The 1,153,433-nt window shown below is 43.2% G+C and overlaps 29 protein-coding genes, 2 long non-coding RNA genes, 5 other non-coding genes and 5 pseudogenes across 82 annotated transcripts in view; 20 read left to right on the top strand and 21 right to left on the bottom strand.

Annotated features, from left to right (window-relative positions):
* LOC101133926 (putative uncharacterized protein C11orf40) overlaps positions 1–2,217 on the top strand; it is a 6,358-nt gene extending 4,141 nt beyond the window's left edge. Inside the window, exons 2-4 of the transcript XR_004069314.2 lie at positions 183–349; positions 1,353–1,489; positions 2,012–2,217. This is a non-coding gene — a transcript (putative uncharacterized protein C11orf40). The remainder of the gene's footprint in view (positions 1–182; positions 350–1,352; positions 1,490–2,011) is intronic.
* Positions 2,218–28,188: 25,971 nt separating this feature from the next.
* OR52M1 (olfactory receptor family 52 subfamily M member 1) lies at positions 28,189–29,142 on the bottom strand. The gene has a single exon (XM_004050508.3). The coding sequence runs from the start codon at positions 29,140–29,142 to the stop codon at positions 28,189–28,191; it is 954 nt and encodes a 317-aa protein (XP_004050556.2).
* A 29,291-nt stretch (positions 29,143–58,433) lies between these two features.
* On the top strand, positions 58,434–77,132 carry LOC101141331 (olfactory receptor 52M1-like). The gene is made up of 3 exons (XM_063710822.1): positions 58,434–59,392; positions 76,488–76,680; positions 76,758–77,132. Exons 1-3 carry the CDS (start codon positions 58,434–58,436, stop codon positions 77,130–77,132), a joined length of 1,527 nt encoding a protein of 508 aa, XP_063566892.1.
* Positions 77,133–81,109: 3,977 nt separating this feature from the next.
* On the bottom strand, positions 81,110–92,170 carry OR52K1 (olfactory receptor family 52 subfamily K member 1). The gene is made up of 3 exons (XM_063710783.1): positions 92,027–92,170; positions 91,603–91,990; positions 81,110–85,634 (listed from the first exon to the last, which is right to left on the bottom strand). The coding sequence occupies exons 2-3, from the start codon at positions 91,613–91,615 to the stop codon at positions 84,742–84,744; spliced, it is 906 nt and encodes a 301-aa protein (XP_063566853.1). The 5' UTR covers positions 91,616–91,990; positions 92,027–92,170; the 3' UTR covers positions 81,110–84,741.
* A 6,525-nt stretch (positions 92,171–98,695) lies between these two features.
* On the bottom strand, positions 98,696–100,059 carry LOC101133214 (olfactory receptor 52K2-like; annotated as a pseudogene).
* Positions 100,060–124,408: 24,349 nt separating this feature from the next.
* Positions 124,409–125,504, bottom strand: LOC101140564 (olfactory receptor 52K2). Its single transcript, XM_019036058.3, has one exon. The coding sequence runs from the start codon at positions 125,428–125,430 to the stop codon at positions 124,486–124,488; it is 945 nt and encodes a 314-aa protein (XP_018891603.3). The 5' UTR covers positions 125,431–125,504; the 3' UTR covers positions 124,409–124,485.
* A 16,935-nt stretch (positions 125,505–142,439) lies between these two features.
* Positions 142,440–143,387, top strand: LOC101132843 (olfactory receptor 52P1-like). Its single transcript, XM_004050507.3, has one exon. The coding sequence runs from the start codon at positions 142,440–142,442 to the stop codon at positions 143,385–143,387; it is 948 nt and encodes a 315-aa protein (XP_004050555.1).
* A 13,036-nt stretch (positions 143,388–156,423) lies between these two features.
* On the bottom strand, positions 156,424–157,377 carry LOC101140200 (olfactory receptor 51G2-like; annotated as a pseudogene).
* Positions 157,378–181,369: 23,992 nt separating this feature from the next.
* Positions 181,370–190,904, top strand: TRIM21 (tripartite motif containing 21). Its single transcript, XM_004050506.5, has 7 exons — positions 181,370–181,840; positions 185,332–185,788; positions 186,065–186,160; positions 187,281–187,511; positions 188,810–188,832; positions 189,546–189,646; positions 189,949–190,904. Exons 2-7 carry the CDS (start codon positions 185,381–185,383, stop codon positions 190,515–190,517), a joined length of 1,428 nt encoding a protein of 475 aa, XP_004050554.1. The 5' UTR covers positions 181,370–181,840; positions 185,332–185,380; the 3' UTR covers positions 190,518–190,904.
* A 5,633-nt stretch (positions 190,905–196,537) lies between these two features.
* LOC101139854 (olfactory receptor 52B4-like) lies at positions 196,538–197,483 on the bottom strand (annotated as a pseudogene).
* Positions 197,484–207,477: 9,994 nt separating this feature from the next.
* Positions 207,478–208,422, top strand: LOC134759323 (olfactory receptor 52B4-like). Its single transcript, XM_063710910.1, is given in 1 exon segment — positions 207,478–208,422. A coding segment is annotated over 1 exon segment (945 nt).
* Positions 208,423–236,586: 28,164 nt separating this feature from the next.
* LOC101131398 (RNA polymerase II subunit A C-terminal domain phosphatase SSU72 like protein 4-like) lies at positions 236,587–237,202 on the top strand. The gene has a single exon (XM_055355240.2). The coding sequence runs from the start codon at positions 236,587–236,589 to the stop codon at positions 237,169–237,171; it is 585 nt and encodes a 194-aa protein (XP_055211215.2). The 3' UTR covers positions 237,172–237,202.
* An 8,796-nt stretch (positions 237,203–245,998) lies between these two features.
* LOC115932622 (RNA polymerase II subunit A C-terminal domain phosphatase SSU72 like protein 2) lies at positions 245,999–246,679 on the bottom strand. Its single transcript, XM_055355234.2, has one exon. The coding sequence runs from the start codon at positions 246,677–246,679 to the stop codon at positions 246,095–246,097; it is 585 nt and encodes a 194-aa protein (XP_055211209.2). The 3' UTR covers positions 245,999–246,094.
* Positions 246,680–257,107: 10,428 nt separating this feature from the next.
* LOC101132106 (olfactory receptor 52B4) lies at positions 257,108–258,231 on the top strand. Its single transcript, XM_004050505.4, has one exon. It carries the CDS (start codon positions 257,199–257,201, stop codon positions 258,141–258,143), a length of 945 nt encoding a protein of 314 aa, XP_004050553.1. The 5' UTR covers positions 257,108–257,198; the 3' UTR covers positions 258,144–258,231.
* Positions 258,232–279,027: 20,796 nt separating this feature from the next.
* On the bottom strand, positions 279,028–279,612 carry LOC115936287 (RNA polymerase II subunit A C-terminal domain phosphatase SSU72 like protein 2). Its single transcript, XM_055355235.2, has one exon. It carries the CDS (start codon positions 279,610–279,612, stop codon positions 279,028–279,030), a length of 585 nt encoding a protein of 194 aa, XP_055211210.2.
* A 25,752-nt stretch (positions 279,613–305,364) lies between these two features.
* On the top strand, positions 305,365–305,949 carry LOC115936205 (RNA polymerase II subunit A C-terminal domain phosphatase SSU72 like protein 2-like). The gene has a single exon (XM_055355238.2). The coding sequence runs from the start codon at positions 305,365–305,367 to the stop codon at positions 305,947–305,949; it is 585 nt and encodes a 194-aa protein (XP_055211213.2).
* A 7,997-nt stretch (positions 305,950–313,946) lies between these two features.
* On the bottom strand, positions 313,947–315,048 carry LOC115932624 (RNA polymerase II subunit A C-terminal domain phosphatase SSU72 like protein 2-like). The gene has a single exon (XM_063710912.1). It carries the CDS (start codon positions 314,944–314,946, stop codon positions 314,362–314,364), a length of 585 nt encoding a protein of 194 aa, XP_063566982.1. The 5' UTR covers positions 314,947–315,048; the 3' UTR covers positions 313,947–314,361.
* Positions 315,049–340,621: 25,573 nt separating this feature from the next.
* LOC115932623 (RNA polymerase II subunit A C-terminal domain phosphatase SSU72 like protein 2-like) lies at positions 340,622–341,237 on the top strand. The gene has a single exon (XM_055355236.2). It carries the CDS (start codon positions 340,622–340,624, stop codon positions 341,204–341,206), a length of 585 nt encoding a protein of 194 aa, XP_055211211.2. The 3' UTR covers positions 341,207–341,237.
* Positions 341,238–349,054: 7,817 nt separating this feature from the next.
* LOC134759324 (RNA polymerase II subunit A C-terminal domain phosphatase SSU72 like protein 4) lies at positions 349,055–349,870 on the bottom strand. Its single transcript, XM_063710911.1, has one exon. It carries the CDS (start codon positions 349,733–349,735, stop codon positions 349,151–349,153), a length of 585 nt encoding a protein of 194 aa, XP_063566981.1. The 5' UTR covers positions 349,736–349,870; the 3' UTR covers positions 349,055–349,150.
* An 11,259-nt stretch (positions 349,871–361,129) lies between these two features.
* On the top strand, positions 361,130–362,877 carry LOC101130312 (radixin-like; annotated as a pseudogene).
* A 7,667-nt stretch (positions 362,878–370,544) lies between these two features.
* On the bottom strand, positions 370,545–391,028 carry LOC101129946 (uncharacterized). Its single transcript, XR_008669541.2, has 2 exons — positions 390,878–391,028; positions 370,545–370,955 (listed from the first exon to the last, which is right to left on the bottom strand). It is a non-coding gene; the product is annotated as an uncharacterized lncRNA (long non-coding RNA).
* Positions 391,029–426,003: 34,975 nt separating this feature from the next.
* Positions 426,004–469,583, bottom strand: RRM1 (ribonucleotide reductase catalytic subunit M1). 2 transcript variants are annotated; one of them, XM_019036627.4, is made up of 19 exons: positions 468,503–469,583; positions 461,432–461,520; positions 457,317–457,494; positions 456,012–456,112; positions 453,846–453,905; positions 451,903–451,942; positions 451,481–451,643; positions 445,065–445,206; positions 443,600–443,683; positions 441,764–441,925; positions 441,309–441,388; positions 440,142–440,343; positions 436,682–436,831; positions 436,259–436,480; positions 434,360–434,436; positions 431,101–431,236; positions 429,853–429,948; positions 428,247–428,435; positions 426,004–426,680 (listed from the first exon to the last, which is right to left on the bottom strand). In XM_019036627.4, exons 1-19 carry the CDS (start codon positions 468,519–468,521, stop codon positions 426,492–426,494), a joined length of 2,379 nt encoding a protein of 792 aa, XP_018892172.3. In that variant the 5' UTR covers positions 468,522–469,583; the 3' UTR covers positions 426,004–426,491. The 2 variants fall into 2 exon arrangements, with proteins under 2 accessions (XP_018892172.3, XP_063566979.1); XM_063710909.1 differs by lacking the exons at positions 451,481–451,643; positions 451,903–451,942; positions 453,846–453,905; ... (2 more) ...; positions 461,432–461,520; positions 468,503–469,583 and adding an exon at positions 447,180–447,200.
* A 746-nt stretch (positions 469,584–470,329) lies between these two features.
* STIM1 (stromal interaction molecule 1) lies at positions 470,330–708,741 on the bottom strand. Of its 5 annotated transcripts, XM_019036629.4 has the most exons (14): positions 707,967–708,736; positions 595,453–595,583; positions 539,506–539,620; positions 507,880–507,991; positions 504,106–504,221; positions 493,286–493,463; positions 488,819–488,996; positions 481,170–481,337; positions 480,554–480,654; positions 480,038–480,273; positions 478,771–478,863; positions 476,996–477,062; positions 474,800–474,836; positions 470,330–472,257 (listed from the first exon to the last, which is right to left on the bottom strand). In XM_019036629.4, the coding sequence occupies exons 1-14, from the start codon at positions 708,103–708,105 to the stop codon at positions 472,213–472,215; spliced, it is 1,716 nt and encodes a 571-aa protein (XP_018892174.1). In that variant the 5' UTR covers positions 708,106–708,736; the 3' UTR covers positions 470,330–472,212. The 5 variants fall into 5 exon arrangements, with proteins under 5 accessions (XP_018892174.1, XP_018892173.1, XP_018892175.1 ...); XM_019036628.4 differs by lacking the exon at positions 474,800–474,836 and having other exon boundaries at positions 707,967–708,735; XM_019036630.4 differs by lacking the exon at positions 478,771–478,863 and having other exon boundaries at positions 707,967–708,734.
* On the bottom strand, positions 544,366–544,536 carry LOC109028865 (small ribosomal subunit protein uS14-like). Its single transcript, XM_019036636.3, has one exon. It carries the CDS (start codon positions 544,534–544,536, stop codon positions 544,366–544,368), a length of 171 nt encoding a protein of 56 aa, XP_018892181.3.
* LOC101127907 (non-histone chromosomal protein HMG-14-like) lies at positions 573,665–573,970 on the top strand. The gene has a single exon (XM_055355241.2). The coding sequence runs from the start codon at positions 573,665–573,667 to the stop codon at positions 573,968–573,970; it is 306 nt and encodes a 101-aa protein (XP_055211216.2).
* LOC129525627 (small nucleolar RNA SNORA7) lies at positions 640,551–640,687 on the bottom strand. The gene has a single exon (XR_008670036.1). It is a non-coding gene; the product is annotated as a small nucleolar RNA SNORA7 (small nucleolar RNA).
* Positions 670,133–670,690, top strand: LOC101127555 (peptidyl-prolyl cis-trans isomerase A). Its single transcript, XM_055355242.2, has one exon. The coding sequence runs from the start codon at positions 670,169–670,171 to the stop codon at positions 670,688–670,690; it is 522 nt and encodes a 173-aa protein (XP_055211217.1). The 5' UTR covers positions 670,133–670,168.
* Positions 708,742–708,752: 11 nt separating the features above from the next.
* On the top strand, positions 708,753–711,247 carry LOC134759325 (uncharacterized). Its single transcript, XR_010135428.1, has 2 exons — positions 708,753–709,016; positions 709,715–711,247. It is a non-coding gene; the product is annotated as an uncharacterized lncRNA (long non-coding RNA).
* A 12,032-nt stretch (positions 711,248–723,279) lies between these two features.
* RHOG (ras homolog family member G) lies at positions 723,280–737,348 on the top strand. The gene is made up of 2 exons (XM_004050492.4): positions 723,280–723,435; positions 736,120–737,348. The coding sequence occupies exon 2, from the start codon at positions 736,188–736,190 to the stop codon at positions 736,761–736,763; it is 576 nt and encodes a 191-aa protein (XP_004050540.1). The 5' UTR covers positions 723,280–723,435; positions 736,120–736,187; the 3' UTR covers positions 736,764–737,348.
* A 626-nt stretch (positions 737,349–737,974) lies between these two features.
* On the bottom strand, positions 737,975–766,555 carry PGAP2 (post-GPI attachment to proteins 2). Of its 17 annotated transcripts, none has more exons than XM_004050487.5 (8): positions 766,328–766,553; positions 755,969–755,987; positions 752,858–753,032; positions 746,776–746,958; positions 740,189–740,441; positions 739,948–740,054; positions 739,197–739,305; positions 737,975–738,997 (listed from the first exon to the last, which is right to left on the bottom strand). In XM_004050487.5, exons 1-8 carry the CDS (start codon positions 766,467–766,469, stop codon positions 738,867–738,869), a joined length of 1,119 nt encoding a protein of 372 aa, XP_004050535.3. In that variant the 5' UTR covers positions 766,470–766,553; the 3' UTR covers positions 737,975–738,866. The 17 variants fall into 17 exon arrangements, with proteins under 17 accessions (XP_004050535.3, XP_055211192.1, XP_018892309.1 ...); XM_055355217.2 differs by lacking the exon at positions 746,776–746,958 and adding an exon at positions 741,314–741,398 and having other exon boundaries at positions 739,864–740,054; positions 755,969–755,989; positions 766,331–766,549; XM_019036764.4 differs by lacking the exon at positions 746,776–746,958 and adding an exon at positions 741,314–741,398 and having other exon boundaries at positions 739,960–740,054; positions 755,969–755,989; positions 766,331–766,545.
* Positions 766,556–766,739: 184 nt separating this feature from the next.
* NUP98 (nucleoporin 98 and 96 precursor) lies at positions 766,740–886,727 on the top strand. Of its 15 annotated transcripts, none has more exons than XM_055355210.2 (34): positions 766,782–766,924; positions 783,760–783,863; positions 786,621–786,722; positions 786,829–787,005; positions 789,873–790,012; positions 792,174–792,281; positions 793,990–794,170; positions 797,195–797,358; positions 802,975–803,112; positions 805,390–805,453; positions 812,614–812,706; positions 820,574–820,714; positions 826,357–826,490; positions 830,109–830,296; positions 836,477–836,593; positions 838,275–838,573; positions 840,938–841,051; positions 842,200–842,338; positions 847,758–847,935; positions 849,025–849,189; positions 855,127–855,309; positions 856,396–856,552; positions 856,913–857,005; positions 858,857–859,286; positions 860,886–861,115; positions 862,349–862,615; positions 866,111–866,268; positions 868,354–868,497; positions 870,246–870,388; positions 875,538–875,759; positions 878,274–878,515; positions 882,007–882,161; positions 885,119–885,230; positions 885,362–886,727. In XM_055355210.2, the coding sequence occupies exons 2-34, from the start codon at positions 783,788–783,790 to the stop codon at positions 885,577–885,579; spliced, it is 5,472 nt and encodes a 1,823-aa protein (XP_055211185.2). In that variant the 5' UTR covers positions 766,782–766,924; positions 783,760–783,787; the 3' UTR covers positions 885,580–886,727. The 15 variants fall into 15 exon arrangements, with proteins under 15 accessions (XP_063566972.1, XP_004050531.5, XP_055211185.2 ...); XM_055355209.2 differs by having other exon boundaries at positions 805,390–805,477; XM_055355205.2 differs by having other exon boundaries at positions 805,390–805,528.
* On the bottom strand, positions 784,450–784,511 carry LOC115936352 (U7 small nuclear RNA). Its single transcript, XR_004071846.2, has one exon. It is a non-coding gene; the product is annotated as a U7 small nuclear RNA (small nuclear RNA).
* LOC115936344 (U6 spliceosomal RNA) lies at positions 846,879–846,982 on the top strand. The gene has a single exon (XR_004071840.1). It is a non-coding gene; the product is annotated as a U6 spliceosomal RNA (small nuclear RNA).
* LOC115936399 (small nucleolar RNA U13) lies at positions 869,587–869,691 on the bottom strand. The gene has a single exon (XR_004071889.3). It is a non-coding gene; the product is annotated as a small nucleolar RNA U13 (small nucleolar RNA).
* A 9-nt stretch (positions 886,728–886,736) lies between the features above and the next one.
* CHRNA10 (cholinergic receptor nicotinic alpha 10 subunit) lies at positions 886,737–896,168 on the top strand. Of its 2 annotated transcripts, XM_004050496.5 has the most exons (5): positions 886,737–890,503; positions 891,814–891,959; positions 892,405–892,559; positions 893,992–894,524; positions 895,192–896,168. In XM_004050496.5, exons 1-5 carry the CDS (start codon positions 890,443–890,445, stop codon positions 895,647–895,649), a joined length of 1,353 nt encoding a protein of 450 aa, XP_004050544.1. In that variant the 5' UTR covers positions 886,737–890,442; the 3' UTR covers positions 895,650–896,168. The 2 variants fall into 2 exon arrangements, with proteins under 2 accessions (XP_004050544.1, XP_063566978.1); XM_063710908.1 differs by lacking the exon at positions 886,737–890,503 and having other exon boundaries at positions 890,532–892,021; positions 892,405–894,524.
* ART1 (ADP-ribosyltransferase 1) lies at positions 894,781–915,569 on the bottom strand. Of its 2 annotated transcripts, XM_004050482.5 has the most exons (5): positions 915,518–915,569; positions 902,419–902,533; positions 901,333–902,113; positions 900,283–900,324; positions 894,781–897,662 (listed from the first exon to the last, which is right to left on the bottom strand). In XM_004050482.5, the coding sequence occupies exons 2-5, from the start codon at positions 902,479–902,481 to the stop codon at positions 897,565–897,567; spliced, it is 984 nt and encodes a 327-aa protein (XP_004050530.1). In that variant the 5' UTR covers positions 902,482–902,533; positions 915,518–915,569; the 3' UTR covers positions 894,781–897,564. The 2 variants fall into 2 exon arrangements, with proteins under 2 accessions (XP_004050530.1, XP_063566977.1); XM_063710907.1 differs by lacking the exon at positions 915,518–915,569 and having other exon boundaries at positions 897,480–897,662; positions 902,419–902,534.
* A 2,765-nt stretch (positions 915,570–918,334) lies between these two features.
* ART5 (ADP-ribosyltransferase 5) lies at positions 918,335–922,793 on the top strand. Of its 2 annotated transcripts, none has more exons than XM_063710899.1 (5): positions 918,335–918,520; positions 918,845–918,903; positions 920,287–921,016; positions 921,623–921,655; positions 921,865–922,793. In XM_063710899.1, exons 2-5 carry the CDS (start codon positions 918,847–918,849, stop codon positions 921,918–921,920), a joined length of 876 nt encoding a protein of 291 aa, XP_063566969.1. In that variant the 5' UTR covers positions 918,335–918,520; positions 918,845–918,846; the 3' UTR covers positions 921,921–922,793. The 2 variants fall into 2 exon arrangements, with proteins under 2 accessions (XP_063566969.1, XP_063566968.1); XM_063710898.1 differs by having other exon boundaries at positions 918,390–918,520; positions 921,739–922,793.
* A 42,877-nt stretch (positions 922,794–965,670) lies between these two features.
* Positions 965,671–966,084, bottom strand: LOC115933074 (small ribosomal subunit protein eS24-like; annotated as a pseudogene).
* A 127,035-nt stretch (positions 966,085–1,093,119) lies between these two features.
* On the bottom strand, positions 1,093,120–1,117,572 carry LOC109027697 (chitobiosyldiphosphodolichol beta-mannosyltransferase-like). 2 transcript variants are annotated; one of them, XM_055355200.2, is made up of 7 exons: positions 1,117,465–1,117,572; positions 1,114,231–1,114,348; positions 1,100,603–1,100,662; positions 1,099,290–1,099,400; positions 1,097,648–1,097,765; positions 1,096,565–1,096,640; positions 1,093,120–1,095,576 (listed from the first exon to the last, which is right to left on the bottom strand). In XM_055355200.2, exons 1-7 carry the CDS (start codon positions 1,117,495–1,117,497, stop codon positions 1,095,487–1,095,489), a joined length of 606 nt encoding a protein of 201 aa, XP_055211175.2. In that variant the 5' UTR covers positions 1,117,498–1,117,572; the 3' UTR covers positions 1,093,120–1,095,486. The 2 variants fall into 2 exon arrangements, with proteins under 2 accessions (XP_055211175.2, XP_063566966.1); XM_063710896.1 differs by having other exon boundaries at positions 1,097,648–1,097,762.
* On the top strand, positions 1,106,773–1,108,215 carry LOC134759322 (olfactory receptor 7E24-like). The gene has a single exon (XM_063710897.1). It carries the CDS (start codon positions 1,107,081–1,107,083, stop codon positions 1,107,531–1,107,533), a length of 453 nt encoding a protein of 150 aa, XP_063566967.1. The 5' UTR covers positions 1,106,773–1,107,080; the 3' UTR covers positions 1,107,534–1,108,215.
* A 1,662-nt stretch (positions 1,117,573–1,119,234) lies between the features above and the next one.
* Positions 1,119,235–1,141,808, top strand: ZNF195 (zinc finger protein 195). 8 transcript variants are annotated; one of them, XM_063710892.1, is made up of 7 exons: positions 1,119,277–1,119,437; positions 1,125,398–1,125,477; positions 1,128,460–1,128,586; positions 1,129,086–1,129,181; positions 1,138,259–1,138,405; positions 1,139,360–1,139,428; positions 1,139,585–1,141,808. In XM_063710892.1, the coding sequence occupies exons 2-7, from the start codon at positions 1,125,463–1,125,465 to the stop codon at positions 1,141,030–1,141,032; spliced, it is 1,902 nt and encodes a 633-aa protein (XP_063566962.1). In that variant the 5' UTR covers positions 1,119,277–1,119,437; positions 1,125,398–1,125,462; the 3' UTR covers positions 1,141,033–1,141,808. The 8 variants fall into 8 exon arrangements, with proteins under 8 accessions (XP_004050516.1, XP_055211170.1, XP_063566962.1 ...); XM_055355195.2 differs by lacking the exon at positions 1,125,398–1,125,477 and having other exon boundaries at positions 1,119,236–1,119,437; XM_063710893.1 differs by lacking the exon at positions 1,139,360–1,139,428.
* The last annotated feature ends 11,625 nt before the right edge of the window (positions 1,141,809–1,153,433 follow it).

Raw genomic sequence — 1,153,433 nt, 5'->3', positions numbered from 1 at the left:
ACTGAGGGCAGAGTTATGCATTTAATTCAGGAGCTCACAGATGCCTCTCATCACATACTGAGACTGTCAAACCAGCAAAGCTAGCCACCCTCACCTGTGGCTGCCTTTCTTTTGAAGAGCTTATCTTGATTCAGGGTAAAATAAAGACTCCTGTGCTTCAGATTGTGATGGCTCATAGATAGGAAACATCCAAAAATATCCTTATAAACTTCTACAGAGCCTTTAACTTAGATAAGGATGTGTTCATACACCAGGCCAACCACCCACTAACAGTGCCGTCTAGTGTGGTGATGGGTGATAACGGCCATACCTTGGCAGAAGATGACAAAAGACTTTGCTTTAGGGTACTGTCTGGCTTCAAGGATGACCTTCAAGGAATGCAGCAGTGCCCTGGGAGTAAGGAAGTACTGCCCAACCTTAATAATCACTTTCAGCAGCTGCTGTCCAAGTATAAGAGCGACCAGGGGTCTCTCTGGTACCCTTTTATAAAGGCACTAATTCCATTTACAAGAATTCTACCAATTACCTCTTGAAGGCCTCACCTCCTAACTTACCTGGTCTCAATTTATGAATTTTGAGGGTGTACACACATTCAAACCATAGCAGTATATAAAAAGCATAAGCTTAACAAACACTACCTAATAAATCACAAGAATTGTTAACGTCTGTTTTTTCACCCCACTTAAAAATCAAATTTCCAAGTTGGATTTAAACAAGACCCATACATAATGACATCTATAAACTCAAAGTTGGAAAAAATCATACGAGTGGGGGAAAGGAGTCACTATTACATCAGATAAAGCAGACACTAAACCAACAATAAAGGGAATTACATAATGATAAAGGGTTCCATTCCACAGGACTTAACTATCATAAGTACATATGAACCCAACATTGCGGAACCCAGATCCATAAAACAAGTACTTCCAGACCTATGGGAAAACTTTGCCACCCAATAGTGAGGGACTTTAACACCCCACTGGCAGTGTTAGATCAAGTCAGAAAACTGACAAATCCTGGACTTAAATGTGACACTTAACCAATTTGACCTAATAGACACTTACAGAATACTCCACTCATCAACCACAAAACACACATTCATCTCATCAGCAAAGGGGGAACATAATCTAAGATCAACCACATGCTCAGCCATAAAGCAAGTCTTAATCCAAAAACATATTGGGGTTAGGTGTCCTGAAAACTTCAAAACTGCCAGGATGGGCAGAAATGGAAGAAGCCAAGATGTTTTTGGTGAATGGTAAATTGAATTTCTGTAGCACATAGTTATCTTCCTTTATGTGCCGCCTCCTAGAGCTCTTTCGTTTCATCATAGCTTCACTTGCCCTTCAAAGACCTTGCTATCTGGAACGTGTTTCCAGTGGAATCTCTTTCCTGGATCTCAGCCCCTCTACCTGTGGGAGCAATGAAACACCAGCTTCTATGTGACTTAATGGATCTTATCACGCTTTCTTTCTGGTTAGCAGGTCAGGTTTGTGTTGAGACATAACTATTAGGCCATGTCTTTTTCATATCTATTGGGAATGTCTTACCCTGTGGTTTCTAGCTGGATCTCCTAGAGACTTTTTGGTGCCCCAGCCATTAATGAGCATAACAATGCCATAGAATTTGAATGGCTTTAGAGCTACTTTGGTAACAGTAATTATCTTTCCCCTTCTGGCCACATTGATTTTTTGGTCTCTTGTGGTGTGAAATGAAGTGGCTACTTCAAAATTTCTAAATTTCTGGGATCTTCACAGTATCTACTCGATTTTGGTGCTTCTCTTCTGTAGATGCGCTCATGCACTACTCCAATCCGTATGCCTCTATTGCGTTCCAACTTATTACAGGTCTTCAGTTATTTTCTTCTTTCCTGCCATTGACCAGCAGTAAAGCAGTTTGCCACTGACCATTGTATATGTATGTAGCAGCCATCCTTTTTTTTTGCTCGTACTCTGATCCATCTGTGAAACAAACTGTCATTTTCTTAGTGTTTATTCTTCATGCTCTGTAGTGCATGAGCCTTAAAGCTACCAACATGAAACACTGCAAGTGTTCAATAGCCACAAGTGACTGGCCATTGAATTGGACCGCACTGATCACAAAACACTTCCATCAGAATATTCCATCCTAGCACTACTCCAGGTCTTTGTAGGGAAAAACTGTATGGATCATGTTCTACTTCATGTGGATGTGAACTACTTGAAGTCCCTGCCCTGATGTAGAGAAACATTTGCCAAATCAATGACTGCAGTATGGTGATTATTAAATCAGATGCTGATTCAGGTGTTACGGTATCTCTGCCACAGCACAGTATCTGGCAGAGCAGCTTAATTGGGGCTAACATTTGGTTGAATTTGAGGTACTCTTTCTCTAGGATCTTTGTGTTTTGAGTGCTATACTGGTGAACTATATGGGGATATGAGAGTCATTAACTGCAACCTTGAAACCATTTTAAGTGTCACTTTCTGTATCCCTTCTGTTACATAACACTGTCTACTGTCTTGTCCAGAGAAAAGAAGCCTTTGAAACTTCCCATCTGGCTTTTCCCACTGATACCACTTGCCTCATAGGCCAAAGTTATAAGTAGACATATCTGTTCTGAGTATACATTTGGGGAAAATGATCACCAGGTGCATTCCAGAATCGGGATCAGCTATGAGCTGGCTATTCATTATACTCCACTATGAACTAAAATCTATTACCTGGCCTCCTATTCCCCCACTGACTAGGGAGCCATAATGAATTTTGGGTTGCTGGGTATCAGTGTTCTCTAAAGCTTATGTCAAACATTCTCCAAATGGTTGGTTTATTCTTTTTTCCAGTAAAAAACTACCTGAACGAATAGCCATAGATCCTTCTAGGGGAAAGGAGTAGGGGAATCACTATCAAACTCGTAGCAAGCTGTTGACACCTTCCTCAAAAGAAGACACGTGCAATCAATGTGTCCTAAGCCTAAACACAAGGGAAAGGGTTATAAATATCGTAATAGACTATAAAATGGTTATGGCCTAGCTCTTTTTTAATACTCAGGTCTTAAGTTTGTCAGTAGTTACCTTCCACAAAGTCTAGAAAGCCCAGGAATCTAGTGGTTAATATTCCCCTTATATATCCAACCCCCGCCCCCACCACCCCTAGAAATCCAAAAAGCTCAATGCCTGAGAATTTCAAAGGTCTGTATTCCTACCAGAGAAAGTGCTGCTATCTAAGCATCTTTGTATTTAATAAGATGTTTGAGAATTGCATCATTGGAACTGCCTGACCTAGGATTACTATTTTCAAAGTCTACTAGCAAATGCTTTCTTTCAAAGCCTAAGTACTTTTCAGCCATGTGATCTGTTTCTACATTTTCTAATAAGATTAAGTTTACTGCTGATAAGGAAACAATTTTTACCTGACAACCAAGGTTAGCAGTTGATGGAATAAGAGAGAAACCAAATTAATTCCTGACATAACGAAAGTCTGTATGAACTCTAAGCCTCCATGTTAGGTAGCTCCCCCAACACCCTTATAACATGCTTATAGATGTTTTCCAACTAGACTATTGAGTAAGGCCCTCCAATAACTCATATTACTAAGACACACGTGAAATGTATAAAGGAGCTGACTTACTTGAAACAAATGGGAGAGTTCCCTAAGTCCCCTCTCACAGGATGTGTGACAGGGGTGTGGCTAATGTTTGGCTGAGACCCCTTACACACCGAGGTGTGCACACTGAGACCCTTACAGGAGGAGAAGCATGCAGATGGGCAGATGTAGGAGCCAGTGTGAGTGCCCCTGGGCTCTAGCCCCATGGTAGCATCCAGGTGTGTGGGTGCCTGTGACTCCCAAAGCCCAAGTGGGCATGTGTTAGTGTGCTCTTTTAGCTTTGCCATCCCCAGACAGCTTAAGTGTTAAACAGCTCAGTTGACCCTCTGCCTTTTCACAGGCCAGTGTGACAGCTTTCTGTATTCCAAGCTCTTGTCTGGTATCCAGGAAAAAGAGGGTCACACACACTCAAAGGATGAACTCAGGGGTTTTACTGAGTGGTGGAGGTGGCTCTCAGTGGGATGGATGGGGAGCTGGGAAGTACATAGAGTGGGAAGATGATCTTCCCCTGGAGTTTGGCCATCCTCTCCAAACTGTCCCCAGTTGAACTCCTCTTAGACGTTGCCGCCCTCCTGCCGCCCTCGGTTTAGGGTTTACAAGGGTACAGGGTCCTGCCCTCCTCCTGCCGCCCTCCCGCCGCCCTCGGTTTAGGGTTTACAAGGGTACAGGGTCTTGCCCTTCTGCCGCTCTCCCCCTGCCCTCGGTTTAGGGTTTACAAGGGTACAGGGTCCTGCCCTCCTTCCGCCGCCACCCTCCCCGCCTTGGGTTTAGGGTTTACAAGGGTACAGCGTCCTGCCCTCCTACCGTCGTCCTCGGTTTAGGGTTTACAAGGGTACAGGGTCCTGCCGTCCTCCCGCCGCCCTTGGTTTGGGGTTTACAAGGGTACTGAGTCCTGCCCTCCTCCCACCGCCCTCGGCTTAGGGTTTACAAGGGTTGCAGGGTCTTGCCCTCTTCCCGCCGCTCTCCCACCGCCCTCGGTTTAAGGTTTACAAGAGTACAGGATAGTTAGGTATGGTGGACCAAATGGCAACTTCTGGGCATGAAAACAGGAATGCCTGTTCCCATTTAGGGCTGTGGGTTTCCAGGCTTGAGGGTGGGGCTTTGCCAGGGAACTGCCCTCTTCTACCCAGTATTTCCCTGTCTCTTGTCCGTATCAAAACTGGTCTGAGATCGATCATATCTGGACTCAGGAGCTTATGACACACATATTGGACCTATATAACTGAAATAACAAACTGGAATACTATTGCAGTGATCCACGTCAAGGTGTAACATACACATTTTTGTCTCATCCTTGTCAACCATTTACATCCCTGCAGGGGTGAAGGATCTGAGGACTAAACAGGATTTTTTTGTTTAATCTTGCCAAAGTTCATATCTAAGGGGTCTGGGGACTCATGCCCTATAAACCATAAATTCTCATCAGATGGGTTTTACTTAACTGTTATATATTGTGACTTTCCAGTCTGTCTCTGGCATAACGTTACATGACAAAGAAAATCAAAATACTTCACCCCAAAAAGTTTCTTTGGCATGCTTTGAAATGGCCCTGCAAAGCCAACATCTGGGGAGGTAAATCTGCATCTGTAAAGAATCTAATAAAGCTAGATCCTTTTTCTTCCAGGCCCTCCCAATCCTGAAGAGATGAACTGAGTCTAGCACCTTTTAAAGGTCTGAATAAGAAACACTTGTCATCTATTGTCTAAGGGCAGCCACTATGAGACTTCAAAATAACCTTGGTCTCCACAATCTTTTAACCTGAACATTTCCTTTATTGATCCCAGGTCTTTTAGATAAACCAGAAAATTTTTCGTCAACAAGAAAATGTAAGTTTACCTATAGCTTGGAAGCCCCTACCCCCACCCCATGTGCTTCTTAAATGTACTTGATGTCTCAGGTCTCACAAATGTATAAAATCAGGCTGTGCCCTAACCACCTTGGAACATGTTCTCAGGACCTCCTGAGGGATGTGTCATGAGCCACCGTCACTCATTTTTTGGCTCAGAATAAATATCTTTTAGAGTTTGACTCTTCTCAACAGACAGTTGTGGGGCTTCTCATTGAGATTGAGGATAGTGGACTGCTCAACTTCCTGTCCTCTCTATAAAACTGAGTAAACTTCATGCCAGGTTAAGGCCTTACTGAGTCTTACGGACATACTAATTCAAACTTGTGAACACTGCTGATTATGGCTTAGCTGTTCTAATGATTTTTCTGATGGACTCAATTCAGCTGCTTCTGAAGTACTTGTTTTTCAAATGTCTTTGTTCTGTCCCGTTGCATTTAGGATAGAACACATAGTCAGGTGGTATCAGGTAATGCACAGGCACCACAGACTTCCCAGGACCAACGAGAGGGTAAATGAGTGCTACGATGAAAAGGCCAAGACACCAAAAACGAATAGCAAACCTGGCCGGGCACGGTGGCTCACGCCTGTAATCCCAGCACTTTAGGAGGTCGAGAGTTCAAGACCACCCTGACCAACATAGAGAAACCCCATCTCTACTAAAAATACAAAATTAGCTGGGTATTGTGGCACATGCCTGTAATCCCAGCTACTCAGGAGGCTGAAGCAGGAGAATCACTTGAATCTAGGAGGCAGAGGCTGCAGTGAGCTGAGATTGTGCCATTGCACTCCAGCCTGGGAAACAAGAGCAAAACTGTCTTAAAAAAATAGCAAACCTTCCCTCCCCGCAAAATGAAACCTATGGCCCCTAGGGAGAAGCAGATCTAAGAATTCTTCATGAATAAGTAACCAGTGCTGAGAATATAAAAAAATGGTGGGAGCACTATTGCCTAAAGTCACTCTCTACCTGCTTTTCATGGCTTTCATGAGCACAGGGCTTCCCTGCTGCCCTGAATGTATTTCTGGGGACATATGAACCAGGGCTCTGAGTTCATGCAAGTGTTAACTAGGCACTGTTTGTTCCAAGGCAATGCAGGCGACTAACAAGGCCCAAACTCTGTTTGCTTTCTATTGCATCTTCCCATAGCTGTGCTTGAATATCTCCTGTCTCTGGCCAAGGCTACACCTCAAAAACTTACCATTACTCTTCAGCCCAGCCTTCTTCGAAGTCTAATTTGTGCTTTTCTACATGTGGTACTTCTCAGACTGACCTTGGTAAAAAGGAGCTAGCAGTTATGCTAGTTTGCCACAAACCTCACACCTAGAAAGTTTTGGGGATGCTTAGAACTCAGTCTTTAAAAGCTGCTCTTAACCCTGTACGTTCAACTTTGTGATTCTAATAAGCGCTTCTAAGATTTGTCCATGTTTGTGGCATTTGTGTAATGGATTCTGTATTACAGAAGAATACTGACTTTTTTTTTTTTTTTTGAGGTAAATGAATCTACTTGTAAAACCCTAAGCTTTTTAGCCAAAGTTATTCAATAGCATTCAAGGCATAGAGGTTGCAGTCTGAGTAGGAAGCTGTTTCACTGGAGAAGAAACTTAATTTCTCAACCCTGGTAAGGTCGTGGTTGGGACAGACTCCTGTAACAGTGAACAGATATATCAAGAAAACAAGTTTATTAATGTGTCCTGTCGTGCATATCACAAGGCCAAAACTTCAAAAGATAACCCTAGGCTTAGACCTTTAGGCTTATGTAGCATCTCCAGCACGCCCCCCCCCCCCACTCCCCCTCTCTCCCCCCCACTCCCCCTCTCCCCCGCCCCCCACCGCAAAAAAATAAAAAAATAAACTTGTAGAGAAACAACGAAACAAAGTGACATTTAGGCTTCCAAAGGCAGGAAACTGGAATGGTAAATACCTGAGAAGAAACTATAATGGAGTAAAGTTTGTAGACTGATAGCCTATTTTTAGGCAGAAAGTGGGGAGGAAAGAGCTCTCCTGTTTGCTGCTTAATTGCTTTAGTTCAAACTTCTATGTTGAGGCATATTTTGGGGTAACATATTCTGGTTTCTTTCAATCTCATGCATGAATTAAAAGTTCAGCACTGTCACTAAGGATGGGAAAAGACCATTAGCTATAACTGTCCTAATCTCGAAGCTTTAGTTTTGGGCTGACATTTTCCTTTTAGGTAAGAGCCATAAAATAACCAACATCTGCCAAGAGTGGCTCTGGAGTAGAGGGTAGAGTAGCCTTAGGGAACACAGTGGGGCCTCCACATAGAAAGTATCCACACAACTAGAAATTCAGCTGAGTGACCGAAAGACCGAATTTCCTGAGTTAAGATAAAGTTTTCACATTTATTTCTCAAAGAACCCAGAACTATCCAGTTTTGTCCCAGCAAAGGTCAAGCACTTAGTCACATTTCTGTTATCCTCCCACTTGTTCTGAGTCCAAGAATTGGGAAGGGGAGAAAGGAGCAGTTCAGAATAAAAGCCTTAAAGCCAGAAGTATTAAGTTCTGTATCCATAACTAGGATTAACATAAAAATAAGCTCCTAATGGAGAAAATCAAGCTGGATTGTAATTGTCAATCTACTAGTCCAGAGAAGTTAACAGCTTATTCCTATAGCTGTGCTTTCATGCCCTTTAAGTGTATTAACTGCATGTAATGCCTATAAACTTCAAGGGACCTGCTCTGCATTTAGTCTGTACCTTGAACTCAAAATGCTATAGGAGATGACTAACACCAAGTCATTCAGATTTATATCTGCACAAGAGCTGACCTCCCTAGAGTGAAAAAGGGAAAGCATTGAGAAATTGCATATTGAGTGTTGTGATGGTTGCGTGGCCTTTTTCTTTTTCTTTTTTTTAATTCTGAGATACATGTACAGAATGTTACGTAGGTATACATATGCTATGGTGGCTTGCTGCACCCATCAACCTACACCTATCAACCCATCTAGGTTTTATGCCTTCCATGCATTGGGTATTCATCCTAATGCTCTCCCTCCCCTTGTCCCCCACCCCTCAACAGGCCCCAGTATGTGATATTCCTCTCCCTGTGTCCATGTGTTCTCATTGTTCAACTCCCATGCATGAGAACATGAGGTGTTTGGTTTTCTGTTCCTGTTAGTTTGCTGAGAATTATGGCTTCCAGCTTCATCCGTGTCCCTGTGAAGGACATGAACTCATTTTTTATGGCTGCATAGTATTCCATGGTGTACATGTGCCAAATTCTTTATCCAGTCCATCACTGATGGGCATTTGGGTGGTTTCCAAGTCTTTGCTATTGTGAACAGGTCCGCAATAAACATAAATATGCATGTGTCTTTCTAGTAGAATGATTTATCATCCTCTGGGTATACACCCAGTAATGGGATTGCTGGATCAAATGGTATTTCTGGTTCTAGATGCTTGAGGAATTGCCACACTGTCTTCCATGATGGTTGAACTAATCTACACTCCCACCAACAGTGTAAAAGCATTCCTACTTCTCCACATCCTCTCCAGCATCTGTTGTTTCCTGACTTTTTAAAAATCGCCAGTCTAACTGGTGTGCGATTGTATCTTTGTGGTTTTGATTTGCATTTCTCTAATGACCAGTAATGAGGTATTTTTCATGTTTGGCCTCATAAATGTCTTCTCAGAAGTATCTCTTCATATCCTTTGCCCACTTCTTCATGGGGTTGGGTTTTTTCCTTGTAAATTTAAGTTCCTTGTAAGGTTCTGGATATTAGTCCTTTGTCAGATGGTAGATTGCAAAAATTCTCCCATTCTGTAGTTTGCCTGTTCACTCTGATAGTTTCTTTTGCTGTGCAGAAGCCCTTCTAGTTTAATTAATCCCATTTGTCAATTTTGGCTTTTGTTGCCATTGCTTTTGATGTTTTTGTCATGAAGTCTTTGCCTATGCTTATGTCCTGAATGGTATTGCCTAGGTTTTCTTCTAGAGTTCTTATGGTTTGGGGTTTTACATTTAAGTTTTTAATCCATCTTGAGTTAATTTTTGTATAAGGTGTAAGGAAAGGGGTACAGTTTCAGTTTTCTGCATATGGCTAGCCAGTTTTCCCAGCACCACTTATTAAATAGGGAATCCTTTCCCCATTGCTAGTTTTTGTCAGGTTTGTTTGAAGGTCAGATGGTTGTAGATGTGTGGTGGTATTTGAGTCTTCTGTTGTATTCCATTGGCCTATACATCTGTTTTGGTACCAGTACCATGCTGTTTTGGTTATTGTAGCTTTGCAGTATAGTTTGAAGTCAGGTAGCATGATGCCTCCAGGTGTGTGTGGTGTGTGTCTTAGGATTGTTGTGGCGATATGGGCTGTTTTTTGGTTCCATATGAAATTTAAAGTTTTCTCTAATTCTGTGAAGAAAGTCAATGGTAGCTTGATGGGAATAGCATTGAATCTATAAATTACTTTGGGCAGTATAGCCATTTTTATGATAGATTCTTATCCATGAGCATGGAATATTTTTCCATTTATTTGTACCATCTCATTTCATTGAGCATTGGTTTGTAGTTCTCCTTGGAGAGGTCCTTCACATCCCTTATAAGTTGTATTCCTAGGTATTTTATTCTCTTTGTAGCAATTGTGAATGGGAGTTCACTCATGATTTGGCTCTCTGCTTGTCTATTATTGGTGTATAGGAATGCTTGTGATTTTTGCACATTGATTTTGTATCCTGAGACTTTGCTGAAGTTGCTTACCAGCTTAAGGAGTTTTGAGGCTGAGACTATGGGGTTTTCTAAATACACAATCATGTCATCTGCAAACAGACAATTTGTCTTCTTTTCTATTTGAATACCGTTTTTCTTCCTCTTGCCTGATTGCCTTAGCCAGAACTTCCAATACTATGTTGAATAGGAGTGATGAGAGACAGCATCCTTGTCTTGTGCTAGTTTTCAAAGGGGGGTGCTTCCAGCTTTTGCTCATTCAGTATTATATTGGCTATGGGTTGTCATATCTCAAAATAAGAGCTATGCTTCATCAGTACCTAGTTCGAGAGATTTTAGCATGAAGGATGTTGAATTTTATCAAGGGCCTTTTCCACATCTATTGAGATAATCATGTGGTTTTTGTCATTGGTTCTGTTTATTCGATGAATTATGTTTATTGATTTGCATATGTTGAACAAGCCTTGCATCCCAGGGATGAAGCCAACTTGATCGTGGTGGATAAGCTTGTTTGATGTGCTGCTGGATTCAGTTTGCCAATATTTTATTGAGGATTTTTGCATCAATGTTCATCAGGGATACTGGCCCGAAATTTTCTTTGTTGTGTTTCTGCCAGGTTTTGGCATCAGGATGATGCTGGCCTCATAAAATGAGTTAGGGAGGAGTCCTTTTTTTCCCTACTTGGAGTAGTTTCAGAAGGAATGGTACCAGCTTCTCTTTGTACCTCTGGAAGAATTCGGCTGTGAATCCATCTGGTCCTGGGCTTTTTTTGGTTGGTAGACTATTAATTACTGTCTCAATTTCAGAACTTGTTAATTGGTCTATTCACGGATTTGACTTCTTGCTGTTTTAGTCTTGGGACGGTATAAGTGTCCAGGAATGTATCGATTTCTCTAGATTTTCTAGTTAGCATAGAGGTGTTTATAGTATTCTCTGATGGTAGTTTGTATTCCTGTGGGATCAATGGTGATATTCCCTTTATCGTGTATTGTCTATTTGATTCTTCTCTTTATTAAAGTCTAGCTAGTGTTCTGTTTTGTTAATCTCTTTAGTAAATCAGGAGCTGGTTTTTTGTTTTTTTTTTTGAAGTTTGTAGTGTCTCTAAAGTTTTCAGTTCTGCTCTGATCTTAGTTATTTCTCGTCTGCTAGCATTTGAATTTGTTTGCTCTTGCTTCTAAAGTTCTTTTAATTTTGATGTTAGGATCTCAATTTCAGATCTTTCCAGCTTTCTGATGTGGGTATTTAGTGCTATAAATGTCCCTCTTAACACTGCTTTAGCTGTGTCCCACAGATCCTGGTATGTTGTCTTTGTTCTCATTGGTTTCAAAAAACTTTATTTCTGCCTTAATTTCGTTATTTACCCAGTAGTCATTCAGGAACAGGTTGTTCAATTTCCATGCAGTTGTGTGGTTTTGAGTGAGTTTTTTAATCCTGAGTTCTAATTTGATTCCACTGTAGTCTGAGAGACTTATGATTTCCATTCTTTTGCATTTGAGGAGTGCTTTACTTCCAATTATGTGGTCGATTTTAGAATAAGTGCTGTGTGTTGCTGAGAATAATGTATATTGTTGATTTGTGGTATAGGATTCTGTAGATGTCTATTAGGTCCACTTGGTCCAAAGCTGAGTTCAGGTCCTGAATATCTTCATTTTCTGTTTCGTTGATCAGTCTAATATTGACAGTGGGGTATTGAAGTCTCCCATTATTGTGTGGGAGTCTAAGTCTCTTTGTAGGTCTCTAAGAACTTGTTTTATGAATCTGGGTGCTCTTGAATTGGGTGTATATATATTTAGGAGAGTTAGCTGCTCTTGTTGGATTGATGACATAAAGGTAAACTTTATGTAATGCCCTTATCTTTTTTGATCTTTATTGGTTTAGTCTGTTTTATCAGAGACTAGGATTGCAACCCCTGCTTTTTTGTTTTCTATTTGCTTGGTAAATATTCCTCCATCCCTTTCTCTTGAACGAATGTGTGTCTTTGCATATGAACTAGGTCTCCTGAATACAGCACACCGATAGGTCTTGACTATCCAATTTGCCAGTCTGTATCTTTTAATTGGGGCATTTAGCCCATTTAAATTTAAGGTTAATATTGTTCTGTGTGAATTTGATCCTGTTATCATAATGCTAGCTGGTTATTTTGCATGTTAGTTGCAGTTTCTTCATAGTGTCATTGGTCTTTATATTTTGGTGTACTTTTGCAGTGGCTGATGCTTGTTTTTCCTTTCCATATTTAGTGCTTCCTTCAGGAGCTCTTGTAAGGCAGGCCTGGTGGTGACAAAATCCTTCAGCATTTGCTTGTCTGTAAAGGATTTTATTTCTCAGCTTATGAAGCTTAGTTTGGCTGGATATGAAATTCTGGGTCAAATTCTTTTAAGAGTGTTGAATATTGGGCCCCACTCTTCCAGCTTGCAGAGTTTCTGCAGAGAGATCTGTTAGTCTGATCGGCTTACCTTTGTAGGTAACCTGACCTTTCTCTCTGGCTGCCCTTAATAGTTTTTCCTTCATTTTAACCTTGGAGAATCTGATGCTTATGTATCTTGAGATTGTTCTTGGGTATCTTACTGATGGCCTCTGTATTTTCTGAATTTCAATGTTGGCCTGTCTTGCTAGGTTGGGGAAATTCTCCTGGATAATATCCTGAAGTGTGTTTCCCAACTTGGTTCCATTCTCCCTGTCACTTTCATGTACCCCAATCAAACATAGGTTTGGTCTTTTCACATAGTCCTATATTTCTTGGAGGCTTTGTTCATTCCTTTTCATTCTTTTTTCCCTAATCTTGTCTTCACACCTTATTTCAGTAAGGTGATCTTCAGTCTCATATCCTTTCTTCTGCTTAATTTGATTTGGCTACTGATGTTTGTGTATGCTTCACAAAGTTCTCATGCTGTTTTTTCAGCTCCCCCAGGTCATTTATGTGCTTCTCTAAACTGGTTCTTCTAGTTAGCAATTCCTGTAACCTTTTATCAAGATTCTTGGCCTCATTGCACTGGGTTAAAACATGCTCCTTTAGCTCAGAAGAGTTTATTACCCACCTTCTGAAGCCTGTTTCTGTCAATTTGTCAATCTCATTCTCAGTCCAGTTTTGTGCCCTTGCTGGAGAGGAGTTGTGATCATTTGGAGAAGCACTCTGGTTTTTGGAATTGTCAACATTTTTGTGCTGACTTTTCCTCATCTTCATGAATTTATCTACCTTTGATCTTTGAGGCTGATGACTTGGATGGGGTTTTTGCATGGGAGTCTTTCTTGATGACTTTATTGCTTTCTGTTTATTAGTTTTTCTTCTAACAGGCCCTTCTTCTGCAGGTCTGCTGCAGTTTGCTGGAGGTCCACTCCAGACCCTGTTTGCCTGGGTATTACCAGTAGAGTCTACAGAACAGCAAATATTGCTGTCTGCTCCTTTCCTGGAAGCTTCATCCCAGAGGGGCACTGGCCTAATGCCAGTCAGAGCTCTCCTGTATGAGGTGTCTGTCAACCCTTGTTGGGAGGCCTCTCCTAGTCAGGAGGCATGGGGGTCAGGGACCCATTTGAGAAGGCAGTCTGTCCCTTAACAGATCTGGTGCGCTGTGCTGGGAGAATCCCTTGTCAGAATCAGCTGCTCTCTTCAGAGCTGGCAGGCAGGAAAGATTAGGTCCACTGATCTGCACCCACAGCCGCCCCTCCCTCCAGGTGCTGTCCCAGGGAGATGAGAGTTTTGTGTATAAGCCCCTGACTGGGGCTGTTTTCCTTCAGAGATGCCCTGCCCGTTGAGGGGGAATCTAGAGAAGCATTCTGGCCACAGCAGCTTTGCCATGCTGTGATGAATTCTGCCCAACCCAAACCTCCCAGTCTCCTTAGCACTCAGGGGAAAACTGCCTACTAAGGCCTCAGTAATAGCGGATGCCCCTCCCCCTACCAAGCTCTGTCATCCCAGGCCGACTCCACACTGCTGTGCTGGCAGTGAGAATTTCAAGCCAGTGGTTCTTAGCTTGCTGGGCTACATGGGAGTTGGGACCTGCTAAACGAGACCGCTTGGCTCCCTGGCTTCAGCCCCCTTTCCAGGAGAATGAACGATTGTCTCACTGGGGTTCCAGACACCACTGGGGTTCGAAAAAAAACTCCTGCAGAGCTAGCTCGACATCAGTCCAAACAGTCACCCAGTTTTGTGCTTAAAACCCAGGGCCCTGGTGATATGGCACACAAGGGAATCTCCTGATCTGTGCATTGCAAAAACTGGAGAAAATGTAGTACCCAGGCCAGGTAGCACAGTCCCTCATAGCTTCCCTTGGCTGGGGGAGGGAGGTCCCCCAACTCCTTGCACTTCCCAGGTGAAGCAATGCCTCATGCTGCTGCTTCCCACTCTCAGTGGGTTGTACCCACTATCAAACCAGTCTCAATGAGATGAACTGGGTAACTCAGTTGGAAATGCAGAAATCACCTGCCTTCTGCATTGGTCTTGCTGGGAGCTGCAGACCAGAGCTGTTCCTATTTGGCCATCTTGGCCCCTCCCTCCTTCATTCCTTCCTTAAATGGCTTTGAAAGAAGTCTTTGAAAAGAGATCTCAAGGGACTCTACTCATAACAGGTATTCTTCCCAACAACAGACTGCTGTGGGCATAAAGTTGAAGACTTTCCTGTGGGACTTGCCATAATTGTGTTAGAATGGGTCTTTCCAAAAAAAGAATTAGATATCTCAGAGGTTTATTGAAGGAGGCTGGAGGGGGAAATGGCCATAAAGGAAGATGGAGAGAGGGATCTCAAGAGGCTTAGAAAAGCCATGAGGTCACAATCCAAGTATCATCTTTGGGAGGACGGAAGGAAAATAAGGAGGGTCTTAGGTTTCTGTGCATCTCTAAGTCTTGGCAAGGTTAATGGAGACCTTGAACCAAAGGAACCTATAAGGAGTCCAGCATCTCACAGGATTAGAACTGTCTTAATAGCTCTGTGCTCATTCATTGGTCAGAAACAACCAAAGGGAAGTGAAGTCTAGACAATGCCATGTATTTCTAGAACACAGTGACTGAGGCCATCAAATATGCTCTCTGCATTCAAATCTGAAAGGCATGTTTTCATGGCCACCACAGTCTGTTCTTGTACTGCATGGATCTCCTTCAAACAGATGTGGGGAGCATCTTCTTCATAGCTCCAGTGGGCCTCCCTTGCTGAAGGGGAAACTTTAGAAGATTAGTAGAACAAACTACAGCCCTTGTCTCTGAAGTTTTAGGCCACTACTCTTCCCTGCCATTCCTTCGCTGCTCAATTCTTCTCACTTTCCACTATTGCCATTGCAAATTTTCGTGGCTTACCCAGTAGGGTGACCCCAATCCTTTATTCTTGAGGGGACTGACACGTTAATCATACCCTTATCTGGGGAATGATCCACATGTATGCCCATAGTCACAATGGGTCAAGGAAGCACCAGAAAATGTCCAAATGGATCGCCTGGCTTCACATATTTTACATATCTCTTCCTTCATATATTGTATAAAGGCAACCCTTTCTTCCCGCTAATCAAGATCAATTACTTTTGCCAGTATGGCAACTTCTCCTCACCTGTTGGTCCCAGGTCATAGTAGTCCAAGGTATCCTGATGGCAGCTGTAAGTTGTAGCTCAATGGGACCTTGCCCATACTGAACCCGTTTTGGGAATCAGAATCTCCAACCCTGCAGAGCCAAGACTTCCAGAGATGGGAAGTAAGTCTCCTAGTGGACTATTAGAAATGACTACATAAGGATATTCCTGTTTTTACCCCCTTGGCTTCTGGTATATGGTACTTCTCCTATTGGAGACTTAGCACCATATTGATCTAATTAAACACACATAATGTATTCTGAAAGCTAACATTCTGCTTCCGTGAAGTGTTTTCTGAGATGCTGCTTTAGTTGGGTTCTTAGAAGGTAGCCTCAATATTCTGAGGCCAGCTGCTTCTGGTAGTCGAGATAATGTCATACTAATAAAATCCCATGGTCAGCAGCCCTATTCTATCCTGCATATCCTTTGCTGTGAAACATGTCTACTCCTTTGATCTTGTGCCATGTGGGGTCCCTTGCCTATGGACAAGGGATTTTGGAAGCCTTCAAAGTAGTACTAATAGCCAAGGCTCTGTGGACAAGAAAGGCAAAAACCCATGCCCAAAACAAACAACTGGAAGTAGAAACCACTGGCCCTTCCAGAATAAAGAGGCTCAATGTAGTTCTGAACTGCCACTAAGTGGCCTCCTTGAGGAGCAATACATCTGGGCTTCAGTGTTGATCTGACAGATTGAATATCCAGAGGTGGTGGCAGCAGCTAGTCAAAGTTGGCCAATGGGAGCCTGCATGGTTGGAACCATACATAGGATCTTCTGCTGCCACTGATGCCACTTCTGTAACCCATAATTCCAGTTCTGAACTGAACAATGAAAGCTAGATAATTTCAACTGGCAGAATCACTTCATCCACTTGATTCTTTAGTGTCTCTTCTGGTAGATGTCTTTTACAGATACAAGAATCTTCACAATTTGTGCCTAACTCCCATATACTTACATTTATGCCCCTCTCCCAGTCCTTCTTGCTTCTAATCATCTGGTCCCTAAGCCCCTGACCAGACAGAAGGCCATTGACCACTGCCCAGGGATTTAGAGAAATTCTCATTTTGGGCCAATTTTTCTTCCACAGGAAGTGGATAACCAGGTATAACAAGTTTCACTGATTGAAGACTACTTCTCCACTCTCTTGAAACTGCCCCTGGATATGCCTGTAATGCACGTGCCATGAATCTTAGACCATGGCTTGCCAACTCATTTGTAAACAGGCTCTAGCTTTTTTCCTTTAGTTGGTCATATGGCACTACTCCATAGGGCCACAGATGGGATGTGAGGAAGGGAGGACTAGTGCAAATATTGCGGGTACCTTGGTCTGGGCTGCCTGCTCATGCAACTTACTTATGCTCTCTGGTTCTGTCAGGCTTGGTCCCAGATTAACCACTTCCATCTCATAGACCTGGACAGGTATAGTGGAAGTCTGTGGTATAGCAGGTCAGACAAACCCAGTTCACAAGAGGCTGTTTTGAATACATGATCACTTGGTACCCCACGACCACAGCCCAGTAAAATACCAGGAGCTATTTCTCAAAAGATCTACAGTTGTTTTGCTCTAGATAAGACTAATTTCAAAATACCAGGGATCTCTATAGTGATAATTCCATAAGCTTCATCCTGCATCTCTTCATAGCACTGGTACCTCCAACACTAGTCTGTCAGTGACTAAGGCTTAAGTGGCAGTGATGCTTTCACCAAAGCCTGGACCTGCTGTAGCACTCATTCCTGCTTTGGGCCCTCTTAAAGTTGGAAGCTTTTTATGACTTCTTATGTATGGGCCAGGGCAGGATTCCTAGGTGACAAATGTCATCTCCAGAATCCAAAGAGGCCTGCCGTTCATAGTGCCCTCCTCTTTGGGATAGAGAATGCAAGATGAAGTCTGCTTCTTTACTCTGGAGACATTCAATGTAACTCTGATCATTGGACCTAATTAAATACTATTGACTGACATCATGGGTCCTAAAAATTCTTTGGATTTCTCTCTACCTTCTGGAGCACGTGTCTTACTAAGGCCTTTACTGTACAAAGCACCTCGTGTGTGTTTGGCACAATCTACGTGATACCATTGGATCACTGCGATGTTCTCTGGGATGTTCAGGCAGTCCCTGTCTTTTAGGACTATATTAGGACACATGACAGTAGAGTTAATGTGCCCCTGAGGCAAACTGTATGAGTCCTGTTTTCTATCCCATATGAATATGAACTTTCTGATCCTCTTATAACTGGAATAGAAAGCAATACAACTGCCAAGTTTTGTATCACGCATTTAAAGTCTTCTATTTTGGTGGGGAGGGCATTTTCAGAACAAAGTCTATATGGTAGTTATTCAAAAAACCTGGCATAGTAATTTAACTTTAAGTGACTAGAAAAATAACCAGTGAGTTGGGTCTGTGGAACCAGGATACATGGAGACTGTTTAAAGTAGGGACTCTATTCTAGGTATTAGTCTGTGCAGTAAATAAAGGAACAATGACTATACTTCCAATTTCTAGATATCAATGTCGACTCAAACTGTTCAGTAATCCTTAATGTCTAGTTCTTTCCCCAAAGTACAATTGCCTGAGTAAATTATCATAGGTAACTTTGAGAAGGAACTATGATAATCATGGTATGTAATCAGGACTTTTCTACAAGGATTCAGGTACCTCTTCAATGAGTTCTAGATCTAGAAACTGACACAAGTTTGGGAACTAGGCAAGAAATTGTGACTTCATTAGTGACCATCTGATCCTCCATTTTGGCCTTGTTCATAAGTGGTGAGCAGAGCCTTGCCGGTTGCATATCTAATTTGGTCCTTGGGGGGCAATGCTTAGCAATCTCCAACTCTCTGGGTCAAGCCCGCTTAGTGTCTCCTCTGACCTTGCCAGCTCTTGTAGAACTGCAGCCTTCTGACTTCTCAGGGTTAGATGTTACTACCTGGCCTCACTATAGCCCCCTTATCCCCGTAGGTATTGATAAGGCTATGTCTGACTACCTCTGTTCCCATGTGTTCTGGCCTGAAGAAAGCCATCATTGTACTAAATAGTGTTGGTGTCCTTGTCATCAGATCATTTATGATGGCCTTGGTGAATATTGTCCTCTGGATTGTCTCATTGGACATAATCCTCTGAATCTTCTGCCCTTATATATCTATTATAATATATTCCCATCCCTCTTCTTCCTCTACCTTCTTCCAGGGCAATCTAAGTATTTTTGCTTTGCTGAGCACTGGTCGTCACTACTTCTCAGGCTTACAAGAGCCACCCTAGTGAAAGAGTTCCCCCAGCCCCCATTGCAGAACATGTGACAGGGGCATGGCTCATCTGTTCGACAGTCATGCACACTTTAACACCTTACAGGAGGGGGAGCATGCAGTTGGGCAGGTGCAGGACCTGGTGCTCCAGCCCCACAGCAGCATGCAGGGGCAGGAACCTGTGACTCCTGAAGCTCAAGTGGATGTGTAACAGTATGTTATTTTATCCTTGCCATCTGCAGATGTCTTAAGCATTAAACAGCTCAGTGGACCCTCTGCCTTTTTGCAAGGGCAGAGGGCCAGTGTGACAGCTTTCTGTATCCTGAGCTCTTGTCTGGGGTCCAGGAAAAATCAGGTTACACGTGAACTTGAAGGACAAATGTGGGGGTTTTGAATGGTGGATGTGGCTGTCAGCCAGATGGGTGGGGAGCTGGAAAGGGGATGGAGTGGGAAGATAATCTTCCCCTGGGGTTTGGCCATCCAGTGGCCAATCTCCTATCTGACCACCCCCAGCCAAACTGAGTTCATATGTTCCTTTTCTCCTTGCCATGCTGTTCTGTTCTTCTGCTCTTCTGTTCATTTCCTTGTCTGCTCATCTGTTTCTGGAGCCTGGGGTCTGGGGCTTATATGGGTACAGGATAGGGGGGCATGGCAGGCCAAAAGGCAACTTTGGGGCATGGAAATGGGAATGCCTGTTCCCATTTAGGGCCACAGCTTTCCAGGCTTGAGAGTGGGGCCTTTGCTGAGGAACTGCCCTCTTCCACCCAGTATTTCCTGTCTCTTGTCGGTATCATTTCCCCCTCTGAAGAGGCACATCTAACTGCTATTAGAATATGGATAACAACCAATCTTAACTACTTCCTGCTGTGACAGGGTGGTGGTTAAGGGAAAACAGCACTCAGATTTCTCCCAGAGTTTTTATTTAAGGGTCCTCAGCAAAAGGAAGCCATCGTCTGAGGCTCCAGTTGCCTGACCATTTGGAATTTGGCCACCAGGCAAGAGAAATTTGTATAAGGTTAAGTATGCATAGGTTAAATGTGTATTATACAAGGAAGGAATCTAGTGCCAAAGATTATGGAAATAAAAAGTGAAATATACTAACAACATTGTGCCCTGAGCTGTTTCACCCTGGTGAAAGAAATTAAACCTCATACAGGAGTGGCTAAACTTGAGAAGAAGTAACTGTTCTTGCCACATCTGTAGCAATTAATAGGTGCACCTTGGGAATTCTGGGGTTTGTGGGCTTGCTTGGTGGCCACAGAAGCTGCTTCTGCTTTTGTGTCTTCCCATCTTTATTGTAAAAGACTGAGGTAGCCACTTTCCAGAGGTCCTCTAAAGTACTGTCTGGTCCCAGGGCCCATTTCTGCAATGTCCTCCTGATACCAGGGGCTGCCTGAGTAATAAACTTATCCTTCATAATTAGTTGTTCCTTGACTGGATGAGGAGATAGAGAGGTGTGCTTCACCAAGGGCCTTTTTAGCCTTTGCAAGAAGGCAGTTGAGACTTCTATTAAATCCCTGGTCTTATCATGGATAGCTTCCTATAATTGAGGCTTGGTCCTAGTTCTACATAAGCCCCTCATTATATGCACCTGAAAGTGTCTCCTCTTCCAGACTCCCATCTTGTCATTGGAATCCCATCCAGGGTCACTTGTTGATACTGCCTTTCTTCCAGTTGGATAGAGTTTTCCTCCCTCCCTGATGCTATATGTGATACAAAGCTTATCCCCAAATTTTTCTGCCACTTGCAGAGCAGCTTGCTTCTCAGTGTTCATCAGGGTTTGATTTCAAAGTAACTTTTTTTTCAGAAGAGCCTAAATACTTGGGGTTAAATTCTAAAAAGCCTCCATATATATATTATACATATATATGTATCCTCTCTCATATCTTCTCTATGAAACATCTCATATATGATATATATATGATATATATCAGGGTTATCCGAAAACTTCCCAAGATCCCCTTAATTTGCTTTAAGTTCCGTAGAGAGAAGAGAAACTGGACCTTAATAGGGCCAAATTCACCAGGCATCTGTTGAAAGGGCAAGAGTGAGACTGGAGCTTGTCTAAGTTGAGAATTTCTAGGAGGGGGCAGGAGAGAATGATGCTGGAAAAGGGGGTTGACATGGACCTGGAGGAGCAGGGCTGGAGGGAGTTGGCTTTTCTGCTGGGGGTGCCTCTGGAATTTATTTTTTTAGTTCCCTGGGATTACCCCTTACAGCCTTTCCTGAGATGGCAAACAAGAAGGCTGGATTAATCCTGCACTACTGGCAAAGCTCTGGGTTGCCCTGCAAGGAATAGAAAACCTGTACATATGGGGCCTCAGACCATGTGTCTTCACGCGTATGTAAAAGGTCCAACTTCCCAATGGTATTGAAATAAATGACTCCTTCCTGAGGCCAAGCCAGTCCTTTATAATTTGGCCAAACCTTTGTGCAGAGGGCTATGAGGCATTTTTCCTCCAGATATTGAGGGTTAAAGCAGTCCCAATGGTTCAGGATACACTCCAGAGGAGTATAAGCTGGGGGTGGTAAAGAGCTGGTTGCCCATTATGAAAGAAAGGGAAATAGAGGCATTCATTTCCCTTATTTCAGCAAAAACTTGGGGTGTGAGGAAGACACATTCCCTTTTTATTTTTTTGTCCCCAAGTCCCAGTGACCCTAGACAGATGCCACCCATGGGTGCCATTGTGACCTGAACCTGTGAAGCGGGGGGCACCTAGAGCATAGTGATTATCCACCATTGCCTATGCCTTTATTTTCCCTACTGTCAGCAACCTTTGAGTTTCCTGAGTATTATCTATGCCATAGAGCATGGCCTCCTTCCATGAAGCAGGGGTTTAGTCAGCAGGAATGTTCTGCCTGTTTACATTGTGCCTGTCACCTAGCTTTGGATTCCTCAGATATGGTTTTCCTTTCTAGGTCCTGAAGCCTGGAATTGAGTCTGGGACAAAATATTTCAGGGGCTGCATGTATCTAAGTTTCAAATGGGCCCTGCCAGATTTGCAGCTATTAGCCAGCAGGGGTCACTCCTTCATTTTTCCTATCATAAGCAGAGTGCTGGGAAAAGGCACCCTCTCACTTAGAGAAGGGGGGAAAAAAAAAAAGAAAATGGGGAAGGGAAAAAAACCACAGCTTAAGGGACAAAAGGGGGAGGTCCTGGGGGAAGAACCTCCATGCAGGGCCCCAGCGGCAGCTGCAGTTTTCTCCCGCTCTTTGTCGGCATTAGGCATGGCTTGTGTGTACTGCAGACACACCGAGGCACCTGAGCTGGAAGGGAAGGCGCCATGCACCACGTGTACCTGTACCTGTACCTGCGGCTGTTGCGGTGGGGGTGGGGATGGCACCTCTATGAACAGACCACATGGTTCTGAGCTGCACCTTTTGATGGCTAAGCCAAATGCCATCATTTAATATCATTGCCACAGTCTGTAGCAAAACCGTTAACATTATAAAAGAGATAGGAGCCATTTCAAACCATGAAAGAAGAGACACCATAACAAAGTCTGGGGGTCTTGGCCAATGGAGTTCAGTGTTGGAATCTTCCAGCAAAAGATGCCTTCAGTTGCCTCAGGGCTTTACTCCAGTCCCATGTGATGGCTAGACCTCTATGAAGGGAAATAGAGCCAATATTCCCTTTACCTCCAGGAAACAGAGCCAATATTCCCTTTACCTCCAGGAAACAGAGCCAATATTCCCTTTACCTCCAGGAAACAGAGCCGATATTCCCTTTACCTCCAGGAAACAGAGCCGATATTCCCTTTACCTCCAGGAAACAGAGCCGATATTCCCTTTACCTCCAGGAAACAGAGCCGATATTCCCTTTACCTCCAGGAAACAGAGCCAATATTCCCTTTACCTCCAGGAAACAGTTGGCAGAGTCTTGGAAAAGAGACAGATCTGACAGTTCTGCATTTTAACTTGCTTTTTTTGTATCCCAGACAAGCCCCCAGATGAGTTACCTGATCCCCATCGCAGGACATGTGACAAGGGTGTGGCTCATCTGTTTGGCTGTGTGTGCTTAAACCCCTTATGAGAAGGAGAACACACAGACGGGCAGGTGTAGGAGCCAGGGCAAGCACTGTGGGCTCCAGCCCTACAGCAGTGTCTGAGATGGGAGCCTGTGACTCCTGAACCCCAAGTAAGCATGTGTTATGGTGTGCTCAGTGGGATGGGTGGGGAGCTGGAAAGGGGATGGAATGGGAAGATGATCTTCTGGAGTTTGACCTTTCAGTGGTCAATCTCCTCTCTGACCACCCCCAGCCAAACTGCTTTCAGCGTTCAGATGCTGCTTCTCTCCTCTCTGCTGTTCTGCCATTCTTCTGTTCATCTCCTCATCTGCTTGTGGGGTCTGGGGATTATAAGGGTACAGGATGGGGGGGGGGGTATGGCAGGCCAAAAGGCAACTTTTGGGTACAAAAATAGGAATGTGTGTTCCCATTTAGGGCCGTGGGTTTCCAGGCTTTGAGGGTGGGGCCTTTGCCAGGGAACATATGTTAGTTAACTCTAAAAACCATTCTGTTGTATAGTTACTTCCTCCTCTATCAGGCCCTGCCTATTCTCAGCAAGAAATACGCTGTCTTTACCCCACATACCATCCTGGCAGCCAGAAGAGGTGAGAGCAGCTCCTGAGGGAATACCTGTTGCTGCACCAAAGTGTTACCTTTTACTGCAGAAAAGTGGGTCACCTCTGAAAGCCCAAAGCATTTAGGGTATTGTAGCTTCAACATCCTCAAGGGCATCCCTTCGCATGCCATGTTTCAGTGTCTCATGTTTTCCTAAATGTGGCCCTGACTTTAGAATAACACTCTTTGCTGAGCTCTCAAACATTTCTGGAGCTCTGTACTTGTAACAGTTGTCTTTAGTCGGCTTCTCAACTGTGTATCATTGCAGGGGGCTTTCTCTGGTTGCTTACAAAGAGACCCTTAAGTTCTCACGCCTAGCCATTAGCTGTTTAATAGCCCTCAATTGCATTATTCTGCAGGGGCATCAATGTAACTTAGAAGAGATCTAGACCAATGGAACAGAACAGAGCCCTCAGAAATAATGCCACATATCTACAACCATCTGATCTTTGACAAACCTGACAAAAACAAGAAATGGGGAAAGGATTCCCTATTTAATGGTGCTGGGAAAACTGGCTAGCCATATGTAGAAAGCTGAAACTGGATCCCTTCCTTACACCTTATACAAAAATTAATTCAAGATGGATTAAAGACTTACACGTTAGACCTAAAACCATAAAAACCCTAGAAGAAAACCTAGGCAATACCACTCAGGACATAGGCATGGACAAGGACTTCATGTCTAAACCACCAAAAGCAGTGGCAACAAAAGACAAAATTGACAAATGGGATCTAATGAAATTAAAGAGCTTCTGCACAGCAAAAGAAACTACCATCAGAGTGAACAGGCAACCTACAGAATGGGAGAAAATTTTTGCAATCTACTCATCTGACAAAGGGCTAATATCCAGAATCTACAATGAACTTAAACAAATCTACAAGAAAAAAACAGTCCCATCAAAAAGTGGGCAAAGGATATGAATAGACACTTCTCAAAAGAAGCGTCTTCTCAAAAGAAGACAATTATGCAGCCAAAAAACACATGAAAAAATGCTCATCATCACTGGCCATCAGAGAAATGCAAATCAAAACCACAATGAGATACCATCTCACACCAGTTAGAATGGCAATCATTAAAAAGTCAGGAAACAGGTGCTGGAGAAGATGTGGAGAAATACGAACACTTTTACACTGTTGGTGGGACTGTAAACTAGTTCAACCATTGTGGAAGTCAGTGTGGCGATTCCTCAGGGATCTAGAACTAGAAATACCATTGGACCCAGCCATCCCATTACTGGGTATATACCCAAAGGATTGTAAATCATACTGCTATAAAGACACATGCACACGTATGTTTATTGTGGCACTATTCACAATAGCAAAGACTTGGAACCAAGCCAAATGTCCAACAATGATAGACTGGATTAAGAAAATGTGGCACATATACACCATGGAATACTATGCAGCCATAAAAAATGATGAGTTCATGTCCTTTGTAGGGACATGGATGAAACTGGAAACCATCATTCTCAGTAAACTATCACAAGAACAAAAAACCAAACACCGCATATTCTCACTCATAGGTGGGAATTGAACAATGAGATCACATGGACACAGGAAGGGGAATATCACACTCTGGGGACTGTTGTGGGGTGGGGGGAGGGGGGAGGGATAGCATTGGGAGATATACCTAATGCTAGATGACGAGTTAGTGGGTGCAGCACACCAGAATGGCACATGTATACATATGTAACTTACCTGCACAATGTGCACATGTACCCTAAAACTTAAAGTATAATAAAAAAAAATTAAAAAAGAAAAAAAAAAAAAAGAAAATGTGGCACATATACACCATGGAATACTATGCAGCCATAAAAAATGAGTTCGTGTCCTTTGTAGGGACATGGATGAAATTGGAAATCATCATTCTCAGTAAACTATCTCAAGAACAAAAAACCAAACACCGCATATTCTCACTCGTAGGTGGGAATTGAACAATGAGAACACATGGACACAGGAAGGGGAACATCACACTCTGGGGACTGTTGTGGGGTGGGGGGGAGGGATAGCTTTAGGAGATATACCTAATGTTAAATGACGCGTTGATGGGTGCAGCACACCAGCATGGCACATGTATACATATGTAACTAACCTGCACATTGTGCACATGTACCCTAAAACTTGAAGTATAATAATAAAAAATCCTCTACTATCTTAGGTCTAATCCCATTTTAGTATCTTACTGAAGGATATGCTTGTGAAGGAGAATGCGGGAGGGAGCTGGAGGAAGTTGAGAGAACTAATGGAAAATGCCAGCCTGACATCTGTAAAGGATTGAGAAGAGGATGCTAAGGAAAGATCTATAAACTTTGGCCTTGCTGAAACTTTCAGAAAGTTCCATGTGAGAGTCGTGGAGTCATAGTTCCCTGTCAGAAGTGTGCAGTTCCAAATGGGCCTATTCTATGTCCCTATTATGCTGGATCACTGGGAACAGCTTCTGGGAAATGTGGCCTCGGTAGGAGCATGGGGATAGTAGATGGCAGCAGTTAATGCTGTCAGTCAACTGCATTCACTGTAGAAGATCTGGAAGGTACACTTAAAGGTTGCCACAATAATTTTCATGGCTTCTTGTATGTTTCATAAGTTGTTTCACCTTTTTATGCTTAGGTGGCCAACTTAATGTCCCTTGGCTACATTTAGATTTCACAACTTCAATATTACAATAAATGAAAGCTAGAATTATACAAACATGCTATTCTATAATCTGACACAGACTGCACAACTTCAGGAAAACGAAGACAAGATTCATTCACATGATAGGCTGAATTCCAAGAAATTCCATAAATTGGGTCCCAACTCATATCTAATTTCTTCTAGTATACTTTCAGCAAGGTTTCTATATCTCTCCTGAGGTTAACCTTATTAGATGACATTGTAAAATCACACCAGAGGTAATTCTGGGTCATTGTGATTTGCCCTTTCACCCCTGCTCCATAGAGAGCTGGTGAGCACAACTTTGCACTGATTCCAAAAATCTTCCTCTGGTTCCCAACCATGGTGGGATAGGTAAAGCAGAAGACTTACCTTATGATTGCTTTTCCATTCATAGGAAGAACACTCAATTCCTCTAAACTCAGATGAAAGTTTAGGGAAAGCTACTCATTATGGTGTGACAGGATGGAAGTTAGAGATGCATGTAATTGGATCCCTAAATGATCACACATTCCAGATGTCCCATTAGCGGAGTGGTTTCCATTCTCTGGACTAGCCAAAGAGAAACTAGAAAAGTTTCTCTGGTTTCATGCAGTGCTCTTTCCTTTGCACTTGACTACTTTGGTCTGTATGGTTTCTACCTAAAGCCTAGTGTATTCAACATTTTCCTGACTTTATGGAGTTGTAGAATTAGTGAGCAGACCTAGATTTACGTTTTGTCCTTCCTCTGGAAACAGCACTGTAAAAGAAACTGCTTTTTGATCTGTACACTTCTGACTTAAGAAATAATGGGTGTAGCTAATGTCTAAGTGCATGACAACTCAGACCTCCAGGAAAGGCCTTTCAGCACCCTTCCTCAGTTAAGGAAAATGTGGAACAGAGAGGCTTGGAAGCCTTTGAGCTTTAAAAACAAACTTGGCTGAATTCCTGGTTTCACTATTGCTCTCTGAGTGACCTTGGGCAATTCTATCACTTCTGGGAACCTCAATTTCTTCATTTGCAAAATAGAGTAATTCTTACCTTAGTGTGGTTGGGAGGACTATGTCAGTAATCCTGTCAATAGTAACTAAATGCTTTATCCATATTAACTATGTTCTAGTCATTGAGCTAACATTTAATCTGGAGGACAAAGTCAGTGTCTCTATAAACTATATAACTCGCAACTTGATGCTGATTGATTTTAAGGATGTAGCACACTATCGGCAGGAATCCTACAGATGGATTAGGGTTTGGGGAGTGTTTCTGTGGGAAAGGGAAGACTTATTTCCACAGAGTCCTCATATGCATCAAGCCTGCAGAGAATACAACAAAGGCAATGTTGAGACATGGTAACCTTGTCTCATTTTCCTTCATTGACCTGACCATTTTTTTTTCAGGCCACATTCTCTTTCATAAGTACCCCCAAATCTTCTGGGCACATACCAAGTGAGTCTTCTAGAACACATTTTTACAGGCAGTTTGAAGAGCATCTCAATTAAGAGAGGCTTAACTCAGGAAGGTGTCACCTTGCAGCTAAGGAAACTTCAGTTAAATGACTTAGTTTTTTTAATTTACCTTTTAAAGGATATACAGAAAACAAAGCATAGAAAGTATTAATACATAACTTTACAATTTATTACAAATTCCAACGAAAAGTGGAGCTAGGCAGCTTAAGTAACTGTATGTAGTTCATAAAGCAAGGGCGTTCTGTCCTATTTCCTCATAAAATATAAACAATAATACCTCATGTCAGGATATTTTCAAGAATTACATGACACAATGCTAAATATTAGCAGCTTGTCGTTATCATGGTTGGTTTACCTTCTTTGCAGCTCAAATATCCTTTAGTTGTAAGTTTTTTATTTTCCATCTTTTAGGACTTAAGAGTTGTATACTTTCTTAGAATTCCTTTGGAACTACAAAAGTTGGAGAGCACAGTGCCTAATACCTCAAACTGCTTGTAAAGTTCCTAATGGGAAGCAGCCTACCATATTTAAACACCTTCTCCATGAGCTTATTTGAGAGAGAAGAAAATAGTAATCATCTAATCTTCATTTCTATCCTTGGGATTTGGAGAAGCCTCTCTCGGATCTGCTTGGTGCGAACAGCATAGACAATGGGATTAAGGATTGGAGGAATGAGGAGATATAAGTTGGCCAGCAGAGTGTGGACTGGAGGAGGCACACACTGACCAAATCGGTGAATCAGGGAAGAAACAGCAATGGGAACATAAAAGATCAGGATGGCACAGATGTGAGAAGCGCATGTCCCCAGGGTTTTAAGCCTAGCCTCAGGAGTGGCTAACCCCATCACGGCCCTGAAAATCATCACATAGGATGCAGCAATAGCCACTGAGTCCAGGATCAACACCAGAAAGCCGATGCTCAGCCCATAGACATTATTGACCCTGCTGTCGCCACATGTCAAGGCAACTACAGCCATGTGCTCACAGTAGGAGTGGGAGATAACATGGGTTTTATAAAGGGGCAGCCTCAGGCGGATCATCAGAGGCAGAGGTCCAATGTAGAGAACACCCCGGAGGAGAGAAACAAGCCCCAAACGACCCACCACTGTATGAGTGAGCACCATGCTATGACGTAGTGGGTTGCAGATGGCCACGTAGCGATCAAAAGCCATGGCAAGGAAGATGCCTGACTCAACAGTGGCAAAGCAGTGGACAAGGAACATTTGGCCCAAGCAGGCATCCAGGCCAATGTCACCAGCACCAAACCAGAAGATTCCCAGAAGTTTGGGTATAGTGGAAGTAGACAGAACCAGGTCAATGGCAGCCAACATGCACAAGAAAAAGTACATCGGCTGGTGCAGGCTGCGTTCTATCTTTACCACAGCCAGGATGGTCACATTCCCCACAACAGCCACCAGGTACATGGAGCCAAAGGGGATGGAGAGCCAGACGTGTAGGGACTCCAGCCCTGGGATTCCAGTGAGCCAGAAGGAGCTGGGTACTGAGCAGACATTATGAAAAGTGAGCATGGCTATTTATATGTGAACCTTCTCACTTGTACCACTAAACGCAGCAGGATGTTTTTCCTGGAAATAAAAGACAATATTTTACTCTAAGTTCCTATAATAATAGGGTCACTGACTAGATGTTAGATAAGTCATCTTTAGAAGAAATTCTAGAATGTCAGTGTCATATTATACTAAAATGTTTGCAAAATCTTACAAAGCACAAGCCGAAACACTCATTTGAATGAAATATATCTTTTTGCAGTATGACCTTCGAGGAGTGATATTCTTGCATCAGTGAATGAACTGACCTAAAGCAAATAACTATCTGGTCATTTACCACTGCAGGTAGGCTATGAGGTGGTGCTTGAGATCATGTTGGAAGGTTTTAGAGTGTACAGCTACTTGAAAGAAAAGGAGATGCACTGAAGTGTCAGAGGGTCAGAGACACCTGGGACTATCTAGGCTCTATGGTAAACCAAAGCTTAAGCCTGGGACCAGAATTGACTACTGGATGAGCTGAAATGTCTAATTTGCAGGCCAAAGTCACAAGGCAGAGACTTGGGGTGGTAAAGATGAGACCTTCCAGAGGGGTAGAAACAAAGTGATTTCTGTAAGATGAAAGCTGACCAAAGCTCAGTTTATGCATATTTGATACCCAAAGGCAAAGCCTGGCAAGGGCCTCCTCCCTTCATGAAGACTGAATATGAAGAGAAGGCTCCAGAAACAGAAGGTTATCAGCAGGGAGGAAGAAGACATTCAGTGCAGAGTGGCATGAAGCCTAAGACAAATGTTTGGCCATGAAACACCCTTACTTGAAGTCCAGAGCAACTCACTAAAAAGATGTCAATTTAAAGCAAATACATGAAAACAATGTGTTGTCTGATTTTTTTTTTTAATCTTTGTCTAAAAGATTATACCAGAATGTGTTCCTTATATATCAGAGGAATGTGAAAGAAGGTGAGGAGCGTGTAAGAAGTTTCATGCTCTACATCTTAAGCCTAGTTAGGTTGACTACAGAATAGTCAGCAATCTGGGCTTAGGACTTTTCTAGATCTGTCTTCAGATCTTGGCAGTGAGAGCTTAGGCGAACTGCTTTATCCCATTAGTGAAATACAACTAACCACACTTTGCAACAAACTTAAAGCCATGGCCTAGAGAAGTTGTCATGACTAAATGAAAATGCAGGGTCTGACAGTAACACTAAGCATTAGTTCTTTATTCTGTTGAGACTAACATGCAAAGCCAAAAATGTTCAGACTTCAAAAGACTCTGGAATGTCTATCTCCAGGAAGCTGTGGTGCTTGGGAGGGTGACTGCTGTAAGTCTGACATTATCCCATAAAACCTCTCCATAAGCTGGGCTCACCTTCAGATTCTCAAAGATTATGACAAGTAGACATAATGTTGGCAATAACTGCAAAATAGGGAAAATAAAAAGGCTGAGTCATTGGGGCTGGGAAGGAAAGGAGTACACAGGAACTGGCCTGTGAAGTCATGAGGTAGAATGGAGTGATGGATTTAGTTGGAAGGAGGTGCCTTGGCTTCCTTAACCTATATTCTGGTTGTTCTTCATTTGCACTCTCCATTTGCATAGATCCCTGTTCTATGTCTCAGATGCTATATTTTACTCATGGGCTGTATCACCCAGATTCCCTTGTCCTCTATTTTCCAGGTGGGCTCAGTCAATGTGAGGCACTAACAGGAGATATGAGGGTAAAACCAGAGATTAGAGACCTACTCTCTAGTTCCCTTCCTACCAGCTATGTTTGGCAGTGTCTTGGTCTTCTACCAAAGGCCCCAGCTCCTGAAGTGACCCTTTGTGTGTTCTGGTAACCATGCCCTGCTTTACCCGGTCAGTTCTAGGCTAAGTTGTGCTGCTTACTGTTAGTCCCAGTGCCTCCCCATCCCTTGTCAAGTTCCTTAACTCTTCTCAAGCCTCTGCAGATAGTCCCTTCAACTGCCCCTTTGACTATGCCACTTGTTATTTCATGAATATATCAGACCAGATCCCAACAGTATATAATCTTTACCCAGTATTATCTCTTGACAAGAAGATTGCTTCCTCAGTAGGACACAGAATCTGAAAGTTGACAAGTCACAGAACTAATCCTAAAGGCAAAAGAGCTATAAACTCATGACAATCGGGGGCTAGATAATCTTTCCTCTGATATTTAGATTTACAATAAAGGGGGACTTTTCTATTTTACTTTTATGTCTAATCAAATGGCTTTTATAGCTTGAATATGTCCTACTAAACAAAGCTGTAATGTGGAAAAGTTTTGTTCTACTCCAGAAATGTAGAGTTATTGAATGGAAAAATTAACAGGACTCAACCAAGTGGATTTTTCTGTTGCCATGATTCCTAAGTACAGCTATTACCCCTCCTATATTAGTGAGAAAGCTGTTTCAGGGTCCATCTTTCCTTCTAATGCAATTTGAATCCCTTCACTTTTTCCCTGGCAAATGGCTCCCTTCTAGATTTGTGCAGAGATCATGTTATAGGAGGAACTTACCGGCACAAATCACAGATGAGACCAAGTGTGAACTGGTATCTGTGATCTGAATTGCTTGGTGAATTGTGGACACAAGAGGAAGTGACTTTTCATGAAATCCAGTAGGTCTCTGGTATCACAGACCTTGTTCCAGCCATGTCAGATGTCCCCTCTGGACTGACCTGAAACTCTGGAGAAGGTAGAATTTATCTTCTCTCGCTTTCCTTCCTCATACCTGACAACATACAGGGCTGTTTCTTGATGGGTACCTCCATTTCATCTCTTCCTATTCATTTCTGGGAACATGTTGTGAAACTGAAGAGCATATCCTTGACTAGAGAGATGCACTTCAGCTGCTACATGGGGAGGACCGACTCTTGGGATAAGTTTTTTGACCCCTGTCTTTTCCCCTAAGATCCTAACACTGAGAGTAGCTCTTTAATTCATACCTCATTTGTCAGGAGCAGTTCTCATACCTTAAATACAGTAGTCTACTGCAGCTTCTGTGCAGGGATGGTATGAGCATAAGCATTCTGCAAAGCAACCTCTCATCTGAGTGATCCATCCAAACACATCCACCATAACCTGTCATGGCTTTTACCATTCCTCTTCCTGCTTACTACCTTCCAATGAGACTGCATTTGTGTTTCCCAACTGCAACATGTTCTTTTGCTTCTGAGAAGAATACATGTTCTTTCCTGATACTGAAATGACGTTCTTCCTTCCTCCCTCGCCTAGTGAATCCTTACATGTTCACCTTGCCATAGCTTAGATATCCACTTTAATGAACCTTGCCTTGATTCTTGGTTCCACGCCCTATTTCTGTACTGTCTGAATAGTTCTCTGAATTGTCTTCTGATGTATCTTTCCCCAAACAGAATAAGTTCTAAAAGAGTGGTGATCTTGCCTGTCTTACTAGAAGTCATGTGCTAGCACAGTACCTGGCTCTGTTGAATAAGAATAAAATATTGTGTTTATTTAAAGAACATGGTGATGTATTAAAAGGTCTTGTATTGTCATTAGTGAACTAGAGGCTTCATCAATCTCCTTGTTTGTGGCTCTGTGGGAACTCTACCCATTCTAAATCCCCTTCCCAGAGAATGCCTTTCCTGAGTCTTGCCTTAGACTTATAGGAGTATGAGCTAAGTTGACTGCCCAAGGTCTATTCATCCTTAAGCTGAGAACTCCTCCCTATGACCCCTATTCTTTTTCTATATCATTCTTTGTAAGATGTTCTTACCTGGGCTGGGTCATGTCAGTAAGAGCCTCGGGCTCTACAAATGTCTCAGAGACCTTGCACGTATAAGCATTCTGCTCAGGTGTCTAGGGAATTCCATCTGGGATCTGAGCCCTCCCCACTTTCCTCAATATAGAAAGTTAATAGCAGGCTTTGTCCCAGAAGGATGAGCACAGAATCTAAACTTAAGATACAGCTGTTTCTGGCATGCCAGGGTTGGTCCAGAAGGAAGGAACGGACCCATTAACTGAGTCATAATCCCTTGTATCCAAGTCCCTTTGTTTCTTGCATCTGGCCTTCCTGGTATCTGCAGCTGTTCTAGGGACACCAAGTAGAAATCAGACCTTCCCAGGGTGGGGATGAGTTTCCTGGGACTCAGGCTGAACTCCAGTCCCCTATCTGTCTAAAGTCTAATCTCTTCACAGTATTAGGGGGTGATGGTAGGGTCCTAAATTATTTAAGACAACTGAATAGCAACTCTTCAAAATTAGATACTGAAGAGATTTTTTCCCCCACTCCAGTTGATATTGTGGAAAGGACTCTCCTTGTGGGTGGAATAGTAGATCTCCTTCATATCTTTTTGAATGAAACCTTCTCTAGCATCCCTTTTCTCAGTGAAAAACTGAAGAAGCAGTTTTTTTCTTCAAGTGTTCCAATAGGATGTTCATGGGTTGGAGCGTCACACTTCAGGATGTGTGACAAGGCATGGCCTCTGAAGCTTCAAAGGCTTGAGTTTGCAAAGCCAGCCCAGTTACATACTCACTATGTGACCTCAAGTTACATCATTTCCAGTTCTTCAAGCATAAATTGAATAATCTCTTTCGATAGTAGTTATAACTTGGATACTGCATATGAAGGGCCTAGTAAGACAAACATGACAAATGCTTAAACAGCATTATCAACATTACTGCTGTCCCTGTGTCTTCAGAAAGGGCTAGTTCTAAGCCTGGGAGATACAACCTGACCTTCTCTTTCAGGCTAGGAGCTAATATAGTCAGGGAAGGGGGCTAATGCAGTAGAATCATTATGGGAAGGATCTCATTTTCACTTCCACTCCCCTTTCAGAGGATTCTAACTCTATAGAACCTCGGGAGAAGCTGGGAACTTCCAGAAGCTTGCAACCTGCTCCCCAAGCTTACATTTTACATTCTGTGTGAAATTGCTGGTAGTGGCCAAAATATACAGGATCCTTCTATCCTGCATGTATGCTGTACCCTTAGTCCTACTTTTTTATTTGGCTGTCAGTCTATACAGATTCATATCTAGATTTTGAAATTCATATCCAGATTCATATCCAGCATTTACCACCTCCAGTGGATAAACTCTGCTTTGACAAACTTAGTATCTCAGTCTATTCTGTATCTGGATGCCTTGTACAACATTTGAAAACTAAAAGTATCCAATAAACCAACGTACTAAGTCCTCATCCCTTAATTTGATGCACAAACTTTCAAAACCTCATTGTTCCAACTTAAGGGAGATATGCCTCAGATGTGCAGGAAAAAGTGTTACTTTTCACTATAGGAAAATATCTTAAACAGAAGAGATACATACTCAGTCTTGGAAACAGATCTGAATCAGAAGCAAACATTGACATTCTATCACTGTCCCCATTCTAACACTGTCCAGGAGAGGGCGCCCTGCCCCAAATGAGATTATGCCACTGGCTGACGGGGCTCTGCAACACATAGAGCTTGGTGTCGTTAAATATCTTAAACCTTCATATGAATGCAACTACTCAGATTTTCCCATTCAATCCTATTTTATAGCTAGGTCTCCCATATGTAGGTCAATCAAAGATGAAAAGTCAGACCAACACAATACCAACAACAACAAGTTGAATGTTGAATATTGGACTCTGTCTATAACTTTATCAGTTCAGTGTTATAATTTCTCTGAAATAAACATTGTTCATGTTCAATTCTAGAATAAAATTCTAAACTTGTTAGCCCAGGTGCTTAATTGGAGTACATGGAGATATAAATACCAACTGAGGGACTTGTATACATCTCTGAAGCCTGAGAATTTCCCTCAAATGGGAATACTGATGCTATAATAGGGAAAGCATTTTTCTTAAAGCCACCTTACCAGCCTCACAAGGGGTACATCCAGGATTCGGGCTCTGAGATCAAACTTGAGCTCATTCTTGTCCATGACAGAAGTGGTATACTGCCATGGTTGAGTATAGACCACAGCCCCAGTGCCAGTTCTGACACTTACAAGATTTGTCTTTGACCAAGTTATGCCTAAATCTTTAGACTTCCTTTTTCACCCCGATCTCCATTCCTAAGTCTCATTTCTTTTATTTCAATAATTTTTGGAAAACGGGGGGTTTTGGTTACATGGGTTAGTGGTGATTTCTGAGACTTGGTGCACCTGTCACCCAAGCAGTAAATGCTGGACCCAGTGTGTAGCCTTTTATTCCTCGCCCCCTCCCATCGTTCCTCACGGAGTCCCCAAAGTCCATTATATCATCCTTATGCCTTTGCATCCTCATAGCTTAGCTCCCACTTATAAGTGAGGACATACAATATTTGGTTTTTCATTCCTGAATTACTTTCACTGAGAACAAGGGTCTCCAACTTTATTCAGGTTGCTGCAAATGGCATTATTTCACTCCTTTTTATGGCTGAGTTGTATCCCATATTATTTATGTATATGCACCAATTTTCTCTATCTACTTGTTGGCTGATGGACATGTAGGCTGGTCCCACATTTTTGCAATTGTGAATTGGGCTGCTATAAACGTATATACAAATGTCGTCTTTATGTAATGTTGTCTGATTTCTTTTGTGAGTTTACCTTCTGCAGGAACAACCCTATGAGAGAACAACTTTTTTTGAAACAGGGCCTCACTTTGTTGCCCAGGCTGGAGTGCAGCAGCACGAACATAGCTCACCACAGCCCCAACCTCCTGGGCTGAAGCCGATCCTCCTAAGCAGCTGGGACCAGAGGAACATGCCACCACACCCAGCTAATTTTTAATGAGATGTGAACTTCTTTAATCTCCACTTCTCAGATCAGAGATGTGAAGTACAGTCTAAGCAATTTGCCTAAGATTTCCACAGTGGTTAAAAGCAAAAGTTTTGGGTTTGTGTGCCCTAGGTTCAAAATCTACATCTTCCTTACATTGAGTGTACTGTGTTCTCAACTTTCTGGAACTCTTCCATAAATACTTCTAAAATGTCAAACATTCCAAAACTACAACAGTGGGGGAAGGGGGGAGCTTTTTAATCAAGAACAGTACTTACCCTTAGCCCTCAATGGTGGTCAATCTGTCTCATGCACCTCAATACAAAACAGATAAGTTTGGGGTTACTTATTACTGTTTCCAGAGTTTTGTTCTTCCATCTTTTGTAAAAAGCTCATGACCATATGGCATTAGCTGCAAATTTCACCCTTTTATTGTTCCTCCTTACTTAAAGACATGTTGAAACTTATGGAAGAACATCATTGAGGATTTTTCTACCTGGATAAGCTTTCTACTTCATCCCAGTTTCTGGTATCCATGGAGAAGACTTTGACTCTGCAGACAAACCGTTCAACTCCATAACTGTCTTCTGAACCTCCTCAGTCCCACTTTCATTTTTTTTAATTATACTTTAAGTTCTAGGGTACATGTGCACAACATGTAGGTTTGTTACATATGTATACATGTGCTGTGTTGGTTTGCTGCACCCGTTAACTCGTCATTTACATTAGGTATTTCTCCTAATGCTATCCCTCCCCCATCCCCCCCACCCCGCAACAGGCCCCGGTGTGTGATGTTCCCCACACTGTGTCCAAGTGTTCTCATTGTTCAGTTCCCACCCATGAGTGAGAACATGCAGTGTTTGATTTTCTGTCCTTGCAATAGTTTGCTCAGAATGATGGTTTCCAGCTTTATCCATGTCCCTACAAAGGACATGAACTCATCCTTTTTTATGACTGCATAGTATTCCATGGTGTATATGTGCCACATTTTCTTAATCCAGTCTATCATTGAGGGACATCTGGGTTGGTTCCAAGTCTTTGCTATTGTGAATAGTGCCAGAATAAACATACGTGTGCATGTGTCTTTATAGTAGCATGATTTATAATCCTTTGGGCATATACCTAGTCATGGGATGGCTGGGTCAAATGTTATTTCTAGTTTTAGATCCCTGAGGAATCACCACACTGTCTTCCATAATGGCTGAACTAGTTTACACTCCCACCAACAGTGTAAAAGTGTTCCTATTTCTCCACATCCTCTCTCTCACCTGTTGTTTCCTAACTTTTTAATGATCACCATTGTAACTGGTGTGAGATAATATTGTGATTTTGATTTGCATTTATCTGATGACCAATTGTTTTCATGTGTCTGTTGGCTACATAAATATTGTCTTTTGAGAAGTGTCTGTTCATATCCTTTGCCCACTTTTTGATGAGGTTATTTGATTTTTTTCTTGTAAATTTAAGTTCTTTGTAGATTCTGGATATTAGCCCTTTGTCAGATGGGTAGATGGCAAAAGTTTTCTCCCATTCTGTAGGTTGCCTGTTCACTCACATGATAGTTTCTTTTGCTGTGCAGAAGCTCTTTAGTTTAATTAGATCCCATTTGTCCATTTTGGCTTTTGTTGCCATTGCTTTTGGTATTTTAGTCATGAAGTCTTTGCCCATACCTATGTCCTGTATGGTATTGCCTAGGTTTTCTTCTAGGGGTTTTTATGGTTTTAGGTCTAACATTTAAGTCTTTAATCCATCTTGAATTGTTGTGTAAGTTGTAAGGAAAGGATCCAGTTTCAGCTTTCTACATATGGCTAGCCCATTTTCCTGGCACCATTTATTAAATAGGGAATCCTTTCCCCATTGCTTGTTTTTGTCAAGTTTGTCAAAGATCAGATGGTTGTAGATATGTGGTGGTATTTCTGAGGGCTCTGTTCTGTTCCATTGGTCTAGATCTCTGTTTTGGTACCAGTACCATGCTGTTTTGGTTACTGTAGCCTTGTAGTATAGCTTGAAGTCAGGTAGCCTGATGCCTCCAACTTTCTTTTTGCTTAGGATTTTCTTGGCAATACAGGCTCTTTTTTGGTTCCATATGAACTTTAAAGTAGTATTTTCCAATTCTGCAAAGAAAGTCAGTGGTAGCTTCATGGGGATGGCATTGAATCTATAAATTACCTTGGGCAGTATGGCTACTTTCACGATATTCTTCCTACCCATGAGCATGGAATGTTCTTCCATTTGTTTCTGTCCTCTTTTATTTCATTGAGCAGTAGGTTGTAGTTCTCCTTGAAGAGGTCCTTCACATCCCTTGTAAGTTGGATTCCTAGGTATTTTATTCTCTTTGAAGCAATTGTGAATGGGAGTTCACTCGTGATTTGGCTCTGTTTGTCTCTTATTGGTGAATAGGAATGCTTGTGTTTTTGCACATTGATTTTGTATCCTGAGACTTTGCTGAAGTTGCTTATCAGCTTAAGGAGATTTTGGGCTGAGATGATGGAGTTTTCTCAATATACAATCGTGTCATCTGCAAACAGGGACAATTTGACTTCTTTTCCTACTTGAATACCCTTTATTTCCTTCTCCTGCCTGATTGCCCTGGCCAGAACTTCCAACACTATGTTGAAATAGGAGTGGTGAGAGAAGGTATCCCTGTCTTGTGCCAGTTTTCAAAGGGAATGCTTCCAGTTTTTGCCCACTAAGTATGATACTGGCTGTGGGTTTGTCATAAACAGCTTATTTTGAGACACATTCCATCAATACCTAGTTTATTGAGAGTTTTTAGCATGAAGGACTGTTGCAGAAAAGGCCTTTGACAAAATTCATCTATTGAGATAATCATGTGGTTTTTGTCTTTGGTTCCGTTTATGTGATGGATTACATTTATTGATTTGCATATGTTGAACCAACCTTGCATCCCAGGGATGAAGCCCACTTGATCATGGTGGATAAGCTTTTTGATGTGCTGCTGGATTCGGTTTGCCAGTATTTTATTGAGGATTTTCACATCGATGTTCATCAGGGATATTGTTCTAAAATTCTTGCTTTTGTTGTGTCTCTGCCAGTCTTTGGTATCAGGATGATGCTAGCCTCATAAAATGAGTTAGGGAGGATTCCCTCTTTTTCTATTGATTGGAATAGTTTCGGAAGGAATGGAACCAGCTCCTCTTTGTACCTCTGGTAGAATTTGGCTGTGAATCCATCTGGTCCTGGACTTCTTTTGGTTGGTAGGCTATTAATTATTGCCTCAATTTCAGAGCCCTTTACTGTTCTATTCAGGGATTCAACTTCTTCCTGGTTTAGTCTTGGGAGGGAGTATGTGTCCAGGAATTTATTCATTTCTTCTAGATTTTCTAGTTTATTTGCATAGAGGCATTTATAGTATTCTGTGATGGTAGTTTATATTTCTGTGGGATTGGTGGTGATATCTCCTTTACCATTTTTTATTGTGTCTATTTGATTCTTCTGTCTTTTTTTTTTTTTTTTTTTTTTTGGACAGAATCTCGCTCTGTCGCCCAGGCTGGAGTGCAGTGGCACTATCTTGGCTCACTGCAAGCTTCACCTCCCAGGTTCATGCCATTTTCCTGCCTCAGCCTCCCGAGTAACTGGGACTACAGGCGCCCGCCACCATGCCTGCCTAATTTTTTCATATTTTTGATAGAGACATGGTTTCACTGTGTTAGCCAGGATGGTCTTGATCTCCTGAACTGGTGATCCGCCTGCCTCGGCCTCCCAAAGTGCTGGGATTACAAGCCTGAGCTACCGTGCCCAGCCTCTTTTTGTTTTTTCTTTTCTTTATTAGTCTTGCTAGCGGTCTATCAACTTTGTTGATCTTTTAAAGAAAAAACAGCTCCTGGATTCATTGACTTTTTTTTTTTTTTTTTTAAGGGCTTTTTGTGTCTCTATCTCCTTCAGTTCTGCTCTGATCTTAGATATTTCTCATCTTCTGCTAGCTTTTGAATTTGTTTGCTCTTTCTTCTCTAGTTTTTAATTGTGATGTTAGGGTGTCTATTTTAGATCTTTCTTGCTTTCTCTTGTGGGCATTTAGTGCTATAAATTACCCTCTACACATGGCTTTAAATGTATCCCAGAGATTCGGGTTCATTGTGTCTTCGTTCTCATTGGTTTCAAAGAACATCTTTATTTCTGCCTTCATTTTGTTATGTACCCAGTAGTCATTCAGGAGCAGGTTGTTCAGTTTCCATGTAGTTGAGCAGTTTTGAGTGAGTTTTTTAATGCTGAGTTCTAATTTGATTGCACTGTGGTCTGAGAGCCATTTTGTTGTGATTTCTGTTTTTACATTTGCTGAGGAGAGCTTTATTTACAACTATGTGGTCAATTTTGGAATAAGTGCAGTGTGGTGCTGAGAATAATGTATAGTCTGTTGATTTGCGGTGGAGAGTTCTGTAGATGTCTATGAGGTCTGCTTGGTCCAGAGCTGAGTTCAAGTCCTGGATATCTTTGTTAAACTTCTGTCTCATTGATCTGTCTAATATTGACAGTGGGGTGTTAAAGTCTCCCATTATTATTGTGTGGGAGTCTAAGTGTCTTTGTAGGTCTCTCAGGACTTGCTTTATGAATCTGGGTGCTCCTGTATTGGGTGCATATATATTTAGGATAGTTAGCTCTTGTTGAATTGATCCCTTTACCATTATGTAATGGCCTTCTTTGTCTCTTTTGATCTTTGTTGGTTTAAAGTCTGCTTTATCAGAGACTAGGATTGCAACCCCTGCTTTTTTTTGTTTTCCATTTGCTTGGTAGATCTTCCTCTATCCCTTTATTTTGAGTCTTTGTGTGTCTTTGCACATAAGATGGGTCTCCTGAATACAGTACACTGATGGGTCTTGACTCTTTATCCAATTTGCCACTCTGTGTGTTTTAATTGGGGAATTTAGCCTGTTTACATTTAAGGTTAATACTGTTATGTGTGAATCTGATCCTGTCATTATGATGTTAGCTGGTTATTTTGCCCATTATTTGACTCAGTATCTTCCTAGCATCGATGGTCTTTACAATTTGTCATGTTTTTGCAGTGGCTGGTACCGGTTGTTCCTTTCCATGTTCATTGCTTCCTTCAGGAGCTCTTGTAAGGCAGGCCTGGTGGTGTCAAAATCCCTCAGCATTTGCTTGTCTGTAAAGGATTGTATTTCTCCTTCACTTATGAAGCTTAGTTTGGCTGGATATGAAATTCTGGGTTGAAAATTATTTTAAGAATGTTGAATATTGGCCCCCACTCTCTTCTGGCTTCTAGGGTTTCTGCTGAGAGATCAGCTGTTAGTCTGATGGGTTCCCCTTTGTGAGTAACCTGACCTTTCTTTCTGGCTGCCTCTAGCATTTTTTCCTTCATTTCAACCTTGGTGAATCCGACAATTATGTGTCTTGGGGCTGTTCTTCTCGAAGAGTATCTTTTGTGGTGGTCTCTGTATTTCCTGAATTTGAATGTTGGCCTGCCTTGCCAGGTTGGGGAAGTTCTCCTGGATAATATCCTGAAGAGTGTTCTCCAGCTTGGTTCCATTCTCCCCATCACTTTCAGGTACACCAATGAAACGTAGATTTGGTCTTTTCACATAGTCCCATATTTCTTGGAGGCTTTGTTCCTTTCTTTTTACTTTTTTTTCTGTAAACTTCTCTTGCATCATTTCATTCATTTGATCTTCAATCACTGATACCCTTTCTTCTACTTGATCAAATTGGCTACTGAAATTGTGACTGCATCACGTAGTTCTCTTGCCATGGTTTTCAGCTCCATCAGGTCATTTGAGGTCTTCTCTATGCTGTTTATTCTAGTTAGCCATTCGTCTAATCTTTTTTCAAGGTCTTAGCTTCCTTGCGATGGGTTTGAACATCCTCCTTTAGCTCAGAGAAGTTTGTTATTACCGACTTTCTGAAGCCTACTTCTGTCAACTCATCAGTCATTCTCCATCCTGCTTTGTTCCATTGCTGGCAAGGCGCTGTGATCTTTTGGAGAAGGACTGCTCTGGTTTTTAGAATTTTCAGCTTTTCTGCTCTGGTTTCTCCCCATGTTTGTGGTTTTATCTACCTTTGTTCTTTGGTGACCTACAGATGGGGTTTTGGTGTAGATGTCCTTTTTGTTGATGTTGATGCTATTCCTTTGTTTTCCTTCTAACTGTCAGGTCCCTCAGCTGCAGGTCTGTTGGAGTTTGCTGGAGGTCCACTCCAGATGCTGTTTGCCTGGGTATCATCAGCAGAGGCTGCAGAACAGCAAATGTTGCAGAACAGCAAATGTTGCAGAACAGCAAATGTTGCAGAACAGCAAATGTTGCAGAACAGCAAATGTTGCAGAACAGCAAATGTTGCAGAACAGCAAATGTTGCAGAACAGCAAATGTTGCAGAACAGCAAATGTTGCAGCCTGATCCTTCCTCTGGAAGCTTTGTCTCAGAGGGGCACCCAGCTGTATGAGATGTCAGTTGGCCCCTACTGGGAAGTATCTCCAAGTTAGGCTACGCAAGGGTCAGGGACCCACTTGCGGAGGCAGTCTATCCCTTCTCAGAGCTCAAATACCATGCTGGGAGAACCACTGCTCTCTTCAGAGCTGTCAGACAGGGACATTTAAGTCTGCAGAATTTTCTGCTGCCTTTTGTTCAGCTATGCCCTACCCCCAGAGGTGGAGTCTACAGAAGCAGGCAGGCCTCTTTGAGCTGTAGTGGGCTCTATCCAGTTGGAGCTTCCCAGCAGCTTTGTTTACCTATTCAAGCCTCAGCTTGAGTGGACGCCCCTCCCCCAGCCAGGCTTGCCGCCTCTTAGTTGAATCTCAGACTAGCAGTGAGCAAGGCTCCATAGGCGTGGGTCCTGCTGAGCCAGGCACGGGTTATAATCTCCTGGTCTGCCGTTTGCTAAGACTGTTGGAAAAGCACAGTGTTTAGGTGGCAGTGCCCGGATTTCCCTGTACAATCTGTCACTGCTTCCCTTGGCTAGGAAAGGGAAATCCCCTGACCCCTTGCACTTCCCAGGTGAGGTGATGCCCTGCCCTGCTTCAGCTCACCCTCCGTGGGCTGTACCCACTGTCCAACCAGTCCCGGTGAGACGAACCAGATATCTCAGTCGGAAATGCAGAAATCACCCATCTTCTGCACTGATCATGCTGGGAGCTGCAGACCGGAGCTGTTCCTATTCAGCCATCTTGGAATGCTCCTCCCCACTTTCATTTTCATTCTGGTTTAGTGACCCCTATGAAATTCAGGGTAAGTATAAAATTTTACTATCTGAACAGGAAGTTCTTATCCATATTTTAAGTTATAAAACATGTTTTGATACACATAATGAAATTATTACTGCAGCCAAATTAACAATATATCATCTCACAGAATTACCTGTCCTTGTGGTAAGAATGCCAAAAATCTACTCTTAGAAAATTAGTAAATATTTCATTATACAAATACAGGCCTCGTGTTATACAAAAGCTCTCTAGGCTTATTCATCCTTTATAGCAGCAACTTTGTACCCTTGACCTACATCTCCCTGTTTCTTCTCCTTCGCTGCTCTGGGTAACTAGTTCTACACTCCATTTCTGTCTTTGACATTTTCTAAATTTCACATATATTTCTGTGTCTGACTTATTTCACTTAGATGAACTTGAGGACATCATGCTACCATCACAAATGGCAGTATATCTAATAATGCTACAACTTCTCTAGCCATTCATCTGTCAATTGACACATAGGTTTATTCCATGTCTTGGCTATTGTGAATAGCAATTTTATGAACATGGAAGCGTGCTTATCTCTGCAAGGTGCTGATTTCATGCCCTTTGAGTAAATACCAAGTAGAGGGATTCCTGGGTCTTATGTTCTGTAAACTACATAGACGTTCCTCAAGAGGTTTTCTATAATGGCTGATATGGTTTGGATTTGCCCAAATCTCATCTCAAATTGGAGGAGGGGCCTGCTGGGAGGTGATTGCATCATGGGGGCTGATTTCCCCCCACCCCCCTCCCGCAATGTTCTTGTGATAGTGAGTTCTCACAAGATTTGGTGGCTTAAAAATGTGTGGCACTTTTGCCTTCACACTCTCTCCTGCCGTGTGAAGAAAGTGCTTGTTTTCCCTTTGCCTTCCACCATGATTGTAACTTTCCTATGGCCTCCCAGTCATGCTTCCTGTTAAGTCTGAGACTGTGAGTCAAACCTCTTATTAAATTACCTGGTCTCAGATAGCACTTCATAGCAGTGTGTAAGGACAGACTGATACAATGGTCAATACCAATTTGCATTTCATCAACAGCATATAAGGGCTTTTTTTCTCCTTTACATGGCCTACAGAAAGACTTAGACAACCATGAAACAGTAGTCGGAGATTTCCACACCCCACCAATAGCATTAGACAGATCATTGAGGCAGAAACTAACAAACTCTGGACTTAAACTCAACACTCAGCCAACTGGACCTAATAGACATCTACAGAATACCCCATAACCATAGAATATGTTCTTCTCATCTTCACATGGACCATATTGAGATTAACCACATGCTTGGTCATGAAGCAAGTCTCAAATTCAAAAAAATGAAATCATACCAAGCACACCGCTGGATCACAGGTCAATAAAAATGGAAACCAATATCAAGACCTCTCAACTACACAAATGCGTGGAAACTAAACAACTTACTCCTCAATAACTCCTAAGCAAACATCTAAATTAAGGCAGAAACTTAAAATTCTTTGAAATTAACAAAGATGGGGATACAGCTTACCAAAATCTCTAAGATGCAACCAAAGCAGTGTTAAGAGAAAAGTTTATAGCCCTAAATACCTTCATCAAGAAGTTGCAAAGGGCTCAAACTGACAATCTAACTTTGTACTTAAAAAGGACTAGAAAAAAAAATTGCCAGTGCTAGCAGAAGAAAAACATTAGAGAAGAACCTAATGAAATTGAGAGATAAAAAAATCCAAACAAAAGATCAATAAACCCAAGAATTCTTTGGGGGGGAAAAAACACAACTAATGGACCCTTAGCTAGATTAAGAGATCCAAATATGCATAATCAAATAACAAAGATAATACTACAACTGATACCACAGAAATACAGAAGATCCCCAGAGACTACTATGAATGTCTTTAGGCACACAAATTAGAAAATTCATAGTGAATCAAGAGATTGAAACCCTGAAAAGACCAGTATCAAACTTCAGAAATTGAATCAGTAGTAGAGAAGTTGTTAATCAATGTTAATGTCCACAATATGATTTATGGCCCAAACTGTGGTCTACTTGGTGAATATTCTATTAGAGCTTAAAGAATGTGTATTCTTCTGTTTAAATATACTATATGCATTTTGATTGAATACTGTTGGTTACAATATGTTCCGTGTTAACTATGGCTTTTCTATTTTTTTCCCCACACCCTTATCTGCTGGATGCATTACTGAGGGAGAAAGGTATTAATCTCAACCTTTAATAATGGATTTACCTATTTCAGTTCAGTTTTTTGCCTCACATATCTTGATCTATTGTGGGTTCATACACATTAAAAATTTCTTTTCATAGACTTGACCTCATTATCATACATTCCTTTTTATGCCTGATATTTATTTCTCTGGAGTTTGCTTTGACTTGAGTTAATATAGCTATTCCAGGTTGATTCTTTTAATTTTTTAATTTTTAATTTTTGTGAGTACATAGTAGGGTACATATTTTAATAAGGTAAATAAGATGTTTTGATACAGACATGCAATATGTAATACATCATGGAGAATGGGGTATCCAATCCCTCAAGCATTTATCCTTTGTGTTAAAAAATTCAATTACTTTAAAATGTACTATTAAATTATTGTTAACTAGTCACCCTGTTGTGCTATTAAATAATATATTTTATTCATCCTATTTTTTTACCCATTCGCCATCCCCACCTTCATCCTACCCGTGCTATAACCTTCCCAATCCCACAGATAATTAAGAACATACAATATTTGTCTTTCTGTGCCTGTCCTCTTTCACCATAGATGGAATTTCCATCTATGTTGTTGCAAGTAACAGGATTCCTACACACCATGGAGCACTATGCATTTATATGTGCCACACTTACTTTATTCATCTGTTGATGGACACTTAGGTTGCTTCTGAATCTTCCCTATTGTGAATAGTGCTTCAAGAAACATGGGAATAAAAAAGACTTCTTCAATATACTGATATCCTTTCTTTGGGATATTGTATTAGTCGGTTTTCACGCTACTATAAAGAATAGCTGAGACTGGTTAATTTATAAAGGAAAGAAGTTTAATTGATGAAAAGTTCTGCCTGGCTGGAGGAGGTCTCAGGAAACTTATGGCAGAAGGCATGGGGAAAGCAGGCACCTTCTTCCCAAAGCAGCAGAAGAGACAGCAAGAAGGGGGAATTGCCAAACACTCTTAAACCATCAGATTTCATGAGAACAGCATGAGGGAAACTGCCCTCATGATCCGATTGCCTCGCACTAGATCCCTTCCTCAACACGTGGGGATTACAAATCGAGATGTGGGTGGGGACACAGCAAAATTACATCCGCTATATACCCAGCAGTGGATTGCTGGACCATATGGTAGCCCTATTTTTAGTGTTTTGAAGAACCTCCAAACTATTCTCTAGAGTGTTTGTACTAATTTACATTCCCATCAACAGTGAATGAGGGTTCCCTTTTCTCCACATCCTCGCCAGCATTTGTTATTGCCTGTCTTTTTTATGTAAGGTATTTTAACTGGGGTGAGATGACATCCCTTTATAGTTTTGATTTTCATTTCTCTGATCAATAATGTTTAGTGCCTTTTCATGCCTGTTTGCCATTTGTATGTCATCTTTTGAGAAATGTCTATTCAAATCTTTTGCCCTTTTTTGGTTCAGGTTATTAGATTTTATTTCCTAAAGAGTTTGAGCTCCTTATCTATTCTGGCTATTAATCAGATGCATCATTTGACTTTTTTAAAGTTTTTCATCTTTTTTGATGTGTGCAGTTACAGCTATAAACTTCCCTCATGCTGTCTTCACTGTATCCTGTAAATTTTGGCATGTTGTTTCTATTTGTTTCAAGAAATTTTTCAATTTAATTTTTTCATTGACCACTGGTCATTCAGGAGCATACTGTTTAATTTCCCTGTAGTTGTATAGTTTCCAAAATTCTTCTTGTTATTAACTTCTAGTTTTACTTCACTGCTGTCAGAAGATGCTTGACATTTGCATTAGTCAGGGTTCTCTAGAGAAACAGAACTAATAGGATAATTGTCTATATGAAGGGGAGTCTATTAAGGAGTATTGACTCACATGATCCCAAGGTGAAGTCCCACAATATACTGTCTGCAAGCTGAGGAGCAAGGAAACCAGTCCAAGTCCCCAAACCTCAAAAGTAGGGAAGGTGACAGTGTACCCTTCAGTCTGTGGCTGAAGGTCTGTAGTAAATCACTGGTGTAAGTCCAAGAGTCCAAAAGCTGAAGAACTTGGAGTCTGGTGTTTGAGGGCGGAAAGAAGCACAGGAGAAAGATGATGTCTGGAAGACTCAGCAAGTCTGTTTTATTCTAGCCACACTGGCAGTTGATTAGATGGTGCCAACTCACATTAAGAGTGGGTCTGCCTTTCCAAGTCCACTGACTCAAATGTTAATCTCCCTTAGCAATGCCCTCAGACACACCCAGGAACAATACTTTGCATCCTTCAATCCAATCAAGTTGACACTTGTTAACTATCACAACATTTCACCTTTCTTGAATGTGTTAGCACCTGTTTTGTAACCTAACATATGGTCTCTCCTTGAGAATAATCCATGTGCTGAGGAAAAGAATGTGTATTTTGTAGTCATTGCACAAAACGTTCTCTAAATGTTCTCTGTTAGAACATAGGGTAGGTCCATTTGGTCTATAGTGCCAATCAAGTCCAGTGTTTTTTTCTGTCTGGAGGATCTGTCCAATGCTGAAAGTGGGGTGTTGAAGGTCTCCAGCTATTATTGTATTGGGGCCTATATCTCTTTAGCTCTAATATTTGCTCTACGTATCTGAGTCCTTCAGTGTTGGGTGCATATATATTTAAAATTGTTATAACCTCTTGCACAACTGACCTCATTATATAGCAACCTTTGCTTCTTACAGTTTTTGTCTTAATCTACTTTGTCTGGTATAACTATCCCCGCTCTTTTTGGTGTCTATTGGCATGAAATATTTCTCTTCATCTCTGTATTTTCAGTCTGTCTTTATAAAGCGTTTCTACTAGGCAACAGATCAATCTTGTTTTTTTTCATCCTTTCGGCCACTCTTTTGACTAGAGAGTTTAGTCCATTTATCTTTAATGCTATAGATAAGTAAGGACTTAACTCCTACCATCTTGCTGTTTTCTTGTTTTACAGTCTTCTCTTCCTCCTTTCCTTCCTGTCTCACTTTACTGAAGCTATTTTTTTTTTTTTTGAGGTGGAGTCTCACTCTGTCGCCCAGGCTGGAGTGCAGTGCCATGATCTTGGCTCACTGCAAACTCTGTCTTCCAGGATCAAGCAATTCTCCCACCTCAGCCTCCCAAGTATCTGGGATTACAGGTGCCCACCACCATGCCCGGCTACTTTTTGTTTTTTTACTAGACATAGGGTTTCACCATGTAGGCCAGGCTGGTCTAGAACCCCTGACCTCAGGTGATCCACCCAACTTGGCCTCCCAAAGTGCTGGGATTACAGCCATGAGCTACCATGCCCAGCCAGTAATTTTTTCCTCTGGTAATATGATTTAGTTTAGTGCTTTTTGTTTCTATTGTAGGATTTTGGTTTGAAGGTACCATGAGGCTTGTAAATACTATCTTTACAACCCATTTTTTATACCAATGATACCTTAATCCTGTTCACATAAATAAGAAAAACTAAAACTTTGTTCTTCTATTAGTCTGTTCTCACACTGCTAATAAAGACATACCTAAGACTGGGTAACTTATAGGGGAAGAAAAGGTTTAATGGACTTACAGTTGCACATAGTTGTGGAAGTCTCACAATCATGATGGAAGGCAAAGAAGGAGCAAAGGCCCATCTTACATGGCAGCAGGCAAGAGAGCATGTGCAGGAGAACTGCCCTTTATAAAACCATCAAATCTCATGAGACATTCACTATCAGAAGAACAGCATGGGAAAAACCCACCCCCATGATTTAATTACCTCCCACAGCATGTGGGGATTATGGGAGCTACAACTGAAGATGAGATTTGGGTGGAGACACAGCCAGACCATGTCATCTCCTCAATTTTTATTTTTTTATTTCTATCTTATTGTACTATTTCTTAAAGATACGTTATTTTTGATGAACTTTTAGTCCTTCTACTTAGGATAAGAGTAGTCTCCACATCAGTTAGTGTAATAATATTCTGTTTTTCTGTGTATTTACTATTACCAGTGAGTTTTGTACCTTCAGATAATTTCTTCTTGCTCATTAACATCTTTCCTTTCTGATTGAAGTATTCTTCTAGCATTTCTTGTAAGACAAGTCTAGTGTTGATGAAATCCCTCAGCTTTTGTTTGGGAAAACCTTTCTCTTGACATGTGAAGGATATTTTTGCCGAATATATTATTCTGGAATAAGTCTTTTCCCTTCAGCTCTTTAAACATGTTATGCCACTCTGTCTGTATGGTTTCCACTAAAAAGTCTGCTGCCAGATGCATGAAAGCTCCATTGTATACTTTCTCTTCTGCCTTTAGAATCCTCGTTTGATCCCTGATCTTTATCAAAGATAATAAATGCCTAATAATGGGATTTTGATCATTAAATGCCTTGAGGGGTAGTCATGTTTGGGTTAAATCTGCTTGGTGTTCTTTAACCTTGTACTTGGATGTTGATAGCTTTCTCTAGGTTTGGGAAGTTGTTATTTCTTTGGACAAACTTTTTACTCCTATTTCTTTCTCTACCTCCTCTTTAAGGCCAATAGTTCTGTTTTCCATTTTGAGGCTATTTTTTAGATCCTATAGACCTGCTTTATTTTATTTTTTCTCCTTTGACTGTATTTTCAAATAGCCTTTCTTCAAGCTCACTAATTCTTCTGCTTGATCCATTCTGCTATTAAGACTGCATTCTTCAGTAGGCTAATCACATTTTTTCAGCTCCAGAATTTCTTCTTGATTCTTATTTCAATCTTTTTAATCTATCAAACTGAATTTTGTTGTCATTTGGAATTTGAGTTTCTTGAGCACAGCTATTATGAATTGTCTGAAAGGTCACATATGTTTCTCCAGGATTGGTCTCTGGTGCCTTATTTAGTTCATTTGGTGAGGTCATGTTTTCCTGAATGATATTGGTGCTAATATCTATTATTTGATATCTGGGCATTGAAGAGTTAGGTATTTGTTGTCTTCACTGTCTGGGCTCGTTTGTGCCCATACTTCTTGGAAAGACTTTCTAGATATTCAGAAGGATCTGGGTGTTGTGATCTAAGTGGTATCTGCTTTAGGGGTCATCCTAAGCCCAGTATGGCTGTGGTTCTTAAAGACCCATAGAGATATCACCTTGATGGGCTTGGAAAAGATCCAGGAGAATTCTCTTAATTACCAGGTAGACTGTCATCTCTTCTTTCTCCCAAATAGTCTGTTTTTTGGTTTTTGTTTTTTTTGTTTTTTTGACAGTCTTGCTCTGTCACCCAGGCCGGAGTGCAGTGGTGTGATCTCAGCTCACTACAACCTCTGCCTTTTCTAAGCCAAGTAAAGCTTGGGGTTGAGTGACACAAGCATTCCTGTGTCTACCACAACTCTGAGAACTGAAGCCAGTACAGCACTGGGTCTTGCCCAAGGCCTGCTATAACTACTCCTTGGCTACTACCTATGTTCGTTTAAGGTCCTGGGCCTCTACAGTTGGTTGGTAAAGCAAGACAGACTTGTCTCCTTCCCTTCAGGGAAGCAAGATGCCCTGGGTGGGTCCAGAGGGTACTGTCCAAGAGTCAAGGACTAGAGTCAAAAACCTTAGTCTACCCGGTATTCTAATTGTACTGCAACCTAGCTGGCACCAAAAACAGAAGATGCAGTCCTTCCCACCTTTCTCTCCCCTTTCCAAAGGCAGACGAGCCTCACTTCATGGCTACCACCACCTTAGGCCCATGGAAAGTGCTGTCAGACCACTACCAATGTCCGCTTTAGGACCCAGGGCTCTTAAGTCAGCTTGTGGTGAAAGCTGCCTGGCCTGGGACTCACTCTTCAGGGCAGTGGGCTCTCCCCTCTGGCCCAGGACAGGTCCAGAAATGCCATCTCCATCAAGTCCTGAAATTGGGGACCCCAAGAGCCTACTTTGTACTCTACCCCCTCCCACCATGTCTGAGCTGGCACGCTTTACTTTACCTTCTGCTTTTCTCAAATGGGAGTTTTGCCCCATAGCTACCACAGCTGGTAATGGGCTGAGTCTTACCTGAAGCCAGCATGTCTGAGGTTCAAAGTCCGTTGACATAGTACCTGGGTATTGCTGCTGTTTATTCAGGGCCCAAGGGATCTTCAGTTAGCAGGTGATAAATGCTGCCAGGACTGGTTCCTTTAAGGTAGCATGTTCCCTTCTGGCCGAGGGTGTATCTAAAAATGTCATCCAGAAGCTAAGGTCTTATGACTCTGACCAGTACCCTATTCTACTGTGGCTCAGCTGGTATCCAAAATGCAAAACAGTCCTCCCCACCCTTTTTTCTTTCCTCTCCAGACAGAAAGAAGTGGTCTGTTGTCGCTGTGAGCTGTGCAGCCTGGGAGAGAGGAGTGATGCAAGCACTGCTAGCAACCCCGGCTTGTGTCTCAGTAGGTCATGTTCTCCCCCCGTCTACTGTCTCCAGGCCGGGTTCCACACTAGCACTCATCTTATAGTTGCAGTTCCCATGGCCTAGACTGCCTTTCAAGTTTAGATTCCCAGAGCACTTTAGCCCTTAGTGGCGAGATTTGCATGAACTCATGTTCTAACTGTTGGGATTGGTGATTCTCCTCTGTCTAGGGATGGTTTAAGTGTTTCCTCTGTGGGTGGGCACCAACTGAGTCTGGGATGATTGTCCTGTCTGCTCTAACAGGACGGCACTTAGTTCATTGCCTCACAATTGAGTTCTCCCTCCGCCAGCACCTGGAGATGCTCACCACACTGCCACCGCCAGAGGTAGTTGGGGGTGGCTTCAGCACTTCAAGACTTTTTTTCTACCTCTTTAGTCCTTCTTTCAGTGACACAAAGTTAAAACCAGGTACTGTGAGTGCTCACCTGATTTTTTTTTTTTTTTTTGGTTATTATGAAGGTGCTTTTTGTGTGTATAGATAGTTGTTAAATTGGTGTCCTTGTGGTAGGGACTATTGGTGGTGCCTTCTCTATTCCATCTTGCTCTGCCTCCTGGAAAGAACTCTCCCAGCTTGCTTTTTATTGTTAGCAAAAGGATAGAAAAGAAGATACTATGTTTTAATCTGTGTCTTTACATTTAAAGCAGACTTCTTGTAGACAACATGGTTGGGTCTTGTTTTTAGTTCTTTAATCTGCTCTAAACTTATTTTTAAAAATAAAAAGTCAAAACTTGAATACAAACAACATGGCTACAGATCACATACCCTTAAAAATAAAGACAGGACTGGTTAAACATTATTTTTTTAATCCTAACCAGACTCAGCTGACCTATTACTGTCCAGGTCCTGAGGCTGAAGAGGTATCCTGGAATGTCTAATTCCTCTGGATTCTGAACCTTCTTTCCTTGTTCATATTGATTTAGTCATCTTTGTACCCATCTTGCATTGGAAAATTGGAATATATTAGAATTCTGGGGATTACTCTGCAAACACAGGGAGAAGTGACAACAAGAAAGCACAGTTCACGAGTTTCTTGCCCCGGAATATCACACAGAAAAGCAACCTATGAGGTATCAGAAACCCTGTCCCCAAAGAACCTCGAAGTGGCCATTGTGACTAGAAACAAACATTTCTCAATACCTTTGCATCCCCTCAAATTCTAGATTGCAAGTATATCTTGGGGGTGCTCTTTCATCCTTGCTACACAACTCAACTTTTGGCTTCACCCCAAGACTCACATTGTAGCATGAACATAGTATATTGGGGAAAGAGAACAACTTTTCCATACACAGTATACCTAATGCCATTTGTTCTCTCATATTACAACTTGAGACAAACATGTTAATTTCAGGGAAGATAAGATGATGCCAGCTATCTCAATTTAAGTCAAATCTTAACTTTGGAATTCTCAGTTGATGTGTACAAAAGCAATTAATGACAATAAATTATACTACTTTAAAAGCCTGACATATATAGCTATTTAAATCTCACAAAAATTAGTGAAATTGATTCCATCAGCAATATTAAATAACTGAAGTTCATCGTACTAGTCAGGGTTCTACAGAGAAACAGAATCAACAGGATGAGTGTATATAAAAATATATATTAAAGAATTGGCTAACATAATTATGGAGGCTGACAAATCCTAACTTCCACAGGATGAGTTGCCAAACTCAAGACCTAGGACAGTCAATAATTTAGTTCTAGTCTGAAGACCAACAGGCTTGAGACCCAGGAATAGTCAGTGTTTCAGTTTGAGTTCCAAGGAAGGAAAAAAGCTGATGTTCCTGTTTGAAGCCTGTCAGGTAATAAGGGTTCTCTGATCAGGGAGGGTCAGCCTTTTTGTGTAGTTAGGCCTTCAGCTCATTGGATGAGGTCTACCCACATTAGAGAGCAATCTGCTTTACTTGGTCTGCCAATACAAATGTTAGTTTATTTTTAAAACATCCCACAGAAACACCAAGAATGATAGCCTGGATAAAGAAAATGTGGTACATGTACACCATGGAATACTATGCACCCATAAAAGGAATGAGATTGTGTCCTTGCAGGGACATGGGATGAAGCTGGAAGCCGTCATCCTCAGGAAACTAACACAGGAACAGAAAAGTACCTCATCTCATAAGTAAGAGTTGAACAATGAGAACACATGGACACACTGGGAGGGGAAGAACCCACACCAGGGCCAGTTGGAGGGTGTGGGGTGAGGAGAGGGAGACCACTAGGACAAATGACTAATGCATGCAGGGCTAAAAACCTAGGTGATGGGTGGATAGGGTGCAGCACACCACCATGACACGTGTATACCTATGTAACCTATACATTTTGCACTTGTATCCTGGAACTTAAAGTAAAATTAAACAAAATAGGCAAAGACATGAATAGACAGTTCTAAAGTCAAACAATAGATGGCTGGCGAGGCTGTGGAGAAATAGGAATGCTTTTACACTGTTAGTGGGAATGTAAATTAGTTCAACCATTGTGGAAGACAGTGTGGCAATTCCTCAGGTATCCAGAACCAGAAATACCTTTTGACTCAGGAATCCCATTACTAGGTATATACCCAAAGGAATATAAATCTATTTGCAGCACTATTTAAAACAGCAAAGACATGAACCAACCCAAATGCCCATCAATGATAGACTGGGAGGTGTAGGTAAAATAACCACAGAAATGGACATAAACTATCTCAACTTGTGATTACACATATTTTTAAGCAAAAACAACTTGAAAAGAGTAGAAATAGAATGCAAATTTACAATGTGAACAACATTTGTATTTGAGTAATTTTCTTTGTATAGCCTAGATTTTTATATTAAGATTTCTTGATAATAGCAATGATTAACCAAAGAAAAGTGTTTATTGGTTAGGCCAATACCCAAGGGGTTTTTTTGCACCTTTTGTGTGTGTGTGTGTGTGTGTGTGTGTGTGTGTGTGTGTGTGTGTGAACTCAATATCCCTCTTGGCATCCTTGAGTACCTCTGGCCCCAAGGGAGGATTGTCAGAGACCTGGGGCCAGCCAAGAGCCCAGAAGCGGGGAGGTGGGAATAAGTCTGTGTTCCAGTCCTTGGAGGTAGAATGTGATGGGTGGAGTGGAGACTGTTTCCAAGAGGGTAACTAAATATCCAGATGGAAGTGTGCAGGCTTCTCTGTGCAACTCTTGGGAAGTAACTGGCTGTTTTCAGAACCTAAAAAAAAAAAAAAAAAAAAAAAAAAGCACATAAGAAATTGAAGAGATCAGTGGCATGGCCTCCCCTTGACAGTCAAATTTGTTCCAGCATCCACGCAAGAGATGAGCACTGTTAAGAAACAGAACCCAGGGCTCTACAGACAATACTCCAGTGGGTAAGCACATTCCAGAGAAGGGGCCAAAGTTATTGGAAGCAATCTCAAAGTTTCAGAAACTATATTTGCTTTTGGGTCCATCTAGGTCCTTCCTCACAGATCTAGTCAAAAGTAGAGAAAATAAGTTGAGTATAAACTGCCTGAGATTGAATCAAAGGAGAAGAAGAGTCCCAGGGTGGAAGGCTTGGTTGCCTAGTACTTCTTCAGAACAGGAGAGAAAAGATTGGACTATTCCAGCCTGATCAGTCTTGTCTTCTGCTTCACAGTAAGGCAGCCTTCTCTCCTGACCTCATTCTCACACTATTGGCAAGTCTCTTCAATTGATTGTATCCACATTAAAGAGGCTAATCACACCATGGGAAAAAATAGTCATATGAAATAGCACTCTGTCTGTATCCTGTGGAAGGGATCAAAGACCAGAGAGGTAGAGCAGGTAAGAAGAACACAGCGCCCACTCAGAAGCCAGGCTTCGTAAACATCAGCTTTCTCTGTATATACATACACACATTTACAAACAGCTCATTTAATACATGAAGCAACTCCAAGGTAGCTATTGCTCCCCTGCATTATACAGACCAGAAAACAAAATAAATACTTTACTGTTGCTGGCTCCGTGACATTACGCAATGTAGAGTTAGTATTTGAACTTAATCTAATCCGTGCTTGTCACCATAACAATCTCTCAAAATCCTTGGACTCACTGTCAAAATGCCTCTCCCAGGGTTTGTGGGCATGTTACCAGTGTCCAGGTAAGGATGACTTCAAGTGGGCTGACACAGAAAATATTTCAGTTCAGACCACCATTTAAGATGCCAATAAGCTATACACACACACACAATAACAGTATGTTCAACTTTCTCTTGTCCCAGCTTTCTCTGGACACTTTTTGTGATGAGTAGCCACTCTGTTGACTTACCCTCACAATTGAGTGGCTTCCTTTCTGCTTTAGGATGATGGTCCACCGTAATTTTAGAGAAGATGTTAGGTATTCTCATTTTATATATAAAATTGTACATTGACTAATGTTCATCTTGGATCCCTGTTCCATCCATACAATTCCTACACTTTTGCAACATCTCCTAATCTAAGATGTCCTATGTAACAAACACAAGGAAATCACTCCAACATATAAAATGTAAATTTTAGTCTATTCCCATATTAGAATTCAGGGAAGGGCAGCAGCTGTCATGTGCCAAGAGCTTCACACTCATCTCATTTGTTCTACATACTTATCCTTTGCAATATTCTCCCCACTTCACATATAAATTAAAGGGAGGCTTCAATAGGTTAAGCAATTTGCCCAGGGTAAGATGGTCTGGAAGGGAAATCTGGCTTGTTGGTGGCGAGTCCGGTGCCCTGAGCAGCTGTGTGGGGCTGCCTTCCAGGACCTCCTTTTCTTTCCCGTCTTATCCAATGAATCCAGAGCAACCTTACTTTTGGGCCCAGAGGAAATGACTTTACATACATTATAACTTATTTACATATCGAAGAATTAGAGTCACTAAAGGATCAGTTAACGTGGAAACACTCATGAACCATTAAGTTCACAAAATTTTCATATTTCTATTTAGCACTCAGTCAATGCCTGACCAGATGTTAACTCATAAAAGGATAAACTGAATGTTGGAGCCTGAATTAAGGAGCCATGAGTCTGCACAGGAATGTTTCTTATGCTTATTTGCTACAGAAGTGTAATTGCTGTTTACATTTTAGATAAATTGAAATGTGCATGGGCTTGTTTGAGACAATTTGGGGGAATGTGGTGACTATGGTGTCTCTTCCCCCTTACCCACCCACTCTGGTATAGACTGGAGATACCAAAGAAGGGTGATCTGGGATAAGGGCCTCAAAGGATATAAAATTTCCCTAGGTAAAAACCAAACAGGTGGTGAAACTTAGCAAAAATGTGTGGTGTCATGAGACTTGCTGACTAATGGTAAGAATGGTCAGGAGGGCAGGCCTGAGACAGGACACGTCAGACCCTCTGATTCTGAACCCTGAGGATGTGAACAATAGGATTCCTTGCTAGACTTTTAGAAGCACGTAAAGGACAGAGGGAAAAAAAATAGACAAGGATTTTTATAAAGTGATCTTCCTGTCTCCTCACAAGGAGGCCAAGAAGGATGTGGTTGGGCAGAAGTGTCTTGCTGACTGTCTTATATCAGTCCATTCTTTTTAAATCCCTATTAGACGGACAATATCTAGTAAAAGTTGCCCAAAGATGTATTTCTTCTATTATCTCAAATTATAGGTGATATCAAAATTCTTGCCAGGAAAACTTAATAGACCCTGTCCTTAGAGTAAACATTTCTTAAAAACTCATATATTTTCATTTTGTTTAACCATCAAGTCTGGGCAACTTTAAATGTGAGTGGATCATGAGGTCAAGAGATCAAGACCATCTGGCCAACATGGTAAAACCCCGTCTCTACTGAAAATATAAAAGTTAGCTGGGTGTGGTGGCATGTGCCTGTAGTCCCAGCTACTTGGGAGGCTGAGGCAGGAGAATCACTTTAACCCGGGAGGCGGAGGTTGCAGCGAGCCAAGATGGCGCTACTGCACTCTGGCTTGGTGATAGAGCAAGACTGTCCCCCCCAAAAAAAAGTAGGTCCTGTACTAAATATCTTTGATCAACTAGATTTGACAATCTGAACAAACCAATATTAAACCCATTCAGAGAAAAGGTAATGTGCTTCCCTAGTACATTTACCATAGCACATTTTGTCTTTATATTTTTAGCAGATTTTGATATTTTATAACCTTATTTTTAAAGCTCTTGATCATTTTTAAAGGCATAATAGAAAAAAGCACAAATCTCATCCGCCCAAAATTAACAGACAAAAGCTGGGTGCAAATCTTCCATTTTCTATTTAAAGGTGTGTGTTTCTCTCTCACATGCATACTTTAATACAATTAAACCATAGTTGAATCTGCCTCCTGCTATTCCCTGACTTATTATACTATGATGTGAACATTATACCAGGAACTGCTTATCTTTAAAAATATCAATATAATCTAATTCACTGAATGGAGGTACTAGAATTTAAACAATGCTTTATTTGTGAGCACATTATTCCAAATTTTCATTAGTAAAAATTAGTTGCAAACATCTAATCGGTATGTTATTAGTGTTGCTATTGATCAGTGATGAGAAGCATATGCAGGCACTGGCTAAACATGTTACATGGATTTACATTTAACTATTACATGTAGAACTCTTTTGTACTTTGTTTCCTTCAGAAAAAGTTCCTTAGAGTAAAATTATGAGTTAAAGGGGGATGCATAGTGTTGGGGACTTTTACAGTGTGGTAGGGCGATTTAGTAAAAATCATGAGCATAATTACGGATCATTAACAGTAGGTATCATTACGGATAATTTATTTTATAAAACACGAACTGATTTTTTTTTCAAGTTGGCATTCAGAATTCTTTATTATAGGCACCACCAGTCACCCTGGTTGGAAATGAAAATCTAGTCTACAGTTCCCGAAGCAGTATCGCTCACAAGAGTAAAAATCTAAAACTAAGAGCTCCTGGATACCCCAGATCCCTGAATATGTTAACCCCTGATAATGCCTGCTCCGTGCCTACCTCTTTCTGGCTCACTGGCATCCCTGGCCTGGAATCCCTGCACATCTGGCTCTCCATCCCGTTTGGCTCCATGTACCTGGTAGCTGTGCTGGGGAACATAACCATCCTGGCAGTGGTAAGGATGGAGCACAGCCTGCATCAGCCCATGTACTTCTTCCTGTGCATGTTGGCTGTCATTGACTTGGTCCTGTCAACCTCCACCATGCCCAAACTACTGGCCATCTTCTGGTTTGGTGCCCACAACATCGGTGTTAATGCCTGTTTGGCCCAGATGTTCTTCATTCATTGCTTTGCCACTGTTGAGTCAGGCATCTTCCTTGCGGTGGCTTTTGATCACTATGTGGCCATCTGTGACTCACTGCATCATACCTTGTTGCTCACCCATGCTGTGGTGGGTCGTTTGGGGCTGGCTGCCCTCCTCCGGGGGGTAATCTACATTGGACCTCTGCCCCTAATGATTCGTCTGAGGTTGCCCCTTTACCACACCCAAATCATTGCCCATTCCTACTGTGAGCACATGGCTGTGGTCACCTTGGCATGTGGTGACACAAGGGTCAACAACTTATATGGAATGGGGATTGGCTTTCTGGTATTAATCCTGGATTCATTGGCCATCACTGCCTCCTATGTGACGATTTTCAGGGCTGTAATGGGCTTGGCCACCTCTGAAGCCAGGCTTAAAACCTTAGGGACATGTGGCTCTCACATCTGTGCCATCCTCGTCTTCTACATCCCCATTGCTGTTTCCTCTCTCACACACCGCTTTGGCCATCGTGTGCCTCCCCATATCCATATCCATATCCATATCCTTTTGGCCAGCATTTACCTCCTCATCCCACCTGTCCTCAACCCAATAGTCTATGCTGTCCGCACCAAGCAGATCCGAGAGACTCTTCTCCATATTGAGGCAAGGACTCAAACCAGGTTGACTGTTCTATATCTTTTTATTTTAGGTTCAGGGGTACACGTAAAGGTTTGTTACATAGATAATCTGTACAACATATCCCTGTGACATGAGTTTATTTCATCACCCAGGTATTAAGCTCAGTACTCAATAGTTATCTTTTCTTACAGGGCATATAAATACTTAGTCATTACAGGACAAAGCTCTGACTGGGGAAGCCCATGAAATGTCTGGGTCCTACCTGAACTTTGAGGATAAGAGTCTAAGAGCAATCTTAAAGTCTATGCTGTTTGATCATGGATTTTCTATACAGTATAGACCTAATATCTGAAAGTGAAGAAAATCAGGGCATGAGTTTTTGTACAACAATTCCCTGTTTAACTATAAAATTAAGCAACATAAGCGTACAGGCCACAGAAAGCAAGATAATTTTTATCCTTCACTTTTTTGGTATAAAACGTCATTCCTCTTTGTAGAATGTTATAAAGCAGAATTTCTAGAAGTCAGAATTATGTTCTAACATCTTGGGCAGTTTACAAATTCTGTTATTAAAGGTCTGGAAAATCTCAACTGTGTTGACAAGTTTGCCAACCTTTTGGCTTGCCCCAGAAAATGCCTTCAGTTGAACATAAAAATATAAGTATGAGAAATCTTAATAGGACTTGGAGTGAGATCTTACCACGCACAGGAATTAAAATCTTCAAACCAAGTCCTATCCCATTTAAACAGACAGATGAGTTTGCAGTATTCTGTATCTCCTAATAATAGGGTTAGCTGAGAGCAGGGAAGAGTAGACAGAGAAGGGCATTAGAAGATTCCATTTCAGAGGCCCTGAGATTGGCATATCTGGTAGACAGGAGCCACACCGAAATAACGAAACGGCATAGAGGGAAGAGGGTAATGGGATTGTGAAGGGGGTTGGGGTAACTGATAAGCCAAAGATGATGAGAATAGATGGAGGCCCTGTGGTGCATGTAAACTTTGAAATGCTTCCAGATCTCACTGGGTAATTCTTGTTGATACTTCTGAATTATGATTTGACCACTTTCATTATTCACTGATCACAAAGGTTCTGTAATGAGGACTACTTCAGGCCAGAAACCTGCAGGAATTTTGTGGCAATGCATGACAAGTAGACAAGTAGAATGAAGCAGTCACTCCCAATCCTAGTGACCCAGAGTTATGATTATGTACATCTTAGTTCTCAGATGTTTCCAATATTAAATCATTTAACTACATTTACAAAAAATAACATCTAAGAAGGCTAAAGTGACCACTCTTAGGTTAAAAATAAGTTGCTTTAGTATTTTTAAAGACAAAATTCTAAAGAAGCCAGTAATCAAACCAGAGCTAGCATATAAACTTCATATCACTCCCATGAACCCCACCCCTGCCCCCGCCAAAAATGTAGGAAACTGTAATTGCATGAGCTCTTTTCTAAAGTTTAGCCTAAGCCCCTGAGCCCCTGAGCCCCTGAGCCCCTGACTTTATAAATTTCTATGTCCTCAATCTATGCCTAACTCCAGGATCAAGTTGAGTCACATTTAATTTTCTCTATCGTCTTGACAATAAGAGGTGGTCATTCCTCCATCTTTATCAGGGTCTCTGCAGTCCAATGTCTGAATCTAACTATTGAGAGAAGATAGGCTTCTATGAACATAATTTTAGTGCCAAATGTAATCTACTGATTAGTATCTTTTCCTCAACTCCAAATAGAAGTCTGGGTCGAAACTTATCTTACAGATGATCTCCTAATCAGAAGTCCAGGCACTGGAGAAGATGATATTCAAGTCCAACAGTAGCACCAGTGCTGAGGAAGGTGACCAGGAACTTTTGTCACAGGATATCTCTTTGGCATAATGCCTAAAATCTTTTTATACCATGTAAAGCAGAGTGTGCATATAGTGTGGGGCTCTTAAAACCTGGCCTTAATTAAAACTAGTAGGATTAGTATTATACTAAAAACTTCCTGAAAGAATAACCTTAGAAAACCCATATCAAAGTATTTTTCCCTGGAGCATCTGCTGGGTCTGTCACAGACCAGGACCAAATACCAATCATTTCCAGTGTCTTCACATGGTGTTGAATGGTAGCAGATAAAGAAAATATCACTTGTATGTATGCTACTAGTCTATCCAGGGACAACCACTCATGACAAGTTCTATCATACTTGGGGTATGACCTGAAGTACATTACAGCATTTAGTCCCACTGTCAGCAGTAGTCATGGGTAGGCCACTTCCTGGTAAACGGGTTATCTCCAAACAGGATGGAAGGGAACATACACTGGAGAATGCATATTATAAAAATGAGACAAATAAGTCCAACAGTTGAATCTCTTATTCAAAGCCAATGTCACATTTCCCTGTCACACAAATGTTTCTTTCCCATCACTAACACTTACAGTGGAAATAAAATACACTACCGTCAACCCCTTTTGAGTCTGCAGGTCTTCACGGAAAAAAGCAAAGATTGGGAGACACTTGAGAGAGGAGGCATTATTGTGATTTTATGTTCTTAACAGGTGGCTAAGAACCTCTGCTCTGAAATCAAAGACAGAGATGGACCTGAAACAGTATCTGTCAGACCAGACGTGTTGTATAATGTAAGCCTCAGTTTCCTCTTGAAAATGAAACCAATGGCAGCCCCTTACAGATATTTTATAAGGATGTGATAATGTAAAATGCTTCTATAGTGCCTGGCACATAAAGAATAAAAACATGCCTCTTAATACTTACCATACACTAAAAGGCTCTGGGGGGTTGGAGGTGGTGATAATGTGAGAAGAGTAACTGGAACAAGTTCCAGGAAAGGCCAGAGAATGTTCTCATAATGACTTATGAATGTACTGGTTTTGGCTTCAGAGAGCTCCCTCCATTTGCTTCTCTGCAGAAAGTTGTATAAACAGAGCCCCCTTTTCTCTGCTCCCCTTGACTGCCTGGCACCCACTCATGTACCTCTGAGGCTTTTCAACTAGAGTTACACCCACCTAATCAGCTCTGTGCTGGTAAAAAACAAAATACCCCTAGATAATTCCTTGTATAACAAGCATAAAACTTAGTCACGCATCCAGTTATGTAAAACTATAATTGCCTTCAGCTTTTTCTACATCAGCCAGAATGGGTCTTTGAATAAACATAAAATGAGTCATAGACAACAGCCACATTCTACCAAATCCAATTAACATTGATCTTAGTTGATTCCAGTTCATAATTCATTCTGATAAAATTTTCAAAACACCCCCAGGAGTTTTTCTATCACCTTCCTGTGTTAGATATAAAACTGCAGTAGAGGATGAAATGGGCTTTTACAAAATTGTCACAGTGGAAGTCACATGAAAGAGGAATGCCTTCTGCTTGCTGTTCCTTGTCTGGCCTTCAAGCCAGATGTGTCTTGTTCTGTAACATATCGTGCTGCCTCACATCATGACCTGTGGGCACTGACCTCCTGGATTTTCTGGTATTGTTGATCCACTGAAATCAGTCGTAGGATCCTGGAAGAGACCAGCTGGTCCACATCTGTCTGGAACCCATCCTTCATCCTGACTGCAGGACTCTGTGCAAACTAGCCAGTATGATCATTCTTGCTCTTAGCCAAGTTCCTCATCTCTCTGTGTCCCAGGAGCACTCAGAATTCACCCCACAGCACTGGGAGTCTTGGGAGCCTCAGCTTGAGGGTGTTGGGGGTGTGCTGATCCCAACGAATGTCTCCTCTACTGCCAGGCACCAGAGGATCTTTTGTGCTTAACCTAATCTGAAGCCAGGAAGAAAAACCTATTCTACCACTTTAGATCCTTATAGAACTCTTCTGTATTTTGTGATCAAGACTCTTGAACTGAAAAGATAAGAATTGGATGTATTTGTTCTCTGACCTGATTTGACATCTCCCTAAGGTAAATGGTGAGCCCAGAATTTGCAGACAGAGTAGAAGTGGTCACAGAAGAAATGAAAATAATTCCCTAGGGAATTATTTGGGATATTCGTCTTTGTCTCCATAGTTTAATGTGACCATTCTTCATAAATTATGCACTGTCCTGCCATTCCTGAATACTTGGTCAGTCAGAATGGAGGCTTTTGGAGAAACATTTTTTCCTTCCTATCATTTGCAAACCTCAAAGTTATATTCATGGCAGAGTAGCCTCTGTCCTGCTAGAGAGGCTTAGTAAGAGGCCCTGGCTGTCAGGGCCTTCTCTGGCTGTACTCTAGAAGTTCAGGTATTGGCCCTGAGAAATGCCTCTGCAGAAAATCTGAGAATAAAAGCCTAAATCTGAGGGATATGACCTTCTGGAAATACTGCCTGACCAACACAAACCAGTATTATGTCTTCAGTGTTTTAAAATAGACTAATCTCCTTTTTAGGAAATATGGTTGACTACTTTTGTCTTCAGCAACTAGAGAAAGTAAGTTCACATGGAACAAATCGACATTAGCCCAAGTGTCCAATTATTACTAGCAATGATGAGTTGGAACGAGCATCTTCCGGTAAGAATATTACTTCCTGTCTCAGTATTCATTGGTGAAATAAGCTGGATAAAGATGAATGTGATTAATAGATACATAACCTTTCAAGGGATACAAGTATGAGGGAAAGGGAATAAATTTCACCTTTTGGAATAGCTAAATTAGAAAGATAATTAGATATGATAGAGAAAATAGGTGGGCTGATGGACCTTTACTTAGACGAGCCACTGTTATTCTCCATTTAGCTGAGACTTCTCAGATGTGTTTAATGCCATAGGGGCTTTGTACTATGTCATCTTGACCAAGCTGGAATGACGCTACCCAGACTTCCCTTCCCTCTGTGGTTCCTGGCTAGGCTGGCCACAAAATATAGTTTTGTGACGCCAGAAGGCAGAAGTGAAGCAGCAACCATTCTCTGAAGGGCAGCATAGAGCATCTGGTACTGCTGCAGCTCATGCTGCTTATCATTGATTGCAGGTTCACCTCATTGGTTTGGGGCATCATCTCCTATTTAAATCCCTTTCCTTCTGTTTCTCCAAGTGCTAGACTAGGTACATTGTGCAGCTCTATGGTAAATGGCACCAGCTCCTTTTGAAAATCACCTGCATTGTCAAGGTTTGAAATAATGAAGGACAGAAATAGACTCTAGGCTGTCCTTGTATATTCCAGTCCATCCTGGCTGCTGTTTAATTCTCACTTTCTGTCAGTTCACATCCAGGTTTTCTTCCTGACTGTTAGCCCTGTTGACCTAAGGTCTCATACGTATAATAAACCTTATACTTCATATCATTCATAGTATTTCTGCCTCTTTAATCAATCCTAAGAAGCTTGATACATCAGACTTGTCTACGTACCCACTCCTACCAATCAAAGGCAGGAAGGAAAATCTATAGTCAGCATTACTCTATAAAACTTTTTAGTGGAAGCATAAATTCACTTTCTCACTTTAATGATTCCTTATGTTATCTTGCCCGATCATTTTGACAGTAAGAATGACATCCACCCACAGTGCTAAGATAGCTTGCTTCTAAAGGCTGCTTTCTCCTCTCGGATTCAGTGTTCCATAGAAATGGGATTATTTATAAATCTTTTATGATTATTCTCTTGAAGAGCTGAAGAACCAGAGAAATGGCCTCATTGTTGAGCTACCACTTGAGAATAAACCATTTTTAGATAGCCTCGTTATAGACTCTGCATTCCCCTCATCTTTCTACACTGGAGCCTCTCTGCACTTAAGCCTCCTCACCCCTAATTTTACCTATCTCCTGCTGCTCAGATGTGTTCAGGCATGGCAACCTCCACAGTCTCTAAAGCATAATTGCATGGGGAGATGTTGCGGACTGAGGCTGCTGCTTCCCTTTTCCACTCTTATGAACCTAAATACTTTGGTAATCAGCCAAATTAGTCGATCATGCTCTTTATTTAGGTGCCCTTAGCTTTGAACAATGGTGAGGAGTGAGAAGCAGAAACAAGTTTATGTCAAGTTGCCAACTTCCCATGACAAAGCAAACAATGAAGGAGAATATTTTCAGGAACAAGAGCTAAACGCTCTCATGCATGGCATTCTTTCATGACCAGAAGAGTTGGAGAGAGGGGTAAGATACCATAAACCCTAAAACAAAGGTGGTGATCTCATGTTTTCTTTTAAGTTGATATTTCTGCAGGAAAAACTGGACCAAGAATTCTATCCTGTTTAAAAGGAAGTAAGAGGCTATTTAACTTTTAAGTTCATGGGTACGTGTGGAGGATGTGCAGGTTTGTTACATAAGTAAACGTGTGTCATGGTGCTTTGTTGTACAGACTATTTCATTAAGCCTGGTATCATTTTTCCTGATCTCTCCTTCCTCCTACCCTCTGGTAGGCCCCAGTATGTGGTGGTCTCCTCTATGTGTCCATGTGTTCTCATCATTTAGCTCCCACTTATAAGTGGGAACATACAGTATTAGGCTTTTTGTTCCTGCATTAATTTGCTAAGGATAATGGCCTCCAGCTCTATCCATGTCTTTGCAAAGCACATGACTTTTTTTTCTTTTTTATGGCTGCAGAGTATTCCATGGTATATATGTACCACATTTTCTTTATCCAGTCGATCACTGATGGGCATTTAGGTTGATTCCATGTCTTTGCTACTGTGAATAGTGATGCAGTAAACATATGCATACGTGTGTCTTTGTAACAGAATGATTTATAATCCTTTGGGTATACACTTAGTAATGAGGTTGCTGGGTTGAATGATATTTCTGTCTCTAGGTCTTTGAGGAATTGCCACTCTGTCTTCCACAATGGTTGAACCAATTTATACTCCCATCAACAGTGTATAAGTGTTCCCTTTTTCTCCGCAAACTTGCCAGCATCTGTTGTTTCTTGACTTTTTAATAATAGCTATCTGACTGCCATGGTATCTCATTGTGGTTTTAATTTGCATTTCTCTAATGATCAGTGACGTTGAGCTTGTTTTCATATGTTTATTGGCCACATATACGTTCTTTTGAGAAGTGTCTGTTCATGTCTTTTGCCCACTTCTTGATTTTTTTTTTCTTGTAAACTTAAGTTCCTTATAGATGCTGGCTATTAGACCTTTGTCAGATGCATAGTTTGCAAAACTTTCTCCCACTCTGTAGGTTGTCTGTTTACTCTGATAGTTTCTTTTGCTGTGCAGAAGATCTTTAGTTTAATTAGGTCCCATTTATCAATTTTTGCTTTGCTGGAATTGCTTTTGGCATCTTTATCATGAAATCTTTGCCCATGCCTATGTCCTGAATGGTATTGCATTGGTTATATTCCAGGGTTTTTATAGTTTTGGGGTTTTTTTTTTGTTTTTTTAAATTTTTTTTATTGTACTTTAAGTTCTAGGGTACATGTGCACAACGTGCAGGTTTTTTACATATGTATACATGTGCCATGTTGGTGCGCTGCACCCATTAACTCGTCATTTACATTAGGTATATCTCCTAATGCTATCCCTCCCCCCTCCCCCCACCCCACAACAGACCCTGGTGTGTGATGTTCCCCTTCCTGTGTCCAAGTGTTCTCATTGTTCAATTCTCATCTTGAGTTAATTTTTGTATAAGGCATAAAGAAGGAATCCAGTTTCAACTTGTTCTCCCAGCACCACTTATTAAATCCTTTCTTCATTGCTTGTTTTTGTCAGGTTTGTTGGAGATCAGATCATTGTAGGTGTGCAGTCTTATTTCTGAGTTCTCTATCCTGTTTCATTGCTCTATGTGTCTGTTTTTGTACCAGTAACATGCTGTTTTGATTACTGTAGCCCTGTAGTACAGTTTGAAGTTGGGTAGCATAATGCCTGCAGCTTTGTTTTTGCTGAGTATTGCCTTGGCTATTTGGGCTCTTATTTGGTTCCACATAAATTTTAAAATATTAGGTTGGGCAAAAGTAGTCATGGTTTTTGCTATTGAAAATATTTGCAAAAACCACAGTTACTTTTTCTCACCAATCTAATAGTTTTTTCTACTTCTGCGAAGAATGCCAATGGTAGTTTAATGGGAATAGCATTGAATATATAAATTGCTTTGGGTGTAGTATGGCCATTTTCACAGTATTGATTCTTCCTGTCCATAAGCATGGAATGTTTTTCCGTTTGTGTCATCTCTGATTACTTTAAGCAGTGGTTTGGAGTTTTCCTTGTAGAGATCTTTCACTTCCCTTCTTAGCTGTATTCCTAGGGATTTTATCCTTGTTTGTGGCAATTGTGAATGGGAGTGAGTTCATGATTTGGCCCCTGGCTTGACTGGTATATAGGAATGCTAGCATTTTTGCACACTTCTTTTGTATCCTGAGACTTTGAAGTTGCTTATCAGTTTAGTAAGCTTTGGGATTGAGACAATGGGGTTCTCTAGATATAGAATCATGTCATCTGCAAACAGGGGTAGTTTGGCTTTCTCTATTCCTATTTGTATGCCCTTTTTTTCTTTCTCTTGCCTGATTGCTCTGGCCAGAACTTCTATGTTGAATAGGCATGGTGAAAGAAGGCATCCTTGTCTTGTGCCAGTTTTCAAGGGTGATGCTTCCAGCTTTTGCCCATTCAGTATGTGATTCATCACATAAACAAAACTAAAGACAAAAACCACATGATTATCCCAATAGATGCAGAAAAGGCTTTTGATAAAATTCAACATCCCTTCATGTTAAAAACTCTAAGTACTGAAGGTGCACACCTCAAAATAGAGCCATATATGACAGACCAACTGTCAACATCATACTGAATGGGCAAAAGCTGCCAGGCCATTTCTAAAGAGAATGTTTGTTCAAGTAAAGCCCACCCTTACCTACAATCCTATACTCCTGCATTCTTAGACTTCGTTCCAGTTTGACCCCACACCTTGTGTTGCTTCTTATTTGGGAAGCCTTATTTCTACTTGAAACGCTTCAGCTCAATTACCATTACATCTGATGTCTGGCATATCAAGGAAAGTATAGGAAAGAACAAGGCATATGGAAATGTTTTACTCTGGGACCAGAACAAAAGTTATGACCTAAAATAGAGGTTAAAAGTTAATATGTAGAACCTTAGGGGTATTACAGCACAAGGCTCTGGGTGTGAAGTAGTTTCACCATGCAATGGTTACCAACTTGTCAGAGGCTTATGAGACAGAACACCCACACAATTTACATGAAGCAGATTTATTATTTACAGGTAGGCACCAAAGGGCAATAGAGGCCTAGAATTCATGTCAAGCTGGTCCCCCAAGGCTCAGGAAAGCTGACCAGGATAGGTTGAGTTTCATCTGGGTGTGTGTCACATTTGAACCACACCTGAGGGACCCTAGAAAGCAGCCCCTTCTGGGTTTTGTTCCTGAGGCAACATGACACCCTGGGCTAAAACATTGAAAGACATCCTGTTTCTAGGGAGAACTAAAGCCAGAGCCAGTCTGTTCCATCCAGTTCTTTTGTATCTCAGGATGTTGTATTCCCTGCACATTCTATAATTCTGTAGAACTAAAAACAAGGGGAGAACCAGGTCAGTCCAAGGCCACCCAGAAAACTGTTGTACACTGGGGAGAGGATCTATGGCATTGGAGCACTGTCTATACCTGAGGTTACAAGCTAGAACTAGAGGGAAACAGTAACATGCCATTCAGAAAATTTAGGGATTTAGTGTCAATGACAGCAGTTATTGAACTTTTTTCCTTTGGTCAGATACTAACGTGGGTGCTTTCTGATCATGATGGATACAGATGTCATCTTCAGATTCTTGTATCTACACACTCCCTTTTCTGTGGGTGATACTGCTGGGAATAGCAAAAGCTTAGAAACATAGGTCGGCTAGAGTCAGGAGACTAGAAGCAGCAAGACATCAGTCACCAAATAGACTGCAGTTAGACTTCCGACTAAGTCCTCAGAAAACTCTGAATTAGTCACCATAAAATCAGGCAGTAACTAAGCGTATGAGATGGGAATTCTGGCAGCACTGGGCTGTTAAGAATTGGGTTTGGAGAGAGGAGACAATGAAGATACTTGGTGCTGGTCCTTCACACTTGGTCTCCTGTCCTGTTGCTCTCATCCTGTAATCCTTGAGCACAAGAATTCCATCTTTGATATATTTAAGCCTCATACATTTAAGGCCTAATAAATATTTGAATGACTGAAGTTTGAATGGATAAGACAGTTAAATTGTATATCACCCATGGAGTTTATATCTTGATACAATTAGGATGTTTCTGTCTTGAGGCTTCAGGAAAAAAAAATCTTAGAGCCATAGATAGCTATCGGTTCTACCAACAGCCCAAGCCAAATGCTTGGCAACGGACTTGGCAATTATTAACAATCAAATATTTTCACTGTTTTGCATACAATATTAGATCCTCAGTTACTGCTTAACCTCAAGAAGGACTGAAACTGAAAACACTAAAGTCCTAAAGTGGGGGTGAAGAGTTTTTAAAAATATTTGTAGACTGATAATGGGATCATCTAAATCTTTCCCATTCTGGAAGTTTCAGATCAAACACCAGGGCTGAACATGTTCTTCAGAGAGATCCTCCAACATTTGCCATGAACTCCTTAAGTGCATGAAGAGATGTATAGTTTTTAAAATCATTTTAAGTTTATAACTACAATTTTTATCAGATTAAATAATTTTAATAGAATTCCTGGATTATAGTAAATATTGACATCTTAAAATAATACTGGATGTCATCACAATGGCAGACAAGAAGATAACAGGCAGAGTAGAAGATGCCAGCCTTCATTTCCCCACATATACCTACCCACACAACAAATAGAGAGCTATCCACAAATCAAAATAGCCCTGGGGGGCCTCAAGAGCCAATTTAAGAATCTGCAGCAACACAGTGGAGCAAAAGTAGAGAATATCCACACAAAGGATCACTGATGAGAAGGGCATACCTGAGGTGGCTACAAACAAAGAAGACAGGGGTGATTGTGTCAGCCATGGGGCAGGAACCACTGTGGTTCCCAGTGTGGTCTGCTCTGAAAAAGAAACCAGCATCTTCTTCAACTTAGGCAATCAATGACCATTCATACAGGAGAACCCCAGAGAGGGAGACACAGCTGTACACACACCAAAAAACAGCTGCCGTTGTGCCACTCCAGGACTAGAGCTACCACTTCTCCCAATACTGCATGTGCCCCAGGGTCCCAAGCCATGGCCACTCTGCAAGTGCCCACATTCCAGATCCTGGCTCTGTGGCTGCATTGTGCCTACCCATGCCTCTGACACCAGATCCATCACCACAGCAAGCTAATTCACACCCAGACCCTGAAGCCAAAGTCTCTCTGTGCATGCCAACACTTGAGACACCAGCTCAGCTACCACTAAGAAGTAGCTAGCCTGTGCTCCAGTCCTAGATCTAAGGCTGCACAATGTAGGCCCATGCCTCAGACACCAGAGCAATTTGCACCCAGAGCTAAGGTCTCAGCATGTACCCATAGACAGCTAGACCCCAGATCCATTGTAGCTTTACGTACAACTGTGCTCCCATCCATGGCTGCTTCACAAGCACCCACACTTCACATATCATTACCAATTTAACCATATAAGTGCCTGAACCCCAGGTCCTGGTGCCATTACCACCCCAGGCCCAAAGCTATAGTCCTTCTATGCATGCCACACTTCAGGCCTCCATGAGCACTACTCACCAGACATGGGTGCCATTGCCAACTCAAGCAGGCCTGCAAGTTGTACCCCACGCTAAGAGGGATCCCCTCAGCAATAACTTCCCTGAGGGGAGAAAAGGATTTGAAGGACTCCAGCAGTCACTGCCACAAAAGACACTCCAACAGCCCTCACTGCTTCTGCAGACATCCACAGGGTTGGCCACTGAGGATCCCTGAAATTTTAGTTAACATGATCTCAGCAGACAGAGCTGTGTGGAGACTATACCGACGTGCCATCTTCAGTGCCAAAACCACTGACTCACACCCAGCTAGTGCCTTCACCCCTCTTTTTAGGGGAAAGTCTTTCCCCACCAAAACCAGTCTATATAAAGTCTGGAAGAGATGACTACTCCACTAAATGAAAAGACAATGTAAGACAGAAACTTGAAAAGCAAAGCCATCACCATAAAAAGAACATGATTTCCTAGCAGCTGACCCCCAAAAATGGATATCTATGAACTACTTGATAAAGAATTCAAAATAATTGTTTTAAAATATCTTAGACTCAAGAAAATAGAGTAACAATTCAAAAAAAACTAGGAAGACAAATGTAACAGATGAAATTTTTAAAATTCCGGAGCTAAGCAATACAACAAAAATGAAAAAACATCAAATAGAATCAACAGCAGAAGTGATCAAGCAGATGAAAATTTGAGAACAAAGGAGAAAAAGGTTAAAAGCCTATGGAATTTATAAGACAATATCAAGAGAGCTAATTCTTGAATTATAGGAGTTTAGGCAGAACAAGAGGAGAAAAGGACAAAGCTTAATTTAAAAAATAGGTAAAAACTTTCCAATCTGGGAAAATATATAAATATCCAGGTACAAGAAGGTAAAAGGTTTTAAATAAGATTCAATCTAAACAAGACATCAAGGCATACCATAATCAAAGACAAGGAGAATATCCTGAAAACAGCAAGAGAAAAGTCACCTATCAGGGAGTTCTATAAGTCTGATAGTGGCTTTCTCAACAGAAACATTATAGGCCAGACAACATACTCAAAGGGCTGAAGGGAAAAAAGGCTAATGAAGCAGCGTTTACCCAGCAAGGTGTCCTTTGGAAATGAAGAGAGACAGACTTTCTCAGACAGCCAGGAGATGAAGGAATGCATCAACACCTGACCTGTTTTACAAGAAATGCTAAAGGAAAAATTCAAGCTGCAAGAAAAGGGAGCTAATTTGTAACATGAAAATAGCAGACAATATAAAACTCACTGGTGTGTGTTTTTTAAAGTACATGCTCAGATTCAGAATACTCTGATACTCTAATGGTGATAATATAGTAATATGTAAGTTACTTCCATCTTTAATATGAAGGTTAAAAGACAAAACTGAAAATAGCTACACTAATCGTTAAGGGACAGACAATATAAAAGATGTAAATTGTGACATCAGAAACATAAAATGTGGGTGAGGTTGAGTAAAGCATAGAAATGTTTAATCAAAGTTATCAGCTTAAAATAGCCTATTACAATGTTTTCTGTAGGCTTCCTGTAAATGTCAAAGCAAAAACTTATAGTAAATACACAAAAGATAAAAAGTAAAGAATCAAAATATACCACTACAGAAAATTTTCACAAAGGAAGATAACAAGATAGAAACCGAAGGCCCTAAAAAAACAGGAAACAGTTAGCAAAATGGCAATAGTAAGGCCTTACTTATCAATAATTACCTTGAATGTAAATGAATTAAATTGTCTAATCAAAAGACAGAGTGGCTTAATAGATTAAAAAAGACTCAACTGTATGCTGCCTGAGACTCACTTCACCTGTAAAAACACACACACCAACAGTAAAGATGGTAAAATATATTCCATGCAAATGGGAACCAAAAATAGAGCAGGGGTAGATATACTTAGATAAAATAGAATTTAAGTCAAAAACTGTAAAATGATAATATATGTTGATAAAGGGGTAAATTCATCAAGAAGATATAACAATTGTAAGTATATATGTGTACCCAACATCAGGCCACCTGAATATATAAAGGTAATATTAATAGACAAAGAATGTATAATACAATTACTAGGGGACATCAATACCCCACTTTCAGCAATGTACAAATAATCAAGAGAACATTCATAAGAAAACTGACTAAAAACTCTCTAGATCAAATGAACCTGATAACCATATGCAGAACATTTAATCCAAGAACAGCAACATACATATTCTCAAGTACACAAAAAAACATTCTCTAGGATGGATCATGTTAATCCACAAAACAAGGCTTAACAAATTTTAAAAAATCAAAATCGTATCAAGTATCTTTTTAGACCACAATAGTATGAAACTAAAAATCAATAACTGGAAGAATTTTTGAAAACTTACCAATATATGGAAACTTAAACATTTTCCTGAATAATCAAAGGGTCAAATAAATTAGAGGGGAAATGAAAGATTGAGATAAAAATGGAAGCACAACACACCAAAACTTATGGGATGCAGCAGAAGCAATCTAAGAAGGAAGTGACAGCAATAAGCGCCAACATCAAAGATCCCAAACAAATGGCCTAAATGTTACACCTCAAGAAAATAGAAAAAGAAGAAACTGAGCCCCAAATAAGTATGAGGGGAAAAAAGGCATGAGCAGAAATGAGACTAGAAAAACAATAGAAAATATAAATTAAACTGGGTTGTTTTCTTAAACAATATAAAACTTTAGAAAGTCTGAGAAATCTCTACAAACCTAAGAATGCTCAAAATCAGAAATGGAAAACATTGTAACTGATACATATAAATATGAAGGATCACTAAAGACCACTATGAATAATTATATGCCAACAAATTGGATAACTTAGAAGGTTATATGTTTAGATTCCTAAACTTATAACCTACAAAAACTAAATCATGATGAAATTTAAAATATGAGTAGATGAATAAGTAATGAAATGAATCAATAATTAAAAATCTTCCACCAAAGAAACTCAAGAGCTGATGGCTTCATTGTGCAATCCTACCATTTAAGGAACTAATACCAATCCTTGTCACACTTCAAAAAATCGAACAAGAAATACTTCCAAACTCATTTTACAAGAGCAGCATTTCCCTGATGCCAAATCCAGACAAGATATAAGAAATGAAAATTATAGACCAGTTTATTTCTGAATATACATGCAAAAATCCTCAACAAAATACTAACACAAAATTCAACAGCACACTAAAGAATCATTTAACCATGATCAAGTGGGATTTATTCCAATGATGTGAGGATGGTTCAGTATATGCAAGTTTATAAATGTGATACACAATGTTAACAGTATAAAGGACAAATCATATGATTACCTCATTAGATGCAGAAAAAAACTGACAAAATTCAACATCCTTTAGTGACTTAAAAAAAAACTATCAACAAATTAAGTATAGAATGTTGTACCTCAGCCAGGTACAGTGGCGTGGCTCATGGCTGTAATCCCAGCACTTTGAAAGGCCGAGAAGCGTGGATCACTTGAACCCGGGGGTTGGAGACAAGCCTGGCAACATGGTGAAACCCCATCTCTACTAAAAATACAAAAAATAGCTGGGCATGGTGGCACATGCCTGTAGTCCCAACTACTCAGGAGGCTGAAGGTGGGAGGGTCACTTGGGCTCTGGAAGGTTGAGGTTGCAGTGAGCCATGATCATACCACTGCACTCCAGCCTGGTAACAGAGTGAGAGCCTATATTTTAAAAAAAAAAAAAATTGTACCTTAACACAATAAAGATTGTATATGATAAACTCACAGCTAACAACACTCTCAAAATGAAAAGTTGAAAGATTTTCCTCTAAGACTGGAAACAAGACAAGGATTCCCACTGTCACCAATTGTATTCAACATAGTGCTGAAGTCTTAGAGCAATTAGGCAAGAGAAGAAAATAAGATATCCAAATCAGAAAGAAGTTAAACTGTCCCTGTTTACAGATGAAGTAATCTTGCGTACAGAAAACTAAATATTCTACGCACAAAAAACTGTTGGAACTAATAAATTTAGAAAAGTCATAAATAAAAATCAACACATAAAAATCAACAGTGTTTCTATACACAATGAAATATCTGAAAATAAGACAACAATTCCATTCATGATAGCTACAAAAAATAAAATGTAGAAATACATTTAACCAAGGAGTTAAAGACCTGTGCATTGAAAACTATAAAACACTGAAAGGAGTTGAAAATACAAATAAGTGAGGCCAGGTGCAGTGGCTCACACCTGTAATCCCAGCACTTTGGGAGGCCGAGGCGGGTGGATCATGAGGTCAGGAGATTGAGACCATCCTGGCTAACACAGCGAAACCCCGTCTCTACTAAAAATACAAAAAAAAAAAAAAAAAAAAAAAAAGCTGGGCGTGGTGGCGGGCACCTGTAGTCCCAGCTACTTGGGAGGCTGAGGCAGGAGAACGGCATGAACCTGGGAGGCGGAGTTTGCAGTGAGCCGAGATCGCGCCACTACACTCCAGCCTGGGTGACAGCAAGATTCCTTCTCAAAAAAAAAAAAAAAAAAATACAAATAAGTGAAAAGATATCCCAAGTTTATGGATCAGAAGAATATTTTTAAGTGCCCATACTATGCAAAGTGATCTACAAATTCAATGCAATCCGTATTAAAATTCCAATGATGTTTTCCTCATGAGTAGAAGGGAAACATCCTAAATTTTATATGGAACCACAAAAGTTGTGAATAGCCAAAGCAGTCCTGAACAAAAAGAACAAGTGCTGATGAGGATGCAGAGACAAAGGAACATTTGCACACTGTTGGTGGGAATGTAGACTAGTACAGCCATTATGGGGAAAAACTATGGCAGTTCCTTAAATTAAACTCTCATATAAAGTATAACTTTCATATGATCCAATAAAGCCTCTTCTTGATGGATATCCACAGGAAATGAAAACCTCATGTTGAAAATAGGTCTGCACTCACATGTTCATTGCAGCACTACTCACTATACCCAAGATATGGAATCAACCTAAATGGCCATCAACAGATGAGTGGAGAATGTGGTATGTATACACAACGGGATACTATTCAGCCTTAAAATCCCATCACTTGCAACAATATGGATGAATGTGGATGGCATTATGTTATAAGCCAGGCACAGAAAGACATACTATATAATCTCTCATATGTAATCTACAAAAGTGGAGATATATGATGTTCAACAAAGCCAGCAATAACAAGCAATAGGGAAAGGACCCCTATTCAATAAATAGTGCTGGGATAACTGGCTAGCCATATGCAGAAGATTACTCCTGGATCCCTTCCTTATACCATATAAAAGAATCAAGATGGTTTAAAGACTTAAATGCAAGTCTGAATAAAAAAACATATCTGATACCAGCCCTGTAGTTTGAACCTACTTCAGGGAATCGAGTACAATATAGTCAGTTCAGAGAAGGTGGCATGACTACAGATCCTGTGAGGGACAATTCTGCTTCAGAGAAAGAGAAAAGCAGGCTAGGGCTCCAAGGGAAAATCAAGGTACAAATAAGTGAAATTATCAAAATTATATGATATTATCTGGGCCCAAAACAATTCATTTGACGACAGATTTCTGAGGATTGTGGTCAATAAGCTTGGTGGTAAGCTTGAGCACTCAGAGTACCCCGGGGACACCAGGGGACAAGCCAGTACTAAGTACTCGACTTATTTAAACTTCATAAAAACCCTCCTGTATTATCTCAACCCTGTCCCTGTTCAGCCCTGCTGTAGGGCTCTCAACCTCTTCTGCCTGTTTGGCCTGGTAATGAGGCCCTCAACCCTATCCCTCCACAGCCTAGTTTTCCATTTCTGAAGCCTGATTCTCTTTCCACAAATCAGGCTCTCTTGAAGTCTCAGGCTCCCTTGAAGCCTGGGTCTGTCTCGGAAAATCAGGTTCCCTTGAAGCCTGGGTCTGTCTCAGAAAATCAGGTTCCCCTGAAGCCTGGGTCTCTCTCGGAAAATCAGGTTCCCCTGAAGCCTGGGTCTCTCTCGGAAAATCAGGTTCCCTTGAAGCCTGGGTCTCTCTCGGAAAATCAGGTTCCCCTGAAGCCTGGGTCTCTCTCGGAAAATCAGGTTCCCCTGAAGCCTGGGTCTCTCTCGGAAAATCAGGTTCCCTTGAAGCCTGGGTCTCTCTTGGAAAATCAGGTTCCCTTGAAGCCTGGATCTCTCTTGGAAAATCGGGTTCCCTTGAAGAAACCTCAGGCTCCCTTGTAGCCTGGTCTGCAATTACCGGGGCAGCCTGGATTTCAGGCCCATGAAAGATCTGCTCGGCAGGTAATCTCGTCTCATCCTGGTTTACAGGTTCTCAACTCTTCCTCCATTCAAAATTCCAACTTCTTTCTGCTTCTGGTCCGGTCGCTACTGTGACAAGTCACATACATTCCTAAAAATGACACTTCTCTTATGAGGGCTATAGCACAGGCAAGAGAATATGGGGATCCCGAAGCCTGGCAATTTTCTCTAATTTTACAACCTCCAATACCTGCCTTCCCTGTGGCAAAAAAATCAGCCACAACCCACTGATCTTGCTTAGCAGGCAGCTGATCTTGCGGCACCTTCACGCTCCGTGTTAGTATCTTGTTTTTCTGCAGCACAACTGCAGTTGCAACAGCCAGTTTGGTTACTGCCCCAGAAAAAATCCAGACTTCTTCTCCTTATCACTATTTAGGAATGCAGCTAGAAGACAAGGTTATTAAGCCCCCAAAAATCATTGTTCCCCTCACCTGATTACAAGTCCAACAGGCTTTTGCAACCTGCATTTCTTGGCAAGTACATTTGGCAGGTTTCCCGGGTATAACTGATTATCATTATCCTAATGTAAAACTATTCCGGTTCCTTAAACTCACTTCTTGGATCTTACCTTAACATTACTAGAAACACACCATTAGCTGAAGCTGTCACTGTTTTTACTGATGCTTCCTGTAATAATGGCCAAGCAGCATGTACCGGGCCAAGAGAATGTGTTCTTAACGCAGGAGCTATTTCAGCACAACGAGCTGAGCTGATCGCTGTCAACGGCTGTTCTTGAAGATTTCCCTGAACCAGTTAACATTGTTTCTGATTCGGCCTATGTAGTACATGTTGCTCGCAACATTGAAACTGCCTTAATCAAATTTCTGCCTGATAACCTAATTTTTCTTTTCCAAAAGTTTCAATCTGTACTCGCAGCAAGGTCTTCTTTCTACATTACTCATTCGGGCTCACACACCCCTTCCCGGACCCCTCTCGGCAGCAAATGCCAAAGCTGATACATTAGTTGCTCCCGTTTTTACAGATGCAGAAAATTTTCATGCTTTAACTCACGTCAATGCTGCAGGACTCTGGAAAAAGTTCCCCTTTACAGGGAAACAAGCTAAAACCATTGTACATCACTGTCCTACTTGTCAAGTGTTAATGTTACAGCCACTTTCTTCAGGAGTTAATCCTAGAGGACTTTCACAAAATGCTCTCTGGCAAATGGATGTGACTCATTATCCTGCTTTCGGCAAACTCTCTTTTATACATGTAACTATTGACACCTTTCCTCATTTTATCTGGGCCACTTGTCAAACAAGGGAAAGTATATGGTTCGTGTTAAACGACACATGCTTTCATCTTTCTCAGTTATGGGCTGTCCCGAGAAACTAAAAACTAATGACGGTCCTGGCTACACTAGTGCTGCTTTTTTACACTAAATTTCTTAAATTTAGTAAGAAATCAACCTTTTACAGCAGCAGAACATTTCACTGGAAATAAATTTGATCCACAAAAAGGAAAGCGGGTATGGTGGAAAGATGCAAAACTGACAAATACGAACTAGGCACTGTGGTAACATGGGGTAGGGGTTTTGCTGTGTTTGCCCAAAAGAAGGACAACAACCCATGTGGGTTCCCTCCCGGCAACTGAAATTGCACCATAACTTCAAAGATAAAAAGCTCTCAGAAACAAAAGGCGAAGAACCGTCAGAAATTGAAAGGCAAGCTTTGCCACCTGACACATAAATTCCATGACCTCGACATTATGACACAATCTCACCGTGTGACCTACAATACCAGTCATTCTACTCCACCAACATGGGGTCAAATAAAGGTCTTCTCACATCAAACGGAAAAATTACTACAAGAAAAAGGAATTCCAAAAACAACAGGTAATATAATTCTGGCTGCCTTTATGGTAGTCAGTGTAGTGCTGAGTATACCAGTAGTTGGGGCAACTCAAAATTATGCTTGTTGGGCATATGTTCCTTTTCCCCCTTTAATTCAGTCTGTCTGCTGGATGGACTCCTCAGTAGAAGTTTACACTAATAATAGTGCCTTCATGCCAGTCCCTAATGATGACAGCTTTCCAGCTCAACCAGAAGGAGATATGCACTTTAATTTGTCAATTGGCTATAAATATCCACCACTGTGCATTGGAATGTCACCTGGCTGTTTAGCTTATTTTTATCAGAATTGGATGTGGACCATACCATCCTTGAGTAATGATTCTTCTCAGGTACATAATGTGTTCAGTACCAACTCTTTTCAACTTATGATTGTTAAACTTAATCCACATGAGGAATGGAGGGTTCCTGTTACCACAAAAAATAACAAAAGGACTGCCAGACTGCTCCAATAAACCTACAAAGGGACCTTTTTTAGTAAATTCAATTGTATGGAATGATTGCAATGCTTCAAAGCCCGTAGTGTTCCAAACTCTACCTACAGTTGTTGTTATTGACTGGGCTCCAAGAGGGTATTTATTATTGGCGGAATTGCTCCAGCCAAAATATGACATGCTCAGAGTTTATTTGTTAGAATATGTAGAGGACGGATGGCAGTCCTACAGGTTGAGGGAATGGGTAGCTCCTTACCCATTTAAATTGATGTACACAGGCATCATTCCTCCTAGACCAAAAATGATTCATCCAATTGTTACCCCAGAACATCCTGAATTATGGAAATTAGCTGCAGCCATGACAGGAATAAGGATATGGAACACTACCTATCAACTCTTTCCTACTAATACCAAGACACCCACATTCAACATCACCTTGATGTCTAAACGGGTGATACCTATCATGAGATGTGTCAAACCCCCTCATATGCTGTTGGTTGGAAATACAATTATCATTCCCAATACACAAACTATAGAATGTGATAACTGTAAGCTGCTCACGTGCATTGATGCTACTTTTAATCCCAGAACAAGTATTCTCTTGGTAAGGGCTGGGGAGGGGGTATGAATACCAGTTTCTTTACATCATCCATGGGAGTCTTCCCCCTTTATACACATAGTCAATGAAGTTCTTAAAGGTATCCTCAAAAGAACTAAGAGATTCATTTTTACTCTTATTGCAGTCATTGCAGGTCTAATTTTGGTTACTGCAACAGCGGCAACCACTGGAGTTGCGACCCACAATTCTGTTCAAACCGCTCAATATGTTGAAGCATGGCAGGAAAACTCCTCCAGACTCTAGCTAATTTCTGATCAACTTGAGTCAGAATTCTAATCAAATTAATGATCTCTGCCAAAGTGTAATATGGCTGGGAGATAGTTATGAATTTGGAATGCTGTATGCAATTACAGCATGATTGGAATACTTCTGATTACTGCATAACGCCTTATGCTTATAATAAAGATCAACATAGCTGGGAAAAGGTCTCAAGACATTTAAAAGCCTGGGATGATAACTTAACCTTAGATATTTCAAAACTTAGGAACAAATTTTTGAGGCCTCTCAGGCTCATTTAACCACTGTTCCTGGCTCAGACATTTTTGAAACAATAACTAAAGGATTATCTGATCTTAATCCCTTTAAATGGATCAAACCCCTTGGAGGATCATTGTTGTCCCCGGCATTATTAATATTGGCATGCTTGCGTTGTCTACTTTTAGCCTGCAGATGCCTCCAAAGAGTCTGAAGAAAAGTCCGAAGTCAATGACAAGCAATGATGGTGATGGTGATCCTAGTTAATAAAAAGGGGGGAGATGTGGGTGGCAAGCCACCCAGGTGCCAAGACAAGAGACTGAGGGCACAAGTTGTTCCAGTGTGATAAAGAAAACATATAAAATAAGAATAGTTATACTAGAAATAGATTATAGATATGATGATATATGAATATTAATCATCAGCTTGTAGCATTACTCTATTCCAATATTATAATAATCCTTGCTCTACAATTATAACCTAGGAAAAACCAGGCCATACAGAGATAAGAGCTAAAGGGGCACGGTGAGAAGTGACCAGAAGACAAGTGTGAGCCCTCTGTCATGCCCGGACAGGGCCACTAGAGGGCTCCTTGGTCTAGCGGTAATGCCAGTGCCTGGGAAGGCACCCATTACCTAGTGGACTGTGGTCTAGTAGTAGTCAGTTCCTAGGGAAGACACCCGTTACTAACAGACCCGGAAAGGGAGTCTCCCTTTCCCTGGGGGAGTTAGAGAAGACTCTGTTTCACCACCTCTTGTGGAAGGCCTGACATTAGTCAGGCCCACCCACAGCCATCTGGAGGCCACAGCATCCAGCATCCCTGTGATGCTGTGCTTCAGCAGTCACGCTCCTGTTTCACTTTCACGTTCCACCCTGTACACCTGGCTCTGCCTTCTAGATAGCAGTAGCAGAATAAGTGAAAGTACTAAAAGTCTTTGAAATGCATACAAGAAATAATGGTGTAAGTTGTCCTCTCTCTCTCTCCTTCTTGGCTGCCAAACAGGGAAGGGGCCCCCTGTCCGGTGGACACGTGACTTATGTGACCTTATCAACCATTGGAGATGACTCACACTCTTCACCCTGCCCCTTTTGCCTTGTATCCAATAAATAACAGTGCAGCCAGGCATTCGGGGCCACTACCGTTCTCTGCATCTTGGTGGTAGTGGTCCCCCAGGCCCAGCTGTCTTTTCTTCTCTTTATCTTTTGTCTTTATTTCTATGATCTCTCATCTCTGCACACAAGGAGAAAAACTCACAGACCCTGTAGGGCTGGTCCCTACAGTATAAGTAGATCATGCAAAAGTATGTATGGGAGCTTCTTTTTGTAGAACTGACTGAAGAAGTGTTCATTATGAGAGTTTGAAAGACAAAAGAAGAGATAAGTGAAATAATTTTATAATATGCTATAAGAAGACTATTTTCTTTAAATATTCAGTCTTGAGCTGTCATGAGCTGAAATGCAAGATAGAACTCACAACTCCAGCAATTGGTGCTCCTTGGGTAAGGCTGTGAAACAACTCCCAAATTTCAGTGGTTCACTACAAAAACAACAAAATCATCCTTGTTCATGTTATATGAACACTGTGGGTCAGTTATGACTATGCTCCAGGCAGTGAGTCAGATTCACATCTGCTCCATGGATCTTCATCATGAGTCTAGGCTGTGATATGCTTATTCTTCTGGCAGAGGGAAAGAATGAAAGATAAGCCTTCCAGCCATATTTTAAAGTTTAATTTTTTTTTAGCAGCTCAAACACAATTTCTCATTTACGCTTCTTACTCATTGTGGGTGGACTTTGGCTTTGTCACAACCTCTAACTGGAACTTTGCTGGGTTTTGCAGCAGAGGGGAAAGAAAGGAGGAAAGTTAATGCACACTTTAATTTGCAAAGAATAATGGCCTCTAGCTCCATCCATGTTCCCACAAAGGACGTGGTCTTATTCTTTTTGATGGCTGTATAGTATTCCATGGTGCATATGTATCACACACCTCTGCAATAACACGTGTCTATATGGACCAGGCAACTTCTTGTCTTTCTGTTCCTTTCCATTCGATCTTTGCACCAATATCATAGTGACCTTTTTAACCTTTATTTTAGGTTAGAGGTACATGTGCAGGTGTGTTATATAAATAAACTTGTGTCACGGGAGTTTGTTGTACAAGTTCTTTAATCACCTAGGTACTAGGCATAGTACCTGATAGTTATTTTTCCTGATCCTCTCCCTCCTACCTTAAATAGGCCCCAGTGTCTCTTGCTCCTCTTTGTGTCCATGTGTTCTCATTGTTTAGTTCCCACTTATAAGTGAGAACATGTGGTATTTTATTTTTCTATTCCCCTTTTAGTTTGCAAAGAATAATGGCCTCTAGCTCCATCCATGTTCCTGCAAAGGACATGATCTTATTCTTTTTGATGGCTGCATAGTATTCCATGGTGCATATGTATCACATTTTCTTTATCCAGTCAACTGTTGATAGGCATTTAGGTTGATTCCGTGTCTTTGCTATTGTGAATAGTGCTGCAGTGAATGTACACATACATGTTATCTTTATGGTAGAACAACTTAGGTTCCTTTGGGTACATACCCACTAAAGGATCACTCAGTCAAATGATATTTCTGTTTTTAGGTCTTTGAGGAATCACCCACTGCTTTCCATAATGGGTGAAATAATTTACACTCCTACCAGCAGTATATAAGTGTTTCCTTTTCTCCACAACCTCACTAGCATCTGTTTTTTTTTTTAATAAACTTTCTGATTCTCGAAGTACATTTCAGGGCTACTCAAATTTCATTGGCCAAATCAAGTCATACAGCAAAGTTTAAAATTCGTGGCGTGAAGGAAATACCCTACCCATGATAGAAGGACAGGAGACTAAATATTGGTGGACAGTAATACAGTCTACCACAGCTACAATCATGTCTAACTAGTCATGCATTGCTTAATGATGGGGATACATTCTGAGAAATGTGTCCTCAGGTGATTTTATCAACCTGTGAACATCATAGAGTGTATTTACACAAACCTAGATGGTATCGCTTGCTATACACCTAAGCTATATGGTATAGCCTGTTGCTCCTAGGCTACAAACCCAATATTGTAGGCAATTGTAACACAGTAAGTATTTGTGTATTGAAACAGAAAAATAGCTAATGAATAGTAGGCTTAATACTTGGGTGATGAAATAATCTGTACAACAAAACCCCCCATAACATGGCTTCACCTAGATAACAAACATGTAACTTAAAAGTTAAAAAACATACAGTAAATATATGGTACTATAATGTTATGCAATCACCATCATATAGGTGATCCATCACTGACCAAAACTTCATTATGCAGTGTGTGACAGTATTGTATTTTCTTATTTTCAGAAATCTCAGCTTCAAGAGGGAAGGGTGTTATTTCTGTTTTCATGGTTCATAGTTCAAAGATGGTATTCAGCTCTTCTATCCGTTCATTTAATAAATATTACCAAGTATTTTGGAGGCAAAAGACATGCAGTGAAAAGCTAGATACATGATATAAATTGATAAAAAGGAACATCGGAGGACTCTTTTGATAAATGTTCACTAAAGGAATTGGCCATGTCTATCAGCAAGGAAGTAAAAGAGGAATTGACTAAATGGAAGAAATAGATCTACTTATAAATGGAGCTGTCTAACTGTAGAAATGGGAGATAGTAGGCTATAAAGAGTGGCAAAGGGTGGAGGGTACTTGTCAGAAAAGACATGGGGGTAATTTCAGTACTAAAAGGAATATTGGTTTTGGGGTCACAAAATTTGTGGTACATTTCCTCACTCATACCTGGATAAAGAAGTCACCTGTTTGGGTGACTCAGCTGTTTGGGCCAATCTCAGCCAATATTCCTACTGTCTTTCACCTAGATTACAATACCACTTTGAGAGGTTTGTCTTCCTTAGCCATGTGATGAGTCTATGACAATGGGAAGGTCAAACCTCTACTATCAGACCAGACTATAGGTGCACTCCTGGTTTGACCTGACTCGTAGATCTGTGAGGAATGAAACCTCATTTTCCTTGTCATACTAGAGAATTGCCAAAGACACTCTGCAATTTTCCTATTTAGATTATTCCTCTCAACCCCAATCCAGCATTCTCATTACTTGGCAAGTGGGATAAAAAAAGAGAACTATCCATCTACATGTTCTTTCTCTGGAATAGACTGAGCATGTAATCATGAATCTGCTTGGTCTTGACTCCATATATGATAGGACTGACCATGGGTGGGAAAAGGAGATAGAAAATAGCAAGGAGTATGTGGACATGAGGGGCAGCATGGCGGGCTACATGGTGCATGACTGAAGAGATGACTACTGGAGTGTAGGTGGACAGGATGGCACCTATGTGAGACACACATGTCCCAAATGCCTTGTAGCGGGCCTCCTGAGAGGCAAGCTGGAGAACTGCCTGGAGGATGAAGACATAAGACAGGATAGCAAAGAGCAGGTCCAACACCACAATGAACATGGCCACAGCAATGCCATAGATATTGTTGAAGCTAGTGTCCCCACACGCCAGCCTTACCACAGCCATGTGTTCACAGTAGCAATGGGCAATCACTGGGCCTCGGCAGTAGTGGAAGCGTCTCAGCAGGAAGGGGAGTGGAGTCATTAGTGTCACAGCCCGGGCCACAGCAGCCATGCCAATCCTGGTGATGAGGGACCCAGTCAGGACCGTCATGTAGTGCAATGGCTTGCAGATGGCCACATAGCGGTCAAAGGCCATGGCCAGCAGCACTGCTGACTCCATGATGGAGAAGGAGTGAAGGAAGAACATCTGGACCAGACAGGCAAAGAAGTTGATCTCCTGATCCCTGAACCAGAATATGGCAAGCATTTTGGGCAGCGTTGCAGAAGAAAGGACCAAGTCAGTGGTTGCCAACATGGCCAGAAAGAGGTACATGGGTTCATGGAGGGCTGCATCAGCCCGGATAATGAAGAGAAGGGTACAGTTGCCTAGCAGGGCCAGAGTATAAGCAAAGCAGAAGGGGATGGAGATCCAGGCATGCAGGTGTTCCAAACCAGGAATTCCTACCAACAAAAAGACAGCTGGATGTGTTGAGGTGATATTAGAGGGAAGCATGGCTCCTGGAAATCTCCTTGTCAATTTTTACAGGGCTTCTTCACCTTCTAAATATACCTTCTACAGTATATATGATTAGAGTTCAACCTGTGCTATCCCACCTGCAAAGATTACCTCTTGTTTCCATTGCTAGACATTAAACAAAATAACCTAGCAGCCTTCATAGACATGGAGAAGCATAATCCATATTTTCTACCCTCAAAGAAATTTGAATCTCATTGAGTAGATGGGATATCAATTCTATGGATATTTAATATTCTAAGACAACTTTCATAAAGGAATGGAGTATATGTAGTGTTTTCTGTGTTCTTGGTGATGTCATGAATACCTTGAAAAAAGAAGTGAAAATATGTTTAAATCAATTCATTTCTTTAGCACATACATTGGTACCATTCTACCTTTCAGTTAAGCTAAATTCCCAAATGCAAGAGCCAATTTTCTCTCCTGAAATCTGAGTTGAGTCCATGTATAAATCAAACCCATTGGTTTCTAATGCCCAAATTAATCACACAATCTGCATATTTTCCCTAAAACTACTTTGATATGGTTGCTACTAGCCATGTCACTATGTAAACCTAAATTTATACTTAATAAATTTCACATTTATACAAAATACTTTTCACGTGCTCAATAGCCACATGTGACTAGTGACTACCAAGAATATTTCCATCATTGCAGAAATTTCTGTTTAAGACCACTGCTCTACAGTACAACTTTCACATCTTCTCAGTATTCACAGGTCTCTGTAAATACAGCCATGCTGCAAGCATACTGAGAAAATGAAAGGTCCTGTTTTGGTTTTCCACTGAAACTCATGTTAAACTCCCTGTGCATGTGACTCCCCCTCCACCTGTCTTCAGTTCCTTCTTTTTGTCTCAGGAGAATTTGCTCTCATCTTTAGCAAGACTGACTTATGACTTCCAAATATCCTTCTTGTTAACAATTTTTCACCTTTTTATCTTGTTCTGGTCATTGTTCTTTTTTCAGATCCTTAAACACTAGAGTTACCCAGTTTTTACCAAGAATATTATAAAATTATAACATATATTTATAAACATTTATATTTATATATATTTATATATTATATATATTTATAACATAATTATAAAATTATAAAATATATGTTTGTATAAAATATATTTATACAAAATATAAAATATAGGATCCACTTAATGAGATTCTTTTGAGGATTAAATGAGATAATGCACTTCAAACACTTAGTAGTCACAGAAGAAAGTAAATATTGAAAACAAAAACTGGGTCTCTTTTTCAGAAAGAAACTGTTGGGAAATATAATAATTGCTCTAAGATATTATAGCTAATAGTGTCAGACAGCCATATCTGAGTCCTTCTTTCTACCGATTCCCATGTCCTAAGTAACTAGGCTTATTGTTTCCATCTAGATGCCCTATATGCAACCTGCATCCAGCATAACCAAACTGAAAACTAACTTCCTTCCATAAGATTTGGAAAATGTTTAGAATCTAAAGTTATTGGCTGAAATCATGACTGCCACATATTCTAGCGGTAGACCTTGCACAAATCACTTATGTACTAGTTTGTTTCCTTCTCTGTTAATGGGAAATAGCACTGAACTACCTTTATCTGAGGGGTATAGGGAGGTTAAGTGTGATTATGTATAAAATCATTTTGTATAATTCCTTAGTGTGCAGAGCTTTGTCATTTATATTTCTCTTCTGTAGAACTGTTACTTTTTAAAAAATTATTTATGTTGATTAATCTACCGTGACATTAAATCCTCCTCCCTTTATTCAAACCTCTGCTTTTCTTTACAGCGAAACATGTAGAAAGATCTACAATCTCAACTCTCTCAAGGATAATTGGTTTTGAAACATATCAATCTGGATTTTATTCCCATCACAAACCAAAAATTCCTTTTACTGTGACAATCAATGACCTCCATGATGATGGTGCCCTTATCACTTACCTGGCTTCATGCAACTGGACCTCTGAGCAACTTTTATCTGAATTGACCACTCTCCTGCTTAAAACTCACTTTTCTCGTGTACCACCATATTCCCGTTTCCCAGCTCCAGAGTGTCTCACTTCCTTCTCCTGCTTCTGCCCTAAATGTAAGTATTACATTTCTACAGTTCTCAAGCATCTTTTCAAACTTTATATCCATGTCATTCAGAAAATATATTAACTAAATTTAATGACAACTATTTAAACATTTTTACTGAAGAGGTTAAGGAAAAATTTATGAACAAAACAGATGGATCCCTTAGTAGAATAAGTTTGCTAAAGTTTGGAGAAGGATAATAAAAGGACATCATGATTAAATTACATATTATACAAAGTTTCATTGTTGTGATTTAAAAACCAAGGAATAGGGCAGTTATGATAGGCATTTCATGATAGGGAGCAGGAGAAGTTGAAATTTGAAATAAAAAGCTCATTATACACCTTATTAGAAAATTTGAGAAAAATTGAATGAGGTGAGGAAATACTTAGCTTCACTTCCTTAAATGCCAAACTAAAGTTTCATGCCAGTGGTATATACAGAACAATTACACAGTGAACAAGAATAGGATGAAGGAGTGGAACAGGAAAGAGAATATGGATCCAAAGTTGCCTTACTGAGATGGATAATCCAGTTCCACATGAAGAACCATAGAGAAGGAACCAAAGAATTGTCCACTCTAGACACAGAAGAGGGGAACTTTTATCCACTGGCTTCCACACCCCATAGGTCAAGGATGACCCAAGGAGTATAGATTTCCTTGCATTTTCAGGTCCATACATGTACCAGAATAACACAATGAGATATCTGAGGTGCCCATGCAATAAAGCAGAGAAACTGTGGGGTGGGATACAGCTGAGTAAGGTGCTATCAACCTACACCTGCACTCGAATGGTTCCCACAACAATGCCTACAACAAAAAGGGGAGATGACAGGACATGAGAAGACCATAATAGATTTGGAATATAGGAGTCACCCAGGGGAAAGGAACAGTCTAAGAAAATGGAACAGCCAGAGAAAATGCCCCAAGACATAAAAACACCTGTTATTCAAATATCAGCAGGCAGCCAGCACAGGTAGGATGAAGCAAATGAGCAGGAGAATCAGGTCAGAACAGTGGGGCCAAATCACACAGGGCCCCATAGGCCTTTGTGGACTTTGCAAAAGTTCCCCATTTCTCTCAGAATCAAGGACATTGTTTTCAGCAGAGAGGAGATGTATGTGACTTATACTTTTAAAGTTTTCCCTGGCATCTATGATGGAGAATAGCACAAAGAGGGAAGGGTAGGATTGGGGGAAAGTACCTGGAGACTATTGCAGGAATCCAAGGAAGGGAGAACATTGGCTCAGAATCAAGGTAGGCAGTGTATGTAGTGGAAAGTAATAGGATTGGGGATGTATTTTTAAAATGTGTCAGTGGCATTTTTGACAGGTTAGATATAGGAAGTGAGACAACAGGGAGTCGAAGATGACACCCTGATTTTTGGCATAAACCACTGATAGGAGCTGCTCCCAACTGAGATGGGGAAAGCATGAAAGGAGGAGCTCAAGACTTCAATTTTTGAACATGGTGAGTTTGAGATATCAGAAATTCAAGTGAATATGGTAATACGTATAGAAAATAAATCATATTTAAAGCCACGAAACTGTTTGAGATCACCCAGATAGTAAATGTTCACAGAAAAGAGAACTAGAGAACCCAGAACTGAATCCCAACATTAAGAATGGATGGGAGAACCCGGGAGGCGGAGCTTGCAGTGAGCTGAGATTGCGCCACTGCACTCCAGCCTGGGCGACAGAGCCAGACTCAGTCTCAAAAAAAAAAGAATGGATGGGAGAGGAGTTGGAGCACACTGAGATATTCGCAAGGGAAACTGACAGTGGAAACTATTAAGATAGAAACATTCCCAAATAACGTACTATCTTAGTATATAGAATATAGTTTACTAACAAGTGGATTATTACCATGTAAAATGCTACTGATGAGTCAAAGAACTTGAAAACACAATTGGCCTTGTGTTTAGAATTGCACAAGAGGATTGGATACCTTGATAAAAGCAATTTTGCTAGAATAGAGACAGGCAAAGCCTGACTTGACTGAGTTAGAATAGATAAGAGGGGAATTGAAGTTTGTTAACATGGCTAACTTTTTTGAGGAATTTGGAAGCAAAGGACAGCAAGTAAATAGGGCACTGGCTAAAATGGAAAGCGAAGTCAACTGTGTGTGTGTGTGTGTGTGTGTGTGTGTGTGTGTGTGTGTGTGTGTGTGTGTGTGTGTGTGTGTTTTAGAACAGAAGTATCTTGTCTTTAGCCGAAGGAAATTATCCAGTAGTAGGGGAAAACTTGAAACTTAGACGAAAAAAGAGAATACTGCTACTGAAAAGACCTTGAATATTGCATCTTTCTAGGTGGTCTGCTTGTTGACCATTGAGAATATAAACATATCCTGAAACAAACACAAATTTACATACCTTACATTCCTTGTAAGCTCCATACTAGGATATCCAACTCCATACTCGATATCCCCACATATCTTCCTCACAGATATGTCAAACCTGCCATGCCTGAGGCAGAAATCATGACTACTTCTCTTCTTGTGCTGCCCATATCTCAGAACGTAACATCCTGCCCAACCAGTTGCTCAACCTAGAATCAAGTCATCCTGGATTCTTCTCTTTTCTTCCTGCATCATATTTAATCATCAGCAAGCACACTGGATCATCCTACATAGTAAATCTCCATGTTGCCCATTGCGTTTCCAACACTTCCACCCTTCCAACACCATCACCCTTGTTCAAGCCACGGCATCTCTCAGCAACTACTGCTACAGAAGAATCCTAACAAGTACACAAAGTTCCACTTTGTTCTCCAATATTTATCCTTCAACAATTCACCATATCATGAAGTGAAGGGACTGGAGTTAAGAAACTCTACCTATTTTCCTTCTGTAAACCCAGCCTCTAACATACATAGGTGTGGAACATTTCACTAAATAAAACAGACTGCTAGATTACTGGAAGACATATTTCTCAGAACACTACTCCCCTCACGTGATTTAAGCTCAGAATTTGGGTTATCTTCTCATTTAAAATGCATCCAGAATGGAGGTTCTAAGCATCCCAATTACAATACTTTGTTACCTGCATCAGAATAAAATTCTCTTCTTAATGGAAAATACTATTTTAAATATTCATAATGTTTGTGCATTTTTGTCAGGAACAAGCCCTTATGACAACAGACATTTTTATTTTCAAGTACATATCAGTACCTAGAAACATGCCTGGCGTCTAAGAAACTCTTCTAAAATACTGTGAAATAATCCCACAAACCTGCTGCACCTTTACCTTATCTCAATATGTATTTTCCACAAAACCCACATGTTTTACTTTGAGTCTCCATGTCCCCCTAGATTCCTCCATTCAACGTTTAAACATCACTAACTACCCTGTGAGCTGTCTACCCATCTTCATACAAGAAAAAAAAAGGCATCTCTTCTATCAGATTTCTTCCTGAAAAGACAGGGTGTCTAACAGTTCATAAATCTTACTTCCTTTGAAGTTCATCTAAAATCAACTCCTCAGAAAGATGTGCTCTGAGTAGGAGTGTGAATGGAGCCAGTCTTCTTCCCCTAATATCCAGAAACTAAGACCTCTTCTGTAGTGCAAGTTTTGTCCAGACTGTTCACTGTTTTCAGAACTAAGATGTCCATGCTCAAAGGATTTATCTTCTATTTCTCCTTAAAAAAGGCCTCTGTACCCAGAATGGACTCAATTAATACTGAATCTATTTGGTTGCCTATACCTTTATCTTAAAAGGATATCAGAATGACGTATCTGAAAAACTTAGAACCAGACAAGGAAGGATAATCACATAATCAAGATACTTCAAGACTGCTTCTGGTAGAAGAACCTCAAAGATAACGTATTTCTTACCTTTCCCTGCCATCTTTCTAGTTCAGGCCTCATTTTCTTCCTCTTGACTAATGCAGAAGCCCTTTAACTGGGATGGGGGCATTTGCCAGGGGTTAGAAAAAGCAATGACAGGAGGTGAGAAGTGACAGATCCAAACTGGAATAATCAACTAAGACTTCTTGGAGATGGCCCACAGTGTTTGGCATAGGACGGAAGCAGGCATCCTCTGTGGTGGGGAGAGCATCTGGAGTTTGTGTACCAAACAGTTGGGTGGGACTATCAAGACTTCTGTTCCCTCTATTGAAGGACCAGAGTAGAAGCAATAACAGGGTTGGAGAGCTGATGCCTAAGATCAGGACTGGCTATGGGAAGAAATTGACAGTGCCCCCACCTTCCAGCTCACTCCCACCTTCCTGCTCACTCCCACCTTCCTGCTCACTGCCACCTTCCTGCTCACCCCAATAACATCACTTGTTTTCTATTTCCCTAAGTTGCAGCTCTATCCACAGTCCTCAGTCTGACTTACAATCCTGGGCCCTTTTCATTAGCTTCATGCAGCACCAGTGCTGCCTTCCTCTTTCAGTCTAAGGAGTCTTAGAAGGAGGAAGCTGGGAAGCGAGCAGCTGGCTTTAATCCTCACCAACCTCTGCCCTTCTCCCAGAAGGCTGTGGAAGCAGAAACTGCTGCACTTGAGCAGAGTCCTCAGAGACATCTCTGGCCTTTTCTCTCTGGGTTGATGCAAGGGGACTTCCCCTGACCCAAGGACTGTATCCTTGTTTCCTACAACCCATGCCTCCTCCCCAGCTAGTGGCACTGAGTTGTGCCTACCAGGGGTCATTCCCTACTTGCCAGAGGCTGTGAGACTTTCAGGTGGAGCTGGCTTGTGTCTTGGTGTTTGCTGTGCCTCTCCTTACTCTTTATCCTTACAGTGTCTTCAAAGAAAGCCAGCCTCATCAGAAAATATACACTGCAGGCAACTCCTGTCAGAAGTGACTTGAAAGGGCAGGGAGTCCAGCCTGACCAGGCCAAGGTCATCCATTAGGCATTTTATTTTGCATTCATATTTCATATTGGCCTGAGATATGCATTAATAACCAGCTCGTGACCTTGATCTGGCACCTGTCTGATCCCTGATCTATTTTTCTTATCTCTAAGGTAGAGATAACTTTTACAATATTTTCTAACTCACAAGGATAGGAGGATCTAAGTAGATAAACAAGAGGCCACTATGAATGTGATTCCTTATTAATAATTAGGAAATTACCAATCATCTATAAATGATAAAGGGTGATCTTTCTACCTACAGCTGACTTAATGTGTGCTATTTTTCAAGGACCTGAGAAGATGCTTTTCACTAGAGTTCTCCACGGATTTTGTCTACCCTAATTCCCCATAATTTTTAAAAGCAATCTCAGAACGCTGTAACTCAGTCATACTCACTCCCTTCCCACACAGGTACCCTGGAACTAACTTCCCCTTCTGTAATAGTTGGCCCTCAAGGGTGTGGACTCAGCCTTCCTCCATGATAAGTCTGATCTTTTGGGATGCTGGGATAAAGTGGAATTCCTACATAGTACATTTAAAGTTGCAGCCTAAATTAACAATGTACAGCTAGGCCAAGGGGATACAGCCTGTATGAAAAGCACCTCACCAAAACCTAATATGGCAAAAGCCAGATAAAAGCCAGACAAGAGCCAGATAGAATAGACAGGGTTTTTGTGAACAAAGCACCTTAATTTGCCCCCAACTCCATTCTGAATGGGTAATCCTGACATCATAGGAGCAGGATAAGAAGCACATGGAGTGGGGGAGTGGGCAGTGGGGCCATTGGCTCAAACCATGCTGCAGATAACTGCTGGAATATTGGAACACTTCGACTGTTTAATTCATTGACATCCTGCCCACCCTATCTTTTCTTTTGTAAAATCTAGATTCTTTTACATTCATATGCATCTTTGTTTTGGTGTTCTTCATTCCCTCCAGTTTTTTCATGTTTCCATCTGGATCATTTTTTTTCTGCATGAAAAACTACTTTTATTTTTGCTTTTATTACAGGCCATATAGTGACACATTCCATCAACTTTTGCTCATTTGTAAAATTATCTTAGTCATCTTTGTTTGTGAAAGATGACTCACGTCCTGGGCCTCTGTCTAAAATTCTATTTCAATTTGAATAGGTTTTTAAATGGGCAATTCTTCTTTCATCCACTTTAGTATATTAATTGTATTCTGCCTTCACTTGCTTTTTTTGAAGTCAAGTATCTATTAATATCAGTCTTATTGTTGATCCTGTGAATATAATGTGCCCCTACCCATACCTGGGTGCTGCTTGCTTTTTTTTTTTTTTTTTTTTTTTCAAGTTAGCTGTGATCACACAGAACATTGTAGGCCTTTGTATCAGTCTGTTCTCACACTGCTATGAAAAACTACCTGAGACTGGGTACTTTTATGGAGAAAAGAGGTTTGACTGACTCACAGTTCCTGCAGGCTGTACAGAAGCATGGCTGGGAGGCCTCAGGAAACTTAGTCATGGCAGAAGATGAAGGGGAAGCAAGCAGGTCTTACACAGCGGAGCAGGAAAAAGGGAATGGGGGCGGGGCCATACGCTTTTAAACAGAACATCAAGGGGGAAATCTGCCCCCATGATCCTATCACCTCTTACCAGGTCCCCTCTTCTGACATGTGGGGATTACAATTCGAGATGAGATTTGGGTGTGGACACAGAGCCAAACCATATCAGCCATGTAAGGATTTCACTTTGCAAAGGTTCATAATTTCTCTCAGAATAAAAGCCAAGGTTGAGCAGTGAATTGACATTAATTTGACATGTGTTTTTTAGATATTGCTTCTGACTTAATGGGAAAAGCACAAGATGATGAGGATGAAAGCAGAGAAAGGAATACAGATGCTATTGTAGGCATCCAGAGAGAAGATGGTGTTTCCAAATCAATGTGTTAATCATATATATGGAGAGAAATCAGATATATCAGATTTTATATCTATTTTTTAAGTGCCAGTGGGAATTCCTGAAAAAGTAGCTCTAGGCTGTGAGAGAAAAAGAAATCAAAGATAACACCAAGACTCCTTGCTTGAGGAACACGTAGGTGGGAAGGTGTTGTAAGGGTTGCTAGGCAGAACAGGATCCTATACTCAAGCATTGATCCTACTTTAAGGATGATGTGCACCTCTGTGTCCTAGCTTGGAATGTTGGGATGACCTAGTTTTTGAGTGATTAGAAGTATTGCATCTAGGCCTAGATAACTGCATCAAGTTTCCTTTATCCTAATCTATATACTCATCTATATGGGTATAAAATTATATGTGCCTGTAGGCTACTCGTATTTCTTATTCATGTTTTGATTGTGTGCTAAACTCAAATGAGCTCATAGAGAAGGTAATTTTCCTTTGACTATTTGTGACTAATCCTGGCTGTGCTAATGTTATGTTGATATATTACCTGTCTATGGGATCCTTATACTACTGGACTTGTTCTGGGAATAAAATTATTTCTTCACTGGGGATAGATATGACCTTAAGGATGATGTTATTCCCCGTATAAGTCAATGGGAAAATAAGATTTCTCTTGTTGGAAATAGCTTTTAAAATTCATGCTCTTTTCTATGTTTGTTTATATGTGGTTACAACTTAGTGTTTATTTTTTAGCTGCCCACCTGCCCCAACTATTCTCAGACAAAATAATCAAGAGGTGTTGACTACATGAGGCATTTGTCTTTGTGTCTGAGGGATTCATGGGAGCAGTGATGGAATATAAGGAGAAGCAAGAGTGTAGGTTCTTGCAATACTCTTGTCTCCTGCACAGCTTCCAACCTTCTACACCACACCTGACAAATGCTTGGAGATTGTTTCAAAGATAACTAATATAGAGAGAGATAGAGATACTTCCTAAACAGTAGTCTCTGAGGAAACAATGAAAGGGGTCACAAAAAATGAAGTACAAGAATGCATTTGTGGAAGATGATGTATGAAAATATACTCATTTTCTAGGCTGTAATAACAAAATACCACAGACTGGATGGTTTCAATACAGAAACCTATTTTCTCAATTCTGGAAGCTAGACGTTCAAGTTAAGGTGTGGCATGGTTGATTCCTTTTGAGGCCTCTCTCCTTGGCTTGGACATTATCTTCTCCTTGTGTCTTTTCTTATATGGACACCTGTTGTATTAGATTGAGTGCCATCCTAATAACTTCATTTTAACTTAATTAACCTCTTTGAAGACCTTATCTCCAAATACAGTCATATTACTCTGAGGTACTAGGGTTTAGGACTTCAACATATGAGTTTACTGAAGAGTGACACAATTCAGCTCATAACACCCTGCCTTCTGGCTCCCTAAAGTCTAGTCCTTCCCACATGCAAAATACCAGCATCCCCAATTCCAGGGGTTAACTGTAAATACAAAATCTCATCTAAATGTAATATCTAAATTGTTTATGTGACACTCCGGTATGAATCCATCCTGAGGCAAAATTTCCCTCCAGCTATAAACCTGTGAAACCAGACAAGCTACCTGTGACCAAAATATAATGGTAGAACAGGCACAGGGTAGGCATTCCCACTCAAAAAGGGAGAAATCAGAATAAAAGTGTTATGAGTCACAAATAAGTCTAAAACCTAGCAGGGCAAATTACACTTGATTTAAGGCTCAGAATAATCCTTTTTGACTCAATGGACAGCAGCCCTAACCCCTCAGTCCTGGGTTTAGAGGCACCCTGGCCTTCTGAAACCAATGGGCTGGCTCTGCCCTCTGGAACCAAGGAAGAGGCAGCCTAACCTCCTGGATCTGTGTCTTTTGGGCTTGTGGTGGCAGTGGTATCCCTGCCAACCTCTGAACAACCTTAGGGTATGTTTTCCCTTTTCTTTAAGGATAATGCATGTTTGCAGCTAAATAGCTGTATTGGGCCATCCTCTGGAATCCCGGAAGTCCAACTACCTTCTTTCATGTCATCCTAACTCTGTTCATTTCTGCTGCTAATAAAATTCTCAGAAAGCATGTTGGTCTCTGATGCAATTCATGGGGTCCAAACTATCAGATAAAAGGGATTCCTGTGAGCCTTTCCTGGATAGCCCCATCTCTATTCCTGGCTTCTGCTGAGATGGCTGATTGTATTCATAAACACATGCCTAATCCTTTTTTTAAAAATTGGCACATATTAATTGTACATATTTAGAGGGTGCACACAATATTTCCATACATGTATACAACTGGTAATGATCAAATCAGGGTAATCAATTTGAGATAATCTATCACCTCAAAGATTTATCATTTCATTGTGTTGAACATTCAAAATCCACTCCTCTGGCTGTTTTGAAATCTATACTAAATTATTAACTATTGTCATTCTAGTGTTCTGTGGAATACTAAAACTTATTCCTTCTACCTAAAGGGCAATTTTCTACCCATTAACCAACTCCTCCCTATACCCTCTTCCCCCCTACTCTTCCAAGCCTCTGGTAACCACTATTCTAGTCTCTACTTCTGTAACACCGACTTTTCTTTACCTCCTAAATATGAGTGGGACCATGAAGTATTTGTCATTCTGTGCTGGTTTATTTCATTTAATATACCTAATCTTTTTAGAAAATGGTTGTCCAGCCACACCCTTGATATTCTTTCCAACTTACACTTATTTATTGTAATATGGATATGCTGAGAATTTTTCAGTCTTTAATTCCCGATTCCTTTTTGCTTAAATTCTTCTCCAACTTATCTCTCTCCTCACTCATAAGCAACAAGAACAAACCGGATCACAATTTCAGCACTTTGCTTAGAAATCTCCTCAGCTAAATATCCAAGTTCATTACTTACAAGTTCTACTTTCCACAAAGTACTAGAACACAATTTGTCCAAGTTCTTTTTCATTTGATAACATAGATCATCTTTCTTCCAGTTCCTCCTTCCTGAGGCCTCACTAAAAGCATCTTTAATATTCATATTTCTACCTACAATCTCTTCGAAGAAATCTTAGCCTTTTTTAACACGCACCTCAAAACTTTTTCTGCTTCAACCCATTACTCAGTTTCCAAGCAACTTCCACATTTTTAGGTATTAGTTACAGTAGCACCTTACTTTCTGGTGCCAAAAGTAGTTTTCTAGGGCTTCTATAAATGGTAATACAAACTGGGTGGCCTAATAAACAGAAATTTATTTCTTCACAATTCTAGAAGATAGAAGTCCAAGATCCAAGCAGAATTGGTTGCTACCGAGGCCACTCTTCTTGGCTTGTACATGGCCATCTTTCTGTATCTTTATGTGGTCTTCACTCTGCATGTGTCTGTGTACAAATTTTCTCTTCTTATATAGACACCTGTCATATTGGATTAAGGCCCATCCTAATCACCTCATTTTAACTTAAGTATTACTTTAAAGACTTCATCCCCAAATACAGTCACATTTTGAAGTGCTGGGTGTTAGGATTTTAACATATAAATTGGAAAGGGGAACAAAATTCAACTCATAAGACACGGTATGAGGGAGCATCAGAGGTGCAGTTCTCAGGATTAATATTAAGGGAATTCTTGAGTACCTAAGTTTGAATGAAATAGAACAAAACCTAAGTCAATATGCCCACATCTCATCTTCTTTGACTTCTCATATTTCTTCTATGCTGGGCCTTGGAATGGTGAGTTGAGAGAACACAAACCGTTGGAATTATTCCATCCTCTGTCTGAGGACATAAACATAAGTCCAGCATCCCTTTCTTAACAGTCTGTATCCCTAGCCGATAGCATAGACTTGGCTAGATTATTAAATAAGTAAACAATTCACATTCTTGTTGAAAACATAAGATACATCTATGCACAAAGAAAGAGTTATGTGATATATAATAAAATGTCAGAGGATATGGTTTTTCTTCAAAGTATTTAATGAGATGGAATAGCCATGAGGATGAGGAGGTAAAAAGAAGTCAAAGAATACAGACCGGCTTAGTTGAAGAAATAACCTTCTAACAAGCAGAGCTGTCTCACTTGGAATAAATAGGCCTAAAGGATGCATGTGCACCAGCACTGACAGTGTTGAGGTAGAGTCTAGGGATCAACTGTTAGAATATAGCAGAACTCCTGCACTGGATGGAGTAGAGGTCCTAACTCAGGAATCTGAGTGGATAATCCACCAAATTTCCAACAAGTCAGAGATGGAAATTCAGATTTTCACAGTCTTCTCTTAGGCAAATGAACTTGGAAGCATCTTTGTGTCCTTCAGCAAAGTCACCATGAGGCCGGAGGGTCAAGACTCTGTCAAGTTTACTGACAGGAGTCAGGGCTCTGTGAGGAGACAGCACAGTCACCAGGTTCAATCCAGAGGCTACCAGAGGGAAAAGACCCACAAATTGTAAACAGACTGTTGGCACTGAGCTTCAGGACATCATTTATTCTTTTCATAATACAAGAAAAGAACTAAACATGGAGTCTAGCACCCATCTACTCTCAGCACAGCCCTGGCCCACTACAGCATTCATTGTGCCCCACTCTTTTTCCACTTATTCCTCACTCTCTATTCACACATCCTTTCTCAGGAATACTCCCAAGACTGTCACGGATCTGCTTGGTCTTAACGCCATAGATGATGGGATTGACCATGGGTGGGAAGAGCAGATAGAAATTGGCGAGGAGAATGGGGACGTGCGGGGCAGCATGGCGGGCTACATGGTGCATGACTGAAGAGATGACTGAAGGTGTGTAGAAGGCTAAGATGGCACCTATGTGAGAGACACATGTCCCAAATGCTTTGTAGCGGGCCTCCTGAGAGGAGAGTTGTAGAACTGCCTGAAGGATAAAGATATAAGATAGGATGATAAAGAATAGATCCAACACTCCAATAAACATGGCCACAGCAATGCCATAGATATTGTTGAAGCTAGTGTTCCCACAGCCAGCCTGACCACAGCCATGTGTTCACAGTAGCAGCGGGTAATCACTGGGCCTCGGCAGTACTGGAAACATCTCAGCAGGAAAGGGGAGTGGAGACATTAGTGTCACAGCCCGGGCCACAGCAGCCATGCCAATCTTGGTGATGAGGGACCCAGTCAGGACCGTGGTGTAGTGCAGTGGCTTGCAGATGGCCACATAGTGGTCAAAGGCCATGGCCAGCAGCACTGCTGACTCCATGATGGAGAAGGAGTGAAGGAAGAACATCTGGACCAGACAGGCAAAAAGGTGGCTCTCCCGATCCCTGAACCAGAATATGGCAAGCATTTTGGGCAATGCTGAGGAGGAAAAGGACCAGGTCGATGGCTGCCAACATGGCCAGAAAGAGGTATATGGGCTCATGGAGGGCTGCGTCAGCCTGGATGATGAGAAGGAGGGTGCAGTTTCCAAGCAGGGCCAGTGTATATGCTGAGAAGGGGATGGAGATCCAGATGTGCAGGTGCTCCAGGCCTGGAATCCCCATCAACAAGAAGGAAGTTGGATGTGTTGAGGTGATATTGGAGGCTGACATGACTCTTAGAAATTCTCCTTGTTGATCTTCATAGGCTCCTTCACCTTCTAGGAAGAGTATCCAGAGTACATAGGATTAGAGAGTTCAATCACCTTCTATGATGAGCCCTTGTTACCATTCCTAGTCCTTAAACAAAATCCACTAGAAGTTCTCATAGACATGGAGAAGCATAATCTATGGTTCCTGCCCACAAGAAACTCTCATTTTTACTGACATCTAAATATTTAGATATCAATAGACCTGATACCACTAAACAGTTCTCATAAAGGAATGCAGAAGTGGTATTGTTTTGTGTTCTTGGTGACAGGATTATCTTGATCAAACAAGTAAAATATATTTAAATCAATTAATTTAGGTCATACATTGTTACCATTCAACCTACCAATCAAACAAAACTCCCAATCATATGAGTAAATTTTCTGTTGAACTTTCTGGCTTAAGTGCCTATATAAGTCAAATGAACCCTGCAATTCCAGTGCCTCAATTAATCATACAATCTGTTTAACTTATCTGGAAGTATACTATCTAATGGCATTGCCACTTGCCCAAATGTGGCTATTTCTAGTCATCAAAAATAAAATTAAAAATTCATACCTCAATCACAAAAAATTAAGTGTTCAGTAGCATCTAAATTTAAGTGCTCAATAACCCCATGTGACTAGTGGCTACTATATTGGGCAATTTAGGTCGAGACTATTTCTATCCTTGCAGAAAGCTCCATTAAAGGGCACTGCTCTATAATACATCTTCCAGGTTCTTTTAACAAAAACTTTAAAGATACAGCTACGCCTCCAGCTTACGAGAAGATGAAGAGCCTTCTCTTTTGGTTTTCCTTCATCTAAACTCACATTAACTTTCCTGTTCATGTGGGTCTCCCTCCGTCCATCTTCCATTTCCTTAATTTTCATCACAGAACTCTTTCATCTTTAGAAAGACTAACATCTGGCTCCCCCACACACAAACTTTATGCTTAACAATTTTTAATATTTCTCTCCTCTCTTGCTCATTTTTCTTCTGTCAAAAGCCTTAAACACTGAAGTTTCCCGGTTTTTACCCAGGCATTCTTCTTGTTAGAATTTATTTAATGAAGTTCTTTTGAGAATTAAATTAGATAATGCATCGAGACAGCACAGTCAGTAAGCAAAGTAACTGCTTAGTTATTGGTCTTTTTTCAATATGAGAAAATTCAGTGTTGGGAAAATAATATCTCTAAGACACCATAGTTAATAGTGTCAGCCAAGTTTGAGTTCTAGCGTTTTCCAAATTTAATGTTCTAAATAATCATCTCCTTTTGCTTCTACCTAAATGCCCAAAGGCAACTTATGTTTTGTATATCCAAATTTAAAACAAGTTCCTTTTTTTCCATAAAGTATGGGAAAAGTTTAGAATCTGAAGCCTCAGCCAAAATCATGATTGTCCAAGGTCACGTAGCTAGAAGATGTGGCAAATAGCTTATTTCAAGCCCCTGTTTCTTCTCTGGAAATGGGTAATAAAACTGCCCTACCTTTATCTCAGGGTTGTAGGGAGAATACTAGAATTACACACAAAATGTCTTTTTGTATAATTATTTAGTGTTTATTATTATTTTGTGAGGCGGAGTCTCGCTCCTTCTCCCAGGCCGGAGTGCAGTGGCGCTATCTCGGCTCACTGTAAGCTCTGCCTCCCTGGCTCACGTGACTGTCCTGCCTAAGCCTCCCGAGCAGCTGGGACCACAGGTGCCCGCTACCACGCCCGGCTAATTTTTTGTATTTTTAGTAGATACGGGGTAAAATACCATGTTGGCCAGGATGGTCTCCATCTCCTGACCTCGTGATCTGCCCGCCTCAGCCTCCCAAAGTGCTGGGACTACAGGCGTGAGTCACCGCGCCCAGCCTAACGTTTATTATTTAGAGCCTTATTTGTCATCTGTCTCTCCCTCCACAGAAAACTTATGCTTGAAAAGAAAAGAAAAAAAGGTTTCTATGTCGATTAACACTTTATAATCTTCTCCTCCATGATCTTATATCCTCTCTATTTTTTCAAAGTTTAGCTCTTCTTTGCATAAAAATACCTAGGAATGTCTACGTATTCAGATTCGACTCCCACAAATTTCCTGTAGTATTAGCACGTTCTAATCTACCTGAAAAAGCGCTCATTTGGGCCAGAAATGACCTCCATATGATGCCATGGTCACATACTTGCCTTCATTCATATTGATCTTTCAGCAGCTTTTTTCTGAATTGACCACTCTTCTGAAACTCCTTTTCTCCTCTTGGCTCCCCTTAATACTTACATTACCCATCAAAGGAGCTGCTTCTTTCAGTCTCCTGCTTCAGCCCTACCTCAAAATATTGAATTATTGCATGTCTCAAGCTTTAATTCTGTTCAATGCTATGTTCACATAAAATTCAGTAAATATATTTGGCAAATTTAGTACAATAAAAATGTAAATATTTTTGCTGATTTGATTAAGAAAAAATTCATGAACAAAACAGATCCCTTAGAATAATTTTGCTAAAGGTTGGAGAAGGATAATAAAAGGACATAGTAAGTAAATTACCTCATAATATACAAAGGTTCACTGTCGTGATTTTAGAAAACAAACCAAAAAAAGGATCAAGGATAAAGAGGATACGAATTCCACGGCAGGGAGCAGGGGAGGTTGAAATCTGAAATAGAGATCATTGCAGGCCTCATTGCAAAGGGAATTCTAGCAAATATTAAATGAGGTGAGGAAATACTAGCTTTGTTTCTTTAAAAAGCCAAACCTGTAATTCCAGACAAGTGGTTATATATAGAAAAATTATACAATGAACAAGAGTAGGATGAAGGAGTGGAACAGGAAAGAGAATATGGATCCAAAGGTGCATTATTGAGCTGGATAATGCAGTCATCACTGTATCCAGTTCCACATGAAGAACCATTAAGAAGGAACCAAATAATTGCCCACTCTAGACACAGAAGAGGGGAACTCTTATCCACTGGCTTCCACACCCTGGCTTCCACACACATCCTTGGGACGACCCAAGGAGGGTGAATTTCCTTGCACTTTTAGGTCTATACATGCACCAAAATAACTGAATGAGATCCCTGAGGTGCCATGAAAAAAAGGAGAGAAACTCTGGGGTGGGATGCAGCTGAGCAAGGTGCTATCAACCTACACCAGCACTCAAATGGTTCCCACAGCAATGGCTACAACAAAAAGGGGAGATGATAGGACGTGAGACAGCCATAAGATAATGTAGGATGTAGGAGTCTCTCACAGGAGAGGAACAGTCTAAGAAAATGGAACAGCCAGAGAAAATGCCCTAAGACATAAAAACACCTGGTATTCGAAGATCAGGAGGCAGCCTGCTAGGATGAAGTGAATGAGCAGGAGAATCAAGTTAGGGTGCTGGGGCCAGATCACACAGGACCTCATAGGCCTTTGTGGAACTTTGCAAAGGTTCCTCATTTCTCTCAGAATCAAAGACATTGTTTTCAGCAGAGAGGGAGGAGACTTACACTTTTAAAGTTTTCTGTGGCATCCATGATGGATAATAGCACAAATAGGGAAGGGTAGAACCGGGGAAAAGTGCCTGGAGACTCTATTGCAGGAATCCAGGGAAGGGAGAGAACATTGGCTCAGGATCAAGGTAGCAGTGTATGTAGTGGGAAGTAATGGGATTGGGGATATATTTCAAAAATAATGTCAGTGATATTCTTGACAGGTTGGATATAGGATGTGAGACAACAGAGAGTCAAAGATGAGACCCAATTTTTTCAATAAATATCTAATAGAAAGGAGTTGCTCCCAGCTGTGATGGGGAAGGTATGGAGAGTGGAGGTCAAGACTTCAATTTTGAACAGGGTAAGTTTGAGATATCTATCAGAAATTCAAGTGAAGATGGTGAAATATATGTGGAAAAGAGATAAACAGCACCCAGATAGTAAGTGTTCACAGAGAGAAAAGAACCTAGGACTGAATCTCAGTGTTAAGAATGGGGTAGGAGAGGAGTTGGGGCCCATGGAGAAGTTGGAAAAGAACTCTGATAGTGGACAAGTATTAATACAGGAAGATTTTTAAGGTGATGTGCTATATTAATAGTCTATTGAATATAGTTTGTTAATGAGGACATTATCACTGATTTAGTAAGATTATACTAAATGCTATTGATGAGTCAAAGAATTTGAAAACCAAATTAGCCTGCTTTTGGAATCACAGAGGATCAAATGCCTTGACAAAAACTATTTTGCTAGAATAGAGGAAGGCAAAGTGTTACTTGACTTAGAATAGCTGAAAGAGGAATTGAAGTCTTTTAACATGGTTCACTCCTTTAAAGAGTTTGGATGTAAAGGCCAGTAGGTAAATAGAACACTGGCTAAAAGTGAACAGTAGAGTCAAGAGTTTGTGTGTTTGCATGTCTGTGTGTTTATATGTAAATTTGTTTTTAAGAAGGGAGAAATAACATGTTTTTTTCTGTTGAAAAATTATCCAGTAGTAGGAGAAAACTTGAAAATTAAAAAAGGGAATACTGTTCCTGAAAGGAACTTGAACACTGCATCTTTCTTCTTGCTGACAATTGAGACGTAAACATATCCTGAAATGTCAAATATAATTTAAATACTTTACCTTCCCTGTAAACTCCAGACTAGACTATCCCCACATAGCAGCCTCACAGATATGTCAAACCTGTCATGCCTGAGGCAGAAATTATAACTACTACTCTGCTTGTGCCACCCATATCTCAGAATGTAACATCCTGTCCAAGCAGTTGCTCAACCTAGAATCAAGTCATCCTGGATTCTTCCCTATTCTTCCTGCACCATATTTAACCATCAGCAGGTACCACTGGATCATCCTACGAACTAAATCTCCAAGTTGTCTGTTATATTTCCATCATCATCACCCTTGTGCAAACCACCAGCATCTATCACCAACTACTGCTGCAAAAGAATCTTAACAAGTATACAAAGTTCCTCTTTTATTCTCTAATATCTGTCCTTTCATAAATATTCACCAAATCACAAAGTGAAGGGACTGAAGTTAAAGGACTGTGCCTATTCCCTTCTGTAAACTCAGGCTCTAACATACATGGTAAGCGTGGAACATTTCACCAAATGAAGCATGACTTCTAGACTACTGAAAGACATCTCTCTGACATTCTCAGATTACTACTCCCCTCCCCTCATATAATGCAAGCTCAGAATGTTTGGTTATCTTGTAATTTAAAATGCATCTGGGATGGAAGTTCTAAGCATCCCAACAATAACCTCTGTTACCTACATCAGAATAAAATTCTCTTCTTAATGGAAAATACTGTTTGAAGTATTAATATTTGTACATTTCTTCCAGGAACAAGATTTGACCTCGTAGCAAATAGGTACTATGACAACAAGAACATTTTCTCTTCAACTGGTATATCTTCAGTACCATGAACATTGGCTGGTACATAACAAACCTGTGGGATAAAAAAAAAACACAGCTATTGTACATCTCCCCTTGTAAACATGCATTTTCCTCAATCCAAGCATGTTTTACTTTGTCTTCATATCCCCCTTGAATTCCTCTGTGCAACTTCTGAACATCACTGATCATCTTGAGACCTGCTCACCCATCCTCACACATAGAAAATGGATGGCATCTCTTAAATTTTTCTGGAAAAGACAGGATGTCCAAGTCCATAAATCTTATTTCCTTTGAAGGTCATCTAAAATCAACTCCTCTCAGAATGAAGGACTCAGAGTAGGAGCGTGAATGGAGCCAGTTGTCTTCCCCTAATATCCAGAATCTAAGACCTGCTCTGTAGTGAAAATTTGGTCCAGTCTGTTTATTGTTTTCAGAACTAAGATATCCATGCTCAAAGGACTTGTCTGTTTATGTCTCCCAAAACTCCTTAAAAGAGGACTCCATATGCTGAATGGACTCAGTTAATACTGATATCTATTTGGTTGCCTACAGCTTTATCTTAAAAGGATATCAGAATGACAGATTTGAAAAATTAAGAACCAGACAAGGAAGGATAGTCACATATGCAAGGTGCTTCAAGACTGCTTCTGGTAGAAAAACCTCAAAAACATGTATTTACCTTTCTCTGACATTTGTCTAGTTCAGGCCCCATTTTCTTCCTCTTGACTAATGCAGAAGCCCTTTAACTGGGATGGGGACACTGGTGGGACTTAGGAAAAGCAGTGACTGGATCCAAACTGGAATAATCAGCTAAGAGCTCTTGGAGATGGCCCACAGTGTTTGGCACAGAAAGGAAGCAGGCATCCTCTGTGGTGGGGCAAGTGTCTGGGGTTTATACACAAACCAGTTAGGTGGGACTATCAAGACTTCTCTTCCCTCTATTGAGGGTGAAGATGAGGAAATATGGGATTTGGGCAGAGGGTAAGGTGTGGGAAGTAACTGAGAGTGCCCCCACCCACCTTCCTGCTCACCCCAGCTATGTTACCTCTTTCCTCTTTCTCCCCAGTTGCAGCTCTGTTCACACTTCTCAGTCTGACTTAAAATTCTGGGCTCTTTCCCTTAGCTTCATGCAGCCCCAGTGCCACCTTCCTTTTCTAGCCTAAAGAGTTTGGGAAGGAAGAACCTGGGCAAATAGCAGCTAGCTTTATCCTCACCAACCTCTGCCCTCCTCCCAAAAGGCTGTGGAAGCAGAAACTGCTGCACTTGAGGAGAATCCTCAGGGATCACAGACGGCTCTGGCCTCATCTCTCAGGGCCTTTATAAGGGGACTCCCCTGACCCCGGACTCAAACCCTGAGGGTTTCCTGCCCCATTTAATAGCACTGAGTCATGCCTCCCAGGGATCATGCCCTACTTCCCAGAAGCTGTGAGCATTTTCAGTGGAGCTGGCTTGCACCTTGGACTTTGCTGTGCCTCTCCTTACCTTTACTATCATACTTGCAGTATCTCAAAAGAAAGACCAACTCACTAGAATGTGTATGCTGCAGGCAACTCCTATCCCAATGTGACGTGAAAGGGTAATGATTCCAGTCTGACCAGGCCAAGGTCATCCATTAGGTATTCTATTTTGCATGCATATTCTATATTAACCTGAACGCTACATTAATATCCCACTTATGACCTTGGTTTGGCATTTTCTGATGCTTAATCTGCTTTCTCATCTCTAAAGTAGAGATAATATTTGCAATTTTTCATAACTTACAGAATGGATGGGAAATTTATGTACATAATTGAGATGACAGTATAAATGTGAATGTGTACGAATAATGACCATTCCTCTATAAATGATAAAGGGTGACCTTTCTGCCTACAACTGACTTTAATGTCTATTTTTCAAAGACCTGAGAAGAAAGCTGGTTTTTACCAGGGTTCCTGTCTTAGTCTATTTTCTTTTGCTTATAACAGAATACCATTAAATCGGGTAACTTATAAAGGAAAGGAATTGATTTCTTGCAGTCATGGAGGCTGAGAAGCCCAAGATCATGGGGCCTAGGTCATTCTTGCTGGTGGGGCCTCCCTACAGTCTCAAGGGGCCACAGGACATCCCACAGCAAGGAGCTGAGCATGCTAATGTGCTACCTCAGGTCTCTCTTCCTCTTCTCATAAAGCCACCATTCCCACCACAATGTTAACAAGCTGGTTTGTTAATCCATTAATCTATTCATGAATAGATTAGTCCATACATGAGGGCAGAGCCCATGTGACCCAGTCACTGCTTTTAACGGCCCCAGTTCTCAGTACTGCCACATTGGAGATTTGTATGGCAGGGACAAATATTCAAACCATAGTATTCTGCCCTGCCCCACCCCCTAAAACTCATGTTCTGACATACAAATACATTCATGCTATCTCTATAGCCCCAATGTTTTAACTCATTCCAGCACCAACTCAAAAGTCCAAAGTGCAGACTCTCATCTATGAGTCTGTGAAATCAGAAGAGGTTATCTACTTCCAAGATACATTGATGCTACAGACATAAGACAGACATTCTTATTCCAAAAGGGAGAAATAGGCAAAAAGAAAGGAATAACGTGCCCCAGGCAAGGCCAAAACCCAGCAGGGCAGACATTACATCTTAAAGCTAGACAATAATTGCTTTTCATTTTATGTAAAGCCTCCTGGCATCCCCAGGCAGCCCCACCCTATGGCTTTGCTGTGTACTCCACACAACACTGCCTCTATAGGTTTCTGAGGGTTTCCCAGGTAGGCATTGCCTGCTGCTGGTAACGCTACAGTTCTGGGGTCCTGCTTTCATGACACTAGGCATCATCCTGGTAAGAACTCTCTGCAGCAGCTCCAACCCCACATTTTTACTCAGCACAGCTCTAGTGGGGGCTCTTTGCAGGGGTGCAGTGGCTCTGCCCCACAAGTCTCTACCCCAGCTCCCAGGTTGTAATCAACTTCCTGTGAAATCTGCATGGAGACTGCCAAGTCTTCACAGCTCTTGCTTTCTGCAAGCCTGCAGGATTAGCACCACATGGACACTGCCAAGGCTTAGGGCTTGTATCCTCTTAAAGGGCAAGTCGATCTGCACCTGGGGCTGCTTGGGCCATAGCTGGATCAGCTGAGAAGCACTGAGCCAGAGTAAATTAGGGAGCAGAATCCCAAGACAGCCCTGGGTAGCAAATGTTTGGAGGGTGCCTCGGGCCTCTCTCTGGAAACTATTTTTTCCTTCTAGGCTTCTGGACCTATGATAGGAGGGACAGCCTCAACTATCTTTGAAATGCCTTCAGGGTCTTTCTTCTGTCATGCAAAAGACCACCACAATGGCTAAATAATAGAAGAATTTTATTGGCAATATTAGTTGCAAACCGGGAAAAAAGAGTCTCTAACTTGTACCAAAGGTTCTCTCTCTGAAGAGGGAAAGGGCAGACTGGTTTTTATGCCTCACAAGGTGTGTATTACATGATAGTCATACATACTCAGCAGGTCTGGAGAAAAAGCTAATACATATTTATGAGGGGAGTTGAGCATATGCATAATGGGTAAAGATATATGGAATATACATCTCATGTTCATTTTGGAGTGAGGTTTTAGCATTAAAATGAGGCAGAACTTGGCTCTTTATTTTTGCCTTTTGTCAAAAGACAAACCATAGGACACAAAGACAGTTATGAGCTTGCTGAAACTGGCTTGAGGTCTGCAATTGTTTATCAGGAAAGAATGTAAGGCAAGTCCTCTGTCTAATCAGAATTGTAGTGGCCTGGGTTGTAAATCGCTTAGGAAAGGTTTGACAATCTACCTAATAGTTCCTGTTGTTAGGGAGATTAGCAAGAGTGTGGTTCTTCTTGTAGCCATAAGGAATTTAGGAAGTTGCCATGCCAGTCAAGCGTGAATCCTCAACCAGTAGGTAACTTTTGTTTCCTTAATCTTAGGGTCCATATCAGTTGATAAAGGGGCATCTATTTTGGTCTCTCAAATTATACTTCCATTGTCTTGAGGAATGCACCTGGTTCTTTTCAATCTATGTTAATCTCCCTAGCAAACCATGTCTGGGCTACACTCTTGGTTTCCTCTCCTGAGCACACTTTTTCATTCTTTACATCAAGAGGCTGAGAGTTTTCCAAATCTTTCCACTTTACTTTCCTTTTAATCATAAATCCTGTTTTTAAATTATGCCTTTGCTCCCGAATCTCAGTGTAAGGGGCCAAAATTAACCCCCATGAAGCACCTTCTATATTTTGCTTAGAAACTTCTTCAGCCAAGTACCCTAGTTTATCACTGTCAAGTCTGGCCCTTCATGAAGCCCTTGGGCATGAACACAGTTTAGCTAAGTTCTTGGCCAATTTATGACAGCGATGATCTTTACTCCTGTTTTCAATAATTTGTCCCTCAATTCTATCTGAAACCTTATCAGAATGGCCCTTACGCTTCATATTTTTACCAGCATTCTGGCCACAACCACTTAATCTCTAAAGAGTTTCAAATGTTCCCTAATCTTTATTTCCTCTAAGCCCTCATCAGAGTCTAGGCTTTTAAGATGCTCCTCCAAATTTGTCCAGCCTCTTCCCAATGTTAGAAACAAATGCTTGATACTGCAAAGAAGAACCAGCACTCAGGCAAAAAGTTTTCTCAGCAAGGCAATTTACTTCTGTAGAATGGTGCAACCTGCATCAGCCACAATTGCAAGAGCACACCAAACAAAGGAGAAAAGGGGTTTTTATCCCTAACGCAATTCCTGTTTGTGTCCTTTCCCCATTGGCTGGAGTTGGACCTTACAATCTAAGCTATCCAGATTGGCTAAGACTTAAACTTCTCCAAATAGGGACAAAGACTTAAACTTTTCCAGATAGGGTAAACACGCACTTTGCGAAAGGAGGGGAGGAAGAGATGTCCATTACTAACTAGGCAGGAGGGAAGGCATGTCTAGGTATGTCTGGGCATGTCTGGGTGTGGCAAGGCAGGAAGGGTTGGTCACAGAACAGAGACAACAAGGAAATTTGAAACTTTTTCCAAATAAGGTAGTGAGATGAGGACTTTGAAGACTGAAGCAGGGAGAAGGGCTAATTTACAGTCTTACAACTTACAACAAGAGAGTTAAGTTTTGAAGAGGAAATTGTTCTAACAAATTTTCCCTTTTCCATTTTATAATTCTTTCTCTTCAAAATGTCTTAACATAATTCGGCTTGGTTGTTCCTCTTGGTAGTTTAGAAGTAGGAATTTATCTGAATAGGGTGGGGGAGAGTGGAGGAAGGCTTTTGTGAGAGTGGTTCTAGAAGCCTTTGCATTAACCCACGAATACAGGGTATGATACAGCAACTTACAAGAATGAGTACACCTATAACATTTGCAAAAGAAGTAAATATTGAAGTCAAGAGTCCTTTCCACTTCCCAAACCATTTCCCATGAGACTTGTAAAAGGGTTATTTATTCCAGAATTTTTAGCTAATTCGTTTTCTAAATTGATAAGGCCTTCCAATGGTTTTGTAATTGTTCCATCAAGGGCTGTGTCATTAGGAATAAAAATACAACATTGAACTCCAATCATGACACAGGCTCCACCTTTTTCAGCTACTATATCAAGAGCTATTCTGTTTTCCCCAGCCATCTGGCTGGTGGCACCTAGTTGTTCAAATATTTCTCTAATGGCATCTCTTTTGTAATTGACAAAATGTTGTTGGTTATAGTAAATGTAATTTACCCAATCTATGTTTTTGTTTATAGTTGACCACCAGAATAATACAGATTCAAATCCTGTGGCTATTTGATTTCAGGCTTTAAACTCATCTGGTACCCCCTGGGGCACTCCAATAACATCTATATAAACATGAGGATCAAAAGACCCATAAGGGACACTTCTTTTACTGCGGTGGTGGTTCTTTTTGCTGGGTTGATGAAATGCCAGGGTAAAAGGGATGGCCAATTATATTAGAACAGAAGTGCTGCTCCAGTTACTTGGCAGAGTACCCAATAGTTGTCTACCACAATACCACCATACATCTGCTCAGGGATGAACAAGGGCAGACTGATGGGTTAGTTCTTGGAAAGGTTTAGACTCACTGGATCCAGTTAAGCTTCCAAGGAATGCCAAATTTCCCCCCTGCTGTGAGAGACAGGAGGTGAAATTGGCATTTATAGCTGGAGGTTGGATGGATGGCCCTCGGGGGCTGACCTGCAGGACGTTTAGCTTCTGGGAATAGCAGTGAGAGGGTTTGACATGGCTTATTGCCCCAGGCTGTGGGGTTTTGGAAGAGAGCTACCATACAGTCCATGCCTGGGTGGTTGGAGGACCATCCAAGTAGAAAGGGGACAATCTGGGTTTCTGGTCTGCCTGTTGCACAAGCATAACAATCACTTTTATTTAGTGTACAGATGGAATATTTAATCCATTCTAGCCAGGTATTTGCATCTTGATACCCTGTTTCAATAGCTAAAGTTTGCTTTAGGTCATTGACTTCTACTATAGCTACCTTAGTTTTGTCATTTGATATGAAGCGAGAAATAGTTTGATTTTTGTGGGTTTGGTGACGGTGGAGGAGGAGAAACAAAGCACATTTCAAAGAAACCCACAGGGTCCTTTCCAGTTACATCTGCTCCTAAACCATAGAAGTGCTCTAAGGTGGGGTTAGAATTACTGGAGGGTAGGGGTAGTAATGGAGATAAGTAATGGGTTGCACTGATGTGTTTGGCAATTGGGGTGGGGAAGGTGGTTCCTTTGGTGAGGTGGAGGTAGGGCTTTAGGGCAGAATTTGCAGTCCAGCCCTGATACTTGGTGGTCCATATAACCTCTCCCCAAATATAATAAGTGAGGGCCCTTGCTGTCCTCGCAGAGGGACAAAGATACTTTTCTGAAGAACTGAGCTGTCTTTGACTTTTTAGGTCCACACAAGATATGGCAAGGCAAGCATCAAATGTAATTGTTTGGGGGAAAAGTGATCGGGTTACATTGATGATAAGGTGTCCTTGGTAACTAAAGGAAAAAGAAGAGGAAATAGGGACAGATTAGACTTTTCATTTTAACGTTACTATGGTGGGAGTTGGCCCTGGAATGATGGTCCTTGGCTTTGGAGAGGGTGACACCTTGACTCGGGTATGATGGGTCCACCCCTTTTCAGCAGTTCGGACTGCTGTCTCAGTTGTGAGGAGCATCAGGTAAGGTCCTTTCCAGGTGGGCTCAAGCTTTCCCTCTTTCCAGCTTTTGACAAGGACGTGATCTCTGGGTTGGTGTTGGTGAACTGGGAATTTGAGGGGTGGAGTCTGCACTAGGAGGCCTCGAGTCCTGAGGGAGGAAAGGGTAGAAGACAGACCAAATGTATAGTTTTCAAGGACTGATCTTTTGTTTCAAATTTAGGAAGGTCAGTAGTAGAATTTAGGTAGGGCAGCCCGTAGAGCATTTCATAAGGGGACAGGCCAAGATCTTTCCTAGGGGCAGTTCAGATTCTTAGTAAGGCAATGGGAAGACATTTTGTCCATGGTAACCGAGTTTCAAAGATTAGTTTGGTTAAATGATGTTTTTTAGAGTTTGATTCATTCTCTCTTACCTCCCTGATGAGGGCGGGTGCCAGGGAGTATGATATTCCCATTTTATCCCTAATACTTGGGCTAGCCCCTTAATGATGTATGCAGTGAAGTGGGTCCCATTATCCAAATCAATGTTTTCTATTAGTCCAAACCTGGGTGTGATACATTCCAACAGAGCTTTGACTATATTACTGGCTGTTGTGCTTGGGAAGGGAATGGCTTCTACTCAGTGGGTGAGATGGTCTACTATTAACTAGTAAATGCTTGAGGCAGCCTATTGGGGGCATTTCAGTATAGTCAACTTGGACACTTTGGAATGGCCTTAACCCTGGATTTCGTCCCTGGGAGGTTGCCTTTTTGAGGTTTGCTTATTTAGTTTCAGGGAAAAGAAATAAAGATCAGACTGTTACTCTGTCTATGTAGAAAGGGAAGATATAAGAAACTCCATGTTGACCTGTACCCTGAACAATTGCTTTGCCCTGAGATGCTGTTAATCTGTAACTTTGCCCCAACCTCTTTGCCCCAACCTTGAGCTCACAAAAACATATGTTGTATGGAATCAAGGTTGAAGGGATCTAGGGCTTTACAGGATGTGCCTTGTTAACAAAATGTTTACAAGCAGTATGCTTGGTAAAATCATCGCCATTCTCCAGTCTTGATAAACTGGGGACACAATGCACTGCGGAAAGCCGCAGGGACCTCTGCCCTGGAAAGCTGGGTATTGTCCAAGGTTTCTCCCCATGTGATAGTCTGAAATATGGCCTCGTGGGATGGGAAAGACCTGACTGTCCCCCAGCCCAGCACCCGTGAAGGGTCTGTGCTGAGGAGGATTAGTAAAAGAAGAAAGCCTCTTGCAGGTGAGATAGAGGAAGACCACTGTCTCCTGCCTGCCCCTGGGAACTGAATGTCTCCGTATAAAACCCCATTGTACATTTGTTCAATTCTGAGTTAGGAGAGAAACTGCCCTGTGGTGGGAGGCGAGACATGTTTGCAGCAATGCTGCTTTATTATTCTTTACTCCACTGAGATGTTTGGGTGGAGAGAAACACAAATCTGGCCTACGTGCACATCCAGGCATAGTACCTTCCCTTGAACTTATTTGTGACACAGATTCCTTTGCTCACGTTTTCTTGCTGACCTTCTCCCCACTATCACCCTGCTCTCCTGCCACATTCCTCTTGCTGAGATAGTAAAAATAGTAATCAATAAATACTGAGGGAACTCAGAGACCAGTGCCGGTCTAGGTCCTCCGTATGCTGAGCACTGGTCCCCTGGGCCCACTGTTCTTTCTCTATACTTCATCTCTGTCTCTTATTTCTTTTCTCAGTCTCTCATCCCACCTGACGAGAAATACCCACAGGTGTGGAGGGGCTGGCCTCCTTCATCTGCCGCCCAGTGTAGATGCCTTTCTCTAGGGTGAAGATACATTAAGAACATGAGCATTGAGGACAGTCGATGACAGATTCCCAAGTACGTCCATGGTCAGCCTTGCAGGAAGCTTGTGTGCTGGGAGGAACCCAGGGTAACAATGGGAAAAACTGAAAGTAAAAATGCCTCTTATCTCAGCTTCATTAAAATTCTTTGAAGAAGAGGGGGCCTTAAAGCTTCTACAGAAAATCTAATTATGCTATTTCAAACAATAGAATAATTCTGCCCATGGTTTCCAGAAGAGAGAACTTTAGATCTAAAAGATTGGAAAAAAAAATTGGCAAAGAATTAAAACAAGCAAGTAGGGAAGGTAAAATCATCCCACTTATAGTATGGAATAATTGGGCCATTATTAAAGCAACTTTAAAACCGTTTCAAATAGAAGAAGATAGTGTTTCAGTTTCTGATTCCCCTGAAAGCTGTGTAATAGATTGTAAAGAAGAGGCAGAGACAGAGTTCAAGAAAGGAATGGAAAGTTCACATTGTAAAAATGTAACAGAGTCTGTAATGGCTCGGTCAACACAAAATGTTGACTACAAGCAATTACAGGAGGTAATATATCCTGAAACATTAAAATTAAAAGGAAAAGGTCCAGAAACATCAGGGCCATCGGGGCTAAAACCATGATGGCCACCTCCTCCTCAGCCAAGTGAGTGCTGGAGGAGGGAGCCTGAAACCAGGCTCACTGCGACTTGGCCAGCAGCACCCATTATTGCCCAACCTGCAGTTCACTACAGTGAAGGAGCAATTCAGACTCGCCTTGCAGCATCCTGTCTGGGTCACTTCCTCTTGCTGAGGTAGTGAAAATAGTAATCAATAAATACTGAGGGAACTCAGAGACTGGTGCCGGTGCAGTTCCTCTGTATGCTGAGCGCCAGTCCCCTGGGCCGAGTGTTCTTTCTCTATACTTCATCTGTGTCTTATTTCTTTTCTCAGTCTCTCATCCCACCTGATGAGAGATACCCACAGGTGTGGAGGGGCTGGCCCCCTTTAATTAGTTTTTCTGCACACGATGCAACCCTCCACTATTTGTCTGGTGAGGGTGTATATTCCTATGCACCCATAGACTCTAAGGACTGTATCACACATAGCTTGAGGACCCCAATAAGATCCTTGATGAAGTTGTGACAATATTTCCCTCATAAGAGGCTTAGATAACATTTCCCTTCCATCTGGTAATACCCACTTTCCTTCTGGGTTTTCTTTAGCTCCTGATTTTTTTTAGCTTTTCCTAGTCTGCATGGGAGAAGATGGGGAGTGCAGTTGTAGGGGGAAGGTGAGGGGTTAAATGAAAAATGGGTGCAGCTTGGGAAGAGGCAGCTTGCTTGGCCATTTGATCGGCTAGATTATTTCCCCCACTTTCAAAGGAGAGGTTCTTTTGGTGTCCTGGGACATGAACAACATATTTCCTTAGGCAGCTGGAGATTATCTAATGCTTGTATTATTAACTCTTTGTGGGCTAGGTTTTGACCTCTACTGTTGATAAGGCCTTGTTCAGTCCAGATTTTTCCGAAAATATGTACTACTCCAAAAGCATATTTAGAGTCAGTATAAATTGTTCCCTCCTGATTTTGTACAAATTTTAAGGCTTGATTTAGGGCAAATAGCTCACACCTTTGTGTGGACCAGTCATTTGGTAATCTTCCTGATTCTATTTTTGTGAGGGTATCTTCACCAACTATGAAGTATCCATTATGCCTTTTCCCCTCAATTACCTGGAAGGAATCATCTATGAAAAGATGTTTCCCTGTTTGAAAAGGAGTTTCACATAGGTCTTGTCTAACTTTGGTTTGGCAACTAATTAGGTCTAAACATTTATGCTATGGTTTCTTTGGGTGTGAGTTCCCTGTTACTTCTGGGTTTGGATTTCCTATTAGGAAAGCAATGGGATTTGGGGAATTCTTAGTGGTTAGTGCTAGGTCATCCTTTCTAATGGTGGGATAGCTTCATATTTTAAAATTCTTGAGTAAGCCATCTTCCTGCCTTTTGGTTGAGAATAGTTCTGACTTGGTGAGGTGTGCTAACAATGAGGTCTCCCCCAAAGGTTAATTTTCCACTTTCTTCTGTTAGCAAGGCAGTTGCTGCTACAGATTGGACACATGCAGGCCATCCATGGGTTACTGGGTCTAGAATTTTTGACAAAAAGACTATGGGCTGCTGGTGGCCCCCATGATCTTGGGTGAGTACCCCTAAAGCCACTCCCTTGTTTACACTGAGGAAAAGATGAAATGGCTGCTCCAGGGAGGGTAGAATGAGAACAGGGGCAGTTACTAGTAAATGTTTTAATTTTTCTATCTGTCGCATTTCTGGTTGGGTCCAGATAAGTGGGGGTGACTCCCTCTGAATTGAGTTTTTGGTATAGCAGTTTTCTTTCTAGGGCATAAGAGTCAACCCGTAGGCAACAGTATCCAACTAAGCCTAAGAACGTTCTAAGCTCCTCTTTTGTTTCTGGCAGAAGTAGGGATATAATACCTTCAATTCGTTCAAACCCAATCCTCCATTTGCCTTTGCTGATTAAAATTCCTAAGTACTTTACTTCAGGCTCTACAAACTGAAGTTTACTTTTTGAGACTCTTAATTCTTCTACTCTTAGAAAATTAAGGAAGTTGATTGAAAATGCTGTTACCCATTCTTTGTTTTCCCCTGAAATAAGCAGGCCATCCATGTACTGGAGTAGGCATATGCATGAGAGCAAGGAAAATTTTTCTATGACTTGTTTTAAATTTTGACCAAAAGGATTTGGAGAGTCTATAAACACTTGGGGTAAAACTGTCCATGGGTACTGTTGTTTTAAACCAGATCGGGTGTCTTCCCACTCAAAGGCAAACAAGTCCCAGCTGTCCTCCACTAAAGGGCAAGTCCAGAAGGCACCTTTCAGGTTTTACAGTGAACCATTCATAGTTAGGTGGGATTTTGCTGTTAATGGTGTAAGGATTGGGAGCAGCAGGGTATGTAGTTTGAACTACTTGATTAATAGCCCGGAGGTCTTACACTAGCCAGTATGACCCATCTGGCTTCTTTACAGGTAATATTGGTGTATTATAAGGGGGGGTATACAGGGTTCAAGATGTCTATCATGAACAAGGCTTTCAATTATAGGTTTTAAACCTATCCTAGCTTTTAAAGGAATAGGGTGTTTTCTTACTACTTCCCCAAGAGTTTTTAATTTGACATTTATTGAGGAAACTCATAATTTTCCTTGATTTCCTTCTTTTGACCAGATATTAGGATGGATATACTCTTCATCTATAGTAGTGAGTAAGTTTAGAGAGGTGAGAAATTTTCCCTGGTTAACATAGAGGCCTAAGCCTAATTCTAGCATTAAATCTCTTCCTATTAGGTTAGTTCCTTCCTCTGGTATTAATAAAAATTTTATATTAGCTGATCTATTTTTATATATGACTTTTGTTTCCTCTAAAGTTTTTGCTTTAAATCCTTCTCCCTTCACTCCTGAAATAAGAAGTTCTTCTTGTGAACAAATTACACCAGATGGGGAATGATAAACAGAGGAGTAAGCTGCCCCTGAGTCAATTAAAAAGGTAATAAGCTTGAATTTGGGTCCCACCTCTAAATTTATCAAGGGCTCTTGGTGGAACTCAATATAGAAAAGACAGAGCCCCTGACCCTCCTAATCTTCCTCAAAAGCCATAAGGGGGATAACTTCCTTTTCTTTTTCCCATTCAGGGCATTCTCTTTTAATATGATCTATTTTTCCACATTTGAAACATTTACTTTGCTTCTTTTCTCTATTTCATGGCTTTCTGGCTTGATCCCTTTTCCTTCTGTGTAGGGTCCGACAGCCAGGGACTTAGAAGATTTGTAAGTTCTATTTCCCTGGGCTGCCTGTTAGGGAGTTGTAAGGTGGACAACATAATTTTTGCGTTTTGCTTTTGCTTTTCTTCATCCCTCCGTACACATACCTTTTGGGCCTCTCTTAAAAGTTCCTCTGTGGAATGGTCTTTCCAATTTTCTATCTTTTGTAATTCCTTTGTGATGCCTGGCCAGCTATTGGTGACAAAGTGGAGCTTTAACATCCCTTGTCCAGGTGGGTCCTCCACATCTAAACCTGCATATTTCTTCATCTGTTCCTTACGTCTGTTAAGGAATTCCATGGGCCCTTCATCTTTTCCCTCTTGTGTATTAAAGGCTTTAGTAATATTCTGGGTGCGGGGTGCCAATTCTCTAATTCCTTTAACTATTTCCCTTAGGTCTCTCATATTTCTTCAATAGGCTATATTGTTATTCCATTGGGGATCTTGAGGAGGGAATTTCTGTTCAGCTGCAGGGACGTTTTGACTGGGGCGGGGGGGGGGGGGGGGTTCTCACGCTCCCAAAAGGTCATAGCAGCCCTACAGATAATGCTTCTTTCCTCTTCCGAAAAGAGGATGCCTAGGATGTACATTAACTCAGCCCAAGTATACAAGTGGGGGCCTAAGAATTGATCAATTTGATCTGCTACTCCATAGGGATCATCTAAGAGTGGTTTTAGTTCCCTTTTTAGGCTTTGGACTTCTGAACTGGTTAAGGGGACATTCACAAAGCCAATGCCCCCTCCTCCTAGAGGAACTTCCCTTAAGGGAAAAAGGTTTGCAGCCAATCCTCTAGAGGTAGTGGGGAAAGGGAAGTTTGGATATCCTTCTTACATTGTTCTATCTCATGTTGAAGCCTTCCTAAGGGAGGGCTGGGGACAGCCCCAAGAGTCAGGGTTATAAGGGAGGGAAATAACAATGTGAGTTGGGGAAGAGTTTGAGGCAGTTGCAACTGCTGGAGGGGGAGGGAAGTTAGTAATGTTTGGAGGAGGAAGTTGGCCTATAGGAGGGGGAAGGAAGTTTGGTGGGGGAAGTTGGTCTAAGGCAGCCCACGTGTCAGACTTTTGGGGTGAGGGATATTAATTTCTTGAGAGGAAGTAGTTTCTGGCTTGTGTCCTGTAGTTTTATGGACTAGAGGATGACAGGCCTCTGCCACCAACACAGGGCATAGTCTATTTCCTCCAGGGAGATAGGACTTTTGTTATTGACATACTCTATTAAAAGTTGACAAATCCATTCCTCACTAGACCCAAACTTTGGCTGGAAGACTTGAAGGTTTGAGGATAGGTTCTTTGGTCCAAATAAAAAATCAATATTTTATCATTTGCTGCTTTTTCTTATGTTTAGTTCTTTCATTATCCTTCCAATATTTTAACATGAGACCTAGAGGGCTATCTGAGTGTATTTTATTGCCCATCTTTTCCTTTTTATCCTGTCTTGCTTGGGCTATTTCCCATCCTAGAAGTTTTAGGTGTTTCCTGAGTGTGACCCCTAAGTGGGGGGTCAACATCTCTTACTAGAGATTTCTTGTACCCTCTACTCTAGAGGCTCAACCCCCTTACTGGAGGTTTCTTGCACTCCTTTGCTTTTGCTTCATCCACCTCTGGCTGCTTCCACAGTGAATTTAGGTCCCTCTTAGCATTGGCATGTTGATGTAAACCCCACGACAGGAATCCAGCGTAAGCCATATGAGGTGACCACAGAACTGCAGATCAGGACCACACTTGCTTCGCACTCAATTGTGCAGCTCACCCACACCTTTTCAACCTCCAGGATGCCCTGACCACCAAGAAATACTTTACTGCCCCTATGGTTTTTCTTACCATAGTCTGTGCACAGTTACCTGGTCACTGCAGTATTTGTAGGCCTTTTCCTCCCATGTTGCTGAGAGTCCTGGTTTTATTCATCACACTGGGTGGGGCTCAATTCCTTATTCCTGAGGCCACTGCAGTGAGGCAGTGGGATGCATCTCCTCATGACAGGGGGTTGCAGACCCTTCCCCAGAGGAGAATGTGATCCCTGATGAGCCCCCAAATTGTTAGAAACAAATGCTTGATGCCACAAAGAAGAACTGGCACTCAGGCAAAAATTGTCTCAGAATGGCAATTTACTTCTGCAGAACAGTGCTACCTGCATCAGCCACGATTGCAGGAGCACACCAAACAAAGGAGAAAAGGGGTTTTTATCCCTAATTCCTGTTTCTGTGTCCTTTCCCCATTGGCTGCAGTTGGACCTCACAATCTAAGCTATCCAGATTGGCTAAGACTTAAACTTCTCCAAATAGGGTAAAAGACTTAAACTTTTCCAAATGGAGTAAATGCACAATTTGCAAAGGGAGGAGGGAAGGGAGAGACTGTTATTAACTAGGCAGGAGGGAAGGCATGTCTAGGCATAGCTGGGTGCAGCAAGGAGGAAAGGGTTGGTCACAGAACAGAGAGGAAAAGGAAGTTTGAAACTTTTTCCAAATAAGGTAGTGAGATGAGGACTTTGAAGGCCAAAGCAGGGAGAAGGGCTAATTTACAATCTTACAACTTATAACAAGAAAGTTAAGTTTTGAAGAGGAACTTAGTTGTTCTAACACCAATATCTAGTCCCATATCTGCTCCTGTTATGGGTATATAAGGTATCCAAGTTATCAGCAGTGAATCTGTACAGGTTTGCAGCAACCTCAATTCTTGCCTCCTCAGAAAAAAGAATTTGAGGGTCATGAGGCAGAAAAAGAGACCAAGGCAAGTCTCAGAACAGGAGTGGAAGTTTATTAAAAAGCTTTAGAGCAGGCACCAGGTACTGTGGCTCACACCTGTAATCCCAGCATTTTGGGAGGCTGAGGTGGGTGGATCAGCTGAGGTCAGAAGTTCGAGATGAGCCTGACCAATAAAGTGAAACCCTGTCTCTACTAAAAATAGAAAAATTAGCCGGGCATGGTGGTAGGCACCTGTAGTCCCAGCTACTTGGGAGGCTGCGACTGAAGAATAGCTTGCAACCAGGAAGTGGTGGTTACAATGAGCGAGGTCATGCCATTGCACTCCAGCCTGGGTTACAGAGAGAGACTCCATCTCAAAAAAAAAAAAATAGCCTTAGAGCAGGAAAGAAAGGAAAGTACACTTGGAAGAGACCCAAGCAGGCGACTTGAAGGACAAGTTCCCCACTTAATCTTGATCCTGGGACTTTATAAGATGGCCCACTTCCAGGGTCTTGCACCCCTTTCCCATGATTCTTCCCTTAGGGTGGGCTGCCTGAATGCACAGTGCCCTCCTTACCCTTAGGAAGTGAGCATGCGCAGTGTGTTTAAGAAGTACACATGCCCATCTGAGGCTTTCTTCAGTTTTCTGGCAGAATGCCTCCGGAAGGTCATACTCCACCACTTTGTTTTTTAATGAACATGCCCAGGCTCACTTGCTCATTTCCTGTGATTTTACTGGAAATTGATTACCAATCTCAAGTATTTTCATCTGTTTGGGAAGTTGCCTCTCTTAGGTACCTGAATTCAATTAACACTTTAGTGTGGCAGCTTGGACCATCAGGAGATTGTCTCTCCCTGGCACTGATGGCCAAGTTATCATTTTTAGAGGGGCAGTGTGGTAACTGCCCAACCATCACTTGACTATAGTTAGACATTCCTGGTGGGTAGGTGGTAGGGCCCCCTCCTGCCCCACTCATGCCTGTCTAACTACCTGTAATGTTTCCCCCCACTCAAGAGCCCAAGACCCCAAATCTTTGGAGGAAAATGGATGAAGGTCAGTCTTTTGTAACTGCTTTCTGCTGACAGAGGGGTGGTGGTGGTGGTTCTGTGGGTCTTGGCCTCTTGCTGTCAGGGCAGGAAGGTGACTCAGTGGGTTAGCAAAAGTGGTATCCAGCCAGGTCCAGGGGCAGAATTTTGCCTACTTTCTGTCCACTGATGAGCAGTCTAGCGGTTCCCTGTAGAAGGGTACCTCTTGAATATTGAGAGGACAGTATACCTCACGGAGGACCATCTGGAGCTTGATGGCCTGGGGGTGAGAGGAGACAAATTGGGTTTAGAATTTAGAAGACCTGAACCAAAAAGGTGCAAAACTAGGAAAATAACAAGTTTTCCTAAAAAGGAAAGAATCCAGGAGAACCATTTCCAGGCTCCTTCCCTATCTAACCAACCCTGAGAGGCAAGTTCCCATAATAAATGGAGGCTTGATTTGGAAGTCGTGTGATGTTGTCCTGTACTTTTCACAGTTGGTTTACCCAAAAGCAATACTTTTCATCTAAGGCTAAACAAAGTCTTCCTTGTGCTGCCATTAGCATATCTAGTCCTCAACAATTCTGGAGGGAATGCAAATTAATACAGCCACTCTGAAAAACAGTATGGAAGTTCCTCAAAATACTAAAAATATAACTACCATGAGATTGAGTAATCCCACTACTAGGTATTTATTCAAAAGAAAGGAATCAATATGTCAAAGAGATATCTGTATTCCTATATTTAGTACTAGACACAATAGCCAAAACATGGAATCAATGTAAGTGCTATTAATATCTGAATGGATAAAGAAAATATGATACACATGGAATATTATTCAGTCATAAGAAAGAATGAAATCCTGTCACTTGCAGCAACATGGATGAAACTGTAGGTCATTAAGTTAAGTGAAACAAGCCAGGTACAGAAAGACAATTATTGTATTTCTCACGCATGTGGATGCTAAGAAAGTACAGCTCATGAAAATAGACAGCAGACTGGTGGTTATTGGGGGCTGGGAAGGGAGGCAGGGAGGATAAGAGATTGAGTATAAAAATTCAGCTAGTTATAAAAAATAACAAGATGTAGTGTTCAAGAAATCAGTAGGGACTATAGAAAACAATCTACTGTATATTTCAAAATAGCTAGAAGAGAATAATTTTAATGTTCCTAGCATAAAAGAAACATTTAAGGTAATGGATATTCCAATTATCCTGATTTGATCATTATCTATTATATTAATATATCAGAATATCACATATACTCCAAAAATATATACATCTAGCATGTAGCAATTTTTTATGTAATACATTATTTCTCTGGGGTATTTGTTTTTGTGTCAAAGGGAATTATAAGAGCAGAGATGGAATATAAGGGGAAGTAAAACTCTAGGTTCTTGCTATACTCTTCCCTCCTGGACAGCTTCCAACCTTCTACACCCCACCTGAAATAGGCTTGGAAATTATCTTTCAAGGCTAAATAATATAGATAGATAAATAGAGAAAGATACAGTGATAGCAAAAGAGATATATAATTTCTAAGCAATAATATCTGAGGAAACAAGTGGGTCAGAAGATAACAGCAGAACAATGTATTTATACAGGGCTTGTGTGAAAAGCTTAGCTGTGTTGTCAGGATTAATAGATAATTATATAGTAGGTAAGTTCACATGAGACAGGAAAAGAGAAACATAATATTCTTGCCTCCTATCTGCTTGGTCTCCTATCTTCTTTTATTATGCTGGGCCTTGGGATGGAAATTTCAGAGAACAGAATCTATCATAATTATCATTTCCTTCTCTGTCTTAGGACAAATACACAAGTCTGACACCCCTAATTTAGTATATATGTCCCCATCCCCTATCACAGATTTGGTGGAATTAGTAAATAAATGAGCCATTCTCATTCTTGAAAACATAAGATACACCTATGTGCAAAGAAAGAGTTGCATGAAACATAAAGCCAGATGACATGTCTTATTCAAAGTACTTAATAAAAGGAATTGGACATAAGGATGGATTGGTAAATATAAGCAAAAGAATACACATACTGGCTTAGGTGAAAAAATGATTTTCTAGCAAGCATAGGTGTCTTACTCAGAACCTGCAGCCCTGGAATGTTTCAAACTTCCTAACACTGAGTGTTTCATCAGAAGCTGGACACCACCAGTCAGAATGAATGAAGGATTCCTATGTCAGGTATACTGTTGGCCCTCACCCAGGTCCTGAGTAGATAGTTCACCAAATTCCCAATGACTAAGAAAAGAAACTCAGATTTTCAAAGTCTTCTCTTCAGCAAATGAAGTTGGAAGCATCTTTGTGTCTTTCGGTGAAGTCACCTGGAGACCCATGGGTCAAGACTCTGTCAAGTTACTGATAGGGGTGAGGGCACTGTGAGAAGACAGCACAGTCAGCACATTCAATCCACAGGCTACCAGAGGACACAGACCCATGAGTCCTGAACAGACTGGTGGCTCTGAGTTTCAGGACATCATTTTTTTTTTTTCCAAGAAAAAACTAAACATGAAGATCCTGGCAGCCGTGCACATCCTACCATAGCCTGTCTCCAACTCCAGCAGACAAGCCAACCCATTCTTTCTCCACCTCACCCTCTACATATCCTTTCTTAGGAATATTCCCAAGATGCGCTCACGGATTTGCTTGATCTTGACACCATAGATTATGGGATTGACCATGGGTGGGAAGAGCAGATAGAAATTGGCAAGGAGGATGTGGACATGAGGGGCAGCATGGCGGGCTACACGGTGCATGACTGAAGAGATGACCACAGGTGTGTAGAAGGCTAAGATGGCACCTATATGAGAGACACATGTCCCAAATGCCTTGTAGCGGGCCTCCTGAGAGGCAAGCAGTAGAACTGCCTGAAGAATAAAGATATAAGACAGGATAACAAAGAGCAGGTCCAACACCACAATAAACATGGCCACAGCAATGCCATAGATATTGTTGAAGCTAGTGTTCCCACACGCCAGCCTGACCACAGCCATGTGTTCACAGTAGCAGTGAGCGATCACTGGGCCTCGGCAGTAGTGGAAACATCTCAGCAGGAAGGGGAGTGGAGTCATTAGTGTCACAGCCCGGGCCACAGCAGCCATGCCAATCTTGGTGATGAGGGACCCAGTCAGGACCTTGGTGTAGTGCAGTGGCTTGCAGATAGCCACATAGCGGTCAAAGGCCATGGCCAGCAGCACTGCTGACTCCACGATGGAGAAGGAGTGAAGAAAGAACATCTGCACCAGACAGGCAAAGAAGTTTATCTCCCGATCCCTGAACCAGAATATGGCAAGCATTTTGGGCAGTGCTGAGGAGGAAAGGACCACGTCGATGGCTGCCAACATGGCCAGAAAGAGGTACATGGGTTCATGGAGGGCTGCATCAGCCTGGATGATGAGAAGGAGGGTGCAGTTTCCAAGCAGGGCCAGTGTATATGCTAAGCAGAAAGGGATGGAGATCCAGATGTGCAGGTGTTCCAGGCCTGGAACCCCCACCAACAAGAAGGCAGTTGGATGTGTTAAGGTGATATTGGAGGCTGACATGGCTCCTGGGAATTCTCTTCCTCCTCATCTGCTTCCACAGGGCCCTTCCAGAGAATATTCAATATCAGCAGAATTACAATGCTCACATTCAAACTCTGATCATTCTTGTGAGAAGATTAGTTCTTAGACCCATTTTTAGACATGAAAAGAAATTAGAAAATAATCATATGTATCATGAAATATTATGCATGATCCTTGCCCTTAAGGTGTTTATAAAAACACTGGGTGCTCAGGACATTTAATTCCAATAAAGCTAGTATTACAAAGCAGCCTTATTGAGAAATCAAGTGGAGGAAGAGCCTTTTGTGGCCTGCATGTGACCAAAAGCAACTTTGTAAATAATATAGATTGCTGCTTAATTCAAATCATACCCACAAACATTTACCGTCACTGTCTTCCTATCGCCTTCCAATTCAAACTACACTCCCAATTATGAAAGAGTTTCTGCCCTGAAATGTCAATCTTGGTCATATGAAAAATAAATGTAGTTAGCACTTTCTAATAATTCACTTCCCTACAAGTTCTTTAGATTTTTTTTCTAGCAGGGGTTTCGTAGGTCCTTGTTTGACACTCAGAAATCCCTCCAACTAAAGCCCTACCTCCAGGTAACTTGAGAACACGAGAAGCCCTTTTGTTGTTCTCTTGCCTAACTGTAGTTTAACCTTCATCTCTACATGCTTCTTCCTTCCTGGACTTCACGACATTCAGAAGAAGAGATGCCCCACAGTTACCTTTTTGCAAGACTGACCTATTCCCTTCACACTATTTTTCCATCTGGGATCCTTACCATTCTATCTTTTTCCACCTTCTGTTGTCATTTCCCTTGAAAACGTTTAAACATTTCCTTGCAATATTTTTGACTTGTGCCACCTTTTTTTTCAGCTCCTGCCTAAAAACTTTCTTTTGAGGATTTTGAGATCTTTTAAAACACTTAGCGCAAATCTGAAACAGTGCTCAGTAAACGTGGACACTTATGAATTGAGAAAACAAAAGACTAAGTCACTAACAATCAGAACAGTTGGAAAACGTCAAAGATGAAACTTGAGCTTTGAGAACTCTGGTTTGCTGCCTCCCAGTCCAATGTCTCAAATCACTACACTCTTCTGCTTCTACCTCATTGCTTCCTAAGAAGTATAAATCCAGCATATTCAAGTTAACAGAAATATAACTCAAACTCATTATCATGATATAGGAAAAAAAATTAGAATCTAAAGACTTGGGTTTAAGTAATGATTGAGCCATCAGCCTACCAATAGAAACTAGTATTAATCACTGAAATTTTTAAAGATTTAGGTTCCTCACCTATAGATGAAGGCATAACCATATCTTCCATGACAATTTTACTGCTTCATGATGAGGAAAGATAAAATCATGAGAAGAGTCCCTGTAAACTGTAAAGCATTGTAAAACTGTTGTTTGTCATTACAATATTCCCCCTCCCACACAAATCTGCCCCCTTTTTTAAAATGTTTTTCTTGACATCAGCACAGTCCCGCATTCCTTGGCCTTATATCTCCCTCCGTCTAATACCCACAACTGTTTTCCTTCACAACAACATTTGTTGAAAAAGTTGAGTAATTCATTCTCTAATTCCTCATCTCTTAATTTTTAATTCCTTCCAATCTAGCTCCCATCTCCTCTACTCCCCTTATATGATCTTATCATTGCTTGTGTATTCCCCTCTCTCTCTCTTCTTTTCTCTCCTCTTTTTGTTCCCCTTTTATTCTCATACTTCTCTAGGTGCTCTCTTAGGTGGTAAAAATGCCAAGAGAAATCAATATTCAGGGAATGATCAACTGTCTAGCTTCTACTCTGAGTTCCCAACTAGCATATCCTACTTCCCACTGGATAGCTCCACTTCAAAGTCTCAAACAAAATAGGGCCAAAACAGAAATCTGTCTCCACAAACTCTTTCCTCTCCATGACTTGCCCATCTCAGTATGTATTATTACCATCCATCCTATAGCTACGTCAGAAACCCAGGGGGTAATGCTTGATTCAGTCCCCTTCCTCATCCTTTATATCCAATTTCAAAAGGCAAGTGTGATCGACCTATGTGTTCCAGTCCCTACTCTTTTTGTGTGCCTTGCCAAGCACTCTTATAAATAAATTTATTTATAAATAAATAAATCTTTCATCTGGACTACAAAAGTCTTCTAACTCTTCTCAGCGGTATGGAATCTTGTACCCTCTATAATAATTCATTCTCTGTACTGCAGCCAAAAAGGCCATTTAAGAAAGCAAGTTCTATCAGGCAAGGCCTTCACGAAAGCCTTCATGGGCTACCATTGTACTTAGGATGGAATGCACATTCTAACTCTGGCTTACAAGATCCTGCTTGGTCTGGTCACTACTCACTTTTCAGCCTCATCTCTTCCACTTCTTTCATTATTCTCCAGGCATATGGCCTTCCACAGGTACTGGAGCTCATGGAGTTCTTTCTCAGTCAGTGATGGTGGCCCTTGATTCTGCCCCTGAATTGTCTCATGCTGTTCTTCTTCTCTCCATGCCCTGTGCCTTCCATAATTGACATATCATCATCTCTTTCCTCTGTCAGTATAAAAACCTCCTTAGTTTTCTACCCCTGCTCACCTCATCCACTACAGTGCGACAGACCACATATTTTATTAGTTTGGTGCAAAATTGTGGTTTTTGCCATTACTTTTTATGCAAAAACCGCAATTGCTTTTGCACCAACCTAACATTTCCGTGCTGAAAACCACTTATAGGATCTCATTGCTACAAGAAAAATAAAAATCACTAAACATTTGTGAAAACCTATTCCTGCCTAAATTGTTGGCCTTACTCCTTTTAGTCCCCTAAATATTCATCCTAGGTTCAACCACACTGGGTTATTTGCCATTTCCTAAAAGGGTAATGTTTGTAGCTCATACTGTTTATCTGGAATTCTTTCCTCTGTTCCCTTTCATACCTAATCGAGATCCTGCCACCTTCTTGGTGAAGTCTTTTCAGACCCTTTCAGGAAGATGTTCTCAGTCATTTCAATGAAGATTCACTAACGCATTGAATCAAATAGCACAAAGAGGGTACCATCTGTGTTACCTCTGCATGTATCTCATAATTCATCAGGCCATGAATTCTTTGAGTACAAAGCCTGTGACTTTATTCACTTCTATATTCAGACTTTACTGAACATGGTTGATACTCAATAAGTGCCTTTTTATTTTTAACCTTTTTAAACTTTTAGGTTCAAGGGTACATATGTATGTTTGTGATATAGGTAAATGTGTGCCATGGGGGTTTGTTGTACAGATTATTCCATCACTCAGGTACTAAACCTAATACCCAATAGTTATTTTTTCTGCTCCTCTCCCTCCTCCCACTCTCCACCTTCAGATAGGCCCCAGTGTCTGTTGTTCCCCCTTTTGTGTCCATAAAGAACAGCACTAGGAAAAGAAAAGTGCTATTTTAAATGAATGCATGAATGATTCCCTTCCTGGAGAAACTGACTCCTTCCTTCCCACTGCATAATATACCACCCTCTGATCCAAACTGAGACTTACCTCCACAGATGCAAAATTCTATGAAATTTCCCATCACTTTTTGTTACCTAGGTCAGACTAAAAGCCTCTTGTTAGAAACTCTGCCTCAAAGTCTAACTTATATCTGTGCGTTTTCTCCAGGACTTAGCTTTGGGATGGACGCATGGAAGCTCCATGATGAAAGGACTCTTTTGTGTCTTTACCACAACTATATCCCATATAGGCACTTGCTAACTATTTCTTGAATAGATAAAAGAAGGTCCTCTTATACATGTTGTCACCCTTATCCTAAGTGGATATGCTTCAGTTCCAAACAGGGCTCCCCGCTCCCTGAGTGGCCTCATCTCCCTTACTCCCAGTGTGCTCCTGCTGCCCACACCTGGCCCTCCCATTTATTTGTCCTCAATCCCACAGCTTACCTATTCTGTTGTAAAATGCCTGAGAATCCATCAACTTTCCCTCTTTCCAGTGTCCATTCAAATGTACCTCTAATTCCATTCACCATCTGACTCTGCTTATCTGGTCTTCTGCCCAACACCCTTGAACCTGTTTGGCATGAGTGCTTTGTCCGGTCCTTACATGTCGTCGTCTTATGTTTGTTTCCTGCCTTCACAGCCAAGATGTCAGCAAACAACAAAAGGAAGACTTTGTCTCCCCCAAAAGTGCATGGGGACTCCATACCTACAGAGTATTCAATCAGTGCCGTTATCTATGTGGCAGGCCACACGTGTATCCTGAGAGGACCTTAGAATGATGGGTTTGGGAAACTGGGAGTCCCCAAATGGTCATGGAGGAAATAAGCAGCATATCTAGTACTAAATTTCACATCTTCTCACCGCTACTCCATGCATTAGATTCTCATAAGGAGTGCACAACCTAGATCCCTTGCATGTGTGGTTCACAGCAGGGTTTTTGCTCCTGTGAGAATCTAATGCCCTGGCTGATCTGACAGAAGGCAGAGCTCAGGCAGTAATGCTCTCTCACCTACCGCTCACCTCCTGCTGTGCATCCCAGTTCCTAACAGGCCATGGACCAGTACCAGTCTGTGGCACAGGGGTTGGGGACCCATGGTCTATAGGACTACTATAAGACCCTGCTGCAAATATATAACTAGTTATTGCTGAAAACTTAAATAAGTAAGTGTACCTGACCTGTCCTTGCTACCTCCTTATTTCAGCCTCCTCCTTTTTATCCTGGACTATTATAGCAGCTACGACTTAGGTTGGGCCAGAATGTGCAGTAGGAGGGAAGTGGCTAACATGGTCTGGGCCTTAGCTGAATGCTAAGGTTTTCTGGAGGAGGTCCCTAATGCACAACACAAAAAGGAGTGCATGCCTGAGAGGCAGGAAAGTTGTTCCTCTGATAATGATGACATGGAGGATCTGGAGCTTGCAGAAGCAAGTATTTTGAGGAGGATTGAGAGCTCTCCTGTTAGACATATACAGGGATGAGAATGAGTGAAGAGAATCGGGAGATAAGGTAATGCCTGAGATGAAGATAGGTTAGGTTGTCTGAGCATAAGAGATCTGCAAGAGCTGGATTCTGCTCTGTGCACTCCATGGCTCAGCTTCCTGACCTAGCCTATCCCCCTCAAATATTAAACATTCTTCTCCCATCAGGTCTCTGCTCTGCCTTTGGATTTTCCCTCTAGTGATTATTATTTTCAGTCTGATTTCTGCCATTATCCTGGTTGTCCCTGTTTTCACTGCTCCCCCAGCTCATATGCCCTTGACTTGCTCCAGCCCCAGGAGCCAGTTGATTCCAGCATAGGCACCCCTCCCTAGTCGTCTTGTCCTTGGTCCCAGCTGTGTTAGCTGTCTCACCGTGCCCTCCATCTGCCTGGTCTTCCCCTTCCACTATTGCCCCAAGTTGTGCTCACCCCTCAGCAGGAAGCTCAATTCATTTGGCATGCGCTTTAGGGAAAACTGGTGCAGTTTTCCTCTCTTAGAGAAGGGTTGGGAAAGAGAGTTGGAAAGGGAGGGTCTGGCTATATCCTCATAATCAGCTACTCTTTTCCCAAAAGAAAAAGGAAACAGGCCCTGTCTCTGAGGAATACCCTGAAAGGGCCCCATGATGAGCCTAGTCTCTTCTCGGTGGCCAACTCTAGGAGCCTTCTCTGCTTCAGGCTCCGGTCTTCTGGGATTCCTGCCTCTGGGTTCCTGCAGGCCCTACTCCCTCACCATTCTGTGGCATTCGATCATGCCTCTCCCTCGAGGCAGGAAGGAGTGTGATTTCAGTAATCAGTGCACCCTTCTCCACCCTCCCCTTCCTTCTCCACCCTCCCCTTCCTTCTCCACCCTCCCCTCCCCTTCCTTCCCTGCAGTGCAAACTGCAAAATAGAGCCTCCTAAGAATACACAAGCAGCTGTCTTGTGGGTATGCTTTCCAGTTGTGACTCAGAAAAGTGAAGTTCAGGCATAACTTGGTCAAGGTTATCTATTCTTTGTTTTATTTGGAGTTTGGATGTTTTTGTTTGCAGACAGAGCTGTGAGTTAAGGTAATAGGTGACAGATCTAGGTTTGTCTCAGCTTGTGACCTTGACAAGGCACTTAACCTCTCTGTTCTTTGGATTGTTTCTTGTTGTGGGGACAAAAATCCCAGTCCTTCCCACCTCACTGGGTGGGGTGATCCAATGGGATCATTGAGGAATAACTCTCAATGTTATTATTGCTCAATTATTAACCATTAATAATACCAACATATCAATAAGTCCTCTTATCACTGGTCTTAGAGCTTGCTATTCTTCTGCCATGGTCCTGAGAAAGGAAGTTGGTTTTTGCAGTAGCCTCTAAGTCCTTTAACCTGAAATAACTCTAGATGGGAGCCCAGTAGCTCCTACTGAGACTGTATTCTGGTCACATTCCCTTTCTTCCCACAGAGACAGACAAATCTTCCATCAGTTATCCTAACTCTTGTCCCTCAGAGACAAGGACTTGCCTCTCACACCCGGAGTCTCCAGAACATATTGGGTTGAGGTGGACTTCTACACAGGGCTTGCATTGTGAAAATCTGAATTAAGTTTAGCAGACACAGGCTACATAGAGATGGTGATCCAGACTTGAAGTTCACAAGCTTACATTAGGAACGTCATTGTGGAAGATACCAGGCTGTGTTAGGGAAAGATTGAAGTAATTATATATTTAATTATTTTGAGAAACCACCATATGCCATTTTCCACAGTGGCTACACTATTTTGCATTCCTACCACCAGTATACATGGTTCCAACCTTACTACTTCCTCATTAACACTATTTTCTGGAGTTTGATCATAGCCATCCTACTGGCTGTGAAAATAGTATCTCAATGTCTTTCCATTTGTATTTCCCTAATGATTACTGATGTTAGGCTTCTTTTCTTATTGGCCACTTTTATATCTTCAGGAAAATGTTTATTCAAGTCCTTTGCCCATTTTTGAATTGGATTATTTGGGGGGGGGGTATTGTTGTAGGAGTTCTTTATATATTCTGGATAGTAATACCTTATTAGACGTATGCTTTGCAAACACTCTCCTATTCTGTAGGTTGCCTTTCTAATTTCTTGATAGTCCTTCCATGAACAGAAGTTTTAGTTTTGATGAAGTCCAATTTATTTTTCTTTTGAGGCCTATACTTTTGGTGTCATAACCAAGAAAACATTGCTAAATCCAAAGTCCTGAAGCTTTTCACTTATGTTTTCTTGTATGGGTTTTATGATTTTAGATCTTATATTTCATCTTTGATCCATTTGATTTAATTTTTTTATATGGTAAAGGTCCAACTTCAGTCTTTTGCATGTGGCTATCCAGTTTTCCTAGCACCATTTGTTTGAAAACACAAATAATGAATTCTTTTTGTTTTTTCCACAAGTTATTGGGGTACAGGTGGTATTTGGTTACATTAGTAAGTTCTTTAGTGGAGATTTGTGAGAACCGGGTGCACCCATCACCCGAGCAGTATACATTGCACCATATTTGTTGTCTTTTATCCCTTGCCCCCTCCCACTCTTCCCCCTAAGTCCCCAAAGTCCATTGTATCATGCTTATGGCTTTGCATCCTCATTTTACTCAACCCCATTTTACCCAATAGCATTTGGCAGTTGAGCATTTCCCAATTCTTGGTTTCCTGAACCACATTATCTTGCAGGTTTTCCTTCTTCCTCATTAGTGTTGTCTTCTGCTGGCTAGTTCTTTTTTTCCTCTCCTTTGAATCTCTTCTCTTTGTACACTAACTTGTAGGCATTTTCATCATTTTTCATGGTTTTAACTATCTACTCTTTGATAACTCACAACTCTATGTCTTCAACTCAGATATCTCCCTTGAACTTCAAATTGGTAAATTATTTTCTCTCTTTTCTTTCTTTTTTTTTTGAATGGCATGCCTGTTTTATTTATTTTTTTCTTTAAAACACTGAAAGTGTGGTCCTGTATCAGCAGCATTACCTGGGAATAATTCACAGGCTCTCAGGCCCACTCCAGACTTTTTATTATTATTATACTTTAAGTTCTAGGGTACATGTGAACAACATGTAGGTTTGTTACATATGTATACATGTGCCATGTTGGTGTGCTGCACCCATTAACTCGTCATTTACATTAGGTATATCTCCTAACACTATCCCTCCTCCATCCCCCCACCCCACAACAGGCCCCGGTGTGTGATGTTCACCACCCTGTGTCCAAGTGTTCTCATTGTTCAATTCCCACCTATTAGAACATGCAGTGTTTGGTTTTCTGTCCTTGCGATTGTTTGCTCAGAATGGTTTCCAGCTTCATCCATGTCCCTACAAAGGACATGAACTCATCATTTTTATGGCTGCATAGTATTCCATGGTGTGTGTGTGCCACATTTTCTTAATCCAGTCTACCATTGATGGACATTTGGGTTGGTTCCAAGTCTTTGCTATTGTGAATAGTGCCACAATAAACATACGTGTGCATGTGTCTTTATAGCAGCATAATTTATAATCCTTTGGGGATATACCCAGTAATGGGATGGCTGGGTCAAATGGTATTTCTAGTTCTAGATCCTTGAGGAATCACCACACTGTCTTCCACAATGGTTGAACTAGTTTACAGTCTCACCAACAGTGTAACAGTGTTTCTATTTCTCCACATCTTCTCCAGCACCTGTTGTTTCCTGGCCTTTTAATGATCACCATTCTAACTGGTGTGAGATGGTATCTCATTGTGGTTTTGATTTGCATTTCTCTGATGGCCAGTGATGATGAGCATTTTTCCATGTGTCTGTTGGCTGCATAAATGTCTTCTTTTGAGAAGTGTCTGTTGATATCCTTTGCCCACTGTTTGATGGGGTTGTTTGATTTTTTTCTTGTAAATTTGTTGAAGTTCTTTGTAGATTCTGGATATTAGCCTTTTGTCAGATGGGTAGATTGTAAAAATTTTCTCCCATTCTGTAGGTTGCCTGTTCACTCTGATGATAGTTTCTTTTGCTGTGCAGAAGCTCTTTAGTTTAATTAGATGCCCCTGTTTGCAGATGACATGACTGTGTATTTAGAAAACCCCATCATCTCAGCCCAAAATCTTCTTAAGCAGATCAGCAACCTCAGCAAAGTCTCAGGATACAAAAATCAATGTGCAAAAATCACAAGCATTCCTATACACCAATAACAGCCAAATCATGAGTGAACTCCCATTCACAATTGCTTCAAAGAGAATAAAATACCTAGGAATCCAACTTACAAGGGATGTGAAGGACCTCTTCAAGGAGAACTACAAACTACTGCTCAAAGAAATAAGAGGACACAAACAAATGGAAGAACATTCCATGCTCATGGGTAGGAAGAATCTATATTGTGAAAATGGCCATACTGCCCAAGGTAATTTATAGATTCAATGCCATCCCTATCAAGCTACCAAAGACTTTCTTCACAGAATTGGAAAAAACTACTTTAAAGTTCATATGGAACCAAAAAAGAGCCCACATTGCCAGACAATCCTAAGCCAAAAGAACAAAGCTGGAGGCATCATGCTTACCTGACTTCAAACTATACTACAAGGCTACAGTAACCAAAACAGCATGGTACTGGTACCAAAACAGAGATATAGACCAATTGGAACAGAACAGAGCCCTCAGAAATAATACCACACATCTACAACCATCTGATCTTTGACAAACCTGACAAAAACAATAAATGGGGAAAGGAATCCCTATTTAATAAATGGTGCTGGGAAAACTGGCTAGCCATATGTAAAAAGCCAAAACTGGATCCCTTCCTTACAACTTATACAAAAATTAATTCAAGATGGATTAAAGACTTAAATATTAGACCTAAAACCATAAAAACCCTAGAAGAAAACTTAGGCAATACCATTCAGGACATAGGCAGGGGCAAGGACTTCATGACTAAAACACCAAAAGCAATGGCAATTATTTTCTTTTCTAACATCTATTCTTATCTAATATACATGTCCAACTTTACAGGACCAAAACAGAACTCTGGTTCCTCTCTCCCTCCACCCCTGTAAACATACTTTTCTCTTCGTGCTTCCTGTGCATTGAAGCCCTTCCCTTTACTCAACTTCTCAGATTGGAGCCTTCCTTGAAGCCCATCATATTCTCATAACCCCACATTGAATCAATCTACCAACAAATTCTATCAACTGGACCTTCAAAGTATATCCCAAGTGTAATCACTTCTCATTGCCTCCCTGCTGCCACTCTGGTCTAAGGCAAAATCATTTCCTGTGTTGGCTATAACAATGACTTTTGTAACAATAACGACTCTTTCATCCTTGTCCCTTACATCGAACCCGGTGCAGGTATTTTAAAGTTTAAGTCACAGTATAACAGAACCCTGTTCAAAAGCTTCTAATAGCTTTCCACCACAGATCAAACAAAATTCAGTCTTCACCATGGTTTACAAATACCTTTTTGGTCTCTGGACCTTTGCTACCTCTCCTACCATCTCCTCCTAGTCACTCCAGTCCAGCAACTGGTGGCCTTATACTGTCCCTCAAATTCACCAAACACATTCCAGAAATCAAGGCCTGTATGTCTGTTCCTTTTGCCTGGAGCACTGTCTTCCATACAGCTGCATGCCTTGTTCACTTGTTTCATCAAGATTTCTACCAAATGTCACCTTCTCAGAAAGACCTATCATGACCACCCTATCCAAAATTGTGTCCCATGTCATTTTTCTGTCTTATTATCCTGTTTTTACCCACAGCACTTTAAACATTTATTTTTCATTAACAAATTGTATATATTTATCATGTACAACATGGAGTTTTTAAATGTGTATACATTGTGGAATGGCTAAATCAAGCAAATTAACATATTACCTCACATACTTTTCCATCTTTGTGGTGAGAACAGTTAAAATCTACTCTCTTCATAAGTTTCAAGAATATAATACATGGTTATTAACTGTAGTTCCCATCTTATACAATAGGTCTCTTAAATTTATTTCTTTTAACTGAAATTTTGTCTCCTCCGACCAACATTTCCTCAATCCTGACACCCCCACACCCTGGGAACTACCATTCTACTTTCTCTACTTCTGTGTTCAACTTTTTTAGATTCCACATCTAAGTAAGATCATGCAGTATTTGGCTTTTTCTGCCTGACTTATTTCACTTCACATAATGAACTCCAGATTTATATATGTTCTTAAATGACAGAATTTCCTCCTTTTTTAATGCAGAATAGTATTCCACTGTGTGTGTGTGTGTGTGTGTGCGTGCACCACATTTTCTTTATCCATTCATCCATCGATGGACACTTAGACTGATTCCATATCTTGGCTATTATGAGTACTGCTGCAGTGAACATTGGAGTATAGATATCTCTTCAACATATTCCTTCAGATATATATCCAGTACTGGGATTGCTAGATCATATGATAGTTCTATTTTTAAGTTTTGGTAGTTCTATTTTTAATTTTTTGAGGAAACTTCATACCATGTGCCATAATGGCTATACTAATTTACATTCCTGCCAACCATGTGCAATTTCTCTATACCATCTCCAATGCTTGTTATCTTACAACATTTTAATAATAGCCATTCTAACTTTATAGCACTTTAATGCTGTAGTGAACATCAGCGTGGATATCTCTTTAACATTGTTTTAGACATCCAGACACCCAGTTCTGGAGTTGCTGGATCATACAAGTAGTTCTATTTTTAACTTTTTGAGGAAACTTTATACTATTTCCCATAAAGGCTGTACTGCTTTACATTCCTACCAACCATGTGCAAGGATTCTCTTTTCTTCATATTCTCTCCAACACTTATCTTTCATCATGTTGATAATAGCCATTCTAATTTCATGGAACTTTTCAATATCTATTTGTCATGTATTGATTTTTTAATGCAAATGTCTCCTATTAGCATAGACGTTCCATGAAACAAGAACTTTGTCTTCCTTGTTCAATATGGCATTCCTAGTAGTACTTAGAGAAATACTGACACATAGTGGGTGCTCAATAATATTGTATAGAATAGTTGTTGTTGGCTGAATAAAATGTGCCACCATAGTATCCTAAGTTAATGCTAAACATCTATGACTGTCCCTGAGACCCATAAAAATAATGGAGAGCTGAGGCTTGGCTCTGATCATTGTGGAGCTGGCAGAAAATTTAAATCATTTCATGTATCTGTTTTGCCACTTTAGAATCAGTTGAGTCCCTGAAGAACCAAATGGGAGAATGACCAAAACTCGGGATCCCCAAAACTTTTCATATTTGAAGTGTCATTTCTTTGTGAGCTCCCAGGGAACCTATATGTTTGGAGAATAAAGCCTGCACCTTCCTCTTCATCATCTGGGCCAAGTCATTCCCCACTAGGTCTTCCCTTCACCATCTGCATTTAAAGCTTCTTAAAAGCAGGAATATTTCCAAACCTTTATATCTCCAGGACAATAGCAGAAACATAAGCCGTCAATGTGTGTTTGTTGACTTATTGTCCGAAATCAAGTTTCGTATCTGCCCAGACTACATTTGATTAGAATCCAATCTGTTCTTTTGACAGCCTTCCCCCAGTACCTAACATCATCACAATCTTCTTTTAAATGCCAACAGAGAGAGAGATTCATCCTGGTCTCTGCCTTCACAAAGTCTAGCATGTAGGAATCTACTGATGATTTACCAGGTTCTAGGCACTTTACTAAAAATTGTATATGTGCTATCTCATTTCAATCTTCCCCATTTTTGAAAATGGGGAACAAGAGGCTGAGAGTTGTTAACTTACCTAAGGTCATGCCAACAGTATTTAGAGTGAACTCTATCCCATGAATGGCATTTGATGAGATGCTGCATGGGCAATAGAGAGAAAGGACACACACAGGGTGTCAGAAAAGAATCATGAAAACATTGGCTTTGAATTAGGCTTCAGTGGTCCCCAGAAAATGCCCAATGTCCCTTGCCTTCCAAGTTTTACACGTGCTGTGTCCTCTTCCTGGTGTATTCCTCCCTTCAGACCCACTTTATCTTTCTAAACCCTAAATCCTTGACTAATTCTTAATAGTGAATCCCTCCCCTGCCAAAAGAGCCTCTGTCTGTTTTTTAAAGTCTGCATATGTCCCATTGAATTTTAATTGATTTTAATGTCTGTCCATCCTCCAATCCAGACTGTGACCTCCTTGAGAACAGGGGCATGATCCTTCATCCCTATGCCTTAAAATCTAGCATAATCCTTCACATATAATAGATGCTCAGTAAGTGATCGTTACATTTGATAAAATAAGATAAACACTTTTTATTGAGGGCTTAGCAGATACCAGGCAAAATGATAAATGTTTTGTATGTATAATCTAATTTAATCTTCACTGCTTCCCTACTTTATATATGAAGAATTAGTGTTCAAAAAAAATTGTTTTTCCTAAATAAATGCCAAGAAGCAAATATTTTATCAGCAGTATCCAATATTTTGGCTGGGCCACACTGGAAGTTGTCTTAGGCCACACATAAAATACACTAACACTAATGATAGCTGATGAACTAAAAAAAAAGTCACAAAAAATTTTCATAATGTTTTAAGAAAGCTTACAAATTCGTGTCGGTCTGCAGGTTGGACAAGCTGGTTTTAGATGAAGGGAGGGGGCCAGGAGAAAAAAACAAAATTGGTAAAACATTCTAAAATATGTTTCTATGCCAAAAAAACCTTTAAGACTATTTATGCTCGAGGACCTTTCCAACTACCCCACCTACCCACATGGAACTCTCAGGATAGATCTTCTCTGCTATCCTATCCTTCCCTCTCCCATCAGGGCCTGTATTTCCAGCTTTCAATTTGCTGCCTCTTTCCAGCATCCCAGGGGTCTTTTTAGCATCTTTATCCTCCAGAGAATTTCTACCCTCATGTAGGATGCTAATAAGAGGACAAATACCCCAGCTCTTTTGCTTCCCACACTCTAACCCCTGTAGGACCAGATTCCACTGTCACATCCTGCCTCAGACCTGGTAAGTTTGTCTCTCTGTCTGTTTGGTCTTCTCAGTGTGCCTATTTATACGGTTGAACAAAGATATGACTGCCACTAAGGTAATTTTTTCACTGAGGTTGTCTCTACTTCAGATTAAAAGGACTTACAAATGAATCACACTTTTGACCACTCTTTTGTGGCCATGTAGTTTAATTGGCTCTTCAGATAACTGTCTCCCCTAGTAATCGCCATAGTAGCCTATGAAGTAGGAATCAACCTCTCCAGGTTACACAGAAAGGGAAACAGTTTGAGAGAGTTTAGGTGGCTCGACTGAGATCACACAGCTGGTGAGTTGTAAAGCCGGGATTTGAATCTGGCTGCCCTTGGACATCCATGAGTGAGTGCTAAATTCTAGGTTGGTCACTTCCAGATGCTCATGAGCACCTACAGGATAAAGAACTTGCTCCTTTCCTCATGAGACAGCCTTGTTCCTGGCATTTGAACTCCTATTCTTATATATTTTAGGTAAGGCCTTTCTTATACCAAGTGCTAAAATAAATAAGAACAAAGCAGGGGAATGAGGGGCATGAAGGAGAGCTATTATTCTGGAGAGCTATCTGGAGGAGGCAGGGAGTCTTCCTTGCCTGATCTCAGTAGGCAGATGAATCAGAGGAAAATAACACTAGAGTGTAGGCATAAAAGGGTTCATGGGCAGAGAGTAGAAAGCTTTAAGAGTCTCTAGACATTCACCATGGAGAGGGCTCTGCAGCCATGCCACCTACTCCCAGCCTATACATCACTGAATCAGACTAAAGTGGCAAAGGTTCCTTTGAACATGGTGATGATAACCCATCTTCTGCCTTGCATACTTTGCCAGTGCCCTAAAATCTCATCCTGAGTGTTTTTCACGAGGTCTAACTCAAATATTAGTAGGAGAGTCAAAAAGTGAAGACCTCCAAGGCTCTCACCTCAACCTTGATCTCTTTCCTAAAATCCAGGAATATTATACTCAACATATGCTCTTCCAACTTCATTTTCCCCATCTGTGCAAAGTGGGTGAGACAAGGGGAAATTGTGGTCATTATGCTGTGTAGTTCCAGATCAAGGGTGGAGCAAAAGTTTTTTGAGTAGCAGTTTAAGGCCTGAGAAAATCTGATTCAATTATTAAAAGACTGAAATGGAAGAAGAAAAGAAGGGAGGGAAAGAAAGTAGGGCTGTCTCATTCATGACTGGATTATTCAGCTCTCAATTTTCTCCACAAAGGGTACTGAAGCAGGGACACTCCAAAAACAATGTCTTACATAAATGTATGTCCCTGTGTCTTCTGAGTACAGGCTTGCTCATGCATCTTGCACAATAACATATATAGATACACACAATCACATGCCCAGCCAAACACTGCATTCTCATCAAATGGAACAGTTTTACATGCATCATTTCACAAGGTTCTTCACACTCTGATTGCTCTATCCCAGACCTTTCAGCTACCATGAAGGCTAAAATCTCTTCTAGGCTTGCTTGGGCCCTGGCTGGATGGTGGAAATTCAGGGAGATATCATAGAAGAGAAAAACAGGAAATACATGAAGGGATGATAAGACAGAAAGGAACAAGATGATTTGCTCAATATGAGAGTGACAGCCACGGTTGACACTGGGATGGAAAGGAGGCATCCTGGACCACAGTTCTTTCCTGCAGATCACATTAGAAGACCTTACCCTCTTCCTTCCTGCTCCTACCTCTTTTCCCAAAGCAGTTTCCTATGATCTCTGGGTATGGGTAGCTGATACTAAGGATTGCAAGGAGCATTGCATTTTAAGATTAGGAATACAGATGAGCAACACTATAGGGAACAATTGGTTCCACTATCTCTGTTTCAATTAGCAGTTGGAGCACAGTCACATACAATTATATTAGAAGCTCTTTTCTTTCGATAGAGGTACTTTTCTTTCTACTTTCTCCTATGTCTATTTCTGGTTCTTGTTCTCATCTTTTTTATCTCACCACCTCTCCCTCTACTGTCCCCTTCTGCCTTTTTTTTTGTTTGTTTAATCTTTCCTTTCTCTCAAATTCCCAATTACTACCTGGTTAGATAAGAAAAAAATGAGGTAAAAATATATTTTAAAATGTAGGTGAGGGAAGATCAGGAGGGTGTTTGAGGGTAATAGACAGGAGATATGGGGAGATGTATGGAAGCACAGTACTGTCATTTGGTCAAACTTGGGTCTCCATTTTTGCTTTCAGGGAATGATTCCATGTTCCCAGTTACTAAAATTTACTTCTTACCTCTTTCTTTTATGTACTTTTGATTTTTATGAGAGAAAATGCCTTGTATTCAGTCATTTCTCAATGACCTTAACAGATTCTTTTTATAGCCAAATTAGCCTGATCCCTACCACTGATCAATTGTGCATGATCACAGCTGTTTCTACCAGCATCCATATAGGACACCTGAGGCAAGTGCAGGATCCTTGTACTAAACATAAGCCAGGCAATCTTACGCCTGTATGAGACTACCAGAGACTCAGCCTATCACCTCTGTTTTGCTGTTCCTGGTCAGAACCTAGGTTCTGAGCCTCATCTATGGGTTATTATAGGCTCAATGGCTTGAAAAATCCATCCAAGATCTCTCCTCCTTCCTATCAATTCCCTTCAGACCTGATCTTTCCATCTTGAAAAGTAACCACATTTGAGTCTTCCACTGAATCCGCCTGACTTTTTATTATTAACATTACTTTTATATTTGCACACAGGCAGATGAATCCAAAGAAAAAAAATATTAGAGTATAGGCAAAAGATGGCTCACAGGTAGAAGAAAACTGTAAAATTCTCTAGCCACAGCCTGTCACCATAGAGAAGTTTCTACAGCCATGCCACTTGCCCACCACCCACAGCCTGGACATCATTGAAACAGATACAAGTGTGAAGGGCTCCTTTGAACCTTGAAGACAGTAACCCACCTCCTGCCTTGCATTATCTCCCAGTGCCCTACCATCTTCCCATCCTGGATGCTTTTCATGAAGTCTAATGCAAATATTTCCTGCTGCTGTTCAGCCATAGCATAAAGATGAATCCCAGTTGCTTCATCTCTCAGGGATTCCTAGGACTCAGAGCAAGGCAGTGAGGTCTTCTCTAACCACCTTACTTGGCCATGAAACTCATAAACCATAGCCATCAGAACCCAACCTCCTTTCTGCTCATGGGAATTCCAGGCCTGGAGGCATCCCACTTTTGGATTGCTTTTCCCTTCTGCTCCATGTATGCCCTGGCAGTGCTGGGAAACATGGTGGTGCTGCTAGTGGTACATTCAGAGCCTGTATTGCACCAGCCCATGTACCTGTTCCTCTGCATGCTATCCACCATTGACCTGGTCCTCTGCACCTCCACTGTGCCCAAGCTCCTTGCACTTTTTTGGGCAAAGGATGCTGAGATCAACTTTGGGGCCTGTGCTGCCCAGATGTTCTTTATCCATGGCTTCTCAGCTGTAGAATCTGGTATACTGCTAGCAATGGCCTTTGACCGCTACTTAGCCATCTGCCGGCCTCTGCACTATGGGTCATTGCTCTCCCCAGAGTCTGTAGGCAAGCTGGGGGCTGCAGCCGTGCTTCGTGGTTTGGGACTCATGACCCCACTCACCTGCTTACTGGCAAGACTGAGCTACTGCAGTCGAGTGGTGGCCCACTCCTACTGTGAACACATGGCTGTGGTGAAGCTGGCTTGTGGAGGAACACAGCCAAACAACATCTATGGCATCACCGCTGCCACACTGGTGGTGGGCACTGACTCCATCTGTATTGCTGTCTCCTATGCACTCATCCTCCGGGCTGTGTTAGGCCTTTCCTCCAAGGAGGCAAGGGCTAAGACCTTTGGCACTTGTGGCTCCCACCTGGGTGTCATCCTTCTCTTCTACACACCAGGACTCTTCTCCTTCTACACACAGCGGTTTGGCCAGCACGTGCCCCGGCACTTCCACATCCTTCTAGCTGACCTCTACCTGGTTGTGCCACCCATGCTCAACCCCATCATCTACGGCATGAAGACCAAACAGATCTGGGATGGGGCCCTCCGGCTTCTGAAGTGGGGCCCTGCTCAGTCATAAAGTCTTCAACCCCACCCTGAAACCTTTATCTTCTTTGCCCCTGAGCCCTCGGGGGACTGGTGGCTCCCAACATGATAGGGACACAGAAACTCATGCTCAATGGTACCCGTACTTTGATAAGGAACAACAGCAAAGTCAGATGGTGGAAGATCTGTCAGGTGTTTACTTATGTTGTAGATATGGTTACAAAGCTCAGGGAGCCCCTGTCTAATGGGAAAAATGGCTACCAAACTGACGATGGCCTCCCAGGGAATCCAATTCTGCATCTGACATTGTTCCTGCCTTCCAGAAGATATTGATAAAATGGGAAAGATATAGCTACTGGTCTAACAAGGAGAAATAACCCTCATCCACAGGCAGGTGTTCCTACTCTGATAGGAATACATACATGCCTCCCTTAGCAAGTTCTAACACACCCACACCCATACATAGAATCAGGCAGAGAGGCAGAGACAAGGCACTTAGCAATTAGCCATAGGGATGATAACAACGAAAGAAGGAGAATCCTGGGCAAACTGTCCAGTGTACACAAGAATAAGTAACAAGGTATAATGTCAATCTAGGAAGGTTCTCTGGAGTAGTTTTTATCTTTTCACTGAGCATGAACTATGGGCCAAATATTTTGCTAAAATCTAGGGCAAATTAAGTCAATGGGCCTCCTCTTGTGATAACTGCTCACTGTTAGAGGAAACACACATAAGGAGACAGTGGCCAAACTGAATCATACTATTTCAGTTGTCCCTCCGTATACGCGGGAGGATTGGTTCCAGGAACCCCATATAAACCAAAATCTGTGCATATTCCAAGTGAGACCTAAGAACAGAAATATACCAAAAGTTGGCTCTCCTTATTTGCAGATTGTATATCCTGCAATTCTGATATTTTTATCTGTGTTTGGTTAAAAATAATCTGCCTATAAGTGGACCTGCATATTTCAAACCCATGTCGTTCAAAGGTCAAACTAATATGATTAGGGTAAACACAGAGACCGTGGGTGTAAGAACACCAACTTGCTCAGAAGAAATGAGGCCCCAGGCCACACCTCATCTCACCCCATCTCTGTATGCAGGTAAGGCCATGCCTGAGTGTAAGGTGCAAGAGCAAAGCCTGATGCGAGATGACATCCTAAGTATTTCCTTCTATGCCCTGGGAGTGGCCTTGTGCAGATTCCACTAAGCATCAGAGTTCCAGGGAAGGAAACAGGTCACTTCTTTGGGAAGAAAAAAGGGAACTCTGTCCGATTTGACCTCCTGAGGCAGGTTTATATAAATGAAAACTACAAAATGATGGCAGCCACTAGAGAGCTATTTGGCTCCTGGATAAAGCATTTTAATAATCTTGGAAAGAGCTTAAACAGGAGAAGGACTCTAATGGGCTCAGGATTCCCTGGGTCCTCAGAACTGCAGTCAGTAGCTGCAGTGGATTAGTTTAACATTCTGCAGTGCACCAAGAGAGTATACATTTACTGTAGTCTCATAACCATCTGATGAGATAATTATCCCCAACTTACAGGGCCAGAGGCAGAAGATCAGGAAGACAGTTGCTTGCCCAAAAAAGCAAGTACATTTCTAATTTGAAATTCCATGCCTTTTATTCTTGACCAGGTGAGTTCCTATAAATCTAGACCCTAAGACCAAAAATGTAGTAAAAGTCTGATCCAAGGGTGAGAGGATAATTTTTTTCCTAACATCACTGACATTTCTGAGAACATGAAATATGCCAAATGCTATTCTAGGTGTTGGACATACAGTGATTCAGGAAGATAAATTTTTGACAACTTGAATATGGGACCCCAGCAAAACTCCCCTATGTACTCTCAGTGACTCTCGTATTACTCAACCTGAAGCCCTCCAAATAATTCTTCCTTCACCCCAGGTCTCACCACAAATGAGTTTGGTAGTCTTAATTTGCCCACAGACACCCCAGGTTGTCAGACAGAGGCCACAGATTAGCCAGTAAATTCTATTCTCCAGGGTCCTTAACTCAAACTGTAGGGGAAGTCAAGAAAACTTACTACATCCTATTTGGGACTATATTGGCTATGGCTGGATTATTTTTTCCAAAGCTCTTTTTTTTAAATGAGGTATAATTTACATAAAATACATCTCTGACAAATACATACACATCAGTATACACACCATCTTAATCAAGATGCAAAGTATCAGCTGGGCATAGTGGCTCATGCCTGTAATCCCAGCACTTTGGGAGATTCAGGCCAACAGATTGCTTGAGCCCCACAGTTCGAGATCAGCCTGGACAATATAGCAAGACTTCGTCTACAAAAAAATACAAAAATTAGCCTGTAGTCCCAGCTAGTCAGGAGGCTGAGAGGTGGGAGGATCGCTTGAGCCTGGCTGAGTTGAGGCTGCAGTGAGCTGTGATTGCACCACTGCTCTACAGCCTGGGTGACAGAGTAAGATCTTGTCTCAAAAAAAAAAAAATTCACAATCACAAAAGGTTCCCTTGTGCTCCTTCCCAGCAATACCTCGACCCTCCATGGAGATAACCATTGTTCTACTGTTTAATTTTTGATCACCTTGGATTAAATGTAATTTACCACTCTAGAAATTCACATAAATGGAATTATACAATACGTATACTTTGTCCGACTTCTTTGGCTCGACATAATGTTTTTGAGATTTATGTTGTGTCCATCAACTGTTAATTTCTTCTTATTGCTAAGTAATTTTCCATTGTATGAACATATCAAAGTTTACTTCTGGATACCTGAGTTTCCCATATTTTACTATTATGAATAAAACTGCTATGAATATTTCTTAACCTAGCACTGAAATGGCTGGGTCAGAGGTTAATAGAACCTGCTTTTCCAAAGTAATCGCACCATTTTCTAATCTCACCGGTGATGTATAACAGTTCCCAGCTGTTCTACATCCTGGTCAGTCCTTAATATTGTCATTCTTTTTTTCATTTTAGCCAGTCCATTGACTAAAAGTAAGCTAGTAACTTGTGATTTTAATTTGCATTTCTCTGATGTTGAGCAGCTTCTCACGTGTTTTCTGTTCATGCATGTGCCTTCTGTAGAATGTTTGTTAAAGTCTTTTGCCCACTTCTAATAAATTTTTTATTTTGTTGATTTGTACTAGCTGTTTATATATTCTGGATTCAAGTCATTTGCCAGACATACATAGTGAAAATATTTTATTCAATTTTGTGACTTGCCTTTTGATTTTTTTTAATTTTTTGATACAGGGTCTCGCTCTGTTACCCTGGTGGGAGTGCAGTGGTGCGACCTTGGCTCACTACAACCTCAACCTCCCAGGCTCCAAGTAATCCTCCCACCTCAGCTTCCCAAGTAGCTGGGACTACAGGCATGAGCCACCACGCCCAGCTATTCTTTCTTTCTTTCTTTCTTTCTTTTTTTTTTTTTTTTTTTTTTTTTTTTTTGTAGAGTTGGGGTTTTGCCACGTTCCCCAGGCTGGTCTCAAACTCCAGGGCTCAAGTGATCCAACCACCTCAGCCTTCCAAGTGCTGGGATTACAGGCATGACCCACAGCTCCTGACCTCCATTTTCTTACTAGTATCTTTTGATTACAGGAAATTTTTAGTTATGATGAAGTCCAAATAATCAATTTCATTCATGGTTAGTGCTTTGTTTTATGGATTTAGCTTTTAATTTGAGGCCTATGATCCAACATGAATAAAAATTGTGTATGTTATAACCTAGAGTTCAAGATTTATTTTTCACATGAATATTCCATTGTTTCAGAATTATTTGTTAAAGATTTTCTTTTCCAAATTGACTTGCCTTGGCAACTGGATCAAGAAAGTGATCAAGAAAGTGTCAATGCTATACTTTCTTAATAATAGTATTAATAGTAAGTCTCAAAATGGAGTAGTGTAAGTCTTCTAACACTACACTTCCACAGTGGTTCTTATTATTCTGGGTTCTTTGTATTCCCATATATATTTTAAAATCAATTTGTTCATTTCTACAAAAATTGCTAGAGTTTTGATTGTTTGATATTTAATTTTTTTAATTTTATTGTACTGGCTGGGACCTCCAATATGTTGTTGAATAAAACTAGTAAAGCAGACATCCTTGCCTTGTTTCTGATCTTTTTCTTTCGTTAACACCTCTATTGAGATGATTCAAATATTATACAGTTCACCCATTTAAAGTGTGCAGTTCAATGGTTTCTAGCATATCCACAGATACATGCAACTGTCACCACAGTAAATTTTAAAACATTTTCCTCAAACCTCATACCCTGTAGTTATCACCCTCATATTCTCCTGTCCCCGCCAGCCCTAAGCAACCACTAGTCTGCTTCCTCCTGCCTCTCTAGATTTCCCTACTCCAGACTTTCATATGAATGAAAACACAATATATGGTACTTTGGGACTGACTGCTTTCACTTAGCATAATGCTTTGTAGGTTCATCCATGTTGTAGCATATCAGTATGTCGTTCCTTTTTCTAGCTGAATAATATTCCATTGTATGAATATATACCACATTTTGTTTATCCATTGATGAGCTGACATATTTAGGTTGTTTCCACCTTTTGGTGATTACAGATAATGTGACTATAACATCGTGTACAACTGTTTGTGTGGACATATGTTTTCATTTCTCTTGGGAATATACCTAGAAGTACAGTTACTGGTCATGTGGTAACTCTGTTTAACCATTTGAGGAACTGCCAAAGTTATTCTAGAGCAGCTGCACAATTTTACTTTTCTCATACCAGAAGTGTAGGAGAGTTTCAATATGTTCACATCCTAATGCCTGCTATGGTCTCTCACTCTTATATTAACAGTGTTATTGTGAGGTATAATTGATATGCAAAAACTTGTACCTATTTTGTGTAGACAGTTTGAGTTTGGACATATGCCTATATCCACGGGCTTGTTTCTGAAGTCTGGAGGATAGTTTTCAGTCTTTCATGATGAAATACGTTCACGATACACTTCTCACAGATGCCATGTTGAAAAAGTACACACCTATTGAAATTTGTTGCAAGTTTTCATCAAGAGTTGTGTTGAATTTGGTAAATTATTTTTCTTCACATACTTAGGTAACCATCTGGTTTTTCTCCCTTATGCTGCTGATGCAGTATACTATACTTGCTTGTTTTTATTTTTATTTTACTTTTTTTTTTTTTTTTTTTTTTTTTTGAAACGGAGCCTCGCTCTGTTGCCCAGGCTGGAGTGCGGTGGCACAATCTCAGCTCACTGCAACCTCCACCTCCTGGGTTCAAGCAATTCTCCTACCTCAGCCTCCCGAGTAGCTGGGACTACAGGCTTGCACCACCACACCCAGCTAATTTTTGTATTTTTAGTAGAGACAGCGTTTTGCCACATTGACCAGGCTGGTCTCAAACTCCTGACCTCAGGTGAACTGTTCCCCTCAGCCTCCCAAAGTGCTGCAAAATACTGCTTATTTTTAAATGTTAAGCTACCTTGCATTCCTGGAATAAATCCCACTTGGTCATGATGTATCATCATATTTATATATTGCTGGATTCAGTTTACTAATATTTTCATAAGGATAGTTACGTTTATGTTCATGATAGGTATTGCTCTTTTAATTTTCTTGTAATTCCATATCAGGTTTTTATATCAGGGTTTTGCCTGTCTCACAAAAATATACTGGAAACTAATCTGTTATACTCTATTTTCTGATAATATTCATGTAACATTTATTTTATTTTTTTTAATATTTGATAGAATTCTGCATGAAAGAAACCTGGGTGTGAAGGGGGTTTCTTTTTATTTCATGTTCAATTTTTAATGGATAAAGATTTATTAAGGTTTGTATTTTCAAAATGTTTCTATTTCCTCCAAAGTTTCCTCTAAATATAACTGTCAAAATAATATACCAATGTTAGTATAAATGTTCATAATATCCCCTTATTATCCTTTCATTTCTATAGGACTTGTCATGTCTTTCTTTTAATTCTTGGTTATTTGTGTGAGCCTTGTCCTGTTCTGTAATGCTAGTTTGTGCAGGAAGGTGTATCCATTTTGTTAATTTTTAGAACCAAATTATGGCTTTTAAAATTTTTGTGTCCATTTTTCTTTGCTTTCTGCTGTTCCCTTTTCTGAATCTCCTCTCATCTGTTTACATTTAATTTGTTCTTCTATTTCTACTTAAGGTGGTAAGTTAGCTTCGATGAGGTCATTTCATGATTTTCAAGCAAAGAGAAACTATTCTCTTTTGTCATTGGGAAGATGGTGCTTCTGCAAGCCTAGAAAGTTCAGAGAAAATATAAAATCCATTGTGTTAGGCTCATATACCCAAATGTCTCATTTCCAGCTCTTAAACTCTCATACTTTCTCTACTATGGAATTTGTTTTGACATAGATATGACCTATGGAGGCTGCACATTCAGTCTTCCATATATTTCTGTTGCCCTTAATATCATATTCTGGGCCTGATTTTTCATCAGTCTGTCCTCTGGCTTCAGGAAATTAGTCTCTTTTGAAGCTACTGTGGAGGACTGCCTTTAGCATCATGTTTTAAGTTAAGGGAGTTGAATGGCATGAGCTTATTTTCTTTTTGCAATGCTCCAAATGCCATCAAAATCAGCCACCCACACCACAATCCATAATATTACCATATTCCCAGGCTGATCAAGCATTCATTCTTCCATCTCCTTCCACCTTTACCTCATCCCAATTAACAGTAGGACATCTTTAGTAAATGTACATCACTGTGACAGATGTTTTCACTACTCTGTTTACCATCAGCAGTGTGATCCCTGTTGCTTTCAGACTGGTAGACAGTCAAATGACAAATCCTACCATGAGAGTTTTCTTTCAAGGACCATTCCTCATATTGATCTTCTTAGCTTGGATTCTCTAGAAAACAGAGCCTGAGACAAAACCACACGTGCAAGCATTATACTGGAGAGTGTATTATCTTTCCAAGAGTGAGAGAAAAAGGGAGTGAGGCAGGGAAGGAATGCATTATTGAGCTGCCACCAACTTAGCCACAAGCTGACTGCTCAGTGCCCCAGATGTCTTCCAAAGGGCTCTCTGGAGCTGCTACACCTCAACACAGACCATATTGGGGGGGAAAAGAAACGCAATTTATCCAATGATTCCTTATCTTCCATTAGTTAAAGTCCACACCTATGGTGAATTAATTCCCTTGCACTTCCAAGTTACAAATGTGTCAGTGACCAAGCAAAGCCATAATATTTCATTCCTCAGAAGCAACAGGGAAGCTGTTAAAGCTAAAGGGTGTTACAAACTGAAAGTTTCACACAAAATTCATGTGTGAAAGCCCTTACTCCCAATGTATGTGACTGTATTTGAAGACAGGGCCTTTAGCAAAGTAATTAGGGTCAGATGAGGTCATGATAGTAGGGACTTCATGATGGGATTACTGTCCTTATAAAAAGAGACACCAGAGAGCTTGCTGGTGCTTTCTCCCCACCACATGAGGACATAGAAGGTGACCATCTGCAAGCCAGGAAGAGAACCCATTCTGGCAAATCACAGACTCAGATTTCCAGCCTCCAGAACCGTGAGAACACAAATTTCGACTGTTTAAGTCACAAAGTCTATGGTATTTTGTTACGGCAGCCTGAGCTGACTAATACAGACAGACATGCAACAATACCAGCAAAGGCATGAGGTACAGTGTATTCACTCATTCTCACAATGTTATAAAGATACTACCAGTAACTGGGTAATTTATAAAAGAAAGTTTAATTGACTCACAGTTCTGCATGGCTGAGGAGGCCTCAGGAAACTTACAATCATGGTGGAAGGCAAAGGGGAAGCAGGTACCTTCTTCACAAGAAAGCAGGAGAGAGAGCACTATCATGAGAATAGCATGGGGGAAACTGCCTCCATGATCTAATCACCTTCCACCAGGTCCTTCCCTCAACACATGGGGATTACAATTCAGATTACAATTCGAGATGAGATTTGGGTGGGGACACAGACAAACCATATCATACAGCAGTGTTAGGATGTGTCAGGAACCATATGAGAGACTGAGAACAGCCACTGCAACTGGACCTGTAGCCTGGGGCAAATACAGAAGCAGTAACAAGAGCAATTTGGCTCTACAATCTCAACAGTAGCACAAGCAACACCTAGGGGCCTCTGGCTGCCCAGATAGCCATCAAGGCAAGTATATGGATCCAAGTTAACACAAACTGAGTTTGGTACCATGAGGAAACAGCTAAAGAGTTTGAGAATGAAAAAAAGTGAGGTAACAGGGGAAAGCAAGAGTACAAAATCTTGGAGAAGTAGTGGTGTTGGGAGTGATCAACAGTGTCAAATGCTACAGCTATAGCAATGGATTGGGTATTGATGTGGTCTGACTCTGTGTCCCCACCCAAATTTCACCTTGAATTGTAATTCGAATTATAATCACCATGTGTTGGGGGAGGGATCTTGCGGGAGGTGATTAGATCGTGGGGGTGGTTCCCCCATGCTGTTTTCATTACAGTAAGTTCTCACGAGATCTGATGGTTTTATAAGGAACTTTTTCCCCCTTCACTTGGCACTTTTCTCTCTTGCCATCATGGAAGGACGTGTTTGTTTCCCCTTCCACCATGATTGTAAGTTTCTTGAGGCCTCCCCAGACATGTGGAACTGTCAGACAATCAAACTTCTTTATAAATCACCCAGTCTCAGGTATTTCTTCATAGCAGCATGAGAACAGACTAATACAGGTATTAACAAATGGAACTGGCTATATATAGTTCATTGGAACATTGACAAAAGCCATTTCAGTGGAGCTATAGGGCCAAACACCTGATTGGTATGAACACAAGAGACGGTCAAGGAAAGAACTGGTGCAAGTATAGAAGATTATTTCTTTCCAAGTTGTGAGTAAAATTCTTTTGAGTTTTTGTCGTAGGTGAGTTAAAAAGCATGAATAAGACCTACTATTTGATAGCACAACAGGGTGACTATAGTCAATAACTGTACATTTTAGAATAACTAAAAGAGTGTAATTGGATTGTTTGCAACTCAATGGATAAATGCCTGAGGGGACGGATACCCCATTCTTCATGATGTGCTTATTTCACATTGCATACCTGTATCAAAACATTTTATTTCTCATAAATAATAAACACCTGTGTGCCCACAAAAATTAAAAAATAAAATTTAAAAATTCAACTGACTTCTGTCCTATCTCCCTCAAAAGTATTCTTTTATACTGGTCCATGGAAGGAAGTGGTAGGATGAAACTTTCCTCAAAGGGGCATTTTTCCTTATATTCTTCTAATCCACAAAGCATTCCAATATAAACAAATTTGCATTCATCATAACTTCACATCACTCTGAGTGAATTCACAGCAATTGCTCATTGGATCAGTCACTGTAGGCTTCCCTTTTTTTTTCTCTGTAAAGGGAAAAATAGCTCTGTTTTACAGAGGACTATTAGGAAATCATTTTCTCCATGGCCAATCCATGAACAATGTAGGCCATTCTCGGGAAGACTTGGCTTTGAAGAACTTGGGACATGCATCCTGATTTTTATAAGCCTTCTCCTCTTCCTCCTCTTGTCTAGGACCATCCTCCCCTCCAATCCATTGTTAGTAGCCAGGCCTAGCATAAATGTATGCAAAAAACTTTTCCTTGATCCAAAAATATACAAGGTGAGTCAGTCACTCATTCCCAGTCACCAAAGACCCCACTCAGCTCTAGAGTGTTGCAGACTCAGCATATACTGTCCAGTTAACCCAGGACAAGCGTTGGTAGCTGGAATTATATACATGGAACTTCTTAGACCAGATTTGGATCTTCCCTTTGGAACCTAAAGTCCTTGAGAGATTCAGTTATGAATTAATAAACCCAGGGCTTCTACAGAGCAGTGTAACCGTGAACAAAATATTTGCATTTGCAACCAACCAAACAATTGGTTTTTTCCTCCCAAAATCAAAGTTACCTTATACAAAGTATATAATTACATATAATAATTACATTAATATGTGCTCCCATCTATTGAGCTCAATAAAAAATTATACAATCAATTGCATTTACCATTTTTGAGGAATTCATTCTTTCATTTATTCATTCATTTAACACATAAATGGCTTACCATTCTCAGGGCCATGTTAAGCACTAGAGTTAGACAACTCAGGGAAAACAAACATCGTCATCGTGTTTGCAGTGAATAGGGAATACGGTACAATGGGTTCTCTGTCAGTTTTAGTGCTTTATATATATTTGTATTTAAATCCTCACAACCTCTCTATGAGGTAAGTATCCCCACATTATAACGATGAGAAAATGGAGATTCAGAGAGAGAAAGTGACTAACTTAAGATCACACAGTTGGTGTGGGCTGGAGCTGAGATTTTTTTTAACTCAGGTTTTTCTGCATGGGTGGGTGGCAGTCTGATTAGCATAAGAATTAAGAGCAGGAGATTTAGATTTATATACACTGACTTTAAAAAAAAAAAAAATTGCCGAAATCTAAAATCCACTGTATATCATACCCTAATAATCTTTAACTGGGTAAACTAGTAGCAAAGCTTTTTAGAGACCATCTCAGGACTCCCTTTGTGTCGGTCTCAGATACTACAGTACTGTAGCTATTTGGCCTGTAAGGCAAAAGAAGGCATTATGAGACATGCCAAGATGCCTGCACACTGAAAGTAAAGTTGTAGAGGCATAGACCCCCATATCCCTTCCAGCTCTTGAGGTCAATGCAGTCATGAAATGGCCAGCAAGGAAAATGGTCATGCATGGTGATAGAGATTAAGGGTGGGTGGGAGCAGTGTCCAAGCTCAGAGCTGTTGTGGATAAAAGACAAATACGACAACGCCCAAGATCCCTGCAATGCTAGATCGGATATCTAATATCCAAGCTTTATTCTGGTAACCCTCTGAATGGGAATTGTCCAGCCTCAGGGCTCTGTATTCTTTTACCTGTGAAGGATGCCTGTGGTCCTGAATACCATCATATCAGCCTAAGGTTTCTGATAGAGGTTGGAGGGAACCTCAGTGAGATGGACATGCTGGCTCCCTGATCAGAAACTTTGTTATTGGGGTGGTAAGTGAAGCAGACAGAAGGGCCTGAATAACACTCTTGCTTATTCAGCTTAATATCTGTGGCCCTGGCCGGGCGCGGTGGCTCACGCCTGTAATCCCAGCACTTTGGGAGGCCGAGGTGGGCGGATCACGAGGTCAGGAGATCGAGACCACGGTGAAACCCCATCTCTACTAAAAATACAAAAAATTAGCCGGGCGCAGTGGCGGGCGCCTGTAGTCCCAGCTACTCGGGAGGCTGAGGCAGGAGAATGGCGTGAACCCGGGAGGCGGAGCTTGCAGTGAGCCGAGACTGCACCACTGCACTCCAGCCTGGGCGACAGAGCGAGACTCCGTCTCAAAAAAAAAAAAAAAAAATATCTGTGGCCCTGATAAAAAACCTTGCTGTGTAAATGTACAAGATATCTTTTCAAGTGACCTCCTTTTCCAAAGTGGCTGGTCAAACTGGATATAATGAAACTTTTGGTTGGCTACTACTAGATACCATGATAACTTTACATTCATGATTTGCTATCCTTGTTACTTGAGCTCTATGGGCAGGATCTGTGACTTCAGATATATCTATCTGCATTGGCAGTGGCCTCCTAGTTTCTGATAGGCACAGGACCCTGAGTTCCTTGGAACCCATACTACAACGGCCAATGAAATACAATCCAGCAGGGGAAACAACCATTCCAACTAGAGCTGCTTGCACAGGATTCACAGCTCCCACCCTGCCTTCTTGCCTCCAAATTCCTCATTCTCTCTTGTCTGAATTCATTAAAATGACACACAAAAATGACCACAATCATTAAATTCCCATTTGTCTGGATGGCCATAGAAATAGACACTGTACCTTCTAACAGCTCTATCATCACTTCTTTTAAATTTGAGTGGTTTTCCACTAGGAATATCCCTATTTCAATTCTTCAAGAAACTTACAAATATTTTAGAACTGAGCAGGCCAAGGGATATGATAGTGCTGAAGTGAGACATCCTTCAGTTTCTGGGTAAACTTCCTTCTAGAAGTTTGGAAGCAGCTTTGGAAAAAGCACCACAATAAACACAGCTCTCCTCTCTGAGCTGCATCCTTAGAGAAAGTCTTCTGACCATGTGTTATAGAGAATTACACCTTGTCCCCAGTCTCTCTGACATCCATCTTTATCTCATTCCATTCCAGTTTATCAACTGCGTGTTATCCCCACAGGCCTCAGACATTCAGATGGCTCATTCCCCTACCTTCCTGAGGATCCACTGTCAAGAATTTTTTACTCCTGCATCTACCCTACCCATTTATTCAACAATATGTATTGAGCACCTACTATATGATAGACATTGAACTTGGAGCTGGGAATACATCAGTGCACAAAATAGCCCTGCATCCCTGGACTCATGGAGCTGACATCCTAGCAGATCATCAGCTGTGAAAGTGGACTACTAGTCCACCCTTATCATTGGTACCTGAGAAACTAGCACTATCCAGAAGTTATAGTGAGCAACTTCCCTAGGCTTGGCAATGCCAAACTTTCTGTAATGCACAATCAGAAATGCATAAAGAATCAAGAGGAAACTACCACTCCCTAATCTGTAAATAACTGCAAATAAATTTGGCATGTACACTGTTGCCATACGTGTTTCCCTACCACCCTTTTCTGATCCTTGTTATATGAGCTGGTTAAAATTAAATTTGGGAAAAGAGGGCCAGTATTAAGGTGAATATAGTTTACTATAGCTCTTCCTTAGGCTTATAAATCAAATGAGAAAGAAAAATCCAGGGGACGGGAGGGAAGGAGAGAGGTGCCTGTACAGATAGGATACACACACATATTCTCTCGGTTTGGTTAAGCCCTCTGGATAAGAAGATATTACAGCATATATGAGTTTGAGATAGTTCAGCTCTAATCAGAGCAATGAGAAGATTATCAAGGTGATACTTTAATAAGGTTTACAACACTTTTAGTCTCCAAAAACCATAACACAGCTGAATCACTCAAAAACCTCAAAAATTAACTCTCCGCAACCACTCCTCCCCTACCCCAAATCCCAGGGTCATGTGTCAGGGTCCTTCTGCTATTCTAGAAAGCATCAATCCTCTTCTGCTGGAAGCGCTTTTGGAGGCTCTAACGGATCTGCCTAGACTTGATGCAATACACAATGGGGTTCATGAAGGGTGGGACCAAGAAGTGTAGGTTGGCCATGAGCACTGCCAGAGCAGGGTAGTCATGCTTCTTTACTTCGTGCAAAACAGACAGCCCCAGTTTGGGCAAATAAAAGATGAGAACAATGCAGAGGTGTGAGACACACATGTTGAGTGCCTTGAGCCGTTCCCCAGGTGATGCAATGCCCAGCACAGTTTGTAGGATCAGGGCATATGAAAGCATGATGAGGAAGGAGTCAAGGCACAGTGAGAAGAGGATGGAAACCAGGCCAACCAGGCTATTGATCTCGGTGTCTGAGCAGGCCAACCCCACAAGGTCACAGTGCAGGCAGTAGCAGTGAGAGAGAGCGCTGATCTTGTGAAAGAGCAGCTGCTGCAGGAGGATAGGTCCCGGGAGGTTGAGCAGAACAGCCCTCACCAGAATGGCAGTTCCCACCTTGGCTGTGACTGAGCAGGTAAGGATTATGGCATAATGCAGAGGGTCCCGGATGGCAATAAAGCGATCGAAGGCCATGGCCAGCAGTACACCGGACTCCACATAGGTGAAGGTATGGATGAAGAACATCTGTGCTGCACAGAGATCAAAGGGCAGCTCACGAGCTCCCAGCCAGAAGAGACGCACCATGGTGGGGAAGGTGGAGGCACAGAGGCCCAGATCAGAGGCTGCCAACATGGACAGGAAGATATACATGCATTCATGTCAGGCTGGATCTGTGTGGATCAGGAAGAGGATGATATCATTACCCAGGATGGAAACCACACAGAAAAGGTTGATGGGGATGGAAACCCAATGATGAGAGGCTTCCAGGCCTGGAAAACCAGTGAGGAGGAAAGTAGACTGACCAGAAGTGCTGGTGTTGCAGGAGAACATAGAGATTCCAGGCAATAGTTGTCCACCCTAGGAGTAAGAAGCATTGTTCCTCTGATCATTACTTATAAAGTCCCTAATAAGTATGGGCTTGAGAAAGAAGAGCTACCTCATAACCCTTTCTTAGGCTATGAAACAAACTCCATTCATTTTAGGAGCTCTATTTCCTTCTGTTTCCTGAGCCTTTGGGCTTGAATAAAATGATATATAGCATTTTATTCTATTTTTATTCAAAAAGGGAAAGTTTCTGAGTTGATCTCTGCTTACTGCTTATGGCTATTTCATTAGCCACTATTTTCCCTTTGGCCTAAACAATCTCTTTTTTTCATTTGTTAAACCTAAAAGTCTCCTACTCCAGAGTGTCTTCTCAGACTAAAAACTGAAGAAAGGGGAATAATTTTATGTAGAAATTTAAAATTATATTAGAAACGAGTTTAAAATCCACTTCTACTTATTCTTAGAGGTGAGTTTTCCAGTCTGACAGATCTGTTAACAAATACACCATAAAAGCCACACTCAAACAAATGAGCTATTTTCAAAACCATCCTCTTAGAAGGCTGGTTGCATATTCCTCTAGTGCGGTCATAGAACCAATATTTTCTGTATTTCTTTTCTAGAAATGCCTTTGGGGCCCAAAACAGGTTCTTTAAATGTGCTTAATGATGAAATTTATTTCCTATGAAGATGAACTGGCTTAAAGTAGTCAATAGTTCTTGATATTAAGAACTGGTAAACAAGATAGTAGTTTACCAGACACATTCAATTTTGTTAATCTCCTTCTTTACCAACTCTACTTTCACTTTATAAGCTGCTTAAAGCTTGCATATTTTATTCTGGCCCTACCTTCAAAACACTCCTGTGGCCATGAACTCAATTAGAAGGAACTTTCCTCTTAAATATCTCTTCTTCAGCCCTCCTACTATGAAAGTTGTTATGATAGGGCCAAGTACTCTGAAGTACTCCCACATTGGGGGCAGAAGGTGGAGGCTGACACATCTTGAGGCGCATCCCCTGAAGGGTCAGGCAGAGCAGCATAAACTTCCAGAACCCCAGGGTTAATCACGTTATTCCATAGAGGTCAAAGTGCAGTGTGTGAGCTCATCTGTTCTAATAACCTCACATAGCACTTTCAGGCTACACTTTTTTCCAACTTCTCTCCTTAAAACAGGACTGCATCTCCATTTATCTCCTAAGCATCTCACATGGTGACGCTGCAAGATATTAAATCTATATTGCAAACCAAACTCTAATTCCTCCACATCTCCCCAAAGCTCACCATTCAGCACTTGTTGGCTAGTGCCTCCCTTCCTTTCCTGTTATCTGTGAAATACCAAAAAACTAAGACAACTTTGTATATCCTTTTACTTGTAACATATTCTCCAAATCGACTGTCTTTAAACTATTCCCTCCTTTTAGATCCCAGTGAAACTAATCTGGCTGAATAATCACCATTTTCCTGGATATTATAGCAGCTTAACTGTCTCACTTTCTTCTGTCTTTCTGCATTCTGACAAAAGTCCAAATTTCCATACTTGTCATTTCATAAATATTTCTAAGTTGTCAGCAAAATATTTATGAAATGACAAATATGGACATTTAAGCTGGTATATGTATACAGAGAAAAAATGGTGATCAAATTTATATTAGGAAGATGTTTTCTATCATAACTGTGTTTATGATCACTGGTAGTTTCCTGATACCTGCAGGATCAGATCTAAGCAAGAGCTTTATACTAAATCCAGAAGAGGAAAGGCCTTGTCCATTCGGCATGTCTAGTCTTTTCAATCACCTCTTCCCTAAGTATTAGGAACTCTATTCTTAAGACATCTTTTGACTCACCAAATTCACCATATTTGACCATTTCAAAAATATTTTTATTTAAATGTAGCATACACATAGAAAAGTCTGCATACCATAAATGTAAATCTTAATGAATTTCCACAAAGTGAATACACCCATGTGATAAACACCCAGATCTATAAACAGGATATTGTCATCCCCCCCCCAAAAAAAAAACCCGTGAATTCTTTCAGTCACTCTAGCCCCTCAGTGATAATCACTATTTAATCCCACAGATTAACTTTGCCTATTTTCGAACTTTCTATAATTAGAACCATAGAGTAGGTACTCATTTGTGTCATTCACTAAACTTTGTCTGTGAGATTCATCCATATTGCTTCATATAGCTATAATGTATTCATTCTCATTGCTGCATAATTTTTCCTTGGATGAATATACCACTATATATTTATCCATTCTATCATTAATAGATATTTAGGTCATTTCAAGTGTGGAACTATTATAAATAGTGTTGCTGTGAACACTCAAATATATATCTTTTATGAACACATTTGCAGTTCTGTTGAGTATTACCTAGGAATGAAATTGATTTATCATAAGCTATGCATACATTCAGCTTTCACATATTCTTCCAAACAGCTTTCAAAAGTGATTTACCAATTTATACCCACACCAACACTGTAGGAGAGTTGGATTATTCCACATCCTCATCAATACTTTGGTTGGTCTTTTTAATTACAGTTATTCTATGGGTGTGTAATGGTGTTTTCTTGTGGTTTTAACGTATATTTCCTTGATTTCTAATAAAGTAAGCACCTTTCCATATGTTTACTATTTGAATATATTCTTTTAGGAAGTTTTCAGTCTTTCACTCATTTTTCTATTGGGTCGCCTGCATTTTTCATATTGCTTGTATGTGTTCTCTATTCTGAATAACCACTGTACATTTTATGTGTTTAAGTGGCTGGGCCACTTTCTAATTGCCATTTTATGAAAGTTATATAACCTTGACAGGTTTCTATTTCCTGAGTCTGTTTTCAATAGCTTTGTGCATGAACCAGCTTAATCCTGCAGTTAGAGGCCTCACATAACGCCTAACACTTAGTGTATTCATCACAATATTAGTTCGCTTCACTTTTATATTCAGTGAAAGTCTAAGACTCCTTCAGGGCACTTGTTTATAAAGGAAAGATAAGCCATTGGACAATATCAAAATTCCATCATTCCCTCTTCTGCACCTGTCCTTCAGACATGTCTTCTGAGTAAACTGTGGGGATACAACTGGCTAAGGAAGTGTTCCTAGAGGGAGTCATTTACCTGTCGGCATCCTCCGGTGTCCCCAAGCTGGGTTCAGTGCATGTCTCCGTCAAACACAAGTCACACCATAGTCTAATTATTATACATTGGAGCAATTATCAAGGTCAGGGCACTGTGTAATACTGCTGCTTTCTGTTAGTTATGATGATTATTAACGTTGTTAATGCTGAAAATATCCATCCCTAAGCAAGATGAAATAGGAAGACGTATTTACAAGATGTTCTCCTATACCACCCCTGCCTCCTCCCTGACCACTTATATGCATCTGTCCTTGAGGGTCCCCAGAGAAAAGTCCTAAGACTGTAACGGGCCCATGTGCTTATTGACCGTCCCTGTGTTGCATACTGTGTGAGTTTAATTAAAGACTCATAGCTTAGGAAGAAAAAATTCTCCTCAAAGCTGTAATCTCCTGAGAGAACAATAGAAAAACATGATAAACTAACTGTGGAAAGAAAAAACAATGGAGATAGATGGAGATAGAGAATACATGGATGATGAATAGATTAATAGATGGATCTATAGATAGATTGATGGATGGATAGGTAGATGGATGGTAGCTAAGTAGTTGCATGATAGGTGGGTGATAGGTAGATAGATAGACAGACTAAACAGACCCCTCTAAGGAGATGGAATAAAATTAAACTACAGTCTCTGCCCCTGTACCATCTTACTCATCCAGTTTCCAGAAGACCATGAATAGTGCAAAGACTATTTCTTTCTCTAATCAGGTGAAATCTATCCCCAAGAGCCAAGATAGGAGTCACTACAAGGAGATGACCCAGATTAGAGAAGGTTGGGGACCCTCCTCCACCAAGAAGGTTTCTATGGCAACCAGTACTCAAGGGAATGTGAGGCTTTTAAGCCTCTGGCCTTGCCAGCTGAGTCCTGGGGCCAAGAAGAAAGTTACAGAAAAATGGGCCCTAGAACTGCATCCCTAGCCTAGCTAAGACTGTCAGGAGCTGGGAGCCCACATTTTCCCCAAGCCCATGATGCTGTTGTGTGTTAGCCAAAATTAGGTCTAATCCTGCTCTGCTCAGAAATAAGCTTAGCATTAACCTGCCCAGGCCAAGTACCTGTAACCAAGAAGTCACAAGCTCTCCACAGGGTCCCCAGCTCCCTCCAGAACAACTCAGACCCCCTCCACCCACGTTGCTTCAAACAGACAGCTTTATGTCATAGGGATGAATGCAGGATGTGTGGGGAAGGTTCCTTTTCTCCACAGCTCCTTCCTCCCCACACCATTTAAAAACTGAGAAATACTAAGGAGTTGCCATTGAGTTTTAACACAGGACTTGGATCCTGAAAGCTATCAATGAAATCGCAGTGAGATCTGACTAAAATAAAACTGGAGCTTTTCCAAGGGTTTTAGTTTATGTATAGAATTAAGATCCATATAGAAAAAAAAATCATTATTAAATAAATCTGATCCTATTTTGTTAAATTCTGTCCTTTAATCTCTTTAAATATTTTTAAACAGTAGATCCTCTTTAAATCTGACCATAGAAATATTGTCTCACTTTCATAGTTGGCAACCAAAATCCTTGATTAAATTTAACTGGTGAAGCCAGGGTCTGGAGTGGATCAGGAATATCTCTAGTATTGAAAGACATTAAATTTTAAGTGATAGATGGGTGGATGGATGGATAGATAGATAGATAAATAGACAGACTCAGCCTGGTACAGAGGCCTTTGTATGTAAATCACTGGCTCCTGTGAATATTTTGTAACCTGGCCTTCTGTGATCTTCCCTCCAGAGTACAGATACTGCTAATCTGTTAGCTGCTAAGATATTTGCAAATGTAATCTCTCTTTAACTTCCTTGAATATTTTTAATAGCACAAATAACGTGTATTCTATTAAAAGCATGCATCTCATATTGGCATTTCAAAGGTTGGGACAGGTTGGTATATTTTATATATTTTATCCTAGGTAGGCAGCACAGGGTTAGAAGTGTGTGCTCTAGACCCAAACTATCTGAGTTTAAATCCTGGCTTTACTACTTATTAATTGTAAGACCATGGGCAAATTTATTAACTCTTCTATGTCCTGTGTTCTTGTCCTGAGGGAAATAAGAGAACTTCTGTCATTGAGTGGCGGTGAGGTTAAAGGAGCTCATGAAGAAATCCTAAGACCTGAATAAGTGGTAACGATGATCAGCTATTACATAGCTGACAGCCTTCTGACTTGAGTTAGTCTAGGATAAGATGGAGGGTGGCTCCCCTCTGTCCCTCCTCAAACTAGTCAGAATATGTCATCTAAGGGGAGGTTTCATCAAAGCAGCTAGACCCAAGGTTGAGGCAGAGTCCATACTGTAGGCCTGTTTCTGTCCCACAAGCAGAAGTCCCACAGTAGGATTCAGGACACCTATCAAATTCAGCCTATGCTACAAGCAGCCACCGCAGATGAACCTGGAGGACCATAGATACATTGTTTTTCTCATATTTGACCAGTTGGTTGAGGATTGAAGAGGAACATTGTTGCCTTTAATCATGAGATGACCATGTTCCTGGATCATCAAGGAATAGTCCAGCCCAAAAAAGGTAATGTTGAGATAACAGTCCATCACAAATACCCACCCAAACTCATTATTTTATAAGAAGGAGGATCAGTAAAGGCCTTAAGGTAACTCTCTCTTCTCAGGTTATGGAAGGACCTGAAGCTGCCCACCCTAAACAGATTCCATTCAGGGCAGTGGTCCAAGGCCTCAGAGCTCAGGCTCCCCAGCCCAGACCCCAGCTTTGACACTCTAGCCCCTGAACTCACCACACCTGCAGAGCTTGTATCTCCTCTTATCTGTTTCTCTGTGAAAGTAATTTCTTGCTGTGTCAGTAAAAATCAACACTTTATAATCCTCTTGATGGAGGTAGGGAAATAACAGGTCTGCTGGGATCCAGGTGCAAATCCAAGAGACTTCCACAATTTAACTTCCTGAAGCCCCTGAGTTCTGAGCCAGGCAGCTCTGGGACATGGAAGGATGCATCAGGCAGTGTATCCTAATGATTCACACCTGAGGATTTTTCTTAGAGGGCACCAGAAGGATATTAAGATGTCCCATGGCTGGAGGCAGTGACTCACACCTGTAATCCCAGCACTTTGGGAGGCTGAGGCGGGCGGATCACAATGTCAGGATATCGAGGCCATCCTGGCTAACACAGTGAAACCCCGTCTCTACTAAAAATAGAAAAAATTAGCCAGGCGTGGTGGCGGGTGCCTGTAGTCCCAGCTACTTGGGAGGCTGAGGCAGGAGAATGGCGTGAACCCGGGAGGCGGAGCTTGCAGTGAGCCGAGATTGTGCCACTGCACTCCAGCCTGGGTGACAGAGCGAGACTCTGTCTCAAAAAAAAAAAAAAAAAAAAGATGTCCCATACTGCGTACCTGCTCTTTCCAAAGAGCCAGGCTATGAATTGCCTGGTGGCAAATGGAGGCTAGTTGGGGGAAAGAGGATGGTTAGAGACTGAGACACACTCTGTCCTTTAGGGATAACAGAGGCCATGAGTAATTCCTGCTTCTAGAAAGAATGAACACAGGCTCTTTTCAAATTCTGCCAAAGAGATATCAGGCAGTGTAGCCAAAGAGATGTTCATGAGTGCTTTAGACACAAGAGCATGTTAGTGAAGAGAAAAGAGGTTCTCTGTCTAACTTTATGCCTGTACCTAGAGAATGCAGGTGACTGAAAATCTATATTGATAAAGCAATATCCCTTTCTCCCAGTAACACCTTTGGAGATTATTTATCAAGCATAATATAGTGGAAAAGCCATGATCTATTTCAGAATCTATCACTTGTCAACTGTGAGCAAATTATCTCCTTGATAATGAGCAAATTATCTCCTTGAGCCTCTTATTCTTTATTCATAAACTAGGGGTGATGGTTATTTCATGAGATCATTGTTAGTATCATATTAGAATATACAAAGGGTGCAAAAAAAAAAAAAAAAAAAAGCTTGCAAGCTCCACACATACTTCCTCTCCAATAGGAAACTGAGAACTGGTTCAATAACCTGTCTGGATTCCTCTATGGCCAGCATGTCATACTAACCGTTCCCCACAATTCATGGTCAGAGCTTGTTTTTGTTTTTTTTTTAATAAGTTTTATTCTGGAATAATTTTAGATTTACAAAAAAGTTACAAATATAGTTTACGGAGTTTCTGAATGTCCTTCACCCATTTTCCTTAATGTTAACATCTTACATAACCATGGTACATTAGTCAAAACCAAAGGACTAATATTGGTACATCGCTATTAACTAAAGTCCACACTTTATTTGGATTTCACCTGCTTTTCCAATGTCTTTCTTCTGTTCCAGGATCCAATCCAGGACATCAAATTGCATTTAGTCATTATTTCTCCTTAGTGTCCTCTGATCTGAGATGGAAGTTTCTCAGTTTTTCCAAGGTTTCCATGACCTTGAGAGTCTTGAAGAACACTGGCTAGGTATTTTACAGAAGATCAGAGCTTTTAATTAACCAACTTCAGCCATCACTTCCACCTCCATTTCTAGGATGGAGAGGACAATCTAGAATTGAAAGGCTTTGCTACAGATGTCCTTTGTTTCACTGCATGTCCCAGTGTGTCCTGGAGATTAGAGAAGAGAAAATTTCAAAGTTCAGTCTGCTCAAGTCCCTTAGTTCCTGAGATCATCCAAGTTGTCCTTCCAACCTGGAGACCAATCTCTGACCTCCATGGGCTGCAACCCAATACAGGCATTCCCATATCTGTCACACATCCTATGTTCATGCATTGAAATTTAAGTCAGAAATTTCACAGGTTCTTAACAAGTTTCAGTCTCTAATGTTAATAAGAAATTTTTAAAGGATTTGTGTATTTTGCTGAAATACTTCAGAAGTATTTACCTTCTCTGATGAAATATTTTCTTTAGCTTCTCTACAGCCTGTCTCTAGAATCCTTCATTTGCCTTAAAACTAATAAATGTGGCCACAGTCAGATTGTCTGTCACATCTGGGATATGAGAGAAAATGATAAATGGAAGTAGACAGGTGAAACACAAGATCGATTCTATCTGGTCGTATGGAGACTACTGCCATTCACCAACTTCAGCCATCCCCTCATCCTCAATCTCCAACATAGAGAGGGTAGCCTACAGGTGAAAGGCTCAGTTACAGATGTCCCGGAACTCTGCAGTTCTCTCTGTTACACTGCAGTCCCAGTGTGTTTTCTTCATTCTAAAATCTACATTTTCAATAGTCTTTTCAGTGGTTCACAAAATTGGGGTTTCTTTATGCACTGTGCTTTACTTAGAGATTAACCAGGTACCAATTCTGTTCTCAAGCAGCTATGACCCTAAAACACAGTAAACCATATGTGAAAACTGAACTGCTACATTACACTACACCCTAGCCAATAACAGAGAAATAAGACTTTGTGTAAGAGAGGCTGGTATTGGAGACTTTGAGGATGTGTTAGCCTTAAATATATAGACATAAAAGTCTTGCCAGCACTGTAGTTAACTGGATATGAAATCAGACAGAACTAAAACTCCTTATTAGCCAAGCAGCCCCAGAATAGATACTGAGCCTCTAAAAGTATCAGTTTCCACTCTATAAAATTGAGATACTAAAACAATCTGGAGCGGTTTAAGTGACATGTTATATACAAAACAGTGGGCCTTATTTTTCACTGTTTCAGCATCTTTTTTATTATACTTTAAGTTCTGGGATACAAGTGCAGACCGTGCAGGTTTGTTACATAGGTATACATATGCCATGGTGGTTTGCTGCACCCATCAACCCATCATCTACATTAGGTTTTTCTCCTAATGCTATCCCTCCCCTAGCCCCTCACCCCCAGACAGGCCCCTGTATTGATGTTTCCCTCCCTGCCTGTTTCCATGTGTTCTCCTTGTTCAACTCCCACTGATGAGTGAGAACATGTGGTGTTTGGTTTTTTGTTCGTGTGTTAGTTTGCTGAGAATGATGGTTTCCAGCTTCATCCATGTCCCTGCAAAGAACATGAACTCATCCTTTTTTATGGCTGCATAGTATTCCTCGGTGTATATGTGCCACATTTTCTTTATCCAGTCTATTACTGATGGGCATTTGGGCTGGTTCCAAGTCTTTGCTATTGTGAACAGTGCCACAATAAACATATGTGTGCATGTGTCTTTATAGTAGAATGATTTATAATCCTTTGAGTGTATACCCAGTAATGGGATTGCTGGCTCAAATGGTATTTCTGGTTCTAGATCCTTGAGGAATCACCACACTGTCTTCCACAATGGTTGACCTAATTTACACTCCCACCAACAGTGTAAAATCATTCCTGTTTCTCCACATCCTCTCCAGCATCTGTTGTTTCCTGACTTTTTAATGATCACCATTCTAAGTGAGATGGTATCTCATTGGGGTTTTGATTTGCATTCCTCTAATGACCAGTGATGATGAGCTTTTTTTCATATGTTTGTTGGCCACATAAATGTCTTCTTTTGAGACATTTATATCCTTCTGTCTGTTCATATCCTTTGCCCACTTATTAATGGGGTTGTTTTTTCTTGCAAATTTAAGTTCCTTGCATATTCTGGATATTAGCCCTTTGTCAGATGGATAGATTAAAAAAATTTTCTCCCATTCTGTAGGTTGCCTGTTCACTCTGATGATAGTTTCCTTTGCTGTGCAGAAGCTCTTTAGTTTAATTAAATCACATTTGTCAATTTTGGCTTTTGTTGCCATTGCTTTGGTGTTTTATTCATGAAGTCTTTGCCCATACCTATGTCCTGAGTGGTATTGCCTAGGTTTTCTTTTAGGGTTTTTAATGTTTTTAGGTCTTACCTTTAAGTCTTTCCTTTATCTTGAGTTAATTTTTGTAAAAGGTGTAAGGAAGGGATCCAGTCTCAGTTTTCTACATATGGCTAGCCAGTTTTCCCAACACCATTTATTAAATAGGGAATCCTTTCCCCTTCCCCATTGCTTGTTTTTGTCAGGTTTGTCAAAGATCAGATGGTTGTAGATGTGTGGTGTTGTTTCTGAGGCCTCTCTTTGATTCTATTAGTCTATATATCTGTTTTGGTACCAGTACCATGCTGTTTTGGCTATGGTAGCCTTGTAGTACAGTTTGAAGTCAGATAGCATGATGCCTCCAGCTTTGTTCTTTTTGCTTAGGATTGTCTTGGTTATACAGGGTCATTTTGGTTGCATATGAACTTTAGTTATTTCTAATTCTATGAAGAAAGTCAAGGGTAGCTTGATGGGAATAGCATTGAATCTATAAATTACTTTGGGCAGTATGGCCATTTTCACGATATTGATTCTTCCTATCCATGAGCATGGAATATTTGTCCATTTGTTTGTGTACTCTCTCATTTCCTCGAGCAGTGGTTTGTAGTTCTCCTTGAAGAGATCCTTCACATCCCTTGTAAGTTGTATTTCTAGGTATTTTATCCTCTTTGTAGCAATTGTAAATGGGAGTTTGCTCATGATTTGGCTCTCTTTTTGTCTATTTTGGTGTATAGGAATGCTTGTGATTTTTGCACATTGATTTTGTATCCTGAGACTTTGCTGAAGTTGCTTATCAGCTTAAGGAGATTTTGGGCAGAGACGATGGGGTTTTCTAAATATACAATCATGTCATCTGCAGACAAACAATTTGACTTCCTCTCTTCCTATTTGAATATCCTTTATTTCTTTCTCTTGTCTGATTGCCCTGGCCAGAACTTCCAATACTATGTTGAATAAGAGTGGTGAGGGCATCCTTGTCTTGTACCAGTTTTCAAAGGGTATGTTTCCAGCTTTTGCCCATTCAGTATTATATTGGCTGTGGATTTGTCATAAAGAGCTTTCATTATTTTGAGATACGTTCCATCAATACCTAATTTATTAAGAGTTTTTAGCATAAAGGGTGTTAAATTTTATCATAGGCCTTTTCTGCATCTATTGAGATAATCATGTGGTTTTGTCATTGGTTCTGAAAGAGATACAGACGCTAAAAACCCTTCAAAAAATCAATGCATACAGGATCTGTTTTTTAAAAATAACAAAATAGATAGACTGCTAGCCAGACTAATAAAGAAATGAGAGGGGGGTGGAGCCAAGATGGCCAAATAGGAACAGCTCCAGTCTACAGCTCCCAGCATGAGTGACGCAGAAGATGGGTGATTTCTGCATTTTCAACTGAGGTACCAGGTTCATGTCACTGGGGAGTGTCGGAAAGTGGGTGCAGGACAGTGGGTACAGCGCACCCAGCATGAGCCGAACCAGGGCAAGGCATTGCCTTACCCAGGAAGCCCAAGGGGTCAGGGAATTCCCTTTCCTAGTTGAAGACAGGGGTGACAGACGGCACCTGGAAAATTGGGTCACTCCCACTCTAATACTGTGCTTTTCCAATGGTCTTAGCAAATGGCATACCAGGAGATTATATCCTGCGCCTGGCTTGGAGGGTCCTACGCCCACGGAGCCTCGCTCATTGCTAGCACAGCAGTCTGAGATCAAACTGCAAGGTGGCAGCGAGGCTGGGGGAGGGGCGCCCGCCATTGCCGAGGCTTGAGTAGGTAAACAAAGCCGCCAGGAAGCTCAATCTGGGTGGAGCCCACCGCAGCTCAAGGAGGCCTGCCTGCCTCTGTAGACTCCACCTCTGGGGGCAGGACATTGCCAAACAAAAGGCAGTAGAATCCTCTGCAGACTTAAATGTCCCTGTCTGACAGCTTTGAAGAGAGTAGTGGTTCTCCCAGCATGCAGCTGGAGATCTGAGAATGGACAGACTGCCTCCTCAAGTGGGTCCCTGACCCCCAAGTAGCCTAACTGGGAGGCACCCCCCAGTAGGGGCAGACTGACACCTCACACGGCCGGGTACTCCTCTGAGACAAAACTTCCAGAGGAACGATCAGGCAGCAACATTTGCTGTTCACCAATATCCGCTGTTCTGCAGCCACCGCTGCTGATACCCAGGCAAACAGGGTCTGGAGTGGACCTCCAGCAAACTCCAACAGACCTGCGGCTGAGGGTCCTGACTGCTAGAAGGAAAACTAACAAACAGAAAGGACATCCACACCAAAACCCCATCTGTACATCACCATCATCAAAGACCAAAGGTAGATAAAACCACAAAGATGGGGGAAAAACAGAGCAGAAAAACTGGAAACTCTAAAAATCAGAGTGCCTCTCCTCCTCCAAAGGAACACAGCTCCTCACCAGCAATGGAACAAAGCTGGATGGAGAATGACTTTGATGAGTTGAGACAAGAAGCCTTCAGACTATCAAACTACTCCAAGCTAAAGGAGGAAGTTCAAACCCATGGCAAAGAAGTTAAAAATCTTAAAAAAAATCAGATCAATGGCTAACTAGAATAATCAATGCAGATAAGCCCTTAAAGGACCTGAAGGAGCGAAAACCAAGGCACGAGAACTACATGACGAATGCACAAGCCTCAGTAGCTGATTCGATCAACTGGAAGAAAGGGTATCAGTGATGGAAGATCAAATGAATGATATGAAGCGAGAAGTTTAGAGAAAAAAGAATAAAAAGAAATAAAGCCTCCAAGAAATATGGGACTATGTGAAAAGACCAAATGTACATCTGATTGGTGTACCTGAAAGTGACAGGGAGAATGGAACCAAGTTGGAAAACACTCTGCAGGATATTATCCAGGAGAACTTCCCCAATCTAGCAAGGCAGGCCAACATTCAAATTCAGGAAATACAGAGAATGCCATAAAGATACTCCTCGAGAAGAGCAACTCCAACACACATAATTGTCAGATTCACCAAAGTTGAAATGAAGGAAAAAATGTTAAGGGCAGCCAGAGAGAAAAGTCGGGTTACCCACAAAGGGGAAGCCCATCAGACTAACAGCTGATCTCTCGGCAGAAACTCTACAAGCCAGAAGAGAGTGGGGGCCAATATTCAACATTCTTAAAGAAAAGAATTGTCAACCCAGAATTTCATATCCAGCCAAACTAAGCTTCATAAGTGAAGGAGAAATAAAATACTTTACAGACAAGCAAATGCTGAGAGATTTTGTCACCACCAGGCCTGCCCTAAAAGAGCTCCTGAAGGAAGCGCTAAACATGGAAAGGAACAACCAGTACCAGCCACTGCAAAAACATGCCAAATTGTAAAGACCATCAAGGCTAGAAAGAAACTGCATCAACTAATGAGCAAAATAACCAGCTAACATCATCATGACAGGATCAAATTCACACATAACAATATTAACCTTAAATGTAAATGGGCTAAGTGCTTCAATTAAAAGACACAGACTGGCAAATTGGATAAAGAGTGAAGACCTATCAGTGTGCTGTATTCAAGAAACCCATCTCACGTGCAGAGACACACATAGGCTCAAAATAAAGGGATGGAGGAAGATCTACCAAGCAAACGGAAAACAAAAAAAGGCAGGAGTTGCAATCTTAGTCTGTGATAAAACAGACTTTAACCCAACAAAAATCAAAAGAGACAAAGAAGATAATGGTAAAGGGATCAATTCAACAAGAAGAGTTAACTATCCTAAATATATATGCACGCAATACAGGAGGACCAAGATTCATAAAGCAAGTCCTTAGAGACCTACAAAGAGACTTAGACTCCCACACAATAATAATGGCAGACTTTAACACCCCACTGTCAACATTAGACAGATCAATGAGACAGAAAGTTAACAAGGATATCCAGGAATTGAACTCAGCTCCGCACCAAGTGGACCTAATAGACATCTACAGAACTCTCCACCCCAAATCAACAGAATGTATATTCTTCTCAGCACCACACTGCACTTATTCCAAAATTGACCACATAGTTGGAAGTAAAGCACTCCTCAGCAAATGTAAAACATCAGACATTATAACAAACTGTCTCTCAGACCACAGTGCAATCAAACTAGAACTCAAGGCTAATAAACTCACTCAAAACTGCTCAACTACGTGGAAATTGAACAACCTGCTCCACAATGACTACTGGTACATAACGAAACAAAGGCAGAAATAAAGATATTCTTTGAAACCAGCGAGAACAGAGACACAACATACCAGAATCTCTGGGACACATTCAAAGCAGTGTGTAGAGGGAAATTTATAGCACTAAATGCCCACAAGAGAAAGCAGGAAAGATCTAAAATTGACACCCTAACATCACAATGAAAAGAACTAGAGAAGCAAGAGCAAACACATTCAAAAGCTAGCAGAAGGCAAGAAATAACTAAGATCAGAGCAGAACTGAAGCAAATAGAGACACAAAAAAATCCTTCAAAAAATCAATGAATCCAGGAACTGGTTTTTTGAAAAGATCAACAAAATTGATAGACTGCTAGCAAGACTAACAAAGAAAAAAAGAGAGAAGACTCAAATAGAAGCAATAAAAAATGATAAAGGGGATATCAACACTGATCCCACAGAAATACAAACTACCATTAGAGAACACCATAAACTCCTCTACGCAAATAAACTAGAAAATCTAGAAGAAATGGATAATTCCTCGACACATACACCCTCCCAAGACTAAACCAGGAAGAAGTTGAATCTCTGAATAGACCAATAACAGGCTCTGAAATTAAGGCAATAATTAATAGCTTACCAACCAAAAAAAGTCCAAGACCAGATGGATTCACAGCCGAATTCTACCACAGATACAAGGAGGAGCTGGTACCATTCCTTCTGAAATTATTCCAATCAATAGAAAAAGAGAGAATCCTCCCTAACTCATTTGATGAGGCCAGCATCATCCTGATACCAAAGCCTGGCAGAGACACAACAAAAAAAAGAGAATTTTAGACCAATATCCCTCATGAACATCGATGCAAAAATCCTCAATAAAACACTGACAAACCAAATCCAGCAGCACATCAAAAAGCTTATCCACCATGATCAAGTGGGCTTCATCCCTGGGATGCAAGGCTGGTTCAACATACACAAATCAATAAACATAATCCAGCATATAAACAGAACCAAAGACAAAAACCACATGATTATCTCAATAGATGCAGAAAAGGCCATTGACAAAATTCAACAACTCTTCATGCTAAAAACTCTCAATCAATTAGGTATTGATGGGACGTATCTCAAAATAATAAGAGCTATCTATGACAAACCCACAGCCAATATCATACTGAATGGGCAAAAACTGGAAGCATTCCCTTTGAAAACGGGCACAAGACAGGGATGCCCTCTCTCACCACTCCTATTCAACATAGTGTTGGAAGTTCTGGCCAGGGCAATCAGGCAGAAGAAGGAAATAAAGGGTATTCAAGCAGGAAAAGAGGAAGTCAAATTGTCCCTGTTTGCAGATGACATGATTGTATATCTAGAAAACCCCATCACCTCAGCCCAAAATCTCCTTAAGCTGATAAGCAACTTCAGCAAACTCTCAGGATACAAAATCAATGTGCAAAAATCACAAGCATTCTTATACACCAATAACGGACAAACAGCCAAATCATGAGTGAACTCCCATTCACAATTGCTTCAAAGAGAATAAAATACCTAGGAATCCAACTTACAAGGGACGTGAAGGACCTCTTCAAGTAGAACTACAAACCACTGCTCAATGAAATAAAAGAAGATACACACAAATGGAAGAACATGCCATGTTCATGGGTAGGAAGAATCAATATCGTGAAAATGGCCATACTGCCCAAGGTAATTTATAGATTCAATGCCATCCCCATCAAGCTACCAATGACTTTCTTCACAGAATTGGAAAAAACTACTTTAAAGTTCATATGGAACCAAAAAAGAGCCCGCATTGCCAAGTCAATCCTAAGCCAAAAGAACAAAGCTGGAGGCATCATGCTACCTGACTTCAAACTATACTACAATGCTACAGTAACCAAAACAGCATGGTACTGGTACCAAAACAGAGATATAGACCAATGGAACAGAACAGAGCCCTCAGAAATAATGCCACATATCTACAACTATCTGATCTTTGACAAACTTGATAAAAACAAGCAATGGGGAAAGGATTCCCTATTTAATAAATGGTGCTGGGAAAACTGGCTAGCCATATGTAGGAAGCTGAAACTGGATCCCTTCCTTACACCTTATACAAAAATTAATTCAAGATGGATTAAAGACTTACACGTTAGACCTAAAACCATAAAAACCCTAGAAGAAAACTTAGGCAATACCACTCAGGACATAGGCAGGGGCAAGGACTTCATGTCTAAAACACCAAAAGCAATGGCAACAAAAGCAAAAATTGACAAATGGGATCTGAGTAAACTAAAGAGCTTCTGCACAGCAAAAGAAACTACTGTCAGAGTAAACAGGCAATCTACAGAATGGGAGAAAATTTTTGCAATCTACTCATCTAAGGGCTAATATCCACAATCTACAATGAACTCCAGCAAATTTAAAAGAAAAAAAACCATCAAAAAGTGGGCAAAGAATATGAACAGACACTTCTCAAAAGAAGACCTTTATGCAGCCAAAAGACACATGAAAAAATGCTCGCCATCACTGGCCATCAGAGAAATGCAAATCAAAACCACAATGAGATACCATCTCACACCAGTTAGAATGGCAATCATTAAAAAGTCAGGAAACAACAGGTGCTGGAGAGGATGTGGAGGAATAGGAACACTTTTTACACTGTTGGTGGGACTGTAAACTAGTTCAACCATTGTGGAAGTCAGTGTGGCGATTCCTCAGGGATCTAGAACTAGAAATACCATTGGACCCAGCCATCCCATTACTGGGTATATACCCAAAGGATTATAAATCATGCTGCTATAAAGACACATGCACACGTATGTTTATTGCGGCACTATTCACAATAGCAAAGACTTGGAACCAACCCAAATGTCCAACAATGATAGATTGGATTAAGAAAATGTGGCACATATACACCATGGAATACTATGCAGCCATAAAAAATGATGAGTTCATGTCCTTTGTAGGGACATGGATGAAGCTGGCAACCATCATTCTCAGCAAACTATCGCAAGGACAAAAAACCAAACACCGCATATTCTCACTCATAGGTAGGAATTGAACAATAAGAACATTTGGACACAGGAATGGGAACATCACACACTGAGGCCTGTTGTGGGGTGGGGGGAGCGGGGAGGGATAGCATTTGGAGATATACCTAATGTTAAATGACGAGTTACTGGGTGCAGCACACAAACATGGCACATGTATACCTATGTAATTAACCTGCATGTTGTGCACGTGTAACCTAAAATTAAAGTATAATTTAAAAAATGAGAGAAGAATTAAATAGATACAATAAAAAAATTATAAAGGGGATATCACCACTGATCCCACAGAAATACAAACTACCATAAGAGAATATTAATGTGTGATGGGTTATGTTTACTGATTTGTGTATGTTGAACCAACCTTGCATCCCAGGGATTCAGCCAACCTGATCATGGTGGATAAGCTTTTTGATGTGCTGCTGGATTTGGTTTATGAGTATTTTACTAATGATTTTCTCATTGATGTTCATCAGGGGTATTGGCCTGAAATTTTTTGTCGTTGTTTCTCTGCCAGGTTTTGGTATCAGGATGATGCTGGCCTCACAAAATGAGTTAGGGAGGAGTTCCCCTTTTTCTATTGTTTGGAATAATTTCAGAAGGAATGGTACCAGCTCCTCTTTGTACCTCTGGTGTAATTCAGCTGTGACTCCATCTGGTCCTGGGCTTTTTTTGGTTGGTAGGCTACTAATTACTGCCTCGATTTCAGAACTTGTTATTGGTCTATTCAGGGATTTGACTTCTTCCTGGTTTAGTCTTGTGATGGTGTATGTGTCCAGGAATTTATCCATTTCTTCTAGATTTTCTAGTTTATTTGCATAGTGGTGTTTACAATATTCTCTGATAGTAGTTTGTATTTCTGTGGGATCAGTGGTGATAGCCCCTTAATCATTTTTTATTGCATCTGTTTGATTCTTCTCTCTTTTCTTCTTTATTAGTCTGGCTAGTAGTCTATTTATTTTGTTAATCTTTTCAAAAAAACCAGCTCCTGGACTCATTGATTTTTTTTTGAAGGGTTTTTCATGTCTCTATCTCCTTCAGTTCTTCTCTGATCTTAGTTATTTCTTGTCTTCTGCTAGCTTTTGAATTTGTTTGCTCTTGCTTCTCTAGTTCTTTTCAATGTGATGCTAAGGTGTCCATTTTAGATCTTTTCTGCTTTCTCCTGTGGGCATTTAGTGCTATAAATTTGCCTCAAACACTGCTTTAGCTGTGTCCCAGAGATTCTGGTACTTTGTGTCTTTGTTCACATTGGTTTCAAAGAACTTATTTATTTCTGACTTAATTTCATTATTTACCCAGTATTCATTCAGGAGCAGTTTGTTCAGTGTCCATGTAGTTGGGTGGTTTTGAGTGAGTTTCTTAATCCTGAATACTAATTTGACTGCACTGTCATCTGAGAGACTGTTATGATTTCCATGCTTTTGCATTTCCTGAGGAGTGTTTTACTTCCAATTATGTGGTAAATTTTAGAATAAGTGCAATCAATGTGGTGCAGGGAAGAATGTATATTCTCTGATTTGGGGTGGAGAGTTCTGTAGATGTCTATTAGGTCTGCTTGGTCCAGAGCTGAGTACAAGTCCTGAATATCCTTGTTGATTTCCTGTCTCCTTGATCTGTCTAATATTGACAGTGGGGTGTTAAAGTCTCCCACTATCATTGTGTGGGAGTCTAAGTCTTTTTGTAGGTCTCTAAGAACTTGCTTTATGAATCTGGGTGCTCCTGTATTGGGTGCATATATATTTATGATAGCTCTTTTTGTTGCATTGATGCCTTTACCATTATGTAATGCCCTTCTTTTTCTTTTTTGTTCTTTGTTGGTTTAAAGTCTGTTTTGTCAGAGACTAGGATTGCACCCTCTGCTTTTTTTTTTTTTTTTTTTTTTTTTGCTTTCTATTTCCTTGGTAAATATTCCTCCATCCCTTTATTTTGAGCCTATGTGTGTTGTCGCACATGAGATGGGTCTCTTGAATACAGCACACCAATGGTTCTTGATTCTTTATCCAATTTGTCAGTCTGTGTCTTTTAATTGGGGCATTTAGCCTGTTTACATTGAAGGTTAATATTGATCTGTGTGAATTTGATCCCGTCATTATGATGCTAGCTGGGTATTTTGCCTGTTAGTTGATGCAGTTTCTTCATAGTGTCAATGGTCTTTACAATTTGGTATATTTTTGCAGTGGCTGGTACCAGCTTTTCCTTTTCATATTTAGAGCTTCCTTCAGGAGCTCTTGTAAGGCAGGCCTGGTGGTGACAAAAATCTCTCAGTATTTGCTTGTCTATAAAGGTTTGTATTTCTTCTTCGCTTCTGAAGCTTAGTTTGGCTGGATATGAAATTCTGGGTTGAAAATTCTTTTCTTTAAGAATGTTGATATTGGCACCCACTCTCTTCTGGCTTGTAGGGTTTCTGCAGAGAGATCCGCTGTTAGTCTGTTGGGCTTCCCTGTGTGGACAGACACTTCTCTCTGGCTGCCCTTAACATTTTTTCCTTCATTTAAACCTTGGTGAATCTGACTATTGTGTCTTAAGGTTGCTCTTCTTGACGAGTATCTTTGTGGTGTTCTCTGTATTTCCCAAATTTGAATGTTGGCCTGTCTTGCTAGGTTGGGGAAGTTCTCCTGGATAGTATCATGAAGAGTGTTTTCCAACTTGGTTCCATTCTCCCTGTCACTTTCAGGTACACCAATCAAATGGAGGTTTGGTCTTTTCACATAGTCCATATTTCTTGGAGGTTTTGCTTGTTCCTTTTCATTCTTTTTTCTCTAATCTTGTCTTGATGCTTTATTTCACTAAGTTGATCTTCAATCTCTGATATCCTTTCTTCCTCTTGATCAATTCGGCTGTTGATTCTTGTGTATGCTTCAAGAAGTTCTCACGCTGTGTTTTTCAACTCCATCAGGTCATTTATGTTCTTCTCTAAACTGATTATTCTAGTTAGCAATTCCTCTAACCTTTTTTCAAGTTTCTTAGCTTCCTTGCATTGGGTTAGAACATGCTCCTTTAGCACAGAGGAGTTTGTTATTACCCACCTTCTGAAGCCTATTTCTGTCAATTCATCAAACTCATTCTCCATCCAGTTTTGTTCCCTTGCTGGCGAGGAGTTGTGATTCTTTGCAGGAGAAGAGGTGTGCTGTTTTTTGGAATTTTCAGCCTTTTTGCACTGGTTTTTCCCTCATCTTCGTAGATTTATCTACCTTTGGTCTTTGATATTGGTGACCTCTGGATGGGGTTTTTGTGTGGACATCCTTTTTGTTGATGTTGACGCTATTGCTTTCTGTTTGTTAGTTTTCCTTCTAACAGGCCCCTCTGCTACAGGTCTGCTGGAGGTCCACTCCAGACCCTGTTTGCCTGGGTATCACCAGCAGAGGCTGCAGAACAGCAAAGATTGCTGCCTGTTCCTTCCTCTGGAAGCTTTGTCCCAGAGGGGCACCTGCCAGATGCCAACTGGAGCTCTCCTGTATGAGGTGTCTGTTGACCCCTCCTGGGAAGTGTCTCCCAATCTGGAGGCACAGGGGTCAGGGACCCACTTGAGGAGGCAGTCTGTGCCTTATCAGAGCTCAAGCACTGTCCTGGGAGATCTGCTGCTCTCTTCAGAGCTGGCAAGCAAGAATGTTTAAGGCTGTTGAAGCTGTGCTCACCGCCACCCCTTCCCCCAGGTGCTCTGTCCCAGGGAGATGGGAGTTTTAGCTATAAGCCCCTGACTGGGGCTGCTGCCTTTCTTTCAAGATGTCATGCCCAGAGAGGAGGAATCTAGAGAGGCAGTCTGGCTACAGCGGGTTGGCGGAGCTTTGGTGGGCTCCACCCAATTCGAACTTCCTAGTAGCTTTGTTTACACTGTGAGGGGAAAACCGCCTACTCAAGCCTCAGTAATGGTGGATGCCCCTCACCCCACCAAGCTCAAGCATCTCAGGTCAATTTCAGATTGCTGCACTGGCAGCAAGAATTTCAAACCCGTGGATCTTAGCTTGCTGGGCTCCATGGGGGTGGGATCCACTGAGCTAGACCACTTGGCTCCCTGGCTTCAGCCCCCTTTCCAGGGGAGTGAACAGTTCTGTCTCGCGGGTGTTCCAGACGCCACTGGGGCATGAAAAATCCTGCCGCTAGCTCAGTGTCTGCCCAAACAGCCACCCAGTTTTGTGCTTCAAACCCAGGGTCCTGGTGGTGTAGGCATCCGAGGGAATCTCCTGGTCCGTGGGTTGCATAGACCATGGGAAAAGCATAGTATCTGGGCTGGATAGCACCATTCCATCAGGTCCTTTAAGGACTTCTCTGCCTTGGTTATTCTGACCTAAAACCACAAAAACCCTAGAAGAAAACCTAGGCAATACCATTCAGGACATAGGCATGGGCAAGGGCTACATGTCTTAAACACCAAAACCAATGGCAACAAAAGCCAAAATTGACAAATGGGATCTAATTAAACTAAAGAGCTTCTGCACAGCAAAAGAAACTACCATCAGCATGAACAGGCAACCTATAGAATAGGAGAAAAATTTTGCAATTTACTCATCTGACAAAGGGCTAATATCCAGAATCTACAAAGATCTCAAACAAATTTACAAGAAAAAAACAACCCCATCAAAAAGTGGGCAAAGGATATCAACAGACACTTCTCAAAAGAAGACATTTATGCAGCCAACAGACACGTGGAAAAATGCTCATCATCACTGGCCATCAGAGAAATGCAAATCAAAACCACAATGAGATACCATCTCACAGCAGTTAGAATGGCGATCATTAAAAAGTCAGGAAACAATGGGTGATAGACAGGATATGGAGAAATAGGAGCACTTTTACACTGTTGGTGGGACTGTCAACTAGTTCATCCATTGTGGAAGACAGTATGGTGATTCCTCAAGGATCTAGAACTAGAAATACCATTTGACCCAGCCATCCCATTACTGGGTATATACCCAAAGGATTATAAATCATACTGATATAAAGACACATGCACACATATGTTTATTGCGGCACTATTCACAATAGCAAAGACTTGGAACCAACCCAAATGTCCAACAATGATAGACTGGATTAAGAAAATGTGGCACATATACACCATGGAATGCTATGCAGCCATAAAAAAGGATGAGTTCATCTCCTTTGTAGGGACATGGATGAAGCTGGAAACCATCATTCTCAGCAAACTATTGCAAGGACAAAAAAACCAAACACTGCATGTTCTCACTCATAGATGGGAATTGAGCAATGAGAACACTTGGACACAGGAATGGGAACATCACACACCGGGGCCTGTCCTGGGGTGGGGGGAGGGGGGAGGGATAGCATCAGGAGATATATCCAATGTAAATGACGACTTAATGGGTGCAGCACACCAACATGTATACATGGCACATGTATACATATGTAACAAACCTGCATGTTGTGCACATGTACCCTAGAACTTAAAGTATAATTTAAAAAAAAAATCTAAGGCCTCAAACTATGAAACTACTACAAGAAAACATTGGGGAAACTCTCCAGGACATTGGACTGGGCAAAAATTTCTTTCAAATATTCCATAAGCACAGGCAACCAAAGCAAAACTGGACAAATGAGATCACATCAAGTTAAAAAGCTTCTGCACAGCAAAGGAAACAATGAAGTAGAGAGATAACCCACAGAATTGGAGTAAATATTTGCAAACTATCCATCTGACAAGGGATTAATAACCAGAATATACAAAGAACTCAAACAACTCTATAGGAAAAAAATATAATAATCTGATTCAAAAATGGACAAATGATCTGAATAGACATTCCTCAGAAGAAGACATACAAGTGGCAAATGGATATATGAAAATGTGTTCAACACCACTGATCATCAGAGAAATGCATATCAAAAGTACGAGATATTATCTCACCTCAGTTAAAATGTCTTTTATCCAAAAGAAAGGCAATAAGAAATGCTGGCAAGGATATGTAGAAAAGGGAACCCTCATACACTGTCAATGGGAATGGAAATTAGTACAAACACTATGGCAAACAGTTTGAAGGTTCCTCAAAAAAAAAAAAAAAACTGAAAATAGAGCTACCATATAATCTAGCAATCCTACTGGATACTGCTAGGTATATACCCGGAAGAAATACTGTTAGGTATATATCCAAGAGAAAGGAAATCAGTATATCAAAGAGATACCTGCACTCCCATGTTTATTGCAGCACTATTCACAATAGCCAAGATTTGGAAGCAACGTAAGTGTCCATCAACAGATAAATGGATAAGGAAAGTGTGGTACACATACACAACGGAGCACTATTCAGCCATAAAAAGGAGAACCTTTCATTTGCTACAAGATGGATGGAATTGGGGATTATTATGTTAAGTAAAATAAACCAAACACAGGCAAACAAACAAATTGTTATGTTCTCACTTATTTGTGAGAGTTAAAAATTAAAACAATCGAACTCATGAAGATAGAGAGGATGATGGTTACCAAAGGCTGGGAAGGGTAGTGGGGAAAGGGTGCGGGGAATGATTAATGGGTTCAAAAATGCATGAGAGAGAATGAACAAGATCTAGTATTTTATAGCATAACAAGGTGAATACAGTCAATGATAATTTATCATTTTAAAATAACTGAAAGCATATAACTGGATTGTATATAACACAAATGATAAGTGCTTGAGGTGATGGATAGATACCCCACTTACCCTGATACGATTATTACGGATTGTATGCTCTACCTATATCAAAATATCTCATGTACCCCACAAATACATACACCTACTATAGACACACAAGATTGAAAATTAAAAAAATTACTTTGGTAAATTTTATATTCTATATTTTTACGATTAAAAATAAATATAACCTGAGAATGTCCCTAGCTCAGTGACAAGAACACAGTTGGTTGTCAAATGTCAATTTCCTTCTCACCACTTACTGGTGGGACACTCACCTTGGGGTCATGCGAAATAAATCACTCACCTGCAGGCGTTAAAAAACGTTAGTCACATCAGTCACACGAAAGTAATTAGCTTCTGGAAGTAAGCAGATGTTGGCACGCGAGGAAGAGCACCGGCCACTCTTCTCTGCATCAAAACTTCCTTAAAAGCAGCTTCCAGACATGGACATAGCGTCTAGGTGTGGGGTGATGACCAGTGTCAAAGAAAGCAGCGCGGACTCCCCCGTCTTGTAGATATTTTACCAAATCAGATAATGAAGACATGGGAGGGAGCGCGCAACCAGGACCACGGGCTACTGAGTTTCCACTCCTTCCCAGTCTCAGAGAAGCCTCCCCCAGCTCAACTCTGACTTCTCTTCTCAGCCGCATTTCTCCACACACCCTTTCAAGGCTCTGCTCCGCCCACTGCTCCTCCCTCACTCCTCCCACGGCTCCTCCTCCTCCCGCCCCTTTCCTCTCAGACTTGCCTCTGAGCGGAAACTGAAAGTGAAATAGGGAGCTGGCTACCAGCGTTGAGTCCCCTGTAAAGGTGAGTGAACCCCACTAGATCAAGGGACCCCTGCCCTCCTAGGGGACCTCTCTCCCCTGCCCCAGGGTTGCAGAGCCCCTTCCAGTCTCCATCCTGGAGCCGGTCCCATTTGCCCCTTCTCCCACCAGGGATCCCTGAACCCAAGACCAGCTGCGCTTCCGGTGCTGGCCCCCTGCTTGGGAGGAGGCTGGGGTGTGGACCTGACTGCCGAGTTACCCAGAAGGGGAAGGGGCTCGGCTGCCCCCTACCTGGGAGGAGGCTGGGTTGTGGACGTGACTGTGGAGTTACCCAGAAGGGGAAGGGGCCCGGCTGCCCCCATGCTGGCACCTGACCTAGGATGACGGCTGGGTGTGGCTGGGATAGCCAGGACTGCAGCCTAGCCAGGAGGGTAGGGAGCCCAGTGTCGGGGAGGTCTGCAATTCTGGAGACTCCCAGGTCCAAAAGTCCTCCAGAGGTGAGAGGGGCAGGCTGTTTAGGATGTTCAACCAGAAATGTATAGGCCTTCAGAATTATTCTTTGCCCTAGAATAAGTGTTGTCAGGAACTAAACTAAGTTTGGAGCAGCTGAGAAAAGAGCCCAGGGAGTGCTGGCCACAGTTCCTGTTGCTCTGTGTATATACATACATATACACCTACATACATATATGCAACTGACTTCCGCCGTTATAGGAGGGATTAATGAAGATATATTCAAAGCATGAAGTATCTCTGGCACATGGAAGGTACATGGTAAAAAGTAGCTATAATTTCTCAGCAACATGGAGGCCTGTTGGTACCCGACAGTAGATGGATGAGCACTGAGGGTTTAAGCAGGAATGGACATGATGAGAGTAGAACTGTCAACAGCTCTATGAGGTTCTTGCCAATTTTCATTCCCTCTTTTAGGGACTCAGTTTCTCCTTCTGTCTCACTGGATCAATGGACCAAACAATGGAGGAGTTCTTGTTATTCAGAACAGGAATAAACTTATTCAACAAACTGTTTGATCGGTGCAAAAGTAATTACTGTTTTTTTTTTTTTTTTTTTTTTGAGACGGAGTCGCTCTGTTGCCCAGGCTGGAGTGCAGTGGCGCAATCTCGGCTCACTGCAAGCTCCGCCTCCCGGGTTCACGCCATTCTCCTGCCTCAGCCTCCCGAGTAGCTGGGACTACAGGCGCCCGCCACCACGCCCGGCTAATTTTTTGTATTTTTTAGTAGAGACGGGGTTTCACTGTGTTAGCCAGGATGGTCTCGATCTCCTGACCTCGTGATCCGCCCGCCTCGGCCTCCCAAAGTGCTGGGATTACAGGCGTGAGCCACCGCGCCCGGCCAATTACTGTTTTTGACATTAATTGTTTTGCCATTCATTTTATGCCTTGTTTTGTTTTGTTTTGTTTTGTTTTTGAGAGGGAGTCTCGCCGTGTCGCCCAGGCTGGAGTGCAATGGCACAATCTTGGCTCACTGCAACCTCTGCCTCCCAGGTTCAAGCAATTCTCCTGCCTCAGCCTCCCAAGTAGCTGGGATTACAGGTGCCCACCACCACTCCCAGCTAATTTTTGTATTTTTAGTAGAGACAGGGTTTTACCATATTGGTCAGGCTGGTCTTGAACTCCTGACCTAAGGTGATCCACCCACCTCGGCCTCCCAAAGTGCTGGGATTACAGGTGTGAGCCACCGTGCCTGACCCATTATTTTTATTCTTATTTTTTATTTTCCTTTGCATCATTTTGTTTTTCTTTTTTTAGTATATTTTTAATTTTTGTGGGCACATAGTAGGTATATTTATGGGGTATATGGAATATTTTGATACAGGTATACAATGTGTAATAATCACATCAGGGTAAGTGGGGCATCTATCACCTCAAGCATTGATCATCTGTAATACAAACTATGCAATTATACTCTTATTTTTAATGTACAATTAAATTATTGACTATAGTCACCCTGTTGTACTATCAAATACTAGATCTAATTCACTCCACTTTTGTACCCATTAACCATCCCATCTTCTCCCCCACACACAGACCCTCCCTACTACTCTTCCCTAGCCTCTGGTAACCATCTTTCTATTATCTAACTCCATGAGTTCAATTGTTTTAATTTTTAGCTTCTACAAATGAGTGAGACCATACAATGTTTGTCTTTCTGTGCCTGGCTTATTTCACCTAACATAATGACCTCCAGTTCCATTCATGTTGTTGTGAATGACAGGATCTCATTATATTTTATGACTGAATAGTACTCCATTGTGTATACATACCACATTTTCTTTATCCATATATCTGTTGATGGACTCTTAGATTGCTTCCAAATCTTGGCTATTGTGAAACGTGCTGCAGTAAACATGGAAGTGTGGATATCTCTTTGATATACTGATTTCCTTTCTTTGGGGTATATACTAGCAGTGGGATTGATGGATCATATGGTAGCTCTGTCTTCAGTATTTTGAAGAACCTCCAAACTGTTCTCTGTAGTGATTGTACTAATTTACCTTCCCACCAACAGCATATGAGTGTACCCTTTTCTCCACACCCTCACCAGCATTTGTTATAGCCTGTCTTTTGGAGAAAAGACATTTTAACTGAGATGAGATTATATCTCATTGTAGTTTTGATTTGCATTTTTCTGATAACCAGTGATGTTGAGCAACTGTTCATATGCCTGTTTGTCATTTGTATGACTTCTTTTGAGAAATGTCTGTTCAGATCTTTTGTCCATTTTTGAGTCAGATTATTATTGTTTTTCCTGTAGAGTTGTTTGAGCTCCTTATATATTCTGGTTATTCATCCCTTGTCAGATGGATAGTTTACAAATATTTACTCCAATTCTGTGGGCTGTCTCTTCACTTTGTGGATTGTTTCTTTTGCTGTGCAGCACCTTTTCAACATGATGTGATCCCATTTGTCCAAGTTTGCTTTGGCTGCCTGTGCTTGTGGGATATTTGAAAGAAGTCTTTGCCCAGTCCAATGTCCTAGAGAGTTTTCCCAATGTTTTCTTGTAATAGTTTCATAGTTTGAGGCCTTAGATTTAAGTCTTTAATCCATTTTGATTTGATTTCTGTATATGGTGAGACATAGGAGTGTAGTTTCATTCTTCTGCATGTGGATATCCAGTTTTCCCAGCAGCATTTGTTGAAGAGACTGTCCTTTCCTCACTGTATGTTCTTGGTACCTTTGTTGAAAATGTGCTCACTGTGGATGTACAGATTTGTTTCTGGGTTCTTTATTCTACTGGTCTATGTGTCTGTTTTTATGCCAGTACCATGCTGTTTGGGTTACATTAGCTCTACAGTATAATTTGACGTCAGGTGATGTGATTCCTCCAGTTTTGTTCTTTTTGCTCAGGATAGCTTTGGCTATTCTGAGTCTTTTGTGATTCCATATAAATTTTAGGATTGTTTTTTCCTATTTTTGTGAAGAATGTCATTGGTATTTTGATAGGGATTATGTTGACTTTTTGTTTTTCTTACACAGACTTTCTCATATTCTCTTTTCCCTTTCTTCTTCTCTCCCAGCCAAACCCCCTAAAGGTCTCCACACTGCTGTTTAACGGCACGCTTGACAATGGCTTCAGCAGCACGCTTGACAATGATGTGGGAGGAGGTCACATGCCCTATCTGCCTGGACCCCTTCGTGGAGCCTGTGAGCATCGAGTGTGGCCACAGCTTCTGCCAGGAATGCATCTCTCAGGTTGGGAAGGGTGGCGGCAGCGTCTGTCCTGTGTGCCGGCATCGCTTTCTGCTCAAGAATCTCCGGCCCAATCGACAGCTAGCCAACATGGTGAACAACCTTAAAGAAATCAGCCAGGAGGCCAGAGAGGGCACACAGGAGGAACGGTGTGCAGTGCATGGAGAGAGACTTCACCTGTTCTGTGAGAAAGATGGGAAGGCCCTTTGCTGGGTGTGTGCCCAATCTCGGAAACACCGTGACCATGCCATGGTCCCTCTTGAGGAGGCTGCACAGGAGTACCAGGTGAGGCCTTAGAGACACAAACAGGAAGAAAGAAGGTGGGCCCTGGTGAGTGCTTTGTTTTCAGAGCAGGGAATGGGAGAGGACCACCTCTGGATTGGAGGGGTTAGAGAAAGGAGGGGTTTACCTCTCTCCATGTCTAATGTAGGAGGAGAATTATAAGTTAAACCCAACCTCATTCCCCAGGCGTAGGAGATATGCATGAGAAAATGCTGCAAGGATTACCCCACCCTATTACTTGGTTTGCATGGGGGACTAATAAGCTGTCTTTCTCTGCAGGAGAAGCTCCAGGTGGCATTAGGGGAACTGAGAAGAAAGCAGGAGTTGGCTGAGAAGTTGGAAGTGGAAATTGCAATGAAGAGAGCAGACTGGAAGGTAAGAATGACATCCTGAAGGGGATCTTAGGCTGGAAGGCTGGGCAGGGTCCAGAGTCCTCAACTCACAGCCTTAACCGTAGCTGTGCCTCTCTGAGCAGTGGTAGAGTTGGTCCGTCTCACTCTCCAGAAACCAGCTGCTCTCTAGGTTTACAAATAGAGGGGAATAAAAATGATGCAGGTTCAAAGGGGAGCTCCCCATCAGGCCTGAAGATCAAGAATCCTGGAAGAAGGTGCTGAGAGGATCTAGCTATACCCTAAAGTTTCGAGCTCCTCTGAGTCTAGTCTCAGAGGTGTGATGGCGTCAGCACCTGGATGTGTGAGACAAATATCCTAGTAGAAACCCAACTGCTAGCTAAGCCTTTCAGGAAATGACAAGGGCTGTGAGGAATAAACTTAAGGAAACCATCTGACCAGGTGGTTACTTGACCATGACCAGATCTCTGGTCCAAAATATAATGAAGAATCAATGTTTGTTCTGCACTGATGATTTCCTAGGAGAGGTGGGGCATGTCAGGGATGAGAGGGGAGAAGAAGGAGCCCATCCCCAGTAGATCCCAGAAGAGGAAGATTTGGGATTGAGGTAGGGTGTGAGTTGGGTTGTGGGGACAAAACAGACCCTCATGTGTCATCGAGTGACCTTCCAGTTACTAACAGGAGAGGAAAAGCAAAGAATGTCCCCAAGCCCCCTTTCCCAGGACTTAGAGGTGGTGGTGTGAGCCTGGCTTTGTGAGGTTGTTGGAGGTGGGAACAGGTGATTTTTTCTCAGTAACTCACTGAGACAGGAAGACACAGGGGCACATTTGAGTGGTGACTGGGTTTGGAAGAGAGGTTGGAAAAAGTCCCCAATGCCATATATTCATGTAGCTGTGGTTGTAGGCCACCTACAGTGTGCCCTCACCAAGTCCATTCCCCTCACTGTCCCAGAAACCTCAACCACCTACCTCCCAAGCAAAATTGTGTGTGTGTGTGTGCGCACGTGTGCGTGTGCATGTGTGTGTGTTTTCCCAGACAGCACAGAGTGGAGTCTCTTGGGGATAGGAATAGGTACCAATACCTCCATTCCCAAAGCTTGGGAGATTTTCATAAAAACCACCTCTCTCTTTCCCTTGACACTAAAGAAAACAGTGGAAACACAGAAATCTAGGATTCACGCAGAGTTTGTGCAGCAAAAAAACTTCCTGGTTGAAGAAGAACAGAGGCAGCTGCAGGAGCTGGAGAAGGATGAGAGGGAGCAGCTGAGAATCCTGGGGGAGAAAGAGGCCAAGCTGGCCCAGCAGAGCCAGGCCCTACAGGAGCTCATCTCAGAGCTAGATCGAAGGTGCCACAGCTCAGCACTGGAACTGCTGCAGGTGAGACAGGGAGGGGTTCCCTTCTACAATTCAGGGAATAACTGAAAAAGACCAGAGCTATCTGGAACTGCCATTTGAATAAATGGACACCTGGTCCCTGGAATGTTCTTAAATGAAGTAGAATTCAAACCCATGAATGGTTCGCGTTCAAGACACAAAGTAAAGATGAAAATAAGTACAGGACCTTTTTAAAAATCAATTTATGTTGCACTTAGAATCATCTTGCATCCACCAATGATATGTTTGCCTCACGGTAGGAAACTATGGACTAGATGGTCTCACAAGGCCCTTCTGTTCTAACATTCTACAGTTCTTTTCCCACACCTGTTCAGTGTCACTCAGAGTGGTCATGAGCCATTGCTTTCGGGTTTGTGCAGAAAACCTAATTGTATTGGGTTGACTTGACAGGCTCTCTTCTGCCCAACATTGAACCAGGCTTTCTATTTATTTATTTATTTATGAGACAGAGTTTCGCTCTTGTTGCCCGGGCTGGAGTGCAATGGCGCGATCTTGGCTCACTGCAACCTCCGCCTCCCGGGTTCAAGCAATTCTCCTGCCTCAGCCTCACATCACCACACCTGGCTGATTTTGCATCCCTAGTAGAGATGGGATTTCTCCATGTTGGTCAGGCTGGTCTCAAACTCGCAACCTTAGGTGATCTGCCCACCTCAGCCTCCCGAAGTGCTGGGATTACAGGAGTGAGCCACTACACCTGTCTGTGAACCAGGCTTTCCAACACACTTTTGACTGAGTCTAGGAGCCTGCTAACTCCCATGTAATGGCGCCCAATCCCTACGACAAAAATATTCTCAGTGATTTGGTTTCACATACAGGAAGAGGCAACATTAAGTACGCAAGGGAGCTTTAACTAACCAACCTTTCCTTCCCAAACAATGCTAGCCCACAGGTGGAACAGAGCGGTTTCTAGACACCTGAACTTGGCCATTCTCTGCCTGTGATTGTTTCTGGGCTTAAGCCAAGCTGGGCTACGTGCCCTCTCTGCCCTCCTTTCTTTCTCCCCTGGGGGGAAAAAAAAACTGGTCTTTGAGTCAGAGTCCTGAAACTGATAACCCTTCCCTAGCCATAGGTCACATCCATGCTGGGCTTCTGGTTACCTCACAAGCAGCCACACGTCCTTTCTGCTTCGAGCTGGTCAGAATCATCTCTGGGGCCTAGGACCAGAGGAAGGAGAGGAACAGTGCCCCAGGGACCAAAGATGGATCACATCACCCACAGGGCTGATGTCTCAGTGGCGATCCAGCAATCCAGAACTTACTTTCTGTCTCTTTTCTCCTCAGGAGGTGATAATTGTCCTGGAAAGGTAAGGAGGAGTTTTCTTTGTTAGAAGAGGGGCCAGCAGAAAGCATATATGCCTATGACAAAGGTTATTGAATTAGAAGTACATGCACTGAAGTTTTCCCCATCTGGCTTCCTATTCTCAAAAACTTCGTTCTCTATAAAATATTTTCTGGTCTCAGAAAGCTAATAAATGGACATCTCAATTGGTGATTGCCCACAGTAGTTGGATCATAACATCTTCACACAGTAAAGCCCTGCCAAACAGGGAAATCCTGGGAAGTTCTGGGTCTTCCCAGAATTCAGACTACTGGAACATGGCCTGCTGAGACTCCTTTTCTCAGTGGAATCTAACCAGTTACCTCCCAAAAAGAGCCATGAGTAAGACCCACAGTGTGGGCAAGACTCCTTGAGGTTCCTTGCAGAAGTGATTCAGCCTGTCTCAGATTGCTTGCCTATAAAATGAAATTGAATGCTATATTTGCCAGGTGACCTCAGGCTTAGACAGGAGAGACAGACTGTCCACATGCTGCAGAGCCTCCTATAACCAGGAACTCCTGGGTAGAAACTAAATCCTGCATTGTTTGCCTCTCACACCCACTCCTGGAGATTTGAACACCAGAGGTGTTTGTAAATTTGAGTTGAATTAAATTATCGGAGTCCTCCACAATGGAGGTTATAGTGTTAGGGTTTGGGATAGGAGTAGGAGACAGGAGTCTCAAACTCTCTTTCCCCCAGGAGTGAGTCCTGGAACCTGAAGGACCTGGATATTACCTCTCCAGAACTCAGGAGTGTGTGCCATGTGCCAGGGCTGAAGAAGATGCTGAGGACATGTGCAGGTGAGGCAAGTTCTAGTTTTGCGGGGGATAATGGGGTGCAGAGTAGATCCCAGGGTCAGGGAGCCTGGATGGCAACTTGGAGGAGAGATGGCAGGTCAGAGCAGGGGGAACAGAGATGGAGGTAAGGAAGATGGTTTCTTCAAAGGTCAGGACCAAGGCCAGAACTGGCTGATGGTCATTTCCTCACACAGGGAGGTTCACCCCTCATGCTTACCCTGGAGTTTACACAAAATCCCCCCACCACAGGCACAGAGTTAGTGACTCCCCCCATGCAAGGCCTGACTGTGGTCCTCTCTCTGCAGTCCACATCACTCTGGATCCAGACACAGCCAATCCGTGGCTCATACTTTCAGAAGATCGGAGACAAGTGAGGCTTGGAGACACCCAGCAGAGCATACCTGGAAATGAAGAGAGATTTGATAGTTATCCTATGGTCCTGGGTGCCCAGCACTTCCACTCTGGAAAACATTACTGGGAGGTAGATGTGACAGGAAAGGAGGCCTGGGACCTGGGTGTCTGCAGAGACTCTGTGCGCAGGAAGGGGCACTTTTTGCTTAGTTCCAAGAGTGGCTTCTGGACAATTTGGTTGTGGAACAAACGAAAATATGAGGCTGGCACCTACCCCCAGACTCCCCTCCACCTTCAGGTGCCTCCATGCCAAATTGGGATTTTCCTGGACTATGAGGCTGGCATGGTCTCCTTCTACAACATCACTGACCATGGCTCCCTCATCTACTCCTTCTCTGAATGTGCCTTTACAGGACCTCTGCGGCCCTTCTTCAGTCCTGGTTTCAATGATGGAGGAAAAAACACAGCCCCTCTAACCCTCTGTCCACTGAATATTGGATCACAAGGATCCACTGACTATTGATGGCTTTCTCTGGACACTGCCACTCTCCCCATTGGCACCGCTTCTCAGCCACAAACCCTGCCTCTTTTCCCCATGAACTCTGAACCACCTTTGTCTCTGCAGAGGCATCCGGATCCCAGCAAGCGAGCTTTAGCAGGGAAGTCACTTCACCATCAACATTCCTGCCCCAGATGGCTTTGTGATTCCCTCCAGTGAAGCAGCCTCCTTATATTTGGCCCAAACTCATCTTGATCAACCAAAAACATGTTTCTGCCTTCTTTATGGGACTTAAGTTTTGTTTTCTCCTCTCCATCTCTAGGATGTCGTCTTTGGTGAGATCTCTATTATATCTTGTATGCTTTGCAAAAGGGCTTCCTAAAAATAAAAAATAAAATTTAAAAAACTGTGCCTCCGTCTATCCCATTCAGTCCTCGTTCCTTAATCCTGAAATACTTGAGAACTCTGAATGTGATTAATAGTGATGTGGCTTTAACACTGCACGTGCTTTTCATGCCTAGACTGTCCCATTTGAAATGTTTGATCTTGGACTGAAGACCCAGGTCAAGTCTTCTGTACTTCCCCATCACTGCCTTCCCCATCATAGCCGCTGTGGTGATTGATAGAAGGCCATTTGAGCTCTGATCGCTGTCCGAGGGGATATTACCTCCTTACCATGAAGGAACACCTGCTTTTGAAATACAAAGTTCTTCTGGGGCTGGAGTAGCTCTGTGACCTCTGCATCTCTGACCCTCACAGACCTGAAGCACCTTCTGTCCATGTTCTCAGTAAGTGACGAGTGACAACATCAAAGTTCTTGGAACTCTCTGGGGCTTCCCTATGCTTTCAGTGTTCTAGACAACTGGCCAATTCCTGTGCCCCTTGGAATATCCAGTTTTAATGTTATTTCTCTCTGGAATGCACCTTTCTGGGGCAAAGTTTTCTGACTTTTCCAGAAGAGTAAATGTTACATCCGCTAAGGGATAAAGAAAAAGGGGGTGTGTGCTGTGGGTGTGACCACATCCCCAATCATGAGGAAGGGATTTGGAGCCTGAAGAAATGTGTGTCTGTGTCAGCATGTGCTCACATTCGGCAGGTGAGGCCATGAGTATTAGGAAGAAAGGGACCATCTTGTCTTCCAGAAGCTTCCACTGCAGACGATGAGGTATCCTTTCAGGCAAGGTGAGGAGAGACTTTGTGTGGAGGTGAGAAGAGAACACAGCAGCAAAGAGTAATAGTGAAGCATGGCTTCATCTTCTTCCTGTCTCTATGACCAAGCTACCTCCCCTAAAACTCCTGCCCCCGGCCCCACGCCTCCTACTTGAATGGTTTGGACGAGGAAAGAAGAGGTTGAAAGGATATGGAAAGAAAGCCAAACAAAGGAGCTAAGTTCCTGGACACAGCCACTAACAAGCCCTCTCTAGCATGTGCAGCTCAGGCCTGTGCCCCAGGGCTGGGGCTTTGGGATGGGAAGACAGAGAGAAGAGGAGCAGGAGCTGTAGCAGGGTCAAAGATGCGTCCTGGGAAGGGAAGGGCCCAGCATCTGACAGCTTCTGCAGACAGATCCAGGAGCGTGGGGGTGGTCTCAGGTGTCGAAGTAAAGGATGAGACATAGACTCCCTCTAGAGTGTCCCCATAAGTGGGTCGTGGCAACTTCCTTCTCCTACCTTCTTTCAAACTCGGAGCATCTCTCATTGTTGCCACTTCCCCCTCGGCTCTCTCTGACAGAAAAAGCCATTCTCCCTGTTCCCATCCCTTTCCTTCCAGATTTAGACTTCTCAGCCCTGGATGATTCTGCCTCATTCCACCCGCCCTAACCCCTCTTCCTTTGAACTACTCCCCAACACACACACAGACATGTGCATGCACACATGACACATCCCTGGCTCTCAACCCACCTTGTTCTTGGCCTCAACTTTGACCTAGATCTCAGAGGGCTACCAGTAGATCCTGTCAAGGTCCCGCCATGGGGGTAAAGGTCAAAGCATAGAAGCCTGTGGAGCTGGTCTCCCTAAGTCTCTTGCAGGAATTGTCCAAGCCTGGTGAGGGACCGCAGGTGGGGAGGTTAAGGTGTGGAAGGAGCTAGAGGGAGTTAGTGCCTGCCCAGGGGAGTGTGGGTCACTACTTTTTCATTATCACATTAGCAAATATTTAGTCAGATGATAATACTCAATACTGGCAAGATGGACACATTTATCCTTGCTGGTTGTGATGTAAATGGATACAAACATTTCTGGAATCATTTTGTCAATATGTAATAAAGGCCTCAGAGATTTCCATATTATTTAATTCAATAATCCCACCTCTGGGAGTCTATCCTAAGGAAATAACTTGACATTGGGAAATAGCCCTATGCATAAAGATATTCTTCAATGAATAACAGTGAAAATTGGTTATAGCATTAGTGATCAACAATTAGCACTACTGTCCATCTAGTCAATGGAAGACTACACAGCCATTTCAAAATAAAATTATTAATAACATGGGGGAGATGCCCATGATATATTCAGTGAAGACAGTTATACCAAATTGTATAATTTCAGAAGGTGGGTCATAACTATGTTAAAACAAAATGCAAATAAATTTTTGAAATCACCTTTGTCCTAGCAAACTAATGCAGGAACAGAAAACCAAATACCACATGTTCTCTCTTATAAGTGGGAGGCAAACACAGGGTACTCATGGACATAAAGATGGCAACAAAGTGGGGTCTACTAGACGAGGGAGGAAGGGAGGAGAGCAAAAGTTGAAAAACTAACTGCTGGGTACTATGCTCAGTACCAGGGTGACAGGATCATTCATACCCAAACCTCAGTATCATGCAGTATACCCAGGTAACAAACTTGCACATATACCCCCGAATCTAAAAAGTTGAAGAAAACTCGCCTTTGTAAAGATTATGACAGAGAAATCTAATGTGGCTGACTCCAACTTGCTTCTAGCCTCACAGGATGGCTGTCTTCATTCATTCCTGGGCGTAGGTCAAGCTAAACATGGGAGGAATTTAGTTTATGGTTTAACTTGGAAGCAAGGATGATAATAGTCCTTTCTTAAAACTAACCCCCTCCTTGCTCAGGGTCCAAAACCTAAAGAAAGGCCACAAGATTAGGATTATGGGAGGGGCCTGAATTCTGCTAACATGTGAGTGTCGTTTCTATAATTCCTCACTGCTTAGGAGTCTGTGCTGTGCTGACAGCCACCACACCCAACCTTAGGTACCCAAGAGATAATGACATGGGAGATGTCAGCTCCATATGAGCTTGTGGTAGATTGTGGAAGGCCCTACACCCCAGTCTTCTCCCCTACATTGGGAAGTTTTCCTGTTGGCCCAACAGTCTATTCTTACTTCCTTTCCCCAGGAGCCCCATCTTGTACCTTCCTAAGTTCCTAACTAAACTAACACTTCCCAAGCAGAGATGAACTAAAGTCTTACAGCTCAGATTGCAACTATATTTTAATCCAAAGTCTATGGAAGATCCCACTGGTTACTTGACCCTTATATCTTCTTCTTCTCATCCATGTGTTTTCACTCAACATCCCCCATACTTGCCACGTGATATTCATCAACGTTCTCCTTGTATCCCTAAAGGTGAAGGAAAGGGCATCCCCTTATTCTTTCCAAAGAGCACATAATGATATGGAACTAGAAGCAGGGGTGAGGGAGTTTAGAGATGTTTGCAACTACCTTAATGTTGTGGGATTTATATTTTAATATTTAAATAGATTATATTAATTACCATAGTATTCAATTATTGGTTGGAGATTCATCTGAATTTAGCAGATGCTTAGTAAAAATGTATGGAGTGAACTTGGGAGACACCTTGCCTGAGATAGTGTGCACAAGAGAGTTAAAAAGTTCTTAAAGAATTTTTGCTCAAAATTAGTTGAGACTTAAATCTAAGACCTGAAACCATACAACTCCTAGAAGAAAACATGGGGTTAGGAATATCAATCTAAATAGGTGTGGTGGTCTTTTGATATGCCACCTTGGTGGCTAGCTATAAGCCCCTAGTTATTCAAACTAACCTAGATGTTGCTGTGAAGGTATTTTGTAGATATGATTGAAGTGCGTAATTATTTGACTTTAAGTAAAGGAGATTATCCTATGTAATCTGGTTGGGCCTAATTCAATCAGGCCTTAAAAGCAGAACTGAAGCTTCCCTGAAGATTATATTCCACCTATGAATAACAGCTTTAACTCATGCCTGAGAGTTCCAGCCTGCCTTCCAACTGCCTGCCCTATGGATATACGACTTGCTTTCCCAACCCCCACAGTTGTGCAAGTGAATTCCTTGCAATAAATCTCTTAATATGTATCTACTACTCTTTCTGCTTCTCCAGTTGAACCCTGATTGATATGAAAGCTGGGACTGAGGTAACAGCATCACCTGGTGACAGCATACTTTAAGTTTTTGAGGTTGGAACAATAAAGCTCTAAACTTGAATCACAGTAGACTGTGAGAGAGCCCTAGCATTCCAGGAACTCCGATTCCTTATCTAAAATAGAATCTCAGGTTGCCCTCAGCACCATTTCCACTAAATATTTCATGAAAAATTTAGTTACTGTACAAAGAAGTCAGTGACTTTGAAAAGACTTTATTGATCAAAGAGTTGCTTCTAAGGATGAGTAATAGTCTATCTTTTAACATAGGACAGAAAAGAATCCTATGAAGAAAAGATAAAAAGAACAGAAAAGACCCAGGTCCTAAATCCTCAGATGACAACTAAATCAAGATAAATGACAAAGTCGACCAGTTCCTTGGGTAATAAACTGGAGCAGGAATATGGAAGAGAATTCATGCTTACGCTAATGAGATGTACTGGGGAATGGTGGGCTTGTATTTGCTAGGTTCATGGAGAAATATGAAGAAAAAGAAGGGTAGATTATAAAATCAGCTTTTCTGCTTCTCTATGTTTCTGCCTTCGAGCTAACCAGTATAAATGATGGTTTGCTCCCTTTCATTGATATACTGATGAGAGGAGACTGTCAGAATGATATCAACCTAAATAATCTCAGTTCTCAAAATCTGAATACCTTGGGATATCAGGTTACCTTTATACTTGGAGATATACATTATACAGATGATATACTTCCCTTGGTCTCCACCAAAATAAACCAAGTAGTAGAGATTTCATAGAATCTCAACTTTTACCCCCACCAATAGTCACTAACAAGTAATCCAAGTATACCCTTGCATGTCACATAAAAGTTCTCCTGAGAAATGAGGAAAGACTCTATCAGCACTAATTCTAATTCTCATTAATATTGCCCTTTAAAATTCAAACGAACTAGTTGAATTTTCTAATCTCTTTTGATTCTACAACTTCCTTTTGAATTAGGAAAAACAGATATTATACTACAATTTTAAAGATAAAGTCAGTAAAGCAGAAAAGAAAGAAAATTTAAAATGTATCCACTGCTTATTTTGTCTCAAGTATATTCAAGGTCCTGTTCATACTTTATTTTATTTATTTTTATCATAGGCCTATGATAAATGTACAATCAAGACAATCAAGAAATGCAATGATTATGATATCCTCCCATATCTAATTTAAAATAAAATATATTTCAAATGATATCAAATATATCATTTGATTACATTACATTAAGATAGAGTAATCTTAATGTAATCTTAATTACATTAAGATAGAGTCTGTCTAAGTGTTTTAACTGTAATGCCCTAGTAAGTAAAGTTTTCTGATGGTTTAATTTGGTTATTTCTGTTTTGATAGTCCTTTTTCTGGCACCCTAAGGATGTGCCAGGAAGAGTCTCTAAGAGAATAAGTAACTGACCCAAGGTCAAACACACTGTTATAAAGGAAGCCAGGATTCAAACCTAATCCTGATCCAAAGCTTACGTTCTTCCCTAAACACTATACTTTTCAAGGTCACATGATAATCTGATTTTCAAAGTCATGATCAGTCACTTTATCCATAGTCAGTGGAATCTTAATTCGTAGGTCTCTGCAAAGTAGGCAAAAAAAAAAAAAAAAAGCAAAGCCCTATAGTGATAAACATACTATCAGATTAGTCAAATCTAGCATCATTTCCTCTGTGAGGACAAAAGACTGAGCACACGCTCTTGAATCTGCCTGGTGTTGATCCCATAAATGATGGGGTTCAGCATGGGAGGAGCCAACATGCAGACATTAGCCAACAGAATGTGTGTATGGAGAGGAACATGGTGCCCAAACTGCTGGGTAATTATGGTAAAAATACTAGGCAAGTAGAACATGGAAATGACTCTGAGGTGGGAGCCACATGTGCCCAGAGCCTTTTGCCGAGCTCCTTGGGAGGGGAGGTGGAAGCCTGTATACAGGATGAAGCTATAGGACACTAAGATAAGCAAGGCATCTAGCACTACAGTAGAGAGAAGGACAGACAAGCCATACCAAACATTGACATGAATATCAGCACAAGCAAACTTGGCAACAGCCATGTGCTCACAGTAGGTATGTGGCAGCAGATTGCTACGGCAGAAAGGCAGCCGCTTTACCCGAAACACATCTGGCATTATCGCACAGAAGCTTCTCAGGACCACAGCCAAGCCAATCTTTGTGATTGTTGCACGACTGAGCACTGTGGTATAGTGCAGTGGATCACAGATGGCCACATAGCGGTCAAGGTGCCATCGCCAACAGAATTCCTGATTCCGCGATGAAGGTAGCATGGATAAAGAAGATTTGGGTAACACAGCCATCAAGGGATATTGCTCCAGCATAGAACCAAAATATGGCTAGGGCCTTGGGCACAGTGGTAGTAGGCAGGATGAGATCAGCCACAGCCAGCATGCAGAGGAAAAGGTACATGGGTTCGTGGAGGCTGCATTCAGTGATGATGATGAAGATGATGAGGCTGTTCCCAAGGAAAGCAACAAGGTAGGAAATAAAGAAGGGGAGAGAGATCCATGTGTGCCGGTCTTCTAAGCCAGGAATGCCCAGCAGAATGAAGAGTGAGTGGCTGCTACCAGTGGAGTTGTGGACTGTCATGCCCAGGGAAGGTCACCTGACCGTTGGTGTGTAGGATTTGGCAGTTACCTCTTCTCTCTTCCCAAGAAGCTGAATGGGGTTGGAGTAGGGCAGGAGGGAACAGATTATTTTTCACTGGATGGAGCAGTGAAAAGGGTCCTGTTCAAGAAGTCAGGAGATGTGGTCTACAATTCTTTGCCATTCTATTCATGAACTATGTGATCTAAATAAAATTACTTCCCTGTTCTGGATGTCTCTTTTATCACCTTAAAACTAAAGTTAGGGACAGAATGGATTACATTATTCGTAAAAGAGAACTTTTTGGCTCTAGAATTCCATAGATCTCAGTCTCAGGTTGTTGTAAATGGTTACAAGCTGCGAATAACAAGCACTTCAATTTCCACCTTGAACACCAGAATGTGATGTGAATCTCAAAAGGAAAGTGGCAACTGAGTTACCTATCGATTTAATAAGCCTTACTGAGTACGTGCCAGGCACGGTTTCTTGAAGACCTACTTGGGACAGTCAGACAATCAAGCAACATGTCTACCTATCTAATATGCACACTGTAGAAGAAAAGCTAAGCACAGGGAGCTGTGGAAAGAGGAAGAACTCCCTAGGCGTTCGGAAAAGGCTTGCTAGAGTGCTGCCTTGAAGAATAAATAAGAGTTCACCAAGTAAAGAAACATGATGAGGGAAGAACTTGAATGAAGTCATAGAGATCTGAAAAGACATAGGGTTTGGAGGAAAATTATAATGATGCAGGGTTAGTGCAAAGAGGACATGAGAGGGATAATAAAATTGTAGAAAATAATACAAGGGAGTGAAGTAGGGGCCAACTCATTGAGAGATTTGAGTCCTACTCTAAGGGCTTTAGATTGATGTTGAAGTAGTGAGAGTCACGGAAGGATCTGTAGTGAGAGAATGGCATGGTAAATTTACATTTTAGGTAGCTTTCTCTCCTGCAGTATTGTGTAAGATGGATGGGGAACGGAGGAGACTGGAGAATGAGACAGGGATCATTTAGGAGGGGTACTGTGCTGCAGGCTGTATGTGCATTATTACAGTCACCACAGCCTGAGATAACTGTTGTCGTTTCCCCCATTTTGCTGATAGGGGAGCACACAGAGCTCTGAGAATTTAAGTAGCACCCCTACCCAAGGTCGCTAGGCTAGCAAATGATGGAGCTGGAATTTGGCTTTCCAGACCAGGTTTTAATCACTTCATGTCTGCCCTATGCCACTCGATCCCATTCATCGGGTGATGGTGATTTCCTGACTGCTGGTTCAAGGAGAAAAACAAAGTCGGCAGTTATAAATTCCCTTAAATTCCACCGCCTTTACTCTGCCACCTACAAATTTATTTGTACTCAAGTTGTCCTTTTCCTCTTCCTCCTGCTGGAGTCTAAGCCCTCCATCTGTGCACTGGCGCCCAACCCTTCTTTTTTTCTGAGTACCTCTCCCCATTAGTTGGTCTCTCTCCAGTAATTTTAACCTCTCCCTCTCTCTTTGTTCCTTGTTCTTACAGAGCAAATATGTTCGGGTGTCCTGTCTCCCCTTCACCTCAGTGTCACAAAAGGAAGGATGTGCTCTCTCTTCAGTAATCCTCTCACCTCTCTCTTGATCTTCACCCACTGCCATGGTACCGATAGCCCCAACATGCCACAAAAGTTTCCTTCTCTAAAATGATCTGTCACATGACTATTGCCCAATCTAATGTCACTTTTCATTTCTTATCATTCATAATCTTCAATTTCTGTTACTAATACTTCTTAGCTTTATAATAGCAACCATTAAATACCTACTGCATATCATATACAATTATTATTTCTAATCTTCACATCAAATCTATGAAATTGAAATTATCACTAGTTTATTCACAAAGAAACTGACAGATAATTTGCCCAAAGTCAAACAACTTGTTAGTAGCTAGCAAAGCTCCCATCAGTATTTAAAACTTCCATTTTGTTATATTGATTACCTAAACCGCCTTTCTTGGGCTTCCACCCCACTCTGCTCCAATTCTCCTATTTATGCCACAACTTCTAAAACATGTAAGACAGTGAACATAGGAAAAATAAGAGCTTTCAAATCAGACCTATCTGGGTCAAATTCCAGCTCTGCCAGCTGAAAATACACACACACACACACACACACTCACACTCACACACTCTTCCATTCAGGTGCATATTTCACACATGTTCATTCATACAGTCACCATCCCACATATTCACTCTCACAAATTTTAATGAAGATTTACATACGGACATTTTTACAGTTTACACAAACAGCCCTTCACTCTGACACTTCACACACACATGCTTTTAACATTTCCTGCATATATGTACCCTCACAAATTCACACATAGTCATTAACTACCCAAACTCACTCCCACACGGATAATTTATGACTTATCTAAGTCATCTCATTTTGACTCCCTCTTACCCCTGCCTCCAGTCTTAAAATCCCTAGCCTATGCCAGAAGAGGGGACTGTCATAGAAACACAATTCACAGGACAACACCCCTGAGCTTCCCCAGTTTCACTCTTGAACCTCCTAACCTTGAGTGAGAGACATAAAATATATGGGCTGGGACTTAATTCCAGGGATCATCAAACTTCAGCCTATGGGCCAATTCCTGCCCATTACCTGCTTTTGTAAATAAAGTTTTATTGGAACACAACCATTCCCATTTGTTTACATATCATCTGTGAGAGCTCTTGTGGAGACCATTTCTGAAGCCTAAAGTATTTACTCTAGGCCTTTACCAAAAATGTTTCCCAACTCCTTCTTTAGAATAATCTTGTCACGTAACTAACTATAAGAGCCCCAGAAAAGAAGGCAATTTTCCCAAGGTTACAGAGGAAATGAGTTAAGGAAGTCTAGAAGCAAGCCTCTTGCCTCTCATTTCAATAGTATTTCCAGGAGGCCACAAATCTTCTGTGGTAACATGTTGGTCCACTCTCTCTGACTCTGTTCTCGGGATAGAGAATTCCAAATGTGACCTCTACAGAGTGGCCAAATGATGAAGGCAATTCATCATTGTTTCCCATCAATAAACTCAATATTTCTCTCACCTCCTTTATCTCCACACTCAGTCAAACCCCACGGTTCGTGCCCATGGGTAGGGCCCACAGAAGCACCAGGCTATGCTGTCAGTGCCACCTTATACCTCTCCTCACCCCCAAAGAGCCCATCTCAGTCATCAGGAGTTGCCAACTGGAGCCATGCCCCTGTCTTGATCCCAGAGTGTCCCCACACCATAGACTGTGTGCAGTGACCAGCGGACCAAGCTGGAGGAGGAACTGCAGGACAAACTATTCTTTCTCTCAGCATCTTCAGGGACCATGGTCTTATCCACGTGACTTTCTTCTCCCCTAGGAGTTCCTCTACTTCCAGTGACATCACTGTAAAGCTCTTAACTCTTTCACTGCATGGATGCTGGGAGCCCACCATGAAAGGCATGCTTGAGAGGCTCCATGAGTCCAGGAGAGAGGATTTGGTGAGAGAGTGGTTTCAGAGGGAGAAGGTCAGGGCAGAGAGTGGGAATGTGATTAGAGACCTTCAGCAAGGCCCCAAAGCTCGTTCCATACCATCCTCTTCAACCCTGACTTCCAGAAGGCACAGAAACACTTTAGGAGCTGAAATCCTATAGATTTTCTCAAGCATTCATTTACTCATTCTCCACCAATTCGACCAATATGGGTTAAGTGCTAACTATATTGACAGCACCATAGTAGAATGCTAAACAAAATCAAGCCCATTTAAAATGTATTTATATCATTTTGTCTATGGAACCAATGCTTTGATTCTATAATGCATAGAACATCTTCACTGATAGCCTTCTCAGCTTCCCCCCATTTATTGATTTTTATGTTGTCTTATATTTAGCATGCTTTTATATTTAATTTCATAATATAGAAATTTTTCATGGAAATAAATGTTCTATGACCCACATAGCTCCTTTATTCTTTCCCATTTCAAGAAATTATTCTTACTTTTTGAAATAAATTTTATTGTGTATGTCTAAGTTACACAACATGATGTTATGGAATAAGTATAGATAGTAAAATGGTTACTAAAGTGAAGCAAATTAACATATTTATTAGCTTACATAGTTACTGAATTTTTGCTAGTTTTTGTGGCAAGAGTAGCTAAAATCTACTTGTTTAGCAGAAATCTCAAATACAGTACACTTTTATCACTACATAGCTTCATTAACACAGCTGCATTTGTCTCCAGTATAGCACAATGCCATGTACATAGTACTCTATACATATTTCTTGAGATAAAATGGGTGACTAAATATTTCACATGGGTGACATACCACAATATGTTTACATCCTTCCCTTATCGCTGAACATTTATATAGCTTCCATTATTCTCCATTAAAAATATTCTGTCATGAATATACTTATATATGAACTTTTGTAGGTGTTCTGGGTTATTCTAATTAAATATTTGATATTCACAAAAAGAAAATTGTTATGGCAACGTTTTCATTTTACGTTGTGTATGGTATTATTGATGGAAATTTTTTATATTTTAATAATTATTTATAAAGCTTTTTTGCAGAGAAATCAAAATTTTTTCAACTTGAAACCTACCCTGTGCCAGGCACACTGATATACAGGAGTGAAGACAGGTGCCGTTGTGGAATTTATGGTACAGAGTGAAAAAATAAATAAATAAAAATGAAAAAGCAAAGCCCCCTCATTAAGTATTTTTCTCCATTAGCACTTTGGTGCATTTAGAACCTATGGGAGCCCTTAATATTTTAAAGATGTACACCCATTTGGGGAGCATTTTTACTGCAAATGCAAAGCATTTTCCAGGCTTTGTTCTAGACTAATGCTCATTCACTTTCTTTTAGAAGCTGCTACTCCTTTGAAACTCATGTTACTTGCCTTCTCCTACTCCTAATGTTGTCTGTCTGTCTTCCAGATTCCATCACAAATAAATGTAGGCAAAATATAAATTATTACAGTACAGCTATTATGGAAAACAGTATAGAGGTTTCTGAAAATTTTAAAATAGAGCTACCATATGATCCAATAATCTCACCACTGGGTGTATATTCAAAGGATAGAAAACTGATATTTCAAAAATATATCGGTATGCCCGTGTTTATTGCAGCATTTTTCATAGTAGCCAAGATATCAAATCAACGTAGGTGACCATCAGCATATGAAAGGATAGTGAAAATGTGGGATATGTACATAATGGAATACTATTTGTCCTTATAAAGGAAGGAAATCCTGTCATTGGCAACAACATGGATGAACCCGGAGGCCATTATGTTAAGTGAAATAAGGCAGGCACCAAAAGTCAAATACAGCATGATCTCATTACACATAGAATCTAAAAATGTTGAACTCATAAAAGCAAAGAGTGTAATGGTAGTTACTAGAGACTGTGGGGTGGGAAAGACTGGAGAGATGTTGGTCAAAAGACACAAATTTTAGTTAGAGATAATAAGTACAAGAGATCTAGTGTACACCATGGTGTACAATAATTATGATATATTATATATTTGAAAAATGGGAATAGAGTAGATTTCAAGTGTTCTCACTGCAAAAAAAAATTTATGTAAGCTAATGCATATATTAATAGCTTAATTCAGCCATTCCACAATGTATATGTATATCAAAGCATCATATTGTATAAAACTACTTGTCAATTTTAAAAATTAATTAGAAAAAGTATCAGCATAAACTACCTAGTATAAGGACGGTTACAACATGCTCTATGAATGAGCTAAGATGTCAGATGATTCTTGAGATCTAAGTACACATCACCAATCAGTCAAAGAAGGAGGATATTCCTGGCAGAAAAATCAAGAATAAGGACTCAGAGGTAGAAGAGCAGAGAATGACAAAAGGAGGGTAAATGATGAATTATGTTCTGTATTTGAGGAACAGTTGTGAAACATGAAATGGGAAATATTGCTGGAAAGGTCACCTACAGCAAAATGCCTAACTGCCTTAGTTACTGCCCATAGGTGAAAAAAAATTTTTTTTTCAGATGGAGTTTTGCTCTTGTTGCCCAGGCTGGAGTGCAATGGCGCCATCTCGGCTCACTGTAACCTCTGCCTCCCAGGTTCAAGTGATTCTCCTGTCTCAGCCTCCCGAGTAGCTGGGATCACAGGTGCATGCCACCAAGCCCGGCTAATTTTTGTATTTTTAGTAGAAACGGGTTTCATCATATTGGTCAGGCTGGTCTCGAACTCCTGACTTCAGGTGATCTGCCCGCTCGGCCTCCCAAAGTGCTGGGATTACAGGTGTAAGCCACTGAGCCCGGCTGGAAATTTTTAAGAAACGCTTTTCTGCAACTGAACAATGAGAGAGTCCCCAAATAGTATCTCCTGGCATCGTCCTACACCATTCAAACATTCCAAAGCTCTACCAGATGTCTCTAGCTGGAGAATCTCTAGGCGTTATGGTACCTAAGCACCTTAAAATTTACATCCAGCAACTGATGTCACATAATTCTATCATTCATAGTATCAGTTTATTTATTCAGTAATATTTTCAGTCAATAAATATTTATTGTGTTCCTATAGTATGCCAAGCAGAATTGAAGTGTACAATGCAAATAAGTAAACAAAGCAAAATCCTTGCCTTTATGGTTGTCAGCTGCTGTGCCTTAGTTGCCCTCAATGGCATCTCTCACCATATGGTCTCTTATTTATTTGTCTGTCATAAGCTATTTAAATGGCTGGTGGCCTAAAAGAGGGCAGAATAGAAGTTGCAAGGCCTCTGAAAGCATATGCTCCAGAATTCATATGCATAACTTTGACCTTATTCTATTAGTCAAAGCAAGTCATAAGGCTATCCTAGATTCCAGGAGATGAGTAATAAACAACATGTCATGATGGAGGATTGGCACATGTGTTCAGCAGAGGGAGGAATTGTTAGTGGCCATTTTTGTGGATGCTCAACCACACTTCAACCAAACTATCAAACTGACAAATATTCAAAAGCTTGACAACATACCCTGCTGGTAAGGTCAGGAGGGAAAAGACATGCTCATGAATTGCTGGTGGCAATGAAAAACTGGCACAACCCTGATGGTGTTATATCTTTAATATCTAACAAATCTACAAATGCATTTACCTTTGACCAAGTAGTCCTTTCCTAATAATTAAATATGAGATGCATCAGTAGAATTACCCAACTAAAGAAGTAGGAAAAAAGAACAGAAAAATAAATGAATAGGGCACAGGTACTGGTGAAACAACATCAAAAGGTCTAAAAAAAGTTTGCTTTGGGTCCCAAAGTGAAATGTGAGAGAGAATGGGACAAAAAATTTTAAGAAATAATTACTAAAATTTTCCAAATTAGATAAAAATCATATATTTACAGATTCAAAAAGCTAAGCAAACATCAAGGAGGATAAAAACAAAGAAAGCTATGCCTTGGCACATCACAATCAAACTGAAAATTAAGAAAAAGTAAAAACAAAAAAAAAACTAAACAGTCAAGCCAAACAGTGAAATACAAATGTGTCCAAAATAATCACGACTCACATGTTTTCTACTAACCATTAAGCAGGTACACTTATATATCTTAGGCAACAGAGTTAAGCATCATTATTCATGACGGTGAAAGCTAAAACTTATGAAAGCCAGGGAGATCAGTATAACTTCAACATTATACTTTTCATGAAGAACATACCTTTATAAATCATCAACACATATTAATCATCAGACTTTATATGCCTATTAAAAAATTGGTTTAACATTTGTTTAAATAGGCTGTTGTAAGGCTAGATTAGGTGGGAAAGGATTTGTATCAGAGCATCCTGAGAAAAGCGAAAGAGAAAAGGAGCAGGAGGAAGGGAGGGAGGTGGGAAGTGGTTTTAGAGACTAAGCCCACTTGGGAAGAGGGCAAGGCTGGTGGAAATAGCTCTTTCCCTAGAGAGTGTGGCATAAGTGCTTCCCTCAAGGGTTCTTCTGAAAGAAGATAAACAGCCCAACTCCTGGCCCTCATCAGGCTGAATTTTATTACAGAGCACGTTTCTGTTCCTGAAGTCTCAGTCTGAGGCCAGTGAGTGAATTAGACATCTATGGGTGGTACTGGCTTCAGAAATAAGGTAAGAACTAGGCTGGTGTTATATCATACAGGCCAGAGGTAAAAGGACTCTTAGAGACTGCTGAAATATGTGGTAAATATATATATATATATACCAGACGCACAAGTCTCCACTTATGGCGGAAGTGAAAGATGAGGATCTGAGAAGGGAGGGTGAGAGAACGTGGGCTAGATGGAATTTACTGAAGGGCAGAAAAGAGAAGCAATCCAGTAACTAGTAGGCACCCTAACAGTTAGACCAGAGATGAGAAAACATAAAATATATTGATGTAGGCTGCAAACAACTCTTGGCATAATATGAAAGGAGCCCTGAAAATGGCAGGGAACTGAGTCACCTGCCCCAAGCCACACATTGGAAGGAGCTTTGTGGAGGCAGCCAGGGCATCCTAGCAGGTGTGAAAAATAACTAAGAGCCAATTATCCTCCCCAGAAAGAAGAGGATGCACCAAGAGTGTGAACTAGAATGGAAGAAAAAATATTACTGATCATAAGATATATCTTAGCCAACAACTAAATATTTTAAGATACTCCTTTATTTAATATCCTCAGAAACCCCATGAAGAGTGTATTTTATTATTTGTCACCATTTCTTCATTCCATTGAAAATGGGATTCAGTATGGCTCTCTTCTCAGAAGGCACTCTCTGAAGCCATTCCACATGGAACATTTAGTCAATCTATTTACTCACAAGCCCACCATTCTCTGAAACCATAAAGCTATTTAGGACTCAGGCACACAGCATGATGCAGGAAAAAATAGTCAATGCTCAAAATATGCCTGTGAATGAATCCACTAATGAGTGAAGAAGAATATGCTAGGAAGTAAATGATGAAGTTACATGTTCATTTCTACCAGCAGAAGAATTTCTCAAATATCAAGAACTGCAACCCCTCTTCATCCCCCAGAAATAACTCTTTACCTAATTTCAGTCACTTCTAAGCCTAGTTCCCTGGGGTGTGAGCGCAAGGAGTGCCTCATCTCAGATAAAGAGGTACCTTGACCCTCTTCATAAGTGAGCAAACTGTATGTGGTGAAGTCAGAGGTTTCAAATCTCATTTCTATCAATTGCTGCTTTGTGACAAGTGGCAAGTTATTCACATTGTCTAAGACTCACTTTCCTTAAGTGTGAAATAGGGGTACTATCCAGTTCTAAGAGTGGATGTCTACTCCCTGCATTAAGAACGTACAAAGTGCACTGTGCAAACTACAGCCCGTGGCATAAAGTGATGCTTAATATACATTAACTAAATTCTCCTGCGACTGTAATACAATAAGATTTTTTCCACTCCTAGAACACCACTGGCCTTTTAGGCTTCAGTGTCTTCAATCAATCAACGTTCCAACAAATATCAACAGATCATCTTTCTAATGACTGCCCCTGTGTAAAGGATGGGGCCTAAGAGTGAAGTTGTGATCGAAGCCCTTCACATTCAGGAAAAACCTGCCTATACCATCACCTCCCTTGTTCTCCTCAGTACTCCTTATGCACCAGCCACCCTGGCCTGAAAATATTTCAGAAACATACTGTGCATTGATCTGTACACTCACCTTTTCTTATGCTACTTTCTTTCTCTCTTCATTATTAACTTTATGATAAACTACTCAATTTTAAGTATCACCTTATTCAGCTTTCCCACACAGAAATAATAATTTCCTCTGTATATTCATAATCCTCCATTCGTAATTAAAGTGCATACAATAATGTCTCTTATTCTGATTACTTGGAGATATTGTCTGGCTGTCATTCATTACAGTATAGACCACCACCTTTCATATTTGCATGTTTGTTATTTACATGTTCAAAGAAGATGAAGATTACGGAATATGCCAAAAGCTCCTGGTGACATCACAAAGAATGTTGGAGATTTTATCTTCTTCTACCTCTGTGAGTAGGAGGTGAGGTTCTGAAAGTTCTCCCCAGCTATGCCTACTGTAAACCACAGTGGCACTAGCCACACAGTCTTCTGCTTGCTGGGCATCCCTGGCCTACAGGACTAGCACATGTGGATTTCTATCCCATTCTTCATTTCCTATGTCACCGCCCTTCTTGGGAACAGCCTGCTCATCTTCATTATCCTCACAAAGCGCAGCCTCCATGAACCCATGTACCTCTTCCTCTGCATGCTGGCTGGAGCAGACATTGTCCTCTCCACGTGCACCATTCCTCAGGCCTTAGCTATCTTCTGGTTCCGTGCTGGGGACATCTCCCTGGATCGTTGCATCACTCAGCTCTTCTTCATCCATTCCACCTTCATCTCTGAGTCAGGGATCTTGCTGGTGATGGCCTTTGACCACTATATTGCCATATGCTACCCACTGAGGTACACCACCATTCTTACAAATGCTCTGATCAAGAAAATTTGTGTGACTGTCTCTCTGAGAAGTTATGGTACAATTTTCCCTATCATATTTCTTTTAAAAAGATTGACTTTCTGCCAGAATATTATTATTCCACACACCTTTTGTGAACACATTGGCCTAGCCAAATATGCATGTAATGACATTCGAATAAACATTTGGTATGGGTTTTCCATTCTAATGTCGGTGGTGGTCTTAGATGTTGTACTAATTTTTATTTCCTATATGCTGATTCTCCATGCTGTCTTCCACATGCCTTCTCCAGATGCTCGCCACAAAGCTCTCAACACATGTGGCTCCCATGTCTGCATCATCATCCTCTTTTATGGGTCTGGCATCTTCACAATCCTTACCCAGAGGTTTGGACGCCACATTCCACCTTGTATCCACATCCCGTTGGCTAATGTCTGCATTCTGGCTCCACCTATGCTGAATCCCATTATTTATGAGATCAAAACCAAGCAAATCCAGGAACAGGTGGTTCATTTTTTGTTTATAAAACAGAAATAACTTTGGTTTAAGAACTGAGTTTTCAGAATCTCTAGCTATCTGGTAAGTGGGTATGAAAGTGGTAGATGGGAGAGGTCAGCTGATACCGTAGGAAATAGCTCAGTGAGTACGATGCCTGGAGCAAGGTCAACTGGGAAGTTACAGGGCTTATTCTTCCATTTTTTAAACAACCTAGGAAAGCAATGCAATGTTTGACTGAACAAACTACCTCCTGCACAGAGCCTGAGAGAGAATAGATTGATTTTTCAGAAGTCATGTATCCTTAATAGGACAACACTATCATAATCTTCGGAAATAAAGTGGGAACAGTGCTCTGGCATTGGAATTTGTTCAGCCATCCTGTACTGGGTTTCTGAAGCTCTGAGACACGTTGTATTCATGTAAAGTCACGTACAAACCTCCATTCTTTTATGTCCTTCATTCTAGCTAAGTGACATTCTTAGAATCAGTGATTCCTAGGTTTTCCATTTATTTCTATTATGTTATAATTTATATCCTATGAACATGAATGTCTATAATAGAGGATTGCAAATAAATTATGTGATTCATATTTTGCAGAACAACCCTTGAGGAACCTGAGTCTGATCATTTTTGTGTTGGGAAATGACATATGGTTTCTGAAGGTGTGGTGTGCGCAGGGGAAATGCTGAAGAAAGGGAACTCCTTCATTCTCAGTGTCAGGCTGTGTTCTTCAATGATCTCCTCCTCAGGAGGACATTCAAGATGTCTATTCACGTGAATTCTGCGTGCTTTTACAACCACACTTCCCAATACCTTCTATGCAACCTGAGCTTTAGATACACCAGGCCATTAATTTGTCAGTTTTCTCAGGTTATACCATACTCTTCGGGTACTCTGCCTTCTCTTGAGATAACCTCCATCAACTTGTGGAAAACTCTTATTCCTCCTTTCATATCTAATTCTCATGTCATCTCCTCTGTGACATTTTCTCCAATCACAATTCCTTCTCAGTGTATTATAGTTGATACTTTTTTTATGAGAAAAATAGCATATTGCTCATATTTTTAACACTTATTTTATTAAAAGCCTATGTTACTTCTAGGAAGCATTAGAAATTATGAAAAAAACTTGAAATGGAGCTCATAAAACTATAATCTTAGAGCTTTCAAGCAATTTTACTGTTAAAATTTGTTATATATAGCTATACATCTTTGTTTATAAATTTACATATCTATACATCTGTATCTATATCTGAATCTGTATTTGTATTTATTTTCATCTGTATCAATTTGTATACCTATTTGCTAAATATTATAATATGATAAGTATGTAGAATAGTGACTATACTATAGTTGTAGTCTATAACCTAATTTTTCCCCTTTATAAATTTAAAAATTTTTTTATTGAAAAATGAAATTATATTTATCAGTACAACATGTTTTAAAATATGTATACATTGTGGAATGGGTAAATTGAGCTAATTAACATATACGTTACCTCATTTGTTGTGGTAAGAAAATTTAAAACCTGCTCTCTTAGCAATTTTCAAGAATGAGATACATCTCTTTTAACTATAATCACCGTGTTGTACAATAGATCTCTTGAACTTAGTTCTCTTATCTAACTGAACTTTTGTGTCCTGTGACCAACATCTCTCCATCCTCTACTCCTTACCCCACCCCAGGGTCCTAGCCACAATTCTACTCTACTTCTATGTGTTCAACATGTGAGTAAGATAATGGGGTATTTGTCTTTCTGTGCCTGGCTTACTTCATTTAACATTATGTCCTCTAAGTTCATCCATGTTATTGCAAATGGCAGAATTTCTTTCTTTTATAAGACTGAATAGTATTCTATTATGTGTATATACTACATTTTCTATATCCATTCATCCATCGATAGACACTTATTTTGAGTCCATATCTGGGATATTGTGGATAGTGCTGCAATGAACATGAGAATGAATATGTCTTCAACATACTGATTTCATATATTTGGATATATACACAGTAGTGAGATTGCTGGGTCATAGATAGTTCTATTTTTAATTTTTTTATGACTGTCCATACTGTTTTCCATAATAGTTATACTATCTAACATTCCCACCAACAATGTGCAAGGGTTCCCCTTCTCCCCATTCTCTCCAACACTTTTTATCTTTTGTCTTTTCGTTAATAGTCATTCTAACATGTATGAGGTGATATCTCATTGTGGTTTTAATTTGCATTTCCCTGATGATTAATTTTGTTGACCTTTTTCTTTTCTTCATTTACCTATGGGCCATTTGTATGTCTTATTTGAGAATTGCCTATTTAGGTACTTTGCCCATTTTTTAAGAAGTTTATTCCCTACTATTGGGTTGTTTGAATTATTTATATATTTTGGCTATTAACCCCTTATCAGATAAAGGTTTGCAAATATTTTCTCCCATTCCATAGATTGCCTTTTTCCTCTGTTATTTCCTGCCTATGCAGAAGTTTTTCTAGTTTTAAATAATTCTGCCAATTTTCATTTTTGTTGCCTATGCTTTTGGATTCTTATTCAAAAAATTATTGCCCAGACCAATGTCATGAAGCTTTTCCCCCATTTTCTACTAGCTGTTTTAGGGTTTCTAGTCTTACGGTTAAGCCTTTAATCCATTTTGACGTAATTTTTGTATTTAGAGTGAGATAAGGATCTAATTTTATTCTTTTGTTTGTGGATATTGAGTTATCCCAATACCATTTATTAAAGAGACTGATTGTCCCCCTTGTCTGTTCTTGCCACCTTTGGCAAAAGTCAATTGACAGTAAATGTGTGGAATTATACCTAGGCTCTTTAGTCTGCTCCATTGGTCTTTGTGTCCTTTTGTTAATGTTAGTACCTTGCTGTTTTAATTACTATAGCTTTATAATATATTTTGTAGTATATTTTGAAGTCAGGTATTATTATACCTCCAGTTTTGGTTTTTGTATTTTATTTTTCATTTTTTACTTGAGAGTGCTTTGGCTATTCAAGGTCTTATATGGTTCCATAATAATTTTAAGGTTGTGTTTTCTATTTCTGTGAAGAATGTCATTGGTATTTTGATAGGGACTACACTGAATCTGTAGATTGCTTTGGGTAGTGTGGATGTTTTAACAATATTAATTCTTCCAATCCATGAACAGAGAATATCTTCCCATTTATTTGTGTCTTCTTCAGTTTCCTTCATCAATGTTTTATAGTTTTCAGTGTACAGGTTTTTCACTTCCTTAGCTAAATATATTCCTAAGTAACTTATTCTTATTAATGCTATCATAAATGAAATTGTGTTCTTGATTTCTTTTTTAGATAGTTTCTTGTTAGTGTATAGAAAAGCTACTAATTTTATGTGTTAATTTTATATCTTGCTAATTTACTGAATTTTTATCAGTGCTAACAGTTTTTTGGTGGAGTCTATAAAGTTTTCTTCATATACAATCATGTCATCTGCAAACCAGGGACAATTTAACTTCTTCCTTTTTGATCTAGAAACCTTTTATTTCTTTCTCCTGCTGAATTGCTCTGGCTAGGACTTCCAGTACTATGCTGACTAGAAGTGGTCAGAGTGTGCATTTTTATTATGTTCCTGACCTTTGAGGAAAAGCTTTAAACTTTTCCTCACTGAGTATGATGTTAGCTGAAGGTATGTCTTATATGGCCTTTATTGTGTTGAGGTGCATTCCTTCTATATGTAATTTGTTGAGAACTTTTTTCATGGAAAAAAAAATGTTGAATTTTGTTAAATACTTTCTCCATCTATTGAGATGACCATATGATTTCTGTTCGTCATTCTGTTAATATGGTATATCATATGTGTATGTGGAAACATCTTTACCCTATGGATAAATCTCACTTGATCTTGATGAATGATAATTTTTATATGTTGTTGAATTCACTTTACTAGTATTGTTGAGGATTTTTGCATCTATGTTTATATTTGTTGAGGATGTTTGTGTGTAATTTTTTTGAGACAGTATCTCGCTCTGCTGCCCAGGCTGGAATGCAGTGGTGTGATCATGGCTCACTTCAGCCTCAACTCCTGGGCTCCAGCAATCCTCTTACCTCAGCCTTCCAAGTAGCTGGGATTACAGGCATGCACCACCTTGTCTAGCTACCTTTTTCTATTTTTTGTAGAAACACGGTCTCACTATGTTGCCTAGGTTGGTCTCAAACTTCGGGGCTCAAGTGGTCCTCCTGCCTCAGCCTCTCAATGTGTCGGGATTATAGGTGTGAGCCACTGCTCTCAGAGTAATTTTCTTTTATTGTATGGTCCTTGTCTGTCTTTCGTATCAGAGTAGTCCTAGCCTCATGAAATGAGTTTGGAATTTTGCCCTCTTCTTCAGTTTTTTGAAAGAGTTTGAGAAGGACTGGTTTTCTTTCTTCTTTAAGTGTTTTGTAGAATTCATGAGTGAAACCATCAAGTCCTGGGCTTTTCTTTTCTTTTAAACAGCTTTAAAGATATAATTTACATATCATACAATTCATCCATTTAAAGTGTATAATCCAGCCTAAATGCCCATCAACCAACAAGTGGATAAAGAAAATGTAGTATATACACCATGGAATACTACTCAGCTATAAAAGGAAATGAAATAATGGCATTTGCAGCAACCTGGATGGAGTTGGAGACCATTGTTCTAAGTGAAGTAACTCAAGAGTGGAAAATCAAATATTGTATGTTCTCACTTACAAGTGGGAGCTAAGCTAGGAGGATGCAAAGGTATGAGAATTATATAATGGACTTTGGGGATGTGGGAGGAAGGGTGGGAGGAGGTGAGGGATAAAAGACTACACATTGGGTATAGTATACGCAGCTCTGGTAACCAGTGCCCCAAAATCTCAGAAATCACCACTGCAGAACTTATCTATGTAACCAAAAACCATCTGTTCCCCAAAAACTATTGAAATGTAATAAAAAATAGAAATAACAAAAATAAATAAAGTCTATAATCCAATGGTCTTAGTATGTTCACAGAGTTATACAACCATCACCACAATCAATTTTAGAACATTTTCATCACATAAAAAACTTCATAACTATTAGTAGTCATTCTTCCTTTTCCTCCCCACTCCCACCTATTCTCTTCCCCTCTTCCCCTAGCCCCAGGCAATTACTTATCTACTTTCTAACTCTATATAATTGCCTATTCTGGACACATGTTTAATATATTATATACATTTCTCCTATATAACTGTAATTACATATCCTTTGACCACCATCTCCCTATCCCTACCTCTCCCTTAACCATCCACACCTCTGCTAACCAACATTCTACTCCCTACTTCTATAAGATCAAGTTTTTTCTCACTCACATATGAGTGAGATCATCCAACATTTGTCATTTCATGCCTTATCTATTTAACTTAATGTTCTCCAGGTTCAAACATGTTGCAACTAACAGGATTGTGTTCTTTTTGATGGCTGAATAGTATTCCATTGTGTATATATACCACATTTTCTTTATCCATTTTTATCTGTAGATGGGACCCATAGGGTGATTCCATATCTTGGCCTTTGTGAATAGTGCTGCAATAAACATAGAAGCACAGATATCTCTTTGATATGCTGATTTTATTTCCTTTGGATATATGCTCAATAGTGGTGTTACTGAATCATATGATAGTTCTATTTTTAATATTTTAAGGACCCTACAGAGTGTTTCCCATAATGTCTGTACTAATTAACATTCCCACCAACAGTGTGTAAGAGTTCATTTTTCTCCACATCCTTACTATTTGTTCTTTTGTCTTTTTGATAATAGCCCTTAAGATAGGTGCAAAGTGATATCTCATTGTGGTTTTGATTTATATTTCCCTGATCATCAGTGATGTTTAACATTTTTTAATACACCTATTGACCTATTGGCCATTTGTATGTCTTCTTTTGAGAAATGTTTACTCAGGTGTTTTGCGCTTTTTAAAATAGTGTTGTTTGATTTCTTGCCATTAAGTTGTTTGGATTCCCTATAAATTTTAGATATTAATGCCATATCAGTTGTATAGACTGCAAAGATTTTCTCCCACTTTACAGGTTGTGTTTGCACTTTGTTGATTGTTTTCTCTGCTGTGCAGAATCTTTTTCTTTGAATGTAATCTCATTTGTGTATTTTGCTTGTAGTTATCTTTGATTTTGAGGTCATATCCAAAAAAAAATCCTTACCCACACCAATCTCTGAAGCCTTTCCCCTATATTTTCTTCTAGTAGTTTCATGGTTTCTGGTCTTATGTTTAGGTCTTTAACCTTCTTTGACCTTTTTTATACATAAGGTGAGATAAGGGTCTAATTTCATTCTGCATGTGACTATCTACTTCTTTCTATCCTACTTACTGAAGAGACTCCTTTTCCCAATGTGTGTTCTTGGTGACTTACTTGATCGAAAATCTATTGTCTCTAAGTGCTTGGAATTATTTCTAGGCTCTCTATTTCTGTTTCATTGCTCAATGTATCTGTTTTTATGCTAGTGCCATGATGTTTTGGTTACTATAGCTTGATTGCATATTTTGCAGCCCCGTACTATGATGCCTTCAACTTTGTTCTTTTTGGTGAAAATTACTTTGGTTATTTGGGGGTTTGTGTGGTTTTATAGGTCTTTTAGGATTGTTTTTCCTATTTCTGTAAAAAAGTGTCATTTGTATTTTGATAGTGATTGCATTGAATCTGTAGTTTTGAGTAGTATGAATGTTTTAGCAATATTATGTTTCCAATTTATTAATATGTAATATTCATTTCTTTGTTTCTTCTTCAATTTCTTTAATCAGTTTTTTTTTCATTGTAGAGATATTTCACCTTCTTGGTTAAATTCATGTCTGGGTATTTTATTTCATTTTTGCAGCTATTGTAAATGGGATAGTTTTCTTGATTTCTTTTTCAGATAGTTTGCTATTAACATATAAAAAGACTACTAATATTTTTGTTGATTTTTTATCCTTCAACTTTACTGAATTTGCATATTAGTTCTAATAGTTATTGGTGGAGTCTTTAGAGTTTTCTACATATAAGATAATGTTATTCGCAAACAGGGAAAAAATAACATCTTCCTTTCCAATGTGGATGCCTTCTATTTCTTTCTCTTGCCTAATTGCTCTGGCTAGGACTTCCATACTATGTTGAACACAAGTAGTGAAATTAGGCATCCTTGTCTTGTTGCCGATTTCAGTGAAAAAGCTTTCAACTTTTCCCCAATGAGTATAATGTTAGCTGAGGGTTTGTCATATATGACCTTTATTGTGTTGAGATGCATTCCTTCTACACCTAATTTGTTCAGAGTTTTTATCATGAAGAGTGTTGAATTTTGTCAAACACTTTTTCAGCATCTATTAAAATGATTATATTTTTCCTTCATTCTGTTAATTTAATGTATCACATTTATTGATTTTCATATTTTGAACCATCCTTGCATTCCTAGGATGTATCTCACTTGATCATGGTGAACAATCTTTTCCATAGACTGTTGAAATCAGTTTGATAGCATTTTATTGAGGATTACTGTATCTATGTTCCTCAGGGATATTGGTCTGTAGTTTTTCTTCTTTTGTTTTTGGGACCTTGTCTGGTTTTGGTGTCTGGGTACAGCTGACCTTGCAGAATTAGTTTGGAATAATTCCCTCCTCTTTAGTTTTTTGGAATATTGTGTGAAGAATTGGTAGTAAATCTTCTGTAAATATTTGACAAAATTAAGCTATGTGGTACTGAGCTTTTTTTGATGGCTTACTTTTATTATTGATTCAATCTCCTTGCACATTATTGGTCTGTTCAGGTTTCCATTTATTCATAATGCAATTTTGGTAGGTCCTATGTTTCCAGGAATTTATCTATTTCTTCTCTATTTTCCAATTATTTGGTGTATAATTGTTCATAATAGTCTTAAGATCCTCTATGATTTCTGCGATATCAGTTGTAACATCTCCTTTTTCATCTCTCATTTTATTTGAGTTTTCTCTTTTTTTCTTAGTCTAATTACCGGTTTGTCAATTTTGTTTATCTTTTCAACAAATCAAGTCTTCTTTTTATGTCTCTCTTCTATTGTTTATCTTTAAACAATATAAAGTAGTCTAGTTTTATAGGTAAAAAAAGGAGTACTAATTTTGCGTTTGCTCTTGTTTTTCTATTTTCTTGAGGTAAAATGGTAGGTTGTATATTGGTGCTGTTTCTTCGTTTTTATTTTTAATTTTTGTGGATAAATAATCGGTGTATATATTTATGGGGTGCATTATATGTTTTGATACAGGCATGTAATGCATAATAATCACATCATGGAGAACGAGGTATACATCTCAAGCGTTTATCTTTTGTGTTACCAACAATTCACTTTTACTCTTTTAGTTGTTTCAAATGTACAATCAAATTATTGTCAACCGTAATCATCCTTTTGTGCTATCAAAGAGTAGGTCTTATTCATTCTACTTTTTGTATCCATTAACCATCCCCACCTCCTCCCCAACCCCCAATACACTTCCCAGCCTCTGGTAACCATCCTTCTACTCTCTATGTCCATGAGCTCGGTTGTTTTGATTTTTAGATCCAGCATAAATGAGAATATGCAATGTTTGTCTTTCTTTGCAAGCTTTATTTCAGTTAACATAGTGATCTCCAGTTATATTCATGTTGTCACAAACAACAGCATCTCATTCTTTGCATGGCTGAATATTAGTACTGAATATTAGAATAATAGTAATCCATTGTGTACATTACCAGATTTTCTTTATCCATTCATCTGTTGATGGACACTTAGGTTGCTTCCAAATCTTGGCTATTGTGAATAGTGCTGCAATAAACATAGGAGTGCAGATATCTCTTCCATATGCTGGTTTCCTTTCTTTTGGGTGTATACCCAGCAGTAGGATTGCTGGATCCCATGGTAGCTCCCTTTTCAGTATTTTGAGGAACCTCCAAACTGTTCTCCATAGTGGTTATACTAGTTTGCATTCCCACCAACAGTGTACAAGAGATTGCTTCTCTTCAAATCCTCACCAGCATTTGTTATTGCCTGTCTCTTGGATAAAAGTCATTTTAACTGGGGTGAGGCGGTATCTCATTGTAGTTTTAATTTGCATTTCTCTGACAAGCAATGCTACTGCTTTCACAGGAGGCACCTTTTCATAAGCCCATTTGCCATTTGTATGTCTTCTTTTGAGAAATGTCTATTCAAATCTTTTGCCTATTTTTAAATCAGATTTTTAGACTTTTTTCCTATAGCATTGTCTGAACTCCTTGTATACTCTGGCTATGAACCCCTTTTCAGATAGGTAGTTTGTAAATATTTGCTACCATTCTGTGGGTTGTCTCTTCACTTAGTTGAATGTTACTTTTGCTGTGCAGAAGTTTTTTAACTTGATGTGATCCTATTTGTCCATTTTGGCTGTGGTTGCCTGTGCTTGTGGGGTATTGCTCAAGAAATTTTTGCCCAGACCATTGCCTGGGAGAGTTTCCCCAATGTTTTCTTGTAGTACTTTCTTAGCTTGAAGTATTAGACTTAAGGCTTTAGTCCGTTTTGATTTGATTTTTGTATATGGTGAGAGATTCAGTGATACAGCCTAGTTTTATTTTTGTTTTTTTGTTTTGTTTTTTTGTTTGTTTTTTTTGCATGTGGATATCTAGTTTCCCTAGCACCATTTGTTAAAGAGACTGCCTTTTCCCCAGTGTATGTTCCTGGCACCTTTGTCAAAAATGAGTTTACTGTAGGTGTGTGGATTTGTTTCTGTGTTCTTCCTTCTGTTCCATTGGTCTATGTGTCTGTTTTCATGCCAATACCATGCTGTTTGGGTTACTATAGCTCTGTAGTATAATTTGAAGTCAGGTAATGTGGCTCTCCCAGTTTCGTTCATTTTGCTTAGGATAGCTTTGGCTATTCTGGGTCTTTTGTGGTTCCGTATACATTTTAGGATTTTTTTTATTTGTGTGAAGAATGCCATTGATGTTTTGATAGTGATTGCATTGAATCTGTAGGTTTCTTCGGGTAGTATGGACATTTTAACAATATTGGCTCTTCCAATCCATGAACGTGGAATATCTTTCCATTTTTTTTGGTATCCTCTTCAATTTCTTTCATCAGTTATTTGTTTCTTTCCCCTGCCACTTTCAGAATCTTTATTTTTGAACTTTGACAGTGTGATTATAATTCATATTGGGGTAATCTTACTTGGATTTAATATGACATAGATTATGTATATTAAATACATTTTTACTTTAAATATCTTCAATTTATGATTACTTTATTGGGACGTAACCTCATCACACATCAAGGAACATTCATATGATAAAGCAAGTAGAGTTAAAATTTAATGAAAGAATCTTGGTCATCATAATTTTTTTTAATTTTCTGTATATTTGAAACTTTTTATAATAAAATAATATAAAATTTATTTACTTGAATAAATCATGGTAACTCTTTAAGAATAGCCAATACAGAATAATGGAAATAAAATGATTATAAAGGTTACCAATTCTTGAAGTTCTTAGATATCCATTCTTAATAAATTTTAATGTATATTGTTATATGTTTTTCGTGTGTATGAGCATTTGTGTGTGTGAATGTTTGTTGTTTCCCTAGTATCTATTGCATCTACTATCATTACTAACATAATAGTTACTAAATCAAGAAAATAATTTTTCATTTTAAAAAGCAAAAGTATGAAATTCTCATTGTAGACTATTTGGAAAATATTTAAATGCACAAAGAATTTCCTTTTTTACTCTTGTGTTTATGGTACATTCTGTTTATCTCTTACTTGAACTTTTAAATGCATTTGGAAATCAAGCATTTTTATTTCAATAATTTATACCCTATTATTGTACACATATTTCTAACAAGTATTTATCATACTTGAAACATATTTTAAATAGCTGCAAATTACAACAATTTAGTTACCAGTGTAACTTTTTCATATTTAACATCTACTGTATTTCACGTTTTACAGTTTTTCCAAAAAGTAATCTTTTTTACAAGAATTTCCTTATTTTATCTGTTCTTTAATTCTAGTTATATAGGAGGACCTACATTTTATGTAGTCAAGTCACCAAACATTTTCTCTGGGTGTTTCCCTTCTCTTTTTAACTTCAGGAATTGTTCTGATTCTAATATAAGTCTATTACTTACTCTGTCTTTATTCCATTTATTTTAGATTTTAAATTGATATATGTAATATTTCAACAATATGTTATTTAAAAACATAATGTAATAATATTATAATTACCAACAATTACACTCATAAAAATTATTAATATTGGAAACATTTCATTATTTAATCATATTTTCATGTATTTCTGTATTGTATAATGATTAGTATATTGTTACTTAATGTTACATGACAAGAATTTCCTTTGGTACAAAATGAACTTCACATATTTATTAAACTTTATTTAATACTGCCTAACAGATTTTCACATAAACAATATATTACAAAATATATCATTTTAGCCAACCTATAGATTCTTATTGGATATTTATTTCAGATGATTTGCCAGTATCAATAAACTTGTCATAAACATGATTATTCATAAATTTTTGTATGTGCTGTATGTTATTTTTTTATATGGGATAGATTCTTAAAGTTTTCTTATTTACATTTCACATGCTCTTGGCCAGGTAGAGTATATACAAATTGTTAATACATGTTATGAAAACTAGGATCATTTTTGCTTGTCAACTATACTAAAAATAATTAAATAAAAAAATTATCAAATTAAAGATGCCAGTGCGAGTTATAATTTAAATCATAAATTTTTGTATAATGAAAATTATAATTTCTTAATGGAGAAATTTCTTAATGAGGTGTTATTTCTGCACACATGATGGCCTTCTTCCAAGAGCTAGAAGTACATGACCAAAGTACCCAAGGCAATGTTTAGCTTTCAAAAAAAAATTCAGCATGAGTAGAATCCTGAATGGAGTAGGTTAGATATCAATGACACTCTCCCAGCCCAATCAATCTATGACTTTAGACAGAAGCTTGTCATCCAACAAATTCAGGGTTGTCTTGGTTTTTGTTTTGGATTTTGTTTTTTAACTAATTGCAAAGAGGGAGACCAGAGGAACAATGGGGTGTCTCAACAAACAAATGAAAAGATTTAGTTATTATAGGATTTAGGATACAGATTAGTTTTAGGCAAAATAATCAACATTTCAGTAAGGTTAAAATAAAGCACGGGTATCTCCAAAGAGATTAACATAAATACTGAAATCTTATTTTAGAACCCAGCTGCCTGATCTGAGAATGGGTGGCTAAACTCCCCCATTCATCAAAGGTTGACCGGTGATGTCGTTCTTTTATGAATTTTGGCTTGAAAATCTTTCATTCCCTATTTAGGTATATGTAATCAAAATTGGCTAGCCAGAGAAGTTTTCACTGAGAACAGGATATGTGGACTGAAACTTATCTAATAAGCAGTAAGCCATAGAAAAATAGGCAGTGAGAGTATATGGGGCACAGGAAAAAGAAATTTCAAAAAGCCGACTTCCAAAATTAGATGAAGGAGTTCAAAGAATAGAAATGGTTGTAGCAGAGTATTTGTGGAGGTGAAGCAGAAGATAAAGTAGATGAGGTGAATAGAAATCTAACCATGTAGGGTCAAGCATGCAAATGTTAAGATTTGAAGATATGATTTATAGATTTTTTTCTGATTGAATCTTGGAAAATTGTTGGGGAGGTATAGGAGCAAGTTGATACTATAAAAGCTGAGAAGATAATTCAAGGACAGAACAGTAAAGTATCTTCAAATGCTCCCGAGAGGTTAAAACAAGAGGAGGAGAGAAAAATGATCATTGACAATATAAAACCACAAATTGAACTATTATTTCCCATGTAAAAAAAAGCTCTATGACATAAAATACATCACATACCAACATACTCTCTTCAGGAGAAGCAACAAAATTGTTGGTTGAAATTGTAGGCTGTTAAAAATCATAGAAATAACTAAATTCACTCTAACAGGATTGATAGAAATAAAAAAGTCTGGAAATTTCTGATGTTCTTTAAAATCATGTTTTAAACATGAAGTCCTTGCCCATGCCTATGTCCTGAATAGTATTGCCCAGGTTTTCTTCTAGGGTTTTTATGATTTTAGGTCAGAATAACCAATGCAGAGAAGTCTGTAAAGGACCTGATGGAGCTGAAAACCAAGGCACAAGAACTACATGACGAATGCACAAGCCTCAGTAGCTGATTCGATCAACTGGAAGAAAGGGTATCAGTGATGGAAGATCAAATGAAAGAAATGAAGTGAGAAGAGAAGTTTAGAGAAAAAAGAATAAAAAGCAATGAACAAAGCTTCCAAGAAATATGGGACTATGTGAAAAGACCAAATCTATGTCTATTTGGTGTACCGGAAAGTGATGGGGAGAATGGAACCAAGTTGGAAAACACTCGACAGGATATTATCCAGGAGAACTTCCCCAATCTAGCAAGGCAGCCCAACATTCAAATTCAGGAAATACAGAGAATGGCACAAAGATACTCGTCGAGAAGAGCAACTCCAAGACACATAATTGTCAGATTCACCAAAGTTGAAATGAAGGAAAAAATGTTAAGGGCAGCCAGAGAGAAAGCTCGGGTTACCCACAAAGGGAAGCCCATCAGACTAACAGCTGATCTCTCGGCAGAAACTCTACAAGCCAGAAGAGAGTGGGGGCCAATATTCAACATTCTTAAAGAAAAGAATTTTCAAACCAGAATTTCATATCCAGCCAAACTAAGCTTCATAAGTGAAGGAGAAATGAAATACTTTACAGACAAGCAAACGCTGAGAGATTTTGTCACCACCAGGCCTGCCCTAAAAGAGCTCCTGAAGGAAGCACTAAACATGGAAAGGAACAACCGGTACCAGCCACTACAAAAACATGCCAAATTGTAAAGACCATTGAGATTAGGAAGAAACTGCATCAACTAATGAGCAAAATAACCAGCTAACATCATCATGACAGGATCAAATTCACACATAACAATATTAACCCTAAAAATAAATGGGCTAAATGCTCCAATTAAAAGACACAGACTGGCAAATTGGATAAAGAGTCAAGACCCATCGTTGTGCTGTATTCAGGAAACCCATCTCACGTGCAGAGACACACATAGGCTCAAAATAAAGGGATGGAGGAAGATCTACCAAGCAAATGGAAAACAAAAAAACGCAGGTGTTGCAATCTTAGTCTCTGATAAAACAGACTTTAAACCAACAAAGATCAAAAGAGACAAAGAAGCCCATTACATAATGGTAAAGGGATCAATTCAACAAGAAGAGCTAACTATCCTAAATATATATGCACCCAATACAGGAGGACCCAGATTCATAAAGCAAGTCCTTAGAGACCTATAAAGAGACTTAGACTCCCACACAATAATCATGGGAGACTTTAACACCCCACTGTCAACATTAGACAGATCAATGAGACAGAAAGTTAACAAGGATATCCAGGAATTGAACTCAGCTCTGCACCAAGTAGACCTAATAGACATCTACAGAACTCTCCACCCCAAATCAACAGAATATACATTCTTCTCAGCACCACACTGCACTTATTCCAAAATTGACCACATAGTTGGAAGTAAAGCACTCCTCAGCAAATGTAAAACATCAGACATTATAACAAACTGTCTCTCAGACCACAGTGCAATCAAACTAGAACTCAAGATTAAGAAACTCACTCAAAACCGCTCAACTACATGGAAACTGAACAACCTGCTCCTGAATGACTACTGGGTACATAACGAAATGAAGGCAGAAATAAAGATGTTCTTTGAAACCAACGAGAACAAAGACACAACATACCAGAATCTCTGGGACACATTCAAAGCAGTGTGTAGAGGGAAATTTATAGCACTAAATGCCCACAAGAGAAAGCAGGAAAGATCTAAAATTGACACGCTAACATCACAATTAAAAGAACTAGAGAAGCAAAAGCAAACACATTCAAAATCTAGCAGAAGGCAAGAAATAACTAAGATCAGAGCAGAACTGAAGGAAACAGAGAAACAAAAAAAACCTTCAAAAAATCAATGAATCCAGGAGCTGGTTTTTTGAAAAGATCAATGAAATTGATAGACTGCCAGCAAGACTAATAAAGAAGAAAAGAGAGAAGAATCAAATAGATGCAATAAAAAATGATAAAGGGCATATCACCACTGATCTCACAGAAATACAAACTACCATCAGAGAATGCTATAAACACCTCTATGCAAATAAACTAGAAAATCTAGAAGGAATGGATAAATTCCTCGACACATACACCCGCCCAAGACTAAACCAGGAAGAAGTTGAATCTCTGAATACACCAATAACAGGCTCTGAAATTAAGGCAATAATTAATAGCTTACCAACCAAAAAAAATCCAGGACCAGATGGATTCACAGCCGAATTCTACCAGAGATACAAAGAGGAGCTGGTACCATTCCTTCTGAAACTATTCCAATCAATAGAAAAAGAGGGAATCCTCCCTAACTCATTTGATGAGGCCAGCATCATCGTGCTACCAAAGCCTGGCAGAGACACAACAAAAAAAGAGAATTTTAGACCAACATCCCTGATGAACATCAACGTGAAAATCCTCAATAAAATACTGGCAAACTGAATCAAGCACCACATCAAAAAGCTTATCCGCCATGATCAAGTGGGCTTCATCCCTGGGATGCAAGGCTGGTTCAACATATGCAAATCAATAAACATAATCCAGCATATAAACAGAACCAAAGACAAAAACCATGTGATTATCTCAATAGATGCACAAAAGGCCTTTGACAAAATTCAACAACTCTTCATGCTAAAATCTCTCAATCAATTAGGTATTGATGGGACGTCTCTCAAAATAATAAGAGCTATCTATGACAAGCCCACAGCCAATGTCATACTGAATGGGCAAACACTGGAAGCATTCCCTTTGAAAACTGGCACAAGACAGGGATGCCCTCTCTCACCACTCCTATTCAACATAGTGTTGGAAGTTCTGGCCAGGGCAATTAGGCAGGAGAAGGAAGTAAAGGGTATTCAATTAGGAAAAGAGGAAGTCAAATTGTCCCTGTTTGCAGATGACATGATTGTATATCTAGAAAACCCCATTGTCTCAGCCCAAAATCTCCTTAAGCTGATAGGCAACTTCAGCAAAGTCTCAGGATACAAAATCAATGTACAAAAATCAGAAGCATTCTTATACACCAAGAACAGACAAACAGAGAGCCAAATCATGAGTGAACTCCATTCACAATTTCTTCAAAGAGAATAAAATACCTAGGAATCCAACTTACAAGGGATGTGAAGGACCTCTTCAAGGAGAACTACAAACCACTGCTCAAGGAAATAAAAGAGGATACAAACAAATGGAAGAACATTCCATGCTCATGGGTAGGAAGAATCAATATCGTGAAAATGGCCATACTGCCCAAGGTAATTTATAGATTCAATGCCATCCCCATCAAGCTACCAATGACTTTCTTCACAGAATTGGAAAAAACTACTTTAAACTTCACATGGAACCAAAAAAGAGCCCGCATCACCAAGTCAATCCTAAGCCAAAAGAACAAAGCTGGAGGCATCACGCTACCTGACTTCAAACTATACTACAAGGCTACAGTAACCAAAACAGTATGGTACTGGTACCAAAACAGAGATCTAGACCAATGGAACAGAACAAAGCCCTCAGAAGTAATGCTGCATATCTACAACCATCTGATCTTTGACAAACCTGAGAAAAACAAGCAATGGGGAAAGGATTCCCTATTTCATCAATGGTGCTGGGAAAACTGGCTAGCCATATGTAGAAAGCTGAAACTGGATCCCTTCCTTACACCTCATACAAAAATTAATTCAAGATGGATTAAAGACTTAAATGTTAGACCTAAAACCATAGAAGAAAATCTAGGCAATACCATTCAGGACATAGGCATGGGCAAGGCCAACACCAAAAGCAACGGCAACAAAAGCCAAAATTGACAAATGGAATCTAATTAAACTAAAGAGCTTCTGCACAGCAAAAGAAACTACCATCAGAGTGAACAGGCATCCTACAGAATGGGAGAAAATTTTTGCAATCTACTCATCTGACAAAGGGCTAATATCCACAATCTACAATGAACTCCAACAAATTTACAAGAAGAAAACAAACAACCCCATCAAAAAGTGGGCAAAGGATATGAACAGACACTTCTCAAAAGAAGACATTTATGTAGCCAACAGACACATGGAAAAATGCTCATCGTCACTGGCCATCAGAGAAATGCAAATCAAAACCACAATGAGATATCATCTCACACCAGTTAGAATGGCGATCATTAGCAAGTCAGGAAACAACAGGTGCTAGAGAGGATGTGGAGAAATAGGAACACTTTGACACTGTTGGTGGGACTGTAAACTAGTTCAACCATTGTGGAAGTCAGTGTGGCAATTCCTCAGGGATGTAGAACTAGAAATACCATTTGACCCAGCCATCCCATTACTGGGTATATACCCAAAGGATTATAAATCATGCTGCTATAAAGACACATGCACACGTATGTTTATTGCGGCACTATTCACAATAGCAAAGACTTGGAACCAACCCAAATGTCCAACAATGATAGACTGGATTAAGAAAATGTGGCACATATGCACCATGGAATACTATGCAGCCATAAAAAAGGATGAGTTCATGTCCTTTGTAGGGACATGGATGAAGCTGGAAACCATCATTCTCAGCAAACTATCACAAGGACAAAAAACCAAACACCGAATGTTCTCACTCAGAGGTAGGAATTGAACAATGAGAATACACGGACACAGGAAGGGGAACATCACACACCGGGGCCTCTTTTGGAGTGCGGGGAGGGCGGAGAGGGGAGAGATAGCATTAGGAGATATACCTAATGTTAAATGACCAGTTACTGGGTGCAGCACACCAACACGGCACATGTACACATATGTAACAAACCTGCACGTTGTGCACATGTACCCTGAAACTTAAAGTATAATAAAAAAAGAAAAAGAAGACCTTGTCTTTTGCTAGGCATTCAGCATGGGTATTGCTCAATCTAGTCAGGAGTTGAGATGGTTTAGGCTTTGTTGTTGTTATAATGATCCTGAATAAACCACATGTTTAATGGCCTCTAGTGTTACTCTCTTAGTCTATTTCTACTGTTATAACAAAATGCCTGAGACTGGACAATTTATAAATAATAGAAACTTATTCCTCACAGTTTTTGAGCCTGGAAAGTGCAAAATCAAGGTGCTTGCAGGTTTGGCATCTGGTGAGGGCCTAGTCTGTTCTTCCAAGATGCCACCTTGAACACTGTATCTTCACAAGACAAAAGAAACAGAAGAGCAAAAAGGGCCTAGGCTAGTTCCCTCCAGCCCTTTGATAAGTTCACTAATTCCATTTAGGAAGGCTCTGCTCTCACGACTTCATCACTTCCTAAAAGCCTTGCCTCTTAATATTATCACATTGGTGGTTGAGTTTTAACATATGAATTTTGGGGAATATATTCAGACCATAACTTTCCATCCTTAGCCCACCAAATTCATTTCCTTCTCACACACAAAATACATTCATTCCATCTTAATAGCCCCAAAAAGTTATAACTCATTCCAGTACCAATTCAAAATTCTAAGGTCTAGAGTCTCATCTAAATCAGATATGAGTGAGACCTAAGGTGTAATTCATCCTGAGGCAAATTTCTCTCCAGCGGTGAAATCAAATAAGTGATGTGTTTCCAAAATACAATGGTGAGACAAGCATAGACTAGACACTTTCATTCCAAAAGGAAGAAATAGCCAAGAAAAAAAAGGGGCGTAATGGGTCCCAAGTAAGCCCAAATCCAAACAAGGTAAATAACATTAAAACTTTAAGCTTGAGAATAATTTTTGACTCCATGCCCTGCCTTCCAGACACACTGCGGTGGCGGTTGGGTCCCAAGGCTTCAGAGGACCCGACCTCCATGTCTTTGCCGGATGCAGCCCATGCTGCAGCTTTCACAGGTTGGAGTTCAGTGCCTGTGGCTCTCTCGAGCTAGAGTTGCATGTTGGTGATTCTACAGGTCTGGAGTGTTGGGAGCAGCCCAGCCCTACAGTTCTCTTGGGCATTACCCAAGTGGAACTGTGAGGTGGCTCCACTACGCATTACCCTCTCTGTGTGACTCTGCCCCTGTGGCAGTTCTCTCTGTGGGCACTGCACTTCAGCCTGGGTGACAGAGACTGTCTCAAAAAAATAAAAAAGGCAAAAGATCTGGACAGACATCTCATCAAAGAAGATACACAGATGGCAAAGACGCATATCAAAAGGTAGTCAACAACATGTCATTGGAGAATGACAAATTTACACAACATGAGATACCACTACATACCTATTAGAATGGTGAAAATCCAAAACATTGACAACAGTACATGCTGGAGAGGATGTGGAACAGCAGGAGCTCTCATTCACTGCTGATGGGAATGCAAAATGGTACAGCCACTTAAGAAGGCAGCTTGGCAGTTTCTTACAAAACTAAGCATACTCTTACCATACAATCCAGCAATCATGCTCCTGGGTATTTGCCCAAATGAGTTAAAAATGTATGTCCACACAAAAACCTGCAGACAGATATTTATAGCAGCTTTATTCATAATTGCCAAAACTGGCAATCAAGATGTCGTTCAGTCAGCGTATGCACAAGTAAATTGTAAAAAAAAAAAAGCAAAAATCAAATAGTAACACCTAAATAAAAGATATTCAGTCAGAAAGGAGGATGTAAACCTGTATTTATTAAGAGATGACATGGCTGTGTATGTAAAAAAAAAAAAATCCTAAGAATCTACCCAACACTAGGGATAAATAAATGGATTTAGCAAGGTCAGGGACACCATGTTTAAAATACAAAAACAAATTATACTTTATATAAAACCAGCAAATAATTTAAAATACCATTACAAACAATTTTATTTATTATAACACTAAAACAAAGCATAAAATATCTAAATTTTATGGTTGGGCACAATGACTCTCGTGTGTTATCCCAGCACTTCAGGAGGCCAAGGAAGGCAGATTGCTTGCACTCAGGAGTTCAAGACTAGCCTGGGCAACATGGTGAGCCCCATCTCTACTAAAAATACAAAAAACTTGGCTGGGCATGGTGGTACACGCCTGCAGTCCCAGCTACTCTGGAGGCTGAGGTGGGAGGATCACTTGAAAGCAGTAGGGGTGGCGGGGACAGTGGTGGAGGTTGCAGTAAGCCAAGAGCTGAGATCGCGCCGGTGCACTCTAGCCTGGGTGACACAGCAAGACCCTGTCTCAAAAAATAATGTAAATTTTAGTGGAGCTTAACATTTGAATGTGATCAGAGAAAGAGACATGGCCCAGCGAGCAAGTTGGTCAGTTGAAAACAACGCAGTTCTGGAATGGCAAAAAACCTGAGGGTCCCACGGGGCACTCTTGGGAGTGCTAATTATTTACAAGAGCCAAAGGATCTTGTGGAACACACCCAGAGGATCTTGGAGGATGCTAAGCAGATGTGGGGCACTTTAACAGTCACGCCAATGGGTCATGCAGTACTAGCAGAATGTTTAGAAAAACTATTCAGCTCCAAGAAAGACCATCCTCCTATTTAGCCCTCAACTAAACTCACTTGGTGGGTCAAATTCAAAATCCAACAGAAGGCCTCTAAAAGGTCTCCACAGTAAACAGTTTTCTAGCCTCTGCTCGCAGTTCAACCAAGACCAGAGATGGTCAGAGTCCCCACCAGCCAAATCATTAGCACCCAGTTACTATTATTACCACTAAACATGTCCCTGGAACTGAGAAATACTCTGTGACAAACAAAAAGATATTTCTTAAACATAAAACTGTTTCTCCTTTACAAATATGTATATATACACTTACTTGGACTAATTAAACAAAAAGATATGAAAAGGATACATAAAGAAAGAGATAAGTTTATCAGCAGGAAGAAGATTAGTGAATAAGATAACTGAAAATTAAACGTGGATTATTTGGTGGCCAAAGAAAAAGAAGGTACAGAATGTTTTTCATAGTTGACCTTGACTTACAGAAGTAGGGAAAATTGATTTTTAAGCGATATTTAGGTATTCCCATGTAAATATTTAAAATATTATTATTACAAATACTAAAGTTTAAATGGCTTTTTTGAAAATGTTATCAATTTAATTCAAGTTCCAAAGAAACACTTTTGATAAAAAGTGTTTTTTAAGTAATTAATATGATTTTCAGGCCGGGCATGGTGGCTCATGCCTGTAATCCCAGCATTTTGGAAAGCCAAGATGAGAGGATCACTTGAGGCCAGGAAACTTAATTAGCCTTAATTATCTTAACCAGCCTGGGCAACATAGGGAGACCCCATCTCTACAAAAAAAATTAAAATATGTAAAATTGTAAAAAGAAAATGGGATTAATTTTCTTTTTAAAATTAATCCCAGATCCCATAAAATGGAAACAGGAATAATCGTTGTAGCAATGCTAACACTCTTTTGTTAGGAATAAGTACATGGGCATACTTAAGAAGGGATGGAGGTTTAGAGAAAAAGGTGGGCTAGGCAGGCTTGGAGAGCCGTAATGACTTGGCCAACATGTACGGAATTGAGGCGATGTTGAAAAGACGGTTCTATATTTGGGCTCCCTGCAATAATAGCAGCCCCTCAGGCTTTCAGGCCAACACATAAAATCTCAGTTCCCTGTCACCTATCATTCTGACAGCCTCGTTGTCACTCACTCCATTCTAGCCCAAGAGAACTCCATTTAAAACAGGTAAGTGATTTTTTTTATTGCTGTGAGTAAAATTACAGTCTAGATGGGAAAAGGCCCCATCTAGACTAGATGTTATGGGACCTAAAGTAGGTGGCTGAAAATACTAGTACTATTGTCTGGACTTGGGTAGACAGAGTTGGAGAGACTAAAGCAGTGCGGGGTGGAGCCACTTGTACTGGCTCATCTGTGCATATTCCTTGCAAACTTCACATTCAGTGATGTCACGTTGTTACCTTGAAAATGACCTTGGTGGGAGTACATACACTGCCAAAACTGGCAAACACTACAATACACGGCTTTAATTGATTGACTGATCTTTGTGTGTGTATTTTAGCTGGGTTACCAGCACACCACCAAACCACAGTCATAAATATGGCCTATGCCAGTAGAATGGAAAATGCTGTCTGGGATGGCAGAATGAGGAGACTCTGGGCATGGGGACCCTTTTTTCCTCTTAATGTGCCAAAGAACTCTGACCCCGGAGCCCCTCCAAAGAAGGTTCTACATTGGCTCTGATCCTGACTACTGTAAATATCCAAGGTATTAAACGGACTTATTTACGGCTACCCTGCCCTGATACTTCACACTCATCCAATATTTTGTTATTTGGTTGTTTTGTTAAACATTTGGAGGAGTTGCACTGTGCTGTGATGTACTGAGATCTGGAAAAACACAAAGAAAAACTATAATTCTCAGACCTCAGAAAGTCTTAAATCAGTTAGGGGAAACATTGCCAGGTAATCTAACATACTCCTATTCCTGAGATAGGTCCTCTGATAATCAGACTTTTTGTGAAATCAGAGAGAAGAAATCATTTATGAGGTGAACGTTCTCACAGGCACATTGCTGACACATTGGAGAGATGATTTTTTTTTTTTTTTTTTTTTTTTTTTGAGACGGAGCCTCGCTTTGTCGCCCAGGCTGCAGTGCAGTGGCACAATCTTGGCTCACTGCAAGCTCCACCTCCTGGGTTCACGCCATTCTCCTGCCTCAGCCTCCCGAGTAGCTGGGGCTACAGGCGCCAGCCACCATGCCCGGCTAATTTTTTGTATTTTTAGTAGAGACGGGGTTTCACCGTGTTTGCCAGGATGATCTGGATCTCCTGACCTCCTGATCCGCCCACCTCAGCCTCCCAAAGTGCTGGGATTACAGGCGTGAGCCACCACACCCGGCCGGAGGGATGATTTTTTAAAATACCCTGAATAAGGGTAATTATCTCACGAACACAAAGAAGGGCAATGGAAGTTAATTCTCTGAGATGCCGAAGATACCTGGACCGAGACAGGAGAACATTCATGAGGCATTTGAGAAGTTGTCTAGATTAGGTTGAGTAGATAAGCAACTACTCAGGTACCCACAATTTCACCCATAGGCCAGGCTCCAGTCATTGAGCTCTTTAACCTCTCTTCTTTGCCTCCCAGAAGCAAAATCCTCTTTACTCTCAAAGTACCAAATGGCCATCCTTAGCTTAGCAGGTCCTCTTCAGGCTTCTCTTTTCTCTTTAAGATTTACAATGCTTCATTTGATCTTTTCTTCTGGCTGTTACTTTGTCAGCATAGTGGTGCACACACTTGGCCATCAACCTCCAATGGCATTTTCATATCTGTTTTGATGTATTCCACCTCCTTCAGAAGGGCGAATTTCTTCGGGGTATTGTATATTTTCATAGTGCTTGTGTGATCACAGGCTGACCTGGTGGTAGTTGCTGTCCACAGCAGGCACATCCTAAGGAGCCTCTATTGGGCTCTTGTCGCATAATTTTATTTTTGAAACAATTTCAGCCATTACTTAGAGGGTACTGCAGGAACAAAAATGGGAGTAAATCTTCCTACTCTGGAAACAGAATTTACAGATGGGGAGAATGGAACCTGAGAGGCGGGGAAAGAATGATTATGTGTACTTCCTATGTGCTAGATTCTCAGTCAGGCACTGAATAAATACAGACATGCTACAAGTTGTTTATCTATTATACTTCATTATTTCCTGGATCCCAGAACTTCTGCACCACGCTCATATCCTGAGAATGGAGAAGGGCATTACATATAGTAAAGGGTTCAATTCAACATGAAGACCTAACTATCCTAAATATATATGCACTCAACACAGGAGCACCCAGATTCATAATGCAAGTTCTTAGAAACCTACAAAGAGACTTAGAATCCCACACAAAAATAGTGGGAGACATCAACACTCCACTGACAGGATTAGGTAGATCATCAAGGCAGAAAAATAGCAAAGATATTCAGGACCTAAACTCAATATTGGACCAAATGGATCTAATAGACCTTTTTATTATTTATTTTTGAGACACAGTCTGCCTCTGTCACCCAGGCTGGAGTGCAGCGGCGTGGTCTCAACTCACTGCAAAGTCCACCTCCCAGGCTCAAGCAATTCTCATGCCTCAGCCTCCCAAGTAGCTGGGATTACTATTACAATTTTATGAGACGGCAATTAGAAAAAAGTGTCTAAAAAGGCTCCATAACTGGGGATTGATGAAAAAATGGAGAAATACTGGACTAGAGTGAAGAGAAATAAGAAACACTGAGGCATCTGCTAGTAAACATTGTGAACTCTAAGGAGAAAGAGAAAAATCTTACAAACATCCAGTTAAAAAGAACATATTTCCAGCTTCATCCATGTCCTTACAAAGGACATGAACTCATCCTTTTTTATGGCTGCATAGTATTCCATGGTGTATATGTGCCACATTTCCTTAATCCAGTCTATCATTGATGGACATTTGGGTTGGCTCGAAGTCTTTGCTATTGTGAATAGCAATAAACATACGTGTGCATGTGCCTTTACAGCAGCCTGATTTATAATCCTTTGGGTATATATATACCCAGTAATGGGATGGCTGGGTCACATGGTATTTCTAGTTCCATCATGCAAACTATCGCAAGAACAAAAAACCAAACACCACAGGTTCTCACTCATAGGTGGGAATTGAACAATGAGAACACTTGGACACAGGAAGGGGAACATCACACACCGGAGCCTGTCATGGGGTGGGCGGGGGGTGCAGAGGGAAAGCATCAGGAGATATACCTAATGTAAATGATGAGTTAACAGGTGCTGCACACCAACATGGCACATGTATACATGTGTAACGAACCTGCACGTTGTGCACATGCACCCTAGAACTCAAGTATAATAAATATATATATATTTTTAAAAAGAGCATATTATCTACAGGAGAAGAATGATGCTGGAATTAGACTTTTTATCTCCAACGCTGGAACGGACAGTAGCATAGCAGTTAAGGACTACTGAGAGGAAGGACTACAGCCCAGCAATCCTGTACCCAGCCGAGATGTGGCCCCTCTGTCAGGGTGAAGGAAAGATACACAGCAATTCAGTATATCTCCTGTGTCCCCCACAGAGAAACCTACTTGAGAGAAGACTTTCCAAACTTTATCACTTATGTGAACCTGCACACCAATTCATGGAAATGTAAAGGAAAGAACACAAATCTCTGGGCTTCAGCACTAGAGTTTGTGATTCAGTGGTTTGCGGTCTCAATTTTCATTTTTTACACGTTCCCAATTAATGCTAATGCTGCTAGTCTGGGAACACACTTTGAGAAACTTTCAGGTGTTTACTAACTTGTTTGTTTGTTTGTTTGGTTGGTTGGTTGGTTGTTTGTTTTGAGATGGAGTTTCACTCTTCTCGCCCAGGCTGGAGTGCAATGGCATGATCTCTGCTCACTGCAACCTCCACTTCCTGGATTCAAACAATTCTCCTTCCTCAGCCCTCCAGAGTAGCCAGAATTACAGGCATCCACCACCACGCCCGGAACATTTTTTGTATTTCTTTAGTAGAGACAGGCTTTCACCATGTTGGCCAGGCTGGTCTCGAACTCTGGACCTCAGGTGATCCACCAGCCTCAGCCTCCCAAAGTGCTGGGATTACAGGCATGAGCCACCGCGCCCAAAACGATGACTTCAATTGAAATGCTGTATAATAAAATTAATTTTATCATAGGCTAATTGATATGAGCAAGAGTCACAAAAACATCACCAAACTTCTAAATAAAGATTCAACACAGAGTAGTAAACTTAGAAATAAATGCGAGCTATACATACAATTAAGAAAGCCTAATAAAACCTAGTAAGATTATTATTCACCCAATTTTTGGTGAGTCAGTGAGTGATGGCGGTCGTTGTTGTGGTAAGTTAAATCAAGGAATAAATGCTTGCAGAGAAAAAATTGTAAGGAGCACCTCCTACTACTACACAGTTAAAAAATCAATAATGACAGACATGGCAGGCTGGCTGATCTATTTTGTACTTTCATCGTTATTGTCTTGCATTTGTATGATTACCACGTTTTATGAATTTTTATTTTTCAATAATTTGTATTCATTCATTCATTTTCCAACCTGCTGATTCCAGTTCAGAGTGGCAGGTGGCTGGAACCTATTGTCAGCTCAAGGTGTGAGGCAGGAACCAACGCTGGACAGGACCCCATCCGGGGCTCAGGGCAAACCCCCATACTGGGACCATAGAGATGTCAGTTCATCTAATGTGCACATCTTTGGGATGTGGGAGGAAACAAGAGTATCCAGAGAAAAACCACAAAGACATGGGGAGAATATGCAAACCCCACACAGACATTGGCCTGCCAGAAGTCAATTTTTTAAGTTAATATTATTAAAAAATGATATTATTTGATGCTGGACACAGTGGCTCATGCCTGTAATCCCAGCACTTTGGGAGACCAAAGCGGGTGGATCACTTGAGCCCAGGAATTTGAGACCAGCCTGGGTAACATGGTGAAACCCCATCCTCAACAACAACAACAAAAAATTAGCCAGGCATGGTGGTACACTCCTGTAGCTCCAGCTACTCAGGAGGCTGAGGTGGGAGGATTGATTGAGCCCAGGAGTTTGAGGCTGCAGTGAGCCATGATGGCACCACTGCATTCCAGCCAGGGTGACAGAGCAAAACTGTGTCTCAAAAAAGAAAAAAAAAAAAAAAAGATGTTATTTGAGAACCTGCTGTATTTGCCATGTAAGAATCACCTTAAGAGGGACACAGAAAAATTCAATATGTTGCTTTATAGACAGATTTTGTCCCTGCATCAAGGACAAAAGTCATGTCTCTGATCTGATTTATATTGAAATAAATGTGAGCTATACATACATTTAAGAAGGATTAATAAAAACAAGTAAAATTGGGTCGGGTGAGGTGGCTCATACCAGTAATCTCAGCACTTTGGGAGGCCAAAGCGGGCAGATCACTTGAGGTCGGAAGTACAAAACCAGCCTCACCAACATGGTGAAATCCCATCTCTACAAAAAATACAAACATTAACCGGGTGTGGTGCCGCGTGCCTGTAGTCTTCAGCTACTTGAGAGGCTGACAGGAGAATCCCTTGAACCGCGGAGGCAGAGGTTGCAGTGAGTCGATGTTGTGCCACTGCACTCCAGCCTAGGTGACAGAGCGAGACTCCTCAAAAAAAAAAAAATAATCATTTACCCAATATTTGGTAAATCAGTGAGCAACAGCAAACAGAGCTCACCTATAAATCAACCCTGACTGGGTGGGGCCACCTTTGTGGAGAGTTACTGAATTAGGAATTTAATCATTTTGATGGTTCTTGTAATTACTGAGCAGTCCATTATCATAATCTAATCAATCTAAAAGTGACCTGATTATCTTATTTTTTGAAACCCCATTCATAACTTTAAAATCTTGTTTATTTTCTTGATAAATTATACAACTACAAAAAAAATTCTAGACATTGCATTTAGGTATAGAAAAACTCAAACACAGCCGTACTTGGAGGCAGACGACTGCATCAATTCCTGCATTCTCTGAAGAATCATTATGATTTCAGTAATATCAAAAGCAGAAAATGTTGTGTTGAATAACTCTTAAAATACCATAAGCAGATATGTTGTTGAGAATGGGATTTTTTTTGTATTGGTGAAAAATGTTGTGAATTTCTGGACAAAACTATATACAATGGTCCTGTGATTTATGCAATTGCATTTCTCGAACATTATGAAAATTAAAACAAGCAACAACACTTGTAATTGATCATTAAATAAGGTGCAGCCTTGGACATTGTCAACATGTTTATCATCCAATTTCATGTCTGAAGGTCACTGGAGAGTCCTATGACATGCTTGCAGGTAGCTTAATGGTCTTGGCCATTGTCAATAGCAGCCCCCATTCACTAGGAGAACCACCAGAGCAAACTCCAGATTTTAAATGAATCCGGACTGGGTGGTGCCACCTTTGTTGAGAGTTACTGCTTTAGGTAATTTAATCATCTTGATTGTTCTTGTGATGAGTTAGGAGACGATTATCACAACCTAATCAATCCAGAAGTCATGAAGTCTCCACCCACTAATTAAGGTGACTCAATATAAACCTGCCTCCTGTGCCTCCACATTAGCTCATTTGGAAGACCTGGGTATAGGTGGTCGTCTCCTTGGCTCAGAGCCCCTGCAGCAGCTGAGGTGCCTGTGTCTCTCTGGTTCCCAGTGGCCGCCATCATGCTCTCCTCCCCACTCAGGGTGGCTGTGGTGTGCGTGAGCAATGTCAACAGGAGCATGGAGGCCCACAGCATCCTCAGGAGAAAAGGGCTAAGTGTCCGGTCTTTTGGAACTGAATCTCATGTGAGGCTACCAGGACCAAGACCCAATCGTCCTGTAGTTTATGATTTTGCAACAACATATAAGGAGATGTACAACGACCTCCTCAGGAAAGATAGAGAACGCTACACCCGCAACGGAATCTTACACATCTTGGAAAGAAATGAGAGAATCAAGGCCGGTCCAGAAAGATTTCAGGAGTGCACTGATTTCTTTGATGTCATCTTCACCTGTGAGGAGAGTGTCTATGACACAGTGGTGGAAGATCTGTGTTCCAGAGAACAGCACACCTTTCAGCCAGTGCACGTGATCAACATGGACATCCAAGATACCCTGGAAGATGCCACCCTGGGAGCTTTCCTCATCTGTGAGATTTGCCAGTGCCTGCAGCAGTCAGACGACATGGAAGACGATCTGGAGGAGCTGCTGTTGCAAATGGAGGAGAAGGCAGGAAAAAGCTTTCTTCACACCGTCTGCTTCTACTGAAGATCTGGGCTGGCTTTGTCCCCTTCCTCAGTAAGAACTTAGGCATGGGACTTTAGTCCGGATTTATTGTGAGAAGCATCTGCAAAGACCTTCCACTCAGTACTGTTTGTATTACTTTTGTACACATCACCTGGAAAGAGACTATTACCAAGAAAACGTTTTATGGGAAATGAGAAGGACTAACGTTTTTAAAAGCACGAAAAATGCTTGGCATTGTTCTAGGTGCATTACATGGGATAACTAATTTAATGCTTATATCATTCTACAAGGAAGCTAGCCCACCATGATGCCATTTTCCAGATGAGCAAACTGAGCTGATAATGGACTGCTGGAAAAATGATTTGGTTAAGGGTATTCAGCAGATAAATAACATTGTATAGATAAGCACCTTTTAAATAAACTTCCTTTTCTCAATTTGAGTGGTTTATTTTTAATTTTTGAATTTTTTAAGTTAGTTGAGACCAGTGGAGTGTGGTATGTTAACTTAAATGCTGTTCTTCTTTAATAAGAGTATAATATTACATGTTTGAACAGATAAATGTTTTTACATATAGATTATACCTTTTTTACTAATGCTCACTTTAATAGGTAAAATCCAAGTTGGATAATGAACTACATATTATTGTAAAATTTGGAATTATCTGCTCAAATCATAGGTCATCAAATTAAATGAAATAAAAAATGTAAATAAAAAGTATATTCTTATTTCTGTTTGGGGGATGCATTTCAAGCCAGTAAGCGACATGCTTTTGTTTAAACGTTATGAATTACACAGAAAAAAAAGGGATCTTTCATAGTGAAAATTTTATTAGGTTTAAAATGTTCATTGGTATGAACATTGAGAACATCAGGTCATAAACCTAATGATGTTTTCAAGGAGAAACAATTGAAACACTTTTTCGTAATCCTTCGTAGTGGCACTAAACCATGTTTACTAATAGGAGAAAAATAGATCAGAAGTAGTTGTTCATAGTTAAATTAATTTACATGTTATCTATTGAACTAGACTTACTATGGCAACCTAAAATAACAGCAGAGATTAGCTCTCTAAATGAGTTTATTTGAATGAAGAACTGGAATCAGGAATACACGGGGAATAACAAGTCACAGGTGTATCCTGAGAGGTTAGGGTAAGGGGAAACTTTTAAAGGCAAAAAGAAGTCCACAGAAGCTGCTTTGAAATAAATTTATTGGTCACAGAAGCTCATTGCAGGAGTCGGCATTAGCTTATTGGTGGAGACAGCCATTGCTAGGCATGTGTTCTTGCGAGAACATTTTATCTGGAATGCTGCAGTCTTGAAGATAATGCAGTTATAGAAATATGTGTGGCCATGCAGAATGAGCAAAGTGTGTAAGACCTGCTGATGGTGTAAAGCATGTAGGATGTGCCATAATCTCTCGTGGGTTTTAGAGAGTCCTTGTGATAGTTCTTATCTCAAATACACAAGCATGGGCTCCCCTCCTTCATGACCTTCCAGCTCCACTTCATCAGCCTTCTCCACTGTGAATTTACCCTTTTTCCCATTTTCCATGCTGGACTGTTTAGAAAAAGTCCCTATGCGCAGCCCACATTTAAGGAGTGGGGACTTGTGCCCTACTTCCTTGTGGGTGGATTATCCATGTAAATTATATGGACTTACTCCTCACAGATGTGTCCTTTCTCCCCCTCATTAATGTATTTATTCAATTATTTCTTCATAGCAGTATGGAATCTTGGATATTTATTTTTCTATGTGGGCTTGCAATTCGATCCTGCTTTGTTTTGTTGCTCAAACTGTTTCTCTTTTGGCCATCGCAAGCACTTTCAGTTGCCTCCTGGGCCCTTTCATGTGCCCCATCGTGGTGTTTGTTTGGTTTTACTTCATTTTTCGTGGAAAAGGAAACACTCTGGCATTATGAGATGCCCCAGGTTCATCTTATATATTTCCAGCCTCAGAATCAACCATTTCTCCAAATAATCCTGTTTGCATTACTGGAGGACGATGAGAGTAATCAAAATCAAGTGTGATTGATGCTACTAAGGTACCAGTGTTTTCTGTCCTTCCTCCTTCGGCTACATTTAAATTTTTTCCCTTTGTCTTAATTTTCAGTTTGATTGTGAGGCATCTACATACAACTTTCTTTGTTTTTAAGCCTCCTTGAAGTTCTGTGAGCTTTTCCAATCTGTAATATTTTAGCTTTTTACCTAATTTGAATAATTTCACAATTATTGCCTCAAAAACAAAAATCAGTCCCATTCTTTCTCTCATTTCATTTTGAGACCCAAACTACACATCTGTTAGACCTTTTGATGTTGTTCCTCCAGTACCTGAGGATCTCTTTCTTGTCTTTTTTGTTCTTTTTTTCTCACTTCTTCAGTTGGATAATTCTGCTGATAGACCTTATGGTTAATTTTTAGAAGTAGGATTACTGTGGTCAAAGAGACGTATAGGCCAGAAACAGTGGCTCATGCCTATAATCCCAGCACCTTGAGAGGCTGAGGCAGGAGAATCGCCTTGAGGCCAGGAGTTCAAGACCAGCCTGAGCAACATAGTGAAGCCCTATCTCTACAAAAACATAAAAAATAGAAATTAGCGAAGTGTGGTGGCACACACCTGAGTCCTAGCTACTTATAAGGCTACTTGGAAGACAGAGTAAACATGTTTTTACATTTATTAGATATTCAAGATGCCCTCCATAGAGCTTGTAACACTTTTCATTACGACGGGCAAACATGCCTTTTCCCTCACAAACTTGCCAGCAGGGTATAGTGTCAAGCTTTTGAACATTTGTCAGTCTGATAGTTTATCAGGTATGGTTGCACATCTGTTAACACAGCTGCCAGCCGTTCTCTCTGCTGAACACGCGTGCCATTCCCCCATCATGATGTGCAGTCTATTACCCATCCCCTTCTATCCAGGGACATTGCCTTACGACTCGCTTCAACCAACAGACTGAGCTTGAAGTATTACATTCTCTGCTTCATGGATTAGACTTGTGTAAAACCACAAACAAGCCACATGGTGATTACACAATCCAGGTCAGACCTTGGGGTAGATCGGACATGGGGCCGGGAGCTGTGGCTCACACCAGTAATCCAAAATAGAAAAATTAACCAAGTGTGGTGCTGTGCACCTGTACTCCCAGCTACTTGGGAGGCTGAGGCAGGAGAATTGCTTGAACATGGGAGGCGGATGTTGCAGTGAGTGAGCCAAGATCGCACCACTGCACTCCAGCCTGGGCAACAGAGCGAGACTCTGTCTCAAAAAAGAAGAAGGAGGAGGAGGCTGGCCCTCTCCCTCTCCCTCTCCACGGTCTCCCTCTCCCTCTCCAAGGTCTCCCTCTCCCTCTCCGTCTCCACGGTCTCCCTCTGATGCCAAGCTGAGGCTGGACTGTACTGCCGCCATCTCGGCTCACTGCAACCTCCCTGCCTGATTCTCCTGCCTCAGCCTGCCGAGTGCCTGGGATTGCAGGCTCGGGCCGCCATGACTGACTGGTTTTTGTATTTTTCGGTGGAGAAGGGGTTTCGCCCTGTTGGCCGGGCTGGTCTCCAGCTCCTGACCGCGAGTGATCTGCCCGCCTCGGCCTCCCGAGGTGCCGGGATTGCGGATGGAGTGTCAATCACTCAGTGCTCAATGGTGCCCAGGCTGGAGTGCAGTGGCGTGATCTCTGCTCGCTACAACCTCCACCTCCCAGCCGCCTGCCTTGGCCTCCCAAAGTGCCGAGATTGCAGCCTCCGCCCGGCAGCCGCCCCGTCAGGGAAGTGAGGAGTGTCTCTGCCTGGCCGCCCATCGTCTGGGATGTGAGGAGCCCCTCTGCCCAGCCGCCCAATCTGAGATGTGAAGAGCGCCTCTGCCCGGCCGCGATCCCGTCTGGAAGGTGAGGGGCGCCTCTGCCCGGCTGCCCCGTCTGGGAAGTGAGGATCGTCTCTGCCCGGCCGCCCAGTCTGAGATGTGAAGAATGCCTCTGCCCGGCCGCCACCCAGTCTGGGAACTGAGGAGTGTCTCTGCCCGGCCGCCCAGTCTGGGAAGTGAGGAGCGTTTCTTCCCGGCAGCCATTCAGTCTGGGAAGTGGGGAGCGCCTCTGCCCGGCCGTGACCTCGTCTGGGAACTGAGGAGTGTCTCTGCCCGACCGTCTGGGAGGTGAGGAGTGTCTCTGACCCGCCGCCCGATCTGGGAAGTAAGGAGCCCCTCCGCCCAGCTGCCGCCCCGCCTGGGAGGGAGGTGGGGGGCAGCCCCCGCCTGGCAGCCGCCCCGTCTGGGAGGTAGGGGGCGCCTCTGCCCGGCTGCGCCGTCTGGGAAGTAAGGAGCCCCTCTGCCTGGCCGCCCAATCTGAGATGTGAAGAGCGCCTCTGCCCGGCCACAACCCCGTCTGGAAGGTGAGGGGCGCCTCTGCCTGGCTGCCCCGTCTGGGAAGTGAGGAGCATCTCTGCCCGGCCGCCCATCGTCTGAGATATGGGGAGCACCTCTGCCCAGCCGTGACCTTGTCTGGGAACTGAGGAATGTCTCTGCCTGACCGCCACCCCGTCTAGGAGGGGAGGAGTGTCTGTGCTCTGTCGCCCCGTCTGAGAAGTAAGGAGCCCCTCTGCCCAGCAGCCGCCCCGCCTGGGAGGGAGGTGGGGGGCAGCCGCCGCCCGGCCGCCACCCCACCTGGGAAGTGAGGAGCGTCTCTGCCCGGCCGCCCAGTCTGGGAAGTGAGGAGCGTCCCTGCCCGGCCGCCCAGTCTGGGAGGTGAGGAGCGTCTCTGCCCGGCCGCCCAGTCTGGGAGGTGAGGAGCGTCTCTGCCCCGCCGCCCATCGTCTGAGATATGCGGAGCGCCTCTGCCCGGCGGCGACCTCGTCTGGGAACTGAGGAGTGTCTCTGCCCGACCGCCACCCCGTATGGGAGGTGAGGAGCGTCTCTGCCCGGCCGCCATCCGGTCTGGGAAGTGAGGAGCGTCTCTGCCCGGCCACCACCCCGTCTGGGAGGTGTGCTCAACAGCTCATTGGGAATGGGCCATGATGACGATGGCAGTTTTGTCAAATAGAAAGGGGGGAAATGTGGGGAAAAGAAAGAGAAATCAGATTGTTGTGGTGTCTGTGTAGAAAGAAGTAGACATAGGAGACTCCATTTTGTTCTGTACTAAGAAAAATTCTTCTGCCTTGGGATGATGTTAATCTATAACCTTACCCCCAACCCTGTGCTCTCTGAAACATGTGCTGTGTCCACTCAGGGTTAAATGGATTAAGGGCGGTGCAAGATGTGCTTTGTTAAACAGATGCTTGAAGGCAGCATGCTCGTTAAGAGTCATCACCACTCCCTAATCTCAAGTACCCAGGGACACAAACACTGAGGAAGGCCACAGGGTCCTCTGCCTAGGAAAACCACAGACCCTTGTTCACAGGTTTATCTGCTGACCTTCCCTCCACTATTGTCCTATGACCCTGCCAAATCCCCCTCTCTGAGAAACACCCAAGAATGATCAATAAATACTAAAAAAAAAAAAAAAAAGAAGAAGGAGAAGATTGGACGTCGGAAGTGAGGAGGGAGAGGAAGTAAAAGAGAGGAAATAAAACAATTACTAATAAAGCTGTTAACGTACTTATAATGTTAAGTTTTTTATGAAACAAAGTATTTCCCTCATTTTTTGAGTGTTTTGTTAGTCTTCTTATGGTAATTTTAAAACGGAAGAAAAAACACACATACACAAATACAGAAAACCAAACAAAAATAAAGGAGTTGATTAAGAAATTATTATAAGGCATACATCATGTGATCAAGAGATAGAAATTTGTCAGAAACACCTACAGCAATGTTCATTTGACTGGTCCTTATCACAATATCCTTCTTTCTGGCATAACTCACTTTTATAGTTAAGATTCATCTTCAAATCTTCCTGAAATTTGTATCCAAATGTCATTTTTCATCTTCAATAACCATGTGAACACCCATTTGCCTCTTTCTCTGGCTACTTCCTCAAGAAATCATTGTATTTTCATTACAGCAAATCTAAATCTTTCTTTCCCACTCTACATAGTATATAGTCAGATATGCGAGGTCACCTTTACGACTTCCAATCAGAGCTCCCCTCCCTCTACCCAATAAACCAATACTAGAGGTGTTCAACAACCTAGAGAGTCTTCTTACCATCTCTGCCCAACATATAATCGTGCCCCATACTTCCCACACCCTGGATTTTTAGTGATAATATTAGCTCTCACTTCTCATGCTTCCTCACACCCAGCTACTGCCACAGTTCTTAGCAATTCCAGCATCCACACAGATTATCCACCCAGCACCCTCAACACTCTCACTTCTTCTCCAATTGCACTTGTCTACACCCCACCAGAGATACCCATGGTCATAGTCATCAAGAACCTCACCACTAGACCAAAATCTGAAACAGTCATGCCCCAACTATAAGACCACATCTTTCCATTCACTTTTGCTTCTTTATTTAAACTATAAGGGCTGTTTGACCATGCATTGTGCCACAACCCATGGATTCCAGCCCACTCCCTGCTTATTCACCCTTTCTGCTCCAAAACCAGGTTTCATGGTTTATCACTATAATTACACCCTTTCAAACTCCCGAAGCATTTCTGCACCTTGCTCTTCTGTCACATTTGCATTGTCCATGTCCAAACAGACAGAAAAGACAAACTCAACCACCTTGTCATGTTTTTCCAAATGGATTGGCTGGAGAAAGTAGTATCTATGGGACAGTCTCACTTTTATCTTCAGAAGAGCTCTCACAAAAACCTACACTCAGGTTTGTATTCCCATATTTTAAAACAATTATCTATGCCAAATATCCTCACCCCATCCCCAATCATGATCCTGAATGCCCACTGCCAGCTGATGGCCTTATCTTAAGCCACATTGACAGAATAGAGAGAAACGATCAGTGAGGAAACACCTCACTGCCCTACCACCCAAACTTTCACTTATATATTTGGACCCAGCCACCCTTAAAGTCAGAAATCTGAGAGTGATTCCAAAGTCCTCCTTTTCTCATCAAGAAGTCTCTCATGTCAGCTCTAACATCCCTCTCCAATGTGTCCATTCTTCTGCCTTTTGACAGACACTCCCCTCCCCCAAGCTTCCAACCTCTCCTCTGCGAACTACTGTACCAGCTGGGTTCCCCACTTCCAGTTGCCTCCTGCTACCTACACTGCAAGAGGAAAAAGAATATTTTCTTAAAACTTTGAAAGTTTCTGATACCAAAAATGTGAAAGTTGTTACTACCAAGATGAAGTCCACTGTCGTCAGATCCAGGTGAAGTGGAGCTGGAGGGTCATGACGGAGGGGAGCCCATGCCTGTATATCTCAGATAAGAGCTATCACGACTCCCTAAAACCCACAAGAGGTTATGGCACATCCTACATGCTTTACCCCACCAGCAGGTCTTACACACTTTGCTCATTCTGCATGTTCACACATATTTCTGTAACTGCATTATATTCAAGACTGCAGCATTCCAGATAAAATGTTCTCGCAAGAACACATGCCTAGCAATGGCTGTCTCCACCAATAAGCTAACGCCAACTCCTTCAGTCAGCTTCTGTGACCAATAAACTTGGTTTTAAAGTAGTTTCTGTGGAATTCTTTTTGCCTTTAAAAGTTTCCCCTTACCCCAAGCTCTCAGGATGCACCTACAACTTCTTATACCTGGTGCATTCCTGTTTACAATCCTTCGTTTAAATAAACTCATTCTCTTTTGAAAGCTCATCTCTGCTGTTATTTTAGGTCGCCATAATAAGCCTAATTCAATAGATAACATGTAAACTAATTCAACTCTGAACAACTACTTCTGATCTATTTTTTCTCCTATTAGTGAATATGTTTTAGTGCCACTACCAAGGATTATGGAAAGTGTTTCTCTTGTTTCTCCATGAAAACAACATTAGGTTTATCACCTGATGTTCTCAATGCTCAAATCAATAAACATTTTAAATTTAATACAATTTGAATCTCTCAATATGAGAGATGGCTTATTTCAGTGTAATCTATAAGCCTTAAATAAAAACATGTGGCTTAGTGGTGTGAAATCCATCCCCCAACATAAATAAGAATATACTTTTTTTAAAACTTTTTATTTGATTGTATTTGGTGACCTATTATTTGAGTAGGTAATTCCAAATTTTACAATCATCTGTGGTTTGTTATCCAACTTGGGTTCTTTTTTTCAGTGTAATTCCTAAGGTTTAAACAAAAGCATGTCGCTTAGTGGCTTGAAATGCATCCCCCAAACAGAAATAAGAATATACTTTTTATTTACATTTTTTATTTCATTTAATTTGATGACCTATGATTTGAGCAGATAATTCCAAATTTTACAATAATATGTAGTTCATTATCCAACTTGGATTTTACCTATTAAAGTGAGCATTAGTAAAAAAGATATAATCTATATGTAAAAACATTTATGTGTTCAAACATGTAATATTATACTCTTATTAAAGAAGAACAACATTTAAGTTAACATACCACACTCCATTGGTCTCAACTAACTTAAAAAATTTAAGAATTAATAAAAAAACCACTCAAACTGAGAAAAGGAAGTTTATTTAAAAGGTGCTTATCTATACAATGTTATTTATCTGCTGAATACCCTTAAACAAATCATTTTTCCAGCAGTCCATTATCAGCTCGGTTTGCTCATCTGGAAAATGGCATCATGGTGGGCTAGCTTCCTTGTAGAATGATTTAAGTATTAAATTAGTTATCCCATGTAATGCACCTAGAACAATGCCAAGCATTTTTCAGTGCTTTTAAAAATGTTAGTCCTTCTCATTTCCCATAAAATATTTTCTTGGTAATAGTCTCTTTCCAGGTGATGTGTACAAAAGTAATACAAACAGTACTGAGTGGAAGGTCTTTGCAGATGCTTCTCACAATAAATCCGGACTAAAGTCTCATGCCTAAGTTCTTACTGAGGAAGGGGACAAAGCCAGCCCAGATCTTCAGTAGAAGCAGACGGTGTGAAGAAAGCTTTTTCCTGCCTTCTCCTCCATTTGCAACAGCAGCTCCTCCAGATCGTCTTCCATGTCGTCTGACTGCTGCAGGCACTGGCAAATCTCACAGATGAGGAAAGCTCCCAGGGTGGCATCTTCCAGGGTATCTTGGATGTCCATGTTGATCACGTGCACAGGCTGAAAGGTGTGCTGTTCTCTGGAACACAGATCTTCCACCACTGTGTCATAGACACTCTCCTCACAGGTGAAGATGACATCAAAGAAATCAGTGCACTCCTGAAATCTTTCTGGACCGGGCTTGATTCTCTCATTTCTTCCCAAGATGTGTAAGATTCCGTTGCGGGTGTAGCATTCTCTATCTTTCCTGAGGAGGTCATTGTACATCTCCTTATATGTTGTTGCAAAATCATAAACTACAGGACGATTGGGTCTTGGTCCTGGTAGCCTCACATGAGATTCAGTTCCAAAAGACCGGACACTTAGCCCTTTTCTCCTGAGGATGCTGTGGGCCTCCATGCTCCTGTTGACATTGCTCACGCACACCACAGCCACCCTGAGTGGGGAGGAGAGCATGATGGCGGCCACTGGGAACCAAAGAGACACAGGCACCTCAGCTGCTGCAGGGACTCGGAGCCAAGGAGACGACCACCTATACCCAGGTCTTCCAAATGAGCTAATGTGGAGGCACAGGAGGCAGGTTTATATTGAGTCACCTTAATTAGGGGGTGGAGACTTCATGACTTCTGGATTGATTAGGTTGTGATAATCGTCTCCTAACTCATCACAAGAACAATCAAGATGATTAAATTACCTAAAGCAGTAACTCTCAACAAAGGTGGCACCACCCAGTCTGGATTCATTGAAAATCTGGAGTTTGCTCTGGTGGTTCTCCTAGTGAATGGGGGCTGCTATTGACAATGGCCAAGACAATTAAGGTACCTGCAAGCATGTCATAGGACTCTCCAGTGACCTTCAGACATGAAATTGGATGATAAACATGTTGACAATGTCCAAGGCTGCACCCTATTTAATGATCAGTTACAAGTGTTGTTGCTTGTTTTAATTTTCATAATGTTCGAGAAATGCAATTGCATAAATCACAGGACCATTGTATATAGTTTTGTCCAGAAATTCACAACATTTTTCACCAATACAAAAAAAATCCCATTCTCAACAACATATCTGCTTATGGTATTTTAAGAGTTATTCAACACAACATTTTCTGCATTTGATATTATTGAAATCATAATGATTCTCCAGAGAAGGCAGTAATTGCTGCAAGCCTCTGCCTACTTTAATATGCCTTCAAGTACAGTTGTGTCTTAGTTTTCTGTACTGAAGTACAATGTTTAGAATTATTTTTCTTTAAAAGTTTGTAAAATTTATTAAGAAAATGAAGAGATTTTAAAATTATGAAAGGGGTTCCAAACAATAAAGATAATCATGTCACTTTATAATCAATCACCTTATGATTGATTAGATTATGATAATGGGCTCCTAACTAATCAGAATAATCATCAAGATGATTAAATTCCTAAAGCTGCAACTCTCCACAAAGGGGGCCCCACCCAGTCGGGATTCATTTATATGTGAGCTCTGTTTGCTGTCACTCACTGATTCACCAAAAATTGAGTAAATAATAACCTTGCTTGTCTTTATTAATTTTTCTTAAATATATGTATGGCTCACATTTATTTCAATGTAAATCAGATCAGGGACATCACTTTTGTCCCTGGTGCAGTGACAAAATGTATCTATAAAGCAATATATTGTATTTTTCTATGTCCTTCTTAAGGTGATTCTTACATTGCAAATACAGCAGCTTCTCAAATAACATCCTTTTTCTTTCTTTTTTCATTTTGAGACAGGGTCTCACTCTGTCACCCCAGTTGTAATGCAGTGGTGCCATCATGGCTCACTGCAACCTCAAACTCCTGGGCTCAATCATTCCTCTCATCTCGACCTCCTGAGTAGCTTGGACTACAGGTGTGTACCACCATGCCTGAATAACTTTGGTATTTTTTGTAGAGGATGGAATTTTACCATGTTACCCAGGCTGGTCTCAAAAGCCCAGGGGCTCAAGTGATCCACCCGCTTCAGCCTCCCAAAGTGCTGGGATTACAGGCATGAGCCACTGTGCCCAGCCTCACCTAACATCATTTTATTATAACATTAATGAGAAAAATATTTGACTTCTGGCGGGGCCACAGTCTGTGTGGAGTTTGCATATTCTCCCTATGTCTGTGTGGGTTGTCTCTGGATACTCTTGTTTCCTCCCACATCCCAAAGATGTGCACATTAGGTGAACTGACATATCTATGGTCCTAGTGTGGGGGTGTGCCCTGAACCCCAGATGGGGTCCTGTCCAGCGCTGGTTCCTGCCTCACACCTTGAGCTGCCGAGATTGGTTCCAGCCACCTGCCACTCTAAAGCGGAATCAGCGGATTGGAAAATGAATGAATGAATACAAATTACTGAAAAATAAAAATTCATAAAATATGTGGTAATCATACAAATGCAAGACAATAATGATCAGAGTACAAAATACATCAGCCTGCCATGTCTGTCATTGTTGGTTTTTAACTGTGTAGTAGTAGGAAGAGCTCCTTATAATTTTTTCTTTGCAAACATTTATTCCTTGATTTAACTTACCACAACTACAACCACTGTCACTCACTGATTCACCAAAAATTGGGTAAATAATAATCTTACTTGGTTTTATTAAGCTTTCTTAAATGTATGTATAACTCACATTTATTTCAAGGTTTAATATTCAAAGTGTGTTGAATCTTTATTTAGAAATTTGGTGATGTTTTTGTGACTCTTGTTCATATCAATTAACCTATGATATAATTGATTTTATTATACATCATTTCGCTTGAAGTCATTCTTTTGAAGAACCTATTGACCACAGTTAGTGAGTGTTTACTGTATTTTTTAAATCAGTAAACACCTTCAAGTTTCTCAAAGTGTGTGCTCAGCATTAGCATCAATTGGGAGCTTGTAAAAAAAAATGCAAATTTGGACCTCAAACCACTGAATCAGAAACTCCAGTGGTGAAGCCCAGAGATCTGTGTTTTTCAAAGTCTTCCTAATAATTCCAAAAGCCAAAGTTTTAGAAGAACTTCCCTAGAGATTTTTGAAACTTGACTATACATTAGAAGCACCTGAAGAATTGTTAAATGCACTGCTTCGGGCATAGAGAATGAACAGGATTTTCTTGAAAAACCAAATGAGAGGAAACATTCAACATACGTGAAAAGCTAGTCAGACCTTAAATATCTTGTGAAATGTCTTATTAGACTCAATGACTGAGACCTAAAGAAATCTAACAAATGAAAAAAAGAAAAATCTCAGAGACCAGCTATAAGTGTTACTGAAAAGGAAGATGTTTTGTGTGTTTTGAAAGAATTGAGAAACAGTGTTAAACCAAACCTTGAAGACTGATACACAAAGTGGTTGCATATAATTTCAACAGAAATAAAAGGATAATACCGGGAGGATCAGTATGAAATACTAAATGTATCATATAAGTGAATTTCTACTTGAAACACTTATTAGAGGTAGTACCACGGGTACTGTCTATGTCCTCAGGGGAAATGTCAAGGGCATTTATTATGTTCTGCCTCCAAGTGAAGGCACAAAGTGAGACAAACCAAAAAATCCAGGGAAACAGTATGTGGTTAATTGGATTAGATGTTGAGCTGATGGTAGAGTACCAACTCAGAGACATAAAAGTAGACATAATTTATTTAAACACTAATTGCTTTTCAAAGCACCAGACTTCTTGACTACGTAAGTCCAAGTATAGGGGAACACACACAAGACAAAACCTGGAGAAGTGTATTAGAAAAACAACGTGATGAGACAGAGAAAAATGTTTCCGCTGCTGTTGCGATATCACAAGTTATACAGGACCTGAACAAAAATAAATAAATCTCAAGATTCTGAGGGAGAACATGGCAAAGGTATTCTGGCTTCTAGGCACCTCAAGACACAGGCATCAATAACACTTCCAGTTCTGGAATCTGCTAAGAGTGATTTTCCAGTTCAGTGATTGTTAACTGTGGCTGGATATTTCAAGACCTTCCTACCAAACTTTTCTAAGACGCCAATGTCTGGGACCTACCCCAGATCAAATGAATCAAAATCTCTGGGCATGGATTACGTTCCTCCTGATTTTATTTCTTATTCCTGTGATCCCTTCACCCACCCACATTTCAAAATTTATTTAATGCTAGAATTTAGTCTATACACATTTGGTGTAATGACGTTTTTACTGTACATTCCTCGCATCTTGTTTATTTTATATTGTTATTTCTGCCCTTGGTTTTTATCAAGTTGTTATATACTCCATTTTGTACTTAACTTGAAATTCTACTTGGAATACCCACCCCATTAAATGGTTACCTGCGCTTTCTCTGCCTTCCTGATCAGAACACGCTTCTCTAGTACTTATTTGAAAACAAGAGTTTTGCAATGCTCTTAACTCTTTTTCACTTTTCACTGATCCCCTATTCCTAACTTCCAGGTTTTGCCAGGATATTTTGTTAATTTTCGTTCCATAGTCTTAGTCAAATGTATCTCACAGATAGTTCCTTCAATTTCTGAGTCCTTATTTACAACTGAGAATGAACTTTACCTGAAGTCTAAACTTCTTTTTCTGTTATACACACAAGAAATTATTGAAATATTTACTCCCAGCCTCAGTACATGCCTCCATTTCCTTTCTTTTCTTCACGTTCCCACCAATTGGTGTTCAGGTTCACATAAGTGATAATGTTTGGAAAGTCTTCTCTCAAATAGGTTTCTCTGTTGGGGGACACAGGAGATAAACTGTCTGAATTGCTGTGTATCTTTCCTTCAACCTAACAGAGGGGCCACATCTCAGCTGGGTACAGGATTGTTGGGCTGTAGTCCTTTCTCTCAGTAGTCCTTAACTGCTATGCCACTGTCCGTTCCAGCGTTGGAGATAAAAAGTCTAATTCCAGCATCATTCTTCTTCTGTCGATAATATGTTCTTTTTAACTGTATGTTTGTCAGATTTTTCTCTTTCTCTTTAGAGTTCAAAATTTGTACTGACAGATGCCTCAGTGTTTTTTTTTTCTCATCACTCTAGTCCAGTATTTCTCCATTTTTTTAATCAACCCCCACTTAACGTCCCTTCTCAGACACTTTTCCCTAATCGCTTCCCCATAAAATTTTAATAGCATAGATATATTGTGTATTTGTTTATGTACGGCATCTGTGCTCTGTACATAAAGAGAGTGAGATTTCTGTTCACTCCCCCAAGAACCAGTTTCTGCCCCATTAGGGACATTATCACTCCTGTTGAGAAAGCATGGTTTAACCTGAGACAGTGAGCCTTTTATTACATTCAAGAAATAATCTACTATTCTTTACTTATTGTCTTACTTCCATGAATACCTTTTACTCCTTGTGGAATTCTAGTAATTTACATTTTGTTATTCTTGATTTATCTGCCACATCCCTTCTTTTTCCTCGTGGTTTCTTATATTTCTGCTTTTTGTTTTGAAGTATTTGTCAAATCAAATTTGGATCTCAATTCACTCACTAAATTGTTTATAAGAGAAATCGTGTTTTGGCCTCAGAAAGTGTTGGCCCCTCAAATTTTTTTTCATAGAATTTACTTTTTGTCCAAGTTGTCATCTTTCTCCCCTCCCCTCTGCATGTCACTGGTAAGTGTTCAGTTTGTTCTGACTGATCATTGCTGACTGCTGGGCCTGCTAACACAGAATTTTTATCACTGAGGCTCAAGTTGCTCCTGGACTCCAAATGGGAGTGTTACAGGTAGTTAGACAGACATGAACCAGGCAGGAGAGGGCTCTACCGCCAACCCACCAGGAATGTCAGGCGACCAGCCAGTGATGGTTGGGAAGTTACCACACTGCCTCTCTGAAAATGAGAACTTGGCAGCCAGTGAGGAAAGACAATCTCCTGATGGTCCATAGCTGCCACACTAAAGTGTTCATTGAACTCGGGCACCAGGGAGAGGCAACTTCCCAAACAGATAAAAACACTGGAGATTGGTAATCAGCTTCCAATAAAATCTCAGGATTTGGGCAAGTGAGTCCAGGCATGTGCCTTAAGAGAAAATGGCAGAGTATGACCTTCCGGAGGCATTCCACCAGAAAAGGGAAGAAAGCCTCAGATGGACATGAGTACAATTTCCTAAACACACTGCGCATGCTCACTTCCCGAGCATAAGGAGGGTGTTAGCAGGTGGGCAGCCTACCCTAAGGGAAGAATCATGGGAAAGGGGTGCAATATGCCAAAAATGGGCCAGAATATAAAGTCCCAGGATCAAGGTTAAGCAGGGCACTTGTCCTTCAAGTCACCCACTGGAGTCTCTTCCAAGTGTACTTTACTTTCTGCTCTAAAGCTGTTTAATAAGCTTCCACTCCTGCTCTGAGACTTGCCTCGGTCTTTTTTGGCCTTATGCCTCTTAGTCGAATTCTTGCTGCTCTGAAGAGATAAGAACTGAGGTTGCTGCAGACCCGTATGGATTCACCTTAGGTAACTCAGATACCTTCTTCCCCTAACAGGAGCAGTCCCAGAGATGCTAGAAGACAAAGTGGTCTCTGTTGGCCCAAGTCTGGTAGGAAAGAACAAAGCAAGCAGCAGATCTCTTCAGATGCACCTAAAGAAAGCCTTTGAGTTTCCTGGTCCCCTTCAACCCACTTCAGGATTTCACTTTGGCTTCTTGGGTCCATGAAGAATCTCAGGATACCAAAATCAGCCTCTCTCCTCTTCCCTCCCCGGATCGCAAGCCCAGGGCCTAACTGACAACACTCATAAAGCAGCCCCTGCCAGTTCTCCCTTCAGGCCCTCAAGCAACCAATTTCTCTTGGGTGAGTACCTAAGACTGAAATGTCTGGGCTATAGGATCAATATATGTTGAACTTCCTAAGAATTGCCAAATAGTTTTTTCCAAAGTGGAAAAATACAGAAAATATGTTCTGTATTTGAGGAACAGTTGTGAAACATGAAATGGGAAATATTGCTGGAAAGGTCACCTACAGCAAAATGCCTAACTGCCTTAGTTACTGCCCATAGGTGAAAAAAAATTTTTTTTTCAGATGGAGTTTTGCTCTTGTTGCCCAGGCTGGAGTGCAATGGCGCCATCTCGGCTCACTGTAACCTCTGCCTCCCAGGTTCAAGTGATTCTCCTGTCTCAGCCTCCCGAGTAGCTGGGATCACAGGTGCATGCCACCAAGCCCGGCTAATTTTTGTATTTTTAGTAGAAACGGGTTTCATCATATTGGTCAGGCTGGTCTCGAACTCCTGACTTCAGGTGATCTGCCCGCTCGGCCTCCCAAAGTGCTGGGATTACAGGTGTAAGCCACTGAGCCCGGCTGGAAATTTTTAAGAAACGCTTTTCTGCAACTGAACAATGAGAGAGTCCCCAAATAGTATCTCCTGGCATCGTCCTACACCATTCAAACATTCCAAAGCTCTACCAGATGTCTCTAGCTGGAGAATCTCTAGGCGTTATGGTACCTAAGCACCTTAAAATTTACATCCAGCAACTGATGTCACATAATTCTATCATTCATAGTATCAGTTTATTTATTCAGTAATATTTTCAGTCAATAAATATTTATTGTGTTCCTATAGTATGCCAAGCAGAATTGAAGTGTACAATGCAAATAAGTAAACAAAGCAAAATCCTTGCCTTTATGGTTGTCAGCTGCTGTGCCTTAGTTGCCCTCAATGGCATCTCTCACCATATGGTCTCTTATTTATTTGTCTGTCATAAGCTATTTAAATGGCTGGTGGCCTAAAAGAGGGCAGAATAGAAGTTGCAAGGCCTCTGAAAGCATATGCTCCAGAATTCATATGCATAACTTTGACCTTATTCTATTAGTCAAAGCAAGTCATAAGGCTATCCTAGATTCCAGGAGATGAGTAATAAACAACATGTCATGATGGAGGATTGGCACATGTGTTCAGCAGAGGGAGGAATTGTTAGTGGCCATTTTTGTGGATGCTCAACCACACTTCAACCAAACTATCAAACTGACAAATATTCAAAAGCTTGACAACATACCCTGCTGGTAAGGTCAGGAGGGAAAAGACATGCTCATGAATTGCTGGTGGCAATGAAAAACTGGCACAACCCTGATGGTGTTATATCTTTAATATCTAACAAATCTACAAATGCATTTACCTTTGACCAAGTAGTCCTTTCCTAATAATTAAATATGAGATGCATCAGTAGAATTACCCAACTAAAGAAGTAGGAAAAAAGAACAGAAAAATAAATGAATAGGGCACAGGTACTGGTGAAACAACATCAAAAGGTCTAAAAAAAGTTTGCTTTGGGTCCCAAAGTGAAATGTGAGAGAGAATGGGACAAAAAATTTTAAGAAATAATTACTAAAATTTTCCAAATTAGATAAAAATCATATATTTACAGATTCAAAAAGCTAAGCAAACATCAAGGAGGATAAAAACAAAGAAAGCTATGCCTTGGCACATCACAATCAAACTGAAAATTAAGAAAAAGTAAAAACAAAAAAAAAACTAAACAGTCAAGCCAAACAGTGAAATACAAATGTGTCCAAAATAATCACGACTCACATGTTTTCTACTAACCATTAAGCAGGTACACTTATATATCTTAGGCAACAGAGTTAAGCATCATTATTCATGACGGTGAAAGCTAAAACTTATGAAAGCCAGGGAGATCAGTATAACTTCAACATTATACTTTTCATGAAGAACATACCTTTATAAATCATCAACACATATTAATCATCAGACTTTATATGCCTATTAAAAAATTGGTTTAACATTTGTTTAAATAGGCTGTTGTAAGGCTAGATTAGGTGGGAAAGGATTTGTATCAGAGCATCCTGAGAAAAGCGAAAGAGAAAAGGAGCAGGAGGAAGGGAGGGAGGTGGGAAGTGGTTTTAGAGACTAAGCCCACTTGGGAAGAGGGCAAGGCTGGTGGAAATAGCTCTTTCCCTAGAGAGTGTGGCATAAGTGCTTCCCTCAAGGGTTCTTCTGAAAGAAGATAAACAGCCCAACTCCTGGCCCTCATCAGGCTGAATTTTATTACAGAGCACGTTTCTGTTCCTGAAGTCTCAGTCTGAGGCCAGTGAGTGAATTAGACATCTATGGGTGGTACTGGCTTCAGAAATAAGGTAAGAACTAGGCTGGTGTTATATCATACAGGCCAGAGGTAAAAGGACTCTTAGAGACTGCTGAAATATGTGGTAAATATATATATATATATACCAGACGCACAAGTCTCCACTTATGGCGGAAGTGAAAGATGAGGATCTGAGAAGGGAGGGTGAGAGAACGTGGGCTAGATGGAATTTACTGAAGGGCAGAAAAGAGAAGCAATCCAGTAACTAGTAGGCACCCTAACAGTTAGACCAGAGATGAGAAAACATAAAATATATTGATGTAGGCTGCAAACAACTCTTGGCATAATATGAAAGGAGCCCTGAAAATGGCAGGGAACTGAGTCACCTGCCCCAAGCCACACATTGGAAGGAGCTTTGTGGAGGCAGCCAGGGCATCCTAGCAGGTGTGAAAAATAACTAAGAGCCAATTATCCTCCCCAGAAAGAAGAGGATGCACCAAGAGTGTGAACTAGAATGGAAGAAAAAATATTACTGATCATAAGATATATCTTAGCCAACAACTAAATATTTTAAGATACTCCTTTATTTAATATCCTCAGAAACCCCATGAAGAGTGTATTTTATTATTTGTCACCATTTCTTCATTCCATTGAAAATGGGATTCAGTATGGCTCTCTTCTCAGAAGGCACTCTCTGAAGCCATTCCACATGGAACATTTAGTCAATCTATTTACTCACAAGCCCACCATTCTCTGAAACCATAAAGCTATTTAGGACTCAGGCACACGGCATGATGCAGGAAAAAATAGTCAATGCTCAAAATATGCCTGTGAATGAATCCACTAATGAGTGAAGAAGAATATGCTAGGAAGTAAATGATGAAGTTACATGTTCATTTCTACCAGCAGAAGAATTTCTCAAATATCAAGAACTGCAACCCCTCTTCATCCCCCAGAAATAACTCTTTACCTAATTTCAGTCACTTCTAAGCCTAGTTCCCTGGGGTGTGAGCGCAAGGAGTGCCTCATCTCAGATAAAGAGGTACCTTGACCCTCTTCATAAGTGAGCAAACTGTATGTGGTGAAGTCAGAGGTTTCAAATCTCATTTCTATCAATTGCTGCTTTGTGACAAGTGGCAAGTTATTCACATTGTCTAAGACTCACTTTCCTTAAGTGTGAAATAGGGGTACTATCCAGTTCTAAGAGTGGATGTCTACTCCCTGCATTAAGAACGTACAAAGTGCACTGTGCAAACTACAGCCCGTGGCATAAAGTGATGCTTAATATACATTAACTAAATTCTCCTGCGACTGTAATACAATAAGATTTTTTCCACTCCTAGAACACCACTGGCCTTTTAGGCTTCAGTGTCTTCAATCAATCAACGTTCCAACAAATATCAACAGATCATCTTTCTAATGACTGCCCCTGTGTAAAGGATGGGGCCTAAGAGTGAAGTTGTGATCGAAGCCCTTCACATTCAGGAAAAACCTGCCTATACCATCACCTCCCTTGTTCTCCTCAGTACTCCTTATGCACCAGCCACCCTGGCCTGAAAATATTTCAGAAACATACTGTGCATTGATCTGTACACTCACCTTTTCTTATGCTACTTTCTTTCTCTCTTCATTATTAACTTTATGATAAACTACTCAATTTTAAGTATCACCTTATTCAGCTTTCCCACACAGAAATAATAATTTCCTCTGTATATTCATAATCCTCCATTCGTAATTAAAGTGCATACAATAATGTCTCTTATTCTGATTACTTGGAGATATTGTCTGGCTGTCATTCATTACAGTATAGACCACCACCTTTCATATTTGCATGTTTGTTATTTACATGTTCAAAGAAGATGAAGATTACGGAATATGCCAAAAGCTCCTGGTGACATCACAAAGAATGTTGGAGATTTTATCTTCTTCTACCTCTGTGAGTAGGAGGTGAGGTTCTGAAAGTTCTCCCCAGCTATGCCTACTGTAAACCACAGTGGCACTAGCCACACAGTCTTCTGCTTGCTGGGCATCCCTGGCCTACAGGACCAGCACATGTGGATTTCTATCCCATTCTTCATTTCCTATGTCACCGCCCTTCTTGGGAACAGCCTGCTCATCTTCATTATCCTCACAAAGCGCAGCCTCCATGAACCCATGTACCTCTTCCTCTGCATGCTGGCTGGAGCAGACATTGTCCTCTCCACGTGCACCATTCCTCAGGCCTTAGCTATCTTCTGGTTCCGTGCTGGGGACATCTCCCTGGATCGTTGCATCACTCAGCTCTTCTTCATCCATTCCACCTTCATCTCTGAGTCAGGGATCTTGCTGGTGATGGCCTTTGACCACTATATTGCCATATGCTACCCACTGAGGTACACCACCATTCTTACAAATGCTCTGATCAAGAAAATTTGTGTGACTGTCTCTCTGAGAAGTTATGGTACAATTTTCCCTATCATATTTCTTTTAAAAAGATTGACTTTCTGCCAGAATATTATTATTCCACACACCTTTTGTGAACACATTGGCCTAGCCAAATATGCATGTAATGACATTCGAATAAACATTTGGTATGGGTTTTCCATTCTAATGTCGGTGGTGGTCTTAGATGTTGTACTAATTTTTATTTCCTATATGCTGATTCTCCATGCTGTCTTCCACATGCCTTCTCCAGATGCTCGCCACAAAGCTCTCAACACATGTGGCTCCCATGTCTGCATCATCATCCTCTTTTATGGGTCTGGCATCTTCACAATCCTTACCCAGAGGTTTGGACGCCACATTCCACCTTGTATCCACATCCCGTTGGCTAATGTCTGCATTCTGGCTCCACCTATGCTGAATCCCATTATTTATGAGATCAAAACCAAGCAAATCCAGGAACAGGTGGTTCATTTTTTGTTTATAAAACAGAAATAACTTTGGTTTAAGAACTGAGTTTTCAGAATCTCTAGCTATCTGGTAAGTGGGTATGAAAGTGGTAGATGGGAGAGGTCAGCTGATACCGTAGGAAATAGCTCAGTGAGTACGATGCCTGGAGCAAGGTCAACTGGGAAGTTACAGGGCTTATTCTTCCATTTTTTAAACAACCTAGGAAAGCAATGCAATGTTTGACTGAACAAACTACCTCCTGCACAGAGCCTGAGAGAGAATAGATTGATTTTTCAGAAGTCATGTATCCTTAATAGGACAACACTATCATAATCTTCGGAAATAAAGTGGGAACAGTGCTCTGGCATTGGAATTTGTTCAGCCATCCTGTACTGGGTTTCTGAAGCTCTGAGACACGTTGTATTCATGTAAAGTCACGTACAAACCTCCATTCTTTTATGTCCTTCATTCTAGCTAAGTGACATTCTTAGAATCAGTGATTCCTAGGTTTTCCATTTATTTCTATTATGTTATAATTTATATCCTATGAACATGAATGTCTATAATAGAGGATTGCAAATAAATTATGTGATTCATATTTTGCAGAACAACCCTTGAGGAACCTGAGTCTGATCATTTTTGTGTTGGGAAATGACATATGGTTTCTGAAGGTGTGGTGTGCGCAGGGGAAATGCTGAAGAAAGGGAACTCCTTCATTCTCAGTGTCAGGCTGTGTTCTTCAATGATCTCCTCCTCAGGAGGACATTCAAGATGTCTATTCACGTGAATTCTGCGTGCTTTTACAACCACACTTCCCAATACCTTCTATGCAACCTGAGCTTTAGATACACCAGGCCATTAATTTGTCAGTTTTCTCAGGTTATACCATACTCTTCGGGTACTCTGCCTTCTCTTGAGATAACCTCCATCAACTTGTGGAAAACTCTTATTCCTCCTTTCATATCTAATTCTCATGTCATCTCCTCTGTGACATTTTCTCCAATCACAATTCCTTCTCAGTGTATTATAGTTGATACTTTTTTTATGAGAAAAATAGCATATTGCTCATATTTTTAACACTTATTTTATTAAAAGCCTATGTTACTTCTAGGAAGCATTAGAAATTATGAAAAAAACTTGAAATGGAGCTCATAAAACTATAATCTTAGAGCTTTCAAGCAATTTTACTGTTAAAATTTGTTATATATAGCTATACATCTTTGTTTATAAATTTACATATCTATACATCTGTATCTATATCTGAATCTGTATTTGTATTTATTTTCATCTGTATCAATTTGTATACCTATTTGCTAAATATTATAATATGATAAGTATGTAGAATAGTGACTATACTATAGTTGTAGTCTATAACCTAATTTTTCCCCTTTATAAATTTAAAAATTTTTTTATTGAAAAATGAAATTATATTTATCAGTACAACATGTTTTAAAATATGTATACATTGTGGAATGGGTAAATTGAGCTAATTAACATATACGTTACCTCATTTGTTGTGGTAAGAAAATTTAAAACCTGCTCTCTTAGCAATTTTCAAGAATGAGATACATCTCTTTTAACTATAATCACCGTGTTGTACAATAGATCTCTTGAACTTAGTTCTCTTATCTAACTGAACTTTTGTGTCCTGTGACCAACATCTCTCCATCCTCTACTCCTTACCCCACCCCAGGGTCCTAGCCACAATTCTACTCTACTTCTATGTGTTCAACATGTGAGTAAGATAATGGGGTATTTGTCTTTCTGTGCCTGGCTTACTTCATTTAACATTATGTCCTCTAAGTTCATCCATGTTATTGCAAATGGCAGAATTTCTTTCTTTTATAAGACTGAATAGTATTCTATTATGTGTATATACTACATTTTCTATATCCATTCATCCATCGATAGACACTTATTTTGAGTCCATATCTGGGATATTGTGGATAGTGCTGCAATGAACATGAGAATGAATATGTCTTCAACATACTGATTTCATATATTTGGATATATACACAGTAGTGAGATTGCTGGGTCATAGATAGTTCTATTTTTAATTTTTTTATGACTGTCCATACTGTTTTCCATAATAGTTATACTATCTAACATTCCCACCAACAATGTGCAAGAGTTCCCCTTCTCCCCATTCTCTCCAACACTTTTTATCTTTTGTCTTTTCGTTAATAGTCATTCTAACATGTATGAGGTGATATCTCATTGTGGTTTTAATTTGCATTTCCCTGATGATTAATTTTGTTGACCTTTTTCTTTTCTTCATTTACCTATGGGCCATTTGTATGTCTTATTTGAGAATTGCCTATTTAGGTACTTTGCCCATTTTTTAAGAAGTTTATTCCCTACTATTGGGTTGTTTGAATTATTTATATATTTTGGCTATTAACCCCTTATCAGATAAAGGTTTGCAAATATTTTCTCCCATTCCATAGATTGCCTTTTTCCTCTGTTATTTCCTGCCTATGCAGAAGTTTTTCTAGTTTTAAATAATTCTGCCAATTTTCATTTTTGTTGCCTATGCTTTTGGATTCTTATTCAAAAAATTATTGCCCAGACCAATGTCATGAAGCTTTTCCCCCATTTTCTACTAGCTGTTTTAGGGTTTCTAGTCTTACGGTTAAGCCTTTAATCCATTTTGACGTAATTTTTGTATTTAGAGTGAGATAAGGATCTAATTTTATTCTTTTGTTTGTGGATATTGAGTTATCCCAATACCATTTATTAAAGAGACTGATTGTCCCCCTTGTCTGTTCTTGCCACCTTTGGCAAAAGTCAATTGACAGTAAATGTGTGGAATTATACCTAGGCTCTTTAGTCTGCTCCATTGGTCTTTGTGTCCTTTTGTTAATGTTAGTACCTTGCTGTTTTAATTACTATAGCTTTATAATATATTTTGTAGTATATTTTGAAGTCAGGTATTATTATACCTCCAGTTTTGGTTTTTGTATTTTATTTTTCATTTTTTACTTGAGAGTGCTTTGGCTATTCAAGGTCTTATATGGTTCCATAATAATTTTAAGGTTGTGTTTTCTATTTCTGTGAAGAATGTCATTGGTATTTTGATAGGGACTACACTGAATCTGTAGATTGCTTTGGGTAGTGTGGATGTTTTAACAATATTAATTCTTCCAATCCATGAACAGAGAATATCTTCCCATTTATTTGTGTCTTCTTCAGTTTCCTTCATCAATGTTTTATAGTTTTCAGTGTACAGGTTTTTCACTTCCTTAGCTAAATATATTCCTAAGTAACTTATTCTTATTAATGCTATCATAAATGAAATTGTGTTCTTGATTTCTTTTTTAGATAGTTTCTTGTTAGTGTATAGAAAAGCTACTAATTTTATGTGTTAATTTTATATCTTGCTAATTTACTGAATTTTTATCAGTGCTAACAGTTTTTTGGTGGAGTCTATAAAGTTTTCTTCATATACAATCATGTCATCTGCAAACCAGGGACAATTTAACTTCTTCCTTTTTGATCTAGAAACCTTTTATTTCTTTCTCCTGCTGAATTGCTCTGGCTAGGACTTCCAGTACTATGCTGACTAGAAGTGGTCAGAGTGTGCATTTTTATTATGTTCCTGACCTTTGAGGAAAAGCTTTAAACTTTTCCTCACTGAGTATGATGTTAGCTGAAGGTATGTCTTATATGGCCTTTATTGTGTTGAGGTGCATTCCTTCTATATGTAATTTGTTGAGAACTTTTTTCATGGAAAAAAAAATGTTGAATTTTGTTAAATACTTTCTCCATCTATTGAGATGACCATATGATTTCTGTTCGTCATTCTGTTAATATGGTATATCATATGTGTATGTGGAAACATCTTTACCCTATGGATAAATCTCACTTGATCTTGATGAATGATAATTTTTATATGTTGTTGAATTCACTTTACTAGTATTGTTGAGGATTTTTGCATCTATGTTTATATTTGTTGAGGATGTTTGTGTGTAATTTTTTTGAGACAGTATCTCGCTCTGCTGCCCAGGCTGGAATGCAGTGGTGTGATCATGGCTCACTTCAGCCTCAACTCCTGGGCTCCAGCAATCCTCTTACCTCAGCCTTCCAAGTAGCTGGGATTACAGGCATGCACCACCTTGTCTAGCTACCTTTTTCTATTTTTTGTAGAAACACGGTCTCACTATGTTGCCTAGGTTGGTCTCAAACTTCGGGGCTCAAGTGGTCCTCCTGCCTCAGCCTCTCAATGTGTCGGGATTATAGGTGTGAGCCACTGCTCTCAGAGTAATTTTCTTTTATTGTATGGTCCTTGTCTGTCTTTCGTATCAGAGTAGTCCTAGCCTCATGAAATGAGTTTGGAATTTTGCCCTCTTCTTCAGTTTTTTGAAAGAGTTTGAGAAGGACTGGTTTTCTTTCTTCTTTAAGTGTTTTGTAGAATTCATGAGTGAAACCATCAAGTCCTGGGCTTTTCTTTTCTTTTAAACAGCTTTAAAGATATAATTTACATATCATACAATTCATCCATTTAAAGTGTATAATCCAGCCTAAATGCCCATCAACCAACAAGTGGATAAAGAAAATGTAGTATATACACCATGGAATACTACTCAGCTATAAAAGGAAATGAAATAATGGCATTTGCAGCAACCTGGATGGAGTTGGAGACCATTGTTCTAAGTGAAGTAACTCAAGAGTGGAAAATCAAATATTGTATGTTCTCACTTACAAGTGGGAGCTAAGCTAGGAGGATGCAAAGGTATGAGAATTATATAATGGACTTTGGGGATGTGGGAGGAAGGGTGGGAGGAGGTGAGGGATAAAAGACTACACATTGGGTATAGTATACGCAGCTCTGGTAACCAGTGCCCCAAAATCTCAGAAATCACCACTGCAGAACTTATCTATGTAACCAAAAACCATCTGTTCCCCAAAAACTATTGAAATGTAATAAAAAATAGAAATAACAAAAATAAATAAAGTCTATAATCCAATGGTCTTAGTATGTTCACAGAGTTATACAACCATCACCACAATCAATTTTAGAACATTTTCATCACATAAAAAACTTCATAACTATTAGTAGTCATTCTTCCTTTTCCTCCCCACTCCCACCTATTCTCTTCCCCTCTTCCCCTAGCCCCAGGCAATTACTTATCTACTTTCTAACTCTATATAATTGCCTATTCTGGACACATGTTTAATATATTATATACATTTCTCCTATATAACTGTAATTACATATCCTTTGACCACCATCTCCCTATCCCTACCTCTCCCTTAACCATCCACACCTCTGCTAACCAACATTCTACTCCCTACTTCTATAAGATCAAGTTTTTTCTCACTCACATATGAGTGAGATCATCCAACATTTGTCATTTCATGCCTTATCTATTTAACTTAATGTTCTCCAGGTTCAAACATGTTGCAACTAACAGGATTGTGTTCTTTTTGATGGCTGAATAGTATTCCATTGTGTATATATACCACATTTTCTTTATCCATTTTTATCTGTAGATGGGACCCATAGGGTGATTCCATATCTTGGCCTTTGTGAATAGTGCTGCAATAAACATAGAAGCACAGATATCTCTTTGATATGCTGATTTTATTTCCTTTGGATATATGCTCAATAGTGGTGTTACTGAATCATATGATAGTTCTATTTTTAATATTTTAAGGACCCTACAGAGTGTTTCCCATAATGTCTGTACTAATTAACATTCCCACCAACAGTGTGTAAGAGTTCATTTTTCTCCACATCCTTACTATTTGTTCTTTTGTCTTTTTGATAATAGCCCTTAAGATAGGTGCAAAGTGATATCTCATTGTGGTTTTGATTTATATTTCCCTGATCATCAGTGATGTTTAACATTTTTTAATACACCTATTGACCTATTGGCCATTTGTATGTCTTCTTTTGAGAAATGTTTACTCAGGTGTTTTGCGCTTTTTAAAATAGTGTTGTTTGATTTCTTGCCATTAAGTTGTTTGGATTCCCTATAAATTTTAGATATTAATGCCATATCAGTTGTATAGACTGCAAAGATTTTCTCCCACTTTACAGGTTGTGTTTGCACTTTGTTGATTGTTTTCTCTGCTGTGCAGAATCTTTTTCTTTGAATGTAATCTCATTTGTGTATTTTGCTTGTAGTTATCTTTGATTTTGAGGTCATATCCAAAAAAAAATCCTTACCCACACCAATCTCTGAAGCCTTTCCCCTATATTTTCTTCTAGTAGTTTCATGGTTTCTGGTCTTATGTTTAGGTCTTTAACCTTCTTTGACCTTTTTTATACATAAGGTGAGATAAGGGTCTAATTTCATTCTGCATGTGACTATCTACTTCTTTCTATCCTACTTACTGAAGAGACTCCTTTTCCCAATGTGTGTTCTTGGTGACTTACTTGATCGAAAATCTATTGTCTCTAAGTGCTTGGAATTATTTCTAGGCTCTCTATTTCTGTTTCATTGCTCAATGTATCTGTTTTTATGCTAGTGCCATGATGTTTTGGTTACTATAGCTTGATTGCATATTTTGCAGCCCCGTACTATGATGCCTTCAACTTTGTTCTTTTTGGTGAAAATTACTTTGGTTATTTGGGGGTTTGTGTGGTTTTATAGGTCTTTTAGGATTGTTTTTCCTATTTCTGTAAAAAAGTGTCATTTGTATTTTGATAGTGATTGCATTGAATCTGTAGTTTTGAGTAGTATGAATGTTTTAGCAATATTATGTTTCCAATTTATTAATATGTAATATTCATTTCTTTGTTTCTTCTTCAATTTCTTTAATCAGTTTTTTTTTCATTGTAGAGATATTTCACCTTCTTGGTTAAATTCATGTCTGGGTATTTTATTTCATTTTTGCAGCTATTGTAAATGGGATAGTTTTCTTGATTTCTTTTTCAGATAGTTTGCTATTAACATATAAAAAGACTACTAATATTTTTGTTGATTTTTTATCCTTCAACTTTACTGAATTTGCATATTAGTTCTAATAGTTATTGGTGGAGTCTTTAGAGTTTTCTACATATAAGATAATGTTATTCGCAAACAGGGAAAAAATAACATCTTCCTTTCCAATGTGGATGCCTTCTATTTCTTTCTCTTGCCTAATTGCTCTGGCTAGGACTTCCATACTATGTTGAACACAAGTAGTGAAATTAGGCATCCTTGTCTTGTTGCCGATTTCAGTGAAAAAGCTTTCAACTTTTCCCCAATGAGTATAATGTTAGCTGAGGGTTTGTCATATATGACCTTTATTGTGTTGAGATGCATTCCTTCTACACCTAATTTGTTCAGAGTTTTTATCATGAAGAGTGTTGAATTTTGTCAAACACTTTTTCAGCATCTATTAAAATGATTATATTTTTCCTTCATTCTGTTAATTTAATGTATCACATTTATTGATTTTCATATTTTGAACCATCCTTGCATTCCTAGGATGTATCTCACTTGATCATGGTGAACAATCTTTTCCATAGACTGTTGAAATCAGTTTGATAGCATTTTATTGAGGATTACTGTATCTATGTTCCTCAGGGATATTGGTCTGTAGTTTTTCTTCTTTTGTTTTTGGGACCTTGTCTGGTTTTGGTGTCTGGGTACAGCTGACCTTGCAGAATTAGTTTGGAATAATTCCCTCCTCTTTAGTTTTTTGGAATATTGTGTGAAGAATTGGTAGTAAATCTTCTGTAAATATTTGACAAAATTAAGCTATGTGGTACTGAGCTTTTTTTGATGGCTTACTTTTATTATTGATTCAATCTCCTTGCACATTATTGGTCTGTTCAGGTTTCCATTTATTCATAATGCAATTTTGGTAGGTCCTATGTTTCCAGGAATTTATCTATTTCTTCTCTATTTTCCAATTATTTGGTGTATAATTGTTCATAATAGTCTTAAGATCCTCTATGATTTCTGCGATATCAGTTGTAACATCTCCTTTTTCATCTCTCATTTTATTTGAGTTTTCTCTTTTTTTCTTAGTCTAATTACCGGTTTGTCAATTTTGTTTATCTTTTCAACAAATCAAGTCTTCTTTTTATGTCTCTCTTCTATTGTTTATCTTTAAACAATATAAAGTAGTCTAGTTTTATAGGTAAAAAAAGGAGTACTAATTTTGCGTTTGCTCTTGTTTTTCTATTTTCTTGAGGTAAAATGGTAGGTTGTATATTGGTGCTGTTTCTTCGTTTTTATTTTTAATTTTTGTGGATAAATAATCGGTGTATATATTTATGGGGTGCATTATATGTTTTGATACAGGCATGTAATGCATAATAATCACATCATGGAGAACGAGGTATACATCTCAAGCGTTTATCTTTTGTGTTACCAACAATTCACTTTTACTCTTTTAGTTGTTTCAAATGTACAATCAAATTATTGTCAACCGTAATCATCCTTTTGTGCTATCAAAGAGTAGGTCTTATTCATTCTACTTTTTGTATCCATTAACCATCCCCACCTCCTCCCCAACCCCCAATACACTTCCCAGCCTCTGGTAACCATCCTTCTACTCTCTATGTCCATGAGCTCGGTTGTTTTGATTTTTAGATCCAGCATAAATGAGAATATGCAATGTTTGTCTTTCTTTGCAAGCTTTATTTCAGTTAACATAGTGATCTCCAGTTATATTCATGTTGTCACAAACAACAGCATCTCATTCTTTGCATGGCTGAATATTAGTACTGAATATTAGAATAATAGTAATCCATTGTGTACATTACCAGATTTTCTTTATCCATTCATCTGTTGATGGACACTTAGGTTGCTTCCAAATCTTGGCTATTGTGAATAGTGCTGCAATAAACATAGGAGTGCAGATATCTCTTCCATATGCTGGTTTCCTTTCTTTTGGGTGTATACCCAGCAGTAGGATTGCTGGATCCCATGGTAGCTCCCTTTTCAGTATTTTGAGGAACCTCCAAACTGTTCTCCATAGTGGTTATACTAGTTTGCATTCCCACCAACAGTGTACAAGAGATTGCTTCTCTTCAAATCCTCACCAGCATTTGTTATTGCCTGTCTCTTGGATAAAAGTCATTTTAACTGGGGTGAGGCGGTATCTCATTGTAGTTTTAATTTGCATTTCTCTGACAAGCAATGCTACTGCTTTCACAGGAGGCACCTTTTCATAAGCCCATTTGCCATTTGTATGTCTTCTTTTGAGAAATGTCTATTCAAATCTTTTGCCTATTTTTAAATCAGATTTTTAGACTTTTTTCCTATAGCATTGTCTGAACTCCTTGTATACTCTGGCTATGAACCCCTTTTCAGATAGGTAGTTTGTAAATATTTGCTACCATTCTGTGGGTTGTCTCTTCACTTAGTTGAATGTTACTTTTGCTGTGCAGAAGTTTTTTAACTTGATGTGATCCTATTTGTCCATTTTGGCTGTGGTTGCCTGTGCTTGTGGGGTATTGCTCAAGAAATTTTTGCCCAGACCATTGCCTGGGAGAGTTTCCCCAATGTTTTCTTGTAGTACTTTCTTAGCTTGAAGTATTAGACTTAAGGCTTTAGTCCGTTTTGATTTGATTTTTGTATATGGTGAGAGATTCAGTGATACAGCCTAGTTTTATTTTTGTTTTTTTGTTTTGTTTTTTTGTTTGTTTTTTTTGCATGTGGATATCTAGTTTCCCTAGCACCATTTGTTAAAGAGACTGCCTTTTCCCCAGTGTATGTTCCTGGCACCTTTGTCAAAAATGAGTTTACTGTAGGTGTGTGGATTTGTTTCTGTGTTCTTCCTTCTGTTCCATTGGTCTATGTGTCTGTTTTCATGCCAATACCATGCTGTTTGGGTTACTATAGCTCTGTAGTATAATTTGAAGTCAGGTAATGTGGCTCTCCCAGTTTCGTTCATTTTGCTTAGGATAGCTTTGGCTATTCTGGGTCTTTTGTGGTTCCGTATACATTTTAGGATTTTTTTTATTTGTGTGAAGAATGCCATTGATGTTTTGATAGTGATTGCATTGAATCTGTAGGTTTCTTCGGGTAGTATGGACATTTTAACAATATTGGCTCTTCCAATCCATGAACGTGGAATATCTTTCCATTTTTTTTGGTATCCTCTTCAATTTCTTTCATCAGTTATTTGTTTCTTTCCCCTGCCACTTTCAGAATCTTTATTTTTGAACTTTGACAGTGTGATTATAATTCATATTGGGGTAATCTTACTTGGATTTAATATGACATAGATTATGTATATTAAATACATTTTTACTTTAAATATCTTCAATTTATGATTACTTTATTGGGACGTAACCTCATCACACATCAAGGAACATTCATATGATAAAGCAAGTAGAGTTAAAATTTAATGAAAGAATCTTGGTCATCATAATTTTTTTTAATTTTCTGTATATTTGAAACTTTTTATAATAAAATAATATAAAATTTATTTACTTGAATAAATCATGGTAACTCTTTAAGAATAGCCAATACAGAATAATGGAAATAAAATGATTATAAAGGTTACCAATTCTTGAAGTTCTTAGATATCCATTCTTAATAAATTTTAATGTATATTGTTATATGTTTTTCGTGTGTATGAGCATTTGTGTGTGTGAATGTTTGTTGTTTCCCTAGTATCTATTGCATCTACTATCATTACTAACATAATAGTTACTAAATCAAGAAAATAATTTTTCATTTTAAAAAGCAAAAGTATGAAATTCTCATTGTAGACTATTTGGAAAATATTTAAATGCACAAAGAATTTCCTTTTTTACTCTTGTGTTTATGGTACATTCTGTTTATCTCTTACTTGAACTTTTAAATGCATTTGGAAATCAAGCATTTTTATTTCAATAATTTATACCCTATTATTGTACACATATTTCTAACAAGTATTTATCATACTTGAAACATATTTTAAATAGCTGCAAATTACAACAATTTAGTTACCAGTGTAACTTTTTCATATTTAACATCTACTGTATTTCACGTTTTACAGTTTTTCCAAAAAGTAATCTTTTTTACAAGAATTTCCTTATTTTATCTGTTCTTTAATTCTAGTTATATAGGAGGACCTACATTTTATGTAGTCAAGTCACCAAACATTTTCTCTGGGTGTTTCCCTTCTCTTTTTAACTTCAGGAATTGTTCTGATTCTAATATAAGTCTATTACTTACTCTGTCTTTATTCCATTTATTTTAGATTTTAAATTGATATATGTAATATTTCAACAATATGTTATTTAAAAACATAATGTAATAATATTATAATTACCAACAATTACACTCATAAAAATTATTAATATTGGAAACATTTCATTATTTAATCATATTTTCATGTATTTCTGTATTGTATAATGATTAGTATATTGTTACTTAATGTTACATGACAAGAATTTCCTTTGGTACAAAATGAACTTCACATATTTATTAAACTTTATTTAATACTGCCTAACAGATTTTCACATAAACAATATATTACAAAATATATCATTTTAGCCAACCTATAGATTCTTATTGGATATTTATTTCAGATGATTTGCCAGTATCAATAAACTTGTCATAAACATGATTATTCATAAATTTTTGTATGTGCTGTATGTTATTTTTTTATATGGGATAGATTCTTAAAGTTTTCTTATTTACATTTCACATGCTCTTGGCCAGGTAGAGTATATACAAATTGTTAATACATGTTATGAAAACTAGGATCATTTTTGCTTGTCAACTATACTAAAAATAATTAAATAAAAAAATTATCAAATTAAAGATGCCAGTGCGAGTTATAATTTAAATCATAAATTTTTGTATAATGAAAATTATAATTTCTTAATGGAGAAATTTCTTAATGAGGTGTTATTTCTGCACACATGATGGCCTTCTTCCAAGAGCTAGAAGTACATGACCAAAGTACCCAAGGCAATGTTTAGCTTTCAAAAAAAAATTCAGCATGAGTAGAATCCTGAATGGAGTAGGTTAGATATCAATGACACTCTCCCAGCCCAATCAATCTATGACTTTAGACAGAAGCTTGTCATCCAACAAATTCAGGGTTGTCTTGGTTTTTGTTTTGGATTTTGTTTTTTAACTAATTGCAAAGAGGGAGACCAGAGGAACAATGGGGTGTCTCAACAAACAAATGAAAAGATTTAGTTATTATAGGATTTAGGATACAGATTAGTTTTAGGCAAAATAATCAACATTTCAGTAAGGTTAAAATAAAGCACGGGTATCTCCAAAGAGATTAACATAAATACTGAAATCTTATTTTAGAACCCAGCTGCCTGATCTGAGAATGGGTGGCTAAACTCCCCCATTCATCAAAGGTTGACCGGTGATGTCGTTCTTTTATGAATTTTGGCTTGAAAATCTTTCATTCCCTATTTAGGTATATGTAATCAAAATTGGCTAGCCAGAGAAGTTTTCACTGAGAACAGGATATGTGGACTGAAACTTATCTAATAAGCAGTAAGCCATAGAAAAATAGGCAGTGAGAGTATATGGGGCACAGGAAAAAGAAATTTCAAAAAGCCGACTTCCAAAATTAGATGAAGGAGTTCAAAGAATAGAAATGGTTGTAGCAGAGTATTTGTGGAGGTGAAGCAGAAGATAAAGTAGATGAGGTGAATAGAAATCTAACCATGTAGGGTCAAGCATGCAAATGTTAAGATTTGAAGATATGATTTATAGATTTTTTTCTGATTGAATCTTGGAAAATTGTTGGGGAGGTATAGGAGCAAGTTGATACTATAAAAGCTGAGAAGATAATTCAAGGACAGAACAGTAAAGTATCTTCAAATGCTCCCGAGAGGTTAAAACAAGAGGAGGAGAGAAAAATGATCATTGACAATATAAAACCACAAATTGAACTATTATTTCCCATGTAAAAAAAAGCTCTATGACATAAAATACATCACATACCAACATACTCTCTTCAGGAGAAGCAACAAAATTGTTGGTTGAAATTGTAGGCTGTTAAAAATCATAGAAATAACTAAATTCACTCTAACAGGATTGATAGAAATAAAAAAGTCTGGAAATTTCTGATGTTCTTTAAAATCATGTTTTAAACATGAAGTCCTTGCCCATGCCTATGTCCTGAATAGTATTGCCCAGGTTTTCTTCTAGGGTTTTTATGATTTTAGGTCAGAATAACCAATGCAGAGAAGTCTGTAAAGGACCTGATGGAGCTGAAAACCAAGGCACAAGAACTACATGACGAATGCACAAGCCTCAGTAGCTGATTCGATCAACTGGAAGAAAGGGTATCAGTGATGGAAGATCAAATGAAAGAAATGAAGTGAGAAGAGAAGTTTAGAGAAAAAAGAATAAAAAGCAATGAACAAAGCTTCCAAGAAATATGGGACTATGTGAAAAGACCAAATCTATGTCTATTTGGTGTACCGGAAAGTGATGGGGAGAATGGAACCAAGTTGGAAAACACTCGACAGGATATTATCCAGGAGAACTTCCCCAATCTAGCAAGGCAGCCCAACATTCAAATTCAGGAAATACAGAGAATGGCACAAAGATACTCGTCGAGAAGAGCAACTCCAAGACACATAATTGTCAGATTCACCAAAGTTGAAATGAAGGAAAAAATGTTAAGGGCAGCCAGAGAGAAAGCTCGGGTTACCCACAAAGGGAAGCCCATCAGACTAACAGCTGATCTCTCGGCAGAAACTCTACAAGCCAGAAGAGAGTGGGGGCCAATATTCAACATTCTTAAAGAAAAGAATTTTCAAACCAGAATTTCATATCCAGCCAAACTAAGCTTCATAAGTGAAGGAGAAATGAAATACTTTACAGACAAGCAAACGCTGAGAGATTTTGTCACCACCAGGCCTGCCCTAAAAGAGCTCCTGAAGGAAGCACTAAACATGGAAAGGAACAACCGGTACCAGCCACTACAAAAACATGCCAAATTGTAAAGACCATTGAGATTAGGAAGAAACTGCATCAACTAATGAGCAAAATAACCAGCTAACATCATCATGACAGGATCAAATTCACACATAACAATATTAACCCTAAAAATAAATGGGCTAAATGCTCCAATTAAAAGACACAGACTGGCAAATTGGATAAAGAGTCAAGACCCATCGTTGTGCTGTATTCAGGAAACCCATCTCACGTGCAGAGACACACATAGGCTCAAAATAAAGGGATGGAGGAAGATCTACCAAGCAAATGGAAAACAAAAAAACGCAGGTGTTGCAATCTTAGTCTCTGATAAAACAGACTTTAAACCAACAAAGATCAAAAGAGACAAAGAAGCCCATTACATAATGGTAAAGGGATCAATTCAACAAGAAGAGCTAACTATCCTAAATATATATGCACCCAATACAGGAGGACCCAGATTCATAAAGCAAGTCCTTAGAGACCTATAAAGAGACTTAGACTCCCACACAATAATCATGGGAGACTTTAACACCCCACTGTCAACATTAGACAGATCAATGAGACAGAAAGTTAACAAGGATATCCAGGAATTGAACTCAGCTCTGCACCAAGTAGACCTAATAGACATCTACAGAACATCTCCACCCCAAATCAACAGAATATACATTAATATTGGAATATACATTCCAATACATTTCATGGGGTATTTCATGTGCCCCATCGTGGTGTTTGTTTGGTTTTACTTCATTTTTCATGGAAAAGGAAACACTCTGGCATTATGAGATGCCCCAGGTTCATCTTATATATTTCCAGCCTCAGAATCAACCATTTCTCCAAATAATCCTGTTTGTATTACTGGAGGACGATGAGAGTAATCAAAATCAAGTGTGCTTGATGCTACTAAGGTACCAGTGTTTTCTGTCCTGCCTCCTTCGGCTACATTTAAATTTTTTCCCTTTGTCTTAATTTTCAGTTTGATTGTGAGGCATCTACATACAACTTTCTTTGTTTTTAAGCCTCCTTGAAGTTCTGTGAGCTTTTTCAATCTGTAATATTTTAGCTTTTTACCTAATTTGAATAATTTCACAATTATTGCCTCAAAAACAAAAATCAGTCCCATTCTTTCTCTCATTTCATTTTGAGACCCAAACTACACATCTGTTAGACCTTTTGATGTTGTTCCTCCAGTATCTGAGGATCTCTTTCTTGTCTTTTTTGTTCTTTTTTTCTCACTTCTTCAGTTGGATAATTCTGCTGATAGACCTTATGGTTAATTTTTAGAAGTAGGATTACTGTGGTCAAAGAGACGTATAGGCCAGAAACAGTGGCTCATGCCTATAATCCCAGCACCTTGAGAGGCTGAGACCGGAGAATCGCCTTGAGGCCAGGAGTTCAAGACCAGCCTGAGCAACATAGTGAAGCCCTATCTCTACAAAAACATAATAAATAGAAATTAGCGAAGTGTGGTGGCACACACCTGAGTCCTAGCTACTTATAAGGCTACTTGGAAGACAGAGTAAACATGTTTTTAAATTTATTAGATATTCAAGATGCCCTCTATAGAGCTTGTAACATTTTTCATTAGGACAGGCAAACATGCCTTTTCCCTCACAAACTTGCCAGCAGGGTATAGTGTCAAGCTTTCGAACATTTGTCAATCTGATAGTTTATCAGGTGTGGTTGCACATCTGTTAACACAGCTGCCAGCCGTTCTCTCTGCTGAACACGCGTGCCATTCCCCCATCATGATGTGCAGTCTATTACCCATCCCCTTCTATCCAGGGACATTGCCTTACGACTCGCTTCAACCAACAGACTGAGCTTGAAGTATTACATTCTCTGCTTCATGGATTAGACTTGTGTAAAACCACAAACAAGCCACATGGTGATTACACAATCCAGGTCAGACCTTGGGGTAGATCGGACATGGGGCAGGGAGCTGTGGCTCACACCAGTAACCCAAAATACAAAAATTAACCAAATGTGGTGCTGTGCACCTGTACCCCCAGCTACTTGGGAGGCTGAGGCAGGAGAATTGCTTGAACATGGGAGGCGGATGTTGCAGTGAGTGAGCCAAGATCGCACCACTGCACTCCAGCCTGGGCAACAGAGCGAGACTCTGTCTCAAAAAAGAAGAAGAAGAAGGAGGCTGGCCCTCTCCCTCTCCCTGGTCTCCCCCTCCCTCTCCACGGTCTCCCTCTGATGCCAAGCTGAGGCTGGACTGTGCTGCCGCCATCTCGTCTCACTGCAACCTCCCTGCCTGATTCTCCTGCCTCAGCCTGCCCAGTGCCTGGGATTGCAGGCTCGCGCCTCCACGCCTGACTGGTTTTTGTATTTTTCGGTGGAGAAGGGGTTTCACCGTGTTGGCCGGGCTGGTCTCCAGCCCCTGACCGCGAAGGATCTGCTCGCCTTGGCCTCCCGAGGTGCTGGGATTGCAGATGGAGTCTCGCTCACTCAGTGCTCAATGGTGCCCAGGCTGGAGTGCAGTGGCGTGATCTCAGCTCGCTACAACCTCCACCTCCCAGCCACCTGCCTTGGCCTCCCAAAGTGCCGAGATTGCAGCCTCTGCCCGGCCGCCACCCCGTCTAGGAAGTGAGGAGCGTCTCTGCCTGGCCGCCCATCGTCGGGGATGTGAGGAGCCCCTCTGCCAGCCGCCCAATCTGAGAAGTGAAGAGCGCCTCTGCCCGGCCGCGATCCCGTCTGGAAGGTGAGGAGTGTTTCTGCCCCGCCGCCCAGTCTGGGAAGTGAGGAGCGCCTCTTCCCGGCAGCCATCCTGTCTGGGAAGTGAGGAGCATCTCTGCCCGGCCACCCATCGTCTGAGATATGGGGAGCGCCTCTGCCCGGCCGCGACCTCGTCTGGGAACTGAGGAGTGTCTCTGCCCGACCGCCACCCCGTCTGGGAGGTGAGGAGTGTCTCTGCCCCGCCGCCCCGTCTGAGAAGTAAGGAGCCCCTCTGCCCAGCAGCCGCCCCGCCTGGGAGGGAGGTGGGGGGCAGCCCCTGCCCGGCAGCCGCCCTGTCCGGGAGGTGGGGGGCGCCTCTGCCCGGCTGCCCCGTCTGGGAAGTGAGGAGCCCCTCTGCCCGGCCACCACCCCGTCTGGGAGGTGTGCTCAACAGCTCATTGGGAATGGGCCATGATGACGATGGCGGTTTTGTCGAAAAGAAAGGCGGGAAATGTGGGGAAAAGAAAGAGAAATCAGATTGTTGCAGTGTCTGTGTAGAAAGAAGTAGACATAGGAGACTCCATTTTGTTCTGTACTAAGAAAAATTCTTCTGCCTTACGATCTTGTTGATCTATGACCTTACCCCCAACCCTGTGCTCTCTGAAACAGGTGCTGTGTCCACTCAGGGTTAAATGGATTAAGGGCGGTGCAAGATGTGCTTTGTTAAACAGATGCTTGAAGGCAGCATGCTCCTTAAGAGTCATCACCACTCCCTAATCTCAAGTACCCAGGGACACAAACACTGCGGAAGGCCGCAGGGTCCTCTGCCTAGGAAAACCACAGACCCTTGTTCGCATGCTTATCTGCTGACCTTCCCTCCACTATTGTCCTATGACCCTGCCAAATCCCCCTCTCTGAGAAACACCCAAGAATGATCAATAAATACTAAAAAAAAAAAAAAAAAAAAAAAAGAAGAAGAAGGAGAATGAGAAGATTGGACGTGGGAAGTGAGGAGGGAGAGGAAGTAAAAGAGAGGAAATAAAACAATTACAAATAAAGCTGTTAACATACTTATAATGTTAAGTTATTTTATGAAACAAAGTATTTCCCTCATTTTTTGAGTGTTTTGTTAGTCTTCTTATGGTAATTTTAAAATGGAAGAAAAAACACACATACACAAATACAGAAAACCAAACAAAAATAAAGGAGTTGCTTAAGAAATTATTATAAGGCATACATCATGTAATCAAGAAATAGAAATTTGTCAGACACACCTAAAGCAATGTTCATTTGACTGGTCCTTATCACAATGTCCTTCTTTCTGGCATAACTCACTTTTATAGTTAAGATTCATCTTCAAATCTTCCTGAAATTTGTATCCAAACGTCATTTTTCATCTTCAATAACCAAGTGAACACCCATTTGCCTCTTTCTCTGGCTACTTCCTCAAGAAATCATTGTATTTTCATTACAGCAAATCTAAATCTTTCTTTCCCACTCTACATAGTATATAGTCAGATACGCGAGGTCACCTTTACGACTTCCAATCAGAGCTCCCCTCCCTCTACCCAATAAACCAATACTAGAGGTGTTCAATAACCTAGAGAGTCTTCTTACCATCTCTGCCCAACATATAATCGTGCCCCATACTTCCCACACCCTGGATTTTTAGTGATAATATTAGCTCTCACTTCTCATGCTTCCTCACACCCAACTACTGCCACAGTTCTTAGCAATTCCAGCATCCACACAGATTATCCAACAAGCACCCTCAACACTCTCACTTCTTCTCCAATTGCACTTGTCTACACCCCACCAGAGATACCCATGGTCATAGTCATCAAGAACCTCACCACTAGACCAAAATCTGAAACAGTCATGCCCCAACTATAAGACCACATCTTTCCATTCACTTTTGCTTCTTTATTTAAACTATAAGGGCTGTTTGACCATGCATTGTGCCACAACCCATGGATTCCAGCCCACTCCCTACTTATTCACCCTTTCTGCTCCAAAACCAGGTTTCATGGTTTATCACTATAATTACACCCTTTCAAACTCCCGAAGCATTTCTGCACCTTGCTCTTCTGTCACATTTGCATTGTCCATGTCCAAACAGACAGAAAAGACAAACTCAACCACCTTGTCATGTTTTTCCAAATGGATTGGCTGGAGAAAGTAGTATCTATGGGACAGTCTCACTTTTATCTTCAGAAGAGCTCTCACAAAAACCTACACTCAGGTTTGTATTCCCATATTTTAAAACAATTATCTATGCCAAATATCCTCACCCCATCCCCAATCATGATCCTGACTGCCCACTGCCAGCTGATGGCCTTATCTTAAGCCACATTGACAGAATAGAGAGAAACGATCAGTGAGGAAACACCTCACTGCCCTACCACCAAAACTTTCACTTATATATTTGGACCCAGCCACCCTTAAAGTCAGAAATCTGAGAGTGATTCCAAAGTCCTCCTTTTCTCATCAAGAAGTCTCTCATGTCAGCTCTAACATCCCTCTCCAATGTGTCCATTCTTCTGCCTTTTGACAGACACTCCCCTCCCCCAAGCTTCCAACCTCTCCTCTGCGAACTACTGTATCAGCTGGGTTCCCCACTTCCAGTTGCCTCCTGCTACCTACACTGCAAGAGGAAAAAGAATATTTTCTTAAAACTTTGAAAGTTTCTGATACCAACAATGTGAAAGTTGTTACTACCAAGATGAAGTCCACTGTCGTCAGATCCAGGTGAAGTGGAGCTGGAGGGTCATGAGGGAGGGGAGCCCATGCCTGTATATCTGAGATAAGAGCTATCACGACTCCCTAAAACCCACAAGAGGTTATGGCACATCCTACATGCTTTACCCCACCAGCAGGTCTTACACACTTTGCTCATTCTGCATGTTCACACATATTTCTGTAACTACATTATATTCAAGACTGCAGCATTCCAGATAAAATGTTCTCGCAAGAACACATGCCTAGCAATGGCTGTCTCCTCCAATAAACTAACGCCAACTCCTGCAGTCAGCTTCTGTGACCAATAAACTTTGTTTTAAAGTAGTTTCTGTGGACTTCTTTTTGCCTTTAAAAGTTTCCCCTTACCCCAAGCTCTCAGGATGCACCTACAACTTCTTATACCTGGTGCATTCCTGTTTACAATCCTTCGTTTAAATAAACTCATTCTCTTTTGAAAGCTCATCTCTGCTGTTATTTTAGGTCGCCATAATAAGTCTAATTCAATAGATAACATGTAAATTAATTCAACTCTGAACAACTACTTCTGATCTATTTTTTCTCCTATTAGTGAACATGTTTTAGTGCCACTACCAAGGATTATGGAAAGTGTTTCACTTGTTTCTCCGTGAAAACATCATTAGGTTTATCACCTGATGTTCTCAATGCTCAAATCAATAAACATTTTAAATTTAATACAATTTGAATCTCTCAATATGAGAGATGGCTTATTTCAGTGTAATCTATAAGCCTTAAATAAAAACATGTGGCTTAGTGGTGTGAAATCCATCCCCCAACATAAATTAGAATATATTATTTTCTAAAATTTTTTATTTGATTTTCTTTGGTGACCTATTATTTGAGTAGATAATTCCAAATTTTACGATAATCTGTGGTTTGTTATCCAACTTGGGTTTTTTTTTTCAGTGTAATTCATAAGGTTTAAACAAAAGCATGTCGCTTAGTGGCTTGAAATCCATCCCCCAAACAGAAATAAGAATATACTTTTTAGTTACATTTTTTATTTCAGTTAATTTGATGACCTATTATCTAAGCAGATAATTCCAAATTTTACAATAATATGTAGTTCATTATCCAACTTGGATTTTACCTATTAAAGTGAGCATTAGTAAAAAAGATATAATCTATATGTAAAAACATTTATCTGTTCAAACATGTAATATTATACTCTTATTAAAGAAGAACAACATTTAAGTTAACATACCACACTCCATTGGTCTCAACTAACTTAAAAAATTTAAAAATTAAAAAAAAACCACTCAAATTGAGAAAAGGAAATTTATTTAAAAGGTGCTTATCTATACAATGTTATTTATCTGCTGAATACCCTTAAGCAAATCATTTTTCCAGCAGTCCATTATCAGCTCGGTTTGCTCATCTGGAAAATGGCGTCATGGTGGGCTAGCTTCCTTGTAGAATGATATAAGCATTAAATTAGTTATCCCATGTAATACACGTAGAACAATGCCAAGCATGTTTCAGTGCTTTTAAAAATGTTAGTCCTTCTCATTTCCCATAAAATATTTTCTTGGTAATAGTCTCTTTCCAGGTGATGTGTACAAAAGTAATACAAACAGTACTGAGTGGAAGGTCTTTGCAGATGCTTCTCACAATAAATCCGGACTAAAGTCCCATGCCTAAGTTCTTACTGAGGAAGGGGACAAAGCCAGCCCAGATCTTCAGTAGAAGCAGACGGTGTGAAGAAAGCTTTTTCCTGCCTTCTCCTCCATTTGCAACAGCAGCTCCTCCAGATTGTCTTCCATGTCGTCTGACTGCTGCAGGCACTGGCAAATCTCACAGATGAGGAAAGCTCCCACGGTGGCATCTTCCAGGGTATCTTGGATGTCCATGTTGATCACATGCACAGGCTGAAAGGTCTGCTGTTCTCTGGAACACAGATCTTCCACCACTGTGTCATAGACACTCTCCTCACAGGTGAAGATGACATCAAAGAAATCAGTGCACTCCTGAAATCTTTCTGGACCGGGCTTGATTCTCTCATTTCTTCCCAAGATGTGTAAGATTCCGTTGCGGGTGTAGCATTCTCTATCTTTCCTGAGGAGGTCATTGTACATCTCCTTATATGTTGTTGCAAAATCATAAACTACAGGACGATTGGGTCTTGGTCCTGGTAGCCTCACATGAGATTCAGTTCCAAAAGACCGGACACTTAGCCCTTTTCTCCTGAGGATGCTGTGGGCCTCCATGCTCCTGTTGACATTGCTCACGCACACCACAGCCACCCTGAGTGGGGAGGAGAGCATGATGGCGGCCACTGGGAACCAGAGAGACACAGGCACCTCAGCTGCTGCAGGGACTTGGAGCCAAGGAGACGACCACCTATACCCAGGTCTTCCAAATGAGCTAATGTGGAGGCACAGGAGGCAGGTTTATATTGAGTCACCTTAATTAGTGGGTGGAGACTTCATGACTTCTGGATTGATTAGGTTGTGATAATCGTCTCCTAACTCATCACAAGAACAATCAAGATGATTAAATTACCTAAAGCAGTAACTCTCAACAAAGGTGGCACCACCCATTCTGGATTCATTTAAAATCTAGAGTTTGCTCTGGTGGTTCTCCTAGTGAATGGGGGCTGCTACTGACAATGGCCAAGACAATTAAGCTACCTGCAAGCATGTCATAGGACTCTCCAGTGACCTTCAGACATGAAATTGGATGATAAACATGTTGAGGATGTCCAAGGCTGCACCCTATTTAATGATCAATTACAAGTGTTGTTGCTTGTTTTAATTTTCATAATGTTCGAGAAATGCAATTGCATAAATCACAGGACCATTGTATATAGTTTTGTCCAGAAATTCACGACATTTTTCACCAATACAAAAAAAATCCCATTCTCAACAATATATCTGCTTATGGTATTTTAAGAGTTATTCAACACAACATTTTCTGCATTTGATATTATTGAAATCATAATGATTCTCCAGAGAAGGCAGCAATTGCTGCAAGCCTCTGCCTACTTTAATATGCCTTCAAGTACAGTTGTGTCTTAGTTTTCTGTACTGAAATACAATGTTTAGAATTATTTTTCTTTAAAAGTTTGTAAAATTTATTAAGAAAATGAAGAGATTTTAAAATTATGAAAGGGGTTCCAAACAATAAGCATAGTCATGTCACTTTATACTCAATCACCTTGTGGTTGATTAGATTATGATAATGGGCTCCTAACTAATCACAATAATCATCAAGATGATTAAATTCCTAAAGCTGCAACTCTTCACAAGGGGGGCCCCACCCAGTTGGGATTCATTTATATGTGAGCTCTGTTTGCTGTCACTCACTGATTCACCAAAATTTGAGTAAATAATAACCTTGCTTCTTTTTATTAATTTTTCTTAAATATATGTATGGCTCACATTTATTTCAATGTAAATCACATCAGGGACATCACTTTTGTCCCTGGTGCAGTGACAAAATGTATCTATAAAGCAATATATTGTATTTTTCTATGTCCTTCTTAAGGTGATTCTTACATTGCAAATACAGCAGCTTCTCAAATAACATCCTTTTTTTTCTTTTTTCATTTTGAGACAGGGTCTCACTCTGTCACCCCGGTTGTAATGCAGTGGTGCCATCATGGCTCACTGCAACCTCAAACTCCTGGGCTCAATCATTCCTCTCATCTCGACCTCCTGAGTAGCTTGGACTACAGGTGTGTACCACCATGCCTGAATAACTTTGGTATTTTTTGTAGAGGATGGAATTTTACCATGTTACCCAGGCTGGTCTCAAAAGCCCAGGGGCTCAAGTGATCCACCCGCTTCAGCCTCCCAAAGTGCTGGGATTACAGGCATGAGCCACTGTGCCCAGCCTCACCTAACATCATTTTATTATAACATTAATGAGAAAAAAATTTGACTTCTGGCGGGGCCAGTGTCTGTGTGGAGTTTGCATGTTCTCCCTATGTCTGTGTGGGTTGTCTCTGGATACTCTTGTTTCCTCCCACATCACAAAGATGTGCACATTAGGTGAACTGACGTCTCTATGGTCCTAGTGTGGGGGTGTGCCCTGAACCCCAGATGGGGTCCTGTCCAGCGTTGGTTCCTGCCTCACACCTTGAGCTGCCCAGATTGGCTCCAGCTACCTGCCACTCTAAAGTGGAATCAGCGGATTGGAAAATGAATGAATGAATACAAATTACTGAAAAATAAAAATTCATAAAATATGTGGTAATCATACAAATGCAAGACAATAATGATCAGAGTACAAAATAGATCAGCCTGCCGTGTCTGTCATTGTTGGTTTTTAACTGTGTAGTAGTAGGAAGAGCTCCTTATAATTTTTTCTTTGCAAACATTTATTCCTTGATTTAACTTATCACGACTACAACCACTGTCACTCACTGATTCACCAAAACTTGGGTAAATAATAATCTTACTTGGTTTTATTAAGCTTTCTTAAATGCATGTATAACTCACATTTATTTCAAGGTTTAATATTCAAAGTGTGTTGAATCTTTATTTAGAAATTTGGTGATGTTTTTGTGACTCTTGTTCATATCAATTAACCTATGATAAAATTGATTTTACTATACAGCATTTCACTTGAAGTCATTGTTTTGAAGGACCTATTGACCACAGTTAGTGAGTGCTTACTGTATTTTTTAAATCAGTAAACACCTTCAAGTTTCTCAAAGTGTGTGCTCAGCATTAGCATCAATTGGGAGCTTGTTAAAAAAATGCAAATTTGGACCTCAAACCACTGAATCAGAAACTCTAGTGGTGAAGCCCAGAGATCTGTGTTTTTCAAAGCCTTCCTAATAATTCCAAAAGTCAAAGTTTTACAAGAACTTCCCTAGAGATTTTTGAAACTTGACTATACATTAGAAGCACCTGAAGAATTGTTAAATGCACTGCTTCGGGCATAAAGAATGAACAGGATTTTCTTGAAAAACCAAATGAGAGGAAACATTCAACATACATGAAAAGCTAGTCAGACCTTAAATATCTTGTGAAATGTCTTATTAGACTCAATGACTGAGACCTAAAGAAATCTAACAAATGAAAAAAAGAAAAATCTCAGAGACCAGCTATAAGTGTTACTGAAAAGGAAGATGTTTTGTGTGTTTCGAAAGAATTGAGAAACAGTGTTAAACCAAGCCTTGAAGACTGATACACAAAGTGGTTGCATATAGTTTCAACAGAAATAAAAGGATAATACCGGGAGGATCAGTATGAAATACTAAATGTATCATATAAGTGAATTTCTACTTGAAACACTTATTAGAGGTAGTACTACGGGTACTGCCTATGTCCTCAGGGGAAATGTCAAGGGTATTTATTATGTTCTGCCTCCAAGTGAAGGCACAAAGTGAGACAAACCAAAAAATCCAGGGAAACAGTATGTGGTTAATTGGATTAGATGTTGAGCTGATGGTAGAGTACCAACTCAGAGACATAAAAGTAGACATAATTTATTTAAACACTAATTGCTTTTCAAAGCGCCAGACTTCTTGACTACGTAAGTCCAAGTATAGGGGAACACACACAAGACAAAACCTGGAGAAGTGTGTTAGAAAAACAACGTGATGAGACAGAGAAAAATGTTTCCGCTGCTGTTGCGATATCACAAGTTATACAGGACCTGAACAAAAATAAATAAATCTCAAGATTCTGAGGGAGAACATGGCAAAGGTATTCTGGCTTCTAGGCACCTCGAGACACAGGCATCAATAACACTTCCAGTTCTGGAATCTGCTAAGACTGATTTTCTCGTTCAGTGATTGTTAACTGTGGCTGGATATTTCAAGACCTTTCTACCAAACTTTTCTAAGACGCCAATGTCTGGGACCTACCCCAGATAAAATGAATCAAAATCTCTGGGCATGGATTACGTTCCTCCTGATTTTATTTCTTATTCCTGTGATCCCTTCACCCACCCACATTTCAAAATTTATTTAATGCTAGAATTTAGTCTATACACATTTGGTGTAATGACATTTTTACTGTACATTCCTCGCATCTTGTTTATTTTATATTGTTATTTCTGCCCTTGGTTTTTATCAAGTTGTTATATACTCCATTTTGTACTTAACTTGAAATTCTACTTGGAATACCCACCCCATTAAATGGTTACCTGCGCTTTCTCTGCCTTCCTGATCAGAACACGCTTCTCTAGTACTTCTTTGAAAACAAGAGTTTTGCAATGCTCTTAATTCTTTTTCACTTTTCACTGATCCCCTATTCCTAACTTCCAGGTTTTGCCAGGATATTTTGTTAATTTTCGTTCCATAGTCTTAGTCAAATGTATCTCACAGATAGTTCCTTCAATTTCTGAGTCCTTATTTACAACTGAGAATGAACTTTACCTGAAGTCTAAACTTCTTTTTCTGTTATACACACAAGAAATTATTGAAATATTTAGTCCCAGCCTCAGTACATGCCTCCATTTCCTTTCTTTTCTTCACGTTCCCACCAATTGGTGTTCAGGTTCACATAAGTGATAATGTTTGGAAAGTCTTCTCTCAAATAGGTTTCTCTGTTGGGGGACACAGGAGATAAACTGTCTGAATTGCTGTGTATCTTTCCTTCAACCTAACAGAGGGGCCACATCTCAGCTGGGTACAGGATTGTTGGGCTGTAGTCCTTTCTCTCAGTAGTCCTTAACTGCTATGCCACTGTCCGTTCCAGCGTTGGAGATAAACAGTCTAATTCCAGCATCATTCTTCTTCTGTCGATAATATGTTCTTTTTAACTGTATGTTTGTCAGATTTTTCTCTTTCTCTTTAGAGTTCAAAATTTGTACTGACAGATGCCTCAGTGTTTCTTTTTTCTCATCACTCTAGTCCAGTATTTCTCTATTGTTTTAATCAACCCCCACTTAAGGTCCCTTCTCAGACATTTTTCCCTAATCGCTTCCCCATAAAATTTTAATAGCATAGATATATTGTGTATTTGTTTATGTACGGCATCTGTGCTCTGTACATAAAGAGAGTGAGATTTCTGTTCACTCCCCCAAGAACCAGTTTCTGCCCCATTTAGGGACATTATCACTCCTGTTGAGAAAGCATGGTTTAACCTGAAACAGTGAGCCTTTTATTACATTCAAGAAATAATCTACTATTCTTTAATTATTGTCTTACTTCCATGAATACCTTTTACTCCTTGTGGAATTCTAGTAATTTACATTTTGTTATTCTTGATTTATCTGCCACGTCCCTTCTTTTTCCTCATGGTTTCTTATATTTCTGCTTTTTGTTTTGAAGTATTTGTCAAATCAAATTTGGATCTCAATTCACTCACCAAATTGTTTATAAGAGAAATCGTGTTTTGGCCTCAGAAAGTGTTGGCCCCTCAAATTTTTTTTCATAGAATTTACTTTTTGTCCAAGTTGTCATCTTTCTCCCCTCCCCTCTGCATGTCACTGGTAAGTGTTCAGTTTGTTCTGATTGATCATTGCTGACTGCTGGGCCTGCTAACACAGAATTTATATCACTGAGGCTCAAGTTGCTCCTGGACTCCAAATGGGAGTGTTACAGGTAGTTAGACAGACATGAACCAGGCAGGAGAGGGCTCTACCCCCAACCCACCAGGAATGTCAGGCGACCAGCCAGTGATGGTTGGGCAGTTACCACACTGCCTCTCTAAAAATGAGAACTTGGCAGCCAGTGAGGAAAGACAATCTCCTGATGGTCCATAGCTGCCACACTAAAGTGTTCATTGAACTCGGGCACCAGGGAGAGGCAACTTCCCAAACAGATAAAAACACTTGAGATTGGTAATCAGCTTCCAATAAAATCTCAGGATTTGGGCAAGTGAGTCCAGGCATGTGCCTTAAGAGAAAATGGCAGAGTATGACCTTCCGGAGGCATTCCACCAGAAAAGGGAAGAAAGCCTCAGATGGACATGAGTACAATTTCCTAAACACACTGCGCATGCTCACTTCCCAAGCATAAGGAGGGTGTTAGCAGGTGGGCAGCCTACCCTAAGGGAAGAATCATGGGAAAGGGGTGCAATATGCCAAAAATGGGCCAGAATATAAAGTCCCAGGATCAAGGTTAAGCAGGGCACTTGTCCTTCAAGTCACCCACTGGAGTCTCTTCCAAGTGTACTTTACTTTCTGCTCTAAAGCTGTTTAATAAGCTTCCACTCCTGCTCTGAGACTTGCCTCGGTCTTTTTTGGCCTTATGCCTCTTAGTCGAATTCTTGCTGCTCTGAAGAGATAAGAACTGAGGTTGCTGCAGACCCGTATGGATTCACCTTAGGTAACTCAGATACCTTCTTCCCCTAACAGGAGCAGTCCCAGAGATGCTAGAAGACAAAGTGGTCTCTGTTGGCCCAAGTCTGGTAGGAAAGAACAAAGCAAGCAGCAGATCTCTTCAGATGCACCTAAAGAAAGCCTTTGAGTTTCCTGGTCCCCTTCAACCCACTTCAGGATTTCACTTTGGCTTCTTGGGTCCATGAAGAATCTCAGGATACCAAAATCAGCCTCTCTCCTCTTCCCTCCCCGGATCGCAAGCCCAGGGCCTAACTGACAACACTCATAAAGCAGCCCCTGCCAGTTCTCCCTTCAGGCCCTCAAGCAACCAATTTCTCTTGGGTGAGTACCTAAGACTGAAATGTCTGGGCTATAGGATCAATATATGTTGAACTTCCTAAGAATTGCCAAATAGTTTTTTCCAAAGTGGTTGAATCAGTTTACATTCCCAGCATCAGCGTCCCCATTGTTCCACAACTTCACCAACATTCATTCTTTCTCACCTGTTCTGTTTTAGCCATTTAGTGTTTCTGAGTGGAATTTTGGGATTTTAGTTTGCATTTCCCTGATGACTAAAGATGCTGAGCATCATCTCATGTGTTTATGGCCCATTTGTACAGCTTGTTTTGTGAAGTCTTATTTATAATAACTTATAATAAAATTTATTTTCTATTTTGAAGATTGTTCTTATTTTTCATTTTATGTATTTGTGCTATTCTTCTCAACTCTTTAGGAAAATAGATTTGCTCCTGTTTCTGTTTTGTTTGCTGTTGTTTTGTTGTTGATGTGTTTCAAACAACCTGGTATGTTACTGTTTGGCAGGGTTGTCTCCTAATAGACTGCAAACCCCTTTAGGGCAAATGGTAGACTTCTTTATCTGCCCTTCCAGATCAGCCGGAACAGTTCCTAGAACATAGTAAATGCTCGGTAAATGTTCCTTGTGTCAGTATTGACAGACAATGACTTCCTATTACAGCTCATTGCTGACTCTAGCCCAGCAAGGGGATTGTACTAACTAGGCCCATGCCATTATCTAGGCTCCTGTAGTGTCAGGGGCATGATTACATCATAAAAATTACAACTTTGAGGTTATCTTTCATAGTTCTATCATCCTCATTATACTAGACTCAATGACCAGAACTGTGCATATTCATCTTGGCTCACTGCTCATACAGTACCTGGATACTTTAGGAATTCAGTTCTTAATTGTGTTTTGTTTGTTTTTTAGAGACAAGGTCTTGCTCTGTCACCTACGCTGGAGTACCGTGGCACAATCAAAGCTCACTGCAGCCTTGAACTCCTGGAATCCAGTGATCCTCAGCCTCCTAAGTAGCTAGAACTATATGAGTGCACCACCGTGCCAAGCTCATTTTTTTTTCTAGAGGTGGGGTCTCACTGTGTTGGCCAGGCAGGTCTCGAGCTCCTAACCTCAGGCAATCCTCCCACTTGGGCCTCCCAAAACATGGCTTGCCAGTTCCTAATTTTTGAACCAAGTCTGCAGCACTGTATGTAGACAGGGGAAGCCAGAAGCCATAGTTTATTATCTGAGAAATGTATACTATAAGAAATTTTGGAAAAATACAACAGATGTATCATTTTCCTGAGTTAGCATGGATTGGAAAGGGTAAGCCTATAAGCAGAGACCAGTTAGAAGTCTGGTGTGATCATCCAGGTGACAGAGGATAAATCCTAAACCAGTCCCTTGGGGCTTTGGGACACTTGTGGATAAGCAGAAGCTACATCCAACATCTGAGCACAATGGAGGAGCTTGTACTAACCTTCCAATCAATAGTAAACATAGAAGCTAGGTAAAATACTTAAAGCAACCAAAGTTGTTAAAGAAAAAAACAATCCAAGTGGGACTTGAAGGGAAGATTGCTGGAAAGAATGTACACTAGTGCAGCTATGCAAGCCCCACATTTGCCTCTGCTTTTTCCCTCAGAGCATTTGCTAAGTCCTGGCATGTGCAACAAAGACCAAGTTGAAAGGTAGTGGGAGCTTGTAGCATTCTCAGTGTCAGGCCTCTGAGCCCAAGCTAAGCCATCATATCCCCTGGGACCTGCATGTATACATCCAGATGGCCTGAAGCAACTGAAGAATCACAAAAGAAGTGATATTTAAATGGCCTGTTCCTGCCTTAACTAACGACATTCCACCACAAAAGAAAAGAAAATGGCCTGTCCTTGCCTTAACTGATGACATTACTTTGTGAAATTCCTTCTCCTGCTTCATCCTGGCTCAAAAACTCCTCCACTGAGCAGCTTGTGATGCCCCACTCCTGCCCACCAGAGAACAACCCCCTTTTTCCTTTACCTACCCAAATCTTACAAAACGGCCCCACCCCTATCTCCCTTCGCTGACACTCTTTTCGGACTCAGCCTGCCTGCACCCAGGTGAAATAAACAGCCTTGTTGCTCACACAAAGCCTGTTTGGTGGTCTCTTCACATGGACGTGAATGAAATTTTGGTGCCGTGACTCGGATCAGGGGACCTCCCTTGGGAGATCAATCCCCTGTCCTCCTGCCCTTCGCTCTGTGAGAAAGATCCACCTACGACCTCAAGTCCTCAGACCAACTAGCCCTAGGAACATCACACCAATTTTAAATCAGGTAAGTGGCCTCTTTTTACTCTCTTCTCCAACCTCTCTCACTATCCCTCAACCTCTTGCTCCTTTCAATCTTGGCACCACACTTCAATCTCTCCCTTCTCTTAATCTCAGTTTCTTTACTTTTCTCGTAGAGACAGGAGACGAGTTTTATCCGTGGACCCAAAACTTCAGCGCCGGTCATGGACTCGGGAAGACAGTCTTCCCTTGGTGTTTAATCACACGGGGACACCTGATTATTCATCCACGTTTCAGAGGTGTCTGACCACACAGGGACGCCTGCCTTGCTCTTGCACCCTTAGTGGCAAGTACCACTTTTCTGGGGGGCAAGAACACCCCACCCCTTCTCTCTGTGTCTCTACCCCCTCTCCACTTTTCTGGGGGGCAAGAACCCCCCAACCCCTTCTCTCCATGTCTCTACCCCCTCTCCACTTTCCTGGGGACAAGCACCCCCCACCCCTTCTCTCCGTGTCTCTACTCTCTCTTTTCTCTGGGCTTGCCTCCTTCACTATGGGCAGCCTTTCACCCTCCATTCCTCCTTCTTCTCCCTTAGCCTGTGTTCTCAAGAACTTAAAACCTCTTCAGCCCACACCTGACCTAAACCTAAATGCCTTATTTTATTCTACAATGCCGCCTGACCCCAATACAAACTCAACAGTGTTTCCAAATAGCCAGAAAACAGCACTTTTGATTTTTCCATCCTACAAGATCTAGATAATTCTTACCGTAAAATAGGCAAATGGTCTGAGGTGCCTGACGTCCAGGCATTCTTTTACACATTGTTCCCTCCCTAGTCTCTGCTCCCAATGTGACTCGTCCCAAATCCTCCTTCTTTCCCTCCCTCCTGTCCTCTCAGTCCCAATCCCAAGCATAGCTGAGTCTTTCTAATCTTCCTTTCCTACAGACCCATCTGACTTCTCCCCTCCTCCCCAGGCTGCTCCTCGCCAGGCCAAGCCAGGCCCCCATTCTTCCTCAGCCTCCACTCCTCCACCCTGTAATCCTTCTATCACCTCCCCTCCTCACACCCTGTCCAGCTTACAGTTTAGTTCCGTGACTAGCTCTTCCCCACCTGCCCAACAATTTCCTCTTAGAGAAGTGGCTGGAGCTGAAGGCATAGTCAGGGTACATGTACCTTTTTCTCTATCAGACCTCTCAGATCAGTCAGCGTTTAGGCTCTTTCTCATCAGACCCCACTAAATATATACAGGAATTCCAATATCTTACTCTGTCCTACAATTTAACCTGGAGTGACTTAAATGTCATCCTGACTTTGACCCTCTCCCCAGGTGAACGAGAATGAGTTTTTTCTCTAGCCCAATCTCATGCTGATAACCACCAGCTTCATGAGCCAGACCTCCAGGAAGGCATTAGAGCAGTTCCCGGAGAGGATCCCCAATGGAACTATCAGGCAGATTCCCCAGGTATAGCTAGGCGAGATTACATGATTTCCCGCCTAATTGAAGGGCTTTAAAAGGCAGCTTACAAAGCTGTTAATTATGACAAGCTTAAGGAAACTACCCAAGGTAAAGATGAAAACCCAGCCCAGTTCATGGCCTGCTTAGCAGCAACCCTTAGACGCTTTACTGCCCTAGACCCAGAAGGGCCAGAGGGCCGCCTTATTCTTAATATGCATTTTATCACCCAGTCCACTCCTAACATTAGGAAAAAACTTCAAAAACTAAATTCCGGCCCTCAAACCCCACAACAGGACCTAATTAACCTCGCCTTCCAGGTGTACAATAATAGAGTAGAGGTAGCCAAGTAGCAACATATTTCTGAGTTGCAATTCCTTGCCTCCACTGTGAGAGAAACCCCAGCCACATCTCCAGCACACAAGAACTCCAAATGCCTGAACTGCTGCTGCCAGGGGTTCCTCCAGAACCTCCTCCCCCAGGAGCTTGCTACAAGTGCTGGAAATCTGGCCACTAGGCCAAGGAATGCCCACAGCCCAGGATTCCTCCTAAGCCATGTCCCATCTGTGTGAGACCCCACTGAAAATCAGACTGTTCAACTCACCTGGCAGCCACTTCCAGAACCCCTGGAACTCTGGCCCAAGGCTCTCTGACTCCTTCCCAGATCTTCTCGGCTTAGCAGCTGAAGACTGACATTGCCCGATCACCTCGGAAGCCTACAGGACCATCACAGATGCTCTGGGTAACTCTCACAATGGAAGGTAAGTCCATCCCCTTCTTAATCAATAAGGAGGCTACCCACTCCACATTACCTTCTTTTCAAGAGCCTGTCTCCCTTGCCTCCATAACTGTTGCAGGTATTGATGGCCAGGCCTCTAAACCTCTTAAAACTCCCCAACTCTGGTGCCAACCTAGACAATACTCTTTTAAGCACTCCTTTTTCATTATCCCCACCTGCCCAGCTCCCTTATTAGGCTGAGACATTTTAATTAAATTATCTGCTTCCCTGTCTATTCCTGGGCTACATCTCATTGCCGCCCTTCTTCCCAACCCAAAGCCTCCTTTGCATCTTCCTCTCGTATCCCCCCACCTTAACCCACAAGTATAAGACATCTCTACTCCCTCCCTGGCAACCGATCACATGACCATTGCCATCCTATTAAAACCTAATAACCCTTACCCCCCTCAACGCCAACATCCTATCCCACAGCACGCTTTAAAAGGATTAAAGCCTGCTATCACTCACCTGCTACAGCATGGACTTTTAAAGCCTATAAACTCCCCTTACAGTTCCCCCATTTCAGCTGTCCTAGAACCAGACAAGTCTTACAGGTTAGTTCAGGATCTGTGCCTTCTCAACCAAATTGTTTTGCCTATCCATCCCGTGGTGCCAAACCCATATACTCTCCTAGCCTCAATACCTCCCTCCACAACCCATTATTCTGTCTGGATCTCAAACATGCTTTCTTTACTATCCCTTTGCACCCTTCATCACTTAGACTGACCCTGACACCAATCAGGCTCAGCAAATTACCTGGGCTGTACTGCCACGAGCCTTCACAGACAGCTCCCATTACTTCAGTCAAGCCCAAATTTCATCCTCCTCTGTTACCTATCTCGGCATAATTCTCATAAAAACACACGTGCTCTCCCTGCTGATCATGTCCAGCTAATCTCCCAAACCTCAATCCCTTCTACAAAACAACAACTCCTTTCCTTCCTAGGCATGGTTAGTGCGGTCAGAATTCTTACACAAGAGCCAGGACCACACCCTGTAGCCTTTCTGTCCAAACAACTTGACCTTACTGTTTTGCCTAGCCCTCATGTCTGCGTGCAGTGGCTGCCGCTGCTTTAATAATTTTAGAGGCCCTCAAAATCACAAACTATGCTCAACTCAGTCTCTATAGCTCTTATAACTTCCAAAATCTATTTTCTTCCTCACACCTGATGCATATACTTTCTGCTTCCCGGCTCCTTCAGCTGTACTCACTCTTTGTTGAGTCTCCCACAATTACCATTGTTCCTGGCCCAGACTTCAATCCGGCCTCCTGCATTATTCCGGATACCACACCTGACCCTCATGACTGTATGTCTCTGATCCACCTGACATTCACCCCATTTCCCCATATTTCCTTCTTTCCTGTTCCTCACCCTGATCACGCTTGATTTATTGATGGCAGTTCCACCAGGCCTAATCGCTACACACCAGCAAAGGCAGGCTATGCTATAGAACAAGCCACCAGCCCGCCTCTTAGAACCTCTCATTTCCTTTCCATCGTGGAAATCTATCAAGGAAATCACTTCTCAGTGTTCCATCTGCTATTCTACTACTCCTCAGGGATCAGTCAGGCCCCCTCCCTTCCCTACACATCAAGCTCGGGGATTTGCCCCTGCCCAGGACTGGCAAATTGGCTTTACTCAACATGCCCTGAGTCAGGAAACTAAAATACCTCTTGGTCTAGGTAGATACTTTCACTGGATAAGTAGAGGCCTTTCTCACAGGGTCTAAGAAGGCCACCGCAGTCATTTCTTCCCTTCTGTCAGACACAATTCTCAGTTTGGGCTTCCCACCTCTATACAGTCCGATAACGGACCAGCCTTTGTTAGTCAAATCACCCAAGCAGTTTCTCAGGCTCTTAGTATTCAGTGAACTAATGGTCTTCTAAAAACTCTCCTCACCAAGCTCAGTCACCAACTTAAAAAGGAATGGGCAATACTTTTACCACTTGCCCTTCTCAGAATTCAGGCCTGTCCTCGGAATGCTACAGGGTACAGCCCATTTGAACTCCTCTATAGACGCTCCTTTTTATTAGGCCCCAGTCTCATTCCAGACACCAGACCAACTTGGACTGCGACCCCCCCCGAAAAAAAAAAAAAAACTTGTCATCCCTACTATCTTCTGTCTAGTCATACTCCTATTCACCATTCTCAACTACTCATAAATTCCCTGCTCTTACTTACACTGCCAGTTTACACTGTTTCTCCAAGCCATCACAGCTGATATCTCACGGTGCTATCCCCAAACAGCCACTCTTAACTCCCTCCTAAAGTAAATAATCTTTGCTGGCAGGGCTATGCTGAACCTCCTTAGGCACACTCTAGTTAAATGTCCTGGGTCCTCCCAATTCTTAGTCCTTTAATACCTGTTTTTCTCCTTGTCTTATTCTGTTCTTTTTTCAATTCATACAAAACCATATCCAGGCCATCACCAATAATTCTATACGACAAATGTTTCTTCTAACAACCCCACAATATCACCCCTTACCACAAAATCTTCCTTCAGCTTAATCTCTCCCACTCGAGGTTCCCACGCTGCCCCTAATCAAAGCAGCCCTGAGAAACATCGCCCATTATCTCTCCATACCACCCCCCAAAATTTTCACTGCCCAAACACTTCAACACTATTATGTTTTATTTTTCTTATTAATATAAGAAGACAGGAATGTCAGGCCTCTGAGCCCAAGCTAAGCCATCATATCCCCTGTGACCTGCATGTATACATCCAGATGGCCTGAAGCAACTGAAGAATCACAAAAGAAGTGATATTTAAATAGCCTGTTCCTGCCTTAACTGATGACATTCCACCATAAGAGAAGTGAAAATGGCTGGTCCTTACCTTAACTGATGACATTACTTTGTGAAATTCCTTCTCCTGCTTCATCCTGGCTCAAAAACTCCCCCACTGAGCACCTTGTGACGCCCCACTCCTGCCCACCAGAGAACAACCCCCCTTTTTCCTTTACCTACCCAAATCTTACAAAACGGCCCCACCCCTATCTCCCTTCGCTGACTCTCTTTCGGACTCAGCCCGCCTGCACCCAGGTGAAATCAACAGCCTTGGTGCTCACGCAAAGCCTGTTTGGTGGTCTCTTCACACGGACGCGAGTGAAACTCAGCAGGCTAGGAATAAAGAAGTTGCAGTTCAGGGATACCATGGAGTCTGAGACCTGAGATAGGAGAGACAGCCTTAGAGAAAATTGGGCCAAAATTCAGCATGCCGATTCCCCTTGAGGAGTTTGCCAATTCCTAAGCTGTGCATGTTCAGGGCAAGATTCTCAGCACCTGAATTGAAAGCAGCAGCTGTGAAGCTAAACAGTTATGCAAAGACTAGCAGTCTGATGGTGCTGGGGAGTCAGAGGCTGGAGGTCAGGGCCTGAGGAGGTAGAGCAACCCTTGTAAATAAACACTGAAACACTAGGAAGCTTTGAAACACTAGAAGGGCTGTACTCTAGGAGTAAGGACAACCCAGAAAAAGATCAAAGCTAGCACTAGCAAAAGTTAAGCGTCCTCTTAGATGGATCAAGATCTGCCAGTACCCTTATCTGCCTGAATTCTTTCTAGAGAAACGTAACAGTTTCAGAGAACAGAGTCTCTAATTTTTTCATATAAAATCACCATCCATTCACACTCACACACCAAGCATGCCAACAAACTACCAAATAACTAAAAAACAAAATGTGGAAATAAATAGAGACAGAACCACAGGTGATCTAAACATTGGAACTATGAGGGATTTTAAAATAAAATGATTATCCAGGTCCTGTTAGAAAATATTGGTTGCATCTTCTGAAAAAGAGATGCCCACATCTAAGAACTCCAGGAGCTCAAGTAGCTGCCTGTTACCTATTACCACCACAGGCTCAGCAGGAAGATACACAGAGATGTTCCTCCTGAGCAGAATTATTTTTTTATCATACATTAAGTTCTAGGGCACATGCGCACAACGTGCAGGTTTGTTACATATGTATACCTGTGCCATGTTTGTTTGCTGCACCCATTAACTCATCATTTACATTAGGTATTTCTCCTAACGCTATCCCTCCCCCATCCCCCCACCCCACGACAGGCCCCGGTGTGTGATGTTCCCCACCCTGTGTCCAAGTGTTCTCATTGTTCAATTCCCACCTATGAGTGAGAACATGTGGTGTTTGGTTTTCTGTCCTTGCAATAGTTCTGAGCAAAGTTTTTAATACTAGCTGAATGTTGGTGCAAACTCTAGGTAATGTCATGAACTGAGCTACCAACTGTGAGCTGGGAGGACTCATTTGTATCTCAGACCTGAAGTCTCTATTAAACAGGCCTCTGTGGCCCCTTTTCCTATGGGCTTCATCCAAATATTTATCCTCTAGAGCTTACCATTCTAAAAAGAAAGAAATGATTACCCCATAGAAAAGTGGACAAAGGAAAAAAAAAAACAGCATTTATTGCCAGTGTATTTTTGGTTAGCCTCTTTCAATAAGCCCTACCCCTATAACTACAAGCCGATTGCTGTGCATCCTTGGACAGCTCATATTTGAATTGTTTTTCCTCTGCAAATGGAGTGATGAGAGGGGTTCCTTGGACTTGAACTAGAAGTTAGAGTGTACCATAACCTAGTGATGGAAAAGAGAATAGGTCTCAGAAACATTTAGGAATTAATCTTGTTAAAACTTCATGATCAATTGGATGAAGGAAGGTCCAGGTCCATGATGATTCCCTGGTTTCTAAATAGGGTGATTGCACCTTAAGTCTTGCAACTAACCAAAATAGAGAATTGAGGCAAAGTAGGAAGTTCTACTTTTGCCAAATTCAACTTGAGATATACAAAAGAAAAGTTTCCTAATGCTGTTTATATATTCAACTCTGAGGCTTGGAGAAGAAGCCTTGGATAGAAGTTCAGATTTCAGTAGCATCGGTACCTACAGGTGCACGATGAAGCCATCAGATGAGTGGGAGAAAAAGCTTGCATCTACTCCTTATATGTTTATAACCCACCTCATTTCAAACTCAGATTTGAGTCAGCAGGAGAACATGTACAAAGAGAACTAAAAGTCAGAATATTTGCCTAATAGACTCTAAATTTAGGGTAAGTAATGAAGAGGGACTCTCCCATAAACAAGAGAACTCAAATGTTGGTTTCACTGAAGCAAAGGATACAAAAAAAATTTTCTTCAAGAAGCAGAGATTGATCAAAACTTGAATTCAGTAGAGAGTTCCAGCATGTGAAGAATTCGGAGTTTTGTTTACCAGAACAGTTTCTTTCTAGTGCTCAGATATAAGTGAGATAGCCCTGGGCTACAGAACAAGTAGAGATAATGCTCCTTCAGAAAATAGGCTTGTCGGGGGAGGGTAGATGAGATTTGCACTTGAGGCAGGGCCTGACACATGTAGAATGTTGTGCTGGTTGTTTTGAAGACAGGAGGTATTTGGTGTGTTTTTCATCTTGAGGAGACTTAGATGATATAAATTATGAAGGATATTTTATGTAGCAAGGCCCTAGATGGGATGAAACGGTTTGAAGGGGAGTAGCGGGTGATCTTGAAAAATAGGAACACTTTATTCAGTAGCCAAGAATAAAGTAATAATTAGTTTACTGAGTTGGCACTCTTAGCTAGTATGTGTAATAAGACTTCAGGTATTTTGTCTCCTTTAGGAGCAACACCAGGAAATACGTGGAATTCCCCACTAAGGGACTAAAAAATGAAGATATTGCCTAAGGTCATTACCACTCAGAACCCAGTCTGTCTGATTTAAAAATCCTGAGCCTGGCCGGGCACGGTGGCTCACACCTGTAATCCCAGCACTTTGGGAGGCCAAGGTGGGTGTATTACCTGAGGTCAGGAGTTAGAGACCAGCCTGGCCAACATGGTGAAACCCCGTCTCTACTAAAAATACAAAAATTAGCTGGGAGTGGTGGTACACACCTGTAATCCTAGCTACTTGGGAAGCTGAGGTGGGAGAACTGCTTGAACCCAGGAGGCAGAGGTTGCAGTGAGCCGAGATCGGGCCACTGCACTCCAGCCTGGGTGACAGAGTGAGACTCCATATCAAAAAAAAGTCCAGAGTCCTTAGCCAGTAGGTCTCACTGCCTCTGTGGAGAATATAGGTGTTGATGAGTCCAAGTTGGAAGGTGGGGTGGTGGGATGTTGAGGAGGGCATACCTGATACCCTCCAATTTTGATGTCATTGGTACAATGTTGGCTACCATTTGAATAGAGGGCTTGATGAGCGAATAACCTCAGAAAGGAAGAGATGAACAATATGAATGATGAAGATGCTGCTAAGTGAGAAGCAGCCATGGGGTGGGAGGAAGGACATGACATTATCAATGTTGATCAATGTTGAAGGACATGACATTATCAGTGTAGATGGTGGTGAGAGAGAGGAAGCAGTGGGATGGAGACATCACAAGTCACTTGTCGATTAATGGTTCATTCACGCAACATTTTTTGAGTGCCTTATGTGTACTCCATAGTATTCTCAATGTTGGGCCTACTTAGGTATAAGACATTCTATTCCCTCAAGCTGTTCACAATCTAATCAACACAGTGGTAAATACTAACATGGGGTCATCTTGGGATGGCAGAACTTACAAGGAGCAACCATCCTAATCTCTGGGGATCAGAAAAGGCTTTCTGGAGGAGGTAATGTCTAACCCTAACCTGGGGGCTGAAGTGTGAGTAGGGGTTTACTAAATGAAGAAGAAAGACTTTCAGAGAAATGGAAGAACAGCTTATGGAAATTTCAGACAGGAAGAGAAAGAAGGGCCTATTCTTAGGTGCTTAAAGGAAGGTGAAACATTGAGGGGAAGTAATGGCACTGAGGTTGGATGGGTCACCTGAGGTGAAGCTATCAGAGCCTAGTAAATTTTGCTGAGAAATTGTGATTTTATCCTGAGGTGCTGAGGATTTTAAGAAGTGAAATGAAATAACTAGATGTGCATTTTAGAAAGCTTACTATAGCCACAATATAAAGAATTCATTGCAAGGGCAAGAATGGGGATTGGGGAGACCAGTCAGGAGCCTGTTTGGTAACCCAGGTGGGGTCAGGAAAATGGCAGAGGGCATGGAGAGAAGGAAGTCACACAGCTGATTCCAGAAGCCCTTTCTCTGACTAGAGAGAGGGTGACTCCTCTACTAAATCATTCTGCTGTTTCTTCTGTTCCCTCTAGACTCTAGTGCCTAAGGCCAACCTTGGAAAGGCGTGGCCAAAGCACCTGCGTGAGCCACTGCTACAGAATCTGGAGGAGCTGACATAGAGAAGAAACTCAGGTTCCTCCTGAAGGACTCATCCATGGAGAGGTCCTCCCAGATACCCTGGAGCGAGGTGATGAAGACCTGGGACAAGGCCCTCAGCCACAGGAAGAAGATGACCATGAAGAGCTTGGGGAAGCAAATGCAGAGAAAGGCCTGTGTGCGTGGTAAGTGTGGGAAGGATTTGTGGTTGCGGCAACCGCGCTCTGCTGTTCTCCCTTTGCATCCTGCCTTCTTTCAGGTCTAGTTTTCCCTTTAGATCGTTTTTTTCCTTTCACCTCCTCATCACCCACCCCTTCACTTCCCTCCACTGTTTGCCCACAATCCCTTTTCCTCCTGTTTCTCATTAGCCTGTGTGTGTGTGTGTGTGTGTGTGTGTGTGTGTGTGTGTGTGTGTGTGTCCTTGATTACCTCCACCTGTTCTTTCCACTTGCCATTTCAAAGGTGAAATGTCCTGCTCTCACTCAGAGATAATGTAGCTCCTCACTAGGTGGAAAGCCAGCATATTTTCACATGTTCAGTGACCTTGCCTGGAAGGAAGTAAAAGTCAGTTGACTCCAAACAGCCCATCGCCACCACCACCACCTCAAGACCAGAGTTCAGGGGCCATGTTCTGGGTCAGTGACCTACTGGTATCACCAGAGTGAAGCTGAAAGGGGCCAAGAAGATGTATAAGCAATTCCAGGAAGGTCTGTAATAAGAGTTTGAGGAGGGCCAGAAAGAACTTTCCCCTCCTTGGCCAGAAGCAATGCACGCCACACAGTTCTGAGGGAAAGGGCCCTAGCGCTGCTTTCCTGGGGAGTGAGGCGCACACTCCACACCCACCTGAGTCCCCTGTCCACTGTTTCCTGGATCCGGTTTTAGTCTGTTGTGCAGCTTCCCTAATAAGGGGGAAGTGTTTCTTTGGCTGGCTGAAAGAGGCCTGCTCCTTTCCTGGTGCTATGAATCCAGGTGGGACTGCAGTGGCTCTTCTATGGCCATTGACTGTGTGAGCCCCACAGCAAGGCGGGGAGGAGGCAGGACAGGATGCAGGCATCCAAAGACACCACTATGAGCTCTCTGAGGGGTCAGAAGACACAGAGAGCCATCCCTTATCACTTAGGAAATTCTGAGTTATTGACAATAAATGTGGCAGGGTACAGGAGGAAAGAGCTCTTGTAATTAAGTGATTGCTTCAAATATATCACCGCCCTCTAGAGATGGGAAATACCTAGACCAAGAATTCTTTCAGAGCCATATCTCAGATACGACAGGACTTCCTGTCGTAAGATAATAAACAGTACCATACTTCAAAAGCCAGTATTTCTAGTATCATAGTATTACTGTGTTTCTGTTTATCCCTGAGCCCCGGGGAGGTCTTGTTAGAGTGTACCAGCACTGTGACAGCTGCCAGATGGGGCACTGAGAGCCGGAGGAGGTGAGGACTGGTCGCTCCACAGGCCTCCCCGATGTCTGCAGTGCTTGTAGGGACATCTAAGGGGCCAGTGTGACTTAAATACACTGCATAAGTTTGAAATGCATGTAGTTTTAGCTTTTGTTAAAATGGTTTTTCTTTATAGTCAGTTTTGAGGGTTTTTTAAATGTTATAAACATCTTTTTCATTGTTACTACTTTTTTTCCGTTTTCGTCTATCCTAGAAAAAAAAAAAAGTTGCCCTCAAAATTACCTTGTCTTTCTGCAATTGCCTTTGAGAAGGTTCATCTTCTCCAGACACATTATCATCTGAAATCAGTAGACAATCTTGTATTCTGTGACTGAACCCAAGTTTATTTCATCCAAACAACTTCAAAAACCCAAGCAACAATATATACCTAGTATATTTTAGGACATCAGTAATGTCCTTTAAAAAGTGAACCTTTTTTTAAGCTACATTTTCTCATGTGTGTTCATTGAGGTTCTTACAGAAAGCTGCACTGCACAGTTCTCGGCCCTTTTTAAAGTCAACAGTTGACTCAGAAATAAAATATACTTAAAAATCTTATTATTTCTTATATTTTAAGTTCAGTTTTTAAAACTTTCTAAAAAATGTAACCAGTCATTTTTAAGTAGCCATTACAACCAAGTTAATAAATCTTCATAAAAAATTTAAACAATGTTTATAAATAATTACAGTTTTGATTTCCTTAAATATATAGATTGATTTTCATTTTAAAAATGTTTTAATAAGTTTCTAACTAGTTCTTATAATCTAATAAAATAAATTTAGAATTATAGTGGATGTGAGGTTCTCATACATGTTGTTAACATAACTTGCTGATATATTATTACACATTTCAATTTAAAATTACTTCTTGGTAATTATTTATATGCACACTTAAAAGTTGATGTCAGGCATGGTGGCTCATTCCTATAATCCAAGCACGTTGGAAGGCCGAGGCAAGATCACTTGAGCCCAAGAGTTCTTGACTAGGCTGGGCAACAGTGAGGCCCCCAACTCTATTTTTAAAAATAAATAAATAAAAGTTGAAATCTGTTAAGCACTATATCTGGTAGGTACTATAATATGCCAAATTATCTAAATATTACAAGATCAAAAAGTAACAAATACATAAGATTATTCTTATACATAATTCAAAAATATAAATACAATGGCTTTGATCTATTTAACCACCTCTCCACTAAGCTTTAAGTCTTACTAGGGATTTTTTTTGGAAGGGAGAGAAAAACACCCACTACAGAAACAGTTTTATTATTCCAGCAAGCTGGGGTTTCTGTGGTGATACACAGAGAATCCTCATCTACCAGAGAGAGCCCCGACTGGGATGCAGGACTGGTTACAACGTCAAGATCCTTCTCTGTGACCAAGTTGATGTCTTATTTGTAAAATTCTTCCAAGGAGGAAACCCTAAATTTTTTTAAAAAACTCTTCTCACTGAAAACCTTATGTCCATCGTGGAGCTGTCTGCGGTGGCAGCGGCGCCTCTGGTCTCCCGCGGCCCAGATCCCGCACCACCGCCTCTCCCTCCCTGCCGCAGCCGCGCAGCCCAGCAGCGCCCCAGACACACGCCTCTATTGGGCTCTTGTCGCATAATTTTATTTTTGAAACAATTTCAGCCATTACTTAGAGGGTACTGCAGGAACAAAAATGGGAGTAAATCTTCCTACTCTGGAAACTGAATTCAGAGATGGGGAGAATGGAACCTGAGAGGCAGGGAAAGAATGATTATGTGTACTTACTATGTGCTAGATTCTCAGTCAGGCACTGAATAAATACAGACATGCTACAAGTTGTTTATCTATTATACTTCATTATTTCCCGGATCCCTGAACTTCTGCACCACGCTCATCTCCTGAGAATGGAGAAGGGCATTACATAATAGTAAAGGGTTCAATTCAACATGAAGACCTAACTATCCTAAATATATATGCACTCAACACAGGAGCACCCAGATTCATCATGCAAGTTCTTAGAAACCTACAAAGAGACTTAGAATCCCACACAAAAATAGTGGGAGACTTCAACACTCCACTGACAGGATTAGATAGATCATCAAGGCAGAAAAATAGCAAAGATATTCAGGACCTAAACTCAATATTGGACCAAGTGGATCTAATAGAGCTTTTTATTATTTATTTTTGAGACACAGTCTGCCTCTGTCACCCAGGCTGGAGTGCAGTGGCGTGGTCTCAACTCACTGCAAAGTCCACCTCCCAGGCTCAAGCAATTCTCATGCCTCAGCCTCCCAAGTAGCTGGGATTACTATTACAATTTTATGAGACGGCAATTAGAAAAAAGTGTCTAAAAAGGCTCCATAACTGGGGATTGATGAAAAAATGGAGAAACACTGGACTAGAGTGAAGAGAAATAAGAAACACTGAGGCATCTGCTAGTAAACATTTTGAACTCTAAGGAGAAAGAGAAAAATCTTACAAACATCCACTTAAAAAGAACATATTTCCAGCTTCATCCATGTCCTTACAAAGGACATGAACTCATCCTTTTTTATGGCTGCATAGTATTCCATGGTGTATATGTGCCACATTTTCTTAATCCAGTCTATCATTGATGGACATTTGGGTTGGTTCCAAGTCTTTGCTATTGTGAATAGCAATAAACATACGTGTGCATGTGCCTCTACAGCAGCCTGATTTATAATCCTTTGGGTATATACCCAGTAATGGGATGGCTGGGTCAAATGGTATTTCTAGTTCCATGATGCAAACTATCGCAAGAACAAGAAACCAAACACCACAGGTTCTCACTCATAGGTGGGAATTGAACAATGAGAACACTTGGACACAGGAAGGGGAACATCACACACCGGGGCCTGTCATGGGGTGGGCGGGGGGTGCAGAGGGAAAGCATCAGGAGATATACCTAATGTAAATCATGAGTTAACAGGTGCAGCACACCAACATGGCACATGTATACATGTGTAACAAACCTGCACGTTGTGCACATGTACCCTAGAACTCAAGTATAATAAATGTATATATATTTTTAAAAAGAGCATATTATCTACAGGAGAAGAATGATGCTGGAATTAGACTTTTTATCTCCAACGCTGGAACGGACAGTGGCATAGCAGTTAAGGACTACTGAGAGAAAGGACTACAGCCCAACAATCCTGTACCCCGCCGAGATGTGGCCCCTCTGTCAGGGTGAAGGAAAGATACACAGCAATTCAGTTTATCTCCTGTGTCCCCCACAGAGAAACCTACTTGAGAGAAGACTGTCCAAACTTTATCACTTATGTGAACCTGCACACCAATTCATGGAAATGTAAAGGAAAGAACACAAATCTCTGGGCTTCAGCACTAGAGTTTGTGATTCAGTGGTTTGCGGTCTCAATTTTCATTTTTTACACGTTCCCAATTAATGCTAATGCTGCTAGTCTGGGAACACACTTTGAGAAACTTTCAGGTGTTTACTAATTTCTTTGTTTGTTTTTTGTTTATTTTGAGACGGAGTTTCACTCTTCTCGCCCAGGCTGGAGTGCAATGGCATGATCTCTGCTCACTGCAACCTCCGCCTCCCGGATTCAAACAATTCTCCTGCCTCAGCCCTCTAGAGTAGCCAGAATTACAGGCATCCACCACCACGCCCGGAACATTTTTTGTATTTCTTTAGTAGAGACAGGCTTTCACCATGTTGGCCAGGCTTGTCTCGAACTCTGGACCTCAGGTGATCCACCCGCCTCAGCCTCCCAAGGTGCTGGGATTACAGGCATGAGCCACCGCACCCAAAACGATGACTTCAATTGAAATGCTGTATAATAAAATTAATTTTATCATAGGCTAATTGATATGAACAAGAGTCACAAAAACATCACCAAACTTCTAAATAAAGATTCAACATACTTAGAGTATTAAACTTAGAAATAAATGTGAGCTGTACATACAATTAAGAAAGCCTAATAAAACCTAGTAAGATTATTATTCACCCAATTTTTGGTGAGTCAGTGAGTGATGGCGGTCGTAGTTGTGGTAAGTTAAATCAAGGAATAAATGCTTGCATAGAAAAAATTGTAAGGAGCACCTCCTACTACTACACAGTTAAAAAATCAATAATGACACACACGGCAGGCTGGCTGATCTATTTTATACTTTCATCGTTATTGTCTTGCATTTGTATGATTACCACGTTTTATGAATTTTTATTTTTCAATAATTTGTATTCATTCATTCATTTTCCAACCTGCTGATTACAGTTCAGAATGGCAGGTGGCTGGAACCTATCGGCAGCTCAAGGTGTGAGGCAGGAACCAACGCTGGACAGGACCCCATCCGGGACTCAGGGCACACCCCCATACTGGGACCATAGAGATGTCAGTTCATCTAATGTGCACATCTTTGGGATGTGGGAGGAAACAAGAGTATCCAGAGAAAAACCACAAAGACATGGGGAGAATATGCAAACCCCACGCAGACGTTGGCCTGCCAGAAGTCAATTTTTTAAGTTAACATTATAATAACATGATATTATTTGAGGCTGGACACAGTGGCTCATGCCTGTAATCCCAGCACTTTGGGAGACCAAAGCGGGTGGATCACTTGAGCCCAGGAATTTGAGACCAGCCTGGGTAACATGGTGAAACCCCATCCTCTACAAAAAAAAAAAAAAATTAGCCAGGCATGGTGATACACACCTGTAGTTCCAGCTACTCAGGAGGCTGAGGTGAGAGGATTGATTGAGCCCAGGAGTTTGAGGCTGCAGTCAGCCATGATGGCACCACTGCACTCCAGCCAGGGTGACAGAGCAAAACTGTGTCTCAAAAAAGAAAAAAAAAAAAAAAAGATGTTACTTGAGAACCTGCTGTATTTGCCATGTAAGAATCACCTTAAGAGGGACATAGAAAAATACAGTATGTTGCTTTATAGATAGATTTTGTCCCTGCATCAAGGACAAAAGTGATGTCTCTGATCTGATTTATATTGAAATAAATGTGAGCTCTACATACATTTAAGAAGGATTAATAAAAACAAGTAAAATTGGGCCGGGTGAGGTGGCTCATACCAGCAATCTCAGCACTTTGGGAGGCCAAAGCGGGCAGATCACTTGAGGTCGGAAGTACAAAACCAGCCTCACCAACATGGTGAAACCCCATCTCTACTAAAAATACAAACATTAACCGGGTGTGGTGCCGCGTGCCTGTAGTCTTCAGCTACTTGAGAGGCTGAGACAGGAGAATGCCTTGAACCTCGGAGGTAGAGGTTGCAGTGAGTTGATATTGTGCCACTGCACTCCAGCCTAGGTGACAGAGCGAGACCCCTCAAACAAAAAAAAAAAATTACTATTTACCCAATATTTGGTAAATCAGTGAGTGACAGCAAACAGAGCTCACCTATAAATCAATCCTGATTGGGTGGGGCCACCTTTGTGGAGAGTTACTGAATTAGGAATTTAATCATTTTGATTGTTCTTGTAATTACTTAGCAGTCCATCATCATAATCTAATCAATCTAAAAGTGACATGATTATCATATTTTTGGAAACCCCATTCATAATTTTAAAATCTCGTTTATTTTCTTGATAAATTATACAACTACAAAAAAAATTCTAAACATTGCGTTTAAGTATAGAAAAGCTCAAACACAGCTGTACTTGGAGGCAGAGGATTGCATCAATTCCTGCATTCTCTGAAGAATCATTATGTTTTCAGTAATATCAAATGCAGAAAATGCTGTGTTGAATAACTCTTAAAATACCATAAGCAGATATGTTGTTGAGAATGGGATTTTTTTTGTATTGGTGAAAAGTTTTGTGAATTTCTGGACAAAACTATATACAATGGTCCTGTGATTTATGCAATTGCATTTCTCGAACATTATGAAAATTAAAACAAGCAACAACACTTGTAATTGATAATTAAATAGGGTGCAGCCTTGGACATTGTCAACATGTTTATCATCCAATTTCATGTCTGAAGGTCACTGGAGAGTCCTATGACATCCTTACAGGTAGCTTAATTGTCTTGGCGATTGTCAATAGCAGCCCCCATTCACTAGGAGAACCACCAGAGCAAACGCCAGCTTTTAAATGAATCCAGACTGGGTGGTGCCAGCTTTGTTGAGAGTTAATGCTTTAGGTAATTTAATCATCTTGATTGTTCTTGTGATGAGTTAGGAGACGATTATCACAACCTAATCAATCCAGAAGTCATGAAGTCTCCACCCACTAATTAAGGTGACTCAATATAAACCTGCCTCCTGTGCCTCCACATTAGCTCATTTGGAAGACCTGGGTATAGGTGGTCGTCTCCTTGGCTCCGAGTCCCTGCAGCAGCTGAGGTGCCTGTGTCTCTCTGGTTCCCAGTGGCCGCCATCATGCTCTCCTCCCCACTCAGGGTGGCTGTGGTGTGCGTGAGCAATGTCAACAGGAGCATGGAGGCCCACAGCATCCTCAGGAGAAAAGGGCTAAGTGTCCGGTCTTTTGGAACTGAATCTCATGTGAGGCTACCAGGACCAAGACCCAATCGTCCTGTAGTTTATGATTTTGCAACAACATATAAGGAGATGTACAATGACCTCCTCAGGAAAGATAGAGAATGCTACACCCGCAACGGAATCTTACACATCTTGGGAAGAAATGAGAGAATCAAGCCCGGTCCAGAAAGATTTCAGGAGTGCACTGATTTCTTTGATGTCATCTTCACCTGTGAGGAGAGTGTCTATGACACAGTGGTGGAAGATCTGTGTTCCAGAGAACAGCACACCTTTCAGCCTGTGCACGTGATCAACATGGACATCCAAGATACCCTGGAAGATGCCACCCTGGGAGCTTTCCTCATCTGTGAGATTTGCCAGTGCCTGCAGCAGTCAGACGACATGGAAGACAATCTGGAGGAGCTGCTGTTGCAAATGGAGGAGAAGGCAGGAAAAAGGTTTCCTCACACCGTCTGCTTCTACTGAAGATCTGGGCTGGCTTTGTCCCCTTCCTCAGTAAGAACTTAGGCATGGGACTTTAGTCCGGATTTATTGTGAGAAGTATCTGCAAAGACCTTCCACTCAGTACTGTTTGTGTTACTTTTGTACATATCACCTGGAAAGAGACTATTACCAAGAAAATATTTTATGGGAAATGAGAAGGACTAACATTTTTAAAAGCACGAAAAATGCTTGGCATTGTTCTAGGTGCATTACATGGGATAACTAATTTAATGCTTATATCATTCTACAAGGAAGCTAGCCCACCATGACGCCATTTTCCAGATGAGCAAACTGAGCTGATAATGGACTGCTGGAAAAATGATTTGTTTAAGGGTATTCAGCAGATAAATAACATTGTATAGATAAGCACCTTTTAAATAAACTTCCTTTTCTCAATTTGAGTGGATTTTTTCATTTTTAAATTTTTTAAGTTAGTTGAGACCAATGGAGTGTGGTATGTTAACTTAAATGTTGTTCTTCTTTAATAAGAGTATAATATTACATGTTTGAACACATAAATGTTTTTACATATAGATTATATCTTTTTTACTAATGCACACTTTAATAAGTAAAATCTGAGTTGGATAATCAACTACATATTATTGTAAAATTTGGAATTATCTGCTCAAATCATAGGTCATCAAATTAAATGAAATAAAAAATTTAAATAAAAAGTATATTCCTATTTCTGTTTGGGGGATGCATTTCAAGCCACTAAGTGACATGCTTTTGTTTAAGCCTTATGAATTACACTGAAATAAAAGGGATCTTTCATAGTGAAAATTTTATTAGGTTTAAAATGTTCATTGGTATGAACATTGAGAACATCAGGTGAGAAACCTAATGATGTTTTCAAGGAGAAACATTTGAAACACTTTTTCATAATCCTTGGTAGTGGCACTAAACCATGATTACTAATAGGAGAAAAATAGATCAGAAGTAGTTGTTCATAGTTAAATTAATTTACATGATATCTATTGAACTAGACTTATTACGGCAACCTAAAATAACAGCAGAGATTAGCTCTCAAAATGAGTTTATTTGAATGAAGGACTGGAATCAGGAATACACCGGGTATAACAAGTCACAGGTGTATCCTGAGAGGTTGGGGTAAGGGGAAACTTTTAAAGGCAAAAAGAAGTCCACAGAAGCTGCTTTGAAATAAATTTATTGGTCACAGAAGCTCATTGCAGGAGTCGGCATTAGCTTATTGGTGGAGACAGCCATTGCTAGGCATGTGTTCTTGCGAGAACATTTTATCTGGAATGCTGCAGTCTTGAAGATAATGCAGTTATAGAAATATGTGTGGCCATGCAGAATGAGCAAAGTGTGTAAGACCTGCTGATGGTGTAAAGCATGTAGGATGTGCCATAATCTCTCGTGGGTTTTAGAGAGTCCTTGTGATAGTTCTTATCTCAAATACACAAGCATGGGCTCCCCTCCTTCATGACCTTCCAGCTCCACTTCATCAGCCTTCTCCACTGTGAATTTACCCTTTTTCCCATTTTCCATGCTGGACTGTTTAGAAAAAGTCCCTATGCGCAGCCCACATTTAAGGAGTGGGGACTTGTGCCCTACTTCCTTGTGGGTGGATTATCCATGTAAATTATATGGACTTACTCCTCACAGATGTGTCCTTTCTCCCCCTCATTAATGTATTTATTCAATTATTTCTTCATAGCAGTATGGAATCTTGGATATTTATTTTTCTATGTGGGCTTGCAATTCGATCCTGCTTTGTTTTGTTGCTCAAACTGTTTCTCTTTTGGCCATCGCAAGCACTTTCAGTTGCCTCCTGGGCCCTTTCATGTGCCCCATCGTGGTGTTTGTTTGGTTTTACTTCATTTTTCATGGAAAAGGAAACACTCTGGCATTATGAGATGCCCCAGGTTCATCTTATATATTTCCAGCCTCAGAATCAACCATTTCTCCAAATAATCCTGTTTGTATTACTGGAGGACGATGAGAGTAATCAAAATCAAGTGTGCTTGATGCTACTAAGGTACCAGTGTTTTCTGTCCTGCCTCCTTCGGCTACATTTAAATTTTTTCCCTTTGTCTTAATTTTCAGTTTGATTGTGAGGCATCTACATACAACTTTCTTTGTTTTTAAGCCTCCTTGAAGTTCTGTGAGCTTTTTCAATCTGTAATATTTTAGCTTTTTACCTAATTTGAATAATTTCACAATTATTGCCTCAAAAACAAAAATCAGTCCCATTCTTTCTCTCATTTCATTTTGAGACCCAAACTACACATCTGTTAGACCTTTTGATGTTGTTCCTCCAGTATCTGAGGATCTCTTTCTTGTCTTTTTTGTTCTTTTTTTCTCACTTCTTCAGTTGGATAATTCTGCTGATAGACCTTATGGTTAATTTTTAGAAGTAGGATTACTGTGGTCAAAGAGACGTATAGGCCAGAAACAGTGGCTCATGCCTATAATCCCAGCACCTTGAGAGGCTGAGGCAGGAGAATCGCCTTGAGGCCAGGAGTTCAAGACCAGCCTGAGCAACATAGTGAAGCCCTATCTCTACAAAAACATAAAAAATAGAAATTAGCGAAGTGTGGTGGCACACACCTGAGTCCTAGCTACTTATAAGGCTACTTGGAAGACAGAGTAAACATGTTTTTACATTTATTAGATATGCAAGATGCCCTCCATAGAGCTTGTAACACTTTTCATTACGACGGGCAAACATGCCTTTTCCCTCACAAACTTGCCAGCAGGGTATAGTGTCAAGCTTTTGAACATTTGTCAATCTGATAGTTTATCAGGTGTGGTTGCACATCTGTTAACATAGCTGCCAGCCGTTGTCTCTGCTGAACACGCGTGCCATTCCCCCATCATGATGTGCAGTCTATTACCCATCCCCTTCTATCCAGGGACATTGCCTTACGACTCGCTTCAACCAACAGACTGAGCTTGAAGTATTACATTCTCTGCTTCATGGATTAGACTTGTGTAAAACCACAAACAAGCCACATGGTGATTACACAATCCAGGTCAGACCTTGGGGTAGATCGGACATGGGGCCGGGAGCTGTGGCTCACACCAGTAATCCAAAATACAAAAATTAACCAAGTGTGGTGCTGTGCACCTATACTCCCAGCTACTTGGGAGGCTGAGGCAGGAGAATTGCTTGAACATGGGAGGCGGATGTTGCAGTGAGTGAGCCAAGATCGCACCACTGCACTCCAGCCTGGGCAACAGAGCGAGACTCTGTCTCAAAAAAGAAGAAGAAGAAGGAGGCTCGCCCTCTCCCTCTCCCTCTCCACGGTCTCCCTCTCCCTCTCCCTGGTCTCCCTCTGATGCCAAGCTGAGGCTGGACTGTACTGCCGCCATCTCGGCTCACTGCAACCTCCCTGCCTGATTCTCCTGCCTCAGTCTGCTGAGTGCCTGGGATTGCAGGCTCGCGCCGCCACGCCTGACTGGTTTTTGTATTTTTCGGTGGAGAAGGGGTTTCGCCCTGTTGGCCGGGCTGGTCTCCAGCTCCTGACTGGGAGTGATCTCCCCACCTCGGCCTCCCGAGGTGCCGGGATTGCGGATGGAGTCTCGCTCACTCAGTGCTCAATGGTGCCCAGGCTGGAGTGCAGTGGCGTGATCTCAGCTCGCTACAACCTCCACCTCCCAGCCACCTGCCTTGGCCTCCCAAAGTGCCGAGATTGCAGCCTCTGCCCGGCCGCCACCGCGTCTAGGAAGTGAGGAGCGTCTCTGCCCGGCCGCCCATCGTCGGGGATGTGAGGAGCCCCTCTGCCCAGCCGCCCAATCTGAGAAGTGAAGAGCGCCTCTGCCCGGCCGTGATCCCGTCTGGGAACTGAGGAGTGTCTCTGCCCGGCCGCCCAGTCTGGGAAGTGAGGAGCGCCTCTTCCCGGCAGCCATCCTGTCTGGGAAGTGAGGAGCATCTCTGCCCGGCCACCCATCGTCTGAGATATGGGGAGCGCCTCTGCCCGGCCGCGACCCCGTCTGGGAGGTGAGGAGTGTCTCTGCCCCGCCGCCCAGTCTGGGAAGTGAGGAGCGTCTCTTCCCGGCTGCCCATCGTCTGAGATATGGGGAGCGCCTCTGCCCGGCCGTGACCTCGTCTGGGAACTGAGGAGTGTCTCTGCCTGGCTGCCCAGTCTGGGAAATGAGGAGCGTCTCTTCCCGGCAGCCATCCAGTCTGGGAACTGAGGAGTGTCTCTGCCCAACTGCCACCCCGCCTGGGAGGTGAGGAGTGTCTCTGCCCCGCCGCCCCATCTGAGAAGTAAGGAGCCCCTCCGCCCAGCAGCCGCCCCCCCTGGGAGGGAGATGGGGGGCAGCCCCCGCCCGGCAGCCGCCCCGTCCGGGAGGTGGGGGGCGACTCTGCCCGGCTGCCCCGTCTGGGAAGTGAGGAGCCCCTCTGCCCGGCCACCACCCCGTCTGGGAGGTGTGCTCAACAGCTCATTGGGAATGGGCCATGATGACGATGGCGGTTTTGTCCAATAGAAAGAGGGGAAATGTGGGGAAAAGAAAGAGAAATCAGATTGTTGTGGTGTCTGTGTAGAAAGAAGTAGACATAGGAGACTCCATTTTGTTCTGTACTAAGAAAAATTCTTCTGCCTTGGGATGATGTTAATCTATAACCTTACCCCCAACCCCGTGCTCTCTGAAACATGTGCTGTGTCCACTCAGGGTTAAATGGATTAAGGGCGGTGCAAGATGTGCTTTGTTAAACAGATGCTTGAAGGCAGCATGCTCGTTAAGAGTCATCACCACTCCCTAATCTCAAGTATCCAGGGACACAAACACTGCGGAAGGCCGCAGGGTCCTCTGCCTAGGAAAACCAGAGACCCTTGTTCACATGTTTATCTGCTGACCTTCCCTCCACTATTGTCCTATGACCCTGCCAAATCCTCCTCTCCGAGAAACACCCAAGAATGATCAATAAATACTAAAAAAAATAAAATAAAAAAAAACAAAAAGAAGGAGAAGGAGAAGATTGGACGTCGGAAGTGAGGAGGGAGAGGAAGTAAAAGAGAGGAAATAAAACAATTACAAATAAAGCTATTAACATACTTATAATGTTACTTTTTTTATGAAACAAAGTATTTCCCTCATTTTTTGAGTGTTTTGTTAGTCTTCTTATGGTAATTTTAAAACGGAAGAAAAAACACACATACACAAATACAGAAAACCAAACAAAAATAAAGGAGTTGCTTAAGAAATTATTATAAGGCATACATCATGTAATCAAGAAACAGAAATTTGTCAGACACACCTAAAGCAATGTTCATTTGACTGGTCCTTATCACAATATCCTTCTTTCTGGCATAACTCACTTTTATAGTTAAGATTCATCTTCAAATCTTCCTGAAATTTGTATCCAAATGTCATTTTTCATCTTCAATAACCATGTGAACACCCATTTGCCTCTTTCTCTGGCTACTTCCTCAAGAAATCATTGTATTTTCATTACAGCAAATCTAAATCTTTCTTTCCCACTCTACATAGTATATAGTCAGATATGCGAGGTCACCTTTACGAATTCCAATCAGAGCTCCCCTCCCTCTACCCAATAAACCAATACTAGAGGTGTTCAACAACCTAGAGAGTCTTCTTACCATCTCTGCCCAACATATAATCGTGCCCCATACTTCCCACACCCTGGATTTTTAGTGATAATATTAGCTCTCACTTCTCATGCTTCCTCACACCCAACTACTGCCACAGTTCTTAGCAATTCCAGCATCCACACAGATTATCCAACAAGCACCCTCAACACTCTCACTTCTTCTCCAATTGCACTTGTCTACACCCCACCAGAGATACCCATGGTCATAGTCATCAAGAACCTCACCACTAGACCAAAATCTGAAACAGTCATGCCCCAACTATAAGACCACATCTTTCCATTCACTTTTGCTTCTTTATTTAAACTATAAGGGCTGTTTGACCATGCATTGTGCCACAACCCATGGATTCCAGCCCACTCCCTACTTATTCACCCTTTCTGCTCCAAAACCAGGTTTCATGGTTTATCACTATAATTACACCCTTTCAAACTCCCGAAGCATTTCTGCACCTTGCTCTTCTGTCACATTTGCATTGTCCATGTCCAAACAGACAGAAAAGACAAACTCAACCACCTTGTCATGTTTTTCCAAATGGATTGGCTGGAGAAAGTAGTATCTATGGGACAGTCTCACTTTTATCTTCAGAAGAGCTCTCACAAAAACCTACACTCAGGTTTGTATTCCCATATTTTAAAACAATTATCTATGCCAAATATCCTCACCCCATCCCCAATCATGATCCTGACTGCCCACTGCCAGCTGATGGCCTTATCTTAAGCCACATTGACAGCATAGAGAGAAACTATCAGTGAGGAAACACCTCACTGCCCTACCACCCAAACTTTCACTTATATATTTGGACCCAGCCACCCTTAAAGTCAGAAATCTGAGAGTGATTCCAAAGTCCTCCTTTTCTCATCAAGAAGTCTCTCATGTCAGCTCTAACATCCCTCTCCAATGTGTCCATTCTTCTGCCTTTTGACAGACACTCCCCTCCCCCAAGCTTCCAACCTCTCCTCTGCGAACTACTGTATCAGCTGGGTTCCCCACTTCCAGTTGCCTCCTGCTACCTACACTGCAAGAGGAAAAAGAATATTTTCTTAAAACTTTGAAAGTTTCTGATACCAACAATGTGAAAGTTGTTACTACCAAGATGAAGTCCACTGTCGTCAGATCCAGGTGAAGTGGAGCTGGAGGGTCATGAGGGAGGGGAGCCCATGCCTGTATATCTGAGATAAGAGCTATCACGACTCCCTAAAACCCACAAGAGATTATGGCACATCCTACATGCTTTACACCATCAGCAGGTCTTACACACTTTGCTCATTCTGCATGTTCACACATATTTCTGTAACTACATTATATTCAAGACTGCAGCATTCCAGATAAAATGTTCTCGCAAGAACACATGCCTAGCAATTGCTGTCTCCACCAATAAGCTAACGCCAACTCCTTCAGTCAGCTTCTGTGACCAATAAACTTTGTTTTAAAGTAGTTTCTGTGGACTTCTTTTTGCCTTTAAAAGTTTCCCCTTACCCCAAGCTCTCAGGATGCACCTACAACTTCTTATACCTGGTGCATTCCTGTTTACAATCCTGTTTAAATAAACTCATTATCTTTAGAAAGCTCATCTCTGCTGTTATTTTAGGTCGCCATAATAAGCCTAATTCAATAGATAACATGTAAATTAATTCAACTCTGAACAACTACTTCTGATCTATTTTTTCTCCTATTAGTGAACATGTTTTAGTGCCACTACCAAGGATTATGGAAAGTGTTTCACTTGATTCTCCGTGAAAACATCATTAGGTTTATCACCTGATGTTCTCAATGCTCAAATCAATAAACATTTTAAATTTAATACAATTTGAATCTCTCAATATGAGAGATTGCTTATTTCAGTGTAATCTATAAGCCTTAAATAAAAACATGTGGCTTAGTGGTGTGAAATCCGTCCGCCAACATAAATAAGAATATACTTTTATTTTAAATTTTTTATTTGATTTTATTTGGTGACCTATTATTTGAGTAGATAATTCCAAATTTTACAATCATCTGTGGTTTGTTATCCAACTTGGGTTTTTTTTTTTTTTCAGTGTAATTCATAAGGTTTAAACAAAAGCATGTCGCTTAGTGGCTTGAAATGCATCCCCCAAATAGAAATAAGAATATACTTTTTATTTACATTTTTTATTTCATTTAATTTGATGACCTATGATTTGAGCAGATAATTCCAAATTTTACAATAATATGTAGTTCATTATCCAACTTGCATTTTACCTATTAAAGTGAGCATTAGTAAAAACATATAATCTATATGTAAAAACATTTATCTGTTCAAACATGTAATATTATACTCTTATTAAAGAAGAACAACATTTAAGTTAACATACCACACTCCATTGGTCTCAACTAACTTAAAAAATTTAAGAATTAAAAAAAAAACCACTCAAATTGAGAAAAGGAAGTTTATTTAAAAGGTGCTTATCTATACAATGTTATTTATCTGCTGAATACCCTTAAACAAATCATTTTTCCAGCAGTCCATTATCAGCTCGGTTTGCTCATCTGGAAAATGGCGTCATGGTGGGCTAGCTTCCTTGTAGAATGATATAAGCATTAAATTAGTTATCCCATGTAATGCACCTAGAACAATGCCAAGCATTTTTCAGTGCTTTTAAAAATGTTAGTCCTTCTCATTTCCCATAAAATATTCTCTTGGTAATAGTCTCTTTCCAGGTGATGTGTACAAAAGTAATACAAACAGTACTGAGTGGAAGGTCTTTGCAGATGCTTCTCACAATAAATCCGGACTAAAGTCCCATGCCTAAGTTCTTACTGAGGAAGGGGACAAAGCCAGCCCAGATCTTCAGTAGAAGCAGACGGTGTGAAGAAAGCTTTTTCCTGCCTTCTCCTCCATTTGCAACAGCAGCTCCTCCAGATCGTCTTCCATGTCGTCTGACTGCTGCAGGCACTGGCAAATCTCACAGATGAGGAAAGCTCCCACGGTGGCATCTTCCAGGGTATCTTGGATGTCCATGTTGATCACGTGCACAGGCTGAAAGGTCTGCTGTTCTCTGGAACACAGATCTTCCACCACTGTGTCATAGACACTCTCCTCACAGGTGAAGATGACATCAAAGAAATCAGGGCACTCCTGAAATCTTTCTGGACCGGGCTTGATTCTCTCATTTCTTCCCAAGATGTGTAAGATTCCGTTGCGGGTGTAGCATTCTCTATCTTTCCTGAGGAGGTCATTGTACATCTCCTTATATGTTGTTGCAAAATCATAAACTACAGGACGATTGGGTCTTGGTCCTGGTAGCCTCACATGAGATTCAGTTCCAAAAGACCGGACACTTAGCCCTTTTCTCCTGAGGATGCTGTGGGCCTCCATGCTCCTGTTGACATTGCTCACGCACACCACAGCCACCCTGAGTGGGGAGGAGAGCATGATGGCGGCCACTGGGAACCAGAGAGACACAGGCACCTCAGCTGCTGCAGGGACTCGGAGCCAAGGAGACGACCACCTATACCCAGGTCTTCCAAATGAGCTAATGTGGAGGCACAGGAGGCAGGTTTATATTGAGTCACCTTAATTAGGGGGTGGAGACTTCATGACTTCTGGATTGATTAGGTTGTGATAATCATCTCCTAACTCATCACAAGAACAATCAAGATGATTAAATTACCTAAAGCAGTAACTCTCAACAAAGGTGGCACCACCCAGTCTGGATTCATTGAAAATCTGGAGTTTGTTCTCGTGGTTCTCCTAGTGAATGGGGGGCTGCTATTGACAATGGCCAAGACAATTAAGCTACCTGCAAGCATGTCATAGGACTCTCCAGTGACCTTCAGACATGAAATTGGATGATAAACATATTGACAATGTCCAAGGCTGCACCCTATTTAATGATCAATTACAAGTGTTGTTGCTTGTTTTAATTTTCATAATGTTCGAGAAATGCAATTGCATAAATCACAGGACCATTGTATATAGTTTTGTCCAGAAATTCACAACATTTTTCACCAATACAAAAAAAATCCCATTCTCAACAATATATCTGCTTATGGTATTTTAAGAGCTATTCAACACCACATTTTCTGCATTTTATATTACTGAAATCATAATTATTCTCCAGAGAAGGCAGCAATTGCTGCAAACCTCTGCCTACTTTAATGTGCCTTCAAGTACAGTTGTGTCTTAGTTTTCTGTACTGAAATACAATGTTTAGAATTATTTTTCTTTAAAAGTTTGTAAAATTTATTAAGAAAATGAAGAGATTTTAAAATTATGAAAGGGGTTCCAAACAATAAGGATAATCATGTCACTTTATAATCAATCACCTTATGGTTGATTAGATTATAATGGGCTTCTAACTAATCTCAATAATCTTCAAGATGATTAAATTCCTAAAGCTGCAACTCTCCACAAAGGGGGCCCCACCCAGTCGGGATTCATTTATATGTGAGCTCTGTTTGCTGTCACTCACTGATTCACCAAAAATTGAGTAAATAATAACCTTGCTTCTTTTTATTAATTTTTCTTAAATGTATGTATGGCTCACATTTATTTCAATGTAAATCAGAGCAGGGACATCACTTTTGTCCCTGGTGCAGTGACAAAATGTATCTATAAAGCAATATATTGTATTTCTCTATGTCCTTCTTAAGGTGATTCTTACATTGCAAATACAGCAGGTTCTCAAATAATGTCTTTTTTTTCTTTTTTCATTTTGAGACAGGGTCTCACTCTGTCACCCCGGTTGTAATTCAGTGGTGCCATCATGGCTCACTGCAACCTCAAACTCCTGGGCTCAATCATTCCTCTCATCTTGACCTCCTGAGTAGCTTGGACTACAGGTGTGTACCACCATGCCTGAATAACTTTGGTATTTTTTGTAGAGGATGGAATTTTACCATGTTACCCAGGCTGGTCTCAAAAGCCCAGGGGCTCAAGTGATCCACCCGCTTCAGCCTCCCAAAGTGCTGGGATTACAGGCATGAGCCACTGTGCCCAGCCTCACCTAACATCATTTTATTATAACATTAATGAGAAAGAAATTTGACTTCTGGCGGGGCCACAGTCTGTGTGGAGTTTGCATATTCTCCCTATGTCTGTGTGGGTTGTCTCTGGATACTCTTGTTTCCTCCCACATCACAAAGATGTGCACATTAGGTGAACTGACATCTCTATGGTCCTAGTGTGGGGGTGTGCCCTGAACCCCAGATGGGGTCCTGTCCAGCGTTGGTTCCTGCCTCACACCTTGAGCTGCCGAGATTGGCTCCAGCCACCTGCCACTCTAAAGCGGAATCAGCGGATTGGAAAATGAATGAATGAATACAAATTACTGAAAAATAAAAATTCATAAAATATGTGGTAATCATACAAATCCAAGACAATAATGATCAGAGTACAAAATAGATCAGCCTGCCGTGTCTGTCATTGTTGGTTTTTAACTGTGTAGTAGTAGGAAGAGCTCCTTATAATTTTTTCTTTGCAAACATTTATTCCTTGATTTAACTTATCACGACTACAACCACCGTCACTCACTGATTCACCAAAACTTGGGTAAATAATAATCTTACTTGGTTTTATTAAGCTTTCTTAAATGCATGTATAACTCACATTTATTTCAAGGTTTAATATTCAAAGTGTGTTGAATCTTTATTTAGAAATTTGGTGATGTTTTTGTGACTCTTGTTCATATCAATTAACCTATGATAAAATTGATTTTACTATACAGCATTTCACTTGAAGTCATTGTTTTGAAGGACCTATTGACCACAGTTAGTGAGGGCTTACTGTATTTTTTAAATCAGTAAACACCTTCAAGTTTCTCAAAGTGTGTGCTCAGCATTAGCATCAATTGGGAGCTTGTTAAAAAAATGCAAATTTGGACCTCAAACCACTGAATCAGAAACTCTAGTGGTGAAGCCCAGAGATCTGTGTTTTTCAAAGCCTTCCTAATAATTCGAAAAGCCAAAGTTTTAGAAGAACTTCCCTAGAGATTTTTGAAACTTGACTATACATTAGAAGCACCTGAAGAATTGTTAAATGCACTGCTTCGGGCATAAAGAATGAACAGGATTTTCTTGAAAAACCAAATGAGAGGAAACATTCAACATACATGAAAAGCTAGTCAGACCTTAAACATGTTGTGAAATGTCTTATTAGACTCAATGACTGAGACCTAAAGAAATCTAACAAATGAAAAAAAGAAAAATCTCAGAGACCAGCTATAAGTGTTACTGAAAAGGAAGATGCTTTGTGTGTTTCGAAAGAATTGAGAAACAGTGTTAAACCAAACCTTGAAGACTGATACACAAAGTGGTTGCATATAATTTCAACAGAAATAAAAGGATAATACCGGGAGGATCAGTATGAAATACTAAATGTATCATATAAGTGAATTTCTACTTGAAACACTTATTAGAGGTAGTACTACGGGTACTGCCTATGTCCTCAGGGGAAATGTCAAGGGCATTTATTATGTTCTGCCTCCAAGTGAAGGCACAAAGTGAGACAAACAAAAAAATCCAGGGAAACAGTATGTGGTTAATTGGATTAGATGTTGAGCTGATGGTAGAGTACCAACTCAGAGACATAAAAGTAGACATAATTTATTTAAACACTAATTGCTTTTCAAAGCGCCAGACTTCTTGACTACGTAAGTCCAAGTATAGGGGAACACACACAAGACAAAACCTGGAGAAGTGTGTTGGAAAAACAACGTGATGAGACAGAGAAAAATGTTTCCGCTGCTGTTGCGATATCACAAATTATACAGGACCTGAACAAAAATAAATAAATCTCAAGATTCTGAGGGAGAACATGGCAAAGGTATTCTGGCTTCTAGGCACCTCGAGACACAGGCATCAATAACACTTCCCGTTCTGGAATCTGCTAAGACTGATTTTCTCGTTCAGTGATTGTTAACTGTGGCTGGATATTTCAAGACCTTTCTACCAAACTTTTCTAAGATGCCAATGTCTGGGACCTACCCCAGATCAAATGAATCAAAATCTCTGGGCATGGATTATGTTCATCCTGATTTTATTTCTTATTCCTGTGATCCCTTCACCCACCCACATTTCAAAATTTACTTAATGCTAGAATTTAGTCTATACACATTTGGTGTAATGACTTTTTTACTGTACATTCCTCGCATCTTGTTTATTTTATATTGTTATTTCTGCCCTTGGTTTTTATCAAGTTGTTATATACTCCATTTTGTACTTAACTTGAAATTCTACTTGGAATACCCACCCCATTAAATGGTTACCTGCGCTTTCTCTGCCTTCCTGATCAGAACACGCTTCTCTAGTACTTCTTTGAAAACAAGAGTTTTGCAATGCTCTTAATTCTTTTTCACTTTTCACCGATCCCCTATTCCTAACTTCCAGGTTTTGCCAGGATATTTTGTTAATTTTTGTTCCATAGTCTTAGTCAAATGTATCTCACAGATAGTTCCTTCAATTTCTGAGTCCTTATTTACAACTGAGAATGAACTTTACCTGAAGTCTAAACTTCTTTTTCTGTTATACACACAAGAAATTATTGAAATATTTAGTCCCAGCCTCAGTACATGCCTCCATTTCCTTTCTTTTCTTCACGTTCCCACCAATTGGTGTTCAGGTTCACATAAGTGATAATGTTTGGAAAGTCTTCTCTCAGATAGGTTTCTCTGTTGGGGGACACAGGAGATAAACTGTCTGAATTGCTGTGTATCTTTCCTTCAACCTAACAGAGGGGCCACATCTCAGCTGGGTACAGGATTGTTGGGCTGTAGTCCTTTCTCTCAGTAGTCCTTAACTGCTGTGCCACTGTCCGTTCCAGCGTTGGAGATAAAAAGTCTAATTCCAGCATCATTCTTCTTCTGTCGATAATATGTTCTTTTTACCTGTATGTCAGATTTTTCTCTTTCTCTTTAGAGTTCAAAATTTGTACTGACAGATGCCTCAGTGTTTTTTTTTTCTCATCACTCTAGTCCAGTATTTCTCCATTTTTTTAATCAACCCCCACTTAAGGTCCCTTCTCAGACACTTTTCCCTAATCGCTTCCCCATAAAATTTTAATAGCATAGATATATTGTGTATTTGTTTATGTATGGCATCTGTGCTCTGTACATAAAGAGAGTGAGATTTCTGTTCACTCCCCCAAGAACCAGTTTCTGCCCCATTAGGGACATTATCACTCCTGTTGAGAAAGCATGGTTTAACCTGAAACAGTGAGCCTTTTATTACATTCAAGAAATAATCTACTATTCTTTAATTATTGTCTTATTTCCATGAATACCTTTTACTCCTTGTGGAATTCTAGTAATTTACATTTTGTTATTCTTGATTTATCTGCCACGTCCCTTCTTTTTCCTCGTGGTTTCTTATATTTCTGCTTTTTGTTTTGAAGTATTTGTCAAATCAAATTTGGATCTCAATTCACTCACTAAATTGTTTATAAGAGAAATCGTGTTTTGGCCTCAGAAAGTGTTGGCCCCTCAAATTTTTTTTCATAGAATTTACTTTTTGTCCAAGTTGTCATCTTTCTCCCCTCCCCTCTGCATGTCACTGGTAAGTGTTCAGTTTGTTCTGACTGATCATTGCTGACTGCTGGGCCTGCTAACACAGAATTTCTATCACTGAGGCTCAAGTTGCTCCTGGACTCCAAATGGGAGTGTTACAGGTAGTTAGACAGACATGAACCAGGCAGGAGAGGGCTCTACCCCCAACCCACCAGGAATGTCAGGCGACCAGCCAGTGATGGTTGGGCAGTTACCACACTGCCTCTCTAAAAATGAGAACTTGGCAGCCAGTGAGGAAAGACAATCTCCTGATGGTCCATAGCTGCCACACTAAAGTGTTCATTGAACTCGGGCACCAGGGAGAGGCAACTTCCCAAACAGATAAAAACACTGGAGATTGGTAATCAGCTTCCAATAAAATCTCAGGATTTGGGCAAGTGAGTCCAGGCATGTGCCTTAAGAGAAAATGGCAGAGTATGACCTTCCGGAGGCATTCCACCAGAAAAGGGAAGAAAGCCTCAGATGGACGTGAGTACAATTTCCTAAACACACTGTACATGCTCACTTCCCGAGCATAAGGAGGGTGTTAGCAGGTGGGCAGCCTACCCTAAGGGAAGAATCATGGGAAAGGGGTGCAATATGCCAAAAATGGGCCAGAATATAAAGTCCCAGGATCAAGGTTAAGCAGGGCACTTGTCCTTCAAGTCACCCACTGGAGTCTCTTCCAAGTGTACTTTACTTTCTGCTCTAAAGCTGTTTAATAAGCTTCCACTCCTGCTCTGAGACTTGCCTCGGTCTTTTTTGGCCTTATGCCTCTTAGTCGAATTCTTGCTGCTCTGAAGAGATAAGAACTGAGGTTGCTGCAGACCCGTATGGATTCACCTTAGGTAACTCAGATACCTTCTTCCCCTAACAGGAGCAGTCCCAGAGATGCTAGAAGACAAAGTGGTCTCTGTTGGCCCAAGTCTGGTAGGAAAGAACAAAGCAAGCAGCAGATCTCTTCAGATGCACCTAAAGAAAGCCTTTGAGTTTCCTGGTCCCCTTCAACCCACTTCAGGATTTCACTTTGGCTTCTTGGGTCCATGAAGAATCTCAGGATACCAAAATCAGCCTCTCTCCTCTTCCCTCCCCGGATCGCAAGCCCAGGGCCTAACTGACAACACTCATAAAGCACCCCCTGCCAGTTCTCCCTTCAGGCCCTCAAGCAACCAATTTCTCTTGGGTGAGTACCTAAGACTGAAATGTCTGGGCTATAGGATCAATATATGTTGAACTTCCTAAGAATTGCCAAATAGTTTTTTCCAAAGTGGTTGAATCAGTTTACATTCCCAGCATCAGCGTCCCCATTGTTCCACAACTTCACCAACATTCATTCTTTCTCACCTTTTCTGTTTTAGCCATTTAGTGTTTCTGAGTGGAATTTTGGGATTTTAGTTTGCATTTCCCTGATGACTAAAGATGCTGAGCATCATCTCATCTGTTTATGGCCCATTTGTACAGCTTGTTTTGTGAAGTCTTATTTATAATAACATAATAAAATTTATTTTCTATTTTGAAGATTGTTCCTATTTTTCATTTTATGTATTTGTGCTATTCTTCTCAACTCTTTAGGAAAATAGATTTGCTCCTGTTTCTGTTTTGTTTGCTGTTGTTTTGTTGTTGATGTGTTTCAAACAACCTGGTATGTTACTGTTTGGCAGGGTTGTCTCCTAATAGGCTGCAAACCCCTTTAGGGCAAATGGTAGACTTCTTTATCTGCCCTTCCAGATCAGCCAGAACAGTTCCTAGAACATAGTAAATGCTCGGTAAATGTTCCTTGTGTCAGTATTGACAGACAATGACTTCCTATTACAGCTCATTGCTGACTCTAGCCCAGCAAGGGGATTGTACTAACTAGGCCCATGCCATTATCTAGGCTCCTGTAGTGTCAGGGGCATGATTACATCATAAAAATTACAACTTTGAGGTTATCTTTCATAGTTCTATCATCCTCATTATACTAGACTCAATGACCAGAACTGTGCATATTCATCTTGGCTCACTGCTCATACAGTACCTGGATACTTTAGGAATTCAGTTCTTAATTGTGTTTTGTTTGTTTTTTAGAGACAAGGTCTTGCTCTGTCACCTGCGCTGGAGTACAGTGGCACAATCAAAGCTCACTGCAGCCTTGAACTCCTGGAATCCAGTGATCCTCAGCCTCCTAAGTAGCTAGAACTATATGAGTGCACCACCGTGCCAAGCTCATTTTTTTTTTCTAGAGGTGGGGTCTCACTGTGTTGGCCAGGCAGGTCTCGAGCTCCTAACCTCAGGCAATCCTCCCACTTGGGCCTCCCAAAACATGGCTTGCCAGTTCCTAATTTTTGAACCAAGTCTGCAGCACTGTATGTAGAGAGGGGAAGCCAGAAGCCATAGTTTATTATCTGAGAAATGTATACTATAAGAAATTTTGGAAAAATACAACAGATGTATCATTTTCCCGAGTTAGCATGGATTGGAAAGGGTAAGCCTATAAGCAGAGACCAGTTAGAAGTCTGGTGTGATCATCCAGGTGACAGAGGATAAATCCTAAACCAGTCCCTTGGGGCTTTGGGACACTTGTGGATAAGCAGAAGCTACATCCAACATCTGAGCACAATGGAGGAGCTTGTACTAACCTTCCAATCAATAGTAAACATAGAAACTAGGTAAAATACTTAAAGCAACCAAAGTTGTTAAAGAAAAAAACAATCCAAGTGGGACTTGAAGGGAAGATTGCTGGAAAGAATGTACACTAGTGCAGCTATGCAAGCCCCACATTTGCCTCTGCTTTTTCCCTCAGAGCATTTGCTAAGTCCTGGCATGTGCAACAAAGACCAAGTTGAAAGGTAGTGGGAGCTTGTAGCATTCTCAGTGTCAGGCCTCTGAGCCCAAGCTAAGCCATCATATCCCCTGTGACCTGCATGTATACATCCAGATGGCCTGAAGCAACTGAAGAATCACAAAAGAAGTGATATTTAAATGGCCTGTTCCTGCCTTAACTAACGACATTCCACCACAAAAGAAAAGAAAATGGCCTGTCCTTGCCTTAACTGATGACATTACTTTGTGAAATTCCTTCTCCTGCTTCATCCTGGCTCAAAACTCCTCCACTGAGCACCTTGTGATGCCCCACTCCTGCCCACCAGAGAACAACCCCCTTTTTCCTTTACCTACCCAAATCTTACAAAACGGCCCACCCCTATCTCCCTTCGCTGACACTCTTTTCGGACTCAGCCTGCCTGCACCCAGGTGAAATAAACAGCCTTGTTGCTCACACAAAGCCTGTTTGGTGGTCTCTTCACATGGACGTGAATGAAATTTTGGTGCCGTGACTCGGATCAGGGGACCTCCCTTGGGAGATCAATCCCCTGTCCTCCTGCCCTTCGCTCTGTGAGAAAGATCCACCTACGACCTCAAGTCCTCAGACCAACTAGCCCAAGGAACATCACACCAATTTTAAATCAGGTAAGTGGCCTCTTTTTACTCTCTTCTCCAACCTCTCTCACTATCCCTCAACCTCTTGCTCCTTTCAATCTTGGCACCACACTTCAATCTCTCCCTTCTCTTAATCTCAGTTTCTTTACTTTTCTCGTAGAGACAGGAAACGAGTTTTATCCGTGGACCCAAAACTTCAGCGCCGGTCATGGACTCGGGAAGACAGTCTTCCCTTGGTGTTTAATCACACGGGGACACCTGATTATTCACCCACGTTTCAGAGGTGTCTGACCACACAGGGACGCCTGCCTTGCTCTTGCACCCTTAGTGGCAAGTACCACTTTTCTGGGGGGCAAGAACCCCCCAACCCCTTCTCTCCATGTCTCTACCCCCTCTCCACTTTCCTGGGGACAAGCACCCCCCACCCCTTCTCTCCGTGTCTCTACTCTCTCTTTTCTCTGGGCTTGCCTCCTTCACTATGGGCAGCCTTTCACCCTCCATTCCTCCTTCTTCTCCCTTAGCCTGTGTTCTCAAGAACTTAAAACCTCTTCAACTCACACCTGACCTAAACCTAAATGCCTTATTTTACTCTACAATGCCGCCTGACCCCAATACAAACCCAACAGTGTTTCCAAATAGCCAGAAAACAGCACTTTTGATTTTGCCATCCTACAAGATCTAGATAATTCCTACCGTAAAATAGGCAAATGGTCTGAGGTGCCTGACGTCCAGGCATTCTTTTACACATTGTTCCCTCCCTAGTCTCTGTTCCCAGTGTGACTCATCCCAAATCCTCCTTCTTTCCCTCCCTCCTGTCCTCTCAGTCCCAATCCCAAGCATAGCTGAGTCTTTCTAATCTTCCTTTCCTACAGACCCATCTGACTTCTCCCCTCCTCCCCAGGCTGCTCCTCGCCAGGCCAAGCCAGGCCCCCATTCTTCCTCAGCCTCCACTCCTCCACCCTGTAATCCTTCTATCACCTCCCCTCCTCACACCCTGTCCAGCTTACAGTTTAGTTCCGTGACTAGCTCTTCCCCACCTGCCCAACAATTTCCTCTTAGAGAAGTGGCTGGAGCTGAAGGCATAGTCAGGGTACGTGTACCTTTTTCTCTATCAGACCTCTCAGATCAGTCAGCGTTTAGGCTCTTTCTCATCAGACCCCACTAAATATATACAGGAATTCCAATATCTTACTCTGTCCTACAATTTAACCTGGAGTGACTTAAATGTCATCCTGACTTTGACCCTCTCCCCAGGTGAACGAGAATGAGTTTTTTCTCTAGCCCAATCTCATGCTGATAACCACCAGCTTCATGAGCCAGACCTCCAGGAAGGCGTTAGAGCAGTTCCCCGAGAGGATCCCCGATGGAACTATCAGGCAGATTCCCCAGGTATAGCTAGGCGAGATTACATGATTTCCCGCCTAATTGAAGGGCTTTAAAAGGCAGCTTACAAAGCTGTTAATTATGACAAGCTTAAGGAAACTACCCAAGGTAAAGATGAAAACCCAGCCCAGTTCATGGCCTGCTTAGCAGCAACCCTTAGACGCTTTACTGCCCTAGACCCAGAAGGGCCAGAGGGCCGCCTTATTCTTAATATGCATTTTATCACCCAGTCCACTCCTAACATTAGGAAAAAACTTCAAAAACTAAATTCCGGCCCTCAAACCCCACAACAGGACCTAATTAACCTCGCCTTCCAGTTGTACAATAATAGAGTAGAGGCAGCCAAGTAGCAACATATTTCTGAGTTGCAATTCCTTGCCTCCACTGTGAGAGAAACCCCAGCCACATCTCCAGCACACAAGAACTCCAAATGCCTGAACTGCTGCTGCCAGGGGTTCCTCCAGAACCTCCTCCCCCAGGAGCTTGCTACAAGTGCTGGAAATCTGGCCACTAGGCCAAGGAATGCCCACAGCCCAGGATTCCTCCTAAGCCATGTCCCATCTGTGTGAGACCCCACTGAAAATCAGACTGTTCAACTCACCTGGCAGCCACTTCCAGAACCCCTGGAACTCTGGCCCAAGGCTCTCTGACTCCTTCCCAGATCTTCTCGGCTTAGCAGCTGAAGACTGACATTGCCCGATCACCTCGGAAGCCTACAGGACCATCACAGATGCTCTGGGTAACTCTCACAATGGAAGGTAAGTCCATCCCCTTCTTAATCAATAAGGAGGCTACCCACTCCACATTACCTTCTTTTCAAGAGCCTGTCTCCCTTGCCTCCATAACTGTTGCAGGTATTGACGGCCAGGCCTCTAAACCTCTTAAAACTCCCCAACTCTGGTGCCAACCTAGACAATACTCTTTTAAGCACTCCTTTTTCATTATCCCCACCTGCCCAGCTCCCTTATTAGGCTGAGACATTTTAATTAAATTATCTGCTTCCCTGTCTATTCCTGAGCTACATCTCATTGCCGCCCTTCTTCCCAACCCAAAGCCTCCTTTGCATCTTCCTCTCGTATCCCCCCACCTTAACCCACAAGTATAAGACATCTCTACTCCCTCCCTGGCAACCGATCACATGACCATTGCCATCCTATTAAAACCTAATAACCCTTACCCCCCTCAACGCCAACATCCTATCCCACAGCACGCTTTAAAAGGATTAAAGCCTGTTATCACTCACCTGCTACAGCATGGACTTTTAAAGCCTATAAACTCCCCTTACAGTTCCCCCATTTCAGCTGTCCTAGAACCAGACAAGTCTTACAGGTTAGTTCAGGATCTGTGCCTTCTCAACCAAATTGTTTTGCCTATCCACCCCGTGGTGCCAAACCCATATACTCTCCTAGCCTCAATACCTCCCTCCACAACCCATTATTCTGTCTGGATCTCAAACATGCTTTCTTTACTATCCCTTTGCACCCTTCATCACTTAGACTGACCCTGACACCAATCAGGCTCAGCAAATTACCTGGGCTGTACTGCCACGAGCCTTCACAGACAGCTCCCATTACTTCAGTCAAGCCCAAATTTCATCCTCCTCTGTTACCTATCTCGGCATAATTCTCATAAAAACACACGTGCTCTCCCTGCTGATCATGTCCAGCTAATCTCCCAAACCTCAATCCCTTCTACAAAACAACAACTCCTTTCCTTCCTAGGCATGGTTAGTGCGGTCAGAATTCTTACACAAGAGCCAGGACCACACCCTGTAGCCTTTCTGTCCAAACAACTTGACCTTACTGTTTTGCCTAGCCCTCATGTCTGCGTGCAGTGGCTGCCGCTGCTTTAATAATTTTAGAGGCCCTCAAAATCACAAACTATGCTCAACTCAGTCTCTATAGTTCTTATAACTTCCAAAATCTATTTTCTTCCTCACACCTGATGCATATACTTTCTGCTTCCCGGCTCCTTCAGCTGTACTCACTCTTTGTTGAGTCTCCCACAATTACCATTGTTCCTGGCCCAGACTTCAATCCGGCCTCCTGCATTATTCCGGATACCACACCTGACCCTCATGACTGTATGTCTCTGATCCACCTGACATTCACCCCATTTCCCCATATTTCCTTCTTTCCTGTTCCTCACCCTGATCACGCTTGATTTATTGATGGCAGTTCCACCAGGCCTAATCGCTACACACCAGCAAAGGCAGGCTATGCTATAGAACAAGCCACCAGCCCGCCTCTTAGAACCTCTCATTTCCTTTCCATCGTGGAAATCTATCAAGGAAATCACTTCTCAGTGTTCCATCTGCTATTCTACTACTCCTCAGGGATCAGTCAGGCCCCCTCCCTTCCCTACACATCAAGCTCGGGGATTTGCCCCTGCCCAGGACTGGCAAATTGGCTTTACTCAACATGCCCTGAGTCAGGAAACTAAAATACCTCTTGGTCTAGGTAGATACTTTCACTGGATAAGTAGAGGCCTTTCTCACAGGGTCTAAGAAGGCCACCGCAGTCATTTCTTCCCTTCTGTCAGACACAATTCTCAGTTTGGGCTTCCCACCTCTATACAGTCCGATAACGGACCAGCCTTTGTTAGTCAAATCACCCAAGCAGTTTCTCAGGCTCTTAGTATTCAGTGAACTAATGGTCTTCTAAAAACTCTCCTCACCAAGCTCAGTCACCAACTTAAAAAGGAATGGGCAATACTTTTACCACTTGCCCTTCTCAGAATTCAGGCCTGTCCTCGGAATGCTACAGGGTACAGCCCATTTGAACTCCTCTATAGACGCTCCTTTTTATTAGGCCCCAGTCTCATTCCAGACACCAGACCAACTTGGACTGCGACCCCCCCCGAAAAAAAAAAAAAAACTTGTCATCCCTACTATCTTCTGTCTAGTCATACTCCTATTCACCATTCTCAACTACTCATAAATTCCCTGCTCTTACTTACACTGCCAGTTTACACTGTTTCTCCAAGCCATCACAGCTGATATCTCATGGTGCTATCCCCAAACAGCCACTCTTAACTCCCTCCTAAAGTAAATAATCTTTGCTGGCAGGGCTATGCTGAACCTCCTTAGGCACACTCTAGTTAAATGTCCTGGGTCCTCCCAATTCTTAGTCCTTTAATACCTGTTTTTCTCCTTGTCTTATTCTGTTCTTTTTTCAATTCATACAAAACCATATCCAGGCCATCACCAATAATTCTATACGACAAATGTTTCTTCTAACAACCCCACAATATCACCCCTTACCACAAAATCTTCCTTCAGCTTAATCTCTCCCACTCGAGGTTCCCACGCTGCCCCTAATCAAAGCAGCCCTGAGAAACATCGCCCATTATCTCTCCATACCACCCCCCAAAATTTTCACTGCCCAAACACTTCAACACTATTATGTTTTATTTTTCTTATTAATATAAGAAGACAGGAATGTCAGGCCTCTGAGCCCAAGCTAAGCCATCATATCCCCTGTGACCTGCATGTATACATCCAGATGGCCTGAAGCAACTGAAGAATCACAAAAGAAGTGATATTTAAATAGCCTGTTCCTGCCTTAACTGATGACATTCCACCATAAGAGAAGTGAAAATGGCTGGTCCTTACCTTAACTGATGACATTACTTTGTGAAATTCCTTCTCCTGCTTCATCCTGGCTCAAAAACTCCCCCACTGAGCACCTTGTGACGCCCCACTCCTGCCCACCAGAGAACAACCCCCCTTTTTCCTTTACCTACCCAAATCTTACAAAACGGCCCCACCCCTATCTCCCTTCGCTGACTCTCTTTCGGACTCAGCCCGCCTGCACCCAGGTGAAATCAACAGCCTTGGTGCTCACGCAAAGCCTGTTTGGTGGTCTCTTCACACGGACGCGAGTGAAACTCAGCAGGCTAGGAATAAAGAAGTTGCAGTTCAGGGATACCATGGAGTCTGAGACCTGAGATAGGAGAGACAGCCTTAGAGAAAATTGGGCCAAAATTCAGCATGCCGATTCCCCTTGAGGAGTTTGCCAATTCCTAAGCTGTGCATGTTCAGGGCAAGATTCTCAGCACCTGAATTGAAAGCAGCAGCTGTGAAGCTAAACAGTTATGCAAAGACTAGCAGTCTGATGGTGCTGGGGAGTCAGAGGCTGGAGGTCAGGGCCTGAGGAGGTAGAGCAACCCTTGTAAATAAACACTGAAACACTAGGAAGCTTTGAAACACTAGAAGGGCTGTACTCTAGGAGTAAGGACAACCCAGAAAAAGATCAACGCTAGCACTAGCAAAAGTTAAGTGTCCTCTTAGATGGATCAAGATCTGCCAGTACCCTTATCTGCCTGAATTCTTTCTAGAGAAACGTAACAGTTTCAGAGAACAGAGTCTCTAATTTTTTCATATAAAATCACCATCCATTCACACTCACACACCAAGCATGCCAACAAACTACCAAATAACTAAAAAACAAAATGTGGAAATAAATAGAGACAGAACCACAGGTGATCTAAACATTGGAACTATGAGGGATTTTAAAATAAAATGATTATCCAGGTCCTGTTAGAAAATATTGGTTGCATCTTCTGAAAAAGAGATGCCCACATCTAAGAACTCCAGGAGCTCAAGTAGCTGCCTGTTACCTATTACCACCACAGGCTCAGCAGGAAGATACACAGAGATGTTCCTCCTGAGCAGAATTATTTTTTTATCATACATTAAGTTCTAGGGCACATGCGCACAACGTGCAGGTTTGTTACATATGTATACCTGTGCCATGTTTGTTTGCTGCACCCATTAACTCATCATTTACATTAGGTATTTCTCCTAACGCTATCCCTCCCCCATCCCCCCACCCCACGACAGGCCCCGGTGTGTGATGTTCCCCACCCTGTGTCCAAGTGTTCTCATTGTTCAATTCCCACCTATGAGTGAGAACATGTGGTGTTTGGTTTTCTGTCCTTGCAATAGTTCTGAGCAAAGTTTTTAATACTAGCTGAATGTTGGTGCAAACTCTAGGTAATGTCATGAACTGAGCTACCAACTGTGAGCTGGGAGGACTCATTTGTATCTCAGACCTGAAGTCTCTATTAAACAGGCCTCTGTGGCCCCTTTTCCTATGGGCTTCATCCAAATATTTATCCTCTAGAGCTTACCATTCTAAAAAGAAAGAAATGATTACCCCATAGAAAAGTGGACAAAGGAAAAAAAAAAACAGCATTTATTGCCAGTGTATTTTTGGTTAGCCTCTTTCAATAAGCCCTACCCCTATAACTACAAGCCGATTGCTGTGCATCCTTGGACAGCTCATATTTGAATTGTTTTTCCTCTGCAAATGGAGTGATGAGAGGGGTTCCTTGGACTTGAACTAGAAGTTAGAGTGTACCATAACCTAGTGATGGAAAAGAGAATAGGTCTCAGAAACATTTAGGAATTAATCTTGTTAAAACTTCATGATCAATTGGATGAAGGAAGGTCCAGGTCCATGATGATTCCCTGGTTTCTAAATAGGGTGATTGCACCTTAAGTCTTGCAACTAACCAAAATAGAGAATTGAGGCAAAGTAGGAAGTTCTACTTTTGCCAAATTCAACTTGAGATATACAAAAGAAAAGTTTCCTAATGCTGTTTATATATTCAACTCTGAGGCTTGGAGAAGAAGCCTTGGATAGAAGTTCAGATTTCAGTAGCATCGGTACCTACAGGTGCACGATGAAGCCATCAGATGAGTGGGAGAAAAAGCTTGCATCTACTCCTTATATGTTTATAACCCACCTCATTTCAAACTCAGATTTGAGTCAGCAGGAGAACATGTACAAAGAGAACTAAAAGTCAGAATATTTGCCTAATAGACTCTAAATTTAGGGTAAGTAATGAAGAGGGACTCTCCCATAAACAAGAGAACTCAAATGTTGGTTTCACTGAAGCAAAGGATACAAAAAAAATTTTCTTCAAGAAGCAGAGATTGATCAAAACTTGAATTCAGTAGAGAGTTCCAGCATGTGAAGAATTCGGAGTTTTGTTTACCAGAACAGTTTCTTTCTAGTGCTCAGATATAAGTGAGATAGCCCTGGGCTACAGAACAAGTAGAGATAATGCTCCTTCAGAAAATAGGCTTGTCGGGGGAGGGTAGATGAGATTTGCACTTGAGGCAGGGCCTGACACATGTAGAATGTTGTGCTGGTTGTTTTGAAGACAGGAGGTATTTGGTGTGTTTTTCATCTTGAGGAGACTTAGATGATATAAATTATGAAGGATATTTTATGTAGCAAGGCCCTAGATGGGATGAAACGGTTTGAAGGGGAGTAGCGGGTGATCTTGAAAAATAGGAACACTTTATTCAGTAGCCAAGAATAAAGTAATAATTAGTTTACTGAGTTGGCACTCTTAGCTAGTATGTGTAATAAGACTTCAGGTATTTTGTCTCCTTTAGGAGCAACACCAGGAAATACGTGGAATTCCCCACTAAGGGACTAAGAAATGAAGATATTGCCTAAGGTCATTACCACTCAGAACCCAGTCTGTCTGATTTAAAAATCCTGAGCCTGGCCGGGCACGGTGGCTCACACCTGTAATCCCAGCACTTTGGGAGGCCAAGGTGGGTGTATCACCTGAGGTCAGGAGTTAGAGACCAGCCTGGCCAACATGGTGAAACCCCGTCTCTACTAAAAATACAAAAATTAGCTGGGAGTGGTGGTGCACACCTGTAATCCTAGCTACTTGGGAAGCTGAGGTGGGAGAACTGCTTGAACCCAGGAGGCAGAGGTTGCAGTGAGCCGAGATCGGGCCACTGCACTCCAGCCTGGGTGACAGAGTGAGACTCCATATCAAAAAAAAGTCCAGAGTCCTTAGCCAGTAGGTCTCACTGCCTCTGTGGAGAATATAGGTGTTGATGAGTCCAAGTTGGAAGGTGGGGTGGTGGGATGTTGAGGAGGGCATACCTGATACCCTCCAATTTTGATGTCATTGGTACAATGTTGGCTACCATTTGAATAGAGGGCTTGGTGAGCGAATAACCTCAGAAAGGAAGAGATGAACAATATGAATGATGAAGATGCTGCTAAGTGAGAAGCAGCCATGGGGTGGGAGGAAGGACACGACATTATCAATGTTGATCAATGTTGAAGGACATGACATTATCAGTGTAGATGGTGGTGAGAGAGAGGAAGCAGTGGGATGGAGACATCACAAGTCACTTGTCGATTAATGGTTCGTTCATGCAACATTTTTTGAGCGCCTTATGTGTACTCCATAGTATTCTCAATGTTGGGCCTACTTAGGTATAAGACATTCTGTCCCCTCAAGCTGTTCACAATCTAATCAACACAGTGGTAAATACTAACATGGGGTCATCTTGGGATGGCAGAACTTACAAGGAGCAACCATCCTAATCTCTGGGGATCAGAAAAGGCTTTCTGGAGGAGGTAATGTCTAACCCTAACCTGGGGGCTGAAGTGTGAGTAGGGGTTTACTAAATGAAGAAGAAAGACTTTCAGAGAAATGGAAGAACAGCTTATGGAAATTTCAGACAGGAAGAGAAAGAAGGGCCTATTCTTAGGTGCTTAAAGGAAGGTGAAACATTGAGGGGAAGTAATGGCACTGAGGTTGGATGGGTCACCTGAGGTGAAGCTATCAGAGCCTAGTAAATTTTGCTGAGAAATTGTGATTTTATCCTGAGGTGCTGAGGATTTTAAGAAGTGAAATGAAATAACTAGATGTGCATTTTAGAAAGCTTACTATAGCCACAATATAAAGAATTCATTGCAAGGGCAAGAATGGGGATTGGGGAGACCAGTCAGGAGCCTGTTTGGTAACCCAGGTGGGGTCAGGAAAATGGCAGAGGGCATGGAGAGAAGGAAGTCACACAGCTGATTCCAGAAGCCCTTTCTCTGACTAGAGAGAGGGTGACTCCTCTACTAAATCATTCTGCTGTTTCTTCTGTTCCCTCTAGACTCTAGTGCCTAAGGCCAACCTTGGAAAGGCGTGGCCAAAGCACCTGCGTGAGCCACTGCTACAGAATCTGGAGGAGCTGACATAGAGAAGAAACTCAGGTTCCTCCTGAAGGACTCATCCATGGAGAGGTCCTCCCAGATACCCTGGAGCGAGGTGATGAAGACCTGGGACAAGGCCCTCAGCCACAGGAAGAAGATGACCATGAAGAGCTTGGGGAAGCAAATGCAGAGAAAGGCCTGTGTGCGTGGTAAGTGTGGGAAGGATTTGTGGTTGCGGCAACCGCGCTCTGCTGTTCTCCCTTTGCATCCTGCCTTCTTTCAGGTCTAGTTTTCCCTTTAGATCGTTTTTTTCCTTTCACCTCCTCATCACCCACCCCTTCACTTCCCTCCACTGTTTGCCCACAATCCCTTTTCCTCCTGTTTCTCATTAGCCTGTGTGTGTGTGTGTGTGTGTGTGTGTGTGTGTGTGTGTGTGTGTGTGTCCTTGATTACCTCCACCTGTTCTTTCCACTTGCCATTTCAAAGGTGAAATGTCCTGCTCTCACTCAGAGATAATGTAGCTCCTCACTAGGTGGAAAGCCAGCATATTTTCACATGTTCAGTGACCTTGCCTGGAAGGAAGTAAAAGTCAGTTGACTCCAAACAGCCCATCGCCACCACCACCACCTCAAGACCAGAGTTCAGGGGCCATGTTCTGGGTCAGTGACCTACTGGTATCACCAGAGTGAAGCTGAAAGGGGCCAAGAAGATGTATAAGCAATTCCAGGAAGGTCTGTAATAAGAGTTTGAGGAGGGCCAGAAAGAACTTTCCCCTCCTTGGCCAGAAGCAATGCACGCCACACAGTTCTGAGGGAAAGGGCCCTAGCGCTGCTTTCCTGGGGAGTGAGGCGCACACTCCACACCCACCTGAGTCCCCTGTCCACTGTTTCCTGGATCAGGTTTTAGTCTGTTGTGCAGCTTCCCTAATAAGGGGGAAGTGTTTCTTTGGCTGGCTGAAAGAGGCCTGCTCCTTTCCTGGTGCTATGAATCCAGGTGGGACTGCAGTGGCTCTTCTATGGCCATTGACTGTGTGAGCCCCACAGCAAGGCGGGGAGGAGGCAGGACAGGATGCAGGCATCCAAAGACACCACTATGAGCTCTCTGAGGGGTCAGAAGACACAGAGAGCCATCCCTTATCACTTAGGAAATTCTGAGTTATTGACAATAAATGTGGCAGGGTACAGGAGGAAAGAGCTCTTGTAATTAAGTGATTGCTTCAAATATATCACCGCCCTCTAGAGATGGGAAATACCTAGACCAAGAATTCTTTCAGAGCCATATCTCAGATACGACAGGACTTCCTGTCGTAAGATAATAAACAGTACCATACTTCAAAAGCCAGTATTTCTAGTATCATAGTATTACTGTGTTTCTGTTTATCCCTGAGCCCCGGGGAGGTCTTGTTAGAGTGTACCAGCACTGTGACAGCTGCCAGATGGGGCACTGAGAGCCGGAGGAGGTGAGGACTGGTCGCTCCACAGGCCTCCCCGATGTCTGCAGTGCTTGTAGGGACATCTAAGGGGCCAGTGTGACTTAAATACACTGCATAAGTTTGAAATGCATGTAGTTTTAGCTTTTGTTAAAATGGTTTTTCTTTATAGTCAGTTTTGAGGGTTTTTTAAATGTTATAAACATCTTTTTCATTGTTACTACTTTTTTTCCGTTTTCGTCTATCCTAGAAAAAAAAAAAAGTTGCCCTCAAAATTACCTTGTCTTTCTGCAATTGCCTTTGAGAAGGTTCATCTTCTCCAGACACATTATCATCTGAAATCAGTAGACAATCTTGTATTCTGTGACTGAACCCAAGTTTATTTCATCCAAACAACTTCAAAAACCCAAGCAACAATATATACCTAGTATATTTTAGGACATCAGTAATGTCCTTTAAAAAGTGAACCTTTTTTTAAGCTACATTTTCTCATGTGTGTTCATTGAGGTTCTTACAGAAAGCTGCACTGCACAGTTGTCGGCCCTTTTTAAAGTCAACAGTTGACTCAGAAATAAAATATACTTAAAAATCTTATTATTTCTTATATTTTAAGTTCAGTTTTTAAAACTTTCTAAAAAATGTAACCAGTCATTTTTAAGTAGCCATTACAACCAAGTTAATAAATCTTCATAAAAAATTTAAACAATGTTTATAAATAATTACAGTTTTGATTTCCTTAAATATATAGATTGATTTTCATTTTAAAAATGTTTTAATAAGTTTCTAACTAGTTCTTATAATCTAATAAAATAAATTTAGAATTATAGTGGATGTGAGGTTCTCATACATGTTGTTAACATAACTTGCTGATATATTATTACACATTTCAATTTAAAATTACTTCTTGGTAATTATTTATATGCACACTTAAAAGTTGATGTCAGGCATGGTGGCTCATTCCTATAATCCAAGCACGTTGGAAGGCCGAGGCAAGATCACTTGAGCCCAAGAGTTCTTGACTAGGCTGGGCAACAGTGAGGCCCCCAACTCTATTTTTAAAAATAAATAAATAAAAGTTGAAATCTGTTAAGCACTATATCTGGTAGGTACTATAATATGCCAAATTATCTAAATATTACAAGATCAAAAAGTAACAAATACATAAGATTATTCTTATACATAATTCAAAAATATAAATACAATGGCTTTGATCTATTTAACCACCTCTCCACTAAGCTTTAAGTCTTACTAGGGATTTTTTTTGGAAGGGAGAGAAAAACACCCACTACAGAAACAGTTTTATTATTCCAGCAAGCTGGGGTTTCTGTGGTGATACACAGAGAATCCTCATCTACCAGAGAGAGCCCCGACTGGGATGCAGGACTGGTTACAACGTCAAGATCCTTCTCTGTGACCAAGTTGATGTCTTATTTGTAAAATTCTTCCAAGGAGGAAACCCTAAATTTTTTTAAAAAACTCTTCTCACTGAAAACCTTATGTCCATCGTGGAGCTGTCTGCGGTGGCAGCGGCGCCTCTGGTCTCCCGCGGCCCAGATCCCGCACCACCGCCTCTCCCTCCCTGCCGCAGCCGCGCAGCCCAGCAGCGCCCCAGACACACGCCTCTATTGGGCTCTTGTCGCATAATTTTATTTTTGAAACAATTTCAGCCATTACTTAGAGGGTACTGCAGGAACAAAAATGGGAGTAAATCTTCCTACTCTGGAAACTGAATTCAGAGATGGGGAGAATGGAACCTGAGAGGCAGGGAAAGAATGATTATGTGTACTTACTATGTGCTAGATTCTCAGTCAGGCACTGAATAAATACAGACATGCTACAAGTTGTTTATCTATTATACTTCATTATTTCCCGGATCCCTGAACTTCTGCACCACGCTCATCTCCTGAGAATGGAGAAGGGCATTACATAATAGTAAAGGGTTCAATTCAACATGAAGACCTAACTATCCTAAATATATATGCACTCAACACAGGAGCACCCAGATTCATCATGCAAGTTCTTAGAAACCTACAAAGAGACTTAGAATCCCACACAAAAATAGTGGGAGACTTCAACACTCCACTGACAGGATTAGATAGATCATCAAGGCAGAAAAATAGCAAAGATATTCAGGACCTAAACTCAATATTGGACCAAGTGGATCTAATAGAGCTTTTTATTATTTATTTTTGAGACACAGTCTGCCTCTGTCACCCAGGCTGGAGTGCAGTGGCGTGGTCTCAACTCACTGCAAAGTCCACCTCCCAGGCTCAAGCAATTCTCATGCCTCAGCCTCCCAAGTAGCTGGGATTACTATTACAATTTTATGAGACGGCAATTAGAAAAAAGTGTCTAAAAAGGCTCCATAACTGGGGATTGATGAAAAAATGGAGAAACACTGGACTAGAGTGAAGAGAAATAAGAAACACTGAGGCATCTGCTAGTAAACATTTTGAACTCTAAGGAGAAAGAGAAAAATCTTACAAACATCCACTTAAAAAGAACATATTTCCAGCTTCATCCATGTCCTTACAAAGGACATGAACTCATCCTTTTTTATGGCTGCATAGTATTCCATGGTGTATATGTGCCACATTTTCTTAATCCAGTCTATCATTGATGGACATTTGGGTTGGTTCCAAGTCTTTGCTATTGTGAATAGCAATAAACATACGTGTGCATGTGCCTCTACAGCAGCCTGATTTATAATCCTTTGGGTATATACCCAGTAATGGGATGGCTGGGTCAAATGGTATTTCTAGTTCCATGATGCAAACTATCGCAAGAACAAGAAACCAAACACCACAGGTTCTCACTCATAGGTGGGAATTGAACAATGAGAACACTTGGACACAGGAAGGGGAACATCACACACCGGGGCCTGTCATGGGGTGGGCGGGGGGTGCAGAGGGAAAGCATCAGGAGATATACCTAATGTAAATCATGAGTTAACAGGTGCAGCACACCAACATGGCACATGTATACATGTGTAACAAACCTGCACGTTGTGCACATGTACCCTAGAACTCAAGTATAATAAATGTATATATATTTTTAAAAAGAGCATATTATCTACAGGAGAAGAATGATGCTGGAATTAGACTTTTTATCTCCAACGCTGGAACGGACAGTGGCATAGCAGTTAAGGACTACTGAGAGAAAGGACTACAGCCCAACAATCCTGTACCCCGCCGAGATGTGGCCCCTCTGTCAGGGTGAAGGAAAGATACACAGCAATTCAGTTTATCTCCTGTGTCCCCCACAGAGAAACCTACTTGAGAGAAGACTGTCCAAACATTATCACTTATGTGAACCTGAACACCAATTCATGGAAATGTAAAGGAAAGAACACAGATCTCTGGGCTTCAGCACTAGAGTTTGTGATTCAGTGGTTTGCGGTCTCAATTTTCATTTTCTACACGCTCCCAATTAATGCTAATGCTGCTAGTCTGGGAACACACTTTGAGAAACTTTCAGGTGTTTACTAATTTGTTTGTTTGTTTGTTTGTTTTGAGACGGAGTTTCACTCTTCTCGACCAGGCTGGAGTGCAATGGCATGATCTCTGCTCACTGCAACCTCCGCCTCCCGAATTCAAACAATTCTCCTGCCTCAGCCCTCCAGAGTAGCCAGAATTACAGGCATCCGCCACCACGCCTGGAACATTTTTTGTATTTCTTTAGTAGAGACAGGCTTTCACCATGTTGGCCAGGCTGGTCTCGAACTCTGGACCTCAGGCGATCCACCAGCCTCAGCCTCCCAAAGTGCTGGGATTACAGGCATGAGCCACCGCGCCCAAAACGATGACATCAAGTGAAATGCTGTATAATAAAATTAATTTTATCATAGGCTAATTGATATGAACAAGAGTCACAAAAATATCACCAAACTTCTAAATAAAGATTCAACACACTTAGAGTATTAAACTTAGAAATAAATGTGAGCTATACATACAATTAAGAAAGCCTAATAAAACCTAGTAAGATTATTATTCACCCAATTTTTGGTGAGTCAGTGAGTGATGGCGGTCGTAGTTGTGGTAAGTTAAATCAAGGAATAAATGCTTGCAGAGAAAAAATTGTAAGGAGCACCTCCTACTACTACACAGTTAAAAAATCAATAATGACAGACATGGCAGGCTGGCTGATCTATTTTGTACTTTCCGCGTTATTGCCTCGCATTTGTATGATTACCACGTTTTATGAATTTTTATTTTTCAATAATTTGTATTCATTCATTTATTTTCCAACCTGCTGATTCCAGTTCAGAGTGGCAGGTGGCTGGAACCTATCGGCAGCTCAAGGTGTGAGGCAGGAACCAACGCTGGACAGGACCCCATCCGGGGCTCAGGGCAAACCCCCATACTGGCACCATAGAGATGTCAGTTCATCTAATGTGCACATCTTTGGGATGTGGGAGGAAACAAGAGTATCCAGAGAAAAACCACAAAGACATGGGAAGAATATGCAAACCCCACGCAGACGATGGCCTGCCAGAAGTCAATTTTTTAAGTTAATATTATAATAAAATGATATTATTTGAGGCTGGACACAGTGGCTCTTGCCTGTAATCCCAGCACTTTGGGAGACCAAAGCGGGTGGATCACTTGAGCCCAGCAATTTGAGACCAGCCTGGGTAACATGGTGAAACCCCATCCTCAACAACAACAAAAAAAAATTAGCCAGGGATGGTGGTACACACCTGTAGTTCCAGCTACTCAGGAGGCTGAGGTGGGAGGATTGATTGAGCCCAAGAGTTTGAGGCTGCAGTGAGCCATGATGGTACCACTGCATTCCAGCCAGGGTGACAGAGCAAAACTGTGTCTCAAAAAAGAAAAAAAAAAAAAGATGTTATTTGAGAACCTGCTGTATTTGCCATGTAAGAATCACCTTAAGAGGGACATAGAAAAATACAATATGTTGCTTTATAGATAGATTTTGTCCCTGCATCAAGGACAAAAGTGATATCTCTGATCTGATTGATATTGAAATAAATGTGAGCTATACTTACATTTAAGAAGGATTAATAAAAACAAGTAAAATTGGGCCGGGTGAGGTGGCACATACCAGTAATCTCAGCACTTTGAGAGGCCAAAGCGGGCAGATCACTTGAGGTCGGAAGTACAAAACCAGCCTGACCAACATGGTGAAACCCCATCTCTACTAAAAATACAAACATTAACCGGGTGTGGTGCCGCGTGCCTGTAGTCTTCAGCTACTTGAGAGGCTGAGACAGGAGAATCCCTTGAACCTCGGAGGTAGAGGTTGCAGTGAGTCGATATTGTGCCACTGCACTCCAGCCTAGGTGACAGAGCGAGACTCCTCAAACAAAAAATTATTATTATTTACCCAATATTTGGTAAATCAGTGAGCGACAGCAAACAGAGCTCACCTATAAATCAATCCTGACTGGGTGGGGCCACCTTGGTGAAGAGTTACTGAATTAGGAATTTAATCATTTTGATTGTTCTTGTAATTACTTAGCAGTCCATTATCATAATCTAATCAATCTAAAAGTGACATGATTATCTTATTTTTTGAAACCTCATTCATAATTTTAAAATCTTGTTTATTTTCTTTATGAATTATACAACTATGAAAAAAATTCTAAACATTGCATTTAAGTATAGAAAAGCTCAAACACAGCTGTACGTGGAGGCAGAGGATTGCATCAATTCCTGCATTCCCTGAAGAATCATTATGATTTCAGTAATATCAAATGCAGAAAATGTTGTGTTGAATAACTCTTAAAATACCATAAGCAGATATGTTGTTGAGAATGGGATTTTTTTTGTATTGGTGAAAAATTTTGTGAATTTCTGGACAAAACTATATACAATGGTCCTGTGATTTATGCAATTGCATTTCTCGAACATTATGAAAATTAAAACAAGCAACAACACTTGTAATTGATCATTAAATAGGGTGCAGCCTTGGACATTGTCAACATGTTTATCATCCAATTTCATGTCTGAAGGTCACTGGAGAGTCCTATGACATGCTTGCAGGTAGCTTAATTGTCTTGGCCATTGTCAATAGCAGCCCCCCATTCACTAGGAGAACCACGAGAACAAACTCCAGATTTTCAATGAATCCAGACTGGGTGGTGCCACCTTTGTTGAGAGTTACTGCTTTAGGTAATTTAATCATCTTGATTGTTCTTGTGATGAGTTAGGAGATGATTATCACAACCTAATCAATCCAGAAGTCATGAAGTCTCCACCCCCTAATTAAGGTGACTCAATATAAACCTGCCTCCTGTGCCTCCACATTAGCTCATTTGGAAGACCTGGGTATAGGTGGTCGTCTCCTTGGCTCCGAGTCCCTGCAGCGGCTGAGGTGCCTGTGTCTCTCTGGTTCCCAGTGGCCGCCATCATGCTCTCCTCCCCACTCAGGGTGGCTGTGGTGTGCGTGAGCAATGTCAACAGGAGCATGGAGGCCCACAGCATCCTCAGGAGAAAAGGGCTAAGTGTCCGGTCTTTTGGAACTGAATCTCATGTGAGGCTACCAGGACCAAGACCCAATCGTCCTGTAGTTTATGATTTTGCAACAACATATAAGGAGATGTACAATGACCTCCTCAGGAAAGATAGAGAATGCTACACCCGCAACGGAATCTTACACATCTTGGGAAGAAATGAGAGAATCAAGCCCGGTCCAGAAAGATTTCAGGAGTGCCCTGATTTCTTTGATGTCATCTTCACCTGTGAGGAGAGTGTCTATGACACAGTGGTGGAAGATCTGTGTTCCAGAGAACAGCAGACCTTTCAGCCTGTGCACGTGATCAACATGGACATCCAAGATACCCTGGAAGATGCCACCCTGGGAGCTTTCCTCATCTGTGAGATTTGCCAGTGCCTGCAGCAGTCAGACGACATGGAAGACGATCTGGAGGAGCTGCTGTTGCAAATGGAGGAGAAGGCAGGAAAAAGCTTTCTTCACACCGTCTGCTTCTACTGAAGATCTGGGCTGGCTTTGTCCCCTTCCTCAGTAAGAACTTAGGCATGGGACTTTAGTCCGGATTTATTGTGAGAAGCATCTGCAAAGACCTTCCACTCAGTACTGTTTGTATTACTTTTGTACACATCACCTGGAAAGAGACTATTACCAAGAAAATATTTTATGGGAAATGAGAAGGACTAACATTTTTAAAAGCACGAAAAATGCTTGGCATTGTTCTAGGTGCATTACATGGGATAACTAATTTAATGCTTATATCATTCTACAAGGAAGCTAGCCCACCATGACGCCATTTTCCAGATGAGCAAACCGAGCTGATAATGGACTGCTGGAAAAGTGATTTGGTTAAGGGTATTCAGCAGATAAATAACATTGTATAGATAAGCACCTTTTAAATAAACTTCCTTTTCTCAATTTGAGTGGTTTTTTTTTTAATTTTTAAATTTTTTAAGTTAGTTGAGACCAGTGGAGTGTGGTATGTTAACTTAAATGTTGTTCTTCTTTAATAAGAGTATAATATTACATGTTTGAACAGATAAATGTTTTTACATATAGATTATATCTTTTTTACTAATGCTCACTTTAATAGGTAAAATCCAAGTTGGATAATGAACTACATATTATTGTAAAATTTGGAATTATCTGCTCAAATCATAGGTCATCAAATTAAATGAAATAAAAAATGTAAATAAAAAGTATATTCTTATTTCTGTTTGAGGGATGCATTTCAAGCCACTAAGCGACATGCTTTTGTGTAAACGTTATGAATTACACTGAAAAAAAAAAGGGATCTTTCATAGTGAAAATTTTATTAGGTTTAAAATGTTCATTGGTATGAACATTGAGAACATCAGGTCATAAACCTAATGATGTTTTCAAGGAGAAACAATTGAAACACTTTTTCATAATCCTTGGTAGTGGCACTAAACCATGATTACTAATAGGAGAAAAATAGATCAGAAGTAGTTGTTCACAGTTAAATTAATTTACATGTTATCTATTGAACTAGACTTATTACGGCAACCTAAAATAACAGCAGAGATTAGCTCTCAAAATGAGTTTATTTGAATGAAGAACTGGAATCAGGAATACACGGGGTATAACAAGTCACAGGTGTATCCTGAGAGGTAGGGGTAAGGGGAAACTTTTAAAGGCAAAAAGAAGTCCACAGAAGCTGCTTTGAAATAAATTTATTGGTCACGGAAGCTCATTGCAGGAGTCAGCATTAGCTTATTGGTGGAGACAGCCATTGCTAGGCATGTGTTCTTGCGAGAACATTTTATCTGGAATGCTGCAGTCTTGAAGATAATGCAGTTATAGAAATATGTGTGGCCATGCAGAATGAGCAAAGTGTGTAAGACCTGCTGATGGTGTAAAGCATGTAGGATGTGCCATAATCTCTCGTGGGTTTTAGAGAGTCCTTGTGATAGTTCTTATCTCAAATACACAAGCATGGGCTCCCCTCCTTCATGACCTTGCAGCTCCACTTCATCAGCCTTCTCCACTGTGAATTTACCCTTTTTCCCATTTTCCATGCTGGACTGTTTAGAAAAAGTTCCTATGTGCAGCCCACATTTAAGGAGTGGGGACTTGTGCCCTACTTCCTTGTGGGTGGATTATCCATGTAAATTATATGGACTTACTCCTCACAGATGTGTCTTTTCTCCCCCTCATTAACGTATTTATTCAATTATTTCTTCATAGCAGTATGGAATCTTGGATATTTATTTTTCTATGTGGGCTTACAATTCGATCCTGCTTTGTTTTGTTGCTCAAAGTTTCTGTTTTGGCCATCGCAAGCACTTTCAGTTGCCTCCTGGGCCCTTTCATGTGCCCCATCGTGGTGTTTGTTTGGTTTTACTTCATTTTTCGTGGAAAAGGAAACACTCTGGCATTATGAGATGCCCCAGGTTCATCTTATATATTTCCAGCCTCAGAATCAACAATTTCTCCAAATAATCCTGTTTGTATTACTGGAGGACGATGAGAGTAACCAAAATCAAATGTGCTTGATGCTACTAAGGTACCAGTGTTTTCTGTCCTACCTCCTTCGGCTACATTTAAATTTTTTCCCTTTGTCTTAATTTTCAGTTTGATTGTGAGGCATCTACATACAACTTTCTTTGTTTTTAAGCCTCCTTGAAGTTCTGTGAGCTTTTTCAATCTGTAATATTTCAGCTTTTTACCTAATTTGAATAATTTCACAATTATTGCCTCAAAAACAAAAATCAGTCCCATTCTTTCTCTCATTTCATTTTGAGACCCAAACTACACATCTGTTAGACCTTTTGATGTTGTTCCTCCAGTACCTGAGGATCTCTTTCTTGTCTTTTTTGTTCTTTTTTTCTCACTTCTTCAGTTGGATAATTCTGCTGATAGAACTTATGGTTAATTTTTAGAAGTAGGATTACTGTGGTCAAAGAGACGTGTAGGCCAGAAACAGTGGCTCATGCCTATAATCCCAGCACCTTGAGAGGCTGAGGCCAGAGAATCGCCTTGAGGCCAGGAGTTCAAGACCAGCCTGAGCAACATAGTGAAGCCCTATCTCTACAAAAACATAAAAAATAGAAATTAGCGAAGTGTGGTGGCACACACCTGAGTCCTAGCTACTTATAAGGCTACTTGGAAGACAGAGTAAACATGTTTTTACATTTATTAGATATGCAAGATGCCCTCCATAGAGCTTGTAACACTTTTCATTACGACAGGCAAACATGCCTTTTCCCTCACAAACTTGCCAGCAGGGTATAGTGTCAAGCTTTTGAACATTTGTCAATCTGATAGTTTATCAGGTGTGGTTGCACATCTGTTAACATAGCTGCCAGCCGTTGTCTCTGCTGAACACGCGTGCCATTCCCCCATCATGATGTGCAGTCTATTACCCATCCCCTTCTATCCAGGGACATTGCCTTACGACTCGCTTCAACCAACAGACTGAGCTTGAAGTATTACATTCTCTGCTTCATGGATTAGACTTGTGTAAAACCACAAACAAGCCACATGGTGATTACACAATCCAGGTCAGACCTTGGGGTAGATCGGACATGGGGCCGGGAGCTGTGGCTCACACCAGTAATCCAAAATACAAAAATTAACCAAGTGTGGTGCTGTGCACCTATACTCCCAGCTACTTGGGAGGCTGAGGCAGGAGAATTGCTTGAACATGGGAGGCGGATGTTGCAGTGAGTGAGCCAAGATCGCACCACTGCACTCCAGCCTGGGCAACAGAGCGAGACTCTGTCTCAAAAAAGAAGAAGAAGAAGGAGGCTCGCCCTCTCCCTCTCCCTCTCCACGGTCTCCCTCTCCCTCTCCCTGGTCTCCCTCTGATGCCAAGCTGAGGCTGGACTGTACTGCCGCCATCTCGGCTCACTGCAACCTCCCTGCCTGATTCTCCTGCCTCAGTCTGCTGAGTGCCTGGGATTGCAGGCTCGCGCCGCCACGCCTGACTGGTTTTTGTATATTTTGGGGGAGAAGGGGTTTCGCCGTGTTGGCCGGGCTGGTCTCCAGCTCCTGACTGGGAGTGATCTCCCCGCCTCGGCCTCCCGAGGTGCCGGGATTGCGGATGGAGTCTCGCTCACTCAGTGCTCAATGGTGCCCAGGCTGGAGTGCAGTGGCGTGATCTCAGCTCGCTACAACCTCCACCTCCCAGCCACCTGCCTTGGCCTCCCAAAGTGCCGAGATTGCAGCCTCTGCCCGGCCGCCACCGCGTCTAGGAAGTGAGGAGCGTCTCTGCCCGGCCGCCCATCGTCGGGGATGTGAGGAGCCCCTCTGCCCAGCCGCCCAATCTGAGAAGTGAAGAGCGCCTCTGCCCGGCCGTGATCCCGTCTGGGAACTGAGGAGTGTCTCTGCCCGGCCGCCCAGTCTGGGAAGTGAGGAGCGCCTCTTCCCGGCAGCCATCCTGTCTGGGAAGTGAGGAGCCCCTCTGCCCGGCCACCACCCCGTCTGGGAGGTGTGCTCAACAGCTCATTGGGAATGGGCCATGATGACGATGGCGGTTTTGTCCAATAGAAAGAGGGGAAATGTGGGGAAAAGAAAGAGAAATCAGATTGTTGTGGTGTCTGTGTAGAAAGAAGTAGACATAGGAGACTCCATTTTGTTCTGTACTAAGAAAAATTCTTCTGCCTTGGGATGATGTTAATCTATAACCTTACCCCCAACCCCGTGCTCTCTGAAACATGTGCTGTGTCCACTCAGGGTTAAATGGATTAAGGGCGGTGCAAGATGTGCTTTGTTAAACAGATGCTTGAAGGCAGCATGCTCGTTAAGAGTCATCACCACTCCCTAATCTCAAGTATCCAGGGACACAAACACTGCGGAAGGCCGCAGGGTCCTCTGCCTAGGAAAACCAGAGACCCTTGTTCACATGTTTATCTGCTGACCTTCCCTCCACTATTGTCCTATGACCCTGCCAAATCCTCCTCTCCGAGAAACACCCAAGAATGATCAATAAATACTAAAAAAAATAAAATAAAAAAAAAAACAAAAAGAAGGAGAAGGAGAAGATTGGACGTCGGAAGTGAGGAGGGAGAGGAAGTAAAAGAGAGGAAATAAAACAATTACAAATAAAGCTATTAACATACTTATAATGTTACTTTTTTTATGAAACAAAGTATTTCCCTCATTTTTTGAGTGTTTTGTTAGTCTTCTTATGGTAATTTTAAAACGGAAGAAAAAACACACATACACAAATACAGAAAACCAAACAAAAATAAAGGAGTTGCTTAAGAAATTATTATAAGGCATACATCATGTAATCAAGAAACAGAAATTTGTCAGACACACCTAAAGCAATGTTCATTTGACTGGTCCTTATCACAATATCCTTCTTTCTGGCATAACTCACTTTTATAGTTAAGATTCATCTTCAAATCTTCCTGAAATTTGTATCCAAACGTCATTTTTCATCTTCAATAACCATGTGCACACCCATTTGCCTCTTTCTCTGGCTACTTCCTCAAGAAATCATTGTATTTTCATTACAGCAAATCTAAATCTTTCTTTCCCACTCTACATAGTATATAGTCAGATATGCGAGGTCACCTTTACGAATTCCAATCAGAGCTCCCCTCCCTCTACCCAATAAACCAATACTAGAGGTGTTCAACAACCTAGAGAGTCTTCTTACCATCTCTGCCCAACATATAATCGTGCCCCATACTTCCCACACCCTGGATTTTTAGTGATAATATTAGCTCTCACTTCTCATGCTTCCTCACACCCAACTACTGCCACAGTTCTTAGCAATTCCAGCATCCACACAGATTATCCAACAAGCACCCTCAACACTCTCACTTCTTCTCCAATTGCACTTGTCTACACCCCACCAGAGATACCCATGGTCATAGTCATCAAGAACCTCACCACTAGACCAAAATCTGAAACAGTCATGCCCCAACTATAAGACCACATCTTTCCATTCACTTTTGCTTCTTTATTTAAACTATAAGGGCTGTTTGACCATGCATTGTGCCACAACCCATGGATTCCAGCCCACTCCCTACTTATTCACCCTTTCTGCTCCAAAACCAGGTTTCATGGTTTATCACTATAATTACACCCTTTCAAACTCCCGAAGCATTTCTGCACCTTGCTCTTCTGTCACATTTGCATTGTCCATGTCCAAACAGACAGAAAAGACAGACTCAACCACCTTGTCATGTTTTTCCAAATGGATTGGCTGGAGAAAGTAGTATCTATGGGACAGTCTCACTTTTATCTTCAGAAGAGCTCTCACAAAAACCTACACTCAGGTTTGTATTCCCATATTTTAAAACAATTATCTATGCCAAATATCCTCACCCCATCCCCAATCATGATCCTGACTGCCCACTGCCAGCTGATGGCCTTATCTTAAGCCACATTGACAGCATAGAGAGAAACTATCAGTGAGGAAACACCTCACTGCCCTACCACCCAAACTTTCACTTATATATTTGGACCCAGCCACCCTTAAAGTCAGAAATCTGAGAGTGATTCCAAAGTCCTCCTTTTCTCATCAAGAAGTCTCTCATGTCAGCTCTAACATCCCTCTCCAATGTGTCCATTCTTCTGCCTTTTGACAGACACTCCCCTCCCCCAAGCTTCCAACCTCTCCTCTGCGAACTACTGTATCAGCTGGGTTCCCCACTTCCAGTTGCCTCCTGCTACCTACACTGCAAGAGGAAAAAGAATATTTTCTTAAAACTTTGAAAGTTTCTGATACCAACAATGTGAAAGTTGTTACTACCAAGATGAAGTCCACTGTCGTCAGATCCAGGTGAAGTGGAGCTGGAGGGTCATGAGGGAGGGGAGCCCATGCCTGTATATCTGAGATAAGAGCTATCACGACTCCCTAAAACCCACAAGAGATTATGGCACATCCTACATGCTTTACACCATCAGCAGGTCTTACACACTTTGCTCATTCTGCATGTTCACACATATTTCTGTAACTACATTATATTCAAGACTGCAGCATTCCAGATAAAATGTTCTCGCAAGAACACATGCCTAGCAATGGCTGTCTCCACCAATAAGCTAACGCCAACTCCTTCAGTCAGCTTCTGTGACCAATAAACTTTGTTTTAAAGTAGTTTGTGTGGAATTCTTTTGGCCTTTAAAAGTTTCCCCTTACCCCAAGCTCTCAGGATGCACCTACAACTTCTTATACCTGGTGCATTCCTGTTTACAATCCTTCGTTTAAATAAACTCATTCTCTTTTGAAAGCTCATCTCTGCTGTTATTTTAGGTCGCCATAATAAGTCTAATTCAATAGATAACATGTAAATTAATTCAACTCTGAACAACTACTTCTGATCTATTTTTTCTCCTATTAGTGAACATGTTTTAGTGCCACTACCAAGGATTATGGAAAGTGTTTCACTTGTTTCTCCGTGAAAACATCATTAGGTTTATCACCTGATGTTCTCAACGCTCAAATCAATAAACATTTTAAATTTAATACAATTTGAATCTCTCAATATGAGAGATTGCTTATTTCAGTGTAATCTATAAGCCTTAAATAAAAACATGTGGCCTAGTGGTGTGAAATCCATCCGCCAACATAAATAAGAATATACTTTTTTTTTAATTTTTTATTTGATTTTATTTGGTGACCTATTATTTGAGTAGGTAATTCCAAATTTTACAATCATCTGTGGTTTGTTATCCAACTTGGGTTCTTTTTTTCAGTGTAATTCCTAAGGTTTAAACAAAAGCATGTCGCTTAGTGGCTTGAAATGCATCCCCCAAACAGAAATAAGAATATACTTTTTATTTACATTTTTTATTTCACTTAATTTGATGACCGATTATTTGAGCAGATAATTCCAAATTTTACAATAATATGTAGTTCATTATCCAACTTGGATTTTACCTATTAAAGTGAGCATTAGTAAAAAAGATATAATCTATATGTAAAAACATTTATCTGTTCAAACATGTAATATTATACTCTTATTAAGGAAGAACAACATTTAAGTTAACATACCACACTCCATTGGTCTCAACTAACTTAAAAAATTTAAGAATTAAAAAAAAAACCACTCAAATTGAGAAAAGGAAGTTTATTTAAAAGGTGCTTATCTATACAATGTTATTTATCTGCTGAATACCCTTAAACAAATCATTTTTCCAGCAGTCCATTATCAGCTCGGTTTGCTCATCTGGAAAATGGCAACATGGTGGGTTAGCTTCCTTGTAGAATGATATAAGCATTAAATTAGTTATCCCATGTAATGCACCTAGAACAATGCCAAGCATTTTTCAGTGCTTTTAAAAATGTTAGTCCTTCTCATTTCCCATAAAATATTTTCTTGGTAATAGTCTCTTTCCAGGTGATGTGTACAAAAGTAATACAAACGGTACTGAGTGGAAGGTCTTCGCAGATGCTTCTCACAATAAATCCGGACTAAAGTCTCATGCCTAAGTTCTTACTGAGGAAGGGGACAAAGCCAGCCCAGATCTTCAGTAGAAGCAGACGGTGTGAAGAAAGCTTTTTCCTGCCTTCTCCTCCATTTGCAACAGCAGCTCCTCCAGATCGTCTTCCATGTCGTCTGACTGCTGCAGGCACTGGCAAATCTCACAGATGAGGAGAGCTCCCAGGGTGGCATCTTCCAGGGTATCTTGGATGTCCATGTTGATCACGTGCACAGGCTGAAAGGTCTGCTGTTCTCTGGAACACAGATCTTCCACCACTGTGTCATAGACACTCTCCTCACAGGTGAAGATGACATCAAAGAAATCAGTGCACTCCTGAAATCTTTCTGGACCGGGCTTGATTCTCTCATTTCTTCCCAAGATGTGTAAGATTCCGTTGCGGGTGTAGCGTTCTCTATCTTTCCTGAGGAGGTCATTGTACATCTCCTTATATGTTGTTGCAAAATCATAAACTACAGGACGATTGGGTCTTGGTCCTGGTAGCCTCACATGAGATTCAGTTCCAAAAGACCGGACACTTAGCCCTTTTCTCCTGAGGATGCTGTGGGCCTCCATGCTCCTGTTGACATTGCTCACGCACACCACAGCCACCCTGAGTGGGGAGGAGAGCATGATGGCGGTCACTGGGAACCAGAGAGACACAGGCACCTCAGCTGCTGCAGGGACTCGGAGCCAAGGAGACGACCACCTATACCCAGGTCTTCCAAATGAGCTAATGTGGAGGCACAGGAGGCAGGTTTATATTGAGTCACCTTAATTAGGGGGTGGAGACTTCATGACTTCTGGATTGATTAGGTTGTGATAATCGTCTCCTAACTCATCACAAGAACAATCAAGATGATTAAATTACCTAAAGCAGTAACTCTCAACAAAGGTGGCACCACCCAGTCTGGATTCATTGAAAATCTGGAGTTTGCTCTGGTGGTTCTCCTAGTGAATGGGGGCTGCTATTGACAATGGCCAAGACAATTAAGCTACCTGCAAGCATGTCATAGGACTCTCCAGTGACCTTCAGACATGAAATTGGATGATAAACATGTTGACAATGTCCAAGGCTGCAGCCTATTTAATGATCAATTACAAGTGTTGTTGCTTGTTTTAATTTTCATAATGTTCGAGAAATGCAGTTGCATAAATCACAGGACCATTGTATATAGTTTTGCCGAGAAATTCACAAAATTTTTCACCAATACAAAAAAAATCCCATTCTCAACAACATATCTGCTTTTGGTATTTTAAGAGTTATTCAACACAACATTTTCTGCATTTGATATTATTGAAATCATAATGATTCTCCAGAGAAGGCAGCAATTGCTGCAAGCCTCTGCCTACTTTCATATGCCTTCAAGTACAGTTGTGTCTTAGTTTTCTGTACTGAAGTACAATGTTTAGAATTATTTTTCTTTAAAAGTTTGTAAAATTTATTAAGAAAATGAAGAGATTTTATAATTATGAAAGGGGTTCCAAACAATAAAGATAATCATGTCACTTTATAATCAATCACCTTATGGTTGATTAGATTATGATAATGGGCTCCTAACTAATCACAATAATCATCAAGATGATTAAATTCCTAAAGCTGCAACTCTCCACAAAGGGGGCCCCACCCAGTCGGGATTCATTTATATGTGAGCTCTGTTTGCTGTCACTCACTGATTCACCAAAAATTGAGTAAATAATAACCTTGCTTGTCTTTATTAATTTTTCTTAAATATATGTATGGCTCACATTTATTTCAATGTAAATCAGATCAGGGACATCACTTTTGTCCCTGGTGCAGTGACAAAATGTATCTATAAAGCAATATATTGTATTTTTCTATGTCCTTCTTAAGGTGATTCTTACATTGCAAATACAGCAGCTTCTCAAATAACATCCTTTTTCTTTCTTTTTTCATTTTGAGACAGGGTCTCACTCTGTCACCCCAGTTGTAATGCAGTGGTGCCATCATGGCTCACTGCAACCTCAAACTCCTGGGCTCAATCATTCCTCTCATCTCGACCTCCTGAGTAGCTTGGACTACAGGTGTGTACCACCATGCCTGAATAACTTTGGTATTTTTTGTAGAGGATGGAATTTTACCATGTTACCCAGGCTGGTCTCAAAAGCCCAGGGGCTCAAGTGATCCACCCGCTTCAGCCTCCCAAAGTGCTGGGATTACAGGCATGAGCCGCTGTGCCCAGCCTCACCTAACATCATTTTATTATAACATTAATGAGAAAAAAATTTGACTTCTGGCGGGGCCACAGTCTGTGTGGAGTTTGCATATTCTCCCTATGTCTGTGTGGGTTTTCTCTGGATACTCTTGTTTCCTCCCACATCACAAAGATGTGCACATTAGGTGAACTGACGTCTCTATGGTCCTAGTGTGGGGGTGTGCCCTGAACCCCAGATGGGGTCCTGTCCAGCGCTGGTTCCTGCCTCACACCTTGAGCTGCCGAGATTGGTTCCAGCCACCTGCCACTCTAAAGCGGAATCAGCGGATTGGAAAATGAATGAATGAATACAAATTACTGAAAAATAAAAATTCATAAAATATGTGGTAATCACACAAATGCAAGACAATAATGATCAGAGTACAAAATACATCAGCCTGCCATGTCTGTCATTGTTGGTTTTTAACTGTGTAGTAGTAGGAAGAGCTCCTTATAATTTTTTCTTTGCAAACATTTATTCCTTGATTTAACTTACCACAACTACAACCACTGTCACTCACTGATTCACCGAAAATTGGGTAAATAATAATCTTACTTGGTTTTATTAAGCTTTCTTAAATGTATGTATAACTCACATTTATTTCAAGGTTTAATATTCAAAGTGTGTTGAATCTTTATTTAGAAATTTGGTGATGTTTTTGTGACTCTTGTTCATATCAATTAACCTATGATATAATTGATTTTATTATACATCATTTCGCTTGAAGTCATTCTTTTGAAGAACCTATTGACCACAGTTAGTGAGTGTTTACTGTATTTTTTAAATCAGTAAACACCTTCAAGTTTCTCAAAGTGTGTGCTCAGCATTAGCATCAATTGGGAGCTTGTAAAAAAAAATGCAAATTTGGACCTCAAACCACTGAATCAGAAACTCTAGTGGTGAAGCCCAGAGATCTGTGTTTTTCAAAGTCTTCCTAATAATTCCAAAAGCCAAAGTTTTAGAAGAACTTCCCTAGAGATTTTTGAAACTTGACTATACATTAGAAGCACCTGAAGAATTGTTAAATGCACTGCTTCGGGCATAGAGAATGAACAGGATTTTCTTGAAAAACCAAATGAGAGGAAACATTCAACATACATGAAAAGCTAGTCAGACCTTAAATATCTTGTGAAATGTCTTATTAGACTCAATGACTGAGACCTAAAGAAATCTAACAAATGAAAAAAAGAAAAATCTCAGAGACCAGCTATAAGTGTTACTGAAAAGGAAGATGTTTTGTGTGTTTTGAAAGAATTGAGAAACTGTGTTAAACCAAACCTTGAAGACTGATACACAAAGTGGTTGCATATAATTTCAACAGAAATAAAAGGATAATACCGGGAGGATCAGTATGAAATACTAAATGTATCATATAAGTGAATTTCTACTTGAAACACTTATTAGAGGTAGTACTACGGGTACTGCCTATGTCCTCAGGGGAAATGTCAAGGGCATTTATTATGTTCTGCCTCCAAGTGAAGGCACAAAGTGAGACAAACAAAAAAATCCAGGGAAACAGTATGTGGTTAATTGGATTAGATGTTGAGCTGATGGTAGAGTACCAACTCAGAGACATAAAAGTAGACATAATTTATTTAAACACTAATTGCTTTTCAAAGCGCCAGACTTCTTGACTACGTAAGTCCAAGTATAGGGGAACACACACAAGACAAAACCTGGAGAAGTGTGTTAGAAAAACAACGTGATGAGACAGAGAAAAATGTTTCCGCTGCTGTTGCGATATCACAAGTTATACAGGACCTGAACAAAAATAAATAAATCTCAAGATTCTGAGGGAGAACATGGCAAAGGTATTCTGGCTTCTAGGCACCTCGAGACACAGGCATCAATAACACTTCCAGTTCTGGAATCTGCTAAGAGTGATTTTCTCATTCAGTGATTGTTAACTGTGGCTGGATATTTCAAGACCTTTCTACCAAACTTTTCTAAGATGTCAATGTCTGGGACCTACCCCAGATCAAATGAATCAAAATCTCTGGGCATGGATTATGTTCATCCTGATTTTATTTCTTATTCCTGTGATCCCTTCACCCACCCACATTTCAAAATTTATTTAACGCTAGAATTTAGTCTATACACATTTGGTGTAATGACATTTTTACTGTACATTCCTCGCATCTTGTTTATTTTATATTGTTATTTCTGCCCTTGGTTTTTATCAAGTTGTTATATACTCCATTTTGTACTTAACTTGAAATTCTACTTGGAATACCCACCCCATTAAATGGTTACCTGCGCTTTCTCTGCCTTCCTGATCAGAACACGCTTCTCTAGTACTTCTTTGAAAACAAGAGTTTTGCAATGCTCTTAATTCTTTTTCACTTTTCACTGATCCCCTATTCCTAACTTCCAGGTTTTGCCAGGATATTTTGTTAATTTTCGTTCCATAGTCTTAGTCAAATGTATCTCACAGATAGTTCCTTCAATTTCTGAGTCCTTATTTACAACTGAGAATGAACTTTACCTGAAGTCTAAACTTCTTTTTCTGTTATACACACAAGAAATTATTGAAATATTTAGTCCCAGCCTCAGTACATGCCTCCATTTCCTTTCTTTTCTTCACGTTCCCACCAATTGGTGTTCAGGTTCACATAAGTGATAATGTTTGGAAAGTCTTCTCTCAAATAGGTTTCTCTGTTGGGGGACACAGGAGATAAACTGTCTGAATTGCTGTGTATCTTTCCTTCAACCTAACAGAGGGGCCACATCTCAGCTGGGTACAGGATTGTTGGGCTGTAGTCCTTTCTCTCAGTAGTCCTTAACTGCTATGCCACTGTCCGTTCCAGCGTTGGAGATAAACAGTCTAATTCCAGCATCATTCTTCTTCTGTCGATAATATGTTCTTTTTAACTGTATGTTTGTCAGATTTTTCTCTTTCTCTTTAGAGTTCAAAATTTGTACTGACAGATGCCTCAGTGTTTCTTTTTTCTCATCACTCTAGTCCAGTATTTCTCTATTGTTTTAATCAACCCCCACTTAAGGTCCCTTCTCAGACATTTTTCCCTAATCGCTTCCCCATAAAATTTTAATAGCATAGATATATTGTGTATTTGTTTATGTACGGCATCTGTGCTCTGTACATAAAGAGAGTGAGATTTCTGTTCACTCCCCCAAGAACCAGTTTCTGCCCCATTTAGGGACATTATCACTCCTGTTGAGAAAGCATGGTTTAACCTGAAACAGTGAGCCTTTTATTACATTCAAGAAATAATCTACTATTCTTTAATTATTGTCTTACTTCCATGAATACCTTTTACTCCTTGTGGAATTCTAGTAATTTACATTTTGTTATTCTTGATTTATCTGCCACGTCCCTTCTTTTTCCTCATGGTTTCTTATATTTCTGCTTTTTGTTTTGAAGTATTTGTCAAATCAAATTTGGATCTCAATTCACTCACCAAATTGTTTATAAGAGAAATCGTGTTTTGGCCTCAGAAAGTGTTGGCCCCTCAAATTTTTTTTCATAGAATTTACTTTTTGTCCAAGTTGTCATCTTTCTCCCCTCCCCTCTGCATGTCACTGGTAAGTGTTCAGTTTGTTCTGATTGATCATTGCTGACTGCTGGGCCTGCTAACACAGAATTTATATCACTGAGGCTCAAGTTGCTCCTGGACTCCAAATGGGAGTGTTACAGGTAGTTAGACAGACATGAACCAGGCAGGAGAGGGCTCTACCCCCAACCCACCAGGAATGTCAGGCGACCAGCCAGTGATGGTTGGGCAGTTACCACACTGCCTCTCTAAAAATGAGAACTTGGCAGCCAGTGAGGAAAGACAATCTCCTGATGGTCCATAGCTGCCACACTAAAGTGTTCATTGAACTCGGGCACCAGGGAGAGGCAACTTCCCAAACAGATAAAAACACTTGAGATTGGTAATCAGCTTCCAATAAAATCTCAGGATTTGGGCAAGTGAGTCCAGGCATGTGCCTTAAGAGAAAATGGCAGAGTATGACCTTCCGGAGGCATTCCACCAGAAAAGGGAAGAAAGCCTCAGATGGACATGAGTACAATTTCCTAAACACACTGCGCATGCTCACTTCCCAAGCATAAGGAGGGTGTTAGCAGGTGGGCAGCCTACCCTAAGGGAAGAATCATGGGAAAGGGGTGCAATATGCCAAAAATGGGCCAGAATATAAAGTCCCAGGATCAAGGTTAAGCAGGGCACTTGTCCTTCAAGTCACCCACTGGAGTCTCTTCCAAGTGTACTTTACTTTCTGCTCTAAAGCTGTTTAATAAGCTTCCACTCCTGCTCTGAGACTTGCCTCGGTCTTTTTTGGCCTTATGCCTCTTAGTCGAATTCTTGCTGCTCTGAAGAGATAAGAACTGAGGTTGCTGCAGACCCGTATGGATTCACCTTAGGTAACTCAGATACCTTCTTCCCCTAACAGGAGCAGTCCCAGAGATGCTAGAAGACAAAGTGGTCTCTGTTGGCCCAAGTCTGGTAGGAAAGAACAAAGCAAGCAGCAGATCTCTTCAGATGCACCTAAAGAAAGCCTTTGAGTTTCCTGGTCCCCTTCAACCCACTTCAGGATTTCACTTTGGCTTCTTGGGTCCATGAAGAATCTCAGGATACCAAAATCAGCCTCTCTCCTCTTCCCTCCCCGGATCGCAAGCCCAGGGCCTAACTGACAACACTCATAAAGCACCCCCTGCCAGTTCTCCCTTCAGGCCCTCAAGCAACCAATTTCTCTTGGGTGAGTACCTAAGACTGAAATGTCTGGGCTATAGGATCAATATATGTTGAACTTCCTAAGAATTGCCAAATAGTTTTTTCCAAAGTGGTTGAATCAGTTTACATTCCCAGCATCAGCGTCCCCATTGTTCCACAACTTCACCAACATTCATTCTTTCTCACCTTTTCTGTTTTAGCCATTTAGTGTTTCTGAGTGGAATTTTGGGATTTTAGTTTGCATTTCCCTGATGACTAAAGATGCTGAGCATCATCTCATGTGTTTATGGCCCATTTGTACAGCTTGTTTTGTGAAGTCTTATTTATAATAACTTATAATAAAATTTATTTTCTATTTTGAAGATTGTTCTTATTTTTCATTTTATGTATTTGTGCTATTCTTCTCAACTCTTTAGAAAAATAGATTTGCTCCTGTTTCTGTTTTGTTTGCTGTTGTTTTGTTGTTGATGTGTTTCAAACAACCTGGTATGTTACTGTTTGGCAGGGTTGTCTCCTAATAGACTGCAAACCCCTTTAGGGCAAATGGTAGACTTCTTTATTTGCCCTTCCAGATCAGCCGGAACAGTTCCTAGAACATAGTAAATGCTCGGTAAATGTTCCTTGTGTCAGTATTGACAGACAATGACTTCCTATTACAGCTCATTGCTGACTCTAGCCCAGCAAGGGGATTGTACTAACTAGGCCCATGCCATTATCTAGGCTCCTGTAGTGTCAGGGGCATGATTACATCATAAAAATTACAACTTTGAGGTTATCTTTCATAGTTCTATCATCCTCATTATACTAGACTCAATGACCAGAACTGTGCATATTCATCTTGGCTCACTGCTCATACAGTACCTGGATACTTTAGGAATTCAGTTCTTAATTGTCTTTTGTTTGTTTTTTAGAGACAAGGTCTTGCTCTGTCACCTACGCTGGAGTACCGTGGCACAATCAAAGCTCACTGCAGCCTTGAACTCCTGGAATCCAGTGATCCTCAGCCTCCTAAGTAGCTAGAACTATATGAGTGCACCACCGTGCCAAGCTCATTTTTTTTCTAGAGATGGGGTCTCACTGTGTTGGCCAGGCAGGTCTCAAGCTCCTAACCTCAAGCAATCCTCCCACTTGGGCCTCCCAAAATATGGCTTGCCAGTTCCTAATTTTTGAACCAAGTCTGCAGCACTGTATGTAGACAGGGGAAGCCAGAAGCCATAGCTTATTATCTGAGAAATGTATACTATAAGAAATTTTGGAAAAATACAACAGATGTATCATTTTCCTGAGTTAGCATGGATTGGAAAGGGTAAGCCTATAAGCAGAGACCAGTTAGAAGTCTGGTGTGATCATCCAGGTGACAGAGGATAAATCCTAAACCAGTCCCTTGGGGCTTTGGGACACTTGTAGATAAGCAGAAGCTACATCCAACATCTGAGCACAATGGAGGAGCTTGTACTAAGCTTCCAATCAATAGTAAACATAGAAGCTAGGTAAAATACTTAAAGCAACCAAAGTTGTTAAAGAAAAAAACAATCCAAGTGGGACTTGAAGGGAAGATTGCTGGAAAGAATGTACACTAGTGCAGCTATGCAAGCCCCACATTTGCCTCTGCTTTTTCCCTCAGAGCATTTGCTAAGTCCTGGCATGTGCAACAAAGACCAAGTTGAAAGGTAGTGGGAGCTTGTAGCATTCTCAGTGTCAGGCCTCTGAGCCCAAGCTAAGCCATCATATCCCCTGTGACCTGCATGTATACATCCAGATGGCCTGAAGCAACTGAAGAATCACAATAGAAGTGATATTTAAATGGCCTGTTCCTGCCTTAACTGATGACATTCCACCATAAAAGAAGTGAAAACGGCTGGTCCTTACCTTAACTGATGACATTAATTTGTGAAATTCCTTCTCCTGCTTCATCCTGGCTCAAAAACCCCTCCACTGAGCAGCTTGTGACGCCCCACTCCTGCCCACCAGAGAACAACCCCCCTTTTTCCTTTACCTACCCAAATCTTACAAAACGGCCCCACCCCTATCTCCCTTCGCTGACTCTCTTTCGGACTCAGCCCGCCTGCACCCAGGTGAAATCAACAGCCTTGGTGCTCACGCAAAGCCTGTTTGGTGGTCTCTTCACACGGACGCGAGTGAAACTCAGCAGGCTAGGAATAAAGAAGTTGCAGTTCAGGGATACCATGGAGTCTGAGACCTGAGATAGGAGAGACAGCCTTAGAGAAAATTGGGCCAAAATTCAGCATGCCAATTCCCCTTGAGGAGTTTGCCAATTCCTAAGCTGTGCATGTTCAGGGCAAGATTCTCAGCACCTGAATTGAAAGCAGCAGCTGTGAAGCTAAACAGTTATGCAAAGACTAGCAGTCTGATGGTGCTGGGGAGTCAGAGGCTGGAGGTCAGGGCCTGAGGAGGTAGAGCAACCCTTGTAAATAAACACTGAAACACTAGGAAGCTTTGAAACACTAGAAGGGCTGTACTCTAGGAGTAAGGACAACCCAGAAAAAGATCAAAGCTAGCACTAGCAAAAGTTAAGCGTCCTCTTAGATGGATCAAGATCTGCCAGTACCCTTATCTGCCTGAATTCTTTCTAGAGAAACGTAACAGTTTCAGAGAACAGAGTCTCTAATTTTTTCATATAAAATCACTATCCATTCACACTCACACACCAAGCATGCCAAGAAACTACCAAATAACAAAAAAAAAAAAATGTGGAAAAAAATAGAGACAGAACCACAGGTGATCTAAACATTGGAACTATGAGGGATTTTAAAATAAAATGATTATCCAGGTCCTGTTAGAAAATATTGGTTGCATCTTCTGAAAAAGAGATGCCCACATCTAAGAACTCCAGGAGCTCAAGTAGCTGCCTGTTACCTATTACCACCACAGGCTCAGCAGGAAGATACACAGAGATGTTCCTCCTGAGCAGAATTATTTTTTTATCATACATTAAGTTCTAGGGCACATGCGCACAACGTGCAGGTTTGTTACATATGTATACCTGTGCCATGTTTGTTTGCTGCACCCATTAACTCATCATTTACATTAGGTATTTCTCCTGATGCTATCCCTCCCCCATCCCCCCACCCCACGACAGGCCCCGGTGTGTGATGTTCCCCACCCTGTGTCCAAGTGTTCTCATTGTTCAATTCCCACCTATGAGTGAGAACATGTGGTGTTTGGTTTTCTGTCCTTGCAATAGTTCTGAGCAAAGTTTTTAATACTAGCTGAATGTTGGTGCAAACTCTAGGTAATGTCATGAACTGAGCTACCAACTGTGAGCTGGGAGGACTCATTTGTATCTCAGACCTGAAGTCTCTATTAAACAGGCCTTTGTGGCCCCTTTTCCTATGGCCTTCATCCAAATATTTATCCTCTAGAGCTTACCATTCTAAAAAGAAAGAAATGATTACCCCATAGAAAAGTGGACAAAGGAAAAAAAAATACAGCATTTATTCCCAGTGTATTTTTGGTTAGCCTCTTTCAATAAGCCCTACCCCTATAACTACAAGCCGATTGCTGTGCATCCTTGGACAGCTCATATTTGAATTGTTTTTCCTCTGCAAATGGAGTGATGAGAGGGGTTCCTTGGACTTGAACTAGAAGTTAGAGTGTACCATAACCTAGTGATGGAAAAGAGAATAGGTCTCAGAAACATTTAGGAAATAATCTTGTTAAAGCTTCATGATCAATTGGATGAAGGAAGGTCCAGGTCCATGATGATTCCCTGGTTTCTAAATAGGGTGATTCCACCTTAAGTCTTGCAACTAACCAAAATAGATAATTGAGGCAAAGTAGGAAGTTCTACTTTTGCCAAATTCAACTTGAGATATACAAAAGAAAAGTTTCCTAATGCTGTTTATATATTCAACTCTGAGGCTTGGAGAAGCAGCCTTGGATAGAAGTTCAGATTTCAGTGGCATCGGTACCTACAGGTGCACGATGAAGCCATCAGATGAGTGGGAGAAAAAGCTTGCATCTACTCCTTACATGTTTATAACCCACCTCATTTCAAACTCAGATTTGAGTCAGCAGGAGAACATGTACAAAGAGAACTAAAAGTCAGAATATTTGCCTAATAGACTCTAAATTTAGGGTAAGTAATGAAGAGGGACTCTCCCATAAAGAAGAGAACTCAAATGTTGGTTTCACTGAAGCAAAGGATACAAAAAAAATTTTCTTCAAGAAGCAGAGATTGATCAAAACTTGAATTCAGTAGAGAGTTCCAGCATGTGAAGAATTCGGAGTTTTATTTACCAGAACAGTTTCTTTCTAGTGCTCAGATATAAGTGAGATAGCCCTGGGCTACAGAACAAGTAGAGATAATGCTCCTTCAGAAAATAGGCTTGTCGGGGGAGGGTAGATGAGATTTGGACTTGAGGCAGGGCCTGACACATGTAGAATGTTGTGCTGGTTGTTTTGAAGACAGGAGGTATTTGGTGTGTTTTTCATCTTGAGGACACTTAGATGATATAAATTATGAAGGATATTTTATGTAGCAAGGCCCTAGATGGGATGAAACGGTTTGAAGGGGAGTAGCGGGTGATCTTGAAAAATAGGAACACTTTATTCAGTAGCCAAGAATAAAGTAATAATTAGTTTACTGAGTTGGCACTCTTAGCTAGTATGTGTAATAAGACTTCAGGTATTTTGTCTCCTTTAGGAGCAACACCAGGAAATACGTGGAATTCCCCACTAAGGGACTAAGAAATGAAGATATTGCCTAAGGTCATTACCACTCAGAACCCAGTCTGTCTGATTTAAAAATCCTGAGCCTGGCCGGGCACGGTGGCTCACACCTGTAATCCCAGCACTTTGGGAGGCCAAGGTGGGTGTATCACCTGAGGTCAGGAGTTAGAGACCAGCCTGGCCAACATGGTGAAACCCCGTCTCTACTAAAAATACAAAAATTAGCTGGGAGTGGTGTTGCACGCCTGTAATCCTAGCTACTTGGGAAGCTGAGGTGGGAGAACTGCTTGAACCCAGGAGGCAGAGGGCAGCCCAGCAGCGCCCCAGACACACGCCGTCGGGCAGGAGCCGCTCGCTCTCCAGAAAGTGACAACAGAATTCATCGAAGTGAAGAATTTTTTAAGAAGATAACAAAAAGAGAAAGAAAATGCCGGAACCAATCAACGTAACAGTAACTACAATGGATGCTGAGCTGGAAATTTGCCATTCAGCCCAAAACAACTGGCAAACAACTTTTTGACCAGGTGGTGAACATAGTTGGTTTGCACGAGGTCTGGTTTTTTGGGCTGCAGTATGTAGACAGCAAAGGTTATTCTACACGGCTTCAACTAAATAAAAAGGTGACACAGCAAGATGTTAAAAAAGAGAAGGATCCTTCACAGTTCAAATTTAGAGCTAAATTCTTTCCTGAAGATGTTTCTGAGGAATTAATTCAAGAAATAACCCAGAGACTCTTCTTCTTGCGAGTTAAAGAAGCCATCTTAAAGGATGAGATATATTGTCCGACAGAAACTGCAGTTCTTCTGGCTTCCTATGCTGTTCAAGCCAAGTATGGAGATTATAACAAAGAAATTCGTAACCCAGGCTACCTGGCTAATGATAGACTTCTACCCCAACGTATTGGAACAACACAAACTAACAAGAACAGTGGGAAGAAAGAATACAGAACTGGCATGAAGAACATAGAGGAATACAAAGGGAGGGTTCTATGATGGACTACCTGAAGATTGCACAAGATCTAGAAATGTATGGAGTCAAGTATTTTGAAATAAAAAAAAGGAAACTGAATTGTGCCTAGGTGTTGATGCTTTGGGTCTGAATATTTATGAGCATGATGACAAGTTAACACCTAAAACTGGTTTTCCGTGGAGTGAAATCAGAAATGTTTCATTTAATGACAAAAAATTTGTTATAAAGCCAATCAACAAAAAGACACCTGATTTTGGTTTTTATGCCCCTCACCTGAGAGTCAATAAGCAGATTTTGGCCTTATGTATGGGAAACCATGAACTATACATGCGAAGAAGGAAGCCTGATACTATTGAAGTATGACAGATGAGGGCTCAGGCTAGGAAGGAGAAACATCAGAAGCAGTTGGAGAGGGCACAATTAGAGAATAAAAAGAAGAAAAGAGAAATAGCAGAAAAGGAAAGAATAGAATGTGAAAAGGAAGAGCTAATGGAACGTCTAAAACAAATAGAAGAACAGACGATTAAAGCCCAGAAATAACTAGAAGAACGGACGCAAAAAGCTCTAGAACTGGATCAAGAATGAAAACGAGCAAAAGAAGAAGCAGAGTGGCTTGAAAAGGAGCGTCGAGCTGCTGAAGAGGCGAAGTCTGCCATAGCAAAACAAGCTGCCGACCAGAAGAAGAATCAGGAGCAACTAGCAGCAAAACTTGCTCAATTCACTGCCAAGATTGTACTTCTAGAAGAAGCCAAGAAGAAAAAGGAAGAGGAAGCTACTGAGTGGCAACACAAAGGTTTTGCAGCCCAGAAGACTTGGAAAAGACCAAAGAAGAGTTAAAAACTGTGATGTCTGCCCCCCCCTCCACCTCCACCACCACCACCACCAGTCATTCCTTCGACAGAAAATGAACGTGATGAACATGATGAGATTAGTGCTGAGGCTCGTGCTGAATTATCAAATGAAGGGGTAATGAACCATAGAAGCAAAGAAGAACATGTAACATAAACACAGAAAAACGAGCGTGTTAAGAAGCAACTTCAGGCCTTAAGTTCAGAATTAGCCCAAGCCAGAGATGAAACCAAGAAAACACAAAAGGATGTTCTTCAGGCTAAGAATGTTGAAACAGGCCATGGTAAGTACAAGACTCTGTGACCGATTCGACAAGGCAACACAAAGCAGCGTACCAGTGAGTTTGAAGCAATGTGAGAGCTGTTATTTTGCATGTATATTCTTCATAAGCTGAACTGCCAACAGAGAAAAGCAGGCCTTTTCAGATAGGATGGAATGCATCCCACCTTGCAAAAGCACTTACATCAGTTTGACTGAACTAGCTAAAAGACATATTTAAGGGGAGCTCTTCAACATTAAGGCAGTCTCATATCATACTTGCTTTTCTTTTTCTTTTGGTCCAGGAATGGAGAATGGTGTTCCATTGCCTTTTTTCACATATTTTTCTTTTTCTTTTTTTTTCTATTGAAGATTAACACTAATTATCATGTCTGACAAATGTGTATCTGTGGTTTCAGTTTCATGCACATTTTAAAGGATAATGGTGAACATTTTAATGGGTTTCCCTTGCCCCTTCCATACTTAACCTGTGTATATTTCCACATTCCCTCTCACTCACATTTTCTCAGTGTGCCCTTCTCTCACCTGCCAAGCCCATAGCCATAATTCCGCCATCATACGAATCAGGCAGTGTTTAAAATGATAGTAGTAGCACAGTGGACAGTCTTTGATCATTATGTTGACTATGGCTATGAACCAGGAAAGAGATTAGAACTTTTAATAATGTATATACAGCTGATGGTTAGTTTTTTTAATCCAAATTTAATTACCTTACTGGATATTTGATATTTGATTATTTAATCACAGTCATCTTTAACAGCTACGTTGATTGGTGTTTTATCTCCTGTAATCCTTTGATGGGTTTTTTTGCCTACCATTTCACAGAGGTTTAGACAGCAGTAGTAGTTCCCTAGGAGAGTTTATTGATGAGACAGCCTCTGCAAGATTTTAAAAGTTTTGTTCTTTTATAGACTGATTTAGAAAAACAGATAATTAATAAAAAGAAAATATGCATTTGTTGGTAACTGATTTTAATTATTTTTTAAACCTGGACCTTTCTGGAAGGGCAGCATATAGAAACATCAGTCCCAAGGAGGGGACGACAATACTACCTCACTACTACACCTGCAATGACTGGTTGTTCAAACACAATGGAGTGTGTAAGCTATATGTTTTATAATTCATAATGATAGCCTCAATCATGAAGAAATACTTTTGAAATTTTTATTTTCCCTTAGAATATCTAGAGTGCTAAATTTTTAACTGCCTTTTTGTTGAGTCAAACTGTGGGATTCTGATCTGTATTAAACTTGTAAGCTCCTCACTGGTGTACTATCATCCTGGAGGGGTGTTGTATGGCTGAGGAAGAGTGAGAGAGAGAATGAGAGAGAGAGACTCTGTGTGTGTGTGTCTGTGTGTGTGTGTGTGTGAGAGAGAGATGCTAACATTGTAGCATATGAAGAATGTCTGTACTTTGATATGATAGTTACATAATCAGTATATTTGGTTTCTAGATCACTGTGCTTATTTTTTTAATCTCTAACTAAAAATGCTTAAAATTTGGTTTGTTAATTCTGTTTTAGAAATTATAATTTTAGTTTATATTAACTTCATTTATATGTTACTGAAGAAATCTTTCCAGTTAGGAGGAGGTTCTAATAGTCACATGTTCTAATACTTTGTTTATTGTAAAACAGCTAAATTTGGAGATATGTAAAGGCTTGTTTTCTCCGTGTGGTTCAGCTACTTTCCATTTGGAATTACTCAAATTTACATTTATCTATTAAAATTGCCTTTTATTAAACATTTTCATGCACAGTAGATTCAAGTTGTGTCTGAAAATATCTCTTTTGCTTTTTTGATTTTGCTGACTTTAAAAGGATTAATCTGGGCAGACATTATGAAAAGGAAAGGTTGCGTTTAATATATTTTTTTAACTTTGTAGGACAAAACATAGCTGGTTAACCTTGAAGTGACTGTTGTACCATGGTTGTGCACATGCTTCAGAATCCTATGGAAGAGAATGTTCCTACTTGCAGTACATCAAAGGAAAGGATGGTGGACCCTGCTATTCATGTTTTGAAACATAAATGTTCACTTTAAAGCAATTGCCATAATAGATAAAAACCTGAACTTTCATTGGATTTTTGTTAATTTTCCTCATTTTGAATTATGTGCACTACCATAGCTATATCAGCCTGATACAGTATTGAAAAATTATCAGTTATATCTTGCTGTTTATGATCTATTTGTAGATTAGGATTAAAATGGATTTAATTCATTTTTAAGGCTGTGTGAATTTTTCTAAACAAGAACCATTTAAAATATGGATTTTCATAGAGATTAAACCAATTATAACTCATCATTACCAGTCACAAGCACATGTTCATATAGTCAATGCAAAAATACACTAATGAGTATTTGGTAAATCCCAGTAGGCTTTTACCATTAGCATAATTTTGTGTTGTACAATTAAGTTACAATTATATCTCTAATTTTGGATAATATTCTAATATTCATTGGTTAACAATAAAGTGACAAAAGCTAAAAAAAAAAAAAAAAAACCACCTTATATCCAGAACTTACAGGCTAGCTGGATTGTTTTTAACAAGATCAAAGTAATCAAAGCAAAAAATATGTAAGACTGATGAGCAAGGTGTGTTTTCTAGGACAGTCTATTTTCTCTAACATACCTTCTTAGTAAATGTAGTTTACTACTACAAACGTACATACAAGCTGTGAATCCTGAGATGAAGTGTTACGTTTCACAACAATTATTTTTAAATTTAGTGAAATATTTCAGAAAACTTCTTGCAGAAAAATTAATCTAGGAATAAATTTTATGCTAACAAAAATGAGAATATGCATATATCTAATATAAATAGGGTCTTTGCCCCACCTCAGGAATGTTGTAGTCATTGTTACAATTTTTTAATTAATCTGTAACTTCCTTGTTGTCACAACAAAGGATAATGTTAGCCCAGAAGATTGCATTTCAAAGCTGCTTATGTTGACTACTCCTTTTTAGGTTTTTCATTATCTTATTTTGTATGCTGTTTTCTTTTTTGTTTGTTTGTTTTTTGTTTTGAGACAGAGTCTCGCTCTTTTGCCTAGGCTGGAGTGCAGTGTCACGATCTTGGCTCACTGCAACCTCTGCTTCCCTGGTTCAAGCGATTCTCCTGCCTCCCGGGTAGCTGGGATTACAGGCGCCCGCCACCATGCCCGGCTAATTTCTGTATTTTTAGTAGAGACGGGGTTTCACCATGTTGGCCAGGCTGATCTTGAACTCCTGGCCTCAGGTGATCCACCCGCCTTGGCCTCCCAAAGCCTCCCAAAGCCTCCCAAAGTGCTGAGATTACAGGCGTGAGCCAGCATGCCCGGCTGCATGCTGTGTTTTCAACTAAAGTTTTAACCAAGGATGTATTAAAGTGTTTGGGGCTTATACATTTTGCAGCATCTGGTTGGTACCTTGATGGGGGAAGCTCAAGAGGAATGAAAATGGGGGATGGTATGTGTCCATCTCCCACCGTGGCCCCTGAAATGAATGTGAGCCCCTCAGACATTGGGAAAGGCTGCACATGCAGCGGGTGCCTGTGCTTTGGTGAGGTGCTGACCGTCACAGCCATGGCCCTGGAGCAAGAGAGGCCAGCAGTAGAGTTCTACCTGACAGCCTGTTCTGAACAGCCCCTCTGCTCCTTCAAGGTGTTCTCATAAATATCCCCTTGAAGATAATGCTCTGTTACTGCCACCATTCTGAGGCTGGAGGACTGCTTGAGGACAGGTCATCCCATGGATCGTCATGGAGGCTGCAGAGGTTATAGGGAGGGGCACAAGCAGAAGGTGAAAATGAGCACCCTATTTCTGCTCCAGTTAGCTGGAGATGGCCTATGTTTGTCCTTATCTCTCTTTGCAACCTACAAAGCCCTTCATCTCTAAATCTGATGATCTTCACAGTCAGTTTAGAGAAAGCACTGCAATATGGAAAGAGCCCTGAGCTGAAATTTGTACTATCTGGGTGGCTTACAAGGAATTGGGCCGGGGGCGGAGGGGGGAGGTCCTTTGACCACATGATATGGACATTGTTTCTAAGAAGTGATGTTTATTGAACCGAATAGGAACAGTGCCTTACATAGTTCTCATTTCACTCTCTCAACATTGCAATGATATCTTAGTTCTATTATCACATTTTGTAGAACTAGAGATTGAGGCTTACCAAAGTGAGTTACATTACCCCCAAAACATGGGGGCAAAGACAGGACTTCATCCCCAGTCTGTGTTGAAAGCTCATGTTCTTATCTCTGGTCAGATTGTCACCTTTTGAATACTCCATTCTTTCCAGCAGGAAAAGGTTCAACATCACCAGGAGTAGGTTATCTCTTATGGAGAGCAATGTAATTTTTTGTTATAACTCCAACATATCCTACTTCTGAAAGGTGTTTAAGGCAATAGCCAAAAATAATAGGATGTATAGGACAAAAAAGTAAAATACAAATCTGGTACCACACATGGGAAGGCTGGAATTGCACAAATAATTGTTCCGTAACAGAAAAGTTGTCTTCTGTGATTATACATAATATTGAACTCTGAGCTACCAGGTGTCCATGACAACAGTAGGAAAATAAAATAAATCTAAAAATGTTGCTTCTCAGGAGAAACAGCCTTTTTTTTTTTTTTTTTTTTTTTTTTGATGGAGTTTTGCTCTTTTTGCCCAGGCTGGAGTGCAATGGTGTGATCTCAGCTCACTGCAACCTCTGCCTCCCAGGATCAAGTGATTCTCCTGCCTCAGCCTCCCAAGTAGCTGGGATTACAGCACCCACGACCACACCCAGCTAATTTTTTATTTTTAGTAGAGACGGGGTTTCACTATGTTGGCCAGGCTGGTCTCAAACCCCAGGATGGGAGGCAAGAGGTTTGCAGTACAGGCTGGAGGAGAGGTGCTGAGAAGGGTGAGGCCAGGAGGATATGAATGGTGCATATAAGTTATCTGGTTCAGTCATCACAGGTATTCATTTACGCATTCATAAAATTACATTTCTTGAACAACTCAGTGGCAGGCCTTCTAATTCTTTCATATTCCATGTTCTTTATTAACTGCTCATTACAAAGGTACTGTGTAAATGCATGCTTTTTTTTTTTGAGACGGAGTCTCGCTCTGTCTCCAAGGCTGGAGTGATCTCAGCTTGCTGCAAGCTCCGCCTCCCGGGTTCACGCCATTCTCCTGCCTCAGCCTCCCGAGTAGCTGGGACTACAGGCACCCGCCACCATGCTCAGCTAATTTTTTGTATTTTCAGTAGAGACGGAGTTTCATCATGTTAGCCAGGATGGTCTTGATCTCCTGACCTCAGGTGATCTGCCCGCCTCGGCCTCCCAAAGTGCTGGGATTACAGGTGTGCACCACCGCGCCCAGCCTGCATGCTTATTTTTTTAAACCAGAGGTACAGGGGTATACAGAATAAATCATGAAGGCCCATTTCGTCCTCTTCCATTACTCTCACTCCCCTTCGCAATGGAGTCCACTTCTACCCGCGTGGAGGGTATCCTTCCAGAATCATTTGCAAACAGTACACACACACACAGAGTTTTGTTTAGTTTTTATTTTAACTTAAATGTGAAGTTAGTTTCTCTCTTCTACAAAGGCAGTGATGTCCAAAAATATTTTCCACTTCATGACTCTCTTACAGTTTGAAAAATGTTGATGCCTGTTGTCAGAATCTTTACTCTTAAGAACCTTTAGCTTCTGGAAAAGTTTAATCTGAGGTATCATCTCCTCAGAGAGGATGGAGTGAGGCATCTGTGTGAGGCCTTTGGACACCACTTGTGTAGCCTGATAGACTGAAGTAAGATTCTGTAATTATGTCACACCTTGAAATGGGGAACCTGAGGAATCAGCCTGAGATGTTGGAGAGAAAGTGGAAACAAAGCGTCTGAGTTGGTCCCAGGGCCAGTCTCCTGCCCACATCCCTCCAGGATTCTGGGACATGGGCTTTTGTGTTTCCTCTGTGTCATCCTGGATGCTGAGAGTGGGGCTGCTCAGATGGATGCTGGTAGTCCCCCGCCTGCCCAGCGAGGCCTCCTTGCCCTCACTGGAGCCATTCCCTGGTATTGACACATCTCTCCTTCCCCACCCCCAGGGGGACAGATATTTTTGTAGTTGAGGCAGAGGCCATGGGACAGACAGGGCCATTTTATTTGGGAGGGAAGGAGAGTTTAGAGAAAACGTGGAAAGCCTCTGCCTCCTTGAGGAGGTGGGGCTCTTCGCTCTGGCGTTCCCCTGTGCTCTGGATGGTGCAGCTCAGAGCTCACTGTCTGGGAGACACTCACTCCATTCCTCTCAGCCCTGCTGCCTCTGTGCCAGCCACTGCCTGTTCTCTGGGTTTCTCTCTCTCCCTCTCGTTACTGTGTAAATCGAGTCCTTGTCCATTTCTCATAGGTCACTTCCTCAGCCTCACTTTCTAGTTAACAGTTTTCTGATTCTCTGAAATTATTTCCCATTATTCACTGTGTCTGATGATAACCTCCTCTTTTTCTCTTTCTGCAGCCAGGTTTGTATTGTGCCGTCTACAAGTGGCATAAACACAGGAACCCCTTTCCCTCTTCCTGGCCTGTGGACCTTTCTGTGAGGCATGGGGTAGCAGGAGAGAACAACAATGACAACGCCCTTTCAGGCTCCCTCTTCTCATGAACAGCTCCCTCTACAGCACAGAGAACAGTCTCTCCAGGCCTCTCTGGAAAGCAGCATTTTAAATTGCCTCACACCAGCTCCTGTCTAGAGTCCAGCCGAACAACAGAAGGAAAGTTCACCTTTACCAGTAACCCAAGAATTTCTAACTAGGGAAAAAAATGGTGCCCTTTTTTTCTACTGGATCACCTTCCGCTCCAGCGAAGATGAAAAGACTAGCTAATTCCAGTGCTGGCATGGGTGTGAGCAAGCTGACAATGGGTAGGCTGTTGTTGGGATTATAGGCCAATAAAACCTCACTGGATAATAGTTTAGCATTACAGATTTTTTTAAACCCTTTAACGTATATGCTTACATTTTACCCATCAATCCAAATCTGTCAGCTTATTCTCAAAAAAAACCATACAAGTTGTAAAATGTATATTAAAAGATAATGATCATGTCTGTTTTAATATGAATAAATTAAAAGAGCACATAAATACAAAATTATATTTAAAACTGGCTAACTTCGTTTTAGTACATCTATCTAATGGGCTGCATGAATACATTAGCAGCGTATGAAAGGAATATTTATTGATGTGGAAACATCTACTTCCTACATTACAGCAGGCAGTGTAAGCCTGATGTCTGCTTTGGTAGCATCTTAGTGGGGCACAGACTGTATGGAAACAGAAAGTTCATTTTAGCACAACAGCTATGAGTCAGAATTTTTTGTGGGCTGTTCTTGAGTAGAGTTAAACAGTTTTTGAGAAGCAAGCCAGAGTGTCTCTGAAGAGAACAGAGTGGTAGCTGTAGCAAGGATAGTCCTATGTCAGTGCTCACTCATGACACCCAGGTTGTGCTGAAAGGATTGTGATGACATTGTCAGAAGCATTCCATTGATGTGACATCAAGCTCCAGTTTTTACAGGACTGAAGGTTGGGATTTGTGGTGTAAGGCAAACTTAAGTACTAGAAAGGGCCTGTACTTCCTTCTGAAGTGTCTGAAGTGATACTTACTAGATTTTGTCAGTAATTAGTTAAATTCAGGGCAGTAGCTGTGGTTTGAAAAAGATGCACAAGGGAGTTTTGGTTTTTTCTTAAGTGGTAGAAGGAGATGACGGAGGTCCAAATTAATAAGACAAAGATCAAGTTGATCACATAAGCACTCTAGAAGGTGTTTTAATGTTTTAGAGGGTATCAAAGTGTGATAATGGAAAATAAAAAAGGTGCTGAAGAATACAAAAGTTAATCTTGTTCTCTCATCTTGAGCAGAAGCTACCAACTTCTGCAGTCAGCACTTTTGGAGGATTTCTAACAGCTCTCAGATTAGGAGCTCCTGGTGGGATGGATGCCCAGTGGTCAGGAAGGAGTGATGTGTGTCTCTGAAGTTGAGAAACATGAATCCAAGGATCAACACCTTGGAGTTCTACTGCTGTGTCAGTTAACAGAGGCTTAAGAGCAGTTTTTCTCTGGTGCCCTTTTCAGAAGACCAAATCCCCAGGTTACAGAGCATGCAGGGCCTGCACAGGTGGCTGTTGTAGAAATGCAGCGTTTACCTGTTGGTGATAAAGCTGGAGTTATTGTGAGTACCCTTCAGCAATGAATCATATCAGCTTGTACTCATAATGTAGAATCTAGGATTGCAAGTAGTGAGGCAGCCTGTTATGAATTCCAAAGGTGGCCACCTGTAGGTCCTGAAAATTGGTCTTACTTCCATCAACAGCAATAGCACTCCTCAAGCCTTAGGAGTGTGAGGGTTTTGAGAGCTCTGATAATTATACTTTTAGAATTTTAGTTCTATCTTTTCCCTGAAGTTTGTGGATGATAAAGGTCAGTAGAGATTCTGAGTAAAAAGTAAAGCATTGCAGGGTTCAGTAACAACAGTACCAGTGATATGTGTGTTCCTCTTAACTGCAAAATAAGTTGGGATTTTCCAAGTCAGAAATACAACAAAATTAAGCAAATTTGTTCCTACCACTATAGCTAACACTCTCCAGTAAGGTAAAACATCAACTAACCCTAAGAATAAACAACAATAATCAGAATGCACTCAGCACATTTGGAGATGTTCAAAGGGGCAGTGAGACTTCGGTTCCTGTCCATGACCTATCCTTAAAATCTTGCCAGGATTGTGTCATTGTCAGGTTGGACATATTTTGGAAATGTCTATGAAACCTCCTAAAATTACCCCCATCAATGTTGGTTCAATATCATGACAAATAAAAAAGAACAAGGTCATGTCCTTTGCAGGAACATGGATGAAGCTGGAGGCCATTATCCTTAGCAGACTAACACAGGAACAGAAAACCAAATACCACATGTTCTCACTTGTAAATGGGAGCTAAATTATAAGAACACATGGACACAGAGAGGGGAACAACAGACACTGGGGCCTACCAGAAAGTGCAGGGTGGGAGGAGGGTGAGGATAAGAAAAAATAACTAATGGATACTGGGCTTAATACCTGGGCGACAAAATAATCTGTACAACAACCCCTGTGACCTGAGTTCACCCATGTAACAAACCTATACATATACCCCTGAACTTAAAATAAAAGTCAAAAAATAAAAAATAAAATAAAAATCATGGCAGATTTATCTCTTGTATTATGGGTAATATCATGAAGCACTTTTGCTAAATTCTACATTTATCATGGCCATTTCTTTAGGTAATGGAAAACTTCTCAGGGTTCCTTAATTCGCTATCCATTTTATAAGGATTCCTGTAACAGTCAGAAAATGTCCTTTTTTTTAAAAGCATTTCAAAATCATGGGCCAACCCAAAATCATACCCACCATCAGGACAAGTATTTGTTTTTTATCTTTTGTTGGCTGGCATGTCTGGACAAAGGCAATTTAGCCATCTGAACAGATTTCATTTCTTTGAGAAGCTTAAAGGTAAATTCAAGTCTGTGATAGTATAACATAATTGGCAACTTGTAGTTTTTCTTTTTAGGTATGAACCATCTACAAACAATTAAATGAGGGGTGTCCAAAAAATAAAATACTTGGGAATATACCTAACCAAGGAGGTGAAAGATCTCTAAAAGGAAAACTACAAAACACTGCTGAAAGAAATCATTGACAACACAAACAAATGGAAACACATCCCAAGATCATGGGTGGGTGGAATCAATATAGTGAAAATGACCATACTGCCAAAAGCAATCTACAGATTCAATGCAATTCCCATCAAAGTACCATCATCATTCTTCACAGAACTAGAAAAAATAATCCTAAAATTAATATGGAACAAAAAAAGACACCACATAGCCAAAGCAAGACTAAGCAAAAAGAATAAATCTGCAGGCATATTACCCAACTTCAAATTCTACTATAAAGCTATAGTTACCAAAACAGCATGGCACTGGTATAAAAATAGGCATGTAGACCAATGGAACAGAATAGAGAACGCAGAAATAAACTCAAATACTTAAAGCCAACTGATCCTTGACAAAGTAAACAAAAACATAAAGTGGGAAAAGGACACCATCTAGAAGAAAGAAACTGGATCCTCATCTCTCACCTTATACAAAAATCAACTCAAGATGCATCAGAGACTTAAATCTAAGACTTGGAACTATAAAAATTATAAAAGATAACATCAGTAAAACTCTTCTAGACATTGGCTTAGGCAAAGAGTTCATGAACAAGAACCCAAAAGCAAGTGCAATAAAAACAAAAATAGATGGGACCTAATTAAACTAAAAAGCTTCTGCACAGCAAAAGAAATAATCAGCAGAGTAAACAGACAACCCACAGGACGGGAGAAAGTATTTGCAAACTATGCATCAGACAAAGGACTAATATCCAGAATCGACAAGGAATTCAAACAAATCAGCAAGAAAAAAAAATAATCCCATCAAAAAGTGGGCAAAGGACATGAATAGACAATTCTCAAAAGAAGATATACAAATGGCCAACAAACATATGAAAACTGCTCAACATCACTAATCATCAGGGAACTGCAAATTAAAACCACAATGAGATACCCCCTTACTCCTGCAAGAATGGCCATAATAAAAAAATCAAAAAAACCGTAGATGTTAGTGTGGATACAGTGAACAGGGAACACTTCTACACTGCTGGTGGGAATGTAAACTAGTACAACCACCATGGAAAACAGTATGGAGATTCCTCAAAGAACTAACAGTACAACTACCATTTGATCCAGCAATCCCACTACTGAGTATCTACCCAGAGGAAAAGAGTTCATTATATGAAATAGACACTTGCACATATGTTTATAGCAAAACAATTTGCAATTGCAAAAATATGGGGCCAGCCTAAATGCCCATCAACCAAAAAGTGGATTTTAAAAATGTAGTGTGTGTATATATATATATATATCACATTTATATACACATATATATGTGATGTATATATATATCTCACATTTATATACACATATATATGTGATATATATATGTGAGATATATATATATATGATATATATATGTGAGATATATATATATGATATATATATCGTGAAATACTACTCAACCATTAAAAGGAACAAAATAATGGCATTTGCAGCAACTTGTATGGAATTGGAGACCATTATTCTAAGTGAAGAAATTCAGGAATGGAAAACCAAATATTGTAGTTCTCATTTATAAGTGAGAGCTAAGCTACAAGGACGCAAAAGTGTAAGAATGATAAAAGGGACGGTGGAGACAAGGGGGGAAGTTGGGAGGGGGACGAGGGATAAAAGACTACACATTGGGTACAATGTACACTGCTCAGGTGATGGGTGCATCTCAGTAATTATCACTGAAGAACTTATCCATGTAACCAAAAATCACCTGTTCCCCATCATCGAATGGAATAGTCTGCAGCTATAAAAATGAATGAGGATGACATCTATAAACTGATATAGAATGGCTTCCAAGATATGCTGTTAAATTTAAAAAGCAAAGTGTGAGAAAGTGTTTATGGTATGCCACGTTTTGTGCAAGAAAGAAAGGGGAATAAGAAAATATATATTTGTCTGCACAACTATACAGAAAGAAACTTAGGAAAGGAAACCCAGAAACTAATGAGATTGGTTCCATACAGGAGTGGGTGGAAATGGAGTGACTAAAGTTGCAGATAGCAAAATAAAGTCACTTTTGTCAGACCCAAGCAAACTGGAGCCAGAACACACAAAGGAGCACAGCTCATGCTTGCACATCTGAGATAAGGACTATTTCAAGGACTTTCTAAAATAACTCCATGAGAAATTCCTTCATCTTTTATACATCTCATGCTTTTCATGATCTACATTTTACATGCATTTTACATTTTACATGCATGCACATATTTCTATGACCAGGTTTATCACTATACATTCTTTAGGACTGTAGCAATTCTGATAAGATGCTAGGCCAATGCCTAGCAATGGCATCTCCACCAATGAACTGATGCTAATTCTAGCTTTGAGCCTCCAGAACCAATGAACTCTGTCTCCAAGCAGCTTACATAGCTTCTCCTTGCCAGTAAAATTTTCCCTTTACCTTTGGCTTGATGTACCTGTACCTATGGCTTGCTACAGCTGTGCTTCCCAGATGATAATCCTTTTGCTTACTCCTGAATAAACTCAACATATTAGGATATATTTTTCTCTGATGTCTTTTTTTAGCCTGATGGGTGAAAAGGATAAGATGGTGGGAGCAAGGTAGAGAAGATGGAGGGGAGTGACACTTCTCTGAGTTCATGTTTTTGTACAGATCTGTTCTGACTTTTACAACCATGTTAATGTTTCATGTACTCAGTTTTTTAGTAAATACAATCAACAAGGATAAAAGGAGGAAACGTTAGCATTGAATACATATGGAAGCAAGTGTACCAGACTGTAAGTTAAGTGAATGACAAAACACAGTACGGGTAGGGGGTGATAACAGAAGTTTTGAAGCAGTACTTTGCCTCTGTATTCTCAGGCTAGGGCAAAAAGACAGTAGCAAATATTGAACTCTGTTTAATAGATTTGTTTCCCACACCAGCATGAGTTAACAATTCTGAAACTACATTCTGTGTATTCTAGGATTAAGCAAATAAGTAAATATACTGTGGGTAACTGAAACCAGGTTTTTCACAGTTGGAGAAGGAAATTACATATATGAAAAGAGAAGGTTAAAATGAACTCTAGAGTGTTGGATTGGAACTGGTCATATCAGTATGAACTCATGGTTTTTAAGAAAGATAAGTAGGTAAGTAGGTAGGTAGGTAGATGAATGGATTTGCATGTGTGTGTGTGCATATTTACATAATATATATACTACACACACATGTGTGTATATGTATGACAGGGCCTAAAAATAACAACACTCTGGCAATGAACAGACCTATTCCAGGTCTTGGTTTGTTTTTATACACAATTCCCTGCTAAAAGGAATCAGGGTTTCTTAGAAAAATACCAGATTACAGGGTTTGAGCCGGGAAAGTACAAGATGAGCCTGGAATATCTTGTAGTAACAGAAAGTAAGGAAGTGCTCAAAAAGTAATAGCAGTGTGTCAAAAAGACACAAGAATCAACTTGGAGGAGCTCTCACAGGACTAATCTGGGATAATTTTGATCATCAAAATCACCAATGCTAGTAACAAAGCATAACTAATTAAATAAAATAAATATCTATGAATCCAGACTGACTGAATGGAAGATGGGTGGGTAGGTAGATGGATGGATGGGCGGGTGGATGGATGGATGGATGGATGGATGGATGGATGGATGGATGGATTGGGAGGGAGGGAGGTAAACTCTTCCTTACAGTAGAGTAACAACTAATAAATGTATGAGAAATAATGGAAGCAGAAAATTCACCATTTTACAACCATTATACCTCAAACACTAATCATCAAAGGATGCTAAAATTTAGTTGGTAAAGTCTGATGAGAAACAGAATATTTATATCATCTCAAAGTATTTCCCAAAGCTTAATTACCAAGTACCAATTACCAAATTGCCAATTTGTTTGCAATGGCAGACAAAGCCTGGCAGACACCACCTTATCCAAGTGACCAAAGTTATTATCTCCAGCAGTGGGACAAAAACCAACATCATGTGCCACCTGATAACAATGCACTGAGAAGGACACAATATCACTTCTCTGGCATTTCTGCCAGAAATACATAACTGGAATCTAATCATGAGGAAACATCAGACAAACCCAAATAAGGTCATTCTACAAAATAATTGTCCTGTACCCCTCAAAAAAGAAAAGTGAAAGAAAGACCAAGAGAAATCGGCTTAAAGAAGACTAGAAATGACTAAATGTAACACATGATTCTAGACTAAATCCTAGACAAGAAAAATATGTATTTTTTTCCTTCTCTGGCTATAAAGACATAACAAAGACATTCGGTGAAATTTGAATAAGGTTTGTAAATTAGAGTATAGCATTGTGTCTTCTTAATTACCTGCTTTTGATAACTGTGTGATAATTTTATGAGAATATTTTTATATCTTGGGAAATACACAAGGATATATTTAGGGGTAACACAGCACATATATGTAGATCAGTATCAAATAGTTCAGAAAAAAATGATGTTGGGGAGGGAAAGAATTATAAGGTATATGTAGTTAAATATTAATATATATGGAACTTGAGAGGGGATATATGGAAATACTGTACACCAACTGTTACAAATTTTCTATAACTCTGGAATTATAAATAAAATTAAGTTTTTAAAAGAAAATCATGTAAGGCAGGAGGAAAGTAAAGTTAAAATAACCCAAGTTCCTTGAATGGCTCAGGAAAAGGAGTAAAGATTTTACTTATTTAAGTCAAAGAAAAACGTAGGAAATTGTAGGATAACCACTAAAGCGGTGGAATAAGGCAGTAAATCTTCCAAAGAACAGAGAAGAGAACTAGCTAGAGAATCTCTGGAAACCTGGGCAGGAGGGCAGCTTTGGCGCCAGCTTGATGATGGCCATCGGCTGCAGCCACAGTCTAGCTTGTGGCCAGACACACTCCAGTTGTTGCCAGCCCCTCCCTCACCCACTCACTATTCCTTGTCCTCAGGACTGACCCAGGAGTTTGTCCCTTTGAATCAGCCAAGGAGGACTGGCTCTGATGTAAGCCCTGCCCAAGGGGCCCAGAATAAAACAGAGGAGGGAGGCCTTCGAACACAGTGGGCAGCGCTGTTCCATTTTTCCGACGCTGTGCTGGGCCCTGAATCAGGGAGGAGCCAGCTTCCAGGAGGTGAGCCTTTCAAGACAGCAGAGGGGCTGATGTGAGGGACGTGTCCTCAGACTGAGGAGTAAATGCTGGGTAGGTTGTTGTGGGGGTCGGAGGGGAGGTTCTTGGCCAATCAAGTGTGAATTTTTTTTTAAATTGCCTGAGGCAAGAGGACCACCTGAGCCCAGGAGCTGTGATCACACCAATGCACTCCAGCATGGGTGTGGGTGACATAATGAGACCCTGTCTCAAATAAAATAAGAATAAAAGTATATTGCCCTCCCCATCTCATTTTTCCACTATTGGTAGTAATGGTTCTGCAAGCGAGTACCTATGCAACCATTTAGAGGGAGCACAAATGGGAGAGGAGCCTGCCTTCTCTGCCTTGAGGCTGGCAGTGGTGAGAAGCAGCCCCAGATTCAGACTGGGGATGTGAGCATGGAAAGCATAAGTAAGATTATAATCCTAAGAATCAAAACAATAAGCAGGAAGTCTTTGTAATCAGAAAGTTCTGGTAAATCTGAAGGACTCCCAGCTCTGGGGCAGCTGGACACTTCGATTTCTCTAACACCTGGCAGAAGCTCACAGCAAAGAAGCATCCCCACACCTGCTGGCCCGCACCAGTCTGCCCATATGTCTTCCTGGATGCTGGTGTGGGGGTGACGAGATGGAACCAGAGTTTCTTCAAATGTCTGCATGAGCAGCAAACCGCCTCCTACACACATACCCCTAAGAGCCCTCTGAATCATGGACCTGGGAGAGGAACTTTCATTCCTTGGTTTGAGTATGGTAGTAAGGGCCATGCACAGACTTCAAGTCCTGGAAAGCACAGAGTTTTAACTATGCTCCTCCACAGGCACAATAGGGCCTGGCACAGAGTTGGCTCCAGAAGAATCACCAGCCTCTACCCAGTCTGGATCTCACCTCCCTACAGAGGCCTTAGATCCAGAAACAGCCACGACTCCTTTGTGCCCCATCCCCCAATTCAGGTCTTAAACCTCCCTGTCATCTCACTGACCTGCCAAACAAGTCTGACTTAAAGATCTAACCTTTCGCTAGAGGGTTTTAGGGTTTCAGTGTAAATAATTCTGTGGCATGACCAGACTGAACTCAACTGCCCATGGCCCCCGCAGTTGCAGACCAAGCCTACCCCAAACCTGCATACACAGAAGTGTGCACGCACACTGACGGGGGGACGAGGGAAATGGGAGGATCTGTAGCTGAAGGATGACCCACAGCTGCTGTGGGACAGCAGTGGCTGCAGCATGAGGACAGCTCTGGAAGAAGTGACTCAGGTCAGCCAAGCCAAAAGCCAATCAGACTTCCTTACCAGGAAAGAGGCCGCTAGGAGTCAGTGGGGTGGACCTTTAGGATAATCCCAATGGAAGGGAGGATTCTACCCAGGAAGAGGAACCAAGGTCTCACTTGGACTCACCACCCCATGGAAGGGAAGTCTCTTCCAGCAAAGAACTGCGTCCTGACAATCCCGTCTTCCTCCCTGAGCTGTCACCTCCACCACAGTCTGCTCCCAGTCACCTTCATGAGAGTCCTCTGGACATTGGAGTCTTCCTCGCACCCTGGACACCAGCACCTGCCAGAGCCACAGCCCTCAGCCTCTGGGCTGCTAACTTCAGGCCACATGGTGCTATTCCCCTCTCTCAAATTTAGAATATCAGTTGCTTCAGAAGAAATTCTTCCCACGCCCCCTGCTTAAAGGAACACAGGGAGGCTGAGGGAGGAGCAGAGGTGACAGGAGGAAGAGAGGTTGTCTCCTGGAAGTATGCTCCAGACCCCCAAAAGGCACATCAGCCCTTAGGTGAAGGACTCCCACACCACCAAGCCTCTGCAGCCCTGAGGCCCCCCAGACCCACTGACAGCAACAGGCAGCCGAGCTGGGAGAGCCGAGGCAATCCCAAATTACCACTGAGTCTTGATGAAATGGCCTGCGTGGAAAACGTCTTGCTCCAAACCACCAAGGAGGCATGGCTTGTTCACCAGCTCTTACAAACTTTAATTTACCTCCATTTTTGGAGAACAGTTTTTCTCCAAATTTAACAACACAACTTACGGACCAGGTAGCTGATTCCAGCCCCATCCCCCGTACCCAGATTCCTCCCTAGGGGCTCCCCTTCATCACATAGCTTCCTGTGCCCACTCTAAGCCAAGATCGAATCCATGTGGCCCAGCTGGGCCCCAACCTCCCCAACCCTTTCTCACTGCCCCTACAGATTAACCCAAAAGCTATTTCTCTTCTAAGAGACTTTTCCTATTGGTTTTTGATCAGGGGACTGGGGCCACAAGAGGCTGCATAGTCTCCTGACCCCTCTCTGACACCTTCCCCAGAAGAGGAGGCCCGAGGCCACCTCCTACTGAACTGCCACCTGCCCCACCGAGAACCTGAAGATTTGGTCTCACAAAGGCCTCTCCACTGGCCCAAAGGCAGAGTCAGAGCAGATGGTTCAGGAAATCTGCCCACTCCAGGGCCCTGCAGGCTCAAGGGCACCACTTGCTGTTTGAGGGGCTGCTGAGCATCTAATGAGATATAATATGAAAGTGCTGTGTGAACTGAAAAGCATCCTGCAGACACTGGAGGAGTTCAGGGGGAATCCAGGAACGTGATCAGGTGCTGAACCAGCAAGGGAGGCACTCAGGAACCTCCCGGGAGAATTCTGCCTGGGATTGTGCCACCCAAAAAGGATTCTTGGGAAATGGGGTCCGTGCCAGCGATGGAAGCAGGCCTGCCCAGCAGAGACACCCACGTGCAACCACTGCCAGGAACAGGCCGCAGGGAGATTAGCTTTGGCAGGAACTGGCAGAGGGAAGCAGGGACCTCAGCCTGCCAAGTGCCCACAGAGGGGAGAGGGGGACTGGATCCCAGCCTTGGCAGGAACGAGCTCCCAGTAGGACTCGGCTCCCAGGAGTGAGAGGCAGGCAGCTGTGCCAGGTCTCGCGAAGGAAGGAGGGTAAGAAACTGTTGGTCTACAGGGCCGCACTCATGGGCCTGCCCTCTGGCAGAGGGGGTGCCAGAGTCTCCTCTGGGATCTCCCTATGGGATGGATTTGGCACTCACAACCCTCTTCACAATAGCCGAGGAAGACTGCAGGCCTGCCAGGTCTTGCCCTCTGTCCCCGCTGCAAAGCGGCCAGGCACCCAAAACAGAATTCTTCACCCTACTGTCCCCTTCCTTTACCAGGGGTGATTGTCAGCATACATAACGACTGATACCATTCACAGTGCAGGCAGGGTTCCCACAAGCCACCACGGGACAGTGACACTGGGGAGGCACCATCCAGCAGACACAGCCTCAGGAGCCAGAAGTGTATATGGGGATTCCAGCACTTCCCCTGGGGAAGTGAATTCCCACTGAGGTCCAGGTGCATACCCTGGTCAAGAGGACACATAAGGACTGGGGTCAGAGCCCAGGGAATACACTGGGCAGACAGTGTATGGGCCAGTGAGCACCAGCAAGGTTCCAAGGCCAAGGTGGCTCGGGGCCTCAGGGAGCCGGGGGCCTCAGGGAGCCTGGGGCCTCAGCCATTTCCAAATGACAACTAGTGTTTCAGTATTTCAGTAACTGGCCCTGCCCTACTTGACACATAGTCTAAATATCAAGCCTACCCTTCCCATCTCTAGCTCTTCCTGACATCCACCACCTGTCTCCCACATGAGGGGCTCCCAGGGCACAGGACTGTAGAATGAGCCATCCAACAACCCTGTGACCTGCTTCCTCAACCCCCACACATTAATGACACTCCAGCCTTGGCCATGACCAAGTGCCTCTCCCTTCCTCATATTTCTACCCTACTTACACTTTCATGACCGCAAGTTCATATGATCCTTGCCCCAAGAGCTGAGTTTGTACCAACAAGTATTCCCTTTCAGCAGGGATACTGTAGCCAACCTACCCATGGCCCTGCTCCCACCTCTGTAAAGCCTTGAGAGAACCTGAGGTTCACCAGGTCATCTTCCCACCCAAACCACACTCTGTTCTGTCCCACCCCCTGGAATATCACTCAGCCTTTCTTATCCAAGGCCTTCCTGCAGGCTGTATGTACTGTGAGGCACGCTACACACTCTGCACCCAGACTTTCTTTTCTTCCTTCCTGCCTCACCTAGGCCTGGTTGCAGAAGGCGGTGGGGGGATGGGGGCACTCAATACTTGAAAGATTCCTTAAGGATTATTCCACCCAAGATACTAATAAGGATGGAGAACTGATCTGCCCAAGGCCACAGTGAATTAGAGACTGAGCAAGAAGGTAGAGCCCACATCTGACTCCTGTCTAGTTTGTTTTCTTCAGCAGGATAGACAAGAAGCCTACCTCTGCAAACCCAGGACAGACCCTCCTCCCCTGAGCAAGAGGAAATCCTCTCTTTTCAGCTCCTGCCAAGGTGTGGGCCCTTAGCAAGCAATAGGCCAGCTGAAGGCCTTGGAAACAATGCAGGCTAAAGAGAGGGTCACCATGAGCAGACCTGCAGGTCTGTCTACCTGGAGAAGTGGTTTGTTTGCTCTACTTGTCTTGTTTTTTGTGTGTAGGGGTGGGGGAGGTGAGGAGGCGGTGTCGGAAGGGCAGTACCACCAAAGTGGCTAACATTTTCCAGACAGCAGCCTGGCCCCAGTGCCACTTCTGTACCTTCAGGAACACAGCGGCCATGATTGGTGCTCAATGTGCCCAAGTTTACTGCATCGTAATGTGTAAGAAGATGCTATGATGGTTGCAATCTTAGAGGGTAGACTAGGTGCAGAGAGGGACAGGGGACTTGGGAACTGCCTCCCACTACCCCTATAAAAATATCTGCCTGATAACAATTTGGGCTGGATGACTTATAAAGGAAAAAAGAAAAGAAAATCTCTGCCTGACAGCCACAAAAGTGCTGCTGCTCATGCCAATACACCTCATTCCCTAATTCCAAAATGGCTAGCAAGGTCCCAACATCAGCCTTTTCCAAGAACAGTCTCCTTCAGAGTTATTATCCTAGTACAGGGTTCAGAAAAGGTCCTCAAAGCAGCCAATCTTGGCTTTAGATGATGATAGTGATACTTTAAACAAAAACATGAAAGAATTCAAGTTCCTTTGTAATCTAAGCAACCCACACCTTGAGGTTGGCCTGCACATCTGAAAGGGAAATCGAAAACATTTTATAAAATACAGCATTTTAAAGAGCCAGGGAGGTAATTTTGAAAAAGGGACCAGAAACTTCCCTTTCAGTTAAGACTTCTTGCCTTTTTCTACACAGTGGTGAAGTCTTCTCTATACCACTGCAGTCTAACGTGACCCTGACTACCAGCACTCAGGGGTGGATGGGGAGTGGTTACTACTGTCAGGAATCCATCTCTTGTGGATTAAAGTCTTCTGTGCCCCCCCAAATTCCTATGCTGAAGCCAGAACCCCCAATGAGGTATTAGGAGGTGGGGCCTTTGGGAGGTAATTAGGTTTAGACTAGGTCAAGAGGGTGGGACCCTCCTGATGGGATTAGTGCCCTTATAAGACAAGGAAGAGATCTCTTGTCAATGCAATCTGACCACACAAGCATCAGGCATCACAGTCCAGAGAGGGCACAGTATAAAGGGGTGAGGACCCCGGTATTGAGTAAAGATGAGCTATTTGCAGGCAGGTAGCATCAGAGCTTTCTGGGCCAAAGCAATAACGATACAACAAAAAGGAAAGGCAGGCAGCAGATCCTGGACAGTTTGGGCCAAAGGGACCTCACAAGCACAGCCCTGCTCTATTAAGCAGTGAGCGCACGCTCCCACCAGGCCTGGTCGGCACAGCAGCTGAGGCTCCCTCTCTCAGGAAAGAGAGGCTATTCAGAGAGCTACTGCACTGCCTGAGACCCTCGGCTACTTCCACAGATGCCGCTAACAAGTGAAAGTAGACTTTAGGATGCTGCTTTCATAGTTAAGGATTAATTGGGTTTAAGGCTAGAACTGGAATTGGTCATTGAGTTTTAAAGACTGTTGCCAGACAATAAAGTTGAAAAATACGAAGCATCCAAAAATCTGAACGCCCAAGACCTTTTCCTACAGCTCTAATCAGCCTGAGCACTCCTTCAAGATTTCATTGCTATTAAAATGGCTGAGTGAGGAAGAATCAGGACCAGCGCGGCCCCGCAGTCCCTCCCTACTGGCTCCCCGCCCACTAACTTGCAGATCAACTGTGCTTTCCTCGTTGGCACCCACCCCAGCCCCCGCTCAGGCCCCGGCAATGAGACCAGCGAGCGGCGGTCAGAGTGGCGCCCCCGCGCTGGACTCCTGCTGTCGGCCCCGCCGGGCTCATTCAGTGGACTCAGGCGCCCCCGTGAGGCCGCGGGTGGGCGGCGCACCTAGCTAGTGCGCCCTGGGTCCCGGCGGCAAATCCTCGCGGCCTGGCACTCACTTGCGCGCCATCTGGACTGCCGCCCTCTTCCCCCGAGCCTCGTCAGCGCCCGGCGGATGGGCTGTTTGCTAGGTCGCCGGGGTCCCTAGGGCCGAGTCGGCGGTGGCCGGCCAAGCAGAGCTAACGAGACCCTTGGGAGGGCAGCTGCGGCAGCCGGGCCATGGCAACTTGTCGCGCTGCCGCCGCCGCCGCCGCCGCAGTGTAGGCTCGGCAGTGCCCCCAGGCCCCGCACCAGCCCGCGACCTGCTCCGCCGCCGCCCTTCTCCCAGTCCCTGCCAGCCTGTCAGCGGAGGCCCCCACGAGCTCTACACTGAGCGCCTCCCCGCACTGCCCCGCGGCGAAGTCGCCGTAGAGGAAGACCGGGCTGGGGGCAAAGGGGCGTCAGCCCTGCCCACTCCCAGTGCCATCCCCGAACGCGCCCTCCCCGGCCCCTCCAAAAACCTGGGTGTGGCCGTCCCCTGCCTGGGGCCCTCCTTGAACCGAGGCCTCATCCATTTTTAAAAGGGAATGGGGAGGGAAGGGAAAGAGCCAGTCGCCCTCTGGCGCCCAGCCTGGGATGTGAGGGTGCTCCACTGACACACTAAAGTGAAGGGCCCCGGAGCTACCTACTGAGCTCCCCGTCTGGGTGGGGAAAATGATGGTGTTATTTCATAGGGGCGTCACGGCGATAATAATCTAACGTTTATTGTCCATTTGCCAGGAATTAGGCTGTGTACGTTACTCCAGTGACCTCATTTAGTTCTTACAACACTGATGGCCCCATCATGAGTGTACGTTTATTCCCATTTTACATATGGGAAAACTGAGGCCTAGGTTCATATGACTTGACCTGAAGGCACACAGCCAGTGACAAAGCCAAAGCTCTTTACCCCAGTGTTTTCTCTTTTTTAATTATTTTTGGTGCAGACAGGGTCTCTCTATGTTGCCCAGGCTGGTCTCAAAGTCCTGGTCTCAAGTGATCCTCCCATTTAGCCTCCCAAAGCACTAGAATTATAGGCAGAGCCACCACGCCTGGCCTACCCCAGTGTTTGAGAAAGTGTCTTCCAGGAGTCACAACTCCTCAGAACAAAGGATTTCATGGCCCCATAATTTGGGGAAACACTGCGTGTTGTACTTCCCTCTGCTTTTGTGGGGTCTGACAACTCAGTTTAGTGAGCTTGAGTCTCTCCAAGAAGAAAAGTGTTTAACTTGGTTTGATTCAGTGTTTTCCAAACTTATTTGAACAGAGAACACTTTTTAAAAAGACATCCCACAGGATGCTAATAAGAATGTCTTTTTAAAAAGTGTTCTCTGTGTACACTTTTAGACACACTTGTCTCCTCAGTCTCAGATGAAACAATAGCTGTGGGAGTCTTTGTACCCTAAAAAGTGCTGTAAAACTATGAGGGCATGTTTTATTGTTGCTAGTGTTATCATAATCATCTTCATTATTTTTAGGAATTCTGTCTGTAGCCTCCTGGGACTCCACTCTGTGGTGCTGAATAAGAATAACTAACATTTACTGAGCATTGCCTATGTACCAAGCACTGTTCTAAGTGCCTTCCATATATTAACTAATTTATTCCTTAAAGCTACCCAGGTATTATGGCCATCTGAGGAAAAAAGACATAGAATCTGAGGATCCTATGAGTAATAGATGTAAAATCCTTAAAAGAAAGCCATTACAAGTGCTACGCAAGTGCTTGCCATTATCATTATCCCCATTGCACAGAGGAGGAAACTGAGGCACAGAGCAGTTAAGTGACTTGCTCTAGACCACACTAATAGTAAGTGAGTTGGAACCCAGGCAGCCAGGGGCAGGGCCTGTCCTGGTACCCACTGTGGTATCCTGCCTCTGTACCAGCCACAGAAAGGAAACCCCAGGTTTGTACCCTCATCAGCAAAGCCAGAATTTCCTGTGAGTGCCTCCTGTCTGCGTAGGACCTCCTCCCCCATCTGTCCATCATAACCACCGCCACAAACACCCTCATAGAAAAAGAAAAGGGACAAAATTTGGGGTTAGACAACCCTGGATTGGACCCTGACCCAATAATTTACTGGCTGAGTGACCTTAGACAAGTAACTTAACCATCAGTTTCCTCTTCAGTAAAAAGAGCGCCTCATCTACCTCACAGGTTTGTGTGAGGATAGACTAACAACCTGGATATAAAGCACTTTGCACAGGGCCCAATGCCTACTTCTGCTTCTGCCTCCTCTGAGAAGACTTCCCTGACTGTGCCTCCCTCCCCCTAGACGGGATCAAGGCCCCTCCACTGTATTCCCCTGCTTATCCCCCACCTCAGCCTGCCAAATCCTTGGTCTTGAAATTATGGCTTGATGTGTCTGTCTCCCTCACCTTCACAAAATTGAGCTCCAAAAATCAGTCTTCTTCACTGCTATATCCCCAGGTTCTAGCACTACCAAGCTCAGCACACAGTAGGAGCTCAATAAATGTTTGCTGACTGAATGACTGAATCATAACCAGAAGGATAGCTGATATCAATTATTGAGAGCCTGCACTAGGCCATGTTCTATACATTTCATATGGATTCTAACTCATTTAATACAACAATCATATGATGTAATTACTAGTGTTTTCCCATTTGAGGAAACTGAGCCACAGAGACATGCCTAGTAAATAGTGGAGACAGAATGTCCACCCAGTCAGTCTGGCTTTAGAATCTGCAAGCTTAGTAAGTGAGTGGACAGATGGGTGCCAGCCTACCTACCCTCACAGGGCTGCCAAGAAGGCCAGACGACACTAAAGTACTGCATACGCATGAAGCCTTCTTGTGACTAAGCCCCGGGAAAGGAAGGAGTTCCAGCTCAGGCCCTGCTTCTCCCTGGGCTTTTGTTTCCCATCAATGCAGTAAGGACTGGACTTGATAATATCAGGGCTCTTAACACTCTCAGTGGTGCCCGTCTGCAGGCCTAGGGTGTTAACAGAGCAGGAGAAAAAAAAGATAGTTGAGCCAAGAGAGACCTATAAACAGTGTGGTTGCTAGGCCAGCCCAGCCTGGAGCAGAGGGCAGGCCAGTGGCCAGAAGAGCCAAGAGGGGCCACGCAGCTGCCTCTGAGCACCCAGGTCAGAGCTGGCTCTCATTCACCAGGAGTGAGGGTCAGAGTCAAGGTCCTGGCCAGGCTAATATGATGCAATAATTAAGGACAATAATGATCATTTGAAAGGAACCAGCACTTTACAGTTTGTGTTATTTTCGTCTGGGCCTCACGCCAAGCCTGTGATTATTATCGCTGAAAACTAAGACTGAGAGAGGCCTGGGGCTCAGTCCAGGGTCACACAGTGGGGCAGCGTCTAGACCCCACATAACCTGTTGATTAGCTGATCACTTAAACTGCAGCAAGTCATATTTTAGAAATTGCTGGTTCTCTAAGGAGTGAGCAGGCAGGACCCAGGTGGCATGCCTGGGCTACCAGCAAGTAAGAGAAGTAGCCATTTTCACTCATTAAAAGTTTGGCCATGCAAGCAAAGTGGTCACATGGGGCAGGCCCATATCCTTGGGGCTCAGGTCGCAGCTGGACCTGGCATCAGCTCAGGCTGCTGTAACTGGGCCCCAGGTGTCCTGTTGAGCCCAAGTACCCCTGGGAGACTCTCAGGCCACTGAGGTCCAGCTCATTATGGCCTAATTGTTGGTAAATTACTCAGCTGACCTCAGGGACAGACAGCCATAAGCTCACAGTGAGAAAAGTTTGAGGAGCTACAACTTTTTCCCATGCGGCCCACAGCTTTCTCCACGGTGGCCGAAACTTTTCCAGCCCTTGGGGGGCACAGAGCTTTCTCCAGGTTGCCCAGGCCCAGGTACACCATGGATACACTGCTGTCACCGCTGGGGCTGGCACAACCCTCAGCTGCAGCCTGGCAGTCTGAGGCACAACTGGGCTCCCCAGAGCCTCAGCAATGCTCTCAACCTGGCAGGGGGTGCCCTAGCCCTATCCTCTACTCCTCCCAGCCCATCCTGGGACACTAGGTGGGACTTAGTCACAGCCAGGGCCGAGCACTGCATGCCTGAAGGTGCAGAGATGTCTGGTTGTCAATATGATGATGGGCCCCCAGTCCCACTGCAGTTCACAGAGGCCATTCACCCACCTGAGCCCGTCTTCAGGCATACAGTTTTTGGCCCTGGCTGTGACTAAGTCCCACCTAGTGTCCCAGGATGGGCTGGGAGGAGTGGAGGATACGGCTAGGGCACCCCCTGCCAGGTTGAGAGCATCGTTGAGGCTGAGGAGCCCAGTTGTGCCTCAGCAGAAACAGAGAGCTTGCTATGGAAACTCAACTTCAACATGCGCCCACAACTCCCTTTCAATCAGATGGGGGCCCACATTCTCTCTGAGAGAGAAATCCTCGAATGCTCCCCCCTCTCCCCCTCACAGACCCTTAGGAAAGGCCTGAGCTCAGTGGTCCCAGCTAAGTGTGATGGACATTCATGATGGGACCAGGGCCAGGTGGCTCTGGCCTCCATTTCCTAGCGGGTCTCAACCCCAGGTGGTAGCAGGAGGGAGCTGGGCCTGGGACCTTCTTACGGCCCTGAATCACTGTTGGCTTCTTGATGACCACTGACTTTCCCAGCCAGTCCCTGCCAGGACCAAACCTGCAGGAGTCGGGGACTCTGGGGGAGGAGGAGGCTGAGCATTCAGATGGGGAAGGCCTGAGGAAGTGACCCAAGTTGATCCAAGGTCCTCTGGAGAATATTAAAGGGAGCTCAGAGGAGCCACACACAGCCCCAAATTAAATGTGGGAACCAGCAGAGTGGGGTTTAGAGTCAGGCAGCCCAGATTCAATCCCAGCTCTGCTACTTCCTGGCTGTGTGGCCATGGGCAACACCTTTCCCTGTTTCCTCTTCCCTAAAATAGGGATAATCATAGGACTAACCACAAAAATTAGACATAAGGTTTTAGCTAATATTTATATAGAGTCCATAATGTATGTTAGTAATTGTGCTAAATAAATTATAGGTATCACTTCATTTAATCCTCTGAACACCACTGCGAGGCTTCACTTGTTTGGAGCTGTATGTTACACCCTAGCCAAGTAAGTGCTCAATAAACATGTGCTGACTGAGTGAATCAATGAACGAAGATGTCAGTGCTATTTTTATGCCCATTTTTCAGAAGAGCACTCTGAGGCTCAAAGACAGGAAGCAACTTGCCAGGACCACACAGGGCCAGAACCAGATCCCAGGTCTCCTGCCTCAGGCCCTGACACCAGCATGGCCCCACAGACAGTCCTATGGCCGGGGCAGAGGGGTGCACCAGTGATGTCTGAGGATGAGGTACCTCAAACTACCTACCCACAGGCACAGGCTGCACCTTCCTCAGGCACAGTCCCTCCAGCAAGACATGAGCCCGGGTGGCCTTGGACACATGGGGTGCTTGGGTGCTACCTTGTGGCTTCGGGCAGTGCAGGCTGAACCTGGCCAGACCAAGCAGCCTGAAGCTGCTGAGAAAGGCCAGTCCCATAACCAGGAGAGGCCAGAGAGCCACCAGTCCACAGATCCTGTGCAGGGCCCCAGCCTACTCATGGATAGAGAAGGACAGACTTCTCCAAAAGCTTCATTCAAAGACCGAAAAGCCCCCGGAACCCAATAATTTGTGTATGGGTGGGAGAGGGGCTAGGGTTATACAGCTGGGTTGCTTCTGTGTCCAACAGGGGCCTGAGGCCTCCCGGCTTTCTGGGGCGCCGAACCCTGAGGGCCTCTCGTCTGCCCCTCCCACACAACACACACGCAGGAGCCGTATCATGCCTCTTGCCAGATTTCCCACTGCCTACAGCCTGAGGTCATTGGGTCTGCAGCCTAGTTTCTTAAGGCCAGGATGCCCAGCCTGAAGGCCCATCTAGCAAATAGTTTCCACCTCTCCTTCCTGTACATTAGACCCATAAAGAGGCAGGCCCTGACCAAGATCACACAGCAAGGCCATGGAGGGTGGGCTCCACGCCAAGGCCTTCAGACTGTCAGGCCAGTGGATTCTCAGTAAGGCCCCTTCTCTCTTAAAATTAAACAGCACAGCAAGTGCTGTAATTCAGTCACACATTCATTCAACCTGATGATCCCTGCCCCCATGGACTCAGAATAGAGTGTCCCTTCCCATGTCACAGTCCTGCAGGGGTCAAGGGACTACCACCCACCTGTGCCCAGGCCAAGCATCTTACAGGAAAAAAGAGTGTAGGGATCAGAACCACGCTTTATTTCAAGTCCCAAACCTGCCACTTACTAGTACTGAGCCTTGACTAAGGACGACCTCTCTGAGCCTCAGTTTCTTCATCTGTAACATGGGCTTGATATTCGCTACCTTGCAAGGGGTTGTGAGGTTTAAACAAGATATGGCATATAACACCCCAAATGAGGGACCTGGCCAGGGCAGGAGCTGATTAAATGGGCTCTTCCTTCCCTGTAGCCCCTGGCCTGCCAGAGATGGGGCCAACTGAAGGAGACTAGAGGAGGCTGAAGCCCTCCAGCCACAACTCATAACAGGGACCTGATGCCCAAACTTCCCAAAGTCAGACCCCAGGCTCAGGCAGATCAGGGCAGACTCTTCAGAATCAGGCAGTTGGTGCCCCTCTTCCTCAGGGCCCTGACTTTTCTTCTTTGGGGCTTAAAGAATGGATCCCCAGGTGAGTCTGCTAAGGAGGAGAAGGTGCCTGGTGCAGGGAGGCAACCTGGCTACAGGCAGGGGTCAGGGGCCAGCCTGGCTCCGCTCATCACCTCTCACTGAAAGACCTCTAATCAGGCCCCTTCCCCTAACTGAGGCAAGGCCAAGGCCCTGAAGCTTGTCTGGAGGAATTCGCCCCCACCCTGCATGGGAGATTTGAGAGCTACCCCACTGAGAAAAGGAAGCCTCCTCATCTGGGCCAGGGGCCTACTTGCCTGCCGCCTCATGAAAGGTATTTAGTGTTTTGTGCCACTAACAGAATACCTGAGACTGGGAAATGTATAAAGAAATTTATTTGGCTCACAGTTCTGGAGGCTGGGAAGTCCACAGGCATGGTGCCAGCATCTGCTCAGCATCTGGTGAGGGCCTTCTTGCTGTGTCATCCTGCAGCAGAAGTGGAGGGACAAGAGAGCATGAGAGAGGAAGGGAAAGGGGACCAAACTCATCACTGTATCAGGAATCCATTCCTGTGATAATGGCATTAATCCATTCATGAGGGCAGAGTAATCCATTCATTACATAATCACCTCTTAAAGGTCCCACCTCTCAACATTGTTTCATTGGAGATTAAGTTGCCAATACATGAACTTTGGGGGACACATGCAAACCAAACCAGAAATTTTCTTTGGCCCACTTTCCTAGAAGAGCAGCTAAGGTTGGAGAGGCCAGAGGATCCCCCTGAGGGGACAGAGACCCATTTTTAAGACTAGATACAGCAGGATAGGAGGTATTAGCCTGAGTGAGTAGGGTGGGCAAGAGGAGAGGAGCCCTGGCTTGTCCTGGTCCCATGCCTGCCTCATTTGGAGAAAACAATCTGCCCCCAGTGCCAAAAGCTCCTCCAGCTCCCAGCAATCAGGGTGAACTCAGGAGATAGGAGTCAGGGGGCCAACTCCAGACCTGGTTCTGTTACCAACTGGCTATGAGATTGCTCACTCCAAAGCTCAGTTCCCTCATCTGTAAAGTGGGGTGGTACCACCTACCTCCCAAGTGTTCGAAAAATCAAGTCAATTGGGGAACATGAAAGAGCTTCCCAAACTACAATCATACAAAATTCACTAGAAACATCACAAGTTTGATGCAGGAAGGGAAAGGCCATGAGAAGCCACCAGTCCAACATCTACCTTCTATGGAAGAGGAAATAAGAGTCCCTGGCCCAAGGGCACTTGCCAGAACCTGTGTCAGATCTCAAGCTTCTTGACTCGCTTCTCCTCTCTGCTTCCTTTTGGTGTACCCAGGCTGAGGCCTTGTGCACTCAGTTTCCCAAGGCTGGGTGGTTGGGGTTGGCGTAGAAAAAAGAGCTATAGATTAGAAGCTCTTAGAAGTCCTGCCCAAAGTCAGAGTGGATTATGCAGCCTGCAAACCAATGGTTAGCAGAGGAAGGGGTTGACTGAGAGCATCAGCTTGCAGCTCCACCCCCCACCCCCAGCAGAGGGGTGACAGTACATTTCATATGGCCTGAGGAAAGGCTACCCAACCTACAGCCTCTGCAGCTGCTGGATGATCCCAGGGTCAAAACAGAAGCCATTGGCAGGGATTCCAGTGCCCCCAGCAGCAGTTGCTGTGCATTTCACAAGCCCTGAGGACAGATTCCCCTGCCCCACAGCCACTGCCACTGCCACTGCCAAAGCACAAGCAAAGTGCATGCTCCCCAGCTCCCTGCCTACTGCTGCTGCCACTGAAAGCAACCCTGTGCTCCCCAGTAGCAGGGTGGCAGTGGCACCTCCACCCCAACATACCACCAGGAGCCTAGGGATCACCCTGCCTCTGCCTAACACAGCCAGTGCCTACACACACTACTAAGGGGCCTAAGGAGCCAGGCCTGGCTCCACTCCTCCTTCCCAGTGCCTAAGCATGTCATCTTTGGGTATGGGAATCACCCAACCCAGTTCGTCACCTTTGGCACCCAAACAATTTTCCAGGGGCCTGAGATCAGGCCCACCCAACCTGCCTCTACCACCACAGCTGACACCCACACATATGTACCCACTATGTGCCTAGGGACTGGCCTCCCAAGCCCAATGCAGCCACCAGAAATTATTTAATAAAATCATGTATCAATAATAACCTTGAATAAAAGCAGACTAAACTTTCCAAATAAAAGACAAAGACTGGCTAAATGAATTAAAAAACATGACCCAACTATATGTTTCCTAAAGGAAACTCACCTTATGTATAAAGACACATATAGATTTAAACTAAAGGGATGAAAAAAGTCCATGCAAATGAAAACCAAAGGCAAGCAGGAATAGCTGTACATATAAGAGATAAGACAGACTTTAAGTCAAAAACAATAAAAAGAGATAAAGACAATCATTATATAATGATAAAGGGATCAATTTGGCAAAAGAATATAACAATTCTAAACATATATGCACCCAACATCAGAGCACCCAGATATATAAAGCAAATATTATTAGATGTAAAGAAAGAAGTAGACTCCAGTACAATAAGAGTTGTGAACTTCAACACCCCACTCTCAGCATTAAACAGATCATCTAGACCAAGCTTGTTCAACCTATGGCCTGCAGGCCACATGCAGCCCAGGATGGCTTTGAACGCAGCTCAACACAAATTCATAAACTTTCTTAAAACATAATGAGAGTTTTTGCAATTTATTTTAAGCTCATCAGCTATTTGTTAGTGTTAGTGTATTTTATGTGTGGCTCAAGACAATTCTTCTTCCAATGTGCCTTAGGGAAGCCAAGAAATTGGACACCCCTGATCTAGACAGAAAATTAACAAAGAAACATTGAATTAAAACTGCACATTATACCAAATATACCTAACAAAAATTTACAGGACATTTCATCCAACAGCTACAAAACACACATTCTTCTCATCAGCATATGGAACATGCTCCAGGATAAACCATATGTTAGCACACAAAACAAGTCTCCACAAATTTTTAAATATCAAAATCATATGAAGTACCGTCTCAGACCACAATAGAATAAAACCAGAAGTTAATAACAAGAGGAATGTTGGAAACTGCACAAATATATGGAAATTAAACAACATGTCCCTGAATGGCCATTGGATCAAAAAAGGAATTTAAAAGGAAATCAAAAAATTTCTTGAAACAAATGAAAATCAAAACACAACATACCAAAATCTATGGGATACAGCAAAAGCAGTGCTAAATGGTAGTTTATAGCAATAAATGCCTACATCAAAAAAGTAGAAAGAATTCAAATAATCTAACAATGCACCTCAAGGAATGAGAAAAGCAAGAGAAAACCAAAACCAAAATTAATGGAAGAAAAAGTCTACACTGTATGTATCAAAACATAACTTGGGATTCCATAAATATGTACTATCATTATATGCCAATTAAAAAAGAAAATAAGCTTTTAAAAATAAAATAAAATAAAATACCTAGGAATAAATTTAATCGTGAGGCAAAAAACAAGGAAAACTATAAAACACTGATGAAATAAATTAAAGAGGACACAAACAAATGGAAAGACAGCCTATGCTCTTAAATCAAAATAATTGATGTCCTTAAGATGACTATACTGGCCGGGCACGGTGGCTCACACCTGTAATCCTAACACTTTGGGAAGCCGAGGCAGGTGGATCACCTGAGGTCAGGAGTTCAAGACCAGCCTGGCCAACATGGTGAAACCCCATCTCTATTAAAAATACAAAATTAGCCAGGCGTGGTGGCACACACCTGTAATCCCAGCTACTCAGGAGGCTGAGGAAGGAGAATCGCTTGAACCTGAGAGGTGGAGGTTGCAGTGAGCCAAGATTGTGCCACTGCACTCCAGCCTGAGCAATGGGAGTGAGACTCCATCTAAAAAAAAAAAAAAAAAAGATGACCATACTGCCCAAAAAAACCACAGATTCAAGGCAATCACTATCAAAATACCAATGTCAGTTTTGACAGAAATAGAAAAAACAACACTAAAACTATTCTGGAACCAAAAAAGAGCCTAAATAGCCAAAGCAATCCTGAGCAAAAACAACAAAGCTGAAAGTTTCACACTAGCTGACTTCAGAATATATCACAAAGCTATATTAACCAAAGCAGCATGCTATTGGAATAAAAACAGACACATAGAACAATAAAACAGAATAGAGAATCCAGAAATACATGCATGTGTTTACAGCCAATGATTTCCGACAAAAGTGCCAAGAATATACATTGAAGGACAGTCTCTTGAATAAACAGTGCTGGGAAAGTTGGATATCCATATGTGAAAGAATGAAACTAGACCCTATTTCTCACTATACAAAAAATCAACTCAGGATGGATTAAAGACTTAAACGTAACACCCAAAATTATAAAACCAATAGAAGAAAGCATAAAGCACAGGGAAACACTTTAGGACTTTGGTGTAGGCAAAGATTTTATGGCTAAGACCTCAAAAGCATAGGCAACAAAAACAAAACTAGACAAATGGGACTATATTAAACTAAAAAGTTTCTGTGCAGCGAAGGAAACAATCAATAAAGTGAAGAGACGACCTCCTGATTGGGATAAAATATTTACAAATTATTCATCCAACAAAGAACTAATATCCCCAGAATATCCAAGAAATTCAAACAGCTCAGCAGTAAGAAAACAAATAACCACATTTAAAAGTGGGCAAAGCGGGGAGAAGCCAAGATGGCCGAATAGGAACAGCTCCCGTCTACAGCTCCCAGCGTGAGCGACGCAGAAGATGGGTAATTTCTGCATTTCCATCTGAGGTACCGGGTTCATCTCACTAGGGAGTGCCAGACAGTGGGCGCAGGTCAGTGGGTGCGTGCACCGTGCGCGAGCAGAAGCAGGGCGAGGCATTGCCTCACTTGGGAAGTGCAAGCGGTCAGGGAGTTAGTTCCCTTTCCCAGTCAAAGAAAGGGGTGACAGACAGCACCTGGAAAATCGGGTCACTCCCACCCGAATACTCCGTTTTTCCGACGGGCTTAAAAAACGGTGCACCACCAGATTATATCCTGCACCTGGCTCGGAGGGTCCTACGCCCACGGAGTCTCGCTGATTGCTAGCACAGCAGTCTGAGATCAAACTGCAAGGCGGCAGCGAGGCTGGGGGAGGGGCGCCCGCCATTGCCCAGGCTTGATTAGGTAAACAAAGCAGCCTGGAAGCTCGAACTGGGTGGAGCCCACCACAGCTCAAGGAGGCCTGCCTACCTCTGTAGGCTCCACCTCTGGGGGCAGGGCACAGACAAACAAAAAGACAGCAGTAACCTCTGCAGACTTAAATGTCCCTGTCTGATAGCTTTGAAGAGAGCAGTGGTTCTCCCAGCACGCAGCTGGAGATTTGAGAACGGGCAGACTGCCTCCTCAAGTGGGTCCCTGACCCCTGACCCCCGAGCAGCCTAACTGGGAGGCACCCCCCCAGCAGGGGCACACTGACACCTCACACGGCAGTGTATTCCAACAGACCTGCAGCTGAGGGTCCTGTCTGTTAGAAGGAAAACTAACAAACAGAAAGGACATCCACACCAAAAACCCATCTGTACATCACCATCATCAAAGACCAAAAGTAGATAAAACCACAAAGATGGGGAAAAAACAGAACAGAAAAACTGGAAACTCTAAAAAGCAGAGCACCTCTCCTCCTCCAAAGGAATGCAGTTCCTCACCAGCAACGGAACAAAGCTGGATGGAGAATGACTTTGACGAGCTGAGAGAAGAAGGCTTCAGACGATCAAATTACTCTGAGCTACGGGAGGACATTCAACCAAAGGCAAAGAAGTTGAAAACTTTGAAAAAAATTTAGAAGAATGTATAACTAGAATAACCAATACAGAGAACTGCTTAAAGGAGCTGATGGAGCTGAAAACCAAGGCTCGAGAACTACGTGAAGACTGCAGAAGCCTCAGGAGCCGATGCGATCAACTGGAAGAAAGGGTATCAGCGATGGAAGATGAAATGAATGAAATGAAGCGAGAAGGGAAGTTTGGAGAAAAAAGAATAAAAAGAAATGAGCAAAGCCTCCAAGAATATGGGACTATGTGAAAAGACCAAATCTACGTCTGATTGGTGTACCTGAAAGTGATGGGGAGAATGGAACCAAGTTGGAAAACATGCTGCAGGATATTATCCAGGAGAACTTCCCCAATCTAGCAAGGCAGGCCAACGTTCAGATTCAGGAAATACAGAGAATGCCACAAAGATACTCCTCGAGAAGAGCAACTCCAAGACACATAATTGTCAGATTCACCAAAGCTGAAATGAAGGAAAAAATGTTAAGGGCAGCCAGAGAGAAAGGTCGGGTTACCCTCAAAGGGAAGCCCATCAGACTAACAGCGGATATCTCGGCAGAAACCCTACAAGCCAGAAGAGAGTGGGGGCCAATATTCAACATTCTTAAAGAAAAGAATTTTCAAACCAGAATTTCATATCCAGCCAAACTAAGCTTCATAAGCGAAGGAGAAATAAAATACTTTACAGACAAGCAAATGCTGAGAGATTTTGTCACCACCAGGCCTGCCCTACAAGAGCTCCTGAAGGAAGTGCTAAATATGGAAAGGAACAACCAGTAGCAGCCGCTGCAAAATCATACCAAAATGTAAAGACCATCGAGACTAGGAAGAAACTGCATCAACTAATGAGCAAAATAACCAGCTAACATCATAATGACAGGATCAAATTCACACATAACAATATTAACTTTAAATGTAAATGGACTAAATGCTCCAATTAAAAGACACAGACTGGCAAATTGGATAAAGAGTCAAGACCCATCAGTGTGCTGTATTCAGGAAACCCATCTCATGTGCAGAGACACACATAGGCTGAAAATAAAAGGATGGAGGAAGATCTACCAAGCAAATGGAAAACAAAAAAAGGCAGGGGTTGCAATCCTAGTCTCTGATAAAACAGACTTTAAACCAACAAAGATCAAAAGAGACAAAGAAGGCCATTACATAATGGTAAAGGGATCAATTCAACAAGAAGAGCTAACTATCCTAAATATATATGCACCCAATACAGGAGCACCCACATTCATAAAACAAGTCCTGAGTGACCTACAAAGAGACTTAGACTCCCACACATTAATAATGGGAGACTTTAACACCCCACTGTCAACATTAGACAGATCAACGAGACAGAAAGTCAACAAGGATACCCAGGAATTGAACTCAGCTCTGCACCAAGTGGACCTAATAGACATCTACAGAACTCTCCACCCCAAATCAACAGAATATACATTTTTTTCAGCACCACACCACACCTATTCCAAAATTGACCACATAGTTGGATGTAAAGCTCTCCTCAGCAAATGTAAAAGAACAGAAATTATAACAAACTATCTCTCAGACCACAGTGCAATCAAACTAGAACTCAGGATTAAGAATCTCACTCAAAACTGCTCAACTACATGGAAACTGAACAACCTGCTCCTGAATGACTACTGGGTACATAACAAAATGAAGGCAGAAATAAAGATGTTCTTTGAAACCAATGAGAACAAAGACACAACATACCAGAATCTCTGGGACGCATTCAAAGCAGTGTGTAGAGGGAAATTTATAGCACTAAATGCCCACAAGAGAAAGCAGGAAAGATCCAAAATTGACACCCTAACATCACAATTAAAAGAACTAGAAAAGCAAGAGCAAACACATTCAAAAGCTAGCAGAAGGCAAGAAATAACTAAAATCAGAGCAGAACTGAAGGAAATAGAGACACAAAAAACCCTTCAAAAAATTAATGAATCCAGGAGCTGGTTTTTTGAAAGGATCAACAAAATTGATAGACCGCTAGCAAGACTAATAAAGAAAAAAAGAGAGAAGAATCAAATAGACGCAATAAAAAATGATAAAGGGGATACCACCACTGATCCCACAGAAATACAAACTACCATCAGAGAATACTACAAACACCTGTATGCAAATAAACTAGAAAATCTAGAAGAAATGGATAAATTCCTTGACACATACACTCTCCCAAGACTAAACCAGGAAGAAGTTGAATCTCTGAATAGACCAATAACAGGATCTGAAATTGTGGCAATAATCAATAGCTTACCAACCAAAAAGAGTCCAGGACCAGATGGATTCACAGCCGAATTCTACCAGAGGTACAAGGAGGAACTGGTACCATTCCTTCTGAAACTATTCCAATCAATAGAAAAAGAGGGAATCCTCCGTAACTCATTTTATGAGGCCAGGATCATTCTGATACCAAAGCCAGGCAGAGACACAACAAAAAAAGAGAATTTCAGACCAATATCCTTGATGAACATTGATGCAAAAATCCTCAATAAAATACTGGCAAAACGAATCCAGCAGCACATCAAAAAGCTTATCCACCATGATCAAGTGGGCTTCATCCCTGGGATGCAAGGCTGGTTCAATATATGCAAATCAATAAATGTAATCCAGCATATAAACAGAGCCAAAGACAAAAACCACATGATTATCTCAATAGATGCAGAAAAAGCCTTTGACAAAATTCAACAACGCTTCATGCTAAAATCTCTCAATAAATTAGGTATTGATGGGACGTATTTCAAAATAATAAGAGCTATCTATGACAAACCCACAGCCAATATCATACTGAATGGGCAAAAACTGGAAGCATTCCCTTTGAAAACTGGCACAAGACAGGGATGCCCTCTCTCACCACTCCTATTCAACATAGTATTGGAAGTTCTGGCCAGGGCAATTAGGCAGGAGAAGGAAATAAAGGGTATTCAATTAGGAAAAGAGGAAGTCAAATTGTCCCTGTTTGCAGATGACATGATTGTATATCTAGAAAACCCCATTGTCTCAGCCCAAAATATCCTTAAGCTGATAAGCGACTTCAGCAAAGTCTCAGGACACAAAATCAATGTACAAAAATCACAAGCATTCTTATACACCAACAACAGACAAACAGAGAGCCAAATCATGAGTGAACTCCCATTCACAATTGCTTCAAAGAGAATAAAATACCTAGGAATCCAAGTTACAAGGGATGTGAAGGACCTCTTCAAGGAGAACTACAAACCACTGCTCAATGAAATAAAAGAGGATACAAACAAATGGAAGAACATTCCATGCTCATGGGTAGGAAGAATCAATATCGTGAAAATGGCCATACTGCCCAAGGTAATTTACAGATTCAATGCCATCCCCATCAAGCTACCAATGCCTTTCTTCACAGAATTGGAAAAAAACTACTTTAAAGTTCATATGGAACCAAAAAAGAGCCTGCATCACCAAGTCAATCCTAAGCCAAAAGAACAAAGCTGGAGGCATCACACTACCTGACTTCAAACTATACTACAAGGCTACAGTAACCAAAACAGCATGGTACTGGTACCAAAACAGAGATATAGATCAATGGAACAGAACAGAGCCCTCAGAAATAACGCCGCATATCTACAACTATCTGATCTTTGACAAACCTGAGAAAAACAAGCAATGGGGAAAGGATTCCCTATTTAATAAATGGTGCTGGGAAAACTGGCTAGCCATATGTAGAAAGCTGAAACTGGATCCCTTCCTTACACCTTATACAAAAATCAATTCAAGATGGATTAAAGACTTAAACGTTAGACCTAAAACCATAAAAACCCGAGAAGAAAACCTAGGCATTACCATTCAGGACATAGGCATGGGCAAGGACTTCATGTCTAAAACACCAAAAGCAATGGCAACAAAAGCCAAAATAGACAAATGGGATCTAAGTAAACTAAAGAGCTTCTGCACAGCAAAAGAAACTACCATCAGAGTGAACAGGCAACCTACAGAATGGGAGAAAATTTTCACAACCTGCTCATCTGACAAAGGGCTAATATCCAGAATCTACAATGAACTCAAACAAATTTACAAGAAAAAAACAAACAACCCCATCAAAAAGTGGGTGAAGAACATGAACAGACACTTCTCAAAAGAAGACATTTATGCAGCCAAAAAACACATGAAAAAATGCTCATCATCACTGGCCATCAGAGAAATGCAAATCAAAACCACAATGAGATACCATCTCACACCAGTTAGAATGGCAATCATTAAAAAGTCAGGAAACAACAGGTGCTGGAGAGGATGTGCAGAAATAGGAACACTTTTACACTGTTGGTGGGACTGTAAACTAGTTCAACCATTGTGGAAGTCAGTGTGGCGATTCCTCAGGGATCTAGAACTGGAAATACCATTTGACCCAGCCATCCCATTACTGGGTATATACCCAAAGGACTATAAATCATGCTGCTATAAAGACACATGCACACGTATGTTTATTGCGGCATTATTCACGATAGCAAAGACTTGGAACCAATCCAAATGTCCAACAATGATAGACTGGATTAAGAAAATGTGGCACATATACACCATGGAATACTATGCAGCCATAAAAAATGATGAGTTCATGTCCTCTGTAGGGACATGGATGAAATTGGAAATCATTCTCAGTAAACTATCGCAAGAACAAAAAACCAAACACCACATATTCTCACTCATAGGTGGGAATTGAACAATGAGATCACATGGACACAGGAAGGGGAATATTACACTCTGGGGACTGTTGTGGGGTGGGGGGGAGGGGGGAGGGATAGCATTGGGAGATATACCTAATGCTAGATGACGAGTTAATGGGTGCAGCGCACCAGCATGGCACATGTATACATATGTAACTAACCTGCACAATGTGCACATGTACCCTAAAACTTAAAGTATAATAATAAAAAAAAAAGTGGGCAAAGAACATCAGTAAACATTTAAAAAAAAAAAAAAGATATACAAATGGCCAATAGACATATGAAAAAATCCTCAACATCGCTAATCATCCAAGAAATGCAAATTAAAGCCACAAGAGATCATGTTACACCACTCAGAATGCCTATCATAAAAAAGATTTTTAAAAAAACAGATGTTGGTGAGAATGTGGAGGAAAGAGAAGTCATACACTGTTGGTGAGGATGTAAGTTAGTACAACCTCTATGGAAAACAGTATGGAGATTTCTCAAAGAACTAAAAATAAGAACACCATTTAGTCTATCTGTCACACTACTGAGTATCTACCCAAAGGAAAAGAAATCACATCAAAAAAGATACCTGCCCTTGCATGTTTATTGCAGCACTATTCACAAAAGCAAAACTATAGATTCAACCTAAGTGTCCATCAATGAATGATTGGATAAAGAAAATGTGGTGTGTATATATACACAGCAGAATAGTATTCAGCCATAAAAAAGAATGAGATCATGTCTTTTGTGGCAACATGGATGGAACTGAAAGTCATTAAGTTAAGTAAAATAAGCCAGGCATAGAAAGGCAAATATCATATGTTCTCACTCATACATGACAGCTAAAAAAGTTAATCTCATGAAAGTAGAGAGTAGAATGACAGTTACCAGAGGCTGGTAAGTGCAGGGCAGTGAGATAAAGAGAGGGTGGTTATTGGGTATAAACATACAGTTAGACAGAAGAAATTAGTTCCACAGCAAACAAGAGTGATTATAGTTGGCAACAATGTATTGTATATATCAAAATTACTAGAAAAAAGGACTTGAAATGTTTCCAACATATGAAAATTATAAATTCTCAAGATAATGGACACCCGAAATACCCTGACTTGATCGTTACACATTCTATGCATGTAACAAAATATCATGTGTACCCCATAAATATATACAAATATTATGTATCAATTAAAAAAATTTTTTTTTGAGACGAAGACTCATTCTGTCACCCAGGCTGGAGTGCAGTGGTGCGATCTTGGCTCACTGAAACCTCTGCCTCCAAAGTTCAAGCAATTCTCCTGCCTCATCCTCCTGAGTATCTGGAATTACAGATGTGCACCACCACATCCAGCTAATTTTTGTGTTTTTAGTAGAGACGCTGTTTCGCCATGTTGGCCAGGCTGATCTTGAACTCCTGACCTTAGGTGATCTGCCCGCCTCAGCCTCCCACAGTGTTGGGATTACAGGCATGAGCCACCACACCCAGCCTTCAATTAAAAATTTTTAATTAAAAAATAAAGAATAGATGATGCACCCGAGACAGATTTCAGGGACTTCAAGAAGACAAGAAGATTCCTGTGCCCAAAAAACCTCCCCACCCACTCCATGTGCCAGAATAACCACCACTGTTCCTCCAGGAGTCAACTACAGCTATTATCAGGCTTTTGTGCATAAGTGTGAAGGAGCTTCAGATCCCACTGGAGAGCAGGTTTTGACATAAAGAAGGGACAGAGAATATGAGGCCCCTGACCATCTTGATACAGAAAGAAAAATCTGAGGAGGAGAAGTTAGGGCAGGGATGCCATGGAGGCCAGGAAGGAGAAGGGAAGGAGAGACAGTACACAAGTGGTCTGCCCCATAGTGCTGGGCTGGGGGTAGGGACTGCTAAGGCAGTTGCAGGCCAGTTGGTCTGCCCAGAGTGTCCTCCACAGTGGGATGCAGTGTGAGTCCCAAACTCAAGATACTCCTCATGCTGCAGCTACTTGGAGCGGGCAAGAGCACTCAGGGAGGCCTTCCTGGAGTTGGTGGCATCTGAGGTCCTAGAGCAAGCACAAGCAGTATCATGTGAAGCTAAGAGAGGAAAGACAGGTCAAACAGAAGGATGGGCAGCAGAGTACAAGCAGTTTGGCCTTGCTGGAGAGGCACCCCTGGGAGGGGTGGCGGATGAGAGCCTTGAATGCCCAGTGAGAGAGTCTGCACTTTATCTGGTGGGCAGTGGGGAGCTTCTGCAGGGTCTTAATAGGGTGACAAGGTCAGGTTTGCTTTCTTGAAAGATCCTTCTGGAGGCAGAGGTAGACAGGGGCTGGAGGGAGTGGTGGGTCCTGGCCCAGCATGAGGCCTGGAGATGACCTGAGACAAAGGCCTTAGGAGCTAGACAAGAGAGGAGCTTGGCAGTGGGATGGGCAGGGTTGGTGCCCAACCAGATGAGGGTGTGAGGGAGAGGGGCGAGCAGGGTCGTGTCCTGGAACCTGGCTTGGTACGTGGGGTGGACTCACTTGACAGGAGATGGAAAAGAGGTGTTGACAAGGCATGGGACAGTGGGAGCAGGGCTAGTGGTGGCCACATTGCCCTTGAGACATGTGTGCCTGCCTCATGTCTCCCTTCCCTGGCTGTCCCTGCCATGGATTCTTGGTGAGGACCTTTGGGGCCTCCCCTCTGTGCTCTGCAGCCACAACCTTACCCTGGCCCCAGACGTTGCCTCTGTGAAAGGGTCTCCCCAGTTGAGGGGGGAGGCCCATCCCTGCCCTGAAAAGCCCTAGACCTGACAAGAGGCACAGCTGGGATCTCCTAGCATGAAAAAAGGCCTGAGTAGCATCTCTTCAGCCTGTATGCTCTCTCTGCACCCCTCAGCTGGTCTTTCCTCAGGCAAGACTTGAAGCTCATCTACCCCAGGGAGCCTTTCTGGCTTAGCCCAGCCCCACAGGCAGAGCTGAGTTCCCATCCTTCTGAGCTGAACCATTGGAGTCAAGGATGTTATGACCAGACCAGACAGGCTTCCTGATAGCAGCACCCTTGCCTCCCCCATTGTGACTGTCACACACCCACCCCTACTACGGCCCTCTGCACACCAACTTGCCAAGGCCAAGGCCACCCTCACTGCCCCTTTCCCTCTCTCTCTCATTCCTTCACAATCCACATTTGGAGGCTGTGGTAGGCAGAGGGGTGGCTCTCACAAAGATATGTCCATGTCCCATCCCTTGGAGACTGTGAACATGCCCTATCTTAGAAAAAGGTCTTTGCAGATGTAATTAAGGATCTTCAGATGAGATCACCCTGGATTACCTAGATGAACGCTAAATCCAATGGCAAATGTCCCTATGAGAGACGGAAAAGAGGCCATGGGAAGATGCAGGTGGAGACTGGATGCAATCCAAGGAATGCCAGAGGCACCAGAACCTGGGAGCAGCCAGGCGCGGATTCTCCTCTAGAGCCTCCGGAGGGAGTGTGGCCCTGAAAACACCTTAATGTTGGACTTCCAGCCACCAGAACCATGGGATAAGACATTTCTGTTGATTTAAGCACCCACTTTGTGACAATTTGTGATGGCAGCCCTAGGAAACTAATACAGAGCCTTAAGAAGAGAAGGCAAACAATTCTTGGAGGTCTGAGTTGGCGTTGGTGTGAGGTGACCAAGTGGTGTGTCCAGTGAAAGCCACCACCATTCTGGGGCAGCAGTGGGGTCCATGCCACGGCCAAGAGGTGAGAAGCCACCTTTGCATGGGTGTCTGTGCCCTGGCCAGGCCCCTACTGACAGGAGGATCATGGGAGAACTGGAGGGGACCACAGAGCCCAGTGAGAAAGGCACAGGCCAGGCCCAGGGAAGAGGAGAGAGTGGAGTCACAGAGGGTCACCTGAGGCCTCACCCAGCATGAGGGATCCCTCCTCTTGGCAAACCACACAGCTGGGCCCAGGGGTGAGCAGTCCCTGGAGTGCTCCACATTCTTCTGGGGCCCTCCATCCCTGGTTGCCTGCTGGACCCCTCTGACCACCCTGCTGCCACCTCAGCCACAAAGCTGAAGCATACCCATCCGGTGCCCTTGGAGGATCTCCAGGGATCCAGACTTCACACTCTTATTTGGCTCCTGCCCTCCCCAACTTCCAAGACTTCAGGACAAACCTCACCAGCCCCACACCTGCCGGCATCACAGTCCGTATCCCACATGTTGAGCTCAGCCTCAGCCATCCAGGCCCTCCTCCTTTCTGCTTGGGTGTCTGCTTCCAGACCTTCCAGGCCTGGCCCAAATGTCCTCTCCTCCATGAAGCCATCATTGAATCCTATCTGTTCCTCCCCAGGGCCTAGAGCAGGGGTGAGACAGAGGTGTGAGTAGAGAAAGCCAGATTTGGATCAGATGACCATCCCAGCATTGCCACAGATATGCTGAGTGACCTTGAACAAGTCACCCAAATTCTCTAACCCTCGATGCCTACTTCTAAAATGGGATGATAACATCCTCACTTCAACGGGCTCTCTCAAAGCCTCATTCTCCTTCTTCCAGCTCCCCGCCTTCTCCCACAAACATCATAGAAGTACCACTGATCCTTCAAAAATCCTCACATAGTAAGTGCTCAGTCAAAGTTGCACTTCCTTGGAACTCTTGGCTCCTCATTTCCGATATTTAGAACCCACCTGCTGGATTGACTAAGATCCCACAGTCCACTCCCTGATCCTGCTTTGGGCAGAGCTGCCCCTGGGGTGGGCTGCAGGTTTAGGGTATGAGGTGTGAATTCTCTGTCTTTGTTGAATCTTCAGCTCCAGAGCAGATACCTTAGGCAACACAGACCAGTAAGAAGGGCCTGGCCTGGCTGTCAGGAGACCAGACTCCAGGCTGGTCCTGTTCACTTCCTAGGAGACTGAGTTAGGCAGCCAGCTCTTGCGCAAGGTCATTGCCCATTGGCTGAGGCAGAGCCTGTGCTCCCCTGGGGAAAAGTAGGGGTGCATTTAACCACACTTAGGGAGCCCCACTGGTTCTCTGTGTTCCTGCTTGATGTTGCTAGGGTGAGTATCAGCCCTGGAGGTCAGCCCAGGAGAGCAGTGAGGGCCACTAGGGTGGAGGCTCTTACTAGGCAGGTGATGGCAGGAGTAGGGGATATGCAGGGAAAGCCCAAGGAAAGAGGGTGACTCACACCCCGAGCTGGTTAGCCTCTCTCTCTGGACAATCCCACCACTATCCCCAGTCCACACCAGGGTCCCTTCCTCCCCAGCTCCTGGTCTTCTCAGGAGAAAATCTTTTCCTAAGCCTAACCTCTAGCCCTCCTTTTTGAACCCGAGTCATCCACAGTGAAAAATGAGCAGGAATGTGAGTTCATCCTCTCACTTTCACTCTCCCATCTTGTTTCTTTCTATAATTTGTTTATGGGACTTACCCAAGCCCAGATACCTCCCTTGAGGTGAGGTGACAGTGAAAGGGCACTTGGCTTTGGAGTTCTAATCCTATCCCCACCAATTCTCAGCTTGATGTCATTGAGCTCTTTGTACTGCACTTGCCCTGGCTGACTTGAATGTTGATTCTCAAATTAGAGATCCTCTCCTCTTAAAAGACTGGCTTGTCTCTGGAGGCTGAATTAGAGAGCTCCTCCGGGCTCCCACAGCACTCTAGTTCTTCTCCATTGGACTCTAAGTAACTTGGGCACAGAAACCGCATCTAGTGAGCCCATTAAGCCTCAGTGCCTAGCAGGCTGCCTGGTACATAACAAATGTCAAAAACGATGGTGAATGAACAAATAAATGGAAGGGTAAAAGATGACCTCATGTGCCTGATGCTCAGTTCTAATGCCTGTCTAATAATAGAGGGGTTGGGGCTGCTGAATGAGGGGGAAATTGTAGTGGTGAAAGTACTTCACAGGGCCCAGAAATGGTAGGCCCTCAAAAATACGTTAATTCTCCTCTGCTCCTTCCTATTAAAACAACCCCAAGAAGCTCTTGGGGACAGACCTAGAACCAAGGAGATGACACCACACGAAGAGAGATTCAGCCCTCAGTAAGGAAAGACATCTGGGTAAAGCCACCCACTCACAGAACTGACGGCCTCAACACACAGTAGTGAGCAACTCGTCTCTAGAGACATGCAAGTTGAGGGAGCTCATATCCAGGCAGGAGCCGAGCAAGGTGACCTCTAGAGACCTCTGCTGTATATGGCTGTGAATATGTTGCTGTTCTTGGTTCCTGTGAATTCGTGATTCTGGATGTTCTACATTGTCCTAGAGGCCCCAAAAAGGATGGGAAGAGGAGCCCATCTGCCCTGGTGCTGAGCATGTAGGGATCGTGGCTACCACCACCTTCAGCTACTAGCAGATTTGCAGTTCCTCTCTTCCTTAAATTCCTTGTGTGCAGACAAAAATAAAATCTTCTTCCTCTGATGGCCTATGTTTCTGAGATCCTAACCCTTCATCATCTGAGTTTTTGATAAGTCAGTGAGGCAAATGACTAGCAAGAGTGGGGTCTGAGCAGTGAGGACAGAAGCAATATTTCTGTTATGGGATTCAGTCTGTGGTAGAACCACTTCTCCAGAAGATGGTGTGTTTATGGAGTGTGTGTCTCTTGAGTATTTTAGTGAGTGTGTATATGGTATTTTCATACATACTGTAAAGAAATGCCTTTTACACCACAGAGTGATTTGAGATGAGCTAGGTGGAGCATGACTCAAAATATTACCAGCATTACAGATTTATTCTTTGGGTTAAGGTATTTAATTGCCTGGTTGAAATGCAAATCACCCTGTAGGAGTCTATGCTGATAAATTTATAATTCTTTATGAAATAGACAAATCTCCAGAAGGATATAATTTTTCAAATCTACTTAAGAAAAGATTAAAAACCTGAGCAGATTAATTACCAAGAAAGAAATCAAAAAGCATTAATAAATAATTATTACCTGAAAGACACCTGGACCCAGGTTTTATGAGTAAGTTCTTCCCAAACTTTCAAAAGATGAAAAATTCCTGTGCTATAAAAAACTATCCTAGAACATGATATTTAATTAGGAAATTGAGTGAATTCATTATGAAACTAGCATAACTGCTATTCCAAAACTTCATAACGATAGTTCCAAAAGAGGCCAGGCACAGTGGCTCACACCTATAATCCCAGCACTTTGGGAAGCCAAAGTGGGTGGATTGCTTGAGCCCAGGAGTTTGAGACCAGCCTGGGCAACATGGCAAAACCTCCTCTCTACAAAAACTACAAAAATTAGCAGGGAGTGTGGTGTGCACCTGTAGTCCGAGCGCCTCAGGAGGCTGAGGTGGGAGGCTCTACTGAGCCCAGGAGATTGAGGCTGCAATCTAGCCTGGGTGACAGACCAAGACCTTGTCTCAAAAAATAATAAAATAAAATTTAAAAAATAACAGATGCTGGCAAGCTTCTGCAGAAAAGGGAACACTTATACACTGCTGGTGGGAATGTAAATTAGTTCAGCCACTGTGGAAAGCAGTTTGGAGATTTCTCAAAGAACTTATAACTACCATTTAGTCCAGCAACCCCATTATTAGGTATATACCCAAAAGAATAAAAATTTGTTCTACCATAAAGACACATACACACATATGTTCATTGCAGCACTATTCACAATAGTAAAGACATGGAATCAACCTAGATGCCCATCAACATTATACTAGATAAAGAAAATGTGGTACGTATACACCATGGAATACTATGCAGCCATAAAAAAAGAATGAAATAATGTCCTTTCCAGGAACATGGATGCAGCTAGAGACCATTATCCTAACCAAAGTAACACAGGAACAGAAAACTAAATACCACATGTAATCACTTATAAGTAGGAGCTAAACATCGGGTACTCCTGTACACAAAGATGGCAACAGTAGACAGCAGGTCCTACTTGAGAGCAGAGGGTGGGAGGAGAACGAGAACTGAAAAACTACCTATCGAGTACTATGCTTATTCCCTGGGTGACAAAATACTCTGTATGCCAAACCCCCATGACACACAACTTACCTATATAACAAACCTGCACATGTAACCCTGAAACTAAAATAAGAGTTAAAAAAATAATCAATTATTGGCCCCACTTCAGACCAATTTAACCAGACTTTCTAGGAATGGAGTCCTGGCAGTACAATGGTGCTGTTTAAAAACTCCTCTAGAGTTTCTACTGGGCATCCCAAGTTGAAATCATCAAGCTAGAAAGAAAATCATTTCCTGTAGAGGAGACAGCATTGAGTAAAGGTCTAGATCAATGGTTTCCAATTATATTAGAGTTTCCTGGGTAGCTTTTTTAAAAACACTAATGTTCAGACATTAAGGAAATCAGAATCTTTGGAGACAGGGTCCAGGTCCTGGTTTTTTTTTTAAGGCTTCCTAGGTGATTCTAATGTAAACCAAGATTGAGAACCACTGGCTTATATTGAGAATGGGATGAGCATTTAGGGAATACATTAGTTTCCTGTTGTTACTGTAACAAATTATCACCAGCTTGGTAGCTTAAAACAACACAAATTTATTATCATACAGTTCTGAAGGTCAGAAGTCCAAAGTAAGTTTCACTGGGCTAAAACCAAGGTGTCAGCAGGATTTGCATTCCTTTCTGGAGGACTTAGGAGAGAACCTGTTTCCTTGCCTTTAGCTGCTTCCAGAGGCTGCCCAGATTCCTTGTCTGGTGTCCTCTTCCCCCATCTTTCTTCATCTTCAGTGCCAGCAAGCACATGACTCTGACCTCCGCTTTCTCCATATTCCCAGAGAAGTAGAACATGGGCATCTTTAGGGGAAGTGGGTCATTATTCTGCCTGCTACATGAATAATAGATAAGTTTGGGTAAAACACAGTAGAACAGATGTAGAGAAAGACACAAGTATTGAAGAGATGGTCTGGGGTCACATTTTGAAAGGCCTTGGAGCTAAGCTAGAGAGTTTGTGTTTTATTTAAAGTAAATGCTGGTGACTTTAGATAACAGGCTTCAAGAACTACCACAACTGAAACAGCAGAGGCCACAGGCTACCCTGGGAAGAAACAACCTGCCTCTTCCCATGAGGCTGATTGTTTACCTCTGATGTTTGCTGATAAGTAAAGACCACTATGATAAGATCAGAGAAGACCTCTGCTTCAAGGATTGGAGAAGAGTCACCAAGCACCAAGGATGGACAGAAAATAGCGACTTGAGCCAGAAAAGGTATAACCATTCATTGGGTTTAGGATATGTCCACCATCTCTGATTGTCAGGGCCCAGAAGGACAGAGACGGGACACTCAAAGGGGATAATTGGGGAGAGTATAATGAGGGACTATTTATAAACACAGATGGGATTAAGTAAGCCAATGAGGGACAGGGCAGCACCCTGGAATTTGCACAGCAAAGAGCCAGGACCACCCCATGATCTGAGGGTCAAATGGAGAGAGTAGACACAGAAACCCAAAAAGTAGTGATAGAAAAATGTCACCCAACCAGGGATGTGATCTTCAGCAGGGAATCTGTGACCTGGCAGAGAGGGAGCCAGGGGAACCAACTCCCTGACCTCAGTGTTCTCCCAACCTCCTACTCTAGTGGGGAGTGAAATTTGGCTGAAGCCACTGAAAGCCAGCAGGCAAGGTAATGTGCTGATGCAGTCTTCCTGAAACAGGCAGACAGCAGAATGGAAAAGATAGCAAGTAGATCTGGAGGGACAAAGGAAAAATACATGGCACAGCAGGAAACATTAAAAGTTACGAAGCCTCAAATTTAATATAGAGCTACCATATCATCCAACAGTCCTACATCTGGGTATTTACCCAAAAGAATTGAAATCAAGATATTAGAGAGATATCTGCACTCTCATGTTTATTGCAGCATTATTCACAATAGCAAGAGGTGGAAAGAACCTAAATGTCCATGAATAAATGAACAGATAAAGAAAATATGATGTATGTGCAATGTGTAAACCCAAAAATAAAAATCTAAGCCCCCAACTGACTGAATGGAGCCCTCTCTTGACCAAGGGGATCCCAAAGAAACCTGAAAAGCTAGTTCAGGCCATGATGAGAAGTGGGGATCAGACATGCCTGGTTATACCCTTCTCCCTTTAGAGTTTAGGTACAACTGACCAGCATTCATATTAAAATAGAGATCATAAGACTGAAAAAATAGACTCTGTAGCAAATAGACTCTACTCTTTGTAGATCCAACTCCAGACTCTGGTATAGCATCACTTGACAGATGGTAAGCCCTGAAGGAAATCAAAGTATTTTACCCCAAAATATATTTCCTTTGACGTATTTTGAAGTGACCTTCAAAGCTGTCTCTTAGTGGGGAAATCTCCGTTCTGCAGAGTCATCTCTTCCCTTTACTAGGTATTTTCCAGAGAGCCTGACACCTTTTAAAGGCCAATAAGAGATGTATTTTGTTTGTTTGTTTGTTTGTTTTTTGGGGTTTTTTTTTTGTTTTTTTTTAGATTTTCTTTGATTTTTTTATTTTTCTTTTTTTATTATTATTAAACTTTAAGTTTTAGGGTACATGTGCACAATGTGCAGGTTAGTTACATATGTATACATGTGCCATGCTGGTGTGCTGCACCCATTAACTCGTCATTTAGCATTAGGTATATCTCCCAATGCTATCCCTCCCCCCTCCCCCCACCTCACAACAGTCCCCAGAGTGTGATATTCCCCTTCCTGTGTCCATGTGTTCTCATTGTTCAATTCCCTTCTACGAGTGAGAACATGTGGTGTTTGGTTTTTTGTCCTTGCGATAGTTTACTGAGAATGATGATTTCCAATTTCATCCATGTCCCTACAAACGACATGAACTCATCATTTTTTATGGCTGCATAGTATTCCATGGTGTATATGTGCCACATTTTCTTAATCCAGTCTATCATTATTGGACATTTGGGTTGGTTCCAAGTCTTTGCTATTGTGAATAGCGCCGCAATAAACATACGTGTGCATGTGTCTTTATAGCAGCATGATTTATAGTCCTTTGGGTATATACCCAGTAATGGGATGGCTGGGTCAAATGGCATTTTTAGTTCTAGATCCCTGAGGAATCGCCACACTGACTTCCACAATGGTTGAACTAGTTTACAGTCCCACCAACAGTGTAAAAGTGTTCCTATTTCTCCACATCCTCTCCAGCACCTGTTGTTTCCTGACTTTTTAATGATTGCCATTCTAACTGGTGTGAGATGGTATCTCATTGTGGTTTTGATTTGCATTTCTCTGATGGCCAGTGATGATGAGCATTTTTTCATGTGTCTGTTGGCTGCATAAATGTCTTCTTTTGAGAAGTGTCTGTTCATATCCTTTGCCCACTTTTTGATGGGGTTGTTTGTTTTTTTCTTGTAAATTTGTTTGAGTTCATTGTAGATTCTGGATATTAGCCCTTTGTCAGATGAGTAGGTTGCGAAAATTTTCTCCCATTTTGTAGATTGCCTGTTCACTCTGATGGTAGTTTCCTTTGCTGTGCAGAAGCTCCATCTATCCTCTCTGAGGCCTGTTACTTAGAAGCTTTATCTACATAACAAGAACTTTGGCTTCCACAACCCCCCTTAATTCAAGCATTTCTTTCTGCTGACTTCAACTCTTTAGGCAAAGCTTAACCTTTTCAACCAATTGCCAATCAGGAAATCTTTGAATCCACCTATGACCTGGCAACCCCCACACAACTGCTCCCCCCACCAATAACATCTGTCTCCCTAAAATGTATAAAACCAAGCTCAACCCAACCACCTTGGGCACATGTTCTCAGGATAAACCTCTTCAAATATTTTACAGAGTCTGTTTTTTTCTATCAAGAAGTAGAATATTCAGGCCAGGTACAGTAGCTCACGCCTATAATCCCAACACTTTGGGAGGCCGAGGTGGGTGGATCACCTGAAGTCAAGAGTTCAAGACCAGCCAGCCCAAAATGGTAAAACCCTGTCTCTACTAAAAATACAGAAATTAGCCAGACATGGTGCACACACCTATAGTCCCAGCTACTCGGGAGGCTGAAGCAAGAGAATCTCTTGAACCTGTGAGGTGGAGGTTGCAGTAAGCCAAGATCGCACCACTGCACTCCAGCCTGGGTGATAGAGCAAGACTCCGTCCCAAAAAAAAAGAAAAAGAAATAGAAATAGAATATTCAGTCATTAAAAAAGAAAATCCTGTCATATGCTACAACATAGATGACACTTGAGGACACTATGCTGAGTGAAATAAGCCAGTCACAGAAAAATAAATGCTGCATGATTCCACTTACATGAAGTATCTTTTAGTCAGACTCATAGAAACAGATGGTAGAATGGTAGTTGCCAGGGACTAGGGAGAGGGGAAAATGGGGAATTGCTTTTCAGTTGGGTATAAAGTTTTAGTTATGCAAGATGAAAAGGTTCTAGAGATATGCTACAAAGTATTGTACTTTTAGTAAACAATACTTTACTGTACACTTAATTAAGAGGGTTAATCTCTTTTTTTTTTTTTTTTTTTTTTTGAGATGGAGTCTCGCTCTGTCGCCAGGCTGGAGTGCAGTGGCATAATCTCGGCTCACTGCAACCTCTGCCACCTGAGTTCAAGTGATTCTCCTGCCTCAGCCTCCTGAGTAGCTGGGACTACAGGTGCATGCCACCATGCCCAGCTAATTTTTTTGTATTTTTAGTAGAGACAGGGTTTCACCATGTTGGCCAGGATGGTCTCTATCTCTTGACCTCGTGATCTGCCTGCCTCTGCCTCCCAAAGTGCTGGGATTACAGGCGTGATCCCACCTTTGGGATAACGCGGTGGGCATGAGCCACCGCGCACGACCCAATCTCATGTTATTTTTTACCACAATAAAAATAAATAAATAAAAGTTACAACTTCTCTGACTAGTAACATGAAGATTTAAGGAAGTGGAATAGAAAGCACATTTTTGGAGATCAGAAAGGGTGGGCTCTTCTAGGGCTCCTAAAGAAAGCCGATGTGGCAGAGGGTCCTGGGACGCTGATGCAGTCAGCCTCTCTCTATACCCACTGCTTCACCTTGTCCAGCTGTGTCCACTAAGTGCAGACTGGGAAGCCCCTGGCCCACCCTGAAGCAGGTCAAGAACTGTGTCACTCCCAGTCAGGCTTGGGTTCCTGTGAGGTCCTACAAGCCGGGTTCCACATCCACTGTGCCTTGACCAAGCCCTAAGTACCATGGAAGCAGCCCTCCCCTCCACAGCCTCATGATATAGGCCCCACACACAGGACTCAGGACCCACTGAGACTCCCTTCTTCACTATGTGTGGTTACTGAATCCAAGACCCCCAAGTATTCCACCTTCCTTTCCAGAACCCGAGCCACTCTCTGAAATTAGCATGTCTGGCCCAGGCCCCCTCCCACTCCCTTTCCATCTCTATCTTGCCTGCTAATATATAGGAAATGATGCTAGAGAGCCAGGCATAAACCAGAGCTAAGAGGACTGTCTATTCTCTGCTAAGTAGTCGGCCTTTATTTTGGAATCAGCAGAATTCCAAAGAGGAGATTTAAGCCAGAATATACAATGCTGCCTTCTAATAGGTAGACAAAAGATAAACAGTCTGCTAATTTTTAAAAAGAAAGAAAAAGGACCCACCAGACACATATGGTAACAATGGCCAACATTAATTATAACCAGTTTTAGATATGTAATAAAATACCATGTTTCATCCAACTAGTTAGCAGATACTTTGAAAAGTAATGTTCAATAGGTCTTCTCTCAGTTTGAGCTGAGTTTGGGTTGGGAATGAGGAGAGGAGAGGGAACAGATGGACTAAGAGGCACTAAGCCGGCTAGAAAAGATGTGACCCAGAACAGGGCAGTAACAGTGAGGTTGGAGAGAAAAAGGCATCTACAGAAATATTGGCCAGACAGGACAGAAGGCATGAGAAATCAAGCATCTCATCCCTCCATTTCCAGGACCATATAAGCAAACTTTCTAGTTTAGCCTAGAAAAGACCTAGCAAAGGGAGGAGATAACTCTCTGCAGAATGCAGATTTCCCCACTAAGAGATAGTAACAGCATCCCTAAGATAAAGCATAGAAGATCGCTAAGGTAAAGAATACAGGGAATGATGAGGGTACCAAAACAGCTTGATGGGGAAAGAATAGCCTTTTCAACAAACGGACGCTGGACAACTGTATATCCACACGCAGAAGAATAAAGCTGGACCCCTTCCTCACATCATATACAAAAACTAACTCAAAATAGGTTGTAGACGTAAGAGCTAAAACTATAAAACTTTTAGAAGAAAACATGGAAGTAAATTTTTGTGACCTCAAATTAGCCAATAGTTTTTTATATGTGACAGCAAAAGCACAAAAGAAAAAGAAAAAAACAGATAAACTGGACTTCATCAAAAGTAAAAATTTTAGTACTGCAAAGGACACCAGCAAGAAAATGAAAAGATAATGCAAAGAATGGCATAAAACATTTGCAAATCCTATATCCAATAAGGGTCTACTATCCAGAAAATATAACAACACTTACACCTTAACAATAAAAGGACAAATAACCCAATTGAAAAATGGCCAAAGGATTTGAATAGTTTCTCTAAAGAAGCTAAATGGCCAAAAAGCATATGAAAGGATGCTCAACATCGGTAGCCATCAGAGAAATGCAAATTAAAATTATAATGAGATATCACTTCACCACGATGGCTAAAATTAAAAAGAGACAATAACAAATGTTGGTAAGGATGTTCAGAAATGAGAACCCTCATACGCTTCTGGTAGGTATATAAAATGCTGCAGCCACGTTGGAAAACAGTTTGGCAGTTTTTCAGAATGTTAAACATAGAGTTACCATGTGACCTAGAAATGTCACTCCTAGGTATATACCCAAATAATTGAAAACATATATCCATAAATATATACATCTTTTACTTGTCGATTTAAAACATAGATTTAAAAATTTTTAGAGAAAGAAAACATGTCCACATAAAAACTTGTATATGAATGTTCATGGCAGCATTATTCATAACAGTAAAAAAGTGGAAACAACCCAAATGTCCATCAAATGATGAATGGATAAATAGTATGTGGTATATCCATATGATAGAATATTATTCATCTGTGACAAGGAATAAAATACTGATACATGCTACATGAATGGACCTTAAAAACATCATGCTAAATGATTCCATTCTGTTGTACGACTCTGTTTATATGAATGTCCAGAATAAGCAAACCTGTGGAGACAGAAAGTGAATTGGTGGTTTCTGAGGTTTTGGAGAAGGGGAGGCTGAGGAATGACTGCTAATGGGTTACAGTTTCTTTTGGGGGTGATGAAAATGTTCTAAAATAAGGTAAGGGTGAAGGTTGTAAAACCATGTGAGTATACTAAAAAGCACTTTAAAAGGGTAAATTGTATGGTACATGGGCTCTATCTCAATAAAGCTGTTATTTAAAAAATAAAAATAAACACTACTTCAAAAAAAAGAAAACAGGGAGAAAACATGCCATTGTGAAGACATGAATTCAGCTTGGGGCAGGATGTTTGAGGTTCCCCTGAGGCATGAGATTCCCCTGACTGACAGGCTATTGGATACATGGCTCTGAGATGCAGGGGCAACATCTGGCCTGTAGGTAGAGACATGTGAGTCACAGGTGCCCAGGTAAAGATGGGAGCCATGAAGAGAGTCAAGTCATCCAGAAGAATGTAGGGTGAAGGAGCAAAGAATTACAGAGAAATGCTAGATAAAAATCTTTCTATTCCCCCAAACAGGACCCCTCATCACTGGCCCCCTAATATGCCCATCTCAAGGCCCTGCTCCTGCTCATGCTGTTCCTCCAGCCCACAAGGGCCTGAGGGGATGTGTTCACATTCTGGCTACCCCTGGAACCCTCCTGAGCTAAGCCAGAGCCTGGGAGAAAGCTCTGGCAAGTTCCCACAGGGAGGAATGGGATGGATTTAACTGCATTCAAGAAACCCAGGCCTGGAGCAGACTGGTCCTACTACTCTCAGTCTGTGTAAGTCCTGGTGAGTAATGAAGTTAATGCTTGGTCAAGCGGAAGGCTTGGGGGAGGCTTTCACCTTAGTAATGTAGGGGCAAAGGTGGGCACAGGGTTTGAAGGCTCCCCAAAATGTTTTCAGTACCTGTAAATTCTCTTAGTAATCATACACAGTAAGCTACTTCACATAGCAGCTTAAACTAGAAAAGTGCTTTGTATGGCATTATAGGTGGGGAGAAGGAATCTTTGCCTTCTCCTCTCGTTTCCTTCCCATATCCAATGCTGGCAGGTTTGCTTTGTAAAGTTTTCTTCTAAATGATTCTTAGATTCTCTCATTCTTGAGTCTCTGAGTTCTTGGTTCTCTGATCTTATGATCCCAGGTGGGGACCAGGGAAGAACAAAGGCTTTTTATCCCTGTGATTGTCCACCACCAAACATTTGTTGAGATCTAGGCCATTTCTCATTTCCTTTTGACTCTATACTTGCCTGTGAAAGCCCCAGCCCTAGACTAGGGTGTCTGCCTAAGCTTTGGGTACAGGGTCCCCACTTCATACTCTGACCTTGCACCTCCAAGACAGCCTCAGAAGGGCTGTGGGGAGGGCTGCAGTCTGAGTGGGCCAGAATGGGGTTTTCAATAAGTTACTGGAATGAAGGAAAGGGGAAAGAAAACAGAAGGGCTCTCTAGATCTTGGGCAGGTGAGTAATATTAAGAAAGAACAAAGAAATTGCTCATCTCCCACTTTATTTGTATCCCCATATCATGAGAAAATAGCTTAAAACCAGAAAAGGCATAACAAGGATGTCTGAAAGAACTAAAGCCCCTTCCCTATCATGGTAAGAGATTATAAGAGAGCATCTGGCAATGCCAGTAAAATTCAAATCTCTTGCCTAGACAAAGTACTTACACTTACTGGAAGAATTTGAACATGGGTTTGGGATTTCTCTGCAGTACATTCATAAGAAATCTTTGGAAAAATCTGAAGACTGAAAAAAGGAAAGGGAAAAAGGCTAATGTCGATTACAGATTGTTCAACTTGAAGTTGGTTCCTTTCAAATATCTCTAGATATCTACATATCAGTTCCATTTCTATGCACTTGCTAAAACTGGAAGAACCTAACGTACTTGAACTCAGTAAAGCATTACTGGGCTTGATTTTCCCTAATACATCATTCTCTCATTCCTCTCCCAACCTACACCAGGCACAGTCAGATCTTCATCCACCATGCTCCTGAATCTCTTGATCATGGCTCACTGCAGCCACAATCTCCTGGGCTCAAGCAATCCTCCCACCTCAGCTTCCTGAGAAGCTGGGACTGTAAGTGTGCACCACGACACCCAGCTAATTTTCTTTATTATTTTCTATAGAGACAGTGTCCCATTATATTGTCCAGGTTACTTTCAAACTCCTGGATCTCAAGCAATCCTACCACCTCAGATTACCAAAGTGCTAGAATTACAGACGAGAGTCACTGTGCCTGGCCCTATAGCTCTTCTTACACCATTGCTTTGGAAAAGCGATGCTCCAAAAGGAGCACCAGAACAGCTTACTTTTTCTGCCTGTTCTCCATTCAGGTATGATCTGTGCTGCTCCTTGGACAAAATCTCAAGAAGTTTCTAATATGACTTTGTTAATTCCTTAAAAAATATTAAAAAGTCCTTGGGTCACTTTTAATTTCAAACACCACCTCATATTAACCATTCAAATAGCCACACCCACCTAACTATAAAAGCCCCAAACACTGAAATTAGAGGTTGCCCCAACACCACCCCCACCACCTGTGCCTCCTTCAAATTGGACGCCCAGGGTGGGAAATGGGAGTTAGTCAGATTTGTCCCTTAATCTTTTCCCTATCTTTTCTTTCTCTCCCCAGTTTACAACTGATGGCTTTTCACCTCACCAAGTCACAGGAATGGAGAATAGCTCAAGAGTAGACATGACCTCAACTGACCTGGCATTGGTCCTTCCTGGACTTGGTAGATGTTAAAAGCAGATAGTATTTTGGGATGCATTTGTTGAGTATACTGTTACATGCTGTATTTTGACCATTGATTGTCATTACTAGCCTACTCAGTAGAATGCAGACTCACTCAGGGAACACAAATGTTACTTATTGTTGTATCCATGCATCCAGCATATGGCCTAGCACAAAGCAGGTGCTCAGTAAAGATGTGAAGAAAAAAATAAAGGAATGAGTAACTGTATAAAAATGAGAAAGCAAAATGGACACAAGAGCTACATTGTGTTGTAAAAATCTCACACTATTTGTGAAGGACTTAATAGTACTTGTAGATAGACTGTGGTAAGTTAAAGATATGTACTATAAACCCTAAAGCAACCAAGAGGAAATAAGACAACAAAGAGGAACAACTAATAAACCAACAAAGGAGAGTAAATGAAATCACAAAAAGAAGATCCAAAGAAGGCATAAAAAAAGAGAAAAAGAGGAGCTTTTTTAGTCCTATTTCCAAATTCCAGAGGACAAACTGGATGCCTCCCTGGAGGAGCCAGCCCCTGCCTCTGTGGTTCCCAGTTTTTCACAGCTGAGTACACACTGCACTCTCTGCCCTAATTTCTGAACCACCCAGAAGTAAATTCCTCACCAACCGCAGCTTGCATGCACACACACACACAGACACACAGACCCTAAATCAGATCCATGTCTTGACCACTGGGCTCTCCTATTGTCACCCCAGAGCTCTTTCCTGACTTTGGGTACCCCCTAAGTGTCCATTTAACCTTCAAATTGCAAGAGCCCCTTCCCTCAGCTTAGCCCCAGGTCATCCTAGTCAGTGATATCCAGATTATGCCTGTTTATGCCCCTGGGACGGGACCTGTTCTGAAACCTCACTTGCTCTTCCTGAGCCTCTAATGGCTCATCTGTAAAAGAGGGGAAATCCCTTAGCAGAAGTGATTGCTCTGTGAAAAATGCCAAGAGCCATAGAGAAAAAAATGTTAGTACAGGGCCTGGCACAGTGGCTCACACCTGTAATCCCAGCACTTTGGGAGGCTGAGGCAGGTGGATCACTTCAGGTCAGGAGTTCAAGACCAGCCTGGCCAACATGATGAAACCCTGTCTTTACTAAAAATACAAAAATTAGCTGGGTATGGTGGCAGGCACCTGTAATCCCAGCCACTCGGGAGGCTGAGGCAGGAGAATTGCTTGAACCCAAGAGGTGGAGGTTGCAGTGAGCCGAGATCAAGATTGCACCACTGCACTCCAGCCTAGGTAACAGAGTGAGACTCTGTCTCAAAAAAAAAAAAAAAAAAAAATTTGGACACTGTCACCTCCACCCAGCCCTCTCCTGGGGTCCTCTCTGAGGGAAAGATGGGTTCTTCTGGGTTTCTCTTTGTTTCCTCCTTTTGAGTGCCCTTTGGAATGACTACCCTCTGGGAATCTCCTCAGGCTTCTCCCCTGGAGCCACAGGTCTAATTTTCCATCCCTCATAAATCAGTCTCATAGTGCCTTGGAGTTGGGCACTGACCTGACCTCCAGCCTTAGCTCTTCAGAGGCGAAACCAAAGACACAGCAGGCTGCAACCCAACTGGAGACTACTGCAGGCTGCCATGGTGAGGCAACAATAAATTTATGGGGGATTTGGAGAGAGATAAACCCGAGATTGGAGCTGAACTCCACCTTTTACCATTGACATACCTAAGTCACTAAGTCATATCCCAGCCCTATCATTTAAAGGTATACCTATGATACTTTAAGAACATTAGTTAACCTCTCTAAATCTCAGTGTCTTCAGCTATAAATTGGGTTAATAAATAGTATTATGCATGCAGCCCTCTATATCCATGGGTCTGATATCTGTAGGTTCAACCAACTGCAGATCAAAAATAGTCGAAAAGAAATTTAAAAATCAAGAATACAACAATAAAAAAATACAAAATTTAAAATACAATATAAGAGCTGGGCGCGGTGGCTCATGCCTGTAATCCCAGCACTTTGGGAGGCCAAGGTGGGCGGATCACAAGGTCAGGAGATCCAGACCATCCTGGCTAACACAGTGAAAACCCGTCTCTACTAAAGATACAAAAAATTAGCTGGGCGTGCTGGCAGGCGCCTGTAGTCCCAGCTACTCGGGAGGCTGAGGCAGGAGAATGGCAAGAACCCAGGAGGCGGAGCTTGCAGTGAGCTGAGATTGCACCACTGCACTCCAGCCTGGGCAACAGAGTGAGACTCCATCTCAAAAAAAAAAATGGTATAACAACTATTTACATAGCATTTACATTGTACTAGGTGTTACAAGTAATCTGGAAACAATTTAAAGTATATGGGAGGATGTGCATAGATTATATGTAAACTCTATGTAATTTTTAAACTTTTTTAGTGGCACAGATAATTGTACATATTTGTGGGGTACATGGTGATGTTTTGATACATACAATGGATAGTGATTAGATAAATTAGAATATCCATCATCTCAAATACATCATTTCCATGTCCTGAGAACATTTACTATCCTAGCTATTTGAAACCATGTATTGTTAACTGTAGTCATCCTACAGTGTATAGAACACTAGAACTTATTCCTACTATCTTGCTGTCATGTTGTATCTTTAATAAATCCCTCCCTATCCTTCCTTTCCCCCTACCTTCCCCAGCCTCAAGTCCTCTGTGCTACTTTTACTTCTGCAAGACCAAGACCAACAATTTTTTAGCTTGTGCATAGGAGTGAGAACATGCAGTATTTAACTTCCTGTTCTTGGCTTATTTTACTTAACATGTCCTCCACTTCCACTTATATTGCTGTGAATGACAAGACTGCACTCCTTTTTATGGCTGAATAATATTCCATTGTGTACATGTGCCATTCATCTGTTGTTAGACACCTAGGTTGATTCCATATTTTGGCTATTGTGAATAGTGCTGCAATAAACATGGTAAAATAGATGTCTCTTCAATATATTGATTTCGTTTCCTTTAGATAAACGCTCAGTAGTGGATTACTGGATCATATAGTAGCTCTAGTTGTAGTTTTTTGGGTTTGTTTTTTGCTTGTTTTTAGAGATAGGATCTCACTCTGTCACCCAAGGCTGGAGAGCAGTGGCATGATCATAACTCACTGTAGCCTCGACCTCCTGGGCTCAAGCAATCTTCCTGCCTCAGCCTCCTGAGTAGTCAGGATGACAGGTGCACACCACCAGGTCCAGATAATTTTTTTACTTTTTGTAGAGATGGGGTCTTGCTATGTTGCCCAAGCTGGTCTTGAACTCCCGGATTCAAGTGATCCTCCCACCTCAGCCTCCCAAAGTGCCTGGGGTTACAGGCATAAGTCACTGCACCTAGCTATATTTGTAGTTTTCTGAGGAACTTCCATACTGTTCTCCATAGTGGCTTATTAATAGTTTATTGTATTATTAATAGTTTACAGTCCCAACAACAGTATATATGAGTTCCCTTTTCTTTGCATCCTCTGCAGCATTTTTTTTTTGTCTTTCTGATAATAGCCATCCTAACTGGGGTGAGAGTCTACCTCATTGTGGTTTTGATTTGTATTTCCCTAATGATTAGGGATGGTGAGCATTTTTTCATATATTTATTGCCCTTTTATCTCTTCTTTTGAGAAATTTCTGTTCAGATCATTTGCTCATTTTTAATCAATTGTTTTTTGGGGGGGTTGCTATTGAAATATTTGAGTTCCTTATATATTCTGGATATTAATCCTCTGTCAGATAAATAGCTAGCAGATATTTTCTCCCATTCTGTAGGTTGTCTTTTCACGCTGTTGATTATTTCCTTTGCTGTACAGAAGCTTTTTAATTTGATATAATCCCATTTGCTTATTTTTCTTTTGTTGCCTGTGCTTTTGAGGTTATTCATAAAGTCTTTTCCCAGACCAATGTCTAAATCATTTCCCTGATCTATATTTTTTCCAGTAGTTTTATAGTTTTGGGTCCTACATTTAGGTCTTTAATCTATCTTGACTTGATTTTTGTATAGGATGAGAGGTAGGGCATCTAGTTTCATTCTTCTGCATATGGATATCCAGTTTTCCCAGCACCATTTTATATAAGGGACTTGAGCATCTGCAGATTTTGACATCCACAGCAGGTCCTGGAACTAATCTCCCGCAGATACAAAGGGACAGCTAAAGTTGTCTCTTAGGGTTTCTGCAAGTATTAAAGAGATATCACATGGAAAACACTTGGAACCATGTCTGGCAGGTAGCAAGTACTGAATAAATGCTAACTCTTCATATTGCTGCTGAGATTCAGAATGCTTGAAGTGACCAGGCGCAGTGGCTCATGCCTGGGAGGCTGAGGCAAGAGGGCTGCTTGAGCCCAGGAGTTCAAAAACAGCCTGGGCAAAATAGCAAGACCCTACCTCTTAAAAAAAAAAAAAAAAAGCTTGAAGACTGTTGAATGCTGCCTTGTTTGTGGAGTATCAGGTATGTAGAACAGTCCTGGCCCCTGGCCAAAGCTTTGAAACAACTGCTGTAAGATCCCAATTAAATGTTCAGCCTCCTACTGTCTTCTTCCTGTTCCTCACGCACCTACTCAACAAGCAATTCTCAAGCCTGTCCTGCGCCTCTATGGTGACTCTGTGCTTGGAGCTCCAGTGAGCCCACCAGAAGCATGCTATTATCCCTGCCCTCCTGGAACCTACATTCTGAAAGGAAAGCAAACTCATCATCCATGACACTGAGGACAAGGCCAGGCAGGAGGCACCACAGCCAATCTACGAGGACTTAGGAAGGAAGCAGTCTCTGCAGCCTGTTTCTTGTGATCCAGGAAGACCAGAATTCTTCCTCAGCAACTTCCATCTCTCCTTGCCACAGTGTGTCCCAAGCACACAAGTGATGCCATCATTCCCGGCTGGTTCTTCTCTCCCTGTTAAGCCCCACTTGGGCTTTCCCAGGCTCCTTGGATCAAAGATTCTTCTAATACTTTCTCTTCCTCTGAATCAAGAGTCTTCTTTTAACCTTTCTTGTTTTGTCTCTGGCTGTCACTCTTTTTCCCCTGTGTATACTACACCTACTTCTCCTCCTAATCTTTTACTGAGCAAATATCTGGAACATTACAAGTAAACAAGTATCTTGTAAGTTTACATTTACATTTCACACACATAAGGCCAAGAGCTCCCTGAGGACAAAGACTGTTACCTACAAAGATTGTAGGTAACTGTGTAGTTCCTACAACACCTGGCTTAGTACTTATCTGTGCCCCAAAGGAATACATACATGAAGAAGTGGGCTTTTATCACAAATTCCTCAGTGTCTACAACAGAAAAAGTCTTTTTAAAATTGACCATTTTGTTCTAACAGTCTCTGATCCCCACTCTTGGTGCCGGCCCAGGGCCAAAGCTAATGGGTGAGGATGGAAATACAAGCACCTTCAACATCTCCTGCACCAAGTTCTTCCTGGTGGGTTTCCCTGGACTTCGAGAGTGGTGGCCCCTTCTGGTCCTGCCTCTTGTCTTCCTCTTTGTGACCATCATCTCTGCCAATGCCCTGGTCATCCACACAGTGGTTGCCCGGCAAAATCAACAGAGACAAAAATTACAAAGAAGAATAAAAATTCTGGAGTTGAAAAGAATAACTGAAATGAAAAATTCACTAGAGGAGCACAACAATAGATTTGAGCAGGAAGAAGAGAGAATCAGAAAACTGGAAGATAGGACACTGAAATTATCAAGTCTTGGAATAGAAAGAAAAAATAAAGAAAAGTAAACAACGCCTAACAGACCTATGGAACACCGTCAAGTCGACCAATAGATGCACTATGGAAGTCCCTATAAGGAAAGAGAAAGGGTTAGAAAAATTATCTAAATAATGGCCAAAAACAACCCAAATTTAACAAAAGATGTGAATCTACAAATCCAATAAGCCCAGTAAGTCCCAAGTAGGATAAACTCAGAGACCCACACCAAGACACATTATAATGAAATTGTCAAGTCATTTAGATGGCTATTATAAAAAATATGAGCTGGGTGTGGTGGCTTACACCTGTAACCCCAAGACTTTGAGAGGCTGAGATGGGAGGATTGTTTGAGCCCAGGAGATCAAGGCTGCAGTGAGCTATGATGGTACCACTGCACTCCAGCCTGGGCAACAGAGCAAGACCTTCTCTCAAAAAACAAAACAAAACAAAACAAAAACAAAAATATGAAAAATAAGTGTTGATGAAGATGTGGAGAAAATGGTACCCTATTGTATTGCTGGTGGAAATGTAAAATAATGTAGCTGCTGTGGAAAAGTATGGTAGTTCCTCAAAATGTTAAAGATAGAATCACCATAATTTCCAGCAACTTCACCCCTGTATACATACCCAAACAAATTGAAAGCAGGAACTCAACAGATACTTTTAAGCCCATGTTCACAAGAGCATTAGTCAAAATTCCTTAAAAGGAGGAAAGAACCCAAATGTCCATCAAAAGATAAGTGGATTAACAAAGTGTGGTAGTCCAGGTGTGGAGGCTCATGCATTTAATCCCAGCACTTTAGGAGGCCGAGGCAAGTAGATGCCTTGAGGCCACGAGTTTGAGACCAGCCTGGCCAACATGGTGAAACCTGGTCTCTACCAAAAATACAAAAATTAGCCAGGCATGGTGGCGCGCACCTATAGTCCCAGCTACTTGGAAAGCTGAGACACAAGAATCACTTATCACTTGAACCCAGGAGGTAGACGTTGTGGTGAGCCAAGCCAAGATCGTACAGCCTGGGTGACAGCAAGACTCTGTCTCAAAAAAAAAAAAAAAAAAAGTGTGGTATACATAAAGAATGAAATTTGGATACATGCTATAACATGGATAAACTGTGAAAACATTATGCTAAATGAAATAAGCCAGACATGTATTCCATATATACGAGGTACCCAGAAGAAGCATATTCATAGAGACAGAAAGTAGAATAGAGGTTACCAGGGACTTGGGGGGGAAAGGGGGAGTTAATGTTCTTATTGATACAGAGTTTCTGTTTGGGATGATGAAGTTCTGGAAACAAATAGTGGTGATGGTAGTATAACACTATGAATGTGCTTAAGCCACTGAATTTTATGTTTAAACATGGGTAAAATGGTAAATTGTATATTAGGTATATTTTACTACAGAAAGGAAAAGAAAAGAAAAAGGCATATAATTTCCTCCCTGAATTCTCAAAGAACAGAAAATGTGTTTTTCAAATTTGACTTTTATATGAAAGTAAATGACAAAATTAATCTCATACAATCACTTAGAAATGTTTATCTTTATTTCAGAATAACCTATAGGACCATATCCAGATAAAGGTCCTATCAGTACTTCTCATGAGTTATCACTCAGTTTTGCTTCTAGAGACCCACCAGTCAAAGCAGTAAAACTAAATCTCCTTAACAAAACTGAAGTCTTCAGAAAAGCAGTGCTAAAGGGGTGATGAAACCTTACTTAACCACTCCCTGTATGCAAGATGACTTATTTTGCATTCCTAAAACTTCTACTTTGATTCTCAATATATCCGGTTTTTTTTTCTTTTTTTCAAAAGCATTATTTTGGTGAAAATCCCAATATATGAGTTTAAAAAAAAATCATTATCATCATTAACAGTACTTTAAATCAATTATTCCTTTTGCCTGCAACAGGGTCCAGCAAAGCCTTACCACCTCAAGCAAACCCACTATACCTATCTATGCTCAAGAAGTAGTTTGGCTACTGAAGACATGCTGGTCTCTTCCAAGTCTTTCCTCAGGATCCACACATCAGACATTCATCTCTATTCTCCAAAGAGCACACCATGGCTGCTGTGTTCCTCTCCTTCTCTTCTTCCTCTTTTGATACCTTTTCTTTATCTTTTAGCTTCTCCTTATTTAGAGTGAACTGGATTGGATTAGCCGCTGGTCTTGTCCTTAAATAATACATCCCAGTCTTCAAACCCTACAAGGAAAGTAAAGACAATTATTAGGAGAAATTCTGTGAGAATACTAGACATTCCACACCAATATTTAAAATACATTCCTGGCTGGGCGCTGTGGCTCATGCCTGTAATCCCCCAAGAGGGGTAGTGCATGCCTGTAAATTTCAGCTACTCAGGAGGCTGAGGTTGCAGTGAGCCAAGACTGTATCACTGCACTCCAGCCTGGGCAACAGAGCGAGACTCCGTCTAAAAAAGTATAAAATAAAATAAAACAATAATATTAAAATAAAATAAAATACATTCCTGGCCAGGCACAGTGGCTCACACCTGTAATCCGAGCACTTTGGGAGGCCGAGGCAGGTGAATTGCTTGAGGCCAGGAGTTTGAGACCAGCCTGGCCAACATGGCAAAACCCCATCTCTAATAAAAATACAAAAATTAGCCAGGCGTGTTGGCACACACCTGTGATCCTAGCTACTCAGGAGGCTAAGACACGAGAATCACTTGAACCCAGGACAGAGGTTGCAGTGAGCCAAGATCACGCCGCTGTACTCCAGCCGGGGCAACAGAGTGAGTCTCTGTCTCAAAATACATACATACATACATACATACATACATACATACATACATACATACATAAAATAAAATACATTCCCATGAACCAGATCAAACTTTTTTTAAACTTGGAATTCTGTCTCCTCTAGGAGTACTCTCAAAAATGCTTTGTGAGTCAGACAGAAATATCCTGTTCTTTTCACTCCTAAAACAGGCTTATCTCTTTGGAAAGGTCAAACATTTTTATTCTTTTGTCTTTGTTTTTATGCATATGACTTCCAGGTTTGCCCAAGACAATATGTCTGCCTTAGGTTATAACTATTTAGAGAGCTAGACTGTGTCTCTGTGTAACAACAGACTATAAGACTTCAAAGATAAAGATCATCATCTTCTATTCAGTATCCTCAGTCCTGGCACATACTAGATGTTCAATAAATGTTAAATTAAAAAACAAATTTATAATTCTACTTAAATACCCAATACATTATCAGGGAATAAGAACATAATCCAAAATCACCAGACTTTACAGCTGGCAACGACTAGCTAAGTAAGCTGGCTTTCACTTTATAAAGTGAGAAAACAATGGATGTTTTTGAATAGTGGGTTGACGTGTGCAAAGTTTTATCTGAGCAATGGTGGTAATGCACACAAAATGGCTGGGAGCAGAGATCCTAGAAGCAATAAGGTCAGTTTAGAATAACAGCAGCAGAAAAGGAAGGAAGATATTTAAGAAATAATACAAAGGAACAATCAACACAACTTGGTAATTGTACGGACAGTAAAGGAAGGAAAGCATCACAGGTAACTACAAGGTTTCAAACCTAAGAAGGAAATAAACCTAACAGAAACAAGAAAATCCAAGGCAAGACCTTGTTCTGGTACAAAAACCATGGGTTGGTTTTAACGTTCTGGATTTGAACTTAAAGAACTTCTAGGTGGTAATATTTAATAGATGGCTAAAACATAAAATCATTCCAATGCCAAAATATCTCAAGCTGGCAATTAAGTACTCCTTGATATTCTCTACCAACCTGCTTCCAGCCGTAGAAGTGCATACTAGTGAGTTTGCCATAGTTAGGCTCAGCAATGTGGATGTTCAAAGATTGGCTTTGATCAATGAAAGCACCTCTCTCAGCTGCCATCTTGAGAACAGTTTTCTGAGAGATTTCCCACACAGTTTTATAAAGTTGCTTCAGGTCATCAGGAATTTCTGGTATGCTCTAAAGAAGGAAAACCCAATGTTTACTTTACTCCGGTTAAAGAAAGCAGTGTATGATTAATAGAATAGTGACACAAGCTTTGACCTTCATTTTACTTCCTGCCAGATCTGACCTTACCATTCAGTATCATATGATATGATCCTTATCAAGTTTACCAAGACTATTTAGAAAGTTGAACAAAACCCCCATCTAACCAACCAAATATCAATCTGGTGATAGTAATTTCAGCATCCCTTTTTTGTGGGTCATAAACCAATTTTTTAATTTTTTAATTGGTTTATGACCCAAACATTCATTCTTCTAGAGGCACTTAAAGAAAGGAAAAGTCAGAGCTAAGCAGCAATAAATGACCCTTGAGTTTTGCAGAAAACACAAAAAATAAGGGCTGTAATTCACAGGGATCAAGGGAAGCAATGAGATAAAACCCTTTAAATAAGCTAGGATTCCAAACTCCCTTTGGAATCCAAAATCAGGTTTTCTTAGGTCTAGGGTTAACTTTCATTAAAACACACAGACTGGCTAATGCTACAGTTTCTGTCATTAAACATGGAACTGTTATAGGACTCTTCATCTGTGTTGCTAAGCAGACCAACATTTAGCCAGACACCTCTATCTGCAAATAAATGCCTCTTGACTCTTAGTTGCAAATATTTACACGATTTGTGACTCTGTCTTTTGGACTATCAGTCCTCAACCATGATTTTTAATTAAGCTTGACTCTCTTAATTTCAGTCTTTCTATCTATGACCCCCAAATTTTGATATACTTTGGAATCACCGAAAGAATCTTTAAAAATTATTGATGTCTGAGGCCAGGCACGGTGGCTCATGCATGTAATCCTAGCACCCTGGGAGGCCAAGGCAGGCGGATCACCTGAGGTCAGGAGCCTGGCCAATATGGTGAAACCCTGTCTCTACTAAAAATACAAAAAACAGCCGGGCGTGGTGGCGGGCACCTGTAATCCCAGCTACTTGGGAGGCTGAGGCAGGAGAATCGCTTGAACCTAGGAGGCAGAGGTTGCAGTGAGCCATGATTCCACCACTGCACTCCAGCCTGGGCAACAGAGATTTCGTCTCAAAAAAAAAAAAAAAAAAATTGATGTCTGGTTCCTGTTCCTAGACATTTAATTGGTAAGGAATGCAACCTAAGCTTCAGGATTTTAAAAGCTCCCCAACTGATTCTAAGATGCAGAAAAATTGAGAACTACTTTTTTATATTATTGCATAAAAACAAGATGGTAAGGGTTATGTAAAGATGTGTACAATCCTAGCACAACAATGCAGAGGTGAACAGAGCTACATAAGCAAAGCCTAGATGAACACAATGAAGTCATTCCCTCCATTGTCTAGCATGAGTGAGGAGGTACCACAATGTCCAACTCAGCCCCTGCAGAGCACACTTCATTTTCATTCTATACCTGAATAGAGCCATTGCATGCAATAATCTGGTTTTTCATCTCTTCATGCCATAGGCCCCGCTCAGTAAGATGTTTCAATAAGTGAGGATTTACAATCTGAATGGAAAAGCAGAAAATGTAGGAAGAAATAAGTAACAGTGACTGCTTAGAAAAGACTACAGCTTTGAAGCTTAAACTAAAATCACTTAAGAATTATTTAATGCTAGATTGCTTGGTAAATTCCATCTTTTATAAAGACGAGACATCAGTGCCACCACACGAAAGCTATATTCCTTTAAGATCTTGACATCTGTTATTCAATAAACAATATAATTAGCCAGGCATGGTGGCGCAGCATGCCTGTAATCCCAGCTACTCAGGAGGCTGAGGCATGAGAATTGCTTGAACCCAGGAGGCAGAGGTTGCAGTGAGCCAAGATCATGCCACTGCACTCCAGCCTGGGTGACAAAGTGAGACATTTTCTCAAAAACAATATCGACAACAACAAAAACATTGTGGTGTGGTAATCATTATATAATATATACACATATCTAATCATTATACTGTATACCTTGGATTTATACACAATTTTTATTGTCAATTATACCTTAATAAAGCTGAAAAAATATTTTCATTAAAAAAGAAACATATGGCATTTGCAAAAGTGAAAAGAATAGCACCTAAGATGGGTAAATCTATAAATACTTAGGTTAAAAAAATTGGAAACGTATCCTTCTCGAACTTTACAGAACTTTATTTCAAGATATCTGGAAATTCACAAATAGTCTTTTAAATTGAGGTTCTCAACCCTAGCTACACATAAGAATTACCTGAGAACCTTAAAAACAAACAAAGAAAAAACCACTGGTCTCACCCACCATAAATTCTAATTGGTAACCAAGTCTGAGAACCACTGCCTTAAATGATACTTCTTTATACATTTTGAGTATCCTAACTTAAGCATCTGGGAGAAGTTATAGAATATATCACTATGATTACATAATGGTTAAACATCATGTTAACTCTACTATCAACAACTTACTTTCATACTCGACCCTCATTCACTCATTCTTTCAACAGATTATTTATTAAATGCCTATTGTGCTGAAATATTAATAACAAATAATAATATTAGAGATGAAGATGACTGTCTTTATCAAAGTTTGCACTCAAACTAAGAAAATGGGTAAATTAAACATGAGTGAGCATTTACTCCCAACATCAGGCTTTTGAAAGATATCCCTGTAGGGCTGGTTGTGAACTGCTCACCTGAAATTCTCCTGACAAGACTCTGCGAGTATAGATGTTGCTGGTGTAAGGTTCGATGGACTCATTATTCCCCAGGATCTGAGCAGTGGAAGCTGTAGGCATCGGGGCAATAAGTAAACTGTTTCTTATACCATACCTAAAGAAAAGAAGATTATCAGGTACTAGTCCCAAAGCTACAATCTGCCAGGAAAGCAGCTACTTTAAGTCACTGTAGTAAATGTAGATAAATGTAGTAAATGTAAATGTAACATCATACACGCATTGAATTCACATGTTGACTTTCAAATTAAACTCCTACAGGGAGGCAATTCCACAGTATGGGTGCTATTATAGCCCACTCTCCTCTTAAATGCCTGACTCCTAAACTGAATTAGTACAATTTTTATTGTTGGCTATCCTTATCATACCATGATTTATGTCACTTGGACCGTGGCACTCAGGAATCATAACACTTGATACACTATCTTGCGTAGGGAAATATTCAAATCACTGTTGAAGCGCTCCCCACCTGTATTAGGTTACACTCATCCAACCCTCACTCTTTTCTAAGTGCCTATAAAATCATTGTGCTAGGCCCCTTCTGGAAAAATAATGATGAGAAAGTGGTCAGAATCAGAGAAATGTCACCACAATTCTCCATTATCCTGTAAAGAGGAAGAAATTATGCTCAAAGTATATTCTTCAATTATAAGTTCCTGGAAGAAGGTTAACATCTTTTGACTAATAAGAGAAAATACACTATCTGACACACTGAGAAATCTCCCAACTGCCCCTGGCTCACCTTCGAAGCTCAGCCTAATTGATACCAATTTTAAAACATCTTTCCTCATCAGGCAGGCACAAATACAAATGTCAAATACAAATATCTACTCTGCAAACATTTTCTCTGACCTGTACCTTTCCGTATACCTTAACTACTTGTTTTCTTAGTCTCAAGTTTTTAAAACACAAAGAGCCTGTCTTTCCTACATTCTATACCTATGGATTCATACAGTGCTTAGCATACAGCCTCATATCCTGACGGAGTCTGTACAACTGGATATAGTTTGGCTGTGTCCCCACCCAAATCTCATCTTGAACTGTAGTTCCCATAATCCCCACGTTACGGGAGGGACCTGGCGGGAGGTAATTTAATCAGAGAGGAGGTTACCCTCATGCTGTTCTCATGAGATAGTGAGTTCTCACAAGATCTGATTTTATAAGGGGCTTTTCTCCCTTTACTCAGCACTTTGCTTGCCGCCGTATTAAAGAAGGACCTGTTTGCCTCCCCTTCTGCTATGATTGTAAGTTTCCTGAGGCCTCCCCAACCCTGCGGAACTGTGAGTCAATTAAACCTCTTTCCTTTATAAATTACCCAGTCTCAGGCAGTTCTTTATAACTGTGTGAGAATTGACTAATACAACTGGGTTCTCTACTTTTTAGTTATTATTATTTTTTTATCTACTTTTTTTGGGGGGTGGTTCTCCACCTTACTCTGTCACTTTGTAGTCAGGTATCAAGCAAACCACCAACTATCTTCATGTCTTTACTTCCTCATCTGTAAAATAGCAACATCATCTGTCTACAGACAGGTAAATGTGAAAAGTCCTACATATATGATATATTCAAACTATGGAATTGTCTATAATAATTAAAAACATTAGGTACACCTACAGGTACTAAAAGAGAAAGAGCTCCAAAATGAATCACTAAATAACAAGTCTCAGAATACATCAAGTCTTTTTTTTGAGACAGAGTCACAGTCACCCAGGCTGGAGTACAGTGGCATGATCTTGGCTCCCTGTAATCTCCACCTCCTAGGTTCAAGTGATTCTCATGTCTCAGCCTCCCAAGTAGCTGGGACTACAGGCATGCACCATGACGCCCAGCTAATTTTTGTATTTTTAGTAGAGACTAAGTTTCGCTATGTTGCCCAAGCTGGTCTTGAACTCCTGACCTCAAGTGATCCACCCACCTCATCCTCTCAAAGTGCTGGGATTACAGACGTGAGCCACGGTGCCCAGCCCAGAATACATCAAGTTTGATCACATTTATATGACAAAATCGTGTATGTGTACCTATCTGCAAATGTACTGAAAAAGATCTAGAAAAATACACACCATTAACAAGTCTTATCTCTGGGAAAAAGAATAAGTTACTTTTTTGGTTTGTTTTCTGAGACAAATGGTTGGCAGAAGTATGAAGAAGGGCTTTTACTTTCTATTTTATTTCTGTATTTGAGCTTTATTAATAATAAATTTGTGTTCATATACTAATTTTGAAATTAGAAAAAAAAGTCATGTATATAAAAAACTAAGCCATAGTATTTCGAGGGAAAAAAAAAAAAATATATATATATATATATAAATACAGTACAGGTCCATTTTCTTAAAAGTTGAATTTCCATGTAAATACACATGTGTGTGTACTCTTGGAAGAAAACCTAAAGGATGACAGACACTAAGATGCACACAGGTTTTCTGGGGGAGGCAGTATTAGCATAATTTTCATTTTCTCTTTCCAAATCTATGTTTTCCTAAATTTTCTAACATGTATTATTTGAGTAGGAAAACAATTTTAATTTAACAATTTTAAGGCAAACAGTTATTTTTTTAAAGAGCATTTTAAAGCTACTGCTTCATTCTCCAAATATTAATCACTTTGCATATGCATTAACCCATAAATGACAAAGTCATCACGATAGAAAACAAAAACAATTTGCTGTTATTCACTCTGCAAAACATTCTGTCTGCCTTCGAATCCCTTATGCTTATTAGTTTGAAAGGCCTACAAAAACTCAATTTTAAAATTTTTCTTTCATATAGTCTAAACACATTACCCTCCAAAAACTCTTCCAAAATCCATTATTCCTATGACAATCAATTCAAACAAAAGCCATTTGTATGCCCGATGTAACTAAATTGGGAAATAAATAAGAATGAAAATCATTAAAAAAAAAAAAAACATAGTTGGAAAAAAGCTTTAATGAGAAAGAAAATTACCTAATCTAGGTGTGTTAAGTCCCTAAAATAAGATCAACTAATAATAGTAATTCCTACCAGGTACTGAAATGCTTTCATTGTGCCAAGCAACTTCCAGGTTACTATATACATTATCTTACGAAGTTTTTTCCCAAAATAGTTTTGTGAGATAGGCCATTTTAGCCCCATTTGTAACAAATGAGTTTAAGAAGTTAAAATGACATATCTAACTTCTGAAGATCCAGAAGGTGAACCTAAACCCTTCTGCCTTCAAAGCTACTTTACATCTTTTCACTTACTTTGCAATCTTCTCCTTGAGAAGCTTCCAGTCCCATAGGTCTGTAGGAGTAACATTCCACATATCATACTGAAGGATCTAAGGAATACACAACTCAAATTTATTCTACAGCAAGTTAAAACTATGACCAAAAAAAAAAAAAAAAAACCCACAAATGACTAGCTGCCATGTCCCCACATCCCAACAAATGCTGTCTTCGAATCAACCTCTATGAGGAATACAAGCTCCAGAGATTTTCCTGGACAAAATTCCATGTAGTCATATTGATCAGAAGCAGGCTAAGAAAACGGATTATCCCATGTCATATCTACAAACCAGAAAACTCTAACATTCATAAAAGTGTGTGGCTGACACATTCTCTTTTTTTAACACTAAAAATGTTACTTTCTTCAGTGCCTTCATCTGTCCCTTGATCTGTTTACTTAGCTAAAAACACCTATTTTCTAATAACCACACATTAGATTTTCTAATATCAGCAGGAATGTCAGAAATGAAATTAACATTTTATATAGAAAAGAATCATAGTACTGATAATAAAGGCAGTGGGAAAGGCAGAATTCTAAGACAGCTTCCCAGATTCCCACACCTTGGTGCACAGGCTATTTATAATCTCCACTTGAGTATGGACATGACTTGAGAATAGGATGCATGTCACTCCAGTGATTATGGCAAAGGTGAAAGGTTTCTGCAGATGTAATTAAGGTTCCAAATGAGCCGATTCTGAGTTAAATAAAAGGAAGATTACGCCAGGTGCAGTGATTCATGCCTGTAATCCCAGCACTTTGGGAGGCCAAGGCAGGCGGATCACTTGAGGTCACAAGTTCAAGACCAGCCTGGCCAACATGGCAAAACCCCATCTCTACTAACTCGGGAGAATTGAGGCAGCAGAACTGCTTCAACCTGGGAAGCAGAGGTTGCAGTGATCTAAGATCACACCACCACTCCAGCCTGGGTAACAAAGTGAGACTCTGTCTCAAAAAAAAAAAAAAAAAAAAGTGGGGCGGGGGGCTGGTGAGGACATTATCCTATGTGGACCTAACTTATCAGGTAAAAACCCTCAAAAGAGACTAGACTGTGCCCCTTTTGAAACGAGAGATGGTCTCTCCCACTGGCCTTAAAGAAGCAAGATGCCATGAGTCCTTGAAATATATTCTGCCAACAACCAGGTAAGCTTGGAAGAGAACTCTGTGTCTCAGACGAGATCACAGCCCTTACCAACATCTTGAACACAGACCCAGAAAAGAAGGCCCAGCTAAGCTAAGTCTGGACTCCTGACCTGTGGAAACTGTGAGATAACGAATGCCATGTTTTAATCCACAGAAAACTAACATTGGCAGCATCCCTCTTACATTATTTTAGCAATGACTAGTTCTAAATAAGAGATTAAAACAGAGTATCCTTTTTACTCCAGAGGACAAAGGTATTTAAGTTTCCTATGGCTGGTGCAACAAATTACTAAAAACTTGGTAACTTAACAAAAATTTATTCTCTCATAGTTCTGAAGACCAGAAGCCCAAAATCAACATGTTGGGAGGGCCACACTCCCTCCAGAGGCACTAGAAGAGATTCTGTTCCTTGCCTCTTATAACTTCTAGTGGTTATCAGCATTCCAAGGCTTGTGGTTGTAACACTCCAATTTCTGCCTCCATAGTCACGTTGCTTCCCCTTCTGTGTCTCTTGCAGGACAACTGTCATTAGATTTAGGGCTCACCTGGATAATCCAGGTAAATCTCCTTATCTCAAGGTTCTTAATTACATCTGCAAAAACCCTTTTTTTGAACCAAATAAAATTAAATTCACAGGTTCCAGGAATTAGGATGTGGACATATCCTTTTGTGGGGTCACCATTCAGCCCACTACAGGTACTCACAGGCAAAAACAATTCCATCCATATACTTACTCCTTTGCTAACTGGAGAGCCCTCATAGGTTTCGTATGGGCCCTGCTCCTTGGCAAGGTCACAGCTGGCTTCCAGAGCACCATAATAAATAGTTTCAAAGATCTGCTTATTCAGTAACTGGGCTTCTGCACTCTCAAAAGGGTATCTCATCAGGATAAAAGCATCTGCCAGACCTTGTACCCCAATTCCAATGGGGCGATGGCGTTTATTTGATAGGCATGCCTTTGTGTCAACAGATTTTAAAGAAAAGGAGAAAACATTACTGAACAGGAAAAGCAACATTCTGTACCAAATGAGACAGACTACCTCTTCTTCTCAAACCATTTTATTGATAACCATTTAAATGATGACTTGAAGATCATGATTGATTCCTTTCAATTTGGATTTCAATAATTACCAATAAGCAGAGAAATCTATTCATACCTCTGGTACAGGATAGTAGTTTATATCAATAATTTTATTCAAGTTTCGGACAACGACTTTAGTGACTTCAGCCAACTTCTTAAAGTCGTATGTGTGTTCTGATGTGACATACATATTCAGGGCCAGGGAAGCCAAATTACAAACAGCAACCTGGAATGCGAAAAACAGGTCAAGAATCACACAATTTTTATTTCTACTTCCTGTGTCAATTACACCACCATGTGAGCCTCTAATACTCAGACAGTAAAATTTTAAATTTTTATATTTGACTTCTCCCTCTTCATCATTCATCAGTCCATTTCTAAATCCCAGTGATTCTATTTCTTCAATACCTAGTCATATGTGTTTGTTATAACATGCATCAGCAACATAGGTAAGATAGAGAGAGAACCCTATATTCCACAGTACACAGCTCTATTACCAGACATATATCACACTACGTTATAATTAGCTTTTTACATATACCTATCTCATTATTCAGTAGATGAGTGCCCTGCAATATGGTAGCCACTGGCTACATATATCTATTTAAAATGAAATAAAATTTGAGTTTCTCAGTTGCACTAGTCATATTTCAAGTGCTCAATAGCCATCAGATACAGAACATTTCCATCACTGCAGAGTTCTTCAAAACACACACGTCCACCTCACCTTCACTGATATTCTGACAAGCCCTTAGCAACAATGGATCTCAATTTGTGATTTCTGAAAAAGCTCTTCCAGTGATTTCTCTACTACACGAGGCAGTGAGCTTCTTCACACAAGGATCATCTTATTTATATGTTTAGCACTAGCAACACATCTGGCACACAGTAAGTCTTGATAATGTTGAATGAATACACTTTCTTTTCCATTTTGATTATGACTATCCCAAGCCAAAGTCTTAACTTCTCTCACATGGACTACTGAAAGTTTCCCAGTTGAACTCTTGATGCCCTTCACATCTACTCCATTCTACACATGTTGCCAAATACCCATTTTTTTAAATATAGCTTGAATCACAGAAGTCTTACAAATGCCAGGAAGAAAAATAGGCAGGAAAAGAAGACAGAGAGTACTGGGGATAAAGATGAAGGGGGTATAATTTTTAAACAGAATTGTCAAGAAAGACCTCATTGAAAATGTTACATATGAACAAAGAACTGAACAGGTTAGAAAGCAAATCATGTGGCTATGGGAAGAGGGGGTGCATTTTAACATTCAAGAGGGAAGAAGGAGCAAAAATCCTGAGGTAGGATCATGGTTGACATGTTTGAGAAAAAGCAAGAAAATTAAAAGGGTTGGAGCAAAGTGAACAAAGGGGAAAGTAACCGCAGATGAGGTGGGTTATCCAGTTGTGTAGGACCTTGTAGGGCACTGTAAGAACTCTGGATGGAAAGGAATGAAGTACTGATACATGCTACAACATGAATAAAAGAACATGTTAAGTGAAAGAAGCCTGACACAAAAGGCCACATATTATATGACTCCATTCCTATAGAATGTCCACAATGTCCACAAATCTAGAGACAGAAAATATATTAGTGGTTGTCAAGTGCTGAGGGAAGAAGGGAACAGGGAGTGACTGCTAATGGGTAAAGGGTTTCATTATCTACAGAGATAAAAATGTACTACAGGCCGGTCATGGTGGCTCACGCCTGTAATCCCAACACTTTGGGAGGCTGAGGTGGGCGGATCACGAGGTCAAGAGATTGAGACCATCCTGGCCAACATAGTGAAACCTCGTCCCTACTAAAAATACAAAAATTAGCTGGGTGTGGTGGTGCGTGTCTGTAGTCCCAGCTACTCGGGAGGCTGAGGCAGGAGAATCGCTTGAATCCAGGAGGCGGAGGTTGCAGTGAGCCGAGATCGAGCCACTACACTCCAGCCTGGTGATAGAGCAAGACTCTGTCTCAAAAAATAAATAAATAAATAAATAAATAAATAAATAAATAAATAAATACTACAATTAGATAGTGGTAATGGTTGCACAGACTTGCAGATATACAAAAAAAAAAAAAAAGAAAAGAAAAGAAAAAAACACTGAATTGTACATTTTAAAAAGAGTGAATTATAGCTCAATTTGCAAAAAGAAAGAACTCTGTTGAGGTTGCAGTGAGCCACAGCCCAGCCTGGGCAACAGAGTGAAATCTTGATGCCCCCAAAAAAAAGGAATTCTGCATGGGTTAGCAAGCCAAAGAGTAGTTTTGTGCAGACAAATGACATTATCTGATTTTTATTTTAAAATGTCACTCTAGCCTCTATAATATAATCTGTCTTGCATAATAGTTACCTCAATATATGTCGATTTCTTCCAACTAAATTAGAAGTTTCCAGAGGGCAGCATATTTATTTATATTCTCAGAGCACTTAACATTGTGTTTTACATATAGCTATTGCACAATAAATTTTGAATTAAACTGTAACCTTAGCAGTATATTTAACTCACTTTCCATTTACTTCCTGACTTTTCATTTGTCTTTTTTTTCAAGGTCCTAGAATTGAGGATCTACTCCTTCCTCGTTTCCATAGTTTACATCCAAGATCAAAGCAGCCTGTCATCCAACTACTACAACAATCTCCCTAGGCTAACCTCTAATCCCTTCTCACAGCAAGACACTCTGTAACCAGAAGCAAGAACCTTCCTTTTCATCTTAACATTTTGATGCTATTTTCCTCTCAGAAACCTACAAGGGCTACCTATCTGTGACATGTCAGCTTCTACCTTCTATCTCCCTTCCCCCAGCCATAGCCATCTCTCCATATTCCAATAATTAATCTACTTGCACCATCAAAACAGACTTACTTGCTGCACTGCATAAAACCCAGCCCTGTCTCTGGTGTATCATACAGACCACTCTTTCCAAATGGAAAGCTCCTCTCTCAAACTTTTTTTTAAAACACCAAATCCATGTCCCATTTCTAGCCTTGATTCTTCTGTGAAGTCTCTTTACAGACTTGAGATTAGAATTTGATCTCACCATTCACTGAAAGGACTCTCTTTATAAGCTTACATACTTTTGTTGTTGTTGTTTTTGGTTTTTTGTTTGTTTGTTTTGAGACAGGGTCTCACTTTGTCACCCAGGATGGAGTACAGTGGCACAATCTCAGCCCACTGCAGCCTCCACTTTCCAGGCTCAAGGCTTACATAGTTTAAACTGAATGTACATCCTAACACATTTTTGTGTGTGTCCTAAACTAACATAACTGTATATTTCTATTTTTCTTGAGTAAATGTTATTACAATGATGTGTGTATAAGAAAAAACTGTGTCTTTCCCACATGGCTTAGACTAAAAAACATTTATAGGCACAGATCTTACCCTTTCCTTCCTTTGCTCTCTGCCTTTAACAGTGTTCTTCTGCTTACAACTATGCAAACTCCCTTCACTTATCTCAAGTGAAATCAAGTGAGGAATTCACAAATAATAACTGCCTAAGGTTCTCTTCTTAGTACTCTAGGAAGAATTTTTTCTACCTACCTCATCTTTGCTGGTGTACTCCACTATTTCTGTGCACAGGTTGCTGCATTTGATGGTTCCCAGGTTCTGCTGGTTGCTCTTCCGATTACAGGAATCTTTGTAGAGCATATACGGGGTGCCTGTTTCCGTCTGAGACTCAATGATGGCATACCAAAGCTGCTGAGCTTTTACAACTTTGCGGACACGACCTTGTTTCTCATAACTGAAAGGCACAGATAATATTATTTAATATATATTCCCTAAAAAAACTTTATTGTAGACAACTTGAAGACATTAAAATATAAAGTTATGAAAACTCTTAAATTTTCTCTAAGTTTTGCTAAAGAAAAAAAGGAATATGATATTTATTTTACTCTAGCTAAAGCCATAGGGGAAAATGAGGCAGTTTTAGGTGCCTTCAGATGATCGCAATCCCACTAAACCAATAATATCTTTCATAATAAAAAGGAGTAAAAACTAAGGAAGCCAAATCTCTTAAGACTGTGCTAAATTTTTTTCCTTTTTTTTTTTTTTTTGAGACAGAGTTTCGTTCTATCACCCAGGCTGGAGTGCAGTGGCACAATCTCAGCTCACTGCAACCTCCACCTCCCAGGTTCAAGCAATTCTCCTACCTCAGCCTCCCAAGTAGCTGGGACTACAGGTGTGCACCACCACGCCCAGCTAATTTTTGTATTTTTACTAGAGACAGGGTTTCACCATGTTGGCCAGGCTGGTCTTGAACTCCTGACCTCAAATGATCCACCTGCCTCATCCTCCCAAAGTGCTGAGATTACAGATGTGAGCCACTGCACCTGACCTATTTAATTTTAATAAACTACTGACAAATGTGTCCTAGTCACTCATGATTCCTTTATGCAACATAAAGCATAGCTTATCAAAAGTACTATATGACAGAGCAAAATAATAACCCTACTAGTCATCTTAATTTTTAAAAGGATCAATTAAAAATCCCAAGAACCTATTTATACATTCCAAAGTTTTAAGAAAGAAGAAGACACAACTCAATTTTGGTGAAGAGTCAGGAAGCAAATCTGACCAAAATTATTAGTCACTTTTTCTCTTAGATGCTTCAAAAGATTCTTGACAAGTACTTTTGATATTTGGACCCCTGAAATAAGAGAAACCATGGTTAAAACATTATTGTTTTCTTTCATATTTTTCCCATACCTTGCATATAGTTTCTCAAATTCCTCTCCCCAAACCTCATCCAGACCAGGACACTCATTTGGACACATCAAAGACCAGTCCTAAAAAGAAAAAGACAAAATCACTCATAAGAAATTTCAAATAGCCAACCATAATCCATTAGAAACACTGCAAGCATAAGGTGACTTTTACAAGCTCTCTTGGAAATTTGCTGTAGAAATAATCATTTTCAGGTTCAGGCCCAAACATCTAGGTCTGCCTGTTTATACATGACCTTTTAAGCATTTAGGTCACAAAGCATCTACTTTAGAGAATAGAAATATAAGAAGACAAGCATGGCATCTCTTAACTTGTTCAGAATGCCTTCTGTGGCATCACACACATATGGGCTCTTCCTAAGCATGACTTAAGATGACTAAAAAAGAGAAAGCTCATGTGAATCAAGTTGCTATTACCAACAAGTACCTATCTCTCACCTGATTAGTCTCCACTCGTTTCATGAAGAGATCCGGAATCCAAAGAGCAAAGAAAAGATCTCTGGCACGCTGCTCTTCCTTTCCTGTGTTCTTCTTTAAATCAAGGAATTCAAAGATGTCTAAATGCCAAGGCTCCAGGTAAATAGCAAATGCCCCAGGACGCTAGTGGTAAATAAATCATAATTCTCTTCAGAATAAAAATGAAACAAAGAAACATCATGTCTCCCAAAGCACTTTTATAGTATCTCCTTTGATTTTCACTACAAGGAATTAAATAACATAAATAAAAGTATTATAAAAGTGTAAGTTTTCCATATATAATTGTAAAAGTAATATTTTACAATTCTATGAGTAAAAACGAACGAATGATATAAACAAAATGTGAAACAAGATTAACTTTTCTAAAGTGACATGATGAACTACAGATGGAGCCTCCTCTTCAGCAACAGCCCAGCTCTCTTTACACCACATGACATGTACATAAAGCCCAAAGGAAGTTGCTTTGACAGTATAAGCCATGCTCTTATTGTAGGTCAAAAAGTTGATCTGTCTTATCAAGGTCCCCAAAGTCCATCAGAGAGAAATTCATAAACTAACAAGTGATTAGTGTGCCTACAGTCACAAAAGGCAGACTCTAGTTGCAAACCATCCTGTTGATAAAATAAGGTAAACAACCCAATTCTCTCAACTTTACTGTTTCTTCTATCAATTAGGGAGAGTTTTTGTTTGTTTGTTCTGTTTTGTTTGAGACAAGTTCTAGCTCTATTGCCCAGGCTGGAGTGCAGTGGTATAATCTTGGCTCACTGCAACCTCCTGCCTACTGGGCTCAAGCCATCCTCCCCCCTCAGCCTCCAGAGAAGCTGAAACTACAGGCGTTCGCCACCACACCTGGTTAATTTTTGTATTTTTTGTGGAGATGGGGTTGCGTCATGTTGAACTCGTGAGCTTGAACTCGTGGTCTTGAACTTGTGAGCTTACATGATCAGCCCACCTCAGCCTCCCAAAGTGCTGGGATTACTGGCGGGAGCCACTGCATCCAGCCAATTAGGGAGAGTTTTGTTATTCCAGGTAGTTTTTGTTTTTGTTTTAAGAACAACCTAGGCGAGGTGCAGTGGCTAACACCCGTAATCCCAACACTTTGGGAGGCCAAGGCAGGTAGATTGCTTGAGCCTAGGAGTTTGAGATCAGCCTAGGCAAGAAAGTGAGACCCCCGCCTCTACAAAAAATATAAAAATTAGCTGGGTGTGGTGGCACAGGCCTATAGTCTGAGCTACATGGGAGGGCTGAGGCAGAAGAATCACTTAAGTCCAGGAGGTCAAGGCTACGGTGAGCCAAGATCGCACCATTGCACTCCAGCCTGGGTGATAAGAGAGAGATAAAAAAAAAAATGAAAGAAAAACCTAGAGCACATGTTACAACCCCATTTCAAGTAACAAATTTATACGAATTACAACTTGAGAAATTCTTTGCAAACAAACTATCATGTAAGAAAGCTGAATAGATCAGTGGCTGTCTAGAGCCAGGGATAAAGTATGTATGGGTAGGGGTGACAGGGTTGACTGAATGTAAAGGTATATGAGGGAGCAAAGATTTTGGGGTAATGGAAATGTTCTACCTCTTTATCAATGTGGTGATTACACAAGTGTATACATTTGTCAAAACCCATCAAACTGTACATTTAAAGTATATGCATATTAAAATAATTATACCTCCTCAAATTGATTTTACAAGTAAAAAAAGGTAATTAGAAACTACACATAAATGAACCATCTTAAGTGTATATGACTAAATCACCTTTAGTTCTGATTTCCAGTACTTTCAATTCATGGAGCATACCTTGTTCCCACCTTGATCCACATATCGAGCTGTGTTGTTATATACTCTCAGCATCGGTACAAGGCCATTGGAATTGCCATTAGTCTAAAAGAGAGACCATGATAGAAATGACAGAGGGCACTCAGCAAAGAAAAGAACAAAATGGCCCCATTCTTTTATGAAAAAAGATGCCTAATTTCTAGGTAGCAATCTATGAAGGTTTACCTGCTCTCCATCTCTACTTCTGCTTTGGAAAAATGCCCAAATAAAATCAACAAAATGTTGAATAATTACAATTATGTACTAAGTTACCTCATGGCATTTCTAATTTATAATGAGATGTAACAATTACAAGCCAAAGGGATCCAAAATCAAGGTAGCTAAATTTAAACTCTACATCTTCTAAAGGTCGTTATATAAAGATACACTTTGGGTAGAGTAAAAAAGAATATAAACACTACTACAATGCCTTTTTCCCAAAAGAAATCAAGGCAATTTACAATAAGAATTATATGCGATAGCTATATCAGGGCAATAAATAAGGTAAAAGGAGATTCTCAGCAATAAGTGGACTCTGGAATGATGTTAAGAAAATAGAGACTTCTACGACTAGAAGATACTTCATCAAATTCTTTAACCCTTCTGATCCCAACACAAGCCTTTAAACAGTCTAGAAAGATAAGTGAGCAATAGCTCACTCTACCACTGTGTAAAGTGCTGTATATATCACAGCACCTCCAAAACACAACATAATGGAATAATTTCCTTCTGGAACTTTATTCTACAGAGTTAGATATTTTCTTCACCTTACAGAAAAGTAAACAAACTCAGACACAAAATAACTAACTCTAGGCCACATTACTAGTTAAGTAGTGGAGCTAGGATTTAAATCCAAAACTATTATCTTGACTCCCATTGAACAGTAAACTAACAAAGGGCTAAAGTTTACATCATAAAGTGTCAATGCATAAATCTTGAATCCTGGCTCTACCACATATTAAGTGATTGATCTCAGAAAGTAACAACTTTCTAAGTCTCAATTTCCTCACTTGTAAAATTAGACAATGGTATCTTTATTCACAAGGTTATTTTAAGGAATAAAATTTCTGGCATGAGTCTATAATCATAGTTACCTCATAGCGTTGTAGTAAGGGTCAAATGAGTACTTCATGTAAAACATTTATAACAAACTTACATACAGTAAGCAATCAATAAATGATAACTGCTCTTATTACTGCTAAAATAAGCCAGAATTCTAAAACCTGAGCTAAAAAGGATTCTAGAGATTATCTAGTCAAATCTGAATATCTAATAACATAGATGAAAATGAAGCCAGAAGTAAAACGACTCACTCCAAGTCACATAGCCATTTAGTAATTTAACAGAGACCCAGGACTCCCAAAAAATAGCATATGCCCTCTCAACCATGACTCTGGTTGCTTTTAGACTTGAATCCCCCTTTAAAAGTCAAATGGCAGAAACCTACCCCAGCAATGTAGCTGCCAGTAGCCCGAATACAACTCACAGCAACACCAATTCCTCCAGCAGACTTAGAAATCAATGCACATTGCTTTAGAGTGTCATAAATGCCTTCAATGCTGTCATCTTTCATACTCAGAAGAAAACAGCTACGGGGGAAAAAATGTCTCAACTTAGAGCAAGGAAATGAAGCAGAGTCACAAAAATGATTACTCAACACAAAGACACTAAGGCAAAAAAAAAAAAAAGAGTTGAAGTTTAGAAAGTTCCTAAATGTTTTTCAAAGAAGAAAACCCACTTTACTGTACATGACACAATAAAACATATCGAAATATCATTTTAAAATCATCTTGCTGCCTCCCCTAGATAGTAAGTAAATAAGCCTAGGAGGAAGTCTTATAGATAACTCTAAAATATTGGCTTACATTTTCACCAGACTGCAAACATGCTATTTTCACATTTTCTCATGCATATTCATAAACATACATCACCGTCTTTTCAGGTTGTTAGTAAGCCAAGAAAAACAAACATTTATGAAAATAATCTCTTCAATTGTCAACCAATTCTTTGATATGTCTACCAAAATTATAGCTCCTTTACAGTCTTTTTAAAGACAACCCCTTTACCTCACTTTGGATCTCATCCTGCTCCCCACCTCAGGAACCTTACTCTATCAATAATCTCTTCACTGCCTTGAATATTCAATCATGCAAATGGATTCTATCTATTGACTAGGTGTTTATATAAATATTCAGACATTCAGAAAAATATAGAGAATGATGTAACAAATACTCTGTACTTGCCACCTACCTCAAAAAATTAGACACCACAAATATACCCTCATTGCAATCCTCTAACATTTTCAAGCATTTCCTTTATGACATTTTTACATGTTATACACTTAGAATTTTTCTGGTTGCATATCTGTTTATCATTCTGCAACTTGTTTTAATTCAATATTGCTTTACAGAAATTAATCCTTTTGATACATGTAAACAAACTTTATTTTCATTGCTATAAGGTATTCTATTGTATAAATATAACAAAACATTTGTCCCATGTGCCTGTTGATGAACATCTGGATTATTTCCAATTCATTTGCAATTCCAAACAATGCTGCTATTAAAAATTCTTGAACACAACACCTTGTGTTTATCTGTAAGCATTTCTGTAGAATATGAACCTAGGAGAGGAACTGCTGGGTCAAAAGATATACACGTTTCACTTTACTAAAGAGTCTCCAAAGTGGATGGACAAATCTATTTCTAGCAATGTATGAGATTTCCTTGTGCTCCACATTCTTATCAATGCTTGGAATTGTCAGCCTTTTCATTTTTATCAAATATATATATACATAATTTTCATTTTCCTCTTGCACAGTTTAACACCTCAAACGTTTATTAGCCAATCAAGTTTCTTCTTGCATGCATTATTTGTTTATAGCCCTTGCCCATGTTTCTATTTGGCTTTCTGTTTTTCTTTTCTTTTCTTTTCTTTTTTTTTTTTTTTTTTTTTTTGAGACAGGGTCTAACTCTGTTACCCAGGCTGGAGTGCAGTGGCATGATCATAGCTCACAGCAGCTTTGACCTCCTGGGCTCGAGCGATCCTCCCACCTCAGCCTTTCAAGTAGCTAGATCTACAGGTGTGCACCACCACGCCTGGCTAATTTTCTACTTTTGTAGAGACAGGCTCTCATTATGTTGCCCAGGCTGGTTTCAAATTCTGCCCTCAAGCCAGCCTTTGCTTTGGCCTCCCAGAGTGTTGAATTACAGACAGGAGCCACTGCACCTGGCCTTGTTTTTCTTATAATCTCTCAATAGTTAACATGTTGCAAATATCTTCTCCCAGTCTGAAACTTGTTTTTTTGGGTGTTTTTGTTGTTGTTGTTTTTGAGATGGAGTCTCACTCTTTTGCCCAGGCTGCAGTACAGTGGCATGATCTTGGCTCACTGCAAGCTCCGTCTCCCAGGTTCAAATGATTCTCATGCCTCAGCTTCCTGAGTAGCTGGGATTATGGGCATACGTCACCACGCCTGGCTAATAGCTGTATTTTTAGTAAAGACAGGGTTTCGCCATGTTGGCCAGGCTGGTCTCGAACTCCTAACCTCAGGTAATCCACCCACCTTGGCCTCCCAAAGTGTGAAACTTGTTATTTGACTTCGTTTTTGGTTCACAGTGATTGGACTCCGGTGAAGACTCCAAGATGGCGATCGCCACCTCGGACACCCTGACTCAGCATTTCTGGGTTCACCTTTCCTGTTCCCGCCACCCCGACTAACGCACATGCCCACTAGGGCGTGTCACACTCAGAAGCGTGAAACTCAACCGACCCTGCCCCTACCCCGACCACTCCTCACCCAGCATCCATAAAAGCACGCTGCACCTTTGGCACAGCGCGACTTCCCTGGCCCTCCCCCTGCGGACCAGTGAACCTCGCCCGAGAGCTCAATAAAGAAGATTTTTGCCCTCTTTGTCTCGCCTCTCGGCCTTATTGATCCACGGTGCCCTTCCATTGCCTTTCACACAGAAGTTTTTAATTGTAATGTAGTCAATTTTTCCAATGTTTTGCTCTATGGTCTTTTGCTCTGAGGTCATATTATATATTCTCCTATCGAGATATAAGTGGAAGTAGGGCCAGGCGCAGTGGCTCACACCTCTAATCCCAGCACTTTGGGAGACCCAGGCAGGTGGATCACCTGAGGTCAGGAGTTCGAGACCAGCCTGGCCAACATGGAGAAACCCCATCTGTACTAAAAATACAAAAATTAGCTCGGTGTGGTGGCGCGTGCCTGTAATCCCAGCTACTCAGGAGGCTGAGGCAGGAGAATTGCTTGAACCCAGGAGGCAGAGGTTGCAGTAAGCCAAAATCGTGCCACTGCACTCCAGCCTCGGTGACAAGAGCGAAACTCCATCTCAAAAAAAAAGGTAAGTGGAGGTATCAAGAGTCACAATGTCTGCAACTCATTTTTTTTTTTTTTTTTGGAGTGCTCCCTCCAGAGGTTTTGAGGGAGAATCTGTTCCTTGCTTTGTCCAGCTTTTAGTGGCTAATTGCTCTCCTTTGTGGCCACATGACTCCAATTTCTCCCTCCATCTTTACATCACTTTCTCCCCTTCTGTGAGTCGTTATCTCCCTCAGCCTCTCTCTTACAAGGATACTTTTGATTGGATTAAGGGCCCACCCACATAATTCAAGATAATCTCTCCACGTCAAAATCCTTATCATCCCTACAAAGACCACTTTCCTTATCGGGTAACATTTACAGGTTCCAGGAATTTGGACCTGACATTTTTGAGCAGTCTTTTGCTCTTTCACATGAATTTTAGAATCAGTATGTTGAGATTTTGCCTAGAATTACTTTGAATCTATATTTTAACTTGGGAAAAACTGACATTTTTATAAAATTGAATCTATTCCATTTATTTATTATTTAATGTCCTTTAATCATGTTTTAGAGAAATTTCTAAAAAACTTAAAAAACCGGGCATGGTAGCTCATGCCTGTAATCCCAGCACTTCAGGAGGCCAAGGAAGGCGGATCACTCAAGGTCAGGAGTTTGAGATCAGCCTGGCCAACATGGTGAAACCCCGTCTGTATTAAAAATACAAAAATTAGCTGGGTGTGGTGGTGCACGCCTGTAATCCCAACTATTTGTAAAGCTGAGGCAGGAGAATCACTTGGACCTGGGAGGTGCAGGCTGCAGTGAGCCAAGATCATGCCACTGCACTCCAGCCTGGGCAACAGAGTGAGACTCTGTCTTAAAAACAAACAAAAAAAGGCAACGATGGACTACACATACGACAGTGGTCATCCAGTAATCGAAGGTTAATTTATTATTGAAGAAAATATTTTTAAAATAAATTTAGTGTGCACAATGTTTGTACAGTCTGCAGTCGTCAGTAATGTACTAGGCGTTCATATTCTTTTTTTTTTTTTTTAAGATAGAGTTTCGCTCCTATTGCCCAGGCTGGAGTGTAGTGGTGCGATGTTGGCTCACTGCAACCTCTGCCTTCCAGGTTCAAGCAATTCTCCTGCCTCAGCCTCCCAAGTAGTGGATTACAGGCGCCTGCCACCATACCCAGCTAATTTTTGTATTTTTAGTAGAGACAGGGTTTCACCATGTTGGCCCTGTTGGTCTTGAACTCCTGACCTCGTGATCCACCTGCCTCAGCCTCCCAAAGTGCTGAGATTACAGGCATGACCCACCGCACTCAGCCAGGCCTTCATATTCATTCACCACTCACTCACTAACTCACCCACAGCAATTTTCAGTCCGACAAGCTCTATTCATGATAACTGTCCTATACAGATGTATCATTTTGTATCTTTTTTTTATCTTTTCTTTCTTTTTTTGGAGACGGAGTCTCGCTCTGTTGCCCAGGCTGGAGTGCAGTGGCGCGATCTTGGCTCACTGCAACCTCTGCCTCCCAGGTTCAAGCAATTCTCCTGTCTCAGCCTCCTGAGTCGCTGGGACTACAGGTGCACACTGCTATGCCTGGCTAATTTTTTTATATCTATATTTTTAGTACAGACAGGGTTTCACCATGTTGCCCAGGCTGGTTTCGAACTCCTGAGCTCAGGCAATCCGCCCGCCTCGGCCTCCCAACATGCTAGGATTACAGGCGTGAGCCACCGCGCCTGGCCCATTTTTTATCTTTTATAGGGTACTTTTACTGTGATATGTTTGGATACACAAATACTTACCATGGTAATACAAAGGCCTACAGTATTCAGTACAGTAACATGCTACACAGGTTTGTAACCTATGAGCAGCAACAGGCCATGCCATATATCCTATGTGTGTAGTAGGCTATACAATCTAGGCTTACATAAGTATACTGTATAATGTTTGCACAAGGAAATCACCTTACATCACATTTCTCAGAATATATCCCCATCGTTAAGTAATGCATGGCTGTAGGTTAAGACTTAATTTTCTAACAGCTAAAGTACAGAAACGTAACTGATTGATGTATATTGAACCTATATCCAGATATTTTGCTGAAATCTTTTATTTCTAATAATGTGTCTGCAGATGCTCTTGAATTTCCTATGTAAAAATCATTTCTTCAAATCATTACAGTTTTGTTCCCTGATTTCCAATCTTTTCTTTTTCTTATTTTACAATGCTGGCTCAGGCCTCCACTACCATGCTGAAAAAAGAGACGATACATCTAGGTTTTTATTGGATATCTTTTGCCAAATTAAGGGAGTTATTTTCTATATCAATTTTGCTAAAGTGTTTATTATGAAAGAGCATTAAACTGCATAAAATGTTAATGCAATGAATTACATTAATGTATTTTTTGATGTTACCATGTTCTTGAATTCCTGAAACAAACCAACTTGATAATGGCATATTATTTTTTTTAATGTATTACCAGACCGTTAGTGTTCCTTTTCTCAACAAATGGCATCATCATTAATCCTGTTACTTACTGTATCCATAAATGCAAGAACCATTCTTGACCCATATTCTGTCAATTTGACAGCCTAAATATCTTTTATATATATTTTTATCTTAATCAAGGTATCACTGTGTTGCCCAGGCTACAGTGCAGTGGCATAATCATGGCTCATGGCAGCCTTGAACTTTTGACCTCAAGTGATCTTCCCACCTCAGCCTTCCAAAGTGTTGGAATTACAGATGTGAGCCACCATGCCTGGCCCTAAATATCTTTTGATCTATCTGCTTCTGTCAATTTCTACTTTCACCTCCCTAATCTAGACTACCACAATTTCTTATATAAACTGCTATAAGAGTCCCCTAACTAGTTCTTGGCACTTACCTTCTTTTTAAAACAACCTTATTGAAATATAATTCACACCAAGCGTGGTGGCTCATGCCTATAATCCCAGCACTTTGGGAGGCCAAGGCGGGTGGATCACCTGAGGTCAGGAGTTCAAGACCAGCCTGACCAACATGATGAAACTCCATCTCTACTAAAAATACAAAAATTGGCTGGGTGTGGTGGCGGGCACCTGTAATCCCAGCTACTCAGGAGGCTGAGGCAGGAGAATTGCTTGTACCAAAGAGGCACAGGTTGCAGTGAGCCAAGATCGCAACACTGCACTCCAGCCTGGGTGACAGAGTGAGACTTTGTCGCAAAAAAAAAAAAAAAAAGGAATATAATTCACAAATAATATAATTCCCCATTTAAAGTGTACTACTCAATGGCTTTTAATATACTCATAGACTTGTGTAACCATCACCACAATCCAATCAATTTTAGAACATTTTTGTTATAAGCATTTGCCTTTTCTCCAATTCATTTACCACATTACAGTCAGAGATCTTTCCAGAATCTAAATCTCATTTAATCAGAGCAGGCAGCTATTAAAAGGTCATTAAATTATTTTTTATGTGATGAACTAACTGCCCAGTTTCTTCAGGTCAAGGCTTATTTCCCTACTCAAAACACCTACCTAGAAAGTTGTGGGCGGTTGGTACCAGCATTGAAGAGAGTGGGCGAAGCATGAGTAAACCACCTCTCAGAAAGAAGATTATATGTTTCAATTGCTGCATCAATGTCTTCTTTGTGGATCCCAACAGATACTCTCATCAACATATGTTGCGGTCTTTCAGCCACTATAGACAAAAGAGGAGTTTTCACATGATGAGACGTCAGAAAAACTAGGTTGAGATACGTATTTGAATTTCAGAAAAGGACACCAAAAGGAAACTAGAAAAACTTTATACTAATAAACAGGACAATTATCCACAAACTAAACCTAAAGTCCAAAATGTTATCTAGAGTCTAAGCAGGAATATTAAGACTTATAGCTCAAAGCTATACATTCAATATAATGAGTAGAAAATGTAACACACAAACATGTTCATTTCTCACCTTTTCCATTGATCTTCAATAAATAAGACCGCTCTAGCGTCTAGAAAGAGAGAAACAACAAAAAATTTTCAGAGCACCGTTTTTAAAGACGCAGTGGATATATCATCCACAATAAGGCAATCTCTTTAAATCTTCGCCGTTTCTATAAAATTTCAAATGAAAAGAATAGCACATTTACTCTTCCTAGCTTCATCTGGAACATTATCATTGGCACTTTTTTTTTTTTTTTTTTTGAGACAAAGTCTCACTCTGTCGCCCAGGCTGGAGTGCAGTGGCGCGATCTCGGCTTACTGCAAGCTCTGCCTCCCGGGTTCATGCCATTCTCCTGCCTCAGGCTCCCGAGTAGCTGGGACTACAGGCGCCTACCACCAGGCCCAGCTAATTTTTTTTTTCTATTTTTAGTAGAGACAGGGTTTCGTCATGTTAGCCAGGATTATCATTGGCACTTTTTTAAAAAAAAACTTTTTAAAACGTTTTGTAGAGACATGGTCTCCCTGTGTTGCCCATGCTGGTCTCAAACTCCTAAGCTCAAGGAATCCTCCCATCTCAGCCTTCTCACTGGCACTTTTGTTTCGGCAGAGACTGCATGAAAATTTCTGGAAAAAGCCAGCTCTACACACATTAACAGAAGTTGTAGTATTCATCATCATCATCAACTTCACAACAGCTAACACTTAAAAAGTGCCTGTAACAGACTAGGCACGGCTCTAAGCAACATATACACTCATTACACTCATTTAATCCCCTGAAGACTCCTCATGGGGATTAAATGAGCAACATATACATCAGGGATTCCTCAGGGGATTAAATGAGTGTATATGTTGTTTAGAGCAGTGCCTGGTCTGTTACAGGCACTTTTTTTTTTTTTTTTTTTGAGACAGAGTCTCACTCTGTCACCCAGGCTGGAGTGCAGTGCCACGATCTTGGCTCACTGCAACCTCCGTCTCCTGAGTATAAGCAGTTCTCCTGCCTCAACCCCCCAAGTAGCTGGAATTACAGGCATGCACCACCATGCCCAGCTAATTTTTGTATTTTTTAGTAGAGAGGGCATTTCGCCACGTGGCCCATGCTGGTCTCGAACTCCTGACCTCGGGTGATCAGCCCGCCTCGGCTTCCTAAAGTGCTGGGATTACAGGCGTAAGCCACCACGCCCAGCCTGTTATGGGCACTTTAAATTGAAATTTAAACTAAATTGGCCGCAGTGGCTCATGCCTGTAATCCCAGGACTTTGGGAGGCCAAGGTGGGTGGATCACCTGAGGTCAGGAGTTCAAGACCAGACTGGCCAACATGGCGAAACTCCGTCTCTACTAAAAATACAAACATTAGCTGGGCATGGTGGTGTGTGCCTGTAGTCCCAGTCACTCAGGAGGCTGAGGCAGGAGAACTGCTTATACTCAGGAGACAGAGGTTGCAGTGAGCCAAGATCGCGCCACTGCACTCCAGCCTGGTCAACACAGTGAGACACAGACTCAAAAAAAAAAATTTTTTTTTAATTAAATTTGTTGTTGAAATTTTATATTCTCCCCATTCTAAAATGGAGGAAACAAGCACAGAGAGATTAAATAACTTGCTAATAAGAAATAGAGCAGAGACTGGAATTCAGGTGGACACTGACATTCATGTTCTCAGTCACTACACTATGCGTTGATACTGCCTATCAACGCAAAAATACTTAGAATGTTATGAAATACTTATGGTAATTTATCTGCATAACTCCTCAGGTAATCCAGAAGTAATATGTGGAAAATTCAAAAATTGCAAATAGATAAGCTACCTTTGCCTTAATTCAAACCACCACTGCTACCTTAACCCCACTAATTCCCCAGGTCCATCTCAACTCCAAACAACTTATGGCCTTGATAACTGTCACCAAAACATAAACAAAATCCTTTATTTCATGATTTAAGTACAAATTCCCACATACTTGAAACCCATTATTTACCTTAAAGCCGAAGTAATTGTAAGAGAAATCTCGGTCATAGATAATAGCAGAATTCAGGCGCTGATAGGGGTGAAAAAGAACCCATAATTAAATTAAAATTATTACTTATTTTCACAAAATCTGTTATCTCTCAGCCCTGACTCCAGAACTAAAATCAACACAGGACACAGTGAGATAACACTAAGCATTATTACTGTAGAATAGAAGTCCATCTAACATTCTAAAAAAAAGAAACAATACATATAAATTAAGTATCCTAATTAGGTTTAAAAACATGTATATGAAAACACTAGAAGATAATACATAAATATATGTTGTGAGATTAAATGTGATTTTCCAAACTTTTACTATTATGTTTATAGTATGTTTTGAAAGAGGGAAAAAACATGAGCATAAATGGGACTATATTATCATCCTTAAACATGTTTTTAGATTGGCTATTAATCCAAAAGTATTGGTACCACATATTTACTAATATATATATATATTTATTTTAAAAGCTAGCCTACCTCAAACTGTATATAACAGTATATATAATAAACAATGACAGGAAGCAGGCTTATGTTAATTCTGAGGCTCTTCAAAATCTATAGTCCTTTAACAAGTTTCCAACAAAGAACTATTGTAACAGTAAGATTTTATAGCATAACTGGTCATTGTTACAGAGTTTTTGTAGGCTACAAAGCCATTCAGAGGAAAATAAAAGCAATAACGTACAAATAATCATTTTGGATAGAAAAAAAAGGAGCCAGGTTTTCAAAATACTGACAGTGTTTCTACATAATGATCCATATCTAAGGACTAGAAAAACCTATACGAAAGCTTGCTTTCCTTTTCTCTTAAAATTTTAAGGTCATCTTTGTTGCCAAAGGCAGGTATGGGCCCAGTATGAATATTAGAGAACTGAAATACTTGACTATCAATAGGTATATTTTTAGACACAGGTTTTGCTGTTGCTGCTGCTGTATTTTTGTCTTCAACTTGTCTTCAAGATTACACAAATTAACAACACACAAACAACTCAGTTTTCTCCTAGTCTCTTTAACATCAGATACATGTTTAGAGAGATAGTCAATTAATCATTCTTTTTTTTTTTTTTTTTTGAGACTGAGTCTTATTCTGTTGCCCAGGCTGGAGTGCAGTGGCCCAATCTCGGCTCACTGCAAGCTCCGCCTCCCGGGTTCATGCCATTCTCTTGCCTCAGCCTCCTGAGTAGCTGGGACTACAGGCACAAGCTCCCACACCTGGCTAATTTTTTGTATTTTTAGTAGAGACGGGGTTTCACCGTGTTAGCCAGGATGGTCTGGATCTCCTGACCCCGTGATCCACGCGCCTCAGCCTCCCAAAGTGCTGGGATTACAGGTGTGAGCTACCGCGCCCGGCCTAATCATTATATTACCTAAAGTTAAAACTGGCCTCTAATCTGTCCAGATATACACGGTAAATAAATCCTGTGTGTAAAAGGGCTGGCTAGGCTACATCTTTTCCCTTCTGTCCTCTGGCATCTAGTTAAGAAACAGGTTCAAACACAAGTGGGTAATTTTTAAGTTGCTGAGCATGAGCTTGTAAAATTTTACCTGAGCAACCTTTTTGGGAGTCAGTTTGGCAATGCCTATCAAAATTTTGAATTCATATACACATTGGCTCAGCAATTCTACTGAAGGGATTTATCTTACAGATATATTCATCTATGAGCAAAACACCTACCATACAAGAATATTCACTGCAGTGAAAAGATGAAAAACAAATATTGATCACTAAAGGAATTCTTACACATACATACAATGACAATATATCTACAAAATGGAACATTATACAACTGTTATAAAACATGGGTAAATTCATAAAGGCTGATATAGAACAAACAAGACATACTTACAAGTGAAGAAAGTATCAATGAAAACAGTATGCACAGTACAGTACCACTGAGAAGAAAAATATGTATGTACACACATACACATGTATGCACACACGTACGTACAAAATAGCTCTGGAAAAATACATTTTAAAATGATAAAGTTGTTGCCAGAGAGGAAAATCAGGAATCAGGGTAGGAAACAGAATTAGTATTTACCTGTATCTTTTGTAGTGTTTAAATTTTCTAAAATGTGTGCATTATTAAAAAAGACTCTCAAAAAATTTCCACCAGATAAGTGTTATACATACATCTTTATTGGCCAGAACAATATCCAATGTTGACTTGGCCACCATGGGAGAGTGTTTGCCATTATGTGGATTTATGTAGTTATAGAGGTCTTCCATCACATCTAAAAAATACAACAAAAAATGAAAATATATCAAGACCACTTAACAGCTAATTCAATCTTTAGGTAATAGTTGAAAACAGTGGTTCTCAACCCTTTTTGTCATCTCAACCCACCTCAATACCTAGCATATAAAGTGCTCAATAAACACATATATGTTGAAGAAATATGTAATGCCTCATTTAAGGAAACAATCTTCTAGAGTTAAAGTGATTATAAGTTCTTGTAGTTTAAAATAGATTCCTGGGCCGGGCGCGGTGGCTCACGCCTGTAATCCCAGGACTTTGGGAGGCCGAGGCGGGTAGATCACGAGGTCAGGAGATTGAGACCATCCTGGCTAACACGGTGAAACCCGTCTCTACTAAAAATACAAAAAATTAGGCGGGCGTGGTGATGGGCGCCTGTAGTCCCACCTACTTGGGAGGCTGAGGCAGGAGAATCACTTGAACCCGGGAGGCGGAGGTTGCAGTGAGCCGAAATCACACCACTGCACTCCAGCCTAGGCGATAAGAGCAAAACTTCATCTCAAAAAAAATAAAAAAATTTTAAAAAGAGAGAATGAAAAAAAGAACAAAGATCCATCAACCTTTTTATGCAGCAGATAGGCATGGAGAAATACGAAATTGTAGTCTGCTCTTTCCCACTAATTTACATATTTGCTATTTATTTATTTATTTATTTATGAGACGGAGTCTCACTCTGTTGCCCAGGCAGGAGTGCAGTGGCACAGTCTCAGCTCACCGCAACCTCCGCCTCCAGGGTTCAAGCAATTCTCCTGCCTCAGCCTCCCCAGTAGCTGGGATTACAGGCCCCCACCACCACGCCCAGCTAATTTTTTGTATTTTTAGTAGAGAAAGGGTTTCGCCATGTTGGCCAGGCTGGTCTCAAACTCCTGACCTCAGCGATCCACCTGCCTCAGCCTCCCAAAGCACTGGGATTACAGGCGTAAGCCACTGCACCTGGTCTATTTTATAATTTTAGATTTTTCTTAAAATGTAGAGATGGGGTTTCGCCACATTGCCCAGGCTGGTCTCAAACTCCTGGACTCAAGCGATTTGCCTGCCTTGGCCTCCCAAATTGCTGGGATTCGAGGTGTAAGCCACCCCATCTAGCCATATTTGCTTCTTTAAACAGTCAAGATTTATTTCTAGTACCCTTATTACTTTTCTGAGAGTACTAAATTTTTACTTTTTCACCCCAGACTTACCACTGAACACTTTCTTTGTTTCTTTATGCAAGTTAGAGACAGCGATCCTGGCTGCCAGGATAGCATAGTCAGGGTGCTTAGTAGTCAAGGTTGCAGCTGTTTCAGCAGCCAAAGTATCTAGTTCCACTGTGGTGACCCCACTGTACAAGCCTTGGATTACTTTCATGGTGATCTGAGCCTACAAAAATAAAACCAAGAATTACTTGAGCTTTCCCAAGAAACAATAGCTTCCTTAAAAAAGTAATTAAGAAAACCATCATGGCCAGGTGTGGTAGTACATGCCTATAGTCCCAGCTACTCAGTGGCTGAGGTGAGGAGATCACTTAAGCTTAGCAGTTCACGACCCTATTAAAAAAAAAGCCAGGCGTTGTGGCTCACACCCATAGTCACAGCACTTTGGGAAGCCAATGTGGGAGAATGGCTTGAGTCCAGGAGTTCGAGACCAGCCTGGGCAAGCTAGGAAGACCACCCCGCCCCACCCCCAATCTCCACAGATAATAAAAAAATTAGCTGGGTGTGGTGGTACACACTTGTGATCCCAGCTACTCGGGAAGCTGAGGCTGCAATGAGCTGTGATTATGCCACTGCACTCCAGCCTGGGTGGCAGAGTGAGACCCTGTCTCAAAAAAAAAAAAAAGGAAAGAAAAAAGAAAACAATCAAATTCACATCACAATAAAAACGACAGGTTGGGCACAGTGGCTCACACCTGTAATCCCAACACTTTGGGACGCCGAGGTAGGAGGCTCGCTTGAGCCCAGGAGTTTGGGACAAACCTGAGCAATATAATGAGACCCCATCCCTACTAAAAATAAAAAAATTAGCCAGTCATGGTGGTAAGTGACTGTGGTTGCAGCTACAGGGTAAGCTGAGGTGGGAGGATTGCTTGTGCTGAGGAAGTCAAGACTGCACTGAGCTATCTATGATCATGGCACTGCACTCCAGCCTGGGCGACACAGTGAGACCCTGTCTCAAACAAAGAACAAGACAACTTACTTCTCTGAAAATTTATCTTTCAGAATGGTGGGCAGTGGGAAACTTAGTAATGAGAATGCATAATCCAGCAGAACTATCAGAAAATGTATACTACATATAAAATGAAAGTGTCATTAAAAAAAATCTAAGTATAGCCTTTAAATCGATTAGTCTCACAGGGAAATAGCTGAAAACATACTAATGATTCTATATTTCCCTATTTTTCATTCAAATTCTCCCAACAGACTGATTCTATATAAGGGTTTCCCCATTTTTCATTCAGATTCTCCCTAAGTGATCAGGGCTCCAGCTCCATACTTACTTTTCCCAAATTCCACATAAGGTAAGTACAGAAAAGCAAATGAATCAAACTTTAATCAGGCCAATTAAAGGAGACAGAAGTATAAATTAGGTCTGGGGCTGAATCATGATAATTTAATGACAACTTTCTTTAGCACTTCACAAATTACAAAGTGCAACCTCCGCCCCCGAGGTTCAAATGATTCTCAACCAAAGTTGATAAGTAATTATCAACTTTGATAATCTCTGACATTTCACAATCACTTTGTGAGATGATTATTACTATACCTATTTTACATGAAGAACCTGAGGCTCAGGTTACTGAGACTTGCCCAAGGTTATATTATTATACAAGTCTTCTGGCCCCAATCCCATTAAACCTCACTGCATTTCACTGTTTTCAAGGCCACATTATAAGTTCCAGTTTTTAAGACAGGTAATGCACAAGGTATTAGCATACATTTTTAAGAAAAACAAATTCTAAGTTGTGAGTGGTTTATTTATTGAATCTTTAAGAAACCGCTTAATCCAACAGAAAATAAATGTGTTTCCCAGCTGAACAATGCGTACTCCCCTCAAAAAAAGACACATACGTGTGTAACTATTTTAACAGTCTGCAATCTATTCTAATTATAATATAGCTAAGCCCAAGTTGCTCCTGATCACTTTCTTCCCAGATCCAGCAGATAAGGTGTGTTCAGTATAAGAGCAGTGAAGTCTTCTAAATAGTTTCTAGAGCAATATGGCAAACAATTAGAACTCAGAATAAAATACCATCTGTGTGCTAACTGTGCCAGATCTAACAGCACACAGCTTTTCTGTTTTTCTTTTTGAGACAGGGTCTCATTCTGTGGCCTGTGCTGGAGTACAGTGGCACAATCTCAGCTCACAGCAACCTCAACCTCCAGGGCTCAAGCGATCCTCCCACCACCAAGTAGCTGGGACTACTGGTATGCGCCACCACACCCAACCAATTTTTTTTTTTTTTTTTTTTTTTTTTGTAGAAACAGGGTTGAGGGCAGGCACGGTGTGGCTCACACCTGCAATCCTAGCACTTTGGGAGGCCAAGGCGGACAGATAACTTGAGGTCAGGAGTTCAAGACCAGCCTGGCCAACATAGCAAAACCCTGTCTCTACTAAAAATACAAAAAAAAAAACAAAACAAAAAATAGCGTGGTGGCACATGCCTGTAATCCCAGCTGAGGGAGGCTGAGGCACAAGAATCATTTGATCCCCAGGGGTGGAGGCTGCAGTGGGCCAAGATTGAGCCACTGCACCTGGGCAGTTTCACCACGTTGCCCAGGCTGGTCTCAAACTCCTGAGCCCAAGCAATCTGCCTACCTCAGTCTCCCAAAGTGCTGGGATTACAGATGTGCACCGACAGTTTTTCAACAGAATCTACCCTAGGAGGTTTGAGGATGCTGCAACACTCCTGCGCTCTAAAATGTACTACTGCATGAGGCAATAGAACATGTAGGAGTCAAGAGACCTAGGTGCTTCTCCCTACACTCCCACTAACTTAAATCACTCCCCTCTCTCTTTGGAACTTTCTTATCTATAAACCAAAGATGAAATGGGATGGACTCTTAAGTTCATTCCAACTCTAACATTCTACTATTCTAATTATTGCCTAAGTCCTCAATATAAAAGAGAATTTACAATAAACATATTTTCAAGATACATAAAATCATTTTCTCTTGACCAAACTTACTTTGGTCAAGTGGCTAATTAGATACATGTCAAGCACTGAGGATATCACAAGAATAAGATACACAGCCCATCCTCAATTCTAGGGGAGGACAAAGATCTATAATTAATTGCCATACTATATGATTAAAGCTATGAGATGAGCACAGGTTTTACAGCAGTACGGATAAGATACCTAAATAAGGAGACGGAAATATGGGTGGATTTGAAAAAAAGAGTTCTTAGAGATTCTCATTTAAGGAAGATCATTTTAGAAGTCAGGTGGAAGACGAGTTTGAAGAGGGTAAGATTAGAGGAAGTCCAGGACACTGCAGAGACCACAGAAAACAGTCCAGATAACTGATGATGAGAGTCTAGAATATAGGAGTTATAAAGGATAAGGAGAAAAGCAGAGCAACTGGTTTATGAATAGTTTGTTCTTGACTTAAATATTGTCCATGAAATCTACTTTATATTACTTAAATCTTTTTACATAAATAACAAAAAACAAATTTTAAACCAGTCCCTACCTAAATAACCACAATTCCAAAACAAGCTTTACTCTAGGCTTTCCTTTTTTTTTTTTGAGAGGGAGTCTCGCTCTGTCGCCCAGGCTGGAGTGCAGTGGCACGATCTCGGCTCACTGCAACCTCTGCCTCCCAGGTTCAAGTGATTCTCCTGCCTCCCAAGTAGCTGGGATTACAGGCGCCCACCACCAGGCCTGGCTAATTTTTGCATTTTTAGTAGAGACGGGGTTTCACCATGTTGGCCAGGCTGGTCTTGAACTCCTGACCTCAGGTGATCCGCCCACCTCAGCCTCCCAAAGTGCTGGGATTACAGGCGTGAGCCACCGCGCCTGGCCTAGGCTTTTCCACTAACGAATAAAACAATTTACTCAAGGAAATATCTGATATTAAATGTTAATATCAAATTTTCCTCTTTACTCACATTCATAGTTCTCTGAAAAGTGAGAACTCACAGGACAGAACCAAAATTAAGGCAAAAAAAATGTTTTAAGCAATGAATTCAAATTTTATATCGAAGGGCATAGCCAGAATACCAAAGTATATCAGGTGAATGAAGGTCCAGGGATAAGAGACAAATGGAAAGAAACACATGAAACAAGGAACCCAAGATAAAAACCATATTTACTTACAGGATCAACAAAATCCATATTGAGTCCATAACAAAGCTTCTGGATTCGAGATGTAATTTTGTCAAACATGACTCGTTCTTGGCGGCCATCTAAAGAATCAAATCATGTTAGCAATTATTAAATTCATGTTAGCAATTATTAAGACTACAATGTCAAAGAATCAAATGTAATTAACATGTAAATTGACCAACATGAAGTGCTATTTCACAGAAAAGATTGAGGCCCCCTCAAAAGATTCATGAAGAGATTGTCTTCTCTGATGTCACCTTCAAAGAGTATGAATTCTATACAGACAGACATTTACAGATAATTTCCTAAATTTTTCCCCCATCCCACATGGCAGCCAAAATTACCCTTTAAAAGTTAAACTCAGAATCATATCATTACCTCCTTCAAAACTCCTAATAGTGGCTTATGATCTCCAGAATAAAAGTCAAAATTGTTAAAACAATCCACAGGCCAGGCCTAGTGGCTCACGCCTGTAATCCCAACACTTTGGGAAGCCAAGGGAGCGGGGGGTGGATCACTGGAGGTCAGGAGTTCAAGATCAGCCTGATCAATATGGTGAAACCCCGTCTCTACTAAAAATACAAAAAATTAGCTGGGCATGGTGGCAGGGGCCTATAATCCCAGCTATTCGGGAGGCTAAGGCAGGAGAATTGCTTGAACCCAGGAGGCGGAGGTTGCAGTGAGCTGAGATCACGCCATTGCATTCCAGCCTGGACAACAAGAATGAAACTCCATCTTAAAAAAAAAAAAAAAAAAAAAATCCCCAGAATCCTATACAACTTGTCCTGTGCACCCACTTCCCAATTTCACCTCCAACTCTCCCACCTTCCTTCCTATTGTACCTTGACAACTTGGCCTTCTTGCTATATATCTCCTTTAGGTCTTTTGCTCAATGTCATCACCTTCTCAATGTGGCTTTCCCTGATGATTCCATTTTAAATTGCAGTGCCCCAAATAGGACCCTTGCTCTTCTTATCCCCCTTCCCCTTCTGTGCTTTTTCTCCATTGCACTTACCCCATCTGACGTACTATATATTTTACCTAATATTTTTCATGATTTTGGACTTAGATTATATCTTTGTCCCTCTAGACAAAAAAGTCTTACTACTCTTAGTTTAACCTCAAATAGTAGCTCATCCGACCTTTATTTATTCTTACCAGGAATAGTGAATATATCCAACTACCAAACAGCCTTAACCTTAGACAAGCCACAAAACACAATCAGTCATTTCACAGATCTTCATTTGTAGAAAGGGGTTAATTATTATATCTATTTTACTTGCCTCATCAGTTTACTGTGACAATAAAATTAGATAAGGTAAAAAGTGCTTTTGTTGTAACAACTTTGGCATAGTTACAACTATACCTCATTATAAAATAAAGCTGCTCCTATGGGGAAAAAAAAAATCACAGTATGTGATACACAAATAGGCACTCAATAAATGTTAGTGTCTCACACTGATTTAGTTTTTGTCTCTTCTGTGCACCTACAATCCATTGTAACTATAGGCTGAGTATCCTTAATCCAAAATTCCAAAATCCAAAACGCTCCAAAATCCAAAACTTTTTCAATGCCAACACAATGTTCAAAGAAAATGCTCCTTGGACCATTTCAGATTTTGGATTTTCTGATTAGGGATGCCCAACCAGTAAGTATAATGCGAATATTCCAAAATCTGAAACAAATCCAAAATCCGAAACACTTCTGGGCCCAAGCATTTTGAATAAGGGATACTCAACCTGAAGTAACCAATAAGAAACATGTTAAATATGTTTACATTTATTTGGCCCTCTGATTCACATCTGTATTCTCAAATTTAGTGCCTAGAACAAGGCAAGTTCTCAAACATTTGATGAAGAATAAATGAACAATAAGACATCACTATTAACCCATTATCACTAGAACAAGTTGCTTTTTCTTCTACACTGATATGTTAGCCCCTCTCTTTCTGATCACCATTGTGATAATTTTCTCATCAGGCTCACATCTGCAGCATTTAACTCTGAAATGGGGTAAATTAACTGGCTGGCACTGGGACTGAAACCTCAGTGCTCTAGCAATTGGATAACTAAGCAGGCAGGTAACCACAAAGCAACATTAGCATTCTGCAATTATACATGCAGTGGGGGGGAAAAGCAACTTAGCAAAAAGAAAATTCTACAACTGCCAGAAGTTCTGAAGTCAATCAGGAAACTGACAAAAAAAAAAAAAGTGCATTGGTAATTAATCTTAACTCACACTTGAAAATAGGAGGCAGACTAAAGATCTAAAGGTCCAATGACACACAGTTCTCTATTCTGTCATTCCACTTGGTTAGTTTTTCAAGCCAGATGTTGATTTTATCACATCACTAATCCCTGCTTCTCACTGCCTACATTATCCTCTTCTCTCAAGCAAAGCCTTTCTTAGTTTGGCCCCAGATCTCTTCAACTGTTCCCTGTGAAATATAAGTCCCAAGAGGGCTTCCCATTCCCATATCCACATCATTGCTTATACCTTACTCTGCCTAAAGGTTCCTCTTCCACCTTTCCATACATCTAAGTCCTACTCACCCTCCAAATCTCACACCTCCATAAAACCTGCCTCAACCACTTTTAACTCACACTGACCTCTTCCTCTTTTAAAATCCTCTAGCCAGCAGGGCATGGTGGCTCAGCCTGTATTCCTAGCACTTTGGGAGGCCAAAGCAGGCGGATCACCTGAGGTCAGGAGTTCGAGACCAGTCTAGCCAATATGGTGAAACCCCATCTCTACTAAAAATACAAAAAAAAAAAAAAAAATTAGCTGGGTATGCTGGCAGGCGCCTGTAATCCCAGCTACTCGGGAGGCTGAGGCAGAATTGCCTGAACCCGGGAAGCAGAGGTTGCAGTAAGCCAAGATCACACCACTGCACTCCAGCCTGGGCAACAGAGCAAGACTCCGTCTCAAAAAATAAAAAATAAAATTAAAAAATCCTCTAGCATACTAGTGTGATTTCCTCTTGGCTATAAACTGTCTTTCATTCTTCTCTCTTCAGGAAGACTTCCCTAATCCTGTAAGACCAAGGATGCGTGCCTTTCCACAAGATACAAACTTTCTAATTCCCTCTGCCGAGAATGTTCAGGCCACAGATCTCACATTACTAGCTCTTAATACTATTTAGGGTTCAGCTCAAATGTTGGCTTCTCACAGAAGCCTTTCCTGGCTACCCAATCCAAGGTTATTTTCTCATTCATCTTTATCACATGATCCTGTTTTACTATCATCTCATTAATCAGTATCTGAAATTAACTGATTATTATGTTTACTTCTTATTTCCTATATACACTTACCACTCCCACCCACACCAAGATGTCAACTCAATGAGAAATGTAATTTAGCTTTCTTCACTGCAGAATCTCTAATGCCTACAATGGTTCCTAGCAAAAAGAGGTGCTGAATAAATGCTTTATGAATAACTGAATGAACGGCCTCTACTGCCTATACTTTACCTATCAGAGTATTTATCATATTTTATCATATTACTTCTTTATTTGTCTATCTTTCTCAATTGATTGTAGGATCTTTGGAAGCTGGAACCATGTCTGCCTACTCATCACTGCAATCCCGGTGCACAGCACGGTATCCACACAGAGTTGTAAAATAATATAGCAGGCTGTGAATGGAATAGGAAGGAAGGAAGAAGGAAGGAGGAAGGGACGGAGGGAGGGGGAGGGGGAGGGGAGGGAGGGAGGAGGGCAGGAAAGAAGGGAGGGAGAAAGGAAGGAAGGAAGCAAGGAGGGAGGGAAGGAAGGGAGGGAGGAAGGAAGGAAGGGAGGGAGGGAGGGTGGGATAGGGAAAGAATCTGGAATAAAAGAAAGATTAGAGTGCAAATGGATGCTTTCAAAGACATTATTTCGTAAACTTTTGTATCATTTTATGTGTATCCACATATATACACATGTCTGTAAAATGTTTTGTTTTTTACTGTGAGTTACAATCCAAAGTTTTGAAAATACTACACTAAATTCCAAAACAGTTTACAACTCAGTTAGCTACTTTGTCATTTACTGCAATGGTTCTCAATGTTTATTTTTTTAACCATAATCTCCTTGAGGAATGATACTCTCCCATTAGGAAAAATAGCTCAAGATAGCAGATGAAAAAAACTCATCTACTATTCTCTTCTATCTAATAATTTTCATATGGATTGTTCCTAAATCCCTAACAATTTTAAGTTCTTTGAAGCTAGAGCTGCCTTCTCCATTACTGCCCTCACAGTGTTTAGCAAGACATTAGCACATTCAGTAGGTACTTCAAAGTCAACTTCCAGGTGCCCTTGTTATTAAAAATAACAAAAACTAGCCGGGCGTGGTGGCGCACATCTGTAGTCCCAGCTACTGAGGAGGCTGAGGCAGGAGAATCTCTTGAACCCAGGAGGCAGACACTGCAGTGAGCTGAGATCACACCACTGCACTCCAGCCTGGACGACAGAGCAAGACCCCATCTCAAAAAAAAAAAAAAAAATTAACAAAAACTATAGGAGTTAGTCTGCTATTCTACTGACATGCCAAAAATAAGGGGGTACAAAAAAAGTCCAGAAAACCAAAAACCCTATGCATATTAAAAAACATTAAAATATAGAAACATAGACATATAAAAAAAAAGAAACAAACAAATCTAAGTACATGTTGTATATTAAGTCTTGCTGAATGCTACAATGGCAGAATCTACAGCATGAACCATCTGGATCAAATTGTGCTCTATGAAGGAATGAGAAACAAAATAAGCTCTGCTTTTTAGAGCTAGTTATAGCTAGCACTTTGTAGTTGTTTTTTGTTTTTTTTTTTTTTTTTTGAGACAGAGTGTCACTCTGTCGCCTAGACTGGAGTGCAATGGCACGATTTCAGCAACCTCTGCCTCCCAGGCTCAAGCGATTCTCCTGCCTCAGCCTCCTGAGTAGCTGGGATTACAAGCGCAAACCACTACCGTCCGGCTAACTTTTGTGTTTTTAGTAGAGACGGGGTTCCACCATGTTGGCCCGGCTGGTCTCAAACTCCACACCTCAAATGATCCACCCGCCTCAGCCTCCCAAAGTGCTGGGATTACAGGCGTGAGCCACCATGCCCGGCCACGCCAGGCCAAGGTAGCACTTTTTAAACAAAAGTATTTAGAAGCAGACTCTAAAGGTTCAAAATTCAACACAGGGTTGAATTTTACCCATTCTGGTCATCTAAGTCCATACATTTTCATCTTTGTTACTGACTTATCATAGACCATCCTAAACATCTCTCCCATATCTAAAGATTTAAAAAATAGATGCTCAAGCCAGGTGCGGTGGCTCCCAGCACTGTAATGCAAGCACTTTGGGAGGCTGAAGTGGGAAGATTGCTTGAGCCCAGGAGTTCAAGACCAGCCTGGGCAACATAGCAAGACTCCTTCTCTAAAAAAATACAAATAAATAATAATGTAAAAAAATAAAAATACAAAAATAGATGCTCAGCTCTCACTCTTATGAATGGATCAATAAAAGTGCACTATGTTATTTTGCTCTTTGGTCAGCTAAAATGTGAGCTAGGAAAATTCACAGAATGATGTTCTCAAGATACCAAAAACAAGAAGGGCCACTACTGTCCACCTTTCCAACTCTTGTCTGTAGTTAAACCAATCTGGACATTGGCTGTAGTTAAACCAAATCAACTACCTGCTTATTCACAGCATTCATCATGTCCTACATTTTGATACAATTATTTTCATTCATTCTTTAAGAATCTGTTCATGTCAGGTACTGTGCCAAACATGAAGAGAAAAGTCTCCATCTTGCTTGTATTCCCAGCACTTTGGGAAGCCAAGGAAGGGAAGATGGCTTGAGGCCAGGAATTCAAGGCCAGACCGGGAAACACAGCAAGACTCCTTTACTACCAGAAATTTTTAAAAATTAGCCACTCATGGTGGTGCATGCCTATAGTCCTAGCTACTTGAGAGGCTGAGGCAAGAGCATCGCTTGAGCCCAGGACTTCAAGGTTACAGTAAGCTATGATTACACCACTGCACTCCATCCTGGGTGACAGAGCAAGACTCTGTCTCAAACAAGTCTCCATCTTTGAAATGTTCACAGCCTAGAGGACAAAATAGAAACAACCAGTCGATTAACCAGCATTTACTAAGTGCCTACAATTTTGAAATAATTGTATTGCTTTAACAAAGGCAAGTAGGTTCAACTCAAAACTTGTTCATACATATCTCATGTGGTTGTTAAAAGTACGTTGCTCTTGTTTTTCCAACCCGATTAAGCCTATTCCCCAGGCAGGGACTGCCTCCTCCTACAATCTCACAAAGCCAAGCAAAGGGCTGGGCACAAAGCGGGGACTTGGCAAGTCTAATGAAAAAGAACTGTTGAGAAAGAATACAAGTTCCTGACTCTTCCCAGTCCCCATCTTGTCAGAAGATGTCTCAGCCACCCTTCTCTGATTCAGTATCTCTTCCCATGAAGGGAAAGGAACTCGAGGGTGCTGTCTGTCTGGGATCTGTTTTTTCCACCCCACACTCCTATCCTCACCCCACAAAAGAGATCGGTAAACTGACAAGTGCCTACGTAGGGTAAAGAGGCCCCCTCCTTCTTTCCTAGCTGCCCCCCGACCCTGTGCCTAAGACAGCTCACCAACCCCACGGTTTTCAAATCAAACTGTATTGTCACCTATGGGTGACTTTGGGTCAGTCGGCGAAACCTCGCTCTGAGCGTCAGTTTCCTCATCTGTAATAAGCTAATCATCTCTCTCTCAGAGGCTTGCAGGGAGGAATAAAACAGTGCCTGGAAAGTGCTCGGCGTACGCAGTCACTGCTCGATACAGGGTAAGTGTTATCCTTTTGAAAGGCGGCAGGATGACAAAGCCGAGGGGGCGCAGCCTGAAGGCCCGAAGGAGGTTCGGGGCAGGCTGACTGAAGACAGGAGGCCGAGCGGGCTGACAGGGCGGAAGGCCGCGGCGGGAAAGGCGGGAAAGGCGGGAAGCAGCGAAGGCGGGCGGGCGGGCTGGGCATCAGCTCCGGCGGCGGCAGCCCGCATCCCCTCACCTTCCTTCTCGCCCACCTCGTCCCCCCCTCACCTCGCTTGATCACATGCATCGCAGCTAGTGGCCGAGGCTCTGAAGGATCCAAGACTGGACTGCGGCTCTAAAGCGCCGGCGGGATCGAGAAGGTGACAGAGTGGGAAGGGTTAGGTTCCCGGCGCGGCTCAGGGGCAAGAACTGGAGTTGGAGCCAGACAGCACTTTCTTCAGAGCAGAGGCGCAACAATCCAAATCCCCTTCCCGCGCCCGCCACCCGTGACGCACAAAGGGGCGCGACGGGGTTCGAATGACGTTACTCGACGCTGCGGCCCACGCCCGGGATAGGCTTCACAGACTAAGACAGGCGACGTGTAGCCGCCATGTTGAGTCTGGGCAAGACCCGGAAGACTACGCCTCTCCCATGGGCCCCATTGGATATGGACATGCCCGGCGGAAATGCTGCTCTCCTGCTGCCATGTTTTGTGTGGGCAAGCCGAGTTCGGGACCCTTGGGGCCCTGGCGTAGCACCTAGAGCCCGCTGGGTCAGGCGCCGCCCTCTCGCCTGCGCGTCTCCGCCGGAGGAAAGGCGGTTAATTTATTTTTGAAATAACAAAACCTAACCGGCTGGAACGTTTTTCTTGCTCTGACATTTATTATAGTAATCCTAACACTGCCGTCCGCTGTGGGCTCCAGCCCAGGCTCCACAGCCGTGGGCAGCTTGGAGCCCCAGGGCTTTTAGATCGGCCAGAGGACTGACACTCTGGAACTGGAAGAAAACCGCGCAAGGCCAATGGCGTTTGGATTTTATCCTGACGCAAATCAGAGCCCTGAGAGAATTTTAAGGCAGGGCAGGGTCAGTACCCATTTGCTTTTAGGGTTCTTCAGTGGATGGTGGCAGAGACAGGGTATTTGCCTTGTGGAGGTAGGATGGACTTGGTGACTTAAAGTGGAGAATAAGAATAGATGAGAACCCTAATATGTAAGGCTGGTGTCGAAGCTTCTGATTTGGGCTACCCAAAGCGATCTTTATGAAATTTCATCTGTGGCATCTTTTCCCTAAAGCCTTTTCGTTGGTTTCTCACTGCCCTCCAGAAGCTGCCCAGGCTCCCTGTGAAGTAATTTCAAAAATCATGGAAAGTCATAAGTGAGCCTGTAATTGCAGCATTTTGGGAGGCTAAGGCGGGAGCATCATGTGAGGCCAGGTGTTGAGATAAGCCTGGGCAACATAGTGAGACCCCATTTCTACAAAAAATAGAAAAATTAGGCCAGCGCGGTGCTTCACTCCTGTAATCCCAGCACTACGGGAGGCCAAGGTGGGCAGATCACGAGGTCAGGAGTTCGAGACCAGCCTAACCAACGTGGTGAAACCCCCCCCCCCCCGCTAAAAATACAAAAAGTAGCCAGGCATGGTGGCACGCGCCTGTAATCCCAGCTACTCAGGAGGCTGAGGCAGAAGAATCGCTTGAACCCTGGAGGCAGAGGTTGCAGTGAGCCAAGATCGCGCCATTGCACCCTAGCCTAGGCAAGAGAGTGAGACGCCGTCTCAAAAAAACAAAAAAAGAGAAAAATTAAATAGATATGTTTTTTAAAAGTCGTAAGTGAAGTTATAGGATAGATAGGGTCAAGTTTACCCAGACATAGGGTTTCCCAATTTAGCAAATAAAAATGTGTCCCAGATACTGCATGAGAGAAAATTATACTTTAAAAACTGTTTATCTGAAATTCAAATTTAACTGGTCATCCTGCATTTATCTAGTAACCCTGCCCACAGAGCTTCTGGGTATGTGCATTCAAGTTTCATTTTCCCTGGGCAAAGGAAAGATTGTCTCTTTATCCCATCATGCCACAGCACAGAGAACACAATGAGAGTCAAAGCCAGCAGCGGTTAAAATCTCCTACATGCTTTATTGGACTTCAAAGAGTTTTATGAAATAACACAGAAAACCCCATTTGAGGGTGTCCAGGGAGTACAAGGCAGTCTGCAGCCTAGCACCCTCCTAAGACCAGCCCCAGGTGTACCCACCCCAGGCCCAAAATAGGATCCCAGGATAAAGGTATGGCAGGGAGTGGGGCAGAGGAAAAATACCTTTACAGCCATAGCAAAAACAGGTAAGGGAGAGAGTTGTCTAGAGGGTGGGAAGGGTGGGGGAAAGTGGTCACACAGCCGCCTTCACCTATACCATCTTCCTTAGCCACCCCTTCCCCAAACTGGTTGTGTCCTTTTTGAGCCTCTGGCCAAGGCTACAAAGTAACATGAAAATGGGATCTAACAAGGGGAATATGCAGCATAGGCACTTGGGAAATTCAGATTACTTTTTGTCCTTTTAACCTGTTTGTCTTTTGGTTCAAAAAATGACAGCATCCTTGCCCAACAACTCCAGGGCTCCATAAGAGCCCTGTATCATGGCTGTGGCTCTCCTGGCCAGGGGAGCCACTTGTCCTGAGCCCTAGGAGTATTGATGCTTGGGGAGCTTTGGGGCAGCACCTCTTAGAGACAAACCCTCCTGCAGTGTGGGGGAGCAGGGGTAAGAGGGAGGCAGGTGTGGGTGGGAGTAGGGAGAAAAAGTGACTGCCTTATAACCTACAGTTCTGGCATCCACTCATGCTCCAATGAACAGAGGCCTCTTCCAACCCATCCCCAAGCCTAGCCTCTCTTTAAAAGTCTCTGGTGGGTTGTTCTCTGAGAATTGGTTTCACTCCCCCATGGATCCCTGGAGGCCTGAGTGAGATCTAGGATGAGGCTCCTTCTGACCCACATCAATACCAAAGAACAAACTCCAAAGATTAGGCCCTAGCCCCATTCTGGAGCAAACAGAACCACTGTGAGTGGGGTGGAACAGATCTGAGGCACACATGTCAGAAGCTACCCATCCTATCTTCCCTGCAACTGCTAGGGGAAGTTGGGGAGTGGTGGGAGGGAGGAGCCTGAAAGCAAGAGACAGAAACAAGAAACCAAACCTCAAAACTGGGACAGCAGAGACAGAAGCTGAACCCCAGAGGTGGAGCTGGGAGCTGAGGGAACAGCAACTAAGACATGCACTGAAGTGGAGAGGGAGTGACAGCAGCAGCCCATGGTTGGGAGGGAGGCAGGGCAGGCAGGCCATGGTGGTCAGTTAATAAATAATAATGAAGAAGGACCCAAGGATGAGGGGGCAGGTATGTACAGTGCCCAGACCCCTGGACCAGCCCTTCCCATGCCCCACTCTTGGGGCCAGTTATCTTGAAGGAAGGGAGGGAAGGAGAGACAGAACACCCAGGGAAGGACAAGCTGTCCCTTTACTGCCACCCCATCCTGCCTACTTCTTAAGAGGCTTCTTAAAGATTTTGAGGGGAAACTTCTTCCGGCCTGGGCTGGAGTCTGTTTCCTCGCCAATAGAGCCATTATCCTCCTCAGCCACAGCCTTCTTGCCAGCCAGGTGGGGAATGCGTGTGTTTCGGCTGGCTTGCAGGGCTCGGCTGTCCCCAACTGGAGATGGCGTGTCTGGGTCTGGGGAGCTGGGGCTGTGAGAACGGGAAGAATCCAAATGTGGAGAGCCACCAGGTGGGGCTGAGGGGCTCAGCTCCATCAGGCTGTGGGCCTTGTCCAGCCCATGATTCAGCGCCAGTAATGCCTTCTTGGCCAGGGCAGGGCTGTCAGGCAGTTTCTCCACCAGAGACCCTGGGTGGACCCCCTCGATCAGCCGGTGGCTGCCATTGGAAGTCATGGCATTGAGAGCCTCGTCTGCAGCACGGCTCATCTGAGGAGGTTTGGGGGCCACACGCTGGCGGTCACTCATGTGGAGGGAGGACTCCGAATCGGAATGGGTCAAATCCCTGCAAGACATGGGGCAGAGAGGAAGAAAGGGACATATATTGGATGAGGTGATAGGGGAAAGGCGAAGAGGAGAAGAGGGACAACATGAGAAGACAAGGACAGGGTAGGAAAATGGGGATAGAGCGGCAGGAGAGAGAAATAGGATGAACAGGCAGGTGGGAAGGAGAGAGGAAAGAGGAATAGACAGAAGTTGAGCAGCCATAAGTATAGGATAAGAGAGGAGGCAGGAGGAGGGAATGAGGATAGATTGGAAAAGAGACAGGAAAAGGAGAGTAGAATTGTAGAGGAAGAAAAGCAAAAGGATAAGCAGGTAGAAAGAAGGGCCAAGAGAGAAAGACAAGAAAAAGAAAAGTGATAGGGAGGGAAGAAACAGACAAGAAACAAAAACAAATGTCATCATACCATCATCTGTCTGGCAAATGGTTTTCCAATACCTGGGCCCCACCAGTGGTGAATGCTCTGGCTCTGAACTGGTGCAACCATAGGCTTAAACTGCACAGGCGGCATCCTCAATAAAATCTCTGCCTTCTCACAGCTGGCTATATTTCCTGGGACTCAAGCTAACACAGAACCTACAGACTGCTCCGAGTCACCATTTTCCATGCCTTCCTCCCCCACTTACTCCTGTCACACCTTAGGATATTATCCAGTCTGGGCCAGGCCCCAAGGAACAGGGCACATGCAGTCAGTGGACCTGACCCAGGCTGGAGATGAGAAGGTTAGAACAGCCTTGCAAATAATCCTTCACCCACCCCAAAAGGCCAGAATGCTGCCTCTTCTAACCATCTCATAGGATTCAAAGGAGGTCATAGATAGGTATTGCAGAGTTCAAACCAAAGTCTGTGGTGCGGCAGGAAGGGTGGGGTCTCTTTCAGAACTCTGCTGACGGAGAATGTAGGGAGGCATAGAAAGACAGGATGCTGGCCTTTAAAGAGCAATGGTTCAGAAGAGGTCTGGACTCCTGTGTGATCTTGGACAAGTCAAGTCATCTAAACTTGCTAGTCCTTAACGTTGGCCCAATGAAGATAATACCAATTCAATTTATCTTACAAGACTGTTTGGAGGATCAAATATGCTGGCAAAGCACTTGGAAATGTAGAAATTATTGTGGGAATGAAGATGATGAGGCCTGCCAAGCTGAAAGGCCTATGTACGGGCCGGTCGCAAGAGGCTTCTTTGCAAGGCTGAGTTATGGACATGCCACCGCACACTGGACATGCACACACACAGGCTAGTCTAGGAACTTGAGACCCTTTAAGGAGCTGGTGGTTGCTAAGACCATGAATCAATTCCAGATGCCACTCCTCCTGCTCTACAGACAAAAAGGTAGATATGGAGGTGCTCTCTCTGCCAATCCTGAATCCTCCTTCTGCCTTCCTAGAGGCCTGAGAACCTCAGCAAAAGCAGAGGAGAGAGCTAAGGGAAATGTTTAAACGTCTGCTAGCCAAAGGGGAAGAGTCATGAATGGAAAAGGAGACCACCATAGGACCTAGAAAGAAAGAGGCTGAGGGTCAGAAGTTAGGAAGGGTACCAGGCCCCTGAAACAGGCAAAAGCAGGGGGTTGGCTCATAGCTATTGTAGATTTAATTCTCAGTTGGAAGCAAATAACTAAGTAGCCACCCCATGGGCCAGTACCTTCCTGGACTCAGCAGGCAGCAGAGAACAATTCCAACTCAGCTTCCATTCTACAAATACTGTTTTAGCCACATATTCTAGTATTTACAAATATTCAGTCTCATATTTGGTTTCATATATCTGACACTGTCCTTGCTTCTAAACTTGTCCTTGTTTCTCTAAGCCCCAAGATGATCCTCTCCATATCTTGCCTTCTCCAAACACTATTATAAACCAATGAGCAAGGTGCCAAGGAAGTTCTGGGAAGCAATCACACTGAGAAAAAGCGTCCTCTAAGCTGAGGAAGTGAAGATTCTGGGATCCTACCCTCTCTAACACCAAGGAGGAGAAATCAGGAGGTTAGAGCCCTCCCAGCCTCACTTCTCCTGGACCAGACCCCTACTTCATCTTGATTCCTATCCATCTTTTTATTTATTTATTTATTGACAGGGTCTTGCTCTGTTGCCCAGGCTGGAGTGCAATGGCGCGATCTCGGCTCACTGCAGCCTTGACCTCCCAGGCTCAAGTGATCCTCCTATGTAGCTGGGACCACAGGCATGTGCCACCATGCCCAACTAAATTTTTGATTTTTTTTTTGTAGAGACAGGGTCTCACTTTGTTTCCCAGGCTGGTCTCAAACTCCTGGGCTTAAGCAGTCCTCCGCTCACGGCCTCCCAAAGTGCTAGGAGTACAGGTGTGAGTCACTGCACCCAGCCTGATTCCTGTCCTTCTATGCCTCCCTCATCAACTAAAAGTTGGGACTGCCAAAGCAAGATAAGAACCTGGGAGGAAGCCTAGGGAGATATAGGAGGGAAAAGGCCCAGTGAGGCAGGCTCACCTTCCCTCCCTGAATCACTGAGAACAATCAGGCCAGAGGTCCCTCCCCAAAGGCTGGGCTGCCTCGGACTCCCATCCCAAGCTACTGACCTTACTAGAGAGCCTGTTTGCCTTTAGAGATGATCCTCTGGTGCGTGGTGCAAAAGAAAATTAAGTAGTGAACAGGCCAGGTGGATACAGGTACCTCTCCGCCCTTCCTCCCCACTGCCCTCAGCTTAAACCTTGGAGCATGGAATTCACAGCATCCCTTAGTGTCCCCAACCCAATTTGATCCTCTCCATCTGTATTGGAAGGAGCAGTCTCCCTTCCTAGGCTTTTGGATGAAAATGAGAATGAGAATGGATATGAGTGGCTCTGCTGAGTAATAATCCTAGTAAGGGCAATCCCTTTGTGCAAGAGAAAGGAACAGCCCTCAAGCATAACTATCCAGAGGTTTAAGGGGCAGAGCTGAATAAATGGGTATCCAGAGTGAGATAGAACTAAAAAAAAGCAACAGAGTAAGCAGACTGCAGCCCAGAGGCCAGGACTGGGCTGTGGTCACCATTTCAGAGATGAGAAGTACTTCCAGAGGGGAAGGACTTTCTGAAGGTCTCCTAAGCTTGTTCCAGGCAAGGTCAAGGCTACTACCTCTGATTCTAGTCTACCATCTTGGGTAATTAGCAAGAAAAGTCTCTGCAGCTGCCAGACAAAGCTGTGGAAGAAAAACCTTTCACCAATTATTTTCCAGTACACTTTTTGAGACCTTGTGAAAAGACAAAAATATCCAATGGAGTATTCTGGAATGGAAAGCCAAGTTCTAATCTGTGCTCTGCTCTCAACTAGCTGTGAGACCTGGAGGGAATTACTTACCCTTTTAGAACCTTAACTTACTGTTCTTAAAATGTGTATTTTAATTCCTGCTCCACCTATAAACTCTTCTTGTCCAAAACCCCAAAACCTATGTCCACTATCTGGGTTCCCGAATTCCATGAAAGACGTTATGTCCATTCAGTCACTCAAGCTATAAACCTGAGTGTCATACTAGATCCTCCCTTTCCTTCACCACTGTAGCCAGTTACCAAATTTATCATGTCTTTTTATCCCAAGTCCTCATTACCTCCCCTAGTGGTCTACTGGAATGTTTTCCAAATTCCTGTAGTCTTCCACTTCCTTCCTTCACACAGCCACTAAAATGTTATTTCTAAAATGCAAATATGACTGATTCACTTTCTCTTAGAAACCCTTTTGTAGTTCTCCATCTCCTAACGGGTAGAGGCCAAAACCCTTCCCTTTCGGAGCCTTCGTCATTCTAGCCTCACCTGTTTCTCCTTCCCACCAACACATATCCAGTGTTCTAACCACAAATATATTGTATTCTCTGGAATCTCCATGTCTCTGCATACAGTGTTTCCTCTGCCTAGAATACTCCTTCTCCTTTCCCTTCACACAGGATGTTAGCACAAATTCATCTCTTTGGTGAAGCATTCCACCCAGGTACACACTGTTAGTCACTCCTTCCTCAACACCCCCATAGCACTTAATAAATTTTTCCATAATTATTTATGTATCTCTCTCAGACAAGATGGTAGTTCTTGATGGCTGGGATTGTATCTTACCACCAGTGAACCCCTATGCCCAGCAGAGCCTGGCACAGAGTAGGCATTAGTAAATGTTTGTTGAAGGAGTAAAGGAAGTGAGGGCCCAAGTGAGATAACTAATGTGAAAGTGCATAGTTTAGGCAAAAGTGCTATAGGGTCATGAGGGAAGAAAGTCGTTACTCATTTTTAGAGTCAGCAAACCCCAAACATAGAAGGGGAGAAAGTAGGCTGACCTTAAAAAGGAATCCCAGAGCTGGGAACAAACAGGATAAGAAGATTCCCCACTGCACACACCCCCAGAGTTGATCAAGCAGCAGCTGGCAGGCAGAAACCAAGGTAAAAGCAGCAGAAAGGGAAGGAAGGGAAGAAAGCAAAGAGAGACAGCTGATACCCCAAGCTCTCTGAATGCCCAGGCATCACAGCGGTGCTGTCAGAAGGGGGTGTGTCAGGGTAGGGCTCCATCTGGAGGAAATAGGAAGTGCTGTGGTGGTAATAAACAGGGTGGACATGGACGGTGGTGAAGGTGGTGGTGGTGGTGGTGGTAGTGGTGATGGTGGTGATGGAAGAGAAGCAAGAAGCAGCAGCAGAGGCAGATGGAGAGCTGGTCCCGTAGCCTTCAGAACTGAAAGACTGTCCAGATGAAAGGCTGCGCATTCGCCGCAGAGATACCCGGCTTGTCAAGAAGTGGCCAGCCTCGCCCTCTACCAACCTCTGAGATCCCAGGCCATGCTGTGGCTCCGTCAGGCGCTGCCGAACACTGCTCTGTAGGCTAGGGGCTGCAAGGAGAATAAAGAAAGTGTCAGGAGGGGCCAGGCCACTTTGGGCTGGCAGGTAAGGAGGTGCCCATGAATAAATGCTTGCTGGAGACCACCCTGGGCCTCTAATGCCAATCTGGAGAATGGGGCACCTCCTCCCAGAAACCTCCCACCAGGGGTCCTAAAAGGATGGGAAATTGAAGATGAAGTGCCCAGGTCAGTTTTAGTGGCAATTCCAATAGAAGGAGACCTATGGGCAATATCACTATAAAGGGAAGTGGCAAGGCAGTTAGTGGGTAGACACAAGCAAGGAAGGGTAGGATAGGGGCTTGGGATAAGGTCCGGGAGAGCACTAAGAACCAGCCTTTTCAGAAAGCCAACCTCAGGAAATAATTCACAGCGTAGACAAGGACTTATACATAAACATGTTCATCATTATTAATAATTAAATGAGAAGTAAACATAATTGTTTACTTTTTATTAATAGCTGTATGAAAGTAAACATAAATAATGAACAATGGGAAAATGATAACATATCCAGTTTCTGGGAGACTATAGAGCTATTAAAAATGATGCTTATAAAAAGACTTGAAGAAAATGGAAAAATGCCTATTAAAATGTTCAGAGGGGAAAAAGGATACAGAATTATAGGTACTAGCCTTGAGCTTTGGAATACCAAACACTAGAGGTTGAAACCAGGACTTTCACTTCTAGCTGTGACCTTGAGCAGCTGACTTCCCCATTTTAATTCCTAATTTCTAAAATCCTGCAGGGTTCTTCTGAGACTTCACAATAATGTCTTTAAGGCACCTGAAACAGGTCATGGCACTCAATAAGTGGCAGTGGCTATCATTATCTTAACCACATAAAAAATTTCACAGAAAAGAGTGATAGAGAAGGTGCTCAAATATGGTGGGACTATGGATGCTTTTTATGCTAATGTTCACTCTTTTTCGCTTTCCAATAAGCACATAAACAACAAAGAACCAGCTCTTGGATCAGGCTGCAAATCAGGGTCCTGGAGATAATGGCCACTATGCCCAGTGAAGGGATACATTGGGCACCAAGTAACTTAGGAATATGCTAGTGCATCCCCCCTTGGGCTCACTCCCAGCTAAAAGAGAGTGCAGATCTTTATTCTTTCTCCTCTACCCTGATAGATAAGCTTCCCTGCATTCTACCTAAAGATGAGAGAAAGGGCCAGGTTACAAGGGTGAGAGAAGCCTTGGAAGAGCCATCAGGGAGACAGCATAGTTCCATAGTGATGGAGAGTTCAGGAGGTAGGGCTTCTATGCTGGTAGCTTTCAAGGTATGAGAGGCTGAAGAGGATGAGGAAGTCTGGAATAGGGAGGGGAAGGGGGAGAAAGAAGGGGGAAGCTGGGAAGAAAAGGGAGAAACATGAAAAAGAGAAAAGAAAGGGGTCATTTGTCCTTCCCTCTTTCCCTCCCAGCCCACATGGAAGAAGGGCTACCAGGTTATCTGCATAGCTGCGCTAAAGGGAGAAGCCTAAGCCTTCCATTACCATGGGTGTTCTCTATTCAGCTCTTGCCAAGCAAGCTGATTCTTCTCACCCCCGAACCCCTCCCTGTAGTTAGTAGGGACAGTGCTGAGGGGATAGAGGGAGCAGGCAGGGGCGTGAAGCAGGCAGGAGAAGGGACCCATGGGGTAAGAGTGTTGATTTAGTCCCAAAAGTCAGAAAAACAAAATGCCCCAAAGGGGCTCCTCAAACCGGGGTATTTCCAGAGGGACTGATCATCCGAGCCGGCGGATGTAGAGCAGAGAGAGCGGTCACTGAACCTACGCCCCATCAGCCAGGCAGCATCTAGGGTCAACAGCCAGGCCAAAAGGAGAAGAGAATCTGATTTATGGAGGGCTTCGGCCTGCCATCAGTGTAATAAAGGAAGGGCTGGGGGCAGGGATTGGGTAGCTCAGAGCTAATTAAGGTCCCTCCCAGCCTGGAGAACACAGAAGCCTTCAGATCAGCAAGTCAGGATCAAGCTCTGCCTGTCAGTGATCGTGTCCTTGTTAAGCCTTTGATTAAAGGCCTAACGAGTTATCAGATTAGAAGAACAAAGAGGCTTGGCCAGGGGCAAAGTATTATTGATAAAATTACAAATAAATTCTGTCTCGAGTGGGAATCCAGCCTGATTAAAGAATCTGAAAGTAAGCCCCTAACCCAGACCCGGCCTTCTGCCCTCCCCCTGAACTGGCAGAATATGGGCCTAGGACAATAGCTTTACCATAAGGGCTATTCTACTTACTTAAAATAGCTTCTGATCCAAAGAAAAATTCAACTGTGGGCCAGTAAGGGAAAACTCCCTTCATTCACTGAAGAATTCCAGTGTTGTTCCTTTTGGCTCTGCTCTACTCAACTCTCATCACTTGCAGGGGAGAAAAGGGAGAGGGAAGATCCAGGACAGAGGAAGAGGGGGTAGGATCCAAGAGTCCAGGTGGAAAGCCAGACATGCTTGTGCAGGAGATCCCTCCTGGGCAAGAATGCCTTTCCAGCTTAGAGGATTTAGGACTATATCACTTTGAGGGACTATTTCTTTATAGGGCCTCTCACAAAAACACAAAAAGAAACATCATTCCATTCATCTACTTTAGCAATAAGAATAAGGAACAAAAATCAAAATAAATAAGTTCAATAAATAGAATAAATGCCATTTTTACATTGAAATTCACTAAAGGACCTATTTTTTATAAAGGTAGATAGAGTGGTAGTTAGGGACAATAAAGTGAAAAAGAAGGAAGGGAGACACACTTAGTACAATAGACCCAAAGGGGCACACAGAGCACACAACAAGGAAAGAACACCAAAAGGACAACTATAAAGAAATAACCTGAGTAAATTGTGCTTTATTGACCAAGGTCATGAGTTGAACTATCTTCCTGGGTATCTGCCCCATCTGCTGTTTAAGCACAACAGAGGCCACAGCCTTCTCAACCTGTACATCAAAGGCTCCTTCCTTCATCCCCCCAAAGAGGTCACCTACACTGCATGGACAAGGGAGACACAATCTCCTCATCCATGTCATCCACGTCGTCAGTCATGATGAAGTGAGCAGGGTTGGGGCGTGTACTGCCCATCCAGCTGGGGTCTATGTTGAGGGCAGCCACCAGTGAGTGGATGCCAGGGTTGTTGACAATCTGGAAGCCACAGAGGATCTCGATCTGTTGCCAGCGGTGCAGGCGCTCCCGCAATGCTGCTGTCACCTCGCTCAGTGCTTGCCTGAAGACAGAGGAAAGAGAACTGCAGGCATGGACTTGGTGTGAGCCCCAATAGGAATGAAGCCTCTTCTCAGAGGAACAAGTGTTGAGAATATGTGTGAATAAAACACACAATAAACTCAAACTTAAGAGCAAGGCGGGAGATAAATAAAGGCTGAGGCAGGAGACCAGAGCTGTCCCTCCACCAATGAGGAAATGGAATTGGTGTTGGAGGCCCTGTATGCCCTCAAATTCTGAGGATGATATGGACATTGCCAGAGTAGATAACTGGTGTTACTTACTTAGCTGTTAGAATTTTATGATCTACATCATCCAGGGAAGAGCTGTGGGCCACGTGGAAGGTGCCAAAGAGTGTGTTTCTCTTCTTTTTTATCTTCTCAGCCTGCAAAGATGAGGCCCCCAGCTCAAAAAGAGCAGGGATTCGAGATTGGAAGAAATGAGAAAGGCCTTCCCCTATGGCTGGGGCCCACTCCTCCTAGCACAACTTAGGCTGTACAAGGAAAGGGAAGAGAAAGAGGAAAAAGAGAAAGGCAGGCAAGGTAGAAGAAAAAGGAGGGGGACAAAATAGAGAAAGCAAGGGGAGAAGCAAAGGGGTCCTTGATAGCCCTTTTGCCCCAGGAGGACCTCTGTCCCCATGGCAGCCTGGGGCTGGCAGAGCTTTCCCTCTGCCTGCCTCCACTTGTTTCATCTTTCCCAGAAGACAGGCAGGAATGCCCCTACACCCTCATTCCCTCCTCCAGAAGCCTGAGGACACTGTCAGGAGCTGAATATTAGGAAAGAAACAGAACCCACCACCAGGATATCTCTTCACCCAATGGGAGGAACAGGGAGAGGGAGAGAAGAGGAAGATATGCAGGTAAAAAGGAGAAAAGAGGACAATAGAAGGGCTGTTCTCACCCCCTCCTTGGCCACCAGCAGCTGCTTCTCAGCATTTTGCTTCTTGATGTTGTAATATTGCACCTCCACCTCATGTGTCAGCTGCAGCCACTTCTGAAGGGCCTCTGGAGCATACCATGAGCTGTGAGATTCTAGCTCCTTCTCTGCTTTCCTCAAGGCCTCCCGAACCTGTGCAGCCAAAAGGATGTGAGTTCATTTACTGCTACTAAGACTCTCCAACATCTCTGTATGATGCTTCAGAACTCAGACTTCTTATCTGCTTTACAACTCTCCCAGGAAGGAGAAAAGGTAAGGATTATTTTCTGTATTTTATATAGAAGAAAGCAAGCTCAGCGAAGAAAATTAACCTACTCAAGGTCAACAGTGTCAACCAGAACCCAAATTGAGATGTTTCTGTTCCCAGACAAAGGCATTCTTTTCTATCACATCAGCTTACTTTCCTGGTCATGCAGCAAGTTCCAGCAGTCTTCCCTGATCTCTTCAGGAACAGGTCAGCTAGTGAATCATCTTCTTACCGAGAGTCAGGGTCTGTGCTTAGACTTCAAGACATCATAGTGTGACAGAAAAAGCACTGGTCAGGAATCTGAAAATCTGGTTCTGGTCCCTGGTCTGTCGCTTAACTGGTTGTGTGACCCTGTGCTTCCTAAATCGGCTCTTAATTCATTGTGAGGAAGGAGTTTCTCCCATGCAAATCCAAACTATCAGTGAAGGGGTGATCTCAGGAGAGAATGAGTTCCCTGTCATGGGAGTTATGTGAAGAGCTCATGTCAGAGAGACCTGAAAAATGATTGGTACTTCAGAAGGGCATTGTCCTGAATGCTCTCCAAAGTCTTCTCTAGCCCAGAGACTGTGTCTATGATTCTCTCAGGGAGTAGAGCAAGTGGGCTTTGAAAAGAACTCTGTAAAAGGTGGGAAGATAATGAGCATGTCCACACCTAACACAGGCATTGCCAACAGAAGCCAAGACATGAGAGGACCAATGTATAAGTAGAAATAACCGACTTCTCTGCAGGGAGCACACAATGAGGCAGTCACAAAGCACTAAAGTGTAAAAGACTTGAAAGTACATACAGACATTATGTACACCGAGTTTCTTGCTGTCTCATCCAAGCTACCAGCATAAGTGATCTCCAATTCTCCTACCTGAACAGAATCCCAGAGAAGACACATTGAAAGCAGTCTTATTATCCCCAGCTTCAGCCAATGAGGTAAACATCCCATAGCAAGCCTGAGGTCCTCTCCACAGCTAAGATAGGCCAGGAGGGCCTCAGCTAGGGACAGAACACCTTTATTCCTTTAAGAGGCAATGAGAGTGCCAATCTTCACTTGGTTTCTGTTCCCTGAAAAAAAAAAACTAAAAATAGCCCATTCCTGGTTTTATAGCTTCTAAATGAAGACTAGATACCTTGGAGACTAATACACCAAGTCTGAAAATTTATGATCAAGTTCTACATTAAAAGCAGTTTAAGGAATGGGATAAGCTAAGAAGGGAAGAATGGATGAAGAAGAGAAAAAAAGAGAGCAAACAGAAGCATGATAGTCAGGGAGGCATACAAAGGGGCAGGCCTACAAGGCTCAAAAACTGTTGGGAGCTAGGCACAGTGGCTCATGCCTCTAATCCCAGTAGTTTGGAAGGCCAAAGCAGGAGGATCACTTGAGCCCAGGAGTTCGAGAGCAGCCTGAGCAACACAGCGAGACCTCATCTTACAAAAAATTGTAAAACTAGCCTGGTGGGATGGTGTGCACCTGTGGTCCCAGCTACTCAGGAGGCTGAGGTGGGAGGATCGCTTGAGTCCAGGAGGTCAAGACTGCAGTGAGCCAAGATCGTGCTACCACACTCCAGCCTGGGCAATAGAGTAAGACACTATCTCAAAAAAAAAAAAAACTGGTTAAAGAGAGAAATAACTACAAAATAAGGAATAGGGAAGATGGAAGACAGACAGACAGAAAGAGACATATCATGCCATGCACAGTAATAAATGTCTGATGGGAAGACAAGAGATGGGCAAGTCAGAGTTCTTGTCCTTTTATTTTATGGCTGTGGTTCTCAACCTTGTCACATACTGTAAACACATGGGGAACTTTTTTACTTTGTTTTATTTTGAGACAGGGTCTCATTGTGTCGCCCAGGCTGGAGTGCAGTGGTGCAGTCTCAGCTCACTGCAACCTCTGCCTCCCGGGCTCAAGTGATCCTCCCTCCTCAGCCTCCCGAGTAGCTTTGGGACCACAGGTGTGCACCACCATGCCCAGCTAATTTTTGTATTTATTTATTTATTTATTTATTTATTGGTAGAGACGGGGTTTTGCCATGTTGCCCAGGCTGGTTTCAAACTCCTGGGCTCAAGCGATCTGCCTGCCCTTTGCCTCCCAAAGTGTAAGGATTACAGGCGTGAGCTACCATGCCTGGCCAGGAACTTAAAAAAACACAGATACCTGGGTCCCAACCTAGAGATAGTGATTTCATTTATCTGGGGGGGTTTGCCTGGGCATTAAAATAGGCTCTCCAAGTCATTCTAATATGCAGCCAAAGTTAATAAACACTTATCTATATGTTTTAAATAAAGTGTTATCACCTGACTTCCAGTTCCCAGTAGGATATGGTAGGTCACGGGAGAAAAACAATTCTGATCCAACACAACATCTGGAGAAAGCTGTATGCATTTTATGAAAATTGTGTTTTCAAAATTGTTTTTATTTTGAAAAATTTAGAAAATATGTTATTTGTGTTAACATCTAAGGGGTTTGATATAGTTATTTTTTTTTTTTTTTTTTTTTGAGATGGAGTCTTGCTCTGTCACCCAGGCTGGAGTGCAGTGATGTGATCTCGGCTCACTGCAACCTCTGCCTCCCAGGTTCAAGCGATTCTCCTGCCTGAGCCTCCCGAATAGCTGTGATTACAGGTGCCTGCCAACACACCTGGCTAATTCTTGTATTTTTAGTAGAGACGGGGTTTCACTATGTTGGCCAGCCTGGTCTCGAACTCCTGACCTCAGGTGATCTGCATGCCTCGGCCCCCCAAAGTGCTGGGATTACTTACAGACATGAGCCACCGTGCCCAGCCGGAGTCTTGCTCTGTCACCCAGGCTGGAGTGCAGTGGCGCGATCTCTCAGCTCACTGCAAGCTCCACCTCCCAGGTTCAAGCCATTCTCCTGCCTCAGCCTCCCAAGTAGCTGGGATTACAGACACCCGCCACCACGCCCGGCTAATTTTTTGTATTTTTAGTAGAGACGGGGTTTCACCGTGTTAGCCAGGATGATCTCGATCTCCTGACTTCATGATCCGCCCGCTTTGGCCTCCCAAAGTGCTGGGATTACAGGCGTGAGCACTGCACCTGGCTACATAGTTATTTTAAATGAATTAATAAATATTTTTTAATGTTCTCAGTTTTAATTTCTAATAGGTTAAATATCAACAGTATTACCCCCTATCAAAATGTTCTTTGAGGTCCTAAATAGTTTTTAAGAGTAAAGGGTCCTCGCTAAGTGTGGTGGCTCACGCCTGTAATCCCGGCACTTTGGGAGGCTGAGGTGGGCGGATCACCTGAGGTCAGAAGTTCAAGACCAGCCTGACCAACATGGTGAAACCCCTTCTCTACTAAAAATACAAAAATTAGCCAGGTGTGGTGGCAGGCACCTGTAATCCCAGCTTCTCGGGAGGCTGAGGCAGGAGGAGAATTGCTTGAACCTGGGAGGCAGAGGTTGCAGTGAGCCGAGATCGTGCCATTGCACTCCAGCATGGGCGACAAGAGCGAGACTCCGTCTTAAAAAAAAAAAAAAAAAAGTAGAGTCCTAAGAACAAAAAGTGTGAAAACCACTAGACTAGATAAACCAAAAGTCAGAGAGAAAAAAAGCCTTTCTAAGATGATTTGTCAATTGCCAGTCATTTTCTTCCTGGGAGACATTGATGATTTTAGGTGACAGCCGAAAATTGGGCTGGACCCATGTAGAAGATCTCCACTGGGGCACAAAGAAAACAGCCTACGAAGTGGCAGAACTGCATCTCTCACAGTCTTTCAGGGCTGAAGAGAAAGAAATTTAACAGCTTTCCATTTAAAAGTCAGGGAGGGACATACCTGAGAAACTGGGACAAATGAAAGCTACACCAAGTTTTACTAAAACTACAACCTAGTTCAAATGCAGCTTGATCTCTGATTGGCTTGAGGTGATCAGTTCCTTAATATACTTCACAAAAGAAAGGGGGAAAACTACCTGATGGAAGAGAAAATCATCTGGAGCCTCTGTTGTTTTTTTATACACACTGTCCAGCATGTAATAAAAATAAATTATTAGACATAAATGGCAAAAAATATGACTAATAATCAAGAGGAAAAATAAGCAGTCCCATAAATGATCCAGATGTAAGAATTATAAGACAAGGACTTTAAAATAATTATGATTGCTATGTTAAGAGAAATACAGGAAAAGATGGATACAATAGATAAAAGATAGAAATTCTGGACAGGGAACTAGAACCTATAAAGAGTAAAGTGGATATTCTAGAATTGAAAAATACATTGTCTGAGAGTAGGAACCCACTGGATGGGTTAAACAGCAGAATGCTTACAGTAGAATGCAGAATTAAAGAACTTAAAAGATAGATCAATAGAAAATAACCAAACCAAAGCACAGAAAAAAGAACAGAACTGAGCATAAGAGACGTGGAATACAGTTAAAAGATCTAACATAAATATTAGATTCTCAGAAGGAGAGGAGAGAATGGAGCAGAAGTATATTTTAAGAGACATATAAGTGCTAAAAAGAATGTATATTCTAGAGTTAGGCAAAGTGTTCTATATGTGTCAAGGAATTCAAATTTATTAACCATGTTTTTAAGTTTTTTATATCCTTATGGATGCTGTTGGTGGCTTATTGAGAGAAGCATATTAAAATCTCTAACTTTGATTATAAAATTTGTCTAGTATCATTTTAGTTCAGTCAATATTTGCTTTATATATTTTAGACTACATCATTAGATGTATCCAAATTAAGGGCTGTTATATATTAAATTGAATTCATCCACTTATAATTATGAAATATCTATTTTTGGAGTCCAGTAATACTTCTTGACCTAAAGTTTACTTTATATTAATGTAAATATTACATTTATATTAATATATAGCTACCCTTGCTTTATTTCACTTAGCAACTGCTTTAGGTCAATACTTCATGACCTAAATCCTATTTTATATTAATATAAATATTATATCAATATATAGCTACTCCTGCTTAATTTTGCTGCTTTATTTTGTAACATATATCTTTTCTCATCCTTTTCCTTTAACCTTTTTTTGTGTTCTTATATTTAAAATGTGTCTCTTATGAACAGCATATAATTGAGTTTTGGCATTAATCCAATCTGACAATCTTTGCCTTTTAACTGAATTGCTTAGTTGTTTTTTTATACAAACCAAGTCTCAACAAGTTTCAAAGGACTACACCCACACAGCATATGTTCTCTGATCATAGTGAAATTAAACTAGAAATCAGCAAAAGAAAAATAAGTTAAAAAGTCCTCACGTGTTTGAAAATCAAGCAATATACTAGATAACCATGTCCCAAAAAAGGAACCACAATAAAAATTAGAAAACTTTTTGACCTGAAAAATAAAAAAAAAAAAAAGAGATTCCTGAATGATCACCTTACTTGGGGGAAAAAAAAAAAAGATCCTTGACAGCCTACCTCATATCACATACAAAAGTTAATTTGAAATAATATCCCTAAATGTGAAAAGACAAACAATAAAGGTTCAGAAGAAAATTTAGGGAAATATCTTGGGGACAGGGAAGGATTTCTTGAACAAGAAACAAAAAGCAAAAAGCATCAATTTTTTTTTTTTTTGAGATGGAGTCTCACTCTGTCACCCAGGCTGGAGTGCAGTGGCACTATCTTGGCTCACTGCAACCTCCACCTCCCAAGCTCAAGCAATCCTCACTGCCTCAGCCTCCCAAGGAGCTGGGACTACAGATATGTGTCACCACACCCAGTTAATTTTTGTATTTTTAGTACAGACGGGCTTTTGCCATGTTGGCCAGGCCAGTCTCGAACTTCTGACCTCAAGTAATCTGCCCACCTCAGCCACCCAAAATGCTGCAATTACAGGCATGAGCCACGGCGCCTGACTGCATCAATCATTTTTAAAAACTGATTATATTACACTTCATTAAAATCAAGGGCTTCTGTTTATCAAAAGACAATATTAATAAAGCAAAAAAAAAGTCAAGACTGAGAGAAAATATTTTCTATATATGTGTATTTATATTGACAAAAGACTAATATCCAAAATATATAAATAATGCTTACAAATCAATAAGAAAAACACAAACAATCCAATTTTTAAAATGAGAAGAGATTCCCAAATCAAATGGCCAATAAATCTATAAAAAGGTGTTTAATAATATTAGGGAAATGAAAATTAAAATCACAAGATACTACTATATATTTACCAGAATGTTTAAAATTAAAATGCCTAAAAATACTGAGGTCATGGATCAACTAGAATTCTCTTACATTGTTGTGGCAGTATAGATTGGTACAATCATTTTGGAAAATTGTTTGACAGTTTCTAATAAAGCTAAATACATGAATATTATATGTCCAACAGAAATGAGGGCTTATGCCCACCAAGAGACATATGCAAGAAGGTTCATAGCAATATTATTCATAAAAGTCAACAAAACTGCAGACAACCCAAATGTTTATCAACAGAAGAGTGGATAAAGTATACTCATACAGTAGATTATTACTCAGCAATGGAAATAAACGAACTATCACTACATGCAACTTTGATGACTCTCATAGACATAATGTTGAGTGAAAGAAACAAAACACAAAAGAGTATATACTGTATAATGCCATTTATATGAAGTTCAAAATTAGACAAAACTAATCTGGTTTACAAGTTGTGACAGTAGTTAACTTTTGGATGAAATATTAATTGGGGTAGCAAAAGTGAGTTTCCTGGGGTGCTGAGAAGGTTCTGTCTCTTGATCTGGGTGGTAGTAACACAGGTACATGCATATGCAAAAGCTTGCCAGCTGTATACTTATGACTTGTACACTTTATGTAAATACCTCAAAAAAGGAACAAAATAACTGTTATCACCTATTATCCACTGTTCTTTGAAAATCATAGTGACTATTTTTATAATTTTCTTTTTTTCTTTCTTTCTTTTTTTGTTTTTTTTTTTTGAGACAGAGATTCACTCTTGTCGCCCAGGCTGCAGTGCAATGGCACAATCTCCACTCACTGCAACCTCCACCTCCGGGGTTCAGGCAATTCTCCTGCCTCAGCCTCCCAAGTAGCTGGGATTACAGGTGCCCGCCGCCACACCCGGCTAATTTTTTTGTATTTTTAATAGAGATGGGCTTTCACCATGTTGGCCAGGCTGATCTCGATCTCCTAACCTCAGGTGATCCACCTGCCTTGGCCTCCCAAAGTGCTAGAATTACAGGCATGAGCCACTGTGCCCGGGCCATAGTGACTATTTTTTACAACTTGAACTCTTATTGTTGGTAAGAGTCCAGAGACTCTAGAACATAGTCTTTGGATCATATTTCAAATTCCTCACACACGAAACTTTCTAGCCAGACCCTGGGCCCCTGCCCTTTACCCACCCGTCAAGGTGTCCAGGAATTTGTGGACTCTCCTACCTGCTCCAACTCCTCCTCAGCATATTTTTGGCGGCTCCGCTCATTCTCAGTACCCTCCCGCAGCTCCTTCAGCCGCTGGGCTTCCTGCTTAGCAAGGTTGATCTCATCTCGCAGCTTCTTTTCCAGATGGACCTTCTCCACCTCCACTGTGCGGTGCTCCTCCTGGGCCTTGTGCAGCCTGGGGGGGCAATGCAGGGAGCTGGAGGAGGCCAGGCAAGGGGGTGCCAGCCAACATGCCATGAGTCATGGCATCAAAGAGGAAAATGACAGCTCCAACTCTCAGCATATATTCTCCCTGCTCTGCTGTGTGTCTGGCTCTGAGCTAGCTCAAGGCCCATAGAAACCACAGTCATTACCTAATTCACACATTGACCATCATTTTGCTGCCAGTAACCAAGGCTATGAAGCCAGGCTCTCAGGCATCTGAATCCCTCCTTGAAACTGTCTCATACTAAAATCATAACAAGTACCAGTTTACAAGGTATTTCCCATTTGTCCTCCCAGCAGATAATGATATATTGGTATCATTATCAGCCTGGGACAGGCAGATACGGAGTCTTAGAGAGGGAAAGCAACTTGTAGGAAGAACTGAGGCTAGAATTCCAATCTGTGTGACTTCAAATGCCACAATTATTCCTCTTATGTAGTGGTATCTAGAAAGTTCAATGAATGTAGAATACCCTGCAAGCTGGACAAAAAGATCCAGGGAAAACCTAATGGCTGAGAAATGACTGGGGTGGTAGCAGAGGGGTGGATTAAGGAAGATGAGGAAGGAACTATTGAGCTAGACCTCTTGGACTCCTGAGCTTCTGTTCCCAGAAGCACAAAACAAATTAAATTTATGCCAAAGGACTCAGGAGAGTCCCCTGCTGCCCCCAGGCCCTGAGTTCCTTTCCTAAGTATCTTCCTTAGTGGATAAGATCTCAAGGGCGTGAGTTATAATGTAACTCTACCCTTGCACTGTCACACACATTCCCTCAGTTCACTGACAAAACCTTCCATCCAGCTAAACAAGCCTTCTCCCTTCTTCACTTCTTTCCTCCACACGGCTATCTATGTTAATACACTCATTCATTCATCTATTCATTCACCAAGTTCTTTCAAGTGCCTACTAAGTGCCAAGCCCTGTGCTAAGCCCTAAATACACAGCGATAAATCAGAAAGCTCTCCCTGCCACTGAGGAGCTCATGATTTACTCCAACAAAGACAAGTAAACAGATAACTGTATACAGTGTGACAAATTCTATAATACAAAGACATATATATATATATAAGATCTTGGGTCTGCCCAAAAGATGGAGTAATCAGCTCTGCCTGAAAGGACTCAGGGAAAGAAAGAGAGACTTGGACTACACCCAGAGCAAAGACTGAGAGTTTGCTAATCCCTTTGGAAGAGAAAACGGACTTTACTGTCTGGTCTTCCTTTCTAAGTAAAAACCACCAGGTTACCAGGGGACCAGATTAGGAAGGAGAAAGGATGGTGAAGAAGAGATAAGATATACAGCTTAGACTTGAGGTATAGAAAAGAAAGGATAGACTACAGAACAAGAAGGACCCCTAGAGAACACTGACCACTGAGATAATTAAGTAGATGAAACAAACAGAACTCAATCTGTTAAAAAAAAAAAAAAACCTCTAAGTCCAGAGCTATCAGTGGCGGAGACTTCAAAAGACATCATGGAACAAGCAAGGAGGTAAGAGGAGGAAATGTTAGGCTGCAAGCTTCCCGCAAATTGTAACCTGCCTAATTTGTCCCTGAAGAGAAAGGGAGTTGAACCCCCTGAAAATGAACACCAGATGGCGATATATGCATAGGTAAAGACAAATCAGAGGCGCCATTTCCTGCCATCTCCTTCCCTTGCTGCATATCCTCCTTTACTGTACTCTTCCATGACCCAACTATATAAAGTTACACCATTAAGGATTCACTTCTTCACTGAAATACTGTCCTTTATGAAAGCAGCCTCTTGAGAAAAGCCAATACTATGATATGTCTGTCCTTTATAATAATAGCGAGCTCCTTTAAAGTAGAATCAAGACTGACCCCCTTTCATAGTTCCAATAAGGTCTGTTAGAGATGGAGATCAATAATTATTGTTGGGTGTAGAAATGAGCAAATAAGTATACAATTAAGCACTGCCCCACTCCAAGGCAACAACAATTAGCACTGCAATTAGTCCTGGCTCTAAGCAGTTGTGTGACTATGAGCAAGTTTTGCCTGTTTTGGGAATCAAAATTCCTGCCTGCCTCAAATAATTATCTTGAAACTCAATGAAATCCTAACTGGACTGTATATGTAGAATTATATTTATTCACATAAATTATCAGGAACTCTGTAATAAAGCTCTGTGAAAGCTGGCATTGCAGGTCTGTTAATACAAGGAGGAACCAGGTGGCATGTGGGCTCAGAGGAGGATATATGTGTGCATGTGTGCAAGCCTATCTCTAGGGGGAAAAGGGGAGGGGTGTCTTTGTCTCTTTCTAAGTGCCACAGTGGTCATTTAGCTCTGAAAGCTTTAGGGAGCAGGGAGTGCTGGGAGCTTAGTTTTATCCCCAAACTTGGAATGTCTCCTGCCTAGATTCTTTTGCCTTTGGAATGGAAACAGTACATGTTTTTCAAACAAATGAGGTATGGGGACTGCTCAGACAGCAGCAGTTAGCTCCTAATTGGCAAAGGGCCCAAGAACAAGGGGCCCAGCAAAGTAGCCAAGAATCAGCTTAGAGATCAGACCCCTCTTGCTCCCTAGAAGCCCAGCCCATGGAAATAAATCCAATAAGTCTGCTACCTCAGTGAAGGCAGCACCCTGGAGTGTCAAAATTCCTAGTTCACTACTTACTGATATATGACCCTGAACAAAGCACTTACCCTCTCTGATCCTTCATTTCCCCAACTCTAATAGTACCTACTTCAAAGGGCCACAGTGATTAAAAGCAATAATGCATTTAAGTATTTAACAATACCTGGCTCACAAGAAGTCTTCTCCCTACCCCTCCAAATTAAATAGTGTTTACCATTTAAAAATAACACAATGGCTGGGCACAGTGGCTCAGGCCTGTAATCCCAGCACTTTGGGAGGCTGAGGTAGACCTCTTGAGTCCAGGAGTTCAGGAAAAGCCTGGGCAACACAGCAAGACCCCTGTCTCTACAAAAAATAAAAAAATTAGCCAGGCATGGTGGCATGCACCCAGCTACACAGGAGGCTGAAGCAGGAGGATCTCTTGAGCCCAGGGGGTGGAGGCTGCAGTGAGCCATGTTCATGCTATTGAACTTCAGCCTGGGCAACAGAGCAAGACCCAGAGTCAAAATAATAATAATAATAATAAATAGAAATAAATGAAAAGACAAGACTTCATTTCCTTTTACATGAATTCCTGCAAAGACTTCCCAACTAGAGTCCCTAGGCTTCCAGAATCATTTTCTAAAAGACAGTCTTGAATAGACCTCTCCTCTTCTCGAAAACAAAACAACCAAAAAAACCTGATTTGACTCTCTATTGCCTTCTGCATCCTACTAACTTCCCCACATGCATCTTAAGGTTCCAGGGATCTGACCCCACCCTATACACTCAACCTTAACACCCAGGACCTCCCTACCCATCTTTAAAGGCTACCTCCTCAGAGTCCCACATCCACTCATCCACCTCTTTGTCTTTCTAGACATTAGCATTCTTATCCTATAAGCTGAGTCTGGAACTAAGTCTGCATTAAGTGTGCTCTCACTGCTGCTTCTTGTGGGTGTGTAAGTTTTGTTTCCTCAGGACCAGTGAATTTCTTATAACTGCCATCACAGAACTGGTTCCTAGATGTCAGGACTGACTGACTGACTGACGGGCACTCTCTTTTCACAGTTAAATCTTCTGCCATAGTTTTGAAGTCACATTTTGTTTTAACAGAATCCCAGACCATCTGAGTTGGAAGTGTTCTCCTAGGAGAGTTTAGCATTCTCCCAGGTCAATCCCTTCATATTACCAATGAGGAAATAAGTCCTGGGAGGGAAAGAAACTTATCCAAAGTTATACAGCAAGTTAGTGTTTATGAGATTTAGACTCCTTATAAGAAAGAACTAAGGACAGTAAGAAGGAAGGTTTTGAGGTTTCTTTGGGGAACAGTAAAGAACAGTTCATTACATCTATTTATATGCTAGGAGAAGCAGTCCAGAGACAGGCAGAAGGAAGAATGACCCCATAACAAGCAATGGGAAGCTCAAGACCTCTGGCAGCTACACATTTCTCCCTCTGAAGCTAAGAGGCAAAAAAGATAGAAACAAGTTTCTCCCCAGGAGGAATAACTGCCCAGGGCAATTGGAATATCAGCAACCTAAACTTGCAATGCAGTTTTGGAAGGATGACGCAGCCTGGGCTGCCATGCTGACAAGGTCTCAGGGGCCAAGTGGCTCACACCCAGGTGGAAATAGGAGGTTCCCAAGAACTGGCAGGGCCTCACCTTTCCTGAAGGGGCAGGCCTTACCTTTCCTGAAGGTCATGCAGACTCTGCTCAGCTCGGTGTAACCCCTCCAAGTCCTTCATCATCTTCTTCATGTGCTCCTTGGAGTAACGGTTCTGGATATAGGCAAACCAGCAGCCGCCCACACCAATAACGATAGACACCACCAGCATGAAGTCCTTGAGGTGATTATGGCGAGTCACTGCCAGAGAGGGGAGGGCATGATGAGTTAGGGTGCCCACTGCACACTTAGCCTTGCAGACTCCACTGCATCCCTCCTCTATGAAGCCTTCCATAACAGACACACTCTCCCACTGAGAAGGAATTAGTTTCTCTTCTTAGATACACACTTGCCATACACTATTACAGTAAGCTCTATGTCTATCTCTCTGCTAGCCAAGGCTTTGTTTTGAAATGAGAGGCCTTACAGCAATACAGGATGCTTATTAAATCACACTTTCTTAAGATGCAGTGAAGAGGAGAGAACTAGTGCCTTCTCAATATGCCCCAGCCATCTCTGGGCTGGATGAGCCCATATGCCAAGATGTAGTGGCTTCTGTCATACAGGGTAAGCAATTCTAAAGTTCCACAGTAGGTAAATGGAGATGACTGGTATAAAGGATATAAAGCAATGTCACCAGAAGCCTCAGTTCTGGCTGTAGGACTGAAGTCACTGTAGGAACTAGGTATCCTGGACTACCAGGCCATTCTTGGCACAGATCAGGGAAAGGTCCAGAAGTCTCAATCTATGGAGAACATTTCTAGGCTACTGTGAAATCCAGAGACTCTAGAACAGGATAGCATCAATAAATTCATATGGATGAGACATTATACCTACCAGAAATTGAGGGGCAGAGCTATTTTCAGAGAACACCTGGTAGCAATTCAGTGAACCACGAGGGCCCCAGCCACCAGCTGGGGTTCAAAGAATGCCCATTGTCCAGAGCAAAATTTAAATGTTAAACAAGAAATGACACCACAAGATAAAAAGCAAAAGCCACATCCTAAAAACTTAGCCAATCAGGAGAGAGGCATTTCTGGAACTAATATTGTTCCTGGTATACCAGATCTGGGCTCTGTGCCACAGCACAAAACACTTGAAAGGGGCACTATAAGAAGGAGACAGCTACTCCTGCATCCTCTGTCTAGGTTGTGCTGTGGGCTCAGAGGAGCCCTGGATGTGGGAGTCAGAGAAAGAGGGAAAAAAGGGAGTTATGCCAGGGCTAATGACCCTCTGTGCACAGCAAGTTGCCCTTAAACAGCAGAGAAGGAGGTAGGACTGGCATGATCCTTGGACATAGTAAGGACATGGGGCTGGTGGAAATCCAAAAGGACCCAGGTAGAGCCACCAAGTTAAGGGAAGGTCAAGACACCAGAAAAAGAAACCATATGATACTGATGCCCATAGTTTGACAAGAAGAGTTACCATCATAGCTCCTCACAGAAAGGCTGAGCAGCAGAACATGGGGATGAGATGGGATCAAAGACAGATTAACACATCCTATTTCCACCCAAGGGAGGGGGGTCACTAGGTCAGGGTGGTGGCCATGTCCTTCATATGTTTATTCCAGGCTCTCTGAAAGAAAATTGAGGGTCCTCTAGTGGCCATCCCCTAGCCTCCAGGCAGGCTACAAGTCTAGCCATACGTAAGCCATCACTCTCCTGTCTTTCAGGTTCCAAGGGGAGCTATTTCTGCAGCACAGTGAGTTGCCTTACTTCCTGGAACACACCTGCCTCCTCCAGAGCCACTAGCAGAGCTTGGGGTATTCTTTGTCTCCCCTGTTTGTTAACGACTTTTAATCTTGGTTTCCTAGGGTTTCTCAACTTCAATATCCCCTTTATATTCTTACCAAAAGTCAAAGGTATCCTTGTTCAAACAAGACTCCATGCAACGAGCACTTCCAGTACCTCAAATACTTAAGGTGGGTATGCAGATTGAGCCTAGTTATTTCATTTGGTTTCTTATTCTACCTTATCCAGTTCGATTTGGAACCAGATCTATTATTTTGCCCAGCTTCATATTCTCATCCAAGTCATGAATAAGAATACTGAATAACCAAGGCCAAGGATAAGATCTAACAGTCACTCCCTCCCTCTAAGGTAATACTGTTCCACCTATCACTACCACTGGATTCCTTCAACTAGTTTTGACTCCACTTAAATATACAAATATCCATCCTATCCAACCCTCTGCCTTGTCAAATGTATAGATAAAGTCCGGAAATACTACCTGCCACATCCATGAGCTACCAAGCTTGATAGAAAAAAGATGATTCTAACATGGTTGATTTACTCTTTAAGGTTCCTAGTGATCATCACTTGCCTATATATGCCAGTGCACAGCATAACATCAACCAGCATACAGAAGTCACTCAATAAATCTTGGAAGGATTGATTCTTTACTGATAAGCTTCAAGTATGATAATATCTCCCTTCCCTTAATCCGTATAAGAAAGGAAGGGAAATAGAGAAAATATAAAACATATCAGGCATTTATATTCATCGTCTCTTATCCTCACAACTACTACATAAGATAGGTTATTGGTATTCCCATTCTGTAGACCAAGAAACTGAGGCTCTGTAAGGGACACTAACTTGCTAGAGCTGGGTTTAAATCCAGATTTGCCCAACTACATTGTCTTTCTGCTACACCACACTTTCTCACTACAACTTTCATATTCACGCAGCAAATATTGTTTCTGTTTTGTTACAGGCAAACATCTCTTACAATGGAGATGTCTAATATGGCCCTGATCTAGCTCAAGCTAGACTCTTGGAACTCTTGACTCTAAGAGTTCCAAGGCCTGAGTGTTCCCCCACACAATATCCTGGAAGCTGATAGTGGCATTGCCATCAGGGCAGTGAATACCCAAAGGCCAAATAACCAGGCGTTAAGATTAAACACAAGGGTCCGTGTAGAGAAATTCTTGTGCTACCGAGGGAGGCATCCCACACTATGTGCTAGAAAGCCTGGTTCTATGTTTGCCTCTGCCCCAATTTGTTATATAATTCACTTCCCCTATCTAGACCTCAGCTTCCTCAGCTGTAAAATGCATTAGAGTTACTACAGAGATAGAATGTGTGGTTACTAACGAGATCGAATGTGTAGGTGTAAATGACAGCACTTTGAGGTGTCTTGGAGATACTCAGATGGACATGCCAGGAGATAATTAAGAATATAGATGTGGAGTTTGAGAAAGAAGAAGTAGCTGAAGCAGTAGATGTAAGAATTGTCGGGTCCCTCCCACAGAGCCCTAGGCTGTACCCCACACCACTAAGTGAGTCTATGAATCATTGTGTAGAAAAAGAGGAGAGAATAGGCAAATCAAGAGTCTAATCTATGCCTTACTAATAATCTGCTTCTTCCCATTATAATCCCATTCCCATTCTTCAATTCCTACTGTCTTCTCCCTACCATTGCCCACAAAGCCTTCCATTCCATCTCCTGTGAGCTACGATCAACCCATTCTTTGGACAGGTAAACATAGGTTATCTCTTTATTTCTCAGGGACTGTCTTGTGTGTTTTTCAACTTTTTTTTTCTTTTTTAGAGATGGAGGTCTTGCTATGTTGCCCAGGCTAGTCTTGAGTTCCTAGCCTCAAGAGATCCTCCTACCTCAGCCTCCCAAAGTGGAATTACAGGAGAGAGTCACTGCGCCCAGCCTATTTTTCAACTTCCATGTCAGTCACCATCTGGTAGTCTGTGAGTTCCTCAGGGCCAGGGCACAAGGTTTATTTATATCTCTGTAGCCCCATACTCTTAGCACAGGGTCTGACCAGAACAGGTATTTAGCAAAGGCAGAAAAGGGAGAAAAGGGGAGAATGCAGGGAGGTTTTAGATGGAAAGGGAGCTACAATACAAAGTGCATGTAGAGGGCAAATGCCAGCTCCTGGAGACAAAAAGAGCATGGCCAGCTGCATCGCACAATCCCTACACAAACTCAGCTCTCAGAATCTACCTTGCACTCAGTAGCCATAGCCAGGGCAGAGTAACCATGGAGGTTTCAGGAGAACAGATGTGGCTGGCTAGGTGAACAGAGCTAACCCAGGGAAGCTGGCTGGGACTGGGGGAACCAGAGGATGGCAGAATTCCCAGTCTGTGTGCTGCAATTAGATTTTAGCAAAATGAGGTCAACTATTAACACCATCAGGCCTGAGACAAGGAAAGTGGTTGTAAAAAAATGAGATACTGAGATGTTAACAAAGTCAGGGGTAATAATAAGAATTTTCAGGGTACAAGTTAGCACTGAGAAAGTGAGCATCCAATCATTATCACCTTCTGGAATCCCTTCTCCCAATCTATTCTCTCCACCCTGTCCACTTCACACAATACCCTGGCAGATATAGATATTCATCCCTCACTGCCAAAATATGTAGTAGGAATTTCTTTTGTCATTTACACAGCCTTCTGTGCTGGGATGTCTGTTTAACGTGTAAGAGCTACTCATGGGCCCCCCTCCCTTCTAGTTATAGCCCAACAAATGCTTTAAATGCCTCAGCTATTCAGGTACTCCATAGATAGCATTTCTCCCCAAAACCAAGCTGGGCCAGATTCTTCTCCCAAATCCCCTCACTTCTGTAGTCTGGAGAGGCCCAGCCTCCTTCCATATAACTTCTAGCACACATCTCCCAGCACTCAATTCTGGCTAGATCTTAAGCTGGGTGCTGATGACAGATAAACAAAATTCTTTCATCAAGGAGTTCCCAGTTTAAAGGATAAAAGGCAGAGAGACATATTGTTATCAAAAAAAAAAAAAAAAAAGAAGTACAAAGGGCTGTGGGTTCCTACAGGAGAATAAGAGGAAAGAGTTGAGCATGCCTGTAAAAGGACGGAAAAACATCCTGGAGAGAGCTTGAAGGGCAAATTGGAGCATAACAGAAAAGAGAGAGAGGGTAAGGATGCAGGTACAGAGATCAGAGTGAGCTTTGCCAGAAAAGCAACCACTCCTGCTCACTGGGGACTTTCCCCTATTTTCTGAGCCAATGAAGAAGGAAGATGAGGCATAGTCTTTTCTTTTCCTATCTCCAACTGCCCCTGACCCGCAACAATTATTCTGTAGGCCTCCCTGCACTTTTCTCAATATTCCTGCTGAAAGCACAAAGGGCATGCTAGCCCCTAGCCCAGGACTAAGCACACTGTAGGCACACATTAAATATTAAAAATAGTAGCTACCATTTATTTAGAGCAAATTGGGGCACAGAGAACCTTAGAAATGTGTCCAAGGTCACAAAGCTACTGAGTGATAGAGCTGGTCAGCTTGATTTCAAAGCTGGAACTCTTTATTATATCTTGTTTCCTCTAATGGAAGTAGAAGATGGATAACATCTCCTAACATCTCCAAACACACCTAACATCTGCAAACTGGTACTGTTTGGCGAGCCCTAGATGAGCCTGTAAACCCAGAGCCAACTCTGTAGAGTGAAAAAGATCCTAAAGGGCAGTGTGCTACTCTGTGGTCACATGGGGAGGATTGAGCATGCCATCTACTGTCAGAAAATGGACCTTGAGGTGGCCCTCTGCTGAGCCAGTCTGATCCCTCTTCCCTCTTCCCTCTTCCCAAGTTCTGAGGCTGCTGTGGACAGATGGCACCTGTTCCCTCAGCAGATCCTCTTGGCTACTGCATGACAAACCTTTAATTTAAGATATGTCAAGCCTCAGACCAATAACAGAATTTTTATTATAGCTCAGTGAGGTGGCCATAGCTCACAGCTGTAACAAGTCTAGGTTCTCTGGGGTGTTTGTGTGCTAAATGACTGATGATGAGGTCTAAGTGTCTGCTCACTCAGCCTTAAGAACTCATCCTAAGTTCAGAATACAGGTCAGAGCCAGTACAGGCCTCCTAAATGGGTATTAAAGAATAGAACTGAAATAGGGATTTTTAGTCCATGCTCAGAGGGGAAATAAAGTCTAGAGGGGCACAGATCAAGGGACTTTTTGTAAACACCCAGCGGGCATGTCCCTACCCCTTTCAGAAGTCTCCTGGCAAAGAGCTCCTTAGTATTTTCCTCAGATTCCAGCTGGCGATTTTCAAATGTTTCCTTTGACAAGCATCAGTAGAAAAATATAAAAACAATATTTGCCATCAGGACAGCTGCTGATTTCTAAAACCTTAGCTTCCAAGAGTATACCTAGCTCTGTTAGAATCCTTGAGTGAGAGAACCAGTAAGAACCTTTAATGAACAAACCCATTTTACAAATAAGGAAACCCAAATCTAGGCAGAACTGAATTGCCAAAGCTCACTTAATAAGGCGAGGACCAAGCACAGAAGTCCTAAAAATACAGGATGCAGACACCAGGAAGGAACAGACCTCCTGTCTTTTATACAGAACCCGTATTGAGGAAGAAGTTCCTCCCAAAAATCATAAAATGTCACAGCTGAAAGGAACTGTAGGGAGGAATCTCCTGATACAAATCATAAAACACACCTGAGAAAAGTCACCTACCCGAGGTCACACAGTGAGTGGCAATTTTGAAAAGGGACCAAGGTCACCTGCCAATACAGGGTTCTTCCCCAAACTTCAAACAAGTTGTCTGAATAAAAATCCAGGAGCTACAAAAAAAGCTGTTCAGGCATACCTCGGATACACTGCAAGTTCAGTTTGAGGCCACTGCAATAAAGCTAATATAGCAATAAAGTGAGTCACAAAAATTTTTTAGTTTCCCAGTGATAAAAGTTATGTTTACACTATACTGTAGTCTATTAAGTGTATAATAGCATTATGTCTAAAAATACAGTGTGCGTGCCTTAATTTAAAAATAACTTATTGCTTAAAAATTCCGACACAGAGACTCAAAAGTGAGCACATGCTTTTGGAAATATGGTACCAACAGCTTGATCAACACAGGATTGCCACAAACCTTCAACTTGTAAAAAATGCAATTATCTGCCAAGCGCAATAAGGCAAAGCACAATAAAACAAGGTATGCATGTATATATTTATTATTATTATTAAGATGTAATTCACAGACCCTAAAATTCTAAGTCTCTCTCTTAAAATGGGCAATTCAATGATTGTAGTATATTCACAAGGTTGTGCAACCACTGGCAAAATTAATGTTAGAATATTATCATTACCCCAAAAAGAAATGCCATATCTATTAGCAGTCACTTCCTATTTCCCACTGCCCCCACCCCCAGCCCCAGAAACCACTAATCTATTTTCTGTCTCTATGGATTTGTGTGTTCTGGGCATTTTATATAAGTGAACTCACAAAATTATATAATATGTGGCCTGTTGTGACTGGCTTCTTTTACTTGGCATGTTTTCAAGGTTCATCCACATTGTAGCATATATCAGTACTTCATTCCTTTTAGTGGCTGATTAATATTCTATTGTATGTATATACCATTTTTTTCCCATTCATCAACTGACAGACACTTGAGTTGTTTCCACTTTTTGGCTATTATTCTAATTTCAACACATTCTCACCAACACTTGTTACTGTCTTTTTTATTATATCCTAGTGGGTAAAAAGTGTTAACTCATTGTAGTTTTGATTTGCATTGCCCTGATAATGATGTTGAGCATTGTTTCAGGTGTATATTGGCCATTGAACTGTGGACTATATAAATAATATGTTCAAATCCTTTGTCCATTTTTTGTTTGTTTGTTGTTTTGAGAGAGGGTCTCACCCTGTCACCCAGGCTGGAGTGCAGTGGCACGATCTTGGCTCACTGCAACCTCTGCCTCCCAGGTTTCAGCAATTCTTATGCCTCAACCTCCTGAGTAGCTAGGATTACAGGCATGTGCCACCACACCCGGCTAATTTTTGTATTTTTTTAGTAGAGACAGGGTTTTGCCATGTTGGCCAGGCTGTTCTCAAACTCCTGTCCTCAGGTGATCTGCCCACCTCAGCCTCCCAAAGTGCTGGGATTACTGGCATGAGCCACCGTACCTAGCAAGAATTTTTTATGTATTCTGGATAGTAGAGCCTTGTCAGAAAAATGTTTGCCAATACTTTCTCCATTTTGTGGGTTGTCTTTTCACTTTCTTGGTACATTCTTTGAAGTATAAAACTTTTTTATTTTGGTGAAGTCCAATTTATCTATTCTTTCTTTAGTTGTATATGCTTTTTAAAAAATAATTTGAGGTAAAATTCACATAATATAAAAGTAACCATTTTAAAGTAAGCAATTCAGTGGCATATAGTACATTCATGATGTTATGCAACCACTACCTCTATCTAGTTCCAAAATATTTCTATCACTCTACAGTAAAATTTTTTACCCAGTAAGTGGTTTCTCCCCATTCCCTCCTCCCACCAACCCCTGCCAACCATTAGTCTACATTCTGTCTCTGTGGATTTATCTATTCTAATCATTTCATATTAACAGAATCATATAATATGTGATCTTTTGTGTCTGGCTTCTTTCATTTAGCATAATGTTTTCCAGGTTCATCCACATTGTAGCATGTATCAGAACTTCATTCCATTTATAGGTGAATAATACTCCATTGCACCACAATGTATTTATCTATTTATCTATTAATAGACAGTTGGGTTGTTTTATTTTTTGGCTCTTGTGACATGTGCTGCTATGAAAATGCATGTACATGCACTTGTTTGAGTACTTGTCTTCAATTCTTTGCATATATACCTAAGTGTGGAATTGCTAGGTTCTAGGGTAACTCTGTGTCTAATTTCTGAGAAACCACCAGACTATTTTACACAGTAGCTGAACCGTTTTACCTTCTCACCAGCAATATACAGGGTTCCAATTTCTCTATACCCTCGCCAACACAAGTTTTCCATTTTTAAAAACTATTATTATTATAAGTATCCCAGTCAGTGTGAAGTATATTCTTAGCTTCAGTACCTGTGTTCTGCCTATCTCAGGAAGATAGTTTTCCTGCTGATCTCTGGCCTTCCTTAAGTTAGATCACATGCAGCACATGGGCTACATGCAATAAGCCTAAGAGAAGAATACCCCTGTCCTGGTATCAGTCCAACCTGCTCCACCAGGGCCCCTCTTGTTGGTTCTGATATCCTGGACCCAGTACCATGTCCCCAGCATTCTGGTTCCCATGCTAGCTGATTTTTTCAGATAAAATCCTTGACTGCTTTAACCTGCAGTTTCTGCTGTACCCTTTCAGACATGATAAATCTGATTTTGATACAGATAAAGCTTGATAATATATATTACAAGGCTAAGGAAGACTTTCAGGCTGCTGAAAGCTTCCCCTTGCATGGTGGTGACAGAGGAGAACCTCTGCAAAAGTAGCCTAGCTTTTATAGTTGGGTATAAGTGTCCTTGTTGGTGTATACAAAGAGATGTGTAAGCTGTTAACATAGGGAGAGTTTAATAAGGCCACTTCTCATCTTTCAAGACTCAGCTCAAGAATTACTTTCTCCATAAAGTTTCCCTGGACTCCAATAGGAAACTCCTCCCTAGTTTGTGCCCCCAGTTGAACTCTGGAAAGACTTACATAATAGCTATAACACTTACTATATTTGTTGACACTTTACTATATTTGTTGACGTAGCTATCTCCATTTAGATAGAAGTATTGGAGAGCAGGGACCCTGCCGTTTATGCTGGTACATAGAATGTGCTCAATAAAGGTTAGTGAATGACTGGAAGGCCATTGCTCAATACAGAGACTACGCCTTACATAAAGAGTAGAACCACTCACTGTGTCGTTATTCAAAACTACCAATGAAGGTGAGTAAAATGTGTCCTAGAACCCTCCACTCCCCCAAAAAAAAGGTGGCAAAGGAAGTGGAAACATTAGTCTTCTCCCAGGTTGCTCTGTTTCATACTTTCAAAAAGTATGGATCCACTTGTATTGAGACATCAACTTGCACATTAGCCAAGCCATATTCACAGACAGGGAAATGTTATATGGCCTCTGACCTTGCCTGCCAGCTGCTTCTCTGGACTGTTTCCTGGTTCAATAGCATTCTCCTGCTGGCACCCTAAATCGAGGCCAGCCATTCCCAAAGGGCAGGAAGTGGGCCCTAAGAGCCTGTTTGGTTGAAAATAGTTTTCCAAGAAATCTCACTACTTTTTGCTCCCCCTTGGTTCACTTAGAATTAGAAAAAGGATGGCAGGCTGGCCGTTCCTACCACGTAGATCTGTAGAGACTGAACAACCTAATTCTCTCAACTAGACCCTGGCTGAAGAGACCACCCTTTCTTAGGCCTGAGTGTGTCTACTGCTTCAGTGAAAACCCACTTAGTCCTCCTTGGTCATTCAATAATACAAAGATGTTCATTAATCAGTTCATGCACTCTACATGTCTACAATAACCCACTGTCATTATATATATATAAACCTGCTGATATGCTATTGAAATGAAATATAGAAGTAGGTAACAGGTAAAAAGCTTTCAGCCCATAGGGGGTTACTTCTATCCCTGAGCATACTTTTCATATTTTAGCTTTTGTACTCTTGCTCAGGTTGTTTACTCTGCCTAGAATGTCCTATTCTGCCACCTCCATAGAATAAAGCTCTATCCACCCTTAAAGGCAGAGGTAACATGTCACCTTGTCTATAGGATACCTTCACTAGCCCTCATCTGGGCCTCAGAAGTACTGTGTACCTCTACAGAACACACATGTTATCCCTTCAGGGCAGAACATGATTCATTCCAGGTCTTCCTACAGGGTCCAGCACAGCACTGGCACAATGCAGATATTTCCTTAAAGTATTTAATGAATGCATGTTGCTACGTGTCTGGACTAAAATGTAAGACTCTTTCATACCTTAATACCAGTGGAAATAGTATAGGTGCTATCTTGCAGGTGTGCCTAGGAGACCCAGAGCCTTAGCCTTAGTCTATCCACTACAACAGCTTTGGTTTCCATGGCACAGCAGTAGCCCTTCTCAACACAAGACTCACAGAGAGGAGGCCCAAAGAGCACTGTATCCAGGGCCTTCAGCTGCAGCTTCTGCCGATGACTCCGGTCTGTCATCTTCAGCACAGTCCCTGTCATGGTGGTGTTGGTGACAGCCAGCCTGTTGAGGCAAAGAGTAGCAGATCAGTTCCCTTCCAGTAAAGCCAGGAAGGATCCTGGTAGGATTACCCGCCTCCCCCAGGAACACTTCTAGCTCTTGGTGATTGCTCCCCTCTGCACTCTAGAACACAGAGTCTATACCAGTTGGGTCTCAACAGGGTATATGGAGAGACACATAACATTTACCAAGAATTTATTCAGCCCTCTCCCCATATCCACCAACTTCTAAGCACCCTATCCTCTAAGGATTACCTGTCTGTGACCATTCCCACACCCAACTAAATTTTCTGTTGTGCTTCTCCTTCCAGGGTTTATCCTCTACATATTTTCCCCACCTCCTACCATTTATAAATGCATTTCCTGTGCAGCCCAGGTCAAACTGTCATGTCATATGACGCAGTGATTCTGGGACTTATGAATTATCCTAATCTAAACTCACTGTCTTTATATATAAACCTGCTGATGTGCTATTGAAATGAAATATAGAAAAGGAAAAAAAATTTTAATTAACCACTGATGACAAAAATGGAATTAGTCCTTTTAGCTTGTATTTGAGTCACTGCAATACAAGTTACCTCCAATAAAATTACTGTAATTTTTTATGACCTCCACCCATACTGTCAGTGATAACTTTAATAAGAGAAAGCCTGTGAACAAGAAAATGAGCTAGGAAAAATGGAACTTTGTTTCTCTTCTGCTGGAACACAGTGGATATAAGAGGAGGCGGGTAAAAGATATGAAAGGTTGAAAACCACTGGTCTAGGTCCCACAAGTAAGCACTTAATTCTATACTACTCTATAAGATTGGTGCTCTTTTCTGATGCATAGCTTTATTTCCCCTGCTAGAAAAGAAGCTTCTGACATCACAGTGTGATTTATACTCCTGTCTGAGCATACAGGAACAGCTACTTCTTTCTCTGGCCTTGGAAAGCAATCAAGCCCACCAGTAAGAGACGCAGTGAGGCACTGTGATGGGGTGTGGGAGTGGTCAGGAGATCTGGCTTCTCATTTCAGCTCTACTAGTGACTCATTTGTCTGATCATAAGTTGCTTTGTTCCTCCCCAAGGACCTCAGTTTCCTACTGTGCAAACTTATGTAAAATCAGATGCTTCCTACAAGCCTGGGAGTTCTTGGGGTTCCTCTTTGAAACACTTGTGCTGCAGTTCGTCTGACTAACGAGAATAAACATTGTCATCTTTTCTACAGTCTATTTCTCAAAGAAACCTATGAACTGGAATGCTATCTACTTGCAAGCAATGAAAGAAATGAGAAAGGAGCTAACACTGAATAAGCAACTACTGTGTGTCTGCTACTGTTCTGATACTTTACATACAATACCTCATTCAGTCCTCACAACAACCTTAAGAACTCAGTTCCATTATTAGTGTCACTTTCTTTTTTTTTTTTTTTTTTTTTTGAGACGGAGTCTCGCTCTGTCGCTTAGGCTGGAGTGCAGTGGCGCGATCTCAGCTCACTGCAAGCTCCACTTCCCGGGCTCACGCCATTCTCCTGCCTCAGCCTCCCGAGTAGCTGGGACTACAGGCACCTGCCACCACGCCTGGCTAATTTTTTGTATTTTTAGTAGAGATGGGGTTTCACCATGTTAGCCAGGATAGTCTCGATCTCCTGACCTCCTGATCCACCCACCTTGGCCTCCCAAAGTGCTGGGATTACAGGTGTGAGCCACTGCACCCGGCCTAGTGCGACTTTCTAGATAAGAAAATGGAGACTTAGAGTTGAGTAATTTGCCCAAAGTCACACACAAGTAAGTGGCAAAGCCAGAGAATGAACTCAAATCTGCTAGATTATTCTCATTATACCATGTGAGCTAGTGATGGGCCTAGAACCACCCTCACTTCACCCCAAGCACTGAAGGCCCCATGCTTCCTCCTGTCACTAAGGTGCCACAGCTTGACATCCCCTACACCTGTGCCCAGCCTGGCTGGACCTGGTCGTGGCTGTAATTCTAGCCACAAAAAAGCTAAGTGAACCAATGACCTGAGAACTGACTTCTTATCCTATGCTTTGCAGTTTTAATCCAAGCCAAAGATATCCCCCCATGAGGAAAATGGTCCAGGGATCCACAAGGCAATATTGCTATTTCTATGGGTAGCAAGAAAGAAACCTAAATCCTGGATCTTAGTGGTCAGTCATCTACTTTTCCATTAAACATGGAGTTCCTCAAGTCAGGGGTCAGGTCTAATACATCTCTTTGTCCTCTGGGCCCACCAGAGAGTATGGCACATGGTAGGTGCTTAGTGAAGTTTTGTAAAATAGAACTAAACTGAATATTGAAAGGAAGCCTATCTTTAACCACATGGCACAAGAGGAAGATGCAGTGAAAAAAAGCAGGGCATTTAGAACAAGACAGACCTGGGTTCAAATCCCAGCTCTGCCACTTACCAGCTTGGATAAATTATAAAATATTTGAGATTCAGTTTGTTCACCCAAAGGTTGGGATACTCTTCCTCCCAGAGTTGTGAGAATCAACTGAAATAATATGTAGGAAAGCACTCTATAAAGGGAGGTAGAAACATTAAGATTATTACTCTCTCCAGAGTAGGGAGAAGCTGTGAAGAAGAGGCTGCAGGCAGCAGAGGAGGGAACAGCCAGCTCAGCTAGGCCTGGACAGCAGTGCTCAGTAGCTCTGTGGCTGGAGACTGCAAAGTGTGCGCATTCCAACAGCTTCACCTTCCCCTTTCCCCTTTGCTGAAGCTCAAAACCAGATGCACCTACATAATAAGATGACAGATTATACATAATCAGCACTTACCAGATAGTAAGCCCTTTGAGGGCAAGGACAGCTTGTTGTCATCTTTATCCCTAGCACCCAGCACAAGTGCTTGGCACAGAGCAGGTACCCAGTAAATATTTGTTGGATGAATAAGTAAATGGATTAATGACTGAATGGCATATGGCACTAGTTTGACATAACAAGAAGTCCAAGCAGTACTCCATCCCCTTCCCACTCCCAGCCCAAGCCCTAGCATATTCAGCGTGTAAAGTAGGCAAAGAGTTATGAAACAACAGCTGTTGGAGTCATCCCAGAGATGAGGCTGGGGCCAATGGCAATCAACCTCTCCTCTGTACCATGTTTATTATAAATAAGCTGTATATGGATAACCCAGGGGAGGCTAAAAGAGCCCTGAGGCTCCCGGGTGATAAAAGAGGCAGCTGCTCAGGGCACAGGAAAAAAAAAAAGAAAAGAAAAAAGAAAGAAACACCAACAGGGTTTGATGTATACCAAGATTCAAATCTGTTTTGCCCCTAACTCATCATGTTTGTGACCTTGGATAAGTTACTTAACCAGTTTCATCATCTCTATACAATAATACCCACCTTACAGGACTGATGTAAGAATTAAATGAGATACTGTATACAGTGTTGAGTAGAATGCCTGGCATGTACTAAGCACTCAGTAAATGGCAGCTATCAGTACTATTCCCAGGATTGACAGGAATATTAAAGAAGAGAGTGGATACAAAGTGCCCATCATACTTTATAGCAAGTGCACAACAGATGTGAGAAGAGGCAAGATCTATAGACGCTGCCCTGAAAAAGGCAGAACCTCACTTAACTGGCCAGAGCAATCTGAAGGCAGGCCCACTCCAGCCCATTCCCCGTACCCTCAACAGAGAAAAACCCAGTCCCCTCCTGACCTTGGCATGGCATGGCCACTGAGCTGAAGCTTCCGGAAGGTCTCCTCATACTGAGGCAGCTCCACATATGTGATCAGCCACTGTACCACCTCATCCACGGTCCAATTGTATACTGTGAAAAGAGACAAGCAAAGCCATGACTCTAGAATGCCAAGCACTGCTTGCATTTATTGTCATACTGACCTTAATATTTACCACATTTGTGTGTTTAATATCTATCTGTCCCATAAAATACTAAGTATGAAAAGAGTATACACTGTGAGTCTATTTATATGAAATCCTAGAAAAGACAAATCTATAGTGATAGAAAGCAGATCAATGGTTAGCTGGAGCCAGGAAGGGAGCTGGGGACTGACTGGGAAAAAATCACAAATGCAACATTATAAGGTGATGGATATATTCTATATCTTGAATGTGGTGGTGGTTACACAAATGATAACATCTGTCAAAATGCGTCAAACTGTACATTTAAAATAGGTGTATCTTCTTTTATGTAAATTATAACTCAATAAATTTGATTTTGGCATATTTTTAAACTGTTGTGACCAGGGTTGAGAATCAATTATCCATCCATCCATTCGTCCAGCTATTCAACTGAGCATTCATAAGGGGACTACTTAGTGCCAAGCCTGGAGGAAGTTAGTTCCCAATCCAGTGGAAGAGATCAAAAGCTAAACAGCATGAGTGAAGCACAGATTCTGATGAGAAAAATACATACGGCACAGAGAAGAAAGGAAATAACTGCCTAGGGCTTCAGGGACAGCCTCAGAGAAGATGATGTATTGCAACATAAAGGATTAGTAGAAGCTTATCTCAAATATTTCATGGGTGTGGGGAGAGGAGGGCACTCAATACAGAATGAAGACAGGTGCAAAAGAAAAGATGTGAAGTTTGATGTGTGTGAAACAGCAGTCCCCAACCTTTTTGGCATGAGGGACTGGTTTCATGGAAGATGATTTTTCCACGGACCTGGGCAGGGAGATGGTTTCAGCATGAAACTGTTCCACCTAGATCATCAGGCATCAGTTAGATTCTCATAAGAAGCACGTAACCTAGATCCCTCACATGTGCAGTTCATAATAGGGTTCACACTCCTATGAGGATCTAATGCCACTGCTGATCTGACAAAAGGTGGAGTTCAGGCAGTAATACTCCCTCACCCACCACTTATCTCCTGCTGTGCAGCCCAGTCCCTAACGGGCCATGGACTGACACAGGTCCGTGGCCCAGGGGTTGGGGACCCCTGGTCTAGAATATAGAATATATGGCAGGTAGTGGCAGAAGAAGGTTGAAGCCGTGTCACAAAGAGTCTTGACTACCATGCTAAGATAGCTACTAGTATTGTCCTGGGATAAGCCTAACTCAGGTTGCTCTGGCCAGTTAGGTGAGGCCCAACCCTTTTCAGGACAGAATCTATAGACCTCTCCTCCTCTCACATCTACTGTGTGCTTAGTATAGAGCACACTGGGCACTTTATAGCCATTCTCTTATTTGATGTTATTCAGAGCTGCACTGTCCAAGCAGTAGTAGCCAGTAGCCACACTGGCAATTTAAATTTAAATTTAAATTTATTAAAATTAAATAAATTAAGAATTCAGTTCCTCGATGGCACTAGCCACACTTCAAGTGCCCAATAGCTAGATGTGGCTAGTGCGTACCATATTAGACAGCATAAACTATACAACATTTCCATCATTGTAGAAAGTTCTGTTAGACAGCACTGGTCAAGATAATTTAATATAGGCCGGGCATGGTAGCTCACACCTGTAATTCCAGCACTTTGAGAGGCTAAGGCAGGAGATTGCTTGAACTCCAGAATTCAAGACCAGCCTGGGCAATACAGTGAGACCCTGTCTCTATTAAATTTTTTTTTTTCTATTTGGTTGTCTGGTTTTTCTTTCTTTCTTTTTTTTATTTTATTATACTTTAAGTTCTAGGGCACATGTGCACAATGTGCAGGTTTTTTACATATGTATACATGTGCCATGTTGGTGTGCTGCACCCAGTAACTGGTCATTTACATTAGGTATATCTCCTAATGCTATCTCTCCCCCTTCCCCTCACCCCACAACAGGCCCCAGTGTGTGATGTTCCCCTTCCTGTGTCCAAGTGTTCTCACTGTTCAATTCCCACCTATGAGTGAGAACATGCGGTGTTTGGTTTTTTGTTCTTGCGATATTTTGCTGAGAATGATGGTTTCCAGCTTCATCCATGTCCCTACAAAGGACATGAATTCATCCTTTTTTACGGCTGCATAGTATTCCATGGTGTATATGTGCCACATCTTCTTAATCCAATCTATCGTTGATGGACATTTGGGTTGGTTCCAAGTCTTTGCTATTATGAATAGTGCTGCAATAAACACACGTGTGCATGTGTCTTTATAGCAGCATGATTTATAATCCTTTGGGTATATACCCAGTAATGGGATGGCTGGGTCAAATGGTATTTCTAGTTCTAGATCCCTGAGGAATCTCCACACTGTCTTCCACAATGGTTAAACTAGTTTACAGTCCCACCAACAGTGTAAAAGTGTTCCTATTTCTCCACATCCTCTCCAGCACCTGTTGTTTCCTGACTTTTTAATGATCACCATTCTAACTGGTGTGAGATGGTATCTCATTGTGGTTTTGATTTGCATTTCTCTGATGGCCAGTGAAGATGAGCATTTTTTCATGTGTCTGTTGGCTGCATAAATGTCTTCTTTTGAGAAGTGTCTGTTCATATCCTTCGCCTACTTTTTGATGGGGTTTTTTCTTGTAACTTTTTTTGAGTTCTTTGTAGATTCTGGATATTAGCCCTTTGTCAGATGAGTATATTGCAAAACTTTTCTCCCATTCTGTAGGTTGCCTGTTCACTCTGATGGTAGTTTCTCTTGCTGAGCAGAAGCTCTTTAGTTTAATTAGATTCCATTTGTCCATTCTGGCTTTTGTTGCCATTGCTTTTGGTGTTTTAGACATGAAGTCCTTGCTCATGCCTATGTCCTGAATGGTATTGCCTAGGTTTTCTTCTAGGGTTTTCATGGTTTTAGGTCTAACATGTAAGTCTTTAATCCATCTTGAATTAATTTTTGTATAAGGTGTAAGGAAGGGATCCAGTTTCAGCTTTCTACATATGGCTAGCCAGTTTTCCCAACACCATTTATTAAACAGGGAATCCTTTCCCCATTTCTTGTTTTTGTCAGGTTTGTCAAAGATCAGATGGTTACAGATTTGTGGTATTATTTCTGAGGGCTCTGTTCTGCTCCATTGGTCTATATCTCTGTTTTGGTACCAGTACCATGCTGTTTTGGTTACTGTAGCCTTGTAGTATAGTTTGAAGTCAGGTAGCATGATGCCTCCAGCTTTGTTCTTTTGGCTTAGGCTCTTTTTTGGTTCCATATGAACTTTAAAGTAGTTTTTTCCAATTCTGTGAAAAAATTCATTGGTAGCTTGATGGGCATGGCACTGAATCTATAAATTACCTTGGGCAATATGGCCATTTTCACAATATTGATTCTTCCTATCCATGAGCATGGAATGTTCTTCCATTTGTTTGTGTCCTCTTTTATTTCATTGAGCAGTGGTTTGTAGTTCTCCTTGAAGAGGTGCTTCACATCCCTTGTAAGTTGGATTCCTAGGTATTTTATTCTCTTTGAAGCTATTGCGAATGGGAGTTCACTCATGATTTGGCTCTCTGTTTGTCTGTTCTTGGTGTATAGGAATGCTTATGATTTTTGCACATTGATTTTGTAATCCTGAGACTTTGCTGAAGTTGCTTATCAGCTTAAGGAGATTTTGGGCTGAGACGATGGGGTTTTCTAAACATACAATCATGTCATCTGCAAACAGGGACAATTAGCCAGGTGTGGTGGTGCACACCTAGAGTCCCAGCTCCTCAGGAGGCTGAGGTGGGAGGATCACTTGAGCCTGGGAGATTGAGCCTGCAGTGAGCCATTATCATGCCACTGTACTCTAGCCTGAGTGACGGAGTAAGACTTTTGCAAAACAGATAAAAAAAGATAATTTACGGCCAGGCAGTGGTTCATGACTGTAATCCCAGCACTTTGGGAGGCCAAGGCAGGTGGATCATCTGAGCTCAAGAGTTCAAGACCATCCTGGCCAACATGGTGAAACCTCGTCTCTATTAAAAACACAGAAATTAGCCAGGCGTGGTGGTGCATGCCTGTAGTCCCAGCTACTCAGGAGGCTGAGGCAGGAAAATCGCTTGAACTCGGGAAGCAGAGGTTGCAGTGAGCTGAGATTGTGTCACTGCACTCCAGCCTGAGTGACAGAGCAAGACTCCATCTCAAAAAAAAAAAAAGACAATTTACCATTAAAATGTTTTGATTCTATATTTATATTTTGGAAATAAGCTAAAAGTAAAAAGCAAAAGTATATTCTGTATCATCTAGATATATAAGAATACAGGCTCTCAACTTCAGTGCTCATGTTGCATTTGTGTTTATAAGTGTGTTGATGCAAAATAGTTACAGTGACACAGTTCACCTTTAAACAATGCAGGTTTTAACTTCCTGGGTCCATTTATACATGAATTTTATACATGGATTTTTTTTCAATAAAAGGTATACTGAGTGTGCCTGCTTCTCCCACCTCCCTTCCTACCTTCTCTATCTTTTCTGCCTCTGCCACCCCTGAGACAGCAAGACTAATCTCTCTTCTTCCTCCTCGTCCTCCAGCCCACTCAATGTGAAGATGAGGATGAAAACCTTTATGGTGATCCACTTCCACTTAATAAACAGTAAATATATTTTCTCTTCCTTATGATTATCTTAATAACATTTCCTCTTCTCTTACTTTATTGTAAGAATACAGTATATAATACATATAACATATAAAATATGTGTTAATAGGCTGTTTATGTTATTGGTAAGTCTTCTGGTCAACAAGCTATTAATAGTTCAATTTTGAGGGAGTCAAAAGTTGTAAGTGGATTTCTGACTACATGGGGGAAAAGGGACAGTCAGCACCCCTAACCCCTATGTTGTTAAGGCTCAACTGTATTTTCCTGGAATTTTAGGACATGATGTGCTTCATAACAATAATATATCTCAAATTTAAATATTTTAATACAAAAGAACCCAGAGGTCAAACTGATGTTTTTACACAAAATATACATTCATAATTGCAATTCAAAAAGACAAATATTACCCACTAAAAGATATAAACTGTCTTTTAGTTTAATTCAGACAAGAACTGTCCCAATTGGTGCATCCCCAGAGAGACTAATGTAGTATAACAGGATCACCTATTACGATCTATCTGATAGCACTGTAATGAACATGGTTCACTTTTGCCACCAAGCATCCACTTCCCTTTTTGGTGGCAACAGTATTCTGAATTTGTATGAACAGAACCACTCCTCCCTTGTTCTCAGCTAATATGCTTCAGGCAAAGCTAAATCAGCCTTTAAAAGTAGAGTATGTAACCCAAGCTAAACCAATCAATACATTCCATCTTTCTGCCCATAGTGCTTAGTTCAGGGATGAGTACATAACCCAAGTCAAGGCTGAAGAAACTGAATTCTAAAATTTTTGTTTGGCCCATAGGGGATATGCTTGCTTTTCCACTATACTGGTGTCTGGGATAAAATGAACCTGAACTATAATGTTAATAACAACAACAATAATAATAATAGTAATAGAAGCCATCTCTTACATAGTGCTTAGTCTATGAGAGTATTGTTCTAAGTACCTCACATGTATTAACTCACTAATCTTCATCATTTTCATATGAAGTAGATATCCTATTTTATCCCCATTTTAAGGATGAAGAAACTAAAGCACAGCGAGCTTATATAACTTTCCCAAAGTCACCCAGCTAGGAACTGGGAAAGCCAAGATTTGGTCTCAGGCAGTTTGGCTCCATCATTCACGTTCTAAGCGTGTGTGTGTGTGTGTGTGTGTGTGTGTGTGTGTGTGTGTGTGTGTTTGGGCAGGGGGGTGGTGTATACAACCTCCCTGATGCTGCTGGAAGCCTTCATACAGAGGAAAAGCTGAGTCAAGATCCAGATGACAGGCCAGGCACAGTGACTCACGCCTATAATCCCAGCACTTTGGGAGACTGAGGCAGGAGGATCACTTGAACTCAGGGGTTTGAGATCAGTCGGGGCAACATAGGGAGACCACACATCTACAAAAAATAAAAAAAAAAATTAGCCAGGTGTGGTGATGCGAACCTGTAGTCCCAGCTACTCAGGAGGCTGAGGTGGGAGGATGGCTTGAGCCTGGGAGGTCGAGGTTGCAATAAGCCGCGATCATGCCATTGCACTCCAGCTTGGGCAACAGAGTGAGAGCCTGTCTCAAAAAAAAAAAAATCCAGCTGATATAATTTAAGCCCTGAGTCAGATAATGCCTGTAGAAAGCCCTATTCATAGATATTTCAGTTTTGTGCAAGAAGTACATTCTCCCTTTTGCTTATATCAGATTGAAAGGATTTTCTGTCATAACAGTAACCAACTCTAACTGAAACAACTGAATGGTCATTTGCAACATGGCAAATTGCATCATCACCATACGTGGAGCACTAGAGCTAGTGATTCCTCAATATTATAATGTGATGTTTTTAATGAATAGTCATAAAAAGTACCCTTTTAAAATAATTTATAGGCCAGGTGCAGTAGCTTACGCCTGTAATCCCAGCACTTTGGGAGGCCGAGGCGGGCAGATCACCTGAGGTCAGGAGTTCAAGACCAGCCTGGCCAACATGGTGAAACCCCATCTCTACTAAAAGAACAAAAATTAACTGGGCGTGGTGGCGGGTGCCTATAATCTCAGCTACTCAGGAGGCTAAGGTAGGAGAATTGCTTGAACTCGGGAGGTGGAGGTTGCAGCGAGCTGAGATCGTGCCACTGCACTCCAGCCTGGGCGACAGAGCGAGACTCTGTCTAAAAAAAAAAATTATAATAATAATAATTTTTATAACTGTATTGTGTTTAAACATACAGAAAGCAAATTTATCTCTATACTTTGTTAAAAGTCAATTATGAAGGAATAGAAGTAGACTTAATACACAATACACAAGGAATAGTTCCAGCCCAGTGAAGGTCAAATGAGATCATGAATCAAAGTTTCGTGGTAGCTTAAATAAAGAAAAATGGTGGGAGGAATGAGTCATCACATGGTACCCAGCAATACAGATATGCTGAACTTAAAAAGAGCCTGGAAGCAACTGATTTTCAGCAAAAAAGCATCATTTTATTGGATCTGAAGTTTATTTTTACTTAAAGTATAAATCTGTTTTTGTTTACACTTATATACAAATTTTATACAGTGACTTAAACTTTGTTTTATGTTTGTATATACTTAAATAACATTATAATAAAAATAATTTAAGTCAGCACTGCAGGTCCAAGATGAATTACTTACCTTAAAAGGAATTTGTACATTCTTCAAGTTTGAAAACCACTGCTGTAAGCAGCAAGAAGCCAAAAAAGTTTTGAAGTTGAATGATATGGTGAGATTCATCACTGTCCTCTCGTAAGTTCCATATCTATTTTATTTGAAGAGACAGGTCTTGGCCAGGCACGGTGGCTCAACACCTGTAATCCCAACACTTTGGGAGGCTGAGGTGGGCAGATCATGAGGTCAGGGGATCGAGATCATCCTGGCCAACATGCTGAAGCCCTGTCTCTACTAAAAATACAAAAAAATTAGCGGGGCGTGGTGGCACGCACCTTCAGTTCCAGCTACTTGGGAGGCTGAGGCATAAGAATCACTCGAACCTGGGAGGCGGAGGTTGCAGTGAGCTGAGATCACGCCATGGCACTCCAGCCTGGGTGACAGAGTGAGACTCCATTTCAAAAAAAAAAAAAAAGAGAGAGAGACAGGTCTTGCTCTGCCACCGAGACTTGAGTGCAGTGGCATGGTCACAGCTCACTGCAGCCTTGAACTCCTGGGCTCAAGAGATCCTCCTGCCTCAGCTTCCTGAGTAGCTAAGACTACAGGCATGTACTACTACCATGCTAGGCTAACTCTTTTTTTGTCTTTGTCTTTGTCTTTGTCTTTGTTTTGTTTTGTTTTGTTTGAAAAAGGGTCTTGCTCTGCCACCCAGGCTGGAGTGCAGTGGCATGATCTCAGCTCACTGCAGCCTCCGCCTCCCAGGTTCATGTAATTCTCCTGCCTCAGCCTCTGGAGTAGCTAGGATTACAGACACGTGCCGCCACACCCAGTTAATTTCTGTATTTTCAGTACAGATGGGGTTTCACCATGTTGTCCAGGTTGGTCTCAGACTCCTGGCCTCAAGTGATCCTCCCTCCTCGGCCTCACAGTGCTGGGATTACAGACGTGAGCTACTGTGCCTGGTAAAATTCTTTTACTTGTTGTAGAGATGGGGTCTCCCAATGCTGCCCAGGCTGGTCTAGAACTCCTGGCCTCTGGCAGTCCTCCAGCCTCAGCCTCCCAAAGTGATAAGATTATAGGCATGAGCCACCGACCTGGTCTAATTTCCCTTTAATAGGCAGAAAACATTGAAGGCACGGAATGTGTCCTGTTCATTTTTGCTCATCCACTGTTTCTGAACTAAGAGCTTCATATACAGTGGCATCAATAAGAACTACTCTAAATGAGGGGTTCCAGAAATGATTTGATGTGGGCCTCAAAACAACAACAACAACAAAACCTCCTTAGAAAAACATACAGCTCACGTGGATAAGTAAATTCTGAAATGCTTGTCAAAAAACAGGCGTTTGGCCAGACATGGTGGCTCATGCCTATAATCCCAGCACTTTGGGAGGCTGAGGCAGGAGGATCACTTGAGGCCAGGAGTTTGAGACGAACCTAAGCAACACAGCAGACTCCAACTCTACAAAAGAAAAATAAAAAAATTAGCCAGGCATAATGGCACATGCCTGTAGTCCCAGCTACTTAGGAGGATGAAGTGGGAGGATAACTTGAGCCCAGGAGTTCAAGGTTGCAGTGAGCCATAACTGCACCACTGCACTCCAGCCTGGGCAGCAGAACAAGACCCTGTCTCAAAAACAAACAAAACAAAACAAACAAAATCAGGCATTCCTCTCAGTCCAGCATGTGATGCAAAGCAGATAATCAGGGAGACATCCTGAATAAAATAAAGTTGAAGGCAAGAATGCTCCAATCTCTTAATGTCCTCAAGAAGATGCTGGAGTTCAGAAGGAAAGCTCTGAAGCTGAGTGCCTTTGGGGGAAGATTAGACTATTTGCAGAGGCATGGGAGGTGAGAAGGGAAAGGTGGCAGGGGAAGGAAATGAGGTAGACACAGTGTGTCCAGGAATGCGTCCTAGGAGACAAGATACTAGAAGCTTAAGTGAAGGGTGCTTAGTCAGTGCTTGGTTATATTTCTAATTCCCAGACTAGAATATGTTGGAAGAAAAAGATAAATTAATTTCCAAGAGATACCGTTGAGAAAAGAAGGGTGACAGAGCTGGGGTTAAATTAGTGTTGAGGGGTGGTGCGTGCCTGTGATCCCAGCTACTTGGGAGGCTAAGGCATGAGAATCACTTGAACCCAGGAGGCAGAGGTTGCAGTGAGCTGAGATCGCACCACTGCACTCCAGCCTGGGCGACAGACTGAGGCTGTCTCAAAAAAAAAAAAAAAAAAAAAAAAAAAGGTAGCTCACGCCTGTAATCCCAGCACTTTGGGAGGCTGAGGTGGGTGGATCACTTTGAGGTCAGGAGAGTTCGAGACCACCCTGGCCAACATGGTGAAACCCTGTCTCTACTAAAAATACAAAAATTAGCTGGGCATGGTGTCACGTGCCTGTAATCCCAGCTACTCGGGAGGCTGAGGTGGAAGGATCACTTGAACCTGGGAGGCGGAGGGCTGCAGTGAGCTGAGATCTTACCACTGCACTCCAGCCTGGGCAACAGAGCAAAACTTCGTCTCAAAAAAAAAAAGAAGTGTTGAGGGATGGACTTGGTGGCTCATGACTGTAATCCCAGCACACAGGGAGGCTGAGACAGGTGGATCGCCTGAGCCCAGGAATTCAAGGCCAACCTGGGAAATATGACAAAACCCATCTCTACAAAAAAATATTAAAAAATTAGCCAGGTGTGGTAGTACATGCCTATAGTCCTAGCTGCTCGGGAGGCTGAGGTGGGAGGATCACGTAAGCCTGGAAGGTAGAGGTTGCAGTGAGCTGAGATTGCAACACTGTACTCCAGCCTGGGTGACAGAGCAAGACCCTGACTCAAAAAAAAAAAAAAAAAAAATGCTGACGGAAGTTAAATGGACTAGAATGTATTATTCCTGAAAATGAATATATATCCTAACGCACTGCAGATGTTATCAATTACTATGGTCTGGAGTGTCAGGTAATGAAGGCATAAGAGAGTGACACACAGATAAAAGGCAGACAGACAAGTGCTAGCCTGTAAAGTGCAGAGAACAACACACTCCCGCCACTGCTGCCAAGGGAACTCGACCTCATCCAGCACAAAGGGGCCTTTCTGCTTGGAGTGTAGTGGAAAGAAGGCTACTTTTTTATTGCTAGAAGGCCTGAGGCCAGCAGTGCATCAAGGGCCTTTTGTCTACTGGGAGGATGCCTTGATACAAGTCTGGGCATAGAATCTTGGCATGCAGAAACTCCTCTATCAGCACCCTACACCACAGTGGTGACAGGTAGAAGTCACTCTAGACCAGAGTTTCTGAGCCTCTGCACCAATGACATTTTAGATGAGATAATCCTTCGTTGTGGAGGCTGTCCTGTGCATTGCAGGATGTTTAACAACATAGATGCCAGTAACATGCTGCCAATCATGACAATTAAAAAATGTCTCCAGATATTGTTCAACATCCCATGGAAGGGAAAAACTGCCCCCAGCTGAGAACCACTGCTCTAAACACTGCATTAAGTGAGGCACGGGGTTGCTAAGGGGGCCAATACACTCCACTGAAGATGGACTCTAGAATAATCAGCTCCTACATAGCTAAGCTGTAGGGGAAAAGGACAATAGCTTCAGCATGTCAGACCAAACCTCAAGATTGTTTTGGTTTGTTTGTTGTTGTTGTTGTTTTTATCTGCATATATCATTGTTACCTAGGCAGATGCCCTATCTAGGTAGGGTTTGGCAGCATGGTGTCCACCTGGAGTCACTATAGTCTGAACAAAACGAGCCAGGATGAGCTGTATCCTCTATAACATCTGTATCTCAGATAGCAACCCTGAGTTCCAGCATGAAGATCTCATTCAACAGACCAGCTGATATATCAGGGCTCCCTGTCCCCAAGGTTCAAGCACCTAAAAGTTAAAAGTCTTATTCTGTTTTCTCATTCCAAAGAGAAGATGGGAAGAATCCCTGGGCCAGAGTGAGGAAGAAGGCAACAGCAAGTACAGAGAGCTGTGGCTATCAGTGACAGGCTGCAGAATTTGGCAAGGAGAGCTTAGTACAGATACAGACTCCAAATGACTCATATTTCCAAATCCCAGGAGGACATGCAAGCAAGAGTCAATGTCCTAATGTCATAAGTCTCCCATCCCCTGAGCCATGTCCTAGCCAGATCAAAGACTACACCTCTGGGCAAAATGAAAAACAATGCTACACCGAATCAAAGAAGGCTAACCCCTGGAGTTCTACACAACAAACCATCCTACATAAGAGAGACACACAGGGTGACTTAACTCCTATCTTTTTTTTCTTTTTTTTTTGAGACGGAGTCTCACTATGTCGCTAGGCTGGAGTGCAATGGTACAATCTCAGCTCACTGCAACCTCCGCCTCCCAGGTTCAAGCGATTCTCCTGCCTCAGCCTCCCAAGTAGCTGGGATTACAGGCACGCGCCACCACGCCCAGCTAATTTTTGTATTTTTAGTAGAGACAGGGTTTCACCATGTTGGCCAGGATGGTCTCAATCTCCTGACCTCGTGATCCGCCCACTTTGGCCTCCCAAAGTGCTGGGATTACAAGCATGAGCCACCACGCCCAGCCATCTCCAATCTTTTTAATGACATAATCTACCTGTAAAAAAAAGCTTTGTACACACATTGCCAATATATGTATGTGTGTTTATAAATTAGATTCATTTACTAACATTAGATAGATTGTAAAACACACAAAAAAATTAAACAATGAGATAAAAATAAGTACAACATAAATACCACCTCTAGTATCTTCTTTGAATGAATAAATGATGGCAATCTGTGGGTCCTGGATCACTTGCTGTCCATCCCATCAGTATTTATATTATGTTTTCTCACAAAAAGTATCACTTACCCCCACAGACTACTTATGGAGGTAAAGGGGGGAGGTATAAAAAAATTAAAAAGTACTAATGACACATATCCACAAAGAATCCCAGAAACTGGTGTCCAGTTAGCATCTTGGGTAGTAAAGATATACCCTGGTCTCCATACTATGTTTTATAGAAAGGAACAGACCTTTTATGTTTGAGAACAATTTTCATGTAAAAATCAATAAAACCTCCTGTTTTATTCTGAGGTAGCTACAAAAACTAAAGTTATTAAAGACTGCCAAACCCCTGGCATTTTAGAACACTGATTTTTTATTTTAGGATATATTACAAAAAAACACTGAATTTGAAGCTGGAAGACTTTGCCTATCCTATCTGCCATGAACTAGCTTGCGTAAATCACTTAACCATTATGAACCTCAATTTCCCCTTCTGTAAAATATTCATTTTGCTATTCAACAAGCATTAATTTCGTTCTTTTCTGAGACCAGGCACTAGGAATAGAGCGGTGATCAAGAGAGAGATCCCTACTCCCATGTAGCTTACAATTTAGCAATATCTGTCTCCCAGAGTTGTTGAATTAAATGAGTTAATGTGTTTGAGATGCCTAGGATTTAATACAAACTCAGTAGTAATTTTTTCTTCATATGTACCTTCATTCAAAAAGGGGTAGATATTAAGGACTGGTCAGAATCTGGATGGACAGAGATGCAGATCTGCCAGAAGAAAGAATCGTGAACAAAGACAAAGAGCTATAAGATGTGAAGCATGCTCAGAGAACACTGATTCTAGTTTGTCTGGAGTCCAAGAGTTATATATAAGGTCAAGGAGAATGAGGTATTGCTGACACCAAATGACAAAGGTCCTTGAAAACAAGTGGTCTCAAACTCCAAAATAATATATTCATTAGGGGGAAAAAACATTTATTGAGCAGCTACTACTTGCCAGGCACCACTCTAGGAGTAAAAATACAACAATACACAAAACAGTCACAGATCCCATGGTGCTTATATTCTGGTGGAGGGAGACAAAATAAAACACTATAAACAAATAATTATATGTCAGATGGTGATAAGTATAATAAAGAACAATTAAGCCATAAGGGGTTAAGGGGATAAAAAATAGTCCTATGTTGTATTAGGTCAGATTAGGGAAGGCCTCTCTGATGAAGTGATATTTGAGCAGAAAATGAAATAAAAGGTATGAGCCATGTGGACATTTGGGGGAAGGGCATACCAGGCAGAAGGAACAGTATACTCCCTAGCACTTGAGCTACAGCAATACATCCAGGGATGTGCCAGGGCAAACACTTGGCCTTGGCCAATCTTTTCTCTTGCCAGGGAAGGAATAATAGTAAATGGATTCCTGAATCAGTATCTCTTTCCCATAATGGACCTGTGGTGCCTCCAGACGAAGCCCTCATCTACTTTTGTGGTTTCAAATCCACATCTCAAGAGAATGAGGTCTGGCAGGAAGGTTGCCAGTACTTTCTTTGCCCCTCCTTCACACAGCTGTTAGTTGGTCACTTAGCCTTTAGTCAGCTAGTCAGATATAGCACAGCGGTTAAGAATGTGAGCTTTGGCCAAGCACGGTGGCTCACACCTATAATCCTAATACTTTGGGATGCCAAGGCAGGAGGATCACTTGAGGCCAGGAGTTCAAGACCAGCCTGGGCAACAAAGTGAGACCTCGTCTCTACAAAAAATAAAATTAGCTGTGTGTGATGGCACGCACCTGTAGTCCCAGCTACTTGGGAGGCTGAGGTGGGAGGATCACCTGGAGTTGAGGCTAGAGTGAGCCAAGATTGCGCCACTCCACCCTGAGTGATAGCAAAGATCCCATCTCAAAAAAAAAAAAAAGAAGAATGTGAACTTTGAAACCAGGTGTCTTGATTTGAATTTGCAATCTGCCACTTACTAGATGTAAGACCATGGGCAAATTACTTAATATTTTGTGCCTCATTTTTTTCACCACCAAAATGATGAAAATCAGAGTTTTCACATCATAAAAATGTAGTAAAGGGAAGCTCCTAGCATACTATAAGTGTAAAAAAAATCACCTATAATTATTATCGCCATTCATTTATTCATTCATTCACTAAGCTTTTATTGGCTTCTACTCTAGCAGGTAAAGGGTGAGTTAACCAGCACAGAGGTGAATATGCATGAACTCCAGCCTCAAGGGCTCTCTTCTAGAGAGGGGAATATACAAGGAAACAAATGAATATAATATAGTGTGATAAATGCTAGGTCACAGGGATATATAAGGTGATATGGGAGCACAGAGAAAGGAGTGACTGACAGAATCAGAAAAGGCATCACAAAACCCAGCTTCTTATTGGTCTGCTCTGAATAACAGCACTCCAAGGCAGCTATCAAATCCTTCCAAAGTGGCCCTTCCTAAAGATAGTGTGTGACCTGGAACTGTGAATTGTCTCTTTAAGTAGCTTCCTTCTGGTTCCCACTAGCAGCTTCTCATCTGGGACTACAGTGAGGTAAAGGTCTTCATTTTCTAATCTGATGTCATTATCAAACCCTGAACCATCACTGCAAAAATAATCTGGCCTAGGCCTCATGTGATAGGCTCACTAGGCTACCAGGCAAAAACCAGGTCTCCCAGGGCCCAACAGGACATTCTATTAAAGACCACCAATAGAGAAACTACCAGGTTAGTAGAGACAGATTAGAGAAGTCTGCCAGCATGGCTGCAGAGTAGTAAGAGAACCTAGGTGCTTTGAAATGTTGGGTAGGCCAAACAACTTATCTAAGATCACACAATCAAACAGTCAAGGACACATTTTTGTGTGCTGCATTCCTACTCTGGGCCAGGCCCTGTGCTAAGTATTAAGAGACAAAATCATATAAAATGCTGCACTCCAGTAGTCTGATGGGAAAACAGGCAGTGGAACAGATCTTTGCATTTAGTGTGCTAAGGGCTGTGAAGAGATAGGGGCTGTGGGAACACAGAAGAAGACACCTAACTTAGCCTGTGGTTTTCAGGGAAGATGTCTTAAAGAAATGATTAATTGAGTTTTAAACAGATCAACAAATGAGAAAGATGAATAGAGGAAACAGCATATATGAAAGCACCATGGGATGAAAAAGAACAACATTTCCTAGGAATTGCCAATAAAGCAGTGCACTTCCAGAGGAGATGTGGTGTGGAATGATGGAAAACAAGTAGATCAGAGAAATAAGCATGGATCTTGTATGCTAAACTCATCTAGCACAATGCCTAGTATATAGAAGGTACTCAGTAAATTTTTAACACAGAAATGTTTACATAAATTATAGGAGAAAAACACTACCTTCTGGGGCCAATACCACAGAGGTAGATAAGGAATAACAGAGAACTACAGCATTAAAATATAAATAAACTCTCAAGATATAAAATATCATCAGGGCTGAGCACAGTGGCTTACACCTGTAATCCCAGCACTTTGGAAGGCCGAGGCAGGCAGATCACATGAGGTCAGGAGTTCAAGACCAGCCTGGCCAACATGATGAAACCCCATCTCTACTAAAAATACAAAAAATTAGCTGGGCGTCATGGTGGGCACCTGCAAACCCAGCTACTTGGGAGGCTGAGGCAGGAGAATCACTTGAACCTGGGAGGCAGAGGTTGCAGTGAGCCAAGATCACGCCACTGTACTCCAGCCTGGGCAACAGAGTGAGACGCCATCGAAAAGTACAATATAATAAAATAAAATATCATCAGACTTTTATTTATGTGTACATATTACTCTTTTCTCCCAGATAAGGTAATTCATTTTGAGATTACAGATGGACATTTAATTTCAATACATCTGACTAACATCTCACAGATAAACATGAAAAAAAAATCACTGACATTTTTTCTTTCGTTTTTTTTTTTTTTTGAGATGGAGTCTTACTCTGTTGCCCAGGCTGGAGTGCAGTGGCATGATCTCAGCTCACTGCAACCTCTGCCTCCTGGGTTCAAGCAATTATCTGCCTCAGCCTCCCGAGTAGCCGGGATTACAGGTGCCCGCCACCATGCCCAGCTAATTTTTGTATTTTTAGTAGAGACGGGGTTTCACCATGTTGGCCAAGCTGATCTTGAACTCCTGACCTTGTGATCCACCTGCCTCAGCCTCCCAAAGTGATGGGATTACAGACGTGAGCCACCATGCCCAGCTTCTTTCTTTTTTTTAGAGATAGGGTTTCATTCTGTCACCCAGGCTGAAGTACAGTGGCATGACCATAGCTCACTGTAGCCTCAACCTCTGGGGCTCAAGTGATCCTCTCACAGGGCTGGAATTGCAGGCATGAGTCACCACACAGAGCCAACATTTTCTATAATTTTTTTCATCAAAAATTACTAAGCTTTGGATATCTTATTCTGTTGAGTCTCAAATGAGACAGCAGTTGTGATCTAAGCTTATCGCTACTCCTACACAAGCTGAAGGGTTATCCGACCAATAGGAAAGCCAGTATTTATTCTTTCAAAATAACATGATTACTATTTATTGCTATACAGGTGTTTACTTGTAACATTTTTAACAGTATCTTTATTTCTCCAACTTCCATTTGAGAATATTTCTTACACCCAGAAATTTGATGCCCTAACTTGTTTGTTTCATGTATGAGAGAAAAATGGGAAAACTCTGAAAAATGTAAGCAAAGACCTCGTCAGATCTGGAACCAAGTGAAAGATAGATAGCAGTAGAGCTAGGCTGGGCCAAGAATAATGGTATATGAAGAACAACAGCCCAAGCAAAAGAAGATTCAGCTGACACTTCTGTTTCAGGGTAAGCTGAAGTACCAGAGATGGAATTTACCCTCCCTCCTGAATTAAAATTACCCCTCCCAAAAAAGACAACATATATGAAATAATGGTTTTCAGGACACTGGACATCAGCCTACAAAGGACAATGACTCTTGAGAGATAGGAAACAAATGAGGGAAGTTATACAATTGCCCCAGCTTATGGCCTTGAATTTCCAAGCCACAGTGCAAGGATTAAAATCTAATGTTGAGAGAGGGAAATGAAAATACACTACTGGAAGCTTCTTATACCATATGTGACATGGTATAATATATCTTGAAAGTAGGCCCAGTGCAGTGGCTCAGATCTGTAACACCAGCACTTTGGGAAGCCGAGGTAGGCGGATCACCTGAAGTCAGGAGTTCGAGACCAGCCTGACCAACATGGCAAAACCCCATCTCTATTAAAAATACAAAAATTAGCTGGGCGTAGTGGCATGCACCTGTTATTCCAGCTACTCAGGAGGCTGGGGCACGAGAATCTCTTGAACCCAAGAGACAGAGGTTGCAGTGAGCCAAGATCACACCACTGCACTCCAGCCTGGGTTACAAAGCAAGACTCTGTCTCAAAAAAAAAAAAAAAAAAAAGATTGTGATGAGTTAAAGATACATATCTTTTATCTCCTAAAGCAACCACTAAAATACCAGTTATAACTAATAAGCCAACAAAGAAAATATAATTGAATTGTAAAAAATACTGAATTAACCCAAAAGAAAGCAGAATAGGTAGGAAAAGGAATTAAAGAACAGATGGGACAAACGGGAAACAAATAGCAAGAAAATGGACTAACCTAAATTATCTTATATTAATAATCATATCAATCATATTTGATTAATCATATTAATAATCACACCAAACGTAAATGGTCTAAATAATGCAATTAACAGATATTGTCACATTGCAAAATATACATATATATATATATAGGACCCAACTATATGCACCTACAGGAAATGCACTTTAAATATAAAAATACAAATAGATTAAATGTAGAGGGATGGAAAAAGACATTCCAAACTAACAACAGTCAAAAGACAGCTATATTTTTATCAAAGTAGATTTCAGAGCAAAGATCACCATGAAGGATAAAGCAGTTCATTTCATAATGTTGAAGGGGTCAGTTAATCACTAAGAAATAATCATCCTAAATCTTTATGCACCTAGTAACAGAGCTTCAAAATACATGAACCAGAAACTACAAGGAAAAATAGGCAAATCCACAGTTATAACTGGAAACTTAAATACTCCTCTCTAACAATTGATAGAACAAGTATGCAGGCCGGATGCAGTGGCTCACGCCTGTAATTCCAGCACTTTGTGAGGTTGAGGAGGGCAGATCACTTGAGGTCAGGAGTTCGAGACCAGTCAACATGGTGAAACCCTGTCTCTACTAAAAATCCAAAAACTAGCCAGGGATGGTGGGACACACCTGTAATTCCAGCTACTCAGGAGGCTGAGGCAGGAGAATTGCCTGAACCCAGGAGGCGGAGGTTGCAGTGAGCCGAGATCATGCTACTGCACTCTAGCCTGGGCAACAGAGCAAGACTCCATCTCAAAAAAAAAAAAAGAAAGAAAGAAAGAAAGAAAAGAAAAGAAAAGAAAAAGATAGAACAAGTAGGCGGAAAATTGATAAAGATATGTAGACTTGAACAATACCATCAACCAATATGACCTGATTTTCTCCCATTCTGTAGGTTGCCTGTTCACTCCGATGATAGTTACTTTTGCTATAGAGGCTCTTTAATTAGATCCCATTTGTCAATTTTTGCTTTTGTTGCATTTGCTTTTGGCATTTTCATCATGAAACTTTTGCCTGTGCCTATGTCCTGAATGGTACAGAATGGGAGAAAATGTTTGCAATCTATCCATCTGACAAAGGTCTAATATCCAGAGTCCTCAAGGAACTTAAACAAATATACAAAGAAAAAATAAACAACCCCATTAAAAAGTGGGCAAAAGACATGAACAGATGCTTCTCAAAAGAAGATATTCATGCGACCAACAAACATATGAAAAAAGCTCAACATCACTGATCATTAGAGAAATGCAAATCAAAACCACAATGAGATACCATCTCATAACAGTCAGAATGGCAATTACTAAAAAGTCAAGAAACAACAGATGCTGGCAAGGTTGCAGAGAAAAAGGAACACTTTTACACTGTTGGTGGGAATGCAAATTAGTTCACCATTGTGGAAGACACTGTGGTGATTCCTCAAAGATCTAGAAGCAGAAATACCATTTGACCCAGCAATCTCATTACTGGGTATATACCCAAAGGAATATAAACCATTCTATTATAAAGATAAATGCACATGTATGTCCACTGCAGCACTATTCACAATAGCAAAGACATGGAATCAACCCAAATGCCCATCAATGAAAGACTGGATAAAGAAAATGTGGTATATATATACCATGGAATACTATGCACCCATGAAAAGGAACGAGATCATGTCCTTTGCAGGGACATGAATAGAGTTGGAAGCTGTTATCCTCAGCAAATTCATGCAAGAATGGAAAACCAAACAGTGCATGTTCTCACTTGCAAGTGAGAGCTCAACGATGAGAACACACACACACATCGGGGGAACAACATACATTGTCAGGGGAGTGGGAGGAGCGAAAGCATCAGGAAGAACAGCTAATGGCTGCAGGGCTAAACACCTAGGTGACGGGTTATCTGTGCAGAAAACCACCATGGCACACATTTACCTATATAACAAACCTGCACATCCTGCACATGTACCCTGGAACTTAAAAGTTGAAAAAAAAAAAAAAGCAAAACAACAAAAACAGACCTGATTGACATTTATAGAACTCTCCACCCAACAGAACACATACAAGTGCACACGGGATATTTAACAAGATAGACCATGTCCTAGGACATGAAAGAAAAAAATCTTAAAATTTTTTAAAGGATTCAAGTCACATAAAGTATGATCTCAGATCACAATGGAATTAAATTAGAGATCAATAACTAAAAAAGTCTTAAAAAATCTCCAAATGTTTGGAAACTAAATAACTTGCTTCTAAATAACTTGTGAACTAAAGATGTCAAAAAGGAAATATAAAATATTTTGAGCTAAGTGAAAAAAAAAGCACAACATTTCATCCAATATAATGATAAACCAATAATGGATGGATCTAAGGTCTAAAACAGATTTTAAAGGTATGCATTTCCAGGGCAAAAAGAATCTCTCAAATTAGAAGATATTATTAAGGGATACTAAGTTATTGAAGATTATATCAGGAAAAAAAGTAATAGGAGAACATTTGCCATTAATTGTGTCTTCACTCTAGGTATTTTTATTCGTCTGTGCTACTAATAAATCAGTTGGAAAAGAGGAAAAAAAAAAAAAACACAATACACCAGAATTTGGGACATGCCTCTAAAGCAGTAGTTAAGGGAGATTTACAGCACTAAATTCTGTATTAGAAAAGAAGAAAGGTCTCATATTGGTGGCCTTAGTTTTCACCTTACCAAACTAAAAAATAAAAGAGCAAATGATATCCAAAGTAGCAGATGAAAGAAAATAATACAGATCAAAGTGGAAATCAATGAAATAGAAACCAGAGAAAAATCAATAAAACCAAACACTGGTTCTGTAAAATTAACAAAGATCTAATAAGACCAATCAGTAAAGAAAAGAAGACACAAATTATTAAGATCAGTAATGAGACATTATTACCGATTTTACAGACATTAAAATAAGGCAATTTTATTAACATATACCAGTAAATTTGACAACACAGGTGAAATAGACAAATTTCTTGAAAGACACAAAGTACCTAAGCTCACTCAAGAAATAGATAACCTGAACAGCCTCATACCTATTAAAGAAATTGACACTATAATTAAAAACCTTCCCACAAAGAAAACTCTAAGCTCAGTTAGCTTCACTGCTGAATTCTATCAAATATTTAAGAAAAAATAATACCAATTCTACATGAACTCTTCAAAAAAACTTGAGGAATACTTCATAATTCATCCTATGAGACAAACATTATCCTGATACCAAAAACAAAGACATTTTAAGAAAACTACAAACCAGTATCCTTCATGAACAAAGACATAAAAATTTAAAACAAAATTTTAGCAAATCTAATCCAACAATACAGTGAAAGGATAACACATTATGACCAAGCGGATTTATCCCAAGAATGCAGGGTTAGCTTTACACTCAAAACTCAGTCACTGTAATTTATCAAATTAACAAACAAACAGAAAAACCATGCAATCATCTCAATAGACACAGAAAACTCATTTGATAAAATCCAGTATCTATGCCTGATAAAGGCTCTCAGCAAACTAGGAGTAGAGAGGCACTACAAAAAACCCACAGCCAACATTATATATATATATAATTTTGTTATTTTATTTTATTTATTTATTTTTCTGAGACAGTGTCTCACTCTGTTGCCCAGACTGGAGTGCAGTGGCACAATCTTGGCTCACTGCAACCTCCGCCTCCTGGGTTCAAGCGATTCTCCTGCCTCAGCCTCCCAAGTAGCTGGGATTACAGGCGCCCGCCACCATGACCAGCTAATTTTTGTATTTTTAGTAGAGATGAGGTTTCACAGTGTTGGCCAGGCTGGTCTCAAACTCCTGACCTCGTGAACCACCCACCTCAGCCTCCCAAAGTGCTGGGGTTACAGGCATGAGCCACCACATCTGGCCCAACATTATATTTTATGGTGAAAGACTGAATGTTTTCTAAGATCAGAAACAGCCAGGCGCAGTGGCTCACGCCTGTAATCCCAGCACTTTGGGAGGCCGAGGCGGGCAGATTACGAGGTCAGGAGATCGAGACCATCCTGGCTAACACGGTGAAACCCCGTCTCTACTAAAAATAAAAATAAAAAATTAGCTGGGTGCAGTGGTGGGCACCTGTAGTCCCAGCTACTCGGGAGGCTGAGGCGGGAGAATGGTGTGAACCCAGGAGGCAGAGCTTGCAGTGAGCCGAGATCATGCCACTGCACTCCAGCCTAGGCGACAGGGTGAGACTCCGTCTCAAAAAAAAAAAAAAAGATTAGAAATGAAACATGGATATCTGCTCACCTCATTTCTCTTCAACACTGTACTAGAAATACTATCCAAGGCAATCAGGCAAGAAAAAGAAAAAAAAAGCATCAGACTGGAAATGAAGTAAAACTGTCTTTATTGGCAGACAAACATGACTGTCTATGGAAAAAAATGTGATGCAATCTACTAAATGAGTTTAGCACTTCACAGAATATACATTTTTAGTTTAAACTACTTTAAAGTTCATATGGAACCAAAAAAGAGCCTGCATCGCCAAGTCAATCCTAAGCCAAAAGAACAAAGCTGGAGGCATCACACTACCTGACTTCAAACTATACTACAAGGCTACAGTAACCAAAACAGCATGGTACTGGTACCAAAACAGAGATATAGATCAATGGAACAGAACAGAGCCCTCAGAAATAACTCCGCATATCTACAACTATCTGATCTTTGACAAACCTGAGAAAAACAAGCAATGGGGAAAGGATTCCCTATTTCATCAATGGTGCTGGGAAAACTGGCTAGCCATATGTAGAAAGCTGAAACTGGATCCCTTCCTTATACAAAAATCAATTCAAGATGGATTAAAGACTTAAACGTTAGACCTAAAACCATAAAAACCCTAGGAGAAAATCTAGGCATTACCATTCAGGATATAGGCATGGGCAAGGACTTCATGTCTAGAATATAAAATCAATATATAAAAATCAATTACATTTCTGTATATAAGCAACAATCAGAAATTATTTTAAAATACCCTTTACATAGTAAATTTTGTTATATGTATTTTACCATGATTTTAAAAAATACCATATACAACAGCATAAAAAACTATGAACTACTTAGTGATAAATCTGACAAAAGATGTGAAAGTTCTAAATGTGAAAGACCAAAAAATAGTACTCAGAGAAAGTGTATCTCCTAAATAAATGGAGAGATGTACTTTGTTTATGGGTTGAAAGAACATCAGTATTTTGAAGATGTCAGTTCTCTCAAACTCATCTATGGATTCAATGCAATCCTATTCAAAATCCCACCAGACTTTTTTGTAGAAATTGACAAGTTTATTCAAGGACCTGAAACAGCCAAAATAACTTGAAAAAGAAGAACAAAGTTGGAGGGCTAACACTACCTGATTGAAAGAATTATTATAATTCTATGGTAATCAAAATAGCATGGTACTGGCATAAAGACAGACAGATAGATCAGCGTATCATAATAGAGTCCAAAAATAAACTCATACTTATACAAACAACTTGAGGCATTTTTGTTTGTTTGTTTTTTAGAAACAGGTTCTTGCTATGCTGCCCTGGCTGGACTCCAACTCCTGGGCTCAAGCAGTTTTCACCCACCCACCCCACCTCAGCCACCTGAATAGCTGGGACTACAGTGTATGCTACTGCACTCAGCTTAAACAACTGATTTTTGACAAAAGATGAGAGGTGTGGCAATGCAATGAAGAAAAGAACAGCATTTCAAAAAACGGTTCTAGAACAATTGGGACCACGTGTAAGCACAATAAAGAAGTAAGTTCCATATTTCACACCACATATAAAAATTAATACAAAATGAATTATAGACCTAAATGTAAAACATAAAACTACAAAACTTCTAGAAAGAAACAGAAAGAAATCTTTGTGTGATCCTGGGTTAGGCAAAGATTTATTAGATACAATACCAAAAGCATGATCTGTTAAAAAACAAATTGATAAACTGGACTTCGTCAAAATTACAACTTTCTGCTCTTCAAAAGACACTGTTAAAAGACTGATAGGACAAGCCACAGATTTGGAGAAAATCTTAGCAAAGTATATATTTGATAAAAGACTTAAATGGAGAATATATAAAGAATTCTCAAAACTCAATTTAAAAAAACAACCCAATAAAAAGCAGACAAAAGATTTAACAGATACTCTACCAAAAAAGAGATATGAATGGAAACATGTACATAAAAAGATGCTCAACATTGTTAGTCATTAGGCAAATACAGAATAAAACCACGATCATTATACTATCAGAATGGCTAAAATTAAGTAGACCGACCATACCAAGTGTTTGTAAAGATATGGAAGAACTGAAAATGTCATATACTGCTGGTGGGAATATAAAAAATACAACTATTTTAGAAAACAGTTTGACAGTTTCTTAAAAACATATACCTACCATATCATCTAGTCATTCCACTCCTAGGTATTTACCTAAGAGAAAAGAAAATATATGTCCATACAGACTTGCATGTGAATGTTCATAGCAGCTTTATTTGTAATAGCCAAAAACTAAAAGCAGCTCAATGTCTCCCAGTAGGTAAATAGGTAAATAAATTGTGGTATGTCTCTACAATGGACTACTACTAAGCAATAAAAACGAGTTAACTATTTACACATGCAAAACATAAGTGAACCTCAAAATAGTTACACTGAGTGAAGGTGGCCAGATTATTTTTTAAAAGTACATATTATATAACTCCATTTACATAAAACTGTAGCAAATGCAAACTAATCTATGGCAGAAAGCAGATCAGTGGTTGCTAGGGGAGCAGAGACTACAAAGGACTATGAGAAAACTTTCAGGGGTGATTAATATATTCACCATCTTTAATGCAGTGATGGTTTCACAATTGTACACATGTACCAAAATCTTAAAAATAGTAAACTTTAGAGATTTACACCTTTTTGTATGTCAATTGCAACTCAATAAATATCTTTTTAAAAAGGTAATGAAGTTGAGCTAAGGTAGTATCATAGGAGATGCACATAAGATATATTAAACAGGTAGAACCCTCGGGTGAGAGATACTCAGTTTTCTTATTTATTAAACGGGAATACAAGTAAAACTTTTCATCCTCAAGTGTCTATTTAAAATAAATATAAAATGACTGTGATAAAAGTTAAATCACTACATGGATGCTAGTTGTTTTTATTATCAGTATAAAAAATTATCTGAAAGAATGTAAGGGAAAGAAAAAGCCAACTGTATGATTCTTCCAAAAAATACAGCAGCAAACAACTAATGTCTGAAGTTTTTAACTAAATGACTTGATGGTTAACTTAGAAAAATAATTTTTTAATGACTAAAAGGAAATACTAAACATATCTCTCATTAGGTTTATGTAAAAGCAAAAATGGGCTGCCAGCTCTTTCATACGGATCTGACTTTTGAAATGGTTTAGACAGAAGTCTGATGCCACCTGGCCTCCCTGTGTTGTGTCAACAGAGAGGTCAGCAGCTCTGCTGGGTGCTTTCTTTCTTTCTTTCTTTCTTTTTTTTATTTTTGAGATGGAGTTTCACTCTTTCACCCAGGCTGGAGTGAAGTCGCGATCTCAGCTTACTGCAACCTCCGTACCCTGGGTTCAAGCAATTCTCCAGCCTCAGCCTCCCGAGTAGCTGGGATTACAGATGCCCACCACCACACCTGGCTAATGTTTGTATTTTTAGTAGAGACAGGGTTTCACCATGTTGGCCAGGCAGGTCTTGAACTCCTGACCTTAAGTGATCCACCCGCCTCAGCCTCTCGAAAGTGCTAGGATTACAGGCGTGAGCCACCGCACCCGGCCTGGATGTTCTTTCTAAAGGCTTCCTAGCTCTCGAGTACAGTAAGTCCTCAATTAATGTCATCAATGGTTTGTTGGAAACTGCAACTTTAAGAAAAAGCATGTATAACAAAACCAATTTTACCAGAGGCTAATTGATATAAACAAGGGTGAAGTTATTATGGCATATTTCTGGTCACAAAAACATCACCAAACTTACAAATAAAGACCAAAACACTCCTAATATTACACAATGAAATAAACGTGACCTGTACATACATTTAAGGAAGATTAAAGCAAGTAAGATAATTATTTACCTGCTTATTTCAGTTCAAGGTTGAGAGTGGCTGGAGCCTTTCCTCGGCAGCTCAGGGTGCCAGGTGGGAACCAACCCATTCCATTGCAGGGCACACACATGCACACACCACATACACACACACGCACACTCTGTCTCTCTCTGTCTCTCTCTCTCTCTCTCTCTCTCCCACCCCCCCCTGCCCACCCTCCTTCCCTCCCTCCTCTCTCTCCCTCTCCCTCACTCAGACTGGAACCATTTAGACATGCCAATTCACCTAAAGTGCACATCTTCGGGATGTGGGAGGAAACTGATGTACCTGGAGAAAGCCCGTGCAGACATGGAGAAAATGTGCAAACTCCACAAAGAGACAATGGTCCCAATAAGGAAGCAATTTTTAAATTTTCAACAGCATTATAATCAAACAAGGTTGAATGAAGTGACATTATTCAGGAACCTGCTGTACTACTCCACTGCTTCCTGCAGAGAAATTCTATCGTCCAAAGAATAGCACAGACAGAAAAGGAGATCTGTGAACTTACTTACTGTAATGTTTACTTTATTTTATTTATTTATTTATTTATTTATTTATTTATTTATTTATTTATTTATTTATTTTTTGAGACGGAGTTTCGCTCTTTGTTGCCCAGGCTGGAGTGCCATGGCGCGATCTCGGCTCACTGCAACCTCTGCTTTCCAGTTTCAAGCAATTCTCCTGCCTCAATCTCCCGAGCAGCTGGGATTACAGGTGCCCACCACCACACCCGGCTAATTTTTTTGTATTTTTAGTAGAGATGGGGTTTCACCATGTTGGCCAGGCTGGTCTTGAACTCCTGACCTCATGATCTGCCTGCCTCAGCCTCCCAAAGTGCTGGGATTACAGGCGTGAGCCACCACGCCCGGTCTGTAATGTTTATTTTCTACCAGGCTTTTGGAAACAAAAACTTTTGGAAACAACTACTATGGCAAAGTCCACAGGCACACTAGACTACCAGGTTCTTTTGCTTTTAGCTGCAATCATATTTCATAGAATCAAAGATTGATAGTTACAAAGTCTTGGTTCATAAAAATGAGGAAAGAAATTACTACTTAAGAAATATTGGCCAAGTGTGGTGGCTCACGCCTGTAATCCTAGAACTTTGGAAGGCCGAGGCAGGCGGATCACCTATAGTCAGGAGTTCGAGACCAGCCTGGTCCAACATGGTGAAACCCCATCTCTACTAAAAATACAAAAATTAGCCGGGCGTGGGGGTTCACGCCTGTAATCCCAGCTACTCGGGAGGCTGACGCAGGAGAATCTCTTGAACTTGGAAGGCAAAAGTTGCAGTGAGCCGAGAACATTCCACTGCACTCCAGCCTGGGCAACAGAGCAAGACTCCATCTTGGAAAAAAAAAAGAAAAGAAAAAGAAAGAAAAAAAAAGAAATATTCACCAGGCACAGTGGCTCACGCCTGTAATCCCAGCATTTTAGGAGGCTGAGGCAGGTAGATCACTTGAGATCAGGAGTTCAAGACCAGCCTAGCCAACATGGCAAAACCCCATCTCTGTTAAAAATACAAAAATTAGCTGGACGTGATGGTGCACGCTTGTAATCCCAGCTACTCAGGAGGCTGAGGCAAAAGAAGCCTTGAATCCGGGAGGCAGAGGCTGCAGTGAGCCAAGATCATGCCACTGAACTCCAGCCTGGGCTACAGAGTGAGACTCTGTCTCAAAAGAAGAAATATACTTTGTTTGGCAGATAGCATCATTTAAAATCTAGTGTCCAGGAAAGGAGAAGAGAAACAGTAATGATGCACTTTGCTTAGAAAAAATGAAAGCCATGGTTAGAGGAGAATTCCCTTAGGTCAGTGCCTCCCATCATTCTTCTCCAAAAATGACACTGTTATTGTTTCCAATGGCTCAAATATGCAAACAGTAATTCTATTTCTCAAGGATTCTACAAAACTACCCAGCCACCCTTCCTTTAAAGAACTGCCACTCCTCTAACCTCATATGATCCTGTAGGGGCTGGAAATTGCAGCTCTCTCCAAACCCTACACACACACTCCCACCATCACCACCCTATTTAAATCTGTAATCCACACTACGCCAATCGGATTCTTCTCTTGTCATATCTGACTCTTGAGCAAAGACACTTAGAAATAAAAAATGAATAAAGCTGGGTCATATGAAAGTAGCTAATTAGAAAAGGCCAATTCCCCGGGCACGGTGGTTCACACCTATAATCCCAGCACTTTGGGAGGCCGAGGTGGGCAGATAATGAGGTCAAGAGATTGAGACCATCCTGGCCAACCAACATGGTGAAACCCCGTCTCTACTAAAAATACAAAAATTAGCTGGGCGTAGTGGCGCACGCCTGTAGTCCCAGCTACTCGGGAGGCTGAGGCAGGAGAATCGCTTGAACCTGGGAGGCGGAGGTGGCAGTGAGCTGAGATTGCGCCACTGCACTCCAGCCCAGGTGACAGAGTGAGACTCTGTCTCAAAAAAAAGAAAAAAGAAAAAAAAGAAAAGGCGAATCCCCTAGTCTCTGCTGCTGGATTTCCTGGAGTGGCCCTCATTCTTGGTCCTTCTTCAACCCTGCTTTACCAGTTCTTCCATACTTAATTATTCAATGTTGTATAATAAAGAATTTGGCAGATCTTTGTCCTGGGTTACTGGGAGGTACCCACTGAACTTTTGGAATATTCCCAGTGATAGGAATGTCTTTATTATTCCTGGTGGGTCCCTTGGATCACACATGAGTTCAGGCTAATAAGATGACTCAGGATGGGGGTTGGTCACTATAAAAATCAACCACATGACTAGAACATTGGGGCTCTGAGCCCGGTGATACCAATCCAACCTTTATGGAGAAAAAGGGAGCTGGATATTAAGTTCAATCATGTGCCTAAGAATTCAATCAAACTTGCCTATGTAATGAAACCCTAAGAAAAACACTGAACACCAAAGTTCAGTTGAGTTTCCTGGCTGGCAAACACTCTGATGTGCTGGAAACAGAGATGTGTCCTGATTCCACAAGGAGAGGACACAAAAGTGCCATATTCAGGACCCTCCCATATCTTGCCCTATAAATTTCTTCTTTTGGCTGGTCCTGATTTGTAACTTTTATAATAAAATTGTAATCATAAGTATAGGGCTTTCTTGAATTCTCTGAGTAGTCCTAGTTAATTATCAAACCTGAGAAGGCCATGGTAATGCATGAATTGTAGTCAGCTGGTCAGAAGTGCAGGTGACCTGGGAACAGCTTGAAATTATGGCTGATGTCTGAAGTGAGAGTAATCTTATTGGGGGCTGTGAACTTAACTTGTGAAGTCTGTGCTAACTCTGTATAATCATAATATCTATACTTCATATGGTTTCTGTGAGAAATAAATAAGTTAATATATGTAAAACACTTAGAAACAGTGCCTAGCACATATTAAATACTATATAAATGTTAAAGTAGTTTTTCAGTTTTTGTTGTTGCTGCTGCTGTTTTTATTACTAAAGCCCAGAGTTGGCTAAGATAGAGATTAGAAAACTTTTCTGCTAAGATCTATATAACACAGAGAAAAGACTGGCTCCCAACATTAGTCAGAAAAATGTTAACAATGCTAATCACACAGATGGTACTGACACTAGCCAGCTAATGTTCTGAACACAAGTGACCACTGCTGACATCTACATCATCTAGCTAAACTCAGAACAGCTAGTTTGAGCCAGTGCCAGAATATTAAATGCTTTTTGTAGCTCTGGAAATCATCACTCCAGAGAGATTAGGGGCCTTTCTCTGAATAATGAAGCAAATTATTGGGAGGAAGAGGACATATAAAAATTCTCACTTTTAGTCTGTCAAATCACCAGGTATAACACACAGTGAGCAAATTCTAATAGGGTACATATATATCACTTCTCAGCTGTGAACTACATCACTGCATTGAAATGCTTTTCTCCACTCATGGTTAATGAGGACTCTCCCCCAAAAAACCTCACTCCATTGTCTTTCATTTTCCTGTAATTTAGAATACACTGGAAGTGTTCCAAATAGTTGCTAAGTCCAAAAATAAAGTCCTTGCCAGAAAACTGCCTGGAGCTGTTTTCTAGCATTATGATTTAGTCCCTCTGTTTCTGCCCTCTCACTTTCCTTTCCTAGATACTTCTATGTGAGCTTTCAGAAAAGGCCAGAATGCTCTCCCTGCCATCTTTAATTCTAAGTTCCTACTTTTGAAACCCACTCTTAAAAACCAGCCACCCTGTCCTCATGTTATTAGAGAAAAATAAGAAAGCCAAAACTAAATGATGCTAATGGAAGATTTTTTCCTGGCACCGCTGGTATAGTTCCAAAGCTCATGTCACTGCTTAATCTTCATCAGTACATAGCCTGAGTTGCTGGAGAGCTATTAAAGAAAAGCCCCCAGAAGGAACTCAGCTTCCAAAGATATCCAGGAAGCTCTCTCCTACAGCTGCCTAATTTTTCTTCTACATTGATAAAACATAGAGTTAACAGGAAGCATCAGCCTGTCCATCCCATAATCAGGATTAGAATCCAGGTCTTCCTGCTTCACATTTAATGCTCCCCATCTACAATATAGATTATCCCTTTCAGATCTCAAATTCTATAAGCCTAAATTAAAATGTAAATAAAAATAGAAACTGCCTCATTCCTACCAAAACTAGTCTTCTCTACCTTAGACTAATGCTTTCAACCAAGAGGGTATTGAAAAGCATTGGCCTACAGCTGAAGTTCTGGCTCTACTAAATGCATGATAATGACAAGTAACTTTATACATCTAGGCCTAAGGTTCCTCAAATAAAAACCAGGGATCCTGATGGTTACTTACATTTAACCCCTGTTACAACAGAACCTGCCCTAAGAGACCCTGGGAAGAGAGATTTCTTCTAGTCTTATTGTTATCTGTGCCCTAGCCACAGATATAAATGGAGAGGAAGCTAAAGCCCTGTTTTCCCCTTCCCTGTCAAGTCTCGCACAATTAGACATGCTCTTTCACTACGAACTCTGAAGGAAATGCTCCAGAAAAAAAAAATGGTAATCATGGTTTAGCAGTTTTACAGAAATCTGAAGTTTTCATTAAGCTCAACATGGGTCAGTAGAGTGGTATGACTAGTGAGGCACCAGTATCTAATCAGACTGCATTAACAGATGCACAGGATTCAGAAACAAGAAGGTAACAGTCCTGCTCAACTCTGTGATGATAAAATCACACTTGGAGGTCTGCAGCCAACTATAGGATCTAAGAAACACATTAACAAAAGTGCTTATAGGCAGGAAATCAAGACAAGAACGAGGCTGAGAAAATGTTTTCTTCAAGAAGTAGGGCTACTTAACCCGGAAAAAAGAAGACTCAGGAGCTTTCAACCAAAATGGTATAGAAAAGCTTTCAATCAAGATGGTATAGAAGAGGAGAGAGTCTGTCTGTACCCTCACCCAATCTTTGAATTGTCTAGGACTCAGCAGAGCTGGGACTAAGTGGGAAGCTAGAGAAGAAAGGGGCTGCCTCAAGAGACCAGCAAGCTCCCTATCTCTGGAGATAAAGCAGCAGAACCTGGAAGATTCCTATGCCAGGGTTAGGTGGGTGAGGAAAGGGGTAGGAATAGGATAGAATTCAAAAAGTATTCTAATGAAGAAAAAAGCCAACTCTGGAGAACCTTCCCCCATGCCCAGCAGAGTGACTATATTCAGTCTTATTTAGTGACTGTATATAGAATAACTTCAATAATTTGCCCTTTACTAAGCATTTTATATACATGTTCTTTTAAGGCCAAGTTGCTGCTTCTCTCTTCTCTAAACCTTACCACAACTAGGATTGATGACCAGGCTGCCTATTACCTTCTGATGACTTCCATGCCTTCCACAGGTCCTCCACGCTGATGAGCTTATCCTCACCATGGAAGGTGCTGTGTTTCACTGTTGGGTCATGGTAATTGAGGTCTTCCCTCAGGAACTGCAAGGGAAAAGTACACAAGTCACAAGAGATACCTAGGAGTCAGCCCATCAAGATCTCCACACAGGTCACCTGCCTCTAGCTAGCCATAACACATTCCATCTACCCAACATACAAGTGTATCACATCACTCATGTATCCTTCCTTATGCACATGTCTTAGTTGCCAACTAAACTATCACTTCCTCTTTGTTACATGTCTCACTTGAAAAATATATATAAATTAGAAATTCTTTCCTCATATTTTTTAATTATGAAAAGACAATACATGACAGTTAACTGAAAATCAATAAGCTAAAAGAGGAAAGAAAAAAGGAAGGAAGAATTTAAAATGTTTGAGTACTTGCTTATAAATTAGGCAATATTCTAAGAATTTCCACAATATTTTCTCATCAAATCTTCATAACCAATGAATTATCACACTTATTTTATAAATGAGAACAGTGATACTCTTGAAGATAATGCCATTTGCCCCAAATTACATTAGGTTTAGACAGGTTAATTTACTGTGATGGTTGTTTGTTTGTTTGTTTGTCTTGAGACAGAGTCTCGCTCGTCACCCAGGCTGGAGAGCAGTGGCGCAATTTCAGCTCACTGCAACCTCCACCTCCGAAGTTCAAGCAATTCTCTTGTCTCAGCCTCCTGAGTAGCTGGGATTACAGCTGTGTGCCACCCGACCCAGCTAACTCTTTGTATTTTAGTAAAGATAGGGTTTCACCATTGCCCAGGCTGGTCTCAAACTCTTGAGCTCAGGCAATCCACCCATCTCAGTCTCCCAAAGTGCTAGGATTACAGGTGTGAGCCACCGTACCCGGCCGACTGTAATGGTTTTAAAACATGTCCACAAATTGTTTGATAATCCTCCCGTTAAAGGTGGATTTCCTTCCACTTTAATATAGGCTGACATTAGTGACTCATCTTCTAACAAATAGAATGTGGCAACAGTGACGTTGCATGACACCCAAGTCTAGGTTAGAAAAAGCAATATAAATTTCACCTAGCTCTCTCTCTTTTGGGCCCTGAGGGGCCCTGAGTCAAAATGTAAGAAGCCTGTCTACGCTGAAGCCACCCTGCTGGAGATATCATGTGGAAAGTCTATGTAGAGATAGAAATGTGTGAGTAGCCCCAGCTGTTTGAGTCTTCAAGTTCAGGAGTCAGGTATGTGAGTGACTGAGACTTCAGTTGATTCCAGCCCCCAGCTCTGCAATCAAATTGGGTATAGAAGGAATATAACTCAACACAATAAAGGCCATATATGACAAACCCACATCTAATATATTGAACAGGGAAAAGTTGAAAGCTTTTCCTCTAAAATCTGGAACAAGACAAGGATGCCTTCGTTCACCGCTATTATTCAACACAGTAATGAAAGTCCTAGCCAGAGCAATTAGGCAAGAGGAAAGAAAGGAAAGGAAGGGAAGGAAGGGAAGGAAGGAAAGAAGAAAGGCATCAAAATTGGAAAGAAGGAAGTCAAACTGCCCCTGCATGCAGACAACATGATCTTCTCTTTTTTTTTTTTTTTTTTTTTGAGACAGGTTCTTATCCTGTCACCCAGGCTGCAGTGCAGTGGCATGATCTCAGCTGACTGCAACCTCCGCCTCCTGGGCCTCAAGAGATCCTCCCATCTCTGCCTCCCAAGTAGCTGGGACTATAGGTGTGCACGCCACCCCACCTGGCTAATTTTTTGTATTTTTGGTAGAGACGGGATTTTGCCACGTTACCCAGGCTGGTCTCAAACTCCTGATCTCAAGGGATCCACCCACCTCTGCTTCCCAAAGTGCTGGAATTACAAGTGTGAGCCACCATGCCCAGCCAATAACATGATATTAAATCTAGAAAAACCTACAGACACCACCAAAAAACTGTTAGAACTAGTAAACAAATCTGAAAAAGAAATAAAAAAAATCCCATTTACAATAGCTACAAAAAATAATAAAATACCTAAGAATAAATTTAACCAACGAGGTAAAAGATCTCTACAATGAAAACTGTAAAATACTGATGAACTAAATTGAAGAAGACACAAATAAATGGAAAGATATCCTATGTACATGGGTTGGAAGAATTAATATTGTTAAAATATTCATACTACCCAAAGCAATCTATGGATTCAATGTAATCCCTATCTAAATTTCAATGACATTCTTGACAGAAATAGAAAAAAAAAATCCTAAAATTCATATGGAACCAAAAAGAAACCTGAATAGCCAAACCCATCTTGAGCAAAAAGAACAAAGCTAGAGCAATCACACCATCTGACTTTAAAATATTCTCCAAAACAGTAGTAACTGAAACAGCATGGTGCTGACATAAAAACAGACATGGAAAAGAATACAGAACACAGGAATAAAATCCACATATGTATAGCCAATTGATTTTAGACAAATGCATGAACAAACACTGAGGAAAGGACAATCTCTTCAATAAACTGTACTGGGGGCCGGGCACGGTGGCTCATGCCTGTAATCCCAGCACTTTGGGAGGCCAAGGCAGGTGGATCGCCTGAAGTTGGGAGTTGGAGACCAGCCTGGTCAGCATGGCGAAACCCCATCTCTACTAAAAATACAAAAATTAGCTGGGCATGGTGGCACATGCCTATAATCCCAGTTACTCGGGAGGCTGAGGCAGGAGAATCACTTGAACCCAGGAAGTGGAGGCTGCAGTGAGCTAATATCACGTCACTGCACTGCCAAAAAACAACCACCACCACCACCACCACCACCACCACCACCATAGGCAACAAAATACAAAAATAGATAAATGGGATTAAATCAAAATAAAATGGAAACAATGAAAAGTGAAGAGACAACCTACAGAATGGGAGAAAACATCTGCAAATTATACATCTGACAAGGGGTTAACATCTAGAATATATAAGGAACTCGAACAACTCAATAGAAAAAAAATCAGATTAAAAAACGGGTGAAAGATCTAACTAGACATTTCTCAAAAGAAGACAAACAAGACTGAGCACAGTGGTTCATGCCTGTAATCATGGCACTTTGGGAAGCGAAAGTGGGAGGATCACTTGAGCTCAGGATTTTGAGACCAGCCTGGGCAGCATAGGGAGACTCCGCCTGTGCAAAAAATTAAAAAAAAAAATTAGCCAGGTGTGGTGGTTTATGCCTATGGTCCCAGCTATAGGCTGAAGCTAGAGCCTGAGGTCAGAGGATCACTTGAGCCTGGGAGATCAAGGTTGTAGTGAGTTGTGATCATGCCACTGTACTCCAGCCTGGGTGACAGAGCGAGACCTTGTCTCAGAGAAAAAAGAAAAAAAAAAGTCCAAAAGATATGTGAAAAATATGCTCAATATCACTAATCATCAGGGAAATGGAAATCAAAACCACAATGAGATATCATCTCACCCCAGTTAGTATGGCTATTACCAAAAAAAATAACAAACAACAAATGCTGCCAAGGATATAGAGAAAGGGAAACTCTTACACACTGTTGGTGGCAGTGTAAATTAGTACAGTCACCATATAAAACAGTATGGAGGTTCCTCAAAACAAGAAAAATAGAACTACCATAAGATCCAGCAATCCCACTACTTGGTACACATCCAAAGGAAATGAAATCAGCATGTTGAAGAGACATCTTCACTTCCATGTTTATTGCAGCACTATTGACAATAGCCAAGATATGGAATCAACCTCAGGGCCCATCAGCAAATGAGTGTTTAAAGAAAATGTCGTATATTTAAACAACAGCATACCATTCAGCCATAAGGAAAAAAAGAATGAAATTCTGTCATTTGTGGCAACATGGATGTGCCTCGAGGACATTATGCTAAGTGAAATAAGCCAGGCACAAAAAATAAATACCACATGTTCTCACTCATATATGGAATCTTAAAAAGCTGATCTCATAGAAGTAGAACGTAGGATAGTGGTTACCAGAATCTGGGAAGGGTAGACAGGGAGATGGGGAGAGATTGGTCAGTGGGTACAAATTTACAGTTGGGAGGGTAAGTTTATAAGTTCTAGTGTTCCATTGCACAGTAGGGTGATTTTAGTTAACAATAATATAGTGTATATTTCAAAATAGCTAGAAGAAAGGATTTTGAATGTTCACCACAAAGAAATGATATATGTTTGAGATGACATATATACTAATTACCCCCTAATTTGATCATTATACATTGTATACATGTATCAAAACATCACACTGTATCCTATAAATATGTACAATTTTTTTGGATGGTTGGTTGGTTGGTGGGGTTTTTTGTTGTTGTTGTTTTTGAGACAGTGTCTCGCTCTGTCACCCAGGCTGGGTGATCCTCCTGCCTCAGCTTCCCAAGTAACTTGGACTATGGGTGTGCACCACCGTACCGAGCTATTTTTTTTAATTTTTTGTAGAGACGGTGTCTCACTATGTTTTCCAAGCTGGTCTCAAACTCCTGAGCTCAAGCAATCCTCCTGCCTCAGCCTCCCAAAGTGCTCGGATGACAGGCGTCAGCCACCATGCCTGGCCAATATGTACAATTGTTATGTATCAATTACAAATAAAATAAAATTTTTAAAATGTTTTTAAATAAAATATAATTTAAATAAAGAAAAAAACAGCAGGGAAGAGGAATAGGAGATGCCAAGAGTAGTGGTATTCACAATTTGTCATTTTAATGAGAGGAATCAAGGTGTCATTAAGAAGCTGACTTCATTTTCTTCATTTTTATTTTATGTGCAAACAGCTAACATGATTTTTCATTGTGTGGATGCCTTGGATAATCCATTCAAGGAAGATCACTTAGTCCAATTTAACGAAACCTATATCCTTCACGTACTGATGGCAACACTGGAGGCACATATTGAGGCTATATTTCCAGATCAGACCATGCTGGTTTGAGCAGATGCAACAAGAGCGAGAACTCTGGCCAGATTTTTGTGGGTGGCTCCAGTAGAGCTGCTTGTGATCCATTTTGCCTTCAGGAGTGCAACAAGGCAAAAGATAAGAAGGTGACTTTAAAGCAAATATTTAAAAGAGGTGTGGGAGAAAGGCATGCAGAATAACTGGGAGAAGAGTATCCCAAGAATGGAGAAGGGCAGAAGCAAAGTCCCTGAGGCAAGAGAACATACTTGGTATGTTCAAGGAATAACAAGAAGGCCAGTATCACTGGAGAGAAATGAGTAAGGTGGTAACTAGCAGGAGATGAACTCAAAGAAGCCACAGGGTTCCAGAACACAGATCCCCCTTTTTTTTTTTTTTTTTTTTTTTTTGAGACAGAGTTTCATTCTTATTGCCCAGGCTGGAGTGCAGGGGCACAAACTTGGCTCACCGCAACCTCCACCTCCCAGTTTCAAGCAATTCTCCTGCCTCAGCCTCCCGAGTAGCTGGGATTACAGGCATGCACCACCACTCCCAGCTAATTTTGTATTTTTTAATAGAGATGGGGTTTCTCCATGTTAGTCAGGCTGGTCTTGAACTCCAGACCTCAGGTGATCCACCTGTCTCGGCCTCCCAAAGTGCTGGGATTATAGGCATGAGCCATGCACCCAGCTGCCTTTTTAGGTTATTATCAAGACTTTGATTTTTCACTCTGAGATGGAAGCTGTTACAGGGATTTGAACAGAGGTATAACATGAAGACATTTATATTTTTAAAACGATTTCTCTGGATACTGTGTTAAAAAGTAGACTATAAAAGGGAAAGGGCAGATACAGAGAAATCACTCAGGTGGGTATTGCAATAACATGAGCTAATGGTGGCTTGAAACAAGGTGGTAGCTGTGCAAGTGATGAGAATTTGTCAGAATTGGGATATATTTTAGAGATCAAATCTGCTATCCTCATGATTTTTTAGGTTTGATTAATCAGGTTCTTCAAGATATACCCTTCTTTGGTCCTCATAGGCTCCAACCTAGAACCTCTTAATCTAAGACTAGAAAGACAGTTATCACAAGCAAGCCTTGGGAGCAGAAACGCCAAAATCTCCAAGGAAGGGGATTTTCTGCCATTATCAGATAACTCCAGGAAACCATCTGACATGAGATACCAGCTGCTTATAGGAAATCAACAAGAAATAGACTCATTTTTATAGTCAAGTCTGATCACCGAGGTAAGTGAAGAGCAGAGAAACTCAGAAAGAAAGTACAAGGAAGATCTGCACAGGGACTCACATACAGACCCTACTGGTGCCACAAAACACACAAAAAACAAGTAGGGTCAGAAAACAAGGTCAGAGAGAAGATGATGCCAAAAGAGGAACTGGCAAATAGAAGCTCTACCTGAAGGAAGGTACTTATGCTGAATGGGACCTCTTTAGAAAATAAAGAAATGAAGCTGCAACAATCAGGCCTTAAGAGTCAGAAAGGCAGAACCCAGTGGACTTCCAAGATGGCCAAATAGGAACAGCTCCGGTCTACAGCTCCCAGTGAGATCAATGCAGAAGACGGGTGATTTCTGCATTTCCAACTGAGGTACCTGGTTCATCTCATTGGGACTGGTTGGACAGTGGGTGCAGCCCAGGGAGGACAAGTCAAAGCAGGGTGGGGCATTGCCTCACCTGGGAAGTGCAAGGGGTCAGGGGATTTCCCTTTCCTAGCCAAAGGGAAGCCAAGAGTGACTCTACCTGGTGGAATAGTACACTGCTGCCCAAATACCGCACTTTTCCCACGGTCTTCACAACTGGCAGATCCAGGAGATTCCCTCCTGTGCCTGGCTCAGCGGGTCCCACACACACAGAGCCTTCCTTGCTGCTAGCGCAGCAGTCTGAGATCGACCCGGGACACTGGAGCTTGGTGGGGGGAGGGGCATCTGCCATTGCTGAGGCTTGAGTAGGCAGTTCTATGCTCACAGTGTAAATAAAGTGGCAAGGAGCTCAAACTGGGCGGAGCCCATTGCACCTCAGCAAGGCCTACTGCCTCTCTAGATTCCATCTCTAGGGGCAGGGCATATCTGAACAAAAGGCAGCAGACAGCTTCTGCAGACTTAAATGTCCCTGCCTGACAGCTCTGAAGAGAGCAGTGGTTCTCCCAGCACAGCGTTTGAGCTCCGATAATGGACAGACTGTCTCCTCAAGTGGGTCCCTGACACCCGTGTAGCCTGACTGGGAGACACCTCCCAGTAGGGACTGACAGACACCTCATACAGGCGGGTGACCCTCTGGGACAAAGCTTCCAGAGGAAGGATCAGGCAGCAATATTTGCTGTTCTGCAGCCTCCACTGGTGATACCCAGGCAAACAGGGTCTGGAGTGGACCTCCCACCAACTCCAACAGACATGCAGCTGAGGGGCCTGTCTGTTAGAAGGAAAATTAACAAACAGAAAGGAATAGCATCAACATCAACAAAAAGGACATCCACACCAAAACCCCATCTGTAGGTCACCAACATCAAAGAACAAAGGTAGATAAAACCACAAAGATGGGGAGAAACCAGAACAGAAAGGCTGAAAATTCCAAAAACTGGAACGCCTCTTCTCCTCCAAAGGAACACAACTCCTTGCCAGCAAGGGAACAAAACTGGAGGGAGGATGGGTTTAACGAGTTGACAGAAGTAGGCTTCAGAACGTCGGTAATAACAAACTTCTCCGACCTAAAGGAGCATGTTCTAACCCATTGCAAGGAAGCTAAAATCCTTGAAAAAAGGTTAGACAAATGGCTAACTAAAATAACCAGTGTAGAGAAGAGCTTAAAAGACCTGATGGAGCTGAAAACCACAGTACGAGAACTTCATGAAGCATACACAAGCTTCAATAGCCGATTTGATCAAGCGGAAGAAAAGATATCAGTGATTGAAGATCAAATTAATGAAATAAAGCAAGAAGACAAGATGAGAGAAAAAAGTAAAAAGAAACGAACAAAGCCTCCAAGAAATATGGGACTATGTGAAAAGACCAAATCTACGTCTGATTGGTGTACCTGAAAGTGACAGGGAGAATGCAACCAAGTTAGAAAACGCTCTTCAGGATATTATCCAGGAGAACTTCCCCAACCTAGCAAGGCAGGCCAACATTCAAATTCAGGAAATACACAGAACACCATAAAGATACTCCTCGAGAAGAGCAACCCCAAGACACATAATTGTCAGATTCACCAAGGTGGAAATGAAGGAAAAAATGTTAAGGGCAGCCAGAGAGAGAGGTCGGGTTACCCACAAAGGGAAGCCCATCAGACTAACAGTGGATCTCTTGGCAGAAACCCAACAAGCCAGAAGAGAGTGGGGGCCAATATTCAACATTCTTAAAGAATTTTCAACCCAGAATTTCATATCCAGCCAAACTAAGCTTCATAAGTGAAGGAGAAATAAAATCCTTTACAGACAAGCAAATGCTGAGAGATTTTGTCACCACCAGGTCTGCCTTACAAGAGCTCACGAAGGAAGCACTAAACATGGAAAGGACAACCAGTACCAGCCACTGCAAAAATATGCCAAATTGTAAAGACCATTGATGCTATGAAGAAACTGCATCAATTAATAGGCAAAATAACCAGCTAGCATCATAATGACAGGATCAAATTCACACCTAACAATATAAACCTTAAATGTAAATGGACTAAATGCCCCAATTAAAAGACACAGAGTGGTAAATTGGATAAAGAGTCAAGACCCATCAGTAGCTGTATTCAGGAGACCCATCTCACGTGTAAAGACACACATAGGCTCAAAATAAAGGGACAGAGGAAGATCCACCAAGCTAATGGAAAGCAATAAAAAGCAGGGGTTGCAAACCTAGTCTCTGATAAAACAGACTTTAAACCAACAAAGATCAAAAGAGACAAAGAAGGCCATTACATAATGGTAAAGGGATCAATTGAACAAGAAGAGCTAACTATCCTAAATATATATGCACCCAATACAAGAGCATGCAGATTCACAAAGCAAGTTCTTAGAGACCTACAAAGAGACTTAGACTCCCACACAATAATAATGGGAGACTTTAACACCCCACTGTCAATATCAGACAGATAAGCAAGACAGAAAATTAACAAGGATATCCAGGACTTGAACTCAGCTCTGGACCAAGCAGACCTAATAGACATCTACAGAACTCTCCACCCCAAATCAACAGACTATACATTCTTCTCAGCACCACATCACACTTATTCTAAAATTGACCACATACTTGGAAGTAAAATACTTGTCAGCAAATGTAAAAGAACAGAAATCACAACAAACTGTCTCTCAGACCACAGTGTAATCAAATTAGAACTCAGGATTAAGAAGTTCACTCAAAACCACAGAACTACGTGGGAACTGAACAACCTGCTCCTGAAGGACTACTGGATAAATAACGAAATGAAGGCAGAAATAAAGATGTTCTTTGAAACCAATGAGAACAAAGACACAACATACCAGAATCTCTGGGACACATTTAAAACAGTGTGTAGAGGGAAATTTATAGCACTAAATGCCCACAAGAGAAAGCAAAAAAGATCTAAAATCAACACCCTAACATCACAATTAAAAGAACTAGACAAGAAATGGCAAACAAATTCAAGAGCTAGCAGAAGACAAGAAATAACTAAGATCACAGCAGAACTGAAGGAGATAGAGACACAAAAAACCCTTCAAAAAATCAATGAATCAGCCGGGCGTGGTGGCTGACGCCTGTAATCCCAGCACTTTGGGAAACCAACGCGGGTGGATCACGAGGTCAGGAGATCGAGATCATCCTGGCTAACATGGTGAAACCCCGTCTCTACTAAAAAAAATACAAAAAAATTAGCCAGGCATGGTGGCGGGTGCCTGTAGTCCCAGCTACTTGGGAGGCGGAGGCAGGAGAATGGCGTGAAACCGGGAGGCGGAGCTTGCAGTGAGCCAAGATCATGCCACTGCACTCCAGCCTGGGTGACAAAGGGATACTCTGTCTCAAAAAAAAAAAAAAAAGAAATCAATGAATCCAGGAGCTGGTTTTTGAAAAGATCAACAAAGAAGAGAGAAGAATCATATAGATGCAATAAAAAATGATAAAGGGGATATCACCACCGATCCCACAGAAATACAAACTACCATCAGAGAATACTATAAACACCTCTACACGAAGAGAATAAAATAATATAAAATATAAAATAAATAAACTAGAAAATCTAGAAGAAATGGATAAATTCCTGGACACATACACCCTCCCAAGACTAAATCAGGAAGAAGTTGAATCTTTGAACAGACCAATAACAGGTTCTGAAATTGAGGCAATAATTAATACCCTACCAACCAAGAAAAGTCCAGGACCAGATGGATTCACAGCCAAATTCTACCACAGGTACAAAGAGGAGCTGGTACCATTCCTTCTGAAACTATTCCAATCAATAGAAAAAGAGGGAATCCTCCTTAACTCATTTTATGAGGCCAGCATCATCCTGATACCAAAGCTGGGCAGAGACATAACAAAAAAAGAGAATTTTAGGCCAGTGTCCCCGATGAACATCAATGCAAAAATCCTCAATAAAATACTGGCACACCGAATACAGCAGCACATCAAAAAGCTTACCCACTATGATCAAGTTGGCTTCATCCTGGGATGCAAGGCTGGTTCAACATATGCAGATCAATAAACATAATCCATCACATAAACAGAACCAACCACAAAAATCACATGATTATCTCAATAGATGCAGAAAAGGCCTTTGACAAAATTCAACAGCCTTTCATGCTAAACACTCTCAATAAACTAGGTATTGATGGAACATATCTCAAAATAATAAGAGCTATTTATGACAAACCCACAGCCAATATCATACTGAATGGGCAAAAACTGGAAGCATTCCCTTTGAAAACCGGCACAAGACAAGGATGCCCTCTCTCACCACTCCTATTCAACATAGTATTGGAAGTTCTGGCCAGGGCAATCAGGCAAGAGAAAGAAATAAAGGGTATTCAATTAGGAAAAGAGGAAGTCAAATTGTCTCTGTTTGCAGATGACATGATTGTATATTTAGAAAACCCCATCGTCTCCACCCAAAATCTCCTTAAACTGATAAGCAACTTCAGCAAAGTCTCAGGATATAAAATCAATGTGCAAAAATCACAAGCATTCCTATACACCAAGAACAGACAAACAGAGAGCCAAATCATGAGTGAATTCCCATTCACAATTACTACAAAGCAAATAAAATACCTAGGAATCCAACTTACAAGGGATGTGAAGGACCTCTTCAAGGAGAACTACAAACCACTGCTCAACGAAATAAAAGAGGACACAAACAAATGGAAGAGCATTCCATGCTCATGGATAGGAAGAATCAATATCATGAAAATGGCCACACTGCCCAAGGTAATTTATAGATTCAATGCTATCCCCATCAAGCTACCACTGACTTTCCTCACAGAATTGGAAAAAAACTACTTTAAAGTTCATATGGAACCAAAAAAGAGTCCGCATAGCCAAGACAATCCTAAGCAAAGAGAACAAAGCTGGAGGCATCACACTACCTGACTTCAAACTATACTACAAGGCTACAGTAACCAAAACAGCATGGTACTGGTACCAAAACAGGTATCTCGACCAATGGAACAGAACAGAGCCCTCAGAAATAATACCACACATCTACAACCATCTAATATTTGACAAACCTGACAAAAACAAGCAATGGAGAAGGGATTCCCTATTTAATAAATGGTGCTGGGAAAACTGGCTAGCCATATGTAAAAAGCTGAAACTGGATCCCTTCCTTATACTTTATACAAAAATTAACTACAGATGGATTAAAGACTTAAATGTAAGACCTAAAACCATAAAAACCCTAGAAGAAAACCTAGGCAATACCATTCAGGACATAGGCATGGGCAAAGACTTCACGACTAAAGCACCAAAAGCAATGGCAACAAAAGCCAAAACAGACAAATGGGATCTAATTAAACTAAAGAGCTTCTGCACAGCAAAAGAAACTATCAGCAGAGCTAACGGGCAACCTACAGAATGGGAGAAAATTTTTGCAATCTATCCATCTGACAAAGGGCTAATATCCAGAATCTACAAAGAACTTAAACAAATTTACAAGAAAAAAACAAACAACCCCGTCAAAAAGTAGGTGAAGAATATGAACAGACACTTCTCAAAAGAAGACATTTATGCAGCCAACAGACACATGAAAAAATGCTCATCTTCACTGGCCATCAGAGAAACGCAAATCAAAATCAAAATCACAATGAGATACTATCTCACGCCAGTTAGAATGGCGATCATTAAAAAGTCAGGAAACAGATGCTGGAAAGGATGTGGAGAAATAGGAATGCTTTTACACTGTTGGTGGGAGTGTAAATTAGTTCAACCATTGTGGAAGACAGTGTGGTGATTCCTCAAGGATCTAGAACTAGAAATACCATTTGACCTAGCAATCCCAATACTGCGTATATACCCAAAGGATTATAAATCATGATACTATAAAGACACATGCACACATATGTTTATTGCGGCACTATTCACAATAGCAAAGACTTGGAACCAACCCAAATGTCCATCAATAATAGACTGGATAAAGAAAATGTGGCACATATACACCATGGACTACTATGCAGCCATAAAAAAGGATGAGTTCATGTTCTTTTCAGGGACTTGGATGAAGCTGGAAACCATCATTCTCAGCAAAATATCACAAGGACAGAAAACCAAACACCACATGTTCTTACTTATAAGTGGGAGTTGAACAATGAGAACATACGCACAGAGGGAGGGGAATATCATACACCAGGGCCTGCTGGGGGCTGGGGGCTGGGAGGGATAGCATTAGAAGAAATACCTAATGTAAATGACAACTTGATGGGTGCAGTAAACCAACATGGCATATGTATACCTATGTAACAAACCTGCACGTTGTGCACATGTACCCTAGAACTTAAAATATATAATAATAAAAAAAAGTAAGAAAGAAAGGCAGAACCCATAGAAACAGGCTACTTACTTGCTGTGTGACTTTTGGGCAAGCTACTTTGCCTCTCTGAGCCTATTTTCCTCTCAAAATTAGGGTTAATAATGTCCCTCATTTCAGGTATGGTAAGGATTAAATGAGACATGTTTGCAGAAGTCATAAATTGCCTTTGTGTTTGTCTTTTACTGGCCTGCACAGCATTTTGAAAAGTTGAACCTAAATTTAAAAATCAGAAAATTTTGGCCAGGCGCAGTGGCTCATGCCTGTAATCCCAGCACATCGGGAGGCTGAAGCAGGTGGATCACCTGAGGTCAGGAGTTTGAGACCAGCCAGGCCAACATTGTGAAACCCTGTCTCCACTAAAAATACAAAAATCAGCTAGGCAGGATGGTGCACACCTGCAATCCCAGCTACTTGGGAGGCTGAGGCACGACAATTGCTTAAACCTGGAAGGCGGAGGTTGTAGTGAGTCGAGATCATGCCACTGCACTACAGCCTGGATGACAAGGCCAGACTCTGTCTCAAAAAAAAAAAAAAAATCAGAAAATTTCACTAAAAGTCCACCTTCTCAGGCTATCTTTTAAACAAATCAAAACAGGTTGGGCTCCATGGCTCATGCCTTAAATCCCAGCACTTTGGGAGGCCGAGGTGGGAGGAGATTGCTTGAGCCCAGGAGTTCAAGACTAGTCTGGGCAACATAGTGAAACCCCATCTCCACAAAAAATTTTAAAATTAGCTACATGTGGTGGTGTGCACTTGTGGTCCCAACTACTTGGGAGGCTGAGGTGAGAGGATTACTTGAACCCAAGAGGTTAAGGTTGCGGTAAGCCATGATCGTACCACTGCACTCCAGCCTGGGCAATAGAGCAAGATCCTGTCTCAAAAAAATAAAAATATCTAGCCACGGTAAGCTCCAATGACTTTAGAATTTTATACAGGAGTGGCTTAAGGACTAACAATTTAATTGGAAAAGGAGAGTGAGAGCTAAGGGACTTGTCATGAGGTTGCATTTGCATAGCAAGCACACTATTTTTATGAAGATTATTCACTACAAATTAATTTTATTTTACTTTATTTATTATGATTATTATTATTTTGAGATGGAGTCTCACTCTGTCTGCCCAAGCTGGAGTGCAGTGGCATGATCTCAGCTCACTGCAACCTCTGCCCCCCGGGTTCAAGCAATTCTCCTGCCTCAGCCTCCTGAATAGCTGGGATTACAGGCACCCACCATCATGCTAATTTTTGTGTTTTTAGTGGAGGCAGGGTTTCAGCATGTTGGCCAGGCTAGTCTCGAACTCCTGATCTCAAGTGATCTGCCTGCCTCGGCCTCCCAAAGTGCTGGGATTACAGGCGTGAGCCACCACACCCGGCCACAAATTAATTTTAAAATGCAACTTTTTTTTTTTTTTTTTTTGAGACACTCTTTCTCTGTTGCACAGGCTGGAGTGCAGTGGCGCGATCGCAGCTCACTGCAAGCTCCGCCTCCTGAGTTCACGCCATTCTCCTGCCTCAGCCTTCCAATTAGCTGGGACTACAGGAGCCTGCCACCACACCCGGCTAATTTTTTTTTTAATTTTTAGTAGAGACGGGGTTTCACTGTGTTAGCCAGAATGGTCTCGATCTCCTGACCTCGTGATCTGCCCGCCTCGGCCTCCCAAAGTGCTGGGATTACAGGCGTGAGCCACCGCACCCAGCCAAAATGCAACTTTTTAAGAAGATGTTTTTATTAACCTTTTACTTAAACTTAAGGAAAAAATCAATTCTCCATATCAAAGAATAAATATATACAGCAGCTCCTCAAATAACACCATTTCTTTCAATGTCATTTCTTTATAACGTCAATGAAAAAAAAATCAATTCCCGGCTGGGGCTACTGTCTGTGTGAAGTTTCCATGCTCTCCCCATGTGTGCATGGGTTTTCTGTGCATTCTCTGATTTCCTCCCACATCCCAAAGATGTACATTTTAGGTGAACTGGCATGTCTCCATGGTCCTAGCCTGAGTGAGTGTGGGTGTGTGAGTGTGCCATGCAATGAAATGGCGTCCTATCCAGAGTTGGTGCCCACCTTGCACCCTGAGCTGCTAGCATAAGCTCTGGACACTCTCAACCCTAAACTGAAATAAGTAGGTAAATAATTATCTTACTTGTTTTTATTAACCTTTCTTAAATGTATATACAGCTCACATTTATTTCAGTGTTTCATATTGTAAGTGTTTTGGTCTTTATTTGTAAGTTTGGTGATGTTTTTGTGACCAGAAATATGCCATAGGAACTTAACCCTTGTTTATATCAATTAGCCTCTGTTAAAATTGGTTTCATTATATGTCATTCACTTATGACATATGATGGGGATACATTCTAAGAAATGCATCATGTGTCAACATCATAGAGTATGCTAGATGTGTATAGCCTACTACACACCTAGGTTCTATGAAATAGCCTGTTGCTCCTAGGCTACAAACTTGTACAACATGTTACTGTACTCAATATTGTAGGGAGTTGTAACACAGTAGTAAGTATTTGTGTATCTAAACATATCCAAACATAAAAAAGATATAGTAAAATATATTATAATCTTATGGAACCACATTGCATATGTGGCCCACTGTTGACTGAATGTCCTTATGTGGCCTATGACTATATATAAAATATGTATAATTCATATTATATAAGTGTATGAATATATATATGTTATACAATTTGCGGTATGTTAAAGGTTGGGGAGTTGGTGCTAAAGGAGCTATGGAGGCCTCAATCCCCTATCTCTTAGAACTGCTCTTGGAGTACATAACTACATGGCAACAATCTGCCAGAGCTGCTCCTTCTGAAGAGGCGTGTGCTCTCCATTTTCCCACAGCTCTCACCACTCACAGACTTATGCACATGCATTTATACAGCCCACATTACTCACTTACAATGCCCTCTGACCCTTCAGGGGCATAGTTTGTAATTCCTGTTGTACACTAAAGTACTGAGTTTGAAAGCACAATTCAGATATTAATTGAGATTATTATTGGAAGGAGAGTGAGATAAGGACAGGAAAGTAACAGAAAAAGATTCTTGATCAAAGGTGGCCTCTTCCGTGCTCCCATAGTGCCTATGAATACCTTTATCAGTCTTATTAGATGTCTATCTCCCCTGCCAAACCATATACCCCCAACGGAAGTTCCCAGTTACCCATCCACAAGCTGGGTACTAGCACCCAAGAATATTATATTGAGCTGTAACTTTGATGTTCAATATACTTGAAGCAGGCATTACCACATCTTACATTGAACACTGTCCCACATCCAGCTAATAGCTAAAGTCTGATTTAAGACAAAGTTTAAAAGTAACGAAAGGTGATAACAAAGCTAAACAGGCAGCTTTTGGATCCCACCAAAGGGATTTACTATTTCAGACTTAGAACAAGCAGCTCTTCTCTCGGGAAGACCTAAGGAGGCTCCCCAAGAGTCCTGCCTTACCATGGGGAATGCAGCATTGGCTAGAACTATACAGCTCAATAGTTCTCCAAAGAGCCAAGCTACCAGCTGTCAGTAAATATATTTAGTTCCATGCGCCCAGAAAAGTGATCTCCCAGGAGGTGGCACAAGGCATAAACCCATCCCAAGTGTTAAGCAGTAGTGAGGTAGTGAGAGTGGGAGCAGAGAAGAGGGGAGACATCTCTCTATAATTCCTACAAAATAGGCCCAGCCAGCTTGATCCACCAGAGAACAGAATTCACTGACATAAAGCCAGAAGAAGAGCAGCACATCTTTGGGTACAGCAATCTGGATGTCTTTCCTGGGTTCTTCCTTAGAATCAACAACTCTTCCCTCCCCTTTCCAACCTTGTTCCCTATTACTTACCTTCCATATTTCCCAAACCAAATTGTCCCACCTCCATTCCCACTTTCTCTGCTGTTCTCCAACCCCCACCCAGCCCACAATATTTAGAACCCTACATTAGTCCATTATTATATTGCTATAAAGAAATACCTGTGGCTGGGCACAGTGGCTCACACCTGTAATCCCAGCACTTTGGGAGCCAGAGGTGGGCAGATCACTTGAGGTCAGGAATTCAAGACCAGCCTGGCCAACATGGTGAAACCCCGTCTCTACTAAAAATATAAAAAATAGCTGGCGTCATGGCTTGTGCCTGTAATCCCAGCTACCTGGGAGGCTGAGGAAGGAGAATCGCTTGAACCCAGGAAACAGAAGTTGCAGGGAGCCGACATTGTGCCACTGCACTCCAGCCTGGGCAACAGCATGAGACTCCACCGAAAAAAAATTTAAAAAGAAAGAAAAAAAGAAATACCTGAGACTGGGTAATTTATAAGAAAAGAGGTTTAATTGGCTCACCATTCCACAGGCTGTACAGGAAGCATAGCAGCTTCTGCTTCTGGGGAGGCCTTGGGAAACTTACAATCAAGGCAGAAGGTGAAAGGGAAACAGACACACCTTACACAGCCAGAGCAGGAGGAAGAAAGAGCAAAGGGGGAGGTGCTACCACACTTTTAAATGACCAGATCTCTTGAGAACTCACTAACTATTCAATACTAAGAGGGGATGGTGCTAAACAATTCATGAGAACATCACCCCGATAATCCAATCACTCCTAACAGGCCCCACCTCCAGCACTGGGGATTACAATTCAACATGAGATTTGGTGGGGACACAGAACCAAGCCATATCAAACCCATAAGTCACATGTTCCAGATCTGAAAAGTTTACCAACTCTTATTTACCTCTTGAACACCTAGCAAGGAAGCATACCATATTTCAGGTACAATAGCTCTAAATGTCATTTACAGAGTTCTAGGACATGTACGTTTCATGAGTGAAATATCTGTTTCCACTGAGATCAGAAGCTGTTGCTCAAGGCAGGGATACAGCAGTCATTTCTCACTTATCTTTGTACGTCTAGTCTCTTTTCTGTCAGTCTATCTACCATATTAGACACTAGAATGATCTTTTTTATTATTATTATTATTATACTTTAAGTTTTAGGGTACATGTGCACAATGTGCAGGTTAGTTACATATGTATACATGTGCCATGCTGGTGTGCTGCACCCATTAACTCCTCATTTAGCATTAGGTATATCTCCTAAAGCTATCGCTCCCCCCTCCCCCCACCCCACAACAGTCCCCAGAGTGTGATGTTTCCCTTCCTGTGTCCATGTGTTCTCATTGTTCAATTCCCACCTATGAGTGAGAACATGCAGTGTTTGGTTTTTTGTCCTTGCGATAGTTTACTGAGAATGATGATTTCCAATTTCATCCATGTCCCTACAAACGACATGAACTCATCATTTTTTATGGCTGCATAGTATTCCATGGTGTAGATGTGCCACATTTTCTTAATCCAGTCTATCATTGTTGGACATTTGGGTTGGTTCCAAGTCTTTGCTATTGTGAATAGTGCCGCAATAAACATACGTGTGCATGTGTCTTTATAGCAGCATGATTTATAGTCCTTTGGGTGTATACCCAGTAATGGGATGGCTGGGTCAAATGGTATTTCTAGTTCTAGATCTCTGAGGAGTCGCCACACTGACTTCCACAAGGGTTGAACTAGTTTACAGTCCCACCAACAGTGTAAAAGTGTTCCTATTATTCCACATCCTCTCCAGCACCTGTTGTTTCCTGACTTTTTAATGATTGCCATTCTAACTGGTGTGAGATGGTATCTCATTGTGGTTTTGATTTGCATTTCTCTGATGACCAGTGATGATGAGCATTTTCTCATTTTTTTTTGGCTGCATAAATGTCTTCTTTTGAGAAGTGGCTATTCATATCCTTTGCCCACTTTTTGATGGGGCTGTTTTTTTCTCGTAAGTTTGTTTAAGTTCATTGTAGATTCTGGATATTAGTCCTTTGTCAGATGAGTAGGTTGCGAAAATTTTCTCCCATTTTGTAGGTTGCCTGTTCACTCTGATGGTAGTTTCTTTTGCTGTGCAGAAGCTCTTTAGTTTAATGAGATCCTATTTGTCAATTTTGGCTTTTGTTGCCATTGCTTTTGGTGTTTTAGACATGAAGTCCTTGCCCATGCCTCTGTCCTGAATGGTAATGCCTAGGTTTTCTTCTAGGGTTTTTATGATTTTAGGTCTAACGTTTAAGTCTTTAATCCATCTTGAATTAATTTTTGTATAAGGTGTAAGGAAGGGATCCAGTTTCAGCTTTCTCCATATGGCTAGCCAGTTTTCCCAGCACCATTTATTAAATAGGGAATCCTTTCCCCATTGCTTGTTTTTCTCAGGTTTGTCAAAGATCAGATAGTTGTAGATATGCGGTGTTATTTCTGAGGGCTCTGTTCTGTTCCATTGATCTATATCTCTGTTTTGGTACCAGTACCATGCTGTTTTGGTTACTGTAGCCTTGTAGTATAGTTTGAAGTCAGGTAGTGTGATGCCTCTGGCTTTGTTCTTTTGGCTTAGGATTGACTTGGCGATGTGGGCTCTTTTTTGGTTCCATATGAACTTTAAAGTAGTTTTTTCCAATTCTGTGAAGAAAGTCATTGGTAGTTTGATGGGGATGGCATTGAATCTATAAATTACCTTGGGCAGCATGGCCATTTTCACGATATTGATTCTTCCTACCCATGAGCATGGAATGTTCTTCCATTTGTTTGTATCCTCTTTTATTTCATTGAGCAGTGGTTTGTAGTTCTCCTTGAAGAGGTCATTCACTTCCCTTCTAAGTTGGATTCCTAAGTATTTTATTCTCTTTGAAGCTATTGCGAATGGGAGTTCACTCATGATTTGGCTCCCTGTTTGTCTGTTATTGGTGTATAAGAATGCTTGTGATTTTTGTACATTGATTTTTTTATCCTGAGACTTTGCTGAAGTTGCTTATCAGCTTAAGGAGATTTTGGGCTGAGACAATGGGGTTTTCCAGATATACAATCATGTCATCTGCAAACAGGGACAATTTGACTTCCTCTTTTCCTAATTGAATACCCTTTATTTCTTTCTCCTGCCTAGTTGCCCTGGCCAGAACTTCCAACACTACGTTGAATAGGAGTGGTGAGAGAGGGCATCCCTGTCTTGTGCCAGTTTTCAAAGGGAATGCTTCCAGTTTTTGCCCATTCAGTATGATATTGGCTGTGGGTTTGTCATAGATAGCTCTTATTATTTTGAGATGTGTCCCATCAATACCTAATTTATTGAGAGTTTTTAGCATGAAGAGTTGTTGAATTTTGTCAAAGGCCTTTTCTGCATCTATTGAGATAATCATGTGGTTTTTGTCTTTGGATCTGTTTATATGCTGGATTACATTTATTGATTTGCGTATATTGAACCAGCCTTGCATCCCAGGGATGAAGCCCACTTGATCATCGTGGATAAGCTTTTTGATGTGCTGCTGGATTCGGTTTGCCAGTATTTTATTGAGGATTTTTGCATCAATGTTCATCAAGGATATTGGTCTGAAATTCTCTTTTTTGCTTGTATCTCTGCCCGGCTTTGGTATCAGGATGATGCTGGCCTCATAAAATGAGTTAGGGAGGATTCCCTCTTTTTCTGTGATTGGAATAGTTTCAGAAGGAATGGTACCAGTTCCTCCTTGTACCTCTGGTAGAATTTGGCTGTGAATCCATCTGGTCCTGGACTCTTTTTGGTTGGTAAGCTATTGATTATTGCCACAATTTCAGATCCTGTTATTGGTCTATTCAGAGATTCAACTTCTTCCTGGTTTAGTCTTGGGAGAGTGTATGTGTCGAGGAATTTATCCATTTCTTCTAGATTTTCTAGTTTATTTGCATAGAGGTGTTTGTAGTATTCTCTGATGGTAGTCTGTATTTCTGTGGGATTGGTGGTGATATCCCCTTTATCATTTTTTATTGTGTCTATTTGATTCTTCTCTCTTTTTTTCTTTATTAGTCTTGCTAGCGGTCTATCAATTTTGTTGATCCTTTCAAAAAACCAGCTCCTGGATTCATTAATTTTTTGAAGGTTTTTTGTGTCTCTATTTCCTTCAGTTCTGCTCTGATTTTAGTTATTTCTTGCCTTCTGCTAGATTTTGAATGTGTTTGCTCTTGCTTTTCCAGCTCTTTTAATTGTGATGTTAGGGTGTGAATTTTGGATCTTTCCTGCTTTCTCTTGTGGGCATTTATTGCTATAAATTTCCCTCTACACACTGCTTTGAATGTGTCCCAGAGATTCTGGTATGTTGTGTCTTTGTTCTCGTTGGTTTCAAAGAACATCTTTATTTCTGCCTTCATTTCGTTATGTACCCAGTAGTCATTCAGGAGCAGGTTGTTCAGTTTCCATGTAGTTGAGCGGTTCTGAGTGAGTTTCTTAATCCTGAGTTCTAGTTTGATTGCACTGTGGTCTGAGAGATAGTTTGTTATAATGTCTAATCTTTTACATTTGCTGAGGAGTGCTTTACTTCCAACTATGTGGTCAATTTTGGGATAGGTGTGGTGTGGTGCTGAAAAAAATGTATGTTCTGTTGATTTGGGGTGGAGAGTTCTGTAGATGTCTATTAGGTCCACTTGGTGCAGAGCTGAGTTCAATTCCTGGGTATCCTTGTTAACTTTCTGTCTCGTTGATCTGTCTAATGTTGACAGTGGGGTGTTAAAGTCTCCCATTATTATTGTGTGGGAGTCTAAGTCTCTTTGTAGGTCACTCAGGACTTGCTTTATGAATCTGGGTGCTCCTGTATTGGGTGCATATATATTTAGGATAGTTAGCTTTTCTTGTTGAATTGATCCCTTTACCATTATGTAATGGCCTTCTTTGTCTCTTTTGATCTTTGTTGGTTTAAAGTCTGTTTTATCAGAGACTAGGATTGCAACCCCTGCCTTTTTTTGTTTTCCATTTGCTTGGTAGATCTTCCTCCATCCTTTTATTTTGAGCCTATGTGTGTCTTTACACGTGAGATGGGTCTCCTGAATACAGCACACTGATGGGTCTTGACTCTTTATCCAATTTGCCAGTCTGTGTCTTTTAATTGGAGCATTTAGTCCATTTACATTTAAAGTTAATATTGTTATGTGTAAATTCGATCCTGTCATTATGATGTTAGCTGGTGATTTTGCTCGTTAGTTGATGCAGTTTCTTCCTAATCTCAATGGTCTTTACATTTTGGTATGATTTTGCAGTGGCTGGTACCGGTTGTGCCTTTCCATGTTTAGTGCTTCCTTTAGGAGCTCTTTTAGGGCAGGCCTGGTGGTGACAAAATCTCTCAGCATTTGCTTGTCTGTAAAGTATTTTATTTCTCCTTCACTTATGAAGCTTAGTTTGGCTGGATATGAAATTCTGGGTTGAAAATTCTTTTCTTTAAGAATGTTGAATATTGGCCCCCACTCTCTTCTGGCTTGTAGAGTTTCTGCCAAGAGACCAGCTGTTAGTCTGATGGGCTTCCCTTTGTGGGTAACTCGACCTTTCTCTCTGGCTGCCCTTAACATTTTTTCCTTCATTTCAACTTTGGTGAATCTGACAATTACGTGTCTTGGAGTTGCTCTTCTCGAGGAGTATCTTTGTGGCATTCTCTGCATTTCCTGAATCTGAATGTTGGCCTGCCTTGCTAGATTGGGGAAGTTCTCCTGGATAATATCCTGAAGAGTGTTTTCCAACTTGGTTCCATTCTCCCCATCACTTTCAGGTACACCAATCAGACGCAGATTTGGTCTTTTCACATAGTCCCATATTTCTTGGAGGCTTTGTTCGTTTCTTTTTATTCTTTTTTCTCTAAACTTCCCTTCTCGCTTCATTTCATTCATTTCATCTTCCATCACTGATACCCTTTCTTCCAGTTGATCACATTGGCTCCTGAGGCTTCTGCATTCTTCACGTAGTTCTCGAGCCTTGGCTTTCAGCTCCATCAGCTCCTTTAAGCACTTCTCTGTATTGGTTATTCTAGTTACACAGTCGTCTAAATTTTTTTCAAAGTTTTCAACTTCTTTGCCTTTGGTTTGAATTTCCTCCTGTAGCTCGGAGTAGTTTGATCGTCTGAAGCCTTCTTCTCTCAACTCATCAAAGTCATTCTCTGTCCAGCTTTGTTCCATTGCTGGTGAGGAACTGTGTTCCTTTGGAGGAGGAGAGGCGCTCTGCTTTTTAGAGTTTCCAGTTTTTCTGCTCTGTTTTTTCCCTATCTTTGTGGTTTTATCTACTTTTGGTCTTTGATGATGGTGATGTACAGATGGGTTTTTGGTGTGGATGTCCTCTCTGTTTGTTAGTTTTCCCTCTAACAGACAGGACCCTCAGCTGCAGGTCTGTTGGAGTTTGCTAGAGGTCCACTCCAGACCCTGTTTGCCTGGGTATCAGCAGCGGTGTCTGCAGAACCGCGGATTTTCATGATCCGTGAATGCTGCTGTCAGATCATTCCTCTGGAAGTTTTGTCTCAGAGGAGTACCTGGCCATGTGAGTTGTCAGCCTGCCCCTACTGGGGGGTGCCTCCCAGTTAGGCTGCTCGGGGGTCGGGGTCAGGGACCCACTTGAGGAGGCAGTCTGCCCGTTCTCAGATCTCCAGCTGCGTGCTGGGAAAACCACTGCTCTCCTCAAAGCTGTCAGACAGGGACATTTAAGTCTGCAGAGGTTACTGCTGTCTTTTTGTTTGTCTGTGCCCTGCCCCCCAGAGGTGGAGCCTACAGATGCAGGCAGGCCTCCTTGAGCTGTGGTGGGCTCCACCCAGTTTGAGCTTCCCGGCTGCTTTGTTTACCTAAGCGAGCCTGGGCAATGGCGGGCGCCCCTCCCCCAGCCTCGCTGCCGCCTTGCAGTTTGATCTCAGACTGCTGTGCTAGCAATCAGCGAGACTCCATGGGCGTAGGACCCTCCGAGCCAGGTGCAGGATATAATCTCCTGGTGCACCGTTTCCTAAGCCCGTCGGAAAAGAGCAGTATTCGGGTGGGAGTGGCCCGATTTTCCAGGTGCTGTCTGTCACCCCTTTCCTTGACCAGGAAAGGGAACTAACTCCCTGATCCCTTGCACTTCCCGAGTGAGGCAATGCCTTGCCCCGCTTTGGCTGGCGCACGGTGCGCTGCACCCACTGTCCTGCGCCCACTGTCTGGCACTCCCTAGTGAGATGAACCCAGTACCTCAAATGGAAATGCAGAAATCACCCATCTACTGCATCGCTCACGCTGGGAGCTGTAGACCAGAGCTGTTCCTATTCGGCCATCTTGGCTCCTCCCCCCGCCACAATCAATCTAGAATGATCTTAAAGTAAATATCTATTCCAACTCCCTTAGTTAACATCTCATGGCTCCCCATTACCTACAAGATAAAGCCCTAGCTTCTTGGCCTGGCATTCAAGGTCTTTTACAATATGACACATTAACTTCCTAAGTACCTTCCTGGCCACTCTCCCTCCCTACCAGACACCTTACACACCAGATATTGGGTCAGAAAACTATGGCCATAAGCCAAATCCAGTTTGCTGTTTGTTGGTTTTGAGACTGAGTCTCCCTCTATTGCCCATGCTGAAATGCAGTGGCATGAACATGGCTCACTGCAGCCTCCTGGGCTTAAGAAGTCCTCCTGCCTCAGCCTCCCGAGTAGCTTGGACTACAGGCACAGGGGCTAATTTTTTCTTCATTTTTTGTAGAGACAGGGTCTTACCATATTGTCCAGGCTGGTCTCAAACTCATAGACTCAAGCAATCCTCCTGCCTTGGCTTCCCAAAGTGATGGGATTGCAGGCATAAGCCACCATGCCCAGCCAGTTTTCATAAAGTTTTACTGAAACATAGCCAGGCTCATGCATTGATGTATATTTGCTGTGGCTGCTTTCATGCTACAAAGACAGAGTTGAGTATTTGTAACAGAGATTCTATGGCTATCAAAGTCTAAAATAATTACTATCTAATCCTTTACAGAAAAAGTTGCCTGCTCTAGACACATCAAGCCATTTCATGCTCCTTGACCAAACCATGATCTTTTATACCCCCAAGATTTTGCACAAGGTGCTCCATTTAAAATGCTTTCTCCCACTCTTTGTCTATTAAATAAAAAGTCACTGCCTTCTGTGAAGTTTTCTAGATCTCTCCCAGGTGAGTTCATTGCCCTATCCTATTTGTTCCCTTAGTTCTCAGGGTATACATTATCCCCCTCTTACTCTCCCTAAGCAACTCAAAAATAGAGACTATATTTTATTTATCATTTATTCTTCACCAGCATCTTGTAAATTTTCTGGAATACATAAATGAATAATTAATTTAGCTCCATAAATCCATCTCCAAGCCGAGGGCCTGGCACAGAGCAGGGTGTGTGGTTATTAAATAACTGAAGGAGTGTCTCTCGAGTTTGTCCTATAACATGTAGCAGAGAGCTTAGCTTACAATAGCTAGTCAAGACATAGTTGTCTATTGAATAGAAGAAAGAAAAAGGTCCCCAAATTGTCAGCCTATCTAAAAGAAAGATATTTAGCCAGGAGCCAGAGAGTTACACTAGCTTGGATTGAATGTAACATGATACTTTAGAGTTTGATTCTAGACCTGGCTGCCTGGGTTTGAATCCTCATTCCACCAGTTAGTTTCAGTGTATAACTTGCATCATTTGTAAAATGAAGATAGTAGCACAAAACCTAACAACCTTCATGTTGAGGGAAGCATAAATGAGTAAATTCAACTAAATACCTTAGAATAGTGCCTGGCACAACATAAGCTCTCCTGTCTGTGTGTGTGTGTAATATGTTTTAAGAAGGATTAAAGATACTAAAAGAACGTACAATCCTAGGGCCCACTATTACAGTGATGCTGATCCCTCATATGTAAGGAAGACCTATAGAGGAGGTAGAAAACGGATGTTTTCTAAGTGCTTGCTATATAAAGTCCATGTGTCAAGAGGTTAGGAATGGAGATAGTTAAGACAAGACATTGTAGTCTGCTAACCTCTAAGGTCCTTTCTGTTCTACTCTATGATTCTTTGAAAGCTTTTAAAGCTTTAACTCCATTTAAAATCAAAACTTTACAACTTTATGCAAGACCCTCCCTCCTCTATGGGCTGGCCTTCCTCAATGCATCAGTTGCCACTTCCTCTCATTCCCAATGATAATGAATTCCCAATTCCCAATGATAATGTATTACTTAAAACTCTCTGACAGTACCAGGCTTTTCACCTGTACAATATCTTTGTACATGCTATTCCCTCACTTAAAACATTCTCCTTATCACTCCTAGTCATCTGTTGAGATCCGGATTATGTGTCAGTGACTATAACATGGGAAAAGCTGACTTAGGGCGTCCTCTTCTGCAACTCTATCACAGTGTTCACTCTTAAAATTTTATTTTTTTTTTAGAGACAGGGTTTCGATATATTGCTAAGGCTGGTCTTGAACTCTGGGCTCAAGCAATTCTCCCACCTCAGCCTCCCAAGTAGCTGGTACTACAGGTGCACGCCATTGTGCCTCACAGTATCCACTTAATAAATTATAGTGTCCTTATCTGTTTTATGGCTATCTCCACCACTAGGGGAACTTCTTCAAAGGCAGCAACATTGCCTTTCCTTTTACTCCTTTTTTTCCAGCACCTAGCACATACATAGATACAGAGAATCCCTCTGAGGTCAATGAGAAAGCTCAGTGCTTGTCAAGGAATCATCGTTGATGCCCCACCAAAACACTGGGCACATGACACAGGTCAAATCCTAGAGGCAGCATTAAAAGTTTCAGCTTGCCAGGTACCTGGCCAGAATGGCAAAGACAGAGAAACTCTAACATCTCCAGTCTTACAAACTGTCAGAACCAAAGTATCCAAGCTAGCCAAAGAATACTGTCTAGGGAACCTTTGTTTTATGAAAAGAGGACAGAAATAGATCACTAATTAGAAAATATTTCCCTAGAGGAAAGAGATTATCTTCTTAATTGGGGTAAATACTGCCACATTTATATAGGCTGAATGCATAGCACTGGAGAAAATGCACTATGAGAAAGAACAGTTACAAAATTGATGGGTTAGAAGGGACTTCTGTTTGACAGCATGAGAAGCTCCACAGACCCACTCTCCAGTAAAACTAGTGAAACTTATTTTTCAAAAGCAACCATTTAAAGTTTCTGGAAATGGTCTTAAAGGCACACAGCCAATGAAGAAACACATGCTCAAGAAAATCTAAGAATAGCGAGAGTCCACAATATTTAAACCAAGACCTGTTCTCTGCCTTGCCTCTCCCAACTCAATGACACAGAAACTCCACTGCACACTGATGCAGCTAAACACAGACCTTCTCTCTCAAGCTCCCTGTTAAAGGGTTAGCTGCCTGGAATGTCCTGAGCAGGATATTAGCATTTCTGATCCTTCCCCCAGCTACCTGTTACTGAGGCTAAGTTCTAAGTGAGTGCAGCTAAAAGGTGGGCCTCTTTTGTCCGGTTTAAACCCCACTCACAGGACGAGAGATTTACCTTGGATGCAGTGCCACTGAGAATACTGGAGCCACAACTGGCATTGCCCTGGCTCATAAGATGGTGATTACACTCTGGGAGAAGCAAACCAAAAAGACCTGAGGCTACTGCCACCCCTCCACCAAGTCCTCAGCTCCTAAAGTGGTGGTGTCACTCAGAAGCATGTCATTGTCCCCCACCCTAGCTCCAGAACCGTGACTCAAAGATTTTGCCTGGCCGAGGAAGCAGGCTATAAAACAAAGAGCTCTGAATCTCTTCCCAGGGGAAATGACCTCATCTGTGACAGAGTGTAGAGAATTTCAAGACTAAGGGTAGGGTACTCTCAAAAGAGTAGAAGTTGTGGTGAAAGGAAAAGATTAGTAGATTCATTGGAGATATAGGCTAAACTGTAAACTAGAGAATTTGCTGGAGATAACTAGGGAAAGAGACAGCTGGGAGGAGTCTCTCGGGGTAAGAACAAATTTCACCAGCCTGGGCAACATAGGGAGACCCCATCTTTACAAAAAATTTAAAAATTAGCCAGGCCACCTGCACATCCTGCACATATATCCCAGAACTTAAAAAAAAAAAAAAAGAAGCCAGGTGTAGTAGCACACACCTGTGGTCCCAATTACTCAGGAGGCTGAGGTAGGAGGATCACTGGAGTCCAGGAGGTTGAGGCTGCAGTGGGCCATGATCACGCCACTGCACTCTAGCCTGGGTGAAAGAGTGGGACTCTATCTCCAAAAACAAACCAAAAAAGAACAAATCTCAAACACTGACCTCAGGAACTATCCCTTCAAAGGAACCCTAATATAGTTGGATTAGTCTGGGAAGCAATTTATGCCTCAGGGCATTGCTGAAAAGAGCAGAGCAACCAGATGGCAATTAGTGAACCTAAAAAGCTGGGTGTGGCCAGGGAAAGAGACAGTCAAAGTTCTGCCCAAACCGTTATCATCCAAATATGACTGTGGGCATACCAAAGTCCTCTGAGGAGCAACATCAGAGGATTCACACTGTGGGAGGAGGGGGATCAACCACTTAAACAATCTAGCCAGTCATTAAATAAATAAACAAGCAAATAATGATAAGCCCCAGAGGAATCAGACAAGTACCCAAAGTTGCTACAATATATTATCAAAAATGTTCAGCTTCAAACAAACAAAAAAAAACAAAAAACAAAGAAACACGGAAGTGTGACCCATATACCAGAAAAAAAGTAGGCAACAGAAACTCTCAGTAAGAGGGACCAGATGTCAGATTTAACAGAAAAAGACTACAAATTAGCCATTATAAATATGTCCAAAGATTAAAAAAAAAATCATGATTTTTAAAGAGGTAAAGGAATGCATGATGTCAATGTTGCATCAAATGAAGAATGTCAATAAAGAAACAGAAATTATTGTTTTAAAAAAAGAACCAAATGGATGTTCTGGAGTTGAAAAGTACAATAACTGAAGTGGAAAATTAGGAGAGGGGCTAAATAGTAGATCTGAACTGGCAGAAGAAAGAATTAGCAAACTTCAAGAGAGACTGATAGAGATTATACAATCCTAAAAACATAGAGAAAAAGGAATGAAGAAAAATGAACAGAGCCTCAGAGAAATGTAGAACACCATTAATCACACCAATATATGAATACCAGAAGGGGAAGATAAAGAAAAAGGAGCAGAAAGACTCACACCTGTGAGAGGCCAAAGTGGGTGGATCGCTTGAGGCCAGGAGTTAAAGACCAGCCTGGACAACATGGCGAAACCACATCTCTACTAAAAATACAAAAATTAGCCGGGTGTGGTGGTGTACGCCTGTGATCCCAGCTACTTGGGGAGGCTGAGACATGAGAATCGCTTGAACCCAGGAGTCAGATTGGAGTGAGCTGAGATTGTGCCACTGTACTCCAGCCTGGGTGACAGAGTGAGACTATGTCTCAAAAAAAAAAAAAAAAGAAAGAAAGAAAAAGGAGAAGGAAAAATATTCAAAGAAATAATGGCTGAAAAACCTCCCAAGTTTTGAAAAACATTAATCTACCCATAATGAAAATCTAATAAACTCCAAATAGGATAAATGCAAAGAGATCCACAAATAAGACACATTAAGTAAAACGCTAAAAGTCAAAGGCAATGAGAAAGTTTGAAAGCAGCAAGAGAAAAATGACTCATCACACACATGTGAACCCAGTAAGATTAACAGTTAACTTCTCACCAAAAATAATGGATGCCAGAAGACAATGGGATAACATGATCAAAGGGCTCACTGAAGTGAGAGGATGTCAACCAAGAATTGTACATCTGGCAAAACTCTTGTGAAAATAAAGACATTTCCAGATAAACAAACACTGAGAAAATTCATTGCTAACTGACACACCGTACAAAAAAATACTAAAGGAAGCTCTTTAAGTGACCCCTCAGATAGTACTTTGAATCCATACGAAAAAGTACCAACAGTGAGCCAGGTACTGTTCTAGGTATTGGAGATATAGCAGTGAACAAAACAGATCCCTTTCCCTTATGAACTTTATATTCTAGGCAATAAATAATAAAACAATAAGTGATTAAATAATAAAATCCAGATGATGATAAGTTCTTAAAAATTATTTTAAAAAGTGATTCATAATGAAGATCTGGGTGCCAGGAATGGAGTAGAGGTGCAGATTTCATTATTAAATAGGGTGGTCTGGGAAAGGTCTCTTTGATTAGATGAAGTATGACAAATGACAAAGAATATTTTTGGGGTTTTTGTTTCGTTTTTTGTTTTTTTGAGACAGAGTCTCCCTCTGTCGCCCAGGCTGGAGTGCAGTGGCACAATCTCTGCTCACCACAACCTCCACCTCCTGGGTTCAAGCATTTCTCCTGCCTGAGCCTCTCGAGTAGCTGAGATTACAGGCATATGCCACCACGCCCGGCTAATTTTGTATTTTTAGTAGAGACAGGGTTTTACTATGTTGGCCAGGCTGGTCTCAAACTCCTGACCTCAAGTGATCTGCCCACCTTGGCCTCCCAAAGTGCTGGGATTACAGGCGTGAGCCATCACGCCCAGCCACAAAGTATATTTTATATGGAAATATGAGGGCATAAACTAAATACCTAAGGAAACAATAGTCCAGGCAGCGGCAAAAGCTAGAACCAAGGCCCTAAAGCAGGAATATAAAAGAGTATGAAGGAACACCAAAGAGTGTGGCTACAGTGAGTGACAAGGGGAATATAAGTCAGAGAGGAGATCAGAATAAGTGGGGACCAGATCACAGAGGGCCTTGCAAACTTTTGTGGAGACTGTGGCTTTCACACCAAACAAAAAAATGAAGTCATCACAAGTTTTGAGGAGAGTGAAATGATCTGGTTTACATTTTTTTTTTTTTCAAAAAAGCTCTCTAGCTGCTACATTGAGAATAAATGTAGACGTGATTATCTGCTAGGAGACTATTGAGACTTGGTGCCTGCAGTGGAATGATAGTGAGAAATGATTCTATTTTGGATATGTTTTAAAGGGAGAACCCACAGGATTTACCAATAGATGTGGAGTTGAGGAAAAATTATGAATTATTTAGAATATTTTTTGCCCAGGCAATTGAAACAATGGACTTGCCTTCAACTGAGATGAGGAAGGCAGTATATACAGCAGCTTTTGGATGAGATGATATTTAGAATCCAGCTAGTGCACACTAAGCTTCAGATGCCTTTAAAACTCTTAGAAGAAAACACAGGGGTAAGTCATCACGACCTTGGATTTGACAATGGTTTCTCAGACATGACCTCAAAAGTATGAGCAGAAACAACAGCAAAAAAATAAATAAACTGGACTTCATCAAAATTTAAAACTTCTGTGCTTCAAAGGATACAACCAAGAAAGTGAAAAAGCAACCCACAGAATGGGAGAAAATATTTTCAAATCACGCATCTTATAAGGGATTTGTACCTAAAATATATAAAGAACTTTAACAACTCAATACCAAAAAGACTACCCAATTTAAAAATAAGTAAAGGTTTTTTATTTTATTTAAATTTTTTTTTTGAGACAGAGTCTCACTCTGTCACCCAGGCTAAAGTGCAGTGGCCCAATCTCGGCTCACTACAACCTCCGCCTACTGGGTTCAAGCCATTCTCATGTCTCAGCCTCCTGAGTAGCTGGAATTATAGGCACACATCACCATGCCCAGCTAATTTTTGTATTTTTTTTTTTTTTTTGTAGAGACCAAGTTCTGCCACAATGCCCTGGCTGGTCTCGAACTCCTGGCTTCAGGCAATCCACCCACCACCCAAAGCGCTGGGATTACAGGCATGAGCCACCATACCAGGACGCAAAATTATTATTAAAAACTAAAAAAAAAAAACAAAAAAAAACAGTTGTTGGCAAGGCTGCAGAGAAAAGAAAACACTTATACACAGTTGATGGGAATGTAAATTAGTCCAGCCACTGTGGAAAGCAGTTTGGAGATTTCTTTTTTTTTTTTTTTTTTTTTTTTGAGATGGAGTTTCACTCTTGTTGCCCAGGCTGGAATGGCACTATCTCGGCTCACCGCAACCTCCGCCTCCCAGGTTCACGCGATTCTCCTGCCTCAGCCTTCCAAGTAGCTGGGATTACAGGCATGCGCCACCATGACCGACTAATTTTTTTGTATTTTTAGTAGAGATGGGGTTTCTCCATGTTGGTCAGGCTGGTCTTGAACTCCCGACCTCAGGTGATCCACCCGCCTCAGCCTACCAAAGTGCTGGGATTACAGGCGTGAGCCACCGTGCCCGGCCACAGCAGTTTGGAGATTTCTAAGAGTACTAAAAATAGAACTACCATTCGATCCAGCAATTCCATTACTGTATACATACCCAAAGGAAAATAAATTATTCTACTAAAAAGACATGTGCACTCATATGTTCACTGCAGCACTATTCACAATAGCAAAGGCATGAAATCAACCTAGATGCCATTAATTAATGTGATACAGGCCAGGCACAGTGGTTCACGCCTGTAATACCAGCACTTTGGGAGGCCAAGGCGGGAGGAGAGCTTGAGCCCAGGAATTCAAGACCAGCCCGGGCAACATAGCAAAACCCCATATCTACAAAACAATACAAAGAAATTAGCCAGGCAGTGGTGCATGCCTGTAGTTCCAGCTACTCAGAAGCTGAGGTGGGAGGAATGCTTGAGCCCAGGAGATTGAGGCTGCAGTGAGCCGGAATCATGCCACTGCACTCCAGTCTGGGTGACAGAGAAAGACCCTGACTCAAACAAAAAAAAAAAAAAAAAAGAAAGGAAAGAAAATGTGGTACATATTGACCATGAAAATATTTTGCAGCAACATGAATGCAGCTGGATGCCATTATCCTAAGTGAATTAATGCAGACACAGAAAACCAGATATTGCATGTTCTCACTTGTAAGTGGGAGCTAAATCTTGGGTACACACAAACACAAAGATGTGAACAATAGATACTGGGATCTCCAAAAGGAGTGGGGATAGGGAGAAGGACTGAAAAAATTCCCATTGGATGCTATGGTCACTATCTGCATAAGAAAATCAATAGAATCCCAAACCTCAGCATCATGCAATATACTCTTGTAACAAACCTGCACATGTACCCCGTGAATATAAAATGAAGATGGAAATTTTTTAAAATAATAAAAAATAAAATAAATGAGCAAAGGATCTGAGAAAATATTTCTCTAAAGAAGATATACTAATAACCATTAAGCACATGAAAAGATGTTCAATACCATTAGTCATCAGAGAAATGTAAATCAAAATCATAATGAGATATTGCTTTATACCAACTAGGATGACTGTAATGAAAAAGTCAGACAATAACAAGTGTTGATGAGCATGTGGAGAGAACAGATCCCTCATACACTGCTGGCAGGAATGTAAAAATGGTTTAGCCACTTGAACCATTTTTATATGGAAAATACTCTGGCAGTTCCTAAAACAGGTAAACACAGTTACCATATGACCCAGCAATTCTATTCATATGTATGTACCCAAGAGAAATAAAAGTATACATCCAAACAAAACATAAAACACACGTCCACACAAAAACTTATACATGTCTATAGCAGCAGTATTCATTATAGCCAAAAAGTGAAACAAACCAGATGTCTATAAATTGATGAATGCTAAACAAAACTGGTATGTCCACGCAATAGAATATTATTTGCCCATGAAAAGAAATAAAGTACAGATATATATACATGAACATGTACAGGCAGTACTGATACAACATGAATGCACCTTGAAAACATGCTAAGTGAAAAAAGCTAGTTACAACAGACCACATATTATATGATTGAATTTACATGAAATGTCCGTAATAGGCAAAACTACAGAAAGAGAAAGATTCGTGGTTGCTTAGGGCTGGGGGAAATGTGGAGAGAGAACAATAGCTAATGTGTATGTGGTTTCTTTTTGAGGTGACAAAAATGTTTTTAATTGACTGAGGTGATGGTTGCACTTATCTGTGAATATACTAAAACCCATTGAATTGTATATAAATGGGTGAATTGCACAGTATGTGAATTTTTTCTCCAAAAAGCTGTTTTTTTAAAATTGATAGGTTAGACTAGAGGCCAGATAAACTTTTTCTGTAAAGAGTCAGACAGTAAATATTTTAGGCTTGGTGGTCCATATGGTCTCTGTCGCAACTACACAACTCTGCTGTTCTTGTGTAAAAGCAGCAATAGACAATATGTAAATGAACGAGAGTGGCTGTATGCCAATAAAACTTTACAGACACTGAAATTTCAATTTCATATAAATTTCACACCTTGAAATTCTTCTTTAGCTTTCCCCCTAAACTATTTTAAAATGTAAAAATCAGGGTTCTCCCACCGCCCCTTCTGGGGGTCTCAGCAGCTCGGGCGGCGGGAGGAGCGGCAGCGACCAGGCAGCCCAGCTTCGCGAAGGCTCTCGGTGCGCCGCCGCTCACAGACATCCCGCACGCACCCTCCACGCCTCCAGGATGCCTAAGAGGAAGGTCAGCTCCGCGGAAGGGGCCGCCAAGGAAGAGCCCAAGAGGAGATCGGCGCGGTTGTCTGCTAAACCTGCTCCTGCAAAAGTGGAAGCGAAGCCGAAAAAGGCAGCAGCAAAGGATAAATCTTCAGACAAAAAAGTGCAAACAAAAGGGAAAAGGGGAGCAAAGGGAAAACAGGCCGAAGTGGCTAACCAAGAAACTAAAGAACATTTACCTGCAGTAAACAGGGAAAAGAAAACTGAGGAGAGTCCAGCTTCTGATGAGGCAGGAGAGAAAGAAGCCAAGTCTGAATAATACCACACATCATACATTATCAGTGGTCCCTGTCTCCCTTCTTGTACAATCCAGAGGAATATTTTTATCAACTATTTTGTAAATGCAAGTTTTTTAGTAGCTCTAGAAACATTTTTAAGAAGGAGGGAATCCCACCTCATCCCATCTTTTAAGTGTAAATGCTTTATTTAAGAGGTGAAATCATTCGCTGGTTGTTTATTTTTTGGTACAACCAGAAAACAGTGTGGGTTATTGAATTATGGGAGGTTTTGACTGTCTTTGCTGTCAGCTTAACACTCCATAGATGGGGGTTAGTTTTTATATCCTATAATACAATGCATATTAAATGACAATATGGAGTCAGTCCTGCATTTAATGTCTTGAACATTTTAAATTACTTCTATTCCCATGTTATTTTTTAGTAGAATTGTTTCCTAAAGAAAACCACTCCTTGATCATGGCTCTCCCTGTCAGAATTGTGTGTACTCTGTAACATCTTTGGTTGTGGTAGTCCTGTTTTCCTAATCACTTGGTTACTGTGCTGTGAAAGATTAAAAATTTGAATATGTAGTATACATGCTATTCAGTTGTGAATTGGTGGGACGTATGTTAACAGCTCATCAACATGTGAACATACCGGTACTTGATAGCCTCTTAAGGACAATTTGCTTCCAAATTTTAAGCTGGAAAGTCACTGGAATAACTTTAAAAAAAAAGAATTACAATACATGGCTTTTTAGATTTTCGGTACGTATGTTAAGAATTGTGTACAAATTGAAATGTTTGTACTGATCCTCAACCAATAAAATCTCAATTATGAAAGAAAAAAATGTAAAAATCATTTTTAGTTTGCAGGCTACACGAAAAAAACAGTTTGCTGATCCCTGGACTAGATATAATAAATCCACCCTCTGCTCTGGCTTCAGGTGCTAAGGAAATCTCTCTCCCTGACAATCCCCATGAACAAATGGCAACTTCGATTCACTGCTCAGTTTTCCCTCATGCTACCATCCCTATACATGGCTTTCAAACACCCTGAGAGGATCACAAACCCAGCCAAACACTCAACAGCAGGAAAACCTCTAGGACTCCATTTCCAAAATACAACACCCACTTCAATAGACTTGGCAAAAAGAATTAGAGCTCATCACATGTTCCTTATAAATGACACTCACCTTTGGGCAGTGGTATGGGAAGAGGCTTAGGGACAAAGAATATAAGAGAATAAAACAAACTCATACCTCTCCCAAGAAGCTTCTGGCATCTAATCAACTCTAAGAGGGAGGATTTAGGCTTATGCATCAATGAGCAATACAAAATATATATACACACTGTGTGTGTGTGTGTGTGTGTGTGTGTGTGTGTGTGTGTGTGTGTCCTTAAGGACAAAATATCCTATTAAGAGTACTGTACTACACAAGAGAAGGCAGAAGAATAGTGCAGGCATTGGGAGTTCCAGAAGCCTTTGTTAAGCACCATTTGTTCTTTCATTTGCCTAACCAATATTTACTGAGTAGTTACTATGTGACAGGTCTTGTGCTGAGATCCAAGGACACACAGATTAATCAGACATATTGAAAGCATCTAGGTGAGACAGATATATAGAAGAGAGTTGGTCCTTGAAGGAAAGAACCACTGTTCTATGCAGAGGAAAGTGTTACCACTCAATCCCAAAGACAGAGCCAAGCAACTTTCTCTCCAACTCCTCCATCCCCATACTGCCTGAGACTGCACAAAGTTTTCCACTCTTAACTGATTACGCAGCTTGGTCAACATCCAGAGAAATCACAAAGCTTATGAAGTGTCACAGAGGAAAAAGAATTTCACAGATAATGTCTCGAATCACATTTCTGCCACTTACCACTGTGTCACCTAGAGCCTGTAAAATGCAAACTACCTCACAGTTACAATGTGGAGAAAAGGAGATAATTTAAGGCACAGTCCCTTACAGTGCCTGTATGTAGAAGATGCTTCATATGTGTTTGACTATTCTGAACCTAGGTCCCCTTGACAAGGGGGCTCATGCTATTTATACTGGTTTATCTGAGGAGAAACCTAGTGTCTAAGGATAAACAAGAATAAAGAATATGAGCCCCCTTGTCAAGGGACCCAGCAACTTCTAATCTTACCAGTGACTTCCCAGAGACTTCTAATCTTACCTCTGCCTCCTCGAGACACCAAGTGGCTAGATAAAAGAGGACATGCCTCTCATCAAGCCAGTGCCAAACTGCTGAGGTGTATGCCTATGTGGATCTATACCTGAGAAGGCCTGATGCATGTTGGGTACTAACAAAAAATTAGAAGAAACTGGATAACACAACAACTATAGAAATTTGCACACAGCTCTATGGTTTACAAAGGATATTTTTCAAGCCTCACATCAGCCATTGAAGGTATATGTTACTGGTGTCCCTATCTCATAGATGAAGTAACTATTCTCTAGATACTTCCCTACTTGATGTCTCCCAGAGTTGCCATATTTTTTGCCTCCTGCCTTTACTCGTTAAGTTCCCCTTTCCTGGAATGCTCTTCTTCCTTTCTTCATCTAGTAAACTCCTGCTCATCTGTAAAAACCAAGTTCCAACTTCACCTCCTCTGCAAAACCTGCTCCTGACATACCTTCAGTCAGAATTAGGGCCAGCTCTGTTTACTTCTAGCTTTTCAACTTTAGGATGAAATCCAAGTTCCTCAGTATGGCACACAAATCTGGCTACAGCCTGCCTTTCTAATCTTATTCCCAACCTCTCCCTCCCTGCCCCACTATTACATTTGCTCAAGTTAAAAGAACCACTGACCACAGATTCCCAAGGACATCATACTTGTTACTCCACATGATGTATCATGCTCAGCCCCCTCCCCATGTAAACCCCTATTCATCTCCAAAAATTCATCTCAGGCAATACCTTTTCTGGATAGTGTTTCCTGTCATCCTCAGATGGATTAACTCTTTTCTGTACTTCCAGAGCATGCAGGGCTCATCTCTTGTTACAATATCTATGGGGATTGAATATGTATTTTTTTTGCCTCAGTAATATGTGAGACCTTTGTAGGTAGTAAATTCATCTTTAATAAGAATATGCAAAGCATATCCAGCACCCAGCACATAGCACACACTAAATATGTTTGAAGAAAAAAGAGAGAAAGAAGGCAAGGAGCACATCAAAAAGTAAGAAAGATTTCAAAGGAGGTATTTATAAGTGAGGAGAAGAACACAAGAATGAATGAAAGGAAATGAAAGGAAACTCACTGAACTTAAGTGAATCAGACAATTCTTCTTAATGCTATGAAGTACAAGTACACTGAATGTGAGGCATATGCAGACACAGACATGCACAGAAGGACTTGAAAAAATACATATATAGTCAAACAAACACAAACACCAGTTAGGTCTGAAGGGAAGCAGGGCCTTGGGAGCCAGCTGCCAATTCCTCCTTAGACAGGAAGAGTCAGAAGTTTTTAATTTCTGAAGCATGGCTTTTCTCTCTCTGCTAGCTTGACCATTCCTGGCTGCTAGGTGATACCTGCATTCTGCCTACCACTCTGTGGGGCCCAGATTCTGCCTAGACTGACAGCATCTTTGGGCTGCTGATTACATTTCTGGCTCTGCTTTTACTTCCAGGTCCTGTGTCCTATACCTCAGGCCAAACCCTTTGTCCCTAACCTGCTCCTTGATCCTCAACCTCATTTATGGGCTTTCTTTCAGCCCCTACTTCCTTGGCTCAGTGTTCCTCTTCTCCCTCCACTTCTTGTCATACACAGACACATCTAAATGCAGAAAGACACATACCCACACAAGCACAAAATGATGTATACACACATACAAAAAAAATACAAACACAAAGGCACATATAGACATATACACATATATAGACATCTATACAAACAAGTCTTACAAATATATCTCATCCCTGTCATCGACAGGATTACCATCCAGAAAAGACAAAGCAGACTCAATAACAAAGAGAGGGGGAAGGAAAACAACAGCCTGCTTAGTGAGAAAGAATTTCCCTATCTGTCAAAGCAAGCCACCGTCGGGTTTTCCTGGAAACATGAGGGGTACCATCTGGGGGAGCTGCTGCCTCATCTTGTATCTGGCTAAGGTACTGGGACAGATTGCAAACTATGCCTACTCTCACTGATATGTAGCTCAGCTTGTCTGGGAACTGGTACCCTTGCCTGCGTGCTGGCTGACAATATGGATTCTGCTACACCAGTACATGTAAGATCACTGCATCCTGATTCCTCTGGAAACTCCCACAGGACCTATGCATACTACCATTACAGCCCTTAAAATGTGCTATTGTCACTGCCTGTTTATATAATTGTATCTCTCACTAGCCTAGGGTTTGTTAATGGCAAAGAGTATCTTATTTTCATCATTACTTTATAGATGAGGAAAGTGAGTCTCCAAATCACTTGGCCATATACTTAGTACATTGCAAGGTTTGGATTTGAACCCAGGTTGGACTCCAAAGCTCATGCTTAGACTTTTAAAAAGTCAAAGTCCAAATAGTTTATTCTAAAGCTATTCTAAGAAACTCACAAAAGTTAGGACTGAATGTATGAGCTGGGCCAAATAACTTGAACTCAATGGAAGTTGCGGCCTATAAACTGATGAGCCACTCCTGGTAGGTGAATTCTACAGCCACCCTATAAGTACTTACAAGGAAGAATGGGAACAGGACATTTCTTTAGCCTAAGGAGCAGGTTTCACTTGAAAAATTATGTCATTCATGGTGTCAGCTATCTCTGTTCTGTCCAAAGGGCCTGAGCAGACTTCAATCCGTGCTTTGCCTGAATTAAGAGCAGGGGGTCAGAATGTTCCAAGAAGTAGGAGACAAGATGATGACTGCACCAGGATACAGGCAGAGAACTAGAAAGAAAAAAGGCAGAGCAGTGCCTCCAAACTGAAGTCAAAGAAGAATTACTGTAGCAAAAAATATATATACCAGAAACCAATGCTGAAGTAAATTTGCATATAGTAAATTTTTTTAAGAAAGGAGAAAGAGGCTGGACACGGTTGCTCACACCTGTAGTCCCAGGACTTTAGGAGGCTAAGGTGGGCGGATCACTTGAGGTCAGGAGTTCGAGACCAGCCTGACCAACATATGAAACCCCGTCTCTACTAAAAATACAAAAATTAGCCGGGCATGCTGGCATATGCCTGTAATCCCAGCTACTCACGAGGCTGAGGCAGGAGAATCACTTGAATCCAGGAGGCGGAGGTTGCAGTGAGCTGAGACTGCGCCACTGTACTCCAGCCTGAGCAACAAGAGGAAACTCCATCTAAAAAAAAAAAGAAAGGAGAAAGAGGAGGAGGAGGAGCAGAAAGAGAAAAAGCAGCAGCAGCAGTAGCTCCAGGCTGTCAAAGCTGTGTGCAGGGAACGCAAAGAAAAGTTATGTTCAGAATTGGGTCCAGGGACCAAAAGGAGAGCTCTGCTTCTCAGGTGCCAGTATGGCCTCTGGGAGTGATATAGCAGCCATGGGAATCAGAGAGAGGCCCTGAGCACAAGGTGAATCAAGGAAAAATAAAACTAGAGCCACTTGGCTGGCTGTCTTTGACAACTCCTCACATGTAATGTCACATAGTAGGGGTCAAGAAATTGATTCAGGCCCCTGGTATATGGGTAAGAGGGAATTGCCACCAGGGTTGTCCCACAGATTCTTTGACATCTTAACTTCCCCAGAAGCAGTAGTAACTACAAAAAAGGAAAAGGAAGGAATAAAAAGAGGGAAAGAGGGAGAAATTCTCCAAAAGAGAATGCTCCAGGACTCTTCAGTCTGACATTCTCAAAAGTCATCTATACCTCCCCAGGAACTGAGGCAACCTTGCTGTCAGTTAGCTAACCACGGATCTGCTTCCAGCAACCATGGTACTTCAGACTTCAAAGCACCACTGCATCTCTATCAAAGTTGGAGGTAGGGGAAATGGAGATAGAGGCAGGGCATGGTGGCTTACACTTGTAATCCCAACACTTTGGGAGGCCAAGGCAGGCCGATTACTGGAGACCAGGAGTTCGAGACCAGCCTGGCCAACACAGAGAAACCCCTTCTCTACTAAAAACACAAAAACATTAGCCAGGCGTGCTGGTGCATGCCTGTAGCCCCAGCTACTCGGGAGGCTGAGGCATGAGAATCACTTGACCCTAGGAGATGGAGGCTGCAGTGGGCAGAGATCACGCCACTGCACTCCAGCCTGGGTGACAGAGCAAGACCCTGTCTCAAAAAAAATTAAAATTAAAAATGGAGATAGAAATCAACATGACTTTCAAAGTGCTTTTCTACAGGGCCCTAAGGATTGTTATGGGCTGGGCTACAGAAAGGCAAGCGAAAGGTGACCACCACTCCAACCAATACAGTGACACTTTTTTAAAAAACATCTTTATTGAGATTTAATTCACATACTAATTGTAGTATAAAACCCAATAGTTTTTAGTATATTCACAGAAGTATACAACTATCACCACAATCTAATTTTAGAACATTATCATCAGCCTGAGGCACATCTGAGTTACAATAACCTCAAAAATGGTTAACAATGAGCTAACTCAGTCTCTTTCCTTATGGGTTATACAGAAAAAAATTACTGTCTGTCTCAGAGATTTCTTGTAAGGATTATATGAGACAGCATATGCAAGAGTACACAGCACAAGCTTACCACATCATAGCAATGGTAGTACGAGTTAAAGAAGTAGAAATACTGCTACTATAAACTAGACCATAGGCTGGGTACTTGATATACATGATTTCATTTCATCTTTGCCATAATCTTTCAAGGTAGGAATTACTGACTAATTTGACGGTAAGGAAATGAAAGATCACAGAGTTTAAGAAAATTTTCCAGGCTGAGTGCGGTGGCTCATGTTTACGATCCCAGGATTTTGGGAGGCTGAGGTGGGCAGAGATTGCTTGAGCCCAGGAGTTTTGAGACCAGCCTGGGTAACATGGCGAAACCCCGTCTCTACAAAAAATACAAAAATTAACTGGGCATAGTGGCGTGCACCTGTAGTCCCAGCTACTCAGGAGGCTGTAGTTGGAAGATTGCTTGAGCCCAGGAGTTTGAGGCTGCAGTAAGCTGTGAGCATGCCACTGCACTCCAGGCTGGGTGACAGAGCAAGACTCTATTTCAAAAAAAAAAAAAGAAAGAAAAGAAAAGAAAAAAGAAACAAAAAGAAAAGAAAAGAAAGAGACAGAGAGAGAGAGAAACTTTCCAAAGTCAAACAACTAATAATTGGCAAAAGTATACCTGAAACTATCATCTTTCTTGCTTTATAAGTACATACTTTTGCTCTACTACATAGCCTTTGGGCATTCTCAGTGTTTTCCTTTTTTTCTTCACTTGTGCTCCTATAGTATGTGTTATTCTTAAAGTCTTTCCTACCATTTTAAGTACAGTAATCTTACCTCCATCCAGATTCTGCACGATTCATAACATAGGGCAGAAGGGTAGGGAAGAAGGTCACAGAGGAGATCAGACGTATAGGTCATATACTAACATATCTAGAGCCCAGACTGTAGCAACTCCAGAAAAACAACCCAACACTGACTTCAGCTTTTATCCTGACAGGGAACTCACAAGTCCAAAGCACTCTGTCCCCAGTACCATTGACCAGCCCACTCTGTACTCCTCCTTTGCACTAGAGAAACAATTTAAAGGGCATAAAACAATAAGATAGTATCTTTGTTTTCAAATTCAAAATTCAAAAAAACCTCAACTCAGCACCCTTATGAGAAAGGTCCTGAACCAAACACAATGTTATGAGAAACAGCAATGAATAAAACCTAGTTCATGACCCCTAAAGGAACTCAAAATCTGGTAGGACAGTTAAGGATGGACCCAATTACAATACAGAACAGAGCAACATGACAAACATAAGGTTCATGCCAAGTACTCTCGAACATGAGAAAGGATTACTTCCCACTGTAGGAGAACAAACAAGATTTCTCGGATTGGCTGGGCGTGGTGGCTCACGCCTATAATCCCAGCACTTTGGGAGCCCGAGGCAGATGGATCACAAGGTCAGGAGTTCAAGACCAGCTTGGCCAACATGATGAAAGAGAGCCTGAGGCAGAAGAATCATTGGAACCTGGGAGGCAGAGGTTGCAGTGAGCCGAGATCACACCACTGCACTCCAGCCTGGGCGACAGAACAAGACTCCGTCTCCAAAATATATATATATATATATTTCTTGGATGAAGCAACATTTAATCTAGGCCAGTAGTTCTCAACAAGGGGCAGTTTGAAAACTGACAACTGACAATAGTAACTGGCAATATTTTTGGTTGTCAAACTGGAAGGGGGAAGGGGAAAGGTTTGCTACTGGCATCCAGTATGTAGAGGCTAGGAATGCTAGTAAACATCCTACAATGTACAAGACAGCTCCCCACAACAAAGAACTATCTGGCACAAAATATCAATAATGCTGAGGTTCCGAAACCCTGATCTAGGCCTTGGTGGACAAATGAAATTTCTTTTTCCTTTTGTTTCTATTTGGTTTTTTGTTGTTGTTGTTGTTGTTGTTTTATTCCAGGCATTGCACTGAAATGTGTGGGTTTTTTTTTTTTTTAAAGAGATGGGGTCTTGTTATGTTGCCCAGCCTGGTCTAGAACTCCTGGCCTCAAGCGATCCTCCTGTCTCAACCAAGTAGCTGAGATTATAGGCATGAACCACCAAACCTGGCTTGATTTTTACAGGCAAAGTGGGAAGCAGAAAAATGCCAGGATAAGGATTTATCTGGAACAGGGGCACAGTGATAAGATATGAAGAGCAAGTTTGGGGTGGCTATAGCATAGAGTAAGGAAATACAGTATAACATGAACTAGCAGCATGAGCTAAAGCCAAATGGTGGGAGCATTGAAGGACAGACCAGAGTTTAGATTAATTAAACAAGCAAAAGTAAGCCACTCATTCATAGTTTTATCATCTCTAAAATGGAGTTAATAACACCTAGTTCACAGAGTGGTTAAGGATTAAACAAAACTTTATATGTAGTCAGCTTGGCTTGGCACATGGTAGAAGTAATCTGATGAGTTGTGCTTTAATAATGCCAGTATTAGTGCAGGAACACAAAGTTATAGACAAAACAATACAATCAAAATCATTAGGGCACAAAGCAAGGCAATTTCTAATTAAGTGCTAAATCGAGTGATAGAGACTATGTACTATGGGAGTTAGTATTGAGATGAGGAAGATCAGTAGGAATGGGAAAGTCAGGGAAGGTTCATATAAAATGAAGCTGGCACATTCCAGAGGACAACTAAGATTGATACAGACAGGGCTAGGAGTGCAGGGAGGGGCACAAGAGGTTAATTCCAGGTAAGGAGAACTACCTGAGCAAAGAAAGGGGACTGGAAATAAACATAAAATGTTTATAAGACAAAGAAGATTGGAGCCAGACCACAGCGGCAGGAGGTATGTCTAGAGAATTAACAAACATAGCCAAGGTGCAGTGGCTCTCACCTGTAATCCCCAGCAACTCGGGAGGCTGAGGTAAGGGGTTGCTTGAGACCAGGAGTTCAATACAAGACTTGGCAACATAGCAAGACCCTGTCTCTACAAAAATAGTTAGCCTAGTGTGGTGGTGCACACCTGTAGTCCTACCTACTTGGGAGGCTGAGGTAGAAGGATCATTTGAGCCCAGGAGCTCAAGGCTACAGTGAGCCATGATTGTGCCACTGCACTCCAGCCTAGAGGACATAGCAAGACCCTGACTCTTTTAAAAATATATTTCAATGAAAAACAAAGAAAAGAAAGGCTAAAATCGGATTTAAAGAGATGGAGTGGTAGGTACAGGAAGTTAAAGGAAACAGGAAAAGGAAATCATGCAGGAGACACAGAACCCAAATGTAGGTTAGGAAGATCACCGGCAGCATGTACAACATGGGCTTTCTGGGAGAGACCAGAGGCAGAACACTTAAGGGTTGTCTACAGCTATCTGAATATAAGAAAGTGAGGCCCAGAGCACAAAAGGGAATACAATTATTATTAATTATGGTAATAACATCTGCAAATAACCCAGCTACTTAATCTTCATCTAATTTGGCCCATATTAACCACAGCACTGGGCTTCCTACTCTGTCCGTATATACTACTACCTATAAAGTCCAAGTTCCTCCTGGCACTTTAGATATTGCAAGTGAACCTGCTGACTGCTCCCCTCAGAGTTTAGCTCCCTTAGCTCTGATTCTGTTTGGGGTGGCTATAGCATAGAGTAAGGAAATACAGCATAACATGAACTAGTAGCATGAGCTAAAGCCAAATGGTGGGAGCGTTGAAGCCAAATGGTGGCATCGGGAACCTGATGCCAGCTTCCCGAACTCTCACAGCCTCCCAGGACCTAGCATGCCTCTGGATGGGACAATGAAAAAAATAGAAAACAAGTCTATTTCTACCCCCACTAAACTCTAAACAGGTCTCATGACATTTCTACTCTGTCACTCAGGCTGGAGTACAGTGGCACAATCCCGGCTCACTGCAACCTCCGCCTCCCTGGGGTTCAGGTGATTCTCATGCCTCAGCCTCCCGAGCAGCTGGGATTCTAGGCACCTGATACCAACCCCAGCTAATTTGTGTATTTTTAGTAGAGACGGGGTTTCACCATGTTGGACAGGCTGGTCTCAAACTCCTGACCTCAAGTGATCCACCCGCCTTGGCCTCCCAAAATGCTGGGATTACAGGCATGAGCCACCGTGCCTGGCCCAAAAGCCAGACCTTTTTAAAAGTACACAGGCGCCGGGCGTGGTGGCTCACACCTGTAATCCCAGCACTTTGGGAGGCCGAGGCGGGCGGATCACCTGAGGTCAGAAGTTTGAAACCAGCCTGACCAACATGGAGAAACCCCGTCTCTACTAAAAATACAAAATTAGCCAGGCGTGGTGGTGCATGCCTGTAATCCCAGCTACTCAGGAGGCTGAGGCAGGAGAATCGCTTGAACCTGGGAGGCGGAGGTTGCAGTGAGCCGAGATAGTGCCATTGCACTCCAGCCTGGGCAACAAGAGCGAAACTCCGTCTCAAAAAAAAAAAAAAAAAGTACACAGGCATATGTAGGAGGCTGGGTGAGCTGCCAGAAAAGTTGTAGTCCCTATAAATGTGTGATCCTGCTTTATCATGCCCTCCCTCTTAATATCAACCACTTAAGTGAAAACAGAACTACCTCTGCCTCCTACAGTGTCCTGGCCCTAGTCAAGTTAGGCACACTGCTGGGAGTGGCTCCCATGGCCAAATGCTGTGGTGCCATGGGATGGTGATAGAGCTGATATGGAATTTTGCTATACAAGCCAGCCCTCACTATTGTACCCTCATGTTGAGGGAGAAAAAAACATGGCTTTAGCACCTATCACGTACCAGGCATTGTGCTAGGGGCTTTACATACATTAATGTCTCACAACATCCCTCCTCAAATAGCTTAAAAAAAAAATCAAGGCTCAGAAAGGTAAGGTTATTTGCCTAAAGTTGTATAGCCAGTAAGTGGCAAAGCCAAGTTTTGAATACAGGCTTGTTTGCATCAAAATATATGTTCTTTCTGATGATAACGTAAAAACTTTAATTGAGCCTCTTCTATGTGCCAGGCATTGTATTAAGTGCTTTACATGCATTATTCATTTAATATTTGCAACAACTTCATGAAAAGCCTACTACTATTATTACTCCAATTTCTAATGAAGAAACTGAGGTGGAAAGGGATTATGTAACTTCTCTAAGTTTCCACAGCTGGAAGAGGCAGAACGGAGTCTGTATGATTCCAGAGCATAAGCTCATAACCCTGTGTTATACTTCTATACCAGACACCACAGACACTAACAGAAGTCATAAGCAGATCTTGTAGCTTCCTGGATTCATACTGCTACCTACTCATCCTTATCCCCTAAAATGTGTGATCACACCCTTGCTAAGACTCCCATAGCAGAATGATAGCATTCTGCTATAGCAATATTGGTCAGTCATTCAACACAGTGATTAAGCATATATTCTATAACAGACTTTGTTGGGCACTGGGGAAAAGAGAGACAAACAAGATAAGAGCAGTTCTTTCCCTAAAGGGGCTCAAAATACATCAGACAAACATTAAAATACAGCTGTCAGGGGCCAGGCATGGTGGCTCATGCCTGTAATCCCAGCACTTTCGGAGATGGAGGCAGGCAGATCACCTGAGGTCAGAAGTTCAAGACCAGCATGACCAACATGGCGAAACCCCATCTCTACTAAAAATACAAAAATTAGCTGGGTGTGGCAGTACGTGCCTGTAGTTCCAGCTACTAGGGAGGCTGATGCAGGAGAATCGCTTGAACCCAGGAGGTAGCGGTTGCAGTGAGCCAAGACTGTACCACTGCACTCCATTCTGGGTGACAGAGTGAGACTCCATCTCCAAAAAAAAACAACTGTCAGGCTAGGCGTGGTGGCTCACATATGTAATCCCAGAACTTTGGGAGGCTGAGGCAGGAGGATTTCTTGAGCCCAGGAGTTCAACACCAGCCTAGGCAACATAGTGAGACCCTATCTAAGAAAAATACAACTGTCAGATGCTAGTTGATTTCCTGGATATATAGAGGAAAAGAGAAAAGGGAAAGTAGCGAGTATTCACTGAGCTTGAATTACGTGTCAGGTACTATGCTGGGAACTTTTAAAAAATTAACATATGATGAAATTTAACTTTTTGGCGCATAGTTCCATGAGTTTTAATACATATTTATTAATAGATTCATGTAACTGCCCTGCAATCTGGACACAGAACAGTTAGGCCATTACTCCCAAAAACTTCCTCCATGCTTTCCCCTTGTAGTCAAACCCTCCCCTACACTAATAACCCCTGATAACCACTGACCTAGTCTCCATCCCTATAGTTTTGCCTTTCTCAGAATGTCATATAAATAGAATCACATAGTATGTAATTTTTTGAGACTGTTTTCTTTCCCTCAGATAATGCCTCTGAGATTCACATATGTTGTGTATATTAGTAGTTCATGCCTTTGTTTTGCTTTTTGTTTTTGCCTTTTGTTTTTGCTTTTCCCCACAGGTGTTCATCCAAAAAATCCATGCCTTTATATTGCTGAGTAGTTTTCCATAGTCTGTTTATCCGTTCATACATTGAAGGACATTTGGGTTATGTCCAGTTTTTGGCAATCACAAATAAAGATACTATAAACATTCATGTACAGGTTCTACTGTGAATACAAAGTTTCATTTATTTATAGGGTAAATACCTAGAGGAAGAATTGCTGGGACATATATTTAACTTTGTAAGAAACTGTGAAACTTTTCCAGACTGGCGGTATCATCTTGCATTCCCATCAGCAAGAGTTCCAGTGGCTCTTCCTCCTCGTCCAGGACTTGATATTGTCCATTTTTTATTTTTAGCCATTCTAACAGGCATGTGGTGATACCTCATTATGGTTTTAATTTGCATTTCCCTAACGGTTAATAATATTGAGTATCTTTTCATAGCTTATTAGCCATCCATATATCTACTTTGAAGTCTCTGTTCAAATCTTTTCCCATTTTTTATTAAATGGTTTATTTTCTTCTTCCTTCTTCCTTCTTCCTTCTTCTTCTTCTTCTTTTTTTTGAGGCAGAGTCTCACTTTGTTGCCCAATCTGGAATGCAGTGGTGCGATCTCCACTCACTGCAACCTCCGCCTCCCGGCTTCAAGCGATTCTCCTGCCTCAGCCTTCCCAGTAACTGGGATTACAGGCACGTGTCACCACACCAGCTAATTTTTTTGTATTTTTAGTACAGAGAGGGTTTCGCCATGTTGGCCAAGCTGGTCTCAAACTCCTGACCTCAAGTGATCTGCCTGCCTCAGCCTCCCAAAGTGTTGGGATTACAGGCATGAGCCACTACCACACCTGGCCTGGCTTATTTTCTATTGTCGAGTTTTGAGAATTCTTTGTGTTGGGAACTTTAAACAGCACTTTTCTCACTTAATCCTGACAACAACGCTGCAATGGTAGGAATCATTAACTACCACTTTACCCTGAGAAAACCAAAGGGAAAGTCACTAGACTACTATAATCTGATCACAGTTCTGCCTAATTTCAAAGTTTTCTTATCACTTAATCACCTGTGACATACAGATCACTAGAACGCAAGCTCCCTAAAAGCAGGGATCTTATCTGTTTTGTACACTGTGGAATCCCTAGCCTTCGAATAGTGCCTGGCTTTAATACGTATTAAATAAGAATTTGTTTAATGACTCAATAAATGCCCTGATTTGCCATGTAGGCTCCAGAAAAGAAAATAGCACTGCTCTCAAAAAGTCTGGTCCAGTCAAGGGGACAATGGTCTTAGGTAGGCCCTTGTCTGCCCAACTCATACTGTTAAGGACAAACTAACAGTACCATCCCACTGCAACAAATCTTTTGCCCATGGAGCAAACCCCACCAGAGGTTTGAACAGAACACAGCTCATGAATTCTCATACTGCCAGCCTGGTAGAACTCCATGCCAGCTCTGCAAGAAGGGCACCATCACCAATAGAGCCATCTTGCACATCTGAAGGGCCCACAATACATAGCCTCTGCTATCCAGAAGAGAAGCAAGCAAAGATGGCACTTAACCAAACTAGCTGCCCCTACACAAATGATTATATATTTTTCTTTTCTTTTAAGAGACTCTTAAAAAGTCTCTTTTAGGGTCTCTGTGCCAATATCTGGCTTTTTTTTTTTTTTTTTTTTTGGTAGAGATAGAGTCTCCCTATGTTGTCCAGGCTGGTCTTGAACTCCTGGGCTCAAGCAATCCTCCTGCCTCAGCCTCCCAAGGTGCTCAGATTACAGCTGTGAGCCACCACAACTGGCCTGATTATATATTTTTCTATAACATGCCTACTGAGTCTCAGTTTGCCCTAAGTCTAATTTCACAGCAGAGTATATTCAGCAATTAGAAACGAGAATGGCTTTTTCTACCCATGGATGCCGCTGAAAACATCATTAAAGTCTCTCTTCCCACTGCTATCACGTCTAAGACAGAGTATCTTAAGTAGTCCCAACAGCTGTAGAAGTTCTTCATCAGAGAGTTGGGCTTTGAAATGACCAGTGAGGGTCCAATGAGCCATTCTGAGCAACAGGGAGCACTCACAGACTGTGGTAATGAGAGATCCAAATACCAAGTGCTCCAGGGGCTTTGGGTTTGTCACATATGCCACTGTGGAGGAGGTGGATGCAGCCGTGAATGCAAGGCTACATAAGGTGGACAGAAGAGCTGTATCAAGAGAAGATTCTCAAAGACCACATGCCCACTTAACTATGAAAAGGATATTTGTTGGGGGCTTTAAAAAAGATACATTTTAAATTTAAAAAAAAAAATTTTTAAATTAGCTGGGTATGGTGGCATGTGCCTATAGTCCCAGCTACTCAAGAGGCTAGGGGAAGATCGTTTGAGCCTGGGAGGTAAAGGCTACAGTGAGCCATGCGCACACCACTGAACTCCAGCCTGGCCGACAGTGTGAGACTTTGTCTCAAAATAAATAAACAAATATTTTTAAAAGAAATACTGGCTGGGTGCAGTGGCTCATGCCTGTAATTCTAGCACTTTGGGAGGCCGAGGCAGGGGATCACTTGCCCAGGAGTTCAAGACCAGCCTGGGCAGCATGGCAAGACCTCATCTCTACAAAAAATACAAAAATTAGCTAGGTGCAGTGGTGCGCACCTGTAGTCCCAGCTACTCGGGAGGCTGAGATGGGAGGATCACTGGAGCCCAGGAGGTCCAAGCTGCAGTGAGCTGTGTTCACACCACTGCACTCCAGCCTGGGCAACAGAGCAAGACCTTGTCTCGAGAGAAAAAAAAAGAAATACCATACTGTGAATGGCCACAACTATGAAGTTAGGGATGCCCTGACAAAGAAAGAGATGGCTAGTGTTTCATCTAGCCAAAGAGGTCGAAATGGTTCTAGAAACTCTGGTGATGGTCGTGGAGGTGGTTTTGGTGGGAATGACAACTTTGGTCATGGAGGAGAAACTTCAGTGGTTGTGGTGACTTTGGTAGCAGCCATGCTGGTGGTGATCTGGTAGCAACAGGGATGGCTATAATGGATTTGGTAACAACAGTGGTTATAGAGGGGCAGCCCTGGTTACGCTGAAGGAAGCAGAGGCTATGGAAGTGGAGGCAGGATTATGGAAATCAGGGCAGTGGCTACAGCAGGAGTGTCAGCTCTCACAGCTATAACAACGATGGAGGCAGAAGCAGCTTTGTTGGTGGCAGTGAAAGCAATTTTGGAGGTGGTGGAAGCTACAATAATTTTGGCAATTATAACAATCAGTCCTCAAATTTTGGATGCACGAAGGGAGGAAACTTTGGAGGCAGAAGCTCTGGATTCTATACTGGCCAAAACACAAAACCAAGGCAGCTGTGGTGGTTCCAGTCAGTAGCTACGGCAGTGGCAGATTTTAATCACTGCCAGAAAAATGCTTAGCAGAAGAGAGCCAGAGAAGTGACAAAGAAGCTACAGGTTACAACAGATTTGTGAACTCAGCCAAGCACAGTGGTGGCAGGGCCTAGCTGCTACAAAGAAGACATGTTTTAGACAATATTAATGTGTATAGGCAAAAAAAAAAAAAAGTAGGACTGTGTGACTAATTGTATAACAGGTTATTTTAGTTTCTTTTCTGTGGAAAATGTAAAGCATGCCAACAAAGAGTTTTAGTGTAGATAATTTTTTTTACTCATGCTGTTGATTGCTAAATGTAATAGTTTGATCGTGATGCTGAATAAATGTGTCTATAAAAAAAGAAATGAAAATGAATCAAAGAAGAGATAAAACTATAAGAAGAAAAACTATAAGAGGCAATCATAAGAATGTATATAGGAATCTAGGTACTGGGGTAATAGTGCAAGAGGCCCTGAAGACATGCTTTGATTCATACAAAGAAAAGTTAACACTCTAGTCACAATAATCTGTAGGAAGAAAGACTTACTTCAGAAATGGCAAAAATTTTAAAAGATCTGTAACTGGGGTTACAGTCCAGTTATGCAGAAAAGTTACCAGTAGGAGGCTGAATACATGAGGCCTCAATAGAGCACCCCTTCAGACTTCTACTAAGGCTCTTGAGTAATCAGCAAGGCTTTTAAGATGACTTATAAAAATCTCAGGTCCTTCATCGGAACCCAAGGAAATGAAGCTGAAGCAGGAGAACAAGGGGAAAATTAACCAGCCTTCCAACTTTGTCTGCCTCATTCTAAAAGTTACATAGTAGACCATTTGTCATCCATGCTGTCCCACAAAGAGTTTTTGTTTATGATTTATGACAGGTTTATGCTACTTCTACTTGAATATCTATATTTCCCATGTGGTTTTTATGTTTAATATTAGGAGAGCAGGGCCGGTTAACATTTAGGGAGTTATCTGTTTCCATTTTGAGGTGGCCAATATGGAAATGTGGAATTTTTATAAAGGTTATAAATGTTTGGCATAGTACTTTTGGTACATTGTGGCTTCACAAGGGCCAGTGTTAAAACTGCTTCATGTCTAAGCAAAGAAAACTGCCTACACATTGGTTTGTCCTGGTAGGGAGTAAAAGGGATCATTGGTTCCAGTCACAGGTGTAGTAACTCTGGGTACTTTAAGGTTTGGAGCACTTAAACGGCTGTGGTAGAAACAATATCCCATGGATATCACGTTACATCTTTTTTGTTTTGTTTTGTTTTTTTGTTTTTTTTTGTTTTTGAGACGGAGTCTTGCTCTGTCACCCAGGCTGGAGTGCAGTGTTGCGATCTCGGCTGGCTGCAAGCTCCGCCTCCCGGGCTCACGCCATTCTCCTGCCTCAGCCTCCGGAGTAGCTAGGACTACAGGCGCCCGCCACCACGCCCGGAGAATTTTTTGTATTTTTAGTAGAGACGGGGTTTCACCGTCTTAGCCAGGATGGTCTCAATCTCCTGACCTCGTGATCCACCCGCCTCGGCCTTCCAAAGTGCTGGGATTACAGGCGTGAGCCACCGTGCCCGGCCCTTTTTTTTTTTTTTTTTTAATACTTGTTTATTTTTTTATAGAGACAAGTTCTCACTATGTTGACTAGGCTGGTCTTGAACTCCTGGCCTCAAGCAGTCCTCCTGCCTTGGCCTCCCAAAGTGCTGGGATTATAGGTGTCAGCCACCACACCTGGCCCACATGTTACATCTTGTATATCTATGGAATATTCAATCTCACTGTGCACACCTTTGACTACGGCTGCAGAAGTGTTCCTTTAGACAAAGTTGTGACCCATTTTACTCTGGATAAGGGCAGAAACAGTTCACATTCCATTATTTGTAAAGTTACCTGCTGTTGGCTTTCATTATTTTTGCTACACTCATTTTATTTGTATTTAAATGTTTTAGGCAACCTAAAAACAAATGTAAAAGTAAAGATGCAGTAAAAATGAATTGCTTGATATTCATTACTTCATGTATATCAAGCACAGCAGTAAAACAAAAAAAGAAAAACCCATGTATTTAACTTCTTTTTTTTAGGTTTTTTGCTGTTGTGATTTTTTTTGATACTTGCCTAACATGCATGTGCTGTAAAAATAGTTAACAAAGAAATAACTTGAGATGATAGCTAGCTTTGTTTAACATCTTATGAAATTTTCATTAATAATCCAAGCATAATTGTTAAGAACACGTGTATTAAATTCATGTAAGTGGAATAAAAGTTTTATGAATGAAAAAAAAAAACCCTTCAGGTCCTCAATGGCCAAAAGAACCAGGGTTTCTGGTACCCCACCATCCATTACACAATATTCTAAACCCTGAGATATCTACCCAACTTTCTAGTTAGATCCTGAACTCTAAGGCTATCTTATACATGTTTGAAGTGACTCAGGCACACACATTTTGGTACTTTCTCTCTCAGGAAGGTAGCTTGTGATTGATCATGCAAACCTAGACCAGCAGGCCTCTCTAACCATGTGAGGCCTGAGATTGCAGGGAGAGCAGTGGAAACCAAGGCAAGGCAAAAACTATACTGAAAAAGAACAGCTCACCACTGGCGCAGAGAAGAGCAGGGTAACAGTTTTTGTGTTATTTCGGAACAGTTTGTGCTGATGAGCTTTTTGTTGTGGTAACATTCCTCTAAAAAGAACATTTTATTCCTCCCCTCATTGACAAAGCAACTCAGCAGGATGTAACAAAAAAAAAAAAAAAAAAAAAGGATGAGGAGCATATAACAAAGATATCCAAGAATTTATAGATCTTGGGTTACATCACCTTCTTCATCCATTCCCCAGTTTTCTGGCCAGGCCCTGGGACAGTGATCAGGATGCCACTAGGCCTCATTCACCCCCAGGAACATGGCTGTATTCTCAGGTTAGACAAATAAAATTTTGATCCTTTACAGGTCAGTGACACTTCTGGATGTAACCAAATTTCAGATACTTACATCATGGTCGTTGTCTTTGCTCAAGAACCTACAGTTGCCTGGTTCAACAAGTATACATATCTCAGCCTGGGCCCCACTTTCCTTTCCAACTTTTTGTTCTGTGGTTTTCTACCACAGTCCCTGTCTAACCAAACCAACCCACTATATTTCTTACTACCTCTACAGCTTTGCTCACACTGATTCTCCACTACTCAGTAAGCCCAACCCTTTCCATTCTTCCAAATTTTATTTTTTATCCAGGAAGTCTATTTTTCCTCTTCCTTTAAATTCCTTAAACATTATCTGGTTCATCCTTACAGACAAATCCCCTCTGTTGACCAATCAGTGAATTTTGTGTTTTGTTTTGTGTTTTGTTTTGTTTTAGAGACAGGGTCTTGCTCTGTTGCCCAGGCTGGAGTGCAATGGCATGATCATAGTGCACCACAGCCTCGACCTCCTAGGTTCAAGTGATCCTCCAGCCTCAGCCTTAGAGTAGCTGAGACTACAGGTGTATGCCACCACACCCAGCCAATTTTTTTTTTTTTAGAGACAGGGTCTCGCTGTGTTGTCCAGGCTAGTCTCAAATTTTTGGCCTCAAGCTATCCTCCTGCCTTGGCCTCCCGAAGTGCTGGGATTACAGGCATGAGCCACCACACCCAGATTCAGTGGAGTTCTGTATGCTACTTGCCCATCTTCAGTGATAGGGAGTTCACTGTCTACAAAGGAAGCCTCTTCTATGACAAGATAGCTCTCACTGTTAGTCAATTCTTTATTCTAAAAGAAAATGCCTACTTTTTACTTTCCCCACTTTACTTTGGACCTGGTTCTGCTCTTAGAATAGGAGAAACAATACAGCAGTACTTAAGAGCATGGGCTTTGAAATCAGATCTGCACTGATATTCACTGTGTCCCTGAAGAAAATGCTTAACCTTTCTAAGGCTCCATACCCTAGTAATAATACCAACTTCATAAATCTGTTGAAGTTAAAAGAGTAACTATGCAAAAAGCTTAACACTGTGACTGGCATAAGGTAAGAGTTCAATCAATGAGAGCTAGTATCATGGTTTTCACTTTACTATCATCATTACTTAAGTCTGATTGATTTACTTCTTATGTATTTAAAGATAGAAATTATATTACCTGAGTCTCCTCTTCTCCAGGCTAAAGTCTCTTCACTAGACTTTAAGTTATATAAAGACAGACTGTATCTGTTTTATTTACTGTCCCATCTCCACGCCTAGCACAGTGCATGGTACATAGACGCTTAATAAACATAATTGTGTTGAATGCTCTTTGTTTCATACTTTCCAAACTCTTCATCACTCATGTCACTCCTCTCTGTATAGGCCCTCACTGTTCCTCACATTGGATCTGACAATGTGGGATCCAAAATTGAACTCAAAACTCAAAGGTAGGCTGGCAGGAAAGAGAGAATGGGGCTATCTCCCCCATCATGATATAACTACATCACTATTGAAGATTTGGCATAACTTGGTAGCTTCACCAAACTACTGGTATATGTTGAGCTTTAAATGAACAAATTTTTAAATCTTTTCACACATAATGACCTTATACTCTGGGATCTGCTGAGCCACAGGTACAATAATGCCAAAAGATGAAACAACAATAGAGCTTTTTTCCATTTAGAGACTCCTCTAACTCTTACTATCTAGACCACTCAACTGGCTCCCAAAAACTTCAGCCTGGAATTCAGAATGATCTTTCTAAAACAATTTGTTTCTTCTTCCCAAATAGAGTATAAACTCCCAGAGGGCAGGATCTGGGTGTCTTATCTTCTATCCCTCATGCCAACACAGGGCTGAGAACAGACTGATGCCCTCCATCTATAGCAGGATTGCAAGAAGGATCCAAGGAAACCATAGAGACCAGCCTCAGGGATCTCTCTCCCTCCCAAACAACACAGCTTAGTCAGTGTTACACAACTAGCCAGTAGGCAGGGGGCAGCCAGCCCAGGCACAGACACAAGCATAAAGCCTACACTCTGACAGGCTGACTCCTGGAGGGCTGCTCTTCTGGGAGCCATCTTCCCTGATAGGGATGAGTTCCTAAAGAACAAGCCAGCAGAGAACATCTCTCCCCAGGGAAGAGGCTGTCTAAGTAGCTTTCAAAGACTAATTCACACAGGAAGAAAAGAGAGCCATAGCAGGATGGGAGAGCTCACCTCATCACTTTCTTCCACATCCACATCACCATTGGCATCATCGTCCATCAGTTTGTGGATGTTACGGACTGCCTCGAAGCTGAGTTTCTCATCCTCACTGTGACACAGGGGCTTGTCAATTCGGCAAAACTCTGTGTAAGAAAAGCAATAGACAAAATTACTCAGAGCTGCCACCCAGAACCTATCACCCACCTGTGTCAGCATCCTTAGCTTCTAGCATCGGACTCTTCATGTAGGCACTTAACTGGCTACTTGTACAGTGACAGAGGTGTTTCATCTAGACTTTAACTGTCTCCCCAAGAAAATGCTGAGCTCCCCCACAAGGACAATGCTTTATCACCCTAATAGTTTCTTGGCAGGGAAGTCTTGCATAGGACTGGGAGTATACTGGGATCTAGACAAGAATGTGAATCAGTAACTCACAAATGAGAGAAAACATAAATAGCCAATGAACACAGGAAAAAATTTGGCCTCATTAGTAATCAAAGAAATACATATTCAATTGAGCTATTATTTTTAATCAGCCAAATACACAAATGTAAATCAACATAATCTTTCTGGAAACAGAACAACAGCCAATTAGTCCCAGTGCCCACATAATGTGTAATTTTCCTTTTTGTTCATTTTGTCAGTGCTGATACATATAAGGTCAGCCATTGACTGGGGAAACCTCTCACATCTCATGCCTTCTCATAGACAGTTATATCAGGCAAATATTTTTTAGATATCTGAAGGTCCTGAGCTCATCTGATACAACACCTTACGTGGTCTGGGATACGGTTTCTTCTGCCTACCATTACATGTCCATGTAGCAGTAAAACCAGGACAAGAGCCTAGGCCACCTTAGCTCTTTCTGTGACACCTAGTCCTCTCTTACAAGCCTGGAAAACACCTAGTCTGAATGATGCACACAATAGGAAGAACCTGAAATCTAGGCTTAGCTCTACCATGTGATCTAGGGAGGTCATTTCTCTTCTCCAGGCCTCAAGATCACTATTTGAAAAAGGTATTTTGACTGAAGTTTCTAGTATTTCTTCCAATTCCTAGATGCTAAAATTCCTCTTTCCTTTTGACCTGGATCTCGACAACTACTTCCTTGGCAAAATACTTTTCAGATGACCCTCAAAGAAGATAGATCTTAACTTCCTAGGCAACAGAAGAAGCTGTCACAGGACAGAAAGTAAGGACAGGTTGAAGAGGCTGTGGTTGTGACGCCTTTTAGAAGGCACTAATCAAAGACCTAAAATACCCTAATCCATTTAATCATCTACTTGTCTGCCAGCCAAAGACAGTGATAAGACTAGACAGGTCACCTCTCTACCTCTTGCTAGTTATTCAAATCCTTTTCAAAATAAGGGAGGAGTATAAATATTAAATTTTAAAGTGTTCCAGATGTGATTCAATAGAAGTATGTTGAACATTGAAGCTCACCAATGTTAAGTGATGTGCCAAAGTCAAAGGCAGCTAAAGAGCCACAGTGAGAGCCCAAGTCTGCTGACTCCCAGGCCAGCACTTCAAAATTCCATTTTCACCACTGCCTTTTTGCTAGGGTGACCAGATAGCTGGCCTTGTGTTGCTTTCATCTTTTAGAAGCCACAGGTGATAATATGGGCAAGAAGAACATTGAAGAAATGGGGTTTTTTTTGGTTTTTTGTTTGTTTGTTTGTTTTTTGAGACAGAGTCTCACCCTGTTGCCCAGGTTTGAGTGCAGTGGCATGATCTCTGCTCACTGCAACCTTCGCTCCCTGGGCTCAAGCAATTCTCCTGCCTCAGCCTTCCGAGGAGCTGGGATTACAGGCATGCGCCACCACGCCCGGCTAATTTTTTGTATTTTTAGTAGAGACGGGGTTTCAGCATGTTGGCCAGGCCAGTCTCGAAGTCCTGACCTCAAGTGATCCGCCCACCTCGGCCTCCCGAAGTGCTGGGATTACAGGCATGGGCCACGACGCCCAGCCTGCAACGGTTTGATAAAAGAAAAAAAGTATGATGAACAGTATGCATACAAAAAGAAATATCTCTGCATAAACTTATTTCTCTCTACATTTGTTCTGCTAAATTGGGGAGTGGGATGAAGGGGTAGTGGGAACTTAGGGAGAGAGCAGAATACACCCAAAGATTAAGGCATTGTTTCTCTACTACCTCACCAACAAAAACATATATAATTGCATATTAGAGCTTTTTGATCAGCCCATGATATGCCCATTTAAACATTTATTGAATGTTCTTCATATATCAGGCCCTGTGATCAGCATGGGGCATAAAAACATGAATCATATCTCGTTTTTCTCTCAGAAGGCTAATTACAAAAGTGGGAGAGACAAGCAATTAAAACACTATGTGCTAAGTGCCATGATAGAAAGGATCATAATTAAGTATCAGCAAATTTTTCTGTAAATGGCCAGATAGTAAACAACTTAGGATCTGTCAGCCATATAGTCTCTGTTGCACAACTTAACTCTGCCATTGTAGCACAAAAGCATCCGTAGACAAAATATAAGTGAATGAACTTGAATGTGTTCTAATAAAACTTTATTTATAAAAGCAGGCAGTAAACTGGATTTGGCCCACAGGCCATAGTTTGTTGAACCCTGTTCTAGAATATCATAGGTAGCATACCTAAATCATATTGGATTGACCTAAAAGAAAGAAATCCAAGGCTGGCTGTGGTGGCTCACACCTGTAATCCCAGCACTTTGGGAGGCTGAGGTGGGAGTTCCCTTGAGCCCCGGAGTTAAAAGACTAGCCTGGGCAACATGGTGAAACCCTGTCTTTACAAAAATGTAAAAAATTAGCCAGGCATGATGGCACACACCTGTGGTCCCAGCTACTCAGGAGGCTGAGGTAGGAGGATCGCTTGAGCCCACGAGGTTGAGGCTGCAGTGATCCATGTTTGTGCCACTGAACTCCAGCCTGGGCAACAGAGCAAGACCCTGTCTCAAAAAAAAAAAAAAGAATTAAAGAAAGATAGAAATCCAATCTTTTCATTAGCCTGTATCCACACATATCCTACGTAAAGCAAAACTTCTAATAGGCTTTTTAAAATAATGGAAACAGTTTACCAAGCTCTAGGGTTTGGGGCCTCCAGGCTGCACCACTGGCCTGAGGTCAATTAACCAGCACCTTTCCCAAAAACCTACAAGATCCAAGAAGTTTGGGCTTCAAATACCCAGTCTCTGGTTTGTAACCTAATCAGACAGACAGGTGACCTTTGCTGCTAGCATCAGCTGACATAGAGAACGATTAAAGGGATTGAGGGTTAGGGAGTACAAAAGCTTGATTCTCCTATGGCCATTGAATCCTGTACAGAAAAACCATGTCAGCCAAAACTCACAAATAATTCCTTCAACCAAGCATGTCCTAAGCAGTCTCTCTGTTCTTCCTGAGACCTTTCCTACCTTCTCTTACGCATTCCAATCTGGCAAGGTTTCCCACAACCATCTGGAAATACCTTCAAAGAGCCATCCATTTAGCAACACATAACTACAGTGAAAAAGCCTGGACTTAGAGTCAGAACACTATCAAAATCCCATCTTCACCAATTACAAACCATAAGATATTGGACAAGTTAATTTATTTGAGCCTCCAATTTCTCATTTGCAAAATAAGGATAATAATCTGCTGCACAGACTTTTTAAAAATAAAATCACATTTGTTAAAACATCCAGCATAGGGCCTGGTGTAGGCTGACATTTAATACATTTGAAGTATCCTTCTTTACCCCCAGAGCAGCAAGTAAACAGTTCCCATCTTCTTTTAACTTCGGCCACTTTCCCTGTCTGACTATGAAGAATCAAATATAGGAGGTATAATCCAATCAAACTGACCAGTCATATGTTCCAAGTGAGTGGGAAAGTGGCTCTTTGCAAGACTCTGACAGCAGCCTGTACTCCCACAACATTTATATGCTATCACTGGTAACATTCAACATACTGGGTTTAATGTGTCTTCCCCACCAGACTGTGATCTCCATAAGGGATTGGTACCATGTCCCCAACAGCAACAAAAAGCCAGGTTCTTGATAAGATGCTCAGTAAACGTTTTTTTAAAATGAATACCTAAATATTAACTCTACAACTATGTGTAGGATTTCTCTAGAGAAAAAAGAGAAGAGTTCTAGGCAAAGAAAATAGCATAGGCATATGTTTTTAAACTTTTTGGTCTCAGGACCCTTTTATATGCATAACGTCTTTTAATTACAAAGAACTGTTTAATATTTACCATATTAGAAAGTAAAACAGATGCAGCCATAAAAAAAAGAACGAGATCATGTCCTTTGCAGGGACATGAATGGAGATGGAGGTCATTATCCTTAGCAAAAGAACACAGGAACAGAAAACCAAATACCACATGTTCTCACTTCTAAGTAGGAGCTAAATGATGAGAACATATGGACACACAGAGGGAAACAACACACACTGGGGCCTTTCGGAGGGTGGAGGGTGGGAGGAGGAAGAGGATGAGGAAAAATAACTAATGGGTACTAGGATTAATACCTGGGTGATGAAATAATCTGTGCAACAAACCCCATGTCAGAAGCTTAGTTATGTAGCAAACCTATACTTGTATCCCTAAACTCAAAATAAAAGTTAAAATTTAATTACCTACATTGCGTTAATGAATATTTAGCAACATAAAACTTTTGCAAACTGCCTCAGTAAGATTTTTTCTAGATTGATAATATGTTTCATAAGGTACAGATCAGAGCATTTCAAATAAAATTTCCACAAAATTTTTAATTAAAAAGGGAAAGTAAAACACAAATTTTTATATTTAGTTATTAATTCATTTTATTTCTTCTTAATAATCAAAACAGATGAACACTAAACGAGTAACACTAAACTCACTGTAGAACAGATAAGCCAAAATAACAAACAATTGTTAAAGTCTTTGTATACATACTCCCAGAGCAAGACTTTTCTAAAAAGTCAATAAACAACAGATGTTGGTGAGGATGCAGAGAAAAGGAAATACTCATACACTGTTAGGGGAATGCACCAGTACAACCTCTATGAAAAACAGTATGGAGATCTCCCAAAGGACCAAAATTAGGCAGCTAGCCAAAGGATAAGAAAGGATAATAAATCATTATATAAAGAGATAGCCACCACTCATGTCTGTTGCGGCACTATTCACAATACCAAGACATAGAATCAACTTTAGTGTCCATCAATGGATGACTGCATAAAGAAAATATTATTTTTATACACACACACACACACACACACACACACACACAATACTACTCAGCCATAAAAGAAGAATGAAATCATGTCTTTTGCAGCAACGTGGATGGAACTGGAGGCCGCTATCTGAAGTGAAACAACTGAGAAACAGAAAATCAAACATCACATATTGCCACCTACAAGTAGAAGCCAAACAATGTGTATAGGGGGACATGGAGAGTCCCTGGAGGCAGTGGAGACTTCGAAAAGTTGCCAGGGGTGGGGGAGGACGGTAAGGGACAAGAAACTACCTTTTGGGTACAATGTACCCTATTTGGGTGATGGATACACTAGGTACACTAAAAGCCCAGGCTTCACCAATACACAATATATCCATGTAACAAAACTGCATTTGTAACCCCTAAATCTATAAAAATAAAATATAAGACACTTTTCTAAAAGAACTTTTACAGACACCTAGTTTAAGTAACCACAGTTTAGTTAACTAGGTAGTTTCAATTTACTCCTAATTATTACAATTCATGCTAACAGCAAAAATGTAGATGATACATAGAGTTAAAAGTGCATTTCCCCCTCTAAATGTTAGGTCATGATACCAGTATGAAGGCTTCCAAAGGACAATTTTCTCCTATGCTTTATCCTAAATTCAACCTTTTTCTATCAGCTCCTTTGCTTAGAAATACAGGTATTTGGCCGGGCGCAGTGGCTCACGCCTGTAATCCCAGCATCTTAGGAGGCCGAGGCAGGCGGATCACAAGGTCAGGAGTTCAAGACCAGCATGACCAACATGGAGAAACCCCATCTCTACTAAAAAATACAAAAATTAGCCAGGCGTGGTGGGGCACACCTGTAATCCCAGCTACTCAGGAGACTGAGGCAGGATAATCGCTTGAACCCGGGAGGTGGAGGTTGCAGTGAGCGGAGATCGTGCCATTGCACTCCAGCCTGGGCAACAGAGCAAGACTCTGTCTCAAAAAAAAAATGTATATATATATATATATATATATATATATATATATATATATATACACACTCATCACATTGTCCTTTGATATCCCATTTTGGAAATTCAATGCTTCTCATTTGGCCTTGCCTTTTAAATCTAGCATTCCTGAACACTCAATATTAATGTCCCCAGTTATAGCTTGTTTCTAAAGCCCATAGAGTTGTTTCAGTCCTTCCTCATCTGGTCGTGTTTTCAGCTTCCTCACATCTTCTGCAACACTGTCAAAATCAGCCTGCAGGGCCAGGTACAGTGGCTCACTACCTATAATCCCAGCACTTTGGGAGGCTGAGGCATTGCTTGAGCCCAGGAGTTCAAAATCTGTCTGGGCAACATAGTGAGACCCCATCTCTATAAAAGCCAAGCATAGTGGTGCATGCCTGTAGTCCCAGCTACTCAGGAGGCTGAAGTAGGAGGATCACTTGAGGGCAGGATGTTGAGGCTGCAATGAGCTGTGATTGCACCACTGCACTACAGCCTGGGCAACAGTGAGACCCTGTCTCCAAAAAAAGAAAATCACCTTTCAGGGACATGGTGATGACAGCCAGGCTGCTACTGCTCTCCAGGCTCTCTTTAATTTATTTTAGAACAATAATAAATCTCTTACATATTAATGTAAATAATATTTTTATGGAAAATAATTGTTTTCTGAAAAATCTCGAGAAGGGTAGAATTGTACGTTTTTGCAAATCTTTTAAATGTCTGGCTTAATAGAAGACAGATATAATCTTATAGCTACATTCAACCTATTGTGATGTGTTGTTTTGACTAAAGATCAAAACATAGATATGCAGTTGGAAAAGACAGGAATATTTTACTAGTCAGACTATTGTGGATACCTTATACAAGACTATACCCAAACTCAATAAGCGGTAGGTTTCTTAAAGGTTAGTTGCAATGTGAAATCCCAAACTATATGAATAAACTTTTTGTACCCTCTAACATTAAAATCCATTGGTCTATCTTACACTTTGAATGGATCTTTAATACATGCGTGACTTTGTAACATGATGCACTTGTCATTTGGAAACTATTGGTTAGGAGTTAGTGCAGAGCTTCCAAATGTTGACACTTTCATTTATACAATATCAAAATAGCCACAATTATTAATATCACCACTGATTTCATCAGAAAAGCTTTTAATCCAGGAAAACTGTCAATTTCACAGTGACAGATACAAGTTTTCTAAAATCCAGTTTTCACTTAAAAGCTGGAATTTTATCATTGGCAACAAATACTACCAGTTGTTTTCCTTAAAGCAGAAGATGCATTTCATTTATTTACAAGAAAATGTCTGCCAAATACTGAATAACCATAGTTATCTATCAAGTATTCTTTCAAGTAATGATAGTGCTGCCTGAAAAAAAAGAGGTATGTCAACTCACAACTCAATTGCACAAGTGCTTTCCTTGAGATAACCATCAAACTTCTACATGCAGCAGAAATGCTTTATGCATACTTATATTTCATCACACAGAATACTAAAAGGCATGAACTCATGGGATGCAATTCAATAAAATTAATGATTTCTACTTCTTTGTTGAAAACTTTTATTTTTTTTAACTGACAGTGTGTGGAGGTGAGGAATACAGTCATTACTAGTAGTTCAGTGCCACTGGTTTGATTTGTGTTAAGGTGCCAGCAGTTTTACCTACCACTGTTTTTGCAACATCAGTACAAAGGTATACATAGTTTTTTTAAGGCAAATAATATATTATTATGAAACGGCTTTGATCTTCTGGATGTCCTGAAAAGGCCTTGCTGCCACCTGCCATGGTCTAAAGACTACACTTTGATAGCTACTGGCAGAAAAAAACACAAAGTCCTTTCCCTCCTGCCCAAATCTCCTCACCTTTCTCCAGGCAGAGCTAATCATTCACTGTTCACTGTTCTATGCTCCAAAGCACTTTGTGCATAGCTCTGTTATATTAATTCTCATGTTATGAGTTGTTCACATACCACATCCAAGTGGTAAGAACCAAGCTTGACTCACTCTATCCCCCAGGGCCCATTATAATATTACCACTACCATCTACCCTGTCAAGTATGAAATCAGTATGTGCTGGCTAAATGAATGAATGAATGAAGAATGTGTGAATTAATTAATTAAAAAACCGTATCTCCCAAAAAGTCAAGGGAATTCTTGAATACAACCCACCAATTCCCACCACCAATATCCACTGTCCATCTAATGCTTCGACTTTCCCAACCACTTTCTGTTTCTCGTCACTAAACAGTACTTCATCCCTATAGGACGAATTGGAAATTGCCAAGTTTTAGCAGCGGGGGCCCCATCAGTAAGAAGAATTTCTCCCACTTCACCTCTTATTCCTCAGCCAGGACTAGCAAATTCTGCAGCTACTCTTGATGGGATTAGAATCCACCCTCATTCTTGGAAAGGGATCAAAAGACTAAGACTTGAGAGTACTAGCCCTGGGAAGATTTTCAAATTTGGTCAAGGACCATGAAGTTCAAGAGATAAAATAGCATGGGGCCTAGAATGGGGATGAGGTGAGGGAGGAGTAAGGGATGGACGCTCTGGCTAGAAATGTAAAGTCTTTTTTTTTTTTTTTTTTTTAGACAGAGTTTTGCTCTTGTCGCCCAGGCCCAGGCTGGAGTGCAATAGCTTGATCTCGACTCACTGCAACCTCTGCCTCCCGGGTTCAAGCGATTCTCCTGCTTCAGCCTCCACTGCCACGCCTGGCTAATTTTTGTATTTTTAGTGCAGACAGAGTTTCACCATGTTGGCCAGGCTGGTCTCAAACTCCTGACCTAAGGTGATCCACCCGCCTCAGTCTCCCAAAGTGCTGGAATTACAGGTGTGAGCCACTGCGCCTGACTATGGAAATGTGAAGTCTTAAAAAAGGAACAGGTTTGAGACCTGGAGGTATCCAAGAAAGGTCCCCAGTGAAATATAACATCTCAGCTGAGGCACACAGCAGGCCTAGCCACAGAAAGAGGAGTCATACCCCTAGGCTAGGCAAGACTCAGCCTATCTGAGAGATATTCCTGCGCCTGTTAGAACCACTTGTCCTCATATCCAAAAGAGGACCAGCTCTTCTCAGCAGGGGGCAGGAATTCAAAAGATCTTTTCTTCTGGACAAAACTGGCACTGGTTTCGGCTGCCCAAGCAACACTAACACAAATCACTACAGATTCTAAGGTCTAACTTCCTTTTTCTTTTTGAGAGGGGGGTCTTGTTATGTTGCCCAGGCTGGTTTCAAACTCCTGGCTCAAGCAATCCTCCTGCCTCAGCCTCCCAAATAGCTAGGATTATAGGCTTTTGCCACTGCACTCAGCTTCTAAGCTCTGAATTTTGACCAAGCTCACTTCTCTCCCTGAGGTCGCTCATCAAAAATTAATCAGCTGGGAGCAGTGGCTCAAGCCTGTAATTCCAGCATCTTGGGAGGCTGAGATGGGTGGATCATGAGGTCAAGAGATTGAGACCATCCTGGCCAACATGGTCTCTATTAAACCCTGTCTCTATTAAAAATACAAAAATTAGCTGGGCATGGTGGCACGCGCCTGTAGTCCCAGCTACTTGGAAGGCTGAGGCAGGAGAATCGCTTGAACCCGGGAGGTGGAGGTTGCAGTGAGTCAAGACTGCGCCACTGCACTCCAGCCTGGCGACAGAGTGAGACTTCGTCTAAAAAAAAAAATCCATTGGCCAGGCTTGGTGGCTCATGCCTGTAATTTCAGCACTTTGGCGGCCAAGGTAGGAAGATCACATGAGGCCAAGAGTTCAAAATCAGCCTGGTCCACACAGTGAGATCTCATCTCTACAAAGGAAGAAAAAAAAATTTTTGATTAGCCCAGTGTGCTAGTGTGCACCTGTAGTCCCAGCCACTTGGGAGGCTGAAATGGAGGACTGCTCGAGTCCAGGAGTTTCAGGCTGTGTCAGCCATGATCATGACACTGCACTCCAACCTTGATGACAAAGCAAGACCCTGTCTCAACATTAATAATAATAATAGGCCAGGCGCAGTGGCTCACCCTTGTAATCTCAGCACTTTGGGAGGCTGAGGCAGGTGGATCGCAAGGTCAGGAGTTTGAGACCAGCCTGGCCAACATGGTGAAAGCCCATATCTACTAAACATACAAAAAAATTAGCCGGGCGTGGTGGCGGGCGCCTGTAATCCCAACTACTCAGGAGGCTGAGGCAGGAGAACGGCTTGAACCCAGGAGGCAGAGGCTGCAGTGAGCCAAGACCACACCACTGCACTCCAGCCTGCGCAACAGAGCAAGAATCTGTCTCAAAAATAATAATAATAATAATAATCCACAGCATCAACTATATATACAGGTCCATGTTGAGCAATGCAATGAGATATACTTCTGAGTTCCACCAGCAATTCTGACTTTGCAGCTCATATGGCCTTACCTCAGTCAGTTTACAACTATAGTTATTTGAAGATATCTGAGGACACAGCTTGTGATTCTCATTTTTCATAGCATTTGATTCCACCTGACACATGATATATTTATTCCTTGGTTTGCTTATCACCTATCTCCCTCCACTAAAAGTAAGGTCCACGAGAGCAGTCGCTTTTTTGCTCACTGCAGTATCCCAAGGGACTCGTACAGTGCCTGACACATACTAGGTATTCAATAGAGAATTTGCTGAATGAATGAATAAATCTTCGCTTTCCCTAATTTGCAAGGTAGGTTTCTCCTCTGTGACTTTTTTTTTTTTTTTTTTTTTTGGAGACAGGGTCTTGCTCTGTCACCCAGATTGAAGTGCAATTGCATGATCATGGTTCACTGCAGCCTCTACCTTTTGAGTTCAAGCAATCCTCCTGCCTTAGCCTCTCATAGTGTTGGAATTACAGGCATGAGCCACTGCGCCCAGACTTCTACATGAATTCTAAATGTCAGAATTTTTTTCTAAATTCTGGGCTCTCTTCTTACTACACTCTTTCCTAAAGTGATTTTACCTCTTCTCATACCTTCAGTTACTATTTAAAGAAATTACTATTACCAAGTCCTAAAATTATGTTTCTGGTTCAAGTTTCACTTAGGACCTACAGAAACCCACAGAACCTATCTACCTAGTAGACATCACATGGATGTCTCTCAGGCACTTGAACTAGTTAAGTTCCAATTCTAAATTCATTTTTTCCCTAACCTTCCTACTTTTCCAGGTGCTTATGTCAGAAGCCTTGACATCTCACTCTCCTTCACTCCCCACATTTAATCAATCACCAATCCTAATTCAATATTCCTTAACTATTCCAAATCTTATCCTGCACACAGCATGCCTCTCCCAGAGGAGATAATCTAAATACTTAATGACCAATCAGCAGAAATGCAAGCTATAGGCGGTGCTAGTGCATACTAGCTGAATATCCAACCTAGTCACTCTCTGCTTATAACCTTTCAAAAATTTCTCATTATTCTTAAGATAAAGTTAAAATTTCTTAATGTGGCCTGCAAGGCCCAGAATGATCTGACACCTGCCATCTTCCTGATTTCATCTCCAGTAACTCCTGCTTTTTTTTTTTCTATAACTTCATATTAGAAGTGAAACTCCTGACTACTCTGGGCACACTGCTTATGGGGTAGCCCTGCTGCACAAGGAGCAGTAAAAAAAAATAATAAAAATTTTTAATTAAAATTTTTAAAAATAAAAGAGAAGTGAAACTCCTGCTTTTTATGATCCTTCTTTACACACCATTTCTTCCCTCCTCAGCCTTTCCACATAGAGCAGTAGTTCTCAACCCTGGCTGCATAGCAGAATCACTTAAGGAGCTCTTAAATTGCTGATGCCCAGGCCCCACCCCAGACCAATTAAATCAGTATCTCTCTGGGTGCGGCCAGGCATAAGCTGGGTTTTTTGGGGTTTTATTTTTTCTTTAATAGAGACACATACAGTAAAGTACATAAGTAAATATATAGACAATTTAAAATATATATTTTTACATTATATATACTCAATTTTTATGTAATCTATATGTTCATGTAACTACCACTGAAATAAAAAATATAGAACCTTTCCAGGAAGGCTCCACCCTTCTTGCCCCTTTCCAGTCAATACTACCATGAGTAACCATACCCCACAGTAACCACATTCTGACTTGTATCATCATAGACGAGTTTTACCTGTTTTTGACCCTTATAAAAATGAGGCATGAATATTTTTAAGGTACAGTTACACATAATAAAATGCCCTCATTTTTAATGTACTGTTAAATGTGTTGGACAAACATACTTCCCTGTGTAACCACCACCCCAATCAAGATGCAGAACCTTTCCATCACCCCAGAATATTCCTACTTGGTCCTTCACTGCCAACCCTCATTCTCCCTCCCCACACAACCACTGATCCAACTTCTATCACTATAAACTAGTTTTGCCTGTTCTAGAATTTCAAATTAAATTGAATCATCAGTATGTACTCTTTTGTGCCTAGCTTCTTTTACTCAACAAGATTTGAGATTCAACCATGTTGTCACATGAATCAGTAGTTTGTTCCATTTTGCTGCTGAGTAGTATTCCATTGAATGGCTGTACCACCACTTGTTTATCCACTCATCAGTTTTTGGCTATTTTACAAATAAAGCTATTATGAGTATTCATGTACAAGTCTTTGTATGAACATATGTTTTCATTTTTCTTGAGCAAATATCTAGGGTGGAACTGATGCATTTACACAATAAAAGTATGTTTAACATTTCAAGTAACTGCCAAACTGTTTTCTAAAGTAGGCATATCCCTTTATACTCCCACCAGTCATGCATGATATGTCCAGGTGCTCCATATACTCCCTTATACGTGGCGATGCTAGACTGCAGCCCAGGTCAAGAACCACTCAGAATTCTTTCGGTATGGAAGGCTCTTACTTCTTTCTTAACCTGCAAATTCTGACTCATGCTGCTGATCTCCACTTAAATGTCTTTTCTTCAAAGATCCTGACTCATTCTCCCTCCCAAACTGGCTTAGGCCCACATTATACGTTCTCAAAACAACCTATATTTTTCATTTACAGCACTTTTCACAATAGTAATTATTTCTGTGATAATTTGCTCAATGTCTATCTTCTGCACTAAATTGAAAGCTCCATAGTGGCAGGAACCATGGCTGTCTTGCTCATGGCTGAATCCTGGCTGCTAGCACCTAGGTTAGTCCCTAGGACAACGGTTAGACTTCAATGAACATTTGTTGAACGAACAAACAAATGCACAGAAAAACTTGTTGAATGAACAAATTCAAAAAGAGATGAATAAACACCATCTTTTGCTCACACAAAGTACTAGGAGAATGAGCACAGTATATGAATTACAAAGTAAAATATGGCAAGGGGCAAGAGACCACACAACCAGGAGTTACCACTGAAAAACAGGTAGAAGAGAATGGGAGAAGAAGGAAGGGCAACCCAAACAAAGAAAGCCCAAAGGCAAGGAGCACAGCATCTCACACAACTTGACTTATTAAAAGATCAGAAAGTCAGGCCAGGCATGGTGGCTTATGCCTGTAATCCCAGCACTTTGGGAGGCTAAGGATCACCTGAGCCTGGGAGTTCAAGACCAGCCTGGGCAATTTAGGGAAACTCCATCTCTATAAAAAATACAAAAATTAGCTGGGAGTGGTGGCACACACCTATGGTACCAGCTACTAGGGAGGCTGGGATGAGAGGATTTCCTTGGCCTGGGAGGTCAAGGCTGCAATGAGCTGTGAGCATGTCACTGTACTCCAGCCTCAGCAACAGAGCAAGACCTTGTCTCAAAAAAAAAAAAAAAAAGAAGATCAAGAAGTCAATACCGATCTTGCAAAAACTCCTGGCACAGAATGGGAATAACGGATGTTGAGATCACATATTATACTCAGACTCTAAATGGCAGAATTGAAGGGGATTTGGAGGGCCTCAAGGGCCGTTGCTCTTTTAACACCTGGAGAAGAAAATTGAGGCCATAAAATGGGTTGTTTTGCCCTAGGTTGGCCAGCAAAGAAGTGGCAGAACCAGATTAGAAACCACACTAACTTCCTATACCTCGTCCTATGGCAAGGCTATAGTTGGGTGATCTGGATCAGCCTATGCAACTGGGCTCCCTGGCATTACTAACTCTTACTTTCCAAGGCAACAAAGCAAGGGCTGTGGGGTGAGGAAGCAGGGCTTCCATCAGGGGTTTTTTGTCTACTAATGACAAATACAAGAAACTCTATCTGGGCTTGAACCATTCCCCAAACAGGGTAAAATAGAACATCCTTGCTTTGCCTTAAATTCTTTAGTGTTCAACCTCCTGAAACAAACTAGCCAAAAACCTCTTTCTCATTAGAACTTAAATATAAAGTTTAAGAATCACTAGAGAAGGAGAACTGAGTCTCTGGGACACCATGCTGGGAGGAGCAAAAAGGGAAAAAGAATATGCTTCTGCTAAACCTAATCATCTTCTAGAAGAGAAGTCTCTGGCTATCTCTCCTCCAGGGTGCACTCAGCTACTCCTTCTGTGTCCCATTTCTACCTTCCTCCTCCTCTAAGCATTCTTTTCTTCAAATTTTGATCTCACAAGAAGCCTCCTTCCAGAAGAAAATGGCTAATCCCTACAGCTAGTCACCACCAAGCAGGCCTTGACCTCAATAACATGGGCTTCTGATGCAGGAGCTGTCCAACTGTTATGATACCCTTTGCCCACTCCTTGGTTTCCCATAGGGCTTCAGACTCCTGGTAGACAGCCTATTTGCCTGCCCTTTTGTTTCTTTGACCTTCCTGACTGAATTGAAAGTGTCTGACTGACTCCCAGATCAGTGTTCACATGCTGGAATACCCATTTCAACACTTATTTAACACTTTCAAGCAGCTTTTGCTGATGACTGAACTAGCTGAACTAGGCAAAGGCACTGGGAAATCAAACAATAACACACGTTTCTCTGGCCTCCAGGATCCCCTTTTTCCCCAATCCCTAATTATTGAAATATGTATTGAATTGCAGAGGTAGCAAATATGGGTCTTTGAATTCCAACTTTCCTGTACATTGACTACTCCTAAGGATTAATGTTCTTACCTGAAAAAATCAGTCAAGTCTTTTGAAAAATAGTAAAGCTCTATACAAATGTTAGTTGTTCATCCGTCAGTTTTCTACTCTCTGCTTAACCTGGAAGACTTTATTTTATTTATTTATTTATTTATGAGACAGGGTCTCACTCTGTCACCCAGGCTGGACTGCAGTGGCAAGATCATGGCTCACTGCAGCTTCCACCTCCCAGGCTCAGCCTCCCAAATAGCTGAGACCACAGGTATGCACCACTGTGCTCGGCTAATTTTTGTATTTTTTGTAGAGATGAGGTTTCACTATGTTGCCCAGTCTGGTCTTGAACCCCTGGGCTCAAGCAATCCACCACTTCGGCCTCCCAAAGTGCTGGGATTACAGGCATGGGCCACTGAGCCTGGCCCTGAAGTCTTACCTTCCCAACAATAGCAAAGAGAGTCTTTGATTCTTCTGGTGTTCCCCTGTGCCTAGCCCAGTGCTGGGCAGCACAATATCTGGTCTAGAGACAACTGAAAGCTGCATACTGATTTTGAAGATTTGCTATCCCAGGTTTGGAGTCCCACATACCACAGGTCTTTATATACTAAAGCTTCCAAGAAGAAAGACAGCCCCAGAAGAATTAAATCAACACACACTTGTTCAAAAGCTACCCCAAATTATCTGACTGGCGCCTGACCCAAACGTTCTTGTGCCCTAGCCAACACTCATCACGGTCTGAGATAGCCAAAAAAATAATTACAGACAACTCAAATGGCTTTCTGCTGGGAAAAGTTTTCTGAAAGTGTTGGAGTGGGCACCCAAGGACTTACCCAGATAAAGGACAACACCTAGGGGGCATGTCCAACCTATCAGTGGACCCTCTAAGATTATACCCTTCTGGGTTCAATCAGTAAGGCTGGTTCCCAACAATCAGTCCCAGTCACAGCGGCTCTAAGTGCACAATGATAAAAGCCTTGAAAATATAAACACTGAGGAACCAGGCACACCACTGCATGGAGTAAAAACAATGTGGATTCCAGTTTCCATAGTAATAAGAGGACAGACTGAAACCTCCCAGGCCTCTTGCTGGCTGGTTAAAAGAGAACACATTCCTGGGCTCCAAAAGAGACATGAACTAGGAGAGAGCTTCTCATTATCTTTCTGCCCCATATAACCCTCCACTCAGACAATAAAAGAAAGATAACTGGCCCCTCTTTGTCTTTTCTTGGGAGAAGATAACCAACAGCATCTACTAAACAACGTTGCAGTCAAGATGATCATTCTAGGAACCAGGTTCTGACTCTCTTCCTGCAGCTGAAGAGCAGCCCTTCCTTACAGGATACCTTTCTCAGCTGGGGTAGCAGAGTGTCCTCCCTGAAAGGAGACTATCCAGAATGAAGTCTGCCTGAGCCTCCTGGCAGCCCAGGCTCCGTAGCCCTGCTCCCTCCTCTGCACAAGCCTGATCTGATTTCTGAGGGCAATACCTCTATGCCAAAGCAGTTCAGGCTTCTACATCTCTTGCCTGGGTTACAACAGTTTCCTCACTATTCGCCCTGTCTCTGTTCTAGTTTCTTTCAAACTCATCCTCTACCAAGCAGTGAGTACAATTTTTCTAAAATTCAAATCTGGGCCAGGCACAGTGGCTCATGCCTGTAATCCCAATACTTTGAGAGACTGAGGCGGAGGATCACTTGAGCCAGGAGTTCAAGATCAGCCTGGGCAACAAAGCAAGATCCTGTCTCTACAAAATAAAAATTTAAAAATTAGCTGGGTATGGTGTCATGCACTTGTAGTCCCAGCTGCTCAGGAGGCTGAGGCAGGAAGATCCCTTGAGCCCAGCAGTTTGAAGTTGCAGTAAACTATGATCGTACTACTGCACTCCAGCCCAGGTGACAGAGCGAGACCTTCTCTCAAAAAAATAAAATAAAATTCAAATCTGACTAGATAGCCCTCTGAATAAAATCCTTCACAGGCCCACACAAAAACCTGTACATAAATGCTCACAGAAGCTTTATTTGTAATACCCAAAACTGGAAGCAGCCCATATATTCTTCAACAAGTGAATGGTTAAACTCTAGTACTTATGTACAATGGTACATGACTCAGCAATAAAAAGGAATGCCCAGCCAGGCGCAGTGGCTCATGCCTATAATCCCAGCACTTTGGGAGGCCGAGGCGGGCAGATCTTGAGGTCAGGAGTTCAAGACCAGCCTGACCAATATGGTGAAACCCCGTCTCTGCTAAAAATACAAAAATTAGCCAGGCGTGGTGGTGCATGTCTGTAATCCCAGCTACTCAGGAGGCTGAGGCAGGAGAATCGCTTGAACCCAGGAGGTGGAGGTTGCAGTGAGCCGAGATCGCACCACTCCACTCCAGCCTGGGCAACAGAGCAAGACTCTGTCTCAAAAAAAAAAAAAAAAAAAAAAAAGAATGACCTATTGATACACACAACTTGGATGAGTTTCCAAGGAACTGAACTGAGAAAAGAAAAAAAAGAAAGAAGCCAATTCCAAAAGGTTATATACTCTGTGATTCCATTTATGTAACATTTTTGAAAGGATACAATTCTAGAAATGGAAGGCAGAGAGAGATTAGGAATGAGGAATGGGGTTGAAAGGAGACGGGAGTGGTTATAAAAGAACAGGAAGGATCTTTGTGGTGTTGGAATAGAACTTTATACACATAGATGAGTACAAGTAAAACTGGGAAATCTGAACAAGATTGGTGGATTTTATCAATGTCAATGTCAATATCCTGGCCATGATATACTATAGCTTGTCCAAAATGTTACCATGGAGGAAACTGCAAAGTTTTCCAGTGATCTCTCCATATTATTTCTTAGGACTCCATGTAAATCTATAATCATCTCAATAAAAATTTTAATTTAAAAAATCCTTCACAGGGTTCCCAAACTCCCTTAACAGTGATGCCTAACTTTTTTCAGTGAGGAATTCCAAAGAGCTCCATGTAATGATAGGTGTGCTTTTACTAACCACTGGTTGAAAAATGACTGAGGAAATAATATGGATTCATGAGACACCCCTCAAGGACCCCTTTCAGGGATTCAAATCCCCAAGACTGGGAATACTTGGCCTTTGTAATTACTATAATTTAGAAAAGCATGCAAGACTTTTTCAAGAGGCTGTCTCTATAGCATTTTCTAGCCTTATCTCCTGCCACTCACCAGCTCACATATACCCTACACTCCCACCATACTAAATTACTTTCAGTTCCATAAATATGCAAGGCTCACTTTGTGGCTTTGTACATGATGTTCCCTCTGCCCGCAATATCCTTGCCCCATTCTGCACCTGACTAATTCATACTCAGGTTTCAAGATTCTACTCAGGCTTTTTCTAATTTCTCTAGGAGCCTTCTCTATACTGACCCCCGGGGTTTGATTAGGAGTCCCTCTTCTGTGCTCTTATAGTCCCTGTGCTTCTCTTTATCACAGTTTGGACCAATTACTTAAATTCTCTATGCCTACATTTCTATCTGTAAAATAAGGAGAAAACAGTATCCACCTCATAGGGTTGTGAGAATTAAATGAGTTAATACATATAAAGTACTTCAAATAGAGCATGGCACATAGTAAGTGTTCAATTATTACCATGTTATTTTTGTTGTAATTGTCCAACTAGTACACTGAAATATCTAAGCAGAAATTGGTATTTGCATTCGTGTCTAGCCTGGCATATAGTAGATGCTTGGTAAATATTTGAGAAGAGAATTAAGGGATCTAAGGTTGCGGCAGGAAGGTACAATCTAAATTAATGGTAGAACTGGAGATTTAGAGGATTGGGAATAACTGCTAAGAGCAGGAGGTGAGTACAGGTTGGAACTAGGAATAAGATAGATGTATTTAGAAGATAAGTATAAAAAGACCCAGACTATTATAGATTGAGAACTTGGAATGAATAAGCACAACTGACACCTGCTTATACATGTCTTCTAAACTGGCTCACGTAGGGCTCCTTTGATTTGTCATCATAATTTGTTATTGTAGAGCTAGAAAAGTTGTCTAACCTTTTGGAGGCACTATTTTTTCATCTGTAAAATACGGCATAATAATGTATTTTTCTAAATAAGTAAGATTATGCAAGCAAACTACATAGCCTACAGATTCAAGTAAAACTAGCTTGTTCTTAATAAATATTAGGTACTCCTCATCCCTTAATTTTTTTCTCTTATATATTAAAAAAAGAAAAGATAAGCCCCTTGGATAATAACCACCTAGAAGAAGAGAAAGGGAGACATATGGGAAACTGACCTATACAAAACAAAGCACCAGAGCTTGAGAAAGGGTAGATAGGTACCTAGAATTATTCTCTCTCTAGCTTTTCATGTCTAATACTTTCTGACCCTTCAAGGCCCAGGGAAGGCCCTGGGATGCCTTCTTTAACTACTCCGCGCCCTGTAAGTCTCCCATTTTGAGGTCAGAGTATTGAGCCTATACTGGCCAACAGACTACCTCATAAGAGCTCTTCTAAACCTAACTGTATTCTGTTCTCACGTGGCCTGTTAGCTCCTCTAGAATGGAACTTGAGTGTCTTTTTGCTTTCTCCACAAGAACAGAATTAAGAATACTGTTAACTGTCTAAGGGAGAAAGGGAGGATGAACATGTCAGGAACTATGTTGAGCACTTCTACGTATGTTGTCTCTTTGAAACTTTGTAAAGTCAGTACTTTTATTATCCCCAATAAAAAATGAGAAAACTGAAGCCCAGATACAATAAGTGACTTCCCCAAGGTCACATATATGGTGAAAGTAGGTCTGGAAGTAGGATACAGTCTGTTTCCAGAGCCTTGATAAGAATAAATGCATACAGGTGCCTACCTGGTTACCAACCACACAGCTGATTTACTGGGCAATTCGGTGACACCAGCTTCTCACCTCATCTCCTCTCTGCTGCCAACTGAGCCTGGGAGAGCTGTTTGGCTTCCTTTCTTCCTCTTATTTTGTCCAATATAGGAAATGCAAAGGTAGCCTGCTGTGTCTCTTGTAGGATGGAGTATGTGGAAAAAACAGGTGAAACAGAGGGGCCCCATCAGCAGTAATAAACAAGAGACATATATTCAACATCAGAGCCAGAAAGCCTCCCTCGTTAAAACTTTCTGGCTCCAGAGAGGAGGAAATTGAACCCTGAGAAGGGAGGTCACTTCCATAAGGTCATGCAGCTGAGCAGAGACTGAAACTCTGTCTTCTGACACTCAAATTGGTGCTCACTTTGGTCTACCCTGTACCAGGCTATGGAGAGAAAACTACAATATGACCTGTCAGGCCTGTCACTAAGTGCAAAACTCAAAAGCTGTAAACACAGGAAATGGGCTGGGATGAGGTTCAGAGGAGCAGCAACATTTGCCAAGTTAGAAGTGTTCAAGGGTTTCCTGTCCACAGCTGTTAACTGTCACAGAAATGTTCCAGAAAGTAATACAAGGCAGAAAGAAAAAAAAAAAAACACTAAGAATGAGGAGAAAATATTCAGGTTTATATATGCCTTTGTAAATTATTCAAGCCAACATACTTAGTTTTACAGATGAGGAAACTAAGACCCCCCCAAAAGAGAAGTGATTTGTCCAAACTCAAATACAGAACTTAAGGACTCTTACAAAGCACTGAGTTGGTTCAAATCATTCATTTTAATGATGAGAGCCTGAGACACAGAGAGGGAAAGGGCTATGCCCAATGTCACACAGTCACACAGTGGCAGAGCCAGCACTGGAACTCAAGGCTTCTACCTCACGGGCCACTGTGCTTCCCACTGGTTAGAGTGAGCCAAATAAAGTTATTTACCTGGAGTGATGTGGGTAGTGTTTTGGCCCTGGAAAAAGTATAGCAGGTCAGGAAACATAATATAAGCAGGATATGGTAATGGCTAACAATGACAGAACCAAACAGGGCCAGCCTAAAGGAGCCAAAATTAAAATGTTTCTGATTGCTTAAGACACTTGGAAAACTAAGAGGCAGAAAAATATTCTGGTTATTTTTAGGAACCTAGAATCCAACGAAGAACAAGCAGGGCAGGCAGATAGAAAAGGCCAGAAATGCTAAGAATAATCTCAAAGTACGCTACTTTCTTTGTCCTAGGCCAAATATCCAGAAAACATCACCTCAGAGGCATCTCTGGGTTTAGCTCACTATAGGGGTACTATAGTAACCAGCAGATTCTTGGGTTCCACATGCACACAGCCAACAGGTATGGAGAGGAATGACATTTACACACTTCCTGGCATTTCATATTAATTTAATTCTCACATCAGGCCTACAGGACAAATATTTTGATTCCCATTTAACAGATATGAAAACTGGGGTGTAGAGAGGGCAAGTCTCTTGCTCATGATCATAAAATTAGTATTGTATATGGAAAATTCAGCATTCAAATGTATACTATTATTCAAGAAATTCCTATCCAGCACCTGCTGTTCCAACCCCATTGATATAGTTGGGATATTCATCCCTACCCAAATTTCATGTTGAATTGTACTCACCTATGCTGGAGGTGGAGCCTGGTGGGAGGTGTGTGGGTCATGGGGGCGGATCCCTCCTGGCTTGATGCTTTCTTCATGATAGTTCTCACAAGATCTGGTTTAGAGTGTATGGCATCTCTCCCCACCCACTCTCTATCTTGCTCTTGCTTTTACCATGTTAAGTGTCTGCTCCATCTTTGCCTTTCACCATGACTGTAAGCTTTCTGAGGCTTCCCTAGAAGCTAAGCAGTTGCCAGCACCATGCTTCCTGTAAAGCCTGCAGAACTGTGAGCCAATTAAACTGCTTTTCTTTATAAATTACCCAGCCTCAGGTATTTCTTTATAACAATGCAAGAATGGCTAATACACCTGTGCTAAGGACTATAGATATAATAATAAAATAGACATGGTCCCTGGCCTAACAGAGTTTCAATAAGGGAAGAAGTTAAGCAATAATGATTATTATAATAATACACAACATTATTTTTTTTGAGACAGAGTCTTACTGTGTCGCCCAGGCTGGAGTGCAGTGGTGCAATCTCGGCTCACTGCAACCTCCGCCTCCCGGGTTCAAGTGATTCTCCTACCTCAGCCTCCTGAGTAGCTGGAATTACAGGTGTGCACCACCATGTCCAGCTAATTTTCTTTTCTTTTTTTTTTTTTTATTTTTAGTAAAGATGGTGTTTCATCATGTTGGCCAGGCTGATCTCAAACTCTTGACCGCAGGTGATCCACCCGCCTCAGCCTCCCAAAGTGCTGGGATTACAGGCGTGAGCCACCATGCCCAGCCTACACAACATTTTTGAACACTTACCATATGCCAGGCACTAGTTTACACTCTCCATATATACTGCCTTATTTAAATTCTCACAATAACTGCCAGTGAGGCAGTTGCCATTATTCTCTTCATTTTATAGATAGGAAACTAAGGCACAGAGAGATAAGTAACTTGCTCAAGAGCACATAGCCAGTGAGTTGTAAAAGTAAGGATTCAAACCCAGGCAGCTTGACTCCAAAGCCTATACTCCTAATAGCTACCTCCAAACAAACAATGGTAAGACAGCCTGGTGAGTACTGTGATAGAGGAAAGTCAGAGAATATGGAGGGGCCTTGCTGGGACAACTGGGTCACCCGTATTATATAATGAGGAGTCACTAGATAAAGACAGGAAAGAACAGAAAGATGAAATTGAGCATCGAGGACTAGGCTTTAGTAGCTGATTCCTCTAGAGATAGGAAAACCCTAGCAAGAAATGATGGGATGATGACCAGAGTCACTACACTCCTGCTCTGATTAGGGTACCATCACCTCTACTGTGCAGAGCTCTGTCATCCAACAGCTCACCGATGCTCACTACAATTCAAGGAGTCAGGCAGAGCAGAGATTCCTGATCCCACTTGACAAATGAGGCCCACATGGTGGCAGTGATTTGTCCTAGGTGGCACAGTGAGTTGGTGACAGAAGAAAGTCTCTTACTTAAATTGTGCTCTTTCTACTAGACTACTCTGTCACAAAAGGAAAATCCAAAACATAGTATTGATGAAGAGTTAAAAACTGTAGATTTCTCTGACCATTCTCTTTTCATCTTACCATCACTCCCATCCCACTTCCCCCTCCACTCCCACTACACAGGCACAGAGAGTTCTGGCTGCTTAAATATACTCATGCTCCCTCCCTTGGTGCCTCCAGAGGCCAGTGATTCAATCAGCAAGTTAATCAGGCACAAAACCTTGGCTGCCATGAGAAGCCATGTCCTCAGGGAAACATTCCCCTCCATCAGCTCATCCACAGCATACAAATCTTTAAATGGCAATTAAAGAATTGAGAAGAATGCTGAAAAGCCAGGGGAAACACCCTGTAAAAGGAAAACATTTCACATTATCTCAAGTCTGCATAGAAGACATAGAATTTGGCCCCAGCCTAAGGCCCCTTCCTCTAAACAACTCAGTTGGGGTCTTAAGTTCCTAAAAAAGAGAAAATGTGCTAAAAATCCATCATTAACTCATTAACTAATTCATCTGTTCATTCATTATTGATGTCTATTCTGTACATAACCTATGTTAGGTGGTAGAGCCACACAACTCAAAAAAAAAATCTCTGCCTTCAAGAAGTTTACTTTCTAGCTTGTACTTCAATATAGATGAAGATATCCTTTGACTAATACATTTGCTTCTGTCACTTACGTGAATCTGTGTATATACGTGATAATTTGTTTTCTTTAAGTCATAGTGATATGACTGTGTAAGATATGCAAAGGAAAAATGAAAGGAAAGTTGTCTTTGTTCCTTAGTATGATTTTCCATCTATTCTAGGATAATTTTTTGTTTGGTTGGTTTTTGTGTTTTGCAGAGACAGAGTCTCTCCTGTTGCCCAGGCTAGCCTCAAACTCCTGGGCTCAAGTGATCCTCCCACCTCGGCCTCCCAACATGCTGGGGTTACAGGCGTGAGCCACTGCACCCGACCTAGAAGATGTTTTTTTTAACTGTGAACTGGCCTGTGGCTCTCTTGGAAAAAACCTATATTGAGCAATAATCTTTTTTTATTAAAGCACAATAGGTTTACCAGAAGAAAAAACAAAAAAATTTACCAGCTTACAGTCTTTATTGTCTGGTGAAGAAGACAGGTAATTAAGAGGCATTGCATGGAGGTAAGAATAGGTATGGTGTGTGATCAAGTTACCAGCCAAACCAGGACTTCAACCCAGTTTCTCTATTCCAGTTAACGATGCAGAAAAGCACTCCTTAAATGGCCATGTAATATTTAGATAGCATGTGGCAATCTTATCATGTGAGTAGTCCCCATTTTCTACTAGGAAATATCTACAATCACAGGATATACCAGGTTCTGTGGAAGCAAGTTGACTAATTCTTTCCTAGGAGTCAAGGAAAGGCTTCCCAAAGAAGATGCCCTCAGAGCTTGGCCTTAGGAAATACAAAACAGCTAGATGGCAGAAGGCTGAGCATGCACAGACACAAGCTGGCAAGCTCTCTAAGAGCAGACTAGAGGGTCCCAGGCTCCTAGCAGAAGAGTTGCCTTGGGGTAAAAGAAATGATATAACCCTGGTTGCTTTAACAATGATAACATCCTTCTGGGGTGTCTGTTCCAGGCAAAGTCCATCTAACTCTGTAAAGAACCTAACTACTCTGCACTCAAAAAGCTCTAAGCATTAGCTTGAGACTCTACAAGAGGTTTCTCTACCTTGCTCTCAAACACTTACTTCCTGCCTTGCACACTAGCCCCCAAAGCAACCAGGAACACATTACCTCATAAAGAGGTCTGCTGGTACCACAAATGGCCTTAAGACAGGAGACTTAAAGCCAGCCAAAATGAGAAATGATCCAGTTCAAATGCAAACTTTGGAGGTTTTAACCTTCTGCTGGCCAAAGATAAAGATAAAAGTCCTTCAATGCCGTATAAACAGAGAGCAAAGCAAACCACCCATACGAAACCACAGTTCATTGAGAGGAAATCCAAAATCCAGTAGTCCCTGCCACGCTACCGGTCCATCACCAAACCCATGTTCCAGCTAGGCCCACTCTAGGCCCACAGCACAGGCAGCACTACAAAGAAGGATAGGGTAGGTTCTCAGGAACTCTCCTGAGGCACATCCAAATGGAAGAGGGCAACTGTCTATGGTTCTTTCCCACCCTCAACACTACCCCAAATGCCAGATCAGCCTGGCCCTTATGAGACTTACAAGTCTACAAGGAAGCTGAAAATGTGTCATCCAGGCACCTCAGACCACTCTGCCCAGGAAATGGAGGCTACGCATAGTGAGACTGCCTGCTATAAGTGGTCTAGATATTATATGGCCATTAGTGCTTCTCTGCACAGCTCACTGGAGTAGACAGACCAGGTTGAAGTCCTGGTTTGGCTACTAACTCGATCACACACCATATCCATTCTTACCTCCATGCAGTGCTCACCAATGATCAAATTCTACCCTGCCTTCAAACCCAATCCAAGTACTGCCTCCTCTAATGAGATCTTCCTGCCTTTTACAGTCATCAGTGATCACTCTATTTGTATTTGAACATTTTTTAATTGAGATGTAATTAAAGCCTATTTTTGATCATTTTATATACTCAAAAATATGTACAGACAGGGCTTGGTGGCTCCTGACTATAATCCCAGAACTTTCGGAGGCAGAGGCAGGAGAGCTGCTTGACTCCAGGAGTTCAAGACCAGTCTGTACAACAACATAAGACCCTCTCTCTACAAAAATAAAAAATTAGCTGGGTGTGATGGTTCATACCTGTAGTCCCAGGTACTCAGGAGGCTGAGGTGGGAGGATTGCTTTAGCCCAGGAGGTCAAGACTGCAGTGAGCCATGATCATACCATTGCACTCTAGCCTGGGCAACACAGTGACACTGAGACACACACTCTCTCTCTCTCTCTCTCTCTCTCTCTATATATATATATATATGTATACACACACACACTATCTCTCTCTCTATATATATATGTATACACACACACACACACACACACACACACACATATATATGCTTCTTCTATGGCAATACTATTTGCTACAACACTGCTGCATTCCTTTCACCAGAACTCACGTTATTTGACAAGGCTGCCCAAGTCCTATACATCTACTGCTTAACCCTACCAAGAATTACTTTCAAATATAACAAATGTTTTGTACTGTTAGGTGATTTAACATGGACACACCCTATCTCAAGAGCCTATTGCCAACTCTCTTTCCTCTAATTCATCCTGCACCTCCCAGTCAGATCTGTTTTGTTTAATATCACTTTATGCAGGCCTCACCTTGCTTACCACTTTCATGGATCTTCATTACCTACAGCAGAAGTCTTCGAACTGTAGATATCAATCCCTCAGTCAGTGGACCATTTTTGTTTTGTTTAATTATCAGAGTTCATCAGTAGAGGCATGTACTCTTTTGTAAAAGTTTTGTTTCATTTAAATAATAACAATAAAAATTATAGCACCTCACATGTATGTAGCATTCTGTGTCAGGTACTATTCTAAGCACTTTATATTTGTTACCTCATTCATCCTCACAACAACCCTATGAGGTATCATTATCAACATCTCCATTTCTCAGCTCAAGAAACTGAGGCACAGAGAAGTAAACTAAGTGGTGGCATATAGAGACAGGCAGTCTGGCTCTAGAGTCCAAGCTCTTAGCTACTACACTACACTGAAGAGTACAAGAAAGGCCTTTCTATAAATATAAATATATGCATATGGCATAAAAACACTTCCTATAAAAACATCTCTTTTAAATAAAGTCCAAACTTCTCTGTTTCTTTAATTTTACTCCACTGCTTCTTCCATGTATCCTCCACTCCCCCTAGATTGACATTCTCTGTGGGACCTGTTCCTTCATTCATGGCTTGCCATCCCCCCCTTTTCTCTTTCTCCAAATGCTAACCAACCTTTCCAGTTTAGGTCCTCCAGGATGGCTCCTTGAAAGGGTCATAGGGGAGGCAGTCAGTGCATGGGGGTATGCTGCTTCCCAATAGTTCGATGCCTACCATGATGCATCAGCCACTATGTTCGTGCTTTACACACATCACCTCATTATTCCTCACAACCCTGTGAGTCTGCTGTTATTATCCCCATTTTACAGAAAAGGAAAAAGTAGTTCAGAGAATTATGTTAACTTGCCAATGGCCTACAGTTCTAAAGCATACACTCTTTCTGCTATACCTTCTCAGCCCCTTATGATCTATTCCCCACATTTAAATATTTACATGTATACAATTTGATTTTGCATTTTATTTAAACTGCCTCAAACTATTTTCCCATTTATGTATGTGTCTTATCTCCCCAACTGGACCCTGAGTGAGCCCCTCTCCTCCCCTCACACCAACGGCTTCCTCTGTAGCACCTAACAGAGCTAGGCATTCAAGAGTTTTGGCCAAACCAAATTGGTAAGTCTGGGCTCACTAGAAGACAGAACTGTTGTGTTCTGGGTAAAGCTACTAAATAGCTGTGCTTTAACCATACAAAACTATGAATTAATTTCTTCTGGAGTTAAGGAAAAAGGTCTCTCAACCAAGAAAATCACATAGTGAAGTCTATGAGTCACTCTTGTCAGCAATAATATGAAGATCCCAGAAAACAAGTAACAAAAAAAGATTTACAGTGGGTGGAGTGTTTTTTCCCTTCCCACTCCTTAGGGAACACAACTGGAATGATGATCTCTAACGAGTGCACACAGCTTCAGCTACAGAACAAGGGAATCCCAAAGAGAAAGTCAACCAAAAACAGCCAACCCAAAAGGTGCTCAGAGAAAGCCCCCAGGCAGCTCAGAAGAATACGGAAAGAAAAATACTGGCCAAGGAAACAAAGAATCTTCCTTGTTCCTAGTTCTATGTTCTGATTCATTCATTTATTTAACAAATATTTATTAAGAGCACTGAGGATACCAGTTGATCTAGTGTGTAATCTGGACAGGTAAATTATTTAACTTCTCTGAATCTCAATTTCTTCATCTCTAAAATGACTTAATAAGCACTTTCTTGCCTATATCACAAGGTATTGGGAGGGTCAAATGAGAAGGGATAGACTAACATTGTGGACAAATAAAAAAGCTGTATTTTTTTAATTGCGGTAAAACATACATTTAAAAGGCTGTATTTTACATCTGTATTTCTCTGGTCTAAGTGGAATGCAGTGGTTGGGAGAAATGCAGAAATGAGATCAGTGGTAACCTCAACTATGTCATAGTCACCTACTTTCCTGACCCCACTGTTGGGCCTGTAAGATTTGCAAGAATCACAGAACAAAGTCAGTTCTAGAATTTTCAGTTTGGAAAAGCCTAGAAGAATCACAGAATCTCAGAGCCAGAAGGATCTTTAGAAGTCACACCTCTCTCCTCTCTCTTCCATCATAACCAGATAATCATGATGGCACTGTCTAAGTGTATATCCTCTGATAGCCCCAGAGATCAAGCAGCATTTTATAAGCTAGTCTATCTAGTCTCAATTCTATTGCTATCCCTTAGTTTTTAGAAAATTCTTGTCTAAATATTTTATATAGGGGTCAGTTATATGTAATACAGAAAAGTTCTTTGCCCAACTTGGGGCCAAACATAAAGGGAGAACAGTACCTTGCTGAAGCTAGTATGGCAGTAGTGGAGAAAATTAGTAAGAGTCCCTCCTAGGAGAAAGGGGTTTCAAGATACTGGTTCAGACTGCATGGCCACTTGCCCCTTCTCACATCTTCTAATGATAACCCTGCTCATCCTGGATGATGGTCTTAAACTGTCTTTTTTTGGGGCAGTCGTGCCCTGTCACCAAGGTTGGAGCGCAGTGGTGCTACCTCGGCTCACTGCAACCTCTGCCTCCCGGGTTCAAGCAATTCTCCTGCCTCGGCCTTCTGAGTAGCTGGGATTACAAGTATGTGCCACCACACCAGGCTCATTTTTATATTTTTAGTAGAGACAGGGCTTCTCCATGTTGGCCAGGCTGGTCTCAAACTCCTGACCTCAGGTGATGTGCCCACCTCAGCCTCCCAAAGTGCTGGGATTACAGGTGTGAACCATGTGCCCAGCCTTAAACTGTCATTTTAAAACTGTCAGTCCCTCCTGTCAGTCACTTTTAATGTTTAGAAACATTAAATCATTCTGGGACAGACCCTCACTCTTGAGGAGCCCTGTTTTAATGATAAAACATAAAGCAAATGAGCACACATTGCTCTTGGGGAAAAGGATACAACAGGATATTTTGTGACTTGGCAAAGACTGTTCTCAACACCCCTTGGTATGCAAAGCTGAAGAAAATGAAAACAAATATGCATGGGATCTAAAGCTCTCCTAGGGAGAGACTGAAACTTTGACTCCTCTTACTTCTGAAGTTCAATGCTATTAGAATTTCTCTAACAGGCCGGGCGCGGTGGCTCATGCCTGTAATCCCAGCACTTTGGGGGGCCAAGGCAGGTGGATCACTTGAGGTCAGGAGTTCGAGACCAGCCTGACCAACACGGCAAAACCCTGTCTCTACTAAAAATACAAAAATAAATTAGCTGGGTGTGGTGGTGGGCACCTGTAAACCCAGCTACTCGGGAGGCTGAAGCAAGAGAATCGCTTGAACCCAGGAGGCGGAGGTTGCAGTGAGCCAAGATCGCCCCACTACATTGCAGCCTGGGCAACAAAGCAAGACTCCATCTCAAAAAAAAATAAAAAGAATTTCTCTAACAGACTCAAGATCCTAGGTGAAGTTAAAGGTAGGGAGGGACACTAACAGCCAACAGTAAGAGCTCATGCTGAAGGGATGTCCCAAGCTCTATAACCAAAGTGATCATGAGAGAAGGTTCTGGAGCTAGAATGTGGTGGAAGCTAGAAACACTTCTAGACTTAGCCAAATGGAAAATTGTGGAGGTTTCCTCCTCCAGTGGATGAGCTTATATACATATAAACTCGAGCATTCACCTTGAGAGCTCAAGCAGAGTGAACCCTGGGACTAAGAGTGACATTGAAGGACTGCCATCATCCTCCCTCAATGACCCACTGTGACTTATGGAGAATCAGGTTCTTGTGGCTACAGTAAATACAGAAACCACATTCTGTGAAAGATCCCCTTTTAAAAGCCATACTGTGCAACACCAACAGAAGCTAAAAATGGGGCCCGCTAGCAGGCCAATAAGATTCTTTAGTTCTCTACTTGGAACTAAGCCTGACCCCTTTGGATTGAATAAGCCCTTAGAGTTTTTGAATACTTCATAAAGAGAAAGAGGGAAGAAGAATGGCCCCAAGGGAAACATATTAAATTTCCAGATAATTTCATACTCATTCCAGAGATTTTATTATTATTATTATTATTATTATTGAGATGAAGTCTCGCTCTGTTGCCCAGAATGGAGTGCAGTGGTGTCATCTCGGCTCACTGCAACTTCTGCCTCCTAGGCTCAGGTGGTCCTCCCACCTCAGCCTTCCAAGTAGCTAGGACTACAGATGCATGCCATCACACCCAGCTAATTTTTGTATTTTTTGTAGAGATGGGATTTTGCCATGTCACCCAGGCTGGTCTTCAACTCCTGGACTCCTCGGCCTCCCAAAGTGATGGGATTACAGACGTGGTCCACTGCACCCGGCTGCAGAGATTAATTTTAATATTGAAAAAAGATCTGATCTTATTTGTACTCCAAGCTAATGAGATATGAGATATGTCATATTCACTGTACTTTAATTTTTCCAAAATACTCTACACCATCCCACCCATTGGGTTCTAATTACCCCTTCTGAAGCCACAAAGAACAACAAGTTGGTTTTCTCTGCCAAAGAACAGCCTTTCAAGGATATGAAGCCAGTGATTACATTTTCACTTCAGGGCATCCAATCTTGGCTCCTTCAACCTCTCCTCAAAGGATTGGATTTCAAGGCCACTCTCCATCTCCAGACTATCTATGTTGCCTCTATAGTGCCAAGTCCAGAATGGGCTGCAGCCACTACTAAGATCACTCTCAGAACATATGAGACTATCATCTCTTCTCATTTTCTATGTTTCTATTCCAGTTATGTGAGCCTAGGAGCCGTCCTTTTTTCAGATACTATATCATACTGGTAACCTTATTATAAGACTCCCTAGTCTACCCTATTCTTTGCAGGCCTGGAGAAGCAAAGGCTGAGCAAAAGGCACGTTGTTCTGCCTTCTTTGGGTCCTGGAACTGTAGGGGTACTGAGATGGCTATCTCATTCCTCCCCACTGCCTATCTCTGGGCCTCTTGCTCCCCAACACCCCTCTTTAGTGCTTAGATTGTAAGTCTATGTCATCTTAGTCCTTAATGCACTTGTCCACTAGGACAAGAGAGGCAATGGCTTGACCACAAATTGAGAGATGAAAGGTAGTACAGCACAGAAGAATGTGGACTCTGGAGTCACACAGCATGGATTCAAATGCTGGTTCTATTACCATGGGGCCCCGCACAAGTCACTTAACTTCTCTGTCTTTCAGTTTTCCTCTTTGTAGAATAAGGATAACAAAAGTACCTACTGATGAAAATGTTCTATATCTTGATTGTAGGGGAGAGGTTACGCAGGCATATACTACATTTGTCAGAACTCGAACTGAGCACTTAAAATGAGTATACTATATGTAAATTATATCTCAATAAAGTCCATTTGAAAAGTTAAAAGAATTATAGTAACTACTCATGGATGATTGTGAAGATTAAAAGAATTGTAAATACCTTAAAAAGTTCCAGAAAACTTAGTAAGCATTCAATAAATGTTACCTATGTATAATGTAGTTAGTTCTCAATGATGCACACAATCTCTGTCTTGTGATTGCTGCTAGGGAATAAGGGAGGCATCTGAAGACTCAAAGGCATCCTCAGTTAGCCCAGGTGTGGTATTTTCACAGACATTTAATTACAGACCTGGTTTTCACCAGATAAAATACCATGGTTACAATCCATACTTCTTCCACGCTCCAGCCAAGGTTGCATTTAACACTGGGAAAATCGAACCACAGGAATCATCATCAAAACCAAAGATGTCCAGTGAAACTGGGAGGGATCTGCTTTCATTAGTCTTCTTCTGGCTTAGACCATGCAGTTTTCCTGGGCCAACTTTGTTTTTTATTTACTCCTTCACTAAGTCTTCCCAGAATGTCTACTGTGCCCTGATGTCCAGAAACTAGGAAGGAGACAGAAGGAAAAGAAACCAGGTTTCCTGGTTACTTCAGCCTCACCAACTTCACAATCTACAGGCATTACAAACATAAACTGATATCAGAGACAGCAGGGTATAATGAAGAGAGCACCTTGCAGGGAGTTGGAAGACCAGTGTCTAGCCTCACCTGACACTAGTCACCCAACCTTGAACTAGTCCTATGCCCATGGTGGGCCTCAGTTTCCCCATGTATAAAATGAAGGGCTAAGGGTACACAATCTCACAGTCTTTGGCCTTACAATGGTAGAAAAACACGGGTAAGATGACTTGTTTCAGGCTCTCAGCCCTATGAGAAATCTCAGGACAAGCCAAGAGAGCCAATTTAAAAGATGAATTGATTTTGTCTTAGATGCAGAATGCAATGAGGGGAGTGTCTCATTGCTGCAACTGCAGCTGCGAAAAGATGACAGTAATAATCTGTAGAGATCCCTTTCAGCTGCTATTACAGGGAACAGGTTCTTTTCCATTTGCTCACCTTGCACTGCCCCACAGGGCCAAACCTGCAAACCAAGGAGTTAGGGTGCCAAGGGTGGCTCATTTCTGGCATTTCCTCCCTACTCATTCCTTGTGTCAAGCCCAGGGACTTAGAAGAGCACTGTGAGGTGAAGGGCAAAGCAGGCAAAGATAACATCTGTGCTCTGTTCTGTCTCAAAGTCAGCTACTGCACTGCATGTTTGAAGGGCTATGGGCCTGGGAGATACACAAAACAGTGAATTATGGAAGAGAAACTTATTTAGTTTATGGAAGTACACAAGATAGTTGTACACAATCATCTACTTTTGGTTTTGGCATCAGTGTCCCAAGGTACTGATGTAATGAATTGAATTGTTCAATTCTACAATTTTTGAGACTCTAGTCTCCCTCATACCCTGTGCTTGCTAAAGAGAGGTGAAACTAACTCAGCCTCTTGCTCTTAAGAGGTTCAAGATGTGGAGAGTGAAGCAGACAGCTAAGTGAATAAGACTATATAAAAGGCTGTACAAAGTGCTATGGAGGCACAAAGTGGGCATGACAACCTCCAGAGAGAAGAGATCAAACTGGGCCTTCAAGGATGAGTAGGTATACATGGGGTACAGAAGATGGGAAGAATATTCCTGACAGAGGGAACAGAAGGTACAAAGACTCAAGATATGAAAAAGCCTGTCAGCCTTCAGGAAAAGGAAGCAGAGTTGGAACACAAGATGGGTGAGTGTAGCAGCCTTATTTTATTTGGGACCCCACTTCTCAAATGAGACTGCAAAGTCTCCAGAAGAAAAGAGGAGGAAAAAAAAAAAGAGTGCTGAAAAGCTATTGAAGACACAAAAACATGTTACACTTCCTCTTCCACCATTCCCTGGATTCTGCCTTATACACAGACCCCTCTCCCACCCCGTACACAACCCTGACAACTCTGTGAAAGAAAAAAGTCTCTCCACTCTAATGTCAGTAGCTCCAGAATCTCCAGATGATGAGGCAGGGCTTCTACGGGAAAGAGAGAAAAGAGAATCTTAGGTACCTGGAAAAGGGACATTAAGTACTAACTTACAAAGATCCAACCAACTTCAGTAGCCACGCAATTTAGAAAGGCTGAGGGAGGCTCTTTCCACCACTCAAGCCAAGCCCCAATGCCTTTTTCATTCAAACTCATTTCTAGTGAGCCATCCCCATCTTCCGTCTTCCTGAGAATGCTGTGGGAACTGGATTAAGAAAAGCAGCCCAACAAATTTAGAGCTAACTTGCTCTTTAAAAATGACTCCAATTATAGTTATAATGTTGCCTCACATTAGACACAAAAATACATTGTAGACGGGGGGGGGGGGGGGGGGGGGGGGGGGGGGGGGGGGGAAGAGAGAGAGACTCTAGGTTATCTACCAAACAGGATATATTCCTGAGCCTCAGCCATGTTGAGAATCCTTAGATTACTGACACAGGGAGGCAAGGCAAATAAGTCAAGGTAGACAAGGCCAAAGAGGCCATGGAAACAAGATGACATGCAAGATCTGAAGTCTGTAACTACATTGGGAAACAGCTGGATGAGAGAGGGAAACATGGACTTTAGAGTTGGACCTAAACTCTAACCCCAAACCACTACTTACTTGTTTTACTTAGTTCACTAAACTTCAGTCTCCTCATCTGTAAATTAGAATAAAAGTACTTACTTCAGAGCATTACAGGGAGTATTAAATGAAATAAAGAATACAAATCACATAGCCTGAGGCACACAGTCCACGTTTCAATAACCTAACTTCCCTTCCCTTTAACCAGGGCCACAATGTTGCACTGTTGCACAATTGGGGAAACGTGGTCCCATTCACAACACAGCCTATGTGAACAACACACCCAGGACTTAGGCAATTTACAGTCCAAGATAGCCAGCCTCTAAGACTTTTGTCTATAAGCAGTATCAGAATCCAGAAAAACAGCTAAAATACCACCTTAGGTGTACACAAGACAACGGATGGGTCTGAGAACACATGATCAATTGTAATAAATATGAGACACCAAGGACACAAAGCTTTGAAAACAGAGGCAACTTCACCTCAGCCAAAAAGCTCCTTCTATGTTTTCTACTGGGGACAAAAGCCAATCTCTGGACCCCAATAACCTCAACTCTGTAGAGGAGCCTGTCTTAGTCCATTCAAGCTGCTATGATAAAAATGCCATAGACAGGGCGGCTTAAACCACAAACTCATTTTTCACAATTCTAGAGGCTAGGAAGTCCAAGACCAAGGTGCCAGCAGATTCAGTGTCTGGCGAGGGCCCGCTTACTGGTTCATAGATGGCTGTCTCCTTTCTGTGTCCTCCCACTGCAGAAGGGGCAAGAGAGATCTCTAGGGTCTCTTTTCTTTTCTTTTTCTTTTTTTTTTTTTTTTTTCTTTGAGACAGAGTCTTGCACTCTTGCCCAGGCTGGAGTGCAGTGGAGCGATCTCAGCTTACTGCAAGCTCCACCTCCAGGATTCATGCCATTCTCCTGCCTCAGCCTCCCAAGTAGCTGGGACTACAGGTGCCCGCCACCATGCCCGGCTGATTTTTTGTAATTTTAATAGAGATGGGGCTTCACCGTGTTAACCCTGATGGTCTCGATCTCCTGACCTCGTGATCCAGCCGCCTCAGCCTCCCAAAGTGCTGGGATTACAGGCGTGAGCCACCACACCCAGCCCTCTGGGGTCTCTTTTCTAAGGGCACTAATTCCATTCAAGAGGGCTCTGTCCTAATGACCTAATCACCCACCAAAGGCCCTATGTCTGTTGTACCAAACCCTGTTAACTTCCATAGGGAAGGCAGCAGGTTTAAGAGGCCAAAGAAGAGACCTAGAGCCAGCAAACAAGACACAGGGTTTTATTAGGGGCTTACATACAGGGAAGAGAGTCCAATGGTGGTGGGCTGGACAAGAGAACTGCCTTATGTACAGATATGGTCCAGTAGTGGCGGGCTGAACAAGATATCTGCCTTACATACAGTCCAGTCACAGCGGGCTGGACAGGAAAACCACACAGCCCAGGAGCAACAGCCCGGGCAGGAAAATCGCAACCGCTTGCAAACAGCGTGCAATTTACATAGCATTTTCACTTAACACCCTCCTCTTAATGGCCTCATCTGGCAGCCTTCATCCAACTCAAAACCCAGGGCCTCAATCCCCTGTATGGCCCGTGTTCCACAGGATAGGCTAGGGCTCAGATATTACTTATAGACAAGGAACGAAATCTCTGGATTGGCCACTCCCAGATTCCCTAGCTTGGAACATGCATTCAGGTGTGTCTGCCATACAGTGTCATTCTAAGGGAATGCTTGTTATTGCTCTCAGGTCCATTTACCCTACAACCTCCTAATACCATCACATTAGGGGTTAGGATTTTAATGTATGAAATTTAGAGGGACACAAACATTCAGTCTATAGCAGATCCCCATTTATCATGGATCTGGTAAGTGTGAAGCCAGGGATAAGAACACTGCAAGTTTTCATCTGAGGTCCATGTCCTCTCGGCTTGACAGATGGACCAAACACTCAAGAGCAGGCAGTTTTTCTAAAGGTGTTAAGTCCTATCACATGGGACCCAAAAAACTGAGTCCAAGATCTAGGGTGAACTTAGCACCCTGGTTACCAAGGAGTGACATCACTACTCCTTACTGAGTTTATCCAGGGCAGGTAAGAACCACGTCTTGTTGTTTTTTATGTTCCCAGAACCTAGCACACTGCATGATATAACCCAGCAGTTGTAAATGATTGCTGAATAAATGAACTGACATGGACATGGCTTTATCCTTATTGCCTGGCCTGTAAGCCTTTGCATACTCTTCCAGCTGCCTAGCATTACCTTTCTTAACCCTTACTTATTTTCTCTCAATTTTCAGATCCAACTTAAATGTCACCTCCTCAGCTAATGTCAGGTCTTTCCTAACACCCTAAACAATATTAAGTTCCTCTGATAAATGCACCCTCCCATCACATCCCTTATTTGCACTTCATGACATTCATCAGACTTCATTATGATTATTTTGTTCATTTTTGCCTTCCCTACTACACTGCAAGCTCTAGGAGAGCAGGAACCATATCTATCTTGTTCATTATTCTGATTACCAGGGCCTAGTACAGTACCTGGCAGAGAGGCAGTGTCCTATATGTTAAAAGAATGATTGAATACATGAATGAATGACAGAGCTCCAGCCCAAAATGATTCTGGAGTAAATGGAGATTCAAAACTGTCTGCTCGGCCCTAAGGTAGCCACAGTTACTTTTTTACTAGAACCTTAATAGAGCCTACAAATGCCCATGCATGGAAGATGACAGCAGATCTGACAAACAATAGAATGAAAAACAATTTGTATGATAGGAAGTAGGAAGAGATAAAATGGGATGAAGCAGGAACCCTAATTCTGAATGCCTTGTATGCCAAGCTAAGAAATATGGTTTATTAACCTGCAGGACAGCCACTATCTAACTTGGGTTCACTAAGGTCACATGGACCTGTATAGTAGGTACCATCCTGCTACATGACCCACTGAGCTCCCTTTGTTGCCCACAGCCTGATAGGCCTTATTCCCCTCCCTTCATGTTTGCCCCCATTTTCCTGAGCTATATGAGATAATTCAATAATACAAGTGTCCCCAAAGATAGCATGGTTAAATTATCCTAGCCCAATTTTACTATAGAAAGTTATAAACAGGGAAGCTGTCATTTTTGAAAGACAAAGTCAGAAGGCCTGGATTTTAGTCTTGCCAGCTGTGTAACATTAGGTTACTAAGTCAATCTTCCTGAGTTTTAGTCATCTCCTCTGTAAAATGAGAATATCTATCTCACAAGGTTCAGGGAAGATTGTGGTAAACACACGCAAAGTGCCTAGTACAGTGCCTTACATATAGTGAAGGTCAAATACATGTTTGGGTTTTTTTTCAATCCCATCCAGGGCAAACTGGAATTACTTCCTCCTAAATGCTAAGCATTTCCACTTGACCTGATGCAGCACAGACACCCATGAGGCCAGAGGCTACTCATATATATACACCTGGGCCTGCATTACCTCCTAAAAGGGGATGGGCAGATTGCCCTGTTTCCATTCTCTGTCCAGTTGTCCGGGCACTGAAGAAATTACCAGCAAGCAGGCTGCTGGAAGTAGAAAGGCGGGGGAAGAGCTGAGGCTCTCCCAGAACTTCAGATCTATTAATAGACCAGTCACATGTCCAGAGAGGCACAGGACTGTTGTCTGTAAACTTGGTAACCTGTGGCCCGAGACATGCAATTTAGGACTGGGTTGCATTTCAGACCAACGATTGCAGAACAGGGTCCACTCTGAACAAAAAATGCAGGAGTAAAGCAAAGCGATCAGAGGTAAGGTGTTGACCCTTCCCTCGCCCTCCTCAACCCTTCTAACTTTGTGTTACAGTATTCTCTAGGCTTGTTTCTACATGTGAAACTCAAGAAGACTAGGCCAGATGACCCCAATATCTTGATGAACTTGCTCACAAATCTTCTCAAAGTCCCAGCTCTGATTTATAAGCCCAAGTCTAAAGCACTGTGTTCTAGAAACAAAAAGACAGGGATCCCAGGTGTACTACCCTTGGCACTAGCTTCAGCCACTCCACCAGGAGAGAGGCAATAATAAACTGGCAACAAGCCATTCCAATCTCTCAAAATCCTGGCACCTCCAGCCTCAGAATGCCATTATCTCATAGCATACAGCAAGGGGCTCAGTAAATGCAAGCAAATGACTTCATGGAATCAGAATGTGGGGTGCTAACTGCCAGTTCCCACAGCTCCTTAACACACAAATCTAGAGCAGAAGTTCACCTGCCTTAACATAAAAAAGAAGTAAAAAAGGACCTGTATTTCCTGCCTTTCCCAATATTAGCATACCATCATAGGAAAAACAAAGCAGGACATCTGTAGAAAATTTAACAAGAATCATCGGCCAGATGTATGCCTGTAATCCCAGCACTTTGGGAGGCTGAGGCGAGCAGATCACTTGAGATCAGGAGTTCGAGACCAACCTGGCCAACATGGTGAAACCCCATCCTGGGCGTTGTGGCACGCACCTGTAATCCCAGCTACTTTTTGGGAGGCTGAGGCAGGAGAATTGCTTGAACCCAGTAGGCGGAGGCTGCAGTGAGCCGAGATTGCTCCAATGCGCTCCAGCCTGGGCTACAGAGTGAGTGAGAGTCTGTCTCGAGGAAAAAGAAAAAAAAAGAAAAAGAAAAGAAAATTTAACAAGAATCATAAAGTTGTTAGGTGGCAGATAGAAGGTTTAAATACAGTTCTATATTTGTGTATGAATATATGAAATTTTCTGTGGGTGTATGGTCTTTTCTTTACTCCATCAACAAGCCCCTTGAGGAAGACTCAAGAGATGCCTTCCAGAATCCCAGGAAAGATGTTAGACTGCCTTGTGACACCAGGAAGGGATTCCTGTCAGCATTCTGGGGCTCTATAAGATGCATACGCATGCACGCATGCACACACACACACATCCCCGGGCTAAAGTACAAAATCCACAGAATAAAGATACGCCAAGTGAGTTTAAAAAACAGAATAGCAGCCGAGCGTTGTGGCTCACATCTGTAATCCCAGCACTTTGGGAGGCCGAGGTGGGTGGATCACCTGAGGTCAGGAGTTCAAGACCAGCCTGGCCAACACGGTGAAACTTCGTCTCCACTAAAAATACAAAAAATTAACTGGGTGTGGTGGCACACACCTGCAGTCCCAGCTACTCAGGAGGCTGAAGCAGGAGAATCACGTGAACCTGAGTGGCAGAGGTTGCACTGAGCCGAGATTGCACCAATGCACTCCAGCCTGGGCGACAAAGTGAGACTCTGTCTCAAAAAAAAAAAAATGGACTGTTACGCAGGATTACATCTGTATTAACATATCTAAAGAAAAAATATGTCATTCCTTAGGGAGATCAGTCAACCATGAAAGCTGAGAAAAAGCAGAGTAACAGACACATATTGGCAGTACCCACCATTCTTTCATTCCACAAAAGGTTTACTAAGCACTTACTTTATTTCAGGCACAAATCTAGGCCCTGGGAATAGGGTGATCTTAACACCCACAAGGGGAGAAGAAGCCAACAAAGTTTAAATTCTTCATTTGCTTTCCCATGACCTTTCTATCTGTATTGCAAGACAAATGCGTCAGGCTATTGTAGCTGCTATATCCACAGGGTTCTTAGTTGCAAGAACAACTTAGATTGCAAATTTAGCAACCCAACTGATTTTGGCTAGTTTGAGGAGAAAAAGAACTTTTCAAAAGAGTAACTCAGACCTACAAGGAGAAGTGAAAAACCAGGGATTGATGCCAAGAACAATGCCTAAAACTAAGTAGCAGAACTAATCTGATCAGGATGCCTCTGCTTCCACTGCCAACCTCCACTATCTCTAGCCACTGTAATATAACTGGCACTGCTGCCCCAGGAACTCAATTTGCTACCTGCACCACCATCACTGCACCCTGCTTCTTTGCATCACAGCTCTTCAGAGTCAAAGTCCATGATGAGTGGCTAAGACCAAAAGAGCCTAGGGCAAACTGCGAAAAAGGTTACAAGTAAGTAGCTGGCATTTTAGGTAAAGAAATTCCTTAAACACAGGAAAGGGTAATAAATATTCACTTTAGCCACTTTGGCATTATACACAAAACACTGGATTCACCTAATGAATGTCCCTAATTCAGACCCTATGTTCAATATAACCTTCATGATTAGGATGTTTGTGTTCCATGGTGCCATCCAGAGGTAGAAAATGTACAGGTCATTAACAACATAGGGCATCCAGTATATGTGACAGTTCTACTTCCTGAGGTAGACTTAAAAATTGGCATTGTAGTTTTATAAGAACTTAATATAAGTCTTCTCAAAGATAAATAAAGGTTAATATGAGTCTGCTCAAAGATAAATATTCTCAGTGAACTGTGAACTGACCAAATCTGAACCGCCAGAAAGTTAACTAAAAATTAACATTCATTGAGCTCTTCATATGTGCTAGATAGTATGCCAAGCACTTAATATGGATTAACTAATTTTTCATGGCAACCTTAAAAGTTAGATGCCATTCTCCCTATTTAACATAAGAGGAAACTGAGACACAAGGTGGTTAAATGAACTTGCCTAGGAATACACAGCTTATAATAGGAGGAGCCCAGAATTTGAGCCCAGACTGTATGACTCCATACTTAAGCATCTGTCAACTCCCTAAAGTAAATCCCTACCTACTGAGGCCTCTAAGGTGGTAGCTCTCCTCACTGGAGTGGTTCTGGTGGGTTACATATTGGTAGGAAGACATAGTCCTCTATCCTCCATCCTAAGGTTAAATTCTTGATTTAATTAGCTGCAGATACAAAATTCTATTGGAAGAGAGATGACTGTCCACACAGGATAAAAACAGATAAGGCATCTGAGTAAAGCTTTGCTTAGCCCACAGATTCTCTAATTGCAGCTGCTGGCAGTACTACCCACACAAAGTATTTGCTGGACTTAAAGCTCAATTATTATGATACTACAACCTTTTATTTATATTCAGGGATTATGTCTACATTCAGAATTTGGAAAGAATTTACACAAACAGTATGTATTAAGACAGTGGTCTCTGAAGTGGAATGCATAAGACTACAGTGAAGTACAAAAAGAAAAATTAAAACTCTTACTTTATAATTGTTTTTAATCTTAAAATATAAGAATTATGCTTTACCAATGTAACTGTACCGACTAACAATGGTGCCCTCTCTGGGTCTGTATGTCATGTATTTCGGTATCGCTTACCACATATGAGTTTTCCTGAGAATAGAGATGGGAGCTCCCCAGTGTGCAAGTAAGAACATCAGTATCTGCAGTCACTCATTTGCTTTCAGGGTACTTATAAATTATGGTTTATATTTTTTTCTCAACTAAATCAAACTTTACCACACAAATGATCTTAAGGGATGTTTGCAAATAAATAAATGAATATGAAAAACAACTCCCATAGGTTAAAGATAATATTAAAATTACAAACAAAAATAAATACCAAGTAACAAAGCTGACCCTTCTATACCTAATATGAGCTCTCTATGAGCTATATTACAGGACGAAAACAATCTAATTGGTTCAAACAATAAGCTGGCAAAAAAATTCAAAATTATCAAAAGATACTTAGAATACTGTATGGATTTAAATTTATTATTAACAATAAACTAAATCCTTACCGGGCCTGATATATTAAATCAGATGTCAGCAAAACATTTCCTGTAAAGGGCCAGACAGTTAATACTTTACAGCCTCTATTATAACTAATTAACTCTGCCACTGTAGTTTAAAAGTAGCCACAATTACATTACATTGTTATTGATTACATTAATCAAATGAATGTGGCTTTGTTCCAATAAAACTTTATTTATACAAGCAGGCATAATTTGTTGACCATTATATTAAATAATGATAAAATAAAGCTATCATGATTAAAAACCATCTAAAAGTTATATCTGAAGATAAACTTTTATAATTTTTCTGTAGTGTTTAAAGTCCAAAGATATTCAATCCAGTGCTAAGAAGTCTCTTTATACATGTCCTGCTTAATAATGAAAAACACGAACATATTATTGGTAAAACATTTATTCTTTCTTATTGCAGTAATAAAGTGGATTAAATAGTACAAAGAAAGCAATATTTTGTTTGTTTTGTTTGTTTGTTTGTTTTGAGATGGAGTCTCACTCTGTTGCCAGGCTGGAGTGCAGTGGCACAATCTTGGCTTACTGAAACCTCCGCCTCCCAGGTTTAAGCGATTCTCCTGCGTCAGCCTCCTGAGTAGCTGGGACTACAGGCGTGCGCCACCATGCCCAGCTAATTTTTATAGTTTTTGTAGAGATGGGGTGTCACCATGTTGGCCAGGATGGTTTCGATCTATTGACCTTGTGATCCACCTGCATCGGCCTCCCAAAGTGCTGGGATTACAGGCGTGAGCCACCGCAGCCAGCTGGAAAGCAATATTTTTAAAACTGCATTCCTTTGTCAGCAAATACTGTTAGAAAATATATATTAAATATTGTTTAAGATTTGAAAAACAAATATTATTATAAATTATGGAGCATGAGGTATTTTCTAGAAATTAAGATACAAGTTTTCTTTCATGTGCCAGTTAAGAGTATTTGCTATGTTCTGTTAAATTCTGAAATAAAAAAGGAACTGTCTTTCAAGGGATACTAAAGGAAAAATGTACAAGAGAAGAAATATCCTCCATAGCATAAGACTTTCTTAGTTGAAATAAGATTTTTTTTAAATGATAGAAAATAAAGTTTTATTTTAAAAATACTTAAGTGTAACCACGATAAAGTAGCTGCTTCAACTGGAATTTTAAAAGGATTATGGGTAAGATTAAAGAAATAGCACTGCACATGAAATTCTTTCCTGAATTGTTCATAAGCAAGCTATTACAGCAAAGAAATTAAAGCTGGAAGTGTTGAGTACTACAAGGCTTCATTGAAATTGTTTATTTTATAAAAATAAGACCTTTAAAATACAGTAATACTATTGACTATTGCATCAAAAATACATCAAATACTTAGGGGGGAAAAAAACTAATAAAAGATATATAAAGCCAGGCACGGTGGCTCACGCCTGTAATCTCAGCACTTTGGGAGACCAAGGCAGGTGGATCACAAGGTCAGGAGGTCGAGACCATCCTAGCTAACATGGTGAAACCCCGCCTCTGCTAAAAATACAAAAAATTAGCCGGGCGTGGTGGTGGGCGCCTGTAGTCCCAGCTACTCGGGAGGCTGAGGCAGGAGAATGGTGTGAACCCGGGAGGCAGAGCTTGCAGTGAGTCGAGATTGCGCCACTGCACTCCAGACTGGGTGACAGAGGGAGACTCCATCTCAAAAAAAAAAAAAAAAAGAAAAGAAAAAAAAGATATATAAGACCACTACAAGACAACTTACAGACTTACAGAAAAAAAAATAATTTTAAAGATCTAAATAGGCCAGGCATGGTGGCTCAAGCCTGTGGCAGGAAAATCACTTGAGCCCAGAAGTTCAAGACCAGCCTGGGCAACATAGTGAGACCCTGACTCTAATTTAAAAAATAAATAAATAAATAAATAAATAAACTGAATAAATGGAAGAACATATCATGTTCGTGAGTTGAAAAACTACATACATATAGTTTGTCAGTTCTCCCAATCTATAGATTTAATGCAAAGCCAATCAAAATCCCAACAGGGGTTTTTCTTAGCAGAAGTTGACAAACCAGTTCTAAAATTCACATAGAAATACCAAGGACAGCCAAGCACTGCTGAAGAACAACAAGCTGATAAACTTAAACTTCCAAATATCAAGAATAATTAAAATAAAAATTAGCACAGTGTGGTACTAGTGCAGGATACAAAAATGACAATTAGAATAGAGAGTGTGGAAACAGACCCACAAATATCTGCCTTATGAGAAAGGTAACACTTATGGTACAGTAGGAAAGAATGACCTTTTTTTTTTTTTTTTTTTGAGATAGGGTCTCACTCTGTCACCTGGGCTGGAGTACAGTGGCACGATCTCAGCCCACTGCAACCTCCGCCTCCCAGCTTCAAGCAATTCTCATGCCTCAGCCTCCCAAGTAGCTGGGATTACAGGCATACACCACCATGCACAGATGATTTTTGTATTTTTAGTAGAGACAGAGTTTCATCATGTTGCCCAGGCTGGTCTCAAACTCCTGGCCTCAAGTGATCCACCTGCTTCAACCTCCCATAGTGCTGGGATTACAGCCATGAGCCACTGCGCTCGGCCCAGGAATGATCTTTTCAATAAATGGTGTTGGATCAATTGGTTATACACAGAAGGAAAAAAATGTACCTAGAATCATTACTTCACACCATACACAAAAATATCAATTTCAGATGGATTGCAGATCTAACGGGAAAGGTGAAACAATAAAACTTTTAGATAAAAAAAATTATGGGGAAATCGTTATGAACTTGGAATAGGCAAAGAGTTTTTTTTTTTTTTTGAGACGGAGTCTCGCTCTGTCTCCCAGGCTGGAGTGCAGTGGCGCCGATCTCTGCTCACTGCAAGCTCCGCCTCCCGGGTTCACACCATTCTCCTGCCTCAGCCTCCCGAGTAGCTGGGACCACAGGCGCCCGCCACCATGCCCGGCTAATTTTTTGTATTTTTAGTAGAGATGGGGTTTCACCGTGTTAACCAGGATGGTCTCGATCTCCTGACCTCAGGTGATCCACCCGCCTCAGCCTCCCAAAGTGCTGGGAATACAGGCATGAGCCACCGCACCTGGCCTGCAAAGAGTTATTTTTTTTTTATTACTCATTTTTTTTTTCTTTAGGAAAGAAGCAGACCCAGTTAAGGAAGAAGAATCCTTAAAGGGGGTTTTCCTGCCCAGGGACTGAACGCTGTCACAGAGTGTCTTCCAATCACCAGCTACTAAGCAAGCTGGAATGGAAAGGGTGCCTCACCAGGTTTGCTTTCCCTCCCTTTGTGAAGCAGGCAGAATACTAAGCACTTTCCAGATGGGATCCCAGGAGGCCAGATTTCTTACAGGGCACAAAAAGGGATAAGGACAAATGGAGGAAAAGGTTGATAAACCGAGAAAAGATATTCATAATACACATATAAGACAAAGGACTTATATCCAGCATACATAAAGAACTCCTACAAATCAGTAAGAAAAAGATAGCCCAATGGAAAACCGGGCAAAAAGGCTTGAACAAATACTTCACAAAATAATAAATCCAGATATTAAATACACATATACATATCTATATGTCCATATAGATATTCATACATATGTCAAAAGATGCTCTATACATTAGTCACTGGGGAAAAACAAATTAAACCACAATGTGATAACAGTGGTGTTAGCACTCACTAGAATGGCTAAAATAAAAAAGATAGGGAAATACTAGATGTTGAAAAGAAGGTCAGACAACTAGAATTCTCATATTCTGCTTGTAGGAATGTATACTAATATCTATAATTGCATAACAAATTACCCCCAAAATTTAGTTGCTTAAAACAATAAACATTATTTCATATAGTTTCTGAGGGTTACGAATAAAGGAAGTGGCTTAACTGAGTGGCTATGGCTCTGGTCTGTTAGGTTTTAAAAGGCCAATAGCCATCTGATGGTTTGACTGGGGCTGGAGGATTTGCTTTCATGGTGGCTCACTCACATTCCCAGCAAGTCCATGCTGATTGTTGTCAGGAAACACTAGTTCTCCACATGGCCTTTTCCATATGCTTCTTGAGTGTCCTCACAATATATTGATGGACTTCCGCAGAGTGAATAATTTAAGAGACAGAGAGAAAGCAAAAAGGAAACTGTAGTGCCTTTTATGACCTGATTTCTGAAGTTGTACACTATCACGTTCACTTTATTCTATTTGTTAGAATAGAAAGTGAGGTCCAGCTCATGGGGAGGGGAATTAGACTCCACCCCTTGATGGAAAGAGTATCAAAGAATTTGTGGACATATTTTAAAACCAAGTATATCCAGTTTGGCAAAGAATGTGACAGTACCCACTGTGGAGCACACACATCTTACCAAGGCCTCCAGTGTGCTAATGCTGTCTGGTTAGCATGATGTTGTCAACGTAATATATCATGGTGATGTTCTATGGCCAGATTGTCCAGGTATCTTCTGACTATATTATGACAAACAGTATAAGAGTAGAAGTGTTTACATATCCCTAGGCAAAACTATAAAGGAATACTGATATGTTCCCCATGAATACAAATAGTTTTTAATCCTTTTTTCTGACTGAAACAGAAAATAATGCATTTGCCAAATCAATGGCCAAATATCGAAGTATAACCTGCTCTAGCAAAGATATCAAATCCATCATGGCAGCCACGTTTGGGGATGCTAAATCAAAATTACTGAAGTCCAGTCATTCTCTGATCAATCCAGTTTTACAGGGGCAGACTAATGAATTAAATATAGATAGGATAGAGACCACCACCTTGCATCTTAAGATACTTAAGGGTAGGTCGGGTGCAGTGGCTCACGTCTGTAATCCCAGCACTTTGGGAAGCCGAGGTGGGCAGATTACCTGAGGTCAGGAGTTCAAAACCAGCCTGGTCAACATGGTGAAACCCCATCTCTACTAAAAATACAAAAATTAGCCATGCGTAGTGGCGGGTGCCTATAATGCCAGCTACTTGGGAGGCTGAGGCAGGAGAATCGCTTGAACCCAGAAGGCGGAAGCTGTAGTGAGCCAAGACTGCACCATTTCACTCCAGCCTGGGAAACAGAACAAGGCTCCATCTCAAAAAAAAAATTAAAAAAATAATAAAAAAAGATACTTCAGGGTAGCACTACTCCACCATCTGTCCCAGAAGGTGTTATTGGGTTTGGTTCACTATCTTGGCCAGGAGAGCAGAAGGTAGTTTCCAAGGCTTCCACTTAGCCTCCCCACTATGACACCTCTTATTCAACAGGTCAAGCATCCAGTATGGGTGCTATCTTTAACTGCTGAGTTTGTCAATCCCAATTATACACTTGGGGACAGAGAAAATGACCAGTTGGTAGGTCTGTGGGATAATTCTACTTCAAAAAAAGTATCACAGAAAAGTAACAAGATAAATATATATATTAAAATCATACTAAGTGAAAGAAACCAGACATGATTCCATTTATATGAAATGTTCAGAATAGGCAAATTCATGGAGACAGAAAGTAGACTAATGATTGCCAGAGGATAGAGAATAGGGAGTGTGACTGCTTAATGGGTGCAGTGTTTCTTTTTAGGGTGATGAAAATGTTCTGAAATTAGATAGTGGTAACGGTTACACAAAATTGTTGAAAACCACCAAATTGGGCGGGGCACAATGACTCATGCCTGTAATCACAGCACTTTAGGAGGCTGAGGCAGAAAGACTGCTTGAAGGCAGGACTTTGAAACCAGTCTGGGTAATATGGCAAGACCCCATCTCTACCAAAAAAAAAAAAATTGTACACTTCAAAATAATAAGTTTTATGCAATGTGAATATTTTTTTTTTAAGAAACAAGGGTCTTGCTCTGCTACTCAGGCTAGAGTACACTGGCACAATCATAGCTTACTGCAGCCTCAAACTCCTGGGTTCAAGCAATCCTCTCACCTTAGCCTTCTGAGTAGAAAGGGCTAAAGGGGCATGCCACCATGCCAGACTAATTTTTTAATTTTTTGTGCAGACTGATTCTTGCTATCTTGTCCAGGCTGGTCTTGAACCCTTGGACTAAAGGGATCCTCCCACTTCAGCCTCCCAAGTAGCAGGGATTACAGGCCTGTACCACCACCAAACTGCTATGTGATTTTTACTTCAATTTTTTAAAAAATCGAATGGTTGTTGGCTGCCTGGTAAACTGGATAATATGTGAGGGCAGCTTTCATCCTCACTCAATTTATAATACAGAATCCATCCAGCTCACAGCTTTATACACCGTACCATATAGAGCCCCTGCCAAATGCTTAGGATACGAATATATTTCATTACTTACATTAACCAACACATTATAAAGCAACTTCTTCCTGTTCTCTATGAGTCACTATTTAAATTTGAAAGACTCATGGCTTCTAAAAAAAAAAAAACTCAGTTTCAGGCTGGGCATGGTGGCTCACACCTGTAATCCCAGCACTTTGGGAGGCAGAGGCAGGCGGATCACCTGAGGTCAGGAGTTCGAGACCAGCCTGACCAACAAGGAGAAACTCCATCTCTACTAAAAATACAAAATTAGCTGGACATGGTGGCGCATGCCTGTAATCCCAGCTACTTGGGAGGCTGAGGCAGGAGAATCACTTGAACCCAGGAGGCAGAGGTTGCAGTAAGCCGAGATCACACCATTGCACTCCAGCCTGGGCAGTAAGAGCGAAACTCCGTCTCAAAAAAACACAGTTTGGTGTTGGGGCTAAGAAAAGTCCTTGGCATCTTCAACTCCAGACAATGACTGGCTCTGCTACTTACCTCCCTCTCCCTGATTAGAAAGAAAATACAATCTCTATTATAAAATGTCAGAAAGATGCAAAGAAAGGCTTCAAGCACTATCCCACCTCAAGCAAATATTTAATGGATAAACTGTCTAGCAGTTTTCAAATTATGCTCTATAGACTCCTCCTCTCCTTCCCTCCCCTGTCCAAGTCTCCTGGCAATATCTACTTCAAGTAGAATTCTACTTTTGTTGAGTTTTAAATATTGGAACACACTTTTTTTTTTTAACAAAAATGGCTTAATTATGTAGTAAACAGCTACAAATTTTGTTGACTTAAAGCTATTTCCCTACCTCCCAAACCTACCTTTCTGTAAATGTACCTTGATCTTCTTCCCTTAAGGAACCACCTCTTTCCTGCTCTCGATCCACATGGTTCCAGGGAAGCTGACCCTGACCCCTGGGTTCCATGAGTAGAATGGAACTCTGTTGGCCAATTAAAGGCCAGTATTCTCCTGGCCACAGTGATTACTTTAGGATGGGCATAGGACCCAAGCCAAAATCATACCCAGGACCACCAGCACCATCAGGAAAGAGAGGTATTATGTTGTATCTTTCTTTCTTTCTTTTTTTTTTTTTGAGACAGTGTCTGACTGTCTCCCAGGCTGGAGTGCAGTGGTCTGATCTTGGCTCACTGCAGCCTTGACCTCCCAGGCTCAAGCTCAGTCTCCTGAGTAGCTAGGACTACAGGTACAAGTCTCCTGAGTAGCTAGGACTACAGGTACAAGCCACCATGCCAAGCTAATTTTTGTATTTTTTGTAGAGATGCGATTTCCTCATGTTGCCCAGGCTGGTCTCAAACTCCTGGGCTCAAGTGATCCACCTGCCTTGGCCTCCCAAAATGCTAGAATTATAGGCTTGAACCAACATGCCAGGCCTGTTGTATCTTTCAATAAGCTGGTAGGATGCATACCCAAATCTGATATCTTTCTTTGCCACTACATGGGAGAAAGCCTGCCTAAGAATGACACCAGCACAAAGAAAAGCAGAGCCAAAGGGGGAGAGAGTGAGTCCTAATGACATAATTTACTTCCCTGTGTCTAGCTGTGTCTAAAAGTAGAACTACTTCTAGGCTTTTTAGTTACTCAGTCAATAAAGTCCCTCTCTTGGTTAAGTCTGTCTGAATTGTATTTCCGTCACCTGCAAAAGAAAGAGTCACAACAAATGCAAAATTATTTGAATAAAAAATTGAAAATCAACTATCTAGTCAGTAAGCCTCAAACCTTTTCTGAGAATCACAGTCACGAGAAGAATCTTTTTAAAAACTCCCAGAAAACTTAGTCTTCGCCTTGATTCTCTATTACATTCCCAAATCTCATTTTATGGTTTCCAAATCACTTTTCCACTGATAACCTCAGCTCATCTTCAAAAACAAAACAAGGCTGGGTACGGTGGCTCACATCTGCAGTCCCAACACTTTGAGAGGCCAAGGCAGGTGATCGTTTGAGTCCAGGAGTTCAATACCAGCCTGGGCAACATGGCAAAATCCTGTCTCTACAAAAAATGCAAAAATTATCCAGACATGGTGGCATGCGCCTGTAGTCCCAGCTACTTGAGAGGCTGAGGTGGGAGGATCGTTTGAGCCCAGGAGGTAAAGGTTGCAGTGAACCAAGATCGTGTCACTGCACTCCAGCCTGGCCGACAGAGCCAGACCCTGTCTCAAAAAAAAAAAAAAACAGAAACCCTGTGAAGTCAGCATTCACCTTTTGTAATCAAAGACATTAAGGTTCAGAGAGAAGTGACGAGTCTTAAGTCATCCAACTTGAAATCAAGGCCTCTGTCTCCATATGATCTTCTCACTAATCATTACTGTTTTTGCACAGTTCTCAGGAAGCCATACCCAGGGCTGGGAACCTGCCTGGGCTCAGTACAGACTTGCTACCTGACTACATTGTTCCCCTCACCCCTGCCAGCTGTGCCTTGTTTCAATTAGGCCTCACCCTGCTCCTCACAGGCTGAGATACAGACAAGCCAATAGCAGAGCATCTCACTACGCGTACATAAGGGTGTGTCACTCAACTGACTGGCATCCCTGAAAGTCACTGGCCTTACTCTCAAAGTTGCCCCTAAACCTATCAAATGCACATCAGTGGATCAGATCCGAGGAGGAGGAAATGTCTTCTAAAATGCCCCTATTGAAAGAAGCTTCAGCCAACAGCCACTAAAATATTGCCAAACCACCTTTCCATAGCTATTGGGATTTAAAGATTTAAAAATCATTACTGGCTGGGAGTGGTGGCTCACGCCTGTAATCCCAGCACTTTGGGAGGCCAAGGTGGGCAGATCACCTGAGGTCAGGAGTTCGAGAACAGCCTGGCCAACATGGCGAAACCCCGTCTCTACTAAAAATACAAAAAAATGGCCGGGCGCAGTGGCTCACACCTGTAATCTCAGCACTTTGGGAGGCTGAGGCGGAAAGATCACCTGAGGTCAGAAGTTTGAGACCAGCCTGGCCAACACAGTGAAACCCCATCTCTACTAAAAATACAAAAATTAGCTGGGTGTGGTGGCAGGCACCTGTAATCCCAGCTACTTGGGAGGCTGAGGCAGGAGAATCACTTGAACCCAGGAGGCAGAGGTTGCAATGAGCCGAGATCACCCCATTTACACTCCAGCCTGGGGGACAAGAGTGAGACTTCGTCAAAAAAAAAAAAAAAAAAAATTGGGTGTGGTGGCACATGCTTGTAGTCCTAGCTACTCAGGAGGCTGACACAGGAGAATCGCTTGAACCCAGGTGGCAGAGGTTGGCAGTGAGCCAAGATCACCTCACTGCACTCCAGCCTGGGCAACAAAGTGAGACTCTGTCTCAATTAAAAAAAAAAAATCATTACTGACTGGATTGGCACACATTCAAGGGTTTAAAGTTCAAGAAATTCACACTACACCCAAAAGTTAACTCAAAGTGGATCAATGACCTAAATATAAGTGCTAAACCATAAAACTCTTTGAGGTAAAAGATAGGAGCAAACCCATAAAACTGAGGAGTAAATCTTCATAACCTTGGCTTTGAAAACAGATTTTTTATTTTTTAATCTTATTTATTTACTTATTTATTTTGAGATGTATCACCCTGTGGCCCAGGCTGGAGTGCAGTGGCACAATCTCAGCTCACTGCAACCTCTGCTTCCTGGGTTAAAGTGACTCTCCTGCCTCAGCTCCCAAGTAGCTGGGATTACAGGCATGCAGCACGAAACCTGGCTAATTCTTTTTGTATTTTTAGTAGAGACAGAGTTTTGCCATGTTGGCCAGGCTGGTCCCAAACTCCTGACCTGAGGTGATCTGCCCACCTCAGTCTCCCAAAGTTCTGGGATTACACATGTGAGCCACCATGCTGGTCAACCTTTTTTAGATACAACACAAAAGCACAAACAACAACAACAACAAAAGATAAATTAAAATCTATAAAAATTAAAAACTAGGCCGGGAGCGGTGGCTCATGCCTGTAATCCCAGCACTTTGGGAGGCCAAGGCATGTGGATCACAAGGTCAGGAGATCGAGACCATCCTGGCTAACACCGTGAAACCCCGTCTCTACTAAAAATACAAAAAATTAGCCAGGCGTGTTGGCGGGCGCCTGTAGTCCCAGCTACTCGGGAGGCTGAGGCAGGAGAATGGCGTGAACCCAGGAGGCGGAGCTTGCAGTGAGCCGAGATGGCACCACTGCACTCCAGCCTGGGCGACAGAGCGAGGCTCCGTCTCAAAAAAAAAAAAAATTAAAAACTAGACTGGATACAGTGGCTCAGGCCTATTAATCCGAACACTTTGCAAGGCTGAGGCAGGTGTATCGCTTGAGCCCGGGAATTCGAGATGCACCTGGGCAACATGGCAAAATCTCGTCTCTAAAAAATAAAAATAAATTTAAAGCTACAGTGTATCAAAAGACATTATCAAGAAAGTGAAAAATCAACCTATAGAATGGGAGAAAATATTTGCAAATCATACATCTCTTTAAGGGTCTAGTATTCAGAATATATAAGGAATTTTCATAACTCAACAACAAAAAACAAATAACCTAATTTTAAATGGACAAAGGACTTAAATACACATTCTCCAAAGAAGACATACAAATGGCCAATAAGCACATGAGAAGATAATCAACATCATTAGTCACTAGGGAAACACAAATCAAACCACAACGAGATAACATGTCACACCCACTAGGATGGTTGTAACTAAAAACAAAACCAAAAAGGAAAAAAAAAGAAGTACTGGCAAAGATGTGGAAAAATTGGAACCCCTTATACACTGCTGATGGGAATGTAAAATGCTATAGCTGCTATGGAAAACAGTTTGGTGGTTCCTCAAAAACTTAAACATAAAGCTACCATACAATTCTACAATTCCACTCCTATGATACACTCCCAAAAATTGAAAACAGGCCGGGCGCGGTAGCTCACGCCTGTAGTCCGAGCACTTTGGGAGGCTGAGGCGGATGGATCACGAGGTCAGGAGATTGAGACCATCTTGGCCAACATGGTGAAACCCCATCTCCACTAAAAATACAAAAATCAGCCAGGCGTGGTGGTGCACACCTATAATTCCAGCTACTCGGGAGGCTGAGACAGGAGAATTGTTTGAACCCAGGAGGCAGAGATTGCAGTGAGCTGAGATTGCACCACTGTACTCCAGCCTGGCGACAGAGTGAGACTCCGTCTCAAAAACTATAAAAAAATTGAAAACAGGTACTGGAACAAGTACATGTAACTAGCATGTCCATAGCATAGCAGTCTAAATATTCATCAACAGATGAATAAACAAATTGTGGTATGTATATATACACATAATTCAGCCAGTAAAAAAAAAAAATGAAGTTTTCTGATGCATGTTGCAACATAGATGGACCTTGAAAACATTATGCTAAGTGAAATAAGCAAGACATAAAAAGACAAACATTATATGATTCCACTTAATTAAATATCTAGAATAGGCAAATTCACGAAGACAAAAAGTAGACTGGAAGTTAACAAAGGCTAGCAGGAGGGAGGAATGGGGAGTTATTGCTTAATAAGTACAAAGTTTCTGTTTGGGATGATGAAAAATGTTTTAAAATAGTGGTGAAAGTTGCACAATACTGTGAGTGTAATTACTGTAATTAAATTGTATACTTATCAATGAATAAAATGACAAAATTTGGTTATATATATTTTACCACCAAAAAAAATAATAAAAAAAGAAAGTACCAACACGTTACAACGTAGATTAAGCTCCAAAATATTATTCTAAGAAGCCAGATACAAAAGGTCACATATTATATGATTTCATTGATATGAAATATCCAAAATAGGTAAATCCTATTGGTGGCTGCCAGCGGGAGCGGAAAATAGGGAGAAACTGCTTAATAGGTAAGGGGTTTTCCTTTGGAATGATAGAAATGTTTTGGTGCTAGATAGAAGTGGTGGCTGTACAACATTGTGAATGTACTAAATGCTACTGAATTGTTTAATTCGAAATGGTTAATGTTATATGAATTTCACCTCAATAAAATGTGTTTAAGTATATGAGAGAGTTCAGGGAATCATCCAGGCATCAGGAATTAGGCTTAGAAGCAAGGCAAGGCAAGAAATAGTCAGGAACCCAGTGCATAGTGTGACTAAGAGATACCCATGAACAGCAGCAAGAAGCAACTTAAACTGGGCACAGTGGTTGACCCCTGTAACTCCAGCACTTTGGAAGGCTGAAGCGGGAGGATCACTTGAGCCCAAGTGTTCAAGACTGGCCTGGGTAACATCGTGAGACCTCATTTCTAGAAAGAAAAAAAAAAATAGCCAGGCACGGTAGTGCCCATCTGTGGTCCCAGCTACTCAGGAGGCTGAGGTAGGAGGATCACTTGAGTCCCAGGGATCAAGGCTGCAGTGAATGGTGATGACACCACTGCATTGCAGCCTGGGCGACAGCAAGACCCTGTCCTAAGAAAAGAAAAAAAAAAGCAACTTGATACTGCAGCAATTTGATGCCTCACTGTACTGGTCAGGATACAGATAAAGCTGCTGTAACTAAGAGACCCTCAAATACAGTGGATTAAACAAAAAGTTTATTTCTCTCTCATAATAGTTAAGCAGTGAGCAGTCTCAAATGAGAGTGGAACTTTGCCATTCTCACTCAAAATGAGGCTTCCATCTCTGGGACCAAAAAAGGTGCTGTAGATCTCAACATATTCCAGCTAGCAGAAAGGGAAAAAGGGAAAGAGAAGCACCACATGCTGTTTTTAAGTACATGATATAGAAGTGGTACACATAACATTTCCACTTGGATCCGCCCCCCCCCTCCAGATAGAACTGACACATGTGGCCACACTTAGTTGCAAAGGAAGCTGACAGGTATGCATCCTGCTAAAGCTCAGGTGTTCTATCATTAAATAAAGAATGAGAGAGCCCACACTGGCAAAGGCATCTAAGAATCTCTTTCATATTACCTCAGTTTTTTTTTATATTTTGTCTTATTAAACAAATGATTTGGCTGCACACAGTGGCTCACGCCTGTAATCCCAACACTTTGGGAGGCCGAGGCGGGTGGATCACTTGAGGTCAGGAGTTCAAGAACAGCCTGGCCAACATGGCGAAACCCCATTTCTACTAAAAATACAAAAAATTAGTTGGACGTCATGGTGGGTACCTGTAATCCCAGCTACTTGGGAGGCTGAGGTAGGAGAATCACTTGAATCTGGGAGGCGGAGGTTGCAGTGAGCTGAGATCGCACCATTGCACTACAGCCTGGGCACCAAAGTGAAACTCCGTCTCAAAAAAAAAATTTATTCCCAAGCCCAGCTATACTGAAGTTTGCAGTTATTGTTCAGTGAAACCTGATGGCTAGCTTGGAAAAAAAGAAAGAGAGAAGAGAGGGGAAGAGAGGGGAGGGGAGGGAAGGAGAGAAGGGAGGAGAGAAGGGAGGGGAGGGGAAAAGGGAGGGGAGAAGGGAGGGGAGAAGGGAGGGGAGGGGAGAAAGGAGGAGAGGGGAGGGGAGAAGGGAGGGGAGGAGAGGGGATGGGAGGGGAGAAGGGTAGGGAGAAGGGAAAGGAGAAGGGAATGGAAGGACAGTTATGGATAGATGCCCCCTGTTAGCCTCACTAGACTGAACAATACCAACAAAGCCTACTTATTTAACTTCTGTGACCAGTATTTATGGTGGAAATAAAAGTTGCTCTAAAAAATCAGTAAGTGCTATCTCTGTGCAATACTAGGCCAAGTGGTATAGAAAACAACAACAACAACAACAACAAAGCAGTGTTTCTGTCTTTAAAAAACTTCCAATCTTGTGGGGCAATCACATACAAAGCAACCACAATGCAGCAAGATAACTGAGACATATAAAGTATGATAGGAGAGTAACAGTAGAATAGACTGCCTGCCTACAGGCAAGGAGGACAGAGAAAGCTTAAAAAGTGGTGACACTGGAGCTATGTACTAAAAGATGAGGAGTTTACTAGATAGAAAAGAGTAAGCAAGCCAGGGGTGGTGGCTCATACCCAACACTGTGGGAGGCCAAGACAGGAGGATCACTTGAACCCAGGAGTTTGAGAGCAGCTTGAGCAACAGAAGGAGACCCCATCGCTACAAAAAAAATTTTAAAGTTAGCCGGGCATGGTGGTATATGCCTGTAGTCCGAGCTACTCAAGAGGGTTAGGTGGGAGGATCACTTGAGCTCAGGAGGTTGAGCTCTGCAGCCTGGGCAACAGAGTGAGACCCTGTCTCAAAAAAACAAAAACAATTTTAAAAAGATGGTAAGGAGACATTCCAAGCAAAATGGAAAACATGAATAAAAGCATAGAAAAATGTTTGCTGAAAAGACAATATGCAGAACCCAGATCATAGAATGCCAGGAACACCAGATTGAGAAGCTTGGATTTTAGAATCTCTGAGAAATAGGAAAGCAATAGACTTCTGAGCAGAGGTAGGCCACAGTTAGATTGACTTGTTAGAAGATTCTGGCAGCCAATTGGAAGGATGGACAAGGACACATGCTTTGGAGTCTCATCCTTGCTGCTATGCCTAGTCCTATCCTTATCTCCCCAATGCTACCACTGATAAGCCAAGCCCTTACAGAAGGAAGGCAAATCCAGGCCAAATCCCACAGACTCCAGCAGGATGAGACTTGTAGATTTGTTAGTTTGTTTTCAGTTTTCTTGTTTGTTTGTTTGTTTGTCTCGCTCTGTTGCCCAGGCTGGAGTGCGGTGGTGCGATCTCAGCTTATTGCAACCTTCGCCTCCTGGATTCAAGCGATTCTCCTGCCTCAGCCTCCTGAGTAGCTGGGATTATAGGCAGGCGCCACCACGCCCGGATAATTTTTTTTTTTTTTTTTTTGGAGTAGAGACAGGGGTTTCACCATGTTGGTCAGGCTGGTCTCCAACTTCTGACCTTGTAATCCGCCCACTTCGGCCTCCCAAAGTACTGGCATTACAGGCATGAGCCACCTCGCCCGGCCTGTTTTTAGTTTTAATCTGTCTTTTATTGAGGTGAAATTCATATAACATTCACCATTTTTAAGTGAACAATTCAGTGGTATTTAGTACATTTATAGTGTTGTGCATCCACAGAGGTTTTTAGTTCTAAATTTTTTTGTTTTAAGAGACAGGGTGTCGTATGTTGCCTAGGCTGGCCTTGAACTCCTAAACTCAAGCAATCTTCCCACCTCAGCTCCAGAGTAGCTGGGACTGCAAGCAGGTGCCACCATGCCCAGCTGGACCTTAGTTTTTGATGAGGTCCAGGAAAGCCTCTGCTTACTTCACTCAGGTCAGGCTTCATCCAGTCCTCTGGCATCTCTGCTCAGATGGATACGCCAGATACTTTTGGCTTTCAATAAACATCTGCCTAGAGTCCCTAAACTGCCATACTCTTTTCTAACCTTTCCTGACCTCAGCTCCCCTAGGAACACAGGTCATTATGACCAGGAGGAAATTTGACCATGTCTATCCCTTATTTTAAATTTTTCAGTGGTTCTGCATTGCCCAAAGAATATAGTCGCAAATCCTTAACAGATAGACAAGGCTCTCTATAATCTGGCATCTGCTTGTTTCCCTAGCCTTATCTCCTAAACATCTTGCCCTAAAATTCTTCCCTCTCATTATGCTTCCCTTCCTACTCATGGCTGCTCAAACATATTTTTTTCTTTCACCCTGGGAATGATTTTGCCACCTCATACACATTTCCCACAGACTTACCTCACCCTAGGGAAAGTTCTCATATTTTCATTATTTCCTCGGAACAGCTCTGATTCCAGTCTCATTTCCCTCTGGGTGCCATTCTAATCCATACCTCATTATTCATTCTTCTTTACATATGTTATTGACCATATAATACCACAAGATGACTTTTTTTTTCTTTTTTTCTTTTTTTTTTTTCTTTGAGATGGAGTCTCGCTCTGTCACCCAGGTTGGAGTGCAGTGCCAGGATCATGCCATTCTCCTGCCTCAGCCTCCCGAGTAGCTGGGATCACAGGCGCCCGCCACCACGCCAGGCTAATTTTTTGTATTTTTAGTAGAGACGGAGTTTCACCGTGTTAGCCAGGATGGTCTCAATCTCCTGACCTCGTGATCCGCCCGCCTCGGCCTCTCAAAGTGCTGGGATTACAGGCGTGAGCCACTGCGCCCAGCCCCATAAGATGACTTTTTTTCCACCTCCTACTATTCTACTTCTGTCATATTACTGAGAATAGCCTTACTGAATATATCTGCTTCTGCTCCCTCTGCCTGGGTCTCTCATAAGCCCAGGACTTCACCAGGACCCTCAGCCCAAAGTTACTGGTACCTGGGACTTAGGAGGGAGATATGTTATACCCATACCCCCAGTCAGCTGGGGAGTTGGATCCAGACCTTATTCTCTCTCACCTTCTTTCTGACAGAATTCTTGAAATGAAAAAGCTCTATTAGGACGGCACTTGAACCCACCCTCATTTTACCCTGGAGACATCACTGACCCCAGTTTCATCTTACTTTGAGATCAGCTCTGGCCTTGGCCTCCCCAGTCACCATACCAAAGAGAAAGTCATACCCCAGTATACCTTGGGAATGATTTGCACTCTGGCCTTGGCTGGCACTCAACTCAGGAAAGAAAAGTGACATGAAGCAACTGGCCCAAAGTAACACTAGTACTATCCCAAACTAGGGAAAGAAGGTCTTTCTCTGGGGTGGTAGCGGAGAAAAACTTCCAAATCATCATAAAACTCCCCTCACTTTCTGTGTATGCAAGCCAAATATGGGTCAAATGGTGCGCAGGAAGAACTCACACAAAGGCCTTTTTCCAGGTGTATTTTAGGCTTCCAGGTATGTCACAGTCACAAATATCAGTTTGCTCCCAAGTGAGTGAATGAGCAATGTCCAGTTCAGGAAATTCAGACTTCAGCTTTCTTCTGGTTTCTAGGCTTGTGGTTTATAAACTCCATTCAGCAGCAAAGCAACAATATTTATAAGCCATAAGCCATCTTTCTATAACATTTTATTTGAGCTTGACAATGTATTAAGCAGAATAAACCTAGGCTTTAAACTTTCTAGCCATGCAATCTTGGCAAATAACTTTTTTTTTTTTTTTTTTGAGATGGGAGTCTCGCTCTGTCACCCAGGCTGGAGTGCAGTGGCTCGATCTCAGCTTACTGCAAGCTCCACCTCCCAGGTTCATGCCATTCTCCTGTCTCAGCCTCCCAGGTAGCTGGGACTACAGGCGCCCGCCACCATGCCCAGCTAATTTTTTGTGTTTTTAGTAGAGACAGGGTTTCACCAGGTTAGCCAGGATGGTCTCAATCTCCTGACCTCGTGATTCGCCTGCCTTGGCCTCCCAAAGTGCTGGGATTACAGGCGTGAGCCACCACGCCTGGCCAGCAAATAACTTTCCCCATTCCTAAAATGGGAATAATAGTAGTATCCTGCAAGACTGTTGTGCAGAAAAGTAAACAAATATATATAAAGCATCAAGAAATATACCAGGCCCAAAAAGGTTATTCAATCATTTGTTCATTCAGTCAACAAATATTTACTAAGTATATGCTATATGCACCAGTCAGTATTCTAGCACTGAGGATTTAGCCATTAACAAAAACCCCTGCTCTTATGGAACTAACAGGGAGTGGGGGTGCAAGGTGAAAGGCCTGACCAATAAATATGCCAGATGGTGATAAATGCTGTAATGAAAAATAGAGAAAGGGGTTGCAGTGTGTGGTGGGGGAGGGATTGCTATTTTTAAATAGAATGATTGGATAAGGCCTCACTGAGTTGACATTTCACCAAAAGATCTGAAGGAAATAAGGCATGAGCCATGCAGAAAGTTAGAGAAAGAAGGAAGAACCAATGCAAAGGCCCTGAGGCAAGAGTATGTCTGTCTCTATTGTTCAAAGAATGGTAAGAAAGCCAGTGGGGCAGGGTGAGCAGGTGGACAGGAAATGAGGCTAAGACAGGTAACTGGGAGCCAAGTCATATGTGATCTTGTGGGCCACTCTAAGGGCTTTGGCTTTTTCCCTGAGAGATATGTAAAGCCACTGAACAATTTTGAACAGAAGAGTTATATAATTTGGATTTACGTTTTGAAAGGATCACTCTGGCTTCCTGTTTAGAATAAACCGTAGACAGGCAAGGGCAAAAGCAGGGCAATCAGTTAGGCTATTATCTCACCAGGCAAGAGACGATGGTAACTTGGATCAGGGTGGTAGGTGCAGAGGTAATGAAAAGTATCTGAATGTTGGATTTGTTTTAAAGGTAGAACCAACAGGATATGCTGACAGATTCCACGTAAGTGAAACTTGTTAAATTTAAAATGCCTATTAGATATCTAAAATGTTAATTAAGAGGTTAGATATATAAGTCTAAAATTCAGGGAGAAATCTAAGCTGGAAACACAAATTTGAGTCGTCAAAAAATAGATGATAGTTAAAATTATGTAAGTGGACTTTTAATGCCATAAGATATTCAATAAACAAAGTTCCCAGTGAATAGTAACTGCCATTATAACCCCTTTTTGTTCTTTTTTCCCCCAGCTTCCCAAGCTTATAAACCCCTTTTTATTCTTAAGGTATTGGAGATAATTGCCAACTTCTAAACTTCAGTGCCCAACCTCTAACCCTGTCCCCACCCCTCAAGAAAAATTTGATTTTCTGATCTTGTATCCTTCTTTACTGTTGTCCTTCTTTTCAAATTTGCAACTAAAACATCAGATAAGTGAAGGCACGCTGGTGTTAAGTAGTAAAGGTACCAATTTTAGAGTTAGATTTAGGTTTGAATCTTCTCTCTCTCAGCCATTTACTAGTTCTGTGACCTTTTAGCCTCAATTTTCTTATCTATACAATGGGACTAATAGTACCTATCTTAAAGGATTGTTATCTTATCGATGGTAAGACACCTACTTATTGCTTTATTCAACAAAAACTTACTGAGCATCCATTACATGCCTAGCACTGTGTTCAGCATTAGGGTTACAGCAGTGAACAGGCACTGGTACTATCCTCATGGAGCTTATAGCCTAAGGGACCATAGTATTTCTAAAGCACCTAGACAAAATTTAAATTTTTTTAAATCACCTAAATAAAATAAATATGTAAAGAACCTCACACAATGCCTAGCAAATAGTAGGTGCTAAGTGACAGTATATATTATTTTATAATTAAAACATCATAAGCCCTCACAGAACAATACGCTTTAGAATTGGCAAATCTTTGGAAATCAAAAGGTCCAATTATCTCATTTAATAGAAGAGCAGATTAACTAGCTCCATAATAAACTTATTCAGGACACCTATTCAGTCAGGGCATATGCTAGCTGCTCAGGATACAAGGATGTGTAAAACACAGTCCCTACCTTACATCAAGTAAATATGCAAAGGGAGAATGACTGGCCTGAGGTAACCTATTTCATCTCTTAGACTGGAAATCATGTCTTCTAATTCTCAGTGTTTTGCTCTTTCCACTGAATCAAAATTATTCAACTCAAATAAAAATACTTAGGAAGAAGCCTACCACTGTGCCAAAGAGAGTGCATCCTACAGCTCAGCAATTCCTCACAAGTAGCTTGTCAAAAAGGATAAGCCCCTCTGGGCCTGGAAGCTGAGTCTTTTTTTCCTCTGTAACAGTCCATAGCACACAGCAGCTAGGGCCTCAGTGGCCCTGGTAAGAAGTTACAGAAAGATGCAGAAAAATAGAGTAAAAGCCTGAAACCACCAGAGCCACTGGTAAGTAAAGAAAAGGTAGAGCAAGGCCAGACCAAGACCCTCCTCCCTCATCCCAGAGATTAAGTCATGTTCCCTCCAGGCTAGCACTAGCCCCAGAACTCTACCTTTGTCCCTCTAGGCCACCCACCCTGCCCCCTGCAAGGGCCCTCTTTAGAGTTTCAACATTAAGCTCCATTTAATGGAAAAAAATAGCACTGGGAAGCAGAAAGAATACATCATGGAGTTCCAGAAACCCGGCTGAAACTGGCTCCACCACTAACTAGCTGAATGTTTCTTAACTCATCTGTTTCTGCATTTGGAAAATAGTGACAATACTCACTTCTGGGAGCTGTGGTGAGCATCAGAGATGCGTCTAATGTATCTAGAAAAATGCCTGGCATGCAGCGGTTACTCAATAAACGGTGCAATGATTACTTATGAATGACAAGGTCTCCCTTGTCTGCCCCATGCTCTAGTGACCACAGGCTTCAGCAAAGCAGCACAGTTTAAGACTCCCACAATAGTATGAAGTATTCAGGGAGATGTGGCACCTTCACTGGCTACATTTCTCAACCTCTTCTCCCCTCAACCTATACCAGCTCAGGTCTCCACTCCACCCCTCCACCTTTTAAAAAAAAAAAATCTTTGAACCTGCCTCCTCTGCTGCCTCTTCAAAATACCACCCTCTTTCCTTCCTTCCCTCGCAACTATATTTCTCAAAAAAGTCTTTTGTTCTACATCTTTGCCTCATACTGACACCCTAAGCCACAGCAGTCTAGCTTCTGTCCCCACCCCTCCACCGAAACTGCTATCACCATGGTCACCAATGACTCAGTAGCCTCACTTCAGGCTCACCCTACCTGTTCTCTGCTGCAATAGACACTATTGCTTTCTTTTAGAAACTCTTCTCATTCCTGGCTTCCCAGACAGTACTTTCTCTTGCCTCTCTGATTGCCCCTCCTCAGGCTCCCTCCCTAACTTTTCTGTCTACACATATCAGGGTTCCTCTGTGCTCTATCCTTAACCCCCTTTCTTTCCCCATTTTATAAATTTTACTCAGGTGATCTCATCTACTTCTACAGTCTCTACTATTTCTTAGAGTTCATGATTCTCATGTCTATTCCTACTTCTCTCAGGAACTCTGAAACTCATGTCTTCTCCCCCAACTACCAGATATTTTCTCATGGATATCACCCATAACCATCTCAAAACCAGCATTAACTTCCCCGGCTCTCTCTCTTGTATTCCATGTGTTAACAGCATCACAGTAATGCCCAGTTACCTAACACTGCCTCCTTCGTCCTTCCGTCACACAATTTAAATCAACCCCCATGACCACTACCCTTGTTCCAGCCTCATCATCTGCTACTGCAAATCTTCTGGCTGCCTTCCCTGCCTCTAGTTATAATCTATACATTCTAAGCACAGGCATATAAGAGGTCTTCCTAAAAAAAACACTCTGGTCATGTCACAGCCATCTTAAATATCGACGGTAAAGCTTAACTCCAATAGGATTTAAGCTCTTTACCATAAAATACAAGGTCATTCGGGATCTGGCCCTTCACACACACCCAGCTTCATCTCGTGCCACTCCCTCCAAGTAGTCCAACACTCCAGTTCAGGGAACAACTTGTCATTCACTGAATATGCCATGCACTTCCACAGTCACACTGCCCAGAATATGCTCCAGGGCACTCTGTCTGGCACAACCCTGGTCATCCTTACAGGGTGGCATCTCTGATATTGCTAAGTATTTAGACCCTCCTTCCTTCCTCTCCCAGTATATTTTCTTTTTTTTTTTTTTTTTTTTTTTTGAGACAGAGTCTCACTCTGTCACCCAGGCTGGAGTACAGTGGAGCAATCTCGGCTCACTGCAACCTCTGCCTCCCGGGTTCAAGCAATTCTCCTGCCTCAGCCTCCTGTCTAGCTGAGACTACAGGCACATACCACCACACCCAGCTAATTTTTGTATTTTTAGTAGAGAGGGGGTTTCACCATATTGGTCAGGCTGGTCTCGAACTGCTGACCTCGTGATCTACTCGCCTCAGGCTCCCAAAGTGCTGGGATTACAGGTGTGAGCCACCAAGCCCAGCCTTTCCCAGGACATTTTCTATGTACCTCTATTGTAGCACTTGTAACACTGTACAGAGTGCACTTGTTTATGGGTGTCTCAGTAACCTGCGGGTTGTTCATGGACACAGACTATGTCTTTCACATCTCTGAACCCCAGCCCACTTGCCCAGCCTCTCAAGATAAGCAACCAGACTATCAGTCCTAACAGGGGATACTCCCCCTATAGCAGGAGAGCAAATTCTAATGACAACAAGAAGTCTCAATAGTTTCAACTTCCCCTCTTGCAAATGCTTCCAGATGGACTGACCCCACAAGAGCTATTTCCTACCTGGTTCCTGGGGCCCCTATGCCTGGTACAGCCTGTTCAATAGAAAGAGGAGAGCTTCCTTAAGATTAAAATTCTTTGGAAAATGATTTCTAAAATGGGCTGAGCTGACAGGTAGGACTGCCAACTGCCAGAGCCATCTCAGGAAGTAATTTGTGAAATAACTCCAGGACCTTTACACATCTTCCAAAGCAACTGGGATGGTTGCTACAACACCCTGTGGCTGGCCTTCTTGCCTTCAATCAAGGCTTGGGAAATTGCCCTGCATCACAATACTTACAAACAAGTTGCTTCACTAGGCAGAAATCTATAATGACTTCTCATTGCTTAAAACTGTAAACCAGAGTGGTTAGGAACAAGCACACTGAAAACATATTACCTGGGCCTGAATCCCACCTCTACCACTTATTAGCCATGTGAGTTTGGGCAAATTATTTAAGTTCTCTAGGCCTCAGTTTTCCCATCTTTAAAACAGTAAAATAATAGTACCTACTCTCATAGGGTTGGTACAAAGATTAAATAAGCTAATCTAAATAAACTACTAATAAAAATTAAATAAGCTTAGCATTAAAAATGCAAAGAATAGTACCTGGCACATGGTAAGAACTTAATAAATTATATATAAACATGTTCAGGTTCCAAGTCCCTCTGTCATTCATAGCCTGAGATATGAAATGTTGCCCTGTCCCATTTCACATTCCATAATCCACCAGCTCCCTTCTGACGATCATTTATGATCCTTTGCCTCTATCCACAACACCAATTGCAATCTGCCCAGCTCCTCCTTCTGGCAATGCTACCTTCAGCTGGCCAGAAATTAATGCCTTCAGCAGTCTCACAGGTGGTGTCATGCCTAAGAGCAGTACAGGATACCACCTTCTCCTGAGCATTCTATTCCCTATGCCAGGGGTCCCCAACCCCCAGGCTACAGACCGTACCAGTCCGTGCCTTGTTAGGAACCAGGCCACACAGCAGGAGGTGAGCGGCAGGCAAGCGAGCATTACTGCCTGAGCTCCGCCTCCTGTCATATCAGTGGCAGCATTAGGTTCTCACAGGAGTGCAAAGCCTATTGTGAACTGCACATGCGAGGAATCTAGGTTGCATGCTCCTTATGAGAATCTAATGCCTGATGATCTGAAGTGAAACAGTTTCATCCCAAAATCATCCCCACCCCCCACCCTGGTCTGTGGAAAAATTATCTTGCATGAAACCGATCCCTGGTGCCAAAAAGGTTGGGGATCGCTGCTCTCTGCTCACTCCTATTTTCACTCAGGTCATTTTCCAATCTAAATGCCTCCCTGAGCTTCTGCAGTATATAAACTTAAACAGAGTTTTAGGGATTAGTTAAGTCACACCATCCCAGGAAGCTACAGTAACTCATAAAAATATCTGCCTTCCCTTAACCTCTAAAGTCCCAATGTGTAACTTATACTTCCACACTCATATCTAATCATCCCTATTAGATTAAGTTCCATGAGGCAATGTCTGGTTTTCCATCACTACATCTCCATTACCCCAGAACAATAAATGTTTAAGAAATGCTGGGGGCCAGCCACATTGGCTCATGCCTGTAATCCCAGCACTTTGGGGGACCGAGGCAGGAAGATTGCTTGAGCTCACGAGTTCGAGACCAGCCTGGGCAATATGGCAAAACCCCGTCTCTACAAAAAATACAAAAATTAGCTGGGCATCGTGGCACGTACCTGTAGTTTCAGCTACTCAGGAGACTGAAGCCTGGGGCAGGAGGATCACCTGAGCCCAGGAAGTCAAGGGTGCAGTGAGCTGTGGCTGCACTGCTGGAGTGTACTCCAGCCTGGGCAACAGAGCGAGACGCTATCTCAAAAGAAAAAAATGAAGAAGGCTTAGGCAAACAATAAAAGCTCAGTTAGCTAAATCTCCTACCACTGAGTCTGAGACATAACCAGGGACTGGTGGATTAACCAAGATCTATACCTTTCTACAACAACAACATGGAGAAAACTATATCAGCAATCTCATAGAGCTATTGTGAACACAAAGATGTAATCTATGTTGAACACTTAGGAGATTTTCTGACACATAAGCTGTCATTAAGTATCTCATTTTCTCTTTGAAAAGGAGTCATGGAGGTACCTTGTCAACTAAAGGACAGCTGGCCATACTACTTCTCCAAGTCATACTAATAGAAAAGCAGGGGATCACACTGTGTTCATTTACCTAATGGTGTTCTGTGGAACACTGGTATCTAACAAAATGTCAATAGGTGGTTTTTGAGGATAAAAAAAGATTACATGTTCAGAAAAACACAGAAAACCCTGTATACCTTTCCTTACCATATTAAAGCCTCCTAGCTTTTCCTAACTTAATCTCAAAGGTTTTTTACTGAGTAATAATAATAATGCCATTTCACGTGATACTGACATTCTGAAGAACACTTATTTTATTTATTTTTTTGAGGCTGAGTCTCGCTCTGTCGCCCAGGCTGGAGTGCAGTGGTGTGACTGCACCTCCCGGGTTCAAGCAATTCTCCTGCCTCAACCTCCAGAGGAGCTGGTACTACAAGCGCACACCACCGTGCCCGGCTAATCTTTGTATTTTTAATAGAGACAGGGTTTCGCCATGTTGGCCAGGCTAGTCTTGAACTCCTGACCTCAAGTGATCCAACTGCCTCAGCCTCCCAAAGTGCTGGGATTACAGGTGTGAGCCACCGTGCCTAGCCAGAACACTCATTATATCTTAAAACAATGCATTGGGCCAGCCACAGTGGCTCATGCCTGTAATCCCAACACTTTGGGAAGCCAAGGTGGGAAGACTGCTTGAGTCCAGGAGTTCAAGACCAGCTTAGGCAACATAGTGCGAACCCATCTCTACAAAAAATATATTAGCCAGGCATGGTGGGGTGTGCCTGTAGTCCCAGATACTTGGGAGGCTGAGGTGGGAGGATCATTTGTGCCCAGAAGGCTGCAGTGAGCTGTGATCGCAAACCTGCACTCTAGCCTGGGCAATAGAGGGAAAGACTCTGTCTCAAAAAACAAATAAACAGGTCGGGAGCCAAGATGGCCGAATAGGAACAGCTCTGGCCTACAGCTCCCAGCATGAGCGACACAGAAAATGGGTGATTTCTGCATTTCCATGTGAGGTACCGGGTTCATCTCACTAGAGAGTGCCAGACAGTGGGTGCAGGACAGTGGGTGGAGTGCACCGTGCGCGAGCCGAAGCAGGGCGAGACATTGCCTCACTCGGGAAGCGCAAGGGGTCAGGGAGTTCCCTTTCCTAGTCAAAAGAAGGGGCGACAGACGGCACCTGGAAAATCGGGTCACTCCCACCCCAATACTGTGCTTTTCCCACGGGCTTAAAAAACAGCGCACCAGGAGATTGTATCCCGCACCTGGCTCGGAGGGTCCTACGCCCACGGAGTCTTGCTGATTGCTAGCACAGCAGTCTGAGATCAAACTGCAAGGCAGCAGCAAGGCTGGGGGAGGGTCATCCGCCATTGCCCAGGCTTGCTTAGGCAGAGGTACAAGGAGGAACTGGTACCATTCCTTCTGAAACTATTCCAATCACAGAAAAAGAGGGAATCCTCCCTAACTCATTTTATGAGGCCAGCATCATCCTGATACCAAAGCTGGGCAGAGACACAAGCAAAAAAGAGAATTTTAGACCAATATCCTTGATGAACATTGATGCAAAAATCCTCAATAAAATACTGGCAAACCGAATCCAGCAGCACATCAAAAAGCTTATCCACCATGATCAAGTGGGCTTCATCCCTGGGATGCAAGGCTGGTTCAATATACACAAATCAACAAATGTAATCCAGCATATAAACAGAGCCAAAGACAAAAACCACATGATTATCTCAATAGATGCAGAAAAGGCCTTTGACAAAATTCAACAGCCCTTCATGCTCAAAACTCTCAAGAAATTAGGTATTGATGGGACGTATCTCAAAATAATAAGAGCTATCTATGACAAACCCACAGCCAATATCATACTGAATGGATAAAAACTGGAAGCATTCCCTTTGAAAACTGGCACAAGACAGGGATGCCCTCTCTCACCACTCCTATTCAACATAGTGTTGGAAGTTCTGGCCAGGGCAATTAGGCAGGAGAAGGAAATAAAGGGTATTCGATTAGGAAAAGAGGAAGTCAAATTGTCCCTGTTTGCAGATGACATGATTGTATATCTAGAAAACCCCATCGTCTCAGCCCAAAATCTCCTTAAGCTGATAAGCAACTTCAGCAAACTCTCAGGATACAAAATCAATGTACAAAAATCACAAGCATTCTTATACACCAATAATAGACAAACAGAGAGCCAAATCATGAGTGAACTCCCATTCACAATTGCTTCAAAGAGAATAAAATACCTAGGAATCCAACTTACAAGGGATGTGAAGGACCTCTTCAAGGAGAACTACAAACCACTGCTCAATGAAATAAAAGAGGATACAAACAAATGGAAGAACATTCCATGCTCATGGGTAGGAATAATCAATATCGTGAAAATGGCCATGCTGCCCAAGGTAATTTATAGATTCAATGCCATCCCCATCAAACTACCAATGACTTTCTTCACAGAATTGGAAAAAACTACTTTAAAGTTCATGTGGAATCAAAAAAGAGCCCACATCGCCAAGTCAATCCTAAGCCAAAAGAACAAAGCTGGAGGCATCACACTACCTGACTTCAAACTATACTACAAGGCTACAGTAACCAAAACAGCATGGTACTGGTACCAAAACAGAGATATAGATCAATGGAGCAGAACAGAGCCCTCAGAAATAACACCGCATATCTACAACTATCTGATCTTTGACAAACCTGAGAAAAACAAGCAATGGGGAAAGGATTCCCTATTTAATAAATGGTGCTGGGAAAACTGGCTAGCCATATGGAGAAAGCTGAAACTGGATCCCTTCCTTACACCTTATACAAAAATTAATTCAAGATGGATTAAAGACTTAAACGTTAGACCTAAAATCATAAAAACCCTAGAAGAAAACCTAGGCATTACCATTCAGGACATAGGCATGGGCAAGGACTTCATGTCTAAAACACCAAAAGCAATGGCAACAAAAGACAAAATTGACAAGTGGGATCTCATTAAACTAAAGAGCTTCTGCACAGCAAAAGAAACTACCATCAGAGTGAACAGGCAACCTACAAAATGGGAGAAAATTTTCACAACCTACTCATCTGACAAAGGGCTAATATCCAGAATCTACAATGAACTCAAACAAATTTACAAGAAAAAAACAAACAACCCCATCAAAAAGTGGGCAAAGGACATGAACAGATACTTCTCAAAAGAAGACATTTATGCAGCCAAAAAACACATGAAAAAATGCTCACCATCACTGGCCATCAGAGAAATGCAAATCAAAACCACAATGAGATACCATCTCACACCAGTTAAAATGGCAATCATTAAAAAGTCAGGAAACAACAGGTGCTGGAGAGGATGTGGAGAAATAGGAACACTCTTACACTGTTGGTGGGACTGTAAACTAGTTCAACCCTTGTGGAAGTCAGTGTAGTGATTCCTCAAGGATCTAGAACTAGAAATACCATTTGACCCAGCCATCCCATTACTGGGTATATACCCAAAGGACTATAAATCATGCTGCTATAAAGACACATGCACACGTATGTTTATTGCGGCACTATTCACAATAGCAAAGGCTTGGAACCAACCCAAATGTCCAACAACGATAGACTGGATTAAGAAAATGTGGCACATATACACCAGGGAATACTATGCAGCCATAAAAAATGATGAGTTCATCTCCTTTGTAGGGACATGGATGAAATTGGAAATCATCATTCTCAGTAAACTATCGCAAGAACAAAAAACCAAACACTGCATATTCTCACTCATAGGTGGGAATTGAACAATGAGAACACATGGACACAGGAAGGGGAACATCACACTCTGGGGACTGTTGTGGGGTGGGCGTGGCGGGGGGAGGGATAGCTTTAGGAGACATACCTAATGCTAAATGACGAGTTAATGGGTGCAGCACACCAGCATGGCACATGTATACATATGTAACTAACCTGCACATTGTGCACATGTACCCTAAAACTTAAAGCATAATAATAATAAAATAAAATAAACAAACAAACAAACAAACAAAAAGCACTGTACAAATATATAAAGGTACTGCTATTCCACAGTTACCCAGAATAGACAGGACCCAAAAGTAGTAGAGAATACCTGGACTACTAAAATTACACTATCTTCTCCATCGCAATAAGCTCGGAGGAAGAGAAGAGAAATAGACCAGTATTCCAAGAGGCCAGCTTTCAGTCAATCCAATGAAGAGGCAGCAGAGGAAAGAAGAGCCTTTATCAGGTAGCATTTCCAGCAACTCACCAGAGCTGGCTTTATGGAACTCAAGCCAGATTTGGTTGCCACAAGATACAAAGTAACTTGACAGCTGCCCTCCTGGAAACAATTAACTTAGTAGTTTTTACTTTGACAGAATCTTGGGCCTGAAAGAAATATTTTGAAATCACTCTAGACAAAACCTCTACTTTATTGACAATAACAGGCCCTAAGAGAGCCTACATTTGTCCCCACTTGAGCAGGATATGGGAGAAAAACAGATTAGACAGTGATAATTATAATGGTTAACACTTAATGAGAGCTTATTATGTGTCAAGCTGGCTGCTAATTATTCAACATAGATTATCTCATCTTAATCTTCGCACAGCTTTATGAGATTGATTTTATAATAATTTCCATGTTATAGATGAGGAAGCAGGCTCAGAGACATTAAGTAACTTCCCCAAATCACTATAGCTAGCATATAGTACTATAGTGATGAGACCCAGGCAAGCTGACCCCAAGGACCCATGCTCTTTATCGCTAGAGAAGCTAAGGTACCAACTTTTCTGGAAAGCCTTCTCTGACAATTTCCCCCACCACCAATTATTTGGGGGGCTCCCTAAACTCCCACTGCCCCATGTCTCTATCTATCCCTATGCACCACTGTCTCTGCCATAGCAGTATCACCAAATTACGTACTCCATGAGGGAAGAAATTACTAAATCTTATGCTTCCTTGCATCCCTTGTGACACTACCTAGTGTTGCATCGGCAGCTCAATCAAGATGTTTCAGAATAAACAACTATCGAGGAATATAGTATAATGATGAAAAGACATGGGTTCTGAAGTCAAATAGACTTAGATCTGAATCCAGGCTCAGCCACTTAGCTCTATGATCGTGAGTAAGTCAACTACTCTGAAGCTCAGCTTCCCTAACATTAAAATAGAGATTAAAAAATAAATTACCACAAAATGTGAGAAAACTAAACTAAGCACCTTACCCATTGCCTAGTACATAAAATAATTGTATTTACCATTCTCCTTTCCCCTTGTCCCACATACAATGGTAGAGAGAGAGCACTATTCCGGCCAGGCGCAGTGGCTCACGCCTGTAATCCCAGCGCTTTGGGAGGCCGAGGTGGGCGGATCACGAGATCAGGAGATCAAGACCGTCCTGGCTAACATGGTGAAACCCCGTCTCTACTAAAAATACAAAAAATTAGCCGGGCGTGGTGGTGGGTGCCTGTAGTCCCAAGTACTCAGGAGGCTGAGGCAGGAGAATGGCGTGAACCCGGGAGGCGGAGTTTGCAGTGAGCCGAGATCGCGCCACTACACTCCAGCCTGGGCAACAGAGCAAGACTCCATCTCAAAAAAAAAGGAAAGAAAGGAAAGGAAAGGAAAGGAAGAAGGAAAGAAAGAAAGAAAAGAAAAGAGAGAGAGAGAGAAAAAGAAGGAAAGAAAGAAAGAGAGAAAGAAAGAAAGAGAAAGAAAGAACACTATTCCGGGAACCCAGAGCCGAATTAGCTATATAAACTTGGTTAAGTGCATCTCCTTTCCGGGCTTTAATCTCTTCGTTTACAACTCGCAGGACCGTTGGTTTGAAACTAAATAAAATGTGGGTAAGTGACCAAAAAGTGCTACACAGATGGAAGGAATTTTTGTCATTCCACCTATCCGGCTTTTAAAATCAGCCCTGAACCACACTGCATAGAAATGTCTTGAAGCTCAAGGAAGAAGACCAATCTCTTGGAGGTTTAAAAGCTATAAAGGGAAGGAGTATTTGCACTGTCACTAGGAGAAGGAGCCAGTCCCACCAAGAAGCTGAGACACTGCCAAGTGGCTTTTCTCCAGGAGTCCCTAAGTAATTAAGGCCTTGCTCCCCTGCCCTGTTTGCCTGTGACCTCCACAAAGGCTAGAGAACACCAAGTGCTCCACAGCAGCTCTTCTCTTGGCCAGAGTGACAAATGTATTGCTGGCCAAGGATCAGCCAAAGCTATTGCTAAGAGGTTCCTGCCCTTGGCCTTCCTTAGAACAGGGTCGGCCGGGCACGGTGGCTCACGCCTGTAATCCCAGCACTTTGGGAGGCCGAAGCGGGTGGATCACCTGAGGTCAGGAGTTTGAGACCAGCCTGGCCAACATGGCAAAACCCTGTCTCTACTAAAAAAAAAAAAAAAAAAAAAAAAAAATATTAGCCAGGCGTGGTGGCACATGCCTGTAATCCCAGATACTTGGGAGGCTGAGGCAGGAGAATTGCTTGAACCTGGAAGGCGGAGGTTGCAGTGAGCTGAGACTGCCACTGTACTCCAGCCTGGGCAACAAATCGAGACCCTGTCTCAAAAAAAAAGAAAAGAAAAGAAAAGAAAAAAGAACATGGTCAAAAACAAGATACCCTTCATTCTTTGTCCTGAGGTTATCAGCTCATGATTCCTAGGAATCAGCCCTAAACACAGCTACCAGGACCCTGGGTCTGGAACATGTCGGATGTGACTCAACTAAAGCCTGACCAGCCAGGCCCTTTGGACAACTGAAAGAGAACCTGTAGGCTGTGGAATAAGGGGTAAGGAAAAGGGACCCATGCTCTGCTAAGAGCGTCTAGTCTTAGATGCTCCCAAGGTCACTTTTGGGCTCTTGTTCAGGCTGCACAGGCCCCAGGGACTTAACCACTTCCTTTGCTCATTAAAGCAGAACCCCCTACTCCACCCCTTGGGACTCCCACCCCCAAGCCTGAAGCCTGGCTCTAGGGTAAGACAGTCCACCAATCTCTCCTTTCAAAAGTGAAAACATACGGGCCCTTTTTGTTGTAAGAGTCTAACTGTTGGGTTGAGAAAGAATGTAAGCCAAAAACAACAAAAATGAGGAAGTAAAAAAAAGTTTAAAACATATTACAAGTTAGTCACAGTCACTGTCCCCACTTTATAGTTCCTGGTTCCTGTCATAATTGGTGCTGTTAGAGAACAGCTACAATACAATAGTTTCCAAGACTTATTTTTAAACAATGGAACCCTCTTTTTCAAATATAGTTCAAATTGGCCTGGCGTGGTGGCTCACACCTCTAGTCCCAACATTTTGGGAGGTGGGCAGATCGCTTGGGCTCCGGAGTTCAAGACCATCCTAGGCAACCCCATCTCTACAAAAAATACAAAAGTTAGCTAGGCGTGGTGGTACGTGCCTGTAGTCCCAGAAGAGACTGAAGGTTTAGATCAATCAACATGATGTAGACCTTATTTGGATATTGATATTGACCCCATCTCTACAAAAAATAAAAATATTAGCCAGGCATGGTGGCACATGCCTGTAATCCCAGCTACTTGGGAGGCTGAGGCAGGAGAATCACTTGAACCCGGGAGGCAGAGGTTGCAGTGAGCTGCAATTGCGCCACCGCACTCCAGCCTGGGTGACTGGGCTACAGAGCGAGACTCTGTCTCAAAAAAAAAAAAAAAAAAAATGTTGACCCAGATTTTAACCAACCATATACAATTATCAACCATATACAAACAATATTGCTAATGAGCAAGAAAGTGGAAGTAAACATGTAGATATTCATGCACCAGGCTCTGCTACCAGTTGGTTATTTTGGCTGTGTACTTGTGTCCAAGGTCATTCACTCACTGGGTAGGTTTATGTCCTATGATGCCATCAACTGCCAGTCAAAGAACTAATCGGCATGAGCAAACTAGTGTTCACACAAAACTTGTATAATTGAAACCAAAATCAAAGACACTTTTATTGTAGGTAAATGTACAATTTCCATTAGGCTTGTTAAAATACTGAAAGCAATTTAAATTCATTTATTCATTCAAAAACAAATATTTACTGAGCATCCCTGTCCATCTATGCTGGCTAGGCACCAAGGACAAAATAAATAACACATAATAGCCTTAGGGGATTCATACAAACATACCTCTATATTGCTTTCATGGATCCCAAATATTCTGAAGACCTTGCACCAACAAAATTGGGAGAGTGCTGGAAGGGATGACATTTTTATTCCCTTATGAACACAAACAACTTATCAAAAGGCAGCCTGTTCCACAAAGAACCTCTCAACATTACAGCCCTAGCATTTTGGGAGGACGAAGTGGGTGGATTGCTTGAGCTCAGGAGTTCAAGACCAGCCTGGGCAACATGGCAAAACCCCATCTCTATTAAAAATAAAACATAAAAGTCTTTGCAGATGCTGCTGCTGCCGGGAGCCCCGTACTATCAGCCATGGTTAACCCCACCGTGTTCTTCGATATTGCTGTCAACAGCGAGCCCTTGGGCCATGTCTCCTTCAAGCTATTTGCAGACAAGGTTCCAAAGACAGCAGAAAACTTTCGTGCTCTGAGCACTGGAGAGAAAGGATTTGGTTATAAGGGTTCCTGCTTTCACAGAATTATTCCAGGGTTTATGTGTCAGGGTGGTGACTTCACACACCATAATGGCACTAGCAGCAAGTCCATCTACGGGGAGAAATTTGATGATGAGAACTTCATCCTAAAGCATACAGGTCCTGGCATCTTGTCCATGGCAAATGCTGGACCCAACACAAACAGTTCCCAGTTTTTCATCTGCACTGCCAAGACTGAGTGGTTGGATGGCAAACATGTGGTCTTTGGCAAGGCGAAAGAAGGCATGAATATTGTGGAGGCCATAGAGCACTTTGGGTCCAGGAATGGCAAGACCAGCAAGAAGATCACCACTGCTGACTGTGGACAACTCTTAATAAGTTTGACTTGTGTTTTATCTTAGCCACCAGACCATTCCTTCTGTAGGTCAGGAGAGCACCCCTCCACCCCATTTGCTCGCAGTATCCTAGAATCTTTGTGCTCTTGCTGCAGTTCCCTTTGGGCTCCATGTTTTCTCTGTTCCCTTCCATGACTAGCTGGATTGCAGAGTTAAGTTTATGATTATGAAATAAACACTAAATAACAAAAATAAATAAATAAAACATAAAAAATAAATAAAAACAAAGTACAGCCCTACCGTGGAGATACAAGCTGCCCCACTGCTAGAAAATCAAGAAGAGATGTCTGAAATCAAGGTCTTTGTCTACAATTCAACAAACATTTACCGAATTTCTATTTTGTCCTTAGACACTCTGCTAGACAAGGGATCAGCAAACTGAGGCCCTCAGGCCAAATCTAGCCCAAACACCTTGTTTTTGTAAACAAAGTTTTATTAGACACAGCTACACATGTCCATTTAAATATTATCTATGGCTGTTTTCCTGCTGCAACTTGCGGTATAGCCCATCAAGCCTAAAATATTTACTCTCTGGCCCTCCACAGAAAATGTTTGCTCATCTCTATGCTACACTCTAGAAAGATGCAGAAATGTATCTTGATCTAGGTGGTGGTTACATAGATAAACACGTTGGTAAAAATTCATCAAACATTTAATTCATTTTATTGTATGTATGCCATAACTCAATACTTCTTTTTTTAATGAAATGAAGAGTAATCAGCCCCTGACTTCTGGCAATTTAAAATCTGGTAGGAGGATATCAAAGTAAATAATTAAAATACAATAGTGAGCCTGCACAGTGGCTCACACCTGTAATCCTAGCACTTTGGGTGGCCGAGGTGAGCAGATCGCCTGAAGTCAGGAGTTTGAGACCAGCCTGGCCAACATGTCGAAACCCTGTCTCCACTAAAAATACAAAAATTAGCCAGATATGGTGGCATGTGCCTGTAGTAGTCCCAGTTACTGGGGAGGCTGAGGCAGGAGAATCACTTGAACCCAGGAGGCAGAGGTTGCAGTGAGCCGAGATCGTGCCACTGCACTCCAGCCTGGGCAACAGAGCGAGACTCTGTCTCAAAAAAAAACATGAAAAATAAAATTTTTTTTATTTAAAACAATAAAAAAAATAGAGTTTGGAATTAGAACATGAAATTTCTAATTAGGTTTAAGTCCTACTTGCACCAATTACTAGACACATGACTTTAGATTCTTCATCTACAAAATGAGAATAATAACAATATCTATGTCACTGACTGCTGTGAGAATTAAATAAATATGTAATTGTACCTGACATGTAAGTATTCAACATACATTTCTTATCATAACAATTAGCATTATTATTAACTGTCTAATTTGTGGTGGACTTCGCTGTAGCTCAGAGTTCCTGTGACTTCCTGGTAGGTCCCATGGGACCCTAAGTCATATCAAAGTTGATTCTTTTACAAGTTTAGAGCTCAAGCTGGTATTGTACATAAACAGTATTTCATGGAGCTTTAGACTTCTGGCCCAATACCTGGAGAGGTGAAAGTCCTAAGGATGGGGTCCTATCCCACTGCTCAAAGAATGCCTTCTAGAAGCAAAATCAGGAAAGCACTACCTCTAGTTGACCTAGCTGATAATGAGAGAAGCCATACTAGAAAATACACTTAAATACAATATGCTTTTATTTTTTTTTTCCAATGGAGTCTTGCTCCATCACCCAGGCTGGAGTGCAGTGGCGTGATCTCGGCTCACTGCAACCTCCACCTCCCAGGTTCAAGCGATTCTCCTGCCTCAGCCTCCTGAGTAGCTGGGATTACAGGCGTGTGCCACCATGCCCGGCCACAATATCCTTTTGAGCTTAAAACTTCAGTCAAATCTTGCATACCAGGCTGAGAAAACTGGTTCGGTCCAAGGGACTGGCCAGGAGAAGCCATGAGTCTCTGTCAGTGCTCCTGGGTATGTAGCTCCAACAGGGGTGATACGGAAAAGTTCTTTTTTTTTTTTTTTTTCATTGCTAACTTTTCATTTCTTTTTTTTTTTTTATTATACTTTAAGTTTTAGGGTACATATGCACATTGTGCAGGTTAGTTACATATGTATACATGTGCCATGCTGGTGCGCTGCACCCACTAACCCACAGAACAGAGCCCTCAGAAATAATGCCGCATACCTACAACTATCTGATCTTTGACAAACCTGAGAAAAACAAGCAATGGGGAAAGGATTCCCTATTTAATAAATGGTGCTGGGAAAACTGGCTAGCCATATGGAGAAAACTGAAACTGGATCCCTTCCTTACACCTTATACAAAAATCAATTCAAGATGGATTAAAGATTTAAACGTTAGACCTAAAACCATAAAAACCCAGAAGAAAACCTAGGCATTACCATTCAGGACATAGGCGTGGGCAAGGACTTCATGTCCAAAACACCAAAAGCAATGGCAACAAAAGACAAAATTGACAAATGGGATCTCATTAAACTAAAGAGCTTCTGCACAGCAAAAGAAACTACCATCAGAGTGAACAGGCAACCTACAAAATGGGAGAAAATTTTCACAACCTACTCATCTGACAAAGGGCTAATATCCAGAATCTACAATGAACTCAAACAAATTTACAAGAAAAAAACAAACAACTCCATCAAAAAGTGGGCGAAGGACATGAACAGATACTTCTCAAAAGAAGACATTTGTGCAGCCAAAAAACACATGAAAAAATGCTCATCATCACTGGCCATCAGAGAAATGCAAATCAAAACCACTATGAGATATCATCTCACACCAGTTAAAATGGCAATCATTAAAAAGTCAGGAAACAACAGGTGCTGGAGAGGATGTGGAGAAATAGGAACACTTTTACACTGTTGGTGGGACTGTAAACTAGTTTAACCATTGTGGAAGTCAGTGTGGCGATTCCTCAGGGATCTAGAACTAGAAATACCATTTGAGCCAGCCATCCCATTACTGGGTATATACCCAAAGGACTATAAATCATGCTGCTATAAAGACACATGCACACGTATGTTTATTGTGGCATTATTCACAATAGCGAAGACTTGGAACCAACCCAAATGTCCAACAATGATAGACTGGATTAAGAAAATGTGGCACATATACACCATGGAATACTATGCAGCCATAAAAAATGATGAGTTCATGTCCTTTGTAGGGACATGGATGAAATTGGAAACCATCATTCTCAGTAAACTATCGCAAGAACAAAAAACCAAACACCGCATATTCTCACTCATAGGTGGGAATTGAACAATGAGATCACATGGACACAGGAAGGGGAATATCACACTCTGGGGACTGTGGTGGGGTGGGGGGAGGGGGGAGGGATAGCATTGGGAAAAGTTCTTAAGACTTCTGAGGTACCATAAATTACCTTCAGCAATCTCTGTGACAAACTTAAAGCCTCTTGGATATCCAGCTCTATATAAGGACCAAAAGAGGATGATCACAGAAATCACAGATTTGGAAAAACTAGATGAACCTCCAGAGATCACCACTTGGACTGGCCCCTGCTCTCAGATTGCAAAACACCTATCATTAGGCTTGTTTTACAGATAATGCCACTAAGGTCCAGAGAGGGTAAGCGTGATGGCCTAGGTCAGATATCTAAGAGGCAGTAAGAAAGAAAAAAAGAATATCTAGTCTCAAGGAGTAAGCAATCTTGATGAAAAAGTAACACTCATTAAACTGTCAAAACACATGGTCAGGGAATAAGGGAGATCCCAATGAGGAGCTACAGGTATGGAAAGAAGGACAAGAGTTGAAGTCTCAGAGTAAAAGTCCCTGCCCAATGTACCTCTCACAAAGTAAAAAGGCCTGTCTTTGCTTAATATTTACTACCTTGTAATGCCTATTTACCTGTCTCCCCACTCAATAGTAATTCTTCCAGTTTATGTACCTTATATTATCCTTATCTATATTATCAGCACCAAGCCTAGACAACTGCATCTCCTGCAACTTTGAAAAGACTCAGACTAGCCCCACTCACCCAACAATACTAAAAACAAGGTTACCCTGTTAGGCATCTACCAAACCTAGAGGCCAGACCCTCAAAAAAGCGCCTAGATACGGCTAATAGAAAGTGACTTTGACAAGTAATTTAACCTCTTATTTTGTCCATCTCAAAGATATCAATAACATTAACAATCTCAGAAGACCGTATTAAAAATTAAGTATCCACGGTGAAACTCCATCTCTACTAAAAATAAAAATAAAAAAATTAGCCAGATGTGGTGGCGCGTGCCTGTAATCCCAGCTACTCTGGAGGCTGAGGTAAGAGAATCGCTTGGACCCAGGAGGTGAAGGTTGCAGTGAGCCAAAATCGTGCCATTGCTCTCCAGCCTGGGTGACAAAGCGAGACTCTATCTCAAAAAAAAAAAAAAATTAAATATCTGTGAAAGCACTTAACACAGTACTTGGCACACAGTAGGCATTCAATGACTGCTAGCTTCCTTCTCACACCCCCTGTGTCTGGGTTCCTTTAAAAAATAGTTTATTCCTTGGATCAACATTTATTAAACAACAAATATTTATTTGTTGGGCCTCAGGGATAAGATAATGATCTTGCCTTAGGTATCTCTGATAAAACCTCAGCATCTAGTATGATGCCTGCTGTTGCCACAGCTGCCTGGCACATAGTAAGCACTCACTAAATAGGGAACTCCCAAGAACACTCTTGGATACAGACCACTGATGCATCACCTCTTTGTACAGCCCACTCCATCTGCCCTAGAGGTGTGCAAGCACAAAAGAGACCAAGTCTCTGGATAGCAGCAGATCTATACATTTACAGAGCTCCCCCCCTCCCCATAGTAAAGCCTGGCAGTCAAGATGACAAGAAAAACACAAGAACAATTCAGATGAGTCCCTCAAAACTGCATTAAAGACTACACGGCGGCCAGGCATGGTGGCTAACACCTGTAATCCCAGCACTTTGGGAAGCCGACACGGGCGGATCACTTGAGGTCAGGAGTTCAAGACCAGCCTGGCCAACATGGTGAAACCCCGTCTCTACTAAAAATACAAAAAGTCAGCTGGGCATGGTGGTGCACACCTGTAATCCCAGGTGGTGTGCACCTGTAATCTCCAGGCTTAGGCAGGAAAATCCCTTGAATCTGGGAGGTGGAGGCTGCAATGAGCAGAAAGCACACCACTGCACACTAGCCTGGGCAACAGAGGGAGACTCTGTCTCAAAAATTCAAAAAAAAAGACTATATGGCAATGTTCCAAACTATACAGCATCTCTACTTAAAACCTGGGTTATAATATTAAACTGACCACCCACCCTCACATTTCCTATACTGCCCACTGAAAGAAAAGGGAAGTGCTTCTTCCTTTCAGTGCTGCTTGTTCAGAAAAGCTGATGTCCTGGAAAATGGCTGAGCACCTATCCTGGCAAATAGGATCTAGCAAAAGCTTGAACCCCATAAAAGCATCTCAATCATTCACCTTGCTGGCCTCCAAGGCTGAAAATAGCCCCAAATGAAAAACAAGCTATGTGAATACTTATCTAGTTTCATAGCAAAGACCTTAAGCTAGCTGAAGAGGACAAACCCCTCACTCCTTAACTCAAGCAGACCTAAAAGCCTCACCTGTTTCTGGCCCCATAGCAGCTGGCATAGCTCTGGCACCTCTCAGGCTTCATCTTTCAAAAACAGAAATGGAACAAGTGCAGAACAGGGAAGAGCCTTCTGCAGTCAGCCCAGCACTGCTTGAGGGGTGGTGGGGAGATAAAAAGATTCCTGGACACAGATGTCCTATTTTTTTTTTTTTTTTTTTTTTTTTGAGACAGAGTCTCACTCTGTCACCCAGGCTGGAGTGCAGCGGTGCGATCTCCACTCATTGCAACCTCCGTGCCTCCCGGGTTGAAGCGATTCTCCTGCCTCAGCCTCTCAAGTAGCTGGGACTACAGATGCATGCCACCACGTCCGGCTAATTTTTTGTATTTTTAGTAGAGGCAGGGTTTCACCATGTTAGCCAGGATGGTCTCAATCTCCTGACCTCGTGATCCGCCCGTCTCGGCCTCCCAAAGTGCTGGGATTACTGGTGTGAGCCATCGCGCCTGGCCACAGATGCCCTATTCTTTCATCAAATCTGAAAACGAAATGAAAGGCCCTAAAGCAGCCATACCCCAAAAGTAGCATTCTGTACCTCCGCTTCATCTTCTGGCAATAACCTTAACAGGTTTCTCTAACCAGGCCCTGTCTCAATGCCTTTTTAAAGGTAGGTTTACCTAATCCCAAGTCAGAGTCAGTAGGTCGGCACTCTGATATATCAAATCCATCTCTGTCTATTACATACCTTGACCCATGCCATTACAGTCCATCGTTTCCAGGTTCACCTCTCACAATATATTAAGTACTTCTAGATGTATGGCCCAGGTTTCATAATGCCCATGTTTCCAGTTTTGCCCAGTGCAAGGCCAGGCTAAGAACAGATGCTTAAAGGCTTATTTGTTGCAGAGCAAAAGTGAGCAGGTACAGAAACAGGGAAGGAAGTATAAGGACAAGAATGTATCCTGCTTTACTCTCCCTAGAGGCCCTCACCCAGTGCATGCTGCCCTCTGGACCTAGACTCAGGCTGGGTTTCCCAAGCCTCCTCTCTTATTACCAAACTCACAGCCCTCTACCTCCTCTGACTGTATACAATACTAGTCCCTGGACCCTTTTCATCCTAGATGTTTGTTTCACCTCTGGATATATTTGGAAACTCCTTGAGTATATGGCCCGTCTCTCTTCTTTTTTTTTTTCTTTGAGACGGAGTCTTGCTCTGTTGCCAGGCTGGAGTGCAGTGGTGCGATCTCGGCTCACTGCAACCTCCGCCTCCTGAGTGAAAAGTGATTCTCCTGCCTCAGCCTCCTGAGTAGCTAGGATTACAGGCACCCGCCACCACACCCGGCTAATTTTTTGTATTTTAGTAAAGATGGGGTTTCACCATGTTATCCAGGATGATCTCGATCTCCTGACCTCGTAATCCACCCGCCTCGGCCTCCCAAAGTGCTGGAATTACAGGCATGAGCCACCGCACCCGGCCAAATAAGACCCTTTTTTTTTTTTTTTTTTGAGATAGAGTCTCGCTCTGTCGCCCAGGCTGGAGTGAGGTGGCGTGATCTCTGCTCACTGCAAGCTCCACTTCCCAGGTTCACGCCATTCTCCTGCCTCAGCCTCCCGAGTAGCTGGGACTACAGGTGCCTGCCACCACACCCGGCTAATTTCTTGTATTTTTAGTAGAGACAGGGTTTCACCATGTTATCCAGGGTGGTCTCAATCTCCTGACCTCATGATCTGCCTGCCTTGGCCTCCCAAAGTGCTGGGATTACAGGCGTGAGCCACCGCGCCCAGCCAAGTCTCTCTTCTTACAGCACAAAATACAATACCAGCCTCAAGGAATTATACCAGTAGCTATTTACAGAGTTAAAAAAAAAAATCAACTTCCCTCAAGTTTTTAATTGCTCATGTGTGAAAAGGTGAAAAGAATGCCTCACCAGATTGCTCCTCCCTCTTAGGTTATCCATCTTTCTCTATTTTATCATTGGGTTCCCAGTGAATTTTCTATAAAGAATTCAAGCCAAATGGTTTAGCACCTATATTTGGCCTATAATGTGTGATATTCAAGATATCATCAGAGATAACAATTCATTCTTTATATCCCACATCCCTCAGACTATGGGAAATGACTCACCCATGCCAATCCTTAATCAAAGGCAGGAAAAGTCCCCTTGAGCCAAAGCAGGACAATGCTATATCCTCAACACCTTCATTGATGGGCCCTTGCCTAAGCTCATGCTCAAACTCACATCGAAAACTGGAATGGGGCCACGCACAGTGGCTCACGCCTGTAATCCCAACACTTACGGAGGCTGAGGCGGGAGGACTGCTTGAGCCCAGGAGTTTGACACCAGCATGGGCAACACAGTAAGACTTTGTCTACACAAAAAATAGAGAAATTAGCCAGGTGTGGTTGCTCATGCCTGCAGTCCCAGCTACTCAGCAGGCTGAGGTGAGAGAATCACTTGAGCCAAGGAGGTCGAGGCTACAGTGAGCCATGATTGTGCCACCATATTTCAGCCTCCTATACAACAGAGCGAGTCCCTGTCTCAAAAATAAAATGATAAAATAAATAAAATAAAATAAAATAAAACTGGAATGTGTCCATCTTTGTGAGCTGAAGTACCGGGAGAAGACTTCCAATCAGAAAAGAAAATTATAATTATCTACAACTGTGTTAAACCAATAGTTCTCAGCAAACTCAAATTATGTATGTTTGGCAGAGCACTATGGGTCATGCCTGTAATCCCAAACTTTGGGAGGCCAAGGCAGGCAGATCACTTGAGCCCAGGGGTTCAAGACCAGCCTAGGCAACATGGCAAAACCCTGTCTCTACAAAAAATAATAATAATAATACAAAAATTGGCCAGGCTAGCACACGTCTATAGCCCCAGCTACTTGGGAGGCTGAAGTGGAAGGATTGCTTGAGCCCGGGAGGTCAAGGCTGCAGTGAGCCGTGACTGCACCACTGCACTCCAGTCTAGATGACAGAGTGAGATACTGTCTCAAAAAAAAAAATTATCTATGTTTATATTGAAATATAATTCACATGACATATAATTAATCCTCTTAGATTTTATAATTCAGTGATTTTTAATATATCTATAAGGTTGTACCATCATCACCACAATCTAATTTTTCAGAATATTTTCATTACCCCAAAAAGAAACCCCATATCCATTAGAAGTAACTTCTCATTACCCTCTCCCCCCACACCCTGGCAACCACTAATCTACTTTCTGTCTCTATAGATTTGCCTATTCTGGACATTTCATGTAAATGGAATCATACAATATGTAGCCTTTTCACTTAGCATAATGTTTTCAAGGTTTATCCATGTTGTGGCATCTATCAACACTTAACTCCATTTAATGGCTAAATAAGATTCCATTATACAAACATACCACTCTTTTTTTTTTTTGAGATGGGGTCTGGCTCTGTCACCCATGGTGGAGTGCAGTGGCGCAATCTCAGCTCACCACAACCTCCACCTCCCAAGCTTCTTGGGGACTGCTAATTATTACTCCCTTGGGTTAGGTTCAGACATAGCAAGAAATAAGGCTGAACTGAGAGAAAGAGTGGTCTCCACATTCTACCTCCTGGAGGGCTAAACAGAACAGGCCCCAAGTTCCCAGGGCTATTCCCTTTCGCCAACGTACATGGAGAACCACTTGAGGCATGGGTTTCACTCTCAGCCCCTGGATCAGGACTGCATAAGTCAGTGTCCCAGGCAAGCTAGCATGACAGCTCCCAGCAGAAACCAGTTCCTTTTGTCTTCAAAGTGCTGGAAACATCTGGCTGGCTCCCACACTGCTCACTCATCCTCTCAACTTGGGAAAGGGAAAGCCAAACATCATGCTGTTCACCATATAACAAAGCACTTTCAATGTCCATTAACTCACTGAATCCTTACAACACTCCCACAATACCAGGGCAGGGACTCTTGCACCCATTTTATAGACAAAGAAACTCCAACCTTGAAATGTTAAGTAATTTTGCTAAGTAACAAAGCACAGAGATAGAAGAAGAACCCAAGACTTCTGATTCCTGATCCAGACCCTTGTGAGGTGATTTTAAGGGCCATCCAATGAGAGGCCTTCCCTACCCCTCTACCTAAAATAGCACCCCCATCACTCTCTAATCCTTTGCCCTGCTTACTTTGTTTTTTAGCACTTATGATTACCAAGCATTATATTACTTATCTCCTTGTTTATTGCCTATCTTCCTACCTGAATATAAAACAATAGGGACTATTATTCTTTACTGCATACCAAGCAGAGTTTCTGGCACACAGTAGGGTCTTAAATATTTATTATATGAATACATCTAGTACAGCCCACAACTGATCCCTCCTACAGTGATGGTGTCTGGTGTCATTACTATCAAGTAAGTCTTCAGTCTATACTCAAGTTTCATTCAGCATTTATTAACATCCACTAAATGTCAGGTCATATGCTAAATGCTAAAGACAGAAATGAATCAAATATAATCCCTGACTCTAGAAAATATAACTTAGTGGTTTGAAGCAGACAATAAAAAAGTGTCCCATTGGCTGGGTGTGGTGCCTCATGCCTGTAATCCCAACACTTTGGGAGGCTGAGGCAGGTGGATCACCTGAGGTCGGGAGTTCGAGACCAGCCTGACCAACATGGTAAAACCCCATCCCTACTAAAAATACAAAATTAGCTGGGCGTGGTGGCGCATGCCTGTAATCCCAGCTACTCGGGAGGCTGAGGCAGGAGAACTGCTTGAACGGGAGGCAGAGGTTGCAGTGAGCCAAGTTCATGCCATTGCACTCCAGCCTGGGCAACAAGAGTGAAACTCTGTCTCAAAAAACAAAAACAAACAAACAAAAAAAATGGCGTCCCATTATAGAGATGTTCATAGAAGGGAGCACCTAACTAGTGGAAGAAGGAGGAGAAACCGATTAAGAGAGCTTCTCGGAGGAAGTGACATTTGAGCTGAGTCTTGAGGAACAATTATAATTTCAACCACCAGAGAAAAGAAGGATATTCTAGACAAAGAGAAAAGTATGAGCACAGGCTGAGACATGAAAGAGCTAGGTATATTTAAAGGCTAGTGGGTGATTTTTAAGTCAAGAAAGGTTTGCCCCAAAATGTTTTTAAAAAAGATAAATGTCTAGTATCCAGAATATAATAAAGAACTCTTACAATAACAAAAAAACAAACAACTTAGTCTTAAAAAATAGACAAAGAACTTAGACATTTCTCCAAAGAAGATATACAACTAACCAACAAGTACATGAAAAGATGATCGATATCATTAGAGATTAGAGAAATGCATGTCAAAACCACAATGAGGTACTATTTCATAACCACAGTGAGGCACTATTTCATATCCACAAGAATGGTTATAATAAAAAAAAAACAAACTTTGGTGAAGATGTAGAGAAACTAGAACTTTAGTCCATTGCTGGTATAAGTAAAAAGTGGTTCAGCTGCTGTGAAAAAGAGTTTGTTTGTTCCTCAAAAACTAAACAGAATTACCATATAACCTAGCAATTCCACTCCTAGGTATGTACCCAAAAGAACCGGAAACAGGTACTCAAACAGGTACATGTACACACATATTCTTTTTTCTTTTTATTTTAAGTTCCGGGGTACATATGCAGGATGTGTAGGTTTGGTACATAGGTAAACGGTGCACACAAATTCTTAACAGCACTATCCACAAGAGCCAAAAGGTGGAAACAGCCCAAATTGTCCACGTGTGGATGAATAGATAAACAAATTATTGTATAAACATACAATGAAATATTACACAGCCATAAAAAGGAATGGAGTGGCCAGGCATGGTGGCTCACACCTGTAATCCCAGCACTTTGGGAGGCTGAGGTGGGCGAATCACCTGAGGTTGGGAGTTCAAGACCAGCCTGGCCAACACGGAGAAACCCCGTCTCTACCAAAACTGCAAAATTAGCTGGGCATGGTGGCGCACGCCTGTAATCCCAGCTACTCAGGAGGCTGAGGTAGGAAAATCGCTTGAACCCAGGAGGCAGAGGTTGCGGTGAGCCAAGATCGCACCATTGCACTCCAGCCTGGGCAACAAGAGCGAAACTCTGTCTCAAAAAAAAAAAAAAAAAAAAAAAAGGAATGAAGTGCTGATACATGCTACAATATAGATGAACCTCTAAAACTTATTTTCCCTTATGCTAAGTGAAAGAAGCCAGACACAATACATCATATGACCCCATTATAATCATATGATCAAGGCCGGGCGCCGTGGCTCACGTCTGCAATCCCAGCACTTTGGGAGGCTAAGGCAGGTGGATCACCTGAGGTCAGGAGTTCGAGACCAGCTTGGCCAACATGGCGAAACCCCGTCTCTAGTAAAAATACAAAAATTAGCCAGGTGTGGTAGTACATGTCTGCAATCCCAGCTACAGGCAGGAGAATCACTTCAACCCAGGAGTCGGAGGCTGCAGTGAGCAGAAAGCACACCACTGCACTCCAGCCTGGGCTACAGAGCGAGACTCCATCTCAAAAAAATAAATAAATAAAAATAAAATAATCGGCCGGGCACAGTGGCTCACGCCTGTAATCCCAGCACTTTGGGAGGCTGAGATGGGCAGATCATGAGGTCAGGAGATCGAGACCATCCTGGCTAACAGGGTGAAACCCCATCTCCACTAAAAATACAGAAAAATTAGCCGGGTGCTGTGGCAGGCGCCTGTAGTCCCAGCTAATCGGGAGGCTCAGGCAGGAGAATGGCATGAACCCGGGAGGCGGAGCTGGCAGTGAGCCGAGATCGTGCCACTGCACTCCAGCCTGGGCAACAGAGCGAGACTCCATCTTGAAAAAATAAATAAATAAAATAAAATAATCATATGATCAATAGATCATATGATTCCATTTATATGAAATATCCAGAATAGGTAAATCTATACGGACAAAACACAGATACACAGATTGATGGCTGCCAGGGGAAAGGGAGAGGGGGGAATTAGGAAGAACTGCTTAACAGGTATGGATTTCCTTAGGGTTGATGAAATAGTTTTGAACTACATTTATGATAGTACTAAATCCCACTGAATTGTACACTTTAAAATGATTAATTTTATGTTACGTGATTTTCCTTTTTTTTTTTTTTTAAATAAACGGCCTACGTCACCATACTCTAAAAGGAAAAACTCAAAAGTCACTGTTTTCCCATCCAGCTGCCCCTTCCTGACTCTTCAGGAAGCCTTCTCTCCCATTCTGCAGCCATCCAAACCTGCCATTTTAGCAATGAGTTATGCTCCACTGGTCAGATTTTCTAGTCATTTCCTGTGTGTCAGGCAGTCTAAAGTCCCTAGTGAGAAAGCAAGCTCCCTTTTAAATAGGATGTATTGGTCCATGTATCTCATCCTCTTTCCAGACAGACCAGGTCATGGTTGAGGAGTAAGGGAAAGGGGCTGACTGACCTCTTTTGAAGCAGCAATTTGGAGTGGTGCTAGCAGAGAGCTAGAGGCTGGGTGACCAGGGAGGCCAGAGATATAACCATCGCACGATGGTCTGAATATGATTTATTTTTCTTTTGGGGAGGGGCAGGGGTTTAGGAAGAGTAGGGAAGTATTTAACAAACAGCTTTGGAGCAATATCTGGTTTCAGAAATAACTAAAATCTCTCAATAACAACTGTGTTCTTGACTTTCCAAAACCAATAATTCTAATGCCAAAGTTCTTCAGAAAAACATGAAAGATTTTACTCCCAAAGTTTGACACTGAAACCATCCCCCAGCTGTCCACAAACTATTTTCATTGCCCTGAGAAGGCACTGGAAACTTGGGAGACTGGAGACTTTGGGAACAGCATTCAAGCTCATCCTCTATCAGCCAATAGTTTCCAAGGTAGTCATCACTAATGCTTGGAAATCAAGACACAAGAAGTAACCTGCAAGGGTCACAGGTGCTAGCAGGCTTCTAATGCCCTTCAGGCACCTTAAACTTAAAGTAGTATTGGCAATAAAAACCAACAACAAATACTGTTTTCACAGGCCATTATGTGGCCCTTAAATACATTCTCTCAGTGGCCCTAAGGCTCAGAGAGATTAATGATTTACTAAGGGTCATGAGGCCAACAAACAACAGCAAAGCCAGATTTCAAACTCTGGCCTGACTGCTTGCAAAGCTCATGCCATTGCCACAACACGAAAGTGCCCAGCACCACACATCCTGTCCTGCTTCCTGGATCTCCATGAGAGTGTGTTCTGACCATTCATAATAATCTAATGCTTCTTAGTTCAACATTAATCCTAATAGCCACAGAAAGAGAATTCTCTCGGCAATAGCAACCCAGAACACTGATGCCACTGAGAAGTACCTAAGATTGCTATCTGGGCTACTTTACCATTCACTGGGTCACCAACCAAACCTCCTAAAAACCCACAAGGTAGATTTCTGCCTTGAGTGACCCTTGAAGGCAAGAGGGGAAATGGTAGGGAAAAAAACAAATGTAGAAGAGGCTGAAGATAAAATTCTAAGCCAGAAATTAGTAAACCTGAGATATAGTTTCTGTTCTGCCCCTAATTACATATATGACATTGGGAAGTCACCTGCTTTCTTTGAATTTGTTTACAATAATATGGAGATAACAATCCCCTCCTGTCCCACCTCACAGAGCAGCTGTGGGCATGGTAAGCAAAAAGACAGGTCTTAAACAGGGGAGTGATTTGTAAAGTGCAGAGCACAAACCAATCTGGGGAGTTATTATAATATGACTACCATCGGTTGGCTGGGGAGAAGATTAATGTCCACGAAACCAACAGAAAGTGAAACAGTAGATAATTAGGTGACAAATTATATGGTACAGACTAAGAAGATTATAATCTAGAAAGGGAAGTCCCTGGAATAAGTCAGAAAAACTACAGAGAAAAGAATGAACAGGATTGGAGGGTTTTGGAAAGCCATAGCCGGAGGAAAATGTATAGCTAGGGAAAAGAGGTATGAGGGGCTGGGCGCGGTGGCTCATGCCTGTAATCCCAACACTTTGGGAGGCTGAGGCGTGTGGATCACCTGAGGTCAGGAGTTCGAGACCAGCCTGGCCAACATGGTGAAACCCCGTCTCTACTAAAAATACAAAAATTAGCTGGGTGTGGTGGTGTGCACCTGTAGTCCCAGCTACTCGGGAGGCTGAGGCAGGAGAATCGCTTGAACCCGGGAGGCGGAGGTTGCAGTGAGCCAAGATCACGCCACTGCACTCCAGCCTGGGTGACAGGGCAAGACTCCGTCTCAAAAAAAAAAAGAGGTATGAAGAAGAGGAAAGCAACAGTACTAGAGGAGATGCTGTGTGTTGGGATGTCAGGGAGGCCACAATGGGTAGTCACGATAAGGCCAAACTGTCGGGGGAAGATAGGCAGCGGAGCAGCTGGGGCAGGACGCAGCTAGCAATAGGAACCCACTGCAGCTAACATTAGCTATGGGGAGGGCAGAGCTAGATTTTACAGCAAGCATTTATTGGGCACTAACAACATGGTAAGCACTGTCATAGGGAATGGTGACACAAAGATAGGTAAGACATAAGCCCTGCTCTCATGACTCTGCATTTGAATCCCAGCTCTTCCATTTGCAGAGCAACATGGACATCAAGGGAACACATTCTGTAATGAGACAGACCTGGTTTCAAATCCCTGCACTGACACTGCCAGATGAGTGACCTTCCACAAGTAACCAAAGCTCTTTAATTCCCAGTTTCCTCATTTGCATTGAAGAAGTAATAATTATCTTTCATAGGATTAAAAAAAAAAAGAAACTTCATATGTGCTTTTCAGGCACATGATAAATAATAACTTATTATCATTAACTAGCTTTGTGACCTTGGGTAAGTTGCTTAACCTCTCTGGGCCTCAGTTTCATCATATGTAAAACAAGACTAATTATAGCTACCTCACAAAGTTGTTGTGAAGATTAAAGAAAATTATTGGTGTAAAGCACCTAGCCTAGAGAAACAGCTCAGCAAAAGTTCCCTTTTCTTCCCTCTGTCTCTTCTTTCCTTAACCCTCTCCTTTCCCTTCTCCCCAGCCCATATGTGAGATCTCCCCTACAGCAATGCTCAGCTCCCGAAGGAGGGCAATGAGGACACAGCCAGGACCCTTACTGATTCCACTCCTAGAGAGCACCAGGCCCATTTAACCCCAAACCAAGTCTAACTTACCAACGCTTGACCACTCCTATCCAGGAACATGTTCTTTACTCACTTCTCGCCTAGTGACTTCAATTCACAAAAGCAAGAAGTCCTTTTTACCTGAAAGCCAAACAATTCCTCCCTGCTTACTCATTCTCCCAAGAAACTAACTAGAAGAGAAAGCATCAGTGTCTAAAATGCTGATCGGAGAGAGGAGACTGGTATTCCCAGTGCTTTAGAATGATAGGATAAAAGGAGAGGTCCTGGGCACCCTTGCTGGGAGACAGATAAATCCTACTGGCCCTTGTGCATATATGACAAGGGCAGGCAAACCTGCTGCAACTCCCAACAGTTCTGGGAATGCCTGAGAACAAGGCCCTCGGCCTGCTAGAGTTACTTAGGCATGAGGGAAAAATTAGGTATTCACTAGTAAAGGTCAACTTATAAATACCTGATTAACCCAAGCAAACACACTCTGCTCTACCTTATGTGAGAATTTACAACTGATCCGGAACAGAAGTCAAGCTGAGTACACGTTTTCAAAGCTATAACTAACAATTACTGAGGTATTTGGCAGGGTGGGGATAGGGGATTGACGGCTGGCTACAAAAGCCCATGCAAATCAGCTAAGTCCAGAGTCTCCACTGAAAGCTGCTTCTTCTGGAACAACAACCTCTGAACAAACCTGCAGTGTAAATGTGACCTTGCTAGAAAGACAAGAGCCAGCCCTCCAATGAAGACCATGGGAAATGTAGAGAAGCAAGGCATACCAATTCCAAGATGCTTGCTTAATCCCAGGGAGTTCCTTTTGTGAGGAAATAATAATAATAATAATAATCTTGTTCTGTAGGAAGACACTAACAGATCAAGCCTGTGAAGCCATTGTCTAGACTCCCCCTGGTAGCTCTAACTGCTTTTTCCCCTGCACTCCCATCACACTTTGCAAACCATCAAGGGGAAATGAAAGAAACTATCTTTCCTTAAGCGCTTACTGTAAGCCTTATAGAAAAGGTTTTAATCTTTTTTTAAACAACCCTCCCAATAACCAGCTAATCCTAGTCCTATTTTATTTATAAATGAAGAAACTGAGCAACGCACTCAGGAAAGGGGCTGGGCAGAACCCAAATATGAACCTGGTCTGTCTGATTCCAAATCGTAAACTTTCTTTCAACAAATATTTATTGAGAGCCTACTACATGCCAGGCACTACTCCTGGTGAATACATAACAGTGCATGAGACAGACAAGAACTCTATCTTTATGGGGTTTTCATTCTAAACCAAACTGCCTCCATATTTTACCACATCATGTATTTAGTAGGTAGATATCAGTATTTCTTTATCTTCAACCAGGCAGGACTCAATAAACATGTATTGAAGGCCAGACCCAGTGGCCCATAATTCCATCACTTTGGGAGATGGAGGCAGGAGGATCACTTGAGCCCAGGAGTTCGAGACCAGACTGGGCAACACAGTGAAACCCTGCCTCTACAAAAAATAAAAATAAAATCAGTCAGGTGTAGTGGCATGTGCCTGTAGTCCCAACTAATCAGGAGGCTGAAGCAGGAGGATTGCTTGAGCCCAAGAGCTCAAGGTTGCAGTGAACCACGATCATACCATAGCACTCTAGCTGGGGTAACAGAGTGAGACCCTGTCTCCCAAAAACAAAAGAAATGAATGTAGTCCTTTCCCTCAACTCACAGGAATTCGTCTCAGCTGCTACCCAAACAGCATTCAACTGTTTATCCATTAATTTTGCATCCTTCTTCCTACCTAGGTATGTTTATCCATTAATTTTGCATCCTTCTTCCTACCTAGGTCTAGCCATATCTTAAACCAAAAGCTTCCTTACAGTGCTAGCAAATTGGCTCCAGCCACCCACTAAGTATGACAATAATAGTATTTCATAGTTTACAAAAGACTTTCACATACATTATTTTACTTAACCCTCATAAAATTAAACAAGATAGGTATTATTCCCTTTAACACACAGGGGAACAGACAACCAGAAAGCTTAGTTTCACCACTGAGTAGAGGAACTGAGCCACAGCACAGTTCTTCCTAGTCCCAGAATGCATTATTTGCCCCTTCTCCTAAGAACATTTCATATCTATTCTCCATAGCATAGAAACCAAAAGGAATGTTGCGTCCTTATTTAGTTCAATATATTTGACTAAGCTATTTCAGGTTGCCTATGTTATCAAAACAATACAAAGCAAAAATGCATGTTTCATCCTATTGCAGTATTTATTTTGATTATTAATATTTTATGACTTCTTCCACTAAAGGTGTTTTAACTATATTTTGTTGTTGGTTTGATTTTTTTGTTGTTGTTTTTAGGGTTTTTTTTTTGAGACAGGGTCTCACTTTGTCACCCAGGCTGGAGTGCAGTGGCATGATCTTGGCTCACTTTAGCCTCGGCCTCCCAGGCTCAAGCAATCCTCCTGCCTCTACCCCCAAGTAGCTGGGATTACAAGCACACACTACCACTCCTGGCTAATTTTTTGTATTTTTTGTAGAGACAGGGTTTCGCCATGTTGCCCAGGCTGGTCTCAAGCTCCTGAGCTTAAGCGATCTGCCTGCCTCGGCCTCCCAAAGTGCTGGGATTACAAGCATGAGCCACTGTGCCTGGCCTATATTTTGTTACGTTCCAATTTGCCATTTATTCCCAAAGGAACTTTTTATGTTAAACACTAAGTATACACTATATGCATAGAAAAAGGTCTGAGATAGTTTTACAATTGTTTTCAAGTCAGTGAGAAAAATAATTCAACTTACAGGGATGCCTTTACATGTGTTTGCCTTTGCCAGGAAAGCCTTTATCCTGTGAAGTGACATACACTGGTAGGCAGAGGTTGCAGAAAGTATAAGCCCCAAATGCAAGGTTAGTATCTTGGCATGCTCTTTGCAAAAAACCAACCAACCAAACAAAATCCAAGCACCATGGTCAACAGGCATATTCCAGCAACCAAGACCAAGCTGAGGGTTTGTCATATCACTCCAGTCCAGGGAGCATTAAGCCTAGCTCTGTAGGTTGCAAACCAACTACAAGAAAAACACTAACAAACAAACAATAAAAGAAGAGGAAGGGGAGGAGAAAATAAAAATTAAAAAAAAAAAAAAAGATACAAACTCTAAAGCCAGATGTCCAGGAAAATAACAGCACATTCTGGGCAAATCAGAAAGACACAGGGGGCCTTATTTGAAAAACTAGCCAAGGCTTTGCCCAAAACCCTTACCCTTGCCAGTCTGTCATAACACCTGAAATTCCAGCACTATAACTTCATTCTGTTCTTTAACAAATACACCCTGAGTACCAAATCTTGCAGGAGCGGGAATAGTCAGATGAGGGAGGCAGATTCATGCCTCAGTGACTTAAATATCAGACAGATTAGCGAGAGGCAGAGTAGTCTGAAAAAGCAGGGCAAGAAGTCATTCTGGCTAAAGGAACCGAAGAAGACTCTCTGGATATGAGAACTTAGCGGCTTAAAAGGATAAGAGGACATGAAATCATTTGTGCTACCTTAGGAAAGTAACCTGAAGCTAGGGAGAGACCTGGATTTGAACACTGATTTAGTTGCTTACAGCCTGTAATGACAATCAAGCAAGTTATTTTCCTTTTCTGAATCTATTTCTTCACCTGCAAAATGGGCATTATGAAGCATACCTCAAAAGATAGGTGTGTAAAACACTAGCCCTGATCTGGCAAATGGTGGGACTTAAATATCTTTTCCTTATCCCTTTTTCTGGTTAGAAGAGGAACACATACCAGAGAAGGATACTCCAGGGCAATAGAAATGACTTGCCAGCTCACAGAGCAAGGCCATTTGAGGGCTACTAGAACAGACAATCAACCTGAAAAGACACCTTAAGAAGTGCAGAAATCCAGGCCACATCCAAGTCCCAGCCTAAATTTCTCCCCACCATAAAATGTTTGGCAGTCCATTTTGGACAAACATTACATCACTGTAGATTTAGTAGATTAGGAAATGGAAACCCACTCCTCAGCTCCCCAGGAAAAATAGCTCTGTGCCAACTTCTGGTACTCTAGGACGCCGGAGCAGGACCTAGTGCAAGGAAAGTAGTGAGTCCAACTGTCAACACATTTTAATTAGTCCAACCTTAAAAGACTATAACCACATGAGATTAAAAGGAGCCCCCAGGGAAAGCCTCTGCCCTTCACACAGTTCAGCCAATTAGATATGCTCAAGTGCCCTAATTTTTATCACTGAATTCTTTGGGGAATCAGGCCTCACCAAGCTCTGACTTCTGGCTAAGAGTACAAGCATACGCTCAGCTCAGGAGGAGCAGTTAGGTGTCAGCTATAACAGAAGCAGCATAAGTATGCCTGGAGGCCCTAACACCCTTCCTGCGTAGGTAAACTGAGCTAACAGAACTGCCCTCTTGCCAGGCTCCACCCCTCACTCCAGAATGCAATCCATTCCCCAGTGGCTATACTGAACCTAATCCATACTAAAAAGCTAGTTTTGGTCCTCAGTTCAGAGGTAAACACATGGCCAGACACAGTAGCTCACACCTGTAATCCTAGCACTTTGGGAGGCCGAGGTGCGAGGATCACTTCAGGCCAAGAGTTCAAGACCAGCCTGGGCAAATCCATCTCCACAAAAAAAAAAAAAGTTTTTAATTTTTTTTTTTTTTTTTTGAAATGGAGCTTTGCTCTTGTTGCCCAGGCTGGAGTGCAATGGCGCAATCTCGGCTCACTGCAACCTACGCCTCCCGGGTTCAAGCGATTCTCCTGCCTCAGCATCCCAAGTAGCTGGGATTACAGACATGCGCCACCACGCTCAGCTAATTTTTTTGTATTTTTAGTAAAGACGGGGTTTCTCCATGTTGGTCAGGCTGCTCTCGAACTCCCTACCTCAGGTGATCCACCCGCCTTGGCCTCCCAAAGTGCCGGGATTACAGACGTGAGCCACCGCACCCGGCCAAGTTTTTTAATTTTTAAAAATTAGTGGAGTGTGGTGGCACCTGCGTATAGTCCCAGCTTGGAAGGCTGAGGTAGGAGGATCACTTACGCCCAGGAGTTGGAGGTTACAGTGAACTATGATCATGCCACTGCACTCCTGCCTGGGCAACACAGTGAGACTGTGTCTCAAAAAAAAAAAAAAAAGTGGGAGTAACATAAACACAGTAATACTTGTGCATTAAAGGGGAGTTTTCAGAAATGGAAGTGACTTTGAGAATCAAAAGAATTGAGCTATAATGGTAAACCAGATGGCACATATGAAAATGGAGGTAAAGAGCCAGACACGGTGGCTCACGCCTGCAATCCTAGCACTTTGGGAGGCTGAGGTGGGAGGATCATGAGGTCAGGAGATAGAGACCATCCTGGCTAACACAGTGAAACCCTGTCTCTACTAAAAATACAAAAAATTAGCCGGGCGTGGTGGTGGGCGCCTATAGTCCCAGCTACTCGGGAGGCTGAGGCAAGAGAATGGCATGAACCCGGGAGCTGGAGCTTGCAGTGAGCCGAGACTGCGGCACTGCACTCCAGCCTGGGCAACAGAGCGAGACTCCATCTCAAAAAAAAGAAAAAAGAAAAAAAGAAAATGGAGGTAAAGAGACTTGTTCAAGTTAATGACAACATATTGTACTCAAAAGCCAATGAACTTTTACATTTCCCCAAGAGCTCAGACCCACTCCCTTCCAACTGGTGTAATGCCAGTGTAGCCACACTTTTCCTGTTGTCATTAAGAGTTAGAAAACAAGGCCGGGTGCAGTGGATCACGTCTGTAATCCCAGCACTTTGGGAGGCCGAGGCGGGCAGATCACCTGAGGTCAGGAGTTCAACATGAGCCTGGCCAACATGGTGAAACCCTGTTTCTACTAAAAATACAAAACTTAGCCGGGCGTGGTGGCACACGCCTATAGTCCCAGCTACTTGGGAGGCTGAGGTACAGGAATCGCTTGAACCCAGGAGGCGGAGGTTGCAATGGGCCGAGATCACACCACTGTGCTTCAGCCTGGGCGACAGAGGTAGACTCTGTTTCAAAAAAAAACGAGAGTTAGAAAACAAGATTATAAGGAAGAGTGAGAACCTAGGAGAACAGGGTACTAAAGAGAAAGGGATAAACCAAAGAATTGCAAAGAACAGATCATCAGACAATTCAGAGGAGAAAAACCAATACAGTAATGATAAATTACTCAAATTTGTGTATGAATAAATGCCTATCACATTATTTCATAAGATCTGCACACATCAACCTTGTAAGATAGGTTCTGTTATCCCCACAATACCTGGGATGAGGAAATTTAAGCCCAGAAAAGTCAAGAGTAACAGAACCCAGGCTAAACTAAGCCTACCTAATTCTTAGTCTCATGGTCTTTTTATTAAACCAGATTTTCCATAAAGAAAGCTGTGAACACTCAAGAGAACCCACCTAGGAAGAGGGAAGAAAATGAAAAAAGTTTCAAGAAAACAATGGAAAGAAAAGGCATTAAGACAGAAGCTACAAAATAGTAAGCAGTTGTTTTTCAAAATTAGAAAATCTTGTATTCCTCCTCCACTCACTCAGAGTATGTGACTAGATATTGGACAAAACAGCTAGTTTCAGGCCTGCCCCCATGACACAGAGCTGACATAACCACAGCCCTACTACCTAACAATACCCCTACTAGAGCAGCTGACTTCCCCTCTGAGGAGAACTTAGGAACTTGTGTACTAAACCAAAGAGATGACCAGATAAGGACTCCAAGCACTCTGATCAGCAAGTCCACCCTAGTTCCTCTGTCCCAAGCCAGGACTTACCCTAGTCTAGAGGAAGTTCTCACCAAGCATAGCCTAAATTCAGCTATCACTTTGCCTCCACTTTGAGCCCACATGAAGGTTGGCAGAAGACCCTGAGGGAAAGGGATATTAATCATCTTCTCTCTGGTCAAGAGTAGCTGATAGGAGGCCAGGCGTCGTGGCTCACGCCTGTAATCCCAACACTTTGGGAGGCCGAAGCAAGCAGATCATGAGGTCAAGAGATACCATCCTAGCTAACATGGTGAAACCCCGTCTCTACTAAAAATACAAAAATTAGTTGGGAGTGGTGGCAGGCGCCTGCAATCCCAGCTACTTGGGAGGCTGAGGTGGGAGAATCGCTTGAACCCAGGAGGCAGAGGTTGCAGTGAGCCGAGATCGCACCACTGCACTACAGCCTGGCAACAGAGCAAGACTCCATCTCAAAAAAAAAAGAGTAGCTGATAGGATATGGTCACTCGGTGTTCTGTCAGCCACTCCATATCCCACCAGAAAATTGGAGATGTAGCCAGGCGCAGTGGCTGATGCCTATAATCCCAGCACTTTGGGAGGCTGAGGTGGGTGGATTGCTTGAGCTCAGGAGTTCCAGACCAGCCTGGGCAACATGGTGAGACCCCCATCTCTACAAAAAATATAAAAGCTAGCCAGGCATGGTGGTACACACCTGTAGTACCAGCTACTTGTTGGGCCGAGATGGGAGGATCGCCTGAGACTGGGAGGTGGAGGCTGCAGTGGGCTGTGATGATGCCACTGCACTCCAGTGTGGGCGACAGAATGAGACCCTGTCTCAGAACAAAACCAAAAAAAAGTAAAAAGAGTATTATAGAAAGCATATTTACTTCCAATGCCTCCATGAGGTAAAAATTAATATTCCCTTTTTTGCAAATGTGGACAAAAGGGAATATGAGGCTCAGAGAGGAAAAGCAATCTTGTTACGATCTCACAAACAGAAAACTGGCAAGATCTGGAATTGAAGTCAGGTTTGTCTGTCTCCAAGACTCTCTCTGATTTTCCTAGAGTCAAGGCTCAGCTTTGTTAGGAAGTTTAATAGCTAAAAAGCAAAGAGACTTGGGTTCTCAGACTTAGATTCCACCATGGAGTTACTGTATGACTTTAGGCAAATCATTTCATTTCTTTGGACCCCAGAAAACTCATTTGTAAAATGTAGCAATGTGAAATAAGCATAGAAAGAATTATTTGGTTCCTGAAGTCCTGTGGAGTGTAGCCCCCTGCCCAGCACTTCAAATAAGTTCAGCTACCCCACCACTAATCATCCCCTAGCACTGACCCTCCTTCTGACTGCCATATATTTTCTATTAATGGCACCACCAGTCTCTTCATGACCCACACTCAAAACACTGGTGTATCTTTGACTCTTTTCTTTCTTTCCTTCCCTTCCTACATTTAAACTCTGAGTCCTACTGATTTTACCTCCACAATGCAGACCCTGATGTCTTCTGCTCATGAACAGTTGCAAAGTCTCCTATCTAGGCTCATTGCCTCCAATCTCACCTTTACCAATGTACTGTGCATATTCTGTGAGATTAACCTTGCTAAAGCAAAACTCAGGTCATGTCTCTCCCCTTGTCAAAACGTGCAAGGACTATTTATTCCCTATGGAATCAAGTAGCCTGACAATTTAGGCCCTCCTTGATCTTTTTATGGTACTCTCTGGCACAGCTACCACTCTCCAGCCAATCTAAACTACTGCCCCCCAAAGACTCTTTACTTTTTCCCACTCCAGACCTTTACTCATAACATTTCCTATGACTGGAATACTTCCCACAAATTCCCTTATATTTCTACCTGAAGTATCTGAAGACCCACTAAGCTGCTACCTCCTCTACAAAGCTTCTCTGATCTCCCTCAGCAGAGAAGATCACAACTGCCAACAAGACTATCAGTATCAATCACAGGGCACTGAACCAAGATTGCCTTGTACAAAAAGCTATAAAGTGAGAGACCCGATGTGAGGATTAACTAAAATAATGCATGTGAAAGTACCTAGCCCAGTCCTGATAAAGAATAGGTACTCAGGCCAGGCGCGGTGGCTCACGCCTATAAACCTAGCACTTTGGGAAGTGGAGGTGGGCGGATCACGAGGTCAGGAGATCAAGACCATTCTGGCTAACACGGTGAAAACCCATCTCTACTAAAAATACCAAAAAATTAACCGAGCATGGTGGCTGGTGCCTGTAGTCCCCGCTACTCGGGAGGCTGAGGCAGGAGAATGGCATGAACCCGGGAGGCAGGGCTTGCAATGAGCCAAGATCGTGCCACTGCACTCCAGCCCAGGCGACAGAGCGAGACTCCGTCAAAAAAAAAAAAAAAGAGAAAAGAATAGGTACTCAATAAATAGAAGCTCTTATTATAATATAAAATGTGAGCATACATCTTAATTCTCCTGCTACATTGAGTCCTTCTACTGGGCAGGGATTGTCTTATAACACATAATAAACATGCTAAATGTTGACTAAAGAGATAAAGAACACTAACTACAAAGACACAGCCCCTACCCCAAGGCTTAAATTCAGAACAGTTCAACCAGGGTGATAGTTTTGGAAAATATAAACTGAATATACACCACTCTGTAGCTAGGTACTACCCACTCAGAATTCATAAGTAAAATACAGCCTCTCTTTCCATCTCCCATCCCACCTCTAATCCTAGTTTCCCAGGCCACTTGGGTGATAGAATAAACTAACACCACTTAACAGTCCTATAAATTGTATAATTTTTAATCAAAATGCCTATCTCCACCTAAATTCTAAACTCAGATAGCTGTTTCTTCCCCCCCACCCCACCCCACACCAAGTTATTAAACAAAAATAGAAACAATTTTGGTCTTGGGATCAGATAAAGCTAATTTCAAATCCTGGCTCCGCCACCTTGGGAAAATGACCTTAAGTTCTTAGAGTTACAATTTCTTCATCAGTAAAATGAGAGCTATATCCACCCTTAAGAGTTGTTTTGCAGATGTAAAACACCTACAAAGGTGCTCAATAAATAGTAGCTGTCATCATCATTCTTACCATTGAAGTTATTTCAGTTGTCTTAATTACATATTTATCTCTTCAGAGATATGAAGTGTGAGTTCCAGTGACCTTTGCTCTTGTCAGCAAAAGTTTCTTGAAACAAGACCTCCACAAATGCAACCACCCAGCAACAAATACACACACAGACACACACTGCTTTCTAACCTGTGTGTGTGTGTTACACCTGAAGGCCACCCATCTCCCCTGGCTGCTGTATTTCAGAAGCCAGCTCTGGGAACTTGGCAAGCACAGACACATTTGTTCGAACATACACTGTAGTGACGAGAGTTCTGAGAGCTTCCTGAGAGGCCTGAGATAACCCAGAGAGGCCAAACAGGAGCAGAGCTACTGAATCACACTGAGAAAATTAGAGGCACATGAGATTTGAAAGCCTGCCTGCTTGCCTGCCTGCCTGCCTGCCTGCCTGCCAGTGAGATTTCTGGTCATTACCTAGGCCAGAGATCTACACAAGGCAGCCAGGAGCTCTGTGTATATGGCCAACAGAGGAAAGGGTCAGATAAGCCCTTACTGGGCCGTGCTGACAGCACAGTTGCTTTTATTCTTTTGTCTCCTCCATCACGTCTCCCAAGAGGCCCCTCCCCAGCGTCTTGAAGGAAAGCTGATGTGATGCCTGCTCAGGCTGGAGTTCTCAGCATCAGAGATAACATTTAAAAAGCCAGCAATCTTCACAGGACTATCCTATCTCTCTGCTGCACAACAAGCCCAGGAGTGGGAACCATGAAAGGTTTCCTCCTCCGTTCCACAAGCTAGTCTCAGCAAAGTAGTGAAAGTTCATTCTGTTCATTCAGCTGCCTCAAATTTGACCTGAGGTAAACCCATGTGGGCCATGGAACCAAAGACAGGGAGCAGGAAGACCCAAGAAGGCCTTGCCTACAGGTTTCATGTCCTCTTCAAGCACAGTTCTCCACTCCTACTGCAGCCACCTGCTCAGGGTAGTCATTGCTGTGGCAAACAAAAACTGCCAACCAAAGTCAATAGCCAAACCATCCCTCATTATGACTGATAACTGTCACTGAGCACAGCTTCAGTAGGTGCTTAGTAAATAGGGATGAAGTACTAGGTCAGGCAGAAAAATAATCCCTACAGAACTCCTCAGAAAACCCACCATGTGAATTCTATCCCAATCCCAGGGCATGCTTATCTAACAGTTTTACAGGAACTGATGTCAAGTACTTGGTATTCTCCCTCCCCACCTACTCAATCCAAAGATCAATTCATTGTTATTCATTTAGTCAACAAATATCTATTGGGCACATACTCTCTGACCAGCACTCTCATAGGTACTGAGGATATGTACTACAGCCAACAAACCAGACATGGCTCTTGCCCTTAAGAGACAAGGAAATATGCAAAAATAATAATAATAATTTACAGTTTTAATTTCTTTTTTACTTTTCTTTTCTTTCTTTCTTTACCCTCTCTTATGGTGCTGATAACTCCATTTTTCAAGTGAGGAAACTGTCATTTGAGAGTTTGGATCACACTGTCATACTGTCACCAAGAACTCAAACCAATGCCCAGTGCTCTTAGGTACTAGCTTGCTGTAAAAGACATATCTTGAGAGGCCGAGGCAGGCGGATCGCAAGGTCAGGAGTTCAAGACCAGCCTGATCAACATGGTGAAACCCCGTCTCTACTAAATATACAAAAATTAGCTGGGCATGGTGGCACGCACCTGTAATCCCAGCTACTCAGGAGGCTGATGCAGGAGAATCACCGGAACCCAGGAGGCGGAAGTTGCAGTGAGCCAAGATTACGCCACTGCATTCCAGCCAGGAGACAGAGCAAGACTCTGTCTCAAAAAAAAAAAAAGACATAGCAAGCTGCCTCTTGTTGTAAGTGGCATAAGCAGGGTGTGAAGTGCACAGAGAGCACCGCAGATAGTAAGTGCTACCAGAGTTTGTTCACAGGACAGCAGTATCTCACAGCTAGAATTAGTGTCAGGAAAGACTTCATAGAGGACTGGAAGTAGGAATAAAGAAGGACAGGTAATAAAGACATTCTGAAGGAAGTTAAATGACATAAGTAAAAACAAAAGTGAAGCAGTATAAATAAAAGTTTGTTCTGCAGATCAGAACAAAGAAAAAAGCTTGGCTTGCCAAGAATGCAGCAAGGGGAACAGAGGGAGATGAAGTGAGTAAAGTGGTCTGGGGCTGGAACTCTGTGTCAGGAAAGCAACCACCACCCATAGAGAAATTTTAGAACCTGCACCTTCTCTATTCCATGCTCCCCAGCAGAAAACAAAAGTTTAAGTGCTGTTGGCTCATTTCCGGATTTTTCTTGCATGACTTCTCACACAAAAGAAATCTGCTCCACTCTGATAAACATGACAGGACCACAGCCATCCCTCTTCAAGTCTCGCCTGCTCTAGCAAGTTGTATCAACATAGGCAAAGTTGTCAAATTCTCAATGCCCAGAGAACCTCCCCTTGGCACTTTCCAGGTGGCCACGAGCAACCCCACAAAGTTTTTAATACATTTACCCTGCCTGTGGAGGCCCCAAATCCATAATGGAGCCAGCTGAAAGCTCAATGGTGAGACATCCAACATAAGGCTCTGACCTGTCTCCTTCAGATGCCTATTCTGTACATCCCAGCAAACAGATTCCTCATTGCTCTGAACAGATATTGTCAAGAGAGTGGTATAGGGTGCATATATTAGGCACCATATGAAACAGATATTGCTGGGCTTCTTTTTCTGTGCCTAATATAAAAGCTCTCTAGCTGGATAGGTCCAAAGGAGCAGCACTTGACATTTGACTTTGTATATCCCTAGTTGTACCCAGACCAATTTCTATGAACATAATATAATATTGTGAACTGCTTCCTGGTTCTCCTCTGTATAGGTCCCAGACCTCCTAACAACCCAAACAGGCTCCATTAGGGTAGACAGGCTCCACAACAGAGTGAGAACAACCTATGAATGAGACTCAGAGAAAATTATATTCTAGCCCTGGCTTACCAAAACCTTGGGTAAGTTTGTTCTTCTGATATGTAAATAAGAAGTTTGGGAGAGATGGTCTCTAAAAACCCTTCCAGCTTTCACATACTAGGATTTCAGTCCTAGCACCTAACACCAATGGCCTAAAAAGTCAGAATAAAGTTTTTCATCTGTCATTGTGAGTCCCAATTCAATGCCATCTACAAATCTAACTCTCAGAAGCCAAGTTGGAGTAGTAAAGGCTCCGAAGTCAGTGGCTGTACAATGGGCTCCAGAATAAAAGGTATGAAACAAAAAAAGTTGGGAGGCAGGACTACAGCCTAGGATAAAAAGCTAGCTTCTAATTGGAGCCCAGGAGTCCGGGGAGAAGGAAAAAAGGGCATGTCAAAGCAATGAAGTAATGCATGAACCAAGAGACACAATATAAAAGGGAGTATAAAAAGACTCCACAAGACTCTAGGTCGTAAGCAAAGGAAGTCAAAGAAAAACTAAAAGGCCACAGAACCTAGAAGTGATTGTTCCCCAGAGCATGGCCCTTGGGCAATGTCAGAGGCATCCTTTAAGATGATCCCTAGCGGTCCTTGCCCTCCTAGTGTTCATGCCCTTATGTAATTCCCTCACCTTGAGGATGGGCTGGACTTACTAACAAACACAATATAGAAGAAGTGATGGCCTATCAATTCCAAGATTAGATGATAAAAAGATGGAGGTATCCATCTTAGGCACTCTCTCTTGCGCTCTCTTGGACCACTTGTTCTAGGGGAAACCAATCATCATGTCCAGTATAGCCCAGTGTAGAGGCCCATATGGCAAGGAACCAAGGCCTGCCAACAACCATGTAAATTCGCTTAAAAGCAAACACTCTCCCCCCAGATAGAGTCTTCAGCCCCAGCCAACAGTTTGACTGCCATCTCATGAGAGACTCTGAGCCAGAGGTACCCAGTCAAGCTATATCCAGACTCCTGATGCACAGAATCTATGAGATAATAAATACTTATTATTTTAACCCTCTCTGTTTTGGCATAATTTGTTATACACCAATAAGTAACCAATACAGTGGGGACCAGGCCCATTTGCTCAGCCATTTCAAGACTGCAGGTGAAGCTAGGGAGGTGGTTATACTCAATAAGAGAGTATAGCTGGAGCTAAGGTCAAATATTAGCACCCAGACTTTACTAACAGTCTCCCCATGGCCTACAGTAAGCCTTGAATAAAAGCCTGGTTTGGCCACACCAGAGTTATGCATGATGGCTGGGTATAGCTGAAGTAAGACAATGAAACTACAGTAGTCCTCCTTTATTCTCAGGGGATACATGCTAAGACTCCCAGTGGACAGCACCAAACCTATACCTACTATGTTTTTTCCTACACATACATACCTATGATAAAGTTTAACTTATAAATTAGTAAGATATTAACAACAATAACTATTAATAAAGTGGAATAATTGTAACAATATGTCAGCAATCACTCTTGCACTTTGGGGCCATTATGAAGTAAAATAAGGATTACTTGAACACAAGCACTGTGACACCAAGACAGTCGATCTGATCCCTAAGATGGCTACTAAGTGACTAAAGCACAGGTAGCCTATGGTACATGAATACTCTGGACAAAGGGGTTGATTAACATCCTGGGCAGGATGGAGCAGGACAGCATGAGATTTCATCATGCTACCCAAAATGGTGTGCAATTTAAAACTTATGAATTATTTCTGGAATTTTCCACTTAATATTTTCAGATTTGGCTGGGGCACAGTGGCTCATGCCTGTAATCCCAGCACTTTGGGAAGCCAAGCTGGGAAGATCCCTTGAGTCCAACAGTTCAAGACCAGCCTGGGAAACACGGAAAAACCTCGTCTCTTCAAAAAAATAGAAAAAGTAGCCAGGCATGGTGGCACATGCCTGCAGTCCCAGCTACTTGGGAGGCTGAGGTGGGAGGATCACCTGAGCCCAGGAAGGTCGAGGCAATAGTGAGCCATGATCACACCACTGCAATCCAGCCTAGGTGACAGAGTGAGACCCTGTCTCAAATACATACACACACACACACACACACACACACACACACATGCATTGTCTCAAATATATACGTGTGTGGCCAGGCGTGGTGGCTCACGCCTGTAATCCCAACACTTTGGGAGGCCAAGACAGGTGGATTATCTGAGGTCAGGAGTTCAGGACCAGCCTGGCCAACACAGTGAAACCCTGTTTCTACTAAAAAATACAAAAATTAGCCAGGTGTGGTGGCGGGCACTTGTAATCCCAGCTACTTGGGAGGCTGAGACAGAAGAATTGCTTAAACCCAGGAGGCGGAGTTTGCAGTGAGCCAAGATGGTGCCTTTGCACTCCAGCCTGGGTGACAAGAGCGAAACTCTACCTCAAAAAAATATGTGTGTGTGTGTGTGTGCGTGTGTGTGTGTGTACTTACAGATATACTTATATATGTATAAGTATGTATCTTATACACACATATATACTTTTTTTACCCCCAGACCTCAGTTGACCTCAGGTAACTGAAACCACAGATGAGAGGGGACTACTTGGCTGGGCACGGTGGCTCACGTCTGTAACCCCAGCACTTTGGGAGGCCAAGGCGGACAGATCACGAGGTCAGGAGATCGAGACCATCCTGGCTAACACAGTGAAACCCTGCCTCTACTAAAAATACAAAAAATTAGCCGGGTGTGATGGCCAATATGCAGTACTTAAAGGAACCTGCTCGGTCATTCTGATGCATATGCAACTCTGGAGTACAGAAGAGGTAGCACCTCCTGGGATAACCCTTGGCGAGTGAAGGTGAGGTGGTGGATAAATACTCCCCTCCTCTATCACCTGTGGAATGCAATTCTACAGAGCATTCTACAAGGCTTCTCAGAGGGTCTCTAAGTGACACTAAGCCTCAGATGCTCACAGTGGTGTTAGCTCCATAGTACACCTGTCCATTCCCTGTTTCATTCTTCACAACTCCCACCCCTCATTTCTTGAAGTCACTTCTCCGAAATAAACTCTCTGCAAGTTCCTATCCCAGGTCTTACTTTTTAGGGGGAATTTAGGGTAAGACAAGGTCTTGGGATGATTTCCTGCTTTTAGTCCACAATTTTTTTCAAAGTCATTTGAGGGTATTCAATGTATTATTATTTATACTTTGTTGTATATCTTAATATTTCATGATTTTTTTAATCAACAGTAACAACAACAGCAACAACAAAGCTCTGGAGGCCCAGTTTGGTCTCTTTTTTTCTCCCTAAAAGCCTGACAACAACCAGACCTGCTGAGTTTCCCAAAGAATCATTTTCCACAAAGGGAAATGTACCACAGCATGCCCACAAAGCCACTCAGCAATGTATATCAAAGGTTACCCAGCAGGAAACCAGAGGGGCCCCTTGGGGCTGAAACTCAAGTCCTGTAGAGACCTAGGAAACTACTCCCCTCCACAAGATCTCATCACTTCCTTGCCAAAGAGCTGTTCTTAACACGAAGGCCCCATATCCCTAAGGGGCCCATAGATAGAATTCAGGAGGCCTGTGAATTTGGATGGGAATGAAATTACATCTTTGTTTTCAATATTCTCTTACTGAAAGTTAGCATTTCCTTCAATTACATATGGAGCAACCAACCACAATAATATTAGCAATAACTGTGATTTTGTCATCAATAGAAATCAACAGATGTTTTCATATCACATTACATTGCTACAGATATCTCAAAGTATTATTTACACTCATCATTACTTCTAAATTACGGTAAAAAATAGAGGCCAGGCGTGGTGGCTCACGCCTGTAATCCCAGCACTTTGGGAGGCCGAGGCAGGCAGATCACGAAGTCAGGAGATCAAGACCATCCTGGCTAACAAGGTGAAACCCTGTCTCTACTAAAAATACAAAACAATTAGCCAGGCGTGGTGGCGGGTGCCTGTAGTCCCAGCCACTTGGGAGGCTGAGGCAGGAGCATGGCAGAACCTGGGAGGTGGAGCTTGCAGTGAGCTGAGATCAGGCCACTGCACTCCAGCCTGGGCAACAGAGCAAGACTCCATCTCAAAAAAAAAAAAAATAGAACCACTACTAGATCACACATGACTGCAATCTTCCTACCTATGGGCGCTCATGTGAGGTAGCTAGCCAACAATGAAGCAACTCTGCCTAATGATCATCCAGCTACCAAACAGTGAAACCAGATATTTACAATGCCTCCTTTCCTCCAACCTCCCCAAGTCAGACTACTCTCTCCTGTTCTCTTCTGCCTCCACCCAACCCCTCCTTTCCAGGAAGCCCTCTGCAGCCACCTAGTCTAGCCCAGCCCACACAGATCTCTTTTAACCCTTAGCCTACAATGTCTATACTGCCTGATTTTGCATATCATTAAGCCTGTACATTATGTTGTATTTAATATTCCCTAAATATATGTGGCCCTACAAAACGTAGACTTCTTCAGTAGCCCTAAGTTCCTTCCATAGTGAAAAGCAAGCAGTGAGCACCCATTATTTTGACTTATAAATTGAAAAACTGATTTAAGTTAAGGTCCCTGACTCAAATTTCCTAGTCTAGTTCTACTAATAACCCACCATGAAACCTCTAATGCCTCTCTGGATGCCAGTTTCCTCATATGTAAAAATAGGTGGGATGAACTAACTGATGTTTCTATCTCGTAACCTTTGAATTAGGCAGCCGCTTTTCATCTCAAGATCTGAGAAAAATTACAAAGAAACTGTAAGGCCTCCCCCAGCTCTCCCAGGCAGGGTTAGTCACTTACTCCTCTGGGCTTCCCACAGCTTTCTGCATGTATATACAATACCTCTATTGCAGATTTATCACGAAGTTTTGAGAGTGGCTAAAGTAGAGGTAGAGAGAAGAATCAGACTGCCTGGATTCAAACTCTGGCTTCCTTGTTATCTGTGTAAACATGGGCAAGTTATTTAACCTCTCTATGATTTAATTTTCTCATCTATAAAATGGGGACAATATAACACAGGATGGTAATAAGAATTTAATAAAACAAAATGTTTAAATAGTGCCTGACATATAGTAAGCTCTAAAAAAGTTAGTTGCTATTATTATCATTAATGTTATTGTATTAATCTGTCCTACAATTAGGTTCAGGCTTTAACTAGATCTCTGTTCCCCTCTCATTCTCCATGATAGCATCCTGTTTATTTCTTCCGTGACATTTTCCACAAGATAATATATTTATTTATGTGTTTATTATCTGTCTCATCAACAAGACTGTAACTTCCATGAGGGAAGGAACATGTCTGTTTTGTTCATCCTTAAATCCCCACAGGAACACATGACCTAGCCCAGAGAAGGCACTCAAATATTAATACTTGTTTAATAAATACCACATGAGCTGCCATTGTTCAATGTTTGCTGAATCAATTAACCTAGCTAAGGGTGATTGTCAAAGCTGAGGCCTGGGAGCAGATTATATCCTGGCTACCCCAGGCTTAGTGTGCCCCTCTCCCCAGGCCCCAGTATTAGCTTCAGCCAAGCCCCACCTACCTGCTCTTGGCCCCAGCCCAGTTCCGGGAGCCACCCTCAGCTAAAATTAGCATAGCTACCAAGATGGCCAGGCCATTTATAGCCTTGGAGGCAGCAGCAACTAGCTGGGGGAGGGAGGCAGGGTGCTGGCCTGCCACTCCATCAGAGGTTGATTGAGAAGCCAGCCTGCACTCTGCACACTGCCTAGGTGCCTATCCTCCAAGGCCCTGTCCTAGCTACACTGAACTAAACCACAGTTCCTGATTAGAGGCCCTCAATACCTCCAACACTGGCAGCCATAACTCCAGACTCCACCTGAGGTCCCTCATGCACATTCTACAGAAACCATTGTTGTTTTCTAGAGTCTAAGGACGGTTCCAAGCATCCGTATCAGGCCAGCTTCAGAAACGCAAGCCCCAGAGTAGCACAGGCAGGCACAGATCTTTACTGAGAAAGTGACCTAGCATGGCTGGGTGTACAGGTATTAAAGAGCCAAAGGGTGACAGGAATGGCCTCTCCACGGCCCAATGAGAGATCCTCCTTGTAGAGCACCTGCCTTCACTGCAGGATCAGGCTTTCATAGTGTTTATTGTATGCATGCTAAAGCCATAAGCATTTTAACTAAATCAATCTTAGGATCAAATATTTTAACTAACTAAAAAGAGACAGATGGGTATATACATCCAAAAGAGAAAAAATCAAATTCTCTGGGCCCCTGCAAAAGACTCTCCAGAGCAGAAAAAAAGTGCAGCCCTTTTCTTGGCTCTCAGCTACAGAGTCACCAAGGCCTGCCTAATTGTCAGAAGGAAAGCAACATTCTCCAGCCCTGCCTAGCACTCCTTTAACAGGGCAGGACCTGAGAAGATGGAAGAAATCCAAGACTTAAGCATGAGAAGACCTGCCTATAAGAAAGACCAAGCACAGGACCAGGTTTCTTCACCCATAAAAATGGGGACAATACCACTTGCCCTGCATTGTAACAGGGCTATTGTGAGACTCTGTTGGAAAAACAGCTATGTAATTGTAAAATACAAACTGCAGAGAACACACAAATTGACTGGGTATGTTGAATCTGATTTTTAAAAGTAGTAGTTTTAAGAGCAAGTAAAACTCCTCCTGTGTTCTGGGGATACAGAGAGGCTGGAAAGGATGCAAGAGTTCCTAGTTGCATAGAAAGTTTCTCTCCAAACTCTTTTGCAGATCCCAGTCTATATGAACCACCTCTTTGCAAAAACAAGTCCCTGACTGAGTCAAAGACAAAACCCCAGGTAGACCCAAGGGGAAAACCTACCACAACAATAGTGCTAGAACCTCCCGGTTTCCACAAACCTTAGGCATTCACAGCACCTAGGGTCTATCTGAGACTTTCCTCCCTGGAATTCACTATTATTGTGACAACAGAAACCAGTTTCTAAACTGAGCATGAGTAGGCCTAAGTGGTATAATCAGCATAGCCAGGCCTCTGAAATATCTGTTGTGTGAAGAATTGTCTCCAAAAGCTCAAGTCATGGGGTGGTCCTGAGGAAGGCTAGAATGCCTTTTACTTCAGGCGAAAAAAAAAAAAACAATCTTCCTAATAGCCAGCCAACGTCTACATTCAAAATTTCATCCCTTTAGCTTATGTCTAAAATATAGAACACCCACTCTCCAAAAAATATTCATTTTATGTCAGGCACTCATATTTTGGAGTGAAAAAAGACATATTATCAGTTATAAATAGGAATGTCACAGGGACAGCAAGAGGTGATAATTAGGTCTACTTCACGGTTCAATCTACATTTGCCCACTAGTCTTTCCCTTCATAGCCCAATGAGAACCAAGCTTTCAGCCAGGTCTCAAAGGTCAAGGAGACTCTCTATGGGGAGAGAGGATTAATAGGCAAAAAGAATCTATCTAGAAAGCAACAGCCAGGTATCCTACTTACACATGGGCAACCCTGGCCTCATTTGGAAACCAGACCTCTTGGAACATCTGGAACTTAAAAGGGTATTGCCCAATAAAGGGTCTACCACCAAAGCCAGCTTCTGGATCCATCCATGAAACTCCCCAGCCACCATGACCTATATTTCCTTTTCTGACTTGTATCAGCAGGTGCCCACTGAGCCATTCCCTCATTTGAACTTGCTTATGCTCAGAAACAACTCATCTATAAACTCTCCCCACGGTGCAGGTCACAGCTTTGGGCAGATCACAGCCAAAGGGTGAGAGAAATGGGAAAAGAGAACTGATCTTCTAAGCCTTATGTAAAATGACTGGATTTTAGTAGAGTTCCTTGATGGGTACAGTGGCTCACACCTGTAATCCCAGCACTTTGGGAGGGATCCCTGCACAACACAGAGAGATAGTGTCTGTACAAAAAATTAAAAATAGAAAGAAAAAAAAGTTAGCCAGGCCCAGTGGCTCTTGTGTTTAGTCCCAGCTACCGGGAGGCTGAGGCAGGAGGATCAGTTGAACCCAGGAGTTTGAGGCTGTAGTGAGCTGTGATCACACTACTGCATTCCAGCTTGGACGACAGATCAAGACCCTGTCTCAAAAAAACAAAACAAAACATAAAAGTGTTCCTTTCTACTGCAAAAGTATACCAGGGCTCCTGCTACCTGATAAGCCTTCACAACTGCATAGGAAAAACCATGACAGATCAAAAGTAGCATGGTTTCCCTAGCAAGCAGACTCAGGGAAAAAAAAAAAGAAAACAAAACCTGTAGCATGGAATTCCCACCCTCATCAGTCAGAAGAAAGAGAAGAAGTCAACAAGCGGTCCCAGGAATTACATCCTGTCTATGTCAAGAAAAGGCCATTTAACACCCTAGTGGTAAATAGGATTCCATCTAAGAAACTGCCTGGATATTTCAAATGCGCACAGCAAAGAGACAAGACTACCTAAGGGAAGGGTTAGGGTTAGGGTTCCCACGGTTGTTGGAATAGGCACACCTGAACACCAGGCTTTCAGGCAACAGAGTTGGCCCAGCCTTAACTTTCCCTTTCCAACATAAGTGGTCCCAACCTCCCCCATGCTGCTCAGTACTAAAACCGAATAGGAGCAATGAACTTATCATCTCACCAGGCCATTCTTCCAGACAAGTAGGCCTAAGATGGGGTCTTTCCTTGCTGATCTAAAAGGTCAAGTTGCCCCAAAGGCTTCTTCTTACTGCCAACAAAAAAAAATCCTGAGTGCGGGGGATGAGGAAAGTTGTTCAGGAAAGATACAGGCATTTGCCATGACTACTGACCAGAAAGAACTTCTTGAACTACTTGGAACAGGCAGTGCCATGTGTGAATCCTCCATGAACCTCACATGTACAAACCTAGATTTCAACTTGCCCACTTCGGGCCACTCAGTCCTGAGCCAAAGCCTCCAGCCCAGTCCAGCCCGCAGCAAGGCCTTACCTGCTGCAGTGGACTCCTCAGAGTTGGCCCCCGAGCTGGTTCCTGTCGCCTTCTCACTGTGACTATGGCTGAGGCTCTGGCCCTGGTGCAGGAGGAGTCCCCAGAGGAGCCACAGGGCAAGACGGATGCATACATCCATGACTCTAGGTCTCAGTCAACATGCGTCTGATGTGGACACCTCGGGATCCCAGAGGCAAAGCCAGGAGCCCGGGAGTGCAGCCGACGGTCTCCAGGCAAGATGCCCTGGCGGCTCCGCAGCTGTCCAGCCACCCGCGGGCCTGCCCCCTCCAACAGCCAAAGGTCAAGTGCTCCAAGTTTGGGTGCGGGAGGAGGGCTGGCTCCTCAGGTCCAACAGTGGGTCCGCCGGGGCTGCGGCGGCCTGAGCTCGTGCCGCTTCCGGAGACTTCGGGCAGGGTGGCTGCGGGGCTGCTGTCAGCTCCGCAGATTACTACACCCCTGCGGAAGGGGGCGGCCGGAGTCTCCGCGGGCACAGGAGTGGAGGAGGAAGAGAAGAGAAGAGAGGCGAGAAGGGGGCACCTGACCTCGCCCTGCCGAAGAGCGGCGAGCAGCAGAAGCTGGGGAGGGCGTGCGACCCGCAGGGTCCTGAGGGCGCGGGCGTCTCCGGGATCCTGGGCCTCCTAGGCCGAGGTCAGCGCCCCCGCCCAGTCCCGTGCCCAGGCAGCTGGCGGTGCCCAGGTCCAGCAGGCGGACGCACACCGGCCAGGCCCAGGACAGCGGCTCACAGGCGGGCGGGCGGCGCGGGGCGGGCCCGGGGCGGGCGGGGGCGTGCTCTCCCGCGGGCCCGCCCCGCGCCGCCCGGCCCGCAGCGAAGCCCGGGCCAGCCCCAGCGCCCAGCTGGATCCCGGAATAACCGGTGAAGACGGCTCCCCGGAATCCCCGCCCCTAGCGGGCTCTCCCGGACCCCCGGCCCGCGCTAGTCTTTGCCAGGATCCCGCGCAAAGGATCAAGTCCCAGCTTCCCTTTCCCCACCGAGAGTCTCCAGCGCCAACCGCGGGCCGTCGGGCGGGTCCCTGACCCGCAGTTACTCAGGTAACTCAGGCCTGCGGCGGCGGCGACAGCAGCTGCCCTGCCCCGATCTCCGGGCCTTGGTGCTGCTCCACTCGCCTCAGTTCTAGAGCTGTCTAAACAGAGGCCCAGGACACAACGTTAGCCTCCCAGGAGCTGCCTGAGGCGACAACAGCCCGACCCGGCTCGGCCCGGGGGCGAGCTCCCAGCCCCCAACTCCCGGCCAGTTCCCAGGCTCCGCCCTCGCGCCTCGCCTGACAACCAATCGGCTTCCGCCTCTCTGCGGCTTGGGAACCCGCGCGCTTCGTCGCCCATGCGCAGCGGCCCCTGGTGGGAAAATCAGCAAACTGCAGACAGGACTTGGCGCTCTTGGGAGGGCCTGCTCTTTTGCAGAGGGTTGGGGAGTGAAGCTAAGACCCGCCCCGGGGGAGGCCCACTAGGGCCACTGGGGCCTGCGAGTGTTTTCTGAGGAAATGATGATGCCAGAAAGCAAAATGAAATGTCCAAACCACTCTAGCTAAAATTCCCCTACACATTCCTTGAGTCTGGGCTAAAGGGTGCCATCTGCTTTCCTGACCCCGCCTCCCTTCCCCTCCAAGCTAAGTGGGATGCCCTCCCTTAGCTCTCACAGCCCGTTTCCCTACCTGCCCTCAAGCTCTCAGCCCTTTAAGGTTTTTCGGTGGGGCCTGTAAATGCTTCCTCCCTGCATCTCATTCTCCCAGCTACCTCTCTGGTGGAGGAGGTGTCAGCGACTTGAGAATGAGTGCGCCAAAGAAGACAGAGCCACGCCTGAGCCTCCTTCAACAAAGCCTGCACTTCCTGTTCTCTTCTCAAGCGTGCTGTCAGCAGATCTTGACTGAAACCTCCGTGCCCTACCCTGTCCTTGGCACCAGACGCAGGGGAAAGGATCAGGCCCAGTCCCTCCTCTGACTGACAGTGCTAAACCAGCTACCTGTTCTGAGCAAGCCCTTTGAAGACTGGGAACACGAATTTGCCCAACAGCTGCCTGGCTTAAGGGTTAGGCCGTTGATATAAAAATACATGGCTAATGTAACCTACTACCACTCTCCCGGCTCTGTTAAGCTCCTGTCACACTAGCCTTCGTTAAGTTCCTAAACACGTCAAACTCAGCCACCTCACAGCCTTTGTCTCTGCTGTTGCTTCTGCATGAAACACTCTCCCCTGCTCCCAGTTCCTCATGTAGCTGGTCTCTTATTCTTCCAGATACAGCTCAATGTGTCTCCTTAGAAACTTTGACTCTGCCCACCCCTTCAAAATCAGTCTGTGGCCAAAATTGGACCATTACATCTGTCTGCCCCTCCCCCAACAGATAGTGATTGCCACTTTTCAGGTCAGAGACTGTGCCTCATTCATCTCTGTGACACTAGGACCCAGCCATAGACCCTGCACATAGTAAGTGCTCTGTAAAAGCTGGATGACATGAGTTAATTCACTTGAACACTCAGATACTAAAAACTGATACTCAATACCGGAATATTGGAAAATTGACCAGAACAGTTGAAACCCTACCTAGGTTCTCCTAGAGCTATTCTCTGAGCCAGGGGTCTTAAATTCAAATGGCAAAATGGGCAGGTAGGTAATTCAATTAAGAAAAGTAGGTAGGAGTAATAGGGAGTGGTGGGGACTGTGGAGAGCAGGCAGAAAGATGGGCCTAGTATTGCTGGAGTGTCATTAAGAGAAGATGGGGCTGGGTGCAGTGACTCATATCTCTAATCCCAGCACTCTGGGAGGCCAAAGTGGGAGGATTACTTGAGCCCATGAGTTCAAGACCAGCCTGGGAAACACAGTGGGACCCCCATCTCTACAAAAAAAATTTTTTTAATTAGCCATGAGTGGTATCTGGCTTCTGTGGTCCCAGCTACTCAGCAGGCTGAGGGGGGATGATCGCTTAAATCCAGGAGCTCAAGGCTGCAGTGAGCCATGATCACACCATTGCACTCCAGCCTGGGCAACAGAGCAAGACCCTGTCTCAATTTAAAAAAAAAAAAAAAGAGAGAGAGAGAGAGAAGATGGAAATCTGGACTTTCATATGACATATCCTTTTTAAAAAAATATTAGCAATTCGTTCAAAAGGATAAAACCTTATATAGGCCACAGAAAACATGTCTGCAGCCCAGATGAATCACTCAGACTGACAGTTGATCATTTCTACCTAAGCCAGCTCTCCTGCCTGTGCACTCATTTGCCTAAGAGAACATGAAAGAAATGAGCAAAGTAAAGCATGTTTAACACAATTTCCTTCAAACTCGACTACAGCATTTCTTTTCACCACCATATGATTTCTTCGGGGTTATGGATGCTTATCTATTTGGTACAACAAACAGGTCTTGGAGGCAGGAAGCCAGGGTCTGTTACCAATTTACACCAAGACCTTAAACCTCTTGGAAGCTGTCGAATTTCCTGTGACGCTAAAATGGTGTCTAAGAACTAAAAATAGTTACTATGATGCACCAATTTCAATGCTGGGTGTAGACCCAGAAAATGTAAGCAGGGTCTTGAAAATTGTACACCCATGTTCATAACAGCGTTATTCACAACAGCCACAAAATATGGTACATATGTACAATTAAATAGTACACAGCCTTAAGAAAGAAGGAAATCCTGACCATGCTACAACATGGATGAACCTTGAAGACAGCCAGCTAAGTGAAATAAGCCAGTCACAAAAGGATTGTGATTTCATTTATATGAATGTACCTAAAACAGTCAAATTCATAGAGACAGAAAGTAGAGTAGTGGTTGCCGGAGACTGGGGAGAGGGGAAAGCTGGGAATAGTTTCAATTTTACAAGATGAAAAAAGTTTTGGAGATTGGCTGCACAACAATGTGAATGTACCTAACATGACTAAATTGTACACTTAAAAATGATTAAGATGAGGCCGGGCGCGGTGGCTCACACCTGTAATCCCAGCACTTTAAGAGGCCAAGGCAGGCAGATCATGAAGTCAGGAGATCGAGACCATCCTGGCTAACACGGTGAAATCCCGTCTCTACTAAAAATACAAAAAATTAGCCGGGCGTGGTGGCGGGCACCTGTAGTCCCAGCTACTCAGGAGGCTGAGGCAGGAGAATGGCGTGAACTTGGAAGGTGGAGCTTGCAGTGAGCCGAGATCGCGCCACTGCACTCCAGCCTGGGCAACAGAGCAAGACTCTGTCTCAAAAAAAAAAAAAAAATTAAGGTGGCAAAATGTATGTTATGTATTTTTTAACCACAATTAAAAATAAAAATAAATGACCAGGCGCCGTGGCTCACACCTGTAATCCCAACACTTTGGGAGGCCAAGGCCGGCAGATCACTTGAGGTCAGTGATTTGAAAACAGCCTGGCCAACATGATGAAACCCCGTATCTACTAAGAATACAAAAATTAGCTGGGCGTGGTGGCACGTGCCTGTAACCCCAGTTACTCAGGAGGCTGAGGCAGGAGAATCACTTGAATCTGGGAGGCAGAGGTTGCAGTGAGCCAAGATCACGCCACCGGACTCCAGCGTGGGTGACAAAGCGAGACTCCATCTCAAAAATAAAATAAAATAACAAATAAATGGTACCTGGGAGCCAAAGCCACAGCCTGGGCAACAGGAAGAAACTTCTGGTGTCTTCTCTGCCTCCAAGATCACGATGTGACACTAGAAAAGTCAGTTCCCCTCTGAATTTCAGTCTCCCCAACTATAAACTGGTCAGCTACCAGATTATTGACCCAGTGCAGCTTTAATATTCTACAAAATAAAAAAATTCTGAAACCTGATCAGAATCTGTGACCCTCATCTCTATAAGCCCCTATGCTTCGTCCTTCTAAAAGTGTGACCCTTGCAAGAACCCAGGTATGTACTAGGGCTCACACCTAAAATCCTAGCACTTTGGGAGGCTGAGATGGGAGGATCACTAGAGCCCAGGAGTTTGAGACCAGCCTAGGCAACATAGTGAGACTCTGTCTCTACAAAAAAATAAAAACATTAACTTGGCATGGTGGTGTGTCCCTGTAGTCCCAGCTACTCAGGGGGCTGAGCCAGGAGGATGGCTTGAGCCCAGGAGGTCGAGGCTGCAGTGAGCTGTGATTGCCACTGCACTCCAGCCCAGGTGATAGAGCAAAAATCTGTTTAAAAAAAAAAAAAAAAGAAAGGACCCCCTCACCATATTGTAAGCCTCAGGAGGAAACAGAGAGCTTTCTCCCCATCTCTCTTTTTATACCTATGCAGTATATCTCCCTTGCATTAATCTTAGGGCCTTGCTTAGATGTTCTGAAGATGTTGGCTAAATCAAATTGGATTAACTAATTCTTATGCCTCTATTCCACTGTTTGCAAGAGTCTTCACATGTATTATCTCATCTCTTCCTCACAGAAGCTCTGCTAGATAAAACAGGGGCTACACGGTGGTCCCCATGTTGACCTGAGGTCAACTTCTGTCCAAAAATAGGTGAGTATGGGGTTCGGGTGCAGTGGCTCACGCCTGTAATCCCAGCACTTTGGGACGCCGAGGAGGGCAGATCACCTGAGGTCAGGAGTTCAAGACCAGCCTGGCCAACATGGTGAAATCTGGTCTCTACTAAAAATATAAAAATGAGCAGGGTGTGGTGGCACGTGCCTGTAATCCCAGCTACTCTGGAGGCTGAGGCAGGAGAATCGCTTGAACCCAGAAGGCAGAGGTTGCAGAGAGCCAAGATTGCACCACTGCATTCCAGCCTGGGTGACTGAGCGAGACTCCATCTCAAAAAAAACAAACAAACAAAAAACCAGGGGGGTGAGTATGGTACAATAAGATATTTTGACAGAGAGAGGAGAGAGAGAGACCACAATTGATCTATTTTATTATTAGTTATTTTTGTTCATCTCTTACTGTGTACAATTTATAAATTAAGCTTTATCATAGGTATGTGTATAGGAAAACAATATATATAGAGTTTGATGCTATATGCAGTTTCACGCCTCCACTGGGGTCTTGGAATACATTCTCCATGGATAAGAGGGGACTACTTTACTCATTTTAAAGATGAAGAAACTGAGGCTCAGGAGATAAAGTGGTAGGTGAGAGCCAAGCTTGCTTTCTTCTTTGGGATTCCCTCCCCATCCTTCAAGTCTCAGCTCAAATGAAATAAAAGCATCCATGCCCTGACCAATGATGTTACCTTACCATAAATCAAGGATTATGATTTTTAGAAAAACTCAAAAGCTCCACCCCACTTTAGCACCTTGCCTGACTTGCCCTGTCTCTTCAGTCTTCTTCTATACCTTAGAGTACTTATGTAATTTGATTATGATTTTGTTTTTTTTGAGACAGGGTCTTTCTCTGTTACTCAGGCTGGAGTGCAGTAGTATGATCGTGGCTTACTACAGCCTTAACCTCCTGGACTTAAGTGAGTTTTATTTTTTGAATAGGAATATTCTTTCTTATTTATTTATTTATTTATTTTTAGAGACAGGTTCTCACTCTGTTGCCCAGGCTAAAGTGCAGTGGTGCGATTATAGTTCACTGCAGCACTGAATTCCTGGACTCGAGAGATCCTCCCACCTCAGTCTCCCGAGTAGCTGCGTCTGTCTACAGGCACATGCCACCATGCGCAGCTGCATTATGGTTATTTAATAAGTATATATCTTCTACATTAGCCTCTGAGCTCATCAAGGGCTGCATTTTCTTCATCTTTATATTTTCACAGTCTAGGTTGCCCATTACATAGCTGGTACTCGATAAACGTTTCGCTAAGTGAATAAATTCATGATGTGTGTTCTGTACAGCAGCATAACTGTCCTTTCTCCACACCACAGGGTTTCTGGTTACCAATAGCTTTCATTCAGAAAATGAGGGAGACTTTGCTAGAAATAATAATTGAGAGTCCAAAATCTGCTCAGAACAATTTAGGAATCCCCTAGTTTGGGTTGCATTATTAGTAGCGCTCCCTGGTGTCCAAAAATGGAAAGTATAGCTATCGCTGAGAAATTGCCCAAGGTCTGGGTGGGTAGAGAGTGTGGAGAGACCTTAGCTTCTAGCGACAGCTTTTCCTAGGCTAGTTTCACACAGAGAATCATCTCCTCATTCAGAGTCAGTTCTAGAATCTTGCTTGCAATGTTCATTCATTCATTTAACACCTACTGAGCACCTATTTGTAACAACTTAGTTCCTACTCTCAAAGAGGTCCATTTTTACGGGAAAGAAAATGGGGTGAGTGTGTGTGTGTGTGTGTGTGTGTGTGTGTGTAGAGATCATTAGTACATGTCAATATGTCTCGAGAGGGATTGGTACAGGAATAGGTGAGGGAGCACAGAGGAAGGACAAGTAACAGTCTAAAGCAGTCAGGGAGGCTGTGCAGACTCACAGATTGGGGTGTGTGGGTGAGTAAGTGGGGTTCTAGGATCAGACTGCCGAGATTCACATCCAAGCAATGCTGCGTGACTCTGGGCCAGTCACTCAATCTCTCTGCCCTCCGATTCCTCCATCTGAAAAAAGTAGGATCCTGTAAGGCTTAGATGAGTTCATAAGTGTAAAACAATTGGCACAGTGCTTCGCGTAGAGTAATGTGCTCAAAAATGTTGGCTCTTATTCTGCAAGGAATTTCAGAGCCATTAAAGAATTACACCAAGGTCAGGTAACTGTGATTTGCAGAAATTATTCTGGCAATAGTGTTGAGAAAGTATTGGAAAAGGTAGAAGCTGGAAACAAGTGACATGGTCTGACAGACCTGTGCTGATAACCCAGCTCACCGCTGTGTGACCTTAGGCAAGACCTGAAGTCTAATTTGGACAATAATGACGGGAATAGAAAAGTGTTCAGATTTGAGAAATATTTGGTGATTGATTAGATGACCAGGTGAGCAGGCAAGACAGATCAAGTTTAAATAATAGCTATGGTTTTGGAAGATACTATTGTCTGCTAGATATTATGCTAAACATGCTACATTCAATCATTCATTCAACCAATATTTACTGAGCAAAGTATTTTCATACCAGGCACTGTTCTAGGCACTAGGAATATAGCACTAAGTAAAACAAGCAAAACTTCTTGCCCTCCTGGAGCTTACATGTTATCTCATATAATGAATATCCACAGCAATCCTGAGGTGTAACACAATTTAGATTCATCTTACAAAGGAAATTAAAACTGACACGTTCAATTTTGCTATCTATGAGGTTTTTTTGTTTTGTTTTGTGTTGTTTTTGTTTTTGTTTTTGCTATTGACAGAGTCTTGCTCTATCACCCAGGCTGAAGTGAAATTGCATGATCTTGGCTCACTGCAACCTCCACCTCCCTGGTTCAAGTAATTCTCCTGCCTCAGCCTCCGAGTAGCTGGAATTACAGGCGCACACCACCATGCCCGGCTAATTTTTGTACTTTTTGTTTTAGTAGAAACAAGATTTCACCATACTGGTCAGGCTGATCTTGAACTCCTGACCTCAGGTGATCCACCCACCTCGGCCTCCCAAAGTGCTGGGATTACAGGCGTGAGCCACCTCACCTGGCCTATCTGTGAGTATTCTTATCTGTAAAATGGAAATAATATTACCTGACTTATAGACTTGTTATATTTATTGAGTTAATACATGTAAAGCATATGTAAAACATATCTAAGTTGTTTTCCTAAATTATTATTCAGCAACTTCTCCAGGATCACACAGCAAGTAAATGGCAAAGATGAGAATTGGGGAAAATTTCCCCAGGGAATCCCGAATCAACTGGGCAGCTATAGTTGGGTTGCTCTTAGAATACCAGGACTGAGGAAGGAGAACTTTCCCGGAGGGGCATTATGCCAGATGATGTGGGTACCACCACTGGGCTTAGAAAATGTCAAAGATGCAAAGCTGTCCTGGAGGCAAACAGCACAACTATTGTTCTGCCTGCCTGGGAGAAGGGAACCTCTTGGAAGATAGGGCATGGCCATTGTCCACACACCCTTCATCCATTTAGTTCCTTGAGAGAGTCAAGAACAAAAGATCGGCCAGATGTGGTGGCTCACGCCTCTAATCCCAGCACTTTGGGAGGCTGAGGCAGGCAGATCAGTTGAGGTCAAGAGTTCAAGACCAGCCTGGCCAACATGGTGAAACCCCATCTCTACTAAAAATACAAAAATTAGCCATTGTGGTGGTGCTCGTCTGTAGTCCCAGCTACTCGGGAGGCTGAGGCAGGAGAATGGCTTGAACCTGGGAGGTGGAGGTTGCAGTGAGTCGAGACTGCGCCACTGCACTCCAGCCTGGGCGACAGAGCGTGACCCCATCTCCAAAACAAAAAAAAAAAAAAAAGAAAAAAGATCAGAGGTTGTGACTCTAGAACTTTGTTTAATTTGTCACCTCTTTTTAGTTCTTTCTGCTGTCTCCTGTCTGGCCCATCAAAGCCCACAAAATGGGATATTGGACTTGTTTTGGGGGGCAGCAATAAAGAGGAGTAATGAAAAGGAGGCCAGTCACAGGGGCTCATGCCTGTAATCCCAGCACTTTGGGAGGCCGAAGCAGGTGGATCACTTGAGGTTAGGAGTTCAAGACCAGCCTTGCCGACATGGTGAAACCCCATCTCTACTAAAAATACAAAAAAGTAGCCAGGCGGGTGGCAGGCAACTGTAATCTCAGCTACTTAGGAGGTTGAGGTAGGAGGATCGTTGGAACCCGGGAGGTGGAGGCTGCAGTGAGCTGAGATCGTGCCATTGCACTCCAACCTGGGCTACAGGCCAAAATCCCATCTCAAAAAATAAAAAATAAAATAAAGGCCACGCACGGTGGCTCACGCCTGTAATCCCAGCACTTTGGGAGGCCCAGGTGGGCGGATCACCTGAGGTCGGGAGTTCGAGACCAGCCTGGCCAACATGGTGAAACCCTGTCTCTACTAAAAATAGAAAAAGTTAGCTGGGCGTGGTGGTGCATGCCTGTAATTCCAGCTACTCAGGAGGCTGAGGCAGGAGAATTGCTTGAATCCAGGAGGTGGAGGTTGCAGTGAGCAGAGATCGTGCCACAGCACTCCAGCCTGGGTGACTCTGTCTCAAAAAAAAAAAAAAGAAAAGAAATAATGAAGAGGAAACTGTGTTCTACTCCTGAGGCTGGCTGAGAGAGGGAAGACCAAAGGATCAAGAGGAGCCCCAAGAAGGCTGAGTCCCCTGGAGCCACAGCAGAGGCAAAAGAGAATTCAGATTTAAGGGTAACCTAAAGAGGCTGGGACTGGGGCTAAGCCAAGAGCCCTGTGGATCACTGCTGAGCTCCTGGAGCTGGAGTTCAGTGAGGAATAGGCTGGGAAGACCCCTTTGGAATCCTCAGGGCACTGGTGAGATCAGTTCAGGGCCTTTCTCCTCTCACTCTCTGTCCCCTCCTCTCTCAGGGAAACTAGTCAGCTTTAGCATTTTGACATTGAGAGAGAGGGAAGAATTAACCAAGGGCGGGGGGATACCTGAAAACATCAAGGGAGTGTGGAGAAATTAACTAATGTTTATTTGCTGTACCCTAGGGCAATTTACGAGGGCTCCACATGCATTGTGTCGTTTAATACTCACAATCTCATGCAGCACTTGCCAGTCCCATTTTATTGTTTTTTATTTGTTAGTTTTTAGAGACAGGATCTCACTCTGTCACCCAGACTGGAGTGCAGTGGCACGATCGTAGCTCTCTGCAACCTCAAACACCTAGACTCAAGTGATCCTCCCACCTCAGCCTAGCAAGTAACTGGGACTACAGGCATGTGCCACTATGCCCAGCTAATTTTTGTGTGTGTATGCAGATGGGGTCTTGCTATGATTGCCTAGGCTGGTTACAAATTCCTGGGCTCAAGTGATTGTCCCACCTTGGCCTCTGAAAGTGCTAGGAATACAGGCATGAGCCACCACACCCAGCCATTCCCATTTTAAAATGAAACTAAGACTGAGAAGCTGGCTCTGTTATATGCTCTTACAGTATTCTGTACTTTTTTTTCTGGAGAAATGTTCTTGCTATGTTGCCTAGGCTGGTCTGAAATTCTTGGGCTCAAGCAATCTTCCTGCCTTATCCCCCTGAGGAACTAGAACTGGAGACAAACACCACCATGCCCAGCAGCACTCTACTTTTGTATGATTACCTGTTTAAGGTCTATCTCCCTTACCAGTTATATCAGGGCAGTTTTCTCTACTTCATGATTGGCATGTAACACTATGTCTGGCACCAAGAAGATTTTCAATAAATATACATGGAATATTTATGCATATGGGAGATCTCATATGACTAATCAAAGGCCATACTGTGTTACAACCATCCTAATCTGTCTCCAAAACCTGTCTGTGATCTCTATTCTACCCCACCAAGTGCTTTCATATTATCTCACTTCTAAATGTCCAGGTTCAATGTCCTTGTCTCTCAGCTGCTTGTCAGCATACATGCACACCACCTACCAAGAACTCACCTATTCAGGGGAAGCTAGTGAGAGAGTAGAAAAAAGAAACAGCCCATTTGGGATTGTGCCCTCTTCCTACCCTCTTCAAGTCAGCATTTCTCCTCCTTCAAGAAGCCTTTACGGACAGCTCCACCTGTCCACCTGCTTCCCTTTCCTCTGGCCCTTCCTATACCTGTGCCACAAAGTGTTTCCAACTTACCTGGAGTCTGATCGTTCTACACATATTAGTACTTTATTAAAGCAATTTAACATTATGGATGTTTAGTGAAGGCAAATGTGTGCTCAGGCCTGCCTCTGTCAGGCCCAGTGGGTGGACACAGAAATGAATCAGACGCAACCTCAAAGGACTTATAGTCAGTAGGGGAGACAGATATTAGGCACAGATGCAATTTACTAGAGCACAAAGCATGATGACCTAAATGGTATTAAAGAACTATGAGCAACATGCTATATGCATAAACCTTAATTATTATTCTGAAGAGTGTATCATAGAAGATGAGAGCTCAAAGGTATCATCTAGTTCAACCTCTGTTTTCCAGTGGAAGAGTTTGAGACAGAGAAGGGTGGGGCCTAGCCTAAAATCTCAATCTGTCTGTCTGAGCCAAGACAGACTTCAAGTTTGTTTGTGGTTTTTTTTTTTTTTTGAGATGGAGTCTCGCTCCGTCACCAAGCTCAAGTGCAGTGGCGCGATTTCGGCTCACTGCAACCTCCGCCTCCTGGGTTCAAGTGATTCTCCTGCCTCAGCCTCCCGAGTAGCTGGGGTTACAGCCATGCGCCATCACACCCAGCTAATTTTTGTATTTTTAGTAGAGACGGGGTTTCACCATGTTGGCCAGGATAGTCTCAATCTTCTGACCCCATGATCCGCCTGCCTCAGCCTCCCAAAGTGCTAAGATTACAGGCGTGAGCCATTGTGCCAGGCCAGACTTGAAGGTTTTCTAAAGCCCAGCCTTGGACTTTTTCCTCCTCCTCTGATAGCTTCATATGCAAAGTCCTATACTTCATCAGACCATGAGATCTTTGAGGCTGGATCAGGTTCTCCCTCCTAAACCAGGGCTAGGCAAGCCCAAGACACTTACAGGCTCAGGAAATGCAATCTGATCCCAGGCTGCCAATCCAGTCTTTCAATCTGCAGCACCTAATGTGCTCCCTATCCCTACTCTTATCACTATGTCCTTAAATTGATTTTCAAATATTTTTTGCAGGAAACTTAAAAACAAAATTAAACTCTTTATGCAGAATACTAGTAAATAAATCAGATAAAAAGCGAACCTTCTCTGGTTGAAGGGGAGAGAGTCCATAGCTCCACTGTTTTTCCTGTTCTTAAGTCCTGGGAAGGGAATTCTAGGAACACATATCAGAAACATTTCTTCTGGAGCTGGATGTGGTGGTGTGTGCCTGTAGTCCTAGCTACTTGAAAGGCTGAGGTGGGAGGATAACTCGAGCCCAGGAGTTCCAGGACAGCCTAGGCAACATAGTGAGATTCCCATCTAAAAAAAAAACAACAAACAAACCAAAAAAAACTTTTGTGCTGGGACGTAATCTTTAATGGCGTCATAGAAGCTGCTTTAGCATATGGTGTCCTCTGAACCCCGTCATTTATGGGGCTCACAATCCTTTCTTTATTCATGAAATAACCAAGCAACCCAATGTCAAGTGGTCCCAACGGTGTATGGATGGGAATGAGAATTTCCCCTTGTGCCTCCTGCTCTCACGTCCTCCACAAAGAGGAGTTTGTCTGAAGGGCTACAGGGACCAGACCGAAGAGGAGATAAGAGACCCAAACACTGCCTGGCAGGTCAGGGGAGGCTTCTAGAGAAGGATCTTTGAGAAGGACTTCATCCACACAGTCATTCACCAGCCTGAATCTGATAAAGCCTCTGTTTTTGAGGATGATAGAGTAGCCACCAGCTACACATGCTATTGACCACTTGAAATGTTTCCAGCCAAATTGAGACATATTGTAAGTATAAATACACACCACATTTCAAAGACTTGGTATAAGAAAAGAATGCAAAATATCCAGTTAATTTTTATAACCAATAATTTTTATGTTGATTACCATGCTAAAAGATAATATTTTGAGGCCGGGCGCAGTGGCTCATGCCTGTAATCCCAGCACTGTGGGAGGTTGAGGCGGGCAGATCACGAGGTGAGGAGTTCAAGACCAGCCTGACCAACATGGTGAAATCCTATCTCCATTAAAAATACAAATATAAGCCAGGCATGGCGGCACGTGCCTGTAATCCCAGCTACTTGGGAGACTGAGGCAGGGGAATCATTTGAACCCAGGAGGCGGAGGTTGCAGTGAGCAGAGACCACGCCACTGCACTCCAGCCTGGTGACAGAGCGAGACTCCATCTCCAAAAAAAAAAAAAAAAAAAAAAAAGATAATACTTTGGCTATGGCTAAGTCAAATATAGTTAAAATTCATTTCGTTTCTTTTTACTTTTTTTGAAATGTCATTAATAGACAGTTTTAAATTACTTATGTGGTTCCTATTAAGTTTATTTTTTTAAAAATATAAGTAGGCTGGGTGTGGTGGCTGACGCCTGTAATCTCAGCACTTTGGGAGGCCAAGGCAGGTGGATCAACTGAGATCAGTAGTTCGAGACCAGCCTGGCCAACAGGGTGAAACCCCGTCCCTACTAAAAATACGAAAATTAGCCGGGTGTGGTGACATGCACCTGTAACCCCAGCTACTCGAGAGACTGAGGCAGGATAATTGCATGAACCTGGGAGGCAGAGATTGCAGTGAGCCGAGATCGTGCCACTGCACCCCAGCCTGGGTGACATCGTGAGACTGTCAAAAAAAAATGTGTGTGTTTGTGTTTATAGAGACAAGGTTTCACCATCTCTGTAATTACAGGCAGACGCCACCGCGCCAGACTCTGAGAGTATGATATTTTTAAAAGATATTTGTTTAGTGTTTGAGATACGCATTGACAACAGGTCTTTTACACCCATTCTCATGTTATCTTCAAAACTACGGGGTGAAATATAATTATTCTATTTTACCAAAGACAGATTTGAGGCTCAGAAAGGTTAAGCTATTTATTCCTGGAATCAATCCGTTTATTTGAAAACCTTCTGGAAGACAGGGATCCTGTCTTAAACGCTGTGTTTCTTCACAGCACCTAGCACTTAGCTCTCTCCACGTGGTAGGCGCTCAGAAACTTTGTGCTGAACGAAGGATATGGATTCTCAAGTCAAAGCTCCGAGCGCAAAGCCAGGGAGCGAAGCACCAGAGGGCGCCCATGAGCCCGCCCACCCGCGGGTCGCCGGGGCCCAAGCTGGACCTCAGGCCTGGGTGCGGCTCTTCGGCCCCAAGCAGCTGCGCGCCCCAGCAGAACAGGGGGCGAGGGGGCGAGGGAAGCCCCAAGTCCTCCGTCCGCCCCGCCCCCTCCCCAGAGCCAGGCCTCGCAGAGCTGCACGGTGCTGAATGACGACTCGACATCCTGTTTTTGGGGCCCGCGGCTCCGCCTGCGCCTCTGCTGATCTTGTCTTTCCCTTGGGTGCTGACGCCAGCTCCTCTTCCCCCCGAGTCTCCCCACCCTCCCCAGGGGTCTGGGGCCTTCCCACTGCTGAATCACCACCACCCCGCACTCCCCCGGGGCTCAGGGCAGGGGCGGGGACTGCCCCAGCCTCGGCCACCGCTCTATCCCTGGGGTTGACTGAAGGCACCGGGCCCAGGGGCGCCTTTCTCAGCATCTTCCCGCGGAGGCTGGCGGGGGGCGGGATGGGGGGAAGAGGACGAACGCCTAGCGCCTAGGGTAGGGCCGCCAGGGGTAGGGTGGCCAGGAGGAGGCGGAGAGACTTGACCTTGGGAGGCCTGACTTACTGACCGCAGGGGCAGCGGACTGGGAGGGGAAAGTGGCAAGCCCGGGACTGGGCCGGGGGCGAGGCTGGGGGCGGGCCGGGGCTGGAGAGGGGGAGATCGGCCCTCGGACTTCCTGGTCGGGCCCCGCCCCGGCCCGCCCCGCCTCGCCGGCCCGCCCCCCCCACTTCCTCCGGCCTCCCGCTCTCACTTCCTTCTCGAGCCCGGAGCCGCTGCCGCCGCCCCCAGCTCCCCCGCCTCGGGGAGGGCACCAGGTGAGGCCCGGCCGGGGCTGGCGGGTAGGGGTCCGGGGGAGGAGAGCCCGGCCGGCCCAGGACTCGGCGCGGGCGCCGGCTCATGAGTTTGCTGGCGGAGGCCGCGGGCGGGAGCTTCTCGGTTCAGTCCAAGTAGGGCGGGCGCGGCCGGCCGGGCGGGGCGGGAACGGGGCCACTGCGAGCCGGCGGAGGCTCGGCGAGGGTGGCTTCCCGGCGGCTGTACCGCCTCTAGGGAGCCGAGAGGGACCTCTGAGGTCGGAGGGTCCCGGGCTCCAAGATAAGTGTCTCTGAAGTGGAAGAGCTCAGAGCTGGCAGATAGGACGCAGGTGGGGTGTCCTCAGAAGTTGGTGTGGCGGGGGGGGGTGTTGAGAAGTGCGTGAGGGGAGAGGGCTTCTGCGTTGGAAAAGGCGCTCCCTCTGCTCTGGCGGTTGTGACACTTGGGGTGAGAGGGGCGGTGTCTGGGGCCTCCGAAAGCTCTCTCCCTGTCAGATGGGTGCTAATACAGACCCACACTCGGTCTGCAGCCCCAAGGCCCTCTGCACTCAGGAGGACCGGGGTTGGGTGGGGGAGCCCAACGCTGTGAGCAAACGCTGTTCCTAGCTGACCAGAGCCTGGCCTTGCTCTTTTGGGAGTAACTTGGTCTTGCCCTGTAACTGGAAGTGGAAGGACTCTCATTCAGAGGTACTGATAGTCCCTGACAAGTTTTTGTTGTGTCTTTTGGGGACAATTGAGAACCATCTCCTAGTGTTCCTCTTCATTCTTAGTCCCTGAATTAGACACATGCTCCTATCGTCTCCCTCCACACCTTCTTTAGTTTCTACCCACAAATCCGCCATCACTCTCTTCTCATCCCTTTCAGTCTCTTTTCCTCCAAACATACGGTCATACCTAGGCCTTCACCTGTCTTCACCTACCCTGCCCCATGTTTGTCTTGGTCCTCTGCAACCTGCCCCATCCCTTCCCTTCTTAGCTCTGGCACCCACACACACACACCTCCTTGTTTCTTCCATCACCCCTCCTTGTTTCTTCCATCACCCCTCATTCCTTTTGAACCCTCAGCCTGTCACCCTTTCTGTATCCTTCCCTCCCACCCACTTACCTCCAGCTTTGGAATCAGGATCTGTTGTTGAAGACTTAGTGAGTTCTAGAGTCTTTTCAAACCTGCCTAGCTTGGAGAGGCAGTCTGCAGCCTCCCAGTGATAGAGACGGATTAAAGAGCTGGAAAGCCTGTGTGTGTGTGTGTGTGTGTGTGTGTGTGTGTGTGTGTGTGTGTGTGTGTGTGTGTGTGTATTCGCGCGCACGTGTGTCTGTGTATCTACATCTTCATCTCTTAGAGATGGATTAAAGAGCTGGAAAGCGTGTGTGTGTGTTCGCGCGCGCGTGTGTCTGTGTAACTACATCTTTATCTCTTACAGACAAAATAACTGCCCTCAGCCTTGAGAGGGCCCAGAGCAAGGGAAGCCAGCAGAATGAAGGGAACCTGCAGTGAGTGAGGTTGTGGTTAGGCAGGAGGAAGCAGTTTGTAGCAGTCAGGGTAGGGTGACACAGGAATAAGACTTGTAAGAGAGGCCGTGGGAAATCAAAATCACCCCAACCCGTGGTGCTTGACCAAGAGGCCAGGCCTGGAAGCCGGAAGACAGCCTGAAGGTCCCTGACTCCATTACCTACTAGTTCCCGCATCACCTGGTGGAAAGAATGGGACCAGCTTGGGCGTGATGGAAATAAAGGGAGGAGGCAAATGCAGGATTCTGGAGGAAAGACTGCAGCTGGTCTAACTTCGGACTTAACGGTTTTAGTTTTGAATTAAGAAGCGGCTGAGGCAAAAGTGTCTGCTCCTTTCCTGCTACCTTCTGGGGCCTGCCTAGCCTGGGTACCCACATGCCCTGATCTGCATCAGGGCCTTAGTGACCAGGAAGCCCTCTGGAGTTCTACTGACCCCTCTGCCTTCAGGCATCCTTAATACTCCCCATCTCACCTAGGACCCTATTCCTTCTCAGGAATTCCTCCCAAATTTAACTTCAGTCCATCGTGGCTGTGGAGGCTCTTGTTTGCACTCTAGAGCTCCATCCTCAAGCTTTTGGGGTGCATCTGAGGATCTTGCTTCTGTCTACCTCCTCTAGTCATCTGTATTCATTTCTCTCCACTAGAAAAAAGGAGAAGTAGAGGGGAGTAAGTGCTACAGCTAAATTTAAGGGCTCTCCCTGTTCCCCATTCTGTCATCTTCCCATGTCACAGTCGTCCCTCTCCCATGAATTGTTCTTCTTCCAGTCCTGCCCTTCCAACCACTTGTCTCTCTTCCCATTTCTTGGAGGTACAGAAGTTTGGGTCCGGGAAGAAATCCCAGGGACCTACATAAGAGCCCAGGTTAGAGAAGGATGTGCATACAAGGCACTTTCCCAGCATCACAGCTTCATAAAAACCCCAGGAGTCCCAATTCCTAGGCTGGCAAACCAGTAGTTACTTTAGTATTCTGCGTAACTGAGCAAACCCACAGGGCTCTGATGGTAAAGACAAGATGGGTGAGACAGGGATTCTCCCAGGTGAGATCTGGCCCCATTGGAAGTTTGAGCTAATTGCAAAAAAGGCATCATTGGAAAAAATGTGACCAGGGCGGGAGAGATTTTAACGGGAAAATATTGGGGGGTAAAGGGAGGTGGTGGCTACAACCTAGGAGGCTGCCGCTGAAGTCTTGGCTAAACAAGTATGGTCAAGGTTGTGACATGAAGAAGGGGGCTCAGGCCCACACTGAAGACTCCTTCTATATATTGTAGACCCATTAGCGGTGAGGTCAGTAGGGGTCCGTGAGAAGAGCTGGGGAGGGAAACCAAAGACAAAGCCTGGGCCACCTCCCCAGATCAGACTGGTTTTCCTGTCCAGGGTCCAGCTTCCTCTTTTGTCCTCATCTCATATGGGGGGAGGGCATCTCTCCAGGAGCTAGAGGCCAGAGGAGGAGCTTCTCAGCTAGGGCAGGGCCAGAGTGGCTGGCTATTGAGTAATGTCAGTGCTAAATCATGAATGCACCAGGATGCGCTAGGCATGAGAGCCTGGGAACTTGGAAGCAAAAATGCTCAGATGTAAGTCAACCCACCCTTTGGCCCATTTTCTGAAGGAATAAACCACGGTAGGGTTCTCCTGAATGAGGTTAAAGAGATGGTCCATTCTCAGGCCAGAGTTAGAATCCTCACCTTCTCTCCTTTGTAGAAGTAGCATAAGGGTGGAGGTTAGAAGATCCGGATCCTTGTCGTAGATTTGCTACCTGGTCAACCTGGTTTCTCTTGGCTCTATTTCAGCATTAAGGAGTTGCATATCAGTACCTCCAAAGGCAACAGTGAACATCATGGCTCTGACTCTTCCTCCCCCAAGAGACTGCTCATAGCAGTGCCCCTCACTCTGGGCCCTTGTGTCTTACCAGCCTCAATTTGACAGGTCCGAGTAGTCTGTACATACATATCTGTCCAGGGATAGTACTGCCCTTTCCCCAAGCACAAGGATTGTTAGAGCTTGAGAGATAAGAAGGCAGAGAATGTTGGGGATTTTGCCAGGGGGTAGTAGGATGGGGGAGTACCCTGTCTCCTGCTCCAGCTCTGCCTCACTGACAGTGGAAAATAGATGCCGGAGTTTCCTCCCTGGTGTTATTTTCCCTTGTGGAAACCCCCTCAGGCCTCGGGCGGGGCTAAAGGGACTGGGCAGCCCTGGGTCTCTCTGTGGGTATTTTCAGGTGGGGGTGCCAGGATTTGGAGGATGGCACTTCTGTACAGCCTTATGTGAAATTAGCAAAAGCAAAGGAAGTGCCACTTCACAGGCCTTTGGTGGGGCCCAGGGACTGCTGAGCTGCTGCTAGGCGGGGAGGAGGAAGCCAGTGTGCACCCTTCCTCTGTGCTGCGTGGGGGAGGGGGCAGCTTCCTTGGCTCCCCCAGCCAGAGCTGTCCTGGTCCTGAGGCTCAGCTTTTTTTTTTTTTTTTTTTTTTTTTTTGAGATGGAGTCTTGCTCTGTCACCCAGGCTGGAGTGCAATGGTGCGATCTCAGCTCACTACAACCTCCACCTCCCGGGTTCAAGCCATTCTCCTGTATCAGCCTCCCAGGTAGCGGGGACTACCGGCATGCACCACCAGGCCCGGCTAATTTTTTTTGTATTTTTTAGTAGAGATGGGGTTTCACCATGCTGGCCAGGCTGGTCTCGAATTCCTGACCTCAAGTGATCCGCCAGCCTCAGCCTCCCAAAGTGCTGGGATTACAGATGTGAGCCACCATGCCCAGCTGAGGCTCACCTTTTATGGAACACTGGGGGTGCTGGGACAGTGAGGGAAGAAGGTTGGGAACTAGGACTTAGTGAAAGGGTCCTAGACTGCCCCCAGCCTTCCCAGCTACCACTGTCTCGTTTCCTAGTGGGTGGCATCAACTCTTCTCTTTTCCTACCTGCTGCTGCAATGTAGGATCCTCTCCAGGGGCTGAAGGATGAATGACAAGAGGTGGAGAGTCCTCCAGCATGGATTTTTTTTTTCTTTCTTTTTTTTTTTTTTTTTTTTTGGAGATGGAGTCTTGCTTTGTGGCCCAGGCTGGAATGCAGTAGCGTGATCTCTGCTCACTGCAGCCTCTGCCTCCTGGGTTCAAATGATTGTCCTCCCTCGGCCTCCTGAGTAGCTAGGATTACAGGCGTAATCCCACCACTACGCCCAGCTAATTTTTGTATTTTTAGTAGAGACGGGGTTTCACCATGTTGGCCAGGCTGGTTTCGAACTCCTGATCTCAAGTGGTCTGCCTGCCTTGGCCTCCCAAAGTGCTGGGATTACAGACGTGAGCCACGGCACCCGGGGGATTTTTTTTTTTTTTTAAGGCTAGGAACTGGGCTCTCTTGGGTTCTTCCTTGCTGATGGGGAGAAAGGGAAGAAAGAGACTCAGCCCTTGGCCTGGTCCCAGTCCCACACTGACCTCATGTCTCCCCCAGCTTCCTCCTCCCAGCCCAGCTGCAGCCAGCTGCAGCCCCTTTGAGCCTCTTTATATCACCTCTCCTCTATTCCTCCCTTCAAAACAAACAAACAAACAAACTTGTAGAGCTTTGGAAGTCTTTCCAACAGTGCCCCTGTCCCTTGCCATGTCTTTGACCAAGGGTCCTCGGATATTCCCAGTCTGTAGCCTGTCGGGACCACTTTTCCTTCCCATCTTCCTCATCATCTCTGAGCTAGATCTGCCAGCTTCACCTCTCACCCTTCCAGTTGAAGACAAGACAGTATAGCTTATGTGTTTATTACCCCAACTTTGGGCTCTTCAGGGTGAATGAGAAAGAAGTTGGTTACTTATGTCTTGTGTCTTCTGGTCATAGAGGTTCTTCCTTGTTCCCAGCATCAGAGTCTGTGGATTGATGGGGGAGGAGGGGTATGTCATTCTACAGCTTTTGCTCAGCCCTTCCCTGGGCTTCTGGAAATAAACAGAAGGTCAGACTACCCTCCCCCTGAAGCATCCAGTTAGTTCAGCACAATGAAAAGTACGGTCAATGCTGGGAAAGGTAAGGCAGAAGAGGGGGTTGCTGTGATGTCCTGGAGAAGCTGGGGAACAGTACTGGGCCTGAAGGACAGGAAGGATCTGAAGGGGGGTGAGTCGCATTCCAGGAAGAGGAACTCCCATATGCAAAGACATGATTGCATCGACTTCATTCAGTCATTTACTGACAGCTACTACATGCTGTGCTCAGCTTAGGGTGCTCAGCAAGGTCCAGTCAACCAGGACCTTGCCCTCTAGACACTCCCATTCTAATAACACGAGATAGGATTCACATCAGCCTCCATGCCTGTGAGAGAGACAGGGACCAGACTTTGGATAGGATAAGTCACTTCTGACTTGGATAATTTACGCTTTCCTGGAAGAGGCGGCAATGGTGCATGGTTCCATATTACTACTTGGTGTATTTTAGGGAAGAGAATATGGAGGCCCCTTTGTAGAGGATCAGGATTGGAATGGCCAGAGATGGATTGTAGTTATAATGAGGTTCGGGGAGGGCTGCAGAAAGGGAGCCCCGTGATAGGGAGGCAGGTTATAGAAGGCTGAGGTAAGTTCCCATCACCTCCATACTCGCCTATCTCTTAAGAGTCCGTTCCTCCCCTCCCCCACTCCCAGTTGGGACACTTCCCCTGCTGTAACAGCCACAGAGATCTGGCAATCAGGCTGCTTCCTTTCCCTCCCCCATTCTGGGCCTGCTTGGGCCACACCCCAAGGCCAGGCCCCACTGGGTACAAGCCGGGCTCCAGGGACCACATTCAGATAGGGTTAGACCCCCATGGGCTATACTTCCTGCCGGAGCCAGGTCAGCCTGGTACTGGGAAGAGAGATTTTTGCCTATTTCAGGCATAGCTTTTGCCTGTCATTGCTGTCCGATAAGATTCAGCATTGCAGTCTTGTCTGTTGGGGAGTGGGCAGGGAGTGTCCGATACTGGGCTTCAGAGAAGTCTCTCCATATCTCAGTGATGAGGGCTGGTACAAGCAGATCAAAAGGCAATGGTTGTACAGTCCTGTGTGCCTAGCCCTATACTTAGAGGTTTTTTTTTGTCATTTAGTCCAGAGAAGCCAAGGCTTCAGTACTGAAGGGCATCTACAGCTGGGAAACTTACGTATGACTGTTGGAAAAGGAGAATCACACAGAGCCAAAGCAGGGTTAAAAGGGGTGGCCATGGGTGCAGTGGCTTACTCCTGTAATCCCAGCACTTTCAGAGGCCAAGGCAGGTGGATCACTTGAGGCCAGGTGTTCAAGACCAGCCTGGCCAACATGATGAAATCCTGTCTCTACTAAAAATACAAAAATTAGCTGGGCATGATGGCACATGCATGTAATCCCAGTAACTCAGGAGGCTGTGAGGCAGGAGAATCACTTGAACCCGGGAGGTGGAGATTGCAGTGAGCTGAGATCGCGACACTGCACTCTAACCTGGGCGACAGGTAGCCATGCGATGGATATCCAAAGAAGAATTCAGTAACCTTATGGAACTGTGAGATTTAAGTTAGGCCTTAAGGAGTAAGGAAGATTAGAGAAGGGAGAGGGAATGGCAGCAGAGGGAAAAACAAAGAGTAAAAGTTCAGAGGCAGGAATGATCCTGGCTTGTTTGCAGAGGACATTGAAAATCCCTCTGGAACAGGGAGCTGGGAACTCACACTTGCAAAGTACCTACATTGTGCACATATTATACATCAATGCACTTAGTCCTTATAACAGTGCTATGTGGTAGGTACTGTACGTTGCCACTGCATTTGAAAGATAAGGAAATTGAAGCTTAGAGAGGCAAATCATCATAAGCTCAGGGTCACACAAGCTGGTAAGAGGCAGAACTAGGATTCAAACCCAAGTCTATGTAACTCTAATACCCCTTATCAAATTGTGAAGAACTCTGAATGCCAGTATGAGGGACCAGGCATGATCTGAATTGGGACTAAAAAGCCAGAATAAGTCATTGTAATTTGTCTAATAACATACAGATCTGGCCGGGCGTGGTGGCCCACGCCCATAATCCCAGCACTTTGGGAGGGCTAGTCAGGAGGATCACTTGAGACCAGGAGTTCAAGACCAGCCTGGGCAACATGGCAAGACCCTGTCTCTACAAACAAACAAAAAAATGCATTAAAAATACAAAAATTAGCCAGGTGTGGTGGTGCCTGCCTGTAGTCCCAGCTACTCAGGAGGCTGAGGTAGGATGCCTTGAGCCTGGGAGGTTGAGACTACAGTGAGCTGTGATGGCACCACTGCATTTCAGCCTGGGCGACAGAACAAGACCTTGCTCCAAAAGAAAAAACAAAACAAAACAGATTGGCAACCACTGATTTACTAAATAACTTTTTTTTTTTTTGAGACATGGGGTCTTGCTGTGTTGCTCAGGCTGGAGTGTAGTGGCTACTCACAGGGACGATAACCTTGACTAGTGTACACACTATAACCCTTCACTCCTGGGCCCAGCCTCCCTAGTAGCTGGGACTGCAGGTGCACCACTGAGCTGGGCTTAATGATTCTTTTGAAAAAGCCACTTAGTGAATAAGTCATTGTTGAACCCCGCTCCAGATAGGTCACACTCCTGGTTTGGTGTCCTGCAGCACTGACATCCCTTCTTCCTGTTTGGCACAGTTTAGACTCTATATGCCCTCCTGAAATGGGCTGTGGTAACTTATTCAACCCAGTTCAGGCCAGAGAATTTCAGAAAGAAGAGTTGTTTTGGGAGAGAGGATAAAGGTCTGAACTAGACCTGAGTAGGGAGGACTGGGCTGATCCCCTACCACAGATACAGGCATACTCAGTGCTTCCTGCCTTCTGGGATGAAAGGCTTTGCTCCTGTCACCTCCTGTGTGTACAGCACTTCAGTTTACAAAGCGTATTCATTCCCATGGTCAGGTTCCTTGATGCTGCCCTTGAGGCTGGGAGGGGTACTATTATTACTTCTACTGTATAGATAAAGAAACAGAGGCTCCAGGAAGGGCAGTAACTTACCTGATCAAGGTCACACAGTTAGCTGGTAAGGGGTAACTTGAAGACTATATGATGCACCAAGGAAAACACAGGACTTTGGGTCACAAAACTGGGTTTGTGTTCTGGCTCCCACACTAACTAGCTGTGTGATGTTGAGTTACTTTTACTGCTCTGAGTTTGTTTTCTCATCTGTAGAATAGGAATAGTACTAACAGGTTGTTATAAAGGTCAAATGACATAATAACATGTGACCTATAAAGGCTTATGCCATATAAGGGCTTTTTTATCAAGGGTCAAGGTCGGCAGATAAACTCAAGACATCAGAGTCAGGTATCCAGTACTCTTGGCCCTATACCACACTGCCTTTGCTCTGCTTGTTTCTGGACACTACCATACTCATCATCCTTTTCCAGTGTCAGTCCTTGTTCCCTTCCCAGCCCGGAAGCTACCCTCTCCTTCCCCTCTTCCTTTGAGAGCTGATTTACTGATTGCTGGTTGATAACCACCTCCTTAGAGAGCTGTACTTCCAGTCTCTTGGGCCTTGTGACAGCCAGCCAGAGTTCCCTCCTTGTCTTCCTGCCTGGGCCAGCCCAGTGCTGGGCTTTTCAGTCATACTGTCAACACCCACTCTCCTGCTCTGTGTGGAACTGAAGATTACAGGCCCAGGAGTTCTGCTTTGAATGTCAGGGCTTCCCACGTAATCCACTGGGCACAAATAATGCCACCTGCCTCCAAGGAGCTTTAAGTCTTAGTTCATCCACCTAGTGCTCTTGTAACAACCATTTTAATCTCTAATTCCTGGATAGGAAAACTGAGGCCCAGCAAGCGTAAATGCCTCATGCTTGGTTATAGTGAGTCAGCAGAGCTGGGGTTAGAACTTAGGTCTCTCAACTTCCAGTCTGAGGTCTCTATTTGACTCTCCACTGGCCTAGAGGGTCCTTATGCCCTTCCCTGACCCACTGTCTGAGGGTCTCTATCTGAATGTCCTGACGTTGCATGCACACACGCACGCGCGCACACACACACACTCTCTCATTCATGCAAACAGGATGGAAATATTTTTTAATGTGAACCAGAGACACAACTTCATAGAGTGAAACCATTCCTCTCCCAGCTGATTCCAAGGCAAACTGTAGCCTGGGAGGGAGGTGGGACCAAGCCCTGGGTCCTTTGCAGCCCCCACATGACGAAAGTTTCTTTTCCGCTTCCCAGTGGGGATTTTCTTCCCCACTTGTCATTGATTTTTGAAGCTTCTGAACCAGTGGTAAGAGCCCAGGCTGGGGGGGTAAGGGGTTCCCAGACCAGGGTGCAGCCTTGCAGTATAGCAAGTGAAATGGAGAAAATGGGCTAGTGTTGATGGTGCTTGGGTGGAGCCAGGGATAAGGAATACTCAGGGATTTGGTTGTGTTTAAAACAGGGCTGCCCCCTCTCAGGGAGCAGGCCCTGGTTGTGGGAGACAGTCAGGGAAAGGAAGTCACATATTGACCACCAAGAGTCCCCCATGGCCAAGAGGAAGTAGCTGATGAGAGAAGGACCCTTGCCATAGCAGTGTAAATAATCACAGGGTTTCTGGAAGCTGTGTTCCAGAACGCAGAAAAGCAGTTCATCTCCCCGAGGCCCTGTGACCTGCAGAGGTAACCAGATGTTGGCTAGAGCTGGGACTCCTCATACTTACCCCACTCATAAATACAGCAGTCCATTTATTGGGCACTTGCTATGTGCCATACCTCATGCTGGACATCTTCTATACATTATTAACTCTTACTTTTTTTTTTTTTTTTTTGAGACAGGGTCTTGCTCTGTCGCACAGGCTGGAGTGCAGTGGTGTGATCATAGCCCACTGCAGCCTTGACCACCCTGGGATCAAGTGATGTTCCCACCTCAGCCTCCCAAGTAGCTGGGACTACAGGTGTGTACCACCACACCCTGGTAATTTTTTCATTTTTTGTAGAGTCAGGGTTTTGCCATGTTGCCCAGGCTAGTCTCAAACTCCTGGGCTCAAGCGATCTACCTGCCTCATTCTCCCAAAGTGCTAAGATTACAGGCATGAGTCACCGTGCCTGGCCTCATTTCATATTCTGAGCAATTGTAATGCAATAGGCAAGATTATCCCCATTTTACAGATGAGAAAATTGAGGCTCAGGGAACAAATATATTGCCAAGATCACATATAACTAGTTGGTGGAGCTGTGATTAGAATACCTGCGAGTCTTACTCTAGCATCTATGTTCTTAATGATGGTATTTTCTATCCAAGAGTCTGGAAGTCTCTAAAATCTTTCAGAGGCACATGCCAGGATCTCAGGAAATGGACAGAAGATTGAGGGGAAAGTCAAGTTTTTGTCTTACTCTTGACTTCATCCTTCCTAGTTGGGCCTGAAAGATGTGCTCCAGGCCGAGCATGGTGGCTCATGCCTGTAATCCCAGCACTTTTTGGAAGGCCAAGGCGGGCAGATCACAAGGTCAGGAGTTCAAGACTAGCCTGACTAACATGGTGAAACCCCGTCTCTACTAAAAATACAAAAATTAGCTGGACGTGGTGGCATGCGCCTGTAATCCCAGCCACTCGGGAGGGTGAGGCAGGAGAATCGCTTGAACCCGGGAGGTGGAGGTTGCAGTGAGTCAAGATTGCGCCACTACACTCCAGCCTGGGCGACAGAGCAAGACTCCGTCTCAAAAAAAAAAAAAATTTGCTCCACCCCACCAAGGGCCTTGAGAGAAGATACTAATGTCTGGGAGCCTCAGCCTCTACCTCATTCATCATAACATACCCAGACCCCAGTCCAAATCCCAGGTCCAACTGAATCTCCAGTATTCCCCTGCATTGAATTGGCAACCTGAGTGTACATGGCCAGATAGGGTTTTCAGTACTTACAAGAATGATGGGGTGGCCAGGTGTGGTGGCTCACGCCTGTAATCCCAGCACTTTGGAAGGCTGAGGCAGGTAGATCACCTGAGGTCAGGAGCTTGAGACCAGCATGGCTAACGTGGCGAAACTCCATCTCTACTAAAAATATAAAAATTAGCCGGATGCAGTGGCGCGTGCCTGTAGTCCCAGCCACTCGGGAGGGAGGCTGAGGCAGGAGACACTTGAACCCGGGAGGCGGAGGTTGCAGTGAGCTGAGATCACGCCACTGCACTCCAGCCTGGGCGACAGAGTGAGACTCCATCTCAAAAAAAAAAAAAAAAAAAAAAAAATTTCCCCATTGCCAGAATACCCTGGATTGGGATAGGGCAGCTCTCTAAAGAATTGAGCCCCTTACTCAGCAGGTTTCTTAACTGTGCCTTTGGGTTTGTACTCAGTAGCCAAGATACCAGGTTTGGAGAGGCAGGGTGGGCCCTGAGTTGAGAGAGGTTCTACTTATGGCTGCATCACAGAGTGACCTGGGACAGCTGTCCTGTGCCAGAACCCTTTCTTTCCAGTCTCCTGGTGGAAAGGGTCCATATTTAGTAGAGGATCTAGTAGATCCCTAAATTTGTGCACTCTCCTTTTGTGTCTGTATAGCCTGGAAAAAAAAAATAGCTAATACTGGCCAGGCGCAGTGGCTCACGCCTATAATCCCAGCACTTTAGGAGGCCAAGGCGGGCGGATCACGAGGTCAGGAGATCAAGATCATCCTAGCTAACACGGTGAAACCCCGTCTCTACTAAAAATACAAAAAATTAGCCGGGCGTGGTGGTGGGTGCCTGTAGTCCCAGCTACTCAAGAGGCTGAGGCAGAATGGCGTGAACCCAGGAGGCGGAGCTTGCAGTAAGCCGAGATCACGCCACTGCACTCCAGCCTGGGTGACAGAGTGAGACTCTGTCTCAAAAAAAAAAAAAAAAAAAATAGCTAATACTTATGGACGAGGCACTGTTTTAAATGCTTTACATGTATTATATAATGCTCACAATGACCCAGTGAGGTAGATATTATTTTATCCTCATTTTACTGGTAAGAAGACTTAGGCATACAGAGGTTAAGCAATTTGTTCAGGGTTACACAGCTAGGAAATAGCAAAATCAGGATTTGACCTTAGTTTGTCTGGCGCTAGAGTTTATGTGCTTTCTACCACATTATACTGCATCTTTGCTTGGCCTCAGGGCCTTTCATTGTGTATCTTTCTGATGACCGTCTTGATGGGACTTTGGGATAGTGTCAGGTTAAGGGAACAGGAGCCGGTTTCCCTTTGTGTGCCCCCATCTTTTCTTCCCAATAGGCAGAGGCCTCCCTAACCAAGAATGTCCCCTTTCATCTGTCCACAGGTCACTGCAGCCAGAGGGGTCCAGAAGAGAGAGGAGGCACTGCCTCCACTACAGCAACTGCACCCACGATGCAGAGCATCAAGTGCGTGGTGGTGGGTGATGGGGCCGTGGGCAAGACGTGCCTGCTCATCTGCTACACAACTAACGCGTTCCCCAAAGAGTACATCCCCACCGTGTTCGACAATTACAGCGCGCAGAGCGCAGTTGACGGGCGCACAGTGAACCTGAACCTGTGGGACACTGCGGGCCAGGAGGAGTATGACCGCCTCCGTACACTCTCCTACCCTCAGACCAACGTTTTCGTCATCTGTTTCTCCATTGCCAGTCCGCCGTCCTATGAGAACGTGCGGCACAAGTGGCATCCAGAGGTGTGCCACCACTGCCCTGATGTGCCCATCCTGCTGGTGGGCACCAAGAAGGACCTGAGAGCCCAGCCTGACACCCTACGGCGCCTCAAGGAGCAGGGCCAGGCGCCCATCACACCGCAGCAGGGCCAGGCACTGGCCAAGCAGATCCACGCTGTGCGCTACCTCGAATGCTCAGCCCTGCAACAGGATGGTGTCAAGGAAGTGTTCGCCGAGGCTGTCCGGGCTGTGCTCAACCCCACGCCGATCAAGCGTGGGCGGTCCTGCATCCTCTTGTGACCCTGGCACTTGGCTTGGAGGCTGCCCCTGCCCTCCCCCCACCAGTTGTGCCTTGGTGCCTTGTCCGCCTCAGCTGTGCCTTAAGGACTAATTCTGGCACCCCTTTCCAGGGGGCTCCCTGAATGCCTTTTTCTCTGAGTGCCTTTTTCTCCTTAAGGAGGCCTGCAGAGAAAGGGGCTTTGGGCTCTGCCCCCCTCTGCTTGGGAACACTGGGTATTCTCATGAGCTCATCCAAGCCAAGGTTGGACCCCTCCCCAAGAGGCCAACCCAGTGCCCCCTCCCATTTTCCGCTACTGACCAGTTCATCCAGCTTTCCATACAGTTGTTGCTGCCTATTGTGGTGCCTCCTCAGGTTAGGGGCTCTCAGCCATCTCTAACCTCTGCCCTTGCTGCTCTTGGAATTGCGCCCCCAAGATGCTCTCTCCCTTCTCCAGTGAGGGAGCCACAGAATCCTGAGAAGGTGAATGTGCTCTAACCTGCTCCTCTGTGCCCAGGCCTTACGCATTTGCTGACTGACTCAGCCCCCATGCTTCTGGGGACCTTTCCTGCCCCCATCAGCATCAATAAAACCTCCTGTCTCCAGTGGCCCCGGCTCCTCCCTGTGTGCTGGGCATTAGCGGGTGGGTATGGGCTAGGGCTCCTCAGAGACTGGGAGCCTTTTGTTTCTTCTAGTAGACAATAGGCTTCATTGTGGTCCCCTCACCCCCCAATTTCCCTAACAAAGCTCTAGGCTCCCTTGGAGGGGGCAGTCTTGCTCTGGGGCCCAGTCACAGATGCTGTAGTGGACTCAGACACAAAACCTGAGGAAAGACTTCTTGATCTTAGGGCTCAGAAAGGGAGAGGTTGAGAGCCATTAGTCTAAAGGCAGATGCTCCCACAGTCATGCATGTGATAGCTGTACCTCACATCCCCAAGAGGACAGCTTTAACAACAAGAGTTGGAATTTGAACCCAGGTCTCTGTCTCAACTGAAGACTTCCAGGTATCCTAGCTTGCAGTCCTAGAATCATTACAGATAGCTCACTCACTCCTGCTCACCAAAATAAAGGCTTAGACCAGCCTTAGGAGACTCCAGACCTAAGGGGGACTGGGGGGGTGCTGCTAGGAATCATACCCTGCCGTGGACTTACTCCCTCCCCATTCTTGAGCCTGTTTCTCTCCCAGTTCCTATCAAACAAGATGAGCACCAAGACTAGCAAGCCTAGGCAACTGTTGGCCCAAAAAAAAATTTATTTTCCTTTCAAATAAAACGTACAACCAAAATTTAGGGTTTGGAGCAGTAGGGAAGACAGGAGATACCAGGGAGCCCATTTTACAGTAGAGATCTGCATCTGACCCCTCTATCCCATACCTTTGCAAAGGAGGGGAGGGGTCTACAAGCCAGAACTTTCAGAAGAGAAGAAAATACATGCTGTGCTGGTGCTGTTTCTGGAGCAGGTCATCCTTTAGGTATAGACCACCACCTCCACCCGATGACATCAGAACCACTGACTGGTAGAGCCCTTGGAAATCATACAGTCCACCCATCCCCCACCAGACACATGGACACACCGAGGCTCAGATGGGGAAGGGTACATACCCTAGGGCACACACCAAATCGAAAAGGTGAAGTCAGGACTAGAACACCTGAGCAACTTTAGCAGGGGACTGTGGTCACAGGCCTGGATGTGCACAGTAGATCATGAAATACATTAGTCCTATGAATGACCCCGTGCAGAGAAATGGCTGTGGTTGTCAGGGAGCAGCCACTGCTCAGGGGCTCCTGACCTCAGTGAAAGGTGACTGTGTAAAGGCCAGAAACTGGATGGTGGTCATGAACCTCAGGACGTTTTTTTTTTTAGCACCAAATGGTGGAGCTCTCTGCCAGCTCAGCTTCTTGGGGCCCCTCAGGTAAAGGTGATGTTTGAGGACCCCACACCCATATGAGGGGTGGAGAGGAGAAGCCAGCAGCACTGGGGTGAGCCTTGGCCTACACCCTTCCTTCTTACCCTTCCCCCATCTTCAGTAAGGCCAAGAGAGGATGTGGGGTGGGGAAGGCCAGAATGGTATCTTGTTTCTTGTTTCTGGGCAGTGGGCTGCGTCCTTCCAAGCAGGACTGAAGGGTTCAGAATCGCTTTTCCTCAGGCTGAGAGGTTATGAGCAGCTCCTTGTTCCCGAAGTCCCACCAGGCCGTCATGTGGAACGCCATGTTGGTTAAGACAACAGTGTACTCCAGGATGGCAAAGATGGTGTACACTGTTGTGAGGACACAAGGAACAGGACATGGTGAACTTCCAGCTACCCGCTCAGAGGCCTCTTGAGAAATCACACCACCATTAGTCTGCCACAGAGAAGACAATGGCAGCCAGTCCCCAAGACCATTGCCCATTATCAAAAACATCATTGCTGGCCCGCAGCCACTCATGACCGCCTGTGGATCCTATCCTGGCCTCACCTCCAGCCTCACAATACATGTTGTGCCGAAAGTAGACAGCCAGCGCCGAGAAGAAGGAGATGAAGTTGATGATGAAGAGCCGCTGTTTCCAGCTGTAGGACTTGCGATCCTAGGGAATGGGCTGTCTGATCACTCTGCAGCTTGCTGGGTATGAGAGCGTGGGCTCCCCTCTCGGCCCTAACTCCTAAGGGCTGGGCCTTATCTCCCTTGGCTCCCACTAGCGGTCATGGAAGGGAGCACAGGCAGGGGCAGCAAGAATGACGAACGTGTTCACGTCCCTGCCTATGGGGGAGTGATGGGCCGAGAAGCAGTGGTATTCCTGCCGCTTCCACTTCAGGGGGATGGAGTATGAAAGTTACATGGAGTCACCCACCAACCCCCACCTCCAAATACTGTGGGGGAAAAGAAACCCATGTACATGGGTGGGGCGCTGGAATTATGACAGACCAGTCCTCTGACACTGTTCCTAACTCACTGCCACCTAGATGCGACTCCTCATTCTATCCCCATTTGCAGCCTCCATCTCTTCTATTCTCCAGTCTCCCACACTACCCAAACACAGTGCTATAGTCCTAGATTCTGACCAACCACCCTCAGTTTGTTCCCAAGCCCCAGCCCCAACCCCAGCACCCCTCTGCCAGGGTTCCCATTAGAACTCAGTTCCCACCTCACCATTACCCGAATCCTGAGGACAGATGTCCTTGATTTTCTTCTGGGCTGCCTTGGAGCCCCCGCTAGGGATAGACCGTACCTCCTGACTTACTGTGTGCTTCTTGGTCAACCGCCAGAGAATGCAGGTGAGGAGCATGTGCCCGAGGGATGAGGCAATGAACACAATGAAAGCATTTTCGTGGACGGCTGGAGGGAAAGAGGATTGGGAGCCACATTGCAGGGAGTGCCCACACCACTAAGTAGGAAGGTCCGAATGTGGTAGGGGCAGGCCTGTCCCCTCAGGGAACACTTCCCCACTCCTCCCTCATCCAGGCACCCACTGAAGTCCTCGGAGGAGGAGACATAAGTGAGCACTAGCAACGCGAGGTTCTCCACGACATTGAGGCCGAAGTTGAGGCGGCAGAGCGGGCGATAGCAGGAACACGGGGAGGTGCAGCTGAGGTAGTGGTTCCAGTAGGCGAAGGCCACCAAGAAGCGAGGCGCCGAGTGCAGGCCGATGCAGAAACGCCACACGTAGCGCTGGGGCACCTCCCCGCCGATGGCTGAGCTCACCGAGGGCAGGTAATTGGGCACCTAGAGAGTTGTGACCTGTCTGGGCATCTGCCTCTGCCAGCCCCGCCCATGTGGAGAACCTTCTCTCCATCTGACAAAATCACTCTTGCCTCTGCTCCAGCCCCTCCCCTTCCAAGAAGTCCTCCTTCAGATGTCCCCATACCTCTCCCAAAAGACCTCCCTTCCAGGTCCTAGGCCCAAAGTGCTGGATTCTCATTCCCCAGCTATCCTGGGATTTGTGCAGCAGCATGCTGGGACCTTCTCCATCTCCCCCGCAGACTGGAACCTGCCTGTGTTTGGTCAATGTGTAGATGGGTTCAGATGCTCTACACCCATAGCTCAGAGCTGTGCCTCCGCTAAGACCCTGGGTGAGTTCCAAGACCTCAGATTCAGTCCAGAGGACAGGGATGAGTCACAGACCATCTGAGCTTCCTTAGAACAGTGCTGGATTCACCGCTCAGCTAAGATGTTCCTCAGTCTGCTCCCAGCGCCACTCATTCCTCTAGGCAGGTGTGCCAAGGTGGTAGAACGGCACCCCTGCTCTGATCATGATTAAGAAAGTGGGTGGGCTGGGCACGATGGCTCACGCCTGTAATCCCAGCACTTTGGGAGGCCGAGGTGGGTGGATCACCCGAGGTCAGGAGTTAAAGACCAGCCTGGCCAACATGGCAAAACTCTGTCCCTACTAAAAAAAAAAAAAATTAGCCGGGCGTGGTGGCCAGCGCCTGTAGTCGCAGCTACTCAGGAGGCTGATCAGAACTGCGTGAACCTGGGAAGCGGAGCTTGCAGTGAGCCAAGATTGTGCCACTGCATGCCAGCCTGGGCAACAGAGACTCTGTCTCAAAAAAAAAAAAAAAAAAAAGAAAAGAAAAAAGAAAGTGGGTGCTCCTAACCTGGGGTAGTCTAAGGAAATGACCATGTTCTTGTGCATCTCCACCATCCATCTTAATGCCTGGAACTCCTATGGAAGCCTCAGTCCTTAAGGAAAAAGGAGAAGATGATACACAGCTGCAGGGACTGGTGTCTTGCTTGTTTGAGAGGTGAAAGGACGGGGGATGACTGAACAATGGTTTAGATGGGGACAGGAAAGCCAAAGATGGGAAGAGGCTCTCTTAGACTCCAGGGCCTAGAGCAGTGCTTCACAAACTTTAATTACCCATACAACTCACTGGGGGAATTGTTTGAAAATGCAGAAGGCTTGGAACCTGAGGATCTGCATTTTTTAATTTTTTAATTTTGTTTTCCCCCTTTTTGAGACAGGGTCTCACTCTGTCGCCTAGGCTGGAGTGCAGTAGCATGATCATGACTCACTGCAGCCTTGACCTCCTGGGCTCAGGTGATCCTCTCACTTCAGCCTCCTGAGTAGCAGGCTAATTTTTGTAGAGACAGGGTTTCGTCATGTGTCCCATGCTGGTCTCAAACTCCTGGGTTTAAGCTATCCATCTGCCTTGGCCTCCCAAAGTGCTGGCACTACAGGCATGAGCCACCTCGCTTGGCCAGAATCTGCTTTTTTTTCTCTTTTTGAGACGGAATCTCACACTGTCGCCTAGGCTGGAGTGCAGTGGCGCGATCTCTGCTCACTGCAACCTCCGCCTCCAGGGTTCATGCCATTCTCCTGCCTCAGCCTCCCGAGTAGCTGGGACTATAGGCGCCCGTCACCACGCCCAGCTAATTTTTTGTATTTTTAGTAGAGATGGGGTTTCACCGTGTTAGCCAGGATGGTCTCAATCTCCTGACCTCGTGATCTGCCCACCTTGGCCTCCCAAAGTGCTGGGACTACAGACGTGAGCCACGGCGCCCGGCCGTTTTGTTTTTGCTTTTGTTTTTGGAGACAGGGTCTCACTTCGGTTGCCCAGGCTGGAGTGCCATAGCACGATCTCAGCTCACTGCAGCCTCTACTTTCTGGGCTCAGGTGATTCTCCCACCTTAGCCTCCCAAGTAGCCACCACCATGCGTGGCTAATTTTTTGGATTTTTTTTTTTTTTTTTTTTTTTAGTAGCAACAGGGTTTTGCCATGTTGCCCAGGCTGGTCTAGAACTCCTGGACTCAAACAATCCACCCCCCTCGGCCTCTCAAACTGCTGGGATTACAGGCATAAGCCACCACGCCAAGCCAGAATATGCTTTTTTTTTTTTTTGAGATGGAGTCTCGCTGTGTTGCTCAGGTTGGAGTGCAGTGGCGCAATTTTGGCTCACTGCAACCTCCGCTTCCTGCGGTCAAGCAATTCTCCTGCCTCAGCCTCCCAAGTAACTGGGATTACAGGCGCCTGCTGCCACGCCCAGCTAATTTTGTATTTTTAGTAGAGATGGGGTTTCACCATGTTGGGCAGGCTCGTCTCGGAACTCCTGACCTCTGGTGATCTGCCTGCCTCGGCCTCCCAAAGTGCTGGGATTACAGGCGTGAGCCACCCCCCACAGCAAGAATATGGATTTTTAAAAGTTTCCAAAACTGTGGAAATGGCCAGTCCATTGCCCACACTTTCTGTGCACTTCTGCAGACCTCCAACGAGGGCCAGCGCAGTGCCAGAGCCCAGCAACCCAGCAAGGGAATGAATTTGCTCTAACTATGGAGGGACAGTCTTCGGAAGTGGAGTTCTTAAGGACCATCATTCTTTTCTTTCAATGAGATGCCAGACTGCTGAGAAGGTGAGCAATGCTGAAGGCGGCTCATAGGGCAGCCCACAGGTAGGCCTGGGGCAAGACTAGCCATGGGGCTTCACAGCCTCCACAAAAAAGAGATGGATTCCCCTCTGCACTGTCAGAGGAAGCTAAATGTAGAGCTCTGGGAGAGAAGATGCTGGTCTCAAAGCCATAGCTTGAGATACCATAGCTTGAGATATCATAGCTTGAGACCAGGCTCAGACATGCACTCTGAGTAATGTGAAGGGGCAGCATAGAGGCTCAGGAACTGCACAAAGCTGTGTCTGCATCCCAGCTCTGCCTTTATTAGCTGGGTGACCTTGAGCAAGTCACTTCACCTCTCTGAGCTCCAATTTCCTCATTGGTAAAATGGGTATAACACCACCTACCTTGCAGGGTGTTTATGAATTCTCTTTATTTATTTATTTTTTTGAGACAGGGTCTCGCTCTGTCACCCAGGCTGGAGTACAGTGGCATAATCTTGGCTCATTGCAACCTCCGCCTCCCAGGTTCAAGTGATTCTCGTGCTTCAGCCTGCTGAGTAGCTGGGACTAGAGGTGCCACCACACGCAGCTAATTTTTCTTTTTTTTTTTTTTGAGATGGAGTTTCACTCTTGTTGCCTAGGCTGGAGTGCAATGGTGCGGTCTCAACTCATTGCAAACTCCACCTCCCAGGTTCAAGCAATTCTCCTGCCTCAGTCTCCCGAGTAGCTGGGATTACAGGCGCCTGGCCTCTAATTTTTGTATTTTTAGTAGAGATGGGGTTTCACCATGTTGGCCAGGCTGGTCTTGAACTCCTGACCTTAAGTGATTCACCTGCCAAAGTGCTGGGATTACAGGCGTGAGCCAACATGCCAAGCCATATGAATTCTAAATATAACGTGTATAAAACATCTGCAGTATCTGGCATGCAGTTAAGTACAATACGTGATGGCTTTCAGAAGACAAAATTTCCTGTAAAGAATGCAAAAACGCTGTGAGCTACATGGCCACAGAGCATGGGAAGGTCTGCTTATGGGAGAGACGCAGGAACCTCCAAGTCTCCTTACTTGATTTTTCTGCCTTGCTGTTACTCTGAGTTGAGTTAGTCAGAGCGTTGCCTCTGCTTCCTGGAATATTCAATCTGAAAACTACTCCCCAATCTCAGCTACTTTAAGGAAAACAGGACCACCATCTAAAGCTTGACTGGGAGAGCCTAAAGGATTCAAGGGCCCTGAACCCTGACCACTGTTGGGAACAGGTACTGGGGAGAAATGATACAGTTTGGGGAAGGCCTCAGGAGGAAGAGAGAGTTAGGGCACTGTGGCTGCTGGTCCTGTCTTCATGAGCTTCTCTCAGATTAGGGATGGGGGTGGGATTCTAAGAGCAGGGACTGTCTCTTCCATCATGTACACACACACGCACATATACACACAGACACATACACATAATCAGGTACATGTACTCCTACCGCCAGCCCCATTCCCAGCACACAAGTTCCCCACTCACCGACTGCACCAGCAACAAGCAACATCAGGAGCTATGAGAAACTGGGTACACAGCTCACCCCAAACTTCCCCATGTGCCCAGAGCTAAGAGTACTGAGAGACAGGAGGATAAGCCCTTTCTGATAGGACAGTAGATCAGAAACTCGTATGGTATAAAGCAGGGTTCCCCAAAATCCCCTTTCACAGCACCTCAGATTTCACCGTAAGATTCATTCCTTTGGCCTCAGGTAAAAGTCCCCCCACATTATAGATGCCTTCTCTAGCTACCCTACTGTCCCCCGCCCCATGCCAACTGCACAAAAACTCCAATTGCTGTCAATCCCACTTTCTACACCTCTCTAGACTCCATCCCTCCTCTCTACCCTCACAGTCCGCATCTTGGCTCTGGTTCCCCCAGTAGCATGAGCTACTGCACTAGCCTCCTTATACCCTACTCTTGCCCCTGACCTTAAAGCTGTTCTCCACTCAGAAGCTAGAATGGTGTTCTAAAGCACAAATCTCCAGCCTACACAACATGGCAATACCCCATCTCTACAAAAAAAATATAAGAATTAGCCAGGCATGGTGGCATGCACCTGTAGTCCCAGCTACCCAAGGCTGAGGCTGAGGCGAGGAATCACCTGAGCCCAGGAGGTCAAGGCTGCAATGAGCCAAGATCAGGTCACTGTACTCCCGCCTGGGAGACAGAGTGAGATCCTGTCTCTAAATAAATAAATACGTAAAGCACAAATCTGATCACGTCCCTTTCCTGCCTAAAATCTTTCCAAAGCTCTTGATAAAAATTGCCCTCTGGATAGTATCAAAAGTTGCCGGCCTGGCATTCACAAAGAGCCTTCTTTACCACAGAGCAACAATGTCCCCTCCTCCAAGAAGGAAGTGATCCCCAATGTCCAAGCTGCGTGAAGTGCCTCCTCTGAGCCCCACAGTCACTGTACTCTTTTTTTAATCATAATAGGAACCCCAGACCACTGTGTTGTGACAGTCTGTGTCTAAGGACTGACTCTTGTAACAATGAGATGTTAAGGGCAAGTCCATATCTAATTCCATGCCCCTAGCACAGAACCTTTATCCCTGGGCCCCCAGGAAAGGCCTAGTGGACTGACTGTGGGAGATAGAAGTCCATCCAGGTTTCTGGCTGGCAGATCCCTGAGTGGACACAGGTTGTGGGGCCTGGGGCTGCCAGTAGGAGAAACAAAGCTTGAGGATCCAGACCAGAGCTGAGGATGGATCCTCCAAGGTCAGTCCCCGAGTCTGGGCCAAAGCCACTTGTTACATCTCCCATCTTCTGGCCTAATTTTACCTCCTCAGTCCTGGCTTCCTTTCCAATCTGCCTCCTTCCTCTCATGACCTCTCCTGCCCATTCCAATCCCTTCTCTTCCCCAATCACCCCCTCTAACCCCCAACTCCCTTGCACTGTTATTGTTTTGTGTTTTTTTTTTTGGCACGATCTTGGCTCACTGCAACCTCCGCCTCCCGGGTTCAAGCAATTCTCTTGCCTCAAGCCTCCTGAGTAGCTGGGATTACAGGCACACATCACCAAGCCCAGCTAATTTTTTTGTATTTTTTAGTAGAGACAGGGTTTTACCATGTTGGCCAGGCTGGTCTCAAACTCCTGACCTCAGGTGATCCTCCCACCTCGGCCTCTCAAAGTGCTGGGATTACAGGCATGAGCCACAGTGTAGAGCCTGCTGTTTTTTTTTTTATTTTGTTTTGTTTTTGAGACAGAGTTGTACTCCTGTCACCCAGGCTGGAGTATAATGGTGTGAACTCAGCTCACTGAAATGTCCACCTCCCAGCCTCAAGCAATTCTCCTGCCTTAGCCTCCCAAGTAGCTGGGACTACAGGGGCATGCCAGGGCACCCAGCTAATTTTTTTGCATTTTTTGTACGGACGGGGTTTCACCGTGTTGCCCAGGCTGGTCTCAAACTGAACTCGAGTGATCCACTGGCTTCGCCCTCCCAAGGTGCTGAGATTACAGGTATGAGCCACTGTGCCCGTCATCTCCCTTGCATTTCTATCATCATCTTCCAACTCAGGGAGGACTGTGATTCTATTCTCTCTGAGTCTCCCCCCATGAATTATCTCTGACTCTGACTTACCTACCCTTCCCCCATCCCCTTGTCCCTTTCCCTCTCTCTGATCCTCCACTTCCTCTCCACTATCTAATTCTACCCTAACTGCCACCTCCTGACCTGGCCCTGACCCAGGGGCTGGGGAGCTAGCACTCACCCCACAGTCAGTGGCCACCGTGTACTCAAAGTGGAACACCAGGGACCAGATGATGCAGAAGAAGAAGCCGAACACAGGAAAAGTGATGACCCACCAGACCATGGCTGTGAAGCGAAGCCGGAACAAGGTCCCATCGGGGTCCAAAGGCTGGGAGGCCGCAGAGAACATCCTGCAGGGCGTGGCCTAAGCAGCACGAGGGATACAACTTGGGGCCTGGTAGGACACCTGGGTCTGGGAAAGTGGGGCCTTTTCCAGAGATGGCTCCTCAGAGTATAAGGAAAAGCCAGAGCAGAAAGGGTAGAAAAGGCATAAGGGGAAAAGGAAGACAGTGCAGAGGAGAAGGATCAGAGGGAGATGGGACAGGAGCAGCAGAGACAGGCAGGGTCAGAGCTTAGGAATCCCCTTGGCACAGTGATACTCTAGGTCCACCTCTTGAAGAGCCTACAGAAGAGAGGCTCCCGGTGGCTTGGACAGGGAGCTCTGGTGGCCCACCTCACTCTCACAACCCTCATAGCCACTCAGGAGAAGGGTCAGAGGTAGAAAGGTTATTATTCCCATTTCACAGAAGGGGAGACTGAGGCCCAGAACTATGCCAGGATCAAACACCAGGACTAAGGCCTCTTGCCACCTGACAGCTTCAGGTTCTAAGTCACGGCTTCTTTCAGGCCAACTAACAAAGGACCATTGGCTCAGAATGGCCAAAGCCCTCCCACTGACCCTGTCTGACCACATTCCTGCTCCTTACCCAAGTTCAACCAGGAACAGAGGGAGTGCCCCAGAGCCTATTTCAATGGGGCCACAGGCTGCCAGCCATTTCACCCCCAGGCTCTGAATGATCCAAGCCTCAGGCCAGCGGTACCCTGATCCTAAAATACCAGGTCCCTGTGGAGGCCCAGACCTACATCTCCTCCCTCTCTGAGGAGATGCAGTGTCACCCAATCCAAGGTTTGGGGGAATCTGAGGGTCATGGAAACCTTCTCCACTGAGCTTGAGCCTGCTGTCCTGGGCCAGACCCAGGAGATCTCTGTCCAGGTCAGACCCAGACCCAGGGAACTGAGCTTCTTCCAATCTCTTCTACCTCCTGGCAGACAACTCCCCCTCACAACCCCACTGCCCAAACACCTTGACCCCTCAAGCTGGGCTTCCCTCTGGATCAAGCTGAGGCAGACAGAGATGGCTTGATATTAAAAGGCCTAGGACCCAGTCTCCCCTCGGCACTCATACTTCCCTCCACCAAGGAGACCCAGGAATGGGGTGGGGGCCTCATGAAGCAACACTCACGCTCGGTGCTGAAGAATCCGGGTCTTGGGTTGAAGGTTGTAGCCAGACTGGGACTATTCTAAGACTGGAGGGTCCCACCCCCTGCTCCTCAGGGCCTGCCCTCCCGCCCACAGTACCCAATTCTCCACGCCTGCCCAGGCACACATCCTTCCCAGGATCAACAAGCATATGTCATAAATCCTAGAACACTCTGCAAAGGTAAGAAGTGATAGTGGCTGAGGTCAGCTGGCAGTAGCTTCTTTGCCAATGATGGGGGCAGGGACCTTTCTGAGAGTTGTATCCAGGGTCATAGGCAGGTTTCCAATAAGGGAAAGAGAGAAAGCAAAAAGGGGTCTGGCCGTTTTTTGTTAGAGCAGGACTGAGAGGGCTTGTTGGGCCTCACTGGAGAAATGGCTAAATCCTATGATGATAGAAGCAGGATACAAAAGAGATCTCAACAAGCCTGAATATGAGATATCGATGTTCAGCCTGTACCTGTGCAGAAACAGCTAATAGCAGCTCAGGCTGCCTCAACAGAGGTCTAACAGCCAGGAATAAGAATGAATGGTCCTGCTTTTGCCTGTACTGCCCAGGCCACCTGGAGTTCTATACCCAAATCAAGGCCCAGCAGAGAATAGTGACAAACTGGGCCAAGTTCAACGGTACATTCAGGATAGGGAAGAGCCTGGAAACCATTTCCTGGGAAGGTTGCCTGAAGGAACTAGATTGCCTGAGGTCAGGAGTTCGAGACCAGCCTGGGTAACACAGTGAAACCCCGTCACTACTAAAATACAAAAAGTTAGCCAGTCATGGTGGCGTGTGCCTGTAATCCCAGCTATTCGGGAGGCTGAGACAGGAGAATCGCTTGAACCTGGGAGGCGGAGGTTGCAGTAAGCCGAGATCGTGCCATGGCACTCCAGCCTGGGTGACAAAGCAAGACTCCATCTCAAGAAAAAAGAAAAGAAGAAGAAGACAGACTCAAGGCCCCTCATTACTGTCTTCTTGTCTCTACAGGGCTGACCTGAAGCCACGAGGAGAGAATAGTTCTACGGCAAAGCAGAGCCAGGGCCAAGGCAGAGACTCACTGGAAAGTAAGTACATACTCACTATAAGTAAAAGCTTCAGCCTGGCCAGCATAGTGAAACCCCATCTCTCCTAAAAATACAAAAAATGAGCCAGGCATGGTGGTGCATGCCTGTAATCTCAGCTATTCGGGAGGCTGAGGCATAAGAATGGCTTGAACCCAGGAGGCAGAGGTCGCAGTGAGCCAAGATCGTGCCACTGCACTCCAGCCTGGGCAACAGAGCAAGACCCTGCCTCAAAAAGAAAAGAAAAGAAAGGAAAGGAAAGGGAAAGGGAAAGGGAAGGAAAGGAAGAAAAGAAAGAAAAGAAAGAAGGAAAGAAAGAAGGAAAGAAGGAAAGAAGGAAGGAAAGAAGGAAAGAAAGAAAGAAAGAAAGAAAGAAAGAAAGAAAGAAAGAAAGAAAGAAAGAAAAGAAGGAAAGAATGAAAGAAGGAAAGAAAAAGCTTGGGCTAGGCACAGTGGCTCAAGCCTGTAATCCTAGCACTCTGGAAGGCTGAGGCAGGAGGATCACTTGAGCTCAGGAGTTGAAGACCAGCCCGGGCAACATAGTGAGAACCTATCTCTGTTAAAAGAAAAAAAAGAAGAAGAAAGAAAAAAAAAAAAGAGGCTGGGCATGGTGGCTCACGCCTTTAATCCTAGCACTTTGGGAGGCCAAGGCAGGTGGATCACCTGAGGTCAGGAGTTCGAGACGAGCCTGGCCAACATGACGAAACCCCGTCAATACCAAAAATACAAAAATTAGCCGGGTGTGGTGGCGGGCACCTGTAATCCCAGCTACTCAGGAGGCTGAGGCAGGAGAATTGCTTGAACCCAAGAGGCGGAGGTTGCAGTGAGCTGAGATCATGCCACTGCACTCAAGCCTGGGCAACAGAGTGAGACTCTGTCTCAATAAAAAGAAAGAAAGAAAATAAAATAAAAAGGCTAATTATTAGTTATTAAGCTTCCTTAGAACAGGCTACCTGGGGAGGAAGGAAGCTCCCCATCACTGGGGATATGCGAGCAGAGGCAAAGTAATCAATTACAGATATGATGGACTAGCTTGCTTCTTTTATTCCTAGGGCTGGCCATTTCTGGGATACTCTGAGTGGGAAATTCAGAGCAAATATAAAAATTCCAAGGTGGAACCAACACCGTAGGCTCAGGCAGTGGGGACAACATACCCTCAGGGTCACAGACCTAGTACTGCTCCAGAGGGACCAAGTACTCCAGCAACTATCTATATCTTAATTCCCTAACTGGTATGCCCAGAACAGGTAATAGGTATGCAAGATATGCAATAACCTAGCTAATAGGGTATTGATGCCATCAGCCCTTGGGGTCAGCCACAAGGGGCAGAGCAAACAGCCTAGTCTGTTTAACTCCATATGCCATACAAATATTATAATTTTGCTTGGACTATGATTGACTTATACCATGCCTTCCTTTCCCCAGGGCACTGGGCTAGGGAGTCCTAATCATTTATTCAACCAACACTTTCTGGCCAGGCACAGTGGCTCACGCCTATAATCCCAGTGCTTTGGGAGTCGAGGTGGGAGGATCACTTGAGGTCAGGAGTTCAAGACCAGCCTGGGCAACAGTGTGAGACCCCGTCTCCACACACATACACAAAAATTAGCTGGGCATGGTTGTGCATACCTATTGTCCTAGCTACTCAGGAGGCTGAGGCAGGAGGATTACTTATGCCCTGGTGGTTGAGGATGCAGCGAGCTATGATCATGCCACTGCACTCCAGCCTAGGCAACATGGCGAGACCCCATCTCCACAATTTTTTTTTTAAATTAAGCTGGGTGTAGTGGCTCACATCTGTAGTCCTAACTACTCAGGAGTCTGAGGTTAGGAAGACTGCTTGATCCCAGGAGTTTGAGGCTGCAGTGAGCTATGATCATGCCACTGCACTCTGGCCTGGGCGACAGAAATGAGACCCTGCCTCTAAAACAAATAAAAAAACCCCAAATACTTTCTCACTCAAATGCAGTGCCTGCCTTCAAGGAGATCCCCATCTGGTAAGGAAGACAGACACAAATATGATGTGATAGATAACACAGGGAACTGTGGGCACTCAGAGGAGGGAGTGATTACGTTAGCCCCAAGGAGGATAGGGAAGACATTTTAGAGCTAGCGGGGCAGGGTTTTGCGGGATGATCAGGAGCGGCTAGCGTAACAGGAATATCTGATGCATTATCTGAGATAATAGGTACTAGGTCATGTACTAGGTCACAAAAGGGTAATCCTTCCCTTCAGATCGCCTGTTCGCCCTTTTCGTCCAGTTCTTTCTAATAGCTCCCAGCCCCAGGTCTCATCAGATTGGGTGTCCATACCTCAACACCCATGTCTACCCACTGACAAATCAGGAGGAGAGGAAACTCCAGTCACGTGAAGTAAAGAAGTGGGGCTCCACCCCATACTCACAGCTAGACCCCACTGCTAATCCTAGCCATTTCTCTGAAGCAGATGCTCTTTACATGAAGTGGGGATCCAGCTGGCTGGGGCCTTCAGAACTCTGAGGGACCCCAATGGTCCATGTGCAGAATCTGCCTCTTCTCCACCTAAAGCCCCTAGGCTAAGTTCATTTCCTGCCCTGCCTTCCCACCTGACAGTCTCTTCCTCCTCCTCCTTCTGCTCCTCACATTTCATCATCCGCCCTAAACTACCTTCCTATCCCTCTTCTACCTAGAGCTCTACACTAGCCCTGGGAAGGAGCAGGACAGGAATTATCAACCCTATTTTATTTTTTAGAAATGGGGGTCTCACTATGTCATCAGGCTGAAGTACAGTGAGAAAACCATAGCTCACTCCAGCCTCAGACTTCTAGGCTCAAGCAATCCTCCCACCTCAGGCTCCTGAGGAGCTAGGACTACAGGTGCATATCCCCATGCCCAGCTAATCAATTCTATTTCAGACATGAGGAAACTGAGGCTGGGTCTCTGTCTCAGGTAATATAGAGTCAGTAAATGAATTACAAGTATAACAGAGTTTGACACATGTCCCACCCCACTTACTTTGATATCCTAGAGAAAGTGGTCTTACATCTTTCTTCCTGGCCCCGCACCCCATATCCCTGTCCAGAGGGTACACAGACATCTATGGAATCTTAGAGGCCATGGGACTCACCCCAGGACACATACACACGTACATAATCAGATCTCCATACAGACAGGCACAGATACAGTCTCTGTCACACACGACCCACTCAAACCCATTATATACAGTCATGACCCTCACAATCACACACACATATACTGAATCACATTCCTACAGAGACAGGCACAAGCCCATAGTGCTACATTAAGAGGCCCAAAATACCCTCTAGCCCAATCCTGTTCTCTCTCCACTTCCCAGAAAACCCTGGGGTTCCAGAATCTGCTCTTCTATGAAGTAAGGATTTGGCTCTAGGTCCGCCCTCTGGACAGGGATACGGGGCGCGGGGCCAGGAAGAAAGATGTAAGACTACTTTCTCTAGGATATCAAAGTAAATAGGGTGGGACATGTGTCAAACTCTGTTATACTTGTAATTCATTTACTGACTCTATATTACACTTCAGTGACTCCAGCCTCCAGAACCTCACAGAAGGCAGAGGGAGACTAACCCTTGAGATTTCAATTTGCAGGCATCCCCCCAGCAGCCCCGTATGTTTGATGGGCCCCAGTGGAGAGCTGGCTAATCTTGTTAAAAGATATTCAAGATCTAAAGAAGATCCAGATCGGCCTGAATATGAGGTATCAGTGTCCCCATGCCCTACCCCACAGTGTGTGGCCGTTGTCTCCTTGAAGTGGAAGAGCAGGGACCAGAGGATGCAGAAGAGGAAGGCGACAAGTGGACAGCAGACCGTGACCAGGGCCACCATGGTGAAGCGGAGCCGTACCAGGGTCCCATCCCGATCCAGTGGCAGTGGGACCTGGTACATCTTGTCAGACCTGGGGATGGAGTGGCATGCTGTCAGGGCCCCAGGCAGCAAGGCTGGGACTCAGTGATAAAGTCAGCCCTTGTGCTCAGTCCTAAAATTAGCTGTGTGCTGTGGGGTGGGGAGTCTGAGGAGGAAGTCACCTAAACTCGGATAGCTCTTGCCCTGGATGAGGAAGACTGACTCAGAATCCCAAGACAACATTCCACCTCAATTTCAGAGGGAAGACAATGAACCAAATCTGTGCTAGGATAAAGCTTGAATGGACTGGGAGAGCTTCTCCTCACTCCTCTCTGCCTAGCTTGACAGGCCTAGGACTAGAGAAGCTGCTTTAAATAAGTGTCTCTCTTTATTTCAAGAACCAACCCTAAAACCTACCAGTGGATGGAATGGCCCATCTCCTCCCCCAGGCCTTTGAGCCTCAGGCCCAGCCTCCAGGCTTCAAGGCCTCTCATCAGCTCTCATTGCTTCCCCACTGGCCCAGGGCCCTCCTGCACCTTCAGTCCCTTCCCAGGCTCTGTGTGCCTGCACCGCAGTCCACAGTGGCAGGGATTCCATGGAAGCTGACAGAACCCCAAGCCCCCTGCTTGTCCCAGCCTGCTCCCTCACGTGCCCCCAGGGTGAAAGGCTTTGCAGAATCAGGCCTGGTGCTAGCCTGGGCTTGCTGTTTGCTGGAGAGAGCTGCTTGGTCAGCTTCTGGAGGCTTCCCAGTGCCCAGGGGGCTGTCCACATCACCCTCCTGTGAACACAGATGAGGGTTCCTGGGGGCTGTGATTTCCCCCTTAGATAAGGGTAGCTAAGGTCAGGAACTATAACAAATAAGTGTATACCAACAATCCTAGCCCAGCTCCGCACAGTATACAGAAGGGAAAGTTGGAGCAGGAATCTGCTCAGGATCACATAACAAAGAGATACATGTGGGACCCACAAAGAGTTACACACTGCAACTCTGGCCTTCCTTGACCCCTTCCTCTCTGTGTCTGAACTTGAGAAAGGTCAGGTTAGGACTGCAGTGAGAGAGGCAGAAGAGGCACCTGTTCACAGGACGAAGAAAAGGAAAAACCAAATTCTACATAGATGAGGCAGTTAGCCCTATTCCCATTGTAAAGATAGAGAAACCAAGACACTCAGAGAGAGAGAAGGGCTGGCTCTTCCTCAAAGCCCTATGCTGAGCTGAGGGGAAAGCCATCCCTGGAACGTTGGCTTGTTGTTGCCAAGCTAGGGCTGGCTCCAGACACATAAAGAATATACCCTTCTGGGCTCAAAGGCCTTGTCAAATCAAGTCCCATCTCTTCCTGACCCCACCCACAAGACTCTCCCTTTAGTCCCACCCTCAAAAAGAACCCTGATCTCAGTTAGGTTGCCATCCTAGCATTCCAGAACAAGCCAGGTGGCTACGCCTCCACATTCTCACCCATTTTCCCCCAGCTGCCAGGCCTGATCAGGCAGCCTGCTCCAATTGCTCAAGTTCCTCTCTCCCTTTTAGGAGCATCAGGGATCCCAGGGAGCTGGAAGTGGCTCTGGTGACCCTCCCAGAAAAAAAACACATTCCCTGGATCATCCCTAAATGGACTCTAAGTCCCTTAGGGCCCTAGATGGGGAACATTTTCCTCACCCAGCCCAAACCTAGACTCTGCAGTTGCAGTAGCACTAGTCTTCCCTCCCAGTATCCCTCCCTGAAGCCTGCAGCTCTAGATCCCTGAGGAACCACTAGGATTCCCAAATTGAAGACTAGATCTTCAGGGAACGAAGAGGCACTGCCCAAATCAGGAGTTGATGAGGAGGTTCAAGGGATAGTCCATTCCAATTCTTGGAGGTATGCCTGGCCTCCCATTTAGCTGTGTGACCTTTGGCAAGCCACTTAAGCACTCTAGATCTGTTTCCACAGTTCTGCAACATGGGAATCACATGGTTTAGATTACCTCTAAGGTCCTTCCAACTTGGCCATTCTACTCCACACCTCAGGGTGGAGCTGAAGGGCAATTGTTCAGCCTGCAGATAGTTCTACATTCCTCACAGGTACTACTTAGCTGAAAATTGCTTTCTTTGGAGCTACCTCAGCTCCAAAGTCCCTAGAGATCTTCTCAGCCTCGAGTCTGAACCCACATTTACTGAGTGCCTACGGAATACTAGGCCCCCTGCTCTGTACTTGATATACATTGTCTCTTTTAATCTCACCATAATTCTATGAGGCAGGTGCTACAGCCTGTATATTTCCATTTTACAGATGAGGAAACTGAGGCTCAGGGAGGTTCAAAACACTTACTCAAGGCCAAGGCTAATAAATGGCACAGCTGCCATTCAAAACTAGTCTATGGGGTTCCAACCCCGGGGCCCCATCCTCCCCACCTAGGACTCCTGACCAGGAGGCCCCGCGGAATAAAGGGAGAGCTCAACCCCTGCACACCCGGCCCCATGCTGGGGAGGGAGAAGAAGGGGGCCAGCTCGGCAAGTCCAGACAGCAGCAGTTCCTGGGAAACAGAGTGTGTGCGATAGGACGGCAGGTACCAGGACTCCCACAGCGTGGGGCCCGGCCCTGCAGAGGCCAGACCGCGCGGCCAAGCTCCCGAGCGGGGCTGCCCGGCAGCCCAGCACATCCATGCCCATACTCACCCACGCGGTGGTGGCGAGACTGCCGGCGGAACCCGGGGGCCCAGGTGGCCCTGGGTCGAGGGCTGGCTCTGCGGGCTGGTCAGAGCGCGAACGGCGGGGGCGGGGCCGGCGCTCTCGGGGCGGAACTTAGAGAGGAAACTGCGCCCAGATCCTCCGCTGGCTCCTCCCCGCTTCTGGAGACCCCGACCCCCGGCTCTCCTCCTCAGTCTGGCGTGTCCTCAAACCATGCTTTACAGCCCGGATCTGCCCCCACTAATTTCGGCTGCGTGAGGGCAGCCGGAAGAGCTCTGGATACCTGAGTTTGAGCATGTTGGATAAGCCACCTTGTCGCCTTACCTCTCAGCTGCGTTCCATCACCTGTTGAAAGAACACAAAATTAATTCAACAGCGGCCGGATTTCTTTCTCATCCGCCCGTCTCTCCTGCCTCGCACCTCCATTCTAACCGAACTATCCAGCCTCGCCCTTCTGAAACATTAAGCCAGTTTCCTCCCAGCCCTGGCGCCCCTCCCCCAAACTTTGCTCGTCAGGGCGGTTGGGGACATTTCAGCAATGGGAAGAGCACCTTTGCAGGCAGTGAGACCCGGTGAGGCACATCCCAGAAACTCTGGCCTAGTGCTGTTCCCACCTTTGTTCAGGAGAGGGCGCCCTGTCCTACATAGCGCAGAAAGGATTTCCAGCCACCAGCCTTGGGTCTCCCCACAATGAGAGGATTGATCCCCCAAAACCAGCTGCCAGAGTTCCCTCCCTACGCTGACCATGACTGACCCATGAAAGAACTTGAGGGGGACCCCTGGCTCCCTTTGCAAAGACCATCCTACCCCAACAGGGAAGGAGGGTGAAGGGACCAAGAATCCCTCCTGCAAGCACACTGGTGGGTAGTCAGAGCATCTGCAGCAGGTGGAGGACCTCTAAGCTAGCCATAGCTAACATCGCACTTTTCCACTTAAATCCTCACAGCAATAACACATTCTGAACACCCAGTATATCCCAGGCACTCTTACTTCTTATCTCATTTATTTAATCCTCATAAAAACCCTGTGAGGGCCAGGCGCGGTAGCTCACGCCTGTAATCCCAGCACTTTAGGAGGCCGAGGCGGGCGGATCACCTGAGGTCAGGAGTTTGACACCAGCCTGGCCAACATGGCGAAACCCCGTCTCTACTAAAAATACAAAAATTAGCCGGGCACGGTGGCGGGCGCCCGTAATCCCAGCTACTTGGGAGGCTGAGGCAGGAGAATCGCTTGAACCCGGGAGGCGGAGGTTGCAGTGAGCTGAGATCGTACCACTGCACTCAAGCATGGGCGACAAGAGCGAAACTCCATTAAAAAAAAAAAAAAAAAAAAAACAAACCTGTGAAAATAGATACGATCTCGGCTCACTGCAACCTCTGCTTCCAGGGTTCAAGCGATTCTCCTGCCTCAGCCTCCCGAGTAGCTGGAATTACAGGCGCCCGCTACTGCGCCCAGCTAATTTTTGTAGTTTTTAGTAGAGGCGAGGTTTTGCCATTTTGGCCAGGCTGGTGTCAAACTCCTGACCTCGTGATCTGCCCCCGCCTCAGCTTCCCAAAGAGCTGGGATTACAGGTGTAAGCCACCGCGCCTGGCCTTTTTTTTTTCTTTCTTTCTCTCTTTCTTTTTGGAGACAGAGTCTCACTCTGTCACCCAGGCTAGAGTGCAGTGCCACGATCTCGGCTCACTGCAACCTCCACCTCCCGGGTTCAAGCAATTCTCCTATCTCAGCCTCCCGGGTAGCTGGGAATACAGGCGGCACCACCATGCCCGGCTAATTTTTGTACTTTTAGTAGAGATGGGGTTTCGCCATATTGGTCAGGCTGGTCTTGAATTCCTGACCTCAGGTGATTCACCTGCCTTGGCCTCCCAAAGTGCTGGGATTACAGGCATGAGCCCCCGTCAGTAGATACTATTTAATATCCTCATTTTACAAAGGAAAACAGGGAAACCAAGTTACCTACTTACACGGCTAATAAATGCCAGAACCAGGACTCAAGTCTGGTACCTGAGATAATTCACATAATCCGCTATATGCTGTTAATGCCACTTAGCATTTGTTGATTAATTTGCCAGAGCTCTTTTTCATGTGTTCACTTTCGTTCATTCACCCAGTCTAGGCCCTCTCTTTGACAGGCCTCATGTGGAGCAATGGTGGAGGACCCAGAGATACCTCAGACGCACTCTGAGGGGCTCCAAAGTCTGGAGAGAGTGCGCACTCAAGAGTGTCTTGTTCTAAAAACTACTTTTCTTGATTTTGAGTTCTCCCCTATCCTGTTCTTTAAGGTCCCAGGACAAATGGACTAGCAAAACTTTACAAAAAGAACTACCTCTCTCCAAATTTGGCAACTAGATTCAGGTTTTCTGCCTTGGGGCTTCATGACATCCTCTTTGTCTAGCTCCAACCAGGGGTGTCTGCTCCTGGCTATGGTTCCCTATCTTGACACCTTGTCTGTTCTCTTGGCCCTAAGTACCATTCCCTGGGGCTGGGTCCCCTCTCCCTGCCTCTAGACTACCCCCAATGCCCAAACCTTGAGGTGCTCTAATTTAGATTAATTCTTTAATTCTCTGGTGATTTGGGAAATATGGGCAATTCTCCATATAGCCCTGAGCCTGTTTCCTCGTCTATAAAATGGTTTTATTTATTTATTTAAAACAAGGTCTCGTGGGGCGTGGTGGCTCACATCTGTAATCCCAGCACTTTGGGAGGCCAAGGTGGGCGGATCACAAGGTCAAGAGATCGAGACAATCCTAGCCAACATGGTGAAACCCTGTCTCTACTAAAAACACAAAAATTAGCTAGGCGTGATGGCGCACACCTGTAGTCCCAGCTACTTGGGAAGCTGAGGCAGGAGAATCACCTGAACCTGGGAGGCAGAGGTTGCAGTGAGCCGAGATCACACCACTGCACTCCAGCCTGAAGACAGAGCAAGACCGTGTCTCAAAAAAAAAAGGTCTCATTGTCTTGCCCAGGCTGGTCTTGAACTCCTAGGCTCAAGCGATCCTCCTTCCTTGGCCTCCCAAAGTGCTGGGATTACAGGCATGAGCCACCGTGCCCAGCCTCTAAAATTGATTTAGGAATATCCACACTGGGTGTGGTGGCTTACACCTGTAATCCCAGCACTTTGGGAGGCCAAGGCAGGAGGATCACTTGAGCCCAGGAGTTCAAGACCAGCCTAGGCAACATGGCAACAGCATCTGTACCAAAAAATACAGAAAACTAGCTGGGTATGGTGGCACACACTTGTATTCCCAGCTACTCAGGAGGCTGAGGTGGGAGGATTGCTTGAACCCTGGAGGCAGAGGTTGCAGTCAACTGAGATCATACCACTCCACAACAGCCTGAGTGACAGAGCAAGACCCAGTCTCAAAAAAAAAAAAGAATATCCACATCATAGGGTTGTTGTATCAGAGGTAATGTAGCAGTGTGCCAGCCATGTGGAAGGTACTCAGTACATGATGGTCATTATGATTAGACATGTCAGCCACAGTGTTAACTCGTCCTGAACTTTTTTTGTATTGTCTGACCTTGGCTGTCACCGACCCTTTCTGAATCTCTTTATTTCACTGTCAGTTTGAAAGACCTCGCCTACCTTGATTTATGTGAGGGAAGATAAAAGAAATAAAAAGAGTTCTTGGGCCGGGTGCGGTGGCTCACGCCTGTAATCCCAGCACTTTGGAAGGCTGAGGTGAGCAGATCACCTGAGGTCAGGAGTTCGAGACCAGTCTGGCCAACGTGACAAAACCACATCTCTACTAAAAATACAAAAATTATGGTGGCGGGCGCCTGTAATCCCAGCTACTTGGGAGGCTAAAGCAGGAGAATCGCTTGAACCCAGGAGGTAGAGGTTGCAGTGAGCCAAGATTGCACCACTGCACTCCAGCCTGGGTGATAGAGCGAGACTCCACCTCAAAAAAATAAATAAATACAAATTAAAAATAAAAATACACAATACAAAAATAAAAAAGAAAATATTTGTTGGGTTGATTTAATGGAACTGGGTTTTGAAGAATGGGCAGTATTTAGACAGATAAGCAGAGATTGAGGAATTGCTAGAAAGGGGACACAGTGAGCATGGCTGGGGTAGGTATAGAGGCAGGGACATAGACTGCTAAAGACATCCAGCTTTAGACCAAGCTCTTGCCACTGCCTCCTGGGAAGCCTCAGGAAAATCAGTGTCCTTCCTGGGTCGAGGAGGAGTTATTCTTGTTCTTCTCAAAGATCTTTTTCATGACCAAGAGATCCTTCCTGGATGGCTTTAAACCACCGACCCCCAGCTCACTCATCTTGCTCTAGCCTCACTCTGACTCAGATAGCAATTAAATCTTCCCCTGTTCATCAGCTTGCTTCCCTGTTCATCTAGCTTGGAATGTTCTCTCTTCCTGCCTCCATCTCAGGAAACTCTATCCTTCTGTAAAGGTATTTATGAGCATGACACTTTGGTAAGTTAAGAATGCATGTGGTAATTTCTAGGGAGATCACTAAAATAATACTAATAGGAAAAGAGAATTTAACTTTCAAACTAGTATAGTGGGAAAAATGGGCCGGGCATGGTGGCTCATGCCTGTAATCCCAGCACTTTGGGAGGCTGAGGCAGGCGGATCGCCTGAGGTCTGGAGTTTGAGTCCAGTCTGGCCAACATGATAAAATCTTCTTTCTACTAAAAATGCAAAAATTAGCCAGGCGTGGTGGCACGCGCCTGAAGTCCCAACTACTAGGAAGGCTGAGGCACGAGAATCACTTGAACCTGGGAGGCAGAGGCTGCAGTGAGTCGTGATCGCACCACTGCACTCCAGCCTGGGTGACACAATGAGACTGTGTCTCAAAAAAAAAAAAAAAAAAAAAAAAAAAAGAACATAGCAGTAAATTCGTTAAATGCATTAGACTAAATGTTCTGGTTAAAAGCCAAAGTATTGGCTGGGCACGGTGGCTCAGGCCCATAATCCCAACACTTTGGGAGGCCAAGGCAGGTGGAACATTTAATGTCAGGAGCTTGAGACCAGCCTGGCCCACATGGTGAAACCTCATCTCTACTAAAAATATAAAAATTAGCCTGGCGTGGTGGTGGAAGCCTGTAATCCCAGCTACTTGGGAGGCTGAGGAATGAGAATTGCTTGAACCCAGGAGGCGGAGGTTGCAGTGAGCCGAGACTGCGCCGCTGCACTCCAGCCTGGGTGACAGAGTGAGACTCCATCTCAAACAAACAAAACAAAAATGGCCGGGCGCGGTGGCTCACGCCTGTAATCCCAGCACTTTGGGAGGCTGAGGCGGGTGGATCATGAGGTCAGGAGATCAAGACCATCCTGGCTAACATGGTGAAACCCCGTCTCTACTAAAAAAAAAATACAGGGCCGGGGTGTGGCGGCTCACGCCTGTAATCCCAGCACTTTGGGAGGCCGAGGTGGGCGGATCACCTGAGGTCGGGAGTTCAAGATCAGCCTGGCTAACATGGTGAAACCCTGTCTCTACTAAATATACAAAATTAACTGGGCGTGGTGGCGCATGCCTGCAGTCCCAGCTACTCGGGAGGCTGAGGCAGGAGAATCGCTTGAACCCAGGAAGTGGAGGTTGCAGTGAGCTGGGATCACACCACTGCACTCCAGCTTGGGTGACAGAGTGAGACTCTGTCTCCAAAAAAAAAAAAAAAAATTAGCCGGGCGTGGTGGCAGGCGCCTGTAGTCCCAGCTACTCGGGAGGCTGAGGCAGGAGAATGGCGTGAACCCGGGAGGCGGAGCTTGCAGTGAGCCAGATGGTGCCACTGCACTCCAGCCTGGGCGAAAGAGCCAGTCTCCATCTCAAAAAAAAAAAAAGAAAGAAACAAAACAAAATACAAAGTATTCTGCCCATGTCATAGACAAGGAATTGGGGGAGAGAAGGGTTAAATAACTTAGGCGAGATATAAAAAGTAGCAGATCTACAACTTGAACTTAGCTCTGGCTCCAATTCTGCTGCTTCTCTGGAAAGAAGTCTCATCCTTCCACAATTCTGCAGTCCTTACAGATCTGTCTCCTCCCTAACCACCAATCCTTCACAGCTGCATACAGTGAGTTCTCAAGCCATGTGTATGATACTGGGGCTCCTAGGACAAAGCTGGACTTTCGTTGGCCAGAATAGTGTTGAGCTGTGGACATCTCTGGGCTCATGATGTCCAGGACAAGGCTTGGCTCCAAAAGGGTTTGTAAGCATGCATCAAACTCCTTGTCTTTAGAACGGAAGAAGGAAGATGATGATACTTAAAAGAGGTGTTATCAGAATTTAGACAGAGTAGGAGTGTGAGAAGGAACCCCTGGCTTCACAAAGATGTCCTTCCCCAGCCAGGAATTCTGGGAATGATGAGCCATGGGCCACTTGCCTACCAAAGTACCCAACAACGTATCTTTAGAAATCACCAAAGTCACAGGAAATTCTTCCTTGGAGTATTCCTCATCCAGTACGTATTCCTCCAGTCTTTCCACAAGTATGCACTATTTCCCTGCACATCTACTTGTACTTTGGACTGAATGTACTCATTTGCTTACTCATTCAAGACATTTCTTTCAGAACCATTTTATAGCAAAAAAAAAAAGGAAAAGGAAAATAAATAAAAGAAAAAAGACATTTCTGAGTCCTCTTTCAGTGTCAGAATCCATGTCTTAGAATATTTAGAATGGGAACTCAACATTTTTATTTATTTATTTATTTATTTATTTATTTATTTATTTGTTTAGAGACAGAATCTCCCTCTGTCACACAGGCTGAGGCTGGAGTATGGTGGTGCAATCTTGGCTCACTGCAACCTCCACCTCCCGGGTTCAAGTGATTCTCCTGCCTCAGCCTCCCGACTAGCTGGGATTACAGGCGTGGGCAACTATGCCTGGCTAATTTTTTTATTTTTAGTAGAGATGAGGTTTCGCCGTGTTGGCCAGGCTGGTCTTGAACTCCTGATCTCAGGTGATCTGCCCGCCTCAGCCTCCCAAAGTGCTGGGATTACAGGAGTGAGCCACTGTGCCCGGAAACATTTTTTTTTTTTTTTTCTTTTTTTTTGAGATGGAGTCTTGCTCTGTCACCCAGGCTGGAGTGCAGTGGCGCGATCTCTGCTCACTGCAAGCTCCGCCTCCCGGGTTCACACCATTCTCCTGCCTCAGCCTCCCGAATAGCTGGGACTACAGGCGCCTGCCACCGCGCCCGGCTAATTTTTTGTATTTTTAGTACAGACGGGGTTTCACCATGTTAGCCAGGATGGTCTCGATCTCCTGACCTCGTGATCCGCCCGCCTTGGCCTCCCAAAGTGCTGGGATTACAGGCTTGAGCCACCATGCCCGGCTGGGATACATTTTTAACTAATGCAAACAATACCATTTATTGAGGCCTTATGTGTGCCAGGTACTATGCTAAGTGCTTTAAATGTATTCTCTCTTTTAATTCTCACTACGACCCTGTAAGGCAAATGTGGTTGTTATCCCCATTTTATACAAAAGAAAATTGAGGTTCAGAGGGATTAGGAAATTTGCCCAAATTTCTTTTTCTTTCCTTTCTTTTCTTTTTTTTTTGAAGACAGACTTTCACTCTTGTTGCCCACACTGGAGTGCAATGGTGCCATCTCAGCTCACTGCAACCTCTGCCTCCCTGGTTCAAGCAATTCTCCTGCCTCAGCCTCCCAAGTAGCTGGGATTACAGGCATGAGCCACCACACCCGGCTAATTTTTTGTATATTTAGTAGAGACAGGGTTTCACCGTGTTAGCCAGGCGGGTTTCGAACTCCTGACCTCAGGTGATCCACCCGCTTCAGCCTCCAAAAGTGCTGGGATTATAGGCGTGAGCCACCATTCCCGGCAGGAAATTTGCCTAAATTTCTTTTTTTTTTTTTTTTTTTTTTTTTTGAGACGGAGTCTCACTCTGTGGCCCAGGATGGAGTGCAGTGGCTCGATCTCAGCTCACTGCAACCTCCGCCTCCCAGGTTCAAGCAATTCTCCTGCCTCAGCCTCCCGAGTAGCTGGGACTACAGGTATGTGCCACCACGCCCGGCTAATTTTTTTGTATTTTTAGTAGAGATGGGGTTTCCTTCTGTTAGCCAGGCTGGTCTCGATCTCCTGACCTTGTGATCCGCCCACCTCGGCCTCCCAAAGTGCTGGGATTACAGGCGTGAGCCATCCCGCCTGGCCCAAATTTCTTAATTAAATTAAACTGAATTAAATTAAATTAATAAATAAATTTAAACTGAATTAAATTAAATCTGCATCCAAATTTAAACCAGGCTTCTCTGACTCAAAGTCCAACACCCCTACTAATCCCCCACTGAAGAAAATAATTCACTCATTCGTGCATCAAATATCTAATGTGTACCTACTATGTGCCCTGCCTTAGGGACACCAAAATAAGTCAGTAGAAGAGAGCCTTAAAAATAATTGGGCTTGGAGATTAAAGGGCAAGAAATCAAATGTTCTAGAGGGCAGTTATGAAGCTACTGTAACTATCTAGGGAGAGTTAATGACTTTCTAAAGTCCAGCAAAGGCAAGGGAGTGTGGTTGTAAAGTAGGGGTGTTTTGGATGGAGGAGTTGGGGGAAGATGGCTGCAGTCAGTTGTTTAAAGTAACTTTACTATTTGGCCAACCATATATTGATTTTCTTCTTCCTTCAAGTATCTACTGAGCACCTACAATGTACCGTGTTTCTTCCATCCACTATCTTATTCCATCTTTACAACCCACCACCTTTTTTTTCCCCCAGTCGGAGGCTCCCTCTGTTGCCCAGGCGGGAGTGGCATGACTGTAATCACAGCTCACTGTAGCTTTAACCTCTTGGGCTCAAACGATCCTCCTACTTCAGCCTCCCTAGTAGCTGGGACCACAGGCGCTTGCCACCACACCTGGCCTTGGTTAATTTTTTGTATAGGTGGGGACTCACTATGTTGCCCGAGCTGGTCTCGAACTCCTGGGTTCAAGTGATCCTCCTACCTTGAACTCCCCAGTGCTGGGATTACAGGCGTGAGCCACTACTCCCAGTCTCCCATTTTTTTAAACAAACAAATAAATCAATTATCTCTAATCCCTTGCCATCACCGAAAACCCAGATGGCTTTAAACTCATTTACATTTTAGGTAAAAGCCCAGTTCAATTTTGCATTCATGTCTCACAAAGAAGTAGTGGTGGAGGTTTTTTTTAAATTTTTTTTGAGATCACTCTGGAGCGCAGTGGCAGGATCTCCACTCACTGTAATCTCCGCCTCCCTGGTTCAAGCCATTCTCGTGCCTCAGCAAACCGAGAAGCAGCTGGGATTATAGGTGCCCACCACCATGCCTGACCAATTTTTGTATTCTTAGTAGAGACAGGGTTTCATCATGTTGGCCAGGCTGGTCTCGAACTCCTGGCCTCAAATAATCTGCCCGCCTCAGCCTCCCAAAGTGCTGGGATTACAGGCGTGAGCCACCAGCCCGGCCAGTATACGCTTTGCTTTCTGCGCACAGTTCCTGCTATGAGACTCTCAGTCACTAAACAGGTCTAGTTTCTAGAAAATGCCCACCTTTCACTCTTGTAATATCAGTCTTCTGCTATGGGCTAGGCCCCAGAAGGACTTCCAAGAGCCCAAGGCACAGAAAACCGAGGGTAAATAATAGGATACAAAGTGACAAGGCTTTAACAGAGGCCTGCCCAAGCATTAGCTCAACTCGCTGTGAAAGCTTGGCAAATGTATCACTGAGAAGATGGGAACATTTGAAATACCCGTCCTTTAAGAATAACTAGGGGTTCGGCTGGGCGCGGTGGCTCACGCCTGTAAGGCCAGCACTGTGGGAGGCCGAGGCGGGCGGATCACCTGAGTTCCGGAGTTCGAGACCAGCCTGGCCAACATGGCGAAACCCCATCTCTACTAAAAATACAAAATCAGCCGGGCGCGGCGGCGAGTGCCTGTAATCCCAGCTACTCGGGAGGCTACGGCAGGAGAATCTCTTGTACCTGGGAGGCGGAGATTGCAGTCAGCCGAGATCGTGCGACTGCACTCCAGCTTGGGAGAAAGAGGAGACAGAGCAAGCCTCCATCTCAAAAAAAAAAAAAAAAGTAGTTCATGGGCGAGGTGGCTCACGTCTGTAATCCCAGCACTTTGGGAGGCCGGGGGGCGGGGGGTGGATCACTTGAGGTCAGGAGTTCGAGACCAGCCTGACCAACACAGTGAAATCCCCGTCTCTACTATAAATACAAAAATTAGCTGGGCCTGGTGGCGGACGCCTGTAATCCCAGCTACTTGGGAGGCTAAGGCAGGAGAATCGCTTGAACCCGGGAGGCAGAGGTTGCAGTGAGCCGAGATTGCGCCAATGCACTCCACCCTAGGCGACAACGCGAGACTTCATCTCAAAAGAAAAAGAAAAAAAAAGAATTAGGGGTTCTCCACGTGCAGCTGGGAAAGACGTTCCAACAATCCTCATTTGTACCAGGCCCTTTGGTGGGCCAGTCCCTTAGGGCATCTCTAATGCTCCTAATGTCCATCCTAGAAATTCAGGGAGGGAAAGAATGTGCTGGGGCAAGCATGGGTCAGGAGAGAATACGGTCAGGATTTAGGGCCCTGAAGAAGCCTCGGGCAAACTCTTTGGACAGACAGACCTTCCAAGAGGGCCCTGAGGCTCCGCACGTGGTCTGGGCAGGAAGTGCGGGCAGAGAGACTAGGAAGCCTTCCCAGCAGCGCCGGCGGACCGGGGCAAGGAAAGGGTCGAATAGTTACCATGCCATTCTGGGGCCGTCCCTCTGATTGGCCCGAGCTCCCTCAGCCCGAGTCGCAGCGCTCCAAGGAAGGGGGCGGAGTCTCTATGTTGCGTCACCACTCTTCCCGACACCCCGCCGGTGCTTCCCAATCTAGCCATTCACAAGCCCACTTCGAGAGGCCCTGTGTGACGTCACGACGCGCTCCCGCCAACCCGCGGCGGCGAGGGGCGGGACTCCACGGCCCTCTCACCGCTCCTACCCTGTGCCTCCCCGAACTCCTTGTGCCCCTCCTCTTCCCTCTCGCCCCTTCCCCCTTCAGTTCGGTTTCAAAAGACGCGTTGCCCAATGAATAACAGGGTCGACCCAGAGTGGCGGCCGCTTCCACCAATTCGCGGACGGCGAGGGCGGAGCGTCCGCAACGAGCCTCTGACGCCGGGCGGCGTGTGACGCAGTCGGGCCCTCTGCGCGCTGCGCCCGAAGCGGCGGTCGGTGGCAGGGGTGGTAGCGGCGGCGGCGACGGTTTTGTGGGGGCCGCGCGCTGTTCTGTGAGCGGCGGGTGGCAGACGGGCCTGGGCCCGGACTCCTGACACTTCCCCTTCCCCACCGAACCGCGGTAAGTCGGGAGCCCGAGCTGCAGCGGCCGAGACCGGCAGGTTTCTCCTCCCTTCCGGGCGGGCGGACGCGCGGGGCGTCTCGGGGCCTCTCCGCTTCGAAGTCTCGCGCCGCTGCGCGCACCTTCTGGCCTGAGAGAGGCGGTGCTGAGGACCCGGGGGCCCGGAGCCCGGGAGGCCCGGCTTTGGAGGCCCTGGGAGAGAATGGACATCAGTGGGGTCTAGGCCTGGAGGTCTCCAGTTGCTGCCCACGCGAGTGGGTGTCTTTCTGGTTGTACTCATTCATTCAGTGGTGTAAGGACCCCACGGTGGGCTGGCCTTTCCGGGGTCAGCGCCTTGAGACCCTGAATACGGTCTGCCCCGCACTTCCTTGACCGTTATGTGGGGCTGGGCTTTATTTGCCTTGGCTTCTCCATAAGGGAAGTGGGCACCCCGAGGATTAGGGTGAGTCCGAAGTTGGGGAGATTTTTAAGATAATGTCTGAGAATAGGAGTCGGTTCGGTGGAGCAAACGGTTCTTTTCTATATTCCCACGTGTTCAGTGTAAAGCCAGATGAGGAGAAAGATTGAGTTTCTGGATTACTATAGCCATAAGGACTTTAGAAATTGTTTAAGTCAATCCCCCTACCTTACATCAGTTTTGTAGATGGGGAAACCGAGGCCCGGAGTAACAGGCAGGATTAGCCAATGCCAGATTTTTGACAGTCTAAACATTTTTCTACTACCTCACCCTCCCTGGATATTTCAGTCTCCCATTATTAAGAATTCCCTTTAGGAGGTCGGTGCGGCATGGACATTAGGTAGCTAAACGTAGATGTAGTCTTCACAGCGTTTTCCGTTTAGTTGCTACCAGCTCTGTTCACGGGTAAGGTGGAAGCTTCGTTAGTGGTACCCTAACCTAGAGCTTGAGAACTAAACTTAGAAGATGGTTAAAGAACGTCAGCGTTGTTATGTATCGGAAACAAATCGATAAAACTACAAGCCATTGTTTCCCTTTCTAAATCTGAATTTTTTGACTTGTGTCAGCTGATGAGGACTCGGAGTCAGTTAGGGATTTATAACAGTACTGGAATAGAAAGCAGGAAATATTGATAAGACTTAGAAAGCCAGGCAGGAGTCCGTTTGTAGTAGTTGTACCTCGGAACTCACGGCTCCTTTCAGGTACAGAATTCAAAGTGAAGTATTATAGTAGAATAAGGTGAGGAAATAAAACTCCGTTTTGGAGGAAGAAGCTAACTGGAATAAAGAGCAAAAAGAGAGCAGTGATCATTCCCTGTGACGGTCTTTACAAATTCAAAAAGAAACTCGAGTTAACTGGGTTACAGTATGTTTACCTGGTGGAGGAAGTTAGGGTATTTAAAAACCAAAACTAGAGGTTGGACAGGATAAAGGTACCGGGAAATACTTGGGTAAAATTATTATTTTTGACTCTTCAGATTTGATGAAATTGAATTAGTTGACACTTGGTTTTGTTCACATCAGTAAGATTGTTACTTTGTTCTTGTATAGATGACAAAGCATAAACTCAGAACTAGTAGTGCAGAAGAGAACCGTAGTCTAAATAGTAAAGCGTGAACAGGGTATGTTTTCCGTGACATTTTCTCGGTTCAAGCATCACCCTCTTCTGGGAAGCTTTTCTTGGCATTCTCTTCTCTGCAAGCTTCCGTAACACTTATTTGATATTTCTATTTATAGCACATATTTTTATTTTAGCTGTTTTTTTAATTAGGCTGGTAAAATATTTTCATCTTATCTTTGTTGTCCAGTTGCTTGCTACATAGTAGGCCCTCAGTAAGTGTGTTTACTTGAATGAATAGACAAATATGGAGGAGTTATACCTAACAGTAGTCAATAGAGAGGCTCCTGAAATATGGGGCCCAGATAAGATGGTTCCTGCTGTTTATATGTTATGTGATACTTTGGTCCCTGACATTTATTTGTTTATTTATGAGATAGGGTCTCACTCCATCACCCAGGCTAGAGTGCAGTGGCGCAATCTCGGTTCACAGTAGCCTCTACCTCCTGGGCTCAAGCAATCTTCCCACCTCAGCCTCCCAAGTAGCTGAGACCACAGGTGTGCACCACCATACCCAGCTAATATTTTTTTGTATTTTTTGGGTAGAGACAGGGTTTCGCTATGTTGCCCAGGCTGGTATCGAATTCCTGGGCTCAAGCCATCCCCCACCTCGGCCTCCCGAAGTGCTGGGATTACAGGTATGAGCCACTGTGCCCAGCCAGTACCTGACTTTATGTCTACTAGGTCCTAGATAACTAAGAGCAAGTAGAATTTTTAAGGAACTAAATTTACGGCTTTGAAAAAGTTATATTATTTTCTCGTAATATGATTTATGTGGTGGTAGTTAACCTGGAAAGTAAAGAATGATGGTACTAATGTTTAATTTCCAATAATGAGACTATGCAGTTATGGAATTTGTTGAAAGGTTAGGGAACTAAGAAACTCAGAGATTTAAGGATAAGTATTGGCTGAGCGTGGTGACTCACTCCTGTAATCCCAGCACTTCCAAGGTCAAGGCAGGTGGATTTCCTGAGCCCAGAAGTTCAAGACTAGCCTGGGCAACATGGGGAAACCCTGTCTCTACGAAAAATACAAAAATTAGGCAGGTATGGTGGCATGCACCTGTACTCCAGCTGCTTAGGAGGCTGAAATCAAAGAAACATCAGAGCCCGGAAGATTGAGACTGCAGTGCTGTGATTGCACCACTGCGTTCCAGCCTGGGAAACTGGGTGAGGCCGTCTTAAAACAAAACAGGCGTGGTGTGGTGGTTCACGCCTGTAATCCTAGCACTTTGGGAGGCCGAGACGGGTGGATTGCCTGAGCTCAGGAGTTTGAGACCAGCCTGGGCAACATGGTGAAACCCCATCTGTACTTAAAAAAAAATATGAAAAATTAGCTGGGCGCGGCAGCATGCGCCCGTTGCCCCAGCTACTCGGGAGGCTGAGGGAGGAGAATTGCTTGAACTCGGGAGGCGGAGGTTGCAGTGAGCCAAGATTGTGCCACTGCGCTCCAGCCTGGGCGACAGCGAGACTCTGACTCAAGAAAAAAAGAAAAGCAAAGAAACAAAACAGTACGTATTAGAGGAAGGTAGGTAAACATTTCCTGAGAACTTGGTGCATTCTTTTTGTTTGAAATGGACCCTAAGTATTTGGCACAGTATAGCTCTAGAGAAAGGTTTCTCAGCTTTGGAACTTTTGAGACTTTGGGCCAGATAATTATCGTGGGGGCTGTGTTGTATATTGTAGGATATTTAGCAACATTCATACCTCTACCCATTAGATACCCATAACACATCCTCTGCAGGTTGTAACGATCAGGGATGTCTGAAGAAGTTGTCAGAATTGCCCTTGATTGAGACTACTACTTTAGTGAAAATATTTCACATGTATTTATTTATTTATTTATTTTTTGAGACAGAGTTTCGCTCTTGTTGCCCAGGCTGGAGTGCAATGACGTGATCTTGGCTCACCGCAACCTCCGCCTCCTGGGTTCAAACAATTCTCTTGCCTCAGCCTCCCGAGTAGCTGGATTACAGGTGCGTGCCACCACACCCAGCTAATTTTGTATTTTTAGTAGAGACAGGCTTTCACCATGTTGGCCAGGCTGATCTGGAACTCGTGACCTCAAGCAATCCACCCGCTTTGGCCTCCCAAAGTGCTGGGATTACAGGCGTGAGCCACCATGCCCAGCCATAATTACCACATTGAGGAATTTGTACTTAATTCAGTGTAATGGGAAATACTTGCAGTTTTTTTTAGTAAGGAAAGAAAAATTCTTAAAAATATAGTGGTAGCTGGCCGGGCGTGGTGGCTCACACCTGTAATCCCAGCACTTTGGGAGGCTGAAGCAGGTGGATCACAAGGTTAGGAGTTTGAGACCATCCTGGCTGATATGGTGAAACCCTGAATCTACTAAAAATACAAAAATTAGTTGGGCACAGTGACACATACCTGTAGTCCCAGCTACTGGGAGGCTGAGGCAGAGAATCGCTTGAACCCAGGAGGCAGAGGTTGCAGTGAGCGCAGATTGCACCACTGTGCTTCATCCTGGGTGACAGAGCAAGACTCCATATCATAAAAAGAAGACCTCTAAATGTACCAGTCTTTGCATTCTGACACATGTTATGTTGTTTTGTTTGAAGTATGTGAAGAAAATCTAGCCTCATACAGATACATAGTTGGAAAAGAGAGGAGTATTTTAATGGCCTTTTCAGATAATTCTAACTGCTCTTTGACACTACAGTCAAACCTTTTTATTTGTTTGTTTTTTTGAGACGGAGTCGTGCTCTGTCGCCCAAGTCGGAGTGCAGTGGCGCTATCTCAGCGTACTCCAACCTCCGCCTCCCAGGTTCAAGCAATTCTCCTGCCTCAGCCTCCTAAGTTGCTGGGACTACAGGTGCACATCACCACCCTGGGCTAATTTTTTGTATTTTTAGTAGAGACGGGGTTTCGCCATGTTGGGTTTGAACTCCTGGCCTCAAGTGATCCGCCCGCCTTGGCCTCCCAAAGTGCTGGGATTTTAGACGTGAGCCACCGTGCCCAGCCTCAAACCTTTTTCAAGGTTCATTACAGTATGGAATCTGAAACTGTGTCATTGAACTTTTGTACTCTGTTGTATTAAAAACCATTGGTCTGTGTTGTACTTTGAATGGACCTTTACACTTCTGTGATTTTATAACATGATGCATGTTGATTTTGAAATTATTGATTTACTGAGTTATGCAGATCTTCTTTTTTTGTTGTTTTTTTGTTTGTTTGTTTCTTTGTTTTTGAGACAGAGTCTTGCTTTGTCACCCAGGCTGGAGTGTCGTGGCACAGTCTTGGCTCACTGTAACCTCTGCATTCCAGGTTCAGGTGATTCTCATGCCTCAGCCTCTTGAGTAGCTGGGACTACAGGTGTGTACCACCACATCTGGCTAATTTTTGTATTTTTTGTAGAGACGGGGTTTCAACATGTTGACCATGGCTGGTCTGGAACTCCTGACCTCAAGTGATCTTCCCGTCTCGGCCTCCTAAAGAGCTGGCATTACAGGCATGAGCCCCATCGGCCTGGCCCGTATATTCCAGATGTTGACAAATTTAATTATACAGTTGTTTCTGTTTCCACCCATCTCATCAGATAAGTCTTTTTAAGAATTGAGAAGCTTATGACCTGATAGTGGTGAATACATGTTTTTATTTTTATTTTTTTTGAGATGGAGTTTCGCTCTGTCACCTGGGCTGGAGTGCAGTGGCACGATCTCGGCTCATTGCAAGCTCCACTTCCCGGGTTTGCGCCATTCTCCTGCCTCATCCTCCCGAGTAGCTGGGAATACAGGGGCGTGCCACCATGCCCGGCTAATTTTTTGTATTTTTAGTAGAGATGGGGTTTCACCATGTTAGCCAGGAAGGTCTCGATCTCCTGACCTCGTGATCCGCTCACCTCCGCCTCCCAAAGTCCTGGGATTACAGGCATGAGCCGCTGCGCCCAGCCGAATACATGTTTTTGTAGTTGTAATTTTTGTATCAAATTTTTTTTTTTTAGATGTAGTCTCACTCTGTCGCCTAGGCTGGAGTGCAGTGTTGTGATCTCGGCTCACTGTAACCTCGCCTCCTGGGTTCAAGCAATTCTCCTGCCTCAGCCTCCTGAGTAGCTGGGATTACAGGCAGGTGCCACCACACCTGGCTAATTTTTGTATTTTTAGCAGAGACAGGGTTTCATCATGTTGGTCAGGCTGGTCTTCAACTCCTGACCTCGTGATCTGTCTGCCTTGGTCTCCCGAAATGCTGGGATTATAGGCATGAGCCACCATGCCCAGCCTTTTTTTTTTTTTTTTTTTGTTGAGACGAAGTCTCGGTCTTTCCCCCAGGCTGGAGTACAATGGTGGGATCTCAACTCACTGCAACCTCCGCCTTCTGGGTTCCACTGATTCTCCTGTCTCCGCCTCCCAAGTAGCTGGGATTACAGGCGTCCACCACCATGCCTGGCTAATTTTTTGTATTTTTAGTAGAGATGAGGTTTCACCATGTTGGCCAGGCTGGTTTTGAACTGCTGAATTCAAGTGATCCACCTGCCTCGGCCTCCCAAACTGCTAGGATTACAGGTGTGAGCCACCATGCCCAGCCAGTACCAAATCTTAATAACCATAGTTTGTCAATCATTCTTTGAAATTAAAATGGTGGGCTGGGCGCAGTGGCTCACGCCTGTAATCCCAGCACTTTGGGAGGCTGAGGGGGGCGGATGACAAGGTCAGGAGATCAAGACCATCCTGGCTAACACGGTGAAAACCCGTCTCTACTAAAAATACAAAAAATTAGCCGGGCGTGGTGGCGGGCGCCTGTAATCCCAGTTACTCGGAAGGCTGACGCAGGAGAATGTCATGAACCTGGGAGGCAGAGCTTGCAGTGAGCCGAGATTGCGTCACTTCACTCCAGCCTGGGCAACAGAGCCAGACTCTGTCTCAAAAAAAAAAAAAAAAAAAATTAAAATGGTGTTCCATGAGAAAAACAACTACATTTAGCTTTCAAAAGTAATTACAGGTGGTTTGCCCCTTGGTATCCTTTGTATTTCAGTAAGCAGAAGTTTTTTAGTATTTCCCAATACCGAATTAAAAAGAATTGTGCTGTAGTGTTGAGAAATAATACAACTAATAATTTTTGCTGCTTCATTAAGGACCCTTTTAAGTGAAAGTGGAATTTTTTATATTGTAAATGGGTGACAGTGAAGAATTCAGTGAGTGTTAGTTCAGCACCATTTGGGGTTGTTGCTTTGATTCATGCTGAGTTCCCAGCATTTTTGCACACCATTGATTTTGCACCTCAGCACAGAGGTCAGAACAGTAAAGAAAAAGGGCAAAGTGTCTTAGTTTTATTGTGAAAATGGTTTTGATTTCATTGAGCCCCTGGAAGAAGTGTTGGGGACTTTTAGGGGTCTTTGGGTCACACTTTGAGAACCACTAATCTAGAACAATATTTCACATTGGTTCATAGAGCCCTAAGCTGCTTCATAGGGCAGAGCTGGTGGGGTTCTACTGTACCTACTCCCTCTTCACTTCAGCCAGAGCAGCTTCTGCTTATGTCTGTTTTATATGTCGGGTTTCATGGCTAAAAAATATTTGAAAATCATTAGTCAAGGGGAAAAGAATTGAGCACCTGAATTAGGGCTGGTCTGTTCATGAAGGGAACAGTTCATCCTCAGTAAATGTTACAGTCACTCATCACTTCACATCTTTAATTTTACTTCGTTTGACACAGAGCTTACTAGTATTTGCACACTCAACCTTCTTGATAGGTAAATGGGGCTGTGTGCCGTGGCTCACACCTGTAATGCTAGCACTTTGGGAGGCTGAGGTGGGCGGATCACGAGGTCAGAAGATCGAGACCATCCTGGCCAACTTGGTGAAACCCCATGTCTACTAAAATACAAAAAATTAACCCGGTATAGTGGTGGGTGCCTGTAGTCCCATCTTCTCGGGAGGCTGAGGCAGGGAAATCGCTTGAACCCAGGAGGCAGAGGTTGCAGTGAGCTGAGATCATGCCACTGCACTGCACTCCAGCCTGGCAACAGAGCAAGACTGTCTCAAAAAAAAATAAATAAATAAAAAATAAGTAAATGGGCCTGGCACAGGGGCTCACCTATAATCCCTGCACTTTAGGAGGCCAAAGCAGGAAGATGGCTTGAGTCCAGGAGTTAGTGACCAGCCTGGGCAACATAGTGGCACATGCCTGTGGTCTCAGCTTTTTGGGAGGCTAAAGTGGGAGGATCAGTTGAACCCAGGAGGTCCAGGCTGCAGTGAGCCATGATCATGCCACTGCATTCCAGCCTGGGCAACAGAGTGAGACCTTGTCTCAAAACAAAAACCAAAAAAAAAAAAAAGATAGGTAAATGAATTTGTAAATTAAAAAGATGGATAGTTGGGAATAAAGACAGAGATGTGAGATAGATGGAAGAGGTTGAGTGATCATAGTAATCTCAATATATTGTGTTTGTGCAGGGATGGGATTTGTTTTTGTTTGCAGTGGTGCTTTATGCTTGTGCTAAGTGATCAGTGGATGACACTTAAGCATTGAGAAATAAGAAATTATGGCATTCTAGCTAGCCATTGAACCAAAGTTTAGAGTGAGGGGACATTTATTATACTTTTTAAATTATAAATACCTGTAAAATACCTGTTGAAAAATAAACAAAATGCTGCTTTTGAGGAGCTCTAGTTTGAGGCAACTTTGTCCTCCTACCAGTCTTTTGGTGTAGGCTGTACAATCCCTATTGTTCAGATGTAGAAATTGAGGTGTGAGAGATTGAATATTATGACTTACAGTAGCAAGTGGCAGAGGAATGTTTTATTTTTTTAACTTTTTATTTTGAATTAACTTTAGATTTTAAGAGTCAACAATGGTAACTGACAGGTTTTTTTTTGGTTGTTTTTTTGAGATGGAGTTTCGCTGTTGTTATCCAGGCTGGAGTGCAGTGGCACGATCTCGGCTCACTGCAATCTCTGCCTCCTGGGTTCAAGCGATTCTCCTGCCTCAGCCTCCCGAGTAGCTGGGATGACAGGCATGCGTCACGACAACTGGCTAATTATGTATTTTTAGTAGAGACGGGGTTTCTCTGTGCTTCTCAGGCTGGTCTTGAACTCCCGACCTCAAGTGATCCGCCCACTTTGGGCCTCCCAATGGTGCGATTACATGCATGAGCCACCGTGCCCAGCCTTATACAGTGATTCTTAATAGTTAGGTATATATTCTTTCATTTTAGAAATTTATTTATTTATTTATTTTTGGAGACAGAATTTCACTCTTGTCACCCAGGCTGTAGTGCAGTGGCGCAATCTGGGCTCACAGCAACCTCCACCTCCCAGGTTCAAGCAGTTCTCCTGCCTCAGCCTCCTGAGTAGCTGGGATTACAGGCATGTAGGCTAATTTTTGTATTGTTAGTAGAGACGGGGGTTTCACCATGTAGGCCAGGCTGGGCTCGAACTCCTGAGCTCAGGTGATCCACCAGCCTTCGCCTCCCAAAGTGTTGGGATTGCAGGTGTGAGCCACCGCGCCTAGCCGAGTGACAGTTTTAAACACAGATGTCTCACACCAAAGCTAATATACTCTTCACTCTAAAATGATTAGGGTTATGTTAAGGGGATGAAAAAAATGCTGCTCAGTGCTATTAGGAAGGAGCTTATGTAAGATGCTATGGACTATTTAAAATTAATTTACACCCAGTGAGCAAAGTCAAGACATTTTTTTTACCCAGAGCAGCAAACAGGTAAAACACTCAGGTGGCAGGTATAATAACAAATAGATTGCATAACTAAAAGCAGCTGGGAGACACTAGTTTACGTAATCAGGGTTGGAAAGGAAGAGGGGAAGTAAAGTGTTTTATTTTTTTGAGACGGACTCTGGCTCTGTCGCCAGGCTGGAGTGCAGTGGCCCGATCTCGGCTCACTGCAACCTCCGCCTCCTGGATTCAAGTGATTCTCCTGCCTCAGCCTCCCAAGTAGCTGGGACTAGAGGCACACACCACCATGCCCAGCTAATTTTTGTATTTTCAGTAGAGACGGGGTTTCACCATGTTGGCCAGGATGGTCTCGATCTCTTGACCTCGTGATCTGCCCGCCTCTGCTTCCCGGAGTGCTGGGATTACAGACATGAGCCACCGTGCCTGGCCTTTAAAGTGTTTTTATACTAATAAAGAGTTTAAGGGTGTGCGGCAGTCTTGTGAAAGCAGGTGAGGCTTGAGCAACAATTTTTAGGAAGAAAAGGAGATACGATTTTTTTTTTTTTTTATTTTTTATTGATCATTCTTGGGTGTTTCTCGCAGAGGGGGATTTGGCAGGGTCACAGGACAATAGTGGAGGGAAGGTCAGCAGATAAACAAGTGAACAAAGTTCTCTGGTTTTCCTAGGCAGAGGACCCTGCGGCCTTCCGCAGTGTTTGTGTCCCTGGGTACTTGAGATTAGGGAGTGGTGATGACTCTTAACGACCATGCTGCCTTCAAGCATCTGTTTAACAAAGCACATCTTGCACCGCCCTTAATCCATTCAACCCTGAGTGGATACAGCACATGTTTCAGAGAGCACAGGGTTGGCGGTAAGGTCACAGATCAACAGGATCCCAAGGCAGAAGAATTTTTCTTAGTACAGAGCAAAGTGAAAAGTCTGCCATGTCTACCTCCCTCCACACAGACACGGCAACCATCCGATTTCTCAATCTTTTCCCCACCTTTCCCCCTTTTCTATTCCACAAAACCGCCATTGTCATCATGGCCCGTTCTCAATGAGCTGTTGGGTACACCTCCCAGACAGGGTGGTGGCCGGTCAGAGGGGCTCCTCACTTCCCAGTAGGGGCGGCCGGGCAGAGGCGCCCCTCACCTCCCGGACGGGGCGGCTGGCCAGGCGGGGGGCTGACCCCCCCACCTCCCTCCCGGACCGGGCGGCTGGCCGGGCGGGGGGGCTGTCCCCCCCACCTCCCTCCCGGACTGGGCGGCTGGCCGGGCGGGGGGCTGACACCCCCACCTCCCCTACGGGGCGGCTGGCAGGGCAGAGGGGCTCCTCACTTCCCAGTAGGGGCGGCCGGGCAGAGGCGCCCCTCACTTCCCCGACAGGGCGGCGGGCCGGGCGGGAGGCTGACCCCCCCACCTCCCTCCCGGACGGGGCGGCTGGCCGGGCGGAGACGCTCCTCACTTCCCAGACGGGGCGGCTGCCGGGCGGAGGGGCTCCTCACTTCTCAGACGGGGCGGCTGCCGGGCGGAGGGGCTCCTCACTTCTCAGACGGGGCGGCCGGGCAGAGACGTTCCTCACATCCCGGACGGGGCGGCGGGGCAGAGGTGCTCCCCACATCTCAGACGATGGGCGGTCGGGCAGAGACGCTCCTCACTTCCCAGATGTGATGGCGGCCGGGAAGAGGCGCTCCTCACTTCCTAGATGGGATGGCGGCTGGGCAGAGACGCTCCTCACTTTCCAGACTGGGCAGCCAGGCAGAGGGGCTCCTCACATCCCAGACGATGGGCGGCCAGGCGGAGACGCTCCTCACTTCCCAGACGGGGTGGCGGCCGAGCAGAGGCTGCAATCCCGGCACCTCGGGAGGCCGAGGCTGGCAGATCACTCGCGGTTAGGAGCTGGAGACCAGCCCGGCCAACACAGCAAAACCCCGTCTCCACCAAAAAAATATGAAAACCAGTCAGGCGTGGCGTCGCGCGCCTGCAATCGCAGGCACTCGGCAGGCTGAGGCAGGAGAATCAGGCAGGGAGGTTGCAGTGAGCTAAGATGGCAGCAGTACCGTCCAGCTTCGGCTTGGCATCAGAGGGAGACCGTGGAAAGAGAGGGAGAGGGAGACCGTGGGGAGAGGGAGAGGGAGAGGGGAGAGGGGAGATACGATTTTTAGAGAGGGTATGATGTTCTTTTTTTTTGTTTGAGACAGCGTCTTGCTCTGTTACCCAGGCTGGAATGATCTTGGCTCACTGCAACCTCCGCCTTCCGGGTTCGAGCGACTCTCCTGCCTCAGTCTCTCGAGTAGCTGGGATTACAGGCATGCGCCACCGCTTCTGGCTAATGTTTGTATTTTTAGTAGAGACGGGGGTTTCACCCTATTGGCCAGTCTGGTCTCGAACTCCTGACCTTAGGTGATCTGCCCACCTTGGCCTTCCAAAGTGCCGGGATTACAGACCTTGAGCCACCGTGCCCGGCCTTAGAGAGGATATGATGTTCTAACCAAGGGAATGGCTTGATCAAAGATCTATCCTAAGGAGGATACTGTAAAACAGAAGGTTCCAGATAGTTTTGTTGGGATATGTTATTAGGTTACACTAGGCTAATTAATCTCTTCTTCCTGGAATTCCACCCAGCCTCCTTTCCCAGCCCTCTTTTCTTATCTAGGGCAAAAATTTGCATTCAGTTTAACTGTGTGTGATAATCCCTGGCTCTTCTAGTGTTTTTGTGAAGATTAGATGAGAGGATGTATGAAAAAATGCTTTGTAAAGTAGGAAGTACTATACAGTCCATTCATCTAACAAATATTTATTGTTTTTTGCTGTTTGCTGTCTTTGATACAAAGGAGTTTAATGAAGTGGAAAGGAAAAAACTACTTCCCATTTATGTCTGGAGTTAGCAGCAAATTGGAAATGTCTTGGGAAGCTTGCATAGTCTTTCAGATAGTCTTAAAGTTGACATTTGCCTGGAGTTGTAAACGTTTTGACCACATTTCAGGATATCCACTACTTTTCTGGGTAGAAAACTAAGTTTTGTCATTGTACCCAGAGTTCACAGAGATCACAAAAGTTAGATATGTAAAACAGTATATCAGTGTATAGAACTTCAGTTTGGACAGTGTCAGAATATATGTCTGTCCATTGATTGGACTACTGGGTGTATTATAAGGCTACTTCTTGTATCTGAGAATCTGAATTATTAATTAGGAGATTTTTGAGCATAGAGGACAGAGTAAAATTAAGGATAAAGTTAAAGATTTCTTTTCTATATAACACTATTTCATTTTTCTTTTTAAATATATCAAAAAGAAAAACCTGCAGTGGGTATAAATAAGTCCATTCATAAAGAAAAAAAGGAGAAAGGTTAATCTTTGTTGTAAATTTCATCTTTGCCATGGGTATACCTTGTAAATTATCCTTACTCGATAAAAGAGATTATTTCTGGTGACTAGAACTCCCATATTTGCCAGAGAAGTGTCTTTCCCTGATAGTGCTGGATCTGTAGTACCAATTGTTGGTTTTGTAGGTTCCCCATTTATAGTGAATGCAAGGTCATTTCCCTTTAATTGGCAATGTTCTTTCTCTAGGAGCTCTAGGCTCTAGACTCTAGAAGCATTGGCCGCTGGGGTCAACAATAGCTTTGTCTTGGGCAAATAGATTCTTGTGCCTTAATTTCTTCCTTGTGAAATAGAGATAAAAATACCTACATGGTTGGATTCTTGGGAGGTTTACATGAGATAATTCATAAGCAGCATTAGAACAGTGCCTGGGACATAGTAAAAACTCAAATGTTATCTTGTATTCTTGGTGGGGGTTTCAGCTTGGGCCAGTTTAACATATTTGAAAGGATAAAGGCTCAAGTGTGATATGCCTTTAAACTTTAATGGGTTTATTTCTGTCTCTAGGATTACTTTTTTTTTTTAATGGATTTTACTACATTTTTGGAGTAAAATCCAAATGGAATGGAAAATAGTTAATGCAAATATCTGTATTATCTAGATCTTTTGTTATTTGTTTGTTGAGACAGAGTCTCACTGTGTTGCCCAGACTGGAGTGCAGTGGCATGATCTCAACTAACTGCAACGTCTGCTTCCTGAGTTCAAGCGATTCTCCTGCCTTAGCCACCCGAGTAGCTGGAATCACAGGTGTGCACCACCGCTATCAGCTGATTTGTGTTTTTTTAGTAGAGGTGGGGTTTTGCCATGTTGGCCAAGCTGGTCTCAAACTCTTGGCCTCAAGTGATCTGCCCACCTTGGCCTCCCAAAGTGCTGGGATTACAGGCATGAGCCACCGCATCCAGCCTTGTTATTGTTAATAGAGGAAGTAAAGTGTTACATGTTCTTTCTCTGATTATGTCAGTAGTCACAAACTGAAAATCCACAGGAACCAGACAGTTGATGTAAATGAGTGATAGTGGGTGGGTATTGTGGCACTTTGGAGAGTGCATATGCTCTCACAGAAGAGAGGTAGATAGAGGGAATTGCTACTAAGCTTCAGCCTGTCATTGCCGTGAAGTGATTACAGTCATAGTTTGGTTAATTATCAGGTTCTTCATGAGAAGCCAAAAATCCGTTGGTTTTTTGGTTGTTTTTTGTTTGTTTGTTTTTGCCATAACCGTATTTTTTTTTTTATTATTCATTTATATTTTTTGAGACAGAGTCTCGCTGTGTTGCCCAGGCTGGAGTGCCGTGGCACGATCTCAGCTCACTGCAGGCTCCACCTCTGGGGTTCAAGCAGTTCTCCTGTCTCAGCCTCCTGAGTAGCTGGGACGACAGGCGCCTGCCACCACACCCGGCTAATTTTTGTATTTTTAGTAGAGACGGGGTTTCACCATGTTGGCCAGGCTGGTCTCGAACTCCTGGTCTCAGGTGATCTGCCCGCCTCTGCCTCCCAAAGTGTTGGAATTACAGGTGTGAGCCACCGCGCCCAGCCAAGGGTGTGCTTTAGAGTAACTTGAACTTTTTCTGAATGCAAATGTCTATACCCCAGCCCTAGACATTTTTGTTCAATATTTCTAGAATGGAGCCTGGGGGTTTGTATTTTTGTTTGTTTGCTTGCTTGCTGGAGTGCAGTGGCACCATTGTAGCTTGCTGCAGGCCTGAACTCCTGGGCTAAAGTGATTCTCTAGCTTCAACCTCACTAGTAGCTGGAGCTTCATACAGGTGTGCACCATGTTTTTTGTTTTCTTTTTGTTTTTTTTTTGTTGTTGTTTTTTAATAGAGACAGAGTCTTGCTGTGTTGTCCAAGCTTGTCTGGCTTTAAGCAGATCATCCTGCCTCAGCTTCCCAAAGCATTGGGATCTACAGATGTGAGCCAGTGTAACCAGCCAGAGTTTGTATTTTGAAAAGCTTGCCACCTAATTCTGATGTGGCCCTCTAGAACCACTGGTTTTAGTGAGCTTTGTTTAATCAAAGGAGTTACTCAGTTTTTGGATATTGAGATAAAGAACTTAAGTATTTAATTTTTTTCCTAGGAAATTTCAGGAGAGAGAATATTTCTGTAAAGCATTTATTTAAGGGACAGCCTTATCTTTTTCAGTGTTGCACAAAATGTTTGGTTATTAGAATGACTGGAAGTGTTAGTGGGACACTAGAATTTGGGGAAGACCTCAAAATGCAATGTTTAATTCTATTATATGAACACGGCCTGAGTTTCCTACAAGAAAAGACTACTCTTTACATACATTGTGTGGCTATAATAGAAAAATCATCATATCTGTCACAAAATCCAGATGAGCATGATCGACTGTTTTCAGAGTTTTTATACTGAAAGTAGTTTACTTATTAATTTATTGTCTGCTAGCAGATAAGAGGTAGCAGGCATCTAAATTTAAGGAAAATTTGTGGAGGGGGAAAGCTCTGAGTAAACTATGAAGCCTTTTTTATTTTTTTATTTTTTATTTTTTATTTTTGTTGATCATTCTTGGGTGTTTCACTATGAGGCTATTTTTATTCAGACGGGGGGAACCAAACTTTTCTTTGTAGGTGTTCTTGGAACAGTTTGGTCCAGTTCCTTAAATGACCGGGTGCATAGTTTGGATACAGGAGTAAAATAATTTATGTGAGGTGAGGGTTTTTGTTTTTGTTTTTGTTTTTGAGACAGTTTCATTCTTGTCACCCATGCTGGAGTACAATGGTGCGATCTCAGCTCACTGCAACCTCTGCCTCCCAGGTTCAAGCAGTTCTCCTGCCTCAGCGTCCCAAATAGCTGAGATTACAGGCATGCACCACCACGCCTGGCTAATTTTTGTATTTTTAGTAGAGACAGGGTTTCACCGTGTTGGCCAGGCTGGTCTTGAACTCCTGAGCTCAGGTGATCCACCCGCCTTGGCCTCCCAAAGTGCTGGGATTACAGGCGTGAGCCACCGCGCCCAGCCAAGGTGAGCGTTTTTTTTATTTGTTTTTGAGACAGGGTCTCACCCTATCACCTTTGCTGGAGGGAAGTGGCATGATAATGGCTCACAGCAACCTCCACCTTCTGGGCTCAAGCGCTTCTCCCACCTCAGCAACAGAGTAGCTGGGACTACAGTCCCGTGTCACCACACCAGTCCAACTTTGATTTTTTGTAGACAGGGTTTCCCCATGTTGCCCAGGCTGGTCTCGAACTCCTGGGCTCAAGCAATCAGCCCGCTTCAGCCTCCCAAGCTGTCAGGATTAGAGATGTGAGCCCACTGTGCCTGGCCAGAGGTGAGGGATTTTCATCAAAGGTTTTCTGTAATCTTAGAAGTAGAAGATAGATAAGTAGGGGACCATAGAGAATAGTCTTAAAACGTAATCTCAAAGAGAATGTCAGGGCACCAGAATCTCTGGGATTTAGAGATAGAAGGCGGGGCATGCATAATTTGAAAAACATTTACTATTACCATGTTTTATATCCTCGAAGGTAGGGGAGAAAGAAACTTTATAATGCAAAGTATGGAAAATAAAGCCTTGGCCGGGTGCGGTGGTTTGCGCCTGTAATCCCAGCACTTTGGTGGTGTAATCCCAGCACCCAGGTGGGTGGATCACTCGATCAGGAGTTTTTTTTAAGACCAGCCTGGCCAACATGGTGAAACCCTGTCTCTACTAAAAATACAAATAATTAGACAGGCATGGTGACACACGCTTGTAATCCCAGGTACTCTGAGACTGAGGCAGGAGAATAACTTGAACCAAGGAGGAGGAGGTTGCAGTGAGCCACTGCACGTCCTTCTGTCTCAAAAAAAAAAGAAAACCTGACAAAAATGTTAGCTTTTTAGGTGGTTGGGTTAGCAGACTGTGGTTATAATTTTTGATGGATATGATTCATAACCTCCTACGAGGATCGTATAAACATCTTGCCTTGTAGACCTGAAATATTTATTGATTAAAAAGGGGACTTAGGTTAAAAAAAAAAAGATTGAAAACATTGTTTTAAATGGATGGTTAATGTTGGGATCTGAAGTTTAACCTCACATTATGAAGTTTAACCTTACTGTTCAGCTCAGGAACATTGTAGATTAAAGATCATTTTACAAGGTTTATTTTATCATACAGTTTGAGGATTTTGAATGAGAGTATATACTATAGTTCGAATAGGCCTAAGTTTGTGGAATGATAGATTTTCTAAAACAATTATATTCCATTTTGTGGTCTTTAAGAGAGTGATAATGTTTTCTTTTTCCCAGCTTTCTGAAACAAAGACTCATTTTGAAGATGTTTAACAAATCATTTGGAACACCCTTTGGGGGTGGCACAGGTGGCTTTGGCACAACTTCAACATTTGGACAGAGTAAGTTTTTAAAAAGGACAAAAGAGGGAGAAACCTTAATCTCCTCTTACTAAGAACAAATCCACTCTGATAAGCTTTAGGTGGGAATTTTATTTTTACTTTCATATTTATAACAAAGTCATCTTGAAAAAATAACTAGGATAAGACCTCTTTAACAGTTTTTAAGAAAGTAGAAATAAATTCTAAGTTTTCATGGCCTTCTTCTGATTGTCAGTAGAAGATACTTAAAATATTTATATTATTTTGGTTGACAGAAAGTTATAATTTGTTACTAATTTTCAGACCAGAAAATAATTCTCTTAATGTTGAAGTCTAAAATGCAGTTATGAAATAACTGCCCTGGAATTTACCCTGTGAACATGATGTGACATTCATATGTCACAGAAATGTTAAAATGTGGAAGTGCCTAATTCCCATCAACCCTCCGGAGATCTACCTCCCTTCCTACCCAGTATCGTGTATGACTAATTGCCTGAAGCAATCCTTATTTACATTTAAACTTTTTGTTAAAAATTTTTTTGGAGGTTTTTTTTTGTTTGTTTGTTTTGTTTTTACCAGAAAGTCCACCCCCCCTGCAAAAAAAAAATTTTGTTTCCCGGTGAAAACTAGAAACCCTGCTAGACAAATTCTAAAAGAGCTGTGACACTTTGTTAAAAATGTTTATACTCATCCAAGTCTGGAAAGAATGGTATAATGAACTCTCATGTACTTATATCCCAACTTAAACAATCAGCATTTTCCCAGACTTGTTTTTATCTCTTTCTTTCCAGGAAGAGGAGAGCATCTTAACAGAATAAATTAAATCCCAGAAACTTTTCTCTAATTGTTGAAAAAAATTTTTTTTTTTTTTTTTTTTTGAGATAGGATTCTGCACTGTCACCGAGGCTGGAGTGCATTGGCTCTATTATGGTTCACTACAGCCTCAACCTCCCAGACCCAAGCACTCCTCATACCTCAGCCTCCTAAGTAGCTAGAACCACAGTTGCACACCACCACGCCTGGCTCATTTTTCTCAGCTCGCTGTAACTTCTGCCTCCTGGGTTCAAGCAGTTCTCCTGCTTCAGCCCCCCGAGTAGCTGGGATGACGGGTGCATGGCACCATGCCCGGCTAGTTTTTATATTTTTAATAGAGATGGGGTTTCACCATGTTGGCCAGGGTGGTCTCAAACTCCTGACCTCAAGCAGTCTGCCCGCCTCGGCCTCCCAAAGTGCTGGGATTACAGGTGTGAGCCACTGCACCTAGCCTCCTGGCTCATGTTTAAAATTTTTTGTAGAGGTGAGATCTTGCCGTGTTCCCCAGGCTAGTCTCCATCTCCAGAGCTCAAGCAGTTCTCCCACCTAAGCCTGCCAAAGCGAGGGGATTACAAGCATAAGCCACGGCACTGGGCTAAGGATTCTTTAAGAAGCATGACTAACAAACCTCTATCATACCTAATAAAATTAATAATAGAGGAAGTTTTTCTTTTTTTTTTTTTTTTGAGATGGAGTCTCGCTCTGTCACCCAGGATGGAGTGCGGTGGTGCGATCTCAGCTCACTGCGACTTCCGCCTCCTGGGTTCAAGCAATTCTCCTGCCTCAGCCTCCCCGGTAGCTGGGACTACAGGCACCCGCCACCAGGCCCGGCTAATTTTTTTTTTTTTTTTTTTTTTTGTATTTTAAGTGGAGACGGGGTTTCACCGTGTTAGCCAGGATGGTCTTGATCTCCTGACCTCATGATCTGCTCGCCTCGGCCTCCCAAAGTGCTGGGGTTACAGGCGTGAGCCATCGCACCTGGCAGGGAAGTTTTCTTAAGTGGCTCCTGATCTCCTTTTTAAAGAATTCTACGTCCATGTCTGTGGTTTTTAACTAAAAGTGCCCATCACAGTCACCTTTGGAAGTTTTTATTCAAAATATGTATCTCTCATCAAAAACTATGGAATTAGAATCTCTGGAGTTGAAACCTGAACGTGTATATTTTGAAAAAGCTTCCCAGGTTGTTCTGATGTGTTCCGCTAATGAAAGACCATTTATCTCAGTGACTACGGACTGTCACTAATTTTTTTGAATTTTTAGTAGAGGCGGGATTTCACCATGTTGGTTAGGCTGGTCTTGAACTCCTGACCTCAAATGATTCGCCCGCCTCGGCCTCCCAAAGTGCTGGGATTACAGGTGTGAGCCACCGTGCCCGGCCAGCACTTTTTTTTTAACCTATGAACATCTGTAACTTTTATTGAAAAGTCACTCCTTTTGACTTTAAATTTTCATACTTCCCCTGGGGACGATGAATAAAATGTCTGTGGCTTGGTTTTTACTCTGTAATTCATACTCTGATGGGATTTTGAAAAAATGTTTTTAATTAGACTAGTAGTTCAAATGCAGAATTTTCTTTTTTTTGAGACGGCGTTTCACACTTGTTGCCCAGGCTGGAGTGCAGTGGCACGATCTTGGCTCACCGAAACCTCTGCCTCCCAGATTCAAGCAATTCTCCTGCCTCAGCCTCCCTAGTAGCTGGGATTATAGGCATGTGCCACCACGCCCTTCTAATTTTGTATTTTTAGTAGAAACGGGGTTTCTCCATGTTGGTCAGGCTGGTCTTGAACTCCCGACCTCAGGTGATCCGCCCTCCTCGGCCTCCCAAAGTGCTGGGATTACAGGCGTGAGCCACCGTGCACAGCCTCAAATGCAGAATTTTAAGAAATATTAAAATGCCTTTTCATTTGGTCATCTTATGTAGATTTTATTCTAAATTCTAATTTACTCTGGATTTTGCTTTTTCAGATACTGGCTTTGGCACTACTAGTGGAGGGGCGTTTGGAACATCTGCATTTGGTTCTAGCAACAATACTGGAGGCCTCTTTGGAAATTCACAGACTAAACCAGGTAGGGGCTTTATTTGTGATATAACTGGTTTGTTTGTAGCTAGTATAGGTATTGACTTAGTGGCTCTGATGTACTTAACTTTTTCCCTCCTTCTCCATCTCGTCAGGAGGATTGTTTGGAACCAGTTCATTTAGCCAGCCAGCTACCTCCACAAGCACTGGCTTTGGGTTTGGTACATCAACAGGAACAGCAAATACCTTGTTTGGAACTGCAAGCACAGGGACCAGTCTTTTCTCATCCCAAAACAATGCCTTTGCACAAAATAAACCAACTGGCTTTGGCAGTAAGTAGGACATCACTGGAGTTCTGCATCTAAAAATTTGGTTTGCTTGTTGAATGTGTTGACTTTTCTCCGTTTTTCTATGTTCATCTACCTTCTTTTCCTACTAAATGGCAAAAATATGGGAAGAGGAAAACTTCAATATGCACTGAAAAGGTTAATAGGCTGGAAAGGAAGAGAGTATGTACATTTCTATAAGGATAGAAATTTGAAGCACTGTTATTTAAGGGATATGCAGAGGAAGAGCTTCCTGATGCAAAATGGCTAGAGAAAGGATGAAAAGCCAGGTCAGAGTAGTGTAGTTCATGTTAAGATGGGAGAATTTCAAGGAGGAATGTGTTATAGTCAGCCGTATTGTGCTGCAGAGGTACCTTCTTCTTGTCTCTGTTTTATATTTGTTATGAAGAGACTAGAGCAGGAATGACATAATGGACATGACGTGGTTACTCCTCCGTTCTTTGTCCATGGCAGATGTTTTTGATGACTTTTTTCACTTTAAGTCCAAACATGACTTGGGGATACTTCTCCACACAGCACTGTACTTTGAGCCAACCACTGCTAGTTCATCAGGTATGCTTTATCAAGTGATGCCATTCCTGGCACAAGAGTATGGAAGAATGAATAGTTAGCCAGCCATCAGTATTTTCTTTCTTTCTTTTTTTTTTTTTTTTTTTTTGAGATGGAGTCTCGCTCTGTCACCCAGGCTGGAGTGCAGTGGCGCAATCTCGGCTCATTGCGAGCTGTGCCTCCTGGGTTCATGCCATTCTCCTGCCTCAGCCTCCCGAGTAGCTGGGACTACAGGCGCCTGCCACCATGCCCGGCTAATTTTTTTGTATTTTTTGTAGAGACGGGGTTTCACCGTGTTAGCCAGGATGGTCTCGATCTCCCGACCTCGTGTTCCATCTGCCTCGGCCTCCCAAAGTGCTAGGATCACAGGTGTGAGCCACCGCGCCTGGCCTGCCATCAGTATTTTCCAGAGGGAAAGTTGTTTGTATAACATTGAAATATTTAGCCATAACAATATATAATGCAGTCTGAAGTACTAATTCAAAAGAAATGTGCCTATTTGCTTTAAACTATATATTAAGACATGTTTTAGAAAGAAGTAATAGCAGTTTGCCAGTGAGAAATCATAGTACTCTTTAACCTGGTAATTAGGATGTTACTAATTCTAAATATTGGCATATAAATTTCTTTGCTTAGTGACATTTCTGGCACCATATGTATAACTTCTTTTTTTTTTTTTTTTGAGACGGAGTCTTGATCTGTTACCCGGGCTGGAGTGCAGTGGCGCAGTCTCTGCTCACTGCAACCTCCGCCTCCCCAGTTTAAGCGAGTCTCCTGCCTCAGCCTCCCGAGTAGTTGGGCCTACAGGCGCCCGCCATCATGCCTGGCTAATTTTTGTATTTTTAGTAGAGATGGGGTTTCACCATATTGGCCAGGCTGGTCTCGAACTCCTGACCTTGTGATCCACCCGCCTTGGCCTCCCAAAGTGCTGGGATTACAGGCGTGAGCCACCGCGCCTGGCATAACTTCTTTAGAAGTAGTGTCTCTCATACTTTCAGCAATATATTCCTTAGCAACAATTAAATTCATTTATGTGTAATTTTTTTTTAAACTCAGCTTTTTGGAAAAGTAAAGTAATCCAAGGATTTGCTATTTCTTTATTAGTTTCTGTAAAGTAATTGACAGTGGCTGCTAATTTTTCTGAAATTTTGGGGGGTGAAATTTTACATTAACCTATATTTGATTTCTCTAATAGGACCACTTGTATATTCTAAAGTTTTTGGTTATGTGTAGGTATATGTTATAATGTATGTAAATAAAATGTACTGTGACCACTCTTGAAGTCTGTGACAAGATGTTTTCAGAAAGACAAGTTCATTCAGCATGTAGTTAAATGAGAAAGGGAGAAATGAGATAAAATTTATGATGAAACAAAGTATTTCTTTTAAGTTGTCTTCCAAGTGTGACCTTAGGGCTTTATGGACACTTAGCTGACCAAAGGATTCAGACTTGATTCACTTGAAAGTTGTGAGCCTGGAAGTACGTATCTTTCTGTATGAAATTTCTATTTGGGCCGGGCACTGTGGCTCACACCTGTAATCCCAGCACTTTGGGAGGCATAGGTGGATGGATCACGAGGTCAGGAGATCGAGACCATCCTGGCAAACACAGTGAAACCCCATCTCTACTTAAAAAAAAAAAAAAAAAAATACAAAAAATTAGCCGGGTTTGGTGGCAGGCACCTGTAGTCCCAGCTACTCAGGAGGCTGAGGCAGGAGGATGGCGTCAACCTGGGAGGTGGAGGTTGCAGTGAGCTGAGATCGCGCCACTGCACTCCAGCCTGGGCTACACAGCGAGACTCCGTCTCAAAAAAAAAAAAAAAAAGAAAGAAAGAAACTTCTATTTGAATATATTTGCTTGGGAGACTTGAAAGGTAAAAAATTTCAGGATATGAGATCAGGTGCAGTGGCTCACACCTGTAATCCCAACACTTTAGGATTTCGAGGTAGGAGGATTGCTTGAGCCCAGGAGTTTGAGAGTAGCCTGAGCAACATGGCAAAAGGCAGTCTCTACAAAAATTAAAAAAAAAATTAGCTGGGTGTGGTGGCGCATGCCTGTGGTCCCAGCTACTTGGGAGGCTGAGGCAGGAGTACTGCTTGAGCCTGTGAGGTCAAGGCTGCAGTGAGCCGTGATTGCACCACTGCACTCCATCCTAGGACACAGAGCAAGACCCTGTCTCAAAAAAAAAAAAAAAATGAGGAAGTGAAGTACTGTGACGCTAGTGCCATAGCCCAATTCCAATGCATCTTATACATTCTTAAATTTCTTACTGTTATCATCTCATTTTTCTTTCTTATTTTTAGATTTTGGAACCAGTACTAGCAGTGGAGGACTCTTTGGAACCACAAATACCACCTCTAATCCTTTTGGCAGCACATCTGGCTCCCTCTTCGGGCCAAGTAGTTTTACAGCTGCTCCTACTGGGACTACTATTAAATTTAACGTATGTATTTTCTTCCAATCTTTGTGGAATGTTTTTTCCCGCATGTATATTTCTTTGCAGGATGAATTGTAAAATTGCTTCTCTCTCCAGCTTAGCTTGACACTGCCTGAACGATGTGTTAAAAACAAAATCTATAAATAGTTGTATAGTAGATGGGAAAACTTGTGAAATGTAAATCTAGATTATGATGTATATTTGAATTAGGCTCATCCCAATAAAATTTGTATTCATAAAACTTTTTTATAATCTGGTGTAAGGTAGAATTTGAATTTACTGTGTTAAGAATTTGCTTCTGAATGGTCAACTGTTGAATTTCCTTTTTTTTTTTTTTTGTTATTTTGTTTTTTTAAGATGGAGTTTCGCTCTTGTTGCCCAGGCTGGAGTGTAGTGGTGCAATCTCAGCTCACTGCAACCTCTACCTCCTGGGTTCAAGTGATTCTCCTGCCTCCGCCTCCTCTGAGTAGCTGGGATTACAAGAGTCCACCACCATACCCAGCTAATTTTTTTGTAGTTTTAGTAGAGATGGCGTTTCACCATGGTGGCCAGGCTGGTCTCGAACTGCTGACCTCAGGTGATCTGCCCACCTCTGCCTCCCAAAGTGTTGGGATTACAGGCATGAGCCACCATGCCCGGCCTGGTCAACTAATCTTTATGGGAATAAAGAATAGGGGGCAAATAAGAGTAACTCATCAGCATTCTGTACCCAATGAAAAATACAGGTTTTGTTGATGAAATGGCTAAATGGGGCTGTAAAGTTTATTGTGTATGTGTTCTTTTTTTGAGAGGGGTTGGGTGGAGGGCTAGAGTGGAGGATTTTGTTTACAGAAACATGTGGAATGCCACTTGATGTAAATGTTTGGGGGATTCTTAGGGTATGCTGGAGGTGCAGTTAGCCTAATGGAAATCTTTGGCAGAAATAAAACTTGTTAAAATATACTCCAGAAAATGAAGAATTTGTCAGGTAAATTGGTTAATTCATAGTACTAAATTTACAACCCCGAATTTGAAGTTAAAACATAAAATGATAGTGAATAATACTGTGTGATGCCCTTTGGAAAGTGCAGTAGTTGAGAAAACTGGCAATACCAGCAGGAATAGTTAGTTTTACTTATTGTGCCTTTTTCCTTGTAAGGTTATCGGGGAAAAACAGGTTTCCATATTTCTTTTTTTTTTTTTTTTTTTTTTTTTTGGAGAGAGTCAGCCAGATGGGAGCGCAGTGGTGCAATCTTGGCTCACTGCAACCTCTGCCTCCTGGTTCAAGCGATTCTGCTGCCTCAGCCTCCCAAGTAGCTGGGATTACAGGCACCCACCCAAGCTAATTTTTGTATTTTTAGTAGAGATGGGGTTTCACCATGTTGGCCAGGCTGGTCTTGAACTCCTGACCTCAAGTGATCCACCCGCCTTGGCCTCCCAAAGTGCTGGGACTGCAGGTGTGAGCCACTGCGCCTGGCCAGTTTCTGTTTTTTTGTTGTTGTTGTTGCTGTTTTTTGAGATGGAGTCTCACTCTGTCGCCCAGGCCAGAGTGCAGTGGCACGATCTTGGCTCACTGCAACCTCCGCTTCTCGGATTCAAGCGATTCTCCTGCCTCAGCCTCCTGAGTAGCTGGGACTACAGGTGCGCGCTACCACACCTGGCTCATTTTTATTTTTTATTTTTTTATTTTTTAGTAGAGACGGGGTTTCACCATATTAGCCAGGCTGGTCTCGAACTCCTGACCTCATGATCCACCCGCCTCGGCCTCCCAGAGTGCTAGGATTACAGGCGTGAGCCACTGCGCCTGGCCCTCCGTATTTTTTTAATGCAGCATTACAGGGCGGAGTAGAAAGGAGAACTTAGATATAGAGGTTTAAAGGTATATATTGGGTAAAGCTTTCTTTATGTATAATATTACATGTATTTTAGCATGTAATTGGATGGCTTGGGTTATGGGATTAATCCCTGCGTTTGTGATTACTTTGTTACTAAGATTGATTTATTTAGGTAACCTTGATGTAGGGAGAGATCAGAAATGGCAGTATATTTAATCAAGCACCCTTGAAACCATCTCAGTATAAAAGACCTGGGGGGACTAGTTTTAGAGTTCAGTGGTTGAGAAATTGTATCTGAGAGAGTAGGAATGTAAAACTTGGACCTACAAATTTGCCTTTATTTAACTTTGCAGCCTCCAACTGGTACAGATACTATGGTCAAAGCTGGAGTTAGCACTAACATAAGTACCAAGCACCAGTGTATTACTGCTATGAAAGAATATGAAAGCAAGTCACTAGAGGTCAGTAAAATACAATACAGAATGTCAGTCTAACCTTTTGATTTTATTGGAATGCAGTTTTTGAAAATGGTTTTGATTTTCTTTAGGATAGAGTGGTTCAGTTTGGGTTTATGTAAAAAATTAACATTAACTAAATTATTTTTAAAAATCAAGTATTATTTATAGATATCTACTTGTTTAGGCAGGGATAATATTCAGGGGTATGTGAAGGTCTAGCACCCCTAATGGTCTTTTTTTTTTTTGAGATGGGCTTTTTTGCCCAGGCTGGAATGCAGTGACACAATCACAGCTCACTGCAGTCTCAGCTTCCCAGGCTTCACATCCTTAGCCTCCGAAGCAGGTGGGACCACTGGCATGTGCCCCACGCCCAGCTAATTTTTAAAAATTTTTTTGTAGAGGTGAGGTCTTACTATGTTGCTCAGGCCGGTCTCAGACTCCTGAGCTCAAGCGATTTTTCTTCCTCAGCCTCCCAATGTGCTGGGATAACAGGCATGAGCCACTGAGCCCAGTCTAATCATCTGTTCTGATTGGATGTTGCTTCTGTTACACTGGGCAATGTGTATGCATGCATATGAAGGTGTTTTTAGTAAAATTATGCAAAGTACAGCTTAATAAAAGTTGGGGTTTTTTTGTTTTTTTTTTTTTTTTTGTTTTCGAGACAGCATCTCACTCCGTCACCCAGGCTGGTGTGCAGTGGCACATCTTGGCTCACTACAACCTCCACCTCCCAGGTTCAAGCAATTCTCATGCCTCAGCCTCCCTGGTAGCTTGGATTACAGGTGTGGGCCACCACACACAGCTAATTTTTTTTTTTTTTTTTTGAGACGAGTCTTGCTCTGTTGCCTAGGCTGGAGTGCAGTGGCGTGATCTCAGCTCACTGCAATCTCTGCCTCCTGGATTTAAGCAGTCTCCTGCCTCAGCCTCCTGAGTAGCTGGGATTGCAGCTGCACGCCACTATGCCCAGCTAATTTTTGTATTTTTAGTAGAGATGGGATTTTGCTACGTTGGCCGGGCTGTTCTTGAACCCTGGCCTTGTGATCCGTCCACCTCAGCCTCCCAAAGTGCTGGGATTACAGGCATGAGCTGCAGCGCCCAGGCACATTATGTACTTTTTAATGGCTGTCTTTGAACATTGAGATAGTCATCCATGTTGTTGCATGAAGTTAGTTTGTTCATTCTTATTGCTTATGTAGTAGGTTGTTGTACATTTTGATAGTCATTCATGATTATAGTGATTGCTTCTTTCTACATACCAAACTATGCTTACTTTATTGGGCTGTGCCAGGAACATCCGGACTTGAGACAAAATTGATAAACTATTCTTTTTCTAAATTTTTTGCCCCACAGAATCTACATATGTTAATTCACTATAATTTTTATTTTTTATTTTATTTTTATATTTTAGGGCTGGGGAGAGTTAGGATTATTTTATGACATTTTACCAAAAGAGTGTATTGTTTGTGAAAGAAAACTGAGATTAAGATATTGACTCTTTGGCTTGTAGTTTTATGATAATTATGGTATGGATTTTAGTGTCTATTGGAAATGTTTTTCTGTAATGATATAATGTCATTCCTTAGTTTTCTCTTTTTTAGTTATGGTTCCTATGTGAACATAGAACTTGACTACTAAATTCAAGTATTTAGCCTCCTAAATAATTATTTTTAGCTGCATGTTAAGATTAGAAATATGTTTTCCCTCCCTTCAGGAACTTCGTTTAGAGGATTATCAGGCTAACAGGAAGGGCCCACAGAACCAGGTGGGAGCAGGTACCACAACTGGCTTGTTTGGGTCTTCTCCAGCCACTTCCAGTGCAACAGGACTCTTCAGCTCCTCCACCACTAATTCAGGCTTTGCATATGGTCAGAACAAAACTGCCTTTGGAACCAGTAAGCACTTGATATCATGTTAGATTATATTGAGAAGAGACAGATAACTAAAACTAAAACATAATTGCCATTTTGGGATAAGTGCTATGGAGAAAAATAATAATTCAGGGATACCATAGGAATAGGGAGGAATGCCTGGATGTATGTGGGGAAAGGGAGAAAGACAGTTTAAGATGAAGACGACTAAGGAATGCTTCAGAGGAGAAGGTGATGTTTGAGCAGTGACGTATCTGAAGAAGATGAAGGAGCAAGTTGTACAGATTTCTGGGGGAAGAACATTCCAGCTAGTGGGAACTGAGTCTAAAAACTGTTTGAGTTTTTGCCATTTGAAGAGAGGGCAAGGGAAAATACTGGGGGATATAGGGGCCATATTTTATACGACTTTGTAGGCCAATATCAAGACTTGAATTTTTATTTGATTTAGGAAATCCTGAAAGTTGTTTTGAAAGAGAAGTCATGTGATTGTGAGTGAAGGATGATTCTGAAGTCTCCTATATTGACAGTAGATTGTAAGAGTAGAAACAAATTACTTAGAAAGCTATTATCAACATAAGAGGTGTTAGTGTCTTGGACAAGGATGGAAAAGAGGCCAAGTGTGGTGGCTCACGCCTGCAATCCTAGCACTTTGGGAGGCCAAGGCAGGTGGGTTGCTTGAGGTCAGGAGTTCAAGACTAGCCTGGCCAACATGGTAAAACCCTGCCTCTGCTAAAAATATGAAAATTAGCCAGGCGTGGTGACAAGCACCTGTAATCCCAACTACTTGGGAGGCTGAGGCAGGAGAATCGCTTGAACCTGGGAGGCAGAGGTTGCAGTGATCTGAGATCACACCATTGCATTCCAGCCTGGGTGACAGAGCAAGACTCCATCTCTAAATAAAAAGGACGGAAAAGAAAAAAGATGAGGTTCTGGACCCAGTTTGATTATAGAACTGATGGAATTTGCTGATGCATTGGTTTAATGTGGGATGTGAAAGAGGAGTTAAAGATGATGATTAATTTACTTTACAAAAATACTACTTTTGCAAAAGTAATGCACATATATGATACAAAGTTCACAAAATACAGAAAACTAAATAACCAGAGGTTATATACTTGCCTTATACACTTTCCCCAGCCACCAGTTTGCCTCTGTAGAGAAAAGCAAAAATTATAGCTTTTCATAGCCTTCTAAAGAGGTGTACATACACACACACACACACACACACACACACACAAATACGTATTTATCTAAGTTATATTTAACCTACTTTTTCTTTTCTTTTCTTTTCTTTTCTTTTCTTGAGACAGGGTTTTAGGGTCTTACTCCTGTCGCTCACGCTGGAGTGCAGTGGTGTGATCAGGGCTCACTGCAGCCCTGATTTCCTGGGCTCAGGTGATTCTCCTACCTCAGCCACCCTACAGGCATGTGCCACCACACCCGACTAATTTTATTTTATTTTTTTGAGACGGAGTCTCAGTGTTGCCCAAGCTGGAGTGCAGTGCAACCTCCAATTCCTAGGTTCAAGCGATTCTTCTGCCTCAGCCTCCCAAGGAGTTGGGATTACAGGCACCCGCCACCATGCCTGGCCAATTTTTTATATTTTTAATGGAGTTGGGGTTTCACCATGTTGGCCAGGCTGGTCTCGAACCCCTGACCTCAGGCGATTAACCAGCCTCGGCCTCCCAAAGCGCTGGGATTATAGGCATGAGCCATGGTGCCAGCCCTAATTTTTTTTTTTTTTTTTTTTTTGAGATGGAGTTTCACTCTGTCACCCAGGCTGGAGTGCAGTGGTGTGATCTCGGCTCACTGCATCCTCCATCTCCTGGGTTCAAGCGATTCTCTGCCTCAGCTTCTGAAGTAGCTGGGATTACAGATGCCCACCACCATGCCTGGCTGATTTTTTTGTATTTTTAGTACAAATGGGGTTTTACCATCTTGGCCAGGCTGATCTGAACTCCAGACCTCATGATCCACCCGCCTCGGCCTCTCAAAGTGCTGGGATTACAGGCATGAGCCACCATGGCTGGCCGTCCAGCCCTAATTTTTAGCAGGGACGGGGTTTCGCCATATTGGCCATGCTGGTCTCGAACTCCTGATCTCAGGTGATCACCCGTCTCAGCCTCCCAGTGTGAACCACCATGTCCAGCCTAACGTACTTTTCAATCTTGATATTCCATGATTTAGTTTAGTATGCTTTTTTTTTTTTTTTTTTTTTGAGACAGAATCCCACTTTGTTGACCAGGCTGGAGTGCAGTGGAGCAATCATAGCTCACTGCAGCCTTGAACTCTTGGGCCCAAGTAATATTCCCACCATTCTGCCTGGCTAATGTTTCATAATTTTTTCTGTTTTTTGGTGGGGGTTGGAGGACACTGTCTAGCTCTGTCACCCAGGCTGTCGTGCAGTGGCTCCATCACAGCTCCCCGCAGCCTCAAACTCCCAGGCTCAAGCCATATACCCACCTCAGTCTCCCAAGTAGCTAAGACCACAGGCAAGTGCCATTAAGCCTGACTAATTTTTAAAATTTTTTTGTAGAGATGGGGTCCCATTGTGTTGCCTTAGGCTCTTCAGGAACTCCTGTCCTCAAGTGATCCTCCTGCCTTGGCCTCCCAAAATGTTGTTATTACAGATGTGAGCCACTGTGCCTGGCCCATATTCATTATTGAATATTACATATCAGACTCTGGGCTGGATATATTCATGTAAAGAAGAAGCCTTTGTTCTCATTAACTTAGACTAGCAAGGTTAAAATACACATGCTGACTTCTAGTGTATTATCTTGTAAAACAGAAGGAAGCTGTGGACTTACAAGGGAAGATCATTTAGCCTAGTTAAGCTTCTTGGGGTAAGGGTGTTATTACAGAAGTTAAAGTTTAAATCTAGAGTTAAGTGAAGGATGGAAAATGAAAAGATTATCAAGTAGTGAATGAAGGGTAGTAGATAACATAAAGACTATTACAACAACTGGATAATGGAAGGTTTTGTATTTTTGGGTGTTTACTTTTTTTTATTATTTCTTTTTTCTTTTTTTTTCTTTTTCCTAAAAGGTACAACTGGATTTGGAACAAATCCCGGTGGTCTCTTTGGCCAACAGAATCAGCAGACTACCAGCCTCTTCAGCAAACCATTTGGCCAGGCCACAACCACCCAGAACACTGGCTTTTCCTTTGGTAATACCAGCACCATAGGACAGCCAAGCACCAACACCATGGTAAGGAAACAGACCCTTACTTACCTCCATGTCTTATTTGTAGAGTTAAGTAATGAGGATTCTAATCATGTCAAAGTAGCAAATTCTACCTGTACTGCAAATCTTGAGTTGAGGGTATTTAATGAAGGGAAGAGAACAAAGTTTTTTTTTTTTTTTTGAGATGGAGTCTTGCTCTGTCGCCCAGGCTGTAGTGCAGTGGCCCAATCTCAGCTCACTGCAAGCTCCGCCTCCCAGGTTCATGCCATTCTCCTGCCTCAGCCTCCCGAGTAGCTGGGACTATAGATGTCCACCACCATGTCCAGCTAATTTTTTGTGTTTTTAGTACAGACGGGGTTTCACCGTGTTTGCCAGGATGGTCTCGATCTCCTGACCTCGTGATCCGCCCACCTCGGCCTCCCAAAGTGCTGGGATTATAGGCGTGAGCCACCGTGCCTGGCCGAGAACAAAGTCTTAGAATAATTAAGACCTAGATTCTAGCCTGGGCTCTACTCTTTACTTGTTGAGATGCTATTGAGGTGATCACTTATCCTTTCTGAAAGTATTTTTCTCATTACTAAGTAGGAACTACTTAGTGGGCTGGACTTGGCCCTCTTAAAGCTATACCTTGGAAAATTGACTACAGCCATTCTGTAGGGTATAGGAGAAAATACTTATTCATTACTGACTATATTTCAGAATATAGCCAACAACAGGAACTAAGGGAACGTTCAGCTAGTTCCCTTGGGAATCATACAAAGAAGTTTTTTTTTTTTTTTTTTTTTTTTTTAGAGGGAGGCCTATGACTTAGAGCCATACTGTGTCCAAAGAAAAGGTCCTCATGGTCATTACTAGTTTATTTCTAGGGACATTTTTTAGGGAAGTATGAAATTAAAGAAGGAAGTGATGTATGAGTAATTGATCAGGACTTGGAATTTACCTCGTCTTAGAATTAGAGATACTTTTACTGATTAAAAAACAAGTATGGGCTGGGCACAGTAGCTTATGCCTGTAATCCCAGCACTTTGGGAGGCCGAGGTGGGCAGATCACTTGAGATCAGGAGTTCGAGACTAGCCTGGCCAACATGGTGAAACCCCGTCTCTGCTAAAAATACAAAACTTAGCCAGGCACAGTGGTTGGTGCCTGTAATCCTCACTACTTGGGAGGCTGAGGCACAAGAATAGCTTGAACCCAGGGGGAGGCAGAGGTTGCAGTGAGCTGAGATTGCTCCATGGCACTCCAACCTGGGCGACGAAGCGAGACTTCATCCCAAAAAAAATTTTAAAAAAAGTATGCTTGTACCCCCAAATCTTCAAAATACTAGATGACTGATTTCAGTAACATATGAAAAGGATCAGCCGGGCATGCTGGCTCCTGCCTGTAATCCCAGCACTTTGGGCTCCTGAGGCGGGCGGATCATGAGGTCAGGAGTTCGAGACCAGCCTGGCAAACATGGTGAAACCCCGTCTCTACCAAAAATACAAAAATTAGCTGGGCGGGGTGGCGGGTGACTAATCCAAGCTATGCAGGAGGCTGAGGCAGGAGAATTGCTTAAACCCAGGAGGCAGAAGTTGCGGTGAGCCGAGATTTTGCCACTGCACTCCAGCCTAGGTGACAGAGCGGGACTCTGTCTCAAAACAAACAAACAAAAAAGGATCATAATCCATGACTAAGTGGGATTTATCCGAGGAAGGTTGGTTCAACATATGATCATTAATCATTGTAATACACTGTGGTAATATAATTTAAACAACAGAAAACCACATGATCACCTTTGTAAATACAGAAAAAACATTTGACACTTTTTCATGATAAAAACACTGAAGAAAGAATAAGAAGGAACCTGGAATAGCCAAAACAATCTTGAAAAACAAGTTGGAGGACCCTCAGGCTTCTCTCTCTCTGTTTTTTTTTTTTTTTTTTTTTTTTTTTTTTTGAGACGGAGTTTCACTGTTGTTGCCCAGGCTGGAGTGCAATGGCACGATCTCAGCTCACTGCAGCCTCTGCCTCCCGGGTTCAAGGGATTCTCCGGCGTTAGCCTCCCACATAGCTGGGATTGCAGGCATGCACCACCATACCCAGCTAATTTTGTATTTTTAGTAGAGCCGGGGTTTCACTATGTTGGTCAGGCTGGTCTCAAACTCCTGACCTCAGGTGATCCACCCGCCTCTACCTCACAAAGTGCTGGGTTTACAGGCATGAGCCACTGCGCCTGGCCTTCATGTTTCTCAATTTTATTTTATTAATTTTTTTTGAGACAGGCCTCGCTGCAGTCACCCAGGCTGGAGTGCAGTGGCATGATCTCAGTTCACTGCATCCTCTGCCTCCTGGGCTAAGCGATCCTCTCACCTCACCTCCCAAGTAGCTGGGACTACAGGCGTGCACCACCATGTCCAGCTCATTTTTGTAGTTTTTGTAGAGATGGGTTTTCATCGAGTTATCCAGGCTGGTCTCGAGCTTCTGGGCTCGAACAATCTGCTCTCCTTGGACTCCCAAAGTGCTGAGATTACAGGTGTGAGCAGCTGTACCTGGCTTCACTTCTCAATTTTAAAACTTACTATATAGCAATAGTAATTGTGTTACTGGCACAAGGAGAGACATAGACCAGTTGAATAGAAGTGAGAGTCCAGAAATAAACCCTCACATTTGTAGACAATTGATTTTCAACAAGGATACCAAAACAATTCAGTGAGGAAAGAATAGTCTTTTCAACATATGGTGCTGGGACAACTGATTATTCACATGTAAAATAATGAGGTTGGATTCTTCACAGCATTTTTTAACTGCAAAAGTTAAAATTGATCAATTTTTTTTTTTTTTTTTTTTTTTTGAGACAGAGTCTTGTTCTGTTGCCCAGACGGGAGTGCAGTGGCACGATCTTGGCTCACTGCAACCTGTGCCTCCTGGGTTCAAGCGATTCTCCTGCCTTGGTCTCCTGAGTAACTGGCATTACAGGTGTGCGATTCTCCTGCCTTGGTCTCCTGAGTAACTGGGATTACAGGTGTGCGCCACCATGCCCGGCTAATTTTTTTATATTTTAGTGGAGACAGGGTTTCACCATGTTAGGCAGGCTGATCTTGAACACCTGACCTCAAATGATCCGACTGCCTCAGCCTCTCAAAGTGCTGGGATTACAGGTGTGAGCCACTATGCCTGGCCACAAATTGATCAGATTTCTAAGTGCAAGAGCTAAAATTATAAAACTGTTAGAAGAAACCTAGTTAGACAGTAATATCTTAGATAGGACACCAAAAGCAAAAGCAGAAAAAGAAAAAATAGATAAATTGGGCTTTTTCAAAATTAAAACCTTTTAGCCAGGCCTTTTAGCACATGCTTGTCATCCCAGCTACTCAGGAGGCTGAGGTCGGGGAATCATTGAGGTCATGAGTTAGAAGCTGTGGTGCACTATGATCGTGGCTATGAATAGGCCACTGCACTCTAGCCTGAGCGATATAATGAGACCCTATCTCTAAACAAAAAAAGATGGCAGAAAAACATTTATATATCAAAGGGATATCATCAAAGTGAAAAGACCTGTAAGTGGAAGAAAATACTTGAAAATCATACATGTGATATAGGACTTGTATCCAGGATGTATAAATAACTCTTATAATTCAGTAATAAGACAATAACTCATTTAAAAAGGGCCAAGGATTTGAATTGACATTTCTCCAGAGAAGATATGTAAGTGGTGTGATAATATGCTTAACATCATAAGTCATCAGGGAAAGGCAAATGAAAACCAAAATGAGATAACCACTTTATACCTATTTGAAAGATACAATAAAAAAAGACTAACAGGCTGGGCATGGTGGCTCACGCCTTTAATCCCAGCACTTTGGGAAGCCGAGGCAGGCACATCACGAGGTCAGGAGTTCGAGATTAGCCTGGACAACATGGTGAAACCCCGTCTCTACTAAAAATACAAAAAATTAGCCAGGCATGGTGGTGCCCACCTGTAGTTACAGCTACTCGGGGGGCTGAGGCAGGAGAATCTCTTGAACCCGGGAGGCGGAGGTTGTGGTGAGCCGAGATTGTGCTACTGCACTCCAGCCTGGGTGACAGTGTGAGACTCAACAAAAACAACAAAAAAATACAGTAGTAAGTATTGAACCTGGAGAAGTTGGAACCCTCATACATTGCTGGTACAGCCCCTTTAGAAAACAGTTTGGTGGTTCCTCAAAATGTTAAACAGAGTTATGATATGACCCAGCAATTGCACATCTTGGGATTTACCAAAGAAAAATAAGACATAGACTTGTACACAAGTGAACATAACAGCATTATTCATAATGACTAAAATGTAGAAATAACCTAAAGATCTATTAACAATGAATGGGTAACCAATTGTGGTATATGCATAGAATGGAATATTGTTCAACCATAAATTGGAATGAAGTACTGATATATGCTACAACACAGATGAACCTTGAAAATGTGCTAACTGAAAGAAGCCCGTCACAAAAGACCACATTTTTTATGACTCCATTCATATTAAATGTTCAGAATAAAAAAAAAAATCCATAGAAAAAGATGAATGGTTCCCTAGGGATGGGGAGTAATCACTGATGGGTCTGGGATTTCTTTGGGGGGTGTAAGAATTTAGATAGTAGGGATGGTTGCAGAACATCACGGAATAGTCCACTGTAAATGAGTGAATTTTATGATGTTTGAATTGTGTCTCAATAAAACTTTAAAAAGTGAATTCCCTATTCAGCAAGTCTATTAGCACAATATTTTTCCTTTATTAATGCATAAGTAAAATACATTGTTAAACACAGGATGATGCAGACTGCTCATTGGAAATGAGTATAGTTTCTCATTTAGAATTAAGGCTTTTGGCTGGGTGCAGTGGCTCACGCCAGCATTTTGGGAGGCTGAGGCGGGTGGATCACCTGAGGTCAGGAGTTCGTGACCAGTCTGGGCACATTGTGAAACCCCATCTCTACTAAAAATGCAAAAATTAGCCAGGCCTGGTGGCGTGCCGTTGTAGTCCCAGCTACTTGGGAGGCTGAGGCAAGAGAATCACTTGAACAGAGGCTGCAGTGAGCCGAGATTGTGCCACTGTACTTCAGCCTGGGCAACAGAACGAAACTCCGTATCAAGAAAAGGAATTAAGGCTCTTTAACATAACACTCGTACCTCGGTCCATGTTGATTTATTTTCGCTGATTATTTTTGGTTACTTGATTCTAAGTTCACTCCCCAGCTTGATACTGATTAGTTCTTTTCACCTAAATCGTTGAAAATGAAGGACCCAGACATAGTATTTTGCTTTTCAGTGTTGCAACCCTGACATCTCTTAGAGCACAAGAGTTAAAGTCTTATTATTTAATAGATGCCTAAGACCTTGGAGTTCATCATCCTGGGAAGAACAGGGGCTTAAATATAGGTTTGAACTTCTGGTCCTACCACTCAGGAGCTGTGGCACCTTGGGCAAGTTTTCAAATGCTCTGAGCTTCTTGAAAAATATACTCCCTGCTTTTCAGGGTTGTTTTGAAGGAAATAATCTATATAAGTTATTTAGCCTGGTATCTGTCATATAAGCTTGAAAAAATGGTAACTTTTTTTTTATTACTCTGGGATTCGTTACGGAAACTATTACAGGATATCTTTTAATCTATATAAACTTCTTTGCAGGGATTATTTGGAGTAACCCAAGCCTCACAGCCTGGAGGTCTTTTTGGGACAGCTACAAACACCAGCACTGGGACAGCATTTGGAACAGGAACAGGTCTCTTTGGGCAGACCAATACTGGATTTGGTGCTGTTGGTTCGGTAGGTTTCTGCAGTTGACTGTAATTTGAAGATGTGTGTAAATTTGTTGAAAGGAATTTTCTTCTAAGGATTTGACTGTCTTGCAAGTATTTTTATTGGGTGTATTATTGCACCAGCCTAATATGATTTGATTCTGAGAACAAAAAATTATTTGATATAAAATGAAATTTCAGGTTAACTTCGGGTTTGTTTTCAATTAGTAAATTCTTTCCCTTTTAAAATTTCTTTGCCTCAGTGCTTATGTGCATCATACTTCTGATAGCATTGGTTAAATTGTTGAGTCTAAATTGAAATTCTTTTGCTTTATTTGAATCAGATAATTTTTAACTCCTAGTTCTTCCCTCTTTTGTAGGTGATAAATTGGTATGATGTTTGGGAATGAAATGTTTTTGGGGTTGATCAAATTGTTGAAATTGTTGAGGTACTCATGGAAGAAACTTTGAACTTGCTATTGTGAGTAGGTTAAAAAAAGAAAAAAAGAGCCAGGCGCAGTGGCTCACGCCTGTAATCCCAGCACTCTGGGAGGCCGAGGTGGGTGGATCACCTGAGGTCAGGAATTCGAGACCAATCTGGCCAACATGGTGAAACCCCGTCTCTCCTAAAAATAAAAAAAAAAACAAAAACACTAGCTGGGTGTGGTGGTGGGTGCCTGTAATACCAGCTACTTGAGATGCCAAGGCAAGAGAATCACTTGAACCCAGGAAGTGGAGGTTGCAGTGACCCAAGATCGCGCTATTGCACTCTAGCCTGGGCAACAAGAGCAAAACTCCGTCTTAAAAAATAAAAAAGGAACACAAAGTCCCTAAAACATATGGTCCTGTTTTCATGGAGATTGAAATTTCTCTTTTCTTTTTTTAAACTTTGGACAGATAATTGAGGTAAGAAATTGAGAAAATTATATAATGCTTCAAGACATTCTAGTACTTTTGTTGTTGTTGTTGTTGTTGTTGTTGTTTTTGAAACCGAGTCTCGTTCTGTTGTCCAGGCTGTACTGCAGTGGCATGATCTCGGCTCACTGCAACCTCTCCCTCCCAGGCTCAAGCGATTCTCGTGCCTCAGCCTCCCAAGTAGCTGGGATTACAGGCGTGTGACACCATGCCAGGCTTTTGTTTTGTTTTTTGTTTTGTTTTGTTTTGTTTTTTTGAGACGGAGTCTCGCTCTGTTGCCCAGGCTGGAGTACAGTGGCGTGCGATCTCGGCTCACTGCAACCTCTGCCTCCCGGGTTCAAGCAGTTCTCTGCCTCAGCCTCCCGAGTAGCTGGGATTACAGGCGCCCGCCACCGCGCCCAGCTAATTTTTGTATTTTTAGTAGAGAATGGGGTTTCACCATGGTGGCCAGGCTGGTCTCGAACTCCTGACCTCGTGATCCACCTGCCTTGGACTCCGAAAGTGCTGGGATTACAGACATGAGCCACCACTCCTGGCCTTAATTTTTTTATTTTTTAGTAGAGGTGGGATTTTGCCATGTTGGCCAGGCTGGTAACTCCTGGCCTCAAGGATCCTTCTGCCTTGGCCTTTCAGAGTGCTGGGATTACAGGCGTGAACTACTGTGCCCGGCTTCTAGTACTTTCTAGTGACAGATTTATTGATGTATAGTCCACATGCCATACAATTTGTCTCTTTAAAGTGTATAGCTAGGTGATTTTTAGTATATCAACAAAGTGTGCAGCTATCACCATATTTAATTTTAGAACATACTCATTATGCCAAAAAGAAATGCCATAGTCATTGGCAGTCACTCCTGATTTTCCTGTAATCATCTTAAGCCTACTTTCTCTCTATGGATTTGACTATTTTGAACACTTCATGTAAATGGAATCATAATATGTGGTCTTTTGTGATTGGTGTCTTTCACTTAGCATAGCATTTTCAAGGAACATCCATGTAGCATGTTCAAAGTTTTTCTTGTAGTGATTTCTTTTGGCAAAACAAGTATTTGCTACATTTCTCTTAACAGGTAAAAAGATATTTGATGGCCTTGTTGTTTTTTTTCTTTGCCTCACTGAAATCTGGTTTCATTGGATTCATTGTGTTTCAGTGGTAATCCTTAGGGGTTACCATTAACTTTTCAGGCCAGAAGCATTCCGTATTTATAAAGTTAATCTTGCTCAGATTATTTTTTGATAGCCTTTATTCATCTTTTTTCTACCTTTTTTATGAATGTTAGGACATCTTTCTCCCACCCCATACCCAATCCAGTATACCTGAGGTAACCTGTATTTAGTTTGGTGTGTGTCTTAATATTATTTTAAATTTTCCTGTATTCTATTCTTTTTAGACCCTGTTTGGCAATAACAAGCTTACTACATTTGGAAGCAGCACAACCAGTGCACCTTCATTTGGTACAACCAGTGGCGGGCTCTTTGGTAACAAACCAACCCTGACTTTAGGAACCAATACAAACACTTCTAATTTTGGTACATATAAAAAGCAGGTTTGGCTCTCTTAAAGTTACACTGACTATACCACACGTTATTCTCCTGATTCGTATGATTGGAAATATTTAAAAGTTCTCAGGTAAGCGGTAGCTTGATGTGAAGTACCAGAGGGAAAGGTTTAAAGTCCTGGATATGGCTTGAGATAATTAGTAGGCATGTAAATTGCCTTTCATTTACTTTGGATTACTTCAGCAATAGCTGAGAAACCATAAAGGAAACACATTTGGTTAAGTAACACATTGTATGAGGCCAGGTTTCAAACCTGTGATAGCATACAGGAGATAATTGGTTATTCTTATTTTTGTCGTTGTTGGTTTGTTGTGTTGTTTTGTTTTTGTTTTTGTTTTTTTTTTGGTGGAGAACAGGGTCTTTATATCGCCTTAGCCTCCCAAAGTGCTGAGATTACAGGTGTGAGCCATTGCACCTGGCCTGGTTATTCTTAGTGAAAGTCGAAATGTGCCAGGCATCATGGTGAGCACCTGTAGTCCCAGCCATTATGGAGGCTGAGTCAGGAGTATCACTTAGGAGTTCAAGGCTGCAGTGTGCTATGATCACACTTGTGAATTGCCACTGCATTCCAGCCTAGGCAACATAGTGAAAGTAGGTCTCTAAAAAATAATAGAAGAAAGTTGAAACCTTTCTGATTTGGGGGATTATTCAGTAGTTTATTTTTTACGGTTTCAAAAATTTTGAATGCATGTTCATTGTATGCATATTCGTTGTTGAAAATCTGGAAAATACAGAAAAGACTGAACAATTTTCAAAACGTTAACCTACTGTCTCAGAGATAACGCTGGAAAAATGTAAACCAGTTTTATGGAACATGATGATATTATTATTTTATTATTTATTTATTTATTTATTTATTTTTTGAGGTGTAGTCTCTGTCGCCCAGGCTGGAGTGCAGTGGCATGATCTCGATCTCGGCTCACTGCAAACTCTGCCTCCCGGGTTCAAGCGATTCTCCTGCCTCAGCCTCCCGAGTCTCTGGGAATACAGGCACACACCACTGTGCCTGGCTAATTTTTGTGTTTTTAGTAGAGACAAGGTTTTACCATGTTGGCCAGGCTCGTCTAGAACTCCTGAGCTCAAATGATCTGCCTGCCTCGGCCTCCCAAAGTGCTGGGATTATAGGCATGAGCCACCACACCCAGTCAATATTTTCAATATATCTTATAACTACCTAATTATGTTTTCAAAATTCAGCATCTGTCAGATCAGATATGGGACGTTTATTCTGTTTGTCGAGGGAAATAGTGGTTCAAATATTTCTTGAGGATTTTGTGTGCCAGATACATCACTAGGCACTGATAGATTCTTTTTAGGAGTTGAGTACAAAGACATGCTTATCTGGTGTAGGTCAGCAGTTAACAGTTTTTTAATGAGCTTTTGAACGATCCTGTACTGAAGAAAGAGATCATATTAAACATCTATTGGAAGATTAATATGTTTATCAACTACAGGAAGAAGGTAGATAGGTCATTGATAGGTACCAATTCCTAAATTGATGTGTTTGGTTTGATTTTTATAATCCCTTTTAGTCATTTTGCTCATTCACTGCCAGAAATGATTATAGTTCCTATAAACTCTGTTTGAAACAACCGTTTTGAGGCAGTGGACTTGGTTACCATGGGTAAGATACTTGGTGTCTGTCTCTCTCTGTCTCTGTCTCTGTCTCTCTGTCTCTCTCTGTCTCTCTCCCCTCCCTCCCAGGCTGGAGTGCAATGGCACAATCTTGGCTCACTGCAACCTCCACCTCCCTGGTTGGAGTGATTTTCCTGCCTCGGCCTCCTGAGTAGGTGGGATTACAGGCGCCTGCCACCATGCCCAGCTAATTTTTGTATTTAAAGTAGAGATGGGGTTTCACCGTGTTGGCGAGGCTGGTTTTGAACTCCTGACCTCAGGCGATCTGCCCTCCTCGGCCTCCTAAAGTGCTGGGATTACAGGCGTGAGCCACTGCACCCATCCCTACTTATTTCTTTCCTATAAAATTAAAATGGAAAGATAGTTAAGGGTCAATTAGCGTTTCTCAACCTTTTCTATTATCACCTAGCCTTCCCCATGGACCGTTTGTAGACTATTTTTTCATTTTTAAGTTGTACCTGCTGTAATGGGACTGTTTTTTCTTTTTTCTTTCTTTTTTTTTTGAGACGGAGTCTCGCTCTGTCTCCCAGGCGGGAGTGCATTGGCCAGATCTGGGCTCACTGCAAGCCCTGCCTCCTGGGTTCACGCCATTCTCCTGCCTCAGCCTCCCGAGTAGCTGGGACCACGGGCACCCACCACCACCCCCGGCTAATTTTTTCTTTGTATTTTTAGTAGAGACGGGGTTTCACCGTGTTAGCCAGGATGGTCTCGATGTTGTGACCTCATGGTCTGCCGGCATTGGCCTCCCAAAGTGCTGGGATTACAGGTGTGAGCCACCACGCCTGGCCTGTTTTTTCTTAATCATCATCTCCCTTCCCCTGAGATTTTCATACCACGCATCTACTGTGTATCTGTTTATGTTGTGTGACTCTCTGGAGGGCCACAGACTATCATAATCTGTGATATTTTAGTCCCTCAAGAGCCAATTTCCACTCCCTTTGAAAATGTGTGTGTTTAATAAAGCTCTTTTTTTTGTAGCATGCTTCATGTTCAAAATTAAATATTATTTCTTTTCTTTCTTTTTGAGACGGAGTTTCGCTCTTGTCACCCAGGCTGGAGTACAGTGGCGTGATTTCAGCTCACTGCAACCTCTGCCTCCTGGGTTCAAGCGATTCTTCTGCCTCAGCCTCCCAAGTAGCTGGGATTACAGGCATGTACCACCACACCCAGCTAATTTTTGTATTTTTAGTAGAAACAGGGTTTTACCATGTTGGCCAGTCTAGTCTGGAACTCCTGACCTCAGGTGATCTGCCAGCCTCGGTCTCCCAAAGTGCTGGGATTACAGGCGTGAACCACCACGCTCGGCTTTTTTGTTTTGTTTTGTTTTGTTTTGTTTGTTTTTTGGGGAGACAGGATCTCTGTCTCCCAGGCTCGAGTGTAGTGGTGTGATCTCAGCTCACTGCAACCTCCGCCTCCTGGGCTCAAGTGATCCTCCCACCTCAGCCTCCTGAGTAGCTGGGACTACAGGCATGCACCACCACACCTGGCTAATTTTTGTGCTTTTGTAGAGACAGGGTTTGCCATGTCACCCAGGCTGGCCTCGAACTCCTGAGCTCAGGTGATCTGCCTGTCTTGGCTTCCCAAAGTGCCGGGATTACAGGCATGAGCCACTGCGCCCAGCCCGTTATTTTTATCTGAACACTATAAGGGTGTTTGTATAGGCTACACTTGATAAAATATATATATATGTATACGTGTATATATATATATATATATATATATATTTTTTTTTTTTTTTTTTTTTTTTTTTTGAGATGGAGTCTCCCTCTGTCGCCCGGGCTGGAGTGCAGTGGCACGATCTCGGTTTGCTGCAAGCTCCGCTTCCCGGGTTCAGACCATTTTCCTGCCTCAGCCTCCCAAGTAGCTGGGACTGTAGGCGCATGCTGCCACGTCTGGCTAATTTTTTTGTATTCTTAATAGAGACGGGGTTTCACCATGTTAGCCGGGATGGTCTCGATCTCCTGACCTCGTGATCCGCTCACCTCGGCCTCCCAAAAGGTTGGGATTACAGGCATGAGCCACTGCGCCCAGCCGATAAAATTTTTTTTAAGATATATTTGATGTTATATGTGATGTATATTAAGATATATATGATGTCTCCCCAAAAAAACAAAAACACAAAAGCCGAGTGTAGTGGTTCACGCCTGTAATCCCAGCACTTTGGGAGACCGAGGCTGGCAGATCACCTGAGGTCAGGAGTTCGAGACTAGACTGGCCAGCATGGTAAAACCCCGTTTCTACTAAAAACACAAAAATTAGCTGGGCATGGTGGTGCATGCCTGTAATCCCAGCTACTCGGGAGGCTGAGGCAGAAGAATCACTTGAACCCAGGAGGCAGAAGTTGCAGTGATGGTTGCAGATTTCTGATTTGCTTAGAGGTTTTTTTTTTTTGGTGTGTGAATATATTTACAGTCATCTTCAGTGATATGAAAATGAAAGGTGTCATCTTTATCTGAGTTGTCTCACCAACTTGTGTGCCGAATTTGAATTGTCTTTTTAAGTGTAATTTGTAAAATTGAATTTTACAAGTCGATAAACTTGTCAGTGAGAATCGGAGGAAATGTGTGGTATAAACAGTGTAAGTTGGGATTTATTTCCCTTCTGTGGGTTTGAGATAGTTCACGAGTGTCTTGTTTTCTGCTGCTTATGGGACTGTAAGATCCCTTTTGATTAAATTTTTATTCAAAAAGGAAAAGAATATCTCCAAGTACATTTTTTGTGTTTTCATCAAGGAAAATTGATGATGCTTGAGTAGGCAGCACCCCATTTTTGTGGCATAGCTATTAGAAGAATTAAAGAAGAGATTCAATGAATGTCTAAGTCAAATATATTGCGATTAAGTCAGGTTACTTGATTGGATTTTATTTAATGTATTTATTTTTTTCGAGATGGAGTCTCTGTCTGTCACCCAGGCTGGAGTGCAGTGGCGTGATTTTGGCTCACTGCAACCATCGCCTCCCAGGTTCAAGCAGCTCTCTGCCTCAGCCTCCCAAGTAGTTGGGATTATAGGCGCCTGCCACCACACCTGGCTAATTTTTGTATTTTTTGGTAGATATGGGGTTTCACCATCTTGGCCAGGCTGGTCTTGAACTCCTGACCTTGTGATCCACCTGCCTTGGCCTCCCAAAGTGGTGGGATTACAGGCGTGAGCCACTGCTCCCGGCCTGCTTGCTTGGATTTTAAAATGACATGAAATACGATTGTTTTTAAACTTTTATATTCTTCAGCTTTCTTCTTGATTTTTTTCATTGAGATAATAATCCAAATACTGGCACGACAAAGTATAATATTAGTGATACTTTCATCTGTTCTAAAATAGTCTCTTTACTCTGTTTGTTATCTTTTTGGGCTACTTTTTCCTCCATGATTTTTTTTTTTCTTTTGGAGACGGAGTCTTGCTCTGTTGTCCAGGCTGGAGTGCAGTGGTGTGATCTCAGCTCACTGTAACCCTCTGCCTCCTTGGTTCAAGCGATCTTCCTGCGTCAGCCTCCCAAATTGCTGGGATTACAAGCGTGCACCACCACAGCCAGCCAATTTTTTTTTTTTTTTTCGTGGTAGTAGAGAAGAGGTTTCACATGTTGGCCAGGCTAGTCTTAAACTCCTTTCCTCAAGTGATCCACCTGCCTCTGCCTCCCAATGTGTTGGGATTACAGGTGTGAGCCATCATGCCCAGTGCTTTATGACTTTTAAATGACTTCATATGTTTTACAAACAGGGTTTTCTGACAGTGATTTTTTTTCTCTCATGAGAAATTAATGACATATTCATTAATTGTTTTGTTGATATTTATTTCCAAAAAGAATAATGAAACTTTGTGGGCATAGATGAACAAAAGAAAAGTAATGGCAGCAGTACAGAATAGGATCTTTGTTTGATACCTACAGATTTTTTTTTTTTTTTTTTTTGAGATAGTGTCTCGCTATGTCGTCTAGGCTGGAGTGCAGTGGTGCGATCTCGACTTACTGCAGCCTCTGCCTCCTGGGTTTAAGCAATTCTCCTGCTTCAGCCTCCCAAGTAGTTGGGGTTCTGGGTGTGCACCACCACACCCAGCTAATTTGTGTATTTTTAGTAGAGGTGGGGTTTCTCCATGTTGGCCAGACTGGTGTTGAACTTGTGACCTCCAGTGACCTGCCCACCTTGGCCTCCCAGAGTGCTGGGATTACAGTTGTGAGCCACCGTGCCTGGCTGATACCTGTGGATTTTAAAGGGAAATTATAGGATTTTGTTTAAATGGTGGGTCATAGTGAAGAAGACTTCTCACGTGTAATCAGCTACACGTTACTATCCCGGCTAGGTTCATCTATTCAAAATAAAAGCTACTGTGGAAGGTTTTGTAAGTAATTTTTTTCTTAGCAAGGACCTTTAGGTTCAGTTAAAGTGTCTTTGTTGATTGTTTTATTTTTATTTTATTTTATTGTATTTTTTTTGAAACAGATTCTCACTCTATCCATGCTAGAGTGCAGTGGCATGATCTTGGCTCACTGCAACCCCCGTCTCCCGGGTTCAAGTGATACTCCTGCCTCAGCCTCCCAAGCAGCTGGGTTTATAGGGGTGCGCCATCATGCCCGGCTAATTTTGTATATTTTGTAGAGACAGAGTTTCACCATGTTCCCCAGGCTGTTCTCGAACTCTTGACCTCATGATCCGCCCACCTTGGCCTCCCAAAGTGTTGGGATTACAGGCGTAAGCCACCACACCTGGCCAGTTGTTTCATTTTTTTTAGTACAAGTTAGGGGGAATTAATTTCTCTTCTAAATAAACTTGAAACTTGCATTGAAAGCTTTGGGCCTTACAAAGGCAGTGTTCCCAAAGCTCAAGTGTGTTCACTTTGCTTGAATATTGATATTATCCTATATTGAATTGATATTTCTTTATTTTATTTTATTTATTTATTTTTATTTGTTTTTGAGACAGAGTCCTGCTCTGTCGCCCAGGCTGGAGTGCAGTGGCGCAATCTAGGCTCACTGCAACCTTTGCCTCCTGGGTTGAAACGATTTTCCCACCTTAGCCTCCCGAGTAGCTGGGATTACAGGCACGCACCGTCATACCTGGCTTTTTTTTTTTTTTTTTTTTGTATTTTTATAGAGACGGGGTTTCACCATCTTGGCCAGGCTTGTTTTGAACTCCTGACTTCAGGTGATCTGTCAGCCTCGGCCTCCCAAAGTGCTGGGATTACAGGCGTGAGCCACCATGCGTGGCCTTTGAATTGATATTTCAAGGCTGAAATGTAATTAAGTAAATTTGAAGACTTGTTTGCATATGTGAAATTTTTTTTTTAAGTTATCCTACAAGTTAGGAGTCCTAAATATTAACTGAAAGGTTCACAACTTAAAGTCAGACTGCTTTGTGTTAAACTCCCTTATAGAGGAAATTGAGAGTTATATTAAAAGTACAATCCACTCATTCTTTTGTCTTCCTAGGTTTTGGCACAAATACCAGTGGGAATAGTATTTTTGGAAGTAAACCAGCACCTGGGACTCTTGGAACTGGGCTTGGTGCAGGATTTGGAACAGGTAAGAAACTGCTACCATGAGATCTAGGAAGTGACGCAGTTTGACTTTCTAGTTTCTGGAACTTGAGAGATCTGTTTGATTATATTACTGGAATTAAGAAGTCTACCTTTTCGTTTTTCCAGTTGCGTTTATAAGACATTCCCAGCAGTTATGCTTTACCAGGCTTTAAAATATTGGCATGTTTGTGTTAGAAGCTGTATGCTCACTTTTCTACAAAATGTCCTCTGATAGTCCTGGTCTTTTTGGGATTTTTAGTATTTAATGTGAGAATTGTCATGAGGACATTAACTTTCAGTTTCCCCATGTTACTTTTGTAACAGGGATTTGAGACCTTAAACTGTTCATCAAAGTAAGCCCTAATAGAAAGGCAGAGCAATAAGAGCACATGCTGATGTAATTCTCCTTTGCAAGGAGAATTTCATTTAGTTCCATTGTCATATAGACCAGTGTCACCCCTTTTCCCTGATTCCTACTGTTAACAACTATTTTTCAGTGCCTTTGAAGATACTGACCCTTCTACCTGCCCAGCTGTTTTTAAACAGCTGGAGCGTGATGATGGTCATAAAATATATAAGTGTTTTAGCATGTACAGTAAAACTAAGTTGTTTAATTAAACATAGAGTTTTGCCTACTTTTTCAATTCGTTTGACTGCAGGTGTGGTCATTTAGTTGCAAACCATTTCCATAGTCTGCTTCCACTGTCCAGTTAATCTGTTTTTTTTTTCCCTTCTATCGTCTGAGCATTCATCTGTCATTTCCTTCTTTTTTATTTATTTATTTATTTATTTATTTATTTATTTATTTTGGAGATGGAGTCTCACTCTGTCGTTTAGGCTGGAGTGCAGTGGTGCAGTCTCAGCTCACTGCAATCTCCGCCTCCCAGGTTGAAGCAATTCTCCTCCCTCAGCCTTCCTAGTAGCTGGGATTACAGGTGTGTATCACCATCCTTGGCTAATTATTGTATTTTTAGTAGAGATGGAGTGTCACTATGTTGGTCAGGCTGGTCTTGAAGTCCTGACCTCAGGTGATCCTCCCTCCTTGGCCTCCAAAGTGCTGGGATTACAGGTGTGAGCCACCGTGCCTGGCTGTCATTTCCTTCTTAATGGAACCTCATTTTGTACTATGATCTGCTTTTGTGGTTTTTATTTTTATTTTTTTCAATTTTCCTTTTTTTTTTTTTTTTTTGAGATGGAGTCTTGCTCCGTCCCCCAGGCTGGAGTGCAGTGGCATAATCTCGGCTCACTGCAACCTCCACTTCCCGAGTAGCTGGGACTACAGTCGCACGCCACCATACCCAGCTAATTTTTGTATTTTTAGTAGAGACAGGGTTTCACCATGTTGGCCAGGCTGGTCTCGAACTCCTGATGTCGTGATCCTCCCACCTCAACCTCCCTAAGTGCTGGGATTACAGACATGAGCCACCGCGCCCAGCCTTCAGTCTTCTTTTTAAGATAAAAGGTATTTTGTTTTGAGACAGGTTCTTGCTCTGTTACCCAGGCTGGAGTGCATTGGCATGATCACAGCTCACTGCAACCTCTACCTCCCAGGCTCAAACCATCCTCCCACCTCAGCCTCCCTAGTAACTGGGACAACAGGTGCAAGCCACCATGCTTGGCTAGTTTTTTAATATTTTGGAGAGATGAGGTCGGCCTGTTTTGCCCAGGCTGGTCTCGAACCCCTGGGCTGAAGCCATCCTCCTGCCTTGAGCTCTTAAAGTGCTGGGAATATAGGCATGAGTCAGTGCTCTCTGCTTAAGATAAAAGATGTAAGTGCTGGTAAAAAGTTTTTAACAATTCAGAAATTTCATGAAAAGTCCAGTCTTTTTCAGCTGTGAAATGATTAGGTTTGTTTGGCATGTATCTTGTCAGACCCCTTTCTATGCATTTTTCGGACATGTTTACACACACACACGTCTGTACATACATGTCTTTTATATTTAGGGTGTAAGATTATATTCTTGTTTGTTTTTTGAGTCGGAGTTTCGCTCGTTACCCAGGCTGGAGTGCAATGGCACAATCTCGGCTCACCGCAGCCTCCGCCTCCTGGTTTCAAGCGATTCTCCTGCCTCAGCCTCCTGAGTAGCTGGGATTACTGGCATGTGCCCACATGCCCAGCTAATTTTGTGTTTTTAGTAGAGACGGGGTTTCTCCATGTTGGTCAGGCTGGTCTCAAACCCTTGACCTCAGGTGATCTGCCCGCCTCAGCCTCCCAAAGTGCTGGGATTACAGGTGTGAGCCATCGTGCCTGGCCTGGGATTATATTTTTAAATGGAAACTATACCCTGCATGAGTGACTTTTAAGCCAGAGACTGAGATGCATTAGTTGGTTATAATTAATATAGTTGCCTGCAATCAGCATTTGAAGAAAATGAAGTAGAATTAAAAATCAGTAGGCTGGGCCTAATGGGTTATGCTTCTAATCCCAGCACTTTGGGAGGCCTAGGCAGGAGGATTGCTTGACGTCAGGAGTTTAACATCATCTTGAGCAACATAGTAAGATGCTATCAAAAAAATAAAAATAAAATAGATATGCATGGTAGCATGTGCCTGTAGTCCTAGCTACTCAAGCAGCTGAATGAGATGTGCTGTGGGAGGATCGCTTGAGTCTGGGAGGTAGATGCTGCAGTGGGTTATGATAGTACCACTGCACTCCAGCCTGGGTAACAGAATGAGATGCTGTCCTAAAACAAAAAACAAAAAACAAACATTTAAAATATTAAGGTTAGTATCCTTTTATGAAACTTTGTCTCAGTTGTGTTTGTGTTTATGTGTTTCGGATCTCAGTGTTTTTCATTGCATGTGCTGTAGTTGAAAATGTTTGAAAGCACTGTCTTACATAGTGTTCTGTGACTTGTATTTTCATTTCACATAATACCAGTTTTTCTTTTGGTCAGTACATACATATCGATCTCATTTTGAAAAACCCTATTTAGAGCTGGATGAGGTGGCTCCTGCCTGTAATGCCAGGTCTTTGGGAGGCTGAGGTGGGCGGATTACTTAGGCAATGTAGGGAGACGCTGTCTGTACTAAAAATGCAAAAAGCTAGCTGGGCTTGGTGGCATGTGCCTGTAGTCCGAGCTACTCGGGAGGCTGAGGTGGGAGATTCACCTGAGCTTTGGAAGTCGAGACTGCAGTGAGCGGTGATCGTTCCACTGCACTCCAGAGAAAAGTCTCATTCCTAAAAAAAATTATTTAATATTCCATTAAATACACAAAATTTACACACATCATTCATATACCATTATTTAACATTTCACCTATTAATGGACATTTATTTGATGATGTTGGCAAAACCCTCAGTGAACATTTTTTGTTACATAATTTTGCAGGTGTTAGTTTATTGTAGGATTGATACATCAAATTGGAATTGCAGTGTTGGAATATACGCATATTTCAGATTTTGGTTGAATTTGCTAATTTGCCTTTCAAAAATACCAGTTTGTGTTGCTCACATTATATACAATGCCCATTTTTGTGTATTTTCCATATTGGGCTTTTTTGTCTTTTCATACATGACAGTAGAAATTGGTACATTCCAGTTTGCACCTCACTGATTACTGGCAAAGGTGAATTTTTTTTTTTTTTTTTTTTTTTTGCCATTTAAGTCAGTTCTCTGTTCATAGTGTTGGATTGTTGTTTCTTTTTTTCCTGCACCTACCACTAACTTGAGATTCTTGTTAATTTATATTTTATTTATTTATTTATTTAGAGACCGAGTTTCTCTCGTTGCCAGGCTGGAGTACAATGGTGTGATCTCAGCTCATGGCAACCTCCACCTCCTGGGTTCAAGTGATTCTCCTGCCTCAGCCTCCCATGTAGCTGGGATTGCAGGCATGTGCCACTGCACCCGGCTAACTTTGTATTTTTTTAGTTAGAGATGGGGTTTCACCATGTTGGCCAGGCTGGTCTTGGACGACTGACCTCAGGTGATCCGCCTGCCTCAGCCTCCCGGCATAAGCCACTGCGCTGGGCCACAAGTTTTATTTTTTTCCAAGATGGACTCTTGCTCTGTTGCCCAGGCTGGAGTGTAGTGGTGTGATCTCGGCTCACTGCAACCTCTGCCTCCCAGGCTCAAGCAATTCTTGTGCCTCAACCTAATTTTTGTATTTTTAGTAGAAATGGGGTTTCACCATTTTGGCCAGGCTAGTCTGGAACTCCTGACCTCGTGATCCTCCTGCCTCGGCCTTCCAAAGTACTGGGATTACAGGCATGAGCCACTGCGCCCAGCCACAAGTTTTATTTTTATGTGATCAGAATTACTTTGGCTCCTGGATCTTGTAGGTTATGATTAGCAATGTCTTCCCCCATATTCCAAGACTCTATAACTCTTTTTCTGATGCTTTTGTCTCTCATTCCACAATAATGTAATATCCTAACATTTTATTTTAATATATTCTGTTTTTCTTCAACAGTTCTCTCTCACAATAAACAAACTGCATTGTGTTGCTGTTGTATATTCCTTATACATGCCTCTCCTATAAACCAAAAGATGAATACAATCAATTAAGAATTTTACACCCCCAACCTTAGCAGCAGCATATCATGTAGGGAAATGAGAATTGTGAGTCAGCAAGCACACACACTGTTGCAGTTCCCTGATGATCATATCTGCTGAAGCAGGCCCTTGCGTTTGGGAGGAACATTTCCTGAGACTTGCATATAAACACCCACGTTCCTGAACTCTGCATTTCATGGTTTAACAGGTAGACTAGCACTATAGCTTTAGGCTGTATTTTTGGGAGGCAATGGCTAAGTGGGTGTTTCTCTGCAGCTTCTTATTTTCAGTGATGGTGATTCAAACTCAAGCCGCCTGTAATGTGGGCGTTTGGGTACTTAATGAGTAGTTGTTATACAAATATTAAATGTACAGATACGTAAGATTTTTTTGTATGCTTCGGTGTAAGAAACCAGTCTTAGTATAAAAGGTTTTATACTGACCCTTGGCATGTGATTTTCTCCCGCCCCATGTGTTGAGACTAAGAAACATTCATTAACTCATGGACATAACAATTTCTTGTTTTATAGTGATATTAACATCATTAGCACTATCAGTTGCACACCACTGCCTTGGTTACTTAGTAATAATAATAAACCTTCGTTCTACAGGTTTTCCTTGAAGTAATGGCTACATATAGGAAGGTTGATTGTAATACTAAGAGAGACATAGAAAAATCTTTCTGGTGCTAATAGATGCCTCAGATAAATTTAAATTCTAGCAATTTTGGAATATCTCAAAAGGAAAATAACCATTTTCAATTTTTTCTTGATTTTCTTTGGAGTTTCTAAGGCCACTATTACCATTTTGCCCCCCATATAGCTTCTTTATAACTGCTACAGCTAATCATAAATATAGTACATTTTTCGTATCTTGACAAATTACCAGAACTTTATTGTATCACACAACATCACACTCAGAATGTCTCTCAAATTGTGGACCATTAGTTCTTTCATTAAACATAAAAAGCCATTTGTGCATAAAACAAGGCAGATCTGGATAAAAATACCTATTTTTCCATTGATAAATTGCAATAGTCAGTAGTCAAGTCATTTTATGATAATCCCTTTACAGACAACTCAAACCTCACAGTACTTTTTTTTTTTTTTTTTTTTTTTTTGAGACGGAGTTTTGCTCTTCTTGCCCAGGCTGGAGTGCAATGGCATGATCTCGGCTCACTGCAACCTCCGCCTCCCGGGCTCAAGCGATTCTCCTGCTTCAGCCTTCCCGAGTAGCTGGGATTACAGGCATGTGCCACCACGCCCAGCTAATTTTGTATTTTTAGTGGAGACAGGGTTTCTCCATGTTTGTCAGGCTGGTCTCGAACTCCTGACCTCAGGTGGTCTGCCCTCCTCGGCTTCCCAAAGTGCTAGGATTACAGGTGTGAGCCACCGCGCCCAGCCCACAGTACCTTTTTTTAATTTTTCTGTGGATTACTGAAATACAGTACAGTGATTTTAGAATGATTCATGGGTCATCATCCAGGGATGCTGTAAAGGTGAGGGCAATACACATTTAGAGTAGAATTTTTCATCTATTTTATATATTTGAGTTTCACCTAAGTTTTTGTTTGGAGGCAAGGAGGTATTAGACTACCAGAAAATAAACAATTCTGTAGTTTGTGCTGTAAACTATTTCCTTTGATGAAGTAATATAATTTTAGTATTTCTTGGAGCTTGCGTTAATTACTAATGGTTTAGAACTTTAAAAGAAGTCTTATTCTTTGTCCCAAAGCTGTCCTTTTTTTTTTTGATATAGAGTTTTGCTCTTGTTGCCCAGGCTGGAGTGCAATGGTGTGATCTTGGCTCACCGCAGCCTCCACCTCCTGGGTTCAAGCGATTCTCCTGCCTCAACCTCCTGAGTAGCTGGGTTACAGGCATGTGCCACCACACCCAGCTAATTTTTGTATTTTTAGTAGAGACAGGGTTTCTCCATGTTGGTCAGGCTGGTCTTGAACTCCTAACTTCAGGTGATCCACCCGCCTCGGCCTCCCAAAGTGCTGGGATTACAGGCGTGAGGCACCGTGCCCGGCCCTGTTGTCTTATTTTTAATGAGGTTGGACAGTCAGTAATTTGTTCAGTAGTCATCCTTACTGATTTATATTGTGTGGGTTGTCTTGGTATAAACTTTCTGTTCTTTTTTGATTGTGATCTCAAAGCAGTTCCCATACAATATTTTTGACCTGCAAGTATTATATCTTTGAAGTGATTTTCCTGGTAAACGGTATTTGTTTCAAGATGCAGTTGATATGTTAAAAAGAACTTCAGAAGCCATGCATGGTGATGCATGCCTGTAGTTCCAGCCACTCAGAGGCTAAGGCGGGAGGATTACTTTCGCCCAGGACTCAGCCTGGGTAACATAATGAGATCCTGTCTCTCTCTCTCTGTCTCTCTCTTTTTTTAATGGAACTTTAAATCTTATCAATTGCCAATAATTTTGGGGAAATATGGTGGGAAATTGAATGGAATTTTTTTTTAATAATGCCAATAACTTGTATTCACCATATTCTTCCCCGTTTTACACTTCTAAAATCACCACTGACAACAAGGTCCCTAAGCAAAATTCAACAATACCAGTTTCTGCAATGGGTTTTCCTCTGGTGAAAATGAGTTCTTAGTCCAACCACTCTGGTTCGTGCTGAAATTTGAGTCTGTTTAGTAACCTCACCAGAAGACGTTGAGCTTTTTGTAAAACAAGTTTGTCTAGATAAACCAGTTTTCATGAGATGGTATAATTGAAAGTGTTAGTGAAAGACGATATGTTGGATTTAGTTTTCCTATAGTTGTCTGTAAGAAAGATGACATGATTGTGTTAGTTGAGTATTTTGATTTGCAAGTATTGAATTTTAAGAATAGTTTTTAAAATTCTTTGGAAACCTGTTTTATTATAGAGTGGCAGGCAGTTAAGAGCCCTGGTTGTCAAATACACCTAGGTTTGAACCCCATTTCTATCATTTATAACATTGTGACATCGTGCTAATTACTAAACCCTAAGTTTTCTCCTCTGTTAAAAGGGAATAATAGTTTCTACACCAGACATTTTGATGAGCATGTAGTATGTACCCGATGTCTTCTGAATGCTTTATGAATATTTATTCATTTTAATTTTAGGATAAATATCTAAGGTCTATGTTACTTCATGTTATAATTGAGGAAACTGAAGCACAGAGAGATTTAAGTATTTTACCTATGATGTGTATAATGTGCTGAGCCCAGTACTTGACCTGTAGTAACACTTACCATATTCACCCCTTTGTTGAAATGAGTGGTCATTATGAAGTTTCCAAATGTATTATATTTTTAAGTAACTGACCTCTGGCACAACATTGAAAGGATCTTCTGTGGTGCTTTTTTCTTTCCTCTTGTCTCCGTAGCTCTTGGTGCTGGACAGGCATCTTTGTTTGGGAACAACCAACCTAAGATTGGAGGGCCTCTTGGTACAGGAGCCTTTGGGGCCCCTGGATTTAATACTACGACAGCCACTTTGGGCTTTGGAGCCCCCCAGGCCCCAGTAGGTAAGTGTCAGTCACTTTAGAAGGCTTTTCTTAATTTTTTGCTAATACTTGCTGACCTGATTTTCCATCCTACACCTGTCCCATTCCTACCAAGGCATTGCATACATGCATGTCATTAAACAATTGGGTAGTAAAGAAGGGCTTATTAATAGATCCTGGCCTACTCTGCTTTCCCTGCTCCTAGGCCTCCTCTGTCAAAGAAACCACTTTTGTTACTATTTTTAATTCATCTGATATATAATTTAGTTCATATCGCTAAATGTGCTTATATTACTGTGTTTTGGTTTATTAAATCTAAGTAAATGTAACCTGTTATGGTAGATGAGAATTTAGCTCATGTATCACCTCTACTTTATTTACTTCTTCTAATATAATTATGTTTACTAAATTTACTATATTTCCTAAATTTAGTTTTATCTATTGAAGTGTTTTTCTTTCTTTTATGTTTTTGAAAAGGAGTCTCACGCTGTTGCCCAAGCTGGAGTGCAGTGATGTGATCTCAGCTCACTGCAACCTCCACCTCCTGGGTTCAAGTGATTCTTCTGCCTCAGCTTCCTGAGTAGCTGGGATTACAGGTGCATGCCACCACACCCAGCTAATTTTTTTTTTTTTGTAGCTTGAGCAGAGACAGGGTTTCACCATGTTGGCCAGGCTGATCTCGAATTCCTGACCTCGTGATCCGCCCACCTTGGCCTCCCAAAGTGCTAGGATTACAGGTGTGAGCCACCGCGCCTGGCTTAGACTTTCCATTAATTCTTTCCTCTTCCTGTTTTCAATTCTACTTCATCAAACCTGGTATTCCGAAATCCCTAGACTTCCGGGATTCTCCAAGGTAGATACGTGTCATTTGATCATACTAGTAGACCCTTGGACAACATGAGGGTTAGGGGTGCTAACCCCCACACAGTTGATAATTTGCAAATAATCTTTGATTCCCAAGCTTTACTGACAACATAAACAGTACACATTATGTATATTATATGTAGTACGTACTATATTCTTACTATAAAGTAAGCTAAAGAAAAGAATATATTATTAGGAAAATCATAAGGAGGAAGGGGTTGGTCTTGCTCTCTCAGGGGTGGCAGAGGAGGAAATCCACACATAAGTGGATCCACACAGTTCAAACTTGTGTTGTTCAAAGGTCAGCTGTAACTGCTGTTGAGTGTACTCTAAGCTATAGTTTTCTGTATCCTGCTTGATCAGTCCTCTGTCCACATCTTTCCCCTAGAAATTTGTTAGATTTTCTCATGTGTTCATTTGCCACCTTCCCATTATTTGTCATTGTGGGTTTATATATATAAATGTTAATATTTTTTAGCCAAAGATTTAATAAGGTCTTGGAGAGAGCGGAGGTGAATTCGAGTTTTCATTGATCTCTGTGCGAATTTTATACTTAGCTTTATCATTAAAAATAGGCCTGGTGCGGTGCCTCACGCCTGTAATCTCAGCACTTTGGGAGGCTGAGGCGGGTGGATCACCTGAGGTCAGGAGTTCGACCATCCTGGCCAACATGGTGAAACCCCGTCTCTACTAAAAATACAAAAATTAGCCGGGCGTGGCGGCAGGCACCTGTAATCCCACCTACTCGCAAGGCCGAGGCAGGAGGATTGCCTAGTCCGGGAGGCAGAGGTTGCAGTGAGCGGAGATCGCGCTACTGCACTCCAGCCTGAGTGACACAGCAAGACTCTGTCTCAAAAAAAAAATTGTTTTAATTTTATTTTTTTCTCATTTTTTATTGGTTTTAGTAGAAGGTGGTAGCATAAATTATTGTAATATGCCATTTTTACTTGTGTAGCTTTTTGACTGGTTTTTAATAATCCATCTCTTTTTCCAAAGTTCCTGACACAAGAATTTAGTTAATATTAAATTTGTGTGCCTTAACATTACTGCCCATTTAAAGGTAATTGTATTTACTTTTAGAATGTACATCTGTATACCACGGAATCTTAGTTGAAAGTACTTTAGAACTATGCGAGTGTGCCTTGTCTTAAAAAAACCTCAGGTATGGTGACTTCCTTACAGGCAGTATAGTCTGTTGTTCTGTTCTGGTTGTGTGGAAACCATATCCTTCCTCCATAGAGTTTCCACCCAGTGGTTCTACTTTTATTTCCTAAAGCTAAGCAAAACCAGTCTAGTATGTATGGTTTCTTTTCTTTCTTTCCTTTTTTTTTTTTTTTGAGAGGAGTCTTACTCTGTCACCCAGGCTGGAGTGCTGTGGCACCATCTTGGCTCACTGCAGCCTCTGCCTCTGGGTTCAGACAATTCTCCTGTCTCAGCCTCCTGCGTAGCTGGGACTACAGGTATGTGTCACCATGCCCGGCTAATTCTTGTATTTTTTAGTAGAGATAGAGGTTCACCATTTTTGGTCAGGCTATTCTTGAACTCCTGACCTGAAGTAATCTGCTTGCTCAGCTTCCCAAAGTGCTGGGATTACTGGCATGAGCCACCATGCCTTGCCGTGGTATATTTGTGGTAACCCACTGACTTTCTTCTGGATAAAGTATCATCAGATTCTTGTGTTTCATCAGAAGACTTGGTTTTTGTACTTTTCCCTATCCCTTTAATTATTTGGTTATGATTTAGTTTTTTGGAATCCTTTATTTTGAAATTTCTTTGGAATTTGTTCTTTGGAAAGTTTTCAAATTATTTTGACCAAGATTGAATGTAATACCAGTAGTTGCTTAACTAGTGCTTGTTTGTTTTCTTGTTTTTGCTAATCTATCAAGATACTCTCTTACCTGTGTCTTTAAATACTACAGTTAACACAAAGTTTATATTTATTCATACAGATATAAAATCATGCTCACGCACTTTCTTGTGTTTGGATTTGTGAAAGGAAGTTTTTGGTTTTTTTTTTTTTTTTTTTTTTTGAGGACGCCCAGGTAGAGTGATTTGTACTTGTTAAATGATGGGATCAACTAAGACAGGTCAGTTTTCTAAATGAGTAATTGCCTGTCCAGTAACAAAATGACCAGTGAGGTTTGGAGTTCTCTAAATTTTTTCTTGAGTCTCCTTGCATAGTCCCCAAAATAGCAGTATGCTGTTAATCTGTAGTACTGTGTACCAAAAAAAAAACACTTTTATTTTTTGCTCTTAAATTGGATTTAGGAACTTTCTGAATACAGATGATTTACTCTGTGCTCTTAAAATTGACATCTCTTGGTTTGAGATCCTGAGCAAACTTGTCCTGTCTAGTTAAATATCAACATAAATGTACGGTGTTTTAGTATTTATTGAATACATCGATTTTAAGAAATCTTTGACTCAGGTGGATCTACTTCTTTTTCATTAATTTAGCTATAGCAGCCTGTTCTGTTTTTGTTTGTTTGTTTGTTTGTTTTTGAGAGGGAATCTCGCTCTGTCGCCCAGGCTAGAGTGAAGTGGCATGACCTTGGCTCACTGCCAGCTCCGTATCCTGGGTTCACGCCATTCTCCTGCCTCAGCCTCCCGAGTAGCTGGGACTACAGGTGCCCACCACCACACCTGGCTAATTTTTTCTATTTTGTTAGTAGAGACAGGGTTTCACCATGTTAGCCAGGATGGTCTCGATCTCCTGACCTTGTGATCCGCCCGCCTCGGCCTCCCAAAGTGCTGGGATTACAGGCATGAGCCACCACGCCCGGCCTCTTTTTTTTTTTTTTTTTTTTTTTGTTATTACTGCTTTTGCTCTGCACCCACTGCCCACAACATTGTGAGACTTTTCAGAAAGTTTAATGTCACTCCTTTACTGTGGATTATTGTATTATATTTTGGCAGTAACTTTATTTGTAAATGTTTATAAGGGAAAAAGGTAGTATTTTTGTCTGTAAAATGACTTTATTATGTTTTGAGTTGTGATCAGTATTTTTGGAAAGAGATTTTATCTTGCAAAGAGGTTTCTTCTTCAGTCAGGGTATACTGTAGTGGTTTTGCTTTTTTCTTAGTGTTTTACTTGGTACAATGGTAGATCATGAATAGTCTTCATTGTTACTTACGTCTGTTCCCTAAATTCTCTGCAATTGATAACAGATGTTCTTACACTTTGAGAAAAAATTAGGCTTGGTGATTTCTTTTTTCTTTCAGTTTATATTATTTGAATGTTAAATAAATGTAAATAATAAACTTATAAGGATAGCCTAAGCATTTTCTTCAGGAAGACACCTGGATTTGGGGGAAAAGAAAAAACCACATTTTTGTTTGTATGCTGCCTTCCTCTGTAGCCTTAATGTACATAATATTTTTATTCTGGAAATTTTACTTAATAAATCAAAGATAATTTCATATTTCCACAATGAAACAAATTATTATTTTTAATAACTACATAACCTATGTTGATGTGTCATGATGTTTACAACTTTTTTGTTTGTTTGTTTGAGGCAGAGTCTCGCTCTTTCACCCAGGCTAGAGTGCAGTGGCACGATCTCAGCTCACTGAAACCTCCACTTCCTGGGTTCCAGCTGGGGTTATAGGTGTGCGCCCCCACACCCAGCTAATTTTTTGTATTTTTAGTAGAGGTGGGGTTTCACTGTATTGGCCAGGTTGGTCTCAAACTCCTCATCTCAAGTGATCTGCTCACCACGGCCTCCCAGTGCTGGGATTACAGGCGTGAGCCACTGCACCCCGCCTACAACTATTAACTTAATATTGGACACATAGGTTGTTTCCATATCTTGACTATATATATACTATGCAGTGAATGCTTAGGAATTTATTTTCTTTCTAGTTCGAGTTAAATTTTCATGATTAAAATTATGAGGTTAAAAAATAGAGGCCAGGCATGGTGGCTGACTCCTGTAATCCTGGCATTTTGGGGGGCAAAGGTGGGCAGATAGTTCAATTTCAGGAGTTCAAGACCAGCCTGGGCAACACGGCGAAACCCCATCTCTAAAAAAAAAAAAAAAAACACACACACACACACACAAAATTAGCTGTTGTTGGTGTGGTGACTCACCCCTGTAGTCCCAGCTACTTGGGAGTCTGAGGTTAGAGGATCACTTGAGCCCGGAGGCAGAGGTTGCAGCAAGCCAAGATCATGCCACTACACTCCAGCCTGGGCGTGTGTGTGTGTGTGCACACACAAACACACAGTACTTGTCCTGTTGTGTATTGTCATATTATTTCCTTTGGACAATTACATACACACGCGCACGCACACACACAGTATTTGCCGTGTATACTGTCATATTATTTCCTTTAGACAATTACACACACACACACACACACACACACACACACACACACTCTACTTGCCCTGTATACTGTCGTATTAGTTCCTTTAGACAAACCAGTCTATAATGTTTCTAGAAGTCAAAGACTATGGCTTTTTATGCAGCTATTTCAGTGATAGGTATGCATAAAATATTTCATCAGGGTTGTTTAAATTTTCCTTTCTTTGATTAGTAGTGACGGTGAACACTGTGTAAGTGAATTTATATGAGTATTGTATCTTATGAAATGTCTCTTCCTAAATTTGACCTATTAGCTTATTTGATTTTTGATTTTCTTTACAGTTTGCTCTACACACATTCTGCCCCAGTGATACCATTGATCTGAGCATTTTGAAGACCACTTCTTCAAAAAGAATACTGAGCTCTGTGTTACAAATGCATTGTATCCTTGCATTTATATATATATATTTTGTTTTCTTTTTTTTTTTAAAGCTTTGACAGATCCAAATGCTTCTGCTGCCCAGCAGGCTGTTCTCCAGCAGCACATCAATAGTCTAACATACTCACCTTTTGGAGACTCTCCTCTCTTCCGGAATCCGATGTCAGACCCTAAGAAGAAGGAAGAGGTAAATTTAAGGATACTTCTGTAAAATATCATATCAAAGAAAGAGAAACTGGATGTGCAGAATGTAATTTTTTGCCTGTATATATTAAGGGATTAAGCAAAGCTAGGTGTAATTAATTTTTTAAGATATTATTTCACTCAGCCGGGGGTAAATTATTTTTGCTGTATCTGGAAGGTGTTGGGACAGTGAAATGACCACTACACTGAAGATCAATGCTGTGGGTTTTCAACAGTCCTGAAATAAGACAGATATTAATGTTCTCATTTTTAATTAAAACAACTTTTTTTAAGTTTTTTTCTTTTCTTTTTGAGATGATGTCTTGCTGGTATCGAACTCCTGGAAGGAATCCTCCCGCCTCAGTCTCCCAACGTGCTGGGATTACAGGTGTAAGCCACCATGCCCAGCCCTATTCTCATTTTATAATTAAGCAAACTAAGGCTTAGAGAGGCTGACTTTCCTCGAATCATAATGCTCTTAAGTGGCATAACCAAAATCTTAACCTCTTGATTTTTACATAGCTTTGTCTTTAATCTCTTATAACTCTAGTGTAAAAACATGATCTTTTACTCACATGGTGTTAAAAGTGTAGTCTTCGGTCTGTTTGATCCTTGTTTTACCGCTTATAATCTGTGAGACATTGGAAAATGAGAAAGTCATTTTGCCTCCCTAAATTTGTTTCTTCTGTAAAATGGGAAGAGTAATAGTGTTCAATGTTGAGGGCTAAATGAGATCATGCATACCAGGATCATAGTAAATTGCTCAATATACAGAAACTACTATTCAATCACTTATGTGATTACATGTATCCCTCAGCTTTTTATTTTGTTGTTTTGTTTTGTTGTTTTAAGAAATGGGATCTGCCCGGCGCAGTGGCTCAGGCCTGTAATCCTAGCACTTTGGGAGTCCGAGGCGGGTGGATCACCTGAGTTCAGTTCACGACCAGCCTGGTCAACACGGTGAAACCCCGTCTCTACGAAATATACAAAAATTAGCTGGGCATGGTGGGGGGCACCTGTAATCACAGCTACTTGGGAGGCTGAGGCAGGAGAATTGCTTGTACCTGGAGGCAGAGGTTGCAGTGAGCCGAGATTGCGCCATTGCACTCCAGCCTGGGAAACAAGAGCGAAACTTCGTCTCAAAAAAAAAAGAGAAATGGGATCTTACTGTATTCTTAAATTTAATCCTGTAAACGAGATACTAGAAGCAAGATATGAATATGAAAGTACCTTTTAAAGTGATGTGTAAATGATTAGACAATTATTTATGCAGCCTAATTTTAGGTAGCTGAATATGTGCAAGGCATTGTGTTGTTAAGTGCTGAGGATACAAAATGAAAATAAACAAGAATTTATTAAGGTTGCTATCCAGTGACAAACATCAGACATACAAGCACTTAAGTTTACACTGGTTCAGTAGAGTGTATGTGGTAATAGAAGAGTGTCTATCAATGACGAATGGATAAACAAAATGTTTTATATGTCTATAATGGAATATCATTTAGCCATAAATAGGAGTAAAGTACTGATACATGCTATAACATAGATGAAACCTTGAAAACATAAGTGAAGGCCGGGCACAGTGGGCAAGGTGGCTCATGCCTTTAATCCCAGCACTTTGGGAGGCCGAGGTGGGGAGATCACCTGAGTTCAGGAGTTCAAGACCAGCCTGACCAACATGGTGAAACCCCATCTATACTAAATAAGAAAAAATTAGCCAGGCATGGTGGTGCATGCCCATAATCCCAGCTATTCGTGAGGCTGAGGCAGGCGAATCACTTGAACCTGGGAGGTGGAGATTGCAGTGAGCCGAGATCGCACCATTGCACTCCAGCCCAGATGACAAGAGCGAAACTCCGTCTCAAAACAAAAAGAAAGAAAACGTTAAGTGAAAGGAGCTAGACACAAAAAGTCACATGATTTCATTTATGTGATATACCCAGAATAGGCAAATCCATAAGAAAGAAAGCAGCTTCATAGTTGCAAAGGGAAGAGGGAAGAAATTGAGAGGAACTGAGTTTCTTTTTGAAGTCATCAAAATTTTCAGGAATCAGATAGTGGTGATGGTTGCACAACCTTGTAAATATACTAAAAACTATTGAAGTAGATGCGTTAAAACGGTGAATTCTATGTCACATGAGTTTTATCTTAATACAAAATTTAAAATATACTAGTGAAAAGATCATAGATGCTTGGATGAATTTGATAAGGCTTTGTTTTCAGAAGAGGAACATTTAACTTTGTATGGATATGTAGGGCTTGGCGAGTCTAGGTCAAGCATTCCAACCAAAGACAGAATTGTGAAAGATCACAACAATCTGGGAATAACAAAGATTCATTGTTAAGTGTAAACAGCTTGCACTGGGAAGAGAAGAATAAATTCTGACAGACTAGATATGCTAGACATTGTTATTTGAAGTGGTTGTGTAATCTCATTTATGCTGTTAGGAAAACAAATGTAGAACATCCTCAGGATGTTGTAGAGGTGCCATCTGAAGCACCCTGAAATTTAGTTGTGTGTCCTCCACTAACTTGTAGTTTCCTCAGTAATCAGAGGAAGTAACTTTATTTTTATTTCTGGTACCCAGAGTTTGACTTAATGTTTAATTATTAATGTTTACTAAAAGATGGATAAATACAAGCTAGTATCTGCCTTTTTTTTCCCCAGAGCAATTTGCATTACATAGAAGTTGAATATTAATTCATGACAGAATCTCAGTTTTTCTTGAAGTATAAGATTTTGGGTTTAATTGAAAAGTAATGTCTATGGCTTAGGATTTTTTTGGTATCATGTTTTCATCAAATGAACATAAATACTGTTTTTCAAAGCAGAATGATTGCAAGCTAAACTCTCATAGGATGAAGAGAATGGACAAGATATATTAATATGTTGTGTTAGTACATTTTAATTTACAGAACTTTTTTCAGATTCATCATCTTTGGATTTTTTTTGGGGAAAGAGTCTCGCTCTGTCACCCAGGCTGGAGTGCAGTGGTGCGATCTCGGCTTACTGCAACCTCCGCCTCCTGGGTTCAAGTGATTCCCATGCCTTAGCCTCCCCAGTAGCTGGGATTACAGGTGCACGCCTCCACTGTCCAGCTAACAGATTCATTATCTTGATTACATTTTAAAAGATGTCAGACAAATAATTTTAAATGGGGGCTGGAAAGATGAGTAAAAATCAGTTCTAGAACAATAAAGACAGTTCGGTTAGTATTCACACATACGTACAGATAGCACCTCCCACATCCAAAAATTGAAAATCCAAAATGCTCCCAAATCCAAAACTTTGCACTGACATAACATTCAAAAGAAATGCTCATTGGGACATTTTGGATTTTGGATTTTCACATTTGGGGTACTCAACTGGTAAGTATAATGCAAATATTTCAAAATACAAAAAAATCCAAAATACTTCTGTACCCAAGCATTTTGGATGAGGGATACTCAACATGTACAAAGTTGGGTGTTAACATCCTTGTTTTATGGGAACAGAGACTTCAACAGGTATCTTGCAGGTGAATGACAAAGATGAGCATTGAAATCTGGTCTTGTGATTTTTAAGGCCAGTGCAATACATTTAAAGTAAACCAAAAATTTCCTTGATGCTTTTGTTTTTCAGAGATTGAAACCAACAAATCCAGCAGCCCAGAAGGCTCTTACTACACCTACTCATTATAAACTGACACCCCGCCCTGCCACTAGAGTCCGGCCAAAGGCTTTACAAACAACAGGCACAGCCAAGTCACATCTCTTTGATGGGCTGGATGACGATGAACCATCCCTAGCCAATGGAGCATTCATGCCCAAGTGAGTTTATTTTTGTTAACAGAAATTAAGTGTAAAATACTGATATAAACTAAATATGAAATCCTATGCAATTATTTAAATATATTATAGATGTGATACAGTCCACTTTGTTTTTGTTTTTGTTTTTGTTTTTGTTTTTGAGACAGAGTCTTACTCTGTCGCCCAGGCTGGAGTGCAATGGCAAGATCTTTGCTCACTGCAACCTTTGCCTCCCAGGTTCAAGCGATTCTCTTGCCTCAGCCTCCTGAGTAGCTGGGATTACAGGCGTGTGCCATCACGCCCAGCTAATTTTGTATTTTTAGTAGAAATGGGGTTTCACCATGTTGGCCAGGCTGGTCTTGAACCCCTGACCGCATATGATCTGCCGCCTGGCCTCCCAAAGTGCTGGGATTACAGGTGTGAGCCGCTGTGCCCAGCCAGTCCACTTTTTTATAGTTTGAAAAATACAGAACATCACAAAGAAGAATAAAAGTCACCCAATCACTCCCAGGGATAACTCATAGTTAGCATAAAAATATTTTGATAAATATGCCTCTTATTTTACATATGCATGATTTTGTTTTGTTTTTGAATAATTAGGTTTTTTGTTGTTGCTTTTAAAAGTTCAGGTCTCGCTCTGTCACCCAGGCTGGAATGCAGTGGTGCAATTACTGCTCACTGCAGCCTCAACCTCCGCAGCTCAAGTGATACATTAAAAACATTACACACAACTTTCTTTCCCTAAAAATACGGTAATCCGGCCGGGCATGGTGGCTCACACCTGTAATCCCAGCACTTTGGATGGCCGAGGTGGGTGGATCACTGGAGGTCAGGAGTTTGAGATCAGCCTGGCTAACATGGTGAAACCCCGTCTTTACTGAATATACAAAATTAGCTGGGCATGGCTGCGTGCGTCTGTAATTCTGTAATCCCAGCTGCTTGGGAGGCTGAGGCAGGAGAATCTCTTGAACTGGGGAGGCAGAGGTTGCAGTGAGCTGGGATCCCACCACTGTACTCCAGCCTGGGTGACAGAGTGAGACTTGGCCTCCAAAAAAAAAAAGAAAATGTAACTGCTTCACCAAAGATGGAAAGTCTAATTTTATGTGTTTCTTAGAATATCAGTGAATTATTTTGAAGGCAGGGACTGTGTATTATTTATGTCTGTCCTAGCATTTTATTTATTTATTTTTTTGATACAGTCGCTCTGTCACCCAGGCTGGAGCGCAGTGGCACGATCTTGGCTCACTGCAACCTCCATCTCCTAGGTTCAAGCGATTCTTCTTCCTCAGCTTCCCAAGTAGCTGGGACTACAGGCACGTGCCACCATGCCTGGCTAATTTTTGTGTAGAGATGGGGTTTCGCCATGTTGGCCAGGCTGGTCTTGAACTGCTGACCTCAGATAATTCACCTGCCTCAGACTCCCAAAGTGCTGGGATTACTGGTGTGAGCCACTGTGCCCCGCCTTGTCCTAGCATTTTATACACTGTTTTTGCGCAGAGTAGGTAAAAAGGTTTACAGTAGTCCAGTCATCAGGTCAGTAGCTCGAGATCAGTTTCACCAGGGCTTAGGATTTTCAAATATACAAGTAGAAAGGATTAGAGTGGGAGGACATACATTTTGTTGTTAATACCATCTGACCTCCTTGGCTTCACTTCTGTGGTGTTGCTGTCAAACGTCATCCTTTTTTTTTTTTTTGAGACAAGAGTCTTATGCCATTGCCCAGGCTGGAGTGCAGTGGTGCAATCATACATCACTGCACCTTCGACCCCTGGGCTCAGGTGATCCTCCCACCTCAGTTCCCAAGTAGCTGAGACCACAGGCCCACACCACCATGCCCAGTAATTTTTTTTTTTTTTTTTTTGGAGATACAGGGTCTTTCTGTGTTGCCCACGGTGGTCTCGAACTCCTGGGCTCAAGCCTCAGCCCCCCAAGGTGTTAGGATTACAGGCATGAGCTACCACGCCCAGCTACCTATCAACAGTCTTAATGTAACAGAAGCATTTTACACAGTTGATCTTGTCCCTCCTCCTTGATTCACTTTCATAATTGTCTTCCAGGACCCCACAATTTCCTAGTTTTCTTCCTGCCTCGCTGGTTGCTGCTTCTCAGTCCCCTTTACTGGTTCCTCTTCATTCCACCATCTGTAAATTAGAATGCCCTTGGCTCAGTTGTTGATCACATTTTATCTATGCTTATTTCCAAAGTGCTTCAATTTATTCTCATGGCTTTAAATATCATCTATAGTCTGATGATTCCCAAATTTTTATCTCCAACCCAGACCTCTTTACCAAACTCAAGATTCTTGTATCTTACCCTACTCTTCATCTTCACTTCGATGTCTAAAAGAAATTTATTTAAAATTAACATGTCCATGTTTTCTTTCTCAAACCTCTTCTACCCAAAACCTGTCTCAGATGATTGCATTACTATCATTCTAGTTGCTCAGGTCAGAAATTTTGGAATCTTCCTTGACTTTGTCACACATTCCTCATCTAAGTTATCAGCAAATCCTCTTGGTTCTACCCTGTAAATTACTTAGAATCTGTATAGTTCTCACCACATTCATTGCTATTACCCTAGTGCAAGCCACCACTATCTCTTGCCTGAATTACCACAATATACTCTTCAGTTCTTATTGTTTTTATTTTTATTTATTTATTTATTTTGAGATGGAGTCTTGCTGTGTCACCCAGGCTGGAGTGCAGTGGCCCGATCTCAGCTCACTGCAAGCTCTGCCTCCTGGGTTCACTCCATTCTCCTGCTTCAGACTCCCAAGTAGCTGGGACTACAGGCGCCCACCACCACGCCCAGCTAATTTTTTTGTATTTTTTTTAGTAGAGACAGGGTTTCACTGTGTTAGCCAGGATGGTCTTGATCTCCTGACCTCAAGATCTGCCTGCCTCGGCCTTCCAAAGTGCTGGGATTACAGGCGTGAGCCGCCGCACCCAGCCCCACTCTTCTGTTTTTACTCTTACTCTTTTGCATCTGATTCTAAACATTGCTACCACAGTGGTCATTTTGAAGCATAAGTCAGATCATTTCCCTTTTCTCCTCAAAACCCTAAGGTAGTTCACATTTTTTTACTCAGAGTAAGGACCAAAGTGCTTACATTGGCATATAAAGTCCTCGAAGGTAGGATTTCCCATTACTGCTCTGAACACATCTACGATTCTCTCCATTGCTTACTCCACTCTAAACTTACTGCTTCCTTGCTCCTGTTAGGACAGGATAGGCATGCTATTTATTTGGGCCTTTGCCCCAGTTGTTCCCTTTGAAACACTTCTCCTCATATATCCATATAGTTAACCCTGACACTCTGTACTCACGTGTCACATCAATGAAGACTACTCTTGCGACACTATTTTTGGTTTATTTTTTTGTTTTTGAGACGGGGTCTTACTCTGTCACCCAGGCTGGAGTGCGGTGGCGCTGTCATAGCTCACTGCACCCTTGAATTCCTGGGCTCGGGATTATTCTGACTTGGCCTCCCTAGTAGCTGGGACTACAGGTGCGTGCCACCACACCTGGCTAATTTTTTTTATTTTGTAGAGACAGGATCTTGCTGTGTTGCCCAGGCTGGTCTCAAACTCCTAGCTTCAAGTGATCCTCCCACCTCAGTTTCCTAAGTAGCTGGGACTATAAGTGCACGCCATTGTCCCTGGCTGATTTTTAAAAAATTTTTCGTAGAGTCGTGTTCCTATTTTATAGTAGAGATGGTGTTTCACTGTGTTACTCAGGCTTGTCTTGAACTCCTGGGCTCAAGCAATCCCCCCACCTTGGACTCCTGAAGTGCTGAAATTACAGCGCAATCCACCATGCCACCTTTATTTACTCTCTCTTTCTACCCCCAACCCCAGTTGCTGTGTTTCAGTCCAATGCAGTTATTGTTTTCTGTGATGTTCAAATTGTCTCATATTTGGGCAGCAAGGAGCCCTTTCAGATTGGCTCGTAAGTCCTTTCCACATGCCTCCGTAGTGCTTGGTAACTTTCTTGCTTGTAGGATTAACTTTGTAAAATTTTGTTCAGGAGTTCTGCCCTCTGTGTTCATTAATTAAATTCCATACACTGCCCCCCACCCTCACCTGGGTTTTTTGTTTTTGTTTTTGTTTTTGTTTTTGTTTTGAGATGAGGTCTTCCTGTGTTGCCCGGGCTGGCCTTAAGTGATCCTGCTCAGCCTCTCAAGTAAGTGGGACTATAGGTGTGTGTGCACAACTGTGTTCAGCTAACGTTTTTTTCTTACAGCGTCCCTACCCAGTTTTGGTATAAAGATTATGCTGACCTCATGAACAAACTGGAGAGTATTTCCTCTTTCTATTTTCTAGAAAAGTTTGTATAAGGTAATAATTTCTAGCTGAGTACAATGGCTCACATCTGTAATCTCAGCACTTTGAGAGACCAAAGCAGGAGGATCACTAGAGAGGCCAGTGAGACCAACTTTGGCAACAAAATGAGACCTTGTCTCTAAAAAAAAAAAATTTTTTTAAATTAGCCAGACATGATGGCACATGCCGATAGTCCCAGCTATTTGGGAGGCTGAGGTGGGAGCATCACAGGAGCCCAGGAATTCAAGTTTGCAGTGAGCTATGATACCACCACTGCACTCCAGCCTGTCTCAAAAAAAAAAAAAAAAAAGAAAGAAAAGTTGGTAATCTAATCTGATGGTAACATCAGATGTTTGGTACTGGTAATGATAGATGGGTCTGAAGTAGTATTTATAAGACTGTTTGGGGGAAAAAGTAAGAGTTAGAGGATTATTCAGCTTTTTATTTTATATTTTGAGTGACTTTTGATGTTATATTTTTGTAATATGTATTCATTTCAATAACTAAAATTTCAAATTTATTGGCATAAAGTTGTTTAAAAATACCCTGGTCTTTTTTTTTTTTTAATGTCAGTGGCGTCTATAGGGACACCTACTTTTTCATTCCCAACATTGACTTTTATTGTGCCTTCTCTTTTTCTGTTTGACCAGGGATCTCCCAGTATTACTGGTAACTTCAAAGAACTAACTTATGGCATTATTGATGTTCTCGCTCCTGTGATTGTTTCGTATTTCATCAGTTTTTAATTTATTATATCTTATTAATATGTATTATCTTGTTCCTTTCTCCTTTCCCCTTTGATTTTCAGCTTTCCTTCTGTCAAATATATGCATTTAAATATGTAAATTTTCCTTTTAGTTCAACTCTGTTTTTTTTTATGTTTTTGTTATTAACTTCTAGATGAAAAGTAAAAGGCGATAGCAATAGCAATTCTTAGAAATTTGAGAGTTCCTTTAATGGCCCAATATATTGTTAGTTTATAAATGTTCCATGTGTACTTGAAAAGAGTGTGTACTCTGTAGTGAATGAGTACAGTGCTCTTACATTAGGCTAAGTTAGACCAGCCTGGGCAACCTGGCAAAACCTTGTTTCAACAAAATAGTGTCCAGGCATGGTGGTGGGTGCCTATTGTCCCAGCTACTTGGGAAGCTGAGGTGGGAGAATAGCCTGAGTCTGGGAAGTAAGTCAAGGCTGTAGTGAGCCATGATCAGCGATTGTACCACTACACACCAGCGTGGGTGACACAGCGAGACTCTGTCTAAAAAAAAAAAAAGAAAAAAGAGAAAAACCTGAACTTTTTAGGTATTTGTGATTGATCATTTGCATTATTTGATAACAGGATTTTTTACTTCAATACTTTCTTGTCATGTTTTTAAAAAATTCTCTCTCTTTGGGCAAACCAAAGAAAGTAAAAAGAAAAAACTTTTTAGTCAGCAAATGTCTATTTACCTTTTTCATTCAAGACAGCACTATGAGTTGTATGGTGAGACAGCCATACGTTTGTACTGCCAAAAGAGAGAGAAAGCATTTAGAGAGTATACAGATGATTGAAATACAAACATAGTGTGCTGAGTGAACGAAGTGTCTGGATAAAGTGCTCAGAGCTGGGAGGAGGACAGTTTTCAAGGGGATTTTCCACTTTGACTTGAAGGTGTTTAGTTTTATTCTTTCAAACACCATAGTGCAGTGTATTTGACACCTTGTGTTTTGGCTATACAATCCTAGGAAGCGTTTATAAATGAAACTTGTTAGGTTATTCTTAGGTGTACAAGAGTCGAGCAGAAGTGCACCACTGGACTCCAGTTTTTAAGATAATGTCTGGGACATATCTGTATGCCTGAGTAATTTTTTTCTTCTTCTTTTGGTTTCTTGTTTATAGGAAGAGCATTAAGAAGTTGGTTTTGAAGAACCTTAATAATAGCAATCTCTTTTCTCCTGTTAATCGTGATTCAGAAAATCTAGCTTCACCATCTGAATATCCAGAAAATGGAGAGAGGTACACTGAATTCTGTTTTGAGTTCTTCTTAGTAGAGAGTCATAGTCTCATTTTTAAGACATTCTTAGGAATTTATGACAATTTATGAAGTTTGATGAATATTGCATAGAAGTATTACAGCTTATGAGCACCTAGAAATCAAATCATATTTTTGTCTTTTGAATTCATTAAACCTTAAAATTATTGGAGTTCTGATTTAGTGCTTCAGAACTATTTTGGTATTTGTGTATCTTGTTTTGGACAGGGTTAGCATGTATTTGACACCCTTCAGCCCTTTAAGGGATATTTTGTCTGTGGTGATTTTCTTTCTTTTTTTTTTTTTTTTTGGGACAGAGTCTCACTCTGTCGCCCAGGCTGGAGTGCAGTGGCATGAGCCAAGATCGCCTCCCATGCTCAAGCGATTCTCCTGCCTCACCCTTCCATGTAGCTGGGAATACAGGCACCCGCCACCATGCCTGATTAATTTTTGTATTTTTAGTAGAGACGGGGTTTCACCTTGTTAGCCAAGGATGGTCTCGAGCTCCTGACCTCAAGTGATCTGCCCGCCTTGGCCTCCTAAAACGTTGGTATTACACGCGTGAGCCACCGTGCCCAGCCTTGTACAGTGATTCTTAATAGTTAGGTATATATTCTTTCATTTCAGAAATTTATTTATTTATTTATTTTGAGACGGAGTTTTGCTCTTATTACCCAGGCTGGAGTGCAGTGGCACGATCTCGGCTCACTGCATCCTCTGATGTGAATTATTCAAGCAATTCTCCTGCCTCAGCCTCCTGAGTAGCTGGGATTACAGGCATGCACCTCCAAAGCCCAGCTAATTTTTTTTGTATTTTTAGTAGAAACAGGGTTTCGCCATGTTGGTCAGGCTGGTCTTGAACTCCTGACCTCAAGTGATCCACCCGCGTCGGCCTCGAACTCCTGACCTCAAGTGATCCACCCGCCTCGGCCTCACAAAGTGCTGGGATTACAAGCGTTATCCACCACACCCAGCCGAAATTTATTTCTTTATAAATATATTTTATTATATAAAGATTATGCATGAATGATATATTCTGTAACCTGCTTATTTCCATTTATTTTATTAGAAATGCCTTTCCATTATCTGTATGAATATATTTGTCTTTTCTTTTTTAATGATTGCATAAGTCATTATTGTGAATGTAAGATAACTTGACCAGTTCCTTGTTAGTGGACATTTAGATTATCTGGTATTCCTCTACTCAAAACAGTGCTTCAGTAAAAATCCTTATATACTGGCACAAGTTCTCAGGGCCTCCTGAGGGCTGCATCACGAAAAAGAAAAAAAAAAAAAGAAACCCTTTGTATAGACACCTTTGCACTCCTGTTTTTTTTTTCTTTTGGATAAAATTCTAGTGTTTTTTTTATTATTATTTATAAAGCATTTTTTAACATTTTGTTGATTGTAATCTTAAAAACCTAACTTTTTTTCAGTTTTTAATCTTAAAATTAACCAATTATTTGATTCCACATAGGAGAGTATACAATAGAGATAGTAATTATCTGTTTCACAGTACTGCTGTAGTAAGTATTAAGTGAATTTTTAATACATGGAACTATCCAGAACAGTGCCAGGCACTTAGTAAAGGCTCGGTATTAGTTAGCTATTATCATTGTTATTACTACTACAAGAGGCTAAGGTATTATTTCTTTTCCTTTTCAGATTTAGTTTCCTAAGCAAACCTGTTGATGAGAATCACCAGCAGGATGGAGATGAAGATTCCCTTGTGTCACATTTTTATACTAACCCTATTGCCAAACCTATTCCTCAAACCCCAGAAAGTGCTGGAAATAAACACAGCAACAGCAACAGTGTGGATGATACCATTGTTGCATTAAACATGCGTGCTGCTTTGCGAAATGGGCTGGAAGGAAGCAGTGAAGAAACCTCTTTTCATGATGAGTCGCTTCAGGATGACCGAGAAGAAATAGAAAATAATTCTTACCATATGCACCCAGCAGGTCAGGTTCAGATTGATGCATGTTTAATCTCTTACCAGTCATTCGAGATGACTTGCTTGTTGCAGATATTCAACATATGGAAGTCAGCTGTTTGGCATTTTAAGTATTATTTTATGTGATCCCACATAGGAGAGCTTAATATTTAAACAGTTTTATGCTTTAGTTGATTCAGAGTTCGCATACTCTTTGGACCTTAGAGTATGAAAATTGATACATATTTAATTATCCTGGTGTAGTCTAAAGAACCCAAATTTTATAACCAAAGAGACTATCCTGATATTTTCCCTGGCTTTGTAAACTCGGATAGATTGCTTATTGTTTTTTGTTTGTTTGTTTGTTTGTTTGTTTTTTCTTGAGACAGTGTCGCTCTGTTGCCCAGGCTGGAGTGCAGTGTCGCAGTCTTGGCTCACTGCAACCTCAACCTCCAGGGATCAGGACCTCTCATCTCAGCCACCCGAGTAGCTGGGATTACAGGCACATGATACCACACCCCGTTAATTTTTGCATCTTTTGTTTTGCCATGTTTCCTGGGCTGGTCTCAAAATCCTGGGCTCAAGCGATCCTCCTATCTTGGCCTCCCAAAGTGCTAGGATTACAGGCATGAGCCACCATGCCCAGCCCATTTTGGGTGTTTTGTGGTATTCTTGAAGTGTCTCCAAAATTTATATTTAGTTTTCTTATTGCCATTATATATATATATATATATATATATATTTGGTTATTTAGTATCATAAGGAAAGAACTTTATACTTTGACAGTAAGAATCCCAGGTAGCCTGGGTGTGGTGGCTCAGCACTTTGGCAGGCTTAGGTGGGAGGATCATTTGAACCCAGAAGTTTGAAATCAGTCTGGGCAACATAGCAAGACCTGATATCTACAATAAACTTAAAAGTAATTAGCCAGGTGTGGTGGCATGTACCTGTAGTTGCAGCTACTACGGAAGCTGAGGTGGGAGGATCACTTGAACCCAGGATTCAAGGTTGCAGTGAGCTATGATTATGCCACTGAACTCCAGCCTGGGTTGACAGACCAAGATCCTGTCTCCTAAAAAAAAAAAAAGAAAAGAATTCCAGGTGCTTAATCTGTATTTGTGTATGTATATCTACATGAATTTATTATGCTACTATATATCTTTTTAATAGGAAGTTTTATATTCTAGTTTTTTCATTTACCTTGTTTGCTGCCACCCAATTTAGAGTTCCCTTCCCAAGAAGCAAGTATACAAGTGGGTGTTGCTGGAGCCTGGAGTTTGGTCTGATGTTGGCCTGAAATACTTTTCTCTCAGAGAGCAACTTAGCCTTATATCTGACTACAAGTAGGACAAGGAGTGAATAGAGCAAGCAAGCACACCAGTGTTCCACTACTTTCCTTGAGTTTTTCAGCGCTCTGCTTTTTTTATTTTGGTTATTTTTTTTCTATTTTAATTTTTTCTTTCTTTCTTCTTTTCTTCCTTCCTCCCTCCCTCCCTTCCTTCCGAGTTTCGCTCTTTGTTGCCCAGGCTGGAGTGCAGTGGTGTGATCTCAGCTCACTGCATCCTCTGCCTCCCAGGTTCAAGCGATTCTCCTTCCTCAACCTCCCGAGTAGCTGGGATTACAAGCACCCGCCACCATGCCCAGCTAATTTTTGTATTTTTGGTAGATAATGGATTTTTGCCATGTTAGCCAGGCTTGTCTTGGACTCCTGGCCTAAAGTGATTTACTCACCCCGGCCTCCCAAAGTCCTTGGATTACAGGCGTGGGCTTGCCTGGCTGGATTTTTCATCTTTCTTTTAGCTCTTTATTTGGGAGTGTAAATTTGAAAAATAAAAGAGGTTTATGCAAAACAGGCAATGAAACAAGAAGAATTGGGTTTGGAGTTTTATATCTACTTCTATTGTTAAATTACAGTATAAGCCAACGCAAGTTATTTCCACTTGGGTTTTGGTATCCTTGTGTGTAAAATAAAATAAAAAGCTGATTAAGCTTTTCTCAGAGTATTTTATGGGGTGCCTTTTATAGTCCGGGATGTTAATGGGTGTCCTCTGAAAATAATGTTCTGTGGTTAAATCTGGAAAAACACGAGGTTAAGCAGAGTTTAATAGGCTATTTACTGTAAGTTTTAGACTCTTTGATGTATCATATGTATGTTCTTCAAACCTATTTGACCATGAAGCTTTTCACACACACACACACACACACACACACACACACACACACACTCACACACACACACTCACACACCCCTTCTCCTAGGAATCATGTTTGGTAGAAAAGTAGTTTGGAAAATTCTTCATTCTGATATATTTTCTCTTTATATGATGATTTAGTTGCTGATTATTTCAGGTTATTTTTTTTTCTGTTTTTTTTTTTTTTTTTTTTGTCACAGGTATTATTCTCACTAAGGTTGGTTACTATACTATTCCATCTATGGATGACCTTGCTAAAATTACCAATGAAAAAGGGGAGTGCATTGTCTCTGACTTCACTATTGGTCGGAAAGGTAAGTGTGAGTTTAGCACTTAGTGATTAAGCCAGAGAGTTGCACCTTATTTTTGTAATTAGGGGAAGCTTTTGATAGCTGAATCTTCATTTTCCTACATTTGGGCCCACCTTGGCCTGAATCTTAAATACTTTGATTGATAAGTAACAAAACAAGAAAGACTGGAACCATGTAAATTTTTAAATTTTTATTTATTTTATTTTTTCTGTTGAGATGGGGTCTTGCTACATTGCCTGGCAGATCTCAACTCCTGGGCTCAAGCATTTCTCCTGCCTCAGCCTCCTGAGAAGCACAGAACCATATAATATTCTTTGGGCTTAGGTATACCTGTTTGGTGCTAGTAACTATTTGGGTCATTTTAATTTTCTGTAATTAAAGAAAATACTGGAAATACCAAGAACTTCTGAGAAAATTGAATAATAGGCAAGAGATGTATAACACTTAGCATGAACTTCATGTTATTATTACTGATAATTTTCTTGTGGGAAATGCCACTGTGCTATATTGTATTAAAAAGAGCTCAGGCATTTTAACCCATATGCCAGGCCAAGTGCGAAGGTTTGTTTATATAGCGTCATTATAGATAAATGGGAAGAGATTTAAGAAGGTTGTTTTGAGGCTAATGGGAGTTTTATAAAAATGCAGATGTTAGGCCTGTCGCAGTGACTCACACCTGTAATTCTAGCGCTTTGGGAGGCTGAGGTGAGAGGATCACTTGAGCTCAGGAGTTCTAGACCAGCCTGGGCAACATAGTGAGACCTCACCTTTACCAAAAAGTAAAGAAAATTAGCCAGGCCTGGTGATATGTGCTTGTAGTCGCAGCTACTTGGGAGGCTGAGGTGGGAGGATTGTTTCAGTTTAGGAGGTTCAGGCTGCAGTGAGCCAGGACCACTGCACTTAAGTCTGGTCAACAGAACAAGACCTTGCCAAAAAAAAAAAAAAGAAAAATGCAGATTTTAAATCAGATAACAGTGTAATTGAAGTTACTCCCTAAGTCCCCATTCTTACCAGTCTAGGAATTGCTGAATGATTTAAAATACTAATACTTAAAACTGCTTTCTCCTTGTGATTGTTTAATCACTATAGTTGTAAAGTAGGCATTTGCCTTCATACAGAATGAATTTTTAACTATTTGCTCTGATTTATAGGTTATGGTTCAATCTATTTTGAAGGAGATGTGAATTTGACAAATCTAAATTTGGATGATATTGTGCATATCCGGAGGAAAGAAGTAGTTGTCTACTTAGATGATAACCAAAAACCACCTGTGGGTGAAGGGCTAAATAGGTAAGAGTTTATGTACATACAGAAAATTATCAGCTAAATCACAATTTTTTTTTCTGTAAACATAAATGTGTTTAGATGTATGCTTCTGTAGCTTGCTTTCCTTACTATAGAGTACATTTATTGTCTCTACTTTGATTTAAAAGTATAAATGGCAAAGAAATGCTATACTGTGATTTTGAACTCCTTTTCCCTGATTTTATTTTTTAATTTATTTTTTTACATTCCTTGGATTCTATTCTATTTTATTTCATTTCATTTCATTTCATTTTACTATTATAATTTTTTTTTTGAGATGGAGTTTTGCTCTTGTTGCCCAGGCTGGAGCGCAGTGGAATGATGTCAGTTCACTGCAACCTCCGACTCCCAGGTTCAAGCGATTCTCCTGCCTCAGCCTCCCAAGTAGCTGGGATTGTAGGCACCCGCCACCATGCCTGGCTAATTTTTGTATTTTTAGTAGAGACAGAGTTTCACCATGTTGGCCAGGCTGGTCTTGAGCTCCTGATTTCAAGTGATCCTCCCACCTCGGCCTCCCAAAGTGCTGGGATTACAGGTGTGAGCCACGCTGCCCAGCCTCCCTGATTTTATTGGGTCCAACTGCTAATTTCAAAAACTCTTTTTAATAGTATTTTGCTTTATTCCTGTTTCTGCTGTGGCTATACTTAACTCTCTATTTTAGTGTGAGATCCTAGCTTCTAATATCTCTTTAGTCAAGTGAAAGGGCTATAGTGAAAATTATTTATCTTCATAACCTACCAACCCTGAATCAGGAAGAAATAGAAAATCTGAGCAGATCGATCAATCCTTTTCCTTTCCTTTCCCCTTCCGCTTCTTTTCTTTTCCCTTTCTCTTCTTTCTTTCTTTTCTTTCTTTCTTCTTTTGAGACAGAGTTTCACTCTTTTGCCCAAGCTGGAGTGCAGTGATATAGTCTCAGCTTACTGCAACCTCTGCCCCCTGGGTTCAAGCGATTCTCCTGCCTCAGCCTCCAGAGTAGCTGGGATTATAGGTGCCCGCCACCATGCACAGCTAATTTTTGTATTTTTAGTAGAGACAGGGTTTTGCCATGTTGACCAGGCTGGTCTTGAACTCCTGACCTCAGGTGATCTGCCCACTTCGCCCTCCCAAAGTGCTGGGATTACAAGCATGAGCCACCGTGCCAGGCCAATAATTAGTAAAGAGATTGACTCAGTAATCACAAACTTGTCAAAAAAGAAAAACCTAGAATCAAATGGCTTCATTGGTGAATTCTACTAAGCGTTTAAAGAAATAACACCAATCCTACTCAGACTCTTCCAAAAAATTGAAGAGAAGGGAATACTTCCACACTCATTCTATGAGGCAAGTGTTACCTTATTCAGTAACCAAAGACACTGCAAGGAAAGAAAACTACAGACCACTTGATGAGTATATTGATGAAAAAGTCATCAACAGAGCCCTAGGAAGCAGAATTTAACAGCGTATTGAAAGGATTACACATCATGGCCAAAAGATTTATTCTGGAATGCATGGATGGCTCAACATACAAAAGTCAGTGAAACATACCACTTTAACAAGATAAAGGAATACACCACATCATCATCATCATCATAATACAGAAAAAGTATTTACCAAAATCCAACACTCTTTCATAATAAAGGCACTCAAATACAGAAGGCTTTTCCTTTGAGACAAGGCAACACAAGGATGCCTGCTTTTGCCACTTTTCCCAAATATACTACTGCAAGTCCTGGTCAGAGCAATTAGGCAAGAAAAATAAAAGTTAATACAGTTTTGAAAAGTGGTAAAATTATCTCTGTTCTTTGATGACATCTTGTGTAGAAATCCCTAAAGATGCCACACAAAAAAACTTACTAGTTATAAACAAATTCAACAAAGTTACAAGATACAGAATCAACATGGAAAAATCAGTTGCACTGCTATACACTAACAACAAAAATTAAGAAAACATTTCATATATGTATAGTAGCATCAAAAAGAATAAAATATACACAAATAAACTTAACCAGGGAGGTAAATGACTTGTTTATACAAAACTGCAAAACATTGTTGAAAGAAAGTACACCAGACACAGATAAATGGAAGACAGACCATACTCATGAGTTAGAAAACTTCATATTGTTTAGCTAGGTGCAGTGGCTCATGCCTGTAATCCCAGCACTTCAGGAGGCCTAGGCGGGCAGATCACTTGAGGTCAGGAGTTGAGACAAGTGAGCCTGGCCAACATGGTGAAACCCCACCTCTACTAAAAATACAAAAATTCGCCAGACGTGGTGGCGCATACCTGTAATCCCAGCTACTCCGGAGGCTGAGGCTAGAGAATGGCTTGAACCTGGGAGGCGGAGGTTGTAGATTACACCACTGCACTCCAGCCTGTGTGACAAAGCGAGACCACGTGTCAAAGAAAAAAACTTAATATTGTTAAAATGTCAATACTGCCTACAGTGAAGCATAAATTTGATGCAGTCCCTATCAAAATCCCAGTGGCATGATTTGTAGAAATAGAAAAATCCATATAGAATTTCAGAAATCTCCAAATAGCCAAACACTCTCAAAAAAGAACAATTTGGAGGTCTCACATGTCCAAATTTCAAAACTTATTATAAATCTATAATAATCAAAACAGTATGGTAGTGGCATACAGACATAAATACCAATGGAATGTAATAGAGAGCCCAGAAATAAAACTTCATCTATATAGTCGAATGATTTTCGAGATAGGGTCTTGCTGTGTCACCCAGGCTTGAGTGTAGTGATGTGATCATGACTGTCTGCAACCTCTGCCCCCAGGTTCAAGCTATTTTCCTGCCTCAGCCTCCTAAATAGCTGGGACCACAGAGATGCACCACCACGCCCGGCTAATTTTTGTATTTTTTGTAGAGATGAGGTTTTGCCTTGTTGCCTGCCCAGCTGGTCTCAAACTCCTGAGGTGAAGTGTTTGGCCTGCCTTGGCCTCCCAAAGTGTTGGGATTATAGGTGTAAACCACCACGCCCAGTCTTAAATGATTTTCAGTAAGGTATAAAAATTACTTGGGGGCAGGGTGGTGTGGGGCACACATAAAAAAACTAAAAAAAAAAAAAGAATTATTTGATCGGGAGAAGATAGTCTCTTCAACAAAGGATGCAGGCAAACTGGATATCCACATACAAAAGAGTGAAGTTACGCCATATACAAAGATTAACCCAAAATGGATAAAATACCTAAGTGTGAGATCCAAAAATGTACAACTCTTAGAAGAAAACACAGAGGAAAAGCTTCATAATATTGGTTTTGGCAATGATTTCTCAGATATAACATCAAAAAGTATAAGCACCAAAAGCAAAAATAGACAAATGACACTATATCAAACTGAAAACCTTCTGCACAGCAAAAGACAAGTGAAAAGGCAACCTATAAGAATAGGAGAAAATATATGCCAATCATATTTGATAAGGGGTTCATAGCCAGAATATAAAGAATCCTGCAATTCAATAGCAACAACAAAAATAATAACCCATTTAAAAAATGAGCAAAGAAGATGGGTGCAGTGGCTTATGCTGTAATCCCAGCACTTTGGGAGGCAGAGAAGTGAGGATTGCTTGAGGCCAGGAGTTCAAGAAAATAGGAAGACCCTGTATCTACAAAAAAAATTTTTTAAGTAGTCAAGCATGGTTGCACACACCTGTAGTCCTAGCTGCTCAGGAGGCTGAGGCAGGAGGTTCAGCTGAACTCAGGAGTTTCACCATGTTGGCCAGGCTGGTCTCGAACAGAGGTTACAGTGAGCTGTGATCATGCCACTTCTGTCCTGCCTGAGCGGGAGAGGGAGACCCTGTCTCTCAAAAAAGAAGAAAATATTGGCAAAGGACTTGAATCGACGTTTCTCCAAAGATATACAGATGACCAAGGAGTACATGAAAAGATGGCCAACATCACTAATCATTAGAGAAATGCAAATCAAACCACAATGAGATACCATACCCATTAGGATGGTTACTAGAAAAAAAAAAATGGCCGGGCGTGGTGGCTCACGCCCATAATCCCAACACTTTGGGAGGCCGAGACAGGTGGATAGCTTGAGCCCAGTCTGACCAACATGGCAAAACCCCATCTCTACTAAAAGTACAAAAATTAGCCGGGTGTTGTGGCGGGCGCCTGTACTCTCAGCTACTTGGGAGGCTGAGGTTCGAGACTCACTTGAACCCGGTAGGCAGAGGTTGAAGTGAGCTAAGAATGTGCCACTGCACTCCAGCCTGGGTGACAGAGCGAGACTCAGTCTAATAAGAAACAAATTGCCATGTGTCTGCCAATGTGGAGAAATTGGAACCTTTGTGCACCATTGGTGGGAATGTATAACAGTGCAGCCACTATGGAAGACAGTATGGTGGTTCCCGGAAGAGTTAAAAATAGAATTACTGTCTGATCCAGCAGCTCCACTTCTGGGTATATATACAAAATTGAAAGCAGGATCTCAAGCATTTGTATACCCATGTTCATAGCAACACTATTCACAACAGCCAGTAGGTAAAAGTCACCCAAATGTTCATTGATAAGTGAATGGGTACACAAAATGTGGTATATACATGCAATAAAACACTATTCAGCCTACAGAGAAGATTAGCATGGTCCCTCACAAAGATAACACACAAATACATGAAGCATTCCGTATTTTTTATTTTAAAAATTAAAAAATATATGTTATTCAGCCTCAGGAAGAAAATTCTGATATATGCTATAACATGGATGAACCTTGAGGACATGCTAAGTGAAGTAAGCCAGTCACAAAAAGACAAGTACTATATTGTGATGTATCTGGGATAAGTCAACTTTATAGAAACAAAGTAGAGTAGTATTTGCCAGGGGCTCCGGGAAGCAGGAAATGGAGAGCAGCATCTACCTATTACATCCTAGTAGTCACTGTGTTTAGGTGTAAGGCATACAAAATGAATAGGAGCAACACTTGAACTCTGGTATTAATATTAGAAGTGGTACACTACCACTCTTGTAGTCATCTTCATACCGATATTCCTGATACTTCATTTTCTAAGCATTTGTTTTTAGTAAATGGGTAGTAGCTGTTTTTTATTATTATTTAGTACAGTAGCCCTTTAAGACCTGCGTAAGACTTGGTTCGTACCACTGGACTGTAACTTAAATAAGTTAGTGATTCCTAGCTTAAGTGTGAAAATTAGATTGGAAATAATTGATGTACCATGGTAATTTAAATAAATGCAGTCTGACTCTAGAACCAGATATTGAGTTGTCAGTGTAGGAGTGACTCCTTGCTCTTAAGCTTATGGGGCAAAATTCAAGTTTATGACACATGCAGAATAATTCCAAGGCAACATAGTTACCATTATTCACTATTTATGTGTTAGCTGGCTTTCTGGTCTTATATATGAAGCGCTTTTACTTTAATTGGTTACTTTAATTGGTTATGTTTTACAGGAAGGCTGAAGTTACATTGGATGGAGTTTGGCCAACAGATAAAACATCTCGTTGTTTAATAAAGAGCCCAGATCGCCTTGCTGATATCAACTATGAAGGAAGATTGGAAGCAGTTTCAAGGAAACAGGGAGCTCAATTCAAAGAATACCGGCCTGAAACTGGTTCTTGGGTGTTTAAGGTATAGTCATTTAACCCAGTTCAGACTTTTATAAACTATATTTGGAGTCACAAAACGTTTATGTTGGAAGGGATCCTTTGCTAAATTCTATTGATTGATTGATGGGGGTCTTGCTCTGTTGCTCAGGCTGGAGTACAGTGGTGGGATCATAGCTCCCTGCAGCCTCAAATTCCTGGGCTCAAGCAATCCTTCTGCCTCCGCCTCCCAAGTAGCTGGGATTACAGGCATGCACTACCATGCCTGGCTACTTTTTAAAATGTTTGTAAAGATCGAGTTTCTCAGCGTTGACCAGGCTGGTCTCCAACTCCTGGGATCAAGCAATCTTCCCTCCTTGGCCTCCCAAAAGTACTGTGATTACAGTTGTAAGCCACTACACCCAGCCAAATTCTCTATTTTTAGAAATTTGGAAAGAGATGTACAGATACATTATGATTCACTCCAAACTACAAACCTAGTTAAAATTCAGCAGTAATGAGTTCTTACAAACTCTGTGGGCTCGTGATTCAAGTCCTCTACCCAACTCCTATGAGGATTTATAAATACATTTCTAAGGTGTAGTTTTTCTAATGTTTGTCATCATTAGGGACTTCAGTAATTCATCAGGCAGGTGTCTATTGGATCAACTCTTCCTATGTAATTGTCATTCTTACTTTTAAAGATTTTTGGAGATGAAGAGGTTGACTGTCCGTAATAGTTTAATCCAATGATTTCCTCCCATTCTAGGCTGGTTGAATTATTTAACTTGTTAAAGGCCCTTGGGTAGATAGAGGATAACAGGCAATATATGTCTGTGAAAATAATAACAAGTCTTTGGATTAAGTTTCCTATATTAATGATTGCAGTTTAAATGACATTTTAATGTATATTATGTAATCTTTATTAATTTACTAGTATGAGCAACTAGAGCATACATCAAACGTCTTCTAAATCTTAGATAAAAGTGTGATAGGTGATATATTTTGCTTTAAATACTTAGATACTTCTCCCCTTTTCTTTCTTTTTTCTTAAAGTAATGCTGCAAGATTGCAAAGGCAGGTATTGGGAAAGCATAATGTTTAAGTTGTTTTGTGGGGTTCTTCTCTTCCTTAGGTCTCCCATTTTTCTAAGTATGGCCTTCAGGATTCTGATGAAGAGGAGGAGGAGCATCCATCTAAAACTAGTACAAAGAAGTTGAAGACTGCTCCTTTGCCTCCTGCAAGCCAGACTACGCCCTTGCAGATGGCTCTTAATGGCAAACCTGCACCTCCACCTCAGGTAGAGAAAAAAGGACAGTGAATTTGAATGGAATCCGTGATACCGAAGTTGAAAGCAAGTCATTCAGCTAATACAAAGCTGTTTTATGACCCTTGGAACTTTGAAGAGTACAAACATTGGCAATCACGTTGAAACAAGTACAAGGGAGGGCGTGAGGTCTTGCAGGCATCTGTCTTTTTACTGGAGAGATTTAAAGAATTCTCTTGCTGTTTGGATTATTCCTCTACAGATTGTCATTTTTAAACCCTTTGTTCTCTCTCATTTGGACTTGCTGAATTCTCTGCTCAGTGATTAACTTAAGATTTGCTCATGTGGGTTCATGCACAGTAAATTCTGCCTTTATTGACTACCTGATGTGCAGTTTAATCTTTTTCTTTACCTCCATGGTTTTTTAAAAGTTCAATTAGCTTTCTGAAAGGGTTTTTAATCTCCATTTTTTTTAAGTTGTTTGCTTATACTTCGGGTAACCTTGATATTTGTATTTTAATAGTACATAATCTTTATGAAAAATAGTTTTGGAATGTAAATGAATTATTATTTGGCTTGGGGAGATTAGGGCCTACATTGTTTATCGCAATTACTTGTATCATTGATACGGGATTTCTTTGTAAAGCATCGTCTACCTCTCAGCTGCTGAAAGCTAGACCTTTGGTATTTTCCATGCTATAATTCTTATGGCTGCTGAAATGTGTGGTTTTTATGATTTATTAAATAATTTCTTAGGAGGCATTTCTGGAGAATGTGTGTATATACATGTTTGCGCGTACAGGGTGAGGGGAGGCTATGATAAATGTGGGAAACTGGAAATATATTGACTTTTATGTTTATAATCTTTGTAGCATTTAGAATGCCCCTAAGAAATCTCCATTGACAAATGAAATGCTATAGACTTGGTTTTCCAGTTATCCATATTCATTTTGTCTTTCATATGCTTTGTATCATCTCCTTCTTTCCTAATTGTTTATAATCTTATATATATATTTATTATAAATATATATATTTCTGAGGGAAAGAGTCAGATGCCCTTATTTTCTGTAATAAAAGTAATATGTAGGATCTTAAAGATAACCTCTTTCCAGTTGGCCCAGCTGAAAAAGAAAAGCTTCATTTATGGACAGACAGGAAAATGTTTGTAATGTTGACAGTAGTTTCCAGGTTCTTTAATTGCCAGAATAGAAATAGTAGAAAAATAACTATGAACTCCTATATTGACACTTGTGTTTGTGAGAGCTCTTTGAAAAATTGAGCACCCAAAAATTTCAGATCAAGGTTCTAGCAAAAAGAGGTAGTAAGGATTTAAAATGGGCAAGTAGCCTTTTTTTTCCTTGAGAAAGAGTTGTCGCCCAGGCTGTAGTGCACTGGTGCAGTCTCGGCTCTCTGTGGCCTCTGCCTCCCAGGTTCAAGCAGCCTCCTTCCTCAGCCTCCCAAGCAGCTGGGACTACAGGGCGTACCACCATACTCATCTAATTTTTTGTATTTTTAGTAGAGAAGGGATTTTGCCATGTTGGCCTCAACTCATGTTGTCTTGAACTCCTGGCCTCAAGTGATCCTCCCACCTTGGCCTCCCAAAGTGCTGGGACTACAGGCGTGAGTCACCATGGCTAGCCTAAAATGGGCAAGTAGCTTTGACTGAGGAAGTGGAAATGGTCTTTGACCTTTTGGTTGGGAAGAGCAGAAATGAGAGAAATGGATAGAGGTATTTAAATGTCCAGACTTTAGGTTTTGTTTACTTGCATTGTTTTCGAAGGCCTTGAGCTTGGTATATTGGAGCAGAAATGTAGGACTCTAGAGAATTCTTTCATATTTATTGCTCACTGACCCAAGTGAAGCTGATGGGAAATGCCAGTGGTTTGTTATTAGCACCAAAGACCCTACATTTTACTTTGCACGGGGAAACTACTTGTGCCGTTTGAGTATACTGGAAATAGCAGTCTTCTCATCTCTGTGTCAAGATGACTGCATACCATCACCTCACCCCTTAAAGAGGTTGATTGCAAAACTTCAGCTTCTTTTTCTCTTGGGGGAGAGAGGCCTGTTTCTTTAGGTATTTAGGAAGATGTGTATTTTTCTTTAATGGTCACATTTGTTCCATTACCTTTTATATAATATCGTGAGTCCCCTGTTTCCAGTTGGTTCTTAAGCCTCGCTTTTGCTCTTAAAAAAAGCAAGTAAATCTAAGCAACCAGAAAACATAAAGGTAACTAAATTTTCATGTGATCTTCTCTCCTGTACCTTTTAGGTTAGAGAAAATGTTGGTTGGCAGATAAACCTTAGTCACAGAGATGAATTAAGGTAGTTGCAGAGTATTTTGTTCTGTGGTTAGAACATTAGTTTCAAAATCCTGGTCTGGGATCCAATTTCCAGCTGGCTGCATCAATGCCCTGGTAAGCTTGACTTAGATTCCACAGATTTGGCATGGGGCTCAGGCATATTTATATTTTAATGCTTCTCCCCAGGTGGTTGAAATGTGCAATCAGGTTTCAAAACTATGTTGAAAGACCTCAGGCCTTTGGCACTCAGGTAGAGATACGTGTAGGTTTTTACCTCAGCCTTTTTTTTTTTTTGTAAACTTTTTTTTTTTTTAATTATTATTGTACTTTAAGTTTTAGGGTACATGTGCACAGTGTGCAGGTTAGTTACATATGTATACATGTGCCATGCTGGTGTGCTGCACCCATTAACTCGTCATTTAGCATTAGGTATATCTCCTAAAGCTATCCCTCCCCCCTCCCCCCACCCCACAACAGTCCCCAGAGTGTACCTGCCTTATAACTGAAGTGTAACTTGTGTTCAGTAACATCAAGGCAGGCTAATTGGCTTGCTCAGAAACTTAGCATTGTTCACTAAGTGAATCCATTCAAATAAGTTAATGACTTTTTTTTTTTTTTCTGAGGCAAAGTTTTCCTATGTTCCTCAGGCTGGTTGAACTCTTGGGATCAAGCAATCCTTCCCACCTCAACCTCCCAAGTAGCTGGGACTGCAGGTGCATGCCATCATGCCAGCTAATTTATTTATTTATTGTTTTAGAGACAGGATCTTGCTGTGTTGCCCAGGCTGGTCTCAGATTCTTGGCCAAATGAGTATCCTGCCTTGGCCTCCCAATGTGCTGGGATTATAGGCCGGGAGCCACAGCGCCCTGCCTAAATAAGTTTTAAACTTTTTTAAAGGAAAAAAGTGATTATTTTTTGTGGAGGTGGGGCCTCAGTATGCTGCCCATGCTGGTCTCGAACTTCTAGGCTCAAGTGATCCGCCTCAGCCTCCCAAAGTGCTGGAATTACAGGTATAAGCCACCACGTCCAGCCAAAAACATTCTTTACAGTTAGAAAACTAGTTCTTTTTGAGACAGGCAACAATAGTAGTTATATTGGATCAAACTGTTTGCCTGAGAGGACAGTATGAATTATTTAAATATCTGTTTGACCTTGGACTTGTCATTCACTCTGTTGAATGAGGGTGTCTTGATATATCTTACTTTTCCTACTGAATTAAGCAATGCTGTATCATTAGGTATTGGCAGCCTTGTTTCAATGAGGAGCAGTCTTTTGAGAGATCTCAAGTCATTGAAGGTTTCAGTTGTGAAACGTTACCCTCCATATATTTAGACAATCATTTTACAGATATAATGTGTGTAGTTAGTATTTGGAATGGGCCATGCCATTATTTGGAAATAAATATGATGCTGCCTTCAAGAGATTATACTGTAGGAAAGGGAGAGTTAAAATGGTGTCCTCGTTGGCTGCTTCTTCCTATGCGTGCTGTTCTTTTCCATCGACCTCCCAGTAGGCTTTCTCTTCCCTTTCCTCAGTTACTTCTGAGCCATCTTTTTTTTTTTTTTTTAAGTACACTTTTTTTTCAGGACTGGCCTAAAAAGGGTACCTGATCTGCCAAGATATCCAGGAAAATAAGTACACAGACAGCTTTGGGGAGTATGTTGCAGTTACTTAGATATACTTCAACAAAATTTACATATAGGGCATTCTAGGCACTTAACCATAGTTTCATAGTAATTCCCTTCCCCCTTGTCCACTTATTAGATGATATCTTACAGGTTTGAAGTCTGTTTGTGTGAATAGAATAAATAAAACTTTGATCCTTAGCATTCTTCGTAAACATACGACGAGTCCGTTAGGTCTCTAATCTGGTTATTTAATGAAATCCTCTCATGTTATCTGAAACAGTGTTCAAGGTAAGCATCTCTTGCTATTAGCAGTGTTCCTTTGTTGAGTAGTATAGTAAATTGGAACCACTCTCCCCCTCCCCATTTTTTCTTTCCTCCCACTCACTCTCCTTATCTTTTTATAGTTTACTGCTTTCTCTACCATGTGCCAAGCACTGCATTAGGTAATAGAAATAATGAAATAAATAAGTGTTGAACTTAGTGATGTGCTAGACACAGAAAACAGCCATAAACCATTTTATCAAGCCTTCACGACCTGGCCTATTTTATTTATTTTTCTTTTTGAGATGGGAGTTTAACTCTCACCCAGGCTGGAGTGCAGTGGCACAATCTTGGCTCACTGTAGCCTCCACCTCTCAGGTTCAAGCAATTTTCCTGCCTCAGCCTCCTAAGTAACTGGGAGTACAGGCACACGCCACCACACCTGGCTAATTTTTGTATTTTTAGTAGAGACACGGTTTCTTCATGTTGACCAGGCTGGTCTCGAACTCCTGACCTCAGGTGATCCACTCACCTCAGTCTCCCAAAGTGCTGGGATTACGGGTGTGAGCCACCGTGACCAGCCACTGTTCTTAAAATTTAAGTGGGAGCCCTGGGTATCATCACCAGGGCTTTTTCCTCCTTCAGGATTTTTTTTTTTTTTTTTTTTTTTGAGACACAGTCTCATTCTGTTGCCCAGGCTGGAATGCAGTGGCCCAGTCTTGGCTCACTACAACCTCCATTGCCTCCCGAGTAGCTGGGATTATAGGCATGTGCCTGTAATCCCAGGCACATGCCACTACATCGGCTAATTTTTATATTTTTAGTAGAGACAGTTTCACCACCATGTTGGCCAGACTAGTCTTGAACTCCTGACCTCAAGTGATCTGCCCACCTCGGCCTCCCAAAGTGCTGGGATTACAAGCTTGAGCCATCAAACCCAGTCTAGAATTTTTTTTGGTTTGAAAATATTTCAAATATTGGCTTAGTCATTTGCTAACATTTTAGGATATAGGTAATTGAATTTGTACTGTACCAATTAATTTACAGTGTTTCAGCTTTGAGTGTTTACCCTTTTAAATCATAGACTGTTAGTCATAGTTGTTTTTAAAACTGCTTAATAAATGTAAATGTAACTCTTGACATTTTTAAACATAAAGGGATTCTTCCCAGATTAAAATTGTTCCTAATATTATTACTTTGTTTTTTGGAAGAGTAGATAGTGCTCGTATCTTATGTGGTACTGCACAAGTAGAGACCAGCTTAACCTTAGGATTCAGTAACCCAAAAGTTAAATTCCAGACCCAAGATTGTGTTGACTAGAAATTTATTTCTAAATGTTTTTAAGAAAAAGCAGTTACTGGAGACTTTGATATTTGTACCTTTTGTTCTTTTTTTCCAATGGCTTCTGGCAGTGTTAGGAAAAGGTGACCCTGTGTAAACCAGAAAATTGTAGTTGCTAGCTAGATCAAGTAAAGCATAATCTTTGTCTCTGAAGACCACCATTTGTTTCACCATGGGTGCTGGTTTAGGTCCCAGACACCAGGTCATAATATTAGAATGGGATGACTACATGAATCCTTATTTGGATCAAAGTACTGGTTTATCTTGGGGTAATTGATTTTAAATCACTCTAGCAAATCTGCTGCCTTACCTCACCATAGAATGGGCTGAATCTAATAATTGTTATATCATATTCTGAATAAAGTAAATCTGATTTAGAATCTATTTCTGTTTGGTATAATTTAATGCTGCTTTCCTGATCTTTCTGCTGTCTACAGAGCCAGAGCCCAGAGGTGGAGCAGTTAGGGAGGGTTGTGGAACTGGACAGTGACATGGTAGATATCACCCAGGAGCCAGTTTTGGATACCATGTTAGAAGAGAGCATGCCTGAGGATCAGGAACCTGTGTCTGCCTCAACACATATTGCATCTTCACTGGGAATTAATCCACATGTCTTACAGGTGAAGTTCTAACCCACCTTTTTTATAACAAAGCCAAACTAATATTTTATCTCCATTGCATAGGATCAGGTCTCTTCCTTGGTTATTAAGATCATTGAGTGCTCACTGTAATGGGGGAAAAAAATACAAGAATATGGCCAATGTCTGGGCCTCATTCTCTTATTCAAGGAGATAAGGCTATATTGAGAACTAGTAGATAGGGTTTCTGGTTTTAACTGCATTAGAATCCAGAGTCCTAGTTCCAATCCCAATTTTGTTGTGTTTTGTTTTTGAGGCAGAGTTTCTTTGCTCTGTCTCCCAGGCTGGAGTGGAGTGGTGTGATCTCGGTTCACTGCAACCTCCACCTCCTGGGTTCAAGTGATTCCCCTGCCCCAACCTCCTGTGTAGGTGAGATTACAGGCGTGTACCACCACCACACCTGGCTACTTTTTTTTTTTTTTTTTTTTTGTATTTTTAGTAGAGACAGGGGTTTCTCCATGTTGGTCAGTCTGGTCTCGAACTCCTGACCTCAGGTGATCTGCCCGCGTTGGCCTTCCAGAGTGCTAGGATTATAGGCATGAGCCACTGAGCCCGGCCCCAATCCCAATTTTGTAACTTTATTACTTTGTGCAAGTCATATAATAGCTGTGAGTACTGATTTTTCTCTATAAAATATTACTTTGTCTACATCACAGGGTACTTTTAAGACTCTGTATGTGCTCCACAAAATTTAAAAATTTTAGTACCTAGTAGCACAGGTTTCTTTAAGCTATGTCTTTACTTCCCTTTATCCCAGTGCCTTTTGGTGTGTTATGTGTTTCACCTTTGGCTTATGTTTGACTTTAAAATTATTTTATCAGCAAACATAGCAACTGCTGTGTGCCAGGCTCTGGTGAGACGCTATAGATAGAAAGAAGAGAAGTATTATATGAATTCTGCCTTTCAGGCACACACAGTGTAATGGGGTCCATCCATCACACAAATATACTAGCTCTATACACAGCCTTGAGGAGGAACAATATTTTTGGTTGTTGTAAACTGCATTTTTTTTGGTATGGCCTTTTGATTCTGGGAAGCACATTCATTCTATAGATATTGCCTTTTTAGATCATGAAAGCATCATTGCTTACTGATGAAGAAGATGTAGATATGGCACTGGATCAACGCTTCAGTCGCCTGCCTTCCAAAGCAGATACTTCTCAAGAAATCTGTTCTCCCAGACTCCCCATTTCAGCATCCCACTCGTCGAAAACTCGTTCACTAGGTACAGTATAAAAGATGCTATTTTACAAGAAAGCTGTACAGTCATCAAGTCCTGCTTTTCACTTTTCTTCTTCTAACCCAAGTGGACTTCTCTGGCAAGTATCTGCCAAACAACTATACCAGTGACATAAGGGTGCTAAGAGAAATTGTACTCATAAGTATTCAGTAAGAGTAGCCAGGTTTTTTGTTTTTAGAGACAAGGTCTCTCTCTGTTGCACAGACTGGAGTGCAGTTATGCAGTCGCACTTACTACAGCCTTGAACTCTTGGGCTCAAGCAGTCCTCCTGTCTCAGCCTCCTGAGTAGCTAGGACTATGGGCATACACCACTACTCAACTAATTATTTTTTTAAATGTTTATAGAGATGGATCTTGCTATCTTGCCCCAGGCTGGCCTTGAACTTCTGGCCTCAACTGATCATCCTGCCTCAGCTTCCCAAAGTGCTGAGATTACAGGTATGCGTCATTGCACCTGGCAGGAGTGGCCGGTTTTTAAGAACTAGAATTACCTCTGTTTGTGCAGATGCAGAAGTGTATGGAGAAAAAAAGCATTTGTGCTTTGTTTAGGTTCATGTTTTTGTTTGCTTATGAATGTGGATTAGATAGTAAGCTCTGACTTCCCAATTTTTATGACATTACTTAGTTCAGCAAGTTGTCCTGCACTATACTCGTTTTGTGCAGTCCTTACAGCACTGTCTTATTGTCTTCTAGGGACAAGTATTGCTTCTCGTAATGCACAGAGCACATCAGATTTCTACTTTTCACTAAACCTTTTTAAATTCCCAGCGAAGTGATTACATATTTGATTTTAAAGTTTTCTCTTTTCTAGTGGGCTTGTAACTATGTGGGATTGGAAATAAAGTTTTAATATCAGCAAAGAACTTAAGCAGATGTAGTTTCAACATATTTTGAAAGCCAGAGGAACTGACAGAGAGACATTTGTTTATATTGCTTTAAAAACTAAATATTTTTCAATTCTTTTGAGTTCCCTTATTATCAACTTTGCTTTTTAAAAATATTTTTAACTTCCCTTTGGTATAGAGGAAAGAAAGAAAATATATTAACCAATAAAGTATCAGTTAAACATTCTTAATAACCTTTTCCATAATGGATACTACATGAAAATCTGGTACTTCAATAATATTTAACTCCATGCTTTAGACAAAAGCCATGTAAAATTGGGAAACAGGCACTGGTAATAAGAACTGTCCTTCAGCCGGGCACAGTGGCTCATGCCTATAATCATAGCACTTTAGGAGGCTGAGGAAGGAGGATGGCTTGAGGCTAGGATTTGGAGAGCAGCCTGGGCAACATAGCAAGATTCCATCCCTATAATAGCTAGCTAGCTAGATAAAAATTTAAATGTTAAAAAAAATTTTTTTAAAGAACTGTCCTTCAGAAGGCCACATGTACAGTTGTAAGATACCTAGTGTGTTTTTATTTCATTGACTGTAGCATTGTTTAGAGTAGAATAGGAATTTGAGTTTTGATCTTACTTTTATATATGCTAAGAAATCGTTACCTTTAGGATTCTGATAAGGGCATGAGGAGTGGTGCCAGACTTAACCTTGGCTTGTCTCCTGGTCCTGTCACTTTGTAGATTTGGACAAGTCACTTATCTGAGCTCAGTTTTCTCATATATACAATAGGAATGATAATAATGCTAATCATTTAAAAGTTTTTGAGGCCAAGTGCAGTGGCTCATGCCTGTGATTCCAGCACTCTAGGAGGCTGAGGCAGGTGGATCACGAGGTCAGGAGTTCAAGACCAGCCTGGCCAACATGGTGAAACTCTGTCTCTACTAAAAATACAGAAAAATTAGCCAAGCATGGTGGCGGGCACCTGTAATCCCAGCTACTCGGGAGGCTGAGGCAGAGAATTGCTTGAACCCAGGAGGCAGAGGTTGCAGTGAGCCAAGATCATGCCACTGCACTCTAGCCTGGGCTACAGGGCGAGACTCTGTCTCCAAAAAAAAAAAAAAAAGTTTTTGAAGAGTGAAATGAAATAACATATACAAATGACTTATACAGAGTCTGCTGCATATTTTTAAATAATATTAATAGTGTTGTTGCTTTTATTATTGTTGTAGATATCATCATCATCATTAGAATCTTGTCCTGATTTCCTAGTTCAAAGAGTAATTTCTGCAAAATCTGACTTAGCCTGCTTCTGGTCATCCACATCTGATATAAGTAGTTTGATTAAACATTGAATGGTTTCAGCCTTACTGATTTTTGTTATTGTTCAAGAAACAATAGCTTGTGTTTTGTAATAGTCTTTCTCCCCTTCATTCCCTCTTCATTTCAGTTGGTGGGTTACTACAATCAAAATTTACAAGTGGAGCTTTTCTTTCACCAAGTGCCTCTGTGCAAGAATGTTGTACTCCCAGAACAGCATCTTTAATGAATATCCCATCCACATCCTCTTGGTCTGTCCCTCCACCCCTGACTTCTGTGTTCACAATGCCCAGCCCAGCCCCTGAGGTTCCGTTGAAAACAGTGGGTACACGTAGGCAACTAGGCCTAGTCCCTCGTGAAAAGTCTGTCACCTATGGCAAGGGAAAACTCTTGATGGACATGGCCCTATTCATGGGACGCTCATTTCGTGTTGGTTGGGGCCCCAACTGGACTCTTGCTAATAGTGGAGAACAGCTGAATGGCTCTCATGAACTAGAAAATCATCAGATTGCTGATTCCATGGAGTTTGGATTCCTGCCCAATCCAGTAGCTGTTAAACCGTGAGTCACATTTCTTGATGCTTTTTGAGAAAGGCAACATGATAGGTGAAAAAAACTAATCAGGAGGATAGGGCCCTGCTTTGTCATCTTTCTAGAGAGAGAGAGAGAGAGAGAGAGAGAGAGAGAGAGTGTGTGTGTGTGTGTCTCAGTTTTGCTCTGTTTCCCAGGTGTGTGTGTGTGTGTTTTTGAGACTCAGTTTTGCTCTGTTTCCCAGGCTGGGGTGCGGTGGCACGATCTCAGCTTGCTGCAACCTCTGCCTCTCAGTCTGAGGCTCTTCTCCTGCCTCAGCCTCCTGATAAGCTGGGATTACATGCACACGCCACCACACCCAGCTAATGTTTCCTGAGCTCAAGTGATTGTCCTACCTTGGCCTCCCAAAGTGCTGGGATTACAGTCATGAGCCACCTTGCCCAGCCTATCCTTCATTTTTAAAGTTGACTTTGAAAAAATAAAAAACAACCTGTAATCCCAGCACTTTGGGAGGCCAAGATGGGCGGATCACAAGGTCAGGAGATTGAGACCATCCTGGCTAACACGGTGAAACTCCGTCTCTACTAAAAATACAAAAAAAATTAGCTGGCCGTTGTGGCAGGCGCCTGTAGACCCAGCTAGTCAGGAGGCTGAGGCAGGAGAATGGTGTGAACCCGGGAGGCGGAGCTTGCAGTGAGCTGAGATCGCGCCATTGCACTCTAGCCTGGGCAACTGAATGAGACTCAGTCTCAAAAAAAAAAAAAAAAAGAGAAAAGAAAAAGAAAAAACAACAATGTCTCTTGAACCTCACAATTAAGAATACTGATCCTAAACTTAGTTATTCTAGGTTAAGCATTATCTTGTGAATTTTGAAGGTTATTAATATCAATCTTAAAAATTAGATCAAGGGGCCGGGTACGGTGGCTCACGCCTGTCATCCCAGCACTTTGGGAGGCCAAGGCGGGAGGATCACTTGAGGTCAGGAGTTCGAGACCAGCCTGGCCAACATGGTAAAACCCTGTCTCTACTAAAATTACAAAAATTAGCCCAGCGTGGTGGTGCATGTTTGTAATCCCAGCTACTTAGGAGGCTGAGGCAGGAGAATCGCCCTTGAACCCAGGAGGCAGAGGTTGCAGTAAGCCAAGATCACGCTACTGCATTCCAACCTCAGCGACAGTGTGAAACTCCATCTCAAAAAAAAAAAAAAAAAAAATTGGAACAAGCCTAGCTTAGCTATATGCTCATTGTAATTTAGAATCAGTTCTTTAGTATCTAGAAGCTTAGCCTCATGACTTTTGATACCCAAGTATAATTTGAGAAACAGGTATCCCACAATAGCTTTTGGCCCTTGAGTTTTAGCCAGTTCTAAATCTGTTAGGATTCTCATGCTTGTTATAACCTGGCCTAAGAAGCCTTTGTGTTCTGAATGCACTGATCAGATGATTTTTTTTCCCCAGTATGTAGCAGATAAGTTCAGTATAGTTTAAGAAACAAAATTTCTTTAAAACTACAGTGAAATGTTTGCATTCCGTTTGTAATCATAAAAAGAAACAGTGGTTTGGTTGAAGTAAAAATCCTAGCTTCTGTCTTAGGTTCATTTTCTATTCTATTCCTCATTTGCTCTTGTAGCCTAACTGAATCCCCATTCAAAGTTCACTTAGAAAAACTCAGTTTGAGACAAAGAAAGCCAGATGAAGACGTGAAATTATATCAGACACCTCTGGAGCTCAAATTAAAACACAGCACTGTCCATGTGGATGAACTGTGTCCTCTCATTGTCCCCAATCTGGGAGTTGCTGTCATTCATGACTATGCAGATTGGGTTAAAGAAGCATCAGGAGACTTACCAGAAGCACAAAGTGAGTACACACTATGTTTCTAATGTTTGATGTCCCAATAATAGTGGTGGTAGCGTATGTTCACGGGAGGATGAATTTCCTGACACCAGTCTAGTAGGTAAATGCCTGTGCTTGTCATTTTCTGAGGTTGAGTTTAACTAAGCAGATTCCCAAGCAAGAAGAAATTGTCACTATGTTCTTGTCACTTTGTTCTTTTACCCATTAATGTACAAATTCTTCCACAAAGAACTGTAGCAAGTCAAATCCTTGGATTTATAAAATTGAATTTCTTACCTAATCCAGAGAACATAGGGAGAGAAATACATTCCTTCTTGCTTTACTTTTTTTTTTAGACGGAGTCTCACTCTGTCACTGTAGCCGGGACTACAGGCGCGCGCCACCACACCCAGCTAATTTTTGTATTCTTAGTAGAGACAGGGTTTCACCATATTGGCCAGGATTGTCTCGATCTCTTGACCTCGTGATCTGCCTGCCTCGACCTTCCAAAGTGCTGGGATTACAGGCGTGAGACACCGCGCCCGGCCCCTTCTTGCTTTTCTAAATCCTATCCATTCTTCCATATCCAGCTCAAGTACTGCTGGTCTTCTTAACAGCTTTGTTGTAATTCCTCTTCCTGGCTTCTCTCAAGATTACCTTTCTCATCTATCATGACCATGTTTTTCTGAATCAATACTTTGATAAAGGGGTTATCTAATTTATTAATATTTCAAACCAGAAAAATCATTTTGTTTAGCAAATCACGTTTATTGAAAAATGGGCTGTTTTAGAATGTCCTATGCCACACGTTTTGAGATTTGTTCATGTTCCTTCAGTTCTTTGTATTTACTTAATCGTCTCATTGTCTTTTCAAATGTGTAAGTTATTTTACCAGTGCATACTTGTAAGTGGCTTAAATGATAAACAGTACTTTTGTAGACAGAATTTGATCAAAGTAGATATCATCTGAGATGACACTAGCCATAATTAGGCTTGGGGAACCTGTTTAACGGTTACATTTGTTATGTAAGTACCACAGAAACATGATATGAGCAAGCATTTATTTATACTATGTACTTCTGGAAATTGTAAGACAAAGTTGAGTGAGGTAGAGACAGATTCAGGGTAATCAGCTTGAGTGGTTGTTTGAGATGTCTATTAATTTATGTATTTTTAACATCACAGTTAGAAGGATGCCCTCTGTGAAGTTGTTGTAAGACTTTGTCTCGTAACATTGTTTTTCTCTTCCTGCCTTAGTTGTGAAGCACTGGAGCCTGACATGGACACTATGTGAAGCCCTATGGGGCCACCTGAAGGAGCTTGACAGCCAGCTAAATGAACCCCGTGAATACATTCAAATTCTGGAGCGAAGAAGAGCTTTCTCCCGCTGGCTGTCCTGTACTGCCACACCTCAGATTGAAGAGGAAGTCTCCTTAACCCAAAAAAACAGCCCTGTGGAGGCTGTATTCAGCTACCTCACAGGCAAAAGGATCAGTGAGGCCTGCTCTCTGGCCCAGCAGTCAGGTGGGGAAGGCATATGGTCCTTCTCTGCGCCTCTGTCGCCTTCCTACTCACTGCCTCCTACCGCTCCCCGCTAATTGTGCATTTCCCTTTGGCTTCTAGCCTATGAGTATTCATTGTGGACTTCCCAGAAAGATTGCTGGTTCCCGTGGAATATGTAATATAACATAAAATTTAACTTTTAATCAAGTAAACAACGTTTAAGGTCCTAAACAGAGAATTAGAAGACATAGTGCGGCTGGGCTCAGTGGCTCATGCCTGTAATTCCAGCACTGTGGGAGGCCAAGGGGGGTAGATCACACCCACCTATTCCTATAGAATAGGAACCATGACTTTTTTTTTTTTTGAGACAGTTTCACTCTTGTTGCCCAGGCTGGAGTACAATGGTGCGATCTCTGCTCACTGCAACCTCCTCCTCCTGGGTTCAAGCGATTCTCTTGCCTCAGCCTCCCAAGTAGCTGAGATTACAGGTGCCCGCTACCACACCTGGCTAATTTTTGTATTTTAGTAGAGACAGGGTTTCACCATGTTGGTCAGGCTGGTCTCGAACTCCTGACCTCAGGTGATCCACCACCTTGGCCTCCCAAAGTGCTGGAATTACAGGTGTGAGCCACTGCACCCAGCCGAACTATGTCTTCTAATTCTTTTTTTAGGACCTTAAGCATTGTTTACTTGATTAAAATTTAAATTTTATATTACATTTGTAATAAAACTAGAAAGCATAGATAAGCTATCAATCAAAATCACCCAAATCCTGTGACTACTACTCACTGCAAACATTTTAATGTGCAATTTGTACTTAATTCTTTACTTTGTAATTCATACAAATATGTCCAGACACTGTGACATACGCTTGTGAACTTTTCAAAGGTGATATCCTGCTGTGTATTATATTCTGTTCTTTTCATGTGGCACATTACAAATGCCCTGTAATACAGATAATTATCAAATACTTCTTAGCATTCTTTTATGTATAAATGTACCATATTAGTAAATTTCTTCCTTCACATTGAGACTTTTTTTTAAACTATAAACAGTACTCTGAATTGCTATAAAATATGTTCTATATCAATTCATTCAAATAAATATATAGAAGTTGAATTTCTGGGTTGAGGTACTCACTGGCTTTTTAAAAAGGAATTTATATGCATATATTTACTTTTTTAAGTTCCCTTTCACTAATGAGGCAATTCAGCAAGTACTTAATGACTGCCTAGATATAAATCTTTTTTTTTTTTTTTTTTTTTTTTTTTTTTTTTTTTTTTAAGACAGAGTCTGTCTGTGTGTTTACCAGACTGCTGGAGTGCAGTGGAACGATCTCAGCTCACTGCAACCTTTACTTCCTGGGTTCAAGCGATTCTCCTGCCTCAGCCTCCTGAGTAGCTGGGATTACAGGTGCCTGCCACCATGCCCAGCTAGTTGTCTTTTTTTTTTTTTTTTTTGTATTTTTAGTAGAGACAGGGTTTCGCCATGTTGGCCAGGGTGGTCTCAAACTCATGACTTCCAGTGATCCACCCACTTTGGCCTCCCAAGTGCTGGGATTACATGCATGAGCCACCGTGCCTGGCCATAAAGTCTTGATAAGAATACAGGATGGCATAGTTCAGCTTAATCTAATATGATCAGATCCTTATTCAAACCTTGATTGTTGGAACCTAGTTTATCCAAAGCCAACTAATTGGAGCCATCGACTGGATTTATTTTGAAGAGTTTTGCCACTTTTGGGATTATAAGGAACAAATCACAGGAAAAGCCAAAATCAGTAAGCTATATAAAGGGCTTGTTGCATTCCACTGTCACTACACATTTAGCCTGGTAGCTTCCTGTTTTCTTTTCTTTTTATTTTTTAAATAGAGATGGGGTCTGTATGTTGACCAGGCTGGTCTCAAACTCCTGGCCTCAAGCAGCCCTCCTGCCTCAGCCTCCCAAAGTGCTGGGATTAGAGGCGTGAGCCACCACATCCAGCCTCAGTCTGGTACCATTTATGGTCTTTGTGCATTTGTACAGTGAGAATTTATCTTTGGGATTGATCTTGTATGAACTTATTATGAATCATTAAAAAAAGGTTATGCTCACCAGGACACCAACACGTAGTAGGAGAGGATCTTAAGGTATGCCAGAGTCAGATTCTTAGGGCTGTTGATTCATAAACTCCACTTTCTTCCTGTTTATTTTGACTGTTAAGGCTAAACCTCTGGTAAAGGTACTGCCTTTTAGGTTACTAAAACTTTTGCTTTACTACTCCCCCCCTTTTTTTTTGTTTTTTGTGTTTTGTTTTGTTTTTGTTTTTGTTTTCGAGACAGAGTCTCGCTCTGTACCCCAGGATGGAGTGCAGTGGCATAATCTCGGCTCACTACAACGTTTGCCTCCTGGGTTCAAGCGATTCTCCTGCCTCAGCCTCCTGAGTAGCTGGGATTACAGGTAACGTGCCACCACACTCGGCTAACTTTTGTATATTTAGTAGAGATGCCATTTCGTCATGTTGGCCGGGCTGGTTTCGAGCTCCTGACCTCAGGTGATCCGCCTGCCTCAGCCTTCCAGAGTGCTGGGATTACAGGCGTGAACCACTGCCTCCGGCCTTTTTTTTTCCCTCCCCCGCACACCAAGACAGAGTCTTGGTCTGTCACCCAGGCTGGAGTGCAGTAGTGCAATCTCTGTTTACTGCAACTTCTGCCTTCTGGGTTCAAGTGATTCTCGTGTCTCAGCCTCTTGAGTAGCTGGGACTCCAGTCACGTGCCACCACGCCAGGCTAATTTTTGTATTTTTAGTAGAGACAAAGTTTCATCATGTTGGCGAGGTTGGTCTCGAACTCCTGACCCCAAGTGATTTGCCCGCCTTGGCTTCCCAGAGCACTGGGATTACAAGTGTGAGCCACCATGCCCAGTGTTTTCCTCCATTTTTCCTTTTTATGTTTAAGATAGAGTCTCGCTCTTGTTGCCCAGGCTGGAGTGCAATGGTGCGATCTTGGCTCACTGCAGCCTCCAACTCATGGGTTCAAGTGATTTTCCTGCCTTAGCCTTCCAAGTAGCTGGAATTACAGGTGTGCACCAGCACGCCCGGTGATTTTTGTATTTTTAGTAGGGACGGGGTTTCACCATGTTGGTCAGGCTGGTCTCGAACTCCTGACTTCAAGTAATCCACCTGCCTTGGCCTGCCAAAGTGCTGGGATTACAGGCATAGCCACCATGCCGGGCTGTTTTCCTCCATTTTGTAGCTGAGGTGTCTTGCCTAGTATCACAGAAGTAGTGGTAGATCTGTTGTTGATGTCTATATGCTATTCAGTCTATACGTAATTTAGGTTAAACTAGTTTGCAAATTTTCTATCCAAGCAGAAAATGGTAAGTTTTTGATCAATATTTTGGCACTACTGCAGAAAGCAGTTAACAATGTTAAATCCTCCCTTCTGAAGGCTGGAAGAAATGAAGATAATGCCCCCAAGTGTTTGACGAAGTCCATAAACCCTTAGTAATAACCAAAAAACTTCCATTTCTCTTATAGGTGATCATCGTCTTGCTCTTCTTTTATCTCAGTTTGTGGGTAGCCAGTCAGTCCGGGAGCTGCTCACCATGCAGTTGGTGGATTGGCATCAGCTCCAAGCAGACTCCTTCATCCAGGATGAGAGACTGCGCATCTTTGCTCTGTTGGCTGGAAAACCGGTATCTTCTACTTTTACCATAATATCTCACATTGGTTTTTTCATAAATTGAAGCTAGTTTGAGGTTGAGGCAAGGAGTCATCTTTGTAAATTGTGCACAGTTACACAAAATGTTTTACACATTGGACAATATTCAAATTATAAAGGCGGGCATGCACACTTTTAAAAATCTAGTTGTATAGAAATTAAAATGTTAAAATGTATCATATCCCATATCATATAGTGATAAACAATATAAGTAATTTTATCTTCACAGAAATATTCTAGTTTAGTTAATTTTTTTGAGACAGGGTCTGGCTCTGTTGCCTAGGCAGGAGTACAGTGGGGTGATCTTGGCTCACTGCATCCTCCATCTCCTAAGTTCAAGTGATCCTCTCACCTGAGCCTCCCAAGTAGCTGGGACTACAGGCACACGCTACCATACACAGCTAGTTTTTAAGTCTACATCCACATATATGTTGTTCCTATTTACATGTTTGTATATACAAATGAAATAAATTATACATAGGAGTTCTGTGATTTTTTTAATTTATATTTTGTTCATTTAAAAAAGAATTTATAGCAATAGGGTCTCAGTATGTTGCCTAGGCTTGTCTTGAACTCCTGGCCTAAAGGGATCCTGTCACCTATAGGTCTCCCAAAGTGTTGAGATTACAGGCATGAGCCACTGCATCAGCCCTGCAGCATTTTTTTTTTTTTTTTTTTTTTTTTCTTGAGACAGAGTCTCGCTCTGTTGCCCAGGTTGGAGTGCAGTGGCACGATCTGGGCTTACTGCAAGCTCCGCCTCCCAAGTTCCCGTCATTCTTCTGCCTCAGCCTCCTGAGTAGCTGAGACTACAGGCACCTGCCACCACGCTGGGCTAATTTTTTGTATTTTAAGTAGAGACGGGGTTTCACCATGTTAGCCAGGATGGTCTCGGTCTCCTGACCTCATGATCCGCCCGCCTCAGCCTCCTGAAGTGCTGGGATTACAAGCGTGAGCCACCACGCCTGGCCACCTGCAGCTTTTTTTTTTTTAAACCTACTGTATGTGAATATTTTTTCATGTCATGAAGCGTTTTTTTTTTGTTGTTGTTGTTTTTTGAGATGGAGTTTCGCTCTTATTGTCCAGGCTGGAGTGAGTGGCACAATCTTGGCTCACTGCAACCTCTGTGTCCCAGGATCAGGCGATTCTCCTGCCTCAGCCTCCCAAGTAGCTGGGATTACAGGTGCCTGCCACCACGCCTGGCTAATTTTTGTATTTTTAGTAGAGACGGGTTTCCCCATGTTGGCCAGGCCAGTCCCAAACTCCCGACCTCAGGTGATCCACCCACCTCGGCCTACCAAAGTGCTGGTATTATAGGCATGATCCACTGCACCCGGCCTTTTTTTTTTTTTTTTTTTTTTGTATTTTTGATAGAAACGGGATTTCACCATGTTGGCCAGGCTGGTCTGGAACTCCTGACCTCAGGTAATCCGACCACCTTGGCCTCCCAAAGTGCTGGGATTACAGGTGTGAGCCACAGTGCCTGGCTGGCATTATTCTTTTTTATAGCCACTTATGTTCCATTTTATGGCTGTTGGGTTATAATTATTTTAAGCCATTTCTCTTATCACTGCCTACCTCTTATATTATTATCTTAAAGTATTTTCAGAAATAAAAATGTAGCTGGTCAGAACTTATGCTCATTTTAAAGCTTTATACATTGACAACCATAGACAGTGAGAAGATCTCTCTGCTCTCAATGGCTCTCATCTCATTTGAGTACTGATTGATTGATTAAATCCTGGGACCAGGCACAGTGTCTGATTCCTGTAATCACAATGCTTTGGGAGGCTGAGGAGGGAGGATTGCTTGACACCAGGAATTCAAGACCAGCCTAGGCCACACAGTGCAACTCTGTATCAATCGATCAATCAGTTGGTCAATAAAAATAAGTAAATAATATTCCCTCTCACTAGCTGTGAGATTTTATTATATTTGTATATTTTATATCTGAATCATTTAAAATGTTCCTTGAATAAGTGAATATTCACTTCAGTGTTATTGCACACACAGGTAATAACAAGGTAGAATATAGCCATGGTGATGATTTTGTTTCGCACAGGTGTGGCAGCTCTCAGAAAAGAAGCAAATAAACGTGTGCTCCCAGTTGGATTGGAAACGCTCCCTGGCTATCCATCTTTGGTATTTGCTTCCACCAACAGCCTCCATTTCTAGGGCGCTCAGCATGTATGAAGAAGCATTTCAGGTATATGTGGCCAATAGAGCCAAGCAAAAATCTTGTTGGGTGTTAAAGTATTGTCAAGTTGAAGCGGAGCCAGGAAATCTGATGGGAAACTATCCTTTACTCCTTCCTCTGGACAAGGCTACTTCCCCAAGTGTCTGTTTTTATTTTATTTAATATCATGAGATTCCACAGTTGACTTTCTCACTGCTGTTTTCCTGCCTCTAAATCAGAGGGTTCTTCTTCATTTCTAATGCTGTCTTACTTCTTTGGGAATTCCCTGTTATACAGCCTGACCTCAGATTTGGTTTATCTTCAAACTTAGTTCTGAAATTTGCCTCTAAATATAATATTTTATATTCCTTGTCAGTTTTGAGGTTAATGTATTGTTACTTTTATGCCATCAGTTCTTGAATTATCTTACTGTTCATATTTTATACTTGTCTTTCATATTGTTCTCTCAGAATTATTTGTCAGGAGTAAGAGAACACTTGAAACTTGAGTATATTAAGAATTGTGGCAAGATAAGTATGGGGGGTTAGTGATAGCTACCTGAAATCTTTACCAGTCCATTGAAGACAGATGAAGTACATCATTGACCAAAAAATGTTTAAAATCCCTGATAGATCCTTTGGGTTGTCTGTTTACTTTTTTTTTTTTTTGAGATGGAGTCTCGCTGTGTAGCCCAGGCTGGAGTGCAGTAGCGCGATCTCGGCTCACTGCAACCCTCCTGGGTTGCAGCCTCCCGGGTAGCTGGGACTACAGGCATGTGCCACCACGCCCGGCTAATTTTTTGTATTTTTAGTAGAGACGCGGTTTCACCATGTTAGCCAGGATGGTCTCGATCTCCTGACCTCATGATCTGCCTGCCTCGGCCTCCCTAAGTGCTAGGATTACAGGCATGAGCCACCGTGCCCAGGTTTTTTTTTTTGTTTTTTAATCGAGATCAGGTCTCAGTCTGTCACCCAAAACTTGAGTGGCATGCAGTGGGGCAATTATAGCTCACTGCAGCCTTGACCTCCTGGGCCCCAGCCTCCTGAGTAGCTGGGACCACAGGTGCATACCACCATGCCTGGCTAATTTAAAAAAAAATTTTTTTTTCTTATCTTTTTATGTCAGACGGGTAATATGCCAATATCTTCACAAGGTTCGAGGGTGGCACATCTCACGCACGCATGCATGAACACCCAGTCATCATGCTCATGAACTACAAAATATATAATTTTATTTTTTTATTTGTAGAGATGGGGTCTTGCTTTGTTGCCCTGGCAGGTCTTGAACTACTTGGCTCAAGCAGTCCTCCCACTTTCAAAGTGCTGGGATTATAGGCTCAAGCCACTGCACATGGCTGTCTATTCATTCTTAATACAGGTGTCTTAAGAATTTGAAACATAATGGCATCTAGGCCGGGTGCGGTCATTCACACCTCTAATCCCAGCACTTTGGGAGGCCAAGGCAGGCGTATCACCTGATGTCAGGAGTTCAAGACCAGCCTGGCCAACATGGCAAAACACTGTCATTACTAAAAATACAAAAATTAGCCGGGTGTGGTGGTGTGCAGCTGTAATCCCAGCTACTTGGGAGGCTGAGGCAGGAGAATTGTTTGAACCTGGGAAGTGGAGGTTGCAGTGAGCCGAGATTGTCCCACTGCACTCCAGCCTGGGTGACAGAGTGAGACTGCCTCTCAAAAAAAAAAAAATAAAATAAACATAATGGCATCTAGTAAAACTGATTAGGAGCTAACGTATTGTTTTATCAAATTATTCCTTCAGAATACCTCTGACAGTGACAGATATGCCTGCTCCCCACTTCCTTCGTATCTGGAGGGTTCTGGCTATGTGATAGCGGAGGAGCAAAACTCACAGACACCACTTCGAGATGTCTGCTTTCACCTTCTAAAACTCTACAGTGACAGGTAAATGAGAGCCAGGCTTTATTGTCACTTGAGTGCTCCATGAGCCCCAGGGGAGTCCTTTGCTGCGTCCTTTCCCTTTTATATGTCCCCAGATTGCTGTAAGTCCATATAAACTACCAAATATAACTTAAAGTAGTTGAATGGAAAGAGCATTAGAACTAGAATTAGAAGTCTAAAAATTATTTTAATCAACTTTAATGAGTATAGTTTACATATAATAAAGTATGCAGTGCGATAAGTTTTATAGTAACTATCGCATTGTAACTACCATTACAGCTAAGCTGATATTTCCACTACCATTGAAAAACGCCTGTGTGCCCCTTTGCAGTCAGTCAGATACCTATTGACTAGTTTTTTGTTACTATAAGTTAGTTTTGCTGGTCTAGAATTTTATGTGGAGATCATACTGTATGTTCCTTGTGCCTAGCTTTTTTGATTCTGCATAATGATTGTGAGATTTTTTTTCATGTTTATATGTATCAAAAGTTAGTTTTGGGTTTTTTTTAGCGGGGGTACATGATTTATGTATCTATTCATTTGTTGATGGACAGTTACGTTTTCTTATTTTTGGCCATTATTGATAAATCTGCTATGAACATATCCAGAAGTGATTATATCATTTTTATATTCCCACCAATAATGTGTAATATCTCTAGTTGCTCCAAATCCTCTTTAAAATTTGGTATTATTAGTTGTTTAAATTTTACCATTTTATTGGGCATGTAGTATCTTGGTTTGTGTGCGTATATGTGAATCTGTGTGTACATGTTTATTAAAAAATGCAGGCGGCCGGGTGCGGTGGCTCACGCCTGTAATCCCAACACTTTTGGAGGCCAAGGTGTGCGGATCACGAGGTCAGGAGATCGAGACCATCCTGGCTAACACAGTGAAACCCTGTCTCTACTAAAAATACAAAGAAATTATCTGGACGTGGTGGCGGGCGCCCATAGTCCCAGCTACTCAGGAGGCTGAGGCAGGGGAATGGCGTGAACCCGGGAGGCAGAGCTTGCAGTGAGCAGAGATCATGCCACTGCACTCCAGCCTGGGCGACACAGCAAGACTCTGTCTCAAAAATAAAAAAAAAAAATGCAGACAGCCGGGCACGGTGGCTCACACCTGTAATCCCAGCACTTTGGGAGGCTGAGGTGGGTGGATCACTTGATGTCAGGGAGTTTGAGACCAGCCTGGCCAACATGGTGAAACCCCATCTCTACTAAAAATACGAAAATTAGCCGGGTGTTGTGGTAGGCACCTGTAATCTTAGTTACCTAGGAAACTGAGGCAGGAGAATCACTTGAACCTGGGAGTTGGAGGTTGCAGTGAGCCAAGATTGTGCCACTGCAGTCCAGCCTGGGTGATGAAACAAGACTCTTTGTCTCAAAAAAAAAAAAAAAAAAAAAAATGCAGGCCAGCCATGGTGGCTCACACCTGTAATCCCAATACTTTGGAAGGCCAAGGCCAGCAGATCACTTGAGCCCAGGAGTTCGAGGCCAGCCTGGGCAATATGGCAAAACCCTGTTTCTACTAAAAGTAAAAAAAAATTAGCCATGTGTGGTAGTGTGTAGTCCCAGCTATTCAGGAGGCTGAGGGTGGAGGATCACCTGAGCCTGGGAAGTCGAGCCTGCAGTGAGACATGATTGCATCACTGTACTCCAGCCTGGGCAATAGGAGTGAGAGAGACCCTGTCTCCAAAAAAGAAAGAAATGCAGAGTGGTTTATGTGTCCAACAATAATATATTAACACATGCTATTATTTCTAACCATGTAATTAGAACTATCTCAGTGTTGGTGTTTTGTTTTTTGGTTTTTTTTTGAGACAGACTCTCTCGCTCAGTTGCCCAGGCTGGAGTGCAGTGGTGCAATCTCGGCTCACTGCAAGCTCTGCCTTCCAGGTTCATGCCATTCTCCTGCCTCAGCCTCCCAAGTAGCTGGGACTAGAGGCACCCACCACCACGCCCAGCTAATTTTTTTGTATTTTTAGTAGAGACAGGGTTTCACCGTGTTAGCCAAGATGGTCTCGATCTCCTGACCTGGTGATCTGCCCACCTCAGCCTCCCAAAGTGCTGGTATTACAGGTGCGAGCCACTGCACCTAGCCTTGTTTTGTTTTTAGACAGGGTTTTGCTCTGTCACCCAGGCTGGTGTGCAGTGGAGTGATCATGGCTCATTGCAGTCTCAACCACCCGGGTTCAGGCGATCCTTTCACCTCAGCCTCCTGAGTAGCTGAGCGTTGCAGGAGTGCACCACCATACTCAGCTAATTCTTGTGTTTTTTGTAGACAAGATTTTGCCACATTGCCCAGGCTGTTCTCAAGCTCCTGAGCTCAAGTGACCCACCTGCGCTGGCCTCCTAAAGTACTGGGATTACAGGTGTCAGCCACTGCACGCAGCAGAGATGTCTTCTTACATTACCTTAGAAATACTTAAAGTTTTTGTTTTTTTTTTCTCTAGTCACACAAATAGCTCATCTCATTTCAAATCTTCAAGGTGATTTCTTATAAATATATATATATAAATATATATGTATATTTAAATACATATATATATTTTCGAGACAGAGTCTCTCTCTGTCGCCCAGTCTAGAGTGCAGTGGCGTGATCTTGCCTCACTGCAACCTCTGCCTTCCAGGTTCAAGCGATTCTCCTGCCTCAGCCTCCTGAGTAGCTGGGGTTACAGGCATGCGCCACAAAGCCCAGCTAATTTTTGTATTTTTAGTAGAAATGGGGTTTTGCCATGTTGGCCAGGCTGGTCTCGAACTCCTGACCTCAAGTAATCCTCCTGCCTCGGCCTCCCAAAGTGCTGGGATTATAGGTGTGAGCCACTGTGCCTGGCCAGTATTTAACTATATTAATTATATAGAATGTAGCTTTTTATTGTAGTAAAATGTAACTAAAATTTACTGGTTTTTATTTATTTATTTTATTATTATTATTTTTTTTTGAGATGGAGTCTCGCTCTGTCGCCCAGGCTGGAGTGCAGTGGCGCGAACTCGGCTCACTGCAAGCTCTGCCTCCTGGGTTCACACCATTCTCCTGCCTCAGCCTCCCAAGTAGATGGGACTACAGGCACCCACCACCATGCCCGGCTAATTTTTAGTAGAGACGGGGTTTCACCATGGTTTCACCATGTTAGCCAGGATGGTCTGGATCTCCTGACCTCGTGATCCGCTCACCTCAGCCTCCCAGAGTGCTGGGATTACAGGCGTGAGCCACCGCGCCCGGCCAAATTTACTGTTTTAACCATTTTAAGCATACTGTTCAGTGGCATTAAGTCCATTCACATTGCTATACAATCATCACCACCCTCTCCAGAACTTTTTCATCTTCCCATACTGGAAATTCTCATTGTTTCATTTGCATTTCCCTAATGTCTAATGATGTTGAGCACTTTGTCATGTGCTTATTTACCATCTGTACATTTTTGCTAAAATGCCTATTACAGGCATGAGCCACTGCACCCAGCCTTGTTTTGTTAGCCAAGATAGTCTCGATCTCCTGACCTCGTGATCCACCCACCTTGGCTTCCCAAAGTGCTGGGATTACAGGCGTGAGCCACCGCACCCGGCCTAAAGTCACAAAATTTATTAGCATCAAGTTATTAATAACATTTCCTTGTTAACCATTTTAAATATCTGTAGGATCTTTAACAACATCTCTTTCTTTTTGATACTGGTCATTTGTGTTCAATAATTGCGTCCTCTTTTTTTCTTGGTTGGTGTACCTAGAGTTTAGCAATCATATTGACCTTTTCAAAGAACCACCTTCTGGCCTCATTAGTTGTGTCTATTGTTTATCCAGCTCATAATGGATTACAAACCTAAATTTCAACTTAACTATAAACCTTCTAGAAGAAAACAAAGCGGAAATTTTTTGCAACTGTAGGTTAGGCAGAAGATTTCTTAGGTGGACACTAAATAACACAATTCATAAGAGAAAAAAATTGGTAAATTGGACTTCAACAAAATTTCAAAACTACTGCTCATAGAAAGACTATTAAGAGAATGAAAAGGTAAACCATAGATTGGGAGAAAATACTTGCCATTCGTAGATCTGATAGAGAACTTGTATCCAGGAATACATCAAGAACTCTGAAAATTCAGTAATAAGAAAACAGGCCAGGTATGGTGCGTCATGCCTATAATCCCAGCAGTTTGTGATGCTGAAGTGGGACGATCACTTGAACCGAGGGGCTCAAGACCAACCTGGGCAATATAATGAGACCCCATCTCTATGAAAATAAATTTCTTAAATTGGGTGGGCATGGTGGCATGCATCTGTAGTCCCAGCTACTTAGGAGGCTGAAGTGAGAGGATCGCATGAGCCCAGGAGGTTGAGGTTACAATTGAGTCATCATTATTATTATTATTTTGAGTTGGAGTCTCACCCTGTCAGAGTGCAGTGGTATGATCTCACCTCACCACAACCTCCGCCTCCTGGGTTCCAGCAGTTCTTGTGCCTCAGCCTCCTGAGTAGCCAGGAATACAGGCATGCACTACCACACCTGGCTAATTTTTGTATTTTTTGTAGAGACAAGAGTTTCACCATCTTGGCCAGGCTGGTCTCAAACTCTCCTGACCTCAAGTGATCCGCCCACCTCAGCCTTCCAATGTGTTGGGATTACAGGCGTGAGCCACTGCGCCTTGCTCTATTTATTTTCTTGATCGTGATGGTGGTTTTACAGGTGTCTACATATGTTAAAGCTCATTAAAATTGTGTACTCTAGATACGTGCAGTTTTAAATATGTCAGAGAAAGAAAGAAAAGGATACTTCAAAATACCAGAAATGGGCAACAGAGCGAGACTCTGTCTCAAAAAAAAGAAAAAAGTAATGACATTATAATGAAGGAATGGAAGGGTGAGAACTGTGAAGACTCCCTGTATCAGGATGGTAAAATACATACGCCAAACCATTACCAGCAAACCTGTTAGATCACACAACCTTAGAAGAGAAGGTGCCTTGTTTCTTTGTAGGATCTAAAGTCTGGCTGAACCCAGAGATAGATTGATAAAACATAGGCTCAGAGGGAGAGAAGGCCTATAATGCTTTCACTCTCAGGTTCTTTTATTGTCTTAGACATAAGCAGAACAGTTGACATATCAGTCCAGGCTGTCTCCTGGCTGTGTATGTTAACTCTCAACACGTTCTTTGCAGACATTATGATCTCAACCAGCTGCTGGAGCCTCGAAGCATAACAGCAGATCCTTTGGACTACCGCCTAAGCTGGCACTTGTGGGAAGTGCTGAGGGCTCTTAACTACACCCATCTCTCAGCGCAGTGTGAAGGTGTGCTACAGGCCAGTTACGCTGGCCAGCTTGAAAGTGAGGGGCTCTGGGAGTGGGCCATCTTTGTCCTCCTGCACATTGACAACTCATGGTGAGTGAGAAGCCGTTGAACCCACTGGGTACATCTAGCACTACAGGGCAATTCCAAAGGAATCACAGTCTTTCAGGGTTCAGTTTAGCAAGTAATTGTGTAGAATGTGTGTTAGATCCAGCGTTGTGATAAACCTCAAGATAGTTAAACCCTTAGCCTAGACTGTTTCTGTATTCATGTAAACCAGTTAAAACTGAGACTTCCTTTGATTAAGTGCCAAATTATAACATTTATCACAAAGTCTCTCAGCAGTCTGAGAAAAAAAGATCTCTGTGAACTGCATTGATCAGAGAAATTCTTCATAGAGGTAAGAGTCGAAGAACCTGTAAAATTGGACTAGGAAATAATGAAGTGGAAATGAGAGGATATGCCCAGATGGGACAATAGCATTATGCCTGGGCCAAAAAACTAGTCATTTAATTTCAGATCAGAACTATTCTCCTCCTAGTGGGCTCTTTTCTGAATCCCAGATTCAGGTGAATGTGGCATGTTTAGGAATTACACAGAAATAGTGCTGTCTGAGCTGCCTCAGTGACTCCACGGCAGGGAAGTAATGGGTTAGCAAAAAGGTCCCTGCTTTTTCTGTGTCCACTGGCTTGCTTTTTCTCTGGTCATCCCTTGTCACCGACCCATTCCTTAAGCTTGATAGTATTGTATTTATTAACACAGCCTTGTGCTTAGGTATATGTGTCTTGATTCTCTGTCCTTAAAGAGAACTGGAGAAATGCCTTTTCACTGCGGTTTGAACAAGATAAGGCTGGAGATTTTTGTTAATGATAGCAGTATGGTATTTCAGTAATTACACAAAATGAACATTTATGTAGTACTTGAAGTGCTTTTACACATGTTTATATTGTATACCATATATATTAACTGTTTTATGTTCATTATGACCTATGAGATAGACACTGTTATTATCTCTGTTTTACAGGTCAGTAACCCAAGACACAGAGCTTAACTTTTGTCCAAGGTCACACAGCTAGTAAATGGCAGAGTGAGGTTTCCAACTTTCGTCCAGAGTCTGTGCTCTTATCATTATGCTGCACTGTTGTGTTGCATGGTATGGAAGGAAATAGGGTCTAAATTCTAGATCTACCACGTACTCACTTTGACCTAGGGTAAAGCTTACTTTTGACTTTGGATAAAGATACTCTCTTAACTCTCTAAACCTAAGCCTTTTTTTTTTTTTTGGCCTGTGAAAGCATAACATTAGTTTCTATTTAAAGGTGATTGTGAAATTAAAAAGAGTAAAAGGTATAAAGCATCTAGCATAGTCTTATTAAGACTTAAGCAATTTCTCTTTCTTTAAGCAGTTTCTCTTTCTTCTTCCCCCTTAACAGGGAATGAAATGACCCCAGGCTATTTTTGTAAGTTTATTTAAACACAGTCATAAAGGATTTCACATGGTAAAAGACTGGCTTGATAGGATGGCTAATGTTTCGGAGTTGACTGTGGAGAAGCAGATCTTGTTTCCTGAAAAAGAATATAAAAAAGGAGGCAGTTGTGATGACAGTGGAAGTCATTGAAAAGCTTAGGAATTCAGAAAAGAGCCCATAATGAGAATAGTTTTGATCTGAAAGTAAATGACTTGACCTCGTGATCTGTCCGCCTCGGCCTGCCAAAGTGCTGGGATTACAGGCGTGAGCCACTGCGCCCAGCCAAGCCCCAACTTTTTGAACATGAAAATACTTTATTTTATTTTTAAAAATTAATGCTATGTGTTTTTTTTGTTTTGTTTTGTTTTTGAGATGGAGTTTCGCTCTTGTCGCCCAGGCTGAAGTGCAATGGCGCAATCTCGGCTCACTGCAACCTCTGCCTCCCGGGTTCAAGCAATTCTCCTGCCTCAGCTTCTTGAGTAGCTGGGATTACAGACGCCTGCCACCACACCCAGCTAATTTTTTTTTTATTTTTTGCAGAGACGGGGTTTCACCATGTTGGCCAGGCTGGTCTTGAACTCCTGACCTCATGTGATCCACTCACCTTGACCTCCCAAAGTGCTGGGATTACAGGCGTGAGGCACTGTGCCTGGCCAGTGCTGTCATTTTTAAAAATTAATACTGGTGTGAGATCACCTTTGATTTTTTTAGTGAAGCTTAAAGTGATCAAGACCCATAGTTTAGGCCAGGTGTGGTGGCTCACGCCTGTAATCCTAGCACTTTGGGAAGCTGAGGCGGGTGGATCACCTGAGGTTGGGAGTTCCAGACCAGCCCAACCAACATGGAGAAACCCTGCCTCTACTAAAATTACAAAATTAGCGGGGTGTGGTGGCACATGCCTGTAATCACAGCTACTTGTGAGGCTGAGGCAGGAGAATCACTTGAACCTGGGAGGTGGAATTTGCCGTGAGCCAAGATGACACCATTGCACTCCAGCCTCGGCAACAAGAGTGAAACTCCATCAAAAAAAAAAAGACCTGCAGTTTAAGAGACTGCCCCAAGGGCCACTCTAAGCTGCCTGGGGCAGCCTTCTCCATGAATGAGGATGGGATTTATTCTAGCTTATCTCTCCCTGTAGCATACGTGAGAAGGCTGTTCGAGAGCTGCTTACCCGGCACTGCCAGCTGTTGGAGACCCCTGAATCTTGGGCTAAAGAGACTTTCCTTACCCAGAAGCTCCGTGTACCTGCCAAATGGATCCACGAGGCCAAAGCTGTGCGAGCACACATGGAATCTGACAAGCACTTAGAGGCCCTTTGCTTATTTAAGGCTGAGCACTGGAACCGCTGCCACAAGCTCATCATCCGACACTTAGCTTCTGGTGAGTGCTGGGTTCCACATCTCCTGGAATCACCCCAAATTCCTCCAACCTCTGAACCTCCATGATGGGGTCAGACTGGAAATAAGACTCAACGTAGGACATGGCCATCTTGAATCAAATCATACTTTGCAAAAGCTCTCTGCAGAAGAGGCTTAGCCAGGATGAGGCGCTAGAGGAGCAGGGGTAGATAGCAATATTGTTATCATTTCCCAGAAATATTCTTGATATGTGCTAATATTATTATTATTTTAATTTGTTTACTTATGGGAATTTTCTCCAGCAACACCAGAAATAATCTCCTTAAGGCCTGAAACTAGAAATTCTTCACATTTTCCATTGGAGAATTTCAGAATACAGGCATACCTCATTTTGTTGTACTTTGCAGGTACTACATTTTTTACAAATTAAAGGTTTGGAAAACTGCACAGAGCAAGTATATTAGCACCATTTTTCCAACATATGTTTACTTCATGTCTGTCTCTGTTTCACATTTTGGTGGTTCTCACATTATTTCAGACTTTTTCATTACTATATCTGTTATGGTGATCTGTGATTAGCAATCTTTGATGTTGCTGTTTTGTTTTGGGGTGCCACCAACTGCATCCATATAAGATGGTCAGTTGATAAATGTGCATATTCTGGCTGCTCCATCAACTGGTTATCCCCATCTCTTTCCCTCTCTTTGGGCCTTCCTATTTCCTAAGACCCAATAATCACGAAATTAGGCCAGTTAATAACCCTACAATGGCCTCTAAATATGTTCAAGTGAAAGGAGGAGTAGCACAACTCTAACTTTAAACAAAAGCTTGAAGTGATTAGGTGTACAGAGAGAAGCATGTTGAAAGCCAAGATAGTACAAAAGATAAGCCTCTTTGCCAAACAGCCAAGTTGTGTTAAAGGAAAGTTCTTGAAGGAAATTTAAAGTGCTACTCCAGTGAACATATAAATGATATGAAAGTGAAACAGCTTTCTGGCTGATGCGGAGAAAGTTTTTGTGGTCTGGGTAGATGAAACCAGCCACAACATTCCCTTAAGCAAAAGCGTAACCTCCCTTCAGTTCTGTGAAGGCTGAGAGAGGTGAGGAAGCTACAGAAGAAACGTTTGAAGCTAGCAGAAGTTGCTCCATGAAGTTTAAGGAAAGAAGCTGTCTTTCCATCCCATTAAAGTGCAAGGTGAAGCAGGAAGTGCTGATGGAGAAGGTACAGCAAGTTACCCAGAAGATCTAGCTAAGATCATTGATGAAGATGGTTACACTAAACAACAGATTTTCAGTGTAGATGAAACTGCCTTCTGTTGAAAGAAGATGCCACCAAGGACTTTCATAGCTAGAGAAGAGAAGTCAATGCCTGGCTTCAAAGCTGCGAAGGACAAGTTAACTCTCCCTTTAGGGCTAATTCAGCTGGTGATGGTAAGTAGAAGCTCATTTACCATTCTAAAAATCCTAGGGCCCTTAAGAATTATGCTGAATCTACTCTGCCTGTGCTCTATAAATAGAAAAACAGAGCCTGGATGACAGCATATCTGTTTATAGCTCAGTTTACTGAATACTTTAAGCCCACTGTTGAAACCTGCTCAGAAAAAAAAAAAAAAATTTCTTTCAAAATATTACTGCTCATTGATGACGCACCTAGTCAGCCAAGAGTTCTGATGAAGATGTTCAAGGAGGTTAATGTTTTTATGCCTGCTAACACATCTACTCTGCAACCCATGGGCAAAGGAGTAATTCAGCTTTCAAGCCTTATTATTTAAGAAATACGTTTCATAAGAGTATAGCTGCCATATAGATAGCGATTCCTCTGATGGATCTGGGAAAGTAAATGAAAACCTTCTGGAAAGGATTCCCCATTGTAGATGTATTCGTAGGCCAGGCACGGTGGCTCGTACCTGTAATCCCAGCACTTTGGGAGGCCAAAGCGGCAGATTGCTTGAGCCCCAGGAGTTCGAGACCAGCCTGGGCAACATGGTGAAACCCAATCTCTACAAAAAATACAAAAATTAGCTGAGCATGGTGGTGCGTGCCTATATTCCCAGCTATTTGGGAGGCTGAGATTGGCGGATCACCTGAGCCTAGGGAGGTTGAGGCTGTAGTGAGCCATGACCATGCCAGTGAACTCCTTCCTGGGCAACACCGTGAGACCCTGTCTGGGGCGGATGGTGGGAGAGGAACATTTGTGATTGGCCAGGCATGGTGTTATGTTCCTGTAATTTCAGCTACTCAGGAGGCTGAGGCAGGAGTACTGCTTGAGCCCAGGAGGTTGAGGCTGCAGTGAGCCATGATCACACCACTGCACTCCAGCCTGGGTGACAGAGGGAGATCCTGTCTTAAAGAAAAGAAAAAAAAAAAGAACATTTGGGTCCAGGCATGGTGGCTTACACCTGTAATCCCAGCACTTTGGGGGGTCAAGATGAGTGGATCTCTTGAGCTCAGTAGTTCGAGATTAGGTTGGGCAACATGGTGAAACCCCATCTGTACCAAAAGTACAAAAAAATTAGTCGGGCCTGGTGGCACACACCTGTGGTCCCAGCTATTCGGGAGGCTGAGGTTGGAGGGAGGATCACTTGAGCCTGCGAGGCAGAGGTTGCAGTGAGCCAAGATCGTGCCACTGTGCTCCAGCCTGAGTGAGAGAGTGAGACCCCAACTAAAAAACACAATAAACATTTGTGATTCATGGAAGGAGGTCAAAATATCAACATTAAATAACAGGAGTATGGAAGGCATTGAATCCAGCCCTCATGGATGAGTTTGAAGGGTTCAAGACTTTAGTGGGGGAAGTACTTGCAGATGTGATGGAAACAGCAAGATAACTAGAATTAGAAATGGAGCCTGAAGATGTGACTGAACTGGTGTCACTCATGAGGAGTTTGCTTTATAGACAAGCAAAGAAAGCGGTTTCTTGAGATGGAATCTACTCCTGGTGAAGATGCTGTGAACATTGTTGAAATGCCAGCAAAGGATATGGAATATTACTTAAGCTTAGTTTATAAAGCAGCAGCTGGGTTTGAGAGAACTGACTTCAGTTATCTTATTTTAAGAAATTAGCATAGCCATCACAACCTTCAGCAGGCAACACCCTGATCAGTCAGCAGCCATCAGCATCAAGGAAAGACCCTCCACCACCAGAAAGATGACTTGCTGAAGGCTCAAGTGATTAACATTTTTAGCAATAAAATATTTTTAAATTAAGGTATGTATATTGGTTTTTTAGACGTAATGCTGTTGCACACTTAATAAGTGACAGTGGTATAGTGTAAACATAACTTTTATATGCACTGGAAAACCAAAAAATTTGTGATTTTATTGTGATACCTGCTTTATTTTGGTGGTCTGAAATGAAACCCACAGTATCTCTGAGGTATGCCTGTATGTGCTTTTAATTCTGAAGTCCAGCCAACATTATTTCTCCTTCCTTTCTGTCTTCCTGCCATGTCTTCTGTACTTTTGGAAACTATGCACTTGTGCAGACATTGTGCTCAATACTTTGTTTCTTCAGATGCCATCATTAATGAGAACTATGACTACCTGAAGGGGTTCTTGGAAGACCTGGCACCTCCAGAGCGCAGCAGCCTAATTCAGGATTGGGAAACATCTGGGCTTGTTTACCTGGACTATATTAGAGTCATTGAAATGCTCCGCCATATACAGCAGGTACCTGAGATCCTGAAACTGCTGCCTGATTTTCCTTTTCTCAGGCCCTTAAATCTTCAGATACCTCACAAGGCCTTAGTGTACACTTCAGAACGCATTGACAGAGATAGCACTGTCAAAGCAGGCATCTTGCTGAGGCTCATTTGATATAACCGTTTTTGACAGCTATATCGAAACTTAAAAATGCTATTTTATGTTGATTACCAACTAGTATGCAATAGACATTCCTGAGGCTTGTCCATAGACAGTCTCTTCCCCTTGTTCAGTCCTAGTTTGAGTGAGAAGCCCAAAGATGAGAGATAAAGTAAGAATGGAGATTTGGTGAGGATAGCTGTTTTACACATCATTTGGCATGTTTTAAAATTGCAAATATGGGTTTTAAAGTCAATGTCTTCGGTCAGTTTTTTTTTGGAAACAGAGTCTTGCTCTGTCATCCAGGCTGGAGTGCAGTGCTGTGATCGTGGCTCACTGCAACCTCTGCCTCCCAGTCTTAAGTGAGTCTCATGCCCCAGCCTCCCAAGTAGCTGGGAGTATAGGGTGTGTGCCACCACACCCAGCTAACTTTTGTATTTTTAGTAGAGATAGTGTTTCACCACATTGGCCAGGCTGGTCTTGAATTCCTGGCCTCAAGTGATCGGCCCACCTTGGCCTCCCAAATTGCTGGGATTACAGGCATGAGCTACCGCACGCCTGCACGCAGCCTTAAGGTCAGTCTTTGTAGTCGTAAAATGAGTCTCCACTGCTTGCTTATGGTGCAAAAACCAAACTCATTATAATAAATATAGGATTCAAGTCCTTTTAGAGGCTTTTACCTTTCCTGCCTTACTCCTACCACTCTTATTCCACGTTCCAGCCTTGCTAGCCTGCTGTACTCACACTAAATTACTTCTGGTGTTTCTAACAAACCATATTATGTTCCACACTACCTAGCACACTTAAACTCATCCTTTTAAGATCTAGGTTGCTGTTACCCCTACTTCTCCCTGCTTTTCCCCAGAGATAATTAATTGCACTTTCTTACTACCGAGATACTTAGTCCATTATTCTACTAGTGCACCTGTCAGACCATATGGTAGTTACTTATTCATATTTCCAGGTTGCTATAAGCCCCTTTTGGGAAGGTCTTTTACGGTTACAGGCAATAGAGTGTAGAGGTTAACAGCTCAAGTTCTGGAAGCAGACTTACAGATTCAATTCATGGCTTCCAAATTCACTGGCTATGTAATCTTGAGCAAGTTAACTACCTCCTTTGTCTCTCGTCTGAAAGAAAAAGGTGGGTGGGGTAGACAGTAGTACAGATTATAGCTCATATCTGACAAATTTTCACAAAGATTAAACAAAATCTACATGAAGTGTTTTACATAGTACCTTTCATGTACTAAATGCCTTTTTTTTTTTTTTTTTTTTTTTTTGAGGCAGAGTTTTACTCTGTCACCCAGGCTGGAGGGCAGTGGCACAATCTCAGCTCACTGCATCTCCCAGCTTCAAACAATTCTCCTGCCTCAGCCTCCCCAGTAGCTGGGATTACAGGTGTGTGCCACCACAGCCAGCTTTGTGTGTGTGTGTGTGTGTGTGTGTGTGTGTGTGTGTGTGTGTATTTTAGTAGAGACAGGGTTTCACCATGTTGGCCAGGCTGGTCTCAAACTCCTGACCTCGGCCTCTACTAAATGCTTAATAATTGTTGTCTATTATTATCCTCATCAAAGTTCCAACTCTAGTACAGTGCCTGGCACATAATAGACATAATTCAATGTTTGCTGTACTTTTAGTATGAATCAAGAGCATCATTTCTAAATAATCACTTGAAGAAACCACTTTCTCATTGAATATTGAGTAATTCATTCACACAACCTATTATGGAGAACTCACTGTATGCCAAGCACTGTAGTGGGTTTGGGGAATATAAAGGTAAACAGTATGTGTTCTGCCCTTACCAAAATAATGATTTTGTGGGGGAGATATATACAAGTAAAGCAGCAATTACTATAGCTTGATAAGTATGGGGATTAAGCAAAGGGTACTATCAATGTGCCAGCATATAGCTGGATGTGGTGGTGCATGACTGTAATCCTAGTACTTTGGGAGGCTGAGGCAGGAGGATTGCTTGAGACCAGCCTGAGCAACATAGTGAGACCCCCCTTCTCCCAAAAAAAAAAAAAAAAAAAACCTATGTTACATAAAACCTCTCTAGTATTATCTTGTTCTGCTTCTTCTCCTTACCCTACATGTCACCATGTAAATCTCCTTTGAATTCCCACCTTTGGGAGTTTTAGCTGTCTTCTCTTTGCCTGGAAAGCTGAGCTCTCTCCTTGTTATTCAGGTCTCAATTTAAATATGACCTCCTTAAAGAAGCCTCTCTTGGTCCTCCAGTCTCAAGTAGCTATCCAGTTTCTCTCTGCCACATCCACCTGTTTAAATTATCTACATGGCTTGTGGTTTTTCAGGATTTATTACTGTTTTGTGTTTTCTTATTTATTTTCTGTCAGTTTCATGAGAGCAAATAACCTGTCTTGCTCTTAATCCTCCTGCCCCCTGCACACAGCTTTTTTGGTGTTTTTAGAAAAGGCTATAAACTTGGAGTCAGGGGACCTAAATTAAATGTTGGTTCTGGCTGCATTTTTTACTTCCTTGTGTGCTCTTTAGAAGTCATATCATCTCTCTGAACCCAATTTATCTTGATTTTTGGTGCTGTGTTATTAAAGCTTGCTGTATAGTTCGGGATCTCAAGACTTTTCCTAGTCCAAGGCTAGGTAACTGTGTTACCTTCCTCTTGGCTATTACTGCATAATTAGTGCCTTGTCCTCCACTAGATGGTGGTGGCTTGGCCCCGTGTCATCATCTTGTATTTTCCCCTCCCTCACCTCACTGTTGTTTCAAGGTTTTGTGTAGAGTCTATAGGTGGGATTGGAGTGATAGGAACTCCCCTTGGATTAATTGGCTTCTCTGCTTCTTTGTAGGTGGATTGCTCAGGTAATGACCTGGAGCAGTTACACATCAAAGTGACTTCACTGTGCAGTCGGATAGAGCAGATTCAGTGTTACAGTGCTAAAGATCGCCTGGCTCAGTCAGGTAAGCCTCTAACCTCCTCACTCTTTCTGCCTTCTTGCTTCCTGTTTTTATGATTATTACACCCCACCCTCAGTGCCTACCACCCTTCTCCAGACCCATGCTCAGTGCTTGACTCTAGTTTTTCTCTCTAGACATGGCCAAACGTGTAGCCAACCTGCTGCGCGTGGTGCTGAGTCTGCATCATCCTCCTGATAGAACCTCCGACTCAACACCAGACCCTCAGCGAGTCCCTTTGCGCCTCTTGGCTCCCCACATTGGCCGGCTTCCCATGCCTGAGGACTATGCCATGGACGAACTGCGCAGCCTTACCCAGTCCTATCTGCGAGAACTGGCTGTTGGGAGCCTGTGAGCCCCAGGCACTTTGCATCACAGTCACATGCCCATTCCCACTCACTACGCAGAGGTTCCCTGCCTTGTTTGGATTGGCACTGTTTGCCATTCTCTGGGTTGGCTGTGGCATCTACCCTCCCTCCCTGCTGCCAGAAGCAGCATCCTCCACTTGTTCAGGGCTTTTCTTAATACTGAACGTAGCATAAGGGCTTCTGGAACCCAGAAGAGGAGACAGTTTACCATCCTCAAGATCATTCAGTGTTTTTCCTTTAAAAAAATGGTCAATAAAGCTCTTTTGGCAGAATCCCCCAAAGAACCAGGGTATTCTTTTTTCATCCCTAGCCATGCTGGATCTTGTGACCCTCCATGCCAACCAGCTACCCTACTCCTACCCTGGCCCTTTTATACTAGGACTCCTTAGGAGGAGTGAGACAGGTGATAATGGATCCTTAACAGATGAACTATCCACAGAAGGAAGAGGGATCTGTCTCTTAAGTAATTGGTTAGTTAACACTGAATTTTGGAGGCAAAGGAGGGCTGGCCTGAGTTAGGAAACAAAACGGGATCTTTCTGACACACTTAGGGCAGAAGTGAATGCCTGTCACGGAGGGATTGATCTTCAGGGCTGTTTTTGTTCCTGCCTTTAGTGTTCCATGAACACCATACCTTTGCTACTACTATGTGCAGGAGCCCTTGGTCACATGTGACATGTCTGTGGGAAGCTCCCAGAGTTTGGTTTGGTCCCTGGTTTTCAGTCTTGCTGAGACTCTGTCTGGATTTGCCTGCAGAGTTTGGATAAAAAATGGCAGGTTGGGTAACCCTCCGTGTTCATCCCATGTTAGCTCCAAAGCATTTCCCACCCTCCATCTACCCCTTCCAGAAGCAAAAACAAACCATGACTGAGGCAGGCATGGAGTTGGGCGTTAGGGGCAGGCAGAGGGCCTTTGCTACACTGCTGACAGCTATAGGGAGCCCCAGGTAATGGCATGAGATAGCTGGTGTTAGGGCTATCTCAGGCAATATGGCCACACCTGGGTCTTTATGCATGAAGATTATGTAAAGGTTTTTATTAAAATATATATATATGTATAAATAAATGATCTAGATATTTTCCTCTTTTTCTGAAGCTACTTTCTTAAAAAATAAATAAATAAAATGTTTATAGCATTCCTGGTATTGGCTTTCCCTTTGTATTTTTGAGCCTTCTTACCCTGAGGATCTTTATGGTGGCCTTGTTTGATTTAGCCTGTTTTTGAATTTGCCTTCTAAATGGAGACAGGCCATGGGCTAAAGAGAACAATTTGGTGCTAAACTGAAAGATAGATTAGCCCAAAGGCTAGATTTATAAGGGGAAATTTAGGGGCAAGGGAGTTGATTATTGATTAATACTGATTGCTGTACATATATTTATGCACATAGATTCCCGGGTCTCAAATTGCCCAATAGAATATACCATTCAAAGCCTCCTCGCTCTTCTACTATAGTGGTTTTGTTTTTAAACCTTGAGTGACGCTTCACCTTTCTAAATCAGATTCCCTTTTGTAAAGGGGATAATGATTGCTGATGTTACTTCACACAGGGCTATTTTCAAGAGGAATCAACTGGGTAGCATGAGTACTATTCCAGATCTTATTTTGATCTGTCAAGCTGAAGATGTGAGCAAATTCCAATTAAGATTAGACCAAAGACTTCTGAGACTTTCAGGAATTCAGGGATGAGAAAGCAGAGTGGGTCAGCTCTGTTGTCTGGAACTTCCGTTTAACTTAGATGCCTCAGGACAAGGGTTACTCAGCTGGAATCCCCTCCACTACTGACTCACTATGTGAACCTGAGTGAGTCACAAAACATAGTTGGACTTCCAGCAAAGAACACCTGACCTGGTTTCCTTACCAGAGGAATGTTTCAAAAAGTGAGTATGCTATAGAAATGGTTAGCTCTTAGCAGTGTTCGGAATTGTGGGCCAGGAGTGGTGGCTCACACCTGTAATCCCAGCACTTTGGGAGACCAAGGTGGGAGGATCGTTTGAGGCCAGGAGTTCAAGACCACCCCAGGCTACATGACAAGACTCTGTCTCTAAAAAAAATAAAATTAGTTGGGCATGGTGGTGTGTGTGCATAGTCCCAGCTACTCAAGAGGCCTAAGCAAGAGGATTGCTTGAGCCTAGGAGCTGAAGGCTGCAGCGAGCCATGATTGTGCCACTGCACTCCAGCCTGGGCAACAGAGCAAGAAAAAAAAGGTTCTCAATCAAAGGTTTATCATAGAAGCCATGTTGTGCATAAAAGAGAATATCAACTTCCAGTTCAAGATAAGGGTGATGAACAATCTCTTCTTTTTTTTTTTTTTTTTTTTGAGACAGAGTCTCGGTCTGTCCCCCAGACTGGAGTGCAGTGGGGCACGATCTGCAAGCTCCACCTCCCGGGTTCATGCCATTCTCCTTCCTCAGCCTCCCAAGTAGTTAGGACCACAGGCACCCGCCACCATGCCCAACTAATTTTTTTTTTGTATTTTCAGTTGAGACGGGGTTTCACCGTGTTAGCCAGGATGGTCTCGATCTCCTGACCTCGTGATAAGCCTGCCTCGGCCTCCCAAAGTGCTGGGATTACAGACGTGAGCCACCGCGCCCGGCCTGAACAATCTTCCACATCCCAAAATCCCGTTGAAATAGTAAAAAATGTTTTAATTTCAAAAAAAATTCTCAAAAACATAAAACAGGAACCAGTTACCTCAACATTCGATAGATCTGTGGAATCTACAACATTCAAATAACTGATTTTCTCAACAGAACCCAAAGTTAACAGAGGTCTGGAGAATTAAATATTGGAATAATTAAGCAAAGGCCTGCAGAGTATCTGCTCTTTTTAGATGTTTCATCTTTAGCTCAGTTTTGTTAATTTGTATTTCCAGAAAATTGTTCCAGATTTTTTGTTATTCAAATAACCAGTCCTTAGACGTATTAATCAATTTTACTGGAGTTCTGTATAATCTTAATTTCTGCTTTAAATGTTCATTTCTTAGGCTTTCCTAAGGATTTGTTAAACCTTGTATTGGTTGGGCACGATGGCTCACGCCTGTAATCCCAGCACCTCGGGAGGCTGAGGAGGGAGAATCCCTTGAGCCCAGGAGTTTAAGACCAGCCTAGGCAACATAGGGAGACCTTGTCTCCTAAAAAATGAACAAAAATTAGCTGGGTGGTGTGCACCTTTAGTTCCAGCTATTCAGGAGGCTGAGGTGGCAGGATGGCTGTAGGGTATTTTGGTAGTTGTTCTTTAACAAGTTAAGGACAGTTCCCCTCTACTAGCTTGAATAAGTGAATGTTGGATTTCTGAGGCTTCAGTTTGAAATGATGTGAAACGCTTGTGTGTTAGGAAGGTGGTTGGAGATAAGCAGAGTACCTGGGAGAGGGGACGGGTGGAGAAAGTGCAGGGAATCACTGGCATATCCACGATGCCCAAAGTCATGGCTATGGATGTGATTGCCAGGGAAGTATGTGCTGCTGTTGGTCAGGCAACTGGTCAGCTTGAACAAAAATAATCAAAACTCTGTGCATGATAAATACCTGTGACCTGAGGATAGCCTGGCTACCTTACTGGGACCACAGTGTAAATATTGTTGATGACCTGTGTACCTGAGGCACCGTGCTAGACAGTGCCTTGCACTATCATGTTATCTGATTTAAATCCTTGCAGTTTTCAAGATGAGTACTGTTAATCCCATTACCAGATTGAGAGAACAGAAACCCGGAGAGTTTAAGTATCTTACCCAAGTGAGAGCGCTCATAAGACAGGGCCGAAAGTGACTGAATGCTTGCCCTCCTCTCCCACACTGCCCACAGTGTTTGGGCAAGGTGAAAAAACAGGCTCAGATGGGAATGACTGCAGGGAGTCTGAGGAGAGGATGTGGGCTCCATCTTCTGCTCCACTGGGTCATCTGGAGTGGCCTGAGGCTCAGCACTACTCCCACCAGGAGGGAAGGGCTCGCTTGACCCAAAGTGCCTAGCCTGGAGTGTCTAGTCCCGCACTGCAAGGAGAGCTGCAGGTCTAAGGCGAACCTCCACCTCCAGAATTCAGGCAATGGTGGCTAAGATGAGAGGACAGTTATCCATCCACTGACCCTGGCCCCTCACACTCTTAAGCCCTGGTTTTCCACATACCCTGACCCAGCATACCTGTACTCTCCAACACCCGAGGATGGGCCTGAGCTGAGTCTGTGTGCTGCTTTACAGAGTTTGAATAATTCAAGCCCCAGAGGCCCGAGGTATCAGTTTCCGTTGCTCTGTTGTCATAGGCACGGTGTAATTAAGCTAATGAAAGGGCAAAGAGGGAGGGGCTGCGGTCCTGTGCCTCGGACGACTCTGGGCTGATCAAGGGAGGAGTCCCTGGTCCCTGTTCTGCTGAGAGAGCAGCAGGCCCATCTAGAGTCCAGGTGTGGGGAATGGAAGAAGGAAGGAATGAGGGATGAAACAGAAGTAGGAGAAAGGGAGAGAGAGTGGAAAGAGGCGGGCAGGGGACGATCAGAGTCAGGGAGGCAGAGAGACCCAAGAAAGTTACAGACGGAAAGAGAAGGAAGCAGAAACAGAGTGAAAGGCAAAGCAGGTGGGGAGCATAGGAAAGGGCAGAGGCAGAGGCCAGAAGAGGCAAGGACCAGCAGAGAAGAAGAAAGACCAAGTACTAAAATCCAGGGGCAGGCACAAATTGGAGGGTCAGAAGACTGGAGGGGCTGCAGGGCTCCCTGGAGGGTGGCTGGACCCACCAGAGATCTGTCTTACTTCTGACTTCTAGGTACTGTCCACACCATCCTTGCCAGCTGGGCCTAATTTTGCCCTAGGTCTGGCCAGGAGGCCTCACATCCAGAGACCTGCCCCCACTCTTGCAGTGCCAGGGCCATGGGGCTCCGGAGCCACCACCTCAGCCTGGGCCTTCTGCTTCTGTTTCTACTCCCTGCAGGTATGAAGCTCAGTACACCAGCCCTGGCCTCTCCTGATGGTGCTACTATTCCTGTTCTCCCAAAATCCCTTTCCATGTAGTCTCTCTTGTGTTTCTCCTCAGTACCTGTTCTGAGAACAAGCTCTCTATTAGGGGAGTGTGGAGGAGAGGGGTGCTGAAGTGCGTGAGAGGAGACTTGCCTGGCTAGGGTGGAAACAATGAGCGGGGAGCTTCCAGAGACAGGGCTGGGAAAATCAGAGGGGCCAGATGTTGAAGGGCCTGCCGGCCAGGCCAGGTCTTTCTCCTGCAGATGATGGGGAGCACTGAAAGGTTTCAGCAGCATACTAGCCTGGTCAGATGTGCATGCTTAAAAGCGTGGTCTATGGGCATGGGAGGGGTAGAAGAAGGTGAGCCTTTGGGGAAAGGGAGACAGTGAAGGGAGGGCCCTGACCTGGAGGGGAGAGGGTAGACTCAAGACGATGTTTCGCAAAATCTGGAGGATTTGAATGATCTGACAGGATCTGGAGATTAACTGGATTCCCCAAGGAGGAGGCAGCAGAGGGAGAAGGGAGGGATAATTCCCAGATTTCCAACTGAGGTCACTGTTGCAGCTGAGGGCATGCTATTTGCTGAGATAGGGAACATGGGATAGGAAGCAGGTTTCAGAGCATGGAGGGAAGAAGCGAGTTCATATTTTGGACCCTCAGAGTTGAAGGTGCCTGTGGGAAACTCAGGAGTGGACTGTACTCTATTGGGGTCTGGAGCTCAGGAGAAAAATCTGGGATGAAGAAAAAGAAGGGAGCCAAGGACAGGATTCGTGGGAACAATGTTTAGGTCAGGGATTGAGGAAAATGTGTGTCAGTAAAGCCTGGGGAAGTGTGTTTTCAGAGTGAGGGAGTGTTCCATCGCATCAGAAGTTTTGAAGAAACCAGCTTGAGATGGAGAAGTGGAAACAGGTTTGAGAGATACTGGAGGGGGCAGAGCAGTGGGGTTCAGAATCCCTGGGTGAAAGTCTGGACTCTTGTGGCTTATTTGGGTCCCTCTAGCATTTGTGGAGAGGCAGGCAGACTCCAGGTCCTTGAAAAGGGAAGGGTGGAGGAGAAATTTGTCAGCCTGGCGCCAGAAGATAGTACCAGTTCACTCCATGGCCTTTACCTCATGTGTCCCTGCAGGCAGGCCAGGGAGGAACTAGAGCCACAGCTAGAGCAAGAGAAGGCAGACACCAGGAGGACACTCATAAGGACAGGGCCCCAGCCCTGGGAGTGGAGGGTGTGAGCAGAGGCCCTGGGACTAGGGCCTGGGATGGACAACCCTCCTTACTGACCCTCCAGAGTGCCTGGGAGCTGAGGGCCGGCTGGCTCTCAAGCTGTTCCGTGACCTCTTTGCCAACTACACAAGTGCCCTGAGACCTGTGGCAGACACAGACCAGACTCTGAATGTGACCCTGGAGGTGACACTGTCCCAGATCATCGACATGGTGCGTTGTGGTGGTGGTACAGCTGTGGAGTCTTACCTGTCACAGTGTCAAGAAATGAAGGGGTGAGAGACTGGGGTTATTCTCCATGGAATTCCTTTTCTGTAAATGTTAATATTAACAAAGGTAGCAGTTACAAACTGTTGGGTACTGACTGTTGGGTACTGAGTATTGGGTGCCTACCTTGTGCCCAACATTTTGTTCACCTGAACTTACTGAATCCCTGCTAAGCAGGGATTCTCACCCCATATTACTGCTGAGGAAACAGGGGCAAAAAAGAGAAGAGCCCACTAAGGTCACATGGCAAGGTCAGGTCTGGGTGGGAACTGGACGGTATGGACAAGTCAGGTTTGTGGGTGCTGACCAGAGCCCTGCAGGGGAGTGTGCACAGGCAGGACAGGATATGCATATACATGTCCACATCTCTGCCATTCCCTGCCCCCACTAGGATGAACGGAACCAGGTGCTGACCCTGTATCTGTGGATACGGCAGGAGTGGACAGATGCCTACCTACGATGGGACCCCAATGCCTATGGTGGCCTGGATGCCATCCGCATCCCCAGCAGTCTTGTGTGGCGGCCAGACATCGTACTCTATAACAAGTACTGCCTATCTGGGCCCCTCCCTCTCTCTTACCCCTCTCTAGACTTGCCCTTAGCTGTGGGGGTGTAGTGATCCCCTCTCCCTACCACATAACCTGGTTGCCACGCTGCCCTGGAAGCTTTTCCCCAGGACCCTTCTAAGCTGCCAGGCACTCAGCCCCTCCATGGCACCCCCACTTTAGGCTATCCCAGGCCAGCCCAGGCTGAACGTCTCCTCGGAACCTACTGTGTGGTCCAGGGCAGATGTCTGAATCACAAGGGCCTCTCTAGGGCACACTTTCAGCTCTAAGTCTCTCAGGGCTCCCCCAAGAGCCTGTCTAAGGGTCTCTTTCCTCCAAGACATAGCCCTCTGGAACACTGCTTTATGTCTCCTTGACCAGTTCCGTGTCTCCCAGCCAGCACATAGCTCTGCATATTTTCTCTGGGGCCCTTCTACAAGTTTTGCAGATGTCCCCCAAGGGAAGTCACTGTGTGTCCCGGAGCTACCTCTGGGTTCTGCAGAGGCCTTTTTATACATCCTCTGGCTACGTCTGTGTCCCTTCTGGGCCCTTCAGGCGCCACCCCTTCCAGGCCTTGAAAGGCAGCGGGTCTCTCTAGGTGCACTCCACCCTCTGTGTTGCTTTGTTCTGAAAACAAGAATCAAATTAACGAAAAAAAAACAAGCACAAGTTTATTTATTTATTTGAGACACAGTCTCGCTCTGTCGCCCAGGCTGGAGTGCAGTGGCGCTATCTCGGCTCACTGCAAGCTCCGCCTCCTGGGTTCACGCAATTCTCCTGCCTCAACCTCCCAAGTAACTGGGACTGCAGGCGCCCACCACCACGCCCAGCTAGTTTTTTGTATTTTTAGTAGAGACGAGGTTTCACCGTGTTAGCCAGGGTGGTCTCGATCTCCTGACCTCGTGATCCGCCCACCTCAGCCTCCCAAAGTGCTGGGATTACAGGCGTGAGCCACCGCACCCGGCCACAAGCAGAAGTTTATTAATCTGCTGTACCCATCATGGGAGAGGCCTTAGTTCAAAAGTAGTTCTCTCTGAAGGCAGTGACTTAGGGGCCTTGCTTAAATAGAAATTCAAGAAAGAGCCAGTAAGTTATAAATAGTGGCAAGACAAAGGACAGCCACCTTTAAAAGGCGGGAAAACGTGGAAAGAGGGTAAAATCTGTTTCCAGATTCCTCTGGCACCTACTGGTGCCCTTTGGATAAGCAAGTGCTGACTCCAGCAAGGAAGGGCTGATGTCCTGCCATCAGGCCAGCAGACGCTGGGGCCAGGTGCTCCCCTGCGTCGTGAGTGTCTCGAACTTAATGAGCCTCAATATTCTGGGGAGAAGTTTTGGTTTCTTTCAGCCCCTGGGGGTCTGCCCTGGGCTCCCGGCCTCCGGGGCTGCTCCCCAGGCTGGACAGCCTAGGTGAGCCCTGCCCCGCCTGCCCCCAGAGCCGACGCGCAGCCTCCAGGTTCCGCCAGCACCAACGTGGTCCTGCGCCACGATGGCGCCGTGCGCTGGGACGCGCCGGCCATCACGCGCAGCTCGTGCCACGTGGATGTAGCAGCCTTCCCGTTCGACGCCCAGCACTGCGGCCTGACGTTCGGCTCCTGGACTCACGGCGGGCACCAACTGGATGTGCGGCCGCGCGGCGCTGCAGCCAGCCTGGCGGACTTCGTGGAGAACGTGGAGTGGCGCGTGCTGGGAATGCCGGCGCGGCGGCGCGTGCTCACCTACGGCTGCTGCTCCGAGCCCTACCCCGACGTCACCTTCACGCTGCTGCTGCGCCGCCGTGCCGCCGCCTACGTGTGCAACCTGCTGCTGCCCTGCGTGCTCATCTCGCTGCTTGCGCCGCTCGCCTTCCACCTGCCTGCCGACTCAGGCGAGAAGGTGTCGCTGGGCGTCACCGTGCTGCTGGCGCTCACCGTCTTCCAGTTGCTGCTGGCCGAGAGCATGCCACCGGCCGAAAGCGTGCCGCTCATCGGTGAGCAGCGTGGGCGTGGGGGGACCTGACGATGCGCTGGGGTCCCCCCAGGGCGGGGCCGCGACAGGGCCTGGGTCTGCGGAACGGCCCCACTTCAGAAACTGAGAGGGGGGCGTCCTGGGAACGTGCCCTCATTTTAAGACTGAGGGGAAAGGATTAGCTCCTTCCAGGGAGAACACCCCTCACGACTTGGCCCTTGATGATGGAACATCAGTATCCCCAGATCCTAATAATAGGCAAAATCTGTCGACTGCTTGCTGTGTGCCAGGCACTCCCCTAAGCACTTGACCTTTATTAACTCAGGTAAGCATCACCACAAACCTAGGAAGTAGGTCCTCTGGGTATCCCATTTGTACAAAAAGGATTCGTATCTTGCCCCAGCTCATGCCCGTCGTTATTTGAGAGCGGGACTGTCCTGGATTGTGTATGAGTGCAGCCTCCAGCAGTGAGGGGAGCAATTAGAGAGCAGTAGCTTCTGATGACCCACGTGTAGGAATGAAGGATGGGGAGAACTCGGCCCTTACCTCCTTCCTGCTTCCATCCATGGGGCTTGGAGGGTCTGGAGAGCTTCATGGTGGGCTTATTTCCATTTGTGCAGAGGTGGCTGGGAAGCTCAGGATCCACAGGCTTTTGTTTTGAGTCAATTGGCTTTCTCTCTCTCTTGCAGGGAAGTACTACATGGCCACTATGACCATGGTCACATTCTCAACAGCACTCACCATCCTTATCATGAACCTGCATTACTGTGGTCCCAGTGCCCGCCCAGTGCCAGCCTGGGCTAGGGCCCTCCTGCTGGGACACCTGGCACGGGGTCTGTGCGTGCAGGAAAGAGGGGAGCCCTGTGGGCAGTCCAGGCCACCTGAGTTATCTCCTAGCCCCCAGTCGCCTGAAGGAGGGGCTGGCCCCCCAGCGGGCCCTTGCCACGAGCCACGATGTCTGTGCCGCCAGGAAGCCCTACTGCACCACGTAGCCACCATTGCCAATACCTTCCGCAGCCACCGAGCTGCCCAGCGCTGCCATGAGGACTGGAAGCGCCTGGCCCGTGTGATGGACCGCTTCTTCCTGGGCATCTTCTTCTCCATGGCCCTGGTCATGAGCCTCCTGGTGCTGGTGCAGGCCCTGTGAGGGCTGGGACTAAGTCACAGGGATCTGCTGCAGCCACAGCTCCTCCAGAAAGGGACAGCCACGGCCAAGTGGTTGCTGGTCTTTGGGCCAGCCAGTCTCTTCCCCACTGCTCCTAAGATCCTGGGACACTTGACTTCACAATCCACAAGGAAGCACTCATTGTCTACACACCCTAACTAAAGGAAGTCCAGAGCCTGCCACTCCCCTAATTCCAAAAAAAATGAGGAACTCTACAAAGGCCAAGATCTGTCTTGGAGGGACAGAATTGTTTGTGCTGGGTATTAGAGCTCTCAGTGGGGAGCACATGGGTTATAGTGAGAAACTGAACTGAACTGCTGCATTTCCTGTCTTCCTTCCTAGGTGGCTGCTTTGCAGGGCTTTGGCTCTTACCTTTCCCTGCTGAGGGGCTCAGGGAAAAGGGTCGGGGATTCTCAGTCGAGTTTCCAGAGCAGGAGGCCCTACAGACATTTGGCCCCAAATCCCTGACTCAATAAAGTAAGCGTGTACCTAGCCCTCCTCGATGCCCTGTGTTACCCATGAGGTCTGTGGTAGTGGAAGCTGGGGGTCCAGGTCTGTCTGTACTTCAGGTCTGTCTCATGGCTGCTGGCGCAAGTCCAAGTTCAAAGCCTGAGAACCTGAAGTTCTAATGTCCAGTGGTAAGAGAAGGATGTCCCAGCTCCAGGAAAGAGTGTGAATTTGCCTTTCCCTTACTTTTTTGTCCTCTCCATGCCCTCCCACATTGAGAGTGGAACTTGCCACTGAGTCCACCAACTCACACGCCAATCTCCTGCTGCAAACCCTCACAGACACATCCAGAAATAATGCTTTCCCAGCTGTCTGGGTATTGCTGGTGTCCATGGTGGTGGGTTATCAGAACTTATTAATGTCACTGTCACTAAAGTTGGTATATAATTCCCCACTGCTAAATTTGACTAGCTTTAAAAAAAAAAGAACTTAGGCAACCTAGGGAGACCCTGTCTCTACAAAAAACACAAAAATTAGTCAGGTGTGGTGGCACATATCTGTAGTCCCAGCTACTTGGGAGGCTGAGGTGGGAGGATCTCTTGAAACCAGGAGTTTGAGGCTACAGTGAGCCGTGATGAGAGGAGCCTCAGGACTCATGGATTAGAGCAGAAGTTACATCTGTGCTGACAAGAGAATGGAATTTGACCGAGGTGCCGATGGAGGACTAGAGCTCTCTCTCCCGTCTCTCCTTCTCTCTGTGTGCTGGAGTTAGGCACTGTCCACCCCATTCCCACACACGGACATTGAGAGCTTGACAGTGTCCAAGGCAGGGGCAGTGCAGGGACCAGCCATTCACAGGTATTTGTTCCTTTCTGAGTTTCACACATTTCCTGGCACCATCTCTGTGCCTCCGACCCAGTCCCTTCCCTCAGGAAGCTCATGGTCTGATGTGGCAGACAGACATGGACATGTGGTGGTATAGGGAAGCATCCAGGGCTCTGTGGGAGCGTAGAGACAGGGTCACTACCCCAGCCAGGTGGGAGAGGTCACAGAAGGCTTCCTGGAGGAGTGAACAGAAGCTTTCCAGATGGACACGTGAGGCATCTGAGTAACACTAGCAGGTATCACGGCCAAGCGCTTTCCTCTCCAGTCACCCCCCAAATCAGCTGAAGCCCTTCTATCGCCAGGTTAGTTGCTGCCTGTCTTGAAGTACCCCCCACACCGCCGGCCCAACCCTTTATTCAGAGTCTTACTCCTACAGCCCTGGGTAAGGTTCAGTCCGCAAATTGTCTCCTGTTTTTCCACCAGCCGGTCTGGCAGCTACCAGAGAAGGTCCCAGAGTTCCCTGCAGATGGGGTTGCCAGGAATCTTGGTTACACTGAAAGCACACATGGCCAACATCCTCAGGATGGGCAGAGGCAGCAGGCGAGGCTGTCCCGTGTCTCATGCATCAAAGGAGGCCTGGACCGCCTGGAAAGGCCCTCACCACGAGGAACCAGAGCAGCAGCAGCAAAGACCAGACTGCAGAGAGGGGGCTCTGACCCATGGCTGCAGGGAAAACAGGCAGAGAGGTTGGGGGAGAGAGAGAGAAAAAGGTATTTAGGAGCACAGGAGCAAAAGTGGGGACATGCAGATACAAGGTGGAGAGATTGGCAGAGTGAGCTGGACAGACTGATACACAAAACTGCCACGGGCAACAGAGATGAAGATCAAGTTTAGGGAGGAGCTGGTCCAATGGTAATGGGTTATCAGAACTTATTAACACCAGTGTCACTAAAGTTGATGTACAGTCCCCCCACTGCTAAATTTGACTGGCTTAAAAAATTTTAGGCAAACTGGGCAACATAGGGAGAACCCTTCTCTACAAAAAATACAAAAAGTAGCCAGGCGTAGTGGCATATATCTGTAGTCCAAGCTACTTGGGAGGCTGAGGTGGGAGGATCACTTGAGCCCAAGAGTTTGAGGCTACAGTGAGCTGTGGTGGTGCCACTGCACTCCAACCTGGGTGACAGACTGAGACCATGTCTCAAAAAAAATTTTTTTAATAAAGAATTTAGGAAGGTAGACAGAGATGAGACCAATTAGAGTCCCAGTTTCTCTTCCAGAGGTCATTGGGTTTAACTTAACTGCCTTCTATTGCCACAAATAAGGTGCTGCAGAGTGGGATGAAACATGGATTTCAGATCAGAGTGGGATCTGCTGTGGCTGAACTTGGCTCCTCTACCCAAACCCTGGTAGGAGAGGTGCGGAGTGGACTAGAAGGAGAAATCCTAAACTTTTCCAGTGTCTGGAATTACATAATCAGAACTCAAAGATGCCTGGGTTGGAAGCTGGAAACCTGGCTTCTTGTCCTGGCTCTGCCATAAACTCACTGTCACCTTGAGCAAATAATTTGTCTCTGGGTCTCACTTGACCATATAAGGGGGGTAATGCCTCCTGTTCTGCCTCCTTCCCATAGATTACTGTGCAGTAAAGATGAGATGAGATGATTGAGATGAGATGAGATGAGATGAGATGAGATGAGATGAGATGAGATGAGATGAGATGAGATGAGATGATGAGATGAGATGATGTCTGGGGAGGGGTGGGAACTATCCTGGTGTGGTGGTTCAGAGTTTGGCTCTTGAGCCAGGCTCTCTGGACTCCACTTCTTAGTAGCTGGGTGGCACAGGGCCAGTTGCTTCTCCTCTGCACCTTTGATTTTTTTTGTTTTTGTTTTGTTTTGTTTTGAGACAGAGTTTCGCTCTTGTTGCCCAGGCTGGAGTGCAATGGCACAATCATGGCTCACAGCAACCTCCGCCTCCCAGGTTCAAGAGATTCTCCTGCCTTAGTCTCCCGAGTAGCTGGGATTACAGGCATGTGCCACCACGCCCGGCTAATTTTGTATTTTTAGTAGAGACGGGGTTTCTCCATGTTGGTCAGGCTGGTCTCGAACTCCTGACCTCAGGTGATCTGCCCATCTTGGCCTCCCAAAGTGCTGGGATTACAGGCGTGAGCCACCACACCCGGCCTCTCTTTGCCCCTTTGTGCTTTGGTACTTTCATCCGCAGAACAGAGGTGATGACAGTACCACTGGGGTGTGGTGAGGATGAATGGCATGATGTGCCTGGAGTGGATCAGAGGAAGCTGGGGGGTCCTTCCTGCCCACTCACAGAGTTCTGAAGGACAAAGGAGTTCTGAAGGCTTGGGGAGGAGCTGCTGTTTCTTCCCTGGAAATGGCCCATTCCCACCTAGAAACATGGTGGCCTGGGTAGGCCTTGGCACACCAAGTGTCCGAGGGAAGAGAAGAGTCATAGCTGGGGATCATCTGGTCCCATTTGCTTATTATACACACAGAGAAACTGAGGCACAGAGAAAGAATGGGTTGGTCGTAGAGAAAGTTAGAGCAGAGCCTGGACTAGAGCCCAGGCCTCCAGCACCAAAAGCCTGGCCTCATGGCCTTCAAAGGTGGGTTTGAGGGAGCCCTGAGGGCAGTAACAGAGATAGTGGGTTCTGCACTGGGAGGCAGAGAAGGACCAAAGGAGGACTTTGTGGGGAGCAGCCCTTCCGTCCCTCACCTCAGTGCAGCCTGAATCTCTCAGGGGCCTGATCAGTGGCCTTTTCCTGCAAGGGATAGGCAGATCCAGGCTGGAGAGCAAGTGTCCCTGCTCCCCCAACCATCTGCTCTCCCACACACTCATCTCCTGGCTAAGGCTGGCAACCCCCAAGGTGCCACTTCAGCTAGTGCACTTTTTTTATTATTATTATTAATGAAGCTGTTTCCTTATAAAAGATTCAGGTGGGCTGGGCATGGTGGCTGACGCCTGTAATCCCAGCACTTTGGGAGGCCAAGGTGGATGGATCACCTGAGGTCAGGAGTTCAAGACCAGCCTGGCCAACATGGTGAAACCCCATCTCTACTAAAAATACAAAAAATTAGCCGGGCTTGGTGGCATGCGCCTGTAATCCCAGCTGTAATCAAGAGGCTGAGGCAGGAGAATGGCTTGAACCCGGGAAGTGGAGGTTGCAGTGAGCCGAGATTGTGCCATTGCACTCCAGCCTGGGCAACAAGAGTGAAACTCTGTCTCTCAAAAAAAAAAAAAAAAAAAAAAGATCGAGGTGATGGGGCCAACCCCAGAGCAGCCTGCACATCCCTGAACTGAGTCCCACAGGTGCCTGCAGCCCTTACCTGAATTATCCAGATGGCAAGGCCCAGACTTGCACTTCTTGTCTATAGAAAAGAAACAGTAAAGAATGAAAGGCTTAGGAGCTGTCAGGATGGAAAGGGACCTCAGAGCCCTGGTGGTCCATCCCTGACTTGTTCTAGGAGAAGTTGGTGCATTTCCCCCTAATTCTGCTCTTTCATGGTGGAACCTCCCTTGACTAGGTTTGCCTCGACCCATGAGCAGCAGGGCCAGAAGGGAGTGGGCCATCAAAGCCAGGATCTACTCTGGGGCACTCCTGCTCCCTGGGCCTATAACTTTGCCTCCCTGCCACACTCACCTCTCCCTCTTCCATGCCTCGCCCCAGCCTGGTTTGTTTTCTTTGCATGCCCTCCTTACCTTCTGTCAACTCATGCATGGTCCTGATGTTGTCCAAGATAGGAAGTAAAGCCCATAGCCCTTCAGAAATTAAGAACCTGAGCCCATCGTCATGGTTCTTCTTCCGGCCTGTGCTGGGGACATGAACAGGAGGAGCATCCACCACTTCCTGACCACAGCCTGAGCTGGACCTTAGGGGCACAGCACCCAACTGCTGTCTCCTTGCCCCCACCACCCCAGCCAGCACACCCTTCAGCACATAATTCCTCTTCCATCTCATAAATGCACTTTTCTCAGAAACTGAGGGTGGGACTCCTACTCATTTCTGGCAACAGCTATCTAGGTGTCAATAATCTGGCTGGAAAATAATTCCCTTCCAGCCTCTGACCAGGAGAGAAGCCCGACCGGGTCTGCTTGCCCACTCAAATGGCCAGAGACCGCTGCGTTGGCCAGGAAACCTCTTCAGCCTCCCAGCAGGCAAGTGGCGAACTATGGCTTAGATCCCTTCAGGGGCAGTAAGTGCACCCCTCAGAAGGTTATGTCTCCCCTTAGATGGAAGGGGTTGGGAGCTGGTGGATATGGCTTGTATTTGTGTATCCCTGGGACACAGGAGATAGGGGCTTGGGTTTGCCAAAGTCCCTGGTGGATGTGGAAGGCCCACCTTCCGTACAGGTGCTGACCAGCGCTTGCCCTCCTACCTTTGATGTACTCGCAGTTGTAGGTGCTGTGCTTGCCCAGGGCTCGGAGGTAGATGCGGGCGGGGCCCTGGGCCGGTCTGCTGGCATTGATCACTTGGAAGGTCTCAAAGGGGGGGATCAGCACCTCTTCCTCTCCAGGGAAGAAGGAGTAGCCCTTGATAGGGGCCCCAAGGCAGGTCCAGATGCCAAAGAAGGTGTCCTCACCGAACTGCTGGGCTGCAACATTCTTCAGGGAGGCAGAAGCAAAGCCCCCCAGCCTCACGGTGGCCCGGGGCCCTGCTGGCCGGAAGCGCAGGCCGTGCACACCTCGGAACACCTGGTGGCACCGGGGTGGCCGCTGGCCGCTGCCCAGGAGCTGCAGGGCCTCAGTCAGCAGGAAATGGAGTGTCTTGAAGGAGAAGCGGTGGAGGTAGTGGGCCCGGGAGCGGCCTGCCTCACGCACGGCTGCATTGAACTCCTTGTGCAGGGGGCTGTTGGCCGTGTAGGCCAGGAGGGCCACCCCATGCTCATCGCGGAAGCCCAGGGGTGGTGGGGATGGACGAGTGGGGCTGAGACTCCACTCCGGCCACCTGGCCTGGCGCTCCTGCCATTGGCTGCTTGCCAGTGTCCAGCTGTCCGCATACACCTGGTTGGCCTGGAACTCCGTGTGGTTGAGATCCGGGAGAGCAGCTGTCATGGCAGCAGCACAGCCAGCGTACTGGTCGTCAAAGGAGGCTAGGGCCATGTCCAGCTGAATCTCTTGAGAGAAGAGGTCTCGTCGTGTGATGGGGTGGCTCTGGGCCTGAGGGCACAGGAGTAGCAGGGACTGAGAGGATAGGCCCCGGGAGAATGAGTCCCCTGCCATCCAGCTCTCGCCTCCACTGAGAAAGGCAGGAAGGGCCCCAAACACACCTGGTGGGGAAGGGGATTGGGAACCTCTGGCTGTAATTTCCCCAAGACTAGCATCTGGAGCTGTCCCCTTGGGCTGAGTGATCCCCAGGGGAAGCGTCAGGCATTCTTTCCTCTCTCTCTTTCTCCCTCCAGGGTTCAGAAGAAGCCGATGGCTCAGTTCCCTGCTGGGGTGGGAACAGTGGGGGATGCCCATACCTGAAGTGCTTCCATGAGGCCCACAGACACAAGAAGCAGAGACATCATAGCAGGCATCTGCATGCTGGTGACCCTGGGCCAGTTGCTGTCTCTTTTTGGGTCTCAGTTTCCTCATCTGGAAAATTGCAGTGTTAATCTGTATAGTTTAATAAACATGAATCGACACTTAGTCTGTGCCATTCCTAGTGCTTGGCACTGAGAGTCATAAGACAGACATGGAGGCTCAGAAGAGAGAGGACCCTTCTTGCTGAAAGGAACATGAGTGACTTCCTGGAGGAGTGACGTGAACAGGGTCTTGTAGGATGAACAGGAGACTAAGATGTCAGCAAGTGGAGACTGGGAGAGAAAAGACTGGTGTTTGGGGTGGGAAAGGACTTTTGTGCAGCAGGAATGGAAAAAGCAAAGGTATTGGAGGTGGGAACTGAGGATGTAAAGAGAGAAAGACATGTCATCTAGGCTGGCAGAGCTTGCGGGGTAGGAACGTTGGGAAGATGGGCCAGTCATGAAAGGACTTGACAGCCACAGTGAGAGACCTGGGCTTCACCTCACAGGGATTGTGGGTTTTGGGACAGGGGCAGATCCAGGAGTGTTCAGCTGGTGGGGCCTTAGCAGGATCTCCAGGGACAGACTTAGAGCAGGGCTTGGTCCACCAGTTGCCCCCACTCCCTGCAGTCCTCTTGTGGAATGAGCCTTCGGTGCTTCCAGGGAGGGACAGATATAAACCTCGGGTGCTGGGGGAAGAGGGGATCAGAAGAGCAGGAGAGGACAGAGGATACCAGTTTCCCTAAGAGAAGCAGCAGGAACCACAAGCCTTCCACACCCTCTCTGTTGGGGGACAGGCGGAGTGCCCGAAGTGGTTCCAGGAAGAGGGTGTCCAGGCATTGGGTCTGGATTGGAGCAGGCAGTTTCCTTTTTTTTCTTTCTCTCTTTTTTTTTTTTTTCTGAGACCAAGTCTCACTCTGTTGCCCAGGCTGGAGTGCAGTGGCATGATCTCGGCGCACTGCATCCTCCACCTCCTGAGTTCAAGTGATTCTTTTGCCTCAGCCTCCGGAGTAGCTGGGACTAGAGGTGCCCGCCTCCACACCCAGCTAATTTTTGTATTTTTAGTAAAGACGGGGTTTCACCATGCTGGCCAGGATGGTCTCGAACTCCTGACCTCAGGTGATCCGCCCGCCTCAGCCTCCCAAAATGTTGGGATTACAGGTGTGAGCCACCATGCCGGCCTTATTGTCATTTTTTTAAGAACTAAAAGGAAACATGCTTACACATACACATTTTATTACCTTTTTTCCTCAGAAAAAAAATATTAACTTCCTTCCATGTCAGTACATAAATATCTCCCTGCTCACATAATGGCAGCTTGGTTTATCTCATGGTATAAACCATAATTAACCATTTCATACTTATGAACACTTAGGTTTCTTTCCTAATTTTAAAATATTATACATAATACTACAGTGAATATTTAAGTATATAAATCCTTGTCTATGTGTGTGCATGTTTTTATAGGAAAGATTTTGAGAAGTAAAATGAGATTTAAAGAATATGAATTTTTTTTATTTTGACAGTAACTGCCACCCCACCAACAATGGATGAGAGTGCCCTTTATTCCACATCTTTGCCAGTGCTGAATATGATTGATCTCTTTTTAATTTCCATTTAACTGGCAGGAAAAATGGTATCTACTTTGTTTGTTTGAGGCAGGGTCTTGCTGTGTTGCCCAGGCTGGAGTGCAGTGGCACAATCATAGCTCACTGCAGCCTTGACCTCCTTAGCTCAATCGATCCTCCTGCCTCAGCCTCCCGAGTAGCTGGGAGTACAGGCACACATCACGATGCCTGGCTTATTTTTATATTTTTTGTAGAGGTGGGGTTTTGCCATGTTGCCCAGGCTGATCTCAAATTCCTGGGCTCAAGCATTCTACCCACCTTGGCCTCCCAAAATGCTGGGATTACAGGCATGAGCCACAGCTCCCAGCCTCTGTTTTCTTTCTGTACACAAATGGTAATATAGTCAATGGGTCTTTATGTTTTGGAATCTGATAAAAGCTGAAACCTCCCTTCAGAAAATGAATATATGCGCCTTCACACAAATGTTACATAAATATCAAGGTGGTTATGCCTCTGCCCCCAATCTCACTTAGGTTAAGCGTCGCTGCTTTATCATCTCCTCTGGCTCTGGGGAGACCTAAGTTTGGATAGTTCAGTGACTCTAAGACACTGGGATTCTATGTGTCTATAATTTCATTAATCTTCAAATCTAAGATCCTATAATTGCCAATACACCATTTAAATGTGAAGTATGAGCTTCTCTGGACAATGCGGTTAGCAGTAGTTTTTACCAAGTTCCACATGTCCAAAATGGAGCTCATTATCTTCTCCCCGTCAAAAGCTGCTTACTCATTTATTCAACAATTTTTTTTGTTATTGTTGTGTAGCATCTGTAGCATGTCAGGCATTAAGGATAAAATTATGAACAACAGCCAGCCATGGTGGCTCCAGCCTGTAATCCCAGCACTTTGGGAGACTGAGGCGGGAGGATTACTTGAGTCCAGGAGTTTGAAACCAGCCTGGGCAACATTGTGAGACACCGTTGCTACTAAAAATAAAAAAATACATCCGGACAACTCTGGGAGGCTGAGGTGGGTGGATCACCTGAAGTCAGAAGTTCAAGACCAGCCTGGCCAATGTGGTGAAACCCCATCTCCACAAAAATACAAAAATTAGCTGGGCATGATGGCAGGTATCTATAATCCCAGCTGCTCGGGAGGCTGAGGCAGGAGAATCGCTTGAACCCAGGAAGCAGAGGTTGCAGTGAGCCGAGATTGCACCATTGCACTCGAGCCTGGGCGACAGAGCGAGACTCCGTCTCAAAAATTAAAAAAAAATAAAATAAATAAATAAATAAATAAGCCAGGCTACAGGTGTGGTGGTGCATATCTGTAGTCCCAACAACTCGGCAGGCTGAAGGTAGGAGGATTGCTTGAGACCAGGAGGTTGAGTCTGCAGTGAGCTATGAAAACCCACTTCCCTGGGCCGGGCGCGGTGGCTCACGCTTGTAATTCCAGCACTCTGGGAGGCCAAGGCGGGTGGATCACCTGAGGTCAGGAGTTTGAAACCAGACTGTCCAACATGGTGAAACCCCATCTCTACTAAAAATACAAAAAATTAGCTGGGCGTGGTGTTGTGCGCTTGTAATCCCAACTACTCGGGAAGCTGAGGCAGAAGAATCTCTTGAACCTGGGAGGTGGAGGTTGCAGTGACCCGAGATCGCACCATTGCTCTCTAGCCTGGGCGACAAGAGTGAAACTCTGTCTCAAAAAAAAAAAAAAAAAAAAGACTTGAGCTCTTATCTGTGGTCTCTTGAAGTCCACCAAGGAGGCTAGAGCTGCTGTTACTAGTTCCTCACTTTCCTGTGGAGAATCCAGTCATGGGCTCAGGTGGGGCTTTTCTCATTCTATGCACCCCATGAGAGGAACACATGCCCCAGGACTGGTGCCCTAAGGCTTTGACCATAGTGACTGGCTCATGGATGGGCACATGACCCAAGAAGGCCAATCAGAGGCCTTCCTGCGAGTTGATCTATGGATGCAGGGTAAAAGAGAGTGTACCTGACACTGTGGATTCCTCAGCCCATATTCCCGGAGACTGTCTTCGAGTCCACATGCAGGTGCAGTGGATAGTTCTCATGCAGGCTGTCAGCCTCCCACTTTTAGGGCTCACATTTTTCTGTGTCTGAAGCATTCTCCATCACCCTGGGAGCCTGTTTTTTGTGAGCACAGGGCAGGCCAAAAGTGTAAGGGATTTAACATTCCCAAGGACAGCCTTCAACCAATGAGGGCTGGAAGTCAGACTTCCTGTCCCATAGAGGGTCCCCAGTGGGACTAGTTGATCACAGTGGTAACAGGCTTTTAATTGGCTGCTTTTCTCTTCTCCGTCTGACTTTGCCACTCCCTGACTTGTATTTCTTGGGATCACTTTACAAAGAAGCTCACTGCACCCATGTACTTGTCTGTGGGTCTGCTTTTGGGGGAAGGAAACTGAGAGTCTTTTCTTTGGAAGATTCTTCTTTAGTCTGGACCCCCAGAATGAACACGTGAGGGACAGACCTGAGCCCAGCCCAGAGCAAGGAAGACCCCAGCTGAGCCAGACCGGCGGCCTGAGCAGAGATGCCCAACCAAGTCCAGTTTAGATAAGCCACTTGCCGTCAACCCAAAGACCATGAGCCTGGGAGTAAATGTTTGTTTGCCACTGAGATTTTGTGGCACACGGCAAAATGGTTATGCAGCAAAAGCCCACTGGGCCAGCTGTATCTCTCATTGTGTCTCCACAGCTCTGTTTCTGTCTGCATCTGCTCTACAGTAAACAAGATAGATCAGAGGCTTGAGGGGAGGAGAGGCTTGAAGGCAGACTGAGGACATGGAATCAGTGGACCTGACTAAGAGAATGGCAGTGAGAATAGACAGAGTTAGGAGGTGGAATTTACAAGACTTGATGTCTGATGGGCTATAGGGGACGTGAGAGAGGGAAAAATCAAGGATGACACCCAGGTTTCCATTCTTTAAACTAGAAACATAGAGGAGAAGCGGAGTAGATTTAAAAAAAAAAATGAAGCTCCTCTTTTCATGCGCGTCCGTGTGAAGAGACCACCAAACAGGCTTTGTGTGAGCAATAAAGCTTTTAATCACCTGAGTGCAGGTGGACTGAGTCCGAAAAGAGAGTCAGCGAAGGGAGATAAGGGTGGGGCCGTTTTATAGGATTTGGGTAGATAAAGGAAAATTACAGTCAAAGGGGGGTTGTTCTCTGGCAGTCAGAGTGGGGGTCACAAGGTGCTCAGTAGGGGAGCTTTTGAGCCAGGATGAGCCAGGAGAAGGAATTTCACAAGACAATGTCATCAGTTAAGGCAGGAACCGGCCATCTGGATGTGTACGTGCAGGTCACAGGGGATATGATGGCTTAGCTTGGGCTCAGAGGCCTGACATTCCTGTCTTCTTATATTAATAAGAAAAATAAAATGAAATAGTGGTAAAGTGTTGGGATGGTGAAAGTTTTTGGGGGGTGGTATGGAAAGATAATGGGCAACGTTTCTCAGGGCTGCTTCGAGCGGGATTAGGGGCGGCGTGGGAACCTAGAGTGGGAGAGATTAAGCTGAAGGAAGATTTTGTAGTAAGGGGTGATATTGTGGGGTTGTTAGAAGAAACATTTGTCGTGTAGAATTATTGGTGATGGCCTGGATATGGTTTTGTATGGATTGAAAAACTAAATGGAATAAGAGAAGGAGAAATACAGGTATTAAATGTCTAAGAATTGGGAGGACCTAGGACATCTGATTAGAGAGTGCCTAAGGAGATTCAGCATAGTCCTGCCAGCAAAGATTATTTATTTACTTCAAGAGTTTAGAGTGGCAGTTTGGGGATAGCACCAGGAGATATCAGCTGTGATGGCTTGGAGAAACAGTGTAAACCGGCAGTGTAAACAAGAGCAGGGCATGTATGAGTAGTTGAGAATGGTGAATAGGAGTATGACTAGACAGAAGATAGCAGGGATGACAAGTTTTTTTGGGGCACAGTCTAAGTTGGTCTGGTGTCTGGAATGAGACTGGGGTCTAATAAAAAGGAGCGTCTATACAGGAGCTCAAATGGGCTGTACCCTGTAGCATTCTGAGGACAGGTCTGACTTCTGAGAAGGAAAAGTGGTAAAAGTATTGTCCAGTCCTTTTTAAGTTGGTGGCTGAGCTTGGTGAGGTGTGTTTTTAAAAGACCTTTAGTCTGTTCTACTTTTCCTGAAGACGGAGGACCGTAAGGGATATAAAGGTTTCACTGAATACTAAGAGCCTGAAAAACTGTTTGGCTGATTTGACTAATAAAGGCTGGTCTGTTTTCAGACTGTATAGAGGTGGGAAGGCTAAACCTAGGAATTATGTCTGACAGAAGGGAAGAAATGACTGCGGTGGCCTTCTCAGACCTTGTAGGAAAGGCCTCTACCTATCCGGTGAAAGTGTCTACATAGACTAAGAGGTATTTTAGTTATCTGACTCGGGGCATGTTGAGTAAAGCTAATTTGCCAGTCCTGGGTGGGGGCAAATCCTCGAGCTTGATGTGTAGGGAAGAGAAGGGGGCCTGAATGATCCCTGAGGAGTAGCAGAATAGCAGATGAAACACCGAGAAGTTATTTCCTTGAGGATAGATTTCCACGATGGAAAGGAAATGAGAGGTTCTAAGAGGCAGGCTAGTGTCTTGTACTATAGCATAGCCTGCCTTTGCTGGTGTGTGGCGATTAGGCCTGGTGGAACTGCCATCAATAAATCAAGCATGATCAGGGTGAGGAACAGGAAAGAAGGAAATATGGGGAAATGGGGTGAATGTCAGGTGGATCAGAGACATACAGTCATGAGGGTCAGGTGTGGTATCAGGAATAATGTGGGAGGCCGGATTGAAGTCCGGGCCAGGAACAATGGTAATTGTGGGACTTAACATAGAGTGAGTACAGCTGAAGGAGCCAGAGATCAGAAAGTATATGCATCAGGTATGAGGAAGAAAATAGATTTTGGAAGTTATGAGAAATGTGAAGAGTGAGCTAAGCATAGTTTGTGATTTTTAGGGCCTCTAAAATTATTAAAGCAGCGGCAGCCGCTGCACGCAGACATGAGGGCTAGGCTAAAATGTAAGGTCAAGTTGTTTGGACAGAAAGGCTACAGGGTGCAGTCCTGGCTCTTGTGTAAGAATTCTGACCGCACTAACCATGCCTAGGAAGGAAAGGAGTTGTTGTTTTGTAGAAGGGATTGAGGTTTGGGAGATTAATCAGACACGATCAGCAGGGAGAGCACGTGTGTTTTTATGAGAATTATGCCGAGATAGGTAACAGATGAGGATGAAATTTGGGCTTGACTGAAGTAATGGGGGCTGTCTGTGAAGCCTTGCGGCAGTACAGCCCAGGTAATTTGCTGAGCCTAATGGGTGTCAGGGTTAGTCTAAGTGAAAGCGAAGAGAGGCTGGGATGAAGGGTGCAAAGGAATAGTAAAGAAAGCATGGTTGAGATCCAGAACAGAATAATGGGTTGTAGAGGGAGGTATTGAGGATAGGAGAGTATATGGGTTTGGCACCACGGAGTGGATAGGCAAAACAATTTGGTTGATAAGGCGCAGATTCTGAACTAACCTGTAAGCCTTGTCTGGTTTTAGGACGGGTAAAATGGGGGAATGGTAAGGAGAGTTTATAGGCTTTAAAAGGCCATGCTGTAGCAGGCGAGTGATAACAGGCTTTAATCCTTTCAAAGAGTGCTGTGGGATGGGATATTGGCATTGAGCAGGGTAAGAGTGATTAAGTATTAATGGGATGGTAAGGGGTGCATGATCGGTCGCTAAGGAGGGAGTAGAGGTGTCTTATACTTGTGGATTAAGGTGGGGAGATACAAGGGGAGGATGTGAAGGAGGCTTTGAACTGGGGGAAAAGGTGGCAATGAGGTGTGGCTGTAGCCCAGGAATAGTCAGGGAAGCAGATAATTTAGTTAAAGTGTCTCTGCCTAATAAGGGAACTGGGCAGGTGGGGATAATGAAAAAGGAGTGCTTAAAAGAGTACTGTCTAAGTTAGCACCAGAGTTGGGGAGTTTTAAGAGGTTTAGAAGCCTGGCCGTCAATACCACAACAGTTATGGAGGCAAGGGAAACAAGCCCTTGAAAAGAAGGTCATGTGGAATGGGTAGCCTCCATATTGATTAAGAAGGGGATGGACTAACTTTTCACTGTGAGAGTTACTCAAAGCTCGGAGTCCCTGATGGTCTAGGGGGCTTCCGAGGCAATCGGGGAGTGTCAGTCTTCAGCTGCTAAGCCGAGAAGATCTGGGAAGGAGTCAGTCAGGGAGCCTTGGGCCAGAGTTCCAGGGGCTCTGGGAGTGGCTGCCAGGTGAGTTGAACAGTCCGATTTTCAGTGGGGTCCTGCACAGATGGGACATGGCTTATGAGGAATCCTGGGCTGTGGGCATTCCTTGGCCCAGTGGCCAGATTTCCGGCACTTGTAGCAAGCTCCTGGGGGAGGAGGTTCTGGAGGAACCCCTGGCAGCTGCAGTTCAGGCGTGTGGAAGTTCTTGTGTGCTGGAGATGTGGCTGGGGTTTGTCTCACAGTGGAGGCAAGTAGTTGCAACTCGGAAATACATTGCTACTTGGCTGCCTCTATTCTATTATTGTATACCTTGAAGGTGAGGTTAATTAAGTCCTGTTGTGGGGTTTAAGGGCCGGAATTTAATTTTTGGAGTTTTATTTAATGTCAGGAGCAGACTGGGTAATAAAATGTATATTGAGAATAAGATGGCCTTTTGACATTTTAGGGTCTAGGGCTGTAAAGCGTCTCAGGGTTGCTGCCGAATGAGCCATGAACTGGGCTGGGTTTTTCATATTTGATGAAAGAGCCTAAACGCTCTGATTTGGGAGAGGTCGGATAAAGAAAAAGGAGCATTAACCTTGACTATGCCTTTAGCTTCAGCCACCTTTTTAAGAGGAAATTGCTGGGCAAGTGGGGGAGGGCTACTCGCGGAATGAAACTGTAAACCGGACCAGGTGTGAGGAGGGGAGGTGATAAAAAGATTACAGGGTGGAGGAGCTGAGGCTGAGGAAGAATTGGGACCTAGCTCGGCCTGGCGAGGAGCAGCCTGGGGAGGAGAGGAGACGTCAGATGGGTCTGTAGAAAAGGAAGATTAGAAAGACTCAGTGATGCTTGGGGTTGGGACTGAGGGGACAGGTGGGAGGGAAAGAAGGAAGATTTGGGACAAGTTGCATTGGGCAGAGACGAGGGAGGGACCGATGTGTAAAAGAATGCCTGGACGTCAGGCACCTCGGACCGTTTGCCCATTTTACGACAAGAATTATTTAGATCTTGCAGGATGGAAAAATTGAAAGTGCTGTTTTCTGGCTATTTGGAACAACTGTCGAGTTCGTACTGGGGTCAAGCAGCCTTGCAGAAGAAAATAAGGCATTTAGGTTTTAGGTCAGGTGTGAGTTGAAGAGGTTTTAAGTTCTTGAGAGCACGGGCTAAGGGAGACGGACGAACGGAGGGTGGAAGGTTGCCCTTAGTGAAGGAGGCAAGCCCAGAGAAAAGAGAGAGTAGAGAAACGGAGGGAAGGGGTTCGGGGGTTCTTACCCTCCAGAAAAGTGGGAAAGGGGTCAGGGCATGGAAATAAGGGGTTGGGGCACAGAGATAAGAGGTCAGGGCATGGAAATAAGGGATTGGGGTGCAGAGATAAGAGGTCGGGGCGTGGAAATAAGGGATGGGGCACAGAGGTAAGAGGTCAGGGCATAGAAATAAGGGATTGGGGCACAGAGGTAAGAGGTTGGGGTGTGGAAATAAGGGATTGGGGGTTCTTTCCTCCTAGAAAAGCAGGACTTGCCACTAAGGGTGAAGGAGAAGGGGTTGAGGAGTTCTTGCCCCTCCCCCAGAAAAGCAGAGAAGGGGTAGAGACATAGAGAAAAGGGGTTGGGGTACTTACCCCTCCTCCAGAAAAGCAGGACTTGCTGCTAAGGGTGAAGGACCAAGGCAGGCATCCCTGCATGATCTGACACCTCTGAAACGTGGGTGAATAATCAGAGAGGCGTCCCTGCAATGATTAAACACCAAGGGAAGGCTGCCTTCCCAGTCCGTGACCGGCGCCGGAGTTTTGGGTCCACAGATAAAACGTGTCTCCTTTGTCTCTACCAGAAAATGAAAGGAATTGAAATTAAGAGAAGGGAGAGATTGAAGTGTGGCGCCAAGATTGAAAGGGGAAAGAGGTTGAGGGATAGTGAGGGAGGTTGGAGAAGTGAGTAAAAAGAGTCCGCTTACTGGATTTGAAATTGGTGAGATGTTTCTTGCGCTGGTCGGTCTGAGGACCTGAGGTTGTAGGTGGATCTTTCTCACAGAGCAAAGAGCAGGAGGACAGGGGATTGATCTCCTAAGGGAGGTCCCCCGATCTGAGTCACGGCACCAAATTTCACATGGGTGTGTGTGAAGAGACCACCAAACAGGCTTTGTGTGAGCAATAAAGCTTTTAATCACCTGGGTGCAGGTGGACTGAGTCCGAAAAGAGAGTCAGCGAAGGGAGATAAGGGTGGGGCCGTTTTATAGGATTTGGGTAGATAAAGGAAAATTACAGTCAAAGGGGGGTTGTTCTCTGGCAGTCAGAGTGGGGGTCACAAGGTGCTCAGTAGGGGAGCTTTTGAGCCAGGATGAGCCAGGAGAAGGAATTTCACAAGACAATGTCATCAGTTAAGGCAGGAACCGGCCATCTGGATGTGTATGTGCAGGTCACAGGGGATATGATGGCTTAGCTTCCGCTCAGAGGCCTGACGCCTCTTTTATTGCCCATCTTCTTTTATTGCCCTCTATCTTCTTCCACCATTCTTACATGACTGCAGAGTGTCCTGCTCCAACACAGCCCTGTGCAACTTTACTTTTTTTTTTTTCAGCCTCATTGAAGTATAATTGGTATACAAAAAACTGCACATAATTAATATATACAATTTGGTGAGTTTGGAAATAAGTATACACTCATGTTACCATTCCCACAATCAAGGGAATAAACATGTTCATCACTTCCAAGTTTCTGTGTATCCCTTTGTTTTCATTTTATTTTTATTTTTATTTATATATTATTTATTTATTTTGAGACAGGGTCTCACTCTGTCACCCAGGCTGGAGTGCAGTGGCGCAATCTCGGCTCACTTCAACCTCTGCTTCCCGAGTTCAAGTGATTCTCCCACCTCAACTTCCCGAGTAGCTGGTACTACAGGTGCCCACAAGCACGCCCAGCTAATTTTTGTATTTAGTTGAGAAGGGGTTTTGCCATGTTGACCAAGCTGTTCTGGAACTCCTGACCTCAGGTGATCCACCCGCCCAGGCCTTTCAAAGTGCTGGGATTATAGGCCTGAGCCACCACACCCAGCCTTGTTTTTTTTTTTTTTTTTTTTTTTGAGATGGAGTTTTGCTCGTTGCCCAGGCTGGAGTGCAGTGGTGAAATCTCCAGGCTGGAGTGCAATGGTGCAATCTCGACTCACTGCAACCTCTGCCTCCCAGGTTCAAGCAATTCTCCGCCTCAGCCTCCCCAGTAGTTGCGATTACAGGTATGTGCCATCATGCCTGGCTAATTTTATATTTTTAGTAGAAATGGGGTTTCTCCACGTTGGTCAGGCTGGTCTCAAATTCCTGACCTCAGGTGATCCACCGCCTGCCTTGGCCTCCTAAAGTGCTGGGATTACGGGCATAAGCCACCGTGCCTGGCCTGTTTTTATTTTTATTTTGTTTTGTTTTGTTTTTGGTTTTCATGTAGCAAGAACATTTAATGTGAGATGTACCCTCTTTACACATGTTTAAGTGCACAATGCCTTATTGTTACTATAGGCACAATGTTATACCAGAGTAGACTTGAAAAGCTCATCTTGCTCATTATTGTAGTCCCAGTACAAAGCAGGCGCTCAGTAAAACTGTATTGAATGAATGATCGGGTTTGGAGGGGAAATGGTGAGTTCACTTTGGGAAATGTGAACTCCCTGAAGCAGATGTCCAAGAGGTAGCAGAGTGGACAATCAAGGAGACATCTGAGAGTCACAGGTGATTGAAATCAGGGAAGAGATGAGATCCCCAGAGCAAGGGAAAGAGAAGGCTGAAAGGCAGAGGGTGAGCTGCTTGATTGATGAAGTCAGAGGTCAGGTGGAGCCGCACTCCTCCTTGGCTTTCTAGAGGCTCTTTGCATCTGGCCCTTGGGTTCCATGAGATACCCTAGTATCCTTGTGATAAAATCCTCTTTAGGCTTAATCTAGCTCAGGGTGGCTCCTGTTAATTTGCCATGGCAAGTCTCATGTGATAAACCATCCCCATTATTCACCCAGTCACCCATGATGGTCCCCTGGGTGTCCATTCAGTCAATCATTCGTCAAACATTCACATAGTTGCCAACTAACGCTGGGTGAGATAGGGGTCCATCCTGGATTCTCCTTCCCTTCAACATCCACACCACCTGCCCTGGCTCAGGTTTGTCCCTTCCTCCTCGCTGATCTCCCCGCCTCCACAGTCAGCCCCAATATCCTGCCTGCCCAGGGAGAGCAATGTTTGTAAAGCACAACTCTGGTCATGTTCCTTACATGCTTAAAAGCCCTCTGTGCCAAAACTGACTGGAAGAAATATCTCAAAATATAGAGTAAAAATGCAGAGATGAAAATCATGAGGGAAGAGATACAAACACATCTAGAAAAAAACAAAACAAAACAAACAAAACATCCTTCCATACCCTAAGGACAGAGGCCAGCGTCCTTATCCTGGCCCTCTGCGCCCTCTGCAGGCTTGCACCTGCCACTCCTGCTTGGCTTCTGTAGTGCAGAACAACGTCGCAGGTGCGGCTCCGTGGTTACCCTCCCTGTGGCTCTGCACACATCGCCCCTCTCCTTGGGACACCCTTCTCCTGGATACCTACTCTTCAAGGCTTAACCCGAGGGTCACCTCCTCCAGGAAGCCCTCTGACTCCTCTGGGCTCTGGTATCACCCTGTGCTGTCCTCTGTCACTGTCCTTATCACACTGTGCTGCCCTTATATGTGTCTGGCTCCTCTTCTGGCCAGTGAGTTCCTTGAGGGCAGGGACCATGTATGCCAAGGCCAGGGACTGGGGATGCCCCAGCATGTTTGCTGAGAGTCTGAGGAACTTTCTCAGCGCAGCTAACAGTGTAGACCACTGCAGAGCAGGTGGGTGGCTGGCCTTGGTGACCAGTGTCAGGGGAGATGTGGTGGGAACCGGAGGGATGGGGTGGGCATGGGCCCAAGGAGCTGGGGATGCTGAGCAATTCCTTTTCTAGCCCAAGGGAGCTGCGCTTCTGTCCTCCCTCTCATCCCGTTCGGGGCAATTCTGTCATCAGTTTCTCATCCAGGCCCTTGCTGAACTTACCCTCCTGGGAATGTGACCCCAAATCTCCCCACAGGAATCCCAAACTTCCCATGGCCCCCAACCTTCCTAGGTATCCCAAACTTCATCAAAGTTTCCTGGAAACTTTTTCTCACGACTCCTAAAATTCCACCGTTCATCTCCCAAACTTCACCTCAAAACCACTTTTCCTGCCCAGCACCCAGGAGGAGAGTGGTGCACTCCTTACCTAGGTCTTGTCCTGGGTGGGGAAGCTGCTGCTGATCTCCACCATGGCCACCAGGAGAGGGGAGGACAAGTTTCTTTTTGATATTGTTAATCCCCACCCCTTGAACCTCCCCCACACAGCTGCTCAGAAACACGACACTCCCCCATCTATTTCTGGATGTCTCCTCAGGGCTCAGGAACACCAGCCTCTGCCCAGTCTGACCTGCCCAGTGTTCTTCTAAGGGAGGAAACCATACCTCATATTGTCTTATGTCCGATTTCTGCCTCCAAAGAAAGAAGAAGTAAACACTAAAAGGCAGAAATGAAATCCACAAGCAGACAGCCAGACAGCCCGGCGCCACACCCTGGGCCTGGTAGTTAAAGATTGACCCCTGACCTAATCGGTTATTTGTATAAAAAAGCACTGTGAAGATCCCTGTCCTGTTCGGTTCCCTTCTAATTACCGGTGTATGCAGCCCCCAGTCACGTACCCGCTGCTTGCTCAATCGATCACGACGCTCTCACGCGGACCCCCTTAGAGTTGTGAGCCCTTAAAAGGGATAGGAATTGCTCACTCAGGGAGCTCGGCTCTTGAGACAGGGGTCTTGCCGATGCTCCCAGCTGAATAAACCCCTTCCTTCTTTAACTCGGCATCTGAGGGGTTTTGTCTGAGGCTCTTCCTGCTACATTTCCCACAAAAAAGGGAATCCCTGAAGCCAGAGAGGAGGTGGACTGAAGCACTGGGGATCCAGGCTGGGACAACTGCCTCCTCACTGGCTGTGGTCCTGTACTCTGGTCAGCCAAGGAGGAGGAAGAGAGGAGGAAGCTTCAGCACCCCAACCTCAGAGAGCGTCTCCTTAGATTTTGTACCTTTCACACAAACACTGAGACTTAGCTAAGGTGCCAGGAGAGATTCGAACTAAGGAGGCTGGATTCTGAGTCCCAGTTCCAGCTCTGACTTACCAGTGATCCTGCAGGACTTCTTAATGCTATACTTAGGATCCCTGCCCAATGACTAGTTTTTTTTTTAGATGGGGTCTCGCTCTGTCACCAGGCTGGAGTGCAGTGGCGCAATCTTGGCTCACTGTAACCTCTGCCTCTCGGGTTCAAGCGATTCTCCTGCCTCAGCCTCCTGAATAGCTGGGACTACAGGCGCCTGCCACCACGCCCAGCTAATTTTTGTATTTTTAGTAGAGATGGGGTTTCACCATGTTGGCCAGGATGGTCTCGATCTCTTGACCTCGTGATCCGCCTGCCTCAGCCTCCCAAAGTGCTGGGATTACAGGTGTGAGCCACTGCACCCGGCCCCCAGTGACTAGATTTGAATCCATCTCTTGGGGCCTTATTTTGGGTTCCAGGTCCTGGGATGGGAGAAGCAATCCCCCAAAGCCAGAGGGTGGAGAGGGACAAAGCAGTGATTCCAATACACCTGGTCTCGGGCCGTCCCAGCAGGCCAAGCTGTCCTCAGGTGGTATCTTTTCAAGCAACTGCAAACACTCAACTTCCTCCAGAGAGTGGGGCAGGCAGGATATACAGGCAAATGCTGTTTTTCACCATGACGGGAAACGGTAGGATGATTCCTTATTTTAGAATCTGGGAGGGCTTTGGGATGGCTAGACTCATAGAAGGGGGCGAAAGAACTTGTCCTGGAGCTGTTTTTCTTTCTTTCTTTCTTTTTTCTTTTCTTTCTTTTTTTTTTTTTTTGAGATGGAGTTTCGCCCTTTTGCCCAGGCTGGAGTGCAGTGGCTCCATCTCAGCTCACCGCAATCTCCACCTTCCGGTTTCAGGCGATTCTCCTGCCTCAGCCACCCAAGTAGCTGGGATTACAGGCCCCTGCCACCACGCCCGGCTAATCTTTGTTGGCCAGGCTGGTCCCGAACTCCTGACCTCGTGATCCTCCCACTTCAGCCTCCCAAAGTGCTAGGATTACAGGCGGGAGCCACTGCGCCCTGCCCTGGAGCTGTTTTTCTAACAGGCACTCAGAAGCACCTCCCTCCCCACCCTCCTCCAAGCCTGGACCCACAGTATGTCTTCCCGTTTGGTCTACAGAAAGGATTCTGGGAGATAGCAGGATTCTAGGTGGAGGAAACTTTTTATTTGGCTGACAATCTGAGGGGAGGGGGGGACAGGGATGGGGAAAATTAATGAGCCAGACCAGGATGGAGTCCTTTGGGTAGCTCTAATCTTTCGTGCCTACCTCAGCCCCAGCAGGCAGCATTTCTCAAATCCTAGCTTTCAGAACCCTCAGAAATCCTAGCTTTCAGCGACCCTCCGGCCGCTGGGGGAAGGAGGGGTGACAGTCCCACCTCCTCCTGGCTCAGGCTGCTAGGAAGCTCTTCCCTGAGCTACCAATTCCTCCGCTGGCCCCTTCTCCCATGACCTCTGACGGGGCATCCAAAACTCAGAGCCAGGTTATTTATAGATAAGCCCAGAGGAGGTGGGGGAAAGGCCAGTGTTTACAAACATGGGTCACCTGAGTCTGAGCGGCCACGAGAGCGGTCTGGGGGAGGGGCGAGACTGGACCCTGTGGATCTGCGACCAAGGGCTCTGGCTCTGGCCCAACCCCACTGAAGGCGAATGGGGAGAGGGCCCAGAGCGGGCAGGCAGTGGGCGCTGCTCAGATGCTGGAGCACGCGGCCCAGGGTGTGGGCCAAATGCAAACTGTATGCAAATCGGAGTGCTCCAGGGGCGGCCTCTCGGCCTGGTGGGCCGGGGGCCAGGGGCCGACCGGGTCAGGGCCCGCCTGAGGGAGAGGCCGAGTCTCACAAGTTTCCTCCCCCTCACTCACAGCCAAAGAGGGTCCCGCAGAAAGACCCCGCAGTCCTTGAGAAAGGGAATTGCTCCGCAGTCCCTGCCCTGGCGCGCCCTGGCCCCGCGGGCGGCGCTGGGAAAGGGGTGTCGGGTTACCAGCGCGGGGGCTGTAGTTCGCCTCGAGAACCTTTGCTTTCAGCCGGACTCGGGGACAGCGCAGCGCCCGCCAGAGCCCTCGGCGCTCCCTCCCGCTCGCGGCCTCCGCAACCTTCAAGTGGGTCCTCCGCCCCCGGCCCTCCCCTCTCAGGCGGAGCCAAACTGCGGCCCCGCCTTTACAGTCTCAGAAAGGTCCCCAGACTGGAGGCTCTGAGGAAGGGGTGTAGGGAGTCGGGAGCGGAGACTTGGGGCGGGGGGCGGACAATAAACTCCCAGGCCCCGCCCACGCCCCGCCCACGCCCCGCCGGGGCCCTAATCCTGGACCCGGGATCCCGCGCGCCTGGAGACAGGGTCCAGATCTGCCTCGAGCCCCTCGAAACCAGGACTCCAGCACCTCTGGTCCCGCCCTCACCCGGACCCCTGGCCCTCACGTCTCCTCCAGGGATGGCGCTGGCGGCTTTGATGATCGCCCTCGGCAGCCTCGGCCTCCACACCTGGCAGGTAACTCCAGGAACCATCTCCTAGCCCCAAGGGGGACATTAAGGGGCAGACTCCTCACATCCCTCTCCCAGGGACTCTTCCCTAGGATTCCACTCTTAACTCTCTTCCTCTCAGGAACCTCCATCTCTGCAGGGAGCCCCAAGTTCCCATTCTGTCTCCTAGAACCCCCATCTCCATTCCTCTCTGGATGCCTCCAACGTTCTCCTCCCCACCTCTCATCTCCGAGCGCAGGCACAGTCCGGCAAAGCCTCCTTGGGTTACCTGTGTGCTGCAGTCCTGGCAGCCCGTCCCAACCAAGGCTTGGCCTCCCCACCACCCCTACCCCAAATGTGGGTACAGAGCAGGGGAGGACTCAGGCGTCTCAGAGCTCACAGTGATTTGGTGTGGTGGCTGAGCACCTACCTGCAAGGGCTTCCTGCTGGATGAGAGGGAAAGAGAGCCCGAGGAGAATGGGGCTGGAGGTTAGGGAGCTGGACACTGGCTGTGTGTAATATTTGCACATCACCTGCCTGCCAGATCTTACAGCCAGAAAAGCGCTTGATAGTCATCTAGTCCCACCTCCCACCGACTGCAAGAACCTTTTAGGTTGTACAGAAGTAATGCTTTTTATGCTGTCTTCATAATAACTGTGAGGTTGGAAGTATCCTCAAGTCCAGAAAAGTTATGACACTTGCCCAAGACCTCACAGCTAATAGGTGGTAAAGTCAAGATTTCAGCCTGTGCGCGGTGGCTCACTCCTGTAATCCTAGCACTTTGGGAGGCTGAGGCTGGTGGATCACTTGAGGTCAGGAGTTCGAGACCAGCCTGACCAACATGGTGAAACCCTGTCTCTACTAAAAATACAAAAAATTAGCTGGGCGTGGTATCGCGCACCTGTAATCCTAGCTACTTGGGAGGCTGAGAGAGGAGAATTGCTTGAACCCGGGAGGCAGAGGTTGCAGTGAGCCAAGATCGTGCCATTGTACTCCGGCCTGGGCAACAGAGCGAGACTTCGTCTCAAAGAAACAAAAACAAAAACAAATTAGCCAGGCATGGTGGCATGCACAGGTAATCCCAGTTAGTTGGGAGGCTGAGGTGGGAGAATCACTCCAACCTGGGAGGTGGTGCTTGCAGTGAGCCGAGATCTCACCACTGCACTCCAGCCTGGGCAACAGAGCAAGACTCCATCTAAAAAAAAAAGAAAAAAAGATTTCAGTCCATGTCTGTCTGACTCCAGTGCCTGTGTTATTTAAGCCTCTTATTGGGCCCTTGCCAAATTGCGTATACCTGATATTTAGGGATAGAAATGAGATTCTGTGTTTCTGGATGGGTTTGCCCCCAGGACCCATGTCCAGTGCTCTGAACTTATGCTCTTTTTGGTGTGGCACCTCTTTTGCTCCACAGGCCCAGGCTGTTCCCATCCTGCCCCTGGGCCTGGCTCCAGACACCTTTGACGATACCTATGTGGGTTGTGCAGAGGAGATGGAGGAGAAGGCAGCCCCCCTGCTAAAGGAGGAAATGGCCCACCATGCCCTGCTGCGGGAATCCTGGGAGGCAGCCCAGGAGACCTGGGAGGACAAGCGTCGAGGGCTTAACTTGCCCCCTGGCTTCAAAGCCCAGAATGGAATAGCCATTATGGTCTACACCAACTCATCGAACACCTTGTACTGGGAGTTGAATCAGGCCGTGCGGACGGGCGGAGGCTCCCGGGAGCTCTACATGAGGCACTTTCCCTTCAAGGCCCTGCATTTCTACCTGATCCGGGCCCTGCAGCTGCTGCGAGGCAGTGGGGGCTGCAGCAGGGGACCTGGGGAGGTGGTGTTCCGAGGTGTGGGCAGCCTTCGCTTTGAACCCAAGAGGCTGGGGGACTCTGTCCGCTTGGGCCAGTTTGCCTCCAGCTCCCTGGATAAGGCAGTGGCCTACAGATTTGGTAATGCCACCCTCTTCTCTCTAACAACTTGCTTTGGGGCCCCTATACAGGCCTTCTCTGTCTTTCCCAAGGAGCGTGAGGTGCTGATTCCCCCCCATGAAGTCTTTTTGGTTACCGGATTCTCTCAGGATGGAGCCCAGAGCTTGGTGACTCTCTGGAGCTATAATCAGACCTGTAGCCATTTTAACTGCGCCTATCTGGGTGGTAAGCTGTGCATGGGGGAAGCAGGACTAGCAGTGTGGGTGAAATAAGCCAGGATGTCCTTACACAATAATCCCCGGGGCCTTCGGGAGACCCACTTGGTTAAAGGGGAAATGAGGGCTGGAAGTCAGCTGGAGTTGCTGTCCTCTGTGACTCAGGTTTTTTGGGGTCCTATAAGTGTTTTCCAGATTCGTGAACATTCTTAGATGATTCTACATGTCCTCAAAAGGGTCCATCTGCTACATGGTCTAATAGACCAAAAGAACCTGGTTAAGGAGATTAGCAAGCAGCAGAAAGAGCCAAGGGGACTGCTTCAGGTCTCAGGGGGGCCCTGGGCTCGATGGGGCTGACAGGGCACGTATGTGCCATTCCCAAGTGCTAAGGCAGGGAGAGATGGAAGAGTGACTGGGTCTTGGGTGGGAAGAGGGATGGAAAGGCAATCTGGAAAGAGTTCCTGGAGGACGGAGGAGGAAGGGAAATCAGAAGTTTCCCTTTAGGTGAAGGGAAAGATAGATTGAGAAGGGAAATGGCCCTGCCAGGGCCTGGTGGGCCAGGCAGTTTGGGTGTGAGTCTGTCCACACGGAGGCCTCACCCTGCTGTCTGTTGCAGGGGAGAAGAGGCGGGGCTGTGTGTCTGCGCCAGGTGAGTTGCCCTTTCATCCTCCTTCAGCTGCTTTGACTCCCCCTCACCCTGCTGACCCCTTCCTCCTCTTTTCCCTTCAGCAGGGGTGCAGCTAGAGTCACAATCTGAGGGGGCCTCCTCTCTGCCCCCCTGGAAGACTCTGCTCTTGGCCCCTGGAGAGTTCCAGCTCTCAGGGGTTGGGCCCTGAAAGTCCAACATCTGCCACTTAGGAACCCTGGGAATGGGTGACCTTCATATGAAGAAGAGGCGCCTCCATCAGCCTTGAGAAGCAAGAACATGGTTCCGGACCCAGCCCTAGCAGCCTTCTCCCCAACCAGGATGTTGGCCTGGGGAGGCCACAGCAGGGCTGAGGGAACTCTGCTATGTGATGGGGACTTCCTGGGACAAGCAAGGAAAGTACTGAGGCAGCCACTTGATTGAACGGTGTTGCAGTGTGGAGACATGGAGTTTTATTGAGGTAGCTACGTGATTAAATGGTATTGCAGTGTGGAGACATGGAATTTTATGATCGGTTTATTCCATGAGACTAGACCTTCTGCCCCGCTGTGGCCTTGCTAGGCTGAGGGACTGACTGAGGGACTAAAAAAAAAACTTCTTGGGGCCAGGAGCAGGTGACTCACGCCTGGAATCCCAGCACTTTGGGAGGCTGAGGTGGGCGGATCACGAGGTCAGGAGATCGAGACCAGTCTGGCTAACACGGTGAAACCCCATCTTTACTAAAAATACAAAAAAATTAGCCGGGCGTGGTGTCGGGCACCTGTAGTCCCAGCTACTTGGGAGGCTGAGGCAGGAGAATAATGTGAACCCGGGAGGCGGAGCTTGCCATGAGCCGAGATCGCGCCACTGCACTCCAGCCTGGGCGACAGAGCAAGACTCCGTCTCAAAAATAACAATAATAATAACTTCTTGTTATTATTAACAGGGTCTCCTGTGCAGACCCGTGTAACACTCTAACTTGCAAATCCAGAAGCTAGAACAGCTAGAGGGTCCTCACGACAACCATGAAGGCAGGAAAGCAGGCAGGTGATTCCTCAGCCCCACTTGTCAGGTGAGGAATGCAAAGCCAAGGAAGGAAGCAACTGGTCAGAGGGTTCCCATTGAACCCCGGCCTCCCGCCTCCCCGGTCTCCTGCCTCCTGGTCCAGAACTCTGTCCATAAAAGATCTGAGGAAACTCAAAGTAGGATCCCAAGCCCAAGATACTTGGGAACACAGAGCAAGTCATTTCTCTCTGCCCTGCTCCCACAAGGGTCCATTTCAGGGGAAAGAAAAGGGAGGACCTCAAAACATCAAGAGACAGAGACTCTCACACAGCCCGGAGGCCTCTCACATCCAGAACAGAAACTTTATTGAAGCAAGAAAAGCAGCACAGGCTCCTCCCAAGGGGCCCCCCACCCTCACCCTCCTAGGCTACCACGCTCAGCAACAGAAGAAGGGACTCTTCCACTGTATCAGGACCTCCTCTCAGTCCCCGAATCCTCCCCCTGGGGCAGGTCCCCAGCCCCCTCTGCTTCCTGCTCCCTATGAACTAGCACATGAGCTGGGGAGCAGGGGCCAGACTCTCCAGAGGCCAGAGTCCTCACCCCTCCAGTGTCCTGAAGCCTGGCTCCTGATGATTCCTGGGTCCTCACAATCCCAGGCCCTGTCAGCTCTGGGGTCTCAGGGATGGGAGGCCCCAGGTTCTGGAAGCCGTTGTGCACTCGAGTGATGTAGTGACTGAGGACGCTGGCACCGTCGGGAGGCCGGGGTGTCCCTCCCTCTGCCAGAGTTCACCGCACACCGGCTACCTCGCTTTGCAGTCGAGATATGGTCTTGGTCAGCTCTGTGAGTCTGTTGCCCAGGTCTGCAGGAGGTGGAGTACCGAGGGGCCTTTCAGAGGATGAGCCTGCCCTCTACCCCTTTTACCCTTTACAGTACCCCAGGGGTTGCCCTATCCAGGATTCCTGAGGGAGAACTGGAAGAAGTGAGGAACGGGTTTGTGCGCTAGGGGTCAGGTGGGTGGGTGAAGCTGGGGCAGGTGAATCTGATCGGGGGTGGGAGGGAGGAGCTGAGGAGCTGGAAAGAAGGAAAGTCTGGGGGCCAGAGAAAGATGACAAGCCACGGGGAAAGCTTACTGGACTGGGTAGACATTTGTGCGTTCACCTGCCTGCCCTCTCCCGAGTCTACGGCCAGCCAGCTCACCCCATCCTTCAGGGCCCAGTCAGATCCCACCCCCTTTGTCCATTCTGCTACTCTATCCTTCTGCCTTCTCATGAGCCTCTCAAAATGACGTGCTCCTTCTCCCTTCAGGCGCCCATGGTGATTCGCGTCTCTCTTAGCTGCACTTCATGCCCACTGTGATGGTTTCTCTTCCTCACCAGACTGAAAGCTTCCCGTGTGTCCCTGCCCTACAGTGCCCCGTCTCTCCCTCCAAGACAGGGCCTGGAACAAAGGAGGCCATAGTGATGAATGTTGGTGGAACGAGTCAATAAGCGAGTGAATGAAAAAGGTGAATGAGTGACTGGGTAAGGGAGTGAATGGGAGAATAACTGAACGCGCCTGGAGGCAGGAATGAGCACTTACATGAAATGAGTGGGATAAATGCCCGGATGGGTCAGAGGGTAATGGAGTGCAAGGGGCATGCTGTGCAGGTTGCCCTTCCAAGGGCAGGGCAGGATGGGACCACATATTATGCAGGCTGAATGAGGACATGACGCTGGGTATGGGGCCTTTATCCCAGCTGAACAAGGAACAGGAATGGGGAGGGCTTGGAGGTGGGTGACAAACCTTTCCGCCGGGTCTCCTCGAATTCGCGCCGGGCAGTCTCTATGTAGCGCTGTACCAGGGCCTTGATGACGTGAAGGCGGTAGGATCCACACTCTCCCTCCCCAGGCACAGCCCCTGCCCTGGGATTGGCCTGGAATGGGAAGACAAGAGGGTGAGGGAGATTCTCTACCTCCAGCCTTCCTCTGATCACTGCCCATTTCCCCCCACCCCCAGGCAAAAAAGTCTGCGTAGACTTTTCTGTCCCTGACCCACCTAGCCCCTGGCCTCCATCTCACAGTGCGGACCTGGAAGGTAGAAGGACAGGGGCCAGAAGCTGGGGAAGGGCTGACGGTGAGAGGACCAGGAAGGGGTGGGCGAGGGCTGGGAGGCTGATGGTGTGGAGGGGGAGAACCCCCTACAGACCTGGCAGTACCTGAATTGGGAAGGCACCCTCATGCCAGGCCAGACTGGGCTGGGGAGCTCCTTGGATGTCCGGCCTCTTGGCTTCCTCTGTTAGGCCACTGTCAGCCATTTAACTGCCCAGTTTGTGGGACATTTACCTTTGGCTTCTTAACATGTTTTTTTAAAAAATGTTCAACTACGTCTTGGACCAGTTTAGGACAAAAAGGTCTGTCTGGAGATTAGTGGGTATTTCTAGCTTGGGAGGAGGGTGGCAAGGACTTCTGCTTAGGCTGCATGACACAGGGTTGGAAATTCAGGAAATGGCCAGAGCCAGGAAGAGGGAAAGGGAAGCCACGTGAGAGAGTAGGAATTGGGACAGGCTTTCTGGGGGAACATACTGGAAAGATAGATAAGCCCAGGGTATGCAGACAAATGGATGGTATAGACAATACAAGTGAAGCCTTACGCCAGGGCGACCAGCAACAAGCCGAGGAGGTACTCACAAAAGTAGGGATCGGGGGATAGTCTGGCTTCTTGGTTTTGCAGCAGGAACAGCAACAGCAAATGAACTGGCAAATTCTCCTGAGAGATTTCAGTGGTGGGAAGAGGTCGGTTAGAGGACAGGGAAATGGGGGCAGGGGCTGGGGATTTAGGGGGTGGGAGTGGGAGCTCTGAGGTCATCACCTGAGAAGGTAGAAGACAGCCTTCGAGGAGGGCAGGATGTTGAAGGGCACAGGCAGTGTCAGGCCCTCTCAGAAGTAGAACAGATACAGCTTGGAGCGAGCAAACGTCCACTCCACGTCAGCATCATCCTGGGAGCCAGGCAGCAGGGGGTGGTGCAAGGACCCCTTTAGCACATGGCCCTCCTGCCCACTCAAACTGTCTCTCTTTTCTCCACTCCTCACATCTTTGATTCTCCAGTGTGCCTATAATCCTAGCCAGCCTCTTTCTTCTCCCCAGACTTATCTCCCACCTCCCCTATCACCCGCATTTCTCCTGCCTGTCCCCCGTTTCCTCTCTCCCCACCATTGTCTTTCATCTTTCTGACATCCAGTTCCTGCCCAGCCTATTCTCCAGCCTGCAGACCCTAACCCATCCATTTCCTTCCCTCTCCCTCTCATGTTCCCGTTTACTTCTCTACAACACACTCCTCTGCCCAACCCTAAGGGGGAATGAGCACTAGACTTGGTGTCTGAAGATACTAATAGCATCACTAAGACCCTCATTTTACCGAGGAAAACTTGTCCAAAGCCACAAACAAGACAACAGTGGAGGCAGAGCATGACGCCACATGTCTTGCCTCTTTGCACCCTATTCCTCTCCATTCCTTTTTCCCTTCTTGTCCCTGGCCTAAACTGGCCTCTGTTTACATACCTCAATCTTCTGGAAGGAGTTGGTGATCATAGCAATGAGCACGTTGAGCAGCACAATGACCATGATGATGGTAAAGATGCCATGGAGGCCCGGCCTGCAAACTCGGGCACCAGAAACTGAGGCATGTCCACCACGCTGTGCTCTTCCATACCGAACATGGTCCAGAACAGAAACTGAAACGTCTCATTGAAACTGGCATGCCAGGCCAAGTAAGGAACAGGAAATGAGGGGTGGGAGAAAAGCCCGAGCTCACCCAGACACACTCTTTCCCACCCCCCAGGACCTGGCCAAGAGTGCCCACTTCCATGCAGCCCTTTGGACCACCTTGGCCAGTACAGACACGTGTGCTGTTTCTGAGCTCCAAATCTTATTCTTTCAGTCAACCAGTATTTACTGAGCACGCAGTCGTGTCACAGGTGCTAAGGATACATCAGTGGACAAGACAAGCACGTTCCTGTCTTCATGGCCTTATGTTCTGGGGTGCGGGAGGCGGGGTGAAATGGATACTACTTATACCAACAATTTAAATTTGTAGCTGGGTGTGGTGGCTCACGCCTATAATCCTAGCACTTTGGGAGGCCGCAGTGGGCAGATCGCTTGAGCCCAAGAGTTGGAGACCAACCTAGGCAACATAGTGAGACCCCGTCTCAATTTAATTTACAAAATACTTAAAATTAAAAAATTAAAATTGTGACAAGTGCTGTGAAGGAGCAGCCCAGGATGTTATGACCTAGTCTGGGGCTGGGGAAAGCTTCTTTGAGAAGCATTCAAGCTGAGCTCTGAAGGATGCGTGGGATTCCACATGTCAAAGGGAAGGAGAAGTGTGAAAAAGGGTATTCCCCAAGGCAGACGAGCTCTGGGCATCTGAGAAACTGAGAGAAGTCCGGCACGGCTGGTCTCAGAAGGCAGAGGAGAGAGAGGCTTGTGAGAGGTAGTTAGGGACCAGCCACCTCATGCAAGAGCTTGTAGGAGAAAAACAAAAATCCTTACCATGGCCTGTGAGCAATAGGAAGCTGTGAAGAGTTCTAAGCAGAGGGGTGACGCTGATTTACGTTGGAAAAGATCATGTTGGCTGCTGTGAGTAGAATGGAAGGGAAGTAAGTGAGAGAGCAGAGGTGCAGAGACCAGGTAAGAAACTGTTGTCATGGGCCGGGCATGGTGGCTCACGCCTGTAATCCCAGCACCTTGGGAGGCTGAGGTGAGCCAGTCACCTAAGGATGGGCGTTCAAGACCAGCCAGGCCAACATGACGAAACCCCATTTCTACTAAAAAATGCAAAAATTAACCAGGTGTGGTGGTGGGTGTCTGTAATCCCAGCTACTTGGGAGGTTGAGGCAGGAGAATCGCTTGAACCGGGAAGGTGGAGGTTGCAGTGAGCTGAGATCACGCCACTGCTCTCCAGCTTGGGTGACAGAGCCAGACTCCATCTTGAAAGAAACTTCTCATGAGCTAGGTGAGACAGGATGGGGGTTTGGAGCACCCTGGTAGCAGCTCCAGTGCTGCCTCTTTCAGGCAGTCCTTCCCTTCCCTACCTCCAGCAGAAAGTTCGCCAGTCACAGACCTGACCACATTTTCCTTCCTCTTGTATTTATTTGTGAATCCGTCTCATTCCCTCCGTCTCAGCACCAGTTCAGGTATAGATTCTCACAGCTTTGCACTGGTCTGTGGGCTCTGTCTCTCTTATTATTCTGTCCTCCACAGTGCATCCAGGGTGCTCCTTCTAAATGTGAACCTGACCTAATCTGTTGTACTTTGGCCTGTCAACCTTTAAATGCTCCTAACTACCCTCAGTCCAGACGTCTACCATACAACCTACGTAAGAATTTTAGCAAAATTATTTTTGATGCACTGGTCATGGTGGCTCACAACTGTATTCTCAGCACTTTCGAAGGCAGAAGCAGGAGGATCACTTGAGGCCAGGAGTTAGAGACCTTGTCTCTACATAAAATAAAAAAATTAGCCAGGTGTGGTGGCACACGCCTGTAGTCCCAGCTACTCAGGAGGCCGAGGCAGAAGGATAGCTTGAGCCCGGGAGTTCAAGGCTGCAGTGAGCTGTGATTGTGCCACTGCACTCTGGCCTGGGTGGCACAGTGTGACCCTGTCTCAAAAAACAACAGCAAAAAACAACTTTTGACTTACTTAGCAGTCACTCATGAATGAATAGCCCAGGAGGGCTTGGCCTTCCCTTGCCACTGTGAAGTGATGTCACCAGGAGCCACAAAGCAGGCTGGTATGAGTAGTTCCTATCTCTGGCACTAAGAGTCACAGTAAACTCAATTCCTTTAAGCTAACAGCCTGAAGCCAGGCTATGAACAAGAATTCTTTGTAAGAGCATAGGTCTGAATACAGCTTCCATATACACTGGAACCATGAGAGAGCCTTGACCAAGTGTGGGTCCTTTAGCATCATCGATAAAACTATCAGGCAGTTGCACTCATGAGGAATTTATGATTGGGCAGCTGCTTGGGAGGCCACCTAGAGCTCTCTGGCCTCCTGGAGAAAGCCCAAGCTTCTCACCAAGACCTCCCTGAGCTTCTGACGTGGGCCCAGCTACCCTCTCTCACTTCCTTTCACAAAATTCTCTCCATGTGCCAACCATGGGAGGCATCTTGCTATTCTCCAAGCGTACCTCCCTGCTTTGGCGCATGCCCCCTCTCTGCTCAGAATGCCCTATATCTTCTCTGAAGTCTGTAACCTTCCTAGCTGAAGTCCAGATTCTCTCTTCTCTGTAAAGCCTCCCCTGGTCATCTAAGACAAGAGGAAGGTGCTTCCTCCGCTGGGCACAATCAGTATAAACTCTCCTTTCTCACAGCACTTGTTGCAAATTGAGCTCATTTGTGCACATGGCTGTCTTCTCTATGACAAAGAGTCTGGTTTATTTCTCCTGCCTGTGCTTCCAGTGCCAGGAAACAGAACCTACTAAAAGAAAGTGTCAGTAAATAGGTATGAACTCAATGACAACAAAAAACCTACAACAACTGAATGACTAAGAAAGTGAATGAATTTTAAAAGTGAGTGAGACTGGGTGTGGTGGCTCATGATGACATCGTGAAATGCTGTCATCTCAGCAATTTGGGAGGTTGAGGCCAGAGGATTGCTTGAGGCCAGGAGTTCGAGAACAGCCTGGGCAACACGGCAAGACCCTATCTCAACAAAAAGATAAAAAATTAGCTGAGTGTGGTGGTGCATGCCTGTAGTCCTAGCTAATAGGAGGGCTGAGGTGGGAGGATGGTTTGAGCCTGGGAAGTCGAGGCTTCAGTGAGCCGTGATCACACCACTGCACTCCAGCCTGGGTGACAGAGCAAGACCTTGTCTCTAAAAAAAAGAAAAAAAATTTTAAAAAGTGAGTGAGTGGGCCGGGCACAGTGGCTCACACCTGTAATCCCAGCACTTTGGGAGGCCGAGGAGGGTGGATCACCTGAGGTCAGGAGTTCCGGACCAGCCCGGCCAACATGGTGAAACCCCGTCTCTACTAAAAATACAAAAATTAGCTGGGTGTGGTGGTGTGCCTGTAATCCCAGCTACTCAGGAGGCTGAGGTGGGAAAATTGCTTGAACCTGGGAGGCGGAGGCTGCAGTGAGGTGAGATCACGCTGCTGCACTCTAGCCTAGGCAACAGAGCAAGACCCTATCTCAAAAAATAAATAAATAAATAGAGTGAATGAACAATAAATGAGGGAATAAACAAATATATAAATTAGTTATTAGCCACATTTAGGAAGAATTGAGCACCCAAAAGAATAATGACTGTAATGGATTATCATATTGAGTCCATAGTGATATTCAAAAAAGAGGAAAGGCCGGACGTGGTGGCTCACGCCTGTAATCCCAGCACTTTGGGAGGCCGAGGCGGGCAGATCACCTGAGGTCAGTAGTTTGAGACCATCCTGGCTAACATGGTGAAACCCCGTCTCTACTGAAAATACAAAAATTAGCCGGGCGTGGTGGTGCAGGCCTGTAATCCCAGCTACTCCAGAGACTGAGACAGAAGAGTCGCTTGAACCCACAATGTGGAGGTTGCAGTGAGCCGAGATCACGCCACTGCACTCCAGCCTGGGTGACAGAGAAACACTCTGTCTCCAAAACAAGAAAATTAAACACGGTATGATTCCACTTATCTATCAAGTGTCTAGAGTAGTTAGACTCCTAGAGTTGCAAACTAGAAAGGTGGCCCCCAGGGGTGGGCGAGAGAGAGGAGTGGAGAGCTTGGTGAATGGGTGCAATTTCCATTTTGAAAGATAAAACTGTTCCGGAGACGATGACGGTGATGGTTGCTAAACAATGTGAACGTACTTAATGTCATGAAACTGTAAACTGAAAAAGAGTGGAAATTGTAAATGTTTATACTGGCCATTCTATATGAACTAATATATATTTATAATTTTTAATATTTATACGTGGTATATTTTCCCATAATAAAAGATGAAAATTAAAGCAGTTGGATGTTTAAAAAGAAAAGAAAGAAGCGAAGAATACACACCAGCTTTCTCCTGATTAGAGGAAGAGCCCCAAAGCTTCTATGGACACTCAGTTTTCTCTTCTTCTTGCATGATGATGAGGAAATCCTTCGTGGTTGGGGAACTTGGGCGACTTTGGCTAATGAGGAGCTCTGTGCCTTGAGCCCCCAGGGCACAGAATAGTAAATAGTCAGTCTGTGCCTCCAGCCCTGCAGTGTGAGGTTGCAGTCCTGTGGGCTCCACAGAAATCACCTGTATCAGGAGGCTCATGTCTTACCCTGTCTTCTTGCCAGCCTCGAGGACGGAGTCTGAGCCTCCATGGTGCACCACGCAGGGAGGACAGTGGACCTGTTCTCCATGGTCATGGCCCAGCAGAGGGGAAGGGCAGTTCAGTGAGTGTAGGCAAAAGAAAGAGCGATCAGACTCTTACTGTGTCTATGTAGAAAGGAAAGACATAGGAGACTCCATTTTGAAAAAGACCTTTACTTTCAACAATTTCTTTGCTGAGATGTTGTTAATCTGTAGCTTTGCCCCGGTCACTTTGAACAAACCACTTTGACCCAACCTGAAGCTCACAAAATCACGTGTTGTATGAAATCAAGGTTTAAGGGATCTAGGGCTGTGCAGGACGTGCCTTGCTAACAAGATGTTTCCAAGCAGTATACTTGGTAAAAGTCATCGCCATTCTCTAGTCTCAATAAACCAGGGGCACAATACACTGTGGAAAGCCTCAGGGAGCCCTGCCCTTGAAAGCGCCGTATTGTCCAAGGTTTCTCCCCATGTGATAGTCTGAAAAGTGGCCACGCGGGAGGAGAAAGACCTGACCGTCCCCGAGCCCGACACCAGTAAAGGGTCTGTGCTGAGGTGGATTAGTCAAAGAGGAAAGCCTCTTGCAGTTGAGAGAGAGTAAGGCCGCTGTCTCCTGCCTGCCCCTGGGAACTGAATGTCTCGGTATAAAACCCGATTGTACATTTGTTCAATTGTGAGATGGGAGAAAAACCGCCCTATGGTGGGAGGTGAGACATGTTTGCAGCAATGCTGTCTTGTTATTCTTCACTCCACTGAGATGTTTGGGAGGAGAGAAACAAATCTGGCTTAGAGACACATCCAGTCATAGTACCTTCCCTTGAACTTCCTTATGACTTAGATTGTATTGCTCAGATGCTCGTTGCTGACCTTCTCCTTATTATCACCCTGCCCTCCTACTACATTCCTTTTTGCTAAAATAATAAAAGTAATAATCAATAAAAACTGAGGGAACTCAGAGGCCTGTGCCTGTTCAGATCCTTGGTATGCTGAGCGCCGGTCCCCTAGGCCCACTGTTGTTTCTCCATACTTTGTCTCTGTGTCTTATTTCTTTTCTCAGTCTCTCGTCCCACCCAACTAGAAATACCCACAGGTGTGGAGGGGCAGGCCACCCCTTCAAGTGAGTGCTGAGGGACAGTCGGGAGCCTTGTTTGTTTCCTCCTCCTCAGAACAAACAGGAGAGTGCGGTGGGCAGATGGGAGGAGACCAATATGCGAACTCTGTGCTCAGCAGACTGTGGAGTTTCTGTTCTTGGTTGTGCTGGGGGTCTCGGAAATCTTATTCAACATTTTGCTTTCCTCCCCCACTGGTTGTCCTTTTCATAGACATCTCACCCATGATAGCAGGGAATCAGTCCCTCTAAACTATTCCCTAAGAACAACAAAAAGATTATGAAGGTGATGATGAGGGTAAAGAGGATGACGACAGACACCGTGGCATCACGAACCCTTACTGAGGGCTTCCTAAAGGCCAGGCTCTGAGCTCTGTGCTCTATGCAGCTGGTTTCATTTCATCTGCATAGTCTCCACATTATTAGTGCACATTTCATGATGATTTTACAGACTAGAAAAGGCGCAACGGATTTTCATGTGGCTTGTACCAGATCACGAAGTCAAAGAGGATGAAGTCCAATTTGAACCGGCAGTCTAAGTCCAGACACATGGCTTTTGGCCAGTCCTCTCCCTGCATCCAACCTGCCCTCTGAAATCCTCGTCACTCAGGCCGATGGCCCTGCTCACTGTGCCCTTCCCTTTGGGGGTTCCTTGTAGACCACAGCTAGACCAGTGGGTACCACAATCACTGTGTCATGTATAGAAAGGGCAGCTGAGATCACATCAAGGATTCCAGAAAGAATTGGCACAGGATCATTCAGGACCCATCCCCCACTTGCCCCTGTTCCTGGCTTTCCTTACAGCTCTCGACTTCCTCAAAGGAGTCATCAATTCGGAGTCTGGCTTCCATTCCTATTGAGGAAGCTGGAAAGCGTTTCAAAAATGCTCCTCCGATGTGCCTGTGGTTAAGACCTCTGAGCTCTGCTTAAAACTTTTTGAAGCTGGGCGCGGTGGCTCACGCGTGTAATCCCAGTCCTTTGGGAGGCTGAGGCAGGCGAATTACAAGGTCAGGAATTCGAGACCAGCCTGGCCAACATGGTGAAACCCTGTCTCTAATAAAAATACAAAAAAAAAAAAAAAATTAGCCAGGCATGGTGGCATATGGCTGTAATCCCAGCTACTGGGGAGGCTGAGGCAGGGACTCCTTTGAAGCCAGGAGACAGAGGTTGCAGTGAACCGAGATCACGCCACTGCACTCCACCCTGGGCAACAGAGCAAGACTCTGTCTTAAAAAAATAAATAAATAAAAATTACGAAAAAATGCGCTTGGATGGGCTTGGCAAACTTTAGCCATTAGCTCACGTACCACTTTGGAAGGGCATACCTTCAGTCACTTCACCCTTTAATCCCTTTGCTCAAGACTAAAGTTCTGAGAGGAAGTCTAATCGGCTGAGTTGTGTCCATGTGGGCAGTGCAGGAAAGGGTGCAGCGGGAGGCGGCTCCAGGGACGTCTTTGGCTTCCATCATGGGGGAGCAGGCGCCTGGATTATCCACCCTAACACATCTGGACAAAGGAAAACGAGGTTCTCTGAGGAAGGAGACATAGAGCCCAAGGAGCTAACCAAGAGACAAATAGTCATCCTGTCTTGTCATTTTCTTTTACACATGTGTGTACATTATCTACACTTATCACTTTGTTTTCTTTCTCTCCTTTAATTGCACCCTGTTGCCAAAAGTTAAAATAAAATGAAAGTATTGAGATAGCTCAGTAACTGACTTTTGGTCAATTGCCTTTTCATATAGTGAACAGCTGCCCAAACGACTGTCTCTGTCACTGTGCAAATTTGCAAGCGTTTGCAGGATCACTCCCAATCCCCCAACACAGGGCTGTGTTACAGCACAATTTAGTTCAGTGTTTTGCTCTCTGCAACAGGGAGGTTCTCATCCATTACAGGTTGCAGTAAAAACAGGGGTACCATAAGCAACCACCTCTTTCCTCAACGATGTGATGAAAGCAAAAGCCAAGTAGCTCCATATATCCAACTTAAAAATATAAAAATTTACGCCCGTGGGCTGCAGTTGGAGCTATGGCAGCGGCAGCTGTCACTGGGCCTAGCCCGGGGTGGGGACCTGGGGACTTCCCAGAAGGGCCCGATGTGGAGGCTCACGGAGCGTCGGCGGAAGGCGCACAGTATGCTAAAGCTTTACAATGGCCTCTCGGAAGGGGAGGCGGTGGGACTCCCCGCGGGGCCCAACCCCCTGGACCCCACTGATCTGAACGGGGCGCAATTCGACCCGGAAGTTTACCTAGACAAGCTGCCTAGAGAGTGCCCTCTGGCCCAGCTGATGGACAGTGAGATGGACATGGTGCAGCAGATCCGGGCTCTAGACAGCGACATGCAAACCCTGGTCTATGAGAAATACGATAAGTTCATCCCAGCCACAGAAATGACAAACAGCATAAAACTGTATGAGGAATTGCAGGAGACCCAGAATTTCCCAAATAACCTTGTAAAAGAAGAACAAAGTTGGAAGACTCACACACACACACACACACAAATATATATATATATATATATATATATATATATATAAAGTTGTGTTTTTGTTCAGTTGTAAATGTTTAGTAATTTCTATTGTGATTTTTCATTTAACTCATGAAAGGATATTTTTAATTTTCCTAATGCATGCTTGCGTTTAGCTATCTTCTTGCTGTTGACTTCTAATTTTGTTGCATTATGGTCAGGAAAATGTGGTCTGAACAATTCAATCGTATAGTGGATTTTGTTGAGACTTCTTTATGGCCTAATATGTGGCCAGTTGTTTTTTTTTCTTTTTTTCTTTTTTTGCAAATTTGCCACATGTTGTTAAAAGGAATGTGGATTATTTGTTTTTTTTAGGAGAGTTTTTATTTTTAAATAGATGTTTCTCAGTGTAATTGAAATCTAGCTTCAATTAACAATATGCTAGATCTCTCAAACCTTAGGATGTTAGTCAGTGTAACAGTAGACTGCTGCTGAGATGAATAAGCCCTGAACTCTCAGTGGGTTTGCACCCATAGCATAGTCTGGTGCAGGGCAGGGGTTCTCCTTGGGGGCCCTTGTCCAACAGTGATTCAGAGATTCTGGAGGTTTCCATCTTTTAATTCTTCCATCTCAGAGTTTTTCACTGGTAGCCATATGGATAGGAAGAGAGGGAACATAGCTCACACTTGCCTTTGATAACCTTGGCCTGAAGGGATTTCTTACATTCCTATTGGTGGAAATGCAGTCACATGGTTCAAAACTAACTGCAAGTAAGGCTGGGAAATGTAGTCTTTCTGCAGGTCCAGAAAGAGGAATGGTGTGAACACAGCATTGTCTTTGACACACTAAGCATGTGCTGAAGAGTTCTTACTCTTATAGGAGGTTTGTCTGTCCTGTGTCACTTTCTCAGTTTTTGCTTAGATAGTTTCAGGCAATGTTGTTTGGTACATTCAGCTTGATGATTATTATGTCCTCTTGGCAAAGTAGTCAAGATTCCCATCAGTTTGAATGAAAGTGTTTTACAGATAGGTCAGGAAATGTTAATACTTTAAAAGGCCCTTCTATTCCTCCACTCTACAGATAAGAACAACAGAGTCCTAGAGAGAGGAGGTCATGGGTCTCACTCACGAGTGGCAGAATTGAAACCAACATGGCAGTAACTTTGCCTTTCCCCCATCATGTTGTTCTCCCTCTATCTTCACTCTGCTGATTTCTTCACTTGCTCCATACAGACCTCCCAGTGCCAAGTGTATAAGTGTGTCCGGAATTGGTGGGTTCTTGGTCTCACTGACTTCAAGAATGAAGCCGCGGACCCTCCTGGTGAGTGTTACTGTTCTTAAAGGTGGCGTGTCTGGAGTTTGTTCCTTCTGATGTTCGGATGTGTTCGAAGCTTCTTCCTTCTGGTGGGGTTCGTGGTCTCGCTGGCTCAGGAGTGAAGCTGCAGACCTTCACGGTGAGTGTTACATCTCTTAAGGCTGCACGTCTGGAGTTGTTCATTTCTTCTGGTGGGTTCATGGTCTTGCTGGCTTCAGGAGTGAAGCTGCAGACCTTCTTGGTGAGTGTTACAGCTCATAAAGGCAGTGTGGACCCAAACAGTGAGCAGCAACAAAATTTACTGCAAAGAGTGAAAGAACAAAGCTTCCACAGTGTGGAAGGGGACCCCGGCGGGTTGCCACTGCTGGCTCGGGCAGCCTGCTTTTATTCTCTTACCTGGCCCCACCCACCTCCTGCTGATTGTTCCATTTTACAGAGAGCCTGAGTGGTCTGTTTTGACAGGGCATTGATTGGTGCGTTTACAATCCCTGAGCTAGACACAAAGGCTCCCCATGTCCCCACTAGATTAGCTAGATACAGAGTGTCCACACAAAGGTTCTCCAAGTCCCCACCATAGTAGCTAGATACAGAGTGTCGATTGGTGCATTCACAAACCCTGAGCTAGACACAGGGTGCTGATTGGTGTGTTTACAAACCTTGAGCTAGATACACAGGGCCGACTGGTGTATTTACAATCCCTGAGCTAGACATAAAGGTTCTACAAGTCCCCACCAGACTCAGGAGCCCAGCTGGCTTCACCCAGTGGATCCCGCACAGGAGCCGCAGGTGGAGCTGCCTGCCAGTCCCTCTCTGTGTGCCCGCACTCCTCAGCCCTTGGGTGGTCGATGGGACTGGGCGCCGTGGAGCAGGGGGCGGTGCTCCTCAGGGAGGCTTGGGCCCCACAGAAGCCCATGGAGGGGGGAGGCCCAGGAATGGCGGGCTGCAGGTCCCAAGCCCTGCCCCATGGGGAGGCAGATGAGGCCCGGTGAGAAGTCGAGCACAGCAGCTGCTGGCCCAGGTGCTAAACCCCTCACTGCCCAGGGCCGGCAGGGCCGGCCAGCAGCTCCTAGTGTGGGGCCGCCAAGCCCACGCCCACCCAGAACTCCAGCGGGCAGGCAAGCAGCATGTGTAGCCCCGGTTCTGGCTCATGCCTCTCCCTCCACACCACCCTGCAAGCTGAGGGAGCCAGCTCCGACCTTGGCCAGCCCAGAAAGGGGCTCCCACCATGCAGCCATGGGCTGAAGGGCTCCTCAAGTGCCACCAAAGTGGGAGCCGAGGCAAAGGAGGCGCCGAGAGTGAGCGAGGGCTGTGAGGGCTGCCAGCACACTGTCACCTCTCATAAGGAGTGATTAATCTGAGCTTCTCCAGAAAGTCCATTCCTGGTAGGCACTGGGAATAAGAAATCTCAGAGTATAAAAAACATCAAGTGGTAGCACTTTTGTGAATGGCTCCCAAATTAGATCCTTTACCTTTCTTTTTTTTCATGAAGCACAGTTGCACAAAACACACTTAGCCTGAGATGAAGCACATATTAGAGAAAGGTTCTCTCTATAGCGTTATGTATTACTCGAATGAGCATTAAAAAGAGGAGATGGGACATGCTCTCTCTAGCTATTATTACCTCCACTATAGAGTTGACATACACAAGCTCATTATTGCATTATGTTTTATTCAACAAAATAACTTTAATGTTGAAGCTTAAATTGAATTCGCTAAAACATCTTTGTCTCCAGCATAATGTGCCTCAAGTGTCTTCTTGGTGCCTGAGTTTTCTCCAGAATTATAGTGCTGAAGCTATGGAAATGGTGAAATTATATGCAATCTGCAAAACAATGTGGCTATAACATGGTAATTGGCTTTCCACATAATTAAAGGAACATTTCCTCATCAGAGCTGTTCCATCAGAGGCCCAAAGGCTATCATTGTACAAATCACCCACTTAGGAAAACCTTTATTCCCAGTAGCTTATAAAAATCTGGTTATGAAAACAGATTTGCTTATTCAGTAACATGAATGGCTTCTCATAGTTTAAAAAGTCATCAATGTGATTGATCTATAATCTGTTTCCTCTGTGACCAAATGTCATTTTTATTTTGACAGTTAGGAGCCTTTTGACTCTTTCACAGCTGGCATGAGGGCACAGGGAGGGAAATCTCAAAAACCAACAACCTGTGTATTCCTAGCCTATTAATCAATAGAAAATCACTTCAACTGGATTAGAGTCTTGTACCTGGCAGAAAGACTCTTATGGACATTGGAATTGGATTTTTACACTTGATATGACACCTCCTGGAGTCAGATCAGATTCGTGTTTGATAGACTCTTGCCTAAAAATTGCTCCAGGGTCTGTGCAGTAGCTAAAGCCTTTTTGTTGTTGTTGTTTTAAAAGCAGCATTAACTGTTTTCATGAAGACCTTCCCAGCAGTGATTTTATTGGGAATATGGTCTTTAGCTCTGGTCCTGAATAACTCACACTGAGGAAACCTCTAACAAGTGTTGTATTGGAAGATGTCTGATGGATGGTTGGTTTTAATAACAAATCTCTTCCCTTTTTCTGTCCCCTGTGTTCTATTCTCCTTTCTCTACACATTATTCTGGGAGGATTCACCTATTACCAAAGTCCTTTCCTCTTTATTTCCATTCCAGAACTCTCTGTATAACTCCAGGCTGATGAATCCAACAGCCCAGTTGTTATCTCCACTTGGCTGTCTGTCTTGCATTGACCTCATCTTACCTTTCCTCTCCTGATTTCCTCTTCTGCCTGGTCTCACCACGTCAGATTCACACCACCATCCACCCAGCTTCCAAAACACCTGGGCCTCATTCTTCATTGCTCCCTCTTTCTCAGTCAAGTTAGTCTACTGTCTCCTCTCCATCCTCACTGCCACAGCCTTGGTCCAGCCAACCATCTTGTCTCACTTGGTGTATTGCAACCTCCTACCTGATCTACTCACCTCCCACTCTCCTCCAGCCAGGCTGCTCTTTTTATAGCACAAAGTGGATCATTACTCCCCTGCGTAAAAACATCTACTGTCTCCCTTTGTCTACAGGATAGACACGACAAAGAGCCTTTAAGATTTGGCTCCAACTTACCTCTACATTAGTCACTTTTTACAATTATATGAACATCTCTCAGCTCCTCACCCTCTCACATCTCGATTTTTGCGCATGCTCTTCCCTCTGCTGGGAATGATCTTCCACACCTCTCCTATCGACCTGGCTAGTTCCTACCATTTTCTAGTCTTCAACTGAGGAGTCCTGTGGTGGAGAAGGATTTCTCACCACCTGATAGAGATTGCATGCCCACCCACCTCCGGGCTTTTCTTTTTTTTGACGGAGTCTCGCTCTGGCCATCCAGCCTGGAGTGCAGTGGCGCGATCTTGGCTCACTGCAATCTCCGCTCCCGGGTTCAAGCAATTCTCCCACCTCAGCCTTCTGAGTATCTGGAATTACAGGTGCCCGCCACCACACCCGGCTAATGTTTTTGTATTTTTAGTAAAGACAGGATATCACCATGTTGGCCAGGCTGTTTTCGAACTCCTGGCCTCAAGTGATCCACTCACCTTGGCCTCCCAAAGTGCTGGGATTACAGGCATGAACAACTGCACCTGGCCGATTGGGTGCCCCTTCTTTGTGCTCCCATTGCCCCAGGCATACTGTCACCATAACTCTTACCTTTCTGAGTTGAAAATGATTTTTTTTTTTTGCTTTTTATTTCTCTCATTAAATGCAAAGCTCATTGAAAAGAGGATGGTGGTTGTTCACTGTTGTACTCCTAAACTTTGACTCAGTGCCCTGAGGTCGTCTCTAGAGCTGTGCACACATGTTCAGACATTGGAGCACATCTTGTCTAGTGCCTCTTTTGAGGTGGCTTGGAGAAAAGTCAGTAGGTACTTCCCCAAGGATGAAACAGAAGCTTCACTTAAAGCAGGAGTTCTTCAACTTCAGCCTGCATTGGAATCCTCTGAGAGCTTGTTAAAAATACTGTCTCCTAGAGCCCACTCTTCAAGAGTCAGTGAGTTGCTTCATCATCAAAATATATACAGAATCCAGCCAGTCTTCAGCGCCAGCCTGGTCTGAGCCACTGTGGACTCCCACCTGCAGAATCTCACTGCTGGTCTCCTTTCTTCTGCTCTTACCTTCTTATCATCCATTCAAGTAGCCAGGGTGATCCTTTTTAAAATTTTTTAAAAATTTTTTTGAGATGAAGTCTCACTCTATTGCCCAGGCTGGAGTGCAGTGGTGCTATCTTGGTTCACTGCAGCCTCTACCTCCTGGGCTCAAGCCATCCTCCCACCTCCGCCTCCTGGGTAGCTGGGACCACAGGCATACACCACCACACCTGGCTGATTTTTGTATTTTTTGAAAAGACAGGGTCTTGCTATCTTGCCCAGGCTAGTCTTGAACTTCTTTGTGCGCCCACCTCAGCCTCCTGCATTTTTAGGAAGTCCCTCTTGTAGGGATTTTGATGCAGAGGCCTGGGTGCCTCATGTCTCCTCCCATCTCTTTCTATCTTTCTATCTCTGTCTCTGTCTCGGTCTATCTCTCTCTCTTTCTCTTTGCCTTATAGCTGCCCTGGGGACTAGACTCTGCCTTAGGCATCCCTCTGACTCCTATTTGTTTTTACACTGAGGCTGCTTTAAGTCGCACCTCGATCTGAAGCCTTGGGCTTCTGTTCCTATTGCTTGCTTTTGTTGGAAGGGCCGTGCAGCTTCTTGACAAATTGCAAAGGTGCCCACGAGTTTCCAAGTCCCCAACAACAAAACCAGATGACAAACAAGGATGCAGCCCATGGCTGGGGAGACAGATTTCATGTTCACACAGAGGTTCCAAGATGCTGAACTGAAATCCACCCCGAAACCTGTTTTCTCTTTCATTTAAGCTCAATGTCACCTGGGGGCTTGCAGGGCAGTGCTGGTGACCATTCACAGGGCAAAGATGCTTTGAAATGTCAACTGAGAATGGTGTGGTGGTTGACAGATGGCACGTCAGGGCATAGATTAACATGGAAAGAGAAACTCACCCCTTCGGGGGAGTGTGTGAGGCTGGCAGCCACACAGAGGGCTTTTCCTGTGAGCTCTCGCACAGATGCAAACAGCCAGGAGGTTTTGCTTTCTGAGCCTGAGTGGAACAGTGTTCCTCCCTGAACATTGCCGCTGTGCAGCAAATGTTTATTCCTGTTGCATTGATTAAAAGTGCTTACCAGGCCGGGCGCGGTGGCTCAAGCTTGTAATCCCAGCACTTTTGGAGGCCAAGGCGGGCGGATCACAAGGTCAGGAAATTGAGGCCATCCTGGCTAACACGGTGAAACCCCATCTCTACTAAAAACACAAAAAATTAGCCGGGCATGCTGGCGGGCGCCTGTAGTCCCAGCTACTTGGGAGGCTGAGGCAGGAGAACGGCATGAACCTGGGAGGCGGAGCTTGCAGTGAGCCAAGATTGCGCCACTGCACTCCAGCCTGGATGACAGAGCAAGACTCTGTCTCAAAAAAAAAAAATAAAGAATGTGCTTACTGAAAGGGTTTGAGGGGAGTGGTGACAGTGTGAGTTATGGCTCTGCCGGCTGCCAGTGGAGCCAGCCGCTCTGCACAGCTGTGCAAGCGTGTTTAGAAAAGTGGTTCAGCCAGCCAGGAGTGACTGGGTGTAAGTGTTGCTGCCACAACATCTTGTAGCCTGATTGGGGCTGTATTTGCAGAACCCCTAAACCACTACACTTGTTCAGGCTTAAAAATAAGCTTGCTTTTTTGTTTGTTTGTTTGTTTGTTTTGGTTTGTTTTACGAGATGGAGTCTCGTTCTGTTGCCGGGTTGGAATGCAGTGGCATGATCTCGGCCCACTGCAACCTCTGCCTCCTGGGTTCAAGTGATTCTCCTGCCTCAGGCTCCCGAGTAGCTGGGACTACAGGCGTGTGCCATCATGGCCCGCTCATTTTTGAATTTTTAGCAGAGACGGGGCTTCACCATGTTGGCCAGGATGGTCCAATCTCTTGACCTCGTGATCTGCCCACCTTGGCCTCCCAAAGTCCTGGGATTACAGGTGTGAGCCACCGTGCCTGGCCAAACATAAACTTACTTTCTTACCTCTTCTGCTGAACTCTATTTGCTTCTTTTCCCAAACGTCTTTATCCAAAAGGGCTTTTAGAAACAAAGTTACCCAATGCCCTTCCCTAGTCTCTCCTTGCAACTGGCTCTCAGCAGGGCGTAGGAGGAAATCCTTGACAGAACCAATTTACGTGACTGTTTGGAGGACTCTGGCTAGCCCCAGGAGGTGTTTGCATTTTTAAATAGGTTACTAGTGTCAGATTGTTTCATGAGTAAGAGCACAGCCTCTATGTTGGATGCCCTGAATTTGAATCTCAGCATGGCCACTTTGTATGTAACCAGAGGATGGATTTGGGGACCCAATGGATCTACCATGACATGAAGTTGCACCAACATTCACCTGACCTCCAAAATGCCTATTCTGACTGGTAGACCCTAGTATCGCCCTAGTGCCAGTTCAGAGCCTGTGTCCAGTGATCCTGCACAGATCTCATTAGTTCCTTTTCCCCTGTTCAGTCATCCAGGTAAAAGGCTGTGTATTCCTTCAGGGGCAGGCTGGGAGAAAAATTGACAGTATAAATTTTTGGCAGTGGAGCAGAGTCCTTTCTGGAGGGGACCTGGCTTCCCATTCAGACAAGGGACTCCGGGTCTGTGAACTGGCTTATGTCTGGGAATTGACTGGGGACTGTGACTCTGTTTTTATGATTCAGATTAGACTTCTGCTCACCTGACCTAGAACTCTTCTGCAAACACAGATCAAGTAAAAATGTGGCAGGCTTCTTACCTATTTCACTTCTAGGAATGCCACGATCAGCTGGCACCATAGTTCTCTGCGAGCCAGGCTATTCCGGTTGCAGCTTTGACTCTGCTGTCTTTTATGGTAACTGCATCCACCTTGCCTTTGGGGATTGAGTGCTGCGATCACTTGGCCCCGGCCCCTGTAGTGTGCCTATGTCACTTACCCTCTTCATACCTCAGTCTCTTCCTCTGTAAAATGGGCATCCTAATAACACCCACCCCCAGGGCTGCTGTGAGGTATAGATGGATTAGCATATGGAAAGTAATAGAAGAGGGTCCAAAGCCCAGGTGTCCTTATCAGAATTATTTCATGACAGGGGAGAGCTGGAGGAGAGAAGAAGGTGCTGAGCACACCCATGTGCTCTCCCACCAGTGTTTCCTGAGCACCTACTATGTGCTGCCCACTGTGAGAGCTGTTAGGGTTGAAATAGGGAGCACAGCAGGGTAGGGGCCGCCATCAGGAGCTTAGTGGGGAGACCACTGTGCAACATGTTTCCAGCGCTTGGGGTGGAGAAGCTCAGGGAGTAGAGGGGCCTAGGATCCCGGGCAGAATCATGGAAAGGACACAGCCTCCCCAGCCTCTCCTGCCTCCACTGCCTCCCTGGCCTCCTCTGCTTCCCTGGCCTCTCCTGCCTTCCTGGCTTCCCCTTCCACGCCAGCCTTCCCAGTCTCCCCTGTCTCTCCTGCTTTTGAGGTGGGCCAGGAGCTGCTGATGCTCACTTAGCCTGTCCTGGACTCTTGGTGTAGCACCTCAATGTCCAGAAAATACCCCCGAGTTCAGCTCATCACACAGCCAAGGAAGGAGCTCCACACTGACACTAAGGGTGCATCCTAGGCTCATTCATCAGGGCATGCCTCCAAAATATTTCTCCACGTCTCCTCCATTTGCCCACCTGCATTGTCTCTGTGCTTCAGCCCCGGCTGGGGGTCTGCAAGGATCCCCTATCTCCTCTGCCCCTGCACGGCTGGGTCCCAGGCCGTCTGTCCGCCCACCACACCTCTCTCCCCTCGCCCTCCACGCTCCAGCCCCACAGTCCTCTTTCTGCTTCTTTCCCAGCCTCTGGGCTTTTGCACATGCTGTTCCCTCTGCCTGAACACCCTCCACTGGGCTGAGAACAGCTCTTTGAGACCTCTCTCAACTTTTACTTCCTTTGGAACAGCCGCTGCTGCTGTCCCTCTCCCAGCTCCAAGACCTGCTGAGCCTCCTGTCTTTTTCAGTTCCCATGCCCCCAACACTTCTTCTTGGCCTCCTTTTGCCCAGTTGACAATGTCCATTCTCAATGCCTTCTCACCCAGCGCTGAGCCCCACTGGGTGAAGGCAATGCCTGTTATGTTCACCACAATATCCCCTCCCCCATCACCACGCCTGGTCCACAGTGATGCTCAAAAAAGATCTGTTGGTAGGCAATGCGAAGGTGCATTCATGTCATCCTGCAGGCGGAATTCTCCATGAGTTTTGAGCAGCCTCGGTTTTCCCACCACCTCCAAATCATGGAAGACACAGGGTAAGAGCAAAGACAAGGTGGCTGTGGCTGATGTCCACCCTCTCGGGGCGTCCCTTCTCTTCTGTCCTCCTTGGGGAGGGAGACCATCGGGGTGCAACCTGGCCGCGGCGGGGAGGAGGGGCAGGGCCTGGCAAGAGCGGGTATGGCCACAGGCAGGGGACAGCCACTGCTTGGGCCGGGGCAGGTGAGCGCAGCGCAGGCCAGGGCCCGGCGTGTCCGCGGTGCGCGCGAGCGGCCAGCAGAGGGCGCCAGAGAGCCAGGAGCGGCCCGCAGAAGAGCCCGCGCCCGCCCCGATGCCCAGCTCCGCGCGGCGCGGACCCACCGAACCCGCGCTCAGACGCCCCAGCTCCGCCGCGAGGCCGCTCGCGCCAGGTCCTTCCTCTTCCCCAGGTGCAGGCAGAATCCCCGGAGCCATGGCCAGCCCTTCCGGCAGCTCCGAAGCCACTGGCAAGCCCCGAGGCAGGGATGGCCGGCCCAGGAGGGAGGAGGACGACGTCCCTCCCGAAGAGAAGAGGCTGCGGCTGTTGCTGGAGGGGGGAAGCGCACAGCCCGAGGACGGGGAGGACGGGGAGGACGCGCCGTGGCCAGGCAGGAAGGAGACCGGCACCCAGACAGGTGGCGACTGCAGAGGAGTAAGTGACGCGGGCGCTGGGGTCCGGGGGTCCCGGGGGCGCAGGGTAGGGGCGGCGGGAGGCTCCGTGGCCGGCCCTGGGTTGAAGTTGGTAACTGAGCGGCAACTCCGGCGGGCGCGGAGTGACAGCTCGTGACGGCCTCCGAGACGCCAGCTGCCCCTTCTCGGCTGTGTGGCTTCGACTTCCTGATTCTCCCACGACGTCCCTGGCCGGGAGACGCGCTGGACTCTGCGGCTAGCCAAAAGGCGAGGGGGAGCCCCGCGTCCTGGGGGCCCCCAGCAGGGGAAGGGGCGGGGGTTGCGCCGGGCATCCTGTCTGGGGCATCTGTCTGGGACTCTGTCGGTGCCTCTCACCTGGCGAGGGGCCTGTGGCGGGGGTCGGGGGAAGTCCCTGGCTCCAGGCTTGGCCAAGCCCTGCTCTGCTGGGCTGCGGGCTGGCGGCGCTCACCCAGCTCCTCACCTGTCCCGCATCTTCCTGTTTTTCTTCCCTTTCTGGTTGGGCAGCGAGAGTTGAGAGGAGGCAGATGGCTTCCATCCCAGAAATCGCTCTCCTCTTTCCATCCCTACAGAGAAGGACAGAGAGGCACAGTTCCTTGCATCCCCCCGGGGCGCTGTCCCTGTGAGCTCCCGGTGTCGTGCACACGTGAGCCCCTGAGTCACCGGGCTTGTGTGTGTGCGATGGGGCTCTGTGGCCAGCCTGGCCTCCTGGGGTTCACTTTCTGCTTTCCTACCCCAACTCTTCCTGTGTGGCTTTGCTGGCCTTCCACTGGGGAGGCACGTGGGTTTGGAGGGCAGATGAGGGCCCGCTGGAGAGCTGTACCCCTCAGTGAGGGCCGCCACCTTGATGGTTTTTGATGGATATTGGGGTTGACCTCTTTGTTCCTTCCACATGTTTTTATGTTTGACCATTTGCTCAGCTGAGCTTGTCTTAATAATTGGATTCGTGGTTAATGAGCCCCACATGGGCGAGAGGGCGGCCTTCATTCTGAACCCATTTAGGCAGCACAGGCAGCCCTCCTCGCCGTGGGCTGCATCAGAGCCTCTCCAGCCCAGTCTTGGGGTTGCTCCCGGATGCTGTCTGGGAGGCTTGCTCATGGTGACATCCTCATCTCCCCGTGCACCTTACCACATTCAGAGCTTGGGTCACGTGGACACTGAACTCAGGCGAATTTTCTCTGAGATCCCGGGAGAAGGAGGACAGTTCTTTGGAAGGTTTTCCAGGGCCGATCACGGAAAGGATGAGAAGGGACAGGTCCTGGTCGGGGACACAATTACGGTGGCAGTGTAACACCGGGAAACTTGATTGCGTGAAGTCCCTCTCACTCCCTCTACCTCCCTCTTTTACGTGGACTCTGCCAAAGACCAGGATACCAGAATGCAGTGGAGTGACCAAGTGTAGTGGGACCTTGAGAACCCGAGTCTGGAGCCAGGCGGCTGGGGTTTGCATCCTGGTTCTGCCCCTCCTTAGCTGGCTGACATGGCACAAGCCACTTACCCTCTCTGAGCCTTACTGTCTTCAGTGGCAAATGGATCTGTCAACAGGCCCCATTGCCTGGGGTTGTTACTGCTGAGATTAAGGGAAGCTCATCCATAGAAGCACTTAGCATTGTGCCTGGCACATAGTGAAAGGTGGATAAATGTGAATTAGGACTGAAACTCATGCCTTGGTGTGTTTTTGCAGTGATGTTTTGTTCTGGGGTGCATCACAAGAGACAAGGTTCTTGGCTGGGCGTGGTGGCTCAAGCCAATAATCCCAGCACTTCGAGAGGCTGAAAGGGGAGGATCGCTTGAGCCCAGGAGTTTAAGACCAGCCTGGGCAACGTGGTGAAGCCTCATATCTACCAAAAAGAAAAAAAAAGCCAGTTATGGTGGTGTGTGCCTATAGTCCCAAGTACTTGGGAGGCTGAGGTGGGAGGATTGCTAGAGCCTGGAAGGTCGGGCTGCAGTGAGCTGTGATCATGCCACTGCACTCCAGCCTAGGTGACAAAGTGAGACAGTTTCAAGGAAAAGAGAGAGAGAGAGACAGACCCACAAGAGTTTTAAGCCAGAGTCTCCATGTTAAAATGCTTTCTGGAGGCTAAAAGGATGATATGTTGATAATGAAATATTTAAAAGGCAGAAACCCCACTGAATTGTTTGGTCCACAGAGGGAAATGGGAATCGCATGACCTGAAAGATGATGCAGGAACTGAACAGAAACCATCCTTGTTTCCTGAATCTGAACATGGCACCCTCTTTTCATGGTGCCTGTATCTGCTCAGTCTGGCGGCCCCTTGAAAAGAGGGAATCTTGATTTTCAAACTTAAAATTTGGCCCAAAGCCCACTGCAGCCCACAATGCCCTCCAGAAACATTCCTCTTCCCTTTTAGTTCCTATGGGAATACTCTCTTTGAAGAACACATGAAGCAGTGTCAGGCTGGTGTGAGAATCAGCAGTGATTTCTTTGAGGAGGAGAGCCCATTTCTTCACTCACAGACCATGTCTGAGTGGATCAAGAAGAACAGAGTGCCCTTTTATGAGATTTTGTCTGCGTAGACCATTAGCTTGGTAAAAATGTCAAAACCATCCTCGTTCTTTAATAGCAGATTATTTTCGACTTTTCTCTGCAAGAAGCAGCATGGGCATTCAGATGCTTTTAAGGATAAAATGTTCTTTCTCATCACCAGGCCTGGTGCTCTGGATGGCTGAGGTTTTAATGTTACTGGACGTCCCTTGGAGTGGCTCCCAGGCTGTGCTCTTGTGGTTGGGTGGCAAGGGGTTGCTTTATTTGGTGGTGGCTAGAGGATGTTTTAGCAGGTAAATCGGGCCCCCAGGAGCCCCTGAGTGCCAAGTCCTGCTGCAGGGCATGTGTTTATGGTGGGGAGCTGGGGGGTGGAGGGTGGAGCGTGGGGGGCATTGATTTCCTGCGAATATCAGAAGTTTCACAGGCTTCTTGTGTATCCACAAACACCCACCCCATTGAGAAGGCCTAGAAAACCTGGCCCTCCCCAAGCCTTTATTGACCACTTGTGAATGATCCCAGGGTGTGTCTGACCAACAGCTCTTCCTGGAGGGAGAGAAAAGTCTCTCCTAGGTATTTGGTTATCAACCTCAACCACTTGCTGAGCCTTCCCCAAGACCAGGCACCTCGGCAGAGATTTCTGGGTTGTCAGGCAGAACCGAGCATTCAAGGGTGAAAACTCACTGGAGTCCCTGAAATCCCTGATGGACGCACCAGGTGAAAGCATCCAGGGGTGAAACCAGATGAGGAAGGTTATTGTCAGCCTGGGGCTCCTGTAGAGGCGCATCCGCGTTGCAGGGATTTTCCTTCTTGCTGAGGAGAAACCTGGGTTTCTCAGTTTTGGCACAGTCACAACACTTGGGGTGAGACCATTCGTGGTGGTGGTGGGGGGGCGTCCTGTGTATTGTAGGATGGTTAGCAGCATCTGTGGTCTCCATCCTCTAGGTGCCATTCTACCCTCCCAGCTATGGCTACCCCAGATGTCTCCAGACGGTTTCAAATACCATGGAGCAAGGGAGTGGTACGTGAGCAAAACCACCCCAGTTGAGAGCCATTGGTCTACACTTGTGGAAATGTTTAAGGGTGAGAGTGTCAAGCTTGGGTCCCTGCTGTACCCTTGGTGAGCCATGCGGTCTTGGAAAATTAATACTACTCCAGGGGCCTCAGTTTTCTCATCTGTAAAATGGAGATAAATGAGACACACTTTCGTAGGAAGGTTATATGGGATTTACTGAGATAATAAGACAGTACATGGAAAATGCTGGGCATAGAATTTATTCATTTTATTTTTTTTTTAAGACGGAGTCTTACTCTGTTGCCCAGGCTGGAGTGCAGTGGCATGATCTCCACTCACTGCAATCTCCACCTCCTGGGCTCAAGTGATTCTCTTGCCTCAGCCTCCCGAGTAGCTGGGATTACAGGTGCCCACCACCACACCAGGCTAATTTTTGTATTTTTAGTAGAGATGGGGTTTCACCACATTGGCCAGGCTGGTCTCAAACTCCTGACCTAAGGTGATCTGCCTGCCTCAGCCTCCCAAGGTGCTGAGATCACAGGTGTGAGCCACCACGCTGGACTGGGCATAGCATTGTAACACAGAGAAAGCACAAAATACTTGGGCAATATCTTTTTACATTTGGCTCATCTAGACTTCATCCTCCATCCCCTCATGCACTGGTGCAGTGCAGACCAGAATATCACCCACCTAGACTGCGGAGTGGATTTGGGTGGCATCTTGTCTTTCTGCACAAGACTTGCCTGTTCCCCACCACATCCCCCTGGTTCTCAGGGTCCAGGATTCCAGGAGGCAGGGATGTGGGCAGGCAGGGCAGGTGGCCCACCCAGTTCACTCCCACGCTGGGGACCTGCAGAGCCAGCTCTTCAAGACAGGGTGTTTTGACCAGCATCCGGGTTTCTGGATTTCCATTTGAGCACAGCTGGACTACACAGGCTGAAGCTCTCCCTGCTGAGATATAGATATTTCCCTGGCGATGATCTTTCAAGCTGACATGAAGACATGGCCACCCGCTGGAACGTGGTGTGTCTGCCGTGGAGCTCTTGTAATTTGTGAGGCAGGCTCCTGAGGAATGCAGCGCGTAAGTGGGAAATGGTGGGAAGTTCTCCCATCCCCCACTGGCCGAAAGTGCTGCCTGCGCAGGTTGGTGGACGGTCCTTTGAGCAGGAAGAAGACACGGAGTACATTCCTGTTAGCTACGACAGAGAGGGGCAGGGTACACAGTGGACATTTCAAGCCCCTGCAGAGAAGGAAGTCTTACTGTGCTGGGAGTACTTGTGGAGTGGCGGCTGTGTTGCCCTGGGCTTTAATTATTTCAGGAACATTTAACCGCAAGGCTGGCAGGCTGGATCTTGATATGTGTTTCTCAGTTGGAAAGACTTTGGACCATAGGGAAATGTCTTCTCAATTCTTTTTTCATTAAGGTGGTCATTTTTCTTCTTGTGGCCTCTGGAATGTGACACAGAACTCAAGGGACAGGAAGGAGGTGAGTTGGAGGCTGGAACAGGGGTCCCTGCCAGGGGTGCTGGTGACTCACGTGACGGTGTTGATGTGTGGAGTCCGGTGCCTGGTTTGGGGAGTGTTCGTGGGATATGTTCCAAAGGACTGATGGACCTATCAGGTACTGGAGGTGAATGGTCAAGTCTGATTTCAGGGCTGACAGTGTCAGGCAAGGACAGGAAGTTGACGTTGGACTCATTGGCTGAGGTTGCTTGGGACCCAGGAGGCAACGTGTGCCAGGACAGATGGATCTGGGGCTAGGAAGGCAGGTTTTGGCTGGAGACTCGGGCTTGGGAGGCATCCCAGGTAGACTGGTTGAGGCTGTGGAAATGACTGCGATTGCCTGGGATGAGAGTGGAGACAGACAAGATGGGGGTTTTGCTCTAAGCCTGGGGAACCCACCTCCCAGGTTCAAGGGATTCTCCTGCCTCAGCCTGCCAAGTAGCTGGGAATGCAGGTGCATGCCACCATACCTGACTAACTTTTGTACTTTTAGTAGAGATGAGGTTTGGCCAGGCTGGTCTCAAACTCCAGACCTCAAGTGATCGGCCCACCTTGGCCTCCAAAGTGTGGGATTATAGGCATAAGCCACCATGCCTGACCATTTTTAAATATTAATTTTTATGAACTATTTTCACACACGTTTTACTGTACATTGGAAAAGTCAATCATGGTTTGAAAACTTTATCAAAATCCAATCAAATGTCAATTAACCATTTAATTGTGGATGGGTAAGGAGGCTATTTTGACAAAAACATGTTAGAACAATTACCACGTATAGAAATAATCTATGTTTTAATGTTTTAGTTGAATTAAAGAATCTTTTATATTCTGTCCGGGCGCAGTGGCTCACACCTGTAATCCCAGCACTTTGGGAGACCGAGGCTGGCGGATCACCTAAGGTCAGGAGTTCGAGACCAGCCTGGCCAACATGGCGAAACTGTCTCTACCAAAAATACAGAAATTAGCCAGGTGTGATTGCACACACCTGTAATCCCAGCTACTTGGGAGGCTGAGGCAGGAGAATCGTTTGAACCTGGGAGACAGAGGTTGCAGTTAGCCGAGATCCCACGACTGCACTTCAGCCAGCCTGGGTGACAGAGCGAGACTCTGTTTCAAAAATAAATAGATAAATAAAATAGAATTCTTAATTTTATTTTTAATAATTATTTTTGTAAAGAGAATGTCTTGTTTTTTGGAGTTGTTGAATTTTTGAATTGACAAAAATTACATACAAGAGGGTATACAACATGATGTGATTGAAGTATGTATACATTACGAAATGGCTAAATCAAGCTAGATAACATATCACCTCCCAGACTTATTTTTTTGTGGTGAGAACATTTAAAAATCTACTCTCTTAGTGATTTCCAAGTGTATGATAAGTTGTTATTAACTATAGGTACCATGTTGTCCCATGGATATCCTGAACTTATTCTTCTTCTCTAAAAATGACACTCTGTGTCCTTTGGCATCTGCCCACTTCCTCACCCTGGCAACCATCATTCTACTCTGCTTCTGTGAATTCAACTTTTTTCTTTTCTTTTTCTTTCTTTTTTTTTTTTTTTTTTGAGACAATCTCATTCTATTGCCCAGGCTGTAGTGCAGGGTTGTGATCTTGGCTTACCGCAGCCTTGACCTCCCAAGCTCAGTCAGTCCTCCCAACTCGGCCTCCTGAGTATCTGGGAGTACAGGCATGCACCACCACGCTCCACTAATTTTTGTATTTTTTTGTAGAGTTGGGGTCTTGCTATGTTATGCAGGCTGGTCTCGAACTCCTGGGCTCAAGCAATCTGCCAGCCTCAGCTTCCCAAAGTGCTGGGATTACAGGCATGAGCCACCATGCCTGGCCGAGTTGAACTTTTTTAGATTCCACATGTAAGTGAGATCAGGTGGTATTTGTCGTTCCGTGCTTGGCTTATTTCACTTAACATAATATCCTCCAGGCTCATCCATGTTGTCTCAAATGGCAGCATTTCCTTCTATTTGAAGGCTGAATAGTATTCCATCGTGTACATACACCACATTGTTGCTGGAAGTGTAATGGAGGCCAGTTGGGGGAGGAGGGAAAAAAGATTCACTCTAAGTCTAGATGCTCCAGCACCCACCCAGGGTGTGTGCAAGGAAGTGCAGGTTGCTCCTGGTCTTGCAAACTGGTTTGTGGGACACCAAAGCCCCTATTCTTCCACGATGCTTTCTGTCCTGTTATCACATTTCCTTGGAGGAGAACCCAGCCTTGGTGGAGAGCACTGCTCTGGCTTTGTCCCTCGGCATGAGATGGCAAAGGATGGTGCTGCTGGGAGACCCTCACGTCTGTGCACTGGGGGCTGCTTGCCTTCTCCATTCCTCCTTCAAGTATCTGAGCAGCTCCTCTGTGCCAGCTGCTGGTCTACGAGATGGATGGGTCCTTGGAGATCACGCTGTAGCAGAGGAGGCAGGCGGTAGCCCACAGGCCAGAACCAGCCCCCTGCCTGTTCATACAAATAAAGTTTTATTGGAACACAGCCACACCTATTTCAGTGCATATTGTCTTGTGGCTGCTTTCCTGCTACAATGGAGAGTTGAATATTTGGGACAGAGACCTATGGCCTGCAAAGCTGAGCTATTTGCCATCTGGCCCTCAAGAAAAAGGAAAAAAAAATGCTGATCCTTGTACCCCGACAGTCTTAGGTTAAGACGACTTTGTACCACCCTGATGTCCCAGGCGGCCATGAGTCCAGCCACCCTTGAAATGCACACAGGTCTGGGCTAGCGTGCTTTCTGATTTTTGTATGGGGAAGAGAAAGGAGGGAGGAAATTTCAACTTGTTGCCCTGTTCTAACATTTTCCTAAGATGGGTCTCCAGGCAAGGGCTTGGGATCTCACCTTGCACAGCTTACAAAACCCAGTGAGGCCAGCTGTCTTGGCGCTGCCACTCTGAGGGATGGAGCCCCCAAATGACTAGGAAGAGAGAGAAAAGAATAGTTTTTGAGACTACAAGAACTGGCGTTATTGAAATTAACATTTTCCCAAAGTTTTATAATGTCTAGGCATGCGTATTTCAGTGTCTGCCTCAAAAGCTCATCCTAATAACCAGATGGTGCATTTAATTTCCTTTTTTTGTTCTCTAAGCAACATGCAGCTTCCTGCACAGCCCTCCTTGCAGGCAAGTGCGCTGAGGTGGCAGTCCTCCTGACTGCCAGCACAGATCCCCAGGGCCTCTGAGAGCCCTGTATTCTGGGGGCAGCCTTTCCCCCTTCTATTCGGCCCCAGCTGGAAGGGGGCAGGTTACCCACAGCCCAGCACAGGGCTCCCGCCTTAGCTTAGCTCAGCTCCTGCCTAAGCACAGGGCTCCCGCCTCAGCTTCTCTAGGGAGTCTGGCTCCTCTGACCCTCTAGACCTCACCAGCTGAGGATCAGAGCCCCGGGGCAGGAGCCAGGGCCAGGGGGCATTGTGGGGTGGTTTGAGGGTGCAGCTCTGGAAGGGGGAAGTGCGGGCCCAGGAAAAGCTGCTCGGGGGAGACTGCAAAGAGATGGCAGAGTTAGGACAAGAGGGCCGGGCATGGTGGCTCACACCTGTAATCCCAGCACTTTGGGAGGCCGAGGTGGGCGGATCACCTGAGGCCAGGAGTTTGAGACCAGACTGGCCAACATGGTGAAAACCTGTCTCTACTAAAAATACAATAATTAGCCAGACGTGGTGACACCTATAATCCCAGCTACTCGGGAAGCTGAGCCACGAGAATTGCTTGAACCGGAAGGTGGAGGTTGCAGTGAGGTGAGATTGTGCCACTGTACTCCAGCCTGGGCAACAGGGCAAGATTCCATCTCAAAAAAAAAAAAAAAAAGAGTCAGGACAGGAGGAGGAGGGAAGAGAGGGAGCTGTGGGGCAGCAGCCAGGGCCTTAAAGGCACAGGAGAAGAAGCTTGGATTTCCAATTCCAAAGGACATGAAGACAAAGTCACACCTTTATTTAACCTGCTCCAGGTGAGGCGGGCCTTTGTGTATTTTCCTTGTTTTCCTTTTCCTTGTGTTCAGGCTGTTGTAGAAACAGGTACGCAGGGGCTCTGTGTGGCACCCTGTCCTGGTGGCCTTCAGGAAGCATGGGGTGCCCTGGTTTCCTTGGCTTCATGTCCCCCTTTCCTCCTGCCACCCCTGACTGTGCTCCCCACCTTGTCCCTCAGACCATCCTCCTGGAGGGGCCTGGCCAGGGCCTGTGTCCTTGCTAGTCTCTGGGAAGGAAGACTCTGTGGCTTGAAAGCCTGTCGGCTTAAGTTGCAAGGAGTAGGTGCCTGGGAGGGCACTTGCACGGCCCTCTTGACTGATCCATTCATGTTTTTCTTTTTTGACTCTGTTCTATGTTGTCCTGATGGAGGGGTAAGCCCCTGCCTTCTGCCTTTCCTGCCTTCGACTCTTGCAATTGGGCCAGATGAGAGGGTCCATGTGGTCTGAGAATTCAAGCAATGCAGGCCAGGCGTGGTGGCTCACACCTGTAATCCCAGCACTTTTGAGGCCAAGGCGGGCAGGCCAGGAGTTCGAGACCAGGTGGCCAAAATAGTGAAACCCTGTCTCTACAAAAAATATGAAAGTTAGCCAGGCTTGGTGGTGCTTGCCTGTAATCCTAGTTATTTGGGAGGATGAGGCAAGAGAATCACTTGAACACAGAAGGAGCAGGTTGCAGTGAGGAGGAGGTTGCAGTGAGGAGGAGGTTGCAGTGAGGAGCAGGTTGCAGTGAGTTGAGAATGTGTCCCTGGACTCCAGCCTGCACAATAGAGCGAGACTATGTTTCCAAAAAAAATAAAAAATAAAAATAAAAAATTTATATAGAAAACAAAACATAAAACTTCCTCTTGATTTGATTTTCTTGATCTTGCTTCTCAGAGGTAACACTGGGAAGGGTTGGGGTATACCTCTCCACACCTTTTTCTTTGATTTCTTTTTATTTTTTATTCTACGTTCTGAGATACATGTGCAGAATGTGCAGGTTTGTTACATAGGTGTACATGTGCCATGGTGGTTTGCTGTGCCTATCAACCCGTCATCTAGGTGTTAAGCCCCGCATGCATTAGGTATTTGTCCTAACGCTCTCCCTCCCCTTGTCACCCACCCCCAACGGGCCCTGGTGTGTGATGTTCCCCTCCCTGTGTCCATGTGTTCTCATTGTCCAATTCCCACTTATGAGTGAGAACACGCAGAGTTTGGTTTTCTGTTCCTGTCCACACCTTTTCCCTCTGTGCACGCAAGCACATGTATTTGCATATAAGTGTTTATTGTAACCTTTTTAAAAAAATAAAAATGGAATAATGCTATATTTATTCTTTGGAAAGCCTGCTTTTCAGGCAGCATGTCTTTGACATTGTCTCATGTTGGAACCTGGGTACCACCTTCTTCTCCCAGCAGTTATTCTGACGTGTGGATGCACCACGCTTCGTTTAACCAGCCCTGCACCGATACGTCTTTGGATGGTTTCCGCCTTTTCCCAATCACAGACGGTGTTCTGATGAATTTCCTCGCACACATCACTTCGTGCTCTGTGCCTGCATTTCTGTGGGATGTTCCTGGAGGTGGGCTGTCTAGGTCAGAGGGGGATCTGTGCTTAATTTGCATCCTGTGCAAAATTCCATCCAGTCATCCGGCTCCCCAAGGGCTCACATGGTACTGTCCTCTGTAGACATCATCTTCTGCAGATGATGGCACGACCACCTCTCTTTCTTTTACTCACACCATTCTGCACCCTGGTGTCCTGGGGGGGTCCAGTCCCTACCCGCTTGTCTGCCCCCAGTCCCCCCAGCCCCTGCTAACAGGGATCTGGCTTCTGAGCTTTGGCAGACTGCTTCACTCTGAAGAAGTTTGCTTTCTCAAACATTCCTGGCAATGTTACTGCAAATCCCGAGGCCTGTGTTTGCCTTCTTCGGGCCTCAGTTTTCTCATAAGTAAAATGGGGATAATGTGATGCTACTGTCTGCATCCTAGAGCTGCCATGAGGGTTCAGTGAGATCACTGTTGAGAGCACGTTCACAGCGCCGGCCTTGTGTGCAGTCAGCACGTGTGGGGCAGGGCTGTTGCTGATACGTGGTTGACTGTCATTGCTGGACTGTGGCTTTACCAGGGATGTTGTCTTTAGTGCCGAGCCCAGGGCCACCCCAGTACCTGCTGTGTTTATAGAGTGATTGGGTGGCAGGGTCAGAGACTGGGGCAATGGCAGCAGAAACAGAGGAAAGAAGTGGGGCTTCTAATAGGTCCTGAGCCAGTGGCCCTTGAGATGAAGCCTTCTTGCCAAGGTCTGGGGCTGTGCTGTGTGTTCTAGGCCCGAGACTGGAAGCTAGGCCTGGCTGCAGCCCCGGCTGAGCTGGGGAAGTGCAGGTCAGCATCCTGCTTCTTTAGGACACCTCCAAGCCCAGCTTAGATGTGGATGCCAGGTGACCCTCTGTTTACTCTGAACCCAGACAGAGGACAGGGAAGTGTGCAAGGGTGGGGACCCTCATCACAGCCCTTGACTCTGTAAGGCATATGGGTTTGTGCACGTGTGTGAGCACGGCCATGGCTTCTCTGAGTTTCAAGCTCGAGGTTGTGTTTATGCAGGGTTAGGCTTGCCAGGTAAAATACAGGAGGTCCAATTAAACCTGAGCTTCTCATTAACCTTTTTTTTTTTTTGGTGTAAATATATCCCATGCAATATTTGGGACCTGCTTACCCTAAAAAATGATTTGTTGTTTATCTGAAATTCAAGTTTAACTGGCATCCTGTCTTTTCACTTGCTACGTATGAGAGTTCCGTGTGGGGGTTATCAGTGTGCATTTGTGAGTTCCCATGTGAAGGACTCTCTCCAAGTGTCTGTAGGTGCCAGGATGGAGATGGACAGAGAAGATCCTCTTGGGTGCTTTAGTGGTACCTAGAGGCTGTGGGGTTGGACACTTCAGCCCAGGGGCCTGGGCAGCACTGTCCAGCACCTGCCTGCTCCTGTCTTCTTCACGGGGGCTGACTTCCCTGCCATCTCTCTCCAAATACGGTAGCAAGAGCTATCCCATCCGCCCCCATCTGGAGCTCGGCTGCCCAGCCAGACAAGATGGCAAACAGTGTGCAGAGGGCTGCAAAGCTTTCCCCAGCTCCTTCTGTAAGGGGCCTGCAGATGAAATGGAAGCCCTCATCCTCACCGCCTCCCACTTCCAGAAAACCCAGGCAACAGTCACCTCTGAATGCTGCTTTAGAAGCTTCTCCCTCCTGGTGATTAAACCACCCCAAACAAATAAAGCACTGCATTTCCACCATGGGCTTGTTCACATGCACGCAGCCAATTGTCTTGGATCCGCCCGTGTGCCTGATTCATCAGGGGGAGGGGTTCTCTCTCAGGTGCTTGCAAAGAGCTGCTTAATTTTCATCTGGAAGACTCTCTGTGGAAACCAGGCCCAGCTTTGGTAGAAAGCCCTTTCTCCCCCTTTAGCAAATTCTGTGTCATTCTTTTTTTTTTTCTTTCTTTTTTGAGACAGAGTTTCACTTTTGTTGCCCAAGCTGGAGTGCAATGGTGCAATCTCGGTTCACTGCAGTCTCTGCCTCCTGGGTTCAAGTGATTCTCCTGCCTCAGCCTCCTGAGTAGCTGGGACTACAGGCACCCACAACCATACCCGGCTAATTTTTTTGTATTTTTAGTAGAGAGGGAGTTTTCTCATGTTGGCCAGGCTGGTCTCGAACTCCTGACCTCAGGTGATCCACCTCAGCCTCCCAAAGTGCTGGGATTACAGGTGTGAGCCACCATGCCTGCCTGGAATTCTGTGCCATTCTGGATACTTATCATGACTTCAAGTATCCAGGACTCTGTCCTGAGTATCCTGAGCCTGAGGGTGTATGTGTGTCCAGCTGGCTTGGAGGTTGTCTACAGGCAGGTTGAACTTGGCCTCTGAGTCCATGGCAGCCTCACATGGGAAATACCACCAAGAAGCCTCATCCTGTGCTTTTAGGAGATAGTTTCTATTTAGTCATTGCTGAATCTGTTACAGACAGGGTCTCAATTTCTTGCAAGTCCTGTATGAGGTGGGTGCTGTGATTATCCACATGTTTACTTGTTCTCTCTGGCCTCTTTCAGGCTCTTGCACTTCCTTTGCTCTTTTCCTGCCACAGGGCCTTCGCACATCCTGCTCTTTCTGCCTGGAAAGACTTTTCCTCTCCCTGCCTCTTCACCTGGTCACAGTCTCATCTGACTGTGGAGTCACTACATCCTCAGGGACGCCTGGTTACACTGACTCAGTCACAGCAACCCCCTGTTATCTGCTTTCATGACACCAGGTGCCTCTCTGTGGTAGACACTAGCTCAGCTATGGATTCCTATTTCTGTGCATGTCATCCTTCCCCTTCAAGACTGTGGTCACCATGAGGACCAGGGCCATGCCTGTTCCTGATTCTCATTTGTGTCTCTGGTGTTTAATATATGCTCACCTAGAATTTGATTAATGAATGACGTCATACCCATTTTACGGATGAGAAAGTTGAGGCTCAGGAACATTATTTAACTTGCTTAGTATTAGGTAGCGATGGTTTGAAGCCATCTGGCTGGTCGCTGGGTGCACACTCTTAATCACTTCACTATGGTTCTTCTCTCATGGTAGCTCTCCAACAGCAGGAGTGAGAGACAACTTTAGGACAGGTGTAACCAGAATCCCAGGGGTTATCCTAGAAGGTGGTGTCAGGAACATGCTTGCCTATGGGCCTTCTTACTGTATTGCATAAAATACTCAGTTTTTCTGACTCGCCTTTAGTAAAGACCTTAGCAATATTTGAAGCACAGTTGTCAATAGGAAAGGGTGGGTGTTTATATTTTGTTAAAAAGGAGTCTATATCATATTTATCTTGTTGTCTGCCATGCACCCCTGATCTTCTTCAGCTTCAGTTATGCAAAATTAACACTTCTTCTCTTGACTGCCTCTCTCTTACCTGTTCAGTTTCTTTTCTGTGTTTGAGATTGCTTAGAAGTTTTCCCCATTACTACAGCCTGCTTCCCACCTGTATCCCCCAGCCAGCTTGTTCTGGATTTTGACAACAGTTCCAGCGTTTAGTGAGGGCTGGACTGAAGGAAAGCCTTGAAAAAGGTTGTGTGATGAAAGGTGAAGATACCTAATGGGCAGGCCATCATCAGGGTTAATTCAAAGGCTGGAAGAAGGGCTGACCTGGAGGACTGGAAATGTCTTTGAGCTGAAGGTCATGTGCAGGTGGAACGAAGAGGGTGAGCCTTTTGGGGTGAACTGCAAGTATTTGATAAGATCCCTGTCCCCATGGTTGGGGAAGTCTTGATAAGCATCCTCAATGTGATGGAGGGATTAGGGAACCCATGGCTCTACCTGCCCAGCATGGCAGTAACGTGACACAGCCAAGTTATTGATTATTGGTTGCCCAGCTGTCATCAGCTCAACATCTTCTGTTAGTTATAGCTGTAATTTGCATTAGTTGTCAATGCCAGTTTTGACTTTCCTAGTCAATAAAGTGTTCTGAGAGTGGCGACTAAGGCTGAGCACTACCCATAATCATGAGTATTACAGAGGCAAGCCCTCTTGCCCACCCGCCTGCAGGTGATGAGACACCCTAGGAAATCACTCAATTCTTTGGAGGACCCCGAATAAATGCTCAAGTCCATCTGTTCATCTGTCCTTCCATCCGTCCACCCTTCCTTCCACCCATCCATCCATCCATCCATCCATCCATCCATCCATCCACACATGCGTACATCCATCCACCCACCTACCCATCTATCCACCCACCCACCCATCTATCTATCCAACCCACTCTCTTATGCACCCAACTATCATCCACCTACCCACCCACCAACCCATCTATCCATCCACTCACCCATGCATCTATCCACCCATTCACTCATCTACCCATCTATCCACCCACCCGTCCATCCATTTATCTATCCCTCCAACCCCTTCACCCACTCATCCATTTCTCCACCCACTCAGCCATCCCTTCACGGACTCAACCATCCATTCATTCATCCACCTGCCCGCCCACCCATCTTTCCATCCACCCATCTATCCACCCACCCACCTATGTATCCATCCATCTGCTTGTCCTTCTGTTCATTTATTCCACAAAGACTCGTTAACCACCTGCTAGATTCTGGGGAGGTACCTGCTCTAGTAATTGAGAACACGGTCTCTAGAATATGATTCCCTGGGCTCAAACTGAGCTGCCTCCTAGCTAGCTGCTTGGGTAAGTTATAGAAACTGTGCTTTGATTTTGTTATCTGAAAATTGGCTATTAATAGCTTCTACTCTTGCAGATATAGTGAGGATTAAATAAGATGTCACGTTAAAAGTGCATCATCGACACTCAATAGAGATTAGGTTTTACCATTCATTATTATTCTTGGCAGATGCTGCAGATAACGTGGAGAGCATATGAAAGACACATGTTTGAACCAATAGTGACATACGGGTGCTAAGTTCTGCAGTAGGGGAAGGGCAGAGAGCCATGGAGTGGGCCTGACCCAATCCTGGAGCCTCAGAAAAAAGTTCCTCTTTGAATTGCTGTTTTAGCTGAGACTTGTGGGATGGGTAGTAGTTGGAGATCCCAGACAGGATGTGACCGAGTTAGCCAGGGAAAAATTTGGTCCTGGCACCCATGGCAGAGTTGAGTATCCAGTCCTTCTGTCTCCTCTGGCTGGAAGTCCACCAGATCTGGGAATGTCAAGTTGGGGGAGGGGGCTGACAATGATCATGACCTTCACCTGTCCTCACATGTCCTCTGTGTATCTGCAAAGCCTCTGCCTCAGTCTCCTCTTCTGGAAAGTGGGATTGGAAACCACATCTGCTTCTCTCCCAGGACTGCTAGGAAGACAAGATTAGATGGCAGGTGAGAGCTCTTTGAAAATGAAAACATTCTGCTATTTGAATGCAAAGTGTTCTTCTTTGCCTGTGATGTTTCCTAATCTGTGAACTCATACTGGACCTCGAAGCTGTCTATTAAAAAAAAATAGCAAAGTGGCTGGGCATGGCGGCTCATGCCTGTAGTCCTAGCACTTTGAGAGGCTGAGGGGGGCGGATCACTTGAGACCAGGAGTTCGATATCAGCCTGGCCAATATGTGAAACCCCATCTCTACTAAAAATACAAAAATTAGCCAGGTGTGGTGGCATCTGCCTGTAGTCCCAGCTACTCGGGAGGCTGAGGCACAAGAATCATTTGAGCTCAGGAGGCAGAGGTTGCAGTGAGCTGAGATGGCGCCACTGCACTCCAGCCTGGGCGACAGAGCGAGGCTCTGTCTGAAAACAGGAAAAAAAAAAAAAAAAAAAAAAAGCAAAGTTAACACTTCCTCCATCTCTCCCCTAGGGGAGACAATTTGTCAAAAATTGTTGTTGGATTTTACACACAGGGAAATCTAAGGAAGGTGTGGAAACCAGACCGGGACTCCAGACTCTGGTCTCCCTGTTTACAGGGTCTTAAATGGGGGAGCCACTTTGGGTTCTTTCCACAAGATTGCTTTGTAAAAAAACCAAGAAACAAACAAACAAAAAAAAGAACAGCCCTGACCTAAATATTCACAAGGGACCTTAGGCAATATCTGCAAACAAAAGTGAGTGATGAGTGGAATCTGTCATCTTTACAACTAAGACAGCTCCAGAGTTGAAGCAAGTGGAAATATCTCTAGACAGAGATTTGGGCAGGTTTTGCCAGTTACAAACTATGAGAACGTGGGCAGGTTTACCTCTCTGAGCTTCTGTGACCTTGCAAAATAGGCTGCATTGCGCTAAACGTGCAGGAGGAATCCCAGCATCCTCCTGTGCACAAGGCTGGTTTCTTCCCATCCTTTTCCTCGTTCTGCGTTTCTCCTCCTCTCCAAGAGATGAATACATGTGGACCCAGTAGGGGCCTATGTTTGCAAAATCTCACAGGTGATTCTGATGCAGCCAGCCTGACTGTGGCGCTGAGTTCTTGGACACTTCTGGAGGCACATTTACTAGTGAGGAAGGTCACTGTGTGTGAAAGGCACGATTCATCTTCCATTCCTTTCTTCCATGAAGCAAGGTGCATGGGTCGACTGAGCTGGGAGAGTCCACAGTGTCAGCCTCCCCCACACTTCCCTCCCTCCTTATTCCTTGTGTGCTGTACTTTGTTGATTTCCTATACTCTGCACCAAGCCACGAGATGGTAAGATCTCAAAAAAATCATTTTTTTGGGAAATGTGATCAAGAGGGTTTTTGTTTGCTTGTTTGAGACAGGGTCTGTCGCCCAGGCTGGAGTGCAGTGGCATGACCTTGGCTCACTGCAGCCTTGACCTTCTGGGCTCAGGTCATCCTCCCACCTCAGCCTCCGGAGTAGCTGGGACTGCAGGTGCACACCACCATGCCTGACTAATTTGTCTATTTTTTGTAGAGATGAGGTTTCACCACGTTGCCTAGGCTGGTCTCAAACTCCTGGGCTCAAGCAGTCCTCCATCCACCTCGGCCTCCCAAAGCGCCAGAATTACAGGCATGAGCTTCTGTGCCTGGCCAAGGTTTTTTTATTACTATTATTATGAAAAATTTTCAGTATACATAAAAGTAGAGAGACTAGTTTAATGAGCTATCATATACCCATCACATAGGTTTAAAAACTATTAACGTTTGCAATATTTACTCCATTTGTTTTTCTGAAGTATTTAAAAATAGATTACAGTAGTTATGTAATTGCATCATGATATTCACCCCTACGTAATTTACTTCCCCTCTAAAAACATGAGGGCATTTTCTATATGATCATTGTCATACCTAATCAAATTACCAGTAATTCCTTAATATCCTCTAAGATCAAGTTTACATTCAGATGTCTTATCCTCAAAATGTCAATTGTGATTATTTTTTTCTTTGAGCAAAGATAATAAGATCTCAAGATTTAATGACAGAGTTTCCATGTTAGCCCTGATGTCAAAGCTCTGTGGTCCATTGTGGCTTTACTTGAAAGTCTCAGGCTAGGCGTGGTGGCTCACACCTGTAATCCTAGCGCTTTGGGAAGCCAAGGTAGGTGGACCATGAGGTCAAGAGATCAAGACCATCCTGACCAACATGGTGAAACCCTGTCTCTATTAAAAATGCAAAAATTAGCCAGGCATGATGGCGGGCGCCTATAGTCGCAGCTACTAAGGAGGCTGAGGTAGGAAAATTGCTTGAACCCGGGAGGCAGAAGTTGCAGTGAGCTGATTGCACCACTGCATGCCAGCCTGGGTGGCAGGAACGAGACTCTGGAAAAAAAAAGGTCTCTCACTGTGGTCTCATAATAAAAGGACACTCCATTTCCTATCTGGCCCCTGCTCCTTAATGTTAGCCTCCTCCTGTGGGGAGGAGGGGCTGACCTTCAGCGCAGGTTCAAGCATTCCCAGGGCTGGCTCTGTTCCCGATAAAGCCTATCATCACAAATGAATGCTTCCCTTGCAGGTTATTCTAAGTATTGTAAATAGTGCATGTGGAGCATCCTCACGAGGACTGGGATGGTAGTGAATATTTATAGGTTTCTTTCAGTGCCTTTTTTTTAGTGTTTCCCATAGTTCCATGTTTCTACAACCCATAGGAACATCAAAATCATGTGTGTGTGGGTGCTTATTAAATACACCAATTCCTGGAGCTCACTCCCAGTGACTCCCAGTCTGATGATTGGGGGCTCAGCTAGGACCTATGTTTGCAAAAGCTCCCAGCTGATCTCATGCAGCCAGCCTGGCTCTGGCTCTGGCTCTGGCTCTGGCTCTGGGAGCTGGGTTAGGAACTAGTCTTTGGTGCTATTCTGCTGAAACTTCAAGTTGGGCTCTTTGACTCCGTCTTGTATTGTCACCACTTGTATTCAGGTCTGTTTTTCCCCTGGATTGTAAACTCCTTGATATCTGGGTCATCTCAGCTCATGAGCTGAGCTTTCAGTGGGTGCTCAGTGGAACAGGTGCTGAATGGAGTCAGGCTATAGGGAGGCCAGCGTGTGTTGGTAAGTGAGAGACAAAAATCATTATAAAAAGAATCTTTTTGCCCTTCAGTTGTGTTCGCCATGAGTTAATGTGACTTACTCTAGTGGAAGCCAGTGCAGCTAAAGTGGAGGACTTGCCCTGAAAAGGAGCCAGGTTATGGATCAGCAGAGCTGCCAAAAGCATTTTGGGGGAAATGTTTCTCTGTCACCCTCAGTTGATTGAACTCAAGTTTTCACTTCCGTTTAACACAACGTGGGGGCCATTCTGACTTCTGCGGAGTGGGTATGATCAGATCTTCTGTAAAAGTGTAAGTGAGGAGGCTGGGCATGGTGGCTCACACCTGTAATCTTAGCACTTGGAAGGCTGAGGTGGTCAGATCACTTGAGGCCAGGAGTTTGAGACAAGCCTGGCCAACCTGGTGAAACCCTGTCTGTACTAAAAATACAAAAATTAGCCAGGCATGATGGCGCATGCCTGTAATCCCAGCTACTCAGGAGGCTGAGGCAGGAGAATCGCTTGAACCTGGGAGGTGGAGGTTGCAGTGAGCTGAGGTTGCACCACTGCACTGCACTCCAGCCTGGGTGACAGAGCGTGACTCTGTCTCAAAAAAAAAAAAAAAGTGTATGTGAGGAAACTGGGATAGAGCTGGGGGATGTTGGGGGATGGAGGTACTTCATCTACTGAACAAAAACCATGGGATACCAATGCTGGAGGAAGAAGCATCATCCTCAGTTTCTACTAACTCAACCACGCATGAGATGGGGACTTGGTGTCCAAGAGAAGAGCCTCTTTTTAGGTCTTCAGCCTTGATCAAACCATTTCTGTATTTCTCATACACATATAATCAGGTGCTATGAGTGGTACTGATTGGATAATCTTTCTGTCGTTTCCTGTGCTAGGACGGAAAATACATGTACAGCCAACTTCCTTGAGGGTTCGTTCTTTTGCATCAGGGTGTCTCAAACTCCTGCCCTTAAAACACCTGTAAGAGAATCATCCAGGTGGCTTGCTAGCTCTGCATGCAGACCCTTTAGAATCAGAGTCAGAATCCCTGGGGCTGGAGCCACAAAATGAAATGACATTTCAACAAGTTTGTCATCAAGTAAGAGAGAATAGGTGAGTATTTGGATACCTATAATACAAAGTAGATTCAAAAAGAATGACTTAATTATTTTAAATGTTGTGTTTTAAAAAATTTAATACAGAAAAGGCTGGGCACGGTGGCTCACGCCTGTAATCCTAGTATTTTGGGAGCCCAAGGTGGGTGGATCATTTGAAGTCAGGAGTTCAAGACCAGCCTGGCCAACAAGGTGAAACCCCATCTCTACTAAAAATATAAAAATTAGCCAGGCGGTAGTGGTGCGTGCCTGTAATCCCAGCTACAGGAGAGGCTGAGGCAGGAGAATCGCTTAAGCCTGGGAGGCAGAGGTTTGGTGAGCTGAGATCGTACCACTGCACTCCAATGTGGGTGACAATTGTTTAACCACCACCAAAATGGGTTCTGAGTCCAAATATTAATATGAAGGATATTGGTGACATTGTCTCAAAAAAATTAATGAATAAGAAAAGTACAGAAAGGGAGAGAAATCACCCTAAATCTCACGACCCCAAGAAATAAACCTCCTAATATTAAGTGAACAGCATTCCTTGCTATGCACAAAGATGGCTAGAGACATGAACAGACACTTCTGATTACACAAAATGAGATTTTAAAAACAAGAAGTAGCAAATTGAATGCCGTGTAAATTTATCAGAAGAAAAAGAAATGGAAGTGAAACTGAAGGAACTGGTCAACTCAGATAAACGTAGTTTTTCCTCACTAAAAATCAGTTTCTGGAACATCTAAGAAATCAAGATGATGAAAAATATTAAGATGTTTTATATATATAGAAGTCTTTACAGTTGACTGATCATCGAATGAAAAATTTGTACAGTCACTGCAAATAAGGTCATTGCAAAATCTTTACTCCTTTTGCTTTTTGCCAGCACTGACATCGGCCTTTGCAGTCTCTTGACTTCATTCTGCCCTTGCATTCCTTTTGCTGTTTTCTTGAGGTCATCTTCTTCTCATGCCAGCCGTGTCTTGCAAGTCTATGTTTGAGTTCATTTTTCTTTTCATAATTCAAAGAACCAGATAGCATGACAAAGCCCATTGTTTAACCACCACCAGAATGGGTTCTGAGTCCAACTATTAATATGAAGATGACTCCCATTGTGGTGGTGTACATTTTGTTGCCTTCCTGGGGTGAAGGACATTGGTGACCATTTGTTTCCTCTGGAGTGGTCGATTGGTCATGAACTTCCTGGTCCAGATAGTTACTGTGTCATTCATCATGGTGGTTGATCCTCAGGTAGTTAGGGAGGAAAATAAACAAGAAGTTATATATTGAAAACCACGTTTCAATTTTAGACCTGATTAATTGACTTAATAAAGGGCATTAGCACTTCTACTTCCTACAGTCCCTCCCTTTACCTCTGGAAACTAGTTATTTCTAGGTTGTTTTATGTTGTTAAGGTTGACCACCTTTTCTTTCTGTTCTGCAATCGTAGTCCTATTTTTAAATGGATTCACCTCTCATCACTAGCCTTCTGTCATGGTCATTCAATTCACAAGTTGCTTATTTTTTAATTTCTTGGCTGACTAAATTTTATTATGAAGAATTTTTTTTTAAAAGAGCTCAGAAATACTGTGTTCTTGAAGTTATTGAACATGTGATAGTGTCTTTTGCCTATTTTGATTGGGCAATAATTTAGCTGGCTATAAAATTCTTGGATTATACTCTATTTCCCTTAGAAATTATAGGCACCCATCCACAGACATTCCATTGTGCTTTCTTTTTTTCTTTTTCTTTTTTTTTTTTTTTTGAGATGGAGTCTTGCTCTGTCACCCAGGCTTGAGTGCAGTGGTGCGATCTCGGCTCACTGCAAGCTCTGCCTCCCGGGTTCACACCATTCTCCTGCCTCTGCCTCCCAAGTAGCTGGGACTACAGGTGCCTGCCTCCATGCCTGGCTAACTTTTTTGTATTTTTAGTAGAGACGGGGTTTCACTGTTAGCCAGGATGGTCTCGATCTCCTGACCTCATGATCTGCCGGCCTTGCCCTCCCAAAGTGCTGGGATTACATGTGTGAGCCACTGTATGAGCCCAGCCTCATTGTGCTTTGTACTAACCCCCTTTCCCTGGCCTCTTCCAGCTTGTCTTCTTCTCTCCCAGTAGTTTCTTCATGAAGAGGCCATATGCTATATGCCATGAGATATTTCACACTCAAAGAAGACTTCTTTTGTACTCTTGATAATTTGTCTGGGAATCACTGTCTTGATTTATAAGGGAGTTTGTAATAAATACAGTAAAAGAGAAACACACAACGTATTTTGAGACATCAGAGAAGGGAGAAACCAATTCTATTAATATTTGGGGTTAGCAGGGAAGGCTTAGTTAAGAGGTAACATTTGAACTAAGCCTTGAAATAAGGGAAGGATTTGGCCATGCAGTAATGGGGAGAGGGTAGAAGCAAGACATGATGGGTTAGTGTTATGTATCAATTTGACTGGGTTGTGGGTGCCCAGATATTTGGCTACACATTATTCTGGGTGTGTCTCTGAGGTATTCTGGATGAGGATAACATCTAATTGGTAGACTGAATAAAACAGATTGTCCTCCCCAATATGGGTGAGCCTCATCCAATCCACTGAAGGCCTGAACAAAACAAAAAGGTAGAGTCACAGAGAATTTGCTCTTTTTACCTGATTATATTTGAGCTGGGACATCAATCTTCTCCTGAGTTTAGATGTGGACTCGAGTTGGAACTATATCATTGGCTGTTCTGGGTCTCTAGCTTGCTGGCTGCAGACTCCAGGACTCCTTATCCTCCATAACCATGTGAGCCATCCCTTACAACAAATCAATCTGTCTCTCTTTATGTGTATAGCTCTACCTCTATCTCTCTGCTCTTTCTCTGGAGAACCTAGAGTAATACACAAGGTTATATTAGAGAAGAGGATGACCCAGGGAAAAGCATGGAGGCAGAAAAGTGCAAACAGCATTTGGGAAGACTGGGGTCCTGATGGGGAGTTTGGATTTCACTGTGTGTAGCATGGAGAATCCTTGAAAATATTCAAGAGGTGAAAATTGTATTCGTGGAAGAACACCAGGAGTATGTGAAAAGAAAAACACTCCATTTTAACTCCACTGAAGGGGGCATCAAAGGGATGCACTGGGGACATGGGTTGGAGGGTAGTTGAGGCCATATCTGGAGGATCTTTACTTCTAGGCTGAGTCTGAAGTTATCTTTCTGGGGAGTGAGAGATTACAAATCTTTGAGCTCCACTCAAGAGATGGTTTTGCTAACAATGGCAGGGCGACGGTGGTGGTGGTGGTGGTGGTGGTGGGAAACTGGTATCATGAATTCTAATTGGGCTTCTGTTATTCTAGCCGAGAAAGTTGGGGAATGGACTTTCAGTAGAATAATACAGATCTGGGAATCAACTGCATGGAGGAGGTAGTTATAGGTGATGAGATGGCTCAGGGACAAAGTTTGGTAGAAGGAGAAAAGATACTAGGCTGGTACAAAAATAATTGCTATTTTTGCTATTACTTTTAACGGCAAAATCCGCAATTACTTTTGCACCAACCAAATAGGATGCAAACTTCGGAGCCATCTGCATCAGAGGGATTGATGAAGATCAACAAAGTTTGGGAACACAGGAAAGGAACAGGGAGGGTAATGACTTGAGGGCATAGCAGGGATAAGGTTTTTCTTGTTAGCATGTGGAGACTTAAGCGTGATTATATGTTAAACGCCTGGCACATACGTGGTGCAAAATATTTATGAGTGAAAAGACAAGTGAAGGTAGTGAGTCATGGGAGTTCCAAGGGAACGGGTGATAAAGGGAGGTCTCAAATGAGTCACAAGTGGAGAAGGTAGCTTGGGAAAGGAGAAGGATGCTTCTCCTTATAAGATGGGAAAGGCAGAGGAAGAGGGTCAAGATACAGTGATCTAGGGGTGAGATGGAAGTGAGTTGAGAGAACTCAACTCTGGGCTCTGAAACCCCTAGATTTGGGGGGCTTTGAGATATGGAAGAGGTTTAAAGTCAGTTGTTCTAGCAAATATGGTTTGGAATTTATTTGTGATGCTTAAAAATATTGCTGAGCAGAAGTGAAGTCTATCCTAGAGTTGGATGGTGAGATTATTTAGTGGAACTACCAGATCCATGTTGTGATTCTTTCCAGTATCATTCAGCAGCCCTTGGGCAGTTGCGAGGCAAGTCATCAATGGGGTATGGAGATTTTCCAGGTGGGTGTGGTTGAAGGCAGGGAAGAACGAGTTCAGGAGCACATTACAAGAAGAAGGTGACTGTAATGTCCAGGCTGAGCAGGAAGGTAAAGGAAGAAGGAAACATGAGGTTGTGAAGAGAAGTTTAGAGGGATGAGGAGGCAGGAGAGGTGAACAGTTGCATGATGTAGCTAGAGTGGCGATGTTAGATCTTGGGGCCAGAGAGCTTTACAGTGATGATGAAGATCAAGGGGCATTAGAATCAAGCTACAAAGAGCCACTGTTTGATGTTGGGATGTGAGGATGCTGCAGGTGGATGTCTGCACATTGATGGTGAGAACATGGTCACCGTGGCCCTGCTGGGTCTTTGCTAAAGAGAGTGTGCTGTGTTCTTGGGGCCGTTTTCATCACCTGATTAGAGCAGTGGTCCCCACATGGTGTTCTTTGGACCATCTGTATAAAATGTTCATAGGTCAAGGATAAAATGGAAAAACAGAGAAAATGTCACAGAAACGTGCCCATCGGTGAGAGACCACCAGCTGTCCTTTTTGGAGGATTGTTCTTTATTCTAAAAATGTATATATTCTATTCTATTAAAACATTTTTGTATTTGCATTTTTTCTCTTTTATGAAATGCCATGGGGTAGAAATTTGCAAAGTATCCAATTCTCCTGTCTTCATGCATTGCCCTGTGGTGGGGGAGGGGATGTGGCTAGTATTGGCCAACAGGCTGGGGGCAGAGGTGCAGTGTGAGACTTCTAGCCTGGAGCATTTAATTTTTAGTACAGGGCTCTCTAGCATTCTTCTCCGTCTGTTCCATGCTTGGTGATACTCCAGGTAATGCAACCCCCATTAGCCTTAGTCTTAGGGCAAGTTTGATGGAAAACAGAGCACCCCACACTTCCCTGCAGATGTAGCATGAGTGAGAAAAACAACTTCTGATATTTGAAGTTACCAAGATTTAGGAGTTGTTTGTTATTGCAGCAAAACCTAATCTATTCTGACCAATCATGGTGGAATTTCTGTGTGTATGTGTGTGTCTGTGTTTGTGTGTGTGTGTGTGTACAAAACTGGTAGTTTAAAAAAGTTCCTTCTTACCAAAAAAAAAAAAAAAAAAATAGCAACCTTATGTTGGTTCTCAAATTTAAAAAAAATATTTTTACTGGTTTATAAAATAGAAAAATCTGAGAATCTGTAGCTTAGAGACCTACAGTGTGGGATGTCTGTAAAGACCAGGTTATTTTATCAGCTCCTAACACCCCTTGATAGAAGCCTAGCCAAGACTTGGGCTATTTCAGTCTTTCCCATTTCACATTCCATGGACTCTTGAAGAGACATTGATGAAACGGTGCATCCATGAACCATCCTAAGTCAATCCTAGTGGCAGAATCCCCCTTTTACTGCAGAATGAGCTTCTTGCTACAGTGATAAGTGAACCCCTTAGATATATCATGTACTAATTATATTAAAACACGACCAATGCTTTTGCCTTGTTGTCCCTCAAATTAAACACCTTAATCATGAGAACCCAGAGAATTGGATTTAGTGTGACTGATTCCCATCTGTCAGTAAGAACATAATTAGATTATATTTTTCTCCAGTTCAAATAAAAGAAAATTGACAATAAAATGCTGATCAATATGTGTAGCTCAGGAGGTAGAGCCTGCTTTGAGATGCAGAAGTGTTTGGTTTTTTTAGATCTATATTCTTGAGTAAAGAAAAAGTCCATCTCTCTTTCCTAGAGGGGAAGACTTTCAGAGCTGGGCTTGGCAACAGCCTATCAGAGGCTGAATTAAACCAATAGGTACCTCCCTGGAGTGAATGGTGCATTTCTCCTGTTTGGGGGACTGTGCTTTTATGGTGGAGTTTGCTTTCTGTCTTGGTCTCCGGATGTGTGTATCTGTGGGTGGATGTCTGTATGTAAACGGCAGTGTATACCTGTGTGGGTGTGTACAAAATTCCCATGTGAATCTCAGCTTTGTGGGGATCTCCGGGTCTTGAGCCCAGTAGATGCCATTTGAAGAAAAATCACTTAAAAATGAGACAGAAAGAATGGAAACCAAATCCTAGCTCTAAAGGCACCAGGCTAATTAAAAAAAAAAAAAACTCTGGATTTTCTCTGTTTTGGACTCTACCTGCCTCCAAATTACATTTCTGTTTCCTATGAAATGATTAGAATGAAAGAGATCCTGAGCACGAAAGAGCAAATACTGTGTGATTCTGTGTATGTCAGGGTGTCAGCTGTGACACTGCTGACATTTTGGCTCAGCAATTGCTCTGTGGTATGTGTGGGGATTCCCTGTGCATTTTAGGATGTTGAGCGGCATCCCTGGATCCCTGGACTCACTGGATGCAGTAACACAACTCCCCCCAAGTAGACACAACCCCCAGTGTCTCCAGATATTGCCTAATGTCCCCAGGGGGCAAAATAGCCCCATCTGAGAACTGCTGCTTTCATAAAGTACAATGTCAGGTGAAATAGGTGGAGGCTGTTTGTAGTCAGGGGTTTGTAGAGATGGAAGAGATCCCAGGAATATCCTGGAAGGGGCTGTATTATTTTGTTTCTTGAAGTGGTTGTCGGTAATATGGAGATTTTTTTTTTTTTTTTTTTTTTTTTTTTTTTGAGGCAGGATCTTTCTCTGTCACCCAGGCTGGAGCACAGTGGCACCGTCATGGCTCACTGCAGCCTCTGCCTCCTGGGCTCAAGCAGTCCTCCCACCTCAGCCCTCCTGAGTAGCTGGAACTACAGGCATGTGCCACCACTGCTGCCTAATTTTTGTATTTATTTTTTTTTTTGTAGAGAGGGGTGGTCTCATTATGTTGCCCAGGCTGGTCTCGAGCTCCTGGGCTTTAGCAATCTGCTCACCTCGGCCTCCCAAAGTGCTGGGATGACAGGCATGAGCCACTGCATCTGGCCAGTATGTTCAGTTTGTAAGAAAAGTACTGTGTTGACCTCTTCTATGTGCACATTTCTTTAATAATTCAATAAAGCATTTAGAAAAATTGGTCATAATAGGAGTGATTTGTAGAGTGATTGGCATGAAAGCTGATCACCCTAATTTGAACTACTCTGAAATGAGCACCAGGGGCCACCAAGAGGAGCCTTTCAAGGTGTCATAGCCAAGGAGAGGAGTGTGTTGTGTACATCTCTGCATAAAGGATTTGCTGGTTACATGGAAGGATGAAGCCTCCTTCTGAGGACAGAGGCAGCAAAGCAAGTGGAAGCCCAAAGCATTGAGCTTTCCAAATGGACTTTGCTAAAATCTTGTGGATGACTCATGCTCTTAACATACACCCATGTACATATTGTCCATATACACATTAATTCTGTAACAAGGCCCACGCATAAGGGTTTTTTTTTTTCTTTTGAGACAGTCGTGCTTTATTGCCCAGGCTAGAGTACAGTGGCATAATTGTGACTCACTGCAACCTCCACCTCCTGGGTTCAAGCAATGCTTGTGCCTCAGCCCCCCGAGTAGCTGGGACTACAGGTGCACACCACCATGCCTGGCTAATTTTTGTATTTTTAGTAGAGACAGGGTTTCACCATGTTGGCCAGGCTGCTCTCAAACTCCTGGCCTCAAGTGATCTGCCCACCTCAGCCTCCTAAAGTGTTGGGATTACATGTGTGAGCCACTGCACCTGGGCTTACACGTAAGGTTTGAGTTGAGATAGGGAAACTCTGGCAGGACTGAGGAATTGGGCCACAGTCTCTGGGAAATATGCACAATTTCTGTAATCTTCTCTACTTCCAGAGTTCCCACTTTCTGTCTGTCTCCTATTTATTCAACAAACTTGTATGAAACCACAATGTGTCTAGAACCGGCCAGGTGTGGAGGATAAAAAGATGACTGAGGTCGGGCATGGTGGTTCATGCCTGTAATCCCAGCACTTTGGGAGGCCAAGGCAGGCGGATCACTTGAGGGCAGGAGTTTGAGCACAGCCTGGCCAACACGATGAAACGTCTCTACTAAAAATACAAAACATAGCCAGGCATGGTGGCATGCACATGTAGTCCCAGCTACTTGGGAAGCTGAGGCAGGAGAATTGCTTGAACCCAGGAGGCAGATGTTGCAGTGAGCTGAGATCACACCGCTGCATTCCAGCCTGGGAGACAGAGCGAGATTTCATGTCAAAAAAAAAAAAAAAAAAAAGATGACTGGGATACAGACTCCATCAGAGTTGACTGTAACACAAATTTGGTAAGAGCCCAAGATCTGGCTGGGCAAGCACCTTGATCAGCCTCATCCTGCAGCCTCTACTAGAATGAAGAACACTTTTTTCTTTACCCATGAAAATGTTTTATGCTTCGTAACTACAAGTGCAATTTGTGTTAATTCTGCAAAATTTGCCATATAACTGTGCCTGTATTCTTAGCATTTTTCCTTTGAGAGATTTCTCAGCATATCATCTTTGGATTATGTGGAATTGGAAATTTACTTAAAGTCAACAACAAGTACAGGAAAGTCAGTTCTTAGTCAAGAGTTAGGTTTTCAAAGGCACTGGATAAAATAATAAATCTAGTACAGTAAAGATTATACGTGCAAATCCCCTCAACATTCATACAGTTTAGCAGTCAGTCTTACCGTGGCTCACCAGGTCCAATCCATACTTCTTCCTCCACGATTGGAGCAGCGGGTGATTTTTTTTTTATGAGCAACTGATGAAGTCATTTAGAGACCATTTGCAGTAGGAGCCCTGTGTACTAGAGACCAATCAATGTGCCCTCATGGCACCATTTCTGCCTCTCTCCCTCTTTGTTATTGCCAAGTACCCATAGTTCATTTTCCATAGATTAAAAGAGCCCAAGTTGGGCCTATACCTAGGAGTACAATTGCTGGGTCATTTGGTAACTCTATGTAGAATTGTTTGGGAAGTTGTTAAAGTGTTTCTCACAGTGGCTACACCATTTTAATTCCTACCAGCAGTGTATGAAGGTTCTAGTTTCTCTGCATCCTCACCAACACTTGTTATTTTCTGTATTTTTTTTTTTTTTGAGATGAAGTCTTGCTCTGTCACCCAGGCTGGAGTGCAGTGGCACAATCTCAGCTCACTGCAACCTCTGCCTCCCAGATTCAAGTTACTCTCCTGCCTCAGCCTCCCGAGTAGCTGGGATTATAGGCACCTGCCACCAGGCCTGGCTAATTTTTGTATTTTTTTAGTAGAGACAGGGTTTCACCATGTTGGCCAGACTGGTCTCAAACTCCTGGCCTCAGGTGATCCGCCTGCCTCGGTCTCCCAAAGTGCTGAGATTACAGGCATGAGCCACCACACCAGGCCAATTTTCTGTATCTTCGATTCTAGCCAACCTTATGGGTATGACGTGGTATCTCATTCTGGTTTTGATTTCTGTTTCCCTGATGATGAATTTCATTGAGCATCTTTTCATGTGCTTATTGGCCACTTGTATGTCTTCCCTGGAGATGTGCAATATTTTCATATTCAAAAATGAAAGCACAGGTCCACACAAAAACTTGGACATGAATAATTACAGTAGCATCACTCCTAATATCCCAAAGAGGGAATTAATCCAAATGCCCATCACCAGATGAAGAGATACACCGAATGTTGTCCACCCACATGGTGGAATATTATTTGATCACAAAAAGGAGCAAAGCACATATGCTACAGCGTGGATGAACCTTCAAAACAGATGAAAGATCACACTCTACATGATTTCATTCAGATGGAAATCTATAGAAATAGGAAGTCGATTAGTGGTTGCTTATGGCTGGTAGGGGCATGGGAGGATAGGGGGTGTTAGCTAAAGGGTATGAGGTTTCTTTTTGAGGTCATGAAATGTTCTAAAATTGGTAATGTTTGTGTATATCTATGAATATACTAAAAACCATTGAAATGTAAAAAATGCAAAGATAAAACAGCCCAAGTTGCAATTTTATTCAACACTTGATTGGCTTTAAATATAGATTCCAGGCTGGGAATGGTGGCTCACACCTGAAATCCCAGTGATTTGGGAGGCTGCGGTGGGAGGATTGCTTGAGGCCAGGAGTTCCAGGCCAGCCTTGGCAACATGGCCAAACCCTGTCTCTACAAAAAAAGAAAAAATAAATAGCAGCTGGGTGCAGTGGCTGACACCTGTAATCCCAGCATTTTGGGAGGCTGAGGCGGGCAGATCACCTGACATCAGGAGTTCAAGACCAGCCTGGCCAACATGGTGAAACCCCTTCTCTACCAAAAATATAAAATTTAGCCTTTTGGTACTCTGAGCAGCACCATGGCGGTTGTTAAGAACAAGTGCCTTATGAAAGGTGGCAAAAAGGGAGTTAAGAAGAAATTAGTTGGTCCATTCTCTAAGAAAGATCAGTATGATGTGAAAGTAACTGCTAAGTTCAATATAAGAAATATTGGAAAGACTTGGTCGCCAGGACCCAAGGAATCCAAATTGCATCTGATGGTCTCAAGGGTCTTGTGTTCGAAGTGAGTCTTGCTGATGTGCAGAATGATGAAGTTGCATTTAGAAAATTCAAGCTGATTACTGAAGATGTTCAGGGCAAAAACTGCCTGACTAACTTCTATGGCATGGGTCTTACCTGTGACAAAATATGTTCCATGCTTGAAAAATGTTTAATAATGATTGAAGCTCATGTTGATGTCAAGATTACCGATGGTTACTTCTTTCATCTGTTTTGTGTTGGTTTTACTAAAAACGCAACTATCAGATACTGAAGACCTCTTATGCTCAGCACTAACATTCCCCCAAATCCAGAAGAAGATGATGGAAATCATGACCTGAGAGGTGCAGACAAATGACTTGAAAGAAGTGGTCAGTAAATTGATTCCAGACAATATTGGAAAAGATGTAGAAAAGGCTTGCCAATTTATCCTCTCCATGATGTCTTCATTAGAAAAGTAAAAATGCTGGAGAACCCTGGATTTGAAAGGCACAGAGCTTCGTGGTGAAGGTAGTAGTTCTGGAAAACCCACTAGGGACGAGACACATGCTAAAGTTGAATGAGCTGATGGATATGAACCACCTGTCCAACAATCTGTTTAAAGTTCAGACTTAAAACAGTAGCAAATAAGAAGTCCTATTTGTGAAAAACAAGAAACAACAATGAAAAAAGCAAAATTAGCCTGGTGTGGTGGTGCATGCCTGTAATCTTAGCTACTCAGGAGGCTGAGTCATGAGAATCACTTGAACCCGGGAGACAGAGGTTGCAGTGAGCCAAGATTGCACCATTGCACTCCAGCCTGGGCAACAGAGTGAGACTCTCTCCAAAAGGAAGACGAAAAAAAAAAGTATCCGGGCTTGGTGGCATGCACCTGTAGTCTCAGCTACTCTGAAGGCTGAGATGGGAGGATGGATTGAGGCCAGGAGTAATTTGAGGCTGCAGTGAACTATGATTGTGACACTGCACTCCAGCCTGGACTGCAGAGCAAGACCCTGTCTCTTATACATACACACACACACACACACACACACACACACATACATACATACACACATACATACGTACATACATACCCAGGCTCTACCTCTGGTGATTCTGACTCAGTAGGGTGGGGTATCCCCTAGGGATCCTGCTGTTCAGCCTGGTCTGGGATCCACTTTTCATTGGGAACTGAGACACTGGCTGTGAGCCTTTCTGTCCTGAGATGTAGAGGTCATGGCGATGCAGGTTCAAGCTTAAGGAGACCTGACTGTGCGTTAGGTGTTGTGCTGAACATCATCTCTTACTCTCACAGCAACATCCTTAGAAGGTTAATGATGCGTCCCTGCTCTACAGATGAGGAACTGAGCTTTCAGAGGAGTTTAGCTTGTTCAAAAATTATTCTTCCTATTGGAAACTTTGTACCCTTTGATCAGTGTCTCATATCCCCTCCCTTTCCTTCACCCCAGCCCCTGATAACCACTGTCCTACTCTATATTTCTGTGAGTTCAACTTCTTTAGATTCCACATATAATAAAATCATGCAGTATCTGTCTTTCTGTGCCTGGCTTATTTCACTTAACACAATGTCTTTCAAGTTCATATATGTTGTTGAAAAAGACAGGATTTCTTTCTTTTTTAAGGGTTAATAGTATTCCGTTGTGTGTATATAGTACATTTGCTTTATCCTTTCATCCACTGATGGACACTTAGGTTGATTCTATATCTTGGGTATTGTGAATAGAGCTGCAGTGAACATAGGAACGTAGGGATCCCTTCGAAATATTGATTTTGATTTTTTTTGGTCTATATCCAGAAGTTGGGTTGCTGGATTATATGTTTTGAAATCTATAGCACAGCAGCGTGACTATAGTCAATAATAATGTATCTTTCAAAATAACTAAGTGGGTACATTTCAAATGTCGCATCATGAAAATTGTCAGTAAATTAGGGGATGGACGTGTTCATTAGTTTGATCTAATCATCCCACATTGTATACACATATGAAAACATCACATACATGGGTACAATTATGATTTGTCAATTAAAATAACGTTAGTTAAAAAAATAAGTAACTTGTTCAAAGCCCCAGTTGGGATTGATGGAGCTGGACATGCACCAAAGCTGTTGCTCTCAGGCCCACAGAGTCCTTTGTCCACGAATGTTGAAGCCGTACCTGAGATTTTTACTGAGATCAGTGTAGGGATTCAATGTCTCAGAATCATCCCATCCTCCAGGGCCCACAAGTCCATGACTGCTGCCTCTACCCCTGACCCTACTGACCTGAAATGTGGCCCCTGCTTTCATTTCCAGGAGCATACAACACTTACACCAAGCATTGATGGGATTTGTTGACTTCATTTGAGATGTGGGGCCGTGGAGAGGGTCCCATGATCCTTGCTTGGTGTGGGCCAACTCATTGACTTCTCTCCTTTGACTTCACCCTTCCCTTTTCTACTCACCTCCTCTGTCATGGATTGCTCTGGGAATTCTGGGATTCGGCCTCTGGAAAGTGGTGGTAGTTCCAGATTTATGTGGATGTTACTTTGTTTTTCCCTATAAGATCTATTCTTTAAACTATCAAGCTCTTGGCTCCTGGCTGCAGTCCTTTGCTGGTGGCAGTGGGCTGGGTACTGCCACCGGGGAGAAATGCTGCCCACTTAGAGGAAGGGAAACTGGTTCTCTTTAAGAGGCAGAGGGAGGTTTCCAGTGCCAGTTTGTTTGGAGGCAAAATGGCTGTTGTATTAAAATTGCCCAAACTTGGGCTGGTGCCTTGTGTGTTTAGAGCTCAAAGCCACGATTGTTTTCATTTTTTGTTTTGTTTTGTTTTTGGTGGTTGGTTTCCCATCCTTTTGCTTCGCAGGTTTCTGCTAATAGCTTCAACCGCAAGAGTCCCATTATACAGACACTAATAGCACCTACTATGTGTCAGTCTGTAGTGCCTACTATGTGCCAGGCATTGGAGATAATATAATGATGAACAAGATAAACATGGCATTTGGAAAAGAGAGTCTAATTCCCACTCTCAGCCCACCCCAAAGAGAGGCCAGAATTGGGCTTCCAAAGATCTCAGATGCCCTTGCGTCACCTCCCTGAAGAGGGCGGGTGAAGCTTTGGTGTCTGAAGAAAATTTGGCTGGAAAATCCCCCAGGTTTGGAACGATGGGAAGGAGCTGCCATCTGTATTTAAGATGAGAAGTGGGGGAGTGGCTGGATATCAGAGGAAGCCAAGATGAAGAGAAGGTTTTTGTGAGTTCCTATGCATAGTGGAGACCTGTTCTAGTGAGGGTCCCTGGGGCTGAGCCTGTGGGTCAGTGGAATGATGCTGTGAGGAGGGTCTTGCTATAGCAGATGGCCCAAAGAAGGTTGATGGATCATGAGCAGCTGGAAGAATGGAGAGTTTGGGGGATGTAGTTCCTACCTGGCTTTCCAACAGTGTGTAAGCCCACAATTCTTACATAAGCCCATGGAGAAGGGAAAGGAATGCTGGTAACGACAAGATTGAATTCTCCACCTGCCAGGCATCCAGGGACTCAGAGCAGATTTAACTGAAGTTACAGAAATAGGAATGTGACGTTTCCTACATCCGGGTGTGCTGGAGCAAATGTATTCCGTCTCTGGTTTGTGGGGAAGGAGAATGCTAACAGACAAGACTCCAGGTTTTCGCTCTTAAACCTGATGCCTAGAAATGCATTTTTTTCTGGATGCAGACAGAAACTCCATATAGACATATCCATTGCTGCATCTCTCATGCCTTGTGTTCTCCCTAATTTTCCCTTTTTAACCCACAGAGGAAGAAAGTTCCAGCATCACTTCTGGCCTCTCAAGAGTGAGTTAGGAGGCCAGGTGGGGTTATTCATGCCTGTAATCTGATAATGAAGGGGTGGCCTGCCCCTCCACACCTGTGGGTATTTCTTGTCGGGTGGGATGAGAGACAGAAAAGAAATCAGACACAGAGACAAAGTATAGAGAAACAACAGTGGTCCCAGGGTACCAGCGCTTAGCATACCAAGGACCTGCACTGGCACCGGTCTCTGAGTTCCCTCAGTTTTTATTGATTATTATCTTCATTATTTCAGCAAAAAGGAATGTAGTAGGAGGGCACGGTGATAATAGGGAGAAGGTCAGCAACAAACATGTGAGCAATAGAATCTATGTCATAATGAAGTTCAAGGGAAGGTACTATGACTGGACGTGTACGTAAGCCAGATTTATGTTTCTCTCCACCCAAACATCTCAGTGGAGTAAAGAATAACAAGGCAGCATTGTTGTAAACATGTCTTGCCTCCCACCATAGGGCAGTTTTTCTCCCATCTCAGAACTGAACAAATGTACAATCGTGTTCTATACCGAGACATTCAGTTCCCAGGGGCAGGCAGGAGACAGTGGCCTTCCTCTATCTCAACCCTTGCAGTTGAGTAAACCCTTGCAGTAAAAACCCTCTTTTACTAATCCACCTCAGCACAGACCCTTTGTGGGTGTCAGGCTGGGGGACGGTCAGGTCTTTCTCATCACACGAGGCCATATTTCAGACTATCACATGTGGAGAAACTTTGGACAATACCCAGCTTTCAAGGGCAGAGGTCCCTGCCGCTTTCCACAGTGCATTGTGCCCCTGGTTTATTGAGACAAGAGAATGGTGATGACTTTTACCAAGTATACTGCTTGCAAACATTTGGTTAACAAGGCACGTCCTGCACAGCCCTACATCCCTTAAACCTTGATTTCATACAACACATGTTTTTGTGAGCTCCAGATTGGGTCAAAGTGGTTGGGGCAAAGTGGCTGGGGCAAAGCTACAGATTGACAACATCTCAGCAAAGCAATTGTTTAAAGTACAGGTCTTTTTCAAAATGGAGTCTCTTATGTCTTCCTTTTCTATGTAGACACAGTAACAGTCTGATCTCTCTTTCTTTTCCCTACATATCCCTCTTTTTGTTTTGACAAAACCACCGCCATCATCATGGCCCCTTCTCGCTGGTCGCTGTCTCTCTGGAGCTGCTGGATACACCTGTAGACTAAAAATAGAAAGGACAGACATACAAGGATTAATACAAAATTTGCAATAGTGGAATTTCCGGTGGTTTTAACCCAAGTGACGGGGGCAAGAGGACGGTGTGGGTGCTGCAGCACCCAGGCAGTCTCCCACCTCCTTTGTGTCTTAGTTGCTGTTTCTCATAGTTTTCAGTCTTTCTCCTCACCTGCTCACTTGCACCTTTTATCTCTTTGTCTCCCTTCTCTTGCGGTCTCTCCCTCTCTCTTTTACACTATCTCTCTCCCCAGTCTCACTTTCTGTGTCTCTCTCTGATCTCTGTCTCTTTTTCTTTCTCTTCCTCTCCCTGGCTCTCCACATGTGCCGTTTCCTTGGTGGATTGTAACTTCATCTGTTCTTCTGATATCACCATTTTGTTCACCCTGCAAGTCGATGATGCTCGATTGCGGGTTTTCTGTCTCTGCAGAGGCACTTTCGTTTGCATCTCTGATGGGTTCATTGTAGAACTTCAAATGTCTAGAGGGTATCCAAACAGGAAGCTGATTTTCTCCTGGTGAAACACAAGCAAAACCTCTCCCCCATGTTATCACCTTACCTATTTCCCATGTTTTGTTTTTGTTGTCTTTCTACCAAATCAGTTTTCCCTCATGTGGGCTATTCTTTTTACCAGTAAAATGTTCTGCAGAAGTAGTGGTCTGATTTCTATGTATGTCTAGAAAATCTAAAGTATAGAGTGTTAGATTAAGTTGCATCTGGGGAGTGCTATACTCCTTATTGTCTTTTTCCTTTTTTTGTTTAACCAATTGAGCTTTGAGTGTTCTAAGCAGGACAGGTAAGATCTGCGTCTGGCACAGTCAGCCAGGTCTCCTTACCCTGTGCTTCCCTTTCTGCCTGTGACTGAATGGTCATGTCAAGGTCTAGTAGGGGATCCAGGAGGAGGAAGCCTCATTAACTTCTATTCTGCAGCAATTGATGGCCACCCAACTTGAGCAGTGGGGGCTTATCACCTCATATACTAAGACCAGAGATAGCTGATGCCAAGGTTTGCTAAATTAGTAGCTTGAGATGTTAGGTTTTTCACTTGAGGTTTCTATGCTGCTATTGTCTTCTGCTCTTGGTCACAGAGGCTGCCACAATCCGCATGTCAAGTCCTCATGTGACAATATCCAGACAGAGCAAGGAAGAGGTACAGTGTATTCCTGCATGTTTCTTAAAAAAATGTTTTTGATAGAGAATAATTGTACACATTTATGGGGTCCATGTGAGATTCTTGTACATGCATGCAATGTGTAATGATCAAATCAGGGTCTTTAGGATATTAATCACCTCAAACATTGATCATTTCTTTGTGTTGGGAATATTTCAAATCTTATTGCTATTTAGAAATACACAATAAATCTATTTATCAGGATACAAAATCTATGCACACATATCAGTAGCAGTGCTATACACCAACATCTACCAGGCTGAGAATCAAATCAAACCCTTTTATAATAGCTGTAAAAATAAAATACTTAGGAATATACCTAACCAAGGAGGTGAAAGACCCCTACAAGGAAAACTACAAAACACAGTTGAAAGAAATCATAGATGACAAAAACAAATGGAAACACATTCCATGCTCATGGATGGGTAGACTCAATATTGTGAAAATGACCATACTGCCAAAAGCAGTCTACAAATTCAATGCAATTCCTATCAATGTACCATCATCATTCTTTATAGAACTAGAAAAAAAAATGCCAAAATTCATTTGGAACTAAAAAAGAGTCTGCAAAGCCAAAGCAAAACTAAGCAAAAAGAACCAATCTAGAGGCATCACATTATCCAACTTCAAACTATATTACAAGGCTATAGTCACCAAAACAGCATGGTGCTGGTATAAAAATAGGCACATGACCAACGGGACAGAGTAGAGAAGCTAGAAATAAAGCCAAATACTTAACAGCCAACTGATCTTCGACAAAGTAAACAAAAACAAAGTAAGAAAAGTACACCCTATACAACAAATTATGCTGGGATAATTGGCAAGCCACATGTAGAAGAATAAAACTGGATCCTTATCTCTCACCTTATACAAAAATCAACACAAGATGGATCAAAGACTTAAATCTAAGGTCTGAAACCATAAAAATTCTAGAAGATAACATTGGAAAATGCTTCTACACATTGGCTTAGGCAAAGAGTTTATGACCAAGAACCCAAAAGCAAACGCAACAGAAACAAAGATAAATAGATGGGACTTAATTAAACTAAAGGCCTCCTGCACAGCATAGGAAATAATCAGCAGAGTAAACAGATCACCCACAGAGTGGGAGAAAATTTTCACAAACTGCATCTGACAAAGGACTAATGTCCAGAATCTACAGGGAACTCTAATCAGCAAGAAAAAAATAATCTCATCAAAAAGTGTGCCAAGGACATGAATAGACAATTCTCAAAAGAAGATATACAAATGGCCAACAAACATATGAAAAAATGCTCAACATCACTAATTACCAGGGAAATGCAAATCAAAACCACAATGCAATACCACGTGTAAAATAAACAAAGAGGGCTGGGCGCGGTGGCTCACGCCTGTAATCCTAGCACTTTGGGAGGCCAAGGTGGGTGGATCACGAGGTCAGGAGTTTGAGACCAGCCTGACCAACATGGTGAAACCCAGTCTCTACTGAAAATACAAAAATTATCCGGGCATGGTGGCAGTTGCCTGTAATCCCAGCTACTCAGGAGGCTGAGGCAGGAGAATTGCTTGAACCCGGGAGGCAGAGGTTGCAGTGAGCTGATATGGCATCACTGTACTCCAGCCTGGGCGACGGAGAGAGACTCCATCTCAAAAAAACAAAAAACAAAAACCAAAACAAAACAAAAAAACAAAAATTGATGTTGGCATGGATGTGGTGAAAGACAACGCTTTTACACTGATGGTGGGAATGTAAGCTAGTACCACCACTATGGAAAGCAGTATGGAGATTCCTTAAAGAACTAGAAGTACATCTACCATTTGAAGTAATTATATGAAAAAGATACTTTTGCACACATGTTTACAGCAGCAGAATTCACAGTTGGAAAACTATAGAACCAGCCCAAATTCCCATCAATCAATTAGTGGATAAAGAAAATGTGTTATATATATGTATACCATAGAATACTACTTAGCCTTAAAAAGGAATGAAATAATGGCATTCATAGCAACCTGGATGGAGTTGGAGACCATTATTCTAAATGAAGTAACTCAGGAATGGAAAACCAAACATTGCGTGTTCTCACTCGCAAGTGGCAGCTAAGCTATGATGATGCGAAGGCACAAGAATGAAACAGTGGACTTTGGGGGCTCAGGGGGAAGGTGGGAGGGGGTGAGAGATAAAAGACTATACATTGGGTAAACTGCTTTGCTGATGGGTACGCCAAAATTTCAGAGATCACCACTAAGGGACTTATGCATGTAACAAAATACCACCTGTTCCCTAAAAACTATTGAAATTAAAAAAAAGAAATATACAATAAATTATTGTAGTCACTTTCTGTGATAATAAACACTAGATCTCATTCCTTCTATTATATATTTTTATCCCCATTAATCAACCTCTTTTTCAAACCCCTCCTATTCCCAGCCTCTGATAACTATCATTCTACTCTTTATCTCCATGATATCAATTTTATATAGCTCCAGGGCACACAAGTCCGTAACTGCGGTCTCTATCCCTGACCCTACTGACCTGAAACATGGCCCCCGCTTTGATTTCCAGGAGCATAAACAGCTCATACAAGTGAGAACGTGCAATAGTTTTCTTTCTGTGCATGGCCTAGTTCACCTGACATTATGACCTAGTTCACCATCCATTTAGCTGAAAATGACAGGATTTCATTCTTTTTTATGGCTGAATTCTATTCTATTGTGCGTATATTCCCATTTTCTTTATCCATTCATCCATTGATTGACACTTAGATTGATTCCATATCTTGGCTATTGTAAATAGTGCTGCAGTAAATATGGGGGTACAGGTATCCCGTTGATACACTGATATCTTTTTTTGGATATATACCCAGGAGTGGGATTGCTGGATCATATGGTAGATCTGTTCTTAGTTTTTTGAGAAATCTCTGTACTTTTTTTCATAATGGCTGTACTAATTTACATTCCCACCAGCAATATACAATAATTTTACTTTCTTCACATGCTTGCCAGCATTTGTTGTGCTTTGTCTTTTTAATACCCATTCTAACAAGTGTGAGATGATATCTCATTGTGGTTTTGATTTGCATTTCCGTGATGATTAGTGATGTTGAATGTTTTTTCATAAACTTGATTTGTGTATTTTCTTTTGAGAAACGTCTGTTTATTTTTTGATAGTTTCTTTTGCTGTGCAGAAGCTCTTTCATTTAATTAGATCCCATTTGTCAATTTTTGCTTTTGTGGCAATTGCGTTTGGCTTCTTCACCATGAACTCTTTGCCCATCACTATGTACCGGATGGTATTGCCTAGGTTGTCTTCAGCGTTTTTATAGTTATGGGTTTTACATTTAAGTCTGTAGGCCATCTTGAGTTAATTTTTGTGTATGGTGTAAGGGAGGGGTGTTGTCTTTTCACTCTCTTGATTGTTTTCTTTGATATGCAGAAGGTATTTAGTTTAATATAATCCCATTTGTCTGTTTTTGTTGCTTGTACTTTTTAAGTGTTAGCCATACAATCTTTGTTCTCAAGCGTTTCTCCTGTGTTTACTTCTAGTAGTTTTATAGTTGTGGCTGTTACATTTAAGTCTTTAATTGATTTTGAGTTTATTTTTGTAAGCGATGAGAGATAAGGGTCTAGTTTTATTCTTCTCTGTTTGGATATCTAGTTTTCCTGGCACCATTTAATGAAGAGGGTGTCCTTTATTCAACGTATGTTCTTGACAGCTTTCTTGAAAATCAGTTAGCTGTAAATATGTGGATTCATTTCTGGATTCTTTAGGCTGTTTCCTTTGTTTTTGTGTCTGTTTTAATACCAATACACGCTGTTTTGGTTACTATAGCTTTGCAGTATATATATATACATACACACACACATACATACGTATATATATGTATATATACATATATACGTGTATATATACATATATGCATATATACACATATATGTATATATACATATATACGTGTATATATACATATATATGTATATACGCGTATATACGTGTATATATACGCATATACGTATATACGCGTATATATACGTATATGTGTATATATATACACACATATATATATATATTTTTCTTTTTGAGATGGAGTCTTGCTCTGTCGCTGAGGCTGGAGTGCAGTGGCGTGATCTCTGCTCACTGCAAGCTCTTCCTCCCGGGTTCATGCCATTCTCCTGCCTCAGCCTCCCGTGTAGCTGCTGGGACTACAGATGCCCGCCACCACGCCTGGATAATTTTTTGGTTTTTTTTTTTAGTAGAGATGGGGTTTCACCGTGTTAGCCAGGATGGTCTCGATCTCCTGACTTTGTGATCCACCCGCCTTGGCCTCCCAAAGTGCTGGGATATAGGCTTCAGCCACCTCGCCCTGCCTCTTTGCAGTGTATTTTTAAATCAGGTAGTGTGAGGCTTCTAGCTTTGTTCTTTTTGCTCAGTATTGCTCTGGCTATTTGGGGTCTTCTGTGGTTCCATATGAATTTCAGGGTTTTTTTTTCTGTTTCTGTGAAGAATATAATTGATAGGGATTATACTGAATCTCTAGATTGCTTCGGGTAGTATGGCCATTTTAACAGTATTAGTTATTCCAACCCACGAGCATAAGATGCCTTTCCATTTGTTTATCCCACCTCTTACATCAGCATGACCTGCATGTGAGACATGGAGTCAAAGGAGATCATTTTGGAGCTTTGAGATTTGACTGCCCCACTGGATTTTGGGCTTGCATGGGTCCTGTAGCCCCTTTGTTTTGGCAATTTTCTGCCATTTGGAATGACTGTGTTTACCCAATGTCTATAACCCCACTGTATCTAGGAAGTAACTAACTTGTTTTTGATTTTACATGCTCATAGGCAGAAGGGATTTGCCTTGTCTCACATGAGACTTTGGACTGTGGACTTTTGAGTTAATGCTGAACTTAGTTAAGACTTTGGGGGACTGTTGGGAAGGCATGATTGGTTTTGAAATGTGAGGATATGAGATTTGGGAAGGGCCAGGGACAGAATGATATGGTTTGGTTGTGTCCCCACCCAAGTCTCATCTTGAATTCCCACATGTTGTGGGAGGGACCTGGTGGGAAGTAATTGAGTCATGGGGGCAGGCCTTTCCCATGCTGTTCTCATGATAGTGAATACGTCTCACAAGGTCTGATGGTTTTGAAAAGGGTAGTTTCTCTGCAGAAGCTCTATCTTTGATTGCTGCCATCCATGTGAGACATGACTTGCTTCTTCTTGCCTTCCAACGTGATTCTTAGGCTTCCTCAGCTATGTGGAAGTGTAAGTCCATTAAACCTCTTTCTTTTGTAAATTGCCCAGTCTGAGTCAGGTATGTCTTTATCAGCAGTGTGAAAACAGACTGATACACATTTGTTCCTTTTTTCTCTCATTATTTATCATTGCAGTTTGGTGGTTTTCTTTAGTGGTGATGTTTGAATCCTTTCTTCTTTGTGTGTCTGAACTACCAGTGAGTTTCATACTTTCATGTATTTTCATGATGGTAGACATTGTTCTTTTGCTTCCCAATGTAGGACTCCCTTAAACATTTCTTGTAGGACCACAACAAACAAGACACAAACAAACAGTCTTTTGCTTATCTGGGAAATACTTTTTTCTCTTTTATTATTACTATTTTTTTTTTAGCAATGGAGTCTCACTCTGTCACCCAGGCTGGAGTACAGTGGCATGATCATAGCTCACTGCAGCCTTGAACTCCTGGGATCAAATGGTCCTCCTGCCTCAGCCTTCTGAGTCTCTGGAATTGCAGATGTGAGCCACTGTGCCAGGCTCCTTCATTTGTGAAGGATAGCTTTGCTGGGTATAGTATTTTTGGCTTACATTTTTTTTTTTATTTTTCTTTTTACTTGTAGTATACATCCACTTTTCTCCTAGCCTGTAAGGTTTCTGCTGAGAAATCCCGTTAGCCTGATGGAGATTCTCTTATAAGTGATTTGATGCCTTTCTCTTGCTGTTTTTAGCATTTTCTCTTTGTCTTTTGACAATTTTACCATAATGTGCCTTGGAGAAGACCTTTTTGAGTTGTATTTATTTGGTAATCTTTGAGCTTCCTGCATTTGGAAGCATTCAGGAAGTTTTCAGTTATTATTTCATTAAATAGGTTTTCTATGCCTTTACCCATCTCATCTCCATCCAGAACTCCCAGAATTTCAGTTTTTGGTCACATATGTGTCCCATATGTCACGTAGCCTTGCTTCATTCTTTTTTCTTTCTTTTTGTCTGACTGGATTATTTTAAAAGACTAGTCTTCAGGTTCAGAAATTCTTTGTTTTGCTTGATCTAGTCTATTGTTAAAGCTGTCAATTATCTTTTGTATTTATTTCAATGATTTATTCTCTTCCAGGATTTGTGTTTGGTTCTTTGTTATGCTGTCTATCCCTGTTGAATTTGTCATTCAGATCATGAATTGTTTTCCTGTTTTTTTTTTTTTTTTTGTATTCATTATCTGTGTTCTCTTGTATCTCCCTGAGTTTCTTTAATAACATTATTCTGAATTTTTTTCAGGCATTTCATAGATTTTCTTTTCTTTGGATCTGTTGCTGGAGAATTATTGTGCTTCTTTGGAGATGTTATGTTTCCGTTTTCATATTTCTTGCATCCTTATGTGACTATCTGTGCCTCTGACATAACAGTCATTTCTTCCAATTTTATGGATTGGCTTTTATATGGGAAAGACCTTTTCTTATAGCTGTATCTACAGTGTTCATTGGATATCACACTTTGGCTTTGATTCTGGGTGGGTACAGTGGTATAGTCTGCATATGATTCCTTCAGCTGTAATTGGCATGAGTGGTGCCTGTGAGTCATTCAGTGGCTTAGACTGCAGTGTTTTTTTTTGTGGTTGTTGAGATGGAGTCTAGCTCTGTCACCAGGCTGGAGTGCAGTGGCACAATCTCAGCTCACTGCAACCTCTGCCTCCCGGGTTCAAGCAATTCTCCTGCCTCAGCCTCCTGAGTAGCTGGGACTATAGGCATGTGCAACCATGCGCAGCTAATTTTTGTATTTTTAGGAGAGACAGGGTTTCACCATGTTGGCCAGGCTGCTCTCGAACTCCTGACCTCATGATCTACCCACCTCGGCCTCTCAAAGTGCTGGGATTACGGGCGTCAGCCACCACACTTGGCTAGACTGTAGTTGTTATTGGAGGCTATAGTGAGGCTTTGCTGAGGATGGGGATGCCAGGAAGTCTTGTCCTTCAGCATCAGTGGTAGTGGTGGTGGACCAGGTGAGTCAATACTAGGGACCATGGGCAGTGTTTGTGGGCACTGATGATAGCCTGTCTGCATGGGCCAATCCCTGGGCCTCCAGGTGGCTTATTTGGTTGCTGGCAGTGGCAGCACTGGGCCAGGTGGGCAGGTGCACCACTGGGCACCTGGGTGGTGTGTGTGGCAGGCTGATCTCTAGTTCTCCAGGAGACGTATGCAGGTTCTGGTGGTGGGTAGGCAGGTGTTTCCTCAGGCCTCTCAGTTGTAAGTGTGAGCACTAGCTCTGGAGGCAGGTGAGTCAATCTCCAGGCCCCCAGATGGTACATTCAGGCACCAGCATATTCCTATGCATTTCTAGATAAAAGTATTTTTCAGAAAACCTGAGCGTATGTCCTATTAATACAACTTACCCTCATCAGCTCTGCATGAGAAGAAGGGGGATTTCCCTCAGTAGAACAGTCAGAATGGAATCACAGACTTGTTTTGAGCCAGTCACTGGTAAGGGGGTGTAGGCTAAAGTGATAAGCTCAGAATCTAAACCTTAGACTAGGGAATGGCAAACTTTTTCCATAAAGAGGCAAACGGTAATATTTTAGGCTTTTGGTCTAGATAACCTCTGTTGTAGTGACGCAGTGGTGCCATCGTAGCCTAAAAGCATATGTAGACAATGGATAAATCAATGGACCTGGTTTTATTCCAGTAAAACTTAATTTATACAGTCAGAGGGCCAGATTTGGCCCTTGGTCTATAGTTGGCCAACCCTGTTTAGAGCAGTCAAAATTTATTCCCTGGGGCTGGGCCAACTTTTTCTTAAAAAAAAAAAAAAAAAGAAAGCAACCCACTGTCAGAATAAAATAAGGTTTCTATTTAAAAAGAAGAAGAGGCTGGGTGTGGTGGCTCATGCCTATAATCCTAGCACTTTGGAAGGGTGAGGCAGGAGGACTGCTTGAGGCCAGGGGTTTGAAACCAACTTGGGCAATATAGTGAGACCCTCTCCCTGCAAAGAATAAAAAAATTAGCCAGGCATGGTGGCACATGTCTGTAGTCTTAGCTACATAGGAGGCTGAAGGGGAAGATCACTTGAGCCCAGGATTTTGAGGTTACAGTGAGCTCTGACTGTACCATTTGTACTGTAGCCTAGGCAAAGAGGGAGAACCCTAAAACAAACAAACAAAAAAAGGTTGGTTGGGGTGGGTTGGAGAAGAAAGTATTTCTGAATTTCTGGGTAGGTTACTGGTAGTGTCAGGCCAAACTAGCTCTACAGTCATATTCATTATAAATAAAGGCAACTAGAAGATCTCCATCTAGCTATTAAAAATTGGTTAAAATCTACAGAGATAAAGGACGGTGACCCTTGTATCAGTTAGTTGTTGTCACAAAATGCTGCATAACAAGTCACTCCAAATCTCAGTGGCTTAATACAACAATCGTTTATTTTCATGGATCTATGGGTCAGCTGAGGATTGGTCAATCTAGCATGAGCATGTCTGGGAAGCTCGACTTTGCTTTTGGTGTCTCTTATCTTCTGCTGGAAGCAGCAGTCTGGCCTGGGTTTGTTCTCATGGTGATAGCAGGAGTGAGCGAGCACAAATGAATGCACACTTTCCAAGTTTTTGGTCATACAGATTAATATTCTAGTGGCCAAAGCTAGACACAATTCAAAACCCAACATTAGGGACTGGAGAAATATACTCCGATTCTTCAGTGGGAGGAACTGCAGAGACAAATGACAGAGTCTTGAATACAGGGAGGACATGGATCCATTAATGTACGTTAATCAATCGCAACCCTCTAACCACCAATACAATTAAATAAGTATTTGTTGAATGCACTTGTGCCTGAATGCTTCTGGCTGCAGCCCAGGCAATGGGGGCCTGACTGGGGAGGGACCATAGCAGGGACTCGATGTCCTGCAGGTCTGCATGTAATTGTGCACGGCCGACTCCACATTGGTCATGGCTGACTTGCTTTATCCTGTGTCCCCAAGGGGCAACGATTGGCTGATTATATTTCTGAACAATTTTGACAAAGTTGTTTTCAGGAGCCCAGGAAGCAAATCAGTTGTAGATTTGAATTTTGCAGGGGGTCAGAATTGTTGAATATATACATAGTCTTTTACATGCTGATAATTATTTCCACATCACAAAGAAGGCTGGCTATTAGGAGGCTGCTGTTCAATTCCTTTGCCCCGTGAACTCATGAGCTGTGGCTATGTGGGGGACACTCAGTTGTTAGAGCTGTTTCCCTTCATAATAACATCAGCCAACATTCTAAATAAATGCAGGAAATTAAATAGTGTTCCCCAGACAGGTACTTTGCCCTTCTAAAGTGAATTACACATTCTAAAATAAAACACAGTCACATTAAAAAACCAAAATGTCTTTGTGTCAGGTTGGTCTGGCTTCAGCAAAGATAATAATTGCCTCCAGAGTAGAAGATCCGTGGAATCCACGGTATTGCATATGGCAGCCCCACATCTTGTTTCCTTTCCTTTTTTTTTTGTTTTTAACTAAAGGAGTTGGCAATTTTATTTTCACATTTCCCAATACAAATGAAAACTGCATCTTTTTTGGCCCCACTTCTCCCCTCCAAAACTATTCTCTTTGATAGGGCAAGGGGGCAAGTCTTCCTTATGCTGTTAAGAAAACCCGATATCACAGCAGCATGATCTCCTGGTGAAGGGAGCAGGTAAATATAAACTCATATAGGCCGGGCCCAGTGGCTCACACCTGTAATCCCAGCACTTTCGGAGGCTGAGGTGAGCGGGTCACGAGGTCAGGAGATTGAGACCATCCTGGCCAACATGGTAAAACCCTGTTTCTACTAAAATAAAAAAAATTACCCGGGCATGGTGCACATGTCTGTAGTCCCACACTACTAAGGAGGCTGAGGCAGGGGAATCGCTTGAACCCGGGAGGTGGAGGTTTCAGTGAGCTGAGATGATGCCACTGCCCTCCAGCCTGGGCGACAGAGGAAGACTGTCTCAAAAACAAAACAAAACATTACAAACAAAAAAAAACAACAATAACAGCAACAAAACAACACTGATGCAATGAGGCCTCCCCTCTATCCTTATCTGTCTGGTCGAGTCATTCTGGGCTGACTGGGCACCATCATGAGACGGGCAGGAGGTCTCATCATTGGGCACCCAGGCATCATGGGCATGTGGTCTCCCATGGGCGGCCTCATTCCAGGAGCAGATCCCACTGGCATCATCCCAGGAGGAGGAAGGCCCATCATTGGCATCATGGGCAGGCCCCCCATATGGGCTGCTGCCATCATTCTGAAATGTGTGAGAAGTGTCAAATACACATTAGATTGTGAAGACTTAATATAAAAAGAAAGCAAAGTATTTTGTTATTGTTAAAATATTTTATACATGTTGACCTGGTATTTTGGATAGATTTGTTTAAATCTGTGATATTATTACAATTACCTTCACTTCTTTGGTTTTACTTTTTAAAATGTGGTTACTACAAAATGCAAAAGTAAATATGTGGCTTGCATCATATTTCATCACATTTAGTGTGGACCCTGAGGATCTAGGGGAGTTATGAGCCTTAAGTTGAGGGTGACCCAGGTCAACGTGAATTGCTCTGAAAGAGAAGCAAAGGGCTTAAAGAGAGTATAAATGGAGAGAGGGAGCTCAGTCTCACAGAGTGAGGAAAGGCTTGCTTTCTTACACAGTCTGGCACTTCTTCAAAACCTTAAACACACAGTTCTATGACCCAGCACTTCCACTCCAGTTTATGAAAGAAATGAAAATATATGTCCATGCAGAAACTTGTACACAAATGCTCATAGCAGCATTATTCATAATAGCGCCAAAGTGAAAACAACACAAATGCTTGTCTACTGATGAGTGGAGAAATAGAACATGGTTTGACTATGCAATGGAATATTATTCAGTCATCAAAAGGAATGAAGTACTAACACTTGCTACAACACGGATGAGCTATGAGAATATTAAGCTAAGTGGAAGAAACCAGTCACAAAAGGTCACATATTCTAAGATGTCATTTATATGAAATGTCCAGAACACGCAAATCTATGAAGACAGACACCCTGTCTCTACTAAAAATACAAAATTAGATGGGCGTGGTGGCACATCCCTGTAATCCCAGCTACTCGGGAGGCAGGAGAATTGCTTGAACCCGGGAGGTGGAGGTTGCAGTGAGCCGAGATTGTGCCACTGCACTCCAGCCTGTGACAGATACTCTATCTCAAAAAAAGTAGATTGTCAGGGCTTAGTGGGAGGAGGAAATGGCAGGAAACTGTTCATGGATACAGGGTTTCTTTTTGGGGTGATGAAAATGTTTTAAAATTGATCATGATGGTGGTTGCCGAGCTCTGTGAATGCACTGAAACCATTGATTTGTTCACTTTAAATGGGCAAATCATACGGTACCTGAATGATATTTTAATAGTTATATTTAAAAAGTAAAATCTTCCTTGAAGAGATGACACTTAAGGAGAGGCCTAGGGGGTGGGATGAGTTCACTATGTAGAGAAATGAGGAACAGCATTTCAGGGTGAGAAACAGCATAGTGAAGTCCCTGAGGTTGATAGGCATAGAGCAGATTTAAGGGACTTTTTTTTTTGAGACGGACTTTCACTCTTGACGCCCAGGCTTGGGTGGAGTGGTGCGATCTTGGCTCACGGCAACCTCTGCCTCCCGAGTTCAAGCGATTTTCCTGCCTCAGTCTCCCGAGTAGCTGGGATTACAGGTGCCATCCACCACACCTGGCTAATTTTGGGATATTTAGTAGAGATGGGGTTCCACCATGTTGACCAGGCTGGTCTCGAACTCCTGATCTCAGGTGATGCACCCGCCTCAGCTTCCCAAAGTGCTGAGATTACAGGCGTGAGCCACTGCGCTCATCCAGATTTAAGGGACTTTCAAGAAGTTTGTGTGGCTGAAGCCTGCAGGGCAAGCGAGAGAATCAGGAAATGAGGCTGGAGAAAGAGAGGGGCTAGGTCATGGAGGGTCTCACATTATTGTGTGGAAACTTCACACGAGTGGTCCCACCTTGGGCATCCCACCTAACTACTCTGTGTCCCAGCTTCCCCACTGGTGAAATAAAGGGCTGATGTAGGGATGGAATGAGATAGTGTGTGCTCAGTAAAGGTGACCTTTTATAATTTTTTTTTTTTTTTTTGAGATGGAGTCTCACTCTGTCGCCCAGGCCAGAGTGCAGTGGCGCGATCTCGGCTCACTGCAAGCTCCACCTCCCGCGTTCACGCCATTCTCCTGCCTCAGTCTCCCAAGTAGCTGCGACTACAGGCGCCCACCACCGCGCCCGGCTAATTTTTTTGTATTTTTAGTAGAGACAGGGTTTCAACATGTTAGGGAGAATGGTCTGGATCTCCTAACATCATGATCCGACCGCCTCGGCCTCCCAAAGTGCTGGGATTAAAGGCGTGAGCCTCCGCGCCCGGCCGAGCTTTCATCATTGTTAACCCACACAGCAGAGGGAGCCATTGAAAGCGAGTGATCGGTTTGGATGCACCTTCTGAAGTGATCGCTTTGGTCCCTGTGAGGAGTGCAGATTGTCACAGTGCCAGGGGAAGACAGAGGCCAGTGGAGGAGGCATTTGCAGTCAAACAGCTGGAGGTGATGGTGGCTTGGTTTATGGTGATGTCAGGAGAGTGGCTGAGCAGTGAACGGATCTGAAAAGATTTAGGAGGTAAAACCCACGTGACTTGGTTACTGAATGTGGGTTGGGTGGGCTGGAGGGAAGGTAAGAAAGAATGAGAAGAAAAACATACTCAAGTGGGCCCTCCAGCCTAAGGTTACTTGAGGTCCCTTTGTGAAGAGGAATGTTTGTGTTTATGATGAAGATGTCTAGACTTTCAAAGGCCATTTGCAGTATTTTTTTTTTTTAACAGCCAACAACTCCTCCTTCCCTATGCCCTAAACATATGAATTTTTTTGGCCCTAATTTATCACAGAGGGATGGATTTTTATTTGCTTTAATGAGAAATGTGGAATGCCACTAAGAAAGCATATTAAATTAATCTGGATTGCTGTGAGGGAGTTAAATCTGTTTAGATGTGCACCAGTGTTACTATAATAGTTTGGTCTCAACCCATTTCTGGCCTGTGGCTGCAGGAGGTTGACTCCCAGCTTGCTTTCATTTGAAAGATCCCAGCAACAAGCACACTTGGCATTTCCAGCCAAACCCCCAAACCCACTTTGTGCAGCGAAGGAAAAGTTGAGGAGTGCCTCTGTTGTTTTCCCCCAAATCCTTTGACAAAAATGTGGCTGGGAGCTTCATTGCTGATTTTTTCAGTTTTTATATTGCTGTGGAAAGCCTGTACCAACACTCAGCCATGTTATTCATCCACAGCTCCGATCTGGGCTGTGATTTGTTTTTCCTTTGAGTGACACAACCTTATTTTCCATTAAGACTCAATGCAAATAGACATTCATGCATCATCACCATCACTCCCCCTGATTGGCGGAGGGAAGTCAGTGGAATGATTCTAGTTTGGTGTTCATATCGGTGGGATTTATTTATTTATTTATTTATTTATTTATTTAATCTCTCTCTGTCAGCAGGCTGGAGTGCAGTGTCGTGATCTCGGCTCACTGCAACCTCTGACTCCCTGGTTCAAGCGATTCTCCTGCCTCAGCCTCCCGTGTAGCTGGGCTTACAGGCATGTGCCACCATGCCCGGCTAATTTTTTGTATTTTTAGTAGACACGGGGTTTCACCATGTTGGCCAGGATGGTCTTGATCTCCTGACCTTGTGATCCGTCCGCCTCGGCTTCCCAAAGTGCTAGGATTACAGGCGTGAGCCACTGTGCCTGGCCTGGAGTTGTTTTTAAAAACACATTTCTCTCAAATTAACTCTGGGGTGTCCCACTGTGACTTGGGAAAAGGTTGGATTTTCTGGAGGGGGAAAGTCAAACTTCAGATAGAATTTGGAGGCTGCCACTGTGGCTCATGCCTGTAATCCCAGTACTTTGGGAGGCTGAGGTGGGTGGATCATTTAAGGCCAGAAGTTCGAGACCAACCTGGGCAACAAGACGAGACCTCGTTTCTACTAAAAATACAAAAATTAGCCAGGCGTGGTGGTACATGCCTGTAATGCCAGCTACTTAAGAGGCTGAGGCAGGTGTTATCTCTTGAACCTGGAAGGCAGAGGTGTCCTGTGTCCACACCCCATGAGGTGTATCAGCTGGCTGAAGATAAAATCGGTCACGCTGTGTTGAGATTGGGGTTGCTGTTATCATCCCTCATCCCCACCCCTGCTAGGCATCCACAAATAGTCATCTTCAGTGAGACGTCCCTCCTGCCCCTGGCTGCCTTATTTCATCTGCACCCAACCATATCCATTGCTTGTCAGTGGGTCTCAACCTTGGCTGCACCTTGGAATCTCCTGGGGAGATGAGACAATACCAAGGCGCTCTCTTACTTAGCATGATGTTTCCAAGGTCCATCCACATGTAGTAGGCACCAATACTTCCACTGTATGGATACAGAACATTTTGTTTGTTCATTCGTCAACCAAATGGCCATCTTGGTTGTTGCTACCTTTTGGTTATTATATATATTACATGATTCCATTTATGTGAAAGGTCCAGAATAGGCAAATCTATAGAGGCAGAAAGCAGGTAAGTGGTTGCCAGGAGCTGGGGGAAAGGGGAGGGGATGGAGAGTGCTTGATGGATACAGGGTTATTTTTTGGGGGGTCGGGGGGTGTTAATGAAAATGTTTTGGAACTAGACAGAGATGATGATTGCTTAACATTGTGAATGTATTTAATGATACTGAAGTGTATGGTTTCATACAGGGACTTGTATGTTATGTGAATTTTGCCTCATTAAAAAAATACTGCTAGGAGCAATGGCTCATGCCTGTAATCCCAGCACTGTGTGAGGCCAAGGTGGGCAGATCAGCTGAGGCTGGGAGTTCGAGACCTGCCTGGGTAGCATGGTGAAACCCTATCTCTATTAAAAATACAAAAATTAGCCAGGCGTGGCAGTGCATACCTGTAATCCCAGCTACTTGGGAGGCTGAGGTAGGAAAATGGGTTGAACCCGGGAGGCAGAGGTAGCAGTGAGCTGAGATCGCACCACTGCACTTCAGCCTGGGTGACAGAACAGGATTCTATTTCAAAAACACACACACACACACAAACCAAAAATACTGATGCCCATGTTTCATCCCCAAGAGATTCTGTAATAATTGATCTGGGCTGCAGAGCCCGGGCACTGGGGTTTTAAAATCTCCCCAGGTGATTCTGATGTGCAGCTGTGGTTGAGAATCTCCTTCTGGAATGAACTTGTTCATGTTTTACTTGTGTTGTTGTCTAGCCTGCCAATGTCTTTCTGTTTCCCTTCACATCTTTGGGGGGTAATTTTTACAATGCAGTCTAACAACCAACTGCCTCAAAATGCACTGGGATCCCTCGTAACCAGGTAGCTCCCCATCTCCAACTCTGACCTGCCAAGTCAGAATCTTGTGCGTGGGGCCCAGGACTGTACATATTGAAACAGGCAGTGACCTGGGAACTATTTCTGAACACCCCTAGGTTTCCCCTGTGTTTGCCCTTTCCTTTCACATTTGGACCCCTTTGTGTGCTGACCACCGGGCTGTTTCACATGGACATAACATAAAAAAGACAGGCCAGGTGCATTGGCTCATGCCTGTAATCCCAGCACTTTGGGAGGCCGAGGTAGGCGAATCACTTGAGGCCAGGAGTTCAAGATCTGCCTGGCCAACATGAGTAAACCCCGTCTCTACCAAAAATATGAAATTAACTGGGTGTGGTGATGCACACCTTTGATCCCAGCTACTCAGGAGGCTGAGGCTGGAGAATCCCTTGAGCCCAGGAAGCAGAGACTGCAGTGAGCCAAGATCTCACCACTACACCCCAGCCTGGGTGAGAGTGAGACTCTTAAAAAAAAAAAAAAAAGACAGAGATGATCCTTCCTTTATGGAGCTCTCAATAAAACAAGAAAGCTCACGATGTCCTGGCATTTGTCAGAAATACATTTGGTATATGTAGCTGGGGTCACATGCTTGACATGCCTATTGAAAGCTTCTGGGTAGGAAAAGAACAATCATCACAGCATCACAGCCTGGCATAACTGTCTCCCAGGACAGGTCTCCCTGGGGAGACTGAGACCACAACTCTGAAATCAGAGCTTAAATCCAGGTTCTACATTTCACTCAGTAATGTACATGATGTAGGACAGTTTTTATATTAGTTATCTATTGCTGTGCAACAATATTACTGCAAACTTTGTGGCTCGAGACAGCACACAGTTATCACTATGTGGTTTCTGTGGGTCAGGAATCCAGGCATGACTCAGCTGGGTTCAGTGCAAGGCTGCAACCATAATGTCAGCCAGGGCTCAGTTCTCATCTGGCAGCTTGACTGGTGATTGATCTGCTTCCCGTCTCATCTGGTTGTTGGCAGCATTCAGTTCCTTGCAGGCTGCTGGACTCAGGGCCCCAGGTTCCTGCTGTCCTCAGCTTCTTGCCACATGGGCCTCTCCATCTGGCCACTCATGACATGGCAGCTCACATCTTCAAAGCCAGCAAGATAGCCTCCTAGCAAGACAACTTAACATCCTATCTAACATAATCACTACATCCCATCACCTCTGCCATATTGTCTTGGTTATAAGAAAGTCATAGGTCCCTTTGTCAGACAAGTAGATTGCAAAAATTGTCTCCCATTCTGTAGGTTACCTGTTCACTCTGATGGTAGTTGCTTTTGCTGTGCAGAAGCTCTTGAGTTTAATTAGATCCCATTTCTCAATTTTGGCTTCTGTTGCCATTGATTTTGGTGTTTTAGACATGAAGTCCTTGCCCAGGCCTATGTCCTGAATGGTATTGCCGAGGTTTTCTTCTAGGGTTTTTATGGTTTTAGGTCTAACATTTAAGTCTTTAATCCATCTTGAATTGATTTTTGTATAAGGTGTAAGGAAGGGATCCAGTTTCAGCTTTCTATATATGGCTAGCCAGTTTTCCCAGCACCATTTATTAAATAGGGAACCCTTTCCCCATTTCTTGTTTTTCTCAGGTTTGTCAAAGATCAGATAGTTGTAGATAATGTGGCATTATTTCTGAGGGCTCTGTTCTGTTCCATTGGTCTATATCTCTGTTCTGGTACCAGTACCATGCTGTTTTGGTTACTGTAGCCTTGTAGTATAGTTTGAAGTCAGGTGGTGTGATGCCTCCAGCTTTGTTCTTTTGGCTTAGGATTGACTTGGTAATGTCGGCTCTTTTTTGGTTCCATATGAACTTTAAATATGAACTTTAAAGTAGTTTTTTTCCAATTCTGTGAAGAAAGTCATTGGTAGCTTGATGGGGATGGCATTGAATCTATAAATTACCTTGGGCAGTATGGCCATTTTCATGATATTGATTCTTCCTACCCATGAGCATGGAATGTTCTTCCATTTGTTTGTATCCTCTTTTATTTCATTGAGCAGTGGTTTGTAGTTCTCATTGAAGAGTTCCTTCACATCCCTTGTAAGTTGGATTCCTAGGTATTTTGTTCTCTTTGAAGCAATTGTGAATGGGAGTTCACTCATGATTTGGCTCTCTGTTTGTTATTGATGTATACAAATTCTTGTGATATTTGCACATTGATTTTTATCCTGAGATTTTGCTGAATTTTGGTATTTTTAGTAGAGATGGGGTTTGCTGAATGCAGCCCCCAGTCACATATTCCCTTCTTGGTCAATCGATCACGACCCTCTCACGCGGACCCCCTTAGAGTTGTGAGCCCTTAAAAGGGACAGGAATTGCTCACTTGGGGAGCTGGGTTGTTAGAGACGTGTGCCACCACTCCCAGCTAATTTTTGTATTTTTAGTAGAGACGGGGTTTCCCCATGTTGGTTGGCCAGGATAGTCTCCATCTCTTGACCTCGTGATCCGCCCACCTCGGCCTCCCAAAGTGTTGGGATTACAGGTGTGAGCCACTCCACCCAGCCCAGAGAAGGCTTTTCATACTTGCTTGGCAGCCTCCTGCATCCTACGCCAGCACATGGCACTCACATCCTGTGGGCTGCTTTCATCCGTGATCATCTCTCCCCAGGCCTGCTGTTCCTTGAGAAAGGAAGTTGTAATGGGCAGAATTCTAGGGCAGCCCCCAAGAGAACCACTCCCTTATATCTGCTCCCTGTATCATCTCTTCTTGAGTGTGTGCAGAGCTTGTGATTTGGCCAAGGGGAAGGAATTTTGCAAATGTGATTATGGTCACACTTGCTTTGTTAAGCACATTTGCTCAGTCGACTTTGAGTTCATCCAAAGCAGGATGATCTTAGGTGGGCCAGACCTAATCAGGTGAGTCTTTAAAAGGTGAAGTTTCAGAGATTCAACCCTTAGCCTCCAAGGAGACACAAATGGCCATGCTGTGAACTGTCTTTGGAGGTGGCAGCTCTAGGAGCTGAGGGCCTTCGTTCAACAATTGCAAGAAATTGAATTCAGTCCACAAACTGAATAAGCTTGGAAGAGGACACTGAGCATCTGATGAGACCCCAGCTGACACTCTGGTTGCAGTATTGTGACCCTGAATAGAAGACCCAGTTAAACCCTGCCCAGACCCTTGGCTCATGGAAACAGATAATAACTGGGTGGTGTTTTAAGCTGCTCAGTTTGCACTGGTAAATCCACCAACAGGAAAGTAATATAGAAGTTAAATGGGCCAGGCATGGTGGCTCATGCCTGTAATCCCAACACTTTGGGAGGCTAAGGTGGGTGGATCACAAGGTCAGGAGATCGAGACCATCCTGGCCAACATGGTAAAACCCCGTCTCTACTAAAAATACAAAAATTAGCCAGGCGTGGTGGCAGGCACCTGTAGTCCCAGCTACTCAGGAGGCTGAGGCAGGGGAATCACTTGAACCCAGGAGGTGGAGGTTGCAGTGACCCGGGACCATGCCACTGCACTCCAACCTGGGCAACAGAGAGAGACTCCATCTCAAAAAAAAAAAAAGTCAAATGAATATTTTGACCATTGATGGAAGTTGCTTTCATTCCCTCTTACTTAATCATCTTTATCTTAGCCCTGAAAGAGGGATGCTTTAACCCCATTTGTAACAAGTGAGTCTAAGGCCCAAGAAAGTGATAGAATTTAGCAAAGTCCACCTTGCTACCTGGTGGCCCCAGCTAGAACTCAGCCCCAGGTCCATATACCTAAAGTCATTACAGCGTCCACTAAACTTTTGCCCGTCTCTCGATGCCTTCCTCTTTAGAAGCCTGGCCCTTCAGGGATAGATCCCAACTCAGTGTTACAAGGTACTGAACTCTGATTTTCACAAAATATAGTAACTGCCCCCCAAAATTAATAATAGTATTTTTGAGCTGGGCACGGTGGTTCATGCCTGTAATCCCAGCACTTTGGGAGGCTGAGGTGGGTGGATCATGATGTCAAGAGATCGAGAGCATCCTGGACAACATGATGAAACCCCGTCTCTACTAAAAATACAAAAATTAACTGGGAGTGGTAGCAGGCGCCTGTAATCCCAGCTACACGGGAGGCTGAGGCAGGAGAATTGCTTGAACCCAGGAGGCAGAGGTTGCAGTGAGCCGAGATTGCACCACTGCACTCCAGCCTGGCAACAGAGCAAGACTCCGTCTCAAAAAAACAAAACAAAACAAAACAAAACTATGTTTGAGTCCTTATGTGTCAACCACTGGGCTATCCCAACACCAATAGCTATTATGATTATGATTATATTTTTTCCATTTTATTGATGAGGAAACCAACACATAGAAAGGTAAAGAAACTTGCCAAAAGTGACGGTCACACAGCCAAAGAGCTGTAGAAGCAGCACAGGAATCCCAGCAAACTCACAGCCAAGCTCTGCTTTTCACCTTCACATCATACAGTCCTCAGACTAAAACCCTAGCTCTGACCTTCCAAATCAAAAATCATACTCAAGGCCGGGCGCGGCGGCTCATGCCTGTCATCTCAGCACTTTTGGAGGCCGAGGCAGGTGGATCACCTGAGGTCAGGAGTTCCAGACCAGCCAGGCCAACATGGTGAAACCCCATCTCTACTAAAAGTACAAAACTTATCCAGGCGTGGTTGTGGGTGTCTGTAATCCCAGCATTTTGGGAGGCTGACGCATGAAAATCACTTGAACCCAGGAGGCAGAAGTTGCAGTGATCCATGATCATGCCACTGCACTCCAGCCTGGGCAAGAGAGTGAGACATTGTCTCAGAAAAAAAAAAAAAAAAAAATGTGCTTAATAATAGATTGGAAGTGCACATATCTTCTGTGAAGGTTGATGGACTACAATTAGCTTCAAAACACAAATAAGTAACTGTGTTTAAATGAGGCCTTCTGTGTAATATCTAGGGAAAATCAATGTGGCTATTCATATTTTGTTTCCCCTTCCAGGCACAGAGAAGTTGCCCATGACTCTGTGATCCGTTTTGTCCAAGGAACCATAAGCAGCAGCAACTTGAGTCACCTCCAGGTGGAAGTGTTAAGAGGCTCTGTGATCCACCACATTCCCTTTCCCCTGAAGTGGTGATCAAGGACACATGCAGAGATGGGGCTTTTGTCAGCCTGGATCCCTGAGTGAACACAATGAACAGACCACCCCACAATGTCCTAACACAGCCCAGACATGCAACGTGACCAAGAATAAGCCTCACTGTGGCCAGGCATGGTGGCTCATGCCTGTCATCCCAGAAATTTGGGAGGCCAAGGCGGGTGGATCTTTTGAGGTCAGGAGTTCAAGACCAGCCTGGCTAACATGGTGAAATCCTGTCTCTACTAAGTACAAAAATTAGCCAGACAGTGGTGGCATGGGCCTGTAATCCCAGCTACTCAGGAGGCAGGAGAATCACTTGAGTCTGGGAGGCAGAGGTTGCAGTGAGCTGAGATTGCACCACTGCACTCTAGTCTGGGTGACAGAGTGAGACCCTGTCTCAAAAACAAACAAACAAATACCTCACTGCATGAGGCCACTGAGATTTGGGGATTGTTGTTACTGCACCAGAACCCAAATCATCCTGACCGCTAGGGTGTCCTAACTAGGGTTTCTTACCAAAAGCAAAGGCATTTTTATACCTAAAGCAAAGGCATTTTTAAAGTTCGTGACATTTAAACAAAAGAGCAAATACCAATATCTACCACTTTGTCAGGCTAACAAACCCAAACAAAGCCAACAGCCAGAAGTTAAAATAAACAGATCATTAGGTTGAAAATAGAACTGTCAAAACAGGCACAATTGACTTCATTTAGTGATTGCAAAGAACATCAGGCAAGACACAGGTGTGGTCATCATAACATTTATCACATGCTTAATTGCACATGTTTGACTAAGAAAAACACAAAGAATTTAAGCTCATCTGTAGTTCAAAGTGCCTATCCGTGTATTTATCTATTCATCCTGATTTATTTATTGAGCAACTCTTTTGTGCCAGGCACTGTGCTGTGTTGCGGGACGTGAGGGACCCCAAACGGAGGGACCAGCTGAAGCCATGACAGAAGAACATGGATTATGAAGATTTTATGGACATTTATTAGTTCCCCAGATTACTACTTTTGTACTTTCTTATGCCTGTCTTTACTGCAATCTCTAAACATGAATTGTGAAGATTTCATGGACACTTATCACTTCCCCAGTCAATACCCTTGTGATTTCCTATGCCTGTCTTTACTTTAATCTCTTAATCCTGTCAGCCGAGAAGGATGTATATCGTCTCAGAACCTGTAATAATTGCGTTAAGTACACAAATTGTACAGCATGTGTGTTTGAGCAACATGAAATATGGGCACCCTGAAAAAAGAACAAGATAACAGCAATTGTTCAGGAAATAAGAGAGATAACCTTAAACTCTGACCGCCGGTGAGCTGGGCAGAACAGAACCATATTTCTCTTCTTTCAAAAGCAAATGGGAGAAATATCATTGAATTCCTTTTCTCAGCATGGAACGTCCCTGAGAAAGAGAATGTGCACCTAGGGATAGGTCTCTGAACTGGCCCCCCCAGGGCGTACCTGTCTCTTATGGGTCAAGATTGCAGAGGTGAAATAAACTCCAGTCTCCCATAGTGCTCCCAGGTTTATTAGGAAGAGAAAATTCCCACCTAATAAACTTTGGTCAGACGGGTTGATCTCAAAACCCTATCTCCTGATAAGATGTTATCAATGACAATGGTGCCAAAACTTCATTAGCAATTTTAATTTCACTTCGGTCCTGTGGTCCTGTGATCTTGCCCTGTCTCCACTTGCCTTGTGATATTCTATTACCCTGTTAAGTACTTGATGTCTGTCACCAACACCTATTCGTATACCCCCTCCCCTTTTGAAACTCTCTAATAAAAACTTGCTGGTTTTTGTGGCTTGTGGGGCATCACGGATCCTACCAATGTGTGATGTCTCCCCTGGATGCCCAGCTTTAAAATTTCTCTCTTTTGTACTCTGTCCTTTTATTTCTCAAGCCAGTCAATGCTTAGGAAAATAGAAAAGAACCTACCTGATTATCAAGGCAGGTCCCCCGATAGTGTTGGGTGGTGGTAATGCAATGATGAAGATGGCAGGCATGCCTCTACCCTCCAGGAGTTTCTAGGATACAGAGGGGGACAAACAAAAAATAAGTAAATCCATGAAAGAAATATAGGTGGAACCTGCCCCCAATATTTCAATGTGGGTTCTTTCTATTTTCCATAAGTGTCAGTCAGCTGAGAAATAAAGAGAGACACTACAAAGAGAGGAATTTTACAGCTGGGCTGCTGGGGGTGACATTACACATCAGTAGGGCCGTGATGCCCCCTGAGTCTCAGATGAGCAAGTTTTTATTAAGGGCTTCAAAAGGGGAGTGTGTGTAAGAACAGGGAATACGTACAAAGGTCACACGCTTCAAAGGGTAAAAAGCAGAACTACTACTAAGGGTCTAACAAAGATCACATGCTTCTGAGGGAACAGGACAAAGGGCAAAAGCAGAACTACTGATAAGTGTCCAGCAAAGATCACAAAGCAAAGGGCAAAAGCAGAACCACTGATAAGGGTCTATGTTCATTCACGCATGTATTGTCTTGATAAACATCTTAAACAACAGAAAACAGGGTTCAAATGCAGAGAACCAGTCTGACCACAGATATATCAGGGCGGAGTTTTTCTCCACCCTAGTAAGCCTTTGGGTACTGCAGGAGACCAGGGCGTATCTCAGTCCTTATCTCAACCACATAAGAAAGACATTCCCAGAGCAGCCATTTATAGACCTTCCCCCAGGAATGCATTCCTTTCCCAGGGTATTACTATTAATATTCCTTGCTAGGAAAAGAATTTAGTGATATCTCTCCTGCTTGCACATCCGTTTATAGACTCTCTGCAAGAAGAAACATATGGCTCTTTTTGCCCAACCCTGCAGGCAGTCAGACCTTATGGTTGTCTTCCTTTGTTCCCTAAAAATTGCTGTTATTCTCTTCAAGGTGCACTGATTTCATATTGTTGAAACATGTTTTACAATCAATTTGTATAGTTAACACAATTATCACAGTGGTCCTGAGGTGATGTACATCCTTAGCTTATGAATATAACAGAATTAAGAGATTAAAGACAGGCATAAGAAATTATAAAAGTATTATTTGGGAACTGATAAATGTCCATGAAATCTTCACCATTTATGTTCCCCTACCATGGCTCCAGCCAGTCCCTCTCCATTTGGGGTCCCTGACTTCCCACAACAAGAAACAATAAGAGGTTAAAGTGGAGAAGAGCTGGGAAGTCCACTTTATAAAGGGGTCAGGAAAGAGCTGTCTGTGGAAGCACCATTTTAGCTGAGACCTAAAGGATGGTCTAATCTGGGGAGGTGCAGAGGAAAATCATTCCAGGCTGAAGCAGCAAGTGCAAAGGCCCTGTTGTGGAAAAAGGTTTGAAAGTCCAAGAAAACAAAAGGAGGCCACAGTGGCTGAAATAGAGTAGGCCAAGGGCAGGAGATAGGAGAGGGCTGGAGAGGTGGCAGGAACGGGCAGAAGACTCGGGGTCTCGATTTTATTCTATGTACCATGCATGGGCAGGAAAGGCAGGGATGAGACTCAATGGACACCTTAAGATCACTGAAGCTGCCAGGTAGGAAATGTATTGCTGAGCATGGAGAGCAGGTGCAGAGTACCAGTTAAGACCAGTTAGGAGGCTGCTGCTGTAGCCCAGCTGAGATAGTGGTGTCCTAGGCAAAGATAATGACAGTGAAGCTAGAGAGAGTGGACAAGTTGGATAAAGTTTAGAATCATAGGACTTGCTGACTGGAGAAGAGGGCGAAAGCAGAGTTAGCACAACACATGAGTTATGACCACCTTGAGCAGCTCAGCAGGGGGTGGTGCCATTTACAGAACAGAGATGGCATGGACAGAGCCCATGGAGAAGGAGGAGGAAAAAGAGAGTTTGGCTTTGGGTTTTTTTTAAAGACAGGGTCTCCAGCTGTGTCACCCAGGCTGGAGTGCATTGGTGCAATCATAGCTCTTTGCAGCCTCAAACTCCTGGGCTCAAGTGATCCTCCTGCCTCAGCCTGCCACGTAGCAGGACTACAGATCCTACAGATGCACATCACCATGGCTAGCTTTTTTTTTTTTTTTTTGTAGGTAGGGAGTCTCACTGTGTTTTCCAGGCTGGCTTCAAACTCCTGACCTCAAGTAATCCTCCCACCTCAGCCTCCCATAGCACTGGGATTACAGCCATCACCTACCACTCCAAGCCATGAATTTGGCTTTGGATGTAACAAGGTTGAGGTGTTCATGAGTTGACAAGTGGAAAAAACAAGAAAGAAGTTGAGTGTTTAAGACTGCTGTTTGAAGGAGAAGTCTAGCCTCAAGACAAAAGTTCAGGACTCATCAGCTGAGAAATGGCACTGAAAATTATGTAAATGGATAAGTTCAGCTAGCAAACAAGTCCAGAGAGAGCAGAAAGTCCAGAGAGAGCAGAAAGTCCAGAGAGAGCAGCACTGGGCTATGCACCTAGCCTAATGCCACCCTGCTCCTCCCAGTCCCTGTGTTATGCTGGAGAGGGTTCAGCCTCTGGTGAGTTTCACCAAACCCCCACATCTGTTTCTTCTGAGATCTTCTCTAAAATCCCCTCTTTTATACTTAGTGAAATGGGATTCTCTTTTTCCCATCCAGCTTAAGCAAAAACTTTTGACTATGAGAAGAATGAGGATGCATTTAGTATCTGTTCTGCATGGCTAATTCCATCAAAGATTTCTCATTATTCATGCCTGGCAGTCTCATTTTCTTTTGCCTCTAAGAGCACAGTCATAACCTTAATTACTGACCTTTTCACTCTTCTAATACCAGCGATTTCCCCCATCTCAGTTCTCAGGAAGTTCTGTTCACAGAATTATCTCCTGAATCCTCGCCTGGAGATAGAAATTGTTCTCTGTGGCCATTTATTCCCCCTCTAATTCTTATAAAAAAACTCAGTGATCTCTGAGCATCAAATATTAAACTCAAGCTCAGCAGATCATGATTCTGGCTTGTCTCTCTCTCCAGCCTGTGGGTTAAGAGCTTTGCAACATTTGCAGAGAAGACACCAAATTCTCAGGAGGCCAGAGTTTCCAAAGGTACTGGTCACTCTTGCTCTCTTTCTCCTGCTCAAAATTCAGCACTAGAGTGTGTTACACCATTGCACCTGCAGAGGAGTTCATCTGACTCTAGGGACTACAGAGGAGAGAGATGGACAAACTAACAGGCATTCAGAAAATGACTACCACAATGGGGAAGAAAATGAAAGTCAAACCAAATAGGCAATGGTCAAAAAAAGAAAAAAAATCTAGAGGGCAGCTGCAGTGGCTCACACGTGTAATCCCAGCACTTTGGGAGGCTGAGGCAGGTGGATCACTTGATATCAGGAGTTCGAGACCAGCCTGGGCAACATAGTGAAATCACATCTCTACTAAAAATACAAAAATTAGCCAGGTGTGGTGGTGGGCGCCTGTAATCTCAGCATTTTGTGAGGCTGAGGTGGGTGGATAACCTGATGTCAGGAGTTTGAGACCAGTCTGGCCAACATGGTGAAACCCTATTTCTATTAAAAAATACAAATATTAGCCAGGTGTGGTGGCAGGTGTCTGTAATCCCAGCTACTTGGGAGGCTGAGGCAGGAGAATTGCTTGAACCCAGGAGACAGAGGTTGTGGCGAGTAAAGATTGCACCACTGCACTCCAGCCTGGGCAACAGTGAGACTTTGTCTCAAAAAAAAAAAAAAAAAACCTAGAGATGTCCATCCAGGCTGAAGAGTATATTCCAGAGCAGAGGTTGGGACACTATGGCCCATGGGCCAAATCTGACCTGCTTGCGCATGTGTTTGTCAATAAAGTTCTATTGAAACGCAGCCATGCACATTTGCTACATATTGTCTATGGCTGCTGGATTTGGCTGTTCTCTCATGCTATAAAGAAATACCTGAGGCTGGGTAATATATAAAGAAAAGAGGTTTAATTGGCTCACAGTTTTGTAGGTTATACAGGGAGCATGACACTGACATCTGCTGAGCTTCTGTGGAGGCCTCAGGAAACTTACAATGATGGCAGAAGGTGAAGCAGGAGCAAGAGAGTAAGGAGGGAGGTGCTACACAGTCGTAAACAACCCCATCTTGCAAGAACTCACTCACTATTGCAAGGACAGCACCAAAGGAATGATGCTAAATCATGAGAAATCCACCCCCATGATCCAATCTCTTCCCACCAGGCCCCACCTCTAGCACTGGGGACAGCTTTTATCTTGGCTTTTTCACGGCAGCCCCTTCCTCAAGGACTTAACTTGTGCAAGCTGACTCTTAGCACATCTAAGAATGCAATTAACTGGTAAGATACTGTGGGGCGAGCCATATCTGCAGTTCCCAGGAATTTGTCCAATTGATAATGCCTAAAGCCCCACGTCTATCGCTTTGTAATAGTCTTAAAGCCCTTAGACCTAGAACTGTTTACTTTCCTGTAACAATTTATCCTTCTAACTTTTTTGCCTACTTTACTTCTGTAAAATTCCTTTAACTAGACCCGTTTCCCCTTTCTAAACTGAAGTATAAAAGAAAATCTAGCCCTTTCTTCGGGGCCAAGAGAACTTTAAGAGTTAGCCATTTCTTGGCCGCCGGCTAAATAAGCAGATTCTTAATTCATGTGAAAGTGTGGCATTTTCTTCATTCAAGTACAACATTTGGATTCCCCAGCGAGAAACGCCACGAGGCGAGAGCCGGACTCGCTCCGGGCTCCCCCGGAAGGATGGCCGGCTTCTGGGGGGTGCCACCTAAAAAAAAATTTTCAGGTCCTCGAAAGGTGACCGTCTTCCAGAGGAGAGCGGATCGACTACCGTGTGGGTGCCCATAAAAATTCCACCTCTGAGTCCTCGACTTCTGACCCTGAGGTCAGGTAGGTCAGATTTGACTTCAGTTCTAGTAAGAGGGAAGCGGCCCTGATCAGGGTGTCCCTCTTTTGACTCTGCCTGTTTCTCTAGGACGCTAGAAGGTAGAGCCCTGGTTTTCTGTTAGGCACCTGTGTGTCTCTTTCTAGGAGGGAAGTGGCCCTGACAGGGGCCCTCCCTTGACTCAGTCCACATCCCAGGATGCTGGAGGACTGAGTCCTGGTTTCTGGCAGACCGGTCACTCTCTCTCTCTCTTTTTGTATCTCTCATCTTTCTCTTGTTCAAGTTTCCTGAAGAATCTCCAAGAAAGAAAAAAAAAACTATTATATACTCTGTGTGAATAATGAATGAATGAGGGAGGACAAGGGCTTGCGCTTGTCCTCCAATTTGTAGCTCCACGGCGAAAGCTATGGAGTTCAAGTAGACCCTCACCTGCGGTTCCTTGGCTACCTCATAAGGCTTAAGGCAGCATCAGGCATAGCTTGATCTGAGCCGGAAGTTTATACCGGCCTGCCAATTCTAAGAGGAGCCCAAGTCCCCTCAGGGGGAGCGGCCAGGCAGGCATCTGACTGATCCCATCACAGGAACCCCTCCCCTTGTCTGTCTTAAAAAAAAAAAAAAAAAAAGGAAGAAACTGTCGTAACTGTTTACATGCCCTAAAGTCAATTGTTTGTTTTATATTGATCTGTTCAGAGTCTATTGTCTTGTTAGTAGTTGTCAAAGTTTTGCATGTCAAGACGTTGATATTGCCCAAGACGTCTAAGTAAAAACTTCTTCAAAGTCCTTAATGCTGATTTTTTGTCACAGGAGGTTAAATTTCTCATCAATCTTTTAGGCTGGCCACCACAGTCCTGTCTTTCCTGCCAGAAGCAAGTCAAGTGTTGTTACAAGAACAAGTGTGAAAAACATTTGCCTGATTAAGATTTCTAGCACCATGAAAGTTGTGAGTATTTAGATCGTCATACTCCTCGTCCAAGTGATTAGACGTCCTCTAAACTAAACCAGTAGTGAGTTCAAAACAGCCACCCTGCAGATTTCCTTGCTCACCTCTCTTGTCATTCTGTAACTTTTCCTGTGCCCTTAAGTAGAACACTGTGTAAAGAAATGTACGCCCGTACTGCTTTACTTCGTTTAGATTCTTACTCTGTTCCTCTGTGGCTACTCTCCCACCTTAAAAATGATCCGAGTAGTCCTTTTCCACCTTGTCCCTGCCCCCTATCCCACACATCTCGTTTTACGGTGCGACAGCAAGTTTACCGTCTCCAGGACTTGGCTCTGCTCTCACTCCTTAAACCCTTAAAAGAAAAAGCTAAGTTTAAGCTATTTGTGTTTAAGTCATAAAGACACCAAAAGTATTTAAAGTGCAGATCTAGAAGAAGAAGAACGCCTAGATCAAACTGACCCAGAAGATCTCAGGCTGGCTCTAGTCCTCCTCCCTCAATCTTAAAGCTACAGCAATGTAGCAAGTAGTATTAGCTGTTGTAGTTTTTCTGCTCTTTCTAGTCATGTTGATTCTGTTCTTTCACTACTCCAGTCCCCCAAGAAATAAGTTTCTCTGTCCATGCTAAGTTTTATATCTATGCTCAAATCTTATTAAATTGCCTTCAAAAAAAAAAAAACACTTCCTCCCAGCCTTGTAAAGTTAAAGCCCTCTCCAACATATGCTGCAGAATTTTCCTCTCAGTTTCTCAGAGGATTATAAAGTCCGCCTTAAAAAAGGCAAGCTCCAGACACTCTGCAATATAAAACGGCCAAAGTTTAAAGTCAAGTGGCCCCCTAAAGGGTCATTGAACCTCACAATTGTTCAAGCTGTGTGGCAGGTTGTTACTGAAACTCCTAGCCACTCTGATCAGTTTCCCTACATTGATCAATAGCTAAGTTTAGTCAGGAACCCCCTCCATAGCTCCGCTCATGCGCATTCATAATTCTACCTCCAAGGTCCTCCTAAGCCAGACCGCGTTTTCGCCTCGACCCTCAGCCGGTTCAGCTCCCCCTGTACTGCCTCCCTCTGAAGAAGAGAGTCTCCCTCACCCAGTCCCACCGCCTTATAACCAGCCTTCTCCCTTAAAGTTATCCCGTGTCTCCTCGACGACGTCCCCTGTAGGCTCGCCACCCATTGCCTCTCAATCATGACCGTGGCAGGAAGAAGTAGCCCCTCTACTACCGCTGAGAGAGGCACAAGTCCCTCCAGGTGACGAGCGCTCAGCACCCTTCTTAGTTTGTGTTCCTTTTTCTACTTCTGACTTATATAATTAGAAAACCCATAATCCTCCCTTCTCTGAAAAGCCCCAGGCTTTGACCTCTCTGACAGACTCTGTACTCCGGACTCACCCGCCCACCTAAGATGATTGCTAACAGCTCCTTTTAACCCTTTTCACCTCTGAAAAGAAAGAACGTATCCAAAAAGAAGCCAAAAAGTACTTCCTCACATCAGCCAATAGACCGAAAGAAGCTAGAGACCTCCTTGAGAGGTCTTTCCCTCTACCCGGCCTAACTGGGACCCAAATTCCTCAAGTAGAAAGGGAGCTTCAGACGATTTTCACCGGTATCTCCTCGCAAGTATTAAAAGAGCCGCTCAGAAAGCCATAAACTTGTCTAAGACGACCGAAGTTGTCCAAAGGCCCGATAAGTCACCAAGAACGTTTTTAGAGCACCTCCAGGAGGCTTATCGGATTTACACCCCTTTTGACCCGGCAGCTCCCAAAAATAGCCATGCTCTTAATTTAGCATTTGTGGCTCAGGCAGCCCCGGATATTAAAAAGAAACTCCAAAAACTAGAAAGATTTGCTAGAATAAACATCAGTCAGCTTTTAGAAATAGCCCAAAAAGTTTTTGACCATAAAAAGTTTAAAAAACAAAAACAAGGAACACAGGCAGCTGAAAAGGCTGCTGATAAAGCATTCAAAAGACAAACAAAAATCTTAGAGGCAGCTATCCAAGAAGTACAGAATGAAATAGCCCGTTAATTTAGCATTAACTGAAGCCCCTTCTTTAGCCCTCGCTAATATCTCCATAAAAGCCAAGGAGTGGCTAAAGATGTGCTGACTCAGGCTTTAAGACCCTAAAGCCGCCCAGTGGCCTATTTATCTAAGAGGCTAGATCCTGTGGCCTCTAGATGGCCAAGTTGTCTGCGAGCCGTAGTGGCTACAGCAAGCCTCGCCCAAGAAGATGATAAGTTAACTCTAAGCCAAAATTTAACCCTTACAGCTCCTCACGCCGTAAAGACCTTACTACGAAGTGCTTCTGGCAAATAGATGTCAAATGCTCGCATCTTGCGGTATCAAAGTTTACTCTTAGATCAGCCTCGTTTGACTTTCTCTCCCACAAAGTGTTTCAATCCAGCTACACTACTTCCTGACCCAGACTCCACTATTCCTGCTCATGACTGTCAAGAACTGTTAGAAACTATCGAAACTGGCCGATCTGATCTTCAAGCTGTGCCCCTAGAAGAGGCAGATGCCGCCGTGTTCACAGAGAGTAGCAGCTTCCTCAAGCAGGAAGTATAAAGAGCCAGTGCAGCTGTTACCACGGAGACAGATGTGTTGTAAGCTCAAGCTTTACCAGCGAACACCTCAGCACAAAAGGCTGAATTGATCGCCCTCACTCAGGCTCTCTGATAAAGCAGAATAAACGTATTAACATTTACACTGACAGCAAGTACGCCTTAGCTACTGTGCATGTACATAAAGCCATCTACCAGGAAAGCAGGCTACTCACCTCAGCAGGTAGCTGTGATCCACTGCAAAGGACATCAAAAAGAAAACACGGCCGTTGCCCATAGTAACCAGAAAGCTGATTCAGCAGCTCAGGTCGCAGCCAGACTTTCAGTCACTCCTCTAAACTTGCTGCCCACAGTCTCCTTTCCACAGCCAGATCTGCCTGACAATCCCGTATACTCAACAACAACAACAAAAAACTGGCTTCAGATCTCAGAGCCAATAAAAATCAGGAAAGTAGATTCTTCCTGACTCTAGAATCTTCATATCCTGAACTCTTAAAGAAACTTTAGTCAGTCACCTACAGTCTACCACCCACTTAAAAAGAGCAAAGCTACCTCAGCTTCTCCGGAGCCATTTTAAAATCCCCCATCTTCAAAGCCTAACAGATTAAGCAGCTCTCCAGTGCACAACCTGCGCCCATGTAAATGCCAAACAAAGTCCTAAACCCAGCCCAGGCCACTGTCTCTGAAAAAACTCGCCAAGAAGAAAGTAAGAAATTGACTTTACAGAAGTAAAACCACACCAGGATAAGTACAAATACCTTCTACTACGAGTAGACACCTTCTCCAGATAGACTAAGGCATTTGCTACCGAAAACGAAACCACCAACACAGTAGTTAAGTTTTTACTCAATGAAATCATCCTTCAATATAGGCTGCCTGCTGCCATAAAGTCTGATAATAGAGCAGCCTTCACCTCGCCTATAGCTCAGTCAGTCAGTAAGGGGTTAAACATTCAATAGAAGCTCCATTGTGCCTATCAACCCCAGAGCTCCAGGCAAGTAGAACGCATGAACCACACCCTAAAAAACACTCTTACAAATGTAATCTTAAAAACCAGTGTAAATTAAGTAAGTCTCCTTCCTTTAGCCCTTCTTAAAGTAAGGTACACCCCCTACCAGGCTAAGTTCTCACCCTTTGAAATCATGTATAAGAAGGCGCTGCCTATCTTGCCTAAGCTAAGAGATACCAAATTAGCAGAAATATCACAAACTAATTTATTACAGTACCTATAGTCTCTCCAACAGGTACAAGAGGTCATCCTGCCACTTGTTGGAGGAGCCCATCCCAATCCAATTCCTGACCAGGCAAAGTCCTGCCATTCATTCCAGCCAGGAGACCCAGTGTTTGTTAAAAAGTTCCAAAAAGAAAGACTCACTCCTGCTTAGAAAAGACCTCACACTGTCATCCTCACGACTCCAACTGCTCTGAAAGTAGACGGCATTCCTGCCTAGATTCATCACTACTGCATCAAAAAAGGCCAACAGAGCTCAGCTCAAAACATAAGTCCCCAGGCCTAAGTCAGGCCCCTTAAAACTGCACCTAAGTCAGGTGAAGCCATTAGATTCATTCTTTTTATCTACCTCACTTAGTTTTTGCCCGTTACGTCCTCTGTGCCTTCCTACTCCTTTCTCCTCACCTCTTTCACATCAGGACGTGTATTTGCAAACACCACTTAGAAGGCCAGCACCTCCAAGGAAGTCTCCTTTGCAGTTGACTTATTTGTACTTTTCCCAAAGCCAGCCCATACCCACGAAAAGCAACACAATCTGCCAGTCCCAGGAGCAGGAAGTGTCGACCTTGCAGCAAGATTCAGACACTCCAAGAGCCAAACTAATTGTAGAAGCTCCAAAAGTACAGAAAAAAGACTCCAAAATATTGACTTTTACCTCTGTCCTAGAAATCACCCTGACGCTAGCTGTCAAGATACTTATCAGTTTTTCTGCCCTGATTAGACATGTGTAACTTTAGCCACCTACTCTAAAACATCAACCAGATCTTCAACTCTTTCCATAAGTCCTGCTTCTCATCCTAAATTATGTACTAGAAAAAATTGTAATCCTCTTACTATAACTGTCCATGACCTTAATTCAACTCAATAGTATCATGGCATGTCATGAAGATTAAGATTTTTTATCCCAGGATTTAGTGTTAAGTCTATGTTCACCATCCAAAAAAACCCTAGTCTCATAAAGCCCACCCAAGCCAGTCAGGCCTTTAACTGATCTAAGTAACCCTATGTTGCAGAAACACCCTGACAAAGTTGATTTAACTGTTCCTCCACCTTTCTTAGTCATAAAAGATACACTCCAGAAAGTGCAAGAAAATCTAGACAAGCGCCAACAAGAACAAGAAAATAACATCCCCTAGTATCAAAGCATGTTCAACTAGAACCCATAGCTAACCACTCTAATTACTAAGTTAGCCGGACCCCCTCCCCATCCTACTAATAAGTCTAATTTTGGGGCCTTGTATATTAAATTCCTTTCTTAATTTTGTACAACAACGCATAGCTTCTGTCAAACTTACGTATCTGAAGACTCAATATAACCCCTTGTTATAACTGAAGAATCAACGATTTGATTCCCCAAAAACACAAGTGAGGAATGTAATGCCCAACCTTGTTTTTACTCACCCTGTTTTTAGACTCTCCCTTTCTTTTAATCACCTTGCCTTGTTTCCACCTGAATTGACTCTCCCTTAGCTAAGAGAGCCAGACAGACTCCATCTTGGCTCTTTCACTGGCAGCCCCTTCCTCAAGGACTTAACTTGTGCAAGCTGACTCCCAGCACATCGAAGAATGCAATTAACTGATAAGATGCTGTGGTGAGCAATATCCACAGTTCCCAGGAATTCGTCCAACTGATAACACCCAAAGCCCCGCATCTATCACCTTATAATAGTCTTAAAGGCCCTAGACCTAGAACTGTTTACTTTCCTGTAACAATTTATCCTTTTAACTTTTTTGCCTACTTTACTTATGTAAAATTGTTTTAACTAGGCCCCCCTCCCCTTTCTAAACCAAAGTATAAAAGAAAATCTTAGCCCCTTCTTCGAAGCCGAGAGAACTTTAAACGTTAGCCGTTTCTTAGCCGCCGGCTAAATAAACAGACTCTTAATTCATCTCAAAGTGTAGCGTTTTCTCTAACTCGCTCAAGAACACCACATCCAGCAGGCACGTCATCCACTCCAAAATGCTGTCCTGGGGTAGTGAAGATGATGTTGCTGGAAATATCCTTAAACGGCATGTGGATGAGTTCCACCAGAGGCATACATGTTGAGCTAAATACTTTGCTGATGAAGGGTACAAGTTGAAGGGGTTTTGAATGGCAGAGTGAGGTTCCTCAGAAGGCTGTTGCTACAGAAAGCCAGGAGGGGAAATTTCATGGCCAGATAGAGTGGCATGACCATTGGATAAGGGTTTTCTGTTTGTTTGTTTGTTTTTGAGATGGAGATTTGCTCTTGTTGCCCAGGCTGGAGTGCAATGGCACGATCTCAGCTCACCGCAACCTACACCTCCCAGGTTCAAGCGATTCTCCTGCCTCAGCCACCCTGGTAGCTGGGATTACAGGCATGTGCCACCACACCTGGCTAATTTTGTATTTTTAGTAGAGACGGGGTTTCTCCATGTTGATCAGGCTGGTCTTCAACTCCCGACCTCAGGTGATCCGCCCGCCTTGGCCTCCCAAAGTGCTGGGATTACAGGCATGAGCCACCGCACCCAGCCTGGATGAGGGTCTTTAGCAAAGATTGAAGTTTTGGTACCTTGCAGTTTAATCTCTTCATTTATGTCCTCCTGAAATCTTCAGTAATAGCACACTTTGTCAATGCTTCTGGGGTCGTACTTAGGGGGACTTAAAGGAGATGTGATGTGGCAGCCTTTGACTCAAGGGACTGTCATACTAGCTCAAAGAGATCTGGGTACATGCCAGTTGAACCGACTCTTCTGAGGATGTGATAGATCCTGGGAGGCCACTCTGATCCTGCCAACCCTGAGGCCAGATGAGTCTTTGAAAAACATGGTTTGGCTTAACACCAGCACTTAGTCTAACACCCACCATGAATCTTGCTGAAGTGAAGCTATACAAATACCTTTCCAAAAGATTTTTTTTCATTCCAGATCCTTCTTAGAAATTCCTAAGGCTCAATGCTGTGTGGAAGTTTCTAAGAAAGAAAATAGTTTCCGATCTTTGGGATTCCCCTGAGATGGTCCAATCTGCAAAAAGTTCATTGCCATTTCCATCAAGGACACTGAGAACAAGAGTCTTATCCGGATTGGATCCTGGGAATTGAGAAGCTTCAACAGGTGGGAAATGCACCCTCCACTGGCTCACAGACTTGTGGGCTATTTCAGTTACCGATTGTACCTAAAATTAGAAATTTTAAACCACCACAAATCATTATTGCTCATGACCCTGTGAGTTGCATGGAGACTTCCTGGCTGGTTTAACCTGGGTTCATTTGTGTGGCTACCTGCAGCTGGAGGGCCAGCTGGGCGGATCATCCAGGACAGCCTCACGCATGTGCCTGGCAGTTGGTGCTGGCTGTCAGCCGGGGAACCTTGTTTTCCTCCATGTGGCCCCTCGCCCTCCAGAGCCCCTCTCCAAGTGGCCCTTTAAGCAGGATAGCCAAGGCTTGCTTGGTGCCAGCATCCAAGAGGGCAACAATATGGAAACTACGAGAGGGCTCTCAAGGCCTAAGACTATATGCACCCCAAAAATCTGAGGTCTCAGTTAATTCAGAAAGTTTATTTTGCCAAGGTTGAGGACGCACGCCTGTGATACAGCTTCAGGAGGTCCTGACAACATGTGCCTAAGGTGGTAGGGACACAGCTTGGTTTCACACATTTTAGAGAGACATAAGACATCAATCAATATGTGCAAGATGTACATTGGTCCAGTCTGGAAAGGCGGGACAACTCCAGATGAAGGTGAAGGTGAGACAACTCGAAGCGGGGAGGGGGCTTCCAGGTCATAGGTAGTTAAGAGAAAAATGGTTGCATTCTTTTGAGTTCCTGATTAGCCTCTCCAAATGAGGCAATCAGATATACATTTATCTCAGTGAGCAAAGGGGTGACTTTGAATAGAATGGGAGGCAGGTTTGCCCTAAGCAGTTCCCAGCTTGACTTTTCTCTTTAGCTTAGTAATATTTTGTTGTTGTTGTTGTTGGGACAGAGTCTCACTCTGTTCCCCAGGCTGGAGTGCAGTGGTGCGATCTCAGCTCACTGCAACCTCCAACTCCAGGGTTCAAGCAATTTTCCCTGCCTCAGCCTCCCAAGTAGCTGGGATTACAGGCGCCTGCCACCACACCTGGCTAATTTTCATATTTTTTAGTAGAGACGGGGTTTCATCATGTTGGCCAGGCTGGTCTTGAACTCCTGACCTCAGGTGATCTGCCCGCCTCAGCTTCCCAAAGTGCTGGCAATTCCTGACCTCAGGTGATCCGCCTGCCTCAGCTTCCCAAAGTGCTGGGATTACAGGCGTGAGCCACCGAGCCTGGCCTAGCTTAGTGATCTTGGGGCCCCAAGGTTTATTTTCGCTTCACGGCTAAAAGTTGGTCACCATCACTTTGGCAGCATTCCACTGGCCAAAACAATTCATAGGCAGCCCAGATTCATGTAGAGGAATATAAATTCTACAATCTAACCAATCTTAAAGGAAAGATTGGTTCAATTACACTGCACGAGCGTTTGCAGAAAGTTGTACCCATCTTTGGAAACTACCACACACACCCCTTTACATGTAACCCTCCGTTGAGGTGCATCTACTTCCAGGCAGAACGTAAACTTGACAGTACTCGACAGAAGAAAAGTAGTGTACTAAATGCCAGTTCTCTTCTTACTCAACTTCAGCCTCATTGTAAGCAGATTCTAACACAGTTTATGTGTCTTGAGAAACATTGTAATTAATCTTTGGAATTTAAGAATTTGAATTCGTAGCAGTAGCCTGTGCATAAGAAATATGCATATGGTTTTTCCTTTCTGATAAATCATGCTGAAGGAACCACAATGTAACTTTTTTTTTTTTTCCAGAGGGAGTCTCACTCTGTTGCCCAGGCTGGAGTGCAGTGGCATGATCTCAGCTCACTGCAACCTCCACCTCCCGGGTTCAAGTGATTCTCCTGCCTCAGCCTCCTGAGTAGCTGGGATTATAGGTGCACAAGACGGGGTTTCACCATGTTGGTCAGGTTGGTCTCGAACTCCTGACCTCTGATCTGCCCACCTCGGCCTCCCAAAGTGCTGGGATTATAGGCGTGAGCCACCAGCTCACATATACTGTAACTCTATATTGAAAGTTTCTTTTTTTTAATAATTAACAGGTTTAACAAAATACATCTCCTAATCTATTCCTTTCGCTGCAGACATCTATTGCCTTTTCAGCCTAGCAGCCCTCCCCTCTATGGAGACTCACACTTCCTACTCCAGTCACGTGGCTCTCATGGGGGTTGCCATGTTCTCACATGACTCCACCCCTCTGGCCTCAGTTGATTGGTCCAGGGATGGACATCTGGACTAAATTGGCCAATCAGAATTCTTCCCTTGAATATTTTTCCAAACTGGAACCAGACCAAGTTAATCATTCTCTGTGATGACAGGAACTGTGTGTAGTGAGAAATACAGGAGCTTTTGTGGCCACATATCTCGCCTTATGGAGAAAAGGCTTGAGTAAGAAGAAATTAAGCCAGTATGCAGACAAATCTAGAGACAGAGATGGAGAGAGAGAGAGATCTGATGGTGTCTCCATCCAGAGATGGAGAGAGAGATCTTGTGGTAAGCCCCTTGGTATTTATCAACCTAGTCCATGCTTGCTACTGCATACAACCAAGACTTTCACCTGAGAGTTTTTTCAAAGTCAGGCATGGAATATGTCAGAAAAGCCACAGAAGCCGGGTGCAGTGACTCACGCCCGTAATCCCAACACTTGGAGGCCAAGGCAGGTGGATCACGAGGTCAGGAGTTCGAGACCAGCCTGACCAACATGGCAAAACCCCTTCTCTACAAAAAATTAAAAAAATTAGCAGGGCATGGTGGCAGGCACCTGTAATCCCAGCTACTCAGGAAGCTGAGGCAAGAGAATCGTTTGAACCTTGGAGGCAGATGTTGCAGTGAGCCGAGATCATGCCATTGCAGTCCAGCCTGGGTGACAGAGCAAGACTATGTCTCAAAAAAAAAAAAAAGAAAAATGAAAAGCCAGAGAGTTGATGCCCTGGGACCAGTCCTCAGCCAGTGACGGATGGGAGCCAGGCTATAAATCCTTCAATATCTTCACCCCCTGGATGGAACAACTTTGAAATGTATTCCACATCACCTCCCAGAGGTCCCCTGTGGGGTCAAATCCTAGTTGCCTGGAGTGGTAAGCTGCTCACTGAAGCCCCCTGTGTCGCCTCCTGCCTTTTCATGAATCAGTTCCTCACTCCCCTATTGGTGTTCCCTGGAATCATCTCCTAAATAATCCACTTGCAATCCTGTCGCTCTTTCAGGATCTGCTTGGGGTTGGGGTTGGGGAGTGCAGACCAAAACATGATCCATTTTCCACTCCACACTAGTAAGATGAGTTTCTGTCACTGGCAACCAAGAGTCTGACTATTACCTCCTTCTGAGATAATTTCTAAAATGTATCTGGGAATTTCCCCACCTCCACCCCACTGCGTATGTCATCAATACGTAGATTTCTTAACAAAGTTTAATGGTATTCTTTGATCAACCTCAGGTTTCACAAAGCACACTGCAGTTTCATAAGGGATCCCCATGACTGACAGATCAGCCATTCAAAAGAAGGGAAGTGTCAGAGATGGCTCTGCTAGACTCATGTATTTTTCAGTAGAACCTGGGTCAGGATGGTGTGGTTGGGAGATGCTTTTAGAGCTCTGGGACCCACAAACCTGTGTGTCCCATGGTGCAGTATTAGCACAACTTGAAAACATAATGGCAGGAGGAGGCTTCCTCCCTCCCCTGCAGTTCATCCACCATACCCAACGTGCTCAATAGATATTGGTTAAATGAATAATGGGGCTGGGAGTGGTGGCTCACACCTGTAATCCCAGCACTTTGGGAGGCTGAGGCAGGTGGATCACCTGAGGTCAAAAGTTCAAGACCAGCCTGACCAACATGGCGAAACCCCATCTCTACTGGAAAATATAAAAATTAGCCAGGTGTGGTGGTGGGCACCTGTAATCCCAGCTTCTTGGGAGGCTGAGGCAGGAGAAGCACTTTAACCTAGGAGGCAGAGTTTACAGTACGCTGACATGGCACCACTGCACTCCAGCCTGGGTGACAGAGCGAGACTCAAAAATAAAAAAAAGAAAAAGGAAAAAGAATAATGGATTTATTCCTTCCAAACTGCAACTCACCAGAAGAAGACCAAGACACATCACAATGTTGTGGCCATAATCACCACAGTGACGATAACGAATATAATCAACTCTTGAGACAGCCACCTCCATAAACCTAGCAGATCACATCTGGTGTTTCACTTTGGGGCTGTTTTAGTGGTCATGGTAGATGGTTGCCTGACTGCTGGCTGTTTCTACTGTGTTTCAGGAATATAGAGATGTGTACGGATGACCCCTAAAATTAATTAGTATGCAATTCTCAAAGAGCCAAACTCTACCCCAAAAGCTACTGGAATGAAAAAAAAAAAAGAGTTTTAGTGCTCCAAGAGACAAACTAGACAGTAAAAGCATTTATGTTCCCTTGGAGAATCTCCCCAACCAAGGACTCAAAGTGGTCTCCAGACCAGGGAATGCCTGGGTCCTTGGACATTCCCAATTCTGGTATCACCTCCCATTCTCCTTTAGGTCCAGTTTTCTCAGAGGAGCATACATTGTTCATTGCCACCAAGGGTATCCAAGGACACAAACTGAAGATAATAGTGCTTTATTGTCTCTCAGTCATCTGTGTCTCCCACATGCTGGAAGGAGAGCCAAGTCCAATTTATCCAATTACAAAATAACAACATTGGCATCATGAGATCAGCTAACAAAACTTTCAGGGGCAATCTATCTTCCTACCAAAAGTAACTAACATCTGTGGAGCACTTACCATGGCTAAGGGTCAACGTAAGTGGTTTGCATGCTGCATGTGTCAGGATGGGCTAGGTTATGCTGCAGTAACAAATTAACCCCAGAGTCTCAGCAGCTTAGCAACCAAGGTTGATTTCTTACATTCCATGTCCACAATGGGTTGGCTGGGTATGGTGTGCTCCATATGGCCACTCAAAGACCTAGAATAATGGAAATTCTACCATCTTATTGCAGAGATTCTCTCATAGTTACTGCACCAGGAGATGAGAGGATGAGATAGTTATTGCCAACCCCTCAAAAGCTGTAGACTAGAGGTGATGTCAGTGACTTCCACTTATAGAGCATTGGACCCTGGCATGGATCCATCTAACTACCGGGGGTCTGGGGAATACGGGGAGCACATGGAAATCCCATGAGCAGTAACCATTCCTGCCAGCATGCATTATTTCATCTGAACCTCACAACTCCATGGAGTATATAACAGAGGCTTGGAGAGTTATGGGACCTGCCCCAAGGCATCACAGATAATGAGTTGCAGAGCTGAGATATGGCCCTCGGCCTGGCAGGATTCAAACCACTAGGCTGCATACTCATCACAAAATTCTATGAAATTCCTCAGACAGCAAAACCCCACACCAAGTGAAAAGAAAGCCAAGTTATGCAAATACACAATAGAACTCCCCTGACACTTCACCTCCTCACCCACCCCACCCCCCACCGAAAGAATCAACCCACGCAAATAACTGGAACGAAATTCTCAGGCAATTTCAGCAGGGGAAATGGGGTTATCTCATCTGAGTCTCACATCCGACCTCACCAAGACAAGACCTTCCCTAAACTTCACCTGAACTCCTGGACACACCGTCATGTCTTGCCGCTTCTTGTTACTGGAAATCCAATGAAGACGTCTTTATACAACTTACAGGTCTTTCTATAAGTGCCAAGATAAATGTCATCCCTGTACCTGCATATCATTCAGAGTTAGGCAAGCTTCTATGTAAAGTGCTAGATAGTAAATATTATCAGCTTTGCAGGATACATCTGATCTCCATCCTATATAATTTTTTGTTTTTGTTTTACAATTATTTTTTCTTTTTAGATAGGGTCTAAAAAGAAAATAAAACTTATCCATGGTGTGATATGAACGTTAAAAACATGCTGAGTGAAAGAAGCAGACATGAAAGGTCATATATTGCACAATTCCATTCATATGCAATGTTCAGACTAAGCCAATCAACAGAGATAGAAAGTAGATGAGAGGTTTCCAGGGCCTGCAGGAGTGGGTATGCAGAGTGACTGCTGAATGGATATGAGGCTTCCAATTGAGGTGTTGAAAAAGCTCTGAAACTAGGTAGTGGTGATAATTTCACAACATGATAAATGTACAAAATGTCACTGAATTGTACACTTTCAGATGCACAAAATGGTAAATGTTGCATATATTATACCACAATTTTATTCATTTATTTTAGAGATAGAGTCTCACTCCATCACCCAGGCTGCAGTGCAATGGCACAATCATAGCTCACTGCTGCCTTTACCGCCTGGGCTCAAGCAATCCTCCCAGCTAGTCTTCAAAGTAGCTGGGACTACAGGTGAACGCTACCACACCCAGGGTTTTTAATTTTTTTATAGTCGCATTCTCACTATATTGCCCAGACTGGCCCAAACTCCTGGCTTCAAGCAATTCTCTCATCTCAGCCTCCCAAAGTGCTAGGATAACAGGTGTAAGCCATCACGCCAGGCAATTTTTAATTCTTATGTGAAATTTTCAACTAATAAATTCCTAGGATTAAGAAAATGTTGATCAACATGGGGATTAGAGAAAAAAATAATTTTAAACAAGAGAAAAAATTAAATGAGGTGATGTATATGTGTTCAGTGCCTGGCTCATGATCACTGAGTCCACTGCAGCTTTTTTTTTTTTTTTTTTTTGGAGACAGGGTCTCACTCTGTCACCCAGGCTGAGTACAGTTGCAAAATCGCAGCTTACTGCAGCCTCAACCTCCTGGGCACAAGTGATCCTCCCACCTCAGCCTCTCAAGTAGCTGGGACTACAGGTGCACACAACCACACCCAGCTATTTTTGTTGTTGTTGTTGTATTTTTGGTAGTGGCAGGGTCTCACCATGTTGCCCAGGCTGGCATCTTGAACTCCTGGGCTCAAGTGATCCTCCCACCTCAGCTTCCCAAAGTGCTGGGATTACAGGTGTGAGCCACCATGCCCATCCTGTTGTAGCTATTTTAATAATGCTGGTGAACAATAATTTGCTCTCCCTATAAAAACAGGACATACTAAGCCAAGGAAAGCACCAATCTAGTTTGTTCTCCCCAGATCTTCAAAATGTTGGAATTAGCATAAGAGTCCAAAATATTTCACATGGTTTGAATTTTTTTTTTTTTTTTGGAGACGGAGTCTCATTCCATCGTCCAGGTTGGACTGCAGTGGCACAATCTCGGCTCACCGCAACCTCCGCCTCCTGGGTTCAAGCAATTCTCCTGCCTCAGCCTCCCAAGTAGCTGGGATTACAGACCTGTACCACCACGCCCTGCTAATTTTTGCATGTTTAGTAGAAATGAGGTGTCTCCATTTTGGCCAGGCTGGTCTCGAACTCCTGACCTCAAATGATCTACCCGCCTTGGCCTCCCAAAGTGCTGGGATTACAGGTGTAAGCCACCATGCCCGGCCAGTTTAATTTTTTATTGTGGTAAAATACATACAAAATCTATTATTTTAGCCATTTTTCAAAGGAAAAATTCAGTGGCGTTAAGTGCATCCACCACATTGTACAGCCATGTCCCCCATCCATCTCCAGAACGCTTTCATCCTGTCCTGCAAATATGCGGCACCTTGCTACACTCCGGGTTGTTTGTCCCACAACAGAGCTGGGCTGAATTATTAACGTGGACTTTGTTCAACAACGGACTAAAGAGGGAGAAGCCCATGAACTCTGTGAGGAGTGCATGACAGGTGCTCGTGGGATGACAGGGCTCGGGGCCCTCCAGCTGCTGCTGCTGCTGCTGCCACCTGTCCTACTGGGTAGCCACCCCGTCCCAGGGAGGAAGAGCATTCACAGCTCGTGCTGACCTCCTTCCAGGGCTTCCGCTGGGACTAGGATCAGGATGTGGACACCCCCAACCTGGACCGTCTGGCCAGGGAGGGTGTCAAGGCCAAATACCTCATGCCGCCCCTTGTCACGATGACCTCCCCGTCCCACTTCACCGCCATCCCGGGTAAGCACCACTCTGCCCATTTCACCCGATGCCCATCAAAGCCCCAGTGCCCGTCATTCCCGGAATAAGAAGCAGAGCTCGGTCAGCTCTAGGGAGACTGAGGAAGCTCCAGGGTCTCACTCTGTTGCCCAGGCTGTAGCTCAGTGGCATAGTCACAGCTCAGTGGAGCCTCAAACTCCTGGTCTCAAGCAGTCCTGCCTACCTCAGGCTCCCAAGTAGCTGGGGATACAGACCAACCACCGTGCCTAATTTTCTCACTTTTTAAGAGATTGGGGCAGGGGGTGTCTCACTATGTTGCCTAGGCTGATTTTGAACTCCTGGCCTCAAGTGATCATCCCGCCTCAGCCTCCCAAATTGCTGAGATTAGAGACGTGAGCTACCGTGCCTGGCCTGATCTTTTTTAAAAAAGTAAATAAAGCTGGGCATGGTGGCTCACCCCTGTAATGCCAGCACTTTGGGAGGCTGAGGCGGGTGGATCACCTGAGGTCAGGAGTTCAAGACCAGCCTGGCCAACATGGTGAAACATCGTCTCTCCTAAAAATACAAAAATAAGCTGGGCGTGGTGGCAGACGCCTATAACCTCAGCTACTCGGGAGTCTGATACAGGAGAATCACTTGCACCCAGGAGGTGGAAGTTTAAGTGAGCTGAGATCATGCCATTGCACTCCAGTTTGGGCAGTAGCACAAGATTTTGTCTCAGAAAAACAAATAAAAGTAATAAAAATAAAAAGGTAAATAATTAAAATCACTTTTAAAGAATTGTACACAAATAATACAACATTGACATTTACAGAGCTCAGTTAGATGAGGTGACTCATACACTCCAATGGTGTCCTGGTTCTCTTACATGAGAATTCAAATGTCTTTCTGTGGCCCAAAAGATCCCAAGCAGCCTGGCCCCTGGCCCATCTTTGGCCAGCCTCTCTCATCTCTCTCCCTCTCCTTCACCTCCCCCCAGATCACAAAGGCCTTTTGCCTGTGCCTTCTGCCCTGCTGCCTCCAGCCCCAGGGACTTGGCCTGTGCTAGTCCAGTCCCTCCAGCTCACCAGCAGCATGCAGTCCAGTTAGGGAGGCAGACACCAGACACCCTAACAGGCACATACATCCCATGACAACTCAGGAGGCACCAAGGAGGAAAACGAGTTTTCCAGGCACAAACTACAGGGGTAAACTGGCTTCAACCTAGAGAGGGAGAAAGGGGCTCTCAGAGCATGGGGCAGTTGAGCTGAAAGAGATCTCAGGGGACCAGAGCAAGGAAAAGTGTTCCAGGCAGAGGGAACAGCATGTGTGAGGTCTCTAAGACAAAGACCTGGTCATTTCAGAATCCCAGTGGCCACTAAAATAGAGGGATTCTGACCTAAAAAGGAGGGAGAGGAGGCTGCTGGAAAGCAAAGGACTCTGTAGGAATCATAATAGTGGGGTGGAGCCAAGATGGCCGAATAGGAAGAGCTCCAGTCTACAGCTCCCAGCATGAGTGATGCAGAAGACAGGTGATTTCTGCATTTCCAAATGAGGTACTGGGTTCATCTCAGTGGGGAGTGTTAGAAAGTGGGTGCAGGACAGTGGGTGCAGTGCACTGAGTGTGAGCCCAAGCAGGGTGAGGCATTGCCTCACCTGGAAAGCACAAGGCATCAGAGAATTCCCTTTCCTAGTCAAAGAAAGGGGTGACAGATGGCACCTGGAAAATCGGGTCACTCCCACCCTAATACTGTGCTTTTCCAACAGTCTTAGCAATTGGCACACCAGGAGATTATATCCCACACCTGGCTCGGAGGGTCCTACGTCCACAGAGCCTTGCTCATTGCTAGCACAGCAGTCTGAGATCAAACTGCAAGGCGGCAGCAAGGCTGGGGGAGGGGTGCCTGCCATTGCCTAGGCTTCAGTAGGTAAACAAAGCTGCTGGGAAGCTCGAACTGGGTGGAGCCCACTGCAGCTTAAGGAGGCCTGCCTGCCTCTGTAGACTCCACCTCTGGGGGCAGGGCATTGCCAAACAAAAGGCAGGAGAATCCTCTGCAGACTTAAATGTCCCTGTCTGACAGCTTTGAAGAGAGGAGTGGTTCTCCCAGCATGCAGCTGGAGATCTGAGAATGGACAGACTGCCTCCTCAAGTGGGTCCCTGACCCCCAAGTAGCCTAACTGGGAGGCACCCCCCAGTAGGGGCAGACTGACACCTCACATGGCTGGGTACTCCTCTGAGACAAAACTTCCAGAGGAACGATTAGGCAGCAACATTTGCTGCTCAACAATATCCACTGTTCTGCAGCCTCTGCTGCTGATACCCAGGCAAGCATGGTCTGGGGTGGACCTCCAGCAAACTCCAACAGACCTGGAGCTGAGGGTCCTGACTGTTAGAAGGAAAACTAACAAACGGAAAGGACATCCCACACCAAAACCCCATCTGTATGTCACCATCATCAAAGACCAAAGGTAGATAAAACCACAAAGATGGGGAAAAAACAGAGCAGAAAAACTGGAAACTCTAAAAATCTGAGTGCGTCTCCTCCTCCAAAGGAACGCAGAGCAATGGAACAAAGCTGGACAGAGAATGACTTTGACAAGTTGAGAGAAGACTTCAGATGATCAAACTAGTCCAAGCTAAAGGAGGAAGTTCAAACCCATGGCAAATAAGTTAAAAACCTTGAAAAAAGATTAGACGAATGGCTAACTAGAGTGGATGAATGGCTAACTAGAATAACCAATGCAGAGAAGTCCTTAAAGGACCTGATGGAGCTGAAAACCAAGGCACAAGAACTACGTGACGAATGCACAAGCCTCAGTAGCTGATTTGATCAAGTGGAAGGAAGGGTGTCAGTGATGGAAGATGAAATGAATGAAATGAAGTGAGAAGAGAAATTTAGAGAAAAAAGAATAAAAAGAAATGAACAAAGCCTCCAAGAAATATGGGACTATGTGAAAAGACAAAATCTACATCTGATTGTTGTACCTGAAAGTGACGGGGAGAATGGAACCAAGTTGGAAAACACTCTGCAGGATATTATGCAGGAGAACTTCCCCAATCTAGCAAGGCAGGACAACATTCAAATTCAGGAAATACAGAGAATGCCACAAAGATACTCCTCGAGAAGAGCAACTCCAAGACACATAATTGTCAGATTCACCAAAGTTAAAATGAAGGAAAAAATGTTAAAGGCAGCCAGAGAGAAAGGTCAGGTTACCCACAAAGGGAAGCCCATCAGACTAACAGCTAATCTCTCGGCAGAAACTCTACAAGCCAGAAGAGAGTGGGGGCCAATATTCAACATTCTTAAAGAAAAGAATTTTCAACCCAGAATCTCATATCCAGCCAAAATAAGCTTCATAAGTAAAGGAGAAATAAAATCCTTACAGACAAGCAAATGCTGAGAGATTTTGTCACCACCAGGCCTGCTCTACAAGAGCTCCTGAAGGAAACACTAAGCATGGAAAGGAAAAACTGGTACCAGCCACTGCAAAAACATGCCAAATTGTAAAGAACCTTGAGGCTAGGAAGAAACTGCATCAACGAACGAGCGAAATACCCAGCTAACATCATAATGACAGGATCAAATTCACACATAACAATGTTAACCTTAAATGTCAATGGGCTAAATTATCTGATTATCCGATTTACCAGTGTGTGTCTTTTAAAGAATCAAGACCCATCATCGTGTTGTATTCAGGAAACCCATCTCATGTGCAGAGACACACATAGGCTCAAAATAAAGGGATGGAGGAAGATCTACCAAGCAAATGGAAAACAAAAAAAAGGCAAGTGTTGCAATCCCAGTCTCTGATAAAACATACTTTAAACCAACAAAGATCAAAAGAGACAAAGAAGGCCATTACATAATGGTAAAGGGATCAATTCAACAAGAAGAGCTAACTATCCTAAATATATATGCACCCAATACAGGAGCACCCAGATTCATAAAGCAAGTCCTTAGAAACCTACAAAGAGACTTAGACTCCCACACGATAATAATGGGATTTCTTAACACCCCACTGTCAACATTAGACAGATCAACGAGACAGAAAGTTAACAAGGATATCTAGGAATTGAACTCAGCTCTTCACCAAGCAGACCTAAGAGACATCTACAGAACTCTCCACCACAAATCAACAGAATATACATTCTTCTCAGCACCACAACACACTTATTCCAAAATTGACCACATATTTGGAAGTGAAGCACTCCTCAGCAAATGTAAAACAACAGAAATTTTAACAAACTGTCTCTCAGACCACAGTGCAATCAAACTAGAACTCAGGATTAAGAAACTCACTCAAAACCACTCAACTACATGGAAACTGAACAACCTGCTCCTGAATGACTACTGGGTACATAACAAAATGAAGGCAGAAATAAAGATGTTCTTTGAAACCAACGAGAACAAAGACACAACATACCAGAATCTCTGGGACACATTCAAAACAGTGTGTAGAGAGAAATTTATAGCACTAAATGCCCACAAGAGAAAGCAGGAAAGATCTAAAATTGACACCCTAATATCACAATTAAAAGAACTAGAGATGCAAGAGCAAACACATTCAAAAGCTAGCAGAAGGCAAGAAATAACTAAGATCAGAGCAGAACTGACGGAAATAGAGACACAAAAAACCCTTCAAAAAATCAATGAATCCAGGAGGTGTTTTTTTGAAAGATCAACAAAATTGATAGACCACTAGCAGGACTAATAAAGAAGAAAAGAGAGAAGAATCATATAGACACAATAAAAAATGATATACGGGATATCACCACCAATCCCACAGAAATACAAACTACCATCAGAGAATAATATAAACACCCCTATGCAAATAAACTAGAAAATCTAGAAGAAATGGATAAATTCCTTGAAACATACACCCTCTCAAGACTGAACCAGGAAGAAGTTGAATCTCTGAATAGACCAATAACAGGCTCTGAAATTGAGGCAATAATTAATAGCTTACCAACCAAAACAAGTCCAAGACCTGATGGATTCACAGCCGAATTCTACCAGAGGTGCAAGGAGGAGCTGGTACCATTCCTTCTGAAACTATTCCAAACAATAAAAAAAGAGGGAATCCTCCCTAACTCATTTTATGAGGCCGGCATCATCCTGATACCAAAGCCTGGTGGAGACAAAACAAAAAAAAAGAGAATTTTAAACCAATATCCCTGATGAACATCGATGCAAAAATCCTCAATAAAATACTGGCAAACCAAATCCAGCACCACATCAAAAAGCTTATCGACCATAATCAAGTGGGCTTCATCCCTAGGATGCAAGGCTGGTTCAACATACACAAATCAATAAACAAAATCCAGCATATAAACAGAACCAATGACAAAAACCATATGATGATCTCATTAGATGTAGAAAAGGTCTGTGACAAAATTCAACAACCTTCATGCTAAAAACTCTCAATAAATTAGGTATTGATGGGACACATCTCAAAATAATAAGAGCTATCTATGACAAACCCACAGCCAATATCATACTGAATGGACAAAAACTGGAAGCATTCCCTTTGAAAACTGGCACAAGACATGGATGCCCTCTCTCACCACTCCTATTCAACATAGTGTTGGAAGTTCTGGCCAGGGCAATCAGGCAGAAGAAGGAAATAAAGGGTATTCAAGCAGGAAAAGAGGAAGTCAAATTGTCCCTGTTTGCAGATGACATGATTGTGTATCTAGAAAACCCCATCATCTCAGCCCAAAATCTCCTTAAGCTGATAGGCAACATCAGCGAAGTCTCAGGATACAAAATCAATGTGCAAAAATCAGAAGCATTTTATACATCAATAACAGACAAATGGAGAGCCAAATCATGAGTGAACTCCCATTCACAATTGCTTCAAAGAGAATAAAATACCTAGGAATCCAACTTACAAGGGATGTGAAGGACCTCTTCAAGGAGAACTACAAAGCACTGCTCAACAAAATAAAAGAGGATACAAACAAATGGAAGAACATTCCATGCTCATGGGTAGGAAGAATCAATATTGTGACAATGGCCATACAGTCCAAGGTAATTTATAGATTCAATGCCATCCCCATCAAACTACCAATGACTTTCTTCACAGAATTGGAAAAAACTACTTTAAAGTTCATATGGAACCAAAAAAGAGCCCACATTGCCAAGTCAATCCTAAGCCAAAAGAACAAAGCTGGAGGGATCACACTACCTGACTTCAAACTATACTACAAGGCTACAGTAACCAAAACAGCATGGTACTGGTACCAAAACAAAGATATAGACCAATGGAACAGAACAGAGCCCTCAGAAATAATGCCACATATCTACAACTATCTGATCTTTGACAAACCTGACAAAAACAAGAAATGGGGAAATGATTCCCTATTTAATAAATGGTGCTGGGAAAACTGGCTAGCCATATGGAGAAAGCTGAAACTGGATCCCTTCCTTACACTTTATACTAAAATTAATTCAAGATGGATTAAAGACTTAAAGGTTAGACCTAAAACCATAAAAACCCTAGAAGAAAACCTAGGCAATACCATTCAGGACATAGGCATGGGCAAGAACTTCATGTCTAAAACACCAAAAGCAATGGCAACAAAAGCCAAAATTGACAAATGGGATCTGATTAAACTCAAGAGCTTCTGCACAGCAAAAGAAACTACCATCAGAGTGAACAGGCAACCTACAGAATGGGAGAAAATTTTTGCAATCTACTCATCTGACAAAGGGCTAATATTCAGAATCTACAATGAACTCTGACACATTTACAAGAAAAAAACGAACAACCCCATCAAAATTGGGCAAAGGATATGAACAGACACTTCTCAAAAGAAAACATTTATGCAGCCAAAAGACACATGAAAAAATGCTCATCATCACTGGCCATCAGAGAAATGCAAATCAAAACCACAATGAGATACCATCTCACACCAGTTAGAATGGCAATCATTAAAAAGTCAGGAAACAACAGGTGCTGGAGAGGATGTGGAGAAATAGGAACACTTTTACACTGTTGGTGGGACTGTAAACTAGTTCAACCATTGTGGAAGTCAGTGTGGCGATTCCTCAGGGATCTAGAACTAGAAATACCGTTTGACCCAGCCATCCCATTACTGAGTATATACCCAAAGATTACAAATCATGCTGCTATAAAGACACGTGCACACGTATGTTTATTGCGGCAATATTCACAGTAGCAAAGACTTGGAACCAACCCAAATGTCCAACAATGATAGACTGGATCAACAAAATTTGGCACATACACACAATGGAATACCATGTAGCCATAAGAGATGATGAGTTCATGTCCTTTGTAGGGACATGGATGAAGCTGGAAACCATCATTCTCAGCAAACTATCGCAAAAACCAAACACCACATGTTCTCACTCATAGCTGGGAATTGAACAATGAGAACCCATGGACACAGGAAGGGGAACATCACACACAGGGGCCTTTTGTGGGGTGGGGGTGGGATAGCATTAGGAGATATACCTAATGTTAAATGATGAGTTAATGGGTGCAGCACACCAACATGGCACATGTATACATATGTAACAAACCTGCACGTTGTGCACATGTACCCTAAAAGTTAAAGTGTAATAAAAAATAAAAAATAAAATTAAAACATTGGCTGTTGACTCTAAATATCCTGCTTCATCATCTCTCCACTCCAGAAACTTTTCACATGCTTACCAAGGGTGTTCGTTTCTCCTCTAAGTATTTGCCCCCCAGCCCCACCTGCAAGAAGGTGCAAGTAGGGCCTCTGCCTGGGATGGCAACTCTCAAATACAAGGTAAGACCTGTCTCTCCTCTAGTATCCCCAGGACTGAAGGACTGTGCAAGTCTGCATATTAATCAAGCTTCTCCCTCCCTTATCTGAAGGGACTTACTTCCTTCAAGACACTTTTCCCTCTTCCTACCTAGCTCCATGCCCCCATCCAGTCATCTTCCAACCCATCTCTCCCTACCTCCATGCCACACAAGAGGGGCTTGACCACAGCACCTGGAAGTTCCTTAAAATTGAATGGTGTGTCAGGCCGGGTGCGGTGGCTCATGCCGGTAACCCCAGCACTTTGGGAGGCTGAGGCAGGCAGGTCACTTGAGGTCAGGAGATCAAGACCAGCCTGGCCAACATGTGAAACTCCATCTCTACTAAAAATACAAAAATTAGCTGGGTGTGGTGGTGCATGCCTGTAGTCCCAGCTACTTGGGGGGCTGAGGCAAGGGAATCACTTGAACGCTGAAGGCAGAGGTTACAGTGAGCCGAGATTGCATCATTGCACTCCAGCCTGGGTGATGGAGTGAGACTCTGTCTCAAAAAAAAAAAAAAAAAAAAAAAATCGAATGGTGTGATTAGCTTATGATTTTTTAAAAATGGAATGATGTATTCACTTCTAAGCTGCATAACAAATCAACACAAATTTAGCAGCTTAAAACACCCATCTATTACCTCTCCTTTCCTGTGGGTCAGGAGTCTGGGGGTGCAGCTTTAGCTGGGTGCTCTGCTCAGGTCCTTACAAGGTTGTGATCAAGGAGTTGGCTGGAATTAGTGTCTCATATGAGGCTTGGGGTCTTCTCCCAACCTCACATAGTTGTTGGCAGAATTTATTTCCACGCAACTGTGGAACTCACGTGGCTGGCTTCTTCAAAACCAGCTGGGCGTGGTGGTTCACACCTGCAATCCCAGCACTTTCGGAGGTCGAGGCTGGTGGATCACCTGAGGTCAGGATTTGGAGACCAGCCTGGCCAATATGGTGAAAAACCGTCTCTACTAAAAACACAAAACTTAGTCAGGCATGATGGTGCATGCCTGTAATCCCAGCGACTTGGGAGGCTGAGGCAGGAGAATCACTTGAACCCGGAAGGCAGAGGTTGCTGTAAGCTGAGATCGTGCCACTGCACTCCAGCCTGAGCAACAGAGTGAAACTCCATCTCAAAAACAAACAAACAAAAACCAAAAACCAAAAACCAGGAGGAAGGAGTCTCTCTCCTCCAGACCCTCATTGAAGATCTCACCTGAAGATGTCAGACCCACTCTGAATAATCTCCCTTTTGATTAACTCAAAGCGAACGGATTAGGGGCTTAGTTACATCTGCAAAATCCCTTCAACTTTTCCATAGGTATAGGTTAGAATCAAGCCACGGGTCCTGCCTACACTCCAGGGGAGAGGAGATTACGCTTGGCGTTTATCCAGGGCAAGAACCTAAGGGGTCATCTCAGAATTCTGCCTTCCAAATAGATCCTCGGTGGAGCTCACATGCCTGGGCGAGCACCAGCCTTTGTTTAAAGGCAACAGAGAATGGTGTCCTGGCTCAGATCTCCAGCAAGCCTCCAGAATGATGGTCCAGTCTCTGAGCCCAGGGCCAAGGCAGCAGGAGCTTTGGGCGCACATGGGGGCTGGCTTCCCCCACTTTGAAGTGAGTCATCACATCCGTATTAGACCCTAGCTGTTGCTTAGGCAAAAATGATGATTTAGAAGAAGAGGGAGAGAAGAGGAGAGTTAATTTAAAAGTATTTATATTCGGCCTGGCGCAGTGGCTCACGCCTATAATCCCAGCACTTTGGGAGGCTGAGGCAGGTGGATCACGAGGTCAGGAGATGGAGACCATCCTGGCTAACACGGTGAAACCCCATCTCTATTAAAAATACAAAAAATTAGCTGGACGTGGTCGCAGGCGCCTGTAGTGCCAGCTACTCAGGAGGCTGAGGCAGGAGAATGGCATGAACCTGGGAGGCGGAGCTTGCAGTGAGCCGAGATAGCGCCACTGCACTCCAGCCTGGGCGACAGAGTGAGACTCCGTCTCAAAAAAAGAAAGTACTTATATTCATTCCCTAGGGCTGCCACAACCAAGTACCACAAGCTGGGTGACTTGAAACAAGAGAAATTGTCTTGTGGTTCTGGTGGCCACCAGTCTGAAATGGAGGTGCCAGCAGGGCCACACTCCCTCCTGCACTTGTCGGGGAGTCCTGCCTTGCCTCGTCCTAGCTTCCTGTGCTCTCCTGGCAGTCTTCAGCGTTCCTTGGTTTGCAGACGCATCAGTCCAATCTTCCGTCCAATCGATGGCCTTCTTCCCTGTGTCTCTGTGACTCAACGTGTCCTCTCCTCTTTTATAAGGACACCAGTCATTGACTTTGGGCCCTCCCTACTCCAGGATGACTTCATCCTAATCAATAGCATCTGCAATAACCCGATTTCTTTTTCTTTCTTTCTTTCTTTCTTTTTTTTTTTTTTTTTGAGATGGAGTTTCACTCTTGTTTCCCAGGCTGGAGTGCAATGGCACGATCTCAGCTCAATGCAACCTCTGCCTCCTGGGTTCAAGCGATTCTCCTGCCTCAGCCACCCGAGTAGCTGGGATTACAGGTATGCACCACCACACCCAGCTACTTTTGTATTTTTAGTAGAGATGGGGTTTCTCCATGTTGGTCAGACTGGTCTCAAACTCCTGACCTCAGGTGATCCACCCACCTCGGCTTCCCAAAGTGCTGGGATTACAGGCGTGAGCCACCATGCCCGGCCCGCACAAACTCTATTTCTAAATAAGGTCACATTCAGAGCCTTATTTCAACATCTTTTGAGGAGGACTCAATTTAACCCATAACAATACTATGTGGGCCACACATGGTGCTTCACATCTGTTTTCCCAGCACTTTGGGAGGTTGAAGCAGGAGGATCATTGCTCAGTGCCTAGGGGGACACCAGGTGCATAAGACCACAGTGTTGACTGGTGTTGGGGGCTCACAGCTGTAAGTTTAGCAAGCTAAGGCAGGACGATCACTTGAGCCCAGGACTTTGAGGCCAGCCTGGGTGACATAGGGAGATCTCATTTCTAAAAAAAAAAAAAGAATTTAATTAGCTGGGCATGGTGGTACCCGCCTATAGTCCCAGCTACTCAGGAGGCTGAAGCAGGAGGGTAGCTTGAGTCCAGAAGATCAAGTCTGTGGCGAGCTGTGATTACACCACTGCACTCCAGCCTGGGCAATAGAGCAAGCCGTGTCTCAAAAAAAAAAAAAAAAAAAAGTCATCTCCCTTGTCTTCTGATTCCCTGAGCTGTCATAGAAAGGAAGTGAAGCAGTGAAAGCATCCCCCCAAAAGGGACTTTTCAAAACCAGCCCAAGCGACATAGAAAGACCTTGCCTCTAGAAAGTATTTACATTTGAAGGAAAAAGAAAAAAAGGAGTACTGTGGCACAGAGTTGACAGCTACAGGTGTGGCTACATCCAGGTCCTCAAACTATATCATCAGAATGACCCCTCACCCTCCCTCAACTTTCCATTTTAGTTTCTTAAGCATGAACATGAAATTTCCAAGATTGTCTCTCCTTTGGCTAATCTGCTTCTCAGACCCAATCACTGTGGCCAGGGTGGTGGAAGGATACTGACATCCAGGCTGGGACCACATGCCCCAGCCCCAGATCAGGGTGGGGAGTGGCCAGTTGCACACATGCTGTGGGGGACAAGTGACTCCCCGGTGGAAAATCGGGGGCTGTCATTGGAGAGGACCGATGGAAGAAAGGCTGACACACAGCAATGCATCTCCTGCACCAGCCTGGGCCTCGATGTCTTGAGAATGGCGGTTTGCAGTCTGATGAGCCAGTACTCAGTCCAGGGCAATCCCAACTCCATCTGTGGGGCTGCCCACAGTACATGGACCCCCTCACTGGATTTGCTGACCACACGTGCAAACAGCCACCTCCCAGCCCCACTCCCCGCAGTCCCGCTGAACCCTGTCGAAATTCCCCTCAGTTCTCACCAAGACTAAAAGCAATTCTGAGGGTGAGCGGCTCATTCTACTAGTTTAAATCTCTCGGTTCCTTCCCTCTGCAGAACTCTGTACTTACTGCTCCGTCACTGGTAATGACAATGAACATTTTCACAATCTCAGTTTTTATTGCAAAGTGATTGAGGACCAGTTAGAATAAGTTATGCTACAGAAACTAAAGAAATCCCGTCAAGCAAATGGTGTGTAATAGAAAGTCTTAGGGCAGCCGTGTATATTTTCTCTCCCAATGAATCAATTGAAAATGAGAAGCTCTTACCACCATGTTCCGGGCAGAAGCTATCAAAAGTATAATTCATGATATTATCATTTGATGATTTTACATCTGTCAAATGGATATGGCCCGGGGTGAAAAGTGGACGCTCCGTAACTAGATGATGGTCAAGAGTTATAAAAATGAGGTCCTCTCACAGAAAGGTTAACATCACACACCGGGGACTGTTGTGGGGTGGGGGCCGGGGGGAGGGATAGCATTAGGAGATATACCTAATACTAAATGATGAGTTAAAGGGTGCAGCACACCAACATGGCACATGTATACATATGTAACAAACCTGCATGTTATGCACATGTACCCTAAAACTTAAAGTATAATAACAATAAAATTTAAACAAAATGAGGTCCTCTCTGTTCAACATTTCTCCTTTCTTGAAAGGATACTCAATGTCATGCTCAGGGCCTCTAATGGCCAGAAATAAAGTTCCTCCCAGTTCCAGAGCACCCCAGGGCAACACCAAAGCCAGAGAAACTGCTTATAGCCATGTAGACTATGTACTGTGCAATTCCTGGGGTGGCATTTTCATAAATATGTGGGTGGCGCCTCCTGGAGGTGTGCAGCACACAACTTGCACAAATGGTAAGTCATCGTATCCCAAAGTCCACCAAGAAGAGGTAAACAAAATTCCTATCGATGTTGCCATCAGTCATGAGAGTCTGCCTTTTCTTCATGGGACAGTAGCAAAAACAATTTGGCCAAGTGTGCTTGGATGATCTCTAAGATGGAATCAGGGTCTCTCACTTGCAGCACTATTGACATTTGGGGCTGGATCATTATTTTGTCTCAGTGGGAGTTGTCCGGGGCATTGTAGGCTGTTTAGCAGCATCCCTGGCCTCTACCCATTAGCTGCCAGTAGCACCAATTCCTCCAGCTGCAACAACCAAAATTGTCTTTAGACACGGCCACATGTTCTCTGGGGGGCAAAATCACCCCCTGGTTGAGAAGCCCTGAAGTAAAGACATAATATGCAGATCACACGTAACTAAGAGAGCCTAAGGGCCACACAGGTGATGCTGTACCCATGACAAAGACAGAGTCTTAAAGAGGTTAGAGAGGTGGAGAAAGAGAAAGGAAATGAAGTCCCAGCTGCCAAGAGCAACAGATGCTGACTAGATGTTGTTGATAGTCATTTTTAAACTCAGTTAAAAGATGCTGAGAAGCTATCAGCTCCCATCCTGCTCTCCAGGGACAACGCTGCTGAAAAAGGCCTGGAGATCAACAAAGCCCCAAACACAGGTGCACTGAGCAAAGAAACCAGAGATGGAGACAAAAAAGACATTCCCTCAAAGACTACTCATTTCCAAGAGAGGAGAAAAAGTGGAGTCATGAAAAACAGTTGAGGCTGGGTAGAGTGACTCACACCTGTGATCCCAGCACTTTGGGATTACTCCCAGGCTGAGACGGGAAGATTGCTTGAGGTCAGGAGTTCAAGACCAGCCTGGGCAACATAGCCTCTAGAAAATGGGAAAAAATTAGCCAGGTGTGGTGATACATGCCTGTGGTCTCAGCTACTCTGGAGGCTGAGGTGGGAGGATCGCTTGAACCCAGGAGGTAGAGGCTGCAGTGAGCCGGGATTGCACCACTGCACTCCAGCTTGGGCTACAGAGTGAGATCCTGTCTCAAAAAAGAAATAAATTAAACAAAATTAAGGCCAGGCACGATGGCTCATGCCTGTAATGCCAGCACTTTGGGAGGCCAAGGTGGGCAGATCACGAGGTCAGGAGATCGAGACCATCCTGGCTAACACAGTGAAACCCCATCTCTACTAAAAATACAAACAATTAGCCGGACATGGTGGTGGATGCCTACAGACCCAGCTACTCTGGAAGCTGAGGCAGAAGAATGGAGTGAACTCGGGAGGTGGAGCTTCCAGTGAGCCAAGATCATGCCCCTGCACTCCAGCCTGGGCAAAAGAGCAAGACTCCGTCTCAAAAAAAAAAAGAAAATTAAAAAATTTTTTGAGACCAGGTCTCACTGTGTCACCCAGGCTGGAGTGTAATGGTGCGATCTCGGCTCACTGCAACCTCCGCCTCCTGTGTTCAAGTGATTCTCATGCCTCAACCTCATGCCTCAACGTGACTACAGGCATGTTGTCACCATGCCTGGCTAATTTTTGCATTTTTAGTAGAGATGGGGTTTCGCCATGTTGTCCAGGATGGTCTTGAACTCCTAGGTTCAAGCAATCTACCCACCTCAGCCTGCAAAATGCTGAGATCACAGGCACAAGCCACCGTGCCCCACCTCTAACTTTTCCTCATGGAAATTTCCCATATGCACAAAAAGCGGGGAGAGAATTGCACCATGCACCCCCATGCACCCATCGTCCCACTGCAAGAACTTGTCAACAGTTCGCCAATCTCATTCCAGTTCCCGCTTTTCTTTTCCTTCTTGCTATTTTACAACATTTTAAAGCAAATTCCACACATTTCATTTCACCCACATCCATAACACACCAGGGTGCATTCTTGATGTAAGGATTTTGTTTTGTTTTATAACCCCCATGCCATTGCCACAGTTAACAGATTTAACATGAAGAAACTAAGATTCTTGCAGGTGGAGAAAAGATCTAATTACCACCTTAAAGCCTCTCTTATTAGCGCTTCTCAGATCTGAAAGTGTACGCAAATCACCTGGACATCTTGTTAAAATGCAGATTCTGGCCCAGCAGGTACTCCCGGGTGAGTCCTGAGAGTCTTCAATTCCAAAAGCTCACAGGTGACGCAATGCTGCGGGTCCATGAATCACACAAAAGGAAGGGTCGGCCAAACACCCACAACTGGGTGCAAAGTCCTGACTGTTCCCAACTGCAGGGCCTTCAGTGAACGGGGAAGCTGGGGATCATCTGGGAAAGAAGGGAGGTTTTTCGTATCAGCTCCAGGCCCTGTAGAACTGCCAGGGAATAACATACAAAAGGTCAGCAAAGTCCAACCAACAGCATGAGTGCATTCATATTCCACAACCACTGCAGCAAAGAACCATGAAATGGGTGGCTTCAAACAATGTCTGGGCCTGGTGCCGCGGCTCACACCTAAATAATCTCAGCACTTTGGGAGGCTGAGGTGGGTGTATCACTTGAGGCCAGGAATTCAAGACCAGCCTGGCCAATATGGCAAAACCTCATCTCTACTAAAAATACAAAAATTAGCCTTGCATGGTGGCAGGCACCTGTAGCCCAGCTACTTGGGAGGCTGAGGCAAGAGAATGGCTTGAGCCTGGGAGGTGGAGGTTGCAGTGAACCGAGATCGTGCAACTGCACTCCAGGCTGTGCAACAGAGCAAGGCTCTGTCTTAAAAAAAAAAAAAAAAAAAAAAAAGTCTGGAGGCCAGAAGTCCAAAATCAATCAAATGTCAGCAGGACCATGCTCCTTCAGAGGTTCTAGGGGAGAATCCATTCCTTGCCTCTTCCAGCTTGTAGAGGCTACTAGAATTCCTCAACTTGTGGCTGCATGATCCAATCTCTGCCTCTGTGATCACCTTGCCTCCTCCTCTTCTCCTCTTCTGTCTGGGTCTCCTTCTCTGGAGGAAGAGTGTCAGGCCTCTGAGCCCAAGCTAAGTCATCGTATCCCCTGTGACCTGCACGTACACATCTAGATGGCCAGTTCCTGCCTTAACTGATGACATTATCTTGTGAAATTCCTTCTCCTTGCTCATCCTGGCTCAAAAGCTCCCCTACTGAGCACCTTGTGACCCCCACTCCTGCTTGCCAGAGAACAACCCCCCTTTTTCCTATACCTACCCAAGTCCTATAAAATGCCCCCACCCCTATCTCCCTTCACTCACTCTTTTCGGACTCAGCCCACCTGCACCCAGGTGAAATAAACAGCTTTACTGCTCACACAAAGCCTGTTTGGTGGTCTCTTCACGCACACCCATGTGAAATTTGATGCCGTGACTCGGATCGGGGGACCTCTCTTGGGAGATCAATCCCCTGTCCTCCTGCTCTTTGCTCTGTGAGAAAGATCCACCTACGACCTCAGGTCCTCAGACTGACCAGCCCAAGAAACATCTCACCAATTTCAAATCCAGTAAGTGGCTTCTTTTTACTCTCTTCTCCAACCTCCCTCACTATCCCTCAACCTCTTTCTCCTTTCAATCTTGGCGCCACACTTCAATCTCTCCCTTCTCTTAATTTCAATTCCTTTCATTTTCTGGTAGAGACAAAGGAGACATGTTTTATCCGTGGACCCAAAACTCCGGCGCCTGTCATGGACTAGAGAAGGCAGCCTTTCCTTGATGTTTAATCATTGCAGGGACACCTCTATGATTATCCACACAGGTTTCAGAGGTGTCAGACCACGCAGGGACGCCTGCCTTCGTCCTTCACCCTTAGTGTCAAGTCCCACTTTTCTGGTGGAAGGGGCAAGAACCCCTCAACCCCTTCTCCTTCACCCTTAGCAGCAAGTCCCCCTTTTCTGGGGGAGGGGCAGGAAACCCCTCTTATCTCTGTGCCCCGGTCCCTTATTTCCGTGCCCCTACCTCTTATCTCTGTGCCCTGATCCCTTATTTACATGCCCCAACTTCTTATCTCTGTGACCTGACCTCTTATCTCTGCACCCCAAACCCTTATTTTTGTGCCCTGACCTCTTAGCTCTGCATCACAACCCTTTATTTCTGCACCCCGACCCCTTTCCTGCTTTTCTGGAAGGCAAGAACCCCCTGCCCCTTCTCTCTGTGTCTCTACTCTCTCTTTTCTCTAGGCTTGCCTCCTTCACTATGGGCAAGATTCTGCCCTCCATTCCCCCTTCTTCTCCCTTAGCCTGTGTTCTTAAAAACCTAAAACCTCTTCGACTCACACCTGACCTAAAACCTAAATGCCTTATTTTCTTCCACAATGCTGCTTGACCCCAATACAAACTCGACAGTAGTTCCAAATAGCCAGAAAATGGCACTTTCAATTTTTCCATCCTACAAGATCTAGATAATTCTTGTCGTAAAATGGGCAAACGGTCTGAGGTGCCTGACGTCCAGGCATTCTTTTACACATCGGTCCCTCCCTAGTCTGTTCCCAGTGAAAATCATCCCAAATCTTCCTTCTTTCCCTCCCACCTGTCCCCTCAGTCGCAACCCCAAGCGTCACTGAGTCTTTCTAATCTTCCTTTTCTACAGACCCATCTGACCTCTCCCCTCCTCGCCAGGCCGAGCTAGGCCCCAATTCTTCCTCAGCCTCTGCTCCTCCACCCTATAATCCTTTTATCACCTCCCCTCCTCACACTGGGTCCGGCTTACAGTTTCATTCCATGACTAGCCCTCCCCGACCTGAACAGCAATTTCCTCTGAAAAAGGTGGCTGGAGCTAAAGGCATATTCAAGGTTAATGCTCCTTTTTCTTTATCCCAAATCAGATAGGGTTTAGGCTCTTTTTCATCAAATATAAAAATCCAGCCCAGTTCATGGATCATTTGGCAGCAACCCTGAGATGCTTTACAGCTCTAGACCCTAAAAGGTCAAAAGGCCATCTTATTCTCAATATACATTGAATTACCCAATCTGCTCCTGACATTAAATAAAACTCTGAAAATTAAATTCCGGCCCTCAAACCCCACAACAGGACTTAATTAACCTCGCCTTCAAGGTGTACAATAATAGAGTAGAGGCAGCCAAGTAGCAACATATTTCTGAGTTGTAATTCCTTGCTTCCGCTGTGAGACAAACTGCAGCCACATCTCCAGCACACAAGAACTTCCAAACGCCTAAAGCACAGTGGCCAGGTGTTCCTCCAGAACCGCCTCCCCCAGGAGCTTGCTACAAGTGCCAGAAATCTGGCCACCAGGCCAAGGGATGCCCGCAGCCTTGGATTCCTCCTAAGCCATGTCCCATCTGTGCAGGACCCCACTAGAAATTGGACTGTTCAACTCACCTGGCAGCCACTCCCAGAGCTCCTGGAACTCTGGCCCAAGCCTCTCTGACTGACCCCTTCCCAGATCCTCTTGGCTTAGCAGCTGAAGACTGACACTGCCAGATCGATCACTTCGGAAGCCTACAGGACCGTCACAGATGCTCTAGGTAACTCTCACAGTGAAGGGTAAGTCTGTCCCCTTCTTAATCAATACGGAGGCTACCCACTCCACATTACCTTTTTTCAAGAGCCTGTCTCCCTTGCCTCCATAACTGTTGTGGGTATTGACAGCCAGGCTTCTAAACCTCTTAAAACTGCCCAATTCTGGTGTCAACTTAGACAATACTCTTTTAAGCACTCCTTTTTAGTTGTCCCCACCTACCCAGTTCCCTTATTAGGCCGAGACACTTTAAATTATCTGCTTCCCTGACTATTCCTGGACTATAGCTACATCTCATTGCCACCCACCTTAACCCACAAGTAGGAGATACCTCCACTCCTTCCTTGGTGACCTATCATGCACCCCTTACCATCTCATTAAAACCTAATCACCCTTACCCAGCTCAATGCCAATATCCCATCTCACAGCATGCTTTGAAAGGATTAAAGCCTGTTATCACTCGCCTGCTACAGCATGGCCTTTTAAAGCCTATAAACTCTCCTTACAATTCCCCCATTTTACCTGTCCTAAACCAGTCAAGCCTTACAAATTAGTTCAGGATCTATGCCTTATCAACGAAATTGTTTTGCCTCTCCACCCCATGGTGCCAAACGCATATACTCTCGTATCCTCAATTCCTCCCTCCACAACCCATTATTCTGTTCTGGATCTCAAACATGCTTTCTTTACTATTCCTTTGCACCTTTCATCCCAACCTCTCTTCACTTTCACTTGGACTGACCCTGACACCCATCAGGCTCAGCAACTTACCTGGGCTGTACTGCCGCAAAGCTTCACAGACAGCCCCCATTACTTCAGTCAAGCCCAAATTTCTTCCTTGTCTGTTACCTATCTCAACATAATTCTCATAAAAACACACGTGCTCTCCCTGCCAATCGTGTCCGACTAATCTCTCAAACCCCAACCCCACCTACAAAACAACTCCTTTCCTTCCTGGGCATGGTTGGATACTTTTGCCATCCTAACAAAACCATTAAATAAACTCAAAAAAGGAAACCTAGCTGACCCCATAGATCCTAAATCCTTTCCCCACTCCTCTTTCTGTTCCTTGAAGACAGCTTTAAAGACTGCCCCCACCCTAGCTCTCCCTGACTCATCCCCACCCTTTTCATTACACACAACTGAAGTGCAGCGCCGTGCAGTCGAAATTCTTACACAAGGACCAGGATTGCCTCCTGTAGCCTTTTTGTCCAACCAACTTGACCTTACTGTTTAAGGCTGGCCATTATGTTTCCGTGCAGTGGCTGCTGCTGCCCTAATACTTTTAGAGGCCCTTAAAAATCACAAACTCTGCTCAACTCACTCTCTACGCTCTCATAATTTCCAAAATCTATTTTCTTCCTCACAAGTGACGCATATACTTTCTGCTCCCCGGCTCCTTCAGCTGTACTCACTCTTGGTTGAGTCTCCCACAATTACCATTGTTCCTAGCCCAGACTTCAATCCGGCCTCCCACATTATTCCTGATACCACACCTGACCCTCATGATGGTATCTCTCTGATCCACCTGATGTTCACCCCATTTCCCCATATGTCCTTCTTTCCTGTTTCTCACCCTGATCACACTTAGTTTATTAATGGCAGTTCCACCCAGCCTAATCGCCACACACCAGAAAAGTCAGGCTATGCTATAGTACAAGCCACAAGCCCGCCTCTTAGAACCTCTCATTTCCTTTCCATCGTGGAAATCTATCCTCAAAGAAATAATTTCTGTGTTCCATCTGCTATTCTACTACTCCTCAGGGATTATTCAGGCCCCCTCCCTTCCCTACACATCAAGCTCAGGGATTTGCTCCCACCCAGGACTGGCAAATTAGCTTTACTCAACGTGCCCTGAGTCAGGAAACTAAAATACCTCTTGGTCTAGGTAGACACTTTCACTGGATAGGTAGAGGCCTTTCCCACAGGGTCTAAGAAGGCCACCGCGGTCATTTCTTCCCTTCTGTCAGACGTAATTCCTCAGTTTGGCCTTCCCACCTCTATACAGTCCAATAGTAGACAGGCCTTTATTAGTCAAATCAGCCAAGCATTTTTTCAGGCTCTTAGTATTCAGCGAAACCTTTATATCCCTTACAGTCCTCAGTCTTCAGGAAAAGTAGAACAGACTAATGGTCTTTTAAAAACACACCTCACCAAGCTCAGCTACCAACTTAAAAAGGACTGGACAATACTTTTACCACTTTTCCTTCTCAGAATTCAGGCCTGTCCTCGGAATGCTACAAGGTACAGCCCATTTGAGCTCCTGTATAGACGCTCCTTTTTATTAGGCCCCAGTCTCATTCCAGACACCAGACCAACTTGGACTGTGCCCCCAAAAACTTGTCATCCCTACTATCTTCTGTCTAGTCATACTCCTATTCACCATTCTCAACTACTCATACATGCCCTGCTCTTGTTTACGCTGCCGGTTTACACTGTTTCTCCAAGCCATCACAGCTGATATCTCCTGGTGCTATCCCCAAACCGCCACTCTTAACTCTTAAATAAATAATCTTTGCTGGCAAGGCTATGCTGAACCTCCTTAGGCACTCTCTAATTAGATGTCCTAGGTCCTCCCTATTCTTAGTCCTTTAATACCTGTTTTTCTCCTTCTCTTATTCTGTTTAGTTTTTCAATTCATACAAAACCATATCCAGGCCATCATCAATAATTCTAAATGACAAATGTTTCTTCTAACAACCCCACAATATCACCCCTTACCACAAAATCTTCCTTCAGCTTAATCTCTCCCACTCTAGCTTCCCACGCTGCCCCTAATCCCGCTTGAAGCAGCCCTGAGAAACATCGCCCATTATCTCTCCATACCATCCCCAAAAATTTTCGCCGTCCCAACACCTTACCCCTATTTCGTTTTATTTTTCTTATTAATATAAGAAGACAGGAACATCAGGCCTCTGAGCCCAAGCTAAGCCATCATATCCCCTGTGACCTGCACGTACACATCCAGATGACCGGTTCCTGCCTTAACTGTTGACATTCCACCACAAAATAAATGAAAATGGCCTGGTCCTGCCTTAACTGATGACATTATCTTGTGAAATTCCTTCTTCTGGCTCATCCTGGCTCAAAAGCTCCCCTACTGAGTACCTTGTGACCCCCACTCCTGCCTGCCAGAGAACAACCCCTTTTCCCTTTACCTACCCAAATCCTATAAAACAGCCCCACCCCTATCTCCCTTCACTGACTCTCTTTTTGGACTCAGCCTTCCTGCACCCAGGTGAAATACACAGCTTTATTGCTCACACAAAGCCTGTTTGGTGGTCTCTTCACACGGATGCGCGTGAAAAAGAGTGTCCTTTTTTTTTTTTTTGAGATGGAGTTTCACTCTTGTTGCCCAGGCTGGAGTGCAATGGCGTGACCTCAGCTCACTGCCAACTCCTCCTCCTGGGTTCAAGCAACTCTCCTGCCTCAGCCTCCCCAGTAGCTGGGATTGCAGCCATGCGCCACCATGCCCGGCTAATTTTGTATTTTTAGTAGAGATGGGGTTTCTCCATGTTGGTCAGGCTGGTCTCAAAGTCCTGACCTCAGGCGATCCACCCGCCTCGGCCTACCAAAGTGCTGGGATTACAGGCATGAGCCACTGCGCCCGGACAAAAGTGTCCTCTTATAAGGACACTTGTCTTTAGAGGTACAGCCTACCTAAATTACTCCAGGAGAATCTCATCTCAAGATCCTTAACTTAATTATATCTGCAAACACTCTTTTTCCAAATAATGCCACCTCCACAGATTCTAGGCACAAGGATCTGCATATATCTTGTGCAAAGCCACCATTCAGCTCACTACAGTAGAAAGAGGAAAAATAACGAAGTAACAAAAGGCGCAGAAGAAAGAACAGATGCAGCTTGTGTGGCAGTGGCCATCAAGGCAGGCTGGGGTAAAACTGTGTCAACAGAACCCCCAGATGGAACTCAAGTGCGGCCGTCTGCTCCCAGCTACTCACAGAGAACGTTTCTGTTTCTGACAGCAGAGTAAGAGAAGGGGTGGGAAGAGAGATAGCCCATTCTCTGTTGGCCTAATTCCTAAGGAATCATGCCTCTGCCTTCGGGCCATTCTCAAGTCTTGTTCAAGGATAAAATGATTTATTGATGGCCGTAATTATAAAGCAATGCCAACAGAAGCAGCGTCAGCATTTTTCATTTGTACTTACACATGAGCAAGAGCAGTTTAGGGAAACGGGTGCCTTCAGGTTCTGTTTTCTCCATCTAGAAAAGGGCTGCCTTCATGGAATGCTGGTCCTGGGGAGACGCTTCATTTCTATAGCAGGAATTGATACAGTTTAAATTCCAATTGGTACACGGAGCCACCCGACCTCATTTCAAGCACTTCTGGTTTGTTCTGGGTTCAGTGGGTGAGCAATGAGTAGAACTCTAGGGAGGAGGATTTGGGGTGAGCGTGGTTTTGATATCCAGAGAGAGCTGTTCTTCCATCAGTGTCTTGAATGTGATTCAGAATGGGCTTCTCCGCTCAAGATAGGAGTACCGGGCTGATTTAAGGCGGGTGATAGACTTGTTTTGGTGGCTATTTTTATACTAGCTGGTTAACGAGCTATTTTCTTCATTAGTTTCAGGCATGTGAGCTTAATGAAGCATTGGACCTCCCAAATTACAAGGAAAATAAAGATATAGCTTATATGGTAGGTTCGAAGGAGTTAGTGAACAAACACAGTAGGGCCACAAATTATTGTTAAAGACATGAATGCATGAAAGTGTATCTATGTCCAAATGTACTCTCTGCAACCATACTGATCCACCTGAAAACTAGTAGACAGAAATTCAGCAAATGCTTGGACAGGGGATACTCTCAGAAGTATTCTGACTAAATAGCATGGTTTCTTTTCATATCACTAAAGTAATTTCTTCCCAAATTGACTCTGGACTAAATCTTATGATACCTACTTATTCTGATTGTACTTAGCCACCTGCAAATAAGGTGGGGGCAGTGGTAAGAGGAGCTGTTGAATGAAATTAAACATTTGTTGGATGCCTACTGAGGATAAAGCCCTGTGCTTTGTGCCAGGAAGATTCCAGAATAAATGAGGCACAGACCTACTCTCAGGAAGCTTTTGCAAACTAATGGAGAAAACACATCTGCAGGCAATGACTTATGGTATAAGAAGAAATGGGGCCAGGTACGGTGACTCACACCTGTAATCCCAGCATTTTGGGAGGCCAAGATAGGTGGATCACTTGAGGTCAGCAGTTCAAGACCAGCCTGGCCAACATGGCGAAACCCTGTCTCTACTAAAAATACAAAAAAAAAAAAAAAAAAAATAGCCAGGCTTGATGGTGTGTACCCGCAATCCCAGCTACTTGGGAGGCTGAGGCAAAAGAATCACTTAAACCTGGGAGGTGGAGACTGTAGTGAGCCGAGATCCCACCACTGCACTTCAGCCTAGGAGACAGAGTGAGACTCTGCCAAAAAAAAAAAAAAAAAAGGAAATAAGATTGATGTTGAATGGGAAATCTAAGCAGGATGGAATGGCAGGAGAGTGCCCACTTGCCCAGCTCCAATAACACTTTTGACAGCCATGACAATATTGCAGGGATGCCCATTCCTCATGGTATCTGAAGCCCCATGAAGGCTTGCATCTGGAGGCTGCTTCAGTCTTGACTTTAAGATCAGGGGATACAAGGAATGATTTTCATCTATCCCAAGCCAATAGTCCAGCCAAAAATCTAGGTCTGAGATGATGAGAAACAGCAAGTCATGAACCATGTCAGCCATTTCATCATCATCATCATCATCATCATCATCATCATCATCAAAAACAAAAGACAGATCTGTAACCGTCTTGTGTACCTGGCTCTTGTCTTGGTTCAAAATATAGAAGTAAATTCTATGGTCAGTGAACAATGACCAAAATAGCTCTCATCACTCTTGTCTGCCACCACGTAAGATGTGCCTTCTGCCTTCCACCATGATTTTGAGGCTTCTTCAGCCACATGGAACTGTGAGCCCATTAAACCTTTTTTTCTTTATAAATTACCCAGTCTTGAGTAATAAAATAGTGGTTTGTCCACAACATCAGTGAACGATGCTGTCACTTGTTCCAAACGCGTATCATTTAAGAGGTTTGGATAAACAACAACCTAAAATAAATAAGCACTAAGCAAACTCAGGGCTACATAATCCCTGTGGTGAGGTAACTGACAATGGGTATAACTGGGGCAGTTTACTGTTAAATCACCTCTATCTACATGTGGCCAAGCAGTGAGATACTTGGTTTTAATCCTAAAAAATCATGGTGCACATTTACTCCTGCCTTCCAACTGGGCTGTAACGTCACCTCCTCAGAGAAGCCCTCTTTTCTGTGCTTCCACTCTGCTTTTCTTCAGCATTTAGTAGAGCATCAGTCACCATCCATATCTGGGAACAATGATTCTAAGAAACAGAAACCCATTTGCATGAGCTGGAGGGAAAGGAGCACACCTTATCTCTAACAGGCAAACTCATGGGCACGAGAAACAAATGAGAGGCCATGAGAGAATGGAAACTGCAGTTACAGAAACCAAAATGCCTCTTTCTGGCTCTCAGAAGCCCATGATCTCCTTTTTTTTTTTTTTTTTTTTTTTTTTTGAGATGCAGTCTCGCTCTGTCGCCCAGGCTGGGGTGCAGTCGTGCGATCTCAGCTCACTGCAAGCTCCACCTCCCGGGGTTCATGCCATTCTCCCGCCTCAGCCTCCCAATTAGCTGGGACTACAGGTACCCGCCACCACACCTAGCTGATTTTTTGTATTTTTAGTAGAGATGGGGTTTCACCGTGTGAACCAGGATGGTCTCGATCTCCTGACCTCGTGATCCACCCGTCTTGGCCTCCCAAAGTGCTGGGATTACAGGCATGAGCCACCGCGCCCGGCAGCCCATGGTCTTTCTTATCAGCCCTGTGGACTTTCTTATCTCTGCTTCTCTCACTCACAACCAATTTTCCCTTCTTGCTGGTGGCCCATCATGGCAGCCAGCAGAACCCACCACCAGCTGATCAGTTACTGGATATCTTGGAGAGGGAGGGAGGGAGGGAGAGAGGGAGAGGGAGAGAGAGAGAGAGAGAGAGAGAATGACAATTGGGCTTCTGGCCAACCAATTGAGTATAGGGAGGGGAAGTACCATGGTACAAATATGGCGCCAAGACCTGCTTTCTAGCATGGCCAATGAGTAGGGAAATTGAGGGAAGGTACCTGCAAACACAGCAGACATCTCAGAACATGCTCTCTGTTCTCAGTTCTCTCTCCTGCCTTCTCCTAGATTGTAAATATCACAGGATAATCTAGAATAGTACCTGGCTCAAAATATATGAGAAAGAGAAAAGGAAGGGATTGGATCAAACTCTGGACTTCATGGTTTCCTGAATTCACTCTGCAAGTTTTTGGGTTTTTTGTTTTTTGAGACGGAGTCTCACTCTGCTGCCCAGGCTGGAGTGCAATGGCATTATCTTAACTCACTGCAACCTCCACCTCCCAGGTTCAAGCAAATCCCCTGCCTCAGCCTCCTGAGTAGCTGGGATTACAGGCACGCACTGCTACACCAGTTAATTTTTGTATTTTTAGTAGAGATGGGGTTTCCCCATGTTGGCCAGGCTGGTCTCGAACTCTTGACCTCGTGATCCATCCACCTTGTCCTCCCAAAGTGCTGGGATTACAGGTGTGAGCCACTACGCCTGGCTGAGTCTGCAAGTATTTAAGTGAATGAATGTCAGTCCCTGAGAATCAGAAGAAAGGCATTAAATCTCCGTTAGGCTTAATCATGGTCAGCAGCTGTGGGGTGTCCTGGGTTTGGGATCAGTGGGATGAGGAACAAGCAGGTTCTGCAAACCACCACACAAGGAGGGGAGGTGTTAACTAGGCCAAAGATGATGGGCGGGGTACGTGCCTGGGTTTCAAACAGCTTATGCCAGGCCTAAAAACTGACGCTGAAGCAGAAACTGTATTAAGCAAATTGATGACACAATGGAGGGGGTCAAGAAGTTTAATATTGCTAAGAAGAATACAAATATTGATCATGCAATATGTTATTGTTATCACACCATCTCCTGCTACACGCCAGCTTTCCTTTACCATGAGATAGAAGAGATTTGTGTGTCTGACCTAACCCTCCAAATTGTAAGGTCCCTGAGAGTGAGCTCATGACATTCATGTTTTATAAATGTGGCATAAAGGCTCACGCTGGCTGCCATGTGGCCCAATCCCAGTTCGATGCTGCATTCAAAGAACCATCATTCCAGCATGCAAGCATACTTAAAGGCAATTGAAATGTTTACCGCTGTCCCTCAAGACAAACATCAAAGAAAAATTATTTTCAAAATGCAGAGCAATATTTCTTAAAATCTTATTTTCCCATCTCTTTCTCTCTCTCTACCACATTCCCAGGAGTTCCCCAGGAACAAAACTGTCATAAAGACCCAGGAGCAAAATGATTAATGACTTCACTATATCTGATTCTGATTTAGTTGGTTTAGAGTGGTGTCCACGCATACGTATTTTTTAAAATCTTGCTGGGCACAGTGGCACACACATGTAGTCTCAGGTACTCGGGAGGTTGAGGCAGAAGAATCACTTGAGCCCAGGAGTTTGAGTCCAGCCTGGGCAACATAGCAAGACCCTGTCTCTGAAAAAAAAAAAAAGCAAAAACAAATCTCTCTCAGCTGCAGTCAGGGTTGATAACTAGTTGATCAAATAATTGCGGTAGCCAACCTTCGCAATGGACCTTAATGTTCCCACCTCCTGGTATTATTCATCGTGGAATCTGTCTTAGCTAGTCTGCAGTTGGGTCTGGTATCCAGGCCCCGCCTTGAGAGGTTAGTCCCACCTCCTACCCCACATATGGTTTCACACTTAATTTCAAGACTGGCCTAAAAATGTAAAATGTACCTGTTTTGACCTTGTTTCCAATGAAACAACTACTCTAAACACTCATTTAGGATGGTTAGGGAAATTTGAACACTGGCTAAATATTAGAAGATATTTGCTTCAAAATAACCCAATTTGGTCATGAGATGATGGCAGCTGAGGCTGGTGATAGGCACAGAGGGGTTCATTATCAAATAGAAACAAGTGGAAAAAACAGAAACTTTTCCATAAGAAAAATGTAAGATAAACACAAAAATGTATTGAGTGCATAAAAAGAATCTATGGTCTCACAGGCATTAGCTCCCACTGGCCAGGTTAGGGATAATTTGAACATCAAAAATAAAGTAACAGCCAGGTGCAGCTGCTGATGCCTGTAATCCCAGCACTTTGGGAGACCGAGGTGGGTGGATCACTTGAGCCCAGGAGTTTGAGACCAGCCTGAGCAACATAGTGAGACCCCCATCTCTAAAATAAATAAATATAAATAAAAGTGACTAGAATTGATTGTAGAATATCAACTCTATTTGAGTGTATAAAGATTACTGGCAGAGGGGGGCAATGGGGAGAAGAAGAAAGAGAATATATTTGTGACCTAGATTATTTTCCTTAGTTTTGATAGAATCTTTGGGTCTCCTGGGTCTTCCAGCCCAGTATTTATATTTATTTATTTATTTATTTATTATTTATTTATTTATTTATTTTTTAGATGGAGTCTCACTCTGTCACCAGACTGGAGTGCAGCAGTGCGATCTCGGGCCACTGCAACTTCCGCCTCCCAGGTTCAAGCGATTCTCCTGTCTCAGCCCCCCGAGTAGCTGGGACTATAGGTATCTGCCACTGCACCTGGCTAATTTTTGTATCTTTTGTAGAGACGGTGTTTCACCATGTTGGACCAGGCTGGTCTCGAGCTCCTGACCTCAAGTGATCCGTCCACCTTGGCATCCCAAAATACAAGGATTACAGGTGTGAGCAACCACACCTTGACTATTTTCCTTAGTTTTCAGAGAAACTCTGGGTCCTCTGGGTGTTCTAGCCCAGTATATCTCAAACTGTGCTGAACTGAGGACCTTGTTGAAATGCAGGTTCTCATCTGGGAGGCTGAATGGGCCGGCAAATCTGCATTGGTTTAGGAAGCTCACCCTGAGTAGCAAGCTTCAGTGAGGACCAGGCAGACCCCTGCCTGCCAACCCCCTCTCAGCTGGGCTTAACTCTGGCTCTTTCCTACCAGGGTTCCTCCCCTCAAAATAGGAGCTATTTTCAAAAAGCCTCTTGGAGAAAAGGCCCTGTTTTAAAATTGGGGTGTTTAGGTTTGGCCATCTGCTCACCATGGGGTTTTAAGACCTTTGCCCAAACCCCCGCAACAAACTTAGAACTGACATTTTTACTCTTGAAGGCCCCACTCCACACCATATTAAATTCATTAAAATCAACCCCCATGACAGGCATATCTCAGGCATCATGCCCTCAGAACGGAGTTGCAGCTGACCACTTGACAGTGTTGCAAATCATTAAACATGCATTCATTTCAGCCTTGCAGTTTTCACATTTAGGAGCCAATTGTCTTAGGTCTAAAGCATTCACTTCCAAGCATGGTTATGGGCCCCAGACACTATGCTTCCCAGCCTTCATGGCCTCTGCAATGCTGGTTCCTACCGCCCCACCCCTGGGTTCTGGCCGGCTAGCCCACGCCACCTCACTGCTCCCCCATTCAAGTGTGCCTTTGATATGTGGATTCCAAACTCATCTACACTTTAGGGTCACCTGGGATTTTTTTTAAATCTTCCAAAACCCAGACCACACCCCAGAACAATTAAACCTCAACCTCTGGAATGGGACATAGCATCTCTTTTCTGTTTTTTGTTTTTGAGACAGAGCCTAGCTCTGTTACCCAGGCTGGAGTGCAGTGCCACAATCATAGCTCACTACAGCCTCCAACTCCTGGGCTCAAGCAACCCTCCCACTTCAACCTCCAGGGTAGCTGGGATCACAGGCGGGCACCACCACACCTGGCTAATTATTAAATTTTTTATACAGACAGTATCTCCCAATGTTCTCCAGGCTGGTCTCAAACTCCTGGGCTCAAGTGATCCTCCCGCCACAGCCTCCCAAATTGCTGGGATCACAGGTGTGAGCCACCAAGCCTGGCCATCAGCATCTGTATTTTTTGAAGCTCAGACGAGTTTGGGAACTACTGCCCTAGACTGAGCTCGGTTTCCTAGCCCTGTGTGACGGTAGGATTCGGCTGGGCTGCTTCTGAAAACAGAGCTCCCCAGGCTCCTTCCCAGGTAATTCTGATTCATTAGGTCTGGGGTGGGCCCTGGAATGTGTATTTTTTACCAGGTCCCTCTGGGTGAATCAGGCTAAAGACAGTTTGGGATCTGAGACCTTGGCGCTCATTCCCCAGCTTCCCTCCTAACCCAGTTCCCAGCTTGGCCCACCTCACCCAGGCTGTCACGTCTGATTTCGCAGATTACACCTGAGAGGGAAGCCCCAGCCATCACGATGTGAGAACATTTTACAATGACTAGGAAATGCCAAATACATTTTAAAACTCATTCAGGATTAGCGTTCACCTTAAACTTGACAGACTCTGAGAACGGGCTGGCCACGTGCTGTGCACAACCCTTAGTGCTCTTCTGTGACTAATATTTGGATAATTGATTGTTGGAAGCTCAGGAAGCCTCTCTCTCTCTCCGAGGGGTTGAAGTTAACTTCCCTATTTCTGAGGTAGGGAAGAAAATGAGGATGCCCTGCCTTTTGCTAGACTGAATACTGTCCTCCAAAAATTCACATTCACCAGGAATCCCAGAATGTGACCTTATTAGAAAATAGGGGCGGGGCATGGTGGCTCATGCCTGTAATCTTAGCACTTTGGGAGGCTGAGGCAGGAGGATCACTTGAGGTCAGGAGTTTGAGTCCAGCCTGGCTAGCATGGCAAAACCCTGTCTCTACTAAAAACACAAAAATTAGCTAGGCATGGTGGCATGCACCTGTAATCCTAGCTACTTCGGAGGCTGAGGCTGAAGAATCACTTGAACCCAGGAGGCAGAGTTGCAGCTAGCTGAGATTGTGCCACTGAACTCCAGCCTGGGCAACAGAGCAAGACTCCATCTCAAAAAAAAAGAAAAGAAAATAGGGTCACTGCAGATCTAATTACAAAGAGGTCATATTGGAATAGTGTGGACCTTAAATGGAGTAATAATGGCATCCTCACGGGAAGAGAAGAAAAGACACAGACACACAGGGGAGAAGGCCACATGAGAATGAAGGAAGAGAATGGAATGATGTGGCCACAAGCCAAGGATTGCCAGCAACCACCAGAAGCCAGAAGAGGCAAGGAAGGATTCATCCCTAGAGCCTTCAGAGGGAGCACGGCCCTGCCCGTTTCAGACATCAAGCTTCTGGAACTGGAGAGAATGACTTTCTGTTGTCCTGAGCCACCCATTTGGGGAACTTTGTTAGAACAGTCACAGCCAGGTCATGTGCTCCTGAATGCATCTCAGGCATTAATAAGCACTGTCTTGGCCAGTCTGGGTGGCTCACCCCTGTAATCCCAGCACTTTGGGAGGCCGAGGTGGGTAGATCACCTGAGGTCAGGAGTTCGAGATCAGCCTGGTCAACATGGAGAAACCCCATCTCTACTAAAAATACAAAAATTAGCTGGGCATGGTGTTGCACACCTGTAATGCCAGCTACCTGGGAGGCTGAGGCAAGAGAATCACTTGAACCCTGGATGCAGAGGTTGCAGTGAGCTGAGATTGCGCCATTGCACTCCAGCCTGGGCAACAAGAGCGAAACTCCATCTCAAAACATATAATAAGCACTGTCTTGACTGTGGTCATCAAAAATTTTGATGAAGGGTTAGCTAGAAAGCCTGCCCCTTTCACAGATGGACGGAAGGGACAAAAGAAAATAGATTGTTTGCACTGGAGCAAGAAGGATAAGAATCCTATGGGGGAAAAAAAGAGGGATTGGTTTAGTGAGTGCTGGGGAGAGACATTTGTTTTCTTGCTTAATAAAGAAACACAGGTTGGGTGCGGTGGCTCAAGCCTTAATCCCAGCACTCTGGGAGGCCAAGGTGAGTGGATCACCTAAGGTCAGGAGTTCGAGACCAGCCTGGCCAACACTGTGAAACCCCATCTCTACTAAAAAGACAAAAAAAGAAGAAAGAAAGCAACTAACCAGGCATAGTGGTGGGCGCATGTAATCCCAGCTACTCGGGAGGCTGAGGCAGAGAATCACTTGAACCTGGGTGGTGGAGGTTGCAGTGAGCCAAGATGGCATCGTTGCACTCCAGCCTAGGCAACAAGAGTGAAACTCTGTCTCAAACAAAAAAAAGAAATTAAAAATACGTAGTTTTAAGTCCACTCAGTGGAGTTTGAAAATACAACCCCATTGCACAGTGCTTTTGGAATCTTTTCTAAACTTCTGTTGCACATGATCTAATTTGATCTTCATAGCAACTCCCTGAGGTGGATAGGGGAGGCCTTTCTGAACACCTATTTTCTAGTTTGCATTAAAAGAACGGAATTGGCTGGGACCAGTGGCTCATGCCTATAATCCCAGCACTTTGTGATACAGAAGGGAAGTGCTCGGAAGGGAAGAATGTGGTCCCTTTAAATGATATGGAAGTGAGGAAGGGAAGTACTCGGCAGAGGAGGGTGTGGTCCCTGGCTAGTGCTCCACCCCAGGGCCTGTGCCCACGGACCTAGGTGAGGACAGGCATTTTTGTTTTCCTGCCCAAATGTTGCATTTCCCAAGACCACCCTGGCTGCCACACCCCCATTCTGTGCCTATAAAAACCCTGAGACCCTAGCTGGCAGACACACAGGCGGCTGGACTTCGAGAGGAGCACATCAGTGGAGGAACACATGGGCGCTGCACGTCAAGAGGAATGCACCAATGGGCACCGGCACACTGCAGGCCACTGACTGGCACAACAAGCAGAGTTTGGCTGGGACAGTCAGAGAAGAGTCGGGCCACTCGCCTGACTCCAGGGGAAAACCATCTTCCTTCTGGCTCCCCCATCTGCTGAGAGCTACTTCCACTCAATAAAACCTTGCACTCTCACGCCTGTAATCCCAGCACTTTGGGAGGCCGAGGCGGGCAGATCACGAGGTCAGGAGATTGAGACCATCCTGGCTAACACGGTGAAACCCCATCTGTACTAAAAATACAAACAAATTAGCTGGGCGTGGTGGCGGGCACCTGTAGTCCCAGCCACTCGGGAGGCTGAGGCAGGAGAATGGCGTGAACCCTGGAGGCGGAGCTTGCTGTGAGCTGAGATCGCACCAGTTCCGGTACACCAAGGCAAGAACCCCGGGACAAAGAGAGTCCTCTGTCTTTGCAATAGGGCGGGGGTCTAATTGAGCCGACTAACACAAGCTACTTACGGACAGCTAAACTAAAAGAGCACCCTGTAACACACGCCCACTGGGGCTTCAACTATAAACATTCACCCCTAGACACTGCCATGGGGCTCCCTGCCTGTCTGTATGCTCCCCTAGAGGTTCGAGCAGTGGGGCACTGATGAAATGAACCACACCCCCATCGCATGCCCTTCGAGGGGGACAAGGGAACTTTTCCCATTTTATCTGAGAGGCCAAGGCAGGAGGTTCACTCGAGCCCACGAGTTTGAGACCAGCCTGCTCAACATAGCAAGACCGCATCTCTACAAAAACAAATAAGTAAACAAAAAAAAAAAAAAATAAACATTAAAAATTAGCCAGATGTGGTGGCACACACCTGTAGTCCCAGCTACTCAGGAGGCTGATGTGGAAGGACTGCTTGAGCCCAGGAGGTTGAGGCTGCAGTGAGCCAAGACTGAACCACTGCACTCCAGCCTGGGCGACAGAATGACACCCTGTTTCAACAATAACAAAAAGAATGGAACAAAATAACTTCTCAAATAGCTAGTAGAGGCAGATCTGGTACTCAAATGCAGGTTTTCCAGGTTTCAATTCTTGTTTCTAGCAGTATTTGGAGAAACATGATCACTAATACATGAAGGAGAAGAGATTTCAAGTTCTGATGAAAAGATGGTAGAGAGGAGTTAGTTGACTAGGAGTGACTAGGAATGGGAAGAAAACGCATGACACTACTTACAGGAAAGAAGAAAAATAAGCATAGAGGTGACTGAGCGGACAGAAAGGACTTGGAAGAAGCGTGTTTGGCCCTGTCTCTGCATTTCTTTCCTTGCATTAGTAACTTCCCTGATGACTTGGATGAATCTTCTCTTCCAGGGCATCCAGTGTTCCCTTTCTGTCCACTTCTCCTTTCCCAGGGCCCATACAGTCTGGGAAAGCATGCTCTGCAGGCTTCTCATCTCTTTCCTTCCTTAATCAGCCCCCAGCATCTCTATGTAACCCATACACACCTGGAGTTCCACGTGTCCCAGTCTTTGCACTGCAGTGAATTCAAAGAAAGGTAGACTCTAGCTGGGCGCAGGGACTCACATTTGTAATCCTAGCACTTTGGGAGGCCGAAGCAGGTGGATCACTTTAGCCCAGCAGTTCAAGACCAGGCCTGGCCAACATGGTGAAACCCCATCTCTACTAAAAACACAAAAATTAGCTGGGCTTGGTGGTACATGCCCAGTAGTCCCAGCTACTGGGGAGGCTGACGCAGAAGAATTGCTGGAACCCAGGAGGCAGAAGTTGCAGTGAGCTGAGATCGCGCCACTGCACTCCAGCAGCCTAGGCAACAGAACAAGGTCCAGTCTCAAAAAAACACAAAGACAAAACTAAACCAAAAAAAAAAAAAAAACCACACACACACACAAAAACAAAGGTAGACTCCAATAAGAAAAATTCAGTCAAAAGCAATTCAAATAATTACTCAGTCAACCCAGTTCTATCTCAGTTCTTTATTATATATATAAACTTATTCTGTCTAGATTCCCTAGTTTTCTTTTTCTTATCCTTTTTGTTTTCTTTTGAGACAGGGCCTCACTCTGCCACCCAGCTGGAGTATAGTGGCACTATCATGGCTCACTGCAGCCTCAACCTCCTGGGATGAAGTAGTTCTCCCACCTCAGCCTCCCAAGTAACTGGGACTACAGTTGCATGCCACCATGCTCAGCAACTTTTTGTATTTTTTGTAGAAATGGGGTCTCACTATGTTGGCCAGGCTGGTTTGAACTCCTGGACTCAAGAAGTCCACCTGCCTCAGCTTCCCAAAGTGCCAAGATTAAAAGCATGAGCCACTGCACCTGGCTGATTCCTTAGTTTTCTTTTTCTCTTTGCCCATTGCCTGGATTCCACAAGCAGAAGGAAAACCCTGGGGCAGACTTTGTAGGCAAGACTCTTTCCTCTTCAAAACGTAAATTGCTTCAACTGGTACCAAAACGGAAACGCGTTTATAACTTAACATCTTTTCTTCCTACCCCTTCAATCTCTTGAGCAGTGAGAAAAGGCACTGGGCTCTTTCTTTGGTGACACATAGTCTGTGCCCTCAAAGAACACTGACACCCCGGCAACATCCATTCAAAAAGCTTATCCGTACCTCCCCTCCTTTATCCCCAAGGTCACTGGGTCAGAGCTCACGGAGTCATTCACAACATGATGTTTAACACCGAGAGGCTCTGGAAGTGCTCCTTCAAGACGCAGAAGAAGACCCATTGCTGAGACAATCGTGTTCTCTCTCTCTCTGGGTCACCGCCCAGAGACAAGGACTTCCGGAGACCCTGGCTTCCCCGGCTGCTGCCTCTCATTCCTGCGCCTGTGGGATGAGAGTTCGAAGCTGTGCGACCTTGACCAAGTTACTTACGCTCTCTAAGCATATGTTTCCCTAAATGTGAAATAGGGATGATGGTGATGTGTTTATTTCACAGATTTGATAGAAGGATTAAATGAGAGATGCATCAAAAGCAGTGGGCACAGGGTCAATGCTCAGTGAGCTTTCTCTTTTCTTATCAATAGACAGGTCTCCATGAGGACAGAGACTGGCTTCATCTCGACTGTAGCCTCAGGGCTGGCCACAGTGTCTGCACCCAGCAGGACTTCAGTAAATATCTGTTTATACACTAACCACAGACTTAGGCATAAAAGCCCTTTGGAAAAAAGTTGACCATTTCATGCACCTTCAGACTATGAAGAGCAGTGATGACAACTTTAGCTTGAGAGAATCTCAGTGCTCATTCATCACCACCGTGAAAAGGCAGAAACCAGAGCTGTGTGTTTAACTCCCAGCCCCACAACCTGTCGGCTTTGCTTTATCACTATGAGCTTCCAATGCCATCCCTTTAGAATGGGACTTCTGTCTTCCTCCCCAAGGCACCAGCCTTCTCCCAGACCTCTCCTTATTACCTGGTTCCTCCTCTCTGTACTCTGAGCCCATGCTGTGCTCGTCAGATAGCAACATGGGAGAATACAGCAGCCCAGAATGCAGGCTGCAGAGTTAGATCCCCAGAACATGATCTCAGCCGGCTCCATCCTTCCTCAGCTGGGTGACCGTGGCCAATGACTTGCTCTCTGTGCCTGAGTTGCTCCATCTGGGAAATGAAGATTGTCATAGTCCCTGCTTCAAAGAGTCACTGGGAGGATTAACTGAGAAAGTGCAGGGAAGGTGCTTGGAACTACATGCTCAAAAAAAGTCCATCTGGCCAGGTGTGGTGTCACACGCCTGTAATCCCAGCACTTTGGGAGACCAAGGCAGGTGGATCACTTGAGGTCGGGAATTCAAGACCAGCCTGGTCAACATGGCAAAACCCCGACTCTACTAGAAATATAAAAATTAGCCAGGCATGGTGGCAGGAACCTGTAATTCCAGCTACTTGGGAGGGTGAGGCATAAGAATCACTTGAACCTGGGAGGCAGAGGTTGCAGTGAGCCGAGATGGTTCCACTGCACTCCAGCCTGGGCAACAAGAGTGAAACTCTGTCTCAAAAAAAAACAAAAAAGTCCATCATTCTTACTAATGGAGGCCAAATCATCTCAGCGCTTCTTTGGCTGATCAGTATGCTCCAAGCCAGTGTTATCCAATAGACCAGAGGTCCCCAGCCCCCAGACCAAGGACCAGTAGTGGTCTGTGGCCTGTTAGGAACTGGGTTGCACAGAAGGAGGTGAGCAGCAGGCTAGCGAGTGAAGCTTCATCTGTATTTACAGCTGATCCTCCTGGCTGAGCTCTGTCTCCTGTCAGATCAGCAGTGGCATTAGATTCTGATAGGAGTACCAACCCTATTGTGAACTGCATGTGGAAGGGATCTAGGTTGTGTGCTCCTTATGAGAATCTAATGCCTGATGATCTGTCACCATCTCCCACCACCCTGAGATGGGATTATCTAGTTGCAGGGAGACAAGCTCAGGGCTCCCACTGATTCTACATTATGGTGAGTTGTATAATGATTTCATTATATATTATACTGTTCATAACAATAGAAATAAAGTACACAATAAATGTAATGCACTTAAATCATACTGAAACATCCCCCCACAAATCCATGGAAACTGGTCCTTGGTGCTAAAAAAAAATTGGGGACCACTACAATAGACTATTCAGTCACGGTCCAATCAAACATTCTGCAATGGTGGACTTGCTCTACCCTGCACTGTCCAACATGGGAGCTGCTAGCCACCCACATGGGCTGTTGAGCCCTTGAAATGTGGCTGGTGAGAATGAAGAGCTGAATTTTCAATTTTCTCTTATTTTAACTAATTTTTTTTTTTGAGACAGAGTCTCACTCTATTCCCCAGGCTGGAGTGCAGTGGCACAATCTCGTCTCACTGCAACCTCCATCTTCCAGGTTCAAGCAATTCTCCTTCTTCAGCCTCCTGAGTACCTGGGATTACAGGAAAGCGCCTTCATGCCCGGCTAATTTTTGTATTTTTGTAGAGACAGGATTTCACCATGTTGGCCAGGCTGATCTTGAACTCCTGACCTCAGGTGATCTGCCCACCTTGGCCTCCCAAAGTGCTGGGATTACAGGTGTGAGCCACCATGCCCGGCCTTAATTCATTTCTAAATCACGAAATCTAAACAACAAGTGGCTAGGAGCTACCATAGTGTACAAGGCAGCTGTAGAATCACAGGAAATTGTCAATGACCCTGTCCTGCTTCAAGTTGACTTTTCCCCCTCATGGTGACACTCTAGATTCTTTCCTCTTCTCTCATATTTTTTAGATTTTTGGCTTAGACCATGAAAAGAAGTTCTGTCCTTCCAAGAAAATAATGTTCATAACACTTACTCTATACCAGGCTGATTTCAGTGCTTTACATGTATTAATTTACAACAACTCTGAGGCAGGAGCTGTGATTATGCCCATTTAACAGATGACAAAACTGAGGCACAAAGTGGTGCTGGAATTTCTCAAAGTCACACAGGTTGCAGGAGGCAGAACTCGGATTTGAACTCACTTTGGGTTCAGCAACTCACAGCTCTCAGCTATGATATAATATTACTTCTGTGGTCAAAACACTTAGACCTGGATTTCACAGGAATCTTGTGCTTGCCTGGCTGCTAGGGAGGTTTTCATCATCTTCCTTATCTCACAGTTCAAAACCGAGGGCCTCTCCATGCTCTTGCTCTGGTGGCCGTTCACTGGCTGGAGGCTTCTGGGAAGGTTCTCCTTTTCTGTCATTTTTCTTATTTGTGGTTTTTTGTCTCATTGGTGTTTATCTGCAGAATTTTGTTTCCTTCTGCTCAATTCATAATCAGAGTGCTTTTCCTCTTGGCTGAATTCATAAGTGTTTATGCAAAAAGAGGTTGGGCACAGAGCCAGGCGACTGACGACACCTGGCTCGTCTGGCAAGTGGATATCAAATTGTTGTATCTCGTTCTGCCATTCGTGGCTCCTGCTGTGGGGCTGCGCCATCCGCCAGCTCTCCAAGGAGCTAGCGGGAAACCGCTGCAATCAGAGCGAACCCACGGCCCGGGTGAGCCCGCCTCAGCACAGCACTCCAGCTGGCCCCCAGTGCCTTATGGGGACACATCTGCATTGCCAGGCAGGGCTGTGGGAGGGCCGCCTGCCTCCTGTCCATCACAAGAAAACCTACCCTTGTCCTGCGTCCCTTCCAGGCAGCCTGTGTGGAGATTGCTGCATTCACCTTTAATATGGCTAAAATTTTTCCTTCAATGACAGTAATGCTGCTAGAACCCATCCAGATACCCAGGAACTAATGTGCCTTGGCAGATGATGCTGGAAACATGGGATTCCCGGCAGCCTTTGCATCCCTTGCTCACAGCCCACGAGCGTCTCCACCATCCAGCAGGGCTTCTCTCACCGTCAGGGCAGAAAGAGAGAGAGTCTATCCAGAACAGGCTCCGATTTTAAATGAGTGTCCCCAATAATTCAACATGATTGATGGCTGAGGTATTTCACCAAGTTCAGGAGTCCTAGTTCTCAGAGAGAGGCAGCCAGCCATGACTGTAGGACCTGGGCAAACCATACAAACCAGACGGCAGGTCTCACCCCTCCCCAGAGAGCTCCAGAGAGTATCAAAGAGTGAACCAGCAGATGGATGGTCTGGGTGGGGTCATCGTGGCTGGCAAGGGTCTGTGACAGCACCTTGTTAGGCTACCCCCAAGAGGAAATTTGGAGAGAGGGTGGGAGGGCAGCTCTCAGTACAAGCCAAGTCTCCTGGAAAATCACTTTCAAACTTTGGAGGATTGTGAGCAAGATGGGACCAGCAACTTCTACCTAAAAGAATGTTCATAGCAAGATAACTCATCCTAACGTTGGTCCAAGCTAGGTCTTTATTATGCATCATAAAGGCTCTGAGAATAACAATGTAACCTCCAAAAGGGCTGCGGGCTTTGAGGAATCTCAGGCAACTCACTTCCTTCTGCTCAGTGACTCCCCTGGAGCACAGCAAAGCGAGGAAACACTTAGAGCCAAGCTTGAGTTCTGAATTTCAAACACAGGGAGTCCATCTCTTTCTACTCAATTGTTCCCTAGAATCAATAACTAACTCCTTCCCCTTAATGGCACGTACTTCCTACCAAAGCACAAGCGCGATGGGCTGTCCATGAGCCTCCCCCAAACATGTGCACCTTGTGACATAAATTCTGTCACCCAAAGAGACCAGAAAAAATGCAAAACCAAAGTGGAGCCTTTCCTTGAATTACAGGTTCTAAAGAGTTTTGGACTCTCTACAAAACTCAAGAGTTAGGGATTGCCTGTAAGAAGCACAAGCCCTTGTTTTAAAGAGGCAATTTAAGAATAATAGCCATGCTGATGCCACACTACGCTAAGGGAGAATAATGAACCTGATAAAACTAGCGCTTTTCCAATTGCTTTTGCTGCTGGAAACACTGATTATGCTAATTAAAGGGTAGAATAGTAAATGCCCACTCTTTTGCATCCAATTAAGTGTTCAGATTATTTCTCAGAAGTGTTTGTTGAAAATAATCATGGGTCCCAAATAACCAGGGTCAATTGTGGTGTGGTACATGTGTGAGTGTGTGTGTGTGTATGTGCACACATGTGTCTTTCTGGAGCTCATTTTATGGAGATCCCGCATAGCTCCCCAAATTCCTATGAGACCAAATAAGAAAAATCACAGTTTCCTAAGACTACAGCTTGAGATATCTTTGGAAAAGTGTGTATTGAGAACACAGCATACGGAAACTATTTCACATTGGCAATATCTATGATTTAACATTGCAAACATCAGAAATACAACTGGTTCTTCAGAGCCACCTAAGTCCCTCATAATGGTAATATTAGCTTCTTCTAAATAATAAATTAGCCAGTCAAACTATGTTCTACAGCATGTTAGAAGTTTCATCCTTCTAGTCAATGTCACATTTCAAGGCAAAGTCGATTTATAGGTAAGTTAACAAAAGTGCTGTCACTAAAAATGGAGAATTATGTCTAATGCCAATCAGAAATGGAATAAATCAGTATTAGAGGATTTGCAAGTGAAAGCAACCATAGAAATGCTATTATCAGGAAGGAAAATGTATTACCTGCAGAGGTTACAGATAAGACGCTAGAACCCAGAAGAGAAAGAATCTCTGTAAATATTTTCATTAAATTAATCAAGAGTGGCTGGGTATGGTGGCTCATGCCTGTAATCCCAGGACTTTGGGAGGCCAAAGCGGGCAGATCACAAGGTCAGGAGTTTGAGACCAGCCTGGCCAACATGGTGAAACTCTGTCTCTACTAAAAATACAAAAAAATTAGCTGGGCGTGGTGGCGTGCACCTGTAATCCCAGCTACCCGGGAGGCTGAGGCAGAAGAATTGCTTTAATCCAGAAGGCAGAGGTTGCAGCGAGCCGAGATCGCACCATTGCACTCCAGCCTGAGTGACAAATCATGGCTCCGTTTTGAAAAGAAAGAAAGAAAGAAAGAAAGAAAGAAAGAAAGAAAGAAAGAAAGAAAGAAAGAAAGAAAGAAAGAAAGAAAGAAAGTTAATCAGGATGAGAATAGGATGAGTTTTTCACCCACAAAAGGAGATGAGATTCACGCATTCTTTCAACATGCATTCCATCAATAGTGAGCACCTGCTCTGAGCTAGGCCCATTCTAGGTCCCAGGAAATGGGTAACCAACAAGACATGGCCCCTGATTTGGAGCTCACATTTTAGAGCAGCTAAATGGACAGTGAACAAGTAAGCAAATTAAGATCATCATAAATTGGGGGAAGTTCTTTAGAGAAGCACTTCCACAAAGCTGAATCGCATCATAGACTATGACTGCCAGGTGGTAGGGAAGGTAGTATCTCACCTGCCTGTGGATAGCAGAGCTTCTGAGGCCTTGCAAAGTATTTAGTACTAAGATATCTGTCTTAGGTCAAGTTCCCTAAAAACAGAGCCTGAGGCAGGGATTGAGTGCATGTAATTCATTCAGGACACTCAGGAGATAGGAGTAAGGAAAACAGGATATGGCAGGGAAGGAGCTAAGTGAGATGTGGTCTCAGCTGGAGACTGGCTCCAGTCTGATCTCACAGGGAGCTCCAGAGGGTGAACTGCACCACCATGTTATCCCAGCCTGAGATCTTTTGTTCTCCTGTGTCAGCCGGTCCCTGGCCAAGGGCTGCAGACTCTCTTGGGGCCCCAGCAGACTAGAGGAGAAGGAGCATGGTCTGCGGTCTACTCTTCTGTGCACACCCACCCACCTCTTCCCCACCTGACGCTGCTGGAGGAGGAGAGGGAAGAGATGTCATCTCCTCCTATGGCAACCTGTGGGATAGCAATGGCCCTTTTCCTGTTGGGTGTAATCTGCTGCCATCTCTTGCTCTCTGCAGCCTGACACAGAAGGGTGAAGGTCACCAGGTTCCACTGACAGCCCTCTTTGTCTCAAGCAGCAACCCTAGGACTGCGGCTCCCTTGCAAGATTCAGCCACATCTCATGACTGTCTGCAACACACACCATGCCTCTGATGGAAGGAACCCATGCCCCATGCTGCACCCATTTCTGCCAGACTGGGGTTCCTGATCTCAATTTCCCTCTGCAGTCCCCAACTCTGGGGTCTGCAGACACATTTCAGATCCATCCTTAGTACCTCCCAGGAGGCAGAAGCCAGAGGAAATAATCCTTGCCCCAATGCACCTGACCATGCCACTTCACTCTATGCTCTTTCTCCCTCTCCAGGAAAAATCAAGCTTGTTGAATACTTACCAATGTGCCCACATGCATTTAGTCCCCACAACCACTTCATGGGGCAGCATTATCATCCCCAAGTTACAGATGAGGAAACTGAGGAGAGCATTTATGTAACAGGCATCTGAGTGCTGGACAAAGGATCAAACCAGGCAGTGCGGCACCAGAGCACACTTTTTTGTTCTTTAGGGAGATGGGGTCTCTCTCTGTCCCTCAAACTGGAGTGTAGTGGCCTGATCATAGCTCACTGCAGCCTTGAACTCCCAGGCTCCAGCAATCTTCCCGCCTCAGCCTCCCGAGTAGCTGGGACTACAGGCATTCACCACCAACCCAGCTAATTTTTAGAAAACATTTTTCTAGAGATAGGGTCTGATCCCAAACTCCTGACTTCAAGCGATCCTCCTGCCTCAGCCTCCCAAAGTGCTGGGATTACAGTCGTAAGCCCCCACGCCCAGCCCAGAGCACTTTTTTTTTTTTTTGAGACTGAGTCTCACTCTGTCACCCAGGCTGGAGTGCAGTGGCAAGATCTCGGCCCAGAGCACACTTTTAACCACCATATCATTCTGCCTCTGGGTAGGTCAGTCAAGCTTTGTAGCTGATCAGATGTCTGTAGAGAGAAGGAGACATCAGTCTCCCCTTCTTCCAAACACCCCCAAATTTTACAAGTGATTTTCTCAGATCCCTCAGCATCAGGAATGGGGATGAGCAGGGCAGCCTGTCCCCTTCCCAACAGCCCAGCAGATATCCCAAGATTACATCTCATTGGCTCTGACTAGGACATGAGCCCAAAGCTGAACCAGTTGCTGTAGTCTTGGCATGCAGCATCCTCGGTCCTCTGGCCAGGCCAGAGCCACATCCCACCTCTGGATCCTCGAGTTGAGTCAATACATCTTGAACCAGGCACGGACTGAAGCTCAAGGGGGAGTCAGAGTAATGTGACCCAGCCCACCATGTAGTGGGTGCTGAGCAGGCAAGCATTCATCACCCACTGCACACACCAGGGAAGGCTTGTGGTGGCTTAGTCCCACCTGGGGGCAAAGAAAAGAGTGCCTGCTCCGTGCCAAAATGTGATGCCCAACACTATCTTAAAGCTAGCTGGCTTTGTAATCGCAGCTACTTGGGAGGCTGAGGCAGGAGAATCACTTGAATCCAGGAGGCAGAGGTTGCAGTGAGCCAAGGTCACACCATTGCACTCCAGCCTGGGTGACAAGAGAGAAATTCTGTCTCAAAAAAAAAAAAAAAAAAAGCTAGTCGGCTTAATCCTCGTAAAGATGCCATCTACTTTTTGGCATTCTACAGGTAGAAACACTGAGACACTGGAAAATTTTAAAACTCACCACCAGCCGGGCACGGTGTCTCACGCCTGTAATCCCAGCACTTTGAGAGGCTGAGGCAGAATTACTTGAACCCAGGAGTTCAGGACCAGCCTGGGCAAATTAGCAAGAACTCATCTCTACAAATACTAAAAAAAAAAAAAAAAAATATTAGGGCTAGGCGCAGTGGCTCACACATGTAATCCCAGCACTTTGGGAGGCCAAGGCAGGTGGATCACTTCAGCCCAGGGGTTCAAAACCAGCCTGGCCAACACGACAAAACTCTATCTCAACTAAAAATACAAAACTTAGCTGGGCATAGTGGCACGTGTCTATAATCCCAGCTACTTGGGAGGCTGAGGCACGAGAATTGCTTGAACCCAGGAGTCAGAAGTTGCAGTGAGCTGAGATCGCGCCACTGCACTCCAACCTAGGTGACAGAGTGACACCGTGTCTCAAAAAAAAAAAAAATGTATGGTGGTACATGTCTGTGGCCCCAGCTACTCAAGAAGCTGAGGTGGGAGGATCGCTTAAGCCCAGGAGTTCAAATGTACCACTGCACCACTATATATACACATATATATGTATATATATATAGGTATGTCTATATATACACATATATATACATGTATAAGTGTGTGTATATATATGTGTGTATATATATAAAAAACACACATGCACAGATTCACCACCAACAACTCAGAAATTACCGTCTCCCTCTATTCTAAGGAATTTTTTTTCATTTTGCCATCTCTGAAGTTGGAATACATCTTATAATCACTGGCATGTCACGGTCTCGTTGGCAGCATTTTTCTGCTTAGTAGTCCATAAAATAATAGCACGTCTTGTAACTAACAGTGTTGTAGATGCTATGAGCTCCTGGGGAAGCCCAGAATCTAACTCCCCCCTGTCTGACTCCAAAGACCACATATTTTCTATGTCTTTGGACTGGGGCACAGATGTAGACAACTCGAGGTTTGCTAATTGTGAGAAAGGTATGAGAAATGGCCCTGATGGAATTTTCTTCTTGTACTTGCAGGGGAACAAAGCAGCATCATCCCACTATTCCAGGGGAGGTGCTAAATACGAGGGTGAGGCTGTCAAGCGGTCCCTGGTGGAGTCCTACACTCACCCAAACAGCAACGAGACAGAGCGGAGGGAGAACATCGATACCATCATGAACGGGTTCACCAAGGAAGACTTTGACTTTGTGACTCTGTACTACAGACAGCCAGATAACGTGGGACATCGATTCGGGCCAGAGGCAGAGAACAGGAAGTTGATGATTCAGCAAATCGACAGGACCATCGGGTATCTGGTGGGAGCCACTGAGAAACAGAGCCTGCAGAGCACCTCAGCGTCATCATCACATGAGACCATGGGATGACCACCTTGAAGAAGAGACCCAATGTCAACAAGATCCCTTGTCCAACTACATCAAGTTCAGGAACTGGGTGAAGTTTGATGTTGTGGGCTACGGTGGCTTTGGGCTGCCCCTACCCAAACTGGGGCAAGAGGAAGCCCTTTACCAGGCACTGAAGAATGCGCACCCTGATCTCCAGGTCTACAAGGAGGAGGAGTTTCCAGAACACTTCCATCTCGCTAAACATGACCAAGTTCTGCCAATCGTGATGCATGCCAACTCTGGTTACAGTATCAATGGGGTAAGTTCATTCTAAAATGAATAAAGTCACCTTGGATCTAGGAGACAACCATTAGGGAAGGGTGGTTCTGCAAAAAGCAAACATAAGTACACAGCCAGGCACGGTGGCTCACGCCTATAATCCCAGCACTTTGGGAGGGTGAGACAGGTGTATCACCTGAGGTCAGGAGTTTGAGACCAGCCCGGGCAACATAGGGAGACTCCATCTCTACAAAAAACAAACAAATAAATAAATAGCCAGACATGGCGATTCATGCCTGTAGTCCCAGTTACTCAGGAGGCTGAGGTGGCATGAGCCCATGAGGTCAAGGCTGCAGTAAGCTGTGATTGCACCACTGCACTCCAGCTTGAGCAACAGAGCAAGACCCCATCTCTAAAAAATAAACAAATAATAAAAAATAAACACCAACTTCATTATTCAAAATTGTGCACAGCGCTTCACTAAACATTGAATAGCAGTTCTTTCATTATGCCTTCCCAACAACCCTATAAAATAGATGCTCTTAGTTCCACCATTTTAAAGAAGAAATCAAAACCTAGAGAGAAGTGACTTGAGATTAAAAATGTAAGCTTGGGCTGGGTGCAGCGGCTCACACCTGTAATCCCAGCACTTTAGAAGGCTAAGGTAGGTAGATTGCTTGAGCCCAGGAGTTTGAGACCAGCCTAGGCAACACAGTGAAACACCATCTCTACAAAAAATGCAAAAAGTTGTAGCTGGGTGTAGTGGCACATGCCTGTGGCCCCAGAACTCAGGAGGCTGAGGTGGGAGAATTGCTTGAACCCGGGGGTGTTGAGGCTGCAGTGAGCCATGATCACGCCACTGTGAGATAGGAGGCAGGACTTGACTCCACAGGGCTTGGACAGCAGACCAAATTGAGGACTAGCTAAAACAGGGCTGGGACAGAAGCAGCTTTCCATCAGACATGCCCACCAGTGTGCCATGTGAGTTTACTATTGCCATGGCAACACCCGGGAGTTACTGCCCCTTTCCATGACAATGACCCAATGACTCAAAAGTTACTACCAATTTTCTAGAAATTCCTGCATAAACTGCCCTTTAATCTGCATGCAATTAAAAGTGGGTATAAATGTGATTGCAAACTCTCTGCTGCTACTCTCTGCCTCCAGGCTAGCCCTGCCCTACAGGAGCAGTCACAGGCTGTAACGCTGCCTCTTCAATAAAGCTGTTTTCTTCTAAACCTCTGGCTTGCCCTTGAATTCTTTCCTGGGCAAAGGCAAGAACCCTCATGTGCTATTGAGAGGTGACAGCGTTCTGGCAGCCCTGGAGCTCACTGTCGGTACCTCCTCTGCCTCGGCTCCCAATTTGGCAGCACTTGAGGAGCCCTTCAGCCCACCACTGTACTGTGGGAGCCCCTTCCTGGGATGGCCAAGGCTGGAGGCATCTCCCTCAACTTGCGTGGAGGTGTAGAGGGAGAGGCGCGGGTGGGAACCGGGGCTGGGCACGGCGCTTGCGGGCCAGCGCGAGTGCCGGGTGGGCATGGGCTCGGCAGGCCCCGCACTCAGAGCGGCCAGCCAGCCCCGCCGGCCCTGGGCAGTGAGGGGCTTAGCACCTGGGCCAGCAGCTGCTGTGCTCAATTTCTCACCGGGCTTTTGCTGCCTCTCTGCAGGGTAGGGCTCGGGACCTGCAGCCCGCCATGCCTGAGCCTCCCCCCTACCCGCCATGGGATCCTGAGTGGCCTGAGCCTCCCCAGAGAGCACCGCCCTCTGCTCCACAGCGCCCAGTCCCATCAACCACCCGAGGGCTGAGGAGTGCCAGCGCTGGGCGAAGGACTGGCAGGTAGCTCCACCTGCTGGCCCCGGTGCGGGATCCACTTGGTGAAGCCAGCTGGGCTCCTGAGTCTGGTGGGGACTTGGAGAACCTTTATGTCTAGCTGAGGGATTGTAAATACACAAATTGGCACTCTGTATCTAGCTCAAGGTTTGTAAACACACCGATCAGCACCCTGTGTCTAGCTCAGGGTTTGTGAATGCACCAATGAACACTATCTATCTAGCTGAGGGATTGTAAATACATGAATCAGCACTCTGTATCTAGCTCAAGGTTTGTAAACACACCAATCAGCACCCTGTGTCTAGCTCAGGGTTTGTGAATGCACCAATGGACACTCTCTATCTAGCTAATCTAGTAGGGACTTGGAGAACTTTTGTGTCTATCTCAGGGATTGTAAACCCACCAATCAGCACCCTGTCAAAATGGACTAATCAGCTCTCTGTAAAACCGACCAATCGGCTCTCTGTAAAATGGACCAATCAGCAGGATGTGGGTGGGGCCAGATAAGAGAATAAAAGCAACCTGCCCCAGCCAGCAGTGGCAACCCGCTGGGGTCCCTTTCCACACTGTGGAAGCTTTGTTCTTTTGCTCTTTGCAATAAATCTTGCTGCTGCTGACTCTTTGGGTCCACACTGCCTTTATGAGCTGTAACACTCACCTTGAAGGTCTGCAGCTTCACTCCTGAAGCCAGTGAGACTATGAACCCACTGGGAGGAACAAACAACTCCAGACACGAAGCCTTAAGAGCTGTAACACTCAGCTTGAAGGTCTGCAGCTTCACTACTGAAGCCAGCGAGGCCAGGAACCCACCAGAAGTAAGAAACTCTGAACACATCCGAGCATCAGAAGGAAAAAACTCCGGACACGCCGCCTTTAAGAACTGTGACGCTCACCGCGAGGGTCCGTGGCTTCATTCTTGAAGTCAATGAGACCAAGAACCCACCAGTTACGGACACACTATGCTCCACTTGGGGGCTCCCCTGCCCTGCGTCAACTGCGCTCTGGCCTGGGTGGCAGAGAGAGAAACCCTATCTTAAAAAAAAGAAAGAAATGGAAGGTTAAGTGCTGCCCCTGAGCCTGCATGGCTGATCATTACACAGAGTACACAAAGATCACCAAAAAGTTCACCACAAACGCCTTCCGCCACTAGTTCTCATTTGCCTATATCAAAAAATATGCAAGCCTGTTCCTACAAAGACACACACAGATGCTCGTAGCAAAATTATTCATAATTGTCAAAAGGTGGCAACAACACAAATGCCTATCAACAACAGATGAATGGGCAAACAAGTACAGTCCACCCGTGTGATGGAACATTAATCAGCCAAAATATGGAATGAAGGGCTGATTCACGCTACAACCTGGATACACTTTGAAACCATTAGGCTAAGTGAAAGAAGCCAGACAAATAGTAGATGATTATATATATATATATATATATATATATATACACACACACACACACACACACACACACACACACATATGTATATATGCCCAGAATATGAAAATCCAAAGAAACAAATCAGATTAATGGTTGCCAGGAGCCAGGGGTGGGGACAGTCAGGGGGAAATAAGGGGTGACTGCTAATGGATACAGGGTCTCTTCCGGGGTAATTAAAATTTCTAAAACTGATGGTGGTGATGGCTGCACAACTCTGTGAATATATTAAAAACCACTGAGTTATATACTTTATTTATTAAATTAGAAACAGGGTCTGGCTCTGTTGCCGAGGATGGGGGCAGTGGTGCAATCTCAACTCACTGCACCCTCCACCTCCCGGGCTCAAACCATTCCCCCACTTCAGCCTCCTGAGTAGCTGGGACTACAGACACACCCACCATGTCCAGCTAATGTTTTGTATTTTTGGTTGAGACAGGGTTTTGCCATGTTGCTCGGGCTCATCTCAAACTCTTGGGTTCAAGCGATCCTCCCACCTCAGCCTCCCAAAGTGCTGGGATTACAAGTGTGAGCCACCATGCCCGGCCAAATTGTACACTTTAAATGGGTAAATTGTATGGTATGTGAATTATCTTTCAGTAAGGCTGTTATTAAAAAGCAGCTTTAAGGGCCAGGCATAAGGGCCACGCCTGTAATCCCAGCACTTTGGGAGGCCAAGGTAGGTGAATCACTTGAGGTCAGGAGTTCAAGACCAGCCTGGCCAACATGGTGAAACCCTGTCGCTACTAAAAATATTTTTAAAAAATTAGCCAGGCATGGTGGTGGGTGCCGAGGCTGAGGCAGGAGAGTCGCTTGAACCCTAGAGGTGGAGGTTGCAGTGAGCCGAGATTACCCCTCTGCACTCCAACCTGCTGGGCGACAGAGCGAAACTCCATTTCAAAAAAAAAAAAATTAAAAATTAGCCAGCGGTGGTGGCTCGTGTTTGTAGTCCCAGCTACTCAGGAGGCTAAAGTGGGAGGATTGCTTGAGCCTAGGAGGTTGAGGCTGCAGTGAGCCAAGATTGTATCACTGCACTCTGGCGTCAGCAACAGAACAAGATCCTGTTTCACAATTTTAAAAACAATTAAAAGACAAGCCTAAAGAAAACAGAAAAACCAATGCTAACTGTGAGACATAAATGAGGTGGTCTATTTTTTGTTAACTACCAAGTAACAATTCATGGCAGAAACAAAGTTGAAATGATGCTATAGCCAGGCACCGTGGCTCACGCCAGTAATCCCAACACTTTGGGAGGCTGAGGCGGGTGGATCACCTGAGGTCAGGAGTTTGAGACCAGCCCAGTCAACATGGTGAAACCCCGTCTCTACTAAAAATACAAAAATTAGCCAGTTGTGGTAGCGGGTGCCTATAATCCCAGCTACTCGGGAGGCTGAGGCAGGAGAATCGCTTGAACCCCGGGGAGGCGGAGGTTGCAGTGAGCCAAGATTGCACCATTGCACTCCAGCCTGGGCGACAGAGCGAAACTCCATCTCAAAAAATGAATAATTAATTAAATAAATGAAGCTATAAACCTCATGTGAGGGAAGACTGTCCCAGGTACAGCTTGAAGAACCCTTGCTGTGAATAGGAGCCAAATGCGATCATTATGTTTGCAACTTGCTTCGTGTTCGCTTGTTGCAACTCCAGAGTGTAACAGGTATGAGAAAACTCATGGGGTTACTGTTTAATGTTGGTGGAAATATTCACATTAAAATACAACAGTTTATCACCTAAGGTATATTTTATCCCTCAAGTGGCCCGGAACACTGTGATTACTGCACACCAATCGCACGCCCATAGCTAAGGCCTTGCCAAGGAGAAATTCCACAGTCACCTGGCCTATTTGTAAACCTGGTTTATGATGTTTTGTAACAGGATATCTTGACAGTAACATGAGGACATTTAACGAGACAAGAACATTCCCCACTGACCAACCAGATAGTTTGAGGGAACAGGATGCTGTGCTCAGTTTAATCTTCTGCTGGACCGACCATTAGGCAGAAAATTCTTTGGGTCAATGCCTCTCACTGAATCCACTTCTCATCCTGTCCACCTGCCTGCTTTGCAGTGCAGAGTAAAGTGGGCCTTCCTTGACTCTCTTCAGGGACCAATGTGCTTGAGGCCATCATGAGGACATTCATTCTTTTTTTTTATTTTTGAGAGAGTCTCGCTCTGTCGCCCAGGCTGGAATGCAGTGGTGTGATCTCAGCTCCCCACTGCAACCTCTGCCTCCCAGGTTCAAATGATTCTCCTGCCTCAGCCTCCTGAGTAGCTGTGATTACAGGCACACGTCACCAGGCCCAGCTAATTTTTCTATTTTCTGTAGAGACAGGGTTTCACCATGTTGGCCATGCTGTTGTCAAACTCGTGACTTCAAGTGATCCACCTGCCTCGGCCTCCCAAAGCACTGGTATTACAGGTGTGAGCCAACGTGCCTGGCAGAGGGCTTTCATTCTTGATGGACTGCTCCATAGCCTCAGAGACAATCGGACTGATTTCTTCAACCAGAGCGGAGCAGACAGGCAATTTCTTTATCCACCAGGACAAATACTACACCAACTCTTCAATGTACAGAGAGCATCACATTTCTTATATGCTAGAATATCTGTTGGTCTAAAATATAAATAAATAGTATTGTAGCCAGCCACAGTGGCTCACACCTATAATTCCAGAGCTTTGTGGGGCTGAGGCAGGAGGTTCACTTGAGGTCAAGAGTTTGAGACCAGCCTGGGCAACATAGCGAAACCGCCCCCCCTACTCACCGCCACCTGCCATCTCTACAAAAATTAAAATAATTAGCTGGGCATAATAGTGTGGGCCTGTAGTCCCAACTACTTGCAAAGCTGATGTGGTGGGATTGCTTGAGCCCAGGAATTTGAGGCTGCAGTGGGCTGTGACTGCATCACTGTACTCCAGCTAGACCTTGTCTCAAAAAAAAAAAAAGTGTTGCAATTGACATTACTTTATCATTTGAAAAGAGGGACAGACAAGAAAGGTATTTGGCATTTACCAAGCAATTACCCAGAATCCTCATCCCATCCTACCCCCACCCTTCCCCTAAAAATGTATGTATGTGTATTTATACCATAAAAAATACATTTATTTTGCTCTGGAACCAGATTGCTTGGGTTCCATTACCTGATCTAGCATTTGCTCCTGTTGACTCAGTGCAGACAAGCTCTGTAACTCAGTTTCCCCAGCTGTAAAATGGGGAATGGTGCCTTTACTGGGCTACCATGAGGGTAAAGGAGGGAACGTATATTTATGAAGCATTCAGAACAATTCATGATACATAGTAAGCTCTATATATTTGAGCTTATTATTACTGTCGGTACGATTATCATCATCTTGCTGTTTCCAATGGGTACGCTTTCTACATTCTCTTTCTTAAAGACCTTTCAATCATTGGTATTCTCTCCACCACCACAGAGGGCAGTGTCCTTGTAGTTTAAATTTTCAAAGACTTCATGGATCCAACAAGCATGACATTAACTAAGGGACAGTTTTCTTTCAGCGGATTGGAATCTAAAATGGCTTTTTTATTGTTATTATTTTTCAGAGAATTATAATGTGTTTCAACAAAGGCAGACATGGCTTTGATAATGTCCTCATGGATATGAAGACCATATTCAGAGCTTTCAGGCCAGATTTCAAGAGGAATCGCCTGGCCAAGCCTTTAAACAGCATCCACATCTCCCCATTCATGTGTAAGCTCCTGGGAGTCACCCCCAAACCCACAACGGCTCCCTGGCAGTCACCCAGGAAATGGTCATGAACTCTTATGACCAGCAGCCAGGTGAGACACAAAAGCAACTGCCAGAAAACTGTCAGCAGAGTGTGCTCTGTCCTGACGTAGAAAAGAATCAAAAAGTGGTCTCATGGTGGGGAGGAGGGAATTCAAGCAGAATAATCCTGTTTCCCAGCAGCTTTGGAGCCCGAGGAACAAGATGCCAACAGCTCCAAACAGATAGCACGGGAGGTAGGGAATCCCTCGACCTGCTGGTAACATTTGACATAGTGCCTTTTAGGCAAAGGGAAGGTGCTCTATAGAGAAAGTCGGGCTGCAATCCTTCCGGTCCTAAGGAAATCACTGTGTACAGTCTGCCCCCAAGATGCCCCTTCCAGATACGGAAATCAGCCTTCCTTCAATAGCACAGAAAGCTCTTCATAGGGGAGGAGCAAAACCCTGTCCCTTCAATGCTGAAAAAAGGAGAGGGGAGAGTCTGAAATGAGACTGCAAATTCTCAAGACTTCAAACCCCTTCAATCTGGGTAATACGAAGGAAGAATAAAATAATCTCAGAATTTGCTGTTGCCTTCTTTTGTGGGTTGTTTACAAACACTGGCTATCTTTCCTTTTGCCAGGAGAGACTTGGATACTGTCCAGTGATCTAACGAGCGCTTAAAGCAATTACATGCAAAAAGGAGTAATGGGCTGGGCACAGTGGCTCATACTTGGGACTTTGGGAGGACGAGGTAGGAGGATCACTTGGGGCCAGGAGCTTGAGACCAGCCTGGGCAACAGAGTGAGACCCTGTCTCTACAATAAATTAGCTGGATGTAGTGTAACATGCCTGTAGTCCCAGCTACTGGGGAGGCTGAGGCGGGAGGATTGCTGGAACCCAGGAGTTTGAGGCTGCAGTGAGCTGTGGTTGTACTACGGCACTCCAATTCCTGCCTTAAAAAAAAAAAAAGGAAAAGAGGGGAGGGCACTGGTGATATACATCCTTTCACTTCTTGTAAGCCACTGCCCATGATCTCCTTGTGAACATACAGAAAGCAGTCCCTTTTGTAGAAAACTAATTAAATGAATGACCAATTCGCAAAATTATGGAGGATTTTTCTTCTTTTTAAGTTTTGGAGTTTTGCTACAACTATTTTGTAGCCCCTCCCCTGTCCCACATCCCACTGGGAGCCTGGGATAAGCTGCGTCTGACTGTCAGTTACTGATAAGCAGGACATCCCACAAACAGATTTTCAGCGAATTGGCTTTCAGCAAATTGATCATTTGGCAAAGTGGTCATTAGGCAAATGGGTCATTTGGCGAAGAGGTCATTTAGTAAATCGGCTTTCAACGACTTGCCCTATGTGATTTCTCTAGAGTGAGCATTTTCTTGGGTTCAATGTACATTTCATTTCCATAATGAATACTCACTGGTGGCTAGATGGGAAACTTCCCAGGGAATCAGGAGCTGCCAGAACAGCCTCTTAATAATCAGGCAATTAAAAACCCTCTGGTTTCTTAACAGGAGGGAGGTACACAGGGCATCTGCTCTGCAAGGCGCAGTGATCGGGCTCAGCATTGTCACAGGAGCTCTTGCGGTTCTGTTTGTTGCTAGTGTGACACACACAGCCATTCGTTGGAAAAAGGACTGAGTGGTCTTTGGGTCTCCCGTAGGTGATCATCATATGTTGTGATAACCCATGACAACTCCTTGCCACACGCCACAGGAAGTCCAGCACCCGAAGAACCCAGCAGCCAGGGCTGGCTTCATGGGCTTGCAACCTGGACAGTCCCACAGGGACACAGAAGAGTCCCCACTGTGGTTTAAAAATCTGCCATCACCATCTTGAAATTCTTTATTTTTTAACAAAGGTGGCCAGGGATAGTGGCTCATGTCTGTAATCCTAGCACTTTGGGAGGCCAAGGCAGGCAGATGGCTTGAGCCCAAGGAGTTTGAAACCAGCCTGGGCCACATAGCAAGACCCCATCTCTACAGAAAATACCAAAAATAGCCAAGCATGTAGTCCCAGCTACTTGGAGGCTGAGATGGGAAAATTACCTGAGCCCAGGGAGGTCGAGACTGCAGGAGCTGAGATTGTACCACTGCACTCCAGCCTGGATGACACAGTGGGATCTTGTCTAAAAAAATAACCACAAGACCGGGCACGGTGGCTCATGCCTGTAATCCCAGCACTTTCGGAGGCTGAGGCAGGAGGATCACTTGAGGTCAGGATTTTGAGACCAGCCCAGCCAACATGGTGAAACCCCATCTCTACTAAAAATATAAAAATTAGCTGGACAAGGTGGTGCATGCCTGTAATCCCAGCTACTCAGGTGGCTGAGGCAGGAGAATAGCTTGAACCTGGGAGGAGGAGGTTGCAGAGAGCCGAGGTCGCGCCATTGTACTCGGGCGTGGGGCACAAGAGTAAAACTCCATCTCCAAAAAAAAAAAAAACAAAAAAAAAACCACCACAACAATGAGGGCCCCGAAGGTGGCTGAAAACAAGAGAAATGTATTGTCTCGCAGGCCTGGATGCTAGGAGCCCAAAATCAAGGTGTCAGCCGGGCTTCACTTCCTCTGAAACATGTAAGAGAAAATACTTCATTGCCTCTTCTGGCTTCTGGTGGCCGCTGGCAATGCTTGGTGTTCCTTGTAGATGCATCTCTCCAATCTCTCCTCCCTCATCACATGGCTGCCTTCTCCCTGTGTCTCTGTCTTCACCTGACATTCTCCTCTATTATTTTATTTTTTTGAGATGGAGTTTCCCTCTGTCACCCAGGCTGAAGTGCAGTGGCACAATCTTGGCTCACTGCAACCCCCGCCTCCTAAGTTCCAGTGATTCTCCCATCTCAGCCTCCTGAGTAGCTGGGATTACAGGCGCCCACCACCATGCAGTGCTAATTTTGTGTTGTTAGTAGAGATGGAGTTTCACCATGTTGGTCAGGCTGGTCTCAAACTCCTGACCTCAAGTGATCCGCCCACCTCACCCTCCCAAAGTGTGCTGAGATTATAGGCATGAGCCACCACGCCCGGCCCTCATTCTCTCCTTTTATAAGGACACCAGTCGTTGCATCTGCCTCCTCACCAGCAGCCCGCAATCCAGTATGACTCCTCATTACTTGATTACATCTACAAATACCCTATTTCCAAATAAGGTCACATTCCTGGGTACAGAGGATTAAGATTTCCAATTTTTTCCCTGACTCAATTTTTTTGAGTCATGGCCTTACCCTATCACCCGGGCTGGAGTACAGTTATGTGATTATAACTCACTGCAGCCTCAAACTCCTGGGCTCAAGGGATCCCCTGACCTCAGCCTTCCAAGTGGCTGAGACTACAGGCGCACACCACCATGCCCAACTAATTTTTTTTTTTTGGTACAGATTAGGTCTTACTCTGTTGACCAGGCTGGTCTCCTGACCTCAAGTGATCCTCTTGTCTTGGCCTCCCAAAGCACTGAGATTACAGGCGTTATCCCGTGCGGGGCCCTCTTTCTACACCTCAATCATTGTATCATTAGCCTGAGTGGCCCATATTCCTTATTCTGCCCATCCGTGACCAATCTCCTCCTTTAACATAACTTCCATCTCAGTATCATGGGGCCTGCTGGGCACTGCAAACAGCCTAAGGAAAGTGGAAAGTTTACTTAACTTTAAATTCTATTACAAAGTCCACATTGAACGTAATTTATATTTGAACTATAAAATTTTCTGTAAGTTGAAACATGACCTATAAAGATCTCTACACCCTGAAGCAACGTTTTAGAAAGAAATCAATTGGTCCTTTTCTGCAGAAACCATTAACCATAGGAGAGATAAAGGAAAAACTTCAATGTACTGATTGAACTTCCATGCCCATAGCTTAATTTCTAAAAGGCAACCATTCCATACTGTTAAACTGCCTTAGGTTGTTATTACTGTTATTAAAGAGACCCTCAAAGCCAGAAGTTGAACCTCGACTGTAGTTCTTGCACGTACACGCACACTCTTGCAACTGAAACCACTCAGATTGTCCTAATGCTGTTCCCCATAGCAACACCACCTGGAATTTTACGTTTGGTTTTAAGCATCAGTTCTAATCTTCACTTGCACTCGAACACACCGCACCTGTGAGAGCCACGTGACATTAAAAAAATCCCTTCTGTAAGGCCAGGCATGGTGGCTCACGCCTGTAATCCCAGCCCTTTGGGAAGCCAAGGCAGATGGATCATGAGGTCAAGAGACACTCCTGGCCAACATGGTGAAACACTGTCTCTACTAAAAATCCAAAAATTAGCTGGGCGTGGTGACGCGTGCCTGTAGTCCCAGCTACTCGGGAGGTTGAGGCAGGAGAATCGCTTGAGCCCGGGAGGCAGAAGTTGCAGGAGCCGAGATCATGCCACTGCACTCCAGCCTGGCAACAGAGGGAGACTGTCTGAAACAAAAAAATCCCTTCAGTGCCTTGATCCTTCCAGATTCAGATTCAAGATGGATGACATTTGTCCCTCATTGGAGCCCGCACACCAAGATAAAGATTTCTTCTGGCCAGGTGCGGTGGTTCACGCCTGTAATCCCAGCACTTTGGGAGGCAGAGGCGGGCGGATCACCTGAGGTCAGGAATTTGAGACCAGCCCGGCCAACGTGTTCAAACCCTGTCTCCACTAAAAATACAAAAATGGCCCGGCATGGTGGCTCACGCCTGTAATCCCAGCTTCTCGGGGGGCTGAGGCAGGAGAATCGCTTGAACCCGGGAGGTGGAGGTTGCAGTGAGCCGAGATCGCACCATTGCACTCCAGCCTGGGCAAAAAGAGAGCGAAACTAGGTCTCAAAAAAATACAAAAGAAGAAAAGATTTATTCTGTGTGCATGGCTGAGCTCTGTGGTCCGCTAGGGTCCTTCCTCAATCCGCTTCCAACCTATGGAATCAGGAAAGACTCAACCAACCTAGATTTATTAATATTTTAGTATAACATAATACAGTGTTACTTTTTATAGCATTGACCGTATACGTCCTTTTGCTCCTTGGAGGAAAGGCAATTCATAGCTATTATGTGAGTTAATAAAATAAGCCCAGGATTTATGAGTGTAACTAACCTGTTCCCGTTGGTTTTCCTGGTCTCCTGCAGGCAGAGAGCTGATCAAAACAGCAAAAGCAAAGCAGTGCCCCTGGCCCAGTTCTGAAGCCAAGCTTCCTTAACCACCCAGACCCATCCCTGGTTAGGACTTGCTGTGGATTCTTAGGTGGCTCCATCTCAGGATACAGGGACTGAGAGGGTGTATGCAATATCTCAGACCCAGAAACTGTTGATTCTGTCTAAAACCACAGCAATAACCACATCCCACCCTCTTGATTTAAATGAAAGTGTTTGGGGGAATAAAAGATGAACCTTTTTTTTTTCTTTGTCAGGTCTTGCGCTCATTTGGTTCTGGTGGGGAACAACAGCTGTGAGAGAACACGTGTATTCAATTAGAAATAATTCCCCTCTCATTCTCACAGCTGAGCAGGGCTCAAGTGCCTCTCATCTGAAAGAGGTAATAAGATTTAATCAGTCTCCTCATCTACCTTCTGCAAGTATACTTAACAAATTAGCTCTCGGGACTCTTCCAAATGGAGTTTTATGAGGGATTTGCTAAGGTAAACGTTTTAGACTTTGAACACAGTTCAGATTTCAGGGGCAGTACTGAAATCTGAACTGTGTTGCTAACTGCCCTGCCTTTCAACTCAAGACACAATAACTTTGAACTAAAATAATTATATTTTTGTTGTTTTCCACTCTGTCCCCACATCTCTATCACCACCACCCCCAATCCCGCCCCCCAGGAGCTAACTCCTCCTTCCTGTCCCTGCAAGATCAAAACTCCTCCTGGAAGCCCCGCTAGGTCTTGTCTGCTCGCCTTCATGGCGGATATCGCTATTGTACTTTTATACACATTTTTGTGATAAGTACTTCAATGTCCACTTCTTCCACGAGCCCCTGAGCCCCTGGAGGGCCTGGACCGCATCTAGTTTTTCTCACTGTTACATCTCCCTTGCCAGACACATGGTAGGCGCTTAATAAGTATTTGGTGAACGAATGGCTTGTTTGGTGACATTGCAAAGGCTGGGGGGCAGAGGGAAAACTCCCTCCTATCGGGCCCCAGACGGGTGGCGCTGATGGAGGGGAGGCTAGGATGACGCCTCCAGGACCGAAGCGCGCACCCATAAGGCCCCTGCCAAAAAGACCTTCCTGAAGGCGGAGGAACTGCGAGAGTGCCTACGTTGGCCCAAGGCCTGACCCGACGATCCCGGGGACCCTCGCCCTAACCGGCCCCGCCTCCCGGGCCCCAAACCCGGACTCGGGCCCGCCCGAAGCTCCGGATCCTGGGGCCCGCCCCTGGTCCCGCGTCGGCAGACCGTGGTCTCGGGCCTGCCTCAAACCCTCCACAGGTAACGCCTCCCGAACTTGAGCCACGCTCCAATCCCCTCCTCAAACCCCTCTCCGTTTCCCACACTCTGGACCCCTCGCTCAGTCTCGGCCCCGCCTCAAGCCCAGCTAGGTCTCGGCCCGTGAGCCCAGCCCCATCCCGCCTCCCAGTCCCTTGGTCCCTCCCGACACCGGCCCCTCCCTAAGCTCCGCCTCCCAGGGCCCGCCTCCTGAGCGCAGCCCGCAGCCCGGACTCCGCCCCGCCTCCCGGACCCTGGGCCCCTCCCCACGTCGGCGCGTCCTAAGCTCCGCCTCCCAGAGTCCGAGCAGCGCCTGGCCACGTGCTAGGACATAGTCAAGGCCCCACCCTGGCCCCGCCTCCTGAGCCCTTCTCCGGGTCTGGCCTTAGCCCCGCCCCAAGACCTGTCTCCTGGGCTCTGCTCCGAGTCTCATGCTCTGAGGCTCTCAGGCCTGTGATGGAAGAGACAGAGAAGGGGGTGGCCTCTTGTCTCCCTGGGGACCTGCCATTCTCAGCACAGGCGCATGGCAGGCAGCAGCCTCCCTTCTGCCAGTAGAGGGGCTTAATGCACCCGGCCCCATTTGTAATTCATGTGCGGTGAGCTCACTGGGATGAGTCAGTTTGGATAGATATTCCTCCCTGGGTCTGCCCCATTTTATGGGGTGTAGCTTAATCATTTGCGTTATTCCATTGACATAAAATATTTGCACTCAGAGATCATTTCCGGTCAGGAGAAATTTGTGCATTGTTAACCCAAAATAGAAACCTTCATAAAAGCATCATAGGTCTCCATTCAATATTGACTATAATTGTCCACATGCTCACGCTGAATGCTAACTTGGGCTCACCCTCAACATCCACGAGGTGGGTACTATTATTATCACTCACATTTGACCAGAGGGATTGTTTGATTAAGGTGCAGTAGTTGAGAGTTCAGACCCAGGAGACAGCCTGCCTGCTTCGAATCCTGGCCCAACCCCTGGCCCTGTGTGACCTTGGGCAAGTGACTGCATCTCTCTGTGCTGTTGTTTTCTTATTAATAAAATGGGGGATATAATGATACCGACCTCTTAGGGTTGTTGTCAGGGTTAAGTACAAAAGCCTGTGGATCAGTGCCTGGCTCATGGTAAATGCATGTCGGTGTTAGCTAGTGTTTTTATTCAGTCTCAAAATGTTTAATAAATGCCTTCCGTGAGCCAGGCACCATGGATCAGCAGTACCCATGACAGATGAGGCTCTGCTTGCATGGGAGAGCCAGAGAATAAACAAATAAATGAATAAACAAGAAAAGACCAGATGAGAGTGGCTTTAAAGCCAATAAAACAGGGAAATGGTGAATGGAACAACTAGGGAGAAGAGTCACCAAAGTCAGGGAATCAGGGAAGCCTTCCCCAAAGAGGTGGCATTTGAACTGGGGCCTGAGTGGTGAAGCAGCCAGCCATGGGAAGGGCTTGGGGAACAGGATATGCAAAGGCCATGTGGTGGAAACAAGCCAGCTGTGGTTGAGGAAAAACAGCAAGGCAGCCAGTGTGGCTGGAGTGGAGTGAGCAGAGTGGGCCAGGGGTGAGGGAGAACAGGCCAGAGAGAGGGATTAGGACCAGGTCTTGCAGGGCCTTTTACAGCATGGAAGGAGCTCTGAAGCAATGAAGTGCCTTGCCCTGTGTCACATACCAGCCGAGACAGTCTGCCTAATTCGGGAGCCAAAGTTCGCTGCTGGGCTTGAGGCCCCTGTAAGAGGACAATGTAACCCAGGCTGGTATGGGCACATTCTGCATTTCCACTTAAACTCAGATGGCAAGCCCATCAAACCTTGGTGACATGGCTGCCCTGGTAATTCCTGGCTGACCAGTGCAACCAGGGAGCTGGCCCATGACCCGGGTGGCCGCTAAGTAGCCAGGACTAATGCGGCCAAGAGTCAGCCTTCTAGCCTTCTTCCTGTGACTCATCCAGGTGCACCCTGCGACATCTGAAGGTCAGGCTTTCAGCTGCTGTGGCTTCCACTTCCAACTGGCTCCACATCCCCAGGGAGAGATCACACAGCGCTTTGCCAACACATTCTATTGCGTGTTTAATGTTCCTGTGAATGCGCCCTTGAGATTTCTCTCTCTCCCCTCCACACAGAGCTTAGAAGCAAAGTTAAGAGACTCATCAGATTCTGAGCTTCTGCGGGATATTTTGCAGAAGGTAAGAATCCCAGAGTCCCTGGGACTCATGACCCTGCCTCCTGAATCTCTCCGGAAGACCTGAGAGAAGAAGCACAGGTGTGCTTGTACCCTTTAAAAACACACCTGTTCAAAGAACAAAACCATTGAGTCAGCACTGCAGGTGGGTGTCGGCACCTCCGACAGCTCCAGCTCTTTCATTTTCTATCTAAGACTTAGACAAAGACATCAGAATATACAAAAATCTGCATGAGAGGGGGGAAATCTAGGGTAAGTTTTTTAAACCATCCACAGCAAAAACAGAGATGACAGGTGCAAAACAGCTTCTAGCATTTCGTAGATGCTCAGAGACTTTCCTTTTTGCATTCATGAGGCCTGTCCTGCCCACTCCTGTCTCTTCTAGACCTAAATGGGCCCTTACTTTGCCCAGGGTGGGGTTTGGACTCAAGAGCATCTGCATGCAGGTGAGAGGCAGGATCACCACCCAGCACAGCCACAGCCTGACCTTGGCCTTGAGGGTCAAGTGCAGATCACCCTGCATCCTGGGTCTTCACCTTCGAAGGGCCATGAGCCCTTCTGAAAAGACAAAGCAATAGACTCCCTCCCAGAAAGAAGTGCACCAGAAGAATACATTTTCCATACAAACTCGAGGCAGACATCCTCCACCCCCACCCACCCAGCCCATCCTAGGAGCCCCGGTGAAGAATTCCTGTGCTAGAGGTGAACCAAGATTATCCATGTGGAAAAGATGCAGCCACAGCAGGGAAGACTTTTGGGGCAATGCAGTAGGTCAGGGCTTCGAGCATGGAGATACCTGGTTATCTCTCACCCTCCTCTGAGTTTCACCCTGAGCCTCACTCTCGTAGGTGGTGAAGCATGAAATGTAGGGATAGCTGCTTTAAAACCCAGCACAAGGCTGGGTGCACTGGCTCACACCTGTAATCCCAGGACTTTGGGAAGCTGAGGTGGATGGATCACCTAAGGTCAGGAGTTCAAGACCGGCCTAGCCAACATGGCAAAAACCCATCTCTACTAAAAATACAAAAATTAGCTGGGCGTGGTGGTGCACGCCTATAGTCCCAGCTACTCGGGAGGCTGAGGCAGGAGAATCACTTGAACCCAGGAGGCAGAGGCTGCGGTGAGCCAAGATCGGGCCACTGCACTCCAGCCTGGGCAACAGAGCGAGAATCTGTGTCAGAAAAAATGAAAAACCAGCACCAGCCTGAAGAGCCTGTGTATTGCGTGGGGTACTTTGCTGCACTTGGGCAGAATCTGCATCCCTCCCAGCCAGCAGGCACTGCAGACTGTCTCCTCCCTCTCCCTCTAGGCTCCTGTTTTCTCACCATCCCCACTCCTGCTGCACCAGTCCCTCTGCCCTCCTTTCCAAGTGCCAGGCCGTGGTCACCTCAGAGCTTGCATCAGCTGTTGCCACTGCCTGGAACTTGCTCATCCTGCACTTGGCTTCTCTCGGCTTTAGCTGGAGTGTCACCCTGAGCATCCCCTCCCCTCCATCCTGTCCCCAGGGACACACACTGCAAGAGAGCAGTTGCCGAGTGGGCCTTCCCTCCTCTTCCATAGAGCCAGACAGTTGGCGACTGTCTTTACTGCAAACCCTGGTTCACACTCACACTGGCTCCCCTGGGAGGGAGGTGGTTTGGGCCCACGTGGCCTGCGTTCTTGCTCAGAATGGGCATTAGAAATGCTGCCATAGCCTGTGCCACTGCAGTGGAAGCATTTTTAGGAAACGGCTTATATCTTAAGACAAACTTCAGATGCGTGGGGCCAGAACGCTGTGTCCATCTACATCTTTGCCGAGGGATCGGGTAGCCTGGAGTTTGCCCTCTGCTGTGTAGGCTTGAAGCTCATAGGGGACTTAAGACGGGCTCTCGAGCAACCAACGTTCTGTCCTTTGCAGTAAACTGTGAAGCATCCTGTGTGTGTGAAGCACCCGCCGTCCATCAAATATGCCCGGTGCTTTCTCTCAGAACTCATCAAAAAGGTCAGTTATGGGGAGTGTCCGCCCAGTAGCCGGACAGCATAGCCACCTGCGTGCTGGAGCCCCCGTCCTTCCCAGGCCCTGGGCCTGCTTTGCAAACCCCAGCGTGGCAGGGGCCTAACCAGGCAACTGGCTGCAGCCGCGTGTGACCCATGGGAGACAATGCAGGGCGGGAAGAAGGGGAGGCCAGCGTCTCTCCCTCACTCTGCCTCCTGGGGTTTCCGCCGCAGCTGCTTCTCTGGGGCCCCAGCTCCTAGCATATGGATTCTCATTCCTACCAGGCTGGCCCAGCCCACAGCACTGGAACCCTCACCCACACCCTCTGTCCTGCCCGCCGAAGGGTTTGGAGTTTCCTACTCTTGTCCATCTCTGGGTTGCCGCATGGGCCCCTGTTGGAAGATTTAGCTCTTGCCATAACTTTGGAACTAGTTCCTCTGGTGAATTCTCTGCATTGATCCTGCTGGAATGAGCTCTTTCCTGACTGATACAGGATGGATTTTACTTTTTACTTATTTTTTGAGACAGAGTCTCACTGTGTTGCCCAGGCTGGATTACCGTGGCACAGTCTCTGCTCCCTGAAACATCTGCCTCCTGGGTTCAAGCAACTCTCGTGCCTAGCCTCCTAAGAAGCTGGGACTACAGGCACACGCCACCATGCCTGGATAATTTTTGTATTTTTAGTAGAGACAGAGTTTCACCATGTTGGCCAGGCTGGTCTCGAACTCCTGACCTCAGGTGATCCGCCTGCCTCGGCCTCCCAATGTGCTGGGATTACATGCATGAGCCACTGCACCTGGCCTAGGATGGATTTTAAAGATGGGCCCGAACATGCAGGGTTTGACATAAGAATGTCGAGAGGCCGCTCCTCAGTAGGCAGTAGCAGACCTGCTGAGTGAAAGGGCCACACTTTTAGCAAGTAAACAATCCCCTGCTTCTCCAATACCTGCTTTCTCCCTAATCCTCCCCAAAAGGGTGCATCTGTGGTCACCAGCAGGTCTGCCCTGTGCCACCAGGAGAGGGCAGCAGTCACCCAGTGTATCTTGCTGCTGCCCTGTGAATCTTAGGATGGGGCCAGCCGTGGAGAAGCAGCCTGCTGACAGCCACAGCCTGCAGCATGGGCCGCCCTCACAGTTCTGCCTGGGCTCACTTAAAAGCACCTTTTGTTTTCCTCCTCTCTGTCATGGTCATGTGGCAGCTCTCACGGAATCCTTGTCTCCTGCCCTAGACTACACCTAACACTACCCTCTCTACAGCTCTCGTTGAAGGCCCTCCCATCCAGGTTTCCCTACCAAGTGAATTTTTTTTTTAGAGACAAGGTGTCCTGCCCAGGCTGTCCTCGAACTCCTGGGTTCAAGCAGTCCTCCCATGTCAGCCTCTAGAGTAGCTGGGACTATTCGGCACACACCACCAAGCCCAATGAAGTGAATATTTTATATGCCAGCTGGCCGGTATTACACCATTCCATCCCAAATCTCCCCTCCAAACTTGGTGAAAATCATCTGACCATTTTTACATATTAGAACGAAAGCAAACAAGCTCTCACTCTGTCTGCCTCCAGCACGAGGCTGTCCACACAGAGCCTTTGGACGAGCTGTACGAGGCGATGGCAGAGACCCTGATGGCCAAAGAGTCCACCCAGGGCCACCGGAGCTATTTGTTGGTATGAGAAGGGCACCCTCCTCCCCCTCACAGCCCAGATACCCTTCCTGCACAAAGTGAAAACGTGGGTGTGGGTTCAAATCCTGACTCACCCATTCTGCAGTCTTAGACATGAGGTCCGTCAACCTTCTTTAGCCTCAGTTTCCCTGTCTGTAAATCAAGCACTTCAACAACAACAGCATGTCTCATGGGGTTGTTGGGCATTTGTCCAATAGGTGACACACTCTACCTGCTTCACAGGGACCTGGTGTCCAGTCCTCAAAGAATACTTGACAGGTCTGGGTGTGGTGGCTCACACCTGTAATCCCAGCACTTTGGGAGGCTGAGGCGGGTGGATCCGAGGTCAGGAGTTCAAGACCAGCCTGGCCAATATGGTGAAACCCTGTCTCTACTAAAAATACAAAAATTAGGCCAGGCGTGGTGGCTCATGCCTGTAATCCCAGCATTTTGGGAGGCTGAGGCAGGTGGATCACCTGAGGTCAGGAGTTTGAGACCAGCCTGGCCAACATGGTGAAACTCTGTCTTTACTAAAAATACAAAAATTAGCGGGTGTGGTAGTGGGTGCCTCTAATCCCAGCTACTCGGGAGGCTGAGGCAGGAGAATCTCTTGAACCCAGGAGGGGGAGGTTGTAGTGAGCCAAGATTGCGCCATTGCACTCCTGCCTGGGCAACAAGAGTGAAACTCTGTCTCAAAAAAAAGTAGAAAAATTAGCCAGACATGGTGGCACATGCCTGTAGTTGCACCTACTTGGGCGGCTGAGGCAGGAGAATTGCTTGAACCCAGGAGGCAGAGGTTGCAGTGAGCCAAGATTGTGCCACTGACTCCAGCCTGGGGAATGGAGCTAAAAAAAAAATAAGATAAAACATAGATACAGAAAACCACAAAGGAAAAACATAGCGTATTGAATCATCACAAGGCAGCCACCCCTTCATAGCCACACCCGGCCCCTGGCCGCCACTGACCTGTGCTCCATCGCCAGAATTCCGTTGTCTCAGGAATGTTCAATGAATGGAATCCTGTGTGGCCTGAGATGAGTGTCTTTCATGCCACGTGACACCCTTGAGGCCCGTGCAAGCTGTTGGCATGTCAACAGTTAGCTGCTTCTCATTGCTGAGTGGCGATTGGTCCTGTCATGGTTTATTCAGCCATGTGGTGGATGGCTACTTGTCTTCTAAGCCACTTGCCTTCTGATCGCTGGACTGACTCTCTCACCCTCTCTTGGTGCAGCCCTCGGGAGGCTCGGTCACACTTTCCGAGAGCACAGCCATCATCTCCCACGGCATCACAGGCCTGGTCACATGAGATGCTGCCCTCTACCTTGCAGAATGGGCCATCAAGAACCCGGCAGCCTTCTCCCATAGGTGACCTCGGGGTGCACGGCAGGGCACTGAGGCAGGCTTACCCTGTTGCTGTCGTAGACATGGTTCCCTTTCCTCCCACCAGGACTGTCCTAGAGCTTGGCAGTAGCACCGGCCTCACAGGCCTGGCCATCTGCAAGATGTGCCGCCCTCGGGCATACATCTTCAGCTACTGTCACAGACGGGTCCTCGAGAAGCTCCGAGGGAATGTCCTTCTCAATGGGCTCTCATAAGAGGCAGACATCTCTGCCAACTTAGACAGCCCCAGGGTGACAGTGGCCCAGCTGGACTGGGACATCGCGACGGTCCGTCAGCTCTCTGCCATCTAGCCAGATGTTGTCATTGCAGCAGGTAATGCCCAGCCCCGGGCACTCTGTGCAGGCGGTATCCTTGAAGCTCTACCCAGCTCTTGGCTCTGGGAAAAGGGAACAATGGACGCTGTCGGGCATGGACATGATGGGGCTTCCAGAAGAGTTACTCTGGGCCTCCAGGGTGACATCAAAGGACAGGGGTTTCTCTTAAAGTGACCTTCCAGCCACAGCCCTCTTGTTGGAGACAGGCATACTCCCGTTACAGTCGTCACCACATGGCTCTGTCCCAGAGCCATGCCTGTGTCTTTCAGAGACTACTGGAGGAAAACAACCACTTCTGGGATGAGGACAGGGCCCTTGAGAGAAGGTGGTGTTTGGTTGGGCCACCGAAAACCCCTCGCCCCTGCCAGCACACTCAGTCCCCTCCCTGGTCAAACAGAGCTCTGCCTGTGGTCCTGGGTCCCAGCCCTGAAACCCACAGTCCAGGGGTGGCCAGGGACACAGGCCCACCCCTGCAAGCCAGCAGACAAATCAGCAGATGCCTGAAACACGAAGTTCATGGCAGGGTCAGGCTTTGTGTCATTCACAGCCCTCTAGATAGGCCGAGAACCAGGGCTCGTTTTTTAAGGAACACCAGTGAGTCTGGAGATTTTTTTCTTTTGCTTCGGTCTTTTGCAGCTTTCTCTACTAAGGGTTCTCCTTTTTCACCCAAGTAATTGCCTTTCCATCTAATGGCCCAAATGGTCAAATGGCATCTACTAGTCTCATATGACCACTGCCTCTCTGGCCTCGCCCTGCTGCTGAGGTCAGCATGACCTGGAACTGTCCGCTGGTCCCTTTCAGTAACCTGAAGCTTTCACCGTAGGCGTGCTGTATTGCCCAGAAGCCATCGTGTCGCTGGTCGGGGTCCTGCAGAGGCTGGCTGCCTACTGGGAGCACCAGCGGGCTCCTCAAGTCTACGTGGCCTTTACCGTCTGCAACCCAGAGATGTGCCAGCTGTTCATCACCGAGCTAGGTGAACCCCCAGGCCCACCCGGGCCTGCATGATCCCTGAGCTGTCCCTGCGGGACTCCAGTGGAAGTGAAAGAACTGGGTGCCGGGTAAAAGCTAGGATGCCCCACACTCTCACACCATGCGGGGAACTCGGGCAGAGGCCGGTGAGCAGGGTGGGCTCGTGGCGTGGGGGGCTTGCGGCAGGAGGAGGGCAGCTCAGCACAGGGAGGGAGGATCTGAGCCCAGCAGCCCTACTGTGTGCTTCAGAGCAAGGTTCCCTAAGCCCTTGGGCATCGGTTTCCTCATCTATAAAATGGAGGTGGCGGAAGGGGCAGTCAGGGTCAGGGCTGGACACAGCTGTGGCCTGCAGGACGCTGGAGCACAGGCTGTACAGGCGGATCCACCATGCCACTGTCCTGAGCACCCAGTTGATGGAAGACGAGCAGGGTGACTATAGAGAAGGGGAACTGGCCCCGTAGTGAGCCAGCCACTGTCCTCAGACCTGACATTTGTCAGCCCCCAGAACCTGTGAGAGTGTGCTATCATTGTCCCATCTCACCGACAAAGACACTGGGACACACAGAGGCCAAGCAACCCCCGAGCTCCCACAAACTGCAGCCTGGCCACCTGGCTCTCGTGCCTCCACACTACACCCAAGCCCCCCATTGCCACCAGCCTTTGCCCCAGCTCCCCCTGAGCACAGCCTCTCCTGGCAGCTATGTGCACAGATGCACGCGCAGCAGCCTCTGCCTGCACACAGAGACACGGGTCCAATGCCTGTCCACGTGGGGCAGCCCATTAACTACAGAGCCAACAAACAAGCCAGCACATGAAGACACACTGGGTTCCACGACAGAGTCCCGCACAACCTCGCACAGGAGGCTGGCCGGGCATGAGGCTCAGGCCTGTCATCCCAGCACTTTAGGAGGCTAAGGCAGGAGGACTTGTTGACACCAGGAGTTCAAGACCTACCTGGGCAACATAGTGGGACCCCATCTCCACAAAACGTACAGAAACTAGTCGGGCATGGTTGCGCACACCTGTAGTCCCAGCTACTCGGGAGGCTGAGGTGGGAGGATGGCTTGAGCCCAGGAGGTGGAGGCTGCAGTGAGCCCTGATCTCACCACTGCACTCTAGCCTGGGCAACAGAGCAAGACCCTGTCTCAAAAAGGCAAAAAAAAAAAAAAAAAGGAAGTCTTTCTTCAGATACTTATGTGAAAAAATACCTGCAATATCTTTGAAGTGAAAAAAACAGTGCCAAGCAGCACACATAGTATAAGCCCCCACCCACCTTTTTTTTTTTTTTTTTTTTGAGACAGTCTGGCTTTGTATTGCCCAGGCTGGAGTGCAGTGGTGCCATCTTGGCCCACTGCAACCTCCCGCCTCCCAGGTTCAAGCTATCCTCCCATCTCAGCCTCCTGAGTAGCTGGGACTACAGGTGCGTGCTACCACGCCTGGCTAATTTTTGTATTTTTTGTAGAGTCGAGGTTTCGCCATGTTGGCCAGGCTGGTCTTGAACTCCTGACCTCAAGCGATCTGCTGCCTCAGCCTCCCGAAGTGTTAGGATTACAGGAGTGAGCTGCTGCGCCCAGCCCCATTTTTGTTTAAAAACTAATAATAATCACCCACACATGTTTATGACTACCTATATTCCCAACTACTCAGGAGGCTGAGGCGGGAGGATGGCTTAAGCCCGGGAGTTTGTGGCCCCCTTGAGCAACATAGCAAGACTTCATCTCAAAAAAAAATTATCACAATCATCATTTTCACATAAGTATACCTATAGGGGAAAACCTAGAACATATATATAGCAGGCTCGTCCAACCTGCGGCCCAACACATATCTGTAAACTTTCTTAAAACAGTACAAGGTTTTTTTGTGATTTTTTTTCTTTTAGCTCATCAGCTATTGCTAGCATTAGTGTATTTTATGTGTGGTCCAAGGCGATTCTTCTTCTTCCAATGTGGTGCAGGGAGGCCAAAAGATTGGACATCCCTGATATACACGTTAACAGGTGCCATCCTCGGATGGCAGGATTATAGAGACTTCTACACGTTCATGTCTGTACTACTTCATTTTTATAAATACACATTTTCCACTCGTAACAAAAAACTGTGATGAAAATCATCCCGGGTCACAGTGTCTCACGCCTGTAATCCCAACACTGTAAGAGGCAGAGGCTTTGGGAGGCTGAGGTGAGCGGATCACTTGAGGTCAAGGGTTCAAGACCAGCCTGGCCAACACGGAGAAACCCCATCTCTACTAAAAACACAAAAATTAGCCACGCGTGGCGGTGCATGCCTATAATCCCAGCTACTCAGGAGACTGAGGCAGGAGAATCACTTGAACCTGGGATGCATTGCAGTGAGCTGAGATTGCACCACTGCACTCCAGCCTTGGGAACAGAGTAAAACTCTGTCTAAAAAAATAATAATAAAAGAGTCTGAGGCAGGAGCATCAGTTGAGGCCGTGCATTCAGGACCCCATCTCTACAAAATAAAAAAATTACTAGCATGGTGGCACGCACCTGTCATCCCAGCTACTCAGGAAGTGGGAGGATTGCTAGAGCCCAGGAGTCGAGGCTGTAGTGAGCAATGACTGTGCCACTGCACTCCAGCCTGGGTGACAGAACAAGATCGTATCTCAAAAAAAAAAAAAAAAAAGAATCATTCTGGCTAACGGCTCTTCAGACATCTGTGCTTATGAGAACACCAGCCCCTTCTAAGCTGTGTGTGTGTGATTTTTTTTTTTTTTTTTTTGAGATGGAGTCTCACTCTGTCACTCAGGCTCAAGTGCAGTGGTACAATCTCGGCTCACTGCAACCTCCGCCTCCTGGGTTCAAGCAATTCTCCTGCCTCAGCCTCCCAAGTAGCTGGGATTACAGGCACCCGCCATTGTGCCTGCCTAATTTTTGTATTTTTGTAGAGATGAGGTTTCACCATGTTGGCCAGGCTGGTCTCGAACTCCTGATCTCAAGTGATCCACCCGCCTTGGCCTCCCAAAGTGTTGGGATTACAGGCGTGAACCACTGTGCCCGGCCGCTTTCTAAGCTTTGTGAAGAGTGGGTTGACTGAGCAGCCAGGTAGATGTGGGTTCAGATCTCTGCGTCTGTCCCGCTGTGCCAAGTGCTGGGGCAGACGCGGGCAGAGACTGGACAGCGGCACGGTGCCTGCTGCTAGCCATTTCTATGCAAAAGCAGATCTCTGGTCCCATCCTGGAGGCCAATTCTAGGTACCTGGGTGGGCCTGGGAACCTGTGAACCAAGTAAACTGACTTGGACACCCCCCTACCCCGCCAGGCCTGTCCTAGCAGCCCCACACAATATGCTCATGTCCTGTCCCCAAACACTGCCATCCTGAAACACATGTGCTGTTTCCAGGCCGGGCCAGGATCAGATGGGAAGTGGAACCTCGTCATGACCAGAAACTCTTTCCCTACGAAGAGCACTTGGAGATGGCAATGCTGAACCTCACACTGTAGGACTCACACACGACTCCAACGGGATTGTGAGAATCAAGTCACTCTCATAGGAAGAGTTTTTATATGGGAAAGCGGATAAAACTTTCATTGGACTGGAATGTTTGGAGAATGTTAATTTCCAAATCAGGAACCACAAACTGCCCTCTGATAAGACATCGGCTATCTAAGCGTGTGCGTGCTCCCTTTCTGCCAGCAGTTCTGGTTCTTAAGAAAATCGCCATCAATCAGACATGAAAACTCTGGCTCCAAAAATAGCATTTTCTTTGTGCAAATAAAAACGTGTGTATCAAGTATGATGTTCCCCCAACGTGGACACACTCGGTTCCTCACAAAGCCAAGCCCGCTGCAGCTGCCACATCCGTGGACACACTCGGTTCCTCACAAAGCCAAGCCCGCTGCAGCTGCCACATCGGTGGACACACTTGGTTCCTCACAAAGCCAAGCCCGCTGCAGCTGCCACATCGGTGGACACACTCGGTTCTTCACAAACCCAAGCCCGCTGCAGCTGCCACATCCCTGGGCTTATGGTGCAGCAGGTGCTTTTTTAAAGACAGGAATCAAAATGTTAGGAACATGGCAGAAAGGTGACACCTGGAGACCAAACGCAGGATGAGGAGTACTGCAAAGGTCACAGGGAAGTCACAGAACAGTAATACGCTAGCAGGGGCATGGGGCATGAAGAACAGAAGAAGAGAGGAAGTGTTTCCGAGCCTCCAGAAAAGAAATCAGAGCCAAGCACAGCTTCCCGGGTCACAGAACCAATTCATTCACCAGGCGGCACCACTGCCGTCATTTCAGCTTCTGGCCACTGGGAGGCGCTGCTCAAAAGGATTTGCCCTGAGACTCCGAGAAGAAGCTGCGGGAAGGACAGCAGGGGTCTCGGGGTTTTAGCCTCTGGCCCAGGAGTTATTTGTCCATAACCAAAGGGAGCACAGTCTGCACCCAGCTCTAATCCCATCGGAGCTGCTGCGACTCCCGCAGGTTCTTCCGGAACTGGTTTAGCTTGCCCGCAGGATCAGGAAAGTTTGAGAAAAGCATCTGCAAAAAAATAAAGAGCAGAGCTTACTTCATTGCCTGTCCCCATCCCATGTCACCACCTGGCTGACCCCAGGTCCCCTACCCAACAACAACCCCTCCCAAGTTCCTAACTCCCTCACTTGGACTCGAGACTCTTCACGCCCCAGCAGCGCTCCACCTCCAACTTGACATCATGCTTTCTGGAAACTTCCCTGTATGTCCCACTTTCCCACACTTGGTGCCCTGGAGCACCTCCTGGCCTCTACATGCTGTATGTTCCCCTGCGAGCACCCTCCTCTTGGCCTCTGGCCAACACAGTCCCACCCATCTGTGGGTAACAAGGGGGTGTCAGTGTTCTTTTCAGCCTTGCTAAACTGTCTGAATCAAGGATCACAAACTACAGCCTGCAGGCCAAATCCAGCCCACAGCCTGTGTTTGTAAATAAAGTTTTATTCGAACAAAGCCACACCCCCTTAATCGACAGATGATCTGTGGCTACTTTCACACCACAACAGAGTACCATGGTTCTGACAGAGACTGGGGGACCCAGTCTAAATGACTTCCAACCTGAACCTTTACTGAAAATCCTGCCAATCATTCTGTTGGCAAGAATGATGTATTACTTTTAGCAATAAGAAACAAGTAACCTTTGCAGAATTCCACCCATCTTTCAAGGCTGGTCCCAGAAGCTCCCTTTGCCCACCCACCTACGTGATCCTGCTCACTTCCTAAACTGCAGCCTGGCCCACCTGGCTCCAGCATCATTTGTGGAGTGTCAGCTCCATAAATCCAGAGGGCAGGTGGGGGTGTGTCTTAACTTTCCTGAGCCTACTGTACCGAAACGAGACAGCAGAGTGGGCCGGCCTCTGTGACCTCTGCTCCCTCCCTAGCTTTTCCGCCAGACCCCACACGGTCCCACCCTGGCTGTGGGAAGCAGGGATCAGGGAGCGTGGCTCGGTGCCAGTCTCCAGAACCCTCCCCACCCTGGCGTGGTGGCAGATGTGGCTACCTGCAGCTGAGCTGCCAGTTCCTCTGAGTCCTCAAAGACCAGGCCATTTTCTTCATGTTTCACCAGCTCATGTAAACTGCAGAGAGAACCAAGGGAGCCTGAGAGCTGCCTGGAGAAGACACCAGACCCCTGGGGTGCCCACCTGGGCTCCCCCCCACACCCCATGCTCAAGCCAGGCTGGGGGTTGGAACAGGGGGTGTGGTTTCCGGGAGCTGGTTCTTAGATTTGGCATCTGAAGGGTATAAAGACCTGGGGGGGTGCACATCAAAATGGCCAAACCGATTTGAGGAGGGAGCCTTAAGGAGGGTTTGTACCTTCTGTGCTGGATGCTCTTCAAGGACTGAAGAATTATTTTTGCATGTTTTTCTTAATTCCATGGCCATGGAACAAGTAAAGGCAACCCCCTGGGGACTGGCTCAGCACATAAAAGATGCCTTTTCTAGGGCAGCAGGTTTGATCCCGACATTCCCTGAGCTCAGCTCACACCAGGGGCTCACATCCCTGAATCCCATCCAGGAGCCGGCTCCTGAGCAGGGGCCAAGGGCTCAGCTTGTGCTGGGGCTACAGCTTCTAGAATCTCCTCTAACTCCACCCTTCCAAACACCCGTCTATGCTGGGTGGAGTGAGGCCACAGCATGACACTCATTTAACTGATTCAAACCCAGCACGTGAGCTTGGCCAAAAGGGACATGGTGGGAGAGAAAGAAACAAAGAAAACCATGTAAGCCTGCAGGCAATTCCTGCCAATTCTACTCTAGGAGCAAAAGCCCCGAGTGGAGTTCTAGTATTTAAGATGCTTTTTTTTCATATTAGGTTGGTGCAAAAGTAATTGCCATCTTTAATGGCAAAAACCGTGATTACTTTTGTATCAACCTAAATATAACATGAGCTCTAAATGGAAGCAACTACTTCAGTGAGGCTCAGCCCAGCCACGGTAACCGCAGGGCTCCTCCTCGTGGCCTCCAGTGTGTGCTGGACTGACTGAGGGGCAGGGCCTCACCGTGGGCAGCTCACTCTGCACTGTTTCCCCTCAGCGGTAGATCTGTGAAGCTATCCCCAGAAAGATTCGGGTTCTGCTCCTACCACTTGAAGTTCACGGCACACACAGGCAAACAGCACCCGAACATGTCCACCACCTTCATGGGTAGGTCCAGGCCACTGGAGGATGTGTGCAGACAGACACCCAGATCCACCGACCCTGCTGGGCAAGAGGGGTGCGGTCAGAGCGCTGGTCTCTGCCCTGGGAACACAAATCCTCCCAGCACAGTGAGGCAACATCCCCCGAGGGGAGTGAAAATCGGATAAGTCCCCCGACAGCCCCAAGCACAAGTGGCTTAAGCTGGCCAAGCAGCCACATGGCCTGGCTGGGACATCTGAAAATGTAAGTTGACACTTTTTCTACGTAACCACAATTTGGTTTTTTTGTTGTTGTTTTGTTTTGTTTTGAGACAGAGTCTCACTCTGTCACCCAGGCTGGAGTGCAGTGGCACAATCTCAGCTCACTGCAACCTCCACCTCCCAGGTTCACCTCCCGCATGTAAGCCCAGCATTTTGGGAGGCCAAGGTGGGTGGAACACCTGAGATCAGGAGTTCAAGACCAGCCTGGCCAACATGGTGAAACCCCATCTCTACTAAAAAAAATACAAAATTAGCGAAGCATCGTGGCAGGTGCCTGTAATCCCAGCTACTCAGGAGGCTGAGGCAGGAGAATTGCTTGAACCTGGGAAGGCGGAGGTTGCAGTGAGCCAAGATCGTGCCATTGCACTCCAGCCTGGACTACAAGAGCGAAACTCCGTCTCAAAATAATAATAATAATAATAATAATAAACCACAGCACACCCACTACAAACCAGCTGTCAGTGTGAAAATAAAGCGAAACAGCTTAACATTTCTAAAGACTAGCTGGGGCCAGGCATGATGGGTCACGCCTGGAATCCCAGCACTTAGGGAGGCCAAGGCGGGAAGATCACTTGAAGTCAGGAGTTCAAGACCAGCCTGGCCAACACGGTGAAACCCTGTTTCTACTAAAAATACAAAAATAAGCCAGGTGTTGTGGCGGGCTCCTGTAATCCCGTAATCTACTCGGGAGGCTGAGGTGGGAGAATCACTTAAACCTAGGAGGCGGAGGTTGCATGAACTGAGATCATGCACTCCAGCCTAGGCAATGGAGCGAGACTGTCTAAAACAAAGACTAACTGGAGAGTCCTGCCAGGAAAAGGCCCTCAGCCTCCAACTGCTCTGCTCACTCGAAGCTGGAAGATGCAGCTCTAGAGACGCATCAGGACCAAGCCACGACTCCCCACTTGGAGAAATCAACGGGGAAAGAGACGGAGGCAAAGGAGAACCATCTCACTGGGAGAGGCGACGCTGTTTGACACATCATCCCTGTACCTCCCAAAGCCACTGCCCTCCCACACCTGGGCAACAGTGGCCCCCAACCCCAGGCCCAGCCCTCCTGCAGGAAGGAAGAGGACTGAATGGAGGGCGCGGAAGGCTGAAAGGACGTGGCCTCCTCAAACCCCTTGGTAAAGGGCCTCTGGGGCCACCTGGCAGGGAGGGGCTGGCACACCAGGAAGTAGCCTCCTCCTGGGAGTTCAGCCAGAGCCCAGGTCCTGTCCCCAAGTGGCCTCCAGAGCCACATTTTCAGAAAAAGTACATCCCGCCCACCGCTGTTCCCCCTGCTTAAGGCCCCGCCTCCTCCCTGAGCCTCCTGCTGGCCTCTCACCTAGAAGCAGAGGGTAGTCCTCGGCCTCCAGCCAGGGGGTGCAGACCTGGATGTGCTGGAAATGCTTCTGGTGGATGAGGCGGCTGTAATACTCCCTCAGAGGCCCTTTGCCTTCACAGAGAAGAGCAGATACTGCCATGGACTCGTCTCTGTCCCTGCCAATTGGCCCCAGGCCCAAGACACTCCCCCCTAGGAGGGACCCCTTTCCCAGAAGCTCCACCCCTCGGCAGCTCCAGTCAGGTCCCATCCGGGCCCTTCCAGAAGCAACGCAGGAGCCCCTAGACCTGCAGGGGTGTGTGCACCCTGACCCCTGACGCACAGCCCTGCACCTGCAGCCAGCTGGCCTCGGGCTGCAAACATGGCAGGGTAAGCACTGGCCTGGCAGTCGACTGCCCACTGCGTGGACCCAGCCTTCTGTCTGTGTTGTGCACAGGGAACACAAGGACTCCCCCTGCCCTGCCACAGCCCCCAGAGCACATGGCGCAGGTTCCAAACCGCCCCTGCCCTGCCACAGCCCCCAGAGCACATGGCGCGGGCTCCAAACCACTCCTGGGAGCCTAGAGGCCAGAGGAGGGAGGAGAGCAGGACCAGCAGCTGGCCCAGACCCCGCCTCTTCTCACACCACTTCCGCTTTTCTCCGTCCTCAGAGTCACCTTGAAAGGGCTCAGCAGCAGTAACTGTGGGACAGGGGCTCTTCCGTTTGAAAAATTAAAAGAGGCTTGGTTAAGGCACCAATGACATGGCCAGGCACAGTGGTTCATGCCTATAATTCGAGCATATTGGGAGGCCAAGGTGGGTGGATCACCTGAGGTCAGGAGTTCAAGACCAGCCCGGCCAACATGATGAAACCCTGTTTCTACTAAAAATACAAAAATTAGCTGGGTGTGGTGGGCCCCTGTAGTCCCAGCTACTCGGGAGGCTAAGGCATGAGAATTGCTTGAATGTGAGAGGTGGAGGTTGCAGTGAGCCAAGATCACACCGCTGCACCCCAGCCTGGGTGACAGAGACTCTGTCTCAAAAAAAAAAAAAGAAAAAAGACACCAATGATGTAACAACAACAAAAAAAAGATGCTTGGAAACTACTGAAAAAGTAGAAAGCTTGGTATCTACAGATTCAAATCTGGGCTCCCTGCCCTGCTGTGAAACCCTCTGAGCCTCAGTTTCCCCCATGTCAAGCAGTATAAGACCCTATGGCAGAGAGCTGCAGTGAAGATTAAGGAGACAAGATCGTGGGAAGCACAGGGTAAAGGCTATGTGCCCCTCCCTCTCCGCCATGCCCCAACCAAGCAGACACCCAGGGTCCTAGGCGGTACCTGTTATCACACAGACGAGAGAAGGAAGGTTGTGTCCATCAAGAGTCAGTTGTTCAAACTCTGTGTTTAAAAAAAGAAACAATTCTACATGGAATTTCTGATAGAATTTCTTTTTTTTTTTCTGACAGACGCTTGCTCTGTCACCCAGGCTGGAATGCAATGGCGTGATCTCAGATCACTGCAACCTCCGCCTCCCACATCCAAGCCATTTTCCTGCCTCATCCTCCCAAGTAGCTGGGACTACAGGCGCACGCCACCACCCCCAGCTAATTTTAATTTTTGTAATTTTAGTAGAGATGGGGTTGCACCATGTTGCCCAGGCTGATCTCAAACTGCTGACCTCAAGTGATCCACCTGCCTCGGTCTCCCAAACTGCTGGAATTACAGATGTGAGCTACCATGCCCAGCCAATTTCTGCCATTACTTTAATGAAAACAGCAATTACTTTTGCAACAACCTAATAGCTTAGGAGACGGAAGAGGTCATCTATACGTTTTAAGTCAGGCAGTGGTGTGACCCAATGTGTATTTCTAAAAGATTACAGAAGCCATGCAGGAAAGATGGTTTCCATATGGTCTGTGGTTGCTTTTGCACTACAACAGCAGAGCTGTTATATTTGCAACAGAGACCACATGGCCCATAAACCTGCAATAGTTCCTATCTGGCCATTCACTAGAACAGGGGGGCAATAGAGCAGGATGGGACCCAAGTGCCTGCAGGGAAGATGGAGCAGAACAGTGTTTCATCCCTGTTTTTCAGATAATTTCACGAGGTCGAAAGACATCTTAATGAAAGTGAAAGTACAAGGTATTTACCAGGAGATATTCACACAAGAGGCCATTTCTCACACCTGCAATCCCAGCTTCACACCAGATTCAATGGCTCACACCTGTAATCCCAGCATTTGCGGAGGCCAAGGCAGGAGGATCACTTTCAGCCAGGAGTTTAAGACCAGCCCAGGCAAAAAAGTCAGACCTCATCTCTACAAAAAAATATAATAAAAAGTTAGCCGGGCATGGTAGTACATGCCTGTAGTCCCGGCTACTCAGGAGGCTGAGGTGAGAGGATTGTTTGAGCCCAGAAATTCAATGCCACAGCATGCTATGATTGTGCCACTGCACTCCAGTCTGGGTGAAAAAGGGAGACTCTCTCTCTTTCTCGCTGTCTCTCTCACATGCGCTCTCTCTTTCTCTCTCTCTCTATATATACATGTATATATATAGTCACAATATATTTGCTGTCAAAGTATTATCATCAAAACTCTATAGAAAATATACACATCCTTGGGCTGGGCACAGTGGCTCACGCCTGTAATCCTAACACTTTGGGAAGTTGAGGCGGGTGGATCACCTGAGCTCACGAGTTCAAGACCAGCTTGGCCAACATGGCAAACCCCATCTCTACTAAAAATACAAAAATTAGCTGGTGTGGTGGCACGCACCTCTAATCTCAGCTACTCAGGAAGCTGAGGCACAAGAATCGCTCGAACCCGGGAGGCAGAAGTTGCAGTGAGCCCAGATTGTGCCACTGCACTCCAGCCTGTGCGACAGAGTGAGACTCCATGAAAACGCAAAACAAAACATAATAAAACCAAACCAAAAAAAAAACAACAAAAACAAACAGGCACTTCTGACACAGGCCGCAACATGGATGAACCTTGAAGACATTATTGTCAGTGAAATAAATAAATCCCAAAAGGATAAACATGCCCAGGCTCAGTGGCTCGCACATGTAACCCCAGCATTTTGGGAGGCTGAGGCAGGCGGATCCCTTAAGCTCAGGAGTTCGAGACCAGCCTGGCCAATATAGTGAAAGCTCGTCTCTATTAAAAATACAAAAATTAGCTGGTCATGATAGCTCAAGCCTGTAATCCCAGCTACTCGGGAGACTGAGACATAAGAATTGCTTGAACCCCCGATGTGGAGGTTGCAGTGAGCCGAGATCATGCCACTGCACTCCAGCCTGGGTGACAGAGAAAGACTATCTCTAAAAAAAAAAACTTAAACACGGTATGATTCCACTTATCTATCAAGTGTCTAGAGTAGTTAGACTCCTAGAGTTGCAAACTAGAAAGGTGGCCCACAGGGGTGGGCGAGAGAGAGGAGTGGAGAGCTTGGCGAATGGTTGCAATTTCCATTTTGAAAAATAAAACTGTTCCGGAGATAATGGCCGTGATGGTTGCTATACAATGCGAATGTACTTAGTGTCATGAAACTGTAAACTGAAAAAGCGTGGAAACTGTAAATGTTTATACTGGCCATTCTATATGCACTAATATATATTTATAATTTTTAATATTTATACGTGGTATATTTTCCCATAATAAAAGATGAAAATTAAAGCAGTTGGATCTTTAAAAAGCAAAGAAAGAAGCGAAGAATACACACCAGCTTTCTCCTGATTAGAGGAAGAGCCCCAAAGCTTCTATGGACACTCACTTTTCTCTTCTTCTTGCATGATGATGAGGAAATACTTAGAGGTTGGGGAACTTGGGTGACTTTGGCTAATGAGGAGCTCTGTGCCTTGAGCCCCCCAGGATACAGAACAGTAAATAATCTGTGCCTCCAGCCCTGCAGCGTGAGGTTGCAGTCCTGTGGGCTCCACAGCCATCACCTGTATCAGGAGGCACATGTCTCAATGTGTCTTCTTGCCAGCCTTGAGGACGGAGTCTGAGCATCCATCACGCACCATGCAGGGAGGACAGTGGACCTGTTCTCCGTGGTCATGGCCCAGCAGAGGGGAAGGGCAGTTCAGTGAGTGTAGGCAAAAGAAAGAGCGATCAGACTGTTACTGTGTCTATGTAGAAAGGAAAGACATAATAGATTCCATTTTGAAAAAGACCTGTACTTTCAACAATTGCTTTGCTGAGATGTTGTTAATGTGTAGCTTTGCCACAGCCACTTTGACCCAACCTGAAGCTCACAAAAACATGTGTTGTATGAAATCAAGGTTTAAGGGATCTAGGGCTGCCCAGGACGTGCCTTGTTAAGATGTTTCCAAGCAGTATACTTCGTAAAAGTCATCGCCATTCTCTAGTCTCAATAAACCAGGGTCACGATACACTGTGCAAAGCCGCAGGGAGCCCTGCCCTTGAAAGCGGCGTATTGTCCAAGGTTTCTCCCCATGTAATAGTCTGAAAAGTGGCCTCATGGGATGAGAAAGACCAGACCATCCCCTAGCCCGACCCCCGTAAACTATCTGTGCTGAGGTGGATTAGTCAAAGAGGAAAGCCTCTTGCAGTTGAGGGAGAGTAAGGCCACTGTCTCCTGCCTGCCCCTGGGAACTGAATGTCTCGGTATAAAACCCGATTGTACATTTGTTCAATTCTGAGATGGGGGAAAAACCGCCCTCTGTTGAGAGGTGAGACATGTTTGCAGCAATGCTGCCTTGTTATTCTTTACTCCACTGAGATGTTTGGGTGGAGAGAAACATAAATCTGGCTTACATACACGTCCAGTCATAGTACCTTCCCGTGAACTTCTTTATGACATAGATTCTATTGCTCACATCTTCGTTGCTGACCTTCTCCTTATTATCACCCTGCCCTCCTACTACATTCCTTTTTGCTAAAATAATAAAAATAATAATCAATAAAAACAGGGAACTCAGAGGCCGGTGTCGGTGCAGATCCTTGGTATGCTGAGCGCCGGTCCCCTGGGCTCACTGTTGTTTCTCTATACTTTGTCTCTGTGTCTTATTTCTTTCCTCAGTCTCTCATCCCACCTGACTAGAAATATCCACAGGTGTGGAGGGGCAGGCCACCCATTCAAGTGAGTGCTGAGAAATGGATGGGAGCCTTGTTTGTTTCCTCCTCCTCAGAACAAACAGGAGAGTGCGGTGGGCAGATGGGAGGAGACCAATGTGCAAACTGTCCGCTCAGCAGACTGTGGAGTTTCTGTTCTTGGTTGTGCTGGGGGTCTCGGAAATCTTATTCAAAATTTTTCTTTCCTCCCCCACTGGTTGTCCTTTTCATAGACATCTCACCCATGATGGCAGGGAATCAGTCCCTCTAAACTATTCCCTAAGAACAACAAAAAGATTATGAAGGTGATGATGAGGGTAAAGAGGATGACGACAGACACCATGGCATCACGAACCCTTACTGAGGGCTTCCTAAAGGCCAGGCTCTGAGCTCTGTGCTCTATGCAGCTTGTTTCATTGCATCTGCATGGTCTCCACATTATTAGTGCACATTTCAGGATGATTTTACAGACTAGAAAAGGAGCAACGCCTTTCCATATAACTCGTACTAGATCATGAAGTCAAAAAGGATGAAGTCCAATTTGAACCGGCAGTCTAAGTCCAGACACATGGCATTTGGCCAGTCCTCTCCCTGCAACCAACCTGCCCTCTCAAATCCTCGTCACTCAGGCAGATGCCCCTGCTCACTGTGCCCTTCCCTTTGCGGGTTCCTTGTAGACCACAGCTAGACCAGTGGGTGCCACAATCACTGTGTCAAGTATAAAAAGGGCAGCTGAGATCACATCGAGGATTCCAGAAAGAATTGGCACAGGATCATTCGGGACGCATCTCTCCCTTGCCCCTGTTCCTGGCTTTCCTTACAGCTCTCGACTACCTCAAAGGAGTCATCATTTCGGAGTCTGGCTTCCATTCCTATTGAGGAAGCTGGAAAGCGTTTCAAAAATGCTCCTCCGATGTGCCTGTGGTTAAGACCTCTGAGCTCTGCTTAAAACTTTTGGAAGCTGGGCGCGGTGGCTCACGCGTGTAATCCCAGCCCTTTGGGAGGCTGAGGCAGGCGAATCACAAGGTCAGGAATTCGAGACCAGCCTGGCCAACATGATGAAACCCCGTCTCTACTCAAAATAGAACAAAATGAGCCAGGCGTAGTGGCGGGCGCCTGTCACCTCAGCTACTTGGCAGGCTGAGGCAGGAGAATAGCTTGAACCTGGGATGCAGAGGTTGCAGTGAGCCGAGATCACTCCACTGCACTCCAGCCTGTGCAACGGAATGAGACTCCATCTCAAAACAACAAAAACAAAAACAAAAACAAAAAAAACCCACAACTTTTTGAGAGTTGGAAGACCAGGAAGTATAGTACCCAGGACGTCGAGTCTGGCCATGAATTTTGAATACCACGCTTTCTACTTCTCTGTATGGCAAGGGGTGAGACTTCCATCCTCTGAGACTCAGCACTCTCATCTGACTTGATTTCCAGTTGATCCGATGGAAGTGAGTGATGATTAAGCCGATCGTGGGTGCCCGCTGCGTGATCTCTAGGTGACGGATGCATAAAGTAAAGGCAAAGTGAATTTTAGATACATTCCTTAAGATTTCCAGCTTCAACTCCACACAATTCAACGGAAATATCCCCTGACCTGAAGTTCTGCTTTCCCCGCATTCCAGACAGGACATTTTGTTTTGTCCTTATCTCAGTAAGGACTGAGTACTGTGAGAGGAACAAGTGAGTCTCTTTGGTTTCTGATTCCCCAGAGCCTATATCTTGCTTGGCACATAGGAGACAGCAAAAGTCAAAATCTATTTTAATGAATGAATTGACACTTCCTTGCTTCACCAAAATTGGCTGTCATCAGCGTGACTTTGACTTACTTGATTCTTTTTGTTTTTTGTGTTTTGAGACGGAGTTTTGCTCTCGTTGCCCAGGCTGGCATGCAGTGGTGTGATTTCGGTTCACTGTAGTCTCTGCCTCCCAGGTTCAAGCCATTCTCCTGTCCCAGCCTCCCGAGTAGCTGGGACTACAGGCACGCACCGCCATACCGGGCGAAGTTTTTGTATTTTTAGTAGAGGCGGGGTTTCACCATGTTGGCCAGGATGGTCTTGATCTCCTGACCCCGTGATCCACCCTCCTCAGCCTCCCAAAGTGCTGGGATTACAGGCGTAAGCCACCGCATCTGGCCAAACTTTCTGATGAAAACTCTAAGTCCAGGACAGGAGTTAGAGCTTCCATGAATTTTAAAACAAGACCCACCGATTTGAGTAAGCAATTACTCTCTCGAAGGAGAAAGGTCCGAAAACAGAATGATGAAATCACTAGGACCTAACTGGCATGGGGAACTATTTTCTGCTTATGAACTATCAACTTTCATTTCATTTCCAGATGGCATGGTCCCAGCTGTTATACAGTGTTTACAAATGTTCTAAATCAAGGGAATTTGTATCAATCTAGTAGAATAAATAAAATATTTGAGTTCTTAATTTCCTTTAATTAGGATAACCTTTTTCTTAAAGTGAAGACAATGGTTTTATTACATCTTTTTCTTCGGAAAAGATAGGCTGTATTTTCTAGCAATTACGAATTTGTTATATATGATGATCTGGTTCTTGGAACGTTCTTGAAGCTAGTGTCTCTAAGGCAGGTGTGTACAGCAAGACGAGAATAACACAGCAATCGATGTTGAAAGCATTATAAGGCAATTGAGCTTGTCAGAACTACAAATATTGCTGAGTGTGGATTGCTCTGAAATCTGAAAACATTACTTGTGAATTGCTTCTATCCAAAATGCAGACACAATGCTGGGTATTGGTTTACTTGTTTCCGATTTTTCAACCCTCTTTTCCAGGCAAAAGAGGGTTGTATCCAAACGATACAGACCCACAGAGTCTAACAGATGTCTCTATATTCCTCCTCCTCGAACTCTCAGAGGATCCAGAACTGCAGCCGGTCGCCGCTGGGCTGTTCCTGTCCATGTGCCTGGTCACGGTGCTGGGGAACCTGCTCATCATCCTGGCCGTCAGCCCTGACTCCCACCTCCACACCCCCATGTACTTCTTCCTCTCCAACCTGTCCTTGCCTGACATCGGTTTCACCTCCACCACGGTCCCCAAGATGATCATGGACATCCAGTCTCACAGCAGAGTCATCTCCTATGCAGGCTGCCTGACTCAGATGTCTCTCTTTGCCATTTTTGGAGGCATGGAAGAGAGACATGCTCCTGAGTCTGATGGCCTATGACCAGTTTGTAGCCATCTGTCACCCTCTATATCGTTCAGCCATCTTTAACCCGTGTTTCTGTGGCTTCCTAGATTTGTTGTCTTTGTTTTTGTTTTTTTTTTTTCTCAGTCTTTCAGACTCCCAGCTGCACAACTTGATTGCCTTACAAATGACCTGCTTCAAGGATGTGGAAATTCCTAATTTCTTCTGGGAACCTTCTCAACTCCCCCATCTTGCACGTTGTGACACCTTCACCAGGAACATCAACATGTATTTCCCTGCTGCCATATTTGGTTTTCTTCCCATCTCGGGGACCCTTTTCTCTTACTGTAAAATTGTTTCCTCCATTCTGAGGGTTTCATCATCAGGTGGGAAGTAGAAACCTTCTCCACCTGTGGGTCTCACCTGTCAGTTGTTTGCTGATTTTATGGAAGAGGCGTTGGAGGGTACCTCGGTTCAGATGTGTCATCGTCCCCAAGAAAGGGTGCAGTGGCCTCAGTGATGTACACGGTGGTCACACCCATGCTGAACCCCTTCATCTACAGCCTGAGAAACATGGATATTAAAAGTGTCCTGCAGCGGCCACACGGCAGCACAGTCTCATCTCAATATCTTCTTATCTGTTCCATTCCTTTTGTAGGGGGGGTTAAAAAAGGCAGCAAGGTCAAATAAGAATGACATCACAGGGTGAACACCCACTGTGACATTACGAGTAATACCTCCCTAGGATATAAAAAATACTGTCACAGAGTACACACACATGGGGTACACCCAAGGTGATATTAGAAGCGCTATCTCCCTTAAATATTATGAAAAATATCACAGGGTGTGCATACTGTGTAATATGAGGAGTCATATTTACCCTGGATATCACGACTCATATCAAGGGTGTACACACACCGTGTACACGCACTGTGATATCAGGAGTTGCATCTCCCCAGGATATTACGAATAATATCACAGAGTATACACTATGTGTGAACATCCACTGTGATATTTGAAGTCATATCTCTCTATGAGATTACAAATAATATCAAAGTGTGTACACCCCTGTGACATATTAGGAGTAACATCCTTCTAGGGTATTGCAGATAACATCACAAGGTGTACACCTTCTGTGACCTTTTGTGCACACTTTGTGCCATTCAAGGAAACATCCCCCTAGGATATTACGAATAATGACACAGGCGGTTGACACACATGGTGTACATGTCCTGTGCCATCAGGAGTAATATTCCCCTAGGATATTACAAATAATATCACAGCAGGTGTACACATATGGTGTTCACCCCATGTGACATTAGGAGGAACATGCCCCTAGGATATTAGGAATAGTATCACAGGTGTTGAATACGCATGATATACACCCCCGGTGACACTGAAAGTAACATCCCCCTAGGATATTACGAATAATATCACAGGGAGTACACACCGTGTGACATTACGAGTAACATCCCCTGAGGATATAACGAATAATATCAGGGGGCGTACATACATTGTGACCTTAGAGGTTACATCTCTTTAGGATATTACCAATCATATCACAGGGTGTCCACTGACTGTGATATTAGGAGTCCCATTTTCCTAGGATATTATGGATAATATCACAGGAAGTGTTCACACACAATGTGTCCACCATGTGTGTACACCCAATGTGATATTTGAAGTCATATGTCCCTAGGATCTTACGAATATTATCAAAGGGTGTGCACCCCATGTGACATTAAAAGTAACATCCCTTTTGGATATTCCGAATGCTATCACAGGGTGTGATATTAGGAGTGTGATATTAGGAGTAAGCTCTTCGTAGGATAACCCATGTGATATCAGGAGTAACCCCTTCCTAGGATATTACGAATAACATCACAGAGTGTACACCACTGTGACTTTAAAAGTAACACCCCCCTAGAATATTACAATAATATAACAGGGTGTACAACCCCTGTGACATTACGAGTAACATCTCCCTAGGATATTTCAAATGATGTCACTGGGGGCACACCCTCCGTGATATTAGCAGCAACATCTTTCTAGGAGATTACGAATGATATCACAGGGTGCACACTCACTGTGATATTAGAAGGAATATCTCCCTAGGATATAAGCTATCACATCACAGAGTGTACACACATGGTGTACACCCACTGTGTTATTAGAAACAATATCTCCCTATGATATTATGAAAAATATCACAGGGTGTAACCTCTGTGGGATACTAGAAATAATGTTTACCATGGATATTACAAATAATATCACAGGATGTACACACACGGGGTACACCCACTGTGATATTAGGAGTTTTATCTCCCTAAGATATTACAAATAATATCCCAGTGGGTGTAGCCCATGTGTGTACACCCACTGTGATCATTAAAGTAATATCTCCCTATAAGATTACAAATAATATCGAAGGCTGTACACCCCCTGTGACATTAGGAGTAACATCCCCCTACAATATTGGGAGCAATATCACACGGTGTACACCCCTGTAATGTTAGGGGTAACATCCCCCCAGAATATTACTAATAATATCACAAGGTGTACACGCATTGTGACATTAGTAGTAGTATCCAGCTAGCATATTTTCAATAATATCACAGAAGGAACACACCTGTGACATTAAGAGTGACATCCCCCTAGAATAGTAAGAATACTATCACAGGGTGTACACCCCCTGTGATATTAGGAGAATCATCTCATCAGAATATTACAAATAATGTCACAGGGTGTTATCTTCTGTGACATTAGGAGAATCATCTCATCAGAATATTACAAATAATGTCACAGGGTGTTATCTTCTGTGACATTAGGAGTATAGACCCCTGGGAAATTATGAATACTATCACAGGGTGTACACCCCTGTGACATTAGTAGTAACATCCTTCTAGAATATCATGAATCATATCACAATGTGTACACCCCCTGTGTCATTAACAATACAATTGCCCTAGGATATTATGAAATAGAACACAGGGAGTATACGCCGTGTGACATTAGAAGTCACATCCCCCGAGGATATAACGAATAATATCAGAGAATGTACATGCATTGGGACATCAGTAGTCACATCTCTTTAGGATAATACGAACAATATCAAAGGCTGTACACGCATTGTGAAATTAGTAGTGAACTCCTGCTGGGATATTACGAATTTTATGACAGGGTCTACACGCCCTGTGACATTAGTAGTCACGTTTTCCTAGAATATGACTAAGAATATTAAAGGGTGTACAGGACCTGTGATTTACGAGTAACATTTCTATAGAAGATTGCACATAATATCACTGTGTGTACACCCCGTGTGACGTTAGGAGTCACATCCCACAAAACTATAACGAAAAATTTCACAAGATGTGCAACATCTGTGACATTAAAAGCAACATTTCCCTAGAATATGACGATAATATCACAGAGTGTACACCCTCGGTGATATGAGGAGTGACATCTTATAAGGGTAACACGAGTAATTTGACAAGGTGTACAAACCCTGTGACATAAGGAGTGACATCCCTCCAGGATATTCCGAATCATACCAAAGGGAAAATACTCCGTGTGACAATAAAATCAACCTCCACTTAGGAGATTAAGAATAATAGCACAAGCTGTACACACATTGTGACATTATTATTAATGTCCCGCTAGGGTATTGCGAATACTATCAGAGTGTGTAGAGACTTGTGACATCAGGATTCACATTTCGCTACAATATCACGAATAATATCACAGGGTGTATACCCCCTGGGACTTAAACAGTGACACCTTCTTCGTATATGGAAAATAATGTCCCAGGGTGTTAACCAAGTGTGGCAGTAGAGAAAAAATACTAGGAGAAAGGGAGTAATATCACCCTCTCTCCCCCCCCCCCCCGGATATTAAGAGCCACATCGCAGTGGGGAGAGGGCGCCCGCCGCGATGCGGGGAGTAATGTCACCCGCCTATCCCCCCCGGATATTACGATACAAATCGCAGGGGAGTGCTGCACCCCCTGCGATGCGGGGAGTAAGAGCCAGCCCCTCTTGCCCCCCTGGCTCTTAGGACCCCCATCGCAGGGGGGCAAGGCACCCCCCGCAATGCAGGCAGTAAGAGCCAGCCCGGCATTCACCTTCTTCTGCTTTTCTTCCATGTGAGGACACCATTTCATGCTCTCTTGCCCTTCTGCCTCCCAACATGTGAGGACACAGTAAGAAGGCCCACACAAGACACCAGCACCTTGATCTTCGACTTCCCAGCTTCCAGGGCTATGAGAGAGTAACTTTCTGTTCTTTATCAATTACCCAGTTCAGATATTCTGTTATAACAGCCATAATGGACTAAGACACTCTATAATCACCAAATCGTTGCTAATAAAAGGCTATTTTGTTTAAGGGATGTACGTTAAACCCTGAGAAGAGCATAAGAGGAGCACATTGCTGAAAAGAAAACTGAAGTCTGCTTACTAGATGTACCTGCTCCCCAATTCTCCTGGCCATGCTCTTGGGCATTGGTTCCCATTGGCTGCCTTCTTCCTCAGGCCCCAGGCCCAGCTGCCCTTGTCTGGGACTCCTCCCTTTTGCATGAGAATTTCCCTCCTTTCCTTCTGTTTCTCCATCAGTCCCTACTTCTGATCCCAGTCCCAGTGAGGTATCCTCCAGATTGGCAAATTATATGCTAATCTCTGCAGAGATGCACCTTGCTTCTCATAAAGGCAGACTTTTACCTGATTAAATGGTGAATTTAACAGCTCAGTCAGCAGCATCTGTGTTTGGGTTACTCATTCATCTCCGGGCCTCCCTAGAATGGCCACGTAGTTGTCTCTGCTTCTGTCTATTGAACTAGCTTTCCTTATATTAAACCATCCTTGCATGCCTGCAATGAATCCAGCTTGGTTATAGTGTATATGTATTTTGATTCCCTGTTGAATTCTGTTGACTAACATTTATAAATTTTGCATGTCCTTTCAGAATTAAAATTTGAAGGATGTTCTTGGAAGATGGTAGCTTGAGTAAATAGTACCTCTCCTGCTGACTTTCACTCCAACCCATTTCAGCCTCTGCTCTGCAGCACAGTGGGCAGAGAGGTCGTAAGGTTGTGGATAAGGTTTTAGGCTTCACTTGAAACTCTGGGTGGGATAGAACTTGGGTAACAGCATTGGAGACCATGGTCTGGGAGAAGATTGGAATGTGATGGGTCTGAAGAAAACCTTGGACCACAAAGAGCCACAGAACAGAGTGGAGATCAGTGTCTGTCCTCTTCCCATTATACTTATCAAAATCCAAAAAATGTACAACATGGAATGTTAACTCCAATGTGGACAATGGACTTGGGGTGATTATGATGTGTCCACATGGGCTCATCGATTGCAAGCAATGTACCGCTCTAGTGTGGCATGTTGATAGTAGGTGTGGCATGCTGATAGTAGGAGAGGCTGTGCATGTGTGGGGTCAGGTGGTTATGGGAGCTCTTTGCACTTTCTGCTTAATTTTGCTGTGAAGCAGAAATTGTTCCAAAAAATAAAGCCTACTGAAAAACGGTTGCAAATGAATTGAAGGTATTCATTAAGATTCAAATTAATGGCCTCGAAGATTAAGTAGAAGAAAAATCTTGAATTGACAGGAATACAAAGAAATTGAAAACATGAAAGAAAAGATTTGAAAACAGACCCAGGACATCGGGTGCAACTAACATAGGAGTTTCAGGGGGAGGAAAAGAGGCAGACGGAGGAGAGGCCGTGATTAAGCACAAAACAAGAAAATTTCCTAAAACAAAGGAAAAGCTGAATCTGCCTGTTAAAAGGGCTAACCGAGTTTTGGGTAGAATTGATGGTGAAAATGAACCTTTAGGAATATTCTGGTAAACATGTATGAGTTGCTAGACATGAAGAACAAGAATATAGCAATATGTCACCAGTGTACTCACCTAAGAATACAGCAACATTTCAACAGTGTACTCACCCTAGAATACAGCAATATATCACCAGTGTACTCACCTCTGAATACAGCTACATGTCACCAGTGTACTTGTCCAAGAATGCAGGAATATATCACCCATGTACTTGCCTAAGAATGCGCAACATGCCAACAATGTACTTGCCTAAGAACATAGCAATATGTCACCAGTGTACACGCCCAAGAATACAGCAATATGTCACCAGCATATTCACGCAAGAATACAGCAACATGTCACCAGTGTACACGCCCAAGAATACAGCAACGTGTCACCAGCATACTCACCCAAGAATACAGCAACATGTCACCAGCGTACTCACCCAAGCATACAGCAACATGTCACCAGCGTACTCACCCAAGCATACAGCAACACGTCACCAGTGTACATGCCCAAGAATACAGCAACACGTCACCAGTGTACTCACCCAAGAATACAGCAACATGTCACCAGCGTACTCACCCAAGAATACAGCATCATGTCACCAGTGTACTCACCAAAGAATATAGCAACATGTCACCAGTGTACTCACCCAAGAATACAGCAACACATCACCAGTGTACTCACCCAAGGATATAGCAAAATGTCACCAGTGTACTCACCCAAGAATACAGCATCATGTCACCACTGTACTAGCCCAAGAATACAGTAACATGTCACCAGTGTACTCACCCAAAAAGGCCAGTACTGTGACTACCTAAGCTTCCCCCAGCACGGCCACACTATGAGACCTGGGGCAGCCGAGACCCGGGAACTGCTCCAGGGCACCAGGACCCATCTGTCTGTACTCACTCACCTTCCTCGGGTGCTCGCATGGGGCTGCCACTGACTACGAACTGCTGCAGCTCCTTGGTGATCTGGCCCTGGTCATGGGACAGGAACTGTAGGGTCAGGACCATAAGGAGCTTCACCACCTGTAGAATGGGAACAGAGGCTCATGACGAGTGGCAACCTATTTGATAATTTAAACCAATCTATTTGTTGAATGAGTGGAGAAACAAGGTAAGGTTTGAGTCCACAGTGGTCAAGAGCATGGAGGCTTCAGAAAAGGGCAGGACCAAGTTCAAATCCCTACACTTCGAATTTCTACTTCATGCCATGCAAAATTACTTTACCCCTCCTAACCTCAATTTCCTTCTGTGTGAAATCGGAACAATCAACTTTCCCTCCTCATTTTCTTTTTTTTTTTTTGGAGATGGAGTCTTGTTCTGTCGCCCAGGCTGGAGAGCAGTAGCGAGATCTCGGCTCACTGCAAGCTCCGCCTCCCGGGTTGACGCCATTCTCCTGCCTCAGCCTCCCAAGTAGCTGGGACTACAGGGGCCCGCCACCACGCCTGGCTAATATTTTTTTGTATTTTTAGTAGAAACGGGGTTTCACCATGTTGGCCAGGATGGTCTCGATCTCCTGACCTCATGATCCCCCCGCCTAGGCCTCCCAAAGTGCTGGGATTACAGGCGTGAGCCACTGCACCCGGCCCCCTCCTCATTCAGTTTCTGTCAAGATTTCATGAGATAATACCTAGAAAACATCCAACCTGTTTACGTGGATGATCATTTTTGTCATAATTAGTAGTGGGATCAATTTCACTGTTATTGTATATACAGTTCTGTGCCTCAAACCTACAAAAAAAAGAAGAAAATGTTAACTCTAAAAAGTGCTAGTGGTTTATAATGCTTATATTATTAATTATAGCCCTATTTAATCGCACAGACCTTGTACATGGCAGGTGCTCAATAAACACTTGTGGAATCAATGAATGTGGGCTCCAGAGCCACGCTGTGTAGATTCTGTTCTGCCTCCACCACTTATTAGCTGTGCGATCTGGGCAAGTTCATTCACCTCTTTATGTCTCTGTTTCCTTTTCTGTAAAATACGTCTAATATGAATCCCTAGCTTATTAAGTTGCTGCAAGGGGTGAATGATTTGGCATACAGTAGGGGCTTGTTAAACATTAGCTGTGATGATCTCCTTCCAAATCTTCATTTTCAGAGCCACAACGAGGCCACAGTGCCACCTGGAGTGTAAGCACACAAGATCACCAACTATGTTCTCTTTCCACCATGGGTCCAAGGCTGGGTAGTGAAGGCCTGGAGGTTTCTCCTGCCTCTACCTTCCCAGTGCCCTCATGGAGACTTTTGTATTTTCCTCTTTACATCCCCACAGATAGGGTCCAGGTTGCCCGACACAGCTGGGCAATCAACAAGGCAGTGACCCCCTGTGCCAGCCCTGTGAGGTAGCTGGAGGATCATTGTTCCTTCCTTCTCAGGCTCCGGGCAGATGCCAGGGCTGGGGTGAACCACGCCCTCAAGTTTCTTGCTTTGGAGAGTCACATTTTCCCTTGGGAAGGAGGGTAAAGGTCAGAGGAGCCAGAGACCTGTGACCTGCTTGTGCCATGAGCCCTAACTATAAGGACCCGAACACTCTATATTAAAAGTGCAAGGCTTGGGGGCTCCACCGAGCTTCTCACCTCACGGCCTCTGCTGAGGGAGGATGAATGCTTTGTCCTCCCAGAGCTTTGCGAGCTTGTAGCACACAGCCTCCCCCGCACAACATCTCTTGGAAACCTCAGACTTTGTCTTAAACATTCATGCAAATTTTGCATCTTATTTCCCATTATGTCAGCGTGTTTTAGAAAAAATCCTCAATTTTCCTGAATATACAAGAGAATTTGACGTTGTAGAACATTGTGCCTTTTAAAAAAATTGTGTTATTTAAAAATTTTCCCCACCCCCCCTTCTGCCCCCCAAGACTGCCAAATCCTTTTTGAACAAATATTAGGAAATGCTTATTATGTGCCAGATATGATTCATGGTCTTGGGGATATAGCAGAAAACAAATACCTGGGTATGAAATAATCTGTACAACAAACCCCCATGATGTGAGTTTACCAATATAACAAACCTGCACCTGTGTCCCTGAACTTAAAAAAAAAAAAAAAGCAGTGGTTTGGGGTCTGGCCCACACTCTAATCCCCCGGAGACCTTTAAGCCACAATGTTGCCCAGGCTCCATTCCAGTGATTCTCATTTTACTGGTCGGTGGCAACTTGGGTTTGGGAAATTCTAAATGCCATCCCCCCAGGTGATTTTACATGTAGCAGGGGTGAGAACAATTGATTCAGGGTGAAGAATGCATTCACTGTAGCTGGTTTCCATGCATACTGATGGGATTTGCCACATAGGGGCTTGAAAAATAGCTCTTCCTTGTTAAAAATCAACGGACACCTCCAAGGTGTACTTAGCTGTTTGGATAAATTGCTGCAGAAAAAAAAGTCTTCTCAGCAGATGTATCTTTAAGTCACTTGATTTCAGAGTAAGAGGTTGTTTCAGTCACAGTACTTATAGTCAGTGTTGAAAATTATAAACAGCCTACAAATACCAAAAAGGAAGGAAAGCATTTACAGACATATAGGATACATTCTGTTTTAAAATTGCTCCTCTGTTGTTGGGCTCTGATTTCCTAAAGTCATCTATCAGCCATTTCCCCCAAATTATTCCATGTCCTTCCAAGAAGCTTCTGCAATTTCTCGAGGTGATTATTATTCCCAATGGTAAACAGCAACATATGGGCCCAAATCTAAAAGGAATTCTGCCTCTATTGCAGAAGAGTCACTCTCCAGAACCTTGCAGGCCTCGGGAAGCTGTTATGAGCAGTGCAGTCTATGCAGGAGTAAGGGCTGCAGAGCCAGGCAGAGCTGATCCTGAGTACCACCAGCCCAGCTGCTTAGCAGCTGTGGGGCTTTGGGCAAGGTTCTTGACTTGGAGCAGTAATATAAACCTCTTCTGCAAGAAAGGGTAGAACAATACTGATTGCAGAAACAGCAGCAATTCTTCATTCCTCTCTGTATCTATGCTCTTTATTGTATGCTCTTACAGCTCCTCCCATCAAGAGGCGGAATGTGTTTCCCAAACTTTGCATCTGGCTGGCACTATTTTCTCTGGCTATAGAAAACTGTTGTATTAGTTTGTTTTCACACTGCTGATAAAGACATTCCTGAACATGCGAACAAAAAGAGGTTTAACTGGACTTACAGTTCCACATGGCTGGGGAGGCCTCAGAATCATGACGGGAGGCAAAAGGCACTTCTTTCATGGTGGCGGCAAGAGAAAAATGAGGAGGAAACAAAAGTGGAAACCCCTGATAAACCCATCAGATCTCGTGAGACTTATTCACTAACATGAGAATAGCATGAGAAAGACCCGCCCACATGATTCAATTACCCCCTTCCCCCGGTCTCTCCCACAACACACGGGAATTCTGGGAGATACAATTCAAGTTGAGATTTGGCTGGGGACTCAGCCAGACCGTATCAACTGCGAATATGACAGCTTTTGTGCTCGTTTTGGGCCTAGGCTCCAAAGGTCTTAAATGCTTCTGTTTTTCTCAGAACCTTGCTATCTTTATGAGATTAGCCAGCTGGAGGATGACATACCATGCTGGGGAGAAGGAAGGTGCCACTGTTGCTAGCCATCTCATCCCCAGAAGCAGAGCCACCTAGTCAACCAGCAGCTGGCCATACATACATGAAGCAGTCCAGTTGTGACAAGAATAGCTCAGTTGAGTTCAGCGTAAATGGCTGATGAACTCAATCATGAGCTATTAAGTTTTCGGTGATTTGTTATGCAATAGCTAACTAATACATGCACCCAGGGCAGATAGGGTGCCAGGATTCAATGAAAGCTTGATTCCTAGTTACCTGCAAGAAGAAAGCACTTTATAGGTACTAATTCTCCCCCCTTATTTAAAGTTGGATCTTTTGTAAGATAATGTTCCGTCATACAGAAATGCATGTACACATGTATATATGTGATTGGTGCTTTTACTCACACAGCCCCCCAACCACAGGAAGAAACAGACAATCACAGCTTGATCATTAGGGCTAAGGCCAAATAGCAAGATGTCTGCCTCTAGTCTATTTCCTCCATATCTAAATGTTGGAAGTCAAGGCTGTGGACAGATCTGAAGATGTGTTCTTTCCTCTTGGGGCCCCGTTATTGATGGGCAGCCGTCCTCTACCCGTGGATATTTTCTTTTGCTTTCCCTTATGCTCTCTAGGATCACCATCTCGTCCACCCTTCGACCGGAGGAGAGATGTTTGTAGCAAGAGGCTGTTCCCTCACCTCTGGCTGAAAAGGGACATTCAGACCCTCCACTTCCTGACATAAGGGAGGTTAGACCTCAGAGCTGCACTTTAGTGTGGCAGCTATTGATCATGTGTGGCTATTGAATAACAGGAATACAGCTGGTCTGAACTGAAATGTGCTGAAAAGGTAAAATACAGAGTGAGCTTCAAAGATTTAGTACCCCAAAATATATACTTCCTTACCAATTGTATATTGACCATAGAGGAAAATGGTTACATAGTGGGTTAAATTATTACAATCAACTTCACCTGTTTCTTAGTACATTTTAAAACGTGGCTACTAGAAAATTTAAGATTCACACATGGCTCACATCTTAATTCTTAGAGGCTTGAATCCTTTTTGAAATTTCAGGCGGTCTGTTCAAAGGACCAAAAGCCAGGAAGGCCATAAAATATAAAAATTCAAAATGATTGTCTTTATTTTCTTCTTTCCATTGGTGAATAACATATATTTATTATTTATAAATGAACATAATCGCAGTCACAAGATGAAATGTAAATATCCTCTAGGTGGGGCCGGACAGCGCAGGCAGGAAGCCCCGCTCCAAAGGATCGCGGCCAGCACCTGTCCTTGCTGTCTCATTCGGCCCATTGTCTGATTACAGCTCCTGTCACTCAGGGCCTGAGGGGGCGGGGCGTGAGGCCCTATCCAATCAGAGGAGTAGGGGCGGGGACTGTCCAATCAGGCACATGTCTGGAGAGGAGAGGACGGCTTCCGGGATCTGGCGGGGCCTTTGTCCCGACAGAGCTCCACTTCCTGTCCCCGCGGCTCTGTGTCCCCTGCTAGCCGTAGGCCGTGTGACCCGCAGGCACCGGGAGATCCAGAAGTGAAACGCCAGGCTCTCTGGAGGCCAGGAGATGGTGAGTGTAGGGGCCAGGCCTCCTGAGAGACAGGGAGGGGCGGACTGGAACCCGCGGTACCGGCTCGGGGGGAACCGGGCTGCCCGGGTGGGTTCCGGGCTCCGCGGACCCGAAGCCCCTCCAGCTGCACCATGGCGGCCGGGCCCCGCGCGCCCCGGCGCATCCCTGCAGAGCGGCTTTGGCCCAAGCCCAGAGCCATGTCCCCCCGGCAGCTCTTCGCCCGTAGACCCTCGTCTCCCCGAGTCAGGAAGGGAGAATCCCGACTCCGTGGGTGGTTTGTGCATAAGAGGATGATCTGTAGCCCGTGGGGGCCCCAGTCCCTCCTTTCTCTCGAGGGAGTCTTTGCAAAAATGTGAAAGAGTTTTATTTGAGCAAAGAGCGATTCATGAATGGCAGAGGACCCAACCATGTTTTTTGGGTTTGGAGGTCCCACCAGCCGGCCTTGAAGGAAAGGCTTTTATCAGGTGCATGAGGAAGCAAACCACATTCATTCATTAGTTCGGTACAGTTACGTCATCTCCTGATTTGAGCTATCTAGGCTGAAATTTTCTGGTCCTGTAATCAGAAGTTAATTAGAGGTTTGTGGTTGACGAAGCCTGAATTTTGTTTCTGCAAGATAGTCATTTGCAAGAAACGCATCTGAGTTAGATTTTTTTTTTAACATAAGAACCCAGGGCACTAGAGCCACCTCAGTCGGATTGCCTGCTATTTAATTATTATTATTTTTGAGATGGAGTCTCGCTCTGTCGCCCAGGCTGGAGTGCAGTGGCGCGATCTCGGCTCACTGCAACCTCCGGCTCCGGGTTCAAGTGATTCTCCTGCCTCAGCCTCTGGAGAAGCTGGGATTACAGAAGTGAGCCACCACGCCCGGCTAATTTTTGTATTTTTAGGAGAGACAGGGTTTCACCATGTTGGTCAGGCTGGTCCCGAACTCTTGACCTCAGGTGATCCACCCGCCTCTGCCTCCCAAAGGGCTGGGATTACAGGTGTGAGCCACTCCGCTGGCCTATTTAATTATTTTAACACTCCAGAGAAAACTGGTTTTCCCCCTGCATTTTCCAAATGCATTTCAAGCAGGGTCTCAAAACCACCACCATGTTCTTCAGGCCTAACTCTGGCCTGCAGTAAAATACTAAATTTCCTGTACCTTCCAGACTTTCCCAAATGCTAACTTCCCCTTTCTAATTCACAACATTATTAACTATTCGTCCTTGGCTGTAATTTTAGACACAGTATTTTAATGAATCATTTTTTTCACAATGCATTGGATGGCATTTTTTTTTCTTTCTTTTTTTTTTTTTTTTTTTTTTGAGACGGAGTCTTGCTCTGTGACCCAGGCTGGGAGTGCAGTGGTGTGTTCTCTGCTCACTGCAACCTCTGCCTCCCGGGTTCAAGCAATTCTCCTGCCTCAGCCTCCCGAGTAGCTGAGATTACAGTCGTGCACCACCACACCCGGCTAATTTTTGTATTTTTAGTAGAGACGGGGTTTTGCCATGTTGGCCAGGCTGGTCTTGAACTCCTGACCTCATGTGATCCGCCTGCCTTGGCCTCCCAAAGTGCTGGGATTACAGTCGTGAGCCACCGCGCCCAGCCTGGACGGCATTTTTTAAGAGATTTGTTTTCTGTTTGTAATCATTCCACATGACAGGAAAGCAGAGAATCATCCCCTGACGCTATTGTAAAAAGTCTTTGTGCCTCTCCTCCTTTTTATTTTCCCTAGGCACAGACAACTTACCAGAATGTCTTTGGTTTGAGGTTCCACTTTGGAAACTTGACAGGGTGATTTGCTCTCAGCCACCCTCTGGACTTTTTCCTCAGTTTCAGTATTGTCCAGGGATAACGCAGAATGCCCACCATGGCCATGTCTGTTGGAGCATCTAGTGAATTTCAGGCCCTGGGTTATTTCTCAGAGGACAGCCTGAGGTATGAAGTGTGGCCTCTCCAGGGAGCAGCTGGATGCCCTGGGCTGAGAGAAATCTCCTGGTCTACTCTTCCTCTAAAGAGGTAACCACTTAGGACATGAAGATTGTCTTTGCCCAACCCAACTTTCAATCCTTGGAGACACATGGCTGATCAGCCAATCACATGCCGCTGTCAGAGGGAAAAGACCGAAATCATTTCTGCCCTTTGGACTCTCAGATTTGTGAAGGGAGACAGAATGTTTCAAAGAGCAAGAAAAACTCACCCCCATGAGATGGTGCAAAACCTGTAAAGCAAAATTCACCTGGGACACTCAGCGGGGCACAGTGCAGTGTATCATCGGGGGTGGCCGGTGAGCACTTCGGTAAACAGGATGGAGGTGGGAGAATCTCCCAAGGAATAGAATAGCCTGACTTGACACAAGTCATTAGCTGTGTCTGTGTTCCAGTCGGCACTGCCACTCTCTGTGTCTCCTTGAAATAATTTATTCACTTACTGCAACGTTGGATTTTTAATTGTAAATTTACATTTTATCAGTAGAGCTTGAAAGGTAAGAAAATACTTACAAAGGACATGAAATAGGTCAATTTCAGGAAAAAAGTTAAATATCTAGTCATACATACCTTTTTCTTCTCCAGGGTGATTAAGGGTAGAAAGTTACTTAGGTCTGTTCTTTTGTGGAAGATGATTTCCAACAGAATCCCAGGGCTTAGCTTTGGGAATGCTACCAGGGAACATAAAATGCTTCTTGGATGGCTGTGGAGAATGTTTACATTTTCTACAAAAAAATTATGGTAGATTACTTGGTAAATTACATAGATTCATCAGAATATGAGCTCTTTTTGCAGGATGAATTTGTTGTTGTGAATATCTCTGTTTTATATCCTGTTCTCTAGATGTCTGAGCTTAATGCTAAGTTGTAGGAGATGGAACTTAGCACTTCTAAAAGTGTTCACATGTGATTGTTTACTATATGATTTGTTATGGAAATAGTTAAATGACAAGTTCATTGTCTGAAAGCAATAAATAATTTTGCTTTTTCTGTGGAGGTGAAAGTGTAAGTGCTTACAGTTTCCTTTTCTTCTGTAAACTGTTTGAGTGATTTTGTTGGATGTTTCCAACACTGGTTATTTTCTTATTTAAACCTAAGTGGATAACCCTGATTGGGAAGTTGAAGCCCAAGAACAGTCATTCCAAGCTAAGGCCAATACTGAGTCTGCAAAAGAAAGCAATCGAAGGCCTGGCTCAAGCTTGTCCAACCCACAGGCCTGGGCCACATGCTGTCCTGGGCTTTGAATGTGGTCCAACACAAATTCATAAACTTTATTAAAACATTATGAGATTTTTTTGTGATTTTTTTTTTTTCCAGTTAATCAGCTATCGTTAGTGTTAGTGTATTTTATGTGTGGCCCAGGGAAGCCAAGATCGGACACCCCTGGCCTAGCTAGTGCTTCCCGAGGAGCCTCCCCTGCGGGTGCCCCAGACTGCTCACAGCAACCACGGAAGGAGCCTTTCTACGGAGAGAAGCTGCAGAGCCCGGGAGCACTGGGGACCCACAGGCAGATGCAGTTAGAGTTGGGATGGAAGGGAGCTGGGGAGGACTTCCTGGGTATGGAATCGTTATTATCCTGGGGCTGTTTCTAGACTTCGTCAAATAAAATAAATTTAGCTTTAGATAGGAAGTTATTGAACTCTAAAGGAGGATTGCAACAGGGAGAAGGTAGCAACTATCATGGATCTCATGGCCATAGAGGGCCTCCGTCCAGGGTCACCAGGAACTCTCTCACCAGCACCTGGAGTCTTTCGGACATTCAGGAGTGCACTGTGCAGACGGGGCTCAGGCTGACAAAACGGTCTATCTGTGCTTCTGTTGTAGAATAAGAGAAATGAGTCATCCAGGGTTTGTTCCTCCCCTCAGAGAAGAAACCTCATTGGTATCCACATGGGAATTACTCCAGTTTTCTGGTACTTGAGTAAAAAACAAAAATGAGATCTGGAGATTCAAACTGATAAACTAATTGATTCCATCTTGTGTAGCCATTAGGAAAACAGAGAAAGCAGCCATGGTCCCTGCAAGCCAGAAACTTTTCCATTTCCAGTAACTGGATAAATCATTGAATTCAGCGTCTTGGGGTCAGCATGAAGAAGGGAGTGGTCAAAGGGACTTCGGCTTCATTTGGGCCATTTTCCTGATGTGGTTGTTGTGAGTTCTGATGTCATATTGAAGGGATATTCAGACAGACAAGGTGGTGGTGGTATTATTTCTGTTGCTTTTGCCCGGCTAAAAATAAATATTTAGCTTCTACCATATGTGTCCTAGAAAATCCTAAAGGTTTTGGTTAAATTGCTTGTTATTTTATGTTACAAAATAGACAAGGAAGTGGCCAACATAGATTAAAATTATACAAACCCTGGGATTTAAATTTTGGGGGGGGCAGTTTTAGGAAAAACAGAATTGTAAATACTCTAGTAGCATAGAGAGCAGAATCCTGCGTAGGGCCCTCTCCCTGCCCAGACATGCCCAGACTCTCCTTCTCTGAGTCTCATCCAGGTCTGGCTTCACGCTGGACTCTCCTCCGACAGAGTTAACTACAGAGTTAAATCAGAGTTTTGGGTTTAGCTACAGAGTTAAATCAGTTTGGGGTTTAACTACAGAGTTAAATCAGAGTTTGACTCCTGCTGCCTCTCCGGAACTGATACACAGAATTTTCGGAAACCGCAAAGCAGATAAATGGGATCAAAGAACTCTCTATTTTGGAGCCTTAATTTTTCTTTTTTACTAACACCAGTGCTGCTAGAGACATCGTATCCAGCAACCTGTTTCTCAGTCCTGTAGGTCTAATAGTTGCTTCACAAGCCACAAGAAAGTGAAGATAAACACAACAATGGAAAGTGCCTTTGCGCTATACTTCATCCCCTCTGTATCCCTTCCATTGGTCTATATGGAGCTTTTATCACTACACTTTTAAAAAGTTAATGATAGGAAAATAGAAGAAGAAGCACAAAGCCTGGTCCCTTCATCTATATCTTGAGAGTTGCAGGACACTTGGTTCCATCACCCAGGGTGTGGTGAGGATTAACTCACATGACGTGAAGTGCCCAGCACAGTGCTGTCACATACATCCGAGCACCCCGTGCCTGCTTAATAAACACTGCATTCATACGTGTGTACACATTGTTTTCCAAATGCAGACAGACTCAGACATTGCTTCCTTCTCCAGCCCTGGAAAACTTTAAAGAGCCAGGAAATAATGTAATCTTTCAGAATAGAGATTGGCTGTCTCCATTTGCACCAGAAGAACTTATGTTGTGGTCAGAGGGTTGGGTGTGAGGGACTGTGCTGGGGCTGCTTTCTTTAGCTGAGTGTTAATGATCACAAGTCTTAGGGGAGCAGCATCACCGTTAATGGCAGAACTGTTAAAAAATCCAACCCATGAACCCCTTTGAAATCTTCAGAATCACATGACTTAGAGTGGGGCCAAAATTACCAAAAGATTCATATGCACATTGAAGCTTGAGAAGCAAGGCTTAGCTAAATGGTTCTCAGCCTGGCTTCTAATTAAATCACATGGACAACTCAAAAAAAGGCCCTCACCTTTGCCCTCACAGAGTCTGCCTATTGGTTTGGGTGGAAGCACCAGTGCTGTTTAAATCACATGCATCATGGGATTCTAAGGTGTGGCCAGAATCAGTGATGGGGGGTTTCAGATGCACTTGTACGAGTTGAGCTCAGCCTTGGTTCCAAAGGGAGGTCACAGGGCCTTCTTTGCCTAGGTTTCAGAGGCCAGCTCAGTGCAGCTTATACTCCAATTGCCGAAGCAGAATTGCTGTTGTTTAGCAGGAGAGGGAACCTGAGAGCAGGAAGAGAGAAAGTCACATTTTGATCTCCATGTAGAAGTTTACTGTTCCCGAATCTCTTTTATAAAGAACAGAAAAGCATGGACTTTTTCTGTATTTCTTGGTCTTTCTGTTGATGGTTGTGGTGGTAGCAGGTGAAGGGGTTGTGCTAACACCTTTAAAGGCATATTCTCACGATGCAGGTGTGATTTGTCCAGAGAATCTTTCCTAAGAGGAAATCCCAGAGAAGCAGGAGAAAGAGAAAGAAATGGCTGGTGCTCAGGTAAATGCATCTCAGGTCAGGGGTTGTGTCCACTTTTGCTCCTGAAATGTCATGTGTTTAGAATTTGGAAACCTTTACTTCTCTACTTGTGGTGTTTCTGCATAATAAGTTTGTTTCAACTACTTTTTTTTCTTATAATAATGAAGTGTCTCTGAAAATATTTGTTTTCTATATACCAAAGCCGTCTCTCTGTTATCTTCACCTTGACTTCTTATATGCCATGAAGAATTCTTACCATGACTTTATGACCTGCAGTATTGAAAATGTTCACTTCGTGGCACTGAACGTGTGGATACCCAGGATTCCTCTTGAGGATGGGGTGCGGTTTTTGGATGTCAGCAAAGAAGGGAAATGTGCACTATTTAGATTTCATCTGGATGCTCCATAAGCTGCATGCAGGACAGGACTAAGAAAATAAACATTTAAACCCGATGACATTTATTGCCCAGAATAACTCAAAGCATTCTGGAAAAGAGAAAAATGAAAAGACACTTGCTTTTTAGAATGCTAAAGAAAGACTCTTTTAATACACTATTAGAGATTACTGCTGGGCTTGGTGGCTCACGCCTATAATCCCAACACTTTGGGAGGCCTAGGTGGGCAGATCGCTTGGGGCCAGGAGTTCGAGACCAGCCTGACCAACATGGTGAAACCCCATCTCTACTAAAAAAATACAAAAATTAGCCAAGCGTGGTGGCACATGTGGGTAGTTCCAGCTACTCTGGAGGCTGAGGGACGAGAATTGCCTGAACCAGGGAGGCAGAGGTAGCAGTGAGCCGAGATTGCGCCACTGCACTCCAGCCTGGGCTACAGAGTGAGACTCAGTCTCAAGACAAAAGAAAACAGATTACAGAACCTGGGGGATATTTGTCAGAACCTGGGAGATATTTGTCAGAATATAGGAGATATTTATTTGTCAGAACCTGGGAGATATTTGTTTGTCAGAACCTGGGAGATATTTGTCAGGACCTGGGAAATATTTGTCAGAACCTGGGAGATATTTGTCAGAACATAGGAGATATTTATTTGTCAGAACATAGGAGATATTTATTTGTCAGAACCTGGGAGATATTTGTCAGAACCTGGGAGATATTTATTTGTCGGAACCTGGGAGGTATTTGTCAGAACCTGGGAGATATTTGTCAGAAACTGGGAGATATTTGTCAGAACCCGGGAGGTGTTTGTCAGAACCTGGGTGTAGGGAGACCCCCTGAAACTATTGCTATGGAATAAAAGATGAAATGCTCCTAATTATTGTAAATACAAAGTTGCATGCAGGATTGTGTAAAGACAATGCCAGGCTGGGCTGCCAGAACGAGCCAATAGCGCGTGATGTGCTTCCCCCTGCAGAGAGCCTATAAATGGACGTGCAGTGAGGGAGGTTTCACATCACGAAGAGTCCTATCCCAGAAAAGCAAATGTTCATAGCTCTGGGAATGGAATGCGACCCTTGTGGAGAGCCTATAAACGGACGCATGAGGGGCGCCTGTTCATATGGACAAGACAGGGCTCTAAAGGCCCTTATCTTGCCACGGCTGTTCTAGGTCTCTTCAGGGTTAAGACATACTCCCTTCTGAGAATTTCTGGTCTCACCGGTTGTCTAGTTTCACGTCCTGCTTCCACTGATTGTTTGCAACCAGCTTCTGCTGCAATTATTACTGCTGTTTAATATCTTGCTAATCATAAGTTGTGGATAGACTGTTTCTGTTTTAAGGCTCTGTTAGAAATTGCTGACACACACTATATTGTAAATTCTTATCTCTGTATACTGTACTTCTACATACGGATGTTATGTTAAAGAATTACTTCATTCCCATGTGACCATCTCACCTCATAATCAAACGACCCTAAATCCCTCACTAACCTACCCCCGCCCTCACTAAACTTAATAATAAATGCTGGTATATCCAGTGCACTGGCGGCATCACAGGACAAGAAAGCGGTGACCCCCCGGACGCAGCTTTCACTATCTTGTGTGTGTCTATTATTTCTCAACCTGCCGATCCACCTGGGAACAAAGAAGGAGCCCCGTTGCACTGTGGGCTGCTGGCCAGATCCCACAATACCTAGGAGATATTTGTCAGAACCTGGGAGATATTTATTTGTCTCTTGAACTTTGCATAACACTAAGGTTTCAGTATGATATGATTTGGATTATAATTGACCTTTTGGCCAATATCACACCAGTAATATGTCCTTCTCTGTGCATTGGCACGTGATAAAAATCTGTCCTATTACAGTTGATATTAGTTTTATTCAGTTGTTTAAAGAGCTCCCTGACAGATTTTCCATTGTGGAGTTTATTTTTTTCTCTTTTAAGTACCTTGAGGAAATTTACTAATTAATGTGCATAAATAATCACATTTAATCTGAAAGGTTTTGCTTCTTAGATTCTTTTTGCATATGCCTTGCTTTAGAAGATGAAGAATCTCATCTCTGTTTATGGTTTAGAAAAACTGGGATAAACCCAGGCTTGCCACTTACAGGATTTTTGACAAAATATTGTCCTTGGGCCCAAAGGACTGGCATCACTGGTGAGCGCATTAGAAATTCGGAAACTCAGCCTTGACCTCCGATTTCCTGAAGCAAAATCTGCACACTAGTTTATTGGACACATGAAAATTGGAGAGGCAGCTTCTAACTCACCATGACTTTTCCACCTGCGAAATATACACAGCTTATTCATGTGATGTAAATGTAGCACTCAAAAATGGACATGCCTTTGTTGATGCCCTTAATGTTATACTTGTTATCAACCAGAAAAGTATTGTATGTACACTGCTTATGTGGCTCTTAGGCAGTTCTCTTTCCTCAGAGTTAGAGAGTATTCTTCTGCTAAGAATTACCTTATTGTATAATTTCGGTCACTTGTGTAAGTCAGAACCAGTTCTCTTCACTCGCTCATTTCACCTCGAATCAAGTTAAGAACTCTGCCCAAAGCCACTTGGTAAGTATTTGTTATTGTTGTTGTTTCTTCTTCAGACTCTGTTGACGTTCAGGGATGTGGCCATAGAATTCTCCCTGGAGGAGTGGAAATGCCTGGACCTCGCTCAGCAGAATTTGTACAGGGATGTGATGTTGGAGAACTACAGAAACTTGTTCTCCGTTGGTGAGGATAACTTCAATACGTAGTTCCTCCTATGCCCTAAACAGTTCCTTTCGTTCCTCTGCAGAATGTTTTTTGGGAGTTTCTGCGTTGCATGAATGAGTTTCAGATCCCTGCTTTTAAGAAAAACATGGGGAATAGTTGACGTAAAAAAAAAAATCTTCAAAATGTGGTTCATCTTGACATAAACCTTCCTTTTTTTTCAGCTGATCTGTATCTTTCACTCTAGTGACAATTCCAGAAATTCAGTGGCATGAAATATTGTTGCCCACAACTTAAAGTCAAATTTCCACCACCAATTTTTTATTTCAGCAGTACTGAGTGGTGAAACTAAGAACCCACAGATTTAAAATACTGAATATTCTAAAGGTGATGTCAGGAAGCATAATTTGGGGATTAATTTTCTAGAATCTTCTATAATGTTCACTCTACTAAGCACAGTACAAGGTTGGTAATTGGAGAATTTCAGCAAGAGTAATGTCACTTTTTTCTAATAAAACAGGTCTCACTGTCTCTAAGCCAGGCCTGATCACCTGCCTGGAGCAACGAAAAGAGCCCTGGAATGTGAAGAGACAGGAGGCAGCAGACGGACATCCAGGTGGGTGGGAGTGAATGAAGCAGGTAACCCAGGTGAGAGGTCCAGAGGTCGAGGAGGAAGCCAGACCTTAAAATGTGGTTTGAGAAGCTCTGCCCTAGTGGAGATGGTTTCTGAGAGCCTGGGTGTCTTTCTCTTGCTGTACCCTAGGAGCGTCTTCTGTCTCATTCTCTTAAATTTTGTATAGACTCTGCTTCCTGTTTAGTGATCTTCCTTTATAAAGGTTACAGTAAAAATCAGAGTCCTCCTCCTGACGAGTAAGGGCCCGTGTGGTCTCATGGCGTGCTCTGCCACTGCTTTTGGGAACATGCCTGTACCTGCCTATTTTTGAGGAACTCTGTTAAATGTTTTCTGATTTCCTTTGCATCATGTCTGAAGTGTGTGAGAGGCGTGGTGATGGTGATTGGTTCAGAAATCCCAGAAGTCCCGTAAACAGATGTTGTATGCTTTCTGCTTTATGATTTCGTATCCTACAGAGGTTTCAAATGGGAGTCTACAGAAATGTATACTCAGCAGTTTTCTCCGAACACTAGGCATCTGCCCAAATATGAGATAATCTAATGTTATTTTACTTCAACATTTTATTTTATTTTTTTTAGTATGAGCTGAGGTTGGTCATTTATATTCCCTAACTCCCAACTCTAATAGTTATAATATTATCATTTTATAATTTCTTCTTTTTTAGTAGGAGGCTTATCAGGACTCTGTCATTCATATGTATGTATGTGTGCATATGTATATATGTGTGTATATATGTGTGCGTATATATCATATATATGTGTGTATATATCATTTATCAACATATCCTTTTGAAATGATAGGATTTCATCTTTTTTATGCTGGAGTAATATTCTGTTGTCTATTTAAATCATATTTTCTTTATCCATTCATGTATATATACACACACATATATACAGTGTGTCTATGTGGGCATATGTGTAACAGATTATTTTAGAAATAAAAATTGTGTATATATTGTGTACAATGTAATAATTTGATATGTGTATATGTTGTGAAATAATTAGTGCAATCACTTCAAGGAACAAATCTATCACTTCACGTAATTACCTTTTCTTGTAGTGAGAACAGTTAATGTCTACCGTTGGCAAACTTTAAGCATACAAAAGATTATTAATAGTATTCGTGAAGCTACTCATTAGATTCCCCAAACTTACTCATCTTACAACTGAAAGTTTGTACCTTTTGAACAACAGCTCATTTTCCCCAACTCCAGGCCCTGGCAACTGCCATTGTCCTCTGCTCCTGTGAGTTCAGCCATGACAGATTCCACGTCTGAGGGGGAACGTGCAGTCTCTGTCTTTGGGGCCTGGCTGAGTTTATTTAGCAGCATGTCCTTCAGGGTCATCCACGTTGTTGAATGACAGGATTTCATTCCTTTCTTATGGCTGAGTAATATTCTATTGTCTATTTATATCACATTTTCTTTATCCATTCAGCATCCGCAAACGTTTAGCTTGTCTTTATATCTTGACAATTGTGAATAATGCTGCAGTGAACATGAGGGAGCAGATAATTCTTCAAGATGCTGCTTTTATTCCCTTCAGTTATTATATACACAGAAGTGTGACTGCTGCGTTGCAGGGTAGGTTTATCTTTTTTTAACTTTTAAATAACGCCCTCCCACCCTGGTTTTCATAATGACTCTACCAGTTGAGAACTCTGAGCGTTCAGAATTGTTTTTTCTTTACATCCTTATCAACATTGTTAGTAGATTGGCGCAAAAGTAAGAGTATTTCTTACTATTTAGAAGGCAAAAACCACAATGACTTTTGCACAGCCCTAATATATTACTTATTTTTGATATTAGCCATCCTAGTATCCAAAAGTTTGATTGTAAATTGTCTTTGGTGTCACAAGCTTTTTAGCTTAATGTACTCCATTTTGTTTATATTTACTTTTGTTGCTGTACTTTTGGTGTCGTGTCTAAAAAATGATTGCCAAGACCAATATCAGAGGTTTTCTCTCAGAGTTTTTAAGGATACATGTTTTACATTTAAGGCTTGATTTCAAGTTAATTTTTGAGTATGGTGTAAGAAAAATGGGCTATTTCATTATTTTGATTGCAGGTATTCTGTTTCTCCAGGACCAAGTGTTGAAGAGACTATACTGTCTGTATTGTATCTTCTTCATGCACTTGTGAAAGATTAGTTAAGTGGATATGCATGAGTTTAATTCTGGGCTCTCTGTTCTGTCCCATTGGTCTCTGCGGCAGTTTTCCTCTCTGTTCGCATACCATCCTGTTCTTACTACTGTAGTCCTAAAATGTCAGTTGAAAACAGAAAATATTATGCCTCTTGCCTTGTTCTTTTTCCTATAGATTGCTTTGGCTATGCCAAGTCTATTGTAATTCCATATAAATTTTAGAATTCTATTTTCATTACTGTGAAAAAGGCCACTGGAATTTGATAAGAAGTTTATTGAATCTATAGTCTTGGTCTTTAGCAGAATTTTACAAACCCCTCCCTGGATTACTAAGCTCTATTAAAGGCATTTTTGTGAGATGAGGTCTCTCTGTGTCACCCAGGCTGGTTCTGAACTTCTGGCCTGAAGTGAGCCTCTCACCCCGAGGTCCTGAATAGTTGGGATTATAGGCATGAGCCGTGGTGCCTGATTCTCTTGGAAAGGCATTTCTGTACAAGAAGAGTGACACATTTTTGTTGCTGTCGGGGAATATATAACCCAGGGTCCACCTATGTCACCATTTTTCTACGTCACTGTCCTGTACATTTTCACTTTCTCTTTTGTTCCATTTCAAACTTATCTCTAATTTCAAATTCTAATATGCAGAACAATATGCTAGAATTAATGTGTTATGTCTGAATTATTTAGTAAGCACTATTTGTTTGTTTGTTTGTTTGTTTGTTTATTTTGAGATAGAGTTTTGCTCTTGTTACCCAGGCTGGAGTGCAATGGCGCGATCTCGGCGCTGCAACCTCCACCTCCCAGGTTCAAGCAATTCTTCTGCCTCAGCCTCCTGAGTAGCTGGGATTTACACACAGGCATGCACCACCATGCCTGGCTAATTTTTTGTATTTTTAGTAGAGACGGGGTTTGTCCATGTTGGTCAGGCTGGCCTCGAACTCCCGACCTCAGGTGATCTGCCCGCCTTGGCCTCCCAAAGTGTCAGGATTACAGGCGTGAACCACTGCAGCCGGCAAGCACTCCACATTGATTAAATTATCCTATTTCTTCAACCTGTATATAAATAGTAATATGATTTATTCCCAGATGTTTATTTTATAGATCAGTGACTCTCACCATATTTTACATAATTTATATTTTTCTCTTTATTTAGAAATATAAGGCTATTCCTTGCTTCTAAAAGTTGGATGGCAGCATTTTACATTTGCATAAGAATAGCATCGGTATAGTAAACATATAATAAAAATTACCTTTAGTATCTCTTAGTCATTAAAATGTTCTCAGTAGAGTCTTTTCATAATGATTGTAGTGCATTTTCTGTGAAATGTTACTGCTGTCCACTGCATGCCAGTGATTCAAAATACCTAGTTTTCATGACTACACAGTCACAGTTGAATATTGTAGTTATCTAGGCAAATTCTTTTTTAATGGTACATCAATGTTTCATAGCAGATTTTATGACTAACATCTCTTGGTGTTTTGTAATTCCATATTACTGTTTTTATGGTTGAATAATATTCCTTGTATGTATATACCACATTTTTTCTGTGTGTTCATCACTTGAGGCTTCCCCCATTTGACTTTTCTGAATGGTGGTACAGTAAACATGGGTGTGCAAATATCTCTTCTAAGTCCTGAGTTGCTTTGTATACTTTTGATATGGATCCAGAAATGGGATTGCTGGATCATATAATTCCATTTTTAATTTTTTTAAGAACATTTATGCTTTTTTTTTTTTTAACACAGAGTTTCACTCTATCACCCAGGCTGTAGTGCAGTGGCGCCATCTCAGCTCACTGCAACCTCTGCCTCCTGGGCTCGAGCCTTCTTCCCACTTCAGCCTCCTGAGGACCTGGAACTACAGGGGCACACCGGCACACCCAGCTAACTTTTGTGTTTTTAATAGAGACAGGGTTTTGCCATGTTGCCCAGGCTGGTCTCGGACTCCTGGGCTCAAGTGATCCACCCGCCTCGGTCTCCCGAAGTGCTGGGGTTCCAGGTGTGAGCCGGTGTGAACCAGTGTGCCCGGCCTATGCTATCTTTCATCGTGGCTGCATCTTTTCTTTCCTACCAGCAGGTTACGTGGTTTTCAATGTCTTCACATCCTTGACAGATCTGGATTTTTTTTTTTACAGTGGCCATTCTAATAGGTGTGAGGAAATATCTTAATTGTGATTTTGTTTTGCATTTCTCTACAGATTAGTAAATTGAGCATTCATTCAAGGCTTGTTGGGCATTTCCATATCTTTTTTGGAGAGATTTCAGTTAGTCCTTCATCTATTTTTAAATCAAATTATTTAATTTTTGTTGTTTAGTTGTAAAAGTTCCTTATATACTCTGAATATTAAGTCCTATCAAATGTGTGATTTTTACCCATGTCTTAGGTGGTATTTTCACTTCACTCATTGTTTTCTTTGATTTGCAGAAAGTTTGAAGTTTGATGTAGTTCAGTTTTTCTGTTCTTTTGTTGCTTATGCATTTGCTGTCCTATATTTTCTTCTAAGAGTTTTATTCTTTTTTTTTTTTTTTTTTTTTTTTTTTTTTTTTGAGATGGAGTCTTGCTCTGTCACCCAGGCTGGAGTGCAGTGGTGCGATCTCTGCTTACTGCAAGCTCTGCCTCCTGGGTTCACGCCATTCTCCTGCCTCAGCCTCCTGAGTAGCTGGGACTACAGGCGCCCGCCACCACGCCCAGCTCATTTTTTGTATTTTTTTTTTTTAGTAGAGACGGGGTTTCACCGTGTTGGCCAGGATGGTCTCGATCTCCTGACCTCGTGATCCACCCGCCTCGGCCTCCCAAAGTGCTGGGATTATAGGCGTGAGCCACCACACCCAGCCTATTCTATTTTTATGTTTTTCATTTAAAATATTTTTGTATATAGTGCAAGGAAAAGATATCACTTCATTTTTCCATGTAGATATCTGGTTTTTAACATCATTTGTTGAAAGGATTCTTTTCTCCATTGTGTGGTCATGGATACCTTATGGAGAATTACTTGATTTTATCCACAAGGTGGGCTCTCTGCTTTGTTTCATCATTTAGTTATCTGTCTTTGTGACAGTACCACATTGTTTTTATTTTCGTAGCTCTTTATATGTTTTAAAATCAGAAAGTGTAATGCCTCTTTGTTCTTTTTAAAGAATTTTGACTAGTTATTGTTTTTAAACTAATTTTAGGATAAAAAAATCAAAAAGTAGCTTTGGGAATTTGATAGAGATTACATTGAATGTGTACATTAGTGTGGGCAGTATTGACATCTTTAAAAAACTAAATTATCTGACCATTGAGCAAGAATGTGTATGTTCAAGGGTTTTAATTTCCATACATTTTTGGCATTGCCAGTTTTACTTTTGCTTTTGATTTCTAGTTTTATTACATTTTAGTTAGAAAACATGTCATGAGACTTTCATCTTTAAGAGTTGTTATTTGTTGTAACAGAATGCACTATGTGTATTTGAGAATATTGTATATTCTGCTTCTTTGGACTGGAGAGTTCTATACATGTCTGTTAAGTTGATTTGGTCTGTAATGTTGCCCAAGCTTTCTTATTGATCTTCTGTGTAGTTTTCTATTCTGTATTGAAAATGGGGTCTTAGAGTTGATAATTATTGTATTGCTGTGTACGTCTTGCTTCACTTCTCTCCATATTTGCTTTATATATCTGGGAGCCCTGATGTTAGATATAAATATAGATGGATAAACAGTTACAGGTTCCTGGTTAATGTACTCATTTTGCCATTACATGCTATTAATCTTTATCTCCTGTGACAGTTCTGACTTACAGTGTATTGTGTCTAATATAAGGATAACCACCCCACCTGATTGTGGTTACTAATTGCATGGAATTTTTTTTTTATTTTTACTTTCAGCCTATTTTACTATTTAAGGCTAGAGTCTTCTGTAGCTAGCATATTGTTCTTAATCAATTCAGCTATTTTATTTCTGTTCAATAAGTAGGTTAATTTATATTTAAAATAATTTCTGAAGGAAATGAAGTTACTATCACCATCTTGATTGTTACTGTTTTCTGTGTTTCTTGTAGATATGTTATCCCTCATTTCCTCTTTGACTGTCTTCATCATTTGTTTTGTTGATTTTGTGTGGACAAGCTTTCATTCTTTTCTCATTGTGTTTTGCAGACCTTGTATAGGTATTTTCTTTGTGATCACCTTGAAAAATGGAGAGTACATAAAACACCTTAAAATTATAAATACAGAATTTAATCTCACAACTTCATTGAATACAAAAACTGTAACACCCTCCAGTGTGCTGTTAATGTAACAAATTATTATATATTTTGTGTCTGGTAGCAAAGATTTATGCAGATATTTTTTCAGATATTATAGCAGAATTTTGAATTTTTTACACCATCATTATGATAGTAAAGTATTATATATTTGCTTATATACCTTTAACAGAGTTTTATATTTTCATATGGTTTTATAATGCTGTCTAGCATCACTGTCTTTTTTAACATGATGAAGTCTTTTGAGTATTTTTTCTGTATTTTGTAGAGATTGGGTCTTGCTATGTTGACCAGGCTAATTCCTAACTCCTGACCTCAAGCAATCCTCCTGCCTTGGCCCACCCAAAGCTGGCATTATGGGCATCAGCCACCATGCCTACCCAACCTTTAGCATTTCTTGTAGAACTGTACTAGTGGCGGTGAACACCCTCATCTTTTTATTTATTTTGGAAAGTCTTTATTTTCCCCTTGTTCTTTTGAAGTGAAATTATTCTAGATCAAGTGTTCTTGGTTAGTAACATTTTTATCATACTGAAATTTGGAAAGTTAACAACCTTTTTTTCTTCAAATAATGCCTCTACTGCTTTTCTGCTATGTATTTTTTGTAAGACTTCTTTCATGAATATGTTAGTTTAGATCATGGTGTTGAATAAATCCCATACTTTAGCTATTATATTTGTTTTACAGTTTTTTCTGTCTTTTATTTTTAAATCTGTGCTACATTCTGTTTTATTGGTCTATTTGTCTGCCTTTATACCAGTACCAAACTGTTTTAATTACGGTCGCCTTGTAATGTGTTTTGAAATCAGACAGTGTGATACCTCCAACATTGTTCCTCTGTTTGAAAATTGTTGGGTGCTTTACAGCCCCTTGAGATGTCTTAGGATTTTTAGGTTGTTGCTTTTATTTCTGCAAAAAGAGGATTCAAAATCTGAAAGAGATTGCCTGGAGTTTGTAGATTGCATTGGACAGCGTGAACATCTTTGCAATATTAAGTATTTCAACCTTTGAACAAGAGCATGCTCAAATGTGTTGTTTAATTTCCATATATTTGTGATTTTTTTTTTGTTTTTCTTTGTTATTTCCAGTTTCATTTCATTTTGGTCATATGTAGTAATGCAGAAGACTTCAATTTTTTGAAATTTGTTAAGACTTATTTATTTGTTTAACAGATGGCCTATCCTAGAGAATGTTTTCTGAGCTCTTGGGAAGAGTGTGTCTCCTGCTGTGTTGTGTGAAGCGTTCTCTCTATATCTGTGAGGTGGAATTGTTTTGTAGTGCTTTCAAGTCCTCTCTACAGTTATTAAGTCTTGCTTTATTATTTATTACTGAAAGTGGGTTGTAGAAGTATGCCAATATTATATTGTTGTCTGTTTCTTGCTTTGATGCTGTAATTGTTTATAAAGAACTTGCAAAATTGAAGCAAAAAATAGCAGTGTAATAGGAAGTTACTTCAATACCTAAATATATATACGAATATGCACCCACGCTTGTCATAGGTTCCCAGTTCATTCTCCCTTCTGTTACTGTTTTATGTTCTTGTTTTTTGTGAGCTCTGACTTAAAGTATGTTTTAGGAAGTATGACATTTTTTGACTTAAGATGTATTTTGCATAATACAATTGTAACCTCTTCTGCTCTCATTTCATTAACATTTGCATGAAATGTCTATTTCCATCTTGCCACTTTCAGTCTCTTTTTGTCATTAGATCTCAAGTGAATCTCTTGTAGGTCAGCTATAGTTTGATCTTAGTTTGGTTTTAAATTATTTAGCATATGCCTTTTGATTGAGTAGTTTAGTTCCTAAATAAGCAATTTACTGAAATGAAAAGATGTACTTTAGCCATTGTATTTTTTTTACTTGATTCTTGTAGCTTTTTCTTTCTCTCTTTCTTTTTTGTGTCTTGTACTTTGTATAATAAGCTTTGACTCTTTTTTAATTTTCTTTTGTGTGTCTTATAGATATTTTCTTTGTGGTTACCATGGAAATTATATAAAACATCTTAAAGTTACAACAAGGTATTTTACACTGGTAAATACTTAACTTTAGTTGTATACAAAAATTCTTTCTTATTAAATCTGCCCTCAACTTTGTTACTGATATCCCTAAATCATTTAATGTTGTATATCCATTAACAGTTATTTATGATTATTTTTCTACTTTCATCTTTCAAATTTTAGATAATAATTAAAAGTGATTTCTGCACCATCATTATAGTACAACAGAATTTTATTTTTCTGTATATGCGTATCTTTTCCATATATTTATTTTGATATGATTATATATTATTTTATAGCATCGCATTATTTTCAATGGAAAGGACTCCTTTTACCATTTCTTGTTTGACATGTGTAGTGGTAATGTAGCCCTTGGTTATGTTAGAAAGCCTTTATTTTTTATGATTTTGTAGGACACTGGTTATATTATTCTTGCTTGGAAGTTTTGTGTTCAGCAATTAGACTATCTCATCCAATTCCCTTCTTGCTTCAGGTTGTACTTTTTTTGAGACAGGGATTTATTCTGTCACTCAGGCTGGAGTGCAGTGGTGTGATCGTGGCTCACTGCAGCCTCAACTTCCCAGGCTCAGGTGATTCTCCCACTCCAGCCTTCTGAGTAGTTGGGACTACAAGTGTGCAACAGCATACACAGCTAATTTTTTTGTATTTTTTGTAGAGATGGGATTTCACCATGCTACTCAGGCTTGTCTCGAACTCCTGGGCTCAAGCGATCTGCCTGCCTCAGCCTCCCAAAGTGCTGGGATTACAGGTGTGAACCACCGTGCCCAGCCAGGCCTCCATGTTTCTGTGGACAAATTCACTGGTAATCTCCTAAGAGCATGTACCTTGCTTTTCACTTGCTGCTTTCAGGATTCTTTTCTCCTTTGACTTTGGAAACTGTGGTTATAATGTGTCCTATGTCCCTTTTTGTTTATACTAGTTGATGTGTTGAGCTTCTTGATTTTTTTATATTTTTTTCTTACTTTTGAGAATTTCTCAGTAATTATTTCCTTTCATACCTCAGTTTCTCAGTCTGTTTTTCATACTTCATGTCTTTTTATTGGTATCCTTATTTTCCTAATTTTACTTAGTTTGCTGTTTTGCCATTTTTACTCATTGAGCATTATTCAAATGGTAATTTTATTTTTTTCAGTTAATTTATGCATCTCCATCATTTTAGGGTTGATTTCTGAACTTTTTTTATTTCTTTGATTATGCCATGTGACCCTAATACTTTGTACATGTCATCTTTGACTGAGATTCAGGCATTAACAACAAGCCTCCTGCCACAACCTTTATAATGTGGCTTTCTCCTGGGGTCATCTAAAACAAATAGGCCCAGATTCTAGAGGCCTCTTAAGCCTGTTCTGGGATGTGTCTTGTGTGGAATTGTGTGTGTATTTTTCATTTAAAGAGGGTTTCTCAGCTTTCTTTGTAGTGCCCTGGAATCACACAATACACTTGTTGCCTGGTGCTGCTGCTGCAGCCTTCCTACCGCTGTCACGGGTATTTCCTTTCGGTCTCAGCAGACCCAACCTGTCACTCAGAGTACCACCATTTCTCTCAGCACTCCGTGTCATGGGGGGCAGAAACCAATCTTTGCCAAAGCTTCAAAAGGCCAAAAGTAAAAACACTTGTGCCAGTATTTGCTTTCTCTTTTGAAGGAGAAGCCAAGAGTTGAGGGTGTACTCTTAAAGGCATTATGCTATACTGCGGAGGAGCGGGGGCTGTAGTGGGTAAATGTAACAAACTTTTTTTCTTCTTATCTGGCTCCTAGCATTGTGCTCACCTGGGGTGCTGCAAACTGTGAAATGGTTTTTAGAGTTCAGATGCATCTTCTCACTAGGTATTGTTACATTTATATGTTTATACAGAAATTAGGGCCTGTGGTATTTTTTATGCCATTTTGCTAATGTACTCAGTATTATTTTATAGATTAGATTCATAAAGTGTATTCATCTGTGTCTAGTAAGTCGGATAACTTTTTTTTTTTTTTTTTCAGCTATGTCTTCTTGTTTTACCCAAGACCTTCTGCCAGAGCAGGGCATACAAGATGCATTCCCAAAAACAATACTGAGAGGATATGGAAATTGTGGCCTTGATAATTTATATTTAAGGAAAGACTGGGAAAGTTTAGATGAGTGTAAGTTGCAAAAAGATTATAATGGACTTAACCAATGTTCATCAACTACCCATAGCAAAATCTTTCAATATAATAAATATGTTAAAATCTTTGATAACTTTTCAAATTTACATAGACGTAATATAAGTAATACTGGAGAGAAACCTTTCAAATGTCAAGAATGTGGCAAATCCTTTCAAATGTTCTCATTCCTAACTGAACATCAGAAAATTCACACTGGAAAAAAATTCCAAAAATGTGGAGAATGTGGCAAAACCTTTATCCAGTGCTCACACTTTACTGAACATGAGAACATTGACACTGGAGAGAAACCTTACAAGTGTCAAGAATGTAACAACGTCATTAAAACTTGCTCAGTCCTTACTAAAAATAGAATTTACGCCGGAGGGGAACATTACAGATGTGAAGAATTTGGCAAAGTATTTAACCAGTGCTCCCACCTTACTGAACATGAGCATGGTACTGAGGAAAAACCCTGCAAATATGAAGAGTGCAGCAGTGTCTTTATCTCTTGCTCAAGCCTTTCTAATCAACAGATGATTCTTGCTGGAGAGAAGCTCTCCAAATGTGAAACATGGTACAAAGGTTTTAACCACGGCCCAAATCCTTCCAAACACCAGAGAAACGAGATTGGAGGGAAACCTTTCAAATGTGAGGAATGTGACAGCATCTTCAAGTGGTTCTCAGACCTTACTAAACATAAGAGAATTCACACTGGTGAGAAACCATACAAATGTGACGAATGTGGGAAAGCCTATACACAGTCCTCACACCTCAGTGAACACAGGAGGATTCACACCGGAGAGAAACCCTACCAGTGTGAAGAATGTGGGAAGGTCTTCAGGACTTGCTCAAGCCTTTCTAACCATAAGAGAACTCATTCTGAAGAAAAACCCTACACGTGTGAAGAATGTGGCAACATCTTTAAGCAGTTATCAGACCTCACTAAGCATAAGAAAACCCATACTGGAGAGAAGCCCTACAAATGTGACGAATGTGGAAAAAACTTTACCCAGTCCTCCAACCTTATTGTACATAAGAGAATTCATACTGGAGAGAAACCCTACAAGTGTGAAGAATGTGGCAGAGTCTTCATGTGGTTCTCAGACATTACCAAACATAAGAAAACCCATACTGGAGAGAAACCCTACAAATGTGACGAATGTGGAAAAAACTTTACCCAGTCCTCAAACCTTATTGTACATAAGAGAATTCATACTGGAGAGAAACCCTACAAGTGTGAAAAGTGTGGCAAAGCCTTCACCCAGTTCTCACACCTGACTGTACATGAAAGCATTCATACTTGAGAAAAAAATAAACAAATATAAAAATAGGCAAAGCCATTAGTATCTGCTCGCATCCTACTTTACATCAGAGTTCAGACTTAATAAAGTTATCATAGATGTAATTACTATTGAAAGACCTTTCATGAAATATAAGTCTCCAGAGCACACGAGAGTATTTCTTCTGAAAAAAATATTACAATTATACTAGATGGAAGACTTGCATCAGTTGCTTAAACTTTCAGAAAATTTGTAGAGAAACCCAACAAATCTCATAAATGTGGAATAACATTTGTTCAAAAATGATAGCTTAGAAAACACTAGAGTTCATATTAAAAGATATTTTGCAAATACACTAAATGGGAAAAATAAGCAAAATCCAATTTAAGTAAACAATGGAGGATTTGAAGGAGAAAGGAATAGAGCACGGACACGTTCAGAAATGACACTGAATCCCTGTGTTGAGTCTACAGAGATATCTCGACTTAAAATAGATCATTTATATTTAAGTTTAAAAGGAGGATGAGACTGAGTTTTTGTAGAGTTATAATTACATTCAAAATATACTTTTTTGCATTGAAAAAATGTTAAATCTTTGAAAAGCGAATATTGATGTCATTCAATTCTCAAATCAGTAGATGCTGTGTCTTCATTTCTAGTGCTGATGTGAAAACACATGGTCAGTTGTTGCTGCATCAGAGATATGAGAAATTCTTTTCTCTTAGGTGTGCATCACTTGTCCGTGAAAGGTGAAAGACACTGAAATGTAAGATGCATGAGTAAAATCTTGGTAGAGAGGCTCTTTGTGGTTGTTTTATATACTTGTAAGTGATTTATGACATAGGTGTTTAGAATAATACTCTTCTGTTAGGGTCACCCTGATCAGACCGTTCCCTTCCCCTCCCACAGGACTTACAATACGGTCCCTTGTGCTCTCCGCACAGCTACCCCAGGGCAAAAAACAAACCCCCCTTCACTGATCCCTCCAGTAACTGTCCAGACAGTTACAGGATGCGGTTAACATGTCTGTTCACCTCGCATAACAAAGCTGGCAAAAAACATCTCCAGGATGCAGACAAGACACCTGCACCCTCGACTCAGCTCCCCCACCCCAACCCAGTTCTCCTGCACCCCCAACTCAGCTCCCCCACCCCGACCTAGTTCTGGCCCTATAAAAACCTGCTATAGTCTGTAAGCAGGGCTGCCTCCTCTAACTGTGGTGGAGCAGCCAAGCAGCTCAATAAAGCTTGCTTGCCTGACTTTGGGTCTCTTCATCCTTTCTCTTGGCTGACCTTACATTTCTGGTGCCGAAACCCGGAAAGGTGATAGAGTTCGGCCTCCCTTTCTCCCTTTCTCTTTCTCTCCCTCCTTCCCCTGGCTGAACTCCCCCTTCCAGAACCTGCTAGAGACCCAAGGATCTCATACATACTTTCCATTGCTGGCGAACACATCCAACACCAGGGCTTCCTCAGGGTTGAGTAAAGGAGACTTTTGCCTTGTGTCTGGAACCCTTGTCTGCTCTTTCCTTCCTAAAAGACCCAGCACTGGGCCGAGGGTTTCCTCCTCCTGGCCTCCAGGGAGGCCCTCGATATCTCCTATCAAGGATGCCTGAACCGGGGATTATCGCACTTCTCCGACCTGAACTGTGGGACAAAGGACGCGTTCTCCCACCATTCTAGTCTCCGGCCAAGTCTCCCATCTCTACCCCTCCCTTTCTCATTCCACTATGGGAGCCTTCCAATCCCCTCCCTCAAAGACATCCCCACTTCGGGTGTCTCCTCCATAACCTTAACGCCCTTAGCCTCCATTCCGAAATTCAGCCAAAAAAAACCTCATCTTTTATTGTAACACCGCCTGGCTACAATATAAACTAAACAATGGCTCCCAATGGCCTGAAAACGGCACTTTAAATTTCAACATTCTCAGGTACCTAGACAACTTCTGCCATCGCAATGGAAAGTGGTCAGAGATTCCTTATGTTCAGGCTTTCGTTTGCCCTCCATAGCCATCCCTCCCTCTGTCAGTCCTGCTCTACTTTCCAAATCCTCACCTGCTCCAAACCTGACCCATCCTCAGACCCCCCCCCCCGTCACCGCTCCTCCCAACGATTCTTCCTTCTTTGATCCTGCCAACTTTTCCCCAACAGCACCGTAATCCTCCCCCAAATCATCACAGTCCTCCACCATACAATCCCGCTCCTGCCTTCGTTGTCTTCCTCTCTCCAACCACCCAGCTTCTGATTCTGGTTCCTCCCCATCTCCACCTCATACACGCTCTCAGACTCAGCATGCCCAACACTCGGCCCCCTTACTTCCCCTCTGAGAGGTGGCTGGGGCTAAAGGAGTCGTTCGCGTCCACATTCCCTTCTCCCTCTCTAACCTTTCCCAAATTAAGAAACGTCTCAGGTCCTTTTCCTCCAATCCTGACACTTATATCAAAAAGCTCAAATACCTCACCCAATCTTACAAACTCACTTGGCATGATCTCTATATTATCCTCTCTTATACTCTCCTCCCAGAAAAAAAAAGAAAAGAGTGGCTTGCAGCTCAGGCATGCCAATGATCTTCATCCACAAGACCGTACTAAGCCCATAGGGGCTGCTGCAGTTCCCTGGGAAAAACCCTCCTGGGAGTACCAACCCACAGACCCCAGCCGGGCATCTCATAACCACATGATCACTTGCCTTATCTCAGGTCTTAATAAAGCTGCCCATAAGGCTGTAACTTTGAAAAACTCAAAAAAATCTCCCAAAGGGCCGACAAAAATCCCACCAAATTTCTTTCCCGCCTTACAGAGGCCCTCCAAAAATACACCCATGTTAACCCCACCTCCCGGGAAGGAACTATTGTCTTTAATACCCATTTCATCTCTCAGTCTGCTTCTGACTTACGGCGCAAGCTCAGAAAGGTAGAAGACAGCCCTCAAACCCCTCAACGAGACCTCCTTAACCTGGCCTTTAAGGTCTTCAGCAACAGAGATGAGCAAAATAAATTAGATAAAGCCCAAGGGGATTGTGCCAAATACCAGCTCCTAGCAGCAGCTATTTGTCAGCCTACTCAGGCTGCCCAGGGGCACAAAAGACCCCATAGCAGTGACCCTCCCGGGCCCTGTTTTAAGTGCTGCAAAGAAGGTCACTGGGCCCGAGCATGCCCTAACCCATGATTGCCAAAAACTCCTTGCCCAGCCTGCCAACAAACTGGTCACTGGAAGTCTCATTGTCCTCTTAACAAGCAGACTAACAGGCCGGTTCCTCAAGGCCCTGGCAAAACGAAGAGTGAAGAGTCATTCCCACTCCCACAGCTCCTTGTCCTGGCCACTGAAGATTGACAGAGCCCAGAGCCCCCAGCCCCATCTGCCATCATTGCATCGGAACCCAGGGTAACTCTGCTAATGGCAGGTAAGCCAGTCTCTTTCTTAATTGATAATAGGGCCACCTACTTGGTTTTACCTGAATTTTTAGGACCCACTTGCCCTTCCCAGGTCTCTGTTGTAGGGGTTGATGGACTGGTCTTGTGTCCACGTGCTACTGAATTATTTATTTGTTCCCTGTTTAATACTGTTTTTTCACACTCCTTCCTTATCATGCCTCATTGCCCCACCCCAATCCTAGGCCAAGACATTTTAACCAAATTCAAAGCTTCTATCATGTTTTCCTGTCCCCCTCAACCAGAGTCCCTCCTGCTCCTCTCTGCTAGTCTGGCCCCTGAACCCCACTCCCCAGCACCCACTACCCGCCTCCCTCATTAACCCAGTAGTGTGGGACACCATCACCCCTTCCATAGCTGCTCACCAGGACCTCATCAAAATCCAGTTAAAAGACCCCTCTAAATTTCCCAGCATTCCCCAATACCCCACTTCCCTAACACACCAAAGGACTTACAACCCATCATAAGCTCTGCCCACGCAGTCTTCTTAGACCAGCACACTCTCCATGTAACAACCCCATCCTCCCTGTTAAAAAACCTGACAGCTCATACCAACTCGTTCAGGACCTCCGAGCTATCAATCAGGCTGTCCTCCCTATTCATCCTGTAGTCCCTAACTCCTATACACTTCTCCCTCTCATCCCCGCCAACGCCACCCACTGCACCACAATTGACCTGAAAGACGCCTTCTTCACCATTCCCCTACACCCTGATTCCCAAAACCTCTTTGCTTTCACCCAGACTGACCCCAACACCCTCCAGTCACAACAACTCACGTGGACTGTCCTCCCTCAGGGCTTCCAGGATAGGCTTCTTTTCTTCGGGCAAGTCCTAGCCCAAGACCTTGCCTCCTTGGATCTTTCCCCCAGCCGCCTTCTTCAATATCTAGATGACCTCCTTCTCTGCAGCCCCTCCATAAAAAACTCCCAAACTCACACTGCCACCCTTCTGAATTTCCTTACTAATAAAGGCTATAGGGTCTCCCCCTCTAAAGAACAGCTTTCCACCCCTACTGGGACCTACTTAGGAGTTCAACCTTCCCCTGGGTCTCGAGCCATGACCCCGTCATGGGCAGCCTTAATAGACGGTCTATCTCCACCTTCTTCAAAAAACTACCACCTTTCCTTCCTAGGGCTAACAGGCTTTTTTAAAATATGGATTCCCAACTTTGCCCTCCTAGCTCACCCCCTTTATAAAGCAGCCAAAGGCCCCCTCAATAAACTCCTAAACTCCTCACATAACATACTCCCCAACTTCCGCAAACTCCAAACCACTTTTATCACTGCACCGGCTCTGTCCTTACCTAATATCTCCCAACCTTTCACTCTCTATACTGCCAAAAAACCAAGGAATAGCCCTTGGTGTCTTAAGACAACAAAAATAAAATCCTCCTTCCTTTTCTCCTGTAGCCTGCCTCTCTAAACAACTCAACAACACAGTCAAAGGGTGGCCAACCTGTCTTACAGTACTAGCAGCAGCAGCAGTTTTAGCTCTAGAAAGCAAGAAGCTAACATTCAGCCCAAATACCACCATCTACAGTCCTCATAATCTACATCTCCTCTCCTCCCAAGCATTAAGCTCTCCTCCTCCTTCCCAGATTCAATTACTCCATGCCCTCTTTATCAAAAATCCCAAATTCTGCCTTGCCAAAAGTGCTCTCCTCAACCCAGCATCCTTACTCCCCGTATCCTCTTCCCTTCCTACACATTCTTGCACTGACATCCTAGACCACCTGCAGCCACACTTCCCAAACATTTCCTCCAAGCCTCTCACCAACCCCAGTGACCAGCTATTCATAGACGGCTCCTCTTCCAGGCCCACTGGCTCCTCCAGAATTGCTGGATATGCAGTTGTTTCTCTTGACCAAGTAATTAAAGCCAGGCCCCTACCTTCAGGAACCTCCCCCAAAAAAGCAGAACTTACAGCTCTCACCAGAGCCCTAACCCTTTCCAAAGGCAAACAAGTCAACATTTATACAAACTCCAAATATGCCTATCACATCCTTCATTCCCACGCTGCCATCTGGCAAAAGAGGATTCCTTACTGCCAAAGGAAGCCTCATCACTAACAGCTCCCCTTATTTACCAGCTACTTCAGGCTGCACACCTTCCAACCAAAGCAGGACATCAAACAGGTTCAAATAAAATCTCAAAAAGAAACACGAAAGCTGATAAGGCAGCAAAGAAGGTCTCCCTTTCTTCTACCCCTGGCTCTCTCCTCCTCATTACCCCTACAATCCAACCCCAGAATTCCCCCACTAAAAAAAGGGCTCACTACTACAACAAGGAACCTCCTTCCAAAGGAACTAGATAATCAAAAAACTCATCCTCCACCAAAAACAAACCAAAAAAAAAAAAAAAAATTCAAACATCGCTTCACCAATCTTTCCATGTTGGTGTGCACCCCCGTACCTTCTCCTTTGCCTATATTTCTCTTCCCCCGACCTATTTACCTTATTAAAAAACATAACCTCAAACTGTCATATATGCTCTGTCACTTCCTCCCAAGGGACCCTCCGCTCTCCATCTATTCCTACACACCAGTTAAGAGGAACCTCATTATCGTATTTCCAGGCACTCTCTACAGACTTACAGGCTTTCCTGAAAAAAAAAAAAAAAAAAAAAATTGTAGACTATTACCCACCTCCAAAACCAACTAGACTCCCTAGCAGCAGGTACCCTACAAAACCGCAAAGGCCTTGATTTGCTTACTGCAGAAAAAGGAAGTCTCTGGATCTTCCTAGATGAGGAATGCTGCTTCTATTTCAATCAATCAGGCCTGGTTCAGGGTGCCGTCAAACAACTAAAAGACCAAGCCCTCCCCCCAACTCACAGAAAAAAGAAAAATCACCTCCTCTGCCTGGCCCTCTTGGCCCCCTTGGTCTCTCAGCTCTTAGGCCTCCTGGTTACTCCCACTCCTAGGACCCGTCCTAACCATTCTCCTTCCAGTCTTTGGGCCCTGCCTCTTACGTCTCTGTACCCAGTTTTTACGGAACCGCGTCCGAGCTTTCACCCACGGAACCATGAAAGACATGACGCTACTACAAGAATACCGGCAATTTCAAAACCAGTACCAGGACCAACCCCTACCTTCCAGCCTTTCCCCTAAACACTGCCCCCTCTCAGCTTGAAGTAGCCAGGCGAAAAATGGCATCCCCTTTCCTATCATCGATTAAAAGGCTAAAATGTTAGGGTCGCCCCGACCAGACCATTCCCTTCCCCTCCCACAGGCCTTACAATACAGTCCTTTGCGCTCTCCGCACAGCTACCCCAGGGCAAAAGACAAACCCCCCTTCACTGACCCCTCCAGTAACTGTTCGTCCAGACAGTTACAGGATGCGGTCAACATATCTGTTCACCTCGCATAACAAAGCTGGCAAAAAACATCTCCAGGATGCGGACAAGTCACCTGCACCCCTGACTCAGCTCCCCGACCCTGACCCAGTTCTCCTGCACCCCCAACTCAGCTCCCCCACCCCGACCTGGTTCTGGCCCTATAAAAGCCTGCTATTGTCTGTAAGCGGGTCTGCCTCCTTCAACTGTGGTAGAGCAGCCAAGCAGCTCAGTAAAGCTTGCTTGCCTGACTTTGGGTCTCCTCATCCTTTCTCTCGGCTGATCTTACACCTGCATTATAGGAAGAGGGAAACATTTTGAATTTTATAAATTAATAGTTTTACCAGTATTTTGTTAAGGTAATATACCATAAATTTTGAAATGCTTTTTAAGATTCTGTGTGAACTTCATTTGTTTTTAATTAAACACAACTGTGTTAAACGTGTTAAGCCTGCGGTTCATAGAATAAAGCGTTATCCTACCAAAAACCAATCCCATGTTAGTGGAAGATGTCGATAACAGATGGTGACAAGGTGCTACTGGGTGGCATAGTGGAATAGCATCTCCCAGGGATGTTTTTAAATCCTTTCCCTCTTTTTGTAACTACAGAGTCACTATTATTGCTATAATAAATATTATACAGGTGTATAAATAAAATACGTATATTTCTGAGTATTTTTACATTTTTTCCTATAGTCTTTGTTGGATGTACAACTTCTCTGCCCTGCAGAACACATAGATTCAGCTTTGATTTACATGGAGTTAAATATACAAATATATTACTGTAAAGATAAACTCGGCTGGACATGGCGGCTCACATCTGTAATCCCAGCACTTTGGGAGGCCAAGATGGGAGGATCACTTGAGCTGAAAAGTTTAGGACCAGCCTGGGCAACATAGTAAGACCTTGTCTCCACTATAGATTTTTTAAAAATTAGCTGGGAGCGGTGGTGCACACTTTCAGTCCCAGCTACTCAGGAGGCTGAGGTGGAAGGACCATGTGAGCCTGGGAGATCTCAAGGTTGCAGTGAGCTATGATCATGCCACTGCACTCCAGCCAGGGCAGCAAAGCGTGCCCTTGTCTCAAAAAAAAAAAAAAAAAAAAAGAACAAAGCAAACACAATAAAGATGGAGCAAGTAATTGTGTGAGTGTGGGTGTGGATGTCTACCTATTTTGAAGGTACACACAACAAAAAAATAAGATTGGATTGAAACAATTTTAATAGTCTTGATAATTTACTAGAAAGCTGTAAACCTCAAAGATTTAGAAAGAAACCTCTATTCTCTCCTTTGTATTGAATTCATTCCTGTAAAATATTCTGGCTCCTTGTTCAGAATCTCCTCATGCAAACCCTCTGTTTTTACTTGCCTGTTATTCATGCTGGACCTCACATCGAATGTTCCTATCCCATTGTTCATGCAGCATTATTTCCATGACCTGCCCAGGGATGAGAAGAAGAATTTCCATAAAACTTAGTGATACTCCCCAAATCATTTCCAGATGTGAGTAACTTCACAATGAGTATATTAATTTATATTTTTATTTAATTAGTACTTTTTTCTTTCGGTTAGAGAACCCGGTTTAAGCCGATTTTTCTTTGGTTATTCTTTTGACTTTTATAATGGACATAGTTGAGTTTATGTACTTTATTGGGCCCACTTGTTCAGGTAAACACTGGGGATGCTTCATAAGTTGTTGGGCTTTGATGTATAAATGAAGTAAACAAATATAATGCTAGGTGAATAACATACTTCATAATTAGAAGTAAATAATTCTGTTGAAGTGAGTTTGTGTCTTCAAGTTAGAGACTGAAAACATCCATGGTGAAGAAATGGTATTAATTTTGCATGTGGAGAGAGGACATCTGTTCCCAGGCTACACAACTGGCTTTCTCCAAACGTATAAAGAGGAATTCCACTCGTTTTATTTTCTAATAATCTTCAGCTTTCTGCTGTCTCTTTTCATCCCTAACTGTGCATTGATCACAGCCCTTCTTTGCCTGTCTTACGGCTACAACTTTCTCACTGTTTTCCCCACCCCACATCACTCCACATAGCACTTTGCAGGTTCTGATGAGAGGTTTGGAATTTTCTAATGTGGTGAGAAATTGCTTTTCACTGGAGTGTTTGAGGCCATTTATAGCTATGAATACAACATTTGGATCACTGAATTGGGACAAGAGCTGTGCACTGTCTGCAGGCCAGAAAATTGAATCGGTCAGTTAGCATTGTCTGGATTTATTTGTAAAAGGTAGATGTTATTAAGTCTTAACACAGTGTGGTTACTATAACATTAGTTTGAATAGTAAAAGCATTAATACCAGTGGGTTGTATATGGTAAGCACTGTATTAAGAAACTTCAAATTTTGAAATGTCTTAAGAGACAATATATTTTGAAATAATTTTTAGGAGAGTTTATGGTAACTAAAAAGTTTTACATTTTCTGTGAAATACTTACAGCACAATGTATGTTGTCATGCAGAATGTATTTTTGAGTGTAAGTGGAGCAATAAGAGAATGACCGCTGTGGACTTAAGATTTTGAATGGGTGGGGCGTGGTGGCTCACGCCTGTAGTCCTAGCACTTTGGGAGGCCGAGGCGGGCAGATCACCTGAGGTCAGGAGTTCGAGACCAGCCTGGCCAACATGGTGAAACCCCATCTTTACTAAAAATACAGAAATTAGTTAGGCATGGTGGGGGTCGCCTGTACTCCCAGCTACTTGGGAGGCTGAGTCATGAGAATTGCTTGAACCTGGGAGGTGGAGGTTGCAGTGAGCTGAGATCACACCACTGCACTCCAGCCTGGGTGACAGAGCAAGACTCTGTCTCAAAAATAAAAAATAAAAAATGAAATTTTGAATGATCTTTCCTTTCCAGATATTGGAATCATGGAGGATTTTTCAGTTTCATGTCATAGTATTTTCCTATATTGTAATCTGTGTAGTTCACAGTTTACAGTCCTCAGTCTTAGCTACCTAGCTGTATCTAACTCATTGGTCATTGTTTCTAGATAAATCTCTGGAGTCCTGGCAGCTTCTGAATTTAAATATTTCTCTGTGAGTTGGAATGTAAACCTGTTTTCTGTGTTCACAGCGTAGCTAGTGGCGGGACTGTTAGTGCCACCTGCGTCTTTAGTATTTTCCATTCCATCAACATGAGTACCAGAAACTCTAGGAGTCCTTGGGTTAAAGGCACCTGCCCTTTCCTGTGCTCTGTGCTGGGTCCTGCAAGTGCTGTAAAAATATAGAGTTCCTATGCTTATGGCTGACAGAGGGTAGAACAAACACTTCACAAGGCCAGGTGCGGTGGCTTATGCCTGTAATCCCAGCACTTTGGGAGGCCGACGAGGGTGGATCATTTGAGACTGGGAGTTTGAGACCAGCCTGGCCAACGTGGCAAAACCCCCATCTCTACTAAAAATACAAATATTAGCCAGGTGTGGTGGTGCGTGCTTATACGCCCAGTTACTCAGGAGGCTGAGCCATGAGAATCACTTGAACCTGGGAGGCAGAGGTTGCAGTGAGATGAGATTGTGCCACTGCATTCCAGCCTGGGCAACAAAAAACAAAACAAACAAGAGAACAAACCCAAACCTTCACAAAAACTATATATTTTTGATACTGTTTAGCTAAGCTTATGACTAAGAAAGAGATTCATTATTTGGAACATTGCTAGCCTTCTATAATTTTATTTATTCTTTTAATTGACATAAAAGTGTATATATCATGTAAAATATGACGTTTTGAGGTATATACGTGTCAAGTGCTTTATTCGAGTTAATTATCATATGCTTTACCCCATATAATTTTTTATGTGGTAAGAACTAAACATTTGACTGTCCTCTCATTTTTAAAAACACAATACATCCTTGTTAAGTATAGTCAACATGCTGTACAATAAATCTCTCAAATTTAGTCATCCTATCTCACTGTAATCATGTCTTAATTTGACAGTCAACTCCCCAAACCCTCTGCCCTCCTAAAAACCCCTGCCTCTGGTAACCATAATTCTACTCTCTACTTTAACAGGTGAACTTGTTTAGATGTCACATATGAGAACATATGGTATATTTCCTTCTACACCTGGTTTCTGTAAATTAACATAATGTGTTTCAGGTTCATCCGTGTGATTGGAAATGAAGGGATTTGTCACAGGATTCATGATTTCGGTACATTTGGGGTGATTTTTATATCATGGCTATAGTAAATAGTGCTGCAGTAAACATGGGCATGGAAATGTCTCTTCAACACACTGATGTCCTTAAAAATATATATATAAACAGTAGTGTGATTGCTGTAACAAATGGTGGTTCCATTTTTAATTTTTTTGAAATCTTCATTCTGTTTTCCAGAATGGCTGTACCAATATACATTCCCACCAACAATGTGCAAGCCTTCTCTTTCTTCACACCTTTATCAACCCTTGGTTTGTTTTTGTTTTTGTTTTTTGTTTTTGTTTGTCTTTTTATTAATAGTCATTCTGAAAGGAGTGAGTTGGTGTCTCACAGTGGTTTTCATTTGCTTTTCCTGGATAATTATTTATGTTTAGCATTTTCAAATTTATCTATTTGTTATACGTATGTCTTCTGAGAAATGTCTAAGTTTTTTCCTCATTTTTAATACTTACTTGTTTTCGTTGTATAGCTGAGTCTCTTAAATATTTTGGATATTAACCCCTTGTCAGATTTATAATTTTAAAATATTTTTCCATTCCTAGGTTATCATTCCATTGATTGTATGTGGTGCTGTGCAGAAGCTTTTTAGTTTGAAGTAATCTCATGTGTCTACATTTACTTCTATTTCCTGGCATTTTGAGGTTAAATTCAAAAAATAATTGCCCAAACCAATATCGTATTTTCTTTTCCCTTATGTTGTCTTGTAGTAGTTTCAGACTTTCAGATATTACATTCAAGTCTTTATTTCAAGTTGCTTTTTATATGTGGTGTGAGATGTGGGTCTTATTTCTTTGTTCTGTATGTGGATGTCCATTTTTTTCCCCAACACCATGTATTGAAGAGTTTGTCCTTTAACCATTGTATGTTCTTGTCACCTCAGTTAGCTGTAAATGCATGGATTTATTTCTGGGATCTCTATTCTGCTCTATTGGCCTATGTGTCTTTTTATGCCAGGACCATACAGTTTTGCTTATTGTGGCTTTGTAGTATATTTCAAAGGCAGATTCTGTGATGCCTTCAGCTTTGCCCTTTTTTTTATACTCAATTATTTTGACTATTGATGATTTTCTTTTGTGGGACAAGATGAATTGGGGTATTCCTTTTGTATGTGGAGAATGTCACTGGTAGTTTGATAAGGATTGCATTACACCTGTAGATCATTTTATGTAAGATAGACATTTTCACAATATTAATTCTATCAATTTGTGAATAAATAATATCTTTCTTTTTATTTGTGTTTTACTTAATTTAATTTCTTTTATTTCAAGCAGAGTCTTCCTTTGTGAGGCTGACGTAATCCTCCCACCTCAGCCTTCTGAGTAGCTGGGACCAGAGCTGCATGCCACCATGCCTGGCTAACTTTTAAAATTTTGTAGAGATGAGGTCTCTATTTTGCCCAGCCCAGGACGGGGAGGGGAGGGATGTTGGAAGAAAACGGGCACCTCCTGGAATGTCCACTGTGAGGCACCACCCACCGGGGCCGGGGATTGGTGG

The sequence above is a fragment of the Gorilla gorilla genome, chromosome 9 (genome assembly GCF_029281585.2).
Source record: "Gorilla gorilla gorilla isolate KB3781 chromosome 9, NHGRI_mGorGor1-v2.1_pri, whole genome shotgun sequence".
In the NCBI taxonomy this organism is placed as follows: Eukaryota; Metazoa; Chordata; class Mammalia; order Primates; family Hominidae; genus Gorilla; species Gorilla gorilla.
Note: the sequence above shows the minus strand (reverse complement) of the source record. Positions and strands in the feature narration are given on the sequence as shown.

Coding starts and splice junctions, on each gene's coding strand:
- LOC134759322 (XM_063710897.1), top strand. CDS start 1,107,081: ATGCAGACACAATGCTGGGTATTGGTTTACTTGTTTCCGATTTTTCAA.
- TRIM21 (XM_004050506.5), top strand. CDS start 185,381: ATGGCTTCAGCAGCACGCTTGACAATGATGTGGGAGGAGGTCACATGC. Junction 187,512..188,809: donor CAGCACTGGAACTGCTGCAG/GTGAGACAGGGA, acceptor TTTTCTCCTCAG/GAGGTGATAATTGTCCTGGA. Junction 189,647..189,948: donor GATGCTGAGGACATGTGCAG/GTGAGGCAAGTT, acceptor CTCTCTCTGCAG/TCCACATCACTCTGGATCCA.
- LOC101127907 (XM_055355241.2), top strand. CDS start 573,665: ATGCCTAAGAGGAAGGTCAGCTCCGCGGAAGGGGCCGCCAAGGAAGAG.
- LOC115932623 (XM_055355236.2), top strand. CDS start 340,622: ATGCTCTCCTCCCCACTCAGGGTGGCTGTGGTGTGCGTGAGCAATGTC.
- LOC101131398 (XM_055355240.2), top strand. CDS start 236,587: ATGCTCTCCTCCCCACTCAGGGTGGCTGTGGTGTGCGTGAGCAATGTC.
- LOC115936205 (XM_055355238.2), top strand. CDS start 305,365: ATGCTCTCCTCCCCACTCAGGGTGGCTGTGGTGTGCGTGAGCAATGTC.
- CHRNA10 (XM_004050496.5), top strand. CDS start 890,443: ATGGGGCTCCGGAGCCACCACCTCAGCCTGGGCCTTCTGCTTCTGTTT. Junction 891,960..892,404: donor TGTCCCAGATCATCGACATG/GTGCGTTGTGGT, acceptor TGCCCCCACTAG/GATGAACGGAACCAGGTGCT. Junction 892,560..893,991: donor GACATCGTACTCTATAACAA/GTACTGCCTATC, acceptor GCCTGCCCCCAG/AGCCGACGCGCAGCCTCCAG.
- RHOG (XM_004050492.4), top strand. CDS start 736,188: ATGCAGAGCATCAAGTGCGTGGTGGTGGGTGATGGGGCCGTGGGCAAG.
- LOC101132843 (XM_004050507.3), top strand. CDS start 142,440: ATGAAACTCATAAACCATAGCCATCAGAACCCAACCTCCTTTCTGCTC.
- ART5 (XM_063710898.1), top strand. CDS start 918,847: ATGGCGCTGGCGGCTTTGATGATCGCCCTCGGCAGCCTCGGCCTCCAC. Junction 918,904..920,286: donor TCGGCCTCCACACCTGGCAG/GTAACTCCAGGA, acceptor TTTGCTCCACAG/GCCCAGGCTGTTCCCATCCT. Junction 921,656..921,738: donor GGGCTGTGTGTCTGCGCCAG/GTGAGTTGCCCT, acceptor TCCCTTCAGCAG/GGGTGCAGCTAGAGTCACAA.
- LOC115932622 (XM_055355234.2), bottom strand. CDS start 246,679: ATGCTCTCCTCCCCACTCAGGGTGGCTGTGGTGTGCGTGAGCAATGTC.
- RRM1 (XM_019036627.4), bottom strand. Junction 440,344..441,308: donor TTTGAGAAACTATATGCAAG/GTATGGGAAAAA, acceptor TGTGCCTTTCAG/TTATGAGAAACAAGGTCGTG. Junction 428,436..429,852: donor CATGCAATGGCTCTATTCAG/GTATAGAATGAA, acceptor TTCCTTCTTTAG/AGCATACCAGAAATTCCTGA.
- LOC109027697 (XM_055355200.2), bottom strand. CDS start 1,117,497: ATGATTCTGAGGCCTCCCCAGCCATGTGGAACT. Junction 1,100,663..1,114,230: donor CATGCGAGCACCCGAGGAAG/GTGAGTGAGTAC, acceptor TTTTAAACACAG/AGTTTGAACAACTGACTCTT. Junction 1,097,766..1,099,289: donor GGACTACCCTCTGCTTCTAG/GTGAGAGGCCAG, acceptor CCTCTTGCCCAG/CAGGGTCGGTGGATCTGGGT.
- LOC101141331 (XM_063710822.1), top strand. CDS start 58,434: ATGTTAACCCCTGATAATGCCTGCTCCGTGCCTACCTCTTTCTGGCTC. Junction 59,393..76,487: donor GAGGCAAGGACTCAAACCAG/GTTGACTGTTCT, acceptor ATTTGACGACAG/ATTTCTGAGGATTGTGGTCA. Junction 76,681..76,757: donor TCTTCTGCCTGTTTGGCCTG/GTAATGAGGCCC, acceptor TCCACAAATCAG/GCTCTCTTGAAGTCTCAGGC.
- PGAP2 (XM_004050487.5), bottom strand. CDS start 766,469: ATGGCTAGATTGGGAAGCACCGGCGGGGTGTCGGGAAGAGTGGTGACG. Junction 746,959..752,857: donor CAACGGCCACACACTGTGGG/GTAGGGCATGGG, acceptor CGTGCTGCTTAG/GCCACGCCCTGCAGGATGTT. Junction 739,306..739,947: donor AGCACACAGTAAGTCAGGAG/GTACGGTCTATC, acceptor CCCATTCCCTAG/GATCGCAAGTCCTACAGCTG.
- LOC101132106 (XM_004050505.4), top strand. CDS start 257,199: ATGCCTACTGTAAACCACAGTGGCACTAGCCACACAGTCTTCTGCTTG.
- LOC134759324 (XM_063710911.1), bottom strand. CDS start 349,735: ATGCTCTCCTCCCCACTCAGGGTGGCTGTGGTGTGCGTGAGCAATGTC.
- NUP98 (XM_055355205.2), top strand. CDS start 783,788: ATGTTTAACAAATCATTTGGAACACCCTTTGGGGGTGGCACAGGTGGC. Junction 830,297..836,476: donor AATGGAGCATTCATGCCCAA/GTGAGTTTATTT, acceptor TCTTGTTTATAG/GAAGAGCATTAAGAAGTTGG. Junction 855,310..856,395: donor TTAATCCACATGTCTTACAG/GTGAAGTTCTAA, acceptor TTGCCTTTTTAG/ATCATGAAAGCATCATTGCT.
- ART1 (XM_004050482.5), bottom strand. CDS start 902,481: ATGCAGATGCCTGCTATGATGTCTCTGCTTCTTGTGTCTGTGGGCCTC. Junction 902,114..902,418: donor GCCTCATGGAAGCACTTCAG/GTATGGGCATCC, acceptor CTGTGCCCTCAG/GCCCAGAGCCACCCCATCAC. Junction 900,325..901,332: donor CAACTGCGAGTACATCAAAG/GTAGGAGGGCAA, acceptor TCTTTTCTATAG/ACAAGAAGTGCAAGTCTGGG.
- LOC115936287 (XM_055355235.2), bottom strand. CDS start 279,612: ATGCTCTCCTCCCCACTCAGGGTGGCTGTGGTGTGCGTGAGCAATGTC.
- STIM1 (XM_019036628.4), bottom strand. CDS start 708,105: ATGGATGTATGCATCCGTCTTGCCCTGTGGCTCCTCTGGGGACTCCTC. Junction 493,464..504,105: donor GCTCTTTGGGCCTCCTCTCT/GTGAGTCTTGTG, acceptor CCTCTCTGGCAG/TGACTCGCCATAATCACCTC. Junction 472,258..476,995: donor CATGGCCTGGGATCTCAGAG/GTTGGTAGAGGG, acceptor CATGTCTTGCAG/GGATTTGACCCATTCCGATT.
- LOC109028865 (XM_019036636.3), bottom strand. CDS start 544,536: ATGGATCACAAGCAGCTCTACTGGAGCCACCCACAAAAATCTGGCCAG.
- LOC101127555 (XM_055355242.2), top strand. CDS start 670,169: ATGGTTAACCCCACCGTGTTCTTCGATATTGCTGTCAACAGCGAGCCC.
- LOC101140564 (XM_019036058.3), bottom strand. CDS start 125,430: ATGTCAGCCTCCAATATCACCTTAACACATCCAACTGCCTTCTTGTTG.
- LOC115932624 (XM_063710912.1), bottom strand. CDS start 314,946: ATGCTCTCCTCCCCACTCAGGGTGGCTGTGGTGTGCGTGAGCAATGTC.
- OR52M1 (XM_004050508.3), bottom strand. CDS start 29,142: ATGCTCACTTTTCATAATGTCTGCTCAGTACCCAGCTCCTTCTGGCTC.
- ZNF195 (XM_063710892.1), top strand. Junction 1,128,587..1,129,085: donor CAGAAACTTGTTCTCCGTTG/GTGAGGATAACT, acceptor CTAATAAAACAG/GTCTCACTGTCTCTAAGCCA. Junction 1,138,406..1,139,359: donor TTCTGTGGACAAATTCACTG/GTAATCTCCTAA, acceptor TCTGGCTCCTAG/CATTGTGCTCACCTGGGGTG.